The sequence below is a fragment of the Indicator indicator genome, chromosome 26 (assembly GCF_027791375.1).
Source record: "Indicator indicator isolate 239-I01 chromosome 26, UM_Iind_1.1, whole genome shotgun sequence".
Taxonomy (NCBI): domain Eukaryota; kingdom Metazoa; phylum Chordata; class Aves; order Piciformes; family Indicatoridae; genus Indicator; species Indicator indicator.
The window spans coordinates 3394069-4547501 of NC_072035.1; the positions used below are offsets into that span (position 1 = coordinate 3394069).

General features: G+C 43.9%; 6 protein-coding genes and 1 non-coding gene across 9 annotated transcripts; 2 read left to right on the forward strand and 5 right to left on the reverse strand.

Moving 5' to 3' along the window:
- The first annotated feature begins 7189 nt into the window (after nucleotides 1-7189).
- ZDHHC8 (zinc finger DHHC-type palmitoyltransferase 8) lies at nucleotides 7190-29333 on the forward strand. The gene is made up of 10 exons (XM_054392778.1): nucleotides 7190-7373; nucleotides 11249-11406; nucleotides 15037-15209; nucleotides 15492-15594; nucleotides 19050-19141; nucleotides 20896-21028; nucleotides 21858-21975; nucleotides 22704-22813; nucleotides 25847-26883; nucleotides 29162-29333. The coding sequence occupies exons 1-10, from the start codon at nucleotides 7190-7192 to the stop codon at nucleotides 29331-29333; spliced, it is 2280 nt and encodes a 759-aa protein (XP_054248753.1).
- A 16577-nt stretch (nucleotides 29334-45910) lies between these two features.
- Nucleotides 45911-55318, forward strand: PGAM5 (PGAM family member 5, mitochondrial serine/threonine protein phosphatase). Of its 3 annotated transcripts, none has more exons than XM_054392630.1 (7): nucleotides 45911-46076; nucleotides 46149-46182; nucleotides 48406-48584; nucleotides 50009-50134; nucleotides 50959-51047; nucleotides 51357-51490; nucleotides 53658-55318. In XM_054392630.1, the coding sequence occupies exons 1-7, from the start codon at nucleotides 45911-45913 to the stop codon at nucleotides 53806-53808; spliced, it is 879 nt and encodes a 292-aa protein (XP_054248605.1). In that variant the 3' UTR covers nucleotides 53809-55318. The 3 variants fall into 3 exon arrangements, with proteins under 3 accessions (XP_054248605.1, XP_054248606.1, XP_054248604.1); XM_054392631.1 differs by having other exon boundaries at nucleotides 51360-51490; XM_054392629.1 differs by having other exon boundaries at nucleotides 45911-46182.
- Nucleotides 55319-58414: 3096 nt separating this feature from the next.
- Nucleotides 58415-76466, reverse strand: ANKLE2 (ankyrin repeat and LEM domain containing 2). The gene is made up of 14 exons (XM_054392609.1): nucleotides 76235-76466; nucleotides 71186-71671; nucleotides 69948-70139; nucleotides 68512-68705; nucleotides 67298-67486; nucleotides 66920-67042; nucleotides 66511-66577; nucleotides 65778-65959; nucleotides 63690-63796; nucleotides 62670-62863; nucleotides 61303-61745; nucleotides 61022-61263; nucleotides 60347-60478; nucleotides 58415-59151 (listed from the first exon to the last, which is right to left on the reverse strand). Exons 1-14 carry the CDS (start codon nucleotides 76464-76466, stop codon nucleotides 58926-58928), a joined length of 3009 nt encoding a protein of 1002 aa, XP_054248584.1. The 3' UTR covers nucleotides 58415-58925.
- Nucleotides 76467-81538: 5072 nt separating this feature from the next.
- On the reverse strand, nucleotides 81539-103867 carry GOLGA3 (golgin A3). The gene is made up of 23 exons (XM_054392744.1): nucleotides 103735-103867; nucleotides 100488-100769; nucleotides 99513-99625; nucleotides 98329-99023; nucleotides 97069-97180; nucleotides 95964-96270; nucleotides 95177-95379; nucleotides 94684-94821; nucleotides 93575-93736; nucleotides 92211-92579; nucleotides 91470-91547; nucleotides 90268-90531; nucleotides 89427-89521; nucleotides 88538-88754; nucleotides 87698-87841; nucleotides 86876-87073; nucleotides 86226-86342; nucleotides 85613-85752; nucleotides 84785-84917; nucleotides 84428-84550; nucleotides 83886-84050; nucleotides 82800-82960; nucleotides 81539-81839 (listed from the first exon to the last, which is right to left on the reverse strand). Exons 1-23 carry the CDS (start codon nucleotides 103865-103867, stop codon nucleotides 81632-81634), a joined length of 4557 nt encoding a protein of 1518 aa, XP_054248719.1. The 3' UTR covers nucleotides 81539-81631.
- A 48962-nt stretch (nucleotides 103868-152829) lies between these two features.
- On the reverse strand, nucleotides 152830-174590 carry CHFR (checkpoint with forkhead and ring finger domains). The gene is made up of 17 exons (XM_054392632.1): nucleotides 174458-174590; nucleotides 172291-172390; nucleotides 166421-166530; nucleotides 164041-164100; nucleotides 163680-163892; nucleotides 162522-162737; nucleotides 161861-162017; nucleotides 161460-161614; nucleotides 160562-160724; nucleotides 159563-159705; nucleotides 159035-159154; nucleotides 158636-158719; nucleotides 157787-157857; nucleotides 156709-156796; nucleotides 156434-156541; nucleotides 155275-155347; nucleotides 152830-153046 (listed from the first exon to the last, which is right to left on the reverse strand). Exons 1-17 carry the CDS (start codon nucleotides 174588-174590, stop codon nucleotides 153004-153006), a joined length of 2037 nt encoding a protein of 678 aa, XP_054248607.1. The 3' UTR covers nucleotides 152830-153003.
- A 38878-nt stretch (nucleotides 174591-213468) lies between these two features.
- FBRSL1 (fibrosin like 1) lies at nucleotides 213469-759996 on the reverse strand. Its single transcript, XM_054392510.1, has 20 exons — nucleotides 759703-759996; nucleotides 610453-610653; nucleotides 515004-515105; nucleotides 502207-502242; nucleotides 392932-392961; nucleotides 311287-311340; nucleotides 270939-270984; nucleotides 240042-240438; nucleotides 238299-238552; nucleotides 233678-234165; nucleotides 231435-231485; nucleotides 230355-230450; nucleotides 226871-226942; nucleotides 226270-226308; nucleotides 225345-225416; nucleotides 223932-224064; nucleotides 219916-219993; nucleotides 218054-218137; nucleotides 216811-217051; nucleotides 213469-214786 (listed from the first exon to the last, which is right to left on the reverse strand). The coding sequence occupies exons 1-20, from the start codon at nucleotides 759994-759996 to the stop codon at nucleotides 213553-213555; spliced, it is 4002 nt and encodes a 1333-aa protein (XP_054248485.1). The 3' UTR covers nucleotides 213469-213552.
- LOC128975912 (U6atac minor spliceosomal RNA) lies at nucleotides 505570-505697 on the reverse strand. Its single transcript, XR_008489367.1, has one exon. It is a non-coding gene; the product is annotated as a U6atac minor spliceosomal RNA (small nuclear RNA).
- Nucleotides 759997-1153433: the final 393437 nt, after the last annotated feature.

Sequence of the window (1153433 nt, forward strand, 5' to 3'; positions counted from 1 at the left end):
TGCTGTGAGCATTTGAATGCAGTTCCCAATGTCTTTGCTATTTTTGTGGGTGCTCTACCAGGTTCCTGAGCTCCCAGCAGCTACTGAACATGCAGAGAGCATCTCTGCACAGTATGTGCATTGAGTCTAGCACATTCAGTCCTGTCTGCTCATGGTGTAAAGTCACTTTGTGTGTGTAGCTCCTAAGAGCTTCCCACTGGCAGCAGGGTCAATCTCTGCCTTTGCAATAGGTCTGGGATGGCTGGATGGCTCCTGAACTTGAGGATGATGATGGATATGTTTACCCCTGTGGCTGTCTCACTCAGGATTGGTTATTGCTATTCTTGTTCCTTCTCTATATTTCTTCCACATCAATTCACATGACAGTAGTTTGTTTTCTCAGATACTTGGAAACTTTAAAAGAGGAGGAAGGGAACATGGTCCAGGAGCACTCAAGCAGCTTTGTGAAAAAGCTAAAGTGTATTTTACTTTGGGGGTGGTGTATAGCCCAGATAAGACTTTTAGCCAAGGACCACTGGATCTCAAGTTGAGTTTTTAATTGATTTAGCTCCTCTGATCTGTACATTGCCAGACATGAACCACTGGCGTTTGGATGGAGCCCAGGGTGTAATGGAAAATTCACTGAAACCCCATCAGCTCTTGTTAAACCTGAGTAAATTTCAGCCCAGCACATTTCTTGTGAATAATTAAAGAGTTGAGCAGGTGATGGATTTGAACCTCTGTCTCTAGTGTTCATTTATGTTTCAATTAGGAAGGGACTCATGAAATTCATGAGGGTTTTGGTGGTGGAGTTTTGGGGATTTTTTGCCTCTTGTGATGGATAACTGCACCTGGAAACCCAGGGTAGATGTTTGGTATCTCCCACTGCCATCTGGCACTCAGTTCTCATCTGCTCCTGATTTTCAGTAGTAAATTCTTCAGTATTTACTTCTTCTTTCCCCCATTTTTATGTAACATTAAGATTTGTTATCCTCTACTCTGATATCACGTTCTATCAGTACAACTGCTGTACTCACAGTGAGGATGTAGTGCTATGGCAACAATACTTTATCTGCAGTCTTGCCAGTGAGTAAGATATGGTGCAGAAATTAGCTCATTTATCAAAATCTGATGTGGCAGAGCTGAGCAAAGGACCTGGCTATCCTGAAGCTCCTGCTATTTTCAGAAGACCTGCCATTCTATTTCACATTGGTTATGACACACAGATACATTCTCTCCTGACTGCTTCCAGTGATGCTTTGTTAAACCTACAGATGTCTTAGCACCTTGGAAAATAATTTTAGATGTACAATGATCTCCAAGCTATCTTTGGTAGTGACAGAAAATGGAAAATGATCTTTTTTTCCCCCTTCTGTTACTATTCCAGAAAGGTACTTTTCTGTGATCTCAGGGTAGGAAAGAGCATATAAATGGAAAAAATCTCTCCCAGACTGGAATATGTGAGGAATGTGTTAGATTTTCACTGCTAGAGAATAAGAGAGCTCTGCCCTTGTCTGCTCTGTAGTGCAGGCTGGGCCATGTACAGCCTTCAGGGTGCTGTCTGGCACCTTCTCTGTCCTATGTACACACTGGGAATGGGCTTTAAGGTACAATGTTTACATATAATTCCAAATTATTCTATAATGTAGGTGTTCAGAATCAGTCACTTGATAACCCTTTCATTTCTGGTCCAGCTGATAGAGTACTAGATTAGGAGGACTTTCACCTGTGTGCTTGCCTCTCCTCTGATAAATCATCTCAGCCATCCAGGCTGTTGTGTCTTTCAGAGAAGGGCAGTTTTCAGGCAGCCCAGGATGCTTAGTCCAGCTCCCAGGGTTGCTGGATATCAATATTAGAAATGTTAAATGTTTGGTCAGAATTGTATACATGGATGTTGCAGTACACAGCTTGGTGCATGTTCCTAACAGTAAGGGTTTAGCTGGAAACTCTTGGAGAGGAATCAAATGAGGACAGGCTGCTACAGACTTATGGACATAGGTTGAAAGTTTTAGGTGAAATTAGGACCAGTGCTTAGTCAAATTACATTTGCTTGTTGACTCCTATTATCTAATTAGGCCCTACTTCTCTGAGCTGCTTCTACTTGCATGCACTGAATCAGCTCTCCCATGTTACTGGTCTGCCACTCTAACGGTGGAAGAAGTTGACCCAAGTTAAGAGATGCTATGCTTCCATGTTACAAACCTGTGCCTTATGATTTGTGCAGAATAAATCATGTTGTTGCCTGTCAGCCACCTGTTTGAGACTGAAGGGAGGGATGTGTGGTAATCTCAGATCAAATATTAGGTGCAGCTGAGCAGCCAAATAGGCAGTCCTTGGAGTCTTCTTTTAGGTGTGGAAAAGAATCTGTAGTTTAGTTGCCTGTCTGTGCTCTGGATGGTCCTACACCTTCTCTCCACTCAAGTAGGTTTCACTCTGTCTGTTAGGAAGCAATGGGTCATAGCCTCTGCTGCATGTTCTGCTTGTCTCTGACTTCAGGCACCCAGCACCCCAAGGAAGCCTATGTGTATGTGTGCTTGTTGTGCTTCAAGCTGAGTGTAAAATGAACCATTGACCTTCTTTATGAGGTAAATCACAGACACATCCTGGAGTGGTATGCCTCACACCTGCCTAGTTCACGAGAGGGTGCTGGGTGCTCAGAGCTGGGCTCCAGGGAAGCAAACACTAAGGCCACTAGTGTGGCCCTAGCACAGGCACTTTGAGATCTGCAGAATCAAAGGTGATCTCTTCTCTGTCCTGCAGTGGGCAAAATGGTCTGTCAGTAGTTTGTGTCTCATTTACAAAAAGTCTAAGGGGTGAAGTGGGGAAGCTTTCAATCACTCTACAAGCCAATGTCAGAGCCAGGAGTAAAACTCGGCTCTTGAAATCCCAGGCTCCATCCTCTGTCGCCTGCTGTCTCTAAGCATATGTAAGGTTTTAATGAAAACCACCAAATCTTAATTTAGAGCAGGGTACAACAAAAACATCCTATTGAATTACATAATTATAGGTGAACTTAATTATAAGGCACAAACATGTCTTGCTACAAAGCACCAAGAAAAAAAAAAGGCAGAAGGATTATTTGTTGTCTAATTTAGCAAAGGAAGGCAGCTGATGATGCCTAAGTCTATCTGACACCTAGCAAGTCTTGTGATCCTATTTGTTAATCTTTTTAACTTTCCATTTTATTAGGATAGGGTTTCAAGAGCAAATAGGATAAATGAGATTAAATCTGTCACCCTGAGTTACTCTCCTCTGAGTTGTGAACAGAATCACTCCATGTCAGAGAAGTATAATTATGAGGGAAATGCTGTGTGTGTAATTGTGTGCTTCATTCAGAAGAATCCGAGCTCCATAATTATCTTTACTAGGCCAGGGTGGTGTCTGCTGGCTCTTAATTTCTACACCAAACAAAACCATTGAAGGTTTCTCTCCTGAGCCTTTCTTGGTGTAGCATGGCTGGCACCTGCAGCAGTAGCAATATTATCCTTCAGGTCTCCTGGTTCAAATGAGGGATCCAAACTAATTTGGAATAGAGCACCCACCATACATTTATCTTCTCATCTACCTTGAACTTGAACATGACCTTTGGAGGTCCCTTCCAACCCAAACCGTTCTTTGACTCAATGACTGACTGTGCATCGAGGAATAATGGCTGTGGGGAACAGAGTCTTCTGAGCTGTACAAGTGCCAGGTGAGGCACGTCTGCCTGTTTATGCAAAAGGCAAATCATGGCATATCTGGTGCTGTGTTCACTTAACTTTTCAGTGCTCTAAAGACACTGCCTTTAACCTCTGCAGTGACCATGATTCTGCAAGTGCTCCAGCAGACACAAAGGATGCAGCTTTCTTTGACAACAACTAAGCTGTAATAGAAGAGCTCTGGGTTGGGACTGGTGGTTTTATCCTAGATGACAGTGCACATCAGAAATCTTGGGGTTCTGTTTTTCTTTCAGAAAAAGCTGCTGGTGGTGCTCCATTAGGGAGCTATTCACTGCTCTTGCCTCTATTTGAGTGGCCCTTTAAAGTTTGTGTAGCCCTTCATGCTGTGTAATTCCACTGTGACATGAGTTGAAGCCACAAGAACGTAGCCTTCTGAAATGTTGGGTTGAGTAACCAAAGAAAGCTTTGAGTGCATGTGTTGTTTATCTGGATTCATAACAACTTCTGTTAGAAAAAGCACCCGAAACGTTCAGCTACGTTTGTGCCATAGATTGGCATAATTGCTGCTGGAGGCAGATCTCCTGGGGGGAGGATATGCACAAAGTTAAAAAGAAACTCTCTACACGTCCTGCTCACACATTTCTGCAGCTTCCTTTTCGAGGCAGAGAGTCAGAAGGCAGATTTTGGCATGATAGCTTAGTGATAAAACAACCTGCTGGGCCTGGAGTAGAATTTCTGTTACTCTGCCTAAAATGATGTGTGTCTTAGAGGGACAGGGAGCATGCAGCATTTTTTGGGAATCCTAGCAGTAATTTTATTTTCTTTTTCAGACTTTTTTACGGTTAGGAGCCAAGACTTGATCTCCACATCTGTTTTTATCGATCAGTCTAGTTTCAAAATGAGGCCCCTTTTGTCCCTGTTAATTTGATGTAATCTGGGATGCTGTGTGAAGATTCTAGGAAGGAAAAATGGAATGATAGTGAACAGACCTTCTGGCTAATATGTACAATGACTCACTCTATCCTTCATTTCAACTTCCATGAGGTATTTTCAGATACACTGTTTACCCATTAAATGAGTTGTTCAGTTTAGCTTATGGCTGAAGTTTTTCCTAGTATTTTGATGTATTTGTTGGGACCATGACAAAGTAAATCACAAATGCTTGCATTAATCATCTGAGACAGTCTCTCGTAATATTGTTCTCAGTTACTAGTTATCCATAAGAAAGGGTTTCCTGTCCCTTGATTTGCCAGCTTGACTTTGCTGCCAAGGAAGTTTCTCTTCCATGCTTGACAAGCAAGGGGTAACTTCATAATCTTTCTCTGTGTAGGCAAATTCTTCATGGGAAGAAATTAAGTCAGTCATGCCCATTACTAAATCTAATTTTACTATAATGTAGAGGAAAGAGTCCTTGCCTGGATAGAATTCATCCTAGAACTGCTTACTTCAGGATTTCTGTTGCTTTCCTCCATAGGATCTGGCAGAAACTGTTCTTAGTGACAGGCCAGCTACTTTTCATTTCATGGCAAGTAGGAAACGTCTGCCTTGCCTTGATTTTCAGTTGTCAGCAGCTGCTTTGAGGAAAACTGAATACGACAGCAGGTCAGTATGACCTTACTGCACGTTGAAATTCCACCTGCTGGGAAACTTAAGGGTCTGAGGGTACATCATGGACTCAAACTGTCCTCAGCTGGGTCTGACTGAGCTAGTTCATCTCTATCAGCTTTCTCTTCTACAAGACCTGCTCCTTTACCCAAGCTCCATGACCACCTGGATGAGACTCAAATTCAAGAAAAATCAGAGAGATTAATCTCTTCTCTGCTGAACTACCAGCCCTTTCCTATTCTCTGCTAAGAACAGTCCCAGGAGAAGACCCATGCTTCTGCTCCCCATCTGTGGGCAATAGCAAAGCATCCTTACTCAAATTAGAAGATTTTTTTTTTCATTATGCCCTAGTTGGCCTGAAGGTTTGGCCCCAGACACTGATGTGTCTTGCTCTCAGCTTTACAGTTCATTCACCCTGGGTAGGATTAGTTCATCTTTTACTTGCTCCAGGCCAGGCTGATTGAAGCATGCAAGGAAAGGTCCTCTTAAAAGCAGTTTGCAGCAGTGCAGTGTTAAAAGCCTGGCTGCAAACAGGAGGGAAGCACAAAACAATCTCTTCCTGCCTGCTCACAAAGAAATGGGAGGAGAAAACATGGTACCCTTCTAACACTGGCTACAAGAGTGTGTTTAACAGTGTCCCTTCGAGGTCAATAACACCATTCCCAGCTGTTCAAAACAGCATATCAGTAGCAAAAGCAGTGCAAATTAGATTTGGGAGAATACTGGTTGCTTGTTTTTTTCTTTCTCCCCACAGGCTTCAGCCTGGCAGACAACCAGATTCGACTGTAGATGTAATTAAGGCAAAATCCCATCCCAAACGTGTGTGCTGATGTCTGATTTGTGCTAATGGCAGCAAGGCTCTTGCTGCTGAATGGCTGTCTGCTTGGCAGCTTAGGAGGAGTCCTGCCTGTCAAGGCAGGCGGCATTCTAAGGAGCCACTCAGTCAGGGGTCTTACTTTTGTCACAGGTTCTTTGTCCCACTTTTCCCCTTATTTATGTTTTCAGGGTTCATGAGATTGATCTGATTTTTCCCCTCAGCAACCCTGTAACAGACCAAACCTCTTTATACAGAAGAGTGAAGCAGATTTAGTCTAGTGTTTAGAGATAAACTCTAGAGAGGCTGAAAACAGCTGAGTGAGTAAACACTGCTTGCTTTTTATTGGGGAAAGTGGCCTGTAAAGCAGGCTGGTTTCTGCCTTGGTCCTGCCCTCCTCTGCTGGTGGGAAGTGTTCTTCTTTGCAACTAGAGCAGTCTTGCTATAACTATCAGGCATTTCTCCATCCTCTTTCCAAAATCTCCTTCTTTTTCTCCTTTACCCTTTATTTTCAGCTCCTCTCAGTTGGTTTGCTGGGTGGACTGCAGCCTTTCCAATGTTTCTGGAAAGTGTTCACATGGCAGATGCCATCCACTTTTCTCTTTGATATCACGTTCTCACACACTGCTCACAGCTGCAGAGCTCCTGCTCAGTCTGACTTCCCCCCCAGGAAGGGTTTTGTAGTGTTTGTTCTGAATGTTACTTGGAGTTGAAAAGCACTCAGGGAAGCGTGGTGAGAAGTGAGCGTGCTTCTCTTTGTACCTGCTGTGGAGATCCATGGCTTAAGAATCCTGTTCGGTTTTACACCAGTGAAAACTGAAAGTGACACCAAGCACAACAAGGCTGTATAGCAGATAAACAGAAATGGAACAATAGAATGAAGCTTTTACAGAGAGAAGCCAAATGCCATGTTGCAGATAAGGCAATAGAGCTGCAAAGCCCTATGAGCCTTGTGAACAATTGGTGCTTTCTGTGCTGTGGAACAAAGCAGCTTTACAGAGGGTGTCTGCAGGGTACTTTAGATCACTTAGACTGGCTCTATGGCAATTTCTGCTGTTAAATTGCAAATTCAGCCTTTCTGTGTGGCTGGTGGGGAGGGAATGAGACACACTACTTGGCTATGTGATGGAGAATGGGAAGAAACTACATGTTGCAGCTGAAAGGGCCCTTACCTGTAACTTTTTCTCTCCACAGGTGCCCGTGGTTGACAAAAGCCATCTCGCCAGCCATCCCAGTGTACAATGGGCTCGTGTTCTTGTTTGTACTGGCAAACTTCAGCATGGCAACTTTCATGGACCCTGGAGTTTTTCCAAGAGGTAACAGAGAATGGGACGGTTGGCGGGGGGGTGGGGGGTGGGGCGGAATCTGAAAACCCAAGCCAAAGGAGGTGGCAGGTATCCAAATAGATTGTTTGCTGACTAATCTCTTTTTTCTGGTGTTCTTTCTTATGGGTGTTCTTTACTTATTTACTATACTCAGGTGGCAGTAGAGGTGAGATGGTAGTGAAAGGCTGGATACCCTCCATCTCTCTTTTGAGCTACGAGGTGTCACTTGTCCTTGCACTTGCTCAAACTGGCAGTCGAGGGCACAGGCTTGCATACAATGGTTCTCCTGGAGTAGCTCTCCTGACTGATGTGATTTCAATTGCCATGCCCTGTCTCATGCTGGCACACTGGATTTAAGTCACTGTCTTCACAACAGGGGAGAAGCTGAACTTTCTGAAACAGCTTCATCAAAAGCAGACCTTCCAAAAAAGCCTTAAAACAAATACAAAGGCATTGAATACTAAAAAGATAATGATTAAGGCTTGCCATAGAGTGTCTAAAAATGTCTACATTTAGAAAGCTATGCCTGCTTAAATTAGTACTGATTCACAGCTGATTAAATAAGATAAAGATCGCTCAGCTTTTGCAGTGGGAACCACAGTGCAGCTATCTCTTTTAACACATCCTAATGAGAGAATTATCACCTCATTTTATCCATCTTCCAATAATTAATCACATGCAGTTTGCAGCAGAGACTGCTCTAGGCAGTCTTGCTAAACCGATAGATCTGTGCTCTCTGCAAGCTGTGCTGCCTCATCTCTGTTCACTGAATTCAATATCTGTTTTGAATTGCTACCTGACAAGAGCAAGGCACCCGTCCTGCTGGCTTCCCTGAACAGCAAGTGCCAGGTTCCTCCAGGTAGCAGCATCTAATAATGAGCAGCTGTCTGCCATTCCTTTCAGCTGAAGCTTTTGAATCCCTGTTCAGTGTTGCAGCACTGCAGTTAGGGAAGTAATTGTGTGCAAAGGCAAACTAAGGTGAAGGCAAGATTCAGTCATTTGTTCAAGATTCTCTTCATTTTGCAAGCTAGTTCTTTGTTTTGGACTTTGCTTTTAAAGGAGAAATACACAGGGAGATCAAATGGAACTTTTTCATCACCTTCTTTCCCTTCCCATGCCCCTTAACAGAAGGGAATCAAGAGCAGTGCAGGAAGAGGAGGAGTTCCTACAGCTCTTCTGTCTCTTTCTCTTTATTTGTGACCTAGGCCTTTTATCTCCATGCTGTGCATGTGCTTGGTCTGGAAGAGGCTGGGAGCAATGGAAGTGAGGAAAGGATGAGAAAAGGGATGGAAGCCATCCTGGAAGAAAGTGGTGGAGTAGGAGTTTAGATATGTGAAGGAAGCAAACTGATAAGGAAGAGAAAAGATGGAAAAGACTATAAATACCAGTGCTGGGAGGAAAGAGGAGCAGATGTTATTGCAGATCACAAGTGTGCATGTGAAAAAAGCTATCACCACCCCACGCCACCCGCAGAGCTGCCAGTGCAAGGGGTTCAAAAATGGTAGGAGTGATTTAAAATGAACATACAATGGATCTATTTGCTTTCTGTTACTGAAATGAAGTCTAATCTTCTTAGTTTTCAAGCACCTTAGCAGATTTCTGACAGTTACAAAGTTATTTCAAAACCAAAACAACAAATAAACAGCACAAAAGCTGAGATTCTAATGAAATTGAATGATTCCTGTAAGGAAGCCACCAAAACCCACAAGATCTGTTATACAAATATAAGACTTGGCTGCCCTGTGTCAGTGGGTCAGAGTATTAGAAACTCTGTAGTCAGATCCATTCCTCTGCCAATGTGTTCTTCAGCTAGGATCACTGAAAGCTGGAAATAAATGTAGGAGCTTACAGGATCTCTGGCAGATAGAACTTGGGACTACAGGGGGAAGCAAACCAAGCTCATTTGTGTGTTGTTGAACAGGGCCTGAATCAAACTCCCAGATCCTTTACTCGTTTTCGAGTGATTTTTAACATTTGTTGGCTTTATTAATATTTCTGGTATGAATCAGGATTTGCTCTGTGTGAGTGGGTTGCCATTTAAACACTAAAATGAATGAGAAGGAAAGGAAATATCAAATGACTGACGTTGGGGGTACCCTGAGAAATGAGATTTAGAGTCTGGGTTGAGACTGACAACATTTGTTGCTGAATAGGTGCCAACTGCAAACTGTCTTCCAATATTTTTGATGTGAATCTATTTTACAGAAACTCTTCAAATGTGTGTCAATTCTGCCAGACTGGCATGTTTCTGCATAAGTAAATATATACAATGTACAGACTTTTTGTCTACACAGTCAGGATTTTACAAGAGCTTTAAATGGTTTGACTGTTCTAGTGTCTTGTTTTCCTATGCCCACATGGCCAGCATGGGCTAGTTTATAATAGCACTGAAGAACCTGCAGATTGTATTTATAAAAGTGCCTAAGGGATTTAGAGTCTAGCTCTTACTAAGAGCTAGTCAGAGTCCCACCGACTAGTTATGAAGGCAAGTTGTAGAGAATGGTGCCAGCACAGCACTCTGCTTCCATGCACAGACGCTTAATCCTGCAAGGTAAATACTGCAGCTGAGCCAGCTCCCAAGCTCATCTAAGTGAAAGGAGAAAAATCCCTCTGAAGTCAGTGGAAATTGGATCATGATAGCACATCGAGGGAAGATTTAATACAGAACTAAGCGACAGTGATTGATGCCCCGTTGGGAAAATATTATCAAATTTCCCCTAATTTGGAGCCAGGCAGCCAATGCCAGCTGTGCTATAATGCTTAATGAGGTGTTAAAGACATGTGAACTTCTTAGATTTTCTCTGGCACAAGGAAACAAATAAAGAACATAGGAATCTAGAATAAAAGATGAACTTTCATGAATGCCATTCTCTTTTTTTTTTTTTTCCCTTCACAATATATATTTTTCTGTTATAGGCAGCCTTCTATTTTGTGCACTTATTTTTAAATGGCCTCTTTTCTTAAACAGGGCAGTGCTTAGCTGAGATGATAAACCATCTGCCCTCTGTGTTGTCCCTAATAAGGTGACTGTGATATTGCATCCTTATCTAGTGGCATAGAGAGGCTAAGCAAGTAGCTAAGGGCCACAGAGTGAGAAAATTAGAATACAGGACTTCCTGACTCTGAATCCTGTGCTCAGAGCAGTAGACCGTGCTTTCTTTGAGAGAGGTGAGATCCTCCCATTTATGTCTCACTGCTAAAGAAAGAGCATTCTGGGTATGCTGGGTGAGCATGGGGTATGCTATAAGCAAGTAAGCATTGATGCAAGGACTTCTCATGGGCATACAAATTGGTTCAGAATGGTATATCTCACTGTGGCATCAGACTTCCTGGAGCAGCAGAGCTTCAGAATGATCCTGAGCTGGCACTAAAGTGCTGAACTTAGGGTCATCTGGGTTGGTTTCTGAGGTTTGAGCTAGCACAGCCTTCTAATATTTGTTGATGTAATCTATTTCACTTTATGCACTGGTAGGCTAGCATTGAATTAATCCCAAATGCACACAGCAGAACTTCTCACAACAAAGGCCTGGGTGATGTCCATCCCCTCTTGGAATCTAGTCTGCATCTCACCTCATTCATTTGGGTTGTGAATGCTGGCTAAGGTAAGCACCTCTGTTTGTCCAGGGGCTGATGAGTAAGACTGCACAGCATAGGAGTATGGGAGGTGCTAAAATGAGCCTTGGTCACTGAAGTGTTGTGCAGTCCAGACAACCTGTTCTGACAGTCCATCACTTCCACCACTCTGTTATTTCTCTGTCAAGCCCAAGAGCACGTGCAGTTCCCCTGTACCCCAGGCGCTGCCCGGGTTAGCTCTTTCATCTTTAGCCTCTGTTATTTCCACTAACTTCCAGTTTTGCATTGAGCAGCAGATGAAGATGAAGATAAGGATGATGACTTCCGAGCTCCACTCTACAAGAACGTGGAGATTAAAGGCATCCAAGTACGGATGAAATGGTGTGCCACCTGCCACTTCTACCGCCCACCGCGCTGCTCCCACTGCAGCGTCTGTGACAACTGTGTCGAGGTAACGCTGCTGCGGAGGCCACGATCTCTTGGCTTTGCCTCACTGAGGGGTGGCAGATACTACTGGCAACACGCAGTTTGGGGCTTCCCCCACTATTTCAGTTCTTGCAAGTTCCCAGCTGCAGCCTTGTTGATTGATTTCTAATAATTAGTACCGTTTGAAGGACAGCCCTCAGTTATCACAGGATGTTAGGGGTTGGAAGGGACCTCCGAAGATCGTTGAGTCCAGCCCCGACGTACGATGTAAGTTACATGTGCAATAATGTTTGATGACCAGGGGACTTGAGCATCTCCCCTATGAAGAGAGACTGAGATCCCTGGGGCTATTTAGTCTAGAGAAGAGGGGATCTCATCAATGTGTATAAATATCTGAGGGGTGGGTGTCAAGTGAAAGGGGCCAAGCTTTTTATGGTGGTGCACAGTAGTAAGGTGAGAAACAAGAGGTTCAAGCTTGAACATAGAAGATTTTACCTCAACATGAGGAAAAACTTCTTTACAGTGAGGGTGACAGAGCCCTGGAACAGGCTGACCAGAGAGGTTGTGGAGTCTCCTTCTCTGGAGACTTTCAAAACCCACCTGGATGCATTCCTGTGCGGACTCCCCTAAGTGATCCTGCTCTGGCAGGGGGGTTAGACTCGATGATCTCTGGAGGTCCCTTCCAACCTCTAATGTACTGCAATACCGTGATGTCAGCTCTGTTGCCAGTGAAAATTGAACTAAAAGTGTACCATGCTGGCTATGTCTTCCTTGAAGTAGATAAGGGATTGTGTTGTCAAAAGATTGTGGTGAATGGAAGAGTTGAGGCAGAGGCAGAGTTCAAGAGATTGGACATTCAAGGTGAGCCATTGTAGCTTATTATGTGTGAGCCTAGAGCTCATAATTTAATTTGAAACAAACTGGTGCCTACATTAGTGGACAAGCAGAGAAGCTAGAACGGTGTGTGAGCTTTAGGAAAGCCAAAGTCGGAATTCAGCAAGTGATTCTCCACTCAGTAGAAGAACCCTATGTTTGTTTCAACACCCTAACTCAAAGTATGAACCCATGCATGACCACATGGTCACTCTGAAATATGGGACTTCCATGGCTTTTGGTAGCCCTGGGGTCTTGGTTGAGGCACATGGGAGTTCTGAAAAATAACCCCCAAACAATAAGATGTCCTTTGGGGCTGTAAACATCTCCCAGACTTGTAAGTACAGAGTGCTGTATCCACAGCAGCATATTGCCAGGGGAGATTTTTTATTGCTGAGCTAAAAAATTCCACTTCTAAAGGATCATTTCTACTGCAAAGTCCGTTTTTTTTTTCCCACTAGAAAGATGAAATCTTTAATATGTCTAAAATATATTCAGCTGTGCCATTAAAATGAAAGGAATTACTGACCAGAAAGGGAAAAAATACCAGAGTCAGCTGGAATGCTGCATACACTGTCTTTGTCCTAATCCTCTTTGCTATAAGGAAGGGAATGGTCCCAAACCAGGCAGCACAGTTATGTGTGAGAGAAAGGTTGCTTGGATTTGTCTTGTGTCAGTCATTCTGTCCTTCAGGGCAATATATATCTAAGTTACAATCATCTGGAAGCTGTGCTGTGCCTAGAAACTACTGATAAATAGAACAAGGCTGTCCTGTTGTGGAAGGCCTCGGAGAAGATAGAGAATAAGGAGCTGCTAAGGTGCCTAGGTAGAGGGGAATATCCATACCATTTTTTAGACTACTGTGAATTTTTGAATAGAGTTAGATTTTTGGTAGCAAACCTGAGATGTATATTTCTGGTTAAAAACAGAGATATTTTCACTAATTCTAGACTGTGAGGATTGTTTAGATGCTGGTAAATTCTCTGTTGTCCCATGGAATGTCTTTCTTCTGCTCTCCCCAGTGACTCAGCATGAAAATTCATTTTCAACAAATGAAGTATTCTCAAAAAAAGATTGCTCAAAACTCACTGATATAAATACTTGCAATTTCATGCTGTCATAAGGCCTCCAAGGGAGTCAGTTCTGCAGCAGCAATGAAAATGGGAGAGAATCCAAAAGTATCCTAAATAAAATAGCAGAACACTAGGTGACTCTGCCTAGCTCTCCAGAAGTTTTAATTATGGTCAGAACAGTTGCATGTTCCTTGCTATTCTGGTGGGCAGGTAAGAAGCTCTGCTTGTCCAATGATATTATGATTGCTGTGGAGGAATATAGGCAAAAAGCATTAATGACTTTTGAATCAATAAGTTGTGATCTTAAATGGCATGCTCTGTTGATTCTCCCGGTGCTTATTTCCCACTCACCTGTCTATTCTAGAAGAGCTTGGAGACCGTCATGGGAGCAAATCTACTGGCTGTTCCATGTAGAACTCATTCAGGGTTGTAGTTCACATCTTCTCACTTTCAGTCTAGAATGTGCAATAAAAATTCTTCCAACAAGTTTAAAACTTCTCAGCTAATTTGATGAAAGTTAACAAATTACAAAAGCTGACAACACTCACAGAAATCAAAGTTATAACCTAAAGCTACTATGACTAGAGGGACACAAAAATGAATCTGTGACAAAAGCAGTCAGATTTGTTTTCTTCACTGAAGTGTTTGCAGTGGGAACTTAAATAGTTTTATAATCCATAGATCTTTTGGGCTGCATACAACTAGGTTTGCATGATGGATACGCTGTGTCATCATTTCACATACAGCCTGAAATGATTATTAAATTGCTCCCATCACTTTTCTAGTGTGCTCTGAGAAAGTTCTAAGCCATTTTCTTGTATTTTGTAGATTTTTGGTGAATACATTGTGAAAAGCTGACAAATACAACCTCCCCTTTGTCCTCATTGAGGAACATTTAAGAATAGTATTAACACAAAGCGAAGAATAAACAATTAATTTGCTGGACTCTTTAGAAGTCCTTTGCAACCCTCACCTTTCAGGATTCTATGATCTGTTCTACAGAACAGTTAATACAGAAATCAAAGAATGACAGAGTGTCAGGGGTTGGAAGGGTTTATTTCTTGCATCTGATCTTTTCGTGTCAAGAATAATCCCATTGAATACAGTGGATTTACCTGCTTTGCAAAACTGTGGAAAGGCCTTGAAAGGTGTCTGTGGCTTGCCCTCATTATTAAATCTCCTACTACAAGGGATCTCACTTGATGAGGGCCTTTGAGCTTTTGATTGAGACAAATAGTTATATTTGGGTTCATAACTATTAATGAAGTTGTGGAGAACTTTCCCTGTGTCTTAACCAGCTGTTGCTTTTCTTTGGGGACCTGCTTGGTAAAGAAATATCTTTTGTGATGTCCCTTGTTGAAAATGGACTCATTCAGCTACCTATAAATACATCAACGTGTGGCAGAGAATTCTGCTGCAGTATAGCATCTTCAAAAGGTTGCAGGTTATTGCTCTGTCATTGCAACTGACTCCTCATGCTAAGGATGATAAAAATTAGTGCTTCTGCTGCTAGCAGATAAATAGCCTGAAGTACCTCTCCATCCATAGGTATGGAAACCTTCCAAGAGCCTTATAGAGCCTAGCATGTTGTACAGCTGCAGAACTATCCTGATGTAATCTTCCATGACAGTGTTTCAGATTTACCTCTTCAGAAAATAGTTCTTCTCCCCATTTGGATATTGTTCCCTATCTCTCCCTTTCTTTACCAGGATTTTGACCATCACTGCCCATGGGTCAACAATTGCATAGGACGGAGGAACTACCGCTATTTCTTTCTCTTCTTGCTGTCCTTAAGCACGCACATGGTTGGAGTATTCACCTTTGGGCTCATCTTCGTGCTGAACCATATGGAGAAGCTGGGAGCAGCTCACACTACCATTACGTATCCTTCTTTTTGGTCTTCCAAGACTCAAGGTGGCCTTGAGGAAAATGTGAAAGGATGAATCTGAAGATTTGCCCTCCTGGAACTAGTGGGAAAATTTCTTCAGAGAAAGAGCTGTCAAGCCTTGCAACAGGCTGCCCAGGGAAGTGGTGGAGTCATCATCCCTGGAAGTATTTAAAAGATGTGTAAATGTGGTGGTTTTTTTTCTCCTTTTCATTTCCCTCTTCTTCATAGCCTCTTTTTCCTTTTGCTCATCCCAGTTTCTTTAACTCCTGGGTACAGAATGGCTGTCATGTGTGTGGCTGGCTTATTCTTTATTCCAGTCATTGGGCTCACTGGCTTCCATATTGTTCTAGTGGCCCGAGGGCGCACAACGAATGAACAGGTAAGGAGCAATCTCTTCTCTGGTTTTGTGGCTAGGATGTTGAGTTGGGAAGGAAAGTTGGCAAGTCACCTTGGGTAAAGCAAAAAGTGATCCAAATCTTAGCGGTAACACTCTTACTGCAGCTCTTGTGAAGAGGTAGGAAGATTGCCTAGCTTTTTATTTTCAGATTTTTTTTTTTGTTGAATGCACTACAAGCAAATATTTCCCCCTTCTAACCACAAAGGATCATCCCAGGTTTATTTACCATTAAAAATCTACTTGTGGCCTTGAAATAGGTTTTGTGTGATGAGTACTGTCAACCCCAGAAGTTCAAACTTTATGAGTCAGACTGAACAAACCATGAAATGGAAAGAAAGGAAAAGATTAAATCATGCTCTTGCCCTGTCTCCTGGTATTTTGAACTCCCCCAGCTAACCCACACTGCACATAATAAGGTCTGACTGAGCTAGCTCTTTGTCTCACTCTCTTTGTCTCTCTTCTGCTCATGCATATGTGCACACGCACACAGAGAGCCTATTGGACCTGACTTGTTTTGCTTCTTCAAACCAAGTGCCAGCATGACATCTTGTGCCAAAAAGCCTGTAAAACTTTCCTTCCTCTGCAGTTACTCAAATGTACGCCATCCACAGCCCTTGTGTGAGCAATCCACGCCTATCTGCATGTGCATATCACTGGCATGATGTGAGTGCTGGAGATCTAGTCATGGGATCAACAGCATGCCCCTGATTGTAAGGGGCAGCACCCTTAGAAAGCTTCTCATTGGGTCACTCATTGTGCCAGTCAGCTGCACACAGCATTTTCACCTTTCTTCCCAAGGCTAATGAATTGTGTGCATTCCAGTGCTTTACCCTTTCACACCTCCAAAGTGCCCCTCACACCTTTGCACTTTTTTCACTTCTTTTTTTTTCTTTTTTCTCTTTTTTTTTTTTTTTTTCTTTTTTTCCAAATGTGTTTTCACTGCTCTTGCATCTCTGGGCACTCTCTAGCTCACGCTGAGCAGTGTGCTATTGTGTCTTACCTGCAGGGTGATGACTTCATGCTTATCACAGGATGTTAGGGGTTGGAAGCAACCTCTGAAGATCATCAAGTCCAACCCCCCTGCCAGAGCAGGATCATAGAATCTAGCACAGGTCATACAGGAATACATCCAGATGGGTCTTGAAAGTCTCCAGAGAAGGAGACTCCACAACCTCTCTGGGGAGCTTGCTTGGCTGCTGTGCAAACTGTTAGAGCTGAAGACATTTGTGAGGCCAGGCCTTTGTCAACTGGGATGAGATTGTCTCCTATTCCTCAGGAGGCAATAAAAACTTTTCTTCAGAATAGTGTGGGAGGTTTACATAAGGAAAGAATCTGAAGTCATCCTGAATTGTTGCCTAACATGGCCTTTGAACAAAGCAGGCTTACCATAGCTTTAGATCTTTAAATGCTTTTGGTGTCCTACTTCGAATCAGCAGCTCTTCATTTTAAAACTGATTTTGGCCAAGTGTTAGATTTGATGTTGCTAACCATAGTAGCATGAAACCCAGGGCATTTCAGTCTCATAGCCCAAATCGTGGATGAAAACTGCCCATGAAAATTTTAGGCTGAGGAGGAAGGACAAATTTAAATGGAGAAAAAAAAAAAGGCCATAAAATATAGTGTCTTATGTTTGTGTCTCTGCTCATTTAGGGGGTTGAAATAACTATTGGAAAATGCATCCTGGCTTGGTTTGGTTTCCTGAGCTACCACACCACTTGAGATTAATTCATTGTCCCATGCCATTTAATGAAAATTAAATATAACCTGGTGTTAATTTCTCTTTAGTCATATGTACTGCCTATCCATGACTGGAGGATGGATATTCCCAGCTTTCAGCTCCTTTTCAAAGGAGCAATATCTAAGTAACTAGAGCACTAGACCAGGAGTGATGCATATGAGATCTGCCCATGGTTCTGCTGCTGTTTTAAAACATTCACTTTTCTCCTGCAGTCTAAGTATTGATTCTCTTCTCTCACACTGTTAGTTGCCTGCTGTCAGCTTTTCAGCTACAACATGCTCAGCCACGCTTGTCCTTTTTTCTCAGTACATTTTATAGGCCAGTGGTACAGACATTTTTGGTGTTTTACTGTTTATTTTTGGTATTCGTTCCAGAGTTTGTAGGTTTTAAGCATTCATAGTAGGCAGACTGTGATTTAGGAATGCATAATGGCTGAGTTTTGATGTTTGTGAGCTTTCTGAATGCCTCTGGAAGTCTTTTATGGAATCAAAATAACTCAACATCTGCTCATAGCCTGGTATTTTTAGTTTCTGAACAGAGTAAATAAATACCCTTCCTTCTGAGTGCTTTCTATCAGTGGATTTCAAACTCTTTTGGAAACAAAACTGATATAATTAGTAATGTAATCTGGGAGTTTGAGAAATTTTATTTTCATACTGTGTTTGAGAAAATGGGCATAGAGATGTGAAGTGCTTTGCCAGCATCTGGCACAAGTCAGCTTAAACCCAGTATTGAATGCAGATGTGCCAGTTGTCCCAAGCCCATGTTTTTGTCATCAGGTTACTCTTCTAACACTCAGAACTTCCAGCATTTCTCTCTTGTCCTTTTAAAGTTTTATGTTATGTCAAAGAGGCCAATATAATGTATTGCATAATCATTTAACGGTTGTTATTTTATGTGCCAGTAATTAAAGTATTTCTGGTACTCTGTAAGCTTGTTGATACATCAGAATTAGGAGTTGATGAAACTGCATTACTGAAACTGCATTACTTTGCAAACAGTGACACTGATGCTTTTAATGGCAATCACTATTAATCTCTGGCTTTCTTTGTGTTTATCCCCATATGGTTACTTTCAAGTATCTGCCTGTAGAGTATAAACCCTTTTTAATGCTTATGAAGCTTTGAATGGATCCCACCAGCCTAATGAGGCTTGGCTTTTATTAAACTAGCTCATTTCCAAGCAAACATCATAATCACATGGGAGTTCCTGGCACCTTCCCACATAAGGCAGTGGTTCAGACTGATTGCCACTAGGGATGGGATGCTGAGAGAGAGGAAATGTTGCTCTTATCCAACATCACAAGGTCGAATTGACTTTCTTGTTTGTTTGGGAGGGACTTGCCAAGGCAGAGTGGAAGTTACAGGGGAATGAAAGGACCAAAACAGGCTGACAGCAGGCACAAATCTAATGCGGAAGCAACATGGAAAGGTGAAGCTGTTAGCTTTGAAAGCTAGGCACGTTGAGTTCACTGCTCTTCTGGGAAGGGCTCTTTAGCTGGTGCATCTGCTAGCCTTAAACAGCTGATGGAGGTGGTGAGTTACAGCAGGAGAGAAGTGGTGCAGCATTCAAAGAAAAACAGCCAGTTTGGGAAGGACAGTAGGGTCAGAGCAAAGCGTGCTTGTTCTTGGCTTTCTTAGGGTTGATGATGACTTTTCTATAACCAGAGCTTTGAGCACTGTCCTCAATACATTTGCAGGTGACAGGCAAATTCCGTGGAGGAGTGAATCCTTTCACCCGAGGATGCTGTGGAAACGTGGAACATGTGCTCTGCAGCCCCTTGGCTCCCAGGTAAGAGACAGGCTCTTGACTGGGAATGGGGGATGTAGTGTGGTTGTTGGGACAGAAGAAGAAGAAGTGCTTAGCTGGCCTCACAAGTGAAACACCATGGGTGAAACAGCAGGGAGTAAAGTAGAGCATTTGTCAAAGCAGCTCTGTGATAGCTGTGCTGCTTCACTGTTGCATGACTGTAACCTGTCCAAGCGGTTGCTGTCTTTATGTAATTCATAAGCCTCATCCCAGAGGTGTTGATTTGGGATGAGCATGTCAAATTATATCAGGACCTGATGCCCTTCTCTTTGCCAACTTGTTTATCCAGTGGATTTCAGTAGCAAGCTAGGTTTCCATATGCTATCATATTCCCCACATGACTTTCTGCACTGTACAGTCAGTGTCCAGGTACTCTCTAGTCTGCTGGAGAAAAGGAAGGAATTGAAAGTCAGCCCTTGTCCTTAAATCTAATTTAAGGCTGCTGTGGTTTTCAATTTCACTGGCACTTTCATTATCATAAAACAGATTTGCAATGAGATCTACATCATGGAGCTTGGGATTTTATTTATGGCTTTCTATTTTGGGGGAAAAGGATTTATTGTTTCACGTTTTGAAATGAGGATTTTATTGCAATTGATCAGATGGAGTATAAGCTGACCAGCCTGCAAACATGTTAATAATTGTACTGAAAGAAGACTTATTTGAGCCTTTTCAGGGTATTGAGCAACTCCAGACCCTGACACTATTATTTGCCTTTTCCCCACTCCCTTCACTATGCAACAGATAAGTTCTATAAGATTTGTTTTAAAAGTAAAGATACCAGAAAACCTGCTTCTCAAACTTAGCAAAACATGAAAATCAGGTCAAGATACTAAAAGAGAAACAGATACTAGAAGTTGGGAGACACTGCTGTTAAGAGAAGGGTGTGAGTACTATCATCATAGCTGTTTTCAGAGTTTCAGCAGGTAGAATGTCTGCTTTGTGAAGAGCTGTTCGTATTGTTCTGTATATTGAAAGGCACTGAGGCATCACTACTAGAGTGTCCTATTCCCTAGATAAACCAGAAAAAGTTTGTGTATGTATTGACATTTATTCATTGTGCAGCCACTCCCCAATTGCATGTACAGAACTCTAGGCCACTGGGAAAAATTAGATATCTGAAGCCATCAAATCATGGAACCACAGAATGGTGTGGGTTGGAAGGGACATGAAAAATCATCTAGTTCCAGCCTCCCTGCAATGGGTAGGGGCACCTTCCACTAGACCAGGTTGCTCAAGTCAGTCATTTCCCTTTAGATTTGTTGCTCCTTCTTTTACCTCCATTTATTTGAACACTCTACACATGCTACAGAAACACGTCACGGTGTTGTAAGCTAGAACTGACAGCACAACATCTTCTGCATGTTAACTTCCCATGTGCTGGGTCTTACTCCCCCAGTCACCATCTTTCACCACAGGGAGGCTGTTTCATGTTAACTAAGTGTGGCTTCCATTGGTGGCAAGCCTCTTGCTTTCTTCAAGTGATCTGTGCTCTTGTCCCTCAGTGCTTCAAGTATTGCTTGGGTTTTATAACACATCCTCTCCTTTGGCTCACTGAAATCCACATTGGTCTTTTTACTGCTTTGTAACGATTACATCCATTGAAATAAATGGAGTTTGCTTACCTAGATTCTCACATTTTTTAATCATGGCCTGGAAGCAGGAAGATTTTCATGTTGTCTATGCCTTGTTCTCAGGTTATTGTTTATTTTAATGACTGTTGAACAATTAACCAGGTACGTAGTTGAGCCCAAGAAAAAGCAAGTTGTGAGTGTGAAGCCTCCTTTCCTCAGACCTGATTTATCTGAGCGACAGATCACAGTGAAGATCAGTGACAATGGGATCCAAGCCAACCTCAACCGGAGCAAGGTGAGGTAGCTTTCAAGTGCTGCTTTTGAAGAGCATGGACTGAGCATTAGCAAGTGCGGAAATTACTTCGTAATCTAAAATCTCTTTGAGGTTATGCATTTCTTGGAGATGATAGAGGTCGAGTCCTTGTCATGTGCTTCATCCTCTGAAAGTGACCCAGGTTCAGTAACAGCACTCTTGATCCAGCTTCACAGTAGGTGGCTGTTCCTTGTGATAGTCTTTGCAAGAGTTGCCACTTCTTGGTGTTCAAATTAACTTTAACAAACCTTACACTGTGTGAGGATCCTTGTACCACCGGGTCAGCTGTTCTGCTTCTAAGAAGGTTTTGAGCTTCCAGACTGCAGGAAAGCTTGGAGTCCAGTGAAATAAATATTGGCTCAGAAGCTGAGTTCTCTCTTCTTTTTTCAGTTTCTCTTGGCATGAAATAGAGAGCAGGATTCGTTCAGTCACATAAAAAGCAGTGGATGCAAAAGAAGCCACCTCATAAGATTTTTCTAGGGAGTTGCTTGTCACACTCTTTGGGTAGCTACTTGCTGAGAGCTGCCTGGAAAGTTGCTGAAAAAAATGCTAAAACTCACCATTGTCTTCTACTGCAAATTAATTAGCATGATGATGATGTTATTTAGCATGCCAGGTAGACTAGGCTAGAGCATTTAAAATTCTTCGGACTTGTTATGACAATGCTAATTTTACACAGTCCTTGTGTCCAGTGGATGCTTAATCATGTTTGTCATTATAGGTATAGGTAGCTCTTGTTCTGTGGTACAGCCAGCACTCTGACACATGCCTGTTATTTAACCAAGCTGACTGATTCTTTCGTCATTTTCAGTCTAAAATTAGCCTGGAAGGTCTGGAGGATAAAAGTATGGAAGTGCAACCACCTCTACCACCCAAAGGAGATCCAAGCAAGTACTCTGAACTAAAAGGGCAACTGGGAACGAGCGAAGGTATAGTTGCCTGGTTGGTGTTTTATTAATAAGAACAGATTCCAGCCTCTTAAAAAGGGTTCTGGTATTCTTTCAAAACAGTAATGGCATCTGGGTGAAAGGGATTTTTCTATTTATAGGAAAATTATTCTGAGTGAGGGGGGAAAAAACAGCAGGAAAGGGAGAGAAAAGTCAGCTTGAAGTGGTTAATTCAAGCACAGATTGGAGAGTTCGTATCTGTTTCACTACATTTTAAAACCCTTTTAAACCCTTTCTTAAATTTTTGATCAATTATAAAATGAAAAATTTCAGTTTGAACTGAGGAATCAGAAGTATTAACAAGAAATAATTAGGCATTACAAACAGAATTAACAGAAATGCAAAATTAGAGCTTTGATGTGATTATAAAAACTTTTTTTTTCCAGACAAAACTTGCAGCTGAATTCAGCTCAAATATCTAATATTTCAAATGATGACAAAATTACTGCTCACCGAAATGCCACCCCACTGAGTCCGTTATACCTTGGTTTTTTCTCTTGAGATTGCTGATCTGGCAGCAGTGTTCTGTTATTTCCACAGGGACCTCATTGATTTTGGCAGGATTCTGCACAAAACTACTGCAAGTTTTACTCTTTCCAGAACAGCTGTTTGCAGAGGACCATGGATAGTAAGAAATTAGGCATGACAGATCTCTGGCCACACATTTTAATAGGAAATCCTTTTTTTTTCTTCCTTTCTTTCTTTTACAGAAGGTGGCCTTTCACCCAAACTCATCAGCCCTCCTACACCTGCCATGTACAAGTATCGACCGGCTTTCAGCAACAATCCCAAAGTCCACTACCATGCTACAGCTGAGCAGGTGAGTCAGCCTGGGAGAATCTGCTCCCAGCTAACAATGGGCAACATGGAGCTGAGGATAGAGTCACCACTGGGCTCTAGTAAATGTCAGAGAGTAAAAGTAAATGACAACCCTTGGCATTGTTGTGTGACAGTGTATATTTGCACTGTGCTCCTTATGAAAACATGTCTGCTTTTGCAGCTTTCTGCTGTTGAGCCTGACACATCTGTCCTGCTGACAGGCGTGCACTGCTGCTTTACCAGTGTCTTAGCCTGATCCTGAGATGCTGAGAAGTGTCACCTCCCATTGGCTTCTCCTGACGTAGATGCCAACTTGCATTCACTTCAGATGGAGCTGGGCATGCTTAGTGCTTTCCTGGATCAGCCCCTTCAGCCAACAGACAACATGCTCAGTGATTCCTTAAGATGGCAGCTTGTAAACAGAAAGAACTTTAAAGCATCCCAAGAGATATTTTAGTTAAAATTAATGGAAGAGTCCTCACGTTTGACCTTCCTTAGCACCTTCTCAGTGCACTTGGGTTACATAGGAAAAAAACAGCTTTCCAACACTTGGCATCATTTCTTCCTGTCTGGAAAACTGAGGTCTTAGCAATTAGAGAGACTTACTCTGGAATCTGACTGTTTCCTATTTTTCTCAGGAGTTTTGCAATAATTTACACTGCTTCATTTGGAAGCAGAGTGCAAATCTAAACCGACTGGTAATAGGCTTATTTTTCTCATTTATTTCTCATGGATTTGTTGCAAATATTCCTTGGCTCCCTGGGACCTGAGAACAGCAGTTTGAAAATCACTGATCTGACTTGTATATTTGCAATGAGTATCCAAGTCTTCACACAGCAGTGGAGTTACCCTTAAAACACAGGTATCACACACAGTGAATTTGCACAATAAATTTCATCAGGTCCTGCAATAACGAGAATTGGGTGATAGAAGTAAGGGAAGGAAAATATGGTTGAGATATATATAACTGACCCTTAAGTACTGGGTTGAAGGTTTGACTGGATGATCTTCAGGGTATCTTCCTACCAGATCTATTCTGTTATTCTGTAATTGACTGCAGCAACACTGGGATAGGACAGAATGTTCCTTAAATGGTAAAGAAAACATTTCTAGTATCCTTCTCATTTAGAAGATAGTGATAGAGGATGAAATTCCAGCTACCACCAAGTTTGGGCTTTAGTCTGACTACAAGAATTGTAAATACTGTTGTCTGGATTTGTCCATTTAGTGAAGAAAAGATTGGCTAAGAACAACAGTGTGTTTACTGAATTCCAAAAGCGTAATGCCCTATCATCTTCACTCTATCACATGAAAAATGGCTTGATATCTAATTAAAAATACTATATTTACAGGCATCAGATAGCAATTTTGAGCTGTGTAGCAACAGTATTTTGGGTCGTGATGCCAAAAGTCATAGAGCTGTGGAAGGGAGGCTTGTTTTATTCCTTCAGGATATATCCATGGGTGCAATATTGATACAGGATAGGTTCTGATTAGGCCAGCAGAATGGGCAGTGCAATGAAATGATAACAAGGTACAGCATCTTCACTCTGAGACTGCTGTTTCCATCCCAACCTAAAAGAGATGCTGTTACTATAGGCTGACTAGTGTGCATAATGTGTTTTTTTATGCAGACTTGTTCAGTTTTGTAGTAATCACAGATTTCTAGTAGTCAGGTGGGAATATTATAGAAATGAGTTCACTTGGCAAGCTGTCAGGGTAGCATGTCTTTGTTTGCCAAGCCATACCTAAGTGAAAAGTGCAGAGGGAGAGGAATATCATGTGGCCTCTTCTGTACCAGTTCTTCAGCCTATCAATGTAATTCTACATCTAAGCAGTGAAAGCTGTGTTGTGGCACAAAGATAAGTAGCACAAATATACTTACAAGCTACGTCATTGCTCTCTCCTTCTCCTTTACAGGCTGTCACTTGGTCTCCGTTTTCCAGAGAAGGCCAAATTTAGCACATTGCTCTAGAAAATAGTGAGCTGTTTTGCGTATTTCCCTATTTTTAGCTGAAGAATTGAAAAGAAACAAAACAAACAAACAAAAAACCTTGAAGAAAATACAAAATAAAACATAATTTTGCCAGCTAGGCTTTTTTTTGGGGGGAGGGGTGGGTAATTTTCCTTTAAAAGAAATTAGATACAGAGCAAACTGCGTTGACAGCATTTCTGATTAAAGATGTAGCTGATAATAAATCTTTCTCTGCAGAACCAATGTAGCAAACTTATTGTGCAGCATGGCAAACTCTTCCTTAAAAATAACAGCAAAAATGGTATGTTTAGCACAGAATGGCATTTTAAGTGAACAGAACTGTAAGCCATCTTTCATAGAGTAAACCAAAGTCAAGTTCTATCTGTTTTCAATGCACATAAATATGTTATGGCCTGCGTTTCCTTCTCTGATGTGGTCACTCTCTCCTACACAGGCAAGAAAAAGGAGAAAATGGCTTCATTTTGATGTTTAAGTGGTGGGAAGGAGCCATTTGGCTTTAATTAAGCTTAGGTGGTTAATTTCAAAGACCTATGACCAGAAACTCAGGATTATTGAGTACTCATAGCTCTGAGTAAAGTGGGTAAGAGTGTGCTGGTCCCCAGTGTGTTGAAATGAAGCCTAAAGGATTTCTGACTCAGCATGCAAAACCAGACATCCCTCAACTCAAAAGCTATTTGTAGAAGATTCAAAGTGCTTTTTCCAAGGGCAGCATTATCAGATTACAATCTGATTTACCTTGACTGAGACTTGAGTCTTAGTTTAGAAGGTCTCTCATTCTGTGTTTTCAGTCCATGTATTGACATAACTGTTACTGTCAATATTATTTAGCACTTAAGAATAACTCCTCCTTGCTTCTGAGGTGCTTACTCATATGCTAGACAGGAGTTAGGAGATTCCTTATAACAAACCTATGTCATAGCTGGGCTGGCAGTCTGAGAGAAGAACTCCAGCTCTTTCCTTCTTGTGCGCTCACCATTGAGAGAAAACCTGTTGTTACACATCATTGGCTTCTCTTTCTCATATTCACCTCTGTTTTAGATCACCATGCAGGAGGGACACAGTCAAGGGGCTCTGATAGAGGAGGATGGCGGGAGCCTTGATTACCAATCCGAACCCAGCCTGGACATCCCCAGCTACCGGAAGAGCTCTCTCCATAAGACCTATCAGTCTTCCCCGCTCCAGATAGATTCCTTTGCCATCAATTCACGATCCCTGAGCCTCAAATCTGCTGGCAGGAGAGGGACAGAAAAAGTGCCCCTTCATCCAATAAAGTCTGAAGGGGCAGCTTCCACCCCTTACAAGAGCATCTTTTCTCCCAATTCCCTGTCAAACAGAAACGGGAGTCTTTCGTATGACAGTTTGCTAAACCCCATGTCACCCTCGGGGAGGAAGTGCATCGCCCATTCTGCAGTCAGCTCCGTCGGGTACCACTCCCCCTATTTGTCAGCCAAAATGTGCCACCTGCGAGGGAGCGAGCTGCAGCGCCAGCCACCACAGAGCTTCAGCCCCGTGCTGGGGGGGCCAGCTCCACATCAGCGAGACCCCTCCCCAGTTCGCTATGATAACCTTTCCAAAACCATTATGGCATCCATCCAGGAGAGGAAAGAGATGGAAGAGAGGGAGAAGCTCCTCCACTCACACCCTGACTCAGTGTTTGCAGACTCAGGTGTCTATGACACCCCTAGCTCTTACAGCCTTCAGCAAGTCAGCACACTGTCTGAAGACCCACGCAGCATGGCAATGAGATATGGATCTAGAGACAATCTGATGGCTGCTGCCACTTTTAGCACAAGGAACCCTATTCTGCAGTCCTCAGTGTCTTCACTCTCAAGTGCGATGACAAGAGCACCAAGGACTTCCACAACCTCTCTGCAAGCTGATTTAGCCAATAATAATGTCCAGTCTCATCAAGCACTGCAGGGCAGGGTGAGCAATGGTTCCTACAAGTCCCCAGGCCACCAGGTCCCATCATCCCCCACAGGGATGCCTAGGTCACCCTCTTACGGAGGCCCGAAGGCTGTCTCGTTTGTAAACACTGTGGAAATTACAGAGGTGCAGTCAGTGGGAGCACAAAGGTAGGTACTCTGCTCGAGGTGCTGCTCAGCAAAGTCAATGTTTGCAAGCAAGTGCAGAGCACTTTGCTGGAGGCATGACGCTCATTTTATGTTTGCTGGAGGCTAGCGAGGGTGGAAGGTTCATGGGTGCTCTTTGGTTCTGCAACACCCTTAGAGCAGCCTCATCATGACAAAATGTTTGCATGTTTGCTGGAATTTGAACTGTAGGTGGTTAATTGAGCTGTAAAAGTCACAGGGATGTAGTGTCTTAGCTGAAGTGGATAATTATTTGCAAGCTATGGGGCAGATTATCCCTCCTCTTACTCACTAAAGGGTGGAGCTGGTTTAGTTTGCAGCCTAAAGGGAGGCTGGACTCAGCCATTGCTTGGACACAGAAGCAAAGCTGGGATCACAGCACATGCAAACATACTCTGCATTAATGGAAACAGGCTGAGGCCAGACCTGGAGGCTGTGCTTGGCATAAAGGGCTATGTGTTCAGCTGTGTTGAGTGTCCCACGGTACTGGACGGGGGACAAAAGCACAGACATCTCGGCATTACCTTATGGCCTTGCTGCCTCTTTCTTTTTTTGAGAGAAAGATGGGGAGAGAGGATTTGCTGTGCTGAGAGCCTGAATAGGTGGTGTCTGAGCAAGATCCTCAGCTGCAGCCTCTGCATGCATTTATCTTTCTTTTTCTTTCCTTCTGGAGATTTTAGGGCTTGAAAAGTCTGAGAAGAGGTACATGATCCCACCGAGGATGCAGTGTTTCAGCCAAGTTGGGGCCTGGAGGGCTCATCAGAAATATCTTAAGTTTTGTTTGCATCTGGCATTTACTGCATTATGCTGTCCTCTGGTTAAGGTCCCAGGTTTCTCACTCCAGCATTATCCAACACTTTTGGGAAAGATCCTGAAATGTGGGAGATCTTTTGAAGTTCAGTGCCAGCAAGATTTTCCTCAATGTTGACAAGTGAATTGTAGTTGTTAAGACTATTTGTCTACTGGTGGGAGATCTAACTTCTAGGAGGCAGACAGCCATTTTTAACTTTTCCCATGTATTAAAGCAACAAGTCTGTTTCAGTGACACAAAATCTGTGGGCATTCTTCTGTCTCTCTACCCTCTGAGACCTGGGTGTGTCAGCTGCTGCTGTAGGAAAGATGTTAATATGAAAAGCTGTTTGCCTGTTCTTAATCTCAGCTTCTTGGTTATGTTATCAGTCTTTTGGTGCCACTGCTTTTACATTGTACTGGTTAAAAATGTAGATCCTGTAAATTCACTGCAGTCCAGCTCTTTGAAGTAATGAAAAACACAGTGTTTGGTAAAAGTGGTCTAGTTATTAGAATAGCTACAGATCCCATCAGATGTTAAAGTTGCAGACACCATGGCAGAGAATCTTTTTATTGACATTCCTGAAGTCAGGTACCTAGATTAATAAATAGCTTAATAAACTTGAAGTCTTTCACCTGCTGAAGTAAACCCTCCCACAGGCACTCTGTGCTTTGTAAACCTAGTGCATTTTCTCTATCTGTGACACTACAAATGACTTTCCCTTTCCCCTAAGACTCTCCAACTCCTTTTTGCCTGATTTCATGAGGGAGACCCAGCTCGTGCTGCCACTCCCACAACATCCCCAAGTTCCTTGGTAGGCTTTTATCTAATTAATTTGTGAGTTTTGGGAATGAGTGTGTAGTGGCCTAGATTTAAAAGATCTTTTGAGGAAAGCCTGTAGTCCTGCTCCCTGGCAGCAGGTCATAAGAAAGGAAATTAAAGACTCCATCTGGAATATGGTCTTTAATTACAGGCATCCTAGAGTGCTTCCTGACTTCATTCACTTTGTGTCTTCTGTCATAAAGAAGCCTCACGCTTCACTTCTCTTATGTCTTTTAGAGATGACCAACATCATTGTAACTGGATATTTAACTGAAAAGTGGTTTCGTCTGAGTATGTTATTTCTAATTGTAAGACACAGTTTGGCTTAAGGTCAGCAGTGGTGGCAGTTAAACCCTCCCGCATCCTACAAATGCTCATGCAATTAGTTTGATTTAACAAAGCATTTAAGCAAATAATTAAATGAACAGCTTTACTGGGGTCTGATCCAGTAACCTCATGGCCAAATGAATTCTCTCATTTCAGTGGCTTTTCTTCAAGTTTATTGGCTTCAACCAGGTTGCTCCCATGCTTGAATATTTTGCAACAGTGGGACTCAGAGGAACAAGAAGAATTGTTTCTTCTGAATGAAGCCATTCTGCTGTCATGCTTTGGCCACTAACATTGCATCTTTTGCTATTTCTTTTGATGCAGGGATGATATACAGTTGAAGACACCTCACAGTAAAATAAATGGACAGCCAAAAGGAATAACCAGGTTGGGTTCAACATCAAGTTCCCAGGGGACTCCTGTCAGCCCTGCTAGACACTCAAACGTTAAGAAGGTATCTGGAGTTGGTGGAACAACCTATGAAATTTCAGTGTAAAGTAAAATTAATTAAAACTAAAGAGCCATCCACTCAGCCAGCCATGAAGCTAAGGAGCACTGTGAAGACTCAAAGGAGCAGCAGCAGCAGCCGGCCACTCTCCTTTTCATGTTTTGGGTTTGTTCTATTTTCATCTTTCTCTTTTGGCCAAAAAAGCAGCTGCAGCCTTATTCTTGAGGGAATAAAATTGTACAGTCTATCAGACTCTTCCAGAACTGACAGGCGCAAGCTGGCTGCGACCTAACACCACGCCCACAGAGCGGATTCTTTCGTGCACGAGAGCACTAAGGCCATTGTGCGTGTGCCTGTCCAACACACCTGTTGTGTACAGGTGTGTTGTGAAAAATGTATGGTCAGTCCAGGATCATTCAGTTTTTCCCATGCCCTTTCCCAGTTCTTCTGGCCAGCAGTGTGTCCAGCAGGAGTCAGAGGCCCAACTGCTGTTTTCCTACCAACATGGAAAGCTGGCTTCCTGAGGCGGGCAGTCTGCCTGTGCGAGAACTGCTCTGTGTCTCCAAGGTGTGGCTGGTCGGTTCCTCCTCCTGGGAAGGAGCAAGGCAAGGGCACTCGGGCCATGAATGCTATGTCATTTTTAAAAGTCTCCCTGATCACAGATGGAGGCAGAAGAAAGGATAGCAACAGCTTCTCAGCGTCTGCCATTCGCCTCCCTGTGTGTGAATTGTGTGTGTGTGTGCGCACGTGTGTTCGTCTCTTGTGGAAAAGGACTACACCAGTAAGGATCTTCCACTCTGACCTCTTGCTCCCTCTGGTTTTTAAAGGCTTCTCTGACTCAGAAACTGAACCAAGCAGATAAGAAAGGAGAAATGTTTGGATGGGAACATACTCTCAACAGCTGTCAGCTGCTTTCCCTGCACCCTCCTTGTTACCTGTTGGATTTAGGCAATAACATGGTTTACTGCCTTGCCCTGGTGCCACCTGTGTAATCCTGCAGCAAGGTTATCATGATCTGTTGCATTTACAGTGTGTGTAACTGAGCCAAGAGTGCATCTAATGGATATAAATTTTCTCTCTGCCTAATTACTAGCACATTCCCTCTGGTTGTCAGTACTGTTGGACAAAGGATTTTCCATTTGGGTTTTGTCCCTTGGGGAACAACTTTTTAAAGTAATATCAACCAAATCTGTTTAACATTCTGAGGTTTCCTTTTCCTGTCTCCAGAAAACTACATTTACTTTGTTGGATTTACAACTTTACTATAAACAAAAAAAAGCAAGAAAGGGGTGCATTACTTTTGTCACAAATATGAGGACTCCAATTTTAGGACAAATGGATACTTTTTTTCTTTTCTCCATTCTTTACCTCCTTTTCCTTCCCATTCAGTTATGACCTCAGAAGTCAAAAGTACTGAGAGCTGGACAAATGCTAACCAGCCAGATCATGTGTGTAATTAAGAACATCCTGATTGCCAAAGTCTCTAAAAACAATTATTTATCACTCAGCCAATCAGCATCAAAACCTTGACTTCCCACCTGGTTCTCTTGGTGAATAGTTTTGACTAGAGAGCTAAATTCTCTTTCCCCCCCCGCCCCCCCCAGGGTATTTGTTTCAAGGGGTTGAATCCTTTTCAGTCCTTGACTACAATGGAGAGCTCTCCAGATATTTGGTAGCAATTCAGAATGTCTTGATTACATCTTACTTGTTTTCATGTATGTTGAGATTAATTGTTGCAGAAGGCAAATATTGACCTCAGTTTTGCCTGGGTAAAATTTATCTTTTGATTTGATAAATCTTGACATCTGCTGCAATACCTGCTTATTATGTCCCTTGTATATCAGATCATATTTTTGGATAGACAGGATGAAGAGAACATAAGAAAGTTAATCATCTCTCTGTGCAGTGCTCTATGTGGCCTGAAGGGAGAAACCTGGAAAGCAATGCAGCTGCAATAGGCCAGCATCATGAGAGAGTGAACAAGAAATCAGTGTGTATTTTATTGCCTTGGTGATTCTTTCAATGCTGAATGGAGGGACGTGGCAGAGCAGAGAAGCAATAGTCTTTCTATGCAGATTTGCTCACTGGCATGTAGAATATTGTCTTTAGTTGGAGGCACCACAGTACCACAAAGATACTAGTGAAGTGGATCAGGTATAGAGGGAGCACTATACATTAAAAGACTGGATGGATTGGCTGATGAGAAGATTCAAAGGGCTAAAAATATGTCACTGGCAAAGCAATGAAGTGAAAATTGAGTATGAAAATTTTACAAGTACATCAGTTAAAAGGTGTTAAACCAAAGGTAAATCAAGGGATTGTCGCTGGTAACCAGTGGTCTGTGTTTAGAAGGGAGCAGAAAAGATGAAGAGGCAGTGGAACAGTCTTCCAAGGCAGAGTATTGGAGACAATTGAGGACAGTCAGACTGTATTTGGACATGTCTTTAAAAACAGTTCTGTAAGAGGTGAGCCTGCAAGGGCAAGGGGCTAGACCAGATGGCCTTATAGATTTCTTCCATCTTTAGCTGTTATTAATCTGCAACTATACCCTGATGTTAACTCCTCAGGAAGATGCAGTACTTCCTCAAGGACTGGAATTCACTCTGGTGCATAGAGTATCACAAGACTTACTTGTTTTCAAAGTATCATGTATGCCATATGTAAGCCCTGAGAAAGAGGGGATATGGGACACACTGAATTTGGGCTCAAGAGCTAGGCAAGGGCACATTTTATCATGTATCTTTGAATCTGTACATGAAATTCATGCAAGCAGGCTGAAAATTTGCACCATTGTAATAGTTGAGATTTGCATTCCAGTGGTGCTCCACTTTGATTGTTCTTTTCTCCTGCATTTATAAACAAACAAGCTACTGAGGAACTTGAAGGGCCAAGGAGCCTTTGAAGTTAACTACATTAGTTCATGAGGGAACTTCTCAGTAAGACTAAACACAGTATTGTGTGTATGAAGCACTAATATCCAGGGTTATTTTGACATAGTTCACAAGGGGTAAGGGAGAAAGAATTGACTGCACTGTGTCATTACAGGTTCAGATGTAAGGGTTATATATTTTGTGAGTAGTTATGCCCACAGATGGGAGATATTCAACTTGTCAATAGGTTTACAATGGTACCAAAGTATTTTTTTTCCTTTTTTTTTTTTTTTTCCTTTTGAGGTTTGCATATAATTCAGTGCACATAGCCTGGAGTAAATCACTCAAATCTTCTGAAAGAATAATCTAAACAGAACTGTTAACAGGAGATTGCATGCAGCAAATCCAGCCTCATTTCCATCCAAGGCACTGAACCTGCGCAGCTATTTACTCATCAATGTGAGTGTTTCCATAGCTCCTGTTGCGGGACTGGGGACCTGTTTTTGAAGTCTAATTTCTGGAGCAGAATCCAGCCCATGTGAAAATACAGTTCTTCAAGAGTTTACAGATTAGCAGTAGGGTTCTTCCGCCCAGGTAGTCTCCATTTTTACAGACACTGCAGGCCAGATCTTCAGCTGGTGTAAGTTGGTGCAGCTCCATCAAAGCTCATGTAAGTGATGCTAATTTATAGTAGCTGGGGATCAGCCCTGAAAACCCAGCACAAGTTAACACACCTTGTAAAGCAGCTTCTTTCTTTTTTTTTTCAAGTTTATTTCATGTTTCAGAAGTCTTAAATCCTTTTAACATGTTTTAATTTTTTAGCTGTGGGTTGTATTACCTATTTAAAAAAAAAAAAAACAGCAATAGTTTTTCTGAGGCTTATGCATCAGTTTTCATTGCATATTGCATTCTATTAACCGTTCCTTCCCTGTTCATCCAGTCCCATTTAGCCTCCAGGTTTTCATTGTAGTACAATCTGCCTTGAAAAGTTGGATCTCTGTATCTTTAAGTGTGTAATATATTGAGTATTATGAAATTAAATGTACCTTACTACATGGGTGGGAGAGAGAGGAAATATTTTTACTTGAAGCCTTAATATTTTCTTTCTTTCTTTCTTTCTTTTTTTTTTTTAAGCTACTTTCTTTGTTGACCTCATAGGAAAGTCTGAATAGCAAAGACTTTGAAACTCTGGGCCAAATACTGCACTGATACACAACCAGCATTTGGCCTCCCTATGTCAAAACTGGATGCAGACATAACCTGAAGTGTACAAGAGGGAAAAAGCCTGAGGGTGGCATATTTTCCTGAAGCTCATTAACAGAGTCTCAAAATATGTCTGTAAGCAAAGTACATTAAAGAAGCCTTCAAGTCTTGAATTTTTAAGAAAGGTGATAGCCCTAATCTCTTACATTTGCATTTTCTTTCTCAAATCAAACAAACAAACAAATGTAATTACTTGGTTTGGTTCAAGCCAACTCTAAGGGTTGCACAGAGCTATGTCTTAGTAGCCATGTGCAGCAAAAGAACTGTGTGATGTTGCTGTTCTCAAATTGCTAACCAAGCATAATGTTCTGGCAACTCAGCCTAAGATCATCACCTCCCGGGCATTACAGTGGACCTTCCTCAGATGATGCCTGTTCTCCTAGAAGCCTAATGTGGAAATTGCAATGTGGTTTTCTTTGGACTCTCTCTGTGGTCCAGACTAGAGATATAGAGATATAGATATACAGATAGATAGATAGATATTCTTTCTTTTTTTTTTTTTGGTTGGGGTTTTTTTTTTGTGTGTGTGTGGGAAAGATGGGGTCAAGGTTGCTGTCTCTGACAGTCTGAAAAAGTTCATGTCGAACTGTTTTTATAATCTGTATTTCACCTGTTCTGCCACCTTGAATTGTTGGAATGTATCTGTGCAGGCTTTGTGGAGCTCTGTCTGTAACCTTTTTTGTGGCTCTCGTAATACATATATATTTTTTAAACTTTTGAGTCACTTCAGTATTTTCAAGTGTTTGGTCTACCCTGAGGAGTTACATCTCAGATGCATTTGTTCGCCAAGATGGTTCATGGTGTGCTACCCTCTTCTGCTGATGCAAAATGTGAACTGAAGTAGTAGAACTGAAAGGCCAATTCCAGTGCGAAGTTCATAGAATCCTAGAATGGCTTAGGTTGGAAGGGACCTGAGATCTGCTCCAACCTCTCTGCCATGGGCAGGGATGCCTCTCAACTAGATTTGGCTGATGAAGGCCTCATCCAACCTGGCCTTGAACACCCCCAAGAGGAGGCATCCACAACCTCCCTGGGCAGCCTATTCCAGAGTCTTACTACCCTCAGACTGAACAACAACTTCCTAAGATCCAGTCTAACCCTGCTCTCCATCAGCTTCAAACTGTTCCCCCTTGGCCTATTGCTAGACACCCTTAGTGACTGCAAGTCTCATTTTCAAGGTGCTTATTGTAGAGTAGAAAATCTGCTGCCTTTAAGAGTGTGTCCTAGTTATGACCAATGGAATGATGTTAAATGAAGGTTTCTACACTGATTTTTATTGAAGTTGTGGGGTTAAGTGTTGTGGTCCAACACAATTGTGCATCCTTGCTACAGAAAAAAAAAAAATGTTAAATTGGTATTTGTTGAAATGTTCTATCCAGGATATCTGGATTTACACACCCTAAAGAAGTACAATTTTAAGTCTAGCTTCATCTCTCTGTCTGCTTCTAGCCTTTGAAAATATGCCCATGTGATCTGGCGGACTGGCTTCCAACACAAGAGTAGCCAAGCCCTCCTAACAGCAGCTGCTGCATGATTTCTGATGCCATAATTTGCATATATAGGCTAATTACATTAAGCACAGATCCATTCAAGCATGTTCATTGTAAATGCCAGTCATGTTTGTCTGCTGTCTTGTCTTCACAAGGCAGAGATTACCTTATATGTAAAATGGCCAAAACCATAATCACCAGGCTCCACTGATGCTGGGCTACATCAAACAGAATTCTGTAAGCTTGTGATCTTGTTTGGTGCATTTTATTTAAGCATATCATGGCTTACAGCAATCTTGGCTTTCTTCTCTCTAAGGAATGGATAAATTATCCATGTTTGTATTCATTTCTCCGTTATTGTTATTTTTTTTTTATTCTACAGGACAAGTTTCAGTTCATATTTTGGAACATAATGAGGAGAGACAAAGGGAACTATTTCTACAGGTGACTATATCTCTTAAGGGAGGAAGAGTTCTATAATAAATAGATTAGAATTACTGTCAAAATAGGTATTCGTGTCACAATGACTTGAATTTTTAAGTGAGACTTACTTCACAGCTGATTATCTCTGTAACCCTGAAACATTTTAAAAATGTCTTGGTTAGACATTTCAAATTATATGAAGAACTGTGATCTACTTTTACAGATGAAAAGCAGCCCTGGAGAGTGATGGTACATTTTACAGTGCCTTACAGATCTGTGTGTATATATAATGCCTATATGTATATAATACATACATAACTGTGTACATATATTCAAGTAAAACTAGTTATTAGCTTTGCTAGGAGTCTAGTTATGTGTTAGAGTTACAGGGATACCACAGGTAAGTCTTGTAATTTCAAAGGTATTTCCTTTCTGAAATAAAGCAATTTTACAATTGTAAGCCATTCAAAAGCCTTCCTTTCAGCAGACTGTGAAAGATCTGCCATGTGAAAACTGTGAGGGCCATACACTACCTCCTAAGGTTTATTTCACACCTTTAAACTCCTAACTTCCACATGGGACTTGTACTATCTATGCATTTTTTCAATATGGGGTAAGAACAGGATTTTCAAGGATGCGTTTGAGCATTGTCTCTGTGTGTGAAACCCTTCCACTGAATTCAGTGGCAATTGAAAGAAATGATGGTCTGCTTAGCTGGGGAAAGGGCAATGTCTGGAACACTTTAAGGGAAAAAGCAGCCTTCCATACAAATGAAAAACCATTATTTACTTAGCACTGTTGTTTTGGAACTAAAGCATGCCCATGAGTTTGTGCTCAATGAGTCATGTTCATTACACACAGTCATCAATGCAGGGCTTGCAACACCAAAATCACCAGCCTTGAATATTTGAGATGAACACCTAAAATGGGAATTCCTGTTTTCAGTGTGGCACAATAGTACATTAAGCTCATTAGTGCCGTGCCTAGCTCACACTGAAATCTTAGCTCCCCTGAAATCAGTGGTAGCTTTTCCTTTAATGTTAATGGACTGTCATTAGCAGGCCACTGGGAGGTGGGCCCACAGGATTTAGCTCACTGCTATGGTTCATTGATGTTAGGACTTCTTCAAGCCTCTAACCTGGAGCAAATTTATTGTTTGTTTTTCCCACAACAGGGGACAAAGGGGAAAGTGGAGTTTCACAAACACATCCCATTTTGGGGCCAGCTATTTTTAATGGAGCTTCTGTCCCTACTACAGAGACCGTAGAGAAATATTCTTCACATAGGCATTTTTGAGTGGCAGGCAGCAAGGAGGAATTTGTGTTTACTAGTGAAGCAGCAGCATGGTGCTCTTCTGCCTTCCAGCTTCTTCTTTCATGTGGTGTGCAGGTAAGTGGCTCCTGGGCAGTGTTTTCTTCTTGCAGTCACTGCTTTAGTGGGTGTGAATTGGGCAGTCCCTGCGTGTGCCAGTTACAAAGCACACCTCCCAGCCATGGAGCACACATGTTGAAAAGCCTCTTCCAGTTTTGTAGGTGCTGAGCAGATGGGGATCTTTGGATCAAAGACGACTGCAGAAGCTCATAAAATGGCATCATAATCTGGTTCTAGTCCTGGCACAGGTGGTTTAGAGGAGCACAGCTTTGCTGTCAGCTCTTTCTCTTGTACAGTCATTGGAACAGATGGTGAAAGGGGTTTTGTTGGTAGTTTTTTTTTTTTAAACGCAAACCAATGCTACTTTTTCTTAGGAAAAACTCACCTCGTGGAAACGGCAGTGGCTGAGTAAATTCGGTGAGTAACAGCATGATCCTGGGTTTGCAGCTTGAATATTATGAATCTATATGGCCTTGGGATCAGCCCTTACTGTTCCATTGACAGATGTCTAAAATAACAGAGGAGTAAGTAGTTATAAATAGGTGGTACTTGGTTATGACTAATTTTTTAGGCACACTATGACATAATGCAGACAAACTGCTCAGTTGTTGGGCACAATCTTCTGTCTCAAAATGCACATCCTTTGCACTGCTATCTTGTTGGCAGTTTCCCAGTGGTAAGAGATGTACCAGCTAGATGTTCAGCTGGAAACATGGTCCACACTTAAGGCACAGGGATGGGCTTCAGGCACTCTGGCACCGCTCCCTAGCTCCACTATGAATTCCTGCTTACTTGTACATCTTTCCATGCCTGCTCACTCTACATCAGATGCGACTTCCTGACCTCACACATGTGTTTGTGAGAGGCTCAAACCACATCATTCTGCTGTCAGCTGTGTAGCTGGAGCCAAGCAGATGAATCCCATAGCTATCCAAGAGGAACAGGGCAGATGTGGGGCATATTTGACCTCGAATGAAAGCATCAGTACATGTCCTATTCTTGGGTGTTTTTGTGATAGGTGTTGCTGACAGTAGTCTGGGTCTGTCACACTGGCTGTGGAGAGCTGGTTTTGTAAATATATGAAAGATATTTCTGCCTCCATCTTTCCCTTGACCTCCTGGATATTTCCTTACAATCCAAACCCTCTGTGTAATACCCACACAGCACTGTCCTCATTCCAAGAGCCTGTATGCTTCATTGCCTGAAGCGCTTCTGCTCTTCCCACATCTGAAATCTGTTGGCAATAGGGCACTGCTTGTTAGAGGCTATATGATGACCACACCTATGGACACTGCCTTGTGGTGGATGTGTGAGACCTCAGAGGGCATTCCTACAGTCCCTAGGTCTGGTCAAAGAGAAAGCAGAGGTAATGACACGGGGAAAGGAAGTACCTTTGGCTGACATGCAATGGAACAGGCACTGGTAAAAGACAGCAAAGGGCACTTGGGTTCATTGTTGGAAAGAAAAATTTCCTCCGGTTTCTATCAGCATGAAGGATTGATTGGTTGGGTCAGGCAGTATGCTGTTAAGTACATGGAATTCCATCTGGAGCAGGAAGAAGAGATCTTCTATCATTGTTTTGCAGAAAGACAAAAGATTTTAATGTAGGCAGGGCCTTGAATAGGGCAGGGGTTAGGGTATAAATCTTCAGAATCTTACGACAGGTTTTTCTGGGGACTGAAAGCTGGCTGGCAGGAAATTGTTCAAGTGGATCTCTGTCCTCACAGGGCAGCCATCAGGTTATGGCAATTCTGTGTTTCTCTGTGTTTTTCTTGGAGGGACACTTTCAGTATAAAATGTGTAATTTATTTTTAAGCAATACTTAAGCCTTTCAATGCCATGTGTCTGTCAAGTGCACACAGGAATGCTTCCAGGTGGCTTTTGAAAGTCTCCAGAGAAAGACTCCACAAACTTCTCTGTACAGCCTGCTCCAGGACTCCGTCACCCTCACTGTAAAGAAGTTTCTCCTCATGTTGAGGTGAAACCTTCAAGTTTGTTTCCATTGTTCCTTGTCCTCTTCCTGTGCACCACTGAAAAGAGCTTGGCCCCCTCCATGTGACACCACCCCTCAGATATTTATAGACATTGGCGAGATCCCCTCTCAGTCTTCTCAAGACTAAACAGCCCCAGGGCTCTCAGTCTTTCTTCACAGGGGAGATGCTCAAGTCCCGTAATTGTACAGATATTTATAAAAACAGGCACAGGCTTCCAGTTGTGTGTGCTGTGATTCAGGAGCAGCAATAGTTTTTGGCAGAGACAAAATTTCAAATCTTCTGCTGAGGATGCCTGCCAAAATATTGTTGGACAGAGACAGGATGGAGAAAGTTATCTATAAATGGGAATAATTAGGCCCTGTGCTTATTAGTGTTGGGAATGAGACAGGAAGGCAATGTTGTGTAGTAATGAGCATTGTAATCTGAGAAGATGCACTCCAAGATTTTCTGCATATTGATCAGGGAAAAAAAATTCATTCTCAGGTGAAATAACCTCATTAAGTGCTGCTCCCAGCTAGGAGGCTAAGACTCTGGGAGCATGTGTGTTATGCTACAGGACAGGTCCCAGTTACACTAATGACAGTTGGGAACACTTTCACAGGATCCAGGTGCTGATTAGTGAGATTAGACTCAGTCCTGAAATTTGCATTTTGTGTTCAGGAAAAAAAAAAACCAACGGCTCCCAAGCACACTCTCAGGGAGACAGCACTGCTTAGTCTCATGCTTTGCTCATCATCTCCCTCAGCAGAGCCAAGGCTATTTCTGTGTCTCATCAGTCATGTAGATGTTCCTTACATCCTTTTTTTTTTCCCCTGAGAAACACTGTTACTGGGGACAAATTGATCATTCCAGTGCCATTCATTCTGGAGGTACAAACCCAGCAAACACAATGTGAAATTCAGCCACACAGGGTCTGAAAGAAGACAATGCTCACACAGTCTTTGTAGAGCACCCAGGGCAATGGTCTCAGGCCATTTATTACTGTCACATAGTAAATCAAGAGAATAGCAATAAATATTAAAGATTTCTTAGGCCCTGGCTTTATACCAAGCTTACCAAGGTAGTGTGACTAACATGTAATAAGATGCACACATTTGTGCTAAACAATTGAATATCCCATTAAATGTTCTTACTTCTTAAGCTATTTGGACTGATCTCACCATGCTTGGGATTTTTAAGGCCCCAAGATCCTGAGGTCTCAAGTAAACACTTGCTTATGAGAGGGTTTCAGCAGAGGTGGGGGGGAAAAAATGGTTTTCTGCATCAGAGAGAAGAACTTGCAATGCATAAATGCTACCTTACCAAAACCTGAGAAAAATAGGTGTGAAGCTCATTATTCCTCCTGAGAAGTGTGTAGGGGTTTAAACACTGGCACAAGGTCCACTGACTTCAGAAAAATGATTCATGTATTTGAGGGCAGGTGCAGTCTAAGCCAGTACTCTCCTTGGTCTGGGCTTTAGTCTCTCTGGAAAGCTCATCTAGCTAAATCTGAACTGCAGCTGCTATTCCTGCTGTGCCACCAGCAGAGAATGTCCCCTGTGTGGCTGACTGTCCTGCATGCTCCCAGACCTGGAGTTAGCATCACTTCCCCCCAAACTATTTCATGCCAGGGCTTTGCCTACACAGCCTCAGCATGGAAATACTGCATTTAAATCCTTTTTTTCCAAAAAAAAAGAAAAAAAAAAAAAAAAAAGGAACAGTGGGACTTGGACAGCCTGTGCCAAGCTCATCCCTAGGGTGGTTTTTCTGAGGTAAGGCAAGGAATATCTGAAACAGCCCCTGACAGAGACAGGAAAGGAGCTCCATTTGGTGGCAGCTAGGATTTTGCTTCTGTATTTCTTCTAAAGCATTAAAGGAATCTGTGTAACTAGAAATCTCCTGAACTAATTAGCTACGTCACTACCTCCCAATGATTTTGCAAGCACCGTGCTCTCTTTCCTGCTAAGTGAATTTTATAGATCAAGTCTTTTAATGGTTTGACAGTGCACCTAAAGGCAGTGATGGTTTAGACATAGACTTGTAGCAACTTTTCCTATCAAATGCAACGAAAGTTTGTAACAACTAGAAGTTTGGGGGTTTTTTTAGCTTTCTGAAACAGAACAAAAGTAAAGAGAGGTGGTGTAAAGAGAGATCAGCTGAACTTTGCAAAAGCAGCAAAGCAAATTCTCACTTGCTAATGAGGATTAGAGTTCTGTTTCATTGTTGTGAGCTATCAGCAGCACCTGTGCTTCCATTGCCAAATAAAAGTTTAGTGTTCTCTAAGACAAAAAACGCTGAAGGGGGAGTGCAGTCCTTGAGGCAATAACATCAAATCCCCTTTTGTTTTTCTGGAGAGTGATTATAATAAAATCCTTTGCTTATGTTTCCATTCCTTAGACCATCTGTTTCAAATTAAACCCTTCTGGTGTGATACATCATCATTTATTGGAGCATTACATTAGATAATGTGGTGTTAGTGTTGCTCTTATAAATTCTTAGTTTCAGGAGGGGCAGAACTGGATGTGTTTACTTCATAAAAGGGCTTGAGACTGTGTTAGTAAAATGAGTGTACCAGTTCAGAAATTACTATTCTCATACTGAAGATCTTCTTCCTAAGACCCAGTCTAAATCTGCTCTCCCTCAGCTTAAAACCATTCCCCCTTGCTCTGTCTCTAGATACCCTTATGAAAAGTCCCTCTGCAGACTTCTTGTAGGATCCCTTCAGGTATTGGAAGGCTGCTCTAAGGTCCCCCACTGCCCTGAGTCTCTTTTCCCTAGACTGGACAAGCCCAGCTCCCTCACCCTGTCCTCATAGCAGAGGTGCTCCAGTCCTTGAGTTCATCTTTGTGGCCCTCCTAGGGACTCACTCCGACACAGCTCTGTGTCCCTCTTATGCTGGTAACACCAGAACTGGACACAGTATTTGAGTTTGGGTCTCACAAGAGCAGAGTAAAGGGGCAGAATCCCCTCTCTTGCCCTGCTGGCCACACACACTCCTCTTGATGCAACCCAGCAGATGATTTGCCTTCAGGGCTGCATGAGGGCACTGCTGGCTCATGGTGAACTCAATCAACACCCCCAAGTCTCTTTCTTCAGGCCCTACTGTCAACCCACTCTGCACCCAGCTTGGATTTGTGCCTGGGACTGGCCCAACCAAGATGCAGGACCTTGCACTTCGACTTGTTGAACCTCTGAACCTCATGCAGTTTACTAGTGATAACCAGAGCTACTAAAGAAATTCTCTTCAGTCTACTTCAGTTAGAAAGATGGTGACTGTGAGTGTAAAGGTAAGAAATGGACGAATCTTTTGTGATACAAAGGCTTGCTTTGCTCTGGACAAGGTGAGGCCTAGTTTTAAGGATGCTTACAGAGAGTGTGTCTGAGGAAGAGGACAAGTCTTTCATCTAAAATGAGCTTCTCTCTCATTGTTTTTCTGATAATAAACATCTGAATGATCCTGGAGTGGGTGATTCACACCACCCAGATTAAATTCAAGATCTGAATCACTGCTAACATACATTTAGGTTAGATAGATAGATAGATAGATACTTCCTTTCATGCCAAAATCTCCCTAAACTTTGTGCTGTATTTAACTAACACAGCACTTGAGTGGTTGTGCTTACCCTTCCATGAGGCAGTCAGATATGCTCAGGATGCCAGCATATGGTTCAAAATCTTTGTTTTTTAACTGATCAAGTCATACAAGCCAAAGTTACTTAAAATCAGTATTTTCTCTTGCCCTCTTAAAAAAAATGTATTCAGTGAGCTTAAGCAGCATGATTTTATAACCCTAAAGTTTCAACTGGTGTATCATTTAAATTTTGCTGGGTCTGAGGAAGGCCAAGATTACATCAATATTTCCTTTAAGAAGGCCAGCAGAAAGTCCACAGTATTTGTCTGAATCCATTTGGATCAAATTACATAATGTTGACTTTTCTCTGTCTCTTTCAAGAGTACAGAGTTTTTTTTCTTAATTTTACATTGGGAAGGTGATATGTGGTGAGTAAATGTGCTTGGGGTCATGCAAAAGGCTTTTCCAAACCCATATTTTCCTTGTTTCAAATGTCCTTTTATTACTTTGTTTGTTAAAACAAAAAGAATGCCTGAAAGATCATAAATTTTGCTTGCCAATCATGGGCTAGAGACCTGGTAAAACATCCAAACACTGACTCATCCCTGTAGTGGTCCAGGTCCCATACAGAAAACAGAAGATCATCATATTCCTCATGTAGTGAAGGTAGCTGCTGCTGCTCCAGCTGTCACCACAGGGTGTTTCTGCCTGCCGAGAGAAAGCGACACCATTTGTCAGGCCACATGCCTATTGACTTTTCTGCCACCTGGACTGGCTTTCTGACTTCTGCCTTGCTTTGTTCTGGTCACAACACAGTTAAGAGGCCACCCTGAGCACCTTGCTCAAAGGTATCTCTGCATCTAGCCACAGAAATGAGATAATTCCCAGGGAATCATCCCTGAGTGTTGGCATCATAGCAGAAGCATTTACTGGTTTAGCTAACAGAATAATTCCATTAGTGGGTACCATCAGTAGGTTGCTATCCTTTTATATGGATTTTCTGCTCCCAGCTGAAATACAACACAATAAAATTGGATTAGAATAGTAGCAGTAGAAATACATGTAAAAAAACCAAAGAGCAAGAAGTAGCTATTCATGTAATGCAGGACTCAATATTCAAGCTAGTGGTAACACTTCAACAAATTATTTTTAGAGGTTTGGTTGGTTGGGGTTTTTTTAGCCTAACTGAATTGCCAAGTTCTACAAAATGGTAAAGATAATCTAATTAAAAATAACATTTCTAGACTTTACTGAGCAGAGTCTAAGATAATCTCAAAGGACCTTTGACATAAGGTATCTAAGTGCATTAGTACCTAAAGCAATCAGGCTGCAGAATGTGAGCAGAAGACTTGTGAAGTGTTATCACAGAAGACTGATGTTCAAAATGCAGCTCTGAGGCCAACAATCAATATTATCCATTTTCATTTTCTAGCATGATGACATTGCCCAGATGTTCTGCAACACTCTTTTGCTGAGAAAACTATTTTTGATATTGTCTAAAAATGGTCTCGAAATCTTCTGGCAGTGGTGTAAGTTGGTGCCACTGTCATGTGCTCAACAAACTTGCCTCTCTCTGTAGTGGGATTTTGACCAAGTGTTAGCTACTTGCACAACCAAAGAACCTTTAATAGCACTGAAGTTTCAAACTGAACCACATGATTTTTAGAATTCAGTTCAAGCAACTAGAGCGATTTATAAGGAGCTGCACTCCTTGTCCCATCCAGCTTCAGCAATATCCCTGACGTCAGCTGAATGTATCAGGTGCTGATTTTCCCTTGTTTTGTGAGTTGTTGGGAGGTCAAATGTTGCAACTGAGATTCAGGTTAGAGGGCAGGCTGCAGGGGAAGAAGCAGGATACAAGTGGGACAGTTAATGGAGAATGAGTGTTATGAGAGATAAAAGAGAAAAGGCATTATGGGAGGGAAAGATTTAGAAGTAATTTGCAGGAAGCTGGGTGACTAAGAAATAGCAGGGGGGGGTGAGCGGGAACTCTGCTCTGTATGAGAAACTGGTTTTGAAGTTTTGAAAATAAACTTTTTCCTCCTGAGCTCTTTATAAGAGAAAACAGGCACAGTATAAATACACATGCCTGCCTCTATGATTAGGATGAATACTTTCAAGATAAAGTAAATAAAAATAATTAAATTTTAAATGTAAAGCTACATTAAAAAAGAAACAGAAAGATGGATACCTTAGAGAATGAAGTGCAAATTTTTATCAGGGTCTCTGATTTACTTGTCTGACCTCTGTTGGTCAGCAAAACGTCCAAGAGCCACGGGGCTTGCACCACAACCAGATCTAGTTCTCCATCTGCACCATCTATGCGTGAAACAGAGATGCAAAGTGGTGGACAGGGGAAAGACACTAAGCTGGGAAAGCTAGGAAGTGATTTAACTTCTTTAGGACAAAGACCATTTTCTTTTGGGCAGGCACAGCATTTTTGTAATTCTGCTTTCAGTCCAGCAGACCCACAACTAAGCAAAAGAGATTTCTGCACTCTTGAGGGAGCAAACAGAATCAGTTTTCAGTTGCTCTGTGGCCACTCACACTGACTGAAACCTGGCTGCTGGAAACTCTACCCAGCTAGCATATTAGTGGAGTTACACAAACACTGCAATCTGTATTGTGGGGAATGTGAATATGGAAGCAAACCTGGAACAGGTGGATGGGAATGATAAGAATGCCTGATTAAATATGCAAAGGCTGAATAATGGGTTCTGCAAAATCTGCCAGCATCCCAAGATCAGTAGCGTTTTTGTCATTTGCAAACTGCTGAACTTAACAGGTAGAAAAATCAGTGTAGGATTTCAGAGGTCAGCTCCGGAAAACGTTGCTCCATTCTGTTTCTCTTTCCCCAAGGCAAGGTGAAGCCAGTACCGAGGCAGATAGTCAATGTACCAGTTTGAGCACATAGCTGCTTCTGCACAACACGGTGCTGGTGGAGCTAAACTGAGATCAGGCTTCAGAAAGTAGTCTGATCGTGAAGTGGGGAGCAGCGTTGAGGGAAGAGGACACAGTGCTGATCTGTTACATGAGGTGGGATGAGAATGCCCAGCCATGGTGTAAGCCTGCTCTTCTATTTCCCTAACCCTAGGTTCCCATTTTCCAGTGCCAGGAACCAATGGTGACTGCCCGAGGCTGATTGCTATGTAAGTCAGTTCAGGGCTTGTAATTTAGTATGATGTGCGCTTTAGCCATGAAAAGTTGCAACCTCCTGTTCATGCTGCCGAGTGCTCACACTGGCACGTGCAATTAGATGGTTAAAACCTGATTGTTAAAACTCACCTGCCCGGGCTCCAGTGACCCAACCGGTTTTCGACTGGGCAGGCAGGATCAGTCCCTCAGCCTGCTGCCCAAGCCTCCGACTGGATTGTTGAGCCGGCCGGGCTGAGGGAGGCTGAGCTAAGACTGCACAGAAGACAGGCCCAGGGCCGAGACCATTCCCCAGGCACTGCCCCAGAGCCTCAGACCCGGAGGCTGAGACGGGCTCGGCGCTTGGCCACGAGTAGGGGCAGGACTCGGCTCCGCCTCCCGATTCTGCCTTCCCCGCCCACGCCGTTCTCGGAGCCTTCGCGGAGGAATCTTAGCCCACTCCGCGCTCCGTCCGGGGCGGGGCGGCGTGCTCGGCGCCAGGGCTGAGGGGCACGCGGCAGGCGCCCGCGCCATGTCGTTCCGCCGCGCTTTGGCGCTGGCCGCCTGCGGGCTGGCCGGCGGCTCCGTCCTCTTCTCTGCTGTTGCCGTGAGCAAGCAACCGGCCCGCGGCGGCGATGCCGAGCAACGGCCGGGGGCCTCTGCCGCCGGCGCTCCCCCCGCTTCTGCCGCGCCGCCGGGTTTGCTGCTGCTGCCTCCCGCCGCCACCGCCTCCTGCCCCCCAGCCCCTGGTTGGATAGAGAGACCCCCAGGTACCGGCGGCTACTGGGACAACAACTGGGACAGGTAGGTGCGGCGGGGCTGTGGTGGCGAGGCCTTTCTCCCCCGCCTGGGTGGGGACCCAGCGCCTGGACGGTGGCTGTGGTGAGGGGCCGGGAGGGACCCCCGGTCTGCGAGGGGGCGGCGGAGCCACCTATAAAGCCCCCCCGTCGGAGACTCAGGAGGAGAAATGGGTGTCGGCGAGCTCGGCTCTCCTCTGACGGAAGGGGAGAAAAGAGAACTGCCGGCCGCCCCCGTGGGCACTGCCGTAGCGTGGCCGTGAGACCCCCTGCGCCGGCCCTCCTCTGGCTGTTCGCCTTCGCCCGTGGCCGAGGCGCGCTGTGGCCAGTGCGCAGCTCGGGGCCACAGAGCTCCCAGCGCTCCAGGGTCGAGTCAGGAGAACGCGGGAGTCGTTTCCAGGTGAAATACTAGGTGCTAAAGTGTTCAACGCAGAACGTAACTATGATCCTTGAATAGTCCTGAAAATTTCTGACATTGTGGAGCACCTGAGAGCTCTGAAGGGATGCCAGTTCAGAGACTCCCCCCTGCAAAGCTGCACAGGTGTCTCATGTTCACCCAGTGAGATGGTGAAGTTGAGCACTGTTAGAAGGCACACCTGTTGTATTTTTTGTAACAGGATGCTAACAGTATCTCGGTGTTGTTTTATGTCTACACAAAGATGTTTCTGTTTAATAACGGCCCCCTTGTAGGTGACAAAGGAGTGCATGTGCTGTTCATGTAGCAGGCCTGCTACTTATGTTCACCATGGAACTGCAAAGTAGCATTCTTAAAGCCTTATGAAGATAATTTTTGCTGAAATACCGTCACCCAAGGGTTAATTACCCTTTTTTTTGGTGATTCTTTAATTAGAATGTGCAAATATCTGTCTTGAGCTTTGGCTCGTTTAGCTTCCGTCTGGTAGAATTATCTCCCTGGGGATACTTATGTCAGGCTCCAGTATAATAATAGTAAATCCAAACTTAAGCACTAACAGATTTTTATTGTATAATGCATCCTGTTTTGATTTTTGAGAGGCTACAGACTGAAATGGTTATATAAACAGGGCGGTGTCCATCCTAATTACAACCCCAAAACTTTTAATTAAACAAGGTTATACCTAGTTACATGGAGGCAGGTGCTAAGGCTGCTTGGTTAACTGCAGATCCTGGCCTTTGTGGGTCTGCTAAGTGGTTGATTTTCTTCAGGACTTTCAGTACTTTCAGAGCCACGTCTTTTTTTTTTTTTTTTTAACCAATTCAGGAAGTAGAGCCTGTGCTATGGCATGCAGCTGTCACAACTGCCTGAACAAATACAGCTAGATAACAGTTAATAGCAGTCAAGGCTAGTGTGTATCATCACCATTCACCACAGTGTGCAGACAGTGGAAGTGCATTGTGTAAATACATTATCACAGATCAGGTTTAGTTTTCTGCTGCTTGGTGCCTACCAGGGTGGTGTGACTCAGCTTTTGCTACATCTGCTTGGGGTCTTAATTTTTGATTTTTGCGTGACATAGGCAGAACATGACAGGCGGAAGAATTAAAACATCTGTCTGGCTGACTGGTGTGTTTCAGTGGTATGCAGGGTTCCTAGGAGAATGCTGAAAATTCACTGTCCTGGGTTAAGTGGTGCTTCTCTTTAAGTTTAGACAGTCCCTGGCATTGTTGCTGCTTTTTAGCAAAGCTCTGCCCAGCTACAGTCTTGGGTGACTTTAATCTTTTAATAAAGAAACGCAGGTTAGTTTTTCTTGTCAAACCCCCTGCCATTATACCTGTGACTGAAAATCCCCTGAACAGCTATTGAATCAACAGGAATTAAAATATAAAAATCTCTGCTAATATTTATAATCTTCTTGTCTGGGCAGGCTGTGTGTAGCTTTCATGTATTTTAGTGTACACCATCTGTTTGCTTTAGGATTTAACTTTTTTTTGGTTTTGGTTGTGTTTGTCACTTCCCTCCCTCCCTCCCCCTCCCCCCCCCCAGATTAATTGAGAGGTGTCCCTGAACAGCAGATTTATCTGTGTCAGTTACCCCTTTTAACCCATGGCATTAACTTCATGATTTTATGCAGGCTTTTCTTTGTAGCTCTTGCACAGTGGTTTGGGTCAGTTTTGCTCTATAAATGGCTAACTAGTCCATTTTCGTACTTCAGCTAGATCTAGAAGTAAGACAAGATTAGCCCTCTGCCAAATTCCTCTGCATTTTAGTGTCCTTTATCTAAACCCTGCCACTTTAAATGTGTTTGTTTAGACGTGAACCGCTGGCTCTTGTCAACCTGAAGAAGAAAAATGAAGAAACTGGGGAAGAAGAACTTGCCTCACGCTTGGGTCACTGCAAAGCAAAAGCCACCAGGCACATATTCCTCATCCGTCACTCTCAGTATAACTTGGATGGCCGGGCTGACAAGGACAGAACTCTGACCCCACTTGGTAGGTGGTGCTGGAAGCACTGGTAGGTGGTGTCTTCAGAACACTGTTCAGGTGCTGCTGTCCTGATGAGTACAGGTCAGCAAGTCAGCTCTGTCCTGGTTCTCACTGCCCAACCTCAATCCACTTCCTGGATCCTTCATGGCAGAAAGTTGTCATGGATAAGTTACTGATTTTTTTGATCCTCCAAATCCACACATTAAGATGAGCTTTACAGAGCTCAGTTGTAAAGAAACCTAACGAAGGAAACTTCCAATTATCTTAATGTTGCTTGAGCAAGCTCTCGTGCTAGCTGACCTAACTCCTCAGGGCCAAGAGTTTTAAACTTAGCTCCAGGACTAACCATGGGATAGCTTTCTCTCCAAAGATGGCTTGGGTTTCTGTTAATGAATTTGCTGATTTATGTTTAAAAACAAAAATTACTCCTGACTTCCCTTCCCTTTCAGTGGGGGTGTTTTCTAATTAAAAATATTTCACTTTTGCTTCTGAGCACTGTTCCTGGGAGTACTGCTAATCCATTATGTGAAATGAGGATAACCTCTGTGTTAGTCTTTATTCACTGATCCCATGAGAAGGGCTTAAATATTAATTAGTACTGTTTTTAATGGTGCACTTTAAGAACAGTGGACACTCCCCCCACTGTATGTATGCCAACACTGCTTTGAGAGGGAAGGAATTATTACTGTTCAGTGCTTGCTTGAAGTTTTGGAAGCCTGGTGCCAAATGTTTAGTATAAACCCCTGTGTTTCCCCCCCTATCCCCAAAGTCTTAAACATCAATGTACAGATAGGAGTGAAATGCTAATTTCAGGACTGAGATGCTCTCTTAAACTGGTGACAAAGTATAGCCTTAATCTAAAGTCTCGTACTGTGCCTAGGGTAAGTTACTTCAACTGTCTGTTGCCTTTGCACCTGGCAGGTGGAATGCAGCTTTCCCTAGGATATCCCAGTGCTGTGGTTCTTAACTGTGCCAAGCTGATGTTGCCTTTATGAAAAATGCCCTGTCAGGTGTGAGTGGATCTGTTTGACACAGCTGCCTCTGCTGTGCTCCCTGAACACTGAGATGCCAGATGGCTTGGCTCAGCACTGTCTTTTATTGGAAGTGGCTCCCTTGGGATGAGGCTGGCAGGGACATTGAATACTTCATTGAAAGACTCTGATATGTTTGGGGGGGACTAAATTAAAAAGAACCAAACAGCTGAATTTTTTTCTGCTGATGGAAATGCAACTTGAAATTGTCCAGCCAGTAAGCTAGATCTGGGTAAAAAGTGACTCTAGTAAAAATGTTTTACAGTTACTTACTGGGTAAAAAAAAAAAAAAAAGCATGACATTGATGGAGACCTTTTATATCTACTGGAAAACTTTTTTGGTAGTTTGTGTGAGGCACTTAGAATAGTATCACCAATTCATATCATATCATTTTTAAGGTCGAGAGCAGGCTGAACTGACTGGACACAGGCTGGCAAGCTTGGGATTAAAATTTGATCAGATTATCCACTCCTCCATGACCAGAGCAACCGAAACAACTGAAATTATAAGCAAACATCTCCCAGGTAAGTGACTGCCCTTGAATTTGTATGGTCTTGTGATCCTTAAAACTGCTTCCAGTAGAATTCGAAGCTTGTCCTTAAGGTTGAGATGTTACTTAGCCAACTCCCAGCCCTCTCTGTCTGCTTATAAAGAATGCAACAGCCCTGATTCTGCTTGTTTCCAGCTCTTTAAAAACACAGAGGGATCTGCCCTTCTGACTGACCAGCTGCTACCTGTAGGTGCTGCTGTGTAGGAGAACTGCAGCTTGCTGTTCATTTGCATTTTTTAAAGCAGAGACTGTCACAGGAGTGGGTCATAAACTCCAGTTCTTGTGTGGTGTTTACTGGGTTAGTTAAGAGGCCCTGGTGTGCAGGGGAAGATGTGGCACACCCACAAAGGTGTGGGGAGCTTCTAACTTGGGTGTGTGGCTGCTTTGTTTATAGAGGTGCTTGGGTTGTTGTCTAGAGGGGTGGGTGGTGGTGTTTGTTCTCCTGCTGCTCAGACATACCAGAACATCAGGTAAAGGTATTTGACTGTAGATGATTCTGTCTGGTGTTTTAGCAGATACTCAGGTATAGAGTATCTGAAGAAGAGAGCTGAAAGTCAGTCTGTGTTTGGTCTCTTAAATGAGCTGCTTCAACAAAACCCTTGCCTTGTTAATGACAGAACAGTTGTGTTGGAGATGGGGCTTGACAGGAATTGTGTAGGCTGAAATGATCTTTGGGATGGAGAGGAAGACTTCCTTGAAGAAAGACCATGAAAAATGTATTGATTGCAGAGCTGTGGGCCTGTTTGCAGTGGCATGTGAAGGAACAACTTCTTTCTGAATGTGCATTTAATATTTCAGGAGTCAAAAAAATTAGCACTGACCTGCTGAGAGAGGGAGCACCTATAGAACCAGACCCTCCAGTCTCTCATTGGAAACCAGAAGCTGTGGTAACTTCTTACTTTTTACCTTTACTTGTCAGGTTTTGGCTTTTAAAATATCTTTTCTATTGACAGTAGTGATAACTTGCAGTGTCTGAGCTGATGCTTTTCATGACAGACCTTAGGTCATTGCATACTTCTCCCCCCTCCATAAGTGTGCAGAGTAGTTAAAATAACTCCTAGACCTTGAGCATTATTTCAGCCTCAGGCCTGCACCCCTGCTGTAAAGAAGTTGTAGGAGACGCAGCCCATCTGCGAGCGCAGGGAGGGGCAGGTGCTGCTCTGAGCAGTGTTTAATTCTCAACTCTCTGCCTTTAGCAGTATTATGAAGATGGAGCTCGAATTGAGGCTGCTTTTCGAAACTTCATTCATAGAGCTGATGCAAAGCAGGAGGAGGACAGCTATGAGATCTTTGTCTGCCACGCCAACGTGATCCGCTACATCGTCTGCAGGTACCTTGGGTGGCCTCTTTGGGAGAGCTCAGCCTGCTGCTCAAGTGGTGTTGGTGTGTGGCATTGCTGAGCTGGGAGATGCATTGATTTGGCTTGTTTGAGGTGGTTGCAGCTCGGTACCTGCACTGTAAGCAGCTGGTTCTGCAGATACAGGACAAGCTTGAATGTTAGAACACATGACCTCGTTCATATTTATAAATACATGAAGGGCGAGTGCCAAGAGGCTGGAGCCAGGCTCTGCTTGGTGATGCTCAGTGACAGCACAAGGGGCAATGGGTGGAAGCTGAGGCATAGGAAGTTCCATGGAAACAGGAGGAAGCATTCATTCACTGTGAGGGTGACAGAACACTGGAGTAGGCTGCCCAGGAGGGTTGTGGAGCCTCCCTCCCTGGAGATATTCAAGACCTGCCTGGATGAGTTCCTGTGTGACCTGGTACAGGTGATCCTGCTTTGGCAGGGGGGTTAGACTGGATGATCTCTTGAGGTCCTGTCCAGCCCCTAATATTCTGTGATTCCATTCTAATTCTGAAGGGAAAATGGCTAAATTGGTGAGACTCAAAACCTTTGTGTTTGTCTGAGCAGCCTCTTTAATACCATATGCTTCTGCTTCCCATGAATGTGAGGACAGCGCCTGTGTGGAATATTGGGAAAGACAACAAACAGAGCATCTGACTGGATGTGTTTCGATTGATTGATTTAGTTTGGGGAATGCTTCACTAATGGAAGTGTTTGCATGATGTTCAAGTTGTGTTGGTGTGCTTTCGTAGTAACGCCCAGGATTGCATTAGAAGGGAGATTAGATCCTTCTGCTAACATCAAGGTTATTCATGAAGGAGAAAAAAGTTGTGGATCTGTGTCTGTATCCAGTCAGCTGAGTTTGGTTTATTCCTCTTCCCTAGCAACAAAGCAGTGTCAGTAAGATGATTTATCTTGAGCAGACAGATGTGATTAAACTTTAATCTGATCAATATCTACAACAATTTCAGGTAGCTCTATTTAGCTGAGCTAGTTGAATGCTGGCTTGTCTGCTCTCTGGGACTGCCTTAGAGCTCTTCAAAACTGCTATTCTTAGAATTATTGATCAGGTAGACAGAATGCTTTTCCCTGTGCCAAAAAAAAGATGTAGTGTTGCTACCTCAGCTTTTTCTGAAATACTTCTATACTTTTTGCTATTTCTTTCTTAACTTTTGTGCCTTCTATCCCAGGCTAACTGATGGCACAGTGGCACACAATCTATGTTCCCTTTGAATCTAGCTGTTATTTAATTTCTCAGCCTTTCTGAAAGACTGCTCTAAGAGCCAAACCTAAGCTACTCCTTAGTATCTGAGGCAAAACATCTTTAAGAGAACATGATGTATTTTCTAGCTGTTTACTACCAGCCCTCTTGAGGCTGTCCAGTTAGGAGTTTTAGAATAGCTGGAGACTAGCTGTGGTGCTGTATTGCCATAGAAAGCACAAAGTACCTTGTCTTGCTGCTTCTGGAGAACAAATTCTGGTGAATTTCTTTCATAGGCACATGTGGACACAACTAGAATGAATCATAGACTCATAGAATTGTTAGGGTTGGAAGGGTGTGTTTCATTCCCCACTTCTCTGCTGCTGTTCCATACCTACCTGTGTTGATAATGCTAAAATAGTGCCTTGAAGTGCTGTTTGCCACTTGTGGCTTTGGTCTGTGGAGGAAGTCCAGAGTATGGTGAGCCATCTTCTCTACCTGTCCTGAACCACCCAGGGTTTTGTGGTGCTGGAGCTGGCTCAGTGACCAACTTTGACCTGTGCTGTCTTAGAGGTTTGGTAGGAGGTTGCTCAGTGTACGCCCAGCAGCTTGACTGCATTACAGCTTCTGCCTTCTGTCGATTTGAATTAATCCTGTCTGCAATAATCATACCCATCTGCTGGGCTCTGCTTATGCAAGGGCACTGCTGGCACTGGTCCAGGTATCAACACTGTCTTTTTCTATCAGTTGTACAAGATTTTTGTCTGAGGCTGGCTGACTGGGGGAGCATTTGCATGCAAGCTGCAGAATGACCAACAAATGTCTGGGTTGGTTGTTTTTTGTTTGTTTGTTTGTTTTTCCCCCCCCCCCCCCAATCTGGAACAGAAGATGATGATGTTGTGAAGTCATGTAAGTACCTGTTTATGAATTAATACTATCTGTTTTTGCTAGAGCATTGCAGTTCCCCCCAGAAGGCTGGCTACGAATGTCTCTCAACAATGGCAGCATAACTCACTTGGTGATCCGGCCCAACGGACGAGTGGCACTTCGAACGCTGGGTGACACAGGTTTCATGCCTCCAGACAAAATCACACGCACCTGAATGAGCCAAACTGATGGCTGGCCAGCAGCTGCCTCTGCTCTCTTTGCACTAGTCCATTCAGCTATGGTGCCACTAGGTTTTTATCTGTTATGTTGGGGTGTGATGCCATCTTCAAAATGTCCTTTAGCCCCCTTCCCCTTTCATACATACTCGTATCTGCCTTTCAGGCCAGAAAAGAAGAAATCTTTGTAAGCTTGAAGCTGTCCAGCCCTCAAGTATTCCCCAAAATGCAAAGCTGGGCTGTGTAATACAGCCATTGAATGTCTGTGTGCTCAGCAATTGCAAGAGCACTGACTTCCCCCTCCACCCTGTGTGCATTTCTATAACCAAAGTGTGCTCCTGTGGGTATTTTTCTTGTGCAGGAAAGCAATTGGTGTGGCTCTGGAAGGAACAGCCTTGTAGCTCACTGCAGCTAAAACTGAAGACAAGACAGCTGGTTTCAGCCCCTGCAGAAGAGGTGACAAACAGGGTATTCTGCTGCTCAAGGAACAAAGGGATAAGGCTTCAGTTTTTGTAAGCAGTTGAGGATGTGTTTGTTGTGTCACTGTCCCCCCCGCCCTCCAAAAAGCTCATGTGAACTGTGCCTACAGATTGTAAGCATAAAGCAGAGGGTAAACCCCCTCCCAACCCCCCCTTGGCCTCAGAGCTGTGGTGCTAGAATTAACTGCTGTGTCTACTAAGTAGTGTTCTCCATCCTGAGGAAGTGCTTTATTCTGAATGGTGATTTTTCAGTCTCATAAAGCCTTTAACTGAAACTTGATCTGTAGCAGGATGTGGGGATGGCTGTAGCAGTGAGACAGAAGGAAAGCAGCCACCTTCTGAAAGTGCTTCCAGGTGCTGACTTGGCATTGAGTGCTGGCGCCTATTGATCAGCATTGGCTGATACCTTGCTCTTGGAGAAATAACACTGCAGGGTTCCAGGCAGGGATACTTCAGGTTAGAGGGTCTGTAGTATTGGGACAAATTGCTGGTGCCTGAAGAGTGAAAAATCTGTGGGAAGACTTTCCTAGTCAAAGTGAGTAGTAGAGAGGTCAGGCAGAATGCTTTAAGTGGCTCTCCTGTACAGCCCTGGCACTGCTGGACTTGCTCTAGGGAACATGCAGGTGCCTGAGAACTTGGTTTTGTGGTGAGGAGAGGGCTCAGAAGCATTTAATCTTAAGGCCATTTGTTAGGCACCTGAATCAGGGTGGCAACTGAGCTCACTTACTACCTGGAACACTGGAAAAATGTCACTGTACCCACCCTGTGTGGGTGACAGAGCACAAGCCATAGGGCAGCAAATACAAATAACTTGTTTGACAGGTGGTCTTAGCACTGAGAATGTCCATGAGATCCTACACTCAACTCCTGGCAGAGCTGTGTGAAGCACAAGCACGGCACACACCCTCGTGAGACAAGGTTTAATGGTTTGCTTGGTGCAGGACTGCTACATCAGGAGGAAGGAAACCGGGGCTAGGAGGGAGCAAAACAGGATCAGCCTGTGGGGCAAGATGTGGGGGCAAGAGGAAACCATCACAATGTCTCTCTCTCATTGATGCAATGAGAATAATTTATCAGTTTTTGTCTATTAACTTTTTAAACATTTTGAATAAAATAACTTGCCTGTCTTTCCTTTCTTGACTCTTCAGTGGCAGAGTGTGTGACTGCCTCCCGGTGTGCAGTGCGGTGTGCTTGTGCCAGTTCAGACACTGCCTGGAGCAATTGTTCCTTGACAGGCTTGGTCCTTTACCTCCAACTTGAGAGAGTAGCTGGCTCAGAGCGAATTGCCTCTCCACAAAGGTGGGTGCAAGCACAGCAGCATAGAGGAGAGGACTGCCCAAGCCCAGGCACACCCTTTGGCTTTTGGGAGCTGCAGGGCTGTGTCAGCAAGGCATGGAACAGGAGCACCAAAGCCAGGCAGATGAGAAGTCTGTGCATTTTTATTTTTGTGTGTGTGTACACAAACCCTATTAACATACAGACCCTTTACGCTCCCATGCCAGTAATTAGGTTCCTGATGGGCAGCCAGAGGACACACAACACCTCTTTCCCTCTGTACAGAAATTAATTAACATTTGCAGCGGCACTTAAGTGTGGGGGGGAAAAGAAATGCACCAGTAAGTAAGTACATAATTTTTACAGTGCTCTGACTGCTTGCCTCTTAAAGGTTTTGAGACTTCAAGTCTTCAGTGGCATAACCCCATATCACTGTGCACACACACACGAAAGATAAAAAGTACTTGTGTCAATAAGGCCTGGACAAATCAGGGATTTGCCCTGTCAAGATACCAACCCAGCTACTACCCGCTGTGTCCCACAGTAAATGCAGTGTGACACTTGCAGCTACTTATTTATTTTTGAACAGAAAGTGGGGTGACTGCAGGTTTAACATGACACTTGGTTAATTAAAAAAAAAGCAACAACAAACCAAAACAAAACCCCCACAACTAAACTTTTGACCAAGAAAACACAATTGAAGCAATATGAATCTCACATAAAGTGTTTCCACAGGCTCAGTGTGGAAGAGCTATCTACACAATGATGAATGACCAAATGGCTACATCAATGTCTGACTGTTAGCAAAATGACCTCTTGAGATGCAGCACAACTGGACTAATGCACACTACATAATACAAGTTAAAAGAAAATATTCTCTTGACCCAACCAAAACAAAAATGACAAAGTGAAAGGCAAGGGTTTGGTGGTGGCATGATTAAGGACTGCATGTGTTTGTCTGTCTGCATGTACATACCAGTAATATACAGTTACATAGTAAAAACAACAAGAAAGCAGAGTGTAACAAAGGTAAAAAGGGCAAAAAAGGAAAGAATCCTAGAGTGCTAGTGTCTGGCTCCTGGCTCTAGAACAAACTCTTGCCAAAAGGCCAATGTCACCAGAGGATGGTTCTCCGGAGGGAGCAGGATGGAGAAGAGCAGCTGCATACACAGCAAGTTGAATTTGAAGCATAGTTTTAGGCAATTACTCATCAGTCAAATAATTTCTTCAGAATGACATAGAATTTACATTACATTATTAAAACTAAAACACCTTTTAAAATAAAACTCTAGGAATTAGGGACCTAAAAAAGTTGAGACCACAGAGGCTGCTGCACCTTAAGAAAAAGTCCATTATTGGTAACAGCTGGTTAATGGTCTCTGAGTTTCTAAAACCTCTCTTAGAAGAGTTACACCCACCCCAACCCCAGCTGCTTGTCTGGAGTATCACTGAATGACACCTGTGTAAAGTAGCTCTTCCTAATGTCCAGTTCACTGGAAATAGGCTTTGTTATAAAGAGAGCTAAATAAGCCTTTTCTAAAGACTAATTTCTAAACCAGGAATGCTCTCCCCCAGTAGAGAGCTGTGCACCAAATAACTGAACTAGAGACATTAAAATAGGTTTTGTTCAGAAACCCCAGAAGAAAAACTGGATTTTATGTGCCCATAGTAAGTGGATACCACTTTTGTTTTAAACTTCTAAAAGAACAAGAGTTTAATTTAAAAAGAAACAAACAAACAAAAAAACCCAAAAATAATAATAAAAAAAAAAAAACAGCCAAGGAAAAGTTACAAAAGGCACTGTCAAGCTTGCAAAAGCATTAGTGCAGTGTCAGGTTAGTTCCAAATCATGAATCTGTTGAGGGGGTGTACGTTTGTGTACCAACAGTCACTGCCCTGTGCAGCAGCCAGCAAACCCACTGAGAGCCTTCCCAAAGCCAGCCCCCGTGCTGCTGGCTAAGGGACCAACCACTCCTGCACAGCCCCATCCTGCCTGCAACCCCAGGGTTTCAGACAAACACCCTGTGGCCAAGGTGGTTCTGTGCTCTCTCCCTCACTGTGTGGCACCAGTGAATCTAAATCCATACCTTTTTTACCAGCACTGCTCAGATGTAGGTTGGTAGATGGTTTTTTTCTTTCTAAGCAGGGAGCTCTCGCCACTAGAGAGCTCTGTTTCTGGACCCTTTGTTCCCATTACAACCATTAAGTTTGATGGAAAACTATCTTTTTGAAAAGCATTCTTCAGTCTTGGCATTGTACTGTCCAAACAAGTCATTCTTGCAGAAGGCTACAGAATAGAACTTTTGACTGCTCTAACAGAAACCTCATTACCACATCAAGACTAGAGACACAGTAAAAGCTTCCATTTCAATAAAATATTTGTCCTCCTTATTCCTCCCTCTCTACAGTTGGGAACTAAGGAGCCACACCCTGGGCCACTGGCTACCACTATACTGCATTACAAACTAGACCTTTAAGGTTATGTTGCTGGTAAAATTCCTCAAATTATTGCTGATGTGCTTTTGTGCAAGAACTATTGAAATCTGCTCATGTTAAAAGCTGCTGTGGAGAAAAGAAACCAGCTGATTTTTAAATTTATCTTTTTTTTTTTAAATCTTCAAACGACCCTTTAAAGGAATGCCAGTCATTTCTCTAGTGCCCCTTGACTAAAACACTCAAGTGTTTTCACGGTGTTTTAAAAGCCTCAGAACAAGCAAAGGTTTAAGGTTTTCCTGTGTAAGTAAGTGCATAAATACACACAAACAGGGAAGTGTGTGTATGTGTGTGTGTATTCAACCCTCTAGACCCAACTGCTGGCTATAAACACTTTCTGTTTATGCACAGCCTATCCGAGTCATTCTCAGCACAACAAAGCTATCATCACCTAGGTTTTGTTTTAGGCTCTTCAACTTTGACCACTCTTCCTGCACGTGGAGGAAGGTTTTACTTGCCATCAGTTTCCTCTCCTAAGATTTCTCTTTACTGATGATGTGCTTCCTCCAGACTATCCAAACAAAAGCAATGCAGTTGAGGGCTAAGAGGTTCATTACAACGACAACTGGTGATGGCAAAATCCCACCACTTCTAAGTAAAGGTTCAGCTCACTGCTTTACTGGCAACAAGGGTTAATTCATAGCTACTGGACAACTGCACTGTCACTAACTTCTTGCATATCACCAGTATTCTATCCCATATATGGCATAAAGACATATAGTCAACGGTTTTTTTAAACATACATTTGTCCTCAATTGAGGAAAAATAAATAGCCAGGTACAAACCTCATGTCACTTTAGTAACATTGTAGTTTTCCTCCACTCTACCAACGAAAATGCAACTGAAGTCCCAGGAAGATGAACCTTGTTTTAGTGGGCAGGAGGCTCTGAATAAGAACGCAGTCTCAGCAGAGCATGGTTGACACCAACGGGACTGTAGCGCCCAGGACTCCCAGGCTCTGGCCAGAAGGAGGTGGCATTGCCATATTTTCCTGGGCTTCCTGTTATGGGACTATTTCTTCCTGAATTAGAATACACTGAAGCATTTGGAAGGCCAGCAGCCATGACCCTCTCCTTCAGTGCTGAACTTGGCCAGCTGAAAGAAACAAGAAGTCATTTTGGTGAGAAAGCTGCAATAAGGAGAGAAGTGCTTTAGATCTTAGAATCAAGGTACCAGTATTAATGTTTAATAATGTTTAATACTTCTACTGACAACTTCCTAGTGGAAATAGTTCTCATTTAGGATTTCATGCATTTAAGAAAGCTGGCAAAAAAACCATGAGAAAACAGGTCAGTACAGGGCACTGGAGGGCTTTCTACCCCCTTTCAGTCTCTTGTGTGACACTGGGGCTTCTATTTCTCTGTGTAAGCAAGAGACTCTTCAGTGTTGTGACCAATGCCTGTCACCATGGGAATAAATCTTCCTGGCACTACAATTACCAAAAGAAGCCACTTGTATTGAAAGCTGTCACTTTGGGTCCTTAAATACAATAGTATTCAAATTAATACATAGAGAGCATGACCTGTGTTCAGGCATCATTCACACTGAGAGCTCCTCAGACTGATAAAGATAAAAATAGTATTGAAGAGACGCCTGATGATACTAAATACCATCACTGCACAACCCAAGTACCTCAAAGCAATACAACAGTACACAGGAGGTTCCACCTCCACATGTGGAGGAACTTCTTCACTGTGAGGGTGTCAGAGCACTGGAACAGGCTCCCCAGAAGGGCTGTGGAGTCTCCTCCTCTGGAGACTTTCAAGACCCATCTGGATGTGTTCCTGTGTGACCTATGGCCCTGCTCTGTCAGGGGGAGCTGGACTCGATTTTCGGAGGTCCCTTCCAACCCCTAACATGCTGGGATTCCTGCACTGCATCCCCAACAGCAATGAATTGCCAACTGACACCACAACTACCCTTGAGACCAATGAGGGATCCAAACAGAAAGCAACCCATCTGCAAACTGAGACATCTGCCAACTAGAAAACTTGCTTTTCAGATCTTCCTCTTCTTGTCTGATTTTGTCTGTGCAGATATGCTGAAGTGACCTGGACCTGCAGTGTTGTGGAAGGAATTTGACTGCAGCACCAGCAAATATTCCGTACTAGACACCAGCCCCAAAAGTCCTATAGTGATTTCAGAAACACACCAGGAGTTAATACAGTTGAATATTTAAAACAAGGTTTCTGTAAGCAACAAGGCCCGAAATTCCAGCTATTCCAGCTGTTCTGCAGCTGACCTGCTAAAACAACTCTTTCAACTCGCTTGGCTGAATTCACAGCAATACCTTTGCCTGTCAGATGAGGAGTATGACTCCACCATGTGCTTCCATCTGGAAACAAAGGGATACTTCTGTGGGTCGACCTCCGCTGCTTCTATAGCTGCCAAGACATCACTGTCCAGCTTTGAGGGCTGCTCCCTGGAACAGAAACAGGACTAGGTGAGAAGGGAACAATGTTTCTCTTCAGGCAATAAACGAGCCTGATTCCAAAACATGTATTTTTGATAGAGGCAAGCACACTGCTCATGCTCCTCTCTAAACAACACAGCTTCCCTATGATATGGGGCTCTCTATTGGGCTCAACAATATCACACAGTAGTTTCCTAAAACAGAAGTTCTGAAGATGTAATCTGAGGACATCCCAGGAGTGCAGTAAACACTCCGTTCATCTAAGTCAGGCTCAGTGTGGAGTTGTAAGCCTGCCAGATGAATGGTAAACAGCAAATTAACTGCAAGTAATTTGGAATCAAAGACTTCTCTTCTTTTTCCTTCTGTTCAGGTAATTAGTTGCATCCCCATGTGACTACTGGCCAAGCAGTGAAGCACTCCAGCTGACTACAACTAGAGTTGCTTAGTATCACATCATCCCAGTCTTGCTGTCAGTCATGTAACAAAACCCAACTTGTTTTGCATACATAAACCAAAGGACAATAAATAAGTGCCAAAAAAGCCAATTCTTACCCGAGCAGGAACAGCTTCCTAGAAGTGTCATATGTAGGCAATGCCTTCAAAAACACTTTCTGGGAAGAAAGTTCCTGATGCTGTTGTGCCTCGTTAGCTTGAATTCCAGATTCCATGGCCAGCCTCTCCTTCTCTGATGGTATTTTGTGTTCTGTCCTTAACTTGGTCTCTCCAGATTTACCTGTAACACTTGGCTCAGAACTGGCCAGCGAAACTGCATAGCAGGCCTTATCCATACGGTCCTTGGGTGTTCTCCCCTGACTTGTTGCTTCAGCTGCAACTCTCTCCTCAGTTTTTGCAGCAATTGTATTTGGTTCTCCTCCAAGCTCTTGTTCTTGGACAGAGAGGCTTTCAAATTCTGACATTAAATTGGAAACAGGTGAGGAGCCAAGGCATCCTCCTCCATCACGCAAATGCCTTCTGTCACTCATGATCCTTTCAGTGGCCACAGGATTGCAGAAGCCATTTTTGCTGGAAGAAGCTGCCTTTTCATAGTGCCTGGGGTGATCTCTTGCTTCTATGATGCTTACTGCCCTCTCCATTGACAAGATATCGCACTGGGCTTCTCCAATCTCACTGATGCTGGGCTCCTGGGACACTATAGGGTGGCTGATGTTCCGTGCTGCATTCTGTCTGTTTTTAATTTCTTCTAAGCTCATGTCATCATCATCCTCATCCAAAAAAGCTCCAACAGAAATAGAATTGCAGCATTTCTTACTCTTGCCTGTAAACAATTTCAATGAGAGCAACAGGTGAAAAGACTTTCAACAGAACACCAAACTAGCCACAAATCCACACTTTTTATGTCTATTTATCAAAGCCCTCTCTAATTTTGTTCATGCAGAAGCATAAACTAACCTAACTAAAGCTACAAATGCAAAATTACAGCAGTATCATTTCTGCAAATAACCAGATCTCCTACACTCCTCACTTCAATCATTAACCAGTGACAAAGGCTGAGCTCAGGATAAAGCAGAATAAGGCAAGAACATGTTACTAATATCAAACATCTTAAGCTTTCATCTCTTCCGAAGCACAAAGGCTTATGACTAGTCCAACAACCATCCTTCAGGGCCTTGTCAGCCTGGGCTTATCCCACTATGAGAGCCCCTTCAGATCTATCATCACACACAGCACAAAGCTTTATGACCTGTGTGCACCTTCCCTATGCAACATGTCTGTGTGCACCATGGCAAGCACTGGTTTGAGAAGTTTTGGGTTTTGATCAGTGTATCTCTCCTGGGTTTTGATCAGTGTATATCTCTCCCTCAACTGTAAAAAATTTTTCTTTTAAGAAGTTATTTACACTCTATCTGTGGATTACAAAATTCTGTACTCCAAGATGAATTCCCAAATGCTCCAAGTGAAAACATACTGAAGATAGAGGTTTTCTTACAGGAATTTCATTTGGAGCCTACAATCAAAATCCTTTTATATGAAAGCTAACTAATAGCTAAGGAGGTCTGGTCTAATTCTCCTGCACTCAAGTGTTGTTAGTTCCTTTTTCAGCACCACAATCAGACTGTTTGGATAACAGATTAATAATAGCAACCACCGCAGGTGAATGCTTCCCCTGGGCACCAAGCTGCTTCTCTCCTGCTTCTCCCCAGGTGCACCCTGTTGTTTGTAGCATTTGCCCTTTTCTTACCAGGTGGATGTGGAGTTTTATATCTATTGGAGGTTTCATTTTCCCCTGTTTCTTGCTGAGCCTTTTCGCTCATTTCCCGATGACTCAGGTACTCTTCTAATTTTCGCAACCCCTCCTGGGAAGACAGATCAACAAAACAGCCCAGAAATTCCCAGTATTCAACCCACGGGAACCCCAGTTCATGAGCTAACTCCCTGCAATAAATAAAATAAAACGAATCATTTGTCAAGACAGACAGATTAGTTTGACAAGCATTTTCTTTTTCTGAACACATTTTTATCATCTATTAACAGGAGTATAAAAGTGCAACTAGGCAACACAATTCCACAACAATCAACAGTCTGCAAAAGCAACAGTAAACAATCCTCAGCCAACACAGAATTAACTCCTATTTTTTTCCTGCACAGTTAATCAAATTTAATCTATCACTCTTAAGGTTAGCACCAGGAATATTGCTGGGTTTAAGCTGTTTGTCTCTAGACACCAGGTAAAAATAAATCCCCACTGATAGAGGCATGACCTCCATTCAATAGCTTTTCCTACATGGGAATGGCAAAAGGTAGGAGGAAGCCAGGGGTTACTTCAAAGAAAAAAATCTTATCAGGTTTCAACAAAATATGGGGGGGTTCCATATACTGCTGACACAAGGTACTGTAACAGCAAGGGGACAGCTTTTACAAGCAGAACATCTGTGTTAGGATCTTTTTGTTCTGCTACCTTTCTAACAAGCCCTCAATTTGCAAGTAAAAGCAGGCTGCGTATAACTTTACATATGACAAATCAGCCACCTAAATGTTTGAGAAAAGCATTTACACAATCCCTCAACAACAGGATCTTTATTTTCAAAGCTGAGAAAGCTTTCTCTCCCATTTTTAGCTGTTTTCTTTACCCCAAGTACAATATACTTCACAAAATATTTCTGCCCTAGGATATTGTGCAGTAAGTAAAACCCCATACTTTTGCTCCACATTGCTCTATTGCTATTTTTTTTTTTTTTACATTGATAAGTCTTTTAGATACCTTCCAACTCTTTCAACACCTCTCTCCAGGTCAGATTTCCTGACATTACGAAAGAAGCCAGCTCTCTCTCGAGGGGGAGTCTTCCAAAGCCTGCGGAATTCTTCAGCCTTTAAAAAACAGAAATAATTTTTTACAACCCCCCCCTCTACAATATGAAGCTAACCCAGTGCTGGCTAACTGTTTATCCACAGGTATACAACACATTTAGCTGTTTGCTGTCTACATGCAAACAGGCTCAAGTTCTGCACAAGTATTGCTCAACTCCAGCTGCAAAGAATCTCATACTGGATCTAAAATTACTCCTCCCAGTGTTACTTGGTTACTTTGATCTCATAACTGCTTATTAAAAGAGTAAGGACCATAATGTACAATCATCTCAAATTGTATTGATACTAAGCCTGCCTGCTTTTAATTTGCTTTGCAGCAGGATACTCTGCCTTTTAATTCTGCCATGTTATTATAAATTTATTTGATGACAAATGCTCTCTTGTTCACTGGTTTCTAGGGTGCAAAGGTGGTATTTTTGTATGTACACATTTAACTCCACAGACTTGCTACAGTTATTAGAATATACTCTCCTTGTATATTTAGAAGTCTGAATTTGAACTCCTAAAGGAAATAAATGAATGCATTTTGGTAAAGTTTCAAACTTTGTGCCTTTATATGACAAAAAACAGCAACAATGACTAAGAATTACACTAAGAAATTAAAGGTATCTGCCAGCAACTAAAATACAGCATTAGCATGAGCACTGTTTACACTCTAGGGAAAGTATTTCAGAGTATAAAGTACTTTTACCTCTCTGCTCAGGAGAACTGAGCAATGTGTATATTTAGAAGAGAAAGCATTAAGTTGTGGGGTTTTTTGGAAAACTCTGTCCCAGAAGAATTCAAGCATTAAATAACAGAAAGTCACCAGTTGTATTTATTCACTATTTCTAAAGCTGTCATATTCTAGCACATTACCATTAAACAAATGAGTCAAAGAAATGCCTATAAATGTATATTCTGTGGAACTGGTATCCATGTATTCCTCTTGAAAAGCAAGGACTTGGCTTTTCTACTGCACAAGCAACACTTTTCCAGAACACTCCCCACAGCTACCACTTGGTCAGCAGTTTTCCCATTTAGACAAAAACAGTAAGGTTAATTCAGCACCCAGTGGTGATAAACTGCTTCTAACATCACTGTCAGTTTCTAGGAAGGAGATAAAAATACTGTTATGTTTTCTAACCAAACTCATAGCCACATTGAAAGACTTTGTTTTAGATTAGGAAGTTAGAGCAATTATCTGCAAGACAGTGAAAGGTTTGCAAAGAGCACTCTGAATAGGAAAAAGAACTGAACACCTTGGTTCTGACTGAATTTACAGCACAGGTTTCTTTGTTTTCAGCAACAAAAAACATTTAGAAGTTTCTGTGCTCCTCTTTCTCATCAAGAGAGCCACAATCTCTAACAGGAGCAAGCTATGCCACACAGCGAAGGGTGAATGGAGCTTCTAATGGTTCCTGATTAAAAAAAACCCCAAACAACAAAATAAAGGCACCATAGATTCACAGATTGCATTGGGTTGGAACAGACCCTCAAAGGTCACCTTGACCAACACACCTGCAACCAGCAGGGACACCTCCAACTAGAGCAGGCTGCCCAGACCCACATCCAGTCTGATCTTGAATGTCTTCAGGGACAGGACCTCAACCACATCCCTGGGCAACCTGTTCCAGTATTTCACCCCTCTCATTGTGGTGATCATCTTCTTGGTTTCCAACCTAAACCTCCCCTGCTCCAGTTTCAAACCATTGTCCCTTGTCCTGTCACTGCAAGCCCTTCTAAACAGTCCCTTCCAGCTTTCCTGTGGGTCCCCTTCATATATTGATTTTGACAGCTCTAAGGTCTCCTCAGAGCCTTCTTTTTCCCAGGCTGAACAGCCCATATTCTTTCAGCCTGTCTTCATAGTAGAGGTGCTCCAGCCCTCTGAACATCTTGGTGGCCCTCTTCTGGACCTGCTCCAGCAGGTCCATTTCTCCCTTTTGTAGGGGGCCCCAGAGCTGGACACAGCATTCTAGGTTATATGAAGTCCTCTCCTTACCTTTGAGGGGCTCATGGGGCCTGCAAATGCTCTTATTGACAACACTGGATCTTTGGGGCTGCCGCTGTACTTAGATAAAGTTCTTTGGGGGCTATCATCTGTCTGATCAGGTGACCATGGAGCACCAATGACAGGAGCTGAAGAATTGTCCTCTGCTCTCAAGAGTGGTACATAGTATCGACCTAAAATAAAAACCAAAAAGCTTTCTTAAGATATTTATTACACTTAACCATCTGATTTCATTAGTAGAACTACTTGCAACTCAAACACACAGTTTCAGGATTTACAGCCTGCTTACAGCTTGGATTGCAGCACAGGCTCCTTTCTCTCTCACATACAGAAACACCTGCACTGAAAGATGTATCCCTTCACTAAGGATCTTCAACAAATTTCAAAATCTCCTTCTGCATAAACCCACAATGAAAAGTTTTCTGTCAAAGAAATTACAAGACTCCCCCAGTGGGACAAATCTCTTGCTCTGTTAAGATATTTTGTTTACTTTTAGATTAAACTTTCTGCTTCAGGCTGGCTGAGTCAAGTAAGGGCCATGCCTGTGTTCTAGAGCTAGGAGGATAACCTTGTGAGGCATACAGTGAGAGCTCTGCCTGTAATTTAAAAGACAAGAAGTTTTCTGTTCCTTGACAGTTTTAGAGTTTCTCTCAAAAACAAATGGAATGGGAGTCAGCAAAGAGGCAAAATAGAGGCCTGACAGAGCATAAAACTGAATACAGACCTTTCAAGTACTCTCTTAGTTTTTCTTTCAGTTCTGCAGATTTATTCTTGCTTCTTTCACAAACTACCTGTTAACATAATTTCAGATGCTTGTTAGTAGAGCATTAAGACATCACCCTTGAATCAACTGTCATCAGTTACAATACTGGCCTCTACCAATCTCACCCAGTACTTTCAACTAAAATACATCCATATCCATAAAATAGGCACTGTAAGGGCAGCACAACATAAAATCTAGAACTTCACCCCAAACAACATAAAATACTTGTACTGACTTCAAAGATTTACACTCTACCATGACACAAGTATCTCACTAAAAGCCTTCTACCTACAATAGTTAACATCTGAACTTGAAAAAACATTATTAGACATAACATTTCTGGGTTTGTTGTGGAATTGCAGAGACTTACTTCTGCTGGAGTCTGATCGTATTTGTTTCTTGGATTTTTTACAATAGCTGGGTGTGAGGTAAGCACATTAACAACGTCCAAATTCCCAAACTTGCATGCAAAATGCAATGGAGTATCAAATCCCTGCAGTGGGGAAAAAAAGGGAAAATTCACACCTATTTGGAAACATGATGAGGTCAACCCCAAAAAAACGTCATGGCTAAGTGAGAGAGAGCTCTTAATAGATCTTTTCCTATTATACTGCAGAACCAACCAAACTCATTAATGGCTTGTTTTGCTAACAGACTCTTCTGTTCTCTTTCCTTCTCCCTTACACATCCTTAACACCTTCCAGTTGTTTCCACAAGAATAAGAAACTGGCAAACCCTCAAACCTTACCATTTTATCTGGTGTGTTAAGGTAAAGGTCAACAATGTATTGGATGCGATTCTTCAGCATTACATCATCATCATCTGGATACATAAGCCTCATAAAGTCAGGATTTTCCAAAGTGTCCAGCAATAGCTGGCAGATACCAGCTTGGTTCTCCTTGGCAGCAACATGCATGACATTATACCTGCACCCTTCCTGGAAAAAAGGGACAAACATCAGACTGAACTGACAGAGCTCTCTTACACCCACGTGCTTAACTGATTTAACTGTGAAAGTACAAAGGTTTCCACGCTGAGTTTTGGCTTTGGGTTTTTCTTTTGTGGGGGTTTTGTTGTTTGGGTTTTTTTGTTTGAGGGGGGGGTATGTTTTATTTGGAAAAGATGTTTATAAAACAGTTCATAAACATTCAAAAACCCCATGGCACAGGGGTTGGAACTAGGTGATCTTTAAGGTCCTTTCCAACCCAAACCATTCTATGATTCTAAAACTGCAGCGAATTATAGGACACTGTAAAGATAGGCATCTTCAAACCCACATTCAGCAAAATTAGTCTTATACTCAGCTAGAGTCTTACATCTAGGGCAAAAACATGGCAGAGAGGGTATATTCAGACATCATATAATAAAAGGAGATGGGAACTTGTAAAGAGCAGGAAAGCACATGTATGTATATACAAAACCCCCTACTTCTGCTGTTAATATTTACATACCAAATTTCAAGACTTTCACAAAGCTGGTCTGACAGAAGGCATTGTTTAAAGCAAGATTGCCAGCATCTGCCACATGGTACCTTATACAGGGAGTCTAGCTGCAGAGCATGTCTGGTGCCTAGGTGAGCAGTGCCTTAGAACACCCAGTCACAGCCTAGGCACTGCCCTCTTCTTTCAAATCATTCTATTTTTAAAAGACTGGAATCATTCTGAGGAGATCAATACTACCTTCATCACTGGATAAAACTATTCTTCCCCCAAAGAACTGCATATGGTATTTTAGCTGTTCTAGAGCAAAGTGAACCTTCAGTTATGATGGGTCACTTACACAAGACTTCTGCCATGTTTGTCTTAGCTCTCAACCCAGTACCAATAAACATCAAGAAACTCTGCTAGTGGAAACAACATCTCTTGAAGGAAGAGCAGGCAACAACATTCCTTCCAGTTCTGCTTAGCAGGCCTCACAGCTAAATCACTAAACCAGAACTTGGATTTTTCTGTTTATTTTTACCTGTACAACTGTTGGGTTGTCTCCTGACCCAATCAGGTAACGAGGGTTACTCCAAATAAGTTCTGAAAACGTTGCAGTATCTCCTTTCTCCACAGCCTTCCGAAGCTTAGCATTAAGATCTTGGGTACGTGGACTTTTGTAACTGTTGGCTCTCTCCTTATTAGCAGTTTCAGTCTCAGGAGAACATAAACCATCTGTCAAAACAGAAGTAACCTATTTCTAGATACATTCCTTTCAGTGATCACTGTTTTCATACCCAGACCATGAAAATAAGCTTTCTACCTACGTGCATTAACTTTGCATCTTTTACATACAGGAGTAAAAAAAATTGAGGTCAAATGACAGAAGATTTAGAAATATCAGTAGTTAGTAATAGGGAGGGAGAGGAGTAAAACTTAATCATCTTGTAAAACTCTCTTAGACTTTAATAGGGACAGGTAAACTTTAAAATGACTAATCTCCTTCCTCCAAGCTTAAATGCAGAATTCAACAAGAGGTAAGAATTTTCTGAATATTGAAAGAGTTTTTCCAGTTCTGTGACTGAATCCTTTTAACCTAGCAAGTGGGAACACTGAAATATGCTCAGTGGTTACCACTTTACTTCTGGATGTATGAACTTACTTAACAATTAAGGACAGCTTCAATATACTGTGCAAATTTATCAGTGTCTTGGTCAAACCTGAAAATCCTGAAGTCTGTGGGTAAAATCAAACCCCACCTAATGTAACCACAGACTGCTAAGCAATACATCCACGAAAGCAATCGCCAACATCACAGCTTTAGAAGAACAGCAACATTTTTTTAGTGCAAAATTCATGTGAAACAGACCAATAATTGCTTTTAAGAGTAACCAGTTTAGCTTATCATAACACAGACCACAGAGACCATACACTGCAGGCCAAACCTTCTGCTTTAAAAGACAAAGCCCAGATTTTCACAAGATTCCTGGGGCTCTGGTTTACTTCTGTAGTAGTTCTTTACAGAAGAAATGACAGAATTCCAACATATTCTGCCTTTATTTCTGTACATAAACTTTGGTGCTCCTTTCTTGGAAGAACATCAATTAATATTAAGGATAACTTTTCCAGTACAATTTTATATAGAAGTAAAATGAGATGCGAATCCAAAATTAAAAAGTATTTTTTATTGCCTGATTCAAACTTACTTCACAGAAAAATGTAATTAAATACTGGCTGGCATATCTACTCACACAGTAATTTCATTTGGTCAGTAAGCTCTGGAGCTGTGATCTAACATTTGTTTACAGCTTATCTTAAACAGCATCACTCTAAAGGAACTTCAGTTTATGAAGATGCTTCACCCTTGGAAATTTTTTCTGTTGGTGTATCGGTTATGGAGTTGTTGCTTCTTCTCTCACAAAAAATTATCAGAGTGTATATTGCATCTCCTTTACAGAGATGAAGAGCCTCACTCACCTCTGTTAAATGATGCCATTTTCACTGGAGACAAACATAAAGAAGACTTGCTTGGAGGTGGGAAATAATCACAGATGCCTTTAGCAAATTTTTCAGCATCCTCTCTGTTTGAAAAAGCTTTAAAACGGGAACCCTTAATCATCTTAACAGCTTGGAGAGCTTCCTTTTTATCTTCATAAACATGTATTCTCTCTGCAACAAAGTACAATCAAAGTCAAATTATTATTTCAATAATCTCAGATCTGTTCCTAGAAACAGATTACAAAATTCTCAGACTGCCCTGCCAGCTTTGTTCTCAAACTGGCACAAGACTCAAAAGCCCTTTTAAATTTTCTCTTTTGAAAACGGAGTAGAAGAATTTTACACACTCCAGCTACCATCAGGTGGTATCTGTATGGTGTTTGGCCATTCAGATCAATCCATATCAGAACATCTTAACAGATGGGCCAGAGTCAGCAAAGAAGTATTTCACATCCATTCTGACAAGCAAACTCAGAGTTTATTCACCCTGCATTACTTTCCATGTTCTCTTGTCCAGAAAGATCATCTGTGATCCACTGCCATGATGTTAAGACTTCTACACAGAGTCTTGGATATTAATTAAGTCTTTTTCCTCTCCATTTGCATCAATATTATCTGCTCAAATTAAGACATCTAAACTCCCTTCTAATGAGAAAGAATACTTATTACTATCTCAGAGCAAGCAATCCTTTATGCACTACTGTAATCCCACCATTTGGGGGTTTGCTTATTGCTTATTGCAGTGCTCATCAACAACATGTGACAAATGACTGATCCATCTAGATACTTTGGCATTAAGGTAGGAAAGAAAACATGAAACCACGTTAGAAGGGAGCCTTTAAGCTTCAACTAATGACAGTCTAAATAGATTTTGACTGTTTGAAGGATTACTTTTTATTCTTGAGAGAGATTGAAGGCACACGATGGGTATGAGAGTAGAAGCAGGAAATAATTTTCTTCAACTGAGCTACATCAAGCAGAGGATCCTCAAGTGTATCAACTCTGATGGAAGAACACCTGAGATGTCTCTGAACAGTGTTGCTATGCGTCGTAAGATCCAACAAATACTATTTAGAGAAATAAAAAAAAAATGCTTTGAGTCGTCCTTGAACACCTTGAATACAGTGGTGTTCATATCACCTGCTATGTAGAAAAATGGCCATTTAGACAGGACTGTATAAAGCTTATCACTGGAAAGGAAGGAAATTAATATTTACCATTTCTTGCCAAAATGTCGTCATAAACTGGACACACACCATAGAACAGTGGAGGCTCTTTGGGTGGTGTCTGAGTACTAATTTGTGAATCAACACATCCCGCTCCACAGGCAGGAGGTGAACACTTCATGTGGATCACATCATCTTCCTCTGGAGGGTTCAGACCTACACAGTACCCAAAGTCTGTGTCTTCAGAAACACTTCTGTGACCGTTGTGATTCACTGCTGCGGTTTTCAAAGCCTCCTGTGCTTCTGCCCGGCTGCTACCAGATGGGACATTTCCAGCAGCCTCCTCTGACAGAGATCCTTTTCCCTCTGAACCTCCTTGCTGCTCCAACAATGCCTGGGCCAATTTTTTTTCAAAAATAAACCTAGTAGTGGAGGTAATGGGCCCACACTTCAGTCCTGCTCTTACAATTTCTTCTCTAAGCTCATCAGAGCTGAGCTGCTTCAGTCGGGATAATATTGCATCCATTGTTATCTCACCTAGAGGCAGAAAAGACAGGAAAGAAACTGTAAAGAACAACACTACTTTTTTTTCTCTGCTATTATTTCTATCCCATATTAAAACTAGGAAAAAAGTCTCATGATATTTTGGATTCTGAAAAAATGATCACAGTGGCAGAGAGGACAAAATATTTTTCAATTCAACAGACTAAGAATGTTTTTAAGCTATCAGACTTCTCCCAAGAGTTTATTTCCTCAACTCTCACAAGTACTTGAAAGAGTATTTAGAGCTTCAATTTTATTCTCATTTGTACTCTCCAAATTTCTTTTGGATTGAAAATTAAACTCGGAGAATCTGTGCATGAAAATTTATGACAGGCTGAGAAGTATTTGATTTCTGCCCGGAAAGATACAGTCTGTGCATGGAATGGAATACAAGAACAGGATGAGTAGCCAGCCCCCATAAGAGACCCTGGTTAGGCAGCATCCACAGCTGAGAGCACAGCATTATTTCTGTTAACTCCACAAAGATTTCTAGGTGACAAAAGCATAAGGTTTAAGTACGATGCAGCAACCAGGGGAGTCTGTCTCTGGCCATGATGCAAGGCTGGTACTATTTACACAACATGCTGTTTCTCAGCTCCCGTTTCGAGAGCAAACAGCACAACAGCAGCTCATCTGTTTAGATTTCCCCTCTCTGATAAAGAACAGGATCTGGAAGAATGTCTCCATTTTCAAAGGAAACTCCTTCTCTCTTATATATTACAAGTCCACCAGCTCACTGCCCTACATGTAATTCACACAGTCAGCAAGAAGATAGGAAACCCAACATGATGCCAATACACATTTCCTGCTGTGGAAAACACTACTGAAAAAAATCAGGATTTGGGCAGCTCAAGAACATAAGAAGCCTTGAAGTCATTTTATCAGATACTGCATCTATGTATCTACAGAGGCTGTGCCTTTTCCCTGCTATTTGGAAAGGACAGCTTTAGGTTGGAAATGATTAGTTTTGCATCCCTTCAGCTTGCCTTCATTGCCTCCTTAAACTCAGGCTTCCTTCACTGACTGGACATTTTATGGGATTTACAGGTTTGACAGGTCTGTATAGCACTTTCAGTACTTTATTTTAGTACTGAGGTTCCATCCTCAGTTTATGAAGCTTAAGACTACCAAACACACATTTGCAACTTTTCCACATGAACTGGCTTGTGTTTATTTTTTCATCAGGCTATAATTGGAATGACACAGCTCTTAACATTACTCCATTAAGGAAAAAGCAATCTCTTAGGTATGAAATCAGCATCAGCTGTAATTTTAAAATAAACCTCCTCAAAATCTTACTCCATTAGGGACAAAGCAATCTCTCAGGTATGAAATCAGCATGAGCTGCAATTTTAAAATAAACCTCCTCAAAAGTGGGCACACAAAGCATTATAAGAAATGTCCACCATTTATGATCTCTCCTGCTGTATGAATAGGGTGCACAAGCAGTCCTTAACACAAGTCAGAACATCCACTCTGATGGGTAAGAAACTTTGGGAAACTAATGTGAGGCTTGAACACTGAATGGCTGCACCCTGACATAGCACAGCAATGCAGCACTCCAAATACTGGAGCCCAGTAACTTCATTGTTCATTTCGTCAGAATGTACAAACTCAGAAGTAATTCCAAAACTGCATCTTCATCACAGACTCACAGTATAGTCAAACTCCCTCATTTTCCCAGGTGTATTGGCAACAGCAGCATCACTAAATAAATCAACAAAATGGACACAATTTTGGGTTTTAAATCACCAGGAAAGAACCAAACTTTTCATGTATTAAACCCAAACACATTCAGCAGTTTTTGTAACTTTTACCAATAGCCAACATAACCAAGCAAAATTTTCTCTGAAACCTGACTTCAAAACTGTTACATTTCTAATAAGAAATATCACAGAAAAAGATGCTAGCACCAAATCTGAAGTGGGTTTTCAGTTATTATTCTAACTGGATGGTTATATGAGCTTGAGGCTTGTTTTCTTGGAGGGCCATTTCCTTTGAGAGTTGCATTTTTTTGAGTGTACAAGTTCACATCTCTTGTGGTTAGAGAACATACCTCAGTCTCTGAATATTTCATGAAAATTAGCTGAAACCTCACTTAAATGATGGGAAATCAGAGCATTTCAGCCGAAAAAAATAAAAAATCCAAACTGCAGCAACATCGCAATTGCTGCTGCTGAGCTACCTCCCCAAGGTATTCTAGCTCCCTTATGATTCCTGAACCTCCAAGCAACCTCATTGTTACAATTATCTGATTTACCCAAAAGACTACAAAGATCTTCTCACTTTTTTTATAGTGATCTTCTATTTTTTTTTTTTTTAAATACGCTACCATCACATTTGAATGAAGGGATAAAATGTGGCCCTGAGATCAATTATAATAGCAACACTTGCTGCCCTAAGGCTTTTTTTTTGAGATAGCATAACTGGGAAAACAAAACAAAACAAACAAAACAAAACAAATAAAATTAAGAGAAAAACTCAAAGGGAAGAAAGTTTATTGCAAACAAAAAAATCAATGAAAACACTTTAGAGTCAACATAATATAATGTCTTAAGGAATTAACTGTGGGAATTCTCCTCTTTTTGGGGGTCAGAACCAGCACAATCATTCTGCAGATGAGCAGACATACATATAATTCACATATGTGGAGAATGCTGGTACACACAAGTCTTTCTTCTTGGCTAGTGGTTAAGCAAAAAATGTCCTGAAGGAGTGATTTCTCTGCTATCTTATGTTTTGATAGAACTTAATGCCTAAACTTTATTCCTCAGCTATGTAAAAAAATAAAAAAAAAATATTTCCCATGTGCGTAACAACCCAGGCAAAGCTAAAGTGGAGAGTGAAATGACAAAGCAGACCAACAGTGAAGAAATCTGTCTTTGGTTTAAGGTCTACTGCTAGCACAAAGTGTCTTCTACAGCAAGTTGTTGTGGAAATCAGAAAAATGCTGTTGAAATGACAACATCCACTCAGCTGTCAAAGAAATGATACTCAACTAACCTCCCAACTTCTTTGGTGATCAGTATTTTCCTGTCCTGAAGCAGCAGGTTAATTTCTCAAAGCACCAAAATTGCTTGGAATTTCAAAGCAAAGGCATTTTTATCGATCAACTCTGCTGAAACATATTTTGACTCAGTGCTGCTGCTTTGTAACACATCTAAAAATCTTTCAAAGAGAATGTCTTCAATTTTAAAGAATCTCAAAATCTACTTCAAAGAGAGAACTTGCATAAAACGTTTGTGTTTCATATTAAGGTTTCAGCTAATGTGGACATGCATTGATTAATTTCTTAACTGTGTCATCTGTTTTGATCTGTCCAAAACGAAAGGTGTGACTTGCAAAGCTCAGAAACAGCAACTGCCTGTTTTAAGATAGTCATAGAATGGTTTAGGTTGGAAGGGACCTTAAAAACCATATACTTCCAAGCCACTGCCGTGGGCAGGGACACCCTTCCACTACACCAGATTGCTCAAGCCCATATCCAACCCTGGCCTTGACCACTTCCAGGGAGAGGGCATCCACAACTTCATTTGATCTTTTGCTAGGTGCATGTGTAAAAGTTGATCACTTGAACCTCAGAATGCATTTTATGTAACTTCAAATGATCCAGAGCACAGCCAGCAATGAAGCAGGTACCTGTTCTAGTTTTGCACACAAGGTCTTGCTTTACAAACATGAATAACTACTGTACCAAGAGCAAACAAATGTTCAAAGCTTCTTCCAAATGAACCAAAACCTGGAAGAATTAGTATGAGATGCATTTCCTCTCATCTTAGTGCACCAGTATGGAACAGCAGGATCTGTTTTCAAAAACAGTAAGACTAACATGAATGAACAACTGACTTTTAAGGATGCAAAAGAACATTAATTTTGCCTTTTGAGGGAGGAATTAAATGAGAGACATCCTGTATCTGGCCATATTTTGGCTGCTGAGACTCGCACATGGCAGAATAATTGTGGCTATGCTGCGGGTATGTGACAGTCCATGCTGCCTGCTGCCAAATTAGCGAACAGTTACGAACTACGTGGCAGCAAGAAACTGCAAAACAAACTTGCATTAAGCTACAGAAAAGCCAGGATTAAAAAGATAACCAAAACCCCCCCCCCAAAAAAAAAAAAAAAAAAAAAGAGATGACTTCTCAAGAACGAGAAATGAACGTGCATTTCCATAGCTACTAAGGGAAGGCAGGCTGGGCGTAGGGAAAGATTTAGGCAGCAGAGAGCGGGGACGCGCGAATAGGGTGGAGCAGGCAGCAGCCGGCCCTCCGCCGTGAGCAGCGCAGAAGCGTGCGACGGGAGCGGAGAGCAGCGCCGGGGGCCGCCCGTGACAAAAAGGGGTCAGTGGGCGCAGCAGGGCCGCTGCTGCAGGGCCGAGCCCGGTGGAGCCTGCGGCAGGCACTCCTGAGTTCCACTCGTGGGAGAAGACCCCAGGAGCCGCGGAGGCAGGAAGGCCCAGGCGGCCGTAGGCCTCCCCGGCCGATGCCCGCTGCCCCGCCGGGTCTCGCAGAGCAAGAGGCAGCGCCACCCCCCACCGTAGTCCCCCACGTCTCTCACCTGGGCGGCTCCCGCTGCAGCGCCGGCTCCCCGCAGACAGGGGTGCCGGGGAGGAGGAGATGGCCGCCTCCGGCGCCCCGCGGCCTCCCGGCCTCCTCTCTAGAAGCCGCAGCAGCCAGCCCACGGCCCCGATAACCGCGCAGGCGGCCAAGAGCTCCCAGCCCTGCCAGCGGCCCCAACAGGCTCCCCAGAGGGAGCCCCAGCCCCCTGCAGCCCCGACCCACCGCTCCATGCCCCGGCCCCGGCCCGCCGCAAACAGACACTCCCCGCACGCCCTTCGGGGACGGTACCTCAGCGGCCTCCCGGCTTCCGTCTCTCCTCCCCTTCTGCCCGCCCCCCCAGGCCGCCTCCCCCCCAGGCGCCGGGGCTGCCCGCCCCGCTGCCTGACAGAAAAACACCGCAACCCCGCCCCACGCCCAGGCGGAGAAGGGGGTTGGGGTGCGTGTGTTTGTGCTTTTTTAGCTTACCCCAACCAGAGCTATTTCTGCGGAAGGCTGTGGTTGTTGGACTCCGAGTAGGTGCCGCGTCGCGGCGTCTCGACTGGTACTGCACAGGGAGATGCTTTAACAAACGTAGGGCTCGACAATGTCACAGCAGCTCCCTCCCTCCAAAGCCTAAGCCTGTATATTTAGTGTTTATTGAGATACACAGTTGCTCTTTACCGGGTGGAAACATGGTACCTGCTCTCCGTGTGGTACTTCAGAAGGCTCAGACTCAGCCGCTTGCAGTAGTCTGGAATAAACCGGCAGAGATGTGGAACCATGATGGAAGACGCTCCATGTGCATGAAGAAACAAGTTCCTTCACAGATCACAGCTAGGCAGCCTCTCAGGTGTAATATCACTACCTCTCAAGTACAGCTACTTGTACCATAAGGAAACGAGTCAGCTGCTGGTTTAAACAATGAGAGAAAATGCCAGGCCTTCAAGAAGTTGACAACATCCCCTTAACTCACACCCTGTAACAATTACAACGAATTCACAGTCATTTCTCCCCTCGTCATTGCAACTGCCATTGTTCCATTTTGAATTGTTCCATTTTGTACACTCAGACTTCTGCTACCGGCAAATTCAAGCCAAGGGAGATACATTCATTATGCTTCTTTCTTGACAGGTTCAGCAAACAAAGGCAGTGGCACGAAAATGGAAGAAGAATCAATTTCAGATATGTAAAAAGTCAATACACAACGTTGCTGTCTTTGAAAATGGGGTGCGTTTTTCCCTCAGAGGTGGCTAGACAGCATGTTCAGAATCGTAAACTAATACTAAAAATTACTGCCTGAAACCAAAGAGAAATGTCTCTTTAAAAGTAGAAACAACATGGAGCCCTTTACCAAAAATAGTTTATTGCACAAAACTTTTAAAGGAATTTCTATGCACATTATTTTTATAATCAACATGCTTTGTATGATCATAAACATTAATTGTACATAGCACAACTCCTCCATCCCCTGGGTTACCCACTCAAGAACATGAAAGGATTAACTTCTGTCTTTACAAATACAGCCTAAGAAGCAGATGTTATTGAATGTCATGTATAAAACATAACAGCATTTCATTTACAATACCCAGAACATCTTTCCCTTCCCTAGAAATATGTGCACCTGTATTGGAAATCAGGCTGCCCTCCTGCCCAAGACTGAAGTGTTACACATTGGTGTAGGAGACAAGAATAGTTAGATGGTCAGATGACAGCTGATGAGTACTAGGAATCACTTTGGACTGCAATTGCTTTCACATGAGAACAGTTAAAGGCTCTGGTCACAGCAAGTTACATGCAACTACTGGTACTCCCCCAGCAAGGTTAATAAAACATACATCATAAGCTTTTGCATCACCAGTAGTCAATTTGTCATCTTTAAGTTAAATTTATATTGTCCCTTTAATGTTGTCATAGGTAACACTGACACACCCATGCCACTGCAGTTCACTCCTCTAAGGAGGAATAATTAACCCGTGAAGATATGAGCACTAGAACTTCCCTTCTGGATACTACTCTACACTCTACATATATGAAATGCTCACAGATTTCAGCTCGAATATTGCCTGAATAAACTGCATGTGATCAGATCCTCCCATTGCATGAGTGGGTAAGGGGCTCAGTTGATCCCAATACAGGGCACAAATATTTCCAAAGAATCTGGAAGACAACAGAGTGGATCATTATGTAACGTTCAGCAACACCAGAGATTCAGGAACTAACAGCTTTTTCCACTGTAGGGTTTGCTGGTTTTGGGTTGTGATTTTCCTTTGTTTTTTAAAATGCACAATTATTCAAGAATCCTCAAAAGCCCAACAGTATCTGAAAAAAGTAATTCTTCTGCATTGTTTCCTAATTTTCATCACTTGGGCAACAATTCCACATTACAGTAACATTTCTCCTTCATCAACAAGATTTGGTTTAACAGGTAGCAACCACTGAAGGAACAGACATGGAAAATACATTCTATTGCAGTGCTTGAAAAAGGAAAAGAGGAAAAAAAAAATCTCCAAGAGATTATTCCTCAGATTTTCCTCAGATGTATTTGGCAGTGCTGCAACAGGCAGAGGGGAGGCAATTCTCATTCCTGTGTCTAGTTTGTTTTATTGCCTACACAGCAGAGACCTGAAGCTTTGTAGAGCGAGCATGCTCAGCCTCAGGGTGAGGCTTTTTAATAAAACAGCAACTATTTCTCTGGATAATTAAGAATCTGAGCTGATAAACTTCAAAGAAAAGGCCTTGTTTTTATTACATGCTGCATGCTCCTTCTAGAAGGCTTCCCAGTGACTTCCATAACTCAACTGACTTAGTACCTCACCAGATTTTGACCCTCGAGTCTCTCCGTCTGTCCTTCATTTCAGTAAATGGTGTGGTGCTTCTGTTTATGGAAAAAACACATGCTGAGTATAAAATGGAAATAACTCCTGTCCAGGTACCTGCAGTGAGAGACAGGTGGGTCACTGCAAAAGTCTAATCTGAGCACTTCACAACTTCCCTCATCTTCCAAAGGGAAAACATGCGGCTATGACTACTTGGTTGTATACGCTCAGCCGTCTTTATAGGAGCTAGTGAGAAAATGCAGTGCTGCACTAGAAACAGAATAAACTGTGAGAGGAGAGCAGACATTCTGAAGAATAATGAAGGATTCTAACAATTCTAGCTTTCTTTGATATCAGATAAAACCTTTATCCATACAACTGTTGCCAAACTTAAGAGATTAAAACATAATGTATTCTTAACCGTAGACAATGTATTCACCAAAATGAATAGCAACACTAACACTGCACAAGTGTTACCATATTTAAAATCCTGAACACCTGATAGCTCTTTTTCTGTATTGAATATTACTAATTATGTAGTTTTAATTTTGTTCTTTAACAATACTGCATTTTTTTTTCTTCTTTGAGCTTAATACACAGGCAACTTCAAGAACATGACAGCAGCAAGCTAATCAGTACCATTCACTCTGCAAAGTAGACTGCAGCAGTATGCAGACATTAACACCTCTAAACTAGGCTATAAAGCCTTTGACTTGCCTTTGAATTTTTTGGTAATTCTCTATGATAGGCACCTAATGCCACACTAATACATTCTTCCTTCACCAATTTCAAAACCTTGACTTTTTGCATCACTTCACTCTGATTCCAATTAAAAAAATTAAGATCCAGTAGCTCAGGGGCATGAAATCAGTCAGTATAGACACACTGAAGTGCAAAATGTTCAACTGGGCTAGAGCTGGAATTGGTAATGATGAGAAATTAAGACTCTGGATAAATAGGGGTGGGTTTGGATTTGTTGTTTGTTCAGTTTTGCCTTACTGCTAAGCAAACTGCCATCATTTTACCCTCAATCAAACCCATCCAAAAGCAGCAACAATCTCTTTGGAAAAAAAATACATGAACTGAAGTTTTTTTGGGTTTTTTTGCCAGCCACTTAATCTACTTGTACTTACTAGAATTTTTTTTTTTTGTAATGCAAGACTATAATGGATATAATTGTCCTGTTTTCTTTATCTTTCTAAGACTAAAACCTGCTAGCACACAAGATGTTACAATATTTGTCACATAACCTTTTGGGTTGTGCTTTAGCAGTTAACACATGAGGCAAAGCAGTACCTCCACACTCTCAATTCTGCATGAGGAGAGGGTGGGCTATGAACCACATGGAACAACAGGACCAAAAGGGAAGGAATCTAAAATGGGCTGCTATAATCATAATCTAGGCAAGGTGCTCTGCAGAGAGGCTGCCACAGTACCAACATTTCCATTCATGGTGGACAAGAGGGTGAAAAAGTAGGGGAAGTGTGTGGGAGAAGATAAAGCTAATAAAAATAATAATAATTTTATAGGCATCATAATTTTGTCTTTTAAAGTAAAAATAATTACATTTCTAAAAGCTTTGGCTTTAGGGTCTAATTTCCTTAAGCCATTTGTACAGTATGTCAAAACCCAGCAAACTTATATGTAACATTAAAATAAATGACAGTAACAAAAAAATCCTCGTGTCAGCCTTAACTTAAAGTATGTAAGCATATTAACACAGATATTCAAAATCAGAAAATTACTATTTTTGTCTTATATATATATATATATTACACACATACCTTTTTTCAAGGGTGTCTACTTCAAAAGTTGAACTAAAAAGGTGCAATAACTGTTTGTGCAGTGAAGCAAAGCTCGCTACTGGCCTGCAACTGTAAAAGAATAACTGATACTTCAGAAAACATCCCAGGCAAATCTGCCAAAGATACACACTGGTCTGCATGGCTTGTCTTTACAGTCTTGTTTCTTTCGCTGTAGGGCAGAGATTATCTCCATAACTAGGAAAAAAAAGAAATCGTTTGAAGCCATTTCTTTATGTACAGGTATCTGTAATCTGATGTTCAAGAACAAGAGATCACAGGATGGAGGAGAGAAGATACTCAGAATGTCCAGGTCTTAACCACTGCTAATGACTGAACATGAACAGAACTTACTTTGCCCTGTGAACTGGATACAACTCAAGATAGGGGAAAACAACAAAACACCACCGCCCCTTAACATTAAAAAAAACCACCACTAAAACCCAGATGTTAAATAAATAATTAACAATCATTCCTTAACAAACTCACCCAGACTGAACAAATAGACCTGGAACCAGATACTCCTCTTGACCTCATTTTAAACCTTCATCTGAATCTCTTACTAAACCCCAAAAACGTCCCCAACGTGACAAAATTATTATGGTAAGGTTTCAAACGAACGCTTAGAACAGAATTTTCTGCACTTAATATTACACCAGTTTCTCAAAATCATGCCCTTGACTCCTACAGGCAAAAGCACAACTCTGAACATAATTTTTAAAAAATGAAATAAATAAATTCGATAAAGATTTGTTTACATACTTAAAGCCATAGGAAGAAAGACCACTGATAAGGAGGTTATAGTGTCAAAGCTTCCTTGTCACTAATGCTACAATTCTGTTTCTTTTCATCTACAGTAGGGATCTCCTGCTGGTCTGATGCAGTTGCAGGACTGGTAGAGGTAAGGTCCATTAACTGCCCCTCAATCTGAGTCCATGAAGACATTGATTCATGTACTGTAATGGTGTGTTCCTCCATCTGACGCTGAAGGCTGTCCATTTCTTGCCTTTTGAAAGCATTGAGAACAAAAAAAAGGCAAAAAATTAACAAGCAGAAAGTTAATTGTTACATGCAAGATCAGACAATTCCTTTCCTTATTCTCAATACCTACTCCAAGATTATATCATGTAAGCTATAGCTGTACGCCAGAGAAAGACGTCTACAGGAAGCTTACACTGGCTTTCTGTAAGAGCAAAACAAATGGAATATGCTTAATTCAAAAGTAAGGGCCAACAGTGCAGCAGCTCCTTTGCCACAAGCACTCATTGCCAGGGGTGATGCAGCACTATTTCCTCAGTACAGGCACTCAGAGACTGCAACCTGATCAACGTGGTAATCTTGCAGGCATAAAAGACAATGTGGGAGGTAGAGGTGAGCAAAGCACAGAAAAATAACTAGATAAACCCATTCCTTCAGTCAGACACCAACTTAGAAAAGGGACTGGTCTGGTAGTTCAGGATCACAGAACACTGTCATAGGCTCACTCCCCTCAAATATCAACTGAGGTGATAAGAGCAGCTCAGCTCAGCTCTCTTAATAACCTGACCTGCCTGTCTTCCTAAAGCTGTGGCTTTCCTGCTCAGAATCTCATATGCAACCTTATAAGGGAAGATCTGAAAACATATTTTTGGCAGAATGAACTTCCTCTGCAGAGATTTCTTAACACACTGCAGGGCTATCACAGGCAGCCTTTCTGATGCTGTGAAGAAACACCAGCTTTTCACCAGCAAGGACAACTAGAAATAGCTGTTCCTGGCATGTTCTGCTGTGTCTGATGAACATTTTGTCTAGTTCATTGTAAAGGCCTCTTTCCCTATTTCCTTGCCATATAAGCAAGCACTTATAACAGAATATCCCACTCTCCTAAATGTAGTCCCAGTAAGTCCCAGATCCTTTTTTCCTGGCAGCTGGTTTCTTGGAAACATTTTTAGGAGCATTTAATATGTTTGAAAATAACAGGTCATACTTTAATTGCCGGAGACAGCTGTTCAGATTCTTTAAAGGCTCCTTGCTCACAGCTGTTGGTTTCAGCAGTTCTTCCAGCAAGGCAGCAGGCACTGGACAATCAGGAATCTTGACTGGAGTCACAGGATTTGAGGAGTTATTCTCTCCTTTCAGTTCCTTCCTCTAGTTAAAGAATAAGAGCCAGAAAAACAATTAAGTCACTTTTACCCCATAGAAAGAGTCTCACATCCAACTGCTGGTACGTGTCTGCATTCTGGAGCAGGAATCAGAAGCCTTGAGACCTCATGGGTCACAAGCAAAAGTTCCTAACCTAATGTCATCTGCTAGCCATGCTCATAAGTAAATAAACAGGATCTAGAAGCACCTACTCAAAAACTCACCCTACGAAAGAAACAAAACAGGAAGGATTTAAAGCAAATTACTTGGATCTTCACAACAAATTCTAGTAACTTTCAGTATACTTAAGAGAACAGTTTAGAAAGAAAAAGCTAAGTAGAATCACGTAAGACCTTCCGGAAATTCTGAAACCTGCAGGATGAGGTATCAGGATCAATGTCTAAAAGAATGAAATGGAGGCTTTCATAAAAAATCCTGTCCCACTAAGTGAAGGAATTGCTTCAGAGAGGGAAAGAGCAAGAGCTCTGCATTCTCTGTCTACTAGCAGCAGATCAAAAAACTCAAAGAAACCACTAATAGTTACGTTCTGAAACTGTGGAATGATGAAAAACAAGACAGTATGGAGAGGATAGGCACATGAACATTAAGAAAGCATTAACTATGAGAAGGTATTAATTCCATAATTGCTCATAATTCGTTACTTAAGTACTACCTTTTCTTACTTTACTATTGTAAATCAAAATGTAAATGCAAGATACCTTAAACACAAAGATTTCTCAAGTAAAAGTTGGGAAGTCAAGATCAGTGCAGTTACTTTTGCCTGCAAACCTTCCTGTATTTAGCATTTCAGAATGAGAACAGCATTAAGTCTGTATCACAGGCAGACATTTCAATGCAGAGTTTTCAGCAGGTTTCCTGCAGCAGAGTATTTTCTGGTACCCTGTAACATCTGTTCTTCCTATTTAAATACCTTCTTCATCTTGCCATGCTTCAGGTCCAACTTCAGCTGCTGGTTCTGCTGCAGCAGCGACTTCATGCTGTTCTTCAGTTCAGTCACTTTAGCCTGCAGCATAAACTTATCCTTCTGTGTCACTGACAGGTCTTCCCTCACCATTTCCAACTCAGCTTTGATGTTCTAAATGGGAAGAGAATTGGTATAATACAGGGAAACAGGATAAAAATTCCAGCCAACTAATCTTTGTATCATCTTTTTTCATTTCCAGGGGAAACTACAAAACAAAATCACATTTAACACTGCTATTTGAAACCAATTTGCCCTGGCAGAACACCAGAAAGTAGATTTTAAAAAGTCAGTAGACTATTTTAATAGTATAAGGTCAAGGAAATAGAAAGCTAAAAACACAGCCAAAGAAAAACTGGAAGAAAAAAGTGAAGATACTGCAAAGCATAGTGAATACATTTTGATGAATAAATATTCTTTACAAGCATGAGAAAAATATGATTTAGACAAAAATTATGTTTTAATTATTGTCCCTACATCAGAATAAATACCTGCAAGACAACTTGTATCCCTTCTAACTCTTTGTGGCTGCGCTGTTCACTCATATCCAACTGCTGCTTCAGGCCTTCAATTTCTCTTTCTTTTTGTTCTACTTCCCACTTGAGGTCTTCCACCTACCAGGGTTAAAAAACAAAAGACCCAAACAACAACAAAACCATAAACACAAAATTTAAAAGATACCTAGAATTATCTATGGGTGAAATCTGAAATATATTAGGTCTCACAAATCCTTGCTAGGTTCTGAGAAAACCTAGCAGAACTTCACTAAAAAATGCTGAATTAAAGACAAACTAAGTCATACAGTGTCTCATAAATAAGGATAAACACGGTAAATATGCAGGTTTTACCTCTTGGCTTACTACAGGCTGTTCACTAAGATTATCATCCAGCTTTTTCTGCAGAAGTTGAATCTGAGACCTGGCTTCTGCCAGCTCTTGTTGAAACTGTGATACTTCCTGGGAATGTTTTTCATCCTCTGTCCTGCATAGAAGCATTTACAGACAGTTCATCAATCTGTTCTTTAGAACAAGTACTTAACTAGGTTAGCTATGTAACCATAAATGACATACACAGAACCTGGTTGGTTATAGCTCTGACTGAAGGTTTGCCAAGAGAGACAAATTCATAGAGAGAGAGCTCTGTATCTTTAAATATAAAAATAATAATATTGGAGCACTAGTAATAGACCAGTTACAAACAAAATAGACAAATAAATTTTGCAGTAAAAAAACAAAACAAAAGAGAAACCCTCCTTTTTTAGGAGGAATAGGGTTAACCTTATAACCATTCTCATGTAGATCTGATACTTTCCCAAACTATAAAAAAATTATCTTCTACACAAGAAAACAAATTGAACTTGAATATATGGTGAAATATATTCAACAATCAAATTTATCCTCTGTGTAGCTGCTCAAGGATGGGTGAGAGAGAATAATAATAGGATAGGTATGAAAAAAAGATAGTGAAGGCTAAATACAGTGCACTATCTGAATTATAGAGAGACAGAAAAATGCAAATATTCACACACTACACCAGACATGGATCTTACAGCGAGGCTCACCTGGGGCACATTTCTTGCCACTCTGGAGTGGCAGAACTACAAATTCACTAATGCATGGCTTGTTCAAAGGATTTATTTTATTTACTATTCTCTAGGACCTTGGACATTTACTTACTGCAATTTGTCCACTTCAACCTGAATGGCTTGGACAAGCAGTTCTTTGGCATGTAGGTCTTTCTTGATTTCACTGAGCTCAAGCATAGCAGCTCTGTAGTGACGGCGGTTATGTGCTGCATCTGCTTTGGCTGCTGCCTCCTGCAGTTCAAAAAAGCAGCAGTTTATCACTCTAGGTGAATCATAACAGAAGCTCAACTCAAGGGGTACAAAACACATCAAGAAGGAAGTTGTGCAGCTGTTAACGCTTCTCTTTTTGTCTAAAAGACTTATTATTAGTGTTGTTATTCTTATTAATGCTAATGGTGGTTAATAACTATATATAATAGAAGAAGCACATTTGCCAGACTGCTGCTTTGTTATGACTTGTTGGATGACACCACCACTTCAGGATATGTCCCATGCATTACAGGTCATAATACAACTTTCCTGGTAGTCAGTCAGTGTACTTAACACCACGCACAACAGAAGAGATCTTTCAGCACCAGCCATTATGACAGAGCCCCAGGAGGCAGCAGTATGTCATAGTGCACAGATTTTGTTTCAGCCTGCTTTTTAAATACCTTACATTTAAATAATCTTTGAAGTAAATAAAAGAAAAGATGAGTCATTACCTGCTTCTTAAGGTCTTTAACTTTTGCCTTTTCTTTCTCTAAGGAAGCCTGTAAAGCTTGAATCAGTTGCTGCATTTGCTGATCTTCTTCCTCTTTCCGCTTTAGCACTGCCTGAACCTGCATCACATCACAAATACAATGCACGTTTTTCACAGGCTCACTGGAAGAACCAGAAATGCCAGTAAAGGAAATATAAACACAAGACAACGCAGGGACTGCAAAACTTCTCTCTGCTGTTCAGTGATAACTCTTTCCTCATGTACCCTTCACCCTTAAAAGCAGGCACAGTTAAATGGTAGCTCATTTCCATTTGCTCATACCCCATGAACATGTTACCGTTTGCATAAAAATTGTTCATCCCAAAGAATCTGTATGTAGCAGTTGGCATGTTCCAACTAACCTAAGCAAACCACACTACTGCAAATATTTTAGTGTGATTTGTTTTTTTTTCCCCCCAGAGGAAACAGCTCTGTTTAGTGCAGTCTCATTTCTGATCTCATTTAGCCCCCTACTGCTGTTATGCCACACACGGGAGACGCAGATCTAGAGAAAATGCACCAACCTTGTACCACACGAGTGAAGCTGTCTACATCCTCCTATAAGAAATATCAGCTAATTGCTTTAAAATATTGTATCAAAAGGTCAAATACCTGTAGATTCAGTTGCACCAGATCTGCCTCTCTTTTTGCTAATGCTGTTTCGAGGATATTGTTGTGCTCCCGCAAAGCAGCATTGGACTGACTAAGACCTGTAAGTTTTCCACGTTCGTGCTCCAGTTCAAGGGCCAACTTCTTATTAACTTCTTCTAAACGTTTGATCTTCTTCCTGAAGCCTCTAGACTCCTGAAGCTATAACAAAACAAACAAACAAAAAAAAGCCTAATCAAATAAACCCAAACAAGTCCAGGTAACCAACACAAAAAAGTTGTGAGCTATACTCATTAAACATGTTGCCTTCCCCTCAGTGAGGTTTTTTTTCCCTTCTTTTCTTTTTTAAACAAACACTTCAAAGTAAGTTCAGTTAAGTTTTTTTGTTGTTTGTTTGGAAGACAAAAATGCTTGCTAGAAAGCAGAATACAGGAGTACTGCTCAGATGCAGATCAAGTGTAGTTGAGATCTATCTATCTATCTATCTATCGCCACCACCCTGCCCTCAAAGATTACTGAGCATCTATGACTTCAAATAGTTCCAAAAGATACCGATTCATGCATCCTCACTGTCTCATGACCAGATACAGCTGGTGTTTAATACAGGAACGACTTTTCTCTCTCGTCTTCTTTTTCCCTATACAACAATGATTCATGAAACCATGAAGAACCAGCACAGGGCAGCAAAATTGGCATCGCTGACACAATGCTTCCTATGATTTCCTGCACTGTTGGACTACAGCTATGATACTGTGGTTTCTCCCTGCCTCTCAGACACTTCTTACTTGCCACCTTTCCATCTACCATGCAAATTGAAGCATTCACCTCATCCTCAAGTTCCAGCACTTTCTCTCTGTATTCTTCAAGCTCCTGGCTGGTAAGTGAAATCACTTCCTGCAGCTCTTTTTCCAGCATCAACTTACTGCTGCTAACAGCTTGCAATTCAGTCTCCAGAGCTTGAAATCTTTCCTAAAGACAAAAGGGTGAGAAGTGTGATTAATGCTTCATCTATCTACAGGAGCAGAAGTAATTCTGGTTTTCTTAAAAAGTCTACTTCTCTAGCAAATATTAGAGATGTAGTGCTTAATGTAAAGCTCTTACTCAGAGCTTTCCACCCTTGCATCCAGCTACTGCTGTTTGTGTATTTGATATTTTGCTCCATTGATCCAAGAAATAGGAGGTTTCCCCACAAAATTAATTTTCTTATCATAGGCATAACATATATGAGTAAAAGATGGCTATCCTGAACATTAACTGTTAATGAGCAAAAAGCAGTAGGAAAGTTTGGAAAATCTTCAGATGCTGAGCCTTTGCCGGGGGGGGGGGGGTGGGGAGGAGGGGGAGGGTGGGTGTGGAAGTGCAAATAAAAAAAGCAAATCAACAATAAAAATTAACCAGGAAATGTAGCACTACAGCTCATCCTCCTGGGCCTGGAATACAAGAAATCAAAAAATCCCCACACCCACTAAGCAAATCAAAGCCTGCCAAATCACCTCCCTCAAATGCAGTTCAGGAAATTCTCAGTGCTCACAACACTGCTACAACGTTCTTCTTAGGCTTTTATAGTCCAAATATTTTCACTGCTTCAGCGTAAAACATTTCAAGACTTACATTTTGCAACAAGATAGCTCTTTGTACTAACAACGTTAAAAGACATTTGCATACTTGAGCAATCTGGTCGTTTCCACCATCAGTGATTTGTGCTTTCAGTTTGCTCAACTCAGCTTCAGCAGATTCCTTTGCAGCGAGGGATTCCTGTAGTCGCCGACTGAGAATGCTGACTGCGTTCTCATAGGCTTTGTGCTTTGCTTTCATCTCTTTCTGAGCGCTCGTCAGATCTGACCCTAGACGCTTCATTTTCTGTTTCTGCTCACTAATGGCCCTGGAGTAGAAGATAAAACCTAAGGTTAAAACAAAACCAGCCTGAAAACAGTACTAAAAGATGACTTTTTCACAACAACAAAAAGCAACGTCCATTTCTCTCCCCTTGTCCCAGAGTCACACATCTCCTCAGAGAAAGCCATCAGGTTGGAAAGGTACAATGTGGCCCTTTGCCAAGCAATACTTTGAAGACTCTGGAGAATATTCTAAGAAAATACTAAGAGGTCTTTGTCAGAATTATTAGAACTCCAATATGAAGGAATATAAAAATAACACAGAATTTAGAGTAAGAATGCAATCTAATCTGGGATTTTTGGTGGATGTGTCAGGTATCATAAAAACAGCGACCACCAGTGGAAACAAAACCGCCACCAACTGGTTCGCACTCGTGCCAAAATCCTAGCCAGCTAGGGCTGAAATTCAGTGAGTGGGCAATAGGATTAGCTCCAGTGTGTATGTTGCATGGCAGAGACTGCTGGCAAGTGAACCAAAAGAGAAGCTGTTGGTTGCATGTTACACAGGAGTTGCACTTTGCCATGGATATGATTCTGTGACACTCTTATCTAAATTTCCCAATGGAGAGTCTAGGGAATAGAAAAAGAGTGATTGCTAAAAACGTGGCTGTGCAAAACAAATGCTGCAGTTCTTTTGTCTGTGCTAAAAGAACACTTACTTTTTTGCTTCTTCTTGCATTTGTTCTACTTGCTGTTTTAATGCCTGATTTGCCTCTGCCAGAGATGCCATTTGCTCCTTATCGAACTGCAAAGACTTAATAGGAAGGAAAAAAGCACCCATGAGATGAAGAACAAAGGATATTTGTTGTATGTTGGGTTATAGAAGAATAAGCATGACATTTCAAAATTACTTCCATCTCTAAATATAAACTATTCCAAGGTTATCCATGTTTTTTCTCTTCAGGAAACAGCCTCAAGTTGCACCAGGGGAGGTTTCGGTTGCGCACTAAAAAAATTTATTCACTGCAAAGGTTGTAAAGCTGTGGAACAGGCCAACCAGGATAGTGGTGGAGTCACTGTCCCTGGAGGTATACAGAAGATATGTAGATGTGGTGCTGAGGGACATGGTTTAATGGTAGACTGGGCTGGGGTTACAGTTGGACTTGATTTTAAAGGTCTTTTCCAACTTAAAGGATTCTTTGATTCTTTCCCTTTTATTTCCTATTTAATTCTTCCCTCTGTTGCCACCACCACAACAATTGAGTTCTAGTTAGGTCTTTGCCCTCAGATGGACTTCACACTGGGACCAGGGAAACTGCTCTCACATCACACCTCTGCACTTCTGCAGTGTGCTTCTTCCCACTTACAGGAGATGTTGATAAGCAGTTCACATTGATACAATTTTGGTAGGGATATACTCAAATGTATAGACAATATGAAATATGTAACCAAGAACCTTAACTTGCAGGTGGTCATCCTGGCTCTTTCCAAAGTTACTAGAAATGGCAATGCCTTCTGGATGCAACACTTGCAAAGGCCCAAACTTAACACTTCCCATACCTGTAGGCGTGTTTCCATATCATCTCGTTCTCTCTGCACTGACTGAAGTTGATTTTCTATTTCCACCATCTGCTGGTGAACCTGAGATACCTCCTTCTGTAGCTTGGAATGTTCAGATTCCAGTGACTGTTTTTCAACCTGAATTTTCAGTAGCTCTCGTTTTAACTCTTTCACTTCTGAGTCCAGGCGTTTCTTTGTAGTTTTCAGTTCACTAATCAGCTGGTCCTTAGAACTTGCATCTCTGCGATAAGCTTCCACCATTACCTTTGGACACAAAAGTTTCAAGAGGACAAGGTCACCTCTGTTACAACTTTCTAAACTTAACAGTAATTTTCCATACAGTGTTTACTGACATTATTTCAGGTTGGGGAGAGGATGGGAGGTGTGTGTCAAAGAATACAAACCAGCACCAGCATCTGTAACATATTTACTCTGGTTCAAAACCTTTTATGCAAGCTCAGATACCAAAGCCCACTCTTTATCAGCAGGTGGTAAATCCCCCCCCGAGTAAGAGTGTCCATAACAGTATGGGATACTCTTCTGCACATTCTTTATGGCACTGCAGCAATTATGTGCCACTTTTGGAAACTGAATGAATTGTAAAAAATTAACCATCCCATGCAGACGTTAATAACTTCTGACATGAAAAGAGGGCTTAACTGGGAGAGTTTAAACAGTCTTCCCAAACTTAAACCTTTACCAAGCTAGACAACCTTTGGGATTAGTAAGCAATGAGTGGGTAAATTAATGGTGCCACTCACATATGTAAGTGCAACCAGCAGATCAATTTCAAATGGACATTTAAAAGCTGTGTAAATACAGAATAAAACCTGCAGTAAAACACTTATGTTCCATCTAATCACAAAAGCAACTATGGTTTTTCAAAGGTGCAGGGAAATGACAACAATTAAAGATTTTAGTGAGTGCTTTTGGCAATGCAAAGTCAGTATCAAGAAACCAGGAAAACTTTGTGGCGGATCATTCAAGCAAACTCCCTGAAGTCCAGTGAAAGCAGGAATTTGTTGGTGGATCTGCTTTTATGTTAGCTACAGACAAAAATTCTACTGTGTGAAATACAGAAGCTGTGTAATTATGTCACAAAGTTCTTTGATACATCAAATTGATCCAAGTCTCCTCAACAAACCCCTCAGAAGTATAAATTCTGTGATTCTGTTTCTTTGAAGGAGTTTGCTTTTTCTTACCTTCTGCTGTAGGAACTGTTCCTTCACTTTTTGAACCTGTTTTTTGAGGCTGGCATTTTCTTGTTGCAGATTTTCCACCTGCCAGAAGAGAAAAGCAGCAAACATGTTGCTTTACATGCCAAATGTCATATTGTACATTATTTCAAGCAGTGACAGTATCTTTTGCTATGCCTAATTTAAGGAGGGTCCTTCTTCTGACAAGGCATCTTGATGGCACTGTTAGATAACACAGTGTTCAGTCTGGAGAGGAGAAGGCTCCAAGGAGACCTTACTGTGGCCTTCAAGTACCTTAAGGGTGCCTACAAGAAAGCTGGTGAGAGACTTTTTAGGATGTCAGGTGGTGATAGGACTAGGGGGCAATGGAGCAAAACTAGAAGTGGGTAGATTCAGATTGGATGTTAGGAAAGAAGTTCTCTACCATGAGGGTGGTGACACATTGGAACAGGTTGTCCAGGGAGGTGGTTGAAGCCCCATCCCTGGAAGGCCAGACTGGATGTGGCTCTGAGCAACCTGATCTAGTGTGAGGTGTCCCTGCCCATGGCAGGGCGGTTGGAACTAGGTGATCCTTGAGGTCCCTTCCAGCCCTAACAATTCTATGCATCTACGGTTCTATACAGAAAAACACTCACAGGTCACCACACACTGAGCCTTCTCAACCCTCAGAAATCCTCTATCATGTACCTGTGACAAAACATCCCTGCAAGAGTTATTTCAAATAAGATATTTGTAGGGATTCATTACCTGGCTTGACTTGACTGCCATTTCTTGCCTCAGTTGTTCCAAGATTTCTGATGCTACTTCAGCATCTTCTCCAAGGCGTGTTGCTCCTTCGTCAAGTTGCTCTTTGCTTGCTTTTGCTGCCTGCAGAGCTACTTCCAAGACAATCTTCTCGTTCTGCAAATACTGGATCATGTCATCTTTAGAAGCAGCATCACTTTGGAACTCTTCTAATCTGGCCTTCAGTTCATCATACTGTGTTTGCAGGTCATCCAGGGACTGTTCTTTGGTGTGCAGTGTCTCTTGGGTCAGAGTGAATTGCTTCATGAGGTCTAGGTGTTCTTGCTGTAAAGACTCAAGTTGCTGATCTCGCTGTTGCAAAGTCAACTTCACCTGAGAAGTATTTTAGACAAGAATATTTTATTTTCAAATGCACTCCAATCAAAATAAAATATTTTAACTAATATTTTCATTTCTAGGAGAAAACAGCAGAAGGTGAAAATATTTTTTAAACTTCCCCAGGCCACTTATTCTATTTGCTCTACTAATTGCATTGATTGCCTTCTGCAGGATCTGTAATCTTACAGAATGAAAAACCTAAAATATTCTTAAGATTCACAGTATTCTAAATTTTCATTTGAAGAAATGTGTCCACAGTAGACACACTGTTTACATTGTGTTGTTAATGACAGTGCTATATATTTACAAGGATAAGGGTGTCTAACAATAGGACAAGGGGGAATGGTTTGGAGCTGAGGGAGAGTAGGGTTAGACTGGATCTTGGGAAGAAGTTCTTCAGTACAGGGGTGGTGAGACTCTGGAATAGGCTGCCCAGGGAGGTTGTGGATGCCCCCTCCTAGGGAGTGGTCAAGGCCAGGTTGGATGAGGCCTTGGGCAACCAAGTCCAGATGACAGGTGCCCCTGCATGTGGCAGGGAAGTTGGAGTAGCTGACCTCAAAGGTCCCTTCCAACCTAAGCCTTTCTAGGATTCCAGGCCTTGGCATGCTGCCTTTGTTACGTTACAAAGTTAAAGCAGGACTCTGTAAGCCAAGTGCAAATTTATTGTGCTCTACCTATGCCTAACCATATCCTGTCTATCAACTGTAAGCATGGATCTGCGCTTCTTGTATATACTTAGGTTAATCACACACTGAATTCACTACAAAAACCAGCACTGACAAGGCAGTAGTTCTGAAATTTCAAAAAAAAACCCGAACTCTTACTTAAATGGCTGAAAACCAGGGAGCCTTTTTACCTGAGACAGTGACTTTGATGTGGACTTTGTTTTCACAGTAATCTTACACATTTGAAAAAAATGTGTTATTTACTATAGTCTTTTCAGCCAAGTGTGTCCCTTGAAACCCTTGGGAAGTTACCTAACAGTCTACCTGATTCAGTTCTTGTTCCAGTGCTGCTGCAGAATCAGCCATTTTCTGAAGCTGTTCTCTCTCATCCTCAAACTCCTCTAGTTTTCTTTGCAAGTCTTCTTCCACCATGGTTTTAGCCTCCTGGATCTGCATGAAGGCAGCTTCTTGATCTAACATGTCAGCCTGCACAGAAAAAGCAAGAAATCAACTTCTACAATTTTAATGGAAGGGAAGGGGTGGGAAAAAGAAAAAAGGAAAAGAAAAAGAAAAAGGTAAATTATCAAGAAAGCTTCTAGAGAAAAGACACAAGCAAACCCAATTCTGATGTCTGCCTCACACACCTTCTATCATTACACAAGACACCTATTCTGCAGTTAAGACACTTTAGAATAACAGTGAATGCCTTATTTACTTGTGATAATCAGAATTCCTCTTAAATAACACTATACCCTTTCTAAATTAGAAAATCTTTATCAAAATCAAGCTGTTTGGAAAAATTCGGAACCAAAATAAAGATTCCTTGGATGCTGTAGCTACTTCATGAAGCAGCAATTCCTGTTGTTTATGCAACCACTACTATTAACACTGGAGATGGAATGCTGCCACTAACCTGCTGCTTTACTGCCCTTTGAGACTTAGAAGCAGGAATGTCACTGAAACTCAATGGGATTTAAGGCTCTAAGTGGTTTAAAAGTGAGTGTACTGCACTTCAGATTTTATCCATCTCTTCTTACTGGAGGGCAAGAAGGACAGACTGACTACTGTGCAATTTCACACACTTAAGAAGCACGTTACTGACTTGCTTTCATTTCCATTTAAGTTTTCTCTTGAAAGAATCCATGAATGAGCAAGGAAGAACATTTATATCCACCTTTAAAATTCAATTAAATACCAGGGCTGAAAATGCAAGTTTCACCTTGCAATGGGAAACACATGGCCTTGCTCCCTCTTACTGTTTGCAATGTCATGCAAATTTATTTACTCTGAGATATTTACTGTTTTTCACAATGCAGCATTTGAATCAATTCCTAAGAATTGTTTATTACTTTGCCAGAATAGCCTTGAGTTTGCAAAACCTAAACACACAGCCTAGGCAGAGCATCATTCACAAAACCCACCCACAACCATACCTCAATATTTTGTAGCTGCGCTGCAATACGTTCCTTTTCTTTAATGGATCTGTGCTGTGTTTCAGTCAGCTGCTGAGACAGTGTCACATTCTCTAGTTTCAGATGTTCCAACATTCCTGCTTGAGTCATTTGCCCAGCCTAAAGAGAGGAAATAAATCAATCATGTGTTGAATACCAACAGTCAAAGTTTGGCCAACAAATTTAAGTTTTGGGGAAAAAAAATTACATTGAATCTTATCTGGCACTTATCTCAGATACTGTATTTATTAACTACAGATCTTCATGCACAAAAGGCAAGTGCTTTGGCTAAATTTATGTCTCAGCATAAAAGTGAACTCATATGAAACAAAACACCATCCCTCCACTGCTTTCCACCTGAAGAATACACAGGTGAGATCACCTCCTTTGACCAAGGCCATAAACAATGTCCTCTGGATAAAACTAACATAAAGAACAGATCTCAGCCCTCCCATAGGCAAGTAAATCTAAACACCTGTATATTGGCCATCTCACTCTGCAGCCTGACACGGGCCTCCTGTGCTAGCACAAGCTGCTGCTGGTACCACTGCCGCACGTTTTGGAGTGATGTGATTTCTGTTTCAGAGGCCTTCAGCTTGTTGGTCAGTGTGGTCCTCTCCAACTGCACCTTCTGCAGCTGGTTCTGTAAGGCAGCCAGCTGCTGCCGCAGGTCATGAACTAGGAAAAGGAAAAAAGAATCTGGACTCGTGCACTCTGTTGTTCTGTTTTTATGCACACGTTTTCAAGGGTTATTGTTATGTTCTTAGCTTTTGTTTTTTCCTTTCTTTTTGAACAAAAACACCTATGCCTCGTTACACAAAGATTGGCTTGTCCTGCAAAAGTGAGGGGAAGTGCTAGAATCCAAAGTATCAGGTCATGCACAGAATAACATTAAAATCAGTGAACCACTTCTCTAAGCATTCATAGTTCCTTAAAGGCAGAAAAATATCAACTAATTAAAAACCAGGAAGCAGCTCTCCTGACATGTAGAGCCATCATTACATACAAAGCAGGATTTGTAAGATTTTCTATAAACCATTAGCCCACTAAATATTTATGCCTCCTTCTCTAAGCTGGCAAACTGTAGCACTTCTGTGACACAAAACAAAAAATAATCATCTTAAAATTCAGACCATTTCCCTAGTATGACATTAATGAAACATAAATTATAATTCCTTCTTCTTCCTGGACTTCAGATTATGTTGCAATGAAAAGATTTATGGAATAACAAATTGTAAGGACTGACATTTACATCATCCCACCTGTGCTGTCTCTGGTGAGGACATTTTTTTGCATGTCTTCAACCTTCAGTAGGAGTCTTTGGTACTGCTCCTCTGCCAACTGCAAATCATTATTTGAAGAAGCCAAACTAGCATTCTTTGCTTCTAAGGTGCTTTGCAGGTCAGCCATTGCTCGCTCCAGATCCCAGCAAGACTGCTTTAATGTGGCTACTTCTGAGCTCAGAGATTCCTGCTTCTGCTGGCTACTTTGGCTGTGTTCCATCTGTGCCTGAAGCCTCATATTCAAAGCTGCAAGTTGTGCTTGTAGCTCAGTCTTCTCTTTGAGAGCCTGAATGTGACCAGATAATCAAAATACAGAAGTTTTAAGAGAAAATACATTAGTGGCTGACTAAAAATAATGCCCAACAGAACAACATGGGTCCTGCAGACCCAATGAATAGAGAAGCCCACACTGGAACAGTTTGTTTCTGAAGAACTATACCCTGTGGAAAGGATCCAATGCTTGAGCAGTTTATGAAGAACTACAGCCCATGGGAAGGACTCAGAGAAGTTCATGGAGGACTGTCTCCTGGAGAAGGGACCCTAAGATGGAAGGGTATGAGGAGTCCTCCCCCTGAGGAGGAAGGGGTGTCAGAAACAATGTGATGAACTGACTGCAACTCTCATTCTCTGTTACCCCTGCCCACTTTACAGGAGGAGGTAGAGAATTTGGGAGTAAAGTTGAGCCCAGGAAGAAGGGAGGAGTAGGGGGAAAGTGTTTTAAGATTTGGGCTTATTTCTCATTATCCTACTATGATTGGTAATAAATTAATCTAACATCCCCAAGTCGAGTCTGCTTTGCCTGTGATGGTAATTGTTAAGTGATGTCTCCCTGTCCTTATCTCTACCCACAAGCCTTTTGTTATACTTTTTTTCTCTCCCCTTTCCAGCAGAGGAGGGGAAGTGACAAAAGAGCTTTGGTGGGCACCTGGTGTACAGCCAGAATCAACTCATCACAATATCTTTGTAAAGTACCTCATTCAAAAGCGTCTCCACAAAACACAGTGTATTATGTAGGAGGCTCTTGAAAATTTATTAAGATATTAACATAATTTGCTAAACACTGAAATTCAATTTCATTTTCTACCTGATTAGCTTCTAGTGAGAGTGCTTCTAGCTGCCCTTCAAGTCTCATCTTCTCCTTCAGAACCTGCAACATTTCGTCATGAGTTCCTGCGATAGAGCTTTCCATAGAAACACTGCAGACAGAGACAGCACACACACAGTTAAAGGGTTAGAATACAGCACTCAGCTAGCTGGAGGAAAGGAAAATCAAGCTGAAATTAAGAGGTACTCAGATTCCACACGTAACCTCGGATTTAGGACAATTTTCTGCCTTTGTGATGGAGCCAGAAAACAGTGAAACAACCTCTGCTACCATCCAAAGAGATAAAACCCCCATATCTTCATGCTAAGGCTTTCTAAATTAGTTTCCTGTATTTGCAGCAGGTAGAATCTAGTGTGGCACTCACACATTTACAGGAGTGCAATGGCTGACTTCATTGCATTCTGTATCTACATATCACATTATAAGTTAACAATGAGAGCACAAAACCTTCACAACTGCAATTCTCTGCTTCAATGTGAGAGTGCCTGATAAAATGCAACAAATTTTGCTGCTGCAAAAGAAGGAAGAACAGGTATTTAGTGTAAGGGATTCCTCATGTTCAGCTACAGAGTCCAGAGAAAAAGATCTCCTCTCTTTCTGTCTCATTAGTGTAAGAATTAAGTCTAAGATGGAATAATTGTTGACAACTGATTTTACCTTAATATCTCAGGGCATTACACTTTATTCCTACTCATCTGCATGCAGCTGATAAAAAAAACCAGCTGCATTAAGAGCTTCACCAGTCATCCACTTGCTTGCTGGATCACAGTTTAATGCCTATGATATACACACAAGCTCATTCTAAAGGGCTGAAGAGGATAAGAGTATCTAGGACAAGACTCATGGCATTTCATAACTGTTTGAGGTCTGAAAGGTGTATTTGTACATCAGCAAAAGGACAATAATAAATACCAGAGTCTGCACTTTCACACTTTAATGCCACATCAGTGATTCAGTGAACAAATGCCTGCTTCACAAGTAAATGCAGACAAAAGCAACTGCTAACAGCACATTTAAAGCACCACTGTCAGTGGCAAAAACGTCTTTCTCTAAAGATATACTTAGTGAACAGGTACTCAAGTGAAGTGACCTTGCAGTTTCTTTAAGAACAGGTTTGATCACAATGAATGCAAGTTGAAAGTGTATCCAAAGTCAGGTAGAATATAAAATTAATAGGCTGTCTATTCCAAGAAAGTATAATGCCCAATAGCAGTCTCACTGTACAGTGACCTTTCTTACCTGCTAGAAATACTGTCTCTCCTACTCCGGACTTCCCCGTTAACTTCTGGCTCTTGGGCCTGATGCTCCACTGCTGCAGCCTGCAGCACCTCACTGATGGAAGGAAACTGCCCCATTGCATCAGCATGTATCTTCTGACCATTTATTGTATATGGAACACCCTGTTTGCCTTCTGCATTCTGTAAGCTGCTATACAGCCCCTTTCCTGAGACACTGCTGTAGGTAGAGCTGTCGCTCTCATTTCCATCCAGCCTCATTCCTGCTTCACTCCCATCAAGCTCTGAAATGCTATCTCCTGCCAAGGAGGAATACTCTATTCGATCATCTGTGTCAGAGGGCAGACTAATCTCAGAAACAACTGATGTTGGGCCACTTCTACTTTGCTTCAGCGTCCCACCAGATAAATCTGTAGCCACAAAATTCCCAGCAGCATTTCCAGTGCCTGAATCTTCAGTTCTGTAGTCAGCCAAAGACCGGACCTTACTGGGCTTAGATTTTGAACTTCTTCTCTCTTTTGATGTTGATCTTGGAAGTCCCAAGCTACCCAGCTTTGGCCCCCTGGGGACACTGGTCCGCAAAAAGGAGTACTCTTTTGTCATTGCTACGGTGCTGGCTCTGGGCAAGATTTCTGGATTTAACATCAGCTCAGGATCCAGTGTGCTGGAGGGCCGGTTCTTGGATGCAGACTGATTTGACTAAAAGAAGCAAAACAGAGTCAATAATAAATTCCAGAATGCTACACCTGAACCAACATCAAAGACTTATTTTGCTGTAGAACTTCATACGTAAAGCTCTGTGCTTTTACATGAATATTTAAATAGATGCAGTATTTCATTAACAAGGTGCATTACATCAGCAATTAATCCTAGCAAGGCTCAGCATATACTTGTTGAAAATTATCAAGGTAGACTCCAAAAGCTAACTGAAAAACACAGGAAAAATTGAACTTTTAGGTTATCTCAGTTTCAGACTGGGGGCTTTTCCCCCCTACTTTTAGTAGCACAAAAGGGTATGTTATCAATGAGGGGACAGAAAACAGAATTTTATGTGTCCAGAAGAAAAAAAAATGGTTTCTGACATTTGAGAAAACTACTAAAAAGAGTAATTTAGAGCACAGAAAGGATAAAACTTTCAAGCTTCTCAACAGCATCCTGAATCTACAAGATCTGTTACGCAGCACTCACTCTTTCCTGCTGCCTCTTCACTCTGTATTGTTTGAGCTGTTCTTCCAGCCGTCTTCTTGCTTGAAGTCTTATTATTTCTTCTTTCTCCAAAGGAAGTGAAGATTCTGCTGAGCCTATAAGTGAAAGGTGTCTTTACAGCCAAACAGAAAACTCCAACAGAGGCAAATTTGTTGCATAAGAAAAAAGCCCCTTCTAACATCAGCAACATGCTGCATGCTTAAGCAAGGAATGGAAGGAAAGCCCACTGGCATGCACCTCAGAATGCTCTCTTCTAACATCTCCTTGTGCAGGCATTGACAAAGCCTGTGTATTTCCATTGCTCAGTTTGCAAATGTGGTAGTTCCTCCACATATGTATCACAAGAAATTACAAAGGAAGAACAAAACTCCTGCTGTCATTTAATCTGCACTTCTGAGAGTGCTAAAATTATAAAATTAAGCAAGACCTAAGCCATCCACTCATTCTCTGCAGGTCATAGAAGCATCTTCCCTAGATACATTTTCTTCCTTTTTGTTAACTCACATTGTCTTCCCCACAGTAAGGCTTTTAAAAGCCATTATTTCAGAGAACTCCTGCACCTTAATACAAAGGTTTCTCCCTTCTCCCCCCTTTATTGCTCTTCTCTTCCCCCCACTTCATTACTTAGCTTAAGATCACCTGGTTCTGCTGTTTTGTTGTGTTTTTTTAATGTCACCTGTTACTTGTAATAATCAAGAAGAATAGAACAGTGTCAGCCCCAGAAAGCATCAATTCCCCTCCAGCACAAGAACAATTTTTAAACAATAAGGCACGTGCCTCAGCTGCAGCAAAGGGTGGTTTACAGAAAGAAAATGAATTGTAGTTGAAAGTAAAAGCTTACTGCGAAAACGAAGTTTAGTCGAAGCTGAAATGTTATAGGAGTCTAGAGCCAGGCTCAGAGGTAAAGCTTTATGCAGCAAAGAGAAAGCAGGGGCACCACCATAAACAGATGCTTACACAATTCAGTTTCTTGCATGGGAAGACTTAGTTTGAGAGACTGTAAAGCTTCTTTTCTAAGAACTATGCCCTCAGCACTAGTTCCCTGAGACTTCCTTAGGCTGTCATGGAAACCAGTCACACCTGGGGACAACTCTTGACCCTGCGCACTGCTGGTGGGGTCAAACGGAACAGGAGAGTTGGGGAGGAGTGACTCTGGCCCATTCTGGCAGGTGTCCACTTTGCTGGTTATCTCCAGACTTCCCTCTTCATTTGGCACTTCGTTGATGTTAATACTGGTAGCTGCAAAAGAAAGTTTCACTGAGCTACACTTTAAGCCACCCCATTTCCCTTCACACCTCCACCCAAATACAATGCTATTGCAATTACTTTTAGACTGCAGGAACACAGAAACTGCCAGGGGCAGGAACTGTCATGAGGAACTCTATAAAGGACTTTTGATTCCTCATTTAAAAAGACCAGAACAAGCACCTTTCATTTGCTTTACTATGCTGCCTTCAAGCAGGACCTCAGAAGTGATCACAAAGTACCTTCAGAACCTCACGTGGGATTTTATATCTTGTGAGGTTTAGAGGTATTGAACACCCACACTGAGTGGCAGCCTAATACAAGTAAGGCTCAGCAACTGCAGGCCTGTGCTGAATGATTCAGCTATTTGGTATGCTGCTGGGCATCCACTTCCAGCCTGGGCCAAGCAGAGCTTCCTGACTTTAAACTGAGTTTAATTTTATTTCAAATAGAACATCTTCTTCAGAAGCAGAATAGCAAACCTCACATGTACCAAAATAACAGCTATGCCAATCAAAAGGCAATTCAAGAACCACTTTAATATGAATTTTATCCCTACTTACTAATACTGGATTTTTCTTCTCCATCAGGAAAAACGCATCTTCAAAACCAATTCAGCACTTCAGAGGATTCCTTACACATTTCTACTTCACTTAGTTGGGAACTGCTTACATTTATGAATCTGTTATCACAACAAAACTGTGTATGTGTATTATTAGAGATCTCAAATGAGCATAGAGTACTGAAGTGGACACTTTCTGTTCACTCCCATACCATGTATCACTGGAGTAACTGGAACTCATTGGAATAATATGGAAGATGTCATTATTTTTTTGTTTTAATTGGTTGGAAATATTTAACATTTATGATCACAAAGTATTTGCAAATTTCCTATTTTCCTCCTCTCGGTGCTACCAAATTGAATAAGCAGTTTGGGTTTTTTAAGAGTGCTCAAAGAAGATTTGGAGGGAAAGAAAAAAAAAGCCACAAAAAAACAACAAACAGACCAGAACTGAGGATCAGATCCTCCCCAAACCAAGTATTTGGAAGATTCATATACAGAAATATTCTGTAGCCAGGAAGCTAACTGCAATTTCATAAAGACTTTAAAAAATTGTTTTTCCTTTTGTTATTGAAGAAGGCACAAGATTTCCTCATAAGTGCCACCAAGTTTCACTCCGGAATAATTTAAAGGGGAAAAGATTAATTTTCATCTCTCTTCCCACCTCTGCAATGCGTCCTGCCTTAAGCCAGTTCAGATGCCTGTACAGTGAACCAGCTCAGAGGAAACTGAATGTGGGTTAAAAAAAAAAAAAAAAAATTCAGCCTTAGGTTGCCAGAACCAATTGACTCACTAAGATTTGAATCAAAACTGTCAAGTATCTTATTTGTCACATGGGAGACCATCTTCAGGCCATTTTAGCCTGAGTCAGTTTTCTGGTCTAGTTCATCATGTGGGCACAAAAACACTTGCAGAAATGACAGAAAGGATGGGAGCAACAAGGATGCAGTGGACAGAAGAGAGGACTGCTTTGGTTTACAACTAACTAACCAAAGACAGAGTTTAGAGCACTTTACAACAGAAAGTCTGTCAAAACTAAATCTAAAATAGAAGTCAGTGCTAAGAACAGCTGCAAGAAGCCACAAACAATAAGATACCTTGCACATTCAGAAATATTGTTTCTGCCCATCTTTCAGAAACAGCAGCTAAGACTGCATAAGGTTTATACTTTATTTACATTTCTATCTTCACAGTTGTGGGTGGTATACATATACAAGAGATGATGGAGCAGAATTCTGGAGGAATGGTTTCCTGGCAACTTCCTCAGACCATGAGATACTCAGAATCTAAATGCTGCCTTGAACTGAAGTAATTTATTGCAGTAGTGTCAATACAATTGCAGGGTTTTTTTTTTTTTTTTTGGAACAGTGAGGGAGGAGATGCCATGAGATTAAAAACAGTAGAAAGACACAGGACCTATTTGTAAGCCACAAATCAGTTGTTTGGACAATGTCCAACACAAGGGAAGATAAGTGAAGTGCGATCTCCAACTCCATAAAAGATGAATGAATCATCATACAACTACACTCTGCCAGCCTGGTAATAGGAAGTGTAAGAAATGCAAATAAAGTCTCAGGTCTCCACTTTCTTGCCAGTGACAAGATGCCAAACCTGTGGTATGAGGAGGGTGGAAAGCTAACAACTTCATCACATGATCACCTCCTTTTACGCAAGCAGCCTGCAGACTTGTGTGTGCTACGCAACTGCAAGATCCCCTCCACCCATCTACTACCATGTCCTTACATACCACCAAATCCTTAGATGACTGCATGGAAACAGGGAGATTCCAATTCAATATGAGGAAAAGATTTTCACCATGAAAGCAGTTAATTACTGGAATAGGTGTAGAGGTTGTTGAACCTCCCTCTCTGGAGATTTTCAGAATTCAACAGGACAAGGGCCTAAGCAACCTGATCTAACTTCAAAGCTAGGTCTGCTCTGTGCATGAGGTTGGACTAGATGACTCACTGAGATCCCTCACGACTTAAGTTTGATTCTATAATCTACTCGGATCAGCACTCTCTTAAGATTCTTGTAAACAGCTGCACAAGTACTTTATCTTTTGCTAGAATTAAGTACTCCAGTCATGACCTTACTCCTTAATGATCATTTGAGAACTGTTAGTTCCAGAGAATTTCAGGTAAAGAGTCTCGGAAACACTATCAGAAGACAGAGTAACACCCTAAGCAGCACATACACCACAGCTGGTTTTGTTTTGAAAGAACTTTTAAATAAAATACTTTTCCCATACACAGAGCCATAGCCTTCACCAAATTTGCTTAAAATAAGTACAAGAAATCGAGAAGAAAGTCCGTCAGCACCACCTGAACAACAAAAGAGTTGTAGAGAAGCCTGGGTAAGGCTAGGAAATTATCTGGTAGACATAAAGTAACTTACTGTTAATTTCATCTGTTGTAACAGGCAAATCTGACTTGGCTTTACAATCTAAGAGTTCTTCAGAGCTGCTAGGGGCCACATTACTGCTTCTGTTCTGCAAGTGAACATCCTGCTGGACAGACAAGGAGTCCATGGTAAAAATGATCCCGATCCTTTGGAAGTTTTTCTTCTGAATAATTTGCTGCCAGGTGAACTACCAAGTCCTGTTTCTCTCCATCAGCAACAACAGCATCGAGATGTTGAACAGCAGTGCAGTGCTGAGCTTTACAGCTGCTGGTATGCAGCAAGCAGCCAATGTTTCCAAAAGATCATCAAAACAGCTTGCAGCCAAAGTTGTAATCATTGAGAAGCTGCATCTTCTAGAAACAAAATGCAGTAAAGAGATTTGAAAATATGAGTTAAAAAGCAAGTAGTACTCACAGATTACCCACCAGCCCAACTTCCAACAAACAGAACCAGGACATGGGGTAATAACAAACTGAAATACAACCCAGTATCTAGCTTTTGTAAATAAGTGATCTGTTTAACAGCTTTTTTTAATCATAACTTTTTTTTTCCAGTAGCATTCATACCAGCATAATGATGCAAAAAGACTAGAAATAAAAATAATCATTAAAAAAAAAGAATATTCAGTAAGACAAGGTTACTGTCCTTTTTTAAGATCAGTATCCCTTTTAATGGAAATGCCTCTTCAGTGTCTGCTTTGATAAGCAAGCTACTCAGAGTAGCATTTTGCTCTGCAAATTACAGTCTGGATTTTCATACCTTATGCATCATTCCAAGGCCCTACTGCTATTTAAGTTTCAGTAAGTTCAGCTAGAATGCACTATGGAATTCAGATTTATTGTTTTAAAAACTGGATTACATCATTACTATTTATTTGTCTGCACAGCAACCAGTATGCATCACTATGCAGAGCCTGACTTACTAATTACAGCACACATTGGCAGTCAGAACGTGGTCTGGGCTACAGTTCAACGCTGTCTTCTCCTATGGCAAGTCAAGAGGAGCATTTCCAAGCAGTTTATAGAATCTGTAAATGATTCCCCAGGCATTCAAATCTTACCTTTGGGTATAGACCCAGCCAATTAATACAGTCTGGCAGAAGCTGTTGTGCATAGTCACTTCAAGTATTTAAATTTTATTCAATCAGTTACTGACAGCTGAATTCAGATTACAAAATGTTATGATTCCTATTTATTTAAGAAACATAAGAAAAGCCCCGTTAAAAGAGTGGAGGAGTTGTGGGGAGAGTGTCAAGTCAGGGATCTTTTAATTGGGGTTTTACATGAACACAAACATTTTTATCAACATTCCTTCCGTATCTCCGGAGAGCAACTGCTACTGTATCAAACTGCCCAGGGCACCCAGCAACACCACCAGAACGTAAGAGAAGCTGCTAACAGCTCAGGATACTCAGGACTAGAGGACTATGAGGGTGACCCTTATGTAGGTGAGCTGTTATAGAGCCAGAAACCTGAAGCATATTTCTGAAAGAGAAACCTCCACCAGACCGAAAGACTAGTTCCTTTGCTGTGATTTGTTATTGATTTATAAAGCTTTCTGTAGAACAAAGCTTACAATAAAACTTCTAGAAGAACAGCCATTGCATAGCAAATAGACAATACATGACAAGCCACAAAGGTATTACAAACAAAAGGCCAGCACAATTTAGACTGCTTTACACCTTGGCAAAGCTGTACCAACGTTAGATAGCCTGTTATCCCTGTAATTAAACACCTTTTAATAACCAGCCATAAAGAGCGTCTCTCTCCTGTACAACCCACTCCCATATATCAAAGGTTATTTTGTCTTCGAAGTCCTTTCGCACCTCTGTTGAGCACTGGCAGACACACACACACACACACATACACACACTCCCGCAGAGATGGACGCACGCCACAGGAACCCAACAGGAACATCACAGGGAAAAGGACTATAAGAAAATAAAGCGATCTTGTTTGGAATACCCCCATAACCAGGAGGACAAGAGAGAGCGGTCCCAGGCTGGGGGCACCGCCCGACGAGACACGGCCGAGGACTCCCTGGTCAGGGGCCGGAGCATCTCTCCAGGGGCCCGGCTGAGGCACCCGGAGGTCCGGGGCCGCAGTCCGCGGGGCCGGGTCGACTCCTCGCACCCCGGCAGGCCGCGGCAAGAGAAGGCGGGCAGCCCCGAGCGCGCCCCCACGTCCTGAAGCAGAGATCGGCAACCCCCCGGAGACAGCCGCACCTCGGCCGCCCCCTCACCCCGCCGCCACCCCTCCCAGCGAGACCCACGCAGACCTGAGACCGCCGGCCTGGCGCCCGGCTCCTGCCCAAGACGTGGCGCTCCCTCCGCCGGGAAGGGGCGCGGCGGTGCAACGCGGTTCTCCCTCCCCCGTCAGCCGGCGCTGCCGCCGCTGAGGGCCGTGTCGGGTCGGGCCCGACCCGCGGCCCCCTCAGTCCCGGGAACGCAGCGGCCCCGCACAGCCGGGGCCCGAGCACCCCCGCGGGGAGCCGCGGCAGCCTGGCGCAGCGGTGAGGCGGATACTGCCAGCAGGCCCTGTGGACAGGCGGCGACTTTTGCAGACGGACCCTTCCGGGAGCGGCAGGAGGAGGAGAGGCTCTTCTCGCCGGGACCCTCAGCAGCCCGGGCTAGGCTCCCCTTAGCTCCGGCCCGGGGCTCTGTGCAGCGAGGTCTTGTCTGCCCTGAAGGCAGCCCGCGGTAGGGCCAGGGCCAGACTGGCTTAGGAGGATTTACTAGCTCACCCCGGACAGGACTCCGAGGCGGGCAGCCGACCTGCTAAAATTAAATGCGTGCCTGAATTAAAAATTAAATCTCTGTACAAAAGTGATGACATGGCCTGCCAGTGTCATGTTTCCAGCATTCCCTCATAAATCAGTCTTTGGCATTGGGCATCCCCACAGGTCCTCCAGGGTACTGGGAACTGGTGCATCGGGATGGTGTCTCACACAACTGGTTTTTCCTCCAACTGCACTGGTGGGGTTTGCTTTTCCATTGGTATAGTGGTTTATCTTGGTACCCTGGGATTATTTGGGGGTTGCCGAAGAGTTTATTGTTTAGGTAGATGTTTTTTCTAACTGTGCTAGAGACTTAGTGTGGACTGGGACATTGTTTAGTAAATGGGTATGGAAAGCTCTGGAAGGTCATGTCTTTGCCTTCTCACGCAGGTCATAAAACTCCAAACACTTTCATTTTCATAATGAAAACACCTTCTAACATAATATTGTCACATTCAATATAAATGCCAGATAAACATACCTAGTCCGCTTTTCCAGGTATTCCTCTTTCATCAACCTCTCCACATCATCTTTAATAAAAACATGAACCCACCAAGCTGTTTTTCTAGGAAGACATGAGGCTGTTGGAAGATAAACCCAAACCATTAGCAAGTCCAAATGTTTAAATTGCAAAGCTGTTAACTGGGCTCCTGGCACACTGCTGATGAGAGTAACCAGGTGTTTTCCTGTGCAGAGGTAGCCCTCAAGTCATGATTTGAAAAAGAATATTACTTTGCAAACTAATTCAGGAAGAGGACTATTTTCAAGTGCAAATGCATGGATCTGAGAGAAGCTAATAAGTGTGATCATCAAGCGTGGACTAAATGAGCCTGAACAAGGACTGCATAGTGTGTGTCTCAGCACAATCTTCTTAGAGATTGTGATGGAACACCTTTCACTGTTTGTGAATTTGCAAACAGCAAGAGATGTGCACAAGTATCTGGTGAATGTGGACTTGTGTTCAGAGAGCAGCAGCCTCCTGTTGTTCTGCTGCTGGAGCCAGATGCCTGTACAAGTGGGCAGTCCAAGTTCAGTACCAGTGTGAACTGAAGTTGGACCATCACAACCTTCTTGGCTAGATGCATGTGTTCAGCATTGATCTTCTGAACTGTATGTGAGGTTTGTATGTGTGAGGGAGAGTGCAAGGGATGTCAATAGAATGAGCCTCTGTGGAGACTGGAGAGGAAGTCCCAAGAATTCACATGTCTGAATGCATGTCTCAAATCCCTCAGTAGTGACCTTTGCTGGATACTCTTCCACAGAAGATGTCAAGGGCAATATGGTGTGGTAGACTTAAATGCCTAATCTTTGTTCAGTGTTGCTTTGGGACTTTAGGAATTGTTGAGTCACCAATGTAGTTGTTCAATTGGAATGCTTGTCTATGTTTGCTTCTTGACTTTGATCCCATCTCTCTAGGACAGTTTATTCCTTGGGTAAAGCTCCAAAGTATCTCTTTTTTTAGTTGTTAGCCTGCCACATGGCACCAAGCCCTCCACCAACAGGAATAACCACTCGTTTAGAGACTGCCACCCAAGCATGGTGCAAAGCTGCAGCAGGCTTAAACAGGCTTCTGGAATGAGAAAGGGGATCCTTCATACTGAAAGATATCTATCATTGGTAACATAAGTTTTAGCACAGCAGAGGAATGTTGTGGCAGTTGTGTAAAAGCCAGAAAAGCTGCTGAACACTAACACAAATGAGGCCTTGAAGTGCAGGGATTCCTGTAAATTTACAGGAGACTTGTTTGTCTAAACTGCAGTCTCTGCCTCCAGCAGAGAAAGAGCCTTTGGCTTATCCCAAAGACTACCCAAGTTCCTCTTGCAGAGTGTTATTTTATTCTTCAAATGTTAAAATCAGAAGGTACCACAAAGAGCCCTTTAACCACAACCAACCACAGCATTCTTTTACCCTGCAACTAGGCTGCCAACCTTAACAGCAGTTGTCTTTTTCAGGATCCCACATGGCCTTGGCCCTAAAAAAGGAAGGCAAATTAATTCATCTTTGCTCTGACCAAAATAAAAAGGTGTATCATGCCAAATTAAAGAGCTGAGCTAATGATTGAAATTAACAAGGAATGATAGACCACTTGCAGAGTTACCTGTCCAGCAGGGTATTGTAACTCGCTCTGTGTGTGTGAGAGTTGAACTAGCAGAAGAGGAAGAGTCAGGTAGAAGAGCAAGGCTCCATACCCTGCAGAAACAGAGGGTGGCACTCTATGCACAGCAAAAAAGCCTGTGCCTGGTGCTTTCCAGTTACAGCTGTGGCAACTACAAACATGTTTTTCTAAATATTTCCTTAGCAAAGATCTTGTTCTCTAACTACTGGCAACACCGTGTTCCAACTCCCTCTGCTTACTGCATGCTTTTCTGCTTACATATTTCTATTATCTGGTGTCACTCAGTCTGCAAAAACTTCATTAAAAAGAACACCTGTGCTAACCACATATAAATAGCTCTTATTACTGGCAGACTGCAATCAGGCTGAGGCATCCAGCTCTTCTCTCACAGTCACTAAGGAAAAAAACCCCAAACCTGTATTAAGTACAGACTATGGAACTAGAATTCATGTCCTCAGAAATGTGGTTTGTTAAAGATTGCCTTAATATTTTATTTATAAATTTTATTTACTTACAGATTTTATGTATATATGTGAAACACTTAGCCAGCATTCTACCTAAGCAATTTCTAGCATGTCTGTTTTAGCATAGATAAGTATTTAAAGTGTTACTTTCCTGACTCATTTCTATAAACAGAGGAGACACTCAGATATAACTGTGGTGGGTCTGCAATAACAGCGTAGCTCAGAATGGATTTAATCAACCTCTATTCTACATAAGAGAAGGCACCAAAAGCTGGGTTGTGCAACCTGAAGGTATGCAGAGGAGAAGTCTTGCATACAGAGAATAAACTAAGATTTCAGGCTTTGTTACTGAAAGTATCTTGCAAATGCCCTCCTCCTGTTTGAAGCTGGATTCAGTTTGGTCACACAGCTGTTTTGGAAAACAGAAACTGCTAAGAGCTGCATTCATTTCTGGGGGACATTCCACTACAGTCCCCCTGGGTGAGGAGGGTTAGTTTTGGTATGAAGATGCCATACATATTTAAGAAAATTAATTCAGAAAGTTCTCTTCCAATGTATCAGTGTGTGTGTGTGTGAGAGAGAGAGAGCGACTGGATGGAAATTACTGTTTTTTAGTGGGTTTAAGCTTTACTTTCCCCACAATAAATGATTTTTGCTACCAGTCTGGAAGCAGTAAGCTTCTACTTTTTTTTTTTTCCTGGAAAGGACTTTCCCAGCCTGTGGCTACTGGTTAAGAAAGTGCTGCCATTACACAAACAACCCCTATCCACTAGCTTCATAAATGTCTCTATTCCACTGAAGTGTAATGCTGGCTTCAGCATTTCAACTGCCCTCAGAAAGGCACAGTACAGTAGGTAGGATGGGCCAGTCCTCAGAAGGACTTGCTAAAAGAGCATGGAAACCTTGATTTTTTTCAACAGGGAGCCAAATTCAGAAAACGGGACATTTACTTTCTTAAAGATACCTCAACAACTGTTGAAGAAGTTTGCCTTGTCTGTTTAGGGATGTACACATTTGCACCTGCATCTCCCCTTCCCCATGCACTGTGAGAATGGGGTACAGCTCTGATCTGGGCTGCATGGCAGCTATGCAAGAGGTGTAGCTGTGGAGGGTGAGACATAGGGAATAAAGAGGAGGCAAGAAGTAAAGTCCCTTTTACTTATCTGTCCTTCCAGTAATCTATTGCTGGTCTACCTCCAGCTGCCTTGCATGGCAGTCTAACAAGCAGTTGAAAGCCAGCTCCCTGGCTAGATGTTCCCTGGAGAGGGCATTGAAAGCCCTGCTTGCAGGATCAGTGCACCACTTACAAGTCTGTCTTCATGGCTGTTACTTTCAATGAGCAGTTAGACATCTTTTGGACCTGGTCTTCCATGCTGTTTCCATGTCTATACCAAGTCCCACTGTCTGCTCACAGAAGGAGCTCATAAATATAAAACATAATCTTCACAAAAGCTATGGTTTGAAAGGATCACCAATCTGAGCTGAAAATACTTGTGAGCAGACTACTATAAGTCTGATGCTTAATTCTAGATGCTAAGCCATTGCTAAGCTATAGTGATGAAATGTTGTGTGGACAGGTTCTGCTAGCAGAGCAATGTTGAGATAAGGGAACAAAGACATTGGCAGAATTGGCTGGGCCAAAAACTGAGTAAACACAAACATGAGAAATCAGCATACGTTTATTTCTGTGCTACATGCTCAAGGTCTACAGCTTGGAACAACAGCATAGCCCACACAGGAGCCTCTTTGCCTGGGAAGGATTATGGGTGCCTGTACTCAGATGACCCCTGGAAAGGAATCCAAATAACAAGGATGTAAGATCCTTAAAAAGAGAGCTGTATTGCTAGACTTGGGCATGTTCTCTCTCTCTCTTTCATTTTGATATTTTTATATTATTATTCCAGCCCTGTCCAAGTGAAGAAAAAAAAAATCACTTTTTGAATACCCTTTTCTGCCAGCTAGTCCTTGACTTACGTCCTCAACAACTGTGCATTAACATAAGGAAAGAGCAGATGGAATCTCTGTATTTACTTCTGTCATACTGAGCCTCAATGTGGAAAAAAAAAAAAGTGGATTTCTTGTTTGGGGGATTTTTCAAAGCTTAACATACATTTATGGTGACATTGCCTTGAGATTTAGCTGTGAGTGTTAAGAAAAGCAATGCACCACGCGCTATGCTACAGAGACCAGACTGCCCTTCAGGCAGAAGTGTTCTGCTTGGAAAAAATCTCTTCTCTCTCAAAAACCCCTCCTGCCAGAGAAGCCAAGTGTCCTGGGTCATGTGCTTTCAGAATAGATATAATGTAGTTATATATGCTTTTTTCAGTTGACAGGTAACTGAAAGAAATATTACCCAGGAGGAGCAAAATGTAAATCTGAACATGAGCAATCACAGTAAATAACTGACAAGGTCATAGCCTCGGAACACTATTTACACAGAATTTGCCCTGAAAAGAGAAGAGTGAAGTAAGAGTTGGTTACACATAAAAAAAATTATTTGCATCCTCCGACTTCAGCACAAGAAGTGAAAACAATCCAACTAAACTATCAAGATATTCCTTGTGTACCCCTTCATCGAAGGGCTATTTCTACATTAGCAAATGCAAATTTCCCAGGGAGGTGGTGTAGTCCAAGAGGGCAGGGAGCACTCCAAGTCCTGTCCTGATTTCCTCTCAGCCTTGGGCTAATCATGTTACTTTTTCTAGGTGTCCCGGGTTTGTACAATAAAGGATAACAGGCAGCTTCATGTCACAAGCACTGCATGGATTAAATGGATATCTGTTTCACTTCTTTGGGAGTCAAGAATTATTTTCTACAGACAGGACATCAAACCTGCAGGGTGGGTGAGTAGCCCTGGATTCCACATGAGCTCAGCAGCAACGTGCCTTCAATGCAAGACTGCTGCCTTGGTATCTTAAACTCACAACAGTGCCTGTGCCCAACCTCTCCTGCTTTCATTACAAAGTACAAATTCAAGACATTACTTCTGATCTGCACAATGAAGAAACAACATGGGAAGTACATTCAGGAATTTATTTTTTAAAAAATTTTCTTTGACACCACTCCTCCAACTTCCTGCTTATTATATTCACCCACTTGGCCACCAACTGAATGTATTATCCTGGGTTGGTTGGTTGTCCCTATTGATTACATTGTCCTCAGAAAAGCAGGTTAATCTCTGCTCTTTGGAAAGGTGGAATTCAGGAACTGCTATGCCAGGACAGTCCGACAGCATGGCTAGTGTGTTGTCTCTTTTTTCAGTAGTGGCTGGCACAAGAATGTTTTGAAAAAGGTGTAAGAAACCCCATAACAACCTGCCTCTTGGCAGGTTCCTCTCCCATCCCTGACAGTTAGGGCTGGATCTGTGAGGGCTCCTTGGTGCTGCTTACTGTGAGGGTGTAACTGAGCCAAAAATAAAAAGCAGCAGTGTAAAACCACAGCATTTTGTCAAATACTTTCAATTTAAAATAGATTCTTGCAAGTCTTCCTATAGAATAGAGGAACTAACTGCAGCAGTATATGTTCACTGCCAGCTGCAGTGGTTGTTGGGGACTGTGGGGCTGCCTAACACTCACTGCAGCATGTGGGGTACAGGAGAGGGTCTTATTTGGAAAACCAGAAAACTACCTCAGAAACGAAGGGTGTCCTCTGTCCTCCCATGATCTCCAGAAAGGTTAAGCAGCTGCAGTATCCTGCTGTGCGGCTCTTTCACTTGGGCTCCCCAGGATGCCCAGGAATATTACTTCCCTGTGCTTTACACTCAGATGAAGCTGGGGTGACTTACTTCTTGGAAAGACCTGAGTCCTTCTATTTCCCGTTCCTCTGATAATTCATTCCCCTGAGTGAGCTCCAGGGTCTGGCTGGAGATCGGAACACCGGTCAGGTAGGCTGCCCAGGACAGTAGCCCCTCCATCTCGCCACCTCACAGCACTCCGCGCAGGAGTCCGCTCACGGGGCTGAGGCTTCCTCTGTCCCCGGCGGTTCTCAAGCCCGCAGAGGGCACAATCCTGGGCACCCTGCTCTGACTCTGCTTGCAGTAGGGGGGCTCGGGACAGGCATCTCCGCTCCCCTCCAGCCCTGGTTAGCTTCGCGGCCACCCGACCCCTTCCGCTCCCTGCCGAGCGCCGCGCCGCAGGTGACCCCCCGGGGGAGGGCAGGGGCCGGGAGCGGCTGGGGGAGGGGGCGAGGGGCGGGGAGGCCGGGCTCGGGGGGTCGCTGTCAGCGGCGCCCGCTCGGGGCACGGCTCGGCACGGCAGCGCGAATCTCTGCTCCGCTCGGCGCAGCACGGCTCGGCTCGGCACGGCGCAGAGCCCCGCGCCATGGTCCGGAGCTTCCCCGGCGCGGGGCTCGTCCTGGCGGCGGCCGCGGCGCTCTGCCTCGGCGAGGCGGGAGGCAAGGTAACCCCCCAGCACCGGGCGGCCCTGCCCGCCCCCGCCGGCACCGGCGGGCCCCCAGCGCGGCGCGGACAGTGGCGGACCCGACGGAGATGGGGTGCCCCGGGGCTCGGCGTGCATGGGGAAGGGAAGTACCGGGAATCCAGGAAAGAGGGATGCAGTGGTCTCCCGGGAGCGTCGGGACGAGGGGAGCTAGCGGTGCTCCCTGGAGGAAGGAAGGAAGGATGCGGTGGGGCTGCAGGGGCCAGGGCGGGCTGCGCTGCCCACTGCCCACCCGGCGGCAGGCTTTGGGTGCGCCTCTTTAGCGCTGGCGGGTGACTCGCTTCGTAGCCCGAAAGGCACCGGGACACAGGGTGCTGCAGGAGCCTGTCTCGATCACCCTCTCCGCTTCGATATAGCCAAACCCAAAAATCCTATGCAAGCCCCTTGGAAACCGATAGAAGAGCATTTTCAGCAGAAATCAGAGCATTTGCATCTCTAATAAGGTGTCCCTAACGAGGGATAGCCTGGCATGAGGAGTCTAAAACAATCACCTTTTGGCGTATAACTCTCCCCACGCTCTTGTACACCTCGTCTGTAGTACGGAGAGCAAGTAAACAGCGAAAATGACAGCTACAGCTGTCAGGGAGCTCAGCACAGGCTGGGAACCACTGAGTGGGCAACAGGGGAACCAGAACCGTGATGGAGAGGCAACGAAGAAGCACAGAGTAGCCCACAACTAGGAGCAGTTACAGAGCAAAACAGTTGGGCTATGCTTTGGACAGGGTAAACAGTCCTGGTCCCTCTCAGATGAGTGGGACTTTTCTTCTGGACCCTGATACGAGCAAAATTTGATGTTTCTGAAGTTTTCAGGTGTATAAAGCGTGAGCCTCTACTGTGTATGAAAATAATAATCCATACATTTATGTCTCTTGCTTTATATATATACGAAAAGGTGGGGTGCTTCTCCCGGTGGAAAACAGTATTGTAGTTCTGCCTAATACACCAACTCCCTGTCACAGCACAGAGGAACACAGCAATGACTTTGTGGTTGAAATGAAGATGTTTTATCTCACTCTGGTATCCTAGTAAAGACAACTACAGTGTGCACTTAGTTAAGCTAACGTTTCTGGCACTGAAGGACTAAGTATGCACACTTAGATCTATTGAATCCTACAGTTGTGGGGTTTTGTCTTTTGTTTCTCTTTTAACTGAGAACTGTCGCAGAACCTGCAAGCTTAGCCTCATCCAGCTGCATGTTTCTCTTATTAATCTACATAACTTGCTTGTTGTCCTACGTTATGACACCCTTCTTGTGCTAGTTTTGTTCTGACTTTGCCTGTACAATCATGAGATAGACCAAGGGTTAGCTGTGTGGTGTGTCTTTGAGTGCGAGTGGCAATGGTGGGACACTGAATGCACCAGCAAGATGCATATTTTTTTTTTGCTTAATTTTTTTTCTCCCCTATGTTTCCTAGCCAACTTATGTTGTTCTTTAACCCTGAAATCAGGACTGCTTCATTTCCTATCAGGCAGTATCTGAACTAAGCATTGACCAACAGCACTATAGAAAAGTACTCCTTGATGAAGAAGCAACAGCCTCCTGCATACTTCCCCAACATGGAGTCTTGTGTTAGTTATTCTTCAGCTCATGTATTGTCTATAGTCTCTTAACATATTGGACAATTTATTGTATGGAATGAAATTTAGGACTTTTCTGTTGCTTGTCTTCCTAAATATGACAGTGAAATTCTGTGTGTGCAAACACACTGGCTTGGTTTGGTTGGTTTGTTGTTTGTTTTTTGGGTTTTTTTTTTTGTAAGTTGCACTTGCTCTTTGCTCATCAAGGACTGCACTATGCTGCGTAGGCTCCATTATTTTTATCTTTTTTTTTTTTTTTGGCTACATTCTGATAGTGTTGCTATGCTAGTGAAAAAAAATACACATCCCACTCTAAGTTGGTGGTTCAAATGTAGTTCAATTTAGCAGCTGAAAAACGATATTCAAAGATTTATGAGAAATTAATTGTCTTCTGGATTAGAGTTAACAATACAAAACCATAACAGAAACTCCCTTGGCAATGGCAAAGTCTGCATGAGGTATAGGAAACCAAATCGCTCTTTTCATCCAGGAAGGTGGTCTCTGCCACTCAAAGTTGAGGACTTTGGGATGCTGTGAGATAGCGTGGATGTTTGAAACATGTTTTGTGGCAAAGTAGAGCACTCTCTGGAATTCTTCACCAAGTACTACAGCAGTATAAAAATAGGAGTTAGATCAAATGAAAGAAAATTTGAAGATAAGGTGTATGACGCTTCCTCCCGTATGTCTGTATCAGATGAAACAAGATGTGCAGATAAGTGGCTTGTTTATCCTGAAGGAAGAATGTACGCCTGATGAAAGACTAGCATGGTCAAAATTGTGTCTCTGTATGTCCATAAAATGTTAACTGTTTAATCAAATCCTTGTGGAGGAGGTCTCTATGCCAGTGCCATCTTTCATCTGGAATTGCTCTGTTCACATGTTGGCTTAAGGAAAAAATAAAATCTTTTGTGTTCCTGTTAAGAAAAGAAATCTTAGCCACCCTAGAGCTGCTAGTGAAAGCCTTAGTCCTGCTCCCAGTGAGGACTATGGCAAAATTCTTGCTGGTTTCAGAGGGAGCAGGATCCTTCCCAAGATCAGTGAAGGATTAAAAAAAAAAAAAAAACCAAAAAAAACCACCACTACTAAAATATGCACCTCAATTAGCAAAGAATGTGGCCTGATTAGTAAAGTGTATGAAATTTCAGCTATTAAATTCTATGGCCCTGATCAACAAAGCATGCTGCACAATTGGCAATGTATCCAGAATCTCAACTACTGTACTAGTCTCCTGCCAGATCAATCAAGCATGCAGCTGAATCAGTAAATTATGCAACTGGAGCAGCAAAATATGCACTTCTGATTGGGGAGGGGGGAGGATATGGAAATTCTCAAACGTTTTAAACTGACAGACAATAGGTCTGTTAGTGGTCAGCCACTGGCTTGAGAAAAGGGAAGGCAAAATACATAACTTCTATCAAGTCTTTCCAGACAGTTGCTGGACTGGAAAAGTATGTCCCTTCAAAAGGCTCAATGTCTGCTAGCAGCAGCCCCTTTTTTACCAGATGTAATGCATGTCTGGTTTCAATCCCAGTTGCTGCCAGCTGTGGAGGTTATTTTACTAACACTTTAATGGGATTTTTAGGTCCAGGTAGCCTTTGCTTTATAGGTCACTGTACAGCACTATATGTGCACACCAGGCAGTCTTTTTTGCCTCAAGAAACAAAGACACTCAAGACAAATAAGGCACCTTCAAAAAATCTGAAAGTTTTGTTGGCAATGAGCTTAATATCTATTAATCTCTTTACTGTTTGTGAGGGTTCTCTGTGCCTTAGGAGCAGAGAAATGATAGATCTTTCTTATTTTCTTTCTGTCTTCATCAACTGCCATAGCTGCATCCTATTACCTTTACAAGGTACCCTGGCAGATATTTACTGTGCAGAGAGTTCGGATGTTCAGCCAGTTTGGGGAGCATCTATTTTCATCTATTCTGGAGCAAGATAGCTTTCAAAATCCAAAGATTTGCAGGTTGTCCTATTTTAATAAATATGCAGTTTCAGGATTTCTATAAACTGCTTTTTTTTTAAAAATGCCTGGAAGTAAACTATGTTACACTGCCTGAGCTCAAGCACAGCATGAGGAATGCTTCATTCTACTGTACTGTTCACTTTAGTACCCAGAAGTCTGAAATATTATTTGAGTCTAAGAAATATCACAGCTTGATTATTTTGTTGGCTTTGCTTGTTGGTTTGTTTTGGGGATGTTTGGTTGTTTTTGATGGTTTGGTTGGTTTTACCTTTTAATCCACTACAACTGGTACATGAAACTGACTTGCACTGAACTTCTTATTTACCAAATTTCTGTCTCATTTCCAGGTCAGTTCAATGAATGATCCTATTAGTTCTTTATCCTGTTTAAAATATTTCTTCCTGAGTCCAGAGCAGTGCCCTTAAAACATAATTAATTTGGGTCATTGAACCTTTATTTTTCATGCACGTCAGCTAGCATCCCACCACTGGTCTGACTGGTACTTCAATTAGAAAAGTGCAGGTGGATTTCTTCTAGAGGCTAAAGTTCATGTGAAATCTCTGGCTAAATAAGATCCTTGAGTACATATCCCTGGAACTGGGCAATGATTTGTAACTTTTTTTTAATTCTCTGTCTGGCCAGAACATTGTAAATCTGGCACTGTCTTGTTAGCTTCATGCTAAGCAGCAATAATGTCCACAGTGCTTTAGTCCTGATAATTCTAATTACTGAAGCACTGAAGAAGATAAAAGCTGAGGAGACGGATGAGGCTGGCCTCAAGTCCTGCACAGCACACGGAACTCTCTCTCTTTGTAGAGCTGAACCATAATTCTCCCATTTGCCAAGGCCAGAAATGGAAGCAGCAGCCAAAGTAAGAGAAGGAGCTGTAAGAGTGCAGTACTTCTGGAGACACCAACCATTCTTGGGATGAAAACACTGAAGAAATTTTGTTTTCTTTACTAAATAGGTTGAAGCAAACAATCCTGTTGCACTTGTTTAAAAAGACCCAGCAAAGAAACTTTCCTGTGTTAAGCAGCAAATAATTACTGTTCTCCCCATCTGCTTCTTTGCATAACAGACCAGGAATGGTGGTAAAATGTTCAAGTCTTCCTGTCTCCCTTTCTTCTTTAAAATAAGAACTTGAGGCATGTTTGATACCAGAGTGGCTACCCAGCAGCAGTGTAACTAGCTCAGGTCTGGTAGAGCAGCTCTTCCCATTACACAATGTTCTTACACAAGGTCAGTCTGTGCATTGATATCTCAGGTCTATGAATAATAAATATTCAACTCAGTGTTTAGGCACTTGTTTGGGTATGGGAAGTACTAAAGACAAAAAGAATCCTCTTCTACTTGTACAAATCCATGACAAGAGGCGGGTGGAGCAGGGACAGGACACTATAGGATCTTATATTAGTATGTGCAGCCATAGGGAAAAAACCTTCCTAGCAGCCTTAGTTCTCTCAGTATAAGAACATTATCATTCCTCTTACAAGCTCTCATCAGCAAATGGCTTTATGGTTCATTTTGAATATCCTTACTTGTGTCTGCCAACGAAAAGAGGTTCCAATTTTGAGAGGCAAAAAGGCTGATTTGCCTATATTTCCTTTCTAGAATTACTGAGGCCCTGCTGGAGCCCATAGATGTCATGTGGAACTTCAGGAAGATTTAAATCAGGCCATAAGTACTCCTGGCTTGGATTAGTGGTGATGTACATTGAGGACAACATCTGTATTTGGGTTTGGGTGGAGTCCTTTTATGGTAGAAGAGTTGGTAATACTTTTACAGCACCTTTCATCAGAGGATTTCAGAGTTTCACAAATACCTAATTACAGAAACTATTAAATTATGTGAAATCCTTGGTCCTGGGGGAGTACAGGCAGCACCATTAGGCTTCAATATAAAGCAGGGGTGGGTGGTGTTCAAAGTGGCAAAACAAAAGCAAATTTGCCACATGCAAGCCATAACCTGCTGCACTATCTCATTTTCATCCAGTATTTTATTCTTCTCATTTCTTTATATTAGCAGCCAGGTTGCAACATCAAACCAGCTAAACAAAATAGGCTGCTACAAGCCTCTGTTCAGAACTACTGTCAGCTCTGAAGAAGGGACTTCTGGAAATTCACTGAGCTGCTCCCAGAGTGTTTGTGTTTCATTATTCTGTTAAGGGGTAGCAGGACTCTATCGAGGGTCAGGTGTCAAGGATGCCAACAAGGAGAACTTCCTGAACAGAGAAGATCTGGGATGAAATGCCTCTGAAAGTTCAGCCTGATTTAAATCTCAGAATGTTGGTCGCTCAGCCCTTCCAAGAAGGGTGTGCCTGCTCTGTACCATACTTAATTTGGGATTAGCAATGGAAGATCTAATCCACTTGTGTTACCTAAATCCAGCCCTCTCCTAGTCTTGGTTAGTAAATATTCCACTGTTTTCAATGACTGTTTAAGATTTTACTGGGGGATCTTCCCCCCTCCCCCCAGCTTTTCTGTATTTTCTGTCTTTGTTATTAGAACTGAGGCTTGAAGCTGCACATCCCCTTCTTCCCCTGCCTCTATTCTAGATCTGCATGGGTGAGCAGTTCAGGTGAATCCAAGACCTCACTCTTTGAATACAAGGACCAAGGACTTGCTCATCAAGACGAACTTTAAATGCAAGCTTAGCAGGCTGAACACTTTGATTTGCCTCTAAAATCACCAGTAACATATTCCAGGTTGAAACTTGAATGGAGAAGAAGAAAGGATGTCTGCAAAGCAGATTTACTTGGAAAAATAAACTGCTCACTGGTTGGGACTTTGCAACAACAAACCTTTGCAGTGCTTAGTTTTCCTCTGGCTGCAGTATCTGTGATACTTTTGTCTGCTTTCTCCCACACCCTCCCTGCTGTGCCCTCATGGTCGCTCCTTATGTGTAGGCAGTAAAGCAAAATTTACAAGCATCCTGCCCTCTGAGATCCTAGCAAAGGCGGAGTCTTGGAAATTTCCCTTTGCAGAGTGCACAAGAGAAGACTAATCCTGGAACAATGAGGTGGGGAAAAGTGCTGCTGTTTGTATACTATCCAAGACTAAGGATGTGTAGTCAGACCATAACAGACCTCTGACTGGCCAGCCTCAGCTGTAGCTATGGCTCATTTGGAAGCCTAGTTAAAAAAACTTTATGTAAAGGAGAGAGATTTTGTTTGTCTGCCTTTGAAGGATCACTATCCATGTTTTTTGCATAAGCCCTCTCCCCTGCTAAGTGACATTTGGTTGCCAAATAGTTGCAACAACAGGTCTGTAGCCTGCTAGTGGCAATATTTGCAGGTTTTGGCTTTCACATGTGGAATATTTCTTTCTCCATGTGTTTGTACAACAGACTTCCAATATGTGTAACATCTGAAGTGACTGGATGAAACAATAGGATCATGCAGCTGGGAATCCAAGCACAAACAACTCATTTTTGCAAGGCCACTTTACACGTATATATGTGTGTTTTGTTTGCTTTTCAAGATCCAGATTTATTTTCTGGGAAGTGGCCATTCCTCCTTCTGCTGTTTCTGGTGCTTTCAGAACAAAACAAAGCATTGTTTTGAGCACCTGAGCTGCATATGGCTTTGATTATTTAAACCTCCCCCATGTATTTGGGAGGTTGTGTATGTAACATGAATTTGGGAACAGCAGTTTGACGGATTCCTATGGACATATAACTTGGTCAATGGACTTTTAGACTCTGCAAGTAAACTTTCACTGCAGCTTTTGGTTCATTATATATTACATCTGGCTACCAACCATTTCAAACAATCTCACTGTGTTTTCTACTCTTTAATTTGAGCTGCTTTGGCTTGAACAATTTACAGAAAATTAAAATCATGGCTGATCTTCTGGAAACTCCCTCTTCATCCCTGGGAGCTCCTACTAATCCTATCGTTCACTGTTAAATTTTTCTATGGTGTGTTGTGCACACTTTGTTAATGAGAACTTGCTCTAGTACAAAAAAAGACCTATGCTGACCTATTAAGACCCTGAAGCAAATGGCCATGGCATCTTCAACTCTTCATTACACTGCCTTACTTTTCTTTACCATGGTCCCATCATATTCACAATTATTTGCCTGAGGAGACAACCTAAATGATGTCTTTGTTTCTCTTTCTAAAGCTTTACATTTTTTCTATGTTTGAATAAGGGTATTTCCTGGAAAAAAAAAAAAAAAGAAACCAAAACCAACCCAGCCACAACTAGAACAGGGATAGCAGCTTTGTATAGATGAAGGATTTTATTTGCTATGGCATCTTGCATCTGTGTTGGAGGATTCTTATTTGTCCATTGAGTGTCCAGTCACAAGAGTTGGCTTTTTGTTTCTCCCTTGAAAGGATTACTCTGAAAAGTCTAGAAGAAAAAGCTGGTGGTTGATGTGAATTGTAGCACTCCCTGGTGGAAGTTATCTCAGACAGGTTGTGTTCTTCCTTAGCCATAAAGGCCAATGCTGGGATGAAAGGGGAAACCTTTCAGACTTCTCTCCTAATGACTTATTTGCATTTGTTGCATGAACATAGAAGAACAAATGTATGAGATACTAATGACAGGTTTTTGCTTAAAATAGTTCTGGTTTTATGAGTAGTTATAGCCCCAGTGGAACACTGCCTAGTCAAGTGGGTCTTTCCAAGCACTGGATTTGCATATTTTAAATAGAATTTTTTTTTTCCAAATAATTTCATAGAAAAACAATTTGCCTTTTGTCTCTTTCAGACCGAGATGAGATTAATGAAATTAATGTTGAAAAGTGGGGCTGTAACGAAGGATGAAAAGCTCAGAATAAAACCTGGTATTTAGTTTCTAGTAAAAGCTCTTGGATCTGAGTGTATCAGTGAAATTAAAGAAAAAAAAATGATGCTGTGGGATGATAGAATGATTTGGGTTGAAAGGGACCTTAAAGATAATCTAGTTCCTGCACCTAATATGCTGTTATTAAACATCCTATGTCTTGGCCTAGGTCTCTTCCAGAGTGCTTCTATCTGTCTTTCACACTCCTAGCAATATTTTAGCCACCTCATGAGCACATCCACACCTTGGCCTACAACAATGACTGAGTAATCAGTGAATGGCAGGGTTACTCCTATGCTGGTAACTTCAACCTGGGAAACTGTCAAGTAGCAAGTGTACCCATAAACTGCCAGGCTGCTGTCAAGCCCAGGGAAAAACTGTCGGTCAGAACAATTTATAGCCTTAAAAATCTAAATCAAAGAAAGAACTGGATAAGGAGACAGAACTCTGCTGAGTCAGACTTACATACCTGTAGCTTGCAAGATGTCTTTGTAGGTGACTCCAATTCAGTCTTCAATTAGAGAACTGAAAGGGGAAGGCTAAATCTTCTGCTTATTTGTGATATGGAGCAAAGGAGCAAGAATATTTTTATCTTCTTTTCAGTATCTTGAGATTTCACCTAGGACTCTTTAGACAGCTGAGTTAGCCAGTAAGCCTCCTAAAGCCCCACCTTGGCTAGGATGAGGAGATGTTCTTTAGAGGGTTGTTAAGACCACCTCTAACTTAACTCCTGCTCTGAATTTCTCTCTGCAGGTAACAACTCTGGCTTTTATAAGCAGAAGGAGGCAAGCCAGATTAGCCAGCAAAGCCTTACACCCAGAGCTGGGTGATCTTCATTGGTGACCTTTCATAGGACCTCTCATCACTTACTCCAAATACCTGCAGCTACTGCAGGCCATTGCTTATCACTGCAGTGCAGACTGGCATCTGTGGCCTAATGAGGCTAAACTGGTTACGCTTCTCACCTGAATCTCCCAATAGTACCAGAGCCTCAGGCTGCCTTTCCTCTGGTTGCTCCCAAGGCAAGCACAAAATGTCAAGTTACAATGTATGCCCAGCATGCACATCCTGCTGATCACACCATGGGAAGCTGTGCTGTTCCATGGGTTTGGAGAACAGCCCCTGTTTGTGTCTCTGGGAACAAGCATTTTTTTGTAAAGTGAAAAAGGCATTGCATCTCTGGAGTTAAATGAGGAGCCCTGTTGTTCTCCACAGAAACTGGAGGGTGTTGCTGTGCCTGGTGGTTGTCAGAGTGCCTGTGTTTGGGTTTTTGTGATTTTTCTTTTTCCCCACCTCCTGTTCTCAGAGAGGATCAAGGAGGAGGGATGATGACCTCATGGTGCAGTTATGCAATCTGCTTGAGGCCAGGTATCAAAATACACTGCAGCTGTGAGGCTGGGACCTCGCTGTGGCTGGGGGGCCCAGGCCTCCTGGCTCTAATGAGATCGCTGACCTTCTCCTGCCACTTCTTCTGCAGCTGCTTTGATTCGCAGAGGTTTGTTGTGGCAATAGGCTGCCTAACGGCTTGCCAAGCTGCCGCAGCAGGCGCTGCATCTCCAGGCCGGTGCTAGGAGCTGGCCAGGAGACCTAGAGCAGGTGAGGATGTCCTTGCTCCTGCCAGCCTCTTTTCACCCTGCTTGCCTTTGCCCAAGGGTATGCAAACATTATCATGCTCCCTGATTTTTTTTTTCCCCCTTAAGAAGTGAGAAGAAGGTTGTCTGTTCTCTGGTGAAATAAAGCAGTGCCCTCCAAGCAATTTTCTCGTGATGCTTGAGCTCAGGGCTCAGCTGCAGCAAAGTCACAAACAAGAGAAAACAGCAGGCCTGCAGTCTGAGGCATTTTGGGGTCTCCAAGCCCTGAAGTCTCATTCAGACTTTGTGTTCTTTGCTCTAATTGCTATACTGCATTCCTGCTTCCCCCCTCTACTCTTCTGACATTTTTATTTACTTTGTCTTCTGCAGCAACAGGCTTTCACAGTCCCCTTCCCTTCCTACCTATGCATTAGTTCAAGTGTCCTGCAAACCGTTAAAACCCATAAAACCAGGAAACTTTGTGATACATGTGAAAACAGAGCCCTGTGAAGCTGTCTGATGTGTGCCAAAAAGGAATATAAGACAAGCTGCGTTCCTGCCTGAAAATGGGATTTACAGAGTGGAAATATCACATCCATAATCACTTTCATGTGGTGGCACTGCTGCTGCCCACCACTGAGATAGCAGAGCATCTGGTAAAAAAATGCAGTTTTGGTTTTGCTTAAACCAAGAAATATCAGACCCTTATTTAAAAGGCATGAGTGCAACAGCTCTGATACCATAAAGGTGTTAAAAGCAAATGTATGCTCAGCCCAGAGTCCCACAACAGAACTCTCTTCAGTGCTTGTTTATGTGACTTTTTCAGTGAGCAAGGAAAGGACATGAGGTGTGTGTGCAGGTAGATCAATTTGTGTTGGATCAGGGTTATTGGGAGAGCAAGGGAGACCCCTTACCAAGCAGGATAATTTCATAATTGATGAGAACTCTTTTGGGGATCCATATGAAAACTAAAGACAGTTATGCACTGAAAAAGAAGACAGGGAAAAATGTCTCCTAATAACTAAGCAAAGTGTTGGCAATTTTTGTTACACACTGTCAATTCCATGTCCTGATGTACTTCTCCCAAGTCTGCTGCCTTAAAGCATCCAGAGGTACTTGAAGAATTGCCCTAATAGAAGATGAGAGACTCCTTTTGCTGTTGCCTCCTGCTGTAGACAGCAATGGCAATGTGGCAGAGAGGGGAATGGGGATTCCAAAGCACTTCCAGGAATTCTTGTACTGCCAGGTAGAAAAATAGGTTAGATGTGCTGCTGCTGTATCTGGTTCATGCTAATGAAAGCAAATAAACCTTGCAAAGATGAGCTGGAAATGCAAAATTAAGAAGAATGCTTATTTTATGAAGTTTCCAATTAACTTTGTCCTCCATTAGGAAAAACTCCTATGAGCTTTGATCTCTACATCAGCCAGCTAGTGAAGTAAACGTGGTCACTTCTTAAACTGATAGACTGGAGTTTTACATCTTACCCTTGGGATAGTCTTTTCTCAGACCCTGCATTTGACAAGCATCCAGAAAGCTCAGACTTCCCTAACTTGGAAATACAGTAAGAGGGAAACTTGGGGCTTTTGCTGGGAACCACAAGAGTTGTATTTCTGGTAGCTTTTCAACTAGCAACTAGTTCCAGCCACGTCAGCAAGTAAAGACTTGTCTATATTTTGGGTTTCCCCCTCAGCTAGGATTGTGGAATGACCACTTTCCCTTCTTTGCCTTCTTGTTTTCTTTTGAAAACCCTAAGTTTAGCATTTTCTTTCTACTCTGGCTGAAAGTTTGGGCAACTTCATATGTCATCCCAGGAGGCTGGATCTGTTCAAAGGCCTTTGTGGGTCTGAGTGATCTTTAACTGGGAATGAACTTCCCATGTTTGGAGGGGAGAAGAGGGAAGTAACCAAGACACCATCCCTCAGCCTGCATGTTTTGAGCAATTGCAAAGATGTCGGTGAAGCCAGAGCTTTAAAGAAGTCCCTGGGGCAGAATAAAATGTGATGGAGCTGGTGAGGTAGTCTCAAAGTGCTGCCAACTCTTTGAAAGAAACACACATGTGCGTGCATGTGTGCACATAAGATGTTTTTAATTTTGGAGGGGTGAGGGATCCTAAATAGAGCTTGCTGGATTTCCACCCCACTGACACTTACAGTGAGCTCAGATGGCTAAATTTAGTCATCTAGACTGAACAATCTTGGACTCTAAGACTGCATCCATCTCTGTCCAGAAACTAACTGCATACCTCTGTGGCTGCTGTTGAACCAGCTGCAAGCTGACAAGATAAGGCTACCACAGAAGTGACATTTACTGCCTGCAGTCCTGTTCTGGGCCCAGGCATCTGCAGTGGGGATTCCTTGTGGGGAGAGGGTCTCCCTTTCCTATTCTTAAAAAAAAAAAGATGTATATATACAGAATTATTTATACAGTGGAGCTATTTCACAGGAAGAGACAAAACACAAAAAAATCTTTTGGTCAAAAGCACAGGATCATAACCAAGTATTTTGACTTTAGAGTGATTTTTTTAAGGGCCTAAGATCTGAATAAATAGCTTCTGCCCTCACCTTCAGTCACTAGTATTAAATCTTTCTAGTACAGTCTTCAAGCAAAGCCCTTCAACATGAATAAGGAGATAACACATGTCTGCTCCTGAAAAGACTAATAAATGCAACACCTCTTAAATGCTCAGACAGTTTGAAATAGAGTGGATTATTCCTTTGCTGTCATTTCTAAAAGCAAGTGAAAGTGACATCTTTAAGTCTGCCTGAAGCTGGAAATACATGTGAGAAACACACAGACAGGGAGATGAGCATAAAGCATTCATGAGGGCAAAGTGGGTTATGACCTTTGCATGTTATTTCCTTGCAAGCCTGCAACTGAGAATCTCTATGAAGTGTGTGGCTTGGCCTCTGAGAAGGTCTTAAAAACTGTAGTGGCTCAGCTGTGTGTCTCTCCAGTTTCCTTTGCTGAGGTTTTCAGTATAATTCTTGGTATACATCAAGAGAATTTGCTGTTTTCTTGGGTGAGTGTGTTATAAAAGAAAACAAGCTCCACCAGACAGGTCCTAAGCCAGGCAGTCTGAGATTGTGCTCCCAGAGGAATGACAAACATCAAGACAGGATGTCTTCCTGCCTTTTCTTTGAAATAACTACTCTAAAACTAACCAGTCTTTGGGGTGCAAGCAAAACAGCATGCTGCAGGATGGTGCAAACAGCAGCTCCTTGTACCCAGCACTACACGAACGAAGATAATTTATCACCACTTCACCTTTTTGAGCTTCAGCAAAAACTGTGAGCACAAATGAGCTGAGGCAGGACCTTGCATCCCTTTGTTTCCACTTCTCTTCAGCAGAGCTTACACCTTTACAAGCTAAACCACATGGCCAGGTCCCCTCCATTTACCAGCCACATATCACAGCATGCTCCCCATATCCCTTCTGGGCTCCCAGCATCATCTCATGCCAGAAGCATTTCTGTCTTGGAGGCAGGACACAGAAGCTTGAGAAACCAAGCCTTATCTGCTTCTAGTGGCTCAGGCAAAGACTGGTACCCATCCCTACCGAGTGCTCATGGACCAGCTAGAGGCTGCTGCAGTTTGCCATTCAAGACTTTTGAAAGCCCCTCCAGCAGGTTTTGAGCTTGGCTTCCTTCTGAGGAAGCAGCCAGGAGGGTCTCCTGGCTTTGATGTAAGGTGCTGCAAAACGAAGAGCTTGCTTCTGTGCATGCCTCTGCCCTAGCTCTATTCTGGTGCCTTCTTTGGCAGTAATTATGATTATAGAAAGGGTGCTAATTAGATTATTCTCATAGTGAGTAGGATTCCCATAGAATGTGTTGAATTCCCTGACAGCATTCCTACTAGAATAATGTAGAGGCTCCAGGGCTACACCTGAAGGTGTTGTATGAGCGGAAAGCAGAGTTGAGGGTTATGTTACTCAGATGATGACAACTCCTCTTTCCTGTGCATATACTTGGTTGGGCCTTACAATAAACTCACATCTGACCAAAAAAAAAAAAAAAAAAAAAAAAGTCCTCCCTTTCTTGTGTGGGACTTTTTCTCAGTGCCACCTACTTCTCAAGAGTTCTTTGGTGTGCAGTGGGCAGCTTGAAGAAATCACGTAGCGCCTTTGCTCTTTCTGTGAGAGATGGTGCTCCTCAGGAGAGAGATGCTGGTGTCTGTGGTGAGACTTCTGAACAAGAACTTGCAGTCAGTCGTGGCCACATCTGTACCAACCCAGCACAACTTAGCATTTAAGAAAACCTCTCAGGCTCTCTACAACTGCATCACATGTGGGTTTGCTTCACACCTACCCTTCAGAGGGCATCAGAGCATTCATCATACCACGAGGGCACCACTGCCAGAAATAACTACAAGGGATTAGCACAAGGTCTTCCTTGTGCTCCTTAGCCCTGTGTTTCCTGGTACAGAGACCTTCTAACTCCTTACATATGAGAGGCCTTGAGCACAAGCCCTGTGAAGAGAGGCTGAGGGAGCTGGGGTTGTTTAGCCTGGAGAAGAGAAGGCTCAGGGGAGACCTCATTGCCATCTACAACTGCCTGAAGGGAGGTTGTAGCCAGGAGGGGGTTGGTCTCTTCTCCCAGGCAACCAGTGACAGAACGAGAGGGCACAGTCTCAAGCTGCACCAGGGGAGGTTTAGGCAGGATGTTAGGAAGAAATTCTTCACAGAAAGAGAGATTGGCTATTGGAATGGGCTACCCAGGGAGGTGGTGGAGTCACCATCCCTGGAAGTGTTTAAAATAAGACTGGATGAGGCACTTAGTGCCATGGTTTAGTTGATTAGATGGTGTTGGGTGATAGGTTGGACTTGATGATCTTGAAGGTCTTTTCCAACCTGGTTAATTCTGTGATTCTGTGATATGTGTATCTTAATTAAGTAGCTCACAGCAGATATTAAGCCAATACTAACTACTCACAGAAATCACAGAAACATTCAGGTTTGAAAAGACCCTCAGGATCACCAAGTCCAATCGATACCCCTACTCTACAAAGTTCACCCCTAAACCCTATCCCCAAGCACCACATCCAAAGGACCTTTAAACACATCCAGGGTTGGTGACTCAACAACCTCCCATTCCAATGCCTGACCACTCTTGCTGTGAAAAATTTTTTCCTAATGTCCAGTCTACTCACTTCTAGAGGGTCCAAATGTCAGCACAGGAGGAGGTAAGTGTGTGACAATGGGCCTGGATTTAAGCTTCTAAGTGGGCTGTGTAGTGTGAAAAGGGGGAATGCAACATCTTGACATGTTCTGAAATACCCAACTATTGTGTTTCCTGGCCAAGAAGCAATAGCTGAGATTTGAGTTACTGTTTCTCTGCAGCATTCCTAATTCACAGGCAGGCCAGGCATGTTTGACCAGAGCAGGCTAAAGGTACAGTTCAATACAGCTGTTTCAAACATTTGGGACTCCCAGCCAGTGTGGGGAGTACTGAAAAGCAGATGAACAGGACTGCTAATCTGGGTCTCCCTGCTCATAAGTGACCTATTTGGTGTAGGCATAGATCAAGTGTTGTTTTCAAAAACCCAACAACTCACCATGTGTAAAGATTAAGAAATGTGACAAAGTCTATGCATGCCTCTGACAAAACCCCACAAGCCTCTAACTTGTTGCAGAAGGGAACATCTGTGTCTAATTGATAAAACCCAGCCTCCATAATGGATGATTCAAATGAACCAAACAGTTTCATCAGTCATTCAGAACCCCCCCCTCCCAAATCTGTCTTGCATTTCCTGTTCCTTGTGGTTTTTCTTTTCCTTGTTTCAGAGCAGTTCTTGGATCTTTTTGATATCCCAAGCCATAGTAAATGAACAGTTCCCCCAGTGCCATGACCTTTCAGTCATGTTTCTAGAAAGCACATATTGCACAAATCCCCACTGGCCCAGGTTTGGGGACCATAGAATGGTTTGCTTTGGAGGGGACCTCCAAAGGTCATCTAGTCTGATGCCCCTGCAGTCAGCAGGGATATATTCCACTAGATCAGGTTGCTCAGAGCCTTATCCAGCCTCACCTTGAGTCTCTCCAGGGATGGGGCCTCAACTACCTCTGTGGGCAACCTGTTCAGGTGTTGCACCACCCTCAGGGTGCAGAGCTTGTTGCTGACATCCAATCTAAATCTTCTCTTCTCTAATTTCAAACCATTGTCCCTTATTGCATCACTACAGGCCGTTGCAAACAGTCCCTCTGCAACTTTCTTGTAGCCACTATTAGGTCTCCCTGGAGCCTTCTCTAGGCTGAACAACCCCAGCTCCCTCAGCCTGTCCTCGTAGCAGAAGCATTCCAGCCCCTGATCATTTTTGCTGCCCACCTCTGGACCTCCTCCATCAGGTCCATGTCTGTTCCATGTTGAGGGCTCCAGAGCAGGATGCAGTACTCCAGGTGAGGTCTCACCAGAGCAGAGTAAAGTGGCAGGATCACCTCTCTTAACCTGCTGGCCACACTTCTTTTGATGCAGTTTAGGATACCTTTGGCCTTCTGGGCTGCAAATGCTCATTGCTGGGTCACAGATGCTGGGTACCTGTTGGGATTCAGCTAGATATTGCAGCCAGCTGGAGCTCCATGTCTCAGAGGGGAACGAGAGGCATTTGTGTTTCAGTCTGAGACTTCTTGGATGTTCACAGACTCTGAAATATATTTCTCTTGAAATGATGACAGATTCAAGTGAAAAAGGCAGCAGGAAAGGAAGCCCCTCCTGAGAGCAGGGGATATATGGGGGCATGCACTCACCCATTCAGCACTGAGGTGGTTAATCCCACAAGAGCCACTGAGCTGATGACTGCTGCTTTTGGGTGTTAGCAAAGGCTTCTTGTAGTAGAGGTGGGGCTGTGAATGCCTCCAAGCACCTTCTCAGTGTCTGAAAAAAAGACAACTAGATCAGTTCACATATTCCCCAGAATAAAATCTCAGCCCTCAATCATTGCTAATTTAAGGAGGTTTGGGCCAATCTGTAATCCTCCCACATCCAGGAGTACCATCTTTCAACAGCTCTGGTCCACATTCTGGCTCCAAATCTGGGTACAGATTTCAATTAAAAAGCCAGGCACCATTTGCTGTGGCTTCCAAAGCAAATCTCTTATTTAAAAGTGATCTGAAAAGACCAGCATGGGACAAAGGCAAATCTACACCGATATTCTGGAGCAGAGGAATGGAATACAAGAAAGGTCACAGAAAAGCCTCCTTCCTTCCTTCCTTCCTTCCTTCCTTCTTTCCTTCCGCAGGAGCAATCCTCTCTGAGGGCAGACAAGCATATTCATTGCAAACCAGCTAGCTTTCAGCACAATCCAAGTGACAACAAAATAATTCTGTAATTCAGATATGAATTAGCAAATAGATGTAAATGTTAGGATCTGTCACCTCTTCACCTGACATAAAATTTTGCTCTTTTCCCCTGGATGTTTTACCACAAATTAGCTAATTCAGGCTAAACCCCCAAATTTTACCTCCTACAGAAAAGATCAGTAATTCTACCTTCATTTCTTTTGATGTTACATGCTGAGGGACTCTTAAGGCACTAGACAGAACAACACACCTTGGACACATGATTGTGGTTTCTTCTCCACTTGAGATTTCAAGCCACGGTCCAGCCCAGGTGCCTTAAGTGAGAAGCCTGTAGTTCATTCCACTATAATTAACATAAGCTTGGATTTAAAAGACATTTAAAAGCCAAGGATTGGATTTCAAGTTGAATACAGTTTCCACCCATGTTGCTGTTTTGGTCCTTGTCTATTGCCATCCTGCCATCTACCCAGAAGTCACTCAGACAGCACCTGCTGGAAGCAGTCTTCATGCCTTGAAGAACGTGTCTGGCTTTGTTTTGCTTGTATTTAAGGGCTTTTAGCATTTGGCATTGCATTTTTTTTCCCTTTCCATTTCAATATGTGCCAAGAGAAGGGACTAAAAAAACCTAAAATCTGGAGTATTTTGATCTCTGTGGCTTTATATGGACTTCATTAGCTTTGTTTGTTCTACTGCCAAGCTTTCTTTGTGTTTAAATAGATAACAGACCAAGACAACTAATCATTTCCAATAAAAAAAACCCACCAAACCCAAAACATTCCCTTTCTCTTCCAATTAATGCTTGTAAACCCATGCTCCTAGACAGGGCTTGTAACCTAAGTACTTCTGAGTTGTTTTTTCCCCTTTTAAAAAACAAATTGCCCCAGGAACAGACACAGCTCTGAGCTCTTCAAATTTATGGAATAAATGGAAAAAGGCTCAGAGAGTGTCTTTGGGAGAAGGTAGTTGTAAGTATGATGCATGGAAACAGCCTCCTGTACCTTTAGAGAAGCATCAGTGTGGTAGTTAGTGCCACCATTTATGGACTTCCTTCCTCTTTGGAGTCTGAAAGCTGTTTATGGAGGGAGAAGAAATAGCAAACTCCTGATGGGGCTGTGTTATGTAAAATGCATGTTGGTTGCTAGTTTACTAGCAAGAGATGGTATCTGCTAGCACTATTTTGAGAGGCTTTGCATTCAAAGAGACAACTTACACAATCGAAACCACCTAGATTTTACTGCCTACTGAAGTCAAGAATTCTGAATGCCTTTGAAACACAGGATGAGTTGGGTGGATGAATCATGGATAATCATCAATGCAAGGGGTTGGATTTTTTTTTTTTATGCTTTAAAAAAATTTGGGATTTTTTTGGTGAAGAAAATAAGACAGAGATCAAGATGCTGTGGTAACACAGTTTCTCTTTAGCTTCCTAAGACTTTTATCACACCATCAGCTGTTTAACACAACACATTTGGGCTGTCAAAAAATTATGTGGTACCCGAGCACAGAAATGGATATTACTGTGATCTGTGCTAGAAAGTGAGAATTGTGTTTAATTACTCATCCAGGCTATATTTCTGTGGAGCTTGCCCATTCAGTATACACTTCCATAGTCTCCAAGAGTGGCTTTCCATATCAGACATATTAGACTAATGCTCCAAATGAGAAAGTAGAAAATAGACTTGTAGAAGCTTAACAAATTCCCCTTTCTTGAGGCCGTTTTATACCAGTCCCTGAGGGAAAGAAGAGAGTAGGACCTTCAGTAGGTCGAGCAGACTTCATCCTGTATGCAATCTCTGGCAAGGTGTAAGCTTATTTGCTTTCTTTCCCAGGTGTATTATTCCTGTGGTGCAGTGGTGGAATCGACGGGAAGAGGCCTGATTTTATCACCAGGGTTTCCAAACAACTACTACCCAGGGACACACTGTGTCTGGCAATTTTTCATTCCCATGAGAACCCACCTCATCTTGGAAATTTTTGACTTTGACATTTTTGAGAGCTCTGGTGAAACTCCAACCCCCTGGGATGGCTTTTCAACCCCTACTAAGACGGGAAATAAGGATATGCCTTCCCTTGGGGAAAACCTGGACTTCACTCTCCATGCTACTAAACCTTCTCTCCAGACCTGGATGTCAAAGGTGGCTCAGAATGTGAGTGGCACAGGGGATCAGTCGAAGGACCTTGCTAGTCACCTGGTTGAATTTCCAGGAACTGCCTCAAAAAAAGATGAAGCCAAACAAGCAGCTGAAGAAAATCAGTCAAAGCAGGTGAAGGAACCCAAAGCGATTACCAAGGCTCAACCAGAAGCACTTCCTTTCCCTGTGGCTGGTAGTGCTACAATGCAGATGCAAAACACCAGCAGTCTGGAAACAAAGGAAGATTTGAAAGGGAAAGTCTTGCTTGCCCACCTAGCTGCTAGTGAGAGAGGTGAAAGTACAGTAGAGAGCTGGACTCTTCCGACAGCAGTAGTGCCCATGGAAATCTCCTCCAGCCCACAGCCAGCAGTGGATATCTGTCCCCATGATGTACTATATGTTTCTGACCTCATCACATTTTCCTCTCGCTTCTGTGGACCAAATTCACCTTTAAACAAGACCATGGTCTTTGGTTCATCTCTGGAAATGGTTGAAGTTATCATGGAACTGATCACCACCACAGACCGGGGCCGAGGCTTTGCGATGCTCTTTGAATACAAGAACATCACTGAACCTGGTGCTGTAGATGCTCTGAGGCAGGAGAGAAAGGCAAACCTGCTGATGCTGGCAATTATAACAGGGATCATCTTCTTTGCATTTGTTTTGCTCTCTGCCCTCTGCATAGCCTGCAGGTAAGGTATCTGAGCCTTTGAAGCATGTGGTATTACCCATACAGGAAAAAGAGCAGAAATTAGAGTTATGTTTTCTTTCCTCTAATGCTTGCTGCCCCTTAAAAGCAGTGAAGTTTGTGGATGCAGAAGAGATCAATGCCAGTCATTACTCCTTTCCTAGTTCTACTGTTCCTATGCCTCCGATTTATTTCCTTTTTCCTGCAGAAATACCTGAAGGGTGAGAACTTTCTTGGGCACTATTTCGTTTCAATGATAGTTCTGCCCCTGACCTTCAGTTTTAGGATACTAAGTGGCCAAAGCAGACAAATGCAGAACAGAAAGATCATCCTTCCCTGAGTCTCCCAAGCAGGCTGAGCTGACAGCCACTGCATCCTTACACAGCAGTGACACAGTTTGACTCTTAACCATCACTAATGCTCTGCAGGAAAGTAAATACTAACAAAAGCATTATGTTTTATCCAAGAAACTGCAGACATTTGAATTCTGCTGCACTTCATGCATTAAGCATCCATCTGCACATCCCTTTGACTGCTAGAAAAGAGCTGAGAGCCATGCTGCAGTACCTGTGATTGTCCTCAAATGTCATCCAAAATGATGTGACCAAGTGATGGTCAGGCTGAGTTGCTGTTGTCCAGGTCCTGCTGCTGACTAGTTCAACATCTCAACTCAGCCAGTGACAAAAGCATCTCTCACCAGTTTATTGTTTTTGCTTTAGATCTTTATTTTCCCTTTCTATCTATCAGGACAAAGCTTCTCTACCTCCAGTAGATCTTGGCGTTTTTCTTTCTAACTCCCTAGTGAAAATATTTTGGTAGAAACAGTGATTTATTTATTTATTTATTTCCAACACATTCAAAACAGAGCTCAAGCTCCCCAGTTTTTTTTCAAAACAAACAGTATTTCTCAAATGCTTTGAACTCAGGGAAAGCAGCAGGTACACTGAAATAAATACTGTCCTTTGCAGGGCTCCACTCTGCTGACTGGCTGTTAGTAACAGCATTCCTTTCCCAGTGGCAGCATGCAACTGGTCTCTCTTCACTCCTCTTCCATCTCCTGCTTCATCTGTCATGCCTCCTCAAACCCGAAGTGTCTCTCGATTGCCCAGCCTCTCCTAGACACTGAGGTTGGTTTCCTAGAGGAACTTTGTTTTCTTTGGCCTTTTGGAAGCTTCATTTCTAGCTGTTGTTGAATAAATACAAAATACAGGCCCAGCATACTGCTTATAAGAGAATGGGGGCAAGGTGGCAAAGCTTAAATATCATCTCTTTTGCTGCATATGGAAATCCCTGCTTTCAAGGCCTGAGCTTTTCCTAGTCTCAAGAGTTAAACTTGCATGTGTGACAGCTAACTAAACTTTTTCCTTTCTAAAGCGCCTGCAGAATGCTAATTTAGACCACAAATTTTTGCAAGCTCTAAAGGAAAACGTTTGGTGGAAAATGTCTTCCAGATACCAAATACTTTATTTTTACATCCTTGCCAATCTTCAAAAGAGACAGGAACATGCTCCCTACACCTTGGCAGCAGTCTGGGCTGGTGCATGTGTTGAGTGTTCTTGCTCCATTACCCCTATTTAATTTCACTGCTACTATCCATGAGTAACACTCAACCCAACAAGTACACCAGCTGGCTGAAGTTTACTCTGTGTGGCCCGTTGAGAAAGTCAGGCTGTGCTCCTCACATGCACAGTGTGGCTTTTTTGCTTGTCAGATGTTTACTAAATAAAGTAATATTCTGCTCTTGCTGGCAAACAGAAAAATCTAAACACATTTTCCTCCTCCCCTGCGCAAATGTTTGCATGTCCTGGGCACTGTGAACACATTCTACCAGGGGTCTTATAGCACAGGACCAGGATTTGACTCACTTTTTAACATGACATTTCTGCCTTTTCATTGTTCTATGACTGTTTCTTTTTTTAAGGGAAGCTATACCTCAGTCAGTTATTGACAATACATAAATAGAGACTATCCCCCAGCCTTCAGCCTCTTGAAAGGTCATTGACCATCCTAGCTGCCTATGCTCCCTGCATGCTATTGCAGGGAGGCTTAGATTACAATACTTTATTCCTTCTCAGGCTTCAAGCACTTAAGTGAGATCTGACACATGTGGAAGCAATGCCATGACCTGTGCTGAGTACCTTACTTATATCCCACTGGAAGAGTCTTATTTTCCATCTTTACTAGGCTAACTGCTTCAAGGATATCAGCCTCTGGCCCCAGAAGCGCTGACACTGGTCGGAACTTGCCTACACTTCCCAGCTGTGGGTTTTTAATGCAGCTTATAATAAGGCTGCAGAGGCCATTAAGCACATCTAAAGTTTTAGTTTGAGTCCACCAAGCTCTATTTTACATTTCTTGACCTAAACAGAGGCTCGAAATCAGGTGTTAAATGTGTATTAACCACAGGCTGTCCTCACTGCAGGAAATATCAGGCTGGCAAGGGGTGGTCTGAAGGCAGAGATGAAGGTGTTCTAACAACACAGCACTCTCAGAAATGAGACCAGTTGTCAGAGGCATGGCAATACTCCTCCTGGCTGGAGCCTGCCATTGCAAAGGACACTAAGAGTAGCCTTCAAACTCTTGGCCTTGTAAGCTTGCCTTCCATTTTCTTTTCTCCTCATCCTTTACTCATTCCACTGGTACCAGGTTTAGCTGTACTACTTCCCCCCCCAGTTTCTATCTGCTGCTCTTGCTCAGCTAAAAGTAGCAGGCTCTGCCTTGCCAGGGATAGAAATGCCTTGGGATGGGCTTGGAATCTACTGCCACTCCAATGCACCAAGTTGTCAGCAGTGTCTGCTTGGGCTCATTGCATTCAGCCAGGGCAAAGCTCTCTGGGGAAACTCCAAGTCTCTGCCACACTGCTGCTTTTGTTTGCTGTTTGGGGAGGGAATGAAAGCTTCAGTTGTTAGTTGGCCAATAATTCTAATTACTTTTGGCCATGGGGCCTGGCTCTAGTAATGGGGTATTTTTTATCTTCTTTCCCAAGCCCCAAGAACACCAGGCATGTCCTCCTTATTTAATTTTAATCCTGTCCAATGCAGTCAGACTTTTGCTCAATAGTTGCAACCCATGGATTGCAACTGCATTTTACAGCCCCCTACATGCCCAGCTAGTTCATCACCTGCTGCCATCTCTCCATGCAAGCTGCCCTGCCAGTCACTGCCTGCAGCCTGCCCACCACCATTGAGACTCCTCCTTTGTCATATAATACCCTCCTAGCAAACCATCACTTCTGGGCTAAATCCAGACCATCTTCATGCTAGACCTCTTGTAGTCATGTCCTCCAATTCTGTTCCTCTACACACCAGGCTAGTTTAGAGACCCAAGACAGCTAGACTGAGCTGGAGCTGCCTGCTGGGGAGTACAGGACAATTTTCACAAAACTTTCAACAGATTTGAGTCTTTTTGGTTTACCTGAGAAGTTTGAAGCACCTTTAAAACCAAAATAAAATAGCTACAACTTCTTTTAAATAATGGAAACTAGAAAATTATGGAAACAGCACCTTGGCTATTTTATATCCATGAGCTCACTGATCTAAACCACTGGTCTCCTTGGTGGCAGGGTACTGCAGTGTGTCACAGGAGATGGAGTCCAACTGGGAATGAGCTAAAGAAAGAGTAAGATACCCCAGTCCTGCAAACTAGTACATCACTCCAGGCAGTGTAACAGAAGCTCAGAATACAAAGGAAAAAAAAATAAAATCTCAAGTTTCCACCAAAATTATTGCTTTTTAACAGTAAGCCAAATTCAGACGCTCAATACTCAAAGTGTGAGAAGAGAATAAAAAAAACAAACTGGGGCCATTTTATACTGTTATCACTTTTCAATCCTTATTTAAACTTTGGGAAGAGCAGGCTTCTTCCTTCTCTGATTTCCCCTTTACTCTACCACACTTGCACAGAAAACATCCTTGTCATGTGCACCTTACTGTCCCTTTGGTTCATGTGCCAAACTGCAGCATGGAGTTCAAGGTGGTTTTGGTGAATTGAAGAATTGCAAAGAATGGCAAGAACAGGAACCAAATGGATGGGAGGTATTTAAATTAAGTCTTAATGCAGACTTAATGCCTTGCCTCTCCCTACTTTATCACAGCTGCCAGTTGCTGAGGCTTTCAAAATGCCTATTTTCCTCTTTTCAGCTTTGTCCCAGAGAATATGAATGCCTTGTAAATGGGACAGCTGGATACAAGAATCTGAGGAGCACATTTTCATTTGTGTTCCTCAAACATAATTAAGCCATGTTAAAAGTTGAAATAACAACCCCAAAAAGTGAGACCATCCAGATAGATGACTAAAAAGTGGGGGCTGCCAATGCCTGATGCTCAGTGTGGAAGGAGTTGGTTTTTTTCTTAGAGGAGAACATTTCCTTTGTGCTCTTTAATCCCTGGGTGGGGATATTTTAACAAATTTGCCTGGAACATACCAGTTATTTGAAATTAGTATTTCATAGGAATATATCAGATTTGGTTAAATTTTTGTCATGGGTTTTGTCAGGAAAGAGCTGGCAGGGGAGGAAGAGATTTAAAAAAAAAAAAGAATGCAATGTGGAGAACGCAGGGAACTGCTTATAACTCTCTCACCATCTATGTGAATGCCTTGACCACCACACTAATTCATTATTTTGGAGCATGTTTTGTCAGGTCACTCCTGCTGAAATGCTTCTGGTGCCCAATAGAGCTTCTAGTGTGTGCCTGTGGAACATTCACATACACATTTTCCACTCAAAAGTATTTCCTGCTTGGCTTATTCTTGCTTGATAAGGCAACAGCACTCCTACTTGGAAGCCTTTCCCTGCTCCCCCTTTCTCAATCTAAGGAAGAGCCTTCCCTGCTTTAGCCCTGAGAAGCTCAAGCACTGGCCAATGCCATTATGGCTCTTGGAGTAAGAGCCACCCATCTGGACCTCTTCTGGATGAAATTCTCAAGTGCCAACTCCCTCTCCCTTTTTCTGTAGTCTTCTCTGTATTCACTAGCAATAGCACTGGGGCACACCATGGGTCTCCCTCAATTCTCTTGTCAGTCAAGGAGCATTTTTTAAGAGATCTAATGATACGGTGAAGGAATGAAACCCACCATGCCCTGGATGGAGCAGACACTGGATCCCAGCCAGCCTCATCAGATGGCTTCTGAGCCCCCATTCTTAAAAAGAAACAGTAAAGAAATGGTGACTGAAAACATGGAAATCTTGGTTTCAGCACACCACTACCACATAAAAGTTTGCACAGAGGAGATGAAATGCCTTAAAGAAAACCACCCCTCCAACAGGAGCAGAAAAAATACCAGCCAACAGCACAGGTTGTAGGGAAAACGTCAACATGGGGCACATCCTACCTGGTCAGTGCCTTAATGCTCACATGTTCTCTGCACGGATGGTCCCACGGAGATCTGCTGTGCCTGAAGACAAACCGCACTTGCTTCTGTTGTCAGGTTCATTACCATCAGCCTTTCCTTGTGACATCTTGATGTCTTCTCCACCCAAAATTCAGTCACACCATTTGGTTCAGAAACTCAGTTTTAGTGAAAATGTACACAAATGATTAAGAGCAGGCTCTTGCCTCCCTTCAGCCAAGAGGCATGTTTGCCCAGGGATCATCTGCCATACTGCTGGCTTCTCATAAAATGTTCTTACAAATGAACAGCATCTGATGCTCTCTGCTCGCTAAATCTGAGCCAGCACACAACATTGGTTATAGAATACTCTAAGAGACTAAGATGTCTCTGCCCAGACCAAAGGCAGGGGTTTGGTCCCACTCTTTAGTTAGTGATGCAAAACAGCAGCTGGCAAGGGGAGCCTGGTGGGACTTGGTAGATGTCTGAACTCTGTCGCTGATTTTGCAGTGATCATGGGAAGAAGATGACAGGTCCTTCTCCAGTTGACTTTCCATTATTCCACCAAGCATATGATTTTCTCCCCTGGCTTTGTTACCCTGAGTTTTGGCAAGGATTTTGGATGCTTCTGTAGGCAGAAGAGCTCAAAGCTGCTGGGTTCCCCTTGCAGGATGAGCACAGCTGAGACCTTCCCTTTTGTGGGTCTTTAATGTGCTCATGGGCTTGTTGTTGGTGTTGCTGTCTCTCCTTTTCAGGCAGAGAACGTGCCCCAAAAGGAGCTCGTCCAACGCACACAGTGACCAGGAGGTTAGTGCTGATGGCTTCAGCGATTTCTGTTTCTCTCTTTCATATTGGCTCTTGCACTGTTTATCTGACGATGTTTACTGGGGCATGTTCTGAGTTGTAGAACGGGATCCAGAACTCTGCCGTCGATATCAATGAGCTGCAGCTGGTGGTGCCAAGCCGGGAGAATGAAAACAACAACCACTCTGTCAGCCGGGGGCAGGCGGGTAAGCCTGGGGCAGCGGCCGCAGCAGGTCAGGGCACCCCACAGACCCTGGCCACTTAATCAGATCCTTTCCTCCTCGCAATCCTCCTCATTGTCTCACCCATGCACAGCTGGAGAGCCACTTCACAGCTGAGAGCCCTTGTTGTGGGAACTGTTCCTTGCTGTTCTCTCACTTTGCTGATAGGGTAATTCCCCTGGCAAGGAGCACACACCAGCACAGCTCCAGGATGCTGCCAAGGAAAGCTGTCAGAGCACATGGCTCTGCAGAGACACTGGGTTAGCAGAGCAAATGCCTTGGGCTCAGGCTGCTACAAACAACTTAACAAAGATCCAGAAATTGTGGATGTGCTTCACCTGCTCTGCTACAAACAAAAAGATCCATAAATTGTGGACGAGTTTCACCTGCCCTGTACCTAGCCTTCTCTAGAAAGGATAGGGTTTATGATGCTGGCACAGGCTTTGCACAAATCTGACTCCTGGAGCTTTTTCTGAACAGCTTCATGATTGAGACTGCTTGAGATGACATTGACCCCACAGTGTGTTTTGCGAACCAGAGACCCCCAGCTAAACTTACTGCAATTCTGAGCCACATACATGAATTATGTCAGAGCCCTTTTTGGTTGGCAAAGGCCAACAGGGAGCTGCCATGTCGCTACACCATTTGTTTCCCACTAACCCATCCACCATTACACACAGCTCTCGCAAGGGATGTCTTCCTAAAAAGCTCATTCTGTCCTCCAACCCATGCCAATCTCCCACCTTCTTCTTCGGAAAAGTCATCAAAGAGATTGTGGCCAGAGATCTCCTGGCCTGAATCAGATAGCTGGCCAGACCTTGAGGACACATGCATGCACCTGTGGCAGTCCTTGGAGAGTACGGCTGCCTGCAGGAGCAGCATCACTAGGGCTTAAGCAAAAAGCACAGTTCCCAGCATTAACAGAGGGGAATCAACACAAACATACAATGGGTTGAGCAAGTCTGCAAGTTTCTGATCTGCAGGCACAGCCTTCTGTCCTTAGTATAAGGGATTCACTTTTGGTCTCTATTAGGAAGAAGACCCAAGAGTGTTCCTCCCCTCCTCTTTTGTTTCGTTTTTTAAAAGACTGCAGTTTCAGAAGAGCAAACTGTTGGCTTGGATTTTGTTCTGGCTAGTGCAACAGAGAGCTGAAGCCTGCTCTGGATTGTCTGAGGAGAAAGGGAGGAGGGTTTGTCATGAAGGAGTTGGGAACAGATGTTTTGGACTCTTGCAAGCAGTCTTTGATTTTCTTTTATTGTCAGTCCCTTCCTGTGGAGGCAGCACAGAACGGTCTCCTCAGGACACTGACCCAGATGTGCCCTCCTCCATATCTGCAGTGACAACCGAGACGGGGAGCGATGAAGTGTTCATTATTTCTGCTGGACCTGGGGCCAGTGGGCTGAGCTTTACCACCTACAGGATACAGGTAAAAGTGCACTTTGGTATCTTAGCAAGCCATGGGACAGCCTTGTTGGACACCACTTGTCATATATGTCTCCTTACCCTTCCACTTTGTAAGAAAAGTAGTGACTGAGGCAGGCACTTTCCTAACCCTCAAGTTGAGCTGCCATCAAGTGATGTGGTCTGTGCTTCCTGGAGCCAGTACCTTCCCATCTTGGAGAAAAGCAAGTGCAGAAGTCTGTCTTGGATCCAAAGGGTGACAGTTCAGAAGTCTCAGGTCTGGCTGCCACCTCTCCACCTCTGAGTGTGATGCCTGATGGAGCACATCCACTACAAGTCTGTACTAAAGCCTTTGCCAGATCAGTTCTCTCCTCTCCAGTGCCCTCTCCCTTTTTCCCCACAAGAAGAGAAACAGTGCAAGAAACTCACATGCCCCAGGACAGCCTGTGTAATACCTCTGTCACAATTCACAAAGCAACATCATTCTGCCTCCTTGCACTTGATTAGGAAATCAGCCAGGAGGCCAGTGGTCAGGATTTTCCTAGGCTAGTGTCAGAGGTGCTGAGCTTTTCCTGCAGTCACACTGACCAACAGCGAGAGGAAAGGAAGGGAGAACAGCTCTGCTGCCTGCCTTTGCCCAAACATGTTACCTTCTGTGGAACAAGGGCAAAACTGGGCACCTTTGAACACCCACACCCCTTGGACCTTCTTCCCAGTGGAGAGAGCTTCACCTGCTGGCAGTCACACACAAATACAGCTCCTAGAGAGGAGGGAAAATTGGCTTCCTTCCTCTTTTCCCCACATTTTAATGAAGTCTGAGCTCCACATTATTCATCCTCATAGTTACCTCCAGTATGTCTACCTCAAAACCAGTGGTTAGTTTTTTACACCAGTTTGGAGGTACTTTAAATAATACTGGTGTAATAAATTCTAAGGCAGCCTGAAGAGGCTTCTGAGGGCAAGACAGCTGGCTTCTATATTTATAAATAAAGATTGTTACTTTAATCAAATCTGAGACTAAGAGCTTAATACTGAAACAAACTTAGCCAGAGCCTGGAGCCTCTCCCAGCTTCCTACTGAGATCTTATTTTCCTGCTGTAGCAGCTAATTTCTTGCCTCTCTGCCCATCCATTTCCAGCATGACATTTTAACTAAATAGTTTCTTTGATTTGCAGAAACTTGAGAGATTCAGTTTCTCAGAAATAACAAATGACAAGTTTCTGGTTTCTCAAGACTTTTAAATCCAGGACACTGTGGGATTTATTTCAGTCCCACTTTGGGAATGTGGATTTTGCATTCTTTTCATGACAACCATACTCACACAGCTGAAAATTAAAAATACATATAGAGCTGTGGAATAGGAAGCTTATATAAATAGCAGGTGAAGCATTAGTAAGGAGGAAAGGAGAGTCATAGGACAATCTTTAACTTTTCTGGCTCTAAACCCACATCAGAATTAAGGCCAAACATTGTGATTTTTAAATGCAAGATCAGAACACACAAATAAGAGACCCTTAGAAGTCGTTTGTAGTTCATTCCTGTGTCAGATCAACTCTGCCTGTACACAGAGATGGTCTCACCATCTGAGGATGCCAATTTTATACCTGTCTGAACGTCTTGTTCTACTGCTAACACACATTTCCCACCTGGAATGCACTTCTTCTGTGAAATGAAAATCTCCTTGGCCCCAGTCTGGGTCTTGTGCTTCTTCTTCTGTTAACCACAGATAATGAGAACAGATTATTCCTTTTCTCTTTGTTTTTAATTCTTTTTATTTGCTTGATTCTTCCCTAACACAGGATAAAAAGCACCACTTACTTCAGTCTTCCCTCCTGAACTGTGCATTTTTGAGACTTCTGAGTCTCTTGTTGCCTGCTTCTGGCTTTCCTTCAGTGGGCCCCATTCACTTTAAAGTTTTGTTTCGCCAGACAGACACATCTGGAGGCTCCCAAGAGCCCAGCAGAGCAGAAGAATTATATTTAACATGTAAACTGGGGAAGCAAGGTGAACCTTTCATCCAGGGAAGCCAGTGAACTTCAGGCAGCACGCTGGAAGAGCAAACAAGAAGTTGCCTTCCTGTGTCTTGTCCTGAGAAGGGAACCACTAAAGAAATGAGGTTCTTGCACTAACAGTGTCTTTTTAAAGCGTTTTCCAAGCCTTTTGCTGGAAGCAATCTGTATTTACTCTTTTCAGGACAAAAACCTCAAAAGAAGTGTCACAAGCCCAGCCTCCGTGTCTGACTGGCTGACTTCTACTCACATGGCTGCAGGAGCAGCTGCTGTTGAGAAGGGGAGCGTCCCACTGGAAAATCCCTGCCCCAGACACCGCACGTGGAGTGCCCGCACATTCCACGACTTCCTGGCTCCCATCCCACAGCTGCAGAAAAAATGGTGCAGCTGGACCACCAACAGTCCCTTCACAAAGCTGGTTGACAACAGTGTAAGTCTTGCAGGGAGGGGAGGACATGGTTAGTGCCTGTGCCCCAGTAGCCCCAGCTACCCTTTCCCCTTGGCCTACTGCTTTGCCTCCCCAACCCGAAATACAGCTTCAGGCCACCTGGGGAAACACTTTTGCCTAATTATATTATAATTTATTCAGGCTTTCCTAAAGTGCTAACAAGCTGTCATTCCCAGCAGTTAGCACCTGCTTTAGAAATGATCCCCAGCCCACAAAAGCCTTAGAAAATGCCTTCAGACTAAGTTATCATCGAATGTTCCTTTCCCCCCCACAATTATGCCTTAAATTTATTTTCAGTTGATGTATTACTATCGCATTGCAAGGAATCTGTAGGTGTGTGAGGGATATCTGGGTCTCACTGATGGTAATCTCCAAACCAATGGCTTGTTGCAAAGCTAATTGAGGGTGTTCTTTTTAAGGTAATAACATAGATTTTTTTCTAAAGAATGCATCTCACCTCTAACAAACCCAGGAACTTTAACTTGTAGTTCCCCTAGGATCAAATTTTCCCAGGATAGCAGCTTTTTATAGCATCTCTACTACTACTACTACTACTACTACTACTACTACTACTACTACTACTTATTATTATTATTATTATTATTATTATTATTATTATGTGCAGGGTTTTCCTACAGCTGCAAGATCCCAAGGTGTCCCAACCAGAAAGGTTATCTCAGCCACTGAGATAGAGGGAGCATCTGAGACAGTCTACTCTGATTCATCTGTCAGTAATGCCTCCTACCCCCTCACTCTCTCTGCACAAAGGCAGCGGAAGCTAAGCTCCTGCAATTTGAAGAAATCCAGGTTTGGGAATCCTTATTTTGGATTTTTAGCCAGTTCCCCTGACAGCAAACATGTGAGGTCTTTGGATCCTTCAAGACATCTAGGAGCAGCATCTCCAGTTAACAGCCAAAGCCCCAAAAATCTTCTAGAGAGCTCCAACCCACTGAAAATCAACTTGGTCAATGGGTCAAAAACAAAGGAGCTTATGGCAGAAACAGATAAAAACAAGCCAGTTTTTGTTATTTCTGAAGAAGGGGATGATCAGCAGCCTCTGGTCCTAGCAGAACATCTTAGTCAATGTGGAGATCCTCTGCCAGATCAAAATGCTATGTATGCTCCAGCTGTGCAAGATAAACAACCAGTGGTTCTGACTGTTGAGGGGAACAGTTCTGCCAATTTCATCTCAAATCTTCCCCTCTGGGCAAAATCCCCTGCTTTATATAAAGGTCACATGAAGACCTCTAACTCTTCCAGGGACCAGCAGAGTTCCTCAGTTGTAGATGCTAACACCACTGAGACCTCACAGAACTGCGATTCCCTAGCTGCTCCTACACCATGCCAAGCTTCAGTGCAGTGATGCCAACAGAGGCAACAGGGATGTGATCAGTGGAAGCTGTGCCAAGCAGCTGAGCGTGGCAGCCACAGATGGACAAAACTGTGTTACAAGCAGTCTTTGCTTTCCACCCTATGAAGATGCACAACACAAATGCCATCTTCATTTGTGCTCGCTAGTATCATCTCTCTTCCTCTGCATGAAAATTTGATGTGGTTTATACACGACAACATCCTCTGAAAAGGTACCTCAGACTGCAGAAAACCTTTCCTGGCTAAAGGACTGGAAGCCATCTGAGAAGGTTACCTTGTGGTTTATGTCTAAAGTGTCAGTCAGTCCTCTTACCACTGTGGTATCACTTGAGTCTTTCTGTTGAGAGCTATGAGAGAAATTCCGTTTATAGCTATGCCTGTACAATCCAAGCCTTGCCAAGCCAAGGGGAAGAACTGAACCGTGCATGTTTGCATACAGGTCTGTAAACTTCTTTTTAAGCATTTCATGACTTCTGCACTCTAGCACCAACTTTACCAACCATTAGCATCTCTATTGTTATAGAACACCATTATCTCATATCCTAACTCTTTAAAGTGCACAGACAAGCCCAGCAAACCAATACTGGATCCTAGTTCTAAGAAAGTCTGATGTAGCTTTGTCTTTGGTAGATCTACATAGGCTTAGCACACCTCAGTTCACTGCATTTTTAAATGACTCCTCATGGCAACAGGAGCATGTGTACAAAATAATGAAATACTAGGAATACTCTTCAGCATCCAACACTTGGATATTTGCAGCTGCTCTGATCCTACATCCACCAGCTATTTATCGCTGGTAACGCACAGTGACTAGAGAACCATTTCCCTTCTTGTAGCAGGCAAGACTTACAAGACAAAATAAAGTGGAGCAAACCTCCAGTGCTCACTTTCTTTAGAAATGAGCTGCTAAGTGGCTGTGCCTCCCTGATTACAAATCCAGGGCATTCAATGGAGCACTGAACCAAAGGGAAGCCTGCTAGCCCTACTGCCTTTAATAACCCCAGATCAGTATTTTAATTGCCTCCCGGTGGTATTTTCCTGTCTGCAAGAGACTCAGCAGCCCACAACTTCCAATTTTTTTTTTTGTTTGTTTCTTAAATGAAAGAAATTCCCTGTGAAGCTGTATTTTGCAGCTGACACAGCACATTGTTTTACAGCACTAGTATGTCATAAAACAGGTGTCAGAGAGAAACCTTCCATACAAGTCTTCCCCTACCCCAGCTACAGTCTGCATCGAGTTCTCTTAATCCTTCTATGTGAAGGCATTTAAGTCTGACTCCTGAAATACTTAACTTATGATTTCACACTGCTATTACAGCTTCCATTTGCCACCTATTAATGTCTGAGATATGCAACACAAGATTATAGGTTTTGCCTTATAGTTTGTGTGTGTGTGTTTACATGTCTACACAGACACAGAAGCTTTGTGACCGGCAGCAGTAGAAGCAAAACCATCTATACCCTTTAGCAGTTGACTCAAACATTAACAGCAAACAAGTCTCTGCATTTGTTATTATCAGGCTCTGCTGAATAATTTTGAAGGAGAGAGGTCTGGCTCCAAGTTAGGGCTCTTTTTGTTGCTGTTTTGGTTTGTTTGTTGGGGTTTGTTTGTTTGTTTTTTAATTAATGCTACAAGATTCAAAGGGAAGAGTTAATATATTTATGATTTAAGAAAATTTATGACTTAAGAAGTCTTCAATACTCCCATAACAACTTCCACTGCATTAAATTCATATACATTGTAACTCAGAGTCAATGTTCTGTTATCACATATCTAAAGACTGAAGTATTAAAATCTACTTTTGAAAAGTTCTTGTGTTCAGTTATTGCCAATAGCTACACTTGAAGGGCTGGGAAAAAGTGGCTTTTTCAATAAAAGTGTGTCTAACTATTCATTTTCTACAACAAGTAATGACACTTCTTTGGTTTTGCTGAAGCACTAAGTTGTATGGGCATGGCCTCAGAGCACCAGAAACTGGGTGGTGTACACCAGTACAGCAATCTCCCTTGTAGTTGCTGCAATGCAAAGTGCACTAAAAGCTGCTGCATCGCTTAGTCAGCAGGATTAGACCCTGTTTGCACTGACTTCCTTTACTACCTCTCTGTGTAACCCAGAACAGATTTGTCTAACCTTGTGAAGATTGCTGCCACAAACTGGCTTCTGTGGGGTTTGGATCTCCTTTCATGTGTTGCTTCACTTGACACTGCACCTCTTCTAGCACTGCCTGCTCCAGCGGTTCATAACCAATCATACAGGCACTGAATCAGTTCTCCTATGTTGAGCACAGACTAGATGCATCTACAAGTCGAGAGAGGCTCTCCTCTTGGACAGTGATAATGAGCAGGGCTGCTTATTCCGAGAACAGATAGGGCTAATGTACCACATTACTCAACAGTGATTTCTTTGAACCACTGCCTTTTCAGGGGCCTTACATCTCCATCTCGGTTCCCCACTGAGAAGAGGTGATAGCTGCAGACCCCATGAAGTGTGGCCAAACAGACCTTGGTAACTTGAGACACTCAGAGAGAGGAGATATAGACTGGAGATTAGGAAGAAATTCTTCACAGTGAGGGTGGGGAGACACTGGAACAAGTTGCCCAGGGAGGTTGTGGATCCCCCCTGCCTGAAAGTGTTCAAGGCCAGACTGAACAAGGCTTTTGAGCAACCTGATCTAGTGGAAGGTGTCCCTGCCCATGGCAGGGAGTTGGAACTGGATGATCTTTAAGTTCCCTTCCAACCTAAACCACTCTATGAATCTCTAAGATAGTGAAGCCTAACACCTAACTAGTGTGTGAACATCCTCTTGTTCTCTGCCAGTCCTGAAGAGCCAGAAGTACAACATATGGGAGCCTTCATCTTAATGTCCTGACTTGCCTTTTGAAGTTCCTTTTTCTTTTTTCTTCCCCAGGCAGATCACTAAAATTAACTGCTAAAGAGGTATTTGTGTTCTATTTTGTACCTTCAAAAGAACTTAAAAAATATTTTCTTCCTCTTACAGCTAAAAGAATTGTTTTCAAATGCTCCTCTTTCTTTTCTCCCACCCCCTAGAGGAACAGACACAGCTTCCACCCCTTCTCTTCAAAGTCCTAGCACAAAACTTCAGAAATTCTGAAAGCTCCAGGAGGAAGAGAGTGCTCTAATACTCTCAGCTGTAAATATTGACTAGGATTAGGTTTTAAATAGTATTACTTATGGCATTTATTTTGTTCTAACAGCTCTGTTACTTCTGAGAGTTAACACTGTTAACACTGCCACTTTTTAATGTCAGAAAACCTGTGCAGGGGCTCAGGCTTCAGTGTTACCTTTGTGGTAATGCAGTCACTTTAAATTGGGCTATTTTGCATACTGTAACTAAGCAGCAAATGACATAAAGATGCTAAACACTTGTTGAAGAGGAGGAAAATTATTTCAATCACGATTGCATAGGAAAAATAAAAGTCCAAAAATATTATGGAGCTAAGAAGTAGAAGTATTCTTTTCAGTAAAGCTGGATTTGAATATTGCTCACTAAAAAAAAAAAAAAAAAAAAAGAAAGGTAATTATTCTGGAATATATTAGGCAATCCCTCCAGCCAGTGTGTTGGGCAGACTGAATAGGACAAAGATACGTAGGCATTCCCTACTTTTTCATTGTTGAAACAGATTCAAAATAAAGCCTTACAAGCTGACAAGAATCCTGTGTGCTAAGTTTCTTACTGTCAGGTAATTAAAATGGTTGAGAATGGAGGTTCTGTGGGAAAACAATCCAATTTAACATGCAACTAATGCAGCCGAACTTGGAGGATTCTGAGTAGCATTCAGCAAGAAAAATCCATTTATAACTTCTTAGCAGAAACATGAACTGAGGTTTCCTTTCAGAAATCTAAATTTTCTTTAAGAGCAATTGGTTACAAAGCATCCTACTCATAGCTGTTTGGTATTTTTTTTTCCCCACTGAGCCATAACAAAGCACATTTGATGCAAAGAGTCTGGTCAGTTACTAAATTTTATTCTAAACAATTAAAGACTAAATTGAACTGCAAGGGGAAAAAAAAAGGATAAATCCTAAGCCAACACTTACCTAAAAGAAAGCAAGCAGCTGAAACTCAGCAGCACTGAGAAGAATACCCAATGGAGACCAAATATAGCTTCAACATATATTCATGGTCTGTCTAGAAATGTCTTTGATGTTAAACCTCCTATGGCAGACTTAGCATTTTTTTATAATTCATTTCCTATGGAAACTAATGAGCTTAAGGGTGAAATTACCTCATTGAAAGTCAAAATGGTGAAGTGTGAAGAAAAGAAGGATGACCTGAGAAGCAGATTTAGAAGCAATCTTTGCATATTAAGCATTGCTGTGGGAAATAGTATAATTAGTTTTCTTCAGAAGTTATTCCCTGGAATTGTGTGAGCAGTATTTCAGCTCCCCAACATCATGCAGAAAGAACGTTAGATAAAATAGGTGGAAAAAATGCAAATACCCCACACAGTCTTTTTAAAAACCAAGAGGTCCTTTTCCTAACTTCCAGCAACAGTGACTGCTGGTTTATTTTTAGAGAGCTGACTGTATAAAATAAGGCCCCCTTCCAGCAGAAATTTTGAAGAGGCCACAAGAAACCAGGATTTTCAGAGCATAATTTAGAACGGAGCATTCTCTTCTCAAATGCCCAACTCCTTTTACTTGAATCATTTTATTTCCCTAAGCTCTTGCTGTAGGCTAAGCCATCTGCACTACACAGTTCTGCAGAAGACTAGAAACTGATACAAAATGGATGCAGTTTGTTTGCAGAGTGAACGAGCTGATGATTGATCTCCAAGTGTGGAAGGGAACTTAAAGACCAAACCCCCTGCCATGGGCAGGGACACCTTCCACTAGGATCAAGCTGCTCAAGGCCTCATCCTACCTGGCCTTGAACACAACCTCCCTGGGCAACCTCTCCATTTCTATGGTGAGAGAATATGCCACAGAAGAAACAGAAACACATAACTTCAGTGAATATTTTTTCTTTTTTTAATTAATAACGTCTTAGTTCAGGAAAAAATAAATCACAAAAGAGAACTGGAAGAACTACTCTCCACCTTCTTTATAAAAGAAACTTTCTCAAAGAGAGAGGCTACAGACCTTGTTCACCACTATGTCAAACCCTATCATAATCACCTTGGTTTGCACAACATCTATTCTACCACATTTCACGCTTAGCTTCCAAATATCTCTTATAAAGGAGGTGGGGGTGTGCTTTAGACAGGTTAAAAATATGCTGCACTTTTACAGTATTTAAACACCACCAAGCATAGTTCATACATTTATCACATTAACTATCACCTGGTAACCATACATTTAAAAAGGTCTAATGTATAGAGTATGTAATACCCATGACAGATACTCTTACTTACTTAAGAGCATATAAAGATCAGGATTTATTCACCCTCCCCATCTGCAAGTTAATTTCTCATCTCTTCCTGGTACAATATAAATGACCAAAAAAAAAACCCCTTCATTCCATTGCACTACCACAATCCTATATGCATAGAAAGGCAGATTAATTATCTGTAACAGGGAAAAGGAAGAGGGCTTTATAAAAGGAATTCAAAGAACCTCTACTGCACAGGTAGTTTAGATGTTAAGTACATGAGTTTTGTTGTTTGGGGTGGTTTTGCCCCCAGTTTTCTTCCCCCCCCTGCTTCTTAAAGCCATCCACAAACATCCCTCCACAAACATAACTTGAGTAAGTGCAGGCGAGGTTGTACATAAGACTGCAGGCATGTTATTCTTGACCAACAAAAAAAAAAAGATTCAGCACAAGAGGCTTGAACACTAACACAGTGACAAGTCTAAGCTGAAAGCCCATCTGGGGTGTGGGAAGTGGTGAATGAGAATGCAAAGCACATTTCTGCATATAATGTGCAAAGGCTTGATCTCCACAACTGCATTCAATTTGCTACATGTACAGCCAGAGATGAAAACAAGATCAAAAACAGCTGGGAATGGTTGTCCTGAGAAGATACAATAACCATTAAAAAAAACCCCAAACAAAAACCTAAACATAAAATACAAATACAGAAGCAACAGAACATTGTTAATAATAACAATAATAATAATAATAGTACTAAAAGACAGAAACACACTGTTGTTGTTAAAAAGAAGTTTTCAAGTATTATTCCAGATCCAATTTCAATCCTACTCACAGGAGAAAATGCCCAGAGATAAGGAAGAGAAGTCCACACCAAAGTGTATTTTTAATAGCATACGGGCATGGGCAACAGACCCATCCTTGCACCAGCTATTTTCAGAAATGAGAAATCTCAACAGAAAATCATCATTCTGAGCAGCATTCCGAGGAAGATGTGCATTACTGGAAACGTTTGTGTCATTCCTTGATGCCAGTAGCAACCATGTGCTGCATTGTTTGTGCTCCATGAATATCTCACAAGACATTGTGTGTACAACTTTTGAACAGCAAAGTGTAAATCCTGCTGAGAAAATAAGGCATACTGAAAAACAACATGGGAGCTACAGAGGTAACTTTGGATGCCACCTTCTTGTTCTGTTTCGCTCTTCTAAGGTATCATTTGGGGGAAAAAAAAAAAAATTAAAAAAAAATGTGGTCCCAGTTGAGGTTTGTCAACACCAGCTACCAGATTATGATCATACCAGTTTGGTGGGAGCGGGTGGGTGGCTTGAGTTGGGATTTCATTTTATTATTGTTTGTTTAAATGATACTTGGGACTTTTCCTGAATGAGCTCTGCAGAAGGCATTAAAATAAACCCCACATTTTTCCCTATCAGTGACACCAAGTGTTCCCCTTCATCACCCCTACCCCTATCCAGAAATGCCTCCATATTGCTACAACTTGAACAAACAATCTTTTTTTTTTTTAGATTGCTCCTTCCAGTAAAGCTGCTATATTCTGGTTTAAATTACAGCTTTTTCTACATTTTTCACCAGTGTATGCATGCTAGAGAACAGCTGCATGGCAGAGGTACCTATTTAGCACACAGCACCAAAAAAAAACCCAAAAAATAAACAAAACCAACCAAAAGGAATACAAAAACTAAACCAATGTGTCCTACTGGCTGCTCTACATCCAAAGCACTGTTTGGTCTTCTGACATAAAACACTACAGAAGTAACATTAGCAGAAGTCTGTTCTGCTTCAAGTATTACCCCAACTTTAAATGTGATTTTCAAATTCTTGTGCAATTCTTTCTTGTCATTGCATGTGATTAAAAACATCAATACCACTCAACCAAGAAAAGAAATTCTACTACTTCCACTCTTAACACTGCACAGATGGCAGAAGCTTTAAGTTGAAAGAGCTGCTCAACGGATGTAGCTTTCATTTGAAGTGGATATTAACATGATTTCTAGCCCAAATGCAATGAATGGGGTAGCAACAAAACATCAGACTACCAGTCTGAAGTTACAAATATACATTGACAACTTCTTAAATATTAATGGCTCTTGAAACATCCATCAGACACTTTTAAACAAAACATTTCTACTTTAAGTCTAAGGATTTTTCTTAAGTTTCTTCACAAGTAGTGCAAATACACTCCTTATTCTTAGGTCTTCCCAAGATATGGCTGGTTTGTGTGTGTGTGTTTGATTTCTGTTTGTGTTCCTGACTGAAGTGATACAGGAACACTTTAGTCATGAGGATGGAATGCAATGTTTGCTGGACTTCCTCGGAACAACAACAAAAAAAGAATAAAAATCTACCTTATTGATGCACAGCTGTAAAATCCTACGAATTAAAAAGTTCACACCAGATTAGCTGATGCAAAAGTTATTGATTCCCTGCTATGGGGGGGAACTGAGAAGATCCCCTGAAAACTTAGAACTGTACAAGCAGTGTAACAGGTTTTTGTCCCCTCTCTACAGACTACAAGTATTCAGTTCTTGAATCGTGTTTGTTCACAAATGTGATTGAATTTCCTGAGGAGAAAGAAAAAAACCAAAGTGTTAAAATGTAAGAGAGCTCTCAGGAGTCAGGCAACAAAAAAGTCAGCATCTTTCACAGGATGTCTTCAATGTTGAACAGTTTGAAGCTGAACATTTACAGGCTAAGAGACCTTTTTTTCAGAACCTGCTTGGATGGTACTCTACCACCATGTTATCTGTAACAGGATTTTCAACATCCCTCCCTCCTAATCCTCGTTAATTTTATTATGCATACAGAAAACCAGTTATTAAAAGCATTCCTCTGTAATTCTGCATACTTCAAACCCAGAAGGCAATTAAAACAGGAATCAGCAAATTAATTTTGCCCTGTGAGACATTAGTAATTTTTAGTAGACAGCATTACACGAGTCGCTAAGAACAAAAATTAACCAGACTAATAATATATTTCAACATAAACATGTTCTTTCACTGGTTTAGAATCTTCTTCTGGGAAGAAAAAGAAGTTTTTCTCATGCTACTGTATTATCTAGGTTTTTCTTTGTGAATTAAATAGACAACACAATTTTGTAGAAGGCAGTTCTTGCCAAGTCTCAACATCTCACTACTCCTTTGTTTTCTCTTAGTTTGTCCAGTCCCTGAGACAGAACTGAAACACAGGTGTTGAGTGTGAATAAACAGATACATGTGGAAGAGATGATGCAAGACAACCATAAATTTTCTCCTTGTTCCTGAATTAGACCCAAGATTAGATGGGAACCTTGTCTACATAACCAAAATACTTGGCAAAAGTTTAGCTCCATAAGAAAACCCAAACTTAACTGGCCATCTGTGAATGGCATGGCAGGATTGTTGGGTCTTAGGGATTTTAGGAACTAAGAGCAGCAGCCAGTAAAGTTCTAGGCACAGCTCATGCTTTAGAAAAAAAAAAAAAGGAAAAAAAACCCTGAGTCATTTCTATTCTAGATGGAATTATGTACCATGACACAACCAAAGGCAAGTGGTGAGTACTTTGATAGTGAATTAACTCTCTAACTCATCAACCCCAAAATTTCTCTGGGCGCACAGTCAGTCCTATAATGTGAAGATAGGGACTTTGAATAGTGGTGCTTCGAATTGCACCTGCAACTTAAATCCCAAATGGTTTTTGAAAGTGATTTGGTAAAAATCCTCTGAATTTGTAAGAGAATGGGAATGAATATTTCACAAGTCTTCCTTATCCTCTGCTTGCCTGTGCTGTACAGACTGGTTACTTTCGACCTATACTACCTAAAATATTAAACGAATGATGCCAAGAGTGTGTTCATCCAGCATTAGGAAGATACTGCAGAGTCTACTGTTCATTAAAGCAATTTCACAATAAGGGGGTAACAGCTCCTCTATCTGAAATTGCACTGAGAATTTAGAGAATTATTCATAAACCAAGAAGGATTTTTCTACCCACCTTGGAACCAGTTCACTCTGATGTAAATAATTTGTGTTTTGTTGTGCAAGTCTAATATTTTTCTTACCACATGTACCTCTGTTTATAAGAAGGAAACTGTATTGGTTATAAGTAGCCTTGAATTTCATTAATCAAGGACTTTGATTTATTTTTGGATAGATATTTCTCAGGAATGACCAGATAACAGAACTCCACATTGCCTAGCTATATAAATACATTTGAGAAGTAGAGGGTTAATCTCTTTTCAGGCTCAGTATTTCATTTTCACTGTATGCCAGATTGCTTGGGTCTGAGGCATTAAGACCTTAAAACACCTCCAAAACCAGGAGCTGCCAAGCCACATCAGGTTCCTAATGTTACATGTTCCCAACTTCTCTCATTGCAAATTACTCCCATCAACTTATCCCTTCAAAGTCTGCTGCACTTCACTAGAAGAGTCTCTCATAGTTTCAAATGGAAATTTCCCAGGGATAATTACTGCATAGATAGTGTTTTTAAGAAGCACCCAGACATGAGAAAATGAGATGCTGCTTCAGTGAGAAAACAGGAATGAAGGGGGAGCTGTGGGTGGACAAGACTCGAGAAGTGTCAGCAATGGGTTACATCAACTTACCAGTGCCAGCAGCGTCCTTCTGACGGGCACAGAGTTGTGTTATAAAGAAAAAGGGCCAAAAACCCCCTCAAAGCTCACCCTACTTTGCTTATGCTGCAGCAGTGTTACTCATGCAATTTCTGACACTTCAAAGGTTGTGCTTTTTTGTTTTTGGTGGGTTTTTTAAAGAAGAAACAAAGCCCAGAAGCTCCTCCCAAACTAACTTACATGGCATGATGTGCTTTGACCTGAGTCCGACAGTTGCGCCCCCAGTAGCAATCAGGACGTGATGTGACAGTCACTACAGAAAGAGCAAATGAAAAGCTGCATTTACTACCAAAGGTATTACACAAGGTGATGCAGATTATTAAGCCACTGCTATTGGTGGTTACTCAGAGCAGGCAAACAAGAAACAAGACATATCTGGCAAGAAAACAACAGCAAGCTATAGCACCTTTCTAGAAACAAAGCAAGCGCTCAGTGAAGGACAAAAATTCATTCTAAATATTAGGCTCACACAGACTTAACCATGAAAGGATTTCTCAGGAACCATGAAAGGTTCTCAGGGCTGTCAAGTGACATTTTACCATTCAGCTTAACAGAGATGGGCTTTACAGACATTGGGCCTATGTCCAGGTGAATTTCCATACAAAATTAAAAGGTATTCACTTGGGTAGTTCGTTGGTTTTCCTCCACTTTTACATACATTGTAACTCAGCTGTCCAGCAGACCATTACACTAAAAGTCAAACCAATACCAAGGAGAAAGAAGGCAGACTGGCTGCCTCTCATTAGGCACAGCAGCAGAAGCAGAGTTCTCAACAGTTAAAAAAAAAGGGAAGCTGTTGCTAACAACAGGAACTAGATGGAAAAAAAAGTAACATTTAAAAGTAGACTGTTGGAAGAGCTTCTGTTCCTAACAGATTTAGGACTGAGGGAGGCACAGTTGCTTGCATGCTATTTGATACTAAAACTGTAACTGTAAACAGATTTAGAATTAATTTTTGAAAACATTCTTGTTCCTAGCTGAGAGTTGGTAAAATGTGAAATTGTTCACGAGGGGCATCACTTTATATATTTCAATGGGAAAATAAAGGAAATTATAGCAACTAGTTCCTGCTGACTATATTCTGTATTTTACTGAATTCCTCTTTTCACTATGTAGATATTTATTCTGCAGATGAGAACTCATACTGAAATAAAAAGATTCTGTTAGGGAGTCTGACAGTAATTATATGCAAACTTAGCAGCTGCCAAGTAACGCAATCAGCATTAAGATATTAGCCCTGGGCTAAAGGAAGGTGCTAAAATCCCAAGGATACAAGGAAAAAACCTGACTTTAACTCTTTAAATAACTTTTCTCCTTCACTGTGCAAAGCAATCCCCACCTGGCAATTCAGCGAGAGGAATATTCTGCCTGTACTGGTAGGCAAGTTCTCGAAAGCTGCGAAGGCCACAACAGTAGCAAAGCACTGTGTTCCCAGTGACTCTGTAATCTGGGGAGGAAACCAGTTTGTACATCATATCAGTGTGAGGCTTGACAAATCAGATTTAACAGAACTGTTGTGATGGCACTGGCTATGCACACAGAACTTCAAACCTCTTGATAATATTGCTGAGTTATACATGTAACAAAAAAAAAAAAAAAAAGTCCAACACATACCTGACAACATAAAAACTCCTCTTTGAAGAGCTAAGAGACTTTCATTTAACATATTTTTCCATGTCAAACCCCTGGATGCCAGGTAATCCTGTAAAGAGCAATTTAAGTGTTTAAGTTAGAAAAGCCTCCAACATTAAAGAGTGACCAAGCCATTTACCCTCTCAATATTTCCAAATCTAGATCTAATCAGGTTTTCAAAATGTATTAATGCTGATTACAAGTAAAACTTCTGTATCTTTAACTTAACAAGCATGATACTTCCAGATCACCAATAAACCTTCCACTCAGTATCCTTTTTTTTTCTCCACAGAAGATCCCCACTTGTGTAAAAAAGAATCCAAATAGCTTCATTGCAGTCACTCATTTACCTTAAATCAAGACTTAATCCAGTTTACTTAATTTAGATAATTCAGTTGTGGTATGAGCAAAATATTTTCCATGCAACCTAGTATGAAATGTAACTTGTCTGGGAAAAAGAAAAACCAAAACATTTAATAAGTCTTGCTTTCCTAGTACATTTTAGCAATTTTTTCCCAGTCGTCATTTATATTTTCTATGTTACACTTTAGACTGTAGAAACTGGCTTTCCTAACTGCTTCACACAAGTAAAATTCTTCTATGGTCTAACAACCAAACATATCTGATGCTAGAGTGTGTCTGTCAGTCATTTAACCTCAAGTTCAGAAGTTATGTCTAGAATTTTGGCCTTCTTGGCACCCGTCAGACATACACAGGGGAGAAATTAAACACTGGGATTGCATCAAAGTGGTTGTTTCCTTGTTGTTAATTTGGGTGGTACAGGAAGAGCTGATGCTAAATAGAAAACATGTCTAGAAGACAATACTCTCTTACACAGAGACTGAAAGAGCCAGATTATCACCCCAAAATGCTTCCAGTCTAGACAGAGTTATAACTTGGGTCCAGCTGAATGTTTAGTACTCATTAAATTTGCCTTTTAGCGACTCAATGCTGCCACCATAACAGTCAGGCAGCACATCACTGTTGTTTCACAAAGGAGTAAAGCTTAAACCTTGCACATTTATTATTATACATCATACATAATCATTTTAAAACATACCTTCAGGATATCTGACTCATAGTGGTTGTTATTTAGGACTCCATCTAAACACTTATCACCAAGATTTATTTCTAATCAGAAGAAGAAGAAGAAAAGTCAGTATCTCTTCCTCCAACCCCATGGCCTGATCTGCACAAAGTAACAGTGCTGTTAAAGGGTATTTCATTAGCTTCAAACTGCAGCCAACTCATTTCAACTGTTCTAATGCATTTTTAAAAATAATGTCTAAAACATTGAGTTTCAGAAGGCTGTATGTTTAAGAGGGCAACGACCTTTTCTAATCATAGTATCACAGAATGATTTGGGTTAGAAGGGACCTTGAAGATCAGCTAGTTCCAAACCCCCTGCCATCATCAGGGACACCTCCTAACAGACCAGGTTGTTCAAGGCCTGATCCAACCTGGCCTTGAACACTGCCAGGCTTGGAGCCTCCACAGCTTCTCTGGACAACCTGTTCCAGCACCTCACTGCTCCTTACAGGGAAGAGCTTCTTCCTAATGTCTAATCTAAATGGAGCTTCTTCCAGTTTGAAGCCATTATTTGTCATCCAGTAGGATTCCCTTACTAGGCTGAAATACACCATACTTTTTATACAGGAAAACATTGTGCTCAACAAGTGTAGTTTTCAAGCCCAATATGGTATGAAGACAAGAAGTTAAATCCTCTCAAAGTTAAGACACATACCACTTGATTTTTTGTCATGCAAGAACACAGCATTCGTTTCCTTTAGCATGACTGTGCTACAAACTCATCTCTTTCAATTTCTTAAATTACCTAAAGTTTAAGACAGACAGACAGACATTATTGCAAACTGAGCAGGCTCCTAAGAAATAGATTATTCCACAATACCACAGAATGGTGCCAAGCAGCCAAAGCATGCCATCCGAGAGCAGCCCCAGTACAAGTGACAGAAGGGTTGCAGACAAACTGTACCTGTAAAATAATAAAGAAAACACCTGTAAGGACCTGAACACAGCAAAACTCAACAGTTATTGTTCCTATCAATCAGTAGCAAGACAGCCCTGATAACCTTGGTTAAAAGTACCACTTTATCATTTAAAATACATTCTAGAGGAATAGTAAGTTTTATAAAGGGAGATTCTTTCCTGCTGTCACTACAAGAGCCCAGATAAAGAATATTGAAATGATGAAGGCTCTTCAAAGTAAACATCAGTTTAACTAAAAATAACAAGAGATTTAGTTCTGTAGCTATGATTAAATAAAGAAATACATAAAAAATGCACACACATTGCTGAGGAGCAACATGAGGATTCTGTTCACGCTCTGCTCTTCGGTCAGGCATTGGCTGAAAGCAGCAGGTGCATATTACATGACTTCCTTGAGCAGGACACACATATTCCTGGACAGCTAAATGAGTTAAAAACAGAAAGGAAAAAAAAAAGTAAGACTGAACAATCTACACATTTGCAATCTGAATCAGGAATCTTAGTGAATATTAGGAATATGAAACCCTGAGTAACAAGCAAGCAATGTAATTTTTATGGAGATCCTATAAAAGGGCAGAAAAATGACATTTCCACTTTGAAACTAAGTAGGTGCAGTATGTAGAAGACTTTAAGAACTATTCATTATTAGCAATCTATTTTTGACAATCACAGAAAAAACAGTGCTCAAATCTCACAATGTTTGCAAAGACACCTATGTGAAGTGGTGTTACACTCATAGTGCTATGAGATGAGTTTGCTTAATTCACAACAGCTGTGTGAGTTGTAGTGCTTTACTATCACACTACTGAGAAGAATTCACCATGCTGACCTGCAGGGAAGTTGGCAGATGTAGATGGTGCATCTCCAAGTGCTTGCATTCCCCCTGCTTCTGTCTCTTGGCCTGTGCCAGGCAGAGTTGGCACAGAGTGTCTTCGATACCCTGGGCACTGTCTGCATACTATATATGGTTGGCTGAAAGGATAAAATCAGGTCACAAGAAATCCAACCCAACAAATGCAAATAAACTTGTATCTCTATGCTAAACAGGGCTGCTCTAAACTTTCAAAGTTTAAATCTGGAATTTCTTTATCCAGTAACATACAGAAGTTAGTACCTCATAGCCGTGAAGGCTGCTGCAGTTGTACCAAACGAGAACATTTCGTAGCATAGTAGTGGGAAAAAAAAGAAACCAAAAAGGTAGAGTGATCAAAAGTGAGATGGCTAAGATAGGAACAAAGCTGGAATAATTATTTACATGAAGAGTTCTTCTGTTCCACTCTAGACCTACAGCAAAAAACATTTGCTGTTCAAAACAAAGAGGAGACATTTTGGTGCCTGGGAATCCCTAGGTCAAGCATCAGCTGCTTCAGTAGCATACATCTGGTGAAAGCAGCATTCCAGACACATAAAAAAAGCACACTCATTGCAGCTGCACTCATGGGGTCACAGACTGTTTTCTCTCCTCTAAGCTCTTACCAGAAAACTGTTTTCCCTGAATCAACAGCCAATTTGTAACAGGAAAAGGTAATTTCACATGGCTCGCATGAAGCTGTCACACATTTCAGGGTAGGACTGTTGCTCATAAACTGAATCTTGTTGGATTTCTAGGAAATTCTAATTAATTTTTTTTTTTTAATTGATTGCTCAAGGTTCAGTAGGATGGTCACTAGAATTGCCAAGATAATTACTGGTAAGAATGAACTTACCTGAAAACCAAGATTTATTCTGGCAGTCATGGAAAAACAGTAACAGTTTGTGAAATTAGCACCATTTGTGGGTTTGTGATTCAAACAGAAGTAAATCCCATTCAGGACACAAACAGACATACCTGATATCTGAAGATTCACTATCTACATCTGACAATTCCAACAAGTCTTCAGAACTTCCTTCCTCATCTGAAAAAGATCTGCGCACCTTAGGCTGCAGCATGTCTTGAGTAATTTTGTTTCTAGCATCCATGTTGCGGATGTCATCTTCGTTACGACATTTATCTGACACAAAAAGCAAATTCAAATTTCAGGAGAAGAGAACACCTCACATCCCTCATCCCTGTGTTTGTGTTTCCACAAAAATTATTTTTGGATAACAGAGTTCTTGAAGACCTTAGTTAAATTACCATCTCTTGTTAACGGAGGGGTATCAGGCAACTTAACTTTGATCACAGCCTCTTGAAAGCAAAGCTTAATTAAATCCCCATTAAAGTACATTTTTCAGAAGTATCTGAGTTTAGGTGGCCTAATCAGTCAGTGTGACATAACTGATAAAACTGAACTCTTCTCATGATTAAGTAGCAAAGTGAAATGAAGAATTTTTTAGCATATCCAATTATGGTTTTAAATACGTTTTCACTTCTTACTCAGTATTTGAAGTATTCCAGTAGCTTATGATGTCACACTAAATTCACTTGGTTTCTTGAAGCCGTGTCAGAGAAAACAGCAGAGTAATAAAACACACATAGGAATTTAAGAGACAAGAGTTTGTGCATACATCAGTTATGCAGCTAAGGAAAGGGTAATCAGACACTGGAATGGACTGCCCAGAGAGGTGGTGGAGTCGCTGTCCCTGGAGGAAAGTTTAGATGTGGCACTTCATGACATGGTCTGGTCGATGTGGTGGTGTTAGGTCTTAGGCTGGACTTGACGATCTCAGAGGTCTATTCCAGCCAAAATAATTCTGTAATGTGGGAAATACTGATCAGATTCTGTTTTACAGTCTGCACAACTTGCCTGGGTGCTGAATCAGATAAGCTTCGACCAAGTTGTTCAATATGTGATTTTTACAAATACGTTCTACTGGACAACGACAAGTTGGACAGAGAGAAGATCTTTCCATCCATCCTGAGTAGCAGGCAGCACAAAAAGTATGCATACAAGGCTGCAGGCTGGAAAACACAAACATGAAAATAATGAGAGAAATGCAGTTAAAAATATAAATCTTTAATTTTTCAGACAGGTTCATAACACTCAAAAACAACTGTTCAGCATTGACTTGACTTTGTAGACAGGGGGAGAAGGAAGGAGACTCAAAAGGGCTTATGAAAACCCTAAATATCCTGGCCTCAAACAGTTGCCACTGAACTCCTTACATTATTATGACAGGATCACAGCCTTTTGCCAGTCCTACGTACCTTACACAATCATGCAGCAGTTCTTGGCAGATAATGCAAGTTAATGTTTCTTCCATCTTATCTGGTTTCACATTCGATGTTTTTGCATCTTCAGAGCCAATTTTAATTATACATTCACTTGGAGCTGGTGGTGAAAGATTTGGACAAGCATCTTCATCTACAAAGACAGAAGATTCCTCAGGATATGGCTTTTGAACTGTTTTTTAAAAAAAGAGCTGAAAGATACAAACTGATTCACTGTTCACTGGCAATGGTTCCTCTAAAGGTTCTTGCTTACTGCTCCTGAATGCATGATTTTCACTGGACAGTAAGTCAATAAGAATCAAGAAACAAATTGAAGGACTGATGACTCAGTAGTGCGGGGTGGAATGAGAGAAGAGTTTTGCTTTTCTAATTTAATACAACACTAAAATATAAAATAATATTGTGAGGAGGAAGAGTATTACCTATTCCTATTACACAACCTTTGAAGACCCTTTAGGTGTGATGCATACATTTTGAATTTATTTCATATTAATAAAGAAAAATAAGCACAGATCCTTATGTTTCTGTTAATCCCACTGCACCCCTATGAATTAGAAAATTAAAGTCCTGTCCATTTTTTTTACATTAACTACCAGCAATACACAGAATATGCTTTTCAACACCGTAGTATACTAACCTCCTTTCAGTTTCTTCTTAGCAGGTTCCAAACCTTCCTCCTCCCCTGTCCCTTGAGAATCTGATTCTGCTCTTTCTTTGTCAGTGATTTCTGAAGTGATTGCAGAAGTTTCAGTATTCACATCCAGCTTTTCACATTCATCATGCAGTGGTCTTAAACACACAGATTCTGAGACGGGGAAGGCAGGCACAGGAGTGAAAACTGAGGATTGTGATCCTGCAAAATAAAACCAGAAATATGAACATAGTCACATACAGATATAGGACATGTGAAAACAAAAGGTACCTAAACACTGATGATGCATACAGAGGAAACCAAACATCTGAATAGAAAAAGGTAGAGCAAAAAAGCAATGTCTGTATAACTGTACTAAATGTATTCTGAGCCTATCTGACTAATTGGAAGACCTGGGGGATTAACAAACTATTAGTTGTGTAAACCTACTTCAAATTCCCATTCCTCTTTAGATTGTATTTATTCATAAGACTATTATCCACACCAGGTCTTCCTGACAAAGATACCAGGCAGAGGGCTTATGTAATATTGATCACGAATAACAGGTCAGGCTCACAGCACAGGGCAAAGCTTTGTTTCCTTAGGAGCATGTTTACAAGTCCCCATGAACTGTTGACAAATGCCACTTCATACAGAGCTGGTCATGCCCCAGTTCTACTTTAAGTGTTAAACAGCATAGGAATATTACATTTATCAGTATAATGCTAGATACTAAACTAGAGATGCATGTGGGATATTTCAGCCTTAGAGCAAGGGAAAGAGGACTGGTGAATGGCAGCAGTTTCTTGGAGTGACTGCATGAGCACTCACTTCTACTTGCTTTGCTACATGAACCACAGAGATTTGCTAAGTTTTCACCAATGCTCCACTACAAAAGTGCACTGCAAAGATTGGTTTGGGATTTATGTGCATCTTCTACCCCTCCGAGCAATTCTCACAATTGCCTTCACTCATCCACCAGGATTTACCCTGCCTATTCATAAACAGAAAGCTAAAATGCACATATCCAACTGGTATTTTCACTAGAACTTTATAAATGCTAAAGACCCAGATAGGGCTAAGAGATTATTAATCTATCCAAATTCAAAAGTGGAGTAACTGTTGATGGGGTATCAAATTTTAAATACTTGATAAAATTCTTACCAGATGTAGAAGGATTATCCTGCTGAACAGATGCAGACTCAGTAAGAGAGGTAGAAGCAGCATTAAAGAGGTTAGATGTAGAAGTAGATGGCTGTGGTTCCTCATAATGAGACTGAGTAGCTGACAGTGATGAGGTAATTTGGGTCTCATCATTACTTTTTCTGGTACTTGAGGTATCTTTGGTCACATGGCATTGGTTTTCTACATTAACTTCTACGTTTGGAAAGGAGGAAAAGGAAAGAAAGATCTGTGTGATAGTCACCACATCATGGCTTCAAAATTCCAAGGAATCAAACTCAAGAGGGTCACATTAATAAGTGGGGCTTAGCTTTTCTTCACAGATCCTGAATTACTTCCTTACCTACTGGTTCTTGAGTTGCATCATGTTTTGTGTTTAAGGATTCATAAAGATAAGCAACATCTGAAAGAGATTTAAAAATATGAATCAGAAACTCTAGACACATATTCACTCATAATCTCTCATAAACAACTTCAGTTCACAAGTGGCTTCTTACCCAAAGTGCCTGACAATGGAAGAGGCAAATGAGGGGTCACCTCTATAATATAATATTAGTATTCCTACTTAGAAGGCAATTAGGAACAGCACAGCAAGAGCTCTTCCCAGGAAGCCAGGCAGAGCAGCTTTTGTGTGATGTTTGTGTCAGCCATGGAACCAGAGGCTTAATCTTTTCTTAAACCTAAAATCTGCTCTGTGTCAGAACAAACCGTTTTTTACTGATACTTGAATGAAAGTTCCTTGAAGAAGTTACTTTTGCTGTGCTCACTTCTCAACTTCTTCAAGGAATTTTATTTCTGTTCTTTTTGAGATGCACGAACTCTCAAACCCACAGATTAAATGTGCCGTTTCATCCCCAAACTGATTCACTATCTTAATAAAACCAACTGGATCATATCCCCTTTCTTCATCTTACTTCAACCTAATACAGTTCCAGAGATTCCCCTAACTTCCTACTTTTTTATTCCCTCCAGCTACCTAGAAGAAAATAAGATACTGTTAGTTTGTGGCAATACTTTTTCTCATCAGATGTTGATGGGCTGTCTTCCTTCAGAACTACTCAGAGCAGTCAAATACACATACCAAATCTAAATTCTCTGCCTTTGAAGATGGAGAAGATGTAAAAGCAAAACTGGAGGCTTGGTAATTCCTATATTTGTTAACCCAAATGAAAACCAGCGATTTGCTTCACCACAAAGTATCTGGAAAATTTGTGTGAGTTCTTCCAAGTAGCAGGAACTGCAAGAGTGCCATTTTAGAAAAGATTTGTGAGACAAACAAGCCACAGAGACATCTGATATAGCTTTTCATGTCTCATGTCAACATAGAAATTAGCAGCAGCTTTATGAAGAATTGCAGTAGTGAGTATGCATCCAGAAGATTTCTGATAAACAGCTCATATGCCTATTACTATACAAAATAAATGCTAGATAGAGTCTTGTGGTTTATATTAAATACCATGCTGTAAATGGTACCCAATACTACACCCTCCCATTTCCCAGTACAGGCAATTAGCTTCACAATAAGAGGGGAGCTTCCAACCATACAAAGTCCGTCTGTTTGCCTTAAAAGTTCCACTTCAGAGCTAAGAACATACAGTAAATGAGAATCAACATTTAAAATGCCTCTTTCATCTAAAGTCTTTTCCAGAAAGCCAGTGCTTTCTACTAAAATTTAAATATTACACACTCCACACTTAAAAGCAGAACTGCAAGCTAATGGACAGAGCAGTCAGCTGGGGCATAATGATACATATGTAAAACCAGAGCTTGCCCACTCCCTCTCTCTCCCCCTCTTTATCAAAGTTGAACCCCATCTGTTATTTCATAGTAACGAGCAATTAAATTCTTTCTGTAAATCCTTTCAGTCAGCGTTGGATTTAATGATCCTCTATCACCACAATGAAATGGTATGAACTGAAAAGGTATGACAGGAAAATTCTGTTGCCTCCATAGTTATCATTTCCCAAATCATTTATTAACATCTTTAAGACAGATGACAGCACAGATGATTCATTAAATCTTTTATTAATCCCATTCCACTGCAATACCTGAGCATTTGCACCTACGCCTTGGTCCCTGACTTCTACCCAGTTAACATATGAGAGAACATTACTTCCTGCCCAGCACCAGCTTGGCTTATTTAAAAACCTTTGAGGAAAGACCCCCATTAATTTTCTTTGCTGAAAAAAAAAAAAATCCCCCACTAATTACATTATTTCAATTACATCACCCTGAAAATAATTATAGGTGAGGCATGATACTTCTTTAAGACCATACAAACATTGTTCCAGGTTTACTGGTTCTACTTTTACTATAGGGCTTTCCCCACTTCCCCTCCTGTTTTGCTTCTTCCCTTTTTAAAACTGAAAAGCCTAACCCAAAACAAACCAAAAAGATTTTGAAGCCTTTACTGATGGTGCCAAAATTGTTTCAAGGTGATACATAAAGTAACACTAACTACCTTCTAAAGGAAGCACTGGGCCTGTGATAAGGACCTCATTATCTACCATTCTGTGCATTAGTTCTTCCAAAACTACTTCTAGGCACATCTCAATTTCAGACAGTTGCTCTGTCTCTGTGAAAACTGGCCCATCCATGACCTCTTCTATAGAGACCTGTCTTTAAACACTAGCAAATTGTCTTAAAATTGAATCATTCTATTTCAGTTGTATTGATGTTTATTTTCTCTCATGACTCAACAAAACAAAGCCTGATTTACTTACTGTTCTCTGGCTCATTTTTTCTGTAAACAACATAGATCACATCCCCCGTCTGTAAAGGGTATGTCTGCTTCTTAACTACTTTCAGTTTATTAATTACTGTTCCATTTGTACTGTAAAGAGAAAGGAAAGATAACTTGGCATAAATGGCATAATTTTTTTCATATAAGTATATTGGAGATGGAATGGAAAACACAAGATATTTTTAATAAAGAAAAGCCATTGGCTCTCAGGTTAAAAAAAAAAAAAAAAAAAAAAGAAAAGTAAACCAGGATTAAAAGAAAAAACAAACCAAATCAGCCCAGAAATAAAAAAATTTCTCCCAAAGACAAATGCACAAAGTTACCAGGGCTGTAAAGCTCATTTGTAGCTACTGGTAAAAAGATCGTAGCTGATAGACAAAGACCTCTAATATTTGGTCAACATCTCAAAATAATTAAATGATTGTTTCTGTACAATAATCTTCACCCTTCAAATATAAAGCAGGAAAGAACAATAGCAGTTCTATTTAAAAAGTCCTAGGTTATGTTTTCCTGTTAACACTGGGAATCTCCTAAGACATTCTATGACAAAAGAACTTTTCCTGTATAGCCAAGAAGCCATGTAGCATTTTTTTTCTCCCCTCTTGCTTCAAATAGTGAAAAACCTAAATTTCAAGGTTGCTTAGTTTGTTTACAACTCAAAAGCAAGAAGTCAGTAAGATGGAAACCCAGTTACGCATGATTTAAAAAATTAGTTGGAATTAATTATTTTGATACTGATAACAACTCCAAAGCTCATGGAAGAAATTAAACTGGGGAAGAGGAAAATGCAGAGCACTGCTGATTAATGGAAGTGATGTTTTATACACAAGCTATTATTGTTTTACAACCAAGTCAAGCCACTCAAGTATAGAATAATTCCAGCTCAGTTGCAATAAGCCTCTTTGAGGGCTGCAGCAATCTGGAATTTCAGACTTCTGCTATTCAAAAATCTCAGCAATTAACATCAAAAATAAAGGAAGAGAAAAATCTGGTTTTTTTCCTCTGCTCAGCTGAACAAGCTGCTACCTGAAATAACAGTCAACCTCTGCTGCCACCTCCTGGAGACCATCACTTGTGCCCAGGACCCGGCAGCCTGCCTCAAGCAGACCAGTTTCTAGGGTAGAGAGCTGGTTATTTCCAAAGGAACAACTTCCCTTCTTCTCATGATTTCTCTTTTAAAAAGCAATCTTTCAATTTAGTAACATTAACAGAGAAAGAAAACTAGGACTTAATACTGTTAGCCTTTTTGGACACAAAGTTAAAGAATTAAACTAACAAATCGAAAGGCAAAGCAAGTCCTTATGAATCACTACACCAAGTCTTGATCGAGGTATCAGTTCTTGCTCTTACCTCTGCAGCTGCTTTCACTATCTACATGGTTGAATCAACTAATTCAACATAAATAATGAGATACCAAAAAATTAAAATGCTACTTTAAATATCAAGAAAGAAACAAAATTTTGGGGTCATATTGATATTTGGTCTATTGAAGAATCTTCAAGCTGCTTCTACCAGCAAGAAACCTATTTCAAACTTGCCTTTTTACCTCAGATGTTGACTAGCCTGAAAGACACAAGCACCAAGGAATCAGCAGAACAAAGACATCACAGAAAGAAAGTTTAGCAGTTAAGAGGAAGAAAAAAAGATTTGAGTCAGTCTGTTAAAAACTATTCTAATTTCTAACACTGATGCTAGTGATATTAAAAAGGTTACATAGAAGCAAAACCTGCAGCTCCTTTAATTGTCAAACAGTAAAAAGTGAACCCTGCATTTTAACCTTCACTTCCCAATCCCACCCGTTGTGCAGAACTGATATAAACAGCTACATTTTTCTCACACCAGGCTTGCTTTGGAAGCTGAACAAGCTACATGTTACAAGATACTTTGGTATCCTACTGACATAAATGCCAGTCTGTTTCTTTTGAGTAATTACAAGTATCCATTCAGGAAAAGAATATATTTTATGGTAAAGGTTCTGGATTAATAGTTTAGTAGTCATCTGTTATTTAAATGCATATTACCCTGAACACATTGTAAATTGAAACGAGTTTTGAATTTTACTAAGTTATGAGATCCCTTCTGTACCCTGCCATTCTTCATTCTTTTACAGTTTACAGAAGTATTTCTGACTGGTTGGGTGAGAAAATGTAGTAGCAGAAAGGACACCAACACCAACTGAAGATCAACCTCCTATTTACCCACAGAAAGGGAGCATCTGTTTGCCTGTCACATGAGTATCAGGCTCGTGTAAGGAGTTTTGTGGTCCAAGACATCACTTAGTACCTAGAACCCTTACTAAAAAAATATCCTAGAAGAAAATAAGATGAAGGCTCTAAAAAAATTACCTTAGCTGTGTTTAAAATTCCTTTTTTTAAATGGAGACTCTTACAACTGCTTTTACTTAGGGCAAGACAATTGCCTCTGAACTGTGTTATGTTGGCCTGTATAATTTATTTTCTTTTAACCAGTGCTTGGTTTGGAAAACAAAGCAGAAACATATCCCCAAAGAGGGTGAGTCTGTGAATATTTTATTGCACTATTTGCTAACTCTTGGTTTTTCTTGCATGCAAACTTCTATTTACTCAACAACTTTTGAGTTCTCTACACATTTTTCCACCTGAAAATTTATGGTAATTCTTTCCAAAGTAGATCCAAGAACTCAGTACGCTATCAGGAAGATAAACAGTGTAGGCTGTCTACATATACTTAATGATACCCTTTAGTTTAGCTGCAACACAGAAACAAAGTCCACTCAGTTTGACTGCCCTACACTAGCTGCTTCCTTCAATGCATTCCTCTTCACCAGAAAAATTTGAGCTTGACCACAGCAATGCTTCAAACTATTTTCCACTTTGAAAAAGAAAAAGCTGACATTGCAGTATTGTTCTGGGACTTGGGCATCTGTGCTGCCAATTCAAACATTCCAAAATCATCTTCTTTCAGCCTGCTTGATGTTTTGGAGCTCATCTGATACTTGGCACAAACACTGGAAGACCCAGAAGAACAGATAGTCTTCTGCAAGTAGTCATATCAACCTGTTTGGGCTCTTGATTCAGCAAAAGCTAGCCACACTTCATACCAACTCACAGGCAAGCAGCACATAAAGAACCTTATTCCTTACTAGACACACAGAAGTCTAACATGCATAAGCAGCTACTTAGTAGCACTCCATAGGTGCAGCTTTTCTATTACACTACCATTATAACTAGCTCCACCTTTTCATGAATGTATCATATAGAAAATTAATTGTCATTAGGCTTTGCTAGTTTTCTGCTGGCTGCATATTCTGCCTCAGGGGAGGGTGTGTGTGTGTAGGAAAAACATTTTCTTTAGCTTGTATTATCATGACATTAGTCTAATTCTACCAGCTACATGCAACCAAAACTAGGGATGATTTCTCAGGCTTACTGTTACAGCTATGCTCAAGAATGCCACGACAGGCAAACATTGCCTAATTTGTTCTTTGAAACATCTTGAAATATGGGATAACATTGGAGGGACAATTATAAGCCATTTCCTAGATATCCTAGCTAGGCCTGGTATTTTTTCCCTAAAATGCAGCATTCTATTCCACAGCTTCTGGGAATATAAGCCCTTTAGGGAACTCTTCAGAGACCCATCCTGGTTATTTTCTCTGTCCACAACCCTCAGCAAACTAGTGAATGACATCAGAGACAATTAGGCAGCATAGAGGAATGGGCTGGTAGGAAGGTCCTGACATTCAGCAAGGACAAGCCCTAAGTCCTGTGTTTGGGACCTGCAGGACCTGCAACAGTACAAGCTCAAGATCAACTGGAAAGGGTTCTTGGTGGCTCTTATGACTGAGCATAAGATCACAGACCTTGGACTTATGCCTAGGCCTGAGTCAGCAGCATGCTTGCCTTTCTTACCAGGGGTGCAGTCAGCAACTCAAGTGAAGCGACTGTTGTTCCCCTCTACTCGGAACTCATTAGTCTACATCTGAAATAATACTTCTAGTTTTTGGGTCACCTCTTAAAAGGAAGGCCTTGATAAACTTGAGCAAGTCCAGCAGATAGCCACCAAAACAGACTGGAGCACAAGAGCTGTGAGCTAAGGGGCTAAGGGAATTGAGCTTGTTTTGCCTAAGAGAAGGCCTGGTGAGCAGGGGTTCTAATAGCAGCCTCCCAGTACCTAAGAGGAAGTAACTAAGAAGACAGAGGTTGGTTCTTTACTGAGGTGACAAAGGATATAAAACAAACAAGGAAGATTCAAATGGATGCAAAGGGGGGAAAAAAATCTAAATCACTGTGAAGAGAATTAAGGTCTAGAATGAGGGCCCTGAGAGGCTACAGAATCCCTGTACTTGGAGGTTTTAATACTTGACTAGAGAAAGACTAAACAACCTAGCCCACACCCAATGGGTGGCCTACCTTTGACAGAGCTTGAACTAAGTGACTTCCTGAAGTCTCTTCCAACCTGAATAATTCTGTATGTTCTGTTTTACTTGAGCAAAAATTCTGCCAAAAAAAAAATGTCATCTTAAGCTCATGTATGCTGCCAGTGCCCCCCAAAAATGTGCATGCCATTCAGTTAGACAGTTCAAAGGTCTTTCAGGATATTCTTGAAGGGATTTTTGTCAAAAGCTCAGCAGGTATTTGATGCTAACCCTGAGCTACAAGAACTATATAATTAATTGCATGCTGGTATGTTGGAACAGGGATTCAGCATGATACCCTTCAAAACAACATGAAATTTCCTCTTTGTGTATGTATTTCAATATACTTTGAAGTGTCATCATCATCTTTGGGTAAAATGCCTTGCAGACATAAAAAGTGAGGGGAGCTGGCAAAAAAAGTATTATTTGTTTTACTGACTGCACTAACCTGGCATAAAATGAATGTGGTTTAAAGAAGCATTTTAAAATGTCACAGAGTTCTTGAAATGTAATAAACCAGAAGCTTTTGGCAATCTTAGACAAAACATCCTGTCAAAAATGAAGCAGATGAAAATTTGAAGAGGGTTACAATCTCCTCCTATGAAATTCCCTGCCATTCAAATTCCTATCTCAGATTTTATAAAGGAAACTAGAAAACCAACCAAAACCCACTGGAAACCACTCACAACCCCTGCAGTGCTATTTGTACTCCCATAGTAGCCTTAGAACTCTACAGCAAATAGCCTTCACCAGTACAGGAAGTTCACTGTCCTTCAGTATGTGAAAAAGTATGTAATTAACTTTATATACTAAAGGTAGTTCCAACTAAATTAGCTTAGCCTTTTAACAGTAGTTCCAGTATGTGCTTAAGTCTTTCTACACCGAGGGCTTTAGTTGTCACAGCACTAACACAACAGAAACACACAGAAAAGAATCATTCTGGTTAAACAAAAATGAAATCTAGGAAATGTATTTTGGATTGAATAGGCTCTAATCTCCATTTGACATGCCCACCACAACTGCTAGACTACTGTAGTACATATCCTATATAGACTATGGACATTTTGAATACCAGAAAGAAGTATAACACAGACAGATTTTTACTCCACATCTTTTTTATGCTTTGAGACCATTACTAAGCATTTACTTCGCTACAAAAGTGCCTTAAATGAGGCACACTCATGCTTGGGGCTTTAAAGAATGCTGTCATTGCTTTTTTCACAAGTCTAAAGAAATATGCTACAGAACTATTACATCAACCAGTAGACTATGAATTCCTTTGTAGGAAAAAAAATATTTAGGAAGAGCCAAAACCTACCCCAAACTTAGAAGTAAAAGTGGGGGGAAAAATAAAGAAACAAAAGAGAGAAGCATTTACTATTGATGCCTTGAGCAACACACAAGATTTTACTTTGCAGTCTAAAAAGAAGATAGAAGCTCACAGAAGAACCAACCTTGTATCTTCCAATGACACTTGACCAGATTCTTCATCCACTATGATTTTACAGTGATCTCCAGACACCAACTTGTTGCCAGGGAAAGATAAGTCACAACCTTAAAAAGAAAGCAGATTTTCCAGTGTGCTTAAAAATACACATTACACAGACAGATCAGCATTCTACATGGCTATAAATGCACCACAAGCTGACTTACACATCTGCAATAGTTCAAAACTTCTACTGGCATATAGGCAGCAACACAGTCTAGTATGTGATACATAATAGCAGTGAGGACATAGCCCCATGTGCTCATACAAGCTTATTTCAACCATTTCAAGATGGTTTAGCTGCCTTTTTTCCTCCTAATGCTAGTCTTTACACAGGGAAATCAAATCACAATTACTCTGTTCTAGAGTGGCACAGAGATACATTCCCACATATTTCAAGTGTTCAATCTAAATTCTAGAGGCATACATTACAGAGCACGCAGCTCTTTACCCAGATCACTGCAACACTTTCTTATTGGATTTAAATTTTGCATCATTCTGGTGTATTGGAGGTAAACAGAGGGAACTAAGAGCGGGCTATTAACAGTATCAGTGTTCTACACTTAAATATTTTTCTTTTGTTGGTTTTTAAACAGGAAGATTTTCCTCATCTCTGTTGACAGCAATACCACATTAATGAAGCCAAAGGGAGATTAAAAATCTAGAAGTGTAACAACAATCTTGACATGATAGAAACCTCCCTACCTATAATTCCAGGACTCTGAGCAAAACAAGTATTTTTACTTCACTTTAACACTGAATTTTCAAGGCAGTGCTCAAGGTGTCCTACTCATCTCTTGCAAGTGACTGAATGTACTTGCTTACACAGAAGTTATAATTAACCAATGTGATTCACTTCCACCTACTCATACTGTGGGTGCACTGCAAGAACAGCACATCCAGAAGGAAAGTAGTAGCCACTACGCACTACTTCTAATATGCAAGAAACAATCTACAGCTAACAGGGTTAATTGTTCCCACACAACTTCTGATGCAAAGCAGCAAAAAGTGAGTGGACTACATTTTTCCCAGGAGCATGATAACATTTCCATTCAATTCCACAGTTAGACTTTTACACGGGAGCAGGCAAGACAAAATGCTCCAAACAAACATTTCTAATGCTCCAGAAGATTTTTCTAAGCAATATTTAGAAATTTTCTAACATTAGATTTTCCAGGTAACACTTAGAAAATGCCCAAAGCCCAGTATTCTTCTAGCTGCATGTTTTATTAATCCATTAGCAAACAGTTACAGAATTAATAGAACATGCAAGAATTCCTTTTTTTTAACTGCAAGATGATCCTCAACTAGATCTCAGTTTGAAGCATTTACCTGTGTCTTAGGGAATGATAAGCAATCTAAATGCATATTACTAAAATGTAAGCAGGCTTTTTACCTGCAATACATTACCTGAATTCCTCATAAAACTATAGCACCTAGCTACAGTGTTTTTTCAAGACTATTTACAGAATGAAACTGGTCAGTCAAATAGCCTGAACTGATAAACAAGAAACTGAAAATTAATGCTGCCAGGATGGAGTGAAAAAATATTAAAACACTGCAATGACTGTTTTAAATACAGTAATCACAGAATCCTTTAAAATAAAGGCAAGTTATAAAAAACCTAGACTCTGGAAATAAAGCTTTCAAGTGCACTCTCAGAGAAACTTTCAGTAATCGTTGGCAATCTTTATGTGGCCAGAAGAATTAAGGGCTTTTATGTGGGTGTTTTCTTTCCTGTGAAGTACAAGTATTTTTGCATTGCAGTTCCAGCTTCCTTTAACCACAGAAACGAAATGAAAACGTAAACAGGTCTGATACACAGCAACTCTTCGAATCAACACTATTTTTTTTTCTTATTTATACACTCACAGACAACCTAAAACGTGTATTCGCTTTTAAAAGCGCACAAGTCACAAGCTGGTAAAAAAAGGTCAGTGAGAAACTTCCTCTTCACAAAGAGCCAGAAGATAAATTACTAAAAAGGGAACACCTGGCGAGCACATCCAACCAGTTGAAAGCACCAAACCCAACCGGTCTAAGCCCACCTCCCAATGTTTGAAAGGCTGTAGGAGGGGATGGCTGCTGTCCCCGAACACCGCGCCCTATGCCGGCGCAGCGTGTCCCCGTCCCACCTTTCTTCCGACCAATTGTCCATTCTCTTTTCAGCAGCAAGACGTGCGGCTCTGCCTCATCAGCACCCAGCCGGATCAGCTTCCCCCAGGGCTGCTGCTGCTGGCTCTGCTCGCCTCCTTCCGAGCGCTCCATTTGGATTCACATCTGACAAAAGCAAACAAAGCGAACCCAAACCCCAGCATTACACAGCACCCGGGGAGGGAAAGGGGCTCGCTCGGGGCCGGCAGCCGTGACTGCAGCCCCCTGCCCTTCCCGGGGGCGAGGGCCACCCCGCGCGCCGCAGCCCCTCACAGCCCAGGGGGCTCTCGCGGCCCCTGCCCTGCCCGTTTCCTTTTGTGTGGAGGTGGAAAGCCCTCCCGCCTAGGCCACTCGGCCCCCCGCAGCCGGCCCACCCCCTTCCCTTCGCCCCCACCCCACAGGGCCGCTCCCCGCCGGAGGGGGAACGGGCTGGGGCGGCCTGCCACCCCCTCCTCCGCTCACTTCTCTCCCCAACTTTCCGTCCTCCGCCCCCGGCGGAGAGAGGCGGCGAAGGCAGGGGACGGAAGGGGGTGCCGCGCTCCCCAGTCCCCGCGGCCGCCTCCGCCCACCCCTCCGGCCCCGGGCCCCCTCCTCGCGGCGCCGGCCCTTACGCCCAGTCCCGCAGCCGAGGCGGCTCCTGTCAACAGACATTGCCACCATCAGCTGATCAGGGCTGGGCAGGGCCAGGCCTGCCATTGGAGGCGGCCATACAGAACGCACCGGAGGGAGAGGCAGAGGCGGACCTTCCGGCGCCCACCACCGAGACTTAGCGGCCAGAGAGTCCTGTGTTCTGGCAAGGCAACAGCGCACCGCGGTACATAGGGAAGAGACCGACAGGAGCGAGGATCCACCACCGGAGACGCCTCGGCGGACATTTTGTGTGAGGGCCGGCTCGCAAGCCGGACAAGGTACACACCGCCATCTTTGTTACGGGCGGATCTAGCTCCTCACACCGGGTTGTGTGTGCCGGCAGCCTGCTGACCTTGTTTAATCAGTCACATACAGTGAAAAATAATTGTAATTTTACACTTCGATGTTCAAGAGGTGTTAGTTTGCCAGCAGGAACTTGCTGTTCCAGGGACATGCTTTAGAAAGAAAGTTCACGCCGAGGCAGGATCAGTGCCTGCTGATGAGGGTTTGTGGCCAGAGGGGGCAGCCCAGGTGGTAATCAAGAGGCAAGTAATACCCAAGCCTGCAGTTATCGAGGACAACAGCAGGCAGTGGAGCTAAAAAAAAGGACCCAAAATGACAACAACCCCCTCTTTGAAAAACAGCAAGTGGAAGATCTCATCAGTTCCCCAAGGGCAGACCCTTCTCCCGTGGGGCCTAAGTTCCTGGTCCCACTCCACTAATCTAGCCTTTGTCAGCCATTTCCCCAGGTTGGTGCTTTGTCCTCCCACCTTCACAGCATTGGGAGCAACCTCGGAGAACTAAAATGAACGAAACCAAATCATCCCCTTGCTCACTTTCTTGCTGCTCCTGCCTTTGGCCGGTCTGAAGTCCCTTGGAGCAGCACCGTCTCTTCACATCACATGCTCCATGCTGCTGTTACCCATCAGCCTCACGTTCTGGTTACCTCATGAAGTTTCTCCTCGCACCTGCCTTCTTGGCTGGGCCTGGTGGGTTTTCAGCCAGCAGCTGCCTTTCCTCTGCCAGACGTGTTCAAATTGTTGGAGCTTCTTCCTCACAGTCTGCTGAAAGACTTCCCATGCATCAATCTTCCTTTGGGCTGATCGAGGATTCCACGACTGAGGATTCCACAACTTAACCCAAATCAGGTAACAGAAGCAAAGGGTATCAAGATAGCCAGTACCTGAAATTTGGTAGTTCTTTCTCCCTTTGTGTAAAACAGAGTCACTACTACCCAATTGTTGATCTTTTAATGAAAACAGGGGAGGAAGAAGCTGAGCTATTCTGAATCTCCCTGATGATTAGTTTCTTAAATTAGTCATAGAACATGCATAGAAATAGTGCACCTCTTTTTCCTTACTACCCATTACTCAAATGATTTTGAAGTTGGGATTAAATCAGAAGGCATGAAACCAGAAACAAAACACTGGAAAAAACCCCAAACATTTGCAGTAATTTGCTTTAATACTCCTACTTGGTTCACAGGCTTGAGCTCTCGGATTTTGCCTTTATCTTGGTCTTTCCTGGAAACCACATAGATCCCCTTGGCCACATGAATCCCACAGCATTACCAGCCTCTGCAACAGAGCCACACGAGACTACTGGTACAAGCAAAATTATTCAAATATCAAAGTGTTTTGGATTTTCAGTTTTAACTGATACCTAATGCACAGCATTGCTTCACAGTTCTCAACGGTATTTGCCCAGCTCAGGAGAGATTGGAAGCACATATGTAAATCAAAATTCATGCACATGCTTAAGATCTTTGCTTTATTTACCTTAATCTATAACTCTTCCCTTTGTAATATCAGTATCAAAAAATGGTTCCTTGAGGCCTATCTTCATTCCTCTGAAAGGATTTGTCTGTAAAACACCCTGCCTGCTTTCAACTTTGTCCTCATTGAGGACTAGTGCCTTTTATACATTTGAAGAGAAGTTACAATCACTCAAAAGCATTGCCATGGTGCTTCATTTTTATTACTGTTCACAGCAACTAGTAATTGTTATCTCAGAGTGGCAGAGGAAAATACCAGCACGTGGGAGATGCAACTAAAAGCCCAACAACCAAATCTTTTGTGTAAACTGTAGCATTAGCTGAGGGAGGAAGTTGTTTTATTATATTGTGGCATTGAGAAAACATATTTTCCAAATATTCCTGCCAAGAGATCCCTCTGCAATCACATCAAGGAATTACTGCACCTTGGTGATAGCACAGTGCAAGCAAATGATTGGTTCTGCTCTTGCAACTCTCCCTTAGTATCCATGTAAGAAGACAGCAAGTGAAACATACAGCTAGCTTAACGAGTCCTGTGTGGATAGGAGACTCAATTAAAATTAAATTATACAACAAATTAGTTTCTAAATGCTGCGCTGCTTAGCCAGCCAGACAAATAATAATTAGAGATGTACTGATCTGCTGCTATGTGCAGTTGAACAGCAGACTGCTCCAAATGCTTTCACTGTACACTGAGGACACTTCCCTCCCAGCTTAGGGTAGTTTTTTATAACATTGCAAATAAACCACCCCTCTCAACAGGCCCATTTTGTACTTGTCACCCTTCAGAGCTGGGCAGACTGGACAGCATCTTTTTCTAGAGTCCATCCTTCCCATCTATTCCATCAGTTAATATTTCTATAGTAATATACCTTCCCTTCTTCCTTTCTAGAATCCAGGTCATTCTAGGTGGAATTAGTTTCCAGGCTCTGCGTTGTGTAGTTATACATACATTAGATTCAGGAGGAAAAGAAGCTACAGGTTTGTTTTGGTTTTTTTTTTTTTTTCTCTCTACTAATAGCAGTACATGTACCAGGAGTTTCAAAATACTCCGCAATACCTAGATGGATATGAGCCAGATGCTGGTTCTAGCAAAAGAAATTTAGAAGCTGATACAGAACAGACTTTCTAAGATGTGGGTTTGGTTTGTAAATCCAGGCACATCCCTACAGTAAGGTCTTCCCCTCATTTTGCCTGGCATATGCCCACCGTAGCCATGAGAGTCAGCATGTATAATGATTCTTACATATCTTAGATGAGATTCAAGCAGACCCCTTTAATGGCTCTTCTTGACATTTAGAGGTGACATTCTAAGTTTTCAATTCAACATTCTATTCATGATGTTAGACACATTCTCAAGCACTTCCCCAGTCACAGTCTTAGACTGACATGTTTAGTCTGAAGAAAAAAAAATTGCGTGTATTATCTCAGGATGAAAAATTTGCTACAGAAAAATTACATGAATATTTCTGCAAAGACTCCCTCTTCATAGATAATTGTGAAAATTTACAGTCTAGTTAAAGAATCAATTGCATCAAGGAGGATTTTTAAAATATTTCCTTCCTTTCAGTGTTTTCAAACATATTTCCTCCAGGGGGTGCCAAATTAACACCACTGGTAAGTTGAAATTTATCAATTATCCACAGCAAGGACATAACAGCTGTCCACACTGTACCCCTGTGAGTAATGCACCCCTCCAGCCTGAGCCAAAGGCACCAGGGTTGATAGTGAAATTTCTCAGCTGTTCACTTGTGAGTCTCTCTCAAAGTCAGAAACAGTGCTGACTGGTCCTACAATTAATGTTGTGCACATTCTCTGCTGAGTTCAGATAGGAAAAGAGCTTTAAGAGTGGCTGAGTGAAGAAATAAATCCATCTCAGTCTTGAAAGAAGGAGACTCTGGGGAGGGAATAAATTACAAAGGCAGTGACAGCTGTATGTAGCTTCAACCATCTTATGAATAAGGGCAGAAACGTGGACACTAAAACTGAAATTAAGTAGAAAAGCTGAAGTAAAGATGGTCAGGGGTGTCATCAGGTTTTCTACACTGTCTGCAGGGAACGTCAGCCCCAAGTAGGATGTCTGCAAATGTCATTATAGCAGAGGAGAAGTTTCTCTGCCTCAGAAAATAGAGATCTATCACTTAAAACAGAAACCTTGATTTGAACAAGCAACCACTTTACTCTTAGGGAAGTCTATTTACTGCATGAGAAAAATCGATCTCATCACTGTTACCAGACAAAGGAGCAAGAGCAAAAGAAAATTGCTGAGAAGTAATATAATAATATATCTATATCTATATCTTTTCCACATTTCACTGCTGACATTTTTCTTTTATCCATGCAGCCGTTAAAATAATCACAGTCCAGCTGTTCTGTAGCTTTCACCCACCACATTAGAAATATTACTGAAAGAGTGCCTGGTTATCTTCTGCTTGACAGTAAAATCTCTGCTGGATAATTATTTAAGTAGAAAATTTCTAGAAGGCTCCAAAAGTAAAAACCAAAATCTCTAATATGTACTTACTTTATCCCTTCATTTCAACACACAAGTTTACTTTTCTTACCTTGAGATTATTAACAAAAGTCAACTCAGGGAGTGAAAACCAAGATAATTAATCCATAGCATCAGTGGATGTTGTCAGAATGAAAAAATATTTTATTAATCCATTGTTTGGGCTGACAGTTAACACTGTACTGAGAAGCAGAAGAGATGCTTCTTATTCCAGAAAACCACCTCACTAAATTCTCTATGAATACCATCCATGTACTGTGCCTTGCAGACACCCTCACAGCTGAGCATTTTCATAGTGGGTTGTATGTGTGCTATACAACAAGCCAAGGAAATACTGTCCCTGGTACAAGGGGAATGAATCCCTTTCCAACATATCCCCTTTTCAAGATAGATGTGGAGCAAGGGAATGCAGAGGCAGAAGAGGTAACTGAAAGAAACAAGAATGATGGACTGAGTACAGTTCTTCCTCCCAAGCTGGTGAGGTAGGTCTTTAAATCACAATCTGATAGAGCAGGCTAAGCAACATACAGTCAAGATTTATTTTTATTTTACATATTGTACAGTGTAATGATCTGTAAATTGCCTGGTATAGGCACTGATCCAGAGCTGAGTAGATAAGGATTGGATATCACCTGCAGCACATACCTGGAAGTTTAGTCATTGTTTTTGTAAATGATAGCAAGCCCTAAATTGCATCATCTTCAGACTAGACGGTGGAATTAATGGAATATTTTAACTTGTTTCTTGATTTCTCTCAATGCCATATTCTATAGATACTGTTATTTTTGCTTTTTTGCATTACCGTTGGAGATGCAGGCTTACACACTAACCTGGTTTACACTGAATTTCTTCCTGAGAAAGAGGCAATTCTGTTTTCAACAACCTGTACAAGAACAAAAGGTCCCATAACATTTTGTCTGGCATATTATTGGCAGGCAGTCAGATCCATCAAACCTGGGGGATGGGCAGCATTTTTTAATATTTTTTACTTGATTTGTTAAAAATCCCTGCTGTGGATATTAAGAGGAAATCAGCCATAATTCAGGAGCAATACTTCTGATGGACAGTGAGATGGAAGGTTTCATATTAAAGCCTTAGGAGGCCAAAAAGAAAATTGAAACTCTCGAAGTATCAGCTGATGGGCACTAAACTTTCATTATAAAGAACACCAAGCTCTATAAACCTCTTAGCGGGAGGGATAAGAGTAGAATCAAAACAATGACCTTGAGATCAGTCTCAGGCTAGGTAACATCAGGTTTACAACAGATGCCAAGTCAAGGAGAGGAAGAGGAAATGCAAGTCAGATGTTATATTCACCTTGGACTTCATTCTGAGCCCTCTTGGTGAAAAATAAAAATCCACATTTATAGTTTCTTCCTGTCTAACAGAACAGATGTATAATCTTTTCTCTCCATCCATGCAACTAGAACTCCTCACTAGGTTCTCTTTGCTTTGCATCTCCACTGCTGCATCATTCTCTCCTGGTTTTGTCATTTGATATCTCGTCCCATTCCTTTTCCTAGCCAGTGCCTGCTTTGACCAGATCACTTTCTATTTACATCCCTCCTTCGATTCACCATTCTCTACCGCAGCAAGGAAAAAGCTATTTGATTAATTTCCAAGACCTACTTTAACCTCTGTCCATTCAGCCTATCATCTTAAATTCACTTTCAGGACTCAGAGCTTACCTCTGATGAGCCACACTGCCAGTCTCTAGCACCTCTTTGTTACATTTTCTGACAACTACCATATGCTTTTTTTCTTCCTAAAGTGCCATTCCTCCGTTACAGCAATGTTCTGTAACAGCTATGGAAATAAGTTCGTTATCATCCTTCCAATCTTTTTTCCTGTGATACCTACCAATGCATTTATCACCAGGTGACTAGATGGCATGTCAAGAACGTAGGCTAATACACCAACTGTATCTTAGGTTTTGCTTGTACTGTTTCATCTGCCTTTCCCTGGTGTCTGCTTGTTCTCTCTTGTCACATTCTTGGCTTGGGTGATCTTTGGCATATAAACCCCCTTCCTGTTTTCACACATGCACTGAACTTCATGTAGTAGAGACCTGGTCAATACTTAGAACATTCAAGGACTGTAGCAGTGCAAGTAATTCACACTAGTCTTTCCTCACTTCTAACTGAAAGATAATTGTCCTCCAGTTCACCAAGAGCAAAGTGGTACAACACTCTGCTGGGGCTAGAAGGGCTGAGGAGCTCAGCCTGCTGTGGTGAGGATGATAATAGTCTCTCAAACAGGAAAGAGGGTTTCATGGCTTTGAAAGAAGTAGCAGTTCTCATGGTATGGTGCATAAATCAATGCAGGAAGAAAGTTGATTAATGCATACCTTCGATCCCACATTTCTTCCTCAGTCTGATCTCAACCGAAAGAAATCATGTTGTAGACCCTTATTTGGGCAAGGCTTAGAGAAGCCAAAAAGCATGTATCATTTGATAGCTAAAGCTCTGGAGGTTATGATTTATGTAGGTGTTGGAACACCCACAGCTCAGCATGCACAGCCACTGAAACAGCATGACAATGTGGGTGTTGTTGGTACACCATCTCCATGTATTTTTTCATGTGTGAACACTGCTTGCTTTAACACCCTGCGTTCAGGTTTGACACAAAGTACTGAAAGTCACAATATCCCTGAAACATTGCCATAAAATAAATAACATCAAGGCCATTCTCATCATTTACATCAGCATATACATAGTGGAGTCATCCTTAAGAACTCACCTAAATCATTCCCTTCCGTCTTATAGTCTGCAGAGCCTGGCAAGCCCACCAAAAACTTCTAAAGAGTCTGCAGAAAGTGATTGAGAAAAAGCAAATTCATGTGCCAGACAGCAATCTACATATGTGAAATTCCTAAAGGAGTCTGCACTACTGCTGGAAATTTTTTAGGGGTTCACAAATCAAAAAGGGTTGAAAAACCACTGACCTAAATCTTCTCTTGCAACAGCAAATGGCCTAGAACTGCAGCAATATGAGAACTTGGCACTAAGAAATAGCATGACAGCTAAATGGCACAGAATCTCTGCAGCTTCTCACAGATGGAAGTGGAAGCAAGCAGGAGAGACACTTATCTGTTTAGCTTTTGTAAGTATTTGTTCAGGGATTAGTGTTAAAGCAGACTCAGAACAAAAAAGGGCAGCCCATCTCAATACTAACTAAAGTAATCTTGACTACAGATTACAGCATGCAACAAATCTGGAGATGGATGTGTTCCTTATACAGATTGGTCACCTCAAAACCTGAATTTACACACATACACACACATAAATCACAAAACCAACACCAACAAAACCAAACAGACAAGGACAATGCCTACTAAGGCATCATGCAGTTATTTCAGTAGATTCTCTGGAAATGAGCTTGTTTCTGTGCTAATTTTTCTTCTGGCAGAACCAATTCATTCTTGGCCTTTACAAGCTGGTCTTTTACATTTGATTCAAAATTGGATTTGGGCCTCTGGGGATATCTGATGTCAGCCTTCCTAATGTAGTGTCAACATGAAGACACAAAGAGATAAAAAGTCAGTTTCACTTAAAGTTTCTTTCTTCCAGGGTCTAATCTGGATTTTTTACTCTCACTTTTGCACTCTGGATCACTGCATCTTCTTGTCTTGAGTTACATTAAGCAGGAGGGCAAGAGTGTGCTTAGCCAACCTTCTTGGTTTATAGGCAGGGTCACTACACAGCTGGAACACATCTTTGTACTTCATGATATCACCTCATAAAACGATCACATCGCAGACAAATTTTAAGTGCATATTTGAAAAGCAGAAACTCTGGGGTCAGGGTGGCATAGATTGGAGGAAGGGTAAATGTAGGCTACAATGAGAAATAATGAAACTCACTTTGCTGGAGGAAATGGTCAAACATTAGCATTTCAATAGAAGAGGTCAAACCATTTCATCCAATACAGGATGTAGCTTCCTGCAGACCAAGTTAATACAGCCCATAACATCTGCACTTTGTACCACACTTTGCAAATATGACGTCCAAACTGTAGGCTACTTCCCACAAAGACTTACAGCATCCCTCCTGCCTCCCTTCCTGGCCCATCGTGCAGTCTGTGCTTATCTGGAACATATGAGCTACCCAACTGAAAATGGGATGCAAAGGGAAGAAAGAACACAGAATCTCTCAAAGCTGTTAAGAAAAACAGTACATCGGCACATAGCTCAGGGCTTCCACAACACACACAGAGGAATTCTGAATTATGATTCCTTAGACAACTTTCTATACTTTCCTGACACATACATGACTGTGCAGCAATCAAAATTGTGTCATTCCTTAGGACAATAATATACATTCTTTTTTAGACTACAAGTTGATAATCTTCTCAACCTAACAAGCACTGATGATGTATTTTTTGCATTTGCCTGTGAGAGGCTTTAAGTTTATATTCTGTTGCAGAGGATGACTGGGAAGCAAAATGCTTATCTCTTATTCTTCTGATGTGACACAACCTGTGTGTAGAGCTGACTTAGAGAGGGCGTAGCACTGATGCAAATAACATGACAGTGAGTAAATGCATGATACAGCAGGCGGGATAAATTAATAAATAAAATCACACGTGGCTGTCATAGAATGAAGATTTCTCATCCAGGCAGGCTCACATACTCTTTTCTTAGAAGAAGAAAAATTGCTATAACACACACCAACAAAGAAATTAAACCTGCATTTCCCAGCCTGTAGCATTTTCCTGGTCCAAATACCTACAGACTCAAACTCTGGTTCACATCAGCACTGCAGAGCAGAAAGTGGAGCTGCTTTGTGCAATGGCTTACTCCTGTCTTGCTTAGCATGTTAGATTCCACAAAAGCAGTACAGGTAGTTGTTTTGTTCCAGGTCTAATACATGGTAATTAAGACAGGATTTTATGCCACAGGTAGAAGGTAACCTTTCTGCCATATTGCCTATTTTCTTAAAGTGATAAGGAAAATCCTCACATTCAGATGAGCTGCTCAGCTGCTCAGTTTTGCAGAAGACGTGCAAGTATTCCTTGATGCTGTTTTCTCCTTTGCTTAGATTTACGTCTAATTTAACATCTTCTATTCAACTATTTTCTCAACAGTTGCTGCCCAACAGCACATCCTCCCCATCAGCTTAGCAGGCTTCACCAGCCACAACCATGTTAAATAGTGGATTGGTTTTAGCTGGGGTCTCTCTGCATTTGAATACAGTTTCTGAGAGCTGGTCTGGATATCCAGATCAATGGCTTGCCAGAAAAAGCAGCATCACATTTTTCATAGTGCTTTTCTTCAATGACACTTCCTTCCTTCCATTAAGCAAATGTCCAGGGGAGATAAACGAATGGCTTTGTCTATCAAGAGGATCTTTGAAATCCTTGATCCAGGCTAAGTGTGCAAGAATGAGAAAAATAAGAGGGAGCTGAATGGAGAAAGGAGGTTTAAACACACAAACTCTCAGACTGCAAAGAAATATTAAAAAGCTAGGAAATGGAGGCATGGCAGAAATAAATAACTAAGACACAGGGATACCCCCAAATAATCCAGCTGCTAGAGGGGGAAAAAAAAAACAAACCAACACAAAAGATCCTCATGCAGTAAAGGAAGTGCTGATGTTCCAACGATGCTCAGAAATATTAATACTGATGTGTAAAATTAAACCATGACAGCAGAACAGGCTTATCTGCCAGCGTCACGTTACCTCTCCTGGGATCACTACCTTCCCACTGGTGCTCCTCTCATCTTCTCCAACACTCCCTCTCCCCCACCAAATCTCACTTGACCTGAATTCTCATGATTTGACTCCATAATCCTCTGGTTTCCACTGTATGCACACAAAAGATTATTGTACAAAAGTGAATTCCCAGGGCCTTGGGCTTTGCCTTCCATTTAGTTAAAGAATTATCCTACAGTAGTTTAGGTGCTGGGAAACTTGTCCTGTAGATTATTGCCTACAGGGCAAATGCTGAGGAGGTTGCTAACGAGAGAACAGATGTTCAGTGGCTTATGAGCCTTGCTGAATGTAAATGTCTTCAGCACAGTGCTTGTCAATAAGCCTCTGCCTGAGAATCATAAACCTTATGGACAAAATTCACACCCAGTGTAAATGCACGGGCTTAAGCAGAATTACACTGAGGAAGAAGCTAGTCCTTGAATTGCTTCAGAGAGCAGGAGTTTAAAACCTTGTGCAGAAATTGAGACTAAATGTCATGAAAAAAATAATATTTTTAAACTATGCCTCTTTCTAAGAGAAAATGGGGCTCTTGGATCTGTTATGACACAGTGGTGCTAAAATAGATTTCATTGAGATACTGTTGGTTGCCTCTCTAAAAGGATGTTCTGCTTACAGGCTTCAGCTTCATCCAGTGGATGTTGTCTTGCCAGACAGCAGCAACTTCAGGGGCTGTAGTTGAAATCCTTTTCCAATCCTTGAACAAATGCAAAGTTTCAGCTGTCAAAGCAGCACGTTTGCTGCCCACTTCCCAATGAGTGACCTCCAGAGCATGTACACTTGAGTGAGGGTTGAGGAGCTGATCGCAATCAGTTGGAGCTTCTAAGTGGCTTTGTCTTTATGAGGTCTCTTGACAGAAGACTGAGATGTGCAAGGAGGACACTTGCTCTGAAGCTTCTTTCCAGCCACCCTTCTGGCAGCAAGAGCAGGCTGACCTTACTCTGCAATTCATCTTTGCCATGGAAAAGCTCAGTTGTACCTACACTGCTGGAGAGCCACCAGCTCTTGCAGGTTCATAGTTTGCCACTTCACTGTCAAAGTTCAATAACTGCCCTCTGTCATCAAGTTGCTTGGTATAGTTTTAGAGATCCACTAATGAATTGTTCTGGGTGAGCATGCCAGCGCTCTGCATCTTTGCCAAGTGGTGCTCGAAATTCCCACTCATGGCATGAGAAGGGAAGGCAAATGAACAGGTTTTCTCTTCTATCAATGAGCCCATGAAACCATGAAGGGGTTGTTTTTTCTGGGAGTCCTTTGTTACAAGGGCATAACCACAGTCTGAAAAATAAACAAACTCCATCATGTAGGAACATTTAATTGAAAAGACTGGCTGGCAAGCTGAAACTTGGGAGACCTGGGTCAGCTACTGAACTGCTTTATGATGTGGAGCAAATCACTTTGCTTGCTCACTACTCCTGTCCCCATCAGATTGCCAGCCCTGTGCAGACAAGGCTGAATTTTATTAAACATATGTAGTCAATATTGAGTATAGCCAAGCCCCTGTCTCACCTGAGGCTTCTAGGCGTTCTTGCAGCACACATGACACTTAACAGTTAAATCTTATGATGGGGAGTCCCATCAAAGATATTTAGGACCTGCCTTTCTTTGTGTATAGAAAAGTGCTTGGCATGAAAAGATGTCCCAGAAATGACTGTAATTATGAGCTATTCTTTTAGAGGTAGACATTTACTACTGCAATGTGATCACCTTTGGGTGGAAAGCAACAGCTGTTCCAGACCACACAGGAACAGTAGCATGCTGCCAGGACCAACAGGCAGCATCTACAGCAAGAACATGGGCAGGAGCCAACCTGCTCAGCCTTGCTCCTTGCCCTTTCCCTGCAGGAAGACCACAGCTGGCAGAGCTGAGCTACCCTAGCTGGATCCTGGCCAGACAAGAAGGTTCACACCCCAGTTCTTACTGGAACTGTCACAGGTTATTAATAGCTGACCAACTCCCCTCTGCAGCATCACAATGCTCTGGCGGGCAGTAGGTCTGCACCCCATCCAGCCCCACCCAGCCTCCGGGGCACAGCAGGGTTGAGTGAGGTGGAAGGTATATCAGGATGGGAATATATAAAGTCAGTTCCACTGCTGAACCTTTCTTTAGCTGTGTCGTTCATGGGGCGAGATCATTCATAGCTATCGCCTTCTGAGCCTAAGCAAAGCTATTTGCATGTTTCTTGGGGCCTCCAGCATAGAATCATAGAATTGTTTCAGGTGGAAAAGACCTTTAAAATCATGGAGTCCTACCATTATCTAACTCTACCAAGTCTGGTACCAAACTGCATCCTTTAGCACCACATCTCTACATCTTTTACACACCTTCAAGGCTGGGGATTTAACCACCTCCCTGGGGAGCCTATTCCAGTGTTTGAGAATACTTTCAAGTGAAGAATTTCCTTCTAATATCCAACCTAAACCTCACCTGGTACAACTTGAGGCCATTTCCTCTTGTCCTGTATCACTTGTTACTAGGGAGAAGAGACCAACACCCACCTCACTACTCCCTTTCAGGATGTTGTAGAGAGTGAGAACATCTCTCCGGAGCCTTCTTTTCTCCAGACCACACAGCCCCAGTTCCCTCAGCTGCTCCTCGCCAGACCTGTTCTTCAGACACTTCACTAGCTTCGTTGCCCTTCTCTGGACCTGCTCCAGCATCTCCATATCTTTCTTCTGGTGCCTTGGGGCAAAGCAGGATCTATGGCAGGGTTGCACATGACTCGCTGGGTTTTGGCAGATTTACTGCCCCGTCTTAGGCTTCCGCCGTGCAAGGAGTTAGTTACAGCTTCCAGGGCGAGCAGAGCCCTGCCACCTGCACGGGAGCCTGACGGAGGGGAGATGCCTCCCTGCTGTCCTTGTGCTCCTCTGGCACTAGATGGCAATGTGGGTCTTCAGCAGCTGTGGAAAGGCAGCCGTGGGCGAACCCGCGGGGGTGGGTACCCCGGGCACCTCTGAGCATCACTTTACATCCCTGCATACCCCTCTGCATCCCTGCCTGGAAGCCTCAGAAGACCTCAGGCAGTGTGCTAAACAAAATGCCGAAAGAAAGGCTCCTCAGTAGCTGTCATTGTCCTGTGCCTCCAACAGCTGCTTCTTTCCAAATTGGATTTTATCCGTTTCTGGAAATAAAGCAAGCAGCAGGGCTGGTTAGTGCTGGCCACAACACATAGTCCTGTGGATGGGGAGTAAGCAGCACATGTCTGCCCAGCATGGCCTTCTCATTGCTGGGCCCCACAGGATCTGTGGGAGACAATGTGTGGGGCAGGAAACCTCATCAGCAGGCAGCAAAATGTGCCTACATTGTATTTGTGCCCAAGCTGTTGTCAGGCCACAGACCCCTGCAGTTCTGCCTGCAGTACTGGTGGGAAAGCACCAGCCTTGTCACCACCAGCACTGACTGTCTTCTGTGGACTTTTTATCATAGAATCAACCAGGTTGGAAGAGACCTCCAAGATCATTCAGTCCAACCTATCACCCAGCCCTATCCAATCAACTAGACCATGACACTAAGTGTTTCATCCAGTCTCTTCTTGAACATATCCAGGGACAACGACTCCACCACCTCCCTGGGCAGTCCATTACAATGGCAGATCTCTCTCTGTGTGAAGAACTTCCCTCTAATATCCAGTCTATACCTCCCCTGGCACAACTTGAGACTGTGTCCCCTCATTCTGCTGCTGGTTTCCTGGGAGAAGAGACCGACCCCCACCCTGGCTATGACCTCCCTTCAGGTAGTTGTAGACAGCAATGAGGTCACCCCTGAGCCTCTTCTCCAGGCTAAACACCCCCAGCTCCCTCAGCCTCTCCTCATAGGGCTTGTGTTCCATGCCCTTCATCAGCTTCGTTGCCCTTCTCTGGACACCTTCCAGTACCTCAACATCTCTCTTGGATTGAGGGGCCCAGAACTGGACACAGTACCCAGAAAAGCCTAACATCTCCTTTTCTGAGTATAGAATAACATTTCTGAGAGTTTGTATCTCATTTCATTAATTACGCTTAATCTAGTGATTTTTCTTAAGAAGAGAGCAGTTTTCTTAAGAAAAAGTCACAGACAGCCTTTTCTGTTACTGCCTTTGGATAGTTGTCAGTCATGGGCAGGTTTTTAAGAAGAAATTTGGAGGAGAAGGAGAAGATGAAAAGGCACACCTTGAACTTTGTGATGCAGACAAGGTCTGCTGCTAAGTTTCTAGTTTTCTGTTTAGTTTTGAAATCTGCCATGTGGTGGAACATTTAATATTTCAGTTTCAGTATTAATGAGCTTATCTCTCATCTTACACCTTGCCCCAGTGGTGGTATGCGTTATATGAGTTGCTTCCTCTGAGCTCGTCATGATTCTTTTGTACCTTCTTTGAGCTGCCTCCACTTTGTGTTATCTCTGTGCTGATCGCACCGCTAGAATTAGCGTTTCCCCAGCCAGAGATTGCATCAGTGCTCAGCAGGGTGAGCAGTGGCTAACAGTGGGCTGTCAGCGCACACAAGCAGACTCCCCAGCCTGATTTGTGCTGCCTGTTGCACTAGGGACTTAACCATTAACTCTGTTGTCATTCCTTGTCTGCTTTAACATGATTGCTTTTAAGATTTCTCTCTCCAGGAGAACATCTGTGTTTTGGATTAGTTTTCCCTAGACAGATTTACTTACAGTTTTTCCACATTAAATTTCCATATTTTGCTGCTTTCTAGTCTCTATCTAGGTCCTTTTTTGGGGTATTATTCCTCCAGGTGCATTCTAAATCTCCCCATTTAGTGGAGTCAGAAAAGTGCTCTGGTATCCAAATTTACTCTTTGTATTAGACTAAGAATGAATTACACATTCCTGGACATCGTTCTGTAGCAATGCATTCACTTCATGCAGCCCTTTGTTTACAGTTCATGCTTTTGTCATCTGCATGATTGAACCAATATCCAAAAGGATTTAAACAACTGTTTCCATCAGGCACATATGAAAAAGCTATAAACCCAACATAACTCCCCCAATTGTTCTGCTTATCAGTCACAGTTGTATTAACTTCTGAATGTTACAAGACTTTCCTCTTTGTATCTGTTTTACTTTACTAACTATAAGCTTATAGTAACTTCCAGACCTCTATTGATTCTTGTTTGAGAATCCTTTGGATATTTAAATTTCACCCTGTTTTCTGCTTGTATAATATATTTTCCATTGCTTAGTTGGAACTGGTGGAAGATATTTCTTGACTTTTAATTCATGGACATAACACTATAAATATGCCCATAAAAGGAATTAAAAAAAAAATGTCAACAATGACAACAGAATGAAATGAGATGGTGAATGAATTTAGAGCTTAAGTTTTCTGCCCACTGTTTTATCCATGTATTGGATTCAGGATGAAAGCATATGAAGATTCGTTCCCTTTTCAGCATTCTTGTATCTCATCCACATATTTTTCTTTTTTTTTTTTTCCAACCTTGATGTTTTGAGGTCAAATACTACACAATCTGTCTTGAAAAACAGCAGAGTTGGAGATTGTGGCTGTGCCAGCATCTTAGGCCACCACAACCGCAAAGCTCACGAGAAAGCTTACACTGAAGGACATGCAGATGGCAAAACTGCCCAGGGTGCCTGGCTGGTGCATCCCAGTGACTGCTGCAGAAGTGCTGTTTCTGGTCTATGCAGCTTCACCTGGCCAACGAATGCGGAGAGGAAGGAGGCTTAGGGCTACCTTGCTGTGCTCCCTGCTGGTAAAGCAGTGATAGCTACACAGCTCATGTGTTATTTTCTACTTCATGTCACATCATTGCTTTCAGCAAGAGCTACTTCCATTTCCCCCTGCTCTTCCCTTTTTTTAATAGGGAGCCAGATCCTACATCTTCCATTCACTCTTGGTCCTGGTAGATTTGCAATTCGAGCACTTCAGTATGATTTACTCCAAGGTCTTGTTCTCTCAAGGAATTTCATTGCCCTTTTCTTTTGAATGCACTGGAGAACCAGGACCTGGGAGGAGTATCCTTCTGATGAGTCTCAGTAAGAAGATTTTAATCTACAACTAGCCTATTGACCGTTTGAGTCCTCACAGCAGTCACAACAAAGCTTACCCAGGTTGCAGTACTTCTCCCCAAATTCAAGCACCCCTTGCTTCACCGTCACTGTGACAGGACTCACTTTCCCCCTGCCCCAGCCATTCTGTGGTAGAAAGTGATATTCAAGTGTTCCTAAGATTCCTTTGTCCATTATTATTGTAAAGCTGAGCGTGGGATCAGTCAGCTCAGGGCCCAGTGGGCCTTTTGGATGATGTGGCTAAGGCAGCGGTCACACTAGTGCCTTCCGCTGACTGCCATAGGCCTCGAATGCACCCTTCGTGTGGGGGCAAACGTGTATTTAAAGACCTTGTGTAGCCTGATACTGATCTCTGCGGCCATTGTGCTTTGGCTTTACACCCATCCTCTAGATCCTCCCACCCTTGCCCCCTTTAACTTTGCTGAGGGTGATAGCAAAGTGTGGGCACAGTGGGAGTTGATGATTCTCTGTGATCATTTACAATAGCAATTAGCAAATGCCTGTGATCACCTGAAGGTTCTATGGTATGACAGAGCTCAACAAACGTCCCTCAAATCCCATCTCTGCTCCAGGTTGTGCAAGGTCCTGTAGAATCAAGGCTCCAAACTTAGCACTGCTGACAAGCAGACAAAGGCAAAGACAGCCTCCCTCTCTCACCCTTATGCAGCTGTCCATCCTCCTCCTTCTCCTCCTACCTGTGAGGCTTTTGCTGTGCTAGAGCTTAGTGCAGTCAGCTGTCTTCCACCTCCATCATTGCTTTGATAAGTGATAGCAGGGAAGGTACTACTTAAAGAATCTGGGTGACTGTTAGCAAAATAAACAGGAGATGAAAGATAAGGCAGTCTCCTTGGTGCATAATTACCTTAAACGAAGGTCTGTTTGCTAATACTGTTGTTTTGATGTGCTAAATAGCTTGGTCTTAACGCCCCAGCAGATACTAAAACTAAAGTAATTCCTGATGATGTCGCACCACGATTACAGAGACTGTGGGGAGGCAGAAGTAGGAGAGGAATATCCACAAAGCAGTTATGTATAGGAAGAGCTCCCAAATCACCTGGTGTGGTGGGCAGCAGACTCACCTTCACAGACAGCTCTGTTCTCAGTGGAGACTTGCAAAATGCCATGAAGTGATGCTTCCAGGCAGGTAAATAGCTCTCTCAAAGGGCACCTACTCCCTCATAGCCAGCCTAGTCTTGAGGAGAGTCTCTCTAGTAAGGAGGGTTCTTTGCATTCACACTGCCATGCTCTGCTTGGCAGCACTTGCTCCCCTCTTTTTCCTGTAGGAGGGGAGGCTCTCCCTTTGCTCTAAATTAGGCTGAAAAAAGCTGCAGCTGGTTTACCTGCCTTTATACATAATCTGAGCTGCATGTGCTTGTAGGGTTCCTCTCTTGTATTTAATTGTCTGCCTGGAAGCATCTCCTGACCTAATTATGCCTGTAGTTGTGTCACTTAACTTGTCCTGTGTGCCAAGTGGCATAGCACTAGCAGGGAGCTCTGTGCACACACTCTCACACAACTGAGCTAATAGAGACTGACAGGGGGTATTGGGTTTTTTAAGACTAAGAAGTCTCCTGGGGTGTTACTAATCCCCTAGAGGTGCCATTAGCTTATGATAACCACACCTTTGAAATTGTTTTATTGCTTTAATAATGTGGTGGTGATGGAAAATGGGGAACATGCCACATTTATTATTTATGCTGGTAAAAGATGAAAGTTAGCAATTAGAAGCTTTAAACCACAGGTTCAGCAGAACTACATGAGTTACATATATTAATTTTTGGACTATCCAGCCCAGCACTGGAATGTCCTTGCTGTCCAGGTTTGTTAAGTTGGGCTGCATACATAAGGCACGGCAAAGTGGCAGGCCAGCACAATTAACACTGCAAGACAGATACACATCTTAACTGCAGGGATGGGTGGAGATTTCCTGGTGGGGAACTGTTGGAAGTGGAACAGTGCTTTATGATATCTGAACTAATCTTGTGCTATGATAATTCTGTCTTGCTTAAGTGCTTGCAGCCTCTCTGTGCTGTGTAGTCATGCTGTGGCAGCTGCTGTGTGCATATGATCCAAACTTGCTGCTTCCCCACACTCTTAATTGCTAAAATTGCCACCTATTGTTTATAAAAAAGTGTGGAAAGAGTGAGCAAAATCTTGGTCCCCAGGACAGTAGAGCAGTTACTCTGCTGCCACACGGCTGGGAATCACACTCTGTCAGCTCATGGCAACACAGGGAGGATGCATGTTGTGCAATATGTGTCATGACATCTACATCTGGAGTAGAACAGCTCTGCTGAAATAAAAGAAGCTGGGGCAGCTCATGGTAGAGCACAATATCAGCTTCTTCAAGGCTGCCATGCTTCCAAAGTGTGGGGTTTTATCCTGAGCACCTGCAGGAAGGGACATCAACACCACCACAAAACTGAAGGAAAAGGGAGGAAAGTTATGCTTGTTGTAAAAGAAACTTGCCAACACAGCATATGTCCATGCTTGGAGCTGTAATGGAAGCGATTTCACTAATCTGCCTTGCAGCCCACTTGCTCATTCTCTGTGATCCCTCAGTCAGGTTGCAGGCTTGTTTGATCGCTTCACCTCAGGATCAAATAAGCAGAGGGCTGACTGGGTGTTTTATCTACAGTTGGCAGGAAATGGAGGTGAGAGAGAGCAAGCAAGGGAGTTTCTGTTAAGAATAGAGAGATTAATGCACCTAAATTTAATTGGAATTGCACAAGCAGGCAAGAGGTGTCAAGCTCTGAGTTCGTGCATAGATTATGTGGGTGTCCTATGCACTACGTTTCAAACATCTGCAGTGTGACTATCTCAGCCTTGTACTTTGGTCCTTTCAATGAGCTTTCATGTTGGTTACCAGTATTGTACATCCTTATTTCTGTTGTACATCCTTCTGCCCTTTACCTCATTGCACTCCACCACTCCCATTGAAAGGCTGTGCGCAGGCAGAAGTGATGCAGGGACCTTATCTGTGACTTGCTTTCCCCTTGGCTCCAAAATACTCACTGTTACCAGTGTCACACCTGTGCCCCACCACAGCCTGCAGGGAAGCCCTTTCCCTGAAGTAAATACTGAAGCAGCTTAGGTCAGCTGTAGCCTGGGTCCAAAGCCTGGTGTTCTCGTGGGTGAGCAATGCTGACATGCAGCAGGGCGAAGTGGGACCCCTGAGATCACTAGCGTGCTTCTAATGAGCATGGGCACTCTTACATCAGTTTGTTGTTAATTGGGATCAATGTTGTTCCTCTGGAAGGCTGATTCAGTGGCTTAACACAGGAAGATTATATTAACATCAAACACTGACATCCACGTTATTTAGGCAAGAAGACACCACATATGCAACCTGGATTCCCAACCTGTATCCCACACCTGACAAGCTCTCACTTTGCAGGACCTGATTCACTTTGTGGGTGTCTCTTTTTCTCCAAGCAAAGTCCTACAGGCCGCACATCCCTCCCTGAAGAAATTACACGATTCCAGCCAGGCTGCTGAAGGGTTGAAGCTGGTACAGTCAGCATTGCAAGTGTAGGCTGCTACCACTTAAAAAAGGTTGTAGGTTTTAAGCCCATTCATGACCTTCTCACATGAATGTCACCCCTTTGACAAAGGCCCATGCCTTTGGTTCAGGTTATTCCTGTAAGGCTGGAGTTTAGCAATGGCCATGAGCAAAGCTGAGCCTGGAAATGGGTTTTGTTTCTTTTCCTCGAGGCTGCTGGAAGCCTTGGCCACAGTCAGAGTCCTTCTCCAGCAGTGCTAGCTGGCTAAGGAGCCCACCCTCACTCGGAGGATTGTGCTGTGCTAGGAAAAATGCTTCTGGCTCTTCTCATGAGTATTTGGGGCAGAAAGAAGGTGTAGTTTAGATTAGAGTGCTGCAGCTTTATCAGTGTTTATCAGTGTAGGAGTTCTGCTCCATGTAGCGTAACAGCCTCAAGTCCTTTTAAACCCTGACATCAATATGTGGTGATAAGATAACGCTGGTTATCCTGTACCGGTTGCTCTAGATAAGATAAACCCTTTTATTCTTTAAAACAGGACTCAAAGTTTCTGTTATGTTTTCTTTTCCTTTTAATGTAGCAAACTCCAGAAACATTTTATTTCTAAGGGAGTGGTTATTTATAAGAGCAGATAAAAATAGTACATATCAGAAATAAGAGTTTCCAAACTTGCCCAAGGAGCATTAAACATTTTCTTTCAAAGTCTAAATAGAAATGAGCTGGTAGGAGGTAACTCTCAATGTCTTAGAAAATCATTGGATTAATTAGAAGCTAAAATTATTCCATGTGGTCTAGCCTGCATTTGTCAGAAGCATGTCCACACAGTGATACTTCAGCAGCAGTGGATGTTAATTTTAAGGTGGTTAGTTTTAATTAACATGAAATAACTTTTGTAGAGGTAGTGCCTGAGACAGCAGTATGGGGCATTTCCATTTTGATTTAAAGCTGGGACTGGATCTCTCTGTACAAGCCAGGATATCCATAAATCTACACCACTGACTCTTCAAGTAGAGACTACATCTTTGGAGAGTTTAGAGACACATCCATTCATTAGTGAGTTAAAATTAATAACTAGGTCCTTTATGAAATTTAGCACTTTAGTCTTGTTTGTCCCAAATGATTTTAACAATGGAGTAACAGACTCTTCACATTTTCCGTATAATTAAAATTAATTGAAATGCTGTGCATTAGTTGTAATTAAGCGATGCAGCTAAGAGCGGTTGGATCTAATTGCTATGATTATATAGGCTACAAACAAGCTCAAGGAACCAAAGTGGAGTTATTGTGACACAAGGACTCAGCTGCCCGCCACCTTCTCATGACTGATGGTCTGCAGAGGGGGAAGGATGTTCTCTGGGATTGAGGCAGTGCGATAGCAGCAGAAGATGCTTTGATAGCTGAGCTGGCCCAGCTGCCCTGACTTTATTTTCATGCTTGTGCCCAAAACCTGAATAGTAAAGGCTGCCACTGTGCCCCTTGCTCAGATTTGATGTAACGCTAGTGCGGCAGAAACTGAGGCACGAACGCAGCTGCTGTAGAAGCCTTTGGTGCAGGGTCTCACGCAGCTTATAAATCTCTGAATTAACTGCAGATTTAGCTGCATGTTTACCAATGCATACCAGTTACATCAGGCAACCTCTTAACCCAGTATCAGATGCACTGCAGGAGCTGTGCAGTGAGTAGAAGGTGACCCTCTGACACTGGTAGTGAACTCCTGCTTCCTGTGGGAATGTTCTGCAGCTGCAAAGGACCTCCAGGCTGTTTGGCACAGCCTCTTCTCACTGAAACTGCCCACAGCAGTGATGTAATGGGACAAGGAAACAAAACAAAAGATGCCCACACCACTCCATTAGCTCTTTGAGGCTCAATTTGAAGTAATCAGGCCTAAATCACATATTTGTGGTTATTATGTAGGTCACTACAGGGTCAGGTCCAGGTTGCTTGGGATGTCTTACCTGTGCAATCTTTTTTTGTGTGTGTGTGCATGTGCCCTGCTTAGGCTTTTCTGAGCAGTGTCTTGAAAGTGCAGGTCTAATTGTGGCTTTCTTACATTTATAATGGATGGTTTGGGGAATAACAAGTCCCCTATATTTTTTTTTCCCCTACTTTGTTGCTTTTCAGCACCTTGTGAATATCGAGCTTCATTTCATGAAAAACCCAGGGGAGAATTGTTTGTAGGCTTTTTGGTATGGGAACACAAACAATGATTTGAACTGATGCTGTTGTAATCTGCCCTCTCGCCACCTGCAGCTGGCTCGTGCCTGACAGACCCCAGAGCACAGGACTTGTCATGTCTTGCAGGACATTAGAAAAATGAACATTTCAGCAAGCTTTCAGCCTCTGCTGCACATGGGAGCAGGAGGGATGTGGCTTAGTTTTGCCAGCTGTTCACGTGCCCACATCACAAAGCAGAAAGGCCACACTAAAGCCTTTGTCTGGTACATGAGCAGCAGGGCAGAATGTAAAAGTCTGTGCTCAATACACAGCAGCAGGCAACAAAGAATTATAAACTGCCCAAATTGCCCTTCTTAGAGTGCACTGGGAATGACTGACAGGGCTGCCGAGCAAAGCCTCTTGGAATGTTTAGCACATGGAAAGCTTCCTGTTAATTAAGGGGGATTGTGCTTTGGGCAAGTGACTCCTGAAGCCTTTCTCCCACCCTGCATCTATTCCTTACTCAGGGCTGGTCTCTGCTGAGGAAGCTCTGTTTTTTCCCATACTGAAACACTTCAGATGAAGCTGTAACCTTCAGTCATTCAACCTTGGATAAAAGCTCTTGGTCTGCCTCATCCCACTTCCCCAAGGAATCCATTTCTTGCAGTACCATTCTGTAGCCCAACATTGCAATATTAGTTTTATCCTTGAAAGACTCAGCTGTCTACCTTCAGGCTTAGCAATGTGATTGCAAGAAAATATTTATTCTTTACACAGAAGTGTAAAGAATACATACTGACCCTCTCTCACACAAGTGTGGCGATCTGGCTGGCTTCCATCTTATAATTTCTTTGATGATCTGCACACTGTGAAGTTTAGGGTAGACAGTCCAGGGGTAACCACAAGGCCCATGTGTGCTAGCACTAATAGAACTGCACTAATATTATTACAGTGGAGGAGCAGAACCTTTAAAAAAAAAAAAAAACAACAAACCACTCGGGATGGACAGACTGGTTGGGTTATGGGTGGAAGAGTGCAGGGAAGTTAGAGAAACCAATAACATTTTGCAGCATTAGTCAGGAGCCTGGGGACCTGCTACAGCAAAAACCCCAAACCAAACCAAAAAACCCAACAAAACCAAAATACAACCCAAACCCACCACCACCACAAAAAAATAAACAAACCAACCAAAACAAACCCCACATAATTTAGTCAAGGGAATTCATCAAAAAAAGAAAAAGTTTCAATTTTTTCGCTGTAGTAACTTTTTACTCCATTTAATCTCGACGTTAACCACCTGAACAGATAATAGAAAAGTACTGTGAGGTAGGGAATAATCAGAACTGAAGTGAAAGAGTGAAATAATGCTCAGAATCATGAAGGCTTATTCACAAGCAACAGTTATCCAAGACACCAGAGAAACCAGGAGGCAAGTAAATCAGGACTAAACCAGATCTTCCTACCCTGTCCCAGAAAACAAGAGGAACCTGCTGTGCATTTCCATCTGGCAGCAATGCAGAGCAGCACTGTATCTGTGTACACAAGATCCCATCAATAACCCCCTAGGCTTGCAGACTCAGTAACCTCCAGTCTCCAGCTATTGCTGCTGGAAAATTCAAGTCACAAACTCAACAATGAGACATTGGACTGTGACAAAGGTACAGCTCTTGCCATTGCCCTCTCTTACTTAAAAGGAAAACTTCAATTTCAAATTTTGTGTCAGTGAAGCAAAGAATCTTAGCAGGAGCAAGGACAGATTCTGACATCTCATTTATTCTGTTTAAAATAAATGCCCCCCCCCACCCATGAGCAGAACTTGCCTCCTCCACTTGTATGAAGTGGTGCAGTTGCCCAGCCACTGGGATTGCCACCCTGCCCAAAGGAAAACTTCATTAAAAGGAAAGGCAGATGGTACATGAGGTCTAAATGGAGCTGCGTGCCTGTGATGGGCACAGCGCCGTAACACTGATGGATTCATGAGGAATGGTACAAACCAGGTTGAGCCTTCAACCATTTTAGGAGAAGTGAGGTAAAACATTGTATCAAAGCATTCAGGGAGGGATTCAGCTTGGCTGAACATGAGATTCTGCTGGAGCCTGGCCAGGAAGGGGGAGTTTAGCACAGGAGGGCTGCAGAGGGAGCAGGCAGGGTCTGGCAGGAGCCCAGCAGCTGTCTGCTACAAGGAGAATGAAGCCACCAGCGATCCTGCTGCTGGTTAGTCCAAAGAGAGAGAAGGTAGAAGTGTATTGCTATTGAAGTGGCCTTGTGAGCAAGCCAGAGAGACCAGGACAAGGACCTGGTCTGCTTGTGACAGGCAGCACTCTTCCCACTGCCTGAAAAACCCTCTCCACCTGTGCTGCAGGCAGGGCTGTGCAGGGGGCAAATGGACCAAAGTGACTAAAGCCAAGCCAGGCCTGACTTGCAGGCTGAGGTCAGCCACCCTGCTGCTTGGCAGGCAGGCTTGAAAGGATCTGCTGCAGTGAGGGCATTTTCTCCAGGCTTTGCAGGATATTTTAAAACCCTCTCAGTGCTGCAGGTGTGCAGGCAAGCAGGATTACCTTCCTGACTGGAGAGACAACTCAGATTTTTTTAGTATCTGCTCTGGTGTGAGCTGAAATAAGCACAGTTTTGGACATTTCCCTATCCAAACCAAATGAAGAAGGTGGCTCATGTATAAAAACCAGTGACATAAATAGAGAGGATATCTTCAGATATAAAAAGATTTAGATTCCTTAAATGTTCATGCCTCTTGACTGATCCTGGTTCATACTTGTTTAGCACTTGATAGGCTGTTTTTCTTTAAAGGCTCCATTGTGTTCTTTCCCCTTTAAGAATTTCACCTGAACTATGTAGTTTTAAAACATATCCTAGTTAAGAAGTTTGGGGCTTTGGTATCTGGACTTTCTACATACAAATATTTCCTATCTTCCTCGTGGATACTTCCTTATCCTCCCCAAAACATCAAATACATCTTAAGAGTAATTGAGAAGCTATGGCAACCACTCCTGGCAGGAAGCTTCTGACTTGTGATCCAGAAGCCTGAGCAGCATTATTTGGAACAGATGCTCTTTCAGCTTTGTAATTGTCAGCCAAAACCAATGGCAGTAGGTATAAGTAAAGCTGTAGGTCGAAGGAAGGCTAAACTGGATGAGAACCATGTGAAAATATTTTTGATTTCACACACCCTCTCACAACGCATGCTTCTGAAATGGTCTGTGAACCCTAACATGCAGCTGCAGGTTTGGCCTCCTGGGTTTGTTACCAGTCAAGGCTCACAGGGAGAAGCCAAGTGCAGGGTCACCATCCTGCTGAGCCCTGGACACAGGCTGTGCTGCATGAGGAAACCCATGAGATATGGGCTGCTACCTGTACCTCTACCCCATCAGTCCATGGAAAGGGCATTAGATGACATTACTGGCCAAAAAGGGGGAGGTTGCAGCCAGACAGCACCTGGCTGTGTAAAATCTTTTGGCTTACCTCTGAGCCAAGAGCAGTCACCAATGCAGAAAATGAGGTGGCAGCCTTCTTGCACCCGGGAGTTTGTGCGGCTTTGGGGAGGCAGGTCCCGTGCTAGGGGGATCCCAGGGCTGTTTGGGACAGAGCACAGGACAAGGGTTGCAAAGCAGAATGAAGATTTCAGTTATTAAGTCCAGGCAGGCAAATGTTGATCTCCCCATCTGGATGAAGGGTCCTCTGGGCTCACTGCCGTCCCCTTCCTTTGCTAGGCATGCTCAGTTTAGCAGAGCTCAAGAAATGAGCAAGTCTCAGGAAATAAATGTTTTCAGTCTCTCTTTTTTATTGCCTGTAAAATAGCAGGAGGCTTTCAAAGCAACAGCAAATCCTGTTAAAAAAAAAGCAAAGAAAATTAAAGAAATGTTTCTTGTCTCAGATCCAGCCCTTTTCACCTTAACTTTCCATCACGGTACATAAAACTTTTGTATATTTTGGCAGAGCAGAGGAATAGCTTTCCCCCTTCTCTTCCTTGCACAGGCCAGGAGCTCTGGGTGAGCTTTAAAACAGAGTTTTGCACAAACACAGAATGGCCAAATAATAGCACAGGAAAACAGCATTAAAGTTTGTAGACAATCAACTTTATTCTGTGCACAGCAGCTAGTTTCTCCCTGCTCTCAGCAGAAATAAAAATTTACAAGTGTTCTGGGAAAGCGTTAAAACCCAAACACGTCCAGACAAAGTCTAGTGTAAACTACATGGAAATAGATCTGTGCAGTACCTTCTGAAAGGCTCATTCCAGCTGTGCTGCTGTAGCCAAGCTGATGGCATCCAAACCAAATACACCCTGAGAGTTCAGGATGGGATTTTGATGCCAGTCATCCCTGTGTCCCAAAGAGGCAGTCACAGTTCTCTGCTGTTGTGACTCTTCTGATCAAAGACCTTCTCTGTATCTTTGCTTGCACACTGACGTAGAGGACGGATGCCTATGTATCTGGGAGGTGGAACCTCCCACCTCTGGGAGAAAAACCCTGCTCCTATGGAGAAGGGATCAAAGATTAGAGGATAGGATGCATTCACAGGCACACCCCCCCAGCCCTTTCCATAGGGAGCATATTAGGTCTGCTGTACAATCTTACTGCACCGAGTGTCGTCTTCCAAGCATAGCAAATAACATTTTCATAAAGCACTGCTTTTAATCAAGCACAACCTTTACATCCCCAAAGGAGCTATCTGGAGTCTATCTCTTTTCTCCACTGTTCTTTTTTTGCCCCCTTTTAACTCCCTCCCTTAGAGGCTTGTGCCTCCAGCAAGGAGGGCTCCATGTGGTTCCCTTTGGAGCTCATTAACACAGGTCCATCCATCAGGCCGTGAGTGGGATGCATGGTGCCCAGGGTCTCCAGGGACCCAGCAGGCAGGCTGTGTGCAGGGCTTGGCTGTCGCATAGTGATGCATTAATAACTCTGGTGCTTATGTGGAGACTCAGCCTGGGACCTGATTATACAGCCCTGTACACACTGGGACACTTGTGCAGGATGCCAGTCTTGATGGAGCAGTGGGATCCAGCAAGCCTTGTACTTACACAGTGTATTAAAAACACTAATTACACATCAGAGGCATCCAGAGCAGGTTGTTTGCACGCCTAGTCACTGTTGCAGCTGGAGTCAGGGGATGGGGTGCCTGGACTGAAACTGCCTCAAACACATTTTAGAATGGTAATCTAAAACAATACTCCTGTTGCTGTTGTGATGGAGACCAGGTGCTTTCCAAGAATCAACTCCATGGCCTTATGCATAATCACCAGTGAGCATGCTGACTGGTGAGCAGTTTGTGTGGATGAGAGCAAGACCAGCTTCCCAAAGAGTCAGGAGGTTATTTCCAGCATGGCAGATGCTTTTGGTCCAACACAAGGAGAAAGGCCTTCCAAACGCGTTTGTTTCTTTTCCAAGTATTAATGCTTGGGTAAAGGGTTTAAAACCCTTTTCCATGCACAGTCTGCAGTCAGTAACTGTTCCTGAACAGAAAGGCAGAGCCACTATCTGCTGTACAGATGACAGGACTGATGGCTAATGAGAATGGCCAAGGAGCACCAATACAAGCACCCTCTCAGTTATACATAGTGCTGCTGGTTGGATTTACCTGTTCTCCTGTCTGACTCTGGGCATATCTGAATCTCAGAGCACAAGAACTGATCAGAAACATAGTCAACTGAAGGCTTTTGCTCTCAGGTGCAAATGGTTCATTATGGCCTTTCTCAGACTGTGCTGATGAGAGGAATCATTCTTTCCTGATGAAAAGTCCTGCTTCGTTCACTTCCACCATTTAATAATGCACAATTTATCAGGCTAAATTGGTGAGCCTGGTAGCAAGTGATTCAAATCAACTTCAGCAGCTATGAGCAATCACATATACTTGAAGAAACCCACTTATACCACTTTCTGCAAAACCTGAGGAAAGCAGGCTATGAATGCACTACCACAGCCTATTAATGCTCAAGAAATCCCATTTAAATGAACCTCTAATGGCTGATTGAGTCTTCTATAATGAAACTACTAAAGAGTCAGCTCCCTCCTTCAGGCTGGGCAGGCCAAGTGCCTCCCTGGCTTTCTTGTTAGTTGTGGGTAGGAAAAGAAAATTGATGGAAGGGCAGCTGTGCTATGAGGAGAAAGCAGGGAAGCCTCCTGGCTTTCCAAGGGTTGACACCCTCTGACAGCCTCACCAAGAAGGACACAAAATGCTGTGTCTCACCTGTGTTTCCAGATACTGCAGGAAACAGTTTATTGGGCTGCAGTCATCGCTGTGCACAGAAAAGTTGGCTTGCACCATCCTTTACGCAAAGCACAGAGGTGTCTCAAGATGCAGAGAAGAAAGTCTGAAGTCTCACACAGTTTTGCAGACTAAGCTGTGTCCTTGTTTCCATAGGAGACCTGCTGGGCTACATTGACAGCTCAGCTGATGGAGCCCTTCCTCTAATTTGCCACTGAGTCAGTGACCCAGCAAAGGGCAGTGAACCCTTGAGGGTGCTCCGAGTCCTGATGATGAACAGAACAGCCTCCAGCACACAGTTGCTGTGATGGCACAGAGGGCACTTAATCCTTGGTGACTGGTCTGCATTTCACCTTGAGGTCAAGACTGCCCTACCCAACTCATTTATGCTTTTGCCTTGCAGTGAGGGCTGAGCATTTTCTTAGCTCAGAACAAATCCTGCTTAAAAAAAAAAAAAATGTTTCACTGCAATGAAAAATGCACTGTCTCATGGGCCCATCCAAGGCATAACCAACATCAGAACAGCAGGAGCCCAACTGGGAAACAGCCCTCTGATCTAAAAAGAAGGGCCACTCTTCCCTCTTCCTCCCTATATACCCTTCAGGCTTCTGATGTCTCCCAGGTGCCCCTGTTCAGGGCAGATTAAGCCTTGCCAGCAGCTGGGGACAGTTTGCCAGGCACTGTGTCAGCAGGCAGCCGGTCACAGGATCCTGTAAAGCCTGGGTTGAGGCATGAGCCCCCTCCCAAGCCCAGCCCTCCTATGCCCTCCCTGAGCAACAGCCACCAGCCCTGGTGGTCCCTGAGGACTCGCATCACCCCGCTTGAGATGTGGGTGGTCATCAGGGTGGAGCTGGGGCTCTGCAATCAGCACACCCAGGCCCTTGAGCCCAGAAAGGCTGTGGGTGCCTCCAGAAAATGAGGACTATCCTCCTATTGCTGCTTTTTTAGTAGCAACTGCTGTGCTGAGATAAAAGCTTTTGTTTGCCTTTTCTCTCCTACATTCCTAATCTCCCTCCGTGCTGGTCTCCCCTATAGTCCATCAAGCACTTTTAATCTCTAATTGCATATGACTGATGAGCCTGAACTCCATCCACGGCGTTGCCAAGAACCACTTTTTTTCAGAGCCTGCTTTAGCTCTTTAGGCCAGTCATAACACACTGCAGGACCATTAAGAGTTTATAGTTTGTATACATAACACCCTCGGAGTACCAGAGGGTGGTTTATCCAAACAGAAAAGAATTGAGATGAATGAATGCAGAAATGACTTTTGGCCAGGAAATACTTTAATTTTAATTAGGGGGGAAGGGGGTGAGAGAGGAATGAAGAGGCTTTCTTCTCTCACAAAAGACAAGACTAATGAGTTTACAGCTGCAGGCGCTGACCTTGGAGCATCCCGTATAATGGTAGTGCTGAAATGTTTGGATGTGATGTTAGACCCGATAACCTTGCTTCTAAAAGGAAGAAATAAAGGGAAATGGCTGAATGGGGAGAGATTCATTTCATGGGGATGTATGGAGGTATTTATTTATTCCCCCCCCCCCATTCTCATTCAGCTGCCTTTGGCGACACAGCCGTTCACCCAGCTGCTCAGCTTCCTATGGGCCTCATCTGGTTTTCAGAAGAAATAGCCATTTGCAGCAGCTTTCCCATATTTAGGACCCTCCCTCGGCACAAAGCCCCTCTTGCAAGCTCCCACCTCTCTGAAGCCCATGGCTGGAGGGAACAGGGTGCCAGAGGTCCAAAGAGTCCCAGTGCTGGGCACCCCAGTGCTGGGCAGCCTGTGCACAAGGGAAGATGCAGCCAAGGCTCCTGATGCAGTGGCTTGAAATTGGCTGAAAACCTGAAATTATCCAAGCTGGGCACAGCCATCACCACCCACTTTGCTTGGTCACTGACTGGTGGCATTTGAGCCTGTACCAGCACCCCCAGCGCTGGGCTCACAGTCAGCTCTGGCCTGGCATGCTTCTTCTCCTGCCCTGTCAGTGTCATGGCATGAGGTCCCCTGTCCAGGCACGGTGGAGCTGCCTGCCCACAAGACATGAGCTGATGAGAGGTCTTCTTGGGGCATGTGCTGGAGCAGAAGCAACCTGGCCCTGCACAGCCCTGGATGTGCTGGGCTCTCCCTCCTCCTCGGGGGCACAGCTGCTGGTGAGCAATGCGGCTCATGACAGGCTGCTCCTGCACTTCCATCCCTTGGCAACATGCTGACTTCACAAAGGGTGCATCTCCCCAAAACTGCAAAGCTGCTAGTCCCACCTCCCTCTTCACCCTGTTCTTTCTGGGCTGGTGACATTGCCCATAAAGTCTCCCAGCAGCTTCCAGGCACCCTGGCATCTCCATCCTCCTCCAGAGCTCTTTCCACAGCCCCACAACACATCATTTGGCCCTGCAGACCCTGCTACGGGTGCTGCCACGCTGCAGCCATTGCAATTATTAAACTCTTGTGCCACAGCATGAAGCTGCTGTGAGCTGTCGTGGTTGTGAAGCTGGTTTTGCCTCTGGGGAATCAACACCCCCTGCCCTACTGAGTCAGCAGCCAGCTGGGCTGTGAAACAATAGTGCAAGTTAATGGAGCAAAACAACCATCGGTGTTTCCTATTAAAAGTATTTTGATGATGATGATGATTATTAATATTATATAGGGGCTGTAATTTTCTCCTGACTCACTCCAACATCTCACAAAATAAACAGTTGCTGTATTATCCCCTTGTAAATGAGACCACAGGATTGTAAACTTTAATTTGTTACTTTTGGCTGCTCTAAGGTTTGGCAGACAATTAAACCAATTCATTAGTTCACAGAGGCACATTTTTGGCCATGTCTGGCTGCATGAAGTCATCCAGTGAACACATTGGAGGCAGGGTACAGAAAAACCACACAATGTCCTTGCACAGGATCTTTCAGCAGTGGTCCAAATAAGGCTGGAGGTGGGCTGAGGTCTGCTTCCTTCTATTGCTGTGTCATGCCCAGGGCATGTGCCATGAGCTTGTGGCCAGAGACGTGGTATCGATCCTGTATCTGACTGGAAGGCAGCTGGGTCGTGCCTGAGGCTTAACCTTTAAATTCTGCAGAGTTTGATCAGTGAAACTCCATAGGACATGGCAGAAAATGCTGAGCTCTTGGAAAAGCTAATCTGACCATGCATGACCTCCAGAGCCATCTCCACCAGCTAAATTAATTCCTTGAATAGCTGGCCTGCTTTCTGTCCCTGCTTGCTCAGCTGCAGACACATGGTTACCCTGTATGGCCCCATGACAGGCAGCGCAAGGCTTTTGCCTTTTCAGGGCTACCAGCCATATGTGCTGAGAATTAAAGTGTTCGGTTTTTTTGATTATTTTTTTAATGGAAGCCGTTCCAGTATATTTTATGGTGCTATCACCTCCACTGTCCAAAGAGGAGTGCAAACCAGCAGCCCAAGGTGACCTTAGTCACCTTCTCAGACGTTTTTCACATGCTGTACTTTCTTAGCTGTCCATTAACAAAGCAAAAATCCTGAGCCATTTTAGTTTAAACCCCCCCCCCCAAGCCATAAAATCCCTCCCTTTTCATTTGTTCACTCCTCAGTAGGTGTAGAAGCTGCAGTGCCTGTGGCCAAGTACCATCAACATTATTCGGCCAGTGGAAAGGCAGCTGATGTTGACAGTGGCCTTGATGGTGGTATATATTGCTATTTGTTACTGAGATGTGGCAGGAAATTTGCTCCCTTATTTTCTCTCTTTCTGCTAGCCCTTTGTTGGCTGATAGACAGTATGGCTGCCTGCATGCTAATGGGTTTTGAGGGAATCTACACACAAGGGGCTGAACACATCCTTAAAAGCAGGCAGGAGGTTTTCAGCTTGCAGCTCGTATCGGTGAAATACAAAGAATAGCATGCATTCCAGTAGAGAACTCAAAGTGCTTTAGGTCAGTTTTCTTCCAGCTTTTTCATTCAACAAGCCATTAAGGAGACACTCTTAAATCCTTTCTCCTCCTTTCCAAAGCGTTGCATTGGCCTGGTGTCAGTGTCAGTTATTCAGCAAGCCCCTAGGAAGGATTTTTACAGGTGATGGTGGTTCCTGTGTTTCTGTTCAAGAGCCATTGACCTGGATGAAAGGATTTTCCAAGCCACAGAGGTACTTGAGACAGAAAAGAATCTTTTCCTCATGGTACAATTGGGGAAAAAAAAAAAAAAAAAGAGGAAATTCCAGCATCTCCAGTCTGCTGGTACCTTTAAGCCAGTATGGAAGAGATCCTGACTTCATGAGACTTGGTCTCGCTTAGCACAAGGCTGTACTCATTCCCTCTCAAGTTAAAATTATTCAATCCTTTATTTCAACAAGCAGCCTTTCTCTCAAAAATCACTCTCGTCTCAGGGTTTTTGTAATCCTTTTTTTCCCCTGAATGCTACTTTTTAGCATTCAAAATGAAAAGAAAGCTTTTTGAGTAGTGAAACCGAAAAGCTTCCCCAAACTAATTCCCATCATTCTGTTCCTCTTTGGCTGGCACTTTGGGTTTGGATTTGCACAGAGTTCTCCTCTTCTGCAATTTTCCCTGAGTGATCCCACTACTGCTGGTGAGCCTGGGGAACGTTGCTGTCTCTGGGCACTGGCTCCTGGCTCTCCATCAGTTGGCAGTGTTGGAGAGGAGAGGCTGTGTCAGGGAGCAGTGCATTTGTGAACAGCTGGTTACAGCCCTCAGTGTCTAACCGGGTTTTCCTTTTCCTGAAATAGTAATATTTATTAACAAAAGTGTTGTGATAAACCAGTGAGCAAGCACTGCAGAAAAGCTAATTATGGCTTCTTGTCTGTGACAGCTCTTCTGCAAAACAGCAACTGAAATGTGGTCTTGCAGAGCTCCTCCTGCTACTGGAAAGGGCACATGGTGTGTGGCCAAAGCCAATGCGGGTGTGAGCTGTGCCCTGAGTCTCCTTTGGGTGTCTGATACAACCTCTGCTCCTCAGACTCCTCAGTCCCTGGAGTTCAAGAAACATGTAGATATGGCATTTTGGGATGTGGTTTAGTAGCCATGGTAGTTTTAGGTCTATGGTTGGACTTGATGATCTTAGTGGTCTTTTCCAACTGAACCAATTCTATGGTTTTGTGACTGCTTTTGGGGAGGAGATGAAGAGCTTCACTCTGCTGCAGGCAGCTGCAGTTCACTCCATGGATTTGTGTCAGGGGTTGGAGGAAGAGGATGAAACTGGTTGGATTTTGAATGAAAAAAAAATTCCACTATTTTCCTCCTTTCAGCTGTTTATCAAGGCTCAGAGTAAAAGGCCTGACACCCGTCCAGTGCGGCCTGGCTGCTGTCATCTGTGTGACACACAGCCGCTGCCGAGCTGGTAATGAGACCTTCTGCTCAACGGCCAATTGAGCAGCCGCTCTCTGCCCAACAGCTTCATCGGTGGAGGGCTGGCTGGATATATCTTTATTTTGACACATCCTCGCTGAATGAGGAAGAGAACGAGCAGAAAATGGCTGATGATAAATGCAGCGATTAGGAAAGCTTAATGGAGCATAAGTTTTTTTTTTTTTTGTGAGAAGACAAAGAAATTGCGGTGCTGACACCTGCAAGGAGGTCCCAGCTCTGCCTAGGGACGCCTCCAGCTGGGCTGCAGCAGCAGGGGCTGGGGCAAGGGGAGACCACCCTTTCCCCTCCCTCAAAGGCCTTGGCAAAATACTTTCCAGGTTAAGCTTCAAAAACCATTTTGTTTTTCTTTTCCCCCATTATATTCAGGACTGGTAGCATGTCACCGAAGCCAGTCGCAGCCCTGCCCTGCTCCCCACTTTTTTCTTTGGTTTCACCTAACGCAACAAACTGCTGGGGAAGGCTTCTCCTGACACAGTATCAAGTTGGTGGTGTGAGGGAGCTGTGGCTTCAGCGTGGGGAGGCTGTTGTGCTGGCTGAGGCTGGACATGATGTGGCTTTCCTGGCCACTGCTGCTGTGCTGCGGTGATGCCCTGTTGAAGACAGAGCCCAGGACCCGCTGCACCCTTGTGTTTCTGAGCTGAGCCCTATGCTACTAGCTCCTCAGCACTTGAGTAAAAAGTGCTGAATGTGTTTGCTAAAGCCTCATTTCTCTTTATTTCCTTGGTTAGATTCTTCCCAAAGCAAACTGCTTGTTGCAAAGGGACACCAGAACACATTGTGGAAGCTCTGTAAGGGGTGTGCAGGGACAGACTCAGCACTGGGAACCCCAGCTTACAGTGATGGGAAATGGCTTTGGTCTCTCATGAGACCACTACCAAAATCTTCCCCAGAACTGCAACATAGCTATTTTCCTAAAGCTTTGGCAAAAAGGAATTTCCTGAAGGAGGTAAAGAAAAGGTTTCCTTCTTTGGTATGAGCCAAACAAAACACAAACTTTGTTTTCCCTGCTGTCAAGTGCTTTCTGCTTGAGCTCAAGCCACGCACCACTGATTTACCTCTTCTCTCATCCTGGCACTCGGTAGCCTGCCCAAAACAAAGCTGGTGTGTCTCTCGCTCTTGCCTAAGCTCTCAGGATATTGCATTTCTGATTAGTTGGCTCCTTGTGCTTTCCCTTTTCTGGACCTGGGTGATGCTGGTGTTGCAGCTTTGACAGGTTACCCTGCATCAACCCTTTGTTCATCTAACTTGGGGTCACCCATAAGTAAGTCTACATATTTATAGTATCTATAAAGACTGGAATGGGCAATTCCCACTGGTTTATTTTAAAGCAATAAACCTGCTTTTTAGGGAAGTACTGTATTTTTTATTTTGCCAGAACCCAGTATTTTTCACAAGTAATCTGAGGATTCATTACAGTTTTACAGATAGTTTTATTTTTTTTTCTCCACAATCTATTTGTCTATTTCAGTGACCAGGCCAAGACCAGCCCCCATTAAGTGAAGTGAGTGCACACCAAATCTTGTTCCACCAAGCTGTGGATGTGTGTTGCATCGCATTTCAGACAGAACACAAATGCAAGAACTGGTCTCCCTCCGTATGCTTTCCTGAGCAGCTTTTTCAAATTAAGGTGCCTGAGGCAAGCAAGGAGCCTTACAAATCCCATCCTCTTCCTCCCACCCAGTGTAATTTGTTTGCTATATCCCACCCTTTGTCAATGACTGAGAGAAGTCTCTAAGGATAAAATGGTAAAACCAGCACAAAACGAAAGCTCAGCAGTGGTAGAAATGCAAAAATACCCAGGAAGTCCTTCTATAGCCGTTCTTTTTAGCAGAAGGCGGCTCAGCTGGGGTGGCTTAAAGGAATAAGGCTGAATTAATTAGTTTCTGTCTGGGTAATAACGCCATTAATCATGACGAACCATTTTGCGAGGAGGCTGATCCTCGGCACCGCAGAGTTCTGCTGCAATCCTGCTGTAGTGCAGCGTTATCAATGGGTCATCCTTGGAAGGTGTAAGAGCAGTGCCTCCTAACACAGGCAATGGCACACCGCTGATTCTCCTTTAATATTCAGACTGCCATGACATCAGTCATGATGACTTCTTCTGGCACCAGCTGGCTGCAAGAAGCAATCCTTCAGGAATGCCAAGGGAGCATGGCATTGATTTAACGCTGGCTTCTTAAACCCTACACGGATCAACTGCTTCCAAAGGGTACAGTCTGGTTTTGTGGCTTTTTGAAACATGCAGTAACCCCCTTGCTCGCACTTAATCTGCACTGGAAAGATGCAGCTGTGGACTCTTGCTAACAGAGGTTGGGGAGGTTCATTTATGGAGGTCTGTTAGAGGTGGCATCAAGCAAGATGCCATGTTGGACAATGGCACCAGGAGAGAATTACAATCCCCCTGAGCCAGCATTATGAATATCTTTATGCCGAGTCCAACACACTTTTCACTTCCACCATGTGTTCTATGTTCCTCTGATTTCAGCTGGGAGAGCAGGTGCTGATTTTTAATGCCTATTTTGTTTTAAGCTTCCTTTCATCAGATTAAGGACCCTGCTATTTTATTTCATTTTATTTTTTTATGGTTGGTAATTTAGTCACACACAAACTTAAAAACAGAAGCTGTAACATGCTGTTAAAGCACAGTCACCCACTGTTAAATCAGTTACTGAGAGTGAGGGGGTTTTGAGCACTTTTCCATCCCCCTGCAGATGGCTGCTCTCAGCCTACAGGAAAAGCTAGGGACGCAAATGACAAGCACATGGAGAACAGTGCTTGAGGCAAGAACCTTCCCGTAGTGATGCCAGCAGCACGATCCCTTCAAGCAAGCTTCTGCACAGAGGCTCTGCTTCCTTTTCCTTCCTTCCTCCCCCCCCAGCAAAAGACTGCCAGAGCAGTGCAGGGGGTGCCCGAGGTGTCCCCTGCGCTCAGGGTCACGGGGTGGGATTACTGCTGCAGAGCTGGGGAGCACCACTCTCCTCCCCAGCCCTTGACTACCACAGCTATCGCCTCTAGAGCCTTTGATGGGACAAGTTCATTCTGCTGATAAAGATTCACAAGCTAAATAAAATCTCTCTTCCTGCACCAAGCCCTTCACCAGCTGCCCAGCTGCCTCCTCCCAGCCACCAGCGCACCACTGTCAATAAACCATTAGCCTGGAGTCAACAGCGCTGGCTGCTAGGACACACAAACACTCAACTACCTTTTTCATCCAAAATCAATGTTGTATTTATCTTCATTGATCTACAAGGAAACTGAATGTTTAAAATTACAGGGGGTGCAGGGGGGAGGATGGGGGCGGGGGGGGAACAAGAGTTACAGAGCCAAGAAAATAGTAGCGGATGGCTGAATTAACTAGAGAGAAAAAGCCCAGGATATATAAAACATGGACACTGAAAAATAAAATAAGGGAGGGGGGATGGTACAGCAAGTAAAACATGGCAAAATTTACATATGGATGAAAAGTAAAATTGGAAATAAAAAAGAAATCATGCCAAAAAGCAGTTCAAGGCAGAACCACACTGAAACAAACATTTGCTTATGGTCTTCATGTACTATAGATAATATATCAGAATTTCTTTTTTTTCTTTTTTTTTTTAATCAACCATTAGACTTTTTTTTCTGTTTTTGTTTTTTTTTTTTCTTTTTTGTTTTGCACTCCTAAAATTCTACTTTGTCTTGTATACAGATTCCAATAAGAACACTGCACAAGTAGCACAAGGGATCCACGGAAAATTGTCCTTGCTTGCCAGCGATCCTGCCCACAACACAAAAAAAAAAAAAGGAAAAAACAAAAAAGGAGGAAAAAAAAAAGGAAAAAGAAAACAAACAAAAAAACCTAAGGAAAGGGTCTGCCGCATGGTACTGTGCCAGTTCCATCTGCTTTTGCCAGCTTGAAAAGTAGGAAACCAAAATTCCCTTCCAGGAGCGTGTGTCTCTCTCTTTCCTCCACGAACTGTCCCTTGTGTTTGTACAAAAAATTCAGTCTCTTTTTGTTTCTTTTTGTTAAACACAAGCATCCTTCTTCCCGGTCACATTCCACATCCATTCTGTCTCCATAGTTGCGAGTTGGTTGTTTTTGGGTGGTTATTTTTTTTAATGTAGTTTTTTTTTTGTCGTTGGTTTTGTTGGTTTTTTTAAACCTTCCTCCCCCCAACATCCACTAAGACCTGCCTCCGAGTTCTTGCATAGTTGAAGTATATATATGCCGTGCTTAGCTTTCTGAGTGTGAATTTCTGACTGTGACAAGAGTATGAGTTGTAACCATGTTAACAAATAACCAGAGTGGTTCTAGAAACCATTTTTATAAAGTCTACCTATGTTAAGAATTTAATATTGGTGTACATTTATATTAACAGAATATTTACAGTTTGTTTTTCTTTTTTTCTTTTTTTTTCTGTTTGGTTGGTTTTTTGTGTGTGTTTTTGTTTTTTTGTGTTTTTTTACTGTTTTGTTTAAAACAAGAAGTCAAAAAAAATTCCTCTTAAATTTCTGCATAATATAATAAGGCAAAAAACAAACAGTTTTGTACATTATTATTATTATTATTATTAATATTTTAATATATATCTGTAACTTCGGTTCCAAAGTACCAAGGTAAGTGATCAGTTGGCCTCAGAAGGGAACCTCACAGTGGACTGTAAAACTACAGTATTTCCATAAATAATACTTTTAAGAAACCCTGGGTATTTTTTTTCCTTAAGGATCTGAGGCCTTTAAAATGCAAATTTAACTAAAAACAAAAGCAAAATTTCTTCTTCTTGAAGTGAATAAAGAGCACAAAATTAAAAAAAATACAAATCCATTAAAAATGTTTCTCACATTTGGGAAAAAATGTACAAACTTGATATTTTTTAACTCACTTTTTCTTTTTTTTCTTTTTTTTTTTTTTTTTTAGCACAGAAACGAAAAACCAAAACCAAAAATCAATACCTATATATTAAATTCCCATTCTCAGCAACCTTCTTGTTGGAAAGTCTGCATCCCCCGACCCCGTTATTTATGGAAATGTGCTTAACTTCTACAAATTTTACATTAAAAAAAAAAAAAGTTTACAGCAGTGCATTTTGTAAAAGGTTTGTTTTTTTGTGTTTTTATTTTGTTTTTTTTTCTGTAGGTTTTTTTCCTGTTTGTTTTTGTTTTTTTTTTCTTCTCTCCTGTTTGTTTGCTCGTTTGTTTTATGTACAGGCGGGTTTTTAAAATTCAATGTTGGGGACTATCGTGCCTCTACTTCTTTGGGGTTCCTAGAGGGGGAGTAGTCCCTGGACTCTGAGTTTGTGAGTGGAGTAGTCCTGCGTGGGGAGGCAGGTCTGGTGCTGCTCGCTGGTACAAGAGGTGGCGGGGCACTCAGTGCTGCGGTTGGTGGGTTCCTATTTAAAATCCCGTTGTGCATGGCAGTGGATGGACTCAGTCTGGGGTAATGCATCCCGCTTAAATGAGGCATGAAGGATGGCACGTGTGCCAGGTGACTTTCGATGGGGGACGAGTGCAAGTGGTGCATTCTGGCACGCTCAAGTTCTTCCCGTAAGTGCAAGCGCTCTCTTTCCTCCACTTGCCGCAACCGCTCCTGCTCTCGGCGGGCTTCAAGAAGATTTTCATGGTTATAGTCATGTGGCTCCCTGTCTCTGTAAGAACGCTCATGGTCATAAAACCCAGAGGTGGTGGGGAACCTATGGATGGGATCTGTCCGGAGCTGGAAGTCCATTCGACGGTGCAGGTCTAAGCTCCGGTAGGCATCTCGCAATGGATCCCTCATTGGATCCCAGGAAAATCCAGGATGTGGCAGCCTCTCTCTTCCTGACAAGGGATTCATTCCTATGAGCGGGGTCATCATTCTGCTGCGGTCCAGAACATTCATGTTGTTCATCTGGTGCACGCTGCCCATGGAGATGGGCATAGAGGCAGCCATTGAGTGAGGCAATGATAATCCGTGCAAAGTAGGTGGTGGGGGATGCTCCACTGATCGGGAGTGCTGTGAAGGCTCAGACCCTACCACAAGCACATCACTATCTTCCTTCCTCTCCTCTTTGACTTTGATGTCATTCTTAATCTTCTGGAGGTCACTGGGAAGCTCTGTCTTTCTCTCCATGTCCTTGCTCATTAGATTGGTAAGCTTCAAGCTCTCGCTTAGTGCAGGTTTGCTGTATGGGGATACAGACTGGATTACTGGCTTTGTGTTGTCCTCAGAGGGTCTCTTTTCATGGCTTGGAGTTTCCTTCACCGGGGAACGGCTCTCTTTAATCTTGTGTTCTGCTATGGGTGGCTCTCTCAGGCGGTCAGGGTGCTCTCGCTCTGGTTCTTTGGACCTGTCCCTTTCGCCGAGGCTAACCTGCCTGATGGGGTCACTGGAAGTTTGGCTGTTGCTGCGGATGAGATTGCTTATCTGGTGTGTCACTGGAGCCGATGCCGGTGAGGATCTGTTTGAGTGTCTGTTTTTGTCCATGAGGTCTCTGTAAAAAGAGAGGGTTTTGTGTGAAAAAATAGACATGTGACGTTGGACATGCACCGTGCTGTGTCTAGTTGTGTCATTCCAGATTGCTCAGAAAATGATTTGAGAAGCTCTGCTGGCATCAGCTATAGCTGTGATGCCCACTAATTGACATGCACTACCTGCCTTTGTGTACTGCACAGATGAGTAAGTTGACTGCCCACAAATTTGGGGACTAAATTGGGGTGCATTTGAAAGAACAGTGTATTCACCCTAAAGAGACTTCACTGAGAAACGTAGACAGCTTAATCTTTTTTCAAAAGAGGCTTACTGTGTGTCCTTAAGTACATCTTGCTGCCAGACAATGATCTTGGCTGTACGCTCTTAGCTCAGGTTCCTTTCCTAAAACACAGATCTAGGAACTCAAAGCACAAGCCTAAAGAAATGTGTGCAGCTCCTTCACTAGACAGCTTTGTTGACTAGCTGCCGACAAGGCTGTCTTGTGAAGGAGCTGCACACATGATGCTTATTTTCCTATGGAGCTGCAGGAGAGTTGTTGTTGGCAGTTATGGCAGGTAAGCCAGGTGCTCAAGTTAAAAACATCCTTGAATAAGCCATGGAACTGAGTAATTGACCTGTGTTTCAAGAGGGCTTGCTATGATGAAGGAGGGGTTTGATGACAATGGCCATGGTTTCGAAAGAGAGGTCTGAGGGTTTGTATTTCTGACTACACCTCTACCCGTGAGCAAGCCAATTAGTCACAGTTACTCCCACCTCTTTACGAGGGCGATAAATAATGCTCACCTTTTATAAGCACTTTGCTCTGAATGAGAGACACTCTAAATGCAAAGTACTATGGTGTGATGGAGAGAACTGCATTATGCAGCTGAGAGGCTCACTGATGCTCAAATTTTATGACAGGTTTGCTTTTGAGAGCTGTAAGACCTGAGTGCTGAAAGCTGGAGATGTTTTGGGGAGTTCTGTGAGTATTTATCCATTATGATTACGTTTGCTAACCCAGATTTCTTCCTCTTCGGTAGTCCTGATTGCTGGTCAAGGATGCAGTTTATTAAAACCATTTCCAAACAGGGATGAAGCTGGGGACTGAAGTAATAGAAATGTAATAGATGTGTTAACCCCTGTGTGAGCACTCTTGAGAGTAAAGTAACCTTGATTTGCAAATGAATTACACTAAAGCCAAGAAGGGAGCTTTCTATCTGAATTACTATCCGTGCATGGGTGTCAGGCAATTTAACACTTAAAGCAAGGTGACTGTGAGTCTATTGCTTCCATATAGTCTTGCCCACAGGCACCGCCTGAAGATCTCCTTCAAAGCACTCCAGACAAACTATGAACCCCCATCACTAGATAAATCTAAGATTTGCAGGCTGTTATTGCCTGCAAAGAAGCAGCCTGCTGGAGACACCTAGGCTCTGAAATCTAAAGAGCTTTACAGCTTCAGAATCACATAACTGGAAGCTAATGAAGTATCTATAGCCCAGGTGATACAGTCCTGTCACCATTATTATGGGTTTGTCTACAAGGCAGTTTTTAAACCCCACTATTGCTAATAGAATCATGCACATTGCTCCAGATACAGGCATTTGCATTTTTATCTCGTTAATGTCCAGCCAACATTTGAATTCATCAGCATATCTGTACATTAATGAGAACTATGACTGTCTCCAAAGGACCCATCACACCATTTCAGAATATACAGCAATCTTACAGCAGTTGCACTGAAAACAGCCCAGTACGCCCTGGGAATGCAGTGACATTCTCATTTCCTCAGCCTGGTGCTTTTTATTAACCTACTAGCAGGGACTGGCTTGCCATATTTCCACAGAGAACAATTTCTAAAAGGCAAAGAAGGGCTTTTTTTTTTTTTTTTGGTGCTGCTGGTACTTGTGCTTATCTGAGAGGGAGGCCTATCAGCTGCTGCTCAGAGACAAGCAATGTTTTGCCTCTGAAGATTATTTTCCGATCAAAAAAATACAGAGGCAAAATAAGGCCAGAAGAAGGTGCTCAGAAGCACACCCTGCTTACCTCTCTTTTTCTCTGTCTTCTTTACTCAGAGAAAGATCCCTCTTCTCGGGTTCTCGCTCCCGCTCTCTGTCTCTGTCGTGGTTTGTCACTGAGGAGCTTCGCTCAGAATCGGTGGGCTTGGGCCACTGTGGAGGTGTTGGGAAGGATGGAGGTGTCCGATGGAGTCTGTTCCATGGCTCGTGAGGATTATTGAAATTCTGCAGGTTGGGGCCATCTTTGTGAGTAAAAATGTTGTTGTGAGCTAAAATAATGGCAGGTGGAGGAAGAGTTAAAAATAGTTAACTCCATACACATTTTTCACAATGCTAAACACTGCCAGAACTGCTCTTTCAAGGCTTGTTAATCTGGAGCTAATGGTGGTGGAGGGAGCTACTTGCAGGTGGACACAGATACCTCCAACACTGGGTCTAAGATCCACCATCTCTTTTAAGGTGGAGGAAGCTTTAACTACACATCTGAATAACTCAGTGATGACTGGAAATGCCCAGCTCCTCTTCTCCCCCCACCCCAGCAAGGGTTCCTGCACAAAACCAATATTTTTCCTCAGCTCCTCTCACTGGCAGAAACTTTTATTTGTGAGTAGTTTACAAGAAATCAGCTGCCTGCAGCTTTTTAAGCTTTTTAGTTAAAGAAACCAGAGTATTTGGTGGTATGTGTGTGTGTATAAAAACAGAGCTTGGCTGTAGGCTTTTCAGAACGGTCACTTGATTTTTCCTCCATCAATCTTCAGCTGATTCCTGTTGCACCATGAGATGCAAAAGCATGCTCTCTTATATGTGGCTCTCAAGCATGTCTTGCCTAAAGGTAAGGTGGTTTTGACATAAAAATAATTTTATACAGGTATTTGTAACTTCATACAATGGTTAGAGAGGAAGTCTACGTGCTGAATTAGGAGAAGCATCAATAGCTGTTCCACGATGCATCTTCGCTGTTGAAGGGTGTTACTTTAGATGCCCATAGGGTCCCAGAGCTCAGTGGGGTCTTGTAGCTCTTGCACCTCTAGGAGCACACAAGGTATCAACCTTCAGCAGTGAGGAGACCCAGAGCACAGCTAGTGATTGTCTGTGACATGCAGAAAAGCTCCCACCGCAGAGACCTGGAAATCTTAGGTGCAGTGTTTTCAGATAGGAGAATGGAGGTTAGGAATTAAACTTCTTTAAAAACTACCACCAGCTGCTGTAAATATTAGCATGTGGCTTTTCTGGAAGGGATGTTTGTCTGCAGTAACCCAGCCAGTACTTACTCAGAGCATGACTGCCTAATCCTCCAAAGGCATTGCTGCCTAAGTTCCCAAGGCCGCTGAAGGTGCTTGACCTGCTAAATGGATCTGGAAAGGCAAACAGGGATTTAGCAGGCATTTAGCCAAGAATGTTGGAGAATGAAACACACCCCTCCCTTTCTTAACTGTCTGAATCCAAGTAGGATTAGGCCAGACTTTAAGCTGATCCTTCTCATTGCAAGGTTCTTTGCACAGAAAATTCCCATCACGTTAAAATGGAGAAGGGATTCAGTGCTCACTCTGCAAACAGGTGCTGTGATAAACTTTTGTATGCCAGTCAGAGGGGAGCTAGAAATGAAGGTCTAAGAGCTGAAATTAGGGTGGCTGCTGCTGTGCTGTAACTCTCCTTCCTTATCAGTACGAATAGTAGAAGTGTTGCAATTGCCTTGAAAGAAGAACCTCGGCAGGCTCCTTGGTCAGCATATTGAGGGGATGCATTGTTTCAGGCCTGTTTCTGTACACAGCTTCCTACCTGCTTGTGCACAGAGACAGTCCTGATTACTACAGGCATCCATCCTTACACCAATTAAACATGTGCCAAAATCCTCTCCCATAATAGCTTCCCTCATCCTGGTGGTGGTGGAAATGATAGTGTAGTCTAAGGAGCTACTGTGAAAAGGAGATGTGAGACTTGTATGCTCCAAGGCAAAAGAAGACTTCCCTTTCATAGGTCATGTATCCAACTATTTGGCTACTGGGACTTGGTTGATAGAAAGCCCTATTTATATCTATATATTTTTTTTTCCATTAAAGGCAACCATCTTCAGAAGGTTCCTCTCTGAGCAGATACATCCTGACTCAGGTTTCTGCACTCTGGAGATGGCTATAGGTTAAACTGTACCAGTGTACTTGTTTTCTTTCCTACTAGTCACCTCTAAACAACTCCTCTTGCCCACTGGCTTTGTGACTGTCCCTTTTAAATCTTTTACTTGACATGTTACAGGAGGTGTGTTGCTCTCCATTTCCTCACGGATGTCCTTACGTTTAAAAGATCAAGGCAGACAGCACAAATAGCTTGGATCTTTGAGCAAACAGCTATGTCCTTATTTGCTTATTTTTAAACAGCTGTTCTTGCCCTTCCCCTTTGATATTAAACAGTCAAGTGACTCTGTAGACATACAGTTGATTTTGACAGAATATTCAGGATTTGATGTAAATCTGGGTATTTGCAACAGAAAAAAAATCTATTAGGTCATGTGGCATGCCACATTTACTGATTGGATGAGTGTTACTAAAACATTAATCAACAGAGTTTGATCTTTAATTGGCAATGAGCTGCTTGTGAGCTTCTAAAATGAGAAAATTCAAGAAAATCAGGCTCTACTTACTGCCAATTAGGAAACTGAAAGGCTGGCAAAATGTGCAGAGCAGCGATTTGCCAGGAACTGTTCACTGAACTTTATTAAAGAACCTAGCCAAGAAATTCCATAGGTGGGAAATGCTATGGGAGGATCCCATTTTAAGCTGTGTTTTGTTTGAGGTACCTTTGCATAAATTTCCCCCATTTGCTTGGGCACATTCAGAGCACAGAAGAGCTCTACAGGTCACATTTCAGCTCCTGTGCAGCATGCAGTGTCCCAGCAAGGACAGACTTGCCTGCTCTGCAATGCCCCCTTCTCTTGGAGGGGAGGGTCTGCTAATCCTGCCCCCCTCCTTTGGAGGACAGCAGAGGGGATGTGCTGGGAAGCTGGCATGGTGAGAAGCTGGCAAGCTCTGACTCTTGAGACAGTTTAAGCCTCTCTCTCCCCTAGTGCTACAGTGCCTCAAGGTAGGACCACACCAGAGAGCCAGGAATAAAGGTGAAGGCAGGGTTTACTTACACTTACCTGCCAAGTGGTTAGTAGGCAGGAAACTGCTGTGGTGAGGTGAAGGACCAAAAGGGGTGGTGGCTGGATGTGTCGCACCTGTGAGAACAAGGTCCCTTTTTAGTGCAGTGGCAAGTGACTGCTTGCCTATGCAGAGGTCCTGGCCAAAACACTCAAGAACCAGATGCAAAGGCACAGGCCAGACTTAAACATAGCAAAGGCAGGGAAAGACCTCAAATGCCAGCTGAGTGAGCTACTGGCAGGATTTCTTCGAGTGCCCTTTAAAGGAGTCTGTGGGCACTAGGAGGCAGGAGAAGACCTTGCTCTTATCATTGCTGCTCACCTGTAGTGATCAGGAGGCGAATCTCTTTGTTTGGCACTGTCAGCCATTACACTGTGTTTACATTAAAAAGGGTCAGCCCAGGTTATGGGCCCAGACAGAAGGTGCTCGGAAGTGACTGATTGGAGTCTATATGAAACACTGGTTAATGACAGGCATGCAGGGAACATCAATCATGCCTCTCCCAGGAGAGCTCCACCAACGCTCTCACATCTGTCTCTGCATCCCTAGGCTCCCCCTGCAGTATTTTTCACCCTTTCCTAGACACTGCTCATTGCCAGAGTGCCATGCTGCCTCGTGGGAAAGGAACACTGCTGAGCACACTAGATTACAGTAGGTTAAGGCAAGGGGCAAGAAGGGGCTGAAACAAGCTGGTCTGCCCTGTATTTCAAGGTGGACCAGGCTCATGAAGAAAATTCTGCTCTCTTTTCACAGCAGAAAACAGAGATTTGCTTTCTTTACAGGCAGATGCAGGTGAACCAGAATGAGCTTGAAACCACAGTGTGAAAAGCAGCGGTGTCACCTGCCACTGGGATCCATGGCATTTGGGGGAGCACGAACTCCCATGTGTCCTGCAAATGATGGTGTGTTTGGGCAATCTCATGGGCCTGGCTTTTGACCCCTATGATTAGCACAGACCATTTTCAGGATGCATCCAAAATCAGCTTTTGAATATTCAGATGTGTGTGAGAAAATGCTTCTGTGACTTCAGTACTACAACTGACAAGATCAGCACTCTCCAGCCATTTGCACTGTGAATGTCCTTTCTGTGCCTCCTCCTGCTAGTGCTCCCAGTACTGCAGAATTAAGAATTATTGTAACTTTCAGATGCTGGCTAGATGCAAATACAACTTGAACCTCCTTTGCAGAAATCAAGACCTGCCATACCTGTGCATTAACTGTCTTGTTTTGTTAGAAAGTAGCAATTCCACAGGATGACAGAAGCAGCACTTCCCCAAGGACATGTTAAGTCATGTGCAAAACAGATCACCACCTAAAGAAAGCTTTTCAGTGCTCTTGTCTTGTGTATTTTGTTGATAAAAGTTAACTTCTCTTAATACTGGAAAGAGTAACAAGTCAACTCTAGCAAACATGAGCAGCCACAGTGGGCTTGAACATGGGCTCCTCACCCAGTCACTGCTTTCTCAAGTGATACTTTCTATTATAGAACCTGCCACTCCATCTTTCCTGCCACCTTCATGACAAATACTTCCGCCTCATCTGTGACCTTTACGAATGATTCCCATCAGCAACAGACCTGCTCTGGTAAGTTCCAGCCCCTTATCTCCAACCACATCAGATGCACGTTTCCACCACATATCCTCAGTGCTGATAATGTTACAGAAGGTCACAGCAAAAGTGGAGGGAAAGAGGGAAGAAATTAAAACGCAGTAGAACCTGCATCCCAAACACAGCTGCAACAGTGTTTTATTGAGGTACTGGTCAGTCCCTGACCACTGACCTTCCTTGGTGACAGAGTCCACCAACAGATGGTCATTGTAAAATGCACTCATGTGTCCAGAACCTGAGCAGACTATAAAACTGGAGGGGGAGACAGAGCTGCGTGTCCCTCACCAGCTTGGGCACCACAAACCTAAGCAACCAGAAAATGAGTTGAGGAAACTTGAGAGAGACCACAGCAATGAGACCCAGAGTTATCTATAAACATTCTGACTGCTCCAATGCTTCAAGACGGATGGAGACTGTCATCTTTCTAATCCTTTAAGATTTCAGAAGGTGTATAATGGATGGGCGATTTCTTCAAAGGAGACGGCTTACAAACTCGACTACACGGGCTGATAATAAAAAATCCTCCAGAGAAAGCCAGGAGTGGCACTGCAGCCTGACAGGGAGTTATTAAATATAGCGTCTGCCAGGCAGCTGAACATCCTTCCTGAAGACAGGTGGCCCTAAGATAACTTATGTCTCCCACAGTAACCAGGCAATGCAGCAGAACCAATGATTCACATCAGCTGCACGCTTGTTCGATAAGGTGAAAAGAATGCCTGGGATATTGCAGGGTAAGAGATTTATTCATCTCTGTATTACTGCTGCAGTGTTTGTTCACCTTGATAGCACTCTTTACCCAGATTTACTGTCTGATGGCTCTTGTGATTAATATACTCATGGACAAGTTACTCTAAGGTTGTTTATCTCCAGTGAAAGTTTTCTATTAATTTGTCTGCTTTAATGTATCTATTCCATATTATTTCCCCTCTTGCTTTTATGAATGGAGGAACAAGGCACGCTTGCAAAGGAAAAGCCAAAATACCAACTAGACTTGGGCTTTTGTGCCTGGTAGGGTAAACTCTGCCCAATGCAGCCTTCAGAAGCAAAAACCACACATCAAAAAAGATTTTAGTAATGGCAACACAGGACAGACTTCAGACAGTGATAAGGAAACAGCTACCACAAAAAAAACCAGCCAGGGGTCTGTAAATCCAAGCAGATGCAACAAATATCTTGGCCTTGTATCATCAAAAGTACCTTTATAGAGACCAAAAAATGGGGTAACATTCTACAACATGCAGCTGCTATCAGCTGAATAGATGTGGTGGAAACATATTCAATGGTTAAGAATTTCCATCCACAGATAAGAGCAGAATGACAAACTGAACCACCATTGGAGTTCCTGAAGGCTATCTCACTTCTCACAGAGGTTTCAGCTTGATTCTCTCATCAGTTGCTTTTCTGTCAGTTTTGGGACAAAATTCCTGACACTTCTAACCTGGTTCATTTCCACAGGGTTGAATCAAGGCTGAATATGATCATGTCTGCACTGAAGCAGAACAAGAGCTCAATGCTGCATAAAATAAGTGTAAAGTTAGAAAGAAAATTTCATTAACTGCCAATTAATAACATACAGAAGGCAGACTCTGGCATCTTAAAACACAGAAAGAAGATCTGAAAAAGTCTAGGGGGAAAATTAAGCCCTGGGAAGACATCAAACCCAACATTTGGTAGATGGAAATCAACAGTAATTGTACCAGTGACCTCCAAACCCAGAATGTTGCAGTCTCTCCCATGGTCAGAGCCACCAAGAACACTGCAGTGAAGCTTACTGCAGTTTGGTAATTGCATTAATTGTAATTACTTCTCCAACAGATAGGAAAGCAACTGATCAATGTAAACTGCATTTAATTTAATTACTTAAAATTCAATATGCCATTTTAAGGCTTGGAGATTGCCAGACTTCATAACATATAGGAGACTGTATATTTAAAAACTAAACACTTCACAAATACACCTGTGATATTTTCAATGCTGTTATTGAAGCATTTCTTTTACAAATCCCCCTTGTTTTTAGAAAACAAACAGAATCTTAGTGAGTGGAGGAGCTGAGAAAAACACCATTGCAAATATTAGAGCAAGAAAGAGACCAGAGCCACTTTTAATCCTCTGCAGTGGAAAAAGTTTCAAGTGTTTTGTCAAAATCACTTTTAAAAATCACTCTATAGCCTACTAATCAGATACATAAGAACCAGCTGCACAGACACGAATGTCAGAGCCAGCTGCAGCAGCCTGGTGATGTGCAGAAGATCCTGCCCAGCCCAGCAGCTATGAGAGCCCCAGTCACACCAGTCACCAGTGCCTCCCCACTCCTATGAACCAGCTTGCCTGCTTCAAGTTTTGAAGCATGTGTAGCTGTTAGGCATAGCATACATTGACTGTTGTTTTTTTTTTTTTTTTCCCTTACCTGTGGTAGAAAACAGAGGCCTGGCAAGATCCTGTGGATAATGGAAGCCTGGAAACACTCCAGGTGCAGGAGGTCTGCTGAACAGGTCAAGTTTACCACCTATCTCCAGCTTGTGGGGATCCAGCTGCATTTGCTGTCAAATGATATAAAACCAATCTCATTATACACTTCCTTTTTTATGGGAGAAAAAGACAAGGAGTTCAGGCTCACTCCTGCTTATCCCTGCCAGGGAGAGTTAGGGAGAGTGACAGCAGCGTCTCTGGTCACGTACTGCAGTCATGCTCTGACAGAATCTGTAAGGCCATTTCACTCCGCAGCCTCTCAGCTGCCTGCCTCATCCAGATGAATAAGGTCTGAAGTGAGCTCTCAGCCCCTCAGCATACACAGTGGAGCATGCAACATGATACAGAGTGCCCTGCACCCCAGGATCAGTCAGTGCTCTCAGCCTGACAAAAACTATTCTGCAGGCAGAAAACTGCCGACAGAAGTCTTGAGAGCTGTGTGATGGACTTGTCTGTTTTGCTTCTCCAGTTTGGAAAGAGGGAGATGTTCCCAGACTATGCCCTTCCTGCAGCCAATGAAGCTCAGTATACAGACAAGGGATGAAGGATAAGGAGAACTATAAGACTTCTCCTGAGGCTATTTTTACCCTTCCCCTATAGAAGCCAGCATGGTCAGAATTGCAGCTAAATCATCCAAGTCTCTCTTGAATATGATCTATTTGTTTATTAAAAAAAAAAAAAGGACATACACCACTTTTACAGGCACTAATTACAGTGCATCTACTTAAACACTTAATGGTCTTCATTAATGGGACGAAAGGACAGCAGCAGTGAAGAAAAAATAACACCCTAGAAGTCCTGTTATCTGCTATTCTGCCTACCAGAGAGCTTTAAGCCTGTAAAGCACCCCAGTGTACCCTGTTACCTCTCCAGTTTTCATGCGTCCCCCCTCTGCCCATCATCATGGCAGTGCATAAATCCCAACAACCTGTCAGTCAATCTAATCACCTGCTCTGTGTTTTGTAATGTTCTTCCCAGTATCAGTGATTTCATTACCAATGAGGCAATGTTCTGTATATTTCACAGCAGGTGCCAGTACAGAAGGGAAACAACATCAAACATGTATGCTTTGTAAAGAAGATGGATTGAGGGCAAAATTGCCTTCCCTTTGCCCTTCTGCTCTTTCTGCCTGTGCACTTCATATATTCTGGTCATTTTGCTGCCCTTCAAACCAGCTCTGCTCTCAGATAAACTTTATAGTCGCTACAATAAATGTTAAAGGATTGGAAGTGTTAGTTAATCAATACAGGCAAGCCTGAGAATCACCAACAGAAACTGCTTCCTGCTCATTACTCACTAAAACGCAATCTCTAAGCCAAAAGGCTTGGCCTTGTTCCAGAAGCTGAATTACCTTGATCTTTTGCTGGTGATGGTAGATCTGCCAGGCGATCTGTACATGAACTGCGCACCACTTCCCAGGTTTCTGCAATGGAAAGCACAAGAACTTAGATTCATTTACAGGGTTAGCATCCTACATCAGATAGTATGTTTCATTTCCCTCACTGTCAGACAGGCAGCTAAGCAATGAGAAAAGCTGAATACCAAAATGGCACAATAGGTGATCAACACTTTTTTTTTGGTACTGCAGCAGATGATGTTTAAATTCAGAAGGAAATAAAAAGGAAGAATATGGGGTGTAGGCTATCTTCCTCATCTCGTGGAGACCTGACATCCTTGCCGCCTTCTTTCCTACTTGCACTTCCCACTTCATAAACCAAAGAACAGTATGCCATGCTTAAGAGAAAGCAATTCATAGTTAACAGTTCTGTTCTTGAAAAGAGCCCTGTTCATTCATCCCTGCTGCACTGCAGGCTAAGTCATGCGTGGTTATTACGGCTGCTTCCATCTGGGGAGGGAAAGGGTATGGACAAATAATCACCAGGGATGAGCAGTGCCACAGCTGAACGACTTACTGTTTTTCAGCTGAGCTGTGGTATTCACTCTAGGATGTTTTTGTGGAACACCACAAGTAAAACATATTGACCTAAGCCACCCTGAATCTGATCACTGATGAATGTCTGTCCACGCTCACAGTCGTTTATTCCTGTGACCCTTATTTCATACTCTGAACTATTAATGCACACAAATGGATGCAAAATAAGGTTGAGATTCAACCTAACCATTATGAATCAGAAGCAGCTAAGAGCTAGCCATGACATTTTGCTTTAAATAAAGGATGAGCATGCAATTTTTTACTGGACACATTCAATTTCAGAGCCACATGCATGATATGTGCGTGTATATATATATATATGTATATAAAATCCCCCACAAACCTTACTTACTCTTACTGGAGGCCTGTAAGGGTCTGACACCTATGGAAAAAGCAAAAATAAACCAATCAGTCTTTGTAAAACCAGCTAATATACAGAAAGGTGGGGAATTTCCTTCCTCTGAACAAGTAAAAGCATTTAGAAAGCAATGTTCCCCTGTGGCATGGGAAACCTAAAGGGCTTAGAGAAGGCTTAAAACTTCTCTTTCATTCCTTGCACCAAACTCAGCAGAATTTTATCATAAACAAAGCAGCTTCATGCCAGCAACTGAACAGTTGGGTGCTTTTCTGAATCTGTAATTGTTATGAAATGGAGCACATAAAACTACTCTCCCAGCAATGCTTAGAGGAAAGACCTTGAAGGAGTTTCCTGCCCCATTTTCCCCCTGACTTTGTTTAGAGTACTCAATACCTCCCTTTGTATTCACGACTGGTGGAGGCTACACTTGTCTCATCAGAAAAAGAAACTTCTGTCCTGACTGCATGTTCAGTCTAAAAGGCCAATTTGCTCACCAGCTGCTCTCTTTTTTTTTATGAGCAATCACTGTGTTTAGTGTTATGTTAATCCAGATAAGCTGAAAGGAAGGCCATAGATTGTTGCCTACCCCTGGAGTCTTCTGCAGCAGCGTATGGTGGACTGTGCCTGGTCTACCTGCTACATCAATAGGGTTTGAAGTCTGAAAGACAAGAACAGAGTGTGAGCAATGCTGTACCATACCAATGGTACATTTAACAGCTCTGTCTGATGTTAGCAGCATTAATTAGTCCAATTTTGCCCTGTGCTTTGAACAGGCACATTGCTACATTAGTGCTAAATGTTATCTCTTACTGACAGCCAACAGCATTTAACTACCATCTCATCTGTTATTATTTAGAAGCAGTAACAGTTTTACAGCAGCACCCCATAGCCCACCGAAATCACAACCCTGCTGTGCTATGCAGTGTGCAAGCGGATGGGAAGAGAGTCCCTTGCCTTCCAAGCTTATTCTTTAGACAAAACAGGCAGGCAGTAGGAGAGAGAATGAGAGAGGTGGACTGACTCCCTCCATGTTTCAGGCAGCAACCAGTACTGCATTCACGAACTGAACAACTGAAGCATCTTACTCCCATATTGCAGCAGCTGGCCCCTCTCTAACTGGGGCTAGATAACACAATGGCTGAAACGGCAACAGCCCAGATATTTGCTTCGACAAGGCAGGATGAGAAACTTTAGAAGGTGCTTGTGGGTCTTTTATAGCTTTGCATTGTTTATCCCATCATTTCCCAGCAAGAATTAAACACCTCATTGAATGAATCCCTGCTCCTCCTCCTTTGGATCCCACCTGTTGCCCTGTCCCAGATGATCCCCAAGAATTCATTTGTCTTCTCACTCTGGCGTTCATCCATCCCCTTCTCCCAGAGCAACTGCACCTGGTGCCTCCACCCAGCTGAGTGCAGAAGGGTTAAACCTCATTCCCTGGGAGATTATTTTACTCACATTTTAGGTCAAATTCAAGTAGATTTCTAACAGTCAAACTGTATGAGGAATTAGTAAAACCGTGGGTGTGAGAGGAAAGATAAGTTTAAATTTCTCTAAGGCTACATAACTTCCAGTCTTATTAAAAAGGGAATGCTTGTGTGCATGTAGGTAAGTCAACAAACTCCCCAGGCAGATCTGTGCTCCCAGGGCCTGTCTGACAGCTGAGGAATATAAAAGGTGGCAAATAAGTTACAGCTATCATACAGGCAGGAGCTTTAAGATCACAACATGTTAATAGCATGGTGTCATCCTGTCCCTCTGTCCCCTGGAGAAAGATGCGAATGCTTCCTCCAGCAAAGTAAACTGAAGACTTCTGACCTTTTCAAGTTCTTAGCTTGTGAGAAATGGCCTTTGGGAAACTCACTGCGAGGTTTACCGTCAGCCTGGATTTATGTGCAGTGGATTTACACACACAGCTGTAGGCAACTGACGCAGGAAGGGAAAAAACCAAAACCTAGACCTCTGCTTGGGAAAGCAAGAAGTGCAGGATTCAGCGTGCTGAAACCAAATCATCAGGTCTGTAGTGATTATGAAGGCTTTAGTCAAGCAGCTTGGGAGGGAGAGAGCAAGGAAATGATGCAGTAAGGATGACTAGAGTGGCTTTGCCCAGCAGTTTGGCTGTGTCTCCTCTAGGAAACTGGAAAGCAATGTGCCAAAGATGCAGATCCGTTTTCCAACCTAGGCCTCTTTTTTTTTTTTTCAGATGTTAGATCACATGTAAATACAGCACTGTCCAGAGATCAAGTGATGCTAGTGGTTAACCATGGCACCAGAGTGTGACCTTGCACTGCTTAAACTCAAGCTAGCAAATGTTCTGCACATCTATCATTTAAATGAATAAAAAGCTGGTTAGAAGGCAGCACTAAAAACTGTTTAAAAATGCAAGGGATCTGTGCTTGCTTTTCTTTCTTGCTTTATAACTGCTCCTGTTTGGTCTAGTGGTATTTTACATGGTATCTTTCAAGCTCTGTAATGGAGATGGAAACAAGAAGAGCAGGCTTTTCTTCTTGCATGGACAACCTGATCTGGTTGAGGATGCCCCTGCTTACTGCAGAGGCAGTTGGACTAGATGACCTTTGGAGGTCCCTTCCAGCCCAGACCATTCTGTGATTCTATGCTATTAGTGTATCAGAAGCTCTGACTTAAAAGTAGCCTTATGGCAAAACTGAACCTTATCTTCCCATTAACAAAATTTTGCCAATTCCACCTTAATTGCGCAGCTCCGTTTCTTGGGAAGTCAAGTTCACACCCTGACAACTGTAGGGATCCCCTGGCATCCCTTGAAGGAACAGCAACAATTAACACTGGTAGACAAAGTGCATCGAGTGCTGGATTTTCTGTTCTTCCTTCTCCCTCTGTTTAGATGCAACTGCTCCTCTGCTACACCTCTAAGTACACAGAACTTTTGTTGCAGAAAGCCATTTTAGAGACTTTGCAATTTTCAATGTATCTAGAAAATAAAATAATATAAGGGAATTGATGAGTACTGAGGAAGTACTCCAGCTTCCTTTAAATAAATAAAGTGGTAAGGTTGTAAGAGGCCTCATTTGCAGCAGCTGCTAATTACTGACTTTCACTGATGTCAGTGAGACTGCTGAGGGAAGCACACCCCACAGCCCTGCTTGGTTACAGAAATGACCTTCCAAATGCCAACAGAAACAGGCTGGCTGCAGTGCTGGTCCTTGCAGTCTTCTAACACAGCAGCAGAGCTCTATGGAAATCCAGTACGAGATAAGAAATCTCTAAATTCAGAGAGATTTAACCATTTCCATACATTTAAAAGTAGCTAATAAAAAGAGCAAGTCTGGGAGGACAAAAAAAAAAAAAAAAAGCAGTGCACACCACAGAATTGGTCAAAGATGGTGGTTAGCATGGCAACATTTCCCAATGCCAGGCAGTGCCACTTGGAATGATACCTTACAGTTGCAGTGCACCTCTCAGACACACTATCTCGAAGCAGCTTGCAGGCATTAATCAACCCTTATAAAACCCACTGCAAGATAACTTTAGAGATGAGGAAGCTGAGGAACAGAAGATTTAAGCGACTTGCCCAAGGTCAGACAGTGTCGGAGCTGGGAATAAAAATCTGGCTCCTTCAAATTGCTCTACCCATTTACAGCAGCCTATTGTTCCCACACTTGTATGGCCAATTGATCTTTTTTTTTTCCTTTTCTCTTTTTTTCTTGGAATAAACACAGTTTATCTTTTGCAATCTCAGACCGTTAAATTTATAAAATGATTTGAGACTCATGGGTCTGCCATTAGCTGTAAATATTTCAATCAAATAACGCACTGGAGTGTATGCTTCTCCTCCAGTTTCAGCTGACCTCCCAAGTGAACCACTATATCCTTTTCCAAGAACAATCTGTAGTGCCAAGAGAAAATTTCTGCTCAAGTGTTGGCTGCTTTGTGCAGAGGATGCTCACAGGATCTGCGGGGTGATCACTTCCAACCCTGTGCTGCACTCCTGCTAGTTAAATCATGTGCTACGAAATCACCAGAGACATGACTCTGAATACGCTTTTCTCTCCCAGCAAAAGAACAAAGCCTTCATAAGAAGAAGTTTGTACCTTCGGTTGAAATGCTCCCTGAAGTGACCCAAAGGGACCTGAATGTGGAAGCATGGGTGGCATTCCAGGCATTGCTGGAGGATAGGTTGGAAAGAACTACAAAAGAAAAAGAGATGCTTATGTCACAGGACAACTTGAACAATAATGGAGGTAGGTGCCAAGCCTGGCACATACAAAAATAGCACTATTGTTAAACGAGTGCCACAGTGAAATACACACTCAGTTTGCTTTGGAAAATTTTAAGAGCAAAGCCAAAATCTGAAAAATGCACTCATCTGATGAATTTTCTAGATAGTTCTGAACAAGTGTGCCTTTAAAATTCGTGGACTGTTGCAGGAAGCACAGAGCATTTACCATTTTTAGAGGAATTGGAATGACTTGGGGCTTATGGTCACTTTTGGTTAACTTTGGGTTTTTCTGCAAACAAATTGATCCTGTTTTGAAATGTGACCTGCTTTAATTTTCAAAGCAGAAAAGAACCACAAGATGCTGCAGTGCACACTAACCACAGGCAACATGCAGGCTACCTTGTAGCCATGTAGGTTGGGTTAAATTTTGCTTAGGCCTCTCCTGAGCACATACAGCAGTTTTACAAGTCCCAAAACATGTATTTTTTTGGTGTGCTTGGAGCAGTGGGGAGCACCAGGAAGAAACCACCAGTCTGACTTACTCCTGTGACCTGAGCAAAATCTTGTGAAAGAGCCATGCACTCCGGGCTGCTGCACTGTGAGAAGCACCAGCTGCAAAGATACTGCAATGACCACTGCTTAGCAATTTCTGCGCATTCCCTGCCATCCCAGGCACAGCAGTGCAGAGCCACAGCAGCAAAAATGCAGTAGACAAGGATTAAAAAAAAAAAACAAAGCAACCAACCAAAACCAAACCAACCCAAGAAACCAAAAACAGCCCAAAGAAAATTTTGTACCTTAAAAAAAAATTAAAACAAAAAATTAAATACCAAGACAGAAAAAAGAGCTTTAGGAATGAATGAATCAAAACACTATCAATCACTCGAAAACAAGCATAAGAAGTATAAGCAGAACCATTAACAAAGACACCACCTAGAAAGGTAAGACTCACGTTGGAATGTCGAAAGTAAGGGTTGTCTAATTTGGGAGCGTACTTGTCAAACTGGAAAGAAAAAAGAAAAACAAAAAGGAAACAGGTGAGTTTGTTTACAGCAGCAGTGGACACATCAGGATCAACACAGACACATAATCACGACCCATTTGTACAGCATTTAACAGAGCAGAACTGACTGGTTATTCCAGACTGGCTCATCAAGGAGCTGACTGATTTCCCAAGCTAAGGGAGATAGAAAGGGGCTAGCCCCTGGGTTGTGCTGGGTCTCACTGTAGAACCCTGCTCACAGGCACCACGTGAAGAGGCTCCTTCACCATGAAGAGAGCAGTCCTGGTATCTGCAGTGCAGTGGAATGCAGGGAAGTTCAGCTCCAGGTCCAGATCTGGGATCTGCCCTGGAGCACTGGACCAGATCACAGATTAGAAGGTACAGAATGTTTTCCATTAGACCCCAGTGCCTGCTGTGGGGCAATCAATACCAATTCCCTGTTTTCTGGACTCCTGTGTGTGCCAAAATTGCCTGGAAAAGGATTTCACTGCTTTAGGTGCACAAATCTCTGTATATTCCCCCTGTCCCGCAACAGCAAGAGAGCCTCAGAGAAAAGGTGGCTCTTAACCTTTTCCATTCCAGCACGGGGTTCAACACCCCCACGTGTGCACTTTGTGCCCCATATTTATTTTTATGACCACTTCTCCTGTACCACCTTGGAAGCAAAACCAAAGCACATACACACTGCTTTTTTGAACAGTGTGTACGTTCTGCTGGGGAGGAGGGAGTGGGGAAGAAGGCAGGGCAGGGAGCTGTAGGACCCCATGAAAAGCTGCTTATTTGGCAAGTCAGCTGCCATTTCACACTCCTCTACGTGCAGGAGAGCAGATTTGTAATTTCATTAATTACAGTTATTACTGGAGCCATGTCCCCTCCAGTGTAAATACCATAAATTACCAAACACATGCAGCTGCAAATTTCAACACTTTTCTCTGGTGTTGGGATTAACAGACCTGATCTAGTGGAATATAAGAAGATGTGAGTGAAATACAACAAAAGAGCCTTGCAAGCTGTTCTTGCTCTGAAGGCTGACATCAGCGGGCATGGGTGGGAAGGGAAGGAGCTGCTCACAGGATTGGATATTGGGATTCTTACTTAAGTCACACAGGAGGTTTCTGAGGGAAGTTTCAAGATCATTTTACACAGCCCAAGCAAAGAAGGGAAGGTGTTCACACAAGATTACACTGAGCAAACACCTGGGGCTGGATTTTGGATGGATGATGTTACTTTTAATTGTCTGGCTGCTAAGCAGATTGCAACCCAGAAACGTCATCAGGCAGTCAGCAGTGGGAAAGAAAAGTGAGAAACATTGCTCCTTGAGTTCTTGGTAGTTCTTCCCAAATGCTGCTTTTGCTGTTACTCCTGCCTTTTGCTTGCCTTAGCAGAAGAGGGTTGTTTGTACATTTTGGACACAGTGTGAATCTGAGAGGGGGGGAAAAAGCTGAATCTTGTTCTTTCAGTCGCACGAACGAATTGCCAAAAATGGGGAGGGAGTATGTTTTAAAGTACTGACAACATCCATTTGTAGCAGATCTCTAACAATTTGGTTAACAGCTGCAGCTAAGTCCCATTGTACTACAAGCAAATTCAATGGCAAAATGCTAACTCTGGTTATGTGGCCAGGAGGATCTCTCTCACATCAAGAACCAGCCACATGCACATTAGCACTCGTTGATGCAATCAAATAATAAATGCCCAAATCGAGATAGATCAGGGAATTAGGAGGAAGGAGGGCAAAACTCCATCAGATGAGAGGCTGCACTACGGTGAGAGCTTTGGCTAAGCCAGTACAGTCTGCCCTGCAATGGACAGTTGTGGGGACTGCGTTTGGTACTGAAGGCCACGGATCTGATGATGTCCTTGTTGGTGGGTTTTGGTGTGTCATGGCACCCGGCTCTGGGAAAGTGGAATAGAAATACACAGCAGGACACACAAAAAGGGAAACTAAAGGGACTCCTGACTTGTTTCATGGATGCAGTATCTGCTCATGGCTATCAACATGGGGGGACCCGGAGGCTCGTTGTGGAGGCTTTGGATGGAAAGAAGGTCCCTTTGGGAGTGCTGGGCCTGTCTCTCCAGGCTCCAGGTGGGAAGGGCAGGACCAGCACACCTGGCTGAAATGAAGAGGACTGGGTTTTGTTTGACAAGAGTGGGTTAGGCTTTTTGACCAGAGATGCTCTACTTATCCTCACATTTTGGGCTGGGGTACGCACCATGGGAGGTGCAGAGGGCGGCATGAGCGGCGTCTGGGGCAAGCTGGATGGAAAAGGAGTGAATGTGTGCTGGTGGGTGTGTTGGTGCTGATGCGTGTGTTGGTGCTGGTGAAACTCCGCTCTCAGCAGCGGCACCGGGCCAAGTGAGGCAGCGGCCCGGTCCGAACTCTGAACCAAAAACCGGTTGTTCAGCTCTTGCCTGAGCAGTTCGTGATCTAGAGGAGAGAGAGAGAGAAAAAAAAAAGACACAGAGGCCCGTGGGCCTGTGAGTACCACAAAGACGGAGGAGAAAGAGTCAATATTCACCTGGCATTCCCTGTTTCTGCAGGTCATGCTGTGGTGGTTTTCTACGTGAGGACTCATTGGTGGAGGTAAGAGAGATGCCTGTGACAAAGTACCAATCAGAATCCCCGAATGAGGCTGGCAATACATGATTGGTTGGTTGAATGATATCAACAGGCTGGTATCTAAAGACAAGAGAGAACACCATGAGTCATCACAGCAGAAAACATCATCGGGGGCATCAGCAAGCATCCGCCCCCGGCCCCCCGCCCGCGGCCCCGCGACCCCCGCACAGCTCCGACGGGCTCCTCCTCCTCCCCAGCACCTGACCAGCCACGACACTGAGGTGTCTCCAGGAACGGACCTCAGTGGTCTGGTCTCGCAGCATGGTAGGCAGACCTTCCCACACCAGCAAGATAGTGGAGAGCTCCCTCAAGGACAACAGCTCGCTTTAGAATGAGTAGTACCGACCTGTTTCCTTTGGAGGTTTGGAATTCAGAAGCATACATGCGCCCTGACAATGGAAGGGGGGCTAACAAGCCTCTTCAACTCTAATGCATGTACTTAAAAGGTGAAATTTTGACAATCTACAAAGCAATGACATAACCACGGATTTGGGTGGCTGGAAGCTACCTGCTCAGATAGCCATTTCTCAACAGACCCCTGTGCCATCCTCCCTCTTCTCAGCCCTGGGACATGTGCACAGTGACTGAGAACATCCACCCTATAAACTGAGGCCTCCTTTGCAATACCATTTTTTTTCCGAGATCTTACATACTAAGCAGTCCTTTCCTCAGTTTCTAACAGGCTAAAATTGTCCTTTTTTTTGGGGCCTTGCCTCCAGGCTTTTCTCCTATGAAAAAATAGTAGGAAGAGGAGAAACACTGAACTGGCTAAAGTTCTCATGGAGGTCACAACAACTACAGAAACAAAATGTTCCACTATATGACACGTGGCCTCTTCTCAGCATCTTCCTCTGAAAGAACACTGCACTGAATCTGAATGTGGTTTGGGGGAGTGGAACATACCAGCACTATGGAGATTAGGTGCCCAAAGACAATAAGGGCAAATATCCACTTCCCCAAAATGACTGCTGGTATCAATTAAATCTGTGATGTTGCCTAAGAACTTTGCACAGGAATCAGCACTTAACATGTTATGTATTTTCTAAGCTCTGGATGACAGACACCCAGTCCTGACTGACCTACTTGCTTGTGCATTTATGTGAATCCACTTCTTTCAGTGCAACACTCCTTTTAAAAACTACAGCACTGACTACAAAGGGGCAAAAGAATCCATGCCCTTTAAAGTGTTATTTCATGTTCTGCAGGCACTTCTTTCACTCTGATTTTCTGAAGAAACATTAGAAATGTCCAAATCAATCACTTTCTGAAGCGACACTGTTAAGATCTTTAAAAACAAGCACTCTGATTTGGAACTTCAAGGTCTCCATTACCACTTAGAAGCTTACATCCTATTGAAACTCACTTTTGAAAGCAAAGTTTTGGTGCCTAGGTGGCTTGTTTTTCAGTAATAAATGTACTGCCCAGATCCTGTGTACTGCTACCATCTGTATAATAACACAAAAGCAGAAGCAAGTACACTTGGGATACTGAAGCCTAAGGCACTGGAGCAAAAGAGTCTGTAATGGGTTCTCCTTGGAGCAAGAAAGCACAAAAAAAAAATCAACCTAGACTGCAAGCACTTAGGTCCAAAACCTAACCTTGTTAGAGAACATGAGCATGATTTCGTATGTGTCTGTGTGTGTTTACGCATTTAAATCTGGCATGACTTAAAGAAACCAAATCCTTCTGTTAGCATCAAGATAATCCACTTTTCTGAAGGGAGAGATAAAAGCAAGCTGGCAGTTGTAAGTGCTCTGATATCCAATTTCTTCAAGAGACTTGAAGTCAGACTGATAGATTTGCAGCTGGCTCCAGCCCATAGCCCTGTACCACAACTTTGGCCTTTGTCAGGAAAAGAAAAGGCCCAGAGATGTCTGGACGAACAGTGTGGCACTCAGAGTGCTGCTTCATAGTAAGGATGGGACTGATGAGTAGTAACTCAGGTCCATGAGGTGCTCTGGTGAATGTCAAGATCAGAACGAAGTTCTCGTGCCTGCCAGTGACACCTTGTCCCACAAGCCTGGCCATGTAACACCAGAAGTAGGAACAGAGTAACTGAGCAGCCCTTTGACTGTCCGAACACTACTGCTCTGTGTGCACACATGAAATGGGCATGACAGAAAAGGGTCAATACTGCTGATGTTGCTAGATGCCCTCACGTTCAGAACTGAAGACACAAAGACTGCTGTTTCCTCTGTGTATCCTATACCAGGGCCAGCCTTGTTGCCCAAGTAGAGGGCAGCAGCCCACACAAGGGTTGCTCCTAAGTTACACTGTAAAACCTTTAGGTTTCAAAGAGAAGAAATGCCACCAGAAGTGCATCTTGTTATTCAGAGTCCCGAACTTGCACCATCAGTCCATGCAGGAGCTCTGAGCTCTGTTTCTCTTCTTGGTGACAACAAATGTGGCAAAGTAAACTTAAAAGAAGAGCACATTTTCCTCCAAAAGAGGGGAGAAAAGGATGACAAAATGGAGACTTCAAAGGGCCATACCCTCTCTGATGGCTTTTTTAGGCTGGCATTTCTGCTGGGAACACATACACACTTGACCGGCACAGCAAGAGCTTGCAACTAGCAGGCAGTTGGATCCTGGCTCTCCAGGGTTGCTCTGCGTTATTGTTTGCTTTTAAGAAACTTTTATGCGAATGACAGCAGAAGCTGCTGCTCTGCAGCACTCTGTATTGATTTTATGATGTGCCAGTTTGCAGGCGCTCCATAGAATGCAGACAAGAGGCATTTCACTGTCTGCAGGGTTAGACACCCAGACCTTTCCCTCCACTAACTTAGGCTTCTCCTGCTTAAATTGCAGGAGAAATCCTTTTAGTAGGAGCAAGACTGTTACTGCTTCCTGGCAAGCTGCTGAACGTGAATAGGTCACTTGATCTTGCACCTCCTGAAGTTAATGGTGAAAACATTCTTTCTTTCAGTGACTGCAATATTGTGCTTTTAGCAAGCGCCTGGCTATTTCCTTTTCCAATACTTTCAAAGTCTCCATCACAGTAGTCCTTTGCCTTAAACGGGGGAAGCAATGAATAGGTCTCCCACAGTGCTGCCAACATCTTCCCAGCCATGTGGTTGAAATTCTAGATGGTGCCAGGGCCTGTGAAAGCCGGAAGCTTTGGCCTATGTGGTCTTGCTTCTGGCTACAAACCCACGGCACTTTTGTCTATCAGCGTTCTGAGAGCTCACTTTGGACCAGTTCACATTTTTCTTTCATTAAAAGAAGCAGTTATAAATAGTGGGACATTATTTAGCTCCTGGAAGGAAAAAAAGGGATGCAAGGCCATCAGATTTTTCCACCCCAAATCTGCCCTCTCCTTATTCCTTTAACTGGCTTCATAAGAAACAGAGGGTGTGCTTTTTGCTAAATGCTTGTCCTGTTTAAGGCCTGCTGAGTTAGTTGTGGAGTCAAATGCCAGATCAAAAGGAGGCCCCAGCAAGTGAAAGTTGCAGGGAAGTCTCCAGCTGCCAGGGTCTCTTCCAGGGACAGCTGCAGGCTAATGGATAAGCTATAAACAGGGCATTTAGGGCAGAAGTGACAATAGAATGGGGGCCAGGGTGAACAAAGGGAACTTTTAAAGGGATGCAAAGATAGCGAGAGCTGAACAGCAGAACTTGTCAGCTGAGCTGCCCCTGCCTCAGACAGAAAGGCCAAGGAGCCAGCAGCACACAGAGAGCTTGTGCTGCTGCAGGCAGAGGATCTTGCTCTGCTGGCAGGATGTGCTGCTTGTCTGAAGATGGGAGAGGGGCAGAGGTGGTCAGTTAGAACAATTTTCTGGGATGTTTACAAGCAGTTTTTTCAAGTCAGTTCTAACAGCAACAGCTTTCATTAGAGCAAAGAGAAAGGAAGGGAGAATGGCATTAGGGTACATCTGTGCTTTGTTAATCTGAAAAACGTGTGATGATTGCAAAAGGCCACACTGAACAACTAATGCCCTGAAAAGGAATTGTTTGTTGGAAAAAATTGTTTCAAAAACTTCTTTAGGAAGCTCCAGTGCTGTCTGTACCATATCTCCTCTGGTAAAACACATCCAGGTCTCCTACCTGTTTCATGAGCACACTCGCAGTTCCAGCACACACTGCCCGTGGAGGGGTCTGTATTGCTTTAATTTGCCTGCCCACCAGCCATCCCATCTCTCAATACCCTCCACTGCATGCACAGCAGATCAGCCCTAGAAGAAGAAGGGAACCTACCCGCAGGGTGACCTGGTATCACGAGGCTGTTGGTAGGTAACGCTGGTGGAGGTGGCAGCGTGGGTGGGGTGGCGAACATGGCCGGATGGTGCTGGTGTTGGGTCTGTGATCTGAGAGAGAAGTGCGAGGTAGCAAGATTAGAGATGGAGAGGGGCAGAGCTGGGCCGGAGGAATGGTGTGGAGGAATCTGGGGAGACAGGGGAAGGTGTTTCGGGAGACTGATGCTTGTTGCACTGCTAGCACTGCTGCTCCGGCTGCAGAGAGAAAAAGATGGGGTGGGGGAAGAGAGGGGAGAGACAGAGAAAGAGAGAGAGTGTTACAATACAGGGCTGAAACAGTGCAGGAAATATACTACCAGAAACAACACTACCACGAAACACTGATCTCCCCAAGCTCATCTTTTTGTTTTTCTTAATGGCAGTGGAGAGAGTAATGAATCTTAATGAATTTCTCCAACAGGGCAAGACAGGGCTTGGGCTCCCTGGAATGACAATCCTCAGAGCCACCTATGAGATACTGATGAAGGCCACAGAGGCAGCTGGATTTGCCACCTTTATTTAGCATCTGATGACCCTGCAGTGGCCATGTGTGTCCTTGTGACTGATCATACAACCCACTTACTCTAATCCCCTTTTTCTCTTGCACTAGGTGCACAGAGTTGCAAAGTGTGAGCAACTTTGGGACCAAGTTGTATCTGCTGTGCATGCTGTGAAGTAATATTCACACAAGCATGCAAACGTACATGGTAATAAATTTTCTCATTCTGTATTTTTCATTACTACTCCACTGCAAGTGATCCAAGTTTTGTGGGGGTGAAAGGAACGATCACTGCAGTTCACTGCAGTGTAACTCCCACGATACCAATTATTTGTTGCAATCTAAGCCTTTGAGATATCTCAAATAGTTTGAAATATTATGAATCATGTACACTATGGTGGCATTTACAGGGTAGAACCATGGCAGAGCTTAAATATGCAGGATGCTATGAGATACACCTTAATGGCAGCTTTCTGTATTCGTATTTTGATGCTTGTGCAGCCAAATATTATGTCTTAAATCAGTTTTCTCATCTTATTTAAACTCGCCTGGTGCTGGTTTGAGAGGCAAGGCATGTTTTCTATACCAGCAAAGACTATAAAGGTTCCAGCTGACTGGCTAAACTCTTCTCTAGAAATGTTTTATCCATACCGTTGTCACCCATCCTACTTACTGGATGGAGACAATTTAAAAAGTGAAGCTAAGCCTCCTGATAGATCTGAAGACATGAGACTGAAGATTTCTCAGCCTACATAGCAGCCCTGTTCTAAGGGTCACAGCAGATACAGACAGCCCTCTTTTGATGCTGCTGAAACAAAAAATCTGAGAACAAACCTATTTCAACTGAAGTCTTTCTGAATATTAAACACGAAGTTTACATTAAATTTAGCCCAAAACCCACCTGAAATTTCTACAACAGAACTAGCCAGATCAGACGAGAGTGCAGAACTCCATTAGAAACTGGACCTAAAGGAACTTTATCCTGGGGTGACACAGACTTTTGTCCCAGAATGAAAGCATTCATCACCATGTATCAATTGCAGTTATCCACCACTGCTAGAAAATTTAGTCTGTAGAGTCAGAACAGAAAGTCCAATATCCAAACCATGGAGCACCTTACCCAGTCCTGCCTCCCAGCAATTTCTATCACATTTGAAACAAGCCCAGCAGCAGCACCAAGATGAGACGAGCATCCCTTTCCCCTACCTGATATTATTGAGTCCGTTGTGGGCCACCTGGTGATGCACTTGGTAATTGAGAGGTGGAGGGATGTGGCTCGGAGGCTGGGTCCGAAGCTCAGGTATTAACTGCGGCTGCGACTGCGGCCGAGGCTGAGGTTGCGACTGTGGCCGAGGCTGCGGCTGAGGTGTGAGCCTTGGTGGTGCTGGTGCTGAAATCACTGGCTCCTTCTTCAGCAGGGGGCTTGCTCTGGCGCTCGACGTGGGTGCTGAGGAAGTAGAAGTCACAACGGCAGCTACTGGCTGGGGGCTGGGGATAGGCAGGGCGAAGGGCACGTCGGTGCTCAGTTCCCGGCTCCGCTCTAGCCCAGACACCTTTGGGACATTGGCTGCTTTTGCTTCTGGCTTGTCATTCAAGGTGGGACCTTGTGGAGAAAAAGAACAAAGTGTGTGCTGAAAGGTTTGCATTTGTTTCTCTGCTTGGCAGAACATATGCCTGAGCAAAAACAAGTCATGCTTCAGCTCGTGGGAGCATCGTGGGAGCACTGCTGCTCCAAGATGGATGTGTGTTTGTGTGTCTGTCCTTCTGCTGTCCTTGACTGGCCGCTCTATGGTTCTCGTTAGCATGTGTCCAAGAGACTTAGCTGTCATTAAATGAATGCACACTGCAAAGAAGATAGCTTTGTGACTTCTACAGAGTCCCAAAGTTACCTACAGTAGGAGTGTGAGTGTGTCTCAAGTGACTGCTACAGTATTTCCTGCTCCATGTAGGTTTTAAGCCTCATCATGAACTCATTTAATTTTCTCAGTGCTCTTTCAAGGTAATCTACAAATGTTTAGGCTCAGTTCCAGATGACCCAAGCACTACTCATTGATGATAACCCCACCTGCCTTCTAGGGAGGTGACTACCTGGGATCATCTCCATGTAGCAAAGGATTGGACAGTTCTGCAGTGAAGAGGTGACACTGCCATGCCCTGGTCACACACTTATAAAGAACAGATAGAGAAAGCTGGAAAAATGCAGTCGGAAGTGCAGTGAGCACTCAAGTGTAGTCCTGCTCATCCTAAATATTGCACACCCCTGCGTGCACTGCATGTCAAAACTATCCAGAATACTGTGACCTTGCAAAATGCACCTTATGTGGGAATTCCATATGGAATGACTCCCCTGTGATGCTAAGTATCTCTTTTGTTTTAAATAAATTAAGCTAAACAAAGCAGCCTAAACAGTTAACAGGCTGGAAAGGGCAAAGGGAGGAAAGGAGAGGTATTTCAGATCAAGCAGTATGCAAAAGGTCAAAGACCACTGAAAGGACCAACATGAATGTGATTCACCTCCCACTGTAACTCCCTTTTTGACAGACTGCGTGCCCCGGAGCGCACACAGACCCACAAGCCCAAGAAAAGCTGTTCATGGGGTCCAAGAACCAGTGCTAGCCACATGTTCCACATGCACACACAGCTCTCCTAAGTGACTTTTAGGATACGTGCTTCTATTACCCACCAGAAGGATCTGGGGGCTGTTTTGTGTTTGGCTGGCTTGAAGACATGCAAGAGACATTACCTACACTTGTTAGCATGCTCCCAACACCCTCACAAACAAATTCCACCTTTGAAATTTTCCTGTCTCCTCAAAGCACTGAGCCAGTTCCTGCTGTAGGAGGTGTGGAAATCACACACGACACACCCCACGAGCTAATTCTGGCCATGCAGATGCTCTACCCAGGAGTTTGCAAATGCAAGAGGCCTGAGTCCTCACTGCTGCTGCCTTGACAAGCTAAGCCCACCCATGCCAGCATTAGATGAGAGGGACAGGGATGAATCAGAGCCTGCAGCACACCAGCTCACTTGCTGAACAGAAAATGCCCACATGGTGATGGCATCTCCTTCCTTGAGATAAAAGGCAGTTTCCCACACTACTTCTGGCTCTGCTTGCACTCTCACCATTGCATCATTTCCTTCATCCATCCATCCATCCATCCATCCATCCATCCATCCATCCATCCATCCATCCATCCACCCACCCATACATATATAAGTTCAGAATATGAAAAGAGAAGAAATGGAAACATATGCATTATATTCATCAGCTGAAGATGTCTGAGGACTTGTGGCCTCAAACCCACAAATCACAGGAAGAAGCCTTTCCAAACACCAGTGCTCCAGCTGGCAGCAAGTTCAACCCTGTACTTTCCAGTGCCTTGTGCATCTCTACAGGTTTGACAGACTGTCTGGTGGTCCTAAATTACTCCCTACAACAAATAGAAGGCTAAATCTTGTTTCAGTGAATTTCTTTTTCAGTAATGATTTCATGCATCACAGGTACCCTGGTTTGGAGATGTAACTGGACTTGGTTCCAACATTATTCAGAGTAACAAAGATTTATTTCTAAAACCTAAATTTATTTCTAAATTCTAAATACTCTTTGCTCTTGTGCACCATTATCTTCTAGAATGCCACCTATGTTTGTAAAATTTCCTCAGATTTTATTACTAACAATTGAAAAATTGTCATTGATTAGTCCAGCCACGGGTCCCCCTCACTGTTCATTTTGGAGAAAGTGTATTCACAGCTGTAGATCTCACTGTTTTTTCAGGAGCTACCCATGAAAAGCAATTTGGTTTCATTCCTGACCATAGGTTTCCTGAGAGCCTATTAGCTCTCTCCATCCAACAGGTCTCTTCCTACAGAGTTAAACTTCATATTGTGTAATTATAGGCAATGGAGACTAATGGTGTATATTCAAAACACACTGGCACCACAAAAGTTAGTTGAGTAAAAAGTCAATTAGATCCAAAACAAATCAATAAAGTCCCACATTAAAAGCAGCTGTTTGACCAGTTTTATGTACAACTATTGATTGCCTGTTGTTTCAGCATTAGTTCTCATTTGCAGTTTTCTTAAAGCAAAAACTCATGCTCCTTGCAGGCTGAATTGACCAGCCAGCCTGCTCGTATCAGCCAGTACTAGGCCACTGTGGCTAATTTCTGCTGCCAACATGCATCTCGCAAGTTTCACTGGGCAGTGATTTTGTGGTTCGTTCTCAATAACAACGAAAATACCCAGATGCTTCTTCCCCCCTGCCTCTAGAAAAGCTACAGGCATAAGTGTGAGTATCTTCTCTCCTTTTGTAGTTACATCGAGCTAAAGCAGAAGCACAGAGAAGGGAAAGATACAGCATTCATCCATAGGTGATCATGGAGAAGCACGTGAAAAACAGCAAAATCCCTAACCCTTCTTGGCCACCACATGGGAATGACAGAGGCTGAATCCTGGTGTTTTGGTGACTTTGCTGTTTCCCCTTCTGATGGCTTTTATGCAGTCAAGAGACAGAAACTGCTTTGTATGGCTGAATGCAATGGATGAAAGGAACCAGAGGTGAACAAAGGTGGGACAAACCATGGTGAGAAACAAAAGGAATATGGTGATGATGGGCACTCAGACCTGCCTGGTGCTTGGAAGTCAAACCTTCTGAATAGGAAACTTTTCTTACATTGAGGTGTCTCAGTAAGTTTCTGGTAAAACAGACTTGGACTGAAAGGAAAGTAGAGGCCCAAATGGAAATACATCTCATCCACTCCAGGAAACACAAGAGGCACTTCTGAGCAAAGGCTTAAGATCCTTCATCTCAGCTGACTCGAGTGCCACGCCAAGCCTTACTTGCACTCTGACATTGAAGAACACACACACACATCTCGGCTTCTTTCTTTTCTTTCAACTCTTCTACCAACACTTCCTTCCCCCTGTTCAGTGCCTGTTTCCAATACCTACTCGTTAGCTAACCACACTCCAGAGGTTTCCAAAAACCTGACAATTTGGAGGGCATTTTCTCTGTGTAATCAAAGAAACAATGATTTTTGAAGGCTATAATTACCTGGTTTCTTAGCTATTGAACAAGATCCTCATCATGATAACTATCACAAAAATCTCCAGTTCAAGTTTTTCCCTCTCCATTCACATGAAAGTCTCTGAGCTACCTTCCCTGAAATCCCCCAGAAAGTTAATTTTAATGGTTTTAGTGAGAGGTGTTACCCATTCTGATCTCTGCAGTTTCTCTGGAGGGCGCTCAAATATCCCTCCTAAGGAACTACACTCTTACATACCCAAGTTTCTTCCAACTGACCAGGCTGACTGCTGGTCACACATGGAAATAACCCAAGGAAAGTTGGAATATTCTCTTTTGTGCAAGCTGGATCAGGTTTCACTGAGATCCTTTCGGAAATGTCTGTGCTTTGGTTCTAATCTAACCCTTCTGTATAGACAGACCCACTGAGCTGAACACAAGTGCCTCAGCAAAAGCAGAGACCCACCAGACCACACAACAATGTTCTAGAGGCAAAAATCTGTTTATTTTTACGAAGTCCTAGAGTAATTTTCATGCTTAATGATAACAGGCTGAGCCAATTTGCCTAAGACTTGACAGTCAGCTCCAATAATTCAACCTTAATTAAACCTGAACGCGTGTCAGTTCAGCTCGTCCCTTCACAGGAAATGTGACATTCGCAATGATTCATCTTTCAGCCATGCTAAGGGGAGGCTGGATCACATCTGCCATTCTCCACCATGCAGAGTGCTACCCCTTTTCAGCGTGCCAACTTTGTTTATTTTCTAACCAAACACTCTGGACTTCTACCATTGAGAGGTTTTTCTTAAATGCACAGACAGTGAAACATGTCTTGATCTCACAGGGTGAATGATGACTGAGTGCAAGGGACAGGGAGGAAAGGGCTGAAAATGTTCTAACAAGAAAAATGACAACCTGGGAATAGCGACTCTTGCCTCCTTGATCAACTATTTGTCATCTGGAGGGTGGCAAAATGTTAACCTCCCTATATCTTGGCCTATTTAACCTGGTAAAGAAGAAAACTTTTAACGACCTTTAAAAGCACACAGAGAGCTTTAGCCACTGCTGCTGGAAATCTACAGAAACAAGAGCTGAAGTTTCAGGCAAATCCCAAAGTCAATTACAGCTGAATTTGCTGCAAAAAGTTTCTTTCAGAAGGAGTTACCTAAAGCTGAAAGACTATCACCATGGCTCCAAGAGGAACCTTCAGTGAATTCAAGATCTGTGACTGGAACACACACACACTACCCATGCCCATGGCTGCCAGTGCGTAACTACATGGCATCGGAGGCTAGCTACAATAACGGAGGGTCCCAGACACAACCTAAACCTTTCTGTTACAGGAATTTGCTTTCAAGCTGATTAAGAGTAGCTCAAGTGCAAGGGATTAAACATGTAAAGGCTGCTTTGAGAACTCCAATAAGCAGTTACTGTGTTATACAAACAGTACTTAGGGCAACAGCAGTCCCAGCCCTGCCTCCTGCTCTTTGCAGGCTGCTGGTAGCTGCTGAAAGGGGACTGTCAACACGCGTACAATGTGATTGGAAATAATCTAATCTTGCCTGCATGCCTTTCCTTTGTCTCTTGAAAAAAAAAAAAGAAAAGTGGAGTCATTCAGATGTCTTTCTGCAGTCTCCCTTGTTGTATTGTGACTGTGCTGGTGATGGGGTGATGTGAGAAAGAATTTTCTCTCCTACATCCATCAATGACATCTTCACCGATGGCAATTTCCCAAGAAACACAACCACCACCATCTGCAGCCTATCTTTCCACCCTCTCCACATCCCTGAAAACAGACATAGGCCAAGCTGTCTATGATGAACCCTACTCCGTACTGTAATTCCAGCAAGAAATGTTGCAAAGGCATCACACCACAGGAATGAAAGGGACAGATGTGGCAAGAAGTTGAGCAATTCAGAGGTGGCTGATGAATCCCAGAGACAAGTTTTGAACCATCAGCATGGGGAGTGAGTAGAGAAAAACATTATTTTACAGCAGTAGCTCAAAACAAAGAAATAACAGAAGGAGCATGCTCAATCAACTTCAACAAGCCTTTCTTTTTCTTTTCTTTTTTCTTTTTTTTTAATTGAGTTTTTAGAGTGCTGCATAATGTGTTGTGGATATGCAACACATATAAGCAGAAGAGACAAAAAGCATTTTGCACTGGCAGTGATAACACTGATGCTGGTAGAGTGCTTACAAGTGAAAAATCAATATTTAAGTGCAAATTCTTTATCCCTAGTTGTTTTTTTTGCTTTTATATATATGGCTTTTTCATTGTGTTTCAGGAAGGGAGTGCTATTGAAGACATTAGATGATGAGCTTGGTTTTAAGCTGAGGGAGAGTAGGTTTAGACTGGATCTTAGGAAGAAGTTCTTCAGTATGAGAGGTGGTGGGACTCTGCAATAGGCTGCCCAGGGAGGTTGTGGTTGTGTCCCCCCTGGGGGTGTTCAAGGGCAGGCTGGATCAGGCCTTGAGCAGCCAAGACTAGTTGAGAGGCATCCCAGCCCATGGCAGGGAGGTTGGAGTAGATGATCTCTAAGGTCAATTCCAACTTAGGCCATTCTGAGTTCCATCATGACAGCAGCATATTGCACATGAGGTTGTGTCAATAAAATACCTTCCTGTGACATGAGCTAGCTCCTCAGAGCATCACAGGCCTCTGGTGAAGTTTCCACGTCTTACTGAGGGAAGTAAGCCAAGTGCAAGCCCAAACCCTCCTGCCTGGCCCCGACCTCACGCTGCTGAGCTCAGTCGTCGGCAGGCAGGGAGAAGGTTCTTTGTTCACAGGGAGGATCCCCAGCCTGTTCCCGTGACCGAGTGCCACCACAGCTTTCAGCACGAGGCTTCTGCCAGCCGGTGGGGATTCAGCCCCTATCACTCAGTTCATTTGTGCAGAGCTGTCTGTCAAGTGAAATCGTCGTGCTGCAATCTGAAACACCCTCCCAACAGCTGCCACTATCAATTACTCTCCCAGACAGCCTTGACTATCAGGAAGAGAACTGGAGCGAGCGCTTGCCAGTTTTAATAAACTGTGTTGCCCAAGTCATTTAACCTGCTAGATTGATGTATGCTGGGGCTGTAACAAGCCTTCAGCTTTTCAACCTAGAAGAAAGCAACAGTGGCAAAAAGCTGTCACTTTGGCCCTCAGAATTAACTTCCAAGGGTGTCTTTTCCCTTCCTCTCCTTTCTGAAACACCCAAGTTTGAAAGTAAAACATCTTCAAGTCATTTTCATAATGTCAGGACCAGGAAAACATCTCACATTTTTAACACAAAGCCAGCAACTCCTGAGAGTGAAGGTTGACATGCTCCACGATTTTCATGTGAAGAGCACACCTGAGCAGAGAGAGCTCCAATCTCCTCTTACACCCACACGGATACATCCTGTGTGCACTCCCCAGTGCCAGCTCTGTCCATGTGTTGATCACCACCACTGCAGCAATGCTGATGCAGCCAAGGGCTTCAGGATGCCCTGACCAGCTCCAACCAGGGACCAACCATTCCAGCCCAGTTGTTTATACTCTCAGCATGGTTTCAGTTTCTCACCCAAGTGAAAACTCAAGCGTGGCAAATGTACATTTACTCCGGCACTTTTGGGACCGGTAGGAGAGATTTCCTAAAGAAACATTTATTTAAAATTAAAACACTTGGACTCTGCAAATCCAAAAGATGATTTTTAAACCACTATGCTAAACATTTTCCTTAGCCAGCTATGTAGATAAGAGTCTTTGTTGTGAAAGCTTGCAGCACAGAAAGATTTCACCCCCTCCCCTAGAAACCAAGAGCAACAGCATTAAGACCTCTGGACTTGTCTCTGATTTGCTGCTTTATGGCTCTTTAATGGGATGTTTTATTCTTGGAGATTTGGGAGCTTTCCATGCTCTATCCAGGCATGTTAGCTGTAAGCATGCATGATGACACTCCAAAGCTGCAGGAGCTGAATGAAAATGGCTGCCAAACACAAGGATTGGGGCCAGAGCATAAAGAAGGAGGATCACCATTCAAATCCCCCCAAAGTAAGTCACACTGCATTTTCCTAGCAATGCTGCTTCTGGCAACATTTCAATGCAAAGCTGAAACTGGATTTGCAGCTAAAGCACCTACTGTGGATGCTGGTGTTGTAATGAGATTGAAAGTTTCATACAGGCTTTTAATCTGGGGCTATAATGGTGGATCAAATGCTGCAGGGTTCAATCTCTTCAGCACTGCTCCTAAGCAGATGTCAGATGCCTCAAAACAAGTGATGCAGGAGCCACTCCATCACCCTGGCCACAGAATGTTATTAAAGCTTCTTGTAGTTACTTACTAAAGGTGTGCTTGCCTTGTTCTGTTCTGTGTTTGGTTTGGGGTTTTTTTTGTGCAATGGCATACTGTACACCTAATCTGAGTGACAGACAGAGACAAGGTAAATAAGCTGTTAGAAAAACACTCCCAAGGGGAAAGCAAAAAAGCACAAATAGCTCCAGCTGTAAGGTTTTTAACAGACAGAACTACTCTAAACCAAGGAGTCTTATGATTTTAACTAGTCAAACAACAGCCAGTAATAAACCATCAACTACTACATTACAGGAGAAAAGGTACTACTTGTGCTGTTTGAAATCCCTATCGATTCCCATCTAGCCTGTGAGTGAGTTATTAATCACTCCAATTAAATCATGAACACAGGTCTTTACGCTGAAATTGAACCCCCACCAATAGATCAATAACTCCAACCTCCAAGAGCAATTACTGCTCAGCATAATAGAGCAGCTTGTTACAGAGAGCTCCAAGCAGACCACAATTCTCTCTGCCCTGTCTTTCACAGGCAGTGCACACAAACCGGGGGGGAAAAAAAGAAAAAAAAGAAAAAAAGAAGAGATTTTATAACTATTATTTTCAAAATAAACAGACATCTGCTTAGAGTTACCTAATCTCTCTCACATCACAGAGGCAGATCTGCCAAGGTCACATTGGAGACATGATTACATTTTTTCACAATTTGTTATTCTAGCAAAGCCCTGATAAGATTGAACTATTGAAGTTCACACTCTGGTTTAATTTCAAGAGGTTAAATGCCAAATCCTTTTCTTATTGCTACAAGGAAGGGATCTGCCAGGCTGCATAATACCTTGTGTGGGCTAAGACAACAATTTTGTTTCATCTGCACAGCCTTATGAAGGTTTTGAATTTTTTTTTTTTAATGACATCAGAGAACTCCAAACTCCCAAAGAATCATTCAAAGCAAAATCAGAAAGTGAGACTGTTCTGGAGGAGTGCAAATGACCTTTCAGACCTTCCAGCCTGGAGAAGTTAAGTGAATGGCTGGGCTGAGAACGCACACTTGCTAACCAAAACCAGAAAAAGGCAAGGGAGAACATTCTTGAACACCAGATCATCTCTGCTGGGAATAGAAGATGATTATCCTAACCAGCCAAGTGTGTGCAGGGTCACAGAAATTCCCATCTCTGCTTTGGAAGACAACTGATGTTTGTCCTGATGCAAGGCAAAGAGGACTCTCCCACACTCAGGCAGCTCCACTTAGCTCCCACATCCTTTCCAGGTGAGAGCCACATTTCTGCAGGCATCCTTGCTCCTGATGGGCTGGCCCCTTCAAGCAGGCCCCTGAGTACCATCCATCATCCTTCATTAGGGAGGCTATTGGCAGCCAATTAAGTGGTGATGGACCCACACCACGAAGCTAATCAAGACGAGTTCATACCCTACCCTTCAGCCTGCAGGCACTGGCTCCTGTCTGGGATGAGTGTCACGTTACTGCTCCTTCCCCCTGCCAGATCATGTGTTGAAACAGCCTTGGCCGTGGCTCAGCACACACAAAAAACGACACCGATTCAGGCAACACAAGAAAACAAGCAGGCAGAGGCGCTGGGATCTCACCAGGCTCTCCACCAGCACACACACAAGTAGCTTTTGCAAAACGGAGGCGGGGAGAGAGATTATCTATTCCTGACTGAAGCAGAAAGAGCCCAGACAACAGCCTTCTTCCTCCCTGAAGATCAGAGATTATAACTGGAGTTAGAAAGATCAAATTGTGTAGGGATCTCCTGTCTGGAATGTGGCACATGCTACTCATGTGAACTACATCAGTTCAAAATCCACCACCTTACACACATGTCCAGAAAAAGAGCTCATCTCTGATGTCTAGATGACCACATGCATCAAATCATGTGCTCCTGGTTCGCTCTCCAAACATTTTTACTGGAAGCATATATCAGACCCTTTAAGATGCTATGGAAGGAGACCCACCTGGTAGAGCTGTGTTACAGCTAAGGAGCCACAAAACCTTCCCATTTCCCTCATACTTAGTGCATGCTAGACCCACGGTTTCAGCAAGTACTTTGGTTAGGAGGCTCCAAGTTAAGGTCTGTTTAAACTTTCAGGGATAACAAAGACAGAAGGAGTAATTTCTGATGGATATAAGTCTGCAGTGCTCTCTACTAAATGTCAAGAGACTGCAGAAAAACACCTATTGTGCCTGTGTGCAATCAGCACTTGAAGGGCCAAAGCTGCTTTTCTGGCCCAAGAAAGTCAGAACTGAAAGACTGTAAGTGGTGGCAAACAGACCTGTTTAGAAACTGTCTCAGTAACTTGACTCGCTTCCATACCTGATGTTATGGCTGGAGTTGTGAGAATGGAAAGTTCTGCTGCCAGGTGCCTTAGTCTCTGCTAAACAGGATCTGAAAGGAGTGATTACTGACCATGCACAAATTAGCAAGATCCTGTATTATTTATTTGTTAAGTCCAGCACTCACAGTTCAGTAACTGCTGTCACTTGTGCTAATATGCTTATAATTTAGGAACACAACACTTGAGATGGAGTGCTTGTCAGATGGGGCTTTCCAGCCAGCAGCTCCCCATACCCTGCAGCCTCCCACTGCTCTCCTGTGCGTTCCCAGGCACAGAGGCACCTTCCAGGCAGACACTTTCTTATTACTCTGAAATAACACATCTAGCTGTTACCACATTGCCTCCATTTTGCTTGTAGTTATGCAGTAGAATCTCTTTCCATTAACTGTGTTGAGCATTTAGGGTCAATACCCAAAACCTGGAAGAATTTTCCTGCAGGCTCAGGAGCAGGAGGGTTTCCAACCTCACTCCCTTATGCATGGCCAAAATCCAGCTCTAGAGTGGCTAGAATGGCATCTTAAGAAGAATGGAGATATTGAACTTAACAGACTGAATACATTCCACAACATTTCAAGTTGCATCATGGATAATTAAAATATTTAAGGGACAAGCTGGAAGTTGTTAATCAGGGAACATTTAGTTGAAGGGTGTGTGCCCTTTGGATTTGGTCCCTATGGCAACCCAACCCTCACTCCAAAAGGATGCGCTGGAAGGAGCATGCCAGGAGCTGCCTCAACGTTTTAATTCACAGAGTGAGCAATGAATAAATACAGCTACTGACAAGCACAGCATGAGCAAAAAGGGTTTGTAAACAGCATTAAGAAGCCACAGATGGCCTTTTGCTTTTTAAGATTGAGACGGTCCACTCTGCCTTGAAACACACTCTCTATAACGATCAGCTGTGCATGGGGTGGTGAATCACCAACAGCTACCAAAGTTTTGTAGTTGAGAAACCTTCCTTCACTTTCTAACTTCACAATTATGAGTAAGCAGTGTGCCGAGGTGGCCAAGAAAGCCAATGGCTTGTATAAGAAATGCTGTGTCCAGCAGGAGTAGGGAAGTGATTGTCCCCTTGTACTCAGCTCTGGTGAGGCCACACCTCAAGTGTTGTGTCCAGTTTTGGGCATCTCAACACAAGAGAGATGTGGAGGTGCTGGAGCCAGTGCAGAGGAGGGCAACAGAGCTGGGGAAGGGCCTGGAGAATAAATCTTATGAAGAGTGACTGAAGGAGCTGGGGCTGTTTAGTTTGGAAAAGAGGCTGAGGGGAGACCTCATTGCTGTCTACAACTACCTGAAAGGAGGTTGTAGAGAGGCTGGTGCTGGTGTCTTCTCACAGGTAATTAGTAATAGAACAAGAGGGAATGACCTCAAGCTAAGACTGGTTAGGTTTAGCCTGGACATTAGGAAAAAAATTTTACCAGCAAGAGTGGTCAGGCATTGGAATGTGCTGCCCAGGGAGGTGGTTGAGTCACCAACCCTGGATGTGTTTTAAAGGTGTTTTGGATGTGGTTCTTGGGGCTATGGTTTAGGGGTGAGCCTTGTAGAGTAGGGTTCTGGGTTGGACTTGGTGATCCTCAAGGTCTTTTCCAACCTGAATGTTTCTGTGATTCTGTGAATTCCTGAGAAATTGTGATTGCTTTTCCACTCCTCATATTGGAAGTTGTTGCATCAAGATCTTGAGAAAAAATAATAAATTCTGGCTTCACAGAAGACAAACTTTGAGAACATGACAGCATGTCAAGGACAGCGTTGCAGCATGCTCAAGAAGGAAAATGTGTGAGATGATTGATTGCTTCCTTCAAAACAGGAAGAGTGGCTTGGTATGCAATAAGGAGAAGAAAAGGGTACTTCACTGCACAGCAGAAGGCAAACTCTTTCAGCATGATCTCAGAGTGTGTGAAATGGAGCTGCAAAGTTCCTTCCAGCTTTCTCCTTTGATGAAGTGTGAATTCTTCAATGGGCAGTAGAAATTTGGGAAATATTTTGGCGCCGGAAATACTTGAGGATAATGTAAGATCTGGCATCTACTAAGATTTAACAGAGGAACACTGTGTTGTGCACTGCAATGGAATCACACCCCATTAATGAAAAGGTACTCCTGAATCTCTTCTTGCATGAAGGTTTATGGCTGTGGAAAGAAATCTCATAAGGCTGGAGGGTGCTGGATGGTGCTAGGCTGCCTGGGCTGCTGTGATGTGCAGAAAGCCCATAACAGTAACTGAAGACTTGTGAACCCAAATGCTTTCCTTTCACTGCTCTTCCTGCTGATTCCTTGGAGTCTCTTTACATCCACTGTAGCGGCCCTGCTGTGACTGTGAGATATAAGCACAACTTCTACAAGGCTGCTGGGACCAAGGGGTGCTTTCAGCTGCAGGTTGTGAAAGCCATGGAAGACACCTATGATTCGGACAGGCATGAGGAGTGTTCACTCTAGTGAGGGAGATTCACCCAGTAGAGCATTCTCTGCTCTACTAACTGAGGTCTCTTGCTGATAGGATTTGCTGGGAGCCCCAGCAGCACACAGCTCTTCCCAGGCACAGCCTCTATGCTCACAATCCCCACGTTACCCTCTGAGCTGGAACTGGACAGGCACTGCCACAGAACTAACCTCTGTTTTAGGCACCAAACAAGTAGAGACTCAGACATCTGTAAGCATAATCACAGGAATTACTTCATGTGAAACTGCCGCACATTTTTATTCAGTATTGGGTGAAAGAAAGAGACAAGTATCTGGGCTTAGCCTGCAGATACTTTTCCAAGACAGTAATTGCTGCATAATTCATAGTCTTGTTTTCACATGTTTGCCATGTGTACCAACAATCCTATTGAATTCACTGTAAGCTTTTCCTTCAAGTCCTCTCATGTCACAGTTCTTCCAAACAGCAGAAACATAAACAAGCAGAAGCCCAGCACCAAGCAGCAACTTGGATTTGGCAAACTCCTGTAATCCCAGATTCTTGCATATTAGGAGGGGAAAGAGGAGTCCAAACTAATTCTTGAGAGTTTCCACTCCACACCAGCACAGCAGACAACATCTTTCACTCATTATAACCGCATTTCCCTGCAAGCAGTTCCCTGTGAAGTCAGAACTGAGCTTTCATATCTCTACCCAAAGCCACCTGCTCCCCATCAACACCAGATCACACAGGCTGGAGGAGTACTGCCCTCTACATGAGGTAAGGCTCATAAATAGTAAGCATTTGCAACTGATAGGAAATCTCAGCACAGTTAGAAGCAATTTATAGCTTCCGCACCAAAGAGGCTCACAAAGAACTGGTAGTGATGATGTGGGTCCTCACTCAGCCTTTCAGCAGTGTTTGAAACCCCTTTGCTCACAGCAAACCAACTGGAGATTATATAGGAGATCCGTGTAGGAGGAGAGTCCTTCTTTTAAGAAGTGCATTTGTTCTAACGGTTCCCAAATGGTTAATCAATCCAGTGATCATAAATGAAATGCCTCAGTGGGCAGAACCCAAGCTGTGGTGCCACTGGTTTCGGTTTTTGAGGCCACAATATGGGTTTGTTTTTTGAGGCCAACACTCCGAACTGGCAGTGGTTGGTTTCAGGGAGCCACCTCCTCCCACATTAACATGTTCATTTGCAAAATCTATCACATATGTTGCGTGCAAACTTGCTGAGAGTGTGATTCAGCTCTGACAGCACGACAGCCTCTGGCCCAAATATTTGAAAGTAATAAAATCCACACCATCCTCCTGATCCCTCACACTGACTGTATTCACTTTGCACTAACAGCAGTGGGGAACCTGCACAGATACCTAACCACGCTTACAGACAAAACAGAAAGGGTATCAGTTTCTAATATGTCTCCATTTTACCTTCCTCTTCCCCTAGCTTCAAGACACTACTCCCAAATCTTTACACTAATTTTCTGCTGTAAATAAGGGAAATGGTAAGCCCTGTTCATCTCTCAGGTGCAACTGTAATAACAACCACCACAGAAGAAGCTGAAGGACCAAGGGCACTTATGCCAGACCAGTGCAGGACTACAACACTGCATTGCAGAAGAAAACAAATCTGTCCAGCTGGGCTGCAGTGCATGTAACACCCCACAGCATCCTCATCCCTCCTGCCGTGCTACATCCACTTTGGTTTTCTTGGCTGTCTAACCAAACTGCAACACCATCTCTTCATCTTACACAGAGCCACGTGCTTGTTCCTAGAAGATGGGAAACATTACAACTGGTTCATGTTGGCATGGGGTAACTGTTCCAAAAGTGACAAGCAATAGTGCTTCTGCTACAGGCTGTGCTCATGGAAATAACTGCATGATCAAACCCTACCTTATGATCACTCCACCAACAGAAGTCAGGCCAGGAGGGACAGAGCACCCACTATTTCATATATAGACAAGGAAAATTACAGAAAATTATGGAATAGCACCTTGCAGACAGTAGGTGTTCCTGTACTTAAAGCTTCTCCCCAGCCCTTTGTTCCACAGGCAGGCTCAGGGCTGTGCCGCTCCCATAGGTTCTGCACTCCCCAGAGCTGTCAGGCTGCTGGAGGCTCGGAGTAGCTGCTCTGAATGAGTAGGGCTCTTCCCATTAATTCATTAAAAGCAAAGCCAGATTTCCCTTACACTAGATGCTGCATGTTTCTGAGAAATCCTGGCCTCTTCTAAGACCAAAACAACCAAGAGCGGCAGGAAGGATGCAAGGATATCCCCCATCAAAGGCACTGTGGGAGCCATAGGCCTCTCCACATCACATCTCCAGGGACTAAAGCTCTGCTGCATTCAGAAGATAAATCCACCTTCTCCCCCTTTTCTCACAGCAGCACAGAACAACTCCCCCATTACCAGAGTTGGATGCCAGTAAAGGCCTCCCTTTGCTTCCTTGTGTAAGACATTTCCCACCCCTTCATTTTACAAATTACCAGAACAGACATTTAAATGTTGAGAGTCATCTGAACAGAGTATTCATGCCTTGGGCATTTTAATGCTCTACAAGGAGAGAAACAAAAGGGCCTCATTTAATACCTCCCTACAGCATACCCTGTTCTCACTCTTCCCTTGTGAATCTCTGAAGGCAAACTCTCAGCAGTTCAAGGCTCCTGCAGTACCTCAGCCCTCTCCTTTTTTAAGGGCAAGACAGGGTTTTAAGCAAACCTTGCTGGCTGACTGGAACCGGTGGTGGGAATCCTTTAAAGCAGAGAAAAATCACTTGTAACTAATAAAAAGAGAAGAAAACTCATATTCCTGTGGTTTTATTAAGCACCCATGGGAGTCTTAACGGAGGGCAGGCACATCTGCTGCTTCTGTGTGCTTCAGTGGCTCCCTTGGTGCCCCAGCACTGGAGCTCTGGGAGGGAGAGAAGGAACAGCCTCCATGCACCTGCACCCTCTGCCTCCTGGGATGCCAAGGAGTGGGGTGGCTCTGTCTGATTTGTGTTCCTTTTCACAAACACTGCATCAGTCCCACAGAGCCTGTCCTCTGCCCTGGATTTGGAGATCTAGCTTTACAAAACCATTGGAAGCCTCCATCTTCTCTGACATACAGAAACCATCCAATGTTTGATCAAAGTTTTGTGCTAGATCAAAAAGCCTGACCTGCAAAACTGTCCTTGGGGCTTTGCTTTTATTCTTTAACAAAACCCTCACCTACAATAACTTTCTGGTCCTCAGCATCAGAGAGAAACATCACAATATACTGAGGCTAACAATGTAACTTAATCTCTTGCCTTATAATTGACATGTGAAGAAGTCTGACTAGGAAAGCACCCCCAGGGCATGGCTGGCAAGAGCTGGATTTGCTGTGTGGCACTTGGAGACAGCAGCTCTGCTAGAAGGTAAGGAAAGAATTGCAGCCCTGGAGAGCAGCTCACTCCCCACCTCCCCTCCCCAGTTGTGCCATCTACCTTTCTTCTTCCCTTATTGTCAGACTCGAAGAAGGGAGAGGTGACAAGCTGGAAAGGCATGGCCAAGGCTCCAGAGGGAGAACTCAAAGCACCTCTGCTGTGCTCTGAAGTGCTGCTAATGCTGCTCCCTGTGTGCAAGGCATTAGGATATGGTCCTCAATCCAGCTACAAGCAAAGGAAGAAGAGGAATAGATGTGCTTCCTGCAGAGACTTCAGGCACTGCTCCTTTTCTGTCTAGGCTGGCAAGCACGAGGTACAGAAACATCCATGGCTAAGAGCAAATGCTGGAATTCAGGCTTATCTGGATGTGATCTGAGGGACACTTCACTATGATGTGGCCAGTGCAGTTGTTTGTTTAAGAGTTAAAAGGAAGGGATATTTCTTCCTATGGAGGAGGACCAGGAAATTAAACCTGGACTTGAGTCAGATCTCCCTCCTTTCTCATATGGGTTTCCTTCTACAAAGAGGGGGTCCTGGTTGGAGTGCATATTCTCCAAATGTGACTTCCCTTTCCTCCAGAAATAATTTATAGAGAAAAAGGTCTGAAATCCCTGCATTCTTCTACAGATATACCACATTTTGGAACTCAGGGCTTCTTCCTGTTTCTTTGCTCCTCCATACCAGTTTCACCAGTTCACACTAGCAATGGCATCACAACCAAGGCCATTTCAAGATGCACATTCCCACTTCTCCCCATGCACACAAGCTGGTGATGTCTGCATGGATGTTTGATGACAATACTGTCACTGAAGTTTTCCAGCAGCCAGTCTCACAGCTCTGCCAGAAAGTCTGTTAGTTTCTAAGTCCACAAAACCTGGCACATGCCTTTGCAGTCTGAAACACCACTGCAGTATCAACATTGCTTCCAGAGAGCCACAGAAACATTTACCACTATATGGTCAAGTTCTGCCAGTCACATACCAGCACTGGCATCCTGCATCACAAACATACACCCACCTCAAGTACTTTTGGGGTATTTGGAATGTTGTGGCTTCACTGAATTAGTTTCTGACCAGAAAAGAGAACATTTTCTTCATTCATGCTGCAGAAATGTTTTCCTCATGGTCAAACTTCAGAAATATTCACCACCTGATCATGGGGTTGGTTTTTCTGAGGGCTAAGGATCATAAAATGTTTAAACAAGAGGTCATTATCCACCAGCTCCAGAGTTCAGTGCAAGCTTCTAAGCAAAGAGCAATTTGAAAATAGAGCTGTTAAAGAACTAACAGTAATTTGGAGCAGTTTAAGTTTCTGTTTTACTGATTTTTCTGGCTAAGATTCGTAGGGCTATCAAATTAGCATCTGGATATCTTGTTGAGGGGAGTAAAGTCAATACTGTAACAAGCCCATCTTGTTGCTTTTTACTGTGTAATCCTCAATACTCAAACCTAAGGGTGAAGTACACGAGGACAATGCTCTACAGCAGATGCCAACCTCCTGTGTTTTGTGTGTCATACAGTACTGTTCAACAGATGAGATTGGAGAAACAGCAGTCAGAAGTTTCTACTCAAGACACCATAACATCAAAGGTTTGATATTAACTTACTGGTTCCCAACACAATTACATGTGGGGAGGTTTGTCAAAGGTGCAAAGTCAGCAAGAGATTAAGTGAGGGTTTGACCCAGACCTTTAAAAGCCTTTTAACTACACAGCTCACCTGCACCAGAACCTGGAAGCTTTTCAGGACCAACAACAGTAGCAAACAACATTTGTTATCTAAAGAAACCTGCTCTATTAACTCTTTGCAGAGAAATCTGCTCTACTCAGTCCTAATCTCCTCAGTCTCTCTGGCTTCATCTACCCAACACAGTAAGAAGAGAAGCTCCTCCATACCCTTCCCTCCTCTCCCTCTCCTTCACCTCAGGACAGTACATTATTTTCAGCACCGGTTTCTGCTGTACTCAGCGCTCCACATTGCCAGACTGGTCAAACCCACAGATGGAAGGAAAGACACTTTTCCATCCCCAGCTCTGGAAAGCTGCAGATGTGGTAGGAAAAGCCCCGCAAACTCCCCTCGTTCCCTTTGAAACCCGAGGAGAACAGATGAGCAGCACATTTGAAACTAATTACAGCCAAACCTACTGCATTGTTCTCTCCTCCCCTTCCTTTTTTTTCCCCCGACCCCCTCATCACGGAGCTTTCACTGGAACCTCTGTGGCGTGTATATTTTCCTAAAGTTGCTGAGGCCAAAACGGTACAGCTGAGACATTCACAGAAGTCAAAGAAAGTGCAGAGCCAGGTTAGTGCACAGCGGTACAATAGTTCCTTAAGAGCGAGCGGCTCCCCCGCCGCCACCTCCCTCCTCCCAAACCTTCCGTCTCTAATGAACCTTTGGTGTCTGTCCACAAAAAACAAACATCAATCAGGCAACAGGCTGTTCCTTTTCCCCTGTTGCTAGTCTGAAATAACAGTCATCCCCCGCTGGGCTGGGAACGCCACTTCCCTCTCCAGCACACATACGGGATAATAAGGGGGAGGTGAAAGAGGGAGGAAAACCCGCTCCAAGGTGCCAGAATACACAGCAAGCCGTGCCTTTTGGAGCCAGAGAAAACTTGGGAACACAACAGCTTTTGATTCCTCCTGCCCCACTGGGCACGTTAATTATTTAATAGTTGGCTTGTGAATTTGGCGCTGGCGGTAGGAACAGGGTGGAAGGGAAATCAGGCTTTTCCCTGCTGCCCCCAGTCCCCTCCTTGCGCTGGTGGAATGAGGCTGGGGGTGTGTGCCAGGCATCAGGCACGCCTGGGAGCCTGCTCCGGGCTGCGTCCATCCTCCACCACTCTCACAAGACCCTCCTTGTTGGCTTGTGACCACAGTGGCTATGGACAGCACAGGACAGCATCTGGATCAAATGAGTTATGGGGCAGAGAAATGCAGCCTGTCTGCTCTTCGTTTGGAGGCCAATACTTTTCACGTACTATGGTTGGGGGAAGGGCACTTGGAGTTTATATTGGATTTCGCCAGAGTTGGAAATGGAGCTGCAAATCAGAGAGCAGCTCATGATTTGCAACCAGGGCTTTCTAGGTGTCTGAAGCAACACTTTGGAAAGAGTGTGGGGAAAAGGAGAATGTAACTACATCTCATTTGGATGGAGAGGACTCACAGATGTTAGGAATATTTTTGATCAACAGCTTTCCTGGCACTGCTTGTGGTGGAATCCACAACCTTGACGGCTAGCTGAGTAAGAAAGTGCTGGCAAGCTCCTGTCTGCATGCAGGCAATTTGCAATGCTGCCAGTCAATATTTCAGTGAAAACAAAATCGCAGGGATCATATTAAAAGAGGGGGAAAAGGGAAAATAAAACCAAACAAAAAGCAGCCTTCTCTTCTAAGAGAAACTCTGAGGTGACCTGATGGGCAAGACCCTCCCCAAATGGGAAGGCACTGGTTGGTTGTTTCAAATGAACACCCTGTGATGGGAGTCCTGCTGTGAACACACGATAGCAAGCCCGCCAGCAGTGACAGAAACAGGCTCAGCAAGAAGTGGCTTTACCCAGGGACACCTGGGTGGCATGTTTAGTACAGGCCTGCAGGCAATGATGCAGGAAGAGGTTCATAGTTGTGTCCATTTGGTGTAGGCAACGTATGCAGCAGGAACACATCTGAGCCAAAACCCTGGAGGACCCAGTCCTCTTCGGCTGTCAGGAGAGGGGAATGGATGGGAGGAAAGCAAAGCCTCTGCAGCAATATTTTCAGATTTGTGCTGGGATGTAGCCATGCTGGGCCTACTTGTACATTAAAGCAATGGTATGGTTGAGGGAGACAGCAAACATTGTAGCTCAGGCAGCATTTCTCACTGGACCAATCTTGAGATGACTGGCATAGGCTTCCTAGTACAGCTCACACCACCATTTAGAATATCTTTAGAGAATTACTCCCACCTGCATGGCTTGCAAAAGGGTGCCCTGCTGCTCACAAACCACTGCAGCTGGGCTCTTTTCTGCCCTGACCATAGTACCAAGCTTGGTTGACTATGCTGCCAGTGTCAGTGAGGAGTCCTGATGTCTTCTTAAGGCTGTTTTACAACACATACTACTGGAATAACATAAAGGGTCCAGAGACTGGCCTGTAACGCAAAAATATGACAGGCCAAAAGGTACATTATGCTCACAGAATTTGTTTGATGATCCAGAGAGAGGTGTAAAATAATCTGCTCTACTTTAGTTATTAAACTAATCAGTACAGATGCTAATGGACATATTCTAGTTGTTGGTTTCAGGTTTCCAGCTCAGTTTTAAAGACCCTTCAATAATAATTACAAAAAAGACGATGCACATTAAACATGAACATCCAATGCTCATGCAGTACATTTCTTCCTCCAGCCACTAAGCCCGTATTAAATCAGGCTGTCTCTGCAGAGCTTGCACTGTGATTGCCTCTCACTGTGCCCAGAGAAGGCCAGCCACGTAGCAAAGCAACTGGCTGGGGACAGCTTAGCTGTTTTGAAGCCAAATCACACAGCACTGAGAAAATTAAAATGTTAGCTCTTCATTCAACAAGGCTGGTCCTTTTCTGCCACCCTGCTTTGTGGATAGCTTCCCAGGGAGCAGGCTCTGGCTTTGCTTTTGTAGTTTAACAGTCATGAGTCAATGCAGTTTGAGGTGGGTTTGCAAACTCTGATGTGATCTTTGGTGATGCTGTCTGGTCCTACACTTCCCAAGAACTCACAAGGACAAAGGACTCATGGACCATGGGTTTCACACCATGAGACAGGGAATGTTCAGGAGACAGATCTCTCTCAAAATTGGATCATCAATAAATACGGAAATACAGAACAAACGAAGCAGACAGCAGCAGACGCAGGTTCATAGACGTCTGCTTATTACCAAACCTCACTCCAGCTGAGATTTAAATAGCCTCCTTTATGCAAAACGGGAGAGGGAGCGGAATTGAAGGAAACTGGCAATTACACAATTTTATTTCCCTTCTAGCCCATTCACTTTCCATCAGGTGGCTCTGTGCTTGCATACGGAAGGTGCTTGTGAGTGCTACATAAGCACAAAGCCAGCTTGATCCTTTCCTTTCACTAGGAGGAAGTCTCTGTGTGTTTTTCTGGATGCAGTGGAAAAGCACAGTGAACACATTATTTTATAGCAGTCTGAGAGCACGAAGAGTGCCTTAGAAACAGGGCCTTCCAGGCTGCATCGTCCCTCTTTCCCAAGGTTGCAATCCCTTCTGAACACCATGGTGCTCAGAAACAGATGCTGGGATCTAAATTTAACCTGACATCAGGACTTGACTGTACAGATCCATCTGCAATCTTCTTCCTCATCTTTTAAACCAAACCAACTCCTCCTTTCTAAAGTCTCCATCCCAACTCTAGTGGGCTGACTGGTGAAGAACATACCACCTCACAGTGCTAGATGAGGTACTTGGGTGCAGCCAGGTTTTCCCAGCTTTGCCACTCCCCTTGCTGATACCTTTTAAGAATATATCTCCAAAAGGGCAAAAAGTTAATGCCCATTTCATTGCAGAGAGATCTGGAAGTCTGACTATTCCCTTATGGATAAGCCTTAAAGAATTTATTAGTGATGAAACCAATATGTTTCTACAGAAACTTAATAGGGTTTCATAAGAATTACTTCAATAACTTTTAAAATTTAATGGCGAAGGAGAACCTTTCCACAGGCTTTTTGAAGTGTCTGACAGAATCCCAGAGCATGGATATAATTCTGCAATAAATTTTGCAGGATGGTTGGAAAAAAAAAAAAAAGAAGAAAAAAAAAAAAGCTTTTAATTTCCTATTACCCCTGTAAGACTTTGCCATCAATTTAAAGTAAATAAATGAACTAAAAGCAGCGCAGTCACTTTTCTGTACCAGTGATTTACAAGAAAATATTTACTGTTTGGAAAAAAAACCCCAAACAACAAACTAGAACAAGTATCCTTTTCAGAAAGACAGACACACAAACACAAACACTATGCCGAGTCCTGCTCTCTTACACATTGGTGTAAACCCAAAGAAATCCAGTGAAGTCAATGGAGTCAGTATGGCTTTACCTGGCTGAACCGAGCCCGGGAGCCGGGGCCGAGCGCACAGAGCAGCAGAGATGGAAGGAAAGCCTCACGCTGCGAGTCCCCAGGCAGCTCGGCAGCAACATTAACAGGCTCCACGGGGAACTGTGTTCAGCCCTTGTTAGCAGGAAGGATGGTCAGCGAAGCAAGGAGGTGAGAGAAGTGGCGAGCACATGCGTGCGCGGCTCGCGCCGTTATTAAGGGAGATCACGGCAGGAGCTCTGTGGGCTGAAAGCAAGCCCCCAGCCTGGCCTCCTTCCTCCCCTCCCACGGAACCAGACCGGAGAGCTACAGCACTTACAGTGCTGATTTCAAATGAGGCTAATAAAACAATAGTAATAAAAAAATACAGAAATGTAGTGTGAACCTTTCCTGCTTGCCACGCAGGCTGGCTGGGGCAGCAGGGCCCTGCTCATCAGCCATGTCTCTGTCTGCATGGGGGGAGAGCTTTGCTCTCTGGAATGGTGGTGAGAGGAGAAGGAGATGAGTGAGATGCTGGCAGCATTCCTCTTTTCCTGAAGTCTCTGCTGCTGGATGTGGGGCCCTCACTGGAACGTACAGACCCTGCCATCCTCACCAACAAAAGAGTAACCAGACCCATTTGCAATTAAACAGCACACTCTGGTCTCATTGATCCCTCCCATTGATTGCCCAGAAGGAAACGCGAGCCGATCTGGGGTCAGATCCAGCCACCCCCTGCACCAGCCTTCTTACCTCCCACTGCCTTGTCAAATTACTTGTCAATCCTCAGGCTGCCCTGGTTTATGCTGGTGACCTGCACTGAGAGCAGGGTTACCAGGTCTGCAGGAGCCCCTAATGGGCTGTTACACAGCACAGGATAGCTGCCCATCGATAACCTGTCAAACAGCTTCTCTGAAACAGAAACAGTGCAAGGTGGAGAGCGGCATGGAAAAGAGCATTGGAGAGCTTAAAAAACTATCAAATGCCTAGGCACAGACCTGCAGCATGGGTCAAGAGGGCTGCAGAGGAGGAGAGCTCTCATCCGTGAGAAGCAAGCCTGACTTAAATGGGGACGTGACGGCCAAGGCGTGCTTAGACCTGTACTAGAGGCCCAGACACCTTCCCTCGCCTCGCACTCTAATGCTCGTCCTTATGGGGAGGGAATCAACTTCACACCCAGCATTTAATTTTCTAAGAAACTGAAGCTTTACAAAATCTGACATGAATAAAACATGTCTCTAAGGTATTTTAAAAGCAGAATCAAGAAGACCTGATAGCTTTGTGGGGGTTGCAACTGCTGCTCTTAACATCACCACCCTTCAGCATCCTTCTAATGCTGAGACAAAATCTGCACCGGCATCCTGCAATCAGGGAGAGCAGCTGGAAGCAGCACCAAGCTTTAGCAGCCCGGCTTGAGTAGCTTTTGCTACTCAGGAAAACAGATAAGCAAACTATAAACAAGGAGTAAAAAGATGGTATCTTTCAAACATCCTTTAAAAGTCTAGGCAATGTAAACTACTACATGCATTGGGAAGGAATTTCTTTTTCCCCCCTTTCTTTCTTTTTTTTTGATTTACAGTTTGATGGTCCTTTATCTACTTTCACATGAAGTGAGAAAAGCTAGGATGTGCCTTACTCAATCAGTATGAGCATGTGCTGGCCCATTCAGGATATAGATGGTTTTGTTTTTATAGTTTATTTTAAATAAAAACTATAATTAAAGAAAATAAACCACCCACTTCATAACATTTGTACAACGAAGACTTTATTTATTTTATTTACATTTTGGTGGGCAAAGGCACAGCATGCAGTTAGCTTTCCCTGATACTTAACAAAGCCGCATTTGAAATTTCAAATCTTTAAGGAAATGAACAAATTCTGTGGAGGAAGGGCGGTTGAGCAAAGAGACTTCTTACATTACCCTAGGTAATTCTGCATATATATGTTTCTGCGTGCCTCTCTCTGCTCCAAAAACATATCCATGACTTGGATGTCTTAAATCAAAAAGCAATTTCAGTCTGTAATTCTCAAATAAATAATTAAACACATTTTATCTCCTACAGTATTGCTTCTATTCATTCTAATCCCACTGACAGGAATGCACCAACATACCCCACATCCTTAAAATAACAACACAAAACACAAGATACCAACCAGAAGGCCTGGAAATGTTTATAATTCAACTTTTCAACTCTCTTGGCTGCAGCCTGAAGCTACAAAGAAAGCTCTATGCTGGCTCACTTGAAGGAGACAAATCCAGAGATAGCTGTGCAAACCGCCTGGCAAACGGTGCAAGCAAAGCCTGCTGCTTGCAGGAGGCAGCTCTCACTTTGGGAGACATACACACAACGCTCAGTTTGTGTTGAAGTTAGTAGATTATCCTGTTTTGCAGCCCTGGGTTTTATGAAGTTAGCTGGATGGTGTGGTGAGGGGGAACAATGTCTCCTGGTTGTTCATCATATTGTCAGAGAGGGTTGCTACAGATAGGGATGGCTGTGCTCTGATCTGCTAATAAATACATGTAACAGCTAACAGGGGAGACAGAGGGTACAAGCCCATTCCCAAAGAGAAGCCTAGGAACTTTCCAGAGCCTGTGAGATCAGAAAACTGCAAGAAGGCTGAAAGACTGCACTTACTGCACCATTTTCTGTGCGTGGCTTTCTTCTGAAATGTGGCTAACTGGCTGTGACTTGGGTGATTATCTCGAATACCCACACAGTCTGAAAAATCAAAGTCCTCCTCCTTCCCAGGCCACTGTACAATTATACATATGCATATGCAGGGAAGCTAATGTACTCACCCATACAGTGACAAAATAAGATAGAACTTTTCAAAAAGAGGATGCTGGGATGGGCTTAGATGCTAGGCTTAGCACTAGTTCAGAGTATCCAGTACTGTCAGCCCTCCAAGCATTTACAAATCACAAACCATCATTAAAATGAGGTTAAAACCGAGTATTTTGGCTTCTTTGTGACTGCCTGATAGCTTTGAAGCACAGAAGAATCAGAGTTCTGGGCTCTTCTCTGTAGCCAAGAAGCCTAAAGTCTTGCTTAAAAAATTAAATTAGATCTTAGATTTTTGTACAGTCCTCTGGGGGCCTGGGCTTCATGAAAAACATAGAGTATTGGAAGGCAGTGATAAAATCATGGGGAGTAGAGCAGCTGCAGAGCATCCTGAGCACTGCATAAATCACAGCAATGTGGTTGCTATTTGAATCAATGCATTACTTATTTCATTTATTATTACAGATGCTGCTGTGGAAGTTTTTGAAACCCTGTAATTATGGTGGACTCTTGTCCAAAGATTCAGCTGTAAATTATCATCCCCCTCAAGTTCACTGACACTGCAGGTAATCACACACAAGATGGTGACCTCATCAAAATACAACCAGAACCTGGAGATAAAGCTGAGATCAAGAGGCAGGATGCATCTCTGCTTTTCCTGCATCTCAGAGCCTGCTGTGGACCCCACGCAAGAAATCTGGAAAAAATGATGACGTCTCTCCTGACCTCCTTCATGGAAAACAGCTAATTGCCTGACCTGGTGCTGTGAGCCCGGTTTGCTCTGTGTCTATGCAGACCTTCTTGTGATGGAAAGCTCCACATCCTGCCACAAAAAGGTAGAGGCTCTGAAGGAGAGGTGGACTTAATTACAGGAGATGCTGTCCCAGCCCAGACAGGGAGTCTCTGACCCTGACAGCTGAATGGAGAGGGTCAGGGGGCCAGGTCCAGTGGCAGAGCAAAGCAGGCAGGCAGCACAGAGAGCACAGGAGACACTGGGCTCTTGATTCCCCTGTCAGCATTGGGCAACCATTAAGCTGTGCTGCTGTAAACCTGCACCAAGCATGTTAGTTTGAGCTCAGCTGCGTTCAGGTTGTTTTCTGCTTCACTGGGCACTCACAGGTTCCTCCTGGAGAGCTGACTTGCTGCCTTCCTATCTTACCCCTGCCCCGCTGCCCCTCCTTTCCCCTCTCACCCCATCTCACAGTAATAACCATCAGTTTTTACAGCATGTCCTATACTGGAGGTTTTGTAGTTCCAGTTTTTAAAATGATTTAGTGTGACAGTTTAGTGCTGAATTAAAGGGGAAAAAAAAAAGGAAAAACAAAAAAAGAAAAGAAGAAGCAGAGAGAAAAAGGAGAGACAGTCCCCTTAAGGCAACAACATTATGGAGCAGTGATCTCAGAGGAACAAGGGTTCTTCTCTGGTTCAGATGTGCTTGTCAGAGCTCAGTGTCGTCTCTGAACAAGAAATCTCTCTCGCTGGCCCACGGCACAGTTTTGTGGTCAAGAGGACAGAAAATAAAGGGAGGGAACTTCAAAGAACCATAAGCTGCATTAGCCCGCTGGGGCGGGTGGCTGTGGCACATCCCATGGCTGACAATTACAACCTGCATGCCGAGAAAGCTTTGCCTCCCTCTTGTCAGAGGGATAAGACACAGGCTGTGAGCTGCAGAGCTTTGAGGATGTGTACAGTTCATGATGAAAGATAGCACTTCAAAGCCCTCTGCCTAGAAACCCAGGGAGAAGTGAGCGCGGAGGGTAAGCAAGCTTTTTTCCTGGGGGGTGCGTATGTGGGGGAAGGATAAGACTTATTTTCACTGTCATTTATTATTGCCATGAAAATGAAGTCTTGCACTGTTTATGGAATCTCTCATTAAAAGGATCTCTTGATAAATTGCTTGATAAACATTCATTAATTAAGTCTCTCAGCGCACTTGGCTGACAAGCATTAGTCTTCATTCTTCAGGAGGGGGAAATTGAGGCATGGAGCTCAGTGAGCCCCAAACCAGCCCGGGGCAGGGCTGGGTCCTGGCCATTTGTTCTGTGCCACCAGACAGATGGGTTAAACTGCTACCTCCATGTTCAGATTGATTTTGATCCAAAGATATGAGCAACATACTCAGGTTCAACAAACTTCAAAGCCCTTGTCCCCCTGCCGCTACCCAGTGTCCCCTGGGGCTCCAGGGCAGATGTGGCTGTGCAGGTCTGGCTTCTCCATGGACATCTGGGCTGGTGTCCCGGGGGCTCGTGGATCTCACAGGCAGCATCTCTGCCACCACAGCCTGCCTGGGGTTATGAACGGAGACACCTGAGCAGCTACCTTCCTCTGCAGTGGAGTTTTTCCTTGTCAAGGTCTTTGACCAACGCTAAAACCATTTGAGAAACATCTAATTTAAGGCGCCCCACTTCACCCTAACTCCACTAGTGGCCCGCAGTTCAAATGCTGGGGTCTCATCAGGTCTCCTGGGCTACAGCTGCAAAGTTACTGTGGCACAAAAGGCATCAATTGTCTCACTTTTCCTGGCATACAGCAGGTCTGGAGCAAGGAGAAGTGGGAGAAAGTGCAACTGCCTCCAGCCACACCCATCAGGGAAGCCCACTGCAGGAGGGAACCAGCAGCAAAAATGCAACACTCAAGTCCTTAAAATACAAGCTATCATACCATACACACCCTTAATAGCACCACAGCAGTCAGGCAGAGGTCTTTCCAGTGACTCTGGGGTGAAAGACCCTCTCACTTCCTCAAACCCACCACACATCTGCCCTCCTATCAATCACCATCCCTCCCTCTGCCTCATTCACCCGCTTTGAGACAGAAGGCTTTTGCCTATGCCTCCCCTGCCATGCATAGCACTTGGCCTTCAGAAAAAAGCAAAGGACTGGCTGGAAGATCCCTGTGAGAAGGAGCTGCATGAGAGACCAAACAGCCCTTTATTATTTGGTTATTGATTTATTCACCAGGAGGATGTAACTCCTGGCCTCCAGCAGCAAATGCCCTTGTAACTCTGTGCTGTGCTGACAAGTTGGCTAAACAAATGCTTTTCTGCGTCAGAAAACAAAGACCTGTCAAGAAAGCAGACCAGGGATTCTCTGCTTTTCCTTTTAATTATTATTGCCTTACACAGAGGATTTAATCTCCTCTTCTTCTGGAAGCTCAAAGTGCCCCATTCAGCCTATTTCACAGCTGTGATTCCCGAGGTCACCCCAGGTCAGGACACCTCTCTCCGTCGCATAATAGCGACTGGTCCCTGAAGTGGACATCTACGCCGTGCATCTGTTGTTGCAGATGAACTGGTGTCAAAAGCAGGAGCACCACCACCGCCCTGGCCCCAGCGGGGAGGGGGCAAAGACAAACGTTACCCAGAGAGCCCCAGACAAAAGAAGCTGCTCCTCAGGCCTTTTGTGGAGCTGAGAAATATGGTCAAAGGTTACGTTTTACAGCTGTTCCAGCCTCAAATAAGCGAAACCCGTCGATCTTAATACTTAATTGCATTGCTAAGCTGCTGATAAACTAGGACAGCGTAAGACAAATACGCAGGGCTAAACACGTCCCCAGGGAAAGCTTGTGGGAACAGGGGGGAGCCGCACCAGACAATGAATCCACTTTATTGTGTTTTAAAAGCCTGGTTACCTTCAATAAAAGCTGCAGCACGGATGCTGCAGATTTGCTAGCTAGTATCTCTCCACGAAGGCCACCAGTACAACAGAAGGGCAGGGTGCAAATGCCCATGGGAGAGGCCAAACACGTGCCACGCCACGCGTGTGCCCATCAGGAAACCCTGTTGAGCTAATCCCCTCTTGCACGGCCGCCGCGGCCCCAGCCCTGGAGAACAGGGGCCTTAAATCAACGCTCTTATCTCACAAAAGGAATTTAAGCAGGAGGCTTTGAAAGTCACTTTCTCCTGGCCATATGGCATCACCAAGCCTGGTCGTGAGTGGTGTTCATTTGCATGTGTGAGAGACAAATCTGGCTCTTGCCTTGTGGGAGCGATAACAGGGCGAGGGGAGAATTTAACACTGTTTGGGTTTCTGCACAAAATCTCGCCCAGCCAAACTTCTCTCACCTCTCAACACAAGTGCCAAGTGATGAGGCAGCCCCCAGCAGGGCTTGCCCGTGATCACGACGTGTGCCAATCAGCAAGACTCCACTGGTATGGGGCAAGGGTAAAGGAGAAGTCTTGAGACAAAAATCATTGTGCAAACCCAAAGCTTCCCAAAACTGGCAACATCTACACCCACAGTAAACCAAACAGGAACGGAGGTACAAACAGCAGTGAACACAACCTTTAAGACAGCAGATTCACAGCCTTCCACACATTTATCTTCCTGATAGGGAGGTATTTTGAAAACTCATTTTGCTGAGCTGCTCAATGATATGAAGGAGGGGGGATCTCAGGCTTCAGCATGAGGAGGAGCCAATAAAGCTGCTAATGCTTCAACACAAGCCTCTCCAGCAGATCTCTGTGCCATAGATTCATGCTGGATGGCAAGATTTTTGTTTTGCTGAGGCAGTGCCGTTTGAGCAATCTGCTTTGCCTTATCAGCGAGCCAAGGCTGAAGAGAAGAGAAATGCTCTTCCCCACCACTTGTTTAAACTTCCCTCCTTCCCCTAGATAAAGCTGCATACTTTTGTAAAAATATCTGCAAATGTAATAACACAGTGGGCTTGTCATCGGTTTCCACACTTGGCAATGAAAATTTGCAAAGCTTGGAAAGAAAGAGAATTCCTGACACTTACTGTGGCTACAGAGCCCAGCTCTAAACTGGGCCTGCATCCAGGTGATGGAGCACACAACCACCAAAATGCCTTTCCATGGCCAGCACCTACTCCTACACAACTGCAAACTGCTCCTTTCTTGGCCCTTTTGAAATAATGCTGGAAGGTTATTTCATCACTTCTTATTAATGGGCCTCATCTCCCCTCTTTGAGCTGTCTACATGTCATCATTGTTCTGAACTGATTTTGTTCTGCAGCTCAGTGCTGGGAAAGCTGCAGAGCAGCCACAGACCTGACAATTCTTTCAGAGCTGCGCCACCGACCTCCTTGCATGATAAAGTGGAAGCATTCCCAGCACGATGCTTTTCCCAGCACCACACTTTGCCCTCTCCAAGGCTAAACAGCCATCACTTCAGTATTTTTGCCCAGTATCCATCTCAGTGAAATTATCCCTGGGCAGACAAGGAAGTAGAGCAGCCCTGTTTTACGGCTGTTCTGAGCCCTCAAAGGAGGGTTTGGGTATTTAGAGATGTGTCGCTGCACCTCCCAAGGGGGCTGTGGAGCTGCACAGTCTCTTAGCAACACTCACTGTGTACCACAGGTAACTCTCAATAACAGTGACAGTGGGGAGCTGTGAGCCAAAACCCTGCACCGTGCTCAGCACCTTCCACCTCGTTCTGGAGAGCCACGAGGAACAGACACAAACGTTCTCTGTGCACTGCCAGGGAAGGGATGTGCAAGCCCTGCTGAGGCTTATAGAGATAACACTGAAATATTGATCTGTTAAAAAAGAAATGAGGCTTTGATTGTATTAGAGGAAAAAGCGTATCTTCTACGGTAAAGGATGACTTCTCCTTTGTCAGTAATTCCTCTCCCTAAGACATTTGTTACAAATCTGACTGGTAGGGAAGAAGTCCCACCCCACAGAGAGACAATGCAGCTCTAAATCTTAACTTAGTCATCACAAGCCTGCCAAGCTGGTCTTTATGACGATGTGTGTGGCAAAATTAAAGGCACTGGCAGAATTGATGCTATCCACACAGTAAGGATTCACAACTTGAACCTCGTGCTCTAAGATGAGGAGAACGTTTCTCCAGATCGCTTACCTTTATTTGCTGCAGGGGAGAACAGCTTCTCAGAGCTTACAGAAGCCTGAAAAAGAAAGAGAAAAAGGGGATGAGTAATACTAAAAGAGAATTTAGGAAGGCTGGCTGACAAAAACACAGCTCATAAACCAAGTGGGGTATCTGTAGACCTGCAGTTACACATTGCACCTGGAGGGTGCAATGTTGTGCCATTAAAGAACGAGCATGCATCCTAAGGAGATGAAAGCAAAGCGTATACATAAGTACTGTCCTGATCTCACCCAGCTACATCCTCCTGTCTCCTTTATTTAGGCAGCCATGCAATGCACAGCTATTTTATCCATGATTCCTCATATAAAAACAAAACCAGTGAAACTGCTATCAAGCTGAAGGAAAAAAAAAACAAACCCAAACAATCAACCAAACATAAAACCCCCAAACCAAACACAAAACATTTCAAAGCCTCTCTCATTGATAGTAAGCTCATTTCTTGCTGGACATGCAAAATGTAATTTGTGTATTGGAAACACAAGTTGCAACTGAACACGTCTGTATGAAGGGTGTTATTTAATATTATGCCAAATGATAGGTACATGCTGCTATGCACTTAGTTGAGCACATGAAATAAAATGACTTCCTCTTGGAAGAAGTCTGTCTCCTTGCAGACTGGCTTGCACTATGCTGTTTGAACTCCACGGCAATGTACTTGTGCTCCTCACAGCTCTGGGAAATAGTTAAAGAAATCCAATTAACCTAAACCTTGTAAACAGCTTCATGATAATCAGGGTCACTGGGTTACAGACAAGATGATAATGACAGACAGGGAAAAAAAAAGTCCATTCATTGTAAATAAAGCTTTTACGAGTTAATTGGATGGCTTCCTTCCCTCCCCCCACTGATATCAAACAATCAACCTATTTCAGCAATAAGCTTTTCCTCCTTGCTATCTGATAAAATAGCAAGTAGCCTCTACAGAATCAAAGCTGGTCTGGGAGCAAGGAGCACCATCAACGTTCCTACAATCTACAAGACAGCTGAAACTATCATCAACGTCTTGGCACTGACTGCTGCATGAATAAAATGGAGTGAAGTACAAAGCTGAAGAGCAAAAGATATTGAAAGTGAAAAAAGCCTTTCTCCCCTGGCTCTGCTTTAAAAACAATGAATTAATTCAACACATGGCTGAACTAAGTTGACTTTCTTTTTGATTTTATTGATTTTATTCTAAGGTGTCTTGGGAGATTTGCATGATAAAGAGCACTATGAATTGTTTTACACTGTTCTATATTCTTAAATGACGACTCAGAAGGAAAAAAAAGCAAATAGTAAAATGCACGAAGATCTGCATGAGATATAGTAAGAAGCAAGAAAGTGATCCATTAATGTTATTTCTAAGGAAAGTGGCACTGCAAGCACTGAATGTCTTACTTAATGCAAATGTATAAAAAAGAGAGGGAAAACAACATGAAAAATAGGTTGAGGCTGAGACACATAAGAAAGAAATTCTGAATCATGTCCACGACAAAGCTGCACGTGTAGCTGTGGCATGTATGATCATTACACAGCTCAGCAAAAAGACCCTCAAATCTTAGGGAAAATCAGTTACCTGCACGATCCCTTCACTGCATGGATTAAAGAGAGGAAGAACCAAGATTAAACAAGGTTTTGCCTAGGCTGGTTTGCAAAGAAAGTGTAACAGCGTCACACAGCAGCAACAACAGTGGTGCATAAAACGTTTGACAGCCAACTCTGAATTTATAACCCATTGTTCGGAGATTTTTCACTTACAGTCAACACAAAGTCACCATGGATGCAGAACACATCTGCAGGCTCTGGGAACTCACCCACACTAACAGCTTACACAAAGCCCAGACCTAGCCTCAAAGCACTCCACAAGCACCAGGACACGTGGCAAGTGGATAAATAAGATTCCCCTGTTTTACAGGCAATGAGACTTGGTCATGGCTTGCACTAAAGCACAAAGAGTAAATGGCAGCCGAGCCACAAATCCTAAGTGCTGGTTTCTGATGCCAGGGTGAAGGGTGTACAGCCCACAAGAGGAACCTGTCAGCTGGCAGCCTGCTCAGGAGAGCTGTCCTTTCCCAGGATGCTGTCTGGAGTGAGCCACCACCCACAGGACCCACTCTGGCAGCCCAAGCCACCCCAGCTGGGAGAAGCTTTATGCTTCACCTTGTCTGGAAAGTTGGGTTTTGCTGCCACGGCTTACAGCAGCCATCAGCTCACTCCCTTCTGCATAATTCAGTACCAAGGATTTAATATAGACCGGCACTGTTTAATCATCAGCTAAAGATCTCAGTGCTACAGGTCCAGACTATATAAAAACAATGTTTAAGGAAGTCATGCAAGAAAATTCATTTTAAGAGAAAGTAAAACACATGGATTATTGCTTAGTCTTCTGGTATCAGTATGTGGCACCACCTTCAACAACCAGAGTCAACATTTACAAAGCAGTGTTTTCAACATCACAGCCACAGTTTACAGACACAAACCTTCACACCTAGAGTTTACAGTAACTTTTGCTCTCACTTCTGGTGATTTCTAGCTCCAGATCTGAGCAGGTTTTGGCATGAGCACCATTCTGAAACAGTGAATGTCTGTGCTATAAGATATTCTGTGAACTGCTGCAAAGGCAGGAGGGAAGCTGGGGGAGGAAGAGCCTGAATACATCTTTCAATTCCATCAGTCACCCTTTAAAGGAAGCATACAATAAAACCTATGTGTCTGAGGGAGCCCACTAACGAGTGAAAAAACCCCAGCAGACCAAGGCATCTGCTAAAACAAGTCCCCTCCCAATTTTTCTGCTGTTTCAGGCAAGTCATTTGCATATGTTTAAGAAGGGATTACAAAAAAAGAAAGAAAAAAAAGTGGAATTCTTCCCTTGTGAGCAAACCCAGGTGTGTGGAGTCCTTTATGTGGAAGGGTTCATTGCCTTCTGCCTGTCTCCATCTGAAGGACCACCTTGGGCACGAGGGCAACTGGAGCAGTTCAGTGCACCCCTCAGGTCTTTTGCTGCCCCGCAAATTCTTTTTTGTTGCTGAATAAGGCAGAGAGACATCCACAGCCCAAAGCTCACAGACAAAAGACACCTTGAGCCTTCCTTGTACTTTTGCTGCTCATCTCCCTCCCCCATGGAGCACCAGATCAGAGCCCACGACAAGCATGCCTTGATAAAAGCTGCTGCTTGCAAATCCCCACTCTCACCCCCAAAACCAGCCCTTGTATCTTAAGCACATCCAATGCCCGACCCCAAAGCGAAACACGCACAAATGATTTCAGGGAGCAGCAGGGTTTCTGAGGTCACCTCACATTAACACACCTTTAAAGACCCAGCTTCCACTCAATGACCTGCCAAGATCTGCCCCAAGCCTTGCAGGTTCCCCCTTTGCAGTTTACTCAGCAGCAAAGTTAGCAATTCTCTGTCCCATTTTAATTTTCTTTCTTTTTCTACATCAGCTCTAAAGGAGAAAATGTCTGCACCCCGTTCTGTGACAGTTGGAAACTGGGCTGAATACACTGCAGAGAAAGCCAGCATTTCTACCCTCTTCTGCTTTGTGAAGAGCAAGCAGAGGAGTGGTGCTCCAGTTCCTTATCCTTCCTCCTCTTGAACTCAGCACAAGTAACACTGATTCAATTTTCAGCACTAAAACCATAGCAAAGGCAGCTTTTTTCCTCAAAACGTCAGGTGGTAACCACAAAGGATGCAGCACACACCCTCCTCTGAAGGTGAACAGTGAGGTGTAATGAAATCCCTGCCTCATTCAGCCTGGTTCTTGCTAAGTCAAGGCAGCTGAAAGGTATAAGAGCTCTTACAGATTAGTAATTTAATGATTCTATGTAACAGAACACATCATCTGACAGAGACAGCACGATAAACTATGTCAGGCCTCACAGTAATTAGCATTTTTTTTTCTTTCTCTGTAGCCTATAAAATGGCTAACAGGGAATAAACCGTTCCTTATCACCAACAACAGAGGCTCTGCTGATCTTCACGCAGTCTCGTGGAGCACCAAACTCAGATCCAAGCCTGATACTTCAGGCACCAAATCACAGTATGCTGGGAAATTGTAGCTCTGATTCACAAGTAGCAAGAGCACATGGGGTTAGGGACCTGGTCTGTATGCTTTGTGCAAGGCAAAGGCCAAGCATTGCCTTCAAACTGGAGTCTAGTATAGTAGGCAGATGGAAAAGTAGGCAGTAAAATACAGTTTCAAGTTGGATAGCTGCCTATCTTCTAGACAGCCAAGAGCCAGACTCAAGAGAGACTGTTTTCACACTATGAACTTAGCAGGCACTAAAAAGCTCTCAAGAAAAGCCTTCTCCAGGAGATTTTCAAACTGAAGTGCTGGATACGCTTAGAGAAGCTCAGCATAAAGCACGGACACTGCCTGAAAATTCTGGATCATTTTTCACTCTTGCCTTTGATCTGCTTCCCTTGCTTTTACCCACCCCTTCAGTGCCACTCGATCGCTTCTCTAGCAGGGAATTTCAGCACGTCAGTTCCAGTTGATTGTGTAAGTCATTCACACCAGACCCTTTCATTCAGTAATATGAGAACAATAACTAAACCAGGAAGGAATAATTTGGGTTGTGATTCTTCTACAGAAAATGGAACTTGATACACAAGGGAAAGGTGCAAGAGGAGCCTAGGAATCATACACACACACACTAAACAAACTAAACTTCCCCCTTAAGACCAAGAAAGTATTTAACACATTCCAGGACTTAGAAGCAACCCAGGGGTAACACTGCCTGCATTGTGAGGGGATGTTTCAAGACAACCTATGGTCTTTTCATAACCAGGATTATTTTTGGAGATAAATCACAGCTCAGTTGAGATAACCAAAGAAAAGTTTGACCTGCAAGTCAGTCATTTCATGCACCATCACAGGAAAAAAAAAATGTTTTAGGAAAATCCAGCATTGTGGTACACAGCTGTGTAAAGGATTAAGCAGGAAGGAACAGGATACACACGGGACTTCTACAAACCTATAGTGATTACCTCCAGACAGCAAAGACATTCACCTGTCCCCTTCCCTTCTGTTGTTTGCACACACAATTTATAGACTGGGCTTTTAAGAGGGCTCAGCACTCAGCAGCTGTCCTTGGACACCGACCTGACCTGAGCTACCAGGTATGGAAGATTCCCAAAGATCCACTGGGATGTTTGAATGGTGACCACGTTGTTCTGAAAAATCTGGTTCCAGCTGATGGTGAGGGATCACTTAGGAAATTCTGGCTGTTGATGTCCAGTGCAAATAAGGACTACTAATAAACAATATTCCCTAAAGAAGAATGAATGTCAGACAGATCCCCAGCTTTCAAGCAACAACCCTAAAATTTCAGTTGTGCCTTTAGCTACATGGTAACATGTCACAGCAAAACACCCTGAACAGGCAACTACTTATTAAAACAGCAACTCCTTCAATGCCCCAGATACCTCAAGGCCATCCTGGGAGGTACTGATGGGTCTTACGTATCTCGTATGAAAGTTCACTCTACAGAAGGTCCACTAGAAAGAAAAAGCTTCTTGGACTGTATTGTCATACAGCCACACACTTGTTTAGGTTCCCACCTTGCATTCATGTAGCACACACATGCTCAGGACTGCTATAGTCCTGGAAAGTGCCTTTCACAATGCACTCCTCTCTCCATCACATTTTCTTCCCAGAACACTTATTTCTCTCAGCAGTTCACACAACCAGGATGATTTTTTTTTTCCAACAGGCCCTTTGAGAAGGCAGCTCAAGTCTGGGAACAGAGAATTAAATTAGGCCGTAGAGAGCCAAGAAGCAGAGATCACTGGTCCCAACTCACCACTGAATTACACTGAATTTAGATGATAGCAAAGGAAAAGCAAGGCAGAGTGAACGATGACTGGAAGGCACTGAAGGAGATACCACATTGACAGTCCCAGTCAGCGCAGGGCAGCGAGGAGCCAAGCCCATTGCTTCTCTGCAAGTTCGACGTTGCAGTTTTGGTTTGGACCTTCTCTTTTGGCAACACAGTGATCAGCTTAAAATAACACCACTTGGAATCCAGAGTACATTTTATAACCATTTTGGTTCAGATTACAGTAGTTTAGATTAAGCAGCAATTGTAATTCTTCAGCATATGCTGCTGCGGTCTGTTGGCTTCTTGCACAGATGCGGCTCTTAGCGTGAGGAAGGGTGACCTAATGCTCCCGGAGCAGCGGGACGTCTGACCTATGGCATGTCTGCTATCAGAGCCTCGGGGCACAGGCTTGCTAACTCCTCTTCCCTCTCTTCTCAAACCATCCCTCCAGCCCCTGGAGAATGGCTATGGCCCAGAGTTTTCCCCTTCCTATCCCCTCCATTAGCCATGCTTTATGATTCATCTTCCTCTGAGCAGTTGCTGTCTCCCAAAGGAAAAGATCAAACTCCCTCTCAGCTCCAATAAATAAATAAATAGATGCACTGAAAAACAATCATAAAGGAGGAGAAGGGAGGAAGCTGGGAAGTTCTTGGGCCTCACCAAGGTAGGTCATACAGCTGCAAGAGGTCCCTCAGCTGTTTGCAGAAACACTGACCAGAGAAGAAAACATCCAGCTGTCCTCAGTAAAACCAGCCAAACCCCTTGCTTAATGTTACTGTGCCTGGTGTCCTCATTTAAATTAAGGTGCACTTGGTCCTTACCTCAATAGTCTCCTTTCTGAAACATCAGTTCCCAAACTGCTAGCAAAAACCTACCTGGTTATTTTCTGTTTTAACCAGCACCAATTTCTCCTCTACTACGTATTTGTATGCTCCATGTCCTGGCTTGCTCCCAACAAACAACTACCAGTTACATTTCGCAGGAAAAAATGAAAAAGAAGAATATGAAGTAGATGTTGCTGTTCTATCTCATACTTCTCTATTCCTGGACACCACCATTGGCATAGCTTCTGGGTAGTCTGGTCTATGAGTGGCATCCAGAGGACAGTCCTCTCCCTGTGTCACCGGATCAGGCTGCACATCTCACCACAGGTCCATGTTAAGGACAACTGATACATGTCCCAGTCAGTGAACAACAATTCTCCATGACACATGGACAGAAGGGTTCTGTGTGATCTGGTTTTTAACATTTCAAACATCATCGACCTCAGGCCTCCTCCCAATGGCTAGTGCCCTCCTGAAAAGGCAGGCTCTTCAGCCTGCACTTCCACATGGAATGTTAGTGCATTACCTGGACATCAACTTCAGCAACCACAGCCCCCATTACAGATTTAACTTTTGCTACAAACCTAGGGGGAAAACCTGCCCAGGAGTAGGAAAGGTTGGGAATGCTGTGTAACATACTACGTATAGTACCTTGCATTCTTGTTGTCAGAGCTTCAAACTATCTAGCCAGACTATCTATTTGGCTGGGGTATGGGTTTTCATTTGCACTAAATCAAAGGGAATGGTGAGTGCTCTTTGCAGAACTACCTAAAACTTCTTATAATTCAAAGGCTGCACTGTAGGAAGAGCGATGGGGGAGAGCAGGGACTGCACTGCAAATGACAGGTGGCAGACTGTTGTTTGGTACCGACCAAATTACTCTGCTGCTCCCAGGGCTGCCTTGGCATTTCATTATCCCAACTCTCTCCTGGAAGGATGCGGACATAAATTCACACCTCATGTCCTGGTTTCCGTCAAGCTGAGTGAGAGTGCAAATGCTGGCACCAACTGGGAATGCCAAGCAGGGCTTGGCACGCTAGAACAAACTCTCAGCTGTGGTCTTTGCCAGCTACCTGCATTTATCATTGTAATGGCCTGCCAGACAGGGCTTGGCAACCATCAGAGGAGGGCGGGAGGAGGAGGGCCAGGCTCTGCACTGCCAAGCAATTCATTCCTGTAGCTCCTGCCATCACTGCACCAGCAGGGCAACCTTCATTTTATTTTATCTTTTAACCAATTATGTGTCACCCAAATCCCACCTGCAGCCTTCTCCAACACAAATGGCTATAAATCACAGTTCAGAGACCGAGAGGGTTTTGCAAGACAGTTGATTTCATAAAAAGGTCACTGTCTGAATATTGCTGCAGTTCAAAAATGTACTGGATAACAACCTGCATTGGCAAGAGAGGGAAGGAACTGCTTCCATGGTTTGTTGTGTGTTGTCAGATACTATCAGAACAATTAGGGAGGCCAACAATGGCAGAATCATTAGGATTCAGCCGAACCAGATTGCTGATAGAAATACAGAGAAATATCTCCTTTCATTTTTTGAAAAAAACATAGCAGATTCAATATAAAGGGAAAACTGCATGAGCACACTAGAAACATTCAACATAACTACCCTGAACAGGTAAGCAGAGTACATGCCTGTTGTCACTGCTGCCTGCTCCAACCTCTCCAGCTGTTTCAGAGCTTAACAGCACACTCTGCTGCTTCTCAGACCACTGCAGCTTCGTGGTCTCAGACCACTCTTCAGGGGAAATGCTATTTTCCCAGTTCTATTCCATTTGCTGGAGATGTAGTGGACACTGTACAGCACTTTCTGTGAAACATGTCTCACACTAAGCATTTAGGATGCTCAAAAATCATTTGACACTGATGCTGTTTTGGATGCCCTTTGTCGTCCATCACTTTTTTGGCAGGTGACACGTCCTGCTCTGTCAAACCCAATGTCAAATTCTCCAGAAAGGATCAGGCTAACTGCAATAAAGACACGAGATACAGAGAAGACCACATAGTTCTCCTAGCCCTGGCCATGACATATGACACATGACACAGCATCACAGGATGTTAGGGGTTGGAAGGGACCTCCAGAGATCATTGAGTCCAAGATGCCTGCCGGAGCAGGACCATAGAATCTAGCACAGGTCACATAGGAATGCATCCAGATGGGTCTTGAAAGTCTCCAGACACCACCATCTCTCTGGGGAGCCTGTTCCAGTGCTCTGTGACCCTCACAGTGAAGAAGTTCCTCCTCATGTTGAGGTGGAACCTCCTGTGCTGTAGTTCATATGCATCACCCCTTGTCCTATCACAGGGTGCAACAGAGAAGAGCCTGTCCCATCCCTCTTGACACCCAGCCCTCAGATATTTATAAACCTTTATTAAATCCCCTCTCAGTCTTCTCCAGACTAAAAAGCCCCAGGGCTCACAGCCTCTCCTCATAAGGCAGTGCTCCAGTCCCTTAATCATCCTCTTAGCCCTCCGTTGGACTCTCTTGAGTAGATCCCTGTCCCTCTTGAACTGGGGAGCCCAAAACTGGATGCAATATTCCAGGTGAGATCTCACCAGGGCAGTGTAGATGGCAGGAGAACCTCCCTCGATCTGATGGACACACTCCTCTTAATGCACATCCTCCCTCCAAAGAGAAGTTCCCAGTAACGGATGCAATCCTGACGTGGCCTTTTCCTGGACTGTGGGGTCAGGAAGCTTTATCAGGAAGGGGACTCTTGTCTGCTGCTATTGAAACTTGCTGTATTACCCACAGCAACCTCAAAGGAGTGCCTCTCCAGAAGGCTCTTTTGTTGTTGTTGTTTCTAATTCACTGCTCCAAAATATTTCTTGGCTGCATCCCAGGGCTGGAGCCTTATCTGCCCATCCCCCCGGCAGACACAGAGCAGCTGCAGAGGCTTATCACGGCTGCCTGTCCACTGAGTTTACAAATTAACACCCTATCGAGGCTGCACCAGGGCTGATTAATCAGCGAGAGGCAGGCTGAGGGCCTTTATCACCCTAAGCGGCTGCTGGGAGAGAAGTCACAAATCTCTCAGGAGGCTGGAGCTGCCTTACAAATGAAAGAGCAGGAGGGCACAGTGGTAGGGGAAGCAGATATTTTAGAGATAGCGGTGGTGGAGGTAATGGAGCAGTGGGAGGGGGAGAGCTGCAGGCAAACGCCAGTACATTATGACAGCTCAAAAAAAAGATAATTAACAGCCTGTACCTCATGATTCTAGCTTTCCCTCCCCGGGCTATAATTTAGCCTATTGCTCCTTTGCTCCAGAGGACAATAAACATTTATTATGTTAAACACATAACTGTGCTGCACAAAAGCGCCGTTCTTTCCCAGGTCCACTCCTTTCACAGCTGCGCAGCCCAGCAGGAGGATGGGGCTGCTGAAGTGGGCTCCCCTTTCATGCAGAAAACCACTGTTTGGATGCAAAATGCATCCCTTGGCTTCACCCAAAGTTGCAGCGTGCTGGGTGCATTCATACCGAACGTGAAGGCAAATCCCGAGACTCAGAGGTCTCAGACAGGTCTGCTGGCCTGCCAGCATCTGACACACAAAGCAAGGATGCTCCCAAGAGCAGAGATGTTGGCAGGCTGGAGCAGCTCCTGCTGCAACTGCAGAGATTGTGTGGTTCAGGCAGCCTTCATCACCTTAGAAGGATCTCCTCTTTTGAATTCATCAGTCTCACTAAGAGCTTTACTGGGAAATGTTCAATCCCACCAGAATTACATGTAGGAGAGATTCTTATTACTAGATGAATATTACAGTCGTGTGAATCATACTGGAGCAGCACTGGCCCTGCCCTCTCCAAGCACTTCATCCACTCTAAGCGACTTAGATTTGCTTGTTCTAGCAGACTATGGTTCAGGCACTGCTCTTCCTTTACTTCAGTGCTAGTACCTGCTCCAGCCCTCCAGCTTCATGAATTTGCATTGTCCTGGCACAAGAATTATGAAGACCAAAGGGACTCACACTAAAGAGATTTAGAAACTAATACGTCTCTAAAGGAAACCAATTTGGGCATCTGTCTACACTTGTCAACATTCAACTGCATTTCTAAGTTTCCAGATTTAATCCTTGCAATCAAGACACAGCTGGATTTTTCCTTTAAAGTATAATATTTATGTAAGCTGAGATTCTCCTGCAGAAGGTTAAACTTTCAGAATAATGTTACCAGCATGAAGACATTCATAAGGAAACACTGCAACCACCTCCTGCCCAATCCTTTCTATTAGCACACCAGTAAACAATTCAACAAATAACCTCTGAACAAAAATGTCATTCACTGAAGCTTTACCACCAACAGTGCTAGGCTTGTGTGTGATCTTGCAGGACATCCATCCTGCTTTGCCCACAGAAACTGCAGAAATACAGAAGAGGACTGCCACATCCTGACTTGAGTATCTCCAAGCTAGCTCTCTTCAGACAGCACTGGAAGGCAACATCAAACAGAAATGAATGATCATCTGCCTCTTCCTCCTCTCCTGATCCAATAAGAAAACTATTTCCTGAACCATTTGGATTATGTGTCTACGAACCCTTGCAGATGCCCAAGTTTTCACAATGTCCATTAGGTTAATTAGGAATGGGCAAGTAGATTCTGAATATTTATCCAGGAAAGGAATAAAAGCTTTTTCATGTGAAACTCCCTGCCAGGCTCTGTGAAACAGACAGCTGTGGAAGATATTCTTATAGCTTTCCTCCATGAAAAGACAGCAGATTAATTTGAGCTGGGCTGGACCACCACGTGGTCAGCAGCCCCACGGGTAATCAAACAAAGAAGCTACAAGGTGATGATACCTCCTGTCACCCCAATCAGATAACAGCAACTCTATACACGAAGGAAACATCAAATATTCATTAGGTAAACAATATCAATGTGGTAAATCCCAAAACACGGTGAAACTCTAGAAGCTGGTTTTCTGTGTTTACCAGGTTGACTCCTTTAACTTCATTATCAAGTCTGCCCATCACATGCTCTCTTGCTCACGTCTTGTGTTTCTGTGTTTTAGGGGAAAAAAGCCTCTGTTGGACTAGCTGTTCCCCACAGCTCCACTCCTGCATGTGTATGCCCTCACCCACAACAGAAGGCACACCACAGGATCAGGAATATTTAAAGAGCCAACAGATGGGATTAAGAACACCTAAAAAGAGGGAACCAGAACAGCATATAAATTTCCCTACAAATGGAGGCCATGAGGCAAAAAAATATGGAAGAAAGACTATTGTTCACATCTGCAAAGCATTTGGCTTCCTACTCCTCACTCCTTCAAGGGCAGTGGGAATGCACTCACCTACTTTTTACAGAAAAGGGGCACCCAGTGTTTCTCCTGTGCTACACAGTAAGTCAAGAAAGAAGCTCTCATCATTATACTTTGATTAAATATGCCATTAACTGACCTCATCTTCTGTGTAAGAAGGCGGTGAAGGGGGCAGTCCATCGTTTGCAGGCAACATATAATCTGTCTTCCCCAATTAGATATGCTTTGCAACAAGTGTCATGGATCTATTTATTTCCGTACTGCAATAATGCAGATAAATCCAACTTTGGCTCCAGTCCCATTGCTTTTCAAAGCTGGGGCTCCTCATTTCCAGTCCTTGCCCTGATTTTGTTTTTTATCTTCTTCTTTTTTTTTCCCCCCTTTCTGCTGTAAAATGTCACCAATTTACTTTAGCCTGGGGGCCCATTTCGAGTTTTACCACTAATATACGAGAAATGCATTTTTCAAGCTGTTACCACTTAACTGTACTGATATCAGCCACTCAGGGGACACAATATTGTTTACACATCCTGCTCTATGGAATAAGCACGGATGCCAAAACTCTGCCTGGGTTGTGAAGGAGACGTTTACTCTCTGTTTTATGAGATTTCCTCGATTTGTGGCTGTCTCAATGGTCGTAAAAACAGCTGTAAATCAAAAGAGCACCACAAAATTGCAATAACAACTGTCGAACTCAGCTCTAAAGAGCATAACTCCCAGCAACAGAAGGTGGAAGGCTTTTTTTTCTGATTTAATACCAGGTGTGGGGGAGCCCCAGCATGTCTGCCTGCAGCACTGTGCCTGCCCACAGTCACCCCCACACCAGCTCAACCAAAGCCCTTTTTTTTTTGGCTGCTCCCCTATCGCTTGCCCCTAACTCTGCCCCATGCACTCCCTTCTGGCCCCTTTCCTCCTCTTTTCTGGAAAACAGAAGTCTTTTTCAAATGCCTGGAGATCGCTTATACAAATAACTGCTGAATGCACAGCCCTGTTTAAAGCATTAAAATAGACAGAAAAGTCAGCCCAGTGTTCAAAACCCGCCTGTGCTTTGAATTGTGGCTGCTCTGCAAGATGGCAATGGCTTTAGCAGATTACCTCAGCAAGAGCATGTCGCCTTCTTGCTGGCCTACCCGAGAGAGAGACCAAATTCCTGCACAGTCTCCCAGCCCAGTTTTTAGGGAGTGGAGTGAAGAAGGAGAGGGCTGGTGAGACATGAGTTATTAACAAGAGTCTTCTGGGAGCTGATTCTAGCTAAAATGGTTCCAGAACAGGCAGCTCCATTTGCTCTAACAGTCTCCAGTGAGGACTGGCCAAGCAGCAGATGCACGAATTTGAGAGTTTCTGTTACTCTGTGCCACTGGCTCCAGTCCAAACCAAAGAGAGAGCTTCACCCCATGAGTAAAGCAGCCTTCCTGGATTTTTCCATGCCCCATTCCAGTTGCTTTCACAATCTTCTCATCCTTGTCTCCAAAATACCTAAACGACTCAGTTTCTGCATCTCACCGCACTCCTCAACTGAAGACTAACTTGGCTTACAATGAAGTTCCTTCACCACCTCCTAGCTCTTTGAAAAATCAGCTGTGGCACAGACAGCCACGCTGTAAACCCTGGGCCAATGGTTTTACCTAGCCTGGATTTGCCTAGCCTCTTTGTGCTCTCCATCCAAAGCATGGAAATCTTTCCTGTCCTCACCAGCCACGTCTTATTTCTCTTTTTCAAGTTTTCTCTTAAATCAAGCTTCTTTCATGGCACTTAAATAGCCTAGCCTCCCTTACAGAAGGGGGATTGAATGTGCGCAAACCAAAGGACATGAAGACATGGGGAGAGAAGGTTCATGGGAAGTAAGTTTTGATGCTATTCATCTCAGTTTCTTTTCTATCATCTGCAATAGACTAAAATACAATTGGGTTGTATTGTGCCACTGTATCTGTGCCCGGTGGTGTGTTTTTCCAGATGCATATCCTAATTATGTTCTTCAAGTAAATGCCCTAGGGAGCAAGACAGTAGAAGAGAAAACTCCTTTACAGTACCAACATGCTGTGATCCATTCTGAACAGGAACTCCCCCATGCATTGAAAGCACAATTTCCTTTCCATGGACCACTTGATGCGAAGGGAAAAGGATCTATATCCTTTAGTCTGAACCCCATGAAGTCTCAGCCCTTCTTTTCCCATTCTTCTGGTAGATGTGTATAGTCACGTTGCTGAGAAAATCCCCAATAGACAGGCATGGTCTTTCACTTCCAATACATTATGTCTCCCTGCTATAATCTTTTCCTTCTTGTACAATGCCTCTTGACTTTCCTTTGGCTCTCTTCTTTGCAATTTTTCCATTATGAATACAATCAGGGAGACAAACCAAAAATAATCCCCCAAACCCAAATGAACAAAAAAAATGTCATTCAGAGCCTTTGCCCAGGATGTTACTGGCAATTCCAGTTGAGAAACCATCTGTGCAGACATGAACTGATATGACATGGAGAACTGCTAGTTTTATTTCAAAAAGCTCAGTTCTCAATGTTCTGGGTACTGGAACTCTAAGAGCCAGCTGAAGCTAATAGGGTGAATATGCAATCAGCTACACCCATGCAGCTCTTCCAGACTTATTTCATTTGTACTACAGCAACCGTCTGGATGGGGTTTCAAAAAAACCCCAAACAGTAAAGCAGTCAAATACATACCATGCCAAATGCTGACCACAAATACAGGCCATTTCTTCATCTGCAAGCCATAAGAAACTTCTCCTGGTTTCCTAGCTCATATCAGTAACCAACTATTTTCCACAAAAATATGGTTCTGCCTGCTAAAAGTGACTGGATTTGGAGTCTAGTGAGCCTCGAGAAGGATGGAAGGTTAAACTCTAGACACATGCCTCGTACTTGTGTTCTAAAACCTCCTACTGTGCTCGTGGACCCATGAGGAAGCAAAGCCCTGCTAACCTGACTTTGCTCTTCACCCTTCCTTCAGGGGCCAGTTTTTGAGTCATTGGCTAATGCTTGCCATGCTCAGCCACCCACAGGAGAGTTTCCAGGACACACATGCACATGGCTTACTGAAGGGCCAGGCCAGCTCCATGCAGAAGAAAGTTGGCTCAGCTGAAGGAGGGGGGACACCACTGGTGTGTGTTCAACCACCAGCTTTGCACAGGCGATGCTTTTGCAAGGAGCAAGAGAACAAGCTGTACTTGACCTCCCTTTGCCTATGTGCTCATTTGCCAAGACAGCAACAGATCTCTTCAGCTGCCAGGATGGCAACCCCTGCTCCCCTTGGCCTCTTAGAGGCAAGGGCTGAAGCCAGTGCCCTTTCCATCCCTCTCTTCAAAAGCCACACAACGGCTCACAGCTCATTTCACTGGAGCTTATTTCTTACACTGGAGGCACAAATCTAGTGCTATAAGAAACCTTTGTGATTTTAGCCTAGACATGACTGTGACTGCTTAGTAAGGAGATGAAAAGCCTACAGTGAAAAAAGAGGCAGAATAATCCTGCATGTTAATATACAGTGACTAACACTTTCCTGGTGACAATCTCCTTGTACTCACTGCAGAGGGATGTGTGTAATGATCCTCCAGAGACACTATCTTGAAAATGCACAAAAGGCTGTGATCAGACCCCAGCATTTTCTGATTAGCTTAGCAAGAGCAGTAGAAGGGACATCAATTTTCTAAAAACTGCATTCAGAAAAGCACTTGATCAAACGTTTAGCTCCATGGATGTGCTTAATCTCACTGAGGCTGAAGCACTTTCCTAAACCAATGCCTTGTTTATTATGATGGAAAGGCTAAAAACTAAAAATGTAGACTTGAATAGTCAGTAGTTTAGGAAAATTCTGATGAGTCTCTGAATTTCTGTGGCTTCAGCTTATCTGTAAAACAATCTGGAAGTGCTGCCCTTGGCAAATGAGTGAAGAAAAGAAAGAGAAAATAAACAGAAATAACCACAGTGGATGAAACTGCTATCTTACTACAAAGATAGTCTAGATTAGTCCAAACCAAGCCTTTTGTTGCACCCATCCTGAGATTTTCCCTTTCCTAAAACAGTAACAGATACACCTTGACAAATCTGGCAGGCTGCAGCCAATCCATCTGCTTCTTTGCACTGGGCAGACTACAGTAAATGCATCTTTTCTTTCCCATTTGCCTCCCAGTCTTGTGGTTGCTGCTCCCCACTAACACTCACAACTCCTTCCTCTGCTCCCCTGGCTGGTGACTGATTGCTGGACCTGGAGCAGATGGCTGATGGAGCCAGGACTGCTGTTTCCTGTGCACTTGAGCGGCTCCAATCAGACCTTGGTGTCTCCTGACTCGCTCTGCAAGATCACAAAGCAAAAGGTGCAGCAGTTCCATACCCAATGAGCCAAAGCCACTTTCTGAGCTCATTTTAAAATATATATGTTAGTGACTATTTCTCAAAATAGGCACTTGCATGTGCACAAGCTATGTAAGGGTAGCAAAAAAGAATCTAAGGCACTTAAATAATTTGTGTTTTTAATTTTTCCCCCATGCTTGTCCATTCCAGCTTTATAATTTTGGACAATGCAGTTTTGTGCAAGCCCATATGCACAACTCTACAGGACTTACTTAAGCTCCCCTTTAACACAACCAAAATAATGTTTGGTTTCCTATGTCAGATCCAAGCTTTCAGGTCCCAAGACGTACTGCTGTATATCTCATGGCAAGAGGGAACGCAAAGTCAATTCCTATACCTCTGCCTTAATCTCCAGACAGTAACTCCAGCAGCCCAAGTCCTCCTCTAGCAACACAGAGCAGCCTGAAGTATGTTCTGAGCTGGGTACTCACAGAGAGCCACTGCAGGTTTTGTTTTCTTTATTGTGAACACTTCAGGGCAATGACCACTTTTCATCTGTGCCTTCCACAATATCAAAAATTATAATAAAACCTAAAAGAAAAAGTTGTGCTTGTGCATGATAACCTGGAGGCTTTTTTGCTCTAAACCACTTTCAGCATGTACAGACAAAAGAAATAATGTCATCCTGCCTCCAACACTCCCAGCCATCAGAGGCAATTGTTAACCATAACTTTGCTTCTGCTCTACATTAACGTTTCTGTGCACTACAAAGGAGTACCTCATTCAAAGATCTCTGCCCAATTTATTTCACTCCAAAAAGGGAGACAGATGGTAGAAGACAGAGGGTTTTACAGTAAGAGGAGTTGATTTTTTTTTTCTTCTCTTCGTTTGTTCCCTACACTGTTTCTTCTCCTCGGGGACCTGGAGTTTCTTTTGATAGCACAGTGCTGCCTAATAAACACGCATGCAAGCACAGTCACAAGTATACATCTCCCATCAAAGAGCCCTTCTTGTCTCTACTCCCCACAAAGTTGATTAATGATTACGTGTTTAACACATACATTATACATGGGAGGGGGAGATGAAGAGGGTAAACCCAAACCCCTGTATACATTTACATATATTTACATACTCACGTAAAGAAAGCAGAGGAAAGCAAAAGAGAGCCATTCCCACTGGGGCAAGAATCCAGTTTGGTAAACATACCTCCTAGCTCCCCTTTTGAAAAAACCAAAGGCAAGGGCAGGGCTCTACCTGGTCTAAGGAAGAAACTGAAGAACAAGCAAGCAGCCTTGTCTGGTTCCTGCAGTTCCATCCTGACACAGAATAAGTAACTCCGCTATCAGCGAGCTGCATTGGTTATAGGTTGTAAATGGGATCTAACAGCTGCAACACAGTTTAAAAGAAAGGGAAGAGGTCACAGTTTTAAGGGTGCTCTTGGTTTGTATTATTAATTCATACAGCTCAAATCCCAGTTTGGCAGGCAATAAATTAAGTAATTAATTCAATTAAATGTCTCCTTTATGTAGAAAGAAAAAAAAAGATCTATCTTGTCATGTCAATCGATAGCCAGAGGTACTGGGAACGTTTCATGGACTGCAACCTGGGGTGACTACAGATCAACCACAAAGCCAGGCCTGATCCTTAAATGCAGATGAAGAAGAGATGTGGTGTGGCAGGGTACAATACGGCAAACTTCCTCCTACATCTTTCCAGGCTGAGCCAATCCTTGGACCTGGATAACTGCCCATGAAAAATAAAGCAGCCTGAAGGCTGCTTTAATCATGCTGACTGCCAGTGGTCTCAAGCAATTGTTTCAGCAGCTGGGGGACCAGTACCATGGTAAAGGACTTCCCTGACAAAGTCCCTTCTGGCAGCTGGGACAAAGCTGGCACTGAAAATGCTATTGTGGCTCTCTGCTCTCCAAAGTGTCCTCGTGCAGAGTTAATCTTCCAGCCACCCGCTCTGCTGGTTTTCAAACATCTTTGCAAGGTTCGGATTTAATACTGCTGCATTTGCAGGGGGTTCTCGTAGCGTGCTAGAGGCAGACAATTGCATTTGGCATCAATCTCTGCTGAGCCAATCTAAACTGGCTTTCTGCTGGTCCAGTTCCACCAGCAGCAGCCACGGCACAAGTGCTGGTGCAGACAAGGTGCAGAGCAGTGGTCACTGATACTGTTTTTTAAATGTACTCGCCTTGCATCGGTCCTGAAGAGTGGAGCTGCCAGACTACGGGGGCAATGCTGATTGGATGAAATGCTGGAAAAGGACACCTTCCACCCACAGTCCTAAGGCTGTGGCAGCTGGATGGCCAGAAAGCTCAACTACCTACTAGGCACAAATAAGGAACTCTACTTTTTTCCTTTTGTCTTCACTTCATAACCTTTTGACTCTGAGTCACAACCACTGCTGACTCTATGACTTCACACGCTTCCCACAAAGCATGGGGCCTGAATAAAGAAGTCACTTTCTTCCACCTGCTCATTTCTTATTTCAAATACAAACACAACCAAAATACCTTTAGCTTTAGAAGAGTGGAAGAGATTTGCTTTGAGGTCCTCACAGACCAGGTTGGTTCAATACACTTCACCACAGCACGAACTGAAGTGGACGTAGACCATTGCCACAATACAACATGAATCTGCAGCAGCCACTGCAAAGTACTAAGTTAATTTGTGCTGAAATGAAGCAGTCCAGGGGGGAACCAGTGTCATGATACATGGCAGCACATCCTTCTAGTGTGCAAGGTCACTGCCTGTCTACAGCAGCTGTAGGTCCAGGGTTTGCATTAGCTCAGAACACATGTTTTCTTGGGCACGTTTTATTACCACCTCACATAAATGCAAAGAGACTTCTTGCATTGCTACTGCAGTGTCTTGTGGTAGATATTTCAGGTCTACCTGGGCTATAACCAGGAGATCTTGTCTGTATAATAGCAAAGTAATTAATGGAGAAGTACACCTCCATAAAGCACTCTTGGTTCACCTCCATCAGTACAGACCTGATCTCAACGAGTGCTTATTTGTTTAGAAAGCTAAAAATCATCTTCACCACACAATGGAAAGACATGCACAGTAAAAATAAAACAAATATTAAGCCATCCTTTCCCAGTCTAGAGGCCTACGAGCCACATCAGGTTTGTTTGAGTTGGTATCTAGTTGGATCCCCTGTGAACCAGAGAGCCAGATTTCTGAGATAAGAATTTAGAGTTTTGATTCTGAGACAGGGAGAATGCTCACATTAAAGGTGTGGTGGCTCAAGCAAGATGACAGCATCGTGTTCCTTCTACCATCCTCAGCAGGTGTCCAGATGGAAGCCACAGTGCTGACTTTTAAAAGCAGCAGTTGCTCATGCCCAGTGTTTATCTGCTCAATGAAATAGGTTATGGTGTCAAACTTCTGCTAAGTGAGCAACGGCTGAACGTGCTGCATACTTCATTGTCTTGCCTATGTCCAGGGGTTTGAAAAGTGCTATAATGAAATTTATTTTTATTTTCACTATTTCTAGATTTCAAATTCTTCTATGTCCAAACTGACAAAAGGCACAAGACAGCCATGCTGGAGACTGTTCAGCAACATACAGCCAAAGCCTCAAGACTATCTGCCCTCTCTGAGCAATGCCTCTTGGAAAAGCCTGCCCAGTGCAGCTGCATTGCTGCCTCTCTTCAGCCACGCTAACCAAAACCCCAACAAAGAGTACTTTAGGGACCCTCCTCAAACAAACTGAATACATGAATACATGGGAGGGGAAAAAAGAAATCAAATAAGACAGGAGGAGCAGTGGTTTTCCTGCGGTTAATGCTTTGGGTAAGCAGTGAATCCAGTGTTGCACACCAGAACAAATTTAACAAAGGCAAACTAGTAAGAAATAAAGAGCATACAATGGAGCACTAAACCCCAAGATATTCAGGAGACTGAGCAAGTTTTAGAGCTCACAGATTACAGCCAAGTTCAGTATGACAGCACCAGCAAGCTTCTCCAGTGCAGAAATGACTCAGACTTTGACATTTTGACTTTGAGATTCCTGTTCAAATGTGAGTTTCTCTACAGCTAGAAAAGCAATGAAAATCCAGCTGTGGCTGTGTCTCAAAACCACCCCAATTTGCAGCAGATTTCCCCTCCATGTTTGTACAGGATGAGGTGCAGTGAAATCTTGGTCTGTCATTCAGGCTTTCAGGTACTGCTATGCCATGAATAGCATCAAAAATCCCTCACTCCTTGAAACAGCAATCTTGAAAACAACGTCCCCCTTGGTACTGCAGATACCCCTGCAGTAATCTCCACCGTAAATTGAAAATGTTACCATCACACCAAGAAGCGCTGGAAATATTTAGTGCTCCTGTTATCAACCTGGGTTTAGTTTCATTAGCAGTCCAGACATGTGGTAATGAAGAACCCATTCAATTCTCTATCTCTGTTAGTGGTACACTTCATGGGCTCATGGAAAGCACACATAAACCCGTTATCTCTGACAGGGACGGACACATGTGTGCATGTCCCAGATTTGGAAATTGCATCGCAGTGAGCGCAGCCTCCACGTCACTCAACTGTAAGGCTTAGAATTTTACATTTTAATTTTTTTGATGTCTGGGGAGATTAAAATGAGAACTGGCAGCATGTGCAAGGGATACTGCACTTTGAATGTGTTATCTATAGTGATTCAGGCTTCCCGGAGCTCCAGCTGAAGCAGGTTTTTCACGATGGAAGAAACCACATTACACTGCTCCCTAGGAAGTGAAACAAAACAATAAAGGACGGTTAATCTCTTCTCTAATTCTGCTCTGTGGGACAACTCCTTCAGCAAGCAGCGCCTGGCTGTATCTACCTGGGAGGGGGTCATTTTACTTCGGCTTCCTCTTCTGCTTCCCTCTGTCCCTGGGAGCGCTCTGTCTCCCCGCTGCATCTTTCAATGGCTTTATCAGAGTTTGCACCAACTCAAGCGTGAGAAGTAGCTCTGGGCCCAGCAGGGAGAGGTGGGGGAGTGTGTGTCTGTGTGTGCTGCAGGGGGGGAGAGAAGGGAAGACGAGGGAGGAAATGTTATTCTGTCCTTTGTCTTTTCAACAATTTCTTTTTAATGCAACTTGCAGAGCAGCATATAATTAGGGGTCTTGCAGAGCAGGCTTAAACTCAGGAGTAACCCTTCTAACGACCTCAGCAACGGATAATCAGGTACGCGGCTGTGGGGCACAGCACGCCTCCCCACCCGCCGCGCAGCTCGGCCTCGTAATTAGAAGCCTCCACACTCCGCTGCATAAAGGCAGATTGCAAGGACAGCGTGAAGCCCTTGTTTGAAGCTGGGGGCACAAAGATTGCAGTGCCTGTGATGGATGGAGACAAAGACTCTGATACTGGAACGCTTCCAGCAGCCTCCGAATACTCACAGTGTTTCTGATGGACGTTTTCAGGATTTCTTAGAGCGGTAGGGTTTATTCTCCTGCATCCCCCTCAGAATTCCTCCACAGCTCCCAAAGCCAGGGAGGAATATGAATGTGCCACTGTATGGGCACACATTTCCAGAGATGCTTCCACAGTTTCATCATGAGGAGAAAAAAAAAGGTGTTGCCCCGTTTCCCCCATCTATTTTCGTCAGTTCTCGTTCCCAATGAGGAGGAATGTGCTGACACTCAGAAATACATCCTGCTGAGGACATGGGGCTCAACCCGACCCCCTGAAACTCCTAAGTCAGAACAGTGCTTTACAGGCGTCACACCAATTTGAAGCTGTGGTAGCAAGTACTATGTTTAAGTTGTAGCTGATGTTAGTGCAATTGCCCTTAACCCTTATGCATGAACAATAAAAAAATCCCCTTCTTAAAAAGCCAAGGAAAGCCCCTCTCTCTTCACTGATCACCACTTGTTTTTCTGTAACTATTTATATCACTTGAAGCACAGGAGTAAATGAAAATTTACACTGAAGAGTATCTGAAGAGTATCCCAGCTACAGGAGGCAGAGAGGAGTTAAAAAAGGACGGAGGACAGGATCTTCAGGTGAGAAAAAAAAGAGTCAGTTTGTCTCATGTAGTGTCTTATAAATGCAGACTTCTATTTAACTCCAATTTCATCACCTTATTTTTTATCCTTTTTTTTGTGGCTTGTTTGTGGGTTCCTCTGCACCCCATCTTTCCTGTGCAGTGCTGCAGCTTCTTATCCCACTTTAGCCACAGCAGTGGCAAAGCAAATGGAAGAAAACCAAACAGCTCGAGCACAGCACAGCAACAGACTGAAAAAAACAGAAAGCCAAAAGGGCTTGAATAATAAAAGGGAGGAAGAAAAACCAGTAGAGCCACTCAGAAGCTGTCAATTGCCAAGCAGACAAGCTCCCTTGGAAAGAGCATAGGAGGCAGGTTCAGGGAAGAGCAATATCAATAAGGCGACACAGTGCCAGTGGTTTTCCCCCTCAGTTTATAATGACAAGTTAACAGGGGCTGGAAGAGAACAAAACACAGAAGATTTTCATTGGAGAAATCAGGACACCCTGCCAAGGATGGCTGCCCTGAACTCAAGTTATCTGAGAACTCATATTTGTAGGCACTTAAAACCTAGGAAGATCATTACCAAGCTAGTAAGAAGCACCAGCAAGAGAGCATAGCCTGGACTTGCTAATGTATTTCCTTCTGAATAATGAAAGGGCAAAAGGACCCAGACACTGAGCTGCTGCAGCTGAAAACGATTGCATTGTCTCCTACCCTATCCTTTCCTTAATGGTGCAACTGCTGCTGTATCTAAGTGGTCCCCATCCTATCTCCCCATCTGTCTTTCTTGCCTTTTCCCTGCTGCTCAAAATCCACAGCCATTTCTGAAGTGCTACAACACCCTCCAGAAGAAGAGACTGTAACACCCCTTGTACAACTCAGCCTAAAATTTCCTTTGCCTCTCTGCACAGAGACCCACTGAGCTGGGCTCCATGACCAGTCCATTGTTCTTTGGAAATCAGTAAATGCAATAGCTTAAAGTGAGCAAATCAACCTTATAGTGTTGGATCCTACAAGGACACTCTCTCCAGACTCATGCCTATTTCCAGTTCACCAGGGTTTGGGAAGAAACAGTATGGGCAGTTCTGATTTGGTAGTCCATACCAACCTTGAACTCTCTAGTGCTGGTTTAGCTCTGGCTCACTGCATTCTGGGAAGACCTGTTTCTCTCTGGTAGGATTTTACAAGCTTCAGACCTACTTTCATGCAAGCTGTATTACGTATTTGAGAAAAAAGGGGAGTGGTTTCATCAGACAGCAGATCTGCTCTTCTTCTGCAGCAAGATGTGTAGGCACTTGAACAAATTCTTTCCACTTGCTCTTTTGGGGGAACAGATGATGAACACACAACTAGAAGGAAGGAAGCTGCAGAGAGCTTTTGAATGTTTAAGACCTAATCCAGATCTATGACATTCACAAACAACATTAACTAAACCCATTTTCACTTCTTTCAACTGCCCATGCGCACACTTCCTGCAAAGAGTTTCCACAAACTACTGCAAAAATCTTGCACTTAAGCAAGCCCCTCTGCAAGCACCTGTATTCCAAACCACTTAACTTCCTACAGCCCTCTCCTCAAGAGGACACACACCGAATCCTGTTCAAGAGGTGGGAGAGCACAGCCTGGCTATCAAGTGTACAGCCTGTTTCACCACAGCCACAAGAAAAGCTCCTGCCCATCACAGAGGTGAGCCCTCTTTCCACAGCCCCAGCTCGTAGTGCCCTGGCCCCTGGGAAGGGCAGGCCTCCCGTGCTGCCAGCAGCAAAGCTGTGCAGACAGAAGCTGGCACGGCTCCTGCTGTCCTGGGAGGTGCTGGCTCCTTGCTGCATGCAGCGCTTGGCAGAGCTGCACGAGATTGGACAGGCAGGGTAATAAAAAGGGAGCACAAGATTCCAGAGGGCTCCTCTGTCTTCTCTGTTGACTCCTTTATTGTGATTAACTCCTTGACATCCTCCTCCCGTGACAAGTGGGGGAGGACAGACAGAACGCGGTGATTAATTTAACAGCGAATTACCTCCTTCCCTTTCAAACCTCTCCCCCACCTCTGATCTTTATGGCTCAGCCTTATGAGAGGGTTTACAGCCAGATACAAGTTTGACAGTTGGCATTTTCATCATGGAGAAATTTGGTTTGGGGCATCACACACTCCTTCACCAGACCCAGTGGTAATACCATTTGCAAGCTTAAGCCCACCCCAGCAGCTCTGTACAAGGAAAAGAAATCCTCTCCTCCCCAACCTCTTGTTCAAATGACAGTAATTAGGGAATCTCATCACTCTAGACCTGCAGAGGGAGGGGATGTTCACGGTAATTGGAGCCATTACATGAAGCCACACTGTGCTTATAAAAAAAAAAAAAAAAAAGAAAAGAAAAAACCCCAAAACCCACACACAGAAGAAACCAGTGCCCTTCCCCCCCAAACTGATTGGCATTTCCTGAATAAATTGCCTTTTTTTCAGGCACATTGGTGTGCTCTCTAATACTAGAGACTACTAGAAGGACTCCTGCAGCCCGATTAAGTGTAATGCAGTGTAAGAAAAATAGGAAGGAGGGGGGAAGCCCTCAGAAAGGCAATCGAAGTGAAAAATCTATCAACAGCACAGTGGCTTTGGTGGAGCCAGGAGTCCTGTTCTGAACACGCTTTGACTTCCCAGTCATTTGCTCTGCTGGACGCTCTGGGGACCCCAGCACAGCAAACTACAATTTCTAGTAAATATATCCCAGGGACACAATTAGTTTTTCAGCTGGGGGCATGATAAATTGGTCATGCATAATTCAAGGCCAGAGCAAGCTGGAGCATAAACTGCTCCGTGGCAGCTTCCAACTCCCTGACAGAAGAATGCAAATGGGCTGCCTGGCGCAGGGGCTGATGGACCCTGCTAAGGCTGCTGCTGGCTTCATCTCACTGCCTGTGTGCTCCGTGTCCACCTATGTGCACAGCAACGACCATTTCAGCCTCTCCCTCTGTGCATCTCTCGGCGCTTTTGATTTCACAGCAGTGTATCCATCACTGTCCCGTGGCCTTTTGGGACTGAAAGCACATTGTTATCACAACAAACACCACTGTCCCCTGCTCTACTCTGGTTTTTCCATACGCAGACACGAGGGAATGGTTTTACCATAGAAAGAGGCTGAGGGACTGTGTGGTCTATTGTCAGCATTAGGTGGCCCGGAGCAAGTAATTTCCAATCTGCCTCAGTGTTCCCATCTACACAATGGAGATAATTCCAACCATGCAACTGCAAGGTTAGCAACACACACTCAGCTGGGGGTCTGATAAAGGTCTGAGAGGTGGCTGAGGACATGCAGCCTACCTACAGTGACAGCCTCGAGTTCTCTGAGCTTATTCTAGGTGTGTAAATAAATGCAACTACCTGTCCAAGTGATCAAGTAGGAGAACAAGAGACCTTGCTGATTTGCATAAGTTAGCTTAATGATGAGTGAAGTGAAACCTCCAAGGAAACTTTAGGAGTCCTTCGGAATGATGTCCTCAAGTTTCTGAGTGCATGTCCTAGGGCTTCCCAACCAGGGAGGTGTACACAGCATACATGCTGGAAAAATCTGCTAGAAAAATCCTTGCAAGCAGTTGCACTGCAAGCAAAATTAGTGTCTGTGGTGTCAGCTACAGCCATCTAACTGAAGGCTGATAGTTCTGGTTCACCAGCCATAGTTTTCCTATCTGAAGCCATCCCTCTGCTCTTCAGGAACAGAATAGGTATTTTACGTCCAGTCTGGGGGAAATATTCTTAAGAGGGATGACTGAGGTGGAACAAGGGTATTAATACAGGAGAATTTGTTTTCATTTTGGCAGTGTATCACAGATAGCAGACCTTTAATTTCATGGTCAGTTCCACATACCCAAACAGGTAATTTTGGTTTCTGCCTAGTAGTTAGTGAAAATAATCCAGGTTTGTCTGTTTTAGTGGCAATACTATTTCTTCCTGAGCATGACTCTTGCACAGAGCTGGGTTTGCTAGGTTTATACGATTCAGCAAGTCGACCTTGGGGGGGACACCTTCACCCTAGAAAGTGATCCTGCAATGAGAGAATACTGAGGATGGGCTTTACACGGCTTACAGGCATGTGGGTGATGCTGCTTCTGAAGCCCAAGCTGAATTTGAAGAACGCCTGTTGGACCCATCCCAGAAGGTTTTTTGGTAACAAAGAATATGAAGCTCTGATGTTTGTCAGCAGGCTGTGGAAGAGTTGGGTGCCACAGCAAAAACTGAAGTGATACCAAGCTAAATTCCGGCCTGGAGTCTAAGCCATTACAGAGCAGAGGCTGAAGGTCAACTAAAGGACCAACTTGTTGCACTCTTGGCAAGAAATACATTTCTTCCAAGCCACCAAGTCCCTTCCCATTTAAGCAAAAAAATATACAAATCTTTTAACATTTAAGTAAGGTTTCAAAGGTCATCTCTCTTCACATCAGCCCATGGAGATTACATTAAAAAAAAATCCACCATGAACATTTTTTCTTTTTTTTGCATAGTGAAAACAGCAGGGACAAAAGAGTGCTAATGAGGATTATTATTATAATGCATACTGGTAGGCTTTTTATCTCCACACACGAACATCTTCTCCATTAAAATAAAATTCCCTGACACACATGGTGCACTAATTGTTGTCCCAGCTACAAGGGCTATCTGTCTTGCAGCACTGCCTCTTGTGGAAAAAAATATTTGGTCAGTTTTGGAGATGTTTAGTTATTTATTGGCTTTGTTTTTAATTTCAACATGTTAAAGCCTGAACCTGAAAGAGGGAAAAAAAAGACACACTCTCTTCATGATACAGGATCTGTGTGCACTGCACTTCTGAATTACCAGGTTCACACTTGGGTTAAATGCACAGCCACTTCCACACAAAGTTTCTAGCATGGTTTAGCTACATACAAACCCAGGAGTGTTTGTGTACCCAGGTGTGCAGTTCTAGTGCTCACAGGCTTGAGCATAGGTGCAGCCAGAACGCCCAAGTCAATACACAGCTGGGAACACTGCAAAATACCACAACTCAGAGAGAGAAAAATGTCCAAGAGGAATGACATCAAGAAGAGAAAATTGTGGATGGTCACCTGTCAAAACCTTTAGTCTGAACTTCCCAGTGAAGATTTCTAGGTGCAAAGTAAAGATGCTTAAAATCTGCTATCAAAAACATGGTCATGAATTGTCAGTGTCAGGAAACCCATGTGAGCCTAGCCTCACAAATCATCCATTTAAGGAAAAATTGGCCTGCCCCTATCCACAGAGGCAAAGAAAAAAAAAAGGCACAAAACCCCCTGAAGTATTCAGTGGTCTTACTACATAGCCTGAAAGCCAAAAAGCACTGGAGGGCTATGAGGATGATTAAGGGACTGGAGCACTGCCCTGTGAGGAGAGGCTGAGAGCCCTGGAGCTTTCTAGTCTGGAGAAGAGAAGACTGAGAGGGGATTTAATAAATGTTTATAAATATCTGAGGGCTGTCAAGAGGCTCTCTGGGGATAGGCTCTGCTCACTTGCACCCTGTGATAGGACAAGGGGCAGTGGATATAAACTACAGCTCAGGAGGTTCCATCTCAACATGCTGAGGAACTTCTTCACTGTGAGGGTCACAGAGCACTGGAACAGGCTCCCCAGAGAGGTTGTGGAGTCTCCTTCTCCGGAGACTTTCAAGACCCATCTGCCTGCATTCCTGTGTGACCTGAGCTAGATTCTATGGTCCTGCTCTGCCAGGGGGGTTGGACTCGATCATCTCCAGAGGTCCCTTCCAACCCCTAACATCTTGTGAGCCTGTGACAGTCCAAGGTGTTAAGAGGTAATTGTAACATGAAGGGGCCTCTGTGGAGAACTTGCTGCTGCTAGCCTTTATGTTCAAGAGTCTGTCAAGCCTTGTGGCCCAGATGCTCTCAGCTGCCAAGGTAGAAATGAGCACGGAAGAAGCTTCAAGAAGCCACAGCGAAACAACAGTCCTCTGGAATAGTCAACACAGAAGACTCTCCACAAATACAGCTGTACCTTTATACTGGTAACCATACACACAGAGACAGAGTTCTGGGATGGTGATGTGCAGGGAAGCAATATGTGTGTAAGCACCATCCTGCAGACAGAACAGCACACTTTATTTACACAGCTCATATCTACAACACATCCTAAGTGGAGCCTCCCAGGCATTTACAAGACTAGAAAATTGAAGCTGCAGCTTGGGCAGAAATATTTAAAAGCCTTGGTGGTTCCATAAAGCCAACAGCCCCTGATGGAGGCTGATCCAGCAATTCCTTCCTGGGTTTCCATCGGAGAAAGGTTAGAAGCACATTAGACATAATATAGCCATATGCTTTGTTTTGCTTGCTTTTTGTTTTGCCTTTTAAGAAAAGGAGATAGAAACTTCCTCCCCAGAATATTAAAAGTAACTAATTTTTAAAAATTATTAACAAACACTAACCTCAGATCATTAGCCAACCTGGCAGCAGACCAGAGAAAATTTATAGCCGACGTGCAACATCGGCTTTCATCCAGAAATGCTAATTTCAGTAAAATGAATAGTGTGTGGGCTTTTCATACTGCTTTGCATTTGGCTCCTCACAGCCCTGTTTAAAGCCTGGGAACCGGCCATATAGTTAAACTGCACAGATGTTCAACAATCTGTACTTGTGTTAATTACCCTAATGTGAGCAGAAACTCAACAGATTCCTGCTAATGAAGGAGAAAGTTTTCCAGTGTGACTACCGTATGTTTCATTGTCACTGTATTACCAAGCTTCTCCCCCTCCTTCCTCTGCCCCCCCCCAGTTCCTATTCTCTCCATCTCCTTTGCATTCACATCACCCTCCTACCTCAGCATGCATGAATTGGACCAACTAATGACTGTGTATTTGCAACATGGCAGACACCATTAGGCTCATCGGAGGTGCGGCTGCTGAATTTTAACAGGAGATTTTAAACAAGGTAAGGAAAACAGATTCATCATGCTCCTGGTTCCCTCATCCCCACCCATCTGCCATACTTCTGCCCTTGCCACTGCTCAAAAACACTTGCAAAGGGCAAACACACTTCCCCCTCTATAAAACACAGAAGCATACAAAGCAATGCAAATAGACGTTGCTGGGCAATTACTGGAGATGGAAGCTGGAGCATCGGGTGCATCTGGGAGGACAGCCTAACAAGACAGCTCAGAAGCACGGCTGGAGGAGAGAGCACACTGCTCTGCTCGGTGGGCAGGATGGCAGCCAACACAAGCTGTGGGAGAACCTGTCTGCTGCTCCCCTATCACAGAGTGAGAGCTGCTGGATTTCATGGTGGGACCCACAAGAGCAGCAGCTGTATGTTCAGCTGCACACAGGAGGGTAAGAGAGTGGCTTCTCAAGGGCATGACGGGAGAGAAGACAACGCTCACGCGCTTGGTGCTGCCAGTAGCAATGAACCACCACGGCTGCACAACTTAACCCGGCATTAAAACATACTCGACCTCCCAAGAACCGCTTCTCCCACTGAGGAGCTCGCTTTCTCTTCCAGCAGCTCTCTGCCCCCTCCCTGCTGCCAATCATCACCTCCAGCTACTTCTCTCAAAGCAATCTGCTTGGCAAGCAGAAAGCAAAGGGGGCCGGGTAAGGGCAACTGACTCTCACCCTGTCAAGCCCCAGATGACCTCTGAATGATACCAGCCCTGGCCTGTGCCAGAGTTCACATCTCCCAGGTGCCACCACTTCACAGTCAGGCCAGTCTTCACCAGCAAATCGTATTACAGTGACCCTCCTGGGAAGAAACGTTCTCTGGCCATGCTCAACTTGACTGGCAGGCTCCCCCCTACTGAGGAAGGAGGAGGGGAAGCAGCCAGCTTTGCTCATTTATTGCATCCATCCTGCTCGCTCAGGCTCCTTTGTCATCCACAGAGCCAACAACTTGCAAACTCAAGAGCTGGAGCAGCAGCTGCCTCTCTGGGGAACTTGGCCGTGCCACGGCTCGTTTCACACACACCGTTCCACACCTTCTGCTCGGGACAGGGCGCTCGCTCCCTGCTCTCCACCACAAAAGCTTGAGCTCCCTCTCAAAACCTTGCTCTTTATGAACTGAGGAAAGATGGGGTAGGAACATTATACAAAAAGGTGGGGAGGGGGATCCGGCATAACCCAGAAAGGGTTGAAAATTATTTAGAGAGCACTTGTCTCTTTTCTCCTACCTCTTCATCATTAGTACTGGAAGCAACACAGCTGTCTAATGGCAACTTCAGGCACCCATGGGCCAGTGAAGCGACATTTTCCACACTTAAATAACACTGAGCTGATTTAATTACTGCACTTAATAGTAACAAAAGATGTCTCAATTTAATCTTCAAACAGCCCTCCAAGATCAAAACACAGCTGGCTGGATAACAAGATGGCCTAGGCCAGCAAACAAGTAGGTCCAATTTGTTCAAGAGCTGCATCCACTCCTGGGTATGAAAGGCCAAGGAACACTTGTGTGTCGAACAAATCAAAGAAAGCAGCACTCTGGTCGCACCCCTCCCTCCCTGCCAGACTTTTGTTATACAGGAGGGGAAAAAAAAAAAAAAAAAGGCAGCTGATTCATGGGTAAAGAAATGCAACATGATAAAAGAACAAATGACAATGTTTGGGAGAAAAAGAAATGAAGTAAGAACCAAGACTTAATAGGTTTTGTTTTTATAATCCTTCAAGATGATTAGGAATGAATGAATCAGATTAACATCACATGGGGACAAAAGAAGGTCTCTAATGCTTTTGTTTTTCTTTCCATGCTGGACAGAAGGAGACAGCTCATTAAGGAAAGCCCTCAAGACAGAGCTACAGTGAGGAACAACCAAGTTGGTGGTGGTTTTTTTTTTTTTTTTTTAAATCTAACCCTGTCTGGTAGCTGTGTTTGAGCAAGAAAAAGTTGTGAAAAATTAACCATTTACTTCTAATGTCTTGTACGTGTCCATACTGGGGTTTGATTCTTACTTTTGCAAACTGTTCTAAGAAATCTCTCTCTCTTGTGCAGTTTTCAGCACACATTTTTGCTGACACCATGGTTGGGTGTCTCCAGGCATCTTCATGGAATTTTTAAGCTTTTGCACATTCCACTACAGCTTAACACAGAAAAGTTATAACCAATCTTCCAGCCACTGCAACTTTTCTTCAACCTTGTGAGTGGCAGAGAAGACTAAAAAATGTTTTTCTTGTACACAGTACGTAGCTTTCCAACTCTCCCTTCCAACTACTGATAGTAATGTGAAGGGCACACAGCCCACTTTTTGATCCAAGTTTTACTACTGTCAATTACAAACAAGTTCACTAGAAATCATTTTGCTGAGCTTTGTGGAATTACTTTGAATCAATAATGGTCTGTGGGATAGTTGCTGAAAGCTTTGAAGGCTTTTTCCTAAATCTTCTCTCTTGGTGACTCATCTCCCTTGACTGTGACATGATAGAGGCAAATGATGTCCATGTTCACAATGACAGTCAGACAAATCCAGTGGTTTGCTCAAATGCCCTGGCAGGCAGGAGACCTCTAACCAGAGATTTATATAGAATCATTGAAGTAGGAGGGACCTTTGAGAGGTCATCTGGCTCAACCTCCTTCTCAGAGAGGACTAACTTCTATGTTCAAGTGGGTTCCAAAGGGCCTTGGTTAGCTGAATCTACATACAAATTTTGAACTAATTCCCTTGATGTTTATTTAAGTACCCTCCCCTTTCCCAGTGACTTTGACCCCCTGGATAGACCTGTACTTTAAAACCCACATTATTTTGCAATAAACTAGTGAAGAAGTACCCACTGCTTCAATTTACAATACAGCCTCTGTACTGGTCTGTGCTCATGCTCAGACAAAGAAACTTCATACTTCAAACTAGCTGGGTTCAGACATAGGAATGGCAACTAGGAATAAAACTTCCCATCTCTAGAGGCCCAGTTGGTTTCATTTAAGCAGGGTTGGATTATTAGCTTAAAACCACTTTCCCCATCAGTTTAAATTCTAGATCAGTAACAAGAGATCTTAAGGAGGCACTCGCTGCTGAAGCTTGAGCAAGTTCATGTTTCCAGTTTGCATGTTTGTTTAAGTAAGTGACAAAGATGGGGGGACCAAAAGCAATGCCTTTAACGAGAATTCACAAGTGCAACCAACTAGAAAATCTCCTGCCTGCTTGTGAGGAGGGAGTCAGACTTTCTCAAAGACTGAAAGAAGGCTCTGCTCAATGCCCAGCAGTTCGTACAAAGCACCAAGTGTGAAATTCTGACCCCGCTGCAGTCAGTGGCAGAATTCCCATAGATTTGCTCAGGGCCAGGATGTTCAAACCTGTTCAGATAATTCATAAACCATCATTTCAAGGGCACACCTTTGCATGAGATTCCCAAGGGCCTTTTGAGTTTTGACTTAAATGCCTGGATTATTTTTACAATTCCAGTTATGGGTTCTTTGTTCTCAGGGAGTTAAGCAATACAAAGAACATGGTGAGAGAACAATGGAGGTATTACCATGCATGATTTGCCTTTAAAAAAAAAATCTCTTTCTTTTCATGAAGTTATAGATCCAATTTCAGTCTTTATTATCACTTTGTCATGTGAGAAAGTGGTTCTTAATTTTAATAAAGGAAGAGAGCTTCATATTTCAACAAGAGCTAAAATGCTTCCTTCAATACAGAAGGTGGAAAGCTCTTTTGCTAACAGCTACCACAGGCCAGATTCAGGGAGGGAAAGGAAAATAATCCATCCACACTGGGTAAATAAATCATGTCTGGGACATACCTAATGGTGGGCAGTAGCCCAAAGACATCTTGTCCGATGAGATCATTTCTGTCCCCTCCATTTTAAGGGAAATTAAGAGCTTGCTCTGCCAAGCACATAATAACATTTCACTTATCACCAAACTTGGGGTCCCAGTAAGTAAGTGTCCTATTGCAGTCTATGGTGCACCACCAGGCTAGCAGAAATCTTTCTACCAAGTTAACTGATCTGGAGAAAGAGCCATATGCAAAGCTTCAGAACCTTTCACTAAGATTTCAAAGTAATTTCCTTCCTCAAATCTACTTTGCCCTTAAAAAGGAATCTGTGGTATATTTAAGGAGGTTTTCATCTAAAATGCAACTGGATTCTATTTTACGTGAAGAACGACAAGTTTAATTCCTAAAAGTAAATAAGTGCCCTTAATTCACACATTTTGCCTTTGAAGAAATAGTATTAGAGGCTCTCCCACTCCCATTTCATGCTACTTATACATTTTAAAGCAGCCATGCTGGTTGTGTTTGGCTGGCCAAAGCTTCAGATCTGTTCCAGTTTGAAACGTGTTATGGAAATTCCTTTTTCCCCAAAGATGACCAATAGCCCTATTATTTTACAGCCTTTCCTATTACACTCTGTTTACACTAGTGCTGCAGCCATAATAGCAAAATCCATCTTTAAACATGGTCCTCAATGGTAAAGTAAACATAGTTTTGTAAAATTATTTTTAATATTGTTCCATCTTTCTCTGTTCTGGCAAAGCTAATAAAGTTATGTATAACCCAAGTACCAAGAATCTGCTTTATACATGGCCCATGTGGCAGGTGAAACAAAGATTTGATGCAACATGCAGTAAGTAGCTGATTTGAGGCACCTCTGCCTGAGCAGCTGCCCTGCAGCAGGAGCAGTGAAGGCCCTTACCTGCTGTCAGAGCCCATTTATTCAGTACGAACAAAAAGCAAAAGGACAGAAAGCAGATCACACACCACAGCTCTCTAATAGTCTTACTTTCTTTTAAAAGACCAAAAAAAAAAATAGTTTTATGGAGTGGAATATCATCTCCTCTGGTCCAGGTACCAACAAGCTCCTTTCAGCTGTGTGTGGTCTCTTCTTTCACTCCTTAATCTTGGCAAGTACCACACAACAAAACTGAAGGAAATAGAGAGCCCTTTGCAAAAGACCTAACTTGGGCTGCAGCTTCATGATCATCCAAACAGGACTAGCTACAGTGACAATATTCTCATTTTCCAATCAAAAACCTCAGGCACAGACAGATGAGCTGTCTTGCACAGCAGGGCTTCTGCCAGAGGAACACACACCACAGGTCTCCTGCCCGGGATGCCCCAGCCATGGGGGCACACTACTTGGACATTTCACAGAGCTGCAGGAGTGTTAAGAGGGACAATCTGGCCTGCAGTGCACGTTTGATTCATTGTTATTCATTCTCTACTCTGAACCTCAGTACAAGGAAATAAGTAACCCTAAGAAATTGGGAGCCATGTACAGAAGCAAGTCCTACTGAAATAGCAGTAACAAGAAAATCAGCAGGAGAACTCCTGACAAATTTCAAGTCAGATCCAGAGAGAGAAATGGAGAAGCCAAAGCAGTAGAAGTAACTAGCATTTACATCTTCCAACTCTCTTGCATCCCAGCAAAAGGATTTAGCTGTGATGAAATGGGCTGCATGATATGGAAGTGACATACAGTATATTTTTATGACTCTCTTCAGGTAGCAGAGCACAAAATCCCATCCCTTCTCTCTCCTTGGGCCACTCATCTTTTGCAGGTGATGGAAAGCCACTCTCCCAGCAAGTGGTCTGCCTCTTGCAGACCTTAATGCTTAATTGGCACCAATCAATTCCAATCTCAATGCTCAGTCTGCTGCTTCCTGGTCCTCCTTTCCACCCCATTCTATTTACACTGATTGCAGCCCAAGATCCTTGGATGTTACTAAATCCATCTTCAGAACCACCTAGGAAAAACAAAGAGGCAGCACCAGACGCTGCCCACTGTGGCCAGTTGATGCTATGCACACAGACCAGCCTAAAAACCATGTCAGCTCCACGTCTTGGTGCGTGTGCGCACGTGTGCACACACACATGCCTCCTATTTTAGTGTTTTGTTCAACTGGAATTAATCAGGAATGATAAACACTCTGTGTCTCCTGAAAGCAGCAGTGGGGGGATGAAATATGCCTCTTAAGCTTATCAGCTTCAGTGCCACTGAAGAGAAAGCTGGCTTCTAAGCCCAGGGATAATGGGCTGTCCTTTCAGGAAGGTATCAGAGGTCTCAGGAGAGGGAGACAGCACAATGGTGTGACCTTCAGCTAATAAAGCCCACCCTAGAGTCCAAAGAGCTTGGGGAATATTGACAAAAGTTCATATTTACAACAGCCTGGACGCTTTCCAGATACCATTACCAGTTTAGAGAGCTGCAGCCTCTGTATGTACACGCACAGGGGCTTTTTTTCTGCCTCCTCCTTTCTTTCTTTGTTCCCATGCTGGGGGGAAAAAAAAAGAAAAGCCAGAAAATGGCAATTCTTCTGCTAACAAGGCCCCACCAGCATCTATTTAATAAAGGGAGTTCTTTAAAATTTCAGTTTCAGCCTCAGCACTATCCTCTACTTGAAGGATGTTCAAGGCCTCTCACAAGGCTTCTCAGTGCATCATCATGCTCATCAGGAAGAAAGCATATGTGTTTTCGTGGAAAATCTGCTGATGTATTTATAATTCTTTAAACAAAAAGGCAGCCAACATATTGTAAAATGAGAAGGTTGTTTTGTGGGGTTTTTTTTGGTTTGCTGTTTTTCTTTCTTTCTTCCCCCCCCCCCTTTTTTTTTTTCAAGTAGGTCCTGGCAATCAAGGCAGCCCCAGTCAGAAATACAAACCCAAAGCTTTTTCAGGCAGAAACTGATCCCCCCCCAAGTCCTGCACTGCGGTTACCAAAATGACGTTTAGCCCATAACTAGAGAGCACAGGCATGACTGGAATACAAATAATAAATAATATTTTTTAAACTGTTCATACAGTGAAAAAAGCCAGTTTCAAAACACAAAAACTGTTTGAAGCAAAAGTTTCACTTTTCTGCCTCCTAAAGCAGTTCCAAAACAAATACATAAAAATAAAGGTTTGGAGGAAATCTGTTTTTAAGGGTAATTTCACTGAAATCAATATGCAATCTCAAAACATTGAATGGAAATAACATCTTCAGCATCAGAACTGTTTTGACCACACTTTTCGATCCAGCCATGCCAGTCTGGCATTTTTGTTTATCTGCCTCATAATTCATCTTTGCCACCCTGAAACTAATCTTGCTGGGATTCAAAAAGGATCCAAAACCTGGATGAGGTTAGGATTTCTCCCAACAGCATCTTCTAAAAGGTGCCTCTGTATTTTGGCGGTCTCATTTACCATGCTGGTATTTAATAGGCAGGAAGAAGGTTGAGCAGACCTCTGTAAAGACCACAAACGTCTTGCTTTTGCTTTCCAGTGAAGAACCAGTTTCCACCAAGAGATACAGTTACACAGGCTCACAAGCAGTTTTCTAATTTCCTAGAGTTTTGGCCCAAGCATGCATTTTGTCTGTTCTCCTTATCCCATCCAGCCACATGCACTGTCAAGAGAGTTCAGGTGATTGATTACAGCCTGTCTGAATTCAAAGTAGTCAGATTAGATATTAATGTTGTGCTTAATGTGCTCACACAAACAAGGTCATTGGTTGCATCAAAACTAATAGGAGATGACATGCAGTGGGACTGCATGGCCCAGGGGACTGGTAACAGGAGGAAAAGTCTTCAGTATGGCCACTATTTCAAAATCAAGTCTGATCCTACAGACACCCTACCCCTGTAACAACTGCTCAGCAACGCACCTGAGATCCAGTCAAAGCCTGAACCCAGGGTAGGAGCAGTTGGTCCTCCATAACCTCAGACAAAGGCACTGATATTGCCTCGACTGCAGTCAAATTTTGATCACTATCAAGATCAACTGCCCTCTGTCCTTGCTGCCAAATGTTGCTCCAAATTACGTTTGTCCTCCCTCTAGAGGTAAGCTAACAAAATCAATAGGCAGTACCGAATTTACGAGGTGGTGTGAAATACCAGAAACAAAATATAGAGTCTTAGGAAGTCAATAGTGCCATCAGAAAGAGGAAACTGGGTTCTCCTTGGAAAAATATCAACTTCTTCAGCAGTGGGGAAGTAACACAGAGCCACAGGATCCCGCAAGGAAGAGAAAGTTGAAAAAGTGAAGGGTATTGGGCTCCTCCAGCAGGAACCCACAGCTCTGCTTGGAAAGTGGGGTGAAATCCCCATTACCAGCTCACCTGAGGGCACGGGGATGGAGAGAGGAAGGCTGAAGCAAAGTAAAACACAGTTTTCCATGGATAATACAAAAAAAAAAAAAAAACCAAACTACAAATGACAGCATGAAATACTCTGAATTGGTTTCTAAGACCATCTCTCTACCACACTGTTTCACGGATGTGAGGTTATGTCTCCTGACTGCCACCAAGGCCCTAGCTAAATGCTTTTCATTGCCTAATCTTTAAAATAAAATTGTTTGATTTATAATAACAGTGAATTCCTATTGAGAAGCTCCAGCAATAACTGTGTCTGGTTGTAATTTTATACCTGTTTTCCATGGCAGAACCCCTTGGCTCTCAGGAAACCATGGGGTATTAACTGTACCTCAGAGAAAGAGGCAGATTCAGGACACGTCTTCTGCAATGGATGGACAACTGCTCTGAACTACGGCCCTCTTCATTTCCAAACCCCAAGCACTCAGAAAGTTTTGCTTTTTGGATATGATTTTAACAATGAATATTGGAGACAAAAGGCTGAAAAAACAAGCTCTGTCCTGAGGAAGCATGAATAATCCTACCTGTGCTGCCCTGGCTACATTCTCCTGCACCCTGCCTTTGAGCACTGAGAAACCTAAATGACCTAGTTCACGCTGCTGCATGACATGGTGCAAGACTTCTTCCTTGAGCATGAGGTAAAAAAAAAAATCCAGAGCCTGAAACTGCAAAGAATGAAGCCTTAATATCAGCCAAGCCAGTGACTGGATCTCAGAGGCCTGTTTCCCTCCAAATTTCTCCTTGCTGCCATGATGTGCTCACGCTGAAAATTTTCCTTTGAGCAAGTGCCTGACTAAAATACAGCACACCCTTACCATAAAGCCCTTTGTTAAAACATCTTTGCCATAAAGCTGCAAAACCTTGGCTCCCAAGTACATTAAATCCTTATAAACCTGCCTTCATTTTAACCATGCAGTATTTCAAGACACAAAGCGCTTCTTCCGTGAGATAGCACTTTAATGAGGAAAGGGCTAAAATATATAAACCAAACCTCATTATAGCATAATTTCTAGGAGACAAGCATGCTGTTATAAAAAGAAGCCATGGCAATTGCAATTCACATAGCTCGAAGATTTAATACTTTTGAAGAGCCGCTGCTACTTGGCGCCATTGGTGGAGTTTTGTTTTGAACGCAACAGAAAGCAACCAGAATTACAGGTCCACTGCCAGCCATATATTTTATATTCTGCAAATTGTTGCAAATGGGGGATTCAGCTCTACTGCATCCTCCCAAAATGTCATGTGGATTGGACAGTAAGGGACTGACTAAAAGTTACTGTGTATACCTTTACCTTTAAACCTCTGCATTCCTAAAAAGTTGTTGCTTTAAACGTGATGATGTAGCGCAGACGTGGCAAACTATCCAAAGGAGCTTGTTCATGTTAGTAATGAAGTCAAAGAAACCCACAAAAAGAAAAAAAACCAACCCAAACCCAAACCAAAACAACAACCTACTACAGGAAAAACCTGGGGTACTGAGAGAGAAATTAAAGTAATGGATATAATGCTGTTTAACACCACCTGTCAGATAATCCTGGGTAACTGGCACATCAAATGGACTGCAACGGCTTTCCAAAAATTACCACATTCAGTATTTTAAAATCTGAAACTTAGTTGCCTTCTTTAAAATGTCAAATGGAACAAACCCCTCAGATAGCCAGAAAAATGTTGCTGGAAAAACCTGTTCTCCCTAAGCACAGACTATCAATCTGTCAATGGAGTATCCTGAATTACACTGCTCTAGCAGACTTTTAAACTTAATCTAATTAAAAAGCCATTATTGGTTACAGTCATTCCACATTAGTCTTCCAGTTGCAACTTCTGAAATGAAAGCTTAGTAATGATTAGGTATTTACTACAATCAGTAGAGAAAAATACTTTAAGATGAGCATAAAGGTCACCAGAGAGACAATGTACTTTTTTTTTTTTGAGAGAAGAGAAACAAAACAAAAGAAAAATTAGCCCCACCCAAACCCCGACAACAGCAGGAGGATGCACTGCATGGTAGCTTTGACTTGAAGCACATAGAACACTGATTGATGGATACTGAAAGCAGAGACACCAGTGGAAAATTAAACCCAACCAAGCACCAAAATTGGGACGGTTCTTTTGTTCTCCTTGGTACTGCTTTAGAAAAGGATGCAAGAAGGGTCAGAACCGATGATCACTTTAGCTACTGGCACAGATCTGGGTCAACAGCAGGGTAAAAAGCTGACATGTAACTGATGCCTGTGACCTGGTTAGGATAGGCATTTCCTTTCCTCTATCTCTTTGTTGTAGCTTATAACAAATGAAATTCTGGATTTCTGATTACCAGAAGGTTTGATGCTCACTACATGGCTGCAGTGATGGGAGAAGCACTTCTGCTTGCAGTCCTCAAGAGAGGACACCTGAAGAGAACGTAACACACCAAGCCCTTTTCTAAATTAAAAAAAAAACAACAACAAAACAACAACAACAAAACCTCCTTGCCTTTGGGTCCTGTTTCTGAGATACTTTAAAAATGTTCATCTCTGATGTGGCTCTTCTTTCCATGTTTACAGTAAAAGGGTAACAGGCTCTTCCCTCACCATCATCACTCCCTCATAAGTCACAAGAGACTTTTCCAGTTCTTATCAACTTTGCCACGGGAGAAGACAACAGGATGGACAAGTCTGAGTCAGCGTGTCAGCACACAAATGATCACAGGATGTCTGGCAGTTAAGTAACCCAGCCTGGCACCTACCTTCCCTTAACTCAGCTTCTAGTTTAATATTTTTCTGCTTGGCTGTGCAACTACACCTCAAGGAAGAAGGCAGCTGCAAGCAAGTGCACTTGCTACTTCTGTTTTACAACCTTCCCACTTCTTTCCTTAGTAACAGAGGGCTTGGGGTGCTAGAAACAAGCCTTATCACAAATGTGTAATGAGACCCTGAGCTAACAGGTTAGCTGACATGGAACTGTTAACAGTGAATTGGCTTGGAGACAGTGGGAAAGAGAAAAAAAAAAAAGAAAAGAAAAAAGGAGACAGAGAGAGTGTGAGAGACAGAGACAGCAACCAATTCAGCTGCAAGAAACCAAGCTAAATCAGTCCCAAGTGCCCATGTTGGAGAGACTTGATCTCATACCTTGCTTGTTATCAAGGCACTCCTGATACGAGTCAGCTCCAGTTCCGTTGCGTTCTACAGACAAAACAAAAAGTTTCATTCATATCAAACATAAATATTAGAAACTTCTCAAATGGCAGCCTTGCTGGAGCAGCATGCTACGTGCAAACAGCGCTAGTGCTTTTGGAGGAGACGCTGGCTTGCTGACATAAACTGTGACTTGTTAGGAACAAGCTGCAATGAACTGCGCCAGCCCACAGTGAGATTGATTTTTGTCCTGAGCAGTAGGTCCAGGGTACTCTCCTCCCAGTCCTGCCCCTCTCTCTCCACACTCATGAAGGCACACAGGATGGGACTACAGCTGCAGCTGCTCTGAGTAAGTTCCGTAAGAACATGGAAGATGGAATACTTGGAGTTAAATCTATCATTACTCTGTCCACTCTAGGCCCTATGAAACCACCAGCAGATCCCAGACTACAGTCTGGAACAGACTTCTCTGTGCTCCATTTGGGTTTTGGCTGCTACATTGTATTAAGGGCAACTGAAAATACAAGAACATACTTTCCAAGTATTACGCTTCCATGGAAGCAGTGTTACTGTAGTTACCAGTAGGGTTATTTGATCCAGAGGGAGAGGAGTTGGTCTGTGCCATGAAAATGGGGAAGAAGCTGAAACCCCTCTGCTCATGCATGCTCCACACAGGGAAGAAACCAGACAGTTCCCAAACACAGGTGTAGTCCACACAAGTGGCATTTCACAGCCAGCATTGATATCACCTAACAAATCGCTTCATCTGCATTAGAGGTTCATCTAGATCTCATAGACTGCATGTAAAAATAGCTTAAACTGTTGGCTAGAAGAATCAGGTTACAATATGGCTTAGACCTCAAGAACAAACCAAAGAATGTTCCAGCATGGCTTCTGCTCCTGCTTTACAATTCTGTTCAACCACAAAGAAAGTCTGGACAGTCCTTGAGAAAAGAATATTAAATACATCTGTAACCCTGGTTAAACTAATGCTCTCTCAGCAGCTTACATGCATCTTACATGCTGTGCTAAGTACAAGGAACAAAGGTGCTGAGCTCTTTGTATACAAGAAGAGGCCTCAGAAAGTGAACATTTTGTACATCATGTACATCACACCTCTGAGAACATATATGATGCTAAAATCAGTCCTGTTGTGTAACTAACAAACCACTCAATCAGGTCACTTATGGCACACCCTCCTACCATACCAACTCCAGTGGCAATGGAGACAGTTCCTCTACCAGAGTAGTTCATCCATGTGGTGATCACAACTAATAAAAAACCACCACTGTGGGAGTGGGAATTACCATCCTATTGGGCTGAATTGGGTGAACCAGTTATTCAGTAAGAGTAGTTCAGTCTCACCATCAAGAGGACCAGCACAACTGCAATATGTTCATTAATTTCTAAAGATGTTATTCAGGACCCAAGGTTAGAAGTCTTGCTTGACAATACTGCGAATCCTTCCTCACAGGCATCTGTAAACAAGGTGTGCTTCTGCACCTCCAAAAAGTGTCTGGTCCCTGAATGTGATGGCTTTCAGACTTTCTTCATGTGTGGCAAATCCATTCCCACACAAACTGCCCTTCCATCTTTGCTCAGCCAACAGCTGGTGATGGCTCCTTGAACATAAGATGAGATCCAGATCAGAGTTAAAAGGATTCACATTTGGCAATAGTATTTAATGAACAAAAGAAGCAAAAATTAAAGTTGCCCCACTGTTTGTGTTGTGTAAATCCCAGATAACAGATCTTCTTCCTAATCCTAATGAGGCCTTCCTATTAAAATCTTTATTAGCTTTCAGCTCTGCAGATTGCCCAAAGGCTCATCAGTTTCCCTATCTCTCAGTACCAAGATCTGCTTTAACTTTTACAAATAGCTCTAAGATATTTCTCAGCTTATCAGCATTGCCAAGCAGTCTGTCTTATCATTACTATTGCAGATAAAATAAATGAGCTCAGGATGATATGAATAATGGCATTTTCTGTAGGCTGGTTTCCCATTACATTTTCAACAGATTGTAGATTTAAACTTCAGCACAAAAGGAAAAAAAAAAGAAGCAGAGGGGAAGGTGGCTTCCTCCCCCCATTTACCTTCACTGTCTCACAGCACAGCCTGCATTTTCAAGCTCACCTGATGTGAGCAAGTAATTAATTTTGAAAGGGAGCAGAAATACCTCAGCTCTGCTTTCTCTGAAGACCCTAAGCATAGTTACTTCTGGGATGTTTTTTCAGCTGCATTTGTTGGGAGAGAAGCAACGGCTAAATTGTGCTCTGCCTAATGAAGCCATCTTCATTAGTTTGCTCCTTTCCCTAGCAGACTAGGAATACCAGTCAGATTGGGAATTGAAATCATGAAAAGCAACAGAACTGCATTTGAATTAAAAGACGAGGGCTACAAAGGTCTCCGACGCCTGCTCCAGGCTGATTAGCACGAGGCACGTGTGGCACCGTTGCGGCACAGAGCGAATTTTACAGCCCACGCTGGCGGATGAAGGCAAAGCCTTCGCGGGAGACAAGGCAGCTGAAAGCCTAACACGTCTCTCCCTTTCTGTGACAGCGAGCAGGGAGGTCATGTTCTGGCAACCATTTTCTGCCTGGTTCCTGCAGCAATCACGACAGGGTTAAACACTTTTCCGCTCCCCCAAATTCCAAGCCCTGTCACTGTATCAAGGTTATCTATTATTGGCAGTGACAGGTGAAAATTAATCTCCTAATTATTTCTTGCTGCGTAATCTGCACTGAAGAAGTAACATAAAAGGATTACAGTACACCCTCTATGGAAGGCTTTGCTAGAGAGCCAATCATCCAGGGAGATGGAAGGTATGTGGTAAAGAGATAGTTATGATGGATTTCCAACCATTTTGAAGGCAGTCTATACTACAACTCTATAGCTTTGCAGTAAGGATCTACTTGCAGGTATCTTAACAGCCTAAATGCTTTTTATTGTTGCTTATTCCTTGGGGTAAAAAAAAAACCCAACCAACCAAGATTTATGCCCATTATGTCCCTGACTCTCCTTTGGTATAGGAGTTACTGCAGAAACAGTATCCACTGCAGAAACAGTATCCACACATAGATTTGTTTTTACCCTACCTCCCCTTAAGCATTAGAGCAGACAAGGCACCCAGCTTGCTTTTCCTCAGTGTTAGAAACTTTGTAGCCACTTTCACAGCAGTTTAACAATTTCTCCACAAGAACACTGGCTAGGCTGAGTACTGCCAAGATTAAAAATATATTAAGTTAAAGAAAAAAAAACCTCCTTCTGTAAATTCTTTACGCAAGCTAGAAATACCTTTGGTAACAACACAAACAGCCACCTTGAAATGCTCTCTTCATGTAAACTTCATCTAACTCTTCTACTACCCACCATTAAAAGTAAGGTTTATTTTTATAGTATTAGAGAGCAAACAGTGTATTTCTTTTGAACTTTTTCCAAGCAGCCATGTAAGCTACAAATGGATGTTTTGGAGAACCTATTTTTCTATATCCATGTTAGTAGCACTATGCTAGTTTAAGAGTACAAGAACCAACTATCACAGTTTGCCATTTCAGTTTAAAATGAAATTAGCTACCTTAAGAGCTGCTCTCATACTAAATCATGCCTGTGAGATGGTCAAAGCGGGGGGCACTACCTGCAAAACTCTGGACAGGGCAGCAGGGAAGACTGCCACTTCAGTGTCACCACCTGCAATCAAGCCCTTCCACCAGCATCAGCCATATATATTTTCAGTTTCATTGATGGTGACCTTTTGTACAGAGCACAGCAACATCACTAAGTCCTTTATGCAAACTCTCAGTGCTTTTTTATCCAGCACCATTTCCCACCTTTTTGGAAAGCCAAGCGCTGTCTCAAACTCTGGAAGCAACACACTGGTCCAGCAGCGAGTGGCCACCACTCTAGCTTGCATTTCCAATGACCAGGTGACTCAGAACAGATAACGGGACACAAAGCAAACCCGAGACACATAGCAAACCCATCAAGAAGACACTACAAGCGGGACCGTCCTAGGAAGCCCAGGCGCTCCCGAGCCCCTGCAGTGAGCGCCGGCAGCCACACGGTGGCACACAGAATACTACAAAAATCTCCTCAATGACATGGCTGAACAGGGGCCGGGACTTGAAATCAGGCATTGCACCTTTAACTTCCTAAAACCAGAGCTCTGCAAACCTGCCTCGATTACCAGAGCCACCATCAGGGGTCACTGCGTCACCTCGGCTGCTGGCATCTGCCTAAAGGCCATTTTCAGAGAAACCCACAAAGCTGGAACACATCTGTAACTCGAGGGACAAAAGCTGGACAAGCCATTTGAAAAATGGCTAGAACCACCAGCACTCAGATTTAAAATGAGCAACTCAAATGAAGCAAATTCCCCAACAGTGACAGAGGTGTTAAGATTGTTCACCTCTTTCCTCTGTTGGCTTTCACACCTCGGAGCCCGTGCGGCTCGGCGGTGGGTTCCTGGAGGATAACAGAGCCTGAAAAGAGCTGAAGGGCAGGTGAGTGGAAATGCATTATCCTCCTGTTTAAGGCAACTGCTGCTAAAAATGTAAGGCTGTATTTAAGTCACTTGTAACAAGCGCTTTCCTCTCCATCTGAAAGTCAGCTCCTAGGTGATCCTTAGGATCTTATAAGGGAGGACTCTGAGTGTTACTGAATCCACAGCATCAGGTATTAGACGTTTCTATACCTTTCATTTACACCAGCATCCCAATCAGGTCATTTGTGTTTACACCGCTAAGGCCAGAGATTTCCTTTTCCTTAAGACTTATTTTCAACAGATAAACAGAAATAATGTAATGAAGGCTAGAACAGAACTAAGCCCTTAATGGCTTACCCTTGCCATTAAATAAGGAAATTATTCACTAGCATCTCTCATTTTGTGAACGTTTTAATCTTACAGTACCTAATCACACAGTAGTTATGAGAACAAAAGAAATGTGTATAGAGGCAAAGCACTCACCTACTAACGTATCTGCACCACTTTTAACAAGCCTATTTTTCAGTAAAATGTTTTGCTTATGGAAATCTGAGGAACAAATTCCTATCCATAGGCATTTTCCCCAAATGCTCCATCACCAACCTCATTATGCGATACAGAAATTCTCTCAAGGGATATTATGTAATGGCAACCCCTCTTTCCCTCTCCCTAAGGAGTATATTTCTCATTACATCTCCTAGTAATTGATCAGTCTAGGAAATAATTTCTGGTAAAACCATATGTTTCTTTACCTAGTTTAGAATTACCATCCTTATTCAGAAGGATAAAAGACTGCAAGAAACCCAAAAATTTCCATTTCTGATGCAGAATGCCAATCCTGCTCAAACATGCTGTTAAGGGAAGAGCAACATATTCTTGTACCTGCCTGACTTCAGATCTTGAAAATTCATAAAGTCATTAAAATTAACCAGCTTACATTTCCTATTCTGATGATACAAGTGATTTTACTTGACTGCATTTTCTGTAAGGGCTTTAAAAAGACTGCTTCATATTCAAACATACCCAGACACCACAATCCCTAGTTATTATGGGTCACTCAACACAAGGATGCTGGGAAGTCAAAGGAGAAAAAAAAAAAAAAAAAAAGAACAACAACAAACCAAAACCAACAAAACAACAGAAAGAAAAGATTTAAGGCAGAAAATGCCATAGACATCTGTGCTTTCCAGAAGTAGCATACAGCACAGACTGGCTCACTGAGGAACGCAGCCCTTTTCATCACCACTTCTGTCAACACACCACCATGAAACAACCGAGCAGTTCTTAGTTTAAAAAATAACAGCAGCATACACTAATATTTGCACCCCTTACAGAAAGTTAACACTTCAAATTGCAACATTCTTGCAAAATAAATATCAAGTACTGCTACATATCTGTAGTTTGTGACTGGATTCCGAAGCTTACTGCAATCCCTTTTCTAACTTAAAAATACCAGAGCTACCCATGACACTGCTCTTTGGTTCATCCAGCACAGGCCATAAGGTCCAACAGATGATTGCATATCCTGATAGAGTAACACCAGGATCTAATTTGCTCCTTCATTTCTTTGAGAACAGACTGCCCTGCTCTGATAAACAAGGCTTAAGGTTTCATTCAGAATAACCCATCTTCCAAATAAAATTAAAACCATCACTCTGTACACTCACAGTGTCCAACTCAACACAACACTGCCTTCTCCTTGTTCTACAGCATTAATCCTCCCTGTAAAAAGAGAATCAGGCAGCTTAGGCTAGTGCCTTTTGGCTTTGGCACAGGGTGGTTTTAGGGAACTGTTGTCAGCAAAGAAGAGAATTCTTGAAGAGAGCATTAGAAGTCTGCCACTTGTAGGAAGTTAATGCTGTGTGTATAAATCAAGCAGCTCGTCCTTGTAAGTCTGTATGCGGGGAAAATCGGATTTATACATAAACATAAACCTCTGAAGTAAATTCTCATCAGGGACAACCAGAGATTTAACTCTCTAGGAAGAAGAATGGCAAGACTATTCTCCTGTAATACCTCAGCAGCCTTTTCCAGTTGAGCGAGGGTTTCCTTCAAGAATTGACAACGAAGTAAATAATTCCAGATCCTGTGGCACAGGGGAGACCAGTTAAGGACGATCTCTGAGACCCAAAGCAATCATTCAGAACAGTAACTTACATAACAAGAAATTATCTTTGTTACAAAATTAGGTTAAAAGGACCTTAGATACTGGAATGTTACAAAAAATCAGGACATGCCTTGAGAAGATTAGCTAGCGAGCAGCCTCCTGAGATAAATGCACAACCTCAAGATTTTACAAGCCTAAAAAACAGTTTAAATTCTGGAGAGACGTACAAGCTTTTACCATTTAAAAAGGTCCCCCTTTCCTTCCCTCTGCCCTTGCCTTATTCTTGAGCTCTTTTGCCAAGCCACCTTTAGTTAACCAGTGACCTGGAAATCCCACTTCGCCCCCCCTTTCCTTTTAAAATTTGTCAGTTTTAAACACACAAGGTTTAATTTCTTAATTGGATTAAATTTTTCTTTCAGTCTAAGCACAGGGGCACAGCAGCAGAGCGGGGAGTAGAACAACGTCTGGGCAGCCACCCGCACTCCGAGCCTGCCCAGCGCAAGCTGCCAGGCTCAGGGAAGCGGCCGGGTTATGGCTCAGGCCAAAACACACGGAAAAAAATTAAAAATCCACGAAGCCCGTTTAAAAACTTGTTATTCTTAGTGAGCAGAGGGGCTCTGGCCTGCACCGAAGGGGTTAACCACCGTCTACAGATTTTCAAGTTTGCCACCGTCTCTAATCGCCAACGATCCCAGACACACAGTCCTCAGCCTGCTCCAGCACCCGCCCTGCGAGAGCGCACCCGACAGAGCCGAAGCGCTGAAGGCGACCACGGGCGCGCCTACAAAGCCGGGCTGCGGGCGGCTGCCGGCTCTGACCGCCACGGTCACCCGCGGTGGGGGACAGCCCGGGGCCGCCCCGGCTCGGAGACTGCTCTCTGCGGCCCGATGAAGGCAGCGATTCAGTATTTATTTCCCTCCCTCCTGGAAGTGGGGGGTTGGGGGTGGGAAAAGGGATGCGGACGCACTAGAGGAATGTGCGAAATGGGGTGGAAAAAAAGCAGATCGGGAGCGCATCGCATCCCAGCAGCTCCTCGCTGCTACATCTCTCCTTTTTAAGAAATTTTTAATTATTTCATTTAAACACACCCAGTCTCCCATAAACCCCTTATCCACAATCCTGTACAGAGAGCTCCTTGGTTCGTCTCCGGGAACGGGCAACGACCGGTCCCTGCCTCTCCGCGCTTCGCCCCGCTGCATCCCAACACCCACTCGGCAAAAAGGGACACAACCACCCCCTGAAAAGCAAATGGGGCTGGGAAGGGGGGCCCAGCAGCGACTAAACCGCGCGGCCGGAAAAATCAAACCACCTTTTCGACTGCACCGAAAAGGCACACACCAAAAAAAAAAAAAAAAAAAAAAAAGAGAGAGACTAAGAAGAAACACATTGAAAAACCGCACGCACACAACCACCGCACCGGGCGGAAAGCACGGCGATTTCCTTCTCCCGTCTGACCGCAAAGCCGCCGAACTCCCCGGTTCCCGCGGCCAGGCTGAAAAGCACTTCTCGGCCGAGAACCGGGGGTCGGGGAGGGGCATCCCCGCGAGGGTTGTGGAGGGTCCCCGGCCCGGCGGGCGCGCGCCCGCCCACCCGCCCCGCCGCTACTTACCCCTGGGCGCGTAGACCATGGCGAGACCCGCCGGCGAGCCGAGCCCCCGACGGATAATCCACAAAGCGAAGCCGGGCGGCCCCGCGGGTGCGGCGCAGAGCCGATCAGGGCCCCCCCGCAGCGGCACAACGCGGCGTCCGGCCCGGAGCTGCTCCGGGGGTTCCGCCGGCTCCCGCCGCGGCGCCTCCGCCTCCTCCCGCCGCAGTCCTCCGCGGCTCGCTCCTTTTCCTCTGCTCTTTCTGGGGCGTGCAGGCAGCGCACCTCTTTTTCCTTCCTTTCTTTTCCCCACTCTCTTTCCCCCCCGCCTTGTTTCTATTTTTTTCTCCCCCCTGGCCGAACCCGGGGCTCAAAGTTTGCAGCCCCTCCGCTCTCCTCGGCAGGCTGCGTCCCCGCCGTCCGGTCAGCCTCGGAGCCGCCGCGCAGACGGCGCTACGGGTCCATCACCCGCGGGGCCGCGGCGGGGCGAAAAACACGCGAGGAGAGCGAAAAGCCCAGGAACACACCAAAAAAAGGCAAAACCCCCAAACAACCAACAGCAAAAAAACAAGCGACCCAGGCGGCTCCAGCCGGCATCCGAGGAGGGTGAAGGGGGTACAGCTCAGCCCCGCAGGCAGCACCAGCCCGGCCCCATCTAGCAGCTTCCCCCGGCGGCGGATTTCTTTTTCTCTTTCTTTTTGTGGTTCACGCCTCGGTAGCCATTATTCCCAAACATGGACCAGGACGAACCGCGCTGAAGCCCGCTCAGCTCCGCGGCGGCGGTGCCGCTCCTTGGGCGCTCCGCGGCGCGACTGCTCCGCGCGCCCGCCACCTCCCGCCCCGCGCCCGCCCGCCCGCCGCCAGGCGAGACCAATCCAGCCTCGAGACGCGGATCCCCGCGCCGCGCCGCGCGCTCCCGCCTGCCCCGCCCCGCCGCCGGGGTACGCGCCGCACCCGCCACCGCCGGGGCAGCGGGCGCGAGGCGGCGCGCCACACGGGTGCGCGCAGGCAGACAGCCGTGTGTCCGTGTGCGCGCGCGCGTGTGTCCGTGTGCGTGCATCTCTGTGTGTGCACGGTGTCTGTGTGTGCGTATGTGTGTCCCTCTGTGTGTGTCCATGCATCTGTGCATGTGTCTGTGTGTGCATACATGTGCATGTGCCGGTGTGTCCGTGTTCATGTGTGTGCATGTGTGTGCACATGTTCATGTGTATGTGTGTGCATGTGGCGGCATGTCTGTGTTCCTTTGTGTATGTGCATGCCTGTACACATGTGTGCACGTGCATGTTTGTGTATGTGTGCCCATGTTGCTGTGTGCAGGAGCTGTGCAAGCACAGCCCAAAGCCATGCACGCAGGGTGTGTTTGTGCGTGGCCTTCTGTCTGTCCGCTCTGTGCATGGCTGTGCAATCCATGTGTGTGCAGTCTGTGTGTGCACCCTGTCTATGTACAAGTTGTGTGGTATGTGTGGTGTCTGTGTGCAGTCTGTGCATGGGCTGTGTCTGTGGGAACAGTCACTGTGCCTGTGGTTGGTGTCTCCAGCGCGTGTGCACATGGCCTGTGTGGTGCACAGCATCTGCATATGCACAGCCTGTGCCAAGGTGTCTCTGTTGTGCACACACATGGTGTGCACACGCATGTGTGTGGGTTGTGTGGATGTGGGCCCTGTGTCTGTGCACAGGCGGTGTTGGGTGTTCACGGTAGCAGCGTGTGTGTGCAGGGTGTGTGGTCTCTGCACGGTGTGTGCACAGTGTGTGTCAGAGGGTGCGTGGGGTGTGTCAGTGCCCTCTGAACACACGGACATGTGTGCGTGTGTACATGTGGTCTGTATGTGTGTGCACATGTCCTTCCCCACCCCGCTCCTTTGACAGGCTGAGGTTGGACTCCTTTTCCTCTATTTTCCATGCTAGTGGCAGCCTCCTGTGTCTCTCAGATGCATTCAGACCCTCAGGGGATTTGGATGTGGGCAGAGGGAGAGGAGAAAAGCAAAGGAAATGTTTAATTGTGATTAACCTTCACATTGCAAAACAGTTGTTAGTAGGTATATTTAACATATAATTATATTGCAGTGATTCATAGGTGCTTTAATAAATGGCTAATCAATGGCCACGGGGCCCGAGGATCCACACTGCCTGACACGCCTGGTTAGTGCCTGCTGCAGTCAGCCTGATTCATGGGGACAGGGAGAGCCCCTTGCTGGCCCCGCCCCGGCCAGCAGCCCCGCCGTGCACTCGCCATGCAGCGAGCACCCCGTTCTGCACTGCTTGCACTTGCACAGCTGCTCCGCAGCCTTCAGGGTGTCTACACCTAGCCCCAGTGCTGTGACTGCCTCTTGGGTACAGGAACAGAACAGCCTGAGAGCAGTTTCCAGCTGGCCTTGAGAAATTATCTGAAAATCTTCAGGGAGAAAGGCAGTAAACATCTGTATACTATTAAATCCATTAGATGTGTTCATTATTTTATATTGATTGGTATATCACTACACAAAGTTAATATATTATGATTATTAGTATATTGTTAAATCATTAAAGATGACAGCAGACACAATAAATAATTTCCAGGAGATCTCTGCTGACATTTAGAAATTGATGGGTATGTTTTTCCTCTTGCATCCTGGCTGACTGCAGGACTGCAGCGACGCTCTGGCTGCTCTGACTGATCTCCTTCCCCTGCTTTCTTTTGCAAGTAAAGACAGCTGAAGGAGCCTGCTCCACCATGCCCAAGTTTGCATTTTAGAAGATGAAGCTGAAATAATACAAGCCCCAAAGAAACCTGTCGGGTGAGGATATTCAAACCACTTGCATGAAGTGGGGAGCCACAAGGATTTACACCAGAGGCCATATCTTGGTGTTGTTGAGGGAGAAGAACACCCTCTTGCAACACCAACAGGATTTTCATCTGAAAATGCAAGGATGGAGCTGCCCCCTCCCTCCAGCAGCACTGCACCCACTTCCTGCAAGTACTTATCCCTGGCGAGCTCTCCTCACTGTGGAGCACAGGAGCAAAATCTTCTCCAAACTCTCAAGCCCAGACTCCAGGTCACTGGGGTTTGTGGATTTATGGCACAGCTCCTCATGAAACAGCAGATGTTGGAGTGTGCACACATCTGTATCTTTACAGCAGGGGAGCTGGATGCCAATCAGGGTTAATTTGGGATAAATTTACAAGAGCGCACAGCGTGACCCAAGGTACCTCTTTATAGGCCTACTACAGGCCTGCTAAATACATTGGCTGGCTACTACACATTAAAGCCACATGAGCTTGTATGTTCAAAATGAATTTTACAGGAAGAGACAGGGATAGAAAAAGGAGAAGAGCCTGTGTCACAAACAACATCCAGATGTGAAAACACTGTAAATACAAACATCAAAAGGCTCACTCCTCCATGTTTTGCAAAGACAACATTGGAGAAAGGGCTTGCTGCATATAAACAAATATTCTTGGCAAGGAAGCCAAGGAGCCTGCTGTCCCCAGTGAATGGCAAACTCTTGTGGATTCGAGCAGGAATTAGTCATTCATCAAGGCAAAGTGGCAGCAACTCTCCTGCCATCCTCTAGATGGTCCAACCTTGGATCAGGGGCAATGAAATGGGATGGAAGGGGAGGTCTTTTCCCAAGAAGACCGGAAGTTTAATAACTGAAATCTGAAAACTGCACACGAGAAAGCATGTGAATATTTAGATAAAGTCTCTAGAGCTATGACATACTTCTTATTAGAACCGGTATCACTCAGGGATGGCTCTTAAGCCTTGCTAGTTGCAGGAAGTAACTGCATAAATAGGTGCCTTTTAAAGCCTTGATGTTTGCTGCAGTGAAGATATGACTGGAATGACAGCCTAAAAAATCCAGGCTATCTGGTAGCCACTCAGTAAACTTGTGTTAAGAAGATGTGGCAGATGAAAGGCCATTGCCCTGGAAGGGCTCTGAAGAGCTCAAATGGACCTGCAGAAGACGATGAACCAGTAGCAAGTCACTGGGAGTGAAGGACAGGTGTGTCTGGAGCCAAGGACTCACTTGTCACATTGTCCTTTCCTTTCCTTCCTTCCTTATCTCCTACTACAGCCAGACACAATGAGGACAAAGCTGTCTTAAAGCAGGACAGAAGAAACCTGAAGTAGTATCAGTGTCAGAGGAAACCACTTAACACCCTTCGAGAACGGCAGGGATGGGTAAGCAGTGCAATCTCAGATGTTTATTTAGCATTCACAGTTCAGCCCTTGAATGTGCAAACCAAGATGACACCATTGAGTGTTACTTGATTGAACTTTCCTCTTGGAGCAGTGTGGCCAGGCACTGGGCTGATGCAATGTGAAAGTGAAGCTCAGATGGGGTTTATTCTTGTTTTCTCATATTTTCAAGATGATATCTGACCACCAACACCTTACAGACATCATAAGCAGACCGCATGAGGGACTCCATACTGAGCTTGTGCTAATCTCTTGAAGGTCCTGGGATTTCAGGGTGTGGGGGCAGAGTGAGTGCTCAAAGAGAGATGAGGTAGGCTGTGGCTATCATTTTCACTCAGGTCTGACTCAAGGCTGCAGGACCACAGCCATCCACTCCACCAGCAATACCTGTCCCACATGGAGAGCTATCCCTCGGGACAAGACTTAATCAAACCAGACCAGGACTTGAAGAGGGAGAATGAAGGACTCTCCTCATACCCTGAACAAGACCATGCTGCTTTTTTTTTTTTTTTTTTTGAGCTAAAAGATTCAAGCAGTGTGAGACTGGCAGTGCTGACAATAGGAGGAGAAAGCACTTAACCATAGTATTGCATAAAGATGTCATGAGGAAATCAGGATTTTATAGTAGAGAGAGTAAGAAAACCACTCAGGAAAAGCTTGGACAAACTCAGGGCTAGATTCAAAAAGAGATGCCAGCCACCTCCCGCACTGTGTGCCCCCACCTGGGCTTCTGCTGGGAGGCAGCTGGAGAGAAGTTTTATTGAATCTTTTATTGAATCTGTCTCTAGGCTGGTAGCAGTACCAGGTACCCCACCAGGGCCTAAAAATAGAAATGCATTTGCAGTGAAACTGTTAAAATATGTTCTGATTTGCTTTAAAAGAGTGCTTGTGCTGGGAGAGGGAGCACAGCATGAGACAGCATGGGGGGGACAGTGTGGCAGGGTGTGTCAGGCTGCCTGCTGGGCACCTGAACCTGCTGGAGCTGCTGCCAAGAGCCCCATTGGGCAAGGACAGCGTGGGAGCTGCACCGCAGCTCTCCATCCCTGTGCCTGCTGGTGAGGCAGGGCTCCTCTCCCGGGCTGTACAGCTCTTCAGCCACTGGAGTATCGTATTACATGCAAAATCTATAGTCGCTCAAGAGCTTAATTTTGACACACAGCTTTCACTTGCTGAACAGAAAAGGGAGGGGAAGCCTGAAACTGTCTAAACAAAAGAATGTTTTTTTCCACTGTGCTTTCAGATGTTCATAAACCGAACAGAATACAGTTAGAGACGGCCCTGTGCCTCGGGGCATCCAAGGCTATGGCTCCAATTAAAGAGAACAAGGATACAGGAGGTGGTACCTCCAGTCTGATTGCTCTCGCCTGGGGCAGCTAAGCCTCATGAATAAACACTGTTGACTCTAACTCTCAACAAAACAATTACACATTTGTTTTTAGAATACATTTTCTTAGCCTTTCCACTTGCAATTTTTCCTACTATAAACTAGCCAGGACAAGAATAAATACCTTTGTGATTCTCTAAACATCCTTGTAATTGCAGCACTTCACTCATGAACGTGCATTTCAACAGAAGAAAAGATCCCAAGTGATATGAATAAATGTTTCTTTGAAGTAACCTTTCAGAATTAGATGCAAAATATTTACAGCTAATTAATATTACAAGAACTCCTGTGCACATTGCCAGCTACAGGAGTGAAAACCTCATGTGCAAATCTGCTTATCTTTGAAGAATCCAAACAAGGAGATGGGTGAGACTTGTCTTCAGGACTCCTGCCAAGTGTGGTCACCAGTGTGGTGCAGCCCCCCGGGGGCCCTCATCTCCCCATGGACCTGTAAGCCCTCCAAGACCTTCCTCTTGGCAAACCCCACTGCAAACAGTGCCCCAAAGGGATGCTGGTGAGAGATGAGGGGGTGCTTCTACACATCAAAAGTGCCTGCTCAACTATGTCCTTCATGCAAATGGAAGGAGTGGCAGGATTTCTGTCTTTGGGGAAAGTGTAAAGTGAACAGGATGAACCCCAGTGAAAGTGGGTGTGTAACTCCCGTCCCAAGCACCCAGCTGCTCAGAGCAGTCAGGACAAAACCTGGAGCTTTTATGAAGACAGAAGAAGACAGCCACAGCTGTCCCTTTATGTAAAGATACGTGTAGAAGTCAAGCAGAACTCTGGTTTCCTTCTGATGACAGTGAAGAACGTTTTACTTTCTAAGAAATTTTCCCAGAAAACCAACCTATTGCTGTAGAGCTGAACCAGCCAGTCACCAGCCACCATTTCAAAATAGGAAGCCTTAAACTGCAGTTTCTCTGCTTAGCACAGAAGATTTTGGCCAATAATTTTTTTTTCCTTAGAAACGCTTCCTAACTGGATGATTATCTTCCCTCCTGCTGTTATTCATAGAATTATAGAATGGCTCAGGTTGGAAGGGACCTCAGGGATCATCTACTCCAACCTCCCCATCATGGGCAGGGACACCTCTCAAGTCGACTCAGTTGCTCAAGGCCTCATCCAGCCTGGCCTTAGACATCCCCAGGGAGGAGGCATCCACAACCTCCCTGGGCACCCTGTTCCAGAGTTCCACCACCCTCATACTGAAGAACTTCTTCCTAAGATCCAGTCTAAACCTACTCTCTGAGACTCAGCTTCAAACCATTCCTCACTGTCATGTCACTAGACACCCTTATGAAAGGTCCCTCTCCAGCCTTCCTGTAAGGTCCTTCAAGTATTGGAAGGCAGCTAAGGTCCCCCCCGGAGTCTTCTCTTCTCCAGGCTGAACAACCCCAGCTCCCTCAGCCTCTTCTCATAGCAGAGGTGTTCCAGCCCTTGGATCTTTTTCGTGGTCACCTCTGATCTCACTCCAACAGCTCTGTGTCCTTCTTATGAGAAGATACAGAAAGGGAAAGCAAGGGAGAGCCTGCTGCCCTGGGCAGACGACACTCAGTGGTGGGTTTGGGAGCGACTAAGTGATACGTTCTCGATACTTGTTCCACGTTCAGAGTCAGAAGGCAAGTGATGTTGCCTGCTCCTATGTGTTATTTATATATTGTGTTAAGCAGCAGCGTGCAAATGAACTGGAATACAAAATACCAGACACAGCAAGATGTTACAGAGCAGTACTACACAGCACAACAAAGACAAGTGACTCCCTGTATGGGGCCCTGTATCCTAGAAGTGTTTATACTGGATTGTATAATTGGGACCACAGCCAGCTCATCCTAAAACATACAGCATGAGTATGGTTAGGCATTGCATCTGTAACATATACAACTTTAGATGTCAAAGCATCTTTGTTTGAAGTCAACAGCAATAAAAACTGCATTTGTACAAGAGCTTAGCATGTGGGAATACATATTGCTAAACCAGGATGTTAACACATGGCCCTCCTCACTTTGCTGCTGCCTTTCAAAACTGGGATGATCACAAGAATGATCTGTAGGATATTTTAAAACTTGGGAGAAATCTACAACAATCATCCAGTCCTGCAGAAAACCCTTCTGGGGCAAATCCACCTTTGGTAGAACTGCTATTAACTCCTTCTGCTTTGAAAGATTTGGCTCCTTTGGACGTGTGGACTGTAGAGCATTAAAAATCCACTTGAAGAGTTTTCTGTTGTGTTTCATTTTGCAGAACCTTCACTTAGTGACCAATTATTCACTGAGGTAAATGAAACTTTCAAACGTATACAAACTTCCAAATGAACCCAAACCTAGCTTTTCAAGGTTGCTATCTTGATATTATTTCATTAGGGCACACAGAAAGGCTATCAGAACTGTGTTAAGCATATGGGATTTCTGTGAATTCCCTTTCTGGATATGAAACTTTAAACAAATATTATGATTGTATTCCAAAGGCTTGAATGGGCTGATGATTTTGAAAGTGCTACTTTGGCACCATTGTACAGCTCCATTCTTTCATGTGTGTTTTGTTAAAACACAAAGAAGCTCTATTTATGAAAAGCTGGTCTTAAATCTATAGTTTGTGAAGCCATAATTTGTGGTTGCAGTTGTGGTTAATTTAACAAAGAAAGCCTTTTGGTTCACAGTGCACCACACTTACTATTTTTCATAAACTATCACAAGCAAAAAAACCCCTTCGACATGTCAGATATATGATGATCCAGCAACGCTGCCATTTTCCAACTCCTATTTTGTGGTATACCATATTATATGCACAGGAATGCTACATCATTTATTCTGGAGCACAGCCCTGTAATTATTGCTGGCAAACTACTAATTACAGACCGCCATCAAATCTAACAATTTTCCCAATAAAAAACAAAAAGCCAACAAAACAAAACAAAAAACCAACAACAGAATAAAACCCCAACCCAACCAACACAACTACTTTGGTGTGGAATTCAGCAAATACAGCCTTGAATGCATGCATGTTTTTATTTTAACACACATGCCATATGGGATTGATCCTCCACTCATACGTATTTATTCTGCTCTTGTGAGACTCCACCTCCCATACTCTGTCCAGTTCTGGTGGCCCCATCATAAGAAGGGCACAGAGCTGTTGGAGTGAGTCCAGAGAAGGACCACAAAGAGGATGCAAGGGCTGGAACAACGCTGTTACAAGGATAGGCTGAGGGAGCTGGGCTTGCTCAGCCTGGAGAAGACTCCAGGAGGACCTTAGAGATGCCTTCCAATCCCTAGAGGGATCCTACAAGAAGGCTGCAGAGGTACTTTTCATAAGGGTGTCTAGAGACAGGACAAAGGGGAATGAGGGAGAGCAGGTTTAGACTGGGTCTTAAGAAGAAGTTCTTCAGTATGAAGGTGGTGAGACTCTGGAATAGAGTGCCCAGGGAGGTTGTGGATGCCTCCTCCTGGGGGTGTTCAAGGCCAGGCTGGATGAGGCCTTGAGCAGCCAAGTCGAGTTGAGAGGCGTCCCTGCCCGCGGTGGGGAGGATGGAGTAAATGATCTCTGAGGTCCCCTTCCAACCTAAGGCATTCTGTGATTCCATGATATTTCACCTAAAATGCCTCTAGCAACAACAAGATTTGGCAAGCTTTGCATTATGGTGCAATGCCATGGAGCATGAAAGGTCTCAGCCCCCAACTCTTGTTCTTGACTGGCATCTCCCCTCATCTGAGGGTCAAACCCCTCAGCTCATGGTTTTATCTCTTTCAATCTTGGCCTAATTAAGATTCAGGACTTGCAACAAAATGGGAGTCTAAATCTTGAGTTCCCTAAACTCCAGGATTGTTGTGTTTGGAATTTTGTTATTGATTCATCTTTAGAAGCTACAATATGGATCTATTTCTGTGTTCCCTGCTGAGAGCAGTGGTTAGCGCTGTGGAGAAAGCCTGTCAGCTGCTCAGAAACCTGCTTCTCTGCATCCCAAGGAATTCTAAGAGCCATGGCAAATTTCAACTGCAGAACCACAGAGATTTGAGTTGCTTGTAGGGAAAAAGGAGGAATTGTGGGAAAGAGGGAACATGCAACAACAATTCCCCCAAAAGAAAACGCCCTACATGTGCTGACATTTCCAGAAATCAGCCACGTGTTTGACAGCTTGGAGCAGCCCCAGCATCCCCTTGCACGGGAAAAGCAGCACACACACACACACACTCAAATCTGTAAATGCTTCTACTGGAGGCTGTCTGTGCCTGACACATTGGGGTTATTCAATAAATGCTTATCCTGTGCCCAGGCTGCCCATGGGCTGGCAGGGCATCATGTGAGGAGCCTGCCAGGGAAACGTGAGGTGCAGTGGGTGCTGTGTGCTTCAGGGAGCCGATTCCAGACCTGAGGCTCCAGGCTGCTCACTTGCAGGATCTGGCCAAGTGCAGAGCTGGCCATCTCACTGCAGAGATCCCGTGCTCACTGCTGGCAGCAAGATCACCTGCAGAGCAGTGGACGATGCTGGTGGAGCTCAGCAGTGTGCTGGGGCACAGGGCAGATGGGGCCAGCAGCTGCAGGAGTTGTTTTACCCCAGCAGCCGTGAATGGCATTTCTAGGACTCTGGGCTGCACCAGCAGCCAAAGGGAGTTGGGAGAAGCCCAGACCAGTATTAGGTCCTGTTACACCATTTTTCTTCATACCCCTTCCTGGCTTGGGGGGACAATTTTGACTGACAGAAGAAAGGGAACAGTGGAGCCAATTCCTCCCAACATGATTTTGCCTGAACTGCACCCTCCCGAGCGGTGTGTTTCTGACTTGGCAATCGAGGCATCTGTGAGACTCGTTCCCTTTTAAAACATGACAAACAGCGTAGGTTGGTGACACAATTTTCTTAATCTTTCTCAATTTTCTCCTATTTCAAAACCACAGTTAAAATTGACTGTGGAGCAAAACCCTTTCCTGCTTGTTTGAAGGCAAGGAGCAATGTAAGGGGCTTGTTGCACACTGTGATGGTAATGTGTGAAATGAAGCAGCCAGGGGCGCTTGTGAAGGATGTCAGAAAAATCCCACTGGAGTACAGCAACCACAATGCCTCCGTGGCAGCACAGGGCACAGGCTGCCAGCACAAAGCTGCAAAATCTGGCACAGTTCTGGTAAAACATGGACTATTTGCTTAAGTTTCTGGCATTTACTCCTCAGTGTCCTTAGCAGCTTCAACAAGAATAAAAACATGCTCTGCATGCCAAGCAAGTTGGCTGATCTTAGTCACAGCCTTGGTCAGACACAAGAGGTTGCTTGACAAGAAAGAACTGCGACTAAAAACATTAAAAAACAGAACAGAACTCGCAGCCTGCAAGTTGAGTGTTGTATCTCAAGCCTGACGGTCTTTGGGAGCTACCCTCAACATCCAATCTCAGCAGGAGTCTTCAGGCACCAACACTCCTTTTCCTCTCTATATCTCTCTTACTTATTTCACAGCTAAGGAAATGGTCTGTTTTTTAAAAAACCCTGACAGGTATAAGACTCAGCTCATATGGATAACTCTGGAAAAAAAGATTTTCTTCCCTCAGTCTACTTTCAGGTTTGCTGCTATCAGTTGAGGATTAGTCAGCTAACATGGCATGTCTGTTGACATACATTTTCTCCCCACAGCTAAGACAGCTTAACTACTTTATACACCAAAATATGCAATGGTTAACCAAATACTTTCAAAAAGAGAAAGCATCTCCTACTTATTCATTTAGAATTCTGCTTTTAGCATTGAATTGGACTCCACAGACAAAGAAATACGCAGCCAAACCCCTCGTGCCTCTAAAATGCGCTCATATGAAAAGCTGGAATTATGGTTAGATAAATAAATGAACAGAAGAAGTTACTTGGCCAGTCTTGCAAGTGCACAGAATCTATTCAAAATCTTGCATATGTTTTCTTCTCCAGCATGTACACATTACAAGGATTAAACAGAAAGGGAAACTTACAGCTTTAGACACACTCTGTGGCTCAGTACCAACTGCAGCACTGGCTTCTCTGGGAGGATTATCAAGGCTACACCCCCATGCAGCTGTCGGTCCCTGGGGCTGTAATTCAGCTATCCTGCTCTCACTCTATCCATCACATTTACACAAATCCCCAAGGTGGACTGCCTTCTAAATGTCTTTACCTTGTGCATTATCCTGGGGCTTAACAATCCAATATTGGTGCAGCCAAGGATAATTACTCTCCATTGATGATAAAACACCCTGAATCCTGTCAGGCATGGCAATTTGCATCTTACAGTGCTGAGGATCAATAGATACAACAAAGGAGTGAAACCTGATTAGATACTGCTGCCTCTCAATGGGAAGGGAAGAGCTGATTGTTTTGCAGGGTTGAAAACCTGGTTAAAAGGGAAACGGAGGTTTCCCATTACAACACAGGCCCCAAACCTGCTGTTCACCTAGAAACTGCTGCAGGGAGTTTGAACTTGAGGAGAGAGTGAGTGAACAAACAACCAGGTCTTACAGACTCCTCGTAAAGAAGGAGTATTTTTCACTTGTGCTGGCATGGCTTGTGCAGTTTCACTGTAACTCAAGAGAATCAGGGTGAATTGTCTGGAGCTCCAAAAGGATCTGCTTCTCCCACAGTTTTATGGATTTACAGTAGGGAGAGGTTGAGTGACTAGTTCACAATCACACAATGCTTCAACAACATGCCTGGGAGCTGGCTATTGGCTCTCCCAATCAATTTGTTTCTGAAGCATCCCCTAAGAGCTTGGGCCCAGCAAAGATCTCCTGCCCTGCTGAGGCAGCAGAAATGTCATATATATTTAAAATAAGGCATTGCATGATTTTTCACCACAACTAACCAGGTAAGCAGATGTATGAAGGTGGGGGTGGAATACAGAATTATCCCAATCCATTTAACAGTCTTCTGGCATTAATCTAACAGTGAATCTGATCAAAGATAAGAGCAGCAGTGGGTGAACTTCGGTTCCCACATTTAATCTAGAGAGACATCACAAGCTTCCACCTCTTCAAGTCTTTATTTGGAGGCCAGTAACACATTGACAGAAAGCCATGGTTAGGCTGACAGCACTGCTGGGCTGCAAGCGGGGATCGCATTCCTGTTTGGATGTGATTCTCCACCACTGACACTCCCCGGGCTCAGCTGTGCCCATCTCCCACAGCACGCCCAGATTAGTGATACCAAAGCTCAGCCCTGGGCTGCAGACCAAAAGCTCCCAGAATGGATGTAGCTAACTATGTTAAATCTGGATTTTTACTGGGTTTCTGGTGGCAAAGCTACATCTCTCCATGCATTGCATCTCTCCATGCTCTTGCCAGACGGAAAGAAATGCAGACTTTTCTTCCAGGGAAATCAGTGAGGGAAAAAAGCTGAACTTGGGGGATTCTCAACTATGTGAAGGATAAGGCTTTAAAAAAGTTTCAGACCATGAATGGTGCAGATAAAACATCAAGAAAAGAGCAGGGCACATCTTTTAGAGTATGTGCTCTGAGCCTGGTGAAGAAGAGCTCAAAGCAAGAGAGGAGGAAAGCAGCGAAAAAGAGAAAAGCTCTTCAGAAACCAGCTGGGAATAGTCTGTTCTTATCAAAACACATTGCTGACACAGACCTGTCATGGAGCCAACATCTGCTCTCAACTCGCAGAATCAGTCTGAGGCATGCTGAGTGTCTACTACACACTTAGACACAGGAACACCAAGAGTTGACTTGGCACATTGGACATAAATGAGAAGAGATCCTGAAAGCACCAGTGAGCTCAGTGGGAAGGAACCTTGCTCCTTTGATGGAAAAAACTTTTTATTTTGACCTATAGGCAACCTGGCTGATTTTCTCTGCAGAAAGGATTCTCTTCCCAAGTCTGATTCTAGGCCTCTGACACATATGGTAGTGTCTACTAAAGCCAACAGTGGGGTTGCATATGGCAAGCCTGAAAAAATTGAGACTCATTAACATTGTGGCATAGGATTATCGCTATTTTACAGCCATAAGGGTCTGCCTCTTTCATCCTGGTGGCTGCTTAGTGGTGGTTGATTCAGGTGCCCCATATTAATGCCTAGGAATAAATTTAATATTGGTGAGAAGTACCAATCCTGCATCAAACATCCTTTGTCTCCTTCACTTGTGCAATGTAGCAGAAGCATGCTTCCCCACCCTGACCTCCTATTAACCTGAAATCTACCCTAGACTGATTATTTTGAGGGTTTTCACTCCCCTTGCCTGCTTCAATCCCCAGCATTTTTTAATTTTTTTTTTTTTTTTGGGTACCAGAGAGGATTTGCAAACAGTCTGAGACACCACCAGTATAGCACAGATGGCAACTATCCCACCTAGAGTGAGACACCAAACAGCATCCGTTGGATTCTCACACGAGCATCCAGCTCCTGGCAGTGCCTGTGCCTCTGCAGCAGCGCTGTGAAGCTGCCCTGCGTTGTGGGAACCCATCATTCATCATGAAGAAAGGGACGCTATTACGGCTTCCCATCTGTCAGTACAAAGTGAAATGTAACTTTGTATCGGGCTCTCCACTCTGCGCTCAGGCATGGAAGATTTAGAGCTTGCTGCTCTGTATTTGAAATGGGAAATTGGAGTGGAGCTGCTGAGTCATGAGAACAGGGCCCAGCGTCGCCAGCCGTTGCTCCCCAGGGAAAAACCACTAATCCCCTCTGATGTACCCGGGAGCAATTGATTCCTCAGGATTCCTGCACGCTCACACAATCTCAGACTGTCCGAGGGACATTGATTAGTTTGGCAGTGGAGAACAGAATGGGTATAACGGAGCTGATTTTTAAGGCGACGATTGCGACGGGTGTGTGAAGATTAAACTGTATTAAATAAGCAGCCATTAGAACTTAAAACTGAGCAGCCCAGCAGTGGGCTCCTGCTGTCTGAAAGAAGGATGATGACACTGCCACATGCATCTAATACAGGTGAGCAGAAGCACAATGAATTCAGAGGGTGCAATAAACCTGGTGGAAACTGACTGGTGGTAGTAATGCAACACGGTGCACTCAAGGTCATTGTCCTCATCAAAATGACATTAGGTATGGTGGAAGAAAACAGAAGGAGAGCATAAACGTAGGGACCTCATAAACAGCCACAACCAAGTCCCGGACAAGAGCATCCTATTAAAGGCAATGATGCTGAACCCTTGAAAACAAATGTATATTAGCAAAACTGCTAGTCAGAGTTTGCCAGGAGAGCTTCTGGTCATTGTTAATTGCTCCACACAATTGGAAGGGAGAGGAAAAGGGTCAGGATAAAGACCTATTTCCCTATCATTTCATCACATCACTCTTCATATAAGCACCCTGCTGTCCAACCTTCTCCCAGAACTTCTCAGCGATTAGCACCATGCTGTTCCTTACTGTGAATTCGAACAAGAGTAGCACAAAGCTATCAGCAGGAACTTCAGTGATCAGAAACTGCTCAGCCAATTTTCACTATCATTTTTCTATGTCAAACAAATGCCTATTGTCACCGGACCTGCTCCTGTGGCATGCTGAGAGCTTCTGCAAATTGCAGAGACCCCTGCCTCTGATTTTAAAGCCCTAAAATGTTAACTCTCACCTTATAGACTAACAGATGAGCAAAGGACAGGGAACCAGGAGCTGTTGGTGGTAATTCTGGCTATTGATGTGCAGCATAAGTATCCTGGGTACCCTGTCCCTGCTTCAACCTTCCCTCCCTGCAGAACAGGGATGGAAAATAACAGTATCACCCTTGCCACGAGGCAAAAGGAACCTGGTTGTTGTTGTTGTTGTTTTTTAAAGATGCAAAACACTAATTGCTAGCATTCAGACTGCAGGGCTTGGCACTGGAATTAGAAGTAGCAAAACTATGCAAGATCCTGTTGCAGGCACCAAATACAACAGGTCTGGAAAAGAAATTTCCTTCTTAAGAAAAGGGAGGGGTGGGATTTTATTCACCCGCTTCACTTCACCTGCAAAACAAAAGCTGTGCACCTACCAGTGAGTTTTCTCCCTGAATGCAAACCTGCTCTGCCTGCAGCCCTCCCTGTTTGACGCTGCAGGTACTTATGAGCTGACCATCAGCTGAGATGGGAATGTCACACATTGATGTGATGTCATCATTCAGCCATACGACTCTGGCGGAAGTGGAAGGACAAGGAACAGATGGGCTATGAAGTGTACAACCCTGGTTTAACGTCATTAATGTTACTTGATAATTAGGAGAGGTGTTATAGGCCTTATGGGCTAACGAGGGAAAGAGGAATGGATTTGAGTGAATATAGGATGTATTTTAGAGCTTTCTCCAGCCTGCAGATTTCTTTTCAACACCACACATATTGCATTTTTCCTTAAAGCAGCCACTGTAGGGGCCAGGGCATTGTATAACAAGAAGAATGGTTCAACACAATTTTAATGTGTCTAGTAAGGCAGAGTGCAATACTTATATATATCTGAACAAGCAATGTGCCAAAGTGCCTGATGATAAGGAAGAAATGTGTCCTCGATCAAGAAAAACCAGTTTAATGTGCACACTGGGAGCAGACTATTACATGGCTACAGCTTTCTCCTGGCCATGTGAATTTAAGGAACCCCTGCTGGTAACTGAGATTCCTCACAGACAATCAGACCAGAAGCAAAATGGTATAAATTCTTAAGGTAGTGTACGACGTGAGATACATCCTCACATTTTATACAGAACCAAGAAGGGAAAGATACCATATAAGCATCTGAACTCCCATACAACAAATGCCATTTCAGGCATCATTTATTATGCTGCCTTTCACAGACTTTTACAGTCCTCAATATGGTTTGCAATTCCAGTTGACTCGTAAAGCGGTTTTAAAATTCATCACGGAAAAGAATGTTTATCTCTGTGTTTGCTCCAGTTCGGGAGTAAAATGAGACTCTTAAAACTTGGGCATGGTGTGTCTTTAATTTTGTTTAGAGCAGAAAATAACTGCGATATGAAAGGTTTAATGAGGTTAGAAATCTAAAAGGAAATGGAGTGGGAATAGATTATCAAGAGAAATAAAGCCAACCACTGGAGAGTACACTAATATTAAATATTAGGTTTCTAAACCAAATATATATAATCCATTTAGGGGCTTAATGGTGGTTCTCAGAAGCACATTTATCTACAGCTTATGGTTCAACAACCAATATTATAACTCCATTTGTCATTGTTAGGTGAGGGGAATGGATGTCAGGGAGGCGAGGGTCAGCAGATGAGGAGGAGCTTAGAGGGACTCAGCTACCCTAACTTGGAGGGGAAGAGCTCACCTGCAGACTTCTGGTTATACACTGAAGATCTTTTGGCTGCCCTGAAAGCATCTCCTTACAAAAATAGTCCTTTCTTATCGTCACAAAGAACAAAGGCAACATATTCAAGCAGGGATTTGCTTTAAATGAGGCTCTATCCCCATTTTTCATTCAGCAGATAGTTTTACGTGTGCCTAACTAAATGTGGAATTACGCACTTGATGAAAATTAGCCACATGCTTAAACTACTTGATGAATTGGGTCATTAGATACCTAAGTCAATACAAGATAAGGAGGTCTGGAAATCAAGACAAACTGAAAACTCTAAATTGGATTTTGGTTCTTAGCTTTTGGTACCTACACTGACAAATTTACAGGATAGGCGAAGATTTAACTAAACCTCTTGAGAGCAACATCTAAAATGAAATCCATGCTTTGGAAACATCTGCTCTCTTTCTGGCTCTCCCAGGACAGTGGGGCAGAGAGACGATCAGTTGTGGGACAGCTCTGCCCTCTTCAGCTCTACTCATATCCAGGGTAGTGCTTGAAGCTGAGGAAAAGCTTCCATCATTAAGATTAAGAGGTTAGGAGATGGAATATTTAGGGAAAAAAGATGGAAAGGTGCTTGGGTTTTCACATGCTATTTCAGAAGGAGCCCAAAGACCCCCATGTGAAGACAGCAGCCACCTGGTAATGCAAAGGGAGAGCTGCTGGTTACCAGGGTTGCCCAGCTCATCCCCCTGTACCACCATAAGAACAGGGTGAGGTTTTCAGGCAGAGGTGATTTTTAATTACCCTAAATAGCTGGATAAAACACACAAATGCCACGACCACTGATCCTTTCTGAAGAAGCCTTTGCAGTGGCCTTTTTGTCAGGGCTGTGCCAGAAAGCTTGTTGTTTTGCCCCAGTTTCATCTGCTGGCTATACACCAGGCATACTCTCCTTCCCTCCACATCCTGCCTTGCTGCATCCCATCAGTGGAGAAGGAGGCTGATGTTCTATTTCACACTTGGGATGGCTGTGATATTTTGGTTATTCATTGTGTTTTCCCTGTCTTTTCCTGTCTGAAAAGACGCCTGCTGTCAAGGACCCACCACTTCCAAGCAAGTGCTCAGCCTGCCAGCTCCAGGCTTCTGGATGCAGCCAGCAGCTCGCTGAGGACTCCCAGGCGTGCTTCCTTTCTGTTTTTGCAGGAGGGAGGGAAGCTGAGCTGGGAGGATGACACAGTAGGAAGCAGAAGTATGCTCCTTTCTCTTGAAAGGCTCCAAATCTGCTCCCTCTCCAGCCCCAAAGCACTTCTTGGGCCAATTCTTGGTTGACTGAAATCTTGAAATGTCACCAAAAAGTGAAGCAAGCCAATCCTATGTGCTTGTTTGAAGTGGTCAAAATGAAGTAAAACATACTCCACTACAGCTAAGACTTGGCTCCTTCCAGCACAAATGCTTTGTGCTATCAACAAAATTTTGAGGAAACTCAGGGACTTCAGTTAGCACCATATGTTGGCTATCACTCCATTCCTGGGCTGCCTATTAGTGGTTTTTCACCACTAACACCATCAATAACAGAATTAGCTGTAAGCGTCACAAATCCATCCTCTGAGCGGTATGACCAAATTCTTTCACATAATTTGCCTAAGTGACAGAAAAATATGTTGCTAGTATAAAACCAGTCTGGAGACTTAAAATGCTTTTAATTTTGCAAAGAAATAATGCAGAGCTGCTTCTTGCCTTCAGAGAGCTTTGAATCAAGACCTCGCTTCATCAAAGTGCTGCATTTTGATTCTTAACTTCAGCTGAAATCAGTTTTGCTGAATGAAACCTGTAAACTTCTTCTGCAGCAAACACAAGGAAGCAGTTTTTCCACATGACATGTCATTAAATTGTGGAATTCACTACCACAGGATGTTGCAGAGGCCAAAAATATATAAATGAGTTCAAAAAAAGATTAGACAAATTCACAGGGGATAAGTCCACCAGTGGCAATTAAACACAATGGTCTGGATACGACCTCTGGCTCAGGAAGTTTCTAAAGTGCTGATTGCCAGACATGGGAGAATAAGACTGGGGAAAGGTTCACCCTGCACAATCCTGTTTCTTATATTCCTTCCTGAGCATCTCCTGTTGACCACTGATCGAGCAAGGAATTCTGTGCTAGACAAACTGTCCCCATATGGTAATTCCTCTGATCTTTGCAGTGTTTGGATCTAAACAAAGCTCAAAAATCTGTTGCAAAGAAGGGAATTTGGTAACATGCAGAACACTGATACATTTTTGACATCTCAAAAAGTTTTCAATGATCCTCAGCAAGAAATAAGCTTTACTAATTGGACTGGATGTGGCCCTGGGCAGCCTGATCTAGTTGGAGGTGTCCTTTCTGACTGCACAGGGTTGGACAAGATGACCTTTGAGGGTCCCTTCCAACTCAATGCAATCTGTGAATCTGTAATCATTTCAATGACAAAGCATCTCATGCTTCTTGCCAGCCCTGATTAAAAAAAGGAGATCCAAAGAAGATACTAAACATAACTGAAGAAATTGTTTTTTCCTCTTGGTATCATGCAGCTGTACTATGATTGTTTTATTCTTTTGATCAAATTCTGGTGAAACAGCTGCATGTATTCAGCAGGATTTCTTGACTCATATTCCTTTAAGTAATTTAAACAATGCTGTGTCCAAATGTCTTGCAAAAGTAGAACTGTGATAGCACTTCATGCAGGAGGAGTTTGCTTTGATGAGGAGCAGATATAAAAGGACATAACTCTAGAACTCCTCAGACTTACTTACAGGGCAATTCTTAAGTCTAATGATTGTTGGTCCTTTTCTCAAAGTCCATCTCTGAGTGTAATTCTGTGGGAACCTTGGTGTTCGATGAAACAGAAAATGATAAATTTCTAGCACTGTGAAGCTTAAAGATGTGATCTAAATGCATTCCCTCGTTCCCCAAAGGCTGGGGTAAGGCAGAGAAAAAGACCTAATTTAAAACCCAAGACCTCTTCCCTAAAAACAAAACATGTTCTGAGACCCATGACATTTGATGATGTGGCTCGAATCTATTTATTAGGCACAGCCAAGTCGCCAATTGCAAGCACCCAGATGTAGCTTAAATGTCGTATTCTGTGAACCCCAAAAGAGCACTAGTTCTTCTTTGCATTCTTTAGTCTCATATCTCAATTAGAGAGCATGACAAAGATATGGAATTAACCTGTATGAATTTGTCGCAAGACACAAAACCATCACAAAACAAAATCCTTGGTTAACCATTACCCAAAGACATCTAATTAATTAAATAGCCCCATCCACAGAAGCACCCCATCTACATTCACATTTCCACCTGCTAAAGCATGGCAAAACTTACATCAGTTGTTTCAAATTCAGTTTGGTTTAAGCCTAGTCAAATTTAAGTTAAGATCAAGAGAAATCTATTTAATCCTGGTTTAAAAAGAAAGAAGAATGTCCATGCTGAGTTTTGCATAGTTTAAGCTCAATGATTTAAGTCATGTCCTTAGTTACTGACTGGTACAACTGTGGATACAAACAAAGCCTGGGTTGGGATTTTTTTTTTTTTAATTTCTTAGCACTTGTAAAAGTAATTGTTAGAAAAGACTTTTATTAAAAAAGAAATGCTCATTTGTGCCTTTCTTGTTACCCTCTGCTCTACAAAGACCTTCCAAAATATTTTTTAACGATAGGTGTATACACTTACTGTGTTTTCATCCACTGTACTTCTAACACAAGAAACCTGAGCAGTATAAAGCCTAAACAGCTTGAATAAAAATATTTTCTTCTTTCAAGCTTTCCATCTGATGATGCTTCATGGATGTGTAATTTCATGGAACCTGTAAGTCCTTAAGAGCCTGCTGGACAATGCATGACTAGATGACTAGCAGAAAATCACCAAGACTTACAGAACAAACCCCCTAACTTCCCCAGTCAGCCTCTAGCTTTCTTTATAAATCACACAGAAACACATAAGCCTCTTTTTTTTTTCCGCTTTCCCAAGCTACCACATATTGAAACCACAAACATTTGTTTCTTTCAGTTTCTATTAGTCATAAGATTTGCAAATTTAAAGAAAAGGCATAAGCAGGACCTGAGTATTGAAGCCATTTTGAAGATGGGTATCAAGATGATTGCTTTACACAGAGTCGAGTTCCATGCTATCAGCATATTCTTTAAGTAGATCTGAATGATTTTTTCAGTGCAGTTTTATTCAATTTGTTGCATCAGACTTGTTTTCAGGTCAGATACCAGCAACCATTTGGTAACTAAGCACCTCCTTAACTACTATCAGAGCTATGCTATGTTAATGCAATTCTAGCCCTTTTAATTTCTGCTGTCTTTCTCTAATCTGCTTTTTGTCTTTCAGCCTCACAAAAACTCCTGAAGTGATGACATTAGCAATTCCTCTGGCAACATACTGGCAACCATGGTAAGTTACCCACCCTGAGCTCAGAGCATCTGAAATCAGCGTGGTGAGCCCAGCAAAGTCCAAACAGTGCCAGTCGTCCCTACTTCCAAACTTTTCTCTCTTGTCTATACATTTTTCTCACCCCCTTACAGCACACTTTTCTCCTATTTACTTGGAGGTGATGGGAAGGCAGGAAGAGAATTCTTTGGTGACTGGTTAAGAAAGGTTTTGTTTCCAACCTACGGCAGCTTCTATTAGGAGGTTAACAAAGAGAATGAGCAGATCCTGTCATAAGTGACGTAAAGCCTAAGAGATTTTTCAGGGTCACCAGCTATCTTATATAGACAACATCTGGCAAAACCATCCAGCAGCAATATGGATACCAGCCCCAGGAAATACTGGCCAGAAAAAAATTACAGTATTCTGGGGTTTATTTTTAAAAGAAGCCCTTTTTTATCAAGAAATAAAAACTGACATATCCACAACCAGCAGCGGAGACTTGCCGGCGCAGGCAGTGATAGATGAGGACTTTTGCTTGCTCTCAGATGCATGGAAGAGAATAGTTTTTTGTGTTAAGAGTTCATTACAGCTTCAGCCCTCCTACTGCACTGTTTCCTCTGAAATCAGGGGCAAGATTAAATCTGTTGTAGCGGAGCGCTCCGTAATGGCTCTGACAGACGTTGTTTTTCCTCGGCCTCACATCTGGGAGTTAACCAGCAGAGCACTTGAAACCAACCAGGTCAGCTCTTTAGTTGAGTTTCGTGTCTAATCAGCCAGGAAGGCTGAGGCCTCAGGTCACACATGGAAATCACTAGAGCTATTTAAGTCGCCAGAGGTTATTAATAAATCTCCCACTATTTCCTTAAGTAAATAATTGGAGGCCCATCTTTCAAACAAGTTATGTCTGGCCATGTTATGGTACCAATTTTATCCTTCCTTTTTTCCCCTCACCAAGCAGGAAGAACAAATCTCTGGTGACAACAATGGCAAAACTGTGAATTATAAACATCCATGTGTCTCTCATTTGAATGCCTCCTCGAGTTTCCTTGACAGCTGGGGGAGAGAGAGGCTCTTAGTCTTTCCACCAGAGCCCGAGCCACTGAAACTGCTCTCGCGCCAGCAGACTTTGGGGAAAGCCACTCGGCCCTGACTGCCGGGTGAAACACGAGCCATGCTCTCTGCATTAGGTGCTGTTAGGTAGCTGAGTTCAGGTCCTTCTGGGCTGGGTTCCTGCCTGACCATGAAACACGGCCGAAGTCAGGGCTCGGGAGCTTCTGGAAAGGAAGAAAAGCACTGCGGTTGGCAGTGCTGCATCCTCTCTTCAAGACACACATGGGCTTGGGGCTTAACTGAACACAGGAGACCACATCCAGGCCTGACACATGCAGGTCCTGCAAGACCTGGCTTACCAGAGACCTCAGTTTTTCCTGCATGTGTTACTCTTTCAACTTCAAAAACAACAGACTGCTTTGTTTTCATTGTCATTACACCAAGGCAGATATGCACATGCTTACAAGTGGAGAAATTACCAGCCCTGACCACTGCCCACCGCCAGAACTGCACTGTAGCAGCAATCCTCCGCTACGTGACCAGTGAGGAAAGCTGGGATAGGTACCGAGAGGTCTCCAGCTGCAGGGCCATACCTTGCACCAGGACGTTTCATTGCCTCCTGCTCACCCCGACTCAGACAGGTAAATCCAACAAGAGATGGCTCCTGCCTGCCCCTGCACATGCCAAGTGACTACACCAAGCTCCTTGCAGGTCTGAGAGATATTTATGGCAGCTGTGATAACCCCAACACATCATCTAGCTGCCAGATCACCTCCACTGATGCTCTGAGTTATGAGTTGTCTTTGTTTGAACTTCTTTCAAGACGATGCAGTGTCTTGGACAAAAGCCTAAGTGCAAACATGTATCTTGTACATCTATGTGCACACAGATAGATCCCTTCCTTTGCAACAAACAATCTCAAATATGCCTCTAAGCAAAGAACACTGGCTCCATCCTTCAAATCATGTTAGAAGAGCAGCAAGTTCATAACTGTTACAACCTTCACATATATGGAAGTATTTTTAATTGGCAATACAGATTTGTTTTTCTGCATTCTTCAGCAAATGGATGATCTGCTCCCTCCTATGACAACATAGCCTTTTATTTGTGATGTAAAAAAAAAAAAAAATCACACTTGAATCACAGTTTCCTTCTTTTTCTGTTTCACCCTTGCAAAGACTAATGCCTTCAACCTAAAATACAATCTTTCAGAAGGATTCTCCTCACATGATCATTGCTTTGCAGCTTTTCTAACAGGGGCTATCGACTCAATTAACTGTAACTTTAGGTCTGAATCTCCCAACAGAAAGCAAATTTAAGCCATAGCTGCCTGTTGCTTCAGCCAAGCAGTGTCTTCCAAGCAAGAAATACTGAAGTGTAATCCTCCTGTGCCTGAAGATAATAGAAGTGCAGCCCTACCTCATTGGGGCTGTTCAGGCCTCAGGAGATGCACACTGTGGCTGGACCTGAGAAGTCCCAAGACAGGCTGAGAGATATCTCAGGCCACTGGCAGCAAAGCCTTATTCCAAAAGAGACATATTGAGTCTGTGTGCATATGAGTGTGTGGGTGGGAGAGGATGGGGGAGAGGTGGAGGTAGTGCAGCTCTCTGGCACCCAGGCTGTCACCCAGGCATCACTGATGTGGGCACTGGAGGGAGTTGCTTGCCAATCCTTCTGGCAGAAGAAAAATCGCTACAGATGGCAACTGCCAGCAGGGAACGAACAGCAAAACCAGAGGAATTCATGACAGAAATTACAGAGAAAAAGAGAAAAAAGCATTTCCAATGTACTCGTTTCATCTTTTCAGTTAAAGGGAAACCTGTTATCAAGAGCCCACATGAACAGCTCCACTAGAGCTGAGGGTGGAAATCATTGCAGGGCCAGTGGAGCTCCCTCAATTAAAAACTCACTGTGCAGTGTGATTGCCCAGACAGCACACACACAAATAACATGCATGTTTGCTTGTAAAGAGCTGGGTGCACTAAACGAGTGACATGATTTACACACATACATATTTTTGTGGCTATGGCTCAGGAACTATGCTGAAGACAAGGAAAATCTGTGGAATTTGTCCATCTTTCCTTTCTGCCTGACAGAAGGTGCCACATGAAGATATTTGCTGTCCTACCCACTTAGGAGAGCAAAAGTAGGGAGTAGGAAAGGGAAAGGAAAAGAAATAAAAAAAAAATGCAGCAAGCAGGAACACTTAAAATGAGTTACTATGTCTGGTCACTCAATCCTTTAAGCCCTGCCAACACTTTTCTGTGATTAGTTAGTAAATCTGACAAGGCCTGCGTTTGTTCACAGCTTATTGACAGAACCGTATTGATAAAGCAATATCCAAGCCTGGGGAAAGAAAGCTCACCGTCTCATTTTACTTTCTCAAGTCTTTAGTGCACAAAGATGTTTTTCCTGAATGAATTCATTTTCCTGGAACTAAAATGTAAATTTTTTTTGAGTGTAGCTCTTATATCATGGCTTCATAATTATTTATCGACTGGGTAAACATTAAGCATGGGAGAGGAAAAACATGTCACACACTTTTATCTGTGCAGATTTCTCACCTGATGATGCAGGGACATTTGTTTAGAGTTTAGGAGAGACAGAACAACAGTAGCTGTGGGGATTATAATTTTTCCATCCCCCAGAGATACTCCATGCTTTCCTGGTTCTCTGTGCCCCCATTCATCCTGATCTTCTTCCTAGAACTCGCCTCCATCTCCCCTGGAGGTTTGTGTCATGGCCATCATGTGCTGGATGAGATTGCTGATGGGGTCCCCTGAGGACCCATTAGTGCTGCTCATAAATTAGCCAGATGGGGTTTGCCTTGACTGAGCTGCAGTGGGTTGGATCTGGAGGGGAGCTTGAGGCCCTCACCCCATGCAGAGGAAACTAACTACTTTTTCAAATATTAGGAGCACTGTGATATAAAAAAGTAGGAAGGGATAGGACTAAACCCGGAGATGCCTTCATGTTAAAGCCACACACACAGTACTGAAGCCTAATTGCAGCATTTCACATCCAGTTGAATTTTATGCGCCCAATGAATCTAGAGTGTCAATAAAGAAGTGGCAATGTAGGGTTGTTCAATGATTTCAAACCTCAGTGAGGGGAAATGGATTCAGTTACAGCCTCTGGATACAGACACTGGTAGATACCAAGCAGTGGTGCAACAGCTGTGCTCCATGAAGTTGGAGAAGGCACCAAACACTTGTTTCTATGTGTTCCCACTTGAGACTGCACACTTTAAAGAGAACTAACAACTGCTGCTGATGCTGGCAGTTGACAGAAATTGTTAAAACCCCTACTTGTTGGTGTTTCAGTTGCTATTCCTCTTTCTCTTTTCTATGGGTAGTGGAAATTGGCAGATGTAAGCCAGTGAAGAAATGGAACATCATCACCAAAACACAGAGTGACAGAGAAAATCCCTTTATCATTTAAGTTAAACCATCATCAGACACCAATGAATCATATCTCAAAAGCCTACCTAGGCTTCCCTGGCATTACAAATCCAGAGAGTCCCCTGGGCTCTTCTGCAATCGCTATTGATTATGACTTTAAAACCAAAACACTCTTCCTTGCTAACAATAAAAAAAAAAATAAAAAAAAAATCACTTGTTCTAAACACAAAATAAAGACTGTTTCAAAAATGGGCTGAAAAAAGGTAGTAGCATATCCTCAACGGCTGTTTTCACTACTGTGTATTAAGTCTTCTAAAATTTATGAAGGGAAGAATAAGAAGGAGAAACTATAACTAGCTGAAAAATCAGCTGTGCTAGGAAGATGCTAATAAAGTATATATACTTCAAGGGCTGGCATGTTTATTACTAATAAACTTGTCCCTTTATTATGCAATACTTAGAAAATAGAAAAGAAAATTCTTTTGCCATAGGGGAAAGATACCTCATTGGAGTGCAGGTGAAGTCAAGGAAGCTAATCACAGAACCCGGGACCAGGGAATCTCAAACTACTCAAGGTTCATGCAGCTGCATTCTTCACCTGGCCCAGTGCACTGTAACAACTCCTGCTTATTCACTAGTGTTGGGTTAGAAAGGAAAGTAGTAAGAACCTACAGATGTGAGATGTGTTGTGAAAGGATTAGTTCATGCACCAACGACTTTCTGAAACAACAGAGGCGTATTACTGCAGCTGTATTACCCCAGGCTTAAGCAACTCCAGTTTGACAGTGAAACTGGAGAAAGGAGCCACCTCTAAGCGTACGCTCACAGCGAGTGCTGTGATGTGACAGCTCAACACAGCTCTTCCTCCCCAGGTCCTGCCTCTTCAGGAGCAAACCCCTTTCAGGCTGACTGCTGAGAATTGCTGACACTGTCTGAGGAGAACCTCTCCACAGACATTGTCTTTCAGGGCAGGGGCTGTGGTCTGCTGGAGACATGACTCAGCCATGTAGGTTCTTACTAGTTTCTTAATTAGTACAACACTGGTGAGATGCCACAGCTCTTGCTTAAACCAAGTGGGGTTGCAGTCTCACAATTCTCATTTTGACTGTAAACAAAGAGCCCATCCCTCTGTGGTAGGGATCTGGGGATGACTTATTGTTAGAGCTGGATGTTGGATATTATTGCTGTGGCAACACTTTGTTCTGCATTGAATGCCATTTCATAACATAATCATCTCAACCTACCACAAACACGCATGATGCTCCATTCAGGAGAGCTTTTAACAGTTTGTCAAATGATGTTTTACAACTGAGTTACCTCCAGTTTAGTCTGCTCTTTCATGCACTGTTGGGTTGGACAGAAGGAAAGAGAAAGAAAGGAAAATGAAGCTGGTTTGTAAACAGCATGCAGCAGCAGAGTGCCACTAAAACCACTGCAGGCCTTCTCCACTTCACCCATTTCTGAACAGTGTAAGGCAGAAGCTCCTCAGTAACAGCTTTTCAAAATATATCTGGACTCAGAATTGAAAGACAAGTCTTTTCCTGAAGGAATTCACTAGTATGGTTCAAGGCTCAATATTCTTGCTTTTTATAAAGTTCTTAGAATGCAGATTCTTGGAAGTAGAAAGTCTGGTTTCATCAAAGACTTGCCATATGGCTCTAGACACAAATCTCAGAATCACAGTTTGTAAGAAAAGAGAAAAGGCAAAGTAATTCTGTGTAATATATATGAATATGTATAATATATGTGGATAAGCTTCTTGAAACCTTTCAGGTCCAACTTTCAGAGGAGCTGAGCATTTGCAAACCCTCCTATGGTCACAGCAGTATTGAGTGCTCAACAGCTTTTGCAGTGGTTATTTCAGAGGGCAGGCTTTGAAAATCAGTCTCTGTACCTCAGTTGTGTCATCTGTTTCCTGGCAATGCTCATATAAGTCACATCAGAGGGATCAGATTTACTACATTATTGATACCTAAGAAACACTTTGCAATTGCAGGTTGGAAGAAGATCTATGATTGAAAGAATCTTCAGCTGCTGAATACTGTCACATTTCCACTTCAAGCAGAAGCAAAATCATCCCCACAGGTTATGAACAACTCTTCTATCACCTTTCACTTGAACCTAAGGAGAAAATTCTTTACCTTGGGGGTGATGGAACACTGGAATGAGCTGCCCAGAGAGGTTGTTGAGTCTCCTTCTCTGGAGACTTTCAAAACCTGCCTGGATGATTTCCTGTGCAACCTCATCTAATTGAACCTGTGTTAGCAGGGATGTTGGACTAGAGTCCACTTCCAATCCCTGCCATTCTTTGATTCTATAATTTCCTCTCTCTAACCCATGGCCATAAGCACAGTTTGGTGGATGTTTATTTGATGATGATAGTAAGAAAAGATGAAACAAACAAAGGGACAGTATAGGATTTGCTGTTCTTATCCACATTTATGTTCAGGCCAGCCAATGCTGTTCAACCTGAGTACAAATACATTTTCTGCTATATGTTATCTCACAGAGCCACAGTAGCTATCAATGACCTTTAGTTTCAGTGAGAACCAGGCTCTGCACCAGAAGAGCTGCCTGTGTGACCTTAAGAGCTATTAGGCTCTGGAAAGATTTCCTAGGAGGGGCTGAAGAAACTATTATTCAGTACTCTTAAGGCTGAATTAGGCAAAAATGGGACCATGCATTTAAATCCAAAATACTATCTTGTCAGCAGTGACCTAACACAGCTTCTGCAACTATAATTTCTATGAATACCTGCAGCTTCGACCTTGTGTATACTGGGAAGTGTCTGCCAAGACAGCTTTTGCTGAAGATGGAGACCCAGCTGACCAGAGAGTGCTAGTTTTCTAACAAATGAACAAGTTGAACCAATGACAAGACTTCTTGTTGATAAAATTCTATCTATGCTGGTGTTTGGTCTTTCATTTCAATTTGTTTTAAATCCCTGTCTTTCCCTACATTCTTTGTTGACACAACTATGTCATTCTAAAACTTGAGCAGTTTAATCTCTAGCTAGGCTGTGCCTACACACCAGACCAAACAGACATGGGCAATGCACAGACACTACCACAAACCAGATCTAATCATGAAATGTGCCAGGTCACTGTCATTACATGCACAGCTACAAGCTCTGCTTATAACAATAAATATTCACTAATCACTAACATGATTACTCAAAATGCTGGGAGAAGGAGGAGAGCTGCAGAGAGGAGAAATGTGCCCCTTTTATTTTCACAATTTCTCTGAGGCCGTGGACATATCTATGCAGAACACATCTTCCTACCACACATGTTGATCTAGAACTAAGCAGGAGATGGATACTGAAGAGAGCCATTTTCATCACCCCTGGAGAGATGAGTAAAACAAGAAAGAGGGTTTTTTATTCCCCTCTCTCTGAAAAAGGCATTGGCTCCTTTCCACTTCCAATTTCACCATGGCTGCACACGACTAAACATCCATTTTGACACTAATGTGGAGCGGTGCTCTCTACTAGGTTGGGTCAGCCAGCTCTCCTGCCTGACTGGCCAAGTGATTGTAAAATCACTAATGGTATATTTTACACCCCAGATTTCTTAAAAAACATAATTACTAGGGAAATTATTCCTTTTTTTTTTTTTTTTTTCTTTTGCACCAGGACTTTTTCTTTTCTATTTTTTCCTCCTTTCCCAAAGACATATGTGCTCACTCTCTCATAACAGTCAAAATGAGGTCAGAAACTTAAACATATGTGGCTGTGTGTGCTTTCTCCTCCAACCAGAAATGACAAAGCAGAGTTTGGCAAGGCAATAAAGGAATAGCCACAAATCAGCCAGGATTATCTGACTTCCTTTAAGAAAGCCATAAATTGTTTACAGCAGCATTGGTCTTTAATGGCAGAATGGGGGTGATGGAGGGGAAAGCTTTAATCTAACAATTTCAACACATTGCCAAAGTCCTTTCCTGTAGTTTACAATAAAGGAACCTCCAAAGCATCTAACTTACGCTGGCTGGACTTTTTACATTCAGGGAAGAGATCCTTCCCATGCTCCCTTCTCCTTCAATACAGAAATAGACTGGAGCGTAATGAGGTTAAGTTTTAAAGCATTAAGCATTTGACAAAAGCGCTCAGAAAGATTTTAGCACCAGAAAACCCCTAGAGAAGCTGGACAGAGCCCGGGATAATACACGGCAGACTCCTCCAGTCTTAATGCACTGGGAATTGGAAGTGCATTAGGATTTTGGCTGCAGCTGGGCTTTTTATGGTCACTGGATTCTCGGCTCCACTGCTGCTAATAATGCATAGGTGAGAGGACATGGAGACAGACAGTTTGCCGTGACTGCTACTCACCACACCCTGCAAAACAGTTCCAAACAGGAAAAGGCACCAGTTAAAGAAAATATCCTGGAAATAGAGCCGATCTGCACAATTCATATACAGGAATTTCCAACACTGAACCCTCTTTCCCCAATCCGTGCAATTCTACATTCAAAGCTGCTTGGTTTTATCTTTTGTTCTTACTTATCCTAGAGGGCAATTGTGAAATGCAGAACCATCACTGGAATCTGGGCAATGATTATTCACAAAGTTTGAGGGCACCCATAGGGAGATGTTTAGAGATAGAGACTATGTCTCCTGTGTTTCTTTCTATATTTTGCCCTTCAGGGCCATTTTCCAGACGGCACCATAGCGCATCACAAATCTGACATGAACAATGCAAGCATCTCCACTGCCTGGAATGGAAACTCCCCCAAATCCTTTCCTGCAGCTCCTCTGAACATTGGGATCATCCCAGCCACTGCACTGTACTTCTTTGGTCACAAACCACTTTTTGGAAAATGCATTTCTACTGCAGGAATGATGTAACTAAATACAGCACAGCTCACATGGGTTTGAAGAGTTTGTAAACAGAAAATCTCCATTCCAGACTACTAGCTTCTGAGAACTGGAATGTTTCCAAATCTATTTATCTAATCACTTTATAGAAGCTTTTTCCTCCCTCCTTTTGATATTTCAGGAATTTATTTGCCTCCCATTACAAAAATAAATACAAGTGCTCTCCCTCCCCAGTGCCCAAACAGTAATTAGTTATAATGATTATTATTTATGTTGTGGCAGTGCCTTGGAGCCCCAGACATAGGCTGGGATCTGATATGGTTCTATGTTTATATCCCTTCTCTACATGCTACTTAACAGAATATTGCTCGAAAGCCAGTAAAAGCAAATTCTTCAAGTATCACGAAGGAGACTGCCAGCAAACTTTCCCCAAAGCTTTGGACAAAAGTCCCACGAAGCTGAGTGGTTTCTCATACTGCAAACTGTAGCTCTAGGGAGTCAGTCATCCCAGCTGAATTTTTTGTTTGTTTGGCTGAAAACAAACTCACCAGGCTGAAGTACAAAAAGGCAAACACACAGTGTTTCAAGGGCAAGAGGGAAACCATTCCTTTCTTAAAAAGCTTTTCTTTAATAATTAAGGCAGAAAAATTACTTGTATTTTCCCACACACTGATGAGAAAGTTATAGGAAGGAAGGAAACACAGGAAGATCTGAAAAGCACAGAACATAGGATGAAGCACTTTTATAGATAATTGCCATGTAACTCTGTTTTGTTCCTGGTGCCTGGATGTTATTGAGTAAAACTAATTAGAAATGCAATAGATAAATGTACTCAGAATTCTTCATATCCTCTGAGTGGTTCTAATACCACCCATCAGGGACTCTGCATTTGCTGGGCAGGCAAATGATTTTCTCATAAAAAGCTGGACAACTCTTATCATGGCTCATTTTCTCCCTTAACCTATACTATTACTGCTCCTCCTCCTCCTCCAAAGTGAAATGGAACACCCATCAGTGCTGTAATGATTCCTTAACTATAGATGCAAGTAAAAAAGCAAAACATCCCCCTCAAACCCTCAGCACAGAAGGCAAGATGAGCACAGCTAGTTAGCCCTGTCTCTAATTAATGAATTTTGCTTTTCCTGCTAGGTGTGGTCCCCATTTCTCACTCACTGTTTTCCCTCCCCAACAATTTATTCTTCAAAAGCAGAAGCAAGGGACGGAAACAGAACCAGCAAAATACAAATAACGAATCAAATCAGCACTGGTTTGTTTTTCTTGCTGCTACACACTTTAAAGATGGGGGGGGAGGGGGTAAATAAAAACATCCAACAACAACAAAAAACCCCAACCAAAACAAACCCCTTTCCACTAAGTAATTGAGTCTGCACTCTTGTATCAGACATTCAATGCTAATTTGGAGTCCTGTCTTATCGCATTACAGACAAACACAAGGCCCCTTACATCAAGTGCAACAAAATAGCTACACTCGGCATTATTAATGAAGTAGATGGATTAATTTCCTATTTATGAGAAGCTAACCAACTGGCTAGCTTGCTGACAGCACTATTAATGATCCTTAATGCCCCACAGGCGGTAATGGGTCCCGCTGGGAGATCTAGGAGCGCTGCGATTTGTATTGAGGATTTAGACATAACAAAAAAAAAAGAAAAAAAAAAAGAAAAGAAAAAAAAGAAAAAAAAGAGCCCTCCTGGGAGCAGGCAGTTGATCAGCGGGCGCCCCAGCGGAACACAGCAGACAAATAATAAATGACAGCCTTGCGATTAAATCAAACCTTCTACTTTAAGTGTTAAAGTGTCTGACTGTCACTAACAATCTAGTGGTTGTTAAAGCCTCCCGGGGCCTCCAGGAACAGACGCAGTGAGCTGGAAGGTAAAAGGGGGGGGTGTGGTGGGGAAGGGGGGTGAATGGCAGTGGCAGCAGCAGGAGCCTTGCTGTCTTGAGAAGGGAAGCTAAACTAAAGCTGGAATTCTGACAACCACCAAATTCTGGCTCCGCTTTTTGAGGTATGACAGACTCGGGGCACAGGGATCACAGAACATTAGGGGCTGGAAGGGACCTTGAAAAATCATCCAGTCCAATCATGCTGCCAGAGGAGGATTACCTGTACCAGCTCACTCAGGAAGGCATCCAGGTGGGTTTTGAGTATCTCCACAACCCCCATGGGCAGCCTGTTCCAGTGTTCCATCACTCTCATAGAGAAAAAAATTTCCCTCATGTTTCCATGGAACTTCCTATGCCTCAACTTCCACCCATTGCTCCTCGCTCTGTCATTGGGAATCTTCAAGAGCGTGACTCCAGGACCTCCAAAAATGTATGTAAGCCCTAAAGGAAAGATTTTACCTGGGAATGAAAGTAGCCTGAAGCTTCCCTCATCCCAGCTCTCAGGTCCTGCAAACCTGCTGACAGTGGACTTTGCAGCCCAGAGTGACCAGGAATGCCCTACATAAGATCACGTCTTGGGTAAATGAATGGCCTTGCCTGCTGCTATCTAGGAATTTCAGTTTCCAGTTAGGATTGAAACCAGAAGGCTGTGTTTCTAGATTCAAAAGGGACAGGTCGAGGTGTGAACAGAAGTCCTGGAGGCAACATTGATTTTATTCACTTAGTCTTTTTGATAAATACAGCCATACACACTCTGTCTTCCTTATATTTAGTTTCCTTGCTGCCCTAGACTGATCACATCCTGGGGCTGGGTGACAGCTTGGAGAAATCCCAATGCTTTCCCTTCTGCAGATCAGTGTTCAGAGATAGAGATGAAACAGGCAAGTAGGTGAGATGAAAGCAAACACTGAAATGGTCCTTTTCCTGTCACCCTCTATCAAAACACCAAAGCAAGAGCCGAGGCTCAATGAGTTAAGGAGGCACAAGGCCAACATTTTGTTCTGATTGGGAAAATTGCCTCCCTCCTTTGTCATCCTCTTTCCATGCCATGACCACAAGGATTCCCATGCACAAGAGTCTCAGTTCAGTGCCCTATCCATGCTGCCTTTCACTGAAACCTTCAGATCTAATACATACTTGGAAGGAAACCCTCCTGAAGCCAGTAGGACTCTTACTGTTGACATGTTTGGTCTGGACTAGGCTCAGCGTATTCTCCCCTGGACAATGGGCAGCTGTTCCCAGTCCGACACTGCACTGTTTGGAGCTGGGATCCAGCAGGTTCCCTTATCCTCAGGCAGTGTTGGGAGACACACTGCTGACAGCAGTTTTGCTCCAGCCAGCACCCTCCAAGAAGAGAACTCGCCCCTTGGCAGACCAAAATACCCAAGTGTTTGCACAGCAGAACAACTGTCTACATGCACCTCTTCACACTCCATGGTTGATTCCCTGCTAACATCCTTGCAGAAAACAGGTCCTTCCACCTTCTTCCTCCTCATCTGCTATTGCCCATAACCGAGGAAACTGAAAATTTTCTTTCACATGGAAGGTTTATGGCTCTTCTGAACTGCACCTGTTAGGTTTCGCAGGCACTGAAAGGTGGTTCATGTGCCAGGACGCTATACAGAAGGGCCATGCAGTGGATCCTCCAGCCCATCCAGGAGCCCTTGATAAGCACACAGCTGCAGGAAACAGCAGTCCAAGTGAGAATTGGAATTTTGTCTGGTTTTTATACAGACTCCCTGAGAGTAGCCCTATAACCAGCCATGGGGGCAAGATGGTATCTGGTCTGCTGTCTTGCAAGAATCTGTCATGCAATTTATGGCATGATCATACCTTCGTACAGCAGCCTGGGAAGAGAGCCATAGACAATCATCTCAGTTCATATGTATCAATTCATTCTATTACAAATTCATGTGTCTTTTCTGGCAGAATTAGCCTTTTCTCTTTCTAATCATGCATCTTAACTGGCCACTGAAGAGAACCCACTCAAAATCATAGCAGCCAATTGGATTTTCTTCCCCTTAAGTGAGCTTTGGTAAAGAACATGTAATGGAAAAAAAATCAGTGTATGATGGGAAACTATGGTGAGCACTGGCTGCCAAGAAGCTACCTTCTAGAAAACCACACTTGTTTATCTGTTTCTCAGTTCATACAAGCTGCTCTATTATAGCCTCTGGGTGGGGAAGCATTGATTTTAAACATCGCAAGCTAAGGAGCAACCAATCTGACAAAATGTCAGTGTAGAACAGAGCCCTCCTGATGCAGGCCCTTGCCTTCAGGCAGAAGCCTCAGTCCAAACGGTGAGAGATGTGCCCAGAGGCACCTGAGGGCACAGGGAGACTGCTGAAGCCTCCCCTCAGATCATCATTAGGGTTTAAATATGGGGGCAAAAAAAATGGGTGGAAATTTCTACACTTGCCTGGCTCTGTATCAGATACCACCTGAATTAATGTCATGGCCTAGTGAGCATATGCAGGACTGGGAAGCATCAGAGCAGCAAGGAGGTGTCTGGGACATGGCACATCTGTAGGAGCACTGGCACTGGAGGGCAGTGGCCTCCAAGTGGCTGTATTCAGTGGCCTCCAAGTGGCTGAATCGAGGACCAAGTTTTGGATAAGAGGCAGCAGCTGCACATCAGCTTTATGAGCCTATTTCGGAGCTCCAGTGCCTCCTGGAAACACTGCCAAGTTTTGCTTTGGCTGGTGATCTATCACTCATGACATTTGGTCAAGGGGATCACCAAAGGTGGGGCTGCATGTACATCAGATGACAACAAAGCCACTACATCCAGCAAAAATGCTTTTCATAAGGCACCTTCCTCCCATTCATCACACAAGGAGTTAAGACACACTGCTAATTTCTTTAGCTTGTCCTCTTCTGTCTTCCTAGTGCTGGAATAAAATTGGATCCTGAGTCTTATTCGCTTGATCAAGCTTCCCCTCCTCCAACCTGTCCTCACCCTCTGCACCTCCTCACCACTCTGCCCCCACCATCCTTCCTTGGGTGGGGAAGGCAAAAAATAATACTGACAGCCCCCACGGGAAAGCCAAGAGGCCCTTGCAAAGTGCACAGCGCAAATGAACGCGCCTGCTCACTCATCACATTTTGCATTCGTTCTGCCACTCGCTGTCAAATTAAAACGTGGCCAACAACTCATTTCTCCTGCTCTCACAGTTACAAATTAGTCCATTAAGCTGTCTGCAGCAAGCCTTTTTTCCTCTTCCCAGTAATGGCCTCCGAGAATTCCTTCATAATCGCCAAGTCCTCCTGGGATGCCCACCGAAAGCAGATGGAGAAGCTCCCGGGTAATACAAGGCACTTTTTAATGACACAACATGCTGTGGGTTTTTTTCTTTTTCTTTTTTTTTTTAATTTTATTTTTTTACGTCCCTGTTCCCCACTCATCATCTTTTTCCCTTCCCTGCTTGCTTTCACCAGGATGATTAGGAATTACAAAAATAAAAAAATAAAAGAAGCAGCAGGGATGGAGGGGAATGGATGCTCCTGTGCAGAGGCTGACAGCTACAGGAAGGGGTGGGGGGAATCAGCTTCAACTCCCTAATTAAAACCTCCTAATTGAATTATCTTTATTGAAAAATTAGATCTTCCATTGGAAGCTTAGAGATCTGGGAAGACAGATGACCAAGTCCTCCTGTAGATGACTAATCTGTTTCATTTATGGTGTCTCCTCCTCCTCAGGCAGAGGCTGCACAGACAACGATCGTCTCTTTCATGGGCCAGACCTGTCACAGAGCGAATCGCTCCTGACAGAACAAGTTGCTTAATGCAGAATCCCCTCTCTTAAAGGACGTTTTGGAGAGCCAAAAGGACTTGAGTGTTATTAGCAAGTAAAGGGCGAGTATCAGCTGGGAGTTGTCTTTATTTATTTAAAAGAGCATCTTATAAAGTGAGGCTACTAAAACAGTCTGTTCAAGCAGGTGGTACAGGGAAGGAGCTGCCCACCCTGGCATTGGCAAGGGCACTGGAAGCCTCACCAATGTGGGGGTTTCTATACAATGACTTGCACAGACACAAGGCATTTAAAAGAAGGCAAACGTTTCCTGTATATTGATGATGCACTGAAAAAAATTACATCAACTAAACACAGCCAGCTGGTATCCACACTGCACTTTAAATAATAGCAACTCCAGACAAATCTTTCCTGTCCATCTGGTAACCCAAAGACTTAGTTCTGGAGACACTGATTGAGAGCAGCACTCCTTATCTACAGCCCAGGAAGGAGATGATGATCCTAGTGAGTACCTGGACTGGAGCATGACTGTGCCAAGCCATGACCTGTTCTGAGCTGGCATGAACTCCCCTTCCCTACATGGGACTTGGCAGCCCACCATCCTGATTGCAGGAATGGGCATAGCTCTGAGTGGCACCAGGGTCCAGACAGCATCTTGCAGAAGAGGCTGGCTAGCAGGATGCTCTCCTTTACACAGTGCGATAAAAAACCTGTAGTGGACTTGCTCCTTCCTTTCCAGGTTACTGACCCAAGCTGAGTTGAGCATCTATGTCATATTTGATGCTTACTTGGTGATCAAGAGAGGAAGAAGCTGAATGTGCTCCACATGTTGCATTCACCTCACAAAATCACGGCTGGCCTTTTCTAGAAGTCTCTGGAGACAGGCAAGATTAGTGGTGTCTGGAAAGACATCCCATTGCATTTTTTATTTTTTCAAAACAAGGAGGAAAAGCTCTTCCCAATGGAAACTACTGCAGTCATACACATTAGCAATTCTTCTTTCCAATGAACTGCCAAAGGGTAGAAAACCCAAATCAATCTTTGCCCACTTGTCTTTCTCCTTCTCTTCCCACCAAATCAGGAAATGAGCTTCAAAACAGTAAGAGGGAAACCTGATGAAATTAATACAGCGTGTATTCATTTAACGTGCTTGCTGAGTTGGCAGTGGGGTGACTCCTGTTGCCGAGTCGACTTAGTGACTGCATGGATTAATTTTTCTTTCACATGAAAGCCAAAATTTCTTATCTCATTGCAAGATTCTAGGAACTGTGCCTTTAAGGAAACATTTTGCAGTAAAATGACAAGATTTGGTGACACTACAGTAGTCCCTCTTCAGTCTCCTCCCACATCAAACAACATTCAGGGACTCGGCTGCCACCCTGCCGCTCTCCTCCCAGCTCTGCTGTGAGTGACAGGCATGCTGTGCTCACACCATCTTGGGGAACAGCCAAAGTATTCATGAATCTTATTGCTAGACAGGCTGTGATAAGGCTGTTTTCATGGCTACACACCCCACAGACAGGCAGGAAGAGAAACAAGAAAGAAGGCGGCAGTGGAGAGCGGAGTCCTCTCAACACCTCTAAGGAGATGCTATGTGCTGGAGGGCGAGAGGAGCTCTTTCATGGGCAGGAGCTGTGTTATGAATGTATATATTTCATGGTGGGGAGGGGAAGGAATAAACCAGTTTCCTGGAAGTGAAGAAAAATTGGCTGTCTTTGCAAAGTCTGAGGCCAGCTGGGAAGACAGAAGCGTGATTCAACTTTTTGTTTAAAGAAAACCAACTCCAAGTGGCAGAAACGTCCAAAAAAACCACAGTCAGGCCCAGGCCCAAACCCCTAACTCCTGTACTAGGAGAAGGAAAAATCCAGCTTTCTCTAACATAGATGAGTCAATGTGGATAAAAAGTGTCCTTCATCTATCATAAATGATTACTTTAGGAAGAAAACAGGCCTTTTTCTTTAAACACTAATACACAAATATTCCCACTGGCAGAACAAAAAGGGGAGGAAGGCTTCAAGGAGATCATGGCACCCTTGCATTTTGTTACCACTATCAGCTCAGTTTTCCTCTTTTCACAACATAAAGACTTCCTCATTGTATTTATAGCCAATATGAGACAACCTCCACAGGCTTTTTCATACTGTTCTTTTCTGTTCTTTACAATCAATTCTGTGAAAGGAAAGAAGTAATCTTTTATCTTCCCTATTTACATGTGTGCTCTAGACAAAGATAACAGCTACAGGAAATCAGCCAGCAGCTAAAAATGCCAGAGCGTCTAGTAGAAGGTGAGGGAAGTAGGTACATGCACAGAGAAAAAGCTTGGACATAACCAGAAAAGCATCCAGCCAGGAGGTCTGCTAACTCCATTTTGTTGCACTGTTGTCACAAAATACAATGAGAAGTGACATGCTATTGGAAATGCTAGTTCAAATAAAAAGAAACCTAAATCATTGACACTTGGGCTATACAGATGCTCTTTTTAGTGTGCCTGCCATACTCAAAATTGCAGATAAAATGGGAAGTCAACCAGCTGAAGTCCCCCTCACTTTCTGCAGGAATCAACACCTTTACCTTGGCCAACCAGGAGAGATTTTGGTTTAGCTGTTCATGACAGTGATTGAACTTGCTTACAGCTCTGCAGCAATTGTGCACAGATCTATTTGCATGCACATTTTCGTACCTGGCTCACTGCTCTGTTTGAAACAGCTCCTTGAAATAACCTTGAACCCCTGCAGCACATGCAGTGCACACGCACAGACGTAAATGTGTGTGTAGGTTCATGTTACCATTATAGAAATACTACAGCACAGTAATGCTTCAGTTAAGCATCAAAACTCCACAGCTTATAATTTTACTTCATTACTTGAGGCAATTTCTGAGAAATACTTTAGTATTTTTAATAGCACATCTATGAGAGACCATATATACCACTGCTGGCTGCTGCTTTCCGTAAATCTTTCAAAACCAATATTTATACTCCCATGAAGGAGTACTGGCTGCTTATTTTCCATCTCTGTAAAAGTGGCCAGATCAATAGCTCTGTGTATGTTACTTGGAAACAAGTCATGGCAGCCTCTAAAACTTCTTTTTCCTTTGTCTGAAATAGATTTCAGTAATATGCAAATATTAAGAAAAAGGAAGCTTTCAGTTTCCTCTTCGGATCCTTTGTGAATCCTTGAGAATCCAGACACCACCATGGAAAATTAAAACCCTGCCAGCAGTTTACCGTCTCCCCTGAGTGCCAGTCGTGCTGTGATCCTAACACTTTGCTCCAAGCTATGAAATTCTGAAATTTGCATATTCTTCACTTTGGGATTGTTTGGCAGAAAGGTAAAACACTGTGGAGCTGCTTGCCTGTAAAACCAGCCCTCTCCTCGGACAACCTTCCTCTCTCTGAAGATGACAAAAGAGCAGCAGAAGGACTTTCACTGCTCCTCTATGCCAATGAAACGATAACACCACTCACCCTCTTGCTTTAGATGTTGTGGCACACCCAATTTTTTAGTTAATATGCAGGATCAGGAAAATTAAACTAGTGTTATGGAGTCTTACTTTGAGTAGAAGCAAAGAGACGTGCTGTTCACTGGGGCTTTTTGTGAAAGACTTTATCCCCCTCACCTCTTCTTCTTTTTTTTTTTTTTCAGCACAGCTTGAGCCCTGAAGCTTTTATTAAAAAAAAAAAAATGGAAGAAAAAAACAACCCCAACAACACAACAAACAAACCCAAACCAAGCAGTGCACGAAAGTAGGGGGAGTAGAGAAGGTTTAACAAGCTCCAAGTCATAGATTATAAGCCGTTGCTAAAAATTTATGGCTGTTTGGATCCTTGCCACACTGAACAGATTGGCAAGCTGATCAGAATCGCAGCAGGCTGCCTAATGAGTCCCACACAATTTTTCACCCCATATTTTTCCAATAAAAAAGCAGTTAAATACCAACCGCAGCCACAGCAGAGCCTGCCATCTGGCTGCTTTTTTCTCCAGCCATCATTAAAATGGTTCTTGGCAGTTTACACCTCGCTTTTTTTTCTGTACAGATGTGGAACGAATTTTCTGACAACCCTTGGATGAAACAGGGGGCTTTATTGAGCTTTACAGATTAACTGCCTAACTTCTGGTCCTAATTTTAAGTGTCTTAGCACACCAGAGTCATCATTCTAAGTGAGCTAATTGTACGTATCTGAGCCCACCAGCAACATTTGGTGAAGTTAAAGTGAGATTCAAAATCAAGATTTCGAGGAGCTGTGTAACCCGTGCTACCATGGTCACCAGTGCCTGGCCCATGCTGTGAGTTCCCAGGGATTAAAAATAATAACTATAAGGATAGTGTTTGAAAGTGTCTAGAGAGGAAACCAAAGAATTATGGTTTAAACCCATTTATTGCAGCCAAATGAATACATGCAGCTTTATTTCTTCTTCTTTGCTTTTACTGCTGTCCCCATGCAGCAGTTTGGTTAGCTGGGGAGTAACAGAGCCTGGTTATTTGTGGTTGCTCCACTGACTCAAGCACAGCGGAATGAAGCCCTAAGTATATGGTCAGATGTGTTTGAGCCATGGGGCAGCTTACTTGAAAGCAGCTCAACTTGCCCCTTTGTCACTGGAAGATGATAGTGAGCAAAGGAAGAAGAAAGATGATCTGGGCTTTGTGTTTATGCAGAGAATAACTATCTTTTACAATGAAGTTTTGAAACCAGAAATGCAAACTCAAACTCTGGATTTCCTTTGGAAACCCAGAAAAATCAAAACATAACTAAAAAGAACATTAAAAAATTATTTACAGGCCAAACAGCAGCAGGATAGGCTGGAGGTAGATACAACTGATTGAATGTCTGCAGACAGTTTTGATTAATGCAGTCTGCAAGTCCGGGCAGTTTGGGGGATGGGAGCAGGAGGGCAGCCAGATGAAGTGTAGCTAAGATACTCCAAAAACAGTGTTTCCCTAATGACTTGTCAAGACCACAAAAGAAGCAGTGGAAATGCAGGGACTGGAGCCCAGGTCCTTTGAGGGCAAAGCTGGAGGTCTGTCAGACCCCCCCTTTCTCTCCAAAAAGATGACAAACAGCAACAGAACATCAAGGAGGCTTTTTATCATTTCGCTTTCCTTTGCATCCCTAACACAGATTATTACTTATGCCAATCATTTTATAATGACCAGTGGATTTAAAAAATGAATAATTTATAGGAATGTTGATAACATTTATTTGTTTTCAGCAAGGACTTCATAGAATCATAGAAATGCAGTACAGATAGGGACCTTAAAAGTTCATTCTAGACCCCCTACTCTGAAGGAGATTATGGTGGAGATTATGTGCATAATAATGTAAATGACCCTATAACTGTACTCTAGAATCAACATTTTCATTAAGAAATATATTGCCCTTGTAATCCTGCTGGTTGGGTAGATAACCTTCAGAGTGGAAGCTGATGCAACCACAGCTATCTAAGCCTGAAAACTGGCAAGAAACAGTGACCCTGAGACAAGACTAGGGGGCATTTATTTGCAAAGCTGCCAAACACAGGCTGGAGTTGAATACAACTGGCTCACTGTGTAATGGCAGCTTTAATTCATATATGCTTCATGTATGGCTGTTCAAAAATGGTGGCAGTTTTGGTGGATGGGAGCAGCAGAGCAGTCAGATGAAGCTGAGAGGAGTTGTGCTGGAGATAAAGGGTTCCGTGCTCATGCTCTGCTGTTGAAGTCACCCTTGGCTCCCAAACTGTGATGTGTCCTATCCCTATTACTGGAAATGGCTGTGCAAATTGCTGATGAAAAAGAGGGAAAAAATGACCTCCCTCTCTTTAGTGGGTGCTGAAAGCTCCAATTCATCTCCTACTGATCAACCTAAAACACCAGTTCACCCTAAAAGCACTGATGCACTCTCAGTGCATAATCCTGCAGCTCTGCTGCAAACCTCATGGCAATAATAAAAGGAATTGACTTGAGCATCAGTAGTCAGGTCAGACAGTTCAGGGGTTCCAAACTCTGTAATTTGGGCCTGGTGTGCAGTGTAGGGTAAAGGACCTTGTTTTATAGCTGAGTAAATTAAAACCTAAGCAAATCTGCCAGAGCAACTTTTTTGTCCTATTACACTTCTGGTAAATTTTGCTTCTGAGAAGGGTTAGTGTATGAGGAGGTATTCACATATACATGCACTGCCTTGACATTTGCACTTTTTTATATAAACATTTTTACAATATTCCATTACCACAGAAGGCAACAGCTAATAGCCAAATCCCTAAAGCTGCTAACAATCAAGTCTGGCTCAATGTTGCCTCTGAATAACTTCCATTTCTTGAATGCTTTTGCACAGCAGGATCACTAATAAACAACGGGGCAGTAAAACTACAAGTCAGCCAGTAATGCCTCTGTCTTCTCCAGTTCAGGGAATTACTCTAATGCAATGTGGAAATATATCCTGTGACCAAGCAGCCGCTGGGAATTCTTACATCTCAGGTTGGGTCGCCTTCATTTGGGTTATTTTGGGATATCTACAAAAATGAGTCTCACCTCCTTTTCCCTTGCTTTCCACTCCCCTCAGTCACACACTCCACCAAGCAAAACATTCTGGCTACTCAAAATGCAGTCAGGGCATAAACTGTCTCAAGGAAAAAAAAAAAAAGGCTCATCTTAGATGGTTTCCATCAAATCAAGTGATTTGGCCCAGTGGCTAAAATGATTTAGCCCTTACACAAGTCTAACACAATAGCATTTGCATCACTTACTTGAGCTCACTCTCTCTCTGTGCTATGGAGAGGTCCCAGCCCACAGAGAAGACACAAAGATAATTGGGCATTTGATCCAAGGCTAGTTTTCATTTTATTTAGGACCCATCTAAACTGAAGTTCTGCTCAGTTAGCTGAGTAGGTCAAACCACCCTTTAGTTTTACAGATACAGCTACATCCCCAGTGCTGCAATGAGCTCTGCAGCCCGACTCCATTTTCTAGTGATGGGGCTACTGAAGAGCAGGAGCAAGAGCTTCCAAACACAGCACTGGGGTGAGGTGCTACACAGCAGGTGTATCTTCATACAGAAACCCTGACTACAGCAGCCTTTTGTGCCCTGGACAGTCACATCACTACAGAACATCCCACAATTCACACTTCAAGCTTCCACGCTTGTTTCAGCCCTGCAGTGTGTTTCATTTTTATTGCTTGTATTTGCTAAGTCAGTGTAACTGACATGTTACCTTTACAGATAATGCTCTTACTGTGAGTCTCAAAACTAGTTTTAGGGTTGTTAATGATTCCTTCCTCCTCACTATCTTTAAGGGTTTATGGTTTAGATTTGAGATTTTAGCTGTAGGCAAAAAAAATGGGTGCAAACGGACCCTAGAATTTATCTCCTCAATCCTATTAAAACCAAATTCCCTTTATTGCCTAGCAAAAGAAAATTCACAGTGAAAAAGGCAACAAATGGATTAGGGATATTTTCAAGTCATTAATTTTCACTCCAAAATTAGCAAATTTAAATACACTTTCTAAGAAATGAGGCTGTGCTCTTGTCATTCAAAAAGCTCAGCACTTCAAATCCATGGGATGCATGCATTAAAAAGGAAAGAAAATAAGCAGAGTGGCTTTTGGACTTCTGAACAGAAGAGCTGGACTCAGAGAATCATACAGCCAGCCAGTTGGACGTCTCGGGGTTATATATTCCTAATTCTGCATTTATAGGCACCAGCAGGAATCCTGCCAATGACTTAACTGACTTTTATGCTCTAAAGCCAGAATGATCCATTTTGATTAACTGCTCTGACCTCCTGCATAACACAGGCTTATAGCACAGGGCTGAGATTTCATCCCAAATCTGGACAGAAGAAGATGCACAACATATGAGTCAGCAGGACAAGCACAACAATTTTAATTTTAAAATGCCAGATCGTGCTGGCAGGGGAAAACAGGGTGGTTGATGGACAGTTCTGGATACTGAGAGTTACTGGGAGATACTTGGCTACATCAAGCAAGCTGACCGAGCTAGCTTTCATCTCTTGCTTTTAATTACCTTGATTCTTTTAGAATTTCCTTGTTGTGCTAAAAGTTGTCCTGCCATAAGCCTCCTCCCCAGATCTAATCTTTTTTGCTTGAGGCAATTGGGGCAGGGTTATTTTGACATGCAAATGAAGAGGACATATGTTGCATGCAAATGAGAGGGCCACAGCTTTGAGCAGACAGATTTCTTTTTTTTTCCCCTGCCCCAGGCACTTCTGTTGTTGCTTAACAGGATTTCCTGGGGATCTAGATCAACACTTTCACATCAGGGTCTCTAAACTCTGGCTGCCCATCCAGCCACCCGACAGCAGCTGTGGAGAAGCAGGTCAGGCTCCCCTGGGTTCTGCAAGGAGAGCTGAGCCACGGCTCCTGCTTTTAGAAGGGGAGGAAATGGGTGCTGGCTCTTGCAAAGGCTCAGCTCCACTGAGCCCCAAGCTTTGGGAAAAGTTGGCCTGAGGCCACCAGCCCAGCCAGTCTCATTCGCTATTTGTTGTTCTCAGGTATTAACATTGGAAAATTGGCTACTGTGTACTGGCAGTAACTTCTTAGTGTTATTTAATACACGTTATTGTATTCACATTGTAAAGGGCCCACACCCTGTTCTGATTCAAGACCTAGATACAGAGTCATTACGGTGCTATAAACACCACTTTTAAAAGCCCAACTACGTATTGACACAGATTTTTATATGTGCAGAACAGACTCTCAAAACCACTCTCAAACACTGTGATGACGTTTTACAGAGGCCTCACGTGTCCCCAGGATGGCATTAATTGAAATAGTACTGTGAAAACAAAGGGAAAACATATGAAACAGCAAGATCTGTGCAAAATAATTCTGCTTTGGAGATAAGAAATCAAGGCAATTTGGAGAGGATTCTGTGCTTGATCCTTCATCCTTGCTTGCCAAGACTGTAACAGTCATCCAAGAGTGAATGCTACCAGGGGAAGCATTTGAGAACTTGCCTTTGCTACTAAGAAAGGTGCTTAAATTTCAAAATACTCAAAGATAAGCTACCCATTCCCAGGCAAAAGTACTGGCAATCATATTTGCAGGGTCTAAATATGTGAACATTTAAAAAAAGAAAGGAAAAAAAAAAAGAGAGAGAGAGACAGAAGAGAAAAAAAAAAGAAGAGGAAAAGAGATGGTCTCGTAACACTTGGCACAAATCACACCATTCATTGCAAGAAATCACTTCTGGCCAACCTACTCCCATGGGCTTAGAAGGCTGTCAGCAAACACCACGCACAACCAGAATGAACTTGCAGGTCCCTCCCTTTGGTGGGTCTGCTCCAGCTTGGAAGGGACTGCTGACTATTAGGGGTTGGCTTTTTCAGGATAAGCTAATTATATTAACATACTTGCCCACTGCCCTAAATAAGGCAGATTTGGAACAGAAGCAGAGGAGGAATGTCTTATGGATGGCACTGCCACTCAGCAGCTTACAACAAGGCTTGGGTGCCCTCCTGACCTTTGCTGGCTCTCCCTAGCGAGCAGTCCCACAGGCAAGAGCAAGTCAGATGGGGTCAACAGATGGCTGAGAATATGGTGCACATTAACACAGATTCTTCATGTGTCTGTCTCTGGCCCAGAACTAAGCAGAAGAGGGATTTGGCCCCAGTACGTTCGGCAAAACCATGGTCATGCTGCATTGAAACCTCCACTGGCATCCATGAGGTAGAGAAGCGCCTGCTGCCAGAGTTAAATAATTCATTCTTAATGCACTATGGCTTTGCTTCTGTGGTTTAGAAAAAAGCACGTTAAATTCTCTTCAAACGTGTTAGGGAAAGCCCTGCTGCATGATTTGCCTCCAAATGGTGCAGCGGGACCCTGCGTGTCAAACTGTGCATATGGGTAGGCTGATAATTGTGCAATTTGCCTTGACGCCTCTCTAAGAAGACATCATTGTCCCTCTAATTTTGATTCCTTGTAAATAATCAATCAATCAATTAGCTAATCTGCTCAAAACGCTCCCCCCACCCCTTTATGTTTTCAATTAAAAGTGTGAAAGGCAAGTGCAGACAGATTTCCATGGCATTCCAGAGGCAGGCAGTGGCAAGGGGTATTTTTGCACTGATCTTATCAGGTGCCCTTTGAGTACACTTGGGGTTTCTTGTGATCTTGACTGCTAAGCAATTCTGAGCATTCCCTTTCCTTCCTGACCGAAGGCATGTTTTTATGGGGTTGCCTTTGGGAAATTCCTTATTTAGAATGTCCTGCAAACTCCTTAGGAGAGAGTACTTTCCTTTCAAAAGCCTACCTCTGTGGACTTTGTTTTTCTGAAACCCTTCAAAAGTGCAAACTGATACTTCTAGGAGTATTCTGACTTGGCTGGATCTGATGCAGCTTTTCTGGAGATAGCAAAAGGCATCTGCTCTACACAAGGCTAAGCCTGACAAATTTCACATCCTTGCTCCAAAGTATGGAAGTGTGCAAGTATCTTAGCAAATTACTGCAAGTCCTTATAACAGGACTAAACCAATTTATTTCCCCTCCCATTTTATTTTTTGCAGGAGCCAAATTTTATTAGAACTTTCAAAGGAAAGGAAATCAGCTGCAGGCAGACGCACGGCATGGAAAATTTCAGCTCCAACAGCTTAAAGCTTGGCAAAGCTACAAGCAGTTGACAACAGCCCTGGAAGGGGAAGTGCCAGACAATCCCAGTGGTGGGCAGGGCTTCCAGCTCCACCTGCAGCCTGGCCAGGGACCCATGGACATTGTGTCAGGTCCATGCCCTCCCCCAGGAAGCTATTTTGAGGAGGCAGAGGGGTGATTTGTGTATTGTCAGCAGGTTGTTACCAGCGTGAAGGCTGAAGCATAAGGCACAATCATGCAGATGGGGAGCTTCATAGTAGGGGAAGATGAATCAACTGTGGCTACTCTTGTAAGGCTTGAATCACAGAGACTTCAGGTGATGGTGCAGTACAAGCTTTATATATGAATGTTCAATTACATCATCAATCAAAAGCAAATGGAAATTCTTCAAACTGCAAAACAACGAGTCAAGACCTCACCAAGATAAAAAAAATCAAATAAAGAAAATGAATTAGAAGAGCACAAAAATGAGCAGCAACTGGAAAGACACCACACTTCTCCCCAAGCCAAAGCCTTAGTCATGGCTGTTGGATAAAACACTCTTTCAGGAGCTAGCCAAAGATTTATAAAATCCCCAGCTGAACATGATTATGATTATTATTAAATACTATTCTTCTGCAAGTGGCAAGGATATATTTGTTAGCATAAAACATCAGTGATCACACTGATCTCTCTTTCACTGATGAGAGGTGGCATTACCCTGTGGACTAAAACTAGCGTTGCAGGTATGCTGCATTCAAATCCCCACGGGGTTGTTAATTCCTGGGAGCACAGAGGCAATGCCACACTCACTCATTTCTGCTGTATAAATACCTTACTACACCTTCTGTGGCACAATCATTGCACTGAGGCTAGGAGGATTGCCACTACTACTTCCAGAGCAACAGCCAGTCACCTCAGGTATTTCAAGTGAAAACCTCGCTGCACTGGGGGCTGTAAGAATTTTACTGCCAGTTTTAATGCACCAGGATCTCACCTTTAGTATATTTTTTCCCCTAGTAAAACAAAGATGATCACACTTGCAGATTTCTTGGAGATGGACAAGGACAAGTTAACGTGCATCCTGCATTCCGAATGTGTAGCATAATAAGTGCATGAATTATTTATGTGTATAAATTTAAACTCTTTGATTGAAATGTAAGACTGGTTGATTAGAAATAAACTTCTTCCATCTCTGATATCTAAGCTGCTCTGTCACAGGAGCTTAAAACAGTGTGGGCTCCCTGGTTGCATGTGCCCATTTCCTCAGTGCCAGCAGCAGTATTCATGCTGAAAACATACCATAAAAAGTATCCCCAAAACTCAACTTTTACAGCTAGATGAGTTTACTGGACCAGCTCACTGCCACTCTGTAGTAGTGGTGGTGGTGCCAGCAGGAACACATGGCTGAGCCTGCGGAGCCACAGCAGCACCAGCTGAGATCAACCTCGGCTGCCATTGAACCTCACACCAGCTTAAACACCAGCCACTATTAAATCTAACTCCTCCTAGAAATGATTTTTGGTTGTTTGTTTTTTTTTTTTTTTCCCTTGAGAACAGGTATATCTGTATCTCTGGGTTTCTCTCCCTGTAGCTTAACAGAGGCCCATCAGTGGTATCCTGCACATAAATGTTTTAACCACCTCATTTAATAATCTGCAAAAGGGAAAAAGGCCCAGACAATGAACTGACATAGTGATTTGTTATCAGGGGGTCCCAACGGTAGAGCTGCAAGAATAAGAAATGTGTACTGAGAAAACAAAGTCACACAGCCAACAATACCCTGTGTAGATAAGGCCACTCAGTCAAATGTGTTCTCCCCGTGCTGATGTAGGTTTAAGTCAGCCTTTTTTAAATAGTCTTTGCTCCAGACACTAGTTAGGTACCAGCTAAAATGTGGCTTTCTGAAAGAAAAGCATAACCCCTAATCTGAAAAGGTGACCTTTCATTACCCCTTGGCTTCATGATTATCAACTACTGTTCTCAGTCATTGGGCCAAATGTTTCCCAGCGACTTTGGTGGCTGTTGATACATTTCCTCATGTCCTCAGTACAGCACCAAAAATAGAAACTGAGTTCTTGTCCCATAATATCAGAGCAGCATGCTCAGGGAGGGAATGTGCACAATGTTGTAATTTTGCCCTTTTTAGTTGCAGATGCTGAGTGGGGAGGTTGTACATAATATGAAATCGGGTAAGGGAACATCTATTATTAATGCAGCCTCATGAAGCAATTAATTTGCTGGGTCATTAACTCACCATCCACACAGAAATCCTAAAATCCCACAGCAGAAAAACCCTGGTTTGTGTTTGGCTGAAGGCATTTATGTGTGGGGCAGCGTCTCCAAAGAGACCTGCAGGAGATTGTAGTGAGTTTGGTGCCATGAACCAGTATGAATTGTAGCACGTTTACTCCAGGAGATCTGCATGACCACCTCAGTGGAGATCTCCATCCATCACCCCTCTGTTTTGCTTACAGCTTTCCTCATTAAGCTCAATGCATATTTAATCCTAGTTCACACAGTCCGTGCCTTACACTAAGCAGAAACACCACACTCAGTTCATCTTTCATGACCAAAATACATTTGCTCACTGTTTTTAAGCAACACAGGTGGCCTTTGTGCACAAGGAGGCCAGGCTGGACTTCCAATACATCTGAAGTCTTTCAGAACAGCCATACAGTGCAGCCAACACCCCCCAGAGCTGCTGGTGTGGCTGTGGCAGGGGAAGGTGAAGTCAAAATGCTCATTGTTTTGACATTATCTTTTTAAAAATGATGGCTTTCACACTTTCCTAGGTGGTCGAGCCAAGGTAAGACCTGCTGGCTTCTCTCCACCTAGGCAGTCTTCCTTCCCAGCCATTATCAATAATCACTGCTCCAGCAGTCTGATGCATATGATGACTGGCTTTGCCACATGAAGTCTCTCTCTGCTGGAAGAGGCATTAATTATAAGCAGGCAAGAAGAAACTTATGCAGCATTGATGGCTGCTCTGCTGGGTGCTTTTCCTTGTACTAAGCTTGTTTTCATTATCTTTCCAAATAAACGATAAAAGGCACAGGCATGGACAACAGAAAGACAAAACCATAATCATTGGAGGAGCTGGCTGGCTTCCTATACATGTATGAGGAAGCATTGTGTAGGTCTGGGCACATGCATACATACATGGACTTACCTGTCCAGCAGTTTAACTAATCCACCCATCAGCACAAAATATTAACTAATCCTTTAGTAGAGCTACCTTCTTGGTATCGCAATTTCAAGCTAAATCCAAACTCACTTAGGGCAGGAAGTCCTGTGTTCTACCTATAGACTCGGTAAAAATAAATCAACAAAGAAGTGAAGCGATGCCACTCTAGGCTTATGAGATGCAACACTGACAACACTCAGGAGTTTTAATATGAAGCATTGACGACTGTTACATTGATAGTGGTTATTGATTGTGTTGATGGCTATCACACTTCATAAACGTGGAGGTGTTCAGAGCCTGGGCCATTTGAAAAGAGCCTTTCTTCCAAGCACTGCCCAGACAGACAGCAAGAAGAGTATCTGATTAAAGTTCTGCTTTAGAAGTTCCCCATTCCAAGTTTAAAAGGAGCCCTGTGCTTGAGCAGGAGCCATGGTTTTCACTGGCAACTGCAAACTAATCTTCCAGATCTCACAGATATGTTAAAAACCCTCCTGAAAAGCACCCATCAGCAGAAACATTACAAGGCAGATCAAAACCCATGCCCCTAATTGACTGTGTTGTTCTGAATAATGACTTTTCAGAAAAATCACATTGTTTTCTGGAACCTAATTCATGATTTTTAAACATTAGGGGTCTGCCAAACTGCTGGTATAAATCTGGAACCGCTCCACTGACGTCACTGACACGGCACCAATGTAAAAATGGCATCAGGGAGAACCAGAAACAGGCTGAGAGAATTGGACAGCTGTGACCACTAACACAGGCTGTGCATTAGGAAAGATCAAAGACTAATTTTTACAAAACATTTTGGCTTGATTTTTATTTTACTGAATTAGGGTAAACCAGAGCCAACACTTGCTCTCAGTAGCTTGATGGGCTAACAATTCTTCACTGACTTTTGAACACAGCATAATGCCAATGGGTATTTAGTTGGCTGCTCTTCTGAGAGGTACTTCTGTCTGCTGCTGGGAGGCTTCAGTGACTTGAGATACAAGATTATCTTTCCTCCTAGCTGCATGACTGTGGTGAGGATGACGTAGCAGATAAACACAACCTTCTGGTCTGAAGTTCCACCTCGTTCCAAGACTTCATTACTCAGAAACATCCCCATCCTCTTGGCAAGGGGAACAGAGACCAAGAGGAATGCCTCTAAAGATTAAACACACGAACCTTATGTCGCGTTAGAAAATGAGAAAAAGGGGAGGCAAAAAGAGCACAGGCAGAGGAGAGTACTACAAATCAGGCCCACTGACTGCTCAGCAAAAACAGAGGACAAAAAGCGTGCACACCATTATCTGGTGGGGAACACATGACCCAGAACCACTGCTCACACCTAGTGTCTGCAGAGAAAACCCCTCAGGACCAGCAATTTTAGGCAAGGATTTTGTATCAGGAAGTGCTGGATCTTGGCAGCAATCACCTTACTGATACGAATGATAAAACAGCAGGTTTAGATGAACATGTGTATTTCCAAAGCCAGAAGAAAAGAAAAGCTAAAATCTCTAAGGTCCTTTCTGGAGAAGAATCATAAAAGCTACAGACTGCATTTTCCAGGTATTTTGTATCCTGATTAAATCTGTTTCTAGCATTACACCTTTAAGAGAGATCAAAGGTAGGCAGTGAGGGAAGGAGGTACAGACTGACTTCCACTAATTGAAGCAAGCTGAAGCCTCCAGCACCTTTTGGGTTCTCCAACGTTTCCCCTCTCTATCTCAGAATTTCCTCTGCTTTCCCCTGCGGCCTCCCTGCCCCAAGCCCTTGCAAAAGCGAGTGCATCCAGATGACTGACACAAGAGATGCCTTTTATAGCCAACTGGGTACAGGAAAAGGAGTAAACCCATCCAAAATCTCAGTACAGTCACTGGCAGAAACTCACTGCAGCTCTTTCATTGTTTAATTTCCGTGCCTCATTTTTTCCATCTTTCAGAAAGGACATCAAAGCAGAAGGAGGTTTAGGAGCCGTTAACAACAGACATGTATCAATACCAGCATCAGAGAAACACTGTGTGCAACTCATCCCAGTAACAAAACCTATCAAAGCAAAGCTGTACTGGGAAAATCGAGTTTCTCAGCAAAACTGTATGTGCTGCAAGGGTTTTTGCCAATCTCCTCCTACCCCAGACCAACTTAATTAAGCTGCTAGAACCTGTAGTGTAAAGATAACTGAGGCATCCCACGTGGGGCTTTGTAATAACCTGACTCTGACTCAAGCATGATAACACTGAAAACATCATGGATTCAGCTAAACAAGCATACTTGGATACCTCTTTTCTTATCATTTACCTTCTCCAGAACCTCTGCTTCCTTCTTGCACACATCTGTGCTTTGATTAGAAGATCTTGGGGAACTCCTGGGAGGTGCTGGCTTCCCCAGAGAGGCGCAAGTCAGGTCTGCACTCACCTCTACCAAGGCTACAATTTTCATCCACTCATCCCCCTGCACTTGTGTATTGGCAAGGAAGAGCGTTCCTTGTAAATGCCTCCAAGGGTCAAGCCCAACTTTGCCTTTGATGCTTAATAAAGTTTTGAAATCAAAAGCATTATGTAAATGTTGTTCTTATTATCAGGTAGGTGTGCTCTGGTTTTCTTCCAGGAAAGCTCAGCTGCTGAAAGTGGCTGGTATTAAAAGCAGGTCTTGGATGTTCAGCATTCAGCTTTGCAGGGAGAAGACTGACATGAGAGCTTGGCACACAGCAATGAAAGAGGATGCAATCTGATTTGGCAAATTAGCCCCTGGGATGATGCAGTTGCCATATGTACCTAGGTGCCAAATTTCAAATGGAGCAGAGTGACCTGACCCTGACCTTTGGCTCAGAGTGCTAAATTCCCTCTCCAGGGAGCCTCTCTAGCCTGAAGCCTGGTTCAAAGCTGTGAAGAGAATAAATGTATTCACCTAGGGGATATTTACAGCAGAACATTTGTTTTTACTTATGCTGAAATCTAAGGAGAGTTTTGGTAGAGTCCCTGCATGTCATTCATTCCAACAACAGGTTTTGCAACCCTTCTTATGCAGGTGTCTGAGGCCTGCACAAGTCTCTCTGGCTGACCACAAGTCTCTGATGAACTCTGCTCTAGCCAGTAATTTGCCCATCTTGCGACTTTTCAAACAGAAGCACACATCACCTTCCTTCTCACTGCTTACCAAAGACACTACAGTACAAGACAAGGAGGATGCCACTTACAAAACTTTGCTACTTTTAATAAAAGCACTCAAGAAGCTGACACAGCAGCACTGGAAATAATTTAACCCATACTTTTCAGAAGCTGAATAAAGTAGTTGGGTTTTTTTGTTTGGTTTTGTGTTTGGGCTTTTTGGCTCCTTTATTTTTTAATCCTTCCATTGCAAAGTAGTAATTAACTTGCTAATTAAAAACAACTGCTTAATGGGTCATCAGACAGCAAGTTTGGCAAGTTAGATGGAAGAATGAACATTAACTAGAGGCAACAGTCGGAGCTCTTTGAGCTTCAGATTGGTATTACGATACCCAAAATACAGGAACGGTAAAGAAGGATAAAGAAGGCAAGTAAAGGTTCAACAACAAGGCAGATTAATTAACACTAACTTTAGATCTTTACAGTCCAGTTCAGCAGTGAAATGTCATGTATATTGAAAAGGCCCCCTCCATGTGGGTATGCTTTCACTTGGATCTTGGTTTTACCATTTTACTTGACTTGCATTCTCTGGTCTAGACAGAAACCCAGAGATAATCTCAAACACGTGGCCACTCCTCTAGAAAGGAGCATCAGCCCTTAAAAAAAAAAAAGCCTTCCTATTTTTCCCACCCACTCAGATATTGAGAGTTTGAATACTTATCTCCAGATTCTACTTGTGCTTGAACAAGATTGTAGAAGTATTCAGACAAAAGTTGAGAGAACTGGCTACAGCACTATGGGGCATGCTGTAGGCTTTGGGAAATGCAGTAGTAGTGATAAACTAGGCTTCCATATAGTCAGCTAGCAGAAACACATATTTATTTTAAGGAACTGAATCACTTCTGAAATGCATCATTTGTTTAAATTACAGGAAATAAAGGTTTACAACCAGAGACAAGCTTGGCAAAACTTGTTCAGAAAAAACAATGGTTTGCATGATCTGCAGAACCTGATCTCTGAAAGGCTGATACATCCCTAACAGGAGCAGCAAAAAGGGAGAGAAGGCTTTGCTAAACTGTGTTTCTATCCAAGCTGCACACAGAGAACATCTGTTCGCACCCTAAAACATATACAAGCATTTGATAAACATTTTCTTTCTTCTCACCTTAGGATGGCTTTTTGGCTTGCACACAATTTAACACTAATTTTATATCGTCTCACCCATTCCAAGTGCCATACAATGAGGCATAAAACCAGAAACTATTAAAATTGCAAACTAAAGCATTCAAACTACCCAAACAAACAAACAAACATAAAAAGTACTTAGGGCTGTCCATGTAACCTTAGCCTATGCTCCTTTGCACGCATGTTTTGCTTTGCAAAATCTGGCTCCCCCACTTTCTCAGCAATCCCAACACAGGCTCTGGTTCCCCTATCACAACATCAGGCCCACACCTCCACGCTGCAGTATCTCTCATCTTCCTCCACACTGCTAGATGCCAGCAGGAAAAGCTGTGAATGTAGAAGAGATGTGCTTTTGCCATCTACCATTTTCTCGGCTCCAGAACTTAGCTGGCAGCAAAGAGGAGAAGTGGAAGAGCACCCTGTGCTGAAGTGTTTCAGCTAAAATTCACCTAAATAATTCACTCTGAAGAAAATTCTCAACAAAGAAATTCCCAATGATGAAGTCTGGCCAGATTGTCAGCACATGAAAGAAGAGCCTCATGGTATAAATGGTAACACAACCTTAACATCTGGCTTTCCTTCCTGTCCTGTTTACAGGAGGGTGGGAAGACCTCCATCTTCTGTGACTTTGAGAAGAATGAAAAGAACACATCTCTGAAGCTCCTCTAAAATAAACAAGGATAATTTGTGTATCCAGGATGACAGTAAAGCTTCTAGCAGAGAGGCTTCTAGCAGAGAATGAAGTCAGCTGCACATGACAGAGACAAATGCCATTTCAAGGAAAAAAATCTTTGCTGAGACCAGGTAAGATTTTCCATACTCATCTTGCCTTTAGAAAATAACCCTGAACTTTAGACTTAGAAAACACACTGAGAGACAAGAACTTTTTACCTTACCTTGCCAGAAGAATGCTAGAAATAAAGCATAAAAACAAAATACTCATAAAACCCTTTCACTGTGTGCCACGGAGTGGGGCAGAGGATGCACTGAGACACTGATTCATGAGCAATTCCTCTGAAACCTGTTATTGTAAATGTCATTTCTCAACACCTCCCCATCCCTACCAGCAGGCTAATGCAGCAATTAAAGAAGTGGGAGTGCTCTGCAAGCTTTCCCTGTCTGTAACAGACCCACATCCAGCTATTTATTAGGTAATCCAATTACTCTATGTGCCCTTACTCCATGCACTTACGTCTAGTCAGACCACAGGACAGACTGCCAACCCCGCTGTTTTCCTCAGGATGCAAACCTCTAATAACAGAGGTTATTACAAAACAAAGCTGCTGCACAGAACATTGCATCTCCTTTGCATCTCCCCTTCTCTCATCGTTTTCCAGTTGTTTGTAGAGCAATTACACACCCAACCGCAAAGGAGAACAGGTTGAGACCAGTCTCCTGTGCTCACTTTTGGGACTGTGCTTTCTTCAGGCCTCCCCCTCTCCTCCCTGGGAGGAGCTCCTCAGTAACATCTACAGAGCTCCTTCATTATTCTCCTCAAAATTTTCTTTAATGGCAATGCCTTTGGCAGCAGATAGGCCTCTCGGCTGTGATGAGTCCACTGCTTACTGCGTTGACTTATGGGACCTTTTTAGAGCACACACATGTCCTCTCTCTTGCTTTTTACCCTTTGATCATGAGTTCCCTGGAGTGGTGACAGCCTTTTTGTGAAGTACATAGCCTAGCACAGGTATGGTCCTCGGCTGGATCTCCTGGGGCTTTGATACAGCAAATAATGCAAGGGTGACTTCCATCAGCACTCTCCAGAGCTTGGTTTGGAAATCAATTACAAAGTTGCAAGACTGACTGGCAATGCTTCTAAGCCATAGCCTTTTCTGCAGCAAGGGTTCAGAAAGCTCTTGCAAATAGACCCACAAAAGAAACTGCAGAACTTGGACTCCTAGGCAATGTGTGAGAAAATTCCTGGTGTATGCTGCATTTGAAACAGGCTCTTTCAAGGGGTGCAGGGCTTTTGCTTGGAAATATGCCAAGGGAGGACGTTGGCCTGTATCCATTGACCTCTGATGACAGAGATTAGATAACAAGTGAATGGAAGTGCTTTCAGCAGTGGTATTGTGTGCTGAGAGACATAATAAAGAGCATGTATCATGGCAATACTCAGCATATCAAATGCCCTGGAGAGATTACCCAGTGAGAAAAAGAGGCTTTGGTATGCCCTTGTTTGTTCCACTGATTTTCCTGACTTTCCTGGAGTAAAGGGTCCTTGACAGCTCTCCCCTGCTCTGAAAAATGGTGCAGCCACTGCACACTCCTGGAGAAGCTTGCAGTTCTTGATGTTCAAGACTCACTTCTAAATACCCTTTTCCCCTTCTCTTCAATGCTTTTCACGCTATGCTCTGACTCGAGTAAGACCCAAAAGCTATGGCACAGGAGAGGAAGGTGTAAGAGCAAGCAGATCTATAGCCATGTGTAAATGACAAAACCAAAACCAGTAAGGCTGTTTTTATATTCAAAGGACCACAGCAGTTGCCTAGAGGTTCATCAGGAAAGTGTTCACAAGCAAGATTTCTCACTTGAGTTTTACTCTTTTTAACGTCTTTTCTTTTTTTTTTTCTTTAGTTCATAGAACTTGTGCAGTAGTTAAAATCTTGAGGGACAGTGACTAGGCAAGGTTCACTTCAAATCCTTTTACACTCCTTTCTTCTAACTGAACATAAATAAGATGACACTTTTGGGCCTGGGATTATTTCTAGTTGCATAACTTACACTTTTCACCTTGTTGTATCTTAATGTCTCTTTTCCAGTTTCTGCTGAGGTCAAAGATGCATTTAAAACTTTGTCCCTGAGGAAGGCCATCCCAGGTAGCTTCTACAGAGACAGAAACGGCTGTCTATCTCCTCTGTGCCTGGTGGTGCCACTGGATGTAGGGTCAGCTACAAGCCAGGTACTGAGTCCAAAGCTATTCTCCCTGCTGTGCATCTCATTCAACCTGTGCAGGCATAAGCAGCTGCTCTGAGGAATGAGGAATGGCTCTTCACAGTGAGAAGTTTTACTGAGCCCTGGAAACATCACAGCTGCCTTCGTGGAGCAGCTGATCTGCACAGGAATCCCAGTAATCAAATCACGGCGGTGGCTTCAATGGTATTGAAATGAACCCAATGCTATTGGTACGAAAGGCCACCGGGCAAGGATTACCTAGGACGATTTAATTATGTGTGAAAACAGCTGCAAAGCTTTATGGGGTTTTAGAGTTGTTGTTCTTTGGATAGGAGGGGGGAAAGGAGAAGGAATTAGACACAGAGTGAGCTGGCTGGGGATGACCTGTGATGGCAGGGAAGCACACTGTCATACACATGAGCAAAAGATTAAAGGCCGGTATATATGGAGGTGTTCTTGTCAAAGGGTTTGCTTTTCATGACTTCTCAACTGGAACAGGGTCAGTGTGACCCACTGCATCTCCCACACTCCTAGCAGCATGAGAGATGACCTCTCATTTCCTGCACCCACATTCTTTATCAAAGGAAAAGGCTACTTTGCCACTATTTACCTAGACTTCTGTGTTAAAAGACCATGGTGGCCTAAGGGAAAGTGTGGTGCATTCTTGCTGATACCAGCTGAAATCTTGGTCATATTTAAACTAAAGAGAGTTTTATTACTGCCTTTTAAAGAGTTTCACCCATGAGAATATGGTGTCTGGAGAACAGAAGGTAACAAAGTCCAAGGGAAAACTACATGTTATCTTTTAAACTGCCTTGCCTGAGATATTTTCCTCACCTTGATTCCATTAAAAGGTCTCCGTGCCTTGCAAAATATCTGTAGAGGAAAACAAACCACCACAGAGAACACTTCACTTGGTATTAACTTTCATAAGGCACGATGAGAGCTGGTTGATTTAAGGACTCCACCAAACATGTCTCACACAGGAATTACAATGCATGTGGTATTTGTTTGTTTTTGTTTTTTATTTCTGGATTCTCCTTTGCTTTGTAAGTTATTTTTCTTGCATGACAAGTAATACCCAATTATTCATCTGCTGCTTTTTTTGGTTTGTTTTAAGTTGACATTTCCCCCAAGCTTAAGACCACAAGATGCTTACTGGAGTGGTTCTTCTGGCTTCAAAGAGGTCTCCCATACTGCTGGCTTTTAAAACTTAGTACATGCTAAGTCCAGAGCACATAAACCCACGACACACAGTTAGTGACATCAGTCACAGTTTCCTCTCCACATGTGTGCATGCGTTTGCTCTATCTATGCAGGATGGTGTTTCCAACCCGAAAACAATGCACTCAAGGCACAAATACGGGCTTCTGTGATGGGATTTCCAATGGAGCCTGAAGGATTTTGGTATCCCCAGACTATAAAGAAAGTCCAGTGAACAGAATGTTTAACGTCTCCAGCCTCCTTTGAATCCCCAGCCTTACAGAACCAAGAATAAAGTAAGCCTGGCCCATAACCAGGAATCCACTAATTAAAGAGAAATGGGGCTTATTTGTCTTGGTTTCTGAAGTCACAGTTCTCTACTTCTGAAAACACAAGTTTCTCACCAGTTCTTTTCTGCCCGAAGGCTGTGACCTAAGCAGCTTAAATGATACACAGATTTTGGTCAAAATCTGCTCCTTATTTACTGGACTTCAAATGTGCAAGCAATTACTGAATGGGTCTTGTTTATTGAATAAAAGTATTTAGGCATTATGTTTACAAAGGCCTAGAAACATTAAAATCGAGTGAAAAACAATTATTTTTACAGAATACATCTGCAAGCAATATGAAGTCATTTTGTTTTTGTAAATTTCTCTGTAATAGACTTATTGTTGATGTGGAAAATGTTCACATTGCAGCAGCGAATTATTTTGAAATGCCAAACTTAATAAAGGAGAAATTATTGCAAATGATATCACAACCCTTAAGAAGAAAAAAAAATAATCCAGAAACAAACAAACTAAAAAAAGCCAAAATACCAGTGGTTTCCTGACTAGTCAATCCTCTTCAGATTGGCAGACCTCTTCAGACTAATCAGAAGGACTTAGACAAATAGTTGCATTATTAGGGAGGCTGTCAAATAAATCAGAATCTGGCAAGCAACTGCTCCTGAGCCCTGCAGCCTGCCTGGCTGCTTCTCCTGTAAAACCAGGGCAGTTACAACAGACCCACGGATGTGTCTGTGTCTGCAGAGCATTGTGGAGGCTTCAGCAACAAAACTTCCTCCAAATTTGGGCCAGTATTTTTCTTGGCTTCCCCAGGTTTTGTTGTGGAACATAGCTGAGAGAAGAAATGTTTTCTACCCAATTAATTCAAGTCACTGCTGTTATTTTTAATGGAGAGCTCTGAAGCTCAGCTCACAAAGGCTAATGAGAAAATAATGTTTTAAACAACACCATCAGAGGAATTAGGCCACGGACTTGAACTACATTATGCGATTCTCGCCACAGAGTTATTTTGCCCCCAAACTGTTTGTTCTTTACAGAGCATGATGAATGGGAATTTTGCCTAAGGTACAAGCCTGAGACATGGCCACAACTGAAGGTCACAGAGCAGCGAGTTTCAGCAGTCAGCCACAAGAAATGTTTGCTTGTGCCACTATACCCTGCACTCCAAACACACTCTCAACACCAAACAGGCTTTGTATGTTTGGGAAAAATGAAAATCGAGGTCTGGTTTTAGCAGGACACTGGGGCACTTCTAATCTGCTGTCCCACAGCACTTCAGCATGTATTTAAACTGATGCAGAGGAGACTCAGGTACATAATTGGACTTTAGCACTACTCAGTCATTCTGCTGAACAGAGAGAAGAGGTAAGTAACAACATCACCTTTTGTACCTCCATTGAGTACACTTTGTGTTATCTGCATTTAACAGTATTGATTTAAAGGCAACCACAGGGCAGAGGGAAGGCAAAAAAAAGAGATGGAGCAGGAAGGGAGGGAGGGAGAAAGTTTGAAATTAACATCCAGAATGAGTAGCAAACACCAGGGCTTACCATCCTGTTTGAAATGTTTTCAAGCACTGATATTATACAAAATATATTCACCAGCTCAATGGCCAAAATTGCATTTGCCTCCTTTACATCCATGGCAATGCAAAGTGGCAGCATTGACAAATCAATTCAACACCAGTGATGTTACAGACTTGCTAAGAAGATGGGATGTAATAACTTTTGAAGCTAATAAGATGGCTTAAAAACAGCCCTTTTTTTGCACTGGGCCAGATTAAAAGTGAGCAGTGCAGATGGACTTGCACCTGTTTCCAGCTGGAAGTGGCAGCTAGTGCAGTGCTCTTCTTAATATGAATTAACTTTTAATACAGATCTGCTTTAGTTCTAATTGACTTTACAGTGCTACTAAAAATAACTATTAATCTAGCTGGCAGGCATGCTTCTCCTCTTCCCCAAGCCTCAATATGGATAGGAAATACCACAAGCACCTTGAGGCAAGTGGCATCACCCTTTTTCTCACTCAGAGCAGTTTTCTACAGCCTGGGAGACACACTTTTCCTCCATGAGGCCAACAGAGAATAACTGTCCACAGCCAACAGCAGAACTGCTGATCACTGGGATTTGTGAGGGGATCAAGTGACCCCTCAGTAAGTTTGCAGACAACACCAAGTTGGGTTGGTGTGTCAATCCACTTGAGGGCAGGAAGGGAGAGGAAGGATCTATGGACTGTGGCCAACAGTATGAGATTCAACAAGGCCAAGTGCCAGGTCTTGCACTTGGCTCACAAAAACCCCAAGCAATGTTACAGGCTTGGGCAGGACTGGATGGAAAGCTGTCCGGTAGACATGGATCTGAGGGTGCTGGTTGACAGCCAGCTGAACATAAGCCAGTAGTGTGCTATGGTGGCCAAGAAGGCCAATGGCATCCTGAATTGTATCTGAAATAGCATGGCCAGCAGGGCTAGGGAAGTGATCATGCCCCTGCACTTGGCACTGGTGGGGCCACACCTTGAATACTGATTTCAGTTTGGAGCCACACCATTACAGGAAAGTGACTGAGGTGCTGGAGGAGTTCCAAAGAAGAAGAATGAAGCTGGTGAAGAGACTAGAGCAAAGATCTTATGAGGAGTGGCTGAGGGAACTGGGTTTTTTAGCCCGGAGAAAAAGGAGCTCTGGGAAGACCTTATAGAACTCTACAATAACAAGAAGGAAGGTTGGAGCTAGGTGGGTGCTGGTCTCTTCTCCCAAACAACAAGCTATAGGATGAGAGGAAATGGCCTTAAGCTGCAGCAGGGAAGGTTTAGTTTGGATATTAGGAAAAATTTATTCACTGAAAGGGTTGTAAAGCCCTGCAACTGGCTGCCCAGAGAAGTGGTTGAGTCACCATCCCTGGAGGTATTTAAAAGATGTGTAGATGTGGTGCTGAGGTGCATGATTTAGTGATGGATTTGGCAGCGCTGGGTTAACAGTTGGACTTGATGATCTTAAAGGTCTTTTCCAATCTAAACAATTCTATGATTGTTTTGACTGAACACAGACTTACACACCAAGAAGCTGTCACTTCTTCCAGTATTGCTCTCCCTTTTTTGGAGCCACCATTTAATTTGTTGCAGTTGCACAAGTGATCTCTGTGTGTTAAGAGTTCAAAGGAAGCAGCCACCCAAAAACCATCTTGACACTCCACCACGTTAAAAGACATCTCTCTGGTGAAGTTATGAAAACAGGCTCTACTGCCTCAGAAAGAGTAAGACTTTCAATGTAATAGGTAAAGCTTTACGACTTCCTAACAAAGCAAAACCAAAACATATTCCAGTTCAGCTAAAGGTAATTATTTTTTCAGGAATCATCTATCACCAGCAGAGACAGTCAGGGTATAGAAGGCAAACATCCAAGGGTTGGTTTTGGCTGAGACAGCAAAGTCTACCATCCAGCCTCGCATGGAGAGGGGTTAGAGCACAAAGCTGAACAAGAGAGCAGGAATTTCTATCCCACAAATTCACAGTGGGACTGCAGGAAACTCACGTTTCCTCTGAAGTTCAGTTTCTTCAGTGGAAAATGCTAATAATGATCTTATTCTGTTTCCTAACGGATTTTTGGATAACACGCTCACAAATAATTTCTGTGTGGTATCTGTACTCCAGATGACAATGAAATGCTAGGTCATCTCCTGCATGGGAGGACAAACTCTCTGTCATATGGATCCTAAAAGGTAAAGTCTGCATTAAATACAAACTACACTAAATGCACGCTACTGTATGTATAACCTTTGGTAGGCCTTGTGGGAAAGCACCAAACTAGTCCCTGTGGGCTTCCTATCTCGTGGAGAGAACTACCATGGGGAAAGCAGAAGAGGTGCAGATGATGCTGTCAGACAAAAACAGAGATGGGAAAAGGCAGCATGGTGCAGGATTTTGAAAAGCAGGACAAACCCCTCACATTTCACAACGAAGAGGGGCTAAAAATACAAGGATGAGAGGACCTTTTTGGTGGGATACTAATGCCTTTTTACAGGGACAAGCTCAACAATCACGATAGATGAAATTCTATTTCCTTCAACTTCACCTTGGGTGGGTAGGGTGAGGTTATCTAGAGATTTAAAGAGTGACTGCAGTCACTCAGTAGCCAGGATCTGAGTGCCTGTAATGCACAGTGGCATGCAGAACACACATTGGTCACTTCAGCCACCTTCTTGGCAATTAAAAAAAAAACCACTTTGTAATCTTTGTGTGTAATTACTCTGCACTTTTCTCCTCACATGGTACCCTTAAATCAGTTCATATATAGAATCACAGAATAGAATCATAGAATCAGTCAGGGTTGGAAGGGACCACAAGGATCAGTCAGTTTCAACCCCCCTGCCATGGGCAGGGACACCTCACACTGGATCAGGCTGGCCAGAGCCTCATCCAGCCTGACCTTAAACACCTCCAGGGATGGGGCCTCAACCACCTCCCTGGACAACCCATTCCAGGCTCTCACCACTCTCATGGGGAAGAACTTCTTCCTCATGCCCAGCCTGAATCTCCCCACTTCCAGCTTTATTCCATTCCCCCTATTCCTGTCACCACCTGATACCCTAAAAAAGTCCCTCCCCAGCTTTCTTGTAGGCCCCCTGCAGATACTGGAAAGCCACAATAAGGTCACCTCAGAGCCTTCTCCTCTCCAGACTGAACAGCCCCAACTCTGGAGCAGAGCAGCTCCAGCCCTCTGATCATCCTTTTGGCCCTTCTCTGGACACGTTCCAGCATGTCCATATCCCTCTTGTAGTAGGGGCTCCAGAACTGGATGCAGTACTCCAGGTGTGGTCTCACCAGAGCTGAGCAGAGTGGGAGAATCACCTCCCTTGACCTGCTGGCCACACTTCTCTTGATGATCTGGTTGGCTTTCTGGGCTGCAAGTGCATATGAATGGGATCCCTCTCAATTTTAGGCTAACGCTCTTCACCCCTTACAATACTCAGGACAGCTACACATGCCTGATTACCTTTAAAACACTTATCACAATTTCACTGAAAAATAAATGAATCCCATTTAAGAGTGACTTGTCCCCATCTTCTAGTATTCATGGACAAGGACATACGGGGCTGATTTCTCTTGTTATTAAGCAGCATGTGTGAGGCTTAAATCCCTTACAGTATTCATTGACAGCAATTGGGCTACTCATGCAAACTCCTACTTAGCTAAGGGGGGTCCCAGTGATAGGAGCAGTCAAGTGGAGGAAGATGTTTGAACAGATTTTGGGACGCACTGGGCACTCACAGATACTTTGATTAGGGTGAGGAGCATTTCTGAAAATCAGGCCCTATCTTCACTAACAAATACCCTGTATCTGGGACTTTCAACATGCTTATTCTGAGTGACATTTCCTTCACAGGTTACTATGACTGTGTTTCTGACTGCTGACCACCAGTAGCTGAAGGAATATGAGCGATTATGCACCGATTGCCATAACAAAACCCAAGCCTGCTAAAAGACATTTCTACAGCACTGAGTTACATTTTTGGTGTGGGTTCAGGGTGTTCCTGACAACAGCCAGACGCAAAGGGGACATCTCTGCAGAACCTGGGCTATGAAAGCTTTCATGACAAAGCTGACTCTACGAAAACGATGAAAAGAATCTCCAAGCAGCAGAAACTGCTCATCTCTAGCGTGAGAATGCTACACTTTCCGGCAACCCTGAAATCTGAGACAGGAGATGGACAAATCAATCACACCGTTGAGCTTGGACTGTGATAGTCCAAATGACGAAAGCTGTGAAGGTTTAAAACTCTGCTATGAAGACACTTTCCACCCTATCATAGTCGACTTTGCTTCCTGACCACCTCACCAGTGGAAGATCTTGAGCTGTAAGAGTGTTTTCAATAATAATACAAAAAAGCTATGATTATTCTTCTCCACATTTTATGTTTAATTGAAAAGACCCATTTCTTGCTTTCTGCAGAATGAGCCCAAGAAACATTTGTAATCATTTTCAGGTCACATTATATTGTTCATATTGCAGCTGATTTCACAGCTATGTGAGCAAAATTATCACTTCTCTGCACAACTAAATCATTATCAAGGTAACAGCAGACAGGAAGCATCAGCAACATCTAGCAGTTGCAATGCATTTTAGGAAATCGTGGTCTAGCTCTTGGAAGAATCAGCTTTCATATTTCAGTCAGATCCCTCTTCCCTGTCCCACCCCACCTCTGAGCCCCAGCATGTACTGGACTTTGTCCCTATATGTGATCCTGATGCTAAGGATTGTGGTTTGTTTCTTTTTCCCTCAAGAAAGACAAAAAGGTTAGTAAGTCTTTAAACTCTCAGTTCTTAAGGCTGTTAATATTTCACATTGCCAGCAGGGAAAGGAATTAAAACTGCCAGTAGCTATCCAGATAGATTTTAAAATCCCCTTCCCTCCCCTTTCTCTCTGCCTCCCTCAGCTTCAGAGGATATTTTCCCCGCAAATTGGTTTTAAATTAAGGAAGGTGATGAAGGCAATGTGCCGTCTCAGCATTTTCCCAGGTGCACTTAATCTAATTTCATTAAGGAGATCAGGACAGATGATCGCTACAGTCGAAACATTAAGTCTGTCCATTTTTGTATAAAAAAACCATTAAGTTTGTCAAAGTGTTGGCGGGTGGGCTGTTTATTATTGGAGATGAAGGTGCGCTTTGCTTCCCCAATAAACTGTCAGGAGTAGTAAACCACAAATGAAGTCAGCTGCTGCCAAGGATTTAGGCAAAGATTTCCAACTAATTTTGACACAGGTGTGGGAAAGGCTAAGGAAATAGAGGCTGTAAGTCGAGCTGTGCGCTTTGGAAATGAAGCCTTCTCCATGTGTTTGAGGTATTTCAGTCTGACCCAGTGAAGAGTGGAAGACCGAGCATAAGTGCATGTAATCAAACAGAACTACCCATGCTCTTGACACTCAGGACACAGTGCTGATGGGGTGCACCACAGAGCCTGAACTACAGAGATTTAACCTGCACCCATCCTGCTGGGACTCATCATCTTGCCTTGTGCAGACAAGAACTCACAAAAGCTTTGTTCAAGTTGCTGCTCTGATTTGAACTCGTGCACAGCTTTGACTAAAATGTCCAATCACTTTCCTCAGATAATCATACAGATATCCTGCAAAATTAGAGGAAACCCACCACCATGCAAAACTATGGAAGACTATTTAACAACCAAGGAAGAGCTCAAGTGAAACTTTCAGATTGAATTTTCAGGCATTACAAAATGAAATGTGAACCATTTGCTAAGAAGAACACCTTCTCAAGGAAAGTGCAGCCGGTATTAAAGACCATCAAGAGATGTTAAAATGTATAAAATACTAACTGGAATCACAATCTTTATAGCACATGCAGAGTAACTAATATTAATGTGGAACCAGGGGGGATCTTCTAGCTGGAGTTTCATGATGAGAGAAAACTACTGTGTGCACAGGTAATGTGTGCGATGTACTGCTTTGAGCATCAAGGCTGGGCAGAGCAGAGGAAGGTTCATTTTCCCATTCCAGGTGCAGAGCCTGCTCTGCTGGCAGAGGCTTCCACAGTGCTACAGGGTTTAGGAGGGAGCAGGAGAGGTGGGAGGGAGCCAGCCTACAGCATGAGAAATAACTGGCTGACCCCTGAACCGGAAGGCTCACAGGTGAATGAAAGACAAAGACTTTTCCTTGCTGCCTGGAAGAGGTGCATGAAGATGGTGTGTCTGTATTGCAGCCAGCATTAGAACTAAGGGGTGACCCTGCAGGGAGCAAAGGGAGGCTTATGTACAAGTGCTTATTTTAATCGCTCTCACTTTTGGGTTGAAAAGTACTTCCCTTTGGTTTGTGCTTGTGGAAAGCTGAGACTCTAGCTCTTAAGGGACTCCTGCCCCTGCGGGTGTACAGCGAAGGCTGGGCAGCACCAGCTGAACCATCTCCCCCTATTCAGGGTGCCATGGGGAGCCTCTGACTGATTTTTGCAGGCAAAAGCAGTGGCTGACAAGCAGCTGATAAGTGAAAACAGCAGCTCATTATGTGGTAGGAGACTCACCTAGACAAAAGAATACCCATCATGACTATCTAGGTAATGGCAAACACCCAAGCAAGGTTGGGAAGATATTACTTGTAGTTTTATTGCTGATCCAAATGTTGTTGCTGCCTTTTACATATCTGGAAAACTGCAATGAAACCTAGTTTGGATTTTATTGAACCCAGAAACAGGAACCATTGGAAAGCTACAAAACTCAAAGCTGACTCTTGGGCCATACTTGGGCATCCTTTACACCTGCATAGGACACAGAGTGCTGCATACTTGGCTCTTCTGTATCATTTAACCTGGTAAACCAATTCTGGCATACAATAATGAGAAACGTTGCTAGCCAAATGAGGGCCTACAATTGCAGCTGTTGGAGTGTGCATCCTCCAAAATTCTCATCTTCTTGGCATCTTTATGTTTAATTACATCATTCAATTTAAATAATTGAATTGCCTAACTCAATTTCCAGCTCTGATAACCTGCCTGCTATGTTGTGTTCTATCTGATCCCCTTCCAAGGAGTTACTGCCATCGCTGGTAGCCCTTTGGACTTAGGGCTGCATTATAATGCTGTTTCTTGATGTGGGCAGATAGTTGTACAAGATTGCTCCCTTCCCTGTTGCCTCAGATCTTAAAAGTTTCTTCACAAGGTCCCTGGCAAGATAAGAAAACGCTTATAAATGGGGAACTGGAACAGGGAGATGTTAAACAATAGAGAAAGCAGAGAGCTAGGGACATGCTGACTGCCAGTGACAGAACTGGTATTATCCTGTCTTGCCCAAGAGCTCTACATAAGATCTCTTCAGTGCTTTTATGTGACTCAATGATGGATTTTTGTCAGCAAACTAGAAGGCTCTTCTCATTGTTTGCTCTGAATTTTTTTTTCTACATTTTCAAGAACAAATATGGCCACCACAGGCTGTGATGACTCAGCTTATTATATACAGACTAATGTACTTAAAATTTGAGGTTTTGTCTGAATAAAAGAAAGACACAAAATCTCAGCAGGAGGGAAGAATGCTGGTGCTGAAGTTCTGTTCATTTTTTTCAATGGCATTCTTGCTTTACATATATACAAAGGTCAAGAAAAGCCATTAATACTAATTACTTTTTACTGGAGTTGCAGAACCTCTTGTTGGGAAGCACAACTTTGACTGCTCCTTTCCCACTAAAGAGCTTACAGGGCCTAACTCCATTGCCCCAGGTCTCGGTGGGAACCTTTGTGCCTGCTCCATGCATATGGCGGACGGAACAATGGAGGCTGAGGGCATGCCAAGTCTCTCCCCCACGTGGCATTTCCCAAAGTGTGGCTGAGTGAACTGCATATGCAGTGGGCTTGCAGGATGCCACTTTGATGGTAAATCTGTTTGTGGAGAATAGGAAAACAAATTCACTGAGTGGTGAATTTTGTCTCCCTGTACTTGCAACAACATTATGTTTACCTGTTTAATAGCACCCAGATCTTTCAAGGGCTACAAGGTTGTTTTAAATTCAGTATTTTCATGTTGTTTAAAAAGCAGATCTGTTTTTAATAATAACACGCATCTCATCTGTCAAACAGAGACTTTCTGCCATTAAGAGAACTAACCACCTTTATCCAGTTGTTGTTATACAGGAGTTGGGTTTCTCACTGGTTTTCACTTTGCATCACTGGGATTTCATTCTCTAAGAATTAAACCTGAGGAGAAACAATGATTCAGGGCACATATGTGCATGTACATGTTTAGCTGCTGCACGACTGCATGCTGCTGAGCCTGCAACATAACCCAAGCTCCTGTATGCAGAAGCATACTAAAGTAAGAGGTCCTCTTATAAATACTGTCTGAAAACCCATCTGGGAAGTAACCAGCAAATGGAGACTCCTTGTTATTAGTCACAGCTGAAAGCTGTCCTAGATTGAAGTGCAATGCTAACAAAAGTGCACATACTGCTATGTGAAAGCTCCCAGTTCAATTCCGTATTTCATCTCACCCTTCTGCTGCAACCAGTAAGAACTGAGATTGCTGGAAAAGTACCAAGTTTCATTTCTCAGAGAAAGGGACAATCTAATGATGGACAAAACCAATCTGGGGACCTTGGCCTGGGTAGGCTTCAAATATAGCAAATAACAGATTACCTGAAGAGGGAACTAAACTTCTATCCTTGTGCAAACAACAGATTTTTCAGATGAAATCCACTTTTTGCATTACTAGATAAAAATGTGAGGAACAGGGGGAAAGAAGCCTTCAGCTGTAGTGTCTTTGCACCAAGGAAAAAGCTGCCACAAGGTCCTTTTTCTAGTTCATGGCGTTACTCCCTTCACAGCTTCCCACTTCCCCAACTGCAACCTATCATTCTTCATGTTTGGACTCTTCTTCTCAGAACTGATGTAAAGTCTCATCTCTCTCTGGTCTGACTTGATCATTCCCTTGTTCAACTTTCAAAAAAATCACCTCCTTACAACTTTCCACCATGCCTTTTGCTACAGAGAATAACTTCACATTCATGGCCATAAAGATACCCTCTCAAATGCCTCCTAAAACCTGTCCCTTAATACCTATAAACCCAAAGCTGGACAGCAATGAGGCTGCTGACATACAGAAACAGTGCTGCTGTTAACAGTGACACCCACTTATGAGTCCCTTCACTCCTCACCCTTAAACCATGCGTTGTCCTACATCTACACAGCATGTAGTAGGATGGGAACCCTGCCCTTGGAGCAGCAACCACAGCACTACTGTGTACCCCTTCCTCTGTATTTCAAGTGCTATATCTCACCTGCTTGTGCATGGCTGCACGCTTCCAGGCACTTACTGGGACTCAGAAATTAGCAAAGAACAGCATGGCAGGGCTGAATTCCCATCACTGCAAGCAAGGCCTAATAAACTCGTTGCAAAAAAGTAGTGTGGAAACCCTGTTTTAGAAACCTGACATCAAACCTTTTTGCTTCCATCTTGGACGTAGCTCAATCTGTCTCACAGGTTGCTGGCTATAGCTAAAACACGAACTACAGAACAAATATATGGTAAATACTGATGCAGCTTAGAAATACAGTGCCTTTTTTTGGTACATCTTGCTTAGCACCACAGTAAATGAAGGAATGGCTGATATCTAACCCCTGATTTGGAGAGCTCACTTACACCGCGGGACCATGTAATTAAGCTGACAACCCACAATTTTGTGCACAGCAGACGCAAGTCCAAGACCGAAGGAACGTGAACACTGAATTACTTTAAAAGAAAGAAACAGGCTCTTTTTTAATGCAATCTTGAACACTGTTATTAAAAAAATGAGAGCAACATTTTGGAGTAACGAGGAGAGATTACTCATTCCCTTGTTTTACACAAGTTGACTTTTGGCTTTCTGCAGAACACCATTTAACAGAGCACATTACCAAGCTGCTAGCCACTTTTCACAGTGATGCTAAAGCAGGTAAGAGACAATAAGTGGAACTGTTGATGGTTTATATTACTCTATTATGTTAATGTTCACTAAAGTATGCCATAAGCTCTCTCATTACATGTGTATAAACCAATTCTCTGTGGTGTTATTCCTGTGCTAAATGCTATAACTACATAAATCTTGAATTAATGGAGACTTTATAGTTCCTGAAAATGAAGGGTAATTGCTATCTGTTAATGCTGTTGTTGCTATTAAAGGAAGTATATATTTTCAGTAACAATGTTTATGGACCGTGAGCCTCACATCGCAGCTATTGCACAGTGCAGAGACAGCGTAATGTGATTATCAGCATAACTCCCTTTTCTCTCCCTTCTCCCTCACAAAAACCTCAGTAGCATTGCCACAGCTCCAACAAACTATCCTGCAATTCTCCTAACAGACACAGAGTCCAAACTGATGTCCTTCAATAAATATACAGTGAAAGAAAGCACAAGGATTTGTGTTTCCATCCATGGGAACGCACGATTTGCTGAGCTTCTGGCTCGGTTACATGGCTGGACAGCTCACTTTATTAATTTGGGTATCTCAAACAGTTCTTCGAGGAGCATGTGGTGACAGAATGATAGGTGTGAGAAAGCTTGCTTCCTCTGAGATTTCAGCAGTGATGCAGAAGTGAAAGGCTATACTTGGCCTGAGACAGTCCTCAGAAAGTAGATGGGATGGACAAATCCCCAACCTTGAGCTTCTCTTTCCTGATTATTAAAATCAGCAGTGTACTGTTTGGAAACACTCTCACAATCTGCTGTGAAACTCTACCTTGCACTGCAGTGATGGCTTCTCCATTCTGATAAGTGTGACTTTATGCTCAGTTACTTTTCTCCCCTGGAGTCCTGCACAACACTGCACAAGGGAAAAACCCAAACCATCAGGAGTGTGCTAATATATTTCAATACAGGGAGGGTAAAGCCTTACTTTTTCTTTAAGGTACAGACCTCAGAGTTTTAAAACATTAAGAGCTCCATAGTCCATATACCTATGAACTAAATAAATAGTGGATAATTAGTAGCATAGTACAGAGAGAGAAGCAGGAGGTGGAAAATTTCAGTTTTGCTTCTAGCTCTGTCACTGACTCAGTTTGTACTTGTATATGAGTTTTTTTGGGGGGGTTGCTTTCCTCTTGAGTTATATACAGACAAGAGTGATCCGCTGTTTATGACTAACAAAAAAAGTGTTATGCAAATCACAAGTACATTAGTAATTCCTGCCCTGCCCTTCATTAGTGCCGGTGTGTGTAGGTGTAGCTAGAGAAAGCTGCTTCTTGCTGACCAAGCAGGAAAGCAGGATTGGTCTCTACTGCTGACCTGTCATGGCACTCGGGAAGCCTGATGCTGGGCTAGGCAGCGTGTTGAGCACTCCACCTGGCTGCAGTAGCCAGAGAGCATTATAGGAAGATCCATTTAGCCAACACGTGGAAGGGGATAAAAACACTCTTCAGTGTAATCCCTCAGGACACTCATGCCAATATTTTTATAGCTACTTGTTACATCAGCCAGCTTAAGTTTTAGACAATTACTGAATGTGTTTCCAGGGGACTACAATGTGTCAGGTATCAACAGAGAAAGCCAAGATGCCCTTGTGTTGCCCAACTGGAAAGCAGTGTTGCATTTACATTACTCCCATGAAAGGCTTGAAGCCTCTTCAGTTCAGCCTTTTGAGTTTACATGCATGTGCACACATCTTTGCTGCTTAATTCCAGAGACCTATTTAATAGAACCGATGTCATGTCTCATGTCTCTATAGATAAGGCAAGAGATAGAGAGATGATGATCTTGTGCTGCTCTCCTTATGAAGAAAAGAAATGTTATTATTAAGGTGAAGTCACCTTAAGGAGGACATATCTGGAAAATATGTGAGCCTAGAAGGTCAAATTACAGTTATAGATACATAAAGAAATGCCACATTAATGGTAAGGAACACTGTAATAGCCTTTCATTTGATGTAAAGGACAGTAAGTTACCAGCCAAACACAGTGCAGCTTCCTCTGAAGGTAACCTCAGATCCCACATTCTGAAAGCTAATCAATGTTGTTCAGATTTCAATTTCTTCTCTACAAGGTGAAGTCAAACCTAATCTAACAAACGTCAGTCTCAGCTGTAATGCCGCTAGCTGGGTCTACCAGTGTAATTTAGATAATCATTAATAGCATAGCTGTATAATAAAACTACATGTCACTTACAACTTCATCTCAGCTTTGACTGGCAGATCTTTAAACAGTTTTCTAAGTGATTGCTTTTACTTTCTTTGATTGGGCAGTCTAAGAAATGTTTTAACCCCGTGGTATCTAAGCTTTTAGCGAATAATTTTTCACCCTCGCCACACTAGCCATCAGCTAAGCTGCTGTGTAGGCCTGTAAGAAGCAGAACTTGGCAGGGGTGGTAGTAGTTTCAGAAAGTGACTTTACACATAGATACACAAATAAAATGAAATTAAAATAGAAATAAACAAAAAAAATTAAAAACCCATACAGTATCTTTCATTCAGCATATGTAATTTAAATGGTCTCTCTTCAATCAAGCCTTCATCTCAAAACACTGTGTTTCCTATACCCCAAGGATTTGTGGTATCTGATGGGAGTTTTAAAAGAAGAAGCTGAAGAAACCTTAGTGCTTCCCCAATTCTGCCACTATTTAAAAAAAACAAGACTTAATGAGAAGAAGCTTTTAGTGTAGTCTCTTGAACTCACGGTAACCTCTGATATGTGTAAGTGTGCTGCCAAGGAGACAGGGCTATCTGAAGTCAGCCTTTACTTTTGTAATGCTGATCCAGTAGAAACCTCCGTGCCACAGTTTCTCATGAATGAATGCAAGAGACTGGACAGCCAAAATATAATAAAAGTTTGATGAAGATCTAACCTGAGACTGCCAAGCTGGATTTGCCAGAAAAAAAAGTCAGCAAGGGATACTCAAGTCTTGCTTAAAAGCATGGTGCAGCTGTAGCTACATAGCGGACTTCTCCGTTTTCCTTGCAAAGGCGACACACGAAATCCCTATACAAACCCAAACAGCTACAACCTTTCAACCACCAACCTCTGTATCCAAAAGAAGGTCAGAAAAATCATTGCTCTGCGATAAATATACACACAACATGACAAAACACTCCTTGACAGTTTCCACACTGCCTTTGAGGGTAGGTACCAGTTGTCCCATCTTCTAAACTGATTACAAAATTGACATCTTTAAAGGTTACTATAAATAAAATATGGGTTTCTGGCAAGTTAATCAGAGGAGAAACACCACTAACACTGTGACTTGGGTCTTACCAAATGCTCACATAATGATCAAGAAAGACTATTATGTTAATGGGAGTTTCTTTTCTGGCAAACAAAACCCAGTCAAGATCACAGAGTACCTGATCCAATGTGGGTTTTTTTGTTGTTTGATTTTTTTTTTCCACTCAGTTACAGATATTTTAAAATTTGACATGAAGACTGGAGGAAAAAATACTATTTTCAAATTCATTCTTATTTTGACTCTGAGGGAATTTCCGAGCTAGTACAGCACATGAAAGAAGAAAATTCAGTCTTACCTTATCGTCAATATCACTCTCGCTGTCACACTGTGGATTAGAGAGAGAAAAAAAGAGTTTGAAAAACACCTTTATGTATAGGGATCTTTTGCATCATCCTCTTAAATCTTTAGGATAGCTATTTATGATGTTCTCAGTTCAATGAAACACACTTTTGATGTTTCCAGTAATGCTTTTCAGATTGCCAGCACAAAGCAGGCAAAGTCAATTTCTCTCTTCTTACACAAAAATATGGCCCAATCTTACTCGGTTGGAGGAAAACAAAGTTTAAACCAAAGAGACAATCAGTGATTCATTCTCATAACAACTATAACATGAATGCCACAACAAAAATCATGCCTTTTTATCATCTCAAATTGTGGAATATATAGTAACAGTTTTGCATTGCTTCACCTTGATAAGCACTTTGTCATCTAACAAGGAAACTGTGAAACTGGCAATCAATTTCTAATTTAATGAGTGGTACCAAGAATAGTAATTAAAATACATCATAAATTCTGGTACATTTTTTTAGTTTGAATGAGATCGTGATCCCAGGAGGAAGTGTTTACTTAAAAGACTTTTAGAATGTAATCTCTTAACAGCCTCTGAAAATGAAACTCACTCTTTTCACAGCACAAATGATGGAAAGACAACTTGAGCACTGCACCTTTCAAAACATGCACATCTTGGACAGAGATCATTTATAAAGGCCTGTAGTGATAGGACAAGGGGCAACGGTTTGAAACTAGAGAAGAATAGATTTAGATTGGATGTTAGGAACAAGTTCTTCACCATAAGGGTAGTGGAACAGGTTGCCCAGGGAGGTAGTTGAGGCCCCATCCCTTGAGATACTCAAGATCAGGCTCAACAAGGGTCTGAGCAACCTAATCTAGTGGATGTCCCTGCTGACTGCAGAGGTGGTTGGACTAGATGACCTTTGGAGGTCCCTTCCGACCCAAACTATTCTATGATCTTATTGGCTGGAGCTGAGAAAGATTTACAATTGGGAACAAAAATAAGTATCTTGGTGTCTGCTACACTGTTAGTGAATTTTGTAGCTTTTGTGCCCAACAGTAATTTTCTCCCTCAACCAGCTGCTGAGAAGGGTGGTAGAGGTGCATTTCTGTAACTGGCAGCACCCTATTGAGTTCATTGGTTCAGCAAGAGGGGACTCTGCAAGCCAGCAATGACAGGCTACAAATGTGAAAATGGCCCATGAGATTGCTCATGCTTTGGTGTCATTAATGTAAAAGAAGAAATAGATCTGTTTGGTCATTTTGCCCAGCTCCTGCTCCTCATGGAGTATGGAGAGGGATCTTTCCTGTCACATCCTTTTATCCTACAGTTACAAAGCAGAAATTACAGCTGTTATGTTCTTGCTTTTCTGCAGGCTTTTGAGGGATAATTTAATTTCCTCTTCTTCTATGATGCACGTGAAATGATTGACCCCAAACACTTGAGGAACCTTTTACTCTGAATTCTCTGAAACACACTGAACATGCAAAAAATCACGACAGAGTGGAGAGGTCTCCCACGGTGATTCTGCAGTGAAGACTGCTCAGCTTCCCAACTGACTCCTTATTTCCATTTAACTGCAATGGAAATGCATAGATAAAGGCACCTGTGTTTCTGTAGTCCTTTCAAAAGGATATAATTTTACACTGCCCCACCTGATCCATAGCACATTTTTCATTGAGAAAATCCATCTGTTTAGAAAGACATGCACAAATCTATCCGTATCTGTAACCATTCTGGACAAAAAAGAACCTGAAGCAAAAATGGAAGAAATCACAGGAAGGCAGGATGTTGCTCTGCAGGGGCCAGGGAGCAGTGAGTGGGAAAGCACTATGGGAATAACCAGTGTTAATGCCAGTGGACTGCATTAAACCCTAGTCAATTACTCTGTGTGTGGAGGCAAGAACATCAGACAGCCATGTCTTTAGCAGACACCTTGACATAAGCTGTTTGTGCCTTCTTGGGGGACTTCTGTTCTATCACACAGTTCTATAGAAATTATTATAGGAAAAGACAGTTTCTGGGTTTTCACAAACCAGACATTTGCATCAAAAGTAAAATCACTCCTGATAAATCAACATCAGCAGCCATTTGCTGACTCTCCCAAATCCATGCCACGTAACCATGAGCAATTAGAAGTCTCTGCTGTGGGCTTGGAATGGGACTAATTGTCCATCACTGAGACGTGCTGAAACAGGTTTGCTCGGCAAAGGCTACCCTAGTACCTGCTGCATTTGTTCTTGCTCAAGACAGTGCTAATTCACGCTGACAAAGCAACACATTCATCAAAAACAAGGTAGGGGGTAGGAGAAGAGGCAGTCACAGCACTACACTTCTTATTTACACGCTCCTGAGAACCACTGGCTGACTCAAGGGAAGCCTTTCACCTTCACCCCAGGGAGCTCTGATCAAGTCAGAATGCTAGAGGGAGTGTGCACTCCCCCAGATTACTGGCATAATTGAATGGGTCATGAAGACTTCATTATTCTACCCTTTAAACCTGGTCTAGGCTAAAGTATCCTAAGCTACCATTTTAATCACAATGCTCATTCAACCTGCACCCTCCTATTTTAGAGGCAGAATATTCCGATGATGTGATTCAACCAGCACAGTTCAGACTCAAGCATGTTACAATGGATTTACACCTACCACAAACATAGCATACAAACCTCTTGGTACACTCAGCCCTGTGGTGTTTGAAACTGCAGGTTTAGGCAACATCACAAATTTTTAATTCTCCCAGGGACTTAAAAGAATGACACAATGATGTAATAACAATAACAACAACAATAATAATCATATCAAATAAATTAAACTCAGAAATGTATTGACTGGAAAACATCCACAATTGTCATTAAAACTCAGATGCTTTTGCCTATGAGCCCTGGTGTAATAAAACCACAGCCCTATAAGCCTTAATAGATGTAGCTTAAAAATATTTAAGAGCAGGTGTAAACAATTTTGTGGAACGTTAGTAACCAATATTATTATAATACAAAGAAGGATTCCAGTTGCTGTCTGTTTTTGTAATAAACTTGCCTTCCTATTTCTACATGATGGTATTTAAAGAAAAGAGCACAGGCTTTTCCTTGTCAAAACCAGATTTCACCTCAAAAATTTGTATGCCTGTAACATGTATAAAAAACTTATTACAGGTGGTTTGCGTTACTAAAAGGTGCAGAATTGCTGTATTTAGATGCCCAATCTTGCTTTGTACCAGTCTGCAACTTTGTTTCATGTTGATAAGTGGAAGTTGCAAAATGCGAGCGAACCATCAATTCCACATGCTAAATTTTATAAACAGACATTTGAATGAAGCAAACATATGCTCTCCAAGGATACATTTTTCCCCATTCAGGATCTGTAAATACTCTACAATTAATTATTTTTAAAATGGGAAGGACAGCAAAGAATTTTGTTTCATTTTAGCTTACATCTTTCTTACTTTAATCATGACTGGATCAGTCTGGCAATTGAAGAAGCCACTGAGGCTGTGGGTGCAGATCCAGAGGAGAATGTGTCTCTGTGCAGACACGGAGCCCAAAGTGCAGCTATGACTGCAAGACAGCTTTAAAACCTGTATTTCTGACAGCAAGTTGCATAATTGCTTGTTTGCCTTACGAAATAGCTGTCCTCTCCCGCCTCTCCTACCCGTGCAGGACTCAGCCACACAAACTGTCCCCGCATCGATCCCTACTGCATGGCTTTTTAAACCACCAAAGTATCATATCTCAATCCACATGAGAATGAAGTCCCAAACAAGGCCAAAGCTACTGGGCAGCCTACATGCCGAGAGATGGCGGGGCAAGAATTAACACACCCTGATTTATAAAACTTCTGCTTAACATACAGCATCCTGGAAAATGGAGAGCTTGAGGCTCATGGCTACCAATCCGTGTTAATCTCCCACTGACTCCTGAAGAAAATACAGCCAGCTTTAGTGCAAAAAACCCCTCAAGCTTCAGAATTCACTTAAAGTTTTCTTCTTTTCATTTAAGAAACAGGCTCCCACATTCGCATTGAGAAACAGGAACCCACAGGCTGCTGAACATGCAACAGTACCAAAAAAAAACAACGACAGAAAAACCAAACCCTCTGGGACAGATCTGTGAAAAACAGAACCACTGTTGACCCCATCCCTTCAGGGGGGATGTTAAAAAACACGATTTCAATGGGTTGGTTCAGTTTCTGTGGTAACAGCCCTAAGCCTCCACAGCCCCACTCTTCTCCAGCCTCCTTGCTTCTGACGCCTGCCCCTGCAAAGCCCTGGGACGACAAAGAGAGAACGAGGCTGGTGTGCTGCCTCGCCAGGATGTTTAAACAAATAATGAAGTAACAAGGGAAACTTTGGGTTGACCCAGAGGATTTTTTTGTTTCTCAAAAGACAGCTCACTCCTGCCCGGTGTGGAGGAGGCTGGCGGTGCTCCAAGCAGGACCAAGCAGGACAAGGCTCCTCTGCCACCCAGCCTCACCTCCCACGCAGCTGTTGTGGAGGGACAAAAGCCCTTGTCAAAACAAAAAAGTTAAAGAAAATGTGGAGAATGGCAACTGTTGACAGCTACAGGGGCTCATTGAAAGACAAAAGCTTCAATTACCTGGATTTTTCTAAAGGCCCTTAACACTCCTGGTCTATAAGCAAAACTGTAAACAGCCATTGTGCCCGGTTCATAAAGGCCCCTAAAAGGATTATTCACTGGGTTGTGCCAATTGCCTCTCAATTCCACCAAGAATGTTTGCAAAGCCGAGCCCTAATTGTGCCGCTTTTTGGAAACGATTTCTTGCAGTGACAGATTCCAGTCAGAAAAAGCCTCCTGAACAACACACAATTCAGACAGAATTGGCTCAGGGCGCTGTAAAAAGGGCTCCCCCCTCCCTGCTTCTGCCCCACAGAAGAGGATGCACGTTTTGCAGACATGGGCCCTGCACCCGTGAGGATCCCGTGCCAAAAAGACTGGCAAAGCGGCCAGGGGTTCACCAGGACAGGACACAATCTGGCAGCTGCTGCCAATGGGCCCGTGCTCCTGAGGAGGTTCGGGCTCTGGAGGAACTGGGGAGTGAAACAGTGAGAAAACCTGGTGCTTTCCTAATCTCCACCAAAGCAACTGCAGCAACTCCACCACCCTCGCTCTCCCACCTGTTCCCCTGTTGCACTCAAACGACCTGAGGAACCATGGACAGAGCTCCCACATGAGCAGACCCTTTGGCTTCATTTTTTATTGACAGCTGAAGTGGAAAGTCACATTTTAAGCCTCTCCTCCATCATACCTTTCCCACCAGGCAAGAAGTTATGATGCATTCCATCACTTGCTTGTACAAATCATCTCAACAGGGGAGAAAGATGGACTTCTGACTACTTTATAACACAGGCAATGGCATTTTTGAAGAAGGATCTTCTACTGTGGAGATGCATGTGCTACTAGTAGCACAGTTATCTGCACTGAACTGAAAATAAACCTCTAACCCCTCCCCTCATCCCAAACAAGCTAAGGCTGAAATGTGAACATTACCTGCTGTGGTTCACATGACATGCAAGCACATATCAGATCATTCCACATAACAGCAATGGATACTGCAGAGGTTTGTGTCACTGCAAGTGAAGCTAGACCTGCACTATGAAGGTTTTCTGGTAGACCTAGAGTCAGAGGTGTAGTTTCATTGCTGGCTCCACCACAGTATTATGCAATCAGCGCAGCTACAGTGTTTTAGCCATGTAAGATGAGGGTTTTTTCAGTGCAGAAAGGGAGCAGGCCTGGAATCAGCTATGTATACATTTTTCCAAAACAGAAGCACCAGGCTCCTTGCAATCTATATTCAAGTTGTTTGTACTGTCATTCTGGATGTTTTCTGGTAAGTTTCAGAACCATAAAAATCATCCTTTGACTCTTTTCTTAAATGTTTTAACTTCCAGGTCATCCAGTTTTAATTCACATAGTCAAAGCACAACATTGATTACTACAAAAATCAGATACAAAAACTACCTCATGCCAGGAATGAGAGCTCCAAGAAACGAAAACAAAACCAACCTAAGTCTTGCAAGACTGCAACTTTGCAACACTCGAGTGTTAAGTCATCAGTTAGGTGCAGAGAAATGCTGTCATCTGAAATGGAGCCACATCCCCCAAGCTTTCAGGAATTGCACAAAAGTCACCTCAGCTTATTCACAAAAAGGAATCATCTCCTCCTATTCCACTCAAAGCCAGAGGTTTATGACCTAGGTTGTGCCCACACAGCCTCAAGGCCATAGGGCACCGTTGTGACAGACACTATACAGCAGAGAACTTGCAGGTTCCTGCCCAAACAGCTGACAAAAAAGGCTTGGTTTTGCCTTTGTACACAAACACACATACCTGCAAATATTATTAAATTACAATTAAGCAGAGAGTGACAGATTTCTAAGCTAGTCATGTGAAAAAAGAGACCCTAGCCCAGAGGGATATGCAATATAAGCTGTCTGCCTGCAAGTAAAATTGTCTGGGAAAGTGTAAGGTTGAGAGAAAAGGAAGCAAAAATATTAATTATAGTCTATAATATTATACTACAAGCTGGCAGGGCAGAATACATATGTAAAAAGTCACACAGAATGCACGAACCCTGTGGAAACCGATGGAGCTTGAGCACCCACTCACACTGACCCAGAGGATGACCATGTTACTGATATCTTATTATTTCCAACCATATTTAGGTACTGAATTTTCTTTTAATAGCAAGGCTCAGGGAAGCATTAAGCTCAAATCCCAGTTTGTTAATGTTTCTTCTAAAGGAAGAGGTAAACTCAAGCCTTTATTAAGAGCTCTTCCCCTCTCTGTGCTAACTTCCCAGGAGCAGCTCGCAGCAGCAGTGCGTATGGATGCGTACTTGTGTGTGCAGGGGGAGGGTGTTGTTTCCTATTAAGTCTGGCATCAGATTCATGTCTGCAGGGGCTTGCTTAAGATGATAGGAAGAGAGAGTTTTATCATGAGCCAGACTGACAGAAAAGCCTGCTAATGGGACTTGAGGCATACACAGGAAAGAAAGTGCCAAAACATTAAGCTACCGCCAAGTGTCAGAGGGCCACTGATTTATTGCAGCAATTTTGCCACTGTGTCCTTTATAAGGTCCCACAAGTCCTTCCTCCTGGCAAGAAGCTGTGAGCTGCTGCAGCTCAGGGAGAAGTTTAGATCCAGAGCGCAGAAAGTGTCCAAGCGAAAGGCGGGGGCCAGGGGGAGGACGGAAATCGAATGTTGACTTGAACTTGCCCCAGGCAGCAGAGTCCTCTTAGCTCCACTGCCTCCCTGACAGTTTGATGAAATGAGTCAGGGCCTCCCTATGGCTAGACCAGCTCAGGCTTCCAAGTGCTGGGGTAGAGCTGTAAGAAACAGATTGAGCCTCAGGGCAGCAATTCTTTTTTTTTTTTTTTTTACTATTTTTTCCCTTTCTCTCCTCAGCATTTGGCTGGGGGAAGGGGGAGGTTATGAGCACTACAGATGTATAGGCTGAGCCTTTGTCTGTAGAGGGGGAGGGTGAGGAGGAGAGAGAAGAACAGCAAGAGAGTATTAGCCATGGCAGCCGAGAATAGCCCTGAGCACTAGAACTAATTTTGAGGGGCAGTGATGCATTGTAGGGACTATGTGCTGTTTGGTCTGAGGGGGCCCCTGTTGTGAAGCAGCAATCAAGAGGACATTTTGTTAAGTGACCAACAGCTGTCATCTCCAAGCCCAGAGTAGGGAAGAAGGCAGCAAGGGGGAGGGAAAAAGAAAAAAGGTAAAAGAAAAATGGTAAAAAAAAAAAAAAGAGCATTTGTCCCTTGGAGGCAGAGCACATTAATCCACCAATCTCCCATGGCTTTAACTCTAAAAGTGCTCCATGCCTCTGAAGAGCTGAACTCCACTCCATCAGCCACCCGGAGAGATGGGTACCTCTCACCCTGCTTCAGCCTGCCAGACACAGGGAGCTTCCCTACCTCTGCGGGTCGAGGAACTGACGTTAAAAATACTGTTTAAGTCTCTTTTCATTCCATAAAATTGAGTTGATCTGCTGCATCTTAGGGTCAATCCCTCAAGGACTGTTTTTCCCCCCTTCCCTTTTCCTTAGCACTCATAAATTAATCAGGAAGACCCTGACTAAGTCATTTCATGCTGTACAACATAAAAGAAAGTCCCCTGATGATCCATGCAAGGATCTATTAAAAGCGGGAAGAGGGAGGGTAGAAGGGTTAGGAAAGAGGGAGAAAAGGAAGAGGGGGAAGGAAAAAAATCTCAACCTTTTTGATATTTTAGGATAAAAGCTGGAGGACTTTGTTACAAATTCTAGCCAACATCAAAACACCTTAAATAATTCAAAGAACATGTTAAAGGGAAGAAACTGAATGTTGCTCTGATGTTCAGTTGATGCAACGCAGAATATTACCCAAAACAGCACAGCCTGTTAAGGGAGACAGCAGCCTTGAGCGTTTCAGTTCTTTAGAAAAATGTCAGAACCTGTAAAAATCATAATTTCCAGCAACTTTTTTTTTCTTTCCTTTTTTTTTTTTTTTTTCTCATGATATAAACTCAGCGAGACTGAAATGTAGGTTTCTGACAAGCTGTTAACAAGACAACTTTAGAAATCTGTCTGGAGCTCTCAGGGAGATGGGCTGCCATTTCACTGCTTCGAAGAAGTTCATGACATGACAAGCAAAAATCAGGGAACAGAGACCTAAAAACCACGGTGTAATTTTCATTTGCTTCTGTCGTGAAAGAATTCAAGCAGAAATATTAGAAGGCTGCACAACTAAAAAAGCCAGCAACTGGAAAATCATCGCTGTGGTTTGACAAGCACATCTTTTCCACTGGAAATGGTTTCTTTATTATTACACCTATATACAGGAAAGCACTTTTGGACAAAAAGGAATAATCACAAATTATTCCTTGAGATCTCCAAAGTAAGATCTACAGCAGCCTAAGCCAAGCCTAAAAATGACCTAGGTCATGAAAGTGACCAACCCATCCTGGAAAAGCTGTTAGGACCACAAGAATTCTCATGGTTTTCCATATCTCTGCCCTCCTCTCCCAGCAGGTAAGGTAGAATCATCTTTCCATAATGCAGTCTTTTACTGGAGCCTACACAGATGAATGTTGCTACACAAGCATTTAGTAAAGACACATTCATTAAAAATAGCAAATGCCATCTACACAACAATGTCTGTACCACATTTCAAGAGAGGCTTTCTGGCTGGTTTACCCTCTTACACCTCCTACCTTAGGCCTTATCCTGTACCAGTATAATGCTTTTCCATAATTTTTGGATGATTTAATGATGTCTTTTCCAGAATCAATCTAATGCCCTCTATGGTTAGGAAAAAGTAGATCGATAGATCAATTGATCAATGCATGCATCTATCTTTCACACGATATAATGTATCTGTTTTGATATATAAACTTGGAATCATAGAATGGTTTGGGTTGGAAGGGACCTCCAAAGGTCATCTAGTTCAACACCCCTGCAGTCAGCAGGGACATCCTCCACTAGATCAGGTTGCTCAGAGCGTTCTCAAACCTCACCTTGAATATCTCCAGAGATGAAGCCTCAACTATCTGCCTGGGCAATCTGTTGCAGTGTTCCACCAACCGCATGGTGCAGAACTTGTTCCTAGCATTCAATCTAAATCTACTCTTCTCTCATTTCAAACCACTGTCCCTTGTCCTATCACTGCAGGCCTTTGGAAACAGTCCCTCTTCCAGGCTTCTTGTAGCCCCCTTCAGGTACTGGAAGGCTGCTATTAGGTGCCCCATGAGCCTTCTCTTCTCCAGACCAAACACCTCCCAGCTCCCTCAGCCTGTCCTTGTAGCAGAGGTGCTCCAACCTCCTGATCATTTTTGTGGCTCTCTTCCAGACCCACTCCATCAGGTCCATGTCCTTCCTGTGTTCAGGGCTCCACAGCTGGATGCAGCCCTCCAGGTGAGGTCTGTTTGGACTCATTCTAAGTATTTAAGGGTAGGTTGACACAGCTGCTTTGAAATTAGTTTACTGATTGTGATTGCCTCATCTTAATCCAGCCTTGCAGAATGTTGGTATCCTTGGGATGGATGTTTTGGGAAACTCCAAGACAGCCAGCTGCATATAGACAATCTCATGCTTAATGTCAACCTATTATTTGCCGAGAGAGAGAGAGATTGGCCAGTGCAGGAGGTTGCTTTGAATTGTAATGCCTGTGATTATTCCAAGGACTAATGTGAATTATGGGCCAAATCTAGCCCAGCATTTGCAAGGACAAATAATGAACTGAAGCTTTTTCACCTCTTTCCAGCTTCAGCTCCTTTCCACATGGCTCTGGTGGTGCCATGCTCGGGTAATTGAAAGGACAGTGCACGTAGAAGTGAACGGCTGACACTGCTTTTCACCGATTTACAAAATGAAGGAGACTGGTAAGAAAAGAGATGCAGTTTGCTTCTCTTCTGAAGTGCTCCCAAGTTCTTTTCATTCTCCTCTCACTTGGACATTGTGTCACCTGTCACTCATTTTCTTTTCATTAGGCAGACACTCTGGGAGACATTACAGCTTCAGGGCTGTGTATGGGTTTTCACTAAGGAACCAGAGAACATCCATTGCTGTCTCTTATTCTACAGTTTAAAGCTATGATTAAATCCATTTGCTTGCAAGAGGCATCTTGCCTTGCTGCCTTCCCTTTACTATGAACTTCCTGGCTTGGAGTTATCCAAACCCCAAGCCCCAAGCCCCAGCTGCTTTGGTTCTTCACACTCTCCATGGAGAAGCAGAAATCTAGAGGGAATTTGCAGCGACTCACTGCACAGAGCAGTTCTAATTTTGTTTAATGTAAGGATGCCTGGACAGGATGTGTCCAACAGAAGAAAGTGGCTTAAAGCCATTATTTACATCAATGAGAGGCTGCTACAGTTTGGGGGGTGTGTGTGTTTATAGCTTTCTTTAAAATTAAGGAGGAGTTTAGGCCTTAATAAGAATACAGCCAAAAGCCACTTTAACCATAATGATCTGTCTAGTAATTCCCCATTTACTATAAACATCAGTTTTCGTCTTCTGTTTGGATTGCAGATGTAGTTTATTACTATGCCATATCCATGTCATTATGGAGTCACCAAAAAGTACTCAGCCACTCCAAAATAACAGGATTTGTTAAAGTACTCCTGCTCTAATGGAAAGCTTTTAGTTATTCTCAGCTCTCTGACTGTGGAATGTGACTCTGTTTGGAAGTATCATTTACATATTTATTTAGTGGAGAACATGCATGGCTGTCTTCCCTTGATTCAGAACCATTATCAGTTGCAGGATGCTGTTAGAGGGGATTTCAGCATGCAGCTCAGGAGGAAAACCATTTCTTAATACCTTGGTATCCTGCTTAATAACAGTCACCCTCCAAGAATGAAGGTGATGGATTTCTGCTAATGAAACTTGCTGTGGTTTGTTCCAGCTGATTTGCATGAATATTTATGTGATTTCATTTATACATTTCATTATTTTATAAATACATATATACATACACACACACACACTTTTTATCAGGCTGCAAGCTTCCTTCTTCCTTACTCCTCCCTGTAAGTCCAAGTAGTGCAGTGACAAAAGAACATACCATGCTACACATTAGTTAAAAATGGCTTAATATTTGTTATTTGAGGTGAAATTGTAAAGGCTCCTTACTACCTCTGGACACCTGCCCCTCTCCTCCGACCCCCCTAGACACTCATTTGTTCTTGTCAGTCCCCAAAATGTCAATGATCGATGTAAATGTAATGATTTACAAGATGGAGCCTCCTACATCACTGTCCTGCTTTCAGGCTGCAAAAGGGGTTTGACCAGCACTGACCTCAAAGATCAAGACAAGGACTGGTAGCACGTGTTAAAAGAGAGGAATGCAAGTAGCCTTAGCTAAACTGTCCTGAAACTTTCTGAACAGGCTTGAGGATGTTTACCTTTTTTGTGGTCACTACAGATGTTTTTATTTTTCACCAGGGCTGATGTGGGAATGCTCAGTTGTGTGGACAGATGTCACTTATGAATAAAGGCTCCAACAAGTCCAAGTCTTTCGTCAGTAGTGACAGCCCCCTATATGGCTAATCCAGACTGGGGTGGTTAGAGAATAAAAGACAGAGGAAACATCTCAACAGGACGCAGAATGAGAGAAACAGAAGACTGAAGAGTAAGAATGGAAAAAACCAACTTAGTGCACTGTGGGCCAATAATGAGACGAGACTACAAACACCGTCTGTTTGGGAATGAATTCTATCACCCTTAATCAGTAACCACTTTTATTAGCAGAACAATAAACTGATAATAATTAGATGGCAAAAACAATTGCATGTCTGTCACAGGCTGAGACTACACTGAATTACAGAAACTTTTCATTTTCTGATATGGAAATGACAAACAGAGTTCATTATGGTTAGTATGAACAAAACTAAGTGTGAAATCAGTTTGAAAAGCTGGGAAATACTTTGGCCAGGATGTTTTACCTCCTCTTAGTCTGTGTGTCTGACACTATGACCCAAAGCAAGGTGCATCCCAGGCAGCAGTTCTTTCTTCACTTGTGATGTTTGCTGTGTCAGCTGAGATACACCAACCAGCTCACGTGTGGTGTGGAGCCACAGGTAGCAATAAAATGCAATAACGCCACTCTGACTCTGTGTCACTACTGCACATGTAACAGGGGTTTTCAAGGACTGCAGCGTAATTAGGTGTCTTTAAATATGCTTTAAGGCTTTCTAATGGAGCTGAAGTATGGGAAGGTTCTCCTCAGCACTTATGCAAAGCGCTTGCACAGATAACTCAAAGCTCAAGAGCTTCTGGCCAGCTTTTAGCAGCACAGGTCGAGAATGCCAGGGTCTTGTGCTAATCAATGTACATTACAAACTACAGTCTTTTAAATTCACATTTAACACTTCTGTTTATGAAGCAGAAATTGCACTCAACCCAAACCACTCTGTTAGCTCAGCTGGCTGATGAAAAATTGCCACAATTACAAAAAACAAATCTTTGTTTTCAATTTTCAGTAAGCTTTAAAAGAACAGGCTGCTCTTGAAAGCATGATAGATATTTTTCCCTAAAAAAGGAAAGAAAGAAATCCTTCCTAGCAACTGCAATTATGATACTTTCATGTCAAATGAATTATATTAGTGAAAATAAATCTTTCTAAGATGCACAAGAGGGTTATCTGGCTCCAGTCAGACTTATGCATTACTGGTTTTATATGTTGTACTCTACTTGATTAATATAGGTAATCAAATTATATTGCCTTCCACTGTGCTCTCAAATTCAAGGCTATAATGTTTTCAATGACAAAGTTCATAGAGTTGTATAAAAATGTACCTCATGCTGTACCAGCCCTTTATTGCTGTAGTAAAACACCATTTTCAATTTAGTAATAAGTGATATAAAACAGAGTGTCTTGATTGGCAGGGTCGTATTCATTATGCAGTGCCCTACGACACCGCACAGTTCAAAATGGAAATTTAAGGGCAGAATCTACCACAATCTCAGATTCTGATACTTCAGGGAATAACATCATTCCTTTTTCATGAGTTGTCCAAAGAAAGGATAAGGAACTTGACAGAAACACACACATATATATGGATAGAAGGGAGAAAGGGGCAGAAAGAGACTCATCACAGAATACTAGTACTCCATCAAGGTTTTCCTGCACTGGAGGTAATCCTATACTAGTTGTTCCTACCTGGAAGAGGAAATGAAAAAGAAAGAGGAAGCACAACAGTCTGGATAGCAGCAAATACTGGAGAGCTCTTTCTGGCTCTGCCACTGTTCTGACTTGTGGCCAGAAGGAAAATGTCAGGGCTTTGCAATTCGAAGTGCTTAATGAAGTTGTATTATCAAATGCTCTTCACCTTATGAACATCAGCATGCTCTAAAGACATGTAAGTTAGGCTGTCAAAATTAGTAACGTCTCAAGTTTGCAGCTACCTTTGAATATCTAAATTCTAACCCTTCCTTTTTTTCTTCTTCCTTCTATGAACCAGGAATAATGTTCATTTATCCACAAACTATCAGAACAACCAATCTATGAGTTCCAGAGAGGCAAAGTATTCTGGTGAGCCTTGTCATCACTGTGAACACTACCCAGAAGAGCAAGAATTATAAAGTCATTTTCTCTTGAACTAAATGGCAGAGATATTGTTAGCTGGTATCTTCTCTAAGTATGTATGCTGAGCAAATGATATGATCAGGAAAGACAACTCTTGGACTTAGGAATTAGTAATGTTATCTTACGTTTGTTTCCTTGGCAACTTGACCTTTCATAATTTGCCCAAAGGCAAAATATGGGCAGCATATCTCTTTCAAATCATACCTCAATAATCTTGTGATTAAAAGCATCACCAGAATGTGGCCTTGCTGTAAGATGGAGAATTAACGACTCTCTACTAAATGATCCACTGATGTTGAATCTAATTTAAGTAGCCTTGCAAGAATATTTAACACTTAATGATAGGCTCTGTATTAGAGTAGGTTTAATCTAGGATGCAGCCACAGATGTCATAAGAAGGAATTAATCAGCATTGCTTCCACTAAAACAGAAATGCAAAATTGCTGAACAGAATGTATTAGAAACAGATTAAAGAACTGGGACTTAAACATAAAAGAAACAGAGCTGATGCCACCCTCAGAGAGCTAATTTGAAATACAGGAAAACTTAATTCGCCTTTAACTGAAGAATTGGGATGTTTGAAGTTACTAAAGAGAAGCTTGCGTTATCGAGCAGGAAAGAAAGGCAGATAGTCTTTTCCCTCATCAATTAAAAATGAAAGCCCAACCCAAATATTAATGTCTGCCTTAAAATCCCAGCAAAATGAAGTTATTGATGCTCTAGGGACTATTTTTCATCCTACATGAAGCTCTATACATGATGAAACACTGTGGACGTTTCACTGACTTGGAAAACTGTGTGGTTTAGATAAGTTACCTTTCAGCAAAGCACACCTTGGAAACAGGGAAATATACCCTATGGTTATTGAGATGCTTGCAGTTGGGGGAGAATAGGAAAGATGATGTTTGCAAAGTAACTCCAAAATTCCCACATAGAGAAAACTTGTCCAGCCAAAGGTTTACATAATTACTTGTTGTTTCAGGCAATCATCTCCCTTACTATTTGAGGACTTTGTGCTGTCCACAGGGTTTACACTGCCCAGTCTATTTCACTAACAAAACCACCAGTCTTGAGTATAAAGCCAGAAGAATCCACAGACCATCACTTCCGAGCATCTATATAGCACAGGTCATTAAATTTCAACCAATAAGTCTTCTCCATTCTTGATTTGAAGATACTGGGACTGAATTCCCTGATCCTATGAATCCTTAGAATCACATGTCATGGATTCAACATTGTATTCTTAAATTTTTTGAGTTACAGTTCATGTTCCTGGTAATGACAATGACAACCTAAGTTTAACATGACATATTTCTGCTGAAAACATCTAGAAGTGTGCTGGATACTCTAACAAACTGATTCAACTAGTGCACTCCTGATTTACCAACACTGCTATTAAAAAGAGTTTTGACTGGATTGAGGTGCCCTTCCTTGAGAAATTACCAAACAATCTAGCTTTGGTCCCAATTTTCATTGATAGTCTAATAGAACATACAAATCACCTCAGTGCTTGTTCCCAAATTAATGAAAAACTTATATAAAGCTTTGATCTTGATGGAAGAATCCATCAAGGCTTCCCATTTGTCTCCCTAATTACTTGCTTTGATGCTCACGGCTTGCAATCACTGCATAAGTTAATGTCCTGAGGTTGCCATAGCTACCATTAGTGAAGCAGAACAAGAGACATTGCTCTGCACATAAGCCACCTTTGCTGGATGTTTGCTCCTTTGCCCTGGCTTTTCCTCCACCAGTGATGGTATAAAGCTGCTCCTGCATTGCACCAGAAGTTAACAGAATACTTCCTGGTAATTTTACTACAAACGTTACTGGTTACATTCACTTCTCTCTGCTGCTCATATACTGAAGGTTTTGAAAGCAGTGGAGTGGTTAGAAGACAAGAGTGCAAGCAAGGACTGAGGTTACTTCCTAACTTGAACAACCAAGAGTGCGGTTCTGTGCCTCAGCTTTCTTGGCTCTTGAATGTTAGCAGTGATGTGTTTTTCACCATGCAGTCTGGGCTTGAGAACACAATTCCTAACCGACAAAGAAATTCCGAACCGACAAAGAAAACATGTAATGATATTCACTGCTTGGAATCGTGTGCCCTCTATTTGCAGAACTTTCTGGTTAGCTACAAACCTTTCAATAAACCTCTACACTTCTTTTCTAATAAAGGACACTGAACAAGTAATGGTGCATAATACACTTCAACACTACTAGTAATTGCTCATTGAAAATAAGAAATGAGAAATCACTTTCTTATTTGCTTATCTGATGACCTCTAAGGACAATGTCGTGCATGATAAATGCAATGTGTGGTGTATTTCTTCATTTACTGTATTGATCTGATTCAATGTGATGTCAAGATATGCAGTACTAAGCCATTAAATACCAACAAACCCATTTTGTCCTAAAGAGTAAATAAGTGTATTTTGTTAACCTCACTCCACACACAGGTTTTGGTACTTTCTGCAATTAGTTCATGAAAGATTTCAGCACAGTCTGTCCTCAGAAGTTTTCCATTCTAAAAAAGATGACAAGGAAATGAAATATCTGAGTAGAAACATCATCCTCATATATTTCAAATAACTATCCAATGTTGACTGAAAAATTCCTACAGCAACAACAGAATGCTGCTTATTTTGATTATTAGGATGATATATCACTTGAATATTCTATTCCTGCTAAAGTTTTATGCACTCTTTAAGTGTATGAGCTCTAAATCTTTTTTGTCCCGAATACAGTAGTTTTCTCTGCGAGGAGTACGGAGAGTTAACATGCAAGTAGCATGGTACTGTCTAAACAGGTTACATCATGCTAGAGTTAATAGAAGTTTAGATCAGAAATAATCCTCTGAGCACAGTGTGAATGACAACCTTCTATAATGTTCAGTAACCTGAAAAACTGCAGGACCCTGAAGCACCTACCAGACACCCTGGCACCTCAGAGTGCTGCTCATGACCCACCCATGATGTTGAATTCTGCTCCACCAGGATCTGTCTGAAGTTTGGAAACCACTGGGGCACAGCTTTTTGCAATGAGCTGTAGCAGGTGAGAAATGTTGGAGCTCACATCCCATAGGACTGGGCTCTATATCTTTACCCACAGTGTAAGAGAGGGACACTTTATTGGACACTCTCTTGCTAATTTTCCTCACGATTAAATTTGCTTATTTTCCTCAAGGAGGGACTATTAAAAATAAACCTACTGTGGTTTTATTTTTAGTAGATCCTGTAGTTAAGTCACGCCTGACAAGATGTGAATCAGAACCATTGCACTAGCAACAGGGTTGCATTTCTAACAGACAGCCCTAGCACAGTCCTAATGCACTCATTAAATGACCTTCCATTGGTATCCTAACAACTTCTATTTTATTTAGAAACAAATACGAAGGAGACAGAGGGAGATTCCAAATGAATTAAATTGGCTTATCGAAGGGGAATCAATTTTGGCACAAACACCACAGATGATTTTTTTTAGATGAAAACAGCTAAGTGACTCAACCATCAGAACCAGCAGAAATCAGAGTAGACAGAATACGGCAACCATTTTTGGACAATCCATTGAAATCCATTTTCAAATGACCAATGATAGTACCAGATGTAAAAGACAACGAAGAAAAGGAACAGGGACTTGTTTTGGACAACTGTCGTTCTTCTGAAGAACATAAAGCTTAAGAGCTTGGATTCACCTCTCAAATCCTACGGCTTAGAAAATCACAGGTTGTAACGCACAGCACATGAGAGAGAATACATAAGCTAACATAAAATTCAGCATGATTAATATATGATTAGTTCACGTTTGTGCAATGCTTTGAAGATGTGAAGTGCTAATTAGAATTTCTGGATTAGGCTGGCTGATGCCCCAATGCAATCCAAATCGGTAAATAAAAAATTGTGCAGAAGTTTAAACTAACTGCCCAAAGACTGAAGAACCCAGGAGACACCAAGAAATGCTTTAAATTTCAAGTGGATAAACAAATGTATAAAAAAGAGAGAGATGGAGAATTCAATGCCCCAATGAAGATACTTTAGATAGATAGATGAAGATATTTAAGACAGAAAGATATAGCTGGTAATTATGTGAAAAACACTGTGTTACCTCCCTCTATCATCACCAGAAATACTCCCATTGGCTCAGGAGATACAGAGATATCTCAGCTCAGAAACACATAAATATTTGCTGAACCAAAACTTTTAAAATCTAATGACCTTAGTGGAACATAAACAAGCATCCTCCCAAGAGTCCTTCTGCAGTAATGAGAATGAAAAAAAAAATATTTTGACATATGCAAGGAGAAAAAAAAGGATGTAGCCTAAGATTGAAGAGTGGAAAAGTAGAGAAAAAAAGAAGAAATCCCTCTCCAGCTCTCATCAGAAACTTCAAAACTGGACTTTAGGATAGGGGGAAAGAATGAAACTTGCAGCAGGTGAGCAGTATGTGGCTCACAGCATCCACAGTTTTATTTTTGTAAGAGAACAGAATATGTAAATTATTTCCAGCAGAAATGCCATCCCAATACATCACTCGCATGGGACTGATACAGAGCTTGGCATCAGCACAGAATGCCATCCAACAGAGAGATGTTGACTCTGCTACTGATCTGGCCTTTTCCTGCTTAATTAAAGCCACCAAACACTCGAGCTGGAAAACTGTAATCCCCATTAAAGTGTCATTTTAGCGGTAGGTGATCAGACCTTTCAAGCTACACTAAGTAATTATGCTAGCAGGAACCATGTGTAGTATTAATGTGACCACAGGAAAACTCTTAATGCACAATCTGGTAACCAGCTAAGGACTACCAGGCAAACTAGTACCTTCACCTCCAGCCATGTCTGAATCAAGACAAAAGCCATGGTAGGCAGCTGTGCCCAGTGCCATGCAGAGAAGACGTGTGGCTCTAATTCCATGTCAGTATTATGTAAGATTGATTACTGTATCTGTGGGAGCAGAGACTGCATGTAATGGTTATTTACCCTTCAGTCTGAAATAAGATAAAGATGAAATGTATCCGAACAGTAGGTACAAAACAAAGACATACTCACTGCAATGAAATACTTTTGATCTCCATTGTGATGCAAAAATAGCTGTGGAGGCCTGGAGAACCAAAATTGGGTTTGTGCCGCGGTATGTTTTATGGAATAAGAAACGTGACCAAGGAAAGTCCCAGTAATACAAAAAACATGTAGACTTAGAGCCACTACAGATGCAGCGCAGTTGCATTTCAAACTTAGCAATTTCTTTGTGAGCTGACTTCAAAACCAGTACTTGGGGGAGGGAGGGCAGGGAAAGAGGGGTCTGCTGGAGATACCCACTGTTTAGAAGGCATTGTTGTCATGATGCAGAAACCATATTAAACCACTCATCCTCCAGTGGCTGAATTACTGGAAAGAACTGAGACAGAAGAAAGCCTAAACAAAGCAAACCTCCTAATTAGTGTTAAAATGAAACAAAGGCACTTCCTTATTGAGCAGGATGCACATTTTTCTGTAGTGTGCTCTTGTAGAGGTCTAGGACTATCACTCACATAATATATGAAAAGATGTAATCCCTAGGTATATACAAATCTCCTCCAAGTGTTTTTAAAGCTAGCGTCTGTAGCAATACATATTTTGCAGCAAATATTTAGAATGAAATATTTCATAAAGCACTTCAGCACTTCTTTGAGTGTTTAATTTATCTGACATAAAAGAACAAGAGTGTACAGCATTTTCCTGTAAGTGGATGTAAAATACGCATTGCATGGATCCCTATAATTAAAAAAACAGCAAATCATTGTCATTAATGCACAAGCAAGATCATAAATGAATACATTATTAAGTCCTACTGAATTAATGTTTAACTGCAATAGAGTTGAAATTGAATGAGGCAATTAATCAGAGTAAGAACTGGGGAGAAAAAAAAAAAGCCACATCTGTCTCACTTTGAATACATTGAGCAAAACGACCTTCAAAATGGTACTGCCAATCAAACCACGCCGCCCACTGATTTGACAGTCTTGGTGCCACCACAGAGAGAAAGTTTAGTCAGTGTAACAGATACAAGCTTTCCATCTGAGTCACTTCATGGGTACATCTCACCCTGAGGGAATAAAACATTATGTCTCCAGGGTCTTATTTCATAAAATCATGAATGTTCAGATGGTGAAGATCATGCTGGTTATAAATGTGAACTACATCTGCTCAAAGTCACTAGAAAATGAAACTGGGGGAGTTGACATACATTAATGATAATTTTTAAAGGCTTAATGCTCTTCAACATCTAGAGAAGGTTAAAAAAAATTATGTTCAGAAGCTTTTGTTCCATGGATTGTGCTTGGATCAACTAAAATACATTAAGTTAAATTTTTCTTCGTCAGTCTTGAACTCTGTAGCAGAATTTTCTTTAATGGGTTAATTAAACTCCCTCAGGTTCTTAACTGTTGAAAAGTCTTAGTACAATTTATTTTGGAGTTTAAGGAGGAATAAAATGATAATACTAATGATGATAATGACCCTTATCCTAGCTAAAGCTTTTTGCACTTCCCATGTAGAACAATACCTATTGTTCATGAGTCCTACCTCTGACAGACGGGTAGGTATTTGTACTTCTTCTTTGGTGTAACGTATTATGAATATTAAACAATATTTTAAGAGAAAAATCCATTGGTATTTTTGCAGCAAGTTCTTAAGCAATAATTATCTTTGAACAAAGATTTATTATGATTTTTTTTCTCTTCATGCAAATGAACTGCAAATTTTCCAAATTGCAATTGTTTTCCTACATTGAATTGATGGAGCAACTGACACGTAGGTAATCAGCATACTCATTTCCCTTTCAGCAGCATTAAAGGCTAGATTCAGGATTTTCCATTAAAAAAAGGGAAAAAGGATTACTCAGATATTCATTGATAAAGCAGCTAACAATTAGGGATTAAGAAACCAGAGAACTGAATAGTGCCCAACCTGTTCCTACACTCCTGCTATTGTATCAATGAGTGTGCTACAGCCACTGTGTTACTTTACAATGCACAATAATTTGTCCTTTTTGCACAACATATAGCTTTTTGCCCCCCAAAAAGCCAAGTCGAGCTATACAGTTATCTTTCCATTAACACTCCCAGTCACACATTTGCCCCCAGAGCATAAAATGGGTATGGCAATGCACTTGGAGATCAGCAGGCACCTCTCTGTACAGCGTGCACAACCTCAGCTCATCAGGGAAGAGGTGGTGGCTCATGCTTCAGTTCACACAATTTCTATGGCACGTCTGAAAAGCAACTTCCAGCACTGAGAAGCTTAAAAATGTGTTGGGAAACTGAGGTCTAGTGTGGGGAATGAAGTTAGAATGCAGGATCAGAACGGTTCTGGAGCAGCAGGGATGGGGATGGAAGTTTTTCTCTGCCAGGTTTAGCACTTTACAGAGTTGTTTCATGCATGTTTTCTCACTCCCTAAGCCAATGAAGTCCCATCAGCAAGCAGAGAAACTGCTGGACTTCTGGGTAACAGCCTGGAACTACTGTTCTGTGCTGACCTGCCTTTGCTTCTCTTCAATCAGAGCCATAGTAACTATATAACAATAAATAATGAGAAGCAGCTTACTCATCTGTTACTTGGTTTCAGACTGTGACCTCTCAGTACACAGAGATGGTGGCCTTGGCCGGAGTGAACAACAGTTCCATAGAGGTTTTGGTTTTCACAATCCTCTGCCAAAACTTGTCATAGTGACTCAAAGCCACTGACACAGGCTACAAGAAACATTAACAAGAAAGACTGAGGAATGCAGATCTCACTTGCTTTTCCTGGCCATTTTATTAAAAGGCAGAGATCCAAGAAGGAACTGGGAACGGTGGACCTGGGAAGTAGCAGGTCTCATTTCCTGAGATAAGTGACACCTGGAAAAAGCCAAGGTTCACATTGGATAAAGGTGATTCCTTTGAAGGACAAGGAATTCTCTTGAATATTTGAAGGGCTTTTAGATAAACTTCAGACAATTCCCCTGATATATTTTCAGACTGGCAATATTTTATTGAGATACCAGCATGAGACCCAGGCACGCCTGGACACATGCCAGTGAGTATCAATCTACCCTTCTCTGACACAGGATCTGTTCAGACTGGAACACCAAATATGAAGATTCCAATAACTGTGACACAGGGTATCAATCTGATTACAAACTTAGGATAGAAGAACACAACAGGATGGAGTCACTGCTGCACAGGACTGTTTCAGCCTTGACTGCCGAGTGTAAGATATCATCAGTTTTATCAAACTGATTATGACAAAATAGTTCAGCAGCACCTAAACGCAAAGGAAAGCATTAATAATTCCAACTATCTTCAGGGTTATTTAACCTAACATGTTCCATGGGAAGACATAGGATTCAAAGTTGAATCCTGATTTTGTTGATTTACATTTTGTTGAATTCCACAAGACTGATGTTGGGATCTCTAATAAAAAGGATGAGGGAGGAAGGAGGAAGAGAAAGAAGAGAGCCTGAGTTGGGGGCAATTCACTAACACACACAAACCCCAAAGATAAAATCAACAATGCAATTAAGCTTCAGCAGAAACAAGACAGTTCTTTTTGTTTTGTTTGAGTTTTTTTTCCTGTGTGAATGTTAATTAGGGTGCCTTACAGCAGAGATAACGAGAGGGTTTTACTGCCTAGCATTTTTCAAACAAAGACATGAAAAATTCATGAGCAGGGAAGACCTTGGTGTTGAGCTTCAGTTTTCTTGTCAAATATTTCAGCTCTGGAGGTCCTTGGGAAGGTTACACAGCAATATTCAAGTCTAAAGGATGCCTGTCAGCTGGATCTAAAAGCAACAGGAATTTTATAGGCTACATGTGACCTTGTCAACATATTTTCACTGGCCAACAGTGTCTTCTAGCATCACTCACCCAGTTTTCAATACAACCTAAACACTAAAATGCCTGTCCTCCTAAGCATAGAGCACTCCCAACACCATTCTGTCCATAGCATAAGAACTAAGATGGTTCACCTGATATCAAGAAATGCTGATGTCCATGCATCACTCTGAAAACAGCCCAGATGTACCTTTGTGCTGACAATCAGGCACTGAGCTCTAGGGAAACTTTGCCAGTCAAAGAAATCTTTTGAGGACTCTGTGCAGTCCAAAATGTCACCCTTGAACTGGGAAGAAAGATCCCTTATGCTTGGCAGGGTTTCTAAGAAGATCTAAAATCTCTTTTCAAGTAACTGGCTTTAGACACATGGATGTTTTGCAAGTTAGCTGTACCTTTATTAAAACTCAGCTCAGAGGGTTTTTTAAAGGTTACAAAAAGGAATTGCTGCTTGCTGACACGTAGGTCAGGCATAGATCAAGTGTGATGAGAATAGGGCCATTTAGTGGACTAACAAGAAACAAGTACAACACAAAAGCTTCTGGGATCATGTGAAACTCCTTCCCTTACCTAATCAAATTCACCGTAGCAGAAGCAGGAATTTGATGAGGTCTTCGAAGGCTGAACCACTCAATGTTTTTTCTCCTTGTTAGTTTAATACAGAGAAATCCCTCAGGTGAATCACTAAGAATCATTCAGTCAAATAAAAAAATAACCCCCAAACCACAAAACTTCCCTAATCCATGGCTCCATGCTCAAAAAAATTATTCTGCATCAAAATTGTCATCATACCATCTTTTCTAGAACACAGACTGCTGGACCATGACAACATAATAGTCACTTGCATAGTCTGTGTGCTCTGTCTGCACTGATCTTCACACAAACACAACTCAGTAGCACAGAGATCAGAAGCCTGAATTGTGAATTTGAGGGAATTTTAAAATTAATCTCCCTTCCCAGAAAGCCTTTTTGGCAATTACCACAGATTTAACATATGCTTAAGTCTCTAAAGTTAGGCAAGAACCTTCAGCTAAAAATATTGACAAACCAGGACAAACCTCTCATAATCACGTCAGTGATTAAAACGTCAGAGGAGCCAAAAGTTCACACTGGTGCAGTGATTCTCTCCTGAAGTACTGTCTTGAAATTAGGCTCTTTTAAGAACCAAAATTTCCTAGTCTGAATGGCTTGCAGGTGTTTCCTGTACCTGTGCTTGGCTCATATAGCTTAGTTTCACATGTAACACGACGCTGATGCTCATGACTCAAGAACCTCTGAGGTATTTCTCTTGCTAGTGCTGGTACCACTAAACCCAAAAGGACTGTGGCAGTTCCAGAGGTACACAGCAGTATTTTCTGGTAAAGACACGGCAATTGGCAGGCAACACTTGATTATGTTTCCCAGAACTAAGCCTTTAGGAACAGAGATGCAGCCTATCAGTTAAAGAAAGGTGTCCTTGTAGATTTTCATATCAGTATCTCAGGTTGACCAATTTGTAGCTTGGTTTGTGCCTGGGAGCCTCCTCACTGAGAACAGTATGGGGTAAATCAGGGCAGGTTTTGTCCCTTGGTCCTGGCCCAAAATGTTAAACACACCGGAGCTGAAGACACAAACTGCACCACTTGGCACCAGTTTTAAGGATGAAAGTGTCTGTATGTGAGTCACTAGTACTACCAGCATGACCAATTTGGTTTCCACTTTACCAGAAATCCTGTAACTAAACCTCCAAGGGAGAAGACAGGCCTAATGACTTTGCATAACTTACACATTCAGACACTGGGTCTCTCCTGTTTTTCCCAGATTCTCATGAAATCGGAGAGTTTGGGCTGAAACAGTGCAGGAAATGGCTTTGTTAAAAAACAAATACATCTCAGTATCAAAACAAGGAGCTCAAAACTGGTCTATTTTTGCCATTTAAAAGGTAGATTTACTTTAGGTATAAGGGGAAAATTTACACGGTACCAAACTGCAGAGGCTCCCTCTCCCATTACACCTTGAGGCACCTCCCTTTGCTTTTATATTTTGTATTTATTACCAATTGTATTTATTTTCCAGTTTTGGATCCAATCGGTAAGATAAAGCTAGAACTTAGGAAGGAAAAATCCTTCACCAAAAAAGAGAAGAGCTAAACCGTGTTTGCATTTCACTATCTGAAGGGGGCCTGAAGGGGACAGGAAAGCTGGGGAAGGACAGTTTAGAAGGGCCTGTGAGGACAGGACGAGGAGCAATGGTTTGAAAGTGGAGTGGGGTAGATTTAGGCTGGACATCAGGAGGAAGTTCTTTACAATGAGAGTGGTAAAACACTGGAACAAGATGCCCAGGGATGTGGTTGAGGCTCCATCCCTGGAGACATTCAAGATCTGTGAATCTGATTTGGTCCCAGGCAGCCTGATCTGGTTGGAGGTGTCCCTGCTGACTGCAGGTGGGTTGGACAAGATGACCTTTGAGGGTCTCTTCCAACCCGATGCAATATGTGACTCTGTGAATACGTGTTCCCAGAATTCACCCATCTAGGAGGTTTATTTCTGTTTATCCATTACAAACAGGTTTAAGCTGCACTAATACCTAACCCTGACACTGTAAAGATCTCAATTCTGAAAATGCTGTCTCCACTTGTCATGCAAATAAGATTCGTAATCACAGCTCCATATCTGTCAACACCCCCAAAACAGGAGACTACCCAACAGTGCTGTGGGTGCAGCCAGACCTTAAACAGCAGGGGCAGTTTCAGGTCCCAATTGAGGTGCAGAGCAGAGTTATGAGTGGATGGCTCACACAGCACCTGCACACACCATACTTGGCTACCGTTCACTCTCTCTCATTTTCATGAGAACCAAAATTTGGCCTCCTACACATATACCACAAAGAGGAAACTCTGTACAGATACAGCTGAATTGATGGTGGCTGATGGTTAAGCAGAGAGGAATAGAGCCCAGGCAGAGCCATCAGAACAGCGACAAAGCCATGGCAAACCTCCACCATTGTGATCTTGAAATCAAGAAGTCCTCCATTCGATGCTTATTCACCCAAGAAAATAATGCAGCTGCAGGGGCAGTTTTATCATGGCTTAAGCTCTTTTCCTGCTGAGCTTAATAAAAGATGGAGAGTACTCAAGTGATTTAGGCTTGTCTTGCAGTGGGTTAGTGACTCATCCGGGGTTAGAAAAAATTCAGGGTTTTTCCTTGCTCACAGGCCTATATTTCAAACACAGTGTTTTCTTTTGACTATTCCTGTTTTCATTTCATCTGGTTTCCATTGAGTAAAATTAGAAGCATAAAGCTTAAACTATATTGTGGACTGGTGAAACATTCAAACACACAGAGGAGTTTAGATTGAATGCAGACCATTTGCTGAGGCTCATTATCAGCTAAGCACCAACTAACGAAGGCTGCCAGATTAACTGTCCTCAGCCATGCAACAGTAGAACATTTTCCTTGTCTCCAGCTGGCTATCCAGTTTTTTTTTTTTTCATTCATGAATGTGGCTTATAGCACTGAGATTACTAGACACAAGCAGGTTGCCTTGGTTGTACTGAATGTAATCCCTAAGGAATTTTATAACATCGAAGTCTGATTCTTGCTATTTCACTGGCATCAGAAACACTGCGAGGCACAGGTAACACAAAAAGGGAGCTGTATCTTGGTGATAAAAGAAAAAATATTAAGAGTTGTTTTCAATGTACTGCAAAGTAAAGCAACTTTAGAGAGTTTAGAGACACAGATCCTCTAAAATCCAGCTGCAAGATCATCCTCACAGCAGTATAAATGGTTTCAGTTCACCCCCACGTCCAGATGCTAGATCCTCAGGCCAAGACACAGGTCATTCACTGTGTTAAGAACACAGGAAAAGATAGGAAGAATGCCTTAGGTTGGAGACACTATCCAGTATTGCTGCCTCACTTGTGTTGAGCACTGCTTTGTAAGCCATGAATACAAACTTTCAAGCAAACTCAAATCAAGCTGTTAAAAGTCTGTACTTGTGTGCATTCCACTTCCTTTCTACAAGCTTCCATTAATGAAAAAATGGCTACAAACCAAATTCATCAAGCCCACTAGTGTGCAGAAAGCTCTTCTTGTTGAGAGAACTTCATGCTGCAGTAGGCAACCATTGGAAAAGTAGTTTAAGCCAATGAAGAAATCAAACATGATTGCGCAGACACTTGTCTCAGCCATAGCAGCACTCTGCAGTCTACACCTTGGCACTGCCCAGGGGAAATCCTGTGATACTGCACCTGAGGTGGTTCAATCACTCCTACTGCAGTGGTCCAAGCATCAGTTCAAGGATGTTTTTCATAGTTTGATGGGTAACCTGCCAACCTGCAATGAATGGTCTCAGTTGCTTCCTAATGCACAGATATTAGGAGTTAATGATCAGTTAATCAGTTATCTTCATAACTGATGTATTCAATATCAGTGAAAATAAGAATCAGGTAAAAGCCTGAGGAGATATCACCTTTTCTACAGATTAACTGAGACCCAGTGGTAAAGCACTGCGGTTGACCACTGCCTGTGCTGCCTTGTATGGGTTTTTGCCGTGAGGACTTTAGTTTGATAACTTTCACAAGCTCTTGATTAAAAAAAAAAGAGTATCTTCTGGAGCCTAAAGCAAAAATGTTCATGTCTGGGCATCTCTGAAGGCATTTCAGTGAAGTTCTCAAACCACCATAGTGGTTTTTATCCCCAGCAGAGGACATCAAGCTACAATTGTCTCCTCTCACTCTTGTAATATCCTCCTCTTGCAATATCCTCCAACCTGCAGATGTTCTCACACTGAGCCATTTACTGTTTCCAGCAGGTAACAGTGACAAGCGGAGACCTAATGAAGACAGCGTATCACTGTGTTCCTATCAGAGCAGACATCACACTGTCACAGTCTAAGAATCCAAGCAAGGTGGAGTTTGAGGGCTGCAGCTAGAGGGCCATTTCCCACAGAGAGAAATGGGTGGTGGTGGTGTTGGATGAGTAAAGGCATAAACAGGCACCAGGTGCCACTGCAAGGCATGAACCCAAAGCACCAGCAGAGCCTAGCAGAAGCAAAGAGCTTTCAGATCTTTAGCCTGATGCCTCATCCCAGCTTCTCTGCCTCTGCAGGAGTCTCTACAGCCACCTAATGCTGCTATGCAACAGAGCCTCAGGAGCTCACTGAACTTTTCAAATTTTCAAACGTTCTGGCTCCTTTCAAAAACCAAAATCTTGCTATTAAGCTTCTATTAAACATATATATACACAGAGACATATATATACACATACACACACGCATATATATATATATTCAGATAACTGCAATCTGCCTTGATCTTGTGAAGAAGAGAAGCAGTTTGCTGGGAAAAGCACTTTTAACCTTGTCTGAACTCTGAACTGAAATTCAATAGGACAGGCTTTTTTTTTTTTATGTTTGCCTTATAAACTGGCATCACGAAGCTGCAACTGCTAGTAGTGGAAGCAGTTCTTTTACTAAAAGGTTGTCTCATTCTTGACATTAGCAGCACAGGAACTGGCTGTACTGGTGATCTATATTGCCACGCTGCTTTCAGATGGGTTTAGCAAACAGAATGTAGGAATGCTGAACCAGCACAACTGATATATCTTACCACTCTTGCTCATCTGAGAATGACAACAAATAATTATACAGGCAGGCAGGCAGGCAAAATCCTGTGTTTTCTAGATGAAATAAACTCTGTCATGAAAAAATGTCTATTTTAAAATGGTCTGAATTAAGTTCCATTTAAAAGCCAGGCCTATCAACATGGTATAAAAACTCTTGTCAATTATGAAAAAGTTCTTATCTATCTTGAAGAAAGACTTTCCTCCACACAGTCATACTATTAAGAGGATGTTATACCATGATTTCCACATGGGAATGCCTTTTTTTTTTTCCTCCTCCCTCACACCACAACACTTCTCTGAAACGGCATGACAAGTGTCATACCTCTTAATGACACTTTGTTATCTGAGCAGCTGGCTTTCCAAATGAGATGTGGCACAAGAAACTTCAGAGGCAGAAGCAGGCTGCCAATCATGGGTATGTCCCGCAGCCATCTCTCCGTCTTTGTCATAACTCGCCCTTGCCCTATTTTGGAAGAAGGCAAAGGACTGGACTCTGTTATTTAGATGATATCCGACAAGCCTGTTAAACATTCATGCTGTTCTCCAGGGAACCAGCGCTCCGGGATCCGCCGCAGCAGTTGGCTTTGCACAGCGCTGCCGGTCGCAGGGTCCCTGCCTGGCTGGCTTGCCCCAGGGTCGCAGGCTCTGCCTTGCTAACAGATTGAGAGGAGCCAAGCGCAGCCATACAGCTGAACTCATTATTATATTTAAAATGTTTCAGGAACCTCAAAAACAGATTAAGTAATGCAATAATAAAACTCTCAGTGAACCTGTGCAATAAAATCCATCAACAGAGGAGATGGGTAATATAATCTCTTTGGAAAAAAAATAAAATAAAAAATCCTCTGCTCTATGCCTGAATTACCTTGTGCACCACAAGATAGAGGATTTAGACTATGGCAACGGATTGAAATCTCTCTTCAGGGACATCCTTCTCATAATTGTACATTCATGCCTCTCTCCCCAGTAGTAGCCTAAATACAATTTACCGTTGCACACATTTTTATAGGGTTTCTGCAAATCCACCACTTTATTACCACCCCGGTTATAAGGGGCCACAAGGCAATTCCTAAGGGTTCACTAACTGAGCAAGATATTAAGCTTGAATAAAAAGAATCAAAAACGTCTATCTACAATTTATAGTTCTCTATAAAGGACCTTGGGGAACTGCAATTTGAAGGTGAAAAGTAAATGGAAAGCAGATTTCAGCTGAAAAATTCCATATGATCGATGGAGAAGACTTATGGAGAATTATTCAGAGAGGTTTTTAAGGTGTGCTGGAGTTAAAAACATACAATTGCAAATTATACACAAGACACACAACATCCCGGTGTGGATACATCTGATTAATCAGCTCTATTCACAGCTTGGCAACAGCTGCCTTCTTTATGCACATCTCGTTAACGTGATCCTATTTTACACCTTTCTTCAGAGGCAAGGAAAGTAAAAAAGATTTGAAAACCTCTAAGGGGGCCCTCAGTATCTCACAGTTTCCCAGTTTGTCTGAGAAATCCTGAGGTTCAGAGGTGGCACCTCTGCTCCTAAGCCAGCCACAAGAGCACTTGGCTCTTGAGCAAACCACCCAGTTCAGCTGTGCCTCATTTTCCCTGTTGGTGGGGTGAAGGGGGTTGAGTTCATTTACCAGTGTTGTGTTGTCTGAAATAGGAATGAAAACGTTGCTGAAATGATAGTCATTGTTTCACAGAATCACAAAATGTTAGGAGTTGGAAGAGATCTCCAGAGATCACTGAGTTCAACCCTCCTGTCAGAGTAGGATCACCTAGAGCAGGTCACACAGGAATGCATCCAGGCAGTATTTGAATGCCCCCAGAGAAGGAGACTTCACAGCCTCTCTGGGCAAATTTCAGTGGGTCTTGTCTTCCAGAGTTATAAGAACAACAATATAAAGTCACCGTAGCATCTAATTAGAAGTAGAAGAAATAGGCAGAAAAGCGATGCAATTATTTGTAACTGCCTATGAAATTAACACAAGTAAATAGAAATAAAGAGTAGACAACCCAGCAAATACGTCCTCATGCCAAACTTGGAAAACAAATGTCTGAATGTGGAAGTCCATCACTAACACCACAGTATCTTGAAACACTTGAGAACTAAGACTGGATGTTTCAGTGAAAGACAAACTATCTCTAGTGCTCCACCCACACCTTCAGTGTTTGGCTGACGGCAGGCCTGCTCTGGGGCACATTCAGAACCATGCAGTGGAGAAATGATAAATGATTCTTCTGAAGAGATGGCCCAGAACCTCTGCTGTCTTTACTTCCTTAACTGTAATCATCCCGTGACAAGCCTGGCCCACTGAATCAATGGGATGGAGTATGCCTACAGGAAAGACTCTGTTTCCAAATGCTATCTTTCCCACCCAAGAATCCAATGCAATGTACAGGCATGCTTCAGTGCAGGATCTTCATGTGCTGGAGGGATGGGATGTTTCCAGAGAGTCAACTTCCTTCTTGATAAGAAGCAAAATATTTTTCTCTGAATCTTTGTCAGTTTTGAATAGTGTCATAATTCCCAGAGTCTGTGGAACCTGAAACACTGACACATGGTAATTAACCCTCTTCTCATCTCTTCTTGATTCAGTTGCACAGGATAAGTACAGTAATCCACAACAGGTGAGACAATCTGGGCTTTATTTATTTATTTATGTTTTGTTTGAGAAGATGGAGATAAAAATTGTAGACTGCATTTGATGCAGAATCAGATGAAGACATGGCTGCTCTATATCCACTGCTTCCATGATGGTTTCATCAGTTCTCCTCCTAAGCCTACTGCTAAGTCCAGGAATAATGTCTAAGAAAGTCCCACGTTAAGGTGACACTCTTCTTCATGTGCTGTGACCTTCTCCATGCTGGCACTTTGGACAGCAGCACAGCCCTACCAATTCAGATCCCATTATTTATGACATTTCAGTTTGAACCTTAATAAATCATGTTCAGAGACAGAGTGATTTCCAGCTAAGGAAAGGCATTCGAGGAAGAGGTAGGTACAACCACGTGTCTTGGGAGCCCATGGATGAGGAGCTATAAGAGGAAGACATGTGGGGAGGCAGCCCTGGTTTTATGCTGACTCTGCCACAGACTTCCAGAGGAGGGGTTTTGGGAAATCACATTTTCTGTTGGTGCTTGGTTCTTTATCCAACCTCCCTTCCTCCTCCTCTGCCATACTCCTTCCCCACCTCAGCTGTCTAGAAGGCTCTTGGCAAAGACTGTCTCTAAAATGTACCAGCATATGGCAGAACATCTATCTCAATTGAGGCAACTAGGTATTAATGTAGAACACGAGTAATGAACGATGATTCATCTGAACAGGCTTGCTAGGAAGGGCTGCTTTTTTTTGAATCTGGGCCTCAGTAAAGCTTTGAAGGATAATTTCCACTAAAAATTGGATCAGCTCCATCAAGAAGAACACAAATCCCTGTTTCCTCCAGATTGTTTCACTCTATTCACTAAAATGTTTATTCTACACTCAGGAAAAAAAAAAAAAAGATAAAAAAAAAGTTGCTGGAATTTCTAAACCACATTAAAATTAATCCTTTGCTTCTTTACAGTTGCCTTTTTCAGTGCTTCCTTTGTTCCAAGTTGGTGCTTACAAGAGCTTTCATAACTAGCAGGCAATCGCATACATCCTTCCTGTTTGCAGTTTTTACTGTACTTTACACAAACAACAAACGTGGAACAGTCCAAAGTATAGCTCAGTCTGAGAGACAAGAAGGTAAATGTTGCTAACAGTCCCCAACAGAAGACAAGAAGCAGAGAAGGACACCTAGGCTTTGAAATGGACCTACCTCGTTAACTCACTTTCTACCCTGCAAAAATAAGAGCATGAGATGACCCAGCAAGACTCTGACAATCCCACAGTGCCCCTGAAGAACAGACCTGCTCACAAGGGACCATTTGAACACCCGGCTAGCGGCCTTACAAAGGGAGGTGGAAATTAGTGCACAGAAAGCCCCTGCCAGATTGCAGCAGCACTGGCTCCGCAGACCAGGGAAGGAGAGAGCTTGCCCTGTAGCATCGACAACAAATTAACATGTTAAACAGCAGAGCTCTCCCTGCCCTGCATCACTGTTCACCTACCTGGCCCACAATAGGTTCTAATTCCAACTGAGTTTTAATTCAGGTCTCTTTCCAGTGCATACCCTCAAGAATAGCTTATTTCTGAGGTAATGGTCAGCTGTGAGAAATGCTCAGTGGCCAGTGACACTTTTCTGTCCCTCTCAACCTGTGGGGTGCAGATGCAATGAATGAGCAGTGTGCCCCAGCACTGGCCGGCAAATGTCCTTTACCATCAGCTGACACTGAAAGCAGACACCTACCTTTGCAGCAGCAGCAAGCACTCCAGGACAGTTAACATCCCTTATTACCTTTCGTGAACCTGTGTCTCATCAAAATTTAAACAGACACACTGTCACACTTCAAAAACATCCAATTTCCTGCCAATGAAACAGTGAATTGCTGCTTAATGTTCTCCAGCGGTATTTGTTAGAGCCCAAGAAGCTCGGTCTCTGTGGTCTCTGGTACACTACAAAACATGCTCATTTTTCAACAGCCCTGTATCTGCAAGCAGACAGGGCTCAGGTGTTTTTACTACAATGTCATGGAAACAAAAACCTGTGAGTGCACCAATAAAATAGGCCTTGTCTACATGAGCATTTGGTTTTTGCAAGCCCTGGCGCAGCTGTACTGCTGTTGAAAACAATACGAAAGATTCAAGAGTGTGTGGGCCACGGAGGGAAAAAGAAGCTGCATGGCTTTATGACCCCATCTGATATTCATCAGAGAGGAAGGGCAGTCTAATTGCTGCAGCTTGAAAAAGAGGAAATAGTTTTAGTTGCATTCTTATCCATCTACCTACCCTACCCATCTATCTATACACAGTGATACAGTGGGAAAAAATGTTCTCTGTCCTTTGCCCCTCCGGGCTTTAGCTGGGTGCTGTACCAACAGATCACACGAGACTTTTGCTGCTCCACAGCTAAAGAAACAGCAGGCAATCACTCTGCCCAGGGGCACAGCAGCTTGGGAAGAGGAGCTGAAGGCACAGTCCTTCTCTTCTAACAGATCCAGCACCTCATGTTCAGCACTTTATTCTCTGGGAACCCACAGAAGGGTGGAAGGAATCTTAGTCCTACAGTGTACTGAACATCTGGATGGAAAGCAGCATCAGAGGGCAAATCTTGCAGCAAAGGTCTATCTGGAATTACTCTCACACTGATGTACAGGGTTTGCTGTCACATTGCTCCTGCCTGACCATCAGCCAGTTGTTGGTAACATGCTTTAACTCTCTTTGCAGGAGGAGAATGATGCTTTCAACAGGGAAAATGCCAGTTAAAATGTCTTTGCAGCTATCAGGGATTAATAATAACGAATATATGCATGAAACTTTAAGCAGCCGCAATAGATTAAAGATAGTCCTTTGCCAAGAAAGCTGCAACTAGAACAAACTGCAGCCTAGATGCTTTCTTTGGTGTTTATTGCTTGAATGAATAATGGTCATAAGGCTTCCCATAGCTGCACAGAGTACTGATTGATATCAGTGCCATGCTACACAGGTCAATAAAGAAGAGAATTTCTCTATTACCACAGTGATTCATGGAAGTGATTACTCCCACTTCGACTTGCTTTCCAAGAAAATCTGCATGCAACTATACACTTGCCAAATGCTCCTTGTGTATTCTTAGTGAGAATCCTGAAATTGCTACAGACACAGGTTTTGACAAAACAGGACTGGAAATACTGAGAAATGTGAAGGACACAGCATGTATGGTCTCTGATGCAGCCAAGGATGATTTTCATGCTGACCAGGAGCAGCTGTATATTGGGGTGCAGAAGCTTCCCACTCCATCCCATCTCCTGCCACAAGGAACACAGAGAAATGAAGTCAAGTGCCACCCAGGATCTTTCAGCTCCCCCTCCAGCCCTGCTTCAGGATTTCACTGAGGAAAACCATCTCCGCAGCTGTAACCCAGACCCACAGCACCCTACATCTCTCTGTCTCTCTCACACACACTTGCTCTTACTTTCTTTTTTTCCTGCTGTCAGGAGACACCTTATCTAGAAGGTTATGCATTAGTGTGATACATTTGCTTTTGAAGTACTGAGTGGCTTTTAGACACTGGCATTTTGAACTTTCATGGAGGAAGAATGTTACTCTCACAACAAACTTTGAAGTCTGTTTCCTGAACGCATTAACTGTTTACTCTCTTCTTCTCTTTCTTGGCCACTTTAAGCTCCTCTAGAGTAAACACAGTCGTCACATCCCCAGAATCTTATCATCCAGATATCAAATAGCATCCCAAACATGAGAAATTAGTTCATCTCCTTAAAAAAAATGGAGACTGAGAGACGAATGAGACCACAGCCAGAATGAAGCCTACAGCTTCACATACTTCTTTTACACCTATATAGATGTGGCATCTTTTGCCATTCAGGTAGAGAATGTGAGAAGCAAAAGCTATCATGAAAGATTCCCCCTTTTCCAAATCTCCTCAACACAAGCAAATCTAGAGCTCAATCGTTCTTTCAAGCATTCTGATTCCTAATCCTCACCTTTGTCTCACAGGTTTGCACCAAAAGCTTAGTTGTGTGCTTAAAAATTACAACAACAACAACAAAAGGCATCAAAGAAATCTTTGGTTGTATTAGTGTACTCTACCACTTCCAAAACTAGGTAATTTTTTCATATTCAGTTACACAATCCCCAAATCCATCATTGCCTAGAGAAGAACCTGATCTTGTTAATTTATTCTATTCCAAACAGAAGGTTAGGATAACAAAGATTCAGCCTGATAACTTCTCCCATTTAATGTAACTCTTTGTCATGACAACAGAAACAAAAGCAAGTTCTTTGTGTTAGGCTGCCTCGTCAATTTAAATACCTTTGAACAGACTTCTGTGGTTGAGTGACCTGGGATGGCTCAAAACAGCCAACCCTCCCTTTTAAGAACAAAGAAAAGTGTGCTTTTCTTTTCAGCTGGGAAACTTTCATTCTGATCTTAATGGGCAAGACCATTTTGCAAAATTTGTCTTCTTTTGCATTACAGAAGCAATATTTCTGATTAGCATCAGGCTGTTTAATTAAAACTGGCCGTTTCAAAGATATTGTTAGCAAACACAAACCCTCAAAACTCCACCCAGCATAGACGGTGGAGAGTGGTCAGTGAGTCACCCTTTCCTCTTTAGCAGCCATTAAAATATATATTGATTCTTTAGCTTCTTTGCAGGAGAACACATTCAAAGCAAGTGTTAATCAACATTATTTGGTTCCTGCATCAACCTGATTGTCTGCTGCTTGTTATTCTTCTAAGAAACAGGAGGAGGAAGCTTGCTGAACTCACTGAAATGAATTGGCTTTTGCATAACCATAACTTCATGAGAAAAACAGTGACACAACCACCCCATGAAGCCTGGGTGATGATGTAAACCAGGCAGTTTCAAAGCACTCTTTCTAATGCTGGGGTAAAGATCTGAGCTGAGGAACTCAACAAAAGAGATGCACCAGGAGAGTACAGCAGAGAAGACATAAGCCTTGCTCCTACTTATCCCCCTTTTTTTCTCTCTCAAGTGCATCCAATGAGAATCTATCCAGAAAATGTGTCTTGTACCCAAGAGTCCCCTCTCTAGTGCCTTGATCTTAAGAGTACATTCCTTCCACATGTGTATTTTCTCAATGTGACTATATAATTTTCCCTGGGAAAGCTTATGAGAACATTGTGTGCCTTCTTTTTGCTCCCACCCTTCCCAGGAAAAGACTGATCCAAGAATCCTGCAGCTTTTGAATTCATATTTGCCCTCCACATTTGGGTGGAATCCCTCCTGATGATTCAGGAGCTTCAGAAAATAGAAATTAGAATTACACATCTTTTCATATGCTGGACCCAAGGGCTTCTTTGCTTTAAGTCAAAGCTGGGGCCACAACAATTATAAGCTAGTCTGTTGTTTCAAAATTGCCACTACTGGGTTTGGAAGGATTTATTGGTAATATAACTGGTTTTATTCCTAGTCATGAACAGAGAACTTAACAAAAAGGAATGGTGGGATGGTAAAGCTGGACAAATTCAGAAAGCTGATGCTGTTGAGTCATTCCTGCAGATGAAATATGAAAAAAGGAGAATGAAAAACAGTGGCCTTGCATCATCCTGAAGCAAGGCTGGATGCAGCTAAGAAACCCAGTGTATATGGGAAAGGAGACCGAGAGAGATCTGTCCAGCTGTCCCCCAAAGATTTTACTCAGCGCACTCTGTCCCAGGTGCTGGCCCAGCTGCTACAGTACAACACTGCTCAAAGTCTTCTGATCCAGACTGGGTGACCTGATGAATGTGAACTGGTCAAACACAAGCTACTGGGCTCACTACAAGACTGAAAGAATGAAATCACATGGGTTGTGCTATACATAAGGTGTGGCTCAAGCTACTGGTTCCATTTCACCCTAAAAAATATGGTTTTGGAAAGAATATTCTGGAATTTGCTATGTTGGCTTAAAGCTCCCTAAGGCTTTTAGCCACATGCATTTGATCACCTGCACTTTGACTGCAAGGTGGGTGTTCATCCAAACACCCTCCCTATGCTCAGCCTTCTTTCACAACCATACTTGTCTTATTTCATGCCTCCATGGCTGTTCTCTGTGTCTCAAGGACCAATTTCATCCTGAAATTTAAATAATTTTTTGAGAAACCAGGGCATGAAAAATGGTAAAAAGAAACTCTTTAACAACTGAATTGAGGAACCAGAATATTACTGTTGCAAATTCTGTGTTGACTTGCCTTGGGTTTCCTAAAAAGTCATCCCTTCTTCCCTGAGAACATCCTTTTCCTAGAAGGAGACTTAGAGGGCTCTTTCCTTTTGAAAAACCTCAGTGCCACCAGCACTGGCTGCTGTTCCTTTGCAAGGTAATGGGCTCCTTCCCAGTAATGACTAATTACTGCCTGTCAGCCTCTGCTGTGCTCAGGCTCCGCTGGCCTCTGGCCTGGAAGCTGCACTCAGCTTCCTGCCTGCCATTTGGCATGTTTGCCCTGTTTTTGTTTTAACTCTTTTCCCTTTCTTAGAAGATTTTCCAGGCTGGGAAATTCAACTGGAAGCTACCCTCAGTGGCCTGGCTGCCAGCAGGGAGGTTTGCCAGCCTGAAGCTGGCTGGGTGAGAATTGGATGTTTCCACTCCCCTTGGACCTCGTGCCTCTGGCCTGGGCACCACTGCAAAGGCACTTGACAAACTGTGGTGTTTCTGAATCCCTGCTTCCCTTAGGAAACAACTGGGATTCTTGTCTTTTAGGCACCTGGCTGTTCCTTTCAATGACAGCAGCACACAGACCACAAAGCACAAGGGGAAAATGTGGTCAAGAAAGATGGGACATGTTCTCATCCTGCTTTAATGCACTTAAAATTACAGCAAAGGCTCTTGCCCTGATAAGGCAGTTGACAACTCACTACTGTTGATTCAAGAAGCTGGAGGAAAACTCAAAAGGTCTCTGAAGTGTCCCATGCCATCATCACTTGATCTTCATAGTTGCTAGCACCATCAAAACTTTAGTGTTTTTGCTGGCACAGAAAACTTGGAAGCTTCATACATGAAAGATTTTCCGTACCTACAGAAGATTAAAATTTGGGGTGCAACTGAGGCAGTGCCAAAGGACATGGCCAGGAGGGAAGGTAACACAGACTGCAGTTCACAGAATCACAGAATCAACCAGGTTGGAAGAAACCTCCAAGATCATCGAGTCCAATCGATCACCCAACCCTATCTAATCAACTAGACCAAGGCACTAAGTGCCTCATCCAGGTTGCAATGCTGTGGTGTGGGTCACAGAACTGGTGACACATTAGGCACGAAAACAGCATTCAAAACCCCCTAAGTAATATCAATATTGGAATTTGTCCCTTTGGCAAGAGAACTTACTGCAAGCACATCAAAATCTTCTGTTTGATACTAAGTTTCCATAGGATTCTAAATGAAATTCAAGGGCTTGGACCTTATTGCTACAGCACTCCCCAGCTTACATCCAAGTTATCGAAGAGATTATTGAGTGTTCTGGGATGACAGAGAATATGTTGACATATTTACAGTGAGCTTTTCTATAACTTGTAAGTTATAGAATTGATGCCTGGTATCCACAGACAATGTGCAGGATATGGACACTAGAAAAAGAAAGGATTTGCTCATTTGCTCCTTAGACTTTTTGCTGCAAGCGTTCACAATATAAATAAAAGCTACAAATATTATCTCACTCCTGGTACAATTATTTATGTTCCCCTCCCCCCCCAGCCTAATAACAAACATATTTCTTTTCTGGGAAGAGAGATCTCAAGTGGTTTAAGGACTGTGCTGGTTTTATCAGAAAAGCAAAATGAACTGCAGCCCTGTTGTAGCACAGACCCAGTCAGGATAACCCTGCAGGTTGCTAGAAGAGCTATAAATACGTTTGGACCACAGAAAATCCACGTTGTGCATGGCTTTGTGCTGCTGGGAGGAGAGACAGCTACAATAAGTTTCCAAGGCCCAAGATGAGAGCACGTGGTCCATGAGGAGAGCCATTCACTGGGGACACTTGCATGGGGACAGGGCAGTTCACTGTGCATGCTTCCAGCATGAGACAACTGCCATTCTCCTGCACCTCCTAAAGGATTCAGCTTTGAAGGCTTTCCTCTGTGAGCAGGCTGCCCAGAGAGTTTGTGGAGCTTCCTTCTCTAGAGATCTTCAAAACCCACCTGGACATGTTCCTGTGGGACCTGCCCTAAGTGTTCCTGCTTTGCTGGGGGGATGTGGGGGGTGGTGGACTCGATCTCTTGAGGTCCCTTCCAACCCCTAAAATTCTGTGATTCTGTTAAAACCCTGGGGAAGCATGGGTGGTCCTTGTGGCCACTGCTACTGGGAAGGGTGTCTCCTCCACAGAGAAAGATGAAATTTCCACCTTCTGTGAGCACAGTAGGCATCCGGACCAACCTACAACACAAACACAGGGGCACTTGTGTCCCCACACATGGCCACATTAGAAATAAAGCATCTGCTTATCTATGTGCTGTTCTATCAGCTCAGCATGGTACTACAAGCCAAGGCTGAGTGAGCATTGCAACATATGAAGCAAACACTGCTTTTTCTGTTTAAGCTATAATCTGGCTGCAATCCTGTTTTGACTGCATGGGTGGGATGCAAGAGAATTTAAAAGAAGTTATTTAAAGCTTCTTTCTTTTCTCAAAAAAACCCAAACAAACCCAAGCCCAAAAAACCAAACTAAAAACCCCACCAAACCAAAACCAAACAACCTCCCAAAACAAACAATCAAACCAGAAATACCCAAACACTAACAGTTTGACAGTTAAGAGTAACCTTCCAGTTCAGCACCACTCATAATGGAAGAGAAAACATAAGGAAACATTTTCATTTTGAAGCTCCCAAGAGACTCTTCCGAACAATAGCAAGAAAAAACATTTCAGAAGTGCCAAAAATCAGGGGAGTGCTCCATTTACTTATTTTTATGGTCAGTCACTGATCATGCTGATATTTGACTTTGGCTCTGAAATTCTAGCTGTGTTAAGATAATACACAACTTCCTCAGGGTAAATCCACAGACAAGCTGAGACGTCCACAGGACCTGAACAGAACTACAGACTGCTGTCATCTATAAATGAAACTCGCCTTTCATTTCTCACTTACAGATTCCTAGGCCAGTGATACCTTCCTGTACTACATCCCAGGCAGAAGATCATTTTCTGTAAGTCTTCCATAGGACTTTGTATACAAGGGCCCAAACACTTCTTTTACCAGAAGAAGAAATCTGAATTTATTTATTTAAACTATCATGATACTTATCATAAGTTTTAAGACTCTCAAAGACATCAAAAGGCTTTCAATTTATGGGGTGCTATGAAATACAGGAAATAAAGGCAAGTGGAAAAACAGAAAATAAATAAACAAACCCATCCTTTCCATATGCTCCTTGAGACTATGGCAATTACCCATCTTCAGACAATGACCAACACTGAAATCACCTTTAATGTATCAACAGTCTCACTCACTCAAGCCTCTACAAACATTCAACCTGTGCAGTGCTTGGGAAAGCTGTCAACTTGTGGATGGCACTAAAAAGCCCACCCAAACTCTGCAAAGCCCGTGGATCACAGAGGCAAGATGTGTCACAGCAAACGTCCTCTCCCACAGTATGTGGCCATGTACGATGCAAAACCCACAGCTGCTGCTGTATTTCTGCCCGTTGGTCCAATGGGGAACCCCCACCTTAGCTTAGGTACCACCTGCTGCACGAGAGACTCAAGGCTGCACGTTAATAGAATCATAGAATTGTTAGGGTTGGAAGGGAACTCAAGGATCATCCAGTTCCAACACCCCTGCCGTGGGCAGGGACACCTCACACTAGATCAGGTTGCTCAGAGCCCCATCCAGCTTGGCCTTATAAATCTCCAGGGATGAGGTTTCTACCACCTTCCTGGGCAACCTGTTCCAGTGTCTCACCACCCTCATGGGGAAGAATTTCTTCCTAACATCCAATGAACTCCTCATGGAGGAAAGTCAACAGTTCAGTTTCATTCCAATTTTACAACATCCCTCAGACAAAGCATCTAATAGCATCTCAGTGCCTGTATCTGGGTTTATTCGATGCTGCCAAATTCCTTCCTCCAACCCTTTCTTTCTCCTTACTGGCCTCCATATTAATGAGACTGAGCTAACAGATTGTGGCATGTCAACATGACATCCTGCTGCCCCATCTGTGTCTGACTTTTGAGCTTTTTCTTTCCATTTCCCCTTCTGGATTATGTGTAACACACACTGTAGTCCAGGAATGCCTCTTGCTTTGGCTGTCTTGTCTCTCTTTTTGGCATGCTCATGGACCCAGAGGGAATCTTGCTGAGGCTGGCTAAGTCACATGTTTGCCCTTTAATGAACATTACAAAGAAAGCAGAATCTATGCCATTTGATGTTTCTATTAATGCAGGCCACAAGAAAGCTCAGGTTCCTACCACAAAGATCACAGAAAAACAAAGGCATGTGTAGTAGTTGATGTGCAGAAAGGCTTGATCATATTGCAAAGAAGAGAGCAATTACAGGGCAATAGAAGGCACGTGCACTTAGTCTGAATTTGTTCAGCATGGCAATTTGGCAAATTTTGCTGTCACTCTCTGGCATTCCTGAACTCCCTCTTGAATGACCTTTACTTAAGGATTTATTTTCACTGACTGAACTAAAGATGTTCGGCCCAATGGAAACACGTCCTTGGTAAGTCACCCTATGGGATACACCTTGAGGTTGGGAGCTGAAACAGTGACGTTCTTAGCCCTTTTCTCCCCTCTCTCAGATTCAACAAAACTGGAGAACGCTCAGGGAATTGTAATTTGCTTCTCCATAGGATATCCCAGACAGCAGGGTCTCCTGGAGAATGACAAACACAGGTGCAAAGAACAGAAGGAGGCAAAGAGAAGGAAGGGCAATGTCCTCAGCACCACGATTTCAAGTTCAGCTATGAACACGTCTGGGAAACTAAACCTCAGGTTCCTGACCAGTGATTTGCTGTGTCAAAAAAAAAAAAAAAAAGCAACCACCAAATCAAAAATATGACAATGTTCGTCTGGAGTGACCTTTGCAAGAAATCTAAGGAAAAAGAAAAGAGCAGGATCTTTCCTTCCTGAGGGAGGATTGTGAATCGTGTCCCAACTGCACTCCTGAGCGTGAATCAATTTTCTTCCAGTCGATAACTAGCGCAAAGGTTCTAACCTTCATTTGTGCTCCAAATACTCAATCGGGGATGTAGAACACATACCAATTAAGCAATTCAGCTAAAATAAGAAGGCCGTGAACCAACATCGTTGCTGCAGCTGCCCCTGAGGGATCGAGGGTTAGCAGCTTGGGGAAAAGGTAATTTATTGAGCTTAATACTCTGCGAAATGTTCTCATGATAATAAGATTGTAAGATCGTTTTAATATCTGAAGTCATGTTGAAAAGGTCATTTCTCATCTTTTACGCCTACCTAAGTCATGTAAATTAGAGCTACTCAAACAGAGTTGAGGGTGTTTGCAGCCTAAGTTCTTCTATGTTTTTGGATGACAGAGAAAAATGTGGGTAGTCCCAAGTGGTGGACACAAGCAGACCGTGCTCATGAGTTTTAGAACAGTGACATTAATAGATGCAGCTACTTTAGCTATACGTTATGCCAGCATTTCATCTTCGACCTAGTAGATTTTAGTTGGACTTTTTCTTCTCCTTTTTAATGTTATGATTTGAAGAATGTTAAAAAAAAAAATTCAAAAACACCACACAATCTGAAAGGGGAGGGAAACACAACTGATGTATTTGCCCGAAGTTTTACAGCCCAGGAAAATGGGACATTGGCAGCGGTTGAGGCCCCTTCCCTGGAGATACTGAAGGTGAGGCTAGACGAGGCCCTGGGCAGCCTGGTGGAGTTGGGGATGTCCCTGCTGACTGCGGGAAGGTCGGACTGGATGACCTTTGGAGGTCCCTTCTGGCCCAGACCACTCTGTGAGTCTAATTCAGCAAAGTACTTGCTTCTTTTCCAACACATGAGAGAATTAACTTGGGAGATTTTTTTCTTTCCTTTTTTAAAACACTTTCTAGGCAGACACTTTGTAGACTCTGCCTTCACATCTCCCAGCCAACATTCCTAAATCACTACTTGCAGCTGCCCTTGCTATTGCAGCCTTGGAGCCTCCACTTGGCAGAGCACCAGCATCATGCCAAGATGTGATGTTTCTGTGATGTGCACAATTACCCAACAGGGATGGAGCTGAGATCCCCGAACACATTTCACTAAGGCCCCTGAATCATATTTGAAACCAGGTCTTCAAAATTTATAACAGCATTATGCTATCTAGGCCCTTAGTTTCATTTACGTTTTGAAGCTTCAAATCCATCACACAACGGAGCTAAACGAGGGCATTATTCAGAGTAGTAATGCATTCGATCCCATGTACTCTAGAAGGCAGAAATTCCCTCCTGTTCTCTTCTTTTTTCCCCTTAATGGGTTCCAGCATCTTCTTCTCTCCTCATCTTTCAGCTACCCCAACAGCCCTCAGCTCATGTCCTCTACCACTGACACTATGAAAACACAACCACCGCAGGAAATCTTCCTTTGCTGTCCCATTTCCTAATAATTTTTCTGTCTCCTCTCTTCTGAACCACTACCTCTTTTATGACTCTTTGCTGGTCAGGCTGCAAGCATTTCAGAGGAAAAGTCATCTCTCTTTTTTTTTTTTTTTTTTTTTTTTTTCCCTGCTTGGCAGTGTACTCCAAAGGTGCTATGCAAATGATTTATTATAACAGATTGCAGCTCAGAGTAATTTAATAGACTGTAAACCCCAGCTCAGGAGAGCTGGCAACCCAGCATTTACAAAGCATGCCACGCTTGTATTTTCCAATCCACAATACATAAATCTCTCTGTTGATGTGGCTCTGTTTTCAAACTTCCTGCGTTTTGTATGTGAAAATTTTCCGACTATTTATCAGCCTGATCTTCTCCGTCAGCCTTTATCATCCCCTACAGTCCTTCTGAAAACTCCCTGAAACAGAGAGATTGAGGCAGCTGCCAAACACTGTCACAGCCCTCCAAGGGTGGGACTCTCTGCAGAGGGCTGTATTCCCTCCGTGCCAAGACTGCCACCCCTATTATTATACTAGCACTAATAAAGATGATAACATCAAGCTGAATCACTCTGTCACACCAGAAGAGCTGGGAGGGAAAGGAAATGTCTGCATGCTTGTCTTTTTTGGCTTTCTCAGTTTGGTCCAAAGGGTTGGGAGGAAGAGGTTTGAAAAGGAAGAACCCCATCCCATCATTTGTGTGACATTTGAGTGATTCACTGACAACTCTCCCATGCCCCATTGTGATCTCTCTGGCTTTGTTACTAGGTAGCTACATCTAACAACAAGCCTGTCAGGAACCTTGACGACCCCTATTAGAGCACTTAGCTGACAAAAAGTTAGTGCCAGCTTCCAGGTAACAAAACCCCCTCAGCTCTATCCATGCTCGCCTTCATTCTCAAGCTCAGTTCTGGTAAGGAACACTTGGCATCCAGATAGGAAATTTTTCCACTATGAACTGTGCTTTCAAGGAGGGTAATTCACAAATGAGAAAGGGAAAATAGAACCCTGACATAGGGGGACAGAATCATCTCCCTTGACCTGCTGTCCACGCTGTTTTTGATGCAGCCCAAGATGCCATTGGCCTTCTGGGCTGCAAGTGTACACCACTGGCTTGTGTCACTCTGGAAACTTCAACATGCAGGTGAAGATTCCAAAACACAAGCAGAACTTCACACAACTGTGAAACAATCAATCTCATTTGTCTAACTTCAGCAGCACTCTGCTCTAGAAACTGGCACTCCCTTTGGGATGAAGGTGGATGTGACCATTTCATGTGCAGAGGCAAGCAGTGGTTAACAGGAAACCTGCCGACTGCTCACTGCAGCCTGTGCCAGACACTGCAGCCTGCATATTAATAGATGAAAAATTTGCTATTTGGGAGAAGTATCTATTTTACACAGAGCTTAATATATGTTCATTAATTAAAAAAAAAAAAAAGGCTGAAATTTGTTAATCCCAGGCATTTATACCTTCAGTCAATTTTCAAAAATACCAGTACAGTTTTGGAGGAGCCAACATTTTATCCCAGACTGGAAAAATCTCTGCAAGAGGGAAAAATAGCTCTCCAAGTACATGAATAGTACAAGTTATAGAACACATTTTCTGCAATTCTCCCAAACATATCTGGAATGCTACTTAAAAAAAAAAAATGTTCAGGGTATAAGATCACATGGAAAAAAATCACACACCTTTCACATTTGTTTTTTGAAAGTCAGCACTTTGCAGCTTACATAAGAAAAATGCAATGGAGAGGGACAAAGTATTTCAAATAGCCTCAATTTTTTCATTATGATCACTCATTCAGCTTCAGTCTAATTCTTTCATAACAGCAGGCAGCCTCTTTCCTGAGTTTTTGTAGGTTTTGTATGGTCAAATGTCTCAAGAAGCAAAACCAATATGGTTTTGGTGATGGTCCAGTGGACTTACTGCAGCCAACAAAAGAGGAGTATTTATTCCTTAATTTGCGACTCAGAAATGCCAGGTCTGTAAGAGACCATCAACACAGAATTCATCTGGCTATCGTAACTCCTGTCACAAGCTCCTAAGCCTGGCCAGTCCTTCCTTCTGCTCCAGCCATACTCATGATCAGTGAAACGACTGTGCCATAATTAACTGGCATTTTGAATGCTCAAAAAACCACTCCCACCACCAGCTAACCACTACTATCCTCTCATCTCTTACGACACAGCAACATCTACGTGGTAAACCTCTGCCAGATGGGCTTTAAATGAAAGCACACACCAAACCAGATCTCTGAGAAGCTCTGCTCCCAGGAGACCATCCACAGCCAACCTACAACGTTGGAGGGAACAGCCTGGTGCTCTCGTTCTCAGACCATTTAGCCCTTCGTTAACTGACGACCATATAGAGCACAGCCAAGACAGTAACCACAGGCAGTGCTGAATCTGGCAAACAGGCTGCATGCAAGCAGCAGTTAATTCCATGTATTCAGCCAGATCAAAGATTTCTAACTTAAACTTTCTATGCGTCAAACTTCGCAGCTGTTCCCTTTATCAGCTCACTAGGAAAAAGTCTCCATGGATTGGTGCCATTCTTCGTAAAATCTCAATTGCTCTGCAATAAAAGAGATCTAATTTTTACAGTAAAGTTCTGCTTATATTTAGAATCAACATCTGACCACAGGCCCCAAATAGAAAAGTTACTGGGACTCACTTTAATTGCGTTTTGTGCTCTTTGTGAGCCAGCTCCTTCAGCCTCGCTTGGTGCATGCTCAGGCAACTCTGACATCAGCTCCCACCAGTAAATATTTAACCTCCCTTCATTGTGAAAATCCAGCATTAATTTCCATCACTTTAGATTGGAAGCAAAATGTCTTTCCCATCTATAATTCTACATGCAATACTTTATGTATCAGTTGTTCTCCTTTTACAATTTTCTCTAAACCAAGAACAAATACCAAAAAAAAAAAAAATTACAACAATTCCTTTCTCTTCTGCTCTCCTCCTCTTGAGAAGTTCTCAAAGCCAATTAAGACATCATTAAGCAGGCAAGCCCAGCAATGTAAGAAGGAGCACCATGGAGCACCTACAGCACTACTGCAACTGCTCGTTAGAGCAGAGGCCATCAACCCAATTAAGGACACTCACTGTTTAAGCAGTGCAAGCAATTGCAATCCTTCTGGCATTCAAGATTCTGTGTGGCCCTGGCAGGGATGAAGGGGCTGCAATCCTGTTTAAGAGTGCAAATTAAGCCTCCAATAGTTTGGTGCAAACACGCTTTCCATTAACTTTCTCCTCTTCCAATGTTTAGTTTAAGTACCTGTGTTAAAGCTGGGAGGAACATTTTCTGCTAAGTACATTCATTTGCAGGTCCATCTCTTGCCCAAATACCTAAAGTAGTACAGCAACAGTTTCATGTTAATGCACATCTTGGTTAAGTAAACCAGTTTTCCAGGCTGCTAGGTTTTCATTTACATTTCTGGTAAATTAGTCTGAGCTATGGAACTGAACACCACATATGACAAGAAATGGGAAGAGGCAAATTAGTTTTCTTGTACAACTTCCCACCTGAGATTCACCCACCTCCACCACATCCCAGCTACTTCAGCTGGCCATGAACCTCTCTGCTTCTACAGGAGAGAGGTGAGAGCAATGTAAGGGTCAGCACAGCAGCTCAGTAGGCTGTACACAAAATGCCCTTGCTATGAAAAATAGGTACCAGCCTCAGTGTAATGAGATCTCTTTGGGGTGCTTTGCTTGGGGTTGGAACTGGGATGTTTCCCCAGCCTACCTGAGGCAGTCACCAAGAGGGAAAAAAAAGAAAAAAGGAATGATAATAAAAGGTTGATTAATTATGTGCAATAACTGGGACAGCATATCATGAAAATTCCATTCTTGTTTACTCAGCTAATTCACTTTTTATGAGTGTTTAGGCTTTAAAGCAAAACAAAGCACTAATTACCCAATTAACGAGCAATTAAGTTACTGCAGCCTAATAGCCTGTACAGTGGCTGCCTTTATGAGTCTGATGGTGAGTTAGAGACCCATTAAACAAATTTATACACAGCTGTAGCAAACATTACATTTCCAGAGATGTTACATTACATGCTAATATTTTCACAGCCTCGAAACATCATTCACTGATTTAGTGACTAGAGTTTGCCAGTTTACTCAGCTGAGGTCTGACAACGAGAAGGTCTCCCCATTTTACCAGCAGCTATTACCTATGGGTAGAAGAGAAGTTGAGCTCTGTATTTCCAAGCTTTCTTGCAAAATCAGGTTACTTTTAACTGAGGTGAATAAAATTTACCTTTAAAATTCATCATTTTGCCTTAACTTAGGAGGAAATCACAGTCCAGTCATTTTCAAGAAATGAATGTATTTATTTTCAAGAGACTAAGGATGATCTCTGCAGCAGGTGACAGTGTTCTGGAAGTTTTAGGATGTTTTACTGTATCAAGAGACAAGATGTTTGTGAACCCCCCCCAGGCAGATGGGATTCCCAGTGACAAAGCATGATACTCCTGAACCATGGCCCAGTACTAGAAGGGGGCTCTCACCTCCCACACACCATTCAATGCACTCATTGAATGTTAAAGGCAGAGTTTTGGCCTCAGCTCCTGAGCTCTTGTCAGTGATCACATCAAACCCACAGCATTATAACTGTATTTCAGTGTGGTTCAATTTTCACATCAATAATGGGTGTACCCTTTAGTGCAATTTTGATTGCATAGAGAAAAGCCTTATTTTTAAAGCATCCATTTCATCTGAGTTAAAGAAAACAATTTTTTTTCCCCTAAGCAAGACTAATTGAAACTCACAACAGATTTATCATTTATTTATGCCCATGCAAGACAGGCTTCCACTTACCTATTAGCACACATAAAACCTTAGATCACCTCTTTCACAGGCATAGCATCACTTCAAAACACGAGCTGCACTATGTAAATAAGAAATGTTTCAACAGACCAGGCAAACACAAGCAGGACAGTTCTGCAAGCCTGCTGAACTTCCAAGTAACTCCACAGAAACACACAAGTAAGCAGTAGGGATTACTGGGTCTATTGGTGGCCTGACTTTAACCTGATGCTAAAGATAAGATATTTGCAAGTCTAGGAGCTGGAAGTATATTTTCAAGGTACATACACACATCAAACCTTCAAGCTGGTATCATCACAGTCCCACTGAATTCCATGAACTACACTGATTTATAGCAGTCACTAAAGATCTGGTTCCTGCATGTTCATTAATAAAGATAAAGACACATCTGTGTTAATGAATTCAAAAGCATGAGGGTATCTCATTTGTCTTATAGATAAACAGGGTCCTGCTCACAGCCCATACCTTGCAGACACTTCCCCAGGCAGAACTGTTAATGAGGCCCTGCTGCCTTGGGCCTGTGCTTAGAGTTTCCTCTTGTGCAAATTCTGTTATCTAATAAGGCATAAGCTTAAGCTTCAACATTCTCCCTAATGGGACTATTGAAGAGGAGTTTTCTTCTTCTTTTCCCCACATACACTACAAAAATTTACCAGTTTTGAGATGTTTATTGTTCCATCAAATCTGAGGGACCAATCCATTGCTGGGTTTACAAAAAATGATTAAAATAAGAAAAGCACAGACACATGAGGACGCGTGATTGCATACATCTAGTTTTCTAAGGAAACCAGGCTAAAGGAGCAAAGTAACAATTTCCTTTTGAGGTAGATGGATGCATGGAGGAGTGTAGCAAAGCAGATTTTGTGAAGTATTTAAAACCAACATGGCATGGAAAAGGTTTGTGAAAATGTCCTGCGACAATAGCACAAAGCCTGAGCTATCCTCATTTGGACACTGGAAACTGGAAGGTAAATGGTCAGACAAGATGAAAAATGTGGAAAACAAACCTGAAGGCAACAAACAAGATTCAAAGCAACTGCATCTTAGAAAAGGACATCTTTTAATCATGTCTGTATTAATGCTTTCTCAGAAACTTCATCACCCAGCAGCCACTCAAACTTGCAACCCAGCAGTGTCTGGTTTTGAGTAATGTCTCCCAACTATACCTTTAGTCTCTATTTCTTAAAATTAATTGTAGTTTTTATTAGAAAAAAAAGGTCTTACCTGACCTGTTTTGCATTGTTCTCTCTATTCTCTTTTAAAAAATCTAAAGTCATTTCAAAGAGTGAACGTCAGATCTCAAACCCAATATCCTTTTTCTCATTAGCACTTTTCCCGTGCAGACCTTCAAATGTGGTAATAATTAATGAGTCTGTGTCAGAAAATGAATAAAAGATGGCTCAGATGCTTCACTGTTCAGGGCTGACCTTTAGCTGAGTCTACTGTATTAATATATTCTTGTGTTGTCAGACTCAAAGAGCTAACTGCCTTATGAATTATTTATCAACACAAAAAGTCTTAACCAGAAACAGTGTTAACATTAATTTCTAACCCTCTGTGTCACAGCAAAGCCTGCCTGCACTGCATAATTGAATTTTAGTTTTAGACAAGCAATCAAAGCACAAGTCGCTGTTGTTGTAAGTGTGGCTGCCTATGATAGCAAGAGGAGCGGCTGCTCTTTTTGCACATCTGGTGCATTACAGGCAGTTCAGGTTTCTGGGAGCAAGAAGCCCAACTGGAGACAAACGTGGAATGGGTTTGCAGCAAGGACAAGCGCTGTGGCTCCCTCCTCCCCAGAACGATTCTAGATGCTGAACTGCTTATTATCCTGCCGTTGGTAGTTCTCACTGGGGCTGCTGTGGAAATGTGTTATGCCTTCTCTGCTTTCAACATACTGAAGGGTTGCCTGACACACCTGAATCACCAGATGAGGCTGGGAAAACTGTCCAAAGGCTCTGGCTCTTCCATCTGTCTCCCTCAGATGAGAGTTCATCCATCTCCCTGCTCTCCCATGGATGCGCCCCAAATGCATGAGCTTCTGCAACTCAATCAGTTGCAGCTGTTGTAGGAGTGAGTTTCAGCTGCTATCCTCAGCCAATTTTGGGCAATTGTCAAACTGATTTACAGGTTAGGCTTAATTTGTATCCTACTAACCCTATCAAGACCTAAGATATAAGGACTCAGTTAGGACTTAAGAGTCATATTCACAGTTGTTCCCTCCAGGAGTCTTGGGAAATTGTGCTGGAGCAAGAGCAGAGCTGCAAGAACACATGTGGGAGGGGAAATACCTCTACACCCTGGTGAAATACATCAGCTTCCCTTCACAGCTCTGGCCAAATCACCACCAGCCTAGTACTGTTTTGTTTTTTTTTTTTTTTAGTTCATACTCAGTGACTGAGATTTGTTCATCCCTGAAGAAACAGTTCAGAGATTATCAACAGAGCATGAGGGCCTTATAGAAATGAGACATGGCTTTAGGTTCTAAATCCTGGAACAACTCAACCCAACAGCAGCTTTGGTAGTTTTTTCCCCCTCTGTTCTCTGTGTCAGCAAAGGATAGGAGAAAAGAATTAAATCTCTTTGGTCCTTTCCCATCTAAGTGAAGAATGAAGTGGGAACTCTTTTGTCTTAAAAAGACATTTTCTCTTTCTTTTCCTGAGAGCTTAAACCCCCAGGCTGAATGAGAACCAAGAGAGCACAGCACAGGAAAACGCTGCTGCTGCTGCTGCTAGACCTCCAGAAGAAGTTACGTCTAAACAGAGATGATGGAGAAGCACAAAGAGCTCAGGCAAGTAACCATGTTGCTGGAGGAGAGAAAGGCAGACACCCCGTGAAGCACAAAAGCTGCAGCTCATTCAGCTACTTCAAGGGAGAGTAACTCTACCCAAAGGAAAAAGGAAACAAACCTATCCAGCAACCCAGTGGCCAGATAAGGCCAGTGAGTTTGACTACATCTGCAGAACTTGTTGTGGCCTCTTGCTGAACCTGTCCTCCCCAGCTTGGGAGCTACAACTCCTGCTAGGGATGCTGGGATCCAGACCAAAACCTCTGAACTGCAGGTACATGAACTGTGAGGCAGGACAGCTGTATTTTCACAAAGCTCTGAAATTAATAGAAAGTGGGTGCCTTAACCCCCAGAAGGCTTTGAAAAATGTTAATAAAAAAGATCTCCATCGTCTCCAAAGTAAGGAATGAGTGTTACCCCTTACCTAATGACTGACCTAGTAATCAGATGTTCACTCTTCCCAAGAGCTGCATGGATCACACCCTTGCTGCAAGAAAGCAGACAACTACAAATGTTTTAATGTGAGCTGAAAAAAAAGTGCTGAGCTTTGCGGGTGTTAGACTGTGTGATTCTGGGTTTTCCATCCAAGATCGCCAGCCAAGTTTCAATGAAAACCAAGACATGACATTTTTCAACACTCTGCTAACTCTTCTTAAGACTAATCTTTTATAGGCACTGGGATCTTCAGAACAGATTTATTATTTTTTTTCTGTCATTGTTTTTATTTTTACTCTGGAGCCTATGATGGAATAAATCAGTCATTGCCAAGCCAGATACTTTTCTTTGGCAGACACTTGCATATTAAATCTAAAATTGTTTGCCATGACACAGTGAAAAGCAATTCTTGAAAGCCACTTCACATCCTTCCTGCAAGATCTCACTAGCACCTCCACAAGTAACACCAACCTGGTTTTTTGGAGACCAGATAACCTGGCACATTCAGCTATTCCTTGTACCATTAGTACTCAGCAAAATTGATGATAAAGGGCCTGGAAGAGACACACTTCTGCAGTAAATCCATAAGAGAGCTCAGGTCTCCCTTCAATTTGCTATTTATTAGCTTTTTTCCCCAAACAGAGCAGAAGATGGTGACAACTAATTCCCATCTGCGCTTGCCTGCTCTCGAGCTATGGAAAATGACTCTGTAGGCCAACTGGAAGCTGAATAGTTTACACTTGAGCCAAACAAATGAGGTTTAAGGATGACTGATAGGCTGGGATTGACTCTTTGCCCCCACCAAAGGCTCGTGGAGGGTACATCCTATGCAACGTGTTGCAAAGTTGGCAAACAGATAAAAATAGCTCCTTGCTTTATAGCTGTTGCAGCAGCCTGGTGACCCTCTCCGTATCTCACTGCTCTCCCCATCCCAAACTCTCTCCGGTGGTTGTATAAAATATGTTGCAACTGGGGATATTTTTATTATGATTTTTTTTTTCATCTCCCACTTCAATACACCAGACTGAGCTAGTAAAAAAATGAGACGGTCATGCTCTTTTAAAATAACAAAACACCCACCCTGGCAGTTATGACATAACCCGGCAGATTTTTCTTGTTACTTTGCTGTTTTAAGTGCCTCACTCAATGTGAATCCAATTACCAAGGCCTTTGTTTTCTCTAACAAAGAGACTGTGTTTTGGGGCTCTGTCTCATCTGGCTTTAATCATCTCTCATGAGGGGAGCTCACTAACAACCACCTTGGGATACCTTTTATGACAGATTTGGGAGGGTGCATGAAAGAAGAAGTGGTTTGAAGAAAAAGGAGATGAGGTAGATCCCACCCCCCCTCCTTTTTTTTTTTTTTGACAAGTGCACAGGCTTTCCACACAGCTCCAGTAAACCCAAGCCTGACATACCCCCAACCAAGGATGGAAATGATTTTCAAGTGGCTCTTTTTTTGGAGTGAACCATGGTTTATTTTAAGAACTCTCCAAAGTCTTCTGAAAGAAGGAAGGGGAAAAATAACCCACAGTTCTGAATCTTCCCTGGCCCATGTGGCTGAAAATTACCCATTTTACTACTATGAAGGCCTGTGCCAGTTGACCAGCCCAGACAGACATGTTTTCTTTTCCCTTTTAGGCCTATACTATAACAGATTTTTCCTCATAAAACTTACACTGCCGCAGCTCTTCTCCAATTTGAAAAGCAAAGCTTTTAAAATCAGTAGGACTCAGTTAATGTGGCTGAACGCAACAGATCCTTCATGTAACACAAGGAAAGAGACTTGCCTCTGCTAGAAATGGGAATTTCATTCTCTCCCCTTCATCACAGGAGGCAATCACGATTGCTCAACTCACGCTTTAAAAGTAATTATTTCAATACCAGACTAGTAAACAAAGTCTTATTCCATCCTGAAATGTTGTATTTAAAAGGGAAAACCCTCCCCCAAAGCAATCTTTCCCTCTTAATTGCAGTGTAAAAGACCATCAAACACACTGTTAGTATTATTTTCTCAATGTTGCATATAAAATTTACGGTGCAATTTCCATTGGATTCAATAACCAGCACAAGAAGTAGTGCTAAGCCTAGAAAAGCTTGTTTTAATCACATATTAATCTCACTTGTTTTGGGTTTATTAATATTTTTTTCCTTAGGGCTGTGAGCAGGCTACAACAGTTCCCAAATACCTGATAGGGAAAAGTACTTCAGGTTTCTGGGTCAACCCTTTTTTCACTGCATGTGACAAGGACAAGAATCTGCCAATTTTCCCTTGTCTCAACATTTTGGTAATCTCAGTAAATGGCCCTGAGTTACACAAAGTCTGCTGAAGATTAGTCCATCATCAAAGGCTCCTGGTTACTGCAGCACTTGCTCTCAGAAGCCATCATCCCCCTGTGTATCAGGAGAAAAAGAAACCCCTAAACAGCTGCAATGACAAAATTCTCATTATTTTGTTACAGAAAAGAACTGTCCAACCTTTGATGAGAATCCAGATATTTCCTGAAGCCTCAACAAATTAGTAAAATGAAGCAAACACTCCATGAGATGTAGCAGCCTCCAGGCCCTGGAACCCAGCTTTGGCTTCTGACTAGTTAAACGGATTTTTGGGAAGAACTTCACCAGCTCACAGCATCACAGATATGACAGAACCATTTAGTCTCTCCTTTCTCTTAGCAGGATCACCTACCACCTGCTACTTGCTGAAAGAAAGGTGATCTACCCCAGCACCTCTCTACCTTTACCTTTAGGAAGCTTTTCATAGTGTAGTTTTGCACTCTGGTTTGCCTCTGGGTCTGCACAGTCATTTTAGATGAATACAGTCATTCTCAAAACACAGGGGAGAATTTTTGCTCTGGGACAGCCTATCCAGATTTTCTTTTTTTGGGTTTGAAAACAACACACAGACCTGTACCAGACACAGCACTGCACTGACAACCCCATACAAATCACAAGAGCTACCATGTTAGGCTAGTGTGGGCAATGACCCAGGCAACGTGATTTGCCAGTACAGTAACTATCATACATTTCATGGTGATTTACTAAGTCCTTACATGACTGCTGCAACTAAAACTTACATTGGATGATGCAGAACTCACTTATTTTGATCTACTCAGAGGCATCCCTAGGGCAGGGCCAGGTCTCCAGCTGAGGCAGATCACAAGAGGGGCCATAGAAGCCACTCTACTCCAGATCCTGCTTCCTGATGATCCAAAATGCCCACCCAACAGCACATTAACTTTGTGTGACCCTCAGTGTTAATCGAGTGAATCCCAGAGAAAAATTAGCATGCTCCTCCTTAGCATGTTCCTCCTGGAACACAGGAGGATGTCTACCTAGTTATATACTTTCCCATCTTAAAAGCTTCCCATCTTTGCTGACATGGGCTTGCTTCACCAGGTCTGCAGAAACATAAGGGGATGTCAAAAACTGGGTTCAGACTCATAAATGTACAGAGTTAGAAATCTGAAGATTCTGTAGATAAGAAATATTCAGTTACTGTGAGATGATGGATGCAGCTGAGGGTTAGTTAGGACACTTCAGCCAAGACTTCAGGAGCAACTAAGCTGCCTGCCATACCCTATTATTGTTTACTATTACAAAACCTGATCTGCTAAACTTCAGTGGATTAGCTTAAATATAAAAAACAAACAAACAAACAAACAAAAAAAACTCCTCTGTTTTATAAATGTATTTGCAGGGTTAGAAAAGTTCCACTGCTCCTCAGTACAAAGCTGGGATCCCAAGAGTTTACTGGCTACAGATACCTCCTACAATTTGGATGAAGTTTCCTATACATGTCATACTACTGCTTCCACCCTAACCTCCTGTATTTGTGGGTAGTTGACATCAACTGGAGTGGAATCATCCAGGCAAAGGGAAATTATGCTTTGGCTTTATGTATTGGGATTTTTTTTTTTCAATATACAGAAATGTCAGTGCAGTTTTTCCTTAAAGCACTAATCATCCTAACTCTCACTATGAATAATTAAGAGCATTAATCATATTTCAGGCAAATATTTCCATACAGTCTATTAATATATCTCAATCAAAGAAGAAAACCTCAAGACTAGCAATAGCTGAGACTCTGAGCTCTGCTAAAAGGAACGTTTTTGGACATACTGTGGTTCCAGATGTTTTGCACAGCTATTTATTTAGCTTGTAAACAAGCCACCAAAAACATTCCACATAATGATGGGAGAACCGCAATTACATTGTTGTGGGGATTTACAAAGAGCTCAGCATACTTTTGTGATTTAGAGAAGAGAAATCTCTCATTCTTTCTGAGAGCTGATTTCCAGATTTATGTCTGCGCTGTGAAGTGCCCTGGGAATCATTAAAATGGTGACAAAGAAAAGTGATTTTCTTTATTAGAAGAGGAATGAAGGAGGGGAGGGTGAAATAAGAGAAGCCTCCCTGCTCTGCCCCTACAACAGATTGCCTTCCTCCTTGTAAGGGATTCTATGTGGACTCAAATGCTCATCAGGTAGCACTGATACTTCTTTGTCTCATTTTTTTATGCATATTTATTAACAGCAAATTGCTTGAACTGCAGCACTCCATCCAGTTTATCCTACAAGCAGCACCATCCTCCGCCTTACCAAACCCTGCCTGAGGGAGGATACCACCAGTGTGACTGTATCACAACCTACTGTCCATGTGGTACCTTTAAGGTTGCCAGTGCCCAAATTTGGAGAAGTGGCACAAAATTCATTAGACATCATGGGAGGCTCTTGCTCCCTTGCTGCCATGTGGTCATGTCTGTGCTAGGTAGCTCAGGAACACTGCAGCTGGTCCTTGACAACGCTCTCCCAACTCTGGCCGAAGCAAACCTGAATGCTTCAGAGGAAGAGCAGAGCCCAGCTGCTATGGGGCCAGCCCCACTGCCCAAGGTTTCTGGATAACAACCACCATGCACCTACTGTGGCACAGTGTGCTGCCCCCCACTATTCAGCAGCCATCAGGTAGCTATGATTTTTAACTGGCACTCATTTGAGCTGGCCAGTGAAAGTGGAAATCTCTGTACCCCACTGGCAGTTCCCCAAGCTCAGAAGACCCCACGACCACCTCATCTCATTTTGTGAGGTGTAATGTGAGCTCATCACTCCGAGCCAAACCGGGTTCAGACTTCATCTTCAGATGCCGTCTTTAGTCCTGCAAAGGGTCACTGCAGTTCAACGTTCTGTTTTAAATGTATTTTTAATCTGGTTTAAATGTATTTTAAATCTATTTTAAATGTATTTTACTTCTACAGCATAAAAATGATAACCATATATTCTTCTATGAAAAAAAAAAAAGACCAAAGAACCAAACTACTGTTTCCAGCATTTCATAGATTTGCTGCTTTCATTCCAATCCAGCCTCTAATGGCTGTGACTCCAACAGCTGGCTCCAGGACATTCTCCTGTTTATGCTCCAAGTCTCAGACTCTGTGCAGCTGCAGGGGCAGAGCAGAGCTCACCTTCGTGCTGTGGCTGGCACTGCCTGCCCACCTCTGCCAGCAACAGGGGAACAGTGTGTCCTCAGACTTTGCTCTGGGCTTTGGATCTAAAGGCAGCCACCTATAAACCCAAATGCTGCTTAATTCAGCCTACAAGGACACAAAGGACCCCTTTTGAATTTAGTTTGTTTTGAACTGTTTGAGCAAAAGCACAAATTTTGTAACTTCTGGGAAGGTGGTTATAGCTGGGGGGGGGGGGGGGAAAATCAAGATTTTCATCCTGACAAGGGTGCAGAGCCCTAGGGTACTTATCAGTCCTTGAGCTGCAAGTCACCTCCTCCCATGGATGGAGATTACTTGTGCCTGGTGTCCTTGAGAGCATGCTCTTGTATCCCCTGCTCCCGAGGGAGCACTTGCTGCACAGGTAAATCCTGAGCCTGCCTGCAGTAAATTAATGAAGAAGTGACATCCCCACAATAATTTCTAGGGAGAGAATGATGAGAGGCCTTAAATGTGATTGCTTTCCATCTGTATATGTGCTTAAAGACTGTAAAATAAATTAATGGGGAAATCTAAAACATAATGATAAGGATTCCCCACTGAACAGGTGTTTTTTCCATCCATGAAATTACAAGTTGCCAGGAAAAGACATAGGCCCAGTTCAGTTTTATTTCAGTCTCAGCTCCTTCCATTAAAATAATAACAGGCTTTATGTTCCTGAAGCTGTAATTAAACAAGTGCTTTGGAAGGAAGACCTACAGCTTCTTGTACTGGAAAAAAAGGAGAAGCTACAGCAAACTGCTCAGATTGGCCATTCCCACTTCCCTCTGCCTCCTGGTGTCACTTTCTAAACCAAGCGTTCATTTCATGATGCTGGGTTTATTTTTTTTGTTGGACGTTCCCCTCCCCTCCCCTTTTTTTTTAAAGGATGAACATATTATCATTGGAATGCACTTAAAATCTATCCAGAAAACATAAACTTGAAATAAAGTAGATCCTCCAAGAGCTGCACAGACAGCCTTAGCGTCCATCCCACGTAGGCATTTGCCACCTGTATCTGACAGGGACAACCCAAACAACTTGTGCATGGCACTGAGCATCCCTCCAGTCACTCAGAGTGTAAATGATGAATTCTGCTCTCAAACATGTAACATAATGTATGGTGTGAAAAGATGAGAAAACCCACGAGTGCTGTCACTGCATATTTATGATATAAAATAAGCATCAGCATATGGGAGAGCTCTAAAGAGAAAACAGAGCACAGATCCCTCCAAACTTAGAACAATTGAATCAGTTTTAGAATCTAGGACTTCCAAGAGAGAAATGCATTTTTACTAAGTCAGAAGTCAGTTAACCCGTCTGTGACCCCTTCAGATAAAAGATCCAAAGACATTTATGACTCACACTCTCTGATAATACTTGCAGCTGACCTACAAACATGTAGCTCAACAGTGATGCTAATTATTAAGCTTTATATGACTTAGCGATACAGTTGAAATACAGAACAATTCAACATTGTGGGAACAGAAGTGGGGTCTAGCAGGCAATTCCTGAAATATTGGGAGCTCATGGCTGTGGAAGGAAGAAGTCCCTCTACAGGCATGCACCAGGCTAGATCCCCAGGCAGGATGGATGCCCACCTCCATTTTAGTTCAAAGTCTTGTTCCTGCATGTCCTGCTGCCCTTTTAGTCAATATCCCAGGAATGAAAGCAGAAATCTCTGCAACCAATAGTATGGATCATTGCAGCAGGAGCAAAACCAAGGCTCTGCAGGCAAGGGAGGGAAACCAGCACACCCTTTGCAGATTCCAGCTAAGAGGCATCTGTAACATGCCTGACTAACACTCACGTTGTGGACCATGACCACAGCTCACAGAAATCAAAGAGGTTATTACATCTATCCTTCTTTGGCTGTCTACATTGGCATTTGCAGACCCTGACAGGAAATCCCAGGCCCGTAATCACTTTTGTGAGGACAATGGTCAAACCCATCTTCCTTGTTGTACTATTAAGAATTTTATCATTAATGCAAACTAGGTGTGCCCCCTTGTTCTGACGCTATTGCTCAGCAGCTATTGAAGCTCCTTCCTTGTAAAAACAATCTGATTTCAATTTTAGTTAATCATAATCCTAACAAGAACATTAACAAAGCTCAGAAAAAAAAAAGTAGACAAGAACTCCCTTCTACGGCACTTTTCATACTTCAAAATGTCTGCAATTTAAAACTCCAAATGAAATGCAAATTAAAACTCCAATGACACAGAGAACTGGCAGAAAAAACATCATCAGCATAGGACCAGTCAGTCAAATCCATTCCCCCGCTGCTATGGGCAGGTTTTCTCTACCAATCGTGGTCACTGGGTAAAAGTCACAAAGGGAGTCTCCAAACGTGCTGCACAAGGTAGTCCTGTGAGGCACACATGGATACCTCCAGGGCTGCTCTTGACATCAATACAGTAGAAAATGCTCCACTGGCAATAACTGGTGTAAAGATTTCCAGTACAGAGAGGTCCTGGCTATGAGGAGCCCTCAGTGAATGATAACTGGTGGCAGCATGAACACAATTTTCCAGCCATTTGGTCCACAGAGGCTAATTTATTTCTAGATGCTGCCAAACAGACATTTAAGTCCTTTTTAATCCAAAATATACAATGCTTGGCCAGAGCAGGAAAGCCATGAAAGGCAACAGTGGTAGAGTCTACAGTAAAACACTGACGAAATAAGTCCTAGCTGCTTATCACATCTTCTCTGCTGTTTCAGCTACAGAGTGCCCAGAAAATTACTGTTAAGTTTGCACTAAAATTCTTTTCTGGTGCTTCCTTAAAGACACAGAGCATGAGGAATTTCCCCCCCCTCTTACTGTATATCTTAACTGTTGCCCAAATTGTTTCCTAACAGATATCTACATGCAAATGTAATGTTTTGGTTTTATCTTTCAGCTTCGAGATTAGGCTTCAAATTAAAATGGAAGGGTTGTGTTTCAGACTTCCAGAAGCGAGGTATAAATAACGTCGAGTTAATTAGCAGTGTGCTGATAGGTGCCGGCACCACAAAGACAACGCTGCTGCATTTTGTGCCTTAGCATAAGAGCTCATCTGCTGCACCAGAGCACCATGCTTCCTCCCAGTCCTTCCAAGTAAAGTACTGATATGGGAAAGCAACAACAGGCCAGATGTAAATGAAGGTCCTGCATGCTGATAATCGCTCAGTGCCATGGGAGAAAATGTAACCTCAGGAGGCTGGCTGTCAGTGGTCCGTGCAAGCTTCACCCACAGCACACAACATGGAAATGCTGAGCTGGCCTGTTGGCAGATGGGAGGAGAGGAGGAGATCTACTCAGACTCTGTAATTTAATGTTGTCTTTTTCAATAAAAGTTAAAGATACTTGGAGGCTCAAGGTACATAAATGCTGGAATTTATAGCTGTCTCAGAGACAGCTGTATGATATACAGTTTAATGGGAAGGCCACCACAATTAGCCTAGCTTGCAGGAGTCTTTTATTGGAGGACGGGGGTGATAGGCACTGTTTAGAAAGTGGGAAGTAACAGAGAACAAAGCCTGTCTTTAGAGGCATTTTATGAGCACACCTAAGAGTAAGGTACACATACAGGGAACTCGTTTGTGGAGGGAGGGTCCCTTGGAGAGCGACTCCAAGATCCAGACAAGGGAGGGAGTGCAGTACACCTCTTGTCTTTCTACAGAGGTATTTTACTGCTGCAGGATTATCGCTCTTCTCTTGGGTTGTCCAAGATATTGCAAAACCCTGCACTGCCTAACTCTCTTGGGAGGGTCACACACAACGCAGAACAGACACACATTTCTTTCTGGTGCTTTCAGGGGGAATGCAGCGTGCTGCAAGGTATTTAGGAGCCTTCATACCATGATAAGAGCACAAACACACACAGGTAGGTCACAGAGAAGAATTAATTGCTAGAAAGTTGCCCTTGTAAAACTCCCACCAAGAATCAAAAAGCATTTTGCAATTACTGTCAATTTGCATTTGTATAGGAGGTAACCAGGTACAGAGGGCAAGTACCCTATCTGAGGTCACGTCCTGAACATTTTACAGTGTTTGCAACTAGGGAAACACAGAAGTGAGCATATAGATAGAGACTCTGTGTGCAGGATTGGGTGTTTACAAGTTTGCATGTCTAATTTTACTTTACTGATTTCATAATTCCATTAAATTGAGATCTGTAATGTATACAACTACATACCTTTAAGTGTACTGTAATGCAGTGCTACCTGCATCAGGCTTAGTACTCCAGTACAGACCCCACAGTAAGGGGAGGAAGAAGATGTAATGGCCAGAGAGGGGTGTGGTCCAAGAACATTTTCATGGGGAAAATAGGTATTTCAGCATGCAAAGCAGGTGTTTTCAGTGTCACTGAACACAAACCTACATCTCTGTCCTGTCGCTGTTTTCATGAGGAGTTAATCCCTCACAGATTGAGGCTGAGTTCATCAAGCCTTGAACAAGTGTGTGCCTGAAATACCTACTGCTTCCTGGGGACATATCAGCACCCAGCAAGAGAAAAACCATGCCATATTGAAGCTTCCACTTGAGGAATTAACCTGGATTGGTTTCTGCTTCCTCATACTTTTTCTTTTTTTTTTTTTCTTTAATTTTCTCAAATAAGACTAGAGATGCATGAAGAACAGAATAAGCTCATCCCATTTACCTGTTTCCAAGATGCACTCAGCATGAAGCCTGACACTTCTGCTCCAGACCCAAAGTAGGGCTTGTCTATTTTCTCCAGCTACAGCAGTTTGTCCAATAAAAAATTGTCTAGGTACCTCACCTCTTACATAACCTTTCCTGTGAAAGCTTTTTACTGAGATCTCAAAGGTAGCTAAAGTGAGAAAAGGATAAAGCTACTGCTGCTGACTTTTAGAGGAAATCACTGCACCATCATTTTTGGAAAAAGAAAAAAAAAAAAGGTTAAGATTAAGCTAGCAGGGCTCCAAATGCAAGAGTGGAGGTGGTTAAACATTATCATCAAGGGGAAATGACAGGTAGGATGGTCTGTGCTCTGAGTGGAGAAGTATCATATTCCTGACCTCATCCTCAGCTGCAGCAAGGCTGGCCCTGTTGTAACAAGCATCTTCCTTAGGGAAAATGGGCCAATGTTAGGGAATTTCAGGTTTCTTACTTTAACTCTGTCTTTCATAACAAGGGACCACATCTAAGAACAATTCAAATTGTCCATAAACCAGGATTAATCTTACCATCCTTCCTTTGAATCTAATTGATGTGACAGTGTCACATCATAACATAATGGAACATAAGGAAAAACTTTTTCACTGTGAGAGTGACAGAGCCCTGGAACAGGCTGCTCAGAGAGTTTGTGGTGTCTTGTCTGGAGACATTCAAAGCCTCTCTGGATATGTTCCTGTGTGACCTACTGTAGGTGATCCTGCTCTGGCAATGGGGTTGGACTGGATGACCTTTCGAGGTCCCCTCCAACCCCCAACATTCTGTGATTCGGTGACATTTGTAACAGGCTTTGTCTCATTACCTATAAAGGTAAGAAAGCTGGATGCATGAGACTAATGATTTTTGTCTTTTCCACAAAAGAAGAACCAGTAGAAATTTCTCTCAGCACATGGGAAACTGAGGGGAGGAGTAAAGGAATTGCACTTTTATCACATCTCATTAAGAATGCTCAGTATCTAATCCCTTCGTCAAATTATGCTCTGTTGAAACAGTCAGATAATCATATTAAAAAAAGTGAATGGAAGAGAAGAGCAGCACAGTCAGTACCTGTCACTTTATAAAAGCAGCTGTATGCATGCATAACTTGTTTGTTTCTCAACCAGGACTCTGCCTTAGAGCCTTCTGTTTCACTAAGCAATACCACTGCAACACCTCAGCGTTACACAAACTGCTGTCACAAATGAAAAGTAGAGTTCTGAAAGATTGAAAAGAAATTCAGCTACCATATTGCTGTAGCATTTCTTCAAGACCTCTACCAAATCACTACAATATGAGTTAGGCAGCAGGCACTAGGGGAGAGAAAGGAGCTCACAGAAGGTCACACAAATGCAATGGCATCATGGAGAAAGCACACCCAGCCACTTGCAAACAGGAATTTTAAAAGCTGGAATAATGTACCTTCACCTTTTGCTGATACACAAGTATCAAAGAGTAAAGTACATCTACATAATATGTATTATACAGCTTTATTTTTATCACAGGGCTCTTCTAGCTGAATGCACAAACCACTTTGACTCTGCTGTCATGATTTATTTTATCGCCACAAAACCCCCAGTAAAAGGGAGTCTTTTATCTGCAGTTTGACAAGCTATGGTCTCTATTTCTTTCACTCTACAGCACATCACAAGGGTGTTGCATTGCTCCTCTGTGGGGGAGACCCAGACTGAGCTCTCTAGTCTCTTCTGCCATCCTCATGTAGGTATTTCTCCATCTGAACACTTGCCATGGTCCTACTAGCTGCTCTTTGATGCTTTGCACAGTAGCAGCAGGAGGGTCACCAGATGACTTCATCCTCATCTTTTCCCAACAGCTGCTGCTGACCTAAGTCATAGTCTTTACCCAGCTGGCTAATAAAGAGATACATTACACTGAGGTGCAGGACCTTTTCAATAAGAAAACAGATGCAAACCTTACATACTGGCTAGAAACTTACTGTGTAACTCCACAGCTCTTACTGGGGTTTGTAAATTTCTCTTTAGCATGTTGGAGACTTTCCTTAGGGCTGTCTTTGCCCCTCCCAAGGAGTTCCATCTCCTGCCCTGGGATGCTGAATAAGGCATCATTTTATTTCTTTTTCTGCTTCAAGAAGTTTCTTTAAATGATAACTGAATCATGAAATACTCTGGTTTTGCCCAGTCCTGATTACTTCACTGTAGTGTTCCCACCAGATTTGCTTATCAAAGGTCATAAACCTTAGGCTGCTACTAATAACAGCAGCAGCTCCATGTTATTGTTCTGCCAGCTTTCTGTATGGAGCTGCTGGCTGCAGTTAAACTTCTGATCCCATTTAGGGCAGATAACAACATGATACCATTTCACCTGGAAACAGCTGTGCAAGTGCTGATGTTTTGGGGTGACACTGGGTGTTTTTTTCAGTTTCCTTCTCTTTCCCAAAGAAAAAAAGCTTCTTTAGTTACAGCTGTGAAGTGGGAGTCAGGGATTTTGTTTCCTGTTCCAGTGCTGCTCAGCTCACTATTTTCTGTGCTAACAGCCTGTGGTTGTTGTGCTAAGGACATCTCCATACAGAATCTATGCATTACCACGTAGCTTTGACATGTGCAAGTATACCTACACAGACACAAAGCTGGCAGGTTAGAAACAGAGGACTACTCGGGATGTCTTTTTTGTCTAAATCATTGACAAACCTCCTTAAGTAGTAGCCAGTAAGGCAAGTAAGCTAATCAGTCCACTGCTAGTATTAAGTCTAAAACAATCTCCAGCTGAAATGTGATTAATCCATGCATGACAGCTTAAAGGTCAAAGCTAGAATGCAGAGCTTCTTGACTGCAAAGAAAGAACTGACTTATTTTTATCTCTTCTTTAAAAATTACAGCAGCCATGAAGTGGCTCAAGGAGCAGAGTAATGAACGTCATAAACCTGCCTCATAAAAATGGCATTCATGCAGTAATACAGCAGGTCAGATGAGCAGGGAACATTTCATTAAAAATTCCCCTTCTTGCCTACCCAAGAGAGACTTAAAACTAATCATATAAAATGGCTGAGTGACACCATTAACGAGCATTAATATTTTAAAGCTTTAATAGTACAACAGAGCTAGGCTGTTATATCAAAATTATACAACCTTATTAGACAGTGCACTTGGCTGCATTGTACTTGAACTGTCAGTACCCCTGACTGGAAATATTAAGGTGGCCATGAACCACAGCAGAAATACCTTGGTTGTTGTTTGTCCCCACTTTGAAGGCGTGGCAGTTTCCTGAGGTGTGTCAAATTCTAGACAATTTTGTGAGGAACAAGCTCATTTATCTTACCCATACCAGAGGAGGGAGACTTGTACCATGAGAAATGGGAAAGGCTGCTTTCAGAAAGCTACTCATTTTAAAAGCTGTCAATTAGAACTCAGATTCTTGTGAAGTGGATTAAAATTTTGCTCAAAAGTAGCACATGTGGGTAGATGAACATCTTTTAGACTTCCCTTCAGCAGCAAGAAGTGATAAAACTGGAGAAAGCAGAGAGACTAATACATGCATGTATCCTTAACTCCAAAGACAAAGGTAAATGTCATGCATACTACTCTTCTGGGGACAACTAAGGATCTAGTTGACAAGATCAACTAAAAGTTTCACAGGGGATTACCTGCAGTCACACGCAGTAATCCTGTGAGTTAGAACCATCCAATAAACCACAGCTTCCAACTTTCCCTCTTTTCCTTGTGGCAAAATCAAATCTCAGTCATAGTTCCTGGGCATGAAACACAGGAAAGAGAACTGAAGGAGGAGATGCAAATAGAAGGGTTTATAGGGACTGTTTTGTGACTAGTGTAGATCCCACCAAACCTCTCAGATGTACGAAATATTCACTGCCTTCACTGCTGCTCTTCCATGGTGATGTACTTGTAAGAGCAAGCAGCTCTGCTCCTCTCTTAAACTTGAATGATTTGCAGGACAGTAATTAACTGCCTGACAATAATGTAGCCTGTACATTGCAACCTTAGCAGGCATCCTACTTTAGGAACATCTGAAAGCTCAGCAAAGTTATCATTTAAGAGAACCTCTTAATTACTCTGGCATTATAATGAATGTTTCTCATAGGCACCCAGCTGTTTTGTTTCCTCTTGCATAGAGGCAGAGAAATGAATTGCTCAACAACTGCCTGAGTGATAAGACACTGGTATTCTTAAGATTGAAGAGATAATGTTGATGACTGTGAGCTCTTTCCCTCTCTCTAAATGCTATAATTTTGGTGAGCAATTTAAGAAAGGATTTCTCAGAAAAGAGAGGAATGGAAAGAGCTGGCTCAGTGATGGCTACTTAGGCAATGTTTATAGTAAATTGATGCTATGATTTTCAAGGAGAAAAGAGAATTAAGAAAACTGCAGTAATCCAGTGCTTGACAGTCTCGTCTTTGTTAAATACTGCACATAATTCTCATCAGCACTGCTTTCTGCATTTTGTAAATGAGGAAGTTGAAAGAAATATGAATATCCCACATCTATAAATGTTACTGAGCTCAGGTAACAAATTTTCATGGCTGTATGTAATGAGAGATTCACCAGCTCCTGACTTTGCTGAAGGCATCAAGTCTAACAGCATCCCCCATCCAGCCACAATGGAGGAGCATTTGCAACATGACAACTCCTGGAGTCAAATAATAAAATGGTACAAACCAAAGATGCTGGAATAGACCTTCCCCAATAATAGAAAGGACAGTAAAACCATGAAATGGGCAGCAGTCAAGGCCTGTTAAAACATCCAAGAGTTATGTTCAGTACTATTTTCTCAGCATGCACCTATGGTAGCCTCACAAAATTCTGTTCCCTCATTTATCCAGAACAAATAGCCTGGTTGTCCTACATACATAACACTCACTATTGCTGTCTTCTGCTTCCACATCACAAGCATCGATATCACTCTTAGTTAAGAGCAGCTGGTTGGGTCATACATTTTCAGCTCAATACACTGATTTAAAAAACTTACAGTAATGATGTATCACTGTGACGTATGCCCAGACACTACATGACAATGGAGAATCCATCATTCTGTGTCTGACAGCTCTGACACTGCTTGAAGATCACGGTCAGCAACAGACCTTCCTGAATTACAATGATGTTACTCAACTGGAGAGAATCAAACAGCAAAAATAATTAGGGAACCGAAGCAATCTGCTCATGACTTATGACAAAATGGATTGAATAAGAAGGCCTTGACAGCAGTAGCCATGCAAGAATGCAGCACTGGAATGGAAGTATGTTGCTGTTAAAACAACGCCAAGAAAAGCTACAACTAACGATGTACTGAATAATGTAGGCACCTACAAAGGGGAAGTACTGAGGCTGTCATTTTGACTGGTGTCTAATGGAAAAATAAAGAGGATCATTAAATAAAAGGTAATTTAGAGTGACTGCAAGAGTTCAGCAACCTTCCCAGGGACAGGCAGAATGGCTGCTGCTGCTTTGGCCATCAGCAGCCAGGCTGCAATGCACAGCAGCACAGAGTCTGCTTATCTGCAAGGGGATGCGCTCAGATAAACTCTCTTTTCCATCTCCATTTTCCACGATCATTTGAAATTCAAATCTGACCTGCCTGTAAATAACCTCTCTCACAGCTAGAAAATAAAATATCATACAGAACAGAACTTTTCATTTATGACTGTTTTAGGATTCAGGCTCCCCTGGGATTCTCGGACTTGGCTACACAAGCAAGCTGCAAAAGCAAAGAGAAACCGCTGCAACGCAGGCTGACAGTAGCTCCACTCAAACGTCAAAAGAAACATAATTGATAGGACTGCGTGGAAGCATACAGGATGAGGAGTATCTCTGACAACTGAAACTGTGCTAGAAATATGTAGTAATTTGCCAGATAGAGTTTACAACCCATAATCATTTCAGAAGTTCCTCTCTTTCAATAGTGTAGCTCAACTGAAAATTAATATGAGACCTGCAGGGAGCAAACATCCATTATTAGCAGCACAGAAGCATAGGGTAATTGCACAAAGCAGGTGCACAGTTGCTTTGAACTGCAAGAAGGGATGCAGGAGGTGGCGTAGGACACCTGAACTTAAGAAGCACCACAAAATTCCTGGCTTTAAATATGACATTTCAACCCCTGCCAGGCTTGCCCTGTGTTACTGATGGATTTGGTAAGAATCTGCTCCTTGCACTTCTGCTCCATGCGTCAAGGTTGTCTACCCCCTGGCTGGCAAAGAAGAAATGGCAAGTGAGAATGAGAGAAATGGGACAACACAGAAAACAGGCAAACATAAAAATGCCAGGGCTTTCGTCGTGCCTGCAGGCTCTGGGAATTATGGCAACTTCCAGACTGCTCTGGAGGGCAAAGCTACATGGTTTCTATTAGCCTCAGCAGACTGCTCATCATACAAAAGCAGAATAATTTCAAATGCTGTCATGGGGGCACAGTCTCCCTTGCATTTCAGAATACTTACAGAATAATATGGAAAAAAGAAATCTCTCCCTTCCTTTCTTTTTATTTTTTCCCTTTTTTTTTTATGTACCCAAATGGTTAACTGAGGAAAACTGTACTTAAGTCTGACATAGACCAACAAGCAGAGACACAAAAAAAAAAAAAAAAAAAGAAAGGATAAAGTCCCCTGCTTGTCAACCAGGCCCAGTTTGTCTCATTTCCAGCTTAAGACTGCATTTCATACCACATATTCTGAAAAGCCTCTAATCCCTTTACTTCCCAATTTCACCTTTGCTTCTGTTGCTTTGTTCTTAAATCAAGTGCTGAGAGCACACGAGAATGATTTTAGTGATATAATCATTATGGATGGGATTGGTAAAAAAACCCCAAATCAGTGCTGAACTGTTCACTTGTCCAAATAATTACTGAGGATGTGGAATCCCCTTCGTGGGATGTGTTGTGCTGTGGCAGTGAGGATAAGAGGCAAACACAGTGTATCAATCAATCCAGAAAGAGCCTGTCCTTGTTATTCAAAAAGGATTTTGCATTTCCAAGTGTGTTGCTCCAGTTTAATGAAACCAGCGGCTGCAAGCTCCCATATAACACCCCAGCTCTGTGCAAGGACATGCAAAGCCTTCCAGCCTTTTACACCATTTATTTCTTTATCTAATAAATCAAGTCAGGCCTTTTTGAGTAAAGCATCACTCCTTGTGAAGGAGTGAAGAACCGCCTCATTTGACAGTGCAAGGAAGGGGAAAAAAAACCTAATGGGGGAGCCAGCTCCATTTCAAGGTGACACTAAGCAGAGAAAGAGGAGAGGCAGCAGATTGGTATTCTGTGAGGCTCCACGCAGGCGTTGGACAAGAGATTCCTCTGAATTGAGGGAGTCTCACTCCATTAATTCAAAAACCGATTGAGGTGGAAGGAAAGTAGAGCAATATGCATTATGTATTTGTTACAAAACTATTGTGTCAAAGCAATATTTAGTGGTAAATTATGGCACTATCAGGAGTAGGATGCCACATACATAAATCAATTTGTCTTCTCTGCTGGCAGGAGTGTGACAAAAAGATAAGAGCTCATCAGTGCCGTTATTTCTCTGGGTTGGAGGAGGAGAAGGGACGAGGGGGTGGGGAAGAGCTGCTGGGAGAGCCAAACACACCATTGATTCCAAGTGACAAAAGGAGGAAGGCCTTTAACTTTGACCAGAAGAGTTAAGATGCTATCTTCCAGTTAAAACAAAGAAACCAAACCTCTGCTAAGGTAAGGTTGTTCAGTGCAAACAATCTTGTCTCCTCCCTACAGAAGAAGAAAAGGGAGGACAGAGACTGACTATTCACTCATCCTCATTTGATTTTTCTAAAGTCAACTTGAAAAATGGACAAAAATTGGAACAATAATATTTTCTGTGACAGAAGAATTAAAAAAAAAAAAAGAGGAAGGGTTTATTAGAATAGAGGGAAGTACAAATAGTGCCCTGCTAAATGGTAATTATGCCTTTATGGAAATATCCTGTTAATTACTAGGTCATTTTTCGTTTTACAATTGAGTTGTCAATTTGCAGTTAATTTAGGCCATGCCAGTCTAATAGCTATTTACAGATCTCACAATTGCCTGTACAGGAGGAGCATGTGGCCTCCGGGCAACAGATGCCATTTTGGGAGTGCTGGAGGTAAAGTATCATTGAACAAATGCAAGCTATCAAGCGAGAGGCATCTCCGGCAGCAGGGTTTGTGCACAATAACAATAAACACAGCGAGCAGAGCCACGAAGAGGCTTCTTCACTTCCCTTAGTGCTCAGCTTATGGTAATAAGATAGAGCAGCATGGTGGAGGAGCTATTAAATAAAATCATAATTACCCCTCTCTTTAAAAACACCAAACTGTTGTTAGGTCTTCTTTCACTATAACGGATCTGAAGTGGCAAGCCCCAAATAAAAGCACTAAGAGCTACTGAAGCACAAGCACGATCATCCAAGTTTTATTTGGGGTGGTCCATTTATCCATTCACCATGGGAATCTTTACATAAGCTTGGCCCTGAGATAGCTGGAAGCATCTTTATTACTGGCACCTCCTTAGGGCAGGTGTCTTCATGCCAGGGTAATGGGCACAGTGAGGAATAGGATGAAATATGAAGATAAGAGCTGGAGATTTAGTGTGAGAGATGAAGAGGTGAAACCACTTAGAACAGATCCCAGCCAGGACGTGAAGGAATACTGAGCCAAAAGACCAATTTGCCACATATCAGGGAGGCATCACTACCACCAAAGAGAAATGCAGAGTTCTCAGCAGCAGAATAAAGGCCACATAAAATATCTACAGGAATTGCTTTCCTCTCTGAAAATACAAAGACTTTTAAGGTATCCACAAGGATAACATCTACAAACCACTTAGAGATGCAGAATACAAACCCCATACTTGTTGCTTTTCAATAGGCTGGTTTGTTCTCAAATACAGCTTTATGCCTTTCAAAGGATAAACTGCTACCCTGTGCCCGTGAAATGACTGGAAATAAAAAAGCCTGGGATTCATGGCTTTTAGCTATGAATTTCAAGGAAGCCCAAGAGTTGTTCATGAAGTTCCCTTCCTCAGTGTCTTTGAGGACAGCAGAAACACATTTTCTTGCTCAGACTCAGCCTTCAGATTTTAGGAATTTAAGACAGGTGAAGTCAGAGAACTTTTCACCAGAACCTGCTTGGATATAACTAAACTAATAATACAAGGATTCTTATCCACCACAGTTCAGATGGACACCTTATCTTAAGACCCTCTGAGGTGCTGTCATGTATGTTAAAAGTGAAAGCCCTGGTTTTGTTTGGTAAGGGGGTCTATTCTTAGCAACACGTTGAGACAATGACATGAAAATTCTTGACAAGCTATTCAACTTTCAGCTTAGTCCAAAGCATGATATCAACTTCCCATAATAACTACAAATGGGAGTAATGAAGGGCAAAGAGGAAAAAAAAAAAATCACAAAATCAAATACAACAAACAACTCCAGCAGATTAGCAGGCACTTTATGAAATTATCAGTTTGCAACAGTATAAACAATTTTAAGTCAATTTATAAAAAATATTCCCAGAAGGCAATCAACTAAATCAGGTAATTATATCCTGTAAAGGGAGATAACATCAGGAAAATTAGAAACACTTCTGCACATAAATCAGAAGAAGGAAAGCCTTCACACTTCATTTACTCATTATCACATTTTACGTATTTCTTTACAGAAGATGAGGAGCTGGCATGGTTAACATTGGCTGCTGGGTGTCCTGATTATCATCTGTGCTTATGGAAATGGCTTGAGGTCAGCTTACATAATGCTGTCAATCACCAAAACATGGGAAATTTGACAAACAGATGATGGATTGAAGTGACAGGATCTCTTTCCATGGGGATAGGGTTCACATAGCAAATACTGACATTGGGAGAGAGCCTGAGGGTTCAAAATTGAGCCTTGCTCAGACAGGATCAAAGACACCCCAAGGCTTTGGAAGAGCTTGGGATTTCAGATCTGAGGTCAGCCTTCAACAAGCTCATACTTTTGTCACTGCAGTAATCCTAGTGACCAGTGAGCACCCTGCAGTAAAAACAGGAGTCACAGGTCTAAAATAAGGAGGATCTCTAAGAGTTGCTCTATTTTCTTGTGTAGAAGCTTAGAGGGCTCGGCCTGAACTAGCTGTCAAAGAACGGATCACTGACCGATTCCCAGCACAGCTCTGTTTGGCATATGCAGTGTATCCTATCTACCTACCAACAACTACACCTGCCTTAGGATGGGAGAAGCAACTCGTCTTCATAAGCAGATTGAAAGGTGGAGTCTAATTTCACTCAACTCCTGTCAGAAACACCTGCAGTGTGTCATTTTGCTCCCTCTATCTGCAGTCAATCATGGCACATCTCAATGTCTTTCGGTAATCGTATCCATGGGGAATTATTGTTTCTCTTTTCACCAGAAGAACACTACTGTCACATATCTAAAATGCAGCACTTCACTCAGGCAAGCTGTTAGGCATCTATTTAAAGTTAGGCACATGCTTAAATTTCATTAAAATTAGCAGGACTTAAAGAAAGTGCCTGAAGCTAAGCATATTTTAAGTGCTTTGTTGAACAAGAATGTACTTAAGCAAATACTTAAATGCTTCCCTGAATTGGTGTCAAATTTCTATTAAATCAGGGTCCTTGCTGTTTTCATTCTAGCTTGTCAAGAGTCATGAAGAGATGGAGTTCAACCAAATCTTCTATTTTTTTCCTTAGGATACACAAGAGCTGTCCTATTTCCTGCTGCAAGCAAAATGTATAAAAAAAAGTCACTGGGGAATTGGTAGTTGACGAAGCATCTCTAAGATATTATGGCAGATAAGCCTTTTAGTAGTTAATATTCGTCCCCAGCCACATCCCTACTTTATAGATTATCATTTCTCTTTAATAAAGGAAAACCCTAAATCCCGCAGCTTCAGCTGGAGATGGATTTTCATTTATTTGGTTGCAAGAAACCAAATTAAGAAAATTACTTTCTAACTAATTTTATAGTGCTAAAGAACATCTGATGATATGCTGGGGAGAAGCTTCAAGCTTTCTGGATGAAGCCATTAAGACATGAGTAATAATTGGAAATTTACTGTGAATAAATCTTGATGAAATTAAACTGCATTTAAGTATGTTCCATAAAATCCAGGTCAAAAAGGCAAATGACAAATGCCCTGTGCTGCTCGGTTTGGGGAAAGCTATTGCATAAAACCAGAATAATTAATTCCTCTGTGTACTAAGCACAGGTGAAGCTTTATTATTTTTTTCTTTGTGTACTAGAAATCCAAATATAAGATTAATACATTTTTCTTTGTCATTCCTGACTCTGGAGCTGCGGATGGTGCAGTATGACAGAAGACACAGCCTCCTTTAACAACATGTTCCCTACCATTACACACTGCTTTGCAGTTGTCTTCATCAAATCAGCCCAACACATGGTGGGAGGATTATCTTACATCAAAATGTTTCCACAACCACTTTCATAAGTTGGACCAGATTCCCAGCTGGTGGGAAATAAAGATAACATAGCCTATTCACCCTAGCTGCTGACCTGCTCCACTGTACAATTCCCACCCCCTCCAAACTCAGTGTTCCCACATCCCTGTGCATTACTTGCAGATAATGTGCAGATGCAGTACAAATGACCTTAGAATGGCTTCGGTTGGAAGGGACCTCAGAGATCATCTACTCCAACCTCCCTGCCATAGGCAGGAACATCCTCTGAGCTAGACTTGGTTGCTGAAGGCCTCATCCAACTCTGCCCTCCAGGGAGGGGCAACCTATTCCAGAATCTTGCCACCCATGAACTGAAGAACTTCTTCCTAAGAGCCAGTCTAAACCTACTCTCCCTCAGCTTGAAACCATTCCCCCTCATCCTATTACTAGACACCCTTATGAAAACTCCCCATAACACAGTCACCTATAGGTAGAGATTTAAGGTGATAACTATGAAGGAAAAGGTCCTGTGAAGCTCCCATGGAGCTTGGATTTCACCAGCACTTACAGAGAATCATCACTGTGAAACAGAGAAAGAGCTCTCTCTCCTTAAGGGAACAAAAAAACAATACAATTTTTTTAAAGGACAAAAAGATAATTGAATCATGAGCTATCAGCCTTCTAAAGACTTTGTCACAGTACATTAAAACAGTAGAAAACTACAAATGTGATAATCAAATGTTTTTGTAAGTTAATCATTGCAGCTTCCAGGACAAATTTTTCACTGGTGAAAGCTGACACACTCAGTTGAAATCAATGGAGCTATAATGGTTTACTCCAGCTAAAGGTCTGGCCCATTGGTTTTTTAAATTCAAGCAGAATTGGAAGAAGAAAGCATAAATTTACAAGCAAAAAAGATTGAGAGAGGCAATGAACCATGCTGACCTTTACTTGCCAAGTCACAGACCAGATAGCAGAGCCTCGGAAAAGGCAATGTGGAAGAAACTGTGCTCTTCATTTAGTTTCCCTGCACTTCCTAATGGAGTGGAAGGAAAATTAGCAAGCCAGGATGAGATCTGCTATGTAGCAATGCAGTTCTGGCAGCAAAGAAGGAACTATAGGTACAACGTCCTGTACCACTTCAGCATTAATGATACAGGCAACTGGCTTAAAGTTCATCACTCAGTCACATCCAAAGGCCTCACTTCATGAAGTTCAGAATCCCTGTTCTACAAAATATGGTCACTAAGTTATCAAGTAGGAGCAGAGTTGGAAACACAACATACACCCCAGATTCTCAGGTTTATCCTATTCCTAGCTAATCTGTATTTACCCTTTTCATACTTCTCATCCTTAAAAGTCTTTAGCATCTACCTGTTCAAGCAGGAAAGTTCTACCCATTTGATGTGTGGACAAGTAACTATAACTCATAGGGAGTTATCAGCTCAGTGTTTTGTGGAGCTGGACCAGAAAACTTAATTGAATCACAGATTCACTGAACAGCCAGAAATGGAACCTTTGCATTGTCAGCTGCAGTTTGGCATCATAAGTTATAAAAGCATCCTTCTAGAAAGCCCTGCTCAGAAAGATGGAAAGCAGGATATGGGAATATCAGAAAATGAGAGTGGGTAAAGGGAAAGAAAATCAGCTACCAGCATAAGAAGTGCCTGCATTTTGGTGGAGAAGACAATGAAATCTGTGAATAGCATCTTCTTCACTGATGGGAACATGAGCCATGAGCAGAGGAGGCACAGGTCAAGCTCATGATTCTGAGTCCACCCCAGGCTTTGCTTCACACACAGCCCTGGACTCAGGGCTGAGCCAAGCAAAGAGGGAGGGAAGAAGGCTTGGAAAATTCCATGTACATAGCTCAAACTTCAGCATGAAACAAAAATACTATCATTTAGCATGAAAGGCAAAGGTGTTTGCTAAGGAAAGCACTGGGAAGATGAACCTTTTCTCTTCTTGCACCCTTTCATGCAGCAGATATCTGCTAGCAGGTATGGGTTACATACTGCTAGTTTTGCCTTCACAATGTGTTGCCTTTACTACCATGCAGATAAAAACAAAAACCCTGCTGATCCAAACCCTTTCAAGCAACATTTGTTATGTTTCCTGCTGCTACTATTTGTCCTATGATATTTTGTTCCAGAAGTTAGGCAAACTTGTCACAGAATGTGTTTAACAGTCCCCATGGAGGCTGGCCCAGAGTCCTGCCCCTGCTCTCACATCAGCTCAGGTGCCCACCAAACCGCAAGAGAATTTTATTTTAATCTAGAGAAAAGGAAGATAGGACTTGATGTTATTGATCAGACCAGCAAGACCTACCAGGTATGTCTGCTACTAATCTATATTTTCTGGATCATTAGAAGGTAACTGCACATTACATATGTGCAATTCATCTATGATTATATGATGAGAATAACTAGCTCGTGTTGTGCTTTGCACCTACTTATCTCTGTATTTCTGTCTACCTCTGTTTCCTTTTCTGAGACAATCTTTCAGACTACCCAATTTTTGCTATTTATTTGCCATGAGTACTCTGTTGGCAGGCATTGTTAACTTTAAGGCACCAAGAAGAAAGAGCTCTGTACTATCTAAATTATTTGTAGTATTTCTTAGCTGAATGTGGGCGTTTAAAAAAATTATTTCAGATCATCAAACAGGCAAGAGAAGAATGAGAGACCTGAAAAGACTTTATAAAGGGTTTAGGGTAGACTGATTTAGTAACATCTGCTCTAGAGGAGACTGCAGCTCTTTTAGAAAATGGTGGAAAGCTGCAGCCAAGTCTGTGAATTGCACATTGATACCCTCCTGAATACAGACAGCTTTGTGGAAACAGAGCATCCTGTCAGAGCAGCTGTTTGCCAGCCTCAGGTAGCAACTTCTTAACAAGGATGAGCCTTCTTTATTTATTTCTTAAAATTTCATTTTCAGGATTACTCCAAGACAAAGTGAGACTTTGGGATTGAGTTTGAGACTGTTATCAAGTACTGCACAAATGCAGAGAGCCTTTCTGGAAGGTCACAGCTCAGCAAAACAGGGAACCAATTATACACTTGCTCCCATAGCTTGCACTCAGGCTACACAGAAGTATGATGCCAGTTTCTTCTTGTAAGGACTGTGGATAAATCATATCTGGGAACAGAAATCAGCATCCCTTTAGACAAACAGAGCTGCAGTTCTCTGGACTGAACTGTTCAACTCTTGCTTTCTTTAGTGGAAAGGATCAGCCTTGCAGCTTCCTCTAAGGCCAGTGTCAATGCAGTCCCAGGAGAGAAAAGGATGCTCAATGGAATACACAGCTCCTGCTTCACCAACAAGGAAATGTCCTGCTTCAGACTGAAATATGTCCTACTGGCAGCAAACAGCAGCACTCACTGCCTTTTGCCCAGTTATTCATCAGGACCTACCACCAACCGAGCTGGTCAAAGGCTGCCTCTGACTGTTTGTTGTCCTCCAAGAAGTCAGCAGCAGGATGCCGCTTTTACACTCCAGGTTAGGTTTCCTCTCCCATCTGGCTCCTGCTATGTCTTCAGAGAGAAGATTTCATTTACAGGCTGTTTTCCATGAAGGAAGGAAACTGTCTGCTACTTCTGTTCTCTGCAGGGATGATGATACAGCATGCTTGCTCTGCTAACTATCTGCTACTGCTCTCTAGCATACAAGAAAAATGTCTATTGACTGCCACTGGCTGTTAGTAATACTCAGGAGAAAGACATCTATTACTTTTTTCATGAATATGCTGCTCTTGAGTCTTCACTTGGATTAAACTGGGTACTTTCAGAGACAGCACAATGGGATGGGCAGTGGGAATGGAGAGAGACAGGACTCTCCATTGCTTACAATTCAGCTTTGTATGGAAGAAATGAACACAAGTTCTTCTTCCTGTTCTCTCCAGCCATAAAGCCCAAAGGACTCCATGTTCAAGAAGACAGTGAATGCTGTTGCTCTTTTTCATGCCTGATTCTTATTTCCTCTTAAAAATGTATTTCATCAGTATGCTGCAACTCAGTACCTTGGATAGGAGGAAGCAAAGGAAAGAGATCCCTTGCCAGTGAAGGTTTGACATGTGGCATAGCCCCATCACAGATCTCCTAAGGAACTGATATGATATCAATACAGACATGAAACAAGTATATGTCCTTTTCAGTCCAAAGGGTGTGAGATCTACACTGCAGCCTACCAAGGTGGCATTCCCATTACACACAGCTGAGGCTCTGTACCACCCATGCTGTGCCCTGGGTGGAATTGTGGGGCAGAACAGGGCACACCAGGAGAGCATGGGAAGCAATCCTGTTGGAACAAGGCCGAACACTGTCGGGCTGGAATGGGCACTGAAATCACCTGTTATGTCAGCTATGCCCAGGTGACCTCAGGAAAGCAACCAGCAAGGTCCAAGCAGACCAGAGGCCAAGAGAAACCTGCAGGCAGGCTGGCAGCAACAGATGGAGGACTATCTCATGACACACAGGACTAGATGTAGCCCTCAGCTATAGCTTCCCACAGCTTTGATCCCCAGAGCCAAATTCGCATGAACATCCTGCACACAATTAAGACAAAGGTATTTTAATGCTCGAAGCTGCAATAATGTAACAAAGCATATTAGTAATTTTCTCAACAACCTGAGTCAGAAAATAAATCCCAACACTTATGGTTTGAGTTCAGGTTTAGGCTTGTGGATTTTCTTACTCCTCCCTCAGGCTTGCAACCCTGGAAGATTCCTGTTATTCTCAGCTCAGCTGAGATGTCTGCAGTAAGCCATTGGTGCCTCTCTACTTCCACTTCCAGTGTCTCCTTTTAATCATATCAAATTCCTTTGGCACTCATCTCAGGGTAGCACATAACTCTGCAGGAATTCCATTGTCAGGTAGCATTAATTTAACGTCCACTTATTATAAAATGTTATGGAGAAATAATACACTCTTCGTGGCTGCAAAGATTATATTAGGAACCTGACTGCATAATGAAGATGCCATTGTGAAAGGTGCTGCCTATTGTTCAGCATCTCACACTCCCAAAAAGGAAAGTGCTGCTTGTTTTGACAAGCAGCTGAAATTTCCGTGTACTGCTTTAACAGCAATGTTTTAACTGTCATTCTGGGAGGATAGAAACGTTCTGCAGTTCAAAACACACTTGTCAAGGATTGATTTGGACATACTTACTTGCCTGTTTATATATTTTTTAAAATGTCAAATTAGCTCGGAAGTCTAATTTTCTTGTCCTGGTTGACAAAGGATTTCAGGGCACAGGACCCAGTGGTACTTCGGACCAGGCCTGTTATATGGCTAACAGGCAATGTGCAGCTCAGCTTTATTTTACTTCAAAAGACAAACCCCATCTACTGAAGACACAAGCTCCCATCATCACTCTTCAAAAAATATTTTAATCTACTTAGCTGGAACAGAGAGCTGTGAGAGAACAGAGCTGTACTACAGGATTTGCTGATACAGTGCTGCAGCTAAGCTAGGATGCTCACTTCCAAAATAGTGCATGTGGCTCAGAGAGGGCCCCTGCATGGCTAAGGGAGAAGGGCAGCTTGCCTGTCAGTTGCAGGACCATAACCCTGTGCTCTCCTGCCTGTGAGTACAGGAGAATGCTGCCACCACCATGCACTTTGCCCACAGCCAGCTGGGACCACAACTGTTGGCTTCAGCTCTTCCTCCCTTGGCAGAAATGAAGCTGCCCACTTGGTGCACACCCATCTGGGAGAGCTGCTCTGGACCATTGCTTCTGAATTGAGTTTGGAGTGAGTCAGAGGCAATTTGGTTCCTGGACAGCACTGATTTTAACATTTCATGTGTGTTCATTTGCACCAACACAAGAAAAGCAGACAGTGGTACTTCTGAAATGATAAGCACCTATACAAACAATTACTAAATCTGCTCATGACTTCAGCAGCCAGTCTGAAAAAATGAGAGGACAGCCAGTGGCTGAAGCTGAGTAGAACTGAACAGAACAACACAGTCCTGAACAAGACAGGACTCAGCACTTGCAAGTGTGATCCTTACACAGTGCCACAATACGCATAATTACTAAAAATAACAGGAAATTAAAAATAACCACATCCACAGGCAATGTCTAAATAAACCCAACTGAAGGAGCACTGAAGTTGCTGGAACAATGCTCCTTCATGCCATGTTTTCCTGTTTTCATTCGCAGTATTGCCAACAATGGAAACCACAACAACAGGCAGGAGGTTATGATTCTGCCAGTTAGGAGATTTTAATTTTTGATGCTATGAGACACAACCAAGACAAGAGCTTTCTGTATTGAGATGCCAGAGTTGGAGGACTAAAAGCATTTTTCTAAAGCAAAGTTCTTTCAGTGACTAGCATTTCAGGATGCCACAGGATGACGAATATCTATAATCACACAGCAAACATCGCACTGCTTCCAAGGTCCCCTTTTGTGCCTGTCAATGCTTTGTTTTAGTCTCACAGCTATGGAACAGAGATGAAAACGTACAAACCAGTGTAATGTCAACTTGTATTTAACCCTCCAGGTCAGTGCAGAGGAGGGAAGACTGCAGGCATCACTCCTCAGGACACAGCAGAGCATGGGTAACTGTGAGCAACAGGGGCACATGGCTTTGGTGGCATGTCAGCCATTTTGCTTTCCAAAAAGCAGGAATGATTTTTCTCTTGTCCAATAGATCATTGTTTCACACATAATATGACGGTGTTTTAACTTAATAAAGTCAGTGGTGTGAATAATTAAAATTACCTGGTAAAAAGAGAAATCAAAAACCACTTTCCTTCCAAGTTTGAAGCAGTTACAGAGTATTAATTAAAAAGTAACCAGAGGACAAAAAAAAATAATAATTTACATTATGTTCAAATAAAACTCTCTGAAAATGAAGGGCTGAGGCGTAACTAAGTGGATCCAGACAGGAGAATGCAACTGGCAGGTGGCCCTCGCTAGTTTCTCCAGAACAGTTTTTGGACAATAAAAGGAAGTGTTGGAAATGAAGTGCCTGCAACTTTGCTGACACTGTGACAGTGACACAGAGCATATGTCTGTTCAGCTTCAACGAAAGCTCTCTAAATACTGATGGCAAATAGACACTTGTCTCAACAATTAAATCAGGGGAAATCATTACTGAACCTGCTGCCAAAGTTTGTGCAGAACGAGGCAGACATGCAGCTCTCATCTCCCAAGCATTTTGCCAGGCAGATGCAGAGCAAGCAGGAGCCTGGGCAGTTGATGGCCCTGCCCAGAGCATGGGGACAGCCCCGCACCCTCAAGCCTGTTTCTGTAAGCTGCCAAAACCTCTCCTCTTGCCGGTCCACCAGCTCTGCTCTAAAATTAGGCACTTGACCAGGGAAAAAAATTCTTGCCTAGATCCCTGCCAGCATCACTTCAAGGTCTGATACCAGCACGGTCATACCTGACCACCAACTACACCCCAGAAGCACACTCAGCCTGGGCAAAGTCTTGTTGCAGAGGAAGGCAGGGATGTTTTCTGGCTCACACAGCAGCAGGACTTGGGAAGAGTGGATCAACTGATGGCTTCAGATGCTCACTGCCAACTTATGCTGGTGTATAACAACAATCCACCAGCACAAAACTGATATTGCAAGTCATCAAGACTATTTAAAGATGACTGGCAGCTAGGAGAACTAGCAGCAGAAGGGATGAGGTAAGGGAAAGTTTGACAATGAGAGAGAAAACACAAGATGGGGAAACAGAAAAGGAAAACAAGAACCCATCCCAATCTGTGGTTTCCTCTGTTCTGTCTTCCCTCTAAAACTTCAGCACACCATCAGAGGCTGAAGCCTCCTAACTTATTTGGTCTGATGGAATTGAAAGAGATGCTGAGCAAAGTCACCAGGCACAAGGCTATGCAGATGAGCTGCTTCCTGGCTTGATCCCAACTAGGTAAGATTATCTCAGTGACGTACAAGGACCTGTATTTGATATTAAGACAATAATCACTTGAATCCTCCAGGATAACATGAGAATTTCAATTATCACTTATAAAACAAATTTGCAAGGTGCTCTATTGGTGAAGGAAACATTTATATTTTAACTAAACACACTGGGTATGTTTATAGGTTTATTTCAGTGTCGTCTGATCTTGATGGTCAATTTAGAAATGATCAACAATGTCTTGTAGTTTTTTGCATCCTTCAAAGCTGATAATTTCTATATCCACCAAAAATATTGCTCATGGCCATATTTTTTTCTTGAAAATGCCAAGAGCTGCTTCACATGAGCTGTTTTTTACTAAAGGCCGGTTATGAAAGTGTTGCAATTCTGAATACAACAACATTCTGTGTAAATGGAAACAAAAAATGTTAGGTTTTTAACAGGGGAATTTTGACATCTAACACACACCTCATCTAGCAGCTGTGATTTCTCCCTAGCACGGTGCAGAGGTCTCATTACTGCAGTTAAAGGGAGATTTGGAAAAGACTGGAATTTGTTTTCAACCATTTCCATGACCAGGGTCCAGCCTCTAAACGTGGCTGTCTCACTGGCTGCATCAAATTACATCACTTCTGAGGGGGAGAGAGAGGGAAAGAGAATGGTTCAAATATCACATGAAGGTGAACCTCAGACCTATTTACATGTTACCAGCATAAAGCCTCAAACCTTCTGTTGTATAGACATGCAAGACTTTTTTTTCAATTAAGTGCAAATTTACAGTCTCTAAAACAATAGATGAGATCCAGTGGTCAGGCATCAACTGATAACACCCATGGCTAATGACCCCTATGGCATTTATGTGTGAGCCAGCACAAAGCTCAGAGGAAAGGAACAGCAAGACTGCTGCTTACAACCCCCTCCCCAAGTCAAGAACTGGTAATGATTTGCCTACATTTCTTCATTTTTTTTTTTCCTCCAAAGGAAATGGAGGGTGAGTTGCAGGGAGATGCATTCTTTGGAAATCCACACGGGCAGAGAATTCCATCATGGTGAAGGAGATACTGTTTGGGTGATTGTTTCAGTTTTAAACAGATGGGGCAGTTTTACTCAGATCTAAAGATCCACCTGTAATGCTTTAGGGATCCTTCTCTGCTTGACTTTTGCAACCACTGAGAAAAGCACACAGGAGCAGAAGGGAAATGGAGAAGCAGCAAAGCTGATGTCAGTGACTGGCCAGCAGCTGTGGAGACAGGGGTTGTCTACCTCATCTTACCATTTTGTGTTACTGTAGGTCTAAGTACATCACACATGGTTTTTGCTCTACCAGTTGTACCTCAGCAGAAGAGGATTCACACTAAAAGGTCAGCCCTTAATCATGCTGTGCAGCTGCAACTGTAATGCTGCACAGAGAAGGCCCACAGTGTTCCCCAATGTAAACAGCAGCCAACACTAAATAGTTTAGAGTTCCAGATAAATTATCTTCTTCCATACCCACTGGGCTATAGTCCAGTAAAGTCTGTTTCGACTTGAATTTAATGCAAGATTCTGCAGTGGCTTTTTCAACACGTCTTTGAAGCACACAGGTACTTGCCAGTGCTGACTGCTTGCCTGCATTCCCTGTATGATAATTTCCAAGGCTTCCAGCATACATCACTCCATAAATGTATTTTTCAGTGCTACGAGGCAAGATTCTGATCTCAGTCATGCTGGTGTAAATCTATTACAATTTCATAATCTAGCCTTCAGCATTTTTAATTTCTAAAAATGCCACTGGGGTATATTTACTTCCCATTTTCTACAGCCTGTTAGGTGAGAATTATAGCCATGTTGTCCAAAGCACACTCTAATCTCATATGCATCCATTAGTGGCTTAAGAAAAATAATCAGACTGTCCAATCAGCCTAACAGATAATGCACAAGCCATCATTTACATGTTATCCTTTGCTGCAATATTGTGAGTTCCACTTGGCCCCAAGGTAATACACTATCAGTATTAGCAATTTTCCTTGTAAATTAATCAGAACCACCTAGCAAATAATTACAAACTTCTCTTCCAAATCTATTATCTTCAAGTTTAAATGTGGACAGATGGTAGGCCTTAGGGCATGTTTTATTCCAGGTATGGAATTAATTGATGATTTCTCACATTATAAACAGAGAACTTCAAATTATTGTTGAACCTCTAATTTTCCCCCCTCTCATCCTATTAATGTTCATGCTAGGTAAATGTCTGGCAGCAATGAAATGTGCATTTTAAATACTTGGCCAATTTCAGGTATGAGAATCACAAGCTTCTTTCTCAGTAACACACTGATATTCAAAGCTTCTCTGTAATAGTCATCTTCTGATAGGTAAGAATTAATTTATTCCTCAGGCTGCTTGCCCTTGAGTAGAGTTGGACACTTTTCTAAATAGGACTATGACATGCACAGGAGTTTCAGAATATAAATAGTCTATGTTTAAGACATTTGGGGTTGAAAAATCAATTTTTCCTTCAAATTGATACCCTAGAGCTGAAAACTGATTACTCATTAATTAATTAAGTTTTCAATGAGCATAGGCTCTTTGGAGGCCCAGACAAGGGGGGGGAGGGGAGCCCCTGCAATACCTGGTCTGGTGCATACATAGAATATCTAACCTTCAGGATTTAGAAGGCCTTTTCTCATTAAGCCAACAAACTGAGACCTCCCTTAAAGTCAGTATGTAAAGAGGTTTATGCAAAAAGCTTCCCTTGCCTGTTCAACGTGTTCTGAATCTCAGCCTTAGCCATCCAGGGACCTGGGAAGCCTCCATTCAATTTGAACACCCACCTATTATGAAGTCATCCAAGTATCAAGGTTTGCCTTAAAGGCAGTAGTGTTGAACTGCATCATTTAAAGCCATTAGATCAACTAAAACAGTTTTGTAATTAAAAATGTATTTAATGCTCAATACCTTTTCCTCAGAGCAGTGTGGTACTTGCTATTCTTCACTCCTCAAAAAAATGGAGCTATCCCAAAACTAACACTATTGTCTCAACTTTGGCCAGCAGTTATCTACTGCATCTTAAATAAAATGAATGTGAGCTGATCACAAGCAGCCAGAGTCCAGTTTGGACACAATAATACTTTATTTTTAAACATTAATATTCATCTGACTGTATGCAGAGATGGAATTCCTTCTGTGAGAAATAAATGAATACCTTTTTATAAATCACAGCCATACAACAAAGCACTGGGAGTTTAATTCATTGTTTCCTTCCTTTATTATTTTTCTTTATGACTTCCTCATTTGGAACTTCTCCTATTCCATCACTCACATGAGTAAAAACAAGCTTATGCAATCATATATCACATTTCCCTCTCTTTTTTGGAAGGTGGGGGAGGAAACCATCTCAAAACAACTGAAAACTATCAGAGAGATTTTCCCAGCTGAGACAAGTGACAAATACGTAGCTGGCACAGTGCCACTCCCACTGTCATCTCCTTACAACAGCCTATCAGCACAGCACATGGAAATCCTAAATTCGTACCACAGCCATGGAAAACTCCAGCAAAACAGCTATTAAAGAACATTTGATCTTAGATGTTCTCAGTAACTATGTAGTTATTAATCTAAAGCCTGAGTAACAGAGACGGTATGAATGAAAAGCTTTGATCTTGCTTTTCACTTGAGGAATGCCTAGTCTTTGTCAGCAACTCATGATCAGCAAAATGAAATCAGAACAACTAGCTGGCTAAAAGACAGTAAGACAAACAGTTTTTAATAATGTATAAAGTTGATCACAGTGCATTCCCAAGACTAAGATCCAATGCCAGTGTCTAGCAAACAAACCATTATGATTGCATTATAGAAGATATCTGAGGCACAAGAAACATGATTAATCTTAAACAAGTAACTTCACTGGTCAAGGTTCTCAGGAGCAATGAATCACTTTGAACAGTCAACCTTTTCCCCACCCCTGTCCACAATTTAAAATGCTTTTAAGAGAAACCTTGCTTTCAGAATACAAAGCTTATATTAAAGTATCTGGAGCTGTATACAGGAGGGAGGTGGTGTTGGGTATTCAAAGCTGTTCCTGGTAGGCAAAATGACAAGCTTTCTTTGAAAGCAGCAGGCACTGAGGCCAATGGGAAGGACCAAAGTACATGTTATGCTGCACAACACAAGAGCCTGAAGCTGCACGACCAGGCAAACTGGCCATTACAGTGAGAGTGGTGATGGATTCTGTGATGGGAAATGTGGTCTCAAACGATTACTTACCAAGCTGGCTATGCATCCCAAGGGGCTGGAGGAAGGATGCATAAAGAGCTGGAAGTTGAAAAAGGAGGCAAGCAAGAAGATCAGGGTTTCCACAAAACAAATTTGACTTCTTTGAGTAGGAAAAAAAAATAAATCTGATTTTGTTTATCTAAGTAAGGAAGTTTCTATTATCTCTCTTGGCCTCTTCACTGATCAGAACTGTTTAGGTGATGCTTGGAAGGGAAAGACAGATGTGATGTAACCAGAAACAACGAACTGCATTCTCTCAGCAACACATTAAGCTCTTTGAAGACAAATAGGAATATTTAACAATACCTTTTTTAAAATATAAAAAGGGGGATGGATGCAACTTAATTCCATAATTAAAGGGTTAATTATATGCATGATAAAAACAAGTTTTATATTTTACTGTGCACACCCAATCCCTATAATCTGGTCATAAATAAAAGGGCTGGTGATAAGGAAAGCTGCAGGCAGGAGAGCAACTCACCATCTTTAATGGGCAGTTATATGACATGCTGCTAGTACATTGGCAGTAAATCAGCAGAAACATCTTTTATAGAGTTCTAGTTTTTATGATGTCATTAACTTTCCTCCTTATACTTAAGGGATAATGAAATAAAGTCATGAGGAGGGATCAAAGGATGAGCCCGAACTCTGCAGTTTGAAACAGCCACAGGGGAATGAATTTTGCCCACACTTTTCCTGCAGACATTTTGATGGCAGAGCAGAATGAAGAGTGGAGGAGGCGAGACAGACCACAAAACTTTTGGCAATCCCCGAATAGCACACATATTAATGAGCTGTTTTATGAGAAGAGTTCTTTAAGCAATATTCCTGTGGCTTCGAAACACCGCGATTTAGCAATAATTTAAACACACAAGGTGGGGAGAGCAACACCACATTCAAAGAAATGGCAAGACAGGCTGCAGCGTTAGCACAGCCATCCTGGAAAGGTGCCAGGTACAACAGCATCATCTCATCCTCTTGTGGGATTAGAAACACCGAGCAGGACAGCGGTCGATAGAACACAGCACACAGTAACCACTGGACACCATTAAACCAAGGCAGTAACACTGGGAAGTTATGACAGTCATGAACTGTTTAGGTCAAGTCAGGAATTGAATCTAACACAAATGGAAGAAGACATTGCCAGCAGATCTGTATCTAATTAAAAAAATTAAAGGCAACCTCCCCGTGCCTAGCAGCAGTCACTGTGATTAAAATTATTCCCACAGTGTACCTAGCAAACAAGTCCTAAAAAGCAGGATGAAGCTTCCTGGGCTTGCTGATGTGTAGAAGCAGCTTTTAGAGGGGCCTCTGAAGGAAAATGGCTCTGATCTCCCTTTTGCCAATACACCATACATAAAAAATAAATAGAACGTATATGAGAGGGTGGTGTCAGAGCACACTTTCAAGCAACACCAACTGTGAGTAATAGATTATGTAATTATGACCTTTGGCGGTCCCTTCTAACCCAAACCATTCTATATTAGCTACCATTTATAACTTACGCTGTTCCAAAGTCATAGCCTAGTCTGTGTAGCATACCAAGAAACTCTCTTGTGTCTTCTAAATCCTACAAAAGGAGTGTTTCTTCCATCCCAAGGAATGACATTCTACTAAGGCACAAGGATAACATGTTTTCATTCCAGTATCACAGGGTATTTTTCTTACATATTAGCTTAGACTTGAACAGGAAATGCCATTTGGTCAACGCCTCATGACTGTTTAGAGTTGCAGACCTCAGACGTGTTCCAAAACCCTGCGAAGTGCAGAGCCTGCAACAAGCAACTGGAGAATGCCTTCAGATAGCAAGATGTGACAGCTTCCCGAGTTTGGGTGAGCATTTACTCCGTTTGCTCACTTGAGTGATTTGTTCAGCATCGGAGGAACTATTTCCAAGATCAACATCTGCTAGATCTGACCCAAACAAGCCCTCATGCTAAGTCTAGGTTAAAACTACTGTAATCAGCTTACTGAGGGCAAATAAATTTAAAAAATACCATTACTATTAAAGAATTGAGAGCCTCGATTCCATAAAATGACATCCTCTAAAAACTAGTAGGGGTCTTTCTGATCGTTCCTTACTCTTTATTGTACTATCCACCTACTAAAGAGGAAATTCTTTGTCAACCCACTGAAGATACCCAGATCTTTAACACATAGATTATACACAACCTGAGTGTCCTCCTACTTGCAGGCCTGTGTTTTCTTTCACTCCTTTTGCATAACTTTGTTCAGTGGGGTTTGCCACAGAAATAAAGATGGAGAAGTTAATTAGCCTGTCTCAGGGATCTGCACGAGCACTTGGGAAGCTCTAGGTCAGTGCAGCTGTCTGCAAAGACAGTAGTCAGTTAGCATGAAGAACATTTATCAACAAGTGCTGTTACATTTTCCACAAGCAACCTTTCAGCAAAACACTACCCAGGTTCTACAGCAAGGAGCAGATGTGTTAGTTAAGATTCCAGAGGCTACTCTGCCCAAGTATATGCAGCTTGCAGCAAAGTACCAACTCCACTCATCTTCCCACTCAAATGGAAACTTTTGTCTGATGTATGCACACAGCAGTGCAGTAGAAGAGCTACCCACCCTGTCTGCCATGGAATGATAATGGTATGTCAGCGTGCCTGTCGATCTCCTGCCTGAGCATCTCTCATGTGCTCCTCATTCTCCTTGCAACTGCAGCTATGTTGAAAGTCCCACCCTGCCAATGAAGTGTTAGAAACTGAGGGAACTCTACTGCTGTTATTAGAAAAAAGGAGAGGTGGGAGTAGGGGAGCTAATTGCATGCAATGCAACTCTTCCTAAAAATAAGAAACTGAGTTATTGCAGTGTTTCTTATACGACTTTATGCATTCAAACTTCTCTAAATGAGGGACTACACCATGCATTGTGCATCGCCATATAGATGATTGTATACCATTACCCAAAATTGAACTGAGTCTGTTCAACCTACCCTGCACTCCAATTTGTCACAGAAACAGTTTCCCTGTCCCATTCACATAATGAATGTGGATATGAAGTTAATGCCAAGGAAGATAAGCACCCTCAGGGTTACTTAAGCCTACCCTTCTCTGTCATTCCCTGCATTATTTCTTAGGCAGCCTTATATAGGAGTTGAAAAACAAATAACAAAAAAAAGGCAGAAGGGGAAAAAGAGTGTGGTGGCACATCATTTAGATCTGGTGCCAGTATACACAGAGATGTTGCTTGCTGAAAAATATTTTACTGTTACCTATTTCAAAATTCATCAGGAGCAGTCTTAAAACTAGGTTTGTTTTCTAAGAAGATACTGAAGGACATACTGCACAAATACATTTTGTCAGGCTAACATCTCTCCTGTTTCTACAGAAAAATGCTCACATTCTTCATATATACCACAACAACCCAGTAAAGTATGAAAGACACACCAGATTCCACAAAGCAACAAGTTGTATTTCAGCAGCCACTCTGGATGAAGTCCTGTCTTGCTGAAAGGAAAGGCTCAGCTTCCATTAATACCAATCAGGTGAGAACTGAACTCTTTTTAGTTGTGTCCCTTTTAGCTTAAACATAGCCATACAAGCAATAAAAGGTGAAGTAAACCAGCTTCTGTGTTATGACTGCAGCAGACTCAGAGAGGAATTGCTGTTCAATCAACCTTTCCAGCTCTGTTCAAGTCCACAATCAAATCCAACCAAGAAACGTTGACTATGCAGCAAAATTTTGCAAGATTCTTCATCACTTAAACAGCAGCTGTGCACATGTGCTGGATCAAGCTTGTGCTTGCAGGGTACCAGCAGGATGGAGGTGCCTTGAAATGCAAGGCTTGTAAGCTGGGAGGTTAAAAGCAGCATTAGAGAATTAGGTGTCCAATTCCCACTGAGAACTAGCAGTAATTAGTATCTACAATAATACAAAGGCCCATGCAATTAGTATGCAAAGATGCTTGTGCAGAAGGCAGGCTGACTGAGGTTTAATTTTTAGGGTTTCCACAGAGATTTTATTTGCAAGCTAACACCTGGTTTTGCCTTCAATACTCCTCTATATTCTACCTACCCTACCCTTAGAGCACAAGCCAGCAAGGTTGCAAAACAGGGCTTATCTACAGAGAGCATTTCCTTGCTAATAGAGCCTGTGAAGCCCCTCAATTTAAATTGCAATGGTTTCTTCTTTGAAGGATTGCTAAGTGGCAAGAACAAAACCTATGACTGTCAGGCTCTAAGCATCACAATTTCTTATGGCTTTACAGCAGAACATTAAGACAGGATGAAGAATTAGCTGTGTCAAGGAGAAAATTTGCTACTGTCAAATTTGTTTAGTTATTTGGAGTTACAAATACGATTTGCTGTTACAAAAAAATCAACTAGGCTGTATTAAACGTGTAATTTGATACCCAGCTATAAATCTCTTTAATAAAGGTGTGGTGGAAATGATGTTATCCGTATATAAAGATGAATCTCTATTTAAACATATATAAATTCAGGAAGCTGAATGATGCTGAGGCTGAGAGAAGCGTCTTCTAAAGTCCAGAGCTGCTTGCTTTACTCCTGGTAAATGCTAATTCCTCTTGCGGCCCATTTGGTCATACTTTACATTTAACCACACAGTTTTATTTATTATTCTCACTCTGAACTTCCACGGCATCCCTTTCATCAGTTAAATTCCCCCTTGTGAAACAAACATCTATTTGAACAAAAACAGTCTTGAAATAAGGGGGAGGGGGGGAAGGAAAAAGAAAAAAAAAAAAGAATCAAAGCATTTTTAGTGAAATGAAGTTTTCTGGACTGAATTACCCAGCCTACACCATAGCATGCTCAGCCACTGGAAATTATTTAGAAACAACCAAAGGATAGGGCCAAAGGCCCGAGGCCTTTATCTGGGCTGGATGATTGATGTGCTGTGGGCCCCGCTGTGGTTAACAGTGATTTTTATCTGTTGCTAGCAGCAACAGTCCGGGGCGCAGCGTGAGGCCAGCAGCCGGCCGCGGCGCTGCAGCAGGCCCGCACACAGGGACAGACAAATAGTCTTTTCAGCCGGACAGGTCTCGTGGGGGGCTTTGACATAAAGGGCCCTTTGGAAAGGCTGGAATTGTCAGCCCTTTGATGGCCGCATGCTGGGCCATTAGCTTCTGTTACTAATTTGCGGTGCATGTGAGAGGGCAGATCCGCGGGAACACCTGCGAGCGGCTCGGGTGCATTGTGGGACGGGTTTTGTAGGGAGAGCCGAGGAATAAAGGACCAGGCATAACCCTTCCACCTAAAGGGCAGATGACACAGGCTATTATCGTTTCCAGCCATCAAAAGGACGGCTCTGAAGTAACATCAAGCTGTCTAACTCAAACCTGGAAAAGCAAAGGAACCGGAGAAATTCAGAGTTAGTAAGGGGCCATCTCTAACACAATGTGCTGGGTTCTGTAGGAGCTTTTCAGAGAGAGATAACCTTACAGATTGGGATACCCAGGAGGAATAGGTGGGGTTCAAGGATAAACCATCACCTGTGCTTGTACTGACTCTGAAAATCCCCATCTCATTGAGCCCCTGTGAAATATAAAAACATGATAGAGGAAAATAATATTGAGATATAGATGTTCTCAGCAGATGCCAGCCCTGGATGGAAGTGGATGAAATGCCATTTTCAACTGTTGAGGCACCTTCTTAAACCCATGAATTCCTGCACTCTGAACAACATTACACTTTTTCCGCCAACAGATCCCATAAACCATTTAAGCCTTCACAGAACTGGGCCTGTCAATGCACCCTGAAGGTCTCCCTGCCCCACACATGAGTTAACTGTGGCACAGCAAACAGCACGCCCGAGATGGCAGGGTGAGATTATAGGAGTGCTGGGAATACAACACAGACCTCCTGTCTCCTCCTCCTGGCTTTGAACACAAAACCAAGCTTCCTTTGTTGGTTACCATTCAGGATGCTGAAATTATAAGCATTCAAGGCTGCAACTTTAAAGATTAATATAAAAGCAACTTTTGTATTACGTTTGTGCAAGCAACCAGAAATGTACATATTGTAAAATAATCCACAAGTCGTGCTCCTGTAGGCCACTTCAGTGACTAATTAACACGTTAACTTTCAGGCTGAGTTTCACTGGAAAGCAATTTTACCAACCAAATTATAAAGTCTCCTTGAGTAACAGAATCATTTACAACTCTCACAGCACCGTGGTGTAACAAAAATACCACTCCAACAAAATTAAATAGGCGTCAGAGACCGCCACAATATCCAAACAAATCCAACCCCAACTCCAGTCCGAAGGAAGAAAGCCCACTGTGGGAGACAGAGTCTGCACTGACGCTGAAGATAGGCTTTTATCAAACTAAATTTCTGTAGGACGTGGTTTGCTCAGTCTATAATTCATACTACCACAATGCTCAGAGGTGGGAGTCAGAAATAGAGCCCCACCTCATCAAGCTATTGGCTTTCAGCCCTGGGCCATCAGACCTCCAGCTTTGCAGAGTACTTCTTAAATGAACTGTAAAAAGGTAGCTAAGAAAAGCAAGCTTGTGGTCAGGATGGCCCTAAATCTAAAATATAGGTCTCTGCAGCTTTAGTGGCATTTCATTTAGGGTGTTTGCAAAGTGGAAGAGGTTGAAAACCACCAGTAAGACTCTAAGTGAGGTATGAGAGAAACCTACCATTATAAAGGAGGTTTGGGTAAAATGGCAACAGACTTAGACCACACTGAAACCCCAAAAATACTGAAAGCACATTACTTCAAGTCTGAAATCAGAAAATGCCAGCAGCAAGGCTCCCTGAAGTTCTGAACCTGGCTCCTCATAGTGCAACTGTAATTACAAGTCCTTCCTACCTGTGCTTCCAGCTTTACAGCAATTGAACACATTTAAATGTCTGAAAACCTCAATTCATGAGATCTTGATCAAACCATTGTAACCTTATTTTCAGTTTGCCTCAGGTTTCACAACCACTGATAAGAATCCATTTCTTTTAAAGCAAATTCTGACAAAATCAATCAACTTGAGAAGGTACTGGTGAGTGAAAAACACCACACTCAAGTAAAGCTCCAAGCCACAGCCACGCTGTGGTCCTATTCAGTTGGCAAAGACCCACTCCCTCTATATATTTGGGCTTACTTGGGATTCCTGCACCTTCTGCTGCTGTCATTGACAGAGATGAAAAGAAAAATCCTACTGTTCTCCCACTCATTGTCGAAGGCCAGTGAGGTGAAGAACCACCTGAACAGAGTACCAACAAGGATGTTTGCCCAAGGCAAAGACAGATCAGAGATAAAGTTTTGATCGGATCGTGTGAAACATCCATGAGGTGTAGCAGAAGCTAGTTGTGTTGAGGATCTTTCTTTTACACTCTACTCCTTTGAAACAGTACAAAAGTCTCCAAACCCCCCTTCCTTGTTCCTAAAAAACTCTCAATAAGACCAGTAGGTGCCAAACATGCTGCTCAGACACTGAAGCATTTGCACACCTGAGTGAGATTATGATCCATTCCACTGGTCCTGCACCCAGGAGCTGGCAGCAATCCCTGCAGCAGCTTTGTTTCTGCACATTTCAACATTAACCAATTCTTTCATGCAATCGTCTCCTACTCACTTTCCCTGTCTGTCCAGCATAGTAATGAAGAAAATTAATGTGAAACTGCAAACTGCCCCTCTAATTTTTCTTTCTCTTTTGAGAATGTGCCCTCCTCTTTGTTCTTCCCAGTGAGCCTGTTTGGATTGCTGACCCAACCACCCAAACAGAAACTTGAAAGTGTAAGTTGCTAATGCAACGCTCTGGGATGACAAGGTGGGCAGCTTGTGGACACTTCAGTTAAAAACATGCCAAACTACTACTTAGATTAATCTAAAATTCATTTGCATGGCTCTTCATGCATGTTTGAACACTTACATTTCATTTAAACTATACTGCCTACTTCCACTCTTTTGCTCATTCGGTGCTGCAGTAGCATTGGAAGCTTTTGAAGGACTGATTATTTTTGTATTTGCAAAACGCTTCAGATTTCAGCAATCAATTCCAAAAGGCATAGGAGGTTCAACGTGAACATAAGGAAACACTTTTTCACTGTGAGGGTTACAGAGTCCTGGAACAGGCTGCCCAGAGAGGTTGTGGAGTCTCCTTCTCTGGAGACATTCAAAATCCACCTGAATGCATTCCTGTGTGAGCTGCTCTAGGTGATCCTGCTCTGGCAGGGGGCTTGGGCTCAATGATCTTTTGAGGTCCCTTCCAACCCCTAAACATTCTGTGATACCAATCCTGCCAACTCAACAGCTCAGTGGCCATTATTCAACTGAGGAACTCATTGGAAACTTGTCCCAGAATCCCTGGGATGGTTTGCTGTCCCCCCCAGTATGCTTTAAAACCTATTGGAGTTAATGGATGAAGTGGGGACTGATGGGCTATGCTGACCACACCACTTGTGCTCTCTGCACCAACCACAGTGAGGGCCATCAGCTTGTGCTAACAGCCTTCAGATAAAACAACTAACTTGACTTTTTACAAGCCATTACACAAATAAAGCCACTGAAATCAAACACTGCTGCAGAACCAGTTTCTTTGGCTTTTGATGATGAATGCCTATTTTTTTTTTTTTTTGAGCAACATAACAGATTTGTGTGTTTGTCTTGTTTAGGGTCTGCTAAAGATTTTTCCATGGTGCCCCTCATCCTGAAGACCTAGCCTAGCTCCCCAGGCCTTCTGACCTCAGTTCTGTTCCAGTGAATAAAAGCAAATAACACAGAGAATAGAAGAAGAAACATTGAGAAGACAGACAGAAAGATCTTTCTTCTAAGGATCTACTACAATGTCCATGAAATACTAATCAATTTTTACCCTACCTTCTCACATGGTATCAGATACAGTATTTGTGGAAACAGCCCCTTTAATTCCCTCCCTTCAAATGCTCTAAAAAAGGATCTCTAGATAGGATTCTTATAATGAAGTTGATTCTGGCATGCCTGAAAGTTCTTGTTAAGAAAAGATATACGAGAAAAAGTTCTTGTTAAGAAAAGATCTATGAGAAGAAAGATAGACTGTCAGAAATATCATTGTTTGTTCTAAAATGCAAATAAAGACACAATAGGTTTTATAAATAATAGTCTTAAATAGCTGCCCCAAAATAATGCAGCCAAGCTTAAAAAAAAAAAAAAAAAAAAAAAGATGTAGATATAAAAGTCATAATCATCTAGCAGTAGGAGTAATCCAAAGAGGCTGGTTGGAAATAGAAAAAGGAAAGAAAACAAGAGAAGTGATAAACACACAAGGCAGCAGCATTTGGTTTCAAAGTGGGCCAGGTGGCTTCCTTGGCACTTTGGCAGCAGAGAACATTTCAGACTCTCAGCACATTCTGAAAGCAAGGACTCTGCCTGCCCCAGTCCCAGCCTGCTGGGTTGTTGCCAGTTCAGAGATCATGCTTGCTCTCCAGTAAAAGCAGCTGCACTTTCCCCACTGACAGATTTAGCTGCAGTTGCAGAGATCTTCATACCAGTGTGTTTTTTCACAGATCTGGGCAGTAACTAATGCGACTGTAGGTGAAGTTAAACTAGGTTTCTGATATTCCAGTTAAATTAGGTGTCTGATATTCCAGTTCTTCTAGGCATCATGCAACTTCCAGGTGGATGAGATTCTTCCAAGCTCTGGTCAGCCTGAGCCAGGACACAAGGGAGATGACACCAGGCATTTGGTTTTGCAGCTTCAGAGTAACATTGGAGCTGATGGCTCCTAGTCCTGTCCAATGTCAGTACTACCTTGCTTTGTCCTTTGAGTTTCAGCTTACACTTTATTCAGTTGCATCCCTCAGAGCATGTTCTAGGTCATAGGCTTTCCTAGATCAGCAGTTTTAGATATGGTCAGTCCCTGTTGCTCCCAGGTAATAGAAACAAGGAAAGTCACTGACCTGATATTATTCAAGACAAAGGGCTGGAAAGAAGAAAGGCAAAGAAAAAAAACCCCCAAAACAACCCCACCCCCCACATATATAAAAAAAACTCATTCAGTTTGTGGGTTGTGTTTTAAGAATGAAATATTTTCTTGCAATCCCTTTGGGGTCTTCCCCATCCCACATCCTTCAAAATGGCACATAATGCTGCAGGAATGATCTTCACAAGGTCTGACATTCCAGGAAGGGCAGCAGTTTAGCTAGCTCCTCAGTGTTCTGCACAATAATTAGCAGAAGTTTCACGGCTATACATCAAAGACGTGGCCCTGCCTTGGATAAAATTTCACAGGAACTCTTGAAAGCAATTTGTTAAACACATTTCTCAGGAAAGCCAGTGTGACATCAACAAAACCTGCAAAAACCCCAAAACACAAGAAACCAACCACACACAACACAGGCTTGCAGACATTTAATTACAAAATATATGCCTATGACAGACATCAACAAGCCTACAGGAAGATTTCTGCTTCAGTATTCAATGCAGCCTCAATAAATATTTCAAGGTTTCAAATGGATGCTTTGCAATAGCACAGTTTCCATTTGCACAAGTGCCAGAAGGAAGAATTCAACACAGGCTTAAAGCAAAAGCAGAGTATTTTCCTGTAAAACTTTAATTGGGAAACTGACACTATATAATCTGTACATCACTGCCTCCAAGCTGTTGTTAAAAAATTAAAGCTGTATCAAAAGAACTGCTTTGTTAAATTAACACGTTATGCATACCAGACATAATCTGTACCAGGAAAGGAAATAGCTTTGAGTCAAAAAGGCACTGATTGCTATGGCTGTCACTAACAGAGGCTGAGCCAAGCAACATAAGCAGACAACAGCATCTTAACGTGTCCTCACAATCACGTAGGCTTTATTTCAAAACCTGAACATAACCAAGAGACAGGCAGGATTGCACTACAGTGATTATTACAGCTGCAAATCACACCTCAGACTGGCAAATTCAGTATGAAGTTGTGACGACGCGCAGGTACAAAGTGAGGCTGTGCTGCTGGAGCTCTGCTGCTTGCACCTTTGCTTGTACCCCAAGGCTGGTGGTGAGGAAGGGGCTGGAGCCTCCAGCGCTAGCATGATGGTCCCGATGGGCATGAGGACTCTGAACTGCCCATGGGAGCCTCTTCCTTATGAGTGGAAGACATCCCAGCCACTTGGACCAGTGAGAGGCACTGCCTTTCCCATGCTCAGGTTCACAGGATGTCAGCTGCTGCCAGGACAAACACCTGGAGCATGGGGAGCAAGGCTGCAAAGTTCGAATAGAGGGATGCTCAGACAGGGAGATGGGACAGGCAGCACAGAGCTCCTTAAACTCTAAGTACAAGACATAAAAATTAAGTGTACCTTCTATTCAGATCTACCTATTTTAGTAAATATTAATAACACTGTACAAAAGAGATGAGAACCCCGTTTTAAGGCTAGAGAAACTCAGACACTGAGGCTCAAAGCAACCCACTCAAGGCCTCTAATTTAAAACCTCATTTGCTCAAGTTCTTTCTCTGAAACTGGTCCATTCTAATCCCAAGGTTTGCTCAGCAAATATATGACAAAAACTGAGCACCCTAAGTGCTCCCAAGGATATGACCACCTTCTCTGTTGTAACTTCTGCAAGCCCACATCACAGACAGCATAGCTTTGGCTTCAGATCAGTCCAGGCTTGTTAAATAGGCTATGCTTTGAAAAGTGACTCATTGCTTTGCATGCCCAAACTCCAACAGCACGACAGCCTCAGAGAGGCCAAGGTTTCTAGAAACACAAGGCACACTCCCCCAGAAAAAGACTGGTTCCTCTATTTCCAGTTGTTCACCTTTGAAGTGCCAAAGTAATTTTGGAAGATGTGAGCTCTAACATTTCCCCAATAAGATTTTACAGCCTTGCATGCAACGCTCTGTTAGCTCCATTCTGTGCACAGAGTCTAAAGCACTGCTGTGGTCTGCAGTGGGGAAGATGGGTTAACAGTTTTGAAGCTTTTCAGATAAGCAAAATTTCCCTTGACGCTGTAAACTCTTCAGGTGGTTAGCGACAACAGTTTCTGCTTTTTTGATATCTTCTCAGAAAAGAGCTCACATCATTTTATCAGTCTCTGGGGTGACCATCAGATAACCAAGCTATTCCTGTCTGAACCACTCAATGCATCTCCACCTTCCTGTCACTGGCAATCCACAAGACAACCAGGGGATTCGAGCTAACCACACGGCTCACAACTTAGCTGATTAAGTAGGTGGGAACTGATGCCAGCTCAGCTCGAAGAGTCCTTCTCTGCTAACCAGAAGATAGCCGCAAGCTGTGGAGGGGAATGACCACAGATAACACACTGATACCGAAACAGTTTGGTGAAGTTGCAGCTTCCTGTTCCAGTGCTCTCACAATCTCTCAGAGATGCATCTTCAGCAGGAAACGGGCTGCAGTTCAATAGGCTGTCTAGGTCATCATGTGGTGTGCATTACTGACTCTTGTTTTCAAGGGACCATTTATTACTCTCCCCTGCCCTATTCCCCAGCTCTCCAGAAATGAACTGATTAGGGCTCTTCAGAGAACAGCAAATCCTTAGAGGGAAGAAAAGATGCTTAGAACATGTCTTTGACCACCCTCCACCCATTGCAACTCAATGCGTACCAGTTACACAGTGCTTTGTGGCCTGGGGCATCTTCACTGTGATATCCTAATCTTCACGCTTCAAGCTCTTTTTCTCTGAAACCAGTGTGCTACTTGGCCTAGATGCTATTAAGCAGCTTTGGAAGAGCAACATGAATACAGTGGGGAAAATGCGTTCTGCTAACTAGAAGAGGAGGTTTGAGCTAACTTTGCTCACAAGCCTAGCAGCCATGCTTGTGTTAACACCTGCCTGTATTTTGCTAAGAAGAATGCTTATAGAGAAAAGCCTTTTAAACAAGACATTTTGACAATAAATCTTGAATCCTTGGTTCTTTATTAGTAATTAAGGTTTAGCTTCTCAACTCATGCTGCTTCTGCCCAGAGCCTGAAGGGCCTAGTCCTCACCTAGTGATGTCAGTAAGAAACTTCTCTCACTGACACTTTCGGGTGTCCTTAAGTAGGTGGTAGAAAGAAGGGCAGGTGACGGTGGTCACACAACAGGACATCACTTCTAGAGTTTTAAAAGTTTTAATAGTTGTCACAACGATCTGACGAAAGATGGAAAGCAATTCACCAAGAAAAATTTTGAAGAAAAAACATATCCTGCAACTGGAGGTAGGGTGAAACCCTACAGAGCACAGTTATGTTTTCACTCGCTCAGCTCTACCTATTCGTAACAACTTCTTCCTTCGATAATTACCAACTGGTCTGAGCATGATGCTGCATGAGTTAAAAGCACACTATGCAGTCTCTACCATCCCTCATCTGCAGCACTCTAATTGTTACAGTATGTCCAAAAATTGTCCTGCTTTGATTAGCCCATACCTAGGGTAACATCAGTTATTCCATCAACTAGTATGACCATGTCCAGAAACTGGAGAACCACAAAACCGCTTTTTGCTTACAGATAGCAAAGTACCACTCTAAAAATTGATCTGAGGGTTGCAAACACCTAGCATCTAGTCCTAGCATGTTTCTCAAAGCCTAGTCAACATCATGAGGCTTTCTGGATTACACATGTGGTGAATTAACCAGACAAAATTCCTCAGGACTCTACAGACCTAGGCTGTAAGTGGCCAGACACACAAAGTCTTATCCATCATATAGCACAAAGATGAAACACAGATGGTAAAGGTATGAATCAGGCTACATTCCTGTAGAAACCACTGCAGACGTGTCCACAGTGATGTAGCTGTATACCAACTTCCCATCCTTCTGGTTGCAAATCTCTGAATATTCACAACCAGGACCATGGTGATGCATCTGGTAAGGAACTGTAGGTACAGCAGTTAACTGTTAAAAATCTAGCTGTGATACCATTGAAGTGTGTAACTCTGTAGCATCAGGTAAGGACCACCAGTGCTTGCTGGATTTTTTATTATTTGAGACACACACTAACACCATAATCAAAAGCAATTTTGAGCTCAAGATTGACCTCAAGGTTAGAAGACTCTATGGCAGACTGTTCCCTTTCATGGGAAACACGTTGAACAGCCAAGACGTTATCACAGACACACCGGATAGACCACAAGGCTAATTAAAAAGCTGCTTTGGTGGCTGCATCTGTTCCAAGAGCAGGTTAGTAAACCAAACTTTTTAAAAAAAGCAATGAAACCAAAAGCGCTACAGAAGCAGACAATCCCCACAGAAACAAAGCAGAGCTCAGTGTAATGAACAGTTGTTTTACTCAACCTCAGTGCCTTTGAGTGCTTGACCTGTGATGAGCTGAAAAATGAGAGAACAGCTACAGTCACTTGAAAACTGCACTGAAACATGGGGTATTCTGAACTGCAAGTTAGAAATTTCCCCCTGAAATTAGTCTCATTGATCAACAGTCTTTAAAATAAGACTTACAACAACAAACTTTTGAGCATGGCGATACCTCAGTTTCAGAATTACACCACTGCCTCTCTAAAGCTACTCAATAAAACAAAGAGCAGGAAAACAAGAAAAGAAAAATCAGAGAGTATTTGACCTTACCAGTTACCAAATGGTATTGCAAATGTCTCCCAAACCTGGATCGTTTGTATCTCACACACAAATTATGCTCAACATATTCATTTACCCTTCTGCCCTTGCCCTGCATTCCCTGGCTTTCTAGAATTGCAGTTGGTCCTTCTGCATAACACCTTTCTGAAATATTACAAGTAAGTCACTGGGACTGGGGCTGGAGCTCACCACAAGGCACTGCAGTGCTGAAACACTAGGATAGTGGGAAGTGAAAACACTGACCCTGTGTAAGAAACATGTTACATGGCTGACCAGGGTTTCCATCGGAAGGCACATCTCCCAGCAAGGCAAGGACTGCAGATGAAACATCCAGTCTCTTCAACAAAGGTTTTACTCTTTCAGCAAGCAGCTCAGGAACACTGGGCTCCTCCAGAGGCAAGCATGGTGCCCCTTCTCTGTTCTCTCACCCTTTGGGAAGGGAGGAGCGCTGCCGTTCCACTACAGACACAACTACTTGCCCCAGTATATTTACACCTTAGCAGCCATCCTGAAACATGAAGTGAGAAGGAGAGAAACCTAACTCTACAGCAGATCTCCCCTTCGTTTGCTGTTTTTGCAGCAGAGCCACCACACCTTTAGCAAAAGCTTGCTTTGGTGCGAGATCTGATTTAGGATTGCATCTGTTTTGTTAAATTAAAGTAGCATCTTTGTCTGCTGTTAAGACAGGGAAGAAACTAAATATCTGCTTTTAGTCTTTAAAAACATATTGCAGTTAAAAACTGAAAAAGAGACAAGAGAAATAAATGCAAGTGATGGAACTAAGTAAAGACCACCAAGCTACAGAAAACTTTCTCACCCTCTGGATTTGTGGTGACTAGGTTTATCATCAACCCAAGTAACTCAGCCTCTAGACTAGTATATTTCATTGCAGTTTAACAGAGAAAAAAAAACAAACAACGTTTGGAGACTGACAATCAATCCCTTAGTATAGCTACAATAGAATATTCCACTGAGCTGCACAATTAAGTATTTTAAATCTTAGAATGTTTTAAGATGCTGGACAGTGTCCTCCAATGCCAATAACAAGCACAGCTGATGCACTCGATTGTTTTTTTCTTGTTCACCTATTATTAAGGCCAACAAAAACATGTTGTTTGTCTTTTTTTTCTACAATAGCATTCTGAGTTAGTGGCACTGTTATTTCCTCTGCTGCTCCCCTCACACTCTGTGGTTTTGGGTGCAGGTTTCTGCAAGGGCATTTTGAGATATGAGATAAAACCAGAAAGCATGAACCCCTGTTTCCCCCCCACCCCATGAATTTCCTCTGAGGAACCAACCACAACACCCAGCACAACAAACATCAGTGTGCTCTGGCAGCCCTCAGAAATGGGCTGTCTTAACCCCTTCTCTAGTCATAAAACCCTGGCAATGCCAGTTCTTGCTGCACAAAACTATGAGAGAAGTAAAGAAAAATCAAAAGCAAATCTCCCAAGAGGCCCCACACTTAACCCCTGTTCACTGTGCTCATCAGGTAAGTGGCTCTGATTCTAATCAGCTGTCGGGTTTAATCAGCTTTTTGTTGGTTTAGGTGAAGGGAAGGAAAGTTAAAACAAGGCAATAGATTGGAGTCATGAAAGTAAATAACCTGAAAAGAGTTGAGACAGACAAGCAAATACCTTGCCCTACTACACAAAGTAAGCTACAACATATATATGACAAAAATGCCTCAGGGTTAATCTCAACCAAAAGGGACATGTTTTTTTTTTTTTTAAGGGATAGTCTTAAGCAAAAAGTCCAGAAATAAAGACCAGATATTCTCAGAGCCTTTCCTCTTCCAGGATGTAATCCTTTCCAGGCTGGTGAATTCAAGATGGATTTAGGACAACTCTTCATTTTATCATGCAAGGTCAGAGGCAGCGAGGTTATCCTGCCCCCAAAGCCAAGGAGCACTGGGAATTTGGGGGGATGTCTGTAAAACAATAGTGGCTTTCTAGTCAGATTACTGATCTGTTCCCCCCGTGCCACTGCCCTGAGCCAAGGGCAATGGCAGAGGAGATTAAAAATGTGGGCAAAAATCACACAGAAGTCATATGCCCCATCCCTCAAGGGGTTCACAAGGGCTCACAATGTCAGCTGGCTGCACTGCCCCTGCAGCTGGGGAGTTGATGGAAATCAGCATCATCCTGTCCTGCTCCTGCCTAGGGACAAAGGGGCACTGCTGCTGGTACAGCTGTGCTGGGAGCCTCCTAGGCAGCCTCTCTGCCAAGGCCACCAGTTCAGGCAGACTGAAATCCAGCCAGACAGGACCCTTTGTGCTTACTTACGGCTGCGGAGATGAGTGAAAATTTATGGGCCTTTTCATCCTAATTAAAAGCAGAGGTCATCTAAGAAGAAACAGACTTTCAGAAAAGGGAACTTCTAAAGGAAAATGTGCTGTAAGGAAGTTCATGGACTTCAGTATTTGTAAAGCTGAAGTATGTGGTTTATTTATGTTTGTACTTCTGCTTATGCTTTTCATGGGATAGTTCAAATACCCTCAAGAGCTCCCATGGATCTGGAATAATACATGCACTAATTACTCAACAGCATTTGAGCTCATGGGCTGTGGGACAGCCTCTGGAGTCAAGGGGACAGCTCTTCAGCTGGCTTACAGAAGCTTAGCTCCATCCCACATGGCACACCAAGCAGACAAACTATCTATTTATTCAGTGGACTCAGCTTGTCCAGGTAAATTTAAGCACGGGGACAGTTCTTGTAAAGTGAGGCTATTTAGGAACACATGAAAAGAAAACCAGCAGTATTTAAAGGCTTTGGATTGACACCCACCATTATATTCCTGCCTCTCCAAAATTCCTGCTTAGAAAGAGAACTTTCAAAACGATTTATATTTCTATTACATATTATTATTCTTTTTCTTCTATATTTTGTAATCTTTTCTGCTGTCACTGCACTTACAGGCCGACATCACTTTATTGTAGTCCCATTTTCTTTTCTCTAAGTATCTGTCTTCAAAGAAGACAGAGTATTGCTGCAACTGAAGGGGACCTATCTGCCATTTTTTCTTGTCCAGAAGGAAAAGACAATTATAGTCCCTCTTTCATAGCTGGCATCGTGGCAAAATGAGATTGATACTTATTTTGGAATTATTACTCTCCTATTCATAAATCTTGTCCAGAAAGTCTTGCTCATGTTGCCAGCCCACAGGCACACTATCGTAGGAAATATTTATTAAATTCACTTTTATCATTTAACTCTGGCTCCAGCTCAAGGAGTTTCAGATTTATAACAAGTGCCCTGTTTCAAACATTGATTTTTGGCAGAGAAAAATGCTAATTCATCAGAGGTCCTAAAATGCAATGAATTTTCCAGCCTAGCTAAGCAATGTTAGCTACCTACAGAAGAGACATTTTTCATTAGTGCAGGACAAATCAGCAGGTGGAGAAACCCCATTAGTTACAAATCCAGTTTGCCACTGGTCACCGAGCATGCTTCCACACCCATGAGCTGAAGCCCACTCCAGAAGTCCCCACCAGAAGCATTTGTATGCTTCACAGCAATCCTTTGGTTGATATTTATGCAGAATTTCATCCTTCTCAGGACACAGTTTCGCCATGACAAACTCAAAGGTGCTAAGGTGTGTAATCATCACCTGGGGTCCCAGACCACGCCCCATGTAGGAAGTGGTACTGACTTAATATCAGCACAGAGAAGATGCCATGGAAGGTGCTTTTCCAAGTCTGACAACTTGGTCTCCAGCTGAAGTGCACAAGAGCATCCTTGAAGCAGAGAGCGGATCAAGGGAATGCTGTTGGCACAATCTTCAGCAAGCTTCTGTAACCATTACACTGAAACAGTGAAACCTGCCTGTGCATGCACCGAGGATTTCTGGCGTGGAAACAGCCTCCTTAGCAGGGACCATCTGTTTCAGGGTTTCACAGAACTGCATTGAGCTGGCACAAACTAAAACAGGCCATGAAAAGGCCTTTACAGGGTATATGAGTATATAAACCTGCAAAGAGTCAACAGCTCCTAGGCTGATGATTACCTAGCTCTTTGCATTCATTCATACTGTCCTCTTTCCCACTGAGCTGCTTGTGCTGGACACTACTTCCATGCTGTAAATCAGGTCAATTACAGCTCAGTACTTGCTGTCTCAGCAAGTGTGCTCACAGATACAACCTAAAAAGATCAGAATGGGGTGAGGTGGTGGTCACAGGCAGCTGTGTTGGGTGACAGCCCAGTGTACAGCAACACCAAGCACAGCACAGGAGAAGATTCCTGGACAGATGTAAAGATCATCATTAGCAACTGGAAACACAGTTCTGAAAACCAGTAACAACTTGAGAGAAAGGGAAGAAGGAGGAGATTGTGGTACAGGCAGACAGTACAGCAGGACTCAGGGTGCTCAAAACCTACCCACTGCTTGCCTGTAGCACCCCAGCTTCCAGCTTCATCTGGGTAACTAGATTATCATCCTCAGGCTATGCCACCAAGCAGAAAGAATGACGGTTGCAATTGAGCTGAATCTGGATGACCCAAGTGTCTCTGCAAGCCTTATGGTGTTTCGCATGTTTCTTTCTATCCATGAGCTGCAGCCTAAGCTATCTGAGACACTGGTTTCCGGTGCTCAACAAGGAAGATGTAAAATCAACAGAATTTGATGAGCTGCCAGAGATTTGACTAGGCTGCAAAGACTTTGATATTTTACAGAAGCTCAGAGTAAAAATCAGCTGCCTCTGCTGCCAAGTGTATGTTACTGTTTTTATTAAAAAGAAAAATCTTCTAAGAACAAATAAAACCAAACAAAGACATCTCATCCTCCTGTACTTTTGTTCCAAGGTAAGCTCTGACAGGATGGTTCACTGGATATCTATTTGCCATATGCTTTCAAGTTTATTCTTTTATTCACTACCACATTTTAGCCCCTTTCATTTCAGATGAGAAACAGCTGCACAGATGCTCTATAAATAAACTACATAACTTATTGGAAGAGGCCTTTTGTTTATTTTTTTAGGCTACCACATATTCCCAGTTCTGCACTCTACAAAACTGAGTCAAGTTCAGCTGCAGCTTGGGTTTGTCTCTCTGATGTGCTCAACCTTATAACCAATCGCAATTTTTTAGCTGCTAATAACAAACTGTATGCACAGATTTGATGTTCATGTAACTGCTTTCTAACTATGTTAGGTCCTAAATTGACTTAACTATCAGAAATAAATTCGACAAATGGTCCTACAGAATGGATAAACCTCAGTGATATGTGGACACCTCAGCACACAGCTAATTTCTAATGCTCTGAGTACTTCTAAACAAATCAGTGTGTTTTCAAGCAGACAGGCCTCTCATCCTGTTACCAAAGAGAAAATCTGTTTTGTCTGCTCCGAGGACCAGGCAGACCTTTCTGACTAAAATCACTAATCTCATTTGTGTGTGCAGGAGGTGTGACAAATGGCTAGAGTAGTTTATCACCCATATGTAACCATCAAGTCATAAAGGGAATAAGATATTAACCTCCATAAACAAACTAGCATTCTGTTTCTCAGCACAGTGGAAGTACACAATTAATAAGATAAGGATATGTGAAACATGCTACTGATGAGATAAGGAGCTTGCAGAAACAGCACAGGCATAGATATGTCTCCTGTTATCCAAATAAAAGTACATGCCATCAAAAATTCATATGTTGGGAATTAGATCTATAAGAAATTTTGTGTGTGATATCTACAGATAGACCATGAAACTATGTGCCAGGTCACTGTGAACACCATTTTTGGTGCTGCAGTTAAAATCTAGGTACAGCTGAAGCTAATCAGAGGTTATGTGGTAACTTCAGTGAGACCAGAAATTCAGTCATTCCAAGCACAGTCCTTATTTAGACACCTGAAGTTCCATGGAGAACACAAACAAAATGAAGTTGTTGGAATACTGAACACTCAGGAATTGTTATTTATTTCCATTTAGTTTTCTTCTTAACCCTAGCTGTAGAGTCTGAACCTTGGTCATGAGTGATTTCCTGAGTTGGGTTTTTTCCCCCCAATTTGAGGGTGCTGGAGCACTAGAACAGGATGCCCAAAAAGGTTGTGGAGTCTCAAAACCCTCCTGCAAACATTCCTGTGCATCCTGTTCTAGATGAACCTGCTTTAGCAAGGGGATTAGACTAGATGATCTCTGGAGATCCCTTCCAACCCATACTGTTCAGTGATTCTGTGGCTCACAGCCGGATGAGCTGACCCTTGGACTGAGATTTTTCACACCAGATTGTTAATACAGGCTTTATGTCCTTTTTTTGTGCAAATGCACTTTTTCCTCAGAATGCAGATTTCCTTCCAATGTGCATTTGCCACAAACATTTCTGAAAGCAGCATTTCCAGGAGGGCTGAAGCAAGCGAATGGGTGAAGCGTGCAGATTGAAAATGAGCTCATTAAAAGTGAACATGCAGAAAATAGTTTGTGGTATTTAAACAGCTGCTTATGAAACCCAGAACGAGAACTTGGCTGCCGAGTCATGATATATATAATCACGCCACAAGTGACAGTCTTCCACAACACGAGCTGTGCACAGAGCAGCACTTGATAGAAGAACCGTGTCTCCATCCTACCTCCTGCTAGCACTATTTTTTATCATGCTTTCACCATGTCTACCTGGGGTGGTTTTAGGCTGTGCTTAGGAAAATTTTCCACAGATCTTGAACAGAAAGTGATAGAATGTAATAAATTACCATTGGATGTAAATGGAAAAATAATGATAAGGTCTAAATAATCCCATTGGTCTGATTAATGAAGTTATTAACTAACTCTTTTTTTCGGTTCCTTCTGCTAGATTGCTGACCTTTACTGAATATTTTGTTGTGGCTAAGTACTAATAAGCTCTCTCTCTGCTTCTCTCCTTTTTTTCCTCTTGTCCTGTATACAGGGGGGGAAGAAGGGGAAGAGGAGAAAGCTGTTGGTAACCCCCTGGTTTTGTCCAGAGGGGTTCTTGTGTTGTTTGTAACTGTAAATACATGTAAATATTGTATATTTTGTACCTATGCATTGCATTCCATATTTCTAGATTGTAGTTTTGCTTGTAAATATAGCTTCACTTGCTTTCAACTGAGTTGGCAAATTTTATGCTGGGGTATAATTTCATTCAACCCACCACACTACCAAACAACCTATTTGATGCAAACAGGGACAGAGCCAAAACACTGACTTAGTGTTTCATCTACAGCTGCTTTCATAAGAAAATGAAAACTGTTATGAGATCTTATAGACAACCCCTGGTTTGGGGCCAGTTGTCTTGAACTGGTGGTTTGAACATCTCTCTACCACTTGGGAGCAGCAGCAGGTTTGGGTCGGTGAGGTCTGGCAGTGCTGGAAGTGATAGGCTCTGCCTTATGCTAAATCGATTTAGAGCAGCATCGGAGCCTTAAGGGAAGTGGTCAGCCTCAACAGCTGGTGCACGGTGAGGCAGAAGGCTGTTTAAGAGGGAAAATGACATGCCATAAGGAAAAGCAAGGCCAGCTCACACTACTTGTGATCTCCAAACACTGCCTTGGCACGCAGAAAATCCTTACCTCCCCTGAGGAGTTACGGGTCAGCTAAATAAAAGAACCTTGTCCCCACACACGTACAGAGAAGGAGCTAGACATTTGCACAACATTATTTCCCTGAGAGACAAAAGTAAGTTTCTTAACAGCCAGCAATGGAGGAAAACAGTCCTATGATTTATTTGCCTTGAGACTCTAAAAAGAATTCTTTGGCCTTTTTCCATTAAAGTTTCACAACCTACGTTATAGCCAGTGGGAGATTGTTTAATTCCCAAACCATCCCCTCAATCATAAAATCTGTGAAGATGATTCATTATTATTTATGTGGTGCCACGGGCTTGCATGGCATTTTAGACAAATAGAAGATACACCACCTGCCTTCAGAAGCTTCAGTGAAGCCAACTGTTCATGTGTATGGGAACCAGCACTCAACTGGTCCTAGAGCACACATTCCTCACTCAGTGAATTAAGTAATGATACTCACCTGGGATTCTGGAAAGGTTTAGACAGGAAGATGCTTGGGAGACGTGTCATTACTGTCTAAAAATTTGTGACATGATTTCATTAAAACTTCTTAAATAATTTGTTACTTGGCAATGGCTTTATGGTTAAAATATACTTAGTCTTGGATTGTGAATTTCTGATAATATGAGACAGTGTCTCTATGAAATCAGCCCATAAATTCTACACTGCCTAGCAGCTTGTTCTCTGTGAGCACGGCACCAGGCAGGAGCTCACAGGTTCCATCACACAATTCTAAACATACAATATAAATGACTGAAAGGAAATAATTAATGGGATTATTGGAAAAAAAAAATGTTTACCAGGTCTCCACACCAACTTCCTGAAGTATGTAAAATCCAGCCTTGTTCTGATCTATGAAAAGTGAACACTTATAGCTCTTGGTAAGAAACAGAGTTTGGGACCATCCACCTAGGAGACAAAACTTTACCACGGCAGAGGTTGTGCAAGAAGCAATTATTGCCAGCAAGTGTAGGCAGGAACAGCTGGACCAAGACATTCTCCTTTAGATTTGCATATGCCTTCACCTACAACCTTTGCACTAGCAATGAAGGTATACAGGACTTATTGACTGAACAACCAGGGTATGATTACAGATAATCTACATTTGTTATGAGAGTCAGATATAATGGGATTCCAGGAATTTTAATGTTGACATTGCTAAGTCACTCACACCCTCTCCTATTTCCTTATTAATACAGACAATAAGGTCTATGTGCCTGCCTTTCTGGACAGCTGAGCAGCAAAGGTACCCAAAATAAACAATTACACCACCTCTCCATCAAGAAGTGTCATTATTGCATATACAAATAAGGCACATGTGGACAGAAATGGTCAATCAAGCATCACTGGTACATTGCATACACATGCAGTCGTGCCCTGGCCCTGGAACAGCAGCCCTAAAACACTGGTACCTACAGCACTCCTGTGAGAAAACACCAGCAGCACCCTCTTCAGAAAACAAGGGAGCTTGTTTTATAACTCAGAGCTAGCAAATAAGAGAACACTGACATTTTTTTTTTGTTCACACTTTATGGGTTACAATTCTTCTTCAACGGAGTATTTTTAACTATGATCCTAGTCTTTAATGCATAGATGAAAACCTGGATGGGGAAGGGAAGAGAGGAAAGGAAGCATTTCCCACTGGTGTTGAAAACTCTCCTCACTCATGTCTTTTAATTCTCAGGTGACTATCTAGGTGAAATCCACACAACAAACCCCCCTCCCCTGTAAGTTTAAAATCAGACTGAAGAAGCCCCCAGACTCTTAATGTGAACTCACATGTCAGAGCTGTCCCCTGCCAGGTGCATTTCAGTGCTGTTGTCTAACCCTATTTCTGGTGTTGTGCATTTCTTTCATGTCAGTGGATATGCAACAGGTAGTGGAAACCTCTGCAATCAACATCAACAGAAGTGAAAGAATTAGCTGTAAAATGACTTACGGAGTAGCCTCTTCCTGAAAGCGATTGAGCAGAACTCTGTGGGAGGAAACAATATGCCACAGTAAGTAATGCAAGAGAGTCTGTGTAATGTAAGAAAAGAATCAGTTTGCGATTCCCTCCCCCAGCCCAGGATTCCTTAGGGGAAAACTTCACAACCAGAGAGCCTCAAATGGTCTTCTGACATTCGGTGTGCTGCCACAGGAGTAACAGCAAAAGCACACTTCCAGGGGAGGGCTTTGGGGCTAGTTCAGACAAGGGTTTCATAAGCTGGAGCAGGGCTTGAGCAGCACCTCCCAACGAAGGCAAAAAGCTTCCAGCCTGGGATGTGTCTCCACAGCAGTAGAGCAGGCGCACTGAACCAGCCCTCTTCAGTATGGAACAGCAGCTTTCAAGGAACAGAATGCATGTGTAAGGATGCTCTCCTGAATCAGGGATGAACATTTTGCCTCATCAACTCCAACTTTCAATTATGTGACCATACATCCCACTTTCCATTCCCCTCCATGAATTTGTGAGCCTCCAGCCCTCATTGCTGCAGTATTACCATATGACAACTCTATCTGAAACAACAATAGCAGCACAGCACTAATTTATCATCTCTCAGAGCTTTAATAAGCATTCTGTCCCTTTTGAATAAGCTAAATTACATTGTTTACTCCTGCCTTTCATTTCAGCTCCTCCTGCTCCTTTCTCTACCACATCCTTACCTCTTTCACATGCTGCCAAATCATTTGGTTCTCTTCCTTTTCATTACCCCATCTCCAATCACTTGGAGCCCTTCCCCTCTCTACAACCCAAGCCTGTCAAGCTGCTGTTTTCACTAGCAATGGCTTTTTTTAAGCAGCTAAATGAATTCCACCTCTATCTCCAGCTCCTGCTATATGCCTTCTTTTCGGAAATTAAAAAGAAGCCAGGAACAGCGGTGGCATATAACACCACATGACCCAGCAAGTACTCTGCAGGTCAATTTCCAAGAGTGATTTATAATCATGATGCCTGCACGACGTGATTTTATTAAACAAGAATCAGGGAGTCTTAGCAGTCCTGTTTCCAAGACTGATGTTCTAGTGGGTACCTAAACCTGGATAAAAATACTAAACCCTTGCAGGCTGATCTCCAGGACTGTTCGTCTTTGTGTAGAAGTTATCATGTTACTAAATCACCACGACAGCACAATACCCCCAAAGAGATTGATGCAAACTGATTGCAGGCTACTGCAAATACTTGCAATTTTCCATCAGTAAGATAACAGTTCCATTGTACTACCAGTTTGCAAACCTTTTGATCAGAAGGTATCTTGATATACGCAAAAGGCTTTCCAGACTCCTGCACTCAATGAAAGACTTGATTGTCTTTCTTGGTTTGCCCATGCATACTGTGTGCCACCATCCTGCAACTGCCCTAGACATCAGAGAAGCAATTTGGCAGCCAAGTGCCCATGGAGGAGAGTTCCCAAAACAAATAGGTGACAATAGCAAAGCCCTACAATTAAGTGGAGGATGGAGGGCTCCCCACGAACCCTCTCACCAGCTGGCACAGGAGCCACGATGCCAGACAGAAGCAAAGCTGTGGCACAGCTCTGCAGCCACTGTGTGACTGGGTGCCAGCCCTCATCCCTGTGCAATGCCTGCACCTCCGTCCTGCTGTAGCTCAGAAGACCTCTGTTCTGCTGCTAAGGGGCAGCTTTCACAGGACAGCCTGAGATAATAACATACTGCTAACAGTGTTTGACTTATCCCTTTTGCATACTGACTTGGCCTCTGCTTTCAAACACTACCAAAAAAAGTAGGGAAGTATTTATAAATCTCTTTAACATATATAGCCCAGAAATAAAGCTGCAGAATGGTGAAATACAGGGCAGCAGCATTTATAAAATCATAGAATCAAGAAGGCTGGAAGAGACCTCAAAGATCATCGAGTCCAACCTGTCACCCTAAACCTCATGACTATCTAAACCATGGCACCAAGTGCCACGTCCAATCCCCTCTTGAACACCTCCAGGGATGGTGACTCCACCACCTCCCTGGGCAGCACATTCCAATGGCCAACCACTCTCTCTGTGAAGAACTTTCTCCTCACCTCCAGCCTAAACCTCCCCTGGCGCAGCTTGAGACTGTGTCCTCTTGTTCTGGTGCTGGTTGCCTGGGAGAAGAGACCAACCCCCACCTGGCTACAACCTCCCTTCAGGTAGTTGTAGACAGCAATGAGGTCTCCCCTGAGCCTCCTCTTCTCCAGGCTAAACAGTCCCAGCTCCCTCAGCCTCTCCTCATAGGGCTTGTGCTCAAGGCCTCTCCCCAGCCTCGTTGCCCTTCTCTGGACATGCTCCAGCAATTCAACATCTTTCCTAAACTGAGGGGCCCAGAACTGGACACAGTACTCAAGGTGTGGCCTAACCAGTGCTGTGTCCAGGGGTACAATGACCTCCCTGCTCCTGCTGGCCACACTATGCCTGATGCAGGCCAGGATGCCATTGGCTCTCTTGGCCACCTGGGCACACTGCTGGCTCATGTTCAGGTGCCTGTCAACCAGTACCCCCAGGTCCCTTTCCACCTGGCTGCTCTCCAGCCACTCTGACCCCAGCCTGTAGCTCTGCATGGGGTTGTTGTGGCCCAAGTGCAGCACCCAGCACTTGGATTTGTTGAATGCCATCCTGTTGGACTCTGCCCATCTGTCCAGCCTGTCAAGGTCCCTCTGCAGAGCCCTTCTACCTTCTAACAGATCAACACCTGCTCCCAGCTTGGTGTCATCTGCAAATTTACTGATGATGGACTCAATCCCCTCATCCAGATCATCAATAAAGATATTGAACAGGATGGGGCCCAGCACTGATCCCTGGGGGACACCACTAGTGACAGGCTGCCAGCTGGATGTGGCACCATTCACCACCACTCTCTGGGCTCTGCCCTCCAGCCAGTTCCTAACCCAGCACAGTGCTGCTGTCCAAGCCATGGGCTGACAGCTTGGCCAGGAGTTTGCTGTGGGGGACAGTGTCAAAGGCCTTGCTGAAGTCCAGGTAGACTACATCCACAGCCTTTCCCACATCCACCAGGCTGGTTACCTGATCATAGAAGGAGATCAGGTTGGTGAGGCAGGACCTGCCCTTCCTAAATCCATGTTGGCTGGGCCTGATTCCTTGGCTATCCTTCAGGTGCGCAGTGATTGCCCCCAAGACAATCTGCTCCATGATTTTCCCTGGCACTGAGGTCAGGCTGACAGGCCTGTAGTTCCCAGGTTCTTCTGTCCATCCCTTCTTGTGGATGGGCGTCACATTGGCCAGTTTCCAGTCTTCTGGGACCTCTCCAGTGAGCCAGGACTGGTGGAAAATGATGGAGAGAGGCTTGGCCAGGTCATCTGCCAGCTCTTTCAAAAACATGGTTAGATGCCACGAAGTAGGTGGCAGTGCCTTAACCGTATGCGTGTTGTATAGGCCACAAGGGCCTCTTCCATCCTTATCAACGGGAGTGCTAACCTTCTCTCCTTTCATACAACACAATATGTCTGGTTTTGAGAAACTAAGACAAGCCAATCCCTCCCTCTTTATTTTTGGTAAACCCCCTTGCATAGAGCGAGCCATAGAATTGAGACTTGCATAGAAAAAAGGTTAATAACAATATCCTGCTATCTACACGAGCACGCTGAACAGCTGAACACAACTATCTGTTCTGACACTTTGGACAGCAGGCAGTTCACCCCAGCTACACAGAGAAATGAGAGGGCAAATTACCTGCTTGGAGAGGGGGGAGGAGGAAAGGAGACTGGGTGGCAGTTCTCACTCTTTCCTCCTGCTCCATCAACTCAGATTTAACAAAAACTGACAAGGTCTAACAAACTGGGAATAAGAACCAAAAACAGAAACAAGGTTTCATTAGAAGGTTCTCTCTAGGGAAACAGTCTCTCACAGCATTTTTCACTCTAACAATCTTTGAGTCTTGTGCATGCCCAAAATATTTTCATGGGATGGAGCAGTCCCTTGGACAACAAATTCAAAACATGCTAACAACAGATCTGTTTTTCTTAGATAACTTTGAGGCATTCCAAACTGTCCAGGAACCTCAGGAATCTGCAGACCACTGATTTAAAACCACTGAGTAGAAAACAATAAAACCAGTTGTTGAATAAAATATTACATCAGAAATAATTAAAACTGAATGGCAATTTACTCTGGTATTGTTCACATCTAAGGGAGGAACTTCTTCCTCCTTTACAAATTTTAACATTGTAGTTCCTGGAAATCAGGGGGGAAAATGGGTGCAGTTTTTTTCCCCTCCTCAGAATTTTATTGCATGTATAAAGTCAGTAACTGGCAAATGCTTTGGATTCAACTCATAAAATCCTTTCCAACAATTAGGTTTATGCACAGCCATGTCCCACACTCTCCAGAGCTATTTGTATGCATTTTTATGCACATCTAACAAACCACTACTGCTTTCTTGGTTAGCTGGGAACACTGCAGGCTCTTTAGGAGGATCCATACCAACTGCCACATGTAGAAACTTTGAAAGCCCTAACTAGTATCAGCTACAAGTGGGGGAGCAGAACAGTTTGCATGCAACTGTGATGGATGTTGCCAAGGAAAAAAAATATCTTTGGGGGCTGACATAAACATAGCTCAATCCATATGTCTCTATATCACGATAAAATAATGAGAAAAAGTAATCAATTGTGGCTGCAAATATAAGAAATCTTAGTGGAAGTCTAACTTGGCATCCACCCAATGTTGAAGGAACCTTCTCTGACTATGAATGAGTGCTTGTCTGGCCAGAGCAGTTACTGGGGCAAATATTCAGCTGGAATGGCTTGCAGAGGCTCTTATTTACAGGGCAGGAGCATTTACATGGAGGGCTGACATAAAATTCTTATTCTCAGAAGAGTCTGTTTGCTATTTGGGTCAATTTTCTCCTTGTCTGAACCCGAAGCAGTGGGGTATGATGGTCACCACAGTACCCAGCTAGCCACATCCACAGACCAGCACAGCACCTGCCTAGTAGCTTTGGTTCACCCAAGACCAAAACCCAAACCAGCTCACCGAAACGCAAGCAGGCTCTGTTCCAGCCTTCAAAGACTGAGGAAAACAGTGCTGGCAGGAAAGGTGCAGCCAAAACACCAACTCAGTGTCAGAGGACTGTGACCACACCTGGCCAGCTGCAGCCAGACACAGGAATAGCTGCTATGTTGTACCTTCCCCAAACCCTTCACACCTGCAAACCTCAGCACTGCGGAAGAAGTGGAAGATGTGCAAAGCAATGTGCCCACACAACCCAAGTGCTGCCTGCTCAGAGCAGGCAGGGACCAGCAGGCACAGACTGTCAGCCTTCTGGTGAAACCATGGTGGTGGATGCATCCAGACCAAGCTTGCAGACGCTGCTGCCTTTGGCTGCAGCTGTGACGTAAAGCAATCCTGAGCAGTCCCTCTGGGGGGCAGGGGCCCTCTCTGCCTGGCTTGAGCACCAGCTTTTGTGCCTCTCATGCCCCTTTCAGCACTATCTGCAATACCCTGGGTTTCTAAAGGAGACTGTTACGAGTTAGGGGCAGAACGAGTGTGGTCTGTGCATTTAATGACGCATAAGTGGATCTACAGTGCTAGATGGCATTTGTGCGGAGAGATAAATGGCTTATAATATTTTGCAGATGATGTGCTCTTTTACAACTGAAGATTTTTGGTTCCTTTAAAGCCCAAGGTTAAAAACAAAACCAGACAGCAGAGACAAGACATTTCAGTTATGTCACAGAGTGAATTATTTCTACCCTGGGATAGCTCTTGTGTTAATTACACTGGATATAAAAAAAAAAATAAATACACCTTTTTTGGCAGCAAAGACAAAATCCTATTGTTGAAAGACTCTACTATGCCCCATCCGATGTCCTTGAGAGTTTGAGTTACACTGCAATCTGCAGTTGCATTTAAAAGATTTCTTCCTTTTTTTCCCAGTAAGTACCTCGATTGCATTTCAGAAAAGAAAACCATGACAAAAATCTCACCAATAACCTGCAGAAGGTTTGCCAAGACTATTACACTGACAGGAAAAGTCATTTCCCTTATACTAATAAAAGCATGGCCATCCAGTGTTCTCAAGATGCAAAAGAAATCAAGAAATCCACTGTTTGGTTTCTTAAAGCCATTGGGTTATTTACTGAACTAAAAAGACAGTAAGAAGGGCTTTAATACCCAGTAATAACGAAGGTAAAGGGCATCTCGAGCCAATTTCCAACTTTCAATGCATTGGGCAGGTTTCAACTTGGATCTTTTGCATCCTTGATGTATGAATTAACTATAAGGAGATTGGATAAAAGCAAGTGATGGCAGTGCAGTCAAAAAAATGAAAAAAATCAGCTTTTGTTGTGAATATTAATTTCTCTCCTCTCTGGGTAAAAGACCTAAATGTCAAGAGTTCAATCCAGCTTTTCTGAAATGTGCCACTTCTGTTAACTCCCTGTCAACTCTTGGAACAGCCATTTTGGGCAGAGGACAGTCTCCCAAAAGAGCCTCCAACTATTATTAATGCCACCCTCATGTTACCATGGAAACTGAGGCAGAGAAATACTTAGGTATGCTCAGTGTCAGCCAAGAGTCCCCAGCAGAGGAGGGAAGTGAAGTAGACTTTCCAGGTCCTATTAGTGCCTCATCTTGCCCTGCTGAATCACAGGTTCAAATTTATTGCATGGCCCAATGCCACAAGCCTGAGTTAATTAATTAGCACTCAGCAGAGATTAATAATAATAATAATAGAGACTTTTTAATGACATTTTACAGCATTTGTTCAGGATGAAAACTCACCTCAGCTGTACCTGTCTTTCACTGTTTCTCATTTAGCTCAATCCTGCAGACAGGACCAAGGAAAAAGGAATCACGGCTCTTTACCCATTTAGAGAATATTCAACAACAGGATATTGGTTCAGCTTTGAACACCAGAGAAATCAAGTTTTTACTTTCCAAGAAAGTCACTTCTAGAATTCAAATGTCTTGGAGTGGGAGGAGTAAATTGAGAGGAGGGCAAAAAGGGCTGAAGATATCCCAGACCTTAACAAGGAGTCTCTTAATGCAATTAATTTCCATAGCCACACTCCTGTCTGCTAATACAAGAAGTTCAATTGATTTGGCAAAGGTCACAGAGTGCATCTGATGTTCACTTAGATTACAAGCCAGGACCTGACAAGATAACCACAATACACGATGAATGATTTTGGATGTCATGCAAAACTCAAATGTGTTCCTTCTTTAATTCACTTGTTTTATTATGTTGGATAAAAAGAGGGGATTATGCTTGAAATACTACAAAATCAATTCAGTAAGATATCAAACTACACAAGGCCTAAAGATCTGTAACTGCCTTGATAAGCTACAAACCAGCTTCTATACCAAGACACTTAGTTTCCTACAGCTGATGGCCATAAGATAGCACAAGGACAAGTGGCTGCCGACCAGGACAACGAACCAGATATATCAAGCCAGGAACAATATGAAGAGACCTCACATTTCTGAAGCACATGAAACATGCAGAAGTGCTGCTCCCATTCAAATCATTATCATCCTTCAGCCAACCTCACTAAAACTCCTCCAGACTTACTTTCTGCCTAGTTATGCTCCCCTGAAGCTTCAAGCAAGTCATTACAACTTTGCTCTTAACTTCTGCTGCAGCAGTTTTCACAGAAGCATTTGTTATTTTGAGAAACACAAAAATGAAAGTAGATAGCGTGCCAAAGGGACACAAAGTTTTGCCTCCAGAAGAGAGTGACTTGAAGGGTTTTGTAACCCTAGCATGTCTTTTCAGTTTCCCAAGATTCATAGTTTGAGGAAGGGTCTTAAAACTATCTTGTTGCTACCTACATTTCACTAAGCTTTATGATGCTCTTATTCCTCTCTTCAAACTGGGAATCAGATTCTAGTGTGTTATACACTGGGAACAATGGACAACAGATACCACAAAGAGTTTGCCATCTACATGTTGCTATTCCAGGCCTTCAAAAAACCTCCTTCAATGCACTGAGTAACATCCCTGACTACTGCAGCAAGGTATACCTGGTCTGAGACATGCCAAGGTCTGCTGTCCCACCACTGCCCTGCCTGGTGCCAAAACCAGTCATCCAACACATGCCAAAGTTTGCAAAGTAGATAAAAATGGACCTGTGGTGTGGCTGTGGCCCAATTCTTACTTCAGAGGCTCATTTGCTCATGCTTCTGGCAAGGTACTTCAGCCTGAAGCACATGTAACGGACCTGCAGTTTTGTACCCCGCTGCTGCTTTAATCCCTTTGCCCCAAGAGGAAAAGTGTGGCACAGAAAGTAGGAGGAAAGGGGGAGACAGTGCCTGTGATGGCACACAAAGAAAAGCAGATCACAGTGAACTGTTTGAATTAGAAATCACAGAAGTTATTTTATATTCATCTTGCAGAGAATTTTATATCCAGTCTATACAATATGCTAAACACTTATCAAAGAACATTGTGAGAGAGGAAAATCTCTGCATTTCCTAAAAGATTGCTTTTCCTGTATTATGTTTAAAGAAAAACAAACATATGAGGATAGGATGATGGAAAATTAGAAAAGATAGTCTGGGGCATGGAGGATGAGAAGAAAAAGCTCAGAAGAACTTAGGAGCAGTGCATGATGGTTTTATGCACAGCTGAAGCCAATCCCTTGAAAAGGAGAGTTTTGACTCTGAAGTGGCCAGTACCTCTTGCAACATATTTCCTAATCAGCCAGTATTTATGGTCGATATTTTATATTTCCAATTTCCCCCTAAGGGCTCATGAGAAAGCAGCACACCTGCCAACCTTTTCAGCTGGGCCAATAATTGCCAATTTGCTCTTTGCCTTAGTATATCACTCAATTTAGCCCTGGCTGTGCCCTGCATACATCCTCATTCATCTCTGTGCCCCCATGACAATTAGAGTGTTAGCTTCAGCTAACTAGGGCAACTATTCTACTAGGGTTGGAAGACAATTATTAGTCTATTTTCCCATCTTGTGGCAACAAAATTGAGAATCCATGACAATTACATTCAGCAATTCTGCACTCTGCTGCCTGCTCCCCCTCTTTGCCCCCACCTTCCGAATATTTCAAATTATCACAACTCTACTACCACATTCAAATTTTCCATGTTCACAGGGAGTGAGGCTGCTATTTAAATGATAATGAGGGACGATCCATTCAATTTAGTGAGGGAGAAAATCCATTAAAAAGCAGGCAGTTCTTAAGCTGATGGGTCAAGAAAAAGATAAAAACCTTTTTTTTCCCCAAGCCATTATACAAGGCTCTGTGTGGATTTTCGGACTGTTCAGGACATCAGAAAAGATTAGGACAATTATGGAACATGGGGGAAAACCAAAACAAAATGCCCAAGCCTTCCACTTTTACTTGGGTCAACACAACAAAATAGCAATATGGCTTATCTGGCTCTTAATTCTCTGGCAACTTCCAATTACCTCACTATGAAAGAGAGTGGAGGAAAATCCCATTTTGAAAAAAAGGCTGTTGACTCAGTTGTTTGTAGAAGACCTGAGTCTACATGTGTAATAGGGATGTCAGCTTTCGGAGCAGGTTTTAAGGAAATGTTACTTTAACACTGGGAACAGTGGCAAATTCCCATCCCTTCTTCCTCACACCACACTATCTGCTCTGCAAACCTGAGCTAAAACTCGTTTTTCACCTCTGAAGTTTCATCATCTGAATGAAGAGACAAGCCTCAACAAATCAAACCTCTGTAGCCAGAGATGATTTCACTAAATCATAATAAGCATTTTTTCCCCCAATGACCCATAATAAACAGTGCTCAGTGTAATGTCTGGAAAGAAGAGCTATATATACAAGACAGACAACTGCCGTCCTACTATGAAGTGGTAGCACTCTCTACCCACAGAACTTTCACTGTGGCAAAGAAGCAGAAAAACATTCTGGGTTTTGTTGTGGATGGACCAATGGTTGTGCTTGTGTGTGCAGACATAATCAATCACTTGCTTCAGTTTTCTTTAGAGTGCAATTATTTCATGACAGACCAGGCCACCTCTTGACTTCATGGTCCATTAGAGACTAATGACATGCGTTAATGTAAATAAAGAACAACTTGCTGGCACCCTATTGAACAAGTCACCTCCAGAAACAAATCACACAGAGGAGCTAAGCTGTTCATAATAGAGCCTTCCAAATGGAGACCGACAATGAGGCCAGAGGGAGGACTCCAGTGCTCCTAAGGTGGCAGCACTGAATGCTACAGCCCACACTTCCATGCACATATTTCCCACCACACCTGCTGTGTGCTGCCCTGCAGCAGCCAAACCTGCTGCCTCCCGCCTCATTTACTCCATTGTTCACCCAAGTTAATGGGCAAAGAGATGGGAGGGAAAGGCAGCACAAAAAACAACGCTGAAGGCCAAACGCACCAAGACACAGCAGGAAAGCTACTTGAGGGAGAGCGAGAAACAGCCCAGGTGCCTCCTGCCACACAGTATCCATCAGGCCAGGCGGCCACCCCAGGACAGCCATGTGCTAGAGCCTCGATTTTTATCTACTAACCGCAAGGAAAAAAAGGTCCCTGCCTTCCCCTTACATCCCTGCTGCCCTGTGGCTCTTTAATCCTCAGGGCCACATGTAAGAGGTTGCATCAGTTGAGCTGCACAGCCTCTATTTAAACAGCATGCTGGTAAGTACAGCTTCAGAGCCATACAGGGACCAGGCACGGACAGAAAGGTCTGTAGGAATCAACACGTGAGAATGTGTTGTCATCTTCTCTCCCCTTCCCTGCTCCCTCTGCACAAAAAGACTGGTGCCTTACTCCTTCCCACACAAATGGGGAAAACCACCCAACTGCACCCATGGGACTTTAAGACTTTCTGAGAGTCACTAAATAGACTACAGAACATTTACCAGTATGCGAGGAAGCGTTATACATAATTAAAGCTAAATTGCACTCGTCAAATAATGAACGCAGAGCATTCTGTGATTCACGAACCTTACTTTTCAAATTGTTTAATTACTAATTTGAAAAATTCTCATTTGCAATGGGTTACCAGGTCATGAGAACAGCTTCACTAAAGCTTTAAAGTATGCCCTGGCCTTCAGGCACTGCCCAAATATCCCTGTTGACTTTAAAAAGAAAAAAACAAAACACCACACCACAAAAAAAAACCCTGAACAGAGTGCCTCTTTCCAACTGAATTTCACTGGCTGGTAGATTAGCTTTGAAGATTTTGCAGGAATTAGGCACTCGGACTCAAATCCTGCAGGCTCAGCCTGCAACTTTGGGGGCAAAGGGAAAGGAGGAGGAAAAAAAACCTGGCAGTGCATCGGCTTAACAAGAAAAGTCTCCAAGCCCACTTAACGCTTTGACCTCAGCTAATCGCTGCGTCTGAATACGTTATTTCTCTCCCGAGGCCCCATGTCATGGCACAGCAATGCTGCCAGGCGCCCCTGCTCACATACCTGTCAAGAGCGGCCAAGCGGAGGGGGAGGAGAGAATTGCATGAATGTGTGTATGCAAAATGATGATCATTATTGACTAATAATACAGCCAGAGGCACCCTGCAGCAAGGGGATTTGTCCAGAGGGCCCCGCCTCACTGCCTGTCCCCACGGCGGTGAGTGGGTTCTGGGTCCTGGAAGCGGATCCCAGGCCACGTTATTTTTTCTCTTCCTCCCACTGCGTCGGCTGTTTACAGCACCCCATTCACACTCCAAACATGTAGAGAGAATTTTCCCTCGTCACATTTCCCTGTCAGAGCTGTCAAGCTGAATCCCGCTTTAATCTGCCAAAAGCACTTTTCTGCTGACATTTTTAATAAATACTTTCAGCTTTTAAACACATTTGTGGGAGCCATTTTTCCCCCTTTTTCTCCCTTCTCCTCCTGTAGAATGGGCTCTGAAAGCCTTAATAGCAAATACATTACACTTATCAAAGGCTTCCCCCCCTTCTTCCTTTTGCATCCTGAAGCGGAGGTAGTGTTTTCAATTTTAAAGCTAAATTAACTGTCCAATTGAATTTAGCTGGTGTGAGCCGTTTTCTGTGACAGGTTTTAGTTATGAAGCATATTTTACATTAATAGAACTCAACATGAAAACCACTCGCTCTGGGATTTCTGTGGCTTGCCATTGAAATGGCAAATTTAATATTTCAGACATGCTCGTGCCAGCGTTTGATTATTGTTCTTCATTTAAATCTCTCCTAACGGGAAAGGTCCTAATTAGTAAAAAATCATGTTTTAATGAAGGCGAAATGCTAATTGCTAACACAAAAAAGCCTTCATATAAAATTATCCCAGCACTGCCATTGATTTCTTGGTGACTCAAAAGCCCATTTGTGTGTTTACACACTAAGGCACCGTTTGCTTTTGTTTTATCATAACATTTCACTCAACGTATCATCAAATTTCTTACGAGAAAGACAGCTTTCCCCCAAAACCCTTTCGTATCTTGGAGGCAGGAAGCATAAAATTAAATGAACTGACTTTGCACCCAAACTAAGTGATTATGTGCAGCAGCTAAACCTAAAGACACTGTAAAAAGCTTTTTAACACAACTTCTTTGAGAAAACAAAACAAAACATCAAGCCATTTATCCCCAAGGAATAACAATTCCATTTTGTTTTCCCATCTCCGATCTTCCGCTTATCATATTATTTGCACCATGATTATAGCGTTTGCAAGGCAGCTCAACCACTTACGCCATAACACTCAATCATGACATAAAAAAAAGTTATTACACAGTGACCTCTGGATGCCAACATTTGTTCAGCAAGATTTATGGAAAGCCATGTCAGCAGCGGGAACTGCGGCAATGAAGCGATGCTTTCTCCTCAATGGTACTTACATCACTGAGACGGTCCCTTGAGCTGCTCCGCTGAGAGCTTGTGGCCTCCCTGATGCTGTCTTCCTCGCTATTTCTGCCACTTCTGCTTGTAGGGACCTTCATCTAGAGGGAAAAGAAGGAGGGGGAGAAAGGAGATTTTCAAGCACTGCTCTGCCACCTGTTCCCGAGGTTGCCAGCAGTGGTTTAGACAACGTTTCACTCCTAAGCCCACACAGGGTGAAGAGGATGCTTTTGAACACACAGGGTTTCTCTGAAGTTGTGCTCCATCACCTGTGTTCATATTGCTCTTCTCTACCACAAGAGAGAATTGATGCTTTTTAGCACTCCTGGAAGAAGATAAGGTTGTACAAAAGTCCTAGGGCCTGACACGAGAGAGAAGCAGACAAATATCCTTCACTCTTTAGTGCCTGTAGATCTCAACTGTGATGCTGGTGTTTCAGTACTGCCACTTGCTGCCAGGTCACCACTGACCCAATGGCCAGCTCTCCAGTTGCTAGTCTGGAAACGTGCCTCAGTGCCATCTTCAGAACCACACTGAGAGGTCAGTACCAGCACAGTGGCCATGTGCTTAAATGCCACAAGGGACCTTGAGATAATGCACAAAACATGAAGCACAGCATGATTAACTCTTACAGCCAAGGCTGGTTCTCTAACTACTGACTCATCCTTCTTCCTTCACGTGAAGCTGTGTTTGTCCATAAGTAAGAGATGCCAGGATTTGAAATCCCAGCAACTGTCTGCTCTCATCTGCAAAGAGTATTATAGGGAGAGGAGAAAGAGAGGATAGATGTGTCATTCACAGCTTCATTCCTGGACTCATTTACTAACAAATTATTCTGCTAATTCCCTTGTGAAATATTGGGTGGAAAGAAGTGTTTAATTTATTAATAGGTTCTATTCATATCAGTTTGGTTCCATTTAAATTACACTATTTAAAATGTCGGCTTGTACAAATTGGTACTTTTAATGGCAGTAAAATCCCCTTGTTTCTTTCTGTCCTATTTCAGTGCAGTCTCAGTAGCTAGCAGGCTTTGCTCGTGGTGCTCTGATATAACCCCAGTAGGTTCAAGCAGCCCTACCAGTGCAGCACAGGAAACCGTGCTCAGAGGAAACACTGCCACAGCACAAGCACTGCAAGCTAAGCCTGGGGAGCACACTGATCACTGCACTCCCATGGATATTGACATCACTGCCAGATAGGTGCCCCACAGTCCATCAATATTTTAACACAATATTCAGGATACTATATGGAGAATGAGCTACAGTACTCATCCAGTCTGGAGTAAACAGCCTTGTATAGTAGAAGATGAGGGAAGTATCATGCTCATACAAGAATGCATGTCTGATTTAAGTCCTCAACTCTGCATGCCTTTCTGCCACTTTACACCTCATCAGTATGCTTTCTTCCTCAAGATAAGACTGTTAGACTTAACCACATTGAAGTGTTTGAAACACAAATTTACTCACAGCCGCCTTGTCACACAACCACTGCTCTCAGCATCATTGTCCTGTCTCATCCACTGTAAACTACCTTTCCAAAGTGTTACCCACTTGCAAACTTTTATCAGGACTGATTTTTCGTCTTTGCTCCCACGTCAAAATGTTCAAACAGCAAAGCAATCAGAGGTAATCCCTGCTGGAATCTGCTAGAACTATTTCCAACCAGCAGTGAGCCTGCATTCACAACTACCAGCCATCAGGTATAAAGGCAGGAAATAATCCACTTGAAATTCCTCATGTTCTCTTAACAGAAAAGCTGAGAGCATCAAGCACAGAACTCTAACTATACTACACCAATACTGTGCCTATTATCCACTAAAATTTTAATCCCACATGTAATTAGGTACATTTGATAAGATTTTTTTTATATATAAGTACATTAACACAATTATCCTTGACTTACTTTAATAAAGACTTAAAATAGAATAAACTGTTGTGATTTAGCTATTTCATCATCTTGCCTAGGATTGATGCCCAAACCAACAGGACAAATGGTAGCAGCCCATTAATTACAGCCTTTTCAAAAACACTGGCACACCAACTTTCTGCCATCATCTGAATCTTCCTACAATGGTTCCCAGTCATCAGCCAACTTTTCTGAAACTCCTGGATGTAAAGTATCCAACCCACCAATTTCAAAGCTTCCAGACACAGCAGGTGCTTTGTTTCTCCCTGAAATAGGAGCCACTTAACTACTACAGGACAGAGTTACAATTTCCCTAAATACAGCACAGAAATACCCATTGAATTCTGCAGCTTTCCAGTTTCTGATCCATAACCCTAGTTCTCCCACCTAGGAACACATCAAAGTCTGTCAAAATTACTGCACTTTTGACCTAAACAGCTCCTAGACAGCCGCAAATTAAAGGAAAAACAAATTACACCATTCCAAATCCTTTCACCTTCCTAAGTGCAAATGTTCACCAGAATTACTCAAAAGGCCTCAAATGCCAGCTGTTTAAAGTTAGCACAGCCTCACCCCACCTATTACCAGACTCCAACCTTTTGCTGTTTTTCTTGAGTTACAGTCTGCTCCCAACACCACCTGTTTCTTTGCTCCAAATTTCATTAAAGGCAAACTACACCTACACCCACGGTAACAAATTGAGACAATTTGACCTGACAAGGTCTTGCACGGGCAGGCAAATTAGAAGCATCACTGCTGCCATTAACCTTTCCAAGTAAATATCAATTATTAAACTTGCTGCACTACCTCTGTCCCCAGTTTGCTGCTGTGAATTAAGAGGGTCATCAGCCTTTTTGACAGATCTTGTTCATTTACACCTGCTGCCTGCCAGCAGGGGAGCCCGCACACCCGCAGCCCGAGCGCTCAGCCAAGCTGCCTTAATTCAGCAGTAATTACCCTAATGAGCCACATGCAGGACCCAACTAGGAGGACAAGTTGTTCCACTAAATGGATGCATTGGTTTCACAGGCACTCTCTGCGGACCTGGGCATTAGCAAACCGGTCAAAAGCTTCTTTCCCAAAGTTGCTTCTGCCTTGGCTGCTCGATCTCTAGTGATTTTTCTCTGGGTGTTTTGCTTGAGTTGCAGAAATTCGCAGTCTCACAGTATATCAGAGGTTGGAAGGGACCTCCAGAGATCATCAGGTCCAACCCCCCTGCCAGAGCAGGATCACTTAGGGTAGTCTGCACAGGAATGCATCCAGGTGAGTTTGGAAAGTCTCCAGAGAAGGAGACTCCACAACCCCCCTGGGGAGCCTGTTCCAGTGCTCCATCATCCTCACAGTGAAGAAGTTCCTCCTCATGTTGAGGTGGATCCTCCTGTGCTGTAGTTTATATCCATTACCCAATTCACAGGTAAAACACCTCACCTCCTCTTGTACAGCACAGTGCCAGAGACTTACACGGACATTGCAGCAGCACCAGCCACCATTATTAAACACCTCAGGTGGAGCCAATTAACCCGTCCAAATAACTCCCCTTGAGAAGGGGAGGGCTGCTGGAGAGAACCTGCCTTTCCACTTGGATAAAGCTGCCCTACTACTGTTGCAGAAGAGCAGTTAAACCCACTACCAAGAGGCATTTAGGAAGAAGCCCCCGCTCCAGCCTGTTGAGGTGGCCTGTCTGACAGAAAGCATGCACAGCCCGCTGCTATCTTGTGCTCGGAGGCAGCAAAGGCCCCTCGCCAGCCCCTGCCAGACGGTGTTTCCATCCAGTCAGCGGAACAGAGCTGAAACAGCAGCTCAGCAAACAGCAGGTAGAAGCACAGGATGGCCAACTTTGAGTGTGTTTGATAGCATTGCCTTTAGATCTGCCTAAGGTATTTTAGGACTCATCTGAGATGCAAAAAGTCTGTGAAAAAAACCCTACAAAAAAAAAACAAACCAACAAACCCAACATCCAATGCCCAGCAAGAAAGAGTCTTGGAAAGTGCTGCCTAGGCCTCCTCTCCTGAGGTTTTGGAGGTAGGAGGGAATTCTTTCTTAAAGGTAGGTTGAATACTGTGCCACCTCAGGACAGCTAAGCTGGAACAAAATCAAAAGGCACAAGTGGACAACTGAAGTTATCTGGTAATTTATTCTCTTCCAAAGGCCAAATCCTGTCCTCATCCAAATCCTAGGTTCATGTCAGTATGTATTCACTGAAACATTAAATAGGTGCTGAAGTTTTACTCAAGTAGAGCCCACCTCATCATGGAGGTTAACAGAATTCTCCAAAAGCATTAATTAATCCCAAGACTGCTTAAAACCCAGACCCACACAGCATCCCACAAGATAAATGCCACACCTGACACCAGCACACATGGCAGAGAAGAGCTGGTGGTAGGCACCACTGGCTAACTGCAATAGCTACAGTTCAGTTTTTACCAGACACTGCCAGTTTGTGTTTGAGAGCATGAAAGACACCATTCCCAGCTCTGTGGGAGCAGGCCAGAGCGGGCTGGCTTGGCAGGCAGCAGCCAGGGGCAAGGTACAGAAGGTTTGTAAGGCCATGATCATTTTGCATGCTGCAGGTGCTTGCGGATGGTCCCAAGCCACGTTCAGAGCCAAGAATTATGAACCTTGCGCTGTTGGACATCATGTAGCATGATTGAATATCATAACTCATCCTGGTAATAACTCTAGCTCTCATTAAAGTTCACTTCTGCTATCCTGGACTGCTGCTGCTGTGTTTTCATCTCTCCCACCCAACTTCCTCCTCCCTATTTCTTCTTATGGGGTGGAGGAATATATGAATGGGCAGAACAGGTCTTGCTTCCCTAAATGGGCTTTTTCATTACCACTACGTTGGCTCTCAGCCCCCATTTTTTAATCATAATAGATCAGCCTGCTCTCCATTTACTTAAGCTCTTCTGATGTCAGAGGAAAGCACATTTTTATTTGGTGTACCTATTTTCAAATGACGGGCAGACTGCCCCTGCTCATTATTAATAAATACACTTCGATTTATCACAAGCTCCGTTTGAGTGCCACGGGGAGCCTGGGGCAAAAGGAGACAAATTCTTTTCTTAAGTTGTTCTGAAAGGTGCTGGGCTTCCCGACCCTCACCCCCATTAACCCAGCACAGCTAGTGCGCTCCTACTGGGAGCTCCACGGCTTGCGCAGCGGCAAGCTCGGACTGATCTTGTGCCATCTCAATATATTTGTTCATTATCTTGCGCACACACAGAAGCATTTGGAAATGTACTCGGGGCACAGGCCAAATTGAATCATCTGCCTTCATTTTCCACACGATCTGAAGCTACAGCTGCTACAACAGGCTGTGGGATTTTTATTTTCCTTCCTTAACAGTTCTGCCCCCCCGCCCCTCCCTGCTCTTAAAGTCACAGCAGTCTCATTTTAAACGTCTTGCTGTTGCTTGGGGGTTTGTGCCTGGTTTTTTACAAAACAGGTCTTGCAAACACACATGGTGGGAAAAGAAATTTCCAACGACCTCCCTCCTTGCTGTTCTGAAGGCAAGAAAGCAAGCAGCACCCTTGGGGAAAGACATAATTAAAATACTCATCTCAGAGATGCCTGCTCTGGTGGCTCAGATGGGTCTATTAATCCACTGATCCTCTCACCTCCACCACTGGACAGGTGCCAGAAAACCTACATTGTGCTAGACTTAGGAGCACAGAATGGTCCCATGAAAGAAGCCCTTCCAGATCAGGATGGGCAAATGGCTCCCCACAGCACTGAGCCAAGTTGCCTCCTATCAGGAACATTTTAACTTCTCAAGAAAAAAAAAAAGTTTAATGTCTTGATAGAGTTCTGAATGATCAGTGCTCGTTTGTCTCGAGAGAAAGGACAGAGCAAAGACAACTTTCAGATTAAGGATTTTCCTGACTTCATGGCAAATCTATTTTGGCAGAAGCTACTTGGAGATAAGCTGAGAGGCATCCAAGTCCCAGAGTTTAGATCCAAGCTTTCAGATCACCAGAGACAGGGATGAATCCACCTTAACATGCTCATCTATCTAAGCTAATGCTGCTGAATGCCACTTTATGCCTCATCAGTGTATAATGACTTTATCATCTGCTCTGCCAAAGGATCCTTTTTCAACTGTTTCTCTAGGGTCAATCTAAGGAAGAAAAATTTTCTGCAGATAACATTTCATACTCACAGAGATTATGATTCCCCACAGCTACAAGAATCAAGAGCAACTGTTTCAAAAACGTATCAGAACCAATTGTGTGGCCTGCTCCCTTCCCAACAAACATGAAAGTGATGCCTAAACAGTATCTCAGGCAGACATTTTTGCTAACGTATGCCTGCATTTTATTATCAACTCCCAGCTAAGCTTGTGTTTCTCTATTGGTAGACTACCAGCAGTAGCAGCTTTCTGCAGCAGGAGAGAGTAAACTCTCTTAATACATACAAATGGACAATTTAATTAAAATATATTGGAGGCTTGGAAAAAGTACTACTTGTGGACCAAGCAGCCTGTTAAGAGATTGCACTCAAGGCTAGTTCAGTGTATTTTAAGCAGGCAACAGTAAGTGGCAGTGAAACATACTGCACAGAGCTCTACTGCAATGATTAAAGACCACACTGAAATTATAAATGTCTGTTTTCCAGAAGAGGGAGAAAAAAAGGCACCCAGTTGCCTCTGGTTTTAATGCTTGAAACAAAACAAACCATTTGGCTTTAAAAATGTACTTCTTTAAACCTGAAAAGACCCATGTATCAAAACAAGGTGGAATCAGCTAAACACATTACTTCTGACTTGTTTCCTTGAAAATCCAGCCTTAATGCATTCTAACAAAATTTATCTATCCCAAGCATACCTCATAATGAGATCAACTGGGAAAAATATCAGGCTTGTTTGTATATTTTATACTTGCTCTAACTTGGCAGTTTGGAGATTATGTATTCCCCAGGTCCCTCCTTAAATCGTTTCACACGCTGCAATTTGATTTTCTTTGCTTGCCCTTTTCCACAATTTTTTTGATACATTTTATTGAGTTCTGGCTCAGAGGGAAACGTTCCCTTTGAATTAAGGGTGCAATCATTTTTTTCCCCCCCTCTAAATAAGGACATATGGCGTAGAAAGTAATGTTATGGTCCGAGGATTTTATGATTGAAGTAGGACTCGTTTTAAAAAATGACAGTAACATCAGGTTAGATTAGAGCAGTTTTCCTAATTGGGTGGTGCTGCTGTGGATGTTGTGATCAGCTCTCAGCTATAACTCATTTTAAATGTGACATGCCCGTTTTTACTTACTGTGATGAAAACAGCAGCAGTGTTAAGTTATGATACAGAAGCAAACCAGCCCTTTTTTGAAAACAAAACAAAAATCAAAACCACCTTAATTAAGAAAGTTACATGGATTTTAGAAGCTTAGATTCTATACATTTTACTGGTATGCAGACTTCTAATTCTGGCTTATTAATTTCCTCTGTTTAAATTACTTAAATAGCCTGCATTGCAGCTGAGCAGCCTGGAATGTGTTGGTTAATTTTTACCTCTTTCTGGGATGCAGAGAGGTTGAATTAATGTTAGCAAAGGATTTCTGTGCTTAGAAGCTGTCAGTGTCAGCTGCTGCAGGAAAGCAAGTACAGCAACTTACGGTAATAAAAAGATGATTACTGAAAAAAATCAAAATACTCAAGTTAGTTTCTCAGGTACTTGAGCAATGTTAACTACTGATTAAAAACTCACCTTTGCATTTTAATGCTTGCAAATAGACACGAGGCTCATCTTCCACTCTTTAGAATCAAGTGAAAACCGAGCACATTTGCTTCAGCTCTCTGGGAGTCACTTCTCCAGGTCTGGGCTCACATCTCTCTCTACACTGCTGCATCACCGCTAGCAATGCGAAGGGCTTCCCACGCTAGGATCACAGAGGCACAGGGCAGCCTGTAGCTTTCTGCAGTGGCCATGCAGGCTCTGCTGAATACCAGCTGACTTGTTTTGCCTTTCTAAATACCTAACCAGAGAGAAAAACCATGTTTGATCTCACCAGTTTTGAGACATGCAGCCAAAAGAGTGGGCCAGTGCCCTTGGAGACTGGAGAAGCCTTTTTGATTAGTGCTGGGCGCTGAGAGGCCATAAGCAGCCTGAGGGTTGGCATTTCTGCAGCTCAACTAATGCACTGGAACCGCCGCAAAGATTTTTCACAGCTTCCCTGCTGGCAGGTGGCCTCGGCTGCGGCACAGAGCCGGCACCGCTTCCCCATGCCGGCCTGCGCTCTCCGGAGCGGGAGGCTCGCTGCGACGCGAGAGCTAATGCTTATTTTGGAAAAGAGCTGGTGCTTAAGCAGGCAAAACTGCTCAATTTTACAGCTGCCATCAGGCCTGCACAGCAAACTGCACTCTGCATGCCCCCAGCCGTACTTGGCAGATGGTAGTAGACAGCTGGGAAAATCTGGGTTTGACATACGTCAGTGATAAACTGTGTCAGTGTAGACCTGCTTAGGTTACAGCTCGCTAGTGTGTGTGCAGGAGGGAGACTTTGCCTGGTGAAGGGTAAACAGCATTCCTAACCAATTTAGCTGAAGTCTGCCTTCTACAACAGGGGACACAGGCAGCACCACCTCTAGGCCTTCAGGGCTGTCTGGGGACGCAGGCAAGGCAATAAAGGGGTGACATGCAATTTTGTGATTCGTGGGCTACAGCATAAATCCAGCACAACACATAACAAAACAGTGCCCACTACAAGTGATGACTTATCAGGTCCTGCTGCAAAGGCAGTCTATAAGCAATTGCCAGAGAAAGTCAGGACTCTGCTTGCTCCTTCAATGAAGGAAATGCTGAGAAATCAAAGTTATTGAGGCATCTTAGTCTCTGCTGCTAAATAAATGAAGGCACCTGCAAGCACACACACACACACACAAGGAGGACAAACACAGTCAGATGACTGAAGAAAAGCAGCCTACAAAGCTAGATGATAATGAAACCATAGCTGTACAAAGGACAGTCACCACCAACCAAAGGCAGCACCTAATAATTACTGCACCAGCTGTAACATTCAGCCAGAATAGGATGCCTCTAACTACACTTTAATTTAGCAACAGGTCTAAAGGAACAGCATCCAATAAATACTCCATGAGGGAGCTGAAAGCCTCTGAGCAAGTTACTAAAGATTTGTAGCATCAAGTTTCACATTAAGGTTTTTTAGGTTATAAAATGCCATTTTAGGTTATAAAATGCCAGCCAATATGCATCAAATGAGAGGCTGGTTTTGCACAGTTTTGGTGATGGGAAAGAAATGGATACACTAGTATCAGCTCAGGACTCTTACAACAGATGCATCAAGTGTTACCAACACCAGTGCAGCTGACCATATCGAAAGGATTACTGTAAGGGAAGTAACTCTGTGAAGGATGGAGATATGATTGACTAAGCATCCATTTAGCAAGGAGAGAGCTGTGTTCAGCTGGAGCCCACAGACTAAATTAGGCTGAGTTTACACAGTGCTTTTAAACACCGTGTAGGAGGCAATCAGAATTGACAGCTTTCACATTGCTGCCATCTATGCATACAGATACCATCCATTAAAGGCTAATATCAACAGCTGTGATGTTCAAAGCAGAAGGAGATTTAATATACATATTAAATTGTCCAAAGCTGCAGGAGACATTTCAAACTATATTAGGAAATTCAACCAAGAAAAATATCTGTATACTGTGGTGTTTCTCTTGTAACACGATGACCCACCAAAAGCAAGGGGTTGGAATCAAAGAGAAAAGGTGATGAGAACCTTCAAAAGTGGTTTTAGTAAAAGAAGATCCCAAGAAAAGCCAGGTAAACACATTACTATTTATGTCAGACAGGTGAAACAGTCAACACAGTTCTGCTTTGTCCTCAGGAAGGAAACAATCATTTCTCAGTCTTCTGACTATAGAAGGCAGGTACTAAGCATTTGCTAAGAGTAAACTTGAGACGTGTTGCACAGCCCTAGAATGGGACAGATAAGTGTTTCAACAGACCTTGGAAAACATTAAAAAAGGACAAGTATGGAGAAATATTTCAAAGGAGCAACCAGGACTGGCTGAGCAGCCACAGGCACATTGCTGTGATGCGAGGCTTAAACAGGAGGGAAAAAAAAAAAAACAAAAAAGCAGTACTGCATTCAGTTGACTGATTTAAACTATTTTCATCAACAAGATTTTCTGGAAAATAAGCTTCTTGATTAAGCCTAGTTTCATTTCTTTGGCAAATTTGGTTGAAAAGGGAACTGGATAAATGTGCTACACTTAGGCTTCTTGATGAACCTATACCGCAAGGCATTCTGATAAAAATCAGTGCTATAAAAACATCAATGAAGCATATTTTAAGTGGAGAACATATTGTTTAAGTTCTCAAAATAAGTGTCAATAAGTAATCATTAATGTTAGCTAAAGAAGATAAGAAGATTTAAACAGGGCTTGCAATTAGTCAACAGTTCCATCAATAGCTAAGAAAAATATTGTCAAAGCCACTGCAGGTAAGATTTATAGATGGCAACAATACCAGTTTATAAATAATTAAGGATGAGAAGAAGAAGGCAGGTTTAGGCAGTAGCTTAGATGCCTTGAAAAACACACTTCAATAGGAAAAACATCCCAAAGCAGAGCTGCACCATGATCATGAGGAACAAAGGCAGCTGCCTGCAGCTACTATAAAAGAGAATACACTGGCAGAGCTGCTTGGGAAATGCTGGAAGGGTCATACTGGACAAGCATCTCCATATTATCTTCCAGCATAATGCCATAACCAAAGAGAGCTAATCCAGGCCCTGAGCAAGGGAAGAGAGGCCACTTTCCCTTGGATATTGACAGGAATGACGTTGGAAGGCTTGCTCAGTCTACAGCCTCCCCAGGCAAGTCCAAGCCAAAGCTCTTCTGAACAGACATCTTATGCCAATCCATGCTACAAACTTGGACAGTTGCCCTCCTTACACACACCACAGAGATCAAACTGCTGTTAGAACAAGCACAAATTGCCAGCAACTATCCAGGTGTGATGCACTGCAGCTATCTCCTTACTTTGAGCTAGGAACAAAAGTTACCATCCTGATGCTGACCACCTGGGTGAAGGAGAATTTTGTAATGGCAGATTGCAAACCCTGGGGGTTCTTGTCTGTAGTTTGGAGCAGGGACAAAAGCCTCCACATTCTCACTCAACAATTCACTCCAACCCTTCAAATGTCCCATGTGAAAACCCTTAAAAAAAAAAAAAAAACTTAGTATAGTAAGGTTTAAAATTCATTACTAGGACTCTGAGGCACCACAAGTAACACAACTAAAACACCACCAGATGCGTGTCATATAATACATGTTAAAAAAAGAAAAGACATACTGTGTGCAGATACAACAACAATTTGCTGTTCAAATTAACTCAGGAATCAGTCCCATCCCTATAAAAGCCAACATATAAAACATATGCTACTGTAGGCATGCATAAATTGCATGCAATTTTTTCCAGATAAAGCCACACGTGCAATTAATAAACTGAAGTGAAAGAAGAAAGGAAACAAAGTAAATAAATACAAAGGCTGCCCAGGGAATGATGAATTTAGCAGAAACTACTGTGAAAGATCACAGTGCTGAGCAGACAGAGCCACAGCTGCCAGTTCATACTCTGCCCTCAGCAGCATGGTCACACCCTGGCCCGGGGATCATCTGAACAGGGAACTTGCATGTAGCAGAAACAGATGTCAAACAGAGAGCCGACCAGGTTTCTCTGTCCAGTACCAGAGTAAGGCTAAGCTACAGTAGCTTAAATCACAGGAGATAGCAGACAGTTCACACAGACAAGATCAGATCTCATACCATGTGTTTTCAGCCATTCCACAAATCATCCCACAACCGTGTCCCCATTGTATCTGAAGATCCACTAAAACCTAAAAGCAAGGTTCCAGTACAGCAGCAGCTGGGGGGAAAGCTGTCATCAGAGGCAAGAGAACCACCACTTCAATGCAAAGGGAACTGATGGCTGGCTGGCACGAGCTGGTGTATGATATGAAGCTTGCAAAGTAGAGACAACCCACATGCATACCACCATGAGTATTTGTATTCAAACATCTACCTCGTTCCCGTCAGCCCTACGGTTTGCTTTCATTGCTAATTCAAACTCTACCAAACCCTTATCTGCAGTCTGTCTTGACTTCCTGGGACCTACCCATTCCATAGCAGAGGTCTTCTGGCACAAGCCAACTGTACCTTGCCACCCACAGGCAATGGAAAGCTATCCACGGCTGCTTCACTTAAGTCCTAGCAAGAACCAGAGTAATTTTCTTCAGGCTTCCTGCAAAAGCAGATGAACCAAGCCATTCTGGCAGTAATCAGAACAAAACTTACATCTCTGCAGGTCTGACAAGCAGGTTCCTGGCTCTGCACTTGAAGCACAGGCAATCAAACATCATTGCTGGCTGGTTGTCATCACACATTGTGATCAGTCAAGACATAGGTGTTGTCAAGGAAACTTTCAGTAAGGCCATGAGATCCTGGCACCACCACTGCAAGATTTTTGATCTAGGAAAACACTGTTATAACTAGCAGAGCAAGCACGGCCAGCTCCACAAAGAAACACAGAAGCAATTTCCTCTAGATGCCCAGGGGACATCCTGTTTGCTGTTTAACATCCTGAAGAAAACAAAAAAATCTAAGGATAATTACAGCCAAAGCAACTAAGGTGAAGCCCTTTGGTAATTTTCAGCCCTGAATAACTAAAAGGGGGTGACAATTATTTTAGTTAATGATCACTGAACTTGAAGATTAACATTCACAGCTAAGGAACATGAAGGAGCTATTTAGAAGGCAACACTGCTGCTAGGCTAAGCCCAGAGCTCTGTGAAATACCTGGTTGACACCTGCTGTCATCAAGGGATGCAGCACATGACCCAAGGATGCAAACAAGTTGAGAAAACCCAGAAAAAGCTCAGTAAGGATTGGAGTCTGCTCTACCTTCTTCCCATTTAATACAGACTGCATCCAGTTATGGTGGATGAAAATGCTTCTTTGTTGGCCTACGCTCTATTTTTATCAGCACAGAGTGGCTTGGGCACTAACTAAATATTCCCTACAACTGTAGTTTTTAAAATGTCTCAGGCACCAAAGGACTGGTGTGAGCAAAAAACATGATCTGGATTTCATACTCCATTTTCTGTGGTGACAGAAGAGCTAACTCAAGGGTCCCTATTCCAAGTGCTGCTCTTGACTTCTATGCCTCCAAAATCCAACCCCAAACTGCTTGGCTTAGATTATTCCTCTTTTGATGGGCACAGATCCAAAAGAACAACAAAATTCCACATATTAGCATTCCCTGCTGAAAATATTTCCTCCCCCTGCAACTGGAAGGCCACCATCCTCTAAATTTGTAAACTGCATCCCGATACAACTGACAGGGCAAACTGCAGAAGCAACCATGAGGCATCTGCTGAAGGCTATTCCCCTGGTCTGAACTGGTCTCTGTGAGGTGAGACCTCCTTTCCTCACTGATCCTGGAGAGCAAAGCTGTGGTGGTGTCTTTCAGAAAGATGCCAGGCTGTGTCTGGGGATGAGCCGGGCTCAGAGAAAGGAAACCCTGCCTAAGGCAGGCCCAGATAAACACAAGCCTTTGCCCCTAGAATTGTTGCACAGAGGGCACCAGTCTAACTCAAAGCCTTATGTGAAGCTGACTGAAACTCTTCTAAATGGTTTATAGCATGCTTATAGAGCTTTAAGCCAAACCTTGGTTTTGTTCAGGTTTAATAAGTAATGAATCAGTCTAACTTGAACTAGAACGAGCAGCTTTTAAAGCAAAATTAAAGTATCAGCCCACTTAACTTAGACTGCTGCAGTCCACCCCGTAAGAATGGTATTAGCTGCAGGAAATGCTTATCTCCCTTGCCACATTTGGTGCAGAAAGGTATTTTAAACAGTAATAAGCTTCTGCTTTTTCTACTTTTCAGTGGGAAAATCCGAAGATATACAAACAGCACCGCAGAGGGTCACGGAGTAAAAGCAAGATGCATTTATGAATGATCCTGCTAATATTTCCTGAGAGCACCTCCAAATAGTCTGCAAATACCCATCAAGTTTAACCACCAGCAAGGATGTGCAGTGGAAGGAATGAAAAGATCAGATGACTTTAGGAATGTCAAGCAAGGGACCTGGGATAAGGCTACGACTACAACTGTAAGTGAAAACTGCATAGCTACAAGCACCACAGCTTTCAACAGAAACTATCTTGCATCTTAACCACAAGATCATTCTCCCTGCATGATGTCTAAGTATTTCTGAGAAGGAAAGTGTAATGTGAACAAAGTAGAGCTCACTGAGAAAGCAAAACACAGAATTGCTGCTTTTTTTGGACACTGCATGGAAACCCTGTGCCTCCAGAGGAAATATTCCAGTAAAGGCTGTGGAAGAGGGTTCAGGGAGTGTGCCTTTGCCTCTTGGGAAATAGAATGGGATTCAGGACTGCTCTTGATTCTTGGGATAGTGAATTTTTACTCTGGGCAGAAGGACCTGTGTTTGAGTGCTGCCTGATGGCAACAGGCTTCGAAGTACCTTAGATATTGATTTGGGAAATTACCAAGGGCTGTCACACCACAGGATCTTTACCAGCAGCAGTGGGACCCAGAACAGTTATAGCCAGGGGGAACAAAACCAAGAGCTCAATCCAGAGACCAAAAAACAGCAAAAGGACTTCTCTGAATTAGAGCTCTTTCTGTAAGAGCAAGTTTGAGAGAAGGAAAAAAGCCCAAATTAACAAAATCCACCAAGGCAGAACTAGGGGTAGAGCCAGAGACTCAGGTAATTATTCACATCTTTAACATTCCCTTGTTGCTGCCTGTGAACGAGCAGCAAGAGGACACCAGAAGTAAGCAAGTGGGAATAGCAAAAGCCTCTGAAATTACAATGCAAAAATTGAACACATCTCTTAGAGATGTAAAACTAGTCTCACCTGGAGCTTTTGTGCTAATAGTTGTCTCAGTTGATATGCAAATTCTATGTACCATACACACCTAAACACCACCGCACTATAAACATCCTTGCTCAAAACACTCTCCCTTACTGCTATTCACAATGTACCTGACAGCTTTCTATTTAAAACAATATTATTGCTCAAGGAAACCATTAACAGACAGCTAGAGGAAACAATCTCCTTCACCAAACCAACACTGTTTGCTTGGCAAAACAAAGCCATTAACATTTGAGTTCACAGGAAAATATATTAGCACAACAGATGTATGTGCATGTATTTTGGCCCTTTGGTAAAATGCACTGTTTTAGGGCCAGATGTTTCTGCTCATGCCAAAGAAGAATCCAGCTGCATCAAGCTGTGAATATTTCTTCTGATCTGTCAAAATCTGCTATGAACTAGAAGAGAAAAAAACAGAACTGAAGTTTGAAATAGAAGTCTGTTTTCCACTGGGGATTTTACCACCATCTGTATTTTAAAAGCTTTAGTACAACTTGACAGAGTCTGAAAAAAAAAAAAAAAGTTTGCACCACAATAGGTAAAAGCAGATTGAAATATTGTTCAAGTAAGGTTTCTAGTAAGAGTTGAAACATATGGTAGGAGAATAGTTTTGTGTGCACATTTCCCACCCTCACCCTCCCCCTGCTTAAAACCCAGTTTATTCTTATTAGCTGGATTTACAGCATGTTTAAATTGTGCAGCCTTTCTCCTATCGTGCTGCCACATTAGGAGCTGAACTCTCATTACTGAGATGATAGAGCAATATTGAATTACTGGGCAAACAAGGTCCTTTTTCAAAAACACCAGAGGTGATTCTTTTTCTCACGGTTTCTAAAACCAGGTGGTGGGGTTAGCTTCTTTTTTTTTCCCCTTTCATTAATAGAATTACTATGGATTTGCACTGATGCAGGAGTAAAATTATATCTTTTTCCTGTAACCATAGGAAAAAGAAGCCCAAATGGAAACAGAACAGTGAAGCATAAAACATGACAGCATCTCATCAGAAGGAGAGTTCACAAACCATGCCACATTCGTCAACACTCGGTGCGGTTCTGTCCTTCCTAAAAACTGTCCATGTAGCAGGACCAGCACACTCCCACCTCACAGCCCACCTGTGGAAAAGCTCATCTCTTCTCACAGAAACCTGCTGGTTTATACCCAGAAACCAGCTCTTTCTGCTCACAGGGAGAATGCAGCACCAGGAGCAGGGTCAGTGACTTGCTTGAATAAGTGGCAGAACCTTCATCTTCTGGTGAGTCCCTAAAGCTGAGATTTTCTTAAGTGCCTCAGGGTACCTTGTCTCTTCAAGGCATCAAGATTCCACTCTCTCATGTTCTGCCCTCAAAATCTCAGTCTTAAAAATATAATAATCTCCTGAAACAGACAAATACAGACAGTACAATGCAAAGGAAGCAGTATACAGCTGGCTGTGTCTGAACTGAACTCAGTTTAAATTCTGATCTTCCTCAGCCATTGCCTGCTCTCCACATTTGTACGCCAGCGCTCCTGCAGCTGTGCTGCCTTCCAGGTGTGCAGCACAGCTTTGCTACTGACAGGGTTATCTATTTTACAAAGAATTATGCTAGCAGTGAAAAATCACAGTAGAACTGTTTTGAAAGAAGCAAGCCTCAGATGGACAATTTAGATTTCACAGAAGTTGAAAGAGGATTTGCAGGTTCAAATTATTAATCAACACCCTGCCAGGCAGGGGCCAAGAGCAATCTGCTGGTACAGAGTTTCCTTGGACTTGCACTGTAAAATCTGGATTTTAGATTGACTCCATAGGGAGAGGTGGTTCTGTGCCTACAGTCCTTTCTTTCTGTAGCATTCAGGTAAAACCAATTCCTGAATTTTAAAGGCAAATAGGAAATTATGGATGGTGAGAGGGAAGTTCTCCTTCCATGAAATTGGGGATTCAGGGGCTTTCTGAGCCAGTGGACACACTGCCCATGACAAGGTTACTTCCCTTTGTTGGCAAAACCACGTTCCATCTATGACAAGCCATTATAAACTGCATGAGGGGCACAAGAAGCCTTCCTTTTGTTAGCAAGAAGAGTGTTTAAAAAAGGCCACACAAAGGTGGGTGCCAGTAGTGTACTGGGTCCGTGCTGCAACAGCATCACAGCGGCAACCGTGATGACTCAGGCAGCTCTGGCAAGCGAGACTTTAATTGTAATAAGCACCTAGCACAGAGGAACAATGGTTAATCACAGAGATTGCACAGTGGGTGCCTCTGGTCACATCAGGCTAGGTTTTGTTTGACCTATCAAGCATGCCTTCAAAATTCTGCAGGGCCAAACTTAGAGAAAAAGAAGGGAAAAAAGAAGACAAAAAAAAAAAAGGGAAAAACTCTTCATAAACAGTTTCAAAGAATATTGTGATGCTCATCTACAAATAAAAACGTAAACCAAGTAGAGGCAGATTCCACATTTTGCTGCATATTTCTATAAACCCCAACATAATCTCCTGGAGAACAGTCCCAGCCACTACCAAATGAACCAGTGGCATCTGTAGGCAGGACAAGCAGTGACATGGAATTGAACAGTAGCATGGATTTGCCATGCCTCTCAGTCATGGCTCGTGGGTGTATTTCAGAGGAGCAGCCACCTGTGCAGATACCTAGAATGCAGCTCACACAGACAAGAAACTGCTCCACCTCCTGTGTTTGCGCCCTTGAAGCACAGGAGGCTGAGCATGGGGGATCCTGCAGCCCCACTGTGCCAGCACTTGGTGCAAGACAGCTTCCTGAGCAGCTGCTGTGCTTGCTCTCACATCTGCAGCCCCAGAGGGTGGATGGTTGAATGTCTCAGGGTCTGAGCATGGTGTGTTCTGGGCAGTATCTCCCAGAGAGAAGATGCATGTATGGCCACATGGATGAACAAGACAGCGTCACCCAGCGTATGAACCATGAGCCATGACATCCATTCCAGGTTTTCTCTATATATACGTTTTTGTTACAAAGCACTGCAAGATGGAAATGGAGAGCTTGAGGCAAAACCAAAACAGGAAGAACAAGACATAGTCCTCCAGTCCTTGACTGAACATGGTGATTTATTTTGTCATTATTTCTACCTTAACTGTCTCCCAATGACCTTATCCCCACAATTGCCACACTGCTGCTCCTCTTGCACTATGTTATAATACTACTTGTTTCCCCTTGCCAGCTGCTCATCAAAGATTACCCCCAGCACAGCACTCCGTTCTTTCAGATCTAGTCAGAAGGCAAATTAGTTGCAGCCTGATGGGGGAGTACTAAATTTTTCATTACTATCTTTCTCCAGAGGTTTGGTGTTTAATAATTTGTACTATATAAAATTTCACATATGGGAAAACACGGCACCACACAGCCTCTCCAGATGCCTTTTTTTCCTTCCTTTTTTCCCTTTTTTTTTTCCTTGCTGCTAATCATGTGAGCCCCCCAGCTAAAGGAGAGGATTTAGGGCATAATTAAAGCTTTATACTTTAATAGTAATATGGGTAAAGCTCGGTTTTATTTTTTTGAGAAGAACATGCCACATTTGTAAATTCCCATTTCACTGAGGATCAATTTTCAAACAGGCTTTGTACCCAGACTCCTTTGTTCCTGATATACCATGGAAACATAAACCATGGAAGCAGCTTGTGGTACTAAGAAAGACCCACAACTCTGCTTAGTCACTGGAAATGATCTTTAATTCCTTGTGATCAGTCCAAGAGCAGTGGTGGTCATGTAGGGGACATGCAGGATGGTGGAACACTGGACCAGGTTGCCCAGGGAGGTGGTTGAAGCTCCTTTCCTGAAGATATTCAAGGTGAGACTCAAGGAGACCCTGGGCAACCTGGTCTAGTGGGGGATGTCCCTGCTGACTGCAGGGAGGTCAGACTGGATGACCGGCCTGGATCATTCTATGCGTCTATCTCTAAAGAGCTTGACATCGACTGCTCTGGTTTTCATCACATAGTTTGGCAGGGGAGTGTCTCAGATTGGTCCTGTGAACTTCAAATCTCTGAAAGTTTTAGCTACAGCCCTAAGCAGAGCTGAAGAGATGTAATTCTGCTGCTGAAACAGCCACCACCCTTCCCCACACAGCCTGGAAACCGCAGGGCTGCTGTCATGCGTGAGAATGCAGAGCCTGTTCCAATCTTCCCACAGAAGTGCTTTCTCTCCACGTTCCCTCTGATGAGAAGAACAACCTGGAACACACTCTGGAATTAACTACAGCTGACTGCAGAGGATCAGCATAAGGTTTACATGTTAGTTAAGACCTCTGGAAGCCTCATCCTAAAGACTTAAGCGGGACTTAAGTAGGGGACAAATTCTGCAGTAGGCATTTACCAGCAAACCACCCATCATGTAATCTGCTTACTGCTATAACCTACCAAGTTCCATGCAGCTTCTCATCCCCAGGGCATTTTTCTGCTGGGTCTTCCAGAATCCCTCTATCTTCTCAACAACATACTGAGATCTCAGTAACAACAGAGCTCAGCACAGCATGACAGAGAGGAAGGGTAACTGAAAGGGAAGAAGGGGTGCTAGCAGAAAGGCAGGTGACAGATTCCTTGCATAGCTGAGACAGGAATATTTACATGATGGCTGGCATTTTGAGGAGTAATTTTAATTATTTGATGAACTCTCGACTACAGCTCCTTTAAAGAAAGAAAGAAGCCCCCCTGTAACTGTGTTCCCAGGATGACAACTTACAACACCAAGTCCTTTCTCTCTTCCCTTAAGCATTCTTCAAGCATTCTTCTAAGTCAGTTCAGGAAACACCGAGTAGGACAAGGACCACTACTCACAATATGGCTTTAATTCAATCCAAGTTTCTCCCATCTGCTCAAGAGACCTACAGACTGCCATAAAATAAAGTGCTTTGGTGCTATGATGGATTTCTGATTTCCTATGGAGAAACTAAGTGATAAAGAGCCACTTTGAACTAGAGTGGTAAAAATTTACAGTATTCTTTGACAAATCTCATGCTTTGACAGAAGGAGAGATTCCAGTTTTGCCACTAAGTAACTCTGTGCCCCTACATTGTGATTGAAAGTCAGGTTTTACTCTACCAACCAGCAGCACTACCGGGTGGGGTAAAGCAGAACTGTTAATACAGATAAGCAGTCACTCAGCTCTCAGAGCCTGCAGTGTGCTGGCAAAAGTATCAAACAACCTAGAACTGAGAAATAATGACCTTGAAAGTGAGAGCATATTTCTGGTTTTATCCATCTTTAATATCACAGCTTAAACTAAATCAGCCATGCATTTTAAGATCTATCCTGTATCCTTCCAAATCTATTTGAGAATGCTGAAGTCTTGCAATGTTACTTGAAGTGCACAGCTTATTACAGGTCTGAATTTTACTTGCTTTCTAACTGGTGATGGGTGTTACCTAAGTCAGTACAACTGACACAGGACAAATGGATCCCCACACTTAGTGAACCTTCTCAGTGGCCATAAAATGACTGAGATAAACAAAATAACTCAGGAAAGAAATGTCTTTATGTTGAGTTCCAGTTTCACTGGCATGTACAAGTCCTGCTGTGTGAAGAGTCTCAGCTCTTCAATCCTCCTGTTTTTCACCATGTAGCCTTACAAAGAGTAGGTCAGTGACCAGTTGCAAGAGCAGCAGTGTAACTCTACCTATGCACAGAAGAAAGTGACCTTGAGAAAATTCACTCTTCTCAACATCTAGCACTCATTTCCACAAAATCCCTAGGCAGGATAACACCCATATGGAGACATAATAGAGGCAAAGCCTCCATGTCAAAGAGCATCTTGGACTCTTGCCATCCAGCACATGACAGCAATCTCTGATTCTCCAGGACATCTGCTTTCCCAACAAAACACAAGGCAGTCATGCAGCAGACAGCCCAGGGGTCAGAATATGTGACACAGAGTCAAGTTCTACCCCAGCTCTGACCTTAGGCACATTTATCTCTACTACTGCCCCCACCACCCCCTTTCAAATAGAAAGCAGTTATACATAAAGTCATTATGCTCAGTTTGTGAGGCTGAGTTTATCTGTGACTGCCAAATGCATGGTAATCTTCAGGACAAAGTATGATTACTCTGTCATCGTGCACCTCTACAGATAGCAATGCTCACCTTATCCTTTGAGCAGGAAGAGGTCAAAACACTGATGCTAAACCCCTGAGGCCTGAGAGCTAAAGGACGAGCTGCAGTATCAGTTTTTGCCAGAAGAAACTCATCCATGTTCTGATTTGGTGGGAGGAGGATTTATATCAACTTACACCAGATAAGGAACATGGGGAATAAATACATAAGTCAGAACTTGCTAATGGGTATTATTTCTGAGATAGTAGCAAGTTAATGCTATATAGCTAGGCAACAAAGCCATTCTATCCTTGATAAAGGCATAAACACATTAAAGGAATAATCCCTGTGTGACATGGGGTTACTTGTGCATTCATAAAATTTTCCCTGCTTCTGCCAGCACTGCCTTTTAAAAATCACTGCTCTGCCCCAGCTTGATCAAACCCTGCAGCCCACGATTTGCTTCTCCTCCAATATGCACAAACATGCAGAGCATCCCATTAGAAATCCCTTTGTAAAGGATAAACAAAAGCCTCCCATACCACTGACAAACCAGCAGCTTGACCCAATTTCACTAGTTCCGTATGATTTCCACTATCAACTTATTTATCAACTACACCCTGCTGTGGAAGCACCAGGGGCATGTTTTGCAGCCAGGCCTTTTTTCAGAGAAAGAGCTACAGGAAGCAAAGTCCTACTGTGTACAGTGGCTCCAGTTGCGTGGGTGTTAGGGTTAGCCACCTACCCTGCCTCTGCCCACTGAACCTGTAGCTTGCTTTATTTTACAGGTGTTCATTGGATGTGCTCTGCTGAGCCTCTTAAGGTACAGATCATTTTCTTATTCAGCAATAACTCAGCACTAAGGAAAGGGTTAAAAACGTGTTTGTTTTCCATATTGAACAGGTCCCTTTGTTTATCACTTGCCTTTGAATAAAGTGCAAATTACAAAGCGCATCCCCCAAGCAGATGACTACTACAGGTAGCAGACTGCTGCAAGTTGCCTTGCTGTAGACTAAAAACCAGGGTAGCTCTTCAGTTTATGAAAACAAGAAGCTAATAAATAAATAATGATCTGATTCTATGCCAAACAATCCAGACTGAACCAACTGAATATTTTGTGATCTTTATCTTCCCCTTAAGAAAATTCACACAGCAAAACCACAGCTCTTAAGGTAAATTATACAAAGCCTTTACTGGAGGGTAATTTTACATTCTTGGCTTGCCATCCAGTATTTAGTATCATTTCAGCATTCTGGGTGTGGAGTCTGTGGGTGTTTTGATAAATAGATCAATCCACCAGAACTTTGTAGGCATCATTTTCCTTCCATGGAAAGACAATTTGGGAACCTTAACTGATCACCTTAGATGCCCCTGCAGAGGCAGGGCAAGCAGCAAAAAGTGAAGCAATGAAAACAGCTATTCAAGAAAGACCTTTTTGCATTCTCTTAAAGGCACTGAGAAAATTTGGTAGTAAGAACAAATTAGAGATTAAAATTCTTATGCTAAAAAAGTTTCCATTATCCTTTTTCAAGCTAAATTAATAATTCATATTAATAATTAATATTTCATTATAGTAATGCATAATACAGCACAGTAAGGCCTCTTGAAGGGACAAGGTATTTCCTAAACTTCAGTGTGTCAAGAGAATTTAGAACCTGACATTTTGCAAGGTTTGGGCTCTCTCCTGACGCTCATTAGTGCAGGATGGCTTCAGCACTGGCATGCACACGTCAGATTCACAGAATTGTTTGGGTTGGAAGCGACCCTAAGGACCATCTTGTTTCAACTCCCCTGCCATGGGCAGGGCACCTTCCACTAGACCAGCTTGCTCAAGGCCTCATCCAACCTGGCCTTGATCACCTCCAGGGAAGGGGCATCCATGACCTTACTGGATAACCTCTTCCAGTGACTCACCACCCTCACTGTAAACTAGATGAAATTAGAATTAGATGGAAGAAGCTTTTTTTTTTTTTTTTCTGGGAAGCCACAGCAAAAGAACAGATGATAATCTCTAAGTAAGATTTTTTTGAAATAAATGTTTGAGAACCCACTGTTGCATTTGTCTGATGGTAAAAGGAGACTACTGTTAAAAAAAGTAGGAAACCTCCACTGCCATCTCTACCTGCAATCCCTCTACTTCCCTGAAATCAGCGATATCTTAGGGCAGAGGAGACAGCTCTTTCCTTGCTGAAATTTCACAGCAAATGGTTTTACAAGCTGTGTGCTGCTTTACCAGCCATTAGTGAATCTCTTTAATGGGAAAATCTACCCCAGTTCATAGGAACTGGAACATTTTAGGCAAGCTCTGAATGAAAACAGTTTACCAAAGACAAAATGCCAAACGTGCCTCCCTCTTTCAAATGAGTAAGTTGTAAAAACAAAACTCTGATGCCAATTTGTAAGATTTAATGAATATGCAGACTGTGAAATGAATAGAATATGCCCCGAGCTGCTCATTTAGGATGTTGCTGTTATAATAAAATTAGGTAATTGTCCAATGAAAGCTCAGGACCCTGGGCTGGTGCCATCTAATTGAAGTTTACAACTTTATTGGAGATTCTTTGCATCTTATAGGTTTGCTTTGTAGAGTTTAATAGCTGGTGGCCTCATGGCTCTAACTTAATTAGAAATCAGAAAGGAAGGTTGTGTCAGTGTGATAACATTTGGCTAAGCTGAAATGTCGGTTTCAGGCATATTTCACCTGTTCTCATCTTAATTTAACTGGACTAATAGATCCTAATCACAGAGAACAAATGGGTCTTTAAAGCAAAGAGATAAAATGAAGGGCCACATCCTGCATGTCCCTCATCCCCAGTGAAAGCACTGGGAGCTGGTGGCCATCAAGCAGCCTTGAACAGCAGCTGATGATCAGGACAGACACCATGGTCAGTCCCAATCAAATGGACAGCCCAAAGCAAGGAGGGGAATGTTCCCCAGTTTCAGTCTTGTGAGCAACCATGAGGTGTGAGCTTGAAGACATGCTGAAGGGGAGAGAACAGCCAGTGTACATGGAGTGAAAGGGGCTTCCAGTTAATGGTTAAGCAGTCTCCAGGAAGGGTCACTGGTGAAGGAAAGTGCATTTTACCTGGTCTCTGTTGCAGGGGATGAGGAGGGGAGGGTTGCAGCAGATTTGGAGGTGGTGCATACCCTTTCACACTTATTTTTCAACACTGTAACAATAACCTGACAGAAAGAATTGATTGGCAGAAGCCAAGTAAAACACTTGGAGGAGATAACAAAAGCCCTGGGAAAGCAAGACCATATAACTTTCTAGAAGATAAGATGGAGCATGTTCACTATAAACAAAACCACCTCCACATCCCAGGGTGTGCAGCAGTCCATTAACACTCAGTGCGTTCCACTGATTAAAAAGAAAATTTCATACATCTGTCTGAACACAGAGAGAGAATAAATATCCTTATCGTTCCATTGACTGTAAATAATACTTAAGTGCAAGTCAAACATTAGCTGTATTCAGCACAGCATCATAACAAAACAGGCATTGCTAACATTATGGTCCCAAACTGTGCTATTCTTAATTAACATCTGACACATATCTGCTTTTGCAATCACCCATTACTGATTAAATGACAAGGCACAATGTCAGATACATAATCTGATTGGTTAGTACTCAGTTACCAAGGTGTTACATTTTGAAATTGCCTGTGAATTGATTTCTTTTATTGAATTAATAAGTGTTATCATACTGTACAGAAGGTAAAATTGCTACTGAATGTGAGCGATAACATATAATTACAGAAAATCAAATCCTAATCTGCAGAACCATGCCAGGTGTCAACATTTTAATTGTAGTTAGGGAAGCACAGAAACACCATGGAGCAGAGGGAGGAAAAGAAGAGATCCCTCGAGTGCAGGAAGAAAGAAATAAATTGCCTAAACCCCCAACTTCAGTTAGGCTTGGTAGCAACCTTGAGGGATGCCACCCACTCATGTGTGCAAAAATATTAGACTTAGTTTTTCAATCATAGACTTTAATCCCATATGATAGAACACTTGACTGTCATCCAGACCCAAATCTATCTCTCAGATGCTTAAGATTTCCATTTTGGGGAAAACGTTTCTGAAAGATTTTAGGAGATACAAGCATAAAACACATAAATGATGCAGTTCCCCTATTCTTTCCTTAAAAAAAAAAAGAAAAAAAAAAGAAAAAAAAGATTCCTTCTTTCCCCAGAAAAAAATCAAGTCTCTATGAGATGATACCATAATTACCTGCTATAAATAAAAACTCAAAGATGTGATTAATTTTAGTAGCTTCACACACCATTTCATTGAAAAATGCCTCTTCAAGCCATTTCCTACTTGCTCTCCCTGTTAGCCTGCATCCAAACGCTGCACTAATTCAACCCCTGGCATCTAAATTGATGATGTTAAATTGGCAAAGGCCCCTTGCATGGACACTCTCAAATTAGCTACCTCCAATACATTTGATCTGTATCAGCCATTCTTAAACCAATTTGAGCATTCATGCTAACAGACCACACCAGTTCAACTATGTGTACTCAGAAAAGGATGTTGCTAAATTGCTGCCATTTCTTTGGTGTAAGGAGGCCTAGGAGCATTGTGGCATCCTCCTCACGCTGCATGAGGAAGAAGCCATTCAAACCACCACTGCAGACTTGGCAGACTTTAATTCTCCCTCATTGGTGTATGTCCAAAACTTCTTCACATCATCCCTCTGCCCAGGGAACACTACACAATTCCAGATCTTCTCCTCTCTGTTGCTGCCTTCCCATCATGAGCAGCCAAGTTAGCACCTCCCACTGACATTCTCAAGAGCATGGCTTCTGATGCTGTTTCTCCTGTCCTCTCAAGGGCTCGGCAGGGACGTTCACTATGGGGCACAACCTGTCAGCTTTTCCTGTTCTGAGCTTCTCTCATTGTGGATTCACTCTGTGATCTCTGTCCTTTGGAAAAGGGACTCTTACAGGCACAAGATGAAGCAGCATACACACAGGAAGCACCAAGGGCAAATGACAAAGTTTTGTGCAAAGACTATGTTGCTTCCCTACTGCACCATGAGCCAGCTACCAATTTGCAAAACATCTGTTCCAATCACCAGCTTTTTCTTTCATTCAGGGATAAAGAGAAAGAGGTTAAGCCATTCTGTTTGTACACAGAGAGAGAAGTTAAAAACCACGCTACTACCACTCAATTGGCAAGATATCTTGGCAGCAGGATGGCATACACAAATTACATGAAGCTCTGTCCAAATTAATTCCTTCTATGCTTCTCTCTTCAGGGCAATAGTGAAAGTTTCCTTATTGAATTGCAATACCTCCAGGCTTAGCTGTGAGATTACCAGGCCAGCAAACACCTTAGCAACACAGTTACACGACAAAGTAATGCAAGAGGTAGCCAGTTGTGGCTTTGTGTCTCAAGAACTCTGAGCACATCTTGCACAATCAGTGCTCCAGGGTGGTGAGGAGAACCAGCAGCAGGGTAAGGTGGAGCTTTGGCTGGAAAAGGACAAGCCATTATTGCATAGAGAAGGGAGAGAACAGCACCCCTTGACAGTACGAGTGCACCTTGAGTTCTGTACGCTGGCCTGTCTTTCAGATAGTAATAAAATTGTTGGAAGAAAAACCCCACAACTTATTCCTGAAATTCTAAAACAAAATTTCTACAACATGAGATGTATAACTTGGCTCTGGAGTGATCACAGTGGGGAAAATTACTGGTAGAAGTTGTTATATGCCTGAAGAATGTAAATTCTGGAGGGCAGGAGGAATTTGACTAGCAGAAGAAGGTTGAACTATTAAAACAGGAAATAATAGTGACAAAGAAGAGAGACCTTTTCTCAAATAATTTAATAACCAGAAGGCTTCAGAGAGACTGTTTCCACAGGCCTGTAGTGACAGGACGAGGGGCAATGGTTTGAAACTAGAGGAGATTTAGATTGTATGTTAGGAACAAGTTCTTTACCCCCATGAGGGTGGTGGAACACTGGAAATGGTTGCTCAGGGAGGCAGTTGAGGCCCTATCCCTGAAGCTATTCAAGGTGAGGCTTGACAAGGCTCTGAGCAACCTGATCTACTGGAGGATGTCCCTGCTGACTGCAGGAGGGCTGGAATAGATTACATTTGAAGGTCCTTTCCAAACCATTCTCTGATTGTATAAACATGGGAAAGGATGCTGCCTCCAACAGCCCTTTGCTGAAGCAGGCCATGCAAAGGCCAAGCTGACTGCACTGACCTGTGGGGTAAGATTTAGACTGAGCAGCACCGCGGCTCAGCAGTGCGGCTCAGCAGTGCTCCCGGTGCTGCCACGAGCACGAGGAACTCCTGACCTCAGCTTGATGCATTTCTTCCATTTCAAGGAGACAGCCTTAACAGTCCAGACCTGACAGTCCCATAGCAGCTTTAGCTGATGGAAGTTATAAGCTAACCAATTCCCACTCTTCCCTTTGCCTCCAGCCATATGTTGCCACCTTCTCCTTTGCACCGGTACCTTAATGACTAAGTGGTGAGACAATTCAGGAAATTAGCCCAAAATAAACTGATTTCTTTTTTTCTTTGTTTTTTAAATCTTGTTAGGTTAGGGCTGGTTAAGCTCTCTGCAGCAGTTCCAAGCACGAAGGCTAGAATCCAGGAGAGAAGAGAACATGTGGCTGGAAGCATGAAGGAAGAAGCAGGAGGCTATCACGTGCTGGAAGCATGGCCTCAGATTCACAAGACCTTGCGGACTGGCACAGCTCACACTGACACACTCCTCATGCCCGATTTTCCAGGGACCTTCAAAAGCTCAAAAGAAGTGGATCTTGGAAGCCACCCAGGCTGTTTTAAAGCATAATGTCCAATACACCAGGTTTTGCGGCAGTAATTGCCTTGAATTATGCTGTGCAAAACCCCAGTTACAGCCATCTCCGATCCTGCTGTTCTGTGGGAGAAATTCCGAGGATGCATCTTCCTTCAGTAATCTCCTGTATATAGCTGCAACCCACTTGGGCACCTACTTAATCTGTGACCTTACAGCTCTTGCTGAGCAGACTGTGACCCCTCTAGACTCACATTATCCATTATGAAATCTTCATTCTTATTAAGCTCACTAGACTTATTTCCTTCTCCTCTAAGAAGAATGAATTCTCTTGTGTCATTTATACCACAAATGATTTATACCAAGAGCCTGACAACTCCAGGTGGTACTTGCTTGTGCTTCCTATACCTGCAAGTAGTTCTGTCCTTTCTGGGTCATTACTAATTAAGCACTTAGCCCTCAGACAAGCACAAACACCTCCCTGTGCTCTCATAGGTATTTATCTGAGCACTTCAGAGTCCTCAGTGAATTTATCCTCACAGTGCTCTGGCAAACTGGGCACTGGTGTGATTTCTGTTACACAGATAAAGAGCAACGCTCAGAGACTGAATTCAGCTCTTTGCTGCTTTGAGGAGACAATCTCCAGAATCAGGATGCTGTAACCACTCACTGTGATTCTTCCTGCTCCCCACATCTGCTTCCCCTTGGGACAGCAGGAAGCAGCTCATGGTTGATTCCAAATTCTCTGCTTTATCAGCCAGCTCCAGACCAGCAGAGTATTGCTGCCCCAATTTGCAGAAGAGAAGGCTTCATCTTGTGGTCATTTCTTACTGATGATGTGCTTAGGAAAGAAAGCATCAAAAACCCTATGGCCCAGCCTTCATGACCTAAATCATCACCCTCCCACCCTGCAGCCCATTCACTCCCCGAGATGACTCATGAGATGAAGTCTCCCTACTGCTTAGCACCACTTGCTATGCAGCCAGCCAGATTTCATGAACAACAGTAAAATAAATATATTTGTCTTGCAGCTACAGCGCCAAGACAAGCAAGGAACAAAGCTGGAGGCCAACTGTAACACCACAGATTTTGGCAGCCAGCCCTCTTTCCAACTCCTTATATATTTTTGTCCCAACCTTCCACCTACTTCTCCATCTTTTCAGTATTTCTGGGCAGATCATAACACCCACTGAAGAATGACAAATGGCTGTGTGCTTGCCCTTGATAAATTAAGGCATCTCCACACTCTCTCCTCTCCCACTCTTTCCAGCATCACTTTGTCACAGGCGAAGCTGAAAAACCTGTTGCTGTTGTTTCTCTTTCAAACTCTAAAGCCAAGTGGCAAACCAGAATTTAATCTCACAGCTGCTGAATATAGTTAGATTAATATACACTGGCCAAACAAAATATTGCTTTAAAAATGCAATTTGTGCTTGGCACTGAACACATTGGGAGAATTCAGAGCAATTTGCACTACAGACCAGCTCATAACCCAATGGAGAAAGTGCTTTGATGCCCCCAATTTACATCTGACAGCTTTAATGCATTTTGGAAAGAGGCACTAGAGTAAAAAGCCTCTGCACTAAGTGTAACTGATGTAAGAAAACTGAACACACTTAATTGCTTCTAATTTATTGTAAAATTCTGTGTGCATACCCCCCCTTTCCAACACTGAAAAAGTCACAGCATGGTAGGGAAAAGAATGGGGGCATTTTGGCAAGTTATGATGACCCTTTTACCCTGAAAAAGTAACAAAAGGCTTTCAGCTATGATTATCTTGCCTGACTCTCACGCAGCTTCAGAGTGCTGTACCAAGCTGCAGATGTGCTCATCTATACAGGTATTGGTAATCAATCTCTTGTGGACACAATGCATATTTTCCCACCACAATAAAAGTCAGTTCAAAGCAGGCTCCTCTCACTGGAGTCCATGGGAGATTCTTCCTCCCCAAGTCAATTTTAGTAGGAGTTGGGCCCACTGAGATAGTTTGCTGCAGGAAAATCCTCACTTGTTGATTAGGGCTCTGCAGGAAAAGCCATAAATAGCTTATTTTTATTGATTACACCAATTCTCCAAATAATTTTAAATTAATCCTCCAATTTGATTTCAAGCTGCTTTTCTGCTGCACTTGGTTGCTGAAGGAGAAAAGATTCTGGAGCAAGTGACACAGGTGAAATACATTTGCTCAACATTTTCAGCATTCATCTGCACACAACTCAGGTCCACTCTGACATCAAATATAGCTCTGCTAAGCCAAAAAAAGATAAATCAGGGATATTCTCACATTTAAAGGAGAAACAGTGAAGGATTTCATATTTTAATGAGATACAGATGCTGACCACTGAATGAATCACTCTGCCCATAATTAAAGAGTCTTCTGATGTCTCAAAACTCTTCCTTCCTGTCAGGAAAACTCTTGGATGCTATTTCCATTCCATCCTAAGCCTGATTTCAGACTGAAAGAGGGAGAACCAAACATTGAAGTCACCCCAGACACCACTTATATTCTCCATTTCCCTTTTGAAGAACTTGATATTAATTTCTGTCTATTTGGGTTTTTTTGTTTTTACAGGTCTTCAGGCACCCTCAGAGCTAGACAGGAGACATGAAACATCAACAACAACACAAGGAGTTTCCAGGCTCCATGCTTTAGCACTTCATGAACAGCAGGTTTTAAATTAGGGACCTGTCTCACTAATATTCAGACCACAGTATAAAACGTGAAAAATTTAACTTCCAAGCACACAAAACCCCACAAGAATATATGACAGTTTTGCTGTTGCTTCAGCTGCACCAGTCCTAGGCAACTAAAAGGGTTGGACATGAATTATTATTCACCTGGGCTACCTGGGGGCAAAAAAAAAGGAAAAAGCAGTTTCCAGGTACACAGTCTTCATGAGATGCCCAAAAGCTCCTGTCTTACCTGGTTACTTGCATGTCCAAAAAGCTTTTTTTTTTTTTTCCTCCCCAATTAAGTTGGAATTCTTTTCATTTACTTATCACTACCACTCCCTGGGCATGAATAAATCTCTCAGCTTTTCTGCTATGAGATAAAAGGATATTTAAAAAAACCAAAAAAACAAACAAACAAAAAAAACCCCAACAACAACTAAATACCTTATCTTGGGCTGAAAAATCACCTGAGGGGAGTCTTGCTTCATTTCAGCTGCAGCCTCCCCAGGGCAAGTGGTCCCCATGCTTAAAGTAGCCCAAAGTACAAATTTTTCCTGATGTCTCTTCTGCCAGCCAGTACCCTCCTTCAGCAGTGACATTCAGAACAAAACAGATTGCAGCCACCACCAGAACCAAATTAAATGAACAGAATGCCTTACATATTTTATAGGAACTCATATTTCTATGTCCCAATGATTTTTTTTTTTTGGCCCTATAATTACAGATCCAGGGATATTTACTGTTCTGCTGGAACCCTGAAACTCTCCACCTACACTTTGTTATAATTTCTGGCAGAGCAAATACCTGACCAATTTCTGGTCTTTTACAGTCATTTATTCCTTCTTTGCTTAGCACTGCTAAGCTGTACCTTATTTTTTTTTCCAGACCACTTCTATTATTTCAGATCTCTCTGAATCCTAGTCCTGAGCTCAGCTGTGCTTGTACCTGTCTCAGCTTAGGATGATCTGCAAAGTGAATAACCATGCTCTCTGTATGTCACCCAAGCTTTAATGGAGGTGGTGACTACTGCAGGAGCTGCACGTCTCCAGCTCATCCAGGGACTGCTGCCTTCTGTGTGCTTAGAAACAACTTGGTCACCTTTATCACACTTCTTCTTGGCATTACAGGCTTCCCAGCCTTACAGCTCCTCCCTTTCTGCCTTTTTGAAAGATATCTCCCCATTAAGTTTTCTTTTCTCTGGTCTTCTCAAGCCTCCTTTGTCCTCCACAGATTTCCCAAGATTATCGCTGCCGGCACTCAAATCGCTTCAGTCAGTTTTTGGACTACCTGGAGCTGAATTCCTCCAGGCTGTTCTCCAAACCTATTCTCTCCCTCATTCCCAACACCTGCTGGCTGCATGACTGCAGCTGACCCTCTCAGGAAGAGCAGAAAGGGTAAAAGAAGTCATTCAGTACTTCTGCTTTCTCACTTCCATCTTTTGAGAGCCTTTCCTTTCCACTGAGCCGTGGACTAACTCATTCCCTGGCCCAGCTCTTGCTACAAGTACATTTATAGAAACCCCTCTGGCTGCCCTTTATGTCTTTTGCCAGTTGCAGCTCATCTGGACTTTGGCCCTCTCATTTTTCTTTGCATGTCCATGCTAAAATTGCTCTCAATAGTTCAACCACCTCTCCAATTTTATTTCATGTTGCTTTTGAGTTTCAGGTCATTAAAGAGCTGTGATTTAGCTAAAGTAATCTCTTATTATGTGTCCCATCTGTCCTCTCCATTAAGGGACTTCATACTTGCACCATTAAATTTGCTTCTTGAAGAAACTTTCAACTCTCCTAAACTTCCTTTTCACTCTGAGTAGCTTGCCAAGACTGTAGCCCTGAGCTGACTGAAATCCCCTTCCTCAAACCCCATTATCTTTCCCATGCTGCTCTCCCTAATGCTTAATAATCACCAGTCTGGTAAACCAGATGATGTGCAACAACACAATCAGTAGGGTAAGACTACCTGTCTCATGACAGTCTAATCCCAGCACACCTTCCCTATTAGTAGGTGAACAATCCAATACTGGATGTATTTTAGAGAAGCTGTTCTGCTCAGGTAGACTTACTCCCTAAACTTCCCAACCAAGGAACCGAATTCCAGTTACAGATCAGTTTGTATCTGTTCAGCTTTGAGTTCTGGAGATGAGCAACAGTGTTCTTCAAGCATCTCCAAGAAATTTGCCTATCAAAGTCACACAGCCCAAACTCTCCTGCTACAAAGCACCACTCCAAAAGAGAGGAATTTGCAGGGAATGAAGGGAGAAAAAAAAATCTCACAGACTTTTCTGGAAGCACAGACATCCTCTACAGCATCTAAATCTCTACGTTAGTGTCCTTACAAAAAGCTGCAGAATCCTCCTTGCTGCTGGCACAAGATATAATGAAGGATTTAAGTACAGGCTGTTAAATTCTATGTGCTGTCCTAGATAATTTATACCTTTCCAAATGATGCTTTTCCATTCCTTAAATACAGGAGATCACCCTCAAGGAAGCAGGCCCGACCCCAGTCCTTTCAACATCCTCTCTCTGCACAGGGGATACTTACATCCTACTGCCATGCTTAGCTGCACAGTAGCAGTTGATAGGAAAGAGACTTAGAGGAGCTAAGAAAGAACAAATATTTTTATTGCAGCCCCCTAATACTTACAGTAGGGAAAGAAGATGACAGAATGTACAAGGCAGCCATTGAAAACAGCACTGCTCCAAACATGTGCTTAGAAAGATATCTGTTATCTGGGGTTTGCCAGCTGGCTCCTGTGTGCACAAGATCACACTGCCTTTAACTCTGCTTTGCTCTCCCAGAAACTCAGGCTTTGCCCTGAAGGAAAATCCCATCCCACCGTTGCTGTGATTAGCTGGCCCCAAGCAGCTCCCATAATCCAGGCTTCAATGGGGCATGTCCCAAGGGACAGACCAGGCTGCCCAACTGCTTCTCCCAGCCCTAAGGAAGATACAGGCACCCTGGCTAAGTCCTGACAGCTCTCCTGTAAGAGAAATGCAGCTCAGCTCCACTCAATCCTCATCGCCTCTACCACTATCACTCCATTATTTCCTGCAATAGCAAAAAAAGATGCTTTGGTAAAGTCCCCAACAATCCCAGGGCATGGGCTGTGCCCTGTACTAAGAAGGAAAGCAAACTCTCTCCCCAGGGTCTCTGTTAATCCCACTTTCCTTCCTAACACCAAATCTGTCACTGGTTGGTCTTAGCAATTAGGCACTGAGCATCAGTGGGAGGACCAACACACCCATCTCTAGCTCCAGTCCTTCAGCAAAAGGGATTCTCCTGCCTCCACTCCTGAAGTCTAATAGAAGAAATCTTTCTTGATCCTTGCAGACAAGCAGGGCAAGTCAGCCATAGGATTAAAACAGCATAAATATGGTGCAAATAGTGAGCTAGCCACAACCTGATCCATACTAAGGTTTCCTATTACCAGCTTAATTTCCAGGTGTTCCCTACTGGGCCATACAGCTCCTTTTCAAAATGTTTCAAGCTTTGCCTTAAGACACTTAATGTTCCTGGTCCCATGACTGTCTCTGGCCAAAGCCTGCTCCCAAGAACATCTGGATACCGTCAGCATGCCCTCTCTGAAATAAGGACTATGATTCTCCCCAACAGAAGCAGTAATTCTCCTAATTTGCTTTTACCCAAGTGTTTGAGTTTCGATCAAACATCCTAAGCTGTCTGTATTAATATTTGGGTTGCTGGTTTAGTTTTCCTTTCTAGTTTGCTTCCATTTATGGTGTGCTTCTCCATTTAATATCAAAATCGACAGTGACAGCTCGTCATCCTTCTCCCAAATTCACTAAATGGTTTAATAATGCAATTTTCAGAAACAGATCTGTGGCTCGCACGCACACGCACACCAAGGCAAAATAAAGATGACAGCACATTTGAACAAGGCAGCAATAAAACAGTGATAGTAATAAAGAATAAAAATGCTATATCAGGTTGCCATGGAAACCAGCATTCAAGGACTCCAGGTAACGTTGTAAAACATGCCACTGAGTATAAAGCAGCTAAGCAGGTTAAGAGGTTATTTATTAGGCTGCAGCATGTTGTGCAGTGCCCTCTGGTGAGAGCGCAGGAGAGACAGGAACAGGTTCAAACCCAGGCAGAAGATGCAAGTGCTCCTGCCCCACACCTGGGAGCTGTCAGCTAGGCAGTTGCACCAACTGGAAGGAACTGGTTGGTGCCACAGGCAGTGTGCAGAAGATGTGACTGTGTGTAGAGCTACAAAGAGGTGACAGCAGGACATGTACCCATGGTGGCTCTAACCCCTCTCCTGTAGGAACCAAGGGCACCAGAGTATACCACAGAAGTGACCAAGGGCTCTGGGAAACATTCCAACAGGTAGGACCTGCCAATCTCTGTGAAGTGCTGCTTTTCCTGCTGAGGCTAAGGGAGTTAGCTGAAATGAAAGCTATGGGAGGTATGACTAAGGCCACTAAACACAGTCCTTGGTCAGGGTGTGGTTTTCTTAAGCACTGGAAGTGCGACTGTTCCATGCCCAGAAACGTCACTACATTTAGCAGCAGTTCCCCACATGGAAGAGCTGCAAAGCCAGGCTGAGATTCTCTGGAGCCCTGTGACACCACATGCCACACACCTCACAGAAGAACACAGAGAAAAGAAACAACTCCAGAGGTAAGGAACCCATGTGCAAAAAACAAACAAAAAAAACAATTCAGCAATTCAGTTCATAGAATTTTAGAACACACTGGGTTGGAAAGGAGCTTTAAAGGTCATCTAGTCCAAACCCCCTGGCTCAAGGTAAAAGCCTTCCTAATGTGTCCTTTCCTATGTGATATAATATGGAGAGAGAAAATTCCAACAGAAGACACTCTTAGCATCTTGACAATCACACAGAATCACAGAATGTTAGGGGCTGGAAAGGACCTTGAAAGATCATCTAGTCCAACCCCCCTGCAGAGCAGGATCACCTATACCAGATCACACAGTGCAGAACCTTTTCCAGGACATTCCTCACACAGAACAGTGGATGCTCTACACACTTGGAATGCAATATGCTCCACTGAAACCTCACCATGAAACTCCAGGCTCCCAGGGAAGCTTGTGGCCAGTGGCCATTTCTCCATCTGCCAACAGCAGACATCCCTGCCTCTTCCCAGGTACCATTAGTTACCCATAAGCATCTGCTTGGGGGAGCAGAATAGGTTGCTTACAAATACCACAGCACAGGATTTTCTTTTCTTCCCACAGGTCTTTCTGTGGGGAAAACAATGCAAAATCTAGTTACATGATTCAAATAAGCTGTGTGAATGTTTTGGATGGACTGGATTCTCCAAAATTGGAATCTCAGAATCACAGAGTGTTAGGGGTTGAAAGGGACCTCTAGAGATTATCTATAACTGGAGCTAACACCATCCCAATTCCATCATCCTTCCCATTACATCTGAAACAGTGGAAATCACAGAGAGAGAATGGTTTTTACACCTGCCAAAACCTTGCATACCACAAGGCATGGCTGAATTCACTTTTCTGTCAGCCTAATATTCAGCAGAGCTTGCAATACAGCTTTACTCTGTTGAGACAAGGTCAGTGCACGTCCAGCCTGCCAGTGTTGCTCTGCTGACAGCCACCTTCAGTACCCACAACAGCTCTGCAGCCAGCGGAAGACTTGAATTTGTCTTTAAACTGCAGAAACGCAGCTGAGGGGATGGAGGTGGGGCTGGAACATGAAACCCAGCTCTCCTTGTTTTCCCCTGCACTGTTAAAGCTGTCAATTCAATTCTGCCCCCACTAAGTGGCACCAATGCACCGCAAACCACAACGCAAACATCTGTACAGACAGCTTCTAAATAAATATTCCCCTGTCCTCCTGAGCCCGGCCTGCAGCAGGGGAAATCAAACAAGCAGGGGGCAGCGTGTGGGAAGGGGCCAGCTCTCCCCCTGCCAGGCGGCCTCTGTGCCACAGCAGCAGCCCTCCAAGGCTGCCTCTCCCCCCTCATAACTGTTTTAATTACATTTCCACAAAGAAAATGTGGCTTACAGAGACAGGAGAAAAGAGACAAAGGCAAAGAGGTAATCTTGTGTCAATTGTACACCCCAATGCCTGCTCTTACTTTGGAAGGAAAAGGAGTGCAGGGACAACAGTCAACATCAAAACCCATGCAGTGCTGAGTCAAGCCAAACCCAGATCAAACTGTGGACATCAGAGCACTGCTGTTGTTCTTTCAGACAGCCACTGCAAGGCCCTTTTGTTGAGGAGAGCTGCTAAGACTGCCCTCAGCTTCTGGCTGCACCGCCCAAGGCTCTGCCTGGCTTTAGCTGCCATACACTTGTGCTACCACACAACAGATTCCATGAGGAAGGGACAACTCTGCTGTAAATCAAATCTACTGCAAACAAGTCAAATCTATAGCTCAGATTTGCTGTAGCTGGGAAAAGGTTATGCAAATCCTAAAACCCATTTATGTTAACCATCAAGCAAGAGCAAAAGCTAAGAGGAAAAAAAGGTCTAGGTAATGTCTTCTCACTAGTGCTCTTTAAAAAAAAGACAGAATTAACCAAAAAAATACCAAAGAACAAATGAATTACTAAGCAAAAAATGTTCTTCCCTCATACCAATACAAATGGAAACTCGGCAGTTTGGGACACTGTAGTTCCCTTGTCACAGCTTGCCATTTGGAAAAGCAATGGCAGTGGTCACTGCTCACAGGGGAAACCAGGATGTGTGTTGAGCAAAGGCCAAAGGATGTCTTGTTCCACTGGCATGTCACCTTCACATGAACATATGAAATATTTCAAGACAACTTATTCATGATTGCACACTATGGACATTTCAGCCCAAGTGCAATGTCAAGAGGCAGACAAGAGACTGAAAGCCTGTGTTTCAAAAAGGACCAAAAGATGAGAGTAGTGTGCACTGAGAACTAGAGCAGAAGAAAGAACTCCCCTACAGCACTGCCCCTACAGCAGCTGTTTTCATTGTTGATCCATGGTAACCTATGGCCTTTATATTCCATGGGATGTACAGCAGCTGTTAATGCACAGGTGACACCAGAGTGTTGTGCTGAGGAATGCCCAGACAGGAAGAGCAGAACCTGGCAGCGATGGAAGATGTGTTTCAGTGGTTTCATCAGCATCTGTCTCACATTTGCTTCAGCAGAAAGCTGTTGGAAGAGAAGAGCCCCGTAACAGAAAGCCATGCATGCCAGCCTGGCCAGGCACCCAGGTCCTGCTGCTGGAAGCTGTGACAGACATTGATTCCTCCAGCATCGGAGAGCTGCCTGTGGTTGATGATCACCATACACCAGACATGCCAATCTGCCTTCCTAAATTAGCAATATCCAATGGCCACAGAGGAATAACTTCCCTTCATCTACAACAGAGTAAAGAGCAACAATCATCACCTTTTTATTTAAGCAAACCTGAGCAGTTATTCTTAAGAGTAGGAAAATATCCCTAGGGTGAGAAAAAAATAGTTCATGGATGCCTCCTGAGTTTGTTTGTTTTTAAAACAACACTCACAGAAATAATACTGACATTAATCCCCCCCACACCCTAAGAGCACTGAATCCAGAACAAGGAATAAAAGGATTCCATTGGGTTGGAAGCATTACAAATATCTCCCACTGAGCACTGGGGCATCACGTCACTGGCTATGGATGCTGACTGGCTTCTTTATGTTCCCTCTACCTTCCCACACGCAGTATCCAACAGCTGATTATTCTGTTGTTTGTAGTAGACTGAAGTTATTAAGCTTAACCCTAGTCCTGTGGGAGTCCCAGAGAAGGTTAGTGATCCACAGGCATGACATGCTGTTATTTATAGCTGATTGAGTTCTATTTATCCACATTTAAATGCTCCAGGAGATGGGAGAGATCCCAAACCACATCTGTGTCTTATTAGAAACACCAGCTGTGTGTAGTAGCTCAAAGTTTGCCTTTCTTAAGAGGTTATAAAGAAAAGAAAAAACACACAAAATAATTCAAATTCTTGACTGTAGCTAAATCAACTGGTGTGGTTCAGTCATGAGCTTTAAGAGGTAAGCCTGAAGCAACTAAACTGCTTCAAGCTCAACTCCAAAATCAGCCAGGCTACCTTGAAGCTGTTCTGACCACTGCAAATGCATTTAATTTTTAGTGTAGGATGGTTCACATCCTAACAGACATGAGAAAGGTGACCAGCAGATTACAAACCAGATCTTTCAAGGTCTACCTTCTGAGCATTTGGAAGAGCACTGTGGTTTCACTAGTAAGAGTGTCTTGGTATACATGATCTGTTTTCACACACACAAAGACAAGCAACTGAGGGCACGCAGTTTTGTCACCACCCTTTCCTTCAGACAGTTGTGGTGCCAGGGTCCAGAGTAACTAGGGAGACTGGCATTAAAACCTTGATTTGCTTCCTCTGTGTAATTCAATTGTTTCTGGTGTAGAGAACAATATGGGAATTACTTGCATGGAGGAGAGGTGAACATCAGGCTCTAGAGGAAGGGTCAACACTGTCCTGTCACTGTTAGCACCAAATCACAAGAGGTAATGCACAGTTCACCTCCTCATGGCCAAAGGACAATGTCATGAAGGAAACAGTAAGCTCTTGTCCCCTTCCATAGTAGTCTCAAATATAAACATCCAGCTAGAAGTGCAGGATGTAGCAGGGACATCCAGGCCTTACAGCTGCAGAACTACAAGGCTCCAGGAATTGCTTCTTAAGAATCAGAAGAGTGATCTATAATCTGCCTTCCTTATCCTACATCTTTGTGTGCAATGTGTGATTTGTGAGACTCTCTTTGGTAACTGTTCCAGCCCAGAACTAGTTGAGTTTCACTTTTAGCAACACCTGAAATTGAGAAATTGAGCTGAGATTCAAAATGAAACTTTAGGGTGAAAAGCAAAACCTCCAAGTTTTGAAAAGAATTCTTTGAAATGCCCTGCCAGAACTTTGATAACCTCTTCTTGCACAAGAATCAGGGAGACTATATCCACAAGAGCTCTGTGAAACTGTGAATCATTCAAGGACTACTTTCAACCAAGCCACTGACTACAGTCTTCTGCTGGAAGACTAACCAGCTGTCAATCACCTCAAAACAGACCCAACTGCTATGGCAGCTCATGTTAGGCTTCCTTTTCAATCCTCACACACAGTTTGACTTGGGTGGTAAAAAAAAAAAAAAAAAAAAAGAAATCACCCAGCTCTCCAAGTTCTCTTAAAAGGTCTAAGCTCTGACCATCACTACATCATGCAGTGGCCAGCGAGTCCTAGCTCTTGCTACTCCCAGCCCACATCCACATGAGTGATGCACACAAGTGTGCCTAGATACTAACAGAGCATTAAACCTCAAATTAAGAGCATGGCTGGAGTGAGCTTGAGAGATTCCCACAATGTCCCCAAGAAAGGCACTGCTGCCAGCTCTTTGCTTTGTTGTGAGTGAGACGTGACAATCCGGCATCATCCTCTAAGTTCTGAAATTCGCTGGAACAAAAGAAACGTTGAGCTTTCATTAAGAGGAAAAAACAAATTGTGCAGTCTCAAATCAGAAACACAGACTTGAAAATGCAGCCCATGAACGCCCGAATGCAATTAAGAAGAATCCAACCCAGTGCTCATTAAGGATCTTGGTTGCTGGGTAACTTATTTGTTCATTCTTATTATTTGATTAGATTTGATAACTCATATGATTTGGAGTTGTACTTCTCCCGTGGTTCATCTTCTGTTTAATCACTCTTTGACAGGCCTCCTGTACAGCCCTATGAAAATCATGTAGTTACCCTACACCTTAATCCAGTATTTCTGAAAGAGTATGATTTTTTTTTTCCTTCTTCCAACTGTGACTGCCCTGTTTACTTAGTGTCATCTTTCCCAGGGCTGGAGATGGTGCAAACTGTGCCTCTCAGAACATCTCCAATATGAACAGCTAAGTAATACAAAAAAAGACACCAACACACTCTCATCACACCAGAAACCTAATCTTTACAAGCTCAAAAACTAACCTGCTCCTAGTCAGCAACCAGAGCTCCAACACAAGTGCTGCCCATTAAAAAGCTGCCATTTATATGCTTTCATCCACAAAGAAACACAAAAGTTTTAGCTCAGTGATCTCGTAAAATTGATGCTTTGAGACACAAACAGTACACAGAATGATTAGCCTCTGAATTGCTGATTTCTCTTACCAGTAGCTTTAGATCATGTGCTTTAGCAGTTGTAAGCTCACACAGGTGTACATTCAGTGAGTCAATTACTAAAAATGTTCCTCCCATATCATTGGGGAAAAAAAAAAAAAAAAAGAAAAAAAGGAGCATTTGGGGTTAAAAACAAGGGGGGGGTGGGGGCGGGAAGCCAAAGCCAAACAAAACCCAACAAACCAAAACCACAAACAAAGCCACCAACAAAGCAAAGTCTGGTTATTCCAGAGTACAGGTTCCCCAGGTTCCTTTGGGTACTTGGTGTTGCAATTATTTACATATCCCCAGATAGTCAAACTGATGTGGTCCAAAGTTTTGTTGTGGACTTTGTAGAACACGTCGTGCCTGTGCCAACCGGAGCACACTGTGTGTTATCAGACTGAACGATGGAACAGAGGATACACCACATCTGCTACTGAGGGAAAAAAATCATCAGCTCATCACAAACAGCAAGGCAAAAACCCACAACAAAGTGCAGAAACAAATGCAAGCATGCTGCAGGAAATAGCTAGGAGTTGCAAGCACCTTGACACGGAGACTCTTTGGTTGGATTGCCAGCGCTAGTAACCAACACCTTCCCCCTCTGCACCATCTGGCTTCTCAACAGCTTCAACGCAGAGGCTCAACAGTGAATGAATTACCACATTTTAGCCCAGAACATAAAGAAATCTACTTGAAAGCTGCAGTTGGGGCTTCCTCACACAGTGTCCCAAATAATCTTTCCTCTGCTCTTGCAGATGCAAGATAAAAGCCACGCAACTTGTGACTACTCACCAGTTAGATCTCTGCCAGGCTCGGCAGCTGCAATCCTGATGCCCTGCCTGCCGCAGCTGCACCCTTACAACCACAGGACAGAAATATGTTGTCTGGTAAACACAGCAGCACAGTGTTGTAAAAGGTGAGGTGGAGATCCAGCTTTACAACAGGACACTCCTCTTAATACTGGCATAGTAACAGTAGCACTCATTGCACACCAGTATATGCAAAGCACTGCTCGGTATGAGACTGACAACTGCCCTGCTCTGTGTAGTCATGTGTACCTTCTTTAAAAAGGTCATATTTTCAGGTGGGAGAACCAAAGTGGTGTAAAGCAAATAGCTCTGCTGCCCACCAGCCTAAGGAAAGCTCCGTGACCAGCCACGGATTATTTCAGAACTTTGTAAATACAATTAATACACAAGACATGTAATTACCTCAGCAGACACTTCTTCCTCATGCTTATTGCATAATACTTTAAATTTATCCTTTGGCTGGACAGGCTCAAAAACACATCTGTAGAGAATGAATGCCTGGGTGCACTGCTTTACTACTAAAGCCTAGTAAACAGGAGCAGAAAACTGAAGGCAAACAACACTAAAAAGAGCTCTCTCAGGGAAAAATCATGCTGAGTTTCCATTGTCTAACCTTAGTCCTACAGCTTCAGTATTTAGCCTACTGTTCAACTGAGTCGCGTAGTTTCTGTGCTTTCTCATTTCAAATTATACTTACACAAAACCCAAAGCAATTGAAAGGATTTTGAAAACCTAAGCAGCACACTTATTAGAAGAAGCCATTAGCAGCCATTTATTAGAAGAAAAGTAGAACCAAAATAAGGTCACATTGCCATACCATGTAGACCACCTTCACTAAGAACAAGACAAAAAATACCACATGGACTTCCATAACCCTGCTTCTACCCCATTCAGTAGATGCACACAGGGTAAGTTCACCTGCAGGCTTGTTGCTAACCTCTATCTAAGAAACTCACAAAATCCAAACCCCAACAGTCAAAGCAACACAAACATACTGCCCCACTACTCAGGTGGGTTTTTAAAGGACCAGTATTTTATACCCCCAATTAAATGATCTGTCATACACTAACAGATTTTTACAGGCGCTGTGTATTTTGGGAGGAACCAGGAGAATGCTGCCAGGCATGCTGAGCCACCCTGCCTTTTGTATCCTGGTAGTTTCTGAAACTCTGCAGGCAGCTCAGTGCACCTAAATCGGATCAGATGGCAAGAGGCGCAGAAGTACCTTGTTTTTCTTCTCCTCAGCATTCACTTCCACTCCTCAGCACAGGTCACCTCCTCTATGCACATGCACTGTTTCCAGAAAGAGCTCAGAAGAGGCTGAGTGCCTCAAAATAACAATAATCCAAACCAAGAGCTTAAGCACTTAAACAAAAAACCATGAAACAAGACAAGAAGAGGGGTGGAGGGAAAAAAAAAAAAAACCCAAACAAACCACTAAATGCAGTGGAATAAATCCAACCGTAGCTTCTCGGCAGCTCAGCGAGCCCCTAGCAAGTGCCAGCAGTTTCAAAAGAGCTGTAATCTCTAAACTGTTATCAAGGCTTTATCACACTCCAGTTCTTATCTAAACCAAACAATCACTAGAACAGCAGCTGATAAGGCATCCTGACAAGGTAATTTCAGCAATTTAAATCCACAGCTACAGCCACCATACACTGCGAATATTTTAACACTCTTCCCAGTTTAACCTCTAATCTGTCTTCCTCTGTTCTTTCCAAGCACAGGGCCAATTTTTCTCTCTTCCAGCCAGATACTTCCTGCCATGGCCTGTGCTATGGGCAGGTGCCCTTCGAGCTCTCCCCTTTGGCATGTGCAGTCCATCCACCAATGCCAGCTTGCTTAATCAAAAGGATCATTATTTTCCCCTCTGAATTCAAGTGGCCGTTTTCCCTGGCTTGACAAAGGTCCATCATTAAAAGCAGTGGCTACATCTGTCACAAGCTGCTGTCTGGGAAAAGAGAAGGAAATCAAAGGCAGCAAACATGAGACAGAATCAGCCTTGGTCCTGGTGTAATTGGGTGTAACACAATAGAAATATTTCAGTTGTAGCCCTGTGGGATTTTCACCTGGAACATTTAACCCGCATGTCACAAAGCAGGATTAGCTCGGGAAACTTTTTGCTCAGTGTCTCCTTTTCCAAAACCATTAATTGGCCAGAAAATCCAGCATATTTTTCCCTCATTTTTGCTTGTAGTAGACTTTTTTTCATCAGCCCAGACGCTGATTTACAGGACATCTGAAAACACTTATTCATACTAAACGTAGCTGGCAAGGGACATCCAAAACCAAACCAGCTACCTCAGCTGGGCAGAAGCATCATTTGATCTGATACAATTTCTTCTGGACACTAGACACTGCCTTGACATGATACCTAATTATTTCTCTCCTCATGCTGGAGCAGAAAAGTGCTATTAAGCTCCCAACACATTTCCATGCCTCCCAAGCTAAGCAGCAGCTTGCCTCTATCACACCCTCTGTGTGCACTGCGGGTAGGGCACAGCAGTTCAGCACCGCCCGAGTTTACCTTATGCTTTCCACTGCTCCCACAAGGCCCAGGAGACAAGCAGGGCTCTTGTGCAATCACCCCAGGGCACACCCAGCATCTGCAAGTGCATCAGAAACAGCAGCCAGAGCTACTAAAGTCACTCGAGTAACTACAGGAAAGCTCCTGGAGTCAATTGCAACCTTTTGTGGTGCCACAACTGACATTGGCAGAGCAGCTGTCTCCAGAGGAACAGAAAGTGATTGGGGTAAACTAGAGAAATTGCTCAATTCCCTCAGGTTGAACTTTCAAAGTCAGGAAAGAGAATTCATGGTTTCTTGGCATATCCACACAGGGAAAAAGAAATACCCATCCAGATGCTGCAAAAGCCAAGGAACCCCTTCACTAAGGATGGAAAATTCCTTTACATCCTACTTGAAAAAAACTTTCTTCAACAAAAAACTTAATGAAGAGACAAAACAGATGCAAACCCCCATTTTCTTCTATAAATCATTGTGCCTGACAAGTGAAACACAAGCTAATTTGTTTTAAATTACAAGACTTAAATGTGGTTATAGAAATAATAAGAGTGTCTTCAGATTTTAATCAGAAAAAATATGTCTTGAATTTCAGAAAATCTTAGCCAGCTCAAGCAGGAACAGAATGTACAAATGTAACACAGTACCATTACCCTTCACTAGCCCAAAGAGCAAGGAGTTCCTTCCTTTCTCTTACAGTGTGAAGACTGATCATTCCTGAATGCCTCCAGTTGGGATAGTACTGGGTCTCTGGCATTAGAGACAAGCCACCCCCACCCAGTTAATTCATTTATTGGGTTTGAGAATCTTGATGTGTTTCAGTATTGCTTTAAAGGAGGCTACATCAAGATCCAGATGGCTGAGTATCCAGCGCAGGAAGGAAACAATCATCTAGTGCTAAAAAGACATGCCATTTATATCAAGACATATACCAGCCTTGTGACCCTCCTCTGTGGCTTTTCGAGGGGGTTACTGGGGCTGGATATTGCATTCAAATGGGTCTCTACTCTGTGCATTAGCCCTGGGTCCAGCTGCTCTGCTTGAAGAACAAATGAACGTTACAGTCCAACGTGTTTCTTCAACCACCCTGAGTGCAGAGCAAACTTGACCGGGAACGCACAGTTATGATACATCCACTCAGCATTTAAAACATCCAATCCAACCTGCCATAAACTGTCACTTCAGGCATTTATGGCAGACAGTAAACACATGCTTATCAGAGAAAAACTGCACCCTGTAAGCTCAGCCAATGGAGCAGCATTTCTTATCAAATCAGCGGCTTATCAGGGAACCTAACAAAAATAAAGGTTACACCATATGGTCTCCTCCTTTTTACCTCTGCTCCATCGAGACATATGACTTCAATTAAAGCTACATTGCTCAGACTTTGTAGGCCTGCTTCCTCCTTGCATGTCCTTGAAAGAAAAATCCTACCTTTAGAGCAAGGCCTACGGAAACAATCCCCTACAAAACCCTGCTGAACTTGACAAATAGCCCATCGACCAGCTTTTGCCATCAGAGGCCCTCACTTGTGCCCACCTGCACAAATCAATAGCTGGCTCTGGCAGTGTCTGTCTCCCATGAACCCCCGCAGGCCATCTGCTCACACCCAGCTTCCTGCACTTCAGCAGCAAAATACAGCTTGAGAGGCATCACCAGCGAGCGCAGGGGATGTTTGCAGTCACTGGAATCACATCTAATGACTACCAATGACAATTTCTGCCCTTGGTGCCAGCCAATGGTGTGGTTATCAAACTGACAAATGGAAACAAAAAAGAATAATAAAATGGGGGGCAGGGGGGAAATCTCAAATTCCCTTATTTCCTCCTTTTACAAGGACTTGTCTAAAAATATTATCTGGTGTTGCTTGCATAAGTGTGGTGTGAACAAGGGCATTTCTGAAGCACACAGGAGCAAGTGTTTCTGTTTGAACAATTCAATTATTAAAGCTCCCTGCAAAAGATATTTGTCCAAACAGAGTTATTCCCCCTGTGGTTGTTACTGTGCCACACCACAGCCTCACTTACTGGCAAGGTAACAAAAGCCCCTTTCACATAGTATAGGTTGGACCCAACTTCAATGGCTGTAACTTAAGTGAACTTAATTAACAACCATCTTAACAATTAACTGTTGTTTAACAGTTGATACCATCATTAGATCACTTTCATCCATAAATTTACAGCATACATAAATGTACTGGAAAATAAGCACATGAACAGCAGCTATTGTCTTCTGTAGTTATTCACACTGCTTTAGGAAGCAACTGCTATGAAATTAGATGCAACTGTTTGTATTTACATCTGTACAAGTCAATTCCTAAATTAAAAAGGATCAGAAGAATTTCAGGTGTTGAGCTGCAGCTCTGCTGCTGACTGTCCAATGTAACTGACCCAATGCCTCCTCTGCTTGCAGGGAACAGGGTGGTGAAGATTTACTCAACATAAAAAAATACTCTCCTGATTTTTCTGTTCAGGTTTTTCAGGTAACAAAGCAGTTGTCAGTACTATCACAGGACTAGGTGAATCATGACTTTTAAAGAATTCAATAGAAGCAGTCAATCTACTTACTCGCCACTTCAAACTACACAGTCCTGGTCAATCCATGCTCCTGATCTCAATTAGTGAAAGTTCTTTCTAACACATTTATCTCACCACCGACTATAAATTAACCTGTACAGTGGTCTGTTATTTCTCTCTACTTTTTATAAGATCCAAGAACAAAACATTTGCAGTCTATAATCTGTAGCTGACAACACTTTATTTTGCTGAGTATCAACTCTGCCCTGAGGAGCATCCTGCCAACCTTGGCTCCTGTTTCCACACCTCTTTGCTGTGGAATGCTCTCAACCTAGACGAACTTTCTTATTGATTAGCTGTTCTTTTTTTTCCATTAGATCTTAAAAAAAAAAAAAAGTTAATCCGTTCTTTCAATACACTGACAACTCCGTTGCCATGAAAAAACATGAAAGCACTTCCAATTTTTTAATTTCTTTTTGGTTGTAAACCATTGCCATATCAATCTGTACTGTCTTCATGGATTACCTGCCTGTGTTGCTGCTGCCAAGCCAGGTTAAATGTAGTTCCAATGTAATGCACTTCCAGCTCTGCCAACTCATAAACACAAACCCTCCTTGATAAGCAAGCAATAAAAGCTTGTCCCTTATTGCCAGCAAGGTAATTCATACTTTAATATATCTATTATTTCAGCACTGAGATTGTTTTACTGTGGTAAATGGCATTCCTCATGAAGGAAATGAAAGAAGAGGCATGAGAAAAGATTAAGGAAAACTTGGGATCTGTGAGAAACTAGAGAACAAAAAAAAAATTCAGAGAAACTGAAATTAATACTAGTATCACAAGAAAGACTAACTCAGAGTAAGATTATTTCTCATAGTGGTGCTGGGATAACTTGGAAAATGCCAAGATTAAGCACTTCTATACTGCACTTCATCCAAGACTATCTGAGAACAAGCATTAAACAGCTCACTTCACACAGCTGCCTCAAGGACAGGCTCCCAGCAAACAAACCTACAGTAGGCAAAATGCTGCCAGTCAGAATCTGAGGCTGTATTTCTGACACACACTTTCTCACTACTGCAGAATGCTTCTCCTTCCACAGCCTGCCAATGATTTGCAAATTATTCCTTTACCAGCACTCGAGAAATTGGGAATGGGTTGAAAGATCACGAGTAGTCCTGAGAATTTACCCAATTTGTGCTAAGATTTAGAAAGCAACTTAACCATCTGCTGTATGTTGGAACAGCTGAGAACCAGACCTCTTGTTCCCATTTGTGATCTTAATTCCGCAGGCCCCAGGAATGTTTTCGTTACCATAAATTCTGTATTCAGAGACTCACTCACACCACAGCCACCATCCTGAACCCTCTCTCAGTGCTTTGTGCCTTACAACAGTTCTTGATCAATACTAATATGATTCACAAATTGGTAGGGGATGTGGAAATACAGTTGATGCTTTATTCCCTTGGAAATATCTAAGACCTTAATTATAGGGAGGCTAATCTGTCTTTGCTTCCCCTTCCCCCCCTCCCCATCCCCACCCAGAGGAGAACGTTAACTAGGTCCTTTCTATTCACTAGTCAATGCAATATAACTGGTATTTCAGCAAGGCAGGTTGACTGTGCTTTAACAGGAGCCTGGAATACAGATTAAGCAGCTCAGTGTGAGCTGCAGCCAACGCAACAAAACCTTTCCACTCCAGACAGGTATTGCACAGCCATGCAGTGCTTTATGTGAAACGAGTTGCTCTCCAGTTCCTAGCAGATAGATGTCCCATGTCAACAGCCTCACCACCACCATCAGCACTGCATCAAGGAGGTCAAGAAGAGAATAGCCCATCGAGAGGTGGCAAACCTCTTGATGGTATCAGAAATGCTGTGTCCAGCAGGAGTGGGGAGGTGAGTGTCCCCCTGTATTCAACTCTGGTGAGGCCACACCTCAAGTGTTGTGTCCAGTTGTGGGCACCTCAATACAAGAGAGATGTGGAAGTACTGGAGCGAGTGCAGAGGAGGGCAACAGAGCTGGGGAAGGCCCTGGAGAATAAATCTGATGTGCAGAGACTGAGGGAGCTGGGGATGGTTAATTTGGAAAAGAGAAGGCTGAGGGGAGACCTCATTGCGGTCTACAACTACCCGAAAGGAGGTTGTAGAGAGGCTGGTGCTGGTCTCTTCTCACAGGTACTTAGTTATAGAACAAGAGTGAACGGCCCCAAGCTACAACTGGGTAGGTTTAGACTGGACATTAGGAAAAACCTTCCCCAGCAAGAGTGGTCAGGCATTGGAACGTGCTGCCCAGGGAGGTGGTTGAGTCACCAACCCTGGTTGGGTTTAAAGGTCGTTTGGATGTGGTTCTTGGGGATATGCTTTAGGGGTGAACCTTGTAGAGTAGGGTTCTGGGTTGGACTTGGTAATCCTGAGGGTCTCTTCAACCTGCATGTTTCTGTGATTCTGTGAAACACAGGGAGATGGAGGAACGGCCTCATTTGTTGCTGTTATTAATGTGCATGCTGCACACAAAGGCTGGCATCAGGACAGAGGCTCACCAGGCAGTGTGCACATCTCCCAGGAGAACATCCTTCCCTAAAAGGCCTCTGTCTAGGGTTTAAAGGCACAACATAATGCTGCCAAGCTGCAGTCAGGAATTGTGCCATTCTGTAAACCTGATCACACTCAGCCTTTCTCGGGGGGGTTAAGCTAAAAATAAGAAAGAGGGGGAAAGGAAAGGCAGAATAATGCCAGCTGAGCTGATGGCATGGCTTCCACAGGCAGAGGAATGAGTGCAAAGGGAACTAAAGCAGCATCTGTTCCAATTTGAGGAGGAAAGTTTCCCTATGGATTACACAGTAATCTGATAAAACATGAGATACAACATTGGTTTGGTGCTCAGTAATGGCTAGGACACTTGTGAAGGCAAAACAGGGCTAGTGTTTGCACTCAGTAGGTGCCAGATAAGACAGATAGACTTAATCAATGTCCTTAAAAATGAAGGACCCTTTTTCTATCTGTAGCATTGCAGCACAGAATCTCCCACCGGAAAATGGGTCTTTTGTCACTGAGCACTTCCAGTTTCTCCATCAGATGGAGATTTGCTGAATGCAAGAATCAGGCTCCAAGCAACTAGAGGAGTTCACAGGATATTTTCATATTCCAGTGAGATAACTAGAGACTGGTGTCTCAGTAATAAAGATTGAAAACAGAATTAAGACCTCCACTGAGTACAGCACAGTGTTGCAAACAACAACCACCACCCCCACTAAAACCAAAATTAGCTAGAAAATAAGGGGGGGGGGGGGGGGGGAAGAAAATCAAAGTATTTCTAAGGTCCATCACTCCACCAAGCTGAAATTGGGCAGGCAAAACTTGGTGGCTGCACCCATGCAACAGAGAAACTGAAGAAGAAAGTAGGACCAGAACTATTTTGCTCATATCTCCCGTCTTCAGCTACACACAGCCACAACTGACCAGGTTTCTTCCCACTGACTGCCACAGAAAACCCATCTTGCCCAGACATAGATTGGCTGAAGTTCCCACACCACCAGAGACGAAGATTATTTGGGCTAACACAACCCTGCACTGTTGACTGCAATGAGAACAAGAAATTATGAAAGTCACAAAGATTAACAGTGAAAGAAAAAACATAAGAAACAGAAATGAAAGCTACAGTACAGGACAGTTACAGAGCCAGGTTAATGATTAACACTGAGGACCTACCATCCCCTAAATGTTTAAAAATGTTTAACTAGCAGTTAGAGTCACAGGAAGGGAAGTACAGGGTTGAGTCTCCTTTCCATTTTGCAGAGGAAGAAACTGAGGTGAAGAATGAGCTCATAAAGCCACAAAGAAAGGCACAACCACCTGAATACTCCAAGTGTGTCTGGCTTCTAACCCTGCCTGTTAGATTTGAAGTCCTCTCCTCCAGTTTATTCTCTTGCAAACATTGATTGGGAAAGTGGAAATCGGTATCCTTTAACTAGCAACACTCTTGTTCGTGAGCAGAAAAGCACTTGCCACAAAGGACAAAAATAAGGACTGACCTTTGACATTTCAAAAGCTCAATAAATGACAGTAGGAAGCAAAATTGTACCATGTGCCAAGAAACTGTAAATTATTTTATGATATGAGGCTATTTAATCTAAAACTATAACTATTAAAGAGAGTGATAAGAGATAAGGAAGGTAAAGACTCCGGGACTTTTCAGTCTCATATCTTATCACTTTTAGTGTAATATTAACCAGCTTGATTCCAAATATCTCAAGTCACTTTGTGATCTTTCCACAGTTGAAAACAGTTAGCAAATGTGAAGTATCCAGAACTTTGTTCAGTTGTGTCAGTAAAACAACAGACTCTTGGTTTTGGTCACATCACTCACGCTACAGTAGCAGTGAGAAAAGGAAGATGCTAATCCTGTAGATTGATGGTTGTGGTGTTGTTGTCCTAGATCTGTGTAAACTCTAGTTTGATTTTACTCTGAAAAGGAGAGCATGAACTCTCACTGCTCCTCCACAGCCAACACACTTTTAAACCCACTTGGCAAAGATCAGTAAACTGCTTTCTAATATATTGCTTTGATATCTCTCTAACCAATTATGTGACGTTTTCCAGCAGGCATTGATTTATGTTAGAAGCCTACAAGAATAGCCACATTAATAAAGCTGATTGTGTCTCTCATCACAGAAATTATTTAATGATGGAGGCACTGTCATACTCATTCACCTCTACCCAAAGAAAATCAATTTACCAGCTAGACTACCCACTCGCTGTTCAATCTCTTCCTTAGCTTGCATCGTTATTGATTTTAATTGAAGAAGTGATGATTTGTCATACCTTGGACTGCCTGAAAACTAAAAACTCTTTAATGTGCTGTTAAAATTGCAGGTGGTTTTACCCACAAACAGTTGACAAGTATTGCTCAAGTAAATCCTCCTATCACAAACCTGTAATCACACAGGCTGTGATTGTTTTAGCTCTTGTAAAGCATTGTGGCTGGATAAGACAGCTCCAAGCAGAATACTAAGGCTTGCTGGTTGGAGATAGATATATAATTTTATTAAATATAGTTTATCCTCCTCTCTTCTAAATCCTCTGTCCTGCCAAGACTTATGGATATCAATCTCTCAACTTCAAGGGGTTAATGAGTATAAAATACCAGGGTGCACTGCTACCCTAGTGACATAATTTCACATACTTCGTTGTGATAGAAGCCAGCCTTCCTCATCCAGCTCACTGCTGCTTCTGCACCCCAGCAGAAAAAATGGTGAGCATCAGGAAACTGGTGTGGCTAAAAAAAACCCAAAAAAACAAAATCAAAAAGAACTGCCCCAAAAACAGGGAAGAAAGGCCCACAACAAATCAATCCAAACCCCAAACAAACATCTCCCCCAGTTCACTATGATCCTAACCCACAGCTGTCCTGCCCCAAGGGAGCAGCAGGCATTAGGGAGAAAGCCAGCTGGAAAGAGGCAGGAATGCCAGCTCAGAGCCCATATAAAACCCTGCTCCAAAAGTATATGCAATAAATGTACCTCATATAGCATTAAAGAGCAACTCTTTCTTGGAGGTGGTTGTTAGGTGGCTGGTTTTGGCCAACAAAGCAAGAATGCAATTTTCCCTGATGACAAGAGTGCTACATTACAGCAAAAAGCCAGGCAAACAAAATACAATCCACACTTGCACATTGCCTTCCCTTCTAGCACAGAGCTGCCTGCAGCCATTTTACACACTGATAACCATTTGGCTGGTCCTCAGTGGTGCTGTCCAAAAGGAGGTGTTTCAACACATGTTTATGTTGCAAACAACATTCAAAAGCTTTTCCGTTTGTTGCAACACTGAAGCAAAACAAACTTTGAAATCTTACAAGCTGCACCAAAACAGATCCGTCATTTTTCAAGCCAGCTTAAATCCTCACACCACAGGAGCCTGAAAGCAGTGCCAGAGACACCTTCCACTCAGGATTGCAGGAGCTGTGTTTGCAGCATGCTCGCAGTAGCTCATCATCCAGTTGCTCCACACAGAGTGTGCTACCAAGAGCCTCTAACATGAGGAGATGGGTGAGGCCTCAAACACTTGCTATTTCTCAAGGGCAAGTAACATCCTGGTTTCTCCCACTGGTGGGTGAATGGGGAAGGACAAGTTGTGAAGGTGGTTTGCAGTCACCGTTACATCTACGTAAGAAGTGAGGAGCACAGACGTTTCCCACCCCCACAGCTCACCCTGACTCCTATGTCCTGAGCAATTTTCCTGTTTATCTTATTGCATAGCTGGTAAATGAAGTTACACTGCCTTTATTATGGCAGCTACAGATATCCAGAGGGATGGACAGATTACCTCATTAGATCGAGAATAGATATTTTATATAAAAACACTTCTCATGCAGCTACAGGGCAGGTAGAGAGATGAGAATCAACCTGCTCAAACACTGCTGTACCCCCAGCTGACTCACTCCCACCTCTAGCTCTGCACAGGAACAGCAATTACCTGTATTTCTCTCTCGTTCCCTCTTGGTATAAATATTAACTTAAACCCAAAAGTCTGGTCAGACTTGAGTTGCTCTTACGTAACTTTTCATTTGACATACACACCTCCACAAAGAAGGGAATTTTCTCTTGAAAACAGACCTACGTGCTCGATGTGTTCAGGAAACACAGAACCTCCCCCCACCTTTGATCAGCTACACACCAACTGCATCTGATTCAGAAAAACAGTTCTCTGACAGACATTTCAGTGAGCTGCCACCAGAATACTCTCCTCTGAATTACCAGGAAAGCAGGGAGGCAGCAACCTTGAAAAGCTACGCCAGCACTTAACACTCTCTGACAACCCATGCCTGGAGCAAGTGGTTGTGAATAAGAGGGTAAGAGACATTCTCCAGCTCAGAAAGAAACAAGGGGAAAACAGAACTGGAAATGTCCCTAGGCTTTCTAAAATGTAAAAAAAAAAAACAAAAACAAAAAAAAAAAAAACCAACAAAACAAAACCCCTCCATCTCTAAAGATCTGAAAGATGGAAATCTCCCAGCATCCTACAGCAGCAGGCAGATGGTTTTTCTTCACTTACCAAAGCCTAGAAGAGCCATTCGAGCTAGAGGGCAAAGACAAACAAGCAGTTATAATCACACAATTTAACTAGCACCTGGCAGATAATAAATGCTACCACTTAAGAAACCTATAGAACAAGCTACATTTGGCTCAAGAGCCTCAGCTGAAGTAGCTGCACAGCTCTGAGTACCAGCCTGTAACTGCAGCTCAGGGCAGTGCTCTTCCCTATTATTTTCCATTATCTTGGATGAGCCAAAAGTCCTCCAAAAAAACCACCTAAGTAATGGATTTGATCAGGAATCTTCTGCTTAAGAAGTGTGACTGATTTGGGACAGTAAATAAGTCTTTACTGAATGCCTGTATGGGCACTAGCTCTGTTGTTTGAGCCCACATGAACACTACCCAGTATCACAGCACGTATCATGCCCTGCTTTTTCATCACTCAGTCCAACCCATGGTAATCAGGGAAAGAAAGAAAAATGGAAGTGAAGGAAACAAAAGCTGTGAATGAAGAGTTACATAAGAGCAAGCTGGACTGGTAAAAGATAGCAACTGGCACATCATCCAACACAAACACTATGAGACTTGCTTTGTCTCTTCCCTCACCATGTACCTCCTGTTATCACCCTCCCTGGCTCATGCTTCAGATCCCTCTCCAAAGCTTCATGTGACTTCCAGTCTGGCTTCCATGTGCTTTAACTTTGCTCGTGGGAACTCTTCCCTCTTTTTCTGTTTTTGCAGCAAAGACAAAGCCTGTAATGGAGATGACCAAGCCCACAGGCCAGTCCCTTGTGGCAGAGGGCACTGCTGTGTCCAGAGGTTTCAGAGAAAGTCACCCTTCTCTTGCACAGAACTATGCTTAAGTCATCTTCACACACAGAAAATCACAGCAGGAGACCTGAAGGCATAAACTTTGCTAATACACCAATGTTCATCTCCATTGACTGAGCAGCAGCTCTTCTAAGGGTCAGACTTCAGCTTCATTCTCTCTGCTGAATTAATCACTGGTTTCTCAGTTAGGAGTGCCAAAAGAAAAATGGAGCCAACGAGTACAGATGCTGGCACTCTGGGAGCTGGACTGGATCCATCATCTCATTTTGTACAGTCACTGCACAGCTGTCAGACAGAATAGTTATGGTCATTACCAAGCCGGGAAAAGAATGGAGCCAGATACCTACACAGAAGTGTCTGTATTTCATCATCTACTCTGAGCCATATGTTGGGCTTTGCTCCACAAAAGCATTCAGAGGAAATACAAATTAGCACACTTCAGATACTTCTTTGCAGGACTAATTTTTCATGAAATTTGTTTACCTACATAAAAACATACCCAGCAAAAGGACACTGGGACTTCTCCTAGCTTGGTTCACAATAGGAATAGTTCATCTTCTTCAAAGCTAAAACTAACAGCTCCGCCCCTTAGCCCGAAGAGGGGTTCCAGGACAGCCATGTACTGGGATGCTGGGATCAGAGGTGGAACACAGGTTTGATCAAATGTGAGCTTCTTGCATTAAAACATCAGGTCATAAACACTCTACGTTGCCAGCTGATCTCCATTCAGCAGTTATGCTGACTCCAGAGAACAAGCAACAAGAGTTGAAAGGCTCTTTACTTTTTGACTGATACTGAGAGAAAGCAATCCTTAGCATCCCCTCACTGCCTCTCACCTGTGCAGAGCATTCTCTTGTTACATCAGGAATCTTTTCCCTTCTTAGAGACTGTTTTAAACAGTCCTGCATTTTATGTTCCTGTTCCAGAGTTACATTTCCTCTGGGTTTCTATATGCTCACAACTGAAACAACTATTGATTACTGCAAACATTCTCCTTTTCCTTAACACTTCTTAAACAAATGCAGAAAAATGGCAATTTCTCAAGACAATAGGCTGCTATAACCAGTTCCATGCTGTATGGAGCAGGGACTGCAATCTACTCCCAGACAACTGCTCCATCTCAGGATGGTTAACTGCAAAGAAAACTTAATTCAGGAAGCATTTCAAAGCAAACACAGAGATTTCCATGAAGTGCTCATCTTTTAAATGTCCCCCTCCCATTGGACAGCTTGCTAAGGGGTGATTTTTCTGACAGCAAAGAAAGAAGGGAGAGCATCATGGGCTGCTGGTTCACATTGGTCTCCCCATATTGATTGCACTTTCATAGCAGGACCATGCAAAAACACATGGATAGTTCTGAGAACATTGAAGCAGGCAACTTAAAAGTTACAGGCATGGATATACACATAAATCACAGACAAAAAAATACACACACACAGAAGTAAGATTTATGATTATTTCAACAATATGAAAGAAAATAAACAAGGAATTTTTTTCCCCCCTATATTCGCTATTTGTAGGACATTGGAATAAAATATTGTTAAAGAATATATTTAAGTGCTACAAGAAGAAAATAAGGAGAAAAAAATTACATTCTCTGAATCTCTGCTATTAGCTAGCTAGGGACTGACTGGCAGTTTAGACTTCCATGAGGTATACTGGATAAATAATTAGTAAGATAATGATTGACATCTATGCAATTTTAGTTGGACAGCATGTTCCTCAAACATAAAAGAAAGGCATGAAAAGTGTTCTGAAAAGATCTGGAAGCACTGATTTTTCACTCATTTTACTCATATTCTCCACAAAAGTAAAATCAAAGACCAGTGGTGATGCACTGAAGCAAACAATTCATCTCCTGGGAGGCAGCTCTGCCTGGGAGCTTGGTGGCACCACACATAGCTTTACTCTGACCTAAGAAGTCCCCCTGGTTTGTGTGTGGGCCTGAGGTGAACTGCATCCAGCTGCAGTTTCAGTGCCCGCAGTGACTGGTTTCAGGTTAGGAAATAACTACCAGGCTAAACCGAGCTGGAATTTGCAGCACAGGTGGGAATCAGAGAACCAACAGGAACTCCTCCACCCACAGTCAGCTTTCCTGGTGCTTATGCTGAGCCCCAGCCCTGAATGCCCACAGCTGAAGGAGGGCACAGCCTCACCCGGGCTTAGGCATGGCTTTACTTAAAAACAAACAACAAAAACCCCACTGTGGAAGGGTGGAAAGTTACAGGTAACTGCTAACTAAAGGGCAATGTACTTATTTAAATCAGAAGCTTAGGGACAAGACAGTTGAGACAAAATGACTCTGCACACATTTACAAAACCTTATGAACTCTTTCTTTCTATGCAATCAGCCTAATTACACTTATGTAGAAGTCTAATTACACCTCTGCATTAGCTACCAGTGAAGTGTTTCTTGGGTTATTTCTGAGCAGCCTACAATTAAATGAGCTTCATCCATTAAGTGACACTTTGTGTGTGTAGTCTTACTGCTCCAATTATGTACACCTCAAATCAAGCCCTGAAAATCCTCCTTGCTGCCAAAGATATCCCTGTGAAAAATGAAGGATATTGGAGGTGGCTTGAAAAAACCACTGCTGACACGAAAAACAAATGCTGTTATGCAAAGCCCTGCATTTTATTTAAATTTGTGCTGCTTGAGATGCAAACAAGACTCGCCTCACTACATGGCTCTGCTATTCATTATTAACTATGCTGCATGAAATCCATTTCTAAATGATTCCACTAAAGTTCATAAGCCATTTTAAAACTCAGAAACTGATGGGAGAAGAGAGGGAAAAAAAAAAAAAAAAAAAAAAGGAAATGATCCAGCAGTTACAAACTTTGAACTAAAAGCCTGGTGGAAATAATTTTATTTCTTGATTTAAAGAGCATATGAAATTGGATTCATTCCCCAAATCATTACATGCTCTTTTTAATTAAAACTTGGGAAGGCTGTAGAAAGTGGTTACACTTGCAGAAAGAAGGACCTCTATTCTGACTGCTCTAGTAGCCTAACATTTGCTTGCTCCTTGGGGGTGTTCAGGGCCAGGCTGGATGAGGCCCTGAGCATCCAAGTCTAGCTGAGAGGCATCCCTGCTCATGGCAGGGAGGTTGGAGCAGATATCTCTAGGGTCCCTTCTAACCTAAGCCATTCTATGATTTATTTGGCAACAGCCAACAAGCAAGCAGAACAAGGTTGGCAATTTTACTTTGGTGATACATGCTCTAATAGTCAAAACCTGGTACCAGCCAGGCTCTGTGACTTCAGCTGGGGATAGCTACACTTCCTCCTCTATTTTTCTAGGCAGCAGTAGTCCAATGTAAACAAGAAAACCTGCAAAAGGCTGCAGTTTGCTTAGGGCCATCGGTTTCCACCTCTTGAGTGGGAATCTTCTAGGACCTTTATCTGAGAACTTTTCATGGTGCTATTCTGCCTTCCTTTTCTTGAGGAACATGCTGTCCAGCTAAAACGAGTAGATGTGAATCATTCTCTTAGTTATTTATCTAGCACACCTCATGGCTACCTAGAGATAACACTGACAGTAAAGGGCTTGGCAGTGTGGGGGGATTTGTTTTTTATATATTTGTATTTTTTTATATTTGAAATTATGCCTGGTTCCTGAGCAAAACAGAGTACAAACTTTCTTTACATGCCCAGTTGCCCAGACCCAAGGACAAGCTTACAGGAGTAAGTGGTTCACACAATTAGCTGCTCTCCAAGCTCTTCCCAGAATGGGTGAAGTGGAGAGAGCTGCGTTCTTCACACAGCTCAATGGAGCACTTAACCCACCACTTGAGGTAGAAGAGACATGTGTGTGCCTTGGCTAGGTAAGCAGGAGAGTTGAACTATGCTCCTGCAGACTTGGGTGCCATGTAAACCCAGAAGGATGACTCCAAAGCTAATTCAGAGTACCACAGGCTGCCAGCACCGGGCTAACATCCCAAAGCTGTTCTCCATCCTCTTCATTATTTTTGCACTTCAGTTTCTGGGTAGCTTCACCTGTAAGCCAAATTCAGATAGTGTTTCACTGGATGCTTCAGTCTCTGTCCCTTGCAATTGTCTTGAGTTCATCATGGCTAAAATGATGTAGGTTTGGGTCTTTTGGTTGTTTGGGGTTGTTTGTTTTCTTTTTCCCTCCTCCTCTGCATCCTGACTTCCCACTGAACACCTGAACTAGCCTGTCCATAAGCAGAGTATCCTTTTCAACTTAAGGCCCACACTGTGTTCCCATAGCCATGGTGTTTTTAGAATCTTTTCTGCCTCACTGGCCTAGCAACTCTCTTTTCTTTCCACACAGGACCATGCCATGTATCCTTTGCTATAGCCATGTCAGTGCCATTTACCTCCCCTGTCATTGCAAAGCTGATGCAAAGCTCCCTGCTCCCAGCGCAGCATCCTTCCCCTCAACTGATCCAGCAGCCAACTGCTTCTAATCACACCAAACTTCAGCAGCTTCTTTTCACTTTCAAGACATCTACAGCCCAGACCCCAGATGCAACTTGGCTCTCACATGCAGGTGTGCTGACTACCATGGCCCTGTCTCCCACTGTGGATTCTTTCAGGTTTTAGAAGAACAAATTACTCCATCATCCAGCAGATGAATTGGGCAGGAGCCCCAGTCACAGGGTGATCCATTTACCACACTCATAGAGCAGGAGGCTTCCGCAATGCAAATCCTCTGCTCTGAAAGAAGTTAATGGAAAGTGAAGCAGTGCAATGTTGAATCTCTCTGCTGTTCACTGAGCTGCAGTTAAGGGTAACGTTGGTCTGTGCAACCCAGGAGGAAAGAGCTCTCAGCCCAAAAGCAACAACAGACTCAGCCATGTACCCCCTTTTTAAGCAAGTATGCTGTACGCAAATGAAACCCAACCGAAGCCATCTCTACAGCATTAATGAAACACTAAGACTGAAAAATTCATTGTCAGGGGAGAGCAAAGGCCTGATTTGAAACCATGGTGTGCTGCTACAGAAAACATCTTATGACTACCACAGTCACCTTTGCTCAACAGACTTGGCATAGCACTGAAACATTTGCCATCTGCAGTAGCACTGAACAGGCACGTTCTCATCAGGCTAGTGAAAAAGACCCGAGTTTGACTCACTTGGGTCAGTAAGACAGCTGGTTAAAATCATATCATGCTTTCAAAATAAAAAGAGATTCTTTCAAGAACTAGTTTCTTCAAATAACTTCTGATTCATCTGTGAATGAGCAGCTGCCTGTATACCAGAGCCAGCACTGCCAGTTCCCTTTTGCAGAATACTCTGTTTATATCTGGACCTGCAGGAAGAAGATTTAAAGATGCTCTTGATCCTGCACTGGTGCTTAACCTTACACACCATCAGTAGTCCGACTGAAATTACTCCCTGAAAGTTAAACTTCTGCCAGACTTCAGCATTACATGAAAAGCTTCAACTGACAGGCATGTTGGTGTGCTGCCAGAAACAAAGGGACTTTCCTTAAACTCTTGGTTTGACTTAACATCCACTGAAAGGCTCCGCTCCTGTCAACTCTGAAGAGTACAGGGTCATGCACCTGTATCAAGATGCAAAAAGAGGGCCTCTCATGAGATACTCACAGCAACCTTCCTTCTCACATATGCTGAATGACTGTATTTGAAACTTTCAGAGTGAATGTAGTGGATAAATCAAATCCCAGAAATGATACCAAATTCCTAGGACCTCTGTGTTATAATTATAACATGAAAATTTTTAGAAGATCAAAGTCAGGGAGCCAGGTAAGGTCAAAAATAAAACTGCAAACTGCTCCAACTGTTGTATTTTGGGCTCTCCAGATACTGAATACATGACAATAACTTTGTCTCTACATCTAGGTTTGCACCCTCCTGGGCTTCATCAATGTGCTTTCTCTGTAAAACATTGGAAGCATTGCCATTGCACACTGCTGCTTCATCTTGCTAATGGTGCAACGGCCCTCAGAGAAGAAGGGCCAGCATTTGAGCAGCTTCTGCATTCTAACACAGCACAGAACAATCCACAGCAAACACCAGCAAATTTGCATTCCAGCATGACAGCAGTGATCTCAGCAGCATGAACAATGAATGAGGTTTGTTTCCAGATTTGGACAAGCACTGCAAATCACCTGTGCAAAGGTGTGGTTTTACAGGAACCTGGCTTTTGGGACACAAGATCCATGATGCGTGCACCCAGGGTACAAATGCCAAGTGGGAACCTGCAGGACTCTTCCTTCTCTTCCCTGCTTGACCTCATTATCTGCTCAGAGGCCACTCAGCAGCTCAGTCTAACCACTGAAACCTCACAAATTAACAGCACTTACAAGAGAGCATGAACCATAAGTCACCTGGGGCAACCTTTGGATGAAGAGGAGCTGCCACACAAAGTCTCATGGCAGAAACTGCGAGGAGATTATTCTAACAGCAAGGAAAAAACCCTCTCTCATAGCTTTTCCCAATTCCTACCAGCATCAATTTAAAATGAACTTATTCACATTAAAATGGAGAGAACAAGCCTAGTTTAGCATACTAACAGCTTTTTTGAACTCAGGTTTCTGTTCAAGAAGCAGCAGCTTTAGAAGGGTTTAAGCATCCTATTTTAAATGTGCCTGGACAGTGAGGACCACCAGGATCTTGCCCAGAAAGCTATGCTTAAACGCATCACTGATGTGCCATAGGTCCAAGACAGCAGCTTTCCCCTCTTGAGGGAAATGCTCTGCAAAGAACAGTGCTGCTGATCTTTGAACATTTGCAGATACCAGTTCAGCCATCAGGAGACCAAACCACCAGCTGGACTGATTCTCACCAGAACTTCACACTCAACAGTAAGCAAGGTCCTACAGCTAGGCAAGGTCAATGAGCAAGGGATGCTCACCAGTATAGGGATCAATTGATAAAAATTGATAAAATTGATAAAACAGCACTCCAGAAATACTTTGTGCCTCAGTTTATGCTTAGAAACCAACCTGAGACAATTTTCTCTATTGGTTTCATGCTCAAACATGCTTAATGTTGAATTTGCTGCTTCCTTCATTTCTCTTTCCAGGATCGTTCTGGTAAATGATCACCATTCCTGCAAAACATGAGGCCTTCTACATCCACAGCAACTCCAGGGCAGTCTTGCAAACTCCTGCTCCACTGACAATGCTTGGATGATGGGGCTTCATCCAGATTAGCTGATGGAACATCTCTGATGTTCATCACACGTCATGTCTCTAAAGGACACTACGCTTGAGAAGTCAGGGAGCAAAGCTAGGACCAGCAGGGATGAACTTAGGACAATGGGATGGCACAAGGTAGAGATGGGGTCAGAGGTGCAGACAGAGGCACAACAGAGTGTCTGCAAACAGAAGTGCAGCTTAGCAAGAGCCCTACAGTGTGCAAGATCTCTGTGTTGCTCATGTTTGAATGTCCAAACCAAACCCATCTTCATCACAGACCTCGGGATGCTATCTCACTGTCTCATTGTCAAACACAGCACACAAACATTTCAGTCTGCCTCTGCTCTGCAAACCCATCTGCATGTTTTGCTGCAGAGCTATGTACATGTCCTGGGGTGACAGCTCCTGTGGAGGAGCAGAAAAGCAGTGCTACTTGCAATGCTCCACCACAAGGCAAACCTGTTAATTCACCCTAAGAGGAAATTCTTCAGATATTACATCCTCCTAAAGTTTATTTTTAATCACCAACCACTACTAAACACCATGTAGACAGCAGGACCTCTTATTAAAGCAAAACTCTTTGACAAGAATCATGACCAAAAGAATGCAGACCGTGGTAGGAGTTTTATTTTTCTTTTTGGAAGCAACAGAGAAATCTGAAAAAAAAAAAAAAGTTCAACAAGTATTTTTTAAAGTAAACAAACAAAGCAGACACACCAAGGGTGCATGGCATTTCTTTCTGCTGGGATGGCCCCACTCAGTCAGAAACTGGAAAGAAGAAAAAGCATTAGAGGTAAGAGACAGAAAAGCCTGATCTCAGTAAGTGCACCCCCAGAAGAAGCAGACTGCCCTCACTTCCCTGGTGAGGGGCAGAGACAGCACTCCCCCCCCCCCAACTTTAGCTTTTAGTGTTTTTAAAATATTAAACTTACTCTGTAAATAAATCTCACCCTGAAACACTGACAAAAGAAAAACAGAAAGTGTTGCTTTGTGGTCTGTGACTTTCTACACATACAAAGAGACAAGCAGTTCTTTTTCCATGCAGAAATATGGGAGGTAAGGTGCAAAGATGAGAAATACAAGTGGAACAACTGCCTTCAGGGGCCTTTTATGCAGAGGGTATTATGTTCCTTCCATTTAGAAATTGCCAACTTGGGGAACAACAGGAAGGGAACATTCTGCATCATGTAGGGCCCCCCCATCTTGCTAATGAGGCAAATGAACAAGAGGAGTCATTTTACAGATCTGGCTTCACACATCAGACCCATGCTGAGATTGCAAGGCAGTTCTCCCAGCTGGGTTTCCTTGATTTGTCAACCAAACGTGTACTCTGAACCAGTGGATCAATCCCTTGAAATGTATCCCCTTTCACTAAGGTGTTAAGAAAGCAAGGTGCTGCTTTGCCAGATGAAAAGACCACAGGAAACAAACCCATTTAAAAAATAAAATAATAATTAAAAAAAACCCAACAACTTTTCAATTGTGCATGTTCCCATCAGCGGGTGCAGATCTCTGCTTTGATGCCTGTGTTGCCACTTAAAGCACTCCCTGTACCTTTTCCAGGAAGCTCTGTGGTGTGCACAAAGAAACCAAACTCTGTAACTGTCTAGAAATGGCAGCAGGCTTTGACACAGTTTGAAGGAAGCCATTCCTCTCTGTCATCTCTGCTTTGCTCTCTCCTGATGCAAGGCCACCCACCCAAGCACACACCCAATTAATCTACAAATGAGGGCACTAAGCTGCTAAAGCCCTGCTTTTTTGCTGGGAGGGACAAGAACTGGGACACAAAGCTGGGAATGCCCCTCAGGCACTGCCAGCTGCAGTGTTGTTCCCTTTTCCAGGCGGATGTGACTCATCTATCTTGCATGCACCGACATGGACTATCCAGAAAGTTTCCACAAAGGAAGAGGAAGAGCACATGTGGTCCCAGGACACCACACTGGAGAGGCTTTCATCAGCAGGTGTCTTTTCTCAGCAGCCCAGCATTAGCTTGTCCACGACAAGATTCCCACCTCCCAGCCCTGAATTGAGTAGCAAACCCCTCTGAAAACATCATCACTCCTCCTTCCCAACGCACCAAATACTGCTCAGAAATAAGCACAGCATGATTACCACATGGGGCTTTTCTTTGGTGTTTGGTTATTTAACCTCACATTTCTGGTTGATGTTCACTACCTGGAAGGGATGAGTTGAATCTAGAAGTTCTACGTTAAGAGTAAAGAACTCCCTGGGAAATGCATATGGAATCTGGGGGATTGAAAATTAGCTATTAAAATGTCACTTAAATTCCCCACTTCTGAAGGAAAGCAATGACAAAAATCCTGTATTCATGGCATTTGAATTCAGATTTTTGGCTGCAGCACTTTTTCTCTATAGCTACAACTGCTAAGAGGGACACTCAATCCCAAAGTCATTGACAGCATTTAAGTGTCAATACAGGCAGTGATCACAGGCAACAAAAATCATAGAATCACAGAACACACAGGGTTGGAAGGGACCTTTAAAGCTCATCTACTCCAAACCCCTGCAGTGAGCAGAGACAGCCCCAACTTGATCAGGTTGCTCAGAGCTCTATCAAGCCTGACCTTGAATGCCACCAGAGATGGGGCCTCCACCGTATCTTTGGGCAACCTGGTCCAGTATTCCACTACCCTCATAGTAAAGAGATTCTTCCTAATGTTCAGTCTAAATCTACCCTGTTCTAGATTAAACCCATTGCCTGTTCTATTGCTACATATAGTCCCTCCCTAACTTTCTTGCAGGCCCACTTCAGATACGGAAATGCAGCTCTAAGGTCTCCCTGGAGCCTTCTCTTCTCCAGGCTGAACAACTCCAACTGTCCCAGTCTGTCTTCATAGAAGAGGTGCTCCAGCCCTGCAATACTTTTTGTGGCCTTCCTCCAGAGTCCTCCTCTGACTCAAGTCCACCACCTTACCAAGCACACCATGCACTCTGGCAGTTAATTTGACATTTAACTGTCAGCAGGTTTCAGAGTTAACAGCTCTCTACACCCAACTGAGGCATTTCACACAGCTCTAAACTACCACTTCTAGAACAGAACCAACAGAAATGGCCTTGTCAATTCAGAAGCTCCTGTGTCTGCACTTACAGGTACTATGGATGACAACTTTTAGCTCTGCAGTTCTTCTGAAATCAAATCTGAAAACAGGCGAAATGATTTCTGCACATCTGCCAGATTTCCTAGGAAATCTACTCAGAGTGCAGGCAGGAGCTTTAGGTGGTAATTTAACAGCACTGGGAGAAAGGAATGAATAATTCACTGGGTTTAGACACTCAAAACTTGCCACTTTTGGTGAACTTTACCTCTGAGATTTCAGATTAATTCAAACCCAAACCACAGCTCAGCAGGTGCAAATTCATAAAAGCAGAGGGTTTGCATGACTTGCTTAGAACTGAAACCACCATCTTTTTGCAAAGCAACAGCTGTGGCAAGCGCTCTAAGAGAATAAATATTTATTCCTCCTAAAATAAAGCTGCCTTCCCACCCACGAGCACAGGCAGAACAATCAAAGGCTTCTCACGGACAATTAGAGGAAAAACTCCTGCCTGCCAAAGTCAACCACTGCCAGCACAGTGAAACCTGGGACACTAGCTCTACAGCTCCTTTGAGGAAAAAGGCTTCCGTTACAAATCCCTTAGGATTTCAAGCTTGTTTCATAGCCACAAGGATTATTTCCCTCCTTTCCCGGCCAGCTCTTCCTTCAGAATTCATCAGTATCACTTGCTGCTATGTAACATCAACATGATGCATCATACAGCAGCTTCTCCTCCCAAGAGGCATGAACAGCAGACTAGTACTAACCATATTTTTAAGGTCAGTTTATCTCCTGGCTCTGGTTTCTGCTGCTTTTACATCTCTGACTATTCGTCTTCTAAAGCAGCTTTTGTAACGACAAATAACAAGACAGATCAATGCCTTTTGGCTCCAGATGTGAAGATAAATTATTTTAATTAGATAAGAAACTGCTTTTGTCACTGAAATTGCTAGAGATGCTCAGAAGAGTACTAAACAGCTGAAACCTTACACATTTCAGTTGGTTTTTCAGTAGCACTTTTATTGCTCTGTTGCTTTTCCCTGCTCATGCTTCTATGTACTCCTCAGAGGCACTGAGCAGCAACATCTAGCTGGAAAAGGCCAGCAGTTGAACTTACAAAGATCTAACTGGTGAGAGCCACATTTTTGCAAGCAAATCATTCCTTTCACAGAGTAATGGGTTTGTGCCATGGGCCTGCACATGGATGGAGCCTGCACTCTTCCTGAACTTGAGGGAGTTCCAGTTTGCAAGCATCTTTGCAAGAGTCATGCTGGCAGTAGGGTGGACACCCATGGAACCCCATGATGCCTGCAGGAAACATCTGAGCGCTTACCTCCTGACACACTTCATGGTCACTCACACCAATATGCTCCCCATAACCCTTCATTCTCCACCCTCAAAGCCCACTCTATAGAGTCCCATATAAGAGATAAAGGAAGGTGTAGAAGCAAGAACAACTGGACTGACCTGCAGTGATCACATCAACACTCCTGCAGTGGCAACCAACTTGCCTGCAGGTTCAGAGTCAGGCAGTGCCTGTGCTCAAGGTCTGGAGCCTTGGAAGAGCAAAGGCTCACTGGAGGAGTGTGTACCTTGGCACTGCCACTGCATGTTTCATCAATGCTGCTCATGTAAAACAAACACAACTTCAGTTAAGGCTACTGAAGGCTCCTTCCTAGCTCCATCCCCTTTTTAGCACTTGTTTCTCTGCCAAGAGTGATGTTACCTGCACAGCATCCGCACCTAGGTTCTCATCTTTCAAGTAGCAATATTGCAAATGCAAATTTGTGTTTTCTGTTCATAAGCAACAGAGCAGTGACTGAGCAGCCACACACATGTGATGGCAAACCCTGATGAAATCAGACTCCACAATACCCAGTGACATGTTCAGACTGCAATCCCTACTGGGCATGTGATGGCAAAGGCAACTGCTGAGAGCATCCTGGATAATGTCCAGCCTCTTCCCCAGAAAAAGAGGGTAATTAAGCTTTTGGGTATCAACTGGAAAGGCTGTCTGAAAAGGCTCTTTCGTGCAGGATTTTCCCAGCAGAGGGCACTTTTGATTCACACACCATTCAGATGCTGCTTTTTGTTATTCTCTATCTCAAAGAGCTGAAGCAGAGGTGGTGCTGTCTGCTTAAAAATAAAGATGTTGTTGCTTCAGCTTCACTTTCCTTCCTCCCTCTTCCTTCCAACAAGTTTTATTAAGTTCTCATCTTTAATTCATGCCTGCAGCAGAGCTGATGTCACTTTTTTTTTCCTATTAAAAAAAGATCCACAAAGCACAAGCCAAGCTTGCAGTGGTATCTCACCTACTTTCCTTCTCTATTTTTATTTTCATTTCCAGTGATTTGTTAACATTCATTATCCTCAAACTGAAAACCCATTCCAACAGAAACATGACTAGAGCACTCTGAGAGAAAAGCAAACAAACGACCTATTAGATTACGTGCTTCATCCCCTACAAAGGCAGGACACAGCCCACCAGAGACATATCACAAATTAAGGCTTCAGTGGTCTGCAGCAAAAGGCAGGGTGTTAGGGACCCAGTGAAATAAGGTGAGATCCCCCTTGGAAACTGTCCTCTCAGGGTGGAAGCAAAGTGAGAATGAGGGAGGACCTGTGATAAGAGAGGGTATGGGGGAGAATTTTCCAGTAAAAGCCCTGGGAATTGAGACGGTTTTAACTGCTAAAATAAAAAAACATAGTAAAAAAAAAAAGGGATGTCTTAATCAACTAACACACACATCTGTCCTGAGTTAAAACACTGAGAAGACCAAACACTGCAGTTTTGCCCTAATTCTGCTTTGTTTGCATACAGCTGGGATGTGGTTTTTAGGTTGGCAGCACCATGTAGCTGACTGAAGGCCAGACAGCTTATTTTAGGGCAGTAAAGATGCCAGGAGTCCTGTCCCTGGGTTTCTTGCTGTGAAATCCTATGCCTGTGCCTACCAGAGGACTGTCCTGGAGACTAACAAATCAACAGAGTCCACGACCATGCACTTGGACCTACCAGCATCCACATCTGGCATTCTGGCTTTTACAAACAGCCCTGAGGCCATCTGTGGGTAACAGAAATTTCATAGAGGTTGATGAATGCCACACTGCAGACGAAGAAAAGTTCACTCAGCAGTAACTAGCCCAAACAAGTCATTTCCTCTACAAGTTATATATTTTAGAATCACTCTGGTTCCTCTTGACTCAAGGATGAAGAGTTTTGGTTTTGACTTCTTTTTTTTTCTGACAGAAATCAGAGCAGCGGGTGGTGTGCTGGTGTTGGGTAAGATAATACAAAGAGCAGAACAATTACTGCCAAGGGAAAAGACACTGTATCATAGGCTTTGTGGGTTTGTTTTTATTGTGTGGGGTTGTTTTTTAGCGGGACTTCTTGCAGAATCACTTGTTTGTTTGTGTCAAGTTTTTACTGGAATGTACGTTATTCCCAAGCATCTTTCCAAACCAGGAGAGGCCGTCAGAAACATGCTTAAATAAAACACAAGGAAATCACTAAAGATCACTGGGATTGAGCAATTTTAATACAATAGTTTGCTGGGGAGGAGGGTTCTAAGAAAAATCAACTCCCAGATCCCAGAGATTGTTGCTTGTGGAACAACGAAGGGTGAACCCCAAATACGTCAGTGGTTAGACTGCAGTCAACAGAGCTCAGCCAGTTCACACAACAATTCCCCAAGTGTCTTATTCATCTCTTGCAGGGAAGGAGCACAACATTCAGCCTGTGCAAGGCAGAAAAAGGAACTGTACAAGCCAGCACAAGTGCAGCCTTAAAACTTGAAGTTTGGACTCAAAAGTACAAAAAAAAAGAGTGGAATTAGATCCTTCCTATGTCTCTTATCCTTTACCTTTAGAGCTTGTAAAAGGATATCAAATGATGTGATTTTGTAATGTCTTTGCTATTGTTTTACAAAAGCTGTAACTGCTGCTACTAGATACTTGAGGTTAGCAGCCACACACCAATCCCATCCTGTGCAAAGCCCAGCACCAAAATGCCTCCCCACATCAGCACCAGCTTGTAATCGTTAACAGTATCGGCATATTTCCCTGATGGCTGGTAATTACTAGCAGGCCTGAACATATATTCAGTAGCACTGATTTTTAGAAAAATATATGAAATTTGCAGTAAAATGACATTTGGCTGGATTCCAAAGGCTCCCTAGGCACCTCACTACTGCCTTCAGCATGCTCTGAACCACATAGCACTACAGGCTGTTATTATGGTCCTTATGAAAACAAGAACCACCCAGAAAATCCTCACAGCCACCAATTTCAGTTCACACACACACACCCCCCAGATGACTGTGAATATCTAAGCTCTGGCCTTCACATAAGCTATGAGAAAGCTTGGTGGCCATAGCTGAAACTTGTAATTCAGACAAATGAGGTAACAAGGAGCAAACTGGTCCCCAGACTTACAGCAAAAAGATGGATGTTTTAATGCAAGCACAGCTCTTGACTGTGTGGTCCCATAAACTGCTCTGTCATCACCCCTGAGGGTGCAGCAGGAACTATCAATGTTGGCACTACGGCCAGAAAGGATTTTTACCACATTACAGGCTTCTGGAATAATAACCAAAAAAAAAAAAAAAAAAAAAAAGGTAGCAAACAAATTTTGTACAAAAAATTGTGACAGAGTTTTGAGCAAACTTTTTAACACAACCTCCTGCCCCAAGCCCAATCCTCCTGCTTCATTTGTCTCTTCCCTTCCAATGCTGCTTATCCCACCAGCTGGCCAGCATGCCAGTGCTGAGTTATCACAAGGAAAAACACATCAGATTCTGGGCTCCTGCAGGACTGCAGCAGCTCAAAGACTTCAGCTGCTTCCACCTACCAGCAGCTTCCCCAGCTAAGAGAGAACGAAGGGATTGTTTGCATCTCTCTACAGCCCTGAAGAGCTTCGTGCCACCACTGAGCTTTTGGTGAATAGATTCAGTGCCAGGAAGTCAGTGCCTGTGAGCTCCTGCTTGTTTTCAGGCCTGGCAGTGATGGATTATGTACAACCACAAGCTGGGCACAAACCAGCTGTCTGTCTGTCTTTTCCAAACATCTTGCTTCAGTTTCTGCATTACAGAGGTGCCAACGTCTTGTTTCAGGATGCCTGCTGCATAAAGAGCACATATTTCCCTGAATATTTTACTGTCACACAGAGGGACTGGACTTGTTTTAAATGCTGCTGCTCCTTCCCCAGCACATTCCCTACAATAAAAGTCTCTCTGTTCCCAGAGGCCTGAAGCTGAAATGACAAACTGCACTACAGCTTCTCTCTGCAGAGAAACCCACACACACAGATCCTGCTGTCTTCTGCTGACATCTGAGAAACCTGTGCCACATACCCCAGCCCTTCTGCCAGGGCACTGTGTCTGGAGCAGCAGCAGCACCTCTGAACTGCAGGGTGCTCCTCTGCTTCCATCATGGACTGCAAAAACAAAAGGTGAAAATACAGCCAGCATTCCCCTCCTGGCCCTTCACACAAACATTGGAGGGCAAAGCAGGACAACAGCTTTGCAAAAAAGTCTAAACCTGCCATGTCCAAGGCTCTCTTGGTGTTCATGTCCACAGTCACTACATGTACAGGCACACAGACAAGGTCACGTGAGACTCAGTTACTCCAAAAGACATCTAGGGGAAGGGGCTCTAAGCAGCATCTATTCAAGACAGCTGACCTGGGGTGGGGAAGAATAGAAGGTACTAGTTATTGATTTTGGTTCAGCACCAGGATCAAGTGCTAAACACACTTTGAAAAGCCTTCCAGTTTTGTGGCAAAAGCCAAGGTTACACCACAATGCTGTCCTGCAAAGACAAAGCAATTCCCAGGGCGCGCTCTGGATCTCACTGCAGCACTGCCTACACAGCAAAAGCAAAACCAAAACACAGATGAAAGATGTTTCCTCTCTTTTTTCCCTGAAGGAAAAAGAAAAACCAAACCAAAAGCACAACAAAATCATCTTTCTTTGGCTGAAAAGCAGATCACAGGAAGAAAAATACGTAGGAGTCCAGACCAAAGGATAGAGCTGTAGACCAGACATCGCTGCATCTGCTCCAGCTACACAGAGTTGTTTCAAAAAAGCATTATGAATTTTTCTCTTTAGATGTCTTGCCTGGATACTTTAAAGAAGCCTCAGAGGAATGTGCTCTTGGGTCTGAATCCTGTAGGAAATTATCCTTTGTGGTGGATGGTCTCCCCTTGGGGCCTGTCTGTGTGTTTTGCTTTCATGTAATCCTCCCACCTTGGTTTTCTAATGTAATGCTATCCACATTATTATAGCTCTTTGATACTCTCAAATGGTACTTACTCATGCTGCTGTATTTTCAGCTCTTCCAGACAGGGTCTGACAGCTTGGATGGCTTGTGGTTGGTGCCATAAATAATTAGTTAAGTCACCAAAAGATACCATGGAGCAGTTGTGTGCCAGTGGCAGACACTGCATACAGGAGTGCCCTGGCTGTTTCTCTTCCCAAGCAGGACGTGCTAATGGGCACAGGCATGCGCTCTACAAGAGCAACAGAAGACTCAAATATAAACACCACTCTGTCAGGGTTTGCTGAAGGCTGCTAAGAAGTGTTTTGTCTTGGTTCCCTTTTCTTTCTGCAACTTCTGTCCCAAGAAAGTTCATTACATCACACTCACATTTTTAGGACAGTTCATCACTTTGGTTTCGAACAATTTTACCAACACTCTGCCAGGCCCAGCATCCTGACCTGTAGACAAGACTCCCTGTGTACTGCCCTACAGCTGAAGCCTTCTGAACAAGACATGAATCTTCACTGCCTTTACTGCTCTCCTTTGCACTGGGAGCAGGGTTTTGTGGTTTCCTTTCCAGTTCCTCAGCATCACACAACCTCAGCATTAGGTTTGCGTCGTCTTCGTTGTCGCACCGATGCGCCACAGGAATTTAACCATAGAGCAAGCCTCCGCTTTGAGCCTCCTCTTCTCTTCTTTCTGGCATGAATTTACACCCTGACAAGTTGGATCTTTAATATCCCTCCTGCACACATGGACAGAGACAACTTCAGTACCTCCCCCGCTCCCACAGCGGATACCCTTAAAAACATGAATCAACGTTTACCCGCAGCTTTCCTACAGCGCTATCTAAGCACCAGCAGTTATCGCCCATGTGTAGGAACAAACTCAAATACCACTCTATGGCTGACTGCTCTCCTGTGGTTTCCCTCTTGAAAGTTATCTCCTCTCCTAATGCAGGCTTAACAACAGCAAGGAAATGCAGTCCACTGAGTAAGAGAATAGAGAAGACCTGGACTCCCTTTTCTAATCCTCCTGGTTGCTTGTTGGAAGCCCACAACTAATCCAGTGCTCATCACAAGCCTGCTTTCAGTTTTCCCACTTGTAAAACTGCAATAATACTTCTAAATTTTTCTGCAGAAGAGTAAGAAATCAATGACAAAAGATAAATCTTGTAGCTAGCTGATTATTTCCAAGAATTCTGTGCTGCACTCAAGCTTTGAGCTTTTCATCTAATGCAGGGAATTGTTTCACGAACACAAGGCAGATAAGTTTCACAGCATGAGGGAAGAGGTGAGAGCAAGCACGCTCATTACTGACACCTTCCTTTACATTTCTCTGAACAAGCAACTCAGTCTTGGCCAGTGGAAACTGATCACATCCCAATTAAGCTGGTCCACTGCTATGTAAGCCTCACTGCTACAGCTACATGATGATTTTCTAGCCTGAATTGGTCTGGCATTAGAAGAAGTGGAAAAGAAATGCCAGGTCACTGTATCACTGCCCCTATTTATTATAATACAAATGCATGTTATGAAATATATTATTAATTATATTAGTCCACAGCAATAAGGGTTAGATTTTTTTCTTCTCCTCCCTCCAGTCCCTAAGGAGGGTTGATACAACAAAGAAAAGTTCAATTCCATTTACAAGATCTGTCCTGAGCTGGTGCTCAAATGCTGTTGTGCGGTCCTCAGGCCATTCCACCAGAGAAGCGCTCTGGCAGCAGCAGCAGCAGCAGCACAGCAATTCTGCTTTGTCTTACTGTCAACTGTGTTGAAAAGCAGCAAAGTGGGAGGAGGTTTTGATTCATTCTCTGCTGCACAGCAATAAATTGACACAGCACAGCTGCAGTTTGCTCAAGTTAAAGGAAGGAAGCAAATTGGAGCTCAGATCTATGCAGCAACTATTAACAGAACCTGGCCACCTCTTTTGCACCAGACTGACCCAGCCAGGCAGTTCACTTTTGCTGATGGCATTAGCTTTAACAAACTCTCAGTGTGTTTATTTTGCAAACAGCATTTTGCTTGGAAACTACAAAAGATTCAGAAGTGCCACTTGCTGTTAGACAACATTATAATGCAAAATGAAGCACAACCATTGTGATGGGAGAACACATTCATTAACTCAAGAGAGTTGGCAGTCTTCTGATATTCAGTAGACTTCTCAAATTCAACCCCCAGAGCCATGTGATCTTGAAAACCTTTATTTTCTTCCTTTAACGAAAAATTTTTATTAGGCCTCATAAGTGCAGGAAATGAAAGTCAATTCCCTATAGGGCAAATACAAATATTTAAAAAATTTATGCCAAAGTGCCATCCATTTTTAGGGCAGTATGATTCTGAACATCAGGTTTGATAACTGAACAACCAGCATACAGGACTTCTGTACCTTATCTCTACACCAAAACCTAAATCATTCATTGTTTATGTTTTCAGGATAGTTTATGACTGCTTACAAAATAAAACCACTGGCATTCTCAAAAGCCATAGGCCTAAATCACATTTTTGTTATAGCTACACAACTGTGCTGCCTTGCAAACAGTACTGATTGACATCAGAATAATGCAGCAATCATAATCAATTGACTGTTGCGTGATACAATACTCATATTTTTACTTTAAGCTGTCTTTGACCTGAAAATATCTCTGCACTATGAGGAGATTCACAAGTTTGTGTATTGCTGTGAAAGTATCCAGCAGTACTGAAAATTTTCCTTCCTGGAAAATGTGTTTTCCAATCAGGGCCCCTTAGAATGGATCTGTGCAAAGCCTGTTACTTCCATAGAAACCAAACTGGACATGGCAAGTTGCAGAACTTGCCAGTTACAGAAAGAGATGGTCACATTTCTCACACAAATCTGATGACAAAACAAGTTTGGCTATCACCTATTTTCTTCATCCATCATTTACCCAAAGAACCAGGAGAAGTCATAAAGAAAAAAAAAAAAAAAAACAGACAAACAAGGGAAAACACAACATAAAAACAAAACCAAAAAAGTCCCAGAGGGGGAGAAAAAGTGTTTTCAAAATCCCACAACATAAACTCAAACTTTCCCTTACATTTCTCTGAACAAGCAACTCAGTCTTGGCCAGTGGAAACTGATCACATCCCAATTAAGCTGGTCCACTGCTATGTAAGCCTCACTGCTACAGCTACATGATGGTTTTCTAGCCTGAATTGGTCTGGCATTAGAAGAAGTAGGGAAGAAATGTCAGGCCACTGCATCACTGTCCCAAAACAAGCCCCAGAGGAAAAACAAATTAAGTTTTGCTACATTTCAGTATATTTGGAGAGCTCACCCCTCATGCTGATGTCCTGGTTTTATGCAGCACATAAAATCTCTTCCCAGGCCAGGCTATCTACATCAGTAGGTTGACAGAACTTAGATAAATGAAGCTCAATGACAAATGGGGAAAAAGCCCAGAGCAAGATGGAAGCTGGTTTCCTTCTGCCTTCTACAGTTTGCCTACACAACTGATCCTTTCAGTGCTGCTAGCACTAATTAGATCTGCATGGCTAGAAAGGGCCACATTAAGGTTAAAAAAAGATTACCCTCTGAACCCACTGGTACATATCCACAGGAACTGTTCATTTAAGCTTCAATTTAAACACGTCTTTATCTTTGTGCTCTGAAGTCCAATATTAACTCATTTTCAGTTTAACCTCTCCTCTTTCACGCTCTGTAGAAGCTGTACAGCTATCGTTTATGCAGAGATTTAATATTCATTAAATATTCCAGCCACGGAAGAGCCAAACATTTCAAGGGGTCAGCAATCAACACACACAACCCCCACGGCCTGGCCAGCCAGAGGGATACAGACAGAATCCCTCAAGTGCATGTTAAGAAATATTCTGCTTCCACATCCCTGGCAAAGCATGGGAAGGCAGAGCTGCATAGAGGGGAAGGCAGGCCAGATCCTCCAGTAATGTAAACTGTATAAATAACTCCTCTGACTGCAAGCTGGCTCAAGGAGTTGGACTCAAATACTCACCTGGGCAGCTCATAAGGCAAAGCAATTCTCAGAAGAAGGAGAAGGCGGCAGATATGGAGCCAAGGTGAGGAAATGTGTCACTCAAAGCCCAGAAGCAGAACGGAGACCCGGCCATGCACTGCTTCCCCAGGGCTTCATCTCAATGTGCTTATCTGTGCTGCACTTCCCTTCCCAAGAAGTACTGCTCCAAGGGGACAGAGTTCAGTGCACGTTAGGCTGTTGGACCCAATCCCCCCCATGGGTTTGGGTTTGTTGTTTTGGGTTTTTTTTTTATGTTTTGTTTTGAAGAGTATATCAAGGGACCCATCATTCAGAGATATCTTTAAGTACAGACAAAATTCACTACCCTTCTTGCAGGCTGCATTCAGCCCATGCACACAGTTGCAAAGCCACAGTCTGTCCCTCCCCCACTAACACTGCTCCAGCTCTGCATAATTCAAAGCAGAAGCTCAGTGCGAAATTCCCCCACTAACACATCTAGCAAGATGCTCTCAAAACCTTTTTTGTTTTTCAGGCTTGCTTTTATAACATTTTGACAGGGTCTAGAGACTAACATTTGTATCCTTGACCCACCATCAAAAGCATTTACATTGGTTTTAATCTGAGATGTAGATTTAATAGCTCCATATTAGGTCTGTTCTAATGGAAGCCTTTGAAAGTCTAAAGTTCTGCTACTAGCATGTGAAAGGTCAGAATGGTTCCCATTATACACTAGCCAAGCCTGTCATCAATATTAGAGTACATAATGGTCACAAAATGCCAACTTGCCACTTCTGTGTATAATAGGAAAATACTACACCTGATTTTAGACATGAAATCATAAGGAGCAAAGTACCTTAAATAACCTGCCAGAGGTCATATGTGGATCTGTAGATAATGCATGAGCTTCCTGTACCCTACTCATGCAGTAGAATCAAGAAACCACCCTTCTGCCTTGTGTGCTTGTGTTAGTGGTACCTAAAGCATATTTTTAGGCAGTATGAATTAAGGTGAAAACATCTCTTTCCTGTAAAAGACCCCAAAAACCACAGCTAGACACAAACATCAAGTTTCAGCCATTTCAAGAATCCTGGTTTAGAGTTATTTCAGGCACTTACAGTAGCGAGAGACAGTAAACCTATGCAGTAGGACAAAATTGCTTCAACAGATTAAAGATTAAAAATCAGCACATGGTGTTCAGAGTGCCTGCCTCAAAATTAGAGATAAAGTGAATTCAACTTGGCAAAGTAAAAGCTAAAATTACTGTTTAGCAGAACCTTTCTTAATTTCTTTGTATCAGTCAGAATTTTCCCCCCACCCCACCCCAGCCCAACCCTTTCATTCCTTTTCCTTTATATACAACCTCAAGTAACTTCTCTCTGCTAACAGCCCCAGAAAGCTGTAAAGTCTCAATGAAAAGCCCAGCAAAACATTGGAACAAATGAAGTGTGAGATTTCAAATGTAAACTGTAAACAGTATATAACACTTTTTCCTTGTTTGGATTTATATTTGGTTTCTATACATTTTCTCTTTATTGCACCATGGAAGCTCATAATGAAGTCAGTGACAGCAAGCATAAGCTAATGAAAGAGAGTAACTTTTCAGGACATACATGCAAATACACAATAATCTGCAAGTAGAACTAATAAGAGCTTCTGTCCTTAAGGAGAGAGTACTTTCAAAACAGGGTTTGAAAGCGTGGCTCTCAAGTGCAACCACATACTGGTTGTAGTGGCTGGAACCCATTGCTCAGACTCGAGTATAGCTCATGAGAAGCAACACCTAAAGGTTAGCAAAACAAACCACACCACCAAACATCCTACAAACACTGACTGTACAGCATGTGTGGGCAGCTAGAATCACCTTCAGTTTGAAATGGTCTCAGCTACTTCAGACATCTGCATGAGCAGAAAGACTGCAACTGATTATTTTTTAAATCATTTGGATACAGGCTCACGTGTACCAACAAGCAGATCTCATTAAATCTCTTGCACTACCTGCCACAAGAGAAAGATCCCTGCAGGCCACAGTGGGCTACAATTAAAAAGAAAGTCAGGTTAAGCAAATCAAAAGTAAAACAATATGCCCATTTTGTCTTAAAAATTGCCTCCACACACCCTGCCTCTTCCAGGGAGCAGTGTGGCAGCTCCCAAGGGCCTGGCAGAGCAGCCTTCCAGCTGTCGGGCAGCACACACGTAGCCTGGAGCTTACTGAAGCTTTGCAGATAAGAGATAAGCAATACTTTGTATTTCACTCAGATGTAGATTATGAGCCAGGGAAAAGCAAGCTTAAAAGGTGAATGGCTTCTTTTGGCATTAGCTGAAATCTCTGTATAGTCTCCAAAGAAAGCTGACAGCGAGTTCAAGCTACAGTATGGGAATTCTATAGTCAACAAAACCCCTGCTTTTTAAGCTCCAAGTCAGAAAAATTCAATGTGGACGACCACTTATTGAAAGGGTCATCATCCAACAGAGAGAAAATTGCTAGAGCAACAAAGAGCTCAGAAGTATTCCTCAGTTTACAGAAACCACAGAGAAGGGCAAATTCTAAATTTGTCTCCTCCTAGTATTAATCCAGTTTGCCTCCAAGGATCAATTTATCCAGTAGAAACCACATTGTGATGGTGCAGCAGTCAAGTTCCTCCTTCTCTGAAATCTGAGCTAAAATCATAAAATAAAACTGTTGTTTTATGGCTGCATGCTGACACTGAACTTCTCTCTAGCACTGAAAGCACAGCTCCAGCACTGCACTGACAAGCAAGAAGGGCAGCTGCAGGCTCTTGCCCCAAGCTGGATTTTTTTTCCCCATTTTCCTCAGTGGAACGACTTTTGGTTTTGTGCTCTAGGTGACTGCACTGTGTGTTGGCATTCTCAGCATGTTTATAGAGTCAGAGCTTAGGAAGAACATCAACAGCTTTCCCACAAAGTCCCAAGGCCCTGAGTATTTCCCTTTCAGAGAGGAGGTCACAATGCACTTGGTCTAACCGTGAGACTGTGCCCATGAGGCTACGCCTGCATCTGCGCTGCCGGTGAAAGAGTGATCCCAAGGCAGCACTAACCTTGCCCACACACTCTCCTACCAATGACAGTGAAAGCAAAGCCTGAAGGGGCTTCTCTATGGATCCTGGAGCAGGACTTTCCATGCATTAAATGACTCACTATGAGACAAAGCCAGCTCACCAAGTCATACAGTGGAAATCCCACTGCAGCACAAATAAAAACCTTTTCTATCGTAAGGCATTTATCCTTCCTCTACAAGTCCAACTTCCTGCAACTCTTCCCCTTTCTGATATTCATTCTTAAAAGCATCCAGTTAGATTCTTCTCCTCACTTGCTCACATTGGTGCTCCCAAAGCAATGAATTTGATTTGCTAATTACTGCAATCAGGGGAGATAGGGAACATGAGGTAGATTAAAAAATTGCTCAGGCTGGGCTCGCTCTTAGCACTTCACCCTTTTGATATATCTGTGTGGCAAGCTCAACACTGAACAGCACTTGAGTCAGCCTCAGTTTGGAGTCGGGAGAAATTAATTGCAATCTAATAGGATTCAAATTGGTACAAGGGATTCCATCATTATGGGACAAGAAAGAGTAAAACCACAGTACATTAGCCAGCTAGGAAAGGGCTTCAGTCAATGCAGTGGAACAGGCAACACCATCGCTGAGACATGATGAATTGGGAACTCATTCATTGTAATTTATTAGTCGGTGGTGCCGAACTAGCATGTGAGCCAGGTGGGAACAGGCTACACCTACACAGTGTTTGTGGAAGGAATGACATTCCCTTTGCAAGGTCTAACTTGAAATAATTTTACACTGATGTGAAGAGGTGTCACAGCTTAATTCAAGCAGCAGTTATGTGTACTGGAGGATGAAAGTGTAAATCAGCAGCAGACTGGGAAACAGAAGGCTCCCGGTATCAAATGTCAGCGAAGTTGCTCCCTCACTGTGCAACCTTTGACAAGTCACTTGACCTCCTGGTGCTTCAATCAAGGCAGCTACAGCACTGGGTTAGAAGCAAGATTCCCATCATAAGCCATATTCACCCTCTGTGCTTAGAGCAGAGTGCAGCCCCTACCTCGCTGTATTTGAAAATGACATCGGAGTTATTACATGAGCCTGGCCCCTGGATGTTTAAAGTCCTGGGTGACAAACAGGCTTTATGTAATGAATTATGGCTAAGCTGCGAGAGTAAACTCGACAGACATGCACATGCATTCGCACTCACACAAAGCCCAACTGTCCCACTTCCACATGAGCAGCTCCAAGGGAACAAACACAAACCAAACGGAGGCTCAGCTGAGGCATGGATGAATGCACCTGCAACGATTTCCTTCCAGGTAGCACACAGAGAGGGTAGTAAAGCCCAAGGCACCAGAGGTTAACAAGCTTGGATCCCTGTGGGCTTACATTCCTGTTCCTACTCTATGCTACAGCCTACGCCACTGCATATTCATAACTTGTTACTAAATTAAGCAATCATTCACATGGCTGGCAGTTCCACACTCCCCCCTGATTTTGCTGGGCAGGCAGAATTTTAGGAATATTCTGCAGTTCATTTCATAAAACAGAATGTAATCCACCAATACTGGAGGTGCCAACACAATTCACTGGCAGCTGCTATTCCCCTTCCATCTTCTGCTAGGGAAAATCTTTTGGATGCCAAATCCCCCAAAGCACAGATCTACCACCCTCACACCTAGATGGACCTCAATGACTCCCTTTTGCCTCTTCCCACCTGCTGTCAGTGAGGAATAAAGCAGAAGTCTTCGAAGCTGTCACTCCAGGGAGGATCAGAAGACCACACTGAAGGTGAATGTCTGGGTCTGTAAACCAAGGACAGTATGTAAACAAATGCCACTGCTAGGAAGAATAAAAGGGATGAATAAATAGTGAAGAGCAGAAAATGTTTCTCTTGGCAAGCCAGGGCTTTGACATCCCTTTTTAACCCACTGCAATCAGCTTTATGCATGTCTCATACTCTGAGCTGCATAATCAAGAGGGTCTCTTTCAGAGTAATAGATACCTGAGCCCCGTGTCAAGCATACATAAGTGGCTCTATTCCTTCCCAAAGCCTGGGAAGCCAGTTACTAAAGACAGAAAGCCACAAAATTATACATTCAGTATTTCTAACCAGCTTTTCACCCTAGAAGACCTTTGGAGGGTTTATAATTAAGAAAATGAAAATGCTGAGGCCAGAAAACTGGCCCAGCAAGTTTCCTATCAAGATCCTTCCCTGAGTTTGTAGTGTGGAAACACTCTCAGTATTCACACCTAGTCCTCAATCATGAGATGATGATTAATACCAGCATTAGATCATCCTCAGCCGTTGCCAGAGCTTTCTGCAAGGTTCCTGGTGTTATTGAATTACTGAACAGTGCTCAGCACCTCTAAGCAAGCTCTATGGAAAATGAAGCTGGCATCCATCCTGAGCACCTGATGTGGCACATTGACACAGCATGATGCAGAAGTACTAGCTTGGATGGAGTGATTTCTCTGACATCCTCCATCTGAACCGGTTTGTCATGCTTTGGGTCAGCTCTGAGCTGACGTGGCAATGCTGTTTCCAAATGTAGTCAATCTCTGTATAATGTTTCACAACTTAAGACCAATCCCTTAAATCTTGCTAGCAAGATTCCTACTGCAATGACCTCCTCCCTTCCTTCTTTAGCTTGGAAAAACAGCCTTGTATTTTCCTGTACAGTAATAAAATAATCATCATGTCCCCTACTACTATTCTTCTGTTTACTGCAAGCATTTTAAGAGAAAGCAAAAATTCTTCTCTCTGTTACAGATAAGCAAACAGACAAAGGATGGCTAAGTAACAACTAACAATCTAATGGCAGAACTTGGTAGCATAAATCCTTTAACCTCAGCAACTCCACCAATTAGTCTTACTGGCATGAATACAGCCTCTCCTCTTATCCCAGAGTTATTTTTGGAGGAGGAAAATACTTTTAAAATTATGTGTCCTCAGTGTCTGGAAACAGCAAGGAAAAGGAAAAAAAAAAAAAAAAAAAAATCAACTCAGATGCCAACTGCCATTGTGCTAGAGATCATGATTCCCACCAAATTCAAAAGTACAAGTGTCAGAGAGAAGTTATTTCCTTATGGAATGGCTACCAGGTGAAAGCCAGTGTCTGACAGTAAAAAAAGATCATATCACTTGTTAAAATATTCATTTATTTTAACACACATAGTTCAACATTGGAAACAGCTGTTTTGTTTTGGTTTTTTTTTTTTTTTGGATAGGTAAAAGGAAAAGATTGATTTTCACTAATTAAATCCTAACTCTGCCAGAATAAGGTTGAAGTCAACAAGTACATCAATACTTAACTAGGAATTAACTAAAGGCTCTCATTTGTGCAGCTGTATTAACAACCTTTGTTGCATGACACAACTCCAAAAGCTTTTCAGGCTGAGCTGGTTCAGTAGATACACCTTAAGCAATTACACTACATCTCAACAGGCCTTGGAACAGCAGGATAGACCTGAGCAATGTGAGTCACATGGTGCTGAACACTGCAGAGAAGTCTCAGTTGTCTCCATTCTGTAAATAGATACAGCTGAAGCAGTAGAAATTCCTGTCATTACCAACCTAAGTTAAAGACCTTCTACCAAAGTAAATAAATAACTATTAGGAGAATCAGCACATGGTGATGCCACTGAACTGATCAGAAATCCCATTCTGAGTCCTTCTAATGGAGCACAATGCACATCTTGAAACAGCTTGCACATTTTATTTGCTTGGATCTATCAAAATAGAAGAAACACATTGATCTTAGTCAGAGCTATCAGAATATAATAATGGAAATAAGAGTAAACTGGTAAGTGGGATTTATGCATGTGTTTAAGTGAGGAGTACATCATATCAATAAGTCACTGGGATTTAGGCTCCCAACTAATGGAATCCTTGGGGCAGCAATTTCTTGTAAAACCATCTTTGGGTCTTGTTTGTTTGTAAGCCTTGAGTAGCAGAGAACTTTTTCTCCTTTTTAAACAGATTTGCCTCTTACCAAAATACTTCACAAGTTTGTAAGAGCTTCCACTTCTGCACCCTCCTAATCCAGTCCTCACCAGCAGCATGGTTCTGAGGAACATCCAGCAGCTGCTGTTCCAAGCTCCTCAGGATCACAAGCCTAGCCTGCATGAGTGCTCCTCTTCCAGTTAAGGGCAGAGCTACCAAAGTACAAGCCTCCAGGGTTTCCATCACTGCTAATTTCTTGACACAACTCATATTTTCATTTTGAATTGAAATAATTTTTCATAAAACCAATTCTTCCCTGTGCTCTCAGTTTCAATAAACAATAACCACAAGGTATTTGTCAAGTTCCCATACAACTGAATTCTGTAACTCAGCTGCCTTTGGCTTTGCCTTAGGCTTGCACTTATTTAAGGTGACCCAAGGTTGCCAGACAAACAATTCAGTTCATACTAAATAACACATGTACACCATATATATATATAAAAAACCCCAAACAACAAACTAACAGCATAAAACCCAAACCCCACAAAATATGCCTTTTTTTTTTCCCTGAGACAATGTAGACTTTATTACATCTGCTATTACAACATGCCTATAACAATGTTCTCTAACAAGCAGCCCTAAGGTCAAATGTGTCCCTTGATCAATTTACTAGAGGCCTCTGGTGCTGCTGCTGTGGGTAGACTGTCTGGGGAAAAAATAATCCCTTTATTCCTTTGCTTCACTGTAAGGGAAGGAAGGGGAAAAAAAAAAAGCTGTCAAAGACATTTTTCTTCTCCCACTGCTCTTGACAAGTCAGGTAAACAGGGAGGGAATATCTGTCTGCAAAGGACTGTAAGAGACCAGCATTTGTACAGGCATATAAAAACATCCTGTTTATTTACCAAGCTACTCAATGAAAGAGGATGATTCAGAACAAGGCTAAGGGGATTGGGAAGATGTCTTAGCAGAACACCTGCAAAACTATTTTGTATGAGACAAATAAAAGACACTCTGGATGTGGGTGTCGTGTGGTTTTTATACAAGACCTTAACAATTCAGTACATTGCTACAATCAGAATGCTCTGACAAGCAGCAACACTAACTGAGATGTTTCCAGCAGTGTAGCTATGACATTAACCTACTCCTAGCTTGTCAGGAAGGCTGTGACTCCATCTGCTTTCATTCAACAGATCAGCATCAAGTAATGACCACACCTAGCAAAGCACACTTGACATTAGTAGGCTTGCTAGAGAAATTGTTACCTGCTTGCACTCAAACAGCAGGGAAGGAGTTAAACTGATTGGCCAAAATGGCCAAGCACCACTCTTACTCATGCCTGACTGCATGACTTCTGCTTCATACATTGTGATTTATTTTCATCTCTATGTGCAGGTTTTAGTCACAGACTGGTGCTGGCACTAATGGGAACTGCCCTATTCAGCCCCACAACTTGGAGCTGGGCTGGAGACTGAGGTGCCTCCAGCTATCAGGAGACAATTCTTGGGGCTGCCTCATCTTATTCACTATGTGCCTTCCCATCACTTCTGATTAAACATGGTAATTCCTGCAAACACAGAATGAGCAGCTCCTTTGAAAGACACACACACACACACTCCCCCCCCAAGAGAAAGAGTACCCATTGCAGATGACCTATAATGGGTCTAAATAAAGCCTGAGCTGTTCCTTACTCATGCATAACTTCACTGCTTCTGTTCACTCCACACCCTGCCCGGTTGGCATAATATGCAGAAGGGTTTTGGCATAGACAATTGAAACACCCACATGCTGCCTGAACTAAAAAGCTTGATCCTAGACTCTCTTTCTGAGCACTAAAAAGAGACTTTTATTTTGATAACACAGGTCCCATCTGTACTGTAGGTTTCAACCCACAAAGACTGAGCTCTAGATTAGGACAGCTGCAATCTACAGCATCTCACCCCACAGGATGGTTAGAGGAGGCTTCAAATCAGGCAAAATTCCAACCTTTACATTTCATATGACTGGAATAAAATTCCCCCTAAATTAGCAGGCACACCTGTAAAAAATTGTCACTCGTGGCAAGTAGCACAAACATTGGTGTGGTCCAAAACCAAGGCACAAACAAGGAACAGTGGGCCACAAGGAACAGGCACAAGCATCTTAAGCAAGCATGTATTCCCACTGCCATATCCCAAAACAATTTTAATCCATCTTTCTCTTTAAGCAGAGAGAGCACCGCCACCGGTGATGATACGACAATGACAAAGGAGGGCTGAAATTCAGACCCAAATTGTTATTCCCCTCAGCTAGGCAGTTATGCACAAGAAACACTGCTTGTAAACACTTCTTTGTCAAACACTCAATTACAAGCTGCTTTATGAACAAAATGAGCCAGTCACAAGGAAAGCAAGAGACAGAAATGGGGAAGCAATCTACAGTGGCATGCAGCCATTATGCTACCATGTCCCCCAGTAACATGCTCAGGGCACCTCTCACATGAGAGCACAGATGTGTGCTGGGAAAACACCAACCTCAGATTTTCAGAATGGGGTTGGGTGCTGTGGGTTTAGACCCTGTTCTCTGCTCTAGGGGTTATTTCTTATGTGGTAAGCAGTAACTTTTCTCATTTTTATAGTATCGGTTTTGCACCATGCACAAGGAAGTGAAAGAGCACACGGACAAATGAGGAGCAAGTTAAAAATTCCACTCAGGTAACACTTGTAAGATCACTCTTCCTTTGTGCCACACCCATTTACACCTTTATGCAATTAAATTGTTCCAGATGAGCTGAAAAACAATTAGAAAGAACACTGATTTTTTTTTTTTCCCCATGTTAAAGCTGCAGATCTACTCCACAACAGTGAAGCTGATTTAAGTTGGAAGGGACTTTGAAGATCATCTAGTTCCAAACCCCCTGTCATGGGTAAGGACACCTTCCACTAGACCAGGTTGCTGAAGGCCTCATACAACCCAGGGAAGGGGTATCCATGACCTCCCTGGGCAACCTGTTGGACCATCTTCAATCCTAAAGGACTGATAGACTAACTCCAGGAACATATCTACAGGCAATATATGTCATGTTACATTACAAAATATTGCCCTACAGCCACTTGAAAGTTTTGAGAACCAACAGAAAGACAACTTTATGAGATCCAGAACCACCTTCAAGGAGGCTCCAATATTACAGTGTCAGAGGGCTATTCATCACAGCTGTTATTCTAGCTGCCCTGGACAGCATCCACTACTTGATCCATTACCTTGTCCTTGGATCCTTTTAGCAATATTATTCCAGTGGATAAGGTTTCTCCTGGAAAAGGATTTTCCTTGTTTTTACTATTCAGTGTAAATGAGTCAAGCAAGACTGTAAGAGAAAACATTACAGTGTACAAAATGAAACCTATTACTAATCTCCAACTTTAACTGGCATTGGCATCTGCAGCTGAAGGAAAAATTAAGCCTCTATCCTTTTCTCTAGTGTCAAAACCCAAGCTTTAAACCAGAAGGAAGTGGAACATAGAAGGAAGGGTGAATATGAAAGATTTGGTTCTAAATTGAAAAGCCTGCACATATTTGCATGTTCGACTTCAGACACTAACTTCCAGAATCCAGCAGCTACCAAAAAAAAAAAAATCCCTTTTGCATATAACGATAATAGAATTTTATAACTCCTAAACTTAGCATTCATGAAAACAAATTTCAAGGCTCAACTTCAGACATAAGTTAGAATCCATTAATAGTGCTAACAGGCAGAAAAACCTACATACAGACAGGGCATATTTCAACTTTTCAGTTAAAAGACACATGCAGACCCAAATATGCCTCAGGACTTCCTCCAGCCAAAGAGCTTTAAATCCATCACAAACCCCTGCTGGCTTTATAGAACACTTCAGTTTCTTTTAGACAAAACATTAGAGAAAATAGCACAGGCCTCATGGGCTGACTTTGCCAAATAAATAGCATGGTGGCATTCACCTGAAGAGCTACTAGCAACCTTGCTTGAAGGACTAAAGGGCAGAAAAAGAAGAGCTTATTTTACTTAAGAGCTGTCTGCAAAGCAAAGACATGCTTACTCAAGCTGTGTACATTCTCAACAGCTCGTGTAAACCATCCATCAGGCAGAAGTATGAAAATTAGCTCCCTTAAGAATCTACACTGAGAAGAGGTCGAGGGATATGGGTAACACTGCCTGAGGCTGCAGTTTGTGAGGTGAGAGCAAGTGAGAGGTGGAAACCAGCATCATCTTTGATATGCTTCCACAAGGAAAGCCAAGCGAGCTGGACCGGTGCCATCGAATGACTTCAGGCAAAGACTGGCAACTGCCAAAGCAATTCTGCTACAGCTCCTGCTGCACTGATCCCAGCAGCCTCTTCCAGAAATGGAGGCCCATAGCCAGCAGTAAGCAAGGCCGAGTTCTGCATGTTGGAAGTAACAGTATTTCATGAAGAAGGTCTTTTGTTTTCTGCCTCAACCACAAGTGATATTGGGATGTCGTTTCTGTTTGTTTTAAATCACCTCAGATTTAGACTGCAGCAGTGCAGAGGGTTTAGTTATTACAGTGATAAACTAGAGGAAGAATGTTTTCTGTCTACATCTACTATGCTTGGTTTATGCCCACAAGAAAATACCTGTGATTATCCCAAAGATTGCAGGGATGATCTGAAGGAACCACACTCTACCTGCTGCCATTCAGAGGCCCTGTGTTTTACTGCAGACAGTTAGTGCAAGCCCAAGAAGGGGGCTGCAAGTAGGTAACGGATCCCAAACCCTTGTGCAAAGCTAGCTGAAGTATTAGGCAGCTAGTGCTCAAAGAAAGAGGGGAAAAAGCCTTCAGACACTTCTTGTCCAAACCAGAAGTAAAACACACAAAAAGGCCAAAGCTGCATCTACTGCTTCTAGGTCACAGCCTCTTCTGTGGCACCTGCATTACCTCGAAAAAGGAGCTCCACACAGCTCACAGGACACCCAGAACGTGCCCTATCTTACTGCCATGAAAAGAGGCCCAAGAAAAAGCTCCAGTACCAGGCAAGGTCCTGAAGCTCTCCAAACAGCACACACTACTAGGACTAGCTGGAGACAGAGCACCATTCAAACAGTGCTGTGTTTCTCCATTCTTCAATTTGCAAAAAGCAGGAGATCCAACAGAAGACCTCTATCTTGGTGCCTTCTCCAAAAGCAAATATAAAAACAAAACAAAACGAGAGGGGAAAAGGAAAAGAAAGAAGACTCTGTGCATTGTGTCAACCAATTAAATTCAACAGAAAAAAAGATACAAGTGGTTACAGCTTCCTGTAAATTACTTCATGTAATTAAATCCCCTTCTCTAAATTACAAACTACTTAGCTCTTCTTTTACAACAATGTAACCGGTGACCACCAACAACCTTTTTTATAGCATCTGATGCCACATAAGTTGTTTGCAACGAAATTTTCTTTTTATTTCTCCCATTCAAAAGAAGTCATTGTAATGAGATCCATTCACAGCTACTTACAGGAGGAGCAGGGAAGAAGAGAGGATTGCTTTGTTTCCCTTTTACCCAATGCTGTCTGAGGCTATATTTAAGCAAATGTGACCTAAAGTCCTTATCAGCCAATCTAACTGTGGGCAGAGAAGTTAAAGATGACCCGCAAGAGTTTTAAAACACTAATCCAGGTTGCTCAAGGCCTCATCCAAACCAGGGAAGGGGTATCCATGACCTCCCTGGGCAACCTGTTCCAGTGTCTCACCACCCTCACTGCCAAGAATTTCTTCCAAATATCCACTGTAAATCTACCCTCTCAGAGTGTCTCAAGTTACCAAGGTCTGTCTGGCCACAATTCACTGGGTTCAAAGCTATTACATCTTCTCAGTGGGGAACTGAGATAGAGACATAAGGCCCCTGAAGACATAGTGGTTCAACTCCACTAGAGGTAGCCTAAGAAGTCCCAATGCAGAGAAAGCACTGATAGCATCCAGTGCTGTAATCACTGTGCTCTCCAGACCTGCTATGATGCATGTTAAAAATGCTAGCAGGCATCTGGAGGTCTGAACACACTGCTGCTGCCAAAATGCTGTTAAGGGGGAGAGGCAAACAAGGACAGAGATGAATTTTGGAGAAGAGGAGAATCCGATACAAAGAAGGTAGAAACCAATGCTGCAAGCAAAGCCTCAGGGTCCACTTCTGGGACAGCAGGGTCAGTATCATCACAACACCATTATGATCTGTAAATACAAAGCAGGAAGCAAAGTGCACATGGCAAGACACTGCATCTCCACCCCCACAGCCACTCAACTTCTGCTTGCTCTGCCACCTGCAAGCAGTGCCCACTCAAGCAGGTGTGAAGCCCATGGTAGTAAGAAACTGGTCCCAGGTGAGCAAGCCCTGCCTGACCCCGCATGGATCCAACATCCCCCAGCTGCACTCCAGGGCTGGGGGCACACCAATGAGCTGTGCTCAGAGGCACCTGAGCCTCTATGGGAGAGTCCTTCCAGAGCAGGGCCAATAAGGGACACAGAGCAGAGCTATTGGCAAGTGAGGGTCAGCTACCACAAGAGAACTCACTGGTTCAGACAAGTAAGTATTGTACCACATCAGTGAAAAAGACTCATGAAAAACATTCTCCTACATGCAACACTTTCAGAAGCTCAAACACACTTTACATCGCTGTTCAGAAAATACTTGCAGTGCACTAAGTCCAGTCTTTCTGTTTCAAGCTTCAGAATTGGTCTAAAACCAGTAGGATTTCTCCTCTCAATTCTAATAAATATAGTCTCCTCAATTTACATTTCTCTACCAGAACTGCAGAGGGTTTTGAAACACATTTTTCCAGCTTAAACAAAGACCTTCTCCTACCAGAGTTTCCAGTAGTTTTATGGCACTCTTTTGCACTGCTCCTCCTGAAGCACAGTATGTTACAGAGATCAGCTAGGGAAGCTGTGCTGCAGCTCTCAAAAGGTGGCTGAAGTTGCCTGTGCCACATCTATTACACAAACCTTAATCGTCTGAGGTTCATTCATCACTTCAAGGAAACACCTAAGAGACTGAAGACACTGTAAAGTTGCCCCTCTGCTGCAGGATGGAAACTGCAGCCACTTCAAGAAACCCGACCAGTTCTTGGACAAGTTTAGTCAAAACACCAGAGCTTCTTTGTAACACCAGGGTTCTGTCGGGGAAATAAACATCCAGCACTTATTTACGAAGGATTTTTCCTCCTCCTGTCACTGCTATGCTATGCCCACTCCTTCCCCCTACTTCGATGCAGGCAGCAGAATACCAAGTGCTGTGCTAACCAGGACTCAGAGCAGACTTTTAAATTAGTTCCTGACAGTGCAAACAGATTGCTATTGATTGAAATGAGGCTGATTTTAGGCCTGGGATTAGCAAACCTAATGACTAAATACTGTATTGCCCATTTCAGTGCTTCACACCGGTACTCCCCAGCGGTTTGCCAGGCAGCTGTGTAGTCTCTGTGCTTTCAGATTAGTGTAAGAGAGCCAGGCCAGGCCACCTGCTCATCTGGAAATGAGGACCTCCTCTGAAAGCCCAGGGGACAGGGCCCCTGCCACCACCACCTCCTTAAGAGCTTTGAGGCCAGCATGTTTAGAAGCCAGCACGTGCTTGGGAAAAGCCTGCAAGGACGGGACGAGGGGCAATGGCTTCAAACTAGAGAAGAGTAGGTTTACACTGGATGTTAGGAACAAGTTTTCTTCACCATGAGGGCAGTGGAACACTGGAACAGGTTGGTCAGGGAGGTAGTTGAGGCAGTCACAGAATCAGGTTGGAAAAGACCCTTGGGAATCACTAAGTCCAACCAATGACCCTACTAAGCAAGGTTCACCCCTAAACCATATCCCCAAGCACCACATCGAAATGATCTTTAAACACGTTCAGGGCTGGCGACTCAACCGCCTCACTGGACAGCTCATTCCAAAGCCTGAAAAAAATTTTCCTAATGTCCAGCCTATATTCAAGATGAGGCTCAACAGGGCTCTGGGTGACCTGATCTAATTGAGGATGCCCCTGCTCACTGCAGAGTGGCTTGCACTAGATGACCTTTGGAGGTCCCTGCCAACTCAGACCGTTCTATGATTCTAAGCTGGCACTGAACCATCGCTCCACACCTTGGAGCAGGCCTCCCCTGCAGCCCTGGGTTCACACTGATGGGAATCAAAGCACCAACCCAAGCCATCTCCTGGGGTTTGCAGACAGCCTGGCTAGAGTCAGCAGCAGAGACTTCACATAGATAACATGTCCTAATGTCAACAGTCCAGCTCCCCAAGCAATCATAAATGCCTACTTACAACTAATTGGGTACAGATCTTTCATGTCCAAATTATGATTGTTGTATTTAAAGGTAGAAATGGATCCTGGTTTTAAGCAATACATGAAGCAACAGCTTTCCGGTTAAAAGAAAAGGAATTTTCTCTTCTTTCTCTTCCCCCCCCCCGCCTTTTGCTTTGTTGTTTAGTTTGAAAGAACATTTAAATAACAATATCTGCTCACAAAAAGGGTAACATCAATTAGAAACAAAAAGAAACCGGTTTGTATAATTTCAGTGTTCAAAAGCAGTGAAATGGAAACACCAAAGCAGCACACACCAAAACAAAGCAATCCCCAAAACCCACATTAAAGGTAAGTTTTGTTTTGTTTTTAACATGTTGGCTGCCTGGAATTCATTTGCTTGTAATAGCCTGAGATACTGCAGTTAACAGTCACTCTTATATTTAGACCCTCTCAGACACAACTCAGCTCCCAAACACTGTATTATTAAGACACTGAAGGACAGGCATATCCATACCTGTCCTCTGGCCTTTAGACAAAGGCTCCAAAGGTTATGTTTCAGACTCAGTCTCATACATGGTTGCTGAACCTCAGCTAAGGTACATTTTAGTCTCTGAACTCTGCATCATTAAGCAAACATTCGGCCTCCAGCCCACCAGTGGCTTCAAAAGCACGTCCAAGTTTTCAGTTTACCATTTAACATTGTCTGGGACAATACAAATAAAAATCAAGCAGCTACAGGCTCCTATTGCCCAACCATCAGCACAAGCAGTATGGATGCCAAAGGAAATTTTCCACACAAGGTATTTCATTAGCCAATGAGTTTTTAGAGCATTTCTCTCCAACTTGGGAAAGGTCCCACAGCCTTTCAGTACCACCACCACCCACCCCTTGTCTAATAGAGCCAAGGGTATGTAATTTGTTTGAAGACAAGCTATCATTTTTCACCTAGACATCAGAATATGCATCCTGGATGGAAAATGACTTGTGTATCACCTTTAGTCAGCTCAGCAGTAACCCAGAGCAGTGTTCTCCTGGAGGGGTGTGGGGGGAACTGTTATATTCATCAATGAATGTTGCATAATGAGCTGAAGAGCATTGCAGAAAAGCCACATGAATAGGTAATCAAACATGTTAATGTCTGCAGTGTTTGCATGTTAATGCTGGCAGTTCCAGTCCAGCAAGAGCCACAGCAACAATGCACATCAATCGTCATTAATGCTCAGCAGTTTGACCAAGGCTGGGGATTGAGTGAGGTACAGGAATTAGCTTTGCTTTCCCTCCTCCAGGAAGCTCTGGTGAAGTCAGAGAGGTGTCACACCTCCAGAGCAACGTGACAGTGTTAGCTTCTTCACCCTTTCCCCCCAAGCTCCAAACGCAGCACGCTATTTATGAGCACTAAGTACGTGCTACACCACCCTGTCCTCCTCAGCTTCTCTGAGACTCTTCCTCATCTTGGGTGATTTAAACAGTGGGTGAGGAAAGGAAGGAGGAGGAGGTGTAAGACACTCATCTTGGTGACAAATGACTACTTGCAGAACAGAGTGCTATTACAGCCCCATTTAACATCCAAACATATTCAGTACACCGTGGTGCTCCTGAGCTGACTAACCACAACCTCTTCCCACTATCCCCAACTCTTTTCAGAAAGAGGTCAGCCCATTTTTAGTCTGCATACAGAAATGGTAGCAAGTCCTGAAGCTCTCAAAATTCCTCACTGTTCTACATTCCAGGGAGATTCCAGGCAGCTCAGAAGAATAAGCAGCTCCAAAAATGAACCCAAAAGAGAGAAAAGCCGCTCAGCCAAGGTTAATAAAAGACAGACTCAAACTTCAAAGGCACACTCTCTGAAAACTAAAAGACAAAACAGGGCAACATAACTGGATTGAAGAGGTTTCATCATATGTCTACCTCTCACTTCATCTAAGTGAATTATACACCCAATCATAGAGGAATCATTTAATGAGATGATGGGCTCCCCACTGGCACTGCCTACAGCTATGGTGGAGATTCCCTTCCACAAACCACTGCACTAGCCTTGGACATAGCTTTTTAAAAACGCAATGAGTCCATTTCCAACAAATGCTCCCATGCTGGAGGCATCTTCCAAAGGGGTAGACTTCACCACAGGTCACTCTGGTTACACTAAAACACATCACAGCTTTAAACACCTTCTCATTCCTTGACATACCCTTGATAACTGTGAGAAGTTTTGCTGATTTCCACTGGAGAGGAACAGTTTCTAGTCAGCACCTTTCCTTGCACACATGCTGAGAAAAACCCTAAACTCTGACAAACTTTTGGGCTGAAGAAACTGTGAAGTGCCCTTTTTCCTTCTGCTTGGTTACAGCAGGAGACAATTGTGTTTGAATGATTTCCATGCACAGTCAGAGTAATAGCCTGGAAAGGACAAATGGGGTCTTGCCACCCTCTTGCTATATCCTGAGGTCCAGAAGAACCAAATATTCAGAAGCATCCAGTTATCTGCACGCTTTGTCAAAAGGGGTGAAGTATTAATCTAATTTCCTAAACAAAGCAGACAACCTGGCACTCAAATCAGCTTACCACTTTGCACCTCTCTACAAGGATTAGCAGAATGCCATAATTATAATGCCCAATTTGATTTATTAGAGGAGACTGCACAAGAAAGACGACAATTGAGTAGCATTGTGAAGAGAAGGGATGAGAGTATAAGGAAAGCTTCAAACTGAACAATAATTTCTAAGCAACATCTCAATATAATTAGCATTAATTACAGTAAGCTTTCCAAATTAGGTATAAACCGATGTTTAATAACCCCGAGATGCAGAAAATCACCCCCCAGTTCTGGGAAACGTAGTATCACAGCCAATTTGTCTAGACAGCTTGGCAGGAAATGCCAGAATTCTAGGTGTGAACTTTGTGGTTATTAAAAAAAAGGAAAATTTATTGAACTTGTCTGTATCATTTGCATAATTAGATTGAACTAAGAACAGCCAAGTTTATCTAGCTTAGCTATTGCTGCTACTTTCATCAACCTTACAGACCTGAAAATTGGTCTGGTTTTCACAACTAGATCAGCTAGGATAATAAAAGGTATGTTTTAAAACTCCCTTTTCAACAAAAGCTGAATTCCAAGTGTGACTTGTTTAAAGAGGCACAGTATTAATGAGTCACTCATCACAGGTTTTATTTTATACTCTTTGTGCAAGCTCCTTGGGTTCTGTTGTATTTTTCTTTGGAGTTTGTTACTTGTGCTTACAGGATTAAACAATGAAATATGAACTCAGGTTTTCATGAATGTGGCAGCAAATGTTCTATTTAACCACTGATGGCAGCCAAATACTAACCAGAAGAAATAGATAATGATCTCCTCATTTTTCAGAGCTGAAGTAGAAGTAATCTAAATGTTTGGTAAACTAAAGCAGCCAAATGTAATCACAGACAGTGGAGTTTGGCCACTGTAGCAAAGCCTCTTATCCCAAAGGTTTCTGCAGAAGAGTCGTGACATCCCTAGTGGCCACCACTAATTGAAACTATTTCAAATTTCAGGTAGATATCATCACTATGGACAGCCCTTTCCTCCCCTGCAGAGGGTGACCAACCAGCTCAGCCCAGCTCCAGGAAGAGAGGACCTCCCCACTGCCTGCTGAGCACAGCCTCAGAGACCCACGAGGGTGCAAAGCCCTGAAAAGGCACCAAACTGCCTGCAGCCTGAAGGAATAACTCTGAGCCACAGACAAGCAGCATTTACTGAAACCAGGCTTTCATATTGGAGAAATTTGGGTAACAATCGAGACCTGATGACCTCACTTCCAAAACTCCAGTTGGACCACTCTCAGTTGCATCAACCCGAGCATTTGTAATGTTACTCCAGGGAGCAGAATGGGAAGTGAGCCAGTTTTATGTATACTTTGCAAGGGTCCCTGGATTAGGGTTTGGGGCCTTTTCAAGTAAATAAAAAACCCTGACACAACAGCAGCTGATGAAGCACAAAGTCCCAATCCTGGTGTGACAGCAGGAAGGAATACCATCCAGCACTATGGCTTCTAAACCCTTTATATCAAAGCCACAGACTTCCACCGAAATACATCTTTAGCATTTTGTGGGTTTGGATGCCAAGAACAGGATCCTGGTTGCTCAAAATATGATCAAGATTAAGATGTGCATCTATTCACCCCTAATAAAAAGTTGTTTTAATTTGCACAGGGTATTTGTGCACACACTCAACGCACTTGCAATCAGAGGGGGACTTGAAATCCTATCACTCATCTACTAGCAAAAACAAACCAGAAACTTGAGATATTAAACTGCATATACACTGAGGAATCTAAAAGCAAAACATTTGGTATCGCTTTGAGGAGTTACAAGAAAACAAACCCAGCAACTATTTCACTAGGAGTGCATGGCTACATGATTTGCTACCTGAACGTTTGCAAGCAAAGTACTAACATCTTTACAGAACTTATTTGCACTGAATCACTCCAACTATTATTTTGTTTTCTAAATCAAAAGGAAGATAACACAAGTCTGCTAATTCGTTAATGGGTACTATTAGCCACTGGAAGACTGGGGCCATGAACAGAGCTTCTAATGCAAGATGTGATGAATCCTTCTGAACAAATACGGTGCAACATCAATCACCACAGATTAGGGATGGTGGTGAAGTTAAGCAGGAGTTTACATTAGATAGCCTTAATGATCCTTTCAAATCCTAAAATATTTCAAGTCTGAAAAAACACTTCCAATATGTGGAGAGTTCAATCTTTTGTTGTCTGGCACACATACCGAAGCGGTTTCACTGAACAGAAGGTGTGCTTGGGTTAAATAGATCTTTTTCTCTGCTTCACAGAGAATAAAACGTTTTTAATTGTAGTGTACTTCTTGGCTCAGACCAAATGCTGGAGTGGTAAGCACAGTGGTCTTCCACTGGCCATCATTTAACACCATGCTAGGGGACAACTGGGAAAGTGTTTGCTTATAGATTCAGGCTGCTGTGCCATGGGGATTCCAAACTGATGAACGAGCACTGAGTCACCAACAAATCTCCCTGCTGAGCAGCAGTTAAGTGATAGATAGCCTGCCAGCCATAGTGCCTCTTCTTTGTCACCTCCCTGGCCCTGTACACACTGTGGTTCAGATGGGAGTGTCTCCATAATCGTCCCCTCTAGCATGGTGACTTAATTCATTAAAGCTCTACCACATTTAGAAGGGCACAAAGAAAACAATCCCCAGAACACAACTCCCTCCAAACTGACTTTCCACTTCTAAACCACTTGAATGTTCTGTCCTTCTCAACATCCTGTTTTGGGGGCATATGAACTTGATTCATGAAATGGACATGTTTGCAACTTCCATGTGCATGCTAATAAGCACATCTTCCCACAAGAGGTCTATGATCCAACAGAGGATTTCCATATGCATCTAAGACCGCAAGAGCCACAAACCAACGGTGTGCATCACAGCAACCATACAAGGGAGATCTGCTCCTTCTGTCCTACATTACTCAGGACACCTCATCTTCCATTTTAGCTTATAAAACGTGCCCACAACACAGGATTTGTGCACTTGGCCAAAAATTCTATCAGAGACATTGTTTTCACCAGCACAAGTTACCAGAGAAGGCAGCTACAGCAACAGCCTCACACTGGCCACTGCCACAAGACAGTCATTCGGACGAGAAATAATTTCCCTACCTGTTTGGATGGCTTCAAGGGATGCTTCTTCTTCATCCGCTCTTTGCCTCTCTCTGCCTCTCTCTCGGAGCTCCCAGCATCATTGTTATGGCCATTTTCACTTGGCTCAGCAGAGACACAGTTTTCAGATTCTCGAGGTTTCTTTCCTGGATGCCTCTCCCACTTCTCCTTCCGCTCCTGAGGCTTTAGCGACATGTCCTTCTGTAAAAGAGGAGGTGGGGGGGAAAAATAGTAAGTTAAGTTCTTTGAGACTACTTTTAAGCATTAGGCAGTATAAATATTGAAGAGAAGCACAAACAAGACAGCATGTTCTTTCCAGAGATGACTTAAGATGAATAATTAGGCACGCACAATGCAAACAGTAATTTTAGATTAGATTAGGATGAATACTCTCCAGGCTATGTGTTTGATTAATTTCAGAGATGCTGGAACTGGTTATGAAAATGAGTTTGCTTCAGATTAACTCAGAAAACATACGTCAACAGCACAAGAACAGCATCCTGAAGGAAAGCCTTTAACTGCTCAACTGAAGCAGAGGTGGTTTTTATTTTGCTGTGTTTCTGATCTCAGAAAGCAACATATCAGACCCCCCTTGGGCCTGACAGTCTCTGACTCAGAGCAGCATTCATATGGAGAAATGCACTTCTAAAGCCTACCATGCATTCAATAAGCCAGCCGAGATCAATGGGATCTAAACACATAACAGAGGTTGAACACTTCTAAGTGCTAAGCTTCTGCCCCAGCCAGGACTGTAACACACAGTCTGAGCACAGAGTAAAAGCAAGGATGTCATGTCATAATGATTAACATAGGAACTGAGATCAGAGAAGGGAATTACCACTGCTATCCCTGGCATCTCTGAGGACTGAAAGCTGAACTCTTGGTGACAATGTATTAACCTTGCCCCCTACACACACCACCCAGAAAAAGAGTTAAAGAAATAACATGCCAAATCACCATGACATTAGTTCACTACAGCCAGATAAATGTTTCCCTAATGTCTTTTATTAGCTGTTCAAATGTAAAAATCAAACTCTTTGGGATGTTTTGGAGAATCTCTATCCCAATTAATTTTTTAGGCAAGATAACTATCATAGAACAGTTTGGGTCATAAGGGACCTCCAAAGGTCACCTGATCCAAACACCCTGCAGTCAGCAGGGACATCCTCCACTAGAGCAGATTGCTCAGAGCCTTGTCCAGCCTGTCCCTGAATAATCTCCAGGGATAGGGCCTCAACTACCTCCCTGGGCAAGCTGCTGCAGTGTTCCATCACCCTCATGGTGCAGAACTTGCTCCTAACACCTAATCTAAATCTCCTCTTCTCTAATTTCAAACTACTGCCCCTCATCCTGTCACTCCAGGCTTTGGAAACAGCCCCTCTGCAGCCTTCTTGTAGCCCCCTTCAGGTACTGGAAAGCTGCTATTAGGTCTCCCTGGAGCCTTCTCTTCTCCAGGCTGAACAAGCCCAGAGGTGTTCCAGCCCTCTGATCATTTTTGTGGCCCTCCTCTGGACCCACTCCATCAGGTCTATGTGCTTTCTGTGTTGAAGGCTCCTCAGCTGGACTCAATACTCATCCCAGATGCAGTACTCCTAAAATTAAGAGATACCTTAAAAGCACTGTTTGCCATGCAAGATTTGTCAACTTCAGCCACTGAAATTTTTCTAAATGCCTCATCCCCACTTAAGCAATTACACAGTGGATATTTGTATCCTACATGAATACAGCTTGCTCACATAAACGTACACACCCTCAGTACTGCAAAAAAAGAGATCACAAAATCATTAGCTCCCTAGTCTCTCAAAAACTAAAGCCCAACAAAAAAGCAAATGAGGAACTGGGATGAAATGCCCTGCTGATTGCTCTAGATTACTTCCTCCCCCCTCTCCTTTAATTAGCAAATTGACTGCCTCAGTGTGTATAACACACTGATTCTACTCCAAATCACTGACTGCTTAGGCACCCTTCCCCACAAAGTGAGATGATGCACTGACACCTCAGGGTCACAGAGACATTGAAATTTGACTCACAATGACAAAATACATACAACTGTCTCCAATTTCAACCCAGGTTCAGAGGCAATCAGCCAGTACCCAACCTCTGTGCACCTTGCACAAGAGGGTCCTGTGTGGCTGGCAAGCTCCTCAAAGTGCCCATATATGCAGCAAGTTGCAAAACCCCCATCCCAAAATTAAAATAAGCAGCACTGTCTCAGGGGTGCAGAACACACTAGAACACAGCTCAGCTTGCCAAGTCCATAGCTAGTGGAAGAGCAAGGAAATGATTGTCTGGCATTATTCTCCATGTGTGATAAAAGGAAGAATACAAATTAGCGTTTAGTTGCTCTCTTTGGTTTTTAGTTTTAAGTTAACACTCTAAAGCTACAGTTGGAGATGCCACTTTCAGGTCACATTGTCCTATTTGCTGGGAAGTTGATGAGATAGAAATCAAAGTGCTCAGCTTTAGTAAGTAACCAGAAACTAGGGAAATTACATCTGTTAACTGAGACTCAGCAAAGCGTTAGGAACCCAAGTCACCAAAAATGTGCACGTCCTAAAGCCAGACGCAGCTGCAGTGTGTCCACGGATGCATGGAAGCTGCTGCATGAGGTGACATGGGCTCATAATAAGGTGAGAAAGGAGGCCATGGCAGGGGAATGCCAGCACCTGAAAGCACCAGCAAATAACACTACCGGCTCCACATCATGCTCACTTTTAAGGATGCTTTCCAAGGCAGTAAATGGCCATTTTGGTTTGAATTCTAGCTGGCTTCACATGGGGATTTGGCCTCTGTTACCGCCTTAGGGAACATCTTCCCTCAGCACCCACAGCACACTCACTGCAGGTTTGGGATGATTCACTTCACCACATCACTACCGTGCAGAGCTGTGTTTTTCCCTGTACTGAATCCTACAAAATTCCCTGCTTAGAAATGTAGCTTTTTATCCCCGTTTTGTTTGGAGATTTAAGGTTTGTCTCACCACTGAATTGCCAGCAAAATTAATTCAGGGAATAGAGTCATAGCTGGATCAAAGCCAAGGGAATAATGCATTCACTTGTAGTGCCACTTGTGTCCAAGAATCTCAAGCACTTTCCAAACAGCCATGAATTAAGACCCAAGCCTTGGGAGCTGAGGCTGCTGCTCGCCTCTGACAGGAGGAAGGCACAGGGAGGCATCCTCAGCTCTGCAGCAGGTCTGGGGCAACCATGGGGAAGCAGCCAAGTTTCTCTGTCCTGTGAAAAGAAAACCCCTTCCACACACTACCCGTTCCTCCCCACTTCAGCAGAGGACACAGCTCACAGGAGCTGGCTTTTTCTGGGAATGCAAGACACTGAACTCAGCTTCTCCTTACTGACAGAGGGTGACAGCAGAGCTGTTCTCTGTGCCGTTAAATGCAGAGCTCTTTGCAGCCTCAGGCTGAGAGCAGGAGGGGGCTAATGGGGCTTCTGTTCTTGCCTCCTTTGTTTCCTTTCTATTTACTCTACTAAAAGAGCCTTCCAGCGACTGCTCTTTTACTGAAGTTTATGACCTCCAAGTTGGGGACCTCACTTAGCACAAGAGCTTACTATTTTTGGATGTGCATCTGTGCTTGTGCACAGGCAATTGCTGGAAAATTTCAGCATGTACAGACTATACAGTGCATCACTGCAGTGAACAACAGTTATTGAAGCACCTTGACTTCAATCCAGAAATTCCAGCTGGCAGGTGAGGCTGACCTCCTGACAAACTGCTCCACTGGGGCCTTCCCCCCAGACAAGCCCAGACCAGCAATTATTTCTGCCCTTTGCACATCACAAAGCCTAGGGATTCACACAGCAGCAGTGTCTGAAAGTCAGGCCCTGAAGTCAAAAGGTCTCAACATCCAGCCTTCTGGTTTCTGCTCAGTCCCAGGAGTCAGCAGACCCGACTACCTTTGCTGGCAAGACCAGTGAATCCCTTTCCCCAGGGAAGGCTGGTGGATCCAGGCCCATTCTCTCTTCTCAGTTCCAGGAAGGAGACTGCCAAATCTTGTTCCAGAGTACACAAAACTATTTTGTTCCTTACTACTCACTCCTTCCAGGGCTGTCTCCTACCTGTCCTCACTTAGGAATCTCTCTCACACCTTTCAGGGTAGGCTGCAACCTCTCCATCTGCAGCCTCTCGTCTGTCTGGGCTGCAGACGGAGAGCAGATGGTTCTAATTGGCTGCACAGTTACAGATAAGAAAGAATTAGGCCTTTCTTTAGAGCCTGCTCCCTGGCAGTTACTTTGTAAATACAGAGATTCTATCTCCCCATTTGCTTATGTGTATGTACAGATACCAAAGAACCCTTCAGCACTAACTGAAATACCTTGCACACCAGCAGCTGTGAAGATCCACTGGCAAAGACCTCAGCGCAGGCTGGCAACCCAGACTTTGCAACAGATTTTTGGAAGTCCGTAATAAAAAAGTCTCTGTGATGTGGTTTTTCAATGCATCAAGCAAGTCCAAGTTAAGCTTGCAGCAAATCTGGTCATCTCCTTAATCACTTGGAACACTCCTTCCCGAAAAGCCATTTTTCTGCCACCAAGGCACAGTTGCAATCTCCAAAGACACTCAAGGTGCACACCACCCAGTTTATAAAGCTGTGAACAACGCAGGTGCACCTATCTTGGCTCTGAAATGATGTTCTTACCCCTAAAATGCCACAGCAAAAACACTTGTGCTTGGTGGATTCCACCCAGTCTGCTTCATGAGGAATTATCCATCAGCCCTGGAGGACTCTGGCACAAGCTCACAGCCACAGCCATCCGCTGGCTGGAGTTCTCACTGTGTGTTTGCTCAGCCCAGCTCAAACTGCCTTAATCTTCCAAGTTTACACAGCTCTTTGAGATCTCAGAAAGCATGTGGATGGAGGTTGGGGTTGTAAATACCTTTCACACACAAGGAACACTTAAAGAACCTGAGAAAAAGTTCAAAAACCACACAGCTAGATAAAAACCTCAAGCATGCTGCTAGGGTGCAGAGGACAAGCGTAACACCTACAGTTAATACAATAACTAACTTCAGCCCTCAAGCATCAATTCAAAATGCAGCCCTGGTATGAAATTGAACCCACTACAATGCCCTGTCCCCAGGGCCCCATGGGACACTGCAAGGCTCAGACAGGCAGCCATGGACTGGTTACACTCAGCTCCTACCAGATTGCTTCTGCTGACTGCAGAGGATTAGATGGGCTGATTTCCCAGAAGGGAAACAGCCTCCAGCTTCTCTCTCCACCACTCTTCACTGCAGCACTTATTCCTTAAGTTGGGGAACATGAAATGTCCCACTGAACATCAAACAAGAAAAGGATCCACACAAAGGAAATGAAAAAATTCACTGCTGTCTCTAAAACTGACCCTGCTTGTCCCTGTTTCTGCCTCCAGCTTCTGTCAGCACAACTGCAGTGGAAAACCCCCCAGGATCTAAGCACCATCTATCCTTACATCAACTTGATCCTGCAGTCAGCACTAGGGTTGTCAAATGTGATTGTTTAATAGCTCAGGGGGAGAACCTGGCTCAGAGAGGTACTGCAACAGATTACTTTTATGGGTTACTCTTAAATATTCTCACTGACCTGATACCCAGTTTCTAAAAGAGCAACACGCAAACAATACTGACTTCAATATTCTCATGCCTTCTAAGCAGACAAAGCACATTACAAATACAGACAGGACCACTACTAAGGGAAATCTACTGTCCATTTAGCTGCATAAAGGAGGTGCATAAAGGAGACAGTAATTCAAATGGAAAGATAATACTGGAGATATACCTGAGAAATGTACAGGAAAGGAATTAACTTTAAGGCACAGATTTGAAGATGGATCTGCAGAGAGAGAAACCACTGCAAGAACAGGAGCCAGCACAAGAAAAGATGAGCAGCCAACAGGCAAATGAAATAAGGTGAATAATAAGGAGAGCAAAAAAGGAATGGGATGAGAGAGATAGGTAACGCTACCAAAGCGTATCAGCTAAGACCACACCAAAGTGACTGAATTCAAACTTAACATGGTGAACAGGCAGCAAATGCAAGTGGGGATCTTAGAAATGAGCAGAAGTGTGCTTTAATGGTGGGAGAGGAGGAGACATTTGGAGCTCTGCTCTGGAGAGCTACAGAGTAGAGAAGGAGCACATGGTGAGGGCAGTGAAGAGAAAGGAGCTGTGGAACTGGTCTGCAGCTTGGCACAGCAGCTCCTTGCTGGATGCCCCATCTGGCAGCAGGCCAGCCCAGCTTTGCCCTCCCCAGAGCTCAGGGCACTCTGGGAGGCAGTTGGCTGCTATCTCCAACCAGCAGGCTGCAGCTTTCATGGATGGGGAAGTTCTCACTTTTCCTGTAACCTAACACACACTTGTTTGTTTTACTTTCCTGCCCTCTCTAGTGCCCCACTGTGAACTTCACTAAAAAAAAAAAAAAAAAAAGTAACTCAAGCCCCATGCCCCCTTGCAGCCAAAGCCACTAAAACTTTTTTAAAAGGCAAAAAAGAGTTGAGATTTGAAGTGCCTCTCTTACGTTGACCCTACATTCAAGCAATGCAATCAATATCAATTAAAATGACTGCAAATGAAATCCTTGCTTGCTTAACCTTAGACTGCAATTCTCCTTTCGTGGCTGACATACTCCAGATGAGTCTGGGTCTGGCTTTTAAAAATGCATCATGGTTGCTCTGACCCTGTCACACCTTTAGCTCAAGAATAAGATGACTTTTTGACAAGACAGCTTTGGAAATGTTAAAGCATTTCAAACTGCCCCTGGTTTGCAGGTTTATGAGACATGATTTAACTTAAAAATAAAAGTGGATGAACCAAGAAACTCACTGTAATTGAAACAGTCAAATTTATTACCGGAGGCTGCATTCCTCTCACCTGTGAAGAGCTGAAGAGCAAGCTGCTGGTACTCTGCTGAACACCCACTTGTTATAGCTCACAAGAATTAAGAGCTTTGCTGCCAGGACTTAAGACACCATACCAAGTAGAAGCACCTTGAACAAATGTTACCTCAACACAATGCAGCCAAAAATTACACAAGGGAAGGTCAGTATCACTCTACTTTTAAATAGATTACAAGGCTTGATTGCTCTTTTTACTTGCACTAGACCTGAATACATGCAGTGCTGAGCAATACTTGTTTTTAAAAGTTGGGGAGAAGGGGGCTGGTACTGCTCTCTTCCTTCCCAACCACTTGAGTTCAACAAAAAAAGCAAACCAATAATCCTCTCCCTCCATGGTAGCACTGAGTTCCTGGAAATCTGAAGTGTTTAACAGTAATTTAGGGGATAATAAAATAAGAATGTCTACAGCAATACTTTGTTTGGTAAGAGGACAAGGAAACCTGTGTGAATGTGAGCATACGGTTGCCCATGTTTTTGGTATAAACCTTTCTCCACCATCACTCATTGGGGAGATGGATACACAAAATCTCCTGTTTTAAGCCACATTCTGCAAGCTCCAGAGGAAGCCAGCCTTGGCTTTCTCCCTCTCCTCCAATTTCCTCTTCGGAGCCTGGGGGTGCCTCACTGCAGAGAGCTGCGCCCGTCTTCCTCACTACCTACTAACAGACACACTGCACAGCTATTAAAACTCCCACAGGTGCTTGCTGTCCATCAGAAAGGAAATGATCCCATTTTAAGCCATCAGTATTTCCTCCAGTGATGGCAGTAAATGCCCAACGAGTGCTCACAGAATTACTGTCAGCAGAAAGTGTGTCAGAGAGCAAGAGAGCTTAAATGATTGAAGGGAAGCTGGGGCACCATTTTCAGGTAGATGAAATGAGGCATATTGCAAGCCCAGCCTGCCCAGCTTTTACAGGCTGCAGGAGTGCTGAAAGGCACTGCTGTTTGTGAACTGCAAGGCCACCCTGCCCAGTTTTCACAGCAGATAAAAGTACATTTTGGCTTCAGCTGCTTTCAGCCAAGACTGGGAGCTCAGCCTGCCCAGTTTATGCAGTGTGTGAAGGAGCTGGAAAAGAGCTTGTGCTTATCTGACAGCACCTATACTGGCTTATTTGAGCAGCATCACCTCGCTGCTAGCTACAAATGCTGAGCACAGAGCATGTGCCTCCTGCAAAGCCCCACTGCCTTGGTGAGTATCCTCCCAAGGGGGAATAATTAGGATGGCAGCAGCACTGCATGCTGCCCTCACACTGCCCAACATTTCCCAAGTGACAGACTGTGTTTCACAGTCAGCCTCCATTTCAAAGATGTGATCTAGGGCACATCAATCTCAGTTAACTTCCAAAGGTATCCAGCAAGGAAGTGAGATGGTCAGGCATGCATGCCAGGTCTAGTGTTTTGGGAAGACATTCCTCAAGTGAAGTGTGCCAATATTCCATGACACTGCTCTGCTCAGGCTGCTGATAGGCAGCAATCACAAACTTGTTTACAGAGAAGCCTTTAAACACTTAATCTGCACTAATTCCCCTTCTCCCCAGATTATTTAAACAGGCACTCGCATTGAATTCAAACAGCTCCCATCGAGTGACAGAATTAGGACTTGAGGAAGCAGCTCCTTGCTTCAAGCCAGATGTGGCTATTTCATCACTCATTCCCAAGTCTTGCCAGGCAAGTTACAGCACACCCAGTCTCTAGCCACACCAGCTGGCCTCAGAACACAAGCAAAAGGCATGAACAATCTGGTACAACATCTGGATGCTTCCACCATTACCAGTTTTCAGCTAAACTAGTCAGAAAACCCAGGAAGGCATTGTCAAGGTAAAGATGCCTTTAGCCTACTGTCACTCTGAAGAGGAATGAACTACTGTCTCTCTCTGTAAAATTAGGACCAAAGGAGAAGATACAACTGTTTCAACCTCTGCTGAGAGGGGGATGTTGTGCTTCTGTGAGCTGGACTCTGGAAACAGCTGAGCCAACCTGAGGCTGGGCAGATGGACTGGGCAGATGGCTCATTTACCAAAGGCAGGGTAATAATTGCTCTCTTCTATCTATACTTTTGCATTTAGAGTTTTGATCTTCATACAGCAACCACAATATAAATGTCCTGACTACCATGGGAAAAGCTTCACACTGTAGCCTTAAAAGATCCAGCTATAACGTTGGGCAGCTTGATCATGAATTCAAAAGTCTCAGGCCTGACTTCCCAAGCAGCTCAAAGCTTCCACCCACTAAATACAAATGAAAAGTTTTAACTTATTTGCTAAGACTCCTGATTCAACCACACATGTTGCCCCCACTCATTTCATGGTACATTTAAAACTAGCCAGGAAAAATGTACTGCTCTTCAGGCAGCAGCACCTATGGAATGGAAGCTCCAGACAGATCTCCCACATGGTGACAGCCTCAAACACATTCACTCTACAAGCAGCTGCAGACATTCTGAGACTCTGCCTCCAGCCTACATTCCTTATTACCACCTTCCTAGGAAGGGTGCCATTCCCAAAGACACTGCAGAACAGAGGTATGAATGTTCTTCAGCAACAGCACAGCAGTCTGTGAGCTCAGCTTCAACTGCAGCTTAACATAGCTTGTATGAAGCCAACGAACACTGTGCTGGAGGAGATGAATGCTCAAAATTCACTTCTGCCAACTTTTCTGTAGGGGTAAAACTCTCCAGAAGACAAATCAGTCATATCCTGATCCCTAGCTGCTGCATGATGAATTAATTTATGTTTAAACACTACGGCACTAGAGGCATTTTTTTTTTTACCAACTCTGCAGTTGCCCCTCAGTGGTAGGCAACAATTTCAGTTCAGCTGTCATGAGGTCTAGAAAGTGCATTAAATATTTAGTTCTCTAGTAGTTTCTTTTGGCTAGGAAACAAATGAGAAGAAATATAAATGATCCAACAACAAGAAATATGGAGAAGCCAGCAATCTCTAGAAACAACTGCCCAGAGCATATTACTTCAGCCTAAGGGGAAACTGAGTGCAGCGACTTCTAGCAGAAGACAAATGCCCTTCTAAACACCTAAATGTCACATCTACTAATGAAAAGGCCAGGACAGTCCATCTGTGCCACCCTCCTCACCCTTGCTTCCTCCTCAAACATGCTGCTGGAGAAATGTATTGTACAACAAGGATCTACAACTGTCAGTCTCACCAGCAGCTATGTTCTTCCACGTTGAGTGACTAAGCACAGAACATGCTCATGAGCAGCTCGTCTAGGGGGGTTGGACTGGATGATCTCTGGAGGTCCCTTCCAACTCCTAACATTCTGTGTGTGATCTATAACTGGCTTGCTAGAACAAACAAGGAGCAACCAAATGTTTCCATACATCCTTTGGGTTCCCTAGAACACCTCCAAAGATTCTGATAGCCGAGTCAGGAACAAAAAACACATTTATATGCTAGGCAATTGCTGAGAAAGGGGAAACACATTCTATAGTAGCAGGCAATTTTGATGTATTCTATGTTACAGAAAGTTTTCAGCCAGAGAGCTCAAAGGTCATGAATAGATTTTCATATGTTTACAGACAGCAGCAATTTTGAGCTGGGTAATTTTAAAACTGCATGTCAGTCTCTCAGCTTCCAGCTGTTATTTCAACATTAGATAATGAACACAATGCAAAGGTTACACAATCACTTGAACCAGCTTGTGCTGTAGACCCAGTCACACAAATCATTATTAAATTCTAATTACACATATATTATTTTACAACTCTTATTAGAACAGCAGGGCAAATCCTCTTTTGTAAAAAGATCAACAGTTTAGAAAAAAAAAAGACAGGAAGGTTATTCATTTAATGTGACAGAGACTTGCTCCTCTCTTTCCCCCTCCATCACCTAAACCACTGCTGATTTGAGTCTCAGAAACAAAACTGCACCTTGTTAACATCATCCCAAACAGTGCACACACAGCCATCAGCCCATGTTTTGCTTAAGTGCTTTACAGATCCCTAACATACAGATATTAATGTCTACTTAAAATAATCACCTTTGATCAGAGGGGGGAGGGGGGGTGGAAAAAGCATTTGGTGGCTACCCAGTGTACAGTCTGAAGACACTCCTGGGGTTTTCTTTATACAACTACTTTGAAACAGAGAAGACATCCTCCAAAACTTGGAGAGACTTCTTCTAAGGAGAGCGTTGTTATCTAGCCTACAGCTTTGCAAAGCATCAGGCTTCCATACCATAGATTTTAAGTTCGTTTTAATTTTTGATTAGAAGACATGATTGTAATTATTCAATCTGACCCTTTTATCAGGCAGCCAAGCAAAATCACTCAGCTTAGGGAAATTTTGGGAGTGCACTAGCAAATGACCCCCCTACCCAAGAAGAAAATCTGCAAATTGTATTTCCTTCTTGCCTCTCACTTTTTCTCTCTATTCCCAGGCAGTGCAAAACGCTACCCACTCTGGTTTATTCTGCCCAAATCCAGCTGTCAGTCACACAGCATGTAACCTCAATGGGAATTAAAGAATCTCATCCCCAAGATTCAGCTTTGAAGCAGGACAGACCAGCAACGTCCCTTTATGTGAGAGAGATCTCCTGCGGTGACAGCAACGCTACCCTGGCAAAGTGATGTCTCTCTAATCCCCACTGCACCCTTAGCCAGCAATGAATTTCACACTGGGAAATTCCATGCTTTGACATTAAATAATTCCAGCTGGGATTTTCAAAGGATAAGAGAGAGGAGACCAATCCCATCACATTCCAATAGGAAGCCCTTAAAAGAAAATAACCCAAACCTTTAAAAAGGAAACCCATATTTCTTTCTCATTTCTTTCCTGCTCTGAGAAATGAAAGCAAGAAACCGAGGGCAAGAGCAGTGCTAATGGAAAGACAGACTTCAGTGAGACTGACAAATGACACCACCACTTCTTGGGTATAGTTTGAAACAGGGGATACAAGAAGGAACATATAATTCAGCATGTTTATTAATGTTTCTGAGAGAAGGGAGGAGCTGTACTTTTGTCTGGTTAGTCTCACTTGCCACTAAGGAAGAAGTAACTAAGCAAAAACACTCCACCAGGAGAGCAGACAATTAAAACTCAAGAGTCAACAAAACCAGCAAGCTGTAGAGAGGAGAACATGTACAGAATCAAAATGATGTGATCCACTTATCCAAGCATGTCAAATAAGGCCTCGGGCAGGCAGAGCTGACAGAACAATAACCCACTGCAGAGAAAGACCTCAGCAGAGCAGGTGCCATCAATCACTCCTCCTTGCTGTCTCACCAAATCCAGAGCCAGCACTGCAAGTTTTCATCAGCTTTGCTGCTCTTTCCATTATGTTAGAGGATTTGAGTTTTCCCCCATCCAAGCAGTGCTTAGCTAGGCCTCTTTGCCACTGCTTCCTAAACACATGGTAAATTATGAGTTTTGTTTGATGCTTAGTTTTCAGATCCAGAAACGACTGTGTGCACTTCACAGAGCTGAAACCAAAGGTCGGCTGGCTTCTGGGACCTGTTTTCTTTCTGTCTGGAACAAGGCTTTACCAGCCAGAGACTAGAAAAACTGGTATTCATACAAAGTTTTCCATTTGCTGCTAGCCCTCAATTTTGAAATGCAATAGAGAATCCACATATGATACAGAGCAGCAACTTTCAGCACTGCTAACTCACTCAAATCAGCTAAGAGCCTTTGTTCATCTCACGATTCACATCCCTGAGGGCTTAACTTTGCTTCTCGTTTACTGTTCGCAGCACCTTGTCAATGGCAAACATCACAGAGCAAGAAATACAGGATGCAGTGCACAGTATTTATTTGTTCAAATGGGCATAGCCCTTTGGCAAGAGCTAAAAACATCTAGGCAATGTGAGCAGGATTAAGACAAAACAGATGCAAGCAGAGACTCTGGAGAACAGCCTGCACGGAAGCAGGGTTTCTTGTGATTACTTCTGTCTTGTAGCTCTTAATAAGCCACATCACAGCTGACATCTCCACCAGCTATCTGCTTCCTTATGGAGATAACCAGAAACAAAAAAGCTGGCATGGCAATTATGTTACATGTACACAGGCTACCTAACAACTCTCACAGCACGAGCAGTAAGGAACATGCACATCCCGAATGTTCACCCAGGCCCTGACACCAACTCTCAGTGTAACCATATGTGAGATATCCAGATTAAAAATTGTTCTTAAAAGCATTTCTAAAACTGAGTAAGAGATGCAGTGCCTCTCTCAAGGTGTTATGAAGCGAAGAACTTTCAAGATGAAAAAGAGCTGTAAAAGCATTACACAGCTCCTGTTGATGACTAGACTCTAATCCCCATCACAGAACTAACCCCAGAGACTCAGAATGTCCTCCTATTCCCATGGCACTCAGAGCAGCGTGACCCCACACACCAGTGGGAAGCCCTGGCCAGGCAGAGCAGGGAGGTGCTCAGGCCAGGCAGGGTAGGCATCATCTCTGCCACCTCCATCTCCTCCATCTCAGGAGGCTGTTGCTAAGCGACCATGTGCCGCCGCTATCTGCAAACCCCTCCGGCTCTGCCCGCCCAGCACCAACAGGCCACCGCCGCTCTCTGGTAGCCCTTGTGATAATCTTGCTTTTGTGTGCAGCTCTTGTCACGGAATGCAGGGAGCTCTGTGAGCGTAAAAACTGCAGATAGAAAGACAATATGAAGAATACATTGCCAAAAGCAGATGAAAGGGCAGAAGGGGAACTTTCATACATCAAGCCAGGAGCGCTCACTACAGCAGAAAGAGGTTTAGAACACAAGAGTTTCCAAGGATTTGTTCCCAGTGATGGATGTGGATTTCCCAAGGTCCCCGTCGTGAGCGAGCAAAGTTACATGCCTAAGTCTTTGGGCTTCAGCAGGATCTGAAGCTGCCCAAGCAGCTGCCCAAGAGACCATCACCTTTTTTGCAGCAGTGCCAGAAGCAACTGTCTTCTCAAACCTCATAGACATAGATTGTCACTACAAAAGGGTCTAAAACCTAGAAATACAAGCTTCAACATCCACCCATCCCACAGAAGGTGGCAACATGGGGAGTGCAGGATCATGTTAACTAATGCGTGCTTAATAGCAGCTCATCCCCCATCTCCCTCTCCACACCACATTCCCTCTCTCTCCAAACATTACTCTGTCATTGATACCAGGGAGGTTTGTGGCCTTCATAGTCCATTAGGGAAAGAATTCCTCTGGGGGAAAAAAGAGAAAAAAAAAAAAAGAGAGAAGGGGAAAAAATAAAATAAGAAGAGGGAAGTAAAAAGGAAAAAAATAGAAAAAGCATGCTGAGAAGGTGAGGGAAAGTTGTTTCATAATTTGTAATTAACACCACCAATAGGCTTTTATCAGGCCTTTCTAATTAGCAGTTCTTAAAGCACCACAAATCAGCACTCTGACACCTCTGTATTATAGAATGAGAAATGAACAAATAGGAAAAAGCTTGCCCCAGGTCAAACATCAGTCTCTGGCAAATCTAAGAGAAGACTCTACACCTCACAGCTCCTAGATCATACTATGCTTCAGGAGAACCAAGAGTCAGCCAAAATCTCCTCTGGCATAGAAGGATTTCAGGTTGGTGGCAGAGAGCAGATTTTTCTAGGACACAGAGTAATGCAAGCACAGATATTAGCTACAGAGAGGCCAATAGGTGGGATTAGTACAGCTTCGACCTTATATCCTTTTGAGTGTCTTAGATAAAAGCAGCTTGAGAACAGTGAGGACAACATGATCAATATATTAAATCAAGCTGTTTGTTACCAGAAGAGTAGAACTGGCAGCTCTTCTTGGTTTCTGAAAGATGACACATAACCTGGCCTTCCTAATGCACTGCTTTGGATGGCACCCAAATCCAGCACCATCTGGCGAGCATGGGCACATGGATGCAAAGAGGACAGAGAGGCTCTCCTGGCTGACAGATCAAGTGACAGATCAGTGCAGCAACACGGACTTGAAATCCCTTCAGAGTTTGCAAAGCCAGCTCAGCAGGCTGAAAACACCAAGCCAGTTAAGTGACTTCAGGGCTGACAATTTCTGGTCTTCACAAGGCAGGGGTAAATATTTGTTTTGTTGGTCGAAACCATTGCCAATGGTGCAAGAGAAACGCAAAATGCTTTTCCTATGTCAAGGCAGAGGGTATCACATTTCCTCCTCTGCCCCACAACTAATCCCTAAATTCAAAAGCCTGTTTTTTCCACCTCTGTTTTCACATTCACTCTTGCATGACACTCTCCTGGCATCACACAGCAGTCAAAACCAACATGTTATTCCATGGTTTAAGAACTTTGCAAAGCTTGGCCTCTCAACTACAGCACGGGTCAGACCCCCTTTCTCCTCTCTGGCTACCAGCACACATCACAGATTCTTCCAAATTCAGTTTCTAGCATTAAGTGATGATTTGGCAGTAAGGAAATGAGAATACTCAGGTGGCAGCACACAGCAATCTGTCCCAGAGAACGAGTGGGATGTCTCATATCATCACTAACATCCAACTCTGTATTCAATATGGTTTCATGCAGCTGTTAACTCCACTGAGATAAGGAGAGTCACAGTGGTGGAGAAGAGAGAGCAATCATTAACTCAGTTTATGCCAACTCAAAAAACACAGGAATTACCGTGGAATCTGACAAAACAGCTATTACAGTTACAGAAAACACAAACCCATCTATCCACCTTGTCTGCTTCCTGAAGGTTAGTGGCCCAAAATCAAGAGACACAAGACTACACAGGCAAGCCCAGTATGATTGTTCTGTGGGTTCAATGGGAGAATCCACTCATGAGCTTCAATACACCAAAAATCCACTTGTGTCAAGATTGGGGGATTAAAAGGGACTTCAAAATTTTAGCTGTCATTTCGGAGGAAGCTATCCTGAAAAACATCATCAAAGGTTCCCAAATCATTCTAGTTTGAAGACATCAAGCTTCAAATCTAAAGAATTCCATAACTAAATGAGTTCAAAAGGACTTTTAAACTGTCCCTGCCCCTGGGTCCTCCCTCTGATTTGGGCCTCAGACTTATCTTTTTTCCCCCACACACTGACTGCTTTTTCCTTGAAGCACATTAAGCATTACCCCTGAAAGCTGAAGGAAGTGGAAAACAGTGTCAAAAACACGAAGAAAGAGGAGACTGCTCTTCCCTAGATACCCAACATTTCAAAGCCACGGTGATCAGAACACATCTTTTAACAAACAGGACCATGCCAAGTTGGAGTGATACAGAGTGATGGTCCAAAGCAAGGTAGTCACTTTCAAATCCCAAAGCCCACCAGAATGCCACAATTCTTTCATTTAAAGACTGAAGGGATCTAAGAGATGGGTTTGTGTTTTTCCTCTCTGTTGCTATACTTGACAGCCTGCTTCTGACTGTTCCTATCTGGCATTACAGTACAAAACACTGCAGATAACTCTGTGTGGGTTTCAACCCTCAAGATTTTAACCAAACGCAGCAGAAAGTGATGCCTCTGCACAAAAAAAAAGGCATTTGGTGAAGTTTGAAGTGAATGAGAAACTTTGAATAAGAGCAGTGTTTAGGAACTCTGAAGATCAACCCTACATTTTTCTACCTCACTACTCTTCAGCATGAACTATCCTCCACTAGCCCAATGGATCTCATGTTTCTCCTTTCTGCAATCATTCCACAAGGGAAATCTTTTGTTCTTGATTTAAATTCCCTCATGAACTCAATGTTCAGAATGTTTGCTGTCTGCGTTAAATGTTCATTAGCTATCAATCCCAATTACATCTATTACAAACAAAGAAGAATTAGCCTTGATTTATTTTTTTTCCTTAGTATCCCAACAATTCAGGCACAAAACCCAGCTGTTCCTGGTGCAGTACTGAGCCTGCACCATACCACTGTCCCCATGTAAAGGTTTCATCTGGGCCATTTCAACCAGCTTTGCCCTTACCTTGCACTTGCTACTTCCTCTTATCTAATCTTACTTTATGGTACTTTACAGTATCACAAGTCTGGCATCTAAAGCATTTGAAAGAAAAACAGACTGCAGAAGCACCCAGGGAGATTAGAATTAAGGGACTAATTGTCTTGGCTGGCCAGGGAGGAGGTGTTGGTGCAAGAGCCAGCACTCTGCAGCAGCATGCCAGATGCCCACCCCTGCTACCCGCCCCAGCTGTGCCTTGACTTGGTGAGAATGACCTTGGCAAAGCCTTTCTCCTTCCTTCCTGGCCAAAGAGGACAGATTTAGACTGGATATTAGGAAGAAATTCTTTACAGTGAGGGTGGTGAGACTCTGGAATAGGTTGCCCAGGGAGGTCATGGATGTTCCCTCCTCCCTGGAGGTGTTCAAGGCCAGGTTGGATGAGGCCTTGAGCAACCTGATCTGGTGGAAGGAGTCCCTGCTCATGGCAAGGGGTTGGACCTAGATGATTTGCAAGGTTCCTTCCCGTCTAAACCATTCTATGAATCTATGAATTTCACTTTTTGCTTCTAAAACACCACTAATTCTGAAGGGCTGTCCTGTTCTTTGACATACCTCCTCAGCTGCTTTCCCTATTGACTGGATTACAAACATTTTGAAGGTTTGGATAGCAGAGTATTTAACATTTTATAGAAACATCTGCCAACAGAGCTGCTAAACACTCTTGTAAGGGAGGCAGAGATGTTTATTTAGACATGCTGCTGACGTTTCCTGTTGCATTTTGATCCTGAGGCATATGTAGTCCTTCCAAACAATTTAGCATGTACTGTGGAAGCACAGCTCTCACAGAAGTGCAGCTGAAAGTAATTGAGATTGAAATTTAGGACTATCACAAGAAAACCACTACCAAAGCTGCTCCCAAGGCTCCAGGCAGAACAAGCACCTAGCCAAGAGTCAGGTACAAGGCTTCTGGTGTTTCAGCACCTGAAAGGCACAAAGTCTGGGGCTTGGTGGAGACTAGTTCATGACTGGCTTGTGTGCTGCCTGTCATGCTGGCAGGCACCAAAGCACTGTGATGTGCAGTGGCCTCCTTTTGAGCTGGTCATCCCACCCACAGCCATGGGATATCACCACAACACCTGTGCAATAGAAGCCACAAAATCCACACAGAAAACTGACATCTGTGACACTGCAGGGTCCTGAACTGGGTGCTACTCAACAAGCAAGCTGCTCATCACCACACCAAGCTAGCTGGGTTATCCCTTTAACAGTGAGAGTCCCAGCACTGAGGGATGCACAGGTGTGTCCTTAATGCTCTGGATCAGTTATGTCTGCTAGATTTAATTACAGTGGCTGAAAGAGCCATCATCTGACTTCTCCCTGCCCTTCTGCTGGAATTTACCACTCTGCAAGCACAGCTGATAGAAGAGAGTTTATCCAGCTCACAGCCCCTGCAGTTCATAACCTGATGGATTACTGTAAACTATAAATTGATCACAGTTAAATCATCTTCAGCTGCTGCAGCAAAATCCCACAAGGATAATGAATCTGCATCCCTAGTCTCTCTGCCTTTGTTTCTTATCTGCTAAGAGTAACCCTTCATTACAAAGTTAAAACCATTATGTTGGGCTACAGAGTTTTCAGACAGGCTATGTAAGTACTTCAGGAAAAGAGTCATTTATCCAACATCCAGTGAAGAAAAAAAAAACCCAGAGCATCAACCAGCACTGCAGCAATCTGAAGAAAAAGGGAGAGTTCCAAACTCTATGCTTTCGACATCTGATCCCTAAAAGCAAAGGATAAGACTTTCAACAACAGATTATGAATCTGTGTACACAGAAAGGATTAAGGCAGCTTGCTGGTTTCAGAGATGAAGGATACAAAAAAAAAAAAATTTAAAGGAGAACTGTGAATTAAAGCTAACCACACAAAAACTGAGGGCTTCATTAAAGGCTGTAGACTTCAAACAAGTAAGCAAAGTACTTGTGTGCAGCAGAGGAAGGGGAAATTTACTCCAGCTGAATTTACTCAGCAGTGTGGATTTCATTCTGCCCCTAAAGAACACTCTTGCAGAGGTAGCTGATTTACCTTGTGTTTCAGTCTAGAAAACAGTGGGGAAAGGAGTTCATTTTAAGACCTCTGTAACCTCCTCACAGGGAAAAAAATATGGATCTCTGCCTGCAAAGCTTGATCCCACACAGTGATGCATCTGACACAGACTGTCTTTTTTCCTGATACAAGTTTGAAGTTGTGTAAATAACCATGCTGGTTATTCCCATCTGGCTTCCATTGGGAAGCATTTTAACTGTGAAGAAAACAAAAACTGGTATATTGTGAAAAATGCCTTTTCTGCAACTACTTTCAACAAGAACCACTCCAGAAATTTTCTTTCATTTGAGCCTGCTTTAACAATGTTGCACGTATTTAGGTAGATCCAACTACTCCAATTAAAAAAGAAATGCTACTGCTACATCTACACACTTGTAATTACTCTGAAAGAAGTAAGATCTTTTTGGATTCAGAGGTTTTTAATTCCTGATAAAGGTCAAATCATCTTATTCAGAAGACATGATGAAACATCACCAGAATTTGACTGAAAAAGGTCACCAAATCCAAAGGCTCTCATATATTCTTTAAATAAACTCACAGGCCTTTGCTCAAGAGTCAAGGATATTTAAAGACATTGCAGCAAAATGTATATACTTATTTCCAGGCACTCTTATCAGTCACAGCTTGTATTAGATGGCTACAAACCTAAATAAGAAGCTCCTACCTTAACTGCACCTTTTTTGTAAGTTCCTTCTATCAAAATGAATAAAACATTCCTGGTGGCACAGGGACTTCTGATTTCACAGAATCACAGAAATATTCAGTTGGAAAAGACCCTCAGGATCACCAAGTCCAACCATTAAGTGAAAGGAAAGATGTTAATTTTTTAGGGGAAGGAGGAGAGAGGTTAATATGGATGAAAGAAAATACACACAGCTTCAGATCTGAATCTCTTTATAACAGATTAAATGGATTAACCGATAAATTAGCACAAACTCAGGGTCTCATTGTGACAACTAAATAGCAAACAAAAATGCAAAGGAAAATCCAGGCAGGTCAGTTCCTAGAGATCACCAACACACATCTGAAGTGAACCTCTGGCTAACAAAGACTTGCAAAACCCAAAGGCAGCACACACAATTGATTAGTTGATAAGCTAGTTACATTAACAGGTTAAACATTAAACATAGCAAATCATCTGAACAGCTTCAGGACACTCTGATTTCAGTGCAGAGCACAGTCAACCAGATGTAAAACTGCAGCCTGAAGTTGCCAACAAGCAACCTCCTAAATGTACTTTTCTTTTTCATTCCCTGGCAACAAGTCAATACTACAAGGTTAATTTAGCAACTGACAAAAAGTCAGGAAAATCCCCAAAATAGCTCTATCCTCACCTTCTTGGCAGCAGGGGTAGTTGTACCACAGAATTTCCAACAAATTGCTCAGGCAGTCCAACAGCCTTCCCTGATTGCCCCTCAGAAGAGATAATTTGGGATCTTCCCCTAACATTGAAATACAGAATTTCATACTTCCTGCAGAGACCACACACACAAAGTTATTCTCAGCCTTTAGCTAAGGTAAAAATGGGTAAAAAAAGAGAATATAGATACTGGGAAGGAAATAGTAAAGGAAATAGCTGAGCTGTTTGAAAAATTATCTAAGAAAGGATGTCTGTCTTTTGAGGATAGTGGAGGAATTTTCATGCATACTAAAGAAACCAGATCTGGGCTTTCAGGCAAGTTTGCCCACAAAGAAATTCAGCTGTTGAGCAGCCAGAAACAAAGACTCTTTGCAGGTGCTCTGTGGCAGCCACTGAACAGAGACTGAGGCTGAGAGCCCTCCACATCACCTTTGCAACATGAGGCAGTAGCATCCCAAACAGCTCAAGGTCTCAAACGTTTCTTGTCTCAAAACCTCCTTCTGGCATAAATTGGGTTTAGGCATGATCCAAATACCTTCCTCTGGAATCACTCCCAACAATTTTAAACCAAAAAGCCTCAAGCAGGCTCCCAGATAACTCCTCATTTTTAAAGAGTAAGGGTAAGTGCAAGCTACTTGCCAACTGAATTTTTAGGAATTATGTGCATTGGACTTCTGAGTGGTGCTTATTGCTGCTGGTGCAGTCCCTTCTCCTTCAGGACAGACTACTCATTGTCTGGCTCAGAATGACAGTGTGATGGTTTGAAACTGTTTTTTTTAATTTTTTCCTTGCAAAGTGCAAAACAGAGAAAGTGAAAGAGTGTAAATAAGTCACTATTGGGTGTAAGAGAGCAAAATACTGATTGTTCTAAACACTTCCATTGGATAGATAGAAATGTTTAAGAACTATTACCCAAAACAAAGTAGGCTTTCTGCACCTTCTGCGTTCTGCAGTGGGGGCAGTTGCTGGGCTGTCTGGCTGCTGTTTTCTTCTTCTCTTCTGGCTGAAGATAACACACCCTGACCTTGGCAGCTAATTTAACAACTTTCTGCTCTAACTCTGCTTTCTGTCCAAGGGGGGCCTGGGGGGGAAGCTCCTGGGAGAGGGAGGCCCCTTTGGGAAAGGTTCCCTTTGGGGGGAAGCAAAGGGAGATTGGTTGTGCTTTTCTGTTGATTGTATATATTTGTAAATGTTGTGAATTTTGTATATTTGTACATATTCATTGCATTTCTCTGCTTGTAAATACAGCCTTCATTTGCTTCCAGACTGGGCTAGCCTGGTTATTGTTGGTGGGGGGGAATCTCAGCTCACACCGACACAGACAGAGAATGAGAAACATCCCTTCGTGCTAGAATAGAGGCTCTGTCCTGTGGCAAAACTCATGAGCTGAAGAACAGAAATACAACACTGCCTATAAAAAGCAAGATGGTACCAGCACCATTAGAGACTTGTGATGGATGAGAGACTGCTCTCTTCTAGAGCAGATTATAAACCTTCTACTTTCTGTATAAACCATACCTTCTACCAACAGTTTGTGCCTATTTTTTTTTAAACAAGAAAAATATTAATAATTCCTGCCAAATTTAGTGCTTAGAAAGATGAGTTGTGCACAATTAGTCAAGGCTTCATCCAGACAGACACATTTCCACATTAAGTCTTATTGTAACACCTTTGCTCAAGGAAGGTTTGAGATAAGCCATACATTTGTGATGGGGACAAAAACCCACCAAGAATTACTCTAAAACCAAATTAATTTCCTCTTCAGGCTTGGGCCAAGATGTGAACCAAGGTCTCTGGAGGCAAAAAGACTACAACATTATAAATCATTACTGGCTGCCTATTTGCCTGCCTTGCATATTTTTTGCACTTATTTGAAATCCACATATGTGTAACATTAAAGAAATCAGTGGGGTATTTCAGGTTGTAATTCAAGAGACAACAGCAAACGGTTGCATGGCAGGTCTGTGAATTGAAGCTTTTGTACTGTTTGCATTCATCAGTGAATTTGTTATGAAACAGAAAAACTGAAATTAATTCATAACCATTTAATCACAGCAGCCCCGATCCACCTCTCAGGCACAAAACACAAAGGCATGCCATGATTCTGTATTTCCAGGACTTAAACACCCTGAAGTCCCCTGATAAAAGTTAACACCCTTTTATTTCACCAACTGAACTAGTAATGTCGCTAAGAAAAAACGCTCCCAGGTGTAGCTTCACATCTACACGTTATGTTTATGGGAGCGAGGACACTTACCACTATCAGCAAGTCTTTTTTATTTTGCAGGTTGACAACTACCTGGCAGATGCTGTGGGTAATAAATTTCAGTTTAACCATTTCCTGTACAAATCTCATAACCTTTCTTTGGGATTTCTGATGGGAAAACTGAGTCAGGCATGATCAGACTATATAAGAAGGTAGCAGCCAAGTCCAACCCAGAGTGACAGTTTGCACTGATCCCACCTTTAAGCCTCGGGAACCACTGCCTTAGGCTAGAAGATCACCATCAGCAACAAAACAAAGCTCAGCAAGTGTTCTGCCAGGACAAAGCCACTTCAGTAAGGAAAATATTTAAAATACTGCTGAGGGGATCCACACAAAGGCCTCAGCCATGGATGGAATGGATACTGCCTAGGGAAGATGGCACAAGAAGGTGTGCTTCCTGAGCAAAGGAGGAGGGGAAGAATAAAATCAAATATTGGCGAAGGCCAAAGTCCTCCCTGGGATCTGAGTGTTTGCTGAGCTGTCAGTAACGAGGCTGCTGCTGTCACTGCCCCCCTCACTCAGTGCCTGCCACAGGACACTGATACAGGGCTGTCAGAGGCCCTGGGAGGCAGGAGTCGGAGCTGACAAATCCGAGGGAATACGTGTCAACACAATCAACTGGCCCGAAGACAGACAGCTGGTGTGCAAATTCCACCACAGACAGTATCGCCTCTGAAATCAGTCCAAGGCATTTTTAGCCATCGTGAGCTCTCAACAACAGCCCTCACTGCTAAAAATAGCCTGCTGGAGACTTGCTCCAGCATTAATAACAGCGCTGGCTAAATTTGAGTCATGACCCACTTGGTGACATAGAAGCAAAACAAGCACAAGCCTCAAAGAAGCAAGAGATTAGAGTGCTTACAGCCCCAGTGATTTTAATGTACCTTATACTGGAATGATTTCTCAGTGTCATTCATTCAGTTGCTAATATATTCCCCTGAAATGCTGGATAAGAAGGCAGGCAGGATCCTCTACAGCTAGGCAGAAAGTGAAGGCTCAGATAATTCTTCAGCACAAGCATACAGCAATGTAGTTCAACACAAATCCTCCTCACTCTGAACAAAGGGCTCCAATGCATCAAAGGTACTAAGAGTCCCGGTCTCTCCCATTTCAAAAGTTCCTACTAAGCATCCATCATCCTTACAAGATGACTGCAGTACGGTGGAAAAAATGGCAAAGCTGCTTCCCCAGTGTTTTTGAACCTTGAGAAGTAGCAGCAGCATGCCAGGGAAGAAGAGATCCCCTTCCTTCTGGTGTACAGCTAACCACAAAAATGCATTTTCCCCAGCGAGAGCTGTAGCAGCACCTGCAAGCTATAACTATTCAAGACTTCTGAGAACAACATAGAAAAATGGCAAGGGCAAGAAACAGTCTTAAAATTCACAGATCCTGGCAGCAGCATTTACTCTTCGACTGCAACTATGGGCACGATTCATCCCCAGCCTGTTTGAACGGACAAGGCTAGTGCCTCAGCTCCTCATTGCAGGTACAAGACCCCAACACAAGCCACCAGCCTCGTCTGAATTAATCCCAGACTGAAACAGAGCCTCTCTTAAAAAGATTCTTTTCAGAGATATCCAGAAGCAAAGGAGTCATCACAATCCATGATAAACTGCCACAGTCGTTAATTATTCATCCTGGTAAAATTTTGCAGCTTATCTCCAGTCTAAATGTATCAATGTTAGACCCTTCCAGCCACTGGATCTCATTACGGTTTTGACTGCCAGACTGAAGAGCTCTCTATTATCACATTTCTCTTCCCTACACAGGCTGTTATAAGTTGTAATCATGTCACCCCTTACCCTCCTACCATAAACCAGACAAAGCGCCTGGAGCTCTTCCCTGCCAGGCAGATTTTCTGATTCTTTAACAGTTCTCACAACAATTTTTCTGAAGTCTCTCCAATTTTTACACATCCTTCTTGGACTGCAAGCACCAGAATGGGATACAGGATTTGGGTTACTTGTGCCAGTGCCAAATACTGGATAGAGAACCATGTTAGATCTACTCAGCTCAGCACTTCCCTGTCTACATAATCTTGGGCACAGCCAGGCTGTGAAAACTCAAGTTCAGATGATTATCTATCTTGACACCCTAGCCTCTTTCAGGGTAGCCATTTTCCAGGAGACAGCTATCCCCTCCTCCATCTCCTCCAGTACAGCACTTCATTGCATCAGAACATACTGTTCACAAACCAATCCCAGTCACTCAGGTCCTGTTCCTTATCTTGCACTCCACCTAATCTGCGTGTTATCTGAAGACTTAGTGAGCAATGGTTTTATTTTCCTCCCCCTAGGTCACTGATTAGAAGAAGTTAAATAGTGCTATCCTAAGGACCTACTACAAATACACCTTCTGCAAGCTGGTTTGGTTTTGGGGTTTGGTTGGTTGGTTTGTTTTTTGTTTTTTTAAATCTGCCCTATTTTGAAACCTCCCAGTTGAACAGTTTTTAATCCAGTTCTCATGCTGCTTCTATTAAATATCAGGGCTGGGACAAAAGCACTCAATATCAAAATATAGCAAATCAAGTATCTGGGGCTTTCAGCAATCTCAGAGAAAAACAGGGCCACCAACTAGCATGCAAATAGCTTAAAGCTTATTTCAAGTGTCCAAGGGTCACATCTTGCTGCCTGCTTTGCCACTGTCCCACCAGACAGCAGAGCTGCAGGTTTGGTAATTGCTGCTGGAGGTGGTGACAAATGCACCACATTAGCATGCCCATCCAGCAGAGGAAGGGAAATCTCCTGCTCCCTGAAGAAACTCCTCAGGGTTATGTAGGGTGGCTTTCTCCAGATGAAGTAAACCAGGGTTGTGCCTTTCAAGCACAGAGCAGCTGGTTCTCTTAACTCTTCTCAGTGGGGTTTCCTAATCCTAATGTGATAGAATCAGATTATCTGTAAGGCAGGGAGATTTCAGTGCAAGGAGAAGAACAATGCTCTCCAAAGCAGTAGCAGGACAGCAAAGCTACAAGACTGTGCAAGACATGCCCCATTGCTTACACAGCGTGGAGCAGCCCCAGCATGAGCTCAGCCAGCTCCACCGTGCAGCTACAAGCCTCACCCCACCCACAGCATGCAGCTGCAACAGGACGACCATGCTTTGCAGCCCTGCTTGTAGAAAACAAGGTGACTGAAGAGAATCTTTGTTGATCTGTAATATTACAAGTTATCTCTGGGGTTATTCCATAATTTCCTCTATATTCTAGACAGCTGTACCCTAAGTGAGGACCTGCTGCTCTTACAGGGAAGGGGCAGGAGGTCATCCAGACAAGACAAGAGGTGTAGTGATGAAATGCACCCCACTTTCTACATCTCCACAAAACAATGGATGAGGAAACCAGCCACTTGCCACCAACTAGACCTCACCCCTTCCCCCATTTTGTGCTTAAATTACATTTTTTCATATCAAAATATCCTAACTGCCAGCTCTTTCTGCTGATCCCTTGCCTCTTAGAGAAGCTACAACCACAGCCAACATCATGTTTCCACAAGCCTTGCTGGAGAGAAGTCTCTGATGAACAAGCAAAGGGATGCAAGGAATGCTCTGAAGAAATAGCACGATATCAAAACATACATAGTTGAATCCTCTGGGTCTACAATTCAGAATTCATCCTGGTGCCTGCCACTGTTCTTCTCAGCAGCACTGTCACACCTCCACAATGAAAACTTCTACCATGTGTCTCTTTGCTGCCAGTTCTCCATCAAAGCAAGTTTTACTCTTTAAGAAGCACTCCTGATGGCATAAAATTACATGTAGCTTAACCTGAAAAGTTACTTCAGTCTCAAGCATCTCCAAAGCTAGAGTCTGGAAACCATGTCCTTTAAATGCTACTCAGGTGTCCAAACAGCCAGTGCAAGGAAAGAAGAGAAGTGTATTTTTGCTGCCTCTGTGTACTGTAAAGAAAGATGCCTCTTCTCCACACTAGTGAGGTGTTTATAACAGGATTTCTGGTCTGCTATGAAGTCTCACTTGTACACAAAGTCATCTCAGGGGTGAAGCATACCCTCCTTTGTCTCAGTGGGGTTTAACTGTCCTTACAATGAATGATGACCCCAACTGGATGTTTATGGTTAACAACCCAATTCTTCAACAAGTTTATACCACAACACAAAAACCCAACTGACAGAGAATCCAGGTGGAGAAATGTGCCTTTGAAATATTATAGCACCCAGGTAACATAAATGGATCAGTGAGAGCAATGAAAACAAAAGCAACTTCGACTACAAAACAGTGAGGTTGTGACCAACTTGTCTGTGTCAGTGCTGAGATCCTGTATTAAGGCTGGAAATAAAATTAAATCTAAGCAGAAAGAAGGCCTAAGATTAGCTGCAGGTGTCTCTAATTCCCCCATATCTACAGAAATTAAATCCCTGCTTAGATTTCCCTTCCCACTTCCCAAAGCTTTATAAAGATAGCCCTGGATAAACTTCCCAGGGGCAACAATCTGGAACTCATGAGAACAGCATGATAAAGCTATAATGACAAATCCATGCAGGGGTGTAGGAAATCAACACAAAATGGCAGTTTCATGGGCAACATTGCACATTACACAGCAGCAAAAGCCTGAACAGCTCCTTATCTCCAACTCTGAGTACATCCTGAGGTCGAAGGAGGGTGTTCCTTCGCTTTGTACTTGGCAGGAATAGCCTGGAGTAAGCCAGCAAGCAGGCAGTGCAAAGACTGGGGAGCTTTACTGCAGCATCCATCCAGGAGAAGCTGACAGCTCTCTCATGTCAGTCCCACACAACTCTGCAAGGAGTTTGTCTGCTCACTGGAGATTTTTCTCCCTTACGTTTTCTCCACCACTCCTGTCAGAACACCAAGGAAAGCACTTGGCAAATTTGGCTGTGTCATTTTTCAGTGACTTTTGTGTCACTGGAACTGACAAGCCTCTTACCCTGAAGGGAACAGCCAGGAGGACTTCTGGAAGCGAGTCTATCAAACAGGCCAGGCAAAGCTCCTCAATTTCCTTTTGGCTCCAGTAATAGCTCCGAAAACACTACAACTGCATGTCTGTCCCCATGCAAAGCTTTTGTTTAAACACTCCTGCAATGATGATTTGACTCATCTCTGCAAAAATGGGGGTTTGAATATATTCATAAGATGATTTATCACAAAATTACATGAATTAGCTTTCTTGATGCTTGCCAATGTTTTTAGCCATGGCAATGGAAAGCCTTTATCTTGTCTAACAACAGTTGGCAGGTTAAATCCAACCTTAGACACTTGACACTGAGCAAATGACTGCTGTCAGTCAAGAAGCCAAAGCATCAAATCACTGGAAGCAGGCAAACTCTCATAATCACTGAATACTTCAAGGCAAACAATAAATGCATCTCACTTCCCTATACCCTTTACCCCCAAGTATCTCCCTGAAACTTTGCTGAAATTTGGACTGGTGTCACCACTTCAATCCCAAAGAATTTTCCTTTCACCTCCACCAACAAGAGATTTCCTGCTCCCCACAATGCCTTTTCTTGGTTTACTTAAAACAAATAAACTTTAAAAAAAGAAAATAAAAGAAAAAGAAGAATTTCCAGGTCAAGGAGCCCTCTCACCTTGTCCTACTTATTCTATTACTATCTCCACAATAAATTGCAAATACAATGTGCAGGGAGGGTGACGCCTTCTATACAAACCATAGGGAAAAATCCACAAATTGAAAACTTTGAAAAGAAGCAAGTGAAAAGAAGATCAAAAGCTGACCAAGAAATAGAACCTTTTCAAGCTTTAGAGTTGAAATGGTCTTAACTATCCAGGTAATGAGGGCTTTCATGGAATCTGTGATTCTAGTTCCTTCAAACTGATCAAAAAAATATCGGGAGGTGGGGGTGGGGAATCTCTGAATGTCAACAGTGCCAAAATCTTCCAGAATTTTGTATTTGCTGTGCTTATCCAAACCCCAGGCATTCTTACAACCATCAGTTTCCTCTGCTCATAAATATTTATCTAGTTGGAGCCAAGTGCATAAATGAACCTTCCATCCTGCTTGTGGCTCTTCTCCCTTTAATCCTTAATCCCTTTGCACTATCTTTTCGTGTTTCTAACCTGCAGAGGACTCTGACTGTTTACATTTAATTCTTCTTATGCATGCCCTGGAGCACAAATGGCTTGTCAGGTTACAGATAAAGCAAACATGCACTGCCACTGCCAGTAGAGTAACCAGGCCTTTTGACAGAAGAACACCTGCAGTCGAGGCAGGCTGGGTAATGGAAGAATGAACCAGCATCTCCCAGCTCAGCAAACAGAGACTTTTCTAGGTCAGCCATGTGCCCTTGTGCCAAGAGGGCCAATGAGATCCTGGGGTGCATTAGGAAGAGTGTGTCCAGCAGATAGAAAGAGGTTCTCCTCCCCATACTACTCTGCCCTGGTGAGACCTCACCTGGAATATTGCATCCAGTTTTGGGCTCCCCACTTCAAGATGGACAAGGATTTGATGGAGAGAGTCAAATGGGGAACTACCAGGATGATCAAGGGAACGAAGCATGTGTCCTATGAGGAGAGGCTGAGAGCCTTGGGGCTTTTTGGTCTGGAGAAGAGAAGACTGAGAAGGGATTTAATAAACATTCATAAATATCTGAGGGCAGGCTCTGCTCAGTTGCACCCTGTGATAGGACAAGGGATCCCAACTACAGCACAGGAAGTTCCACCTCAACATGAGGAGGAACTTCTTCACTGTGAGGGTCACAGAGCACTGGAATAGGCTCCCCAGAGAGGTTGTGGAATCTCCTTCTCTGGAGACTTTCAAGACCCATCTGGATGCATTCCTGTGCAACCTGTGATGGATTCTACAGTCCTGCTCTGGCAGAGGGGTTGGACTTGATCTTTGAAGGTCCTTTTCAACCCCTAACATCCTACAATCCTATGATAAGCCTCTGGCCTGATACTCACCCTCACTAATTCGGAAGGTGGTTCCCTTCCTCTTTTTCATCAAATGCAGCAACTCCAGGGAAGGCACAGCCAAAGATGAACCAGACAGATGGTGTCTTAATTGCACTTGAAGAACTGTGCAAGCAGGGTAAAGGAAAGCTACCATGTCTATGCCAAAGAGGTCAGCAATGAGACTTGAGGCCATCAAGAGATACGGACCTGGACGGTGTTTTATCAGTACAGGCAGAAAGGTCAAGTCAGGAGGAGCACTTGGAATAAAAGACATACTAGTATCTTGGCTTGGAAAGGGTAAGTGGAACAAAAAGACAAGGGTTTGTCACAGTCAGGAGCTTTGGTTCCTGAACAAGTCCTTTCCATTTTCCTCCATTTCCAACCACAAAGCTCTCCACTTTTTTTGGAGCTACACTTAAATTACTCCTCAATTTCAGACCAAAAGCAGAAATGAAATCCCAACACACTTCCCTTCAGTAATAAACAGCTCTCATGACTGCTGAGGACTCCATGACTGTCCACCTTCTTCACTCCCTGCAAAGCCTTCCCTTCACCTGAGGCAATACACTAGCTGTGAAGGCTGCCAGCCAGAGCTGCTGTTGCTGTCTGGAAATCTGACAGACCACTGCCCAAGGCAGCTGGGTGGAATGACACTGCCAAAAAAAAAAAAAAGAAAAAAAAAGAAAGAGGCTGCCAAGGCCCTGCCCACACTCACTCCCAGGGCTTAGAGAGCATGGTAATTTTTTTAATGAGTCTGTCTTTCTGTTTTTCTTTCCAACCAACTTGTTACTACTGTTCCCTCAGAACAGAGGATTTTAAGGTTTCGGAAAATGTATCTAAGCATGCAAGTGCATCATCTGGCAGATTAGGCATTTAACTGCAAGGATAACATTACATAAATCACTGTGATGAGCCCGTTGAAGCACAATGTTCCCACCCTGCTTCTACCCTGAAATGTCAGATTGCTGAAAAACGTAACCAATTTTGACATAACTTGGAAAACATTTATCCTTATTTCTTTTAAAACCCCTCCCTTAAATCACACACACACACACACCCCGCCTTTGGCCACAGAGAACACCAACAAGGAAAAAAAAAAACCAAACAAAAAAAACCCAAAAACCTGGGGAAGGGGAGGGGAAGTGATGATCAAAAGATAAGTGAAACCTCTTGAACTGCAGGAGCTCCTGGACAACAGAGCTGTATTTGCACACAATGTCCCCCAGTCAGGCTGAGAGCTCTCACACAGATTTGTAGTAAATGTACGCTCTTGATTCTTTGATACCATTAACATTGTTTGTCTCAGCATCAGTAAAAACAGACTTTTGCCTGCTAGCAACATTTTTGGCTGTGCACACTATTGTTTACTTGAATGAAAGATTTTTTTTTCCTGTTGCAAACAATTTCAAATACCGTGGAAGTGCCTTTCTTTGTGAGCAACCCTTGCTAACTGACACAAAGCATAACCCTTAAACAAACAAACAAAAAAAACAGACAAAACCCCAGGAAACAAACTCGATGCAAATATTTTTCTTCCAACATTTCTCAAATACTTTCAGCAAAGCACCCAACTGTCATTGAACATCTACCCAGAAAACTCTTTTCAAAGCCTGATGAAAATGCATCAACGTGCTTGCATCCACTACTGTATATTTACATGGCTTCTTGGAAACCTTAGCTTTGAATAAAGAAATACTTGAAAATGCCTTGTTTTGGCACAAATGCTTCCTGCTGTTTCTGCTATTACAGGAAGATTAAGCTGTGATCCACCTGCTAGCAGTTAGCAGCTAGGAACAGAGAGGTGATGCCCAGAACAGGTAAGGCAAAGGCTCTGGAGAACTTTGCAGTCTGGCAAATACAAGCTAGAGCAGAAGGGGCTCTGTTCTTCTGGTTGCTGGAACAATTCCACTCTAAACTGCTAGAGGAGACCCAAATAACTCTCTGTGCTCCCCAGATTTGAGAGAAGACCTATATTTATTACTGCTACTTTTTAACTTACTCTTGAATTCATATTTTTGTTCACTTGATAGCTGCTTCCTATTTAAAGGACTAAAGAAATGAGGGTGAGAAACAGCTATGCAAAGTCACTGTGAGCTTCATTAATGGATCCAAGTCCTCTGCAATTACTGTAATACAGCATCCATGGTGCAGCAGTTTATCACCACCAGGGAAAAAGAGCAACAAAGCCTTGCTGCAGCAGCCCCAAAGGTGGGTGTGCAGGGCTGGCAGATCTGAGACTTCTGGGCAGCAGCAGAACTCCAGCAGCACCCAATGCAGGTTACAATAATCCATCAGCAGGCAGGAGCTGCAGGTTTATTTACAGAGGCAGGACCTGAATGGAGTGAGATTCTGAAAGCTGATAATCTGGGCAAGAAAAATACCCACAGAGCACTGGGACCCTGGAAATGGCCTTTTTTTTCTTCTTTAATACAAGATTTAAAGTTACCTGTAACACAACGCAAAAAAAAAAAGAGACTACCCAAGCCTTATATTAAACCTTGACTTCACACAACTAAGCACCTGCTAAATCCTCTAATATTTCCTAAAGGGGTAAACACAAAGCACTAAGTACTCTGTCCCTCAAGCCTCAGCTCACTGGTTTGACAGTTTGCCAGGTTTAAGCCTCCTCTCACACAGCCACGGTAAAAGTTTGTGTGATTTCCACCTTTTTTTTTTTTCCCCTCTTTTTTTTGAGATAAAGGTACTTTTTAAAAACACATCTCCATTAACCCCAACAAGCATCCTCTCACTAACCCTTCTCACTAGGCTGAGACAATCTGAGCACTTCAGTTACAAATTCCCAGGACAAAGCACCTGCTGCTTTAACTACTCCCCCAAACTGCTTAGTACAGCTTCCAAAAGCTGAGAACACAAAGGTCCCAGGACACTGCCTGCCCACTGGAGCAGCCAGTCTTTATGGGTTTAACCACCCTGCTTTCCACTCCTGCCTCCACCAGCTGCTTTCATTTAGATGCAGGTCACATTCACACGGACTAGAAAGCACCACAGACAAGTACAAATTGCTAACATGGGAATTCAGGTCCTTGAAACTCATGCACTGCAGCCAATGGGCAGTCTATAATTTCTCCATTGCATTTCTGAACAACAACAATAATAACTAATAACGTGTCTGTCTTTTTTAGCACAGGTTCCTAATGTCCAGGATAACTTAACCATTGATTTTTTTTTTTTAATAGATTTGTCAGTCTTAGAAAAACACTTTAAGTGGCCATAAACCAGAAAAGTTCAGTGGACTAAGGACAGGTGAATTTTCTTGTCAATCCACCAGCCACAATTCATACATGCTTGCAACACTTCAGGAGTTGGGAAAGGAAATTAGGGGAAGAGCATCGGTTGAAACTGGTTTCCAATAGCACATCAGAGATCACACAGGCAGCAGCAGAGAAACATATGTTTGAACCCAAGCCAAAAATCTGGCTTCCTTAAGAAGTGTAGGATGACAAGCCTCTTGTAGTGGTAATAGTAGGTTGAAAAGGAGGGGGTGGAAAAATTCCCTCTGCTCATGCAGAAGGCAAATTCTGTAACATCTACCTAACAGTATCTAACCCAGAACAGCTGGGGTTTGAAGAAAGCTGTCAAAATGACCCATTAAAGACAGTCAAAAGCCTGACACTTCATGCTTTCATGGCACTGTCTCTTCACTCACCCTTGCTTCATGAGAAGTTTGGGGAAATGGTAAATAACACCTTGGTGTCAAAAACCTGAAGCTCTTAGCAGGACAGAGACCATACACTACTCGGTTGAGAGCTGATCAAGGTCTATGCCTTTGCTATCTTACATGAACATTTCCATGGAACTGGGCATATGAAAATTGATGGTGACCATAAGTTAATTAGTGTTTGTCAAAAATCAGAAGAGCAGAACAGTGACTTTTAGTCTGGGTTTTCACTAAGCTCAGCTGCTTCCAACACAAAAGACTCCAAGGGAACAGCATCGCTCTTATCAGATAGCAGGACTCATGGTCTGCTCTGTTCAAGGTTCAAACTGGACTAATAGCACCAGTGCAGAGCTGAAAGATATTGCTAAGATAGCAGTCCCCCTGTTGCCACCAGAAGAAGTTCTGGATGCATCTGAACACTAGAAAACTGCACAGACAGAAAGAGAATTAAAAAATATCCCAGGCAAATATAAACCAACCAACCACCTACCAAAAAAAAAAAAAAAAAGCTATAAAACCCCAGAAAAAAGACCCAAGTGCAGGTTAATTCCCCATCTATGACCAACAAACTTTGGCTGAGGTCACATCTCAAGTTTGTAGACATCATAAAAACCACTGCTTTGGGTTTTTTTGCTGCAGTATGTCCTCCTCCTCCTCAAAATAGACTGTGCTGATTAACAGTTTTGTGCCATTCAGTGAAAAGATCCTCTAGAAACTGGCTTGCATAGCTGCTTCTACAGCAGCCAATACCATATTTGTGGAGTACAAGTGTGCAGAAAGAAATCTGTCTGCTTGACTTCAGGAGGTACAAGTGGCTCATTCTTCAGGACATGCTTGCTTTCTCTGCCTGAGCGTCCCTGCTCTGAACTGCCTTGTCTCGGATGGTTGAATCCAATCCATTTCCTTTTTGCATATCAAAGAGTTGATTTTAGGAGGATTGCAGAGGATGTACAGAGGCTGTACAGAGGCTGCTGTCCAAGGCATCCAAGACGCTCCTTTTGCGCCTGCATGCAGCTCAGAAACTTCAGCTCCACTAACACAAGCAAACAGAAATAATTTCTAGATTCCAATTCCCTTAGCTGCTCACCAGCTTTGGTACTGTTCCTGCATTCACCTAATACTTGAAGGGACTTCAGAGCAAAAATAGTCACAGTTCTTGCAGGAAAACTTAAGTGCATTACACCCACCACTCCAGTCCTGAATTCAGCTGCAGCTGTCACGGATTAGCACCCTCAAAAAAACCCAACGCTGAAAGCCTAGAACAAGCAGCTACTCAGGTGGGAGGCAGCGTCCCGAGGAGAACACACTGCTCCCTCTGTGCAAAGGATGATTTAGCAAGGGAAAGAGCTGCCTTGCAAGCTGCTGGGAGTCTGCTTTCCTGCTGTACCTTTCTACTTCATAAGCTTGACCCGCCTCAAATACGAAGATCTGCTTTGTTAAATATGAACAAGGTAGCACTGCTCGTTATCTACATTTCAAGACTGCCCCAGAAGCAGACAAATTCTCCAGAGAGTCTGTTTTCATGTTAGCACTCATGGGAAGTAAACCAGCAAATAGAAGGAAACGCAGAATTTGTATTATTTGCAGACAGCAAAGCTTTCTGCAAAGTGTCAGCAGTGCTGCTGGCTGTTTAAAAAGAAAAGCAAACACACTTTAACATGGGTCTTGGTCTGAGTGAAAACACACACACATAAAATCAGCTCAGAACTAAGCTGGGCATGGTATTCCTCCATTCCAAAGGTGACCAGAGTGAAGCCTGAAAATTAAATCTTTATAAAGCAGCATTTTCCAAACCTGCCAATTTCCACTACTTCAAGTGACAGCAGGTTTGACAAAGAAAATGCTACTCTGCTCTCCCTGCAAGCAGAGCCACTTCCAAGAATGCAGAGAAACCTCCTTTCTTAAATTAGCAATGTTTAGGTTCTTCACTGTTTGTCTGGAACCTGAAGGAAATAGAATCAGAGAGTGGTTTGGGTTGGAAGGGACCTCCAAAGGTCATCTAGTTCAACCACCTCTGCAGTCAGCAGGGACATTCCCCACTAGATCAGGTTGCTCAGAGCCTTGTCCAGCCTGACCTTGAAGATCTCCAGGATCGGGCCTCAACCCCCTTCCTGGGCAACCTGCTGCAGCGTTCCACCACCCTCATGGTGCAGAACTTGCTCCTAACATCCAATCTAAAACTTCTCTAATTTCAAACCATTGCCCCTCGCCTTATCACTGCAGGCCTTTGGAAACAGTCCCTCTCCTGCTTTCTTGTAGCCTCCTTCAGGTACTGGAAGACTGCTATTAGGTCTCCCTGGAGCCTTCTCTTCTCCAGGTTAAACAACCCCAGCCTGTCCTGGAAGCAGAGGTGCTCCAAGCCCTTGATCACTTTTGTGGCTCTCTTCTGGACCTGCTCCATCAGGTCCATGTCTTTCCTGTGTTGAGAGCTCTCCAGAGCTGGATGCAGTACTGCAGGTGAGGAGTAACAGAGAGAACACAGGTGAGGAGTAAGAACACCACTTTTTACTGAAAGGGTTTTTCCTTTCTCCTTCCCCACTGCCCCCCCCCCCCCATCAAGGAAATAGCTCTAGATGCAAAATATGTACAGACTGATTCTCAGAGCATCCACCTGCCCACCACCAGTGCCAGGCAAGTGACTTTATTTCTCTTTTTTGGGTCATGTTTTTCTCTTCAAACACAGCAACTTTTCATCTGAATTTCAGTTTGCAAAGCTAATGTGCATGCTCAGCTGCTGAATAATCCATGGATTTAAGTGTCCCTAAATACACAGTGAAAAGATGGATTACCCATTAGGATAAAATAATATACACAAGCCCCTAAATACATATGTACACTGTAATACACACTTTAAATAGTCTCTGTGTGTGAATTTAAATGATAATATGCATGCTAAAAAGTTTCAAAAGACATCTTTACAAAGGAGCCATTACCACTGTGTAAATAATACATCATTTAAAATAAATTCCCTGAACTCCCATGAAAGGTTCTTTTTTTTTGGTCAACATGAAAAAGAAGAGAAGAAAGGAACACATATAAAATACAAATGGTATTGTGGGTTCAGATGAAAATTCATAACAGAGTGCACATGTGAAGGGAAGGGATTAATTAGCTCCTAACACAGTCTAGTTGGTATTCCTTTATTTGTGCCCAGAAATCTTGCAAAAAAGTGAAGGTCCCAATGGATTAAAGTAATGATTTACAGTCTTTGCAAACTGGGACCTCTTGCCAATTTCCCAATGGACACATTACGGATTTTCATGCTCTAAAGCACACACAGACCTGCTGCTCTTATTCAGCTCTCAAGGACCTTTGATAATTATCCATAGACTCTAGACCAAAAAGGCTAAATAGTTCCATCCAGATGTGAAGGCAACACTGCAGAGAACCAGAATCCCCGTGGCTGCCTGGTAAGAACACAAACCAGTGCTTGGGAGGAAGCAAGCTGTGATCAAGAAAGCTTGGGATGGTATGATGGTTTTAGGAGGATGAAACAGCTAAGCAAAACAGCAGCCTAAAACACAAATGATCAGGGTTTACAACTTTTTAAACTCCAATCTTCACTAAAGTCTGTTTGACACACACAGCTTTGGCACGTCTGTTTGGTCTGATACATTAGAATTTGCTAGTAAAACTTGCTTTGCTGAGCACTAAGGAACAAGGTACTTTATGGTGATTCTGAAATGCACACAACCAAATTCACACATGGATCTCACAGAGTTTGCGCCACTAAATAACTACTTACAGCCAACTAACCCACAGCAAAGACCCAAAGGAATCGGGCATCTCACGTCTCTCTCGGGAACATTCATGTGCCTCAGCTGTAGGTACTGCTCTGATAGGCCCAGATCTAAGTCTTTTCTTACCATCTTTCATCACTGAAAAGCACACAGTTAACTATCCCCAGCACATTTGTGCTTGAAGGCTTACCCTCCTATGCTAATTCCTACACACATATCAAGCACAATGACATGCCATCAAGTACCAATATGACAGAATCATAGCTCTGCACCAATCCATGCAGGAAAGGGAATACTCACTTTCATTCACCCTGCAGAGAACAGCTGAAATCATTTCAATCACAAGGGGTGACTGATATGGGAGCACAGTTACAGATAAGCAGCTCTGCTGCCAGGGAAATGGGACAAGGTACTCTTTTGTTAGTTCATATCATGACATGTGCCAAGCCCTTCTCTCCTGACCTGGGCTTCCCACATAGCCTGGTCCTTCCCTCTTCTTCCAAAAGAAGTTAAAAAAGAAAGGGAAAAAAAAAATCCAGCTTCTCCCTTTCAGGAACAGCAGATGGATGAAAACAGCAGCCTAGGGAAAAGAAATAGATGGAGGTGTTTGAACACAGTCCTCCCCAGCTCAGCTCCCAGTAGAGGAACTTCTGCAGAGTTCAAACTTCCAGGACCTGCTCCAGAATCCCGACACAACCCTAACCAGAAGTGGCATGTGATTTTCCAAGTCAAGATGTCACTTGCCTGGCCACATGCCTGTGCCAGCTGTTCCTGATGAAAGCTTAAGCCTGCAACTGTTTTGCTTCATTTTCCTGGCTGCTCTAAAGTTAGTTTTTTTTTTATTCTGCCTTTCCAGAAGTGATTTAAAGGTGAATAAAAGAAATAAAAGCACACTAGAGCTGGTGTATCTTTCTTTAAGTGAAACTAAAAGGTGAAGGCAAATGCCTTAACTCTAAGCAATCCCTATCACAACCTGCACTCTCAAATTTTTAAGCTAAAACCCAAGTTCTCCTTACACAGAGTAGCTCCAGCTTATGCCCTGTGCCCTCCACTTGCTGTCAACACCCGCATGGCCCCACTTACCCTTTCCCACTCACCAGAAGTTACACCCATTTCCCCTCAGTTCAGGGTGGAAACAGGGGAGCCTCTCCCAAGCCAGAGACACCATCAACTGCCAAGTGCTCTCTGAAGGCCTCCAACACCAGAGAGCTGGGTGGGGAGACAGCAAAACCCAGCCCACTAATTAAGGTCCTATTTAATGGATGACCAGTGATGCCCCATCACATGCTGCACAGGTGAGTCTGTTTAATCTAAACCACTTCTTAATATAATTTGGCCTAATAGTTAGCAATTTTGAGTTTGTTTTTTGTTTGTTTGTTTGTTTTTTAAGTTGACCTAGCTTCAGTCCTCAGCCAGAGGAAGCCTTGTGTTCTCAAAAGGCAACGTCAGAAAACAAAGCAAAGTAGAAAACACACCCAGAGCCCCAGTGCATTTGGAGCATGGCAACAGGAAAAACTGATGCTTAGTGTCTGCTCTGCAAATTATTTTCCACATGACATTTCCCCCCACCCCTCCCTGAAGACTCTCATTCAGTTGGCTGCTGTTTGGGTTACTGGAGAAGCCAGGAGCCCTGTTCAAGGACCCGGTCCCCACCACACTCTCTGCCACACGGCCAGGATGACGCAGCTGTCTGGGCTTCTGCAGCCAGCCCTTTGACACAGGGGACAGAGCTGTGCAACTCAGAAAAATACTGCATGCATAAAAAGCAGACATCTACACCCCTCAGCAAACTCTGTAAAGAATATATTCACCCAGGCAGAGCTGCTGAGAGGCAGGCAAGGAAGTGATTTTAAGAGCTCTTTAAGCTGGAATGTAGATGTAGCAAAGGTGAGCTGGGGTTTGAGATTCAATAAGCTGTTGCTCCACTTTTGGCTCTTGACAGTTTGGCCTGAAACAATCCCAGGCAATTCTTCTAAGCCGAGCCTGATTACTTTATGACATCTTGCTTCAAACTGATTAAGGCTGAGGAAACTCAGAGCTTCACTTAGTGCTCATTCCAGAGAGGAACAGTCAGCTTTTGAAGACTGTATTTTTCTGGGCTCTGGTTTAGATGCCTTTGCCAAGTTCCTTATTAGCACACGCTGGGGGTGGGGAGGGGAAGCATCTTCATCATCTTTGGTGTTTCTGCTGGTGTTTTGGGAACAAGCTGCTTACCTAGCCTAGGCTGAAAGGCAAAAACTGCTGAATGAGGACAGCCAAAGGGCTCTGCAACACAGAAGATAAATTTTGCACTTTCTGTCAGCGCCAGTAATAGCTTGGAAAAAGTGAAACCATTCTTAGGAGTGAAAGGGCAAGCGCAGAACAAACAATTACAAATGAGATTAAAAAGCAGAAGGAAAAACAGATGCCTTAAACCTTTGCCTACATTAAGTCACAAGCAACTCAGCAATATTTTTTCCATTTCAAACTAGCCTAGCGTTATCTCTAAGCAAAATTCTAATATAGATTATTCCCATCCTAGACACTACCATACTGTGACACCTCAAAAAAAACCCCAAAAGTTAATTCTTTTGGTAAAGTGACACACCCCAGGAAATCCACTTTTTAATCAGGTTCTACTTTCTTTATTCTGCTATTATTCAAACATCATAACAAGCTTTTTTTGGGGGGTATTTTTGTTAAATTACACACCAAAACCCAGACAAAAATTCACTAAATGATGGGATGATGGGGAGGGGAGGGGAAATCATGAAGAGGATTTCTAAATCCCTGTTAATGAAGTGTAATAGATTGGGTTGTTTCTGGTCTGGGGTTTGGGTGGTTTGGTTTTGGTTTTGGTTTTTTTTTTTTTTGGTAAGGTAAGAGTGAGTTGAGGTTTTTATAGTGGCTGCCGTTCCTTCTTAAGAAAGCCTAAAAAAAAAATCCTTATTTTCTCCCTCCCTCTACCTTAGCACAGTCCTTCAATTGATGTCTTTGCAGGTAGATCAGAAGAATATAGGCATCAAGCACATCAGAGCCATTCTGTTAAGAGAGAACAGTCTCATAGCTAAAAGAGCTCAGAGAATGCTGTATGGCCACTCCTGAAATCAGTTTGGTCACCACTCTTCATGAAGGGATGTCACCAACCTGCAGCACTTCAGCTAAAATATTATTTTTTATATATGTATATAAATTTACATATATATAAAAATATATATTAAAATATATAAATTCCTGCTGCAACTCTAGAGGCAAAATACTGTAAAGGGGTGGGGTGGAGGGGCATGCAACTCTGTCACATATCTTTCTACAAGCAGTATTATTTAAATATTTTTTATGGTAACACTTTAAACATTATCTGGTCTTGTTGTGCAAAACTCAAGACAGATTCTGCAGCTAGAACTGATGAGTTGATAATATTAATAAATCATGAACACACTGAACTTCCAGCCTAGAAGAGAAAAATCCTAGTATTCATGTTTTCCATAAGGACAGGAATTTGCCATCTTTCCTCTCCAACTACTTTGACTTTTGTTCAGCACTGGAAAAAGTCTCACTTGACATCCTGCTGTTGGTCTTGGGCGCTGAAAATTAACTTGCTGGTTTTGCTCTTACAGCAAGTGCTTCAATGAATGCTTCCCTCTTTTGAGATGGAAAACACTTAAGAAACTCACTTCAAAGTCTTGTGCTGCTCTTTTGTATCCCTAAAGTAGTGGGGCTTTAAGCAAAGCAAACAGAGAGGGTTTAGTAGAATACAATTTTTGTTTCACTGCCTCATTAATTTTATTTATGGTCAAGTATGTTCCTTTTATCAATTCAGTATGAGGGAAAGAGATGCATCAGGAGGAAGAAACATGATTTCACTTCAATAAGAAGGCTTTGGGCAGAACAGGAGCAGGATTTGCCTGAAACACCTGAGAAAATCAGTCACATTAATGCAGCACAATTTTGATAGGTAGCAATTGCAGGGTAATAGATAGTCCAAGCATTACTCAGAAGTCTGCTGCAGCCATACATTGAGAACTGTGCTGTTCCATTCCTTCCTGCAGATATCCATGCAAGCTCTTGTTATTCCTGAAGAGAAACACAATCCTTTCTCAGCAATATATTTTGGATTTTCTAATCTGTGTCTCTTTAAAGTCAGCCACTTCAGTAAAAAATGACCAGCTGCCCTAGATTGCTTGCTTTATTGCATTATTTTTGATCACCCTCAGCCATAAATAGCCTCATTTCAAGGAACTGTAATGATAGCACCTTGCCAAAACCTAATTAAATACTAACTACAAAAATTTCAGAATGAAACAGACGCTCTTGCTAACTGAACCCACTTCACAGGACACTTCTGGGTTACCATGCTGCCAGGGATTATTTATTTATTTTAACATGACACAAAAGACAAGTTGCTTTTTAAGGTAGCATCCTTGACAGCATGAACTGGAGAGAAAGGAAGAAAAAGCAAAGCACCTAGCTACAAGAAATGAATGAGGATGGAGACCCTGCAAAAGGCCTCTCCTAACGATAAGATATTACTGCACAGGTTAATGAAAACCAAATACCAATTTAACATGCTAACCTTTGAGCAAATGGAGTTCAACTAATCAAGAGCCCTCCAAAAGGGTATTTTGAACTAAGAGAAAAGACTGGAAAGAAATCGTTTACATAAGATGGCTGGCAATGGTGCATTTAATGGCATTAGTGATAGGAATTATACTAAGGAAATGAACACATCATGTACGACCTATTCCCTAAAGCATTTAATAGGACATCTCCAAAGAGCCAAATCCTGCCCATTGGTAGTGAAGCACAATTTCCATTAACAAGCAGGGCAATAACAGACTCTTCCTTAGGACACTCCTCCCACAGAATTTTCAACAGAAATACTAGCTATCAGGCTGGATAACTGCATAAAGAGCTCTCCACATCAATTTTGATAACCAAAGGACAACCCACCTCTGGATCACATGCATTTCCCCCTCTGAACTCCTCTGGCAGAGAACAATTTTTATTACCCATGACCTGCTATTTCTTTATGGACTCTGCAGGAGGATGTGACACCAATCTCTGACTACCTGTGCCTGAGGACTGCTGGATAAATAAATCCTCAAGCACTTCTTTTTAAAAGATTACCCTGGCAAACACTTAGGAAAAATCCTGAGTTTGGGCAGGTTCACGTGCAAGGCAGTGTACAAACCTCACCTTCTTCCAAGCAATGACAGAAGCTGCATTTTCTTAATGTCCATTTAGCATCATTCAAGTATGAGAAAATAAACCTCCTCCATCCCTCTCTAAACCTGAAGGCAATGCAATTCTTAAGAAATGCATCCAGACTGCAGCCCAAAAAGCAGTACCACCCTACATACCAAAAAGCCCAACTCCCAGAAGCTGAAGAGACACAACAAGCTTTCCAGCCGCTCTGAGCACACACAGAGGAATAACAATAATGTTTTTCCTCTGTTGTTTCCCTCTAAACCCCCACCAAATCTCATAGCTCCCGCCCCCCCCAAACAGGTTTCAAAGTCTGCTTTTCCCCCACCACCTCCACACACACTGAAGATGACTGGAAGTAATTCAGCAATCCCCAGCAAAGCATGACACCTGTGATTTATCACTTACCACTCGCACCCTGGCAACTGCGAGCTCCATACCTGTGTTTGTCACACAAAACAGCATCAAATTACACGGCTGGGAATGTGTCCAGCATCTCATAACAACTCCAGCTCTTAATAGATGTAAGATGTTAACATTACAGTAAAATCAGAGCACATCATCTTTAGGAAAGACATTTTAGAAGAACACCAATCCCTGCAGTATGTTATCTTTGATAATACCAGGTAACAGAGCCCTCAACCAGCCTGTGTGAGGAGGACAGAGCATTTCTGCCCCGAGGTTTTCCAGTCCAGCAGGGAATAGCTGGCAACTAACAACTGCCTGACTTTGGCAAAGCATGTTTGCTGCTGCTGGTTTGTCCATTTGCTAATATTTTCAAACTCCTTAAAAATGACCCAAGACAAGAGGCACCTTTGGCTTTACTAGCACATCAGTGTTTGCTTCAAGCACTCTCAGTCTTGCCAGGTAACTGTCCAGGGGAAAGATAACCAGGTTGTCACCTAAATGAACGTTCAAACAACCAGATTACAGGAAATAATCTCCACAAATATAAGGGAGGCAACTTTAATTGAGCACATGTAGTGCAACAATACAAGGCCTTTACTCAGGAAAGCATCAATGTGAACAATGGGCCCTAAACCTACAACAAAAGCACTTCAAATACTCCACTCAAGAGGCAGGGTGACCATCCTGTCAGTGACCCTCCAAACTAGGGCTGCACTCACTACAGTTTAAGCCTTTAATAAATTTGGGCTTTACTTTTAAAATGTCATCTACTGACCTTCACTTGGAGAAGTACAGAACTATTACAACAGCCACCTAAAGGATGCACTTTAGTGCTTTCTCGAGTTACAGAAAGATATCCAGAAGAGTCCTCAAAAAAAAAAATATACTATTCACAGGTACATCAAACTACTTAGAACTCATACTTATGCAATTTTATGAGTCAGAGACTCTCCTCCTTTTTGGTTCAGCTAAAGTTTAAGTTTGCTGGCTGCACAGAAAGCACAAACCTATGATTTTTTCTGCTAACAGCTGCCCTCCAATCCTTTCTATTCTCTTTTCATTACTCATTCTTGTTGCACTCTCTGAACAATAGCAAACACATTATGAATCTAAATTTTTCAAGTACTGGGAACCTCTACATTCATTTAAAAAAAAAAAAAAAGTGCCCATGGAAACATGCCTACAGTTAATAAAAGACCCAAACATTTTATGAAGCTATACCTTGCAGTTAAGGGATTCCATAATTAGAACATAATTACTCAGCCATATAATGTGTCAAATTATGGAGAATGATTATTTGTTAAACTACAGATAAAGAGAAGACTGAATAAATCTGGAGCCATAGATAAAACCAATTAAATGAAAGTCCTTCCCTTTAGCATTCTTTTAACACTTTGGAGACCACCTCTACAACCAGTGCTAGTTTACATGCACAATTGCTGTGATAAAAGTTTTACACTCTATATACACAGAGTAAACCCCTGTAGTAAATAATTCAGTAGAAGAAAGGGCTGCAAAGAGGGACAGCTGGTGCTGACAACACTATCAGCATCTTTGTTACTACACAACATACACTCAGTTATGAGTGGAGTAAAATTATGGAGAAGACAACAGAAATTCCAGGTTAAGGGTGGAGTGGCTAGAGGATTTCATTTATTACTTGAATAAAAGCCAGCATCCTTCAAAGTGCTGTTTGGAATGAAACTACCTGTCTTCAAAACAGACTGAGGAGGTCTTTGCATACACATTGAATGCAGGCTACAGAACACCTAAAACATGCAGAGAAAGACAACACTCCTCCATGGTGTAAATCCTAAAACTCAGTTCTTGCAGACAACATAACCTGACCAACAAATTCAGTCAAGGCTACCTTATAATATATGGAAGAGTACAACAGAGTGCAGAAACCCACAAGGGCAACCTTGGTGCCCTGCCAAGCAGGCAGCCCTGTGGGAGTCAGTACCACAGACACCTCCTGGACCAGCACAACAGCAGCTTGTCCTAAAAGCAGCTGCCTGCCCTTACAGTTACAACAGGCCTCAGCAGAGTGATGACATACAGGAAAGCTCAGCAGAAACAATAAGGAATGATAAGAACAAAAGACTTAAAAACAGTCCCGGAGGAAGCACTTATTTCAAATTAAAAGCCACTCATGCTCTCTCTGCACATAGATTAAATCATCACCTGTAAGGGGCTCTGCTTTTCCAATTCATGAATTTCACCCCATAAAAGAGCCTTCCCACCTGTACATCTAGAATTAAAATTTTTATTGGACTTCCTTGCAAGTGCACTTTGGATTTTTCCCTATTCCCCAAGGCTCAGTAAGTCACCAAACTGCCAGTTTTGCTACTCAGTCATGCAATACTCAGTGCCTTTCCCTACCCACTGGAGCAGAGTCACCAAGTTCTTCCAACTCCAACAGCAGACCTTAGGGGCATCTGCTTTTTTCTGCCCCTTCATTACACATGGGTGCAGTTCTTGGTAGAATTTCAGCAATGCACAATCCATCCAACACTGACCTATAAGGATAGCATTATGATTCTTCTGTAAGGCACAGATAAAAATCAAGAAAGGAATTAGTGAGAACATAGCTAGTGATAAATTAGGAACCCAGCATCTTAATTAGTGCCCACTATTACATTCTCTTTCAATGAAAGTGAGGTGTAAGAGACACTGGTGTCATCTTTTCCTGTACAATAATATAATATTGGCTTTATTTAAAAAAAGCAGGCACATCGTCTGACCAAGTCTGAAAAAGAATTATGGCCACTTTAGAGGCCTTGAATGTAGCAGCAGGCCACACTACATCAGATTTAAACAAAGATAAAGCCAGAAAAAGTAATCTTTTAACAGAAGTATTAGACTGGGAATAGATGGAAAGGGGTCCAGTCTCAGCACCTGACCCAGATGGCCAAGAGCAATATTTATCTAGCTTACAGAAGCACTGAACAGGACAAAAATATTACATAAAATATAAAATTTTATTTACATTGCTGCTTTAAAAGACATTGACTCATCATTATTTGCTATTTAGGTATTATACTGATATTTTGACAAAATCCACAGTAACCTCCCCCAAAATCCAAATGTGCATTATCAAAACATCATCTAAGGGATACAAAATTTCAAATGTATTCAAAGCCAGTAACTAAGAACTCACTTGTGCAACAAATGTCCAAACCAGCCAGAACAAAACAAAATCAAAACTACAGAAAGCAAGGAGCTCCACCCTTAAATGACCATCAGAGGAGCAAAATTCTGCTGGTGTAGCACCCATTAGTCACTCAGTTTCCACAGCACCATTGCTGACTGACTCACAGCTGCCCTCTTGAACTCAACAGCTGTAGGGCAATTCCCTACCAAGGGGGCTCAGGGGACAGGATTGGGTTTGCTGCTCCTTACAGACCCCCCACACCACTGGAATTGCACAGCCAGAGCCCTACAGCTGTACAAAAAGTGTTAAACCTTCACTGCTACGGTAAATTTAAAGCAATTTATAAGAAAAAAATGTAAAAGCAGTGGTTTGTTCTTTTTTATCTCAAGCTAAATAGGCATTTCACTGCTGCTGTGGTGATCACTGTCATCTTTCCACACTTCAGACCACCAGAACCACTAAAAGTTTGCTTCAAAACCACAAATTCTTATTTTCAGAAAAGAATCACATCTCCAACACTTTTAGAATCTTAGAATCATCCAGGTTGGAAAAGACCCTTAAGATCATTGAGTCCAACCATAAGCCAGCTACCATGACCACTAAACTGTATCTTGAAGCACCACATCTACAGCTTCTGGAAGACCTCCAGGGATGGTGACTCCACCACCTCCTTGGGCAGCCTGTTCCAACTCCTCACCACTCTCTCAGTAGTAGTTGTTCCTAATGTTCAATCTAAACTTCTCGTGGCAGAACTTAAATCCAATTCCTCTCATCCTGTCACTAGTTACTTGAGAGAAGAGACCAACACCAGCCTCACTACAATTTCCTTTCAGGTAGCTGTAGAGAGCAGTAAGATCTCCCCTTAGCCTTCTCTTCTCCAGATTAAACAACTCCAGTTCCCTCAGCTGCCCCTCAGTATCATGTATTCAGGATCATAAAATTGCACTTCTCATGGCTCTGGGTAGAACATCATCAAAATACCATTTCTTTTTTTGCAAGCCCAATTAGCCCCCAGATCCCTCTTATGACTTTCACTTTTTCATGCTGTTATCAGAAATCATTATATTTCGACTTGATGCCTTCCTGAAGGAAACCAGAATGGCTGAATTTTTGTGTAAATACTGACTAAAGACATTGGCACCTCAGCAGCACACAGTCACCTAAGATTATCTGTTCTCTTTATGCAGACAGCACGTCTGCTCTAAATGAGAAGCACGTAGATGATCAAGTCAATTGATGCTGAGACCCACGTAACGTTTAGGTATTTTACTTAATGTGAGAAAAATAGCACCAGGAGCTAAAAGAGTTAAATATCTATTACACAACTTGTGCCATAATAGAGTATCAAATTCAACAGCACAGCATCCAAGCTTGATTTATTGCAGCTAATTGCTAATTAGGGTTATTTTTGAAGCGCTGCTGTTTGCATTGCACCAGATTTGCACTTGGGGAGAAAACAGGATTTACAAGGTCAGAATGAAGTTTAAACATTTGTATACAGACTGCTTCACTCCCCTCAGTACTGCTAAAAGGTCTCAGCCATCTGAAGACAACAGTATTTACACATGTGATGTTATTCCAACCAGGCACTCCCAACTTTGGATAAAGCAGCTATTAACATGCAAAAAATTCAAAGTAGGATTGCAATGGTTACCCAGACAACTTTCTAATTAAATAATGGCAGTAATATCACTATGCTCTCATGTACTGCATTAAAAATTGAACAGTGCCTCACTAATAATGCATTGGTCATTTGCATAATCTAAAGACTTTGGCTGCCAGTATCAGCCATGGACCATTGCATCGTTAACCACCAACACCCACATCCCGCAGCCCTTCTCATGGCCAGCAGCCATGAAGATGAACACATCAGTAACTGACAGGGCTCCTGCTTCAAACTCCTGCCTATTAAGCCCCATTTAAGCACTTTTAGTAGCAGGATCACAGAATCACTTTGGTTGGAAAAGACCTCTAAGAGATCATCGAGTCCAGCTGTCAACCTACAGCACCACAGCCATTAAGCCATGTCCTGAAGGGCCATCTCTGCGTGTTTTTGGAACACCTCCAGGGACAGTGATTTCACCACCTCCCTGGCAGCTTATTCCCATGCCTGACCACTCTTCAAGCAATTTTTCCTAATATACAACCTAAACTTCCCCTGGTGCAACTTGAGGCCATGTCCTCTCATTCTATCACTTGATACTAAGGAGAAGAGAACGACCCCTACTTGGCTCCAACCTCCTTTCAAGGTAGCTTTAGAGAGCACTGAGGTCTCCCCTCAGCCTCCTCCTCTCCAGACTAAACAAGCCCAGTTCCCTCAGCTGCTCCTTACCAGACCTGTTCTCTAGACTCTTCATCACCTTTCTACCCTTCTCTAGACATGCTCCAGGCCCTCAATGTTCATCTTGCAGTACGGGGCCCAAAACTGCACACAGATTTCAAGGTGTGGCCTCACCAGTGCCAAGTACAGGGGCATGACCACATCCAAAACATCATCAGACTAACTACAGCGCAAGCAACAGCCTGTTGTGTGGAGTTCCTGGTGCCTTTGCAATGTCTCTGCTAGTACCCAGCACAGATACATCCATCTGTGGGGCAGGTGAGCTAAGCTGAGGCAAGGTATAAAGGGAAGAGGACCAATCTACCCTCTAAAATTCAACTAGAGCTGTCAGTAACTGTAAAAGTGCTGCAAAATATGATCCCATGAAAAATAAAGCTTAAGGTTGGTGAGACTGGATACAGGACACTAGCATGCAGGGCTGTATAGAATTAACTGACTATAGCAAGAAAGTATGTAGGCTGAGTGACCTCTAATCAAGAAAAGATGACGTGCCTAGACTTATCAAAGGTTCTTCCTGAATTATTACCTCAGTCCAGATTTATTTTTATGACTTGCTATAACTCTTTCCAAATCTTCTGTAATCATTAGCTGTATCAGCAGTATGAGAGCCATATGAAAGATAGCACACTGTTATTTTTGGTTTCAAGAGACCAATTGCCTTTCCAAATATACTGCTAGTATAATCCAGTCAGGCTGTGGTTTCATAAATCCAGAGAGTTTTCTTGGCATATTATCCCAGAGATGAAGACAGCTAGTACAAAACCTCAGGGGAGTGGGGATTCACAGCTTTGACTTCATGAACTGCAGCACAGGGTCATGCTTAAATACTAAAAGCAGGAATAAAAATGTGATTCTTCCTATGCCTGCCCAAGGAGATGCTTCAGAAAACTTAACTGTTGCTAGTAGTGAAGAATGTGAGTCTTTCCCATGTCCCTGGAAACATAGTCTTATTTTGGAAGCATCCAGAAGCCCAAATGAAGGTGCTCCCAAAGTGGAGTGCTATGGAAACAGGATCAAGAGAGTTTTCCAGGCTCAAAGCATCCACACTACAGCATTGGCTCTGCCCTTAGTGTGGGTACATCCTTCCCAATTGTGTCTCAGTGGTGAATATATTTACATCAGTAGAAGGCTGCTTACAGACCAGCTGCTCCTTCCTGTCCTCCACTTTGTTTTTGAAGGAAAGCTGCCCTTCTTCCTATCCTCCCCCACCAGACTTCTACAAGTACAAAAGGACTGCAGCACACGCCAAGGGTCAGACCTCTCCAGCACTAGCTGACAGGAAGGGGCTGGATGCCACAGGAGCTGGGGTTTTCCTCTCTATTACACCACATACAATACAGATACGTTGCTATTTTGAATAATCCTCCTCAGTCAACACATGCTCGCAGAAAAAAAGCTTGGCAATACAGCAAATTTGGCCTCCACACTTATTCACAAGATGTTTTGCATCAGTAGCTTCAGCTATTTCAAATGTTGATCAGGAGCTCATGGCACAGAGATCCCCAAGCAGCTCCACAATGGGCCAAGCCCCGTGCTGGGTCTCCACCACAACCATGCTGCCCTGCGGTGGCTTTGGACACACAGTGGTGGTCAGGAGCCCAATCCTGCCCCTGAAATGGTTCAGCATGGGTTCAAGCCACTCATTGCACCAAGAAGACTGACTCAATGGATTACATCTGACCTCAGGATCTCTCACAGGAAAACGGCCTTTGAGGAAGAACTGGGAGGTGGAATGGGTAGAGCAATATCTTGTGAGAAATAGCTACTCTCTTGATTCAAGAGAGAAGTTTTGGGTAAGCTCTTAAACTCATCCACTTTTGCTTGCTCCACCTTGTTAGCATTCTCTGCTTTGCCATTGCAAATACTGTCCTTCAGACAAGCTGCACATGCTCCTACAGCAACCAGCAGCATGCACCTTTTGTAAAATCTTGAGGGTATTGCTGCAACATAAATGTTCAGGCTCAGAGCAATTACTTCTGACTGCACTAATGAGACAAGCACACTGTTTCTGTACTATATATATTATACACAATTTCATTTAAGAAGTGTCTAAGCTGCGATGCAAACCCATCCCTGCTTAATTTGTTTGCACACATGCGGTCTGAAAATTAAAATTAATAGAAAGCTACAATAAATAAAAGACCTCCTGCTGCTCTGTGTGAACGTTCGAGGAAGCAAAGAGCAGAAACACTTCATTTCCCCATAACCCCAGCACAGAGTTTGCTGTCTCCCAGTTACTAAACAGCCCTGCCAGACACCATGGATTGACTTGGTGCTGGGGGTTGACGTGAGGGCTGCACAGAATAGAGGAATTTTCTCCATTCATCGGGCAGTCTTCCCCTCTCCCTACAGAGTGGGGACTAATGCACGTAAATCCCTGGTTCATCAAGAAGTGAATAGACCTTTTGTTGCAGTCTATTACAGTTATAAAGATTCTGGCCACGCTTCTCTTACCACCACCATCCCCTCCACCCAAATGAAAGGTAGAGCTTAAAACCACAGAAACAGATCGGGATTCAAAACACGCCGCAACAGCCTGGCTGCACCAAGAAGGAGAAATTAAAAAAAAAAAAGAAAAAAAACCACAAAAAACAAACCCCAAAAACCTGCCAGCCCCCTTTTCAGGGCCTTATGACACCGCTTTTGAGAAGTTTTGCTCAGGCAGCTGACATCCAATTTTCGTCTTCTACTGCAGATGTGAGGCTTTCCTGCACAATAGGCGCCCGCAGCCCTGGCTCCCTTCCAGGTCCCACTGTGTGACAGTAACAAAAGGCGAAGCTGGAAGCCCTCAGCTACAGCACAGCTCTAAATGATTTAGTGACCACAGCGTCCAGACCTTGGCAGCAGCTGCTGCTTTAAAGGGACATTACCCAAAGAGTCAGTAAACCACAGAGGCGGCAGGTTTTTCACACTAGATTTGGAAAGTTCTGTTCAAATTTCAACTGGTTCCTGCCACATTGCTTTACAAATCCTGGGGGGAGAGTGGGGAGATGGCAGGGAACAGGACAGGCAGTGCCTGTCGTCGGAAGTCGTTAGTGCAAAACCACAAAGGCTGAAAGCCCATCTATTGTAGTGTACTCCACTTAAGGATTTCAAGGCACTCTGCAAACATTCGTGATGGCAACCTTCAACTTCCAGGGCTGGAGCACCTCTCCTATGGAGACAGAGTGAGAGAGCTGGGGTTATTCAGCCTGGAGAAGAGAAGGCTCCGTGGAGACCTGATCTAGTGTGAGGTGTCCCTGCCCATGGCAGTGGGGTTGGAACTAAATGATCCTTGAGGTCCCTTCCAACCCTGACAATTCTATGATTCTATGTGTTATGTTCAATTTAGAGACAGAAAACTGAAGACCTGAGATTAAACCAACCACTAGTGACCAAGACAACTTAAAACCCAGGATGACACCACATGGAAGCCTAAACGTGTGGAGAAAACTATCTCTGCACATATTAGCATTACACCATGTTATGAGTCTCCATTTTCTTTGGTGCACAATTCTACCCCCTTACAATGCCACACAAGGGCTTTTGCAGAGGTTTTCATACACTGAACGCTCTCTCTAGCTTCTGATGGAGAGATACATATGAGCACCTGCAAGCTGAGCACTGGACATCAATTCACACCATACCTTAATGCACATTGCTCTTGAGGAAGCATCTTGCCAGTCCCCTGCCAAACTCCACTGCACTTTTTGAGCACCTCTTCCAGAAAGTTATGAGCAGCAGAGATGTATTGTGTTCTTCTCCACACAGTACAAGATTCAAACAAGTCCACAAATCCCTTCAAACCCCATTAGGTACTTCCTGGCTGAGCTGCAGACTAGCTGAGCTTTTGCTACAAAACTTCTCATGTGTATCAGTGGATTCAATGAAGCAAGGTAGTGCAATCTTCTGAAACAGCCCAGTGGAAACAGGAAGTGCCTCTGCTCAACATTCAAGCCCTTCTTCCCACCATTTCTTTTCTGCATTCTCATAACATATGTGGTTGAGGCTCTGACACAAAATGGGTCCTTGTTTAGTTATACAAACACGTCCTATCACCTTCTTTCTTTGAAGCCTCCTTGCAGCCATCCTGGGTACAGTCACACTGTGGTTGCTACCAGGGGCTGCATCACAGCTCCAAACCTCTCTACTGGTGGTGCTCCAAAACCTGGTGACCCCAGAGCTCAGCTCCCCTGCTTTGAACCACCACAGTCTGTACTGTAACTACTGCCTATAAGAACCCCTGCAGGCAAATGGAGGGCAAGTGACTGACCAAAAAATTCACCACGTGTCTGGTTCTGAAGAGAAATCAGTAACCAGCTGTGCTAAGTTGCACCAGTAACATAGTGGAAGAAATAAACATGTCAATTCAAGTGAAAAAAAAAAAAAAAAAAAAGATTTACATGAACAGTAACTACTGTGCAGCAAATACTCAAAATGATTTCTGTCAACAGAGCACTAATTAAGATGGATAAACACTCGTTTTGCTAATCTTCCTCCTCCTCCTCCCTCCAGAGTAATTTAGTTGCCCACAGGGGAAAAAACGTGCAAGAAGTGACTGATAAAAGAGACTTATCAAAAAGGTGCACATATTTCTATATGCCACAAGTAGGTAACACAGCACTGCTAGAGCTCTGTTGGAAGGGGGAAAAGTTCAATTTTATATTTCTCTGTGGAGCCCGAAAGTCATTTTAAAACACAATTTAAAGCCATTCTTCACCACCTGCAGTCAAGCGGTCATTAAAAAAACCCACTGTAATCAAAGTGCCCAGTAAGTGCTGAGAAACACCATTAGTTCACTAAGAGCACTGCTCCATCCATTCTCTCTGCAGCCATCCCAAGCTGGTAAAACAAAGCTATGCTCACTCGGTTTGGATTTTCAGCTCCTGTCCAAGTGGTGATGGTGAGAGGGGGCAAGGAGTGTAAAGATGTTACTGTGCCAACCCACCATCAACAGCAGATTTAACCTGGACTCAGGACAGCTTGTGTGGTTAGCACCCCTGGCCAGCTGCCTTGCCCCAGGTTTGGAGCTTGCCTGCTGTGATAACAGTGCACAAATAGGGTTCAGTTCTGCGTCTGTGCTCGGAACGTTTTCCGTTTGCAATATTAAAGTGGTGACTTTTCCAACGACTTTAATATGCAGCAGGAGCTGTTACATGTTCTGTTGGACCTTTCCTGGTTAGAACAGTGAGGAGAGAGGGGAAAGTGCCTTTGTGAAACATATGGTTTGAGCAAGTAGGGGCAATAAGTATGTTGATCTACCAGCACGTCGCTGCACACAAGAAGACATCAGTGAGAGGCGGGCAGCACAGCAGCAAATCTGCTACCAGGAAATGTTGTGTAATGTCAAACACACAAAGCAAAAGAATGATTTCCTACTCCCCCAATGGAATGTATCATATCAAGCCTCACACTGTGCTCTAAAACATAGTGGCTGCTTGATTAACCTAAAAAACATAGACTTAGGAGTGGAGATATTTTTTCCATCTCACTGAAACAAAGCTCAGGTCAATGAGAACAGCAAGCAAATGGGAACAGCAAGTCCAGGTTTCTGTAGCACCAAGCTGGAGACCAGAAATCAATGCATCTTCCAGCCACCTGCTTGCCAGAAGCATCAGGAATTTAAGCAGCAAGGAGCTGGAACTGGTGAAGAAAAAGGGAAAGCAGAGGAATTCACTGCATTTTTGAGGCTCTGAGCAGTCATGGATGTGGTCCTGACTAGTGATGTTAAAGGGATGTTCCCCTTTGCTAGAAAAGCACTGATAGGGCAAGAAATCAAGAGCAAGGAAAAAGGAAACAACCAAGAAGAGAAGCAGTAATTCCTCCTTGTTAAGGGAAATAATTTTTGTTGTTGCATAGGCACCAATGACTTAAGGTGAATGGTCTGGCTGAGGAGCCAGTGTGATGCCCTAAGTGGAAGTGCTTTCAACAGTACTAACAGCAAGAGCTGCTCCCTGCAACACATGGACTGGATCTCCCACTTGTTTGAACAGGCTGAGGCCGTGCCAGGACCATTTGGGCCAGGGACACTGCCAGCCTGCTGCCAGCCACCACTGCTGCATGACTAACAGCGTGGGAGAGCAGAGCCATCGCTGGGATTCCTGTGCAATAATTCCACAGCATTCTCTCGCTCCATTTCCTGGTGTTTTTCCAGGTCCATTTTGTTATGCTGTAAGAGCATCATGTGCCTGTGATCATGGTGACAAGACATATCATGATGATAGTGCAGCTAAAGGCAGCAGGCTCTGCAAAAATCAAGCAGGCAGGTTTGCTTTGTTCTAGGCAGTCAGTTCCACAGTCCTGGCTACCAAGAGACAAAACAGGGTTTTCCAGGGACAGGATGCCAGGTATCCCGTGTATTTCCATTGACTCATTACACGGCAGGAGACAAGTCACCATCTGCTTTGCACCACATTTACCTTTGTTTTGCAAATGTAAACTGGTTCTGGGGCCCTTCAAATTTATGTGGAGAAAGATAGCAAAGGCTTATTTCAGAAGGCTTTGAGCTCTTTCAGCAGGATGTTGCCTGCTCCCTGGTCTGTAAAATTACCAAACTCTCCAATTTCCAGCATTTGCTAGGATCCCAGACTGGCTGCAACTATTTAAACCCAACCTGAAAAGCATGCAGAGACTCTCAATTCACCACCCACTCCCAGAGTTGAAAGGAGTGAAGACTCCAAAAGGTTGAACTGTAACAGGCAAATGTATTTTTAACAAATTCTGTTTCTATAAATATTACAAAGCTTTCTGCTCTTTGGAGGCTGCTCTGCTCCCACTGCTGCTGACATTACAGTGACATTTAGGAGGCCTTCACATTGCCTTACTGCCTTTCGTATGCCGGTTTTGTTCAAGGGATCAGAGAGACATATGAAGACACAAGGGCTGCTTATTCAAACTCTGCTCACTCGCTGACCTGCTGCTCACACAGGAGTCAGGAGCACAAAGGGGCTCTCCATGTCAAGTGTGCTGGCTGCGGCTGTCTCCACCACTCTGGAATGCATATAAATGCAAAGGACACTAACCCTGAGGTGCCACCAACAAGGCACAGGGGTGAAGGGACAGGGGATTGACTCCTGAAGCTGCATAAAGGCTTCAGGTAGTCCCAGCTGGTAGTACCAGCTGTCCATACAACATAAAGGCTCTTCTTCATTTATTGATTCCTGTATTTGCTCTCTCATCTTCTCTTTTTTCAAAGCTATTTTCCCTGCATCCTCTGCCCTCCCCCTCCATTTCTTCACTTTCTTCCACTCTCTCTGGAGACTGCTGCCAGCATGGCTGTAAGGCTGGCATGCAGCATGAGTGGCACCAAACTGGCACGCGCCCCAGATGCTGACATCACCTCCTCTCCTGCCCTCAGCCTCCACCAAGCTGGGCTCCAGATCCTGCAGCTAAAATGCTGAGTATCTAATTCACTGACTGCTGCCTTTGCAGCAGCCTCCAGCTTAATCTGTAGCTCTTCTGTTATTAAAATCAGGGTGGCTATACAGCAAAAGACAAGAGCAAGAGACTTCCCAAATCAGGTTAAGAGAGGCAGCAACACTTGGCTTAGGATCCTTTAGCTACCTGATCTCCTGTGTTTCAGAAGCACTGCAGCCCAGAGAAGCACCCTGTCCACAAGGTAGGAAATGACTCCTGCACACCTAAGCAGGTGCTAAGTGACCAGTTACCAGTGACCATTTACCAGAGCCAGGGCATTTTAAAAAACGTGCTGCAACTATCCAGCGGGGGGGGGGTGGAAAAAAAAAAAAAAGAAAAAGGAGCAACAGAAACTTTGCCAGTTATCTCCAGAATTCAGCTTTCATTTAGGGTGTGCTGCCACTGGAATATCCAGTAACCCTTCCAATTAAATTTAAGACTTCTCCACATCATAAAAATATAAAATCACATGCACACTATCATTTCACTTTTGGGTTATTTTAAACAGAGTTTGCAATGATACTTAAGGTGCAGAAATTCTCTTCTCATTTAAGCAGGTGCTTAATTTTGGGGATGGAGAAAACTCAAACTATCAGAACAGATTCAGGACTCGCTGTACCTACGTTCTTTGGACTGTTTTATTTTGCAGGTATCTAATGTTCTTCTTAGCAGGAAACTACCACAGGTTTTCTTTATTATGGGATATGAAAGCCTTGACAATGGCGGGTTTACAGCTTCAACAGAATCCTTCCCTTGCAGGCAAATTAAAAATACACCATCTCCCTTCAGACTGCACCAGCAAAAAATGGTCTGAACATTTGTTCAAACACTTGAGATGTTTTTGGCTTCCCCTGACATTTAACGCAGGTATTGTCACGCTAAGAGGATTGTGATTCACAAAGCCTGCAGAAGATCATTCCACCAACATTTCAGTCTACTCCAGAAAATTGCTCATTGCTTTTTTATAATTCAATGAAAAAGCAGAGCACAACAACTGTAGTTATTTAACCTTTCATCAAAAAGAAAAACCTGTGGCTATCTGATAACAGTAAGTGCAATCTATAAAGGCTTCAAGTCAACGCTTTTTATAAGCAGATCTGTAAGGCAATAAATTTTCCATGACTTAACGATCAGCTTTGCCTATGAAAGCCAATGTTGTAATTCCCAATTGATTGTAGATGTTAATCTTGCAAGACTCTTGTTCTTATGCTGTGATTTATTAGCTGAATTAATGACAGATTGCACTGTTTAAAACAAGCTGCTGTTTTACACAATAATCCAGGAAGCTCTGTCCAACTGAGTCACTGCAAGGATGGGAGGAGGATAGCGTGCAAGGTGAAACTGCTCAGGATACCTGAGCTAATTTGTCTTACTGCCTTTGAAATGCAGCACTAATTGTTTAGCAATTAACCCTACGACTGAACACCAGGAGAGCTGAATGGCAGCAGCTATTCAGGCTCTCTGCAGAGTTTGGGATTCACATCCAGTCTCTGCAATTCATTTACACTGAGACATTCTGCTCTCTCACTGAAAACAACAGAAGATTCCCCCAACCCCCCTCTCTCACTCTTACTCCTCCACGTTTGAAGGCATTAGAAAAGAAAAAGTCCCATGTGCCTTCTGTATACATAGATAGATCTGATTCCTCAGGCCTTATCTCATCACTACACAAAGCAAGTGCCATTACGTGTAATAAAAGTTATAACCCTCTCTCCGGATTATTCATTCTCTACCTCTTCAGCAGCATTTCTGGCATAGGAGAGAATGTGCCACAAACATGCTCTAACAATGCAGACAAATAGAGGGCCAGCATTGTAGTGGAAACAATGACAGCTCCTCAGTTAGTCTCACTCTGCAGGTTTTATGAATTGTGATGCTGTAATAAACTCAGACCTTTCTTGTCAACTCTGCTGCTGAAACACAATACAGAAGAGGAGAGCAGGAGCTGTGATTTGGAGGGTAGGGGACAACCAAGCCCTACAACCAGAGGGCAAGTACTCAGCTATTTAACTCTGATGCAGGAGCCCCGTGTTCTGCAGTAAAAGGCTCCCCCCCCCGCTTCATTTGCTTTTAAAAAGCTTGCCTGTGAAGGGATCCCTCTGTTTTGCAGTGAATCTGAACTCGATTCGGTGCTTCTTCGCAAGTGCCTCAGTGACTGGAGGCTTCCTGTGCCGCAGAACGCCCAGCGTTGCCAGTTCCCATGGAGGCAGGGCTCGCAGCTGCGGCGCCAAGCTGGCTCTGCCCTATTCCTCCCTGCCCAGCGAGAGCCGCCGTGGATGCTGCTCCGCGTTGCGGCTTCGGAGTGGAGGCAGATTTACAAATGAAGAAGTAAAATCCAAGGAAGCAAAAGGATGGAACCTTACGTGGCTGCTTCTGAACAGGTGTAATTCACAGACAGTCACCTCAGAGGAATCACACCGAATCCCTGGGACCACTGCTGTGATCAGTTATTAAAAAGTGGCCCCAGCCATCTGCTGGTGGTCAAGCCTGCATGATGTGGCAATCAATTACAGCTGTTATCTTGTCCTAGCTTTGACAGATGTTCCTCTCTTTCATTGTACAGTAATTACTACTTAGCTGCCAGCAGGCTTCACACTTTAATTGTGGCGCTAATTTGAGACAAAGAGAGGAAAAAATAGGGAGAGACAGACAGGGAAAGGCAAAAGCTAAGGCAGCTGTGGCAACTGGAGCACCCAAGCATTAAACATTTCTATATAACAATAGGTGAAGCCAGCCAGTTACCCCAAGTTGGTCGAGCACCATCCAACTATACCATAGCCTGCGGTTCCTGTTCCTTCTGGAGGATAAAGAGGGACACTTCTCTCTTTCCTTGCCAAACAGGCTGTGCTAAAAATACCTGCCAGCCTTCTGGCAAGTCATGGCTTCACTGTGCAACACAACGTGGTGCCAACTACTTCACAGGAGTGAAAACTGCACTGAGAAAGATACAGGGTGGGGGGCTTGGGTTGGTTTGGGGTTTTTTTTTGGAGGTGTTTTAAACCTTCTCAGAGAACAAGAAACCTACTTAAATTACAACACAGATGAACAACTGCTGCAAAACACAAGCAAACGTACTCTAGCACCTTGCTAGAGAGCGAGAGTCACATAGCACCTGCTCTGCAATCTGCTGTTCATGGAGAGCCTTCGGAGTTGGGCCGAGAGAGCAAGAGCCCAGCAGGAAGCTGGGCAGAGCAGAGCAGGAGCCAGCAAGGCAGGAAACCTGGGGAATCATTGCTTATGTAATCCAAGGTTCTAAACAGTTTTGAGAAAAGAGGCCTGACCAGGTTTAGCCTTTTCTTCTTGGCTGGGTTAGATGTAGCATTGCAGTGTAATTTCTAGAGCCATATCTTGCCTTCATTTCTGTACACCACCTAATAGTGTATACAACTCCTACATCCCCCTGAAAAACCTCTACAATGACCATAACAACATGCAGAGACCCACAGCAAACCCTGATCAGCTGCTTTTAAATGATACTCAATAGGTTAAGATGTGCTTAGCTCCTCTGTTTAGACTGCAATGGAAATACCTTCCTTTTTGTGGTTGGTTTGTTTGTTTGTGGTGTGGTTTTTGTTTGTTTGTTTTTAATTAAGGTGTTAAATAGTCAAAAGACTTTAAACAGGTTTCAGAAACCAAATATCAAACTTCCACTGGAAGCCTAAACAATAAGCAGAAGATTTGATTGTTAAGAGCAATTCTCTAGCAAGCTACAGGCAGTCTCCTACTGGATGTCCAAATCTGCATTAACTGTTTTATTTTTCATTTTATTCACAATGGGCAAATTTCACTATTTAATTCACATATTTCTGCTGTTGAATATTTATTGAATCTTTCAGTAGCACTTAGACTGTGGTTCAGTGATGTGATGTGTTTGGCAGTAACAGTGGCTTACAGCAGTTCCTGTCATCCTCTTCCCTTTCCTCTGCTGCCCACTCCATGCCCTGCCTCACGCCACTGTATGCTCCCTGCTGCAAGTTGTGGCAGCATAACTATTTCAACATCCATTCAGATCAGGAAATGGAGAATGGCAGAAGGAATTAACACCCTCATTTCACATGTAAATAAAAAATAAAAGAATCAGAGGGGTGGAGACACTCTTGTGCTGGCACAACTGGCATCAAGGTTTCACAAAACACCTCTCTGACACCCAAGAATTAACCAACTGCCTAAACTGGTGAAGAGAAGGGGAACCAGACAGCGTCCACTGGTGTGGAAGAGCACAGCCATCTTAGAAACCTTCTGCTGGGACAGCACAGCACATGTGTGGGAACAAGAAACACAAAACTGCTCTTACCAGTATTGCTGAGAACTGCTTACCAATGAGACATGCCCCGGTTTAATTGGACACAGTCAAGTGAAGGCATCTGGACTGGAGCTGAGATTTCTGTTGTGCTCAAAACCACTGATGTTTTCTATCCCAAAAACTTGTCAGATTTTCCATTTTAATGCCACTTACTGACCTTTTCATTATTTTATTTTTCTACCATGATCTCAAACAGAGCTTGTTGATTTCATAATTTTATTTTAAGTTTGTTGTTGGAAGAACTTCTGAAATCAAATTGCTGGGAAAATGTATGGGTTTTTTTTTTTTGGTTGCTGAACACAACCAGCCAGCTCCTGCTGATAATGCCACTCTAACTGGGATCACCACATAGCAGCTGTCAAGGGAAGAGGGGGGGAAGGGACAAAGTTGTACATTTTTAATGTGTTTCTAGCATTGCAACTAGCAGAAGTAGTGGTTTTACAGAAGCAGAACTATGAGGTTCCCTGACCAATGATGTGAAATTGCTTCTCCACAGGAACTGCCATTTGTCTGGATTACTGCTTTTTGAAAAGAGACTTTGGAACAGTGCTGTCAACATCTGCCAGACAGCGAGATGTTATGCAGATGGTCAAGAAAAGTAGGTGGACCAAAACCCATCAGGGTCTTGCCACCTGACAAAGTAAACTGGATTACTTTGAAAACAATCTCACAGGAAGCATAACTCTAACTGGAATAATCTTCATCTTCATAGTCTTCATACCAGACAATGTTGCTACATTATTTCTGTGTGTCCTACAACAAGCTCTCCTTTCCTTTCATTTTGATGCACTGGTGATCCTCTTCAGAGACATATACAAAACATTTTTCCCATCATTTGAAATTCCCCATGCTACCTTGCCAAAGATGAGCAGATACCAGCTTCTAATCTCCAAGTAACCCAAGACTCCCCTGAAAAATATTACTTATGGTGATGTGCTAGCCAAGCAGCCAGCCATAACCCCACAGTCCCACCACTTCCATTCTTCTCAAAGACTACACCAGTACAACAAGCAATACAAGTTAAACAGCACTGCTCTCCCCCTTGGATGTCCCAGAAAAGAGCCACATGTTCCCCAGGGAGTAGATCCCTGGAGTCAGAGGGTGGTGACCTCTGAGCTCTGCCTCCACCAGAGAGGACTTGTTAAATGCAAGGCAATCTCTCAACTGTCGTCAGTGCTAAACAGGCAATTACTATGCTGACTGATTGATTATATTTCCCTGTCTAAATTATATCAGGAGAGAGGCAAATTACTCTGAAAATGAGAAAAATCACAACCTAACTTCAGGCGAAAGTGCAGAGAACGTTTTTTGCCAATGTGAATAACAAGCAGGTGGACTGGAGTCAGATCGAGGCAAAGAGTCCTGCAAGCAGAACAATCCACGGCCCTCCTGAGCAGGGTAAGGCTGGGCAGGGGTTTGCAAACAAGCCATGACCAAGTCAGGCCATGACCCTTTGTGTGAAATTAACTAGAGGGAAAAAAAAAAAAAAAGCAAAGAAAAAAGGTCTCCAGAGACCAGTGATCCCCAAGTGCTGCAGAAATATTGCTGCAGAAGCAGCACCACTCCAAGAGAAACAAGGCACCCTCCCTTCTCCTGGTGGTGATTCTTTTCCCTTGTCTATTTTTTTGCCACTTTGCCCAGTCTGACTTGAGGGTCCTTCTTATGCTGTTGTTTTTAGCTGCAGTTTCTTAGCACCCTTGGTCTGCAGACAGCTGATGCAGGTATGACAGACATGGTTCAAAACCTGCTCCATTTCTCAGAGCAAACCCATATGGGACCCCACCAACCCAGACACAAACTCTTGAGCCTCTGTGAGAGAGACTGAAGCTGCCTGGCTCTGTGTTTTCGGCAGCTCTGTGGCAGAGTTTGTCTGCCTGGCTGGTTCAAGGCTTTTACTTTACACTCCTGCCTCCGAGACCTGCCTGTTTCCATCATATGAGCTTTTCCTCATAAACTTTCTATTTCATCCCAGTTGCTGCTCAGACTCACCTCTCACCTCTGCTCCCCTCCCAGCACGCTCACCACAGCCCCCCCAACACATAAGGACCCCAGAGCCACAGCACTGCCAGGACAAAGTGACATTGAGACATCACCCGGCAGCAGAACCTCTAAAAAGAGGGAGCTGCAGGAGCAAAACCCTCTGCACTGGAGATGGGGACCAGAGCTGTGCCAGGCACTACTGTGGAGGGGCAGAGATAAAGAAATGGCTGGACCCTCAGCCTCATTCTCCAGCCTGAGCACAAGGCAGGGCTGTGGAGGTCTGCTGTGGAGGTCTGCTGTGGAGGTCTGCTGTGGAGGTCTGCTCAGGCAGGGGACTGCTGGCCCTCAGCTCCTCTCTCAACAACAGTGCCTGCCAGGCTGGGGTCAACTAGAAGCATTCAGCTCTTGCTTTTCCAAGCATGTTAAACATGCTGGTGCTGCTGGGTGTCATGGCCAAGCTAACCGAGGCACCAGCATGGCCTCCCACCACAAGACACAAATATTGAAGAAAGCATGGAGCAAGCCAGCCTTCAGGGGATTTCTACTAACTCATTCCATATTCCAAAAACAACTAAAAGAGGCAGGGAAAGACAAGGGACAGGGAACTCTCTCCTCCCCTTCCACAGCACCCAGCATGGTGCCAGCACATCCCCAGCACAAGACCCCACAACAACCCATACCAGCTTTTGAACCACGTCCCACAGCAAGAACAAAGCCTTCAGCTCTTACTAAGGGCTCCTTCACTCACAGCAGCAAAGTCTGTTACAGCTGCTTCACCATAGGGCATTACCATTTCCACTCAGCCCCCCAGCAGCCCAGTACCCACCCAGTGCCCACAGAAGCAGCAGACAGCAGTTAAGGCCAAAGCTCCATAAGAAGCATTTTGTGGGGGGAGGAAATGGACCAGTGGATAAAGCCCAGCTGCCAAAACTTTTAATTCCTTCTCACAAGATCAGGGCTGAGATGTTTGAAGTAATTTCTTAACAAAAACAAAAGAGGCTGCTGAAAAGAATAACATTATGACAGCTGCTGGGAAAGTCACCAGTGGGTGAACACCGCTCCACGCACCGCTCCCCATCCCTGTGCCGCTGCTTACAGGAAGGAAGGAATTTTTATATCCTGAGCTGCAGCCTTTCTCCTTTCTCCCAAAGCCATTGTGATGCTGGCTTGAGCTCACTGCTGTCCTGTTTACTGCCTTCAGGATGGCTTTCACAATCTGGAAAGGTGATGAATTCAGCAGACATTGCACTACATTGGCATTTCAGGGGTGGACACGGGAAAGAGGCACGGGGAGGCTGACCTGCACTCCTCACCTTGCATAGCTCTTGCACGACAAGTGCTCTGTTTAATTCCCTTTAAAGCATTGCTACATGAAAGAGACATTTGGCTGGATCAGGCAAACTTTGTGAAGTGAAGAAACCTTTCCTGCAAGAAACATATTATCAAGTGGAAAGTGTTTTCACCAGACATGTTCACCCTTTTCAATGCCAAAAGCTTTGCTGCTTCTTAACTTTTTAGGACTTGCTTGCTGTAAGCACACTCTGAAACAAAGTTTCCCCACAGAAGAGAAAACCAGCCTGTGCAGTCCTCACAAGAAATTAAACAGAGTTTCAGATTAAATGAAGGTTAATTATGTATAGTTAATGACAGGTATGTGCTTTTAAAACAACAGATGTTGCACAGATGTGGTTCAAGGCAAAGTCGAAAACAAAAGCCCTCCCGGTGCTTCAGAAAATGTTTCTGCAGAGCACCCCTGACCATACCACCTCTGCCTTCAACCAGCTGTCAGATTTTGTTTCTTAGCTGGGTTTAGCAAACCTTCCTCCAACGCCCAAAACAGACACACCACCTTGTTGCTCTTTGGTTTTATAGGGGGGTAGGAGGTGTTTGGCTTCTAAACATAGATAGAGGCAACACTGAAAGATATCCAAAAGATAATTTCTTGATAATTCCTACTGCTGCAGCCGCATCTGAGGCTATCCCACAAGGTTCTCCTGTCTCATCACCATCTAGCTTGTGAGCAGAAAGCAGGACGTGTCAGAAGTCTGTCCTGCCCTGCATTTTCCCTAGGTCAAATATTTTTCAGGAAGTAGTTGATCTGGTTTGCAGGGATATGAAAACCAAGGTCAACCACATCACTAAAAGGCTGGTAAGAAAAGAAAATAATAGGATGTCTGAAGGGAGGCCAAGAGAATTCATTTGTGGGGAAGTTATTTAGGATGAATCTTTGCAAAACGGGAAAACCAACACTGTGACGTTTCACAAGACCACTGTCAGCATCAAAGATACTGTGGCACCAAGATACATGCTAAGGAGGGACATGGACATTCCTAATAAACACATTTACATACTGTTGCATGTGCTAATTGCTTTTATTCTACACTCTCTGGCTACATTTCCAGATCCTTTGATTTCTGTCCAACATAAAAACCTAGCTTGCCTTTGCTCATGAATTTGGAAGCCAGCATGAAAATATTCCAATATGCAAAACAGGAGCTTCTACGAATGTGCCAGCAAAAAGTACTGCTGTGTGATCTTGCACATTATCAACATGATGTTGCTGGTTTTTTTTTTCCATGCACTGCAGCACAGGGTCACTACATGAATCACAGAAGAAGAAAGAAAAAAGTGGAGAAAATACTGAGGGGAAAGTGCCTTACAAGTTTCTAGTTTTTTTAAAGGATTTGAGAAGTGTTCTGACATTTTCACTTGCATTTGGCAAGATCAAATTTGATTGCAGTTTATAGCAGCTCTGAGCTGTGCACTGGGGAAAAAAAAAAAAAAACCCACAGCCAACTACTAGCAGGGGAAGAGGAGCAAAAGAAGAACATAGCAGGGCTGTAACTCTCCTTGCTGCCTCCTCACAGTTCCAATTCCCTTCTCTGCCTGGCTCAAACTGAGGGGCACACACTGTCCTCATACAGCAGCTCTGGGCTACGTGCACCTTCTCCCCATGTCACCCAGGCACACTCCAGAGGAGCAGGCAGCACCAGGTACAGAGGAGCATGCTGGCACACGTGTGGGGAGGAGCTCCGTTTCTGCTCAGTCTCCCACCCCAAAAGGAAGAAGTCTCTCGCCAGACCCTGGCTGAAATTTGGCACCTTTGCCTCTGTGCATGCAGTACAGATGGCAGGATAGACGTGCCTGCTGGTGTGGGAAAGCTGTGCCAGTTCTCAGGAGGTGGCAGGGAGGGAAGACATTAGCAGAGAAGGGTCATCGAGATCAGTGCTCACTTCCCTGATCTCAGTCTGTTTTCTACAATCTGCTGGGAAGATTTGGGAAGATTGAGGGGGTGATGTCTCACTTCTGGAGGCTGCTATCCAAGTATTTAAAGGCTCTTCTCAACCTTCCCCACAAATTATGTGTCCTGATTGAATTTTATTTTTTTTCTTTCTCTCTGAACAGCTGCTTATCTATTACTCATTTTCCTGTCCATTCCTATTGATTTAATTAATGCCCCTTTCAATATTCTCCAAGGAAATAATGGCTTTGTTGGCCACTGGAAGGTGCCAAGTAATTTGCATGACCACTTCCAGTTAAGATTCCTTATAATATTGCTCTCAACTATCCTTGTTTTACAACAAATTAGTTAAGCACATGGAAATTTTCAATTACTAGGATGCACAGTCTAAATGTTCAATCAGAAGGATAGTATCCTTCCTCCCATTTCCCCTCCACTACCCCTTGTACTGCATTTACTGCAGTCTTACACCGTACTCCTGTTCCACCAGAACCCAAATAAAGCTGTTGTACAAATACACAGAAAAGCTGAACAGATTTGGTGTTTATTTTTTTTCTTTGTTTAGCCTCAGTAATGTCTGCCAGAGCCAAACAGAAAGACCAGGCTTTGGTTTCAACTGAGATACTGAAAGTCCTCCAGAGGCTGAAAATCATGCAAGGGGAAATTAGATTTTAAGGCACAGTACACATCTCTTCATGAGATATTAAAAGCCTTTGCAAAATCAAAATAAACCTTCACATGAACCAAACACCAGACATCATAGATCTCATGGGCTGGAGGCCTGCATGCCCAGGAGACACAACATATGCTGTATTGGAGAGCACAAGACTGAGTTTTCAGGCAAGGTAGGTGCTAGTGGTGCCTCCATTTCCCAACCCTTCTGGAAATAAATATAATTCCTTTCCTCTGTCCCCCACACCCACATCTGAACAACTGCTTTTAAGTTCCCATTCCCCTCCCCTATCTGTAAAATGAGGATAATTAAACCAAATCTTAAAACCCCCTCAATATCCAGAGACAAAGCACACTATGTAAGACCCAAGTATTATCACACAAAGTTAGCTTGCTTAGGGACTCTTGGATTTTTTGGTGGATATTGTCACATATCAAAAGCAGTCTTGAGAGACCCTTACAGAGCACACATGCTGTGAATCTGTAAACTTTTTAGTAGCCATTTACACAATTAAAGGAAAAAAAGGAAAACATAAAGGCAAAAAAAAGCACGTTTTCAAAATCCTTGAAGATCAAAGCACATCAGAACTGAGTTTTAGATAAAAGGAAAGATAAGACAGTGCAGAGATCCCTAGAGTCAAGCCAGCAGTTTTCATGACATTTTAGTCCCATCTTTATTCCTTTCTATCTCAAAAACCCCAAAGGTCAATTTATTTAAATTGGTCAAAGATCAGCTGGAAAGTGAGATAGACTAGAAATAAATAGGGATTGACATGCAGTGCACCTGAAAGATGCATTTCAGAGCAAATACTTTTCCCTGTGTTTGGCAAGCACACTGTACACTTGGGGCACCAAATAGTATCTCAAATAATTACCCAGGTGGGTTTGCAGAAGTCAGCTCAGGTGCATCAGTGACTAAGGACTGCAAATGAACCTTGCTTGCTCTGTGACAGCATACAAAATAGCTCACATGAAGAAGAATTTTCATCTCATATGGGAAGCAGAATGTCCTTCTGATAAGAATCATACACCAATATCCAAGGCCACCATTCAGTTGTAATAGCTTCCAGCAAAATAATTCCCATCAACTACAGAAATTATACCTGTGCCTGCAAAATCTGACTACAGTCATGCAACTGTATAACTCTATGTAAAGAAGACATCTCATCATATTCTGTAGTACTCTGTACTTGCTTAAAAGGAAGCACAATTCTCTACAGTTCAATCAAACAAGTATATGAAGGAGACATCAGAAGTTGTTGCTCCATGCTTAAAGACTGTCCATTGCCACATTTTTTGCCACCAAAATGGCTTTCTACCATTGTATTTTAAAAGAACAGTTGTGAAACAGAGGCTTGTATGACCTTCTGTGACCCTTCTCGCAATGCCAGTCTTCTGGACTGGTGGGGGGACAGAGCTAGAAGTGTTGGGCACTAGTTAGGCAAAGAGGCAATGGTGGTCTGTCAGCTCTGGGCCAAAGTATGGCATCCCATGTCTAAAAGCATCTGGGAAAGCAAAAGCCCTTGCTGAAAAGCACTCAAAGCACAAAGTGCTTATTCTATCACAAAGACAGCACATCCAAATCAATTTGTTTAGCCTTCAATTTTTCCAAATCCTGAACAGCAGTCAAAATCTGGAGCTGGACCATCATCAAGGGCAAAAAAAAAAAATGCTCCCTTAGCTCATTAATGTACAACCCCACATTCAAATTCAAGATTTTATGGACAGCTACAAACAATCAGCCAGACAACATCACTTTGCATTAATCAAGTGACAGTTGACACTTGACAGGAGTGAACACATGATTTGTCTAATTTGCTTTAAGAGAGAATATTGTCAATTTACCAAAACTATTTTATTAAGCTCTTTAGAAAATTCTGAAGTTCCTTAGAAACCCAAACCTTCTGGTTTCTTAACAATTCACTTTGCTGCACTGTAAAACAGAATTGTTACCTTAATCAAGCAAAACAGATACAGAGTCATCACCATTTGAAGCAAATTTGGCCAAGATACAAAGTGAAGTATCAAGAAGGTCCATACACACAAACTGCAAGCCAGAAACTGAACGGATCCATCAGCTGAGGATGCAGTGTTTAAGAAGACAGCTACTTTAATACCAGATGCCTGTTCTCACCAGATTTAAAACTTAATCTTTGTCCCTTTTTACAATCAGGGACCCAGTTGTCCAAAAATTCCTCTATTGAAGATCAGCTTCCTGAAAGGCATCTCCATTTGGACAGCTAAATAAAATACACGTGTTTATGAAACATCTGTCCCAGGCACAAGTCACTTCATAGTACTGCCTTCAGAAAGCAGATGCCTGCTGATTTTGAGAAGAGCTGGTTCAAATCGGGCCAGGAGAAACCCAAGAAATGGCAGTAGGTTCTCTGTAGGCCCTGCTATGGGCTTGAGGTGAAGGCAGCAGGAGAGACCTCTGTACAGTTTACACAATGTAATCCACTCTGTATCATTAGCCATTTCCTGGCTGTTAGCCACCTTGCATTTTGCTGTTTTATTGCAGTAAGGAATACTTAATTTTTCCCAGATGTTCATCCATTGACATCCCCAGAGGCTGCATCAAACGCAGACATTTCCCCCTTTGCATTTCCAAACTGGGGAAGTCTACCTTCAACCCTCTTATTCTTCCCAGCCTTTTCACAAATCCAGAGCTGGGATGGGTTAAAAGATGGTACAGACAGCCTACCCTCTCAGAGGGTATGAAAGCCAGGGCACTGCAGCTGTCATCCAAGTTTCTACAACACTGATTTCCAGTCTGTCGTGTTTTGAGTGTTTCTCAAATAGGTAACTACAAACACCCCAAGACAACCACTAAGTGAAGGTTAAATCCCCTCCACTGAGACCAGCACCTCAGTAATTATTATTTATTTTTTTAAGAGAAGTCAAGAAGAAAAAAAAAAAGAAATTCACTATTTTATCAGAAAAGACATTTCAGGAGGGTATGCAGCCCCATGAGACAGACTAAACCCAAGCCATATGAAGCCTTTTCCTTTCTCTTTTGTTTTAAAGCTAAAGTGGGTGAACACACTGTTTCTCTTGGAAGTAGGACCAGTTGGCTCAAACTCTCCAAACATAAAATTACTGAGCTTGCTTGGGAAATCTATGCAAGTTGTACTTCAAATGCTAACAAGATGGCTGGGGCATAGCTAGCCAAGTGTGTGGGTCACGCGGTGCTTCTATTTGCTAATCAACATTGAGGGTGGCTTGGCCCTGGGAACAAAAACCTGACAAACATCATATCTTGGCTCAGGGCATGCTCTCTAATAAATTCTGGGAATATGTATTGGAAATATGCATTTTAGAAGTATGCCTGGAATAAAGCTTCCTCTCACACCAGCAGTTCAGGCTGAGATTTTTTTTTCCCCCCACATTGTGCACCTTTGACACTGGAGCACAGTTTGTATTTGCAGTCTTATTTAGGAGCTTACCTTCCCGGCATACATGAGAGCTGGGATCAAGAGGCAGCCTGATCAGCAGGCAGAGAACACACCATAAAACCCCCACCCTTTCTCTCAGGCAAGTGTCAGGTATTGCCACAGCAGCTAAATGGCTCTGGTTAAGTTTGAATCATTCACCTCGCTGGCTTGGGCACAGCAATTTTACTCCATCTTAGGCTGCCAGATCCTCACACTTCTGCTACTGAATTCATGTTTTCACCCTCCAATTCTCTTCATCATACCTTCCTCCACCATACCTAATCTTTCTGTATTTTTTTAAACGAAACAAAACAAAGCCCATTTAAACAAACAGCCACTCTTACATATTTTATTTTTTCCCCATTCCTTTTGCTTGCCCTTTTCCCAGCAGAAATCACCCTCACATGCTGTGTTTTGTTATTCATGGAAGAACTTCCTTTTACCCCTTCTCACCCCTCCCCTCCAGGGCTTCAAATTATGAGTTTCATGGTGGCCCTTGCACTGCAGCTGAGACTGAAGAAAGAAGGATCAAAGCAGCTGTGAACAAAGATCACTGATAAGAACAGAGGTGTTATGAAGAGCAATTATTACTAAAGTTCATTACTAAAGCACCATGACAGTCTAGAGCACCCTGTAACAGATGAGGTACATCTGCAACTCTCCCCCTGAACGCAGCGTTCTAGGAGTTTGTGGATTTGAAAGTTCCAAACACTGTCAGCACTCAGAAAATATCCCACTTTAGATAAATTCAACAGCTTACCACCCTCCAGGACAGGGATCAGTTCAGCAGGTCGCATGGTGCAGTCCAGCAAACAAAAGAGCTTTGGGCAAAGCATGGGGGGGGGGTTAAATGCTGGCTGAGCTGGGAGAATGCAGTAGGTCTGGAAGAACAAAACTCCAGGCTCAACGTGTCACTATAGCCTCGTCGTGCTCAACTGTCAGACACCAACACACGATTTTGCTGTTATGCTTTCAAGAAAATACTTAGATCGCAAGCCTTAATGTTTCAGGGCTTGAAAATACTCCTGTAAGTAGAAAGGGGATGGAGGTGACAAGAGGCAGGAAAGTACCACGATGACAAGATCGATCATGTTAAGACCTCCCGCTCTCTCGACAAGGTGTTAAACACCACCCAGCTTGCCATACCCTGCATCAAGCTTCTGCCCTCTTGGCTGCACCTTGCAGTATTGACCAGCTTTAGGGCAAAACCCCAGAGCACCTGAGTGCACATTCAGGCCTATGACAAAGATAAAGGAAACCCATCTGAAACCAACCAGGTGGCATTCGGCGGCGTTACTGTGCCCAGGACATGCTCATCACTGGCACCGCAAACCCCAGGCGCGATCTGCGTGCCAGAGGTTCAACTTCCACTGATAGCTTTCAACATTTCTGCCTCTCTCATGAATAATCACTGTGCATTGTAATTACAGACCCAGGGAAAAGTGTTATTTCGCATTCTGCTCTTCAGTGTCAGAAACTGCCTACTCTGTTAGGACTTCATAGGTCTGGGTTCTCTGCAAGGAATATCCCTTCCAGAGGAGAGGAAGCAAATCCACTCTTTCTTTAAGTGCTGGGGAAGATCTGGGCTTCCATGTTTCATGCAGACATTCCCAAGAGGAAAAACAAAACAAACAAAAGAAAAACAACAAAACCAAACCAACCAAATAAATAAAATCCCACCACCAGACACAAAACAGAGTGAAAAAAGGAAAGAAACTCGCATGGATTTGGGAGGAAAATTACAAATATTCTCTGAGCTTAAGAATCTTTCCCTTATTTATTCCCCAACCCAATTTTTTCCTTCCTAGTCTTTTATTGTTTGTTTGTTTGAATGAAAGCCCTAGGAATATGCAAATGTGCGAGCTGTTGGGTAAAGCTGTGATGTTAGTCATCACCTTACACTTAATTTTACAGAAAAGCAAACTGACATTTAAAAATAACAGCACTACAGGCAGAAGAAATGAGACAGAAAATACCTTAAACACTGTTTAGAGTAAATATTAATGCAGATGTTTTTCAATTTAATTTTAAAAACACCTCTCCTATTATAAATAAGCAATTAAGTTGTATCTTCCTTCTCTACAATACAAAGTTAAAGACTGATACATTGATTTTCCTGAATTTTTTTTTTCGATCCATGACTCACTATCAGTGGGGATGTTGAAAATGCTTTATATGCCTGTCTGATAAGAAGCCTTTTCTCAAGTACCAGAGACAGAAACAAAGCCCCCAACATCTCCAGCCTACAGAGCTTCAGGCTGTAGCTTCTGTTGGCCACAGACATTCTTGACAGGTGGAGAATAATCGTAAGGATTGATCCAGCCATGTGGTTCCACCTACTTCAACTGAAAGGTGTGATTTTCAAATAACATAGTAAATAGGTGCAGTCTCCTGGAGGCAGGCTCTGACAACACTTAAATTGGTTTGAGCTTAAGTAGCCCTGTAATTAGGAACTGAGCTTGGCTTAGAATATCCATGTCTAAAAAGAAGCATTTTTACACACTCATAAACTAGTGGACGTGCTTATGGCCAGTTCTGTGGCTGCTTATAATCATCTCTACCCTTCTAACTAGTCCTCACATGAAGTCAAAGCACATTATCTTTTTCACTCCCATTTCTTTGTGAGGGCAGCAAGAGGGATCAAGATGAGAATAACTAAAATATAAACCAGATGCTTGAATGTTTCCCAAGTTTTCACTACCATGTAATTTTAAAGGCTAATTATGAAATTACTCTCTGCTTTCAAAAGAATTTTCCTCCAAACCAACAGGCAAGTTCCTTACCAACATCCAAGACACCCACAGAGACATTTCAGTAGGGGAAACAGTTCCATGTGGAGTGGGCTTCTTGGCTAACCTTTCCCTTCCCCCTCTATTATCTGACTGGGTCTCAAAAGCATGATGCTTTTTGGTGATTTTCAATCACTAAAGCTGAAATGAAACAGATGCCAGCCTGTGTTTGCATTACAGTCAGCTTTCTAACCTTTCCTAACACAACGTAGCAATAATGTGGTAGATGCCATTGCTTGGTCTTCCTGATGTTCACATGTGAAGGAACCAAACTAAATAAAAATACTCTTTCTTTAAATTGAACTTGACAGCCTAAGTTTCCAGACTGGTCTGATCTTGCACGTTGTGGAATCACAGTTGTGGATTCAAGCCAAGGCAGACAGCACTATGATTTTCACAGTTGGGGGGGAGTGGAGAGAAACAATTTTTTACTTTCAAGAAAGGTAGGATCTAGAGAAGCTTAGGAGTAGTGTGAAAGGGACAAAACCCTGCCCTGCAACTTCACTTTGGGCAAAAATACAGCTCATCTGATCCTTATGCTCTCTTTCCCTGCTCTTTAGCTCTTCACTGCCTGCATTTTAGTTGTGATTTACACAGACACTTCCCAGTGCACATGAATGATGGCTCTAAGAAACGCTCACAGTCAAACTGTTATGATTAGGGGCACGTTTAACACTCCCCTAACCAGCAGAGTCAGCTTTTAGAACCAGTTCCTGATCTGTAACTGTAGTCTTCAGCCAGAAGTTTCCTCACTGAAAAGACTTCTGGTTTAGCCAATACAGCTACCAAGCCAGCCACGTATGTGCTGTCAGGATCTTCACACTGAAGCAGCTGAACCCAAGAGGCAACCAATAGAAGTAGAGTCCAAAGATAATAACTTAAAAGTGCACAAACCAGGATACTGTAGGGGTGCATTAACAGCCTGCTGCTTGCATTCAGCTCCTTGACTGTTGTGTTGCCTTGCTACCCACACACACTTGCCAGTTCCAGTAACCACATTTCACAAACCAGTTGTTATTAATAAGAACCATAAGCTGCAAGCACACACACACAAAGGACCCCACAGCTTCCACACACACAAACTTCAGTTTCTCTTAGGAAGCTACATAAAGTTAATGGAAAATTTCTTCTGTACTTGGAGTTTGCAAAGAAAGAGCAGGAAAGCATAGAGTGTACTGTGCTCAATTCCACCTTTGACCACCTGGAGTGAAGTCTCCTGGACTTCACCAGTAGCTTCACTAATCATCTATGACAGAATTCACCTCAGTTAGGAACAGAGCTGGATGCTACCAAGATAAATGTAATGAAGTCAACCATTCTGAATGTTCATGTAAGTAAAATAAGCTTTGGGATTGTCACATGCACCCCTACAGTGCAGGGCTCTGCAAAATAAAGATTCTTTGGTCATCTCACTGTCACAGTTTTCTTTGGGGATCTGTGGTTGCTCTCTAATTGCATTCCACCAGACCTGAGTACAGTTGCTGTCACACTCACAACGTGAACCAACTAATTGTGTCAACGAAGATAAAGCTCATTTACAGCCCTGGAGAGCTCTCACAAATACAGACTGATGCAAGAGGGGTGAGAGCAAGAAAGCTTTGAAAGCTCACAAAGTAATTGAATTTATGAAAAGCACTTTCCAGTCTCAGGATGCATGGCAACCCATAAAAATGTGCAAAAATTCAGCCAAATACACTGAAAGGGGAGCAAAACTCACCCAGGTAAGGCTACGTGTCATAAAAAGACTAATGGTACTACTAGGGCCCAATTGGCAGCAAGACAATGACAAGCAAAATGTATTGCTTCATTTCGTTCTTCCCTCATGATCCCTGAATAAATTCAAAGCAAGCTTGAAAACACAGAATGGTAACAGAGAGAGCAACGAGGAAAAAAAATCAGCAAAATTCTGACCCAAATCAGAAGAAAAAATACCAGAGAGTGATGGGAACAAATTTCACTTTTATCTCCAAAACACCATTGTTGTCTTCAGAACGACGCTGTGCACACTTTGCCTCGCCCAGGGCAAACACCACAAGTGCATCTGTCCTTAGATATCCTCCCAAAATGCAGAGTGCAATCTCAGCTGGGCAGATGGACAGGACAGGCTTCCTGTGCTCCCTGCACACAGCCAGTTAGCACTGCTATTTTCTGAGCCTCTGCCCTAACTTGTTCCACTCAAACACTTGTGTCTCAAGTTTCTTCTTCCCCTTCAAGTTTGGAAGTTCAGATGGAGAGGACTACAGTGGCATGTGCTTCCTTGCCATCAAAAAGGATGCACATCCTCAACTGCTTTGGCACGAAGAAGTAAAAATATCCAATTATGTTTTCTAGGAATAATTAACTGCAAATCATTGTGCTTCTCTGCTTTCTCCTGATCTCTAGCAGCACAGAGCAGGGGGTGGGAGGGGAGAATTCAACCTTTTACCTACTCATCAATTCCACAAAATGTCAAAACCACAGAGGATCACTTCAGCAGGTGGATTTAGCTCCATAATTATACCATATAATTTCAACAGCCTGGGGTTTTATTGTCCACAAAGAGCAGCAACTCACTGAAGTGAAAACAACAGTGGTATTGCATTTCTGGTGCGACACCACAAGACACTCACAACCTTAAAGCTGAAACTTGTTTGTATTTCCTCCCATCCAAAGGTCAACAAGGATTTTTGGAACTATTTTTTTTCTCTCTCTCTTTTTTTTTTTTAAGAGGTGTGTAGGAGACAATACAGCTTTCCACTTAATTACATGAAAATGAAAAGTCATCCTATGCATTACAGGAATTGCTTTATCTCAAATGACTCAGCTCTGGCCCGTCAGAGGCCAGCCAACACTGATACTGCTGCATCGAAACCAGGTTTCATTCCTTACCATTCCCATACCACATATCTCTAATATTTATGGGCAGCCTGGTAATGGAAGATTAGGCTATGACTTATCAGGCTTCAATAAGGCATGTTAACATGGAATTATGGCCTTTTAGCATAACCAGTAATGATGGGTAATGTTATTTACCTGAAGAAAGAAACATCACTGTCACAGCTGCAGCTCATTCTACTGAGTATAATTTAGTTCAATCATTTATAAATGCCTGCCTTGCTTCTGCTTTCCATTTTAATTTCCTTGTACTCCTTTAGTGCTCCTTGTACTAAATCTCACTGTATTTAGAAAGACAGTTGGGATGTCCTACATAATAATCTATGAAGGTAACCAAAAGGAAAGCCTGACACGTGCTATTATTTTGCCAAAGTGAGATGCATTGCCCAGTCACATCACCTGGAGCCTAACCCTGCAAACACAGACACACACCTGAGGCACTGCCAGTCTTGCTGACTGCAGCCCTGTGACTCACGCCCACTCCTAAGTGTTTGCACAACAGATGGAGACCTAACACATATAAAGAGAGGTCTGAGGTCACACTTCAGGTCCCCAGGATTTTTTCCACAGAGAATCACAGAATGCTAGGGGTTGGAAGGGACCTTGAGAGATTGAGTCCAAACCCCTGCCAGAGCAGGATCACCTAGGGCAGGTCACACAGGAACACATCCAGGCAGGTGTTGAATATCTCCAGAGAAGGAGACTCCACAACCTCTCTGGGCAGCCTGCTCCAGGGCTCTGTCACTCTGACAGTGCAAAAGCTTTTCTTATTTTCCTGTGGAACCTCCTCTGCTCCAGCCTGCACCCACTGCCCCTTGCCCTATCACTGGGCATCACTGAGAAGAGCCTGGCCCCATTCTCCTGATCTCTTCCTTGATGTAGCAGCAAAAGGATTGTATTCTGAGCTGTACTCACAGCCACACTCACCAGTTAAGAAAAATTCTGTCACTTCTCCCATTTCTTCTATCCCTAAGCTAAACTCCAGACCCCATGTTTTCCTCATCCATCATAAAACCAGCCAGACACCATTAGCAGAGAAGTCATTCCCAAGGATATATGAGAGAGCTGTTAAGTCAGCCCTCCAGCTCCCCACAGCAGCTGGGAGCACACACTTGGGATCTCTGCTGGGATTCTCTTCCCATCCCTCTTCCACTGGATGCTTTTCCTCAGCTGGGCCTGATTTACAAAACAAGGAAATCGTGGTAAATCACAACAAATCAAATATACTTCAAATAAGAACCGTGATTTCCCTGCTGTGGAAACACCACTGATTTAGAAAATCTAACTTATTTTTCCATAGCAAGCATCCAAGGGCTGTCCACAGCACTGCTGGGAGGGAGATGTGCATGTCAGGTAAGCAGGCCACAGCAAATTTGTAGTTGTCTGGAAAGATTATTATAGCAACTCTATAAATACCTCCAAAGAGTATACAATATTTGACTGAAGTTGAGCAGCCTTCAGTCTTAGGACTCTCCAGCATTGAGACAGCTGATCTGAGGTCCAGAACAAGAGACTTCCCAGGAGGAACAGGTGGATGACAAGGAGTTCTTGCATTTAGAAAAAAAATCATTGCGATAACGGGTAAAAAAGATATTGATTAAAATTCTGAACAAGGTCCATTGGATTTGTCTTTCAAGTCTGTAAGATCTCTGCCCACTTTTGTAAGTGATTAACAAAAGCCTTTGAAAAGCCCATTCACTCCCAGCCCACTCATTTATCCTCTGGATGCATGATGGGATCTTGGCACGTCAGCAGACACTTGAGAAGAGGATTCTCATCCGCCAATATAGTTATGACTTTGCTAATATGTCTTCCTTGCCCAGGATATTTTTAAGCAGTCTGAAGACTAATGAATCATATGGAAGAAGAATGTTACTGGGCAGAATATGCGAGGCATACAAAGAGAAGACAGGCAGCTGAACAATTAATTTTCGATTACAATTGAGTGAGGACGTTTTCTGAGAACATTTACTAAGAAAAGACACTGCTGGGATTTTAGTCACTTTCTGTGACATGAGCAAGATGATTCAAACTAGACAGGTTCAAGCAAACAGAAACTATCAAGTGACTTTTACAGACTAAGCATGTTAATCTGGCACATAAAATATGAATATGCAGAGAAGAAATCTTAATTCTGAAAACTGAATTAATTCCACACCTTAAAGCACAGGCTGGAGAGAAGTGCCTGAGCTTGAGCTGCTCATCCAGTACTCCTGTTCTTCTAAAGTATAATTATCATCAGACAATATTACCTCATGGCATTGCCCTCAAATGTTCTGCAGTTGGTTAGTAAAACTCTGACTGTGCTCAAGTATTTCCAAACTAGACTCACTCTTATTTCTAATAATATAGTGAGTAACTTATCATTTCCCTGGAGAAGCAGGGAGTTAGACGGGTCCATGTGACAATTTCCCATTTTACTCTGATTCAGTTAACACATGGGGGAAAGGGGAGTTCATAAACCAACTAATTTTAAAGCAAACAAAGGCTGTCTTACATTCACGACACGTTTAAAACCCAATACTGGACTTTAATCTCAGAAATATGGCATTCAAAGGAAAAGTGGGCTGGAACAGACTAGGGAAAAAACCTCACCCTACCACTAAGTCAGTAGCAGGAAAGGAAAAAACTGTGTTACAGAGAGCTTTTTAATTACTTTACAAGCATTAATCCTTATTAATGGCTTTTTATTTGGAAGTGCAACGCAGTGTACAAAACACTGTCCAAGGTGACTGCTCCTTTGGGGGAAGGAAAAAGAAGTTTTGCATGCATGTTTTGACTTTTTCAACCTGTCAGGTTAGCCAAGACTTTGATGGTGTTTCCATCACCAGCTATGGTGAAAATGTAGCTGTTACAACACGAGGAAAGGAAAACACAAGTGAGTCTGATCAGAAGCTTATGCAGAAGAGCTGAGTGTTATAGAAAGGTACTGTCTTAGCTGAAAGTAAATGCTTCATAAACAAAACAGCTGCTAACTTGGATAAGTGGTTAACTACCTCTTAGTCTTCCCTTTTTCCTTCTACTGACCCAGTAGTAGGGGCTTCCCCCACCATAAGACCTAACCAAACATGCTAATAACAACACCAGGAGGAAAGGGAGAGGAGGACAGATGAGTTCTGCATTACCCAGCACTACCACATCCAGGCTTTACAAGACTGTGAACATGAAAGGACAAACTCTCTTTGAGAACATGCCAGTTGAAATCTTAATTACACAAACTGGAGGATAAAGATGCCCCTGAAAGAGAGGAGTAAACACCCACAGGAAAAGGAGCATTACAGTATCTTTTTTATTATTGTTATTGGAAGAGACTTTCAGAGACTGAGGGATTAATTCATCCTCTTTATGCTCTCAATTTATTCCTATACACATCATGTTTGTTCATTATACCTCTCTTTCAAACCACACACATACACAAAGTTCATCTGAAGCCTCAAACGAGCCACCTCTGAGCAGATGCAAGTCTTGTAAAAGATTAATAGGCACAACAAGCAATCTCGGCTGCAGGGGGAAAAATATCCTAGTTAAATATTTCAGTGCTTTCATCCAACATCTGTCCCCTGCACTGTGCTTGATAGAATGGCAAGGTAGCTTCTCACAAAGATTAACAGACATCTGCTCCACTAAAATCAGCGTGGTCGGTGGAGTGCCAGCTAAATGCTGAGCACAGTAGCTTGGACTCACTCAGCAGCCGGTTGTGAGCCTGTGAAGATGTTCCAGTATTAGCTACCTTCAAAATGCATCCCTCAGAAGATAACAGCATGGGTGGGGGTTTATGTTAACACAAAATCAGCTGGCATGATACCTGACAACTACACTGGGAGCCTGCTTCCTACAGGTCAGAGGCAAAGGGAGGCAGACATCCAGAGCTGCATACAAGATGGCTCAGGTTTTGCTTTCACAGCCATTTGTGAAGGCAGGAAACTGCAAGCAGCATTGAGTTTCAGTGCCAGACAAAGGAGCTTGCTTGGAAATGGCAGTGGCTTGTTTTCACTGCCTTGCCTCCCAACCCTTCCACACAGAAAGACTGGGCAAGGTTTGAAACACTTTGCACACATTCAGGTACAAGGAACATGTGCAAGACATTGGTACTAGGGGAGAAGCTGCAGAATGTATTTTACACCTGAAGTGAGTATGAAAGGATGAGCATTGGAGCAGTTTCCCTCTGCAAGAGATTTTTGGGTATCACACAGGCTGCCACCACAACTCATAGGACACCTGCTCATGCTATGCCTGACTGCCTTTAACTGCAGCACTCTCAAACACCTCTCACCCATATCACACCAGGAGCGCTCATGACTACCCCATGCCCTAAAATACCAACAAATACTGACCACCTCCTCATGCAGAGTCCCATGGCAAAGCCAACCACACTGCACTGGGTTTCTAGGGCATGGCCTCAAGTTGCTCTATTCACAACAAAACTCAGAATAAAAAGAATAAAATAAATGAAAGCCTAGGAAACATTCTAATCTGTTCCACTTGACAAGCAATCGAAGTGGCACCATGGGTGTCAAATAGCCTTGGGATCTGACAGGCTGCCAGGCCCTCCTCAAAGAAATCACTAGACTTGGGGTTTTTACCTCATCTCATCTCACACACCATAGAACACCACAGAAAGGTTAAATGCTCCTCAGCTGCACTCCCAAACCCAGACGGAGGTCGCATCCCCATGCAGTGCATTGCCAGCCCAAGTGCAGCCAGCCACACCATCCCTTGCAACAGGTCACTGTCATCCCCACATGCAAACCTCTTCAGCTGCTGGTACCCCACCCCATGCAGAATCAGGTCTTCAAAACAACTCTGCTTTCCAAGCTCAATTTAGATCCCAGGGTACTGCTTACAGGGAAGGAGCAAAGGAGTAAGGGGAGACACAAGGCACACAGTCATGAGAGAGCTTTTGGAAATGCTGAGCATGATCCTTTCAAATCAGCCTCTGCCACCCAAGATTTGGACCCACCAGCCAGAGAAATAAAAGGCTGTTAAAACTTGGCAGAACTGTTTATCCTGCTCCAGTGTCAAATGACTTCTTGTGGCACTGCATGATGATTCCAGCATCTGTCACTCAAATGCTGTGCTGTGGTACAGCTTTGTTTTTGGAGAAATGTTCAAAGCCAAGGATTATCAGCAAGCATCTTCATCACCTGGTGCCTCTTACCAAGTACAGACTGAAGGGATTTCCCTGAAGCTGTGAGCAGTGCAGGAGTACAATTATCTTAATAGCAACTTTCCTCCAGAAGATTGTACCAGTTTTCCAACAGGCACTAAAAATAAAAATAATTTAAAACGAGGCACCCAATGAACAAGCTGAATTTTTTTTTCCTTAAATGAGAACAATGAAGTACTTAAAGCATGGAGCATTTAATAATATTTAAAATACAGAGGCAATAGCCAGGCTCTAACGGCACAGAGCTGCCATTAAAATTAATAGGGCTACCTACTAATTACCTCTGAGGATCAGATCACTGGGCTCCTTGAGGATTTGCACTCCTCCAGTTTAAAAACACTGGCTTAATCTCTGTTCAGCCTTCCTCACCTTGTTTTAAATAAGCAAAGTAATGACCTCTTTTTGTGCCCTTTTTGTGTTTTTAAAGCAGGCATACATTTCACCTCGCCATCCACCAATGCAAGAGGCCAATAAGCAGGATCACAAATACTCAAGGCTAGCTGGACAAACATCAAGTCACTGAGTCAGCAACAACTGTCTGCATGTCTGTGTCTTCTGCAGAGAACATTAAGTCCCACTGACGTCCCAAAACTGGAGCCTCACAAGAACTCTTCTTGCTGCATACATCCAGCACTTCTGCTCAGGTAACAAAAATTGTGCCCTATCAACAATTTTATGGGCTTAGTGAAACTCATCCACTCTTCTGAGCTCCATTTTTTTTGTTGTTATTGGAAATGAGACTTGTTACTACAACAGGTGAGCTGAGGGCTTGGGTGAGGAGGATTTGCATTCATCCTCCTGCCACCAGTCACCTCCTGAGCTGCGGGAAATGGCTGTGCCAGCAGCTCCCACCCCCATGCTGCAGACAGCTGCTCCACGCAGTCACGGATGGATGGCACATGCTTTGCTGCAAACAGAGACAAGGCCCAGCCTGCTCTGAAGGGCCTCCTCTGGAGACTTCAACAGACCATTAGAGGACCACCTGGGAACTTCTGCTCCTGCCTCAAACCGTTCCACTAAGACCAAATTACAGTGAACAAGAGGCGACTTGAAGCCCTGCCTCTGTGGCACAGAATCAGCCTTAGGCTCAGCCATGCTTGCCCTTCCCCACTCATTCTCCTTGGGAGCTGCATTACCAGCCAGGAAAACAAACACAGGTTAGCTGTGACCCACTACAGCAACTCAGTATTTTCTTGTGGGTGTCCCCACCCTCATTTTTCTTTTAAACAATCAATTGCACCTGTCTAAGGACATGAAGCAAAAAAAAACTTTAGTCCTTGGCCTTACCCTCCACGACCCTAAAACCTCTCTGCTGTGCATTACTCCTCCAGCAACCCTGGCATACTTGTGCCAACAGTCTCCCCTGCCAGCTGGCCTGTGCTGGAAAGGTCAGCAATGAGAAACTCCACCTCTCCTACAATACTTTGCTCAGTGATATTAAAGCAAGACATCAGAGAGGCTATGCTGTGGTGTGCAGTAGAAGCAGTTATTCATGCTATGCGCACATAGCTGTCCTCTTTAACCAAGGTAAGGAATAAGTGCTGCTTCTTTTCCCTACAGCCCTTGCTTTTCTGGTTTCTGCATAAGGCTACTCAGGATTTAGAAGGGAAAAGCAGATTCAGTATAGAGAGGAAGGGCACTTCCCCTACCATATGGGGAAGAAGAGGCTTTGCTGGAAACTAAACCTCTGTGAATATTCAAACACTGCTTCACTTCCATCCCTCTGCAGGAAGCATGCTGATGCTTGGAAGTCCACTTCATTAACTCAGCATCAAACCCAGAGCACTTCCTCCACAGACACTCAGAGCTTTCTGGTGACAGCAGGAGCACTCCCATAACAGTGAGGAGGTGCAGTATGTTTGTATAAAACAACTTCAAAATCAAAGGTCACCCCCACCCCCCAGACTTGACAAACCACACTGCCAGCTTCAGAGCAAGACTGCTAAAGGGGAGATCCTACAGCAAGAAGGGTTGTGGTGCCCAGCCCTGTGTACTTCAGCAAACTCAGGATCCCTGGCTAATGCATCTCACACGCAACAAGCATCTTGGCACCAGATCCCTGCACCTCAATCATGCAGGCAGGTACCTATATGGGAACCTTCAAAAAAGGTGCCATGCTTTGCTCTGAGTGATTCCACTGAAAATGTCATTCTATCTTTATCTAGTTAAGGTCTGGCACCTCATCTACATAGAAGCCATGTATCAAAAATACCCTGCTGAAAATTCCCACAGACACAGTATGCAAAATGGGTGGCTTTCACATCTGACTGACTCCCCTCCTGTTCAGGAGAGGGCTATCATGTTTTCCATAACTTGCTCAGTTGATTGTCTGCAGCCAGACAGCACTGCTAGCATTGTTACTGCCAAGTAAACCATGATATTATTATTCTCCTGAGACTTAATCCACAACCCACTGAAGACAATGCAAAGCCTCCCCTTCACTTCTGCAGGCTGCACAGTGGCTCGCCGAGCCACGCTGCCAGTTAAGTACACACTCAAGGCATGAAAATCATCACTAAGGCCAGTCAGGAGAGAGTAGATGGACACCCTGGAACCCAGCCCCAAGCACAGCTTTGTGTTGGTTCCCCAACCAATGCATGGGTTTCTGTCAGGCACAAAGAATATTACAAGAGCCCCCTCTTTGCAGTACTCATATTTGAGGGGTTTCAGCTCTTGCACATCAAACTAAGCCTCTCAATAAACTGAAGTCGTGTGGGTTACTCCAAGAAGCACCTGTCAGGGCTGTTCCCAGCCTGGCACAGCACTGTCAGACCTGGGGAACAGGGACTCCACACCCTCCTGGGGACTGAATGGCTTAAGGCATCCCCAAAGGAGCACCCCAGGCATTTAGCAGAATCACTGGATTCATTTCTTAAAGCCTTTGTGGAGATTCGTAGGAGAGCGAAAATAAAGCCTTCCAAGTCTTGCCACTACTTCTCACTTTTGTCCTGCAAAAAGGTTGCATCAGCATGTTTTAAGGGAGAAGGGAATATGCACATTTCCACCCCAACACTTTCCTGGCCATGCCACTCTTTTGAGAGCCACTTTTGTTATACCAACCATCTTAAAAGCAGAGAAACTCAATCTTTCTTTTTGAAACACAAATGCCACATGTCTCTGTGGCTGAAATACACTTTCTTTTAACAGTCTCCTATTATGTAAAAAAAAAAGAAGGAAAGAAATATTTCAAAAGCAGCAAATTAAAGACTGATAAAGGCAGAAATCATCCAAAGCAAAGCCAAGCCCACAAGATTTGATTCAGCTCCCACAAAGTGTAGCAAAATTCTTTAAAAGACAGAATATTTATATCAACAAGAGAATCCAGATTTATAGCAGCAGGAAGAAAAGAGGGGAACAGTATGCAGCAAGGCTTGGAAGGGATATAAATCTTGCAACTTCAAGAGCAACTTAAGCTCTGAACTGTTATATACATATAACAGTTGGAAACTTTCTGTGTCAACACAGTCACTCCCTTCTCCCAGTTGGTTTTGTTTCTCCTTCAAACACCAAGCAGCAGAACTGGCTCTCCTTCCCTTTGGTGCTGCTACCCAAACCCCTGCAGATGCTCTCATCCAGCTGAGGAACCCCAGCTCTGAGAACAAGGACACCCCAGGCTCAGACTTGCACCACAGGTTGGAGTTGTGCCTGCGATAAGCAGTGCAGTCAAGGCAGGGGGCACAGGGCAATTTCAGCACCTTCTTCATCAGGCTGTGATTAACTCTTAGGTGTGCTACAGCCAAGCATCCATCTCCCTGTGCTGATTCCAGAGGAGTGAAGGAGTGATGCCATCAGGAAGTACGCAACCATGCAAAACAAAAGGAAAAACTTTCTCACTGTGAGGGTACCAGAGCACTGGAACAGGCTGCCCAGAGAGCTTGTGGAGTCTCCTTCTCATTCAAAACCCACCTGGACACCTTCTTGTGCAACCTGCTCTAGGTGTGTCTGCTTTAGCAGGGAGGCTGGACTAGATAATCTTCAGAGGTCCCTTCTAAGCCCTTCCATTCTGTGATTCTGTGTGATTCTGTGGTAGTAAATTGATTGAAATGAGCACCAGCTGAAGTGAGGTCCTATCAGTGTCCTCCTCTGGCTGGGAGACAGCTGGGCTTTTGTTGCAGGGCAAACACCAAGGCAATGTCCCTGCTGCCCAGAGGGTCTGCTCATTGATTCAGCATTTTCAGAGCCAGCACTTCTCTGTTGCATCATCATCATCATCTATTTACTCAAGTCACAGACGAAAGCTAGCAAGGCAAAGCCCTGCCAACCTGGAAACCAGGACATGAGAGTCTGTGAGAGACATTATGTTTTGTAACAGGAGGAACTTTCCAATAGTAAGAAACTGGTCCTGCTTCAAGCCCTGTGGTCTGAGCTGCCCTCACTACCTCCACATGCACACACAGGACTGCTGTGCAAGGCTGCATACACCATGGCAAGGTGTACACCTGTGGATGCAACTTCCCAGAACATTTCAGTAACACTGGAGAGAAAGGATCATTTTCAGAGCTTAAGATCCTGGTCCTTAGAGACAATTAACTCCATTATTAGACTTCAAAAGGGAAAAAAATATATTTTAAAAAAAATCAAAATGAAAATAATTTTCTTTCCACAGCTATAAAGTGCTACAAAATCCATTTTATCTTTACATATCCCACATCCTCTTTACAAAGCTTTTGAATGCTGTGCATGAAATCCTATTAATTTATAGGTATTATTAAAGGTATCTGTATTTAACATTCAAATGGCTGTCTCTTTCTTTCTTTTTGTATCTAAGCATAAAGCAAAAGCCCCTCTCATTGTGTGCCTAGTGAAGACATACAGCTGAGCAAGGCCAGCCTCCACCTAGCACCTGCAGTGATATTTAAACATCAGAGACAATATTCCTTGAACTCCACAAATGTACATCATCTCTTCCTTAACCACCCTTCCTGAGTCGTGCAGTTGGTGATCTTCCCTTCCAGTGAAGCCAAACTACTTCCCAGAACCTCCCCCAAGCTCTCTAACTGAGAGGTTTAGGTTTCCACAGGATGCTGTGGCTCAGCTGTTCCGGACCACAAGTCAGCCCTCGCAGGAAAAGCTGAATCTCCCTCTCCCAGCTGAGCACCACGGCTGAATTTCCTCTGACCCACAGGTCCTAAATTCCTGTATTATCCCATGACTGCAGAATTTTTGAGAGAAGAGGGAATGGTAGAGGGAATCCATAAATCATTCACTTTTCTCTGAAAAAAAAATGTAAAACCACTGCAGGCAAATTTTCCACTGATGTTTTGTCCTGAGCACTGACAGCCCTTTGCCTTACTGCTCCCTCAGTAATACGAAGGAAAATGATGCACAGGAGGAAAGGCATCCATCCTGTCCCATCCAGGAATCAGCCTGGCAGCATACAATTCTCACAGGGTGGGGAAGGGGAGGAAATTCAGCTGTTGGCAAATTTCTAGCAGCCAATCTTCCTTAGAAACATATAGATTTGATTAAAAACCTTTGCTTTCTGTCCAAATCTGGTAGAAGAAAATGAATGGTGCTCTTTGTTAGCCATCAATCTTCCCCACTTGTCCGTGTACCAGATGGCACCACACTTCACAGGAGGAGGAACAATAAGCAAAGAGTCAGTTGTGCAGTAAGTTTGCTTATAATCATTTCATCTCAAGCAAACAAAAGGAGAATGAGGATGGAAAGAGGGAAAGAAGAATATTAACTCAGTGCTCATTTGATTTATTGCTTTTTTTAAATAAACCCCAACTCCTGACAATGCTCATTGTTTGTTGACATCTCCGAGATTTCTATTTCCCCCAAAAGGATTTTGCATTTTTAAGAGAATTTCAAATGGAGGGTGACAACTTGTTATCAAATAGCAAAATGGAAGTATTTGTAACCTGCAAGAGATGCCTGAATCCTATGGCACTGGCAAACACTGACTCTCCCAGCCCCTGGAGCTCCCACTCTGCATAGCTGAAACCAAGGTGGGAGGACAGGAGCTGTGAGCAAGGACAGGAGCAAGACCCATACTCCAGCCCTGCTCAGATTTCCCTTCAAACAGAATCCAATGACAGGTTTCGTTTGTCAAAGTGACTGCTGAAAACAATCAACATCTTTTACTTTAAGAGAGAACTTCATGAGCAAATCACTGAGACATGCAGGAGGAACCCTACGGTGCCTTTTTCACAGAGTGTCACTTCAGAATATAGCTGCACTTTAAGATTTGATACTGCTTAACAGCATCTGTTGGTATTGTGCCAATAGCATATGCTGGGAGCAGATATGGATTCCAATGCCAGAAACAATATGTATTTTAAACCTAGCTAAAGAACAACAGAGCAAGGGGAACAGCAAGACTTCTCAAGTGAGAAGCAGAGCCTGGATGAACTCCCATAACCAAACTCAACCCCCAAATTAGCTGCAGGTTCATGATTAACAGCAAATTAGTTCCATGGAATAGCTACATCAGATCAGAGCCCCAGGAGTGGAGAGGCAGGGGAAAACAAACTGATCTGGCCAAGCACAGGCAGTGTGAGAGCCAGGAGAAGAGGAGGAAGTTTCCTGGCTCTCACCACCATGCAGGATACACAAGGGGCTGCCTCCATGATTCATAAGGTGATGGAGCCCCTCTCCCACTGCTCCCTTTTCTAGACCTGCTGCAAAACATCATAATGGTGTGGGAACACTGAATGGAGGTTTAATAATGGTTCAAGGCACAAGGAAATAGCTCTCTTAAAAGAAGTGTGTAAAGAAGCATTCTGATTTTGCAGTAAGTATTGCAAAGGTGGCACATGCTGCATCCTAGCTTGAACCTGGAAGCCTCATGTTTTTGGAAGGTCTGAGACATTCCCTCTCTCCAAGGATCTCATTCACACATTATGGAAAGAAAAAAATAATTCCAAAACCAGAAAGCAGGAGGGAAAAAAAAAAACAACTTGAAAATTTTGGCTGTGTCAGTACTGGCAGATGAAATAATCCTAGGGGACACATTATTGCCTCAGCTCTAACAGATCAGATTTAGACAGCCAGGATTCATTCTTTTGGCTCTGCTGTTGACCTGCTGCTTGAGCCTATTCATCTCCCCTCTGTACTTCTGTTTGCTCATCTGCAAAATGAGCAAGATACTAATCTCCTGTTCAAAGCATTTCAAAACTGTGGATGGAATAGCTAAGTGCTGCTGGTGTGAAGAATCACATCACTTGCAATCTTTTTTTCCAGCTGTTAAGTAGTTAATTGTGCAATCTGAAGTGATCAGATGGTTTCCTTCTCCAACCAGACCTTCCTATCAAATTGAAATCTTGAAGTATCACTAAAAACATCTTGCAGAATTAATGGCCTAATTTCTCTACCAAATGTATTCATTCCTTATATGACAGTTTGGTGAGGTATAAAGCAAAGCAGGAAAGAAGCTCTACAGAAAAAAAAAAAACAACACAATAAATAAGTAGCAGAAATAACACATCCTCCTCAAAAAAAAAAAAAAAAAAAAAAAAAAAACAACAAAATCATCAACCACCCCAAAGGACAAAACCAAACAAGCCAAAAACACTAAAAAAACCCCAACACATAAAGAAGAAACCCAAACAAACCCACAGCAACCAACCCACCTGAACTCCAAAATGTCAAGAAAAAATTACATCTGCCTAATACATTAAAGATAACAGCAGTAGCCCCATGGTTGCTGTATTATCCAGCACTGAACAATTTCATGCTCTTAAACTACTTCATGGGGGACAAAGAAAAAAAGTCACAGTGAGTCTTGGCAATATCTTAAGTGGAAAAAAGTGAAAAGCAGCCCGAGTTACAATACAGGGAGCTGTTTGTGTTCAAAGGAACTTAATCTTCTAATACTGCTGTGTGCTTTAAATGCACAGGAGGAAGGAGCTTTGAGGCATTATCTGCTGCACACAGCAGATGCAGGGTAAGCAATATTGGCTGGTGCTGCTCAGCTCTGGGCTGCAGCATTTGGGTAGGTCAAGGTTGGCAACAGCTGGAGAAAAAGTAAACTAATACCAAGGGTGAGCATTTTGCACCATCTTATACAGGCTGAACTAAATTGCTCTGATTAGCACATGCCCCAGGTTTAGGGGTGAAAACTCTGATGCAGCTGTGAGGCTGGCTGCACAGCACTAGTGTGTAGGTGCAATCAGTAAGAACATACAGGCAGCACTCCTGGATTTACATCACTTTTAAATCAAAAAGGCAGAACAGATGCAAGTGGCAGAAAAATATTTTGTTACTCCTGTTGAGAACCTTGGGAAGGGAGGCACAGAGAGGTTAAGATAACCTCTGAAACCTCAGAGCTGAGAACTGGGTTTTAGTCAGTCTCAGTGTTAGGCATAAAACCAACCTTTCTCAGCCTACCTGACACTAAGCAGGGCTCAACACAGATGGTGAGAGATGCTCAGTTTGCTGAGACCTCATTCTCTATCCTCACACCAGTGGAGCAGCAGCATCTTTAGCTTTCATATTAGTTGCAAGCATTTCCACAAAGGAGAGAGAAACTTTTTTTTTCTTTTCAAAGTAATTGAGGTTTAATGAGCTCAGTTCACATTTCAGGTTCCCTGCCAGACACAAGAGGCCTGGTAAATCATGCACCTTTAAGGATAAGGTGAACTTCAGACTTTAGGGGAAAAAAAAAAAGAAAAAAAAAGAAAAAGATAAGTAATAAACCAAGGTAAGGCACTTTGCTGAGTAGCAACGCTGAAGACATTTCGTGTTACAGTGGGACTCTTTCCCTCCCCTCTGAAGGTGAAAAGGAAAGTATCAAAGAGTGACAAACAGAGAAGAAAGGGAGCGTGCCTATCAGCTTGTCAATCTGCCAATAAATCCCAGAGCTCCACTAATGCCTTCAGTTCCCTGACAGGTCTCACACTGTTTGAAGACACTATGATGTGCACTCTAAAGAATTCAAGGAGGTGGAAGCAAAGCCCAAGGCCTTTATGTTTAACTGTTGAGGAAGAAAAGGGACTAGGAGAAAACTCTCAGCTACAAGGGTTTAATAGACTGCAGCACACCTGCAGCCTCTGCCATTTATCACCGTGCCACTGTAATTTATAGATTTGCACTTTATGCTGATATCCAGCCTGACGTGTGAGTATCTGTGCATGACAAAGGCTGGGAGTCAGGGAAGACCACCTGCTTGCTCAGCAGTCACTACCCTGTGAGGAAAAAAAAAAAAGAAAAAAAAAAAAAGAGGTGGGGAAAAAAAGCCACCACTGGATTACAGATTTAAATTTCAGGTGGATTTCCACCCCCTCTGCCCCCCAGGCAGAATAAAATGCATCAGACTCCCCAAGTGCTGAACACTTTGGGGTGAAACACTGCTGCAGCTAGATTATAGATCTTGAAATGACCTTCAACAGCACTACAGCTCATCAGGGCAGATTTACACCAAAACCAGCACTGTAGCATTCCTGCTGTTCATCTTTATCACCACAGCTTTCTCCAAGTGCCAAGGGAGGTCAAGACCTCGCTGCCTTTTTGGTTTTTTTTCCACAAGACCTTTTATACTTCTTCTCAAGACATGTAGCCTGCTCCATGGTGAGCCAGGTCCTGTGTCTCCTGTGGGGGATGAATATTCACAATAACATATTTGTAAGAGTGCACAAATGAACTGTGGTTCTCTAGCAGCTTTAAATTGAGACTGACTTCTAAAAAGCATCTTTTGCATTAAAACTGGATTAGGACATCGATTCCCAACACCTGCCAGGCCAGTATGGATATGGATTCACTTTAGTAGGAGAGAGGTGGATACAGGCCATGAAATGTCAAAGTGCATCCTAAAACTCTAAATTATTTTCTTAAAGAAACTTAAGAAATCTTTCAAGCCTTTTTTTTTTTTACTAATTGCTTTTTATTTATTTAAAGCTGGTCATTGACATCCACCACAGGCTGTCCAAAAGGTGCTCTGCTTCCTGCTTTACACTTCCTCCAAGTGCAGAAGCTTTTCCTGCAGCACTTAGCCCACACATGCATTTCAGGGTGGATTACTTCCCCAGCACACAGCAGTCAGCACTGCTGTAACCTTCCCCAGGCATGACCAAAAGTTCTCCCACAGAAAGTCTCCAGAGCAAGAAAATCCAGGCAGCAATCAAACCTTATTACACTCAGACTCTTTGATATTTGCATGCTGTATCAAAGCCAAACAACAATTCATTTGAAAATAGTCACCATGGGCTATTTTTAAATTAAACTTGAAGCTCATAAAGCCATGATAAGAAATGGAGATTTTAATCTTTTTTTTTTTTTTTTTAAATAATCTAAGTTGGGGAGAGGTAGAGTAAAAAAAAAAAAAATTGTCTCAGTTTTAATAAGGACACAATTTCAACTGCCAGAAATGCACCACATTTGTCTGATGAGTCTCAGAGCAACCCTTAACCAGCCTGCCCTTCCTGACATTGATGGATTGCATAATTCCAGGAAGTACAATATAATTATGGAGACAGATGAACAGACAGCCAAGAAACAGAATAAAAAGATACTGCATAGCCATAAAAAGTGATATTTCATACATAATATTATTTCATACATAATGCTATTAAAACTAAGAAAATGGTATCTAGGAAAAAGTTATCTGCAAAAAGACTCTTGGCCTACTGAAACTCATAAGGAATAGGTGGAATCTTGGTCTGTGTAAGGACTACCCCAAACGTATTTGTAGAGCCATTTTCAGAGCAGTATTTTAATACACCTGTATCATTATGTAGGCACTGTATGAACTTTGAAAATGGAATACCTTTTAAAGTTATCAGAATTTACCTTTTCCCCACTGGCTAACATCAGAACACCTTCTGTACTGCCTATTTGAAAAGGTGATCAGGCTCTAGCTTCTAGCACTGAATATTTAATTTAATCACCCAAGACTAAAGGTTGGACAGGAACTTTGCAGACCACCTAGTCCAAACCCTGCTCAGAGTAGGGTCAGCCAGGCCAGGCTGCTCAGGACCATGTCAAGTCAGGTTAATGCAGTGGGTAATTCAAGTTACACAGAATTGTGTCATTCAAGTCACACAGAATTATGTCATTCAAGTCACACAGAATTGTGTCTCACCATCAGTCAAGCAATCAAGAGTCTGACAATAATTAAGATTTGATTTTTAAGATCAAGTGGCATTTGAAAGTTTTTATTTCTGGAGCTAATGCATGAAAAGGTATCACCATCTTTCTGTCCCTACATCATTCACAGTGTTTTTTCAACCCATTTTCTCCAACTGCTATCAAGAGTTCATCAGCAACAACAAAAAAAACCCTTCCCCCTCTTCATCTAAAAATCATGAACTTCGTCCTTTCCGGCTCAAAACTTCCCCAACAATGCCTCACGTTGTGCCCCAAAGGTCAGCACAGAGCCCTGCTCAGACAAAGAGGGGGAAGCAAGTCCACAGGCTGGAGCTGATCAATTCATCCAGATCATACCCCTTAAAAGCAGGAAATCCCAGGGGAATACATCTCAGGCTACAGACACTTCCCAGAGGTAATTCCTGAACTGATTTCAAAGCGATGCCACCACATTCCTTGGCAAAGCAGGGCACAAATATTTCTTGCATGCATGAACTGCTGGGAGCCACCAGAGAGCCTGGTACTGCTCACAATGACCAATTAAGTTTGCAAACCTTTAATCCAGACTGTAAGCACTTTAAAACAGAGACAGTGTTTGTTGCTCTTTTCTGTCCCTTAACACAATAGGGCTAATCCTTGTTCAACATTTAAGGGTGCTTCCAACATGAATAATCTCCTTCTCAAAACACAGTTGATTTTTGTCCTAACACTGGAGCAGTTCACTGTGAGTAGGAAAAAAAAAAATTAACTAAAGAGTTAGTATAAAAAAGCTGAACTACAAAGTGTATTTTTTCTGCCTGTATTTTTAGAATTTAATAACTGAAGGACAGAAGACCAGAAAAAAACAAACAACAAAACAAAAGCCAACCTTCAAACAAAAGGACTCGAGCCACATGTACATATATCTACATATAAAGCCTTCCCCTTCAAATCACTTCAAAATGCTTTCTAGACAGATGGTGTTTTCCCTGTCTTGACTCCAGTTCAAATCTCCTTTCTGGAGAGCCCAAGCTTTCCACTGAACTGCACATTATACACCAACAAAGAATAAATAGGCTATATATAGCTTGCAGCCAAATTGCTGCAGCCTTGCAATGCAGCATATTCAGGAGTCCTTTAAGGACAGCCAGCATGCTGGCAATGCAGCCTGCACTAGGTTCAGGGCCTCCACTTTATAAATCATTACCTCCACATCGATCAGCACCATCCTCTTCAGAGCTCACTTGAAGCATGCTCCTTCTCAAACTGCAAAGTAATGGGGACACGGTGCCTTCCCTCTGGAAGCTGCTGCTTCCTTTATGTTCTCCTTGCCAGGACTGACTAAAATTCATTCTCCCACCACTGCTCTTCAGTAAGTTGCATGGAGTGGCTAGCAGGACTCTACACCATGGAGAGGTTTTTTTGAGCAGATAGGTCACTGATGGAGTGAGGTCCTGAAGGTGGGGAAGGCAGCTGCTTATCTTCTCACCTTTCAAAGAATCTGAGAAGTCACAGATGAGGCTACCACTATCAGACACCAAGGATAAGCATTGCTGCTAAAAAAATCTCCACCAAATAAAAGCCCCTAAACAACCACTACATATATTCAAAACACTGCTTAGAGAAATGCTGAGCATCCAGCCATGCACTGCTCCCTGAGAGGTGTACACTTATTTTCTCCCCTCTTAAGGAAGCAGTGGTGAATTTGTGGTTTTCCAACTTCAGCTGCCTCTTCTGTTTGTGGCAGCTTGTCCAAAGCACAGGACAAGATACATCTTCCAACAGCACTTCTGCTCCACAAACAGCATACTGTGACATTCAGAGATCTGGCCCCCTTGGCAGGACATGGGGCTCACTGCAGGAACTAGGATCTGGGCTCTACCAGCCCCACAGTAGAGAACATCAGAGTACAAGGTCATAATTGGTTCTCCTGGCACCAAAAATCCCTTTTATGAGGAAGCAATTCAGGCCCATGAAAGCCCTATGTTTTTCAGGAAATCTCTTAGCAAAACTCACTCCACTTTATATGCCCACTGCTGCATGGCTACATGATGTGCTACCCTCAGCAGGAGGAGAGCCAAAAGGCAGAAGAAAGATTCACTGTTCAGGCTAACCAGGCACTCAGAAGAGACCTGCAGTGTGACCTGCCCCTCATATGCCTGCAGCTAAGCCTGGAGGCACAGAGAGGGGCTTGAGCTCACCCAGGCTTCCAAACCTCAGCCAAGCCAGCATTAAATTGCTGGTACACCACACCAGTTCATACAGCTGAAGCAGATGTGCAGTGCCAGGGGCTGCCAGCATACCAATAAGCTTAGACCACCTACACATAGCTGGGGAGCAGACGAGCCAGGAATTGAATTCAGAGCTGCTTGGTCTACAGGCACTGAGCTCTCATGCCTGAGCACCCCACAACCTCATTCATGGCTTCAATGTGATCCCTGTTTTCAAACTTGCCTAAGCACACTCTTACCACACACTTGGCAATACCTGGCTGCAAAAACTTCAGGGGAACTCAGGCACCCCCAAAAGTAAGCAGCTCGGGGGCTGTCTGCCAGGGAGAGGAAATTCTGAGGTAGGAGGGAACAGACAGGAATCACAGAATGCCTTAAGTTGGAAGGGACCTTAAATACCATCTAGTTCCAGTCGCCCTGCCACAAGCAGGGACACCTCCCACTAGACCAGGTTGCTCAAAGCCTTATCCAGCTTGGTCTCAAACCTCCAGGGATGAGGCATCCACAACCTGTCTGGGCAACCTGTTCCAGTGTCTCACCACACTCATAGTAAAGAGCTTCTTCCTAATGTCCAATCTAAATGTACCCTGCTCTGGTTTCAAACCCTTGCCCCTTGTGCTATCACCATAAGTCCTTATAAGCAGTCCCTCTGTGAAACAAATTGGGGGGCAGGATATAAAAATTAAAATCATGCAAAACTACAGAGAGTTTTTCACTGTATTTTGGTTGATTTGGTTTTTTTTGTTACTCAGTCTGTTCCCTGACCCACCGTGAGCCATCTGGCCCCAGGTGAGCTGCCTCCTGTGTACACATTTATTTAGGTCTCCTTCTTTCCCTGTCGTGGTGGCAACGCAGGAAAACGCTTATTGTTTTCCATGTTTACAAACAGCCCCTTCAGATCTCCCTTCCCTCTCTGTCCCCTGAGGTAATGTGCATTGTAATAAATTCATAATTGGCATTAGGCTGATTTACCCAGCTTTGGAGTGGCATGTTTTAGTGCCTTGATTCAATTGTCTGCCTCGCAAACTGACAGCCAGCAACTCCCCGGCGGTGGAAGCTGCTCCCGCTCGCAAAGAGGGATAAACGTGAGGGAAGAGCCACGCTTGCTAGAAAAGGAATTGCTAACAACATCATTTAAGCTCTTCACCAAGGAGATAGGATAAATACTGCTGCCACGTCCCAAGCACATCACCGGGCTACCAGGCTTTACGTTTGGGGCTGCTTTTGGACAATGCCATCAAGGAGCAGCATCACATTTACGATAAATTCCAACCACCCAGGCAACAAAACCCCCAAACCTAGCAGGTTTATTGCCACCAGACCTCCCTCGATTCATACAGTATCTTGCAAGACACATGTAAAGGAAGGCTGGACCACCACAAGGTAGGAGCAGATAAAACTACACAAAAGCATTAAATTGTTTGAGTTGGAAAAGTTCTCTAAGATCATCAATCCATGGTCCAACCATCAACCTAAGACCACCATGGCCATTAAACCATGTCCTGAAGTTCCATGTCCATGTGTATTTTGAACACCTCCAGGGACAGTGACTCTACCATCTCCCTGGGCAGCCTGTTTCAATGCCTGACTACTCTTCCAGCAAAGAAATATTTCCTAATATCCAACCTAAACCTCCCCTGGCACAATTTCAGGCCATTTCCTCTTGTTCTATCACCTGATAAAAGGGAGAAGAGAGCAACTCCCACGTCAGAAGGAAATGATCTGGGAGTCCCTGTCTCTGCTTATGAATCTTGAGCAATGCAAATCCACTGACAAGACATCAGCACACTTCTGCTGCTGTCACAACACTAGGAAATTGTCCTACAACAACATGGCTTTTAAATATTATAATAACTGCCCTAAAAAGTAAGCAGCTGCTTGTAAACATTCTAGATCTTGGGTAACTGCTTGTTGTTTTCCCCTTGTGCTAACCCCAAACCACTCTCATAAGTATTCACAAGCAGTCTCACTACCTGCTATCCCTACAGATGCAAGAATATGCAGATGAACGACAAAAGGATAAAAATCAATGTCATAGATTTGCTTTGATGTTTTTCACACTGCAGAACTTAGCACACATCCTTTCTATGCTCATGTTGCAACTTCTGTAAGCCACACTGATGGAAGTATCAAAGCAGCAGCAATTACACTTATGACAGGAAAACCATTATAAAAGGGTCATACTGTGATTAAAGCACTTTTTGCTGTTATGATCTGCATTTCTTTTTTAGTTTTTGGTTTTTAATTAGGTACGTTCTAGTTAAGATTAAAATAAATTCTTTTTCTTTCTTTCCTCTCTTTTTTTTCCTCTTATTATTAAAGCACCAACCACAGAAGATGCTGTTAAGAGCAGTGGTTGATAGATCTGTTCAGTATTGCTACATCTACCACAGGAAATCAGTCATGAGGATCACTGATGCTTTGAGTTAGAAGAGGGTTGGGTTTTTTTGGCCCTTAGGAGTAACTACGTGCAGAGTATTAGATAAAGTAATCAAGTTGCACCTTCATAAACACAGAGGCACAGGGGACTCTCCCACAGTGAATCCAATTCCGAGTACTGTTTGATTAGCTGCAAGAAGTTCATCCTGCAGAAGCTCCCCGTGGGTGTCAAGCAAGCCCAACTTTCCTCTTCAGATGAAACCATCCAGTTTCTAACCCAAACTTAAATCATGGACCCTAATTCCAGTCTGCTCTTCAGGCTTATCTATGGCTCTAGGAAAACCCCTCCACCAATGGTGTCTCCTCTCTGCTGCACACTCTGGAATTACCATGCTTGGGTTTTATACCACCTTCACCACCCCTTACTTGCACACATTTCAGAAGGGCCCATTCTTACTTGCATTCACTCTTTGTTTTTTCACATGTATGACAGACAAACACAGCCATCCAGCCAGAGTGGAGATACTGCTTGGCAGCATTTGCTGCCTTTCCCATATCCATACCATCCAAGAGGACTAACCATCCCTCAGCAGTTACCACAATAATTTTTCTGTCTCTCCATGTACCATAATTCTTCAGGTTTTGTTTTCAGTTTCTAAATATGGCATTTGGTGCTATTAAGTTTTACCCTCTTTGTGTTATACTTCTATTCTACTCCAGGTTATACTGTAATTTTAAGCAGTAATAGCAACAAAATTATTTATTGTACAGTAATCAGCCAACTACACAAAGATAAAATATCATTCTAGTAAGTGCTCCAAGGGATTTCTTCCTCCATGCCAAAAGGGCAGCAAGGCATCAGATCACAAATTAATCCGACTCCAATACATCTTCATCTTTGCTCTTCTCTCAGCCATGAAGTGATGTTTTCCACTGTTTCACAAATTACTTGCTATAGCTGTCTAAATCCAGTAGCTTTCAGAGTAATTTGTTACAAACTCCTCTTTTCTCCATTATGACCCTTGCAGATTGGAAGCACATTGCAGCCTTCCTGAACACACCCTTGGATCTCATTTATGCTGATCAGCCACAGCCTCCACTTTGCCTCCTCCCCCTGATCTGCAGTGGAGCCTCATAAACACGAGGGACCACCCTGCAAGGAAAGCCATGCAGGAGCCACTGCAGGGAAAACGATTTGGCTGCCAGCTACAGCACTGGGTCCCTCTGTCCCACCATCCTCAACATCTCTTCAAGCACTGCAGATACCTTGTATTTTCTTCAACAAGCAAATACAGAAGTAAGTATTTGTGATCTCAGACCACAGCACTATCTAGGTCTCAAATAAGATCTGGTGAGCAAACAAAAAAAGTCTTTAGAGCAGGGACAAACATTTCATCCCTCTATCCTTGAGAAAATGCAAGAACTTAGGGCAGAGAATGTATTTTAGCACGGCCCTCGCAGCAGACTGTCAAGCTGTATTAGCACAGATCTGTCTCATAACTCACTTGGGATGCACTTTGCAAAAGTTCAAACCTCAGAACATATGCACCCATTGAGAGAGGGCATCAAATAAAAAAAAAAAAAAAAGAAAGAAAAAAACAACAGAAAAGTCAACAACAGTTTATAAAGGAGGATTATGAATGTAAAGAGATTTGCATCTGATATATAAGCAAATCCCAGTGATCTGGATTAAAGCAGGAAAGCCTGCTTCAAACACCCAGAAAGCTGGGGGGAAAAGAACAAGTAAAAATTCTGCAGGGGTATAATTTAGACCCCAGGGCAAAACGAAATTTCGTTATTCCAGAACAGAATTCAGTGGACATAATGCCTCCAGCAGTTTGAAGAGAGGTGTCTGGATTTACCAGGAAATGAGAATCAGTTTATCTAGAGAAAATTAAGAAGATTATACGGGGTAAAGGAAAAAGGAAAGGCCACACAGTCCTTTCTGCTTCTGCCTCCTGACATCTTTGGTTCCCAGGAAATCCAGCCACAGCAGTACAGAGTGTAATGGAGAAACAGCCCTAAATCACAGAATCATGGAATGGTTTGGGTTGGAAGGGACCTCCAAAGGTCATCTAGTCCAATTCCCCTCATGATAAAGAACTTGTTCCTAACATCCAATCTAAATCTACTCTTCTCTAATTTAAAACCATTGTCCCTCGTCCTATCACTGCAGGCCTTTGGAAACAGGCCCCCTGCAGCTTTTTTGTATCCCCCTTGAGGTACTGGAAGGCTGCTATTAGGTCCCTCCAGAGCCTTCTCTTTTGTAGGCTGAACAACCCCAGCTCCCTCAGCCTGTCCTCGTAGCAGGTGTCCCAGCCCTCTGATCATTCTCATGGCCCTTCTCTGGACCTGCTCTCTCAGGTCGATGTCCTTCCTATGTTGAGGGCTCCAGAGCTGGACACCATGCTCCAGGTGAGGTGGCACCAGAGTAAAGTGACAGAATGCCCTCACTGGACCTGCTGGCCATGCTTCTTTTGATGCAGCTCAGGATGCCATTGGCCTTCTGGACTGCAAGCGCACATTGCTGGCTTGTGCCCAGCTTCTCAGCCACCAGCACACTCAAGTCCTTAACTCCTTAAAGCTGGAGCACTCCACCAAATCCATCACCTTCTTTCAAAAGCAATCATTTTTTACCCAGTGTCTCCACTGAACTACTCAGTTTTGGTCAAAGGCACAACATGTTAAGACAACTCAGTGGAAGTAGAGCTGGGCTCCAAACACCCTCTGCATCCCTTCGCCAGCAGCGCCACCCAACCCGGGCAGAGCTTCACAAAGGGAACAAGATGGCACTTGCCACCATCAGCCCCTACAGCAAAGGGATGTTTTAATTAATGCACTGCCAGGCAGTAGAGGAAAAACATATTTAGACCCAGCCTCAGCATATGCTTCACTTAACTATAATGGCCATGTTCACAAAGAGCTTGACAGCTAAAGTGTACTCTGATCTGGGTTCAAACAAGGTTTGTTTGGTTTTTTTTCTGTAAAGCTTTGCACAACATCAGCAAAAACGTGTGAGTTAAGAAAAATACAGTATTCAGGGGACTTTAATGCCTTTCAAAATTATTTTGTTCCTATGTTATACAAAGACCTCTCCTACCCATCTCACACAGTGGAGAGCAAGTCAAACCCTGGCTCCCCTTTTACAAACTGCATATTCACTGTGACAGCTGGGGGTTTGTTTCCTAAACAGAATAAAACTACTGCCATCTGCATTTTAATGAAGAAAAGACTGCAGTGATGTTATCCAAGGATGTTAATGCAGACTTTTTAAAGATACAAGGTCCTCCCACACCCTCACCACCAGTGCCTGAAGAGGGCTGAGCTTACAGGGAAATTGAAGCTAACCTGAGTAACCCAAGCACCAGACGCTCTCCACTACTTGTCCTAGTACTGACCTACCAACCAATCCGCAAGCACACAGTTAACTTACATCAAGGAAATACACTTGTTTTCAACTTGGCCAAATACAGAATCACAGAAGAGTTAAAAGTTATTTGACAGCAGTAAGGACCAGTGCTTAACCACTGATAGTCAAAGGTAGCTAAACAAGCATCTCCAACAGGGAAATTCCCAATTCTTTGCAAAGGAGGGGGAAAAAAAAATAGAAAGAAGAATCAATCAGAAGCTGTCATGATATCCCATTGTTCAGCACTGTTAGCATTAGAAAACAGTCACTAGGGATTAAGCCAGCAGAGTATGTGTGGTAGTTACTGACTGTTAAGCAAATGCAGGCTGCCTGGTAACACATGGCACAAGGCTGTGATTAATCATTATGATGCGACAGAAGGCAAACTACTGTGAGATAATGTCAGGAACTGAACTGTGCTCTGCCTCCAATGGTAAGTTGCTTATCCTAACATGCTCCACATTCATGTGATTAAGAAAGCATCTTCAATGTATTTATTGCCTTTGACCCATGGCCAAAGTCTGAAGGATGCAGCCAAGGGTACTGGTGGGCAGGTGAAACACTTGGGGGTTGATCCTTGCAGCTGCCTGGGCTAAAAGCATCTTTCATGGGAGCTGGTATAAAGTGGTTCTGCAGGAAACCACTTAAAGCCATCGTCTTTTTACACCCAAGTCACACCACTAGAGCAGTTCCTCTGGATTTACAGCAACAATATTTTTCTAGATAAACTGCAACCGGTGGCAGCCTGTGGTGAGAACAAAGCTGCTATTTTTGTGTCTGTTTTATATATATATATAAAACTCCAAACCAAACAAGAAGGAACCTAAGCTTCAGAGCTTCAAGAAATCAACATTCACCTTCACAAAATACCTTGGAAAACTAAACCTATATTCTTTACTTTCCATGAGACTTGTAACCAAAGCTCAAGCAATCTCTGAAGTTCTCCATTGCATTAAACAGCATTTCATGGGAACAACTATATATTAAGGGTATGGACAATAGCATTGATTGTTACAAGTTTGATTGATTAAACAGACAAATTGGCAGTTTCTCCTTCCCTGCCTGCCATATGTTTCTTCTTAAACATCTGGTAAAGTCTTTGTATTTCCTTGAGTAACCTAACAGGTGTTGAACCAAATCCTTAATGCTTGAGTTTTCCCATTGGAAGCAGATGGGTGAAGGAGGCAGAAAAATATTGTATTTCCAACATCTCTCTCTCCTTCCTCCTCCTCTGTGGTGGCCTCACTAATAGCCTGAGGGTCTAAGCAGTAAAAGGGATTTCAGATTAATCATTAAAGTGATCTTTTGATGTGGAGAAGACTCTGTATTGAAGCGAGGAAGTCAGACCTTACTTCATCAGTGCAATTTTCCCCTCTTCATTCTCACAAGTACAAAGGATACAAAAACCCCCAAACTTTCACATCAGCCCTTCATATCCCTATCATTAAAAATGCTTAAAATTCTGCCTCCCAGCTGAAGGGGCTTATCTGTAAGTGGTGCTTGGGCCAGGGTGGAAATACAAGCCACAGTATCCTCTCCTCTGCTGCTGGAAGCCACTGACTGCCATGGGATACAAACCCTTGCTTGAAGTCATATGTTGGGCAGAGCGCCAAATATGTAATTCTAGATGCAAGAGCAGAAACACAGGTGCCTAACATTGAGAGGGCACTCTTTATTTTGAAAAAGGCAACACCACTTTAGCTAATTAGGTCTTATCTGTTTAAAGCTACAGGATAGTTTGATAACAATTAGGAAGGACTCCCAACAGGCTGCCAGGATCAAAGGCCCTTTCTGCTACGACGTTTAACAAGGAAATTAACACTTTTGCCAAGTAATTTGCACATGCTGCCAAAGTTGTTTTAACTTGCTGTAATATTTTAGTTTTAAATATGTACCTGCAGAGATGCTGCTTTAATTCAGGCTTTTGGTGTGCCAGCTATGGGCTCCTAACCACAAAATCAGCTCCCATTTCCTGCTGGAGGGAAGCTTGCACAAATGGTCTAACAGAACAAAAGTGTTTGCTTCTATTCACATAGAGAAATAATAAAAAGAAATAAAAAAAAAGTGGTTTGGAGGCAAGAATTCCCTGACTCCTTTTTTCTTTGTGGAAACTAAGTGTTTCTAAAAGACTGCCTGTGGGATCCCAACCCTTAATGTCACAAAAATTAATGAGAACTGTGATGTCGAGATGCCACGCGTGCTTGCAAAATTCCAACTGGACTCTTCTGATGGGTTTTTAATACTGGAGACTGGGGAACAATCATGACTCCAGAGAGCTGTAACGATGAATGGCTGGGGGACAGTGAATATAATAAGGGAAAATACAAATCCAGCAGCTGTATTTCATAAAGGAACAATAAAACCATGCACAGCAGTTTTTCTTTTTTAATTCAGTGCAATGTTTAAAGAGACCTTCTGATACGCAGTAAATTACACCCACATATCCGCTGCTGATTACTCTTTAATAAAATCAAGCTTCCAGCAGAGCAGGGTCCTTGTCTTCTGGTTCCCTGGGATCCAGGGCAGGGCTAAGCATCAGCACTCACAGCTGGGCTCTCAGGTTGCTTTAAATACAGCGTGTTGCATCCTAATGGAAAGTCACCCTACTGCATCCCGAGCCACCTACACACCACAGCCACTGTACTTTGTCCTACTGAACAAAGGCGAGGATGGATCCTGGAAGGAGAGCCTCTCCTCAGGCTGCTGCTGTACAGACTCGTTCAGCATTAGTCAGCTCAGCTTAACAGCCAAGAAGTCAAGGTTTTTTTTGTGGGATTTCTTCACCACAGTTCTTCCCAGTCAGGAGGCTGAGCACCAGCTCAGTTATTTTCTTTTTTCTTTCTTTATTTCTTTTAGTAAATAAAGAGTAGTTCAAATTAAGAGAGACAACAGCACTGTGGTTAAAGCCATGCAGCGAAATTGGGAGGGCTGGGAACAGCCTAACATCAGTTTACTTCAGTGAACTTCAGCGAGGAGGGCAGTGATGACTTTCACTATCTAAGTGGTGATGGCCAACACTGAACACTACAGTGGCCTCCAACCTTCACCATCACCTCACCCACGGCTACAGCACCATCCAGTTTCTGGACAGAGATCAGGCTGCCCAGCTACAGTGAAGATTTCCACTATCCGTTGCTCCAAGTCAAACACTGGTCCCATTTCATCAGAGCTTTGCATGTACATTTTTTTCCCTCTCCATTCCCTGAGTGATAGTGAGCCCACACTGTAACCCCGAGACATCAGCTGGTTGGAGCAGAGGAGGAAGGCAGCTCCTGTAGCACATCAGTTTACAGAGGCAAGATGGAAATGTCATCCTCAGATCCAGAGGTAAACAGTAAACTGTTTTTAAATCTGGAACCAGTAAACATGGACTTTGCCCGTGCCAGGGTACCACTTTCATGGAACAGACAGCAGTGAAAAGCATTTTTATTTCTCACTGCTGCTTCTTTTGTTCACCTCAGTAACTCAACCACATCAGTCAGTGACTGCAGCACAATCAAATTTAGATGCTTCCAACTCAGTAAGGCCGAGACTGTACTGAGAAATCTGAACGCAACGGTTGGAGTCAGAGAGGTGGTGGCCAGGCAAGATCAGCACACAACCACATCCTGCCCCTGCAGCAAACCCCACCATGGCACCACAGCCTTGTCCTCTGCTGAAACCAACTTCCAAAGTCACCTTCAGATTTCCATAGCCTTCAAAGAAAGCTGCAAGTTTTCTAGCACTTTTAATTAGAGTGCATAGAGTGTGGCAGGTTCTCAAGTTTTTAATCATATAAGCTTTGTGAATTTATTAGCAAGACAGCAGACAGCATGAGGGAAGGAATTAGAGTATTTGCAATCCTTTTGCCACTTCTGTCCAAATGATGATCGTTACATGCCGAGAGACTCCAAGGGCTCAGCATTACCATGTTCCAGTAGCTCCAATACTCTTAAATCAAAGGCTAGAGGCTTAAATCAAAATCAGAATACTAGGTGCTATAAAAAGGGTGAGGAGGGGGGTAAAAGAGCTTCTGACAAGTTCCAAGCAGAGAAGGCAAGCAAAGAATAAAGAGACATCAGTAACTGACATATATTTCTTCTTTGACCTCAGGCAAATTGTTTACTTTTGTGTCAGCTTAGTGTCTGTAAAATCTAACTGATGATACTGACGGCGTTCAGAGCTCCCCAGCTCTGTGCCTTAGCCAACACACTCCATTTCTAAAAATGAAAAATCATGTTGCAGTCAAGTGAAATGAATAGTTATGCCCATTTTTGGATATGAAAATCTCCTGCTGATCTTGTCACTTCAGGATAATTGAAGTGTAAAGCAGTGTTGTTAGAAGGAATTTCTCCCTAAAATTAATTATGAAACTGGACACATTAACCCAAATGAATATCTTATTTCTGAAGGGATATTTAATATTGTGGATGAAGTGCCTGTACCTTCCCAGTCCTAACTATAGCAGCCTCTGTGACAAAACCAGTGTGCATCAATCTGCCATCATACAGAAAAAGCTCCTCTACTAGAGTTGGCTCAATATACACATCAAGAGACAGACACTCAAATCACCAGAAACTTCACTCTTCGGATGTCTTGATGGATTTCTAAGAGTGAAGAGCTCTTGCTGGCTCATACATATAGTAAGCAGAGTACAGCCAGAAAATTATTCACTTTTGAGGACAGATCTTTTTTAACCCAAGTCAGAGGAGGTTTGGAGCCCTATTTCAGATGAGTAGCAGCTAAAACTCAAACCAAACCCTGACTCACTCTTCCCCACCAGTAATAAGAAATCAACCCCACGACACAGTAAATGAAGCCAATTTTGCAAGATGCTTTCTGAAAGGTGGAAAATTGGATGGGTTCCAAATTAGAGGTTTTTTTCTGAAGAGCTCACATGCTAACTGCAGGGACAGCATGATGGGTGCCTTCACCCTTGTAGAAGGTGGTCTCCAACCCTTTGCACAGAGACACGAGTCTACGCTTCATTTAGTAAACTCAAATCCCACTTCCATTTTCTCTTGCTTCCCTCAGACAGTTCCAAACAGTTTCTCTGACATCCAGAATGGTGTTACAGAAAACATACCCTTGTGGGCCTTCAAACTTAAGGGAGCTGGGCACATGCGAATTACTGTCATGGATTTAGATAATGCCACCACATGACAGACTGGCAGATCACTCGCTGAAGTAGCCACAGACCTCCTCAGAGCAAAGATTAGAGTCAGTCACAGGAAGAGAAAGGCTGTCCAAAGTCAGTCTGACTGATGGTCTACTTCAAAATCCTGGCTTTGCATTAAAACCAAAAAGAGCTTGGATCAATATAATGGAACTGTTTGGTCAGGTCTAGTGATGGTAACAAAAGTCACTGGGAACACTAGCTGAGAATGAAAACATAAACTTTTAGGAAATAAATCAAATCCAGAGGGTTCATTTCCATTTTTAACAGCATGATTTCAGTTCCAGACTCGGGTACATTCAAGTCCCATTGACTTTCCAAACCCCACCAGCAAAGGCAGGAGAAGGATTCAGCAAATTTTGAAAGCAGGAGCTGGTAGTGTAAGATTTTGAACCTCTCCTTCCACTAACTACATGAGAAAGGGAAACTGCAATGCCACACAGAAAACAGACTTGCAGTGGGGATCCTTCTCCCCATGCTGAGCACCTCTGCTTTCCTGGCTCACCAGAACAGCCCAAATTCTTCCCTTTCACATGACCATACCAGTTTAGATAAACACCATGTTACAGCTCCAAGAAGTATAAAGAAGTTTTGTGAGTATGAGGGTGGTAGCAGGCAATGCAGCAACGAGAAAAGCTGTCATTCCAAGGCCTCCCAGACCCCTCAGCCTTTCGATTTGTGCACATGTGCCAGAAAAAAATATGAGTTTAGAAAACAAAGCTTGGTGCACTGAATCACTGTCCCCAGCTGGACAGGTTCCACACCAGTGGGGTGACCAGCAAAGTAGATGGGGAGTTATGCTTAGAAAAAGAGGGACTGCTCAGACTGAGAAAGGGAAGGAAGGAAGCACAAGGCAACATGAGTAATTGAAATACAAGTGCCACATGAGAAGGAAAGTTTAAAAAAGACAAAAAAGCTAAGATCAAGAAAAGTTGTAAAAGCACATTTTGAGCAGGCAAGACTACAGAAAGGTGCCAAAGAACGACTGCACTTTGCAGGCTGCTCACTGCAGAACCATGCAACTCATCCACGTGTTTGACCTGTGCACTATTACTGCAAAACCATTCCCACCAGTTAATTCTACAGCCACAATCTCACCAGTCAGTTCTAATCCTTTTAAATGGTGGGGGATTTCTGCTGATCTTCTCTATCTAGGGATCAAACCAGCAATGCAGAAACGGGAGGGGAAAAAATCCTGAGTTTAGTGAGATTTAGTGCTGGGATATTTTTAGTTTGGCACCGAAGTTAAATGTGACATAGCTTTAAAATAAAATCCATAATGCTCTTCACTGCAAACATCTTGGGAAGCCTCCTCCAAGTGTTAATAGAAGTGAAAGGATCTTATCATACAGACTTCCCCTTTATAGTTTCCTAACTCAGGTTTGCAAGTGCTTAGGAAATCTTCACTGCAGACTCAGAGAAAAGGTCTCCTTTCCACACCTAGAAATGGTGCAAGCAGGTAAGCAAAAACACTCTGCTACTACTAACAGTTCTGAATACCTCAGAAGGGGCAACTGGTATAAACAACACAATGCTGTCTGTAGGGAAGCTGCAAAGGTTAAAGCACTGTTAACAGTAGTTTCACTATGGACATATCAGCATCAGATGCAGAGAAACACACCCATGTCTCTCCTCTTAAAAAACTCTCAGATCTGTCAGTAACTTCTAGAGCAATTTGGCTTTTTTTTTTTTCTTTAATTGCACGGATCTCCTGTGCACTGACATGTCAAAACTGAAAAGAACTGAGACCACATGAAATAAGTAGGATTTAATAACCACTGTCAAGAGAATAAAATTAATGGTCTCCCATTTCCAAAATGAAAACTTTAATTTCTGGAAGACCAGAGCATCCTTGGTGTATTTGATCTGCTCCATTAGTTGCCAGTTTGGAATGGATGCTATCAGCCCACGGCGGGTTTCCTTATTTAAAGATGTGAATGAACATGCAGTGGATGGTCCTTGGATAGCTACAAAGCCTCAGAGGTCCCAGGCACAGCAAAACACACAGAAAACTGCAAGTCCACACACTTGTCTATTAGGAGATTTGGGTAATGCTCACAATGCAAGAATAGCTGCATCCGTACTTTGCCCAGTGACAGTTCAAAGGCTGGCTGCCAAGTCTTTCCTGAAGTTCATTGACACTGCAAACTTTATTGAAATCTTCTTCATAAACACTGCTCAGCAAGCTGGGGATAAACTTCAGTAATGAGAGCAACAACCCAGCAGACCCAATCTAAAATTCAGCTCTGCTGTCCGAACAATTTATATTTCTTTTTTTTTTTAAGTCTAGTTCCAAGAGCATGAGGAGTTTGATGCAATTCAGCTGTGTGGGACAGCATGCCAACAAAATACATCTGTCATCAATAAAAATAACAAAATGGAGACTGGGTAAGGCCTAGCTGTACTTCTGCATCAACTTCCACTCATTCCTACCAAGCTAGACTATTAATAGTACCATCAATGCAGCAATAAACTAAATACTTTCAATAGCTGTACTAGAAAGTTTACCAAACAAGCAACAAACCGTGAGAGCTGCAGTGCACTTTAATACACCACAGCTGCAAAAAGCAGCCTTATAAAGCACAACAGATATCACTGTGCTTTTGGGTTTGTGTTTTTGTTGCAATCCATACAGCTTCATTTGTTACTGAAATCATCCTTGTGGTTATTTGAGAAGCTCCTCCTCGTTTCAGGGAAGAGCACAAGTATGAAGAGCACAGAAAGACAGAGTGGACTAAGGCATTGGAGGAGACAGCAATGGGCTGAGTGAAACCAAGAGCCCAGAGCCATCACAGAGTTGCAGCAGCAGCTGGAATTTCACCTCTGAGTTCTGACAGAAATAGAAACAGTGAGGATGTTATTCATAAGAAGCAAAACTTTGCATGCTTTCTTATGGCTGGAGTCAAGGGAGCTTGACTTTTCTAACCTTTGGAAGAAAGACCAAGCCTCTCACAGACTCTCCCCTCTAACCCCAGCTGTTGGGAATCCAGAGCAATAAAAGGCAAACAGAGATGCACCTTCAGAGATGGAGGCTGATGATAAAGCACACTCTAACAACCTGAAGTTTTTGCATTCACTGGGCGTGCATTGCAAGCTGTCACACATAACACAGCACAACATGAGTTTCAAATCAGACCATTTCAGATCAGCAGATTTCCTCTGCCATTTCAATGTCTTCTTTTTTTAATCATGTGGAAAAGGCCAGTAATTGCACCAGGAAAACTTCTCAAGAGCTGTGGACATGTCAGGGAAATCAATTAAAAATTTCTAGTTTCATTTATGGAAAAGGGGTCATTCTGCCTTAATCACCTTCTCACAGGAGGGAATGCAGGAACCAGACCAAACCAGGCAAGACAGACCACTGCCGTTAGGCAGTGCTGATAACATAACGCAGCTGCCATCCAAAGCACTCCTCACTGCGTTTTATGTTCTTGTTTAACTGCTGCCTCAGAAACAAGCAAGTTTTATAAAGAGCTTTGGTAGCACACAAATTGCCCAAACGTCATTTTCTGTGTCTATAAGAAATTTACTGGGGTTTTGTGTTTGTCAGCCTGGGTTGCTGAGTTCCCCCATCAACAGATTTACAGTAAATCTAAACAGACCAAGAATCCTGTCTGGCAATTTCACTTGTTCTCCCAATCTATACCCCTTGTGATGTTCTTAATTCTCCAGAAACACCATCTCTCTCCCTCTCTCAGGCATGCTTCCATCAATTTAGCTTCCTGGCCATAAACTACAAGCAAAGTAGTACAGTCATTCCCACTGGAAAGCAGAAATATGCTGGAAGATGAGGTGAGGGCTTTTTGTTTGGTTCATGTGCACACACGTGTAACCATGCCATAAACAGGAGAATGGGTTCAAACCTCTGAGAAGCCTTTCACAGGGCTTTAAAAACCTCTACCTGCAAACTGAACACCTGAAGCACAGCTCCTGCAGTTTGGGGTTAATAACCTTTCTTGTATTTTTGTCTGTCATCTTTGCTTTACAGACCCTTGGGACACAGCTCCTGGAGCATGAGTAGAACATAACTCCACAGAGCAGGATTTAGCATAGCAATAACCTCACCAAGACCTCTACAACCTACCACAGCAGCAACAAAATATTACTCTATTTATCCACTTATGTGTATGTTTGGAGCCAGCATCTGCTTTATGAGGTATACATGTATGTAAGTCAGCAGGAGGAATTTGGGTCTTCTGGGAGATCACTATCTGCAAGCACTTGCAAGGTCAGCATCCTGTCGAGAAAAGCACCAACTCCTGGAACATAATGCCAAGCACTGAAGGTCTTCATAATACACCTACAAAAGGTTCTACCTGCACAGCTGTGATATAGAGTAACTGATGCATGTTTTCCCTTGAATCACACGCAAATATGTCCTCCACACCAGGCTCCAAACCTCAGATTCAAAGTCTGTATGGAAATAGCTCCCTTCTCCCCCACTGCTTCGGATACAGGAACCAACTCATCCCTGTGGGGTTTTTTCTTTTCCTCATTCCAATGCAGATATGAAAAATAATAGTCTTCATTTCAATATTTAATCACATGCTTCATTTAATAATGACTCCAAGAATAATTTAATCCTGGCTATCAACATAAAAGAGATATTGTTCCTTTCACTTGACTATGTAAGAAAATAAAACCCCTCTGTGCTCTGGCTTCTGGCAGGCCAGGCTTTGCTCACTCCAACTTGAAACGTAAATACAAATTACATTATATATTTGATTACACACACAAAACCTTGACCTGCATTTGGAAAGGGGCACAGGATGCTCCTACCAGCAATTTCACCTGCATCATTACAAGTGCTGCCCTCTCCCTTGAACGCAGCAACTCACTTATGAAACGGGGAGGGAGCTGACATTTCATGGCGCGTCGCCTCTTGCCTCGGTGAAGAAAAACACATCACGTGCCACAGACTTCTGGAAGCATCACCGCTCCCTTATGGTGCATGATCTCTTGCCAGAAAGAAATAGGCCAGTGTCCAGCCTAGGAATCACATAACTTTTGGCTCACGCATCATTTTTCTGTTATTCCATGTTATTATACTAAACGCACTGCTCAGGTACTGTCCACTCGGGAAAAATCCTCAATAGCTACTGAAAACTTGGACTGCAGTAAGAAGGTGATTAATAATCTGGAATGTCTTCCTTTGATGTCCAGGGCAAAACTTAAGAGAGTCCGACTCTCTGAAAAGGGCAAGCACTCTTTCCACATTACTTTTATGTGATTTAAATGATCCCCCTCCCAAAACATACTCTTCTAAGGACAAAGGCTGCTTGTACTCTATACGTTCGTTAAAGCTCTTAGGACTGATCTCTGAGCATCCTGCCCCTCTACAATGCACAATAATGGCAGCCCTGTTATTTAACATTCAAATACTCAAACACACCATCACTTCTAACCTGGTGATATTCATGCATTTAAACTCTCTGCTTTGTTTTTTTCTCCTAAAAGCTTTCATTTCAGCTCCCCAATCTTTTTCCTTGTACATTACTGCTCAGTATTACGTGTGCAGGCTCCCACATTCAAAGCTCTCTTTCTCCTCTATTTCTCATTGTGCAAACTTTGGAAACATTAAGTAGAATTTATCACTTATTTCTGAAGAGTTTAAAATCTGAATACAGGTCCTTCAGAGATAAAGCATCCCAGGTTAAATCTAATGATGTCCAAGGGAATTCTATGCTAGTGATGAGCTGCCTGCTAATATGTCGATGCTTTAGGGAAGAAAAATATCAATTAAATTTCATAGCATGCAACCACATACTGACCTTGAAAGCTATCTGTAACTTAGTTTAAACTTGAAATTCAAAGTCTTAAGTCAGAACTTCTGCCCTAATTGGTTTTAACTTCACTGAAGAATGGCACAGTTCTATAGAGACCCTCAAAAAATTAAGAGAATCAATGTGAAGAAAAAAAAAATAATTGCCCAAATCCTATTAAGTGTTTAACTATGACATTTCTGTAGTTTCTCTCCTTTGGGTTTGGGCCATTGCTTGAAGAGATATTAGTAGTTCTTTTCTCTTTCAGTCTTCTGATATCACTAAAAAAAGTCAACAGCCATGGTAGCCCACGTCTGCCAGCTCCACAGTGGTACTGCACCTGTGCTTGTGTGAAGACTTCTATAACAAAGTATTTTATTAGAGCAATAAGGCTGGTGAGGGGTTTGGAGGGCTGAGGGAGCTGGGGTTATTTAGTCTGAAGAAGAGAAGGCTAAGGGGAGATCTTACTGCTCTCTACAGCTACCTGAACAGAAGCTGGAGTGAGGCTGATGTTGGTCTCTTCTCCCAAGCAAGTAGTGATGGGAGAACAGGCAATGGATTTGTTGTGCCAGGGGAGGTCTAGTTTAAACATTAGGAAAAACTCCTTTGCTGAGAGAGTGGTGGGGCATTGGAACAGGCTGCCCAAGGAGGTGGTACAGTCACCACCCCTGGAAGTGTTCTAGAAGCTGTAGATGTGGTGCTTCAGGGTATAGTTTAGTGGTCATGGTAGTTGGGTTACAGTTGGACTTGATGATCTTAAAGTTCTTTTCCAACCTTAATGATTCTACGATTAGCACAAGAATGAGAGTCTGGCAGTACATTGTACAGTACCTGGACAGAGAGGGCAGTTAGCTGAGGGAAATGTGCTGTCATAAATAGCTCCATGGGTCAAAGGAAACACAGAAGGTAAATATCTCACCTGGAACTGGACTCAATACCTTTAAAGCCCTGTGCCAGACCTTCCACTGTTATTCTAATGATAGGGCTTTTTTCCTTTTTTCTAAGGTGCTGTTTTTATCTGTGCTCATCTATCTCCTCAGGCTGACAAGAGTATTTCTGTCCTTGGTTACTGTTTTGCCTATCAAGAAGAAAGGAAAGGGGAGTACGATATGTGCCCATCTTTCCTACTACAGAGCTGAAGCAAAGGAAAATGTCTGATACACCTATTCAAAGAAAAGCTGCTTCATGGCATCAAATATGCATGAGCTGGATATCCAACCCACCACACAGAAGAAGCAGAAGTAAGTCATGTTTTGTATTTATTGAACATGTCTAGGAAAACCTAGCTCCTTATCACAATTGATTCTGTGATTCTGTGAATTCACCTTGCCTTCTATAGATGTTTACAGACCACAAGCAACAACAGGGAGACCTCACATACATCTCACCACTGGAGGACAATCAAGCATGCCTTCTCACTGAGGTTTTCCTGAGCTTCCTGTTCAGTAACAACAGAATTAGAAGTTCCTCCAACATTCCTTGGAGACTGAATCAAAATTTCTGACACCTGGGCTGACAGCAAGGGTGCAATATCAAAACCACACAACTCCTTCCTGCTCAGCTAACTGCACCTGATCTGGGCAGAATAGGGCAGGATGCTCAGTTCAAGAAGGACCTCAGGGAAGTGGTTGAAAGAGTCCAGTGCAGAGCCACAAAGAGTGGGACATCTGTCTTGTGAGCACAGGCTGAGGGAGCTGGGTCTCTTTAGCCTGGAGGATACTGAGGGGTGACCTCATTCATGTTTATAGAGACATGAAGGTGAGTGTGGGGAGAACAGAGGGAGGCTCTTCTCAGACATGTCCAATGACAGGATATGGGGCAATGGGCGCAAGCTGGAGCAGAGGAAGTTCCACAGGAATAGAAGGAAAAACTTTTTAACTGTGAGGCTGGCAGAGGCCTGGAACAGGCTGCCCAGAGAGGTTGTGAAGTCTCTTTCTCTGGAAACATTCAAAACATCCACCTGGATGAGTTCCTGTGTGATCTACTCTACGTGATCCTGCTCTGGCAGGGAGATTGGATGGGATGATCTTTCAGTGTCCCCTTCAACCCCTAACATTCTGTGATCAATTTAGTTTCTGTGAGAATTAATGTGATGACTCTCTGCAGGTGAGAAATTAAATTACACTGTGACTGGCAGACACAAGGACCACCAGGTCAAGTGAGCTGATAGTCAGAGCCATTAACCCTATCAAACAATTAACCCTTATAATGGTGGTTTCCTTCCTCTTGCAGCAAGAGGAATACAAACCCCTGCAAAATTAAAGAGGAAAAAGGAGAAAGCGTTGAAGGGCTACTAACTGTACTAATGGCCAGGGAAGTGTTTACAGCAGGATGCTGTTGTCTACCTGCTGTAACCTCTTTTAGCCCTCCTCCCATCTTTCCACTAAGATGCCAAGAAGCCTGATGTGGCCACCTTTGATCCAACAGCTTTTATTTTCACTTTTTCTGTGAGAAACTGCTCCAGCTTTAGTAAGGCGGTGGACAGAAACAAACTAAGAAACTACTTGGTTGGAGGAAACATAGCATATTCCAATTAGCCAGAAGAGGCAAGAAGAAAAACACTGAGAGCAAACCCAAGCAAGCAGCCAGGAAAGCCAGCACTGTTTATTTTTGGCAGGAGCTGCTGAATGGAAGCTGCTTGTAGTTAATGCTGTTGGTGGCAAGATGCAGCCAGGGTCAGGTTACAGCTGATTCAGTGACCAGTAAATGGTTTTCCTTTCTCTCTCTTCATTTCTTCCCCTTCACATCCTTTTGCATAGGGCTTTGGAGGACTTCTTTGTTCCTCCCTGGGTGCCCTAGGAGGAAGACACTGGGGTTGTGAAATCATTTTCAGCGAACCCAGCAGCTTGGTAGCTATTGCACACTAGGGAAGGGTCCAGCTTTGTCTGCTGCACTGATCCTGACAGTGGGAGCAGCTTGTATTGCTGAGTTGAAGCAGCAAGCTTCACAGGGAGAGCCAAACAGACCAGTACAGCAAACTGGGCCACTACTGCTTTGGCAAAGGCAAAGGGGACAGGGGCTGCTGCAATGGCTTCAAGCAGTGGCTTTATGGTGGTGGATGGCCACTGAGATTCAGAGTCCATCCATAGCTCCAGGCTGGGCAGATATGAAATCAGCATGCATACGGTGCATTAAGGGAATCATGTCTTGTAATGCCCAAGTTTGATCACAGCAATGTATAGAAATGAAGGCTTTTGATATGAAGGAAGTACTTTGTTGGAAGATAAATAGAGGAATTCCTTAGAAAACAACTGGGAGATGTGAGGAAGATAGGAAATGCCTTTACAGGTACATGGAAAAAGAGTCTTTTCCTTTCCTTGTGCCCTCTACCACTGCTGTCTCTCATCCCTCTGTCATCTGCAGCAGCAAGGTGGTGGTTGCTTTCCATCAGGCAAAATTAAACCAGGAAAGGTGAAAGAGGTTTTGCCACACCCCAGAGCTGAGAAGAGGGGTCTGGGAAGCTCAGACTTCCTTCCTCTCATCAGAAGATGAGGGCTGGACACAGAGTGTTTTTTCCCATTTCTGCAGCTGGCCTGAATGTGTTGTTTTCAGGCTCTCATATTAAGCTTTTTTCCACCCTTGTTTGCAGTTGTCTGTCCATTTTTACAGCATGTCCATGCAGAACAGAGGTCATCCCAAACTGTCTAGGGCAGCGTTACACCAGAAAAGGCTCTCAGTAGCTTCTACTGTAGTTATTACAATTGGCCAAACCTTGGGTACCCTTTTAAGTACAGCCAGGTCCCTTCCAACCCCACCCATTCAATGGTTCTCTAGCAGTTATTTTCCTGTGCAGCTGTCTGAATATGGCTTTTACGATTGGTGGCAAAGTTTCACTTTCCAGGATGTTGAGTTTGGGGTTGCATGAGGGTCCTTTAGCCCAGCTGCATGCAGGGAAATATGTGGCTCTCCCAGGTGTGCAGTGGGGCCAGGTGACCTTGTGAGCCCTGCGAGCCTGGATGGGTGAGGACTTGACACCACAGTGTGTTCCTGTCACACCAGAAGGACTTGACATCAAGGATGAGGTCTCCAAAATTGCCACAGGATGCAGCAATTTCAAAGTCACTTTTTGTTTGCTCCTGTCTGGAATCTTAAAAGAAGAGTCAAACTAAACAAACAACTCAGCAACAAAAAGCCAACGTACACTCCCTCCCAAACCCAAGCAAACGAAAAAACCCCAGCCACTCACAAACAACAACAACAAGAACAAAAATCCCCCAGAACAATTTTAAAACTAAATGTCATTATTGTCTCCCTTCCCCCAGTTGCTCTCTGGCTTGTTTTCTTTCAAGCAGAAAAAACCCTAAGCATAATTTATCTGCATTTATAGACTGCAAGAGACTTGCTCCTCTCAGAAAAAGAATATGGAACAGAAGTTTAAACATAACTTTTGCAAGGTAAATAGCTTTCTTTAATCTTCCAGGGCAACCACTTTAAATACTTGTATTCCCTGTTTTGCAGTTCCTGCACTGCAGCAGCAATGAAAAATCTCCCCCTCCCCAGCTTCCACTGAAATGTGAGCAGAGATCTATTATCTAGCCCACAGCCTGATGTTTTTATTAATACCTTTTGCTACAGTGTTACAGTTCGTTAACACCAAGTTGGGAAGTTTTAACTCCAGACAACAAATGCTTGCTAATTAGAGTTAATGGATAGCTTCTTGCAGCTGTAATCTTCTGGTTTGCTTTAATGGCTTTTCTTAAAAAAAAAAAAAAAAAGAAACAAAACAAAACAAAACAAACCCCACCAAAAACTTCCACATCTGAAGAGGCTTTTTGTGTGGCAATACCATTGGAAAATTGGTCATCTCCTGGCAAGGAAGGCTGGTGGTATTTTTCTTTCTCCTCCCTACAAATCAATGATTACAACTAGTTTTTGCCTTATAGTTCCCTTCTTGGCAACTGCACAGGAGCTGAGCTATGAAATACAGCATTTACGTTTCTGTATGAATTGAGATGCATTGGCTGTAGTGCCAGAGAGCCCTGCTGCATTTTTCATATTCCCATTTAGTGAGAGGCAAAGATTAGCTGCAGCTCAGTCATCCCACAACATTTCTGGAAGTAACTGAACATCTATCTAATTGCTAAGCCAAAGAACTAATAAAAAGCACATATGTGCAACTCTGACAAAGAAGAGTAGCTCAAGATTGGAAGGCTATTGTAATCTTATCTCAGTGGGGGGGAAATTAAGGATTTGTTTGGCTCAAGTTATTCTCTTTGTCTGCTTAGCTGTGTCTGATGGGAATCAATAATGACCATCTTTGTACAAAACTCATGTTGGATTAAATTCTTTTTTTCTCTTTGGGTGCTCATTTGTGTTGCTGGGATGGCCTCTCAGTAGCTGTTGTGGGTGAGCTCCATTAGCCTGTCTGGCCAAACCCTGGCACCTGGCTCTGAAACCGAAATTTGAGAACTGCTGTACTTGGGGTTTAGCAACTTGAACCAGCTGAGATTTGCTGGAGGGTGCCCTTGTGCTCCCCCAGTCCCATGCAAACAGAATCACTCCCTGTGCCTGCAGGCTCACCCCAGCAGAGCTCAGGTTTTGCTGCCACAGGTTACTTTCAACCTCCTGCTATGACTCTTGGAAGCTCAAGTTTTCCATAAAGGGATTGAGTTTTCCTGAGTGCTTATACAGTGCTCCTGTCGTATCAGTGCTGGGAGAATGATGTGCCTTTTTCCTAAGGGTAGGAACTCCGGCCTTTGAAATGATACCCTTTAAATACCAGAGGCTCTTGCATTTTGAGATCCACTGGAACTGACTATGGTCACATAGATGTTGATAGTTACACCTGTTTAAAGCACACATTGCTGACTTAAACTGGTTTGGCTGTAAACTAAGAGAAGGAAGGGTAGAGAGCAAACAATTATCTTGCTGTGTTTCCTCCAATACACAGAGATAATTTTCCAGTAGCAGCAGCTCATTGAGTTGTTTCAAACGCTTTGGCAGTGCCTCTCCTAAGTGGTGGAACTGGACAGTAGCTTGAGACTTTAAATATTGAAACAATTGCTCTTTACTACTGGGGAAAAATCTTCAATTCTTTCCTTTTTAAAGGAAACATGTTGAAATTCTGGGTGGAAATGGATGGGGCTGGCCTCTTTTCAGTGGTGTCCAATAATAGGACAAGAGGCAATGTGGGCTAACTAGGACATAGAAGGTTTCACTTAAACACAAGGAAAAACAACTTTGAGGCTGATGGAGCGCTGGAACAGGCTGCCCTGAGGGGTTGTGGAGTCTCCTTCTCTGGAAACTTTCAAAATCCACCTGGATAGGTTCCTGTGCAACCTGACCTAGGCATATCTGCTTTAGCAGGGGGGGTTGGTTGGGCCCAGAGATCCCTTCCAACCCCTGCAAGTCTTTGATTCTGTGTAACAGGTTGGTGTCTGTTTGTGGAAAGGTCAATGTGCTGAGCAGTAACCAGGAGCCACATTCGTTCCTCTCAAAGCATCTGGTGGAAGAGATGACCAGGAAAAGGTTTACAGGAGACACTCGTACAAAGGGATCTGATGCTCCTAACTGGACATATGAATATCCACATACTTCGGAACTGAGTTTAAAGTTTACCAGGCAAGTAGAACTGTTGAGGAAGCAGATGTACCACTTCTACAGCTCAGCCGTGCAGAGACTCCTCGCATGTTTACAGTTAAGGAAATGGAAAGTCCCATGGGAAGTTGAGGGAAGTATTTGGAAACATGCTGTGGCTCTTTGCTTGAATAAGGACACTGCTCTGAGTCAAAAGTAGACTGAAGGTGAGCTGTTAGAGATGAAATAAGTAGGAGCAGTTATTTTTCATTTGCAGCAGGTAACACAGAGCTTCAACTTCAACTCTTAGTTTCTTGGGGTCTTTTGGGGTTTGTGTGGGTTTTCATTTGGTGGCAGGGGCACAGGTTCTGGAGAAGCAAGAGGCAGCATTAATAACTGAAGAATTTCCCTAGCTTTGCTTGCAGCTAAGCTGTTTATGAATAGCACCTACCACACACAGATAGCACAGAATGTTTGGGAAAACACAGGGTGTTGAACTAAGGCAGAAAAGTGCAGCTATTATTTGAAGTACTTAAGCAGTGCTCTGCAGTCATGACCAAGCCAAGGGCCTTGCTGTGCCTGCTTTCATGCTGAAGACAGGAGACAACTTCTCCCCCAAGGAGCTTGCAGTGCACATCGGTAAGGTGCTGTTCCTTCCCCTGCTTCCAAAAGGAGAACAAAGGTATGGACACATTGCAGCACCTTGTCTGCCTCTGCAATTTCAACTTGGTGCTGTGCTTTCCCTGCCCCCCTACTCCATGGAGACTTCCCAACTAGTGGTGGCTCAGACTTGACTGCATTTTTTTACCAGTTCCTTTGTTTTGGCAGCACAGTATTATGGCAGGAGCTTAGTGGATGAGGACTGCAATGTATGTGACTCCTTGCTTTTGGAAGTCTGAGGTGGAAGGCAGTGAAATATGTCTTGCAGCGAGGATTATTTCCCTCCTGCCTGCCTTTGAACAGGTTAGATTTGATGGCTGAGGAAATGACAGTCTGACTTGTCTGTAAGGTCAGTGGGATCCAAGTGCTTTCTGTTAAATCTCTGTTTCTAATATTTTCTGAAGTTCTTGAATTCAGTCCAACACTCATTTCCTAGTTTGTCAGGAAATTGTTTTGCTGCTTTATTGAATGAACTGCAAAATAATCCCAAGGAGGGGAAAATGTCTTAAGGAGAGTCTCAGCAATGCTTTAGCTGCTGGTGCCTGGTAAAACTGCATAGATCAAACGTATCCATCTAGCTTTTTTTTTTTTTATATATATATATTATTCTTTATTGCTTTCAGCAATGATATTAAATTGATTCTCAGGCAACTGGAAAATGCTAGGTTGAAGCTAATCGATAGCTTCACAGCAATATCTCACCCTCCATACCAGCAGGACCTTGGGTGATGGAGGGAGAAGCTTTAGGTCCATCAGGCTCAGTACTGCAGATGAAAAAAACCTGCTCTGAGGTTGTTCTTTCCCAGAGATTTAGTGGAAGGTTTATGAGCTGGGTTGATGATAATTTTCTTAATCCTCCTGGGCTGTTGTTTTGATGCTGGGTTACAGCTGGGGTTGGTGTTGGCCTTTCAGAGTGCACTTTCTTTTGGACTTGTCTGGCCTTCCACCTCTACAGCCAAAGAAGGAAAAACAGCCCATAAAGAACATCCCATTTTTCATCATTGTATCTGATTTTTTATTTCCACTCTTATGGAAACAAGAGCTCTTTAGTTTTCCTCTCCTTTCCTAGTCATACTTGGTATTTACTTTATTATGTGTTCTCTGATAGTGACCCACCCTCTTGCTGCATAAGCCATTTTCCTGGAGGCTGGACCTGCCTTGAGTTGAAAATATTGCAAAGCCAAAACTTAATAGCTGGCTCAGGTTAACTGCTAGAAAATGCTTCCACTAAATCTGTGTAGGAGGATAGAAAGGGAGAGGCTGTATCCTGGCTGCAGAACAGTGCAGAAATCATAAGATAAGTAACTTCCAGTAAGCAGTAAACTTTTTTTACATTTCTTAATATCAATTTAGTGAAAAAGTGACAAAATAATGGTGCACTTTCAGCATTGTCCTCTCTGCACTGGTCAGGCTTCTACTGTGCCTGCCAAAGCCCAAGCTTCATATAATAGATGCTTTCTTAAAATAAAGCTGTGTTGAAAACCAGTGAGAGGCTTTAGTGATACTAAACCCCCACCCAGATATGAAATGCTCAAAGGGGGTTTTGTTTTTGGTTGTGGGGTTGTTTTTCCTGTTGTGGCTAAACTGTTAATGTGATGGGGAAATCAGAAAAGTGGTTGGAACTTGAACATTTCTTTTTCAGAAACACACAGACTTTGTGGTGTTCCATTGCTGAGGTAAAAGTGGTACTTCCGAAGTACTGCTCAGGAGCTGGGGCTGGGTCTCTCCCATCCTGGGCTGTGTATGAGTCCAGAACAATACAAGAGGCTGGTGCCAGCAGCCTGTGGCAGCAGCCTTTCAAGGGAAACTCTAGCTGAAGACAGCTCAGAGGTCCTGCACCAAAGCACTTCCAAAGGGTTAAGTAATCTCCATAGAAATGCCTCCTTTGAGATGCCAATGCCTGATCTGAGCCACAGGTAGCTGTGTAAAAACCAGTGTAATTTACCTAATCTCTGCTACAGGGAGGCTTTTGGGTTTGATGTAGGACTTGGTGGACACCTTGGAGATGTGTGAAAGTCCCCCCTGATACTGGCTTTGAAGCATGAAGGCATAAACTCTGCACTGAGGCTCCTGACCCATGCAGTGAAGCAAAGCCAGGTTACTGCCCTGGAGGCAGGGGCAGTGGAAACGATCCTGAAATATGAGCTCCACAGGATTAGATAATAGATTGTAAGAATTTCTGCCACAAACACAGTTCATCCTGGGCCCACTGCTGCTTTGCTCCCCCTTCCTCTCTGTGCCTCTTGCCTCCCTCTCTTGGCCTGCAGCTCATTACAGCCCCAGATGGGAGCTGGTACAGCATGTCAGCTTGGAGAGTCAGCAAAGCTGGACTCTGTCATTGATGTGCTACTGCTGGTGGCATTTGGAAGGAACATCTATGTGACAACAAAGTGACATCTGGTGTCATCCTGCTCTCAGCCTGAACGATGCAGGTGTCTGGGCGAATAAGGCATGGAGCAAGGTGTGCCTCAGCAGGACAGCCCTGCTGTGTGTCCAGAGCAGCAGCCCTGCTTATGCTAAATGTTCCTGTTCCTAAAGCTCTGCAGCAACCCAAACCCGTGTGTGGTAGCTTTGCCTATTGCTACTGCTCTAGGTAAGAGTTGTCTCCAGGCTTATCTCTATCCTTTCTAAGCAGGGACATGTCAGACCTTAATTCCCTTGGGTCTGTGTCATTGAACCCCAGCATCTCATTTTATCCTGTTATACGGAGACTTAAAGATACAACCACAGGAGTGGTGCAGAGTGCTGGGGCTGGACTGGAGAGGTGCTGCAGGAGGAGCTGCCTGAGCTTCTGAGGCTGATGTCTGGTATCTGCTTTCAGTCAGATAAGTACCTGCTCAGTATGCTCACAGGCTTCTCTCTCTGAGCTGAGCCCTGGTGTTCATGCTCAATGAATAATGAGCTGCTGTGTTACTTCTAGGAGTACATCTAGGAGCTGCCTGATTTGTCTTCTGCCCTTCAAATTATTCTTCCAACTTTAAGAAGTCTGAGTGCAAATTTCATGATGAAGGAACCTCATATGTTAGACAGAGCCCAAGCTGTTTTGCAAGAAGAGTTTGTGCTTCTGCAAAACATTGCAAAGGGGAGGAAAGAGGAGGGGGAAGTGTGTGTGTGTGTATATATATATACATACATATATATACACACACACACACACACACATATAATTACAAACAATATTGATGTCAGCTAATTTTAATATGAGCCAAACATTCATAGTGCCCATCTTCATTAGGCACTGGTGGGGATTTTTGGGGTGTTGGCTTTTTCTTTATTACACAATCCACCCAAGGAGCCAGCACATCCAGCTCCTCCAACTACAACCAAGCCTTTCTCCTGGGTAAGGGTTTGGGGTTTTTTTTGTCTAGTGCATTTTCATGCACAAGCAAAACAGGGAACTAACTTCTCCTCCTAGAGCACCTTAAAAATAGCTGCTGGTGGACAGAGGTAGAACTGGGTAACTTAGCCATTATTGATGAGTAAAAAGAGCTTATACCAATAATGAAGCAAACCTGCTAAGTGTGAAGAAGACACTCTGAAGGTGTTACACAAAGACAGCTTCTGGAATAAACTCCAGCGCCCAACAGCATGCACCAAAGAATTTTGGGTTGTGGCCAGCAAGAAGTTTTACCACAGCAAAGCAAGAATTAAGAAATATATTGATCAATGATAATGGTGTTGAAAGAATATTTATGAAACCTCAACAAACCAAACCCATTTAAGGTTTTGGGCCAGCTCTCTTTTATATAAAAATCTCCCTGCTTCCCCTCAACCCAGCAACACAAGGAGACAAAAAGGAAAGAGCAGTTTTGTCAAGCTAAACAGCATGTTTCTGACCCAGCCACTGCAAAAATAAGTTGAAAGGCCCTTTAAAACTGTGCTATTTTAATATGCTGTAAGAAGCACTCTCTGCCTTCTAATTTGTTTAGTTCTTTGAAACACCTAATTTCCTCTGCACTGTCATTGCACAGCACTCTGAAGCCTCATGGAGCCCTGCCACTTGATTCAACACCAATAGTCACATTTCAATAGCCAATTCCACTTGAAAGGCTTTAAATGAAGAGGGAAAAAAAGATGTCTTCAAACCAGAGAATGCAATGCAACACCATTTATTTATATCCAAGTTCTCTTTTCTGTGGCTGGCTACTGCAGAGGCAGGAGCTGGAGAAGTGGAGCTTTAAAGCCTAGATAATTAATTCTAAGTGGTTTTAAAATGGCTAGAGATTTAAGGTAGACAAGATGCAACACTGAAATCAGAGTCAAGCTGCTGTGCTCTTTGCTCTGCTCTGGAATGTGCTGTTTACTCTGGCATCACATAAAATATATCATTGATTTCAAGAGGAAAAGGAAGAGAGAAAACCTCAGCCCCATAAGCTTCATTATTCCATAGAACAAAAGCAGAAAGGTGTGCTTTGGGCCAAATCACAGTTGTGCTTCAACAGGGATGGTGCAACAGACAAATAATTTTCTATTTATTAAAATTCATTTACTACAGCTGCCATCACCAGGACCGTGGGGCTGCTAACAGGACCTCCCCAGAGTCAGAAGTATCAAATTCTACAAGCATATACAGATTTAAAGAAAAATTACATTAAAAATAAAATTAATAATATTACTTTGGAAAACATGCATCTTTCATGAGTAGGGGAGGAGGGCTTTCCTCCCCCCCCTCCCCTTCTGATCTTCCTTATTAAGATTTTGCAAAATTATAATGAAAGTTGACAATAAACCACGTGGTGCCTCAGCACACTTCCAAATTAGTCAGTTGATAATTCCACTGGCTGCACTGCAACTATTTGTGTGCCCTCATACAGCAAATGATGTTCTTTCTCCAAGGGCTAAACCAAGCTCTTGGGGGGTTTCAGAATATCCTCAAGACAGAGTGTGAAACACTGTGGAGAACATCCGTAGCATCCCACTGCTCAGCTGGGTGTTCTCCACACTGAAAACAACAGAATCATGGAATGGTTTGGTAGGGACCTTCAAAGGTCATCTAGTCCAACACCCCTGCAGTCAGCAGGGACATCCTCCATTAGATGAGGTTGCTCAGAGCCTGACCTTGAGTATCTCCAGGGATTTGGCCTCAACTACCTCCCTGGGCAACCTGTTCCAGTATTCCATCACCTTCATGGTAAAGAACTTGTGCCTAACATCCAATCTAACTCTCCTCTCATTTCAAACCATTGCCCTTCATCCTATCACTGCAGGCCTTTGGAAGCAGTCTCTCTGCAGAGCTACTTTAAACTGAATTTTCAGTTAACATAATCTTAAATACTTGAAGTGAGGGTGACTAGAGCTGCACTGGTCCTTTTGCAACTCAAAAAGGACAAGCTGCTCTGATTTTCTCCACCAAAAGGCCACTGATCACACAAACCCTTTTCTGAAGCTGGGCATCCCACAGTAGTTTTAATCTCCCTTCTTTGCCAAAACATCCATCCACTCAATGCTCACTGAATACTTTTTTCTGAGGGGCTGCTACTTAATATATAGGCTACCTACACTGTGAGATACCTGAGCAGCCATCTCACTTCAAAAAGAGCAGAGGAAATCAGCAAGAAAGTCACACTCTGTATATGCATTACTCAGTTGCTGAAAAGCCATGACCACAAACCACTACAGGGAAGTCAAAGCTGGGTGGTGGTGCAGTGAATTACAGGCAACTTGTCCAGAAGCAAAAGATTACAGCAAATAGATACAGCAGCCAGAAACAGCCTTCCAACTTGCTCCATCCATTATTTCTCATGTCTGCTCTTGTTTCCCATCTTAAAGGCTCTGGCCATCTTTGTTATCCTTTGCCAGCAAGGCAAAACACAAGAAAACAAACACTTCTGGGCCTAGAAATGCACTGTGCTGCTGAATTCTGAACAAAAGGAGCAAATAGCTGGTGGCATTCAGAGCCATGGACAGGCTGGCAGCAGTCAGAGGCCTTTTCTCTTTGCAGCACGTCTGACACACCACTAACATCCCTGCAGCTGTAACAAAAGATAGAAGAGGCTGATTTCTATCTTGAAAGGATCTGGAGCCTGAGGCCATTACAAGCACAGCCTGAAGAGAGGCTGATTTCCCGGGTTTGCAGCACAGTTCCCACTTGTACTGCTACCACCCAGTGTAACATCTTCAAAGCATCCTAATGACATGGGCAGCCAGCTGGTTGTTTCACTCAGGTTTGCAGAAGAAACTATTACAGACGGCTTTCAAAAGTGACCCTTACACCACACCAGGGTACTTGTGACATGTGAAAAATGACAGGCACCAACCACATCTTCACCCTTTAAGTTTCAACCATGAGCAAGTGATGAGTCCAGATGATAGGATTTGTGTTCTCCTTCCCACAGCCAAGAAAAAAGTTACACACACTCAGGACTCACTGAAGCCCCTCCAGCTGGAGGCCATGTGTAGCTGTAGGGCTCCCCAGACCCAAGGGAGGAAGGGGTAGGACCCATTCATGTGGCACTCCACTATCTGGCCCACAGGAAGCTGCAACTCAACCTGCTCTGCTTTCACATCCAAAGCAAGAAAGTAATCAGTATTTGCCACTCAGCTGAGTCTCAGCACCATGAAGTTGAAGTCTTCAAACATTCAATGAAGCAAAAAAAAAAACTAAAAAAAAACACATCTGTCAAAATGCAACCAAAGAAATGCCACCCAAGCCCTACTACAGCATTAAGCACAACAACAAACGAAAACACAAATAAATGCAAGTATAAAGTAACTACAATGCTAGCAAAGGGGGAGGAGAGGAACTTGTCCCCAATTCAGAATGATAGTTTTTAGCTTTTTCATCTATTCAGAAATCACAATTAAAAGGTAGAACACAAGAATTTCTAATTTGTTGCACAACACCTGCAATCTGCTGGGGGGAGGAAGGGGAACATAGTCAGAACCAAAACAACCTTACATAAATTCCCAAACCAAAAAATCCCACTGTTCAACTCCTACATTGCAAAGTATACTTCATGATTGTTTAATTAAAGTCATTTTTAGCTTTGCATGGCTGCAATCACCAAATATTGTCTCCCTGTCAGCATTTGAGGGGCTAACATACTGTTGCCAACAATTAGCACAAATCTGGCTGACATTGTTTTCTCTAAAAATAAACCATGCATGTTAAGTAGCTTGAGAACAAACATGAAAACAAGATTTTAGGATAACATTTTTCTTCTCAGTGGAAACATAATCCTACAGGAAGCTCAAGTAAAGGCTTCAGGATCTACTCCACCACCACCACCACTCACCATTGCTGCTGGAGAAGTACCACCAGGACAAAAATTTAAAGTTCTAGACACCTGTGATAAAGAAACCTTTCTAAGCAGTGGGAAGACATTAACTCTAGTCTTTTAGCTAAAATCCATTTGAGAGAAACACCCATTTTTCTTCTTCATCAGCAAAAGAGCATAGGCACTACAGCAAGAGCAGGGCAGGCAAGAAAACAGCCTCTGCGATGTTCTCTTCTTTTAGAAAAAATTACTTTCTCTAACCTGAGCCATCAAGAGGGAAATCCAACAACACTGAAATAACACCATGAGCACTCAAGTCACTTGGCATGGGAAGGATACAGTCCTCTGAAACAGGAGCATGTGAGAAGCATGCACACACTCCTAAGGGCTGCTTTGTTTATCACCCATCATCAGCTTCAAGGATGCAGCACTCACCCATGACATGCTCCATCCCAGACATCCCCAACAAAGCTGGGTAAAATATGACTCAGAATAGAGATGACTCTTCAGCTCTTCTGAAGAAATGGTACTTTTAAATATAGACTGAAACTGCCAGAACGGGAAGAACACAGCTTCTTATTCTTTACGCTCAGGACTATTTGGACTCCTGCACTGACAACAGAAACCATGACCCTAAACTAAGGGTTAGAGGCATACATATACTCCAGTGTCTCCTTTCCAGTGCTTGCCTGACATATGGATCAGAAGCAAAGGTGGCTTTGGGTGGCAGAGGAATAAGCAAGGGCCTCATCCACATTCTGACTAATCCCTCTTAGAGTAAACACACTGTATCATTGCAAAACTAATGCTGGAAACCCCTTAGCAGACTGGAGAACTTAATGTTTTCTACTCAGTGGATAGGAAGTCTATAACCGCTTATTTTTATACCCTGTTCTCATCTCTGAAGGCTTTTACTCTCCAGAGCAAATTAATCAGGCAGCTTGCATTCTATGTTCTTCCTCCAGGCCTGGCTCCTCTCAGTATCTCTATTGATCTTCACTCAGTAAGCCATTAGCAAAAGGTTTTGAAAATTTGCTGGGTTTATAGTTCCCAGAGAAAGCTGAGTCCAATTTAAGGGGATTGCCAGGTTCAGGTTTGAGAGCTTAATCCTTCAAGGCCAAGATCACAGTTTTTCAAAACATGCAACAATGTTCGTCTCCCCCTCTGCTGTTCACTCGCACATTCTTGTGCCCCTACTGCTGCATGCTCCCTCCTGCCAAAGGAGATTTTAGATGAGCAAGGACTGAAAGGGAATGGACAACTGCCACATACTTACAGCCAGCAAAACAAACAAACAAACAAAACCCTACAAGGCTGATGTTAAAAAGCCAAGAGGAGAGAGATATGAAGACGGGGGTATGACGGTGACAACTTTTAATAGGCAACTGCAAGCTTCTGGACAAATTCTTTTTCTTCCAGTCTCCACAAGGTCATCTGTCCAACAGACCTCCTTCAGCTTCCCGTTTTTCTCTAGTCCAATAAATCCACAACTGTAAAGAAAATCAATGCAATGCCAATGTACTTCTACCATACTTTTTTGGGGGTGTGTGCAAGATGACCTTTGTTCCCTCTCTCGTAAGTCATTTTCTCCATACACATGCATGAAAACAACTTAAACCAAAGCGAATGTAACTTGATTATCCATCCTTCCCATGACTCCATTAGGTCCTGCATAGATAGTCAGGCTTGTCAACTCAGCCAAACAGACCTGGACTTGCTAAAGCACATCTGACCTCCCCAGAAAGACGAGGACCACCCCAGAAGATACAAGGGCAGGCAGAGGGGCCGGCTGTCCCCAGGGCTTCACACACCACGTGCATGTGCACACTGCAATTCTGTTGTGTGGAGCCTCCAGCTGACTTTCACACTGTGCAGACATTATCCCCTGGCAGACAATGGCGTTCATTCTCCTGCCTGGTCCCCACAGCCAGCAGCACACCCTGTGTCCTGCTGAACCTAGCGAGCACGGACACCAGCCCTGGCTAATGTTACCGGCTTGCAGCCTTCACACAAAGCGAGCTGCAGCCTGGCCCGAGGATCTGCGCACCCTTTGGAGGGAGCCAAGTGGTGGAACGAGTTCGGCAGCCGGGGAAGAGTCCAGGAAGGGGTAGCAACAAGCAAGAAGTGCCAGAAAAAAAGAGAGAAAAGAGGATTCTCCAACAAAATAAACACTCAGTTTTAGACCTGAGCTTGCCCAAACAAGAGAGGTGGAGATCTAAACCAACAAGGAAGTAAATTTATTTTTAAATATTTACAGTTAGAGACCACGCACCTCACAGACTGTCACCCTGAAGGCCACCTGATGTCAAACACCTCTGTCACTGCTCCTTTCCTTCCCCCCACAGCACAGTTCCCTAGTCCTAACTGCTGTACTGAAGCATGCAGGATTTTAAAACACAGCCTCAAGCCCAAGGTTTGATTCCTTTAGAACTTCTGCAACAGCAACAGGAGAGCCAGACCCACATGTCCCCAGCCACCCAAGTCCAGCAATGCAGTTGTGCCCCCAGCTTGCCCTTGCTGTGCCAATCCACCTCCAACTTCTCATGCTCAAACCTCTGGGTCCACAGGCCAAGAAATCAGGACACATAGCCAGAAGGCTGGATGACTTCAGCTCTTCATGTTGAAGATAGACCTGTTGTCTACAGCCTGGCCTGAGGGACAGTGCCTGGAGGACTACCAGGTGACCAGCCCTTCCCTGGCTTGCCAGACCTCCAGCCAAGCACATGGTAAGCACTGTGGTACTGCCAGGAGGGCTGGCCAGGAGTTGTCTTGGAGCTCAAGTACACAGGGATCAGTTCCACATCTGCTTTTAACCTGCAGCAGGAATGTTTCTTTGAGGCTCCTTCATCTCCATCCTGCTCCCTGGCAGTGCAAGCAATGCCTGACAGGAACCAGACATGAGCAAGCCCTCCCCCTGCAAGCCAGAAAGCAGAAGGTGCAGAAGGTGCTGTGTGGGGGGACAAGCACAGCTAGCTCTCTATTCCCTCAGCAGTTACGGCAATTCAGCTCACTGCCCTTTGCTTTTGGCCCTGGCGGGTCCAAACATGCCCCAGCACTCCCACCCCACCTCCAAAGCCATTCCAACCCCCCAGTACCCTCCCATCATGAGGAGAGGCAGCAGCAGATGGAGGAAGCGCAGCCCTGCCATTTCCTGCAGTTTGCTAATCTGCTCCCTGCAGCTGCCAAGCCCAGGCCAGGCCACGGCTCGATGGCGTTACCGACTCACCCTGACAGCAAGGCTCTGCCTGGCAGCGCCCCCTGTGCCTGCACCCAGCCAGTCCAGTGTCCAGAGGAGGCAGGACAGCAGCCAGGGAATCCCAGTCACAGTTAAATTGTGTGTTTTCCAGTGCTCATGAGAGCAAACAGCTCAGGCTGCAGTGCAAGCCCAGATCAGCCTGGCCATGCTGAAGGAGTGATGACTAGCCCTGGCTGGTCAGCCCTGGAGAGAGCCCAGAGCGGTGTCACAAGCAATTAATGTGATTTAGAAACTCCTCCACCCTGTGCCTAACATCCCACTAAGAGGGAAAGAGAGAAATTATTAAAAAAAAAAAACCCAAAACAACTCCAAAGTACACTCTGTGTTCCCACTGCAGCCAGCTCTCCTGGCTGCCACCAGTTAGGAGGGAAAAGCAGCATCAATCCCCTTCACCAGAAGAGGCTTATAACTCACAGGGGCATCCAAACTCTCTTGACAAAGGGGATAAATCTGTACTCAGGAGGAAATTGAGCTCTCTCCACTATAGATCTGATATAGATTGCATTATGAGGTGCTTCCTTGCCCACACCACCACAAACACAAGGTGCCTGCATGCAGGAAAATAAGTACATATATATATATATATAGTTTTCTTTAAAAGTCCACCACCCATTTCACTCCTCCCTCACTTCAAGCAGAGAAAACAGCTTTTGTCCAACTGTCACGTGAGATTTAAGCAGCAATGACAAGAAAGGCAGCTTTGTGCAACTCTCCTGCAATTTCCCCATCTATGATGTACAGAGACAGAGAGATGGAGAGTTTGACAACACAGAGAGGACAAACAAAATGACCAGTAACAACAAACTGCATGTATACACCCCACACATTCACCCACAGACCAACCACCACTGCCTACTGCTCGATAGCTGGGCACTCTGCTGCTCTTTGTTGGGATTTGTTAAAAAGGTGTCAGCAAAATAACAGGAATAAAGTCCCAGGGGAGTTGTTTTCCCCTTGTTGCTCCTCTGCCATTGCAAGATTCCCATTTCCAGGCAGTGGCCAAGAGCTCTAGGAGGGTCCAGAGACAGTGTCCCCACCTAGACTCACAGTGGTTTGATGAAAACATGTTAATACCATGCTGTGTGTGTAAATGTATTTATTTTTAACAGAAGGAATTTTGAGGGACACAGAAGAGTCCTGGCAGCAATTACTATGGCACCTCCATGCATAACTCTCCTGGTTATTCCAGCTACAACCCCAATAATGCAGCCCTTTGCTCTTTATAAAGTAGCCTTTCACAGGGCTGCCTAAACTGTAATTTGCTAGTTCCCAAAAAATCCAGGGCTTGTACTAGCACAGCCTCTCTCTTCCCCATGTTTCATGCACACCATGGGTTAAGTGGTGCACCAGTTTGAATTCTGGGGAAACAAACTGCTCACAATCTTGATTACAAACATTATGCAATTTGGTGGGTTTGGGGTTGAGTATTTTTGGTTTCTTTTGGTTTGGGTTTTTTATTATTATTGTTGTTTGGGGGGGGGGGGGTTGTTTGTTTGTTTTGTTTTGTTAATTTTGAACCGACATTTAAAAGCTTTCCAGGACATCTGTCCCCAGCAGAGCCACAAGGGAACAATCCATGGCACAGCAAGATGAAGAGTTGTGTTTGTGGAAGGGGCTGGGAATGGAAGAACAACCCACAGACACACATCCAGAAATATCCAGGAGTACAGTCTAAAGGAGAAACTATCTTTCAGTTTTCATCTTTCCCCACATGGAAGATTAAAAATCGATTTTGAATTCTGTTATCAGAAAGCTTTAAGACAGTGGATCCATTAGAGAGAAGAAGAAACAACTCCAGCTATTGGTTATAAAAATCATACCCCAAGGCCACGAAGACAACTTCTACCTCCAAAACTATTCAGAATTCACATTCTCCACCCCTCTTCCCCAGAAGATCTGGGGCTGAGGGGAAAAAAAAGGAAGGTAAAAAAACCAAACAAACAAAAAACCCAAACAAAACCAAAAACCCTTGTGCATGTAGAGTAGGGTTTTTACTGCACTTGGCAGCCCTCCAGAAGATGAGAGGCAGAAATCCCCAGGGCAGTGTGTGCAGGAAGGAATCTGCTCTGGGCAGCTCGGCAAGAAGACTCACGTGCTTCAGCAATCCTGGCCGCATCAGCCAGAGATGCCAGAGCTGTGCACACTTGGGAGAAAGGATGAATTCACAAGTGCTTTACAGAACCAAGGAGAGGCAGGGAGTAGTTAGCAGGGAAAACATGATCGTCAAGAGCAACCTACTGCCTTGCTATGCTGCTGTCTGCACTTTCCAAGTGATTAAACCAAAGGATCGGGAACTGGGGAGCAGAATTTGACAAACTCAGTCCTGAGAACGTGGGAGAAGGTGGAGGAGAAGGGAATGGCAACAGCTGAAGGATGTCCAAAGTTGCTTTTTTACTGTTCCAATAATAAAAATTCAGTTAGTAAAACAAGTGGAAAGAAGGCCCTTTTAACAGGCATAGCTGAGAGACCGATTTGAGAAGGAGAAAAAGCTCATTTTTATAGAGTGAAAAGCTCTACCCCAAGTAGCTGTTTGTAGCTAGTAGAACAGGCTGGATTTCTTCCCTTTATCACCACAAACAAGAGTCTGTTTGTAATGTAAAGCTTCAAGTTACATGGCCAGTACCAGTGTCTGTTCCTTTATACCTCATCTCCCAATTTTATCATAAACACACACACAGCTTACGGTTGCCCATAAATTTCATCCTCAAACTCTTCAGAACAAAACACTGTGTACTTTAATCTTAATGTACCTCCTATCAAAAAGATCCTGCATGCAGGGTTTACAACTACTAAGCAGTGGAAGTACCACAAGATAAGTTATCCTTGTTTTACAGAAGAAACAGAGGGACAGAGATTAAATAACTTATCTAGATGAGAGAAAAAGTGACATGCCCCAATTTTCAACTCTGATTTTTCTAGCCTCTCCCCCCCACCAACCCCAAGCTGTGCTGAGAGTACTTTGGAGGGGCTCTCAAGTAGCTACTGCTGAGAAAATACTTGCAAAAATTAAATTTCTTAATAAAAACTTAGCAGTGATGTTCAATATGCAGGACATGAAAAGCCTCACGTGTTTAAATAGCTCAGAGAACTTCAACTAGGTGCTTATGCACTTGCAAGTGTTTGAACAGTAGGTTTTATGGAAGAGCAGGAGACTTCATAACTGCTCCTCTGTTCAAAAAAATGTACAGTGTCATTAGAGGTCAGTCCCAAAAGAGCAGGCAAAGAACAAGCAGGAGTTTACAAGAAAATGAAGACAGGTCCAACCATCTTAACTACATGGAAAAGAGAAAACCCACATGTCCATGCATGGGTGTGCAGGCACATACACTTTACCACAGCTGGTCTATGGTCAGTATGTGATGCAAACCAAGAAACTCCTTCAGCTACCAGTGCAGTTGGGTAGCGCCATGCAGAGGCCTCCCTCAAACCCATGTATGTAATTTCCTTAAAAGACTTCTCAACTTATATCTTTATTCCATGAACCCAGCAGAAGACTGTTGAATGCTTGACAAGGCACTGCCTCACAGACCCTCACGGAAGGCTACATTCATCAAAACCTCTACCTCTCATCAAAAGAGGAAACGCTTAAGCAGTTCAAATTTAGTGCAGCAAGAAGCTTGCATACAGATTAGCTAATTTATTTGCCATGATGTTGCCAGATACTGTTTTATTAGCTTAATTTGTCTCTAGCTGCACTGGAGACCAAGGTAACTACAGCTGAGATGCTGGAGCCCACATAGTGGGGGAGAAAAAAAAAAAAAAATGACTTTTGAACAAGTATTCTGTTATTCTGACACTTGCAAGCTGGGTTTTGTTTGTTTGTTTTTAAAAAGGCTTGCTTATTTGAAGCAAGTGAAGCTTTTAAAAAGCTAGCTGGCCCTTGGCAAGTATTTTAGACCATTTCTCCACTTCAAAGACTGTTCATATCAGAGATTCTACAAAGTCCACAGCATGCTAAATTGACATAAATCCCTGACAGAAACAGAGCTTATATTTAACCTACTAGCAAAATTCAGCTACCTGAATAATTAATATCCTTCAAATGAAGATTTCACTTAACTCTCTAGGTGTACAATATTAAGTCTATTACCATTTGTTAATTTTCAGCACACCAGTGGAGTTAAGATCAAAATCAGAGAACAGACGTGGAAACTTGGCACCAGTGAAGACTGAGAGCTTTGACACTGGCTTCAGCGAGGCTGGATTTCACCCTTGGTCACTCCATGCTGCTTCAGTTTATTTTTCCTTCTTTCCTCCAGCTCTTTATTTTTTACTTCTTTATCCATTTCCCTTTCCTATCTCTTCCGAAATACACTGCAGCTCCAGTGAGTTCCCAACCCTCAAACAATCAGTTCTCAAACTACACAGCCGAGAATGCCAATACAAATGAAATCTCTGCTGCAGCTTCTACAGAGCTGGGACCACTTTACATCACCTTGTCAGATATTGAGAGGAAATAAGAAAGAAAGAAAGAAAACCCTACAATAAAAGTGAGCCATCTTGTTTCCTTCAAGTATGAAAAGGCTTTGAGAGTAAAGAAATACAAAGCAGCTAATGGTAATCAGTTACACAGAAACCTTCAATCATGCATTTTGCTTCTAGGGAGCACCCAGCTTATGAGACCAAAACACAACATCAGATCCACGTGAAATTCTGTGCCTAATCTGCAAACCAGTTACCATGACTGCACATGCAAATTGGTCAGATAAAAGCCAATCAGAAGAATAATTGGCTATTTGGAGGTACAAAATGACTAATCTATCACAGCCACCACATAAGTGTTTTTTTCCTCTGCTTCATAATTGTGCCACTTAATTCTCCAAGTCCAACCTAGTATTTTGGATGTGACATGGTACAGTAAGCACTGTAACTAAGTGGAAAGCAAGAAAACCCAGGCTCCATCCAGAGATCCACCACTGCTGGGACACAAGTCCAAACTCATCTCTGGCCAGCAGTCCAGCAAAGGAAGTCAAGAGACAACTGCTAAAGGTGACTATTAAAGCCACACCTATTCCCAGCAGTCTTAAACACACCCTTGTAGGGAACTGCCTCCTATGAAGAAGCCTTAGAAGCCACTAACATTGAAAACCACAGCATGAGTTGCATCTGCTGTGTGTCACCAATGACACTTGTGAGCCTAAATGTCAGTGAGGACAGATATTCTTTCCTAACCAGAGTACCTTCAACAACTGAGCTTCAGCATCCCTTTCCTGATGTTATTCAAACATTGCTCTATAGAAAGCATCGTCGCTTTGCAGAACTCCCACGTTTGCCTGCCTAGCAAAAATTTAGCACAAGTGTAAAAACCCTTCACCATTTAGTCTTTTAGTAACTACAATCAGCTTCACTCCAACTAAGGCAGCAGCAAAGCATTAGTGATTTCTTCCCTCATCCAGGAGACTGTGGAAATCAGTGACAAATTACTTTCCTTATTAATAAACACAAAGACTAACTAGCTTCAACTTTTATGCCACTTTTACCTACTAAGATGCCAAGTATTTTCCTGCTGGAAGCATTGGTAATTCCCTTTTAATGCCTTCTTCATTGGATACAAAATTAATTCAACTGAGGCAGAACTGTAGAAGAATAGAGGTGGCAAAGCAGAACGAGCCTGTATAAAATGCTGCACTCAAATGCTTAGGTTTCAAGGATGCCATACCAGCAAGCTTTTTATTAAACACTCCAATAAAGCAGGAAAGTTAAAGCCTTGAATATTCTCCCTTCTAGGCACAAAGCAAATGGATCAGTTGCTAGTAATTATTTGCTTTCCCTGTGCTTCAGGCATTCCCATCTGTGAAATGGGCCTCATATCTTCATTTATCTAGACAGCAAGCATCCTACATGGGAGTCAATACTCCACTGTCATCTTCTTTCTTAACTTCTGAGCTTCCTAACAAAACATCGTCTTCTATTTGTACACTCAGCCCGAAACACAAGTGCTTGACCTTGAAAACTACACAAGGAAACAAGCCTCCCACCTGCACAAAGCTGTACCTGCTCCTACCAAACTAACAGCTGTAGGCAGGGTGTAACAGAATGTTTGCACATATGAACCTAGAGGAAACCAAGCAAGCAGACCATCCTGTGTCTGAAATTACCTGGCTACTCGGACTCCCAAGGGATGCTTGCATGTTTCCTACAGCTAAGCTTCTTGTCCACCTTCTTGCTGGAACTCTAAATTCAGGCTGCAACCAACTTGTCCCTTCTCCTGTAAAGCTCCAGCCAGACTTCTCCCCTCTATTTCTGGCAGGTGTTTTCCCACCTTCTCTCTCCTTATGTCTCCTGATGAATCCGTATGTGCTGCTGGCGATGGGATTTGGCATGCACACTCAGATATAAAAACTCTCTGCCCAGATGTGCTAATCCCCTGTGGCAACCCACTTTACCACACATGACCTCCAATGGCATGATTTGACAAGGTCAATGACTATTCTGCCACAGAGGTTACTGATGTTCACTGAAGTCTCCGATGCACACACAAGAGGGTCCCTCCCCCTCTTTTAATGCAATTAAATGCTTTTTATTTAGAAATTTGCACAATTTACATGCCATTTTCTCATCCTCCTCATACAACCAGCCTCCCTTAAAACCATTATCCCGGGCTCAAACACCGATCTTATCCTCCCCACACTTTCTTCAGCTCCTCCATGGAATTCCAGCAGTTAAAATGACACAAAGATGACCAGAGCTGCTTCTTGTCCCATTCCTTCCATGTAATAAAGGAGAAGTCTGTACTGGATGCACAACACATGCACAGGATAGAAGCAGGGGAAAAAAAAAACAAGACAAACAACAGAACACAAGGCTGAAAAGCAGGAATTCTGTGAATTGAGCTACCAATGGCATTTACAGACTGAACTACTGTTAACCTTCTGCCATCAAGAGGGTTAGATACCTTACCCACTTCAAGCACCAGACCACGCACAAAAAAAAGCTTGTCTCCTCTTTCTCCCTGTCACATTGAAACTAATCAGCGAAAACAAGGTAGAAACAGGGGGTTTGGAGCAATTAAATTGCAAGTGAGGTCTTATCTTTCCAAGTAATCTCTTCTACCCTCAGGCACTCCCCAATACCCCATATATGTCATCACCCCAATTTCACAGGCTTAACCGAAGCCTAGGTCATTCCAGCACCATCATGATTTCATACTGTTTCAGTGGACCCCCAACTCAGATGATCTAAACCACAGAAAGAACACATAGCTATAAACTTGCTACACAAGCTCAGGCTGTATTTGCAGGGTTTCTTTAATCGATGCACATCTGCTCCATACCCTCCTCGCCCCTGTGCCAGAAGGGCATTTGCGTGGCTGTGCAGTCAGCCAGATCAGGGAACCAGGGAATTAGTTTTCCTGGCAGCATAAATGCTAGTCCTGGCACAAGGGAGGTAATCAGAACAAGCAGCCAGGGCAGGAAAGGACCATCCCCTTCAGCAGAAACACGTACTTATGTCAGATTAAAGTGGTCACAGCCCCAGCCCCCTCTCTATTTCTGCAAGCCTGGGAATTACCCAGAAGCATGGAAGACCAAGTCGTTTAGCTTTGCAAAAGGGTGTCTTGTCTAAATACAAAGCTATTTTCACAGCTTGTTTCTTCTCTCACCAGCTTCCCCTCTCTTTAAATAATAATAAAGAAAAGGTTTGAATAAAGGGGTGTGGACCCCATCAGTCACCATGTTCCTGTACTCAAGTACAGAGTGAAGGACAGTGCTGGCCTGCAAAGGGCTGAGGACAGCAGCTCTAGGCTCCTAAATGGAAGGGTGCTAACATTTTCTCTGGCAAGGTAAACAAACCCTGCAATACAAAGATTGAATGACTCCATGGAACAAAAGGGAAAATAAGGTCAAACAAAAAAAAAACAAAAAAACAGAAAGAAAAAAAAAAGGAATGAAACAAGAAGCAGCCAAGATGAGAGAGATGGCAGATACAAACACACAGACTAAAACCCCCAAGAGGCTACTCACTAGCTCTGAAGCTGAGCACATGGAAAAAGGAAAGAATTTACTTCTTCCTCAACTGGAATGTTTGCATAATTGTCACTTTCAATTTTACATAATTTCTTTTGCTACACATTTGTCTGTGTCTAGGCCACCACGCATGAAATAAATCCCTGTATCAGAGCACAGCCTGTCTGTGCTCCACGTGGGGCTAAGGAGATTGGGTTTCCCATTTATTCCTGTATTGCATTCCAAGAAGGTGTGAACAATGCTTTATCAGACTTAAAATAATATGGAGTAAACAGATATCCAGCCCAGCCAGGATGGTTTTGCCTAGGCAGATTTTTCTAAAATGACAGAGAGTAGGTGAGTATATAAATCATAAGTGTTACTTAAGCTCTAACTAAATACCATTTTTCCCCCTTCCCACCACAGGGCACACTGAACAGAGGACAAGCATCACATCAACAAGTAACTCAACCTGTAGTTTTAGTAAAAAATTATATTCATTCACTTTAAGTATAGGTGCAATTTTCTTCATATTTAGTGCTGATACCCAGATCCCCTACTAACAAAAAGTTAAACTGTAAGGCCAGATAGTGAAATACCAATCCTGATTAGGTTTTTAAGACACATTTTTAGATATTGTTTATAAAAAAATCTACATTAAGATGAGTGGGGGCAAAGAATGAACTTTCAACATTAGAAGGAACAGCATTCAGTAACTTGGCACCCAGATTCTCATTCATTATTTAATAATAGAGACAAACCATTTCAATGATCATAGTCTAAAGGAAGCACATCAATATTTCTTTATTCAGGCTGAACAAAATAGGGAACAAAAAGTTTCAATGCTGTTAAACACTGATGTTTAAACTTACTTCATTCAGCTTTAAAGCCCAACATAATTATTAGAAGAACTGGAGAGTCCAGGAAAAAAAAGTTCTGTACATAGCTGCAAATGTTTTATCTTGTAATTCAGCTGCAACCCAAATTCAGACCTTCTCAAAAGGTACCTGCAGACCCCAGAAAAAAAGACATTTGGGTGTTTCTAGTTTGGCAGCTGCCTGGGATGTGTAAGCAATAGGATGTCGATTTGCCAGCTAGGAAAACCTCTAGCATTTTTCTGTTCCTCTCACCAGCATCAGGAAGACATTGCAAGACACCAGCATTTACTCTTTTTGAAAAGGCCTGATTGTCACGAAGACAAAAAGCCAGCTGATTTCCTTCCCCCCTCCCCCATGCTTTTACCCTTCCAGCCCTGTTCCCAGCAGCACGCCGGTGAAACTGCATTGCCACAAGCTGCCACTCCCCCCAGAGCATCCCTCTGCCATGGGGGAAGGGAGACACCCACGCTCCACTTTCTGCTCCCGGCCATCAGAAAGGCCACTTTTGCACCACGATTAACCCCTTGCCAAACTAAAAACACGTGCAAGAATGCTGCAGTAAAATTCGTTAAATAAGCCACAATTTGTTTCCTCCCCCCTATGTCTGTATCCTTATTGGCATGCTTTCTATGCCTGGGTTTACACTTCAGGCACAGACTCATTATTCCTGCAGTATTCAGCAGAGACTGAGTGAAGAATCACATTTTGCTTATGTTGAGAACATCGCAAAGGTAACACTAAGAAAAACACCAGTGACTTCATCTGCTAAACATTTGTAAACAGGGAATGGGAATTTTAGCACGCACACACACAAGCACAAAAGGAGACAGAGAGAGAAGAACAAAAAGAATTCATCTGCTGCTCAAAAAAATCTACTTCCTCTCCTCAGTATGTGCTCCTTTTTGTCCCAGCAAGCTCAGTAAAAACTGTGAAAAGTCACCTACTGGCACTTAGCCGAAACTCAGAACCACATAAAAATCACATCAAGAAATTCCCCAAACGAAGGCAAGCTTCATCTGCTTGCAGGAAGCATGGGACTTGGTCAATAGTGTCCATTTACTGAAGCCACCCCCCAGTGCTGGCCACATCACCACCACCACAGGAGACAGGCGCACCGTGGAACAGATGCTCACCCAGCCTAAGATGGCACAGCCAGACCTCTCCCACTGCCAGCCCCAAGGCAGCACAGACCACACCACCAGCAGCCTCCTCATAGTTTTTGCTGCTTGTTTCCATTCAACCCAGATCTGAGGTTTCCTAAAAACTGGGCTCAGCTGAAGTTTGAGACCAGCATGTGAGCTAACTTGGTTTATTTTTAGTAACTCCACGTTACCTGCCTGCTTTCCGACACCGGTGTGCACAACCAGGCAGTCTTTCAACCCTGCTGGGACAGTGCACAAACCTCTCATCTGTTTACAAAGGCCTGTAGTGACAGGAAGAGGGGCAATGGTTTGAAATTAGAGAAGAGCAGATATAGATTGGATGTTAGGAAAAAGTTCTTTACCGTGAGGGTGGTGGAACATTGGAACAGGTTGTCCAGGGAAGGAGACGAAGATATTTAAGGTCAAGTTCAACAAAGCACTGAGCAGGATATTCCTGCTGACTGCAGCAGAGTTGGACTAGATGACCTTTGGGGGTCCCTTTCAACCCAAACTATTCCATGATCTCCAAGCAACCCCAGCAGGCAGTGGCAGGAAAATGTGCCAATTGGTACAGGCCAAAAAGAAAGGAACAACCTTTGTAGCAACACACATGAACCATTAAGAAAACCAAGTAACTTGATTTATGTACAATGTATTTAACACAGCTAAATGCCAGCAGTTTGCACCCTACCCTTTCTGAAGTCAAATTAACATCTTAACAGGTCACACTGACCTTAGAAATAAGCTTACAGAGAAATGTCATCAACTTGCCCATTTGGGACACATCTTTATGTAAAGACTACATGGAAGACTTACACCCAGATATGGTGTGGAAGTGCAGACCATCAACATAACAGCAAACAGCTATTCAGTAACAGTGAGCACCAACTGGCCTTCAAGCAGAAACTCAGTAACTGGATGATGATGACATTCCCGGCCCTAGTGTTTGTTTTGGCAGTGGTAAAGAAAATCCACTGATATATTTTGACCAGGAAGCAGTGATCAGGAAACCAGCAAATACCTCACCCCTGTTCAACAGGGAGACTTGAATATCTGCTCCCCTGGAAACCCACACATGCCTGCTTCATCCAAGCACCACAACAGATTTCAATTATCAAGAGAATTTTAAGATCTTCAAATCCAGTAGCATGGCTTGCCTTGAAGATGCAGCACAAGAGCAATAAGTGCCTAAAGACCAGAAGCTTCATAATCCCAGTGATGACAAGCTTGAGCTCCTCTTGGGTGAAGGAAAACGAGGCAATACACTTGAGAGATTTCACAACCCATTAATGTGTTTCTCAAGACACAACAGGTCTGAAGCTAAGAAACCAAAGATGCTCTGTCTGAAAACACCTTGCATAAATAGTCTGCCTTTAAAACAAATAAATAAATAAACTTCCAACTTCAGAAATAATTCTTGGGAACCTACCAAGAAAACAAGCTACATATAGTTGTTTATCTGAGGAGTTTACACTCATTTACACAGGCCCCCAATACTGTAGTTCATAACCTCTGTTTTGAAATGACATCTCCTACACTTGCCAAAACACAAGCTTATTTTCTAACTGGCACAACTGGGTTTGGTGTTAACATGAGGCTCTAGCCAATCCTCTGTCCAGCAGCTGCTAAAAAGATCATCTTTTATTTCAAAAAGCCCAAAACCTGTGCAGATGACTTCGTAATGAGGATGACAAACCTTTCCCAATTGAGCCCTACAAGCATTCTTGCCTGGATGCAAACAGTATTTTAATATTTAAGTCACATACCCTATGTGACTTAGTATCACCCAACGATGTGGAAGAAAAGTCATGAGCTGTATGAAATCAAGTTACAGACCATGTGCAGCCCAGAGGCTCTCATTTCTGTTTCATTAACCCTCTTCCCAATACAAACAGCATCAGAAGTGTCAGCGCCAGTATCGAAGTCATCGCAAAATGGTTCTCTCTACACAAGTTATGTCAACCCCACAGATGCAGCCATCTCCACAGCAATGGCAAGGATCTGAGAAAGCAGCTCGACTCCCAGCTCCCATCTAGTACCTGCAGGGCCAGCCTGCAAACACAAAATCCCCACCCGCCCCCCTCACTGCCAAACCCACGCTGGGAGGCTGCCCGGGGAGCGTTAATAGGGTTTGAACAGGGTTATCAGTTTGTTTGATGTAATCAACAACATTACCATGTGCACATTATAATGAACATACAGACATCTGCAGAGCTTGATGGATGAGCTGATAGCAGGCGAGTTATAGAATCCATCTGGTTGGAAAGCCATTGTCATTTTCAGCTAATAGGTTGTGTGTGTTTGTTGGTTTGGGTGGGGGTTTCTTGTTATTAAATACACCGAGTGCTTTAGTCTGGGGGGGAAACAGGAAGAAGGTTTTTGCCTGTTTGGCAACAAAACCTGTCTTGAGATACAGGTCTGTTCTGCATCAGAAGAGTTTCTTAGTAAATGCACAAATGAGTGCTTCCATTAGAAGCAAGATTATAAATCCAAAGCAGCAGGAAGGACTTACAAAGCCTATGAGAACTTAAAAAGCCCTTTGACTCTAAGAAGAGACAGAGAAATAAAGATGGGAGAGCGGGAGAAAAACTATGCTAAAAGTTTACACTTGCAGTGGTACCCAGAATATAGCATGCTCTGGGTACACTCAGGGCACTGCACTGGTCAGTACATCAAAAGCAAAAGACACACGTCACACATGAACCTGGAATGAGGCAAAGGAAACATTTCACAAGTGGTCCTCTCAGGAAAATTTCCACTTTGGCTGCAAGCTACCAGAGAAGCAAACAAGACCAGAAGACATTAGTGCAAGTATTTGCTGCCCATTACAACATCCAGCACACAGTCACAAGCTGCATTTGCTCCCATGCAAAACCCATCCCTGGGAACATCTGACCGTGGATGAGCACTTCCCCACCCCATAACAGAGCAAAACAGGGAATGCCCCCATGGCTCCCAAGCACCATTGGCATCAGCAGCTCTTTCATCCAAGGCTGTTCCACCACCTCCTGCACACACAGTGTGCATTTCATGTTGCACTCTGAAAGAGACAAGACAGTTTTCTCGAGTTGGAGTGGTGAAAGGAGTTTCCCAAGTGACAAATCCAACCTCCTGTTGGGTAACCAAGCAAGGCCAGCAGCTGCCAAGGTGACACAGGCAGCGATGAGAGAACTTGCCCAGAGCTCAGAGAGGAAATTTGTGGCAGAGTCAGAAAGAAAACCTCGTTATCTCAACTTCCGGACCCCTCTGCTAACCACCAGACCACAAAACACTTTTATTGTAGGATAGCATTACAACAAATAGCTATTTTCAGTGTGCATTAAAGCCCACTTTGCAGTTTTACTTTTTAAAAATCCACTTTTACCCCAACTCCAAAGGATTGCAAAGCAGCCCTCTGACGCAGCATAAGCAATTTCTCCCTCCTTTGCATGCCCCAGTTTTATTAAGTAATCCCCATAAAAGCAATTACTGAGCTTTGGACTGAAAAATAACTAGGGGGAAAAAAAAAAAAAAAAAAGAGAGACAGCAAATTCTGTGTATCTTCATTTGCATACAGATTCCCTCCCTCCCCCTTTCTAAGGTTTTTGCCATGAGGTCTTTTATGTCTCTTTCAATAATCATATAATTATATGATTCCTGAAGTACACGCTGGCAACACTTCAGGGGATTTTAGTCATTACAGGTGACAAGACTTTTCTCTCATGTCTAATGCTCACTAGGATTTCCTTCCACTTCATTCACAGATAAGATGAAGAAGTGAGTGACACCCAAAACCCCCTCCCAGGCAGATTTGGGGGGAATCAGTCCTTCCCCTTCTCATTATGGACACAGGGAAGCGTGCAGAGCTGAACTGCAATGAACTTCAACCAGAAGGAAGGCTTTTTTTTTATCAATTTAGGCAGCCCATCACTTTGCACAAGCACCACACCCAACTATTTTGATGGCTTTCACACCGTTTTTTCTTTAACTTTACAATCTGAAAGAAATGCCAAGGTTCCATCAAGGACCAAAAATGCTGCAATTCCACTTCTTCCAATGGTTGCAAGTTCTTAATAAGCTGTCAAAACACCATGGTTATTTTACATCAGGTTTGACTAAATCCATAAACATCTTTTAGCCATACACTATCTTGAGTCTCACTCCCCCCTGAGTGCAAGTATGTACTCAGCCTAAGTGGGATAAAGAGGCTGCACATCCTCTTCAACAGCAATGCAAGAGACATTTATGAGCCACCAAAAAAAAAATTAAAAAATATCAACAGCACTAATACAGTTATTAGCTGATGCACTTGATGTCATTGGAAGGTTCAAGACACTTCTTCCCTTAAAATTCTTTGGGGTTTTATCTCCTCTCTACAGGAGCTACCAGGAAAGAAGCTGCAGCCTCACTAACCAACAGGAGGGTCACAGAAGTGAACTTGATGTCCCTCAGCACACCACAGCCTGCAGAATAGCCAGAAGCCCTGAATTATCATGTGTTTCCCAACTTGGGCTGTCTGCTTCCTCCTAGCCGAAGGATCTCCTCACTAAGTACTGGCTAGACCAGGGACATGCTAGCATCAGTCAATCAATCTATATTTGGAATTGGGGGGGAGGGGGAAACCCCATGCCACCAAACAATTAGAGTCATTTTTATGAAGTCAGAAAGAACATCTGTTGGAAAGGGAGATAACTTCACGTACAGGCACAAGTGCACTGCATATTATTTTCCCCGAATGCCTCTCTATCAGAGCCTGTTCAGGGAGAGCAAGGCACAGAAAAGGACACAGAAAAGGAGCCCAACCAAGCACAGCTCCCTTTGCCCTGCTGACAATGCCCAGCCATCCCCAAAATAGAACATTTGACTTCAAATTGCCATGTTTGTGTGGCATAACTATAGATAGCCAGTACAAGATTAAAAAAAGCTTTGCTCTGCACACAAAGGGAGAGACAGGAATGGTGCCATAAGCCCATGTTTTGCAGCCAGGAGCTCAGGGAAATCATTTTGATCCTTTCAATCCCCTTATCCATGCCAACCACTGACCTTGCAGATGCAACTTTTGTTCAACTTTCGTCCCTTTTTGGCTTGAAGCAAGACAGAGCTACAAAGGGGAGGCTCTCCATTCATCCCAGACCATACGAGAGCTATGTACATAGCTGCTCCTGTGCTCCTTTTCACCAGGTATTTCTGAACTTCAGATCCAGTCACTCAGTAGAAAATAATTAAACTGACAGGCACCTACTTAGCAGTTGTTACAGCTCCACACAGCTGCTAGCCTGGTTGGGCTCTGGGTGGGAGAGCCCTGCAGCCAGTGCAGTTCATGCCTGCCCAGCTTTCACAATTGCTTGCACCAGAGGAACTGGACCAACAACTAAGTGCAGGTTTTGCTTGGAAGCTGTTTAACCCTCTCCTCCTCTTAAACATTTTGGATTAATAACACACAAAGACTAATTCTCCTTTCAGCATCTGAACAGTACACTTACTAGTTCATTAGCTTCAGAAAAGAAACTGTTTTTCAAGGAGATGGAACAGGGCCAGTAAAACAATGCTCTGACTCTCTTCACCATGTGAGGAGCACAGCTGGAGTGGTCACAGCCCCCGTTGTGCTGAACACAGCAGAGCCAGAAGATACTTAAACAGCAGGAGCCACTCCACCTACATAAAACTCTTTTATACCTTTACCATGATAAACTGGAGGCATTAAAGTGCAGCGAATTGGAAATGGTTCTCACTTACAGTTGGATGTTCACATACAGCTAATACCAAGATGTACATCCCACATACTGCATTGCAAATCTTTAATAATATATTGCATCAAGCAGGACACGGTGTCTCCATTCTGCTGATACTGTTCACTCTCAAGTACTTGCTACAGCACCAGAGACAAGCCACACTGTTTCCCACAACCTGTACGACCATGACCAGGACAAAGACTAGAAGCTAAACAAGCTGAAGCAATAACCACATTTTGGTAGAACCTTCCCCAGTTGAAATGAACATGGGTCTAGGATCTATTTACATGCACAGACCACCAGTCAAGCTTTATGCAGGGGGAACAGCCTGCAGCAGCTGTGCCTGGAGAATTCAACACCTCACACTAAGAAACAGCAAGAGATCAAGGATACCAAGAGGAAAAGAAAAACCACCCCAAAACCTTTTTATCAGTGTAACTGTCTCCACCCTGGGTATTGTATCTCTGTACCTATATGAATTTTTAAAAAGGTAGAGTTGTGAGATACATCAGACCCTCTGCACAGCAAGCAGGAATCTATCAAAGAAACAAAGTGAACTATGCCAGGCTGATCTCATCCTACCTGGCTCCCTTGCTCACTGTTACTTTCCAGAAAGTAGCCCTGTGATTAGTCAATCTCAATCTGTGAAATAATTGAGATAAATGATAAAAAGTGCAACTTGTTAACATGCTGGGAGGACAGTCAAGTTCTCAGTTCTCACTAGACAAGAAGCCCCATGTACTGCAGCAACTAATCATTAATTTGGATCCAATATGAGATATTGAGAGAAGTAGAAAACTAACTGCATTACCTCCCTTTTGTAAATAAAAAACCCTTATGTGTACAATGCAGACGGGTTTCTATTCCTTAAAAATGATACATTCAAGTTGTTTTTAAATTACTTGTATTTAACTTCTGTATTTCTCTCTGGTGGTTTGTCCAACCGAGCTTTCAGCAAGCCTCGTCTCATGTTTTACTCCAGGGTTCAGGCTGCTGTAAAAAAGTTCAGAAGATATGCTACAGAAAACTATTTTGGAAAAATTGACAAAATATCAAGAGGTCTTTCAAAAAAAAAAAAAAAAACCCAAACCAAAACCCAGACAGGGTCAAGCGCAGTCTGAGCTAAAAACAAGACCTCAGGTAGGGACGAGGGTGACCCCTGAGCCCGGTTGGGATTTCCACAGCCAAGCCTCAGGTAAGGAAGCCATTTACTTTCTCTGATGCCACTGCAGCCCCTTCAAATGCACTAACAGTACCTGACCTGGCTGCAGGCATTGCCCTGGCCATGGGCTGTACTCACTGTGCACCTGATGACTCCTGCTGTACAGCTTGCTCTCCTGTGCACAACAGCCCTTTCATCCCAGCAGGTGTTACTGAGAATGCTGAGAAAAGAGCTGGATCCTTCCTCACCATTGCCCACCACCCGACAATGATTCGCAGGGAATCTAGCTCCTCTGGTTCCTGGCCCAACTGAGCAGACACCTCACACTTTCCAGAGCTCACTCCTGTGTTTTAGCTCTACATTAACCACCTCTTATTCCTAAACAAGAAGAATACCTTAAGTACTCACTTTGGACAAGATGCAAAAAAAAAAAAAAAATCAGCAGCAGCTAGGAGAACAAATCAATGGAGACTAACAAGCCTTCGGGAAAACCAAAAGGCATTTAGAGCTAAAGGCACCATCCAGAAAATCATTAGCTCTCCTGAGGTTAAAAGCACTTTCTTGAAGGAATCACCGGTCATCAGAAACACTGACTTGATAGACTATCACTTGGCAGTTAAATAGAAGGGGGAAAATATTTAAATACCTAGAAACTTGTCTGAAAAAAATCTAAGACCAGATACAGAAAAAAACTAAGCTGCCAAGTACATATATAACGATATGAGAAGTTACATAGCTAAAAACTAGCACAAAACCTTTGGAACAGGAAGCTGCAGTTAAAGACACTGGTTTTCTTATCAAAGAGAGATCAGAGCAACAGTAACAGCACAGTGTACAACACACATGTGAAAACAGCCTTATCAAGATAACAGCTGAAGAACTTATGGATTCTGTCCAGAAGTCTACTATCACCATTAGGCTTTCTAAACTCTGCTACCCTCAACTGAAAGCAGCAGAGAAGGGACCGCGATTTAGCACTGCCAGGCTTCCGGATACGGCCAAAAGTAAGAGTGGGGACAAAACATTCATCTCCTTAGGGTCTGTGACCAGATGCAGCTGGGCCTCAGCTCTGCTTGTAAGGGCAGAATCACCACTTCAACATAACATGCACAAAGTCAAGGTCTGCCTCTTCCCAGCATGGGGATCTACTTCTGCACAACACATTGCTCCATGCACGTTTATGAGTGGATTCCCCACGAGGTTCTATAAATAGGTTAAACACTCCTAAAAAAACCAGACACACCATGAAACTTAAAAATTTCCACACAGCATTCCAAAGCTTTGCTGGAATCTGTAAAAATGATAAACAACAGCCAAAAAGAAAACACAACCCCTTGTCTTTCCAACTACTTTGGGAGAACAATTGCTCTCAAAGATCGCATTCATTAACATTCTGATGAAGTCCCCTTTTAGCGCTGTTTTTCATACTTGAAAGGAACAGCTATGATCAGAGAGAGCCCTCAACCACTGACTCACTCATTTAGATTCTCTCGCTCTGATTCACCAATCACCTTCAAGAATAATTAGCAGCTTCGTCTGAACGTAATGAATATACACACATGCTCACACACATACCATTCATTTCAGAAGGCAGAGAGAAAGCCCCCATTTCTCAGCTATTCTGACCCCTGATACAAGAACTATCTCTCCAGCAGTACCATCACCCAATGGTTTTCCACTAGCCACCCATCTCACTGACCACCTCAAGACAGTAGGTCAAGGCAAACTTAAGTTTCCAGGTTGTTAACTCCGTGGTTGTGTTTGGTGTCTGGCTGTTAGAGAAACAAAACAAAACAAAACTGCACTACACACATCAGCTGTGGGTAACCGGAGTCAGAGACAGGTTTATACACGATTCAGGGGAAGGGAAAGGGGAAGTTTTAACTTCTTATGCAGAGAAAGAGGCTGCTGCTGGTTTGTCTGTGGGTTTTTATTTTCCTTTTTTTCCTTAATTTAAAAAAAAAATATACATAAACAAATATCTTTATGTGTAGGATAGGGAATCCATAAGTCAAGTCACAAGTTAGCCCCGAAACAAGATGATAACTGCCAAAGGAAACAGTGCCACATGAGTTAAATCAAAATCCAGAAGGCTTAAAATTCACACCTAAGAGCTAAAGCAGACATCATAAAGCCATGCCTCAGTATTAATCTTAACTGTTCATACCCACACATTAAGAAAGAATGCATACATTCTATAAAGCACCCTTTACTTACAGGAACACCAGTAGTGAGAAGTTTCTTGAGTGGGGAAAGGGAATTCACAGTATTTTGAGATTAAAAGGAAAACAAACAAAAAACCACCTTACCTCTTTCAAATGCTTCTACCATTGGCTTCTGCCTAATCATTGAGAAATTTAATTTCCAAGGGGAAGCCCAATGCTTAGCTGGCCTATTAAACTTAACCACAGATCACTGTACCATCAAGTGACAAACCAACCTAGAAGAACACCCCACAAAAGGATCACAATGAACTACCACATGTGCAATAAACTCTCCTTTTAGGATTAGAAATTAAGTAAAACAGACTTTAACTCAGTACTGACCCTACAAAACATACTCACTAAGTCTTTCTTGCCCCTCCAAAGCACATAGGTTTCAATTCTTATTTTTAAAACAACCTCACAGCAGATTTAAAGTGCTCTTAAAAAACAAATGCATGCTGAAATGCAAATCTCCTCCAGAGCAGAAGAAAAACACCTGTTGCAGCAAAGTTCACTGGAGAAGGCTGCTCTGCACCATACAAAGACCTTCCCTTTGCAGTCATTTTCACAGGCATACAGTGCCTTTTGCCTCAACAGTCCCCTTCCATTGCTGCTGCATCAAATCTGCCAGACATCACCCATGGTCAAGGGCAGAGCTGCAGAGGAAAACCCTTACAATGCCGAGGACTTTCTGCTTTTTAGGGTTACTGGGATTTATAAAATGCTGGTGACCCTTAGGGCTCTCCAGAACCTCAAACACAACACACCTCCTAGTTCAGGACCTGAAAGGAAAAGGAGGATTCCTCTTGCACTCTTCCCTCTGACAGAGGTCCCAGCCACTTCTTGAGATGCTGAGGTACACACTTTCTCTTTCTATTGTGTTTGCTAGCATGCCAACAATTCACTTCAGGCAGTACTGAAGTTTGAAAGGGATAGTTTGGTAAAGACATATACACACACATATTTTAAATAAAAACCAGAAGAGCTTTAACAGACAGATGTACTTTGGGGTGACAGGAGTTTAAGGTCACCTTCTACCCTTGTGTGGCCTCTTATCAAGGTTACGGTTTGGTTGATTTGATAACAAAGCTTATCCCATTTGGAAAGCCCAGAGTTTTTTCCCATCAGCCCTGGAGGGACTGCACTATCATTTGAATTCTATTTCCTGATAATGTGCTCATCATGGTAGAAAATTTCTGCAGGAAGATGAATTTGACTTTCTTCACTGACAGCTCAGCAGAGACTCAGGGGTTTAATTGGACCTCTCTGCTGATGCATATTTGACTAAGAGCATGGCCAAGGAATTAAAAAAAAATAAAAATTAAAAAAATGGAAGATACAGACATGTCTATGGATACAGACAGGTTTTGGAGGCACATGGAGCAGATTGCTCACTCATTATCAATTCTGCATACACAAAGTAGTTAGCTTTCCTGTTAGGACAACACCCAAAACCATGTTGCAAAAGGCCAAAGAAGAGTCATGGCCAAGATAACACATATCATCTCCCCACTCCACTACCTACACACCTACTGCTGCCCAAGGACTGCTGGTCTTCCTAAATAGAAGACCAAGCAAAGGTTTCATGGCCCTGACACCAGGGTGGGCAGCCAAGGCATCCACTGACACCTCCGTGGAGGCACTGGGACCATCTCTGGAACTTTGAGAAGTTAGTTCCATCAGCAAAAAACTCCCACTAGCTAAGATGTCACCAGAGGCCTGCACAGCAGGAGAAGTGGACTGGGGAGAAGAAAAGCCCACAATCAAAATGGGATCTCAAAGTCTGAGGCAAAGATTAATGTTAGAGATCCCACGGCAAAACTGAAATGGTCATCAGCCTGCACAGACCCCTTGTCACTGTAAGGTGGGTTCATTGACACAGAAGTGGCAGAAAGTCTGAAACAGGGAGAGCATCCCACAACTCTGCCTACAGTGTCAGCACTGTGCGTCAAAGAAAGTGGGCAAAGGCACCAGGGTTGGTCATATTTACTGGGAATTCAAGTTATTACTCCTGTCAAGTGACTTGCTAGGTGCTTTCTCTCCACAACTCGCTTCCTCCCCTCGTACACAAACAAAACAAAAACCAAAAGCCAAAGTCTTGGTTTGTCAATGCCCCTCTGAAAATATTAAATTTCCTGCTCTGCTTAACTTAGCTCAGACAAGGCAGGCAGTATTTGCTCAGCAAATATTGTTTGTAATAAGTTAGACAAGCAATATTTTTTGCCAGCCTATTAACACCAGAAAAATATGTACAGTCAACAAGAGATGAAGAATTTGTTCAATTACTTCAAAAATGGGAATTACAACCAAGGGATTATTATCCATTTAAACATCTCTTTTCCACAAAATGTCAAACACTAGCCATTTGCTAACAATCTCCGGAGACAGATAAAGTAACATTTTGGCAATGCAAACACAAACTCCTCGAACCGGGAAGGGGGGGGAGGAAAGAGTAAGGGGCCGGGGGGGTTGCTGGGGGAAGCTCCATTCACAACAACACCGGACAGTCCCAACACGCCAGGAATATTTTGCAGCCCTTCACCAGCCAATTAAAACCCCAAACAAACATTTGACTTGCCCTAAGTGATAGTTAACACCAGTCGAGGCCGGGGGAGAAGGGGGGGGACTGGGGAAGAGGCAGAAAAAGAGGGATGGGGAAGGGGAGGCAGCAAGTTGCCAGCAGGCTGCGAGCACTCGGGTCGCCTCGCCACCCTCCTGACCGCAGCCTCGAGATCCCTCCGGGCTGACACCAGGATTAATGCACATTAATTGCTATTTGCAAAATTCAGCAGCCTGAAAGCGCCGCGTTTCCTTTTGCAATTTTTTTTCCTCCCTCTCCCCCCCGCCTCCATTCCCTCTCCGAGCCCCAACCCCCGCTCGGCAGGAGGGCAGAGCTCCCTCCGGCCCCCTCGGCTCTTACCTCCAGCGCTTCCAGGGTGTTGAAGCTGGCTATGGCGAAGCCATCGATCAGATCCTCTTCCTGGGAGCTGGACGCGCGGCGGCGGCGGCGCGGGGGCCGGGCGGCGCGGGCGGCGGGCGGCGGGCCCCGCGGGGCGGTGCAGTTCTGGCCGCCGTTCTCCTTGCCGGGGCTCGGCTCCTTGTCGGAGCCCGAGGAAGGGCTCTGGTTCCGCGGGTCGCGGGCCGCCGCCTCCCGCCGCCGCACGCGGTCCCGCTGCGACCTCGACCTCCGGCTCTGCCGGATTTTCCCATCCATTGCCGAAGACGAAGCAAATTTAAAAATATTTTAAAATAATAATAATAAAAATAATTAAAAATTTAAAAATAAAAGAGAGAGAGAGAAGGCCGGGCGCGTGGGGGGATAAGGGGGTGGGGGCGGGGGGGGTGCAGAGAGGGGAGAGAAAAGTCGCCCCCCTCCAAGTCACCGCTTCCCCTCTCCAAACCCCGGAGCCCTTAAAAAAATAATAATAATTTAAAAAAAAATCAACAACAACAACAAAAAATCCTGCTGTTCAGAGCCTCGGGATCCAGGGCGATGATAATCCACAGAGCAAGGCTGGGTGGCGGTGGGGCGAGCGGCACACACACACAAAAAATATTAAATCCACGGAATGACCTTGACAAATTTCCACCCCCCGCCCCCCCCACCCCCCCAAAAAAGCAGAGACGGGAAGAGGAGGGGAGGAAAAAAAAAAAAAGAAAAAAAAAAAAGAAAAAAAAAGAGATGGGGGGGGAAGATATCTGGATCAGGACGAGGACACCTCGGATTCACTCCGCGCGGAAGAGAGAGGCAGATCCAGGAGGCTCGACCCAGCTCGGGATAATCCAGGCGCGGCGCCCCCTCCCCGGGGGCAGCGCAGCTCCGGGGCCCCGCTCCGGCCGCCGCGCTCCGCGGTGGGGGGGCCGCCGCCGCCGCCGCGCTCGCCGCCCAACTTTCTTGCCGCGGAGCGAGCGAGACAATCCCTGGGCAGCCCCCGCCGCCGCCCGCAGCCGCCGCCGCCCGCTGCCGCCGCCGACCCCTCCTCGCCGGGCGCCGCCGGCGGCTCGCAGCCCCCCGCCGGCGCGGCACGGCGCCCCCGCCGCCGCCCGCTGCCGGATGGCGCTCGCCCGCCCGCCCCAGCCCGGCCGCCCGCGGCGCGGCGCAGCCCCGGCCCCCAGAAGCCGCTCAGTCGGCGCTGCCCGGATGCCGCCCCATTCTCCCCGAGCTGGGACGCGGCGCTAGCACCGCCCGGCCGGCCGCGCATGAGCAGGGCTGCCAGCTGCGCGTCATTCCCCGGCGCAGGCCCGGCCGTGCCCCCGGCCCCCCCTCTTCCTCCTCCTCCTTCTCCTCCTCCTTCTTCCCGCCCCGCCGCCGTGCGACCAGCCCCCCCTTGCCTCGTCTCAGTGGGGAGGGGGTGTAGGAGGGGGCGCCGCTGCTCGCCCGAGCCCCCTCCGCCCACAAAAGTTTTCCCCCCGGGCCAGCTCCCGCACCGCCTCCCGTCCTCGGCCTGGCCACCCCCTGCACCGCTCCTACCTCACGGGGCCTGGTGAGCCCTCGGGAAATGGAGTCTGCCCAGCCAGTAGTCCCGCGGGGCAGCGAGAGGGTCTGGCCGGGGTCGAGAGGCGGAGGAGAAGGGAAGAGAGCGAGCTGAGGGGCGAGCTGGGGACAAGGGATGACCTGGGGACAAGCAATGGGACCAGGGACGAGCTGCGGGGTTGGGGTTTAAATGATGAACTGAAGGATGAGCTGAGAGAGATTGGGGGTTAGAAGATGAGCTGGGGACAAGGAACGAGCTCTGGCAGGAGTTGGGGGTTAAACAGTGTGCTGAGGGATAAGAAACAGGCTGAGGGATAAGTTGCGGGTTGAGAGCAACCTGAGGGGAGACAGGAGGAGATGAGGGACATGGAAAGAGCTGAGGGATGAGCCAAGGAACAATCTGAAGGTCAAGGGACGAGTTAGGGCACAGCCTGGTGATGAAGGTGTAGGGGCAAAGGATCTGGGCAGATGGAGCTGTGGATAGAACACAGAGCAGCATCAGATGGACTGAGGGTGAAGGCCAGGGTCATAGAGATGAAGGCAGGAGACTCTCCTATTCATTACCCCGTGTTCCACATCCATCCATCTTGCTTTGCAATGCAGGAGAAGGCTGGAATTTCTTCTTGTTTCCCTGCTGTTTCAGGCCCTCTCTCCAGGACCTCCTTGATCAGCGTTTGGTTCCTGGGCACTTCCCTGGAAAGGGGACCAGCTTGGTGGCTGACCAAGCAGCTGTGCAATGCCCAGCCCCAGGGATAAATGCAGAGAGAGGTGTGTCATTCAGGGCCCCGGCACAGGGTCCCACATATCACAGTGGTAGCAGGACCTAATTCTCCTGTTATCATCTTTTATTGCATGCAGTCAGATACTGCTGCACGTTACCATCACTCCTGGGTGCTCCCTTCCTTGTGTGTGTTTGGCTTTGCTCCATTGACTGACTTGGCTTCATTCCTTATGTCTTCAGCTGCTTTCACCTTCCCAGGGGGGAGCCTCCTGTTCAGGATGTGAGAGAAGTTATAAGGATGTTGTGAAACAAAACCTAAAGAAGTCCACTGAGCTTCATAAATGAGCAGAAGAAGATTCAGCGTTAGCAGGAGCCATGGAAGTAAAGGAAGCCAAAAAAGTTTCCTGCCACGCATTCCCACTTGTATTCCAGTTCAGTCATCACCAGGGATGGTGGCTTCCTCAGGCCCATGGCCCCAACAGCAAAAGGGTGGTAGCTGGGTGTCTAACACACCCACCAGAGGCTTTGACTGCAGTGCCAGCCTTCCTTTGTGTTTGGTTTTGGGTTTGGTTTTTTTGTTGTGGTTTTTTTTTTTTTTTTGGTTGTTATTTTTATCTTCCTGATCTCATTGTAATAATGGAGGTGTCAAAAATTAGTCTCCTTCCACCTGTCCCCAACAAGCTTTTCTGAAAGGTTCTCTGGTGTCTGGTAACAGCCTTGCCCTACCTTACTTAAGAGCTAAAATAAAGATCATCCTTTTAAAATGTAGCATAGAAACGTCATTTAAATTTAAGCAACTTAAAACCAGAGGTAGAAATTCCCCACGTAGTACAAAGCCTCTTAATGCAAACAGTCAGCCATGCATCGCATGCCTTGATCACACTCCTGTTGGTGTCATTTGTGTCCTAATAAAATCCTATAATCTTTTGCATGCCAATTAAGGCAGATAGCAAGGTCCAGCCGCTTCCTTGGGTAATTACAGGCTAGTGGGGAGTCAGACAGTTATGTGCTGGGGGCAGGGGGGGAGGTTGCTGGATTGTGGATTTCCAGTGGGGTACTTTCCTGTTTCTTTAAGGGACAGGTTTTGATATTTGGTATTTTAAAGCTGTAACCAAGATCCAGGGGATGGCTGTAATGAAAGATCTGGAGTTCAGCTACACCCAGTTAAACAATGGATCGAGTTTAGCAACTCTATTTGCTTTACCAATATTTTAAGTGTCGCTTTTTAGCAAAGAGCATTTATGCTGAGTACAGTAGGCTATTTTTGCACCTTTTATTTACAAGGTAACTCTTCCTCCTAGGTGCATTATGAGGGCAAGTCATTAAAATAAAGATAAGCTGAGAAATTTTTAACAATTTGTCTAGGTAGCACTCGTTTCAGTCCTGTTGTGCTCTAGGTCCTCCATCATTAATATGCATTTCTAGTTCTCCTTTTTCATTCACTTCCAAATTTGCTGACCAACAAGGACAGTGGAAATTGCCTGTAAAGTTCCTTTCTTTATTTCCCGTCAGCAGGGTCATCAAGATTCTCATCCCGCTTACGTGTTTACGTACAGGAGTTTAATGTCACTGTGAACATAAACTGAAGGTGCCTTCTGGGCAAAGTTGTGAATACTTTTTTTTTTTCTCTCCAATTAACTCCACAAATTCAGCAGCTCTATGATTACCCATAGTTACCCTCAATATTGTATGTCTTTTTGTTGTTGTTATTGTTGTAAGATGAAGCAGAAGGGTCGTCCAAAGGAAATAAGCGAAGCAGAGTCCACATCTGAAAGGATGTTTCTGTTTGAAACAGCATCTCTGAATCAATTCTGCCTTTCCTTCCACCAAGGCAATTTCACATTTTCAATAGAAGGCAGACCTGCAGTGGGGCTTTCCCCTCCCCAGCATCAGATGGCTTTCCACACAATGATATTATATTCATCATGTTATAACTTTAGCTGAATGATAATGGATCAGAGGGGATGAAAACAGATGGATGTTAAAACAGACAATTCCCTGCCACAAACCTGGGAGCCCTCCACTGCTGCCTAGTCTGTTCATTCAGTTCATAATTGTGCTAGACATTCCAACAATAGAGAGGCCTTCTTCATTAATCCTGAATTTACTGAAAAGAAGCTCTGCAGGCTAAAGCTCTTTCGATGCTTAGAAAACACCAGCCAAAATTTACCACAGGCTTAAATGGCTAAAACTCAGCTAGATAGAAATGAGCACAGAAAACTCCTAAGGAAAGCAAGAGAAATGGACCACGAGACAAGGAAGGAGGACAGCCTAGCAGCAGCACTATGGATGGACAGGAAACACTCGTGTACCTTTGCAATAGAGCTGCAGTTTAGATGATACCAAGGAAACACAGAAACCTTTTCTCTTGCTGGAGTGCAGGCATAGCTGAACTTATCAATATCGTGCCTGTGTTTGATCTGATTTCCCCTCTCCAGTACCCATCCTATAGTCAGCCACACAAGCCAGTGAATGCCAATCCCTGCCATGTGATGGGGCACAACCTTTTTGTAACCCTGGTCTGCATCAGGTGACCAGGGCTAAGCAATACAGATCAAGTCTCTTACCAGCTGTCCTGTGAGTCAGACCTCGATTACAATATTGACATTAACATTTTAATCACATGCGTGCTGCTGCAGATTTTAATGGCCAACTCGCTCTTCCTTTGCTTTTTGAGGATCAGAAATTAGACCTTTGTTTGTAGCTTGAGTGAGTACAGCATCAGAACAGCCACTACTGGAGCAGTAAACGTGGCATTGCTCTCGCCATGAGCCTGCCCCTGGACATTAACCTTGCTGGCACTGGAACACCTCACTGGAACAGGGACTTTGTTCTCAATTACTCTGTTACACAGAGGGACTAGGGGCAGGACTAGAAGTTATGAAAAGAGGAGAAAGGCAGTGCTTTTGTGCCCTCTGTAGCCTAAGGCAATGTGAAAATCTACCCAGTCCCTGTCTGGCTATCATTTTTGGATTCCCAGGGACTTCAACTGGAGCAGAGTAATCCAGAGATGTTCCCTTCCACCTGTGGAGCTAGAAGCAGGGCTGCTGTTACACTTGCTGTACCTTGTGACGTAAGAGGCATAAGGCATAAGAAACTTCCATACAACTGAGAATCAGGCCCCAAAGCTGTGTTGTTCCTCTCACCCCAACCACACTCCACAACCTCTTGCAAACACCGCGAGATCCATCTCTGAGGCTGCGCTCTGTTAAAGACTGTCATGTCCAAGGTAGAAGGACAACCAAAAGGTCAGAATAAATAAACTGAATACAAAATTGCTTAATGCAATACAAGGAGACCACAGGCTTTCACTGCAGTTCTGACATGCACCAGAACATACTTCAAGATGTTAAATAAGCTGGGCTTTGTGTCACTGTTATTTCTCCCCCTGCTACCCCAATTACTTTGCCAACACCACCAGGCTTTAACTGCTTGGTGTCCCTTCCACAAACATGGGCTGCCTTTATCACTTGCTCCATCATGGTCATTTGCACTGAAAATGCATAATCACTGTCAGAGTACAAAGAATCATTACGAATAATTAGTTACTTCCAATATGGCAAGTCAGTCTCATAAATCTTGAATATTTGGCTTTGGTTTTGGAAAGAGAGTCCTTAATGGCCACACTTGTGAGACTCTGTTAATTGATATAAAATTGTATTCAAAATTAAATTTGTTTTAACAGATCTAAATCACCCCAATAAATCAGCATCAGCCTATTTGCTTTATGGGTTCAAGTACTCTTTTTTTTTTTTTTTTTTTTTTTTTTGCCTTTGGGAGAGTGTGTGCTTGTAATCAATGTGTAAAAGGGCTGGGTCTGACCCTCCCCTTGGTTACTAACTGCTTCCACATGGAGATCTCAGGGTGATTTGCTGGCCTGAGAAGACATAAAGGAGAGAGTGAGGGTGTATAGCTTTTCAGCCTAGCTGGGGCAGCTCTTGGCCACTCACCGTTCCTGCCAGGCAGGTGTTGGGGGTGCAGCACAGCCAGAGCTTTAGTTGGTCTCTGCTCCAGACTGCAGTATGGAGCAGCCAGTGTGTAAGGAAGGAATTGCCTGTCTCTGTGCCAAGTGAGCAAAGGAGGGAAGAAGGAATTTTAACAAGAAAAAGAAGGCATTCAAGTCTGTCTGCAATAGTCAGGTATTGATGGCTTTATGGATAATAGAGATGTGAACAGCAGTTCTTATGGTGCTTGTTGGGGTTTCTTTTGGGTTTTTGTTTGTTTGTTTTTTCAGAGCAACCATCTTTTTTCACCTGATATAATCACAGAGTGCTGGGGGTTCTAAGGGACCTCGAAGGATTTCCTTGGTGAGAGAAGGTAATAGTTAATAACAACATAAGTTTACATGATCATATATGCTCTAGCTCCTGAAATGGTTTCAGGATAGAATGTTATTTCTATCCTTATTTTGAACTAGGGAAAAGGAGATACTGAAACAAAACCCCATTTTCCCTCTCCCATAACTTCTTCAGTAGGCTGTCTCCTTTACCTATACAGCGTTGAGCACAAATACTTCCTGAGATCCTGTGTGGCAAAAATCTGTTGGAAGAATTCCTCATTTGCATCCTGTCTGTTATCTTAAATATCTCTCTAATTTTTTTTTCTCTTCCAGAGATTCTTTCTTGCCTACTTCATCTCAGGAAAACGTTCCCCACCCTTCTCTTACTGAAGCTGTTGCCTGTGTTTTTGCCTGTCTGATCTCCCTCGGGTTCTAGCTGTGGAACTTGTTCCATGTGGGCAGGTCTGACTCCTGCCTGCAGCCTTATGAAGCTTGATGCTCCCTACCTGGGGATTTGCATGCACATGGGTCAGATTTCAGGAGGCTGTGAGCTTTCCAGGGTATGTGCTGCCTCTTGCATTGCATTTGTTAAGTCTGAAATTGCCACATCTGTTGTCAGGTCCTGCTGCATAATGATCAGTAGCTAATATTATGTCTTGCTTGCCTAAATCCTGTTGGGCTCAGTGATCTACTTAATGATTCTTTAACTTGCTTTTGGTGTACAGCTGCCTTCTTTGCTGCTCAGTGTGCTGTATGGTACATGGTATCTAGGGGTGAGGATAGTGAAAATTTTCTCCATCAGCTTTATAAGGTGTAACCATTGCAACTGTTGGAAATTTTCCCTGGATAGATGTTGCTTCTGTTTCTAACTGTGGTGTAGATTGTGCTCGTTTTGTTCTTAAGTGATACATTTCATTTTAATCTCTTGGTGTATATTATCAATCAGCTAATAGTTGAAAGATAAAAACTCAACTGACCAACCTTGCCTTCTACCACCGCCTCAGGAAACTTGAAAATTAAAGCTGTAAATATATTTTTTTCTGTCCTGAGCCTGGAAATTGTGGGGAAAGCTGGTAAAAACCAACTCAGAGAAGATATGTCTGGCAACCTACGATTTCAGAGCTTTGCTAATAAAGGCTGGCAGGGTGTGCAAATCTAACTTAACACATGGTCAGCTACTTATGATAAACAGGTGCTAAAACATTTCTGCAGTATTTCCTCCATTAATATTTTGTCTCTTTAAAGCAACCATCAGGAAGATGTGTCATCTTAATTACAGTATCTGGAAGCCAGGAGTTTACTAAGTATCTCTAACTTGCTAGTGAAGGCTTCTCTGCGTGGGGGATTTTTAGCTCTCTGTGTACCAGCAGCAGGTGAAACACAAATGTAGGCTGGCAAAATCACAATGATGCATAATTTAGAGTGTGTCAAGTTACCCTTGATGGAAAGTAGGTGAGCTGGACAAGTGTGAAACAGGGCTTCACCCTCACTGCTATGGATGGCTATAATGGAGGGTTTATTCCCAGAATGGACAAGTCTTAACAAATTACTGCACAGTTCTATGCCCTCGAGTCTTTGAGTGCTCAGGGTACCTTTGCACGAGCTGAATCAGAAGCAGGTTCAAAGATATTTTGGAGAATATAAGAGTTGAAATGTTGGCTTGACTGCTTGGAATCGTTTTGCAAGGAGAAAGGTAAAACTGGAAGCTAAGTAAAAGAAAAACAGGAAAGATTGAAATGGATCACTCGGAGGGAGTGTATAATAAGGACTGAATTATTCTTAACACAGAGGACTATTTTTTGCATTCGTCTCATACTGTTGCTAATCTTTTGTTGTTCTTCATCTGATTCACTGATTTAATTTCACTTCTGCAAAGGAAGCAAGAGCCTCAATTTATGAGGGGGGACTGTGAGGGCCTTTGGAAGGGGGTGTATTGAATTTCAGAAGGCATTTTACAAGAAGTTGGCCCACCACAATCTTGTGCTATAGGGCTTCCTTTGGAAGCATATACTTCTCCCCCATAAGTCTTTTGAACAGTTTTATACCACACATGTTTCAAGAGAATTAAATCAATAACAATCTGTACCTTTCTAACCTGAAATGCAAGCTCGGCACGGCAGGAGATCAAGCTATGCAATTAACTGTTGTCCTTTCAAAGGAATTCTGACAGATATTTATAGTTTACTGTATTCCATTTTCCTGCCATTGGAATGTAACAGTACAACTGAATGCAGCTGACTGGAACTATGAAATAATTATAGCAAAAACTGTTTCCTTCTCTACTGGGGAAATCTTGTACAGTGCTGAATGTGGGAGGTGCTGATGTTCTTACCCCTCAGAATTTGGCCCTCACCTTGTGTTTATCATGCATCCCTAGGTAAGTCACCCAAGAGAGAGTTTTTGTTTTTCCTTCCCTTCAGCTTTTTCTGATGTCATGTTCTAAACCTCACATTCAACTTGACACTAAATGAATCAACACTGGGCGAATAAATACACTTCTAAAAGCTTTCTAAATTTGGGCATGGTCAGTGTATGAAGCAGAAAGACTTCTCTGTAGTAAAATAAGTCACATCTCTGTGTGGGAGTTTGGAACAGTCTATTAAGAAGAAACTATGCAATATTACCAGAAGTGAATAGATTGGCATTTGGCTGCTAGGCACTTTGCAGATTTCAATATAAAGGCACTTATTTTGTACCCTGAGCTGTCGCTGTAACTTATGTGCTCCTGCTGGTGACTTAGTAGCATAATGACAGGACATTGTTACTAAGCTAATTAATTTTAAGCAATCTTTCCTAACGGTATGCTGGAGAATGACATTCATTTGCTGCAAACTTAGGACACATGGATGCATCAGGAGGGTAGTAATGCTGAACCTTTCAGTTACCTCTCATGCTGGCTCAGGACAAGTCTCTCATCAGAGGATATTTGTTGTGTGGCTGCTTTAGATGCCTCCTAGCAATAGTAATATCCTCAACTACTTTGCTTTATGGCTGCAACCAGCAGAGCTACACTGTAGGTTCCAACCTCTGATTAGCTTTGCTGATCAAGCATTTCTCATCAAGGGAGTTGAAGGTCTGCAGATGGCTTACCAGAACCTAGCAAACCAGCATCAGATATAACTGCTGCTTGACTGAGGTGCTTTGGGGAGCAATGTAGTAGGGGATTGTGATATGCTTAAAAAAAAAAATGTTCAGTAAATCCAGAGTTGGGTACATAGAACTGGAAATCTCCCCTCAAACCGTAGAATGCTAGAATGGCTTAGGTTGGAAGGGACCTCAGATATTATCTACTCCAATCTCCCTGCCATGGGCAGGGACACCTCTCAACTGGACAGCTGCTCAAGGCCTCATCCAACCTGGCCTTGAACACCCCCAGGAAGGAGGAGACATCCACAAGCTCCCTGGGCAGCCTATTTTAGAGTCTTACCACCCTTGTACTGAAGAAATTCTTCCTAAGATCCGTCTAAACCTTCACTCCCTCAGCTTAAAACCATTCCCCCTTGTCCTATTGCTAGACACCCTGATGAAAAGTACTTCTGCAGCCTTTCTGCAGGATCCCTTTAAGTATTGGAAGACAGCTCTAAGGTTTCCCCTGAGTCTTCTCCAGGCTCAACAAGCCCAGCTCCTTCAGCCTGTCCTCATAACAGAAGTGCTTCAGCCCTTGGATCATCTTTGTGGCCTCCTCTGGACTCACTCCAACAGCTCTGTGCCTTTCTTATGAAGGGGACACCAGAACTGGACACAGTATTTGAGTTTGGGTCTCACAAGAGCAAAGTAAAAGGGCAGAATCCCCTCTCTTGCCCTGCTGGCCACACACACACTCCTCTTGATGCAGCCCAGCAGATGATTGGCCTTCTGGGCTGCATGAGTGCACTACTGGCTCATGGTGAGCCTGTCCTCAATCAATACACCCAAGTCTCTTTCTTCAGAGCTACTCTCAACCTACTCTGCACCCTAATATAGTTCACCAGAGGGTGGGAAGCAAGAGGTGTTCAGTTGCTCTCCACCTTTACGTACATGGACTAGGCACAAAGTGAAACCTTTCCTCCAGCAAGAAAAGAATGGAACATGGAAGAGAAACTTTTCTCACCTGATTCTCACAGGTGGTCCAGACTCCTTGTTGTTGTTGAATAAGATTGTGTTGTGTGGCTGCCTCAGAAAGTGATGGTACTGAGTCATTCCTAGCTCACAGTTTTGTTTTGGAGTTTCTCCAACTTGTACTGAATGGCTAAGCAGTGGTACTCTAACAGGGGGTAAAAAAAAAACAAACCAACAACAAACAAGTAACTTGTCTCAAGTTCACATTTCCTGGGAGTGTCGTCAGAAATGAAAAGTCCACAAGAAGAAGGTAAGGAACTGGAGGATGTCTTTTAATTTAACCAGATCTGGAAACTCCCCATTGGTTTGGGTTTGGATTCCCCCCCCCCCCATGAGGCTCTTATCCAGTCTTCACCTCTCTGACTGCCAGACCCACTCATGTAGTAAAGCACCAGTCTGTAACCCAGCCTGTGTGGCTCAGCTTCTGGATGTTTGCTTCTGCACATAAAGAGAAGATTTGGGCTTCCTGCACAGTGAGCTGGTGTGTGCATGAGGATCAATACTGTAGCTGAGAACTCTCCTCCTGAGAGGTCTGCAACAAACAGTACATTATTTATGTGCTCTCCTCACATTTCCTTGTGTGTTATGTAAATACTAATCAAGGTGAAATTGGACTCAGCCATGTCTAATTTGAACTTGAGTTTATTTCGGCAATATCCAAGCTGAAGTCAGTTGCTAAATCGTCTTCTAGAGGGGCCCTGAGGTTTTCTAAGGCTTTGCAGGGGTTTTAGACAGAGTCCTTGCACAGGCTCATAACTGACTGAATCCCAAGAGCTGGTGCTCTGTTATTCCCAGGCCTTGCACTCTCCTGCTTATAACAGGAATAAGAAAATACCAAGTCCTATCCAGCCACTGCCCTTTGACCACAGCTGGTGTTACTCATTCAGATAAGCAGCAGCATGTTTTATTCCATTTATCAACGTTTTGTTAGCTTTGTATCCTTTCCTCATATCCCTAAGGTTTTTCTCTTTGTGTTTATGATGCTTCCAGAGTCTTATTATTCCAGTTCACTTAGGAGCAGGGAGTCTCTCTGAGAATGTTTCATAGTTTTCAATTCATTTTATGGTTTCTAGTTTTGCTTCTTTGTATTTTTTTTTTTTAAATCTGATTGTAGATCTGGAAGGGGAAAAAAGGAGAAAAAAAAGAGGGAAAAAAAAAGCCTTCCTGAGAGCTTTGCTAACCAAAATCTCTTGTTCATATGTGGCAAAAGCTAGAGCAAGGTAAGGTTTCCTTAATGTACATGGGTGTGCCTGCTGAGCAGGGCGGTGATTAGTTCTGTGCATGGTGATGGTTTCTGTGATGAGCATGACTTTCTCTGTTGGGAAATGAACTGTGAACACCTACTCATTTTTCATAGCCAAATTACAATGATCTTTCAGCTCCCTGAATTGCCTAGACCTCAAAAAAGAAAGTCCCTAGGACCCTTTAGAGCGATGCTAATGAAGTAGCTGGGCTGAGCAGCTATTCTGTAAGCACGAGCCACCTCTATGAATTCAGCCACTTGCTTTCTGCCTGCCAGACTTTTGATGTGCTTCTTCATGCCCTTGTTGTTCCTTTTTTTTTTTTTTTTTTTTCACTTGGGATTGAGGTAGCTTTTAGGTGCTTGTTGCTCAACCTTCCTTAGTTGTAATTAATCCAAAGGAAGAGAATTTGAAGTTGGTGAAACTTTGCTTTAGGTTTTGTGTTGCTCTGAAAAGCTCAAAGGCAACAGCTAGGAGAGAACAAATTAAAGGAGACATTACTAATTTTTCTTGGAAGAAGGGGAAAGGTATTTCCAGTAGTACTGCTGCTAAAAAAGTTGATAAAAATTCAGTCCTTGGAAACAAAGGAGCCTGATTCTGAAAGAGTTTAGTCCTAGTGTTGGACCTCAGATGCTTCCACACTTCTATCTTTAGATGATCATAGTTTGTGCTCTCTAACCTAAGAGTTCCTCAGTGGTACTTATCAGCTCAAAGACTTGTGCCTGAGATGGTTTTTTTCTTTCCTCCTTCTATAGTTCTGGGGTTGTTCCTGACTTGGTCTAGCAGTTTAAAAAAGAAGCTTAGTGGAGCTTTTGACCCTCAGAATAGCAAGACAAGGCCAGTAATAAACTTGTAATGCAGCAGTACCCAGCAGATGGAGAGGACAGGGCCCTTGATGAAATGGGAGCTGTGGGATCCATCTCATCAAGCAACTGTCACAGCTGTCTTCCTCCTCTAGGATGGACATAGAGAATTCATGCCAGTGCATTAATTTTTTCCCACTGAATTAGGTGTGTGTCTGTATACAAAGATGACTTTACTCTATCTCTGATTTTCCTAATGTTACATCCCAGCATGTGTGTATCCACAGCTGCCTTTTGTTGTCTTTAGAGAAAAAAATAAAAAAAAAGCCTTTTTCCTCAATGAAGAGCTCGTCATGTTCTGAGGTTTGGACACTGTGGTCAAAACAATGAAAGGTTTTCCTTACAGCTAAGCTTTCCAATGCAGTAGGACAGAAAGAATACTATTAAGGAGTCAATTTGAGCTTCAGAGCTATGCAGGTACTTAGAAGTGTAATCCATCAGGTACTCTGATCTACAAGTCTGGCTGAAGTCTTGCAGCTGTCAGCATGACATTACTCCCAGTCACATCAAGTGTGTTGAATAGCTAATAGATGTTTTGAAAGGAGGAGTTCAATCAGACTCCCAAAATTCACCTCGAGAATACAGGATCTGTCTGCAGCTTGGATGTTAAGGTCTGATTTCAGTCCACTTTGATAAATCACAAACACCTGGGAGGTTTTGTTTCCTTTCCCCCCTCCAAGCTGCCATTTAACTTGCATTTAGCTAGCCATTAAACAATGCTGTGTTCTTCTACAGCAAACAAAGTGTCTTGGCAGGCAGCTAAGACCAGAGGAAAAAATAGTTACTTTTTTTTCCCCTCCTCTTTTCTCTTGGTGGCTGTGGCTTTCAGTTCAGAGCAAAGGCAGGCACTTAAAAGTGTGCAGTGAGAATGCTCTAGGATGAGTGTAGGTCTCCCGTCAACTCTGATTAGCTTTGCGTATACATATAGTTCAAAGTAAACTGCCACATGGTCAGCAAAATGAGCTTAACCATTCAGCCATCCTGAGCAGTGGAGAAAAAAAAAAGGGCATGTAATGATCTGGAGTCCTTGTGAGAGAGTGCAATAATGGATGTTCATAAAATGTTTCCTCAAAGCAGAAATAAACATAGTCAGTGTCTGCTGGGTGCTGAATTCTTCACTGAGACAAAGCTGCTCAGCTTTATCCTAAGAAGGTGTCCCTGAAAAACAAATAGGTGAAAGAAGTGCTGATGAAAAAGGTGATCCTCCAATAAACAGGAGGAATATAGAAGTGTCTGTCCACAAAGAAGGTACCTACAGGGATTTAGCTGTGCTGTTGCTGGCTGGTTTTGCTGTACACACAGTGCTTATGGGCTGAGTCTTGGGATCCAAGCACTGTGCAGCTTGTGTCTGAAAGTGCTATTCTCCAATACATGTCAATCATTCACTTGCCTCAGTTGTCTTTTTTTTTTTTTCTCCCCCCCCCCCCCCATTTAGACTGCCAGTATAGCAGGAAGCTGCTTTAGGGGACAGTAGGACTGAGGGCTGCAACTTGTTTGTATGCACTTGTTTTCTGCTTTGCCAGAGCAGCTGGATAGAAGGTGTAAATTACTACAAATTGCCAGTCTATGCAAAAAGGTGTTTGCATAAATTATTGGAGAGCCCACTTGAGCTTGTTGAGCAGTGCTCCCACCAGCATTAAGAGGTCACTTAACCCTCTGTGCAGCCCTGCTGCGGAGCCCAGTCATGCATTGCAGAATTAAATGAGTTGCACCGTTGTTCTTCTGAGCGTTGCCCAGAACTGATGCAAAGTGACATCTGACAGCACAGGCAATGCAGTGACAATGCTCTGAGACACTAATAATAACTGTAGAGCTAGAGCAGTTTTCCTCTATCCTTATTTTTTATTAGATTCTCCCCCCTTTGGTGAGGAAGTGTTGTCATCCCTGGCACCGTTTATCCTTGGAAACCACCTTTGAGCCATTTAATCGTGAGGCTGGCTGCTCTGTGCAGTCGATGTGCTAGGAATGCTCCCACCATAATCTCCTTAGAGAACAGCTGATACCTCCTTCAGAACTTTGAAAAACACAGCAATGTTCCTCTTGGATGATCCTTGCCAGAAGTTAGGAGGAGTGAGGGGTACTGATGGAGGAGAGGCTGAACAGTCTCTGGAGCAGCATGGCAGCAAGCAACCCCTGAAAGACAGGCTGTAAATTGTGTGGAGGCTTCTGTTCCTCTTCCCCCATTCCATTTCCTTTGTTACTAGGGAGATTTACATTGAAGCAGGCTCTGCAGGAATCCTCAGGTTCCTAGCAAGGGGATCTTTGTATTTCTACTCCTCTATAATTAGTAAATGAGAGAAGATATTAGGAAGGGTTCCTGTGAGGGATTCTTGGGGCCAAATTACAATAAAAGAGGCAAAAATGATGAGTAGCCCTCTAAATCTTAATTGTGTGGTTGTGGTCAGTTTGGTGGGAACCCAGAGATAATCCCCAGGGTCAGCAGCAATGATGTGATTTACTTCAGTAGGACAGAAGTAGATCAGTCCTTGGATTTTTATTCTTTGTATTGTATTCTCCTGCTGTAGCTGTTTGTTCCTTGCACCATTTATTATTGCCCTAAGTCAGTTGCAAGACTACAAAGAGCAAATGAGGACCTAGAATGCCTGAATGTATGTGGATATTCAGGTACTTTTAACCATTGCTGCATGGATAGGGAAGAGGGGCAGTGATATTTGTATTTATTTTTTTGAGTGCTGGATTTACAGGAAGAAATATGTGTCTAAGGAGGAACTTGAGGAAGAATTTAGGCACCTAAATCCAAAAGGATAATCCCCACTGCTCCTGCCTACCTCTGTAAGCAGCTGAGTATCACCACCAAGAGGGTTCCTTAGGTACTTAAAGCTCATCTCTGTATGTCTAGAATTATCCAAGTCTTGTTGATGCTGAACTGCTCAAATCTGATCTTTCCTAAGCCCTGTCAAGATTAACAAACCAGACTTTCTCCTGCCTGCCTCCTGTGAGGCCCTGCTGATAGTGCAGACAGAGCATGCCTACAGCATGCCTCTGCACCAGCAAAATGGAGACAGCTGCTATTTACATTCCAAAGCAGAGGAAGAGTCAGGGATATCCTGCTGCTATAAAATAGCACTGAATATTAAATTATAAGAGAGAAGCTGTTGCACGAGCAATGGGGTTTTGACCAATCCCTGGTGTGCTCCTCCACTGCAGCAATCTCAGCAGCATTTACATATTCCCTGTGGTATTTCCTTTGCAGTACCCTCAGCTTTTCTATCTCCTCTCCATCCCTGCTGTCACCTCCCTCTACCACCTTTATGCATATCTTTATTCCTGGCTTCTACCCCCTGTATTTAGCAGTTTCAACTTCTGCTTTCTCCTGTGTCTTCTGGCCTACTGCTGGGAGGGAAGCAGCCTGTGGTGTGGGTTGTAGTGAGCAGTATGTGTGCTGGGTGGTTGGGTCTCATGTGTGTCAGCTGAGAAGCTCTGCAAGAAAGTGGGTGGTGAGCAGTTTTCCACTGCTGTCCACCTGAGTCCACGTGGCAACGTAAGGGCTTGAGTTTCTTTACAACTGAGCAGTCTGAAGTAATTTTGATGCAAAGCATAAGTGAAAAGGGTCGACAACTTACAAAATGCTTTGGGAATGGAACTGTTGGGAGTATAAAGGCAAATGGAAAGAAAGTACAGAGCAGGGAGAAATTGGTAGGTTCCTGGAAAAGAGCAGCTGAAATCTCAGAACAGTATCTCCCTCCTGTATTGTCTCCCATCTCTTCTGCTAGTGTCTTCATATGTATTCAGCAAATTAACAACATAATTTCCTCTTCCCCCTTGGCAGCACCTCTGGTGACACTATTATACAGTTCCATAGTTGCAGATTCTTTTTTCCAGTGGTTCTAACCCAATATTTCTTTCCCCTGTTCATTATGCACGTGGTTCTGACCTTAGAAATATGGCATTTCTGCTGCAGTGGAAATCAGTCTTTCTGTTTACATCTCTCCTCAGTTCCCAGGACACTGCTACCATATAGACCTTGCTTTATGCTTCCAATATATTATCTTCTTGTAGAATTAGCCCTCAGGAAATCAGCATCTGGTACCAATTATTGTTCTTCAGCTGAGGTGGTTGAACCTCCTGCCTTACAGCAGTGAAGGTCTAGAATTCCTTTACCTCCGTGTGCATGGCCATCATCAAGAAAGGCAGAAGATTTCTGTAAGATAGGGGACATGTGCATGCTTCCCAGCACCTGTTGATAGCACAAAAGGGTATGCTACAGGCTGGGCTGAACAATGCCATGGTAAAGAAACACTGTGAGGCTATTAAACACCCACTTTAAATTACACCTTTGATCATATTCCTGACCAAAGGCAGCATCGCGGTGTCGTTCTGTGTGAGTGCTTTGCAAATTACATTCCCAGATGTACCAGGTCTCTGGAGACCAGAGGGGAAGGAATGTCATGCACACAATGGAGCTGGAAAAACCTTCTGTCTTAATGGTGTCCTATCATTTCTTATCTGATAATCTCTCCCTTTGAAGGTATGTGGAAAACCAAAAATAAGAACAAAGCAAGGCACAGACATGGACGTGCCCTGACCTGTCTTCTAGACTCTATCTCTCTGGATCTCTGCTAGCTTGCTATACTTCTCTTGCTGTGACCTTTCTCTCATCTTGCTATTAAGCTCTCTTGGTGGTGTGAGATGCTTCACCTCCCTTCTTCCTTTTCCTTTTTCTAACCTTTCCTCCTGTTTGTAACAGCTTCCTTGTGCTTCCTTATCCACTTTGTCTTGCATTTTCAGCAGAGATTAGAAATATATTTTCTTCTGAATCTCAAAGTTCTGACTTCCTCTGTCTTCCTGCCAGTGCTTATCTTGCTGCTGTGTTTTTAAGCTCTAATACACTCCAGGATACTTGAACAAATCAAGGGTAGTGTAGCAATCTTCCAAAATTCTCAGCAAAAGTGCTTTCTCAAAAGAGGAAGGCATAAAAATATGTACTGGTTTGTTTTTTTTTAAGTTGTTGAACGGTGACAAAGTGATAGTGGAATGATGTTGGAGCGTGTTAACTGCAATCAACCCGTGTCTGAGATCTCCATGGCTGCTTTCATGCTAAAATCCATTCTGTTCTGATCCATCATATCTTGTATCACATCTGGTTCAAGGCCTCTGTGAGACTGGGAAGTTTGCAGCAGCTAATTACAAGTAGTCTGGAAGGTAAAGGATTACTCTTAGCACAGTCTCTAACTGCAGAGGAGATGTCAAGCAGAAAGGGATAGCTGGTAGCAGACTGAGAACATGAACTCTGACTGCCCTTTCCCAACTAGCAGCAAAGCTGGTGGGCCAGCCTTCTCTCCTGTGCTTGGCTCAATACTGCTTGGAAGGTGTGAGAACAGCTTTGCATTACCTGGTGAATAGATTCTTACTGAAGTGCTCCAAAACCACTATCTGGTGGAGAATCTCTTGAACCCTTTGAGCCTAATGGAAGAGCTCTGAGGCACTACATTGGCTTTCAGAGCCAAAAGAAGCACCAACATTCATCAGGGGTGGTTGGATTAAAGCTGACTTCCAGGCTCCTTGAAAACCTTAGCCTAAAATCTGGGACTGACAGCCTTGTGTCTTAGGAGGCTCTTACTGAATGCAGACACAGGCACTATCTGGTTGGTCCTTAAGATACCTTGGCATGTTTTTCCTTAACCCAAGGGGCTGTCAGGCTTTGTTGGGGCAGTATCAAATAGTTCTATACTTACTGTCCCCCACTTGGGAAGGTTAGTGGCCACAGCCTGAACAAAGAGCTGATTCTCTGGGTTTGTTTGTCCTTTTCTTTGGTTTGTTTAATTATAGTTGCCCCGAAGACAGGTTGAAGATGCATATCTACCTTTTCAAATGATGCCCTTACAGTCTCTGATGTTCATTATCACCTTGCTGCTCCCATAACTGTTTTAAGGAACCCTGTTGTCTTTCAAGGGTTTGGAGTATCAGCAGCCTGCATCACATTGTCTCCACTGGAAGTTGTTTACAAGATCATCTTACTGTCTCCCCTTTGAGACTTGTGCTGTCTGTAGGGTTGAGCTCCGTTTTGGGAGAAGTACAGGAGTAAGTTCCTTCTTTATGGAAGTAAAACATATGAAAATGTGAAACTTGACAAATGGAGAATTGAAACAAGCTTGTGGCCTCTGTGGTTGCTGGACACCTGAAAAGTGCTTCCCTTCCAGGGAGGGGGAAGACACCCAGTGCCTGCTTCAAAACTAGCAGTTCCCATTCAAACAGAAGGGAAGCTTCCACCTGATGTTAATCCTGTAGAGCAAATTATACAGTTCAACAAATCACATCTAATGCTGCATGTATTTACTAGGAAAATAATTATATTACCTTTTTTTTTTTTTCCTAACTGGTTTTATTTTAGGGACAGCTCTTGTTGTTTTGTTATAAGGGGGAAAAAATTCAAAAGAGAAGGCACATGATTTCTGTGCTTCTGAAAGCTTGGTATTGTTATGCTGAATAGCTGCAAACAATTTGCATTACAATGTAGCATAAATAAGAGATGCCACCAACTGAAGTGTACACTGAGCAACATGGGGCTTTGAGGCAAGATGGGACAGAACTCAGAGGTGATAATATGAGAGGTTGTTTGATCTCAGACAAGCCCTGTGCTCAGCAAAAGTCCTGTTTTGAAGATGCCCAGTTGATCTTCATTTTCAGTATAAGCAACACAATGTGTGTGGTACAGATGCCAAAATTGCCAGGCAAAGGGGAACAGGGGAAATGCAAAACCCTGCAGAACAGGATTAGGCAAGATTGAAGTCTGAAATGATCATACTGCACTGGGTAGTAGATACTGCCACAGCCAACTCAATAAAACTCAGCAGGACACTTGACATTGCACATTTTCCAGCAGCAAGTCATAAATCTATATTCATGTGAAATCTGTGCTCAGTCTGATGGGAGCAGAAACACAACACAGCTTCAGGTGCTGGCTTGAGGAATAAAGCACAGGTTGCTGCCTTGCAGGGAGATCTCTGCTAGGAAAAAAAATGGAAAGCAACTTGAATGTTGTATGTAATTATGCTTGTTTGCAGGGCTGTGTAATTTTTACAAACCCACTGAGAAGCCTTAAAACCTGAGATTAAAACCAGCTATGGATATATTTTTAATGACAGCTGTCTCTATATAATTATATATACATACATAGCAGTTGGTATAAGAGTTGCCAGTTCAACAGTCCAAAGCCATAAGCAATTGCTTACCTTTTAGGAATTAAACCACATACTTAAGTGCTTTGCTGGACAAGGAGGTACTTAACTGTTTTGCTTCCATGTTGGGCTGAGTCAGGTCAGAACGAATTTAAGTTGTTCTCATCTCAGTGTTGGCATAAAATTACTTGCCTTGGAGGTAACCTCTACTTTGAAGCCCAGTGTCAGAAAGGTGGTACAGAGTTGTTGTGCTCTTGCATCAACCTTGGGTTTCATTAGCTCCACAGACGTGGTGCACGTGCTGCTTTGGCAGGGTAGGAGGACGAGGGTGTGGGATCTGTGTGGCAACGCTGGCTGCAGTCTGGAGCTCTTGATTCAAACCAGTGTTCTTCATGCTTTGGATCAAATAGGTCTTTGAACTGGAGCAGATTTCAGCCCTGCCAGCCCCTAACCATGAGGTAACCTATTTCTGGGTCCAACATGAGTCATAGGTGGCGAGGATATTTCTGGTTTCCAATTAAAAAAAAAAAAATGGTGAAGCTCATAATCATGAGCAAAAGGTCTCTGAGCTGTAATGGGAACCAGCTGGTGTGGTAGGCCATTTGAGACTAAAATCTGTCTTTGTTCAAAATGTGGCCCCACCATTATCACGGTTGGAAACAATCCTTGGTGCTGACACAGTAATGACAGCTTCATGTTTTAGACACATCTAATGGCACTAAGTCCTGATCTTAGCCAGCATTTATCAAGATAAGTAAGGCAGTCAGGCAAGAGCGTGGTGGGCTGACTGTGTTCCCTTTGATAACGACCTGCATATTTCCTCTATTGGAAGAATAATGAACTGGATATGACTGTCAAAATATTTCTCTCTGGAGACACTCCAAAATAACTGACACTTCTATGAGCTCAGTGCCATCAGCAGCATGAGCTTCCTCACAAACCTGGAGGAAGTAGAGCCATGGCCAAAGATGTGGAGGTTTCTCCTTAAACCAGAGCCTGGTAGAATGATTTTCTTATAACTCCCCATGGTTCTCACTTGCAATGGGACCTCTCCTGGGAATAGCTCCACCATCATGGTCACTAAATGAGAAGATGCTCTTCACAATGAGGGTAGTGAAATACTGGAGCAGGTTGCCCAGAGATGTGGTGGAGGCTCCATCCCTGGGGACGTTCAATGCCAAACTTGATGGGGCCCTGGACAACGTGGTGTAGTTGAAGATGCTCACTGCAGGGAGGTTGGACAAGATGACCTTAGAGGGTCCCTTCCAGCCCAGTGATGTTATGTAGTGTGTCCTTTAGGTCTTTTGAAACTGATGGACAAGGTCCTGGTGATTTCAGTGGGATTGGTTCTCACCTAGCATTGTTTACATTTGTATTAGCTGATTTTTTTTCGCTAGAATTCTACAAACTAGCAGAGAACCAGGCCCTGCAAGTTCGGCTTTACAACTCTTGGATTTTCCTTTTAATCTGACTGGAAAATAGCTCTGCTAATGACTTGCCAGCAAAATAGAGTGCACAGACAGATTCATACAGAGCTTAATGTGCTCGTCTGGCAGACCCCCTCTTCAGCTATTTGCCTTTGTGGATTCTGTGAAATGCATCTCACCAGCTAGGAGACTGTTTCTAGAAGCTGTTGTTGTTTCAGGGAGGATCCATTAAAAACTCATAGCTGGCAATTTGAAAGGAGTTATTTAGAGTGGTAGCGTGCTGCTGCCTGACCAAAAAAGGAGCATGGCTGGAGCTGGGGGAGAGCTAATGGCCCATGCCACACAGGGCACACTTGTCCTGTCACACTGAAGTGCTGTAACGGTAGAGTAAGCTCCAGCCATGCTGCAGCACAGGTCAGGGCTGGGAAGTGTACATAAAGGGCTTTCCCTTATAGAACAGGTCAGGTCATGCTGCTGATCAAATGAGCCCTGCCAAGGTGTCATAACACTCTCCTGTCCAGGCAGCTGGAAAGGATAACAGCAGGACTTTGCAAGACTGGATTAAGGTGAGTTTATTCTCTTTTCATTCCTTCAAATTTGTCCCTGTGGAGTTCAACTGTGATGAACTTACTTTTTACTGTAGAGAAAGGGCTGACACTTGTGCTGATGAAGTGACTTTTGTATTCTTGCTCGACCTCTGTTCTGTGCTATTCACTGCAGGTTTCAGGAATTTTCTGTACGGGCAGCCAAGAAAATGTCTTGTATCTGAGAGCAGCAGGGGGCCGGGGGCAGCTCTGTCAACTTTTCGACTGCCAAGATCCCTCTTTTCCTGAGTGTTTCGAGGTTGTCAGAGAATCACAGAATGTCGGCGGCTGGAAGGGACCTTGAAAGCTCATCCAGTCCAACCCCCCTGCCAGAGCTGGATCACCTAAAGCAGATCCCACAGGAATGCATCCAGGTGGGGTTTGAATATCTCCAGAGAGGGAGACTCCACAACCCCCTGGGCAGCCTGTTCCAGTGTTTCATCGCCCTCACAGTGAAAAAAATTTTCCTCATGTTTGGAACTTCCTGTGCCTCAACTTCCACCCATTGCCCTTTGTCCTGTCTTTGGGCATCACTGAGGAGAACCTGACTGGGGGATGCTAAAGGAGATCAGGATTGTAGGATCTGTAATTCAGGGTCTCCTGTACATACAGCTGCAAGATGGACAAAAGGATGCAAACTGCCTGTCCCTGGAGGTGTTTAAAAGACACAGAGATGTGGTGCTGAGGGCCATGGTGTAGAAACAAACTTGATTGTTAGGCAATAGTTGGACTCAAACATCAAGGTTTTTCCAACTGGAACAATTCTTGACTCTATGTGGAGTCAAGTGTAAGAGATCCTTTAGTCTTCATGGTAGTACAGGGATGGTACTGGAATTCAAACTTCTCTCCATGCTCTTTGAAACTAGGGTAGGATGCTGGCACAGGAATTGCTCTTTGTCAAATGACCCATACCTGCAGAGAGAAAACACAGCAGGGTACAGTGCTCAGGAGAGTGTCTGGAGAGCAGGGACCACTGCTGGGGAAGATGTTCAGGTGCTTGAGGAGGCAGAAATCTGAACCTGCACTGAATACTTATTACCCTGTCCTTACCTGCTGCATGTCATAGGGCTGCTCACCAGATCTTGCAGTGCTGTGTTGGCTGAAGAAGCTGCTCAGGACAGGGACATTTTTCTGCCCCCAGCATGCAGCACAAAAGGCTTGCATCTGCTCCCTTACCATGCACATGGAGTAAAAGTAGGCAGCAGGAGAAAGTTTTGTTTTGTTTTGTTTTTCTTTTTTTCCATATCTGAGAGGCATCACAGACAAGGCAAACAGGCAGTGAAGAGTAGGTGGGAACAAACCCCCTCTGTTTGCCTTTGTTTTCTAACAATTGATTTTTACAATGAACCTCTCCCTCCAAACAAATGTTTTCACGGGGGATGATTTTTCCAAGAGAGGATAGTAAAACATCAGCAGTAAAATAATATTTATGGAGCCATGTGTTTGTGGAAGTGACTGTGGTTTTCTAGGTAAATAGTTGCTGGGTTAGTCAAAATAACGTGTGTGTCTGTCAAAATCCTTGTGTCATGTGGAATATTTCCCACACAGTTTCACAGAGAGCCTCTTTTTAACTGCTGGTGGTAATCCTGTAATGCTATGTTAGGTTTTTAATGGCTTGCAAAGGTCCCTGATTGATTTTTCACACATTTATTTCCACAGCAGTAAGGTTTTACATACTGAGATGTGGGAAGGGAAGGAGGAAAAAGAAAGTAAGTAATCAGGAGATGTTGAATGTGTTGCAAAACCTGTGCCTAAATTGTTTGTCCTTAAAAGGCTCTCAACCTGGAGGTGGGTAAACTAATTACATTAGCAGCACTTAAGGAGAGCTGGAAAGTTTGCACTTTCTCAACTAAGGGATCACTTCTTTTCCTCAAAGATGAAGTGATTTGCACAAACCCCACAGAAAAGCCCCTGCTAAGCTGCATGCTGACTCCTGCAAGATGAGTGTTTCTCCTAGTGCCATTTAACAGTAAGAGGAGCTGCAGATGCTGGTGGCTGTGGTGGGGCTGTGGTGGCCAGGACCCTGCTCAGCACAGTGCCCATGTCCCACCAAGGCAGTGCTGCCTGGCTGTGGAGTTCAGCCATACCTTGGCTTTCCATCAGCTCAAACGCTGTTTGCTGCAGCACTCTGTGCCTTGTCATCTCATGTTATCTCTGAGCACTAGAGGAGTAGTGCAGAGATATGGGGATAATTGATGGGGGTTAGAAAGGATCTGGAAATGTGAGTTGCAGTCCTAGTTCTCCTGCTATACAACCATGGCCAGCTCCAGCAGCACTGTCCTTCACTGTCCACTGAGGCTGGAAAACCTCTGGGCTTCGTGTCCCCTGCCTGGCTGCTGGCCTCCAGGTGCTGCATCATACAACAGAATAGAAAAGAACATCTTGATGTGACACGAGTGACAATTATGACTCAGAGCCCCCCTCTAGGAATTGTCCTTACAAGTTAAACTTCAAATATCTGCAAAGCCTTGATGAAGTTTAATGGGCTGTAGGCAGCAAACATCATTATTGGGCATATTTCCTTCCATATACAAGCTGCTGGGAGATAAAGACTGGAGTCCAGCTTGGCTCTTTCAGGGCCCTGAGTAAACAAACAAGCATGGATCCTACTTTAGCTAAAAAAAAAAAAAAAAAAAAAAAAAAAAAATTAAAAAGACTGGCAATTGTACGAACAGGAAGGACTGTAAAACACACTTTGCAGGGAGTCAGTGGAAATGCATTCAGTCTAAGTTTATAATCACAGCACAATGAAATACTCCAAACATAAATAGCAAGAAATCAATTTTCTTTAGAAAAAGTAAAATAAAGAACATTAAATGATCATTTGACTAGATAACTGCAGTTTACTCTGTGGTATAACTGTCAGCTTGCCTGTGCACAATAATGGAATTAAAGCAGAGGGGGTATGGTTTAGATGTCTCCTTCTTTACAGTGACAATAACTCCCTTGTTTTCTCTAGTGAGTAGATGTTTATATTCTAATTTTGTCTCTGCAGGCTACACAGAGCCTTAAACTTGCAAAAGGGATTTGTGTGCAGCTTGCTTGTCAAGAACAAATACTAGTCAAAAGAAATGCATGACTTCTTGACCTCGAGTTCACTGAACCTTCAGCTTGATGCTTCCGCACCACTAAGGAATCAGCTTCTCTGAAAATTAAGGTTCCCAGATCAGAATAGAAGCTTTGACAAAGGACCTGGATGGCTTTGCAAATATACATCGATTAGAGGGCTTTGGAAGAGCTTTGTTAGAACAGTGGGATTATGAAAAGCAAATGCTTGAGAGGTAAGAAACCAATTGAGGTCAAAGTTGACGAAAACCAGAGGTTTGAGAATACAGAATTTCTTATTTGCATTTTGGCTAAAAATCTTCACTCTGTCTTTACCTGTTACAGGACTCAGTTGGAGGTACAGTGACAGTATCTGTCTCCCCTAGTCATCTTGTCAAGATGATGATATGCTGTGAAAAGAGGTGATGATTTCCACAAAGACCTCAGTTTTGGTGTGTGCCCAGTATTTATTTTGGGATACCTGATCCAGATTGGTTTGCTGCATCTTCCAAGTTGTTCAAAGTTTTTAAGGAAGCTTACAGGACAATTTCAAATTCGTACTCTTAGTATCTGTATTTAATCATTAGCTCTGACTATTATTTTTTTTTTTTAGTTTTCTTTTTCCTGTGGAAACATCTTTAAAAAAATTCAACCCAGAGGTTTTCATGCAGTGTTAGGGCTAAATGAGCCTTTGATGGTTTTAAAGTGGTTCTCAAACATTTTGAAGCTTGAGACCTACATCTCTTTTCAAGCCACAAATACAAGATAGTGCTAAGGTGTAACTTAGGACAGGTAAGTATTTCCTGTACAGAACTGTGACAATGCATTCTTTGACTACAGGTTTGTGCATATAGGTGTCTGTGATGGGGATGTAAGTGTTAAATACTTCTGTGTATACCTGCCCACAAAACGAGAGAGAAACTTATTTGGAAGTATATGCATAATAAAAATGAACATCATGGAAGCATAGAACAGACTCATAGAATAGAATCATTGAACAGAATTGTAGAAAAGAATCATAGAATGATTTGAGTTGGAAGGGGCCTTAAAGACCATTTACTTCCAGCCCCAGTGCCAGTGGTAGGGACACCTTCTACTAGACCAGGCTGCTCAAAGCTCCATCAAACCTAGCCTTGAACACCTCCAGGGAGAGGGCATCCACAGCTTCCCCAGGCAACCTCTTTCAGTGTCTCACCACACTCACTGTAAAGAATTTCTTCCTAATATCCACTCTAAATCTCCCCTCTTCTAGCCATTCCCCCTCATCCTATCACTATAAACCCTTGTAAACCAGGTTTTTCATATGTTCACAAACATCATCTGTGTGGATGGTCGCAACTCTTTTCCTAGCCAGTTTTACTGTGTTGGTTCCAAGGGTATAACTCCTTTATATTTTGCTTGTTGAATTACAAAGGTATTTGTATGATGAGAAAACTTGGAAAACTGAGAAAACTTGTTTTGCTTACCCCACAATCTGCAGTGTTTGCTTTGATGATAGTATGTCATAACTCCTCCTGGGTGCCAGTCAAAACAAAGACTTTGCCCTGTACACAAGCAGTTCTTGTTTGGATGGTTTTGGTATTTTGAAGTGTGGAGTAATATCCCAGACAGATTATTTCCCTTCCTGTAGTTGAACAAGGATAAGGCTGAAAGCGTGAGGAATCTTTAAACTTAAAGTAACAGAGGATTTGATCCCCTTAACACAGTGCTGCTGGGATGCTGTGCTGCATCACAGACAGTTTAAAAGCAAGAGGGGAAGGGGGGGGGGGATTAAAATATTTCAAACCATCAATTTTTGCTGAAAGAGGATTCTTCATGTGTTGAGCAATGAAACCTAATGGAAAATACTTTAATGTCTGGAAGCTTTTAGAGTCAGAGTAAATTTTAGATGCATATTGATTTTCATATTTCTTTTTCTCCTCTCTCAGCCCACTTAGTTGAATTACTAAGGGTACTTTCTTTTTGTTGTTGTGATGGTACTCCTATGCCACTTAAGCTACAGCTGTTGCACTTGTGTCCACTCTCTGCTATATTTCTGGCTAGAAGAAAGCTGGTATTTGTTTCTTGAAGTTTAGATGGATGGACAAAACCAAGCATTCCATGAAATATCCCAAAAAATGAGAGTCAGCACTGTGAAATACAGCACTACTTGCATGGCTTGCTTGTGGCTCAGCTTTGCTAAGGTATCTGACTTGCCTGTCCTTAAGTTCCTGCTGAAGAATCAGTTGGTTAAAGCCTGAGATTATGCTTATGTCTAAAGACAAGCTGAAGGTTTCTGATTTGGGATAACATGTAGAGGGGGCGGGAAAAAAATGTGTGGAGCTGCAAACCTGGAGACTAGCCATTTGCTGCTTGTCTGTGCAACCAAACTGGCACAATCCTGGGTCAGTACCCTGGCTCCAGAAGTGAGTTAAAGAAGAGGAAGCAGAGCAGCAGGGTCTTTATGAAACAGTTGCTCTGTGGCTTTTATTGCAGCTTTCCTCAGCCAGAAGTTGATTCTATGTCACACCTTGAAAACCAGCTACTTCATGTGCCCTTTCTTGTCTGTAAAATGGAAACAACTTTTCAGTTTCTGAACTGGCTTGGGATCTGTGGGGGAAAAGACTTCATAGCTATCATGATCAGCTATCCTTCTAGTGAGTCTACTTTAGATATTACTGAATCAAACCCATCAGATCTCTTGCTTGCTCTTAGGTTGAAAAATTGCTGAGAATTTAATTTCTAGGCTGAGAGAGAGTTTTGCAGCTATCTAGCAATCTGAACTCAGATTATCTACTGCCTGAAGTAGAAGACTAGAATAGTGCATAGCCTCAGACAAGACAGCACAATGAAGTTTCCAGCACTGTTCTTGAGGTGTCTCAGGAGAGTTAATCATAGCCCTGCAAACACCACTTGTTATCAGACCACTATTTGTCATGCATTCAGGAGAGGACTGTGCTCACCCATGGTAAACAGGGGAGAGCAGTAGCATAGACAGTGACCACCCAATCAGTGTTGAACCCAGAGCTGTTCAGATTGTTTTGTAATGCACATTTCTCTAGCTGGAGGTTGGAAGTCTATCAAAAGCAATGCAAGTGCAAGCTTATTTAATAATGCCTGTGGAAGACAAATCCCAGGAGCTGTTAAAAATATCAGCACAGAAGAAGCTTTCCTGTTGACCATTTATCTCTTGGACCATTGTTGCCCCCAGATTCTTATCTTTTTTATTTTCTTTTATTTTTTCTTCTTTTTTTTTTCCTTCCGTAGAGCTGTAGATTGGATTTTGAGTGGACAACAGCCTTATTTTAAAGGTAGCTCAGAGCCCAGCTGAATGAAATACAGTGGGCACACAGAGAAACCAGCTGCAGCTTGAGCTGCCCCTGGTAGCCAGGTGCTGCAAAAGCAGGCTGGCTGTTAAGCTTGCAACCAGGCAGGGGTGAAAAAAGGTCAAGAAGAATCTTGCTGTTCCCAGTGCCTGTCAGTAAGTAATCAAGCAGATAAAAATCACACCACTCCCTCAGCTCAACAACAACAAAAATTTCTTTCCCTGTCTATATATCCATATAACTTTACAATACGAGCCTCAGGGCATCTCTTGTCCTTATCTAAACAAAAAGCCTTCTCTGAAAACCTTAGTCATGCAAGTTATGGCATGAAATCACCCTTTCAGCAGAAAAATGGTAATTTTGCATCTGGAGTCAAAGGAGGCCTGGCTTGGTGTACAAAGCTATTATGTTTTTCAGATCCAATCACCCTTGGTAATTTGGGAGCAGCTCACACATCAGTCTGAAAGGTTTGGGTTTTTTTTCAGCCCAGGTATATATCCCACTGAAGCTGTACCTGGATTTTTCCTTTGGGTCCAGCTGGCATATAAGTTCTGTGTAGTTTTATTTGCCTTCTCCACAGAAAGCATAAGAAAAATGACAAACCACCAACAACAAAAAAATTAAATGGGAATGACTGGCAAATAAATGCAAGGCTGCAACACTGGATTATTGCCCTGTGAATCAAAGTGAGGAGAGAAGAGGTGTCCTGGAGAAAAGGAGTTTTGCATGGGGCAGACATGCTGGTGGTGCAGTTGTTGTGAAATATTTCCTGCTTTCCTGGTGGGTAGTTTAGAAAGTAAAATCCTGTTCCATGTGCTTACTAGATGCTACCTTTTTGCTTTCTGCATGTGGTGCAGAGGAGCAGACTTCTCTCCATTGTGTGCTTGGTGACTCTTCTGCTCCTTGATCCCAGTTGTCTGTGGGCCAACACGCAGCGTATTTGTGCACACCACAAGGAGGAGGAGGGAGTTGTGTGCTCTGCTTGGGCAGTATCTGCACACTTCTGGGTGGATAGGGAAGTAGATCATGCAGGTAGGTAAGCAGATACAGCTGTCTCCTGGGAAACAAATCTCTGTGCTGGAATCCTTTTCCAGAAAGAGAAACCTCTCTGGATTCCTCAGTTTGTGTAGCATTAACTTGCACAGTTCACGCTGGAAAGCTTGTTAAAACCATTCTTAAAAATAATTACCTATAGTGCTCATTTTCTGTCTTCATGGTTTGAAAACAATTTATTTGTCCTTTTTAGTTCAGACACAAATCTGAACTGAGTCCTCCTTTAAATAATCCTGCTCTCAGCTGGTTGCATTGTTTGCCCCATTCTGTGTGAGTGGCAGTTTAAAGATAGATTTCCTCTTCCTGATATCATTTAAATGAAGCCCTGAGCAGCCCTCTCCCATGTGGGTGGTGGGATGCTGGGCAGAGCTGGCCAGCTCCATCCCAAGAGGTGGCTGTTACCCAAGGTGGGAAGAGACTGTGTCCAGGGCTTGCTGCCAGGGGAGACGCAGGAAACTCTTCTGGCTGGAAAAGAGAGGGAAAACTGTGTGTGACCTGTGGGGTGGCTGTTGTTGTCTGTAATGGCTTTATTAAATTTCTCTCTTCCTGATGCTTCTGCAATGTGCATTATTCTGTGGGAGAGATCCTATAGTATCAGCTCCCTCCCTGCTCCAGACAAGAGAGTAACTGGTAAACCTTGATTTCTTTCCTTAATTATAGTGTCTCAGTGCAAAACTTCACCATGATCTTTAGATACAGCTGATTATTAAGAACTGCACTGTTATTTCTTGACATTTCCTCTGCCTTGTGGTGTGGTGTGGGTTTTTTTTTTTTTGTTGTTGTTTTTTCTCTTCTTGGATGGATGAAAAACAAGCTTTCATAGTTTTCCTGGTATTTGGATTTAAAATAATGTTATGTTGTTGCTTCTTTAGTTGTAGATGTTTACATGACCTCTGACTGGAAGTCTGTTCCCCTGCTCCCTCCTGCAAACCCCAAGGGCATGGGGATCTGGAAAGTGCTGGTCATACTGCTTGCTTCACAGTTTGTGATGCTGGGCAGTGATGCATTCAGGTTATCACAGCATGGATAAAATAATACCCACTTCTTCCCTTACATGCTATAACTGCACCTCAGAGAGCCTCATCACTTGGATTACTCAGGGGGAAGTCAATGACACATGCTCTTTTGATTGAAAATACAAACTGTTGTGTGGGGTTTTAAACATCCCCTAATTTGTTTTGAAATAGCCCTTAATTTGTGGGTACTTCCCCCTCCCCCCCTTTTTCTCATTGTTTTATTAGACTGTGATTTTCCCATCTAGTTTCTATTCCCAAAACCTACCAAATGATCGTGATTTACTTTGGGCATCTGTTAAATGCTGAGCTGACTGGGGAACAAAGCAAGGGAGCTGCAATCCTGATGGGAACATTGAAGGAGAGCTGTGAAACCCGACTGTGATCTCCCAACAACAGGGTAATTGGAGCCACACAGCCTTACTGCAGTTCCTCTGGCTTGCATGGTGTTTGCACATAAATGCTTTAAAATGTGCATCTCTGAATATGTTATGTTTAACTGCTCTCAGTAAATAGATTTATCTGGTTTAAGACCCCCTCAAGCCTTTCCCTTTTGGATGTATGGCTTTGCTGTGTTGTTCTGGAGCAGGAGCAGTGGTGGGATGCTGGGACCTGTTTGATTCTCTCACCCACAAATGCAGAGATATTTCTGTTTTCAGCTGTCACTATTAGTGTAGTCTCCCTTCCACCTCCAGTTGCAACCAATATTAAAGCAGTTTTTTGATGCTTTCCTAGCAGTTGAAGCAAACCCTGCTGCATTTTAACTTCCTTCTGCAGGACAGATTTGCTCGCTGTGGTTACTCTGTGGTTGCCATATGTTAGTTACATTAAAGGCACTGCTCCCTAATCTAATGAAACAGAAATCCATGAGATGTGTAAAACCATTCTATTATTCTCCTACTTTCAAGAACATTTCCTGTTCTCCTCTCTCCCCACCCTCACTCATCTCAGGAATATGGGTTCAGTATGTTAAAGGGGAGGTTTCAAACAGCGTTGTTAAAATATGTCTGTTTGGATTTCGGCAGCTACGATAAGAAGGACTCCAGAGGTCATGCTCCTGTTTGAAAAAGAATGATAGATATTTATCTAGGAAGCAGGAGGCAGTACCTGGAGTTCTTAATTATTTGATGACATTGCATAAAGCACACTGTCAGTAAAAGTTTTACCTGACTGAAGATCAAAATCCTTACCAAAAGGTGCTCTAAGGGTGCTGATGTTTAATACCATTAAATATGCACCCAGAGAGAGAGATCTGCTCTGTTTGTCTGTATCTGAAGAACAAATAACCTGAATAGAGCTTTAGAAAAATATTCAAGATGATTTTTAAGTGCATTAATATCAATCCTCACAAAGTGTCCAAGAAGCAGCTCAGACTCTTATTTCAAGCCACAAAACAAGTAATGCTGCATCTCAGGGACTTGTCTAGTCTATGTCCTGTGTTACTCTCATAATAAGGAGTTTAAGAGCACAAAAGGCAGGAAGAAAAATTGTCTGTAATTTTTTGAGTGGATGGATCACTTGTGTAGAAGTGCTTGAATGACTGTGAGAGCTGGGAACTGGAGTTGGGAGTGTTGGCCCCTTCTGACTGCTCCAACTCTTCACTGAGTCAGATCATTTGGTATATGGACTTCAGGATAAGGTTTAGTCAGAGAAGAGATGATAACAGAACTCACTTGTGAGTCATCTGCTTAATCCTGCTCCAGACAGAGGGCTCTTCCTTTTGCTTTATTAGCTGGTCTGTTATCTCTCTCTTCTTGCTGTCAGATGTGTTGATTGTGGGCTTTGTTCTTTTTTTGCAATCTAAATTAGGCTCCTTTTCCCCTTCTTTGCTTTCAGTTCTTGCATCGATGGCATTTTCAGCCATTACAAGGATTTCCTACCTATGCAGATCAGCCCTGGTTTGTGCCATAGTCAAGTAGACCACTTCCAGCCCTAAAGGCAAAACTATCTAGGAGGTTTTCCATGAAGAAGCTGATCTAATCCATTTGAGCTGGTAAAAGACTTCTGTGAGCTTTGAAATGTGCTAGTCTGTGCCTTACAAGTAATATTTGTCACGTTTATAGCCAGGCAACAATAATGTCAAGTGAGGATGATCATCTAGGGGTCTGTAGGTCTGTGACCCATGAGAAACTCTCTTAGTAGCTGCTAGAAATTTCTAAGACAAAATCCCAAACCCTGTGAGATATTCCAGGCTTTGCTGCCAACTGAAACCTGAGTTAGGGTTTATGGAGGTCTATGAAACTTTCAAGAGAACCACAGCCAGGTTTTGGTTTCAGCAGTTTCACAGTGGTGCCATAGGTTCATTTAAATGCTGAATGCATGGGAATGAGGCTCCTCTCCTTCCATGTGAATGTTAATTTAGTACACTTTGTTTAGCTGCAATGGCAACACAGCTTTTGGAAATGTTGTGTGTGCATTAGTCATCGATATCTGAGCGATGTTTCTATTGTGTTCCTCTGCCAATGGTCCTAAAAAGCATCAGCAATTCATCCCTTCCAGCTGGGGCGAGAGAGATGCTGACAAACTGCAGCGCCGCATTGAAAAGCCACTAAAAATGGAATCAGAGGGCATGTTTATTGTGTCTTCATGACTGCAGCAGCGAGGCACTGGGTTTCTAGCACACTGCAGCATTTGGGATTGCCACTGTGGGCTGTCCCATCTCATCCCACGGGATGACTCAGTCGGAAGTCTTCTCTTCTGAAGCCTGCGTGGAGGATGAGCCTCTGATAGTTGTACCGATGAGGGGGAAGGAGCTATATTCACATCCAGCTACCTGGTGTGGTGCTGGCTCTACTTTTCAGCCTGGTGCTGGGATAGCAATCCTCAGCAAAGGTGAGAAGTTGGCATGTGTAGCACAGAATAGCTCCTATTACAGGAAAGGATCTGGAGGTGCTGGAATGTGTCCAGAGAAGGGCCACGAGGATGAGCAGAGGGCTGGAGCTGCTCTGCTGTGAAGACAGACCGAGAGAGTTGGGGCTGTTCAGTCTGGAGAAGAGAAGGCTCTGAGGAGACCTTATTGTGGCCTTCCAGTATCTTAAGGGGACCTACAAGAAAGCTGGGGAGGGACTTTCAAGGGTGTCAGGTAGTAATAGGACTGGGGGGAATGGAACACAAATAGAAATGGGTAGATTCAGATTGGGTGTTAGGAAGAAATTCTTCCCCATGAGGGTGGTGAGATGCTGGAACAGGTTGCCCAGGGAGGTGGTGGAAGCCTCATCCCTGGGGTTTTTTAAGGCCAGGCTGGATGTGGCTCTGAGTAACCTGCTGTAGTGTGAGGTGTCCCTGCCCATGGCAGGGGGGTTGGAACTGGATGGTCCTTGAGGTCCCTTCCAACCCTGACAATTCTCTGATTCTATGAATATTCACAGGTTCAGCCTAACAGGATCACAGGAAGAGGGATGAACTCACAGTTAAGGTCATGAGCTGGAACCCCATGGATCTGAGTTTGACTTCTGCTCTGAGATCCTTGCCTGACCTTGTGCTTAAGGTGATACCAAAGGTTTAGTTTCTGTCTGCAGGGTGGAAATATTACTTGTCCTTCTGCTGACCCTTTGTTTCTTTACGTAAATGATGTGTGAGTGTGGGTCTTCAGTTGATGAAATGAGAGGGGTCTCACAAAGCTAACTTCAGCTGAATGAGAGTGATTTTTTTTTTTATAGTGTCTGTACTCAATAGGCTCTTCCAGAGGCTGAACCAGAGCTGGTTACCTTAGAGAAGCAACTCTCTTCCCCTGTGCAGCCTGTGCCCTTGCTGTGCTCCTGACACTCCTGAGCACCTGCTTGCAGATGAGGTAGTTGATTTATCTGTAATTGGTCGAGAGGAAAACATGGAATAAGACAACTCTGCAAAGCAACCATCCCCTGCATTTCCTCCTGGGTAGCCCTAGCTGGCTGCTCCATCATCTGCTTATGAGGAGGGGGACTGAGACTGGGACATTTTTAAGGTCAACACCATCTATTCAGAGCAAGAATAGAAGGTCTGACCTTTTTCAAATGGTAAGCTTTGTCAGTGCTCCCATTGGGATTTTTCCCCAGGTGACTGTGTAAATGTCACTTGTGGTAAACCAGGGGGTTGGAAGCACTATGAACTTCCCTTTCTCCTTCATGGGGCAGCACTGAGAGCTTCTCATGAGGTATTATGTTTTCCTAAAGTTGAAAACATCAGAGAAGTGAATAGAAGTGTATTTTTCATATCATGTCTGTTTCATAAAAGCCATAGTTCTTGAACATGCATCTTTCTTTAACAAGACAAAAAAAATGAATCTTCTGTAACTACAATTAACACAGTAGCAATAACTTGCTGGCATACAGTCCTTGTGTCTATTGATTAGTGAGCAAGCCCCCTGGGGTGTACATGGCTTCCAACATGTTTGGTTCCAGCTGAAGACCTGCAGTGTACATTGATCTAAGCGTGTGACTTCCCCTAAATATCAGCCATCCTGTCCTACTGCATCACAGCTGTATGTGTGCTATCGTAGCTGTGCAAAACCAAGTGGCTGAAAATGAAAAATCACCCTGTGAAAAATGAAAGGGCACCTGTTCCAGTCTCTGACATCCATGAGCCCTTTCTGTCACATTGAGGTTACACCTGCATAATTCACTTGGCTTCAATAGAGCAGACTTCTGATTTATATTTGCATGTGTGAGAAGAAACTCAACTCCCTCAGGGGCGATGGCAGCTCAGTGCTTCAAAGAATCAGGTACCTGCTGCAGAAAAGGACCAGATAGCACAGTTGAAAGTGGATGATCCTTATTTTTTCATAGCTTTCCTTTTCTTTGTGAGCAGGATCATTGCACAGGCTTTTCCAGTATAGGTGTGGCTGCAGTAATTATTGCTGCTGCTTTTGAAGGAACCTGTACTTACAAAGGAGCAGGATATGAAAGCAGACGATCGTGCTGGCTAAATGGACCAATGCGACCAGCTGGAGCTGAAAGGCTGGGAAGAGTGGGATGAGTTGCTTGGCAAGACAAGGGCTTTGGCAAATGCTGTGCTTGGTGGGTTACTGGAAGGCATAGGTCCTGCTTGAAGCACCTTCCTGAGGCTCAGCACACTGGTTGAGCCAGTGCTTTACACTCCTGCTGAAGGGACAGTGCAGGTGGTGAAGACTGAGGCCAAGGGAGCATGAATACCGAGAAGGAAAGCTACAAGGAGAGCGATGCTAGTGCTGTAAGAGTAATGAGCTGGATTTGTTTCAGCTCATCAGCCTCTAATGTATTTTAAAGTTGATATTAAAGTATGAAATAGTGTGTGGCAAGGAGGATGGAGATACAGACAAGCTTTCAAACCAGTGCTGAGGTGCAGACTAATTCTGCATTTGTATTCAGAGTAGCAGAGCAGAAAAAGCACAAGCTGCATGTGGAAGAGTGAGAAGAGGCTGATAAGCAAACCAGGGAGCATTTACACATCAGTAATGGGGAATTTCTTCTTTCAACTGTGTTGTGATGGCCCTAACCGAGCCAAGGTTAGGATTCCCCACCAACAGCACTGCCTTAGCTTTCGTCTGTCACAGCCTTGCTCTAAACTTGCTAGGAAGGATCATGTCTTGAGGGCTCTGGTTGTGCTGCTCTGGACATGAAGTGGACTTGTTCTACTAACTGCACAGCTGCTCCATCAGGGTTCTGCTACCTGACTTCCCCTTGCTGTAGCCCAGTGAGGGAATGAGGTGTTTACCTCTCAATTTCTTCCCCAGACTTACTTTTCTATAATTCAAGAAAAAAAGTGTCCCTGTCTCTTTGCTCTTGGGGTCATGGTCTCTGTATTTCTGTTTTCTTCAAATACCTGAAGAAATGTCTTGATTTTTTTCTAAAATGCAGCTTTTCTTTATCTTGTGCTAATTTCTAATGAACAGCAGCAGCAATAGTGAATGGCAGCAGAAGGACTGCAGATGGGGGTCTGAGGATATTACTCTGGTTAAAAGACAGGGCTGAGTGAGGCTTTGGTGGTAGGAGGCTTGAATGCAGAAAGCAAAAAGGGCTTCATCCTGGACTCACTCAGCCATGCTCACCTGGAGCAATCACAGCTGCTGCCTTGGACTGTGGAATAAGAAGCAGTCTCCAAGGTTCATTAGGCTCTTGCCTATCAAGAGCTATAAAAACTAGGGTCAGAACCTTGGAACAGATCTGCAGGCTGGGAGGGAGTGTGGTTTGTGTGCTGTCTGTGCAGGGAGGGGAGCAGTTCTGGTTCAGCTCCAACTGGATCAGTGCCTGCAGTACAAACCCACCTGGAACTAATTGAAAGCAGAGGTGGCGGTTGCAGCAGAGGCAGAAGCAGAGCAAGAGGCTGGGAACACACTGCCCTGATCCCTCTGTTACACTGGTGGAGGCACCTGTGGGAGGTTTATGCTGACACTTCCCACACTCTATGTGCTTTGTGAACTTTCATTCCCAAGGCTGTCAAGACAAAGTCTTTGGTTGCAATTACAGGCATGTTTTATTCTCTTGCAATAGGGTTGCACACATTTATTTTCACTCTTACCATACAGTCCCACCAAGAAGATGGTGGTAGCTGCTTGCATCCAAATGCTGCTTTTCTGCTCTTACATATTCCTCTCTTTCTCCAAGCCATGTGAATGACGTTGTGTTGGGTATAGGATTCTTCTCTTCAAACCCACAGAGATGAAGCCCACCAGAAAGCTGTCTCAGGTTTGGCCAGGATTTCCAGGTGAATTCCAAATGTCATTAGAAAGATTTATTGGTGTGTGTGTCATGAACAGTGCAGTTAAGCAGGATTATTCAGCTACCCTGTACTTCAGCAGTGGAACAGGCTGCCCAGGGCAGTGGTGAAGTCACCACCCCTGGGGGCATTCAAAGGATGTGTAGATGTAGTGCTCAGGGACGTGGTTTGGTAGTGACCTAGCACTGTTGGGTTAATGGTCGGAACTGATCATAAATGTCTCTTCCAAACAAAACAATTCTATGATTAATTTGAGAAGCACAACTAAATACAAATAATAAAATTGATACATTCCAATACTGATTTGTGTTGGCCTCAGAATCTTGGAGAAGATGAGGGACTTCCTGCTCCAGCAGAGAGTCACAAGTGGAAACCAAGTGGGACTGCAGCTGCAAGTCTGAGAAGTGTAGGTCAATGTATAAAGGGAGTTTATTGCAGCTTGCATAGAAAAGTAAATTTAAGAATGAAGACTGACCTGTGGTGAGATGCAGCCTCTGCTGCATTGAGTGTCTTGGTGAGAGGGAACAATGTGGCAAAACAGGATTTATTCATGCCAGTGGCAGAAAAAAGGAAACCTCTGGCTCTGTCAACAGACTGTTAATGGGCATTGGGAACCCTATTTTGCCCCAGATTTGTAGTTCTTTAACCTGCTCTGTCCTCTCAGCATTTCCTTTTTCTTGGGACATGTTGTTCCTGCAAGAGAACTTTGATTCACCTTTTCTCCATGGAGCTAGGCCTTTCCTCTCTGCCATCAACCACATTAAGCAGTCCTTGCAGAACACTGCTGCTACCACTGAGCTTTCTGACCCAAGACAAGAGAGGTCTCTCACCTTCCAGTACAGGCAGTTCTCCCAATGCTGATGCTCCTGTTTGAATTAGTGCAGATTTTCCCATGTGCAGCACGATGATGATGTCTGGATGAAATCTGGGACTGCAGCTCATGCATATACAGATATAGCTGCTGGACCAGTAATTCTTCTGTCTCCTTTTCAGCTCATAAGACATAGCTCTAAATTGAATTTCAGAAAAAGGAGGTTCCATGTCCAAGAAGCAGGGTAATGATTTGGAATTGTTTTTTCTCCTGTTTTGTGCTGTTCCACCCACATGTGGTGGTTTTCTCCTTGCTGCAGAGGAAGCAGGGGCGATGTTCTTCAAGGGGAAACTCCAGTTTTGGGTAATGCAAATCAAAACACCATGTGTGTCCTTTTTCATTCAAATTACATACAAAAAATTGGTGATAGGAGACATGAGCAAAGGCAGAACAGAGCCTAGAGTCTTTAATCTTTAAAATCTATTTTACATGATTAAAAGGATCCTGCCTGGAGAAAAGCAAGACTGGCTATTTATATCTCTATTCTTCTCCCCCCGAACTCCCCCCCCCCTTTTTTTTTTTTCCCAGAAAATACTGCACAGTCTTTCACATCTGAAAGACCACGGCTGGCTGCCATTAATTTTAATGCTAAATCCTCATCAGCATTTCAAAACATTATGAAAATGTCTAAGAAACTGTCTTCTAGTAGCTTGAAAATATTGCAGGCAGCAACCTAAATAATACTGTAAGTGCCCTGGTAAGTACAAGAGCACATGCTGGAAGGGAAAAGAGAAAAATAAAAGGCTTTAGACCACCAAGCAAACATCAGTTCTACAAAGCAGGCATAAATGGATTGCAGGATTTCATGGATGCTGAGAGTTGGAATTACTGAGCTACACCTCACTTACAGAAAACGTGTGTTTCTTTCTTAGAGAAGGCATCAAATACTGAATGCTGCTGTTTGCTGTGCAGCCTGCTCCATGGACAAGTACAGAAACAACCTTACAGGTAGGGTTCTCTCTAGGCTGAGAAATGTGATTAAATGGATAGAATATGGCCAGGACCCCAATATCAGCTTTCTGTTACACTGCATTAATAAAGATGATAGATGGCAATCAAACTGGAATCAGTGCTCATAGGATAAACAAACAATGACCCTGAGCAAAGCAATCCTCCTTCAGCAAAGCATTCAACCTGTCCTAAACCTGAGTACTGTGTTCACTTTGGGGTACTGCAGTGTAACAAAGACATTCACTTGCTGGATCACGTCTGGAGAAGGGCAACGAAGATGGTGAAGGGTCTTGAGAGCAAATGGTCCTTCTACTTTGTTAGTGAGTGGGATGTTGCAAGTTGAGGATGATTCTCCATGTCACTGATGGCTTTTTCTTTCTTCCCCCCCCCTTCTTTCTTTTTTTGTCTTTTTTCTCTTTTTCTCTTCTTTTTCTCTCTTTTTTCTCTTTTTCTCTCTTTTTTCTCTTTTCTCTCTTTTTTCTCCTTTTCTCTCTTTTTTCTCCTTTTCTCTCTTTTTTCTCCTTTTCTCTCTTTTTTCTCCTTTTCTCTCTTTTTTCTCCTTTTCTCTCTTTTTTCTCCTTTTCTCTCTTTTTTCTCCTTTTCTCTCTTTTTTCTCCTTTTCTCTCTTTTTTTTTCTCTCTTTTTCTCCTTTCTTTTTTTCTCCTTTTCTCTCTTTTTTCTCCTTTTCTCTCTTTTTTCCTTTTCTCTCTTTTTTCTCCTTTTCTCTCTTTTTTCTCCTTTTCTCTCTTTTTTTCTTTTCTCTCTTTTCTCCTTTTCTCTCTTTTTTCTCCTTTTCTCTCTTTTTTTCTCCTTTTCTCTCTTTTTTCTCCTTTTCTCTCTTTTTTCTCCTTTTCTCTCTTTTTTTCTCCTTTTCTCTCTTTTTTTCTCCTTTTCTCTCTTTTTTTTCTCCTTTTCTCTTTTTTTTCTCCTTTTCTCTCTTTTTTTCTCCTTTTCTCTCTTTTTTTCTCTTTTCTCTTTTTTCTCCTTTTCTCTCTTTTTTTCTCCTTTTCTCTCTTTTTTCTCCTTTACTCTCTTTTTTTCTCCTTTTCTCTCTTTTTTTCTCCTTTTCTCTCTTTTTTTCTCCTTTTCTCTCTTTTTTTCTCCTTTTCTCTCTTTTTTCTCCTTTTCTCTCTTTTTTTTCTCCTTTTCTCTCTTTTTTTTCTCCTTTTCTCTCTTTTTTTTTCTCCTTTTCTCTCTTTTTTTTCTCCTTTTCTCTCTTTTTTTTCTCCTTTTCTCTCTTTTTTTTCTCCTTTTCTCTCCCCCCTCTCAGTATTACCGAATCTTTCTGCTTTTGTAAAAATTGAAGTGATTTTTTTTTTTTACCTTTCTCTATTTTTCTCCCATGGAAAACTATAGCCCTATTTTAATAATAATTTAAAAGGGGAAAAAATAAGATATGCAATTGTTCAAGGAGGAAAAAAAATAAACCTGTGTTTTGCAGTTCCTATAGGAACTGGGACAAGAGCTCTCTCCAAGCAAATACAGTAAAAAAATCTTAGCTTTGCTGGGATTTGGTGGAAAATGTAGTGTCACAAACAAAGGGAGAGATGGGAAACTTCAATCAGCCCTTGTGCTGCTTTCTCTCGCTTTGATTAAACATCAGGTTTAAGGATCATCAACAATGTGAATTCTGAAGAATACAAGAGCATGCACTTCAGGTTAGAAAGCTTGTCTTTTATTCAGGTATTCAAAACAAACACAAAACCCCAACAACCAAAAAAAGCCACTAGACTCTTGTTGAAATAAATCTCTGAGAGGGTCAGGCAGAGGCTGGAGGTGCACGCTACATTTTTTCATTGCCAGCTGCTTGTAGCCAAGGTACACTGTCAAGACTAACCTTGGAAAAGCACTTCTCTCTTTTCTCCCTGCATTGCTCTCCATGGTGGCATCATTAATGTTGATGGCTATAATTGACCACAGAGAGCAGACCTTTAGTCCCTACCTGATCTTTCAGAGTGTTTATACACTGCTAGCCTGACCACACAGCAGACTAATGAGCATTGCACTTGACAAATATTGTCATGCCTAAGCAGGAGATAGTGATTCTGCTAAGACAAGCAGTGAGCCTGGGGGCACATCATGCTCAAATAGGAAAGTTAAGAATTAATATTAATTCTTTTCCACTCACTAGGGCCCTGGTCCAGATCCCTGAAGACAGCTAAGTCTTTCTCTTGTGAGTTTTGCATTTCTCCTATGAAATGGCCCTTTAAAATGCAGCGCACCCAAATAGCATAATCATAGTTGTAAGGGTAATAACAGATGGTGCAAACAGCTTTTTTAGCTAAGATCAGGACTCTTCCAGTAGCTGGATGAGGTACTGATTTGTGATGAAAAAGCCCAGCTCCTAATTCCTTTCTACATTTAAATATTCAAAGGCTTGATACCTGTTGGCTAGCACTCCGAATTTTCTGGGCTAGAGCAAAACACAGTGAGCAAATGAAAAGAAATGAGAACCTGTGATTTTATTTCCATCAAGCCAGTCATGTAAAACTCTACATGGATGCTGTGTGCAGTCTGCATGCAGAGCTTTGGAGCGGCTCCCCTCTGCCCCACACCAAGGCTGCTCATCAATCCCAGGTAACTGTAGCACCCATGCTGCTAAGCTGCCTTCTTCCTGCTACCCACGTGTTGGCTTTTTTAATTATAAACAGCAACAAAAGTTTTAATGACTTCTCAAGGTTCTCTGTCTAGGTGCTTTAATGTATTTTTATTCTATATGATTTAAAACAGAGAGCAATTCCTGTGAAATTAATGGAACTGCAAATTCTGTTTGTGTCTAAATACGTCCTTGATCTATTTATGTGGTGTCTAGCCCTCACTGTGGATATTTTTTCGGCAGAACTTGCCATGATTTACTCAACTGCTGTCTCCTTTTTATTTTTTTTCTTTCCTGACTGATATCAGGTAGAGTGAGATATTCTTGCAATCTTGGGCTAGGTTGAATAACTTCGCAATGTAGCAGAAGAACATGATGCTAAATAGAGGAGGCAGGAGGTTTCCAGCCTGCTGCTGAGAGCTGGATTTACCATGCCAGTGTCTGCTTTTTGCTTTGCAATCTCACTTGTGCTCAGAAAGCTTCTGACTGACTTTGTAGAACAGCTGAGTCAGCTGGACTTTGAAGTGGTCTCCTGGTCCACTCTTTGCTTCCTGGCCCCAGGCTGGTGTGTGTGCCCACCTGAGACCAGCACTGAGTGTGGTATTTTGACTGTCTGATTCTTCATTTGTCAGCTCCCCTCCAGGTCTGCAGTGTACCACTGCAACCTCACACTCTTGGCTAACTCCTGCATGGTGCTGGGCTGCAGGTGGAGGTCAGATGCTGGATTCCTCACATCTGCTGCCTGGAAGTGTTGTCTTTGTGGGCTGCCTTCAGGCAAGGACCAGAGCAACATTTCCAGCTGGGGAGGGCAGCTCTGTGCTGACTTGCTCTTTGTTGGAGACTTGCATTTGAGCAATGTGATCTTGTACGACAAAGCAATGCTGATCACAGAATTGTTCTGGAGGGAAGAGACTTTTAAGATCATCAAATCCAACCACTAGCCTGGCACTGCCAGGTCACCACTAAATCATGTCCCTAAGTTCCATATCTAGACATTTTTCAAATACCTCCAGGGATGGGGACTCCACCACCTCCCTGGGCAGCCTATTCCAGGGTTTTACAACCCTTTTTCTGAAGAAATTCTTCCTGAGGTCCAAACTAAACCTCCCCTGCTGAAACTTGAGGCTATTTTCTCTTGTCTTCTCTCCCTAAAATGGAACAATTCCTGTCACCAGGTAGTCATCTAGATCAGCAGAATGCAGCCAGTCTTGCTGAAATGGGAGGGAATGTGCCACCAGACTGCCACTAAGCCTTTTGGAATATTGTCCTGTTGACAGGAGGTGATTTACTGGGATACATATCCATGGCCAAGTCAAACTGAGACTGCTGATGCAAGTGGATCTCAGTTTAGGTCAGGCCTAAAGGCAGTCTAGAGTCCTTTGTCTGCTTTGACTTCAAGCAGCACTTCAGCTGCTTGTGCAGGATTGCTCAGAAGCAGCGTTTGAAGGCACAGTCCCAAGACACAGTGAGCACACAAGCTCACCAGTGCTGTGTTGCACTGTCTGTGTGATATCCTTGTCTCAGGCATCCCCCACAGGCTCAGCCAGTCCCCTCTGTGACAGATGTGATGCTTTGCATCAGAATCTGCTAATTTTATGTTTATAATTTTATATCTTGAGCTAAAGTAGCGAGGATTCCTTCATTGCAGTGCTGGAAAGGAGGTGCAGGGAATGCTTTCCACCAGCCTTCCTTTTATTTCCCTGTGGGAAAGACATGCTCAGCACACCCATCACAGTCCCCACATCCTCAAGACATGAGGCCAGGCTCTCAAACCACTCTCAAGGGTGAGCAGTGTGCAGTAATTGAGCTGTGCATCCTCTTAAGACTGTCTTGATCCATGATGTTTGCTGTCAGCGAGATCCCAGTGGAAGCTGCTGCAGACATGTCAATGTTCTGCTGTCTCTGCAGAGAGGCTCTAAGCTGCCAGGGCAGTTTTTTTATCTCAATATCACCTAGTTGCTTTCACCTGTGGGCTATTAAACTTTAATATAGCAGTGGGGGAAGCTCATCCAGGAGAGTGCATGAGGAATACCTAAATGAGGTAGCAAAATATTATTGTTATGAAACGTTCTCACCAGATCCCTGGGCTGGTTGCATTCCAACTGCAAAGCTAACATTTCATTATTGGAAGATAGATATATTTGTAATGGGTTGCAATTTACCAAAATAACACAGAGGGCTCCAGGTTGGTCAGTGTGCCTTGGCTCTGCAGGAAATGCATCTCCCTGAAAACCCAGCTGTCAGAGTTCACAGCAGAGCTGCACGGCGCAGGGCAGAGAGCTGACATTTCCGAGCTGCCGGTCCAGCTGTGCTAACGGCGTCAGGGAGCCTTTGTCTTATTAACTACAATCTTCAGCAGTAGAACTGCATTAGGAGTTTATTGAAATTTTAAGTGGTGGGAAATCACTCCACTGTGTTGGTGGCAACCGTTGCCTGCATCCCTTCTTCCCCCAGATGTTTTCCTCTCTAGCAAAATTTCAGGCAGTTGAAAGAATTACTTTAGTTCTGCAGACAATTGGTGGGGATCATTGTCAGGGTCAAGGTTTGGAGAGGGATGAGGGAAAAGGGATTTTGAAAGCTCTTGTAAATGTTTGAGTAACTGTTCTGAAATGTAAATTATTGATTCATACCCTCCTATTTTCTAATGTGCCTTATCTTCTTGGTAATTTAACCTAGTTTTCAGGGTATTTTTATCTGTAGTTTTCTAGAACCTGTGCTTCCCATGAATTTTATCTCATCTCTTTCTCCTGTTTTTAGATGTTAGGTAGCGAGTCAGAGTACTGATTAGCTTGATTAATTTGTTGACATAGCTTTCTGTCAGGGGAAAAAAGAGGCACATTTTTCTAAAGTGAAGATAATGAGCCACTGGAACAACAGCAGCACTGGTGGATTCTTCAGTACTAGCACTAGAAATGCCAGGAGTTGCAGTTTCCTAAGAGATGTCTCTGGCTTTCCACCAGCACTACTTTGTGGAAGCTCTATGACCTGCACTATGTGATGGACCATTAAGATTGTTCATCTTCCACGTCTTGGGAGTTCCCAGGTGCTTGGGTACTGCATTTAGCTCTGTTTCTGCTTGCAGGAAAGGATGGCAGGAAGGGTTTGGTCACAAAGGCAAGGTCCGTGGCTTGAGTAGCATCTACTACAAAGCTGGAGATCGGTGTTTCAGGTAACATCAGACTATAGGCAATGAATTACTTGTGAAGTGGTGAGTAATCTTGGCTTCTGGAGGCTCCTGGGGTCTCTAATCACTGATTGAAATGTGAATTGCAATCTCACAGAGTCTCCAAATGTGCTCACTAGAGCAGATGCTGCATCAGAAGGCTCTGATACAGAATTAACCTGTTCCCTGAGGAGGTGGGAGAAGGAAGATGCTCTGGGGACCTTCTCTGGGGATGCTACTGCAGGAAGGGGTGCAGCCTCCTGGAAGAGCATCCCTTCCTTACTGGATTGAGAGGCAGGACAGGGCCAGTCACAATTTAAAAGAAGGGATTAAAATATAGGAAAGAGATTGTCAGGGAAGCCTGTGAGAGTCAACACCTCACTGAGAATAAAACTCAGTGTCTTTATCTGTGGATCCTGTCCTGGGCCTGACACAGGTCTGAGCACCCCAGAGAAGTAGCCTTCCTGGTGTGGCTTTATCAGGTAGGGACACAACATCCCTTTTTTTTTTTTTATGGGCAGAATGAAGTGCTGACTTACCTGTAGACAAAGGAGATATTCAATTTCAAGCCAAGGTCATATTTCCTCTTCAAAATCCCGACAGATTGCTGCTGACCCCAGCAGCATTCTGTGACCTTTTCTACCACATGGCTGTTTTCCGGAGGTTTTCCATTAGAGAGGCAGGCCTGTGGCTAGAAGGGTGAGCATGAGGGTGATGCCAAGGTTTGAACCCACCCACGCTGAGCAGAGGTGGCTGGTGGGGCAGGTAGGAGGTGTTCTGCACAGCCAGCTGCGAGAAGGAGAAAGGAGAAACATCTAGAAGCAAAGCAGTGCCCAAAGGCAGCACAGAGACAGTCAGCTCTCCTCAGCAAATCACTTGAGCATGATCTCAGGCATCTCGGAATTACAGAAACATGCAAGTTGGAAAAGACCCTCAGGATCACCAAGTCCAGCCAAGAACCCTACTCCACAAAGTTCACCCCTAAACCATGTCCCCAAGCACCACACCCAAACAACCTTTAAGTACATCCAGGGACAGGTGTAATGTACCCACAACTCCTGCCTTACACTCCAGACCCCAAAAGTCCTACTTTTCACATTAGGGATGTTTCTTCTTTATTATTCTATAGAACTTTAGAAATGTCTTCCTGTGCAGAACAAGTCAAAGGTGAGCCCTGAGGAAAGGTTACCAAAAGAGCCCTCCCGTGACCAAAATCAGCATCTTCTCATGATGCCCTGTTTTAAACTCAGCTTAATTTGGAACTCAACCACCTCCCTGGGCAGCACATTCCAATGCCTGACCACTCTTGCTGGGAAGTTTTTTCCTAATGTCTAGTCTAAACCTACCCAGTCACAGCTTGGGGTCCTTCCCTCTTGTTCTATCACCAGTTACCTGTGAGAAGAGACCGGCACCAGCCTGTCTACAACATCCTTTCAGGTAGCTGTAGGACGTCAATGAGGTCTCCCCTCAACCTCCTCTTTTCCAAACTGAACAGCCCCAGTTCCCTCAGTCTCTCCCCATCAGATTTATTCTCCAGGCCCTTCCCCAGCTTTGTTGCCCTCCTCTGCACTGGCTCCAGCACATCTATTGCAGTGTTTTGCTGAATGGGGGCCCAGCAGAAGAATCACAGAATCAACCAGGTTGGAAGAGACCTCCAATATCATCTAGTCCAACCTATCACCCAGCCCTAAGCAATCAACTAGACCATGGCACCAAGTGCCTCATCCAGTCTTCTCTTCAATGTCTCCAGTGATGGCAACTCCACCACCTTCCTGGGCAGCCCATTCCAATGGGCAATCACTCTCTCTGTAAAGAACTTCCTCCTAACACCCAGCCTAAACCTCCCCTGGCACAACTTGAGACTGTGTTCTCTCGTTCTGCTGCTGGTCGCCTGGGAGAAGAGACCAACCCCCCACCTGGCTATGACCTCCCCTCAGGTAGTTGTAGACAGCAATGAGGTCTTCCCTGAGCCTCCTCTTCTCCAGGCTAAACACCCCCAGCTCTCTCAGCCTCTCCTCATAGGGTTTGTGTTCCAGGCCCCTCACCAGCTTCGTTGCCCTTCTCTGGACACCTTCCAGTACCTCAACATCTCTCTTGAATCGAGGAGCCCAGGACTGGACACAGCACTCAAGGTGTGGCCTGACCAGGGCTGAGTACAGGAGAAGAATAACCTCCCTTGTCCTGCTGGCTAAGAAGTCCTTAGGTAAATCACAGAGCATCAATACCTCTGCTGTGAGTGTAGCCAAGGCCATGGTGCTGTCACACAGTGCAGGCAGCAATGAATAGGCTCCTGAATTAGAGAGGATCTCTACTGTATTTCAGCTATGACCGAGCTATGTGTACAAATCATCCCCTGAAACAGCAGCTCTCTGTGTTATCTTCTTCTGAGATAAGCAATTATGAGAATGTTATAATGATTTCTTTTTTTTTTTTTTAAATTTAAAAAAAAAAAAGGGGGGGAGTGTCTAAACTGTAATTGCTTTTTAATGCAGGAGATATTTAACCATCAGTACCTTGAACTGATTAACAAGAGCTGTAGTGATAGTGCAGTTTTGTAGCTCGTGATTTGCCCTGAATGGCGCAGTGAATCCTGATGAAAGGCTGGAGATGAGATCTCTGATGGGACCCTTCCACTGCATCAGTGGCTCTCAGGTGGTGTGTTTGTTGCACAAAGAAGTCTGCATGTGTATAAAACTTCTCATTGCTGGGGAGTTAATGCTGGTGTGGTTTTAGTGGCATGTTTTTGTTCATTAATGGTGACCGTGGGAATATCTTGCTTTGCTGAGGGCCTCTTAGGAGAGCTGTGTTTTGAAGAGATCCTCTGCATTCCCCTGCACACTGATGTCTTCTGAACTTCTATTTGATGGGTTTTGAATATCATGCTTCCATAAAATTTGCATTTCTCCTGGCTTTTTATTAGTCATAGCAATCACATGTATTTTTCATAGTCTTCCAAATGCAAAATACATTTCTTCCACTGGGATAGCTAACTGCTAGAAAACAATCTCCCAACCAACAGGTAATATCAGTGAATTCTTGGCTCATAAAAGATTTTGTATCTTCTCCTTGAATCACCAGGCAATGTATTTATTCAAGCCCTCTTGGAATCTCTTTCCTTATAATGAGTAACTTCTATTGCTCTTTTTATGAGTAAGGTTAGCTGAGAGAAGGAAATGGCTTCAAGCTGTGCAAAGGGGGGGGTTAGATTGGGTATTAGGAAAAAAATTCTTCACTGAAAGAGTGGTTGGTGCTGGAACAGGCTGTCCAGTGAGGTGGTGGAGTCACCATCCTAGGAGGTGTTCAAGAAACATGTGGGCATGGCACTTGAGGACATAGTTTACTGGCTGTGGTGGTGGGCTGAAGGTTGGACTTGATCTTGAAGGTCTTTTCCAACACAAATGATTCTATTATTCTATGAGATGTGTATGGTTTAAGTGTCTTCTTGCGTCTAACAGGCAGTGTCAAGATGTACATTGCTGTGAGCAGATGGAGCAGTTGCCAAGCTGAGCTGGACACTTTCACTCTGTTCTTTTAATTCCTTCTTCAACTCCCTGTGAAAGAAAAAACAACAAACAAAATCAAGAGATCCCAAGGAAAACAAAAAAGAAAATGCCAACAAAACAACAACAAGAAAAAAGAAACACCACACCAAAACAAACAAACAAAACTCCCCAAACAAAAACAAACCAGAGAATAAATGAAAAGGCAGGGTGGTGGTGGTGTTCAGTCCAGAGTGCCTCTGAGCTGCACTCTGAGCATCATTAATTTCACTTCTGCCTGAGGTGACACTTGGGTCTGGAATCCTTCTGTACCCTGCTCCTGTAATTAGTCTGCTACCTCCTCAATGGGGTCTCAACTGTCTAAATCCTTGTCTTCAAGCAAGTACTGACAGCCCCCTCGTGTTAAGTTTTGTAAACACTAATTTGTGACATCTCCCGTGGCTTAAATCAAAGCACTCAAGTAAAAGTAATAATACCACTGTTTGAGTGAATGTTACAGAAGAAAACGCCTGTCACCTGACACTAACTGGCTCTGACACCCAGCGTGTTTCAGGAGATGTTTCTAACGAGGAGGCGCTGGGGGAAGCAGCGCTGCTCCTGCAGCCCTGAAGCTGTTGGCTCCTCAGCCTGCTCAGCAGAAAACAAAAACAAAAACAAAACCAAAAACAAAAACCAAAAAAAACCAAACCAACCAACCAACCAAACAAAAAACCAAAAAATGAAGAATATTGGTTATTTCAAGCCTCGTTTGTGTTTTGCTCAGGTGCACATAAAAGGAGGAGAATGACCTGGCTGCTGCAAGCCTTTGTTTGAACTGCAGCTGTGTGATCTGCAGATGCTGATCAGAGGCCAAAGCCCTGTTTGTGCTGTACAATGAGGGGGGACACAAGGGTCTCCCTGTCCTGTAAAATTTGCAGTTTAGCAACCAGAGGAGACTGTTACCTGAAGTTGTGCTTGTATTATAGAGCTCTTTCCTATTTCTCTCTCTCTTTTTTAATTTCTTTCTTTTTTTTTAACAAGCTTTTTTCCCTTCCTTTCATATTCATAGGGGTTAAATGGATTCCTCCTCTTGCTCTGGCCTGTCCTGAATTCTGTTGTTGGATTATATGAACTTCTTCTGTCTGGCAATCCTGGAAGCAATAGAAGCCCTTGAAACCAAAACTGCAGTGTCACACTTGTTAATTTTCAAAGAAATTTCTGTAAGCATTCATAGTGTAACCATGATGCAAACTTTCAGGAAGACAGCTGAGCTGGTTGTCCCCCTCTGCTGTGTTTAAGCATGTGGAAGGGTAAAACAAACCTCCATCAACACAGAAGAAGCCTGAGCAAGGTGGGAAAGCAGGCAGGATTATCAGTAAGAGACACACCATGCTGTGCAAATTCCCATCTCATGGGAGGAGTAGGGAGCAGGGGAAAGTGCTTGAAGGTGGTGCCCATGCTAGAAGTTCAGGCTGGAAGTGGCTGGGTGTTACCACTGGGAGGTAGGGTGGCCGCTGGTTACCACCACCAGTGTGGAAAACTGACAGGTGAGCTCTGGGGTCACATTCTGAGCTTCTCTGTGTTTTTCCACAGATGTTTGTTTGAATCTGCACAAACTACTGATGGTGTGGATCACAGGACTGGAGCTGTAAAGGAGAGAATGGAGAACAGTTAGGAGAAATGTTACCCAAGGAGCAGTCTGGGCAAGTCAGCTGGACGTGAAAGTAAGAAGTGAAGGCAGCAATACAAGAAATGCCTCTGCAACTGCAGTGTGAGAGGAGAAGGAGGTTGAGAGGAGAAGGAGGTTGGTTTTCTTGATATGAACCATGAGTGCACTTGGGCCTTTCAGAGACATGGATGGGCAGTAAATGACTGCCTAGAGATATGTGGCAAGTGAACACCTTCAGCCCTGGGAGGCCATTTCCTCTTTTACTTCCCCCAGCTTGCCCAACGTGTGCTGTAAGGACCCAGCTGCCCTGCTCACCATGGAGGGAAGTGACTGCTTTGTGGAGCTGATGGGCAGCTGCCAGCACTCACCAGCTGCAGCCCTGGCCCATGCTATGCTGCAGCTGAGAGGACGTCACAGCAAGTGAGGATGGGCACAGCTGGCCCTGGTGGCATGCTGGCAGCTCCCTTGGGTCAGGACAGCTGTGCTTGGTTCTCTTAGCCAGAGGGTTTGTCCTTGCAGGTCCAAGGCCTGAGGTCCCATTTGGAGCTGGGGTGCAGAAGACAGCAGTGCTGCATGCTGTCTGGATCTCCCTATTTCCAGTGTTCAGTTAGCCCTTGTTCAAAGGCAGTAAGCTTGGGCAGCTGCTGTAGTGTCAAGAATATTTCTACTGTCTTCCTTTCATTTCCCTTTTAATTTGTTTTAACAGAAAAAACGTACTTAAAAAAAAAAAATCTCTATTCCTTGTCTGATTAAGGGCAACCCCATGCAGTAAGTCTGAATGCTTCTACCATGGAAACATTTAGTACCAGCTCTGGCATATTTCTGTTGGCTCCCTGATTAGACAATGTGCCAGGCTGTCCTTCGTGGCCTTAATTATCACAACTTCAGGCCAGCGTTGCCTGCTTACTGCATAATCCCACGGCCCAGAGTGAACCCTGAAAATGCTTAATTAAATGACATTCCACAACAGATTAAGGAGTCAGAAGCCCAAGATAAAGGAAAAAGGAGACTGTGACCATAGGAGTGGCAGGTGCTCTTCTCTTGCAGGGTAACGTTCCTGATACGCACCGTTTCATTTTGAGCACATTGGGAAAAAAACAACCCAACATTAATTGGTAACAGTTCAGGGCCTGCTCTTGGCTTCTTGCTTTTTCAGTGCAAAGCAATCCAGAGCCATCTGAGCTTGGGCTGGTGCATGAATGGGATCTCCCTGATGTACATCAGCTGAGGCTCTGCTCCGTGCTCGGGACAATCTGAGGTCTCTGTGCGGTGCCTGAGTTCTGGCCTGACCGTGGAGTCTGCTCCTGCGAGCACACGCTGCCTGCTGGGTCACAGAGCATGGCTGTGGTTCATGTGGCACCGTGCCAGCTGCCCCCAGCCTGGAGCCTGGCCTTGCTGGATAAGTGCTGCTGCATGGACACCGTCCAGCAGCTTTTACAGCAGTGCCCAGGGACTAAGCACCTTGCTTTGGGTACCTGGATGAGGCTTTTTGGCAAAGACAGTGGATGCTTTTGCTGCTTTGCACATCTGGGGTGAGCAGCAGGGGCAGGCACCAAAAATCAGTTGCCTTTGATAAAAACTGTTTAAAAAAAAAAAAGGAGGAAACCAAACCCTTTTCTGTGTGCAAAAGCTGGTGTGCAGTTGTTTGGAACAGGCGTGATCAAATTGAGTCAGGGAGTCCCCCGGGAGCCAAAGCTGACGTCTAACCACAGAAGCTCAGCATACAAATACAAACACTGTAGATAACGTTACACTGCACAGATTAGGGCTCAAATCTTCAGCAGATCTCTTCAGAGCAGGGACCTGACAGTGAGCAGGGCATGTGCAGCACACCCAGCACATCTCATTCAAGGGCCCATCAGTAATTGCAGTTGTTGCTAATAATCTGTTTTATCATATTGTTTGCTCCAACAATTGTTTGCTCCTCATATTATCATATTGTTTGCTCCTCAGTTGTTTGCTCCAACAGCTCTCTTGTCTTGGCTGAATAAACTGGCAGTGCAGAAGCTGACCTGGAGTGATTTCTTCTTTGCAAGAAGTGGATTGTGGTTGGGTGTGATGCTGTTTCCAGGGGTTTGGTTTGTGTTTTCCAATCCTAAAACATAATTTCAGAAATTGAACTGGAGGGTGGGGCAGTAAATTCAATGTCCCTGCTAACATGAGGACAGTCATCAGGGGAAACACAACACAGAGGGTCCCTGACTGGTGCCTGTGGTGGGTGGGAGGTGAAGCACTGGGCTAGGCATCCACCTGGGGTTTTGCTGCCCTGTGGGCTGAAAGTGTCTGTAGCTGGGCAGCATCAGGGGAATGCATCTGCTTACCAGCCCTGGAGACCTGAGCTTTAACTCTTACCCTACAAGTGAAAGGAGTTCAGTGATCCCAGCCTAATCCCCAGTGTATTTTGCCCACGTTACAAAGTGCACCACAGGCTTTGACACAACTGGAGGCTTTGGGTGCACAGAGGCAAGGATTTTTTTATGTTTGATAGCAGAAGCAAGGCGGATTATTGCTAAACTGCATCAGCTAAGCTGTGAGAGCAAGTGGAGCACATCATTTCTCTATCTCTGAAATGGAGAAGATTTCCTTTTTTTTTTTTTTTTTTTTTTTTGCTGAGCAGGGCTGTTCAGGTGGTGAGGTTTTAGCATGAGGATTGTCTCTCACTGCAGCTCAGAGGCTGCACATGCTTCCTGTGTGTGCTTAATCCCTTACCCCACGACTAGTCCCAATGGGTTGCAGAGCAGCAGCCTGAAGCGTGTAGCAGCATCAAACCAGCCCAGAGCCTGACCTCCTCCCCTCCAAAACACTTTCACAGAGAGCCATCATCTGCCTGAATACTGCATGACTTTACCCAGCAGAGTGCATTTACCAACATTAACATTTATCATCTTCCATCGTAGCTTTTGTTTTTGCAAATGAAAAGTAAAAGCTTAAAAGAAGCAAGTGAGAACTTAGAGCAGAGGCCTATTTTTAGGTATTCCATGGAGGAAGAGTGCAGGGCAATACATGTGGCATAAGGATTTTTATTTACTTAGAGGTATTTTATGCTTGGAGCCCACAAGTCTGCACCAATTCCTCTTCAGAGCTTCATAGGGGATAGGAAGCATCAGCTCAGATTTGCTTCCTTTAATGTTTGTTTACTTTTGTTCCTTAAACTGAAAATTAATCTTCTTCCAGTCTGAAGGCCCAGGGGTTAGAGCATCCTCAGTGCCTCCAGTGACATCTCTAAGTCATCCAGCAATGTGTAGCTCTGGGATATTTTGATCTTCAGCTGGGTAGAGGGTCAGCCAGAGTCAAAGCCTGGAGATGATGCCCCAGTTTAGTCTTCATGAAGATTATTGTGTGTAAAACTGGGACCTCCCCTTGGCTGCAGAGAGCTTTGGGAGAATGAAGACCCAGGCTGAGCGCAGTGTGTTGTGCACACCCTATCTGATGACCTCCTTTGTAGCTGGAACAATCTTTAGATCCAGTCTTCAGCCTTGAAAGTGCTTCTTTGAAGTCTCTGGGCCTAAGGTGTCCTCCAGACTTTCACTTAGGGCAGCATTTGGTTTTGGTAGGTATTATTGAAGATTTCAGGTAAGAGTTCAACAAGCTGGGGCTGTACCAATGTATGTGATACTTGCTTCAGTCTTATTCAGTCCAAACTGTTCTCTTAAGAAGGAAGAATAAAGGCTGTTAAAGCAGGCCAGGCAGCAGGCAGCAGATGTTTCTCTTTATTGTCAGAGCAGCAATCTTTATTAAATACCACCGAAAGCCCTGTAAATCCGGGAAGGCGGCTGGGTCTCTGCTGAGGACACCTCTTCCTCAGCCCAAACAGGCTCTTCTAAGGCATTTGTTGTTCCTGCTGATCCTTCAGTGGCATTTCTGTGCCATTAAAGCAAAAGGGAAAATGAATGTTTAACTGTGGAAATAATTGGGTATTTTAAAGTTGAAAAGAGAGACTGAGAGCCCTGGGGCTATCTAGTCTGGAGAAGAGAAGACTGAGAGGGGATCTGATCAATATCTATAAATATCTGAGGGGTGGGTGTTAAGTGGAGGGGACCAGGCTCTTTTGGGTCGTGCACACTAATAAGACAAGGAACAAACTTGAACATAGAAGATTTCACCTCAACATGATGAGAAACTTCTTTACAGTGAGGGTGACAGAGCACTGGAACAGGCTGCCCAGGGGGATTGTGGAGTCTCCTTCTCTGGAGACTTTCCAAACCCACCTGGATGCATTCCTGTGCAGACTACCCTAAGTGATCCTGCTCTGGCAGGGGGGTTGGACCTGATGATCTCTTGAGGTCCCATCTAACCTCTTACGTACTGTGATAGTGTGAAGTGAGGGAAAGGGGTGAGATGATGCCTTTTACACTTGTGCTGTCTTCTCCTTGGTCATAGAGCTTAAGCAGGGCCGTGCCAGAAGACCCCTGGAGGTGCCCCAAATTCAGCAGTGGGCTGGTACATCTGGTCACAACCCAGTTAATGGTGAGGCATATCTTCTGCTGAGAAAATGCCTGGTGAAAAGCAAACACCACGTTAACAAAGCTTGGGAATTGTGGAGCGAGCCCTCCTTAGGATGGAGAGAGCTCTTTGGGGGTTGTCTGGAGAGCACTGGGCATAATGAGTCTGGTAGTTTTCATTAGCATTGCTAATGGCATCTTCCACTTTTCAGAAACAACAGCAAGGTTTGGTGAATTAATAAAAGGCAGACTGTGATTGACTGAACAAAGGGTGTGCCAGTCCGTGCAGCTGGGCTGCTCTAACTCGGTAATGTCCACAGCTTCGGCGTTAATTTAATTCTCAGCTGAAATACTCCAGAGGAAATGTCAGATCAATAATGGAGGAAAGGGCAAAGATTTGCTAAGCCTGGCTGGCTTGTGTCTGGTAACTACTGTGAGCTAGATCTGGGAAAATGCTGAGCATTAAGGTGAGTAATCACAACTGTCTTGGGGGGCTGAAAAAATTTTCTGCATAAACACTGTACAAAGCCAACAGGTTTCAGGCAAGAAGCTGGGTGTGGAGGTAACAGCCTGCTGCTTCACACATGGCTCTGCAGTTAACATCCATAGGTTTGGGTTTTTTCCTGACGAGGATAAAAAGCCTTGTTGCAGACGTTGTCCCATCCTCTGTGTGGTGCTGAGAGTTCCTGTGCCTACCCCTAAGCTCATGTCTTGCACCAACACGACTTCAAGCCTTGCCCAACCGTGTAGCAGCACTAGCTTTTAGTGGCTTTAAAGCTTGGTTTGTGTCTAGATTTTATCTGTTTTGCCAGCAGGTTTCCATCTCCTACTGGTTTCAAACTATGTCTCACAGGAGATGCTAAGAGGAAAAATGTTATGCCCATGCTCCAGAGCCAGCGTGAGCTTTGTCTGCATTAGGGATTTCTGTTTAGCTTTGCAGACTGCTCTGCCTTCCCAAGCCCTTGTGCCTGCTGGCACTCTGACAGCATTGACAGAGGTGGGCAGGACTGCTCAGCCTTCTGAATTCACCCTTGAATGTCCAAATCTGAATTGTCATTCTGCCTTGAACCCATTATAGCCTGGAGATGAATTGTGTCCTTTGTGTAGATGGCCACAAAACACTGATGGGATGGGTAGGTTCCATGTTTCTTGGGAAACATCCATGGGACTGGGTAGCAAGGGGTGCTCCACCCCCAAATCTCTTTTCCTTGTCAAGGAGTGCTTCTGTTACCAGCAGCTGTGCTCGGCTGTGCTCATGGCTGGCACACTTTCCTTCAAATGAAGAACAGATAACTTTCTTGGTTGCTGGGCCTGAATCTCAGCTCTTTGACACTTGCACAGTTTATTTTCCATGCAATCTTTGCTAAACCAGTCAAGAAACCTTGAGGGCTTCTTAATTTACATAATATTATCTCTTCCAGTACCAAGGGTGAGAGCTCTCCCAGAGCCAGTGCATGTGTGTGGAGTCTCTGGGAGCACTGTGAGTTTGGAATTGCCAAAACAAACAACAGGTGCCTGTGTTATTCTGCAAGTAGGAGCTCCTCAAATATCAGACTTTGGCAGAGAAGATGCTTCCCTGCAACACTGATCATCTTACCCCAAAGGCCCCTGGAAACCTGGGTGGTGTATTTACAGTAAAGAATGCTGAGCTGGAAAAGATTTTGAAATTACCTTTGATGAAAAAGTCTTTAAAGTGCCTTCCCAGCTCCTTCATCTGCTTAATTTCTGCTTTGAACTAAAGTATGGATCAGTATCAGGTTTAAGTACTACTGGAGAAGGCACACAGTGACTCAGAGAACCCATAATAGCCTTTTTCCTAGAGGCTTGGCTTACCTACTCCAGAGAATCGAGTATGGGTGTAGCTACCCCAAGGTGTCTGTACCAATAAAACCCTGTGGTTCACAAACATGGTGAGACTGGAAAAAAAAATGCTTGTGCTGATGCAATTAGCCCTCCCCCAGGAACTGCACAGGTTGCACTGATGTCATGGTGGTGGCTAATAGTAGGTGTGCTGTGGCTGAGTGAGACTGTGCAGAGCATTTGAGTGGAACTTCTTCGCTTCTCCAAGGAATAAGGTACCAGCTGCTGGCTTTTGTGGGAGCGAGTAAAACCATGAAGTGATTTCCCCCTGCTCCAAAGAACCAGCTCATGCCTCAGGAGCCACCCACCCAATATTTGCCATAGCATGCTGCTGATTTCCTAGCAAAGTAGCAATGGATCCATCCCGTGTGTGGCCAGGAGCCCCTGCTCAGGCAGGACAGTGTGGAAGATGTGTGCTGCTGCTTGCCACGGAGGTGTCTGGGAATGCGGGAGCTTTGGAAGGAGCTGGGGGCATCCCACTGCCTCTAAAGCCACTGTCAATTGGCTTCTTACTGGGCTGGTCCCTGCTGCATTTTAAAATGAGGAAAGATAGAGCTGGAACTGCTTTAAGGTGGAACTGAAACAACAGCTTGTGGTCATCTGAATCAGTTCCCTTGTTCCATGAATTTGACTCAGAGCTGAGTAGTTCAGAGCCTCAGAAAGAAAAGGCTTCTTTCAGTTTTGGTTCTAATAATGGGCAAAGGTCAGGGCAGCTGGGAGGAGAGGGGAAATGAAAGGCATGGGCTTGGCTGTTTTTTCTGAATCAGCTTCACCTGTTCCTGGGTACGATCTCAGCAGAACAATAACTGATATTAAGCAAAGCCAAGAAATGAAATTAACACATGCAAAATTACATTACAGCCCTGTCAAGAGTCCTGCTGCCCTGCAGCTTTAGCAAGGCCTCTTGATGCCAAGTAACAAGGGCAGGGAGGAAAAGCTGATGTCTGGGAGCAGAGCACCTCAGTCATGTGCAGCCCAGACCCATGGCAGCAGGGCAGGACCATGCACTGGGGTCTGCCCACACCATGGCTGGAGCTCCATCAGCACTGCCCATGGGGCTGGAGAGATGCTCTGCTGTGTGTGTGACCACAGCTCAGCCTCCTCTCAGCCCACCAAGGTGCTTGAGTATGCTGCACATCCAAGCTTCAGACATGCCAGCCAGCTCAAGGTTTGATGTGCAGAGCTGATGCTTGAGCTTCTCCAGGAATTTGGCCAGCCAGGAACACCAGATCATGACATATCAGGAGAGCTGTAAGAGAGTAGCAGCCACAACTCCCATCCTCAGAGGCCAGGCTTCACTGCTCACCCAGATAAAGGACCCCACCTGCTCTCAGTTTTCTCCTGTCTCCAAGTCCCAGTTTTGCTCTCAAAGATGCTGCAGATCTCCACTCCCTCTTGAGGTTATCTATAGCCTGTTTCATCCAAATCGCTGTCCATAGGGATAACCCTTAAGGTTCTGACAACAGTCTGTCTTGCAACCATGTTAACCTCATGATGGTGACCAGGAAACCAAGAGCTTGCTGCCCTTCTCAAGCTTCCCAGAGTGCCTGCTAGAAGTACAGAACTTGTCTTTGTATCTGTGCAGAAAATGCACAAGCCATGGGCTGATGCATGAAATAGGGAATGGCACAGGAGGATGTGGTTTATGTACATGAATAATAGCAGAGACCCTTCTAAGGAGCAGTTACATTTGAAGAAGTTAGAAGAAGAGCTGATGGCATACAACAGCATTGGAAACCTTTCCCCCTCCACACTACTTGGCAGTGATAGCTTTGCCTCACTGGGCTTAGCACAGTGCTGCTTGTCAAAAGAGTTGAGAGGGCTGGGATGTCACCTGCCACAGGGCTGAGCTCAGCACCTGGGCAGCTGTGTGGTGTGGGCACGACCCCGAGCTGCCAGGCAGAGCTGTTGCCATGTTGCCATTTCACCCATGTCCACCTGCAATGCAGAGCCTGCCTGGCAGAGCCAGGTCTTGCTGCATGTATGGGCAGCAACAGCCAACAGGCTGCTTAACCTGAGTGCCAGAGAGGCAGGGGCAGTGCTCTGGGGAGCAGGTGACTGGTGCCCAGAGCTGTGCAGGGAGCTGTGCCCATGCAGGTGTTCATGTTTCACTGGGACACTGGCAGAGCTGATGCTGTGTGCCATTGGTCCTGCCTTTTTGGAGCACTCCCATTGGGACACACCTTGCCCCAGAGATGTGGACACCTACCCAGAGGTGCTGTGGTCCTCAGCAACACCTTTCATGCTTTGTCTGCAGCAAACCATCTTTTTTGGGAGGGTCTTTTTCTTAACAGAGATTCATTTTTTCCATACACCCTCCCTCCTCAGGGGAATAATTCAGCAGTAGATGCTCCTCCAACTCCAATTGCTTGGTCTGAGGGTGTCACACACCCAGGCTGATATGCTGGACTGGCTTTGCTCTGCTGGAAGCACAGTGGCCACAGGAGCCTGGCATAGCCAGGGAGGAGCTGGCAGGTGCAGAGACAAGTGTTGCCTGTGGGGAGCCCAAACCAGGATCTCCTGTCTGCTCCTCCATTTGCAGCCCAGCAGAAGCCAGCAGCAGAATCTGGCCTTGCAGCTCTTCCCACTGCTGGCACCGGCTGCTGTGAGCCGCTGAAAACGTGCCAACAGCCTGCCTTTGACACCTGTGGCTCTGGTGCAGCAAAGCAGGTTTGCACAGAGCTGAGAGATTAATATGAGTATTCCCAGGATGTGGTTAACGACATCATTTACTTCAGAGGCTCTTGGGACAGTGCTGACACTTCCTTTAGCAGCTCAAGTGTTTAATGTGTTCTCCAAGACACTCTCTAAACACAGATAGGGCTGAGTGACACAAATGTGTTTGCAGACCCTTTTAGGGTTAGCATGCTCCAGAGCAGTGCAATCAAATGATGGGGAGCATCAGGAACACTTCTCTGAGAGGGTCAGGATTATTAAATATGCTGTAAATCTCCCTCTCCATATTTTTCATACCTTTTTTTTTGTTGTTGTTTGTTTGTTTCTCAAAGTATTACTCACATAATTTTCCCTCTGAAAGTTATTAAGAGTGACTCACCTTTAGCTTGAGTGAGCAAACATGACCAAGTGTTTATTCTGCTCACAGCTGGATAATTTTAAGCCCAGATCCTGACCTTAAGAAAGTCCCTGAGCAAGGCTGGTGGATAAGAGAGTCTACCACCAGCCCCTGGAGCATCATGACTCAGAGACACATTTCTTATTAAATGCTTCTGCTTTTAACTCAGAGTGGCCATGGCTTGCTGACCGACCTCCGCAGTTGTCCCTCTCCACACAGCATGTGCTGGGCTGAGCTCCCACTGCCTCCCCAGGTACCTGCTGCTGCCAAGGGGACATCAGCCCAGTGGCCTTTGCTGCTATCCCACCCAAGCACTGGAGAAAGGGAGAAGGGAAATGCTTTTTTTCTTCCATAGGCAGTTAGCATAAGTCATGATGGATCCATGTGATGCTCCAGAGGAAACCCCAAAAATTAGTATCCCTGGGGTAGGGAAAGGATGAGGTGCAGGGGCTCAGCTTGTCACTGTGGTGCTGCTGGGAACAGCAGCTCTGGCTTTGCCAGCACACCCCATCCTGCCCTAGGCAAAGGCCACTTGGGTAGGATTTTCTCTTTGGAGTGAGTTATTATCTTTTTTCCCTTGGCACCTGAGATCAGCAAATTCATTTTGCTGTGAGATCCAAGGGAAATCAGAACATGTGCTGCTGGCCTGCCTCTTAAAGCCTCTTTGTCACCTGCTGCTAATCCCAGCAGTTTTGCACTCCCTTTGAATGCTTTTCTCTCGAGTTTTGTTTTCACTTTGGGTCTTGCCACCAGTCTCACATGGTTTCCTGGCTGGCAGAATAATCTCTAAGCTTAGCAAACAGAAGGCTTAGAGCATGTCAAGTGAGCAGGTGAAGGAAACCACATGCCCTGGGAGAGGGGAGCACCTGCAAACGATGCAATGGATCAGGGAGTTCCAAAGAGGAGAAAGCTCCAGGAGGCAGGGAAGAAAAAAACAAAAAAACAAAAAAACAAAAAAACAAAAAAAAAAAAAAAAAAAAAAAACAACAAACCCAAAACCAAACCCCAAACCCAAACCAAAGAAAAAAAACCCCAACCAAAACTGAAAAAGAGAAGGAAAACAAAAAAAAAAGAGCAGTGCAAAGCCTGGTGTCACAAACGTTCTTCTGGGCAATTTGCAGAGAGGAAGGGATCTTGGCAAGGGACCAAGGACTCTGGCTCCTTGTGTTGGTGTTTATCTATTGCAGTAAAGAGATAAAGGGAGTGCAGCTACCGAGGCAGGCGCTGGGCTGGGGAAGCCACAGCCCCTGTGTCACCCATTGCCCTGGAGCTGTGAGAAGGGCAGCAGAGCCACTTAAAGACAGAAATATATTCTATGCTGGAACTGGTGGAACAGAGCTCTAGTCTTAGCTTGGGAACCGGTGCCCTAAAAGCTTCTGAGCACTGGAAGATATGTTTAATTATTAGCTAATTGTCTGGGCTGTATCTCGTTTGTGACAAACAAGGAGAGGCTGTGGTGGGTGGAAGGGCAGCTGGTTATCTCCTACTTAAGGGGGCAGAAGAAGTTCTCAGCCTGGTCTGCAGGAGGTGAGGACTTCCTGTGCTTCTCCTGGTGCTGCACTCTCCAGGTGTGTTTCCCCAAGAAGTGGCAGACAATGCCTGCAAGTTTTCACAGACCAAATTCCTTTGCTTGTGGACAAGGTTTTGGGGCTGCCCTGCTGTTGTGTTTCATGGGCTGATGCTCCTAGGAAGATGGGAGTAAGGTAACACATACTACATTTTAGGTGGCTTTGTAACCTGGGAAATTGCCTTTTGAGGGGGTCAGAGGGAGAATAAAATGGAGTAGCTGTAATTCTGTGGCCTTAAACTCTGGGCCAAGCTGCTATAGAAAGACTGAATGTTTCTGTTGGAAAACTAGGAGTAGCCTTGATCTCCCATTGCCTTCTCCTCTCATGCATAATTTAAAAACGTGTTAGTGTGATCTGTGCATGATATAGGGAGCAGCTCTGTAATGGTGCTTCTTTGAAGGTTGTATTGAAGCTCCCTATCTTTGCTCAAGTAGCTACAAGGTCAAATCCCAGCTGATATCTCAGAGAGGCTGTAGAGCAGCTGAAATAGTCTTAAGTTGAGCCTCTGACTTGGGGTGTCCTTCTCACTGTGCTGTAGATGTACATGATAGCAGCTAACCAGTTTCATCTGTCTGTGCTCTTGTGAAATCAGAACAGCAGCAGTTTGTTATCTTGCAGATCCCATGTGGGTCAGCCCAGTAAAAATTATGGAGTGGTGATTGGATCCATATCAGAGCACAGGAAAAGCTGGGTGCTGAAGAAATCAGCAGGATTGAATTCAGGGATGAAAAGCAGAAATTTGGTGTACAAAGCTTGTTGAAAAAAACTAGATGTGGTGGCTTAGGTGTTCCATCTTGCTGAGCAAAAACGTTTCAGTGAGGATGCTAAGATGTAATTAGCCTCCAGATTCCAGTTGAACTGGCTTGGCCAGCAGCTCCTAGAGCAGCTTTGCTGTGTCAAGTGCTCTGACATGCTGCTAGGAAGGTGCAGAGCCCTGAAGCTCCCTTTCACCCTTTGCTCCCAGTCAGTGACAGACTGTGCCTTGGCTCTCCTTGTGAGCTGCTGGCCTCCTTTGCTCCCTGCTCTGGTCCATCCCTGTCTGCCCCAGGATTATTAACATGTTTTTACCTCCCAGGGTGACTGAGGCTAATTGGGATTTGTGGCAGAGGTGAGAGGCAGCAGAAGGAGTTGGTGTATATATAATGGGAAGCTTTTTAGACTTTTTTTTTTTTTCAACAAGTCTGGAAATGAGAAAATCTCCAAAATAAAATGATTAACTCCTCTCTAGAATTAGGAAGCTTTAAAAGTAATAACTGTTGGGGGGGGGAAGATACTCTTTGTGCAGGCTTTTTAGGAAACCCCTCTGTCTTAGTCTTATCTGATGGCAAAGCAGATCAAACAGAACACTTTCTGATAAGAGTTGTGTGTTCACCAATTGTTTAAACAAACACCTGCAGCCTTCAGCCTTTCCTTCAATATTTGCCTTTAGAAGTTACTGAGGACATGGCTGCCTGTGCCCACAAGCCAGGCAGACCTCAGAGATGAGATACAGTTCCTGAAAGGGGAGTGGGAAATCCTTCAGGTGTGGGTCTAAATGGAGTCAATTTTCTGGTAATGATGTAAAAATCTCATGACAAGACAGGCATGGAGGTGTTAGAGCAGGTCCAGAGAAGGACAATGAAGCTGCTGAAGGGTCTGAAGAAGTGGTCTGGTGAGGAGCAGCTGAGGGAAGTGGGGGTGCCTAGTCTGGAGAAGAGGAGGCTGAGGGGGGACCTTCTCCCTCTCTACAACTCCGTGAAAGGAGGTTGGAGTGAGGTGGGGGTTGTTTTCTTCTCCCTAGTCACAAGTACTGGAACAATAAGAAATGGTCTCAAGTTGCATCAGAAGAGGTTTAGGCTGGATGTTAGAAGAACCTGCTGCACTGAAAGGGTTCTCAAACAGTGGCATAGTTTCCCCAGGGAGGTGATTGAATCCCCATCCCTGGAGATGTTTGAGATGCTGATGTAGCACCAGAGTTGGTAGAGTTAAATAATTGGTGGTCTTAAAAGGTTTTTCTAAACAAAATGATTCAATGATCTATGGAAGGAGGCATCTCAGGTGGGAGGAAACACAACTAGTTTCCATGCAGGTCCATGGAGGACAGGGCCAGTGGGTGCTTCATGGGGCTTTGCTGGAACATATCTCCCCAGCAGGTCTGTCTGTCCCCACAATTCAGGATGGTCCCCAGGTGCCCCACTGCTTCTCCTGATACTTTGGTACCTTCAATCAATCTGACAGTGATTTTCTGCAGTTTGAGTCTCAATTCTGAAGCAATCCTCAGGTATGCCTGGAGCACCAGTGAGTCTGTCCCAGCTTAGGGGCAATGTGGTTTTTTTTGGTTTGTTTGCTTTCAGTAGAGGGAATGCCAGGGTCTTTGATATGGATCTCAGCAATAGATGTGCAAATGAAAGGTTTGCTCCTGATAAAATGCACAGAGAGCAGCATGGGGAGAGAACAGTATGTGCTTGAGCTACTGATGTCAGATTTGTTTGATATGTTCTTCTGGATAGCAAGGGTAAGGATGTGTTTGCACATGTTGGTATTTGCCTGCCCCTGGTTTGCTCTCTCTAAGGAAGAAGTGATATGAAATGGAAAGGCAAAAGAGAAACTGGGAAGCTTGAAGCTTGTCATTATGCCATGATCTAATGGAAACCACCCTTAGAGCAGGTGCCAGTAGATGAAACTTCTTGTCCTGGCTCTGCTACAGACTGGGTAACCTTGGTCCATGTTTCACTGCTCCATCCTTCCACCTCTGCTCCTTTAGCATCTTTGTGCCACAGTTTCTAGTGCTGAGCAGCTGTTAGTGCAGGGAAGGGGAGTTCCCACTGTGATGTGCAGAGACACTCATCTCACCCTCTGTCCCACCTGCGTCTCCATCCTGGATGCATTCCATCCCCAGCCTGCCCTTCCCTGGTATCCTTGCTACAGTGGTGATGTTCAGGAGGCAGCACAACAGATGGGGACACCAAATAACCAGTGTTAGGTCCCCCCAACCACTCTGTTCCCTGACAAGCTGTTGAGCAATGCAGCCTTGTAGAGCTGTGCTGCTGTAACTGGGGTGGTGGTCCTTGGTCATGAAACAGGGCAGAGCTAGGAGCAGGCTCTGGACCTTGGGTCCTCTGTGAGCGCACAGGTGGCCAAGGAGCACTACCTGCCCCTTGGCTGGGTTACCTCACCCTGTGAGACATCACACCTAGGATGTGTTTGGTCATCTTGAGGTGGCTCTGCAGAAGGCCAGCATCATATCCCTGCAGGGCTCCCTGGAGTGAGCCACAAGAATGTCAGGCTCTGCAGCAAGGATTGCTGCCAGCAGCAGCAGGGGCTCTGGGGCTGCCTGGCCACTCTCATTTCGTCCTCATTTCCTCTGCTTCAGTAGCACAAAATAAATCCTTCAGAAGTTAACTAAATAAACAAACATGGAGCTATTTATTTTCCATTGTCATAGAAATGCTGTGGGCTCAGGCAGGGCTTTGTGTTCACTGCTGACATCTGCAGCCCTGCTGTGCTGGGAGTGGGGGACAGACTGTCCCTTTTACTTGCTCCAGCCTCACCAGTAAGTCAGATGGGAAGGATCCCACCCTGAAGCCACCCCTCTCTCCAAACACTCTTCCCTTTCTCTCTATTCCCAAGGGAGAAGAGCCCCAGAGCCACACCATCCGCATGGTAAACACTGGGCATAAGGAAAACAAACACTTTTTCCTTTCTGGGTGGAGGGGGGAAGAGAGAAGAAACAGGGATTAGCAAGTGTCATTTTTCCCTCTGAGCTAAAAAAACCCACAGCAGTGCAGGCTAAGGATGCAGCTGTGGCTTGGAAGGGTTTTGTTTTTATTTTTTTAATACACCACTGGGAGTTCAAGCAACGTGTCAGTGATATGTTGCCTTTTGTAGGGAGCAGCTTCTTTGTCTCCACCCTCTTATTTTTCTCCTTTCATTTTTTTTTTCCCTTTTCATTATTTTCTTGAAGCATTTTAGTCACTCTGTTGAATGCACAGCTCATTTGGATAAAAGCCTCTGCTGTGGCATCCACAGCCTGGATCTGCAGAGTAGTTTGTTTCAAAGCAATAGTCTGGGAGAATTTATTGAACTGGCATCTCCTTCCCACATTCACCTCCCCTCTCTCCCCCCCACTGGGTAAATTAATGAAATGGATGTTCTGTAGCACTTGTTAAAAAGCAGTAAATCCTCTCTTGCCTTTATTGCTTTGAAGGTAAGGAAAACAGAAGACTCATTTTTGGAATCATGGAATTGTTCTGGTTGGAAAAGACCTCTAAGATTGAGTCCAACCATCTTGAGGTAGGATGGCTGGAGAAACACCTCTTCCCCTGATGCTTGCTCTCCAAAGCAAGGTGCTTAGTTTCAGCAGGTGAAGAAGCTTGGGAAACCAAGGATGCTCCTGGACCACAGAGGTCTGAGCCTGTTGGCTTTCACCCAGCCAAAGCCCCCCCAGCATGGCTTTGCTCAAGCCCCCAGGCCTCTCATCTGGGGGCATCTCCTCATAAACTGAATCTCCCTGCTCACAGAGGTACCTCCAGGAGCAATGACACAACTTAGGAAGGTGTAAATGAGACTCTGAGCCTGTTAGGGGCTTTTGTATGGCTAAGAGCCTCTTTACATCTGCAGGCAGCTCTCCAAGTCCTGACACTTGGTGATTAGTGTGTGCTGGTGTTAGTCTGGGCTTAATGGTGCCTGAGTACAGCTCAGTGCTTTGCAAATCCTCCTTAAACAAACCTCAGTTAATGGCTTTTAATTATTTTTTATTTTAATCCTTGTACTGCCAGGATGTGGTAAAGGCTCTTTTCTTCTTTTCTCCTGTCAATCACTGGCAATGTTGCAAATCAAAGCAGGTGCCCTCCAGCTGATCTCTGCACTCTTTGGCTTCTGATTCACAGCTGTGGACAACCACAGCATGAGGTCCAAGCTGCTTTTTGCCCTTCTCTCCCAGGGGTGCTGATGTGGAAGATCAGAGGTCTGTGCTTGTCGCTATTCTCCAGACTGGCAGATGATCACAGTGCAGGAGAGAGGTGGGAATCCACCACTGCAGACCTCTTGGGTTCAAGCCCATGGATGCTGTCAGGCCATGCCAATGGAGGCTTCTCCTAGGTGCTGACAACCCCTTTGCATGATGCACATGTGGGTTGTGGGATCAAGGCTGCCTGCATCTTGTGCAATGTGAATTTAAAGGCAGGTGTGAGCTTGTTTGCCTTCAAGGATGCTCAGCAGGCTGGAGGAGCAAGCACAGGGCAGAGATGGGATGGTGGCTAGGGATATTTGTGACCATGGGCACATCAGCTGCCTCTCCTGTGCATCTGTACACACCTCCATCATCATCCTGAATCACAGCAAAATCATGGTGGAGCAAAATCTTCCCTCCTCCCCTCTTAACCTGACAATGTCTCTTCTCTTAGTCTTTGCCTTAAACTTCTTCCTGGCTGGCTGACCAAAGGCAGATGCAGTTTCAGAGGCTGTGTGCAAGGGATGCCCTGGAGAGAGCAGACAATGTTAGACCTTCGCAACAAGGGAAGGGAACGAAAGAAGTGGGAGGCACCAGCCCCTGCAATACCCTGGGTGAGCTTGAGCCCTTGGGTGAGCCTGTGCTGTAAGGGCACTGCAGGAGGGTTTGAATCTGTTAAACTCTGATCACCAGCAGAAAAGATTGTGAGGATGTGGTCTATAGACACAGAAGCACTTCTTTTGAAACCACAAACCCCAATCTTTCCCCCCCCACCCCCTGCGCTGTTGTTGCTACTGTTGCTGGGATAATGCACAAGTGGCTTGGCTTGTGGCATTTGCTGAGAATCAAACTGAGGCAAGGAGTGGCTGTAAAGGCAACAAAGGATGGTGAGGGGTCAGATGCAAGACTTGGAGGGGTCCACTTGGAGCACCAGGTTTTTCCCATTCCAGCTGCTTTTGTGCCTTGGAGTAAGCAGAAGCAGAGTGACCTGTTCAGAAGGTGCCAGGTTCTCCCAGATCAGCCCAGAATGGGCCTAGCAGGTTGCCAAAAGGCTGTATGAGTTAGACACTGAAAATAGAAGAGTTTCTTTTTGCTGCATGCAGCATTCTCTGCAACTGGGTTTTAAGTCTTCATCTTGCAAAGTGTGCTTGGCACTGCAAAAATGTGCTTGTGTGCTCACGTAGAAGAGGCTGGACTAAATGTCACCCTCTTGCCACCATCAGTGATGTCAGTGCTAGCATTTGGCAAGGAAGATGCTCTTCAGAGTGTCAGAAGCTTCTACCAGTGTGGGCTTTGTTTTGATAAGGCTGAGGGCTTATGCTTTTTTTTTGTCTAGATTTGGTGATTTAGAAAGTAGTTGCTCACCAGAGGAAGCCTCTTAATCTGCGTTTCCCTGCATCACAGCACCTACCAGATGGGATTTTCTTTCCTTCTCTGCATCAGAGAAGGCTTTAAATGGCCATGAGAGCCACAAGCTGGCTTTGCCTGCCAATGAACTCCTGATGGTAATCAGGGCCACGTGGTCAGTGTCCTTGATCTGAAATTTGTCATCGTGTGTTACGGCTCACAGAGCCTTGGCTCCATCTTTCAGCTGGAGTATTAAACCTGATGACAGATGCCAGCTCTCCCAGCTCTCTTGTGGTCTCTGAAGTGAGCAGGAACCTGAGTGTTTTGCTGGCTAAATAAGGGTTTCAGGGTGGTGTCAGGGGAAGGAGATGGCCACTCTGCCTGGGTATGTTCACAGGATCACAGGGTGTCAGGGCCTGGAAGGGATCTCAGGAGATCGAGTCCAACTTCCCTGCCAGAGCAGGACCATAGAATCCAGCTCAGGTCACAGAGGAACACATCCAGAAGGGCCTTGAAAGCCTCCAGAGAAGGAAACTCCACAACCCCTCTGGGCAGCCTGTTCCAGTGCTCTGTGGTCCTTACAGTAAAGAAGTTCCCCCTTGTGTTGAGGTGGAACTTCCTGTGCTGCAGCTTACATCCACTGCTCCTTGTCCTGTCACAGGGAGTGAGTGAGCAGAGCCTGTCCCCTCCCTCCTGACACCCACCCCTCAGATATTTCTCAACATTTTTGTTTGGTTTGAGTGCAAGGCTGAGCTTCAGTACTTTGGTTGGGGCAGCTACTGTGGGCATATGACAGCATGCAGAGAGGAATTCTTTGCCCTGCAGCTTGGGATGCAGGTATCAAACCCTGCTCAGCTTCTGGGACCTGAGTGCCCATTGCCCTTTGAGGCTTGGGGCAGCATATCTTGGCAGGATTCATCCCTCCTTGCTGCTGGGTGCAGCACATCCTTAAAGTGTGGAAGGTGACTTTACCTTATTTATTTACTCTGGGAAAAGATCTGTTCCATGTTGTTTTATGGAACAACAGAGGCTAAGTTGAAGTGCATGAGGCTTTAAAGTAAAATAAATAAATTCTTTTTCTCTCTCTCTTTTTCTTTTCTTTTTTTTAAGTTTAAAAGGTTTACTTCTGTTTCCAAAACATTCTTGTGTTTAGTTCAGCAGCGTAAGTAGAACTCTTGAATCTTTCTCAAAAACAAATGCTCACCTGGTAACAGCAGGGAAAATGATTTCAAAATCTTTCCTAGGTATTCAGAATATCATAAAACAGAATTATAGCCTGAAACTCAAACCCCAAACCACTTCTGAATGGCAGGCTTAAAAGCAGCTTAGGTAAGAAGATGCCTGAACATGCATATTTTGTAGGTGGATGAGCAGCAATGAAGTGTGGCATTTCCTGCCTTTTGCAGGGCTTTTACTGGGTTGGCTGATCCTAATCTCCCAAGGTAATGAATAAGGATGGGAAAAGATGCCTGTGGCTTCTGGGAAGGAGTGGGGAGAAAAGAGGCAAGAGGAGAAATAAATTAACAGATGATAGAGTAGAGGTGTGTGGCTCCTATGACTGAAGGATTTGGTAGGAGGCTGGTCACTTGGTAGGAAGTTAGCTCTGCTGATCTGACAGCACTGTGCAGGTGCTCTGGGGGTCATCCTATGTCTGTCACCACGAACCCAGGGACAACTAAAACTCGTCTGGTAAAAACTGAATAAGTCTGGTTTTGAACAAAACATAGTGGCCCTATACAAGTTCACATTTTTCTCCAAGGTATAAAAGAGCCTTGAAGGAAATATTTTTGGGCTTCATTTTTTTTTTAGCTAGGTCTGTTGCTGATCACCATTGAGAGGTCACCATTGGACCTTTCCAAAGAGAGCTCTTATTTTTCTCATGTCATGGCAATGAAGCTCAAGAGGGGGAACCTGCTTTCTTCTTGACTCCTTTGCCATAGTTGAACCAGCATTCTCCAGCCCAGTGCTGTTGCCTTCAAAAATCCACAAGTCCTGAACAAACCTTTGCTAAAATTTTTCCTCTGAAGGTTAAGTCTAAGCTAATCTTTACTGATTTCTCTATGGCATGTCAGCTTTGGGGTTGGGGGGGCTGTAGCACAGGAGTGGGAGGACCTCCAAGGGCTGGGCTCCATCCCCTTGGCCAAGAATGGTAACACCAAACCATTTCCTGTGGCCTTTCCTTTGTGGCCAGGGCTTGTGTCTGACAGAGACCCTTCAGCTTTCACTTGACTCAACATTTAAGCCTCATCTCCTTTGAAATATGAATCCTTTTCCCCTCCCTCCTTGTTAAGGAGATTTATAGCCTGGCTCAAAGAATTGCCTAAGATGCTCTGATGTCATGGTCTATGATGGAATTTGTGCTCTGCTCCTCAGTGCTCACCTCAAGCCTCTTCTGCACGTGTTAGATATTAAACTAGCAAAAGGTGTCAAAACCCAGCCAGGCTGCTGTGATATACAGCACTCTGACTTCTTCTGGTGCTACATTTCCTAACCTCAGCCACTTGGGTGCTGCTGCAAAATGAACTGTGAAGCACAGTGTTGGTGGATTTATTGCAGGCAGAGTTATCTGCAATGCACAGGGAGTAAATATTCCAGGGGGAGAAGTAAAATGTAGCTTTCTGATCTGTTTGTCTCCAGCATTTTCAGTCTGGTCTTTTTTTTTTTTTTTTTTTTTTTTTTCCCTCCTGATACCAAGTTTGAGCTGCAGAAATAAACTAACCCCAAGGTCATTGAGTTTCTCCTCAGCTCTTTGGCTTTTGGAGCCAGGGAGACTTGTATGCTTTGCCAAGACAGATGGGCATTGGTTGGTGACACTTAACCTTTTGGGTCTTGTCCCTTGGGAGCTATTGATGAAACTTGGGAATGAATGCCTTTGACCCCTGGGAATTGATGCCTTCAGGCTCAGCCCTTGGATCACATGTTTTAACTAAATTGGTTACAAAACAGATCTGTTCGAATTGGTGCTAGTCCCTTTGTGTGGACACTCCTAAATCAGTTTAAGAGTGGCTGGTATTGATTTTAGCTTAATGTGGTTTGTTACTGAAGTAACTGGATCAATAGTGCTAAAGAGGTGCAATTTCTTGTGTTGACTATGCCATGGAAACTTTGATGGAAAAGATGAGCAGAAAGCAGAAAATGTTGAGTTTGTTCAATTTTTATGGCCAGCTATGGGATTTCCCCTCACCCCCTTCCCAGATGATACCTCTCTGAATGGAGTTTCTCAGGTGTGAGTAGAGAAATCCTGATCTGAATCTGCCTTAAGCGTGGATTTCTAGGAATGCAGAGACCTGTTTAACTTTTTTGTCACCTTTACTTTGGAGCTAGGAACCCATTCAAGGAACCAGCACCTGAGGAAGTCCAGAGGCTGCAGGAAGAATGTTAGATTGAGCAGGCAGTGCCTGGTGATGTGCTTTGTCAGAGACTTCCTGCATGGCCCTGTGGAGATCACAACCCTCAGCCTCACTTAGCCAGGAGTACTGCTGGCTGTGTGGTGGTGTTAAGGTAATTTCTTGCACTGATGAAATTAGGAAGCAACAAAAACAGCTTTAAGGGATCCCTATGTGTAAGCTTACAGCCTTTTGCCAAAAGATCTGTGTACTTGCCCTTAGAGGGTGGCCCATTCTCCTTACAGAAATCCTCCACTCTATCTTTCCTGATGGAACTCCAGACACTGCTCTCCCTGTCATCCTAGTAAGGCCCTTTTGAATCCAGTGAGAATCCTTGCCTTCAACCTCTGTGACCAGGATTTAGCTCTCAATGTGGGTTTCCCCCTCATGCCTTATGCTCAAGTCTTGTTTTCTCATTGTCTTTCCAATGGTGAGTTTGGTGCCACTATTAGAACCCTTTCCATTGTAGTGATGAAGTTTCACTTATTGTAGCAGATGACATATGGATGCATGCTGGCCACCAGAGTCTTGTGTTGAGTCCTTTGCTTTATGGCCATTGTGGGACAAACATCTCTTGCTCTGTCAGTCTAAGGAAGCCTGGGGTTCCCCAGAGCTGCTCTCTGCCTCCAGAGGTGCTGGCACAGGGCCAGGCTGGCTGTCTTTTTTTTTTTATCCCTCCTGCTTTCACAGCCTTTGCAGTAGAAATCCAAATATCCCATTATCTCATCCACTGACACATCATCTGTGCCTGAATGTCTGTTTCCTACCAAATCTTGGGCAGGTTTCCCCTTTTCCTTCTTCTGAAGCTCATCCTCAACAACTGAGATGGAGATCCTCTCAGTGCTTGGCTCACTGACATGCACTTTGCAGTCAACATCTCCTTTTCATTCCAGAAACAAAAGGTCTGCCAACTCCTTTTACTGCACAGAAAACACCAAACAAGAAACAAAACCCAGTTAAGAAGAAAGAGAAGGAAGATGCTCAGTAGAACAGTAGTTGTTTGGTGATTTCCTCAGCCCCATGTGTGAGGTGAACCTGCTACAGGACCAGGGCTGGCTTGGGTGCAGGCAGGGCATGCAGTGGTCTCGGGGGCTGCTGGCTCCTAGCTCTGCAGGCAATAGAGATGAAGTGGATTGTCCATCACAGGAGCTGCTGTGACATCAGACACTAAGTGACCTCTTGCTGGTGGGGATGAGCCAGGTTGTTCTCTGCCATTACCTTGTTTGACTGGCACAAGTCCCCTGTGAGCTGCTGTTGTGCTTTTGCGGCTCTGCCTTGGCAGCAGCAAGACAGCAAAGGGAGGCCACTGTCACCACAGCTGATGACCTTCCTGCAGGCACTTCCAGGCTCTTCCTGGGGATGGTGTGGCATTTGGAGGTTTCTCACAAGCTTTCCCTTGACTTTTCCCTTCCCTTCTCCTCAGGAGATGACCACTTCAAACAACAGTTCTGCTTTCTGATGCATTAAGGCTTGGAAATTTGCCATTCATCACAGCTGTGTGCTTGAGCCTGTGTGATTATTTTGGGAAGTGAACCATGATGATTTGTGTGTGTGTGTTTTATTGGCCAGCAGGATGTTTCCTATCTACCTCTCCCTGGCTGTCTGCATTTGCATTGGTTAATAAAATGGATAATGCTCAATGGCTTTCTGATGGGTGAACAAGATTTGGCATACAGGATGTAGGAGCTTTTCATGAGGGTTAAAATTTCATCCTGGGAGACTGAGCCCTCTGCAGTAGCCCTGTGCAATCTGTAATAACAGAAGCTTTTAACCCATCTGTAATTGCTTTCATAGAGAAAATGATTGCTGCAAGTTAACTTCATAATTCTAAATCAGTGGCTCTCAGTAGGATTTCAGATGCTTTAATTTGGCCTGAATTATCTGTAGAACTCGCAGGCAGTTCATCTGTGCCCTTTCCTGATTATGTTCCTTGTCACTCTGACCCAAACTTTGGCTGCTTAATTTTTGTCTCCTCTTTCTGGAAATAGACCCCTCTCCAAGGGTGTCTCACCAGAGGCAATGATGCTGACTTGTGAATAGGGTGGATGACTCTCCCAAGCTGCCTCCCTTGGAGGCCAGTCCATGCTTTGAACCTGTGCTGACTTGGCTGGGAGGTAACCTTGGGTTGAAGGTGTGAGTCCCCACCAATAGAACACGAGGCTGTCATGGTGGTGGAGGCATCTGGCTTGATTTGTGCCATGGTTCCTCTTCTTCAGCTGCAAGGAGGATGGAAGGATGTCATAGCTGGCTCTGTATGTGCCCAGAACGTGGATGATTTCTGGACAAAGTGTTCGATATGTGCTGATGGTGCAATCAGCATGGATGTGGTGTCAGTCTGGGAATACCTCCCTAATGAGGATGAAGCTCATGGCTGGGTTGTCTGACAGTCCCAAAATGAGCAGGGTAGCCACTCCTCCCCTTATGGCAGCAGCTGGCTTGTGCAACTTTGAGTGACAGCAGATGAAGGGATTGCATTACCACTTGTCTCTAGAACTGTACATCTGTGTTGGCTCTTTGCTACATCAATAAACAGGGTGCTGAAGGAAATATCCTTTTAGGATATTTCTTATGTCTTTTTGCATCAAACTGATTGGGCAATGTGAAGCTCAGGGGGTAGCAGGCATTGCAGTGTGGCTGGGTGATGAGTTTTTTGTCAAATCATAGGTAAGGTCTGGGTCTTGGGGGGTGCTGGCAGCTTGCTCCCCCAGAGAAGGCAGCAGTCAGTAACTATGCAATTTGGACAGAAATCTTCAATCAAAGAGGCTGAGGTACAGCATCAAGAAGTGGAGAAAAATCACTTTGCATGTTCCAACAGACTAACAAATTACCTATGGAAATGCACTTGGGAATATTCCTCAGTAATTGGATTTCAGCTGTTGTTTCATTGTATGTGCCCCCAGGCTGTAGAGGTAAAAACTCCACTGAAATGCTTTGAAATGCTCTCTGGCACCTACAAAATGTGTTTACTATTAAAAAGTGAAACCTGCAAGTCAGAACGCTGCTAAGTGCAGTTTAAAACCAAAATTGCACCCCTGCAGCATCGCTCAGGGGTTGAAGCATCTGGTTAATCCAGACAGTCTCAAGCCAGAAACATTCCTGTGACTTGAGAGGAGAAGTCCTGTCTGATATCTTCTGCCAGACAAGATATGCATGGGCACTGTGCAGCAGAATGTGGAACAGGAGCCCTCCAACAGTGACTGGTTTGAGTTGAGGACTCCACGTGGCCTAGAGTAGGCTAAGAAACAGGAAGGTTTGGAGGATGAGTTCTTCTAGGTTTGGTACCTCTTGGTTGTGCTGTTTCCACTTCTGGAGTCCAAGCTGCTCTTTACAGGCTTGAAATACACAAAAGTTTCTGCTTCTGCAGAACACTGACTCCTCAAAGCACCTGCAATGTGTTTGATGCAGGACAACTGTGCTCTTGGGAAGCTGCTCCTGGATGTTTGGCACTTTTTAATTCAAATGCTAGTGGCATCTCCGGTCCTGACCTTGATTCTGAAACCATAGATGTAAGAGGGTGGAATAAGCTGTCCTAGCACAGCATGTGGTGGCCACTGAGTTGGACAGAGAAAAGGGGGAGAATGTGAGGTGACAAGTTGGACAGAGTTTGGGTGCTGAGAGAGTATTCCTGAATTTTGGGAGCAGAAGGGAAGCAAAGCCTTTTCCCTTATCATACATCTGTCCAAACTGAGGCTTTGTTCCAAGCTTTAATAAAAAGATGGTGGTCCCAGCTGTCCAAACCCTGGTTGTCTGTAGCTTCATGCTGCTGTTGCATGCTCACCCCAGGCTTTGCTCTTAATTCGTGTCACTGGAGAGGCATACTGGTGTGAAAAAGACCAGACTTGTATCCCAAGAGCTCTTTGTACTGTTCCAAATCAAGCTGAGTTTAAAACAGGGCATCATGAGAAGATGCTGATTTTGGTCACGGGAGGGCTCTTTTGATAACCTTTCCTCAGGGCTCACCTTTGACTTGTTCTGCACAGGAAGACATTTCTAAAGTTCTATAGAATAATAAAGAAGAAACATCCCTAATGTGCAAAGTAGGACTTTTGGGGTCTGGAGTGTAAGGCAGGAGTTGTGGGTACATTACACCTGTCCCTGGATGTACTTAAAGGTTGTTTGGGTGTGGTGCTTGGGGACATGGTTTAGGGGTGAACTTTGTGGAGTAGGGTTCTTGGCTGGACTTGGTGATCCTGAGGGTCTTTTCCAACTTGAGTGTTTCTGTGATTTTTGTGAAGGAACAGGGAAGTAGCAATTATTATTATTATTATTATTATTATTATTCTTCAGTATCTGATGGGGGCCTACAAGAAAGCTGGGGAGGGACTTTTTAGGATATCAGGTAGTGATAGGACTGGGGGGAATGGAATAAAGCTGGAAGTGGGGAGATTCAGGCTGGATGTGAGGAAGAAGTTCTTCCTCATGAGAGTGGTGAGAGCCTGGAATGGGTTGTCCAGGGAGGTGGTTGAGGCCCCATCCCTGGAGGTGTTTAAGGCCAGGCTGGATGAGGCTCTGGCCAGCCTGATCCAGTGTGAGGTGTCCCTGCCCATGGCAGGGGGGTTGGAACTAGATGATCCTTGTGGTCCCTTCCAACCCTAACTGATTCTATGATTATTATTATTTCCCCCCCCCTCCTCTGCTAAATAGCATTTAGGCTACTTCTAGAGCTGAAGGTTCCCACAAGCAGAGGTGACTGAAAATCACCATCTTTCTTCCCAGGCTTACTTCGTGGCTGCAAACTTCCAAGCCTCCATCTGAACCTTTCAGATTTCTCTCCCCTTTGGACAGAGCCGAAAAGCAAACCCCCGGCCCTGCCAACTCATCCTGGTTCGCTTCGCAGGGAGCTCTGCGGAGTGGGGGAATAAATCTGCTGTGCCAACCGAGGCAACTAGTTCTGTGGGTTTATAAATGCTCCAATTGAGTGTTTTGACACAGCAGTCAGATACAGTTAATCTTTCCCTTGACCTCCTGATGGCGGAGGGCAGGCTGAAACCGCTAGTTAAGCACGGCCAGCTCCTCCCGGACCGTTCGCGCTCCAGCGCTCCGCCTAATCAAGTGTCATCTGTCTCGGGGTAAAACACACACAGAGCTTTTCACAGCTATTTACACACAACCTCAGACCTCCCTGCATCAGCTACGTATGCAAGCAGCACTGAATTGCTCTTCCTGTGCTCAAGGGAGGAGTTGGATGGGGCTGGCTTTGCTCCGAGGAGGAGGAGGTGTGGGAAAAGTGTGGGAGGTGCTCGCTTCTCTCCACCTGGAGATGAAAAATACCTGCTTGGCGTCATCCCAAAGGATGTGTGTCCTGATGGATGGATGGGTGGGTTTGTGCTAGAGTATGCAAAATACCTGCTTGGTGTCATCCCAAAGGATGTGTGTCCTGATGGATGGGTGGGTGGGTTTGTGCTAGAGTATGCAAAATACCTGCTTGGTGTCATCCCAAAGGATGTGTGTCCTGATGGAGGGGTGGGTTTGTGCCAGAATATGAAAAAGTCCTGCTTGGTGCTGTCCTAAAGGATGTGTGTCCTGAGGGATGTGTGTCCTGGTGAATGGGTGGGTGGGTGGGTTTGTGCCAGAGTAGGCAAAAGGCCCACTTGGTGTTATCCTGAAGGATGTGTGCCTGGATGGGTGGGTGGCTTTGTGCCCAAAGTCTCAGATCAGACTGGTGGGGTTGGCCCTGGATGAGGTCAGGAGGATCTTTCATATAGAGGCTGCTCAGATTTTCTTGTCTCCATATCTGGTAAGGATAAGTCCTTCCTACAGTGAACAGTAGCTCAAGAAACAATTAAATTTGGGCAGGATAGTGAGCTACAAGGATTAGAGGTGCAGTGTTGGAGTTGTTGGGCTTTTCTGACAGCATGGCTGGATCTGCAAAACATGCTGTCCACAGGAGTCTGAGGATGACTCTGGTATCTCCAAGCAATCTTTCTTTGCAAACTTAGTAGGACCCATTTGCTTTAGTTAGACTTATTAGCCTCAGCTTTGCTTGGGGGGGAAAACAAAAGAGAATGTTTTGATGAGTTGCATTAAGGGATGCTCTGTTTTTCAAAGCACATAATGAGGCAACCTCAGAGGCTGTCTGTTTGCAGTGACCACAAAGGTGAGGCAGGCAAACTGCATGAGCCCTGAACTTGGGTGGCCAGGTGAGCTGTTGGATGAAAGGAGGGAGGTTGCTGAAGGGACGTTTTTGTCTTGGGGTGATGTGGAGGACACTGCTGAGAACTTTGATTTTGGAAGATGAGGCTGGGAATGTCCACAGAACATCATCCAACAGCTCCATAAGACAACCAGGAAAGAATAAAACAATGAAACTGAGAAAAAGAAAATAGGAGAAGAAAAAACCAAGTGCTACAGCATTGATCCAAAAATTGGTTAGCTTTGTAAGTAAGAGTCACACCAACAGTGCACAAGGTAGTCTCTGACTTCTAAACGACAGAGTTTAGTGATTTCTTTTTTTTTTTTTTATTAAAGGTGGTGAAACACTGGACTGGTTGACCTCTTGATACTCAATCAAGTGTTATATTTTCCTATGGTACCTAGATGGTTTTTCCCCCAAAGGATCCTAGATGCTTTCTACTGTATTTTTTTCTAGCCTTCTGTTTGATCTCCCTGGGATATCAGTGGGGATTCATTGATGTGTCTCTGTTAAAATTCAACAAAGCTTCTGTTGGAGAACAGTTTTGCAGAGCAGCTCATCCTGTTGGATATTGAGAAATTACACAGCTCAGGAGATAAAAAAATCATCTCCTACCCTGCCAAAAGTCTCATGTGCTGAAGTTCCTCCAGGCAGTGCAATGTATAAGCCTTATATTAATGTCTGTGAAAATCAGGTACTTAAATCTCCTTTGAATCCCTGCTCTCCCAAGCCCAGCACTGAAGCCTGTCCATGACCCTGGCGCCTCCCTCCCTTCCCTGTGAAACGGAGCTGAGCTCTCCTTTGGGAGAGGGAGGTGAGACCTGCTGAGCTGATGCTTATAAAGCTCTTTGAAGGTGAACATTAGCAGGTAGCAGCAGCAGCCTGTCTTATGTCTGCTTATTAGCATTCAGGGCATGCTCAGATAGCAGCTCCGTGGCAGTGTGTTAACTGTGCTGATAAATCTTGTGTAAAAACAACACTGCCGTGCCAGTAGAGCTCCCTCCACCTGGGAACATCAAAGCCTGACATGAGCATGGCTTGATCCTCACAGCAGATGGGCTTGCTTTGTGCTGCCCTGCAGAATGGGGCCATGGGGACAGTGCTGGGCAGGACTGGGGACACTCCTGATTTTAGCAAGAGAAAGGTAGCTCTTGGGGTCTCCTAGTGAGAGGCTCTCTGCATCACAGTAATAACCTGGCCCCATGGGTTTAGAAATATGCCTCTGGGAGCATGTGCCCATGCAGCATGGGGACAGGGTGGCTGGAGAGCAGCCAGGCAGAAAGAGACCTGAGGGTACTGGTTGACAGTAGGCTGAACATGAGCCAGCAATGTGCCCATGTGGCCAAGAAGCCCAGTGGTATCCTGGCCTGGGTCAGGAATAGTGTAGCCAGCAGGAGCAGGGAGGTCATTCTGCCCTGTGCTCAGCACTGGTTAGGCTACACCTTGAGTACTGTGTCCAGTTCTGGGCTCCTCAATTCAGGAAGGATGTTGAGTTGCTTGAATGTGTCCAGAGAAGGCAACAAAGCTGGGGAGGGGTCTGGAGCACAGCCCTGTGAGGAGAGGCTGAGGGAGCTGGGGGTGTTTAGCCTGGAGAAGAGGAGGCTCAGGGGAGACCTCATTGCTGTCTACAACTACCCCAAGGGAGGTTATAGCCAGGTGGGGGTTGGTCTTTTCTCCCAGATAACCAGCACAGAACAAGAGGACACAGTCTCAAGCTGCACCAGGGGAAGTTTAGGCTTGATCTTAGAAAGAACTTCACAGAAAGAGAGATTGCCCATTGGAATGGACTGCCCAGGGAGGTGGTGGGGTCTGTGTCCCTGGAGGTGTTTAAGGAAAGCCTGGATGAGGCACTTAGTGCCATGGTCTAGTTGACTGGATAGGGTTGGGTGATCAGGTGGACTTGATGATCTTAAAGGTCTCTTCCACCCTGGCTGATTCTCTGATTCTGTGACTGGTGCTCCCAGGAGTTAGAGAGCCACCTAGAAATCACTACAAGCAAATATGGGCTTTAGCAACTAGAGAAAGTATCTTGTAGAATGTTTTAAGGCTGCATCTTCCATGCTCTGGAAGGTAATTGGATGCTATTAGGAAATCACACAGTGATGTGTCTGAAAGCAGTTGTGCCAGCACTAGAGCTGGGTGCCTGCCTTGTGCAGAGTGCCACATGATTGCACCCTGTGCCCTCCTTGAAGGGCTGCAAGCCCTTTTAAATGTGTTTACCTCTTTAAAGCAGCCTCAAAGCAGGACGTACCTCTTAAGAAACTTCTTTTCTCTTGGTTTGCAAGAAAATTTTCTGTTAAAAGAGATGGAGAATTTCTGTCAGGGAAAACTCACCAGCCTAAGGAATAATTTAGGCTGCAAGGGACCTCTGGAGGTCAGGAAGTCCACCTCTGCTCAAAGCAGGGCTGACCTCAAAGCTGGATCAGATTGCAATTTAAATGTGCTGACATTTACCTATACAGCAATAACCCCACAACACTTGAGTGTGTTAGTTTATATTTGTCTGCCTCTTCTGTGCAGAAGGAGAACTGGAGAAAATGAATTGGGATTTTGGAGATGAATAACTTAACCATCACCACCTCAGGAGAGGTGTTCCTAGCCTGACACAAACCACCACTTGGAGGATGCTGTGAAGAGCAGGAGAAGCCCAGCCTGGGGTGGGTGCCAGATGTGGGCATGGCTTTTAGGATCCAAGGAAGGTCCTGGGGTCCCTTATGAGTCCAGTGCCCCAGGTACATATCTGCTAGGTCCAGCTGCCCACACTGCCCTTCACAAAGCAAAATGGATTCTTAAACTTGCACAGTGACCCCAGCCCAACTCTTGCAGCTCTGCTGCAGCCTGATTCCTGCAAGCCTCCTTTCCCAGGCTTCCAGGAGGAGAAGGAGGTGGAATAAAGATAGGAAAGCTTTGGTTCAGAAAATCCATAAATCATCTCCTTCAATGATTATTTATGAACTGGATCACAGGCTTATGACAGTAGCTTTTAAGAACAAGTTCCTGGCTGCTGAGCAGTTGGCACAGGTGTCCTCTGAGAGCTTCTGCCACTAACCCCTGTTTCTGCCATGAACCCTTGGTTTCCAGCTTTCAGCCATTACTGAACATGCTCTGCATGAGCTGTTAGTACTTTGTAATTCTACCCTAGAGACTTTGTCAGGTGGGCATTGCCCTTGTGCTGAGGTGTAGGAAAAGTGCTGCCGTGGTTGGATTGACCTTACCTGTCTTGTCCATCCTCCACCCAGCTCTCCTGTCTAGCTTATTTGAAAGCTTTTCTCCTCAAGCTATATTTAGTACTTGGGGGTGGAGACTTCCGCAGAGGGGCAGGATCCATGCAAGTTGCTGCTCTTTGCTGCTAAGTACAGCAGCAAAACGTGACCCTCCTGCTGTCCTAACTGCTCTTGCTGTCTCTGGAATGTTTTTCAAGCTTTTTTCCAGTTGGAGTGATTCCAGAACAGGTATCCATGCAGCACGACACCCCTTGTCCTTGGCCTGGAGAAGCTGCAGCAGCCCCTGCAGCCCTGCCCACTCCCACTCATTTGCTTGGTGAGGATGGAGCAGCAGCAAAACACTGGCTGAGTGTGGGCAGGAGAGGAGTTAATTCTGAATGGACAAGAGCTGTGGGGTCCCACTGTAGCTCTCAGGCACCTTTGGCACTGTCACTTCATGATGTCACTTGACAGTTACAACACATGGAAGCAATGTAGTGAAGAACAGATTAATTAGAGTTGACAATAATGCTGGGAAACAACTTGAGAGTAATCTGTTTCAGGAGGGAAAATGCTTCCATTGTTTGCTTCTTGGCTTTTTCTTGAAAACTAGACAGATTCCCAGCTCTTGTGTGGGAGTAGACATCCTTCTTGTGCCTAATAATGGTTTTAATCAGAGAGTATTTTAGGTACCACTGATGTGGAACTTGTCACTCAGCATGAACTGGGGAAAATCGCTGGGTTTCACTGATACTGGAGACTCATGTGCAGAATTTGTCCCCTAACCTAGAAAGTTGGGTGGATCTGAGTAACAAGGGTGGGATGTGCATTCCTTCTTGCCTGTTTTCCCAACTGCAGGGCTTGGTACCAGTTGCTGGTTTGCACCTTTGCCTTCAACTAGGTTCAATCCACAACTTTTGGCTCTTGCAGAATATTTGAGAGGTTAGAACTGCACTTAATCTTCAGCAGTTATTCTTTTCTGGGACCATTTTGCACTGAGTGGCTAGAGAAACACATTGCAAATCCATAAGGTGAGCGCATCCACCTTTGCTTTATCTTTTCCCACCTACAGGTTCCTACCTCTCCTGTGCTACTTCTCCTGCAGCTGTTAAACTCTAAAGACCCTCAGGGTAAAACACATTTCAAACCTAAAAATCCTCTCACCTTAATGTGCAAGATTTTATACAATGAGCTTCATTGTGTAAACCTTCTAGTATGGACTGCAGCTCCTTCAACATTGAATATTAGCATTTATTATTTATATGGTACAAATTCTGTGCTACATGTGGTGTAACTGTCTTAGTTACTGATGACATAAACCCCTGACTGCTAGTTTTCTGCTTTTATAAACCCAGAAATATTGGAGCTCCAGATATCCACAGAATCACAGAATGTTAGAGGTTGGAAGGGACCTCAAAAGCTCATCCAGTCCAACCCCCCTGCCAGAGCAGGGTCACCTAGAGCAGATCACACAGGAATACATCCAGGTGGGTTTTGAATATCTCCAGAGAGGGAGACTCCACAACCCCCTGGGCAGCCTGCTCCAGTGTTCTGTCACCCTCACAGGGAAAACATTTTTCCTGTTGTTTCCATGGAACTTCCTATGCCTCACCTTCCACCCACTGCCCCTTGTGCTGTCATTGGGCATCACCCAGCAGAGCCTGGCTCCAGCCTCTTGGCAATCAGCCTTTCTGTATTTCTAAACATGAATGAGGTCACCCTCAGGCTCCTCTTCTCTAATCTAAAGAGCCCCAGCTCCCTCAGTTTCTTCTTGTAAGGAAGATGTTCCACTCCTTTAATCATTTTTCTGGCTCTGCACTGGACTCTTTCAACCAGTTCTGTGTCATTACTCAACTGAGGGGCCCAGAACTGGACACAATATTCTTGTTGCAACCTCACCAGGGCAGAGTAGAGGGGGAGGAGAACCTCTCTCAATTTACTAACCACAGCCCTTCTAATCCACCCCAGAATGGTATTGGCCTTCTTGGCCACAAGAACACCCTTGAAATGTGGAACCTGCAGTGCTTTGGGAATGTTTGTGAAAGGTGGGAAGCTCTGTTGTGGGTGTCTGGATGACTGTACCTGGGTCGCTGTGCCTGTATGAGCAGACTCAGGTGTTGCAGTTGTAACACTTACAAGCTTTTCTTGGGGATGAAGGATTAACAAATGATGGACTGGGCAAATTAATCTATGGTTAGTAAGGCATACATTACACAAGGCTCAATTTAGGTTGATGGATTTATTATTTATTATTTGCTGTTGTGTGTCAGTAAGTGGCTCTTCCTAACGTGATGATGTATGGTAGGAGCCCATGCCTGAGCTGCTGTGTATAAAGGTCATTGTTTCTGTAATTAACCCCATTTTTCACGGCCTTTTAATGCCAATACATTCATTTGTGTTGGTCTGGAATGTGACAAAGAAATGCATTTCCTTGGGCTTAGGTTTTCTTAAGCTGAAGAGCTCCAAGACCATGAGACTGTGACCACAGACTTTTGGGGTACAGTCACACATGTCTTTCAGCAGTTGCCCACAGCTGAGTTTTTCTGACCCAGGAAGTTTCAGGGAGAGCAGAGGACTTAGAGGTTTCTGCAATGTGAGTGTTACAGAGACACAAGGAGTGAGACTTCGGAGAGGTAAAGCGGGATTAAGCCTTCTGTGGGAGTTGTGGGGCTGGACCATAGGCCCTCTTGAACGTTTTTCTCACATGGGCCCTGTGCTAAACTCCTGCAAAGAGATCTTTACAGGACTTACTGGCTGCTGGACTGTCCTGAGGATGTCCAACAGCTATTTCCAGAGTGCTTTTTAAAGCATCGTGATCCCATTTCTCATCTTCTGAGTTACCTGACTACCTCTTGCAGTCTGCTTGTTCCTGCTGAACTGGATTTTTGGGATGTGCTCAGGAGCAGAGGTTTCTCCATGTGGGCATCTCTGAGTCCTGCCCAAGGCTTTGGAAACTGCTTTCCATCTCATAGCCAGCCTTGAATGAGCAGGCTCTTGGAGGTAAGATGATTGAGTTATTCCCTTGCCTGGCTACTGCATATTCCCAAGTAGTGTCAGTAAGCCCCAAAATGCTCCCTCCTGGTACAGGAATTGGGGCCAACCTTTTCTGTAGAGCTGAGGCTGTGTCACTGCTCACAGGCAGCACCATCTCTCCATCTGCCAGTGAGGTCAGGGGAACAGCAGAGTCCTGCCTGCTTGGCTGGTCCTGCACAGGCAGCAGCAGGTTTCACTCTGAATTTCCACATCTTTGAGGCTTAAATCAGAACCTCAAGGCTGGCAGAGTGCCCTGCTTAATGACACCATGGGCTAATCATTTACAGCAGAATGCAAAGGCAAAGCAGTGTGTTTTTAATCTGTCCAAATGTATCTAGATAAGCCAGGAGACAGACTTATCTTTTTGTCCTATGAGAAAGGAGGGAAGAAAGCCCCACACCAAGGAACATTGCTGTGCTGTCCTTGGCCTTCTCTTCAGCCTTTGTCTTTCTCTGTTTCTCGTGCTGTTGAATTAATGGGATATGAGCACTGAATACTTAAGTGATCTATTCATTCTAATTAGCTTCCTAATAGCTTCTGGACAGTGATCGAACACAACAGTCAGGGGCTCTGCTGTTTGCTTCCCAAAGCACAGGGCACTGGTGAGGTGCTTGCTGGTGCATGTGTCCCTGCCCTGCCTTAGCTGCTGAGTGGCTTCACACCTCCAATATTGGTCTCAGTTTTGGGTCTCTCACTACAAGAAGGGCTTTGAGTTGTTGCAGTAGGTCCAGGCAAGGGCAATGAAGCTTGTGAAGGGTCTGGAGAACAGGACTTGTGAGGAGCAGCTGAGAGAACTGGGGGTGTTAAGTCTTGAGAACAGAACATTGCTCTCCACAGCTCCCTGAAAGGAGGTTCTCAGGGGTAAGGATCAGGCTCATTTCCCAAGTAATTAGTGACAGGATGAGAGGAAATGGCCTCAAGTTTCCCCATGGGAGAATTAGATTGGATATTAGGAAACATTTCTTTACTTTTTGTCAGGCATAGGAACAGGCTGCCTAGGGAAGTGCTGGACTCACCATCCCTGGAGGTGTTAAAAATGGAACTTTGGGACATGATTTAGTGGGCATGATGGCAATGGGTTGATAGTTGGACTTGATGATCTTAGAGATCTTTTCCAGCCTTAGGGAATGGATCAAAATAGAAATGGGTAGGTTCAGATTGGATATTAGGAAGAAGTTCTTCCCCATGAGGGTGGTGAGACACTGGAACAGGTTGCCCAGGTAGGTGGGAGAAGCCTCATCCCTGGAGGTTTTTAAGACCAGGCTGGATGTGTCTCTGAGCAACCTGCTCTAGTGTGAGGTGTCCCTGCCCATGGCAGGAGGGTTGGAACTGGATGATCCTTGAGGTCTCTTCCAACCCTAACAATTCTGTTTCTATGATTCTGTAATTCCATTCTACAAGTTTTGGGCAGGCTGTACTGGTGGAGAATGTGAATGTGTGAGGGGATGGAGAATCACAGCTGTTTCTCAGTGGTGTGAGGCTGCATTTCTCCAGTGCTGATCACAGTGGGATGCTTGGTCTGCCTGGTGCTGAGCATCCCTAGGGCAAGCTCAGCTCTTGCTGGTGGAATGGCCTCCATGAAGGAGCTGCCCATGAGCTGCTTTCAGCTTGTGCACGCAGAGGGCTGCTGGTGCTCCTCACCACCCTGCCACATTGTTCTGCAGCCTCCAAGCCAACCCCAGGGAAGTGTTCCTGGCAGATGGGCCTGTCTGGGTTCTGAAGGCATGCTCAGCAGGAAGCATACGGCAGGAGGCTGGGGCTGGGGAGGTGAGGGAGCCAGCAGTGCCCCTCGCTGCCTGCACACCAAGCTGTGAATGGCAGAGCAGGCGCAGAGCTCCCCAGCAGCCAGGGCTGGGGGCAGAGACATTCACACTGCTCTGCTTTACAGAAGCTGTGAAAGATGTGATGGATGAATCACTTCTGCAGCAACCCTTCCCTGCCACCAGATTCCCTGAAATGTTCAGCTTCGCTGTATGCAGCTTGTACTTGAGGAAAAGGGAGAAGGGATGCTCTGTGAATCAGAGAGGAGTCTGACGCACAAAGACGTTTTCAGGGGAATCATTTACATATGCATTCCCTTTCTAAAAATACCAGCTGCAGTGTTGGAGTGCAAGGCTCTCTAGGCTGGTAAGTGGATAGATCTGGGAATCTGCGCTAATAGGGATCCAAGGATCAAAGGTCTGTTGGGGTTGTAGCATGGGAGGCCTTCTCTTTTGCTCAGGAGATGGAGTTCAGATGTGGCTAAGTTGCAGGGCAGGGCAAAAAGGATGTGTTCAGCCTGACAATGCCCCATGTGTCATCCACACTTGGCCTGTGAGCGTGGCCTGATGGACAAGAATAGAAATTGGTATTTGCCTGCTCCTTTCTGGAGAAGGCAGTGCTGTCAAGCAGAAGAGCAGAGAAATATGTAGGAATTTTTCATTTCCTTGGGTGATGATAAAGCAAGCTGGTGAGAAGCAGTGTGTAACACCATGGTAATTTCCATTGAGGGTGGTGGGCAGACATGGTCATCTGAAGGGCCTTTCTCACCACAGCTGCCTATGCATCTCTCTGTCCTCACATTTGCTCATACTGGAGCCCTGTGGTTCTGGTCCCACAGCAAGGGAAAGGAGGGGTGACAAGGACTTGCTCCTGTTCCACTTCTTGGTATTGAGAGGGGAGCTGAGTTTTCAGATGCTTTTGGTATTGTCCTGTTCATCTCTTGCTAAATCATGGGTGAATCCCCTTTGATGGCAGTGGGAATAACTTTGGGTCTGCACTGAGCTCAGTCTGTAGTTCAGTAAGTGCTGGAGTTTCATCTCAGTAGGGGAAGAATGATATAGGGGATGAGTATATCCTGTCATTTTTCCATCTGAAGTGGTCCTTGTGTTGTGTGTCTGTGGACCCCAACCCAAGTGTGCTCCTGAAGTCTAAAGGGACAGGGCTGTTCTTATCCTGCAGTCCTACCTAGTCCCCAGGATAAGCTAAGATCACCCTTCTTCTAAGATGCTGAAGGCAGAACTTGTGTCTTGGCTTCAAAATAAATAAAGTAGCTTGGAAGAAACATACATTTATCTTTAACTTCTGTCATGTAACATCCTACAGAAACAAAGCAGGAGGAGTCCTTTGATGTAACTCCAAGAGTTTTTTTCCATCCCCAGTGTTCCATCTGAGAAGTACCTTAACCTTTGCATAGGCCCTGTTAGGGACTGGTGAGAAGATAAAAAGCAGGGGTGGATGGGGTGGCAAAAATGGTACAAACTGACCACCAGCTGCAAATAAAACAGGCATTGCTACCTGTGCAGGGATAAAGTTCTAAACCAGCTGGCCAGCAATGTGTGTCTGAGTGTACATGTGAAGCCTGTGTGGTTCCATGATGAAGCCTGATAAATTTATGGAGGGGATCATATAGCCCAAACTGTGTTAGCAGAACTGACCTCTGTGGACCCACTGCTGGGAACCTGGCAAACTGCCTCTGTGGTGAAGATGTGGCCAGGCATGGCTTTTGCTCAGGGTTACACTGACTGATCTGAACTAGGCTAGATGCTCTCCAGTGGTGTCAGAGCATCTTCCTCAAAATGGGCATGTTAGTGCTGTGACTAATGGAGAGGGGAGAGCACACACAGGGTCACAGCTGACGCACTGGGGGGAAAATCTCTAAAGTTGTGTGGTGGTGGTATTTTTTTTTTCTCCTTCTCTTCTCTGTGGGCTGTTTTTAGTGTGCTCAGGAAGTCCCATTAACACCCACTCCCTCCAGTAACACACATCATTTTGCACTTTGTGTCTGCTGTGAAAGCTGGCACTGAAGAAGCAGTCTTGTGCTTCTTCGAAATTCTGTCAGAAAAAAGCTGTCCGCCCTGAACGGCCGAAGGAGCGTGGGATCCACAAGCATGCTGGAGAGTCATGTGCAGTGCTCCTCTCCCCTACCTTACCTGCTCAGAAGTGTGTTGGCAAACCAGGAAAAAATCAGAGCCCTTCGCTGTCAAATGCAATCTATTTCTGAGGGAGCTGCATGAAGGGCTCCAGGTGGGAGTCTGGGCTCTGCCAAGGAGTTGAACAATTCCCAGGGAAGAGATGCTCAGCCAGAAGAACCAATAGGGCCAGGAAGCGTTTTGCAGCCTGTGAATGAGGACAGGAAAAGAGTGGTGAGAGAGGACCATGTGGGCTGCAGAGAGAGCTAGGGGAAAGAGATGCCACACCAAATGTAATAAAGATGGGAGACAACCTGCCTACTCATTTGTATCTAGTATTTTTCTAAGTGTTGCTGTTTTTCTGCATCCCGTTAAGGCTTTTTGATTTGTTTCCATCTGTTCGGTATAGATCACTTCTGCAGTTTACTTAAAACACAAATACCCTTTATGAATCTCTACAGATGGTTTTCAAAGACTTAGAGAAAGACAAAGATAAGATCAAGAAAATCTTGAGTGTTTGCCTCGGGGGAGAAAATGGGACAGTCGCTTTGCCTTGCAGCTGCAAGCCACGTCAAATCAGACACTTTGATATGTTTCATTTTCTGTCTGAAGTCTACATCTGAAAGGCAGCCTGGCTTATTTCAGTCAATGCGCAATTTTTGGTAGTTGGGGCTCTTTCTCAGCTTCTAAAAAAGATGCTCATTTGCATCCTAGAACAAAGACAGCACTTTTCCCCCTACTACATTCACTGTGCCTTCGCCAAAAACTAATCACGCTGCAAAGTGTGCGTGCGTGCGTGTGTGTGTGTGGAGCGGGGGCGGTGGATTTTTTTTTCCAGCAGCTCTTTCCTGCCCCGAGCTGCAGCAAGGATGGGTGCTCGTCCTCTCCACAGTGACCTCCACGGAGGTCTGCTTGCGTTTGTGCTGATGTCAGCACAGACTTGGTAGCTCAAACGTGACCCCTGCCTTGGAGGTTTGGTTGTGCAGAGGCAGCTGGCAGGCGGTGGTGCAGCAGCCGCCCCACTCCCTGCAGCCAAGGGCTGAAGGAGCAGGGAAGTGCTCATCTCTACCTCTGGCCCCTGCCGGCAACCCCACGAGATGGGACTTAGAAACCGAAGAGCAGTGAGCAATGCACAGTGTTGGGAGGAGGCTGGAGAACACGACTGCCGGAGGGCCATGCTCTGCTCTTTGCGTTAGCTTTTCCCTCAGGCTAGTATAAAGTAGATTAACTCTTCCAGCCTCCGCGGGAGATGCTAAACCCTGTCTCCGTTATAATGCACTGCTTGTGTAGTTAAAGAAAAGCCAAATAATTTCCCAAAGAAACCACATGAAGTAGGGTAATTGCTGATTTTTTTTTTTGTTGTTGTTTTTTGCTGGTGTTTATCTGCTTTAGACTCCTTGCCTGGAAGTGAGTGGAGACTTACACTTTTTTCTTCTGTTCTTTTTAGCCCCATCGGGCGCATTCTAAAGCCATTCGAAATCAAAGAGGCTCTCCCCTAGGCTTTAAAGGGCACTTTAATGGGCTCTCGCAGATTTGCCTCAGGCAGAATCCAAATCTCTGCAGAAAGTCGAATATTTGCATTGCAGATCGGGAACTGTCAAACGAGAGAGAACACTTCTACCTTAAATGTGCAGCATTACCAGGAGCTGGCTGAAAAAAAAAAAACCACACCAAAATAAAAACCCAACAAACCACCCACTTGTAGGAGTCATACAGGTTAGCACTGGACTTTTATGTGCAGAGACAAGGTGTGTACTGTTTGCCCAATTAAAAAGATAAAACCTGCAGCCCACTGTCAGCGAAATGAGCTGTGAAATGAGCGATGACTGGCTGAGCAGGCAGGTGCATGCACAAAAAAACCTTTGCAAACTGCTCTGCTGGTCTAAGGACAGGTTTATTGCCTGGTCATCAATTTATGCTGAGGTTGCTTTGGAAATTGGTGGCCTGCTTTTGTGCTGTACTCATGGATAAGTTGTGCAAGGAGAAGTGTTCCTGGGGCTTTTCTTGCTTTTTGGAGCAAGAATGGCTGTTGAGGGTGGAAAAGAGGTGAGAGAGAAGGTGGAAGGTAAGGGTTTGTCGAGGGAGAGCTGGCTGGGAACCCAGTGCCCAGTCTAGGTCAGCTTCAGTGCTGAGCAGGTTCCTTTCCAGGGCATGTCCTCCATCTGGAGAAATACATCCACCCCCAAGAGGTGGGGTTGTGAAATAACCTAGGCATAAGGAACTGAATCAGTGAGACATGGATGAGTGGTTCAGCTCTTTTGTCTGGACCTCAGCAGGGAGATTTTGGAGTGAAGTGGTTGAAGTTCCACCTCAACACAGGGAGGAACTTCTTCGCTCTGAGGGTCAGAGCACTGGAACAGGCTCCCCAGAGAGGTTGTGGAGTCTCCTTCTCTGGAGACTTTCAAGACCCATCTGGATGCATTCTTGTGCCACCTGTGCTAGATTCTATGGTCCTGCTCTGGCAGGGGGGTTGGACTTAATGGTCTTTGGAGGTCTCTTCCAACCCCTAACATCCTGTGATCCTGTGAAGTGTGTGGAAAAAAAAATTATCAATTCCCATCCTGTATGGATCTAAGCTGCCTTCTGTAAAAGTGGGTGCTTGTAACAGATAACTACATAGATCAACTAGCAAAGATGGTACTGAACTGGGATTTGGAGCATCTGTGGTCACTTTGAGCTTTTCAGTGTTTCTTTGTGGGGAGCTGCTCACCCCAGAGTTTTTTGTTTGGGACTGTGAGAGGCAATATCTCCTGTGTGTGCCTTGCCAGTAAGAGGTGGCACGAGAAACTACTGAATTTCAACCTTGCTATGATAGAAACACCAGCAAGCTCTATAAATACAGGCATGTACATGATATTGCTTGGTGTGATGATGGTAAAAATCATTTTGCAAGGAAGTCAGAAGACAAGAATGTCACCCAGGATCTTGCATGCTGAATGTGCAAATGAAGGGGGTTCCTCTTTCCAGCTTGCTTTACAAGTCAAGGAGCTTCCTGCAGGAGTGTGACAACCTCAGAAACCAGCCCTTTTCTGATGTGGCTTCAGAGTTTAGGATTTGCCTCAGTTGGATGATTTTATAGATTTCATTAGAAGTCTGTGTTTCTAGAGTTGAATGAATCTCATGGGCTTGGCCACGAGACATGAACAGAAGGCAAGTTTGGGTTGGTTACTGAACCTGAGGTTGATAACCATGTCAGATGTAGAGCAATCTTGGTAGTGGGTCTGCAAACCAAATAATTGTTGGAACTTCTCAAACTGCTTGAACTGAGCATATAATCCATGATGAATAACCTCACTGATGAGCCTGCTCACAAGTAACAGTGACTTGTTTGTTAGCTGCTCAACTTGTTGCTCCTGATCTCAGGGAACAGAGACACTGCTTTTTAACCAAGAAATCCAAAGTTCCTAAAGCAAATACATCTGGTGGCTGTCTTTGCAATGGATTTCACACTCCAGCCTGGCTCACTGACATCTGTCTCCGAAGAACATTCATTTCAAAAGCAGGGGTGAGAGCATGTCTGAGACAAATTGGTTATCAAATTAGACTGATTACAGGTTTGTTTTTTTTTTTTTTTTTTTTTCTTTTTGTGACACCCATTCTGTGAAATCTCCTTTTCTCTGACTTCAGAGAGTCTCACACTAAAGTTTCAGATCTAAGCCCTGCCAAACTTTTAATTTTTTCCAGTTCTGGCTCCTCACAATTTCTGGGAACTGCAGTAACCTCCTAAAGAGACCCTGAGCTAACATGATGCAGCAGAGAGCTCCTGGGAGCAGCTGCACTTTTGAAACAGGCAAAAGAAAAAGGCTGTAAAGAAAGAGGGATAATTAGCTGAGCTGAAATTTCAGGGTTTTGTCCTTTGGCTTGCTGAACAAAGATTTGTTGTGGAGAGAAAGGACTTCTGGTCACTGCCTGTAAGGCTTTTTAACTGGTGCAGATCAAACAGGAGTTGTTTTAAGTTGGTGAGTTTGTGCTTGTGTATCCATGTGCATAATGCAGGGGGACTCTGGAGCCTGGTGTCATAGAAAAGAGGGGAAATACAAGGTATTAATCACCAGCTTAATACAAACATTTAACTGCTGTATGATGGAGAGAGCATTGTCATTGCCCTGTAAGGAATCCTGTGACATTCACTCACCTGCCCCATCTAGCACTCAGCTGGAGTTGCTGTATGCTCATCCCTGTCAGTGGTGGGGAACAGCTACCCAAGTGCCCAGAAATCTCAGCCCAGGCACATGGAGGCAGGAGAACTCAGTAAGGCCTTAGTTACCTGAAATCTATGGAAATATGTCCCATGTTATACCAAGCCTGAGTGAGGTTTGTCATGATGCTTTTGTGTCACTCCAGATGGAATTATGAAGTTCACTTAGTAAGGGATTGACCCCATCACCCCAAGGTAATGGTTGTCCCTGTGCTGAAGCTCTTGGACTGTGAGGACTTTCTCCTTGCTTCCAGGGTGTTTCTGATGCTGCATATAGTGGTTCTCTGAGAGCAGAGGAAAGGGTGGAGAAGATGAGTGTGATACAGCTCTACATGGATATCAAATCATGGGGCTGTGCAGTCTGAGAGCTGTCACTGATGTAAAGCACACCCCCACAGGCACATTAATAGTGCTGACCTTGGACTTTCAGGGCTTGTATTTGCTGTTTATTACATCTATGTTTGACTTCACCCATAGTCAAGAGAGTCTGCTTCTGATAGGTCAAAACTGCCATTAATTTTAATAAAGTGGAAGCCCCTGCCTTTATTCCTGACTTTGCATGTGTTTGCCTGCAGCCATTTCTACTGAACTATGGTCTTGGAAACATTTCCATGCCGTTGCTGTTGCTCGTTCCCAGCCACCGCAGGGTTTTGATGAGGCTGAGTTACGACTGCAGCTGCAGCATCCCGTATGGTATTCATAATGTGGGGCTGTGCTTCTCATAATGAATTCAATTAAAGCCTCTCTTCAAATGCATGGCGTGCAGCACTGCATCCCCCACTGCTCACAGTGCTGCCAGCAGCTGTGTGCTGTTGACTCCCTGCCCTTCGCCTTGGAGGGTTGCTTTGCCTTGTCTTCGGTTGTCTCCCTCTGGTACCTGCTGTTGGTTCACCACAGTTAAAGTGTGGTAGGCTGAGGGCTAAGAGTGGCATTGAGTGTGCCCTCAGCAAGTCTGCTGATGACACCAAGCTGTGTGGTGCAGCAGACACGCTGGAGGGAAGGAATGAGGCTCTGGCCAGCCTGATCTAGTGTGAGGTGTCCCTGCCCATGGCAGGGGCGTTGGAGCTAGATGATCCTTGTGGTCCCTTCCAACCCTGACTGACTCTATGATGCCATCCAGAGGGACCTTGACAGGCTGGAGAGCTGTGCACAAGCCAGCCTCATGAGGTTCAACAAGACCAAATGCAAAGTCCTGCATCTGGGTCAGGGCAATCCCAAATACCGATACAGGGTGAGCAGGGACTGGCTTGAGAGCAGCCCTGGAGAAAAGGCCTTGGGGGTGCTGGTGGATGAGAAGCTCAACAGGAGCCACCAGTGTGCACTTGCAGCACAGAAAGCCAATCACATCCTGGGCTGCATCAAGAGAAGCATAGCCAGCAGGTTGAGGGAGGTGATTCTCTTCCTGTACTCTGCTCTGGTGAGATCTCACCTGGAGTACTGCATCCAGTTCTGGAGGCCCTGTCACAGGAAAGATCTGGATGTGTTGGAACATGTCCAGAGAAGGGCCACAAGGATGAGCAGAGGGCTGGAGCACCTCTCCCATGAGGACAGACTGAGAGAGTTGGGGCTGTTCAGTCTGGAGAAGAGAAGGCTCTGAGGTGACCTTATTGTGGCCTTCCAGTATCTGAAGGGGACCTACAAGAAAGCTGGGGAGGGACTTTTTAGGGTGTCAGATAGTGGTAGGACTAGGGGGAATGGAACAAAACTAGAAATGGGTAGATTCAGATTGGATGTGAGGAAGAAATTCTTCCCCATGAGGGTGGTGAGACACTGGAACAGGTTGCCCAGGGAGGTGGTGGAAGCCTCATCCCTGGAGGTTTTTAAGGCCAGGCTGGATGTGGCTCTGAACAACCTGATCTAGTGTGAGGTGTCCCTGCCCACAGCAGGGAGGTTGGAACTAGATGGTCCCTGAGGTCCCTTCCAACTCTAATAATTCTATGATTCTAAAAGATGCTACTTGGTACCTGTGTAAATTTAGGGGAGGATGAGCAGAGTATGGATCTAGGCCTGGTGGAGGATGGAGATGACCTTGTGTGGTGGAGAGGATGCTTACGTGGAGGATAGAGATAACTTTGTGTGATGGGAAGGATGTTTGTGTTCTCAGCAATGACAAACGAAGAAAGAGACAGGAAGGCAGGAATTTTGGCTGCAGTAAGAGCCAGCTGATGGCATGACATCTGTTGATTTGGTGTTAGGAAAATAATTTTTACTGAAAGCATGGCTGAGCATTGGAACAGGCTGCCCAGGGAGGTGGTGGAGTCACCATCCCTGGAGGTGTTCACAACACCTGCATGCATGGCATTTTGGCACATGGTGGAGTGGGTATGGTGGTATTGAGTTGATGGTTGGAGTTGATGATCCTAGAGGTCTTTTCCAACTTTGATTCTAACACACTTGCAAGGGGAGAGAAGTTTTGAGCTGAGATTTTTCTCTTTGCCTTTCTGTTCCTGACCTTTGTTATGGGGGATTGAACAGCACAGTCATCAGTTCATCCCTCTACATGCAAGAATGCAGTTTTCAGAATATGTCTTTAGCTTTTAGGACCTCTGGGAAGTCCTCAGAGAAGTGTTTGAAATGAATCTCTTACACATAAAGCAATCAGGTTTTTCCATTCACCTTTCAGAAAACCCCTGCCAGGCCCTTGCTGAGCTGGGATGCTCTGCTGAGGGGCTGTGCTCCTGGAGGGATCATGAGCACAATGACAGCACAGCTGTGCTCTGATCATCCTCTCTTCCATCATGAAGGTGAAGAGGGACTACCAGGCTCTAGGGGAAAAGAAGAAATAAAATTGAGTCCTGCTGTTGTAGAGAAACCAGAACAGAGATTTTGCTTTGAATAAGAAACTCACTAACTGAAAAAAGGGTCCTTGGGACACACGTTGGCTGTGTCTGTGGAAGGGGGAATGTGTGGCAAGTGTATTTATTTTTGAGAAAGAAATGAAGTACCTTGAAAGAAATGTTTTCAAGTGTTCCAACAACCCACCAGCTGTTTGCAATTTTGCTCAACTACTAGACATAAAATGCCAGTTGCAGAGTATGCTGCTGTAAGGAATTAGCTCCTTCAGATGTCCTTCTGAGTCTTGACATTGACTTACTCAACAGTCAGCTTTGGCTGAGAAAACTTTAACTTTGAAGATCATTTCTCTATCTGTTACTAAGCACCTGAGTAACCTTCCACAGTGTAAGCAGTCTCCTCTGCTACTGATCAGCTCAGCCACTACTCCCTGTGCTCTGGTTTTCTTGGGGTTTTTGACTCTAACCTAAGGTCCTGGTTGATTTGTAGTAGGTTGCATGATATCTGTCTTGGAGATGTTTTGGTGAGGTGCAGTTGGATGAGACATTGCTCTTTTCAAAGAATTAACTTCAGATGACCCCCTGGAAAATCTTGTACCCCCCAGTTTGTTATTTTGCCTCCAGCAGTTTGGTTTATTATAAGCACTCAAAAAAATTCTTCTCCTTAGGAAACACCTCCAGGGGTTTAGACAGCAACCCAGCCTCATCCCAGACATATAAAGCAAGGCTGTGCTTGCTCCCACAGGTGGAGCATGGCCAAACTGGCTCCAGCAGTCCCCTGCCCCACTCCAGCAGGCTCCAGCATGCATGGCAGTTCCCTTCCAACATGAGCCTGCCAGAGGCTGGCTGTGTGCCATGGGTGACGGCAGCAGGGTTTAACTAGGGGTGAGCTCCTCCACTGCACTCAGACAGGTGCTGCCAGCAGCTGGGCAGGGCTTGGGCAGGGCCCCAGGAGCAGGGTGACTCTGCTCTGGCAGTTTTTCCAGTTGATGATGTAATGACACCCTGGTTGTGTAAGAAGCATTATTAGGAAGAGCTGGCCTCCAGCTCTGTTATGAAACAAGCTGGGTTTTTCCAAAAGGCTTTTAAGGTGGCTGGACTTGCCAAAGGCTCCCTGTTACAAATCCAAGCCTTTTGGGGAAGACTGCACTGTGGGCAGTGGTGGTGTTTGTAGAGACCCTTCTTTTTGAGTTGCTTCACCAGCCCACCTGGTAGATGAATGTTTTAGCAACATTCATCCTTTTGCTGACTTGAGGAGCACCCCTGTGAGCTGAGACTGCTGTGCTTGTAAGAGGATATCATAGCACTTGGTCATTGAGTATCACAGGGTTGTTTGTCACTCTGGGTGGGATGGCTTAGGAGGACTTAGCAGGCAATGGTGAGTTTGGGTGGAGCAGTTATCCACAAGGTCTCCAGACACACAGCTGGGTGTCTCAGGCAGCAGCAATACAAAGAAGAGCATGTAAGGAATGGTATGGGAGGAGAAGAGCCTGGCCTGGTATTTGGCATGGCTGTTGCTGAAGAGCAATTCCCAGGACAGGGGCGTACCAAAGCTGGAGGAGAAGCAAAGCAGGAGCACATATTTTCTGTTAGAACATACAAGAACCTGTGGGCATTGCTACCTGCAATGCAGCTGGTGAAGGGTGGTGCTTGGGGATCATTTGCTTGCTGAGAAGCAAGTGGGACGTAGGAATATTCAGATGACCCAGATTTCCATAAAGATGTTTTGACACAAATGCACAGGCAGGCTGAAAAAAGTCTGTGATCAGTGTGATGTTTTGCTTGGGACCTTTAAACTGCTGCAATGGAAACTGCAGCTAACTAGCACTCCAAAACTGGATGGTGCCATGGGTGAGGACTGCTGTGGCCTTGGGTCTTGTACTAAGCCTGCTGCTGACCCCCCAGGTGAACGTGGACAAAACTGCTCTTGTTTTTTGATGTCAGGTCCCTGACACACCCCTGGGTCTGCACACACACTGCGGAGTTTCTCTCCTCAAGTCTTTTATGTGAATAAGCAAGATGAAAATAGTTCCACATGAGCATATCTCAATTCAGCAAATGCCTTTCTTTCCCCCAGTCTGAATCATAGAGGAAAAAACACTGTCAGAGCTTCAGCTACAAAGGCTATAAAGCTGGTATGATACCTCATAAAACCCAGTAGTGTAAACTAGAGCCATGTATAATGCTGAGTGGGCAACTGCAGCTGAAGTGCAATAGATTGTCTCAAGCTTGAGTGTTGAGGACCATCAGTCATGTGGCTTCCAAGAGACTGAGGATTTGGTCTGAGAAATGATTTGTGGAGAAAAACTCTGTGACTGCATCAGGAGAAAAAAAAAAAAAAACCAAACCAACCAAGAAAGCACATTTAAATGGATGTGTTAACTAACATGGCCTGGGCAACAGGTTTCTAAAACACACATTATTCTTTTCCTAGATGACCAAATCTGTGTGGTTTATCTAAATTCCTGCCTTCTTTTGAATCATGGAATCATAGGTTGGTTTGAGTTGGAAGGGACCTTAAAGATCACCTACTTCCAACCCTCCTACTGTGGCCAGTGACACCTTCCCCTAGAAGAGATTGTTCAACACGCCATCCAGCCTGCCCGTGGCACATCTGTGGAGGGGCCATCCACAACTTCCCTGGGCAACCTCTTCCAGTGTCTCACCATTCTCACTGTAAACAATTTCTTCTTAATCTCCAGTCTAAATCTCCCCTCTTCCAGCTCAAAGCCATTGCCCCTCATCCTGTCACCAGAAGCCCTTGTAAAAAGTCCTTCCCCAGCTCTCCCATAGCCACTTCAGATGCTGGGAAGGTAATGAATACAAAACAAGTTAAAACCAGGTCATAAGTGTCTGTCTTACAGGGTTCCCAGGGGTCTAGGGCTGTTGAGCTAGCCACCATCCCTGCTTTCCCCAGGCAGAGGCAGACTGTTCAGCACAGCAGAGCAGAAGAAAAGCTTTTTACCCAACCGTTAGTTTGCGTGACAAGACGTGGTGCAAAGAAACCAAACCAAACAAAAAAGGCAGCAGAAGAAAGGAGTTTGCTTTGTTGCTTGTTTGTTCTTGAAACACACTCTGTGCACCTGACACGTTTGCTGGCTTCATTTGGGATCTAACGCAAGGAATTGGCACAGCCTGACTGCTGTGGTTAATTTGAAATGCAACAAGCTCACGCTACGGCACTCGACGCCTCTCTGAGAGCAACATGGTGACACTGTTGACACTGAATGTTCCCTAATGGCACCTGCTGCCAAACTCCAGTGTCAAACGAGTGGGAGAACAGCAGCAGTGGTTAAAAAACTTCATTCAAGGGAGCCTTTTAAAATTTCATCAGGTCTAACTGGCAGGGTAGATTTGCAGATGTGGAGACTCTCCAGTTTCCAGTGCTTACTCACTAGCTTCAATGTGCAAGCCAAGGACAGCTCCATCCCCTGGGGCAGGGAAACCCAGAGGTCCAGCAGCCAAGTGCACATGTGGAAACATCTGTCCTTGCAGGGCTAATTCAGGGACCCAGCTCCTGGTTTTGTGTTTTCTTTTCTTCTTCTTTTTTTTCTTCTGAGCTGCAGCTTAGTTTATTGGCTTATTAATGGTCTGAAAACAGTTGTATAGATATTTTAGAATATATTGCTCTAGCTTTTCAGTCAATAAAATAAAATATGCTAGCATAAAATGAAAATCAAAGTTCTATAAATAAATATGGCTGAGTTAATCATTAGCTAATGATCTGTTTGTGAGGGTGTTAGCAGAAAAGAATTACTCTTTTCTGAGCTCTGCCATGAGCATGTCTAAGTAGGGATGCAGTTAGAGTGGCTTAAATCTTCCCTGCAAATACAGCTCCAGTGTAAACATTTCCTACCAATATAACTTCAGTCACACTTCTGCTAGCACAAGCTACTTCTCTAAAAAGCACTCCTATTTAAATATTTATATGAAAAAATTGGTGGGTTTTAAAACACACACTTAGTCCTGACACTCCTTTAAATCAGCAGGACGAGGTATGAGCAGGGCTCCTATTTTTGGAGATGGTGAGAAAAGAATCACAGGGCAAGATTTTTTTTTTTTTTGTATTGCCATGAGGGAACATTCAGTTTCAAATCCTGCTTCCTCCCAGTAGGAAACCCTGGTAGAACTAATCATCATGGTTTGAGTCCTAATAGTTTTCCAGTATCTGTCTAACAATGGCATTTGAGATTTGAACATTCTGAATGTTGAAATTTTCATTTGAGGGAATATTATGTTTTCTAATTTTTATAAGTGGTTGTACTCAGAGAAATAAGCTTCACAGGGCTTTAAGTAGTCATTTGGGGCCACATTTGGTAAGAAAGGAGGAAGAAAACCTATTCTCTCAGTACAACCTGAAAGGACATGGTGGAGAGGCTGGTGCTGGTCTCTTCTCACAGGTAATTAGTGATAGAACAAGAGGGAATGGCCTCAAGCTACGACTGGGGAGGTTTAGACTGGACATTAGGAAATTTTTTTTTCCCATCAAGAATGGTCAGGGATTGGAATGTGCTGTGTGGGGAGGTGGTTGAGTCACCAACCCTGGATGCGTTTAAAGGTGGTTTGGATGCGGTGCTTGGGGCTATGGTTTAGGGGTGAACCTTGTAGAGTAGGGTTCTGGGTTGGATTTGGTGATCCTGAAGGTCTTTTCCAACCTGAATGTTTCTGTGATTCTGTGGACCTGCGGTGGAAATTGTGAGTGGGGGCTTTGCTGTGCAACCTCCGTTCAGTGATGGCGATAACCACTTCCTCCAGTTGTTAAGTATGGCTAATAAAGTTGAAAAACACCTTTTGAGAAATGATTAGGTAGATAATAAAGTATGCCAACTTGAAAATATGCATTCCTCATGTGATGACTAGAGATAGTTTATCACCTTTTGAGTGACACATCCATTTATAAATATTTATTCTCTCCACTGGTACTGATAAATCTTTTGAGCCTATAAGCCCATTGATACACACAGAGTAATATAATTTGACTTTCCAATGCATTTTATTTATTATTGACTAATTGCCTGCCAGATTGTAAATATGATAGGGGTGGCATTGTGCTTTGATTAACTGTATGTTAAAGTACCCAGAGGAATTTAGATCTAGCTCTGAGCAAAGACATCCAAGGCAATAAATTGTATATTTTGAAATCAGCTCTGCAGCATGGAGCTGCAGTGCTAGTTAAACAAGCTGAGCAGAAGCATTTTCCAGAGCAGTTTATTTTGATTAATGGGTTCCCAAAAGCCTCTTGCTGCTGTTTACAATAGATTTGCTGTAATATTTACAATAAAGTGGGGCTAGTCAAAGAGAGTTTTAATGTTCTTCAGCAGGTTACTTGCACTTCTTAAACCTAGGGCAGGAAGGAAGGTGCAGAGTCAGACGGGTGAGAGTTCTGTTCTCCTTTTGACACACACGTGTGTGAGTTTTCCCCTATCTCCTCTCAGCCATTTTCTTAACCAAATGTTTAAAACCAGCTTAACACATCTTGAACCATCTATGTGATGACTGGAGATAATTTATCACATTAGAGCTGACACACCATTTATAAATATTTATTCTCTGGGGTGGCACTGATAAATGGGCTGAGCGCTAGGGCTGCCGGCGGAGGCTTGCGGCGATGCTCCCCTGTGCTTCGTCCTCCCCGAGTGAGCGGCTCTGGCTCCAGCACGCTCCTGGGCAGGCTGGGAACAAGCTAGGGCAGCAGTAGCTCTTTGTTAATTTAGAATCATAGAATCATTAAGGTTGGCAAAGACAGAATCACAGAGTGGATTGGGTTGGAAGTGACCTCAAAAGATCATCAAGTCCAACCCTGCAGGCTTGAGCAGGGTCATGAGTATAGGAACTAGGAAAGCTGCACCTGGTTTGGGGTAGCCCTGCTTCTGAGACCTCTAATATCATCAAGTACCACTGTCAAGCCAGCACCAACCTGCCTACTAAACCATGTCCACAGGTTTACTGAATGCCTCCAAGAATGGTGACTCCCCCACCTCCCTGGGCAGCCTGTTCCAATGCCTCACCATGCTTTCAGTAAAGAAATTTTCCCTAGCATCCACCCTAAACCTCCCCTGGCACAGCTTACAGTCCTTTCCTCTTATCCTATCACTAGTTACTTAGGAGAAGAGCCTGACCCCCTACCTCACTATACCTTGAATCAGGACCTGTTAGACCTTGTTAACCAGCTGCACTCAAGCATCTGGGTAATGAAATTCACCGTTTCCCACGGCACGAAAGCTGTAACAGAGGGAGGTTTTTGAGCTGGGCAGCTCTTGACACCCACCACAAACAGACCTGCTTGCTCACTTCTTCTTTTTCATATCTTGAAAGCATAAAGGCCAAATGTTATCGCCTTGCTCAAATAAACAATCCCCCTGTGGCAGCTGCTTGCCTCAAATACAGCAGAAGATGGGCGATGTGTTGATTGACAGCTGTGGCTGTGCCTGCCTGCCAGCTGCCTGCCAACAGTGCAGGCACTCCCAGACCCTCAGCTCGCTCTCTGCTAAAAATTGAACCACTTTGTCAGACCATATCTATGCACTGTGTAATTTGACAGAAATTCTATTGCAATTAGCACCTGCTAATCACTGTCAGTGATGTTAGTTGGCTAACTGTACCTTGAGCTTTGAAAACAGAAGCAAACCCCCAACCCTGGTGCATTGTTTTGTTGAAATCCATGAACTAGCAAAATGTGCTTTCTCTGGAGAGATGTGGCCAGGGGAGCATGGTGAGGTGTGCTGTCCTCTCCTACTGAGTCCTGCAGAAACATCTCCCTTGGAAATTTTTTCTGGACCTTCTTCAGAGGGCTTGTAACCTGAACTTGTGGGATAGTTTGATGATGGTGCTTTGTAACCAGGCAGGAGGAGGGTGAACTTTGCAGGACTGGTGTTACAAATCCCCAGGATTAGAGAGCTCCAGAGCGAAAATGAAAGCAGGAGCCAGGGATAGGTATTGTCCTGATGGATGGGCCAGGTCAGGGAAGAATTTGATGTTTCCAATAAGGAGAAAGGATCTTCAGATTTTTAAAAATTCTTTTTGTTTAAACACTGATTTCTTTACATTTAAAGAAAAAGGGAGTGCCATCATCCAGAGCAGCTGCAGCAGCCTTTCCTCCACGGACACACCATAATCTAGCTCACTTTGATTTCCATTATGCTTTCCAGTGGATCTGAGATGTAATTAATTAATTGATTTTTGCTGCCAGTCCTCTAATTAACACTAAATAAAAATTCATGCCAGGGTTAATAGCTTTAAAGGTTGGAGGCAGGAGCTTCTGCTGTACAGGTCCATTGCCCGTTCAGCAGTGCATTTGGGTTATATTCCCTGTCATGCTTTTAATTCCTAATCAATTGAAAGTTAATTTTGTTCTTAACTGAAAGGGAGCCAGGAACTAGTTTACTGTTACACAACTGGGTTTGTTTGATGGCCTTTACAGGACTGTGTTCACAGCACAGTCATAACACCACTGGGCAAACTGGGATAGTGTGGCAGGGACATACTTCGGTGTAATGCAATCCCCCCCAGCAGTGAGATTTATACTGTAGGGAGCCACACCCTTGTGCTCCTGACACTTCCTCTAAGTGCTGTATTGTAGCAGACTGTTGCCATGTGGAACCATGACTTAGCCTTTGTGGGGTGTTTTGAGGATATGAAGTGTTAGGCAATGTTATGTGGGGCTTAGTGGAATTTTGCTAACAAAAGGTCAGGTTGTTTTTATTTGTTATCTCTTCCTAGGCAATGAAATGGCAACAAACTACGTAGAATTATTGGAAACGTGGCTTTATGTGTTGGTAAACTAAATTATCTGAACTCCTTCATGGGAGCAGGAATGTTGAAATATCTCTGAGACCTGTTTTGAGTCTGGGATAGGTGGCCAGCCCCTCTACTGGTAATTAGGGCTGTCTTCTGGTAAGCCATGAAACCCTTGGAAATGTCCCCATGAATCTGTGCTGGAAAAAAATTAAAAACATTCTTTAGTTTTCTCAAAAAATGACAGAGAAATGGGTGAGAGATCCTCTTTCTTCCTGGCTGCTGCTTACACTTTTATGTCCCTGTGATGACTTGGCTCAGTATCTTCCCTTCCCTGGTTGTCCGTGGGAGAAAAGTCCCTTTTGGAAGTATGTTAGGAAGATATTCAGAACCAACATTGTAAGCAGTGAGACATGGCCCTGTTTGACAAAGATGAGATTTGATAAAGACCTTTGCAGGGTGGCTGTGTGATAATGTATACATTATTTTCAGTCAGGGAAGAATTTATTTGATTAAGTGGGATAGAAGCAGTTCAGGTGTGAGTGAGTATACCCCAGGCAAATATCCTGTAGTTCTAATTGTTGTTCATTGTGTTTGGGCAAACACCTGGGAACATTCATGCTCAAAAGGGTTTGCATTCTCCTAGCTGTTGCTAGCAGTACTGTCCTCCTGAAATGTGGAAGTGTTCCTCTTCATAGATTCTCTTGTGTTTTCCACTGCCTTGTGTTCTCACCCTTGTGCAACCACAGGGTCAGCAGCCATACTGCTGCTGTGCTGCACCTCAGAGCCCTCCAGCTGCCCAGGCTCAGATCAGTAACGTGGTGCTGAGCAATGGGAAAGTCAAGCTAAAAATCTCCGCTTCTTTCTCTTCTTTTGGTCTGTATCAGGACATTGGCAGCACTGAGCAGTCTGGAAAGAGAAAGAAGTGACAAAACTAAGTTCAAAACAAATGAATAAAATGTTTTTTCCCAGTCCACCCCTCCCAGGCTTTAAAACACTATGTTTTTTTTAAGCTACAGGGTAGTGCAAGTTGTACAGTGTTTGCAAGAGTGTAGGATGTTCTGTCTTAGTTGGGATCATTATAGCAAATCCCCAAACATCCAGTTCTCATTTTATGTCTTCCTCTCTGTCTTCCTCTCTGTCTTTTTTCCTCCCTCTTGTTACCAGCTTCATTCTCTGGTCCAATTGGGGTATCAGTTCCATGCTCTCACTTTAATGATCTGCTGCTCATTTGCTTCCCTGCACAAATACTGCACTCGGGACACTGCCAGCCTTTAGCCTTGGCCATGCTAATACATAATGCAGATGATAAAAGCCAGTGTAACAGAAAAGAGGTCCCAGGGAGAATACAAACCATGACAAAATAAGAAGGAAGCAGATGGTTAGGTATTAAACTGCAGTAATAAAATAACATCTGGCAGAGTATCACACGCACGCACTGATGCCCAGCTGAAGAGTGCACTGATTTAAGTAATATGTTTCTCATTTCGGTGCAATTAACACCAAAATTTGCATAGCAAACAGTGGCAGAGCACACAGAAGCTTCTTTTGAAAAAATACAGTCCAGATCTGTGTTTTCTACAAGGAGATTGGCCATGGCAGACACTGATGGCTTTCTGTACCGTGGTGTAAAGCAATTAATGAGTCATACCTTCCTGCTGGCCAGAGAAACCATTATTCTGTTTACATGCAGCCTGGCAGATGCACTTGTTTGCAGGGATGGAAATTCAAAGGGCACTGGCATCTGACCAAGTGGAACGTCACCCCATACCATAGAGAGAAGGATGCTGGACAGACTTGGTACACCTCTCCAACACCATGCAGGTGATTCTGGCTGCCTTGGATCCTCTCCCAAACCTCCCTTTGTGTGAGGCAGGGAAAGAGAAACCTTGGGGCTGGGTTTTTTAAAGGAAGTTGGAGGGAAGATGAAATCCCCACCCGGTTTCACAAGCCTCATGGCAGCACCAAACACCCTGCAGGCAGTCAGGTTGTGTGTTTCACAAGCCTTGACCTGCCCACAAACCAAGCCTGAGGCCAGACAAGCCTGATGAAAGAGCATTCAGTGTGTGTGCTGCCAAAGGGACATGCTGGGAAACCTGCCTCTGGGAGCACTCAGGAGCTGCAGGCTGGCTGGGATGGAGCTGGCCATTGACACAGGTGTTGGTGTAGGGCTGATGTGAGTCATGTTCTCCCTGGGACAGGTCCCACTGCCAGCAGGGGTCATTAGCAGGGGATGGAGCTGCTCCGTGGTAGAACTTGTAGACCCCTTCACCCCTAGCTTTGGTAACACTGCAGTGACTGAACGGTTGTAAGTATTGTGACTGAGAGGGTGGAGATCTCTGTGAGGGCTCCCGGTGGGACACTCCTGCTGCAGACACCTACTCAGCAGAGTCAGCTGTGGGGTGAGCTTATGGCTGCCTGCTCACTCCACACTGGACAGATCTATCTGCAGTTTGGAGGCCCAGAGCTACTGTGCCTCTTGCATGCTGGAAGCTCATTTGCAGCACTTTGGGATTTTGTCTTTCTCGCAGTAGGCTGTGGTGCCTTAACCTCCGTGAGCAGCTTCAGCAGAAGCACAGCTACCATCCTGTGGAAGCAGGGACCTGATAAAGCAGGCAATGGTTCACCCATCAAAAGCCCATGAAAAGAACAGCAGGTGGCAGGTAGGAGATTGGCAGATTCAGGTTGTGCCAAGGGAGGTTTAGGTTGGATGTTGGGGAAAATTTCTTCACAGAAAGGGTTCTCAAGCTGCCTGGGGAGGTGTTGGAGTCACCATCCCTGGAGGAATTTAAAATAAGTGCAGATGTGGAGCTTAAGGATGTGGTTTAGTGGTAGCAGCTTAGCAGCAGTGATGGGATTGTGAGCTCCAGATGAGAAGTTATACCTGATGATCTCAAAGATCTCTTCCCAATCAATAGCTGTATGATTCTGTGTGATGTGGTGTGACACACACCCCCTTGGCACGGGGCAGAGTTTTGCCAAGTATCCCAAAAGGTTTGGCCACCTGAGCTGGCTCTGGCTCCTGTCAAGTCATGCACACTGAATATTCTCAGTGTAATTTGCCTTTGTGCTGTGGTCCCAAGGTGCCACAGCTGGCAGCTGCTTTGCCTGCCTTGTGAAGAGTGGCTGGGTTGGCCCAGCAGCATGCAGTGTTCCAGGGAAGGGAAAGTAGATACCTTTCTGTTTTGCTGTGTTCAGTGAAAGGCCTCATCTTGCTTCTTTTGAAAACAGTGACAATAGTCCCATTGATTTCCTTAGAAGAAAGGAGTGGGAACATGTCTAAAGTTCTTTTTCTTGCAATAAAATGGAATCAAGGTGTGCTTTCAAAACACCTTTATTCCATTCCTGTCTGCTTTTTGTACAAGGGTTAGCTGCTGGGTGCCTGCATTGCCCCATGCACAGAAACATCCAGATTTTGACATGAGCCCCTGAATGCCATCATGTTTTAGGTGAGACTGTAGTGATTTATTTCCATCAAGTACAGCCTTCAGGTCATGTGGTATCTATTTTCCTATGACAATCTTTACAAGTAGGAATAATGAGGATGCTCTTCTGGTGTGTGTTTTTCTTAGAGGACTAGCAGATCTGGGACACTAACAGAAAAAGCCAAGGGGTGTCTGAAAGCTGGAAGGATATTTATGTGTGGAAAGGGTTATTTGTATTAAAAGAAATGTGCACTGCTGCAGCATCTCTGAGGAATAATAACAAGCAGAATTTTACAGTTTTAGGGACTTGTGATGCAAAAAGCAATCTTTTTGCAGTAGTTAATTGTCTTGAAATCTGATTTCCAAAGGTAGCAGCCTTAATTTGGTTTGTTCTTTGCTGGGGATCCCCTGGGAATGTGAGCTTCAATCCAATAAATCAGCAAAGCAACATGCACTGTAGGTCTCAGGCACGCTGGGAATCTCTCTCCCCTCCTCTGTGGGCTTTGGATGGAGCCTTTGACTTTAAATGGATGTTATTAGAATAGCCTCAATTCTTATTTCAAAGGAAATCCTGCATTTAAAGGCAGCACAGCTGTCAAAGCAGGGAAAGCAATGCTTGTTTTGCATTCATTCTGCTCCTGCAGGACCAGGAGCTCTGAGATTTGCTTGCTCCTGCCCCTGGACCATCTCCTTTCTCTGCCAAACGGCAGCCCTACAGTGATATGGCAACTCTGATCTGCATGAACCAATGCTCACAGTTCAGGGCATCATGGTCCCACATATTCCCAGGAGCACAGCCATCAGGAACAAGCTCACATCCTTCCCAAAATAGCTCCAACCCGATTTGTGCAAGCATCTCTCTGACCCAGGGACCCTGGAGTCAATGAGCTCTTCTGGCTGCAAAATCTCACACTGAGCACATAAGTTTTACTTCTACTGGATTTCTGCTGAGTTTAAATGCTCCACTCTGGTGCAAAATGGGCCTCTGATGGTGGCTGAGGAGCGGGTGGTGTGGTGAATGTGGAGCCATTTGCAGAAAAATTGCCTGCTCCAGCTAGTTTCACTTTGGTTTTGCATTTCCCTGGGTTACTTTTGGAGATGGTTTAATTTCCTCCGTGCTGCTTGTATGTTGCTTATATTTCTTCTCTTCAGCCTCCCTCAATGATATCCTAGTGCCTGCCTTCGCAACAGTAATAATAATAATAGCTGCAATATATTTAATAGCTACCCACTGCCAGCCTCTCTCAGCCTTCTCCACTGATTCCCTAAGGTACCAGATGCATAATACATTTCCCAGCTAGAAATCAGACCTTGCTAGGATCTGCTCTCTTGAAAGAAAACAAACCCTTCCTGGCAGGCTCCCCAGCTCTGTGGGCATCAGCAGAAGCACCAGGAGAGGTGGTTTCCTTTCCCCTTGTGGGTGTGAAGCACAAGGCTTGGAGCCACATCAGACACTGCAGACAAACAAGGTCACTCTCTCCACACAAAGCAGCACCAAAATTACCTGTCCTCCCTGCAGAGGCACTGATGGGACATTTCATCCTGTTCCCAGCCATCCAAGGCAGTGAGGAGCAGAGGTACAAAAATGAAGCTTGGTAATAGGAGGGAGATTTTGGTTTAAGAAACAGGAAAAGGCACAAACCAGCAGAGCAAGGACCTGAAGGAAGAAAATCTGTCACATCATCCTTTGGTGAACTCAGCCAACTCAGGCTGAGCAGAAACATCTTGGTCTGGCCAATCTGACCTTTCAAAGGCCCTGGTCTTGAACAGTCATCTGCCCTATCCTAAAAACTTGCTGGATGTGAAGGTCATGGAGGGGATTTACATCTACTAGAAACTTGAATCTCTTCAGGAAGAAAGAATTCATTTCATTATTCATTTATTTGGCTTTGCATAGAAGCAAAGAATGATTTAAAGCAATTTGTTCATGTGAATTTCTTCACCTTTGGGTATCCTTCAGGAGCAGCTTGTTTTACAGAGAAGAAACTCAATGAAGGTTTAATAATGATAATCATAATAATAATGATAATAATAATAGGAAAAGAAAAGGTCATGGTAGAGGTGGGAAATGAACAAAGGAATGTTGACTTTCAACTACATGAAGCCAGTTGCACTACAGTAGCATGCTCAGTACTGTTGCTTGGTTTGCAGCCACAGCTTTAAAGTTTGGCCAACAAAGTGAAGAAGTCAGGAGGGGAGTAAATTTTCTTCTTCACATGAGGAGACTGAGCAATCTAAAAGCCTGGTGCTCACAATAACTTATTATTGCTCTTTATTTGATGGAGTGACTCATATAGCATAGCTTCAGGAGCAGGTTTGGGGGAAGCTATAGCTGAAAACACAGTCAGCTGTAAAAAGCTGGCCATTTCCTACACAGTACCTACTTCAAAAGAATAAAATAGATGTCTCCTTTTTTTCTACCCAGAAAGTCACTGCAGAAGCAGCTTTCTTTTGTTATCTCCCAATAAATGTGTCTCTGTAATAGTAGAATTTACTGCTGGGGGGTGTGTGTTTCTCACCACTGCTTCCCTTTACAAAGGAGCTAATCTGTCTTGTGCTAGGAGAAGGCAAATGATGTCATGTTTCCTGTACTTCAGCCTACTTTCCAGCTGCTGCAGAAAGGCAGGGCTCTAGGCAAGCTCTGTGCAAGAGCAGAGCAGGAGCTGCCTGCCCCTGGCCAGGCTGGGGTTGTGCTGGGTTGGTGCTCTGGCAGCAGATCCATGGTCACAGTTTTTCTGTCTGATGCTGCCACACAAGCCTCTGTTGCTTTGTTTTCCCTTTGAGCTGCCTGACTTCAGCCCTGCAGTGTGCAACCCAAGCCCAGGAGGGTGAACTGGGCTGGGATGCAGCAGACCTGGGGAGCCAGCATCCCTGTTGCCTGTGCCCTGGCCCACCAGCAGCGCTGGCTGGGGCCAGGAGATGGGCAAGTTGGGACACTCTGCCTTGGCACAGCCCGGGGTGGAAAGTTTGTGGAGCATCGTCTGAACTAGTTCTACTTCCAGCAAGAGAGTCCTTGACGTTCATTAAGGCTGAATTCTCTCCCACATTTTAATCAATGGAATGGAAAAACAACAAGGAGGAATGCATAAACAATTTTTTTGGGTTATTTTTTCATATCAGCACTCGAACAAGGCCAGGACAGCAGCCACCTGCCTGCTGGCTTCTCCCAGGCAATTATCACAAATGCAGGTTGAATAATTTTGCCTGTGCAGACCCGTCTGGTACCTGCCACATGCAATGACTCCATCTGGGTGCAGGTGCAGGTGCATGTGTCTGCCTTCTGTGCACGCCACGGCTGCTCCTCCTGCACAGTGAGGCTGTGGTGCTGTTCACCACCCAGTGGGAATTCAGCTCTTTCCACCACGTCACTGCCTTGCCTCCCCAAAGACAGGGCTGAGGGGCCAGCGCTTGCAGAGGGAAGGCATCATGCCCTTAACCTTTGAGCCATGTGTTGAGTCCAAGGAGGTTTCCTGAGGTGCTGGGATCCTCTCTCTGTGCTGGTATGGGGTGCTGAAGGGCTAGGGGTGATGGTAGGGTTCTGTTTCTGCACCCTGCATTCTGCTGAGCACCTTTGGGATGCCACAGTATTTGAAAGGGTGCCAGCTGAAGCCTGGCTTTTCCCCACTGCATTTGGCAACAGCCCTTCCTCAGTGACTTTACCCCACCCCCAGAGCCATTCCCTTCTCCAAAAGAGCTGCCAGCAGCCTCATGGCTCTGCTGCCTGCAGCTTGGCTTCTCTGTAATGTTATCCCTTGCCTGTATACCAGCAGAATATGACTTTCCTTATATTTTATACCTTGAGTGTAGAACAAGAAAATAAAAATGAGTAACAGCTTGTTTCCCAGCACTGGATGGAGCAAAAATTTTGATGAATGGACAGACTACTTGCATGAAAAAGAGCATGAATAATTTGCAATGAATTATATTGAAGTGTTACCTTTTTTTTTTCCCCACTCATAAATTGCTTGCAAAAAATTCCCCTCCCCCCCGCCCCCCCGTTAGTCATCAGAGCAAATACAGAGCAGCTTGTTGGAAGCATTTGTTTTCTGCTGCTCTGAGCTGTGGTTAGAGGTGTTGGTCACTCTGATTGATGGGGAAATTTGTACTACCAGGCTTCTTTGGGTGGCACCTCAATGTTCTTGGGGCTTTGCATACTATTTTTTTTTTCACAAGCACTGGCAGATGCTGAAAAGCTGTTTGTTTGCTACTGTTCATACTTTATAAATTATTTCTTCCATGAACTTGACAGAGAGCCAGGTCAAGAGTGAATGTAGATCTTTATGCTGCTGCAGAGTTCCAGTTCACCTTTCCCCTCCCTCCTCTCCCCCTCCCCCCCTGTTTCTTTGGAGCTTTGCTGTTAAAAAATAACATGCCTCTCTTTGAGGAAAGGTTTTGCAGAGGTGGAGGGTAAGGAAGGGACTGATGGGGTGTGGGTGAGACTATCCCTCATCTCTGTCACTCTTTGTGCTGCTCAGCAGGTTGCCTCTCCCAGTCTGCTCCGTCTGAGCTGCACACATGGAATAGCTGAGGGCCCTTCATCACCTGTGGTGGGGTAATTCAGCTGAGTGCATTGTAGATTTAAAAGAGATTACATCCCCAAGTATAAGCTCTGTCCCTCTCTTGGTTTAGGCTTTCCCCCTGTGGGCCATTCATGGGGCAAGTAGCTTGAGGGGAGTCTGCAGCAGGGAGAAGCTGAGGGAGGGGTGGGAGGTGAGAGGTGTTTCCCATTCTCTGCACCAGCAGCTCAGCACACAGTCAGCCCCTGACCCCTGGATGGTTATTTGCATGTGAGCTGCTTCTCATCTTGTGTTTTTCACCTTGGAATGCTAACAGTCCTGAAGAGAACCTTGCCTCTACCCAGAGCTTGTGTGTAACCCTGCCTTGCCCTCACTTAGCTTCTCAGGGTAGGCTGAGGCCAGGAGGGGGTAAGTGATGTGCCAGAGGTCACTGAGTCATGGCCAGGTTGCCTGGCTCCTTGAGCCCACCAAGTGATGGTCACTGCAGTGTAAATTATTTTGGGATCTCTCCCCTGCCTTTCCAGTTTTCTGTTCCTTTTCCATTGACCTATTCTAATCAGCTTGAGATGCTTTCCCTTTTTTTCCCTTTTGCTTGAACTCAAGGTGGTGTGAAGGAACGACCTCTCTTTCATGTACATGATTGCATTTTAAACTTTAATAGCCTCCATACCCTTTCCTAGGAGGTGCTGTGCTCAGCTGAAGGTCTGTACATTGCTCTCAGGTTTGAGGAGCAGCCAGAACATGATGGAAAAGTACAGCCTCTATCAGGTCTCCTTCTGCATGATGGACACTGCACTTTTAAGCTACATTTCTTTCTAGGCTGAACATATGTGAGGCTGAGGTTCATCTCTTAGAGCACTTACTGACATTATGCAGCTGTAAAGAAATCTGTTTTGCCTATGAAAAAAAATGGAGTGTAATGTAGCTAATGCTAATTAAGAGCTAGCTTAATAATGTGCAGTGATTTCTTCACAGATGCCAAGGGAACAGGCTTAAGGGGAGAGAGTGGAACACACCCACAAACCCCACTTTTGCTCTGTCACAATCCTTCCTCTGAAGTGCAGAGGAATGTTTGATTTCTGGGTGTGTGTGTCTGCAGGGCTGGCAACGGAAACCAAAGCAATCAAGATTACAACAGTTCTGCTTAGCCTGAGCTGAGTATGGACTTTTATTGAATGTTTGGAGTTTAATGACTAATTTCCTCTCAGCTCCTCTTTGACTAACCATGGCCTTTCTTGCAGTAAAGGGAGATGGCCTGGAAATGCAAAGGAATGATCTGGGAAGAGTGGTTTGTTAATATGGATCCCAGAACAGAGAGGTCAAAGCCCAAATTACTTCCTCGCTGTGAGCTATGTGGATTATTAGCTCCTGGGTGGATAGTTCTGTTATGAACTTCCATGTGATGAACTTTGATGTGACAGTAGCTGTTCAGAGGAGTGAGAAAAGGATGTATGAGGAGTCTGCAAAAATGAGAATAATGGCTTTTAGCTTATAGGCTCTGTCTTTACCTCTGTTAGTAGAGTTGTCTCTTCTCAGATGCAATTAACTACATAGAGGACAGGGATGAGCAAAGTCTTCTCCTTTGCTTCTCTTGCTGGGATGGCCTAAATTGCCAGGATTAGAAAGAGAATCGAGTGTAAAGTGTGAGGGAGATGTTGGGTCAGAAGTGTAGACCATACCTAACACCATGGGTAAAGCAAGTGAAGACCCTAGTGAAAAATAATTGCTTGTTGCCTGAAACAATTGCTTTTATTCATACCAATAATGCTATGGTGAAAACTCACTCACTGTGGAAAAGCTCCTTGCTGGACAGTCCTTGTGGTACTGAACCTGGGTTTTCTAGACCCTGGTGCTTCCCATCCCCCTGAGGAGGAGCTACCACAGAGTGGTGGTGTCACCGCTGCAGTAAGTGGGGCATTGGGTGCTCTGAGGAAGAGGGTGCAGAAGGAGTGGGCATTGCCAACAAATCACCACCTCTCAGCCCCATCTTCTGACCATCCTCAGAGTCATACAAAGGACTTCATGTTTGTCTGTGGAGTAGAGAATGAGAGCTGAGGCTGGAGTCCAACTTGGGGTGGTTAAAATGCTGGAGCTGGGCTAGTCCCCACAAAACCCTCCAGACCACCTCTAAGCAGCAGCTGGCTTCACTTACAGCCCCAGCTGAGATGAATGGCATTCCAGGGCTCACCAGCAGCCCACTGCTGCTTCTCCTTTTACAGCTGTTGCCTGATTACATCAAGTGGTTTAGCCTCTTGAGTTTGCTTTTTGATGTAAATCCAGCCAGGAGGGCAGGTTGGGGTGGGAAGGGAAGATATTTGCTCCAAGTGTAGTTGAGGGTTAGCAGCAGCAGCATCAAATGATGTCTCCATGACCTCTGCTTGGCCTGCCATGGGAATCTGGATTGTGGAGCAACAAATTCATCATTCATTCCCACCCACCTGGGAAAATGCCCTGGTCGCATGGCACAGGCTGCAGGAAGAGAGGAGGTGGCTACACTAGATTTAAAGATATGATACACAGCCCTATAGGAGGGATGTGTGGGATGGATTTTGAGTGGGAATTGAGCAGTATGCCTGTTTGGCTACATTCTTTGCAACTCTTTTTTTCCACTTCAAGCTTTCAATGCTGTTGACAGTTTTCCATATTTTTGAGACAGCTCTAGTCTGGTTGCCAAAACTCCAGCAGGGCTGCAGGACACAGCAGCTCTCTCTCCTCAGGATTTGAGGGATGATCCCTTCAATGCTTGTCACCCTGGGGGTGTTGCTGTCAGCTCTGCAGATGGGATAGGACAGAGGTTGAAGCAGTACTTTGCAAGTCTTTACCTTTGAGATCCTCAATTTTAACCCAGTTCTGTGGTTGGTTTTTGTTTGTTTGGGGGTTTTATTGGTTGTTTTCCTTCTATTGTAAAATAAGAGCAGACTTCAAGAAGAAAACATCCATCAGGGCTTGCACCCAGCTCCCCAGGGTAGTCTCTTGCCAGTTACTGCCTTTTTAAGCATCGCCTTTTATAATGGACTTGTTCTCTCATCTTTTAATCGAGGTCATTTTGCTGAACAGTGTGGTTGGAGGAAGCTGGTAGAGGTCTTTTATCCTGTTCCCCTCTTCTGAGACAGGAGTAACTTTATACCCAGACCTTCCCTGATAGGAATTTGTCCAGCCCACACTAAAAGGCACCCAGAGAGGAGAATTCTCATTTACCTATCCAGGACAAGCACATACTACAAAGTAGTCCATGGAGTATTGGTGGTTTCTCTACATATTAAACCTAAAATGTGTAATCTGAAATTTCCTTCTTTTTCCTTTGCATATTGGAAATCAGAAGAGCTGAGCCATCCCCTGAGAAGACATCTCCTACAGCAGATGTTCTACCATGTGATCCTGGTAACACTGCTGAGGAACTCCTGTGTGACTCCAGGGCCTGAGTGGAGACAATGTGGTTCAGTTCCTCCCATTGCATCACCGCAGCAAAGAGAAACTCCCCTCTCAGTGTCTGCTGCACAACAAACGTCAGTAAATCCTCTCTGTTTGGAAGCTTCCCTGCCTGAACTGAGACCTTACCTTTGCAAGGTGAGCATGTGGAAAACATCCTGCTGCCTTTTGTAAGGAAGGTCTATTTATAAAAGTTATCTGGGAGCCATCCTGTGGTTTCCAGAGCTGACCTCTGGGTGATGTTTCTGTGCTCTCCTCTGGCACTGAGTGCCAGCTTCCTGCCAAGAATCGTGGATGACAGTTTACAAGGTCCAAGTTCAACCCCCATTTCTGTTACATATTTCCTGGGCTTTAGAGCAAGACACTTAATTGTCTTGTTCCTCATCTGTAACATAAAACTGTGTTTTCTCTCCCTGTCATCTGCCTGCTTTCTGTGGATTCAGGCAGGGCTGTCTGGGGTGCAGGTGTCTCAGCAGATTGTTTTAAACCAATGAAGTACTTTGGGTGATTAACTTGTGGATTTGGAACCAAGGAGATTTTGGTTTCTCCTGTTCACTGCTGACCAGATTGTGAGCTTGATGTGATTTTCTGCAATATTGCAATCCCAACCTCTTGACTTAGCTGACTGTGTGAGAATTTTGCTGCCTGGGTTTCTTTTGGGGTTTTGTCTTGTCGTTTAAATACCCATCACTAGCAGCAGTGCAAAAACAAACCCAAAGAAACCAACTAACCAACCAAAAAAGCCAGAGGATGATGTCTTCGGGTGGCTGGAATCAGTTATTTCTTCAAACACAAAGAAGTTTAGGCTAATTTTATGACTTTCCCCAGGCTTAACTCATCAGTCTTGACCATGGAGACGGATCCATACAGAACCAGAGCTGGAGCCAGAGAAGCTATTTTTGCTGTTTGCAAACCAGTTGAAATGCCTGTGTACCCCCTCAGCACACAGCAGAGGCAAAAAAAAGTCATCAGTGACCCAGCCAACAAAATCTAAGTCCTGCTATAAACACCAGAGGCTGAAGCCTGGGAGGGAGCACTGGGGACTGTGCTCAGGGCAGGTGTGCAGCAGGCAGTGCCGAGAGACACGGAGCTCAGAGCTTCCTCCAGCTAACACCATCACTGTAAACCCCAAACCCCCAGCAGCTCCCTTTGGACAGCCTGCTGTACGGATCATAACAGATGCTCCTCTGTTGTGACCTGACCTGGTGACCTGCTGGTGCAGTGCATCTCTTGGATATGAAGAAATGGCATCTGGGGAAAGCAATAGGCACACATTTAACAGAAGCAGCTGAGAGTCCAGAGAAGTTAAAGCTCCATGTTCGTGTTTCACAGACACACAGAATGAATCAGGTTAAAAGGGACCCTTGAAGGTCATCTTGTCCAATTCCATTTCCTTCTGGTTGCTCCAAAAGAGCTGCAAGAGCTAAGGTAAGTTACCTCTATGTGGTGCCCTGTATTAAAGGAGCTACATTCATAGCTTTCATTCTCAGCCTCCGCCTCCTCCTATTCAATTTCCAGTCTAGACTGTTTAAAAATATCTTGCTACTGCTTCTGTTCTATGGGGAAAGGGCACTTGTGAGACAATGCACTCAACTGGAGATTACACAGATTTGTTGCATGCTGCTGCATGACAACAGGAGAGGTTCCAGCAAGCTCCAATAGATAATAAACTGTGAAGGCATAAATTGCATATGATTAAACCTTTGATGGTGGGCTGCTAGGAATTCCCAGCACAACATGCCACACCATCTTTTACATCAGCCCTAACAATGACACTGCCAGACTCGTTGGCTCCAAGGGGTTAATTATAACATTAGGGATGGAAACAATGCAAAGATGCTTGTTAATACCCAAATCATTGCATGGTAACCCTGGGTGACTCCCTCACTGCTGCTGCCAATTTGCAACACTCACCTGGGGCAAGATAGGAAAAGGCTTGTCATTCATTCCTCACTCCTTCCACCTTCTTCCCCTCCTCCTTGCTGTTCTTTTTTCCTATTTTCAACATCAATTTGCTTGTCAGGGTAGCTGGCAGGTGAAAAGCCTACCTGATTATTGAATTTGTAAGGTCAAAAGAAACTGAATCCATCTGCCAGGGATGGCAATTTACAGGCAGTGCTGGTCCAGGGCAAATACAGATGAGGGGCAGGTGAGGCAGGCAGATGACTGCTTATGGGTATGATAAAGCAAGGAGTGATAAGACAGGTCAGAGAGGAGGTCTTGGTCTTTTTTGCCTGGGCTAGTGGTGGGAATGAAATGTCTGAAGCTTTGGCTCTCATCCAAGGTATTGTCTGGTAAGGCTGGGTGATGTTCTCTGACATTCTGAGAAGGGCTGCCTATTGTTCCTCTGCTTTTGCTACCCTTATTCCAGGAGCCTGAGTGACTTATCTGCCAGAAACCAGTGCTGGTACCAGAGAGGTCTGCTTAAATGTCAGAAAGTAAGTGGGGGATGTTATACCATCAGGAGAGTAATCTCTTTTATTTTATTACTTTTTATTTATTTTATTACTTTTTTCCAAAAGACTGCAATGAACTAAATTAAGTTCCATGAACCTGAGGTGAAGTTATGCTTTCAGCAGTTGTAGGCTTTGTAGTTTTGTTCTCACGAAATAGCTGCAATGAAATGAAATTCAAGAAAATCTACTCCCAGCTTCCTTTCCTTCTCTGAGTGAAACCTGTCTCATTGTGTAATCATAAAGCTGAACTGATGCTCTCTGTTTACACTGATAAATTTTCCTGCCTAGACACACCCTGAATGTAACCAGAGCATCTGAGTTAGCAAAGATCTCTATGGACATTGTCTCCAGCAGACTTCTGGCTGTGTAGATCTGAGACACTTTCCAGATGAAGCTGGAAGTGAGCATTTCAGTCCAGAGGCACACAGAAAACCTTGATAGTAAATGGTGCACCCAAAGGGTTTTTTAATCCTTTTCATTTTAATGGCATGAGACTTGCCTGGAAATTTCCTGTCTGGTGCTGGGGAAGGCTGCTGCTGCTTGGGCTGATGTGTGCAGTCTCCAAATGTGAGTGATTCTTGCCTTATGTGACTTACAAAATGAGTCTGTGCTGGTATCTCCATTCCAGCAGGAGTGAATCAAGCATCCCAGTGAGCAGTTGGGGACCAAATATTAATCTTCTGGGAGTCATTCTAATTGAGCATTGCTGGTGTGCCTGTTTCCCCGCAGCAATTAACCCTTGCCAAAATCCTGGTAAATCTTGTCTTAAGATTTTTTAACATTTATTTATTTATTTATTTAATTTTCCAATCTGAAGGGATGTTTGATGGCTTAAGGAAGTGGAAAATAAAGAAAAGGGAAAGGCTGGAGGGGAAGCCTATAGTAAATAACACTTTGACCTTATCTGAAGCATTCCTGTGCACTGGATCTAGCCAAGGACTCTTGAATAAAACAAACTTGAAGTTTCTAGGCCAAGTAGGTTTTGAGATATTGCTCTACGATAAATTGTTAGAGGAATATTTCAAAGGCTGAATTGCACCTCATTTCTCAAAGTCCCATATCTCACAAACACCTTGTCTGATCTGCCACAAATTTTGTCAATAAATTATCTCCTGGCTACTGATCGTCTATGTAAAGTTTGGAGATAAAAAAGCTGCACAAATCTTCGCTCTGATCTTAAACACCTTCCTCCCCACGATACATGGCCTTCTCTCCCTAAATACTGGCAGTGCTTTTGGGGGCCTCCTTTACTTCCCCCCTCCCCTCTCCCCCCCCACTTTATTAATTTATTTAGTCATTTATTTTAATTTGTAACCCACAAACTGCTTAGTGCTCAATGGAAACTTGTGGAGCTTCTGGTCTTGGTCAGCATCTGTGGTGTGAAGGAATGTTACTGAGGAAAGCTGTGGCTCTGTGCTTGCTCTGAGATGCTCCATCCAGCAGCTGCTTGAAGAGGCCACTTAGGGCTCCTGTCCCATAGCTGCCTCTTCCTTCTCTGCCCCAGGTGTTCTGTGCACTGAGGGATGCTCTCTTGGAGTCAGGAGATGAGGTTGGAGCTGCCCTTACAAGACAGCATGGCCCTTGTCCTGCGGGAAGTGAGGCTGCTCCATGCCAGGGAGATGTGCATGGCCAGCCTGTGGGCTTTGTGGCTACTATTGTGGCTCCCATTACTCCCGACTATGCTTTCCCAAACCTTAAAATTCTAGAGGTTTATACCACTCATGTCAGACCAGGAAAGGGAGAGAAAGAAGTGACCTTTGTTTTGGGGAGCATGTTATTTTAGAGTTCTTTATTATAGGGAACTTGAATATAACGGCAAGTTAGAAACGAAATATTTGTAGGTTATTCTCTTTTGTGGATGAGCTCCAGCTGAAAGCAGAGCAAAGGAGAAGGCAAGGGAATCTGTGCCAGGAGCAACAAATAAGGCTAGGAGAGCAAGTGAGCAGGGAATCGATACTACTTAGTCTTGTATTCCATAATTTTTATTTGGAATAATTAATCTCCAGGCATTATGGCTCTCTGGCAAATGGATTCTTAGAAGAAGGGCTTGATAAATCTGTGCTTCTGTTTCAGAGACAAGAAGAATCACTTCTTTTCTTGCCTCCCTTCCCCACTTGTACACTTTCTAAGATAAGGCTCTTTTCTGGTGTCTGTGCTTGGATCAGCAAGGGAGTTAACTGCTCTGGCAGCACTATCCTGCAACAATGACCCTGTCCTCCTAAAAATGTGTTCTGTGACATTCTAAGGATTCAAATGAAATAATAATTTAGTAAGAGGCTAAAGCACTTTTGGATGTCTGTGCTTATGCCACTTATTTCTTTTTGCTTCGGTCTCTTCTAGTCTCCCTTTGGCTCCAAAAGGAATCCAGTGATTGTAGATTATTCCTTCCCCATTGTTAGATCCTGCCTGAAGCCCCTTAGATTTTCAGTGGTAACAATTTCACTTCAGGTTCACAAAATGAACAACTTCTCAGATTTGGCTGTCAGATCCATGCAATGAATTTACAAAGAAATCATTGAGAGAAACTCCACCACATGGAAACACAAAGGAGGAATTTGGGCTGTTCTCTTCTAAGATCTCAGTAATCTGTTGAAGTATTTCCAAGTCAGCATTTCTAAAGAGCTGAAAGGTGACTGATTTGGGGAAGTGTTTTCATCTCTACTTATCCATCCATGAAAATGGATCCATCCTTGTTACAGATACAATCAATAGCAGTAATTTAGAAGCTGGGGAATATCTTCATTAATATCCCCTGTTAGGTGTGGTTTAAAAGTCATTGCATTATTAGCCAGCTGTTATTTTGTCACAGTATGAGATTCAGAAGTCATTTTTCAGAGCTCTAATATTCCTTGCTAGCCCTTGCCAAGGCAATAATCACCTAAGAAATCAGTGAATAAACAAGCACCACTTAAAATGCTTTCTGTCACCAGACGTTTTTCTTCAAGCTGCTGCCTAATAGCAGCACTTCTGAGCAGAGCCATTGCTCTGCATTTATTTAAAATACTGTGGGCTTCTTTTGAAAGTGCATTTGCTCTGCTACTAGCTGAAGCTGCTGTGCTAAACCTGTTGCTGCTGACCCACACAGTGCTGGTGTGGAGAGGTGGTGCTCCAGGTCTAGAGCTGGGACACAAACACCAATTGCTGGAGATGCTGTAGAACAGATCCAGGATATGGAACCATGTTGGTGAGCAAAGCCCATGCCAGCAGGCTGGGCTGAAAGCAATCTGTGTGGACTCAGACAATGGGGATCTCATCTGTGTTGTTCATGTGCAACTGTAATTGTAGTGACAGGCGTAGAGGGAGTGGATTTGAGCTTGAGGAGGGGAGATTCAGAGGGGCTGTTAGGAATAAAGTCTCTACAGTGAAGGTGGTGAGCCTCTGGAACAGGTTGCCCAGGGAGATTGTGAATGTCCCCTCCCTAGAGGTGTTCAAGGCAAAGTTGGATGAGGCACTGAGCAACCTGGTCTAGTGGAAGGTGTCCCTGGCCATGCCAGTGGGGTTGGAACTAGGTGACCTTTAAGGTCCCTTCCAACCTAAACCATTCTATGAATCTATAAACTGTTACAGGACCAGAAGTGAAAATTGCAGGGTGAGGAGGAGTGTGAGCAGAGGGGACTAATTACCCATGAGGACTGTGACCAGGATGCTGAGGTATTCTTTTTCCACCTGGAGAGTGCCTTCTTGTTCTCCTTTGGCTACAACAGCCACAGGATGACTATAGGTGGGAGCTGTCAGGTAGCAGAAGGGACCATATTGTTGGCAGGATGTATCTGGAAGCTTCCACAGGAAACTGTCCTACACTGTGAGAGCCAAGAAAGCCCCTGATGGAGTGAGTAGGAGGTTTTCTGGGAAAGCTTTACATGTGTGGGCTCTAGTGATGGCCCCATCCATAACATGGCATGGCATTTCTCTCTGCAATATGTGGAAGGTGCAGCTTTTGAAAGGCTCTAGGTGATTTTTTACTTTTTCCTCCTCCTCTGCATATATGTCAGGAGTTGCTTGGAGCAAGGTTGTTTTTGGTGGTTGTTTGGTGGTGGCAAGTAAAACTAGGAAACTTCAGAAGTATTTTACGAAGTGTAGTAATAAAAATATCCATGTGGTGTATGTAACCTGTGCAAAATAACACTTTTGGCTAGGAGCAGTGTGCACAGTTTCTGTAGTGCCCAACTCTTTCACAAGAAATCCTTGCAGATGGATTTCATCTCCTTGGTATTTGAATATCCATTACAAAACCCTCAAAAGCTTTTCTAGGGGAGTTATGGAAGTACTTATCTGTGACAGACCTTTCCAGCTCAGATCAGGGACTGCTCTGTGCTTAGGCTGGCCCTGCCAGGTTGGATCCAGCCCAGTGCTTCTGGCTTCACTCCCAGAGAGACCCCAGCAGCCATGCTGAACCAGTTAACTGGGGATGCTCTGGGCCCCATCTGCAGGGCTGGAGCTCTGCAGGCAGTGGTGTTCCTGAGGGGATGTGTGGCGCTGAGGGGTGTGAGAAACTACAGGAGGGGTGGCAGGGAAATCCTGCAAGAGAGGGAGGACTCCACAGAGGGATGATCTGGACCACCTTTGAAGAGAAAAGAAAGATTAGGCTACAGAATGTATCACCTAATTAACAGAGCTCAGATATGGGCTTTGCTTTGTAGCTTCTGCTGCTGTGCACTGTAAGGAGTTTGCTACATGCTTGGTAAAAATCCTCCTGTGGCAGCAGGTACCTTGCCTGTCTGCTGGCATTTTGAGGTCTTTGGATGTAAAGTTTGACAGGATATGTGCAAGGCTAGGATGCCCAAAGGATAAACTGGGCAGTTCTTCAGGGTTGTCTTTTCTAGATCTGATGAGGGATTGCATGCAAATTACCCCTAATGAATGTTAATTACTGGGAGAGTTACGTATTTTACTCAATTCCTTTTTGGAAGCTTGTCCAACTGTGTTTTTATATACCTGGTACTTGAAACATTTGATCTGAAAAACAATAATCTGCTGTAATTACATTTTCTTTATTAAAGGCTGCAGGGCTTCTATGATCTCTTTAGTAAAACTTTATGAATTCTCCTATCTAGACAGTGATCTCCTGGCTCTGTCTCCAAAAGAGCAGTGCAGGGCTTGCTAACCACTTACCAGTTTATTTGCCAGCCTTTCCCAGTTTGAATCCCATGATTTCCACCAAATGGAGATCATGAGGACAGAATATATTGCCCAACATGTCTGTGGATTGAAGCCCAGCTGTTGGCTTGACTTAGTCCTGATGATTGACATTGGAGGTAGCTTCTTTGTGTACAGCTCAGCTTCCCATGGTTTACCTAATGAGCAGCTTGGGCATCAGCTAAGGGTTACAGAGCAAACTTCTACTGGAGATTTCCCCTAGTCCTGGGCATGGAGTGCCCCTAGGATGCTCTTGATGCAGTGGGGAGCAGGAAAGGGCACTGGAGGGGGTTCTGGGTCTGAGCTACACTAGGGTACCCCAGCTCCCAGTGGGTACCAGGGTGCTGCTCCCAGCCCTGGATTCTGAGCTTTCTCTGCTGAAAGAGAATTGACATGACTCAGTTGTCAGCTGGTCAGACAAGATGTCTTGCAGTTCAAGTCCTTTTGTGTCCATACTTGGAGACAGCTGCTTTATATCATGGCTTTTAGCCTTGTGAGTGGGCAGGAGGAAAGCACTGCTCTGAGATCAGCTGCTGAAACAGGAACAGCTCATTGCCCAGCCTTCCAGTGCAACCCCTTCTAAAAAAGCTCCTCCACCAAACTCTTGCTGTTTTTCTGTTTAACTGTGACCTGCAAGAGCCTCAGCTGTGCTGGCTTAACCCAGATTATTTTTGTGGTTTGTCTGAGCAGTTACATTTCCTTTTCATAGCTCTTCTGGAGGTACATCTGACTTTCAAGTTCTTCATGCTGAGCTTGTCCTGTGTGGCTCTGCAAAAGGGCTGTGCCTCGTGTTTGGCAGCCTTGGTGGTGATGAACACACCAGGGACAGCGCTTCAGAGCCCTTGTGCCCATTTCCACTGGAGCTACAATCACTGGCTCTGTGACAAGTATCCTGTCCTGACTCATAGAGCTGCTGAGTCATTTTTAATTTTATCTCCCTTGGAAAGGAGATGGCATTTGGTCACAGGTTTCTTTTTGTTATTGTTTTTAACGTATCTCAAGGTTTAATAAGTTTTGGTTCAGACTTTGTTTTTGCTATTAATGCTCTTCCAGTTTCAGGCTGGCTGCTGTAACAACATAATTGAGTGTTAGGCTCTGAGCTGGGCTAACTGCTGTTGAAATTGATGGAGTATCTATTGGAGTGTTTGCATTGCAATTTCTGTCTTTCTTCCCTTACCTCCAACCAATGGTCACAGGATCACAGGATGTTAGGGGTTGGAAGGGACCTCCAAAGATCATGGAGTCCAACCCCTCTGCCAGAGCAGGACCATAGAATCTAGTGCAGGTCACACAGGAACACATCCAGATGGGTCTTGAAAGTCTCTAGAGAAGGAGACTCCACAACCTCTCTGGGCAGCCTGCTCCAGTGCTCTGTGACCCTTGCAGGAAAGAAGTTCTTCCTCATGTTGAGGTGGAACCTCCTGTGCTGTAGTTTATACAATGACAGGTGATGTGGAGAGAGGTATAAACCCCACACGATGGATCCATCCAAAATTTGCACTTGAAAGAAGCTTTTTCCCCCCCAAAGTAGGAAGCTGTGTATTCTTTAAGTGTTTTTGTGCTTGTTAATCACACTAATTTCTGTGGTTTAGCAGTGCTCCAAACTTGTACAGATGTGATCTTAAATGAATTGCCTGGCTCATGCACAGGATCCTCTATGTGCTTTGGCTTACAACAGTGCTAATGGTGAATGGACTTCTCCACTGTCAGTTAGAAGGGCGAAGACAGTAAAAGCCTGTTCAGAAGAGTCTTGCCTGGTGATTTGGGGCACTGAATTTCTACGATGCTGTGTTACTGCCAATGGATACAGTGCTGGAGCTCAGTGAGTGAACGGAAAGACTTTTTTGGTTCAATGAACCCTGAATCAGGCACATAAAGATAAGTCCCTTCAGGAAACCACTGTGGAATGTACCTCTGTAGTTCAACATGGTATATTTTTCAAACAGCAGTGTTATTCTTTTTTTTTTTTTTTTTTTTTTGCTAGGGTTGAAGGCAGAAGGCACTGAATTGTAAGTCCCCTTGGGCTTGTAGCTGAGATAAGGTGGGTAGATTTTACTGCTGCTCTCAGACAGTAGGTAAACTGCCTGAGATGTTTAAATTGGGAATATGCTAAGCATTCAGGAGTGAAGAGCTCTGAGCTCAAAGGAAGCTGCTTGGGAAGTGAAATAATTCAGCAAGTGGCAAAGCCAGAAGCTGAGCTCTGGCCCAGCTTCAGTGTGATGCCATCTGAGGGGGAATATGAAAGAATGGTACAAAAATCAGGTAGAAAGGGAGGTGTCAACAGCCAAGCTGAGGGTGTTTGGAGGTGAAGAATCATACAATGCTTTGGATTGGAAAAGACTCTCAAAGGTCATCTTGTACAACTACCCTGCAGTCAGCAGGGACATCTTTAACTAGATCAAGTTGCTCAGGGCCTCATCAAGCTTGACCTTGAATGTGTCTCCAGGGCTGGAGCCTCCACTACATACCTGGGCAACCTGTTCCAGCATTTCACCACTCTCATTGTGCAGAACTTCCTCCTAAATCTGCCCTTCTCTGTTTTCAAACCTTTGCCCCTTGTCATATTCCCTCAGGCCTTTCTAAACAGTCCCTCCCTAGCCTTCCTGTAGGTCCCCTTCAGATGTTGAAACGCAGCTGTAAAGTGCCCCCAGAGTCTTCTCTTCTCCAAGCTGAACAACCACAACTCTCCCAGCCCTCTGATCATCTTGGTGGCCCTGAGAGAGAACTCTTGCTCAAGCTCAAGGGCTTTAGATGCCTCCCGGACCATCCTAAGTTGTGCCGTGCCTGGCTTGGCTGCCAGCTTCCCGCTGCCTGAACTCCAGCGTGCCAGGGCGCAGGTACTGCATGGGAGCAGGATCAGACCCTGTGTTGGCAGAGGCCATCTCCTGCTGCTGCTGGCTATGAAAGCTCAGCACCTTCCTTATTAGCCGAGCTGTTAATGGTTTTGCAGGAGCCGTTTCTGCTGCGGCTCTGAAGCCCGGCGCAGTTGCTGGGTGAGCGGTGCTGGCTGCACTGCTATGGCAATGCTCAGACAGCGCCTGGCTACCTGCCAAGAGCAGCAGCAGCTTTTCTTTCCTGGCTAATCGCTGATAAAACAGGAAGACCTTGATCATCCCTTTTGACATGAATAACGATGTTATCTCCTGTGATGTATGACCCAGAGCCAGATAACGTCCTCTGGCAGGCCTTTTTTCTCATGAGATGTAAAATACAATGATTATGTTACAAGGGGGAGATAAAGTGGCACAATCTTCACTAGTTCAAATAACTAATTGAAGCAGGAACTAGTGGAAATGGCTTCCTTTGTTCCCCAGCCATTGTTGATATAACAGTGCTTATAATGAAAGCCGAAACTGTTGCCCTCATTCTTTTTCTTTCTTTTATTTTTTGTCGCCTTTTTTTTACCCCTTTCAAACTCAAGTGCCTTCACTTCTGCTTCCCCCTCCCTGTGTCCCTGGGGGAGCTGAGGACATTGGTGATTTCTAGCAAGGGGGCATGTTTTCCAGCAAGTCTTGTGTGTGAGAGGCAGGAGGAAGAAATCAATAAATAGCTCTCATTCTTTGTTTCCCTGGAGGACTTTTGAGAATGGAAAAATTGAGATCAGTGCTCTCCAAACCATAATTACACTTCCGTCCTCCCCCCCACCCCCTTTTTATTTTATTTGCTTTCATTTTTGTGAAAGCAACAAACCTAATTACCTGGCAGGGATGGTCACCAGGGGTATATTGATATTTCAGTAGTACTCATCAAAACTGAGCTCAAACACTGAAAAAATCCCCCCAGCCCTTCAGCAGGTTGGTGTAAAAAGCAGGAGAGGTGATGCCACACAGTTGTGGTACATAGTCATTAAAGGTGTTGGAGGTTTGATGCATCATAGCCTGCTCTGATCACTGGAGGAGGTGTGATGACACAGTGTCTTTCCTCCTAGGTGGGGCAAATGAGCATCTTTGGACCAAATCTGACTTCAAATAGGAAGCTGTTCCTTGCTTTCAAACAACAAATGGATCTCTTAAGATGATTTAGTAATGTTTACACTACGTAAGACCAGCATTAAAGGTGAGGGTTGTCAGAGGCTATCTGCAGGTTTACAGCTCTGGCAGGTGTTGCACTGCTTAGAAACAGTCTGTGCTCTGGTGACTCCATAACCTGAACAGATTGAAGACAAGAGAGACATCCTTTCAACACAGGGAATTTAAAAGACTTGCTCATATTCCTAGATGACTATAGTAATATTACAATGAGATTAGACCTCAGGTCTCTGATCCCAGGTCATAGATGCTGTACTACCTGATCTCTTTTAGAATCACTGAACTTGAATCTTATTAGGATTCATTCAATGTCACTTTTAGAAAAAGCATTTTACTTGTGTGATGCAGACTTGACTCATCTCTGCTTTTGGATTGCAGCCTCTGCAAAACCAGAGGGTCTGCAGCTGGTGTTTTCTTCTTCCTTGGGGCACAGTCCTGTAAATCTCAGCTCCCTCAAGCTCCTACAACTGCAGAGCCCAGAAATTTTGCATTGAGTCTAAACAGCTGAAAACCTTAAACTTGGAGTTTGCAAGGCATTTGAATGATGTATCTTTGGATTATAATGATTATCGAATTGTAGAATGGTTTGAATTGGTAGAGACCTTAGAGACCATCTAGGGCCACCATCCCTACCATTGGCAGTAACACCTTCCAACAGACCATGCTGCTCAAAGCCCCATCCAACTTGGCCTTGGTTGATGGATTATGCAGATGTAAAAGGCTCACAGGTTACCAAAGTGCTGTGTGTGCTCCAGGTTATATCAGGTTTGTGGCCTCTTTGGTAGGAAGGTTTTTGTTACAGTTGTAGAAGGATGTTTTGACTTGCAGGTACTTCCTCTGTTTCCAGATGAGTCTCTTGATACAGCTTTCTTGGGTCCATGTGAGGGGACCCTGACAGCCTCTTCCCAGCAAACAGCAGCTGCTCCTGAGTGTGAGCTGCTTTGGTGTCTGTCAGCCTCCAGGCTGAAGAGCTGGTTGTTTGCTAAGCACTGCCATGTTCGCATTGCTGTTCTGCTTGTTGCATCTCACCAGTGCCTGTTACTGTGTGTTTCCTTACCACAACACTGGTAAGGAGATGCCTGTGCCTCACTTGATTAGCTGAGGACCAAGAGATGGCAGGAGGGTGATGAACCACAGGGCAGCATGGTGCAGAGCAGGCTTGGATGACGGGGTTGATGCCAGGCCAGGCAATGAATGGGTTCTAAATCTCTTTGAAGCTGAAGTCAAGCACCCAAAATACTGTTGAAGCAGCGTGAGAAAGCTCAGAGTTGGGCAAGAGTGGGCAGTAGCACCTGGGTGCTATTTATGACTGAGCTACTCTGTGACCTTGAGCAGCTCACTGCACCTCTGAGTCATAGCTCTGCTTCCCTAACTGCAAAATGAGCACTACACTAACACCTCCTTCATTCACAAGGGTATCATGTGGTGCAATTCTGTAATTAACTGAATGTAGGAAAACATCTTTTTTTTTTTTTTTTTTTTTTTTTTTTTTTTTCCTGTGGTAGAATGGTTGCAGTGCAATGGTCTGAGCCTCCTAATGTTTGCTTGCAAACTGGGACTGCATCTGAACTCATTCACTTCCAGGGGATGCTTTGTTCCCTTTGAGTGCAGGAGGAAATATTTACAGAACTGGGACCCCTGTACAAAGTTTTATGAGTTACCACATGGGCACTGTGCAAATCAATTACTGTAGCAGGTCTGTAATGAGACTAACTGACAAAACGGTTCCTGATTCTACAGCAACTCGAGCAGATGCCAAAAAATGTGGCCAACAATTAGTGACCGTCTGACAGATTCAGGGTTTCTCGACAGCCTTTGCTCAGCCCATGGTTTGCAGCTCAGCTGATTCTGGAGATGGTCCCACTCATGAGGGCAGATTAGCTCTTGGTTTGAGAAATATTTGTTTCGTGTCAGTCTTTGTTAGAATCCGGGTATAAAACCTTTCAGGTGTAAGTATAAAGCTTAAAAGCTTTTCCACAGCTCCACCCTTAAGAACGGGTTTAATCCTTTTAACAAAGCTCTGATCTGACAGTTTATTTTGCTCTAGGCTTTAGCTTCAGTGGTTGCAGCCAAAACCTGACAAGTTCTTCTTGTTAATTCTGAATGTATTATCCAGTGACAAATGTATCTCCCACTTATATGTGACACTGAGAATGAAATGCATATGATCAAATTTCTTATAGCTGGAGTGGGGCTGGTTGTTAAGAACATCTCCATATCTTTGCAGCATGACAGTCAATCCAAACTCATTCTTTTTCAGCAGCATATCTCAGCCTAGTTTGGGACACTTATGATGGGTTGCAATCTGCTGCCATGCTCTGCAAAGATTAAAGAAAGGCTAAAAATAAAGCTGTCACTTTCCCTGGACATTTTCTTGTGAAATGCAGAGAGATACGTCACTAGAATGCAAAGTAAATTCATATGGATTGGATTTTTTTTCCTTTAATGCTATGTTGTTTTGTGTTTGTTGTTTTTCTTTTTTTTTATGGACAGATGGAGTCAGTGTCATTTCTCATTCCTCATTTCTAAATAGAGTGTTTTATGTACAGCCTTCCACCTGAAAGCTTGTCTTGGAAGCCAAAAGAGAACAAAATGGATTTTTTTACAATAAAGCCAAGAAAGTTGTCAATTCATATAAGTTTGCCAATATACAGGATGCAGAGAGTGTCTGTAACAAAGTCAGCCTCCTTCCCTGCTCATGAAGTATTGGCATGTTGATGAAATTTATTCTCTGGTATATGCTCTATGTCATGTGGTTTGGGTTTTCCTTTATTTCTATAGGGTGGATCTTTTGATAGTGATAGATCAGTACCTCCAGGAGGGTGATGATGGTGTGCAGCAGATTGAGAGCCACAGCTCTGCCCACAGCCTGCTGATCACCTCTTGTTGTCCATCTTCTCTGTGTTTGACAGGACCAGTAACCCTCAGATGAGTGCCATTTCTGTTTTCTCCCAGTCCTCTTGTGCTCCATAATTATTATAGGGCCACTTTGTGCTCCCTTCAAAGCTGGTGATAGCAGAAGCTGCATTGGGTTAATAATTTCTAGATGTTTCTCTGAAAGCAACTGCCACTTCAAAATGACTGTCCTGAGACCTCCCCTTTTCCTCTTCCCTCAAAGAGCACAGGGAACTGGGTGGCTGTTACAAACAGAGGCACGATGGAGAAATGCTAATGGGCAGGATGTCTCTGGCCACCGCTGGCTTGTGTCGCTGCAGTCAGAGACGGGAGGGTGATGGAGAAAGTCAATTTCCTGTTAAATTAGCTTGGCTGTTTCTCCAAGAAAGGTGGAATTTTAATGAAAGTGCTTATTAATGGATGAGCCCAGAGGGAAGCAGATTTGTGGCGAGGCCAGAACTTTACAGGGAAAGCCTTACCTCGTAAAAGGCCACAAAAGATGCTTACAGGACTGAACTCGCTCTGCTCAGCGATCGCCTGCTTGTACAGAGGGACAGTCTTCCTTTTCCCATAAAACAGGCATTAAGGGTGCCAGCTAAGTTGGTTCTTTTTTATATCAGTCACAAAAACAGTGGGAGGTTTAGTTCCTGTCAAACTTTATGGGCCATTTACGAGGAGGCCTTCCCAAAAGTCTTTCACAGGCCAAATAAAAATAAATGGCACTGAAAAATTTTATAACACAATGCACGAACTGTTGTGGCAGCAGGAAAACATGTGCTGCTGGAGACCTTTTCTCCCTCCTCTGCACACAGGAATTGAAGTGGAATTTTAATTACTGCAACTTCTGTAGGATTTTTCATTTTCAAGCATTACTGGAGCCTCACAGTCACCTTTGGGAGGAAAAGATGGTGCCTTTATACAGAGAGAAGAGAATGTGCTGGCAGTTCATGGCCTGGCTCTGCAGAGAGACTCCTGCACTCAGCACTGGTGAGGACACATCTTGAATACTGGATTCAGTTTTGAACCCCTGACTACAAGAGGGACATTGAGGTGCGGGACCATGTCAAAAGAAGGGCAACAAAAGCGATGAAGGGTCTAGAGAACAAATCTTATGAGTGGCTGAGAGAGCAGGGGTTGTTCTGTCTGGAGAAAAGGAAGCTGTGGGGAGACCTTATTGATCTCTGCAACTCCATGAAAGGAGTGAAAGGGGCTGGTCAGTTCAACCAAGTAACAAGTGACAAGACAAGAGGAAATGGTCTCAAGTTGCTCCAAGGGAAGTTTATGTGGGATGTTAGCAAGAGTTTGTTCACTGAAAGGGTTATCAGGCACTGGAACAGCTTGCCCAGGGAGGTGGTGAATTCCCCATCCCTGGAAGTATTTAAGAGTGCTGCAGATGTAGTGCTTAGGGATATGGTTTAGTCAAGGACTTGCCAGTGTTGGGATAATGATTGGACTTACTGATCTTAAAGGTCTTTTCCCATCTAGGTAATTCTCTGATTCTGTGAAGGAAAGACAGGAAGGTGGTAGATGAAAGGAAGGATGGGTGATGACTTGCAGTGTTAGGGAGCCTGTTGGAGTTGAGACTTGATGTCTGTCTGATGTGCTTGCGCATCCAATCTGCGTGCTCAGACATGGGCACACTAGTGCCTATAAATCTGATATCTCTAATACTGGGCTTAAACCTGGGGGATTTGTTGAAGTTGATGTGGCTGTGCTGCTGCTGGGGAGGTAGGTTTCCCCTGTTACTTCATTTTCCTGTTCAAAATGGGAGTAAAAAAGGAAGCAGCCAGTTTCCCCCACTGCTAGGATCAGATAAATATTTGGAGAGGAACAGTGTGGTTCAATTTACAGTAAGAAGCCTGTTAAGAGGAATAGCTGCAGTTCCTGCCTTACAACTGGTGAACTCTCTGCATCTTGATGCTGGATTTGCCTTACCAGCAGCTTTACCAGAGCTTGTTTTTGTGGGAAGGGAGAGGAACAATCTACCCCTCAGCCACCAAATGGGCAGCAAAGATGTTCTCTCCAAATGGTTTCTCTTCCCCTGTTGTGCACATGTTGAGTCCCACTCAGTAGAAGTTAGGGGGTTCAGGCAGTAGTGCAATCATGTCATTGCTGCCGCAGATTGCACATTTGATAACAAATTAACAGTTGAATCCCTTCACTGAACTTACCAAACTAGAGCTGCTATGTTTTGATAATTTTTGTCCCCATGAGGGTGGTCTAACATTGGAACTTAGGTGCAGAGAGGATGTGGGATCTCCATCCTTGGAGATGCTCAGGATTTACCTGAATGAGGTCCTGAGCAGCCTGATCTAATCAGATTCTCTAAGCAGGGGTGTTGGACCTGAAACCTCCAGCCAGTCCCTTCCTTACCGTGTCATGCTCTGGCTCTGCAGTTTAGACTGTCAAGATTTGGAACAATTGGAATGATTTTTGTGTCTGCAGTCTTGCTGCCAGAGGAGTCTCAGCAAGGGCAGCTGCCTCTGCCCTGACAGAGTCCTCGAATCTTCCTCTGAGTCACATCCTACCATGCAAGGCAAGGAACAGAACTTGCGATTAGATGGATGTGGGGATCTGATTAACTTGACAGTAAATAAGTTCCTCTGAGCCAGGGCAAGTCGGGGCAAGGGTAAGGACTGGTTGCAGATACTAACCTTTTGATGGACTTAAGATGGATCAGGCTCATAGACTCTTTTTTTTTTTTTTTTTTTTTTTTTAATGTGGGAAATAAGATTGAATGGACTATCAGCATGCAATTGTTTTATGATTGATGGTGAAATGCACACACAGCATGAAAAGGTGGGGGAAAATCAGGAACACCTCTGAAATTTTACTAGAAAACAAAAAACATCCCCTGTTCAAACTAATGTTTGGTTACATTGTTGGTTGGTTGTTTGGATTTGCTGTGGGGTTGGTTTGTTTGCTTGTTTTCTAAAGGCAAGCAAGTAGGGTTTCGTTTGGTTTGGTTTATTTTCATATCCTCTCTTGTTCCCATCCTTTATTATACTTTCCACACACAAGATCTTCCAAAAAGTGTTAATTTTTCCAGCCTCTCTTACTCTGACAGCCTTCGTGACACATCTGAGTGGTTTCCCTATTGCTGACAGGCTGAGTTTGCATTTCCTGTGATGCTGGTTCAAAGTCAAGGTACCAAACAACAAGACATGGCATTGAAATAAGCCCCTGGGAAAACCAGAGCTTTAAACCACTCATCTCAATCATTTTATCTATCACTGTAGGAAAGGGAGATATTATTTGCCCTGCTGTGATTTCATGGTTTGATTCCCAGCTTTAAGACACTAATGCAGAAAATCTGAATGCTGTAAACTACAGAAATATCCAGCTGCTTTCTAGCTTGGGTGTCAGGCTAGGAGGTAGAAATACCAACTAGTAAGGTAACACAAAAGGCATTGTACTCTGAAAGTGACTAACGAGTCATTAAATTCTTAATTTGTTCTGGGTAACATCAAAGTAAGGCAAATGCTGTTAATCTTCCTACTTGGAATAGGATGTCTGCTAACAGGGAGGTGCCAGGGAGGGAGATGCCTATTAAAAGATTTTAATTAAGAGAGAGTGGCAGCAGTACCCAGACAAAGTACTGTCTTTTAGCCTTCCTTAAGCAGTGTCTAGTTGGAGGCATGCAGCACCAACCTGTCTGCCTGAGCTCTCCTCCCAGCTGGAGGAGTTTGTAGGAGTTAAGGGATGTTTGTGATGGTGTTGGGGCCAGGCATGAGGCTTCGTGCCACAGAAGTGTGTTAGATTTAGGGGACTGGTTGGGAGCTGAAACCTGTGTCTGCTCCGTGAGCTCAGTGAGGCTGAGGGCTGGAGTCAAACAGCCACTGCCACACAGCCCTCAGCTGTGCAAAGTGTACCAACAGCCCCAGTGAGCAGCACCACAGCTGATGCCAGGTCTTTTTCAACTCCCTACATGCAGTGGGAAATGGAGGTATCTGTTACCCTGCTGCTTTCTATTGCTTCCTGCTAAGGTCATCATTTCCCTGGCACTGAATAGGCTGAAGAATGATGTTTTCCACACTCCAAGCTGGTCAGTATTAACAATACACAAGATCTTAGGACCTTCCCGCAATGCCCCTGTAGCCCCATCAATGAAAAAGGGCTGCACATCTGCAAAAAGAACTGGAACAGAGCTTGCTAGAGGTGGCTGGATGAGGAAGTCTCCTTCCTCTTCCTTGTCACATGTGTGTGTTTTGGGGAGAAGTGCCCTCTTATAAACGCTGTTTTACAAGCAAGCTGTAACTACAATTAAACCAGTAGGTAATATATTCTGTTCTTAGTTAAAGAATATTGTTTTATGGGGCAGCATATTAACAAGAGATGCTTGGAGGTATGTGGTTTATAGTGTCCAGCCCTTCAGCAGCTCAGGTTTATACACAGATATGAACATATGAGCCTCATCAATAATCAGGTTGCAAAAGGCTCTGTTGAGTAATTGCAGCATTAGTCTTCTCTAGCTGAAGCTTCAAAGTAATTTCAGCTTTTTATAATTACAGAGCTAGTGGATTGTAATAATTTCCAAATGCTTTGGAGCTGATGTTAAAGCTGATCTGCAACATGTAGTTAATTCTCAAAGGCCCAGATTCTGAAGAAGTGCTTTGGCAGCTGGGTTGGCACACATCTTTAAATAAAAACTATTGGGGCAATCTTCATTGATTCATAAGACTTACACTGGCCACAAACTGGTCTGGATAAAGTGACACCTTGGAATGGGTTGGAGGTGCTTGAACTTGAGGAGGGCAGATTTAGACTGGCTATTAGGAAGAAATTCTTTACACTGAAGGTGACGAGACACTGGAACAGATTGCCTAGGGAGGTTGTGGATGCCCCTTCCCTGGAGGTAGTCAAAGGCAGATTGGGTGAGGCCTTGAGCAACCTGGTCTAGTGGAAGCTCGTGGTAGGGGCGTTGGAACTGGACGAATCTATGAATTCTATGAGAGAGTGAGATGTAGTGAAGACACACAGACATGAACAAACTTGTGATGTTAGGAACATTTTAATGACAATTTTGACACAAACTTTATCAGAAAAAAAATACAATTTCCCACCTTTTGAAGCATAAAACCTACTGTGAGTCTAGATCTAAACGTATCTCAGTAGATGATTTTGAAGTGAGGCTACTTCACTGATTAGAAACCCTTTCTCATCTAGGAAGTTTAGATAGCTTATGGGGATTCTGTGCTCCATATGCAGAGGAGAGCTTGTGGGTCAAGGCTTCGAAGGTAGTGAAGTGCTCATAGCTGTTGATGAGTATCTGAAGGAGATTCTCAAAAGCACCTGAGCGTGCTGAGTCACTAGCTCATTCTTTGTACTTGTGCACAAATAAGCCTGAAAACTGGGCCTGAGGGACACAGAGGGTGGTCATCATCTCAACTGTCTCATCCTGGTGACCTAGTCTTAATGCCTTTCCCAGTAAAGCTTCTCCTGACTGAATGTAAGGCTGGATATATTAATGAACTTGACATATTCATCCACTGAATAACCCTCAACTGCTCTTCAGGGATGTAAGGCTTCAATTACTGTGTCTAGGATTATGAAAACTAAATCATGATCTCTATTGTTTCTCAGACTGCCTGAAAGCTGTAGGAAGCTGTATTATAGGGGGAGAGCTTGGGAACTATTAGAGAATACCTGGAAAAGAGGTGGGGAATGGGAATGATGTAACTGATTCTGGCCTGGCAATTATTTAGCTGTGAGTCTTTTGGTATGGGGAGGAAGTTGAGGAAGTTCCTGGCAAGCCCAAGGGAACCAGATCAAGTTAAAAAAAATCTTTGCACTGGAAATAAAACATAGGAGTGGGAGGAAGGAGTACTGTACAAGTGGCAGATGACTCCAGAGCTGAGTAAAACTAGCAAAGGTTTGCTTTCTGCCTTCCCATTTTCACGGTATTGCAGCAGGTAGTTGTGTCCCTTCTCTTTCAAGGAACCAAAGCATGTGAATATTTCTGCAGAAGTCCTGAGGAAGCCAGTTATGTTTGTGATGTGTGCAGGTGGCTCTGACAGCAGCTTCTTGTTTTTTTTTTAGCCATGGAATTCTGTTGGATTTAAAGGAAGTGAGGGCTGTCTGATGCACTGGAGACAGGTCTAGCTAATGGAGATACTAACTTTTTGGAATTGAGGTTCTCAAAACCAGAAGGGCTTTAAGATATGTAGTTTTACACGAGGTTTAAAGATCTGTAGGGATTTTAACTAAGAGAAGTGCTGGTGGTGCCCTATGATCCTCTAGCACCAAACTCTGCCTGTAAAATGGGTGATGAAAAGCGCTAATTACGTCAGTGAGGGACAAGACTGTTGGTGCTTACTGCATGGGTTGAGAGAGGCAAGCTGCTGAACTTGTCTTCTCCTGCCTTCTGCATAACACTTTGAAAATCAAGTGCAAGGTTCTTCCTTTCCTGCAAGCCTTCCTTGCCTATTGCATCTTGAGCTTAGCTCTCAAGGATATTGTCTTGCCTCTTGTGTGTATTTTCGATGCAAAATGTAACTTTTGGAAACAAGAATCTCATCTGAAATAAGGAAAGCAAAGAATTTTTATCCTTTCATGAGGTTGATCCAAACCTTCAAAGTGTTTTGGTAATTGTGTTTATGGCTAGAAGACTGATTATTTAAGCCTGTGTTAGTGTGTACTTTTTAGTATGAAGTAATGGCTCATTACAAGCCAGCTCAGGAATGCTTTTGAGTTTTTTTAGGATTTTTTTTTTTTTCAGCTGGATGAGGAGAGAATAGTGTGAGGTACTAAGTTTAGCATTTCCAAACATCTGGATATGCTCTGTGGTTTATTTTTCAGTGTTGGTTTTTTTTTTCATGAGTCGAATTAAACCACCACATGGCCTGATGGCAAAACAAATGCAAGTGTAGCATTTGGAAGGGGGCCTTGGATAGAGGTTCAGCTTGCTAGCCAGAGTCACGTGACATGCTCTTGTTTCTGCTTAAGTCATGCAGATTGACAGAGAGAGTCCATCTTGGGTGCTGCTGTTCCTTTTCTCTGCCAAAGGCTGCTAAACATAAAGCAGGCAAAGGAAGTACTAAGTTACAGAACACCTAATCTTTAGTCCTTTGTTTAATCTCAAGTGACTCTCTCAGATCTCATAAACCACAAATGAGGACAGCACAGAAGGCCAGGCACAAGGTGGTTTAGGACCTGCTCTTGGGCAAAGGGTTTCCTGTGGGGCAAGAGCAGAGAGGGAGAGCTCTGATAATGCCTTTCTGAGGCTGTGTTATTGAAGTGCTGTTGAAAGAGTTGTTCTTCTGATGGGCTGCCAAGACACCAGCAAGAACTGGTCTCTATTAGCTCCGGATAATTTTGAGCAGACTGAAAGACTTTTTTCAATAGCAGAGAAATGGACATTGTTATATTGCTATGAAATTCCTAAGGACCCCATTGTTGATAGACACTGCCAGAGGTAATGATTTAGCTTCAGCTCTCTTTGCAAGAGGTCTTTAACTATTGCTCTTTGCCTTTCCCTCTGGCATCCTTTTTCTCACCTTCCCCCTCTTCCAAGCATGCGTTGTTATTCTGTGGCTGCTTTCCTCTCAGCACAAATGTTAATGAGGCCTCAGGCCTTGTGTTAGGAGAGTGGGGCTGACTGAGATACAGCTGGGGGCAGCTCTTGAGGATTGTGGGATCCATCTCCACTGGAGTTTTACAGCCTTCCCTAAAATCCCTATCAGTCATTGCCATTCTGTCTTAACAGTGACATGCAGTGGCAGCACCATGCAACAGAGGCCACTGCAGACATCATACAATATTCTTACTTTATCACTCCTTTCCCACTGTCATGTGGACACCTTAGAGGACCTTGGTGCATCCTGTGTCCCTACATGAGCTGTCTGAAGGTTTTGTTGACTGTCTCAGGTCTGCTGAGTCAGGCACAGGCCAAGGCAGGTTGAGGGTGGGGAGAGGCATGTGGGCAAAGGAGATAGCATCCTTTAGAAGGCAGAGGAGTTTTTTCTTCTTTTCCACCATAAAAGACTAAATATTCTTGTCCTTCTGATATTATTGTGATAATCTGCTCTTGTTTTGTATGATACTGTTCTCTTAATCATCTCTGGTATTTTATGCATGTGTGCACATGCAAAACCACTGCAGGTAAGTCTGTTGAGATCCCACCAGCTAAAAAGCATCAGTCACTGCTGGGTAAAACTTAGCTTCGATTGTACCTGGGAATGATCTGTAGAAGTTATTCTCCAAAACCTGTGTTTCCCAAAAAAGACTGGAAATTGTGTTGAATTGATCCCTGAAGTATTGATGCCCTGAAAAATATTTGCAGGAAGAGGGGAATGGTAGTGTTTTACAGGCAGTAAAGGTGAAAGATGGATTCCACAGGAAGGGGAGGAGGGAGCCCCAAAGGAACAAAATGAAGGATGTTGAGGGAGTGGTAGGCTGCAGCAGGATGTAGAAAGTCAGCTGTTGGAATCTCAGGATTTTTCTTCAGGGCTGTCTTCTGTGATTCAGGGATAGAGCTAGTCGTACATGCATGGAAAATAAAGTATGTTAGTGAGTAGATATCAAAAGGACACTGCAGATGGAGCCAAGGATAGAGCTGTTTGTCTTCAGTAACTCATACAGATCCCTGAGCTGAGGAGTAGAAGGGTTAACTACCGTGTGTATTAAGGCTACAAAAAGCTTTTCAGCTGGGAACATAAGTTACTGAAGTTGCTATTCACAAAAACACATATCAGACATAAAACAACTGCCACAGCTTTTCAGATGTCTTATTGTGCTCCATCTCATGGTGATGACTGGGGTGCTCTGGGACTACTTTTCAAAGTATTCTCCTTTGTATCTCAGCAATACACAATGGTTCAGCCTTGAAATCTATCTTCATGTGTAAGGAGACTGATAGGTCGCTAGTGACACAGCTGCAAACATGTTATCAACCATCTTCTGATTGCTTCCAAGCAACTTTTCTTGTCCTGTGTAAGAGGCAGCATTTAGATGTTCCCTTCCTGAATATCTACTAGGTTTTTATATACTATGAATTATGGGAAGAGCACACATTAGACACATAATTTTTTAGCTCTGCTCTGTGATTTGCAGGGAGAGATATCAATGTTTCCAATGATCACTAGATTCACTGATTCCCAGTAGGGTCCTACTCTGAAGTGACTCTAAAAATCCCAGTCCTAGAGAGCTGCTGAGTCCAGATCTATAGAGGGATAATACTCAACAAATCAGATATTCATGTGCTCCTGTCCCCTCTGTTTAAAAGCAGCTAGATGCTGCCCGGTCTGTGCCAAGTTGAACTAAACAAACAAGAAAATCATGTTGCTGGCCCAGGATCTTTTGTTCCCCTCTCAGTCCCTCTGGACAAGGGCTGTTAAGCCATCTAGCCAGAGCACTTACCAGCTTATCATCCTTCTGCCTGTCTTGCATTTGTGCTCAGGAACTTGCAAAGTTGTCTATACACAGTTTATAGTGGGTCAGTTTGATAACCCTGTTCACTGTATGGACTTGCACAACGTTGGCACAGCTGTTAGGAGACAAACTACCGTGTAGCCAGGCTGGGTTTTGAGGGGAGAAGGAATTTCTCCATAGTCCTGTCTTCCCTCCTCTCTCTCTGCCTGCTGTTAAGCCATGACCTGTGTATCAGCCCTCTGACATGGAGAGAATCTCCACTTATTCCTGGGTAACGTGATGCTCTGTAGTGCTACAAGGCAAATAAGCACAGAATCCAGAGCATCAAGTACAGCCTCACCCTATCTGGCATAGAGGTTCCTCAAGGCCTGCTTTCAAGAGGGATCTTCACTTAGGAAGTAACTGGGGCAGTTATGGCTATCACCAGAAGTTATGTAACTGTAGTTCTAAAGGCTCTTGGTTACCCAGGTGAAATAAATGGAGACCAGGTGTCCAAACCTTTTTGTGGATTTATGTGTGCCTAGAAATGTTGCTGTTCCCCTGTGCTGCAGGAAAATGAAACGTGGAACAATCATGGTAGTGGTACAAAATGCTGTAGTGATTGAACTTCCCTGTTTGGGATCTTCAGCTTGAACTGCTGGAAGAGAAAAGGTTGTCTTTGGACATCTTCCTGATCTCTTTTGTGGTTTTGGTTTTGGTTTGGTTTTGTTTTGTTTTAATGAGGGAGAGGCTTCCTTGGTGGTTCCTCAGTCTATTACTCTAGAAATCCTCCCTGGAGGTCTGCAGCCATGTCTGGGCTGGTGGCAGTCACAGCCATTAGGAGCCATGTGGCATGTAATGGCAAGGTCAAAGCTGCACACTGTAGGCAGTTCTTTTTACCTTCATGACAGGCTTCAGCAGGCATGGGTGTCTAAAATGCTTCTCCCCAGGCTTTGGAGGCTGGGGTATGTGTGTATGCAGAGCTGCTGACAATGTCGAGCTGAGATCTGCTGGAAACTGGGATCTGGGAAACCGTATGCCAAGAGGAAAAATATTTTAAAGTGACTTCACTTTTTAGCACTCAGATATGTAGATCATACACCCCCTCATGCCTTTGAGCTGCAAAAAATATCCCTGATCTCAGTCAGAAAGTGAAGTTAAAACACAGGACAGGGCTCCTGTTTGGCTTGTGGCAGAGGTGTTTGGTTTGCTTCATCATTTCATACCAACAAATGAAAGTTGTTGGCTCCACCTCTGCACTTTTATCTGCTCCATGGAAGGTTGTATTTACTCTTGTTGTCTGGGAGGACTGACAAAGAAATGGGGGCTGAAGCAAGGTGGTTCTGGGGGCCTTGTCTGAGCCTGCTTGTGGCAAGGGGATGTCTCCACAGGAGTGCCCAGATGGGTCAGAGCAGAAACTGGCAGCATCAGGCTGAGGGGAATGGAATTAAGGAGGAGAAAGCTTGTGTGTAAATATTTTCTTTCTCAAACCAGGAACTCTGCAAGAAGCAGATCCCAGGGCACATATAAACATTCAGCCCTTCCCAACACCATCCCTTGCATTTCTGAGGCTGGTTGGGTCCAGCCCACTTGTGTTTGTGCTAACATTAAGCAGTATGGTTTTCCCAGCTTCACCCTTCAGGCTAGCCCTGTTTCTCGACAGCTTTGCAGTCAACTATATTTTTCCTTCCCCTTTTTCATTTTCTTTCTTTTTCCCACTCCACCCCCCTCACCTTCCCCCCAGGCTAACCACAGCTAAGTGACTATAAGAGGCTCAGAGTTTAATCCCAGGGCCCTGCTGTGACTCTGTAGCAATCCCTTCTAGCTCTATAATTTTCCAGTTTTTCAAAATTGCCTTACCCTTGTCCAAGCCTAGGATCTTTAGATGGTCCAGCTGGTGATGAGTATCTGCACCCCAATGGATCACAAAAGGTGCATTTTTTTTTTTTCCCCCACATCAGCTTCTCCAGTAAACTTCTGTGAATCTAGAAGAACCAGGAACAGATCTCTCTCCCACCATGTTTCCCAAATGTCTATCTAGCTCACAAGTGAAGGATGAGCCTCTTTAACACCTGCTGGCAGAGATACACATCCAACATTTTAACTCCATAAATACAGCAGTGAGCTACCAACTTTCTTGACCCCAGAACTTAGATCCAAATGAACCTGTGGTCTGAAGCATGGACAGAAGACCTCCCTCTGCACTGAAAAAGTGCTTTCACTTTCAGGTATGAATCCTTATCTTCTGTGCTGATATGACTCAGCCTTAAACTTAACTGATAAATGCTGACATGTGTACACAAGGGTCAGTTTGAAATCTGTTCACTGATAATCCTGGAGAGATTAGCTATTTATTCACACTGGTAACGTGTCTACCTGCACATTGCTTGGAGGCAGAGCTGATTTTGGACATCTCTGTACGGTAAGACCCAGTTCCAGCAGGTTCTCCATGCCTTCTAGATGCCTCTGTTTCCCCTAATGACTGAGGAAATAACGACAAAAACAATGACTCAAAGATCATGGAGTTTCCACTGTAGTGTTTTGTGGGGAAAAACCCTTAGGGGACGTTTTTATTTTTGGTGTTGGAGTGCTCTTACTTAAGAACAGAACCATAAGGATACAAGAAATTCATAAAGTTTTGCTCTGGCTCTTTTTTGGAGCTTGATTAGTTTTACAGCAGGCTCCAGACAGACTGCATGTGGCTGTCTGGGAGGGTTTTGAAGCTGGATAACATTGAGATGAGGCAGCACATTGGCTGAGTGGGATAGGGAAGGCTTTCTTGATTCCATGGACAATTTGGATTCTTCATCTCTGCAGAGGGTGACTGATTCTCTAGCTGGATGATAGACTTCTATGCATGGCAGGGGGGTTGGAACTAGATGATCCTTGTGGTCCCTTCCAACCCTGACTGATTCTATGGTGAAGGATCACAGCTGTGAAGCCTTCATGGAGGCTAGTGAGCTAAGGAGCAGGTAATTGTAAAAGCTAGACAGCATTTCCACCAAGCCAAGCAACAAGCTGAGATGGCTTTTGGGACAGGCTCAGCTAGCTCAGATGAGCAGCTGGTAGTGTGAGAATGTGATGAAAATAAACAAGATATTGTGTAGAGACTCAGTTGGGCAGTGGAAAGATGAATTCACCAACAATTCATCCACTACATATGTGACAGATGAATAAAATAAAATACCCTTGAGTAAGAGATTGAGGTCAGGGTTTTTTTTTCTGGGATGGAAAGACTACATCAGAAGCCTACACCTTTCATGGAAAGTAATCAAGCTCTTTTTCACCAAACATTTGGATGTCAACACGAGCAGCTTGAGCCTGTGTAAGATTATAGACTTTTTTGTGTGTCAGTCAAAATATCCTGGGGAGAAAAATGTCACATTTTTCCTCTGTGTTACTGGCACTCATATTTTGTAAAACACACAGCTCTTTATTTAAATTAGTTCTGCTGATAAAACAAAAAAACAATAACACCCCCTCCCCAAAGAAAAAAACAAACCAACAAACAGCAACACAAACCATAAAACCCAAAAACAACGAAACCCCCAAAACAGTAAAAACCAGAAAACTTCACTGAAGCCTGAGCACAAAATATCAAGAAGTTGGCTGGTCTCTAAAAAGGATGCCTGCTGAGAATGCAAAATTAATTTGCTGCATGTGAAAAATGCTAGCTGTGGGGACAGATGACAGAGAAGGTCTCTGAGAGAGGATAGCATGGATATGTTTTCTCTACCTTGACAGGCAAAATAGTCCAATTCTGTTCACAAAGGACTATTTCTGGGGCTAAGCTGCCAACCTGATCTTTATTCCTTGCACACTTGTTGCTTGCTTTTGCATATCTTATGTAAGGGCAGCAAATAGGTGAGAGGGTCTTGCTCTTTGACAATGAGAGATGCTTCATTCACTTGGTAACAGCATTGTCCTCTATAAGAGGCTCAGAGGCTTTAGGTAGCACATAGGTCCAGGTTTCCCCTGGAGCTCTGATGTTAGGATTTTATTTGTAGCTCCTGCTTAACAGAAACAACACCACCAACAAAAAGTATGTTTTTGAGATGAATTACTTGTTCTCTTGAATAAGCAAACCAAAGCATCAGCTTTTTTCCATATTTGTAAGAAAGTTGCATAAGATGTCCTAAACTGAGAGCACAGCAGAAACAGAACTGGCCATTTGTCTCAGCTGCTGACTGTGACCTTCGTAACATCTTTGTTTCTCTGGCACCCAACTGCATTTGTCTCACAGGAAGGACTGTAACAGTAACAGTAGACCTAAGGGTGTAAGCTCACTTTCAGGATATGGTTTGACTATTGGCTGTGTGATATCCAAGAGTAAGAAGATACAGCCATGATTGTATCTCTGGTGCTCAGCTGAATTTCACTTCGGGGTTAAAGCAAGCCATCAGTCTCCTGGTCTGCCCTAGATTTATTCTCATCTAGAACTTGTGCAGAGAAGTGGCTGCTTAATTGCCCATTTTAGACAAGATTGGGTAAGGAAAAGTACATCTACAGTTTTGTTTTGAAAAGAAGATTTGAGCTTCGTGCTTCAACCTAACCTCTGTGATTAACACCTGTGGGGTCCAGCCCAGAGATGAGGAGCCAGAAGTTCCAAACTGTAGGTTCAGGGTCTTTAAGGCTTCTTGGTTGAAGTGAACATTGCTTCAAATTGATTGTTAAATCAGGGAGCGTGGGTGTAGCTCATTCCATTATAATCCCCACAAATTGCTTTGTAATCGAAAGCTTTTGTTCCAGTGTCAAGTGGTTAAGCACCAAGTAAGAAGATCTATTTTACAAGACCAGACAAGATCTGACAGACAGCGGAAACTTAACTTTCAACAAATATAACAATCAACATGAGGGAACCAAAAAGGTCCTCATTAAGCACTGCTGTTTTTAATTAATTGGTCCTTCAGATTTACTTCTTTAAAGCCGCTAACAGCCTTAAGCTTTTCCTAGATTAATTACAAAAGACGAGCAAATCACAATAATTAGTTTAGCCTCAGGCACTTGCTGGGCCTCTGACCTACGTGTGTAGGTTTGCTCCATGCAGCATAGACAGGGAGAAACAATTTCCCTTCTTGTCTTGCTTCTGAATCAGAATTTCTGGCAGGAAGTGGGTTTTTTTATTTTCTTCAGTTGTTATAAAGTGCAATTTTCCTTCCCCTAATATATTCTTGTCACTTAGTTTAAAATGATCCCTCTGCTGTAACGACTCCCACTTGGGCTGGAAACCCTCCTTCCCCAACAACAGCTCAGTCAATGATGATGACTTTCAAGCCTTGTAATTCTTGGCTTATGGGGCCTACAGACTCAGGGAAGTATCATTAAAAATGAATCATGCTGCTCCTCTGGGGACGTGCCTGCTTCCCGGGATGCACATTAATGTGACTCCATCACCCCTCCCTCGCTGCAGAGGGCTGGTAAGTCAGCAGTGCAAGGTAGGAATCAGTTCCAAGATGCATTCAGGTCTGTGTGCCCTGACTCAGAGAGGCTTTCTCTGGTGCCTCCAAGAAGCACACCTGTCCCTGCACGGAGAGCAGTGATGGGTGACTGTAGGCCTTTTCCGTGTCTGATCCATGCTTTCATCTGCAGCTTGAGGCAGCCTTTTAGGGCTGTGTCAATTCACAGAATCACAGAATTGTTGAGGCTGGAAAAGACCTCTGAGATCATCAAGCCCAGCCTATGACCTAACACCATGATGTCAACTAAACCATGCCACCAAGTGCCACATCCAAGCTTTTCTAAAAGACCTCCAGGGATGGTGACTCCACCACCTCCCTGGGCAGCCCATTCCAGTGCCCTGTCAGCCTTCCTGTGAGGAATTGCTTCCGAATATCCAACCTAAATCTCCCCTGGTGCAGCTTCAGGCCATGCCCTCTTGTCCTGTCACAAGTGGCCGGGGAGAAGAGCCTGACCCCCACCTGACTACAGCTTCCTTTCAGGTAGTTATAGAGAGTGATAAGGTCCCCCCTGAGCCTCCTCTTCTCCAGGCTGAACACCCCCAGCTCCCTCAGCCTTTCCTCATTCACTTTCTCTCCAGTCCCTTCCCCAGCCTCGCTGCTCTCCTCTGGACCTACTCCAGCACCTCAATATCCTTCCTGGAGTGAGAGGCCCAGAGCTGCACACAGTGCTCGAGGTGAGGCCTCACCAGTGCCCAGTACAGGGCAGAATTCCATCCCTTGTCCTGCTGGTTACACTATTCCTGATACAGGCCAAGATGCCATTGGCCTTCTGTGCCCCCTGGGCACACTGCTGGCTCATGTTCAGCTGCTGCCAACCAGCACCCCCAGGTCCCTCTCAGCCAGGCTGCTCTCCAGCCACTCATCCCCAGTCTGTAGCTCTGTGTGGGGTTATTGTGGCCAAAGTGCAGGACCCTGCGCTTGGCCTTGTTGGGTCTCATACCACTGGCCTCAGCTCATTGACTCAGCCTGTCCAGGTCCCTGTCCTTTCATTCATGAGAAAAAAATATCCCTTTTCAGGTCATCCTCATGGTTTCAAGGAGTCTGTTGGCAGTGTGATAGGAAAGCATGCTTAGCTTTGCCTGGAAACACTGTGCCTCAGTTTCCCTACTTGTAAAATGGGCACAGTGCCACCCTTCAGAGATTAGCTACATGTCTTGACTTACTCATTTTGTAAATTGCTTTGAGATCCTAGGCTGATGGGGAGATAAGGGAAATTTATTGCTGTTTCTGCTCTTGATTAGATAATCATCTGCTTAATTTCCTGTGAGTTCAGTGAGACTTATCAAGGTACCTAAGAATTATGCCGTTTATGTGGTTTAAGAAGTGACATCATCTCTGTGCTCTACTGTCTGACAAAATTAAGTTTAACCATGGATAACCACTAAAAAAAGGTTGTTCTAAGCCATCTACTTTGCCCCTCCACAGGGCTTTTCATTGGGCTGAAGCTAAATCTAACCTGGGAGGTCCCAGAGTGAGTGGATAAAGTCTGCATGTTCCACATGCCCAGCAGGCAAGAGCCTCCCATCACTCCAAAAACTTTTGGCCCAGAAACAGGGTGCAGTCCTGCTGCCAAGAGAGAAGAATTTCCTGCAAAGATACCTTCTAAGCACATTAGCACTGTATTAGTACAATGTACTGCTCTATATTTTTCTCCTGTTAACAGAAGGTTAAATTCTTCACTGAAGCTTTTAAGGTCTCTGTTCCCATCCACCTGCCCTCTATCTTACTGCTGTTGGGTACATGTTTAAAAGGGGTATTTTTATTTATTTTTGGTCTTGATGCTTTTAAGATATCTTCACTCAGCTGTTTCTGTTCCAGCCTAAACTCTTGTGTGCTGAACTGCTGGGTATTGCTTTATTGTTCTGGAAGCAGTGGAGGGGCACCAGCTCACTGCTATTCCCCAGCTGACAAATCTCTGCTGTTTCTTGCTAAAAAAAAAATCCTGTCAGATCTGGCAAAAGTGGTAGAAACCTGTGATTTTCTTTTTCCACTTTAAATAGCCACCTTGGGGTGAATCTCCATTTGGGAGAGGATTTGTTCACCTCTAGGACAATTTGTACCATTTATGTCACAGCAGTAGCTGGATGCTGGGGAGGAAATCAGACAACCCAAGCTGACTGGTTCCTGCTCCCTCCAGTTTACAAGGAAAATCCTGGCCAGCACAGCTAATCCACTTCCCTTTTTATTGCTCTGACAAAAAGAAAAGGATCCTTATCTCTCTAAACTAGAAGTGTAATGGGAAGCAAACAGGGGCCTTCCTCTTCCTTTTACTTATCATTTCTTTGTCCCTCTAAATTTGTCTCTGTCCCTGGACCTTAACCTCCCACTCCAAGGGCAGGACAGGGCAGGCTGATAAGCTGCCTCTGAAACCACTTGTATTGAAGCAATTACTCAGCAGCTGCAGGCCTTTGCAGCTGAGCAGAGATTATCATCTCTGTCCCTGGGAAAACTGTCTTCATGTCTCCTTAATGTATCCTGGCCTCCAGACCTTATTTATGGCACCTTCTGGCTGAGTTACCAAAGCGATGCAACCCTGAGATCTTTACTGTTCTTTCTTTGGACTCTGTCCTCAAAACCAATGTAAGTTGTTTTGGGTTTTGGTTTTTTTTTTTTGTTTTGTTTTGTTTTGTTTTGTTTTCTCCTTTCTGTCTTCTTTCCCTGTGTACAACTGCTTATGCTTAATTCTGCTCATGGGACAGCAACACTCATGCTTGCTTGAGAGTGCTGGCCCTGTGCATTTGCTGTCCTCTGAGCAGTGTGACACAGGCTGACTGGTACCGCTGATAGCTGCTCTGCTACAGGCGTGTTAATGTTGCCTTAGTCAATAGCTTGGATTGGTAACTAGTTTGAATGTAGTTGGGAAAATATTTCTATGGATTTCTAAAACTGCCTGCCTATAGTTTCTAGGCACAAATTGTTGTGGAAAGTAGATTTTTAGACTTCAAGGTTTACAAAGTTAGCCCAGAAGTGTGATTGGTCCCCAAGATGGTGATTGCAATATTAAGTATTTTTATTTACCTTCAATTCAGAGTTGAAAAAAATCTGTAAGGATCAGGAAATTGTCACCGTTTTCGAGCACTGAAGGCAGGGAAGTTTTGACTCATGATCCAGAATTTAAAAGCAGAAATTAGGCTATTTTTTTTTTTCCCCCCAGTATGTATTTACTGGTACCATTCTAATATCTGCCACCATGGACACACTCAGAAAAGAAGTAAAAGAGCTGACCATAGTACTTGTCACTTCTATGAACTGATGCTCAGTTATCCAGCATGTGAAACAAATGCAGTAATATAGAAACCTGTTGTACTCTCCAGATCTCCCTCTTGTGACTGCATGGCTCTAAGAAGCTTTTACCTCTCTCTGCTTCATCATCTTGCAATCTTGTTTTATGTTGCAATTTCATTACCAAGCTGTTGGGATGGAAATGAATCACAGAGCATTAGGGGTTAGAAGGGATCTTGAAAGATCATCTAGTCCAACCCCCCTGCTAGAGCAGGAACATCTAGAAAGGGTCACACAGGAATGCATCCAGGCAGGTTTTGAATGTCTCCAGAGAAGGAGATTCCACAACCTGTCTAGGCAGCCTGTTCCAGTGTTTTGCCACCCTCACAGTGAAAAAGTTTTTCCTTCTGTTCACATGGAACCTCCTATGCTCCAGCTTGCACCCACTGCCCCTTGTCCTATCTTTGGACACCACTGAGAAGGTGAATAGAAGTGTGAGGAGGCTGCACATGCAGAAAAAGGCAACACAAAAATAATTTCTCCAAAACTTTCTAGGTGAGGGTTTCCTCTGCTTGGGGAAGAAAAAGCCCTATGAGATTATCAAGCATTTTAGTAGAGGGATTAAGAAAAAAATAGAGATAAATTCAGCAGAGGGTCAAAAAGGCCCTGAAAAGTATTAAAATCAACACCCCCCAACTCTGATGGTAACCATGGCAGAGCTGATGGCAAGATAAAACTAACACAGAGGAAAAATGTTGGTGGTTTTGTTGGGGTTGGTTGATTTGTTTGTTTTTCCCCAAAAAAGCAGCAGTTGAAAAAGTTTAAATCAGCAATGGAGCTTCTGCTTTCATTTGCACCTGGCGTGACCTAGACTTACACTGCTTTTGGTGCTGCTCTTCTAGACATGGGTTGGGTGGGGGGGAGGGTTAGAAAGATCCTATCTTTTTTCTAAATTATGGATTTAGCAGTAAATGATAACAATTTCCTTTTTATATAAGGAACAGTAGGGGAAACAAAACAAAGCCTTTGCTTCATTTCCTGTTGTGTTTTGAGGTTTCTTACCAACACTGAAAACCACAGTTCATTACGGGAAGTTTTAGTGGTCTGTATCTGTCAGTGTTTTAAATCAGTACTTGGCATCAGTGAGTGAGACACTTTTCCCTCTGAGCAGAAGGGGAATTTTACTCTTTTATGTGTGTTTTGTTTGAGAAATTGTGTATTCACATTTCTTGTCAAGTTTCTTGTTTGTAAGTTTTGTGAAAAGCTATTCTAACAAAGCCAAGAATGTTTTGAACTGTTTTCCTTCTGAGTTCCATGAACAACACCTTGCTATCAGCCTGCCTGCTTGCCAGGGGCTTGTGAGCGTGGCAGTTGCTGGTCTGGTGTCAGCTTTGTTTTTACATCACAGCCCCTTTATAGACGTGTTAGTTTTCATTGATGCACTTGGTCTGGAGAGAGTTAGGAGCTTCAGGTGAAGGCAAATTTTTATGAAGTTAGCAGGCTTATGTTTTATGCTCATTAGGATATTAGGATGGCATTGTGTGAGGTGCTCTACAAATATCTGAGTAGTGATGCCTCCTGCTACAAGATACATAAGAGAGCTATCAGGTAAATGAAACAGTTTCTTTGGGTGTGTGAAGATTTCTTCAGAATTGATGGGAAGTGGCAATCAAGCAGAAGCTCCTGCTTACCCTCAGCTTGCACAGTATTGCAGTAGTTCTGCACAGGCTTTGGAGGAGATGGATTGGGCTGCTGTGGCTAAAGGTGGAAATGGCACTTCTCCCAGTGTGGTCACCAGCCTGAACCAAGCCCTGTCACTGCCTCATTACCTCATTTGTGATTCTAAAAGCACCTGCTAGACTCTCTTTCCCAGCTGTCAGTCTTCAAAAGCAACAGCACTGGTGGTATTAACCTGATTTTGTGGAGTACCCTGAGATGCTTGGGTGAGAATGAGTACAATAAAGGCAGCAATACCACAGCATTCCTCAAATGCTTACTTCCCTCATTGGCTGCGTGCCCCACTCTGGGCAGCCACACTTCAAGCACAGCCAAGCCTCTCAGGCTGCTATGAGAACTTGCTCTGTGAGGGAGCCAGTTAGGGCGTTATTATGTGTAAGAACTGGCCTGATCCCAACTTGTGGCACACAGGCTACAAAGAGTCAACCAGCAGCAACAGTTTCGACCAGCCTTGAGGAGGTCCGACATCCCTCTGTTGCATTGTTGGCCACACCAGCAGAAGACTGTTGGAAAGGCTTTCCCTTTCTGTTAACTTGCATGTGGGCTCTGTAGGTGTGGAGGCCTCAGTTTGTTACTCACTCACTCACTTCCTTGGATTTCCTGCCTTACAGGATTTCTTAGCTCACTCGGTGTTCAGCAGTGAGGTTGAAAGCTGTGTGGTCAGTTCCTCTCCAGTGTGTGTGCAGGATAGTGTATCCTTAATCTTCTGTCTTGCTGCAGCTCCTGGTGCCTCCTTCACATGCTTGAGCCCTTGGAAGAGCTCTTGGCCTCTATATGCAGGGGAACTGCACAAGAATGGATTCATTTCAAAGAAGAACACGAGGAAATATGCATCATGTTGATGAGGTCCTGCTCCAGATGTTTGCAGAAGTGGCTGTCATGACTTAGGCAGCCCCATTCCTGCATTTCACAGCATGGTGTTACTGCTGGGGAGTTCAGGTGAGGAAATGGGAACTGAGGAAGCCAGAATGCCTCTCTAAGCCTGCCTGCTTCAGCACCTCTCTTCTCAGGCGCAGGCATGCTTCTGTTTTATCAAAATCCTCCTGCTGAAGAAGGAGTTATTACTTGAGAGAAATCATTGTGGCAGGTCTGTTTAGTGCCACTTGATCCAATGAACTAGTGTCCATTTTATAAGAGAAAGTAGAGTAATTCATTTTGTCTTTATTTTTTTTTGGTGTAGGGTCATCAGGGCTAAAGTACAAAGTACAAGTACAAATTGGATCTCTCCTCCAACCTGAGGTGATGAGAAACGTGGGTGCTGTTGTAATGCAACCTGAGTAACCTCCCACTTTGGAGAAACACCTACTCTGCTCTTCAGGACATCTGCATTTAACATTCAAGTGTTTAAGCAGAGGTTGTTATTAGGGAGCTAAAGCCTGGCTGTCCCTCTTTATTTCCAGATGAAATATTGTAGTTTGCCTGCTAGGCAAAGGGAGGTGCAGGAACTTCCCAGAGTTGCAACTAATTTTCTCATGGGAATAAGGAGCATACACTGCTAATGATGCTTCACTGCTAAGACTCTGTCAGCTCAGCACCTCCAATGGCTTTTCTGTGACTGATCCTCCAGCCACCAATCTGCAATTGGGAGCTCTTCTCAGCCACACCATCTTGCTTCTCAAGCACAATGTCAGAAAAAGCTGTCTCTGGGTCAAAGCCTCCAGATACACAGGGATGGGTGTTTAAAGATGATGGAATGGAGCATTATCTCCTTCTCTCTTTGGAGGAGCAGATGGAGCAGGCTGTGGAGTGAGATGGCTTCACCAATGCCCTTGCCTCTATGGGGACTGCACCAGCCCCCTAGGAACGTGCTGTGGGCCTGGGCCACAGGTTAAGTGTTTTAAAATAAGGGAGGCATAAAGCAAATGGGCTGAGTGTTTCCATGCACCATGGAGCTCTATTTAATTTGGTGTTGTAGAGAGGATTGCACTTTGGCACACTCCTCACCCCCACCAGCTGCTTGCAGAAGGGATTAGCAGGGGATTTAATTAACAAATGGTGACTTTCTTTCCTTTTTTTTTCCCTTTTATTTGTTTTTTTTTTTTTTTTTTTTTTTTAAATTCAGCATGGCATGCCTTACCTGGTCATGGCCCTATGTGGTGTTCAAGCTGATGCTCCCTTATCTGGGCCCAGGGAACACCATACTGAGCCCTGTGTAATCATGGCATGGAAAGGTGTGGAGCCATAGTCCAACAATCCTATTTCACCTCCTGAAATGGATGTGGCCACTATATATACCCAAGAGGAAGATAACTGCCTTTAGGAAGGAGAAAGGAAAGGTCACCCTTTTGACCTTCTTCTGGCTGGGATACTTTTCTTCGATGCTTTTGCTTTAAAATGTGAAATAATGAAATCTAATGCCCCTTGAAGTTGCAACAGGCTGATGAGGCCTGCAAGTTTTTTCAGCTGAAACTTGTAATGTCCTTGGGGTTTGTGCCAGTTAACATGTTGCTATGCCACACGCTGCCAAGGCATCTGAGCGCTCCGAGTGCAGGGACACTAAAGATGCCACACAGAAGGCTCTGCATGCTTGCTGTGCTTTTCCATAGCAACAAATACGCCTGATTACAGCACACTCATATGCTCTATATAATGAGTATCCCATAGGAAATTTATCACTGTGCCTCCTGCATCATAATTAGAAATCAGACTGAGGCAACTCCAATGAATTCCCCAGGCGCAGGATGCTGGACGCATTCAGTGTGGAAAGGGTGGTGGGGAGCAGGAGAAGGGAGGGTGAGCAGACAGCTCTGCTGAGTGCCCTGCTCCAACACTTGCTGCTGAACTTGACAGCTAATTCTGAAATTTGTGCTGTCCCTCCTGGCAGTGTTTTGTGTGTGTGTGAGCAAGAAGAGGTGGTTCTGAGGCTCTTCTTTTTAGAAGCCAACCATTTTTCTAGTCTAATTTCTTTTCTGTTCCCCCCTGGCAGGAAGAAAGTGAAACCAGCAGCATTTAGCCTTCAGTTTCATAGGGAGTGCATGTTTTCCTGGGGGGTTTCTGCTGTGGCTTGGTCCAATTGTTACTAATCTATCATTTAAGATATTCTTAACTACTTCAGACAAATTCAGCAGTGCTCTAATGAAAAACTAAAATACACAGGCATACTCTCAACCAGGCAAATTTAATAAAGAATTTTATTCACCTGACAAATCTAATCAATTTTCACCAAATAAGGCAGCATTCAGCCTCAAGGCCTAGGAGTTTGCTGCACGTGCAGCGTGCACAGCTTTACAAGTTCAAAAGACCTGGGTTTTGGGGCTAGTGCTGGCTGCAAAATGAAATGGTACTGGCAGGTCAAAAGATGTTTTCCAGGACAGCAATTGTGTTAGGTATTTGTGTGTTTCAGTCACTGATGATAGCTATTAAAATATCTGCTTATATTTGCCATCAGCACCACATTGAGGTTTTTCTTTTTATGTGATGAGATCTGTTCAGATTCAGATAATGAAATTATCTTTCTTCCCCATTAACCTGTGTCACTTCAATTTATGAACAAATGCTGCCCTTGACTATAGCCTGAGCTGAGTCTGCAGGTTTTCACTGCACTGCCAAGGACAGAATTTGGCCACAATTATTAAGCAGAACTTTCAAGAGGAGCCACAAAGTATTTGCAATATCTATGCCACACATATATAGACTCCTTGATATTTATTATGCCTTCCTAGTTAGATCATCTGGATTGATGCCAAGAGGTAATTTTCTGAGGCCTGGGTGAGCTTGTGGACAGAAGTGGGTTGGGAAGAGTGCAGAGGGGAGATTTTCCACACTAGGATTTATCATGAGCTTCACCTGCTGCTGCAGCGCCATGTAGGAGTGAATCAGGTGCCCAAATGTAGATGCCCTGTGACATTTTAGATGCCCTAGAGCATTTGAGACGTGGCCATACAGTTATCATCTAGGACATAGCAGACCTATACCCATTTGCAGGAGGCACAGTTGGATGTCCAAGTGGTTATGCTTGTCAGGTACCCAAACTGTTCCCCTGTGTACAGAGATGACTATATTTATTCAATAAATGGGCTCATTTAATTTCCTGGAGACTGAGCTGACTTTAAGCATGGCAATTTCTATTTCAGTGAAATTATTTAGGGTGGGCATACAAAAGTTCACAAGGCTTCTAGTTCTTCCTTTCTCTACTGAAAACATCAGGGCAAAACACATGCTGCCAACTGACCTGCATCATGCCTGTGTAATGACTCCAAGTGATGCTGTTCCAGCACTGCTGAAGTGCAATGTCTCAGGCCCTTATGCTGTGTCTGCACAGATGAAGCAATGGCTGAGACTTGCTTTGTATTGATTTTTATTTTGTTTTAACCTCATTTTTACTTTTTCACTCAGCCACAGATCAGGTTTGGATTCGGGGTGTGCAGAGGGCAACCTACACCTAACCTTCACAGTGACATAAAGATTGCCCTGGCCACTTTATTATTGCACAAGTGCTTGAGTTACACACAGAGCTCACTTTGTGGGTTCCTGTCAGCGAGTCTGGAGGATTCAGGGCTGCAGATCGGGGAGGAGAACATAGTCTTGTTGTGGCTGTTGTTGCAGTCAACATGTTGGGTAAAAAAAAAGCAATGACAGGTTTCTGGGAATGACATTGTAAATGCTCTGTTATGTTAGGAGTACACTTCCTTTACTATTAACTGGATCTTTTAGCTCAGGCTCACTTAAATTAGTCCTCTCACAACAAGCACATCACTTTGCTTTGAAACAAGCAAAATTGAAATAAGCCTTTGTGCTTTTCTCTTTTCAAGGCCTCAGTGTCAATGTTTGTGCCAGTGGATGATGCTCTAGGAATTGTAGTGGCCAAAACGCTCTGTTGTCTCCAGAAGAAGTGGCGCTCATCAAACCCTGGAGGTAAGGCAGCTGGGCTTGCAGCCAACCCAAACACCCAAGGGTACTTGCTGGGCACCAAATGGTATTTGTGCTTTGTGTCCAAATGTTCTAGCTTCAAAGGGCCTTTTCTTACAGTGCCTTCCCCTGATGAATTGTTATTCAGCCTTGGGCAGGGATGTTACAGCAGTTCCCATGCCATTTTTATTCCTGCTCTTTACCTTTTTTTTCCACAAAGTGGCCAGGTCAGGCAGCAGTGAGTTTTCATCACAGGAGGAGACACTGCAGAAAGTGCTACTGTCTTGTTTGGTACAGGCTGGAAAAACATGATTTTTAGATTTTTCTTGCTTCTCCCTGCTTGGGACAAGGGACAAGTTAGTAAACATCTTTCCTGTGGAGGGGAAGAATAATTCTCACCCTCAGGTTTCTCTTTGCACGGGGCCAGCAGGTTCCCTGCTGCTTGACACTGAATCTTACTGTGATTTATTATAGCTAAGAGTACACAGCTCTTAGCTCAGAACTTGCAAGTGAAGTTTATTCATTTTCAGAGGATTTTCTTGATTATGGACAAAGAAAAGGCCATTCCTGTGGGCTGGCTTCTTGTTGAACACCTGGGCAGTGACTGGAACAGGTCCCCTGGGACTCTTCCAGGGCTGTGCTGCAATGTGATCTGCTGAACTTGAAGTGACCGAGGGATTATCATCTGAAGTTCTCCCTGGATTAAGTTTTCCTTTGGGAGTCAGGTGTTCTTCTTAATAAAGCATGGGTAAAGCAGGGTGTTAGATTGGCATCCTGTGTTAATTTAGGGTGACTGAACTGAGAGCCTGTATCCTCCAGCACCTATTGCAATGCTTATTGGGGCAGTAGAGCAGGTTTTAAAACTATCTACACATGAAATAAGTTTGAAACAGCAAGAATAGATCAGAGCAGGAAAAGAGAGATGAGTAAGGAGGAGGGGATGGGGAATAGACTGATGTGTCTTTGGAGGAGGGAGGAAATGGAATGTGTAAAACAGACAGAGGAACAGTAGATCAAAGTAGCCCAGCAGGAAGAGGAGAAAGAACAAACCAGTTATTCCGTGAACAAAAATATTATCGTGGATGAGACACGAAGGGAATGACAGGAGGAAAGGACCAGAGATTGACAGTAAAAAGAAACATTTTTCCTCTTGGAAAAGAAAAGGAGTAACAAAGGATAGGTGTGGGAGGTAAAAGGGAATTAGATAAAGAGGGGAAAGGCTGGAGATGAAGACATACTAAAATGATGTCTGTATGACCCTAGGGGAAGAGCAGCAGCTTGGAGATGTATCTTGAAACTCACTTTAGATAGCACATCACAAGGCTCAGCTCAGGCAGAAGCTCTTTTTCTCTTGGGGAAGAACAACCCATGCCTGCATTCATGTCGAGGTGGTGTTGACGCATGTGGGGGCTGCAGAAGCAAGTGTGTGGCTGGAGCCCTGGAAGAGGGAGCTGGGTCTTGTTTAAGGTAAAGAAAAAGGCCAGGGAAGCACAACCAAGCTGCTGTAGTTCAGTGAACCAGGCAGTGCGTGATGACACTTCTCTGAAATCCCTGCCTTGCGATGAGTCCGAGGAGCTGAGATGTTGGTGGCTCACAGAGGAGCAGTGGCTGGCTGCACAGCACCCTGCACAGCACCAGGATGTGCCTGGGCTGCCTGGCTGCCTGCCCTTTGGGAGACAGGGTCATGGGAACTGAAGAAATTGAGAGGTTGAACATTATCCTTGTAAAGTACCTTGAAGATAATGTAAATTAATCTACCTTTGCACTACCCTGTATATTCCTGTATGTTCCTGAACAATTTTGGTGCCTTAGCCCTTAGGCTCCTGCTTACATAGGTGACCAGCAACTCAGATACTCCTTCAGCAGGTGACAGAAAGCAAGCAGTGGGAAGAAGGAAAAAGGAGGATATTGGGAAGGCAGACAAGCAGGGAGAAAAATGAGTTCTGCAGTGATAGGGCAGGGTAGAGGAGCATGACCAAGAAGATGAAAGAATGTTTGCATGCTGAAGGAGGTCTTTGGTCCTGTTTGATGGCCAAATCTCTTGAAGCTTGGTGTGTATTTGTGTAAAGCCCTTTTAACTCCTGCTTCCTTGTGGCCCTTCTAGGCCCTTTGTTGGAGAACCTCTGGGGAATGGGAAGCAGTATTCAGCTCCCAGCAGCCAGAGCCTCCTGGCTGGGTGTACAGGGGTGCACAGTCCTGTTCTTCACTCAGAATCAGACCAGCACAGGTCTGTGGCATCTCTGGCCTTGCAATGGGCTTTAATTGCCCTGATGAGTTTCAGATCCAGCCACCCACTGCCCTCCTCTGCTTGCTGACCAGGACAGTGAGAGCCTATAGCCAACATCCTGCCAGCTTTCACTGAGCAAACAGCACTTGGGCTGGAAGCACTGCTGCTAAAGCTTATTAAAAAGACAATCTCACAGCAGCTGTTTTCCCTCTTACACCTATTTTTCACACCCTGGCTTCATATTTTAAGTTTGCCTGTTTATGAGCTTTGCAAAACAGCAGAAAAGTATTACACTCTACTTGTACTGACATTTGGATCAGAAATCCCACAGCATGTGAGGAAGAAAAGCAAAAGACTTGGGGGAAGCTAATGCCAAGTAATAACTACATCACTTCAACTTTAAACGACGTCTGCCACTGCCTGGAGCTGTAGCAACGAGAAAGTTGTGTGATTTATGTTCCCATTGTAGCCTTCTTGCATTTAGCAGGTTTGAGCTGAGGCAAACAACTCAGCTGAAGAGCAGACCTCAGACCTCATCTGGCCAAGAGTTGCATGTGGGTAACCAGTACTGGGTTTCTGTATGAGCAGAAACTCACCTGGACTATGCAGTAAGGATAAGCCTGATGAGCCTTTGCTGTATGAGGCTTTCATAACCAGTGAGCTCCTGCCTGGCTTTCCCTGCCCCTGGCTGCCTGCTCAAGGTCTCCAAAGCCTGCCCTTTTAGCAGCCAGAGATGCTTTTGGTCCCCATCTCCTGTGGGCTCAAGGGGTAGACGTGTCCCTCGTTGCTTATCCTTGGTGTCCATTGCTTGATGGAACAGCTTGCTTCCTCCCCAGCTGTAAGCAACATTGTTAGGTTTTGGGCTCTAATAACCTTCATTTGAAGCTCTAATGGATATCCACACAGATAACATGCTAATTTATTAGTTCAGCTCAACTGGGCTGCAGGATGAAAAATGATTGCAGAAGACTTTTAATAAAATACAAAGGGATTTTATTGGTCTCAAGCCACTTTTAAAATGCAGAAGAAAGCCAAGAGTATTACTTTGTTAACCCACATAATTCTATCCTGCCTAATGAGGTCTGGAGCTAATCTTCAGTGCTCTGCCCTGGGATCAGAGTTATTGGAGCAGGTAAACACTGCTAAGTACCGCACCGCATCCCTGGGTTTTGGTTGCATTGTCGCTGTGGCTTTCTGTTCCTTCCCTCTGATGAACTTTTCATAAAGCTCAGAACAGAGATGATTGTGTAACAACAAAGAGCTGGCTTCCTGTAGTGACTCTCATGTAAGAGCCTCCTTTTTCCTCTCTGCTGATAGGGTTCAGGCAGTGAAGGCAAGCACAGTACATTGGCCCGAGGGACTGCACAAGTCTTTGTTTTCAGATGGCTTCTCCAAAGGGATGTAAAGAGATCAACCCATGAGGGTATGCTGCTTAGCTGTGAAAGTTATTCTGCAAGCTCAGTTTAGGCAACATATTTCTTTCTCCTGACAACTTCACATTTCTTACTCTTTTCTGCAGAGATATGTTGTGGGTTTGGGGAGGGAGAGGAGAGGTATATAAATAAGGAGCGAAATGGCCTGTTAAATCCTATTCAGGAGCAAGCAAAATCTTCTAACTTAACAGTGGAAGAAATGTTTATTCTCCCCTGCTTTACTTATCTACCTAATCTATTTATTTATAGACCATCCATGCAGTTTGTCAGTGTGAAAGAAGACAGAAAATATAGACTAAGACTACCAATTAGTGGGTCAAGAGGAGGGCCACAAAAATGATCAGGGGGCTGGAACACCTCTCCTACAAGGACAGGCTGAAGGAGCTGGGGTTGTTCAGCCTGGAGAAGCTCTGGGGACACATAATAGCAGCCTTCCAGTACCTGAAGGGGGCTATAAGAAGGCTGCACAGGGACTGTTAACGAAGGCCTGCAGTGATAGGATAAGGGGCAATGGTTTGAAATTGGAGGAGATTTAGACTGCATGTTAGGAACAAGTTCTTTACCATGAGGGTCTGGAACAGAGGAACGGGTTGCTCAGGGAGGTAGCTGAGGTCCCATCCTTGGAGATCTTCATGGGCAGGCTCAACAAGGCTCTGAGAAATGTGATCTAAGATGTCCCTGCTGACTGCAGGGAGTTTGGACCAGGTGACCCTAGAGAGATTCCTTCCAACCCAAACCATTCTAGGATTCTATGATTACTATAAGCTGGTTGCCCTCACTTGCTGGCGATCAGTGGAGTTACACTCACCTACATCAACTCAAAACTTGCTTCCCATTTGAGAGACCATAATAAACGTTGTCCTTATCAAAAGTATTTCAGATCAGACCCTGCCACTGAAACCAAACAAAGCATTAAAAACATCAGTCTTGCTGATGGTTCCTCCAGCCAGTCATGCAGTTCCCCTTGGCTGAAGAGCCTTATTCTGAACTGAGTTCAAAACAAGGCAATCAATGCCCAGTTCTTAGAATGGCTTGGAGAAGCTCCTTGAGGTTTCCAGCAAATGACAACCATTTCTCAGCGGGCTCCACTGTGCTGGTTTCACAAGGGGTACAATGCCATAACCAACAACAATGAAAAACTGGATGAGCATGGAGCTCATTATCATGCTTATTGGTTTAATACAGCAGTGTGTTGCCTATGTTCAGGGCAGGTTCTGTTACTATTTAAGAGAATGATGACATTTCTAACTTCTTCCTTTTGTCACAGTAATTAGCAAGGCACAGTCATGTATGTGGTTTGGATGCTGGGGATAGTTTTGCTGAAGCAAGTGACCCAGCAATTCACTTTGGTCCCATTACCCAGTGATTATAGTGTGACCTGGGGGAATATTAGCCACAGTCAAAGCAGAGGAGGTTAAGGTGACCACTTACCAGGAAAATGTAACTTTCAGTGTATAATCTGTTTACAAGCATTTAATTGCAGTAAATGAGCCAGGCAGAAGGTGAGGAAGATGTGAAACACAGAGGAATAATAAATTGACTCATGTTTATTTAAGCATTTATATTTTCTGAAGCTGAGCTTAGCCTGGGAATTAAGACATGGGAATTAAGGCATGTTTGTAAAGCCCTTTGTTGTCATCCCACGTTTTCCCCTATAATGCCCAATCCTCTATCCCTTTCCACTGGGGTCTGTGCACTTCCACATCATTTTCCCTCCTTAGAATATTCTTCCCTAAGATCTGCCCTGTTCAGTCCTGTCCTGTACATCTCACTCCCTCTCCCAGTCTCTTGCTTGTGTCTTAGTAAGTGTTGCTCTTTATTCTGGTTTATCTTTTCCCATCTTTCTTTCAGGTGAGTGTAGAATTCCTGTCTCAATATCTGTAAACTGGGTTGCATCCCTTTGGGTCAGCTGAAGGCTGTCCTTTCCAGAAGGGTTCAATTAATTGAACAAAGCTGGCTCCCGAATTAATTTTGAACAATATACTGAAATGTTTGACATGAAATGGACTTTTTTTTTTTTTTTTTTTTTTTTTTAGTTTTTCTTGCAAAATGTCAACATTTTCATTTTGAAAAATGTTGAAACAAAATGTTCTGACATTTTGGAAGATCCCTCTCTCTCTCTACTAATTTTCCTTCCCAAAAAAACCTATCATTAATTTGCTAATCATAAAAATAATCTCGTCAGCAGTTTTGGGGCCCATCTCTTCCAACCTGATGCAGTAGAGCTGTTCATCTCCTTTGGTCAGACTGCTCCTACAAACCCATCTTCATATTTGTGTTGCCCTTGGCTGGAGACCTGTGCTGGGTGTAGTAGGCAATGTTAAATGGGAGAAATGGCCAGGTCACATCATGGCTCATGTTTGGCCTGGGGTGGCTCTTGCACCATTGCATTGCCTTCACTCAAGTTGCTTTCAGATAACTGCATAATAGCTTGCAGCTGACTGATGGGCATTGAAAAGCCCCATCTGGGCCTTCAGAAACCTATTTCAGCTCAGCATAGGGTCATTCTCCTTTCCTAATGATGCTCTTAGGTGTCTCCATTTCCTCCATGGCCCTGCCTGGCCATGGGCACTGTTGAGACAGTCACTACCTGTTGGATGATAGTTTATCAGTCTTGAATAATCCCCATAGAGGTGCCTAGGCTGGGGCTGCCTCTACAGCTGTCCTACCTATTACCCCTTGGAGTAAGAGCCTTTGTTTCCCTGAGTGTTGACTCAGTGCTTGAGTCCCAGAAGATGCTTCTGACTCAGCAACTGAGGACACATGGAAATGTTTTACCCAGCAGGTAAGGAAATATTGTTATCTTTGGTTTATGGACGAAGAAAGGAACTATACTTCCCTCATGCTTGCTGGTTTTCAGCAGCTGATTTCATTTTTATGTCTTACTATGGTTCTTACTTTCTGGTTGTAGCCAAAACCTATGTTTTCACCATGATTTTGATATGCTCTCAGCTGAATAGGCCATCATGGGTTGTACTGCACCATTCTGTCACCCCTCCCTCTTGGCTCCTACCAGGTCCCTGCCTGCTGTGCCCAGAAGCTGCCTGTGCCTGGTCCCTCACTGCCATACTGGACATGATGCAGCCACTGCACTACTAGAAATATGTTTGCTGCTCAGCCTCTGAGGCTGCTCAAGAAAAGATTGGTGTCCAAAAAAAGATTGGACATGGCACTTGGAGCCATGGTTTAGTTGTCATGAGGTGTTAGGTATTAGGTAATATGTTGGACTCGTTGATCTCTGAGGTCTTTTCCAACCTGGTTGATTCTGGGATTCTGTTACGTGTCATGGGCATCTCATTTCAGCTCCAGGTCCCCTTTGCTTCCCCTTACATGAGACAAAAGCAGTGAAAGTTGTTGAGCATGTTATGATTCAATCAGCCTTATTTATGATCTCATGATTGAAGTGTCTGGTGTGGACAATGGTGGTGCTCATGGGCTTGTTTTGTCAACAAGCCTTTGCAGGATGGCTGCTGGAAGCAGCCACACTGATGAGGCAAAAGCTGTGTGGTGGCTGAGGCTGCTGAGGGAGCCAAGCAAGGTGACCCATGAAGTGTTTCATTCCTGTGATGTATCCCAGACCTGGGCAGACTTTCTCCCTTGACATTGTCTCCTATAGTTTATGCTGTCTCTGCAGCCAGGAGAAGAGCTGGGAAGAGCATGTGTTCTGACATGTGCAGGTCTAATGAGCTGCAGTGGTGGGTGGTCCCCAGGTGGGATGTGTTGAGCAGACCCCCAGACCCTGACGTGCCCTTAGTTGTGGCTCCCATAATGTGCATCACACGTAGGGTTGGTGCATGCCCTGTTTGTGTTCATTTATTAATCAGCCTTGAAGGGCAGCCATGGTAATTACCTGTCACAAACCCCCAAGACCCAAGTATGGCTCTCGTTTGTGTCACGCTGGTCAGACAGTGCTGGACTGTTGCTGTCTGGGGATACAAAAGGTTGATCATCATGGCCCATTCCCCATGTTTGGCATCCCAAGAATTTACCAGGGACTCTCAAACCAGGGACTGTTCCAATGGTTGAGTTAACCCAAAGTTTAGTTCATTTCCTACATAAAACTCACCAAGATATTTCCTTAGGTTTCTTTTCTAAATGGACTTACTTGTTTGCTTTTCACTTTCTGAAGCATAGATTAATCCCATGGGATTTGCAACGGGAAGGTAAGCAGTGCCAAAAAAATACAGGCAGCTTTGCAAGAGCAGGCATTTCAAATTGTTGGGCTGCAAATTACTTGGAGCAACTTGTAAAGCCTTTTGAAATGGAAAGAAATTTTTTTAATTTTCAATAATGATTTTTTAAATTTTCAAGGTAATCTGCAAAATGAAGATGTTCTGGTGTTAAAAGGGGGTTTTATTTGGCTTGAGCTGTGATTTTCCTTAAGGGGAGGGTCCTGGTGAAGGAAAATTCCATGTCCTGTTTTATAAAGGGTCTTGCTCTTGTGCCACTCCTTTGGTGTCCACTGTGCTCAGATGGGACACCAACCTTCAGCCTCTGTGGGGTGGTTTCTAGGTGGAGGTGAAGGAAAGATCTTTCTGGAGCGAAGTAACTGAAGACATGTTGGTGTACCTCAGCATGCTTGCCACGTGAAAAGGACAGTGTTTATAAATGGAATTTTCTGGGAAGCATCAGAGCCCTGAATTTCAGTCCATTCTGGATGTTCTCTGCTTCACATGCTGTGGTGGAGGACAGGCTCCTGCACGAACTCTCAGGCCAGGCAGCCACCCAAGTGTGCCCTTGTTGTTGGGCTGTGTGGGGGATGCAGTGACATGAGCTTGTCTGGCTTCTGGCTCCTGTGTTTAAAAGCCCTCAAATGAGGTCTGCAGTGCCAAAGAATAGAGCAGAGAAGGGAAGTGAAACAAGACAAAAATGCTGAGGGAGTGTTTTAAAGAAATGGGTGGCTCTCATGCTGCAAGAGGCCATGCCCAGGCTCAAGGCAGTGCCCTGCCCTAATTTCCCTGGTCCCAGGACATGACTTCTTTCAGTTCCTTCTAGATACTTGAGAATAAGGAAGACTGGAAAGGGTTGTAGTGGGCCTTGTAGTCATCTTCAGGAACAACTACTTTGCTGGTAAGAAGTTCCCCCTGTCAAATTCAAAGAAAGTTAGTGTGAACAGCAACAGGTCCCTGAAATATTGTATGTCAGAGCTAGGCAATAATTTCCCATCACCTTACTGGATGTGTGGGGGCCAGTTACTTCCATCTGTATCATAATGTGCTTCATCTGGTGGATTTTTAATTCTACTGGTGAACAAAGCCTTGCAGCAGCACATAAGGAAACCCAAGCTGTGCTGCTGGGTAGGGCATGATTGTAACTTGGTCTCCCCATTTTTCAGATAAAGGACATCATTATTCACTGAGGACTGTGAAGGAAAGCTGTGTAATACTGAAATACTGGAACATGCTGCCCAGAGATGTGGTTCCATTCCTGGAAACATTCAAAGCCAAACTTGTTGGGGCCATGAGCAACCTGGTCTAGTTGGAGATGTCCCTGCTCACTGCAGGGGGCTTGGACAAGTAGATCTTGAGGATTCTTTCCAACCTGCTGCATTCTATGATTGTGTGACATCTCGTTATTTCTGAGTTTTTGAGTGAGTGAATAAGCATTTGGTCCTTTTCTTGCAGAGCCTTTTGAGTGAAGTCTCTGTGGGTAGAGCTGGACCTTACAATACCTACCAAAAATAGGTAGCAGCCTATTTTTTATCTTCACATGTCCCTGCAGAGAAGTATCAGGAGTAGCCCTGGGAGCAAGGATGTGGTTTTGGGATGTCACCTCTCTAAGCAGATGTCCAGCTTGCCTTAAACTCTTCTCCTGGCATTTGCATGAGCACTTCTCCCCTTTATTTATTTATTTTTATTGTCTGCCTAATGGTTTCAGCCTTATCACAAAGTATGATAGCAGCATATTGCTGAAGTATAGCTTGCAGTCTGCTGTTGCGGTCACAAGTAAGTAGTAAATAGCTTGTTCAGGAAAAAAATAAATGCTACTTTTATCAGTCTGTCTACAGCACCCATATGTCCAATTAAAGACAGATCACTCATGCAGAAAAGCTAATAACACTAAGTACTTTGCTTTTAGACTCCATAGACAGAGTATGTGACCTCTGTTTGCCCCACAAGCCTGGTGCTGTGTTGCTTCACAGTATCACAGTATATCACAGGTTGGAAGGGACCTCAAGAGATTGAGTTCCACCCCCTGCCAGAGCAGGATCACCCAGGGGAGTCTGCACAGGAATGCATCCAGGTGGGGTTTGAAAGTCTCCAGAGAAGGAGACTCCACAATCTCCATGGGCAGCCTGTTCCAGGGCTCTGTCACCCTCACTGTAGTTTCTCCTCATGTTGAGGTGAAATCTTCTATGTTCAAGTTTGAACCCACTGTTCCTTGTCTTATCACTGTGAACCACTTCATCCAATGATGAATTCTGTTTGTTTGAAGAAGGTGGCAGACATGGAGCAAGAGACAAGGAAGGGAATAAGATAAGGAATTTTAGGTTAAATGTGAGGAGAGATCTAGCTTCCACTTCATAGAATTATGCCTAGATTAGGCATAGTTCCTCTTTAGGACCTCTGTGTCATATCTGAGGAAGAGAACAAACACTTTTGGCCTGGAGGAACTAGAGAATACCAAAAGTCACCCCACAGGGAGTTCCCAAACCTTTGCACATTTGGCTTTGCAGAGAGCAGTGTGAAAATGAGAACCATTTACAGTGTCTTTACCTTGGCTCTTCTGAACAGAAGCTGTGTCCTCTGAATGTTGGAATGAATAAATACCCCTACATTGAGCCTTCATTTCTTGACTTTACTGGAGAATGAGAGGTTCAACCCCCCAGGTGTTTGCTGTTTGTAATAAGGGATTGTGGTTCATCTGGAGTTTCTGCTGGGCACAGGGTGTTTCATGGCTCTGGGCTGTCCAGGTCTCTTTGACATGCTTCTTGGTCATTCAGTTCATTCAAATGAAGGTTTTTGGATTAGATATTTTTGAGCTCTGAACTGACATGTGAGTCAGGTGGAATTCTGTGCTCTATCTCCCTTTCTGGAGATACTCAAAACCTGCCTGGATTCCTTCCTGTGTGACCTGGTATAGGTGATCCTGCTCTGGCAGGGGGATTGGACTAATGATCTTTTGAGGTCCCTTCCAGCCCCTAACATTCTGTGATTCTGTTTAAGGGAGGAATAAAAGGAGAAAAAAAAAATCCACTCTGAGCATTGCTAAAAATGACAGGCAATGATATACCTATATCAGCAGTTTATTTGACAACATAACTATAGATTGGTGACAACTATTAAAAAAAAATAGAAAGAAAAAGGAGAAAAGACATTTTGATTATAAGTTAGCATCTCCAGGAATTAGAATAGGGAAAAAAAAAAAAAGACTAGGAAAGTAGATATAGCCTGAATCTTTGCAAAGGGCTAAAATCTTCCTTTATGATACCTGCAATCCAAGATCTCATTTTCTTTCTTATAACTATGGCCCAGTGCTGAGAATAGGAGACTTCAGAGTCACAGTCTCTTCATAGCTCTACAAAGAGCAGGGTGCCATGAGGGGAGGCACAGAGGCACAAGGTATGTGTTAAGAATAAAAGTGCTACCACCAGCTGTATTCATCTCCCTCGGATTTTACAATGTGCAGAATAGTGCTGGGAATAACTGAGCTCCTTAATAAATGGCCAGTCTCTTGACCTTGCTGTCCACTATCAGGCAGTGGGGGAAAGGGAAAATAAACATCACAGCTCACTCTAAATTTGAAACACAACACGAGAGAGAGAGTTACAAGGTGCTGACCTGTCCTTCCTGTGGCCTCTGTCCATGAACTGTCGCCGAAGGGAAGAGCAGCGTTGAACCCTTGGGAGCTGGAATGGACATTACTACATGGAGCAGTTTTATAGTGGCTTTTGCTTCAGTGTGCTGGAGTTGTGGAGACCTCCCTGCCAGGGAGAAAGCCTCAGCAGTGCCTGGCTGTGATAAGCATTCGTTTATAGACCCAAAATCTCAGTTTAATCCCGTAAGGCTGAGGGTAAGATATTTTCCAATTGATCCATTCTGGGTAGCTTTTTGCCATATAGAGAAGTGTTTGATAGAGATTTATAATAGCTTTCAGCCTAAATATTTCTGTTGGGTTCAGGAAGCCAAATCTCTCTTTAAAATGCCATTCCAAAGCTATCTGCAGACTTCTCCATTATAACTGGTCCCAGATTTGTGCATCTCATGTATTTGTAACAGGTGCTGTAGCAAACCTCTTGACCTCCTTAAAAAGACTTTTAGCCAACAGCATTTTAGGAATTCTGTAGCATTTCTTTTGGGATATTATTCTAGTAACAGTTCTTCCCACAAGATTGTTTTTTGTGTGTGTGTTTTTTTTTTTTTTTTTTTTTTTGGTGTGTTTTTCAGTGAGCTAAAGGGCTTGGGTATGACAAGGGTCTGGCTGCCTTCGTATGAAATAAGAAGTTAAGATTTAGTGTAAAGATCTATCTTCATGAGCTAGGGGAAAATTCCCTTCTTTCTTATGGCCCTAGGCCTTTAAAGCTTGTGAAAGGAAACCAAATATTTTTAATTCCCAGGAGAGATCTCAGAGGATCAGAGCTAAAACGTTACTCTGAACTATCAGATACAGAGACCTCTGTGTGACCCTCTGTGTTTCAGAGCCTGAAGGCTGTGGATTCTCCAGGAAAACCTGTTTTGTCTATAACCAGGGGCTGCACAAGACTGCACCATTACAGAAGTTTAAATAAACCTCATAAGGTCAGCTGCTGCCTAAATCCTTGCTACCAGCTCTATAGATATTTTTGCTTTGTTTCTAAGCAAGCTGGGAGTCCCAGTGCCAAAGGGCAACATGTAAATTGTGCTGTTATTCTGAAGCATGCAAGGTAATAAATGGTGCTGTCAATTGTTTTCACTCAAGTGACAGATTTATTCTCTTCAAAATGAATGCCCAGGAATGGCTATTATTGCAAAAAATTCACTATGTATCATCTTGTGCCTGTTGGTTAACAAATAATGCTGATGTCTAATTGCCTTCCTCCATGGCCAAGTATCTATGACTTAATGTTTGGGTTTGTGTGTTTTTTTGTTGTTTTTTTTTTTTTTTTTATTATTGAAGATGTGTAATTTACCATTGCTTTTGATGTGCCATCTGATTGAATGTCTCTGTGAATCACATCTGCAATCTAGCACCACATGTCCCAAAGGAATACTCCTCATCCCATTGTTTTTTAGTGATCTGGGGAAAAACAACCTTTTTTTCCTTATTTTTTTTTTTCCCTACACAAACCATTAAGCTTCTGTTTCCAAATTTCTGGGTTGAAATTCCAGCTCCAGGCAGATGCACTGAGGTTTAGTAAATCAGTCACATGTGGGAATTTATGATGTTTTATAGTACTACCAAGGAGTTGCTTTAAATCTCAATAGCACTTATTCCAAAGTAGCCCAGAATTAGCTTCTACCCAAACTCTCCTGGAATCTGACTGAAACTCTTTCTCACAGCACCTTGTTTTCCAAGCAAGCAATTGCAGCAGCTGGTTAACAAGCCACCTCAGGATGCAAACCCTGTCACCTTTTAGGATTGTGTGATTCAGCCAAGCCCCTTTTTTCTGCAAGTCTGTGTTCCGTTTCTTCCAGCTGACACGTGAGGAGGTTAGAAATAGCATCTAAAACTGAAAAGCTTACATAAAGTTTGCACTCCAACAATGTGTTTTAGAAAGAGCTGATCACAGACAAATGTTGAAGTTAAGCCTTGCTTCTTTTTAAAACAATACAGCTCCCATCTGCCCAAAAGGAGGTGATGGGGAGCAATAATAAAGCTTTTCTCGGCAACAAACTCCTTGCTTGCTTGTAGCTGTTGAGATCTGTGGTGGTTGAGAGTGCTGTGAAGTGGTCCCAGATAGGTCATCAGAGATGTGAAGAGAGGTGGCAGAGGCAGCTTGTGGGCAGTCTGCTGTTATGTCCCCCAAGGCAGCACATTTCAAGCTTTCTCTGTTAAGATTTGGGGAATGTGCAAGTTTTGCACTGCTGTTCTGGGCTGAATCATGCAGTGATTTAATCTGAAGTTGTTCTGAACACATTGAACCCTTCTCTGAAGCTAAAGCTGACTGATACTACTGGTACAGCTGATTAGTTGTCTTTTAGTTGTGGCTTTACAACAGTGTAAAACTGTATAATTCATCCTGGGGTACTTACAACAGCATGATTGCTCCACAGAGATAAATGTTTAGCAAATGCTAAAGGCTTGCATTTGCATTTCTTTATTGCAATAATGTTCCATTAATGGACCTTCTCAAGCAGCAAAACCCAAGGTCTGGTTTGTCAATAGACAAGGATTAAAAAAGGGAAAAGAAGATGAGAAAGTAAAAACAGGGGATACAAGTAGGGCAGCGACTTGCATTGCAGTCAGTCAGAAGTCAGTGGAAGCATTGAGGACAGTCCTTGAGCTGATGTGCCAGCGCTGTTTTCATCCTCTGGGACTGGAGCCCTTCAGGTAAAGGACATCTGAAACTCCAGACCTCAGAGGAAGCATCTCTGAGAATGCTCTTTTGAGGATGCTTGCTCAGCAAGCTGCTATTCTTCTGCTAAAGCAATCTGCTAGCAAAGCCCAAGCATGAATTGCTTTGTTCTGTTAAAACAAATACCCAGGAAATTCAGCTACAAACCTTTGCTATCACTCAGCTCTTATCTTGCTCTATTGCAGTAACTCTTTGATGACCTCAACAGGGGCCTTGAATCCAGTAATCAGTTCTTGGAGTGTGCAGCAAAATCCATTATTTTTCTAAACAACTGCACGAAACAAGAGGTTTTCTTAACCTCTTATCTGTTTTGACAAACTGAGAGCTTAAACCTCCCCCTTTACATGCTGATCTGCTCTTTGAAGGTTTGAAAGGAGGGTGTGGCTTGGCTCTCCAGACTCCTACCTTGTCTGGGACATATAGTCTCACGTAACTGCCTGGCAAAGCAAAGGAGGGAACTGTATCCCCAGCCTAAAAGGCAGCACAGGCTGGTTGGTTTTACCTGGGCTGCCACCAAGAAATTCGTCTAGCTGGTTTGCATAGATATTCAGGTCCTGCTTAGCCTAGACAAGACGAAGTTTGGAGAGTGAACAATCCAGAGGAGTTACTTGAGGAAATGGCCAGATAGTTACCCTGCTGGTTTAGCACTGAGACACCAATGGTGCTGGTACCTTTTTGTCCCAGTTATAAGTCTCCGTTTGGCGTGGAATGGGTTAAATTGCAGCCAGCGGGCAATGCACGTTCAGGGCACTGCGAAGGATTTGTTTGAGGACTGGGACCATGCTTATCTCTACAGTGAAATATTATCCCTTCACGGCTAGCAACTAGCAGCAAACCTGCTCATTGTGGAAGCAGTTTGGCATAATTAGCCGGTTTAAGAAGTCTGCCTATTGATTAACTGAACTAAATGACCCATAATTAACAGCACAACTGTGGTGCTAATCTATTTGGTGGTGTTTTCCTTTCCCCTTAAAGATTTGGAACCTGCAGGTCTGTTCATTACTAGGGGATGGGCTGGTGAGGAGTCCACACCGTGTGGTAATTGAGTTAGCGAGTCCCTGCGGGGCTCTAAAGCACACATTGGTGTCTTGTAAAGGGGCTGCTGGCAGATTGCTTTCATCTCTTGGACTGCAGAGGCGCTGCTGACTCTGGAAGGGTTTGTTGCCTTTCTGACAGAGCACAGCAACACCTGCTCCAAGTCACCTTGAGTTTGTCAGGGTGAGTCAGTTTCAGCCCTATGAATGGCCACACAGAGGGGGACTTCTGAGCACTAAGTCGAGCTGCTGCTGGAGCTACTCTGTGCGCTATGGGGAGACCCAGACCTGCTGTGGGCCACAGTAAGCAAGAGAGGCAAATCTGGAACTGAAGATTTGTGGAAGCCGTTTGTTTGGTTAGCTTGCAGTGCTCTTTCCTTGCGAAAAGTGGCCTGTTGATAGCTGTGATTTACGTCTGGCATGATGCATAGTCTCAGTAAAATGTATCCAGACTGCAGCTCAGCTTGGGCAGTTTAGAGGAAGTCGTATTTAGACCTGACTAGTATTGCATCTCTCATTACTGCCTCTGTAAAAGCTACTTCCTTCTTATGCTTTTTCTCAGATGTCTTATTAGAGATTATACAAAATGAGTTTGCTGCTCTGGCCTCCCGTTGATCAGATGCTGTAAGAACAGAAAGGATTGCCCTTCAGTTGTGAGAGCAGCCAGGCAGCCCAGTGCTAACTGGTACCCCTGCTCTACCAGGATTAATTACGGAGAAAATTAAGCTACTGAAAATTAAGTTTCAAACCACTGACCCTTGTCCTATCACTGTAGTCTTTCCCCAGACTTCCTGTATGTCCCCTTCAGATATTGAAATGCAGCTATATAAGGTCTCCTTGGAGCCTTCTCCTCTCCAGGTTGAACAGTCCCAATTCTTTCAGCCTGTTTTCATGGGAAAGGTGCCCCAGCCCTCTGATCATCTTTGCGGCTCTCCTCTGGATCTGCTCCAGCAGGTCCATGACTCTCTTGTGTTGGGAGCCCTAAAACTGGACACTACTTCAGGTGAGGTCTCACTGGAGCAGAGTAGAGGGGCAGAATCACTTCTCTAGACCTGCTGGCCAAGATCCCCTTGACAAAACTTTCCCCCCAAAGTTCTGGAGAAAAGAGGAAGTGGTATTTGAGGCAGTCCTGAAGCAGATGGCTTCTCCTGCCCTTATGTTTTTGAATGGAATTGGTTGCACTGTAGTCTAGGACCAGATGTGTATTAATGAGTTATCTTATTTGTTGCAGATTTTTATGTGGACATTGTAAAAACATTTCCAACCAAGGAGGGTGAGGAATGCATTTCCCAATCTTCCAAGATAATACTCAAAGAGAGCATGGGAACAGGGACAGTTGCTCAGGGCCCTGGTGGGGTGGAAGGCAGCAATGTTTAAGTGAAAGAAGCTGAGGAGTCCCAGGACACCACGTCTGACTCCAGGCTTGCCCTCACAAGGAGCCTCCTTGCTGCACTGAGGCTGAGAACAGTAACATTCTGTGAGTGACTGGAGAAAGCATCTCCAGTTTGCAAAGCCCCTGGCAAGGCTGCAGTGTTGCTGTGTCCTGGGGCAGTGCTTTAACTCCAGCACATTCTTCCCTCCTCACTGCTGGCCATGCAGACCCTCCTGGGCAGCTGATGCTGTGCTTGGCCATGTCGCCACCACCGATGGCCTGTTACCAGCAGAAGGATGCATTGGTTGTGCTCCTGCTATGTGCCTCAGTGAAAAATCCAGTGACTAATTTCAGCATGTCCCACCTAAGCATGGCAGGACCTGCTCTGGTTGGCAGTGGGTCTGCAGGCAGACGCCAAGTGCAACATGTAGCTTAGGTATACAGGAAGGGAATCATGTCAGGAGCTCCAGGTGCTGCTCTCCTTCCACCCAGATTCCTTTTGCAGCTGGATCCCCCACCACTCCTGTTCATAAAAAGCAAATGACTTCTCAGATTTATTAGTTACCTCCAGGTGCAATTTATCAATCTCTGGCTGGACTCTGCCCAGGCAGCTGGGGAGAGGTGATGTCTCTGATTAATGTGTCACCCCCCACAATGGTGGTAGACTTCTTACTGGGGTTTAATTCTAACAGATTCTTAAAAATAACAAGAAGCATATTCAGTGAGCTGTTTAAGAGGATGCAGAGACAAAGTGCAGCTCAATTTCCAATGCTTTGAATGGAAGGTGAGAGTATCTTGGTGTAGGATGAATGGTGGAAGAGGGAAAAAAGGGGGAATAAATACAATAGCTCATAATGGAAACAGGAGCCTGAGGGCTTGCTAGATGGAAGTGAGACAATGGGAAGTGAGAGCTCAAGAATAAGCAGAAAAGGTGCAAATAGAAGGAATTCCTCTGAACAAGGAAAATATTGCTTCTGAAATTGTTGTGAAGGGGTGGAGGGAGGTTCACTAGAAAATGTAAGAAAAAATGTGAAGATGAAGGGAAAAGGAGAAGCCCCACAACCTTAGTCTGTAGTATGGAAAAACTCTGAAACTCCACTTAAGCCTTTCCCCTAAAGCCATGCCCTCCACAAACATGCACCAAAAGGATGTCTTTCCCCATCTTTAGCTTATTCTCCTTTTAGCTATGTCAGAAAAAGAAAACGTTACATACAGACCTACCTTTGGGAATCCAAGCCAAGTGGTGCTCTTGATCCTTTGGCCCTCTTTTCACAGATGGAAGAATCATTGTCCTCTCCTTTTCAGTGATACTAAAGCTGTTTGCTCACGGTTTGGTGGCCATGCTGGGAAGCTAGACAGGCTCACAGCAAGGCAAAGCAGAGCAGTTTGCTGTTTTCCAGTAGGGAAATGAAATGGTTTGCAAAAACTCCACCGGTGTCATTTTGTCCTCTCTGTGCCTGCGTTGCCTGCTGAGAGCCCTCCTAGATGCAGCGGTTTAGATTTCAGTGCAACAAAGTGTTTTCACAGCCTTGTTAAGGAAGAACATCCTAACCCAGTTAAAGGGCAAGGTTTCAATGCATATTTATGCCATCTATTTTAGGTATCTACTTTCAGATCTTTCTATATGGTCAGTGCAAAAAACCAGTATTTGAGTCTCTGGAAGGTGACTCACAACACCTAAAATAGATTCCTGTTCTCAGGCATTCTCTTTCTGCACTAATTATAGAAGGAGCCTGGAGATGTTAAGCTCCTAGTTTCAGCATGTGAAGGTTGGAGCATGCAGGAGAGAGTAATAATACCTGCTTTGTTTCCCGTGATGCAGGGAGTGAGGTGGCTGAAATGATTGTAGGCAGGTTATCTGTCTCTATTATGGGTTGAAGCTCAAACCCCTACAGTCTCCCAGCTTGCTGGTTTACAGCTTCACTGCCCTGCTTCCCTATGTTCTCTATGTTGAAGCCCGAGCAGCTACTCACAGGTTGGTTAAGCTGATGATCTGCTCTGCTGCTCACAATGCTGTTCCCCTCATGCACAGCCATCAGGGCTGGTGGAGCTGCTACTAGCTGGAGTGCCTCTTGTAGTTGTAGCAGTGCCGGTTACAGTACCCACCAAGGTCACACTGGTGCTGCTGTGTGATGCTGTAGGAGGTGTGCTGAGATGCCTGGCTCAGTGCCTCTTCATCAGAAAGATCTCTGGAGGAGAAATCCACTGTGGTCTCTCCCTGTGCGATGGCACTTTCTTCTCAGATGTGTACCAGCAAAGTTGGCTTTGAGAAGGACGGTTAACGAGTGTGAGTTAGCCTGAAACTTGGGGATGACATTCCCTAACTTTCCTGCTGATGGAAAAAGAACAAAATTATATGGATGTGGGCAAGGACGTGGGAGCATGGGATGGATTTTTCCCATCATGTTCATCCTTCAGATCAGGGAGGCCACAGCTCAGAGTGACATAGTCCAGAGTTTCTCTTCCTGCTCATGCCCACTTTGCATAGCCATCTTCTGAGCCAGAGTTGAAAATTAACCCCAGAGTTAGCCATTTGTAAACCTGGCTGACAGGAAATTGCTGGCTTTGTGCTGAAGAAGTCATTACCTTAAGCTTTATTGCCGTGTGCAGAGTTTACTTGTGACAAAGTAAATGTGCAGAGATGTCTGTAAATAGGGCTGGGAGATTGCTGCCTTAACAGCTCAGTGGTAAGCTATCAATCAACAGAGCAGTGTGTAAGAAACCATTAAAAGCCAGTGTTGTAAATGCAAAGCCTCCCAGAAGTGCATCCACGTGAGCTCTGCATCCCACCAGCAGGTTCTTCCATGGCTGTTTCCCTGGTTGAGCAAAGCCTCTTGTCATATGATTTTGTGGTTTTTTTAGAGGATGCTTTGCAGCCCTAATGTGCCACCAGAAACAGTGATGCCTTCCAGGAACAAAGGCTGGCAGGGAGCACTGTGCTGAGTGGCCATCTGAAGGAGCTTGGCTCAATCATAGGCTCACAGGATGTTAGGGGTTGGAAGGGACCTCTGAAGGTCATCGAGTCTACTGTCCAGTTCTGGGGTCCTCAATTTAAGAAGGATATTGAGACACTTGAAAGTGTCTAGAGAAGGTCACAAGCTTGGTGAGAGGTCTTGAGCACAAGCCCTGTGAGGAGAGAGGCTGAGGGAGCTGGGGTTGTTTAGCCTGGAGAAGAGGAGGCTCAGGGGAGACCTTACTGCTCTCTACAACTACCTGAAGGGAGATTGTAGCCAGGTGGGGATTGGTCTCTTCTCCCAAGCAACCAGCAGCAGAATGAGAGGACACAGTCTCAAGCTGCTCTTCAGGCTCGAGGTGAGGAGAAAGTTCTTCAGAAAGAGTGATTTGCCATTGGGATGTGCTGCCCAGGGAGGTGGTGGGGTCACCGTCCCTGGAGGTGTTCAGAAAAGGATTGGACATAGCACTTGAAGCCATGGTTTAGTTAGTCATGAGGTGCTGGGTGATAGGTTGGACTTAATGATAGGTTGGACTTAATGATCTCTGAGGTCCTTTCCAACCTTATTGATTTTATGATTCTATGAGTCCAACCCCCCCTGCCAGAGCAGGACCATAGAATCTAGCACAGGTTGCACAGGAACACATTCAAATGGGTCTTGAAAGTCTCCAGAGAAGGAGACATCTCTGCTGTGTTGTCTTTGGTACCCCTGTCACTTTGGATGGAGCAGCACTGCTGTGGAGCAGGTGTGAGAGCCTGGTATGCAGTGGAGTGTTGGTTCCTGTCTGTTAACAGTGTGGCTGGGAAGGAGAGAGAGGTTTGTAATGCCAGTATAGAGCTTGTCTAAAACAAATCAGATATCAAAATATGACACTTGAACTGCAGGAGGAACCTGTGCTGGGGGAAAAATGCATGTCCCAAAGATAATTTGATGTCTATCTCAATTACATAGGTGGTGCCCAGAGAGAGCATCTCCCTTCCACCCACTCTACCCTCAGTTAGGAGTGTCTGGCAGCCAGGCAGCTCTGGCTGCAGGGCAGCTGAGCTCTCTTCCAGCTCACAGAGCTCTGGCAAGAAGGAGAGATGTGGGTTTCTGGCTTATCTGTGTTTTCTCAGGGTGGCCAAAAGCCTGCCTTCACCTTGTCTGAGCACTTCGGGATGTCTGGAGCTTTTTATGTGCTGCTTCTCCCAGAGCCAGCCCAGAATTTCCGATGGCATTTTGTTTTTTGCCAAAACCGTGGCAGCCCACTGCAAGCACATATTTCTGGCCCTTTCTGGCTTCTGCTACTTGTGGGAGAGATAAGTTCAGACAGGGAATAAATACACATCATTTGGAGGTCACCAGAGGGACAGACCAGAGGAGTTTCCCAGGCATTGACTATGCAGAGCTGGACTGCTGCACTCAGTGAGGTACAGCTGGAACCCTGTGCTTGGCTTTTCACAGCTACTGCTACCTCAGGGACAGCAGAGCTGTTTGGGGGCTATTGCAGGTGCTACAGCTATGTGTGGTGTGGGAAGGGAAAGGGGAGGGTTGAGAGGTGACAACATAAACCAGATGATGATGCAGATTTTGTCCCTCTCAGTTCTCATTCTCCCAGCTCTTGCTGCTCCTGTAGTCAGACGCTGCAAGGTTCTGCACAGGCTGATTGAATTCTCATTTCCTCGACAGATCTAGTGCTGTTCCCATCACTTGTTGGGAGAGCAAGACACAGCTGTGTTTATTGCTGTCTCCTTAGCCTTGGTTTGGGAGTGCCCATGGATCTGATGCTGGGGAAGGGATTCCTTTTTTACTCACTCTTCGTCTGCCCTTTTCCTCCAAGCAAGTCCCTTTGGCACTCACAGGGAATTGCACTCAGCCACCCTGCATAAGGAATATCCAGCTGTAACCCAGCATTGACTCCCTCCACCCCTGGGCTCCTGAAGCATGTTGTTCTTACAGCCAGACACCTGGCTCTCCCTGGGGAGTGAGCCATGGGGAATTCATCCCAGAATGTGCAAAATTCCCTGCTGACATGGAGTGTTTCCTTTTCATCCACAGCTATGTCAACCCCATGACCCCGATTAGCCTGACTCCCCTGGTGCCAACCTGACTGAGAGATGCATCGCCCTTTCAGTTTGACTCCCTGACCCCTGCCTGAGTCTGTGGCTGCAGTGCTGGCAGCCTCCCTTCTGCTCACCCCTTATCTGTGGGAAGCAAGAGAACTCCCCCAGGGCCTCTGCTCAGCTGCCAGGCATCTCTAGTCACTGCAAATTTTTGGCAGGGTATGTGGAGAGCTTTGGGAGATTCAAAGCACAGCTGAAGCTCAGTGACACTGGGAGCCTGGTGACTGCCCCCAGCTTCTCCTGCTTAGCAGGGTGTGGGAAGGAGAGCCCAGTGTTTGCTGGATCCTGACCTAGGACAGGGACTCTGGCTGGCTGGTGCCAGCAGTGAGGGGTGCTGCATGCTGCCTGCCCAGGTCAGCCAGGGACTGTGTTTCTTTGGGGAATGCTGCCCCAGCAGCTGCTGCAACTGAGGGGTGTGAGGGCAGGAGCAACTGGGGAACCTTGCCATCAAGTACTTTAAATGAGAAAATGCTTACCTTTCCCTTCCAAAACTCAGCTCACTGAACTAAGTGTCCTGAATTTGCACAATGACATCTGCAGTTGCAATGTTAAAATAGAACTAGGTTCTTTTTTTTTTTTTTTCTTAATTTGAGATGACTTTGTGGATTGAAACTTCAGTTGACTGTCACCAAAAGCACTTGGAGAATAACTCTGGGGCTGTGTGGCTGCTGGGTTAAACTGAGTCTGGTTTTCTCTGGGACCATGCATATGGGCTGTTGAGGTGTCCAGGGAAAATGTCCCCGTGGCTGGGTTCTTGAAGGATCTGGAATGGCTCTTGTCCTCATGGACTCTCCAGTGTCTAATCAGGGCTAAGCACACGTTGCAGCCTTTTGTTCAGTTGAGGTTACTCATAACAACTCTCTTCTTTACATGGATGTCTATTTTTGCCAACCTTTGAGGAACTGAATCGTCTCTGAGGCTGTTATCTCTCTGTCAAATTTGGCTGAAATTGCTCAATGAGTTCAAAGTTGTTGGGGGAAATGCAGTGTGAATGTATGAGCCATAGGAAATCAGACTGACAGGCTGAAATGAGAAACACTTTAAAACTGTCAAAACAAAAAGCCTTCCTAGTGGTCTGGCCTGACTTTTTTGTCCAGATTACTGGTTCATAAAGCCTCATGAGATCCTACCAGCTGCCCCACGTAGAAAAGCACAGCACCAGCTCTCCTGATAGTAGAAAGGGCCTTTGGGATTAGCAAGAGACTTGGCACCAGCTTTCCTTGTGGCCTCTCAAGTCTGGCCTTTGGCCAGATGCCCATCCATGCCATTGCCAACCCATCCCGAGAGGAGATGGCCTGACAAACTCATTTGGTGTGTGCTTCCTTTTACCAAGTGCCTTTGATTGAGAAGGGATCTGACACCAGTTAATTAGACACAGGTGCAGGTTAGAAAAATAGTTACAATAATGAATCTCCTTTTACTGGTCCCTGCTGCTGTTCCAGTAGTGCTATTGCAGCCATTCACAGGATGGTTAATCTTTTAGCTGGTGCTTTAAGCCTTCTGTGCAGGGAGCTACACACCATCAAAAAGAATGAATGGCCCTGTTTCTCTTCCCTATCGTGGCTATCAACCAGAGCTGTCTTTGGCATAGCTTGTAGGTTGATTTCTGCTTGAACATTACAGGCAGAATTCATCTGTCCAAATGTAGACATTTAATTGTGGATGTCTACATCGGAGTTACTTGTCTAGACTCTTGTTTATAGGGAAGAAATGGGCATCCCAAGCACATGAGTCATTGTATGCTAGAGTAGATGTCTAAAGTAGGTCAGATGAATCATTCTGTAGATGAGCCTCTTTCTCTCCTGTGACTATAAAGGGACTCCAGGGTCACCATGTAGGGGGAACAGAGAGATGCATCCAATGTCAGATATGTTTCTGGGTATGTGTAGTCAGTTGGTCTTCTGTGGGCACATCTTTCTAACAACCTCTGTCCACTTCTTCTTGCTCTAACCATGATAAATTAACCTGAGACCAAGATGCCATTTTTATTCATGTAGGAACCTCCAGGAGAATTCCCAAGTACCTATTTCCCCCTCTTCTTGGTGTCATCAGACTGCAATCACCTTTATTCCAAACCAGTGGCTGGGCTTGGGACTGCTTTATCCTCTTGTGCATCCATCCTTTTCCCTCTCCAGTGGAATACTACTGGTGATCTGCTTTCCCTGCAGCCAGGGACATGCATTGCTTTGTCCTTCCATATGAGACATCTGCAAACATTTCAGGGGTTCTCATGTTCCCATGGCCAACGCAACCTGCTCAAACTGACTCAAAATTTCCTTAAGCTACTGGTAAGCAGCCAGAGTCCCAACCTGGGCTTTGTGGGTTAGTGGGGGAAGGGAAAGAAACTCTTCATAACACATGGTGCAGGAGACGAGGGAGGGAAGAAAATAAAACTGAAGAGTGCAGATAAGATTTTTGCTGCAAGTGTTCTCTCAAGTTTTGGCTAAAAGATGACAGGAACCCACAGACCATCCAGATAAACCCATTAGCCAGGTTAGCTGAGCACTGCTTTGTCACTGTGTTATCTAAGTCCTCTTCAGCAAAATCCCAGCTTTATTCTTTTCTCAAACAGTATTTTATTTAAAAATCATAGAATCAGAGAATTGTTAGGGTTGGAAGGAACCTCAAAGTTCATCCAGTTCCACCCCCCCTGCCATGGGCAGGGACACCTCACACTAGATCAGGTTGCTCGGAGCCACATCCAGCCTGGCCTTAAAAACCTCCAGGGATGAGGCTTCTACCACCTCCCTGGGCAACCTGTTCCAGTGTCTCACCACCCTCATGGGAAGAATTTCTTCCTCACATCCAATCTGAACCTACCCATTTCTATTTTTGTTCTATTCCCTCTAGTCCTATCACCCTAAAAAGTCCCTCCCCAGCTTTCTTGCAGGTTCCCTTCAGATACTGGAAGGCCACAATAAGGTCTTCTTGGAGCCTTGTCTTCTCCAGACTGAATAGCTCCATCTCCCTCAGTCTGTCCTCACAGGAGAGGAGCTTCTTTCTCTGTGAGAGGATTAACCCCTCCCATGTTTTAAAACAAAAACCATGCTGGAACCTGGGAATGCTTCCCTGTGCTAGCAAGCTGCATCCTTGTGTGAGTGTGAATAGGGCATGATGTGCCCACAGTGTCTTGCCTCGGTGGTATTGAGATTTTCTTTTTCCATTCTAGTTGGTTAGATCAAGTCCTGGATTAATGGACCCACCTCTGGCTTTTGTGAGGCTTGGCTCCTTGCACCCAGAGCTGCGGAGGGATGTGGGATGAGATCATGAGCTGTATGAGTGACTGGGGAGGAAAGAAGCAGCAGGCCTCTTCCCTGGAGACATGAGCAGCAAGAAGCTTGTTAGGCCCCAACTGCCCTTCTCAGCATGGGAAACAGCTGAGGCAGGGAGCCATTGAATGAATGAGGCGCAACAACCTTTCTGAGTAGGTTGGCTGAGTGCTTGAGTGAGGAACCCAGCTGAACTTCTACCAGAGAAGTTCAATTTATGTATCATAATACAGATGTTCCTGAGAACCAGGCACGCATGAGCCGTGGGGACGAGAGCTGGAGATGAAAGCTGATGGAACATGCAAACTGAAACCACAGCAAGCCCCACTCTGCTCTGAACCATTTCCCACTGGGAAACTGCTCTCCACAGCAGCCAGCCTTTTTATTTGCTCTGCAAAGTATTGCCCATTTCTGTGTGCCCCTGCAGCAGCGGGCACTCCAGATGGCTGCTGCTCCCTTCTCAGCACTCACTGCTAACAGTAAACAGAGTTGGGATGACTCAGCGGTGTTTTCCCTTCCATCACATAGGTTTAAGCTCAGCTCAAGTTAGTGAAGAGTGAATGTCCTCATTGTTTATCTGATAGCGTTTAGTGCTCTGATATGAGTTGCCACTTCCTGTCTGATTCCTAGTAGGCTGACACCTACCTTGCAGAAAGACCCATCCTGAGACTCTGACTGGAAAGGCTGACATTTGGCTGCACTAGCATAAGGTAATACCTCTGCTGGATAATGATGCTTGTCAGGACAGATCTTTTCTCCTCTTACACAATCCAATACCTCTTTGTCTAATTCAGCTCTTCTGCTATCTTACAGGCCTTCTATATTTCCTTCTTATATCCAGAGTTAACTTTCTAACTAGCTCAGCGAATCTCCTGAAATCCATTTGTTCCTGGAAGCTCTCTCACTGTGGTGGTACCTGTGAGTGCTATTGTCCTGCAAATACTGAATGTGAGGTTTTCATTGATGTTGAGATGTCATTACCAAAACTGAAGCAGATGGTAGAGTCAGGTTGAAGTGGTATTGTGGAGATTCTCCCAAAGTGTGATGTATTTTCTGCAGTTATGAATGGCTCACCTGAAGATACTGCAAGCCTTCTACCTGGGGAAGGTCTTTAAGAACAGTAAACATTTGTCAGGGATGACTTCATTACTCAGTCCTTCCTTGGCAAAGGGGATGAACCATACAGTTTCTTGAGGGTTCATTCCAGTGTCAGGTAAACCCAACCAAGAGACACAGCAGATACCGAAAGTGGTGTAAGCAGTGGAGAGGAAATATTCAAAGTAAAGAACTTATCTCAGATTCAGAGCTGACTTCTCAGTGGTAGTGCTGAGTTTAACTAGAGCAAATCCTGCAATGTTTGCCATCTGAAATGCTTGGGCAACAAATTATTGCTAATTCTCAGGAGAGAAGGAAATCAAGAGTGCACTTTCCTTGGGGCAGAGTATGTGAGAGTTGGCTTGGTACTGACCTACACTGGAGCAGAGTACAAACACCACCACTTGAAATTTCCTCCTGGATACTTCTTAAAAGACAATAATGATATTAGATAGGGAGGAATGGTTATGCACAATCTGATCTCAGGTTAATTTGCATTAAATGCTTTTCAGTTCTTTGTCTTTAACATTGTTCTCAGGGCTAAGCCTGTATGTTGCTCATTTCCTCCGGTGAAGTGAGAAGCACATGCAGCGGAAACCAAGCAAGCCAATAAAAATGATGTGGCAGAGGGAAAGAGAGGAACACTGCAAACAATCCCTGTTTTGGCTGATAAAAGCATCCTCAGGAAACTTGCATGTTGCAGGAGTCTGTCATTTTGCTGGGCTGAGGAGAGAAATGGAAGAAAAACATAGGCACAAAATAAGCATTTCCATTTTGATTTGATTTCCATCGTGTTTTAGTATTTATTTTGCTTTTGCCTAAGGTAGGACAGAGATCCAGGTCTCCTTATCTGCATATCCTGATGTTTTCACAGGGGTGCAGGACATACAGTCTTCTCTTACAAGGACAAGGAGGAATGGTTTGAAGCTGAGTGAGAGTAAATGTAGACTGGGTCTTATGAAGAAGCTTATCAGTAGGATGGTAGTGAGATTCTGGAATAGGTTGCCCAGAGAGGCTGTGGATGCCTCCCCACTAGGGGCATTCAAGGCCAGGTTGGATGAGGCCTTGAGCAGCTGAGTCTAGTTGAGAGGTGCCCCTGCCCATGGTGAGATTTGCATAGAGGATCTCTGAGGTTCCTTCCAACCTAAATCATTCTATGATTCTTACTGTGGTCAGTGAAATCACATCCAGGAGCGTTGTCTTGTGCACCACAACCATGTGCTGCTGAGTCAAAACACCACCAGTGGAGCATTCCTGCCAGTCTATCAGTCCCAGGCTGGTCCCACTGAATCCCAAGCCCCCAGAGGGGCAAGCTGCTGTGTCATGCTGTGTGGCTTTCACCCTTTCCAAACAGTATAAATGGCAGCACTCCTTGTAGTGCCACGGCGTTGGAAAGCCCCACCAGGCAACTGCACAAGAAGGTCACAGCTCAGTCAGAGCAGCACATTAACCATTAAGTGCTCCATTTCCACACACTAGTGGTGTCATGCCAAGGTGAATCCAGAAGGGTTACATCTCCAGCCATGTTGGTTCCTCTCACAGCCACGTAAAGCATTTTGCTCCGCTAGTGGATGGGATGGTGTTGAGCCGAGGACAAGAGGCTCGGGCTGTGAGCCGCCTTCATCCTGGCGATTCGTCATTAAAATGCATCTCTGGCTGAGATGCACTGCTGGGCTCCCCCGAGCTTCAAGCTGCCACTTGGTTAAGATGCATAGCGGTTTCCACTGGCCAGATGACTCACCTCAGCCTCTCTCATCACCCGAGCGAGACAAAGGCAATTGGGAGGCAGAGAAGAAAATAACAAACTGTTGACCACGTCGTAAATCCGAAGGCATGGCAACAACAGGGCTTAGCTCATTCAGGCAGGAAATATTGTAAATGAAACCACAGTGCTCAGTGTCTGCTGAGAAGGAAATCTCTTTTGGGGGCGTGCACCTGCTAGATATAAAAAGAAAGGGACTGGATTGCTTCATTTTGCAGGAGTCTGTTTTGTTTTCTGCAAATGGCAGCGTGTTTAGAACTCCAGCAAAACTGCAAAGAATGGTAAATAAAAAGAACCTTATGAGAAGAAGAAATTGATTTCTGGATTTGATCAGAGCAAAGCTCTTAATCTTTGCTCCTCTTTTGTAGGGTTGCTCCCTGAATGCTGTCTCTATGGGCCCAGGACCTAATGCTTTATTCAGTCCATACTCAAATGGAAAACTGCCAGGAAGGGGAAAGAATTCTATTTTTTTTCTCTTTCATTGATTAAAAAGAAAAAGAGATATTTGGATCAATTGTTCTCTGCTTTTTGTGCTCCTCAGGTGACAGGAGCAAATGAAGACTGTCTTGTAAGCCCTTAACCAGGCATTTCTTAACATCAGTCTTCAGAGAGCATGAAGGTGGGTTCCCTAATCCTGCTCCTGCTCCAGGGCAAGGCAAGATGCAGTTCAAGGTTATACAGACACATTGACCTGAGCAGGCTCCTGCTGTTGGCTGATGTTTTGGAAGATGTTGCCAATGGGCAGAGATGAACACAACTCTTTGACTGCTCTTCCTGGAAGTGTTAAGCAGAGTGGCAGCGAGTGAATTCCAGACAGATCATGCAGAATGGAAGGCGATGTGGTGGAGGAGAGTTAAAAGTGGTCCCAGAAGCTCCAGGCATTGTACACACATCTCATCTTCATTCCTGTCCTGGAGGCTGCAGTTCTTGGCTTTCTTCCTGATGCACCCAGCTCCCTCCTCGTTGCACAGCTTGCTCAGCTATCACTAGCATACAGGAATGCCTTAAGGGATTGAGGTTCACCATATGAACAGCAAATCTAACCTTGAGGTCAGCATGCTGAGTATCACCAATAGTGTTCAAGTGAAGTGGTGTTGCTACCAAAAATGCACCACACGGAGTGCAGATGGTGTGTCCAAATACTGAGCTAATCTGTGTGAGCAAACCCTGCCTTATGCAGCCTCCTGAGCCACTTTGCATAGTGGTCTGCAGACCAGACAACATGAAAAAGCAGATCTGCAAGCACTCAGATGGGTCCAAAGGTTCAGAAATTTGAGCAGGTGAACACTCTGAGTGTTCTATACAAATCAGTCCCCACTTGGTTTGTGGTACAAAGCAGCAGCAGAGGGAATTCTGCTTCCTTTATAGCTCAAAGGCCTCAGAGCTTTAAATCACAGCAGTAACAAGTTCTGCAAAAGGCTCTGGAAGAGCCTGCAGAAGTCTCCTGTGATGGCAGCCTGATAGCACTTTGCAGATGACCTGCTCCATCTTCAGCTGAGGTCCCAAAGATTTGAAAGGCTTTGAACTTCAAACAGTCAAGCAAAACTCAAGCAGACCAGGTTTTATTAGAATAAACCCAGGGTCATTGAACTTTGCAAATGGGGAAAATGCAAAGTAGCTGTCTCTGACCTCCCTGCCCGCTGTCTGAGTGCAGATGTGTCTTTGCTTCCAGAACTGGTGTTCACTTACAGGACTATCTCAGCTGTGGCAAACTGCTGGGGAGCTTTCCTCCACCACTGGCAAGGCCTGGCAGTGGGCTCTCAGCAGTTTTGTCCTCCCTTGCCTGGGGCACTCTGGTGTCCTGGAGAAGCTTCTCCCCATGGCAGGAAAGATGGTCAGGCTCCAGGGTGTCTGGCTGACCTCCTCTTTGCAAAGGAGAAAAATAGTGTCATCGTCAAGGACCGATCACCACGCTGTTGCAATGGCAAGCTCCTGACGGGAAATAGCACACTTAGGAGCAGGGTGTCTAGAAATTTGGCAGGAAACCTCCTCTGCAGACTGGCATGAGCTCAGGAGAGAGCCAGGCAAGCAGCAGAGGAAACGGAAATGAGCATCTAGGTTTCATTGCTGTGGCTGTGTTAGAGTCAGCCTTGTGTGATGTTCATGCTGCTGCCTCAGCACCAGACAGGCAGTGCCATCTCCTCTCACCTCTGTCCTGGCCCTCAGATCTCACAGGTGTCTCCAGCAGCATTTCAGCTTCCTATTTGTTAATAAAGGTAGAGGCTTTGAAAAGTCCTCTCTGCCTTAATCCCTATTGATCATAGATCCAAGAGCCCTGATGTGAAGGAATTTTAAATTTCCAGCTACTGACTGTTTAACAACTTCTGACTTCAAAAGCTCTAGGAGCCGCCTTCTCTTCTTAAATACACTTTGCACTTAGGGAAAATACAGTCAGTCCCTCATTAATGTGCGCTTCTCCCATAATTATACAAGTGTTTGTAGTGCAAAGGCTTAGTTCTCATGCCATGTGCACATTCTTCATTCATGAAATCAATAGGCAATAAGCAAAGTCCATTTCTGCTCTTTATGGAGGTCATTTGCCCCAAGGGTAAGTTTTATGCAAGTTTAATTCAGTTTCACAGTGTAGATGTAAAATAAGTGGTCTTAAACCCCACACAAGTCTCCTCAGCCAACAGCCCATTGTCCCCAAATTAAACTAGCTCATATTTTCCAGTACAGGGTGCAGAAAAGCCCAGGACAGATATTTTTTTTTTCCTCTCTCTGTGGGGGTCCTCATGCTGTCCATGGGAAGTGAGGTTTTCTGTACTGTGCTGCACTGCTCCTGTTGCAAGCCCTGGCAAATGAGGGGCTTGTTAGGGCTGTTTTAGGGGCCTGACCTCAGACAGGTCACAACAGGTTTCCCACTCTGTCCTGGTTCCTTCACGATTTTGTGTAGAGCTCATGTCCTGACACCTTGGAGGGCACCACTGCACTGAGGCACCCCATCTGGCATCAATGCACCTCATCCCTCCTGCCTGGGGATAAGAAGCTCTGCATGACGGCTAGTCCCCCCCAGGCAAGCTGAGGAGATACCAAAGAGGCTTCTTGAGAACAGAGGGTGACAGTCTGAGTTATAGCCCTGAGTCAGTGAGCATGAAGGAAGCTGGAAATGATTATGGAGTGGATGGGGGAGTTTGAGTAGCAGAGAGACTGCAGAAACCACATTAATCCTTGGGGAACTCAGTATAATTTACACATGGTGGTGCTTGAACTTACCTTTACAGTGGTGCTCTTGGAAGAGAGTTTACTTAAAATGGAGGGGGCACATAAATCTCTGGGGCTAAACCAGAGAATGAGCAGAGCTGGGTTTACAGGGTGGAGATTTGCATGCCTTCAAATGCACACAGCCTTCCCGTGTGTGCTGTGGTGGGCATGGAGGTAGCGAGGGGCAGGCAAACACAGCAGCTTTGTCCTGTGCTGGCATGAGCACCATGAGTCAGGACAGAGAGCTGGGTGACTGCAGGGAGGTGAGGTGGCACTCAGTGGAAAGTGGTGTGAGTGGGTGTTGCAGCCTGCTGTAGACAAGTAAAGAAAGTGAAATAAAGAAGCATGCAAAGTGTATTGTGCACCTTCCAGCTTCTGAAACAAATGAAGTGGGGATCCCAGATGCAAGAGTTTTCTTCACTGCCCAACTCTGACTCATTCTCCTTCTGGAGAAGTCATGAGACACAGAAACCCTGTAGTCTCATACTGTTTACAAAATGTGCAGGGAGGCATCAGTCCAACTAACTTAATAATGGGGTTCTTTTGGTGCTGAGACACACTCAGCTACGCAGCCTGAGGCAGAAAACCAAAACTCTGTGTGTGGAGTGAAGTGGGAAGCTGCCCCAGGCTACACAGAGCTGGATGCAAGGCTAAGACCAGAGCTGGGTGTGAAAAAGGTCTCCAGCAGTCTTGAATCACACTCTTGCTTGAAGGTGGCAGAAAAAACTGGCACTGAGCTGATACTGTTGTCTCCTCTGATTACATTCTTTTCAGAAACATGTGAACAAAAGGCAGTGAGAAAGAATCCAGTGGCAGCTTCTCACTGCAGCTGAGTGCTGTGGTGCAGGATGAAGGAGCTGCAACGCTTGCTTTCAGGTACGCAGGAGAGGAGGCTTCTCTGCCGTGTGTGTTGGAGGGGGAGAAGCCTTTGCTGGAGTTACACTCACTCTGGATTACATCTTCAGTGGACAAAGGGCTGTGGGGCTGGCTCTTGCAGCTCTAATGATAGTCCCTGCAGGGTTCAGTCAGGTTGTGTACACACACTCTTGCACCATGCACGCAAAGCTCCTGTGCTTGTGCCAAGCTGCTCTGCTCTGAAGGTCAAGTTTTCTTCTACCACGTAGCATTTTAATGACCTTTGGATATCTTTCTAAACCTGAGCTTGTGTCTTGATGAAACTTTTGACAGGCAGTGAATAACAGGGGCATTATTTATTCATGTCAGATGGGACTGAAGCATTCCTGGTTTCTTGTTTATTCTGCCAAAATGGTAAATGAAAAAAATGGACTGTCTCTTTCACCTTGGCTTTGGTTCGTGCTGTAGATCCCCAAAGAAGAAAATATCTCAGTAGTAGGTGTCTCATTAACAAAAAGCATCTGCAGAGGGAAGAACAGTGTGTTCTGGCCCAAACTTGCAGCTGTGGCCACCAGCTGTGATAGGGCTGATATTCCAGCTTTGCCTCTACTACCTTATTTCAGTGGTAGCCTTAAAGATGAGAGAGAAGAGCCCATGGGGAGTCTGGCTTAGAAACAACCTGCTGCAGTCTACAGAAAAACTCTCGGGTCTGTGAAGGTCTTCAGCAGCCCAGCTGTGGGGGCCCAGCAGCCCAGAGGATAACCTGACTCTTGGCTGCAGAGCCCTTGCAGGCATGCCAGGGAATACTGGAAAACCTGGGGATCTGGTGAGTGGATCTGCATTTAGTAGCAGGAATGAAGCACATGGCTTCCAGTCACATAAGTTATAGAAAGTCTTTGGCCAGACTCTAGGCAGCTCATTGGAGATCCTTGCTCTCTTTTTATAACTTTGGGTCTTTCATATTGAGCTTTGATTTCAGATATTGGCAAGCATTCAAAGGTCTTTGGCATAGATCATGTATGGCCATTTCCCAAATAAATGTCTGTTCCTCAGGTTCTCTGTGACTTCTGTGGACTTGTGTTCTGGTTAGTTCTTTCCAGTCCTGTTCTCCCTTGAAGCAAGGACTTCATAGAGCACTCAGCACGTATGAATATAGAATTGTTAGGTTTGGAAGGGACCTCAAGGACCATCCAGTTTCACCCTCCCTGCCATGGGCAGGGACACCTCACACTAGATCAGGTTGCTCAGAGCCACATCCAGCCTGGCCTTAAAAACCTCCAGGGATGAGGCTTCCACCACCTCCCTGGGCAACCTGTTCCAGTGTCTCACCACCCTCATGGGGAAGAATTTCTTCCTCACATCCAATCTGAATCTACCCATTTCTATTTCTTTTCCATTCCCCCTAGTCCTATCACTACCTGGCACCCTGAAAAGTCCCTCCCCAGCTTTCTTGTAGCCCCCTTCAGATACTGGAAGGCCAAAATAAGGTCTCCTTGGAACCTTCTCTTCCCCAGACTGAATAGCCCCAACTCCCTCAGTCTGTCCTCATAGCAGAGGAGCTCCAGCCCTCTGGTCATCCTTGTGGCCCTTCTCTGGACACATTCTAGCACTTCCAGATCCTTCTTGTAATAGGGGCTCCAGAACTGGCTGCAGTACTCCAGGTGGGGTCTCACCAGAGCGGTGTAGAGGGGGAGAATCACCTCTCGACCTGCTGGCTGTGCTTCTCTTGATGCAGCCCAGGATGTGATTGGCTTTCTGGGCAACACCATACTGTCTGCTGCTGATTTGCCTGACTTACACCTTATCTTTGTCCACATGCTGTTAATTCTCCTCTTGGGAGTTAACTCAAAGCAGGGATTAGGAAGTTCTGCTCTGCTGGGGTCTCTACCCTGGTGGTTTGGCAGCTCGGGCTGAGATGAACTGATTGCCTGCACCCTTTGGACTACAGCTGCTCTTTGCAGAGTTTGGATGTTGTTTTGCTCATAAGCTGGTCCTTGAACATCCTTCGAATAAAGCATAACATAAATAAATAAGTGAAAGCACATTCCCCTCTCCTCCACCCCAATAAAACCTGCTGTGGATAGCTTTCTCTTACATAACCCATCTGACTCCAAGAACAAATGTCCCTAATTTCTCCTGGATGGTAGGCTTTGTGGAGATTTAAAGGGCAATTTCTCTCTCTTTTTCTCCAGCTCTTGTGAAGTATTACAATAAAGAACTGCAGTGACAGACAATACTTAAAGGCATGGTTTAGAAGTGATTCATCTGTGAAACGTGGTGTAGCATATTTTATTGTATTTGAGGTAGTAAAAGCAGTGCATTCTAGCCCAGCTCTGCTATACTGCATGGTAAATTATACTTAGAGGAATCCCAGCCACCTTGCTGAAAATAAGTACCCTCTATACAAGAGTTAATGCAGCAGATTTGTACTCAGACATGTGTTTGTGAAATATTTAAGCTGCATGAAAAGGGCCTCTGTAGGAAGATGTGATTACAGGATCATAGAAGTGCAGCACAGTGCAGTTATACTCGGAGGTTAAAGAATGATCATTAGGCTTTGGTGGCTGACACTGCAGGCATGGGGAGGGAGGGAAGCCCTTTCAAAGGCTCAGTGGGGCAGGAGAGAATGGGGAAGAGCTTCAGTTTTCCATCTACTGCTCCAGCTGCAAGGCCACCCCAGTTTGAAGGACGATGTTTTTCTGCTTCTGGGACCTTCCTGTATCACCTTCTTATGAGAGAAGAAAAGAGCTATGGGAAATGTATTCTTGTGGTTCATGCTTTATGCCTGCTACCAGCCAGACAGAAAAACATGAATGATCAGGAGACGCTGTTCTCAACTTTATAGAAGTAAGCTGTCATTCCAAAGCTGCTAGTGCTTCCTAAACAGACACAGCAGTTTCACAAGCTCTCCAAGCAGTGCCTTGGAGCCTCTTGGCATAAATCAGCACAGTTTGCTAGTGTGACAGCTTTCAGGAAAGCAGAAAACCAAGGCATCGGTTCTTGTCACAGACGGGCTGACTTAGACCTGCAGAGAAAACCACACATCCCTCTACCATGATACGAAGCTCTACTCAGCTTTAAGCAAGCCAGGCTTGAATCTTCCATAGGCTTGAGGCTTACTTATTCATTGTCATAGTGCTGGCACTTCTCCAGCCAAAAATAAGGAGGGGATCTTCAGGTGCAAGAGCACAAGGTAAAGTACTGAATGTTTTTGATTGCTGGTGCCTATCCCTAAATCACTCACAGCCCAATTCACTGATTGCAGCAGCCTTCCACTGACTTCACTGAGTTCTAAGCACTTGTTTAAACTTCAGTGCATCCTTCAGTTTTGCTGAATCATACAGCAAATCAAATATGCAGAGATGGTCTTTAATATAACTTACTGATTCATGCGAAAACTTCACATTTTCCACATAGCCTACTTGGAGTTAATTAATGTGCATTAAGGGCTCACATGTTTCTAGCAAAGAAGGGACCCAAGGGATGGCAGCAATTTGTGTTCATAGGCTGAATGATACCAATACAATCTTCCCATGGAGACGAGGCCCCAAGCACTCCCACTGTGATAACCAAGCACTTGCCTTTGATGGATGGGTTTTAGCTACCTCTGACACCCCTTGGGTAAGGAGGGAAGACCTGGCCTTTGACCTGTCCCTTTCATCCTCTCTGCCTGGAAGTGTGCCCACTGCATCACCAGTTTTGCAGAGGACAAGGAGTGTCTGAACCCTAGGGCAGCAAGGAGGGGAGCAGAGGATCTGCCTTCTTAAACTTAAATTCCCAAATTTTGACCCTGTCTCACCCACTCCCATTCCTGTCATTGCAGCTTTCTTCATGAGCTTGACAAAATGAGGCTATGATCCATGTGCACAGAGCATGCCAAGCACAGGAAAGCCCAGCTATTCATTTCTTTCAGTAGCAGAACCAAACCAACTGCAGCAGACAGAGGGAGGCAGGCTGAATGCCATGGGAGCAAGGGACTGCCAGTGCTATCAGTAAGGTGGGACTGTGCTAGGGCAGCCCCTGCCAGGAGAGAAGGGAGGATTCCCTCAGGAAATAAAGACACAAATTCCCAAAGTGCTGTGAACAGAGCTGGGGCTGAGTGTTGCAATGCAATTTTCTTGATTGCCATTTTGTTGTTCTGGCTTTGTTTGTTTGTTTGTCAGCCAAGGTTTTAAAGAAATGAATCTTGGCAGCTGTGAACTGAACAGCTCAGTGCTTTCAAGGAAGGTGGAGGGAGCAGCAGGCTGGAGAGACCTCCTTCATCGAGCCCCATCCTATGCATCTCAAGCAGCCACCTCTGTAGATTTATCAAGTTCCACCTTAAAACTGCATAGATAGGCTGAGTTTTTCTTGTCCTTGATTTTTGCACCCCACTACTGCTCTCCCAGGTCTGTTTCAGAAGCTCGCAGTGCTGTTGAGAAGCTGTTTAATTTCCACCCTGGACTTATGTCAACATCGCCTGGTAGCTGTTTTCCTTCTTTCTGTTTATCCTTCTAAAAATCATTCCTCAGCTCCATTCCCAGCCCTGTGTTGGTCCTCCTTCAGCCAGAAAAGCAGAGGGGAAGGAAGATATTGTTATGGGAAGCACTGGAGCAATGAAATCAGTGGTGTGGTAAGATGTGTATGAAGAGTGAGCCTAGTGAGGATGCACACTTGAGCACGGGTGTCAGCCAGGGCTGGGGGAGAGGATTTGTCCAAGGGAAAAGAGCTGTCTGTCCTTGCTGGGTGAAGCCACATCATGCTTGGCCTTCAACCAGCTGTTTCCATATTGGGGCTCAGGATGCTCTGCATGTCTACAGCTCTGAGGAGTAATAAGACAAGGTTGATCAGAAGGAGAATTACTAAGATATTTTCTTTCATGAAGGATGTGAAGCAACTGAACTGGACTTGAAGTACAGAATTATGTTCAGCAGTTGTCAATTATATGGCCTGGAGAATGCCCAGTTTCAGTCTTTGTGTCCCCATCTGTGAAAAACAGGATGATAATAGCCAGCCACCTCTCCCCAGAGTATTGTGAGGGCCAGTGGCTTGAAAGGGTGTGGACCATTTAAAGCAGTAAAGAAATGCTAAGTATTATGATGATTATTATTATTATTCTCTTCCTGTGCCTCAGTTCCCCATTTGTAAGCTCTCACCTCAAACATTTTGACTCTCATTTCCTCACGGAGCTCTGCCCAAAGAGGTCTCAGTTGCAGATGAGTGCTCCAGCTGCTGCCACTTGTAACCTGGGAAGTGCTGAGAAGACAAAGTTTTGATGTTTTGGAGGGTTTAATCCTATTTATGAAGCAGATTATTATTAATACTTTGAGTTCATGTCATTGTTGAAGAAGAAAACAAAGCTGACCAGCACCACGTGTGCATCCCTTTTGTGACCAGAGGCTGGTGTCCCCCAATGTCTTCCCTGGTCATGGGGCTCCTTGTCACATGCCTGGAAAAGTCCAGCTCCTTGGGTTTTTTTGAGATTTACACTTCCTGGTGTCAAGTTTATGGCCTTTACTCATTTGCTTTAAGCCCATTCACAGTGTGACTGTTGACATCTGAACAGATTTCCAAGGCAGAGCTGCAAGTGGTCTTGTAAACAGTTGTGGCAGCAGTTGTAATTCAAGAGTTGAGAGTGCAAACACAAACCACAAGAGCAGCCTGTAGGAGTTACACTGCTCTATCAGCTTTAATGTGGAGAAGCCCTTGGGGCCATATCAGTGCTTACAAGGGCTTGTGGCTGTGTTCTCCTCCTTCCTCTCCCTTCTTCTGGAAAGGACAAACCCCCTCCTCCAAATTAGCTAGCAAACCTTTTCCTCAGGGAAAGTGAGAAGCTGGGAGTGTGAGAAACACTGTGTGCCTGCCTGACAGTGTCTCTTAAGGTACTTCTGCATCACAGATGGGACAGAGCTGATTCATCCTCCTTCCATAAATCAACTCCCAGGACAAGAACATCCACGTGGACCCTGAGCATTGACCATGTAACTGGGATAGGTGGTGGAACAATATGAAGCAGGTCAAGACATGGGATGAGATTGCTAAGGATGGATCTACTACCCCCCAAATCCTGGGGAGCTGGTTGCTATACCAGGAGGTGGTCTATACCAGGAATTAGTTGAAGGTTAGTTTATTTCACATTAAAATAACTCATGTCCACCAGTTTGTCTGATGTGGATTATCTGATGTTGTACTGCATGCTAGTCTCCTGAAATCTGCCTGCAGCAAGAATGAAACAGAGACACAAACAGCTGTTAAACCTCTGCCATCTCCTAAGGAAAGCCCACACCCTATTTGCTTGGCAGCTGGAAGCAATGGTCTCATCCCCTGTGTAATCTCTTCTGCTGTAAGATCTCCCAGAATGGGTATCCCTTTTCCATTTAAAAGGAAGTTCTCAAGCAGTTGTAGCTCTTTCTGTGTCCTAGTTGTGTGTTCAGGTCCTGAGTGATGTTTCTTGCTGAGAGTGGACTTGTAGGGCCTTGTTTACAAGCAAATGCATCCAATGTGCCTGGGAGCACAGCCAAAGTGCTGTGGGAAAGCAAAGGAGTTTGAACTACAGCTACATGGTGAGAATGAGAAGGGTAATAATAGGATTTCTGGGACTATCTGGGCTACAGGAACTGGGAATACTCTTGTGCTGGGAGACTTTGGTAGTTTCTGTCCTCTCCTGAGTCCTATTTTTCTTAGCGATTTGATGCACCCTTATTTTGAATCAGACCAAAATATGAAGCTGTTTCTTGGACACTCCCAGGGATTTAATTTTTACTTTCTTATTGCTGAATTCTGTTTATTTTTGCAGTATCCTCCTATTACCTGTCTTCTCTTTATTTTCCACCTGTTCTATAATATATGATTGAGGAAAAATTACTTGGAAGCTTAAGAGAGTGCTTTGTAGAGGGTGGAGCTTTGCCCAGTCCTGCAGTGACATCTCCCATCCTTCAGGAGAGCAGAGATGAACCTCCTCTTCTAGCAACAACACAATTTTAGGCAGGTAACCACCTCTGAGCTACTGGGTCAGAAGGGTAAGAAACGCAAGGGAAAGGGAACAGATATTGTGTGATACAGAGCTGTAGACGGAAAACTGAGTTAAAACCATGGGTTTGTAGTTGGATGTTGATTTGTGTGTCTGCTTTGTGCTGCTGTGAGGAGCTGAAGCTTTGCTTCTGCATGCTGCATAAAATATGGTGTTATTGTCTTTGTAGATGGTTCCAAGTGTGGGGAAGGGAAGAGTTTTGTGGGTTTGCAGTCTGTGTGCTTATCTACTTCATCCAAAGCCTGACTGCTCCTTTACAGCACAATAAGCCCTGTATCTGGTGAGCTGTGTGTCCCTTCACTTCTCCCCAGTCCCTCCTTGCTCTCTGAATCTAGCAAAGCTGTTTTTCTTGAGCTTGGCTTGTGTGCCAAGTGAAGCATCATAGATTGCCTGGAGCCAGGATGAAACTCTTGAAATGCAATAGTTTGCATGCTGCTTCTTCAGAAAGCTCAATTTACTTGGGATGAGTTATTCTGAAGTAATATTTTCTTGCCTGTTTATTTTTCCTGACAGATCTCCTGTTTCCCCCGTGCCCTGTCACATTAAGCCATTTATGCACAAAGTAAGCAGTTTGAGTTTCCCCTTGTGACTTTACTGGAACCAGTTGTTTATTCCCATCTGGATAATGCCTGCAAGTGCTTCAGCAAAAGGAATGATAAACCACCCACTGCAGCTACTACCTTTCAGTGCAGAGTTGTAAGTGAAATCATCTTTGTTTTAGGCTAACGGTCTGATATATGAATGCTGAAAGCTCTCTTTGAGTTTCCTCTTCTGAAACACTGCAGTGTCCAGAGCAAGATTAGAGTCTGAAGGAGACCACCAAGTGAGCCACCAGCTCTGCAGTGGTGTGTCTTCCACATAGACTTGACAAAAACACAAGCTGCAAGCAGCAAGGGAATAAGAGCACATCCTGAAATCCAACAATCTCATACCCAAGACTGCTTCCTCTTTCTTTCCTCTAGTGCTGACTTTCATGGGCTGCAAAGAAACATGCATTTCCCTACTTTGCAACTGGTGTTTGAAGCATCCTACAGTCATTTCACTTCCACCATACCAGAAATAACCAGAACACAAGGCTTCTTTCTTCACAAAACGGTAGTTTGGGTTTGGTTTTTTATTTTTTTTCCCCTAGACTGCCATATCCAAATGTCTCCTTCAATCTATTATCTCTTAATACTTCAGCAAAGAATTACTCATGGGACTATATTCCTTCTTGCCTTGAAGGCAGCCCCTGTTACTCCACAGCATGGAAACCAAGTGGGAAAGTAATCTATGCAAATTACATGTACTTTTCTGGTTGAATCATGTTCCCTCTACTCGTGGTAATGAGTCACTTAGCATAAAGTGGACTGTTACTGTGAATGGAGAGAGCACATCAGGGCTCTGCTTCTCAAGAATTATTTCCACTTGCTGAATCTCATTTCGGCCTGCAACCACAAGGGGTAAGACTCTGCTGTCAACCTCTCTGGGGTTGAGGAACTGTAGTTACTCAGATTTTCACTGGTAAAGCAGGGGAGAATTGGTCCCAGGCTCTTGTTAACCTTCAATGCAAGGATGATGGTTCACGGGTGAACATCACAGCTGTCTTGTGCAGTTCCCAAATACTGGCTGCACAATCTTTTGCCTGTAGTAATACTGAGACTAAACCAAGAACTGGCATCAGTGAAGAGGAAGATAGAAGTGAATCCCATGCCATATGCAGTGTCTGAGAAGCTGACTGTTGAAAATGAAGCCTGCTGAATGAGGGACTGATTCCTGCAGAGTCACCTATTGTCTTAAAACTGGTCCTGTTTGTATCTCAGCACTGGAACAGAACAATCTAAACCAAATTCTTTTTTTGTAAGATCTTATTTTCCTATACAATAATTAATCCAGTGACCAGATGATGAGGTCTGGTGCTCAGACCAACAGCATGGGTGTCAGAGAGCTCAGATTTCCTGCTCACAGCTTCATAAGCACTGCAGCAAAAGTCTCTCCCCTGGGTATGACATTTACACCTCCCCTGACCTTACATAGGCTTACATTGCTTTTTCTTCACCAGAACACATAATTCTTATTTATTTATTGTAATGGAAACAGACAACCAACACTGAAGTATTATGACACCACCAATTGATAGTTGAATGACAAGTTGCAATGTCACTTTCTTAAGAGAATAACTATCCTGAATTACAAGGGTAGTGAATTGAAACACATCCCTTAGAAAGATGCCTAATCTCATTTTTTAAAGCTGCAAGTGATGGTGAACCCCCTTCCTTGTCAAATAAGGTCTTTAATTGCCCTTTCTGCTAGGGTAGTGCATCTTCTTTCAAGGTTTTTTTTATATCTAATGGCACTGACTCGTCGTGTGACCTTGGATGAGAAGGGATGGATCAGTTGTTTAAGGCTAAATTGATCTTGGAATTTATGTAGTAATATACCCACTCTGGAGTGCCTCCAGGGTTGTTTTAAATGTGTGAACCCTGGATGGGCTTTCAGGCTAAGTTCTGATTTTGTGTGTGTGTGTGTGTGTGCTTTGTGAGTATCGCTTTGCGTGACCATTAGCCTAAGGTTTAAATTTTGTTAAGCAGGTGGCCTGTGCTCAGGTAATACACTTGATCAGCTCTTTTTCCTTTCTCTGGCAATATTGCTTCCTGACCTTTAGGTAGAGCAGTGAGGATGAACCTCTGCCTGCTTTTAAAGCTGTGATGCCATGATACATGCGAGAGAGAACAAATGCCATGGCCACGGAGTCACTAAAGCTGTACGCTGGTTAGAATACCCAATGAGAAGAAATAAGCAGAGTCTGAGTGACAGCCCAGATGAACCATCACACATCTGCCATCAGAGTGGCATTTAACTAATTAGGAGAGAAATGACAATGCCATTAAGAGTATGTATTGAGACCAGTGAGAAATGTTCTGATGTTGATAGAAATCACCTAAAACAACAGTCAGTGAAATAGCTTGTCAGGCCTACGCTGCTTTCGGTGTCTTACTTAGCATGGGGGAGCCCCCAAGCTTTAAAGAAGCATTTCTCTAGCCTGATCTTGACAAATTACCTTTGTACCTTGATCCAAACAGACTCTGATCTCTCTGCTGCCATTGAACTCACCTTGTCTGAAACCTAATCTGACTACTTTATTCTACCTCTGTGCTGGGAATTCGTTCTATCATTAGCATTTCAATCTATTTAATTCACTGAGGGTCGCTGAGCAATGTAACTGAATCCATGCTAAGCCACCACTGGCAATTTAGCTGTCAGATAGTCTCACCTTCTATTTTTAGTTGCACTCAAATGCCTTGCTTAAGGGGGTGCACACCGAATTTTTGGATTAGCTTCCCCCTGACCCCTCTATTGTATCACTGTCAGTCATCTTCAAGCTAGAGTCCTATTTACATTGTTCTGTTATACTAATTGCAGCTTGCCAAAGGTATGGGCAGTGTTCTTGGACATTTTGTCTACAGGCCAGTAACTCTGGGATTAAGTCCTTGTATTCAGAGCTGCAAGCCTTACTGCAGGGAAGGAAGTCTTTGCTTTTGAAACTGCAAAGCCCACGCCTCCAAATGCTTAAGACCCGATGCTCTAGGCTGGATGGTCAGTCTCACCTTTGGCTCTCCGTTAAGTGCCAGATCCTAGTGCTTGGGTAGGGTTGGAATAGAGTTGCCAAGGTTCATACTTTCAGAGGCAGGGGTTTAGGTAAGGCAGGTAGCTGCATGGTTTCTGTTCTACAGAATTATTTCAAGCAGCTGTGCTCCCTGGCCCTCTGTGTCTTTCACTTCTTTTCTCTTGCACAGATTCCACTGCCTCTTATTTTTGTATTTATTTCCTCCTGCCATACCACTCCCCCCAAGCTCTATGTTTTAATGACCTCCTTAGCAAGCACATGCTGTGGCATATATTCAGTTTTGAACCAGCTTATGGCTCTTTTTAGGTGCAATTCAGAGCAGGAAGCAATTTGTTCTTGTTAACAAAGCTGTGTACGCATGCAAGCTCTGCCTGTGTTAGCTACAGTTTGGTTGCCTGTTGAACCTGCTTTAGTTCTGTATTTGAGTGTTCTTGAAGTGGAACTAAAAAATTAATCAGACAATGGTAAAATATGTTTATATAGGCAGAAAGTAGGCTTTACTGGGAGGAAAACAGGCAGGCTTGGCATTTATGTTGTAAAATTGATCAGTAAGTTTACTGAATTATGTTTTTTCACTGATTTCTCCTGTTGTACTTTGGATATCAGACTTCTTTTTTCACTTTCTTTGACATAAGCTTGGTGCAAACTTCTCTGAAGTCAATAGATTCAGCTTCATGGAAAAGTGAGAGAAATTACAGCCTTTTAGGGTGAATGCAGGAAGGTGGTAGGATGTTAACAGAGTACTTGACTTTAATGTCAGAAACTTGGGTTCAGTTGCTCTGTTGTTGATCCACCCTATGACATTGTGGTCACTTCTCTTATCTTCAAGCTTCAGCTGCCATCCAGCCTTCAAGTCCTGATGCTGTCTGCTGTAATTGGTTCTCAGAGCATGCACCAGTGAGCCCTGGTGTGAGCTGGGCCATCAGAGGGAGGCTGAGCAAGGCTGCTTTGGGGGTTGACGCTCAGAGGTAAGTGATACAAGATTGCCCTGATTCCAGCTCTGATTCCAGCTCTGCCTGCCACTGAGTAAATATTTTCTTGTCTAAGTGCTGTGAAAAGGTGAACAAAGTGCTGTGGCTGCTGCCTAGAAGGATCATTGCTGGGGATGAAACCAGAACGTTCATCAGGAGCCTCAGTAATATCCAATTCAGATTGCTGATGAATGCATCCTGGCTTTGGGCACATACCTCCTGTTAATACTAATGGGAATGTCACACATGAATGCTGGAGAATATTGCCCATTATTTTTGGTCCCAGAACTCTGAGCTGAGAGATTCTCTGAGAAAAAATGGCCATTTGCTGTATGTTGCAGGCTGCAATTCATTATGTACAGTGTATGGTGACTGTTATTTACCTTACAGAACTGTAATGTGATAAGGGGTCTATGTAAGCCACTTAATGGTCTGTCTACCTTAAAGAAAATGTGTACCTGATCAGCCTCTGATTTATGCCACCTTTACCCCAGTGCAACTCTATTGGCTCCAGTGGTGTTATCCCTGATTTATGCTAGTCTTAGTTGGACTTCATGAGTTTATGTACTTTATATGACTCATGTACAAGAGGAAAATGTAGTCTAATAAAATATCTGGCTCTGCATTGAGGCTGCAGGTTCTTTGCAGAACTGTTAGCAGGGGTACTACAAAACCTTCTGCTCCTCTGCAGTGCCTCTATATTTCAAGGGGTTATATCCCATATCTATAGAGATGTAACTTAATGGTCTCATACTTGACTAATGTGCTGCCTTCTTGGCACAAAGGAGTGTTAGAGCTAGGCAGCAGGCATGGTAAACCTGCAGGGTGAGAATAAGAATTTGGCTATGGTAGTTGGGGCATTTTTCTTTTTCACTTGGCAGATGAAGTTCCTTGCCAAAACCCAAAGAATTTCTCACAGATTATGGCCCTTCATTCTGAAAACAACTGCTCTAATCTCAATTGTCTAGTTGCATCAGAATCATCTTCTGGCTTTGGTGTAGGAAAGTAATCCATTTATGATGTTTATATTGCAGTAGCAGCCAGGACACAGTCTCAGATGCAGGACTTCTTATTCTGAAAGACGTGTAAACAGACCAGGAAACTGCTTTCTGGCAAATGCTCCTATGCTCCCATTAACAAGGGATTCTTTGATCACCATGGCAGCTTTCATCACCTGTCCTTGTCTGCGAGTGACATGGCCTTTCCTCAAATCTCTGGACCAGAAGAATCAGTCTGATCTCTGGTGAAGCTGTTGGAGAGAAATCCATTTACCACTGCTGGATTCCAGGTCAGCTCACCTTCTCTAGTACACCTGAGACCACTCTGTGGTTGATCCTTGTTTCCTTCACTATCTTTCCTTATAAACTTTGCCTGCTTCCCTGTTAAGCTCTCAAGCACCTTTTCGTCTAATGAGTATGAGTGACAGGTACACTCAGGTGCCAGGTGTTAAAATACAGAGGCTGGTTGAAGTTCTTGAGGAGAATGACAAAACCTTTTTGGGATTTTGTCCTGTACTGCAGGGTCAGCAGGACACATGCTTAAGTCCCAGAGAGATGCTAATAAACCTAACTTAGTGTCCCAGCTTGCATAAGTTCGTGGCTAGCTTTTGCTGAGCAGTGTGATGGTAAAGTGAGATGCTTTCGTGTTGTATTGCAGTATTTCACCAACTGCATTGTTTTGTTCCATTAAAAGAAAAAAATAATAGAAAGAAAAAAGAAGCTGCTAAGTTCTTCAAATGGAAAATGCATCTCTGTTTGCATGGTAAAACAGCAAGCTGTAGGCTTGCTCTGCCTGTACTTAGCTGTAATTTTTGCCTCTGCTCTCGTAAGGGGTCTGCTTGCCCATGATGCGTGTGCGTAAGTCCCATTAAGTTTAATAGGAGCCGAACGCAAGCATTAGCTGACGCTGTACTCCCTAAATTCTGCCTTCAGTTCTAAAGCCAAGATTTGGTCCCTGCCTCTGCAGCTCCTCGCCACCCAGAGCCGCTCCACGTCCTCTCTGGCCATGCAGCAGCCAAGCCAGGCTTTTGTCATGGCTGGGGCCCCGCGGAGTCCTCCCTTAGGCAAGCAGAGGGCTGCGCACTGGGGTGTCTGGTGGGAGGTGGCCGGCGGGAGGCGGCCGGCTTCCTCGGGAAAGCACCGCCTGCACCAGAACGAGGAAGAGATTCATCAGAGAGGGATGTTTTCTGCTTAGCTGACACTGTAATGAGCTCAAGTCCCTGGGAGGAGAAAAGAGGGGTGACAGAAGGAGATGGGGAGAGGGGAGGAGAACAACTTGTTTCAGGCAACAAATCAGTTGCTAACTGTGATCCAAAGCCATTTGCATACATGATGTTGGCCCGGGGTGGGTTGGAAATATAAGGCATTCTGTAGACAGCTGCCCAAGGGAATGCTAATTAGCTGGCAGGCAATTAATAATTAATCAGACTTTTGTTCATTGTGAAGGCAGTGTTTTCTTTGGCAGCTTCACAGTGTTCTGAGTTTGCCTCGCTTTTCTTTTGCAGGCTGATATCATCCTGCTGGAACTAGGTTTTGCAGCAACATGCTTCTCCCTCTCTGGCATCCAGCTCACCCTGTCTACATGTGCAGCCCAGGCCGCGACATCAGCACTTGTCTGGGCTCTGGCAGCCCATTTAACAGTCAAAGGCTGGAAAGGGAGTTGCTATTTTTAACCAGCTGGACAGTTAAATAATTCACACACAGACACACGCAGAGAGTGGTCTGGGCTGTGCCTGAGACTTGAGAGGAGAGAAGAGCATTGCATCTCCCTGCTAGGCTTGCTTGACCTTATCAAGCATGGGTTCCCAGGCTCTTTAACACCAGCACAAAACAAAACCCAAGCCTCCAGGAGTGATATCATTGCCCCACTGATGTCAGTAGGATTCCTGGCTATGACTGCAGTGAAGCCTGATGATGCTTTGCTGGAAGGCATGAACTGTTCAGTGTTTCCTTGCTTTCTAATATTGCAGAACCATTTTTTTTTCCCTCATGACAATAAAACCAAGTTATGATGTGAGTAGGATTCCAGAATGGGAAACATCAGAACTTTCAGGGAAAAATAAGAATAATGGTAACAAAAGCTCTTTAGAAACAGGATGCTTCATGTGTGGCTACTCCCTTCGATTTTGGAGTAAGAGAGGAGTTGCACAGAAAGAGGTTCAGCCCTCCTATCCAGGCCAATCTTTTCCCCAGCTGTCCTGTGAAGTGTTTCACAGCTCACTGAAAAGCCATCCCACTCATACAGGGATGCCTGGGAGAGCACACAGCCATGCTCTTCCCACCAAACAGACATCCTCTGGACATCACTCAGTGCTTATAGAGAGAGCACAGGGCAGTGGTTTGCCTCTGAAGGAGGGAAGATGGGCATTCACAGCTGGATTTGTTCTGTATGTTGACAGAGGTGTCTGTGCTGTTGAAAGGCAAACAGAACCAGTGGTCATCTGCTCCAAATTTGGGCAACTGGGCACTTGTTAATATTTCCTCACTGAACAGGTGGAGCTACTCACTTCTTCAGTTTGTTAAGGAGACATACATTTTCCTGGATACTTTTTTTGCTGTCCAATGAAGTTAAAATAAGAAGATTTACAGCCAGGAAAATTGATTTGAACATGAACTACCTAGCCTGGTCTGTAGATGTCTTTATGATTATTATACTCAAATTTCATGATATCAGTGTGGAGTGGGGCACTACTATCTTTGTCTGACAGATGGGGAAATGCTGTAAGTGTCAGTAATAATTCACCTGTCCATGCACCCAGAAAGTTTTTAACATAGGAATTGCATGACTCAAAATCCTTGAACTGGAAAAAGACCATTCTTGTGCTCTTGTCCTCTGAGTCTGCTTGCCTTCACCAAGGGTAATGTTTACTGTTTCCAACAGAGATACAGCTTATTGCTCAATTTTGGGCAAATTTGATTTGCTGAGTGTGAGGTTATACAATCAAGAAAAGGTATCACATTGTGTAGGCAAAGGAGACCCTGTTCAACCCTTGTCCATCAAAGAAAAGGAATTAACTCAGTCTTTTAGGCATGAGGAAATCCACAGAGGAGCTCAACTTTGAAAGACAAATGCACAGTAAACCAGGCTTCACTGATTCTGCTGTTAATAGAACTGCTTGTTTCCTTTGATTCCTGTGTGTTAGCTCAGCTGTGTTTTGGGACTGAACAAGATCTTTCCACTAGTTCAATTTCAAACACGTGGTAAATGAGTCTGTGCCTGGAGCACCCAAGATTCCCGGGTGGTCTCTGTGCAGAGACTGGGGCTGCTTCAGCTGCTGAGATCAGGCAAGATGTGACTCCTCATTCTGCTGTAGTCATTGCCTGCTGTGACATTGGGAAGCTAGCTGATGTGACAAGGAGGATGAGGGCATTACAAATCCCTTTGTGAATTCCAGGTTTGAGGTTCTCCCTGCATCACTACCTCCCACCTCAAGACAACCTTTGTTAGTGGAGGCATGTGAGGTCTCATCAAAAGAATGTGGCTTGTGATGATCCTCAGTGGCTTTAGTGAATCATTTGTGGCTGGGGTGACTCAGCCAAATCAGGCTGGCAGCCAGCAGCCAGTCAGAAGGAGGCCTGCTGACAGCAGAGGCTTGACAGCACGTAGAGATAGTGCATGCTAAGAGCATAGCATTTTCAAAAGGTCAGCTGTAACCCATACAATGACTGCATGCTTCTGAAAGCCCGTTAGTGGAACACCAGCAAGGAGAGAGAATTTGGCATCAGAAACGTATTTGTCTAGCCAAAAGTGTAGGCAAGTGGGTGGGAAGATGACATCCAGAGCCATATTTGCAAACGAAACAGTGCACTTGAAAAATGTGACCCTGAGTTTACCAAATCCCCCTTCTTTTTCTACAGCTGCAGCATATCTGTTTGTCCTTCCCTTTGAGCTCTTAGAGGACATTCCCCTGGGAGGCAAATGCCCTGCCTGTCTGAGAGTACAAACAGGATGCTGTGGCCCTGTTCAGTGCAGAAGTTCAATTTTCAGAGAATATGGAATTGGGATGTATTATCTGATATTGCTGGCAGATGCTCCTGAGAGTCTAAGCAGCAACACTCATCTCCTTAGCATGGTGAATTTAAATCACCAGAGTCATGCTGGCAAAACCCTCCTGTGCAGAACCTCATTCTGGACTCAAGTCCTTGAGTAATTATGCTGTAATAAAGTCACTTAAATTTTAGAATAGGCTGTCCACGTGGAGAAGTTACACAGGCACAGTTGTAACAGGATAATTATTCTCTTATAGCTATGCCAGTCGATTTCTCAAAGCCTCAGTCACATGGGAAAGTTGAAATGATGTATTTTTTTATACAGTCTTCAGCAATTCTGTATTTTTTTAATGCCCACTAGTGATTGACTAATGCTGAATGATAGCAAAAATTCTCCAGGACAGACAGCTCTCCCTGTTTCCTTGTGGTTATCAAAGGAATTCGGATCTATCTTGTTCAAGTTAATATGTAATGAATTGTTGATGATTAGGGGTTTATAGCTGAACTGCCTGGAAAGCATGAAGCCACTGTTTACTAACTTCAACTGAGACAGCTGAAACACAGAAATTTGTGGAGAAGGTCTTCAATTATGTGTCAAGAATTCCCAAGATTGTTAAAAAGTACACACTAAAAAAATGGGGGTTCAAAATTCCTTTATCCCCTCCTCCCTCCAGCATTGAAAGCTTGATATTTCAACTTTAAGTTTACCAATTTTGGGAGTGTCAGAAGTAGTTTAGTTCCTGAGTAAGCTGTTGCGAGATATGTGCATTATGAATCATTATTAATTGTGATAGAAATAGCACTTTAGGATAAAACTGCACCTGTCAAAGGACAATGGCATATATGAGATTTTTAGGGAGATATGCCTGAGCTAGCTCATATCTGGAGATTACAGCATAGTAGGAACTCAGAGTCTGGATCCCCTCAGAGTTGTCTGGTGAAATGCCAAATGCAGCAGCTGGGTACCAACTGAATTTGTTGCAGCATATTTGAATGTAAATTGAAGAGTTACCAGAACAAGGAAGGCCAAACCTCTCAGTGGACATGAATGCACTGTGTGGGTCCTGCATGCCAGCCTGGGTGCACAGAAAGCTGCTTGGGGATCTAAGATTTAGATAGAAGGAGGCAGATCTGATAAGAGTTTAATTGAAAGTGTGACTCAAAGCGAAACCTGTGTATGGTTGTCAGCTGTCTTACAGCAAAATGTTATCTAATTACGAGTATAACTTCTCCCTTCTTGGAAAAGAAAAAGGGGTTGGGGTTGGGTAGCCTGCATGTCCAACTGTGTGCAACTGGGATGTGCACAAGGACAAGAATGGAATGTGGTTTGTAGGGCCACATATTGTGTGCAGTTGGGTAGGTAGACCTCTCCTAGTATCACCATGCCTGGGGGAAAGATGCCCTTCTACATTCAGTACTTGCTGTCACATGAGCCCTGTTAGATCAGGCAGTGTAAACCTACCCACCCACTTTGGGTTTTGATTTCCATGTGTTCACCTCTCTGGCTGTTTATCTGAATTTTTGTACATGTGGCTGGAGTGGGGAGGACATCCATTTCCAGGGCTGCAATGCAAAACTTAGTCATGCTTCAGAATAAGTGGAGTTATACACTGATGGGGCATTAAAAATGTTATCTAGTTCTAAATATCAAGTGTTCAGATTCTGCCTTAAGGGGACATTAGCTGATTGTCAAATCACAATGAGATTCTTATCACTTAATTTTAATAAACAGTTTTCATAAATGCTAACATTTTAATGGATGATTACATTCATATTTAGCTGAGCAGATGCATTCATTTTGATTGATGTTATTTCCATGAGTACCAAAGGAATTAAATAATGATTTGTCACTTATGGTAAAGAGCTGCTCAAATATCTTTTAAATAAACAACTTTATTTGTGGTGTTTGATCAGAGGGTGTTGCAGAACGGCAGTGTGCCATGGTTCAGCAGCCAGAAGCTGCGACGAGGGCAGCTGTGGGTGGGATGTGAGCCCTCACCAGGCTTTCTCACCCGCTTGCAGCCCGTGCAGCTGGCAGGAAACTTGCCCGTGGAGAGCGGGGACTCTACTACCACTGCCAGGCGTGTGGGAACGGTGCGGTGGACGGGCAACCTCCACCCTGCCCGCTCACCTTCCCCTGGCCCTGCGACACAGTGAGAAGGTGAAGGGGTGGGCTAAGGTGTGAGCATCCTTTCTGACACTGGTGACCCAAGTAGGGGTGGGGTGGGCACTGTTTCGGGGGCGCGGGCTGGCGTGCAGGGGAGGCCAGGCCGGGCAGTGCAGTGCTCTGTCCCCCTCTTGTGGCAGGCGAGCTGGGCACGGCTGGCCCGGGAGCTGCTGCAGCCGGCGGGCAGGCCAGGGGTGCCGCGGGGCTGCGGCAGCTCGAGGGGCTTCTGCTCCATCCTCTTCCCCAGGGTCCTCTCCACCAGCTGGCCTGCAGCACGGTGTTCCACGTGAAAGGATTATGGCTGTTCCTTGCAACCGGCTGCAACCTTCACTCCATAGTGCTGACCCTGGCAATTGCCCCCCATCGACCCCCGCCCTTCCCGGGGTCCCTCAGCGCTGCTGAGGAGCGAGCTTGAGACACCTGTGGCCGGCACTACCTGCCCCGGTAATTACCCCCCAACGACCCCCGCCCTTCCCGGGGTCCCTGAGCGCTGCTGAGGAGCTAACTCAAGACACCTGTGGCCGGCACTACCTGCCCCGGCAATCGCCCCCCATCGACCCCCGCCCCTCCCGGAGTCCCTCGGCGCTGCTAAGGAGCTAACTGAAAGCACCTGTGGCCGGCACTATCTGCTCCGGCAATCGCCCCCCATCGACCCCCGCCCTTCCCGGGGTTCCTCAGCGCTGCTGAGGAGCTAACTCGAGACACCTGTGGCACGCACTACCTGCCCCGGTAATTACCCCCCAACGACCCCCGCCCTTCCCGGGGTCCCTCAGCGCTGCTGAGAAGCGAGCTCGAGACACCTGTGGCCGGCACTACCTGCCCCGGTAATTACCCCCCAACGACCCCCGCCCCTCCCGGAGTCCCTCAGCGCTGCTAAGGAGCTAACTGAAAGCACCTGTGGCCGGCACTATCTGCCCCGGCAATCGCCCCCCATCGACCCCCGCCCTTCCCGGGGTCCATCAGCACTGCTGAGGAGCAAGCTCGCGACACCTGTGGCCGGCACTGCGTGCCCCGGCTGGGGGCTTAAATCCGGCTGCTCTCGGTATTCGCCTTCCTCAGGCACTGATGAGGCCCGATAAGGGGGATCGGGGGCTCTGCTTGGCCTTGTGGGGAGCTGGTGGGACAGGACAGACACACTGCCTCTGCTACAGTACTCCCTGCTCCTGATTACAGAATCACTGGAGAAGAGGCTGCTCCCTTCTGCGCTCCAACCTCCCCTCAGGGAGGTCTCCTGTCAGCCTTCTCCAGACTGAACAACCCCAGCTCCCTCAGCCCCTCCTTCTAGGACGTGTGTTCAACGTGACGGAGCTGATGTCCAAAGAAGCTGCCGGGACTTTGGTCTGGGACAAAGGTAAGGTAGGTACTGCTGTGAGGTACTTTTGGGGCATGGTTCCCTGCAGCTGGGCTGAGGGATGAGCTCTGGGCTGGTCATCGTGCTAGGGCAGGTGCTTCAGGGGGAGAGTTGGAGGCTTTGTTGTGCTGGCTTTAAGCTGAAACAATGAATGAAGAACTGTGTGGGAGATGACCTCTTTTAGGAACAGCTCTTGATGGCTGACTTTTGGATGATTCATCAGGAGAGCCTTCTGGAGTTTTGTGTATCTGTAATTCTTGCTGACTGAGACTTTTTCAAGGGACCTGAAGCGAGCCTTTGGTATTTTGTAGATGTTCTGAGTCTTGGTTGTTCCTGACTTGATTGCCCACAGAGTGAGTGTCCTGGGTTAACACAGCTCACTCTCACAAGCCCCTTCTCTCCAGAAGTAGTTATTAGGTTTGATAGATTAGTTATCTGATCCAGTATGACAGATGGATGCAATGCTTTGTCTATGACTAAACCTACAGAGGTTGCATAAATAACTTTTTCATTGCAAATGTTCTGATTTTGTTATGTATTTCCATGCAGATGTATAGATACCTTTAAACAAACAAAACAAAAATGAAAGTCCTCCTGAGGATCTTCTGTCATAAACTGCTTTGAAAATCCTCTCTTCTTGTATCTGTGCCCTGACTTCTCAGGAGTGACTCTCATGAATATAGCCTTTGGTCCATGAGACTTTCTGGAAGACAGCTGCAAAGAGCAAACTGCCTCCAGCCTATTGTCTACAAAGGTTCAGGAGATTGCTGTGTGCCAGCTTGCTATCCCAGCTGGCTGGCTTAGGGTGGAAGGGTGACTCATGAGAGGCCTTTTCCTCTCCCTGGTTGGCACACTCTGGTATCTGGTTCTTTGGTGCAAATGGTTTGTGTTTACTACTGCAGCTTGCTTAAGGCAAGTGCCTTCAAGTATTGCTTACATGGCTCGAGTAGAACACACAGCTTTGTATGCACTGCAAGGATTGGGAGCTCTTTGCCAAGCAATCCTCCTGGTCAGCAGCCCTGCCTGGGCAGTAGCAGGTTGCTTCCTGTGGGGTTTTGTGTTACCCAGCTGTGAGTCTTGTGCTCTTAAGCATTTGATTCCTGCCAGGTGTTTCCCTGCAGTTACTCTTGGATCATGTCTTTTCCTGAGAATACTCTGTGGCATTTCCACTGCTCAGTGAACTTGATGCACTATAGGTGGTGGCTGGCTGTGAAGCTAGGTGCTTCTGAGGATTGGTGTGTATTGAGCAGTAGACTAAGGGGAAATTTCCTGGGTCAGCAAAAATGGCCTAGGCTGTGGTTGTCTGATGAGGAAAGGTACCTGCTGAGAACTCTGCTGAAAGCAGCTCGCCTTAAAGCGTGGTTCAATTCCTATGAAGTGCTCCTAGGAGAAACTCTTGTGAGAGATCACTGCAGACCTTCAGAATCACTGGAGCAATTCTTTACCTATTGGAGATCCTCTCTAATGTAGGCAGGCTCCAACTATCATATGGCAACTGATTTCTGTAAAGGGATGAGTGTCTTAGGGAGCTATTTGTCCTGGTTAAAAGATTCACTGCTTTGGGAGCAGTTGCTGCTGTTGACTCCTTTTGTAAGCAACCACCTAAGGTGCTTGGTGGTTGAGTTGCATTTGACTTTGAGCAGATCTATAAAGAAATACCAGCAGAAACCCAAAAAGGAATTTCTGATCACTTGTAAAATAGTTTGCCTGTGAAATCAGTTTCTATACAAACAGTTGTAAAATAAGTTCTTGTCCTGTTGATGCCATAGGGCATCACTGAAGATCTTTACAAGAGTTATTAACAAGCCTTGACTGCTCATTTAGCCATGAGGAAAAATAGCTAAAAAAAAAAAAATTCTAATTGAGCTGTCAATATCATGTATGTGTTGTGGTTTGTGTGTTTGGAGTTTGTTTCCCTACCTGAATGACTGTTTCCCAAAATGACTAGTGGCACTGGATGGGGGAGAAGACCTGTTCTAGACAGGTGTCACGTTGGCCACCCATGGTTTCTAGCAGACTTGGATACTTAATAGGACTTTCTGGATGGTGATCAGAGTAAACTTTCTATCCAAGACAGTTAAATTGCAAACCAAACTCCTACCTTTTAAAGGAAACCAAGCATTAAAACAAACAAAACAACCTCAACCAGAAGTCACAGGTCCCATAGCTTTAAACCAAAGGATGAAGAGGAAAAAAAGCTTGATGCTGCAATTTACTTTGGACAAAAAGCAGGGCAGAAAATTTGGCTGTGCTGTTCAGGTGTACTTTTGAGACTGACAGATACAATTTTGATCTCAAACTTTCTCTCTAAATCAAACATGAATAAACAAATCCTGGCCTGTACTTCAGCTATACAAAACTAATTACCTTGAGGACTCTCCAGAATGGCTCCATGGCAGATCTGTCTGTGCCTTGGAGCCATTTCCAATGGAAGTTTTTTGTGAAAGCCAACTACAGAACTCCAAACTTTATCCCACACATTTGAGGGGGAGTAGCTAACGTATGTTGGTGCAGTGTCTCAATGATGAGGGACAAGTTTGTCATGTGCTTGGCAGAGTTAGGAAAAATCCATTGAGCAAGGAATATGACTGGCTCTACCAAAAGCTTTTGCAGGAGTGCTTGAGTGATGGCTGGTCCTAACAGGAGGTCCAGAAAGGCCTTATACAGCCTGGAGAAAAAGCCCCAGTCCTCTAGATCCCTATTCATCTTCTCTCTGGTCCTTGAGATGCTGACATGAAGTGACTTGTGGCTGGGAAGTTTCCTGAAAGGGTGTACAAACTCTTAACACTAAGAACTTACTGCTTTTTCCAGGCTAAGAGGCTTTCTGCTGAGCCTCAGCCTAAGCAAACTAAAAGAAGTGAGCCCAATTCCAGTCCTTGTACAAAGACACAGATCAAGCAATAATTGAAAGAAAGGTGATGTGAAAAGTGGCTGAGCAAAGCACAGTCTTTGGGAACTGAATTTTGCACAGATGAGACTGCTGGGAGAAGAGGAATTACTTGGCTGTAGGACTTGTCAACCAAAGGATTAGTTTCAGGAGTTGGCCTCTAAACCAGGCACCTCCTGCTCTGTCAGATCTAGGGTATCAAGGGTGCTTTGTCTGATGATGAGTTTGAAGGATTTAGTGCCTATGATTCTGTCTATCTCCTTGACCTTCTTTATGTCCCTTCTGAGATCCAATGTGACCTATTAAATCCACCTAGACTTTGGTACTTGGGAGGTAAAACTGACTTTCCAAATACTGAGTTGCACACAGGTCTCTGGGCTCTGTAAGCTGTGTGTAGCAGCAAGTGGACCACTACTGGTGCCAGAAATAAAATAAGAAGCAACACATATCCCCAAATGAACCAGTTCTGCAAACTAGTTGTATGCCTATGGGGTTATACATGGGGCCCAGCCAAGAGAAAGGAAAATCAGATGTTTGGAGGGGTCAGAGAAGACCCCTTAAAACAGGCATGAGAGATGTTCACAGCAAAGATCAGCACAAAGCCTGCTGTCTTCAAAGCAGGCTTGTCCACCTGACTCATGCCAGGGCCCTTCCACCACCTAACATCTGTGAGTAACTTTAGCTCTGTCTTGGCTGTTCTTGACATATTTCATGCCAGGAACTCCTCAACTCCTGGTGGCCAGAGGTTACCTCAGCTGAGAGCTGGCTTCCACTGAAATGTGCCTACTTTCTGAGGACTAGGTTTGTGCTTTTAACAGATGTCTAATTCTCTTTTCCCTCTAGGCCAGGGAGGTTAATTGGAGGAAAGTGACTGTACATCGGGCCCAAGAGCCTCCTACAGAGATACTTGGCACAAATAAATCAGCCTATTTTTGATGAATAACAAGGCCCCAAAGGCTCTAGTTCTTGCTTCCTGCACAAATTGCAGGTATAAATTTCACAGCTGATCACAGGGACTCCAGAATTCAATTAACTCTCTTCTCATTTAAAAAAAAAAAAAATTGCAGCCTGCCTATTTAATTATGAGTGTCACTGATACTACACATGCTGTTCAGGAAAACTCCAATTAATAAAGCATTGCATCATTAATGTGAGTGACAGCATGAAGCCTGTGACTCTCTCAGGAGTCTGTCTTGACCCTCTGCAATGGGAGACTTGGGATTTATTGGAAGGGGACATCCTTTCTTCAAACTTGGGTGATGCTGAGTGAGCTCTGGGCTTGTCTGTGTGCTTTCTGGGCTGCTCTGGTTGCTGTGTGGTGGCTGGGATGTAGTGTAGTGCTTGCAGCCAATGGTTTAGACCTTCTGGTACTTGGATAACCTCCCAGGGTCTCTGTCTGTGGGGATGGGGGCTGTGTAGAGACATAGAGGACAAAATTCTGCAGTGATTAACCAATGCAAGGCACAATGAGAAGATGACTGCAAAGCTCTTCTCACTCTGCCTTCACCACATTAAAGCACATTTCACTGCCAGGAAGGGTGTTAACCAAAGCTGTACAAATAACCATGTCTCTGCACAGTGTTTCATTTTCAAGTGTTCTTGATTTTAAATTTAGCTCAGTCTAAAAGATCTATCAATAAACTGTCACGTTTCATTCTGAGTTTCTAAAGCCTCTTTCATTTTAAGCCCAAATTGATCTGGTCTGTTCCTTCTGTGTCTCTGCTCGTGCCCATCTTTCTTCCCTCTTCATTTCACACCTCTCAGGTTGTGTTATTGGAAGTGGTCTCTTACCACAAGAGGCCCAAATGGCTGTTGTCACAGCTTGAATGTCAGCATAATAAACAAAAGACACTTGGCCTTCCTCCCCAAGTTGTGTCTCTCCTTCCGTAGTCACTATCTGTAACTCACCAAGATCACACAGTCTAGATTATTCTTTACTCTTTCTTTAGGTCATGTCAAATGTTGTACCTCATCTCTCTGTATAATACTGAATTCTTTACTCCCTTCTCTCTGCTATGTTACTTTTTTCCTTTCCTGAGCAGCTTTTATCTTGGCTACAACAATCTTCTTCCCACTAGTGGCAAAAAACCAATTCTTGCTGCTCTAGCCAGAGGCAGATGTCACCCCAGATTAGATGTCATGATTCTCTCACTGCTCCAGCTCCCTGAATCTCCCTGGGATTTCCATACTAGCACCAGGGCATTCAGCAAATGTCCCAATGTTGTCATAAAAAGCTGGTAGTCACTTTGATCCTCTTACCTTTTCCCACTCCTCTATCATAAATTGCTTGCCTCCTTGTCCCTTTTCCTAGCCCTGCTGTTCCCTGTTATCAGAGCTACAGCTTTCACTGTTGTTTGCCATATTTAAGTAGAATATGTTCTCATTTTGCTTTCAAGCACAGGATTGTCATCCAGTAAATGTCTGCAGGGCCACCTCTCTTTTCTGCAGTATTGTCTTAAAACCAAAGCCAGACAAAAAGCTTTCCTGCTCTCTTGTGTGCCTCTACATTTTTGGTCCCTCTCTTTCAGCTACTGTAGTGCTAGAACAGGGAGTGGGTGTTTTGTTCAAGTTTATTTTTACTCAGTGAATGACTGCACAAGCCTTAGAGATATTTCCAGGGATGTAGTGAGGCCAGCATCTCTGCACTAGTGAGAGTTCAGATTTAAACCTATTCTTGAGCCAATGCAGTCTGCAAATAGGTGGCTGGTGTCCTAGGGCTGCTTCTTTCATGCTACCCCCTTTCATTTCATTCATGCTTTGTTCCCCTCTTGCCTGGTCTTTAACTGAAATAACCATGTCCTGGGCCTGGAGCTACCTGTCTGTCTTGTGTTTGTACAGCCTGAGGCTGAACAGGACGCCTGTCTGTGACATGGGCCTCAGGGCAGTGCTAAAGTACAGCTGTTGGATCCAGCACTGTTGCATGCTCTCCCCTCCCTGTGCAGCACAAGCCTGTGTTGTTAGCAGGGCTGTGCCTCAGCTGTGACCAAACTCCCCCGGGACAGAAGTGAGAACTGTGTTAAGTGACTGTAACCTGCTGCAGTCAGTGGGGGATGGTAGTTACTGCTGCAGCCCTCACGCTGTGACTTCCAGTTCTCCTGCTGCAGCTGTTCAAGCCCTGGAGATCACCAATTCACACCTCACTTTCACACCTAGGACTTGGTGGCTGTAGCACAGTGCTCATCTTGGAGAAACTGGCTAAGGCTCCATGGAGACAGAGGGGTAGGATGCTTCACTGAGGTGGTTCTTGTTAGCTCCTTGTATGCATCCCCTGTTGTGGGTCTTCATACAAATCACTTTTTTTCTAGCTGTTGCCTTTTATCTGCAAAATAAGGATAACACTGCAAGCAGGAGGAACTTTTTAAGCACTGTGTTCCTATCCCAGCCTGAAATCAGAGGGGTAAGATGGGCAAAAATAAACTAGCAGTTGAGCTTGAGATTGAAGCCTGACTTTTGTGTTCTCTCAGTATCTGCTCACTCAGACTGTGCATATATATATATATATATATATCTATATATCTATATATATATATCTTCTTCTACACATCTGCTTATTCTAATCAGGATCAACCTTTAGATGAAACAAAACTGACTTGAATACTTGCCCAGACTGTGAGGATTTGGGCTTGGAGCTTTGATGGAGTGTGGTGCAGTTCTCTTTAATGTTTCTGCAGCTCTGTGGTATCTGGCTGCAGCTGGGATCAATAGCAAAGGTGCCAAAATAAAGCAGGAGTGGCTGGCTTTGGGTTTTTCCAAACCTGACAAAGAAAATAAGAAAGCAAAAGGGTCTGTTGTTAGTTGGAGTGTTTTCTTACCTCATGGTGTAACAATCTGCCCTGAAGGAATCCAGCAGTCTGAATCAATGCAGAGCATCTTTATCCTTCCAGCCCTTTTGGGAAGCTCTGTGAGGATAATCAGAGGGCTTTATTTGAAATATTCATCTGTCTTGAAAGCATTGGTCCCCTTAGATAAATTACAGAGGAAGGCACACATGGAGATCTTTTTTTCTTTCCTCTGTCTGGAGAGAGACTGAAATAGCCTCACAGTTGTGCTGCTTTGAAAGAGATGTCACCTGCTGTGGCTCCCAAGGAAGATCCCAGCTGATAAAGATGTTGCTTAGGAGAAACCTAAATAATAGTTATTGGCATCTGAGAAACATGCCTCACTGCACTACTGGAATATTTGTAAACAAAATGCCATAGGGGCCTTCAAAGAAGAGCCACAGTTCTTGGAGTTAAATGATAACACCTTTCCTTGATGTGTAGGAAGGTGACTTTTTTGGTTGATGTTTGGGTTTACTCCAGTACTTAAAGAGGCCTTCCAGCTGTTTCCCTCAGTGTTTCCTGGGCTGCAAGTCGACTTTTTCCCCCTGCCCATTACCTTGATTAGTGTTACAGAATCACAGAGTGATCAAGTTTGGAAGGGACCTCCAGAGATGATCTAGTCCAACTGCCCTGCTAAAGCAGGTTCACCTACATAAGGCTGCTGCAGAATGCACCCAGGCAGGTTTTGAAAGTCTCCAGAGAAGAAGACTACCTGAAGAGTGCTGTGTTGGGCAGATGAATTTGTGTGCAAATGTTGTGTTGTGGTGGGCTGCAATTCTCCTCCCACATTAACAACTCCAGACTAGCTAAGTTCAGCATCACAGCAAGTCTTCCCTGATGGACTAATTCATTGAAACCCACCATATAACTCTCTTATTCTGCCTGTTTCTAGAGCTGCTACTGAAGATCTAGAGCAACTCCTGGAGATCACAAATAAACAAACTGTGTCAGGGCCTGATCTTGAACAAACTCGTATTTTCTCCTTTGCAGAAATTGCAGACTGTAGTGTCAGCTTTGCAGGGGATGACAGAAACCAGAACCCCAAATTACTGTGGTTTGTGGCTATTTCAAGAGGAAGCTGAATTTCCTCATATTCTAATTGGAGATCTGAGCTGGCTGGAGGATGGGATGGCTTCACTGGAAGCATTAGCAATGCACCTAAATAAGCAGCTTTTACATCCTGGCATTTCCCCTATAGAATTTTGTGAGCTATTTTACTAACACATAGGGGATGTGGAAATGGGGTGCCTTGTCCCAGCTGCAGAGGTAGGAAGCTGAGTTTGTGCTGAAGACTGATATTTGCTACCCTGCTGCCTGTAAAATGGGCTGCTTGGGTTTGGAAATGCCAGGCTACTTCAGTGCTCTTGCAGAGGTCAGAGCACATTAGAAATTACTGTTGATATTAAATACATAGATTTATAAGTATCTTGTGGTATGGAGCATAAAAAAAGGTGACATCTTCTCTATTTTTCTCCAGCTTGCCTCCTCTGCAAACTTCTTGCTTTTCTGCTCAAAAAGGAATCAAGAGGAGTGTGCCCAGTGGGTCAAGAAGGGTGATTCTTCCCCTTTACTCTGCCTTTGTGAGCCTTCACCTCAAATACTGTCCAGTTCTGGTGTCCCCATCATAACAGGGACACAGAGCTGCTGGAGTGAGTCCAGAGGAGGGTCACAAGGATGATCCAAGGCATGAAACATCTCTGCTAGAAGGACAGACTAAGGGAGCTGTGGTTGTTCAGCTTAGAGAAAACAAGACTCTGGGGGGGACCTTGTGGCTGCCTTCCAATACCTGAAGGGATCTTACAGGAAGGCTGCAGAAGAACTTTTCCTAAGGGTTTCTAGCACTAGGACAAGGGGGAATGGTTTGAAGCTGAGGAGAGAAGGGTTAGACTGAATCTTAGGAAGAAGCTCTTCAGTGTGAGGGTGGTGAGATTCTGGAATAGGCTGCCCAGGGAGGTTGTGGCTGCCTGCTCCCTGGGGGTGTTCACGGCTGGGCTGGATGAGGCCTTGAGCAGCTGAGTCTAGCTGAGAGGTGTCCCTGCCCATGGCAGGGGGGTTGGAGTAGATGATCTCTAAGCTCCTATTCTATGATTCTGTTGGTGTGAACTTTGCCACACTCAGTATTGAGCAGCCAGGTTTTGCCTAACTTTGTTTTTCTCACCCCAAGTCCCAGAGGCTGGCCTTTCTCATAGCAGTCTCAGCTTGTAGTGCTTTGACAGATTAAATCCTATGAGCAGTGCTCATAAATACCACTAAATACTTTGATCCAAGCCAGATGATCTGCTTCTCAAATGCATTGACCTGTACAGTATTTTGGTCATACATATTTTTTTTTGTTCTTTCCATACCATATTAACAGAGAGAGGCTAATTATGAAGCTTTTAAAGGTTTATTAACCTCTGTAAAACCTTTGAAAACAATATATTGAATCAAACTGCAGCTTAGCTGACTCAAGGATATGTTTATCAATATATCCTGGGGTACCCTTGTGAAGGAATCTCTGGATGAACACAGGAGGTACAACAACCTACTGTAGCTCACAAGTTTTCTGACAATAACAGTTATTTCTGCCAGATATGGTAAAGGGAGTATCTGGTTGAATTATACAATATGTGGCCCAGTCATGCTGCTGGTGGTGCAAACGTATTCTTGAAAGCTGGACTTGGCACTGCTTATAACTCTCTCACCATGATGGCTTTGTGTGCTCTGGCTCTTGGCACGGAGTTTCTACTACTGGAAATAATGCTGGGCAGCAAATCTTTTATAACCCAGTAAATTTAGGAGGTGGAAAGGTCTTTAAATGGTTGATTGAGCTTGCCTGGAACAGTTAAGAAATTCTGCTTGGAGCCAGAGCAGGGTAAGTAGCCTGGGTGTCCACCTTTTCTCCCTCATTCACATGTATTTCTAGGGGAGAAAACAATTCAGAAATCTTTCAGACTAAACAAAACTCTTTGACCTTTTGATACAGCCTCTCTTCTCCCTGGAGAAAATAACAAAATAAAGAAAAAAAAATTAAGCAACAATTTGGGGATGTAATAACTGACAAAAGCTTTTGGCCTGCCAACATCACACTCTCTAACCCTGCTCCCCAAATTCACTCTGCTCCCTTTAGTAGAGTTTGTTGGCAAAGATAGCCAGACTTCATGCTGTGGAGAATATTTGTTTCTTAATAGGAGATGGAGCAGAAGTGAAATTGTGCTGGTTGTGTATATTTTGCCTTCTCAAGATTAGCCCCAAGCAATTATCTGACTATGGCCTGTGCCAGAAAAACACAACAGAACAATTTTAGCAGTGCCAATGAAAACTCCAGAATGTGTTGCACTCAAGAGTGTAATTTTAGATTCTGTTTTCAAGTAGTATTTCTGTGACATCATTGACTTTAGGAAAAATAATACCCCAGGGCTTGCTTTGCAAACAGGATGGAGCTTTATGATTTGGCAGCTTTCTGTAGGCAGAAAGACAAATGTTCATCACTTAGAAACCTCTGTACCACAATGGGCTCTGCTTCCTATCAGAAGTTAATAGTAATAACAACACATTAAAACTGATGTGGAAAGGGAGTTGGTAGGCACTGTCTGCTGCCCTGAGGGCAGGGATGTTCAGATCACCTCAGGAAAACCTGAGCTGTGTGAAGATTTGTTCTGGGAGTGAGAGCACTTCTGGCTAAATCCTGTGTGTGATTTGCCCCAGGCAAGAGTTGGGAACTACAGTTGTTTCTGCTCATGCTGCCTCTGGTCCCTGTTCGTGACATAGACGTACTCAGATCTGGTGAGAGGATGGGAAGGCTCTGCAGGCCCCCTGAGCAAGCTCCAGCTGCCTCCTGGAGCTTTGTCATTCAGTCGCAGCCTATCTGTTATGTGCTTGAGGGATTTGGATGTAGTGGGGACACTCCCAGTGTGCCTAGCCCAGAAATTTACTGTCAGGAAATGTTTTGATTTTTTTTTTTTTTTACTACTTTTTGTCAGGAGCTGTCTGTTGATTGTAGGACTGGAAGGGATCCCACGAAGCAGTCCAGTCCTTTTTCTTAACCTGTGTGGGGCCATGTGCACTTGAAGCATGCTTTGCAGACCTCCAAAGTTGAGGTGCCATGGTGTCTTCTAGTCACAGGGAAAAGGGTTTTCTTCATTCTAATCCATGTTTTCCTTCCTGCAATCCTAAATCCATTGGTTTCTTGTTCTGCACATGCATTGCAGATAGGATAAGGACTTCCCAGCTTGTGGTTTTGCAATTTGACCCATAGTGGACCTTTCCCTTCTGCCCCTACCCATCCTGGTCCTTTCCTTCCACTGAAGAGTCAGTTTGATTTTTTTTTTTTTTTTTTTTTTTTCCTTCCTTTCCCCCTCTTCCTATTTACAGATAGGTATTTTGGAAAGCTCTTGTAGTATCTGCACCACACACTTGTGGGTAAATACAAAGAGAATTAAAGGCCAGTGAATGTCTATATAAGCCTTTCTTGTTCTGCAAGGCTCTGCAAGCTCAGTGGGTGCCTTCAGGTGCATGAAATGACATGTTTCCCTTCAGCAAAGGATTTCTTATGAGAAAAGTGTTCTCTGGCTCGAGGGCAAAGCATGCTGCAAGCCTTGCTGTGCTCTGTGCTGTCCAGCATACGCAAGTGGAACAAGCATTACGTTAGCTGTGGTGAATCAGTTGTGGCTTGAAGGAGGAGTGATGACACCAGCTCTGTCGGCAGCTGGTTGATTCAGCATTCTCTCAGGATTTCACCAAGCTCATAAGATGAAGCAGATGACACACACATTTCTTTCACAATCAGCCCCAGTCAGTTCAGTGCAGTTGCTTCCAGGCTGTGTTGGGGCATCTGGCACAGTATGGCTCTCCTGTTGCTCGACCACAATCCTGTTTGGCAAGTTTGGGCTCAGCAGCTATGATGTGAATGAGTAGGCTCATTGTTTGCTGGAGTTGCCAGGCACAGGCATCAGGTTGCCTCTGGGTTGTGTGAAGTAGTAGCTTTGTTCCAGAAAAACACGTGAACCTTGTGCTGATTTCCATGAAAGTGAAGAATTTTCATGCTGATTTCCATGAAAGTGAATAATCTGCTCTGAGCGTGAACCCTGTCAGGCAGGGGCTGAATCTTCCTCTCAATGTGTGCAGTGTCCAAAAATCTTGGGCACTGTTGTAATATAAATAACAGATCCTCACAGTCTCATCAGCTCCTAGACTCCCTTGGGGAACTTTACATTCTTCTGTGAATATGAGCTTTGTGGGAGAAGTCTGATGCTACACAAGCATGTGAGAATTTCCTTGCCAGTTGGCATGAGAAGACTATAAATCTGTGGAGGCACAAGGCCTTCTCCCTCCCCCTTCTTACAGAATTAATGGGTGTTCAGTTGATCCAAAATAAAGAGTGGTTTCCTTCAGGCAAATCTGTCTTAGAAAAAAAAAAAAGGGGGGGGGGGGGTGTGGAGGAAACACAAAAAAGCATTTTAGCATAGAGGTAGAAAACCTTGTTTAATCGTGCAATAAATGGCCAGGGAAGGAAATTGTATCTCTTGCTCTCCTTGGGCTTTCAACTGCCTGGGAGTAAAGTTTGGAAAATAAACAAGGGCTGAGGCTGATGGAGATTTAAGCTTGACCTTGGCCTCTGTGGTGATATACATGACCCTGTATGGGTTGAGTTACTGGGGACTTTCAGACTCGACTCTGTCAGAGAGGGAGGTCACTGTCACTTTGCAGTTTCTCTCTCTCCTCACTCCCCACCTCCATGTTGTGGAGAGGTTTAAAGGGTGGCAGAGACCTAACAAAAGCAAGTCATTAAATTTTCAGTTCTCCTCTGAAGTACCTTTGGACAAAATCATGGCAAGTGCCAGCATGGCAGTGTGGTTTTTCTGGTCCAGTCCTGAAGAAAGTCATGGGAGGATGGGGAGCTAAGCACCTGATCTCCTCCTGTCTGAAAAAAGACAGCTGGGTCATCTCAAAAACCCACCTGGCTTCAAATTCTTCCTACTGCTGAATTCTAGATGAAAAATATGTCAAATCCTTCCTTTTTCCTGTACCTAGTCTATTATTCATCAGAGTGTTGGAAGAAAGCAAAAGATGAAATCTCACTGGTAAGAAATTAGATGAGGCTGGGAGCCCTCAGAACAACAACAAAAAGCAATGGAAGAATATTTTAAGTGTGTATCACTGCTTGGCAAACTAGTCAGTGATGGCTGTCTGCAGCTTTGGTAGCCATGTGGAGCCTGCAAAACACAACCCACGCTGGTAGCTGAGATGCAAAATGCCTGTAAGCTCATCTGGTTATTCCAATGATAGGAGTTGTGAGCCAATTTTTCATGGTGTGGGTTTGTCTTCAGTATTGCAAGGCATTTTTTGAGACTTTGTGGCAGTTCTGTTAGACTTGGATATTCCAAGAACAAAGTGGATGTTCTGATGGGCTTTGGATATGGGAAGTAATGCTTCCCAAGGCTTCAAATACTGCTCAATAATTTAGAGCAATGTAGAGGTACAAACGATTTCATAATAGCACTGAAGGCAGCTTTAGGGCAGATGGGAGCATGGTCTATGAGGAGGTAATTGCACCCAGAGGATCAGAGGCACAGCTGCATTTCATGCTTGGTAATTCCCCTGGGATATGATTATCTCTTGGTAACAGAACTCCCCACGTGCCTCTTTGCCTGGCAAGAGCTGGGGAGGGAGGTGATGGAAATAGCTCTTCAATGAGCAGGTTCCCCTGCAGAAGATTCCTCTGAGAGTGTTTGGGAACTTGAAGCAGGTGTTTGTTGTACAGAGAGGTTGTGATCCTGGAAAGCCCGGTCTGTGAACCTGCTGCCTCTGCTCAGAGGCTCCTGTGTGGGTGAGAGGATGAAATGCCATGGGGGTTCTGCCCCATTTTCTTGCCTTATCTCCCTCTCTCTAGCCTTCTCCCTTGCTTGTGACAGGAGAGGCCAGGCTACCATGCCATTTTGCTTACCTAGTTGCTCTTGAGCTGCCTTGACTCAAATATCCTCTCTAGTCAGAGCCTGTGTGAATGTTTTTTCTCTCTCTAGGTTTGCTCTGCAGCTATGCTCCTAAAGGCAACTCACTGCTGGAAGCAGTTGCTGAGAGCAACATGATATGGCAGGGGTTTAATTTTTGCTGCCATAACCTTCTGTACCCTGCTATTGATGAGTTTTTTGATGTGTTTGATTGGAAGTAGGGGATTCTTCACCTTCAGCCACCAGTTCTGCTGGATCCCAAAGGCACTAATGCTCATTTACAGCAACATCAATTCACACATTGCAGCTCAGCTTTGATCCTGCAGCGAGGGCTTATCTGCTAAATGACTGCAAGGGTCTTAGTGTCCTTAAGGGTTAGGCTCAGCATATGCTTGCACAGGGAAGGGGCAGACATATGAAAGCTTTTTTTCCAGCATTTTCTTGGGTAGGCTAAGAAAGGAGACAATGTTACATATTGCTTTTGGAAGAAAAGAAAACCTTTAAGCCCCCAATCTGCAACCTAAGCCTGTTGCACGTTCCTTTTTCAGATGGTTCTGCTCTCAAGCCTGGGAGAGGAAGCAAGAGGTAGGGTTGTCTGCCTAATTTTTCTTTTTTGTCATCCTCTTGCAGTGAGTTTTTGCACTAACCTGCAGACAGAGGGAAGAGCTGGGTGGGTGGTGATGAAACAATCATCACTTAAAACTATTTGCTGATAATGAGTCACTCTTCATGGAGTCCCAATCTGTTCTCCCTTCTGTCAAATACTGAGAGTGCAGCAAATCTGCTTGTTTTGCTGCAGATTTTTTCCCCCTCAAGGATGGATCCTAGTGGGGGATTTTGTGAGAAAGAGGAAAGAATGAAATGTGTTTGTGGGGGAATATTAATCAAGAGGTGCCTTTTTGTGCCAAACCTGGGTATGAAGCTCCTGGTAGCTCAGATGAGGAGCTGTGAGTGTTATCTGCAGTCTCTATAGGCTGCATACTCTGTAGCTGGCATGGGTCCCACCAAATCCCCATGGCTGTTACTCCTCAGCTGAAAGTGGTGTCTAATACAAAACCTTTGGGACAGGTGATGAGACAGAGAGCTTTCCACACAGCTTCCCCCCTCTGATGGGATGGGATTTCAAACAAAAAGTATCTTGATGGCAGATTATAGGGATGATGATCCAGCATAAAGTGACTTAAGTCCTGCATGATCCCAGCAGGCAGCTGTGCTCCACCTTCTCTAGCAGTTCCAACTGCAGCACTTGATAGGCAATACCTTGATAGATGCCATCCGGTGTGTTAAGTGCTGTCTGGCTTGTGTTGTGTTAGGGTATGGCTGTGATGTCTCCCCTGTTATGATTCCTGCAGTAATAGACCAGTCCTGTAGATTTCAATGAAAACTCAATTTTCTTGTAACAAAGGTTAACGGGAAGTTTATTGGAGTATTGATAAAGCAGAATGCAATAGATAGATGTCCCAGAGTTAATATGTTGTAAGACAGTAAAGCATACTTTGCATGTTTATCACTGTCCAAGTCAATTAAGATTTTAATTATAAACAAAAAGAGGTGCTTATTCAAGCATAGGAAACTATGTTCAAGAGAAGGGCTGAAAAGAGATGCTGAGTCAGATAGGACTGAAAAGGCTAAAATCCAAAGGAGAATTAAGAGAAGTTGGCTTTTTTTTTTTTTTTTTCCAACCTGCAAGAACTTCATGGACCTTTGTTACAAATTATAGATAAGCTTTGTTCAGTAACCTGTCCAGTGAGCTGGGGGCTGGTGGTGAAGTGGACTTGTGTCCCATGCTGAAACCATCTCTTGGAGTTCCAGGGTGGATGCATCATTGCTAGTACCTATGATGCTCTGCTCTCCATCTGCTCCCTCACAAATCCAGTGAAACCTTCCACCAGCACATTACAGCCTTGCAATTTATCCTGGTTGTACCTGACCTGCTTCAAACACATTAATCCTTCTTGCAGATCAGATATGCAGTAATCCTCCTTTACAAGTGAGAGCACAATGGGCCTCTGCCATCAGACATGATGTAATCCTGCTGCATCAGATAGAGAATTTCTTTCTGGCATCGTGTGAAACCCTGTTCTCTGTCTTCTTGTACCAGACTGCAGTCTTTTTTCACGAGATGACTTTCACATCCATGCACTGTGGTTCTTCTCTAGACTGAAGGCCATACACTCCTTTATTTCCTTGCATGCATCCCCCAGGAATGGTAACAGGGGGTGAAGTGGGAATCCATGTTGCAGGTTATGTGCTCTTTTGAGAAGGGACTCTTCCTGTCTTCTCTGTGTGCAGGACTCAGTGCAGCTGAAGGTAGTAAACCTTGGGTATTACTGGAACATAATCCTCAGCTGACTGAGCCTCTCTTGCTCGCAGTTCTCTTCACCACACAGGCCTTGCAGAAATGGTGATGCCTGTCTCCAGGCTGTGCTAAGAGCAGGTGCTGCAGTCGCCTCATGCTAGACGCTGTGCAAACGCTTGGCTATGTGGCATTAAGCAGCTGCCAGCTCTTCCAGCTGCACCCTCTCCTCCTCCTGCTAGCTCAGGTGTGTTTGCCCTGTGATTTTTATAATCCTTCTGCTGGGGATGATACAGGAGAGCTGTCTTTGTACGCATGTTCTCTGTAACCTTTCTGTAATCCTTCTTGTGGGTCCTGAGCACTGCAAATCCTCTTCTCTTTAAGTACAGCCTCTGCTAGGTTCTTGCTTGAGGAGGGGGGGAGAGGGAGGTTCTGTCATGTGGAAGGAAAACATGTATGCTATCCCTCTCTTAATCCTCCAGTCTGTTAGAAAGCAGCTACACATCCTGCCTGATTGAATACCTGCCTTGTAATTCAATCGTGGGGTTCCGCTGCCATCCATAAATAGATTACTGCGAGGCAGCCTGCTCAGCTCAGCACTGCCTTTGTGTGTGCCACCAGGCAGCACACAGTGGGCTGTTCTCTCTGCTACAGGGAACTGGAGCAACAGAGCAAGAAGCTGAGTTGGGGTGCTGGAGTGCAAGGGGTGCCAGCCTTCTTGGCTTCAGGACATATCCAAATATTCCTTTAACTCTGAGCCATGTAATGCATCCTGCATCAGTCACGAGTCTGGGGGGATGAAGGAGTACCAGGGATAGCTGGCAGGGGGGAAGTGACAATGGCTGCTCAGAGGCCCCACGATTCCATTGTCTGACTGGGTTAGTGTGGCTTTGCTGCTAGATGGGTGACAGCACAGCTGGTGACCTGACAACTGTGCTGCTGCATGATGTTGGTCTGCAAGCTGCATGAGGCTCCAAGGGAGCTCTTGTCACAGGAATGCAGACAAACGCATTTAGGGTGTGCTGTTAGAAGCCCAGATATGTAGATACTGATGACGAGGTGGGTGCTGTCTTTCTCTGCTTTCAATTTGCCCTGTTAACTAGGTGGTGGGTGACCTGTGCAGTACTGAATTTCTGCTTCCACAGAACAAACTGTGCAGTGAAACATGGCTCACTCCTTGTGCTTTTACATCTTTATAATCCAGAGCAGTATCTATCAACACTGACTGGCACTTTCTCGGTAGCATCAGCACTAGCTTTCTGGGCTCAGTGTGACAGAGGATGATGGATGTGGATTTCTCACCCATGGAAAACCTTTATTTTGGATTGCACATTGCCAGTAAGCACTTGGAGAGACAAAATGATCGGTGCTTGCAGCAGGGGTGTCCGTCTGTAGCCTGAGAATAAGAGACCGAAGTTCAGAGCTGGTGAGAAATATAAACAGGTTAAAAAAAACCAACAAAGCAACTTCTTGGTATTTGGCTGGGATCAGCAAATCAAATGGGGCTTGCTTGTGGGCTCCTCTTGCCTTCTGAGCACTTCACACTGTCCTTGGCTGATGGGAGCTGAACAGGGTAAGCTGGTTATGAGGTGCTAGCTTGGGTACTCTTGAGTTATAAAGTGGTAGTATGATGCTAGTTTCTTGAGGAGAAACTTGGTGATTCCTTCTCAAGAAAAGTTTTCCAAGGCATCTTTCTGAGCAGAGTGAACAGATCTTGCTGCTGTGTTAGTTTTTTGTTCTGTTGTGTAGTGTTTGGTGGTGGTTGGTGGTTCTTTTCCTGCTTTTTTTTGTGTTTATTACATGATATATGTTCACACGGAGGCTCTAAAATCATTGTTGCAGAAGCACCTTTTAAAACTTGTCAGCTGTGGGTTTTTTTCCCCAGTACCTTTGCCTCTTAGGACCATAAATGGCTTCCTAAAGCAGAAGAAAACCATTATTAATTACACTGCATAATGAACTCATTTGGCTTTCTGCCCAGCTTCCAAAACCAGCACTAGCACCAGGCTGGATACTGTTGTCTCACTGTAATTATGTTTATATGGAAAGTTAATTTTTGTTTTCATAAATTGATTTGAGGCTTCTGGAAGCTATTTGGAGATAATTAGCTTTGCCCACACAGACCTGTATAAGGGCATTTGTTTACAAGGTAGTGCTCAGTGCTGGAGCATGGAGGTATGTTCCTGGGTTGATCTGCAAATATTCAGCTAGCTGTTCAGGGCAGCTGTTTCCAGACTGATTTCCTCTTTGTAGACAGAAACAGCAAGCAAACACCATAGTCTGGGGATTTTGCAGGCTGGTAACAACACTTAGGATGGGACCTGCAGTCCTTAGTTGTAATCCAGATGAGCTGCAATCCAAATAATTCAAACACTGCCAAAGTTAGTGTTAGTCACAAAACTCCCTTGATGTGAATGATGAATGTGACAGGCCCAAACAGAAAAGGCTGCTGAGGAAGGGAACCAGACCTCCAGAAATAAGTGCTGGTGAAGACAAAAGCAGTTTCCCTTTTTCTTTTGTAATGCTGGGGATGGAGAACAAGCAGCAGAATTGCAAGGTGATTTAATGGGACCTTCATGAGGGGGACACCTGATGTGGTAATGCTGAAGTGACTTCTTTAGTTGTAGGCACTCTGCCTTTGGATTCCTGGCCCCTGCAGTGAACTCTTCCTTCAAATCAATTCATTAGTGAGCTAATTTATTATGTATGGGGATCCATTAAAGAAATGTGTAATAACCTCAGGATGCAGAGCCCTGCTCCCAGCACATGGCTACTGAAGGGCAAAGGCAGGGGGGTAAAACAATCTCCTTGGCAGCTTTGAGCCAGTTTGGGAGCTCTCCTCTGACTCCTCTAAAATGCAGGGGAATACGTGAGGCACTCTAGGTCACGGCTAATAAGGCAGTGGCTGGCCTGGCTGAGTGAAGCAGCCTGTGTAGGTCAGTGCCCAGGGTGCTAATTTTTAGAGCTACCTTTTTAAAGTTTCTATTTCAGTTCACCACAGGCTTTCCTCTCTAAATTAAGAAAAAAATTACTCCCTGAAGGCCTAAAAATGTGCTAATTCCGTACTTCACACTTTGAAACCACGGACAAAGCTGCATCAGAAGGCCTTCAGGCTCTCTGTGTTTGCTAGAGGAAACACAACCTGAGTGGTATTTGGGGTTCAGTCTGGGCTCCTGTTTGTGCTGCTCTGTCTAGTTTGTAACACAGAATGACTTTTCCCAGCCCTTGCAGAAGACCAGTGTCCATCCCATGGCCAAATTATCAACAAGCCCATAAATTCCATCTCTGCCTACTTGAGTCTTCATGTTCCTGTCTCAAGCAAACCCCAGGGTCAGTGTTTTGTAAGTTTTTTCCAGTGCTTCAGTTGGGATCAGGAAATGCCTGCAGATTGAAGGTCAGCATGCTGGAGCAGCAGCCCTGGATGAGATCACAAAGAAAGATTCTTGTGATGTTTCATCTGTAAATTGTGTTGCTGTGAAAGAGGCAAAGCCAAGTTTTATGAAAGAGGTTGCAGGTTTCCAGAGTGTGTTGATCATCTTCCTCTTCTTTCTTTTCCCCCCATCTCCCCTCTGATGCAGAATCAGGATTGTAAGATCCTTTCCTGATTTGCTACTGCACTTCTCAGCAGGGAACATGTAGGGTATTTGGAGTCCAGCTACCACGACCCTGTGAATAAGGACTATTTTTCTGTGAAGGAAACTTTACCCTTTCCCTTAGGTATTCAGAGATGTCTGAGAAGTAGAGGGAAACTTTAGCTTTGTAAAGCTTTGTGCTAGAAAAGTAGATGGAAAAGTAGGTAGAACTTGTCCTGTGCCACAAAAACAGCCCCTGGGTGGATTTGCTGGTTGTTGGGACAACACCATGTTAAACATTTACTGCATAGTGATCATTCTAAAGGTGTAAAATAGCCAAACCCCTCCCCAAGTGAACTTTGAATTGTTTCTTAAATCATTGTGCAAGTGTATTAAAGATGCCACAGGAGGGCTGGATGAGCATCAGATCCTTGGCTTGTGTGGCAGAACAAATGGCAGCCTGGTCTCAGCTGGAGGGGGTAGATGCTGCTTTTCAGCAATACTTGCAGTTGAGCAAGCTGGGGTTTGTGCTTAGCCCTGAGCACTAAGGTGCTAATCCTTAGCTGTGAGTCACATACCCTGTTAGGGTCATGTGCAAACATGGACAGGAATTCAGCTGGAAATCTGAGCTGCTGGCCCTCAGCTCTGCAGCTTTGGATGAGCATAGTGTGCTGGTGGCCCAGGCTCTGCCTGCTCAGCTGTGTTCCAGGAGGCTCCTTGCAGCCCCTGGGGAGAAGGAGGCTGCTCTCTGTGCAGCCAGACATGTTTGTATATTGTTCCCAGAGCTCTCGGTTCTTGCATGCTAAATTCCAATTTTTAACACAGGCAATTGAATGTCTCCAGGTTTTCCACTTTAGGGTGGTTGCCTGCCATGAGGTTGTAGTGTGGGGTAAGTCACCTGCTTTACCTGTGATGTACTCCCTGCTCACACCAGTGAGCAGTGTGTCTTGGTACAGAGCAGGGAGAAGTGGAAAATAAGGAAACTCATAGGCTGAGCTAAAGACAATTTAACAGGTAAAGCAAAAGCTGTGCAAGAAAACAAAGCAAAACTAGGAATTAACTCCTCACTTCCCATTAGCAGGCAGTTGTTCAGCCATCTCCAGGAAAGCCAGGCTGCATCACGCACAACAGTGACTTGGGAAGACAAATGCCATCGCTCCAAACATCCTCCCCACCCTTCTTCTTCCCCTAGCTTTATGTGCTGAGCATGACATCATATGATCTGGAATATCCCTTTGGACAGTTGGGGTCAGCTGTGTTCCATCCCAGCTCCCTGTGTACCTCCAGCTGACTTGATGGTGGGGTGAGGTGAGGAGGAGGAGGAGGAAAGCTTCTGTGCAAGCACTGCTCAGCAATAACAAAATCATGCCTGAGTAATCTACACTTCCAGCACAAATCCAAAACCTAGCCCCATACTGGCTACTGTGAAGAAAATGCACCCCAGCCCAAACCAGCACAAGGCTGTGAATGATGGCAGTGGCTGAAGTGGAACCTCCTTTTGGTTCAGACCCTGGGTGGTGAAATAGGTTGGGCATACATGTGAGCTGAAGGCTCAAAGCAGGGATGTTGAAACAAAAATCCTGCAAGCAGGCATTTCTCAGACAAGGATGAGGAATTGTGAATTGGGAAGGCTGCTCCTTTCCCCCTCCATCTGCTGAGCTGTCCCAGCGGCAGGTGAAGGGTTTAGCCTTCATCTCCTTGCTTGTTTGCTTCTGTGCTTTATGGAGACTGTTTGTTGTGCACTACAGGCTCCTCCATAGCTGCGTTCCCATGCCAACCACCCTGCAATATGGTGTACATGCTTAGGGAAACAAAGCAGCTTTAATCCTCAACCTTTGGATGTCTCCTGCCCATCGAGGCCAAGCCTCCAAAGAGGAACCCTGCTGCTTAGAAAGTGGAGCTCCAAGGTTCCAGTTAATTGGGCCTAGCCATTAAGGGAAATTCAGTTTATGTCTACTGGGACTGTGGAGGGAGTGGGTTTTTCATAGCAAATATCTACAGTGTGTATTGGTTGTCCTCAGGTTTAAAAAAAAAAAAAAAGAAAAAAAAAAGCAAACTTTGAGCAGAGAAGAAATGCTTCAGAAATGCCTCTAATTACTTGCCTTTAGCAGAGTGGCTGCCCTGCTCCTTAGAAGCTGTATTTATCTCCTGTAGAAACCAGCTCATTAGCTCTATTGCTCACACAGATGATCAACAACGTAATTAATAATTATTTATATGGCACCCGTGGCAGAGGGCTTTGGATCACATAACAAAACAGCATTTCCTTATGATCATTCAAGCATTTCTAACTGTCTCTTTTGTCTTCTCTGCCTCTTCTTGACTCTCTCTGGCCTTTTGTGCCAGTTTCTAACACTTGGCACAGGTTTTTGCTTAAGTTTCCACCAAGTGGCTCCTTCTTCTCTTTCAGAGACCTCTCTGAAGTCCCACTTGATCCACAAAGAATTTCAAGTGCCAGGGCTGTCACCATGCAGAGCAGCCTGGATTGGCATGAGCAGCCTTAGCTTCTTTGACTTCAATTGTATCTATTTATATGGATTTTTTTTGACTGACCCCTGTCTGCACTTGAAATACCAAAATGCAGGATTTCTCTTGGTCAAGAGCTACACCTGCTGGGAATTTTCCAAGGCCAAAGCAGGGCTGTGGGATGCTGTGCTTGGACTACACCTAAGATATCCTGGGGAGCACGTTTTAGCAAAGTGTTCAGCTGCTGTTCCGAGGGTGGGGAGAAAGGTCATCTTCCATGAGGTTTCCCTGGAGTGCTTTGACTTGCATTATGCAAGACAGCTACAATATCCTGAGCTGCAGGGTGAGTCACAGGGCTGCTTTCATTCTGTTTTCCTAATGGAATGAATTCTTGCAGCTGCTGGCATCAAGGATGACATGCATCAGAATTCCTGCAGTCCCATAAAGCCATGGATGTCTGTCAGCCTGTGCTGTGCCTCTCCCTGTGCAGCCTCCATGCTCCTGCTCAAATGCTTGACATGGCAGAGCCACCATCTTCTCATGGATGAGCAGGGCCAGTGCTCTCCTGAGCATGACAGGTTAGCAGCTGTGGTCCAACACAAGTGACCTCACTCCTTGTGTGGCACAGCCAAGAAGCTACAGGAAAGATATGTAAAGCTGCTGTGAGCTGAGCACCTGTGGAAGCTGACATGAGAAAGGTGAAGGGGCTCACTGGAGATGAAGAGGACAAAAAAATCGAGTGGCAGCCCAGCAGCTGGGCATTTGTGAGGTGTAGGTCATGCCATAGAGACTCATCTCCTGTGGAGCAGTTTTTGGAGAGCAGGTGAGATGTCAAAATGCATTTGGGAAAATGTGAAGGTGTCTTTTGGATGGCAAGTGAGGAGATGGGTAGAAGCTAGTGTCTGATTAGAGATGTTCCTTCTATGCTCCAGCAAAGGTGTGCTTGCTCACTTGCCCTAGCCCTTATCTGAATGCCTGTCTTTGGAGCTGGGAATCCATTGTGACTTCACCATATCTGAAACCCTCAGTCTCAGGCTTGGAAACATGTTTGCTGGCACCATGTGTTGCTAAGCAGATGGGCTGCTGCCTTTGTACCCACTGAAGTTTCTCAGAGAGGGTGGGCTTTGGTATGGCATTTCAGTAATTGTTGCCAGCATAGAAGAAACAGAAGGAAAAGCATCTCCAGTTCTTTACCACCTGCTTCTCTTCCTTCCTTGTGGTCTTATCTGACACCTAAGTTGGTACTCAAGTGCATTTTGCCCACAAAATACCTTGAGAGGAAAACAAGAGAGAAGAAAACTAACCAACAAACCAAACAAAGAAAAAAAAACCCAACCAGAAACCACCCAGGTTGAGTGTTAGATGCAAGAGGTGAAATTCTGGTGTGAGGAACTAGCAGAAAAATAATGGCATGCTGCTGAGTCATTAGAGGGGAAACTTGAGCTATGTGTGGTCCATGATGGGGACTGAATATAAATGGCTTGAGTGTGACTTGCCAAACCATTTGCTGTTCCCTTTCTCTGTGGGCTGCTGACAGCTGGAGTTGTGTAGCTGGATGGCAGCATTCTAGGGCATGGCATCCATCCTTTTGCCTGCAGAGATGGGTGCTGCACACAGCTGGCCAGCTTCTGTGTGGCCTTTTCCTTCTTGATTTGCTAGGTCCCTTGTCTTGATCTGAGGAACCAGAGGGGTCTTCCCCTGTGTTTTTTGCATACCCAGAGCAGGACAAGGGTTCAGGCTTTGCCCATGCTGAGCACTCTGAATACATGAATGAAATTACACTTGGCTTTAATGGGAACAAATGAAATGCTTTTAAATGTCCCACCCAAGGTCTTGTAATGACGGTCTGAAACCCTGTTGCTGGTTCTGACCTCTTGTGTACTGATGCTCTTTCACCTTTCACAGCAGTAATGTAGGGATATCTCTTTTGGTTAGCCACAGAGGGGGTTGTTTGTTGTGTGCCACAACAGTGAAGCTGTAGCATGTCTGTGCTCTCCTCTCCTTTTTCAATTGGAGGGAAATTGTTGAGCTAAGAACGACACTTAGGTGATTATTTTTTTTTTTTTTTTTTAAGTTTTAACTCCAAAAATATTTTGGGAATTCTTACTTTTCCTCCATCAAGTTTTCACCTCTTTGCTATTCATGGCTTCTCCCTCCTGGTTAAAGGGATTATCCCCCCCTGGAAAATGCATTTTGACAGATTGCCCAGGCCCTGTTGGCTGATCAGACACAAGCTGACTCATTTCTCTCCGCTCAGGTGAGTCATCCATCTCTCTTTCCCATTGATTTTTCAGTCCTTGTGCCTTGAGATTTATGGAACTAGATGCATCAAAGAGCAAACTCTGATCCCAAACCCTTGAAAGGCGTTAGTATTTCACATCTTCAGCGCTCTTTTCTTCTCCTTGTCCAAAAAAAAAACCCCAAAGAAAAGTAAAGCATTAGGCTTTAAAAGCTAATTACACATACCAAGAGCTTTCATCATCACCAAGAAAGTCTACATGCCAAAAACTGGGCTTAGTAGCTTTTCTTTGCATGCCCATCCACCTCTTGCCTTGGCTGTTACCAACACTGACATGTTTGGTGAGCTAACAGGCACAGAGCAGATGGGAGAATGGTGAATTACATAATTTTGCTTTGGTTTCAGTGTAAAATTTTTACCAGATCCCCAGCTGATGGAGAGAGAGACATATTGGGGAGAGAAGGTGTGGGTGAAACAAGGACAACATTATCCCTGTACTTGGCCACATGGGCTGGTTTGTTTTTTTGGAACGCCCTCTCTTGCAGATGATCTTCCCATAAGTATCTGCTGTGCTTTTTGGTGATATTTCCTCCCCAGCATTGTTTTTCCTGCCTCTAACACAAAAATGCTAAGATATTTTTGCGTGTGTGGCCACATTAAGCATTTGGATCTTTTGCTTCCCATCTGTAGAGTGAGAAGAAGATATCTTCTCCTTCATTCTTTGTTGTGACTGCTTTTGTTTATAGGGCTAGGGAGGAGATTTTCCTTGCTGTGTTGATGAACAGGACCCCTGTGTCATTCCAGATGTTGTTAAGAAATAGGCTGATTTAAGATCTATTTTTTTGAATGTTAGGTTTGCATAAGAAACACTGCTACAGTTCTGCTGCCTCTGGGAAACCTAGCTGCTGCTGCATTATTGCTGCACCTTTCATCTGACCACCACTTCCCCCTTCCTCAGCCCTTTGTGGCCTCAGCAAGTGTACATGCTATGCACAGCTGATGTTTTAGATCTCCTACTGAAAAGCTGAGTGATGCTTTAGACTGTTGAGCAAAACAGGTTGGCATGTTTATCTGGCTTATTTCATGAACATTTGGAGAAACAAAATCAATAACATTTATGTAACGCTCCTGTCATCTGCTGCAGCCTCTCCCTTGCAACTCTGGAGGCTTTCCTGAAGTGAGTAATGAAATGTATTTAATTGTACAGCATGATGGCCATGGAACAGCAGCTCCAAAGCACTTCTGATCACTCCAATGTGCAATAAATGCTGAACTATTTTTCATGTGCAAACAAGCAGAAGTTAGTGCAGTGCCTTGTTGGTAAATGAGCATGAGTTGCTGTGCTGCTTTTGTGTTTGTACTGTCAGGAATATCATCCCTCAGAAGGCTCTGAGTCACTTGTTGCAGCTGGTTTACTGTGGTTATCCTGTAGAGAATGTCCCTGGCTGAGCAGAGGAGTCCTATGCAAGGCAAGAGCAGTTGTGCTGCTGCCATTCTGATCCCAGAGTGTCTGCAGCAGATCAGGTTCTTCACTCTTCTATAGGTTTTATTGGGCTAGTCAGCACTAGATAAACATTCACGGAGTCATACTTGTTGATAAGGTTACCAAAAGCTTTCTCCTCTTCATTAATTTGCATACTCTGTCCTTTTTGTTGTGCTGGGGTACCTCAACACTTCCACACCCTTTCTCCAGCTAAAGTGCACATAGACCACCTAAAGGAGATGTATTGCCCCCAAACCTGAAGAAACAAATCTTCCTTTAGCAAGGTGGTTGCTTTCCACTGCACAGCCCTGGCTCCAAAACAATGTCCTGACTCTCCAGTGTGTGATGTGCCACAGTGACAAGCTCAGGGCCTCCCTCTGTCCTGAATGTCTTCTGCCTTCACCCTGAGGGATGTGGTGTACTAATATGTAACAGATCTTTTTTTTATATGCCTGCTTTAGTGTCTGATGTGTTGTTTTTGTTTTTTTCCCCCCAAGTTTTTGGGAAGGAGGAACTGCAAGTTTTTATGGGGCATTTTGTGTCTCTTAGACTAGATGACCTGAATTGACTTAAGGGTTGATTTCTGTGCCAAATAACAATTTAAATGTAAGGTACTGTGACTGCTAGCTTGGAATTGTGTTACCATGTGTCTTCATTATGTAGCTTGCCTGCCCTCTTCTAATAATGTAATGAAGCCATTGGGCAATACTGTGGTCTCTTGCTCCTTACAAGTAGATTAAAAAAAGAAAGTGAACACCAGCATTCAATACAGAATAGGATTACAGGTGCAGATCTAGAGGAAAACGATGGAGTGAGTCTGTCTGACAGCACCTTTGGTTTGAAACCTTTTGGATGAATTGTGGAGAGCAGAACTGAAGATGAAATGGTCCTGTAAAAGATCCAGTGCCTTTGCTTGGGGGGTCAGGGTGGAAACCAGCTGTTGAAACATTTTGATTTTTTTTGTCTCTTTGCCTTGCCTATATGGAGGAAGCTGTGTCTGTGCTTGGTTGTCTTTGGGTGCATTCTGCCATGAATGTCCATCTCAAGAGGCTACTGACAGCACCCCAGCAGAGAGTGGAGGGGCAGAACTTGAAGAAATGGTGAGATTTGGTTGAAAGCTTGAGGAAAGACTTGTGTTGTCAGTGTCTTGTGCTTGCTCTGCATTAGAAGCAGCTTAAGGGCCTGGAGAAGCAAATGCTGGGACCTGCTCACAGGCTTATGCTTAGTCACAAGGCTCCAGGAGGCTTTGAAGGCTGGGATTTTGCTGAAATGTGTGTGCTGCAGGATATCCATCCCTCTGCTCTTTTGAGCTCTCTCCTCTTGTAAAGGTTCTCTGATGTTCCTCCTGGGGTGGTTGCATCTCTTTGAACATGGCAATTCCCTTGCATCTCTGTGAAGATTATACCATTTTCTGTCTCCTCTTAGCTGTAAGGTCTGTGTGCACTAGGGGTGGGATGATTGCTCATTTCTGGAGAGAGAAGGGACAAAAGCATCCCCCTGTCTGTGGGAATGAAAGAAGTGTCCTATTTTCTCCTCAGGAACAAGCCACAGATGATAGTCTTTAATTTTAGACCTTTTTATTAGTGAGTTTAACCTCAGTAAGACCAAACCAGAGTCTATAGCAGTAGTGCTTTATTTTTGTTTTGTTTGTTTTTAATTCTAATTAAACTTTTGGAAAAAAAATAGTGTCTTTTCATTTTTGTTTGCCTCTCAGGAAACTGTAAATTTCCCTGGTCATTCCCATGTGCAAAGAAGAAATCCCCAAACATTGGAGCAGTGTCAGGACACATTCACTGCAGCCCCATGAGGGACAACCAGCAGAACTGAACTAGCTTGTTTTGAACTGATCCCCAACTTGCATACCTGAAGAGGAGCACAAAGCCCACCTGGCTGCAGAACACAGAGGAGCAGCTGATGGAAACTCCACACCCATCTCTCCCTATGGATCTGAAATGCATGGCAGAGCTCCACGGAGGTAGGGACTTGGTTCTTGCCTGGTCTTTTTGTGGCTGCAAGACTGACTTAACGCTGAGCCTCTCCACAACTGGCTGTGCTTTGTGTGGTCGTGGCACTCTGCCCAAGAGGATGGGTCGTCTTCTCCCTTTGTGCTTGAAGTAAGTTTTGCTTCACTGTATTAATGCTGCTTAATTAATCCCTCCTGGCCTGGAGCAATGCATGTATCTCCTTTGCATTCCCTCCCAGCTGGTCTGCCCTCCTTCTTCAGAGGTAAAGGAGAGGAATTTAGTGCCAGAAGTCACTGGAGTCCAACTCCAGCTTCACTCTCTGTGTGTGTTTTGGGGATTGCTCATGCACAGCTGCATACCACCCCCCAGTCTGACTCCTGAGTAGTGCTCAGGGAGGGAGCACTCTCTCTCTCCTCTAATTGTACTTCAGTTGTGTGCTGCTGCTGTGTTTTTCAGTTCATGGATGTGGCTGGGTTTGGAGAAATATTAGAATGAGTCTTTGAGGTGTGGAGTCTCTAGGCATGATACTGGTGTGGTAGATTTCCTTTTTTCCTTCCCATTTTCTGCAGGAAACTGTTAAAGCCAGTGATTATTTTCCAACAGAAAGGTGTGAATTAACACTTTGCCTTCTGCCTCCTACTCCTCCTCCCACTGGCTCCTGTGACTCACAGGCCTCCTTGTGCAGTGTGCACTTGGGACACTTGGTGTAGGTACAAAGTATGCAGAAGCTGCAGGGCTGCACGTGAGAGCTGTAGCTCTCTGGTGTGACTAACAGAGCTGGTTTGTTGACCTCCCTTCCCACCCTGACCATACCTATTGGCTGCTGCAGTTCTCACTGTCTGAACAAAGCAGAGCAAGCTCTGCTCTTACAATTCATCTCTGCTGTGGCAGACAGCAAATGGTAAATACGCTTTGGTATTTCGGGTTTTTGTGCCCAGGAGGGAATGCATCACTCTTTGATGCAAAGAAATGATTGTGGTGGGCTTGGCAGTGCTGGGTTAATGGTTGGACTCAATGATCTTAAAACTCTTTTCCAGCCTAAATGATTCTGTGATTAGAAGTGTTTCAGCCTCAGGTATCTCTTTGGTAGGTAATTGTGAACCTGCATAGTCCAGGGCACAGTCTCCTGAGTAGATTGGTTTTGTTTTTTTTCCCCCCTAAAATAAGTACATCACCTGTTTAGACTGGAATGTTTTTCAGTGACCTGTAACAAAGTGAAACTCGTTCATAAATGAGCAAATGGGTTGCTGTAGGTCAATGATGTAGGTCTGTAATGAATCTCAATTTGCTTTCCTGGGTCTACTCAGAAGTAATCTCTGTACTCCAGCCAGGAAACCACGAGGCTGATCACACTAAGGTCCAGTGACAGGTCAGGGAAGGTAAAGAGGCAGGGATGAAATCAGATTACAAATATCCTTGGCAGTACTCTTAGCTCTTTGAAAGAGGTTGTTGCTTGTCTACTAGTTGTTTGTCTTCTGCTCCCAATTGCATTGTAGGAGCATCTGATTATTATAGAAGAGATGTGGGCTAGCATACTGAAGCAACTAAAACAGAGTGGGACTTGTTCTTGGCATGATCCAGAGCCTGTTAAAGCTCATTGCTTTCATTGCTCAGCCTTGCATAACACTATCCTCCATAAGAAACACTGTGTTGGAACATACAAAGAGGCTGGTGGGTGCGTGTAAAGAGCCACAGGCTAAACAAGCCTTGCAGGATTTACCAGAGCCTGCTTTTATTCACTGAAGCTCCTTATGTAGTGTTACTGCAGTCAGCCTGGCAGGAAGCAGTGTGCTTCCCTGGCTTTGCTGGATCAGCTGGCCATCATCCTGTGCTTAGCTGGTGGGAATGGTGGCTGAGACAAGGGGAGCAGCACAGGGTTATAAACACGAGGGATATCCTGCATGTCTGATGGGATCCAGACTTGCAAGTCAGATGGGATCCAGACTTGCAGACCACACAGTTCTGGATTCTCTGACTTGAGAACTTCTGGTCTAAAGGCTGGGTAACAGCAGTCCTGGCTAATGAGAGCTGGAGGAGTGCTTTCCCTGTATGCAAGCTGCAGAGCAGGACAAAGGGGCTGTGTAGGAGAGAGCTCTGCATCCTGCCTGGTGCATTTTGACCCTGGAGGTGTGATGGGAAATCCTACAACTCATGACACTTTGCTTAGCAATGTCTTTAATCCCTTCCTAGGATACTTTGTATGTTTTTAAAAATTATTTTTCTTCCACTGCCTCTTTTTTGCTGAGGAAGCTGTGTTCAGGAGGCAACTTGCTTCTATGGATTTCTCCAGTCTGATTCAGCTCTATCCACTACTTCATTTGCTCTGATTCAGTCCCTTCCCAAGTCTGTCATGTTCATTGCTACCCTTAACTCCAGCTGGGCAGAACTGGAAGGTTTAGGTTTGGAGTCATGCTATCAGAGCTGTGAATACAGAAGGGTGGGGACCTGATCCAGATGCTGGCATATGTCTTGCAGCTCAGCATGGCTGGGAACACCTTCTTCAGCTGCATGGATAGCCCTTTGTGAGCCCTGTCTTGCTACTGGTGAGTGAGCCAACTCAGGGTGTGTCCATGGGCAGGCTGGAGATAGAGATCTGCTGAAATGCACTGCAGGTTCTGAGATGTCACAGGTCCACAACTGATACTTGAGCCCTTGTGTGCTAAAAGCTCCCTCAGTCCATACTCTCATTTGCTGAATTAGCTGGAGCATTGGAGGTGGCTCCTCAGTTTCTGGACCATCTGTAGGACAGTCTGAGCTGGTACAAAGCCAAGCAGAACAGTCACCTGCTTTGGGCCAGCAAGGTGAGTTTGTCCTGGATCAGCAGAACAAGCAGAAGAGGGTTCAGGTGAAAAACAAAACAAATCTGTAAAAGAGTTACCTTGCTCTCTGGGGATCTGAGCAGTCCTTGGCATTATTTTATACAAAATATTAATCATGACAGCTCCTACCTGCAGGGGATTTTCAGAAGCCTCTGGGGGTTTTGTCAGAACATCTGTTTTTGGTAAAGCAGCTCCTTCAAAGAGCATAGCTGTGCAAGCAAGTTATTGGTGTGTAGGTTTACACCTCTTTAACTGCATTTGCCAGGCAAAATTCTCCTCTACATATCTAGTGGAGAACACCTTGAGGTGTTTCTTGGCTGCAGTCTTCTTTGTTCTTGCTTGGATCTACATCCTCCTGCTAGTATTAGTTGTCAGACACATTATAATGTCACCTTAGTCTTTGCCTAATAAAGATATTCTTTGCCTGTTTGCTCATGGGTCTTCCTTGCCACTCCAGAGGTTTAAAAGATGGAATGAGTTCAGGTTAAATTACATTAATGTGCAAATATGTACTGATTTCATCTACAGAGCACTTCCACAGCTTCCTCCATAGAGCTATACAAACAGCAGCAACCCGTATCTCCCTGGAGCTCAGCAGTCACCAACCAGGTCTGAAATTCTCAGGTTGAGATGGTGAACTTTCTGTGACACTGGACAGCTTCTCCCTGTAATGCTCAGGTGCTGGTGCTGCAGAGGTAGGGGGAAAAGGTAGAGTGCTGAAAAAAAATCTTATTGCTTGTTTCCCTCATCCTGTCACTGAACAACAAAATCTTGTTGCCTTTTTCTCACTAAACAACATCAACTGCACGGCTTCATTCTTGCCCAAGTGAGCTTCACATCAACTCCTTCACTCCAGGCATTGGTGTGCAGGGAGGAGGGCAGAGGCTATGGTGACAAAAAGAAGGGTCAAGTTTAGCTGGTGAGAGAAGTGTTCTTTGACAGACAGCTTTGATTTCATCAAAGGCTTTTGGCATGGAAGAAAGAGTAGCACCCCAAGGACACCACAGCAACTCTGTGGCATGACATTCCCACTGTGGTCTGCCAAAGCTGGGAGCAACAGGCTAATTTACTGTGACTCTTTCTTTGCCCATGCTGCTCAAGGGCTGGCAAGGAATCCTTCTGCTTCTCCCAGCAACACACAGCAGGCAGACACACTAAAACCAAGCTGCTGCAGCAGCAGGACAAGCCCTTTCAGAATGTGCCTTAAACAAGGCTCTGCCTGGGGTTTATAGCAGGGATGGACTTTCCTGAAATACAAACGAAATGGGGAGAGCAGTGGAGATGAACACAGAGCACCTACCTTTTGGTGTGGAACCTGCTGCTCTCACCAGAGCACAGACCTTGCTGTTGATCTCTGTAAATCCCATTTATGTCCTGGAGGCCTTTCATGAGTCTGTTCAATACTGTAGTTGTGCTTGTGTCCTTGCAGGTGAAGGCCAGGGAGCTTACTGCACTGAACTTAATTATGTTGGTACCTGCCTTCTCTTTTCTAAATCCACTTTAGACATGATTGTGTTTTTATTCCATGATGCCTGCGGAAAAGGACTGTCCCCTAAAGATGTTTTAGTGATGCAGATCTTTAACAATGATGGAGCCTTCCTTGATGAGACACCAAAACTACTGATAGATGGAGGTGGATACTATTTCAGCTATGGCTCAGGCAGCAAAGTTGGTGAAATGAGCTTTGCAGTGTTGAAATTGTATTTTTTTTTTTCTTAGGCCACTTTCTCTGCCTTGCTCTCCTCTTCTGCATGTGGACACAAAGCAGCATAGTGGTAAATCTCTTAAGATGGAATATTGCAGAAGAGGATCATCTGGAGCCTAAACCATGTGGAATCCTGGATAAGGCATTTAAGCATTTCTGCTTTATTTCTGATGACCTCTGACTTCCTTAGTGCTGAGGGTGACCCTGGCAGGTAAGAAAAGGCACTTAGAAGTGCATCTCTGCAGTGCAGCAGCAACATTTCTTCACTGTTGGGCTCTTGTGTTGCTGCACTATCTGTAAGCTGGATAAAAGCCTCAGAGGAATGATTGTCTGAGCAAGAGATTGAATCTGGAGGAAAGGCTCATGGATCCCAGGAATAAACTGGCTGTCAGAATGTAGTATTGACTTGAAGAAAGCAAGTCCTTGGAGGCACTATTGACTGTCATTACTGATATAGTGGAGAGTGCCTAAAGTGCCATTTCTTGAGAGTGGCATCATTTTTTGATGTACTTTTTTCTTTTTTGTCTCCTCTTCTCTTCCTTGCTTTTGAGAAGGGTGGGCAGAAAACCAGTGCTAGCATGTGTCATGAGTGAAATTAAACACATGCTAAGCTGAAGCCTGTTCAGGGACTGGGTTCAAAATGAAGGGCAGAGAGGGGGATCCTGAAGGACTAATTGCTCTCAGTGCATACTCAGGCTGGTACTGAAAGTGTTTCCAGTCCTTGTTTGCAGAGATTGCTGTCCCCTGAATTCTCCCAAAGGCAGCCTTCTCACAGCAGGAATGATGAAGCTTTTTCTTTTTTCCATCTGCCCATATTAGACTGTGCCCTCAAAATGAGGAGTTCCTTACAGGAGATACACACAGTGACAACTGGGGAGAAACCTGGGATCTGTGATACCAAGTGTAGAGGGAGAAGGGAGAAGGATCTCAGTGTTGTTTTAAGACTTGGCAGAAACAGCCCTAGGGAAAGTGAATACAGCTGCTTCCCTCATGTTTGTTAGTCCTCCTTCACTTGCTCTCTCAGTGCTGAGCCTAAAACAATAGGGCAAAGAGCTTATGGCCCTTTGGGAATGTTGGCTGTTTCCAGCTCTTACAATCAGGCTGAGCAGAGCAGCACTAATTGAAACAATATTGCCCCAGCCCATGGGATCTTCTTGGTGTTTGGGATGGAAATTTCAAAGCCTCTTGGTGGGCAGGAACTTGGCTTTTTAGTTTTTTGTTGTGGTGGTGGTGGTGTTTGGTTTTGTTTGTTGGGGTTTTCCCCCTGCCTTGTTTTGTTTTCCCTCCAAGGAAGTCTATCCACATTGCTTTAGCAGCAAGCGAAAGGGGAGCTTTAAATTCTCTCTGGCTTTAGTTGTGCATTTCCTGACTTTCAAAACTGCCTCTTTGCAAAAGCTGTTATTGTTGGTTGGTGTTGTGTTTTCCTTTGTCCCTCTTCAGACAACTCAACAACTGCCTCAGAATGTAATGAATTTGGGATGTGCATTCCACAAAGCAGCAGCCAAAAAAGTCCTCAAGAGAAGCACATAGACATCTATTGTAGTCATACAGCAAAATTCCAGTTCCTTGTGTATTTTCTTAACTGCACACCCTGAGGGTAAGGAAAGAAATCATGTTATAGATTTGTGCATCTTGGTGCTTTCCTTGTCCAGTTTTAACTTTACACTAAATGAGTTCTAAAGGCCTTCACCACTTAATATGGTATCTTGGGGAACTGAGTATCCTATTAGTAATCTACTGGTCTGTTCCTGTGTCTTAATGTAAGTTTGAAGTAGGATGGTGAGATGTACTTAACAACAAGTGATGTGCACAGACAGAAAATTACTTGGATATTAGCTAAAAAGCTGTACTTGGGGAAAAGGCACATTCCCTTTGCAAGGTACTGAAGGGGATGTGGAACAGGTGCTTTCTGGGCTGTTGGTGCTACTGGGTAGTGTGAGGAAGAGCAGGGAAGAGAGAGAAATTGGGCCAGGATGAAGTAACATTCCAACTCTTATCGAGAGAGCCTCACTGTGACCAGCATCGCTTTGAAGTGCCTCTGCCCTGAGGAGGTTGTCTGGCATTGCAGGGTGTCCCAGCTGAGTGTCTGGCTTTTCTACCTTCAGGACACATTGGCTGGGATACTGAAGTGACTCAGTGTTTGGATGTCTGGATATTGTTTTGGGCAAAGGCCTTGTTGTGTTGTCCTTCACAGAGAGGGTTTTGAATAGCCCTGTTGTCCAACTGTCTGGCTGAGGCTGAGATGTAGGCAATCCATGGCTCGTTCAGGTGAGGAGCAGAAGGAAGCACTTGGAGAACACTGCTAAAATTGCATTCCTGATTTGAGATATTTTCTTTCCTTTTCTTCTTCCAGAAGGAAGATTTTTTTTTTTTTTGAAGTCATTTTAGTGCTCATCCTTGAAAGGTCTCTTCCTTTTTTCTCCATCTGGATGTAGTTAGGCTTTAGATGCTTTTCCCTGTGACTCAGCATGCCTCTGTGGCCTTAACCCATGGAGCTCTGCTCCAGGGCTCTCTTGGAAGCTCCATCCTCTTCCTTATTGCTGGAATTGGGCTTGGGAAACTGGGTCTTTCTGACATTAGCAACTGTCCCTTATCTTCAAGGTACCTCTGAAAGTTTTAACTCAAAGCCTCGGAAAGGGTCTGGGCTCCAAGTTATCTGCAGAACAGGCTCCGTTGCCATGGCAGCTGAGATCAGATGGGAAGTTTATCTGGACAGGAGGGGGAAAAAAAAAAGGCAGCAAAACTTTTTTTAGTGCTAATTAGAAGCACTGGGGAAAAATAATTGAGAAATACGTTAAAGGCTTAACCAGCTCTGCTCATGGCTTGTCTAGGAGCCAGGAGATAGTCAGTCAGAAGGTGGTTGAGTCTCAAATTCATTTTCTTTCTCTGGAAGGGGCTGTAGTGACCAGCCTGAGTTGCATGGGTGGCTCTGTGGGAGAGGAAACCAGGGCATGAAAATCCAAAGGAGTTTGCCAAGGTCACAGACTGGGTTAGTGGCAGAACTGGGACTTGGACTGAATCATCTGGAGTCCTGGCTTGGTATATCCATCAGCTCTAAAGCTGTAAGAAAGGAGACAAACATCTCATGATGCCCCAGTCCTGGCACAGGTGATAGCCTGAGGCTTTGCACCCAGCTGAGGAGCAGCTGAGCATGTTTTAACTTCACCCTCATCCAAGGCAGTTGATTGCCCAGAGGGGTTTGCCAGAACTCTGGCAGCAACTGAAGGTAGGAGTGAAGGTAGTGACAGGGTTGCTAAAATGCCAGGGGGTCACTGGAGTGAAGGATATGTTGTTAAACACAGCCAAGCTTCCAATCAAGTACTTGGTGGAGGACCATGCAGCTGCTTTGAAGTAGTATCCTAGAATTACTTCCCAAGTTAGGGATGGTTTTCAAAGGCTTGGACTCCTTTTGGATACACTTCAGCAGTAATCATTAGTTCCAACCAGCAGTTACAGGGTGTGGAAGGTCTCAAGTCAGAGGCAGAGCAATGTAAACTAGCTTTAAGCTACTTTGAGATTAAAACTCCTGATTTTATTCAACACTATGGATAATTTATCATTGTTGTTATTACCCAAGGACGTAGGAGAGTCCAATCAAACTTAAATACACTGAATATCTGGGGGGCATTTAGATACACTAATGAAAGAGAGAACAACCCCAGTGTTTACACATCTCATTGCCACTGGAAAGCCCTGATTCAAAAGCAGCTCCTCCAGCCTTTTGCTCATCAGTGCTACAGAAGGGTGGTACAGAAATGGATGGTAGGATTAAACCCTGCAATGATTTATCACTGCAACCTTGTACAATGCAGCTTCTGTCACAGCTGCTCCTTGCTTCTCAGCAAGCAACTTTGAAACTTTATTCCCAGAAACATCTGAGTTTGCAACTGGAGTCTCCCTAAAACAGTTCCATAGCTCTCAGCACCTCTGTGCTCATGGCAATCTCTTCCCCCCCTCCCTATTTCTTTGTGCTCTCAGAGGAAAAGGGGGAGAAGGGAAAAAAAAAAAAAAGAAAAAAGGAAAAAAGGGAGGGGTGAGGGGGGGAAAAATTAAAAATAGCCTCTCCAGGCCTCTGGGTTAAACCATGACCTACTTCAATCCACACTGCTGTCCGTTATTACCAATCCAATTATTCCAGACAGGTTAACTCAGCTTTAATTTATGTCAATCCAATTACTTCTCTCTCTCTTTTTTTTTTTTTCATTTTTCTTTTTTTATTATTAAATAAAAAGATCAACTGATGCTTGGAATGATTTATGAATACTGGGTTAACATCTCAGGGAATGGACTTGGGAATGCTCAAGGTCAAGGTCAGCCTCATGCAGGAAACCCTTGCCAGAGTTTGTGGGGAGGGCTTTACTCACCTCATCTCACTTCTGTATTTTAATTGCATCTCTCACACAAAGAGCCTGTGGCTTCCAGGACTCTGCTCAGTGAGCAGGAATGGTATTCTGATTGCGAAGATTTTTAATTTGAAGTAAGAGGCACTTAAATTAACTACTTCTCCTTGTCTGCTGTACTCTAATGGGATGGCTGAGCACAAAGCTTTCACCTTCAGGGGAAAAGGGAATCCAGGAGGGATGTTTTTCCAAGGGACAATGAGGAATTGGGCATCTACTCCCTGCAAACATCCACTCAATTTCCCTTTGCCAGCCTTCTGTAGAAGTCAACAGCAGGGGTGTTTTTAGCAACCCTGTCACTACCTTTACTCCTACCTACCAAATCCATCAAGACACAGATGTTATGCTAAGCACATCAGAAATGTGAAAGAACCACTTTTTCCATGCCTCCTCAGTAAAGGTCACTTATAGGTTTCCCTCAGAGTGGCAGAAGTCCAAGAGTACCACTCAGGCAGCTGAAAAACGAGCTGTGAAGAAATCCTCTTGAGATGAAACCCTTATCCGATCCTGAAGCAAACAGGATATTGGGAATATGTGTTAAGGATATGTTCCTGCAGCACACCCTGGGAAGGGCTGGAGAAGTGGGCATAGTACAAACCATGGTGGAAGTGTGGTTGGGTGGAGCTGAGCACGGAGGAAGAAACAGTGTAGAGAGACCAGACCTCCCTCCTCTCTTCTCACCAGGACCATTCAGGTCTTGTTTGGTTTATTCTGTGGAAAGCTGATGATGGTTCTGTGGCTGCAAATGTTGCTTTGTTAGGTGAAGTTAACTGGGTTGTCTTCTGCTCTGGTACCCAAATCCTGCTGCCTTTTCCAAATTGGATAACTAGGTCTGATCATCATATAGAACCACTTGCTGTGAATAACTTATTTGGAGCAGGGGTCTGCCTAAAAGATGGTTCTCAATCATATCATGTTACCTGCTTTGAAGGGGAAAGGGGTTTTGAAGAATTACTCTGCTGATCTAGAGATTTCTATCTGATCTCTGGGGGCCAGATCCTGAAGCTGCTGAGTTCAATGATAAAATTCCCTGGGGCACTCAGTACAAGCAACTCTTGGCTGTGAGCTGCAAATGCATCTATGGCAGGGAGTGTGCACTACATGCCCGTGCTGTGCCACCACTGCTCTCACTCTGCCCTGCCTCAGCCTGTGCTGGGACCAAGCCACACAGTGCTGAGGTGAAGAATCCTCAGTCCCAAAGGGGTCTGGTGTTGATGAAGGACTGTTCCCTTTCAGGGCAAGGGAGGGCTGAGGGTAAGGGAATGCTTCTGAGTCCCCATCTGCTCAGAGGTAGTCCAGCTAGATGTTTTTCTTTGCCTACAGCTTATGATAAAGTCACAGCATGGACTTAAATAATTAGGAGATGCCTGGCTTTGGAGCAGAGAGTCATTCCTTTCCCTGCTGACCTTGGCTGATTAGCAAATATTTGGTATCATTTGTGGAATCCTATCAAAGCAGCCCAGAGGTATTCATCTGCCTAAAAGCCTCCAGGGGATCTCTTCTCCCTCACAGGGGCACAGCCCATCCTTGCTCTTCAAAGCAGGTTTTTTGATTAGCTAACTGGAGATGCATGTTTAAGATCTTGAGGGTTTTTTATGCCCTTTCCCCTGCCCCCCCAACCATCCCATTTCAAAGAAGGGAGAAACTTAACATCACACTAGTCCCTTTGTGGCAGTTTGGAAGTTAAATTTACCAGGACCATTATCTTTAACAGCTGCTGCTGTCTGACAGATTGAGTTTATAGTCGGCCTTATAGGCACTAAAAACACTTTCATCCTTGTGGGTCCAATTTCAGAGCCATTCAATTTATTATGTCTAAAAGCTTAACAGCTGTTCTCCCCACTCCCTCATACCCATCCTGCCCCTCACTCTTTCCTGCTCCCCAAAGCTTAAACCTAGGGGTCACCCCTTAATTCTGGAGGCAGGAGTAGCAATGTGCACAATGCTGTCCCAGGAACCTGTGGAGCTTTACTGCAGGCAGGCAGTCTCCACTGATGAAGTCCCCTGCTCCTATACTTTCTTCTGTTAAGCAATGGCATCATGTTAATGCTGAGCTGTCTTGGCCATAGTGAGGGTCAGAAGAGATGTTCCTTTCTCTCTACCTTGTGTGATGGTTTGAAACTGTCTTTTTAATTTTTCCTTGCAAAATTCAGAACAGAGAAAGTAAAAGAATGTAAATAAGTCACTATTGGGTGTAAGAAAGCAAAATAACGATTGTTCTAAACACTTCCATTGGATAGATAGAAATGTTTAAGAACTATTACCCAAAACAAAGTAGGCACTCTGCACATTCTGCGTTCGGCAGTGGGGGCAGTTGCTGGGCTGTCTGGCTGCTGTTTCTTCTTCTCTTCTGGCTGAAGATAACACACTGACCTTGGCAGCTAAGTTAACAACTTTCTGCACTAACTAAACTCTGCTTCTCTGTCCAGGGGGGTCTGGGGGGAAGCTCCTGGGAGAGGGAGGCCCCTTTGGGAGGGTCCCCTTGGGGGGAAGCAAAGGGAGATCGATTGTGCTTTTTCTGTTGATTGTATATATTTGTGAATGTTGTGAATTTTGTATATTTGTACATATTCATTGCATTTCATTGTAGATTTTAGACTCTGCTTGTAAATACAGCTTTTCATTTGCTTCCAGACTGAGCTAGCCTGGTTATTGTTGGTGGGGGGGGGAATTTCAGCTCACACCGACACACTTTTTATTTTTGGCGCCCAACGTGGGGCTCGATTGCTTGTTTGATTTATTTCTGCTCAGATTAGGAAGCAAAATGAAGCTGTTTTGGATTTTGAGTAATTTTGTTTCATCTATTATCGGTGCAATTGTTTACAGATGGGCTGTTTCCTGCATGATAGACAAGATTGTGAGATATGTGGCATATAAGTCGTTTCTTTGGATTAAGAACAAGTTACTGAATGCTGTTGAATTCTGTTGTGGTCTTATTGGGCTTAGAAGATATGGTAACTCAACTATGAATCTGCTAGCAGACACATATGAGTTTGTTACTCCTCTTACAACTACAGAGGGTCTTTGGAACCAGTGGTACCCTAGATATCTTGTGCTAGCCTTAATTTTGTTGCTTCTTGGAATAATCATATGGCTGCTGATAGCACTGTGTCAAGAAAGACATAAGGCTACTTGCTCTTCCAACTCTGCTGTGAATGTGAAAACCAAGCCAGTAAATTTGGTGGCCACTGTAACCAGAAAGCGTAAAGGAGATGCAGATGCTGCAGGAGATGGTGCAGATGGAGATGAGGGTCCTTCTACTCAGGGTCCCTCTGTTAAGAAAGATCCTTCTGATGAGGAAGAGAGGGTTAGCCTTAAAACTCTGGTAGACCTCTTGAGACCCCACATGGATGATGGAGATGTAGGTCAGGATGTAGACCCTGGTAGATTAGCAACTGCTGGCAGAGCCTCTGAACTCAAGGAAATTCAACGGAGGATTACAACAGGATTATGGGGACAGCGACCTCAGGATGATGATGATGAGGATGATGAGGATGACATACAGTCAGCTAATGCACCCAGACAGGAAATTAGACATGTGAGGAAGGATTACATCAGAGGAGATAATGAGCCAGTCCTGTCTTGGCTAGCCAGGTGTTTTGATATGGGAGCCCCAGCATTGGTGGTAGGCGACAAGTCGGCCTCTCAGTTGGGGATGCTCTCAAAGGATACAGGCATAGACAGGCACCTAGGCAAGTGCATTGGTAAAGTTTCTCTGTGGGCACGCCTCCTACTGGCAGTCTCGCTGAGGTACCCCAGCAGAGATGATTTACCATGGAACCCTAAGCCTTGGACCACAATAGCTGAGGGAATCAAGCGTCTGAGAGAGTTTGCTGTGAGAGAAGTAATGTATGGAGATCATAAGACTCTGAATCCTGATGAAATTCCTGTTGGAACAGGCCTTGCCAAAAAGCTCATTAAGCTTGCTCCTCCTAATTATGCTACTATTCTGGCAAGCAGGATTGTGGCAAGAAATTATGGTGGAGCACCTCCTACTGTTGGCCATTTCACTGACCAAATGAGGCAGTTGGAGGATAGTCTTGCACGTACTTCTTTGGTTTCAGCCATTGAAACTCTGTCTGGAAAGATGGAGAATTGCATGAAAGAGCTGAAGGAGGAACTTAAAACCTCCATATCCAACTTGATGAAGGGGGATGATTCTAATTCCTCTTCCTCCAGATGGATACAAGTTTCAGCTGTTAGGAACAGACGTGCTCCAAGAAGGCCATTCCAGAATAGGTCAAACCAAAACAGACAGCAGAGGCAATCACGTGGCAGTATCTGGATAACTCTGCGTGATCAGTTTGGTGAGAACATGAACAGATGGGATGGTCAACCAGCTTCTGATCTTTTCAAGAGGTTACGGGAGCTGCAGAGGGGCAGATCCCAAGGTAGCAATACCAGGAGGGTAGCTGTCGCTTCCTCGGTTTCCCAGAACAACTCTGATAGCTCCAACAGTGATCCTAATTCTGGTGCTGGACGTTGTGCCGGCTGTACATGTGGAGGTAATCCCCACCATTAGGGGTGCCCTGCCTTCTGCCAGGGGGAGGTAAGGGATAATGGAGATAACAGAATCTATTGGGATGTGTACATCCAGTGGCCTGGCACTTCAAAATTTCAGAAGTACAGGGCCTTGGTTGACACAGGAGCTCAGTGCACCATAATACCATCAAATTATCAAGGGGGAGAATCTATAACTATTCAGGGAGTCACTGGTGGATCTCAAGAGTTGTTTAAGATAGAGGTTGATATAAGTTTAACTGGGAAGCAGTGGAAGAAACATACTATTGTAACAGGTCCTAATGCACCTTGTATTTTGGGAATTGACTTTCTGAGAGAAGGGCGTTTTAAAGACCCTAAGGGTTACAAATGGGCTTTTGGAATAGCAACTGTAGAAACTGATGGAGGAAAGTTGAAGTTGTCCATTAGACCTGAGCTTTCAGATGAATCTGCAGTTGTGGGACAACATGAGATAGAGGATGTAAAGCTGCCGGTTGCTTCTCAAACTGTGCATCACAGACAATACAGAACCAACCGTGACTCTTTGGTGCCCATTCAAAACTTGATTCGTCAGTTGGAGAGTCAGAAGGTCATCAGCAAAACTCATTCACCTTTCAACAGTCCAATCTGGCCTGTGCGAAAGCAGAATGGAGAGTGGCGTCTGACAGTTGATTTCCGTGCCTTGAATGAAGTAACTCCACCCATGAGTGCAGCTGTGCCAGACATGATGGAACTCCAATATGAGCTGGAATCCAAGCAGGCCAAATGGTATGCTACCATAGACATTGCTAATGCTTTCTTCTCTATTCCCATAGCAGAGGAATGCAGGCCTCAGTTTGCTTTCACCTGGAGAGGCATTCAGTACACATTCAATCGTTTGCCCCAGGGGTGGATTCACAGTTCAACCATCTGCCATGCAGTGATCCATGATGCTTTGGAGAAAGGTGGAGCTCCAGAACACATTCAGTTCATCGATGACATCATCGTCTGGGGTGAGACTGCTGAAGAAGTCTTCGAGAAAGGTAACAAAATCATTGACATTCTCTTGCAAGCTGGTTTCGCTATCAAGCGAGACAAGGTGAAAGGACCTGCCAGAGAAATCCAGTTTCTGGGAGTGCGGTGGCAAGATGGTCGCCGTCACATCCCAATGGATGTGATAAACAGAGTCTCCACCACGGCAAATCCCACCAACAAGAAAGAAACTCTGCGTTTCTTAGGCATAGTGGGATTTTGGAGACTGCACATTCCTGGATACAGTCAGATTGTGAAACCTCTCTATGATGTGACTCGAAAGAGAAACAGTTTCCAATGGGGTCCTGAGCAACAAGCAGCCTTTGACCAGATCAAGCGAGAGGTAGTCCAAGCGATGGGTCTGGGACCTGTCCGAACTGGTCCAGACATTAAGAACATTCTGTACACGGCCACGAGTGACAATGGTCCAACCTGGTGCTTATGGCAAAGAGCTCCAGGGGAGACACGAGGACGTCCTCTTGGTTTCTGGGGTCGTGGCTACAGAGGCTCAGAGGCAAACTACACTCCAACAGAGAAAGAGATCTTAGCTGCTTATGAAGGAGTGAAAGCTGCTTCTGAAGTGATTGGAACTGAGTCACAACTTCTTCTAGCTCCTAGATTGCCAGTTCTGAATTGGATGTTCAAAGGCAAAGGTTCTTCACCACATCATGCAACAGATGCTACCTGGTCTAAGTGGATGGCTCTGATAACACAGAGAGCTCGAATGGGAAATCTCGAAAGGCCTGGTTTGGTGGAGGTGATCACAAACTGGCCAGAAGGCACAAGCTGTGCTAAACCTCCAGAGGAGAGAGTAACTCGTGCTGAGGAAGCTCCTCCTTACAGTGATCTGTCTGATGATGAAAAGAGATATGCTTTGTTCACAGACGGTTCCTGTCGTCTTGTTGGGAACAAGCGGAGATGGAAATCTGCAGTGTGGAGTCCAACGCGCAGAGTTGCAGAAGCGAGAGATGGAGAAGGAGAATCCAGTCAATTCGCAGAGGTAAAAGCTGTCCAGCTAGCTCTTAACGTAGCTGAACGTGAGAGATGGCCAAAGCTTTATCTCTACACCGACTCGTGGATGGTAGCCAATGCCTTGTGGGGTTGGCTGAAAGACTGGAAGAAGAATGGCTGGCAGAGGAAAGGAAAGCCAATCTGGGCTGCAGATCTGTGGCAAGACATTGCTGCTCGCATTGAGAGAATCCCAGTGAAAGTGAGACACATCGATGCTCACATTCCTAAGAGCAAAGCTACTGAGGAACAACAACACAACCATCAGGCAGATCTAGCTGCAAGAGTTTCCCAGGTGGACACAAACTCTGATCCTGATCCTGATCTTGACTGGAAACACCGAGGTGAGCTGTTCTTAGCTCGGTGGGCCCATGACTCGTCAGGACATCAAGGCAGAGATGCAACCTACCGATGGGCTCGTGACAGATCCATTGACATTTCCATGGATGCTATCACACAAGTCATCCATGACTGTGACATTTGTGCTGCTATTAAGCAGGCAAAGCGGATCAAGCCCTTGTGGTACGGTGACCGATGGTCCAAGTACAAGTATGGTGAAGCCTGGCAGATTGACTACATCACTCTACCTCGTTCTCCATCTGGTAAGCAGTATGTGCTGACTATGGTAGAGGCAAGCACTGGATGGCTGGAAACTTATCCAGTTCCTCATGCAACTGCACGTAACACCATTCTTGGCCTGGAGAGACAAATCCTGTGGAGACATGGAACTCCAGAGAGGATTGAGTCAGACAACGGAACTCACTTCAAGAACAATCTTGTGAAAAACTGGGCCAAAGAGCACGGCATCGAGTGGATATTCCACATTCCCTACTATGCACCAGCTGCAGGGAAGATCGAACGCTACAACGGTTTGCTGAAAACCACTCTCAAAGCCATGGGGGGTGGATCTTTGAAAAACTGGGAGAAACATTTAGCACAAGCAACCTGGTTGGTGAATAGTAGAGGTTCAGTGAATCGAGCTGGACCTGCTCAATCAGATTTGTTGCGAAAGGAAGAAGGTGATAGAGTTCCTGTTATCAGAGAAAAGAATCTGTTAGGCAAAACTGTTTGGGTATTTTCGCCTTCAGGAGAGGCCAAACCTGTCCGAGGGGTGGTTTCTGCTGAAGGTCCTGGTCACACCTATTGGGTGATGCAAGAAAATGGTGAAATTCAGTGTATTCCACAAAGAAATCTAACTTTGGCTGAGAGAGGTTAAATTCAGAGTGTTGCGCAGATACAGCATCGCGCCCAAGAGGAGAGTTCATGAGATCTACGGTGCACGAACCCTGAGAGCCCTGAGTCACCTGAGAGTCCCTGTTCCTTTCTTCGCTCCATCTGCGAGGAAACAAGCTGTTTGCTGTTTTTCCTGTGATTTGACTCTTTTGAATCATCTACATCTGAGATAGCCGGAATGGACTATGATCTTTATTCACCTATTGTTGTAGATATTATTTTGGATTAGATAAATGATAGTAGCAGCCAATGGAATTGTTTAGAAGGGGTGGACTGTGATGGTTTGAAACTGTCTTTTTAATTTTTCCTTGCAAAGTTCAGAACAGAGAAAGTGAAAGAATGTAAATAAGTCACTATTGGGTGTAAGAAAGCAAAATAACGATTGTTCTAAACACTTCCATTGGATAGATAGAAATGTTTAAGAACTATTACCCAAAACAAAGTAGGCACTCTGCACATTCTGCGTTCGGCAGTGGGGGCAGTTGCTGGCTGTCTGGCTGCTGTTTCTTCTTCTCTTCTGGCTGAAGATAACACACTGACCTTGGCAGCTAAGTTAACAACTTTCTGCTCTAACTAAACTCTGCTTCTCTGTCCAGGGGGGTCTGGGGGGAAGCTCCTGGGAGAGGGAGGCCCCTTTGGGAGGGTCCCCTTGGGGGGAAGCAAAGGGAGATTGGTTGTGCTTTTCTGTTGATTGTATATATTTGTGAATGTTGTGAATTTTGTATATTTGTACATATTCATTGCATTTCATTGTAGATTTTAGACTCTGCTTGTAAATACAGCTTTTCATTTGCTTCCAGACTGAGCTAGCCTGGTTATTGTTGGTGGGGGGGGAATTTCAGCTCACACCGACACACCTTGGCAGACAAGAAAAGAGCTGCTATGGGGATTACAGAGGGGTGAAAAGATCATGTTGCTCCAAATGGACCACTTACAGCTCAATTTCTGGGGAAACAGAACATTAGAAGAATGAGGGAGTGAATTGGAAATGGCACATTGAGGTATGCTTCTCCTGGAAGTTCTCCTCTTTAATCTCTCTGAAGTGTACATGTGGTAAAAGAAGTTCCCAGCTTGCAACCTGTTCTGCACCCTTGACTGCTTTGAAGTCCCATCTTTCTGTCCTGTAGCACTGGGGTCCTCTGGCCAACATCATCTGCTCTGTCCACAACCTCAGAGTGGAAGCCTAACTTTGTCTTCCCTGTGCTACTCTGATCTCTTTTGCTTCTGGTGGAACTTCTGTCCCCCTGCTGAGCAACAGAGCTCTCTCTCTCTCCTGGTGAGATTGGTAGCTTTTGCTAGAGTGGCAGGTTTGCACCCCAAGTCTCACACCTCTGCTTTGGACAGGAGCTGACCCAGTTTGTGTGTACAGCTCTTGCCCTGCTGCAATGCTGATTAACCTCCTAGTTCATGCCTCAGTTCCCTCTCAAGTGGAGATGATAAGGCTTTGTCTCTACAAGTGGTGGGGCCACCATGTATCATTGCAGCATGTAGCTGGCTGTGTTAAGGGACCACAGGGGAGCTTGTCCTTGCAGCAATTACTTCCTTCTCAGCATTGGCACACATTTTCTCTACCACCTTTCTCATCTGCCTCATGTCTTCATTTTGCTCACAGCTCTGCAGAGCATTGATTTATTGTGTGAGTAGAGCTGGGATGATGAGATGTATTGTGAAAAATCACTGGAAATTAGTAGCAAGGATTCTAAGAGGGATTTCACTTCTTCCCCTGTAGTGGTGGTAACATGATCCGTTACACCTTGGCTTGGGCTAAGTTTCCCTGAAGTTAATGGGAGGCTTCCTGTTGACACATGGAGTCTTTGGACCAGACTTGTGGAGTTTTGGCACTTGTCAAGCTATAGCAAAATCTCAGCAAGTCTTGTGGCACAAAGGAGGCTATTCAGACCTGTCAACGAGTGCCTGTTTCATTCTTTTCATCTTCTCCTCGGTTCTATTCAAGTTCTTATGCTGCTCTTGTTCCAGTGGTGCCTGAGTGCCCTCCAATGGTGCTAATGCTCCCACAAAGAGATAATAACGACACCCGCCTGCTTCAGAGGGTCCCTTTCAGCTCTGCTTCATTTCCCTTCCACCTTACAAGACAGTCTGATTATACCCTGTGGCTCTTCCTACTCTCTTGTCAGCTTCAGAAAGGAAGAAAGAAGTCATTAGAAACCAAGGAAAATGTTAATTGTATCATAAATCTCTGAACAGAGCAGCGTTTCAGCAGTTTATTCTGATTGGGGTGTGTGGCACTGCAGCTCAATCTGCTTTCCTGTTTCCTCTAAGTCACTGGAAAGCTCAGAGAAGATGGAGGAGGCAGCCTGGTTTGCCAAAGCTATATGTAACATCAATCAGGGGTGCAGAGTTTCAGCATTTGAGCTTTAAACCTAATATAGAAGCAATATTTAACAAGTACTGAATAAATTCTATGAAAGAGAAATGAGTTGCCTATTTATTAGGCTAAAATTAGCGTTTAGATGCTTTTTCTTGTGTCTATTTCAGGAATGGCTTTACGAGCATATGGGACTGAGTATACATCCAGTATAGTAGCCTCCTTCAGAAGGCTTGGGCTGACACTTCTTAAGAGAGGAAAAAGCATTAAGCAACAAATGTGGCTGTGTGGCCATGGGAATTACTGATTCTGCCAGAGAATCCACAGAATTGTATTAAAAAAAAAAAAAAAAAAACATGTCTGGAACTGTATCAAGGAGTGCTGGACTTGGAAGAAAGGCTTGGAACAGAGGAGTGCAGAGGAGTGCTGCCAGCTCCTTTTACAAAGGCTACCAGAGCAGGCTGTGGAAACAAGCTGGTGCTCTTGGAGAGGCTTAAGTCACTGGTGTAAGAGGTGTAACCCGGGGTGTGTACATGGGGAATTACTGAAGTGATTTCAGATGGATAAAATGGGGAAATACCATCTACGGGAGGTCAAGGAGTGTTGTTCACTCTTACTAATGCAATTATGGAAGCAGAGGATATCTTTCCTTCAGGACAGTGTCCCCCTGGAGCTCCCACTCATGCTAAGACCTTGTCCAGTCTGCCCCAGCAGCAGCTTAGGTTCAGCTGCAGTGGGAGTCCCTGCACCTGGCCTGAACTGTGCTGACTGAAGCAAATTACCTGCTGGTCCTGAACTTCAGCACGAACTTGGCAGAGCCTGGAGAGATCTCGAGGCTCAGATCTTGGCACCCTGGCAGGCATGTGGGTGGCAGCAGGAGGACAGTGGCTGCAAGGTCTGTGGTGGTGCAGGTTCACTGCTTTGCTTTGCTTTCCCCCTCAGGCAAAGCCTGATAATTTTAAGTCTGGTGTCACCTTCTCCCATCCTTGAAGCTGGCCAAGTGGCTCTGTGGATGTGCTTCATGCTTCCATCCTCTGCTTTTCTCCCCATTTCAGTCCAGTTTCAGACTGTGGCCAGCCTGGGGTACAGGGGAGGGAGGGAAGTGGAGGGTTAATCCAATCCTTTTATCTTGCCCTTTGTCTAATTAAAACCACAACAAATGGCACAGTTTAGATTTAAATGTAATTGTGTTTAATGAAACATTAAGGGCAATTAAAGGAGTTACCGTGGCAGCCTCTCTCTACCCTCCAGGGCTATAATGGTCTGATGAAGTGCTCTTACTGGCTCTCTTGGCAGGGGGCTGTTAATTGCATTAGAAACTGATAGTGGCTTTCTTTTAATACTGAAGTTTCTCTGGTTATCCATCTCAAGACACTTGTGTGTGATCAGTCCCTGAAGATGGGAGCAGCACATGGGCATGCTGGTTACCCAGGAAGATGGATAGGGTGATGGGAGGCTGCCAGTGTGGCCCTTCTCCTTGGCAGAGCCCCCAAGCTTTGGTCTGGACAGCCAGTGGGGCTGGGGATACCCCAGGGAAGACCTGAGGTCCAGGTGCCCCTCCTGGCCTCATTACTATTATTCTTATCCTGGCTTTATTATTAATGGGAGGCAAAGCTTTATGGTTTTGTGGGGGTTTTTTGTCTGGGAAAGATTGTCTTGGTACAGTTCTGTTAGCTTGAGAGTTACCAGCAAAAGACACAGTTACAGTGTAAACGTAGCTGATTCGTGTTGGTAAATAATGTATATTTACTATCAATGCCAGGCCTTTAAAAGAAAGTTGAAGCACTTAGAGGTCAGAGATATCACAGACACAAAAATTTGGCAGCTTCCTCTTTAAAATGCAGCCTGAATTTAAAGCCAGTTCTCCCTACATTTTAGGACTTTGACTCATGTTTGACTCATGCTGTTTTTAAAACTACAGATGGGAGCTGGCAAGAGTGAGATAAACTGGGGCACAGAGGGGGGGCGAGGGCAGCCCCAGTGCTGTGCTGAGGCAGGCAAGGTCAGGCTCTCCCCTGCTGCCATCCCCAGGGGTAACGCAGAGGGGACCAGGAGCAGAGCTGGGAACAGGATGCCCAGCTCTAATCACCTTCCTGCAGCTTGATGAAATAAGCACTGCCAGAGCAGCAAAACAAATACCAGTTTCAAAAACTGGTGGTCTGAGAAGACAGCAAATAGTCCCTAGCAGAAACAGCTTGAAATGGGGCAGCCTGAGCTTTTTCTTTGTCTCTCTTACCCACCTAGGTAGAAACCATGGTTTGGAAACAAGGTTAACTGCAGCCTCCTGCACATGGTGCAGGCTTGACAGCAGCTTTGTGGCAGCAAGGCTGCCTTCCCAGCCCTGACAGAAGGACTGCTCTGTAAATCTTAGTAAAAGATGTCACAGCAACACGTGTCCCCCTGAGATTGGGGGGGAGGAGGTGGGAAGGGAATGATATATGAGCAAAAGCTATCTCTAAAGTCCTGCCATCTATTTCTCAAGTCTTAAGAAAATGCTGCTACTGTACTGCCTCCATTTATCTCAAGTAAATATGGATAGAAACTTTTAAGGCAAGAGGCCTTTTTTTTTTTTTTTTTTTTTCTTCCTGGCAGAGGTTATTTTTAACACCAAAGACTTTTTCTTTCTTCCTCAGCACATTTTTCCAGTTGCTTTCACAAATAAATAACTCCTCCTTGTCTCCACCTGCTTCCTGCCCTGTTCAGCAAGCACTTTCTAAGGCCATGGGGAGAGCTAGCCATTTATCTCGACTTCCAAAAAGGCTCTTGTGATGCTCTGGCCTTGCTGCAGCTGTGAGGGGTAACAGATGGACTCTTACCTCCATCTTGCAGCTTGTGGAGATCTGGGTCTTATTCATGGTCACTCAGAAAACTTGGGGTTGAACAGGAGCTAAATCCTGGTCACTATTTTTTTTAGAGTAGGGAATTGTGAGTGTGATTCATTTTTGGGTTGTTACTTCCCTTACCAACCCTTGTGGCCTGACTTGCTCTGAAGCTTTCTTTTACTAGGGTGTGTTTGTGCAGCTGTTTGCATGGCAGGTGCCTGTGGCTTCTGGTGGTGCATAGGTGCTACACAGTTCTTGGTGAGCTGAATGTGCTGTGGTGATGAACCCTCAGGTGCACTGAGGGCAGTGGTTACTCAGCTCATCAGCTTGCCCTCGTCTCCAGTGATGGGATGTAATGGAAGGACCACATTGTCCTTCTTTCCCAGTGTTGAGATGGACAAGGAGTTATACTAGGGCCTGCCAAGGTTTTCCAGTAAAAAGGAATTTTCCCCCATACCAAAAGTATTCTGCAAGCTCTTCTGCCTGAGACTTCTGTTATTTCTGTTCCAGACTTTGTCACTGCTGGGTGCCCACACTTGCTATTTCCCATGCCTGATTGGTCTTTCCCATTGTTTCTTGCTGCAAGGGACAAAGTGTTCACCTGAGCTTTTCCTGCCATGGCCCTTGGTAGGGTGTGCTGTTTGGTAGGTCTGCCCATGCCATCAAGGAGTGTTTTGACTAGCAACATGAAGAGCTTTTTGCCTCCCTCTCCCCCATGCCTTCATGCTTGAAGAGGTCTGTGGCAGCAGGAAACTTTCTCTAAGGAGAACTAATCTTTCCCTTTACTTCACAGGGATTAAGGACCCCAGCTTGATCTGGGGTGGCTCCCTCCCTGCAGGGACTGCTATGTTTGACTAGGATTATGGTTTTTTTTCTCTTCCTCCTTTTTTGGACCCAGAAGGGCTGTTGAACAAATCCTTCATTTTGTGCTCTAAGATCCCTCAGTCCACCTTTCCTAGCTTCTCCTTGGACCATTGCTGCTCTTATGATACTGGCCTCTAGAACAGTGGGTATAGGAGGAGGGGACACCGAGGGAAAAGAGATCAGCCCTCATGCTGGGTGCACAGAGCCTCCTCATCACAGCTACCTCTGTCTCTGCCAATGCAGCATTTCTTCTGTGTGCTTCTGCAGTGGTGCTGCAGGAACAGGGACAGGGCATTCACACTGCTTAAGTAAAACATCATGATTTAAGTTTTATTTAATTTAAACAATAAAATGGCCATTAAACAAGTTATGCATTGACCACCTTACCATGCCCTCTAGCGCTAATCCTGATTAAGTGTCTTTATTACTTGGCTCAGTTGGCCTTTTTTAAATGACAATGGAACACTTGATAGCAGGAGTGCAAACTCCTTCTCTCTTGGCAATTATCTCCCTTCCTACTGAGTTTTGTAGGAGGAAGGAGGGAGAGGAGGAAGAAGAAGGGAGAGCAGGTTGGCCAGGGGAGAAATCCAGCAGCACCTGATCCGTTTATCACATAGATATGCCATAGTGGAGACTTAATGGAGATTTAAATAATTCAGAGCACTCAGCCCTGCTAAAGCTGTATAATGAGCCTTCTGCACTGTGAGGCACTGCTCGGCTGAGCCTACGAGCAGGGAGGTCGTGTGGTTTTTTCATGCATAATTAAAGGGATAAAAGGGGATTTAGAGCAACAGTGTTACAATGAAGCATGCAGACAGAGGCTTCGCTTGTATTTAACTTGGAAATGCCAAACTGTTTTTGACTTGCAGAATAAGCTTCCCTTTTTCCTTTTCTTTCTTTATTTCTTTTTTTTTTTTTTTTACCTCTTTCTTTCCCCTGTTCCTTGCTGACCTGTCCCTGCTCCCTTCTGTCCCATGAGCATGGGGCTGTCTCTGAAGAGGATTCCCAGTGATTCTCACTGGGACAGCACTTCTCAGCCCTGTGGGTGTTCAAGGTCTGTGCTGGAACAAGCAGGTGTGAGCTGAGAAGCCTTTTCCAGCACATTTCAAGCCCCTTTTGTTTCTGCCAAAGGGAACGGCTCCAGATGAAGAGAATGAAAAGGGAAATGGCAACAATACAAGAGATCAGTTAAACTTTTAGCATTTCCCATTTTCTACTGTGTTGTGTACAAAATCTGGGGCAGAATGTTCTGTCTGCATGGATGGGTCTGAGAGAACTTGTTTGTTCCTGTTTATTCCCACCTCTGCTTTTATGTCATGATCGTTTCTGCCCCTCTGCTCTGTTCTTTGATAGGAACCACCAACTTTCACAGCATCCAGGTCTAAGGCAGCAAAGAGGAGGCTGGAGCAAGGAGGAGTGCTTGCTGCTCCCAATGTGCTATCAGAACGTGGGTACCTGCCTGCTGCACAGCCAGGTCAGGAACAAGGTTTCTTATGCTGCCCTTCAACAATTTGCTGGATCTGATCAGCCCCTCAGGCCACGCAGTTGACAGAAGGAGAAAATGGCTTTGCATTATCTATCCTCCTCCCAGGAAATGGAAGGGAACATTTTTTGTGCTGAAAGTTGTCCTCAATTACGTCTCAAAAACTGTGCCGGTCTAGAGTGATGATGATTACCACATCTTTCACTAACCCCTCATTATAGGCTTAATCTACTGTGGGAGAGCTTTCTCAAAGCAAACATCTGATGTGAGGAAGAAGCTCTTCACCATGAGAGTGGTGAGAGCCTGGAATGGGTTGTTCAGGGAGGTGGTTGAGGCCCCATCCTTGGAGGTGTTTAAGGCCAGGCTGGATGAGGCTCTGGCCAGCCTGATGTAGTGTGAGGTGTCCCTGCCCATGGCAGGGGGGTTGGAACTGGATGATCCTTGTGGTCCCTTCCAACCCTGACTGATTCTATGATCTCTGGCCAGCCCATGTTGCTGCAGGCCAGTTCTACTTCTTGCTGTTAAACTCCTTGCTTCATCACAGCTCTTCCAAGCATAAGGGAATCCCCCTGCATGTGCCTCCTGTGAAGTGGAGGCAAACTGAGAGAACTTCATTGGTCTAGATGTTCCTGAGAAGGTAGGGAAGATTAATTTGTATGGGATAAACATAAACCAACCTGCAGGAGGACTTGTGCCAAAACCTGAGCTGCTTGGCTGTGACTGTGCTCTGCCACACAACACAAGTCCTGTTGCAGTGTCAAGCAGGCTGGCATCCCTCCCTTGGCTGCCACAGCCACTTAGGAAACTGGAGATTATCAAGAGTGGGGAAGACTTACCAGAGGGCAGTTGAGGCCAATGCAAACCTGAAATCTGTCCACCGTGGTGTCTCTAGTAGAAGCAGAGGTGTGTTCGTGCTGCTGTACAAAGATGTTGCATCAGATGACCAAGGATGATGAGCAGTTTTGCACGGCTGCAAAAAGAAGTTGCTTGGATTTTTGTTAGGAGTGGAAGTTAGAGGCTGGGGCATTCAGACTAGGGAAGGAAAAGTTGAGAATAATTACTGCTCCTCCTTGAATATACTGGTAAGGGATAAACATCCATGGAGGAGAAACATTCTTGCAGGTGAAGGTCAAGCTGAAAAAGGAGTGGTGAGGGTGCCCAGTGAGAGTGATGGGGTCTGGGTCTAAAAGCCAGCCTGGTTTTAAGGTGCTATATGATAACTTGGAGAAAGGAATTGTATGACATGTCTGCCTGCAGGGTACCTAGATCACTAAATCAGGAGGTCTCTTCTGGCCTCCAATCCTCAATAACCTCTTTGCCCATGGCTGCAGGAGGGTGCTGCAGCAGTCCATGGTTGACTCCCTGCACAAATGTCTGCATCCCTCAGGGCTGTCCTGCCCTCCTCTCCAGGTAGAGCTTTAGAGCTGCATGTCAGAGGGATGCACAGCCAGGAGCACCAGCGACTGCCAAGTTCCTGCCACATCTTCAACTCTGGAAAGAATTCATTGTTTTTCTTTATATAAACCAAACAAGAGGGAACCTGTGGCCAGAGTACTCACCCTGATGGTATGTGTCCATCAGTCAGTTTCTTGCTGGCTGGGAAGTGGTGGTGGTGGGGGGTGGTGATGAGACATCCTGCACAGCCACTGTAATGGAAACATCTATCTTGTCTCCCTCAATACTTGCTCTCCATTTAGGAATTTCCCAAACACTTCTGTCAAATATCACTCTTTGCGCAATCCTGTTAGCAGGGCTGATGAATGGAGTCTCAAATTAAGACCGATCCCTCTGATAACCACAGTGCTGTAGGAGAGTCATCTGCTCAGTCAGAGCTATTTATTATATTTGATTAGCTGGGATGGCAATCTTCACAACCCTCTGCAAATTCTATTAGGGGCACTCTGAGGCCCAGAAATGCAAATTTAGACTTCCCCAAACACATACATAGAGCCTCTCTTAGCAAATGGGTAATTTCCTCACATTCATTTCATCATTGTTTCGAGAGAGATGTTGATGCCTTCCTTTGCCAGGAGGGAAGGGAGAGGAATGAGTGGTAAGACAACCCCACTTTCTCTCTTCATTGTGAGACCCTGCATGGCAGCAGCTCCAGTGGGTACGTTTTGTGAGCACTGGGCTCTCTACCTCCCAGCTCCCATTGGCCCATATCCTACAGGCATTCCCATCCAAATGCATGCTCAGGAGCAGATGTTTTCTCTAATGCTAGAGAAACCTTGTGGGAGATTTGATGAAGCCCTAAAGATAGGGCAGGCTTGTCACTCTCTGGATGTTTGGATTGTGTTTTTTTTTCCTTCTCCTGTATAATTTGATTCAGACAGGCCCCTGACGTTTCCAGCTGGCTAGGTGAAATGAAGTCAGGCTGGAAGCTCATGGTCAGCTCTCCCTCTGGCACAGTGATGGCAAAAGGAGCAGCACCATTTCTGCAGTAGCTGTGTGAATGGGTTGCTGTGTGGCTCCATTAATAACTATTGATCAGGTGCTCAGAGGTCTGTGCATAATAGGCACATTTTTAATCACATTGTTCTGCTGGATGGTGTTAGCATGGGTGACTGAGGTACTTTTGACTCCAGTGGAGTTAGCATTAGCTGTGTGCTTTCAGGGAAGAGAGAGCTCTGTCCGTAGGTTGCTTGGTGAAGAACGCATCCAGAATTTCATTTATTTGAGGTCTACAAGAAAGCAGGAGAAGAACTTTTTAAGATGTCAGGTAGTGATAGGACTAGGGGGAGTGGAGAAAACTAGAAGTGGGTAGATTCAGATTGGATGTTAGGAAGACGTTTCACACCACGAGGGTGGTGAGACACTGGAACAGGTTGCCCAGGGAGGTGGTAGAAGCCTCATTCCTAGAGGTTTTTAAGGCCAGGCTGGATGTGGCTCTGAGCAACCTGATCTGGTGTGAGGTGTCCCTGCCCATGGCAGTGGGGTTGGAACTGGATGATCCTTGAGGTGCCTTCCAGCCCTGATAATTCTATGATTCTATGATTAATTCTGTTGAGGAATGAAGAGGTTTATTAAAGGCAAACAAAGCAGCACTGGTGGTGGTTAGCTTTCTCCTCCTGGTCATATATTAATGAATCCTTTTCCTAATGGCTCATTAATTTCTGCATTATGTAGTCATTTACTAATACATGCCATCTAGTAGTGTGCTGGCCATCGATCTGTGCACTGGGTTAGATTCAGCCCAGCTGCTTATCCTGCAAGGAACAGGATTTTAACAAACCTTTTCTCAAGGGTCATGAACCTCTTAAAGTATAACATTGACATAAAATCTGAGCTCTGTCTTTCCCCCTCCTTTAGTTCTCATACCTCTTCAGTAAGGTTCCTACAACATCTGTGCCCCTTTGATGCTCTTCTGATTGTGTTTCCTTAGGATTTGTATTGAGGCAAGCTGCTGCAATGAAGCATGGCTGAAAGAAAACCCTCACAGAGCTGGAGGTACCTGGCAATGCATTTGGAGCTGCTTAAGCAGTTAAAAAAAATTCCCCACACGCTGAATGAAAATCTTATCTGGGCATGATAAGGATCCCTTGGTCCCTGTAATATGATGTAGTTTGTTTCTTTCAGCCTCACAAATGCTTTTGTTATCTTTGCTTTGATTTCCCCCTCCCCTCTGTATTGCTTTGATATTTTTTTTCTTCTCTTTTCTCATTCATCATTGTTGCTTGTAAATCCTTCCCCTGGTAGAGATTAGAGTAGGAATGAGTGATAGATGCTGTCAGTAACAGGAGCTAATTTTACCCCTGATAATGGCTCTGTGGTTTATACAGACTTCACTCTGCTGATGCTGACGGTACCCAGGGGCCCATCCTGTCTGCGCTCAGCTCGGGGGTGCACCACGCTCAGCAGTGGGGATTTGAGCTGCTGGGGACCTTGCACTTTGTGCTGGCAATTTTTCATCCTGGGAAGAGTCTTTGCAAAGACTTCTCACCGGTGAAGAATTCCCTCCAAGCGCACAATTAAAGAGATAGCAGTTTGGGGCTTTTCCATGGAAAGTGGTCTGCCTTCTGCAGGAGAGAGTGTGTGTGGCCAGGGTGGTGGGAGAAGGGAATGAGCTGGAGGGGATTCAGATCCCCCTTCTGCTGGGAGGATTTCACTGGCATCCAGGAGGTGAGGCTGCTGTCAGCCAAGCAGGGAGAACTTTGTGTGTCGCGTGTGCCACAGTGGTGTTGCCGAAAGGTTACTTTAGGATCACCACCAAGTAGTGCTTTGGCTGGTGCTTGACAGGGCTGTGACCTCCTTTGGGAGGTACAAGCCATACATTGCTAGGGCTCACTCTGAGCCACTGTGTAAACACTGAGGACGTTTGGGCACTTCTCTCACTGTCTCAGAGTCGTCTGCCCACCAGCGACCCAGTGCACTGTGGATCAACTCCTTCTTGCTGCTTTTTTATGTTCACCTGATGCTGCCAAAAGGGAGGGGAGTACCAGAACATGGATGATGCAAGATGCCATAGCCAATATGTAAGGAGGGACCATAGCTAGGAAGGAAGCAGACTGCAGTGGTCCTCAGTTTTGCTCTGGGTTATACAGTAGGGGAAGCACTTCTTGACTATCCCATGAAATACCCTTGACCTGCTCCTCTCTGATTATCTTCTGTGTGGATGATGGTATTGAATTTGGCTCCAGGCTTTCCTTGCATTATTAGAGCCACAAGGATGCTTAGGGGACTTGAGCATCTCTCCTATGAAGAGAGACTGAGAGCCCTGGGGCTCTTTGGTCTTGAGAAGACTGAGAGGGGATCTGATCAATGTCTATAAATATCTGAGGGGTGGGTGTCAGGAGGAGGGGGCCAGGCTCTTTTCAGTGGTTCACAGTGATAAGACAAGGAACAATAAGTTCAAACTTGAACATAGATTTTACCTCAACATGAGGAGAAACTTCTTTACAGAGAGGGTGACAGAGCACTGGAACAGGCTCCCCAGGGAGGTTGTGGAGTCTCCTCTGGAGACTTTCAAAACCCACCTGGATGCACTCCTGTGCAGATTACCCTAAGTGATCCTGCTCTGGCAGGGGGGTTGGACCTGATGATCTCTTGAAGTCCCTTCCAACCTCTGATATACTGTGATGCTGCGATGTCAGTGCTCTACAGTTTTTTTTTCCTGGTGTTCTCACATAAAGGGCTAAGCTGTGGGAGGGGATTTGCATGGCAGATGAAGGAAGGCTAAAAAGATGTTGGAAGTCTGAAGAAGTCTTGAAGCGCAGCTGTCACAGCCAGACTCCAGTGCAGATGGTTGTGCTCTGCTTATTTGTAATTGCAGCTGCAGTTTCCATGAGGGATATTTGCTCCTCTGGCCTATGCTGGAAAGCTTAATTACTGTGGGTCACGTTCCAGCCCCAAAACAATTGCAATGATCTTGGTTATCTGCTTGTCCTTGGATAAAGACCCATTTATTTTCTTGGTTACTGCTGCTACTCTGTGTAGGCGTTTTTCCAGGTTGTCTTATGTGGTCTTGGTGTGTGCACAGGGAACAACAACACTCTCCCTCACCATCTCTCCTTTGGTGTGACTATGTCACACTAAGCCTCTGTATATTCATGTTATAAAGTGCAGAAGAGGAAAACAACTATTTAAAAGCCTCTATTTGTAGTTCACAATATGCTTTCTTTTTTTTTTTTTTGGTCACCATTAGTCCTTCTAGTACTTTATCTACTGTCATTTTGTTCCCTTTGGCAACCTGTTTGTCCCTCAGTTTGTCTTCCTTACGTAGGGAATTGGTTTGAGATAGATTTAGTACACTGCTTGTTTTACTTCAGTCATTATTAATATCTTCAGATGCTCCCTGTCCACTCCCTTTAATTCAAGTGATAATTCAGGAAGGTCCTGGAGTATAATGAGATGTCTCCTACAGAGTAGGGTGCATTGTTGAGATCCTTTCTCATTTTGTTCCTGCCTTGCTGCCTTTGCATCTTCAAATGCTTTTAGTTGTTTTTGTTCTCCCTAGACATGTGATATTTTCCCCTGCACCGGTGCTGCCAGCTCACATCTCTGCTGCCCTTACAGGTGGTATTTTGACACCCAGAGCAGTGACTGAATGGATCCAGTAAGGCAGCTTGTTCTGGTCTGGTCCTCTCCTTGGTGCTGCTATAACAGAGCCAGGGCATCCTTTTATTTTAAGGTACTGCAGGTGCAGTAAGGTTTGTTCTTCAGGAAACTGCTACTGGAGAGGTGGAGGAAGGATAAGTGTAAAATAGTACAGCGCAGCTGGGAGCAGTTGACTTTCTCCAACTGCTGGTGATTGTCTTGCTTACCACTGGAGAGAAACAGGGGTGCAGGGAGGGGCAACTGCCATCTGTGAGACAAGTCTTTGACTTGCAGAGGCTGTGGTGAGGAATGGCCTGGCTGTGAAAGAGTTTGTGCCTGCTGGAAGTGCTTGAGTGCTCCTTAAGGATGCCTTTTGATAGGGCATTGGTAATGGGGGTAATTACAGGGTAGTTCCTCATTAATAACTACTTCAGTCATCTCTCCCTCCCACCTGCCCCACCAATTCCTTTTACTCTGCAACTTACAATGGTATTACTCCAGATCATAAGTATTTATTTTGTCTAATAGACATCTATGCAAATTAGTAACAGGACCCAAGTGCTTTAATGGATTGGTCCTGGACAGTCACCATTCACCCTTGGAGCATGGAGTCAAATATAAATCATAGTTATGTGAAAGAAGCCTACAGGTGTCACTTTTAGCAATCTCCTCACCCCTGTGGAGCACTACCAAAGGCAAGTGGGATTGTGCACCATGTGCATCATTAGGGCTTCACTGTGGTTGCTTTGGACTCAACCTTGTATCAAGAGAAACATAATTTTTGGTCTCTGGCTATGCAGGTTCTTTCCTCCTGGGTGACATTCTGTAACTCCTCCTGCTCTCCTGCTCTCCTGCTCTCCTGCTCTCCTGCTCTCCTGCTCTCCTCCTCTCCTGCTCTCCTCCTCTCCTGCTCTCCTCCTCTCCTGCTCTCCTCCTCTCCTCCTCTCCTGCTCTCCTCCTCTCCTCCTCTCCTGCTCTCCTCCTCGATGTCATTTTGCATTTTCAATCATATCTTCACAGTGAGCTAAAAAGAAATCTAAGAATCTGCCAAAATATTCATCATGTCTTTTCTTTTCAAAATAGCATTAGAATCCACGCCTGTTTCAGGGCTTGTGCATCAAAAATTATGCAACCCAGAGCTGGGAAATTGAAAACTCCTGTGAACATTGGTTTGAATCTCAACCAAATTCCTGTCAACTGCATTTCTTCCTTTTATGTGTTTCCCTTCTATTAATATTCTAGCGAATGAGTTTACAAGAAACAATGAATTTTAAACCAAGCATGGAGGACTATTGCAGAGAATGAATTTTAGGTCATAAATGTGAATATTCTCACTGCATTCTGAGAGAAACTGCCCTTTGCAGTGGCATAGATTCTTACATCCAAAATCAGCCAGGTCATCCTGTATTTTGAATCCATCCAGCAAACAGCTTAGGGGAAGACAAACATCTTGTTGCCTTGTTTTGCACCAGTGGATAAAACAACGAACAAAAAAAAAGAAGAGGGGACAGAATTCATTGAATGGTTTCTGAGGAATAGATTTTCACCTACCTCAATTCTTGGCATAAGAAACCCCTTCTCTTAAGCAACCTCACAGTTTCTGGAAAGGCTTTTTGTTTGAGGAGGAAATGGTATCATGTCTCTCTCAAACTCTTTCAAGAAGCAGCTGGCTTGCATTTGTGAGCTCCTAGGTGTCATGAAAAGCACATTGCTCTGCACCTGCAGCTCCTTCTGAAGTTGGTAGGAATCAGGCTGGTGGCATGGACTCTGCTGTCATCTTGAAGGATCTCCCTTCCTTGCTCTCTTTCTGGTTGTCTTCTTTTGACCTCGAGAGTATGTGGTTAGATTTTTCTACTTGGTTTGCATTTCCTTTCTGCAGAGGAACAGTTTGTGGGTTCTACATCCTGTCTCTTCACCACAGGTTTGTAACGGAGTGGTGTGGGGAGCCAACATCCCCAAAGGCAGGACTGAAGGAGCCTGAAGCTCTGCTGCAGTGATCCTGGCACAGGGGTGTTTGAAACATTGTTCAGGCTTCCTTAATTTCTAAAGATCTCTGAAGATAATTATGCCTTTCCCTAAGGCAGAAGGGGTGTAGAAGGGTCAAGGGTACAGCTCAGAGATGACACTTGTTAAGGAAGAAGAGCTGCTGACAGCCATCTCCTTCAGCAGGAGGGTTGAGGTTACATGCTGGGGACAGGGTAGCAAGGCATCCTACCCCTCAGCTCTGTGCCCTCTATCTGAACCAGAGATAAAAATAAGATGCCTTTTACAGGACTGTGACCTTCATGAATACAGACTCTCTCAGAGCCAGCCCCTGGGATTCAGGGTGAATGGGTGAGGAGGAGAGGCAGCTGCATCCTGACACAATGACCGGTTGGGAGCAGGCAGAGGTGGAATTGTTCAAGTCCCAGTATCCCAGTGCATGTGTTCACACTGGGACTTACAGGCCACTGGAGTTTCCTTTGGGAACCACTGATGCCACGGGGCTCTGAGGTGCCTCACCTGAGGTTGCATGGTGGTAGGCATTCATAATTCATCTCTCCCATGGAAAAGGCTGTGGATGAGCAGTCTCATTCCCAAGAGACCTTTGAGGATCTCTGGGCTGCAGGAGGTGCAGGTTTTGTCTCTTCTCAACATTGCTTTCCCAGGCTGCTATTAATTTCTTAAAAACAGACATCAGCGCCTGGGAAAGTTGTGTGGGATGAGACCTTTCCCCTGCTTGAGGAATGAATTACATGAATCAGTGTGAAACCAAAGCTTTCTGGCTCGTGTGGGTGGATTTAGGCAACCCTCTCCTCCTTTCTACAATAACTCCAGCCTGCTCCCCCCTGAACCTGCCAGGGCTGAAAGTGACCACAGCCTAATGGCTACAATCAGAATTTCCCTTTTGAGATCACAGCATCACAGTATAGCAGAGGGTGGAAAGGATCTTAAGACATCTACAGGTCAAACTCCCCTGCCAGAGCAGGATCACTTAGGGTAGTCTGCACAGGAATGCATCCAGCTGGGTTTGGAAAGTCTCCAGAGAAGGAGACTCTACAACCCCCCTGGGGAGCCTGTTCCAGTGCTGTCACCCTCACTGTAAAGAAGTTTCTCCTCATGTTGAGGTGAAATCTTCTATGTTCAAGTTTGAACCCACTGTTCCTTGTCTGATCACTGTGAACCACTGAAAAGAGCCTGGCCCCCTCCCCTTGACTCCTACCCCTCAGATATTTATACCCATTGATGATGGGTATAAATGATGGGATCTCTTCTCCAGATTAAACAGCCCCAGGGCTCTCAGTCTCTCTTCACAGGGGAGATGCTCAAGTCCCCTAAGCATCCTCCTGGCTCTCTGTTGGATTCTCTCCAGCAGGTCTCTGTCTCTCTTGAACTGGGGAGCCCAAAACTGGACACAGTATTGCAGGTGTGGTCTCAGCAGGGCAGAGTAGAGAGGTAGAAGAACTTCCCTAGACCTGCTGGACACCTTTCTTGATGTATCCCAGGATCCCATTGACTCTCTTGGCCACAAGACCACATTGTTCCATGCAGAACTTGCTATCCACCAGCACTCCAAGGTCTTTCTCTGTGGAGCTGCTTTCCAGCTCCTAACCTGTACTGGTGCATGGAGATGTCATTGGCTTCCTCACTAGGGTTTGACCTGAAAGCAGCATGTTCTCTTCCTAACTGGAATGGAGAAGCTGGCTGCTTTTCCCCCCTCTCTGCACGGAGAGCCAACCCGTGCTAAGGCACCACGGATCCCACGCTGCTGCTCGGCTGCCACTGGATGAGCTGTGTCGGGAGCCGCTCTGCTCTGCAGGCAGCAGCACTGCTTTGCAGGCAGCCGTTGTGCTGTCGTGTCAGGAGGTAATTAAATAGACCTGGATTCTTTTAATTACTGCTCACTCCTCGGTACATGCTTGCATACAAGGGTGAAGTGAAGGGTATGGAAATAATCGCTGACAGATCACAGCTGGAAAGCTGCAGCACCTTGGATAAACAGCGGAGCATAGGCACAGCCTCACAATTACTGTGAAATCTGTCTAAAGAGATTGGGGCATGGAATTGGAAAGCACGGCAGGCTGCCTTCTCCAGGGAGCAGGGGGAAACACAGGGCTGGGAGATTGCAGTCAGAGGCATCCCTGGTGCACAGAATAAGGCTTGTTGTTGTTGGGAGGAAACTTCAGGCAGAGGCGAGGTGGAATAAGGAGATGAGTGCGATGCTGCTCGCTGGGCAGGGGCAGCAAGGTGAAGAAATATTGAGGCTTTGCAGCTTATTATTGATAGAGGCCACTGGGATCACAGTCTCACAGTATATCAGAGGTTGGAAGGGACCTCAAGACATCATCAGGTCAAACTCCCCTGCCAGAGCAGCATCACTTAGGGTAGTCTGCACAGGAACACATCCAGGTGGGTTTTGAAAGTCTCCAGAGAAGGAGACTCCACAACCCCCCTGGGCAGCCTGTTCCAGTGCTCTGTCACCCTCACTGTGAAGAAGTTTCTCCTCATGTTGAGGTGAAATCTTCTATGTTCTAGTTTGAACCCATTGTTCCTTGTCCTATCACTGTGTACCACCGAAAAGATCCTGGCCCCCTCCACTTGACACCCAAGGGGATTTCCCTTGTCATTGTTGTGCTGATGGGACTGTGATGCCAAGGAGGTGGATGAGCCCTGGTCTCAGTGTTGTAGTGCTGTTCTCTGCTTGGAGATCAGTCAGAGCTGGAATGAGACAGGAGTGGCACCAAATCCTGCCATGTGCTGTCCTGTCCTTTGTGCCAAATGATCTGAGCTGATTGAGCATCTTTATATTGCACCTGTGCAGCTGTTTCATAGAATCATAGAATTGATTGGGTTGGAAGGGACCTTGAAGATCATCCAGTTCCAACCTCCCTGCCATGGGCAGAGACACCTTCTACTACACCATGTTGCTCCAACCTGGCCATCAATACTTCCAGGGAAGGGTCATCCATGACCTCCTTGGGCAACCTGTTGCAGTGTCTCACCACCTTCATTTTAAAGAACTTTTTTCCTAATATGCAGTCTAAGTCTACCCTTTTCAAGTTCAAATCCATTCCTTCTTGTCTTATCACTACAAGCCCTTGTAAAAAGTTCCTTCCCAGCTTTCTTGTAGACTCCTTTTAGGTACTGGAAGACTGCTCTAAGGTCTCCCTGGAGCCTTCTCTTCTCCAGGCTGAACAGCCTCAACTCTCACAGCCTGTCCCAATAGAGGAGGTGCTCCAGTCCTCTGTTGCTTGCATAAGGTGAAAGTGTTGCTGCCTTTGAAGGTGTTGGAGCTTCTCCTCCTAAAAGTCAAGGAGATAGGGCTTTTTTAACAGTCCACCACCTGGAGAGGTGCTCATAGAGACATGAGTTGAGTTTTGTGGACAAGGCCCAAATGCTCCTGCAATGTCTTGCTGAACACAACATGGTACATTGCTGCTTGTTCCCTCATGGTTATGCCAGGGTCTTTAGAAAAATCATCAAGTGATGGTAACTAAGTATATTTCTCTTGCAGAGCTGGTGAAGATGAGGCTAGAGTGAGTAAGGCATGACCAAGAGCATCTTTGTGGGGAGTAAAGAGGTTTTTTTGTTGGTGGTGTTTTTTTTTTTTTTTGTGTTTGGTTGGTTGTTTTTTTTTTTTTTTTGTCTGGGAGCCACTTCTGCTTTATTACCCCTCCCTTTATCTGTCATTCTGCTTCTAAAAGGTTCCCTAAATGCCTCATGGGGTTAATAAACCAGGAGTGAAGACAGGAGACTTCATCCTGAGTCAGGTGGGATTTGTGGGCTGGGGAAGCTGCTGATTGCCAAGCATCTGGAAAGCAGCACTGCAAATGATGCCAGCAAAGGGCTTTGTGCTTCTTGTCTGCTCTGCTGTGTTAGGTGGCACCAGTCTGAAGATGCCTGCTATGATTAGAGAAGTGAATAGGAAAGATAAGAGATAAGAGACCTCTTTTTTCCTGCTTATCTTTGTTTGATATAAAGGATCAGGCCCTGATAAAACCCTCTCTAATCTTTTGTCCTCTGTGGTGAAGTGGTTTCCTCCTTTGGAAGGTGAAATTGCCTATTTGGAGCAGTGAGGCTTATGGAGTAAAACCAGGACAACATCTGAGAGCCAGTGGTGCCCAAAGGAGAAAGGAGGGCAGTTTTAGCTTCTAAGCCTGCTGGCCAGCCATGCATTCACACACCTTAGTTGGCCAAAGTTTGGGGCAGGAATCTGAGCTCAGACTATCACCTCTGGGCTGGTGCTAAAGTACCTGCCTTGACTGGGTGATACCAACTTGGCCACCCACAGGCAGAGCTGCTTGTGTTCATGGAATGTGCTGAGAAATGCTCCTGTGGGGGATGCTGGTCCCCTCCATGCAGTGTTTCACAGGGGATGCTTTCCTTCTCCATGCTCACACGGCCTTTGCTGTTGTCCTTCTGGGACTGATGTTACTCATGTCCTCAGATTCTACTTCCAGGCAAAGCATATGGGGGATGTTTTCAGGAACTTTCCCCCCTGTTTTTTAACTTGTCTTCTATTGTGTGGATTGCATTCTCTCCAGCTTGGTTTTCTGGTGGTGGCTGAAATATATCTTCTCCTTAGGCTCAGGCAGTATCAGAGACAGAGCTGTCCAATTCCCATGGGAAGCCAGCCTGTTATTATGCCTTGGAATCCTGCTAATCTTAATGATCTTGCTGGGTTTAGTCTGAGTTGATCAGATTAGGGCTTGTGCAGGTGCTGATCCTGTGCGCATGGCAGGTGTTTCCTTCCCAAAGGATTCCTGCTTTTTGAACTTGCACCCAGTCCACTCCAGTGCATGGTCCCTCAAGGGTTTTCTGTTTTTCCTCCTTCAGAGGGTCATTTTGGCATCAGGATGGAGAATTCTGGAAGCATGAAGAGACAACCCTCTTTCTTTCTCCTGATAGAGGTCCTTTTTGGAGCAGGGCTTCTAATTTCCATCATTTGGAACTATATCAGTATCTATGGCGAGAGCATAGATTCTCCTCCTCCCTCTCTCTGTTTCTAGCAGGTTGATACAGGGAGAGAAAATCCTTCATGTGTTTGGAAAGGGTTCCCAGGATTATTTGCTCCATTGCCTCCCCAGAGATCAAGATATAATTCCCTGGATCCTCTTTCTTTCCATTCTTGAAGAGACAAGTGGCATTTGGTCTAATCCAGTCCTCAGGAACTGTCCCTGGTTGCTATGACCTTTCAGAGGTTATGTGGTAGCCTCACAATGACACTGCCCTTGTCCTTCAGCATTTATGGATGAATCAAGTCCCAAACCTACAGCATGTAGTGTTCCCAACTAGACTGCTGTCCAAGTACTGACTAGTCCTGACCTTACATAGCTCCTGAGATCAGATGAGATCTTTTCATTCCCATGCTGGCTGCTAAGAAAGCATCTGCCAGATGGACTGACATAGACGGTCAGCCACACTGCAACCCATGCATTTATATTCTCCTCCAGCAAGGGGTGAGCCAGACTGGGAGAGCAGTGAGACTGGGCACAGGCTACTGGTGTTTTTCATAGTGAGAAACTGAGTGTTAATAAATGCTTAGACCCTCTCCTTTCATGCACCTTCTACTGGGATAGGACTTCTGCAGTTGGGTGGCAGTCCTCAGTTTATTTTCCTATTTTAAAGACAAAGTAAGTCCCCTGTTTGCAGGACACAAAGTATTTCAGAGCACATTTGTCTTTGCTTGTCTTTGACGGGGTAGATCAAATGTGTGGCAGCAGTGATGGGTGGGAAAGGTTGGCTCAGTAGAAACAGGAATGAAGGATGCTTTCTGAACTGATGAGTTGCATTGCTGTCATCCTTGGGCTGAAGTCTGAAGGGAACAGCTTGATTCATGAGATACAATCTCACAGATTGGTGGTACCAGCTAGTGCCCTAGAGATGACCCTGAGTATCTCGGCAGTATTGAAAGCAGAGCGTCACAGAGACTTCCACGACGTGGAAATGACACAGAGACTAAAGAGAGCAAATAACTCCAGTCTAGTCTCACCCCTCACCCTCCACCCAAGTTTTATGGGTATTATTTACTACTGCATAATACCACATGCTCAAGTCCTAAGCTGATTTTAAATCAAGGCAATTCCACTGCCATCTGTGGAACTACATCAATTTACACCCTCTGATGATCTCAGCCAATGTTTATATATCTTCTTAGGTTCCATATAAAACCGATTTTTTTTTTTTTTTCAGAAGCGGAGTTGTTAGCTAAAGAAGCAGCAATGATCTTTAACAACTCCATTATGCTGTTCAATATAGCATTTTTATTGATCTGTGTCCTTAATGTGGCAGAAGCATGGCTCTGGTCTTTTTTTATTTCTATGCATCCAGCCTGGCTAGCCAAGCACTCTTGCTTACCAAAACCTATTGGTATGCTCCAGGCTGGTCTTCTGCCCATGAAAATGATAGATTGAAAGGAGAGTTTTCCAGTTGTGACTGCATTTGTTAGTGTAGCACAGAGGTAAATGCAGCTATGGTAACTCTAGTTACTGCTGTCTCAAAGCAGACAGGGCAAGAGTGAATTAGGATGAAGAGGGAGAAGCTTGCAGTAATGTCCCCTTGCCTTACCAGGGGAACAGAAAAGCATTTGGGATAAGCAAGGCAAACAAGAGCTGATTGTTTTGGACTGTCGTTACAGAGCAGAGCAGACTTGAGTGGAGGATTGTTTATCCTCTCTGGGCCTCCATCTACCCACCAGCTAAACCAATTTAATAACAGCTCCACTAAGGTCCTTGTGGCACTGTGATGTTTTTGAAGAGCTTTGAGGTCTTCAGATAAACACACAGCAAGGGCTGCTGAATTGTGGCTGCTAAGTCCCTTCTGTGTTTGGCTCCAAGGACTTTCATTATTTCAAGATGCTGGGGTGGAAGTGCATCCTGGTTCAGTGCATTGCACATGGACATCAAATATCCTTTAGTGTTAAAGCAAGGGGCTGTAGCAGGCAAATATCTCTGAAAAGGAGCACTGAATATCCTCTCCAGGTACAAATCTCAGCAGAGCAGGTCTGCATTTTGGCTTAGAGGCTATGATTAGAATGTAATTAGACCTTCCACACTAGCAACACATTGTGGTGATGCTGAATGTAATGGATTCCTTGGGGTCTTTGCATTCTTTTGCAAACATTTCCTCCCTAGCCAGACGTTCAGAGAGCACTGTATGCTTCCTCCCATCCCTGTCCTGCTCTGCAAGCATGAGTTTTATGTGTTTTTGATGGGTTTTGCTTAATGGTTTCTTCATGCTTTTTCAAGGGTTTGTGTGCTGTGGGTTAATATATGTTAGTGTTGTCAGGGATTTGTACCAAAAGGGCTTTTGTTCTCAGCCCTGGCCTTTGCAAGCCTCTTAAATGGTCTCTGGTGTGTCATTGGCAGTCAAGCTTTTCTGACTCCTTCAGCTCTGAAGTTAGACCTGAAAGTAACAGCACCTTACCATAACACTGGGGTCCTGTTATGGGGCAGCACAACCTTAGGTGCTTAACTCTGCAGGCAATGTTGGCAGCCAGCAGTGACTACAGAGAATCCGCCTCACTGAAGGAAGGGGAATGTGTGCTTACCAGACACAACAGCCCAGTTCTTGAGGCCTGAACTTGTGACAGCATGTCATAGAATCATAGACTCGGTCAGGGTTGGAAGGGACCACAAGGATCATCTAGTTCCAACCCCCCTGCCATGGGCAGGGACACCTCACACTAGATCAGGCTGGCCAGAGCCTCATCCAGCCTGGTCTTAAACATCTCCAGGGATGGAGCCTCAACCACCTCCCTGGACAACCCATTCCAGGCTCTCACCACTCTCACGGGGAAGCACTTCTTCTTCATGTCCTTTCTCAAGTGGAGAGGAGTTGCCCACCCACTTGCCAGCACATCTTCCAATGATAGTTTTCTTCTCATCTTGTTTTTTTTTTTTTTTTCTTCCCTCTCCTCTCAGGTTTTCATCTCTCTGCAGGGAAAGTATTATCTGGTGCTGGAAGTGCCAGCTGATACTCCAAAGGGTCTCTCTTGCCCAGCAGCCCTGCTAACACAGAGGAACATTTTTCTGCAGATTGGGCAGTGAGGTGCAGACCCATTAGCTCATGGCAACACTTTAAGCTGTTTGGTCATGTAGAAAAGATGCTGGGGTGTCTGAGGCAAAAATAGTGAACCTAGAAGATAGAGAGAGATTTCAGAAAATCTGGTATCCCTAAGAGTTGTTCATAGTCTCCTCCTCTCCTGCAGCAGAGATGAGATTCTATTTCCTCTGCCACCTGCTGACAGATGCAAATGGGAGCTGTGTAGAAATAGCCTGGGGAATGCTAATTTCATGTTTTTGCTCCAGATCTCGCAGGAAAACCTCTTGGATGGTGATGAGGGATTAGTCACCCTTACTGTCCACCTGTCCTGAGTGTGATGATAAATCTGAGCCTTGCTCTGACCAACCTTATTGATAAAGTGCATATAGATCTGCTAGTGGGACAACCATAAGAATGCAGTTCTGCAGGGAAGCTGTTTGCTCTTCTTGGTGCTAGAGATATCATCTTAACCATTTCAGAGAGTTCTTATCAGATTCTGTCTTCTTCCACCCAGTCCTCTTGGACACATGCAGAGATGAGGTTCACTTTGCAGTTGTGACCTGAGAGGTGTTAAAGAACCTCTGCCACAGTGTGCAGTCTTGGGTAGATCTCAAGGCAAATTCCCCTCTTTCCTTGGTGACTCAGGTATTGCTGCTGTGCATGAACAAAGCTAAGCCGGAGCAAGCCAAGTGATAGATCTGTCTGTCTGTCTGGAGCCATGTCTGCACCCTGAGCTGTGGAAGCATCTCCTACCAGCTGATAGTGATGATGAGGAGAGGCAGCTGTGGTCAAACAACAATTCCATGTCTTTGGGGCTGTTTGGTTTTTATTTTAAAGATCACAAGAGCATATCCCTGAGCCTTCCTCAAACTCTAACACCTATGACTCCCCTCCTCTTCACCTGCTCTCCACAGGAACCCTGTGAAACCAAGTCTTCCTCTCCTAGTCCTTTGACGTTCAAGGTTTAATTTTGTGGCATGGCTTGTCTAGAAGATCTGAGACCTAGAGATGTGTCACGAAGTCAGGAGCCTCTCAGGAGCCAGGGACTGACCAGGGATATGCAGATGGGTGGAAGAAGGCTTGCAAAGTGGAGATGGTTTCTAGACAAAGGTAATATGTAGTAATCCCTGGAAAGTAAATGGAAAAACAGATTACATTTGTTCTCAGATCTGTTCAATAATGGAGCAGTAGGCAGCTGCTGGCCTTCCTCCCCTGGGTCCCTCACAGGAACAGACAGCCACTACATTATTAATTGTCTGCTGCTGGGAGTCCAGTGGGATGCAGCTTCTGGAGAGTAGCCTGGTGCTTTGGGAAGCAGCCCCTTCCTCCTGCCTCCAGCTTTCATTTTATAAATGTGTCTTTCCCTTGGAAATGCCTCTTCATAGTATGGAGCCCATGTGGCTGTGGTCACAAGCACTGTGGCCTCAAGGCAGGGTGTTTGCTTGTTATTCTTGATGTGCTGTGTCACTGTAGCACTTCTCCTGCTCTGTGCAGCAAACCTGCAGTCAGAGGCACTCTGCCTCAGAGAGCAGTTGGACAAAGCAGAGGCTGTAGACTCATCCTGAGCAGGGGAAACTGAGGCACAGAGTTACTGTCACAGATACAAAGGCTATGGAAATGCAACAAGCATCTTCTCCTAGCATTTCTTTCAGTTGGAGCACAGCCTGGTCATTGAGAGGACATCTGAAGGTGTTGGTGGGTCACTGTCAAAGCTTGCTCTTAAGCAGAGATTCATCAGGTTCCTTTCATTTCATCACACTTTCAAACTGGAAAGTGGTTCCCCACTCAGGGCTCCACACCTTTTTCAGCCAACAGCTGACCTAAAGAATTCTTTCTTTGGCCAATGGTTTTCCTGTTGTCAAGTAGGTTTTCTGCTCTACCTGTTACTTCCATGTCTGATATTTAGTAGATCACATTGGCTGTACAGGTTCTTGGTTTGACCCACACTGTGATTGTGTCTTGGGTGAAGGCCAATTTCTTTCAGATCTCCAGTCTGTAATTAACATGAATTTCTTGCTGTGTTTGTCTTGAAGCAATCATTGCTGATCTTCCAGCCAAGGAGTGTGTCTTGGCTTCTGCCCCTAGCCCTGGTGGAGGCATTGGGTACTTGCCTGATGTCAAAGCTTGGTGGTTTTGCCCAGGTAGGTCAGTCACACAAGAGGAGGCTGTGACTTCAGCACTTAGCTTAATCTTTGCATCAAAAGGACAAAATGCAGATTTGGTGACTTGTACATTGTGTCCTCAAACAAAGAAAAAGCTTTACTAGGAGGGGTCCAAACAGAACAATGAAAACTAGGTGTGAAAACGGAGAACATTCTTTGGCTCTTTCCTTTCTTGTGGCCCTTTTCTGCTTTCCCACAACCCCTGAGCTGATGGTGGTGGTATGTTTTTGTGTGAGGAGGTCTTAGTTTCCTTTCCTTTTGCCAATGATGCTGTTGTTGGTTTTTTTTCCCCCCTTTTCCAATAGAACATTGCCTCACAGTGGCTTGCTTAGTAATTTTTGCATGAAATGCTGGAAGGTGCCTCCTGCCAAAACTGGCCTTCTTTCAAGAATCTGCCATCTTCTGCTTGACTTTTTTTTTTTCTTTTTTTTTTTTTTTTAAGTGAAACCAACAAAAGAAAATGTTATCTTTTCCTCTAGCACTTGGTGTAATTGGAATGTTTCTGTGCTCATAGTGGGATGTGAACTGCCTTGAATTACAACTACTACCCACCGGTGCTTGGGATTGCTTCTCATCAAAGCCTTTAGAAAGCTTTAGTGACAAGGAGCCATGGATTCTATCCAGCTGGAAAGAATTGTTTTCTTCTTCTGTCTTTTTAACTCGAGATCATTGTCCCTCTGGACAGGGCTTTTCTTTCATCGTTGTGCTCCTTTCTCACTGTGAAGTGACAAAACACATCCTGTCTGCCTGCTGCCTGCAGCAGAATTGTAGCCAGAGAGGGATCTGTTGGGTGTGAGTATCCGTGGAGAAAAGGTTGCCCCAAAGAAAGGTGGCAGGAATCACCCCAACAGCCCCAGCAGGGCAGCCTTTTGCCACCTGCAGTGCCTCAGGGTGAGACCCCAGGGTGAGTGACACATCCCAGCAGGATATGGGGAGGTCAACACTTGTGTGTCCTTATGGAGCTGCTGGAGGTGTTGTGGTAACCTCAGAGGAAAAATCATTTAAAGGCTACTCACCACTTCAAATCCTGGGGATCTGGGAATTACCAGATGAGATTTTATCTGTTCTTTGTTTTAGCAAGCAGCTAATTTTTTCCTTGTCATGGATACTCATCTCCAATCTGCCACCAGTCTCTTGTGTCTGCAGCTTCCCTCCAGTGGAGGGGGAAGCAGAGTTGGACTCTTTACTAGAAGGGGCAAAAAGGATCACTGATGCTGTAAGGAGGCTTGTGTGCATTCCAAGGGAAAACCCAGGAACATGCCTGAAACTGGAAGCTGGATGATCCACACTCCTTTCTTTCCTGGGGGAGTGGGGGCAGAGAGAGTGTAATGTACAGAAATAGAAGTCAGAGCATTTATACACACTGAACAAAAATAATCTTGTGTTGTGGTGAGCACTACATTAATGCTATGATAAGAAAGCAAGGGCCAGTCATGATTTGAAGTTCTGCTCCCACTCTGGACAGCTGACTGGGCCCAAGCAGAAGCTTTCATGGGCAAGGCATTTTTTACATGGCTCTCAGTTAATCCAGTGGCAGGGAAGGGGAGAGAGAGGCAGTTCAAATGTTCAGTTATTCTACTGTACTCCTCCAGGGAGAAAGACTGTTAAATGGAGATGTGAGGACTTGCCTTGCTTCACAAGGAAATAGTCTCTTTTATGTGTATCTTGCCTGTGTTGATATTTGAAAGCTATTTTGGGCCACAACAGCAAATTTAATCCACGGTTTGTTCTCTCTCTAAAGTATTGTACCGTAAAAACTCAGATCAATTTTGACAGCTCCAACTATTTAGATTGGAGAGAAAAGCCAAACAATGAATCACTCTGAATATTTACAGTCGAATTCATCCCAGGGTACCTGTACCCCCCTCACTCTGAAATGAAAGTGTTATCAGAGGTATGAACAAAGGCTTAGAGGCTCACAGCTATTTCCCCAGCTTGTCTGCAGCGGTGTAGCTGTGTCACTGTGGCTGGGATGCAAGGAGCAATCAAGGGATGATATTGCAGAGGCATCCAGGGGTTCAGACTGGTCCATGCAGTCCTTTTGGGCAGTGTGGGGATTTGTTCCACACTCCCTCTGCTGAAACTCAAAGCACTGGACTACAGGGGGAGAGGCAACTGAGTGCAGAACTATGTATAACCCTGCAAAACGTGGACATGATCTTGTTACCTGTCTGCAGCTCCCCCCTGCAATGGCCAAAGGAGCTGTTTCATGATCCTCAGTAAGAGAGACACAGAGCTATTGGACAGAGTCTAGAGGAGGGCCACAAAGATGATCCAAGGGCTGGAGCACCTCTGCTATGAGTTTAGTCTGAGGGAGCTGGGCTTGTTCAGCCTGGAGAAGAGAAGAGTCTAGGGGGACCTTAGAGATGCCTTCCAATACCTGAAGGGATCCTGCAGGAAGGCTGCAGAGGGATTTTTCGTGAGGGTGTCTAGAGACAGGACAAGGGGGAATGGTTTGAGGATGAAGGAGAGCAGGGTCAGGCTGGATCTGAAGAAGTTGTTCTTCAGTAGAGGGGTGGTGAGACTCTGGAATAGGCTGCCCAGTGAGGTTGTGGATGCCTCTCCCCTGGGGATGTTCAGGGAATGGATGACGCCTTGAGCAGCCAAGTCCAGTTGAGGGCTGTCCCTGCCCATGGTGGAATAGGTGACCTCTGAGGTATTTTCCATCCTGAGCCATTCTGCAATTTCTATACAGCTTTCTCACCTCCTCAGAGCTGACTGAAGGTGTGGGAAAGATGTGTTCACAAATAATTACATAGCAGTCAATTTTCAACAGTCCACGGGAAAAGAAAAACAAAAATCCACAAAGAACCAAACCACTGCAGCAGAAAGCCCTCGCAGTAGGTTATTGAATGAATTCCCTTGGAAAGCTTATCATGTTATAGCCTATGGCCATGATTCAATATGCAGGAATCAGTGTTCAGTTCTCAGCCCTGCTCCCTTTCTTCTGTGGTCTTTGGCTGAGATGCTCCATTTCCCTCCTGTCTCAGATGGCAAATTTCTTTTCAAGTCTTTGCCTGTTGCCCATCACCACAGCATCCTCCCCATCAAATTGATGTCAATTGCAAAGTCCTTTGCAGCTTTTATGGGCTTCATAATACTCCCTCACAGGATACTCAACAGTCTATATTGGCTATCACTGTCATCCTCTGAAATACTGCTGTCATTCACACATGTAATGGCTCCAGTCCCAAAGGATCTGCAACCACTGTGCTAACTACATGTAAGTGCAGGGCTTGCTTTGCTGTTAAAATGCAGCTGTCTCCTGAGGACAGAGAAGGAGATGGCCCAGGTACCAGCAAACAGCTTTTTGCCTGCTTCTTGGGGAAGATGACAAGCTTTTGGAGAGAGACAGGAGAAACAACTTCTCCTATGGGGCATCCATCCTAGTGCACACTGCCAGCAGGTACTAGGACGGGCATTCAGAAGAACCAAAAGTTCCCACAGACCTCTTAACCTCATTTTCTCCCTCTCCTTATTAACTGGCCATGGATCACCAGTCATTTTCCTGGGCAGAATGTAGGCCTGGGGAGTGGGACAGTGTAGTCAAACAGGCAGATGTACATGGCTAGCTCAGCCCCATGTGTGTGTGCATTAGCTGCAGCCCTGTGATTCCCCAGGCTGGGATTCAGGGAATAACATTTATCTTTGCTCAAGTCACCTTCAAAGCCACGTGTGGGGAAGGACAAAAGTAATGATTCTTGGGCCAGTGTGCAGGGGAAAGACAAATCACATTCCCTGGTGTTTTCAGGGTTGCCTGTCCAGAGCTCAGCCTACAGCTGATTGATTTTCACCAGTAGTGACAGTTAACCCATGGAGCAGAAGGGCTTTTGCCTGTAGGGCCTGAGTCCAAAAGACACTGCAGAGAATGGTGTTGGGTGATGGGTTGGACTTGATGATCTCAGAGGTCTTTTCCAACCTGGTTAATTCTGTAAGTATTCTAACTCCTGTTGTCCACAGCACCCTGGTAGCAGAGTGCAGATCTACTTTTGCCTCTGTAAGGAAGAAAACATCAGCTTCTGGTGGTCCTTCCACTTGCATGGTTGCACCTTACTGCCAGAACAGGCTGTTGCCTTAGGCAACAGCCTGTTCTGGCAGTAAGGTGCAACCATGCCAGTTTTATCTGCTGCCTGTAGTACTGGCCAAGAGGATAGCTGGTGCTTGGGTCTGGCATGTTTTCATTCAATCACCACACAAGAGCAGGATGTGATGGCTTTTGGCTAGGCTGTTGAGGCTGTCTGGGGTGTTGTTCCCCCTGGCTTGCTGTGTAAATTGCTTCCCCTCCTCATCTCACACTTCTGTTTCCTCTCTCAGCCTGTGCAGTGTATCTTTGGGGTGACAACTCTTTGTGTCAGTGCAGCATCTTGTACTGTGGTCCTCTTAGACCCAAGTGCTGTTAAAGCTCTATCTGAAAGCACTGTGTAAGACCTTTCAAACTTGTCTCCTGTGTGACTAGAGCCACACCTAATCCAGAAGGAGGAATTATAATGGTCAAGCAGTACAGAGACAGACTGTTAGATGGACAATAACAGCAAAGCTCCTGACTTGATTTTTCTTTAATCCATCACCTGCCAGCAAATGCCATGGATAGCACAAATGAGACAGGGAAACTGGGCACTGGGCAAGAGGATGGAAGTGGGAACTCAAAATGAAAGCAAAAGAGAAAGAAAGCAAAAAAAAAAAAAAAGAAAAAAGAAGCCCTCAAAGCATGGATGAATTACTGCCACTCTTATTCTGTGCCATTTATGTGGGGAGAGGGACTTGTTTGACTTCTTGGTGTTGGTGGTTTATAGGAGTTGAAGTTGCAGCTCTGCAGTCAAGTGCCCAAAGGGAGACATATACACCTTACCAGGAAATCATTAAAAAGGGCCCATAAAGGCCTTGTTGCCACACATCAGGAGGGTGGGAGCAAGGGGAAGAATCATTACACTGTGGGTTGAACTGGGGCTGAAAGTGTTTCTTTAGGGAATGTGCCAAGGCTGGAGGGTACTACTCCTGTGGTGGTGGTGAGAGTGTCTCATCTGTCACAGCTCAGCAGCAACAGCAATTGAGCCTGCAACTTGAGAGCAGGACCTGCTCTGCTTTTCCCTTTTGATCTGCCGTGCTGCAGCACGTACAGGGATCCTGCATGCTTTTATATCACCTCCCAAGGGCAACTAGAGAGAAGCAGGGAAGCAGCAGACCTCCTGCTGTCCCTGGGAGCCTTCCAGCTTGGAAACAGCAGCTCGCTCGACCCATCACCGAACTGCGAACTGCCTGGAGCAGGAGCAGAGCAGGATGGGAGCAGTCCCTGGGATGGGTGTCTCCATGCTATAGTGTGGCACAGCTTGCTCAGCATGCCAGGCAGCTCCTCCAGGCACAGTTGAGGCTGGGCACAATGCAATCCTAGCTTTGCATCCAGGGAAGATCCTTGCTGTGTGGAACGTAAACAAAATGCTTAATTTGCAGCCATTGATTTATTGTGCTGCTTGCTGGAATGATATTCCAGCTGCCTGCAAACTGGTTTACCTCTTTGACAGTGAGCTTCTGTACTGCTTGTGTCACAGAAGCCATCACTGCTCACCCACAGCAGTGCCAGGGGGAGGCTGAGATGTGCCAGCTGCAGCTGAAGAGCACGGGTCAGAGCCTCAGCTGGTGTAAGCCTCGGCAGCACCACACTGGTTGACATTTGCCCAGGCCTGGTGCACTGCAGTGGAAGGATCTGGCCCCTTTCTGTGCAGGGTGAGAAGTCCTTTGCACTAACAAGACAGGCTGTGTGCTAAGCATATTGGGTGCAGCTCCTTCTTGTTGATGGGCATTGAAGAAAAACATTGTCCTAGATACAGAGACATCTGGAAGAAGAGACCTTGGCATTTATTTTGAGTGGTAGTATGGAGAAGTTTATTCTGTGTATGCCCTTTTTTGTAGGGTTTGTGGAAGGAACAATTTAGTCTCTACCCCCTAATACTCCATGGTCAGCTGTGTATCTCTTTTGATCACAGCCTGGTCTTTGGGTCTGCTTGCTCTGTATTTCCAGTTCAGCCTGTACACCACACGGTTGGACCAAATGAGTTGGGGCTGTTCAGTCTGGAGAAGAGAAGGCTCCAAGGTGACCTTATTGTGGTCTTCCAGTATATGAAGGGGGCTACAAGAAAGCTGGGGAGGGACTTTTTAGGCTATCAGGTAGTGACAGGACTGGGGGGAATGGAATAAAGCTGGAAGTGGGGAGATTCAGTCTGGAGGTGAGGAAGAAGTTCTTCCCCATGAGAGTGGTGAGAGCCTGGAATGGGTTGTCCAGGGAGGTGGTTGGGGCCCCATCCCTGGAGGTGTTTGCAGCCAGGCTGGATGAGGCTCTGGCCAGCCTGATCTAGTATGAGGTGTCCCTGCCCGTGGCAGGGGGTTGGAACTAGATGATCTTTGTGGTCCCTTCCAACCTGACTGATTCTATGACTCTATAAATGATCTTAAAGAGTCTTTTCCAACTTTAGTGATTCTATGATCGTTGAGGGAAGGACTCTATAGGCAGCACTTTTTATTTCTAGTGCCCTCATCACTGTGGTACTCCAAACCTCTTGGCTACTGTGTGCATGTAAATTAAATGTGAAAAAAAAAGATCCCATTTTGTGTGGCTGGTGATCAAAGGCAGGAGCTCACAGCCTAACAGGCAGTTGAAACAACACTTGAAATTCTTGTTGATCTTTTATCATTGCTGACTGTGCCTGCCAACTCTTTGGAAAGCTGTGGTCTGTGTATTACATTTATTGTGGCTCCATTTGTGACAGCTTCTTGGATACAGAAAGGGAACTGGTGGGGCAAACACTGGATAATGGCCAAAGGAAGGCAATATCCACCAGGCAGAAGCTACAAGTCATTCAGTGCAATTGCAGCAGCAGAGAAGCACTGATGGTGGGAGAAAAGCTTGCTAAGGTCAGGCATGAGAACTGGCTTGTCAACCACAGGCCACTTTTGAGACAATTCCTCCTTTCCCTCCCTCTGTGGGCAGCTGCCCAGGTGTGTGGAGCTCTGAAACCTGCTCTTCTATAACATGCCAGATTTGCTTTGGATGACTGTATAATGGGCTACCTGGGAGAAAAATGATGTTATCCTTTGAAGTGCAGGAGGCTGGATTGCTCAAGGGAAGTCAGTGAGGAGCAGCTGTGCTTGCTGAGCATCATCCAGGCAGGTGGTCAGAGGATACTCTCATGCCAGCAAAAACAGGGGGCTGCATGGAGGGATGGCTGATGTGGGAGAGAAATCCCACGCCAGCAACTCGCATCGGTGACAGCTCACTCCCAATGAACTCAGCCCAGGTGTGACTACATCCTGCTACCTTTTTAGCAGTCTGGGGCTGGGAGTCTCTGAGGAACTGGTGGAAGACAACACCTAAGCATTAGGGTGTCTCAGTGTCCAAAGAAGGGCAATGAAGCCAGTAGAGGGTCAAGAGCACAAGTTGTCTGAGAACTGGATGTGGAAATTGGGATTATTTAGTCTGGAGGAAAGGAAGCTCAGGGAAGACCTTATCACTCTTTGCAAATACCTGAAAGGAGGCTGCTGTGAGGTAGGGGTTGGTCTGTTTTCCTAACTAACAAGTGACAGGATAAGAGGAAATGGCCTCAGTTTGAACCAGGGGAGGTTTAGGTTGGACATGACAAAAAACTTTCTTCATAGAAATGTTGTAAAACTCTGGAACAGGCTGCCCAGGGAAGTGATGAAGTCACCATCTCTGGTGGTATTTAAAAGTTGTGTGGATGTGGTGCTGAGGAGCATGGTTTGGTGTTGACCTGGCAGGACTGGATCAGCAGCTGGACTTGATCTTAAAGGTCTGTTTGAATCAAAACGATTCTATGATACTATTCTTAGTGGACAGAGTGGGGCTGTCTGCCTGTTGCCTCTTGCCCTGGATGATCTGTCTGTCATTTTGAATCCCAGCAGGGGTGGCCTTCTCTCCTGGGCAGCATGCTACCATGTGTTTAACCCTGCAAACCTCACCTAGATAAATGAACTCATGGCCTGTCCCTGTCAGTGTCCTGATCACTGCATGGGGGAGCACAGGAGGCAGCCAAGTGTCTCCTTGCCTGATAGAGGCTTTAGGGTTAGGGTTAGCATCAGCAGACTTCCAGCTATGCTCCCTCCCCTCCATGCCTTTTCCCTCCTCGGGGGGGGTAGGTTCATTAAGCCAAGAAGCTTTGTGACAGCAGGGAGCCAGGCTGCTGCGGGGAGAGGATTGCCTGGCACTGGGCTGGGCTGTGCTGTGCCTCTCTTCAATCTCTGCCCTGTTAAATGGGATTGGCTTGCTTGCAAGCAGGCAGAGTGCCCTTCTAGCACATGGGCATTAGCTGGTGCAGCCGCCAAGACATCAGTGCTGATCATTAAGTGTGTTTGTGAAGGCAAGGCCAGGAGCCAGGAGGGCCCCCCGACTCAGTCCTGCTGCTGTAGCTGAGCCAGCACCAGGGGCTGCAGCACAGGGAATTCTGCTCTCAGCCAGGCTTATGTCTACAGGACAAATGCCCTGTGCAAGTCAGGCCCAAGGATGGGCTGCATGCCCTGCTGGATGCAGGGTGTTGTGCTCTGTGAAGGGGGATCCCTGCCCGGGGGCCCTGTGCTTTTCCCTGGGTGGCAGAGCTGCTGTTGGCTCTGCAGTGGAGCAATGGAGGGGTCTGGGGCTGGATATGGTACCTGCTCAGTACAGAGCTATGTAATGGCACTGGGAGCTGCCTGCCCCCTGGGCAGGGTGGAGACAGGTGCTGGCTTGGGAATGGTTGGCTTGTTGTAGCTGTTTAAAATAATTGTGCCATGGCTCTTTGCCAGCTTGAGTAAAATGATTCCCTGTTAGTTTGGTGAAGGATGTGGGTGTTTATGGGAGCCTGCTGGTGGTGCAAGCCCTGGAGGAGCCCAGAGCACATGCAGCATCCTCCCCTGAGCTCCTGGGGAGTGCTGATCATTGCTGGAACAGATGGCGACAAAGTGTCCTGCTCTGCTCACAGGGACAGGGCTGCACTTACAGGAGCAGTGGCCATGACACAGAGTAGCAGAGAGGTGTCTTTAAGTGGTGCAGAGATCCTCTGCCTGCCCAGTGTGGTGCACACACCAAGTGCAAAGTGATTTCTTACCTCTTTCAGCAACGGGAGAAGAAAGGGCTTTGGCCAGCTGTGCCTGGCAGTAGAAAGCAAATGCTCCTTTGGTGAGGAGATAGCAGGGCTGTGCTGAGCATCTGCAAGTGATAGATGGTGCTTGGAGAAAAGGTGTTGCAACCCATCACGTGCCTGAATCGTGGCAACAAAGGATTTCTTCTTCCCTGCCTGTCTGCTCAGCTCTGGCAGCATTTGCACACATCATTCCTGAGGCTGAGATCATTCATGCATCCATGTCCCACAGGGAATTCCACTTCTCTTCCTCTGCAGCCTTAAAAGGAAGCAGCTAAAGGCAGGATACACAAACTGATGAAAATTAATGATTTTATTCGCTATTTTCACCACATTTTTTTCCCCTGGAATAAAATTGGATCTGGGTAATTTAATAATCCTTAACTATCCTGAGTGGGAATGCAGAGCTGAAATGTAGTCAGCATTCAACACTTCAGAATACCATGCTGGATTTCTGGTGTCTAGGCATTCTTTTAGGATGGTAACCTCAGCTAATGAGGCAATCAGCTCCCATGCTTTGCTTCTACCTCATGTACTTCACATTTCACATAGCAATTTTTTTCCTGCAAACAATCTGATGTAAGGAGACCCTAAGGAGCAGACCTGAGAAACGAGCCTGGATCACGATGGCCTTTCCCATCCCTGCCTGAGTAGTCAGGGGACAGGATTTGCTGGAACCAGAGCATTTGGGTGGGGAATGGACAAGGCTGAACACCTTTCCTGGGCAAAGTGGAGTTTTTCTGCTAGTGCCTTGTGGGTCACCAGGACCTAAATAATGCTGCAGATCTCATCATTCGTGTTAAAAGAAATAGATAGGAAAATAATAGCAAAGTCAGTGGTGTTGCTGTAGGACAAGCTTGATGGAAGGTTTTGGGCAAGAGGGCTAGTGACTTGGGAACCAGGACTAGTGACTGGTCTCTTCATGGGCTCAGAGGCCAAAACTGAGTTACCATTTCTCTTCCCTCTGCTGTGTTTTGTCACTGCTGGTGCTGCAAAGTGGTGTTAAATACTACTGCTTCAGAGAGAATAGCTTGGCCTCTGCAGGTGGCACAGAAAATACATGTTCTCTAAGACACACTAGCTGCCAGCTATTCTCCCAGAAGGTGGGATGTTTGCCATTATCCCAGGAAGGTGAAGGATGTACCACTGTGAGGTGTAATTCACCCTGGTAGAGGCCTCCTGCCAGAGCCATCCATCCCTGTGGCATGGCAGAGGAAGGAGCAGAGCCCTTGGCTGTGAATAAGTATACTGAAGGATCAGCCTCTCCTGGGTGGCATTGGAACATGGCTGTGCCAATGCACTGGCTCCCTGATGGCAATGGTAAGGGCTGGCTTTGCCCTATCACAGGAGCCAGGGGTGTCACCTTGATCTACCTGGCATGACTGGTCCTCAGGGCCACCCCTGCTGTCACTGCAGTAGAGACTTGCCCTGGATGACAGCAAATGAAAACCTTAAGATCAGGTTTCATTGGTTCCCACGTGTCTAAGTCACATTTTAAAGCCAGGGTTAAATGAATAAGTAACCTCAGCCCTCCTGTTCCCCATGTCTGCTTGATTAATGGATAGGAAAATGATTAACTGGGAGATAATTTCCCATCATTTGGGATTTTGATGTGGTTTTGGTCTTTTGGAAGTCTGGTCCTGTGGATTATCCTGGCTCTCTCAAAGGTGAGCAAGTTTCTCATGTCCTTGGGAGTCAATGCCAAACTGCTCAGGCTTGGCTGTGGCACTGGCTTTATTTGCCAAGGACTTCAGAGTGTGCCTGAAGAACAGAGCAAGAGGCAAGAGGGAAAACAGACAAGTAATTCTGACACACTTTAGTATTCCTGGTGGTGCTGCTGCCATCAGCTGTTCTATCAGCTTTCACAGCCCATGCTATAATTAAGATCTGTCAACACTGATAAAAGGGAGAACATTCAGTCAACTAATTAAGTATTGCTTTAATACTCTAATATTTAAATTCAGGTTCCTAAATCAGCAGAATAATAAAATGTTTTATGTCTGCTTAAATGGCAAGGGAACAGAATGTGAATATCTCGATAGCAGATTTAATTATCAATCTGCCTTGTTCCCTTGGAGCAGAGCAGATCTTGGTGAAGTGGAACCAGGATCCCTGACAGCTGTGGGAAGTGAGTGTGGAGGTGCAGAGCTGGCCAGAGAGAAGTCCTGAGGTGGAGAGAGCACAGTGATCTGAGCAGCACAGCTGGCAAGGGCTTCCAATAAACCTGAGGATGCTCTGGAGGGAGGGAGGTGGGTTTGGTTAAGCAGGGGGAGGGAAATGGCTCCTGGCACTGGAAGGAAGGTGATAGTTTTATTAGCTTATATCATATTATATTAGGAAGAAATTCTTCACAGGGTTGTCAAACCCTGGCTCAGGTTGCAGGGGGAAGTGGCGGAGTTACTGTTGCTGGAGGTATTTAAAAGATGTGCAGATGTGGAGCTGAGGGATGTGGTTTAGTGGTGACCTGGCAGTGCTGGGTTAATGGTTGGACTTGATGATCTGAAAAGCCTCTTCTAACCAAAATCTGGGCCCACAGCCTGCAATTCCATGCTGCTGCTCTTGGTTTTGTTAGCAGCACAGTGTCAACGCACACAGGCTCCATGTTTCTGCCCCACCATCACCCCTTGGTTGGGGACTCAACCCACACTGCCTGGCTGGAGCAGGGTTGGGGTCTCATGCTGCAGTCCTGAGAGGACACAAGGACTCCATGGATTGATTGCCTGTGCAAAGAGCAGCTTGCCTTGCCCTGTGCTTGCAGATACATCTGTGCTGTGGAGGTATCCCTGCTGCTTTGGGCTGCAGTTGTAACCAGTGGCACTTTGCTGCTGTTATCTTTAGTCAATCCCTTGCTCAAGTGCTTCTGGACAAGATGGAAATGCTTAACTGCAGAGATGAAAGAAGCCTCTTTGTCCTTCCCAAATTTGCTGTGGGTGCCAATGGGTCTGCACTCTGGGGAAGAGAGAACAATATGCAGAGGTGGCTGAGGGTGTCAAGGGGAGAAGCCACAGGGTGGGATGCTTGATGCATCGTCCATGGCTTCAGATACAGGAGAAGAGCTGGGGAGGAAGAACTGTGTCTGAGCTGGACCAAGCTGAGCAAACTCTTCAGCAGGCCTGGCTTTAATATTACCTTTGCTTTGCCCTTTTTGTGTTGGCTTTTTGTGAATATTTTAGCAAGCACATTTCCAGGCAGGAGTGTCTGTGGGGAAGGGAAATATTTGTTGAGTTTGACCTCGAAGAGGACTGCAAACCTAGATATTCTAAGTGTTTGTACTAGAAACTTGATGGTGACTGTTCTGCTCATCCTGGCCACAAACATGGGCAACTGAGCAGCTCATGTGTGCCACCGAACCAAGCAGGGTGGTTGTGATTGCAACAAGTTGGTTGCTGCTGCTACTGGCTGTGCTCTGACTGGGAACTCTGAGTGAGCATGAATCCTGGGTCTGGAGTTCTTTTAAAGCTTAAAGCTGTTCTCAGAAATTACACAAGGTGGAAAAAGGCTTGAGAAAAAAAAAATCAATGTGGAAAATCCCACTCTGTTCATGTGTAATTTGCAAACTGAAAAAGAGGTGAAATTCATCAAGGAAATGAATCATTGCAATGATTTGTTCAGCTCTTATAGGGAGATGATTTATCTGTATTGATCTATTTGTAATTCTAAATAACTCCCTGTGGAAGCTGTCTGCTGTGTTAGGTATCTGAAATCGACCAAGTACGTTTTTTTTTAATACTATATTTACTCTAGAAGGCTTTGGTCAGGATTGCAGCCTCCTTCTGCTGCACTTCTCAGATGTTACTCTGCGAAGCAATGCTTGGCCCAAAGAGTTTTCAGCAAATTCTGTCACTTCTGTTTTACAGCAGAACCTCAGCAGTATAAAATGACTCACCCAAGGTCATTTAGAGTCTGGAGCAGACTTTGGGAAGCAACTGACTTAGTCCAGGGCAGATGCTCTGCTTTGCATGGAATAGTCCCAGAGCAGGAATTATTGGTATACCTGCTAGAGAAACCTTGCCTGTGAAAAACTGAGGTTCTAAACTGAATCCTTGAGTTTTGTGGAGGAAGTGTGAAATCCTGTGTCATTTTCCCACCCTGTAGGAAATGGAGTGTGGGTCACCTCCAAAAGGCAGCTGTTAAGGAGATGTTTGAAGCTGGGATGGATACCCCACTGCGTCTCACCCTGAGGTTAAGTGTGAACAACTGCTGAAGTTATTTTGAATTGAGGAGAAGGCATTCCTGGAAGAGAAGTGCCCCAGAGAATTCAGAGTGCAGCACTGGTGTGCAGTTCAAGGGTTGTTATCCTTCCTCCTTCTCCTGGCAGCTTCATGTCACAATCATTTTGTGGGTGGGCTACGGCTGCTGTTACTGTGTGACTCTGGTGTGAATGTGATTTGTGGCAGGTGGTTTTCTGTCCATGCTGCCCAAGTGTTTCTGTCCTGAGCATGCCATTCAGTAAGTGGAATGGAGTGACCAGCAAAAATGTGGAGTTATTTGTTAGAAAACAGAGAAATGTGGCAATTTCTCATACCCTGCAGCTCCCTCCTGACAACTCATCCACCCGCATCGCGTTGCAGTGAGTGACAGCAACCAGAGGCTATTCATAAGGGTGGCATCTCAGCATGTAATAATCATAATTACATGAAATAATAACTATCTAAAGGGCAGCACTGTGAGTGACAAGGCAGAGAATATACCTTGACACCTGCCAAAGATGCACTAAACACACAGAGAAAATTTCCCCAGGATCCTGTCACTTTGTCAACTAACAGAACCAGCCAGAGTTAATAAAATTACTCCAACAAAGTCAAGCAGGACTTTTCTCCTTGCTGTCACAGGCTCACTGCCTCACACAGGTTCAGAGAGTCGTCAAGGGGTTTGATCTAGCTCTGGCAATGTTTTTGTTGTTACTATTTCTGGCTGTAATTAATAGGGCAAGTTCCTTTGCATGGAGTCTAATTGATAATTATAGTGATAATACTAACAATTGATAAAGTGCAGGTAGCAGCAGACTTTGGGGACTTGGTTAAAGGAAAAAAAAAATAAAAAAGAAAGGTTTGACATTTCCTTTGCTGCTATTGCTTCCAATGTTTACTTCTGCCTGTATGTAAGGGCTAGAGTCTGGGCTGAGAAGTATTGTGGGGTAGCTGATGGCACTTACAGTTTTTGGCTCGATGTGCAGCAGCAAGTGATCTTCTGTTGTGCAGTGTCAAATCCTTTCTGTAAAGCAAACATAGAAATTGTTTGGACAGACCCCTCCCTTACCCTGAAAAATGGTTATGGGAAGGCAGGAAAGGGATGGAGGCAGACAGCATGTGTGCATATAAGATGGACCACTACAACTAGAGTTCAGGGTTTTGTCTGCATCCCACAGGACTTGACCTTTTTAAAACATTTGCAAGTTATCTGAATCTCCCTTAAAATGAATCTTTATTGCATGGCTCCTTAAGATTAGATGGTGTGCATTTGAAGTGTCTCTTCAGCACTGTTCTTTGCCAGTTTCAAAGCTCACCCAGGACAGTTGGGCACTGGGCTATTTTTATTCTACGTGGTTGTGAGATGTGATGTTTTACCCCATCTTCTTATATTCCCTGATATGGACCCTCAGTTCCTTGGGCTTCCATGTATGGCCTCTGCCTGCATGCCCTCCCTGGGTGTGTATTTAGGCACAAGGAGGAAGAGCACTGTGCCAGTTCAGCACAACCCCAGGGGCACCCATGGCCCCAAGGAAGGGCTGTAAAACAACACGCTGCCTGAAGCTCATACAAGAGCTTTATTTATACTCCTGGCTGGATGCACCAATGGTTTCCATGGGAATGGGAAGGGCTGCACAGTAGGACAGCTGCTCTTATTGCACATGATGGAGAGCTAATGGGGAGGGCTGCAGCCTCCTTAAGCCCTCGTTAATCCAAACCCCTGCCAGCTTCTCAGCCAGCTTCTCAGCCATGAGTACCTCTGGACCACGCACTGCTTGAGTCAGGTCCTGCTTACAGGCAGCTCACAGGTCCTGATGCCAGAGATGCAATTTTCAGGAAACAAATGCCTGCTCCCGTTGCAGTGAAGGGATAAAAATAAATTTTCTCTGCAGCCTTTTGGTGATTATTCTTCTGGTGAGTGGAGGTGAGGAGTGTTTATTTATTTAATATCTATTTATTTCTTTTTATTCCCTTCGTGAAACTGCCATGTGGGAAAGAAGAACTGCAGGTGGAGCTTGCATTGTTGTCACTGGGACTCTTTCCTGTGTGGCTGTACAGAAAACCCAGGGGAGAATGCAGGTGGATCCAGCGTCAGCTACCATGTGCTGGTGGAAGTCAAATCCCCTCTTGAGAGGCTGCTGGCCAAATTCTGCTCCTGGGGGTACATTCCCTGCAGGTGTTTTCCAGATCCACAGCATGACCTGCTCCATGCTTAGCTTTACATGGAAATCATCCCAGAGGGAAGAAGTTGGCTCCATGGAGGGGTTGGGGTGACTGCACAGCACCCAGCCCAGCCCAGCAACCCTCTTGGCAGAGGAGAGCTGCACCTCAGGTCTCTCTAGAGAGCTCTTGGGACCTCTTGGCCTTAGCATCCCTGAGACAGTGTCAGCCAGGACAAAATCTCAATTACCCCATCATTTGCTGTGTGGGCAGGGATTTCTGGAAGTTGTGGGTTTCCCTGGAGCCACTGAGTGCCATCTGCCAGGTGAAGGGCTTTACTCCCAGGGGGCTGCAGCGTGCCAGGAAAACAGAATCACAGAGCATCCACAGGGAGACAGAGATTGGCAGGGAGAGGCCGAGGGCTGTTAATAATACAGTACGTGGGGGAAGGCAGAGGATAAAACACACCAAAAATTGCATTCAGACAACACAGATGACAGTTATTTTGATTTGTAAATGTCTACCTAGTTGGAAAAGCTGCCATAAATAATACCTGGCTGTCAGGCTGTCCTGATCCACAGGCTGTGCTGAGCAGGGCTGTGCCTGATCAGGCGTGGGACTGATGGGGGGCTATATTTTTCACAGTGTCTGTACAGGATAAACATACCCTCTCCTTGCACATAGTTGTCATTGACAAATCCCTGCTGCACCTGCACTATGTCATTACTGTGTTCAGTCACTTGAGTCTTACTTCAGAGGCAGAGGGTTGTTGAATTTATATATTTTTTCTTTTTTTTTTTAATATCATTTTCCTTTTTGCACCTCAGCAAAAGCAGGAAAATCCTTCACCCCCTACTCTGCGTTTGTTGTAATACAGATTGCCTGTTCCTTTTGGGTTTGCTGCAGCAGCCCACAGCAGTGTTAGGGCTAGGTGGCAGTCCTTGGGTAGCCCAGCAATGCACCACACTGCAGATTTCTTCTTCCCAGGCTGGGGAAGCACGTAAAACAGAGCCATTTCCAGGAAGATACTTGACTGTGGCCAAGATTTCACCTGTGTTGTGGATAAACAGAGCACTTAAATCTTCAGGGCTATCAATATTTATAGATTAATCTGTTTGAAGGCCAAGAGGGAGCGTTTATCATTACTCACTCTGCTCTCCATGGGCTGCAGAATAGCATCAGCCCAGCCCATCAGCCTGTGCCTGTCAGTAGTACAAACAGAATTGTGCCTGTTGTTGGTCTTGACTGCCACTCAGATATGGGGATTGGTTTCTTGATTGAAGCAGGAACCAGCAACAAGGGCAGGAGTTTCCTTGGTGGGTTTTGACTGAATTTGAGGTGCCTGTAAGCCCTTGATGTGATGCAGGCAAGCTGTGTCCCTACAGAGCATCCCATACTAGCCCAGTAGCTGCCCATCAGATGCTGCTCTGGGCTGTGAACTTTGACTGCAGCAACTTGCAACTAGAAGCAGAGCTTCTGTCTTGTGAGGGCTCCCCTCAATTTTGAGTGTCTGTTCCTTCCTCAGTCTGTTCTCAGACCATGCATTGCCTCTCAGTTTAGTTTGGGGCTGCAAACCACATCCCCAAATCCCACTTGTGTTGTCTGGCAGAGTAATATCTGAGCCAAATACTGCTGGGTATTTGACTGAAGTTTGTTTTGCATTCTGGATTCATATTTGCAAGAGAATTTAAGGAGAGACTGCAGCTTGATTTGAGCAGGATGCCAAGAGGGAAGCAAAACTGCTGGGTGTTTTGCACAGCTGTGACCCCCAGACCAATAAGGAAATTTCCCTGTTAAAAATGCACAAATCTCCCAACAGTCCTTTCTTTCAAGGTGCAAATTGCTACCAGTCAAGGACACATCTGAAAATACATTTTGCACTGCAGTCAACTTTCATGCACTGCTTCAGCTGCCCAGGCTTCCCGGGCTGGCAGAGCAGAATTTGCTGTTAAATCAAAGTGCCTCTTTATTTTCTTTGCTGCGTGATTGATACGTCTCATCGTGTCATGGGACTATATATAGCTTCTCCCTACTGGGAGACATAGTGGCTGCTCCTAGCTGTGTCACCTCAGGTTGGATTAATTACCCCTGACATCATCCATTTTCATGGACACAGATCCCATTCCCTGCTGCTTGTAAACAGAAGCTCCTTGCAGAGCGAAGGCAGGCGGGAGGCGATGGGGAGGCTCTGTAAACACCATGGGTTCACACCCAGCCAAGGCATTTCCACTGCCTGCTTAAAAGAGCAGGAGCCAACTTTTCATCTCCTTGTTTTTCTTAGGGCTTAGCAAGGAACCAGTCAGTTTGCAGCAGTTCTGATTACAAACATTTGCTCTTTTCTTTATCCCCCAGTGACTCTGCTGTTGGCTTGGTGACAGCGTTTATCCAGTGTCAGGGCTCCAGCCTTCCAACAGCACTTGGCTCTTCTCTCTGAGGCCAAGCTGTCCCCAGTGCCTCATAAGAACACTGAGGCCAGGGTTTCTTTTGGAGAGGCTGTTTTGAGAGTAGTGTCAAGGGTGGCAATTGGGGCTGGGGAACCAGGAGTGGGCAGTCAGTGGATGGGCAGTGGGCAGACAGTGCCTCTGAAAGGTTGTAATTTCTCTCCCAGCCTTCTGCAGGAGTTAAGGATGCAGAAGCAGAGACAAGCAGCTGTTCCAGCTCTGTAATAGCCCTTTGCCATTAAGAACCCTCCAGAGTAGCTGGATTGTGAAGCATTGCTGTTGTGCCTCTTGGTTTAGTATGGTTTCTAACTTGTGTTGCTCATCTGTACAGGCTTGGAGTGGCCTCTTTGGACAGCAGAAGAAAATCTGTGCAGTTGCAGAGGGGAAATTGCTTCAAAGATCATCTTCAGGTGCCTGTTATTCTCATGTGTGCAAGAGCTTAGGAAGGGCATTTCATTTCCCTCTCTTTTGCCTTCTTATTACTATCCCAGATTCTCATTTCCTTGCCTTATCTCCCAAGTTATCAACCTCATGCCTATCTGCCACAACCTCACTGGCCAGCTGTGGGCCATGCTCTTCAGAGCCAAACCTGCTGTGAGTGTTGGTGTGTTGGTGCTTAATGCTGCAGAGAAGATGTTGGAGAGAGCCTTCAGCAAGCAGTGGGAGCACTGGTGGACACCTGTGTGTGAAGGTTGCAGTCAAGAAGGTGTCTTCAGGAACTGAAGGCAAGTCTGGGGGGGTTTCTCAGCTCCCTTCTGTGACCTGTTAAGTGATTTGAGGTCCCTGCAAAATGTCTTATATTTTTCATATGTGGTGCCTTCATCCTGTCAGTCCTATATCTGTTTGTGATCTGGGAATTGCTGGGAAGGAGGAATTTTTTGCAGCCTGGTTATATTCTCATCCAAAAACTGATGGGATTTTCTGTTGATTCCTGTAGGACCGATTTTTATGTTATGGCTGAGGTTTGTGCGTGATGTCCCATACTTATGCTCAGCTTTTCAGAACTTACTGTTCACTAATAACTCTAGAGCTGAACATATGAATGCAAAGGAAAAAACTCAGTTCTCTGTCTTTAGGGCCTTGCAGTTAACTTTGACCTTGTTGAAAGAGCCCCTGCCTGAGTAAGGAGTGAAAACAGAGAGGTCTCTTTCATGTTTTGGGACCTCATAGTCTCAGACCTGTTCATAAGGCTTAGGTCAGAGAAGCAGCCAAAAAGGGTTTATAAATTAGTGCACAACATCTCATCATACTCTTCCCTTTTGCATGGGGACTTCTGTGAGCCCAGTCCCAACATGCACAAGACCAAATGTGAAAAGCTGTTCCTCTTTAGGTTTGGCCTCTCCTCCATTCCTCCACTGTGATCATTTTTTTCGTCCTTCTCTCATTGGTGTCATTCCTGTCAAGAGCTGGCAACTGAAACAGCAGTGAGTCAGTGGGAGTGGGAGGCAGCTGGGCTGAGACATGCTTGGTAGGTTCCTCCTGGAGTTATGAATCTGCCAGTGCCTCTGCAGGACAGCTCTGTGGTCACCCCTGTGTTTAGGGATGGTGATGAGGATCATTTCCCAGGATAGCTGTTGGAAAGACTCTGTGTTGGTCTGGTGATGCAGGATCCATCAAGAACCAGCAAGCTGGAGGTGGAGACAGGAGGGACACAGCAAGGTGAGTGTGACAGACGCACTTCTGGAGAAAGAGCATCCACTTGGAATGCTACCAGCCCTGAGCAACCCACGTGCCAGCTGGGTTGGTTATGGGTTCTGGGCTCCAGGGAGGGAAGGGAGCAGGTACTTGAGGTCCTGGAAAAACTTACCCTGCAGTGAGCCCTTGTCAGACTGAGATGGTGTTTTAAAACCTTCAGGCAGATGGGGCTGGGAGTTAGGTCTGGGTTGGTTTGCTGGCAACCTTGAGTTAGCTCCTGTAGCTGACTCTGCTGCTGATATTGCTGAGCTTTGGCTTGAGACCTTCACAAATAAGTGTTAGGTTTTGGTTTTTTGGTTTTTTTTTTTTTTTTTTTCATTTGGAGGGTGAGTACTTTCATTTTATTAGAAAATACTACCAAAGGATGGCAGGAGGAGAGGGCATGAGAGATTAAGTCCAGTTATGGGCTGGATCAGAGTACATTTTGTCTCTCCTTGTGCTACCAGCTGTCTGAGATGAAAATGTCAAATCCTGCAGCAGGCAATTACAGCCCAACGGCAGGCTGCTTACTGCCCAGCCTCGGGTAGTTTGCTTGTGGTTTATGTCCTGAGACAAGGAGTCTTTCACCTAAGCCTTTTTTGCCTTATGCTTTCTTGTTAAGAGTCTGAACTGCCTTTGTGTCCCTCAGTATGACCCTTGGAAAAGCAAAGAGGATAGCAGGAAGAGAGAGAGAGCTCAGCAGCAGTGTTGAGCTGGTTCCTTGGAGAAAATGGGCTTGCTGTCAGCCCAGAGCATTCCCCTTATTGTGCCTCATCAGCATCTTCCTGCTCTAACTGTTGCATGCATGATTTATTTCTCCAACCTCCACAGCACAGGTTAGCTCTGCATTTTTCTGGCTAGAATATCTTTTTGCTGCTTCATGTCTGTATCTTGTGAACTTCTCCAGGCTTGTTATTTTTCTTTTATTTCTCTTTGCAACACTTTTCATTCTGGAATGATCTGAACTGAATTCCTGTACCTTTTTCTCTGTGCTCTACTTTCAGCAGATTAGTGAAAAGAATTTAAATTCTATGAGGCTACAAACAAATCCTTGTAGTATCCCATGAGTATCTTCCTTCACACTGATGCATTTCTGGTCCTTATTTTTCCTTTGTTCGCTATGCTTAAGGCAGCATTAAACAGGGATGGAGCTGTGTGTAGCTGAGCCAAACTGGAAGCTGATGAGTAATAAAAAATGGCTCTACATTAGTGAAAGGAGGAGTGGGGTGCAATAGCCTAATGTGAAAGCAGTCATGAGGCTCATGTTAATGTTGATAAGTACTGAAGGAATCAGTGCAGCACAGCTCAGAGGCTGTGATCTTCAGATTAAGCAAATCCTGTCTCTTGATCACTGGTTGCATGTTGATGTGGTCACAAAAGAAGGAGCAGCAGACAGCAGTGGTGGGGGGGTGAGTGCCGTACCTGTGCCAGAGCAAGGTGTGGGACCCAGCTGCTGCCAGGGTACCTGTGGTGTGGCAAGCAAATGTGTGCATCCATGATCGTCCAGGGGGTGAGTGCTGACAGTATCTGAAGGCTCATTAACCTTTAACCACAAATGTGCTTACTGTATGGTCTGCACGGTGCAAAAGTTAAACAGTGCTTACAGTTTCCCAGCAGGACTTGTAGCAGGAAGAACTCTCTTTTAAAAGCTTTGAAGAGCAGAGGCCTGGCTGATTGCCATTAATGCTTGCCCTAGAAAGACCTTGACTAGTCTCTGTGGCCAGCACCACTGGGGACTCTCCAGACATCACCCTCTTATCAGCAAGACACCTGCAAGTGTGTTCCTTGGTGGGCTAGGGGAGGAGCTGCCATCTGGCTGGAGGGGTGACACATTGCTGTCTCCCAGCTCTTTGGGGACTGAATCCCATTGCTGCCACCTCTCCTTGTCCCTGCTGCCAGCATAAGCCTTGAGCTGCCTGTGGCTGTGGATTTTGCTCCTGCATCAGCGGAGAGCAGGGAGCTGCTGAGCCTGTGCCACCACCAGAGCTGAATGTGGAGAAGTGTGCTTGTCAATCAGCATGTTTTCTTCAGTTTTTCAGCATGCTTTGCTGAAGAACTATTATAGGTAATTGTTTCTGGATTACTGCACAAACACATTCAGATAACACTTGTCATCTTGGGAATAGTGAACAAAACACAACAAGCCAGCAGTAGCCTGCTTGGGCTGAAGGGCTTGATGTGCCTGGATATTTTGTCTTTTTTGTTTTGTTTTGTTTTTGAATGTGTCCCAAAGAATAAAACCACACAAATATTTTAAGCAAGCACTTCCTTGCACAGAACTGTTTTGTTTTAAAACATCAAGTGTGTTCCTTTAGAGGATCAACATTACTCTGCTGCTCTTCTGATGCTGTGCCAGTTATGTTTGTTTTCTTAGCTGAAATGATTTCCTCAACAGATTTGCTTTAGAAAGGACACTGCCTTCTGCATATCTTGCTCAAACCTAGGCCTGGCTAGCTACTGCTTTGTTCTTCCAATGGGTGTCTGGCAGATAGGGAACAATGCTCATATCCAAGCCATCTTAGAAGTACATCAAAATCTGCATGAAACAGAATTGAAGGAAATGAGCTCTAAAATCCTGGGTTTGATTATCTCAGAGAATCCCTGCTGAAACTAATAGGGCAACATCATGCAAGAGATATTCCAGGCTCAATATCACCAAGTATTAATTATTATTATCTCTCTGCTAGCTGATAGCAGTGGTTGCAGCCCTGCAATTTAGCTTTCCAGCAAAAAGAAAAGGTATTGGAAGACAACTAGAAAATAAAGCTTGATATAAACATACCAGACCTGAAAGAAAAGCTGTTGTGGTGCACTGTGGTTCCTTCCCCAAACCACAGCTGATCATGCCTCTGCTTTAAGAAACCAGCTTTAAAGCCATCAAGTGCCAGAGAGCAAAGCTTTGCTGGTGCTCCCCTTGTAGAACCTTTTCTTGAACTGCTGAGGGCAGAGAGAAGCCTGGAGGGTAGGCAAGGGGAAAGCCCAAGGTGTCTTTTCAAGTCTACCATGTGCTCTCCAAGAAATGCATCTTGGATGACTTTATACAACAGTGACATCTGGTGATACCCATCAATATTTACTGTTTCCCTCTGCTTTTTAAGGGGGCGGAGTGCAAGTCTGCAAATTCCTTGTCACTTGAGAAATAAGTTAGAGCAAAGTACTGGAGATCTACCAGGGCTGCTCCTGCAGCCAACTTCACCCTGTTTGGTTTGGGTATGGTTGTGCTACTCTGTGCTGATGTTTCATGGGCAGAAGCTGGATTCAGAACAATGTTACAGGTGAAGGATGCTGTGCTGCTTTGTGTGGTTTGGGTACTGTGAAGTGGGTTGGGTGACAAGGCCTGTGCTAGTTAAGTGAGAGGAAGGGCAATAAATCTCCATGATTGCCTTTCTTGTCTCCAATAAATGCATCCTGATGGGCAGGGACTGCAGTTCCTGCTGGAAGTGCAGACCTTGAGTCTTGGTTAGGTTTTTCAGCCTTTTACACTCATTTAGCCTTTCTAAATACTAGGCAAAAATCTGTCCAAAGAAGATGGGAAGTGCTCTCTACTGATGAGAAATATCTTGCCAGTCTCTCTGTCAATGCTCCAGAGCCAAACAGTGAAATGTAAGTGGAAGGTGTATGGTTAAAGCCACAGTTTATTCCCTGAGTCCTTCTTGGCATGTGCATGTTGTCTGCTGACCAAAACCTCATCAGAGGGAAGAAGAGGGAGTAGAACCACCATTCCTGGTCTCCTTTCTTCTACCATCCTGAATGTCCTGCAGGTGAGAACTTACCTTTCCTCTTTCATTGCTAAATATGGTCTGTCCCTGCCTTCCTGCTCAGCTTGCACCCAGGATATAACCTGGGGCAAGAGGATGCATTTCCACTGAACAGGACATGTGCTGACCTGTCATCACCTGGAGCTCTATGAGCTACAAAGTTGTATGTTGCCTGGTTTTCTCCCTCCTTCCCAGTAGTAATGCAAATTAAAACAATTCAGAAAAAGAGGTTTCAATGGGTTAATTCAAGTATGTGGAGTGTTGGAAAGAAATCAGGTTATTTCCCCCTTCAAGGGACTGTGAGTGGCTTTAGACCTACATTCTGGCAGTGCACTTTGCACCACCTCCCAGGGTTGGTGCCTGCAGGAACACTTGATGCCTGCTGTTATGTCTCTTGAAAAGAGAGATAGCTGTGCTCCTCAGGGCAGGGACTGGGGACTCTCCTGTGCTGCACCAAGCATATAAATGATGCTCAACAAAGGACTAATAAGAAAAATGATGGTTTGGCTGTGCAAACATGAGGGACAGAGGGAGAAGCCTGTAGTGAGGTGGAATTAAATTCCTTTAATATTAGATATTTTACATGCACAATAAGCAGAGTTGATGTGATTATTCCATACCTGTTCCTTTCCAAAAGGATAGGTGTATGAACTAAATCACCCCTTGGAGGGCAATAGTAAGATAATATTTTCACACCATTAGTCAGATGCTAAAATACCAACACAGGTTTGTTTTTTTTTTTTTCCCCTCCTGGGCAACATAAAACTAGAAACAACAATCAGACAGGAAGGTAACACCTCGTTGTCTGCCTGTGGAGTTTTCATTCAGTTCTGGAAACTTAGCTATAAGTGAAAGTTGCAGCTGCTGTAGGTTTATTTCCAGAAAGTGCTGATTCTCTTACAGAAATCTCTACCTCTACTGCTCTTCTATTGCATCCTCTGTTTGTGTGACTGCAGTTTCTGTTGTGACACCATGTGCCACATCTTCACAAAATACTAATACATATTCAAAAACAAGCAAGCAAACAACAACAACAACAAGCTTGGGTTTGGATGCATTAAAAAATCAGATAATCCTTATGGTCTCAAAAAGAGAGAGACAAAATATCCCATGGGTAAAACCCATGGTACACATCCATATGGATGGATGAATGCTTTGAGAATCCAAATGAGAAATCAGAAGTATACCCCACGTTCAATGCTCTGGAGTTTGAAGAGAGTTTATTCAAACCCAGCTGCTAGAATGTGGTAAAACAATTATGTCTCTGCTGGTCAGACCACATTTAATGAATCAGTGGTGCCAGATAAGTTGTTTGTTTTAGAGAAAATACATATTCTGCCTGTGCCACTGGGATGGAAAAGGCTGACACCATTTGAGATGATACCATCCAAGGGCTAAAGAATTAATGGAAACTCAAAGACATTTCCCCCCACTGATTTTAGGGAGGCAAGAATTCTATTAACTGTGTCACAGATTTAAGATGTAAAGGGCAGCCAGGCAGCTCTGATACAGTTTTCTGTTGAGCTGTGCTGGCCTTGCTGGTAAAGCAGGGTGTGGGGAGACAGTCTGTAGGGAGTGAATTGACAGTGGCTATTGGGAGCAGCAGTTCCCCAGAGAGGTGGTGGAGGTTCCATCCCTGGAATTATTCATGGTCAAACTTGATAGGGCCCTGAGCAACCTGATCTACTTAGCACAGTATATCAGAAGCTGGAAAGGACCTCAAGAGATCATCAGGTCCAACCCTCCTGCCAGAGCAGGATCACTTAGGGTAGTCTGCACAGGAATGCATCCAGGTGGGTTTGGAAAGTCCCCAGAGAAGGAGACTCCACAACCCCCCTGGGGAGCCTGTTCCAGTGCTGTCACCCTCACTGTAAAGAAGTTTCTCCTCATGTTGAGGTGAAATCTTCTATGTTCTAGTTTGAACCCACTGTTCCTTGTCTGATCACTGTGAACCACTGAAAAGAGCCTGGCCCCCTCCACTTGACACCCACCCCTCAGGTATTTATAGACATTGATCAGATCCTCTCTCAGTCTTCTCTTCTCCAGACTAAACAGCCCCAGGGATCTCAGTCTCTCTTCACAGGGGAGATGCTCAAGTCCCCTAATCATCCTCATGGCTCTCCATTGGATTCTCTCCAGCAGGTCTCTGTCTCTCTTGAACTGGGGAGCCCAAAACTGGACACAGTATTGCAGGTGTGGTCTCAGCAGGGCAGAGTAGAGAGGTAGAAGAATCACAGAATCAATAAGGTTGGAAAAAGACCTCAAGGATCCTCAAAGTCCAACCTGTCACCCAAGACCTCATGACCACTAAACCATGTCACCAAGTGCCACGTCCAATCCTTTCTTGATGCATCCCAGGATCCCATTGGCTCTCTTGGCCACAAGAGCACATTGTTGTTCCATGCAGAACTTGCTGTCCACCAGCACTCCAAGGTCTTTCTCCACGGAGCTGCTTTCCAGCAGGGCAGCCTCTAACCTGTACTGGTGCCTGTTGTTACATCGTTAAAAACATCTTGCACAAAATGACCTTCAAGGGTCCCTTCCAACCCAATGTATTCTATGATTCTCTGATTTCCTCAGGCACCTCCAGAAGCTACTTCAGCTCCTGGGAAGCTAAGCCTGTCCCACAGCCTGTGCTTCCCTGGATTTCATCTCCCTAAACACAGTCCTATGTAGAAACCAAAAGTTCCATCTTAGTCCCTTCGGGATCCTTATTGACTTTTATGGTCTTTGAAAGACCTCTGCACGGGTTTGTAATCATTCTACATGTGCACCCAGAAACACTAACATAACTGGTAATTAATTTGCTTTAATTGTTTTTATATAATCCCCACGAGCGACCTCATGTTTTGTTTTGCATCTGTTATGTTTCTGACTCAAATTTTAATGCCTTAATGGGAACAGTGCCAACTGCTGTTACACTGAGCTATGAGCAATCTCCTGGCACCCTTCCAGTCCTTTATTGTGGAACTAACTATACAGCACTGTAATTTAACTAGCAAAATGTGGCAAATCACTATTATTAATAACAATAAATCTATTTCTGCAGGTTGACAGCATTAAAATAACAAATTACTCTGTAAAGAAAGCTGGTAATTTTGGGTGCTTTCCACTGAGATCATTACAGAAGTGTAATATCCATTATTAAGAACCTTTTGGTGTCTCATGAAGGAGCTGTTTGCACATGACAGTGCATCATGGTACTTACTGCAGGGGTGGGGATACAGAGGTCTTGACTGTGGCTATTTCAGTAATTCATAATTTTAATTTCAATGTTAATGGTAGGATGGGATAAAGGTAGGGAAAACATTCTGCCTCCCCTGCTTCCTGCCTCCCCTTTTCCAATAATCCTGTCTCATCCTGTTAGTTAAATTTTAATGCCCAAGATCTTAATTTCTCCTTCTCTCTTCCTTTTTCTCCACTCTCTGTTGCTGTCTTCATTCTTGAATCCACAGTGCCCTGTAGCATACAAGTTTGGCCAAGTGCTTAATTTGTGCAAGGCTTCAACCATGCCAGCAATACCCACCAGACACTCATACTTTTAAGAGTTAGCCACTGAACTTCTCTAGGCTGCCACTGGACTGTAACAGCCCAGTCCCTGCAAAAAGACCAAGCCAAAACCACAGGTTTAGGATTACTTTCAGCCTGAAGCTCCTGGTGGATTTCACATACTGAACCTGGAGCTCTCCTGAAGCTCTCGAAGTGATCCACATCCAAGCCTATCCCATCCCCGCTAGGTGAAACCTGAGCAGTAACTGTACTTCTGTGTCACCCTTGCATGACACAACCCTAGTTTTCTGCAGCCTGGCTGAAGAGAGCCACATCAACTCCTCCTAAACAGCAAAGCAGCTGAGGGGAATGAGGTGTGCATGCGTGCCGGCTCCTCGGCGTGAGGCTGTGGAGATGTGGGCTGTGGGTGGTGAGAGGGAGGTAACTGAGGTTGCAATAAGGAACTGGTGACTGTGTGGGAGTTGGGGCATGACTGACTGAACTGCTTGTTTGCTTTGTGTTGGCAGGGTAGGCATTCCTGGGAGCTTAAACGGGAGTTCAAGTATTATGGCAAAGCCACTGCTGGAAAGTCTCCCTCAGAAGCGGCAGGCGCCGAAGCCTTCTTGTGTAGTCTGTTTGTAAAGCCACTGCTTGACTAAGAATTCACACTGTACCCAGGGGTTTGCTCACTTCCTGCTGCTCACTTCGGGCAGTCCTTATCCAAACCCACTGCAGGTTGTTACTGGTCATTGTCTCAGCCCCTTTGCTCACTCATAGAGTGGGCAGAAAGCTTCAAGGTATCATTTACAAAGGGAGAATGTGAGAGTGGAGTGTCTGCTGCTTCTGCAAGCTGATGTATATGTTCCCTTGCTCTGTAAGCTCTCCCAGCCTAAGGGAGTAAGTGTTGGTCTGGATTGGGGCTGGAGCAATGCTATCCTGAAGACCTGCCAAGTGTCTTCTGCAGTGTCATCTACTGTCAGCTACTCACCAGCTTGATGCCAATGAACTCCTTTGCAATTTCAGCATGAGTTACTGTTAGTGACTCACAGCTCTTTAAAACACAGCCTCAGGAGGAGCAGCATATGCTTAGAAGAATGTCAAGAAGAAAGAGTGCAAGGTGGCAAGATCAGAGAGTGCATATATGTGATGGGGAGACAACTGGATGAGGAAGAACAATAAAGGAATGGGAACTAAAGTATTTGTGGAGAATTATAGTCATTAAGGTTGGAAAAGACCTTTAAGATCGTTGAGTCCAACCCTAAGCTCAGAAGTGGCATGCAAAGAGAGCTGGGTGATAAAAGTGCCAGAAATGCCAGGGCCTGGGAGTCAGGGAAGAGCCTACAGTCCAGAATTTCACCACGTGTTTGCCTCTGACCAATCTCCATGAATGCAGAGTCAGACAGGGTGCTGGAAAGTCTGTTGGGTGACCAGAAGGAGACTGGCACAGCCTGCTAAAGGGTGTTTGAGGAGAGCAGTAGTTAGTGTGAGGAAGGAGCTGAGATACCTGCAAGCCTGCTTCTTGTTGCAGTTGAAGATGTGGCCATGGGGTGGTTTGTAGTGGGCTGCCATGTGCCTGCTTTAACTCCTTGTGTGCAGAAGCAGCTTAGGACTGCTGCAGCAGGGGCTTGCTGGTGTTTTGATCAGTTGTTTTCTTTATTTTCTAGATCCAGTTTTCCAAAGGGAATTAGAGAAGGGAGAGGCTGAAAATCCCTTTGATTTTTCATACTTTTTAAAGAAGGAGGAGATTCATTTCCTCACCTATCTGGCTTGCAGCAGGATGGAGCCTGCCTGCTTCTACATGGAAACCCATGTCTGTGTCTGGATGGTGGCTTGAAAGCTCCCCCTTGCAAAGCCCAGGCTCTCAGGCTTCTCTTGCAGTCACTCCAAGTGCTTAGTCAGCTTTCTTAGAGATTAAAGCATCTCCTAGGTAGCTGAGTGGACTCTGCAGGGTTTAATCCACGTCTGTCTGCAGCTAAGGTTCCAGCCATGCCATACAGGGCTTGCTAGAGAGATGCAGCCCCCTGTGAGCTCTAATGGTCAAACAGGGCTTTGAGCTCTTATCCAGCCTAATCTGCTGATCAGACTGTGATAATTCAAGTTTAGCAAATTGGACAGCAGCTGCTGTTCTTCCAGACAAGTGCCTGAACTTTGAGGGGCAGCAGCATTGATGGACCTCTGGAGGGGGCTGAAGGCCCCAGTTCTCCTAAAAATAAAAATTAAAAACCCTAGTTTGTTCTCTTTTATTTTTGTTCTTTGCCTCCCATCCTTTGTTTTCAGCCAAAGATCCTATGGTACTTGACAAACAAGATGAAAGCACTTGACCCTTCTGAGTGTTTTCATCCTGTTGATTTACAAAGCAGCCAAATCCTTGGTCCAGCATGGTAGATAGTGGTGACATCCCCAAGCCTTGCTCCACCATTTCAGTATTAGGTTTGGAGTGTGTCCCAGATTTGTTGATCTTTGAAAAACCATGACAGTTTTAAAGCATGTGTTTGCAGCAAGAGCTTGTCTGTGTTGATCTACTTGATGTTTTTTCTGTTTTCTCTTTTTGTTCCTTCTGGCTTGTCCCTGCTCTTCAGACATAGCACTAGGCAAGGGCAGAATATGCAGTTGTCTTGGCAGGCAGGATGCTGGGGGCTGTAAAACCTCTTTTGATGAATGAAGTCTGGAAAAGCATCAGGCAGAAGTGTGGACATGAGTAAGCCTACATCTTCTTCTTGGCTTAGGCCATTCACTATGTCAACCTCCATTTCCCACCCAGCACCTCACAACTCACATTGTATGAATAATATTCTGCAGATATGTGCATGCTCTCTGTGGGGACACATGCAGTTATTGATATCTGTTCCTTTGTTCCTGGCCTCTAAGGATGCAAAAAGTGAATTTATAAGCCTCACTCTTCACTATTGCAGAGCTTCAAATGCTGGGAAGCAAGTTCATGCAAGCAGTAGGCAATAAAGTTGATGAGAGCACTGCTGTCTGCAGGAGAATGTGGTTAATTGAAATCTGAAGATATTTTCACCCTCTTGTTATTTAGGCTTCTGTTTTCTGCAGGAGTGGAGATATGGAGGAAATGTGAATTGCTGCAAAACTGCATTGAAGAGGAAGTTGGCAAATCTGCAGTGGTTGTAATTTATGTCTCCAGAAGACTGTTTCACAGTGATTAAACTTTAAAAAAAATAATTAATGGTTTCTCTTATCTTAAAAGGCAGAGGCCAATGATATCAGAGATAGGAGGCATTGGCTTCTGTGACTGGAACAGTTATCTGCAAATTAGCAACTGATGCTGCTGCTTGTGACAAGATAGCAAGCTGCTAAAATAATGAACCAAAATGCCGACTACCTGGAGCTGATTCCAAGTACTAAGAGCTCCACTCTTTAAGACTTTATTCCTTACTCAGTGTGTAGCAGGAATTTGAAGCAAGAGTGTTCATCTTTGGGGAACCATCACGGTCCTCAGATCTCCCCAGTGCAAAACAAAAGTCTTGATCTTTGCCAAGGGGAGTGTTTGTGAGATCTTTGCATGAAAGCCCAGTTCCAACAACAGGCTCATTGTGGCAGTGGGCAACCAGAGCTCTGCCTTTTCCGTCAGGGATGTTTTTCCTCAGTCTTGCAAGAAACACGATGAAAATTGCGATTTTTAACGTTGAAACTCCACTGTGAGTGCAGGACGTGGTCATAAACAGTCTGCTAGACTGGAAACTACTTTTGGAGAGAGAGCACAAATGGGTGGTGTTGAGAACCAAACCACTGATCTACAGCTGTCTGCCAGCAGTTGCCTTGGGATGAAGCAGGCTAGTTGAGGTGGAGGGGTGTGATAGCAGCATAAGTGATTAAAGTCTGGTTTCTTTCATCTGTAGATACTTGAATATATTTCCATTAGTTTAAACTGGGTTGCAAATGAACATCACCTTTGATCTATAATGAGACTTCCCAGTCAGTGAGGCCTGAGATCAAAAAATGAAAAGCAGTTTACACTGAAGAGAGCAGTAGAAAGATCTCAGTCCTGGAGAACAACCTGCTCCAGCTTCCTTGGAGACAAAAGAGAATTTGAAGTGGATCTTTGGGAGCCGGGAGGAGCTGAGGGTCACAGACCTGATATGGATTGCTCACTGAGGGTACTCAAGCCCTGAACTCTTTCACATGACCCTTGTTCTATGTTTAACTACTATTGAGAGAGTCTTAACCAGTCTCCTAGTTGGAATGATGAGAGTATTTTGGGTGTACAGACTTGTGTGTGTGTGGTGGAGGGCAGAGTGGGGGCAGAACACTGGGTGGGTGCCTTTAGTGCTCTTGTTTTCATTAGGGAACTACTCATGCAGAACTATAAACCAGGAAAAAATAACTTCTTTCTGCAGATACTGACAATGCATTGGCTTCATTTAAAACCATCTGAGTACCTAAATAGGATGCTTTATGTTATTGGTTCCTATCTAGAGGATATTCCTTATCAGGTTTGACAGGTCAGCTTCTTGGCCTAAATTACTTAACAGTGTCTCTTAAATGCTGAATTCCCAGCTTTTGTTGGTCTGTCTCATAGCCAGACTGTTATCTAGCACATGGAATGCGATTTATTTCTGTGCTGGCATGTCCAAAAGAATCCATGTAAAGAAAACAAACTTCATGTGCCCTTCACAGGAGATCTTGGCTGCTGTTTCTCTCCCCACTGAAAGCTTTATCACTCAGCCTTGTTATTACCATACTAAACGGAACACTTCAGAGCTTAGCAGCTTAACAAGATAAAAACATGCTTTGTGGTTAATGTGGTTACTGTAGGCATGCACATGGGGCTGGCCAGGAGAGCTGCTCACTTCCTGCTGCTGCAGCTGCAGAGCGGCGGAAAACAACTTTGCTTGATAAAGCCTCTGAAAGCAGGCAATTCAAGATAGGCTTTGGCTTTATCAGGGTAATGTGCTGAAGGCTGACCTAAGGCAGAGGGAAGTAGCCCTTCCTCCCCAACCAGCCTGCCGTGCAGTTTGTATCCAAACCAGGTTTGCTCTCTGCCAGGAACCCTTTCTGTAATTGCTCCAGCCCTCTGAGCATCCTCATGGCCCTTCTCTGGACATGTTCCAACACCTCCAGATCCTTCTTTCCCTATTACTAGAACGGGTAACTCTAGGATCCTTTTCATGGACCTTCCCAGGATTTCCAAATATATCTCGGTTTTATTTAAAGCATGAGAAGTACAATACTCAGACAAATGTAGAGAAGACATCTAAAGGCATCTTTCTGTCTTAAAGCCAAGAAGTAACATGTGTTATGGTTCTTCACTTCTGATGCTCAAGAGGGATCTGATTGTTACAAGAGCAGTCACTCCATTTTTTCTCCTTCCCAAAACTTCCTGGGTGTTCTTCCTTTGTGAGATCCTTTTCAGCCTTCCTTGTTTGCTTTTTATTGCTGCTGCTAGTACTCTACTTTTATGGTTTCCTTTCTTGCCCCTACATGTGGTTCTTCTGTTTTTCCATCCTGAAGGATGAGCTGTATTCTCACAGTGCAAGCAAATTTACTATCCCAAGGCTCTTTGCTTAGACAAGGCAGCCATTTTTAATCCAAGATGTTGCAAGTCAAAGGAATATCCATCTTTCCACACACAACTAACAAGGCCATTTTTGTGATTGTCCTTGCCTACTAATTTCATATCAACTGGAACTGCTGTGAGCTGAAAGATAGCCCAGACTGTTCATGGATCACACAGCATTGCTCTTCTGTTCGTGGCATCCCTCCTCAGCCTGAACACAGGACAACCAAACAAGAAGCATCAGGATGAGAGAGATGCTGAACATACTGTGTCACTGTGCAATCACCTCCAATCTGTGCTCTGCACAGCACACCATTTCACACACAGACACCAGTACCTGCTCTTACCAGCTTGCTATTTAATATTGTGTTGCTTCTGCTCAAGCCAGCAGTTAGTAAAATAGTTCACAGATATATCTGTTTGTGTGTGAATTCGTATTTGGAGCTGGAGCTCAGTTTGCTGTGGAATGTATTTTTTTATGCACATATCATGCAATGAAAAAAAGGAGTTTCTAGAGCACAGTTCCATCCCAATGATTATGGCAATCTTTCACTCACCAAATGGTAAGGTTCCCACGAGGAAGGAATTATAAGCAATTAATAAATATTATTGATGTTTGCAGGTAAAGCAAGGTGTGTGCTCTGACCATCAGGAGCAGCTGTTGCAGGAAGAGGGAAAGGAATATTGATGGTCTTGAATCTTCTGCCTTGTGACCTGTTTAGGATCTTTGATTTGACTAAGTATTTCTTACTGCAGCCATTAATTATCTCTTAGTGCTCCAGAATATGCTTCCTTATATAAATAGTTCATAAAGTGTATTCAAGTGCTTCCTTATAGCTCCCATGCAATGTTGTGATCGTCCTCATGCAGTGTGTACCTGGTGGGCTTGCTCTGATGACTGGAGGTACAGCCTGATCCCTTGAATGCATCATGCCACATGTGAGATCTTTGCAGTTATTCTGCATGTCACAAGTCAGGCTGCCTTTCTGTTCACCCAGCTGCCCTGTTTAGAGCTTTGCAACCCCCAAGACTATTGTATGATGTGTGATGGTGAAAGACATCTGCCCGCACGATCATGATCCAGTTTGTGAGGGAGTGCCTATTCTGGTAGACCCATGTAGCTCCCATTCCTTCCTAGGGATGTAGGTGAGGAAATGGTGAAGAGCTGGTGTTCCTCAAACCTGCACATGACCCTTCCAGAGCATTGTCATCATGCTTACAACTCTGCAGATCTCTTGCAGGCCTGATGGCACCACAAGTGAGGAGCAAGGGTAGTTCAGTGAACGACACACTCTGCTCATTGCTAGTGGTTCCAAAACTCACATTCACAGATAAGTCCTGCCAGGGACATGCTCACCATATCAATATCTCCAGTTCATACATTATGGAAATGGTTTGCACCAGTGAAATGCTCAAACAGCTGAAAACATCTGATTTTTGTGCAAAACATGCCTATACTGATTGCAGTGTATCTTCTCTTCATTAAAAACATATGGACTCTAAATGTCAGTGAGCTGTAATACAAAGTACTTGACTTGCCAATATTTGTGTAAGCCTCATATTCCACAAATATTTGAATTTAAGCGTAATTGATCATTTTGTGTGTTGTTGCTGTTGATTTTAGCCTTGGACGCATTTCGATACATGTCCCATGAAATCTGTCTCACTGGTCAAAAACACAGAGGTGGACTCTGTTCATGTTCAGCTGCAGGAAAATTGTCTTGGCATTTGTGGATTTCTCTTCTTGAAAAGAATGTGATGCAGAAGTCAGACTTTACCCTCTGTTCACTCTGGGTTCCATCTCAGTTAAGCACAGAGATGAGTGGTCTTTGGCAATGCACTTAGCCTAATATGCCAGGGCCTGAGGTTCAATTATCAGACCTACATTTGAGACCTTAATTATGTCCCTTGTGCTTAGCTAAAATTGCAGTGTGTTCATCAAGGTGCAATCAGCTAGTTAGGCTGAGCTTGAGGATGACTGTAAATGATGTGATGGATCTGAGCTTTCATCTCTCTGCCCAGTGGAGGAGCACTTGATGAGCCCCTCAAGGCATCATCTTCATCTGTGCTTCCCTCCCAGTTTGCTCAGTACAGAGTGATGCATTCAGGTGGTGTTAAAGGTCTGGAAGTGCCTGGTGGGGTGTCAAAAGGAACTTCTTCAGAATTTGAATGTTTAATAAATTAGATTTCTCAGGACGGGAAAAAAAGAAAAAAAAACCCAAAAAAGGTAAAAAATAATACAGTGAAATAATTGCCATCTCTGGAAATTTCAATTATCAGTCAAAATAACCTGAAATCCAAACCTTCCTGACATTCAGCCTCAATTATATAAAAAGCACTGGGGATATGGAATATGTTCATATAAATGAGGTCTCTGATAACTGAGGGTATTTTCAGTGTACTTAATGGATGTCAAGAGACTTGACCCTGTTTTGAACACCAGGGAGTTTGGGATAATTGCAGTTTGGATAATCTAGGTTGAATTGTAGAATTTAGCAACTTAAGATAACGTTGTGAGTGTGTGTGAGTTCATTTTAGTTGTGACAAATGAAACCAGTTGCACTAGCTTGGTGAGTAAAGCCAGCAGAGAGCATGCAGTGTGCCTCCAGCTGCAGTTATCCATGGCACCACGTACAAGCTCATTAATGCTCTCCTGGCTGGCCTCTGGAAGAGAGAGTCAGAGGTGAAGGGTGATTTAATTTCTCTGGGTTGCATATAGCACATGCAGTCAATAGGGCTTTTGGTTAGTAGGAGGGTGACTTCTGTGATGAGGATTTGAGTCTGCTTGCAAATGAGCAGAGGCTGGTAAATGCTGGCAGTGCAGCAAGCTGTACAGCAGCTCTTGATGATAATGATATGGCTGATGAGAGGTGGATGCAAGACAGAAAAGTGCTGTTCTCCCAAGACTGCAGTTCCCTGTATTATCTAATGTCCCTAGTGCATGTGTTCAGCCTCCTCTCTTCTCTTCCCTCCTCCTTCAACATGCACACTTTAAATGAATATTTTAATATATTTCTAGGTTTCCAGGAAGGGGGAGGAATAAATTATTAAAAGTGAATTACTAGTACAGTGGTTGAAGGATGAAAGAGATAGAAGGTTTGTGGGGAACACACCATCCTGCAGTAAATCAGCTGGCAGCAGTTACCAAAATCTGACAAGCTCACAAAAATGTCTTTATCTGACAGACCTAAGCAGCCTCTGTGCCTGGAAGTTGGTTTGGTTTTTTCCTGTCTTGTCATAATGAGAAGCAGCACCTCTGTCTCCCTAACACCTTTGGTTTGAGTACTAGACCCTGAAATATTTCAAGTGAGAACTACAGAGGGTCAGGAAGGACGTTCATGCAGTGACAGTCCAGGGCCCTCCTGGGAGCTCTTAAGCAAGACACGTGCCATCAGTAGGACTTTGGCTCCAAAGTTTTCAGCAGTCTGGGTCTCAGTGTGTTTTCACCTGTAAAGCTGAGGGGTTAATTCTTCCTTGCTGGCTGTGGAGGGAAAGCTTAGCTCGATCATGTAGCACCTAGGGAGTACTTAAATGTGAATTACATGAGAGGCAATGACAGGAATTTTTGATTGAGGCACACATTAAATTTCTGGCCAGTATGCTGTGTATCACAAAAATTTTCTTCTCATCCTTCAAAAGATGTACTCATCCTTAATATAAGCCCTGCTGGCAATAGGAGGGTAGTGACAACACAGTAAGCAGTGGAGGCGTTCTTCATGAGCATTTTAACTTGACACAGGCTCTGTGTGTCTGCAGGAGTGTTTATCAGAAAGTGTAACTGCTGCATAACATCAGTGGAAGGATGCAAGAGGCAAGTGCATTAGTTTTATTACACTGGCAGATGGGAATCCCAGATCTGCCTGAGGCTCCACTGTGCTGGGCTTTGTGTAGCCCCCTACCTTCTAAACAGCCAAGTGCAAAATAAATAAGTGGAATAAATGAAAGTATTGTCCTCTTGTAGAGATGGGAATGGAAGCATGATGCTGTCCATAAGGTTAAGCAAGGAAATACAGAGAAAATGAATCATTCCGTCTCTCAGCTAGGTTCTTAAACATGTAACCAATAGGAAAGAATGTGTATCAAAGCACAGAGAGGAAACACAAGGGGAAACATTTGAGGGCAAATGTCAAATAGGGCTGGTTTGCAGAATCACAGAATCAGACAGGTTGGAAGAGACCTCTGAGATCATCCAGTCCAACTGATCACCCAGCCCTAGCTAATCAACTAGACCATGGCACTAAGTGCCTCATCCAGGCTTTGCTTAAACACCTCCAGGGACGTCAACCCCATCACTTCCCTGGGCAGCCAATTGCAATGGGCAATCTCTCTTTCTGTGAAGAACTTCTTTCTATGATCAAGCTTAAACTTCCCCCTGTGCAGCTTGAGACTGTGTCCTCTTGTTCTGTTGCTGGTTGCCTGGGAGAAGAGACCAACCCCCACCTGGCTGCAACCTCCCTTCAGGTAGTTGTAGATCGCAATAAGGTCTCCCCTGAGCCTCCTCTTTAAAGAAAAGTAGAAATAAAAGAAGCAGTATTAATCTATAGGTGTGTGATAGCTGGAAAGATATTCTCACCCTTACAGCTTTCCTTAGAGGTAGCTTTCCTTAGAGGTAGCTTTCCTTGCACACATCACCAAGAAAAAAAAAAAAGAGACTAGACAATGCCAGATATTTTCTACAGCAAAATTACCATACAGAGAACCACAGGGAAAATGTCTGAGACCACAAACTAAACAAGCCAAGCCACTAGCAGGCTTAAAAACCAATGTTTTTGTTTGTTTTGTTTTGTTTTTTTTTTTTTTAAGTGTATGTCAAACCCAACTTTGTTTACTTAATTGCAATAGAACATTGTATTTTCCTGAAGAGAAAATTGAGCAGACCTGGAGGGCGATCCTGCGGCTTGCAATAAACAAACACAAATGTGAAATCGAACACTGCCCCAATTACAAAAGCTAAGCACATGAAACGCCCCCCAGTGCAAACTTGTCACTCAAGTGCTAACTGTCAAGAGTTGGGTACTTTTCATAAAGCAGAGCTTTAGCCTTTATCTTAATGTCAGAGCTTTGTTATGATTGACCTTCTTCTGGCTGGAAGCCCACTTCAACTAAACAATGCTATTCTGTTCTGAAGAGGGCGAATAGAGAGAGCATTGTTACTTGGTAAAACGTCTTTGGACTGAATCCCAGATGGGAAGGAAGTGGTGTAATTACTGTACTCAATACAGAGCACTGTGGGGGCATGTGAGGCAACCAGTCTGCAGCCAGCAAGGAGCAATCCTGCACCTCTGCTGACTGCCAGGCTCTACTGACTGAGCAATTTTCATATTACTGTTTTATTTGTTCTGCTTAAGCGAAACCAACTGCACTTGGCCACTGTAAATCAAAAAATTCAAACCAGGTTCCCTGAGTAAATAAAGGAAAAAAGCCTGCTCAGCTCAAAGTGCCTGTTTGGCACTGGTGAGCAGTCAGACTAAGGTGGGTTTGTTTCTTCTTTACCTGTTTCAAATCCTGTGGAATTATCTTCTGACTGCAACTCCATTAACTATAGTCTGTGCTGTGAAATATGTCTGATCCCAGTGCTAGAACCCCTGCTTTTGAAATTAGAATCATAGGATCAGAGAATGGTTTGGGTTGGAAGGGACCCCCAAAGGTCATCTAGTCCAACTCCCCTGCAATCAGCAGAGACATCCTCCACTAGATCAGGTTGCTCAGAGCCTTGTTGAGCCTGACCTTGGATATCTCCAAGGATGGGGCCTCAACTACCTCCCTGGGCAACCTGTTCCAGTGTTCTGCCACCCTCATAGTAAAGAATTTCTTCTTAACATCCAACCTAAATCTACTCTTCCCTAATTTTAAGCCCCTCTTCCTATCACTTTGGACACAGTCCCTCTGCAACCTTCTTGTAGATTCCCTTCAGGTACTGGAAAGCTGCTATTAGGTCTGCCCAGTCTTCTCTTCTCAACGCTGAACAGCCCCAGCTTCCTCAGCCTGTCCTCATAGCAGAGGTGCTCCAGCCCCCTGATCATTTTTGTGGCTCTCTTCTGGACCCACTCCATCAGGACCATATCCTTCCTGTGTTGAGGGCTCCAGAGCTGGATACAGTACTCTAGGTGAGTCTCACCAGAGTAAAGTGGCAGAATCACCTCTCTAGATCTGCTGGCCATGCTTCTTTTGATGTAGCCTGGGGTGCCACTGGCCTTCTGGGCTGCAAGAACACACTTGTCACAGAGTAATGTGCAAATGGCATTTTAACAGATAGATTTGTTATGGTCTGAATTTCCCTGAACACTGTTTTTATACAAGAGCATAGGAAGCACATTTGTTACAAAGCTTTACCATACTGTGATGAAAGACTTCTCTTTTAAGTGGAAAATTAGCTCGGTTATGCTATTGTGATTCAGTTTTATCTTAAAAGCATCTCAAAAGAGAAAGGGGGAAGGTGAATTATTCCAGATGCTGTATCTGCCCACTGTAGGAGATGCTTTTTGCTGTGGACAGCTCAGTCTTAACAAAAATGGGCAAAGGACACTAACAGAATTACTATTGCCATTATGCAGAGGGGTAACATAGACATACAGTTACTCACAGCACTTGGGAGGCTTGACATAACCAAGAACTGAGTGTAGCCTCCTGCAGATACAGTCCAGGGGCTTTCCTCCTCAGGAAGAACTCCACTTTGGGCAAAGGTTCCACAGTGATGAGTGGCACCCAAAAATGAGATGCAGGCAAAATCCCCATCCAACAGGTCCCCCCAGGACAGGCAACTGCAAAGCACCCAACATGGATTTCAGTCCAGGAACTAGGGTTTGGCTTTGTAGGGCTTTGGTGTTGAATGCCATATTGGAACAGGAGTCCCTAGGTGAGGCTGCTATGGGTGAGAGGAGCAGCTGAAGGCTCTCCTGTCCTTTAGTGGCCAGTTCTGGTAGATGTTCTAAACTCTGGAAGCTGAAAGCACCAATTCAGGGAAGGCTTTTCAGAGATTTGGAAGACTACCTCCTGCTTGGAATGATGTGGATCTTAGGGATGTGGGCCACTGTTGCCCCTCTCCTGGAGCAGGTGCTGGAGCCCTAGGAGCCATATGGCAGCATCTTTCCAGGTGTCTCCTTGGAGGGAGAGGCAGACACCCACTTGGGGGACATGCTGTGACCCAAGGCACAGGACATTCCATACAGGTCACAGACAGGACAATGCTCTGCAGTTTGGGCAAGAGGCTGAAGGACTGGGTCCAACAACTTGGAAAATGTTCTGCCTCGTGATACCTCCATCCCATGAGAAAAAGAGATGAGCTTTTAATTCCTGACCAGTCTTTCTCTACTGGCCCATTACAAGCATCTTAACTCCTTTTGAATGGAGAACACTGGAGTGGGATTTTTTTTTCTCTCTCCTTTCTTTCTTTTTTTTTTCTCTCTCCTTTCTTTCTTTTTTTTTCTCTCTCCTTTCTTTCTTTTTTTTTCCACCTTAACCTACTTTAACTAATTTTCAGGATGCTGGCAATTGACACAGGTTATTTATACTGCTGCAAGCCTCGTATTTGGGATGAGAAATCCTACTGCCAGGCTTCCTGCTTCTAATAAGCATTCCTTTCACTGCATTATCTCCTTGCACAGCCTAGGGCTGCTCTTGCCAGGGACCCAGCTGGTGTTACTCGATGACTTGGTGGTGCAGGGAGCCTGACTGATGTAGCAGATCTGCTGGCTCCTGCATTGCTCATCAGCACAGAGACAGAGGCTCCTACACCAGCAAAAGGAGGAGGATGAGGCAGAGGCAGAAACCGCCTCAGAATTGAGTGACAGAAGTCCTGATTTCCTCTGACCTGCTGTCTTGTGTTGCTACTTGAACCTGTGCAACCTGAATTTAAAATGCTTCCATCTTCCTCCCCCTCTCCCGCTCACCCAGTCTGGATGACAACAGAAGGTGAAAGAGGGGGACAAGCAGTGCAGCCCCTGGAACAAAACGCTTTGAGGTTCCTAAATCTGCCTCTCACACTGGATCAATTACCCGGGCCTGCACTGCCACCTCTTTTTATTCATTTGGAAGATAACTCATGCCTTAGCAGCTGAAATGGCTTCTGACAAACCTCCCTTTTGAAAATCCTGCTCAAGGACACTGCTCTTCCACTGTTTGCACAGTCAAAAATATTCTGGGGAGGATTTTTTTTCTTTTCCTTTTTTCTCCCTTCTCTTTTATCTGAGGCAGCATAATAAAATACCTTAGATAAACAAATTTATTCTTGGAGGGATGTTTGTTAAGCACTGGCAATCCCTATGATAAATAATTTCTCTGGGAGCTAAAAAAAATTAAATAAGAAATGAAAACCAAGTAGAAAATAGGCCAAGGAAATGACTGGAGTGCAGGGGATAACACAGGGAGCAGAGGATGGGGAGGCTGCTCCTGGCTGCGGGAGGGGCACAGATGCTTCCCAGTGCCATCTGCAGTGGAGCCCATGGAGGCCTGGGGCAGGAGGGGGTCTCCCATTGTGAAATGCTTATTTCTGAGGCTCTGGGGAAAGCAGAGAGATGGCAGTGTGATTGTGCCCCTGTACTCAGCACTGGTGAGACCACACTGTGCCCATTTCGGGCACCGCAGTATAAGAAAGATTGGGGTGCTGGAGCTGGTCCAGAGAAGGGCAACAAGGCTGGTGAGGGGATTGGAGAGCATGGCTCATGAGGAGAGGCTGAGGGAGCTGGGGCTGGGTTTGGTCTGAAATATAGGAGGCTCACAGGAGACCTTATTGCTCTTCACAGCTACCTGGAAGGAGCTTGTAATGAGGCTGGTGTTGGCCACATCTCCCAAGTAACTAATAACAGAATGAGAGGGAATGGCTTCAAGCCGTGCCAGGGGAACTTTTGGCTGAATATTAGGAAGAATTTCTTTGCTGAAGGAGTAGTGAGACATTGTTAACAAGGCTGCCTGGGGAGATAGTGGAGTCACCATCCCTGGAGGCGTTCACAAAACAAGGAGACTCTGGGACGTGACCTTGTGGTCACAGAGATGCTGGGTAGAAGGTTGGACTTGATGATCTTTGAGGTCTTTTCCATCCTTAATGATTCTGTGGCACATGGTATAGGATCTCACTGTGAGAGGCACTCTACAGACACATGGCAGAGGGTCCCAAAGAGCTGAGGCTGTCCACCCCCAGCTAGGTGAACAGTGCACGAAATCAAGCAGCAGTATGTGAGAACTGCTGATCTTTCTGCTAGCCAAGAAACCAAAGGCAGGTTTGAAGGCAGGAGATGTGGAAGGAAACAGTTTGTGTCAGTTTGAGACCAAGATGTTTATTTTCATTTTTTTTTCAGTGAAATCAAGCCCACAAAACTTTCACTTTGGGTAGACCTGAACTGCCTGTTTAGATCTAAACTGAAACATTCTGTTTTGATTTGGGGGTTATTTAACCTCTGCTTTTCCTCTTTCCTTTGAATTTGGGTGACTTCTAATGTGAAGGAAAACCCAAACCACTTCAAACTGAAAAGTCAGAACATTTCTTTTGGAAAATATTGAAGGGATGCATGCTTCATTCTTCCCAAAATGAGGGCTTTCATTTTAGCAGTGTCCTGAAATGCAATATCTTGAACTCTTTTTTTGGTACATCTTCCTCCTAGCAGTGACTTTCTGCCCCCACCCTCTTTGCTTCAGTGACAACCACTCTCCAAGTCCATCTGCTGTTCAGTTACACCTCTTGAAAACTCAGTTTCTCAGCAAATTTATCATCTGCCTAACCCCCAATCTCTCTTCTTGAATGAGTACAATATTTTACTAGTAAATGGCTGAGTTACAAAGTGACATATCCCAGATTATGTTAAAAAGTGTGGGGATTCCCCTGAGACCTGGTCTTATGTCCTACCTTCTCACAGCCTTTCTTCCTTTAAGAGCTGAAAATGCCAGTGTCTGAGCAAGCTGGTGGGTAATAAAACATGGCTCTCAGGTAAGGGGACTGCATGAGGATGTGATGTTGAATTATTTTTCTTAGAAAGGCTGTTCTGGTAAATGATGTCCATTACACAGCAGAGGTCAGTTCTGTAGGTCAGTTTGGCCACTGAACATAGCCAAACTCCAGGGAACTTTTGGAGTGAGAGAGGTGAAGAAGATCCTTACAGCTTTAATGCCTGATTTTGAGGTTTCTGTATTGGCTGAGGTTAGAGAAAGCTCCCAGAAGGTATTTAGACCTGTGCATAGGAGAGACTGGTTACATTGGAAGGTGCAAACTCCATGACTCAGACAGCAGAATCATGGCAACACTGGGATATGCTTTCTCTGTGCACTTTGGGATTTTCAAAGAGGCTGATGGCATAATAAAACTCCATTGAAATTTACTCTTGCAGAGGGAGTAGGTCTTTCTGGAAACAAATTTGCAGCAGCTTGATTTGACCTTCTTGTAGATAGCTCCAAACCTCTAATTCATCAATAACAACTGGACAGCTGCTGACTGCAGCCTTAGCATCATTGCTAGAGTCTTTTTTGTAACGGGGTTTTTTTATCACCTTGTCTTCCAAGGAAGAGCCTGGATTTAACACCAGCTATACCTGGTCAGCCTGAAGAGCCCTTGCAGGCAAGAATGGATAGACAAGTTGTTCTGATTCTGGTTAAAACTATGCCTGAGCTTAAAGTACAAAAGGGAAGTGGGGTTTGGCCAGAAGAAAAGTCCAGTTGAAGTTAGAATGCTTGTAACTGAAACAGGGCTGAGTTTTCCTTAGTGGATTTTGAACTGGGAGTGATTTGTTTTATGCCAGCAGATGCTGGGGAGGGGTTCTCATAGGTCAGGATGGGGCAGATCCTCAGTGAAGGTGAAACAGCAGCTCCTGCTGTCTGCTGGTGAGCATGCACTCGCTCAGGAGGTGGTTCAGGGTGATACTGCTGCTGGTGATGCCAGCACTCATGAAGGAGAGCTGTCCTCCTCCAAGATGTGGAGTGGAAAGACTGCTACTGCTGCTGAGACACTGCAAGCAATCTCAATTCTGGGAGTGTTTTGAACTTTCAGGTATTGAGGTGCAGAGGGAGAGGAGAGAATCAGAAATGGGAAGAGATTAATTTTTGAAGCCTGTCTGCATTTTTTTACATAAATTCTGCTCTGCATCCAGACGTGCAAGGCACAGCCTACAAAAATCCCTGCTTCTGCTGTAGGCAGAGCAGAGGATAAATATATATGGATGAATAAACAAGGCAAGTAATCCAATCTCATTGCTAGTATTCAGTTCCTGCACTGTTGCTCTAGGCAACCAGCTTGAGTGGGGATATTGTCTATAACCTTAAAAACTGATTATAGGCTACTTCACTGCCTCATACTGTCTTAAAGAGGATTAGAAGAGAGTGTAAAGCTGGCTTAGGCACTATGTTAACAAAGCCTCAAAGGCATCTGCAGATTTCCTTGTTCATGAAGTGATTAACTTATTTAGTAACTGTGAAAAAATGTGCACATTTGGGGAGCCAGGCTGGTAATAATTAAGAGATGTAATTCTGCCATCAGGAGCCTCGCTTGGGCTGACAACTGTCTCTGCTCCACAGGAACACAGCCAGCTTTGTTTCAGAGGTGTGAGGTGGGCTGCTTTGCAGGCTCATACAGGTCTCCTCCATTGTTTTTCAGCTGGAGGGGAAGGAGTGTGCCCGGTAGAGAGGAGGAGGATGACCCCGCTTGTCACTAGTTCCTTTCGCTGCCCCCAAGTGCTGCTTTGTAACCTGATGGGTCCATGCTGGAATTCTGTGTGTTGCTGTAGACAGCAGGACTGAGGCATTTCAGATGAGCAGCAGTGGGTGTGCTGGGGCAGGGCTGGTGACCTGTGCTCACAGGAGGAAGCATGCACCAGCACTTTGCTTCCTCCTTCAGCTCCTGAGCTGAAATGTGCTTCTTAGGGGCAAACACAAAGTAACCAAAGGCAGATGCCAAGTGAGTGTAAACCTTAGGTGAGCCAGTCCTGATTTTGGTTCTTGACACTTTGATAACAAACGCTTTTCTTTGATGACAATGAGGCCAGCAGGCTCACCAGAGAGGGTTGTGATGGTGTCCTCCTCTTAGATGCTACTAATGAGCAAAAGGCACTTAGGCTCCACGAAGCCCCCTCGTGCCTTCCTGGCCTCCAGGCAGCTCGGTGTTTACCAAGGCACTTGGATACCATCAGCAAGTTTGAACTGGGACACTGCTTCCTAACAGAGAAATCTCACCAGGCTGTGGCAGGAGCTGGCATTCCTCAGCCAGATGTTTGGTTGGAGACTGCTCTGTTCTCCCTCTGCTCTCGTGGAGGCTTGTTTTCAGCTTTTTGACATTGATGGTGTCCCTCCATGGGCAGGAGGAATAACCAAGCTCTCTTGTGTGAGGGTCCATAGATGGACTGAGGTCTAGAAACACGTGGAGGTGGATCACCAGATATCTCTTCTGCCTGATCACCTCAGTGCATGCTCACTCTGATTTATGGGTGTCCCTCCAGTCAGGTTGCTTTTGTCATTTTAAAATAAAAGCAGGTTTCTTGAACAAATTCAAAACTCCAAGTACATAACAGGACTGGGAAGAATTGTTTCTGTCCTGGTTTCTAGAAAGGTATCTTTCTTAGTGGGCAAAGGTCTGTATTGCAAAGAATAAAAGTAAATACAGGCTAGACCAGGATTTCTGCCAGCTTCAAAGCTCTCATCTTTTAGTCTGGAAGGTTAGAATGATCACAGGTCTCATATTTTAGGAGAAAAGGTTCTTTCTGTGACAGTTTTCTCTCACTCTTCCCTTACCTCAGAAGTTTTATAGAGCTTATCTGCTTCAGCCTTCTGTAGTTTTTATGGCTATCTGGCCACATCTTCTCAGGTCTGTGTGCAACCTCGTGGGCTTATGAGTGACTTTTGCTTCACATGTAGACCCCCTACAAACACATTCAGGACATGCATGACAAATCACTCATTCCTCTAGGATTATTTCTCAAGAGAGCCCCAGGCTTAACTACCTTCAGAAATAATATTTGTACAGGTGATAAGCCATGACTGCACACTCATGTAGCTGAAGGGAGGAGAGCTTTCATAAAAATGTCTGATTGCAGCCATCCTCATCCGGCACTAAATATTTCCTCCACGCATGAAGGAAGGTTCCTCCTCCACTTGCTAACATGGTGCTGGCTGTAAGATCCTCCTTCCCTTCTCAAAAATTATTTCATCTTCCCATCAGGGTTGGGTGTCACAAGTGTTGAGCAACATATCTCTAACAAAGAAGGCTTTTTAGAACTGGAAATATGCAAAATGGATGGGGTGCTGCTGGGTATCTTGGCTTCTATCTATCCTGAAAGGAAAGCAAGTGGTTTAAATAATGCTAAAAGCAAGTCTTTGACTTCAGTGTGTTCTCAGTTTCTGAAGATCCTTAAACATCCTGAGGATGAAAGAGAGATCTGGAAAGTGAAGATAAATGCCAGCACTCACACTTCTGGAGTGGATCCCTTCTTTTTGTCAGACCTGACCTGGATGAGCTGCAAGACCTCTTCTGTGGATCCATGGCCCATACTTCACTTAACACTTCTAACTTCAAATCTTCCCCCTAGGTCTGTGTTTTGTTGTTGGATGAAATGATTCCAGAAAGTCTGGATTAATAATGGGAAAAAAGAGAAGATGAGAATTCCTTGTGTCTTCATGGCACACTGTATTTAAAACTCAAGCTCTTTACCATCCCAAGCTTACAGGTGTGTAAAGTAACAGGAAGATAAGAATAATGTCTTCAGAAGGGGAAAAGGACACTCTGAAGGAGCAACATAAGAACAGTTTCAAAACAAGAATAATTTAGAGAGAGGCAATTAAATGCTTCATAATGAATGAATATGGGACAGTGTATTAGGTCTGCTAACAGTCTGCTGGCTTTCTGCTGGTGGGTGGAGTTAAGTTTTGATCTCAGAAGAGTGGAACAGCACTTTTTGTCTTCTGTCTCTGTTTGTTTTCCTGTCATTGCTTCAGCCCCAGAAAAAGAATGGGATTTTCAAAGTCACACAGCCTTGACCTGTTTGCTTTGTCACCAAATTCAACTCAAACCTTGAAAATCCTGCCTGCCTTTCTATTTCTGTCTTTCCCAGGAGGAGGGAATTCATGAGTGAATGGGAAGGCAGCACTATGGGTTTAAGGAAAACAATTAGAGACCTGTGTGTTCTTTACCACTTAGCTTCTCACAGGAAAATAGGCACGCTGCTCTGGTGTTAACAGCTCTCCTGAATCTGTCATTGTGCCTATGTGTGTTTCATTCAGCATCCTCAGGAGAAACCCAAGTAGCATCCTATGGATGAAGAATCTCCATTTTAACCTCTACAAATGTCAATTGTTCTAAACCTACAGGCAACACTTAGCGTCAGGGCTTACTCACCAATTGCTGACAGCATGCCTTGCTGCACTTGAAAACACATTCTTATTAAAGCATTGGCTGGGAAACAGCTTAAGTGCTTAACAGTTGTTTCAGTCCTATCTGATTTCTACATCTCCTCTCCTTTTTCTTGAACCACTGTGCATTAACAGTTTTCCCATAACGATATCCTTTTATCCCCTTTCTAGCAGAGCAGAACTATTGAATGTGATTAGTGGCTCCCAGGGTACAGGATGACTTCATCTGGATTAGTTGAGCCTCATCTTCAAAATCTCTGTGGTAGGCAAGGTGTCAGATCCTGATTCACAGGACCTGTATTTACCTGCAGCAAAGGTCTGCTCCTTTCACATGTGTCTGGACAACATCAAAAGGCAGTTACTATTTTGGTTTGGTCTGAGAGGTGACTTGGCCAAGAGAGAGTTCATATCCTACAAACTGCTTCCTTAAGTCATGTCCCTTAGGTTAATTTAGTTAGGATACTCCTGACATCCAGCAGCAGTGTGTATGGGCATGGGAGCTGATGGGAGGAATGCTTACCTCAGGTAAGGTCCTCCAAATGCTACCTGAGGAATTGGCTTCACTCAGTCTACTTCAACCTGTGCCCATTTTCAAGGAAACTCCTCTGGGCATGTAGAGACCTTGCTAAGCAGAAAAACCTAGCTGGGGATCTGAGTATCCAAGAAATGCACCACAGTTTCATTCTAATACTGCTAGGAGCTGTATCAGAGGGGTTGAATTAGATGCTGGAGAGGGTAACCTTTCTCTGGACAGTGAGTGGTGTCTGTGACACCTCCTGAAGAGCAGTAGCTCCTTAGGGCAGGGCTGCTCAGCAGAGCAAAAAGCAGAGCAGCCTTTCTGTGTTTCATTCTGAGAGTCCTGGAATAACAATTTAGGCCTTGTTCAAAGATACATTTTTAATGAATGAGTAATCTTGTCTCTTCTTTCTAAACCATTAGCTCCTTAAAACACAAAAGGGAGAGGCAGGGAAATTATTCACCTTTCGGCTGGAGGGCTGACCTGGTCCGGAGTAGGAGGTTGACAGATTGAATATGTTGCCAACTGCTTGGGCAGGGAGAGAGATCCTGCTCCTTCCCTTTGAGAAAAACAGACGTGCTCCCTCCACCTGTGAGGAGAACCCCAATGTGTAGCATTTCATCCCTTCTTTCTCCTGGGAGTCATTTGTGTTGAGCTTTAAAGCCGTTCCACAGCTGAAACTCAACCACCCGTTCATGCTCTCCCTCAGCTGTAGATGGGGCAGCAGGGGCAATTGGGTGCTCTCCAAAGCAAACAGCCCATTTCCATGGGCCAGACAGGCTGCAGCAGCTGCAGCAGGAGGTGGGAGAGAAGGAATGTTAACGACATCAAGCTGGGTTTTGGCTGAGCACCACCAGCTTCTCTTTGGGGATGAGCTGATGCTCCTCCAGGTACACTCATCGATGGCATGGTGTGCAGGAAATGGTTAAACCAGAGAAATCCCACTGACTAGCAGGGAATGAAGGCACTGGGTACAAACATCACCATACATCATCTGGACTGGTAGATGTGACAACTCTCTGGCTTTGGGCTGCTCCTGATTGTCTCCCAGTTCTACCTAAGGGTTAGGAGTTGCCTTAGGTTGGTTTCTCACCTCAGACCTAGAGGAGAAGTTGCAGGAGCTTTCCCTCATTGAAACAGCTCAGCAAGGTGGTGGGGTATGACAAAGAGCCTTTCTATGGAAACAAGTTGTGCCAATTACTTGTGTGACTTATAGAAATGTTTATCTTCATTTATACAGGTTGTAAAACATGTTCTCACAGTAACATTAGCCTGAAAGAGGTCTCCCGGGTCATGAAAACTGATTCCTTTGCTTCTGTGCAGGTCTCTCTTAGGAACTCACCACAGAGTGAACCTCGGTATTTTCTTTGAACTTGCCATAGGAAATAGTTGCAAGAGGGATATTTAGCTGACACATCCTCTTTTAGCCATACTCTTACCCCTTATGCATGCTCTTCCTATTCAATATTCCTTTGCTCACTTGTAAGCTATGGAGGAAACAAGTTACTTCAGTTGTTGGACCTTGCTCTGTGGTTGTAGCCAGTAACACTGAGGCACAGGGTCTTCAGGCCAGGAGAGACATTCATCATCTGTGAGCAGGGAAAAGAATCTGCTTTTATGCTCCAACAGTGTAGGGAAGTAGGCTTGGGATTTTTTTCCAGCTATAACAGACGTTACACGTGGCATTAGGCAAGTCATTCAACCCCTTTACAACATTTCTGCACTCAGCAGGGTGTATTACAAGGTTTACCTGTTTCTGTCAGCTAAGAACAAGTTCTTTAGGACAGAAGATTTCTTCCTATGTTTATGTGTAGCTCTGTCATAATTAGGGTCTCTGGGTATTGCCTTAATTCCCACTTTAACACCACCAAATTATACTTGGATAAATTACACACCATGGATATTAAATGCTCAGCTCGGTTTCAGTGCAAAATAAAATGCTCAACTGATGGTAACTTAAACTGGCAATAAAATAGCCAGCATTAAGCTTGTAAATACTTAATTTGCAAGTGTTTAGAGAATTAGGCACCTGCTATAAATCCTTATCGTGGGCTTTGCACCCTGTTGGCAATCGGTGAGCTATATCTCACTTCATTATGCATGAATGTGTAATTTTCCAAAAGCATAAATGTGGCCTCCAAGGGCATGCACATTAATAGCATTGGAATGAACCAATTTGTTTCCCACCCAATGTGTTTATCTTCCAGCTCTTCGTTGTGAGTGTCAGTGGGAAGGTTAATGGCTCACAATTCCCTGTCGAATGATGCACCTCCGTGTTGTTGGGATTGTTCCTTGTCTTTGGCCTTTAGCTTGTTGAAAGTCAGCAGCTGCATCCTGAGTGCTAGCTGGGGTGTGAGAGGGTCTTCTTCAAAATATTGCACATGTCCAGGACTAACTGGGATCCTGCTTCCCCCTTCCTTGTTGTGGGCCTGATTCATCAGGTACATGATACTTTGGGAGCGCTTGTGCTTGCTTCAGTGGGGCATTTATGCCATTTGAAATACACTAATAGCTACCAGAGCATCTGAGCCTGGGCACCTGCCCAAAGTCAAGCAGCTCCTAGCTGCATCCATGCACAGAATTCCCCAAACCCCCCCCCCACTATGAGAAAGCTGGGGAGAAGCTTTTTACAAAGCCTTTTTTTTGTAGTGATAGGATCACAGAATCATAGAATTATTGAGGCTAGAATAGACCTCTGAGATCATCGAATTCAGCCTATGACCCAACACCACCAAAGTGAACTCAGCCCTCATGCTGATCTCTAGGACATTGCTTCTGCTGCCAGTGTTCAGCAAATGAGGCACCAGTTGCATATGCAAACGCTGGTCTTGAACAGAGTCCAGGAGGTACCAGCAGAGGAGTATTCCGGATGCACAGGGAGCTGAATCTGGGATCACACATTGCCACTCACAGCAGAGCTGTTGGCTGAAGTAAATCATTAAGCAAAAGTTGAGAAATCCTAAACGCAGTCACAGAACTGAGATTTAGTGCTGAATGGTGTAGAAACAGAGCTAAAGGGAAAGGAAACACATGAGCATCATTTCCAGATAGAAACAGTCAACATTTCCGTGTGCAGGTGTTCAAGGAAACCATCTAATTGAAGATGCACATTTAAAGATGGGTACAAGCTATCCTGATGCTCAGAGGTGTCAGACCCAAACCCTGCCAAAATTAATCAGCCTGTCCAAACCCAAAGAGGTTTTCCTCAGGTGCTTTAAATGTTACTGCAAGTGTGGCATTTTCAAGGCAGCTCAAGTGAATTAAGAGCAGAGCCATGCTCAATGATAATGCACCTCCTTAGGCACACCAATCTGAAAACTGAAGCCAAATTAGATATGCTCCAATTATTACTATTATTTGCTACTTAACAGTTGTCATAGAAGGCTCAGGACAGCTTTGTGCTGGATGCTATGAATACATATAAGAAAGGGGGGAAAAAATAACCTGAAGGCACTTAAAATCTCTGCCTGAGAGACAATGAATAAATGCAGCTGGCTGGGGAGCCAGAGGTGGTGGGAAGATTGTTGTGAAACATTTGATCTAGTCTCAAAAGAATGCAGTGTTGTCTAAATCTGGACTCTGAGCTATTACAGCAAAGAAAGTAGCATTAAGTAGGCAGAAATTACTGTCTCTGAGCAGAAGGAATATTTATTTCTAAGCTTGAGTAATAATTACAATGGTGAAGTCAATGAGTTTTAAAGGAAATAATTAGGCCATGATTACAGAGGTGGGATGAAAAGCCAAGCCCCAGCCACGTAGGTTCCTTCTTCCTCCACTAACCTTCTCTCACTTTCTTTCCCTGCTGTCCACTTGCTGTGTTAATCTGGAATGTGAATGAAAATTTAAGTGTATCTAAATGTAGCCTTGCCCCTGGGAGAGGGAGTGGATATGTCATCAGGGATCTGTCAGAGTCAATAACGCTTCCCCTGCAGCCCCGAGCTGTGCCTCAAGATCTAACATTTCTGTCTGAATTATCAGCTAATGCTCTGACAAATTGCCTGTGATTTTCTTTTTTTTCTGCCTGAGTGGATGTGCCTGGTCTGCAGATTAGGTAAACACGGCCCGGCCCCGCTGTGCAGCAGCGGCTGATGATCTCCAACCAGACATTCCTGTCGAGCCCGGAAAGCAGGAGGCTGTCAGGGCAGCAGCCAGAGGGCTACCCACGCCGGCTGCCGGGGCTCTTGGGTTTGGGGCTGTTCTAGCTACAAGCTTAGGAGATACCCACTGACTGTGACAGTGAGAAGTGCTGGAGTTGGAAGTTCAGGACCTGATAGAGAGTTTGAGTAGCAGGGCTGCAAACGAGGTTTTGCCCTATCTGAACAGCTGGGGAATCGAGACTGGGTAGGTGTCAACAGAAGCTGTGCTGCTAAAACGAGTGGCAGTGATAGATTTAATTATGTTTTTTTCTTGCAGAAGAAAACAGCTATTGGTGGCTTGTTCCTCAGACACCAAGGACATCAAAATTAGCAGGTGAGTTTGCACTTGTGAAATGAAGTCATCTTTGAGAGGAAACACTATGGAAGATGCTGCAGAGAGGTGCCCAAGGGGTTTATTTCTCTGACCACAAGATTCAGACACCTTTTGAACTCAAAGTCATCACCATTGCCTGCTTCTTCTCGGGCTGGGTGAGATCTAAAGCATCTGTTTGTGTGCTTGGTGTGGAAGTGATTTTCCTTGAAGCATGAGCTGGTTCTTAAACACCGTGGGCGTAGAGACAGTCTGTAATTCTGATCATGAAATAAGATCAGGAACGAGGGAGCAGCAGCAGAAGTTCTCATTTGAGCTGTCACTGTCAAGATTTACAAGAGCTGTTGCAGGTGTCTTCTCCATAGGTCAGGTGGATGTACTCTCCCTCCCTGGCCTCTTCCTCCTTTACTCTGTTCCCATGCAATCCATGCCAGGGTAACAGCCTTTGGTCCTGCTGCTGCTTCTACCTGGAATAGCTTTACAGTCTATTTTCAATCCCTGCTGAAAATGTGCTTTGCCCAGCCCTTCCCCTTGCTAACTGTTAATTGACATGATAATATTATTGGCTTTGCTCTGAAATATTTGGGAATTCAACAACACTGTAGTCTTCCCTTAGGCTGAGAGTTCTGGTCTCCCAAACTCATTTGTCATCAATAGGATTTTGGTGCTGAATTTCCTTAGGCTCCCTTTGCAAATTACAGTCTTTTACAGGACTGTGGTGTGGTAAAAGCAATTTGGGACATGTGACATTTTCTACTGCCTTCTCTAGGGGCACATATAAAGGAAAATAAAACCTCTGGGAAGATGAGAGCTGTGGGACTAGAGACACACACACCACAAAGATATGGAGGTGTTTGACAGATGAGCAGTGGCACCAACCTGAAATATTCTTAAGAAGGCAAATAACTTAAAAGTAAAGAGATTTATAATCTTTCTCAGATGTCCCTATAAACATGCAGAGCAGCCAGTGACAGAAATGCAGTTCTAGGTTCTTTCTGAGCGGTCTCAAGCTAGGCACACTGGGGTTTATTATTATTATTTATTTATTTTTATTGCATGCACTGCAAAGATTTAAGGAGTGAAGGACTGAAGAGGAATGAGAGACAAAGGACTTTGCAGTCTACAGTATCACGCTTTATACTATTAGCCATAGTAATTAAAACGATACTTGTTATCAATATCTGGTATTTGATATGTAATATACATAAATCAGGTTGGTAAAATGGAAGTTAGTTGTAGAAGTTACCATTTCTTCTTCAAATATATTTTTGCACCTGAAAGTCCCAAAGGACTATCTGTGTAACATCTGAGCTGCCCAGAATGAAATCCCTTTTGTAGCAGAATACGTGTAGAGGGCAGGCAGAGAAAAATCTTTAAAGTCCTGGAAGACAGATTGCATTTTCAATAGACTAGAGGTTCAGTAGCTAATAGATACAGCAAAGGCCAGCTGAGCAGATGAAGGGAAAAGAATGGCTCATTCTTCTCAAGAGTACCTCTGTGTGGCCAAGGTTTGTCTAAATACAGAAATAGTGGATGGCTTGAGATTGAGACTTAACATCTAAAGGGCAGCTGCGTCCTTCCTGAACCCTGCTTGCTGGGAATCACATCCAGAGACAGACCTTTGATGACCCCTACAGTGGGTCACTCTGGTAGGAGTGAAGGTTTCTAGAGGAAGCTCTGAGCTGATTGGTTTTGAGTTTTTTTTTTCCCTTGAAGAAAAAAATTGTCTTTTGGTTGAAGTGTCCAACTATCCCTGATTTAGAGGAAAACAGAGGTGCTTGGATGAGAATGGGAACTGAGTCAACAGGTAACTGGCAGTGTTGGTAAGCAGCGCTGTTCCTGTCTTCTTCCCTGAATCCCAGAGTAGAGCAAGAGGGGTAATACAGAGGCTTTTGGGTAAAAAAGTCTTAAGAAAACTGAATCATGAACACATAAAGAAATCTTTCCTTGATTCTACTCCCTACTTTCCCACTAAGTTAGTGTGGGCAGAAATGCAATAAAGAATTTGCCAAGTGCCATACATTAAGTCTATTTCTCTTGCCATTAAAGTTTCATGCAGAAGTTCCACTGACAGGTCTCGGTCCTATTTATAGGTATTTCCTTGCCTTCACCAATATTATTAAACCCTTTTGTTATAGAAAGCCAGGCTGAAAATGAGCTGACCTGGTAAATAAAACATAACACTTGCTTTTGCTAGCATACTTATCTCCACAGAGCAATATACCCAAGAACACTTTCCCTGTACGTTTTTGTCAACACGTTATTGCACATGCCTGTTGAAGCAGTAAACCAGTTTGAGCACATTCCCAGCACACTTGCTTTTCCTACAGATTTGAGGTGGGGATTAAGGAAATCATGAACAGACAGTGGTGTGGGGGTAATCCCAGACCCCAAAGTCCAGGAGTAACATGCAGAAGAGAAGTTTACCCCCCATATATTATTAGCTGTCTATAGCAAGAGCAAAAAATTCCCTATGCAGAAAATCCTACTGTGAATACTCACAACCCTAATTTTCTGTTCTCTTCTGGAGAGAGAACATCCATTCATTTTTCCACAAATGTCTCTTTACTGATGTCTGTAGCCTATAAATGACTGACTTTTATCAGCTCCTCCAGCTTTTATACCAGGAGAGCATTTTGGATACTTTGAAAAAAAGAAACCAATGAGAGTTTTTAACATTTTTCTATGTTTGTAATCTGCCTTCAGTAGCTTGCTTCAAGATGTTTGAAACCAAAATTCCTTCTCTGTTTACTTATTAAGCTCTTATCTGACAAAGTGGGGATAGTCTACTCCTGTTTCTCTCACTTAGCAGCTTCAGGAAGCGTGATAGAACATGTTGACTCTGGAGTTACTGGAATGGAACCAGATGCAGTAGATAAGGTATCTTATCTCTCACAGGGGGGTATAAACAGCCTTACTTCAGGGCATATTCCAGCTACAGGTTAGGGTAGGAGCTGGGCAGGAACAGCTCTTCCCTGCAGGTTGCTTAGTTTTTCAATCTGTGTTTCTTCTGTCTGTTCGGTTCCTTACCTCAGTGGTTTTGAGAGAGGAGACATGAATTTACACAGACCCCTCCTACACTGGCAACACTAATACCCCAGAACTGCTATTCTTTGGTACCTCTTGTGTCTAAGCCTAAATCTGAGCTTGATTACAATGATCACAGGTAATAATCCCACTGACTTTCCTGGTATTTATACCCAAATTTAGACAGTTCAAAAGCAGAGGTGCATGTGCCTGTGTGGATCAGATTTTCTTGAAGTCCTGTGTTGTGCATGGAATTCAAATACAGGAGGATCAAGGCCATTGCTGTATCTTAAGCTACCTTGTGAGAAAATGGGCCAGGCTATGAGAACAGGACTCTCCAAGAAAAGGCAGCTTTGGTGCTTTCCTCTTCTGGATATCTGGCAAGTGCTTTAACTTGCTCTCTAAATGATTAAAAGCAAGGAACCTTCTTTGGAAATTAATATGGCTCAGAAGTGTGGGTTTTAAGATATTCTTACATTCAGAGCTTTCAGAAGCTCTCATAAAGGGAGTTCCCAATGTCACAACTGCTCTGCAACCAGAGAGGATTGTCCTTTGCTAAAACACAGCAGAATGAAAAACCTGTCTGCTGGAAATTAAATCCTCTACTAGTTTCAGTGAAGTCAACACAGATTAATCACATTTTATCTCAGCTAGAAAGATAGCCATGAATTATGTTCCTAGGTACATGCACAGGGCTACACCTGCTTTTGAAAGGCACAGAAGAAAATTGCTCTGGGTGGCTCAGTAACATGTCAAGCAAGTTCCTCTCAGTGCTGCCTCATAAAGATAAGAACTAGAGAAAATTTAATCAACCAGGGAGGGAAAATGACCTCGTGTTAGGTGAAACTTTGTCCATGTTACTCTTTTCAGAGGTGTACACCTCTGTGTGGCTTCACTCTGCAGCAGGTGGTAGAAGAGTCTTGGCAAGTGAACCACCCTCAGCGGGCCCATGTTTTACCAAGTGCTCCGTTCCTGTGTGTTTATACTCTGCTTCAGTTCCAGATCTCTCTGAAAAAGCCATTTAGCAGGATAAATCTTATCAATGTTACCACGTGCAAGGCCAGGCCAGGACACAACATCCAAGCTGGAGCACTGAACACTCTCTTCTTGACTGGTGCATCAGTGCCATCATCAGGGTGGCTGAAAAACAGAAGTTCCACAAGACTAACTGTGTTGATATCTGCACTGGAAGAAAAGAGGAACAGTGTCGATGAAGGAAAGTAAAATGCACCTTTCAAGATAACAACACAGCTGGCAAATAAGAGAATTGCCTGGGAACGTGAGAGGCTTTGTTCAGACCTTTGCACTGGGTGCTAGCTGCTGGTTTATTGGGTTGGACCTGGGAAATGCCTATCCTTCTTTGCAAAGCTTTAGTGGAGAAATTGTTCTGTGCAGGAATGGCTTTTTGTCAATGGCACAAAGTATGTGGTACGCTCTGGTCTGACACCAGAGAATTCTAAAGGGAGTTATTACCTGGTTGACCTGGAAGTATTTCTGGATTTACAGCTTTTCATCCCATTCTATACTTGGTGGGATGAAGCAAGAACCCAAGAATACTTGTTCTGTTCTGAAATAGCTCAATTATTACAGAGAGTGCACTTCCAAATGTGGGTAGAGTGAAGTTACAACCATTAGGGTTATAAAAAGAGCCTATGACAGCATCTAATCTAAATCAGATCTTGAAAGATCAATCAGTGATTGTCCCTGTCATCAGTGGTAGCATCATCTCACTCCGAATTGCTTTGATGCCAAAGATAAGCCTGACATAAGAACCACAGATCTGAATTCAAATGGGTGAATCAAGAAGTTATTTCTAGCTTGATTTTTCCTCTCAGTCTGAGCTGTGGATATGTTTATTAAAAACTTGCTCCCACCTTCCTTGATGGTAACTCAGAACTCCCAGTGCCTTGACATGCTGTCCGTGCCTCTTAGCCTTTGTAGGGTTTATCCATCAGGTGTTTGTGACTCAGAAGGTTAAAACAACATCAGAAAAATCCTATCAGAAATACTTTGGCTCTCTGCCCACTCTCCCTGTTCAAAAGAACCCCCTCTCAGGCCAGCTTTTGCTTTCTCACCCTGAGTACAGGCTGCAGTACCAACAGCTGTTGACACCCACCATGAGCAGCCCACCACAGGCTCTCCCTCCCACCCAGGCAGGCTCTCCCACGCTGGGTGGAAGGACCCTGGTGACAGCTGGTGACAAGTTGTACAGGGCTGCCAGAAGCACTCTGCATTTCCTCAGGGGGGTCCTAAAAGTTAATATACAACCACAGGCACAAAAAAGTTACTGAGGGCCTGTGCTGTTGCCTATACATTTAGATCCTGTGATTAAATTACATACATAATGCATAGTGTTTGTAATACATTATTAATAATAATAATGCTGTCTTGTGTTATTTGGCTAGGAGAGGCATGCTCCAAGTGATGGTTCATTGGTCTATTCACACACAATTTTCATACATCTCTAAAGATTACCATTTTAACAGCTTTCTGTGTGGATACTGCCAGGCAGTTACATTTAACAGTGCATAAATCTAATTCCCTCCGCACTCAATTTTCTCAGGCAGCAGAATCAATTTGAATCTGTCAGGATTTTATTCTAAAGTCTATTAATGCCTCCTGCCTTTTTCTGTATATCCCCCCCCTTAACAATCTCACTCTTTCATGCATTCATTCAGCTGCAGAAAAAGATGCCCACTGCTACAAACACTCTTTTATCTTTCTACAATGGAAACTTAATTAGGTGTGAAGGAGACACGGGGAAGGTCACAATTAGCCCTCCAGCAATAAAGGTTAACAGTTGTGAAATCCTATCGTAATGCTGTTGAACTTTGTTATTATCAATAATGACGGTCTGTGACAAGGTCAGGTTCATTATCCTTAACAGCTATCACCCGAGGCACTTAACATCCCCACCTCACTTGGCTACGTAACACCTTCCCCACCCTTCCCTCACGCAGCGTGCTGGCTCCTAACAGGGGACCTGCTCACACCTCAGCTGGCAGTTCTACTCCCTGGGTAAGTTTCCAGACAGCTTTTAATGTGGTTTTTTTGTGTGCTGAAGGATGGCTCACTATGCCCTTTCCATGACTGTTTAAAACATAATGCGTGTGGGTTTTCTTCTCCATGCTTGAATGAGATGATTCTGCCCAATTAAGAATTTAAATGGAGATGGTAACAGGAAAGTAATAGGAAATATGTCCTGGTAACCTGGCGTCTAAAAACAGAGTGGAAGCAGTTACATGCTTTGTCATTAAAAGTCAGTGGATCTCTGACATCCTCCAAAGGCTTCTGGGGAAAGCTGCCAGTGTTGGGCACTTGTGTCTGTATCACTCTTAAATCTAGAGAAAGGAATTCATTGTAAACCAAACATTTTAGGTGACTCTTTATGGAGTTGGTTTTTATACTGGTTGAGGAAGCAACCTGAATCCAGCAGAGATGTTAAGCTCTTTGTTTCTTTTTAGTAGTGCTCTTGAAGAAGTAGGATCAAATCCTGTGATTTAGTTCTCAAACTTCCTTTGCACTGCAGAAGTGGTGCCCTGCCAGATTGTCTTGCCCCACTCAAGTAGGGGCATGTGGTTTAATATCCTTTTTAAGGAGTGGAGCATATGATGGCGATTTAATGCCAACTTTGTTCTTCCCTGCCTGCAGATTCAGTTTGTGTTGTTTCTTGTGTGGTGGAAAGTACCCAGGTACAAAGTGAAGAAGCAGAGCAAGTAGTCCTTTTGGCCATCTGACAGGGATGTTTTGGATCTACTATGTCAGATTTACAGGGCATCTGGCCTGAGGTATTAGAAAATGCAAAGCTGTAATTTGCTGCTGCTTATGTACGTTTACTTGATTTTGAGATGTGAGTGGGGGGAGAAAGGTTTTCTTTTAGTGCCTTGACCATGCCTTCACCCTTTCACCTGCTTGTTCTTAAGTTTTAATGGGTCAGGAATCATATTTAACCTTTATTTTCCAGTTCACCTAGAATTTGAGTGATTACTCAGTGATGCATAACTCTTGTCTTAAGCTACTCCTAGGCTCAGTGGAGTGACAGAGGCAATTCAGATCTTAGATGGGCTGAAGAGCCCTTGGAAGCTGCCTCTCTCTTTCTCTGTACTTAGGAGACTCTTGGATGATCGTGTTTCTTACTTAGACACCTCAGGAAAATACTTACTAGTGCTTAATGGGAAGTGTTAAACTTGTAGAAAGTAAAGCCACAAAATACATGTTAAGGGTAGTGGGCCAGAAATGCCAAATGCTTGATGTGTGTTTTAAAATCAAGTTCAGTTCTCTCACTTTTACCACTTCTCAAGGCAGATTCTTGCTTCTCAAGTAAGACAGCATTGTAGCATTGATAGGCAGCAATTGCTGCCTCCTGCTAGGTCTCCAAATAATGTTGCATTTGGACTTTCAGGCACCAAGCTATAACCCATTTGGTACATAAAAATATGTGTAGCTTTTAAAACGCTCTGTCTGACCAGCCTGCTGGAAAAAAAATATCAATAAAGCAGGGTATTTTTGAGGTTATTTATACCTCCTAGAGAGGACTGGGTGCTTGCACAGACAGTTGCATACTTTCAAAAGCTTGTGTGAGCAGCAAGCACAACTACAGGAACGTGGCAGTGTTCTTGCTGCCCATAGACTCCTGGGTTCATGCAGTGCTTGACAAGAGAAAGTGTGTGCCATGAATAGTCCTTAACTCCTGGTCCAAGGCTGAAGTTCAAACAGCATCTTCAGAGAGGGCAGACACAGATCACTGGTCATCTTAAGGATCTTGCTGTTATCTTGCTTCATTGACTCCATGCTTCCAAGTCCACTAAGCACTTACAAGGTGGCTTGAAGCTAGTGGGAGCTGGCATGGTTCTGCTGATGCTCATAGAATTGTATTGATTTACACCAGCTGGGGGTCTGACTGAATAAATGCTAGAGGACTGAATTAGAATGCCTGAGTGTGCAGACAGTGGGAGAAGGGACAATAGAAGCCAAAACTGCTAAAAATCTAAACCAGATGCCATCAGCTGTCTCATTGCTAAGTCAAAAACCCAGAAAGGAAGTACCTGCCAGGAAAATTTGCCATGCTAGTTTGAAGTCAGTCCTGTTGTTGGAATGTAAGATTTGATAACAATGTTCCTGATAATTTCAACCTCCAACTCTAAGAATAGCAGAATGTGGCATCCCAAGCACATTGGGTGACCCTGCTTTAGTAGGTGGATTGGACTGGATGATCTCCAGAGGTCCCTTCCTATCCCTATCATTCTGTGATGAAGTGGCAAGAATCCTCTTGTCTGTACCACTGATGAGACATCCCTGTCAGAGTTATCTTCACCAGGGCACTCTCCCCAACCCCTCCCTCTGACAGACTGACTACACAATGTGCAAAGACATGTAGAAGGGATGTGTTACAGCAGAAAACATTGACTTTTGTTAAATGATCTAACTGCAGGAGGAAAATGAAGCTGTTCAGCTTCCCAGGTGTCCTCATAGCACTTGCTGGGCATTTATCTTGCTAATGTTTCTGTGCTGCTAGTGCTATCCAGTTGGTAGGATCTTTTATTTGCATAAGGCAGCAGATTTTTCATTTATAAAGCCAAGGATGTGTCCTCATAATTCAGCAAGAAGTTTATTGAATGATTGACATTAAATGCCAATTTTTATCAAAATATTGATCGGAAAAGTTCTTCTGTTTCCATTGTACTATAGAGATACATCCAATCACAGCTTTATCTGCCAGTGCAATATGTTGCTTGCCAGACTAGAAAATGATATATTAGCCATCTGGGCAATGGGCCCAACCCTGGGCAAGATTAGTGCTTCAATTAGCTGTTGATAGCATTCCATTAGAATATGGGTTTCAAAGAGCACTAAACAACAATGTTGTGCTTTGATTTTCAGATTTAATTACTTCCATCAGGGCTATAAATGAACTCATTAGTCTTAGTGGCTCTAAAACCTAGAGACAATAGAATGTTATTGCTATTGTTCTTACGGTTTGGGCAAACATTACTTTCAAAATGCTATTAGGAATGGCTATCAACCTTTCCTCTCTTCCTAATGGAGCTGGCTGGCTGACCCCCCCCAGAGAAGCTCTGGAGTAAACGTGAGCTTGAGCTCATTAAGGGGGCCTGTGGTGGGGGCATGGTGCCTGTTAGCAAATGGCAGCTTGATTTGGGAGGTCATCACATGCAGGGAAAGTTACTGAGAATTAAACTTATTCCTTGGCAGTACCTGGCTTCTCTATTTTCTCTTCTTTTCAGAGCATCTGTGTATCTTTTCTCTTTTCTTTTCTTTTTTTTTTTTTATCATAATTTGTTTCAAGGTTGCCAGAGCTTCTGAAGATCCTCGAGGCTTTCTTTTTTATTTCACTGCATCAGGGTTTCATGACATCTTCTCCCCCTAATTTTGTAAAAGACTATTCCTTTTTGTTTAATTTTCTTTCTTGTCTTTGCTTTTCCCCTTGACCTAAACAGGCTCTGCACTGCTTTTTACAAACACTAGCATCTTCTTTTGAACATGATTCTTGCCCTGTTCCTCTGAAAACAGAAGAAAAAGGTATGAATGGAGAAGGGGAATGCAGATGTCAACAGTCACTGCAGCCCCCCACAGCACTCCCACTGACCCCAGTATAGTGTTGCAGTGTATCACAATGTGTGCTAAATCCTTACATCTCACAGAGCTTTCTGTAATCTGAGGTGAGCTTCAATTTTTAAAAGCCCCTTTGTTTTTTTGGTTTTTCCCCCTGGTGTCTTCCTTCTGCAGAGGAAGAATGCCACGTGTAAATAAAGGATATGATGCTCTGCATCGCTGACATTTATTGAATTAAGCTGTAATCAGGACAGTATGTCTTAACCATAATATTAATATAGCCAAACCAGTAAATGCCATCATGTTTAGAGCCTAACACCTGTTTTCTATTAGCATCTGGGTAGTTATTTCATTTTTTCATTTTAATGGAATATTCTTTGATGAAATCCATAACTCGGTTGTAATTTTTATCTCCTAGCCCTGCGTAAATCCCAGGACACGATTCAAAAAGGCTGTTCACAGATCTTAAATAAATTTCTCCTAAATTTTCATAGTCTGTTATGATAATATTGGGAATATAGGGAAATGAATAAAGGTATCTAATCCTTTGACATCAAGCAGTTTTTTACCTTTGATTTCCAGCAAGCAGTTCCTCCCCAGGTCAAAACAACAGTGTGACTCAATCCTTCCTTGGCTGCTGCTGCTCACGCACCACTTTCCCCTTAGCTCTCTCCTCTTTCACCCTGCCATTCCTGAGGATCTGCAGCAGGAATGGCAACGTTCACAGAGCCTGAAGGCAAAATGCAAGAGAAAGGGAAAGCATCTGGGGCAAAGGGAGGCACAGAGAGGTGAGAATGGTGAGGAGGAGCAGAAGCCAGGTTGGGCAGTGCAGCAGCCTTCTCTGTGTTCTGGGTCCCTTCCTCCGTTGTGTTCTGGCAGGGGATGTGAGCCAGCACAGCCAGAAGGAAAGAGAATGTCCCTGTCTAGCATAGAGCCAGTGATGCAGCCAGCTGGAGTTTGGATGTGTACTTGGGTGATTTGTTCGAAGTGCTTTCCATGCCACTCTCAGTAGTTCTGGAGCCATTCTCAAGTGTTTAAAAACAGAAGGATGTCTCTGGTTCCTTCCCTCTCTCCCTCCTTGCATTTCCTCTCTTCAGGAGAATGGGCTGATGGATGTGTTTGTTCTTCTGTTTCTCTGATATGCTCTGAGATTGGAAGAATGAACATGAGGAGTCTTCTTCCATGGTCACTGTTTTGTCTAGCAAGCTTTCTGTGCCCTAGGGCCAGCTCATGTAAAAGCTCAACTAATTCTATTTTTAACACTATTTGGACTAGAAGAAAATCAGGCAGATTATACACAGTTGTCAGAGTTTCTGTCAGCAGATGAAAGCAAGATCACTCTGTTGGCTTCTGGCAAGTATTTCTTACCTGATCCTGTTGTTCTTCTGCTTTCCTGGTATATCCTGCCCCAACGGTCAGACCTCACAAAATTCCCACCTCCCACCATGGGTGTGCCCTGGAGTGAGTTGTGCCATGGAGAGCAGGGAACTGCCAGGAGGGACTTGGCTTGCTTGTGAGCCCCATCTCAATAATTTCCTGCAGCTGGCTGGTGTTCAGTGTGTTTCATATCTAAGTCTATACCAAGGAGAAGGGACATGTTGTGCTGCAAATGCATAAGGTGTGATCCTACCAAGAGCAGGACTATGCAGACAAAGCGAATCCCCAAGTCCTGTGTTTAAGCTGTCCTAACTTTAACTGCAACAATAGGATAGAACTTTCCAACACTTTGCTCAGCCTGACTACTATCTTGCCTTGAAGGCTGACACCAGTGAATGAATTCACAGAGCTCCTGCATTGAAGACCTCGGTGTAAGTCCTACCAGCCATAGGTTTGGGCAGGATTATCCTAAATGTCATGAAAGAAATTAGAATGAACCCAAACTCTAATGGGTTGTCACGTTTGATATGCAGATTGTCCAAGCACTGCTTGCTTTCAGTGTGTCACAAATCATGCGAGACTGAGGAATAAACAACAGATGTTGGAAAGGAAAGATTTTTCTTCAGCAGTCTGTTGCCTCCAGCCGGTCTGTGGCTGCTCCTGAGTCACGTTCAGCCGAGAGCAGGGTTGCACCCCAGTGCTGACTGGTGGTGTGGATCTGAGACCTCTCCAGCCAAATCACTCAAGAGCTCCTGTTTCGTAATGACAATACAGCAGTGGTTTATTTGAAGGCTGAGCCAAGTGTGTATCAAAGCCAAATATTTCTGACTTGGCACCATGAGCTAGTGCCGGAGCCAAGCAGCTGGAGCAGACTACGTGCATTTAAAAGAACAAAAACAGAGAGACTCTTAAGTTATCTCCTGTATGAGGTCAACCAGAGTGCCAGAATGCAGAGCCAGGTTTTACAGCAGGCTTTCTCTGGTCTGTCCCTGAATACCTACAAATCCAGCTCCCAGGCTGAGGCTTGGTTCTCTTCTGATTTCCCACCAATTCTGGTTTTCTTCTTGCAGTCTGCTAATTGCAGGAATTACATCCCTGTAAAGCATTAGTATCTTGCTCCTGCATCCACCTTTTTTTCTTCTTGGATCCAAGACATGTTCTTTGCAATCCACACTGCCACAAGGAAAAGCACTCTAGGATTTTCTGCATGGACTTACCTTGAATCTGTGTCTAGCTGAGAGCTCAGAGGGTGACTTCTCCTGCTGCACGAAGCAGCAGTGATGACTTTTTAACCTCGGAATTTCAGTCCTGTTCTGTGAGTTGAGAATCTGCTACTGGTTTATCTGCTGCATTGACTGATAGCTCACAGAATAATTAACAATTATGAAGGCTATGGCTGCCCTAGATGACTGCAGTGGAGAGGCTATGTTCTCTGAGCTCAGGGTTGCTGCCTCCAGCATGTGGAAAACTGTCCTCCCCTGAGAAATGGACACTCTTCAAGAGCAGGCAGAGCACTAATAGGGAGGGATATTCACAAGTGGAACAGTTGGTTGTAGATGTCTCTGCTGGTTTACTCATCTCCTAGAGCTTGTCTCTCCTGCTGTTCAGATAGCTCAGCTCTTTGTGGAGCACATGCTGAGTTGTTGTGTTATATAGTCCTATATGCTGAGGCTACAACTGTAACACCTCGAGCAAATTTGTGCCATCATCTGAATGACATCTTAAGAGGACACTTTCCATTCTAGAGTCTCTTACTTTGGACTTTTTTGATCCTTCAATCACTTGGTAATTTTCTGCTATATCAATTTCTTGTTGGGCCATGATTAGGACAGAGCTGTCAGGAAAATACTGTATTCCCAGTCACATCCAAGAGGTTCAAGCCATCTTGTGAGACACCTGCCCTATTGGTTAATTCAGGGTTTCTTAGAATCATTTGAGTTCAGGGTGTAATTATTACTTATTCAACCCCTTTTCCTTCAACTCAGATGTGTTCAGATGCTCTTTCCCCCTGGGCCTCAGAAATGCTTCAGATCTCTCTATCTGAACCACAATCTGAGAAGGAAAATAATTATATTGGATCACAAGACATTATGAACTCAGTGCACACTTTTTCTTGTCTAATTAACAATTTTACCCATGATCCTCAACCCACATGTGTTCCTAACACACCACAAATGAGAAGTCTGGAAACCCATTTTCACGCCACTTTCTATTCTGCAAGTAGCAGGAGCTGTAGCGTAGCTTTGCAGTAAATTGGTTGGTAAATTGTTTTCTCTCTCATCTTTACTGCTCTAACAAAAACATGTTAGCTTTAGCTCTCCATTTTATTTATTTCTCTGTTTGTTTGTTTGTTTGTTTGTGCTTCTACCTATTAGCTTGACTCAAGGAAATAACACGTTTGACCTGCAAACAGCTGCATGAATACAAGGGAAAGCCTGTTTGCTGTAATAAATCTTGGGAGGGGTGCTGTTGGTGAGGTGAATTGTCATGCCCAGTGGCCATTCGTATTGCCTTGCTTTGACATGTGTGACTTCTGAAACTGCCCTTGATTTTTGGGCAAAATATCTTGGGGAAGTGCTCAGCTGCCAGCTCATTCCTTGCCCTAAATTCAGAAGGGAATCGTGGGGCGACCCAGTTAAAAGTAATTACCTCTGACCTGCTTCTCTACTCTGAATTGCCTGTGAGATTCACAGCCCTTGAAATGAGGAATCTGAGACCTTGGCATAAAATGTTTGCTCAAGACTCTTTATAAATGAGGGAATGTGATTGAATTGGAGCCCTGGTGAAGGTAGGCTGATTTCAGTGGCACTGCATTAATTTTACATCAGATGAAGTCTTCCCTCGGTATTGCTGCTGGAAGGCTGATGTCCATCCATGGCACAGACAGATGCTGAATGAGTGACAGTCTCAGTATTGCTAGGGACCAACCTAGGACTTATAGCCATTTCTACAAAGATTGTATGTGGGCAAGGAGGGGAAACAGTGGTGGAAAACATTATTTGTATATGGGAGACACAGCTAAGGTGTCCTGACTCCTGCCTCTATCACACAGGTCTTCCTCGCTCACACATCAGCTAACCAGGGAAAGGGAGTAAGGTCTGCACAGCACTGAATGCACAGGGAAAGCTCAGTAATGCAAGTCCAGCTGCAAAGGGCTGGATACGTGGTTCAGGCTGACAGTACACAAATACAACCCAATTTTTTAAGCAAAAGTAGATGGCTACTGTGAAAGAAGCAAATTGTTGCCAAAATAGACTGAGTTGGGGGCAACCAGTGTTATTTAGGGGAGCAGGGGTATGACAGCCTCCTGTGATTGTGTTGTGATAATGGGTGGAAGCTCACAAAGAGTATGAAAGCCTTTTGCTTCAGACCTCTTGGTCAGGGCTTCTTGAGCAACACCTTTCTTGGTCACAGCTGGGCACCACAGGATGTGCAGCAGGAGCAGACCTTTTGTTTCATGAGTTACTGCTGAGGTTCGTGAGGATCAGTTGCTATGCAGCCTGTGCTGCAGGCGTTCCTCTTGCATTGAATAATGCAGAACAGAGCTGCTGGGGATGCAGACCTGCTGTGCATACAACCCAAGTGAGGAAGGGAGGAGAGGTCTGGGGAGTGCTTTGTAGGGGTTATCCCTGGTGTTTGCAAAGCTTGGGTTCTGTGCAATCCTTGGTTTTCGCTCTGGCACTCCTGTTCACATTGGGTCTGCATCCCTTTGTGCCAGCTAAAACTTCACACCACTAGATCATCCATGTGGAGAGACTGGTGAAAGGCTGAACCCACTTTTCCCATTGTGCTCCTCTGGAAGCACAGTCCTGAGATTGTTACCATGGAAAAATCAATGGAAATGTCACCAGCCTTGTCTATGGTGCTTAGCAGGTGAGATGCCCTTCCAAGGTTCCTTGTCCTGGCAGCAGTGGGCTTTTAATGATCATGCAGACAGGCACAGGAAAAAACAGGAAGCAGGTGGAGGGGGGGTGAGGGGGGCTGTTGTGCCTGTTATCTAAGTATAAGTAGCATTGTGTGTATTATCTATGTTTGTTTAGCCGAAGTAACATGAGCATTAATATTCTGTTTTGGTCTTAATTAGTGGCTGATAAAAGCACAAGGTGATACTTAACAGCCTTGACAGTGTAATTTATCTAAAATTTCCTAATAATACGGTTGCTGCAGCCTTGGAAAGGTTGTTTTAATGACTTTCACACGCTTAGGGTTTGGTATCAACAATATCCAATATGTTGGTTGCTTAGGAGACAAAATTAAACAAAACTGAACACATTTATTTCTCCCCTTTTTTTACTACATAGAGGATTATCTCACTACAATATTTTTCTCTATTAAATGCCTAAGCTTTAGGTGTTTATAAGAATGAAAAACAAACCCAACCAAACAAAATCCCCCCAAACCCTAACAAACCAGATCCTCTATTAAATCAGCAGATGGCTCCTAGAGCCGAATTAAGGACTTGAGATAGAACAATAAAATCTCTGCTTTCTGCAGTGCACATGTTCAGAGCTGGCAGTGGTAAATGAGACCTCTGTGCAACCTGCTCTGAGAAATAGCCTCACTAGCATTGACCTCTCCCTTTGTAGACTTCAACATTGTGTCATCGACTGCAACTGCACAGACGTCTCTGCAATTTAGCAGACCTTGTATGGACTGACTTGCCCAATATTTGTTTAAGATGAACTGTATAAACTTGTTATTAGTAGTCTGCCAGAGGCAGAGAGATAACAGTGTTTGCATTGGGCTTCATAAAGTGCAGCACCTGGGCAAGGTGCACCAATCATGTTCCTAGTAAATGTTGCTTTGTCCTGCTGAAGGCAAAAGTAAAACTCCCAGCAGTTTGAGTCGTGCCAAGAACATGCCTTGTCTAGGTTGTGCAGGGATTCTGGGCTTGGTATGGCTGAGTTACTGAATTTATGATGTTTTTAAAAAAGTCTCTGGATTCACCTGAGCAAGGCAGGCAGCAGAACAAGGAGGCAGTGGGATCTGACTGATCTCATCTCACTTGTATGTCTGTACAGTCCTGCTGATTTCATCACATCTTAGTCCTGCTTTTCAGCAGCTTGTGCGATTTAGTGATACAGCTCTTTTGGAGTCTGTCTTCAGACACATAACCAACCCAGAAGGCAGGCTGGGGGATCATTTTGCTTCTCTGTGCTGCCATTTCCCCACCTGCAGCATCAGAACAGTGGTCTTAGCTGGCAGTGGGAAACGTCTGCAGTGGATAAGTAATATCCCTGAAAAGTTCCATCTCAGCCCAAAGGGAATGAACCAGAGGAGGCAAGTAGATGTCTGATGGGGAGTCACTAATACTGATAACTGAAACGTCTGTAGAGGTCAGGGAAAGCACTCAGACATCCAAACACACAGAAGCCTTTCTTGAGCAACGACGTTCATTTTCTTTATTTCTTACTGCGTAAGGAAATCAAAGCTCAGTAACCGGGCAGTAGATTTCTCCCTCTTAATCTAAGCCCTTTTAAGGGCACGGCGGTGATTTACAAACCTAAGTAAGAGAAAGGGCAAGCGGTTTGTGCAGAGCAGAGGCTTTTCCCGGCGCTGCCGTGACTTCCAGCCGGAGGGAGCCGCTGCAGGCGATGCGCGGGGCCGCAGTGCCCCCGTCCGTCACCGCACCGCGCTGCCTGCGGCTGCCGGAGCCTGCCTGCCGGAGCAGCGAATTGCAGGCGGAGAAGCCTGCCCTCAGACGAGCCATGAGCGCTGCTCCCTGCTGCACTGTGCGTTGCATTCCACGTTCATCCCCAGCTCTCTCCTATGTCTGCTCATGTCAGGCTGGTGAATCACAGAATTGTTAGGGTTGGAAGGGACCTCAAGGATCATCCAGTTCCACCACCCCTGCCATAGGCAGGGACACCTCACACTAGACCTGATTGCTCAGAGCCACATCCAGCCTGGCTGCAAAAACCTCCAGGGATGAGGCTTCCACCATCTCCCTGGGTGACCTGTTCCAGTGTTTCACCACCCTCCTGGGGAAGAACTTCTTCCTAACATCCAATCTGAATCTACCCATTTCTATTTTTGCTCCATTCCCCCTCGTCCTGCCATTATCTGTCACCCTAAGAAGTCCCTCTCCTTCTTTTACAGGCCCCCTTAAGATACTGAAAGGCCTCCTTGGAGCCTTCTCTTCTCCATACTGAATAGTCCCAAATCTCCCAAGCATCCTGGTGGATCCCAGTGACAGCCCTGGAGTTGCAGGCTTGGGCACAAGCACTTAGTACTACAGTTAAGAATGGTCAGAGCCCCAGAATGAAGTAATTTGCAGAACTCTCAAACCATTTTAGTTTCCAAACCTAACCTTAGCTTAAGGGAGGGGGATGGGAACAGTCTCATTATTAAACCCATACTGTTTTGTACAGCTGATCTGTTTTATTCCTCCTGGAAGAAACCCTAGGATGGGGAGGAGTAAGGGGAAAGCCCTGGAACAGCAAGGCTGATGGTAGCTGACATATGAGCACTATTTCATTTTTCATTGAGTTTGTCTTCTCTTTCCCTGCTCTCTCTTCCTCCCCACAGTATCTCTGCATTGATTTTTCACTCTGCCTGTTTATAAATGTTTATAAAGCATTTAGGGAGCCTAGGGAAGAAAATGTCTCTATGTACTTAGTGGAGGAAGAACTTAACCACTGGACTGCTATATTTTTGCTGGCACAGGGCAGTATTTCATGCCATGTAGAGTCCTGCTCCCAGGATATGGTGCTGCTTGGGTGGGGCTGATTAAAACAGGCAAAATCTTCATGTAGCCTATCTACAGCTACCACAGCTCAGCTAACCTTGTAGAGAACAGGAGAACTTCAAAGAGCATTGACATTTAGAGCTCAAGCAAACCCAACACCCAAGTAAATGATACAGGAAACAAGCACACATTATTCCACATTTACAGTTTGCTTTGGGCAATGAACTTATTTTCACATGAAACACTAAACTGCCTCCTTGTCTTCCTTCCCACCCACTGAGTGAAGTCCTCTTGATGAAACAAGAATGGAGATGTTATTAAGCCAATAAATACTTTTATTGGTGCTATCCTGCTCTTCATTAGAGAAATGAAACCAATGAAGGTGTTCCTTTAAACTCACAGAAAAGATGCAGGAACTCATGTCCCAAGCATCCCATAGAGGTAGATGACTCACCATCCCTGGAGGTGTTTCAAAGAGGCAGAGATGTGGTGCTAAGGGACATGGTTTAGCACCAGACTTGGTAGGGCTAGGTGCTGGTTGAATTCAATGATCTTAAAGGGTTTTTTCCAATAGAAAAAAAATCAGTGGTTCTAAGATATTTCTGGTACCTGAAGTGCTAGTCCAACAGCAGTCCTACCTTCTCACTAGCATTTCTCTCTCTCTCTCTGATACATTGCTGAATGTTTCTAATTCCATGTTTCATGCATGCCGTAAAATGACAGAAATGGCAAGTGCTGATTGGGAAGGATTGGGAAAGCTGTGCTGGCAGGAGGCAGAGAAGGGGCTGCTGTCCTGGGTCACTGGTGGGTGCCAGCCAGGACTCCCTTTGGGTTGCTTTCCATGCCCCTGATCCCAAAGGGCACTTCTGAGATCCCAGGTGTTACTCAGACTTCCATATCTTCGCTGTGTTTTGATAAACCAATAAAGCTCAGAGTTATTTTGGTTTGGACAATCCCGAACTTGAAAACAACTAGACTTAACACAGTCAATAAAACAAAGCTATCTCTTCAGCCCTGCACTGACAAGGCTCTGAAGAAAGACACACAGAGAACCTCTCCACTAATATTAAACTGATTTGGCCATTTTTATTCTATAAAGGAGGCTGGTTATGAGATTTAAAAAGACTCATATATCATGCTGCCTCATTAATTTTCCATTTGGGCTCAGCTGTCGGAGGATACCATATTAAACTGCTGCCTGGAGTAGTCTTCAGTGGCAGAGAAATGATGTTTGATACCCTTTGCATTTCACACAGTCTGTATAAAAGGTCTCCTTGATTTGCCATCCCTATTATTTTCTGTCAGAAAACCCTACATGGCCTCTCCAAAATAATATCACCTCTCCAAAACCCTGAAGGTCTATTTGTGGTTTCCATGGTGACAAAATGACCCATAATATTCTTTGACTACTTTAGTAAATGAAGGACATAACTGGGCCTTTGAAGAATAATAGATTTCCCCCCCCCCCTTAAGAACAGACGTACTTGTGAGCTCAAAACGGGGGCCAAAAAGAGAAAAAAAAAAGGATGAAAAAGATATTAAGGGAAGAGATTTAGCTTGTAACTCAAAGGACTTTGTGTCAGCAAGTATAGCAGACAGCACTTGTTGAAAAATAGACCTTGAGCCATCTGGTACCGAAACAGAAGTGGGATGTAGCCCTTGTGATGACTGAGATGAAGGAGCTTTTGCTGGAACTCATTTTTACAATAGCTGTGCTACTTAATTCTGAATTCAGTGACATGCAGGGCCAGGAGCTGCAGGTGCAAGTGTGTGTGGTTAAAACATTCTCTTCCAAGAACTGTCAGAACCCTGCTCAGTGCTGTGTAGGAGGGAGGATGGGATTTTCCAGCAGAGCTGGCCTCGGGGAGAAGTGGGTGGGAAGGAAGCAGTGAACCTTTTCTCAGGGTCTTTGTAGAGTTTGTGGCAAAGCCAGGTTTCCAGTTGAAGCACTGTTAATGATCTGCCCTCACTGCAGAGCCTGTGCTGTGTGCACTGAGGGAAGGTGCTGAGCAGGGTGCTGTCTGGAGCTGTGTGCTGCTTCTCCCACCACTGTGGGAGAGTCCAGGCAATGTGCCTGCAAGCTCTCTAGGGTAGAATGCATCCCCTACTGTGTGATGGGCCCTTGTTTCTCGGCTATTTTGCACAAAACCAGAGGAGATTTGTAAGCTGCTTTGTCTTGTGAGAGCTACTACCCCAGGAGCATTCACAGTGAGTGCTGGAAAAAAGCTGTTTAAACAAAACCACATCTCATAGGTGAAGAAACTGAGATAGGAAGCAGGTAACTGAGCTCAGCAGAGCACTGCAGAATCTCTGTTGGTACTTTGAGGAGCAGAATGCAGCACTTGTTCCTTCCCCAAGGTTCTGCAGCATAATACCCTTTCCTTAAGTGAGCTGGAACTCAGTTTTCTTTATCATAAGTTCCCAGCCTGTCCAGCGGTGCCATTCATGATGGTAAGTTGCTGGATTCATTGTGCATTGGGTCAGGAATATAGAGAAAGGACAATTCAAATGCATCAGGATAATACATGTCAGATTCCTGGATTGCAGGATAATAAATGTGAGATTCCTGGATTGCAGGAACAGGCACTTCCATGATGTTCAAGTGAGTGTGGGTAGGTAAAATCCAAATTCTGAATTATCTGACCATTGACAGAGCTGCACAAACAGAGTAGAAAAACTCAGAATGTTCCCAAGAACTTGCCAGTAATTCCTGTTTCTGAAGGTGCTGAGCTTTTCTTGTGGTGTTTCTGGCCTTTTGGGGATTTTCTGGCACTTGACCTCTCAGTCCTGAAAGAAACAGGGAAGCACAAGGAGAGCTAAATCTTGAAATTTAATTCCAGATCATCATGGTGGTTTGCAGATGTCCCTGAAATGACTTGAACAGGTCTTCCCCCTGAATATGCTAGTGCTGCAGGGGAACAAAAGTCTAGTGCAATTCATTACTCACTGCTTACCCCTAATTTTGGTGTTTTTCTAGCCTGAATGGCTTTCTTTTTTGGCCTGAAAAGAAACTAGCAACATTCAAACAAACATTTGCATGACTGGCTGCTTGTTCAATAAAGAACTATAATTGAGGCAACGTAAATAATATAAACAGAGACAGAAATGAGGGCAAGATTAAGCCAAAAACCAGTTTAAAACCACATTTACCACCAGCCTTGACAATCTGAGGCAAAATCCTGTTTGGCTCCTCTGTTCCTTGCATGTGCATGCCTTTGGCAGGGATGATTAAAGTCTCTGCTGCTTCCCCTCTAATGTGAACAAAGCCCTTTAGAGCCATATTCCAGTTTCCTCTTAGCATCGTATTTGGCTTCCTTTGGGACTGACCTTTTACTGCCCACAGCCCACCTCCATCCTGTTAGAGGGCCTGCAGAGAGTTACTAAGTTAAACATCATAAATCCCACTATAAATGATTACACAGAGCTTTTCACTAACAATCTTCTGTGGGGATATCAAGCTTGATAGAAGCATAAATCATTTAAAGAACATCTGCCTAATGAGGGGTAACCTGGAACTGCTTCCCTCAGCCTGAGTGTACCAAGGGGAAAAAAAATGTAGGCAGTTGGACTATTTTAACTAGTGCCTGCTGGATGCAAGTGGTTGGGTTCTGTTGCCACAGCTATGCCTTGCTGGATGCATGAGACTTGTCCACCTTACCTGACAGTGACATTTGCTTTGCCTGCAGCCCATGGCACCAGGAATGAGGGATATAAGCTCAGTTTAGTGTGTGTGTGTGTGGCTATAAAGGACGTCTGATAACCTGTCTAGACAAAAAGTTCTACAGAGGCAAATGAGGCAGAGGAGGCAACACAAGTGGGTGGTTTAGAGGCAAACCAAGCCAAGCTGTGCTGTGGTCTGGGTGCTCTGGTTTGTGAGATGATAACAGAAGTGGAGAGGCTGAGAAGAGGAGCCATAATTTAGGAGGTGGGTAGAGAATGCTCCTGGATTCACATACCAAGGTCTGGCTCAAAATGCCATAGCAGGACACAAAGCATCTGTTCATGGGAATATAGGAGGGCACTGAATGCAAGACTCGCACTCAGTGCAATGATTGCATTTGTCAGGGAAAGGAGAAGGTGAATTTGAAGGTGGGAGTCTAATAAAGGTAAGAAAATCGCTGACAAATGCAAGAGATTCTGACATATTCCTTAGGACAAGTCTGTTTACAGATGATCTGCAGGCAACAAATAAACTCAGCACTCAAAGCCCTTTCTGTCCTTTCAGTAGATGTGCTGCCAAAAGAGTTTGAGTTTCCCATTATCAGTCACAGTTAAGCTGACTTGTGGTTTTGACCATCTGAAAGGCATCTGACTGTCATGCTGATGATGGAAGGATTAGTGGATGAGGGGTAGCAAATGGAAGCTTTTCCATTTAAAATCACAGGATCATTGGGAAGGCTGAAAGTAAACAGCAGTAACCTTGGAATGCAATCAGACCACTCTGGAAGTGCAAATTTGACTGCCAGGTGCTCATAGCAAGTCTTCAGATCCTAGGTTTGAAGGTGCTGCTCTCTGATGGATTTAAGAGAGATGATGAGCAATAGGAACAGGGTGATTTTTTTAAGCTAAAGTTCTGTCACACAGATCTGGCCATGAGCTTTTGGGAAACTTGTTGCCTCCCTATATAAAAAACCTTAACTGGATGTGTGAGTTGTCTGTCACCTTATGATGGGGTCATTGCTGGGTGTTACTTCTCTTTCTGACCTGCAGAGATGGTGCCTTGGATCTTACTATTGTGATTAGGGCTGAGACAGGGAGGTCAAGAATAGTTCAGTCTTTCCCTCACGCTGTTGAGGATGAAGTCGATAGGAAGTAAATATTATTGACTGCTGTTTTCATTCAAAAATCAAGATTCATTGAGGTGAGTCTGAGGTCAATAGAAGCTCTCAGGAGGGAGGAGACCAATAAATCATGACACTGAATGGAACAATATTTGTAATGCAGCTAATCTCAGATATTGAGTGTTATTTGATCTAGTGGGGTTTGAGTGTGTTTGGTTGTGTTTGTTGGGTTTTGTTGTTTTTTTTTTTTTTCTTTTTTAATTGTCCTGTTAACCAGATGGATAAATTGTAGCAGTTAAAAAGGCTTTTAATATTACTCCAGTTAGATATTTTTAATTACAGTGGACTGTATTTCACCCAGGTATAAAGAAACTGTAATGTAAGTTGGAAGTGATCTTTGTAGTTTACCTGGTCCAACTTCTGCTTGAAGCATATCCAGCTTTCAGTGGAGACTTAATATCCTTCTGTGTCCTGATGATCCCAACCCTGGGCACTTTACAGAGATTGAACCAAACAGCAGCCCTTTCCCAAGGAGCTTCCTTATCCCTCCTTTAGACTTTGGACCTGTGAGTAAGGAGTAAGAGCAGCCTTTGATTCATCATTGCTTTTTAGCTTTGGAGATGGAATGGGCAATGTGCAAAGAGAACAATGATGAAGCTAACTGGTACTTCTGAAGGAAATATGTGAAGACAAAGTTTAGTACTAGATCTGTGCTGTTCCAATGGGCAGTGAAGATCTGCTGGGATTTAGGAGTGCCTTACAATGTCTCTGAGGAAACGTCATACAGTTTGTGACCATAGTGATGAGCTGTCCAACTTCTTGCTGAAGGTCAAGTACTTAGCCCTGACTTTGGGACAAGAGAAGCTGATGTTTTCAGTGCCTGCTGAGGATCTGAGACAATTTGAAGAAGTCTCATAGTCAAGAAATGCTAGGGACCTTCTTTGGAAAATCATTGCAAGTGAGACAGCCTAAAGCTCCCTAAACTGTAAAAAGGCTGACTGTTCCTAGATCAAAGGTAACTTGCTATGTGTCTTCAGGAAGGGGGCTGAGGACATGAATGTAAAGCTCAGATTGTCATGGGGAATTCTAGCTGGTCTCAAGTGCTCCAACTTGGATACCAAAAGCAGCATAGCTGAGCTCAGACAGAGCTCAGGTAGGATTGGTGGAGCTGGATTGCCTGGGTGGAGCTCTTTCTCTGCTTAAACCTTAACCTGGTGTAATTGAGTTCTCTTTCTGGCATTCCTTTGTGCCATGTAAGCATATGCAAGTAGAATGTGTTTACAGAAGACAAGATGTATTTTGGGAAGGGAGCACAAGCAGAGATGGAGTGAGAAGTGCTCAAAGCATGAGTCTTCTGTGGCATCTTTTTCATTTGATTAAGACAATATGGACTAGGTAGTAATCTCTCTGAAGATTTTACAATTTCTTTTGTACATGGCCTTGACCAATGTGCCTGCATTCTGTGGTCAAGAACTGTCTAGCCCAGAGCAGGGTAATTTGATTAGATTGTCAGCTGCTCTAAGTAGCTGTCGCTTCACTTGAAGCCAGTGGAGTTATGCCAGGTCATACCAGCTGAGAATGTGACCATCATTTTTACTGAGTCACATTTCTAACCCTTGCTATGCTCTTAAATTCCTGAGCTGAAGCCAGCCCTTGTGATAGCTGCAGGGCAGGATTTTCAGAAGCAGCCAGCCTTGGCCTAACTCTGCTCCCTCAGCAATCAAAGGATGTTTGTTGTGTTACTGCATCCAGCCCCAGAGTCAAATGGGTTGGATTCAATTAGGCTGCTGCTGTAATGCAGAGGGTCTAGTCCTCTGCTGAAGCTTTAGCCCACTGCAACCAGCAGGGCTGGGCTGGTTCATAGCTGCCTCAGGATCAGGTCTATTCTGCTTGTTGCTGTATTGACAAGATAAAGTTGCAAAGTGGTAGCTGAAAACTGCTCTCTTCACCACAGCAGTGCATTTCCTCTGCTGCCTGGAAATGTTGGGTTTGGTTTGGTATCCTCTGAGATGGCTCTGGCTAAAGGAGTAAATCATTGCCTCCTGGCTGGTTTCCTGATGACCTGGAGAGTGTCAGCATGGCCTTGCTGTGTGCCATTGGAGCTCCTGGGTGTGCATGGATTGATCTGTGTGCACATTGCAGCCGTTTGGCTCTTTCTTTGCTTTTAAGTAGTGTTTCAGCCCTGCTGCAGATGGTCAACTACCCACTGTTGCTTTGTGTTTGTGCAAAGGAAATATACAGGCTGCCTTTATGGCTGAGAGCCATTCTTTCAGACAGATACTGTGTTTCTAGGATTGCAGTTACTGGTTCAGTTTCTCTTTGCTTTTTTTTTTTCTGGCTAGGAAATATTTAAGGTTTGGATGTGCTGTTGCAAGTCACTCAAAGCAGGAAGGTGGAATAAAGGTTGGCCTTCTGGTTGCCTTTCTACTAAGGCATTTGCTGCAGGATTGCCAAGGCAAGCAGGGATTTCAGAGGAGGAAATCATTATCTGTGCACTTCTTCCTCAAATCTACTCCTACTCCAACATTAGAGAGCATCTAGAAGTAGCTGCCAGAGCAGCTGCAATGCAATGCCAAGTACAGCAGTCCCCGGTGGGGTCTTCCTCCTAGAGCAAGCTTGAGCCTGTGATGAGAATTAAGGCTGGAGATAAGGTGCTTGTGTTGACTGACTTGCCACTAATCTTCCAGCTGGCTAAATAGAAATGACTCATTTGCCAGCCTGTGCATAACCCTTGTCTTCTCTCCTACCTAAAGTGTTATGTGGCTTTTACTTTTCCCCCCACCATCTGCTGCTTGGAGAGCTGAAGGTGCCAAAGCAGCTTTGCCGTTGGCTCCGTGCCGGCAGATTTGTGTCTGAATGAGAGTGGCAATTTGCCAGCCCCCATCCTGCCTCTTGCAGTGTGAAATCGGAGTGGGCACGTTGCAGCCACTTCAGTGGGAAGTGGAGCAGCTCCCCTGCACCAGAGGAGGGTTGCTGGTGCCTGAAAGCAACCCAGGTTCTAAACAGTTAGTGGAAAACTTAGCCTTGTGGCTATACAGGAGCTGTGCCTGCTCCTCTGATGCATGGGAATTTGTGTAACTGGCATCCCAGCACTCTCCCCTGTGAGCAAACCCTCAGCTGCTCTGCTTCCTGAGCTGACTCCGCAGTGTTCTGCAGGTTTAAACCTGTGCTCTCTGAACTTTTGTGAATTCCACAGTTCCCTGTTTGTTGCATTACTAATTTCCAGCGACTAGGGTCTAATACTTGATGAGAGCTTTATAGCTGCCAGAGATTTAGCCTGGGTTCTATATTACCTAGTTCTGTATGAACGGGGGCAATGTGAAGAAACAGGTTAAGCCCTGTGATAAGTAATACATTAAAGTCTCTTTTCCTTTCCTGTAACTGCCAAGCCTTCAGACCTGGGGTTGGATTTTGGAGTGAGTCTGATCTATGACACTGTTTTAGCAAGCCTTTGCTGGAAGCATTGTGGTTCAGTTCACTTTAGTCTACATGTCCAGCCTTGTTCTGCCACTCCTGGAATCTGTGGGGCATCTGCTGTGGGACAAGTGTGTTGGTTTGGGGCTCTGCTGAGACTCAAACAAGGTTCAGCAGGTCTAGAAAAGGTCCAGGAGTCTTCTCCTAGGAAAGAGATAACTGTAGGGGATATGACCCAAGGGCTTTAAAATGCTGAGTGAAACAGGAAGACTGAATAGGGAACAAACCTGTGTTTTCTAAGAGGCATCAAATGAAATCATTGGATGGCAGATGTGAATCAAACAGGGCATCCTTCCTGACACAGTGCATGGCCAAGCTGTGGCCTGCCTTGCCAAAACATGCTGTAGATGTGGGATTTTCATGTGGCTCAAAAAGCAGTTGGATGAAGAAGTCAAGACAAAAAAATGTCCATTGAGAGCTATTAAAAATAAAAGCTTGCCACAGTTGCAGCTGTGCCATGGGCTCATGGCTAACAAGTTTCAGGCATGTGGTTAACAAGTTTCAGCTCAAAGGGGCTTTGGTAACTGCACTTCTCATCTCAGCCAGCTTGAGCAGATATCTGCAGACCACTGAGAAATGTCTCCAGTGCTGACCTATACACTGCATGAGCATCCCACTGCAGCTGCTCCATTGGCTGCCTGCAGAAAGGTCAAAGATAAGAATTAAAAATAAATAAATGACCCAAGAAAACTCCACTGCTTCCCTCTCAGGTTATTCAGGCTTGAAATAAATCATCTTCCTATTTCTGAAAGCACACATGACTTGAGCCAAATTGCATTTGGAGCTGTTATCCTCACACTTATTTATGCTGTCGTGTCTTGTGCTAACACTTTGTGAAATATTTATTTGCCTCTGGTCTCCCACAGCTTAGCTCTGGATTCATGAGGCTCTCTTGTTATGTCTCAATTCTGCACAGCTGCTTTATGTCAAGCAAGGAGAAAATGAAGACTCCAATCTGTGTCTTACATTATCACAATGCACTGCACATCACCATAGGGAATGGCATTCAACAGGTGGACGTTTTGTTTGCCTATGTCAGGCATGTGGGTTGTGTTACAGCAGCAAAATGTGTGTGTGGTCACAAAATCCTAGTGTCTGATCAACAGGTTTTCTGTATTTGCTTCCCAAGCCTGTCCTTGTGCTTGCTCTACAGCTCCCAGGTAGCTCACACACAAGAGTTTGAAAGGAGATGGACATATCCTAGAAGACACCAACACACCACTTAATGGTTCAAGGGATGCATTAATTACAAATTACAGATTCCCTCCCTAAGAAATGCTGTAAATACCTTCTCTTCAGGGCTAAATGTGTTTGGCCAGATTCAACCCAGCAAGCAACTGAAATGGCTTCCCCAGGCATGGTGCCAGCTTCCCCTACCTCAGCCTGGAGGGGAAATGAGCTGCAGCAGTGCTCTCTGCAGCTCCTCAGCTACTTGTGAGCCAGGAAGAATTAAATTAGTGTGCTGGGTTTCCCTCCTCTTCCCTCTCTGTACCAGAAACACTGGTGCATGTGTCTGAATATATGCAAGAAGGTCAGTCTGGCATCAGGGTATCTGACTGATTTAAGATACTGGCCCAGACAGTAGAAGTCTGGTAGAGAGAACCATGTCCTTGTTTCCAGCTCCCAGCTAAAATCCAGACTAGCAGTAGTTGGCTGCCATTTGGGCTAAACTGCTGGTCAGTGATTAGTATAAGAAGTGCAAACAATTCTCAGTCCAGTTGTGGATGGACAAATTCATCTAGTCTGAGAACCACTGACAGGGCTGCCCCCCCTTATCTGAGCAGAACTGCCAAATGCTGACTGTAAACTGCCTGCATCTTTAGAAACAGTGTCTGAAAGATGTCTGTGTTCTGGCACAGGATTGTATCGTGTAGGAGAGATTTCACTGCTGTAAGCTAGAGCTTGGCACTCTTGTGTTGCCACTCCCTTTTTGGAGTCTAAATCCAGTTTTAGATAAATCTATTTTTATGTCTAAACATGTATGTGGGAGTAAAGCTGCTAAGCTGCTGTTGCCACTTCTTGATGACTTATACCAACAAGCTCCTTCTGGTGTTAGCTTTAAGTGACATTTACTGTGTAAATGACACCGACATTCAAGATGAGATGTTGGCTTCTGCAGTGGCTTGCTAATTCCTCCCAGGGTCTCCCAGGAGAAGAGCCTGCAGCAAAAAGCTGCTGCTTTTGCAACAGGTGCTGCTTTTGTCTCCCAAGCCATTTGGTGTTCAGGGAGGAGAAAAGGAAGCAGAGCCTTGTTCTCACTTCAGCACTTTTTGCTTCCTTTCATGTCTTTAGGAAACCTGGGGACACATTGATTTAATCACCACATTTCCACTGCCAGTGGGAGTGAATGTTGCTGGAGTGTGCAGCAGAGGACCAGGGATGTGCTGGCCTTACCTGCTGAATGCCTTTCACTACAGGTGGAGTGAGGGGCCATGGATTGTGTTTGAAGCATTGATCCTTTGAGGGATGGAATAAGGGAAACGCAGTACCAAAGACTGCTGTACAATGATTGCACACTGATCCTCCAAAGGATCAGAAATTTGTATTAGGTGGTGCATAGCTTTACTAGAAGACAGTGGGATTTATTTATTTATTTCTGTCAAGCTTCAAAAGCTGTGAGCAGAGCTTTGTGAAGGACAAATGGGAGTTAGTTTCCTAATTCACGGTGACTTTTGGGGAGATCTGGCTGCTGAGCTGCTCTTTATGCCTTTCAGAAACCTCCCCTTAGTCTACATAATCTCTCTGTAACCCCTTTTTAATTAGCTTGTCTTTCTGGAAGAGGAGACCAAAAAGTCATGTTCAAAGATTATTGCTCTATCTAGCAGCTGCTCTAATAGACCAGCTAATGCTGCAAAGTCTTACTCCAGCTCCCAGCAGCATGGCTGGTCTGCCTCTTCTGTCTTATTTGGCTGAAGGATGTAAACTACTCCCAAACTGTTGTCCAAACCCCTTTCTATCCAGTGATGCTCTGTGCTATAGCACCAGCTGGTCATTTATCCAGATAGCCTAGCTTTGAATCTCTTGGCAGAGCAAAACGTTGGAAAGGGAGAGAAAGGAGAGACTGGGGGTGCTATAGGAAGTGAAAGCCAAGAGCATGTGTGTGCCAAGCAGGAGATTGTGGTGCTACCTTCACTCTCCTAGGCACTCCATCTGCAGTTCATTGCACTGCTATGCTCCTGCTGCATGGGATCAAGAGAAAAATGTCAGTCCTGCAGACAACCTAAAACTGTGTAGAGAAAATCAAAGTCGTCCTAAGGAGAGGTTTAGCTGCATTGATGAATTCCAAGTGTGGATAAGGAGAGGGTTTGGAAGCTGTTTAAGTTGGCATAATGAGGTGTAACCATCGAAGGTAAGAGCCTGGTGGATTTGGACCCTCGAGGGAAAATCTGTGCTATTGTCATGAGGAGACAATTGCCTCAAGCAGATGGGAGAAAGCGGTCCCAGGGGCTGGGAGAGGCTCAGAAAAGGGGGGGACTGATGAACTGGTGGCTGGGAATAGTACTGGATATTGTAGTGGGAAGAAAAAGCTGCCTTATGATTCCTTGTGGTTTAGACCTTGCCTGGATAGAGGACGGAGTGGTTGTTTCTGAAGTTGAGCTCCATTTCAGCTTTCATCCTGTCTTAGAGGAGGTGAGAGGAAAGAGAAGCATGGAGAATTCTGGGGATAGAGAGAGGGGTTAATCAGCCCTAATTTCTCCTATTTTTTTCCATTAATATAGGACTAATCTGGTGGCATAGAAGGAGTTAGGTCAACCTCATTAACTCTGTCACAGATGATTAAGAGACAAGCAGTTGGGTTTTTGCTCAAGCTAATTTAGAACTAGCATAGACGTGCCCGGGACATCATTCCGGGCATTTCTTTCCCTGTTCACTTCGGTCGTGTATGGAACCTGTACAAAAGTTATTCCAGCTTCAAAGATGTACCACAACTTTTTAATGCTTCGTTTCTGCTTTTGTGTACTGAAGGTTTAAGATCCAGTTCCTTACTTGCTGATGTGGTTGCCAGCAAAGACAGTATGGTCAATCCATGTGAGGTCAAATTCCTCAGTAGCTTACCCTTCAAGCAAGGATCTCAAGGTGTTGGCAGCAGAGGATGATGTTGTCACTAAGTGTGGCAGATCTGTTCTGGCAGAACTGGGTCAGCATTGCACCCCACATGTTGGGGAAGCATTTGAAGACCCTTAAGTGGAAGGCACAGTACATCTATAGCATAGGTCACCAAAAAATAAAATATTTATCTTTCAGTTTTTCTAGTATAAAAGTAGTGAAGAGCAGGCTGAGCACTGTCAGTCACCCCCCTAAAGACGACCCTTCAGGTTGAACTGGCTACTGTCAAGCTACTGTGAGGGGGGAAAAAATAAGCTTCCCTATATCTCAGCTCTCAGCAAGTCCTTTAAAACATCACTGTATCCTAAGGCACATGAGCTAGAAAACCAGCTGCCTTCTCTACTCCTTCTCTGCCTGATGAGGTTAATAATAACTTTTGAATGCATATGTACAGCATTAGCTTTCATAGTAACATGCATAATTCAAATCCCCCAAAGAACAGTAGAGCTTTGAGGAAGCAAACTTCCTTAATGTACTGGGCAAGGATCCAGCTTTTACCAGCTGTTGAGGGTTGATGTACAATTTTTGGTTAAGTGAATAATTTATCATGGATATTATCTGTAGTGTATCACATCCCGACAGTTTGTAGGCCTGTGCATATGGCTCTTGAGATGCCACAACACTGCCATATGCTTCATGGACCATTACCACTTCAAACCCCCTTAAGATGTTTTCCCCTATGTTAAGCATGTCAGAAGTACAGTGGGACCACTGGCTCAGTGCAAACACTGACTGGATTCTTCCTCCTTCCCCCAGCTCCTGCATTTAAAGTGTCCACAGCCTTGTTGTCCTTTTAAATAAAATGCCTGCTGCTTCATCATCCAGATGTGGATTAGAAATTCTGCAGAACACCTGCCCTGAACTCAACCCCAGCTACCCCTTGTAGCATGGTTGTGTTGTTACACATCTATTGACTGTATCTCCAGATTGTTGTCTGCATAAATCACAGCTGCTTTACTCAGGTGGTGAGCCTGTCTGCCCCTTGTATTCACTGCACCAAACCAGAACTGGGACATGCTGACAGCTTCTGAGTGAGGTACTAATGCTGCATCCCAAATTTCAGTTGCAGATGTCCTGTTTCTTGGTCACAGTCTCACAGTATAGCAGAGGTTGGAAGGCACCTCCAGAGATCACCAGGTCCAACCCCACTGCCAGAGCAGGATCACTTAGGGTAGTCTGCACAGGAATGCATCCAGGTGGGTTTGGAAAGTCTCCAGAAGAGGAGACTCCACAACCTCCCTGGGGAACCTGTTCCAGTGCTCTGTCACCTTCACTGTAAAGAAGTTTCTCCTCATGTTGAGGTGAAATCTTCTATGTTCAAACTTGAACCCATTGTTCCTTGTCTTATCACTGTGAACCACCCAAAAGAGCCTGGCCCCCTCCACTTGACACCCACCCCTCAGGTATTTATAGTCATTGATCAGATCTTCTCTCAGTCTTCTCTTGTCAAGACTAAACAGGCCCTGGGCTCTCAGTCTCTCTTCACAGGGGAGATGCTCAAGTCCCCTCATCATCCTCCTGACTCTCTGTTGGATTCTCTCCAGCAGGACTCTGTCTCTCTTGAACTGGGGAGCCCAAAACTGGACACAGTATTACAGGTGTGGTCTCACCACGGTAGAGTAGAGAGGTAGAAGAACTTCCCTAGACCTGCTGGACACCTTTCTTGATGCATCCCAGGATCCCATTGGCTCTCTGGCCACAAGGGCACATTGCTGTTCCACAGAGAGCTTGCTGGTCAGGAGAAGGAATGCTGAAGCTGAAGAAATTCGTGGTCTATGTAGCTGCCATGATGCAGAAGAGGATGAAAACATCTGGGTTATTTGTTGTGTTGATTGCTTATGTAGGAAGCAGCTTCATATGGTAAAAAAGACTGAGTCAATATTGAGAGTAAGCAGCTGCTTAGCTGAATTATAGCTATATGTCCATCATGGCCATGTGAAACCAGCTTCATCTCAGACTCTTGTGTGCTGTTACTAGTTGGTGGTCACTGGGCTGCCTGTGGCTGGGTGGTTGTAGCTTGCAAGAAATGAACCAGTCCCTTGCATGAGTTTTTCACTTCTGAGTACGTCTAAGGAGGAAAAAGCTGCAGGAACAGGACCTTTCACAGACACTGTGGGATGGTTTGAAACTGTCTTTTTAATTTTTTTCCTTGCAAAGTTCAGAACAGAGAAAGTGAAAGAGTGTAAATAAGTCACTATTGGGTGTAAGAAAGCAAAATACTGATTGTTCTAAACACTTCCATTGGATAGATAGAAATGTTTAAGAACTATTACCCAAAACAAAGTAGGCATTCGGCACATTCTGCGTTCGGCAGTGGGGGCAGTTGCTGGACTGTCTGGCTGCTGTTTCTTCTTCTCTTCTGGCTGAAGATAACACGTACTGACCTTGGCAGCTAAGTTAACAATTTTCTGCTTAACTAACTCTGCTTCTCTGTCCAAGGGGAGTCTGGGGGGGGAAGCTCCTGGGAGAGGGAGGCCCCTTTGGGAGGGTCCCCTTGGGGGGAAGCAAAGGGAGATTGGTTGTGCTTTTTCTGTTGATTGTATATATTTGTGAATGTTGTGAATTTTGTATATTTGTACATATTCATTGCATTTCATCATAGATTGTAAACTCTGCTTGTAAATACAGCTTTTGTTTGCTTCCAGACTGCGCTAGCCTGGTTATTGTCAGTGTTGGGGGGAATTTTCAGCTCACACTGACACACACTGGGTGCATCATTGCCAACTCAGTGTTGCACTTGTGTTTCTTTCAGGGAAAACCACACTCCCTTTCCAAACAGATTGCATTGTTGAGGTCTGTTTGTTACTCTCCAGTTGTCTCCATGTGTTAAGGTGGTGTGCAGCTTTTTCTTGAGAGTCTGTTGCTGTTAGGTTGCTTTGGTTGTGTGAGATGCTGCTTTTATTTTTCTCCCCCTATTTCCTGATCAGATTAGAAGCTTTTCTTTTTGTTTTACTTTTTTTTTTCTTAGTGTGAGTATTGGTCATTAGGTTATCACTTCTACATACTTAAACATTAGCAATCTTGTGGGAAGTGGAACAGGAAAGGAGTATCATGGTGGCCAGGACAAATGTAATGGGTTTCAGGGGACTGGAGCACTGTTTTAGTCATAACAGGCACTCTCGGGGCCTTCTGGCAATGGGAATCCTCCTCCTGCTCTTCAGTGAGAGGAAGACAGCATATCTTACACATGTTGATGATTGCTTTCCCTTTGCTTATGCAGAGAGGAACACAGAGGACTGTGATCAGTCATCTCCTGTTTGGCTGCAGAAAAGAAAAAAGGACCCAGAGGCACTGACCCCAGACTGGAAAAGCTGTCAGACACCTCTGTTGGTTTTAAGGACAATCCTGTGTAGCTGCCTCCCTAAAAAACACAAACATCTAACAAACCTCTAGGTGGGTAAATTGCAAGGTGAGGAACTGGCTTAATCCTGCTAGGATTAAAACCTGTGTTAAACTCAAATCTGGTCATGGTAAAGCCACTGCCTGGACCTTGCCACTGCCTTGTGAAGCAGTGACCTTTCCTAGGTGGGATCAGCTCGTAGGGCATAGCTCTCTGTGGCTAAGTGCACTTGCTGCTAACAAGGGAATGTTTATCCAGTGTGTTGATTAATCAACCTTGAGAAAGGGTCAGATGGATTTACTGAAGCATCTAAGTAACCTTCATGGTAAAAGTTACAATCCCATATGTGTTAAAGGGCTGTCTATAGAATGAGGCTGTCTGAAGTTTTAAGCTTTACAGCATCATGGTCTGGATCTGACATCAGAACACTTTTTATTTCGAAGTGCACTGCAGTTCTGTCATGTTGTTCACCATGGCCATATGTGAGTGCCTTTGCTGAGGAGTTAAGTCCTGGTGCTGGCAAGATGAGAAGGGTTTTTTGGTTTGTTTGGTTGGGATTTTTTCTTTCTCAAATTCCCTTTGATCCATAGTCAGCACATACTGCTTACCAGATGGAGAACGAGGTAGAGTGATGTAGTCAATCTGCCAGGCTTCACCATACTTGTACTTGGACCATCGGTCACCGTACCACAAGGGCTTGATCCGCTTTGCCTGCTTAATAGCAGCACAAATGTCACAGTCATGGATGACTTGTGTGATAGCATCCATGGAAATGTCAATGGATCTGTCACGAGCCCATCGGTAGGTTGCATCTCTGCCTTGATGTCCTGACGAGTCATGGGCCCACCGAGCTAAGAACAGCTCACCTCGGTGTTTCCAGTCAAGATCAGGATCAGGATCAGAGTTTGTGTCCACCTGGGAAACTCTTGCAGCTAGATCTGCCTGATGGTTGTGTTGTTGTTCCTCAGTAGCTTTGCTCTTAGGAATGTGAGCATCGATGTGTCTCACTTTCACTGGGATTCTCTCAATGTGAGCAGCAATGTCTTGCCACAGATCTGCAGCCCAGATTGGCTTTCCTTTCCTCTGCCAGCCATTCTTCTTCCAGTCTTTCAGCCAACCCCACAAGGCATTGGCTACCATCCACGAGTCGGTGTAGAGATAAAGCTTTGGCCATCTCTCACGTTCAGCTATGTTAAGAGCTAGCTGGACAGCTTTTACCTCTGCGAATTGACTGGATTCTCCTTCTCCATCTCTTGCCTCTGCAACTCTTGTGTGTTGGACTCCACACTGCAGATTTCCATCTCCGCTTGTTCCCAACAAGACGACAGGAACCATCTGTGAACAAAGCATATCTCTTTTCATCATCAGACAGATCACTGTAAGGAGGAGCTTCCTCAGCACGAGTTACTCTCTCCTCTGGAGGTTTTGCACAGCTTGTGCCTTCTGGCCAGTTTGTGATCACCTCCACCAAACCAGGCCTTTCGAGATTTCCCATTCGAGCTCTCTGTGTTATCAGAGCCATCCACTTAGACCAGGTAGCATCTGTTGCATGATGTGGTGAAGAACCTTTGCCTTTGAACATCCAATTCAGAACTGGCAATCCAGGAGCTAGAAGAAGTTGTGACTCAGTTCCAATGACTTCAGAAGCAGCTTTCACTCCTTCAGAAGCAGCTAAAATCTCTTTCTCTGTTGGAGTGTAGTTTGCCTCTGAGCCTCTGTAGCCACGACCCCAGAAACCAAGAGGACGTCCTCGTGTCTCCCCTGGAGCTCTTTGCCATAAGCACCAGCTTGGACCATTGTCACTCGCGGCCGTGTACAGAATGTTCTTAATGTCTGGACCAGTTCGGACAGGTCCCAGACCCATCGCTTGGACTACCTCTCGCTTGATCTGGTCAAAGGCTGCTTGTTGCTCAGGACCCCATTGGAAACTGTTTCTCTTTCGAGTCACATCATAGAGAGGTTTCACAATCTGACTGTATCCAGGAATGTGCAGTCTCCAAATCCCACTATGCCTAAGAAACGCAGAGTTTCTTTCTTGTTGATGGGATTTGCCGTGGTGGAGACTCTGTTTATCACATCCATTGGGATGTGACGGCGACCATCTTGCCACCGCACTCCCAGAAACTGGATTTCTCTGGCAGGTCCTTTCACCTTGTCTCGCTTGATAGCGAAACCAGCTTGCAAGAGAATGTCAATGATTTTGTTACCTTTCTCGAAGACTTCTTCAGCAGTCTCACCCCAGACGATGATGTCATCGATGAACTGAATGTGTTCTGGAGCTCCACCTTTCTCCAAAGCATCATGGATCACTGCATGGCAGATGGTTGAACTGTGAATCCACCCCTGGGGCAAACGATTGAATGTGTACTGAATGCCTCTCCAGGTGAAAGCAAACTGAGGCCTGCATTCCTCTGCTATGGGAATAGAGAAGAAAGCATTAGCAATGTCTATGGTAGCATACCATTTGGCCTGCTTGGATTCCAGCTCATATTGGAGTTCCATCATGTCTGGTACAGCTGCACTCATGGGTGGAGTTACTTCATTCAAGGCACGGAAATCAACTGTCAGACGCCACTCTCCATTCTGCTTTCTCACAGGCCAGATTGGACTGTTGAAAGGTGAATGAGTTTTGCTGATGACCTTCTGACTCTCCAACTGACGAATCAAGTTTTGAATGGGCACCAAAGAGTCACGGTTGGTTCTGTATTGTCTGTGATGCACAGTTTGAGAAGCAACCGGCAGCTTTACATCCTCTATCTCATGTTGTCCCACAACTGCAGATTCATCTGAAAGCTCAGGTCTAATAGACAACTTCAATTTTCCTCCATCAATTTCTACAGTTGCTATTCCAAAAGCCCATTTGTAACCCTTAGGATCTTTAAAACGCCCTTCTCTCAGAAAGTCAATTCCCAAAATACAAGGTGCATTAGGACCTGTTACAATAGTATGTTTCTTCCACTGCTTCCCAGTTAAACTTATATCAACCTCTATCTTAAACAACTCTTGAGATCCACCAGTGACTCCCTGAATAGTTATAGATTCTCCCCCTTGATAATTTGATGGTATTATGGTGCACTGAGCTCCTGTGTCAACCAAGGCCCTGTACTTCTGAAATTTTGAAGTGCCAGGCCACTGGATGTACACATCCCAATAGATTCTGTTATCTCCATTATCCCTTACCTCCCCCTGGCGGAAGGCAGGGCACCCCTAATGGTGGGGATTACCTCCACATGTACAGCTGGCACAACGTCCAGCATCAGAATTAGGATCACTGTTGGAGCTATCAGAGTTGTTCTGGGAAACTGAGGAAGCGACAGCTACCCTCCTGGTATTGCTACCTCGGGATCTGCCCCTCTGCAGCTCCCGTAACCTCTTGAAAAGATCAGAAGTTGGTTGACCATCCCATCTGTTCATGTTCTCACCAAACTGATCACGTAGAGTTATCCAGATACTGCCACGTGATTGCCTCTGCTGTCTGTTTTGGTTTGACCTGTTCTGGAATGGCCTTCTTGGAGCACGTCTGTTCCTAACAGCTGAAACTTGTATCCATCTGGAGGAAGAGGAATTAGAATCATCCCCCTTCATCAAGTTGGATATGGAGGTTTTAAATTCCTCCTTCAGCTCTTTCATGCAATTCTCAATCTTTCCAGACAGAGTTTCAATGGCTGAAACCAAAGAAGTACGTGCAAGACTATCCTCCAATTGCCTCATTTGGTCAGTGAAATAGCCAACAGTAGGAGGTGCTCCACCATAATTTCTTGCCACAATCCTGCTTGCCAGAATAGTAGCATAATTAGGAGGAGCAAGCTTAATGAGCTTTTTGGCAAGGCCTGTTCCAACAGGAATTTCATCAGGATTCAGAGTCTTATGATCTCCATACATTACTTCTCTCACAGCAAACTCTCTCAGACGCTTGATTCCCTCAGCTATTGTGGTCCAAGGCTTAGGGTTCCATGGTAAATCATCTCTGCTGGGGTACCTCAGCAGGACTGCCAGTAGGAGGCGTGCCCACAGAGAAACTTTACCAATGCACTTGCCTAGGTGCCTGTCTGTGCCTGTATCCTTTGAGAGCATCCCCAACTGAGAGGCCGACTTGTCACCTACCACCAATGCTGGGGCTCCCATATCAAAACACCTGGCTAGCCAAGACAGGACTGGCTCATTATCTCCTCTGATGTAATCCTTCCTCACATGTCTAATTTCCTGTCTGGGTGCATTAGCTGACTGTATGTCATCCTCATCCTCATCATCATCATCATCCTGAGGTCGCTGTCCCCATAATCCTGTTGTAATCCTCCGTTGAATTTCTTTGAGTTCAGAGGCACTACCAGCAGTTGCTAATCTACTAGGGTCTACATCCTGACCTACATCTCCATCATCCATGTGGGGTCTCAAGAGGTCTACCAGAGTTTTAAGGCTAACCCTCTCTTCCTCATCAGAAGGATCTTTCTTAACAGAGGGACCCTGAGTAGAAGGACCCTCATCTCCATCTGCACCATCTCCTGCAGCATCTGCATCTCCTTTACGCTTTCTGGTTACAGTGGCCACCAAATTTACTGGCTTGGTTTTCACATTCACAGCAGAGTTGGAAGAGCAAGTAGCCTTATGTCTTTCTTGATACAGTGCTATCAGTAGCCATATGATTATTCCAAGAAGCAACAAAATTAAGGCAAGCACAAGATATCTAGGGTACCACTGGTTCCAAGGACCCTCTGTAGTTGTAAGAGGAGTAACAAACTCATATGTGTCTGCTAGCAGATCCATAGTTGAGTTACCATAGCTTCTTAGCCCAATAAGACCATAACAGAATTCACCAACATTCAGTAACTTGTTCTTAACCCAAAGAAACGACTTATATGCCACATATCTCACAATCTTGTCTATCATGCAGGAAACAGCCCATCTGTAGACAATCACACTGATAACAGAGGAAATAAAATTACTCAAAATCCAGAACAGCTTCATTTTGCTTCCTAATCTGAGCAGAAATAAATCAAACAAGCAATCGAGCCCCGAGTTGGAGCGCCAAAAATGAAAAGTGTGTCGGTGTGAGATGAAATTCCCCCCCCACCAATAATAACCAGGCTAGCCCAGTCTGGAAGCAAATGAAAAGCTGTATTTACAAGCAGAGTCTAAAATCTACAATGAAATGCAATGAATATGTACAAATATACAAAATTCACAACATTCACAAATATATACAATCAACAGAAAAAGCACAATCGATCTCCCTTTGCTTCCCCCCAAGGGGACCCTCCCAAAGGGGCCTCCCTCTCTCCCAGGAGCTTCCCCCCCAGACCCCCCTGGACAGAGAAGCAGAGTTAGTTAAGCAGAAAATTGTTAACTTAGCTGCCAAGGTCAGTGTGTTATCTTCAGCCAGAAGAGAAGAAGAAACAGCAGCCAGACAGCCCAGCAACTGCCCCCACTGCAGAACGCAGAATGTGCCGAATGCCTACTTTGTTTTGGGTAATAGTTCTTAAACATTTCTATCTATCCAATGGAAGTGTTTAGAACAATTGTTATTTTGCTTTCTTACACCCAATAGTGACTTATTTACATTCTTTCACTTTCTCTGTTCTGAACTTTGCAAGGAAAAATTAAAAAGACAGTTTCAAACCATCACAATGGTGTCCTGCTCTGATCATCTTGCTGTGCTGTGTTCCCATTTTACTCCTCCTCGTTTTGTGCCTCGCAATTCCAGCCTTCATATTCTTCCCTCATCACAAGAGGATATTGGAAGGATTCTGCTCTGGGGTTAGTGGTGAATTTTGCCTCCAGTTTCCTTAAATAACAAAACCTTCAGAAACATCATCTTATTTTACACCTCTAGCTTTGGCAAATAGAAAATGACCAAAAGAAAAAGAAAAAAAACAACAAACAAACGACAACAACCAACCAAACAAACCAAAACAAAACAGAAAACCACCACCCCCTCCCCCCTGCAGTAAGGTATTGCTTTCTTGTAGTGTTTCTAGAGGCATTAAACAATGCTGAGGATAAGATCAATATTTAAACAAGAAATTCTTGAAGCCAGTGTTCCTTTGAAGACGACCATGCACTGAGCTGAATTAGGAGCAGAGCAGTTCTCATCTCGTACAGCAGGAATTTGGTATGTGTCTTCTCCCATAAGCATTAAGCCCAATCTATTCGAGTGAAACTATCACGTTGAATTAAAATGTAAAGTAATTTCAGGGTTCTCATTCTTTGTGACAAGTGACATAACAGCTAGAGGGAAGGTGGGGGGAGGGGGGGAAAACAACCATCCCATCAAAACCCTAACTGCTTCAACTGGAAGTCCAAGAGTGACATCTAGTGACACCAGGAGAGACTTCTGGGATAATCTCGTGTGTGAATGTTCTAAAGCAGTTCGCTCTTTTTATGCTAAGTGCCTAACTCCTGATTTTGAACACATCTCTCCTACCCATTTGAAAAATAAAAAATTACTGTGGGCTGAATGCTCATTCTTTAGGTTTATTTTGCTGTAGCTGGTTTCAGGGACCACAACTTCCTTTTAGTTTTGCTAAAGCTTGTGTAAGTTCCAATGGTTCAATGGCCAAATGAATCATAGAATTGTTAGGGTTGGAAGGACCACAAGGATCATCTACATTGCAAAGCTAAACTCATACTTTACTAGAAAAAGTAGTTTGCTCCCTAGCTTAGTGTGTAGTAGTTTTGCTCCCTAGCTTAGTGTGTAGTAGTTTGCTCCCTAGCTTAGTGTGTAGTAGTTTGCTCCCTAGCTTAGTGTGTAGTAGTTTGCTCCCTAGCTTAGAGTGTAGTAGTTTGCTCCCTAGCTTAGTGTGTAGTAGTTTGCTCCCTAGCTTAGTGTGTAGTAGTTTGCTCCCTAGCTTAGTGTGTAGTAGTTTGCTCCCTAGCTTAGTGTGTAGTAGTTTGCTCCCTAGCTTAGTGTGTAGTAGTTTGCTCCCTAGCTTAGTGTGTAGTAGTTTGCTCTGTAAACTAATACTTGTTTTCTTCAGTGTCTTTTAAATCAAAATGAAAGCAAATGCAATGTTAATGGGACTTCCAGCACTATATTTATCTGATGGAGAGCAGAAAAAGAAAGAGACAGAAGGGTTCTTGCACAGTGGGAAGAGCAGAACCCCCCAGTCCTTTAGGTTCACAGCTCTGACTGTTTCCAGTGATTTGTAACTTAGAAAAGTAAAACTTTAGGCAAAGCATTTTTTAAAGGCTTCAGCACATCTTGCTGGGTAATGAGGGTAATGATCTGGCAAGAGGTAGAAGTCAGAGGGTGGATGAAGTAAGAATGGTTGTTTATGGTGGTATCTTCTTGCTTCAGGAGGATTGATATTTGATAGACAGAGTCATCTGAAGGTGAAGCAACCAGCTGACAGATCTGGCAGATTCAGATCTGAAGTAATTTTATAAGTACAGCTTAAGGTGTTGTTTGAGAGTGTTCTGGTCTTCTCTGTGTACAATGGAGAGTTGAGTGATCTGAAGATGACCTTCCTGAACCTTTAAAGGCCTTAGGATCTGATGAGAGTGGTGTAATATAGTCATCATAGCAACCTGGATGATCTGAGTTAGTCTTGGCTGCTTCATTTGTGTTCTGTATGTCTGCTTCGGAATTAATACTCCACCTTTTCTTATGCTGTTCCACTTCTAAGTGTAGCTCTGGTCTCCTCTGCTGGGAATGAAGAATTTGGAGTCTCATTAGCCACTGATTGCCCTCCCTCTCTTAGAGAGAGAAACAGAGAATGGATTGTAGCCTCTTGCTTTAAAGTCAGAGCACACATGCAGCTATAACACCACGTAATAAGGTAAATAGTTGCTGGCATATATGCTCTGGTTCCCTTTATTAAGAAGGAGTTTAAATTGATAGAAGCAGAGCCCTTTTATCTCATTACCCAGCAGGCAGCAAATGAAGTGGTTAATGTCTTTGAAGGAGGGACAGACTTTGTTCTGAAGGGAAATTTTGACCAGGATATAAAACTGAAAGGAAAGAGGGACTGCTAATAAAGTGAGAGGAGTGGGAACATGGAGGAAAACCCCCCATAGTTCAAAACTAGGCAGATACCTTGGCAGCAAGGACTCAGCTTTTAAGCAGGAACTTGGTGCAGCACTGTAACTTTCCTGTGACATTCCTAGTCCTAATTCTATCCTCATCCAGGCTCCAAATTCTGCTGAGACAAATTGCAGAAGGACAAAATGTAAAGCTGCAGTATCATTACTTTGATACTCTTGCTTGGCTCAGCTAAATACAGGGAAGGCCAGCTCCACTGCTAAGTGTGCTCTGAGAGAAAAGTTTGATGCTTAGAAGCACAGCTTGGTGACAATATTGTCTCAGGAACAGGGAGGGGAATGGGAGGAAGGCAGGAGAGTTGAGTTAAAGGAATAAATGTTGGAGAACAGCTGGTGGACTTAGTGATGAACATGTAGAATAGGATCTGAATGCAGACCTAATCACTGTGATTCAGAGGTAGTTTCAGCCCTTCCAGGCTTGGCAGTTTGACTGTTTTCTCCCAAGAGATAATGTAGTGGTGGGTTAGTGTCATCATTATGAAAAGTTTCTTGCCACGGCTTCATTAGGAAGCTTCATTTTGAAGAGAGCTGTAGTACTACCTAAAGATCTCTAAGCTTTAATTAGATGAACACCTCCAGGTATAAATGTCCATTATTTCCCAGCCTGACCTCTTCACTCATTACTGGAGTCATTCTACTGATTGTCAAAAATAAATATCTCAGACATGACTGGAGAGGGCATGGCAGTAGCAGTTCTGTCCCTGAAAATTCGGCAACTTATGTCTGGAAGGCCAGAGGCAACCAGGCTCTGTACTCAGTGGTGATGGAAGTGATGAGGGAGCTGAAAGAGTAGCTCTCTCCTGTGTGTCCAGCGAGCAGATTCAGTTTGGATTCCCGGGAATGTGGTCCCAAACCAGAGGAGAACTTTGTGTGGTCCGAAGGCAGAAGGAGCTTGAGGCAGAATATTGTTATAGCGGCAGATGCCCAGTAGATGGCGGTGCTGTCCCGCAGTCCCTCTGCTCTGCTTTAAACTCCTGTCCCCTTGAGTAATTCGCCTGGACCCACAGTGCAGAAGGACCGACGCTGCTAAATTAAAAGCAATAATCGTCACTTCTACCCTACTTAAGTTTCTTGGTTTGTTTTCTTTTATTATTGTTTCTTTTATTTTCCCCTCTGAAACGAGAGACAATTTTCACAGCAAATATTAAACAGGAGGGTACCAGTTTCCAGTTCTTTCATTCTATTTGATTTAGGTTGTTGAGCCTGCATCACTTCAGAGAAATTAAGCTAACAAAGTTGTGGCATCAGCACTGAGGGATTTATATGGAGTGCCTTCACTGATTTTTTAGTGTTAGTAATTATAGCAAGTGTTTGAACTATGGAAACTTGTTTGGAAAAATATGCAATGCTCCCTGCTGAACAAAGATAAAAATGATACTCAGTCCACTGGAGAACTGGACCATACTGACTAGACGCTGCTTTATTCAAAGAACGTCTTCTCCCTCTGTGTTGCTCCTTTGAAGTCTCTCAACTTTGTGGCAGCATGTCTGATATTGTATCTTCCCTCTTGACCATCGGGGTGGTTGTAGTCAGGACACTTCAATTATTGCAGGAAAAATAATAGTCCAGAAACCCATTCCTGTTGATGTCTGCATCTCTGAATCCTCTGGCAGTGTTGCAGGGCTTTTGGTACATGGATACGATTTACAGCCACAATAAGGCACCAGCAAGTTGTAAGAGGACTTGAAACTACCCTTTACATAAATAAGATTCAGGACTTGACTTTGCAGAGATACCACTGCAGACATTTAGCAGGGTCTGCTCAGGGAATTTTTTTTTTTTCTTAAATTCTTAGTATTGATCAGGAAGAGAGTGCAGAATTTCATAGTCTGTTTTCTGTACATCATATCCTCACCAGCAGTCTAGATAACACACTGATTAGTGTGGGATGATGAAATGCAAGCTCAGGCAGAACTGTACTTCCAGGGTATCCACTGAAAGGGCTTCCCTTCAGCTTCAGCCAGATGAGTGGATATCACAGTTCAGACTCGTAAACAAACTCGACTCCATCTGGCTTAGAGATGAGTATCATTCCCAGCAATGTAATTCTCATACCAAGCTCCCACTACATAATCCATCTTTCCCTCACATGTGCCTTGACTTGGAAATAGAAAAGGGTTGCTGTGCAGCTAGAAAGCACCATACTTTCATCACCCTTCTCCTGATCATGATTTCCCTGATTCCCTGTGGGCTGCGAGTCGAGGCAGAGTTTTGTGCTCGAATGGAGCATTTCCTGCTTCCCAGACTGGATGGGGGAGGAGCCAAGGAGAATTCCCTGCAGTCCAAAGCCTTTTGTTTTGCAGATTGCTCTAATAAGAACCTGACTTTGCAAATTTTATTGAAGATTGAGATTTTTTTTGCCTTTGTTCTAGTTTTTCCTCATTCATCATTTAAAGTTTCTCCTCCACAGGAGGAGCAAAACCTGTTTTCAGTCTAGGCATACTGGAGATACTAGTTTCTCAAGACCAGCTGTGATAGGAAGGGAATGCAGTGGTAGCTTTCCAGTCTAGTATGTCTCTGCTGCTTGAAAGGGCTGATGTATGAAGCAGAAAAGGGATGGTGGACAGATACATTCGTTGCTCTAGGTGATCTGGAACTACTGCATCCATCTGATGGTTCCTGGGAGATGTTTTGTGCACAGAGGTACCATGCTGGCTTCTTAGCCCTTTGCAGCTTCAGGGCTGAGCTTCTCAGAGTCCCAGTGTGAATGTCCCTTGTGCTCTCTCTTTCCTGGTACCAAACAGACCATGTCTCAGAACAGTCACTTCTCCCCCTGCTCTTTGCTTCTCTTGTGGTTGCATCCTTGCAAGACGTCAGTGCAAGGACTTGGGCAAGAGCTTTGGAACCCACCTCCACCAAGTTAGTTATGATTAATAAAAGCAATACTTAATGTCTTGAGATGTTGAAATCCAAGTGAACCAAGTTAAAGAGGATTCACCCCAAGAGATATGAGTGGAGTAGGCACTGGGAATGAGCCTGGAGTTAGTTTGCACAATAAACTATACCTTTAGAGACAGAAAATCCATTTTTGCTTCAGTATAGCTGGTCCTGACTATGTTGTCTGCCTCCTACAGGGCTTTTAATCAATTTTCTTATTTTATACAAGCTTTTCTCTTCCCTACCTTGTTGTTTTGGGGGTTGGTTGGTTTGTTTCCCCATCCAGCATTAAATATTTACCCCTTGTGCAACTAATAGCACAATTTGGGCATACTGGAACTCAGGTCAAACTCCGAAGTGCCACTCTCCAGTGAAACAGCTCTGGCATTAAACCAGAGTGACTCAGATCTGTTTGTGACTATCTGTGGTCTCTTAATTTTCTGACTAACATGTTCCATGAGAGAAAGCTGCTCTGCCTGGAGCAAGGTTAAAAATCATTTGGTGTTTTAAGCAGTAGATTCTAAAATGAGAAAGAAACAGAAATGCACTGTCATGACCTTAGCTTCTCAGCTCATATCCTGGATACATCAAATTGCCCTGGAGTGCCCTGGTCCAACTCAGCATGCATTTAGTAAAATACCATGTACATTATTTATGATTGATTTTAATTAAGGCCTGAGCCCTGACAAGGCAGAAGTCATCATGCACTGTGTTAGCTAGGTGGAAGCTACTTGTGGATTCATTGCTGTGCTTTTGTGCAGTGCCTCTTAGTCCAACTCAGCTCCCATCTGCATCATCTTGGGAGGAGGAGATGTTAAATTTGCTCCTCAGATCAGTTGTATCCCCTCTGAAGTCAACAAGAGTTGACTTTTCAAGTGTTGTGGTGTTCACAGTGCTCTAGCTTCCCTACAATAACTGCTCTTTGCTGGCTGGACCAGGATATTCCTCTTGCTCTCCCTCTGCAACTCCTGTTCCATATATCTTTACTGTTGGTTTTATTTCCTTGATGCTTTCCCTTATTTCCCTAATAACGCCTCTGCTCTCCTCTGGGTGCAAGTGCTCTGTTTCAGTGAGAGCAGACATTCCCCCTTGGGAAGAAGGAAGTATGTTTGCTTGGAGGAAGCGTGCTGCTGTCTCACTGCTGCTGCCACCTGTATTTGCAACAACATTAATGACTCTCTGCACCTCCAACAGTTTGGAGTTTGTTTCCAAAGGAGTTTTCTTTGGCATAATTCATGCAAACTTCAGTGTTAATTGCCAAAAAAACCATCAGGACTTATGTCTCAGGAGTAGTGGATTTAGTGATGTCTTAAAGTTGGCAGGGGTTAAGAGATCACAGGACATTTATGCAGGCATCTCTTGCAGTGCTCCCTAGAGTAGGCACCTGTATAATTATCTGCACCTCTGAGAAGTTTCCAGAGCAGCTACAGGAATGGGAGGAAGACTGGGGCCATGTCTGGGGCAATGCACTAATAAACAAGCACCTTCCCTCACTAGTGACATTCTCACTGCATGGCTGTGCCCTTTTTACCTGTAGTAGGGAACTTCTGCTGTGAGTGGTCTGACAAAATCGATCCCTGTGTTTGAAGAAGTAATATATGTATTTATATTTATATAAAATAGAGAAAAGCATTGCAGTTCAAAGCTAAGCATAAATAATACATTGTTTCCTGCCTAAGCTGTGGCTTGCCATCATGCTGAGACACAAATGTAAGAAGAAGGGGGGAAAAAAACTACTACACAGAGCTCAGCAAACTTCCATCTTGTTCCTTATAAATAAGCTGAGGGTAAGTTGCCTGTCTAGTCACATTGTGAGGTGATTAGCATGTTGTTGGACATCAATTATGCATGTTCCATGTCTACAGGCATGTTAAATTATGCAGGCTGTAGTTTTTAGACTTTTTATTTAATTTGTTAAGGAGGGGGGGAGGGGAAGCCCAGAAAAAAAACCCATAAAGCAAACCTTTTACTCTTTTACTTCCACAGCCTTCTCCCCCTTTCCCATCTACACTCTGGTTTTTTACAGTCTGGGCAATGAAAGTATATGAAAGGTGTCCCCACATCTTTCTGTTGTCCCCTGCCTCTGGGGGGCACATGGTCCAGCTGCCAGCCTGGCACACAGGTCAGTGACACCTGAAATGGCTGGCTGGAGCAACATCAGAAGGTGTCTGGAAAACATGGCTTGTAGTGAAAGAAAGGCACTTTGCCTGCAGTTGTTTCTTTACTTCTCTTCACAGTGAGTGTTGACTTGAGAAGAAAAAAATCCAGAAATGCTTCTTTAAGAGCACTTAGCTTGAGTACCAGGCATGGCCTGGATCTTGCCCTTGCTAGGGCAGGTAAATACAGTGTTTTGAAGCATGGAACACTTGAACTTTAGTAGGGATTCAAGCACTCAAACACTATGCTGTATTTAACAATCTGGTCTCCATCCTGGAGTAGACCTCTCTGCCAGTACTCATCAGAAAGTGCCAAGATGTAGTGTCCTTGCTGGCACTCTAACCTTACTGTGTTTAGAACTGGTGAAGTAGGGCCCCGACCTCAGAGGACATGGACTCTTTGAGCTGCTGTGCATGGCTCCCTGATTGATTAAGTGATATTTGCTGGTGATGCTAACAAGTGTTTGATCTGCAGGGAAAGGAGTGCTCGCTTCCTAGAAAAATATGTTGGTGTGCAAACTCCTAGGAGTGGTTTTGCTTTTCAGCTGTTTGCTCCAACCTCTGGAAAGACAAGTTCAGGGAAAAGATTGGGGTGGATGTAAATGCAGTGTGTAGAAGAATCCATCCTCCATGGTTTCATGTAGTCATAAAGTGCAGGGTATTTCCCTGTGAGAATTTAAGAGCTGCAGTAAAAATTGCGAGCTACAGCTATGTTGTGCTGTAAGAAAAGAGCAGGAGGGCCCAAAGGTATGCTGAAGGTCAGAGGTTCCTGCAGTAGCAGGAGTTTAGTGAGGTGAAATTCCCAGCTGAGGACCTAAGAAGAGAAACAAATCTTCAGTTATGAAAAATCACCAAAGGGCAGAAAAAGGCAGAAATCCAGTGGTGTCTGTTAACCCTTAGCACTCATGCAAAACAAAAGCAGCTGGGAGGGCAGTGCATGTAGCCTGCTTCTTGCTGTTGGGGTGATCATCTATAACCCCTCTGTGAAAGAAGAGCCTTAGGTAGATTTTCTTTCAACCCTAGCCAAAGCAGTGACAATTACAAGGCTGTGAAGACATGCTATGACAGGTTATTGGCAGACAACACTGCCTGCAGGGACCAGTGGTTTGAGCAGGAGATTTGGCTGCTATTCCCTTCAGCTAACCTAAGAGCACAGAGTCATCCCAGGAAGGTTAAAATCAGCTGTGGGTTTGCCTCCTGTGCTTATTGCAACGATGAAGCAGCTCTTGAAGCTGGATCTTACTCCTGAAGCTTTACACAAACTGCTGAGCTGATGCCCACACCTGGGCAGCAGGATTTGCTAGGGATGGTTTCAGACCCTGTCAGGCAGGGCACAGCCAGCCACAGGGGCAGGTCAGCATGAGGCTCTTTGTTAGTGCTATGGGCACTCTTTATTTATTGTTTTAAGGGCTAGAGGATCCATCTCATTCAGGACCAAACCCTTTTATCATTGACCTTTATTTGTGTGAACTGCATCTCCCTGAGGTACTAATATTAAACAGGGGTGTTGGGCAAGCAGATAAAAAGGGAGGTGATGCTAACAGTCTGCTTTACTATAAGCATAGAATCCAGAATACTAACAGGGCAGAAAAAGGAGTCTTAATGCACACAAAGACCTCATAATCCCCCAAATATCTGTGTAACACGAGGAAGAGAGGCTATGATGCAGGCTATGAGTCAGTAAAGAGAAGCCAGGCTGTCCACCGTAATTCATCATGGTCACAGATATGAAATGGGGAGCAGGATCTGCAGCCAAGCAGGTTCAGAATCTCATTGCACAGCACTGTCATGGCAGCCCCTGACAGGCTGTGGGTACCTGCTGTGCAGGTGGCAAACATGCACCTGTCTGGGAAATAGCTAAATAGAGAAACACATAGGGAATAGGCACACACCTCTCACAGAAACAGATGGGGAGGCTCATGAAGTGAGTTTATGGACAGGCAAGATTAAGCTGGAGAGGCAACAAAATGCTCCAGGAACTTAAATGAGAAATATATGTTGGCAATGGGACAGTGCTTAGGAAGAACAGAACAAACCAATTATTGTTTAGCTGCACTAGAGGAATCACAGAATTTCAGGGGCTGGAAAGGATCTCAAAAGATCGTCCAGTCCAACTCCCCTGCCAGAGCAGGATCACCTACACCAGATTACACAGGAACACATCCAGGCAAGTTTTGAATATCTCCTGGGAGGGAGACTCCACAACCCCCCTGGGCAGCCTGTTCCAGTGTTCTGTCACCCTCACAGTGGAAAAAATGGATCATTTCAGCAAGGGTTTTCAGAAAATAGCTCCAGAATAGTAAGAATGTTTCAGAGGACCTTAAAGAAGCCAGTTCCTCTGGGATTTACACTTCCCAATGACCTGCTGCAGTGTACTGAGGGTTAAGTCTATTGAACCACATTGGAGATGCATCAGAACAGATCAGAGGCTGTTTTATGAAGTTAACAGCAAGGCATCTCTCAGGACCTGGAGATCCTGGACCCTAGGATTTGTACTGTATCTCCCATATTTTGCAAATTATTTTAAATGTCAAATAGATTTTTCTGAGGGGAAAAGTTTTCTTTTGTGAGAGCTGTATCTTGAAGACCCACTTCTGTGACATCTGTAAAGTTTAAGGCAATTCAAAATAATCTTAGTGGATTGAGCAGAGTTTGGAATTTTCTTGAGGTATATTTATTTTTTGAAGACAGGTAGGTTGGTGTAGGTGATATCTAAGGTCCCTTCCAATCTAAAGCTTTCTATGATTCAAAATGATTTTGAGACAATCATCTACTGCCAACATGATGCCTCCTGACATGTCTTTCATAGAGGCTCTTTACCCTTGATTATGTTGAATCTCTTTTGCTGTAAATGGATTGTGAGGGGTTTGGGAAGTTTTATACACTGTGTGACCGCGCAGGGCCTCTATTATTCAACAGAATCTTAGCATTGCTGCTGTGGAAGCAAATGGGAGCAGTAATGATGCAAAATTAGTCTTGTGAATTCCCTCTATGGGCAGAGATCAGCTTGTGTGTGCAAACCAAACTGTCAAAGGACAAGAAAAGCCCTGAGAAAAGCACATCTTAAATTGGGGTCAAGTGCTTGTGAAACAAAATAAAAATAACTGCGAATGCATGGATGCATTTGGTAAGGAGGAAGATTTCTTTCTTTTGCCTGTGTTTCTTGACTACATTGTTTAGGTATTTGTATTAGCCATTTGAAAATATCAGTAGGGGCCCAGCTTCTGCTGGATATTGAACTGTTTGAATATCAGAACTTTATCCTTGGTTTGTTCCCTGAGAGCACCTTTTGATTCCTTACTCCCACCAAAGCTGACAACAGTCACTTCCTTTTCTCCAGTCTCTTTTAGTGCATTTGTTTTTCACCAGAGCACTGCAGGACTGTATTCAACTCACTCTCTTCAGTGACTTGAGTCTCTGTATGTTCTTGTACCATTATATTTCTATCAAATAATACAGGTGATGCTAATTATCTGTATTTTACAATGTGGAGAGTAAAGTTTTGCTAGCCACAAACGCCTAGATGCACCTGGAACAGGGGTGTTTCCAAGCAAGGTTTTGTCTAATCCAGGTTGCAACTTAAAAAGTAAACCTATCAAAGTGGTCAACCCCATTGCTGTTTTCTTATCTTTTTTTTCTTCCTTCTGTGGACTTTTTAAGAAAAGAAAAGGGAGAAATTGAGACAAAATAAGTGGTAAAGACATAGATAGTCCAAAGACTGATTTACCAGAGCCATGGGAACATTTGTACCTAAACCAGTGAGGTTTCAAATCAATATCTGCTTCTTTTGAACTCTTGGGGTAGCTTTTGCTTAGCTGTGCTTAAAGACAAAGAAACTACCCTCTCTGTTTTCAGGATTTACTTGTGCCCTTTGTTGTGAACAGCATCTAAGAGTATTGGAAGCAATAATACTCTTCTAAAAGGAGATTGTGGGCTGATGAAGGACTTTTCAGCAAATATCAGTGGAACTGGAGGAGAAAGTGAGGCAAAGAAAGGAGGTAAAATCAGTGGGTGGAGTGAAAAGTGTTGGTAATGGTATCAGGGATGTATGGTGGAGAGTCATGGCTCAAGGTCATCAAGAATAAATGAAGTCTCTTCCATCTCTTCAAAACTAAAATGGCTCTTTGCTTGAGGATGTGTGCTGTAGTGATATTTTGTGAGCTTTTTTATGTGTGCAAGCAGGGTGGTGCCTCATTTGAGACAGGATTTGCAAGAGCATAGAATTGCTATAGTATAGATCTACTCTATAACCCTGCTGCTGTCTCCTGTTTACCGTTGCCTAATTCAGTGTAAAATGCACTTTTCTACTGCTGATCAGACCTATTCAACCTTTCCTTTATATCACAGATTGTTTCAAATTAGGAACAGTATAATAGACTAGCAAGAAGTTCTCTAGGCTAAGGATGAGCAGAGGTCCCTCTGGGGACTCATCTCTCCAATTGCTTTTTGACTTTGGCTCTGAAGCACTACTGCTTTCTAAGATCTCACATAAATGGAACTCAGGAAATTTTGAAGAGAGGCTCTTTCTGCTTTGTGGATCACAAGAAATTCTGCCTCTCTGTGTGGTGCATCTTGACCAGAGCTGAGAAAGAGGCAGCTGGTTTCTGAGCCTGTGTGCATTTGCTGTGCAGCTTTCAGAGGGTCGTAGAAGGTGGAGACTTGGTTTGTTTTGTTCAGTTAATGCTTCTCACAGTGACACTGTTGTTGTACCAGTGGAACGGGAAAGCAGTTTCTGCCATGGGTAAGATTCAGGAAAAGCAGATGCATTCCTGTGTCCAGCCCCTGAGCATCACTCTCTTACGGGTCTGCTATGCCAGCAAGAAGAAAAGCCTGAGTTGTAATTTTTTAAATGAAGCCCAAACCACAGGTGACTCTTTTGTGAAATATTGAAGTGATACAACAACAAAACTAAGCAGTAGACCAGATCCAGGCTGCTCTTGATAGAGCCACAGGAGAGCTGATCTACAGCTAAGGTTGCCAGATTTCTCTTTGGAGAGCAAAATACACCATCAAGTTCCCATTTTAGAGCCTTCTCCCATTTCCTCTGTTCTTTTCTAGGCAATCGCCATCTGTAACATGCAGCAGTGTACTTTGCCTCCCAGTGGATTCTCCTTAGGCAAGACAAACTTTAACTGCCTTATTTTTGAGTCATACAGACTGTAGTCTCACTCCCTGCTGTAAAATGGCTCCTAGCTCAGCTTTGCATGTCAATGTTTTCTTGCTGTTCTCAGGCGTCCTTGGGATCTGCTGCTGTCTCTCACAGACAGCGTTAAAACCAAAACCATGCCTTGCTGTGGAGTCTGTTTTGTTCTTTGTTTGTCTGTGCTGCTGCTGCTTTGTTTTTCTTCTGGAGAACTGCCTTGAATCTTCTGTGGGCACTTGATAAGTATGTGTGAAAGGTACCTGTTGTGAACCCAGCAGACCTGCTCAGGTTTGGTTCCACACCAGTAACTGAATCCCTGATGGAGGGAGCTGCAGGTGTCACTGTGACAGACCAGTTTTGTACTGATAGAAAGACTGTGTGGATTATGCCAGAATAAACCAAGCTAGCCTGTTAGTAAACCTGACCTTTGTGGGTTGGTGGCCTGAGGAAACAGCAACTGAACTCATATAGGTATGGCAGCAGTTATCACCATTTTCCTTCCTGTTGTTCTTTGGAGGAGGGAAAGGGGCATCTGAGGCTATTTGAAAAATGAAGCCTATAGAAGAAACAAACAAACTGCCTGCTTTGGTATTAGAGTCATCAATCTTGGTCAGGCATTATTGCCAAAGGAGAATTGGACTGGAAAAATATGCTTGTCAGTGTTCAATCATTATGTCCATTAGATACTGGTTGGCATTGATACATATTAAATAAAGGAGTGTGAGTTGGAGCTGCTCTCTTTTTCTTTTTTTTTTTTTTTTCCCCCCCTGTGTGGAACACCCAATGCAGGGAGAACAGGCTGAAAATGCTCTCAGCAGCTCATTTATTTGTATGTGTGTGTGTGGAAAGGGGGCTGGCAGCTGGACAGCTCTGAACACTGTAAAGAAGAGAATTGGTCATGTGCCAGAAGATCTATAGTCACAATCAACAACTTTTAAAGGATTCAGCTCAGGAAGAGTGAAGGAGTGGAGCTAGAGCCAGTTGAAGCATTGGCACAGTGACAGGAGTGACATATATATTGGTTTGGTTAGGGCATGAGATAGTGATGAATCCTGTTGCCTAGAAGTTAGTTGGAGGTTTGGAAACTTGTAGGGGGAAGTTAATAGCTATCAATAAAGCTCCATAGGAATTACACCTGCAGTTTTGAGCTTGAAGGAAATGCTGCCACAGTTGTTGGTGGGAGCCAGGATCAGATTCAGTATAAGCAAGGGGGAAAAAAAAAATCAAATTAATGGATTCAGTTCTCTTCTGCTTTGAAACCTATGCAGCAGTGGGAACAAACACTGTCAGCAGCTGCTGTTATATGATGGTAATGAACAGCATGCAGGGGCCAGCAGTGACAGGAGAGTCTTCAAGTTAAATTGCATGCAGCTAGGGTGTGACTTGCTTTGCCATCAACAAAGCCAATTCTATCAAATGGTGACTGCTCCAAACAAATGTTGTTTTGGCATCTGCATTGTAGCTGTTTCAGAAATAGAAACACACACACAGGAGTCTGCAATTGCCAGCAGAATTGCTTCCCTTCTAGGGAACATAGCTCTCACTGGGGATAGATATAGCAAAGGTGACCTGCCTCCTTCTCAGCATGTTGCAAGGCTTCAAAAGTACAGCATTACCTTCCCAAAGTACAGCATTGCTTCCCAAAGCTTTCCATGGTTTCCTTGATGCTCTAGGAATCCTTGGCTAGAGGAAGGCAAAGGTCAGAGCACAGCTGCTCTTCTCCATAGAGGAAACTAAACCCACTTCAGTTAAAAAGCAGAATTTTCCATTTGGACAATGAAAGACTATTTCTGAAGCCCTGGTCAGCCTGAACAGAAACCTCTCATTCCTGCAGAGCCAGGTGGAAGCTGCACTTTGAAGGCATTGTGCTTCTGCCTCCCTTATAAGCTGCAGTCTTCTGACCTGAGTTGTGTCTCAGCTCAGCCAAGGGCTGATGAAATCAAAGCAGGGATAGGATCCTGCACAACAAACCCAGGACATTCCCAGGCAGAGCCAGAGAGTCTCTCCCTTAAAGGTAAGTTTTTCTTTTGGTAGCAGCAGTGCCCCTGTGTCTCCCCTAGCAGACATGGCAGAGGAACAGTAGGCAGCTGTATCTTGTTACCTGAGTCTCCCTTTCACTGTGTGGAGCTTTTAGTGCTCAGGATCAGAGAATCACAGAGTGTCAGGGGCTGGCAGGGACCTCAAAAGATCCTCCAGTCCAATCCCTGTGCCAGAGCAGGATCACCTATCACAGATCACCCAGGAACACATCCAGGCAGGTTTTGAATGCCTCCAGAGAGGGAGACTCCACAACCCCCCTGGGCAGCCTGTTCCAATCTGGTTCTAGTAGATTCTCCATCCAGATTAGCACAGTTGCTTTATAAATACTAATGCATTGGATGGCAGTCAGGCCAATGGATTTGGGGCTCCAAGCCACACTTTATCACTCCAGACTTCACTTTCCCTTTAAAAGGCTGCTTCCTCTACCCCAGCCATGTCTGTGCATCTTCCATGCTCCCTTTGCCACTGGACCTTAGTATAGCTCTTTCTTATTTTGTTTTCACATGCAATGGAACATTAAGCATCATTTATCAAGACCTAAAATGTCCATAAATCAGGGGATAACTCCTGACCAGCAGGAGGACTGGCTCCTCCATTAATCATGTACCCTGTCTAAGATTAATGCAGCTCTTCACCTAAACCCATGTTCTAACATTAAAAAAAAAAATTTAAAATCTTCTGTTTCCCAAAGCACACTTTCCTCTCTTTGAAATGGTTTATAGTACTGCTTTTATTTTTCCACCCTCTACTTCCCATTCCATAGTGCTGAAGCTTTGCAAACACATACAAAACTGGCTTGCTTTGCTACAGTGGCAGTTTGGAAATGCTTTTGATGAGTGAGCTGGGGACAATTGCATTCCACACAAGTGTGTTTTGACTCTGCTCCCTGACAGCTGGATGCCAGGGAGGCCTGATCCAAAACTGGATGCAAGGTTGTATTTCCCCACTGCAAGTCTGTCAAGGAGATAGTAGATGTGTTGACTTTTATTGGTCACAACCCTGTGTTCAGTCATTAGCTGTGATAGAGCTGAATATGTTGTGAACATGACTGGCTGGGGTCAAGGATGCTGTTATTTTGTTCTTATTTTTGCCCTGAGGACCCCTGCAGTGCTAGATCTATAATGTGGTCTTTGATCTCTGTGAAACATCTTGAGATCTCAAGACAGAAATTTCTTCAGTGTACTTTACCACTGTCTCCCTTGTTTTCCCCATTTTAGAAAAGCTTCATCATCTAAAATCCCTTACCTGCAATAACTGAGAATAAGCAGGAGATTTTGATATATTATTTCGGTGGCTTGACCTTGGCAAGCTGCCCACTTGGCTGTTCTCTCAATCCCCTCAGTAGGATGGGGAGTAGGGAGAAAATATAAAAAGAGCTGATGGTTTGAGGCAAAAGACAACCACCATCATGGACAAAGCAAACTTGACCTGGAGAAAATTAGTTTATTGCCAATGACAATAGGTTTGGATAGTGGAAACAAATAAAGCAGTACCTTTCCCCCACCCCTCTCTTCCCAGGTTCCTCTTCGTTCCTTTACTCCCAGCTTCTTTGCTTCCTCACCCTCAACTCCCAACCCCTCTGTCCCTCTCAGCAGCACAGGGGGACAGGCAACAAAGAGTTGTGTCCATAACAGGTCCTCTCCACCACTCCTTCCTCTTCGTGCCCTGCCCTCCCAGGGTCTGCCCCTTGTGGCTGCAAGGGGATCTCTGCCCATTGCCTGCAGCTACTATTTCTCCTTCTCCTGCTTAGACCTTGGCTGGTTTTTACATCTTTTTTCTCAATCTGTGCACCATTTTGCTCTTTCTCAACTATTTGCCCCAAGGCTCTACCAGCCTCTTGGAGGAGCTTAGCTGTGCCTTGAGCTGAGGTAGCTGGAACTGGCTGTGTCTGGTGTGGGGCAACCCCTCAGCAATCCTCTGAGGATCCCTGCAGCCACCACCAGTGCCTGGGTATGGGCACCCAGCACAATTTTGTGGGTTTATTTTGCTTTCATGTGATTAGTTAGGGTTGGAGTTTGTCCTCTGAACATGTTAATTGTGGCAGCCCTTTAAAGGGACTCTGTTGCTAGCGAGGAGAAGGGATGGGGTCCATGTGGGTGCTCACGGAGGCAAAGGGGCAAGAGGAGGTCCTTCTCTCAGGGCTGTTGCACTGCCATCCACCCCTGTGGTAGAGAACTGGGATTTGCCTCCTGAGTGCCCATGGAGCAATTAACCCATGCCAGGAGAAGCTCCTGTCTGTTAAGTCCTTTCTGTGACATATCCTGAAATAGCCCTGGGGCACCCAGCACCCAAGTGCTCTAGAGGTGATACAAAGTGCCAGAATGGATGGTAGTTACTGGCTGTCAGGGAGGAACAGGGTCTTTAACAGCAATCAAGAGATCTTTGGATGCTGAAGAAACAACTTTCCTCTGCACTCAGTGCCAGGCACTATTTGGATGTGACAGCTGAAAAAAAAAAAATGCCAAGTCCAAGTGCATAAACTACTCAGGCTCCTGGGAGCCCATTTCTTATTTACTTCCAGTTCTGTTTCAGGAGGTACAGCACAAATTTCTTATGCTGTCCTCAGGATCACAGGGAAAGAGTCAGTCCACTCTAATTGGAGAGAGTCCAGGCTGATTTGTGGAAGTCCCTCCCCTGTAGCACTGGGATGTGCACAGTTAGTTGTTATTCTTGAGCTGTCTGATGCTGCAAACTCCGACCGATGCCTGCCCAAGGCGTGGGAAGTGACAAGCAGGGAGATTTCAGCTGTCAGTGCTGCTCGGCATCCCATGGCAGTTCTTTGACATGCTGGAGTCATGTTTGTATTTGAGGTGAATCCCATTCTGCCCGTGGTGGGGTTGCAATCCATCAAACCTGAGTGATTTGGATCATCAGGAAGGTGAATGGTCTTAACTAATTCTGGCTGGGCTTTTGTTTCTCTCGTGTAGGATGGAATTCTTCCCCTGTGCTGAGTGAGAAGGGGCATTTACAACAAATACAGGATGTGTCTGGAAGCTTAGTCTGGAAAATGCCTATTTCCTCCCATCCAAACTGAGGTTGGACCAATTGTTGACCAGGGAAGAGATGCTGGTGATTTCTCAGCTGCATGCAAAGGTTTTTGTGCCAAAATGCAGCTGGGGGAGCAGGAGTCCTGAGGTGTACTGAGAGTTCTCAGGCTGCAAGTAAAGGAACAACATTTCTCTTAAAGCTGCAGGAGTTATGAATGCCAGTAGAGAGAGCTCAGGCTACCTAACACCTCTGTTAGAAGTATTTAGTATTTTCTCCAAATTATTATTATTTTAAGTGATTGAGGCTGACTTGATTAGAAAGATTTAGGCCAAGCAGCAATTTCAAAGCTATCCCTTATAGGATAACCTGTAGAGGGCAGGGGCTAGAGGAGGCTTTCCTTAGCTCTCTGAGTAGCAGCTCAACCAAGGCTTGTGAACCATCTTGTCCTTTTTTTTTTTTTTTTTTTTTTTTTTTCTTTTGGATATATGAACAAGTTTTGACTCATGGGAAATATGGTTTGTTCTGGAGTCTTTTATGGCTTCCTGGTTTCTGGACTGCAGCAGCTGTGCAGGGAAGGAGAAAGCTTCTCCTCAGGCTTTAACTGGAGTTGCTCTGCTGGGTAAGTAATGGAGTCACCATTCCTTGAGGTATTAAAAAAAACCCAACAAACAAAGCAACAACTGTGTGCAAGGCATTTTTGGACATGGTTTAATAGCCATGGTGGTGTTGGGTGTTAGAATCATAGAATCAACCAGGTTGGAAGAGACCTCCAAGATCATCCAGTCCAACCCATCATCCAGTCCTATCCAATCAACCAGACCATGGCACCAAATGCCTCATCCAGGCTTCTCTTGAACATCTCCAGGGACGGTGACTCTACCACCTCCCTAGGCAGCCCATTCCAATGGCAAATCTCTCTCTCTGTGGAGAACTTCCTCCTAATATCCAGCCTATACCTCCCCTGGCACAACTTGAGACTGTCCCCTCGTTCTGCTGCTGGTTGTCTGGGAAAAGAGACCGACCCCCACCTGGCTACCATCTCCCTTCAGGTTTGATTTTCTTAGAGACCTTTTCCAATCAAAACAGTTCCATGGTTCTATGAAACCTCCTTGTTACTATTGAAGGAGCCACCTCACTGTTCTGGGCAAGGGTAAGACATGGGCTCTGCAGGCTGCTGTCCTGCAGGTGGACACTGGGTAGCCAAGCATGGCTCTTGCTCTTGGAGGATTACACTGCAATTTGGCAGTCTCTTTTTGTACAGAAATAGAGACTTGTGAAAGAGATTTATAGTTAATTAAGCATTAATTTTATAATCTAACCTTACCTTTTATTATAATTCAGGTTAATGAGCTTTACTCAGTCATTCATGTACTATGGCTAGGATGTTGAAAACAGATTCCGTCTTTGACTGAAAGATGCAATTGAATTAATCACATCCCTCTCAATTATGCTGATGAATCATTTGCTTATGAAATGTGAGGAATGCCTTCAGCCTATCAGAAATTCATCTTCATGTCTTGTTGCCCTGAGACATAACAGCTTGTGCTGGATGTGCACTCCCTGTCTCCTGCTCGGCGTATCCCTGCTGAAACATTTCCGGTGGTGAGGCAGAGAGAGAAAACGTGCTCCAGACCTGCCTATTGTGAATTGCATGCTGCTGAAATGGACATTTCAGTCTGGAAATAATTCATGCTGGCTATTTGGGAAATACTTTCAAATAATGAATAAATTTGCAGGAAATGGAGATGGCTCATGAAAGATTAATGATAGCACAGAAGACCTTCCCCCCGCCCCTTGCCTTAAGTTTCAGTATCAGGTCTCTGGCTTCCACTTCTCCTGCTTCTGAAATTACTGCACTAATGCTGATTCATTCCAGAGGACAATTAGACTTTAGGGAGCATGTTCTATTTAAGGGGATGGAACTGGGGGGGAAACACCTCCTATTTTCTCCAGGAAAATATTACTTAACTTCTGATTTCCAGTTCCTGCTTCTGTTTTAATTTACTACTGCATTTTCTTTGTATTAATTCATTAAGACTATACTATTATTAGAAGTTATTTCCTTCTCATAATTAAAATGCAGCATGTATTTTATTAGCCTGGGTTGTTGTGGTCAGTATTCATTTCAGTGCTCAATAATTTCTTCCCCTGTCTGCTTGTAAATTTGCCACATGTTTAGAAACACTTGCCCTGGTGCTGGCATTTGTTTGTTTTCCCCCAGTGCGCAAGACAATTGTGTTTGCCCTGGCTTATATTTGGCTTCTCAGCAGAGAAATCTGATTTTTAGGACAACAAATGCTCAACCCTGCTGGCTAAAACTAACTAGCAATTATATCTCCTTAACACTAGTATCTGTGGGAAGTGTAGCTGTGAGTAGGTGATGCTGTGTCTCATATGAAATATTTGATGTCCTATTGCACAGCTTGAGCTAGGCTGGGGGGAAACAGAAGCTGTTGAGAGACTTCTTGTAAAGTATTTCTAAAGGAATTGCAGCCAGAAGGGTCTGATGGTCCCTGGAGAGAAGGGCAGTCCTAAATAAGCTGTAGGAAGGCTGTAACTGGGGCTGAGGTGACAGGATTCAGGAACCCAGTAGGAAAATCTGAAGCATGGAGTCTGAGCTGAAGGTGTCCTGGTAGAGCCAGGTGCCATGGCAGGGGCTGAGGATGGCAAGGTTGAAGGGAAAGCACTGGGTGAATCTGACTAGCAATGAGGAGGGTACCAGGGGGTGAATCCTGCCTGTGTTTCAAACCTGTGCTGCCAGTGCCTGCGTGGCTGCACACTCAGTGGAAGAGCCTTGCTGATCCAATTGTGGCATTTCTGCATCAGAGACCTAAGTGCGACTTGGCAGAGTTGGTTTCGTTATCCATAATGATAGGCTGGCCTGCTGAGCCTTTCCAGCTATTCTTTCTTTTTTTTTTTTTTTTAACCCTGGGCCATGTTTGAAAGGATTGGGGTAGTTTGGCTCAGAACCGTGGAGCAGGAAGGAAAGGCTTTCTTAAAAATAGCTGAGCTTACACTAGGGAGCTCATTATTTTTACTCTGCTGAAAGACACTTCATTCACCAAGACAGGTTTCCATCAAAGAAACCATCAATGCAGCCTGCCTTCATGTCAGAATACCTCCTTCTGCTCTCCATAATTAAAATACAGCATGGCCTGTTCCTTAGCCTCTCGGCAGCATGTTCCCCACTGCTTGCCTTATGCAATCTTGCTGAACACAGGACCAAATGCTAAGAGAGAATCCTCGATGAGCTACCCTGAGATTGATAAGTGAGAGGATTATAATTCCTCAGGAAAGGTAAAAGCATCTTTGAGCTGTTAGAGGGGAAGTGCAGATGCACCATTTTGATTCTTGCACCACAAACCACCCATTGCCATTTTCCCTAGCACAGCTTCACTGCCTGTGCCTTATTGTCACTTGTGTTTCTGGACTGTCTGAGGCAACGTGGGTTTATTTGCTGTTGGATTTCCTTGGCTTTACTAGTCACTAAGGGATGCAGCACTCTGTCAACCAGATGGAATGTGTGTGAACTGCTGGACTAACCTCCTAAGTAGATTTAATGGATGACAAAGGCTGAGCAGGAGTGAAAAATACTGCTCCATTGTGGGAGACAAAACCCTAACTGATATTAAACTGATCTGTGATCTCCTAGCTTCTGCTGTTTTAGTATGCAATTTAGCTTTTAACATCCTAGAGATGAAATTATCTGCAGTACAAATTAGAGGACGCCCATTACAGGGAAACACTTGGCATGGCATGCATCATTTCTGCCACACTTGTTTCTCTAGTCATCAGAAAGTCAGTGCCAAAAGATAAAACCTTCCCTATCACCTTCCTTTTCTTTTTTGTTTTCTAAGTAGAATTCCTTGATTTCTTGCTGTTACAACCAGAGAGTGAAGCTAATAAAGATAGAAATCTCTTTTTTTCTGTTTGATTTTTGTTGTTGTTGTTTTACAGAAAGAGCTCTAGTAAGGATAGAAATATTTTAATTTTTTTTGCCAAAAACAGCTATCTGGGTTGACTATAATTTCCTTTCAGTATAGCGGCAGTCCATTTTCTTTCTTATGTGTGCCCTGAACAATGTTATTTCTGCAAAGTGCTTACAATTAAACTTTGAAGATGAATAAATAGACATTTAAATGACAAATACCTGGAGAAAGGTCTGACTGGATGTGTGTGGAGAATAAGCTTAAAGCATCAGTAGACTTTTTCTACAAAGTTGGTTAAGGCATAAGGTGATCCTGCTTTGGCAGGGGGGTTGGGATGATCTCTTGAGGTCCCTTCCAACCTCTGATATACTGTGATACTGTGAAATGGAGAAGGGAAAAAAATAGACTGAAAAGGATGAAGCATATGGTTTGTGTTTTGGAAACACCAAGTTCACAGAACTGATCTCTAAGTACAGTAGGTGATGCTGGCCAAAGTAAGTTCTGTTGTCCAAAGTGAGGAAATTGCCACTGATCACCAATGTAGTTATGACAGTGGTGAAATTTACTTTGTGTTGATTACCTGGCATGTTGATGAGCTGCTCTTTGCAAATGCCATCCAGATCCAATTAACCATCCTATTTTTAGTGTCACCTTCTGCTCCCATTGTCCTTGCAAGCTCTGCAGCTCTGTTTACATTTCTATACTACTACACTCTTGGTGCAAGAGCCATAGACTGTGTTAAGCTCTGCAGCTCCTTGTTCTGATGCTCAAGAGTGGCAGGAATTCGATAAGGAAGCAGGGCATATGGTTTGTTCACTGAAGTGTTCCCCAGAGAGTCTTTTCAGAAATGGGAATCTACCATCCAGCTCTCATTTCTCAGCTGCTCCTGTAGCTGCACTCATCTTTTGTAAGCTGCAGTTTTCCACCAGGATAATGCTGCCTGTTTTCATGCTGGGGAAACGGCCCAGATGGCTGTGCCAGAGATTTGCACTGACACAGCTCTAGTGAGACTTGGCCATTAATGAAGCCAGTGCCAAGGGCAGGTGATCTCACATGTCCTACAGGGGATCCACAAGATGCTGTTGGCAGAGGCTGAATCAGAGATGGATCTGGCCAGGTCTGCTTTGCAGACAGTACCACTGGAAAGCTGTTTCTGGGGGCATCTGTTTAGTCAAAGAAATTCTTTACAGTAAAGGTGGTAAGAGACTCAAACAGGTTGTCCAGGAGGTCATGAACACCCCCTCCCTGGAGGTGTTCCAGGCTGGGGTGGATGTGGCCTTGAGCAACCTGGCTTAGTGGAAGGTGTCCCTGCCAGTGGCAAGGGAGTTGCAACTGGGTGATTTCTAAGGTCCCTTCCAGCCCACCCCATCTTATGATTCTGTGAAAAAGGAAATGCAAGGACATCAGTGCATTCTGAGCTTTGGGAAAGGCTGTTTGCATCTGTTTCAGAAACTGGTTTCCAAATGCCTCCTTTCTTAAAACAGTAATCTGTGCTGTGTGCTCCATGGACTCCCTGCAAAGCACTGATTACCACAGGCATGGCCTGAACCCCAGGTTAATCAGGTGTGATCCCAGAAACATGGGAGAGAGATGTCTGGCTGTGATAACCAATGACAGAATTGGATAGAAATAGCTGACTATGTTTTTTTCCCCCCTCACCTTCATGCCTCTGAGAGTGTCCCCTGTATGCTTGGAGGGTGCAAAGCTTAAAATGAAACTTTTGTCTCCCAAAGCTTCCTTTTCAGCTGTGAGTGGGGAAAAAAGAACCCAACAACATCTTTTTTTTAAATTTTATTTTTATTTTTTAGTATAGAAAAGGAAAGTACATTAGTTTGCTTTGCTGGTAGGTTGGGCTGCCTTGCTTGCACCTTTTCCTCACTCTGAATGATTGCAGAAAGTGGTATCTAATAGTGTGAATAATGCTGTGCTCCTGCCAACAGGCACAGAACCCATTGGCTATAGATCTCATAAATGTCAGAGGTATATAAGGAAGGCAATTTGGGGTAGTTCAAATTTGAAAAACAAAGGGGCTGAAGTGCAAGATTTGGCTTAGCTGATGTTCATCCTGCACTTTTATAGACTTCTGAGAAATGAGTGTTCTTGAAAAGCAAATTGCAATTACAGCTGAGCACTGATTTATCATAAAACAGCTTAATGAGGAACTTTCACCAAATGCTTTGTGGGCTGTTACTGAAATGCAGTGTTCAGTCTTCCAGGGACTGAGAGCACCCCCACACTGATGTAGATATCAGCAGGCACTCTCTTGCCAAGAGAAACTGCAACAGAGAACACTAAGAGGTACTGATGAAATTGTAGGAAGCTCAGTACTCTTGGTACTTTCCTTGAGAGAAGTTCACCCAGTTCAACCTGATTTGAACATTTCTGCTTTTCTTCCATGTTTCCATGTGGTCCTGATTTGCAGCCTTGCACTCTGAGAAGGGGCACTGGAGTGTCTCAGCAGACTTGGGCAATATGTATTGCTCCCTTCTCTGGTAGGAATTCATTGTGATCATCCAAACCGTTCTGACTGTGGAAGTGCTTCAGTGCATTACTGATCCTTTTCCAGAGAAGCCTCCAAGGAGTCCCAATGCTTTAGGTGAAAAGAAAATCTGTGCTTTATTTTGTTCTCTTTCCTTATCCTGTCTCTAAAGAATCCTACATAGACAGTTTTCCACCCTTTGCTCTCAAGGTATTGATGGTTTTCTGCTTTGCATTTATCAGTTCTCCATTTTTCTACAGCTGTAACTTTACCAGGTCTCTGATAACCTCTATCCAGCAACTTGCTGCTGGAGTTCTTTCTCAGACTTCAAATCTGTGCTGCTTTCCTCATTTTTCCCATGTGGCTGACCACAGGCATCTCAACAGGAGGGACATAACCTGGCATGTTTCCTGTCCCATCAGGATGTGTGAAGAGGATGGGGTTGGCAATGGGATGTCTCTAGTTAACTCTTGACTCTGAGTATAAACAAGGTTTATGCTAGCAAGTGCTGCTCTCTCCTCACTTCACTATGTCAGTGATGGTTCCTGCCCGTCAGGTTTCAGGCTGTTGCCTCCTCACACCACGAAGTTTCTGAGCAGGGCTTGTCTTCATAGCACAGTGAATGCCTCTGCAACTGGGGCTTCTGCTTAGTGTTGCTGGAGCAGCTATTAATGGGAGCAGTGTAATTGGGGTCTGGCTGCAATGCGTTAGAGCATAACAAGCAACTGCTCATCACTTCACAGGGAGAATTCCTTCCAGCCTGATAGCTTTGGTAACTGTTAGAAATCATGCTCTGTTCTAATTACAGTGTGACTCATGATAACTCTACCATCCTCCAGATAACTCTGCAATTAACTTGTGTCACTGCTATAATTTGTTAAGTATGATTTAATAAGAAGAGCCTAATTTTTGCAGCTCTGTTAAAGGTACATTTGGTTTTTCGCTCGATAGACTCAGGAAAGGCACACAATCTTGTTTTGATTTTAGGCTAAGTCAAATGTAGAGATCTCATGGAATGGGTTTAATTACTCTGGAAGGAAGCCCTGATGTTTCTTTTCACATCCATGTCTTCTACCATGCCTCACCAAAAGAAGCAGCCAGAAATGTAGTTGGGACTGCACATTGCTTGGTGGAAGAAATGCGGAGGTTTTTCCAATGGTCAGTGAAATGAAATGAAAAAAAAAGAAAACAAAACCCAAACCAAAACAACAGAATTTTCTTGCAAGGTTGCATTTTTAGGGTGAATTCTCCTCTTGGCATTAGCAGTCTGCTTGCTCTGGCCTGCTGAACTAAAGAGCAGAAGAGGGGGAAGGCTCTGAGTGTAGGTCCCACAACTGGGGCACTGCCTTTGCTCTGTACAAACCACCTATACCTTTTGGATAGGCACAAAAGAAGCATTCTGACTCCTAGAGCTTCACCAGTTCTAGCAGTGGGCTGTATACTGCTCTAAGTGGGAATATTCATTTGAGAGCATACTGCTCTAAATTGGGAATATTCCTTTGAGACTTCTTTGACAGAGCTCCAGTCACCCCAATTTTTCTCTTATACCGAATGGCCTCTTTCTATGGGGCAGAATCTGGTGGCAGAATTAACAAGTGCACAAAGTGTCAGGCAAAATTAATGATCTTTGGCAGGCTGGCCTGAAATTTTGAGGTCAAACATGTAAAAGTTGGAAGAAAAGATGAAAGAAAAAAAAAATCTAATGATTCAAAGCATTTTCTGTGTTCATAACAGCACCACATAACCTCAAGAAAATAGCTTTGCAGCAGGGGTTACTGTTCCTCCAAATGTTTTTCATGGAGCTTCAGACTTCTCCCAAGCTTTCTGCCAAAAATGGTAAAGCTCAGATCCAGATTTGAATTCTAATTTTGGTTACAATTTAGCATTTCTGTTCTACTTTAAGCTTTTACAAGTTCTCAGGTGGGGAATTTAGAGCTGAAGTGTTTTGGTAATGGAAAAGAGTCAGAGACTTGTTTTGGACTTGTTTCTGAAGGGTAGAGGCATTTTTACTCTAGAGACACTGCTGCTTCTCCTGCTTTGAGGATGAACAGGCAGAGTATGATGACAACTGGCAGCATGTTACTGCAGCATGCTTCTCCTGGGTTAATGAAGATGAGGAGAAAAATACATCTCCTTCATAGTCTGTTAACATAGATTCAAGATGTCTGGAAAGTCTTCAAGAAGTTTCTGTGAACTGCTTTGTTTTTCACCCACTAATGGTGACACCACAGTAGCTACACTAGAAGGGTCTACAGGGTTTTGCTTGGGGCAGTTCTTTTAGGGATGAGGGAGCCTTTAGACTACTACAGGTGGTGTCCAGGATGTAAAGATCCTTCTGTCCTTAGACTGAGCTCTTTTGTGAATTTGTGCTGCTAGGAAATAGCTGAGAAGGCTGATAGACATGCTCTTTGAATGAAATGCTTGATTCTGTCTCTCTAGGTCATGCTGGAAGCAGCCTGGTAAAAGTGTTGAAAGGAACTCGTTCTGCCCCAGCCTGTAAGGTACCTGCACTGCACAAAAGTGCTGAGATTTTCCTAAGTACTTAGAGAAGTGGGCATCAGATTTTTTCCAGTTCTGTTACCTGGGTGAGGAGCAGCTGCAGTCTGTGCAGCATGAGTGGATCAGGAAGCAGAATGTTTTCTTTACACATCACCTGTTGCCATTCCTCCCCTGCTGCAGGGTAGGGGATCTATCCAGGCTGCAAAGGGGTGTCTGTTTGTGTCTGTCTTCACAGAGAGGAAATGAAGCTGCTGCCAACATTCTTCTGTTCTTTCTAATAAATCTCTTTCCACCTGCCAGAAAAGAGGCTTTTACCTCTAGTGGCTTGTTCTTATTACAGAAAGCATATTGAAGAATTAGAAAAGGTGCAGGAGAGAGTAACTAGTAGGATAAAAGGTCTCAATGGTTCAGAGGCATGTGGAGAGGTTGAGAAAATTAAGCTTCGATTCATTAGAAGACAGGATTAGGAGAGGACATGATTGAAATGTGAAATTCTGGATGGGGAAGGTGGATGGAGCTGAAGCTGTGGCAGCACACCTGGAAGGTGGGAAACCAATGTAACCATATATCTGTAGGGCAGAACAAAGACAAGATAGCTCCAGAACCCCCAAGAATGGAGCAACTTTTGGGTTGAGAATTTCTGAAAAAAGACTGTGTCATTGCAGTGTGCTTCAGCTAATGACAGTTGGCATCAACTCACCACCCTGTCTAAAACAGTCCTAGGACAAAGCCTTCCCATAACAACAGGGACTTCGTTCTTCTAGATATTTGGCCTGTCCTTATGGTCTTGAAAGGTTTACAGCAGTTGGGTTCCAGGCTGTGAGTCCTTTTGGAGTGTCTTATGTGAATATACAAATGTGGCAGTGCCTTGTTCACAGGATCACAGGATGTGAGGGGTTGGAAGGGTCCTCTGGAGATCATTGAGTCCATCCGGGCTGCCTGAGCAGGACCATGGAGTCTAGCACAGGTTACACAGAAATGCATCCAGATGGGTCTTGAAAGTCTCCAGAGGAGCCTTCACACTCCTCTCCAGAGGAGGCTTCCTCTGGGCAGCCTGTTCCAGCTCTGTGACCCTCACAGTGAAGAAGTTCTTCCTTGTGTTGAGTTGGAACCTCCTGTGCTGTAGTTTACATCCATTACCCCCTCTCCTATCACAGGGCGCAAGTGAGCAGAGTCTGTCCCCTCCCTCTTGTCACCCAGCCCTCAGATGTTTATAAATATTTATTAAATCCCCTCTCAGTTTTCCCTTTCCCAGACTAAAAAGCCCCAGGGCTCTCAGCCCTCTTGTGAGGCTGGTTCCCTGTCCTCATATGCTGTGTGCTTGACTGTGGGATATGGGTAAACCCAGCAGTTGTGCTTACAGTGGGTTTTGTTTTGTCCATCTGTGCTGAGCTAAACCTTTCTCATTAATCAAAACCTAATGGCTGCCTTTCACAGATGCTACCCACCTCTCCATGAGAAAATGCCAAAAACTAAATGAATCTTTTTCTCACCTGTGCGTAAGTCGTTGTAGAACCCACAGGTGATCTTGCACCTCGTGAGATTTAAATCACAATCAGACCAAAACCCAGGCACTCAGATTTTTGCATATCATGTAGAATTTTGCCCCATTGGTAATGGAGTTCAAAAGATGTGTATTTCCAGGGGCTGGCATTCCCTCATGCCAGGAGCTGGCACTAGAAGGAAGGTAGGAGGACAGCTGCTGAGCGCGTGCTGCAAGCACATGCAGGAAGGAAGGAAAATGAAAAGCCTGGAAGGATGCTGTGGTCTGTGGTTCACAGCCACACTTCAGAGAAAGCCTACAAAGAATTCAGTTTGTCTGTCAGGCTTCCCAGCCTCTCTATTTGCTGCAAGGGCTGGGGACACAACTCCCATGAGCTCAACAGTATTTACACAGCTGACAACTTCCATTTGGAAGCTACAATTAAACAGTTCAACTCTACAAGCAGGATGTCCCAGTGAGGTGAAAGGGCTGCAGCAAAGACACACTAACCATCAATCCTTCCCATTGCTGAAGTCACACTGTCATGATGCATGCTAATGACTTCAAGAATGGTTATGCAGCAAGGAGGAGCTCACTGCATGCATGCAGTTCTGTATGGCCTGATCTCTAAAAGGCAACCTCTGTTGCCTGTCCCCTTTGTGACTTCTCTGGGGTCTTGCTACTACTCCACCAAATTGCTCCTGAAAGGCAGCACTGGAACTGCCTTCCTTCAGGTGAAGCTCATTCTGCAGAGCTGCCACAGAACCCTCTTGTGTGATTATAGAAATTCATTACGAAGGGATGCTCTTGGAGGTGTCCTCCAGTTACCTGCAGCTCCTAGTACTTGTCCATGCTGATTCCATGGAGCACTAGTCTTTCCTGGATTCAGGAGTGGCCCCTTGAGGGCAATGGCAATCAGTGTAAACTGAAGTGGTCCCTGGCACAAATCACAGCATCCAGCCCATTACCTGAGCACTTCAGGTCAGTTATGTGTGCAACTGAAGCTCAAAAGACGCCTTTGTATCCTGCTATCCCTGCTGGTTGCCATCTGCATCAAAAGTTCTGAGGGGGTTCCCCGTACAGCAGATGCAAATCCCAAAGTCCTTTACATGCCCTTTTGGGTCATATTTGCTCTCACACTTTGGGCTTGCTCAGACTAATATCCTGTTAGCTCAGGTCTTCTTGCTGCCAGCCTTATCAAGCTGTTAAATGTAATGCTGGCTTGCCACTGGTTCTCAGTTGAATAGGAAAGAGTGGAGTTCAGAAAAGGTTGAGCATCATGGTGCTATCCTGTATTCCCACAGCATCCTTCCTTGCTTTGTGCT

Excerpts from the sequence above, each read along its gene's own strand:
- ZDHHC8 (XM_054392778.1), top strand. The coding sequence starts at position 7,190 with ATGGGAAGAAACTACATGTTGCAGCTGAAAGGGCCCTTACCTGTAACT. Across the intron at positions 7,374-11,248 it reads CCCTGGAGTTTTTCCAAGAG|CAGATGAAGATGAAGATAAG; the intron begins GTAACAGAGAAT and ends TGCATTGAGCAG. Across the intron at positions 19,142-20,895 it reads TGCAGCCCCTTGGCTCCCAG|GTACGTAGTTGAGCCCAAGA; the intron begins GTAAGAGACAGG and ends ACAATTAACCAG.
- GOLGA3 (XM_054392744.1), bottom strand. The coding sequence starts at position 103,867 with ATGGACTCCTTGTCTGTCCAGCAGGATGTTCACTTGCAGAACAGAAGC. Across the intron at positions 95,380-95,963 it reads CCTCACCAGAGACAGCACAG|TTCATGACCTGCGGCAGCAG; the intron begins GTGGGATGATGT and ends TCCTTTTCCTAG. Across the intron at positions 84,918-85,612 it reads GTTGAAGTGGACAAATTGCA|GACAGAGGATGAAAAACATT; the intron begins GTAAGTAAATGT and ends GCTTCTATGCAG.
- PGAM5 (XM_054392629.1), top strand. The coding sequence starts at position 45,911 with ATGTCGTTCCGCCGCGCTTTGGCGCTGGCCGCCTGCGGGCTGGCCGGC. Across the intron at positions 46,183-48,405 it reads TGGGACAACAACTGGGACAG|ACGTGAACCGCTGGCTCTTG; the intron begins GTAGGTGCGGCG and ends GTGTTTGTTTAG. Across the intron at positions 50,135-50,958 it reads TATAAGCAAACATCTCCCAG|GAGTCAAAAAAATTAGCACT; the intron begins GTAAGTGACTGC and ends TTAATATTTCAG.
- ANKLE2 (XM_054392609.1), bottom strand. The coding sequence starts at position 76,466 with ATGGAGCGGTGGGTCGGGGCTGCAGGGGGCTGGGGCTCCCTCTGGGGA. Across the intron at positions 67,043-67,297 it reads TTAACACACCAGATAAAATG|GGATTTGATACTCCATTGCA; the intron begins GTAAGGTTTGAG and ends TCCCCACTGCAG. Across the intron at positions 61,746-62,669 it reads TAAAACTCCACATCCACCTG|GCAAGAGTAAGAAATGCTGC; the intron begins GTAAGAAAAGGG and ends AATTGTTTACAG.
- CHFR (XM_054392632.1), bottom strand. The coding sequence starts at position 174,590 with ATGGAGCGCTCGGAAGGAGGCGAGCAGAGCCAGCAGCAGCAGCCCTGG. Across the intron at positions 161,615-161,860 it reads CTGCTGCATGATTGTGTAAG|CCTGCAGCCTTGTATGCATA; the intron begins GTACGTAGGACT and ends TGTGTTTTCCAG. Across the intron at positions 155,348-156,433 it reads TCCTCTCGCTGAATTGCCAG|TGACTGTCACATCACGTCCT; the intron begins GTGGGGATTGCT and ends CTCTTTCTGTAG.
- FBRSL1 (XM_054392510.1), bottom strand. The coding sequence starts at position 759,996 with ATGGATGGGAAAATCCGGCAGAGCCGGAGGTCGAGGTCGCAGCGGGAC. Across the intron at positions 515,106-610,452 it reads CCTTGAAGCCATCCAAACAG|ATGAAGGTCCCTACAAGCAG; the intron begins GTAGGGAAATTA and ends TTTTCCCTCTAG. Across the intron at positions 230,451-231,434 it reads CTTACTTTCGACATTCCAAC|TTCTTTCCAACCTATCCTCC; the intron begins GTGAGTCTTACC and ends TTTCTTTTGTAG.